The sequence below is a fragment of the Engystomops pustulosus genome, chromosome 7 (genome assembly GCF_040894005.1).
Source record: "Engystomops pustulosus chromosome 7, aEngPut4.maternal, whole genome shotgun sequence".
Classification (NCBI taxonomy): Eukaryota; Metazoa; Chordata; class Amphibia; order Anura; family Leptodactylidae; genus Engystomops; species Engystomops pustulosus.
Window position 1 is genome coordinate 39,486,300 of NC_092417.1, and position 1,131,420 is coordinate 40,617,719.

The window sequence follows — 1,131,420 nt, forward strand, 5'->3', positions numbered from 1 at the left end:
TGCCCATACAGCAGGTTACCACCACATATGGTTATTGTTATACGCGGGAGGGATTGGGTATCAAATTTTGTGGAGCGTTTTGGTATTTTATCCACTGAGAATTTGTAAATTTTTTGAAAAACACATTCATTTAGCCAAAAAAGTTTACTTTCAAAATTGTATCCGATTTTGTTTTAACCCCTGTAAAATAATTAAAGGGTTAATTAACTTCACAAAATTTGTTTTACGTACGTTGAGGGGTGTAGTTTCTATAATGGGGTAATTTATGGGGTTTTACTTTTATTTAGGCCTCTCAAAGTGATTTAAAACCTGAGCAGGTCCCTCAGTAGTAGGATTTTGCGTTTTTTATGAAAATGTGAAAAATCGCACCTAACGTTCAAAGGCCCATAACATCCTACAAAAATAAGAGGATGCCTAAAAAACCATGTCCACATAAATTAGACATTTAGTGAATGTTAGTTATTACATTTTTTTGCGGTTATTACTATGTATGGAAAAAGTAGAACATTTTGAAGTTCGAAAATCAAGAATTTTTCCAAATTTTCACCAAACATCTGATTTTCTCATAAATAAATGCAAAACAAAACGCCAACATTTTTCAACTAACATGAAGTACAAAGCATCACGAGAAAACAATTTTAAAATCACTTGTATATGTTAAAGCGTTCCGAAGTTATAACCACTTATAGTGACACAGGGCAGATTTGAAAAAAATGGGCTGTGTCAGGAAAGTGAAAAGTGGCTTCAGCGTTAAGGGGTTAAGGAAGAGTGTAATACAGGGACGAAACATGTTCACATCTAAAACCTCTTCTGTAAAGTTTTCCTGATCTTCGGTCGTCATATTCAAGATTGACAAGAAATACTCTACTTTGTACTTTGTGCCATTTCTATGTCTAAGGTGTAATTTAAAAAAAAAAAAAAAAATTTGTTGTTTTTTGAGAATTGTCACTCTAAATAAGTACCAGTAAAATATCCAATAATTTTCACATTGGAAACTAAATCTAATCTCTACATTTTGTCTGTAGAGTACAGCACCTCTGTGAAAGCCATGAGACTTCATGAGCAGTGCTAGGCCAAATGTGTAAATGGAGAAGATTATGGGGTCACGGGACAGTGTTTTGTTGGACTACTACAGAGAACGGTAAGGTGAAAATGTAGTGTGAGAGTGATAGACAATGAATGTCCGACTGGAGAGGTATAAGGAGATCCAGAAGAGGGCCAGGCCTTTAATACCAAGGGAACATGAGAGAATAAACAACAGAAAGAAAGAGAAAAGATCAAGAAGGATGAGAACAGAGTGGTGGTGTTTTGCCATGGCTGACACTAGGTGATTCGAAACTTTGGTCAGTCAGGGCAGTCTCACTTGAGTGATTGGGTCGAAAACCAGATTGAAGTTTGTCAAAGAGTTGGGGGAAAGGAAGGAAGATGTCACAGCTTATCTCCTCCCCCTCCCTGTACAATGACCTCTATATAGGTAACACTGACCCATCATTACATCACTAGTGACAATAGATGATGTCACAGCTTATCTCCTCCCCCTCCCTGGACAATGACCTCTATATAGATAACACTGACCCATCATTACATCACTACTGACAATAGGTGATGTCACAGCTTATCTCCTCCCCCTCCCTGGACAATGACCTCTATATAGATAACACTGACCCATCATTACATCACTACTGACAATAGATGATGTCACAGCTTATCTCCTCCCCCTCCCTGGACAATGACCTCTATATAGATAACAATGACTCATCATTACATCATTACTGACAATAGATGATGTCACACTGGCAAACTTTGCAGGTTTGGTGAAAAAGTCCCAAGTTTTAAAGCAAATATTCAAAAAAAAAATGGAATTCCTAAGATGAGTAACCCCAATATGTGTATGTATCAATACACCCTATTAGTTTCCTTCTGAAGTGAATCAAAAGTAGAAGAGGAAAAGTTATGCCAGATCAGATACCATGGTTTTCCATAGGGCCCAGCATCAGTTGTTGTGCTGTACTGGACCAGGACTTGTGTAGAAGCCACACTATCTTACGATCTGTCTTTATTCTCTCTATGGGTCCAAATAAGTACATAGGTTGCACTGACATCAGCTGTTTCCCGCCTTTTGTTGGTTGGATATATGTGAACCCATTTTACCCACAGTGAACCAACGTCTTTCTTTTTTTCAACATCACAAATATTTAGCATGTTTACCCATCCTGACAAAGAACCCCTTCTCTCCAAAGAAAATTGGGCCCTGAAATCTGCCCAGGTGTGCCTGGTATTGAGGAATGCCTTAAGTAACTGCCTTATGCCACGGGTGCCCCTCTGATCCATGTCTCAAATAGCAGGCACAACCGTGCCTCTCTCCGTGGCAGCGCCCCTTTACGAGTGAACTCACCCTTCCTCGTTCCTTCCCCCGTCCCGGCTGGCCAGCGCGCATGCCAGCACTCACAGATTTAAAGGGCCAGCGCACCGCTGATTGGTGCTGGCCACTTCCGGGTTTCCTTAAAGGCCAGCTTCTCCCAGTAACCCCTGCAGGATCTTTGAGCTTCATGCCACTGAGAAAACTTCCCTCTATGATTGTTCCCTTCCTTCTGACCTCCAGTTGTGACCCCAGACCTAACCCCTCCTTCACTGCCAGCTTTGACCTCCTGCTCCAACCCAACCTTGCATCATTGCCACCTGCCTTGACCAATTGCCTGTTCCTGACCACCCAGTAATTCTGTACCTCGACCTTGGCTGCCACCGCACACAAGTCGCACCTGTTGAATGACCTGGTGGCACCACGCAGCAGCAAGACCATCCTACTTTGCGGTAGGCTCTGGTGAAAACCGGGTGCCACTTGGTGTCCCCGGCTTGTGTCATTGTCCGCGGTGGTCTAGGGGGTTCACTAACCTGAGTCCTTTATTTGTTCTCAATGGCCAACTAGAGGCTCTGTTTGCCCATGAATAATCCATAATGGTAGCCATATTAATTCATTTACTTTCTTGTTTCTCTCATATTTTCAATTGGACCTGGGGATTTAGGGAGTTTTTACCAATCACTAGAGCATGGTGCTGCTGACCTCTCCTTGTATATGCTCACTGTAGACTGCGGTATATGGAAGGATATGCTAGGGCCTGTGTACCTGTTGGTTGGATACTCACTATCTACAGTACATGGCAGACAATTTCAAGTGAAAGGGAATTTCAAAATTTGGACTAATCTGACTGATCAAAAATCAATTGCACCTATTCTGATCTTGAGCATGAACCCTCAGTTTGTAATTTCTTGTTGTCTAATGGGGATACTCAAATCTCTGTTTGTTTTGGCTAGTTTTTGCCTGTCGTTTTTCCACATGCTTTTTTGGTAATTTATCAATCTCATTTTTTCCTTGTGTTACATGAGGTTTTTTTTCAGATCTCTTTTTGAGACATTTGTTACAAATGTCACAAAAATGTCTCAAGTCATTTCTCCGCATTTTCTAAATTTTCCTTAAGTGTGGTTTGGTCTGGAGTTTTTTGTGCCAAAAAATGTAGCAAATTTTAGACAATTTGAAATAATAAATGTCATTTGCGACATTTAGCACATCTGGAATAGAAGATAAAGGTGTCTTACTGTCCGGCAGACATTTCAAAATGTCCCCAAAAAGGTGCAAAAATTGCAATGTGCCAAAAATGTCTTAAAAAAGACAGAAAGAAGAGGAAGAAAAATATAAAATAGATGACCCCCATTGCATCCAAAACTTATAGCTGGAATTAGAGAAGCATTGACTCCAATATTGAGAAAAAGCTGTAATATTATTTCATTCTGGTTCTATGGGATAATCATTTCAGTCCCCCATTAAGTTGAGGATGTATCATATTGATGAATGGGTTGATGGGACTTATTAGACTATTTTTTTCCTAATAGACCATCACTCCACATATGTCCACTACAGAACTTTATCATAGTAGTGTTGTGTAGATTTGTACCAAGTTAGGCATGGAGAGCGGAAGAAGAGTGATACCTTTTTGAGGCGGAGTATATTTGATGGTGATCTTTCAAGAATACTAGTTTTCTTCATGAGAAAGCATCATGTCTGACGAAGAGAACTAGTATTCTCGAAAGCTCACCATTAAATATACTCAGTTAGCCTCGAAAAGGTATCGTCTGAATACTTCACTCTTCTTCTGGTAGTAGTTGTAGTAAGTGGGTTGTTCCTGGGCATACAATAGAAAAAGGAAAAAACTTTGGCACGGCTCCCCAATTGAGGACAATCTCGTGGACTGTTGGCTGTAGAAGAATTGCACGGAGACAAGCGCTGTGTTGCTTCAGGTGGGTATCATCAGGAAAAAGGAAAAGGTATTCTCCAACAAATTCATTAAAAACATTAGAGTTTTATTCCATAATTGATTTAAACAAACATGATAGTGTGCACAATGTCGGAAAATAGTTGACGCGTTTTGGACAGGACACTGTCCTTAGTCGTAACCCAGGACTTTTCCTGGACATACATGACCACAGTTTTGGATTTCGCATATTATAAATCTAATGGTAGTATTATGTAAATATTATACAGCTATTATCTTCATTCCCATGTATCATTTGATCACCATATGGTGCTGTGTGACACTGATATGTAGACACTGCTGCATATTTATTAAAGCGTTTGCGCCAATTTTTTGTCTGATTTTGCACTGAAAAGAACGTGCAAACTTCTTGTACATGTATAAAGTGTCTCCGCCAGTTTTGTGTCACGGCTGCACTGTGTCCGACAAGATAGAAATAATGGGCACCTAAAGGGGCTGTTACTGCTTAGTCGCAGTTTGCCCCATATTTATTACTGACTTGCACCACAATTCTGTCTGTGCCACAATTCTGCAGCATGAACAAAGTGTTGCACACTTCCCGAGCAGTGCAGGGGGCGCCAGATTCATGAAGACCATGCACCAGTTTTGATGAATCTGCACCCCCTGCACACTCCACAGGCAAACTGCACATAGTACAGACTGCACTAGCTTAAATAAATGTGGGGCATTGTATAGTGTATATTAATGTGTGTATTGTTCTAGAGGAATCATGCTGGACATTAATTAACCTTGTGCCATAAGAGGCGCTACTGTCTAAGGAATCATCCAATGTAATGTCAGAATTGCTAGAAATGATGTTCAGTAGAATAGGGCTTAAACTATGTAAGGCTAAGTTCACACTACCGTTCAGATTTCCATTTCTAGTTTTCACTTTAGAGAAAAGTAAAAAACGGAAATTGAACGCATCCATTAAAAACCCCTTGAAATCAATGCAATTTTAATGTCCTACATTAGACAGTCATCTGTTATTCTTCAGGTTTTTTTAATGGCAAAAATGATGGAGCTTGTAGTACTTTTTCTCCGTTTGAAAAACAAAAATATTCATAACAGATGATGCCTCACTGATCATAATTTGAGGGATTGAGAGATAGGCAGATATAGATGCTATAAATTATTGTATTGAAAGTGAAAGCAAAGTGTCTGTTACTGTAACGGACACTGTCATCCGTTATCTTTTTTTAACGGAGGTAAATTAATTAAAATCCTGACAGTAGTGTGAACTTTCCCCTAAAAGGGGTGTTCTCGTCTGGGCATTCACATTCTGTTTCATTAATCTGCCATATATAAACATTTCTTCAATTAGATATTATTTAAAAAAAAAATGTTCCTGTGTGAAGATAATTTCTCATAAATGTAGCCATGTTGTCCCTTAGAAACAAGACTGTGTCCTTGGATACGACCACCTCTGCTGGAGTGATTGCATAAAGAAACAAAAGGTTTTTGTATTTAAAATGTCCGGGAGTTACTGCAGGTCCTACAGACGTCCTGTGGTACTGATCGCTGAATCCAGGTGGTCAGGCAGGGCTCAGTAGCACATGTCTGGCCACTGTTGCCAAAATGTGAGGTGGTCGTATCCGAGGAAGCCATCTCGTTTCTAAGGGACAACATGACTACATTTATGAGAAATTATCTTCACACAGGAACATTTTTTTTAATAACATCCAATTGATGAAATGTTTACATGTGGAAAATGAATTAGGGGTTTCCATTACACTTCCCATATTAGGAGAGTGACATTCACCCTCTATTTGCCATTGACTTAAATGTAGGGAAACTTGCCTTCCATTACAATTCCACCTAATCACGGCTACTGCGCTATTTTTTCCAATATTTCTCAATGGAAGCTGACGAACACAAGTGTGAACTGAGCCTTTTAGTTGTATACAGTTCAGTGTAACCTATTGTTCCATGTTTATTCCTTGTGTGAAGGTCAACTCCCATATAACTAATTTTTTTAATTTTATTTTTGGATCAGTTTCTGCTTTTAGGTTCTTGGAGAGACTAACTTTAGGACATTGATATGTAACCCTACAATAGAAGTTGACCCCTGAGATCATTACTTTATCTTATCTTTGAACTTATCGATAAACAATCCCGGCAACTACTTTGTATAAACTGTCTTCTAATACGTTTCTACTTTACCAAATCTTTTAACCCAAAATTATCACATTTCAGTAACCCGTACGGAATTGGTCTTCTTATTGACGTCTGTTCTGTCTCACTGAAGAATATATAATGATAAAGAATACCTACAGAAAGTTGTAACTTTTTTAAGTCACTTGAACAAAGCTGATGTTTTTAGTCTTACATAATATAATACCATGTGTATAAGAAAATCATACAAGGCTAAGTTTACATTACCTCCGTTCCTTACATCACTTAAAAAAGTAAAAAACAGACTTTTTAATGTATCGACTAAAAATCCCATTGACATCAATATAAATTTAAAGTCACCCGTTATGTTCTGTTTAGGCAGGGATTTGTTATCCATGTGTGTTTTTTTTTTTTTTTTTTGACAGAAAAATGACGATGGCTGCAGTACTTTTTCTCCGTTTGGAAAAAAAAACGCATGGATAACGGATGGCGGCCAAATTGACCATAAGAGATGACATAAAATATACATTGGTGTCAATGGATACATTAAACCTCGCTTCTTACTTTTTAACAAAGGTTTGAGCGTTACTGTGACCTTAGCCCAGGCCAGTTATATAAAATATTATTAGAAGATATGACATATTGTAGTATGTGGCAATGCTTAGCAATAAAAACGTCACATAATGTCATAATATATTTGCATATTATGCAATAGTTCCTCAGAAAACACATTTATGCTTCAAAGTTTTATATATTTTTGTATTGGAACAGCTGGAGCACAGTTTTTAAAATTGAACATTTTCATTTGCAACTTATCCTTTTTTTTTACAATTTATTTACTTCAACTTCGATTAAACAAAAATGAAACACATACATTTACCAAAACAGCAAATGGATCAAGAAAATGGATTTATTGAAACTAGCATATACAATCTCTATTAAAAAAAAAGGCATGTAAAATTCACTACAGAACAGAGATATTCTTTAAGATATCTTGTTTTTTCTAGAAATATATAAAGGATATTATATATAATATTTAACATATAAACATAAAACAACAAAAGAGGATTTAAAATAGACACTACACATGTTTAAGATATTGAAGATACAACAGGGAAAGTAACTTTTACCATTGATGTGCTGTATACACATTGGGAAGGTGAATCATATTTAGTTTTACTGCATTAATAAATTGCACATTCATTGAACAACGTTTGACAAAAATAAGACGTCCCCATCTAATAAATCAGTGCAATGATTATAAGATATACATATTTAATGTTTTATACATGTTTCCATTGCCACAAGTTTGAATGGTAAAAAACATAAATCAGATATTAGCAAAAAAAAAAAATTGTGACAAAACAGAAAAGATTATAAAGGAAAACAAACACAACCCTCAAAAATAGATACATTTTTTATGCTAGAAATGTATATATATATTTTCCATCCTTAAAACCGAAAAGTTAAAATATCATTATGATATCATTCTACAAATACTAAAAAAAAATTAATTTAATTCTGCTTTTTATTCATTTTTGCCTATTTGTGCAATACATTTGCCTACGCAGCTGTTATAGAAAGGTTTATACAAAGCTATACATTTTTATTCCTATATCATATGAAAGCTTACAGTTTGACCTTATTTTGTGTCATTCGAGTCTGCATTTTTTAAATTAAAAATTCTAGAAAAAAAGGGACTCGGCTAGTACAGTACTACAGATGGGTAAAGCTGTTATGTATATAACATATATATATAATATTAGAAAAATAGGACAAATGGTGTATTATTTTAATATAATAATCAAAGAATTTACCAATTTCCTCAGTGGGAATCTGTTTTACTGTAAATAGCATCACAATATCTTAGATCAACATGAAATTCATTTCAACACCATTTTTCTTGACTACACTCAAGCCTAGCAATCTAATGTCATAGGTTTTAATCACCCCCCTAATTGATGATCTAAGGATTTGCAGAAATGATCACCCTTCTAGGGTGGCTGAACAAACCCTTAAAAGATCATGTATACATCAAGTGGGTGTACTGCCCTTTAATTAAAAAAATCATGAAGTTTTAAGTGAGTACAAGGAGTAATAACTACCCCATTGTATAATTAATGGTTACATAATACCCTTGTATAGTGTATAGTGGATCAATATTAGAGAAACGTTCCTCTTCTTCAATGCCAGGACCCTTATTTGCAGACTAGAATAGTTAGGAGATGGTTGCCCACCGCTGACCTATATCCTGTAGAGAACATATGATATGTGGTTTATGTATTTATCCCCCATGTAAATAAACAATTAGAGAGCATTACACAGAGAATGTGGGAGTACAAATGCAATTCTATTCCCAGATGTTGCCTTCCATCACAAACACTGGTGCATTTACTGATTATGAGCCCCATTGCCCAGCAGGACTCTTTATAATGCAGGGATATCCTTGTGGTCTGCAACCTGTGGCTTTCCAGCTCCTGCTAAACTACAACTCTCAACATGTTCCATAGTCGCAGACTACATTCTAGAATTTTGGGGATCAATTTGATCTTAGATTCTGCTTTATTTATATCATTGCCTGCTGGGAACACATGAAAGGGATTTACAGCTGCAGCCCGTGTTATATATGGAGGTGTTGTATCTAATCCTGTTCTATGTGCTCCCTGTATAATTACATCAAATATGGAGGAAATAATGTATACTCCACGGAATGTATGATCACAAAATCATAGCAAGTCTACAATGCCTCAAAGTGCCCCATACTATAACTAGTAACTATACTAGCAGTGCAAAGTAGTATCAAATCATGCTGTAAGGTTGTAGTGTGAAATCATGTAGCGTAGTGAAGTTGTAATATAAAATCAAGCAGTACTGTATAGAAGCAGTATAAAATAATTGTGGTTATATACAATTATGTAGTATAGTAAAGTAGTAATGTAAAATATAATGTAGTGCAATGTAGTAATAAACAACTATGTTAAATAGTAATGTAGTAGCATGAATGTATAGTATGAATGTATGTATGCAGTATAGCAATATAGCAGTATAAAATAATGTAGTATATTGTAGTAATATACAATCATAAGTAGTAGTATAAAATGATGTAGTATACTGTACTCAAGTAGTAGTATAAATCTAGAAACATTATACAATCGTGAATCATAGTAAAGTAGTAGCATAGTAAGGTAGTAATAAAAGTCATGTAGGATAGTCATGTAGTAGTATACAAATGCTGTAGTATTGTGAAGTATTAGTATTATAGTAAAATGGCAGTATGAAATCATGTAGTGTAGTAAGGTAGTAATAAAAAATCATGTAATATAAAATCGTGTTGTATAGTAAAGTAGGAGCGAACTATATCGGTAAAATAAAATCCTGTAGTATATTGTAGCAAAGTATAGTATACAATCTTGCACAGTATTTTTGCAAGAATGATATCAAATGTACTTTATTGATAGTAACATCTTCTATAAATTACATCTCTATGTAATAAGCGAATACACTCATCTATAGTATAGCCAGATAATCTATTAATCTATTTACTTGTCTTTCTATACCACACATTTTACCTTCTCATATGTATCTATATGTAACTGTAACTATAATGATGTATGTACTCTATTTATATGCCGCTTAATATCACCCTGATCCAATAAATCTGTAGCATATATATATATATATAACGTCTACCCATATAATCTATCGATAGATAGGACAGATAAGTAAACCTATTTATTATCTATCTTTTTCATATGTATCTGTAAATAAATGTGAATCAGTTTCAGAATGTTAACAAAAGTTCCATAATCCTTTTGTTTTCTTTATACAATGTATCTACCTGTCTGGGGTAGTTTTACAGCAGCAGTGATAATTCTCATTAAATATGTAATATTACAGAAGAAATGAGTGTAACATCAGGTAAGTGCATATATTGTGATTTCATGGTCCAGGATGTGGTGGGAGAACTGGCGGCTCCAGGCTTTGTTTTCGGGGTAATCCTTGCAGATCTTGAGGGTTCATCCAGTGTCAGCTCATTTCCATGAAAGATACATCTGTTTTAATTAATTCACATTTTATTATCTTATCAATTAATTTTTTAAAATGTTTAATTTTTTTTTATTACGTCACTATAAATCCATGTTGCAAAAAAAAAAAAAAATTCAAGCAGAATAGATTGAGCCTATAAAATAATACAGCCACTTATAAGGGAACTATAATGATTTACAGTAGCAATGTGGTTTATGCTCCATAACTTCTGTAGGTGCCATTTACAGTACATGGAGAAATTTTCAGATTTTCACATGAATCCGTATGGAAAAGCATTGACCACAGTGTAAAGTCCGAAGCGGCTGACCCGACCACAATCACAATTTTGTGTCTATATTTATCCTAAGAGCAACTTGTGAACTATACTAAACATCAGAGGATAGATGTATTATGATAGATTTTTTTTAACAAGGATAAACAATTAACTGTGGATAGAAGTCGGTAGACATGATATTAGATATAAGATAGTATAGAAGTGTCATACATTAATTATTTATTTGGTATATATAGAGACAGATATGAGAAAGATGATACATAGAAAAAATAATGAAACATATATATATATATATATATATATATATATATATATATATATATGTGTGTGTGTGTGTGTGTATATATATTTTAATATAGACTATTCATTGATAAATAGATATGATTGATTGATTGATTGATTGATTGATAGAAGACAGATAGATAGATGTAGTTCATAGATCTTTGAATGTCGCATAGATAAATAATATAATCACAATTTCCTTTTCTTTTTCTTTTTTTTATTAACCCTGTACACATATATAGACTTTTAACAGACTGTAACTAGATTTTACAATATTGTGAACACACCTTGTACAATTGTCTGGGTTTGCAAAGCAAATAATCAAGAAATTGTAAATCGATTGGAAAATTGTAAAGAAATAATCTGTGTGTTTATGAGGAAATCAATGCCGATAATCATACAGATTATAGTAAAGCAGTAACATTATATAAGTCAAAATGTAGACATAAATACAGAAAATATATATATATTTTACCTACAAATCATACATATTAATAAGTAATAATTACATAATAATCACTCCCCGGTGAAGCAATCAGGTGTATTATTCTAAGTACTGTATTAATAAGCCTCTATTGCTTTATGGTAATATTTGTTAGTATAATCTTTCCACGTTGCCCTCTGCTCTCTGGTTGTTTTGCAGGACCCAATTGCAGACCCTAATTATCCTCCAAGACCAACACCAATTATACTAATGACCCAATGGGAGCTGTGCTGTATGTGCACAATGTGTTGTTACAAGGAGTATGCTAATCACTAGGAAACCTAGTCCTGACATTAATCTTTATGCCAGGCTGGATATTTGGATACTGCCCCCCACATGCACATAGCCCCTGCTCCCTAGGCCACTGTGGAGGTGACCTCTGCTGTCCCAGCCCACATTGACTATTACCCCAAATCACAGGAGACCCCAGAGCAGTCACTCAGATCCATCAGACAGGAACACACACTGAGTGTGGGGGAGATGAGGAGTCTATACACCATGTACTACAGAGCAATTGTTCCATAGTAACTAGTTTCCCCATCTGTATGAGATCCTGTAGTCTCCTCCTGACCAATGCCATTACATGTCCATGGAGTGTGACTGTCACCCAGCACCCTAAAAATAGGAGCGACAACATCTTCTGGTCTGATAGAAGATCAATGTCCAATATATTGTGCTTCACCTGTGCTAGAACAGATGAGAACTTTCCTAAAGAATTTCCCTTCAATAAGGCAGACGGATGAGCTCCAACCACAGATGTTTTATTACTACACTACTTGTGCTTGCTGTCCTGTATTAGGGGATTCTTGTGGCACACAGTATTATATATATATATATCAAACACAACAGAAAATCAACAAATATATTAATAAATATTCTCTGTAAATATAATATCTGTAAATGTTTGAGGTTGTTTGTGACAATATTATTATAATTATTACAAATAATATTATTGTAATTATTGTTATAACTGCTATCTGCAGCCCTACGGTATTTATTTTTTTATTTATTTATTAGTTTTTTGATGGTGTGAATTTGCTGTACATCTTTCTGTTTATCTTGTTTTCTATCTTTTTATATGACTTTCTATCCAATCTATCTTGCATATCTAACTATATATAATTAATTTATATCTATCTATTTACCTAGTATATCCTTCTGGTCTGTCTGACTATCTATTTAACATAATAATTTGACAATCTGCATGTCTAATCTATCTGCCATTCCGTCTAATATTTGGTATATATACCTATATATCATCGTCCTCAGTTATTTATCCTTCTGACATTCTATATTTCTGTCTAATATATCCTTCTAATTGAACTAGTGGGCATATCTATCTATACATCATTAATTTCATATCTATATTTCTATCTATCCTGACATTCTATATTTCTGTCTGGTATATCCTATTTATCTAATACATCATTGTAATTTTCCTGCATATTTATCTGACTGATTTATTTGTCATTCTATCTAATATCTTGTATATATACCTATATATCATCTTTCTATCTATCCTTACTTTTAATCTGACATTCTATCTAGTATATAATTGCAATCTGATTATCTATCTACTTATCTAATATAACCCCCTAATTAGAATATCTATGTATCTGTCGAATCTATCTGTCATTCTAATTTATCTGGTATATCTACCTAAATATCATCAATATCATATCATATATATAATTTTATTCTGACTACATATCTAATAGATCCTGCTTCTATCAATCATATTCTAATCTGGCATCTATCTGTTCTATCCTTACATTCCTACCATGTCAGTGTTGCATGGCATGTTTCTGGTTAAGCCTGGCACTGTTCCTGTGCACCCACAACCTGATGCCCTGTAAAGGGTGCTTGGGACTTACCTCCTCTCAGAGGGTAAATATCATGTAAGCAGTAATCCAGGTGCAGGTCAGGGACTCAGCAGAGAGCAGGGATCCAGGCAGCAGGCGCCTGCCTGTCAGTGCAGAGCTCCAATAGCGTGGGGCATAGTCCCCAGCCTGCCCACCAGTAGGAGTGCCTAGCCCCAGTGACAGTGCAGCCCTGCCCTGCCCAGCCCACGTTGCTATTAGAGGGAAATACAGAACTTACACTGTTGCACCAAGAAAAGGAAGGGTCTTCTTATTCACCTATAATTCTTCATTCCTGCTCCATAGCAGAGCTGTGGATCTATCTGGCCTCCTCCTGACAGGTCATCCTGCTGGATACCAAGGGGATCCCTGACCTCAGCCATGGGTAAGTAGCTCAGATCCTAATGCACAGAGCTGTCAGGTCTTCCTCCTCTGCATGTTATCACCTGGCAGCAGGGTCAGGATCATTAGCAGAGGCAGAATACTGGAGGCTTCTTACACTTCATGTTGCATTGCAGTAAATAGTTGTCTCTTTTCCTGAAGATAAGACCTGGCAGTAACCCATTCACTGCCAGTAAGGTGAGTAAAAAAAAAGCTTTGCGAATTGTCATCCTATAACCAGAACTAATGCCGGGCTGGCATGCATCTGTCCACAGAACCTGCCTTTGGAGAAGTCAACCAGCTAGGAGGAGTGTTTGTGAATGGAAGACCTTTACCCAATGCCATCAGGCTGAGGATTGTGGAGCTGGCTCAGCTGGGGATCAGGCCTTGTGACATCTCAAGACAACTGAGGGTTTCCCATGGATGTGTCAGCAAGATATTGGCCAGATACAATGAGACTGGATCCATCCTTCCAGGAGCCATTGGGGGCAGCAAACCTCGAGTGACCACCCCAACTGTGGTGAAACACATCAGGACCTACAAGCAGAGGGACCCTGGGATCTTTGCCTGGGAGATCAGGGACCGGCTCCTGGCTGATGGGGTGTGTGACAAGTACAATGTGCCCTCAGTCAGTTCCATCAGTAGGATCCTCAGAAATAAGATTGGAAATCTGTCCCAGCAAAGTCACTATGACTCCCATAAACAGCACCACCATGCCACAGCAGCCTCAGCCCTGCAGTATAACCACATCTACTCCTACACCAACCCCATCACTGCAGGGGCCAAGGTGCCCACACCGCCTGGCATGCACTCCTTACCCAGCACCATGGCCATGCCCAGGACCTGGCCCTCATCACATTCTGTCACCGACATACTGGGGATTAGGTCTATCACAGATCAAGGTAAGCGACAAGGATATCGCCCGTATATTGTCACTAGGAGAGCCAAAAACCCTGAATATTTAGATAAATACACATAAGATAGATCAATACATAGATGATTAATAGACGCTTATGAGGTAAATAGATAATTTACAGATGAATAGATACTGTATATATATTGATAGATAGTTGTTAGATACCTAGTAATGAGGTAGAAAGAAATTGCATAGATCGATAGAAATTAGATAAATAATATTAAGAAGCAGATACAAATAGGTTACTGTGTCTTTTTATTTGCAATCACTTTTACCGCTAAATATTCCCACAGTCACAAACTTTATACATAATCGATCCGTGGGCATGTAAGAAATACATCTCATTTTTATTGTTTTCATTATATTTGATTTTATACATTAACTTGCAAAAATTACACATTTTAAAACATATAAGGAATGGACATGAAATAAATAAAATTATATTAAATAACACACTCATTAAATAATTTTAAATAATATACAGTATATAAGATTCCTAAAACCTAAAAAAGTTAGCAGTTTACAATACAAGCAATACAACAGACACAAGAAATAAAAAATGTAGACTAAAAGTACATACATATAAAATAAAGGTAGAAAATACGTAAAATTAAGAATATTAGAATTATATGATCTAATATATATATATATATATATATATATATATATATATATATATATATATATATATATATATATATCAGTGTCTATGAAATAACACCTATCCTCATATAGGTACATTACAGTCATAACATTTTAACATTAGAAAACATATTTATAAATATTTATGTATCTCATATCTATTTATCTGTAGGCACGTTAATCCTTCTGTCTACCGACAAATCTCAAATCTACCGACAAATCTATCTATCCAACCATCTCATACCTATCTATCTACCTATCCATTCATCCATCCAACCAACCATCTCATATTCATTCATCTATCTATCTATCTACCTATCTATCTATCCATCTAACCAACCATTCCATATCTATCTATATGTCTATCTAACCAACCAACCATCCCATCTATATCTATCTTTCTATCACACATATATATATTTTTACTATTATTAGAAGACATAATATTTGATGATTTCTGATGTCCAGGCCAACCCTTCTACTAGGAAGTTTCCCTGGGTAATGTCCCTTCCATAGACTTGTGGCATAGTGTGTGAGGACTGCTAGGAGCCCCTGTGTAGTGTAGCTTCTCCACCTAATACTTATAGACATGCTGAGAAAACTGTATATAAAGAAGTTCAGCTCTAATAGAGCTGAAGGGTGAAGAAGTGCAGCAGTCCCCAGCTTTTCACTTTCCTCTGTGTCATCAGCCCAGTGCCTGCTGGAAATTAGGGAAAAGTTTCACTTCTCTTAGTTTGTGCAATCAGACTAAATTTACCCAGACAGGAAGTTCAGATGTCAGATAATTGGTTTCATTCTGAGGCCCAGAGCACAACCTCTGGGCATGGTGTGTACAGGAGGAGAGCTCTGCCCTGCACCTAGAGACTCATTTTCTGCTTATTTCCCTGCACATGATGCCCTGTCTCCCATACACAGATGTATTGATGCCCCACTGACCCAGCTGAGGCCCAAACTGTCTGAGGTCCTATCCATGACCTAATGATACAAAGTGCTTTATCCACTTCCCTATAAAGAGCCAGAGACTGCTCTAGAAATATACACAGATAACCATTTCCTGAATTGGCCTAACATTGGAGAATTAGATTACAAATTGGGAATGTTTGTAGATCCCTCTAATGGTTTCCTCTCTTATTAACACCACATTGGCAGTCAGGCCTCCAAGGGAACTGTCTGGAGTTGTTCCTCTATGTCTCAGAATTTGGGGAAAAGATTCCTGAGCTGTGTACAAGGGGTCTGCTCAGTACAGCCCAGGCCATTAGCTTGTTCTTTGTGAGCAAATTGCTAATTTATTGGACAAGGCATTGCCCCTGACATGGGGACAGCTCTTTCTAGTGGGGAAAGTGTCAACTGGTTATTATTAGGGGAGAAGACTATTCATTTACACTTTATCCATACATAGCACAGACATCTGGATTGTATGTACATAAATTGGGGTAAGCGTTTTAAATGAGAGCAGGAAAATGCTAATATATATTGCAATATAATAAATTACAATTTAAATATCCAAGATATGTAGAAATTACACTATGAAGCAGTGTAACAAATATAACAAAATATTGTTCATCACAGGATACATGTAGAAGATACAATATAATAAAAAATAAGCAATATAGCAATAATAAAACAAATCACATTACATGTATGGAAAATGCAATTCAATAAATTACAGTAGATGTGAAGAAAATACACTATGATGAAATGTCATACATAGAGCAAGATATCATAAAGCCCACAATGCAATAGCAATGTAATCAATGTACCAATATATAAAACCTGGCATTACATACATGGAAAATCCAATGTAACAAATTATAATAGCTATATAGAAAATATATTAATGACATTTCATCATAGTGTAACAAGATATTATAAATTGTACTATAGATGTATAAAATACAATATGATAAAAATGTAGTAATGTATAAAAAAATGACACTACATTTATGGAAAATAAACAAATAATAAAAATGCAACCAATGAGCAAATTTATAAAATATCACATTGCAGATCTAGAAAAATACAATAAAAATGTAAATCAATGTGGCAATAAGTACATATGTTATTGATTCTCTATTATAATTAATATTTTGTTATAATTTTAGCATTTTGTATTAAGTATGATACACATTTAAATTTAAATGATTAATTAGAGGATACATTATGGAGATAAATTGCTGTAAAATATTCTGATAATTACTTGTATTGCAGCTGATGTTAGTATATCCTATAAAAATAAGTTAAAAAAAAAAGAATGATATTAATATAAAAATAATTATAATGATGTGTAAAGTACATTATAAAATAGTTTAGCAGTTACACCACCTACTTCTGTCATATCTCTTATAAGGGATGAATAATAATAAATGTATATAGATCAATGCAATTTACATAGGCAGGTGTTGTCTAATCCTTCCCTGCTATAAAATATGGATATAATGATATAGAGAGTGTAGATACACAATAGGGATGCAATGATATACAAGGTGTATGGTATACAGTAGGGATACAATGATATACGAGGTGTGGAGTATACAGTAGGGATACAAATATATACGAGGTGTGGAGTATACAGTAGTTATACAGTGATATACAAGGTGTGCAGTATACAGTAGTTATACAGTGATATACAAGGTGTGGAGTAGGGATACAATGATATACAAGGTGTGGAGTAGGGATACAATGATATACAAGGTGTGGAGTATACAGTAGGGATAGAATGATATACAAGGTGTGCAGTATACAGTAGTTATACAGTGATATACAAGGTGTGGAGTAGGGATACAATGATATACAAGGTGTATAGTATACAGTAGGGATACAATGATATACAAGGTGTATAGTATACAGTAGGGATACAATGATATACAAGGTGTGGAGTATATAGTAAGGATACAATGATATACAAGGTATAGATATACAGTAAGGATATAATTATATACAAGGTGTGGAATATACAGTAGGGATACAATGATATACAAGGTGTATAGTATACAGTAGGGATACAATGATATACAAGGTGTGGAGTATACAGTAGGGATACAGTAGGGATACAATGATATACAAGGTGTGGGGTATACAGTAATTATACAATGATATACAAGGTGTGCAGTATACAGTAGTTATACAGTGATATACAAGGTGTGCAGTATACAGTAGGGATACAATGATATACAAGGTGTATAGTATACAGTAGTTATACAGTGATATACAAGGTGTGCAGTATACAGTAGGGATACAATGATATGCAAGGTGTATAGTATACAGTAGTTATACAGTGATATACAAAGTGTGGAGTATACAGTAGTTATACAGTGATATACAAGGTGTATAGTATACAGTAGTTATACAGTGATATACAAGGTGTATAGTATACAGTAGTTATACAGTGATATACAAGGTGTGGAATATACAGTAGGGATACGATGATATACAAGGTGTATAGTATACAGTAGGGATACAATGATATACAAGGTGTATAGTATACAGTTGGGATACAGTGATATACAAGGTGTATAGTATACAGTAGTTATACAATGATATACAAGGTGTATAGTATACAGTTGGGATACAGTGATATACAAGGTGTGCAGTATACAGTTGGGATACAGTGATATACAAGGTGTGCAGTATACAGTAGTTATACAGTGATATACAAGGTATGGAATATACAGTAGGGATATAATGATATACAAGGTGTGCAGTATGCAGTTAGGATACAATGATATACAAAGTGTGGAGTATATAGTAAGGATACAATGATATACAAGGTGTGCAGTATACAATTGGGATACAGTTAAGATACAGTGATATACAAGGTGTGCAGTATGCAGTTAGGATACAATGATATACAAGGTATAGATATACAGTAAGGATATAATTATATACAAGGTGTGGAGTATACAGTAAGGATACAATGATAAACAAGGTATGGTGTATATAGTAAGGACATCAGGGATCCTGGGACACTTGTAGCTCTATATAATTGTCACAATACTTTTCCACACAACTTTTCCAGATCCTCCTCATGCAATGTCCGCAATGACAGATCTTCCAGCTCTGACTGCATTGTGAGAATAACTCTGGAAAGTTTTTTTCTCCTCACTGTAAAATAAACATTTCTGACAAATTCTGGAATGCTAAGTATTTTCCATATTTAATCCCTTCTTCAAACACAGGCCGCACTTTATTTCACCAAATTCTAGGGACTAGAGACTATTTTTCTTGTAGAAAAATCCTATTTTCTTCCAAGATGGGGATGGATGAATGGTTGTCTGTCACATGCAGGCAGTGAGGAATGAGCCCTGGGACTAATCACCAGAATCATTGCATGTTCCCTACATGACCACTACAGTTCCCTCTATTTGTCCTAAAATCCACAAAACAGCCACATTTCAATTTACACTGAAAACATAGATCCTTCCATTTTTATTTGCATCTATGAATTTCACACATTGGAGAGAGCAGACTGCAGGATACAGAAAGCCAAGATATACACTCACTAAGTGCTGCCCTCACCACAATATTATAATAACCTCATCTCAGGGGCTGTAATTATATGTGGGGAGAGAATGAGGGGCAAACATGCCAGGCCGACCTGATATAGAACAAGTACTAGAACTATAACACATAGATAGATCAATAGAGAAATATATAGATATGATTAATAACTCAATATATGCTCAATAGAGAGAGAGATATTAGATGGAAATTAGAAATATTAAATAATTAACCGAAAATATGATATGGAGATATTTAAAGATAACATAGAAAGATTTAGATAGATACAGTATAAAAGATAGACAGACAGAAAAATAGATATTACATAGATATTGATAGATAATATATGAATAGATTAACAGATATTAAATAGAACGATTATAGATTGAAACAGTATTATAGATAGATAGAAAGATAAACCGACAGAAAGATAGATATTAGATACATATTAATAGAAAATATGATATTAAATAGAAAGATTTTAGATAGATACAGTATTATATATAGATAGATAAACAGGCAGATAGACTAATAGATAGATAGATAGACAGATAGACAGATAGATAGATAGATAGATAGATAGATAGATAGATAGATAGATAGATAGACAGATAGACTGATAGATAGATAGATAGATAGATAGATAGATAGATAGAAGATATATAGATAGATAGATAGATAGATAGATAGATAGACAGACAGATAGACTAATAGATAGATAGATAGATAGATAGATAGATAGATAGATAGATAGATAGATAGATAGATAGATAGATAGATAGACAGACAGATAGGAACAATTCAACCATCTATCCGATGAATAAGAGAGTGATAGCCATAGGCAGACAAATAGATATCATACATAATACATAGATAAACATAGATAAATACTAGCTAGTTGAATTGCTGGATAGATACATGAAAAGGGGACAGATTCAGGAGCTATAGTTTTAAAAATTTACGTTTTGGGAGATGAAAGATGAATAGATAGGAGTTATATACTTATATACAGATGGGAGATAGAAGCTACATGGAACTGAGATAGATATGATAAATGTGAAAGAAATAGAAAAATAACTGGGTTGTATGCTTGGACATAAATATGACGTTGCAAAAATCTATTTAGAAAATGTGCTTTCTAATTAATTAATTAATTAATTAATTGCATTAGTAAATGTCCTAATCGCTGGTGTGACTCGAAACAAATCTAATCTAATCTTCTCTATCCATTTTTCCAAACTATTTTCATATGCCCTGTATAGTACTATATTATAGTACTGTATTAGTGACTGTATATATCCTGCACTATGACTATGAGGACCTATGTGCACACATGTAGCAGTGCTGACAGAGTTTGCTTTTGGCGCAGTGTTATTTAAAATCCGGATGTGTGATCAGTGAATGTGAGTGTTTGCTATATTATTTATCTATAATATATATGCACATATATAGACCCACAAATATATTTAACATAGTGTGAAAGAGGATTGTAATTTAAATGGAATAACACTGACTGATCCCCCCTATACTTGCAGTCAGTGACACCTCACCCTACCATAGTCCAAAAGTGGAGGAGTGGAGCAGCCTGAGCAGGAATGGCTTCCAGTCTACACAGCACATGATCAATGGACTGGACAAAGGCTCCATAGACCAGGAGGTCAAGTACAGCCAAGTAAGTGCACACAACACCTGATATATATATATATATATATATATATATATATATATATATATATATATATATATATACAATGAGCTGATTATATCTGTGGTCTTGGTATATTCTAGTTCCTTTTTTTTGCTAGGACTTTTTATATGAAGTGCTTTGTATTGTAGTATTTCTTAGTTGGTGAATAAGGAGACGATGTATATAGTATACCTGATTATTTAATTATTATTTCTAATGATTTGTATTATTGTTATGATTTTACATTTTGTATTATTGTTACTTTACATTCAGAAGATCGATGTTTGAGTTTGATTCTTGTAGATCAGCCCAGATAATGTAATTTCTGGCTGTGAATGCAATTGTGACAAGATTGTAATTTATGTATAATTATGTCATATACTGTATATATATATATATATATATATATATATATATATATATATATATATATATATACAGTATATGACATAATTATACATAAATATCTGCCTCTCTCTCTCTCTCTCTCTCTCTCTCTCTCTCTCTCTCTCTCTATATATATATATATATATATGTGCAGAAAACAACTATATACACTAGTATTTTCTTAATGATTATACAAATAACTTTCATATTAGTGTATAATAACCTGCTATAAGGGGACAAGCTGTAGGAGCTCCTCACATAGTGTATGTCAGGCTCATTCACAGTGTCTTGCTCTCCCATAGACCCTACTGCAGACTATTCCTCCAGGAGAGATCTGTCTGACTGGCTGAATATTATCCTTTTGTATATATTCTGCAGAAGATACAATAACACATTGTTGAATTCTAGGAATGGTTAACATTTTTCGTTAATTAAAACCAAATTTTGCTATAATGTAATGGAGCTAGAGAAAAACCATAGACTATGACATGACTGAGAGACTGCATTTATCCCACAAAGGTGAAGCCTGAGTGCATGGAGACCTAGTCATAAGTGTCATAAGTATGTCATTAGCTACATAGGGGACGCATCATAGAATAGGGACCCATCATAACTGATAAGTTACATTGTATAGAAATAGTCAAAAGGCAGGCAGGACAGGGGGTAGAGATGAATAAACTAGGGTTCTTCTAGATCTTTACTTATATTTACAATATGCAGGCTGCAACATGTAGTAGTTTCTGATGTAAAATAACACATGATGTAATATGAGACAGAATATAATGTGGATATAGAAGTTTATCTTTAAGACTATAAAATCTCTCTCTCCTCAGTAGTTTTTGACTAGTTTGTGAATGTATAATATATATATAATCTTTAATTTAGTTATGTCTATACTATATGTATAGTATATTGTATTGTTTACATACATATGAGGAAACTATCAAAGGAGTTATCCCTTGAACACAGCTTATTGTTTTTCATATCTATCTATCTATCTATCTATCTATCTATATATATGGTATATATACACACACATATTTCTTTTTCCAACTGTAATATGTATCTTCTATTTCCATCTCTCACCCATATCTAACACTTATTTACCTTTCATAGCTGTATAGCTGTATAGCTGTATAGGTACATCTACACATATCTATAGTAATGGCACAATTTATTGTTCTGAGAATCCCTTTAGATATATATATATTTATATGTAAATATTTATATGCACTGTAAATATAGTATGTATCTGTCCTTTAAACATGGCTTTAAGGTGCCTCTGTATATTGAAACACCTGGAATCTGTCTTTACTTTTCACTGAAATAAAAACCAATAAAGTTAAATAAAATCCCCTTAAAGATTTTGGCTTCAGATTGATCCACATTGATGCCATATGGTTCACCACTTAAAGGAAAACTCTACATATGGACATTTTCCCTGTTAACTTTCCAAATGCTTTCTTTTACGCATATAGGACTTATAGGAAGCCCTGTAATCTATATTCTCCTTTATGAGAGGTGCATTGTGGGAGCTCAGATGGTAGTTACACAGCCAGAGCTCCAGGTATGATGGCAGTGTTGATATAATGTTGACTGTTTCTAAGGGCAACAAGTAGAAGTTTGAAAACAGAGGTGGGAAAAGGTCTACAAAGCAGAGTTCAGTTTTATATGGTGAATTTCATATTAACACATTGGAAGCGTTGTACAAAAATGATTAGAAAATGGAAAAACTGATCCTTAACTGTAATACAGAAAGCTTAGTCCAAAAACATTGTACATCTGGTCAGTGCACACAGGTAATGCATCATCTCCTAATTATAACACATTACCCTTATGTGGCTGATCAGGCGGTAAGCACTTCTTAGGCCGAGGTCACACCAGTGTTCAAACCTCCGTTAACAAAGGTACAAAGAACGTATGTTTAACGTATCAATAAAAATACCATTGACATCAATGTAAATTTTATGTCATCCGTTATGGTCAGTTTTGTTATGGATCCGTTATCCATGTTTTTTTTTTCATACGGAGGTAAAGTCCTGCAGTTTCCGTCATTTTTCAGTCCAAAAAAAAGCATGGATAACGGATCCCTGCCAAAACGGAACGTAATGGACGACATAAAGTTTACATTGTTGTCAATGGGATTTTTAGTCAATACATTAAACCTCCGTTCTTTACTTTTCTTAACGGAGGTTGAACGTTGATGTTACCTTAGCCTAAAAAGTGCTTACCACCTGATCAGCCGTATAAGGGTAATGTGTTATAATTATATTACCTGTGTGCACTGACCAGATGTCCAATGTTTTTGGAGTAAGCTTTTTGTATTACAGTTAAGGATCAGTTTTTCCATTTTCTAATCATTTTTATAATGATCCCAAAGTGTTAATAACGTTAAAATAACGGAGTTAAGTAACGGAGGTTTGAACAGTAGTGTGAAATGAGCCGTACATGGATTGATAAAGATCTTATGGAATGTCGAGCAATCCCCACAATTCCATCCCAATTTCACCCAGAAAAAGTGGTTGTTCCTTTTCTGCCCACAACAGAAATTAGGTAATTTTATAAGACCTTAAATGGATTGTAGTAAATTATAAACTTAACTCTACTCTACTTCTGTATGTTGAATACATAGGCTTAGTTACACGTAAAGAGTTTACTTATAGTATCAGTCCTAGATTCAAGGAGTAATATGGTCACAACTTGTTTTACGCTAAAGGAAAGGGGAAAACATGAGAATCATTGGGCTCCCAGCAATCACTAAAATGGCAAAGGGGTCTATTGTACCACCAAATGAATTTAGCATCAGGGCGGAATCCTCAGCTAATTCAGGCAGTTCTATAGAACTCCATAGTCAATGGAGAGATAGTGTGTATACTCAACCTTCTGCTCACTTCAATTGCATACAATAAATCCCTGTTCTCATGATCTATCCTTTTAAATTATTCCACCAAGTTGATGAAAGTCCCAGTGAACACTAGAACAAGACAGGGGTCCATTGTACCCGCAAATGAAAATAGCAGCAGGACGGAACATAGATCCATAGACCATGAATGGAGAGACAGTGTGTGTGCTTGACTGCCGTCCGCCTTTGTTTGGCATACAGTGGACTATACAACTGGAATACCTCTTTAATAATGTCTTCAATATCTGAAGTCTATCCCTATAAATAAATCCATCAGGTTGCTGAGTTTTTATATGACTTGTAGCAATTGCTGATTCATTGGGATGAGAAGTGGCGTTTGGATCACAGTAGGGATCTGTAATCTAATAGTATGATTGTTGTCAACCGTAGAATGAAAAATACTTGTCTTTATTCATTTCCCCTATTCTGCAGTGATCTTGTATAGATAGTAGTTTGTATAATGTCCCAGTATCTGCATATCTTCCGCATCTTACCATACATAGTACACAAGACTTTGCATTCATGGTTTTTCTATAGTTGAGTTTTTGAGTTGCTTTGCGGTTTGTCATTATGTTTTGCACTACAATTGTCAGTTTGTTCTGTGTGCGTTTGCATCCACAGTTTCCCCCTTCTGTACTTCAATTAAGAAATTTTATTGTTTAAAAAAAAACATGTTTTTGCCCGTTTGGAGCATGTAGCATATTGACTGCAGTGTTTTTCGATCCGGTGATTTGGTGGGGTTAGCACTCCTGGATTTATTATGCATGTTTTAGATTTCTTATGGTTGCTTAGAATAGATGAAAGTGTGAACAGACCAGTCTGTATTACGTCTTATTTTCTTTACAAATGATAGTCGTTTTTTGTTATCCTGTGGAAGTTTGTGCTAAAATTCCGAGGGTGCAGATCTGTGGTTTGTGTTATTTATGTGGGTGCCCTATATATGACTGTAGGGAAGATGGGCACCACACATGCAGATTCTAGCCCTGGGCATTCCCATCAGGAGTGGCTCTGGACTGCCAATGACATCTGAAGCCAACCTCTCAGGGGTATATCCTCCTAATAAAGATGATGGAAGAAAAATCATATTGGCCTGAAACCCCCAAATGAACAATGAACAGAAATTAGGTAATTTTATAAGACCTTAAATGGATTGTAGTAAATTATAAACTTAACTCTACTCTACTTCTGTATGTTGAATACATAGGCTTAGTTACACGTAAAGAGTTTACTTATAGTATCAGTCCTAGATTCAAGGAGTAATATGGTCACAACTTGTTTTACGCTAAAGGAAAGGGGAAAACATGAGAATCATTGGGCTCCCAGCAATCACTAAAATGGCAAAGGGGTCTATTGTACCACCAAATGAATTTAGCATCAGGACGGAATCCTCAGCTAATTCAGACAGTTCTATAGAACTCCATAGTCAATGGAGAGATAGTGTGTATACTCAACCTTCTGCTCACTTCAATTGCATACAATAAATCCCTGTTCTCATGATCTATCCTTTTAAATTATTCCACCAAGTTGATGAAAGTCCCAGTGAACACTAGAACAAGACAGGGGTCCATTGTACCCGCAAATGAAAATAGCAGCAGGACGGAACATAGATCCATAGACCATGAATGGAGAGACAGTGTGTGTGCTTGACTGCCGTCCGCCTTTGTTTGGCATACAGTGGACTATACAACTGGAATACCTCTTTAATAATGTCTTCAATATCTGAAGTCTATCCCTATAAATAAATCCATCAGGTTGCTGAGTTTTTATATGACTTGTAGCAATTGCTGATTCATTGGGATGAGAAGTGGCGTTTGGATCACAGTAGGGATCTGTAATCTAATAGTATGATTGTTGTCAACCGTAGAATGAAAAATACTTGTCTTTATTCATTTCCCCTATTCTGCAGTGATCTTGTATAGATAGTAGTTTGTATAATGTCCCAGTATCTGCATATCTTCCGCATCTTACCATACATAGTACACAAGACTTTGCATTCATGGTTTTTCTATAGTTGAGTTTTTGAGTTGCTTTGCGGTTTGTCATTATGTTTTGCACTACAATTGTCAGTTTGTTCTGTGTGCGTTTGCATCCACAGTTTCCCCCTTCTGTACTTCAATTAAGAAATTTTATTGTTTAAAAAAAAACATGTTTTTGCCCGTTTGGAGCATGTAGCATATTGACTGCAGTGTTTTTCGATCCGGTGATTTGGTGGGGTTAGCACTCCTGGATTTATTATGCATGTTTTAGATTTCTTATGGTTGCTTAGAATAGATGAAAGTGTGAACAGACCAGTCTGTATTACGTCTTATTTTCTTTACAAATGATAGTCGTTTTTTGTTATCCTGTGGAAGTTTGTGCTAAAATTCCGAGGGTGCAGATCTGTGGTTTGTGTTATTTATGTGGGTGCCCTATATATGACTGTAGGGAAGATGGGCACCACACATGCAGATTCTAGCCCTGGGCATTCCCATCAGGAGTGGCTCTGGACTGCCAATGACATCTGAAGCCAACCTCTCAGGGGTATATCCTCCTAATAAAGATGATGGAAGAAAAATCATATTGGCCTGAAACCCCCAAATGAACAATGAACATATCACATACTGAAAACATACCACTTGTACACGGCTTGTATCTGATATGTTTTTATGCCAGGACCTAAATAAAAGAATTGTATGTTAATGATGTTGCCATTTTGACCAACATTGTAGGATAAAGGGGCATTCTCACATACATTCCATACATTTCTTCAATTGGATGTCATTTAAAAAATGTTTCTGTGTGAAGATAATGTCCCATAAATGTAGCCATATTTTCCCTTAGAAACGAGATAGTTGTCCTTGGATAGGACCACCACTGCACCCTAACAGCACTGGCCAGACACCATCATTACCACAACACTAACTCCCAAAAATTTCAAAACTATTTGTTTCTTTGTGCAATTACTTGAGCAGCAGTGGTCGTATCCAAAGACAACTATCCTTCCTTTCTAAGGGACCATATGTCTACATATCTAGGATATTATCTTCACACAAGTCCATTTTTTTAATAACATCCAACTGAAGAAATGCACATATATATATATATATATATATATATATATATATATATATATATATATATGGCAGATGAATGAAATTCAAACGCGATTGCCCCTTTAATGATGTCCATCTATAATGTCATGTCATTGCTGTGATGTTTATAGAGACTTGCATCATATTATAATATTGTCACCAAGCTGGGGTGACAGGGTTCTACAATTTGGCTTAATTGTAATATTACCTCATTGTACATTGTGCAGGTGATAAAATCAGCTGTAATTCAGTGGGAATATTCAGTGTATGCTCACATAAAGGACATATTGGTGCATAGAGAGATCTGATAACTGTAATGAAAAGTGGCCAAGTATTTAGTCAAAAACTATATCTAAGGGCCCCCTTATACATATACATAGAGGGAGAAAAGGGAGCGAGCAGCTTCCAGACTTCTATGGAGGGGGATTAAATGTTCTGGCAGTAGAACCACTGATCAGCCAGGAAAAGCTCCACTCTCTTTATAGTGGGCGAACCTAGGAACTGCAGCTGAGCTTGAAGCTCAATACTGGAGCATCTTTTCTTAAAACTTTTCTGTTATTTCTCCTAGGATGAGACCAGTTGTAGATGTGTCCAGAATAGGTGACTCCATGGGAAGTATTGTAGCTGACACATGGTGGTCAGTGTACAGGACACATCAGCTACGACCAATAACCATCCAGATGATCACAGTATTATCATATACATAATACTGCACAAAGTAATTCCTTACAGGTCCAAAAAGTCAGTTCAGCCGACGAAAAGGGGAAATATTCAGTAGCCATAGATACATGGATGACAGCCATGGATACTGACTGAATATCCATGCGTTGCTTGTGTTATGTAAACTGTATTGTCTAAGCTGATATTTCATCTGAGACAGTTCTGACGTCTGAGGATCTGAGTCTTCATGGAGAAGAGATCCCGGATCAGTACAAGTTACACTACTATTCAATGTGGTCATCTGGGCATGTCATGAATAAACAATGGCAGGAACGTGTTACTGTGAGAGGTAACAAAGCGGATTGTAGGTATAATGTAAATATAGGGTAAGCTACACAATCTAACATATCAGAATATCAGATATATACCGTATTGTGACGTTCTATTACCTATCAAATATAGCTTTTGTCAGAATCTATAGCCACAACACTAAATAAGGCTATTTGACTTTTTAATTATTTTAACCCCTTAACGACTTGTCCTTTTTTAGTTTTTTCACTTCCATTTTTCACTCCCCACCTTCAAAAATCTATAACTTTTTTATTTTTCCACATAAAGAGCTCTGTTATGGCTTATTTTCTGCGTAACAAATTGCACTTCGTAGTGACGGTATTTAATATTCCATGGCGCGTACTGGGAAGCGGGAAAAAAATTCCAAATGCAGTGAAAATGGTGAAAAAACACATTTGCAACGTTTTCTTGTGAGCTTGGATTTTACGGCTTTCACTGTGTGCCCCAAATGATACGTCTACTATATCACAGGGATACCACATTTGTACAGGTTTTATAATGTTTTCATACATTTAAAAAAATTAAAACCTCCTGTACAAAATTTTTTTTTTTTGATTTTGCCATCTTCTGGCACTAATAACTTTTTCATACTTTGGTGTACGGAGCTGTGGGTGTTGTCATTTTTTGCGACTTTTGATGGCGTTTTCATTGCTATCATTGTTAGGACTGTGCTACCTTTTGATCACTTTTTATTAATTTTTTTATGTTTTCCAAAATGGCAAAAAAATGTCATTTTTGAATTTTGGACGGTATTTTCCGTTACGGGGTTAAACGCAGTGAAAAACCGTTATTATATTTTGATAGATCGGACATTTTCGGACGCGGTGATACCTAATGTGTTTATGATTTTTACTGTTTATTAATATTAATATCAGTTCTAGGGAAAGGGGGGTGATTTGAATTTTTAGGTTTTTTTAATATAATTTTTTTTTAAAACTTTTTTTTACTTTTACTTTAACTATTTTTCAGACTCCCTAGGGTACTTTAACCCTAGGTTGTCTGATAAATCCTACCATATACTGCCATACTGCAATATGGCAGTATATGGGGATTTTACTCCTCATTCATTACAATGTGCTGATAGCACATTGTAATGAATGGGTTAAAACGAGACAGCTTCGGGCCTTCGTGAGACCCGATGCCGTCATGGCAACGGATCACCGCTCCCCGTGACATCATTGGGGAGCGAAGATCCGCGGCAAGATGGCGGCGGCATCTTTTTGAAGCCTCCGGCAGCATTGCCGGCGGCGATCGCGGTGAAAGCAATATGCAGCAAAGACTTACCGGCTATGGAGAGGGCTCGGCCTGCGACGCGCGTCGGGAAGGGGTTAAAACAATAAATATCTGATCCAGATTTGCATCACGTGTCTGGTGTAGTGCAAGTTAGGGCTTGGTTTTTATTTTATGGCTGTATATTTGTTTGGTACAGGTCGGACCCCTGCACACTACCGATAGTACCTCCACTAACACACCATTTGTATATACTTTTTATACATTTTTGTTAAAGGGAACCTACCACCACGAATCTACCTATAAAGGTAGATCGGGTGGTAGGTGGATGTAAGGGACGTGAGGATAGCCCTTTTTAGAGCTAATCCTCACGTCCCTGCTAACTTTTGGGAAACTTTATTGACCTAATATGTAAATTTCGTTATGCGGCTACTGGGGCGTGGAATAGCCGGCACGAGGCTACACAGCGCGGCTACTCCACGCCCCAGTAGCCACATTACTCCTCCTACCCTGTTGTGTGCGGCAAGCAGCTCCTCGTAGTTGCGTGCCCTCGTCCATCACGATGGCGTTCTGCGCATGCGCAGAACGCCGGCTGAGCAGTCCCAGCTCCTCGTAGCTGCGCGCCGCACACAACAGGGTAGGAGGAGTAATGTGGCTACTGGGGGGTGGAGTAGCTACGCTGTGTAGCCTCATGCTCGGCTACTCCACGCCCCAGTAGCCGCATAACGAAATTTACATATTAGGTCAATAAAGTTTCCCAAAAGTTAGCGGGGACGTGAGGATTAGCTCTAAAAAGAGCTATTCTCACGTCCCTTACATCCACCTACCACCCGATCTACCTTTATAGGTAGATTCGTGGTGGTAGGTTCTCTTTAAGTGTATATTGGGAGGTAGGATAGTGCTGAGTACCTTCTTCTTGATCCTGTATAAAAAAGTGCACCAAAACACTCAAATTACATTAACATGAAAGCTGTTATAGTAGTAATAATAATAATAATAATAATAAAAACCCCACAGTCCTATTCATGAGCAATTCATGCTACAATATCTGTATGTAAAGTAATGGTGACTTTTTGCACCAAGTTGAAAAAAATGTTAATTCTATGATGTCAATCACTGTGTGTGGGCGGTGTAATCTGAACTGTTACTGCCAATCACTGTATGTGGGTGGAGTAATCAGGACTCTCACTGTCAATCATTGTGAGTGGGCGGGGTAATCAGGACACCCTCTACCAATCATTGTGTGAGGGAGGAGTAATCTAGACTCTCACTGTCAATCACTGTGTGTGGGTGGGGTAATCATGACTCCTGCTACCAATCACTGTGTGTGGGCGGAGTAATCAGGACTCTCACTGTCAATAATGGTTTGTGTGTGGGGTATTCAGGACTCTCACTGTCTCACCTAGGAGTCCTATCAGGATTTACTCTGCTTTTAAATTAGAAATCATACTCCAAATAATATAAAGTCATCTATCATAGAGACCAGCTTCTATCAAAACCTGGTCTCATACAAGGCAGCAGAAATCACGTGACAAGGTCTTAATAGGCCGCGCTGCTCTATAGGACGCTGATTAGAAAAACGTGCAGTATACAGCGGAGAATTATACACCACGCTATGCATCTGTTGTGTGATTCATCATCAGAGATGAATTGTTCAAGGAAAGATGAAAGAACACACGACATTGCTCAGAAATATTAATAGTATGACGTGGAGAAGAGGTGATTTAATGACGGCCTCGCGTGACTATACGAGAAGGTTAAATGGTTTCATGTTGGAGATTTCTTGTCCAATTACCTACAATTGTGGGATTTAACTTTACTGGTTTGGTGTAGATTGTAGACATAACAGGGGATTTCAATAACTTTATGTATCTAGAATCAGCCTGAAGTAATAACCCCCTAGTAGGATATTTAATCCAGTTATCAACCATATTTGTCTACTCATAGTATACCGAGCCAATTCTTTCTAGACATAGAGGATGTACTCAAAGTAACATAGAACCCCATAGATTTGGACAGGGGATGTACCAGATTCCATTCTACTGTATCTTAAAGGGTTTATACAAAGTATTATTGTCATCCCCTATCTATAGTATTGAGGATAACAACCTGATGAGTGGGGTTCCAACTGCTCGGACCAACACCGATCACTAGAAAGGGGGTTCTTATCTTAGTAATTGAATGAAGAGTTGGTGTCCTGCTATGAGAAGGTCTAAAATTACCATTCAGTGTCTATTGGAGTGGCAGAGATAGCCAAGCAGCGCTCAATTTCCAACCCCTCCTTTAGAATTGGAGTACAAGGACGCATTCTCATCTTTTGTGGCCCCTGTTCTTGTAATTGTTGGTTTCCAAGCAGTAGGATCTCCAGTGATCAAATTGTAAATAGAGGATAACAATAATACTTCGTACAATCCCTTTAAGAAGGTACAATGACTCATCGTCCCACCAGGGGAATAGCATACAGCTACTTGGAAAATAATGCTTACCTCTCACATATTTTATTTTAACAATTTTTGCCAAATCATTTTAACATTACTTTACGCATAGAATGATTTACTTGTCTAGATTGCAGACCTAACTGTACTAATAATGACTCCGCCGCCCCCAGTCGTTAGAGTCTTCCCACACTTATACTGGGCAGGAAACGCCATAATGAGTCGAAGAGTCTCTACATTTGGGTCTTAGACTAGGATTTGGCATGTGTTCTCAATTCATTCTGCTTGTGAACGTCTTATCTTTCTATGTTTTTCCCCGCTCTGTACGTTGATTTATAGAACAGGATGTCTTTAATGCCATTAATACAGCGTCATAGATAGTTTTTGTGAAGTATCTCGCTGGCCTAAACTCTCAATGATCTTGTGTCTGCACCAGTCAGTGCTCAGGATGCAGCTTTCCTCTCTCTCTTTTTTTTACTACCCTCATCCCCCATGTTACATCGACCCTCACCCAACTGTTAGCAAGTCAGGAGACAACTCAAAATATATTGTGCAATAATGTCTTTTAAAGCCCCTTTACTTGCCGTATAAGCAGACCAGTTATTGGATACAAACTTTCATACGAGGACTGGCCCATTGGCAACACATCAGGAGCTCATTTTCTCCAAAAAGAAGGGCAACCGATCTGCTTTGGAGTTTATTGGTTCAGATCAGCCTGTATGAGATGATGTAGATAGGTCTTTGGCGGTATTAGATGTCGTAGATGGGCCGTTCTTCCTCTTGAGAGAGGACTTGTTTTCGCTGACTCGAAGCATTGCCTGTAAATAAGTATCCATACATCTGCTGGATCTCTTCAGTGCCAAATAACCTTCACATATTGGGGCACATTTACTTACCCGGTCCTGTGGCGATCCCGCTGTGCGTTGTTCGACGAGGATTCGGGTCTGCCGCGATTCACTAATATCGTGCACCCGAGTTCCTGCATGTGTCACTGCTGCGCCGAGGTCCGCCGGAGTTCACCTTCACCTTCCTGGTGTATCTGAGTGCTTGATCTTGCAACACAATTCAGTTTTTAAATTCAGCGGTTCGTCCAAATCCGTTGGGTTGTCCGACGGCCACGCCCCCTGATCTCTGTCGCATGCAAGCCGGCAAAATCCGATCGCGTGCACCAAAAACCCGGGGCAATTTGGCGCAAAATGGAAATAATCACGGAACCCAACGAAAGTGCACCGTTCGGACCCTTAGTAAATGTGCCCCATTGTGTGCCAATAAGTTCCCTGTCCTGACAAATCCTGAAACACCTGACTATAGATAGTCTTTTGTTCTTTTGGACCAGCCTCCTATACTCTGATGTTAAAGGAGGTCTACCAGCTTCCAAAACATGTTATAAGTTAAAACAGCATTGTATAGACCATTTTCTAATTTGTAGTTTCCAAAAAGGTTATCTTTTTGTAAACAAATATCTCTGTTCATTAGGAGTGTTTTTTTTGTTTTAAATAATAATAATAATTCTTTATCTATATAGTGCACAGATTACACAGCACTGCACAGATTTTGCCAAATCGGTCCCTGTTCCCAATGAGGCTCACAATCTAATCCACCTACCAGTATGTTTTTGGAGTGTGGGAGGAAACCGGAGGGAAACCCATGGAAATTTTTTTTTACTAGCCAAAAACTGCCCCTTTAAAACATTTATTGACAACTCCCATAGAACTAAGGTGGGGAAAGAAGAAAACTGGGGCGTCATGAGCAAAGGCCTTGTCCCTGGTTGGCATATACTGATTGGCATAAAAAAATGGTATTTTCTTTAAAATGATAGATCATTGAGAAAACAGTAGCGGTAAAAGGCAGCCCCCTGTGTTATGTACAATATAGGATCTTTAGGTTTAAATTGAATTTTTATGTACCCCGGAACAGGTATATTTTAATAATGGTAACTCCAATTGTCATTTTGGATTTTCAAAATTTTGTGCTGTCACGGGAACAAGGATTATCAATAAAGCTTCATTACAGACACCTTACAGCTGATCACTGCAGCCTGAGACTAAATTAATGTATCCAGAGAGCTTCACAGAGGTCACAGGGAGCAGAGGGGTCCATCTTTAGCTAGGGGTCGTCTGTAAGTCGGGTGTCCTTACATAGGGGACTGTCTGTATCTGGAAAGCTTATGAAGTTCCCTACTCAATGCTTTTACTTGTAGGGTGACGTGGAAGCCGGTAGACCCCCTTTAAGTATTTTTGTATATTGACTTATTATTGAGCTAAAGTTTATAGTCAGATATAATAATTTTGTGCTATTTAATAAAAGTCTCCCCACTCTCCCGGTAATATCTAACCATCAACAAAATCCTGATTCTTTTCTACAGAAAAAAGAAATGTCTAAGAGGATCCTGTGTGATGAATCCAGCAGTGACATGTTACAGGACTGGATAGGTGCCAGCGTTTGACGAATAAGCCTCTAATAATATGGGGCTTAGGGAGATCTTATCGGCGCTCGCAAATCAAGATCAATATCTTGACCTTGTCTTTTCTTTTGTGCTCTCTAATTCTCTTCCTTTCCATCGCTTCCCTTACACACATTCTACTGTTACCAGAAGAGCGAGAAATCAGGATGTAAACTCTTTCTTGTTCTCTACTACCGTGACAGTCCAAGGATTACTGCATGTGCTACAATGATGGAGAGTCACAATGTAGCATATAGAAATAGAGGGTCAATATGATCAAGAGTAACTATGTAGGATATAGAAATAGAGGGTCAATATGATTAATAGTAACTATATAGGATATAGAAATAGAGGGTCAATATGATTAATAGTAACAACGTAGGATATAGAAATAGAGGGTCAATACGATCAATAGTAACAATGTAGGATATAGAAATAGAGGGTCAATATGATCAATAGTAACAATGTAGGATATAGAAATAGAGGGTCAATATGATCAAGAGTAACAATGTAGGATATAGAAATAGAGGGTCAATACGATCAATAGTAACAATGTATGATATAGATATAGTGGTTAATATGATCAATAGTAACAATGTAGGATATAGAAATAGTGGTTAATATGATCAATAGTAACAATGTAGGATATAGAAATAGTGGTTAATATGATGAATAGTAACAATGTAGGATACAGAAATAGTGGTTAATATGATGAATAGTAACAATGTAGGATACAGAAATAGAGGGTCAATATGATCAATAGTAACAACGTAGGATATAGAAATAGTGGTTAATATGATGAATAGTAACAACGTAGAATATAGAAATAGAGGGTCAATATGATAAAGAGTCACTATTTAGGATATAGAAATAGAAGGTCAATATGATCAATAGTAACAATGTAGGATATAGAAATAGTGGTTAATATGATCAATAGTAACAACGTAGGATATAGAAATAGAGGGTCAATATGATCAAGAGCCACTATTTAGGATATAGAAATAGAAGGTCAAAATTATCAATAGTAACAATGTAGGATATAGAAATATAGGGTCAGTTAGATCAAGAGTAACAATGTAAGGCATCATGCGAATGAACGTATGAAAATAACTGTATGTACGTGTAGCTCCGTTTATTACAACGTGCAATACTGCCATTCGTTTTAGTGACTGTATTGTGTAATGTATCGTAACGTGAGCATGACGTAAAAAAAATATAGAGCATGTCCTATTTTCTCCAGTATTTCCGTTCCATGTGCCCCATTTAAGTCTAGGGGAATGTGTAAAATACGTGTAGCATACGGTTGTGCACCATCCATGGAGACCAGAACCAGTGGGAGGTGTATCAGCCAGCCAATAGTCAGCCAGACATCATTTGCCAGCCCATCGTATTTTGTACGGATACAGTATGGTTACGGTACCATACTTGTTCATACTGGTGAAAAACGTCCTGTATTTACAGGCAAAATACAACTGTATATACAGAACAGGAAAAAATGTAGTACATGGTAATGGGGGGTTGGTGGGAATGTCTTCTGTATATTAAAAAATATATTATGTACTCTATGATTTTCTTACATAGTGTTTCTATAAAGGTTTTTATTGAGGCATCTTTGGTATTTTTTGGAGTTTAGACTTTTTTTTAGATTTTTTGGGCTCTATTTACACTACGTGAGATGCCTTCAGAATGTAGTGTTATGTTGTAGCCCTTCAGATGAACGGCCATTCATATACTGCTTACCTTAGACCTTCATGAGGTGACCTAAAATTCTGTCTCATGGTCCACAACTACATAAGCTACTTGGATTTGGACATGGATTTTCATTATCCTTGTTGTTGACTTGTGTTGAGTCTTAAAGAACAGGATACATGAGTAGAACAGATTATTAGTCTGATATCATTGGCTGAACTAACAAAAAAGAGCTTTTCTTTCATTCATTCAAACCAGTTTGGGATACAGTTAGAGGGACTTTCGGGGGGAAAAATATTGATGACCTATCCTGGATCGGTAACATCGGATCAGTGGGGATCAGACCCCCAGCATCCCCACCAGTCCTTAGAATCTGCCGGAGCACTGTCACCTCTTCAATGCTCACCATGTACAGCATTATTCAAAGTACAGTGGCTGTGCTTGGTATTGCAGCTCAGCTCCATTCACTTAAACAGGACTGAACTGCAACCAGATAAAACGATGGACAAGCTGTTACAGGTCAGGGAAGTAGAAGGAGAACTCAATGAGAAATTTTTCCACTTTTCCATCAATGTGCAAAAGAAGGAAACTTAATAATGATCAAGAAAATCTCCAGTTCATTTGTTGGTATTAAAATAAACATTTCCTGGATAACGTCAATCGGCTAAATCCCAATGTTTGACAACCGGTGTTTGTTTATCTCATTAGTATAATTCCACTCTTCTGCACCGCAGCTTGGCAGGGGATGCTTTCTGCATGACGGCCATGTGTACGGGTGACAGTGTTTACAATGTACTCAACACTCGGTCCGATACAATTATAGGAATGACTTGGTTCATTGGATAAATCAACATGGCAGCTCTCAGTCAACAAAAATAAAGCATTATAGCAGTAGGGGGGATTATACCCATACCATAATACCCATGTTAGTGGCCTATCACAGGTACAGCCTGAAGAACCTTGTATTTCCAGTCTTAGGGTGCATTCACACGTCCAGAATCTGTAGCAACGTCTTCAAAAGCCACGGGAGCAGGGACTGACACGCGTAGCCATTTTTGGTGACACGTGGCCGCCCAGCGCCCGCCCCCCCTCCCTGTGTAATGTGCTGCCCTTGTGTAATGTGCTGCCCCTGTGTTAATGTCCCGTCCCTGTGTTTCTGTCCCTGTGTAATGTGCTGCCCCTGTGTTAATGTCCCTGTGTAATGTGCTGCCCCTGTGTTAATGTCCCGTCCCGGTGTTTCTGCTCCCTGCTTACCTGTCCGACGCCGCGTTGGTCCACCCACCGTCTGCAACTCCTCCGGCTCCTCCAGGCTGCAATGCGCGCTGCTCGTCACGTGACTGAGGTGACCTGACGTCAGGTCACTTTAGTCACATGACCCGAGGCGCGCGGTGCAACCTGGAGGTGCCGAGCCGCCATTATCATCAGGCCTGCAGTAAAGCTACAGGGAAGAAGACATCACTGGGTAAGTATATAAGTTATTATTATATTATATTTAAAGGGAGGCGGCTAGGGGTATTTTTTGTAGTAAAGGGAGGCAGCTAGGGGTATTTTAGTAGTAAAAGGAGGCTGCTCGGGGTATTTTAGTAGTAAAAGGAGGCCGCTGGGGCATTTTATTAGGGAAGGAAGGCCGCTAGGGGCATTTTAATAGTAAAGGGAGGCCGCTAGGGTATTTTATTAGGGAAGGAAGGCCGCTGCTGGACATGTTATTAATAAGGGGAGGCCGCTGCTGGACATGTTATTAATAAGGGGAGGCCGCTGCTGGACATGTTATTAATAAGGGGAGGCCGCTGCTGGACATGTTATTAATAAGGGGAGGCCGCTGCTGGACATGTTATTACAAAATTAGTTTTTTTTCTAAAGGTGACACAGCACCCGAGTTATGCTCGTTTTTTTGGCGAATTTTGATACACCAAGCTCAAAAGGTTGCCCATCACTGGTTCTCCGATCCTCACAGCATTGCGCTGAGGAGCAGAGTTGGCGCTGCCATTGGCTCTAAAAGGGTTAATTAGAGTTGCTGGGTCTGATCAGAATCAGTCCGCACAGGGGGCCGTGTTCCCCTGTAACCGGGGCTCTTATAGATGTCCCAGTAACAGGAGAAATCTTGTCAATAAAAAAAGAAACATGTAAAAAAAAAAAATAATAATAATAATAACTGTGAAAATGTCTTCCTGGGGGTTTTTATGACCTCATTGGGGACAGAAAGTAAAAACACAGACAAAAATTATGAATACATTTTCATAAAAATACATTCACATTTCCAAAAATAATTTTAAAAAATCCCCCATTACACTAGAAAAAATGTAGTTGCCCCGTTTGCCTGAGACTTTACATATTATATATCAAAACGACCAAAACAAAACAAAAACAAAAATTCAAGATTTACTTTGAAAAATTAAAAAATATATACTATAAATGCCAAAAAAGCACCCTTTTCCACTTTTGATTATTTACAAAGAGAGAGTAATGTCCTATGGGGACGAGCTATACCCATTTGTCACTAAAATTTAACTTTTATTCATGTAATATTAAAAATGAGAGAACGATACTTTATCCACCATTGTGATTTAAAATTATCAGCAGAGATATATTGCAGCCACCAATTGGATTCGTGTTCAAACAGAACCTCTAATGTCCTATGGTGAGTACTGGAAACTACCCTGGTACAGCGTTCCCCTATCCGTATATCCCTCGTATCTATGGGGAGTTGATACTCCCTAATGCCCTGATAGCTAAACTCAGCGTTCTAAGGGGAGGAGGGGGGAGGGGGGAAGGGAGGATTCCTAGCAGACTAAGCTGACATATAATCTCTCCTATAGTCGCTGTATAGTGTATGCCAGTAGGTAGCCTATAGCCTGTCTTCCTCTCTGTTTAGTTAGGCTGCTATATACTGCTGCACTAAAATAGGAACAAAATTAGCCCCCCCGACATGTTTCGCCACTCAAGGTGGCGTCCTCAGGGGTATCGGGGCTATTATGCGGCGCACACCGCAGAGCAGTGTCCTATATGGACTCCTATCATGACGTCATAGTGGGGGGTGTCCTTGATGGCCAATCGTCTAGCGCGGGGCACGGTTGGATAGACCAATCCACAGTGCACTTAGCCGGTGACGTTGCATGAGGGGGCGTGGCTCGCGCATGTCATTTCACTTAGTATTGGAGACATGGTTTTTCAGATGCGCATGTCAGGGGAGTTAGATTTCAGGCCCGGTGGAGGGGAAGTGCGCATGACTGGGGATACTGGTCCCCGTTCTGTAGCGGGACTGTAGCTGCATAATGGATAAAAGTAACGTATGTATCGTTCTTGGGAGTAAGTGGGTATATGTTAATGTTCTACCAGAGTTTTAAGTGATCATTGATATATTCGGAATGTAAACTCTGGGAGAGACATAGAGATCGTTATTTATCCAGATGCATGGGTGCTACATACAGCGCGAGGTGCCCATATTATCTCGACTGTGTGCATATGTAGGAGGCCATCGTGTATACTATCCCTCACTGTGTCAGTATCATGCGATAGTGGTGTGCTCGATAGTGGTGTGCTCATGTGGATAAGTATAGTTTAGGAATATTCAGAAGAATTATTCTATATCGTATTCACACATCGATCCAATTGTCTCTGGGAATGATGGACTGACCCAGGCGATAAGTGAATATATTGATAGACTGCTGCGACCTTTTGTTGTCTCATTACCATCTTATTTACGTGACACCAAGGATGTCATCACCAGGTTACAAGAAATTACAGTAACAAAAAATACTTACCTGGCAAGCCTTGACGTAGAGGCCCTGTACAGCAATATACAGCACCCATTGGGATTACAAGCAGTTACTTATTTTTTGAGCACAAAAGGAATACAATATAGGAAACACAACAGTTTTATACTATCACTCCTTCACTTTCTGCTCACTCACAATTACTTCCTCTTTGGCGGTGCCTTTTACCACCAGGTGAGAGGCACCGCCATGGGGACCATTTGCGCACCCACCTACGCAAATATTTTCCTAGGGTGGTGGGAATCCACCATAGTTTTTTCTGATGGTTTACAGAAGTTCACCAAATATGTGGCTTACTGGGGAAGGTATATCGATGATGTCCTGATCCTGTGGGAAGGTGAGAAAGAACTCTTCTGTGAATTTGTTACTCAGCTTAATAATAATGAGATAGGTATGCACTTCACGTCAGAAATTCATCACGAGCACATTTGTTTTTTGGACCTAAATATAACCATCGATGGACAGGGAAAAATACAAACATCTATCTACAGAAAGGAAACCTCTACAAATAATCTGCTCAATTGGCACAGTTGGCACCCAACCCCCCTTAAAAAGGGCATCCCTACCGGACAGTACCTTCGTGCTAGAAGGAACTGCTCGACAGAATATGAATTCGAGAAGGAGTGTGATGAGCTGTATAAACGCTTCATAACAAGAGGATACCCAAAAAAGACTCTACATAGAGCCTATCAAAAGGCAAGACTAACGAAACGGGACGAACTACTTGGCAACACGGATACAAATCAGAAACGTGGACCCATCAGATGTATTGGCACCTATGATGGATACTCCCAACAAATTGTTGACATCCTCGGAAAATACTGGCCATTACTAATGGCGGACGAGGACCTACGATTGGTTCTGACTAATTTCCCCTCGATAACATATCGGAGGGGAAAAAATCTCAAGGATCTACTCGTACGGAGCCATTACAGTGAAAAACTTACCCCACGAACAACATGGCTACCTCCTCGCACAACAGGATCATACCCATGTGGGGATTGCTCTTTCTGCAAATATATGATCAGAAGAAGAGATTTTTCGGACTCAGACAACAATCGTATGTATCAGATTAAAAAATATATTAACTGTAAAACAACTGGGGTGGTCTACATGATACAGTGTGGCTGCCCTAAACTCTATGTAGGGAAGACAATACAAGAGCTGAGGAAAAGGATCTCTTCCCACCTGAGCACAGTAAGAACTAAAAAGGATACCACATTATCCAAACATATACAAACAGCACACAAGGGTGACTATGAACATCTACGTTTCTGGGGAATTGACTGCCTCAAAACCGGCATCAGAAGGGGTGACCTAGACCACAGGCTTTTACAGCTTGAGGCAAAATGGATCTACAAACTGGGCACATTAAGTCCCAAGGGCCTCAACGAAGGCTTCACCTTCGCAGCCTTCTTATGATATGAGTCGATGTGTGAATACGATATAGAATAATTCTTCTGAATATTCCTAAACTATACTTATCCACATGAGCACACCACTATCGAGCACACCACTATCGCATGATACTGACACAGTGAGGGATAGTATACACGATGGCCTCCTACATATGCACACAGTCGAGATAATATGGGCACCTCGCGCTGTATGTAGCACCCATGCATCTGGATAAATAACGATCTCTATGTCTCTCCCAGAGTTTACATTCCGAATATATCAATGATCACTTAAAACTCTGGTAGAACATTAACATATACCCACTTACTCCCAAGAACGATACATACGTTACTTTTATCCATTATGCAGCTACAGTCCCGCTACAGAACGGGGACCAGTATCCCCAGTCATGCGCACTTCCCCTCCACCGGGCCTGAAATCTAACTCCCCTGACATGCGCATCTGAAAAACCATGTCTCCAATACTAAGTGAAATGACATGCGCGAGCCACGCCCCCTCATGCAACGTCACCGGCTAAGTGCACTGTGGATTGGTCTATCCAACCGTGCCCCGCGCTAGACGATTGGCCATCAAGGACACCCCCCACTATGACGTCATGATAGGAGTCCATATAGGACACTGCTCTGCGGTGTGCGCCGCATAATAGCCCCGATACCCCTGAGGACGCCACCTTGAGTGGCGAAACATGTCGGGGGGGCTAATTTTGTTCCTATTTTAGTGCAGCAGTATATAGCAGCCTAACTAAACAGAGAGGAAGACAGGCTATAGGCTACCTACTGGCATACACTATACAGCGACTATAGGAGAGATTATATGTCAGCTTAGTCTGCTAGGAATCCTCCCTTCCCCCCTCCCCCCTCCTCCCCTTAGAACGCTGAGTTTAGCTATCAGGGCATTAGGGAGTATCAACTCCCCATAGATACGAGGGATATACGGATAGGGGAACGCTGTACCAGGGTAGTTTCCAGTACTCACCATAGGACATTAGAGGTTCTGTTTGAACACGAATCCAATTGGTGGCTGCAATATATCTCTGCTGATAATTTTAAATCACAATGGTGGATAAAGTATCGTTCTCTCATTTTTAATATTACATGAATAAAAGTTAAATTTTAGTGACAAATGGGTATAGCTCGTCCCCATAGGACATTACTCTCTCTTTGTAAATAATCATACATGTTGTATACCCAGTCACACTTTGGTCATAATATATAAACTTTTTCTTTTGGTTGTGATTACTTTTCCACTTTTAACCCCAAAATGAAAATTTGAAATATGTTTTATGTCTTAACAAGCCCTGCGTGTCCTGGAAAAAAATGCCGCAAATAAATTATGGTCCTTACTGCCACGTACGAAATTTAGCTAAAACATGTCCGGTCATTAAAGTCTTTTCAGGCTGCATCATTAAGGGGCTAATTGATGTTAACGTGTTAATGCGTGGTTTTGTTAACACAACATTGTTATTGCTTTTTCCAAACACAAATGTTAACAGCAATTTAATAAGGTAAAACTCTCTTCAGCTGTTGGAATGCAACAGAATATCCATTTTATATCTGAATGGTCTTAGAACTTGATAAACGTTACCAAAAAATATTTCTGGGAATTTAGTTTTCACTTTTTTTTCCTACAATGTTTTAGGTAGTGAAGTGTTTCATTTATTACTTTAAAGGACATCTACCACCAGGGTGAAAGACTGTATGCAAATGAGCCTGAGGGACTCTAGGCTTCATTAACACCTATGGAGCTTGGAGCCCCTCAGGCTCATTTGCACAACATCTTTCATCCTGGTGGTAGGTGTCTGTTAATTTCAATTCACTAAACTTCAAAAATTTTAGATTATCAGGTAACTTTAGGCTGAGGTTACAGTTGGGGACCAATTTCTTTCATCATCAGAGCATGGGATGGTGAACAGGCATTATTTTTGAAATTTGAGGTTTATTTTATATATGTTATGTGATAAATTGGATGTTTTAACAGTGCCGCACCTGTCCCCAGGTTGTAAGTGGTACTTCTGCTCAGTTCAATTAATTAGTATATATAATAGCTGTAAGCACACAAATACGTTCAGCCCGTAGAATCAGTCCTGTATGTTGGTCCGATTCCACGGACTGCAAACATTGTACATGACGGGGGTCCTTGCATCATGCAGAAATCTAATGCAAGGACTCCACGTCTGCCAGCTGAGCTGCAGTGCCGATACCGTAAGAACTGTGACAGCGCTGCAGTTCACCAACACACAGGGAGTCCTTGCCTCATATTTCTGTATGATGCAAGTACTCCCATCCTGTTCATTTTGTGAAGCCCGTGGGATTAGGCCCACCTATGGGTCTGTTTCCACGGGCTGAACACATTCGAATGCAGTTTTGCCAGCAGACAGGAACAGCTTTTATGTTACGTTTTTTTCCCATGTTGCCTTTAAGACACTTGTAGGTATCATCACCGCTATTAAAACCGGATGGACCGGTGGGCTTTGTATGTTGAAGGTCATTTTTCACCTAGTAAGTAGGGTGGAACAATATAACAATGAGAAAACCAAGACCAAACGCATTTTGGACCTCTTTATGGACACTTCTTAGTTGACCAACTAAAATTCCATGGACTATTATGTCTCCCACAAACAGGGAGCCGCGCTTCCTGAAATCGGAGACCTCTCCTGACTTGCTTGTATTGAAAGGTTAATTCACCTGCCACTGAACAGGAGATTTTGGGGCCCTCTAAAAGTCCTCCTGTTTACTCCAAATCATTCAAGGTGACGTCTAAACAAACAGAATGAGTTGATCTTGGTGGCTCAGGTTTAAAGGTTTCTTTGTGTGAAATCTTAAGGTCAAAACTCTTCAGCAAACATGGCCTTTGTCTGAGGGATTCGAAGAAGGGAAATGTAGTCCTCTAGTCAATAAGCTGTGAATTGGCTTATCCATCTAAGTGATTTGCACTCGTATGAAAGACCCTTAAGATGTGTCGATGATCCAAGGAGAGTGCACAAATTTAAGTTACTTTGCTGAAAGATGTCAATCATTGGGAGGCATTATCTTTCTTAATTCATGTCAATCTAAGGCTAGATTCACAGCTCGACATAAACACTGGGAGAGCCCATAGACTTATATTGGCAGATAGTTTACGTTCAGCGGAGGCCACTGAAGTATATGGGAGACGGGTGCATCAGTACTTCTCTGAATACACTATGCTAAGGGAGGCCTATATCACTTTACATATGAGAGCCCTTATCACTGGCTACTGCTGATGTTCACTCCTCCCCCGCATTCAGAGTGAAGTAGGAGGCTCTGGGCGACGTGTCCCACTATTTGTGCATAGAATTGGATGCGTCTGTGCCCTATGTTTTAAGGACACATCAGGGATCCCACCATTGTGTTCTTACAACATAGGCATAAAAACCAGATGTGAATCCGGCCTAAGGCTTCATGCACACAGCCGGAAGGAGGGGGAGGATGGGAGAGCCCTCCTTACCCCTCCACTCTCCATAGAAAGCCAAGCTTTTGCACTGTGTGCTCACATTACTGTGATCGGGCACCATATACCTCTATGGGTGGCATGATAAGGCTTCTTGTTAGTATCCAAAACTGGGTTCTAGGCTTTCTATAAACAAAAAACCCTAATCTGGTTTCCTTCTGGAAGAAGAAGCAGTTTATCAACATTCAATATAGTTACTACTTTATGTGTACTAATTCAAAATGGCCGTCTTTCTCAAGCCGACCCCATTATCCACATCAGATTTAAGTTTACAAATTTTCATGCCTACTATGTACAGTCCGATAGATATTTTGTTGGAGAACAATAAGGATTCAATCCACTTTTAAGGATTTACTGTATATCAGTCCTTCCTGTCCCCAATTTTAAAAACCGTAATAAAAGAATTCTAACTCAACCTGTGTGCAAGTCTCATATATTTACATAGATTCACTACAGACTAGCCCTCAAACATACCTATAAGCCTTGCTTTCTGAGTCATAGTGAGGACTCACCACCCGTATGTAGTTAGGTTTACAGTCTAGAATGACCAAACCGGAGTTTAGAAAAAGTGGAAAAAGTTTTTATTTCGGAATCTACACTATTCTTGAGTTGCGATACTGGACAAAGCCCAAATACAAAGGTGCTGCTGTTCCTAGAAAGCACTTTCTAGAGATAGAACACAAATTTTACATGAATTTTCTTTAGGGGTATCTCACATGAAGTAACAGTTCATTCTGTACTTAATTGTAAATGCAAATCTGGAAAGATTCTTAACACTATTTTTTACCTTTTGTTTCTTCGCAGACAGCCAGTGGATTACCAACAGTTGGTAGTTTTGTCGCAGCTTCAGGAATGACGCCATACCCCACTGCAGCGCCGGTATCCCCATACATGGCATATGGCACAGCAGCCCCCACAGGGTATGTGACGGGTCATGGATGGCAGCACACCGGGGGAACTCCACTGTCTCCACATAACTGCGACATTACTGCATCACTAGCATTCAAAGGCATGCACACAGCACGAGAAGGTGAGGACCCGCAGCATAGTCTACAACAGGGATTGCTGAGCCGATTGATACCCGATTGATATAACCTATATTTTATTCATGTAACTCTGCAATGTCAAATGTTTTCTAACGATCAAAATTATTTGGTTGATCTCCTTGAATCCTTTGGGTTATAAGTTAAAAATTTTTTAAATTTTTCTTAACTCTTAGTGAATTCACCCCTCACACCCATCTAGCTGTATGATAGTGATCTGTCCCTTGTTGACTCTCAAGACTCTAAAAGGGCTCTTGTGTACATGTGTATTGAGAGCAGGAACAGATGTACAAGGGTCCAAAATCTGGTAATTGTTTGGTAGGCCTTGGTCCCTCGGCTTTGCCCAAACCACCTATATTATAATCCACTAGTGGTAGTCACCAATAATTATAAATATCACATGGTAAGGTGGGACACATTTCAGATTTTGCAACAGGGCTGTGATACTTTTCCATACTCAAGCTTGAAACCCCATTTTTTTTTTTTGCTTTCTGAAGCCGGTTGCACAAAAATGTGCTCAGACCCAGGAAATGGACCTGTGTTATAGTCCGATTGACCAATTTGCTGCACATATTGTACAGGAAGGGAGTCCATACAGAAATACAATGCAAGGAGTTCCTTTGTAATATCGGGACTGCGCATTAACAGTTATTGCAATACCGGCTCTGTAGGTCAGCCGGCAGATAAGGACTCCTTGCATTGCATTGCATTGTCCCTATTTTCCGACTGGGGTCTGATACCCTTTCAGTAAACTAATTACACTTGAGAGATTATACATTAATTCTGTTTTCCTTTGTATTTACAGCAGAAGAATCAAAAGTAAGCATCCATTCCCGCAAATCTCCGCAGTCTTACCACACATCCCAACGCCACGGGACAGTTGCTCATATGCAAAGTGCATAGAATTTAAGGACAATCCCTTCCATCTGACATAACAGTATCCTGAGAAACATTCTGCAATCTATCAAGCCAGTAGGACATACACAACTGGAACTTTGCCAGAAATCTGCCAATCACATGGATCATGAACACCTGACCACTTGAGCAAAGCAACCAGATGTCTTGTCTTCACCTGGATATGCGGTCAGCATGAAAGACATACACCTGGTGGACATACTGTGAAAGAATCTTCCCCAGATTCAGTGAACCACATCTCTGCACCTTCTCATGGAATTTTAAACATGCCACTTCCCAGCTGAACTACAACAAAAAAAAATAACATTTCGTTAACGTATACTCAACGTCTATTTGCCTGTATGAGACTTGCGGTTTGTAGCTTTGAAAAATTTAGAAGCTCTCACAAAACTAAAAGTCATGAAACCTGAACTGAATGTGAAGAGGAAATGAAGGGACTTTGGACTCGCGCCTTGTGCTGTGTAGAGCTTTGCAAATCTTTGGCAGCCGAAAAAAAAGGGGTACATGGGTTATAAACCCAAACTACACAAAGGATTATGGTCACTCAAAGTGATCAAGCCAGATGAGATCTGGAGGACTTATTCATTCAATTCAAGATTTAGCCTCTTTAGCATTAAATAAGACTTGGTCTTGGTCAACGCCTACCAGGATCGGTAGCTGACAGATAGGCAATGTCCATTGTATAGGTTTTAATTATTATGATCCAATTTAACTATAACAAAAATGGGTGGGAGGGTTGGGGTAATATTTTTGTCTTGGTCTTTTACTTTACAGTTTAGAATTTTTTTTGTAGATAATTTAAAAGGAAAAAACAAAAACAAAAACAAAAACACATGATGGTTCCCTCACAATTTTTTTTCCCAATGAATGATTCCATAATTGGCCAAATTATGGATGTGGTCTTCTGGATTTCCCTGGTTGATCCTCCAAAATATCTAAATAGCTGTATAAAAGTGGTTCACCATTGACCAACCAATACTTGGTTGTATATACAATGCATGGTCATAAATGGTCATTTCTTTTTTGGTGGTTATGTAGATCAATTGGGTAAGATACAATGTGACCACTAGAAAGATTTGGGCTGATAATCTTATTCTTTTTGCTTATTGTTCTGTCCATGGTTCATCATATTACTTCTTCCAATCAAACAGATTGGGTCTAGATTGGCATTATGATATAAAAACCAATGGAGATGGTATAGTCCAGTGGTGGCCAAACAGCTTTACCTCTACCAGTAGACCTCAGAGTAGGTACGATTAGGTTGTGAAGCTGTGTATTGGCAAATCCTTCACACACCACATATACTTGACCTTTGTCTTCTGGTAGATAACTGAGGTTCAAGGTTTTTCAAGGACTTATTGTCCACAGTCTATAGGAACATCTCATGTACAGAACGTTCCTAGTGGAGGTGCTAAAGAACCACTAAGATTTACTACATATCAGCCCAAATCGATTCCAGTTATGTTAATTTATTTTTAATCTAAGCCCATCTTTATTGATCGGAACTCTATGTTTCGTTTCATGGTAGTACTCTTTCTTGGGCAATCTGCTGGACTTATAGGCTCGTCTTACGCTGTGGGTTCCATCAGCGGCAAAGGGTTAATAGAAAGCACTTAGAGACGAGAACTGTAAGCACAGCACTTGCACAACTCAAAATAGCTGAAATAAGTTTGATAATATTCTCCTGTACAGTCGGGAGGAGCTAATTTTGGATTGAATCTCCAAAGTCCTAACTTTATCCATGATCAATAGACTATCCGTAATCCATAACAGTGTCCATAATATTCTGCAAAGGTGTAAACTTATGCCAGTTCCGTTTTCATTTTTCTTATTGTGACTTACCCATGGTGAGCAATAAAGTGAAAACCCCCATGTAAATCATTTTTGCTTGTGTAGAATAAATTGAATTTGTTTCATAATGCAGAAAAATATCCAATGTTATAAATGTTTTACAGGGAGGGGGACACAATCTGTACCTGGGTCCAAGAATGGGGGTCCGTAGAGTGTCTGATGAATTATAGTAGGGGGACCTGCTACAGATCTTGCATTGGGCGTTAGAAGCTTCAAATTATGCTCCAGGGATTATAATTTTGGTGATGAAAATTTGAGTAAATTCTTGACCACTGTAGTAACACATAGGCCCCATCACTTTTTATATACATTTTTACAGCAGTAGTTTTGTAGCTCTTATATCAGCTCTATAATATTTTAGCCAAAGACCACAATGTTCATCCTCTACTTTACAGTCTTCCCAAAATCACTATGAAAGTTTTCTAAAATTAGTTTTGTACTAAGGGAATCTAAACGTACATCAAATAAAATACTTATCAGTGTTTTCATCTTGCCATGGAATATAATAGACATATCGGTATATGACATGTAGGGGAAAATTCATTATGTCTTCTCTGACAGTTTTCTGGTGGAGAAAGTTCATGAATCTCCCCCCTTTCTCGAAAGTCTTCCGGCATCTCTGACCCAAATGCCACTTTAGGATTGTTGAGAAGCGGGCGGGGAGCGGGGAAGACAGAGGGTGAGCAGGGGGCATGAACACCAGGCTTATTCTCCATCGGGGAATATAGCAAAAAGCTTCTCTCGTTCAGATCTGGTCTTAGGTCCAAACGTGTGGAGTTTGCAGTGGCTCTTAGTAAATGGACGCCGGAGTGCCAGCGATTTTCCACTTTTTTTTTGTTACGCCACTGCCTGCCCTCCATTTGGCCTGCTCCCTGCCTCTTCATACATGTAGTGTGTGGGTCGTAGAAGCCAAATGATGCGGAGAGGGAGATTCATGTGCCTTCCCTGCCAGAAAACTGGTGGAGAAGTCATAATGGACCTCTCCCATTGGGTCTCAGGTGGACTATATTGTTAAAAAGAAGTATCAATAACTACAACTACGGGGTACAATCTGTAGGAGTTGTATACAGTTTGGAGTATCACATCAGAGTATATTAAAAAAATATGCAAAGATGAACAAAAATAAATGAAGGAAAAGTTTGCATTGAAGGAAAAAGAATAATATTTTTTTTTTCAATGAACACATTGGTTAAAATAAAAAATTCTATGTCTACATAAGAAAATGAACACTGTGATCTTTCTAGTGACTATATATAGGGAGGTTTTAAACACCTGAGCAGTTGTTAGACTCCGGCCATGTCCTAAACTTATCTCATGACGCCCAACTCACAAATGTTGCGGGATTGTTGTATAAAAAAGTAACCGTGCCATAATGGCACCACTTTGCGGCACTATCGTTATTGCACTATATGGATTTATTATATGGGCATTATATAGTGGGGCTTTTTAAGTACTAATCTGGTAGTATTTCTACAGACAGAGACTAAAGGAAGTGACTAAGGGAAAGTGGTTCCACTGAATGGTACCAGATTGCTTTGGGTCATTTCTGTACTGCAAAAAAGTCTCAGAAAGTTCTTGGGTATACTGGGTAATTTATTAGTAAAAATACCAAGTGGACCTAAGACTTAGTATTGTGTCACATGTCCAAAATACCCAGCTCCGATTTGTCACCACTGCCTGTGTCATAAGAGGTAGAAAGTGGTACTGGAAAAGCAACCGCATGGGGCACGATTATCCAGACCAATCCAGGCCGACCCCATAGTATGCAGCGGAAAAGGGGCTTCAAGTAGAATAATTAATACATTTCAGGTAAAGGTTTTGTTGTCTGGCATTTTTTTATTTCTTTGAAAGGCTTTGTTCATTCTAGGGGTGGAGTCAGTCAGTGCACCAGTCATGAGGCGAGTTGAGTCTCTTGCCTTAGACAGCACCACCTGCAGCAAGATGGGGGGCAGCATCCGGAGCACAGCCACCAGCTATAAAGCAAGTAACACCTAGAAATAGTGTATTTTTACACTTGATGCCAGCATGGGCATACAGCATAACCCACTTACTAAAAAATAACCTGATATATTACTACTGCATGAGAAGAGAGGCCACCATTCTATAGCTCCCCTCAGGCGGCAGGGAGGGCGGCAGGGAGTTTAGGTTCACCCCTGAGTTCAATGGGTGGTTGTAATGACTTGTGGGACTGCCCATTGGCTCAGAAAGCTCTGTGATTTCAATCAACAAAATCCACTTTAATACCAAATCTTTCCCGACAAAACTATAAATGAATGTGAAGAAACCAGAGTCTATCAAGTGAAGTAAACTTGATATGTCGGTCTAAAAACTTTATAAATTTTTCAGAAAAATTGCCAGAAAAATCCTATGAAATGCAATGTAATTCTTCCTCGTTAGTCAGATCCAAAGCAACAATCCCACACTTTTTTTTCCCCCATATCTGTGGTCAGCGCTATATCCCACAGCGAGCAGCCAGGGATCAAGCCATTAGTCAAGCCGGCTTTCCTTCTAGTCCATTTTTTTTCCAGCAATTGCCAGTGAAAGGAACAAGTATTTTTGGTATTGTCATTATAAGGATTAAGGGATTAATGGCGAGCCCATATCTTTTCATATAGTATTATGTGATCAGCCTACGGTTCAGGTCTACAAAGTTAGCATGTGCTTTACCCCAGGAAGAAAGATCAGATCTGTTGTCTCCCGAAATCTTTCCTAACATCTGCACATTCAGTTGGCTGAGGGACGGTAAGACGACGTGTGCGGTGGAGGGTGCAAGTTGTTACTCACATTTACCACATGTGGATAGTACAAATATACGGCACATCTACCACATGTGAGCGATGCGCAGGAGCCGAATATTCCCATCTATATATAGCGGACGCCGTCTCCTCTACATCAGGGAAGGAATCTCAGATCGCCATAAAAGTGCAACATATCAGTCCTAGAAAATTCTTCATCTACAGCCACAAAATAGCTGAAAGGTGATGACCATTAACAGCTCCCATAGTCTAAGTGACCCCTCGACCTTCCTAAAAAAACAAAACAATTCCCATTATGACGTTTAGAGCCAGAATGCAATGTCAAAGCTTAAAGGGGCACAATCACCAGATTTTACCCCATTAAACTATTAGCCCCCTCAGGTATGTGACGAAATGTCCTTTAGAGAATTCCCTCTTTTTTGTGAAATCTCAAGCCATTTACCTATAAAAAAAAATCTAAAGCAGAGAAGAGTCATTATTTCCCTGAGACAAGTCAAGTTTAGAGGCTGCAGGGGTAGTGTCATTTAAGATGCCTCCATCTCCATTCTCCATGGTGTCGTATTAAAGATAAGAATTTCATCTGCCAGATCGCATCAGGTTAGTGAATCTTTGATCTACATAAGCAGAGATACAGACCAAAAAAACCCCACGTGTGGATTGTATTTTTCTTTAACTGCTTGGATCTCCAGTTCTGTGTCTCACAGAATTATAAGCCTGATGCGATCTGAAAGAGGAGATTCTTATCTTTAAAATGACCCATGTGCCCGTGTCTGTGGTATGTTATGTCTTGAATCTGTTAGGTTTATCCTTTCCCTGGTATTTGGGACTTTGCCCTGAGCAATCAGGGACGCAGTTTACACACGACTAATATTTCTTCATGTTACCATGAGATGTTTAAATGTTTTTGTCTATTTTGGGAAAACTTTCAAAATTCTTAATAAAAAAAACTGTTCTACAAAAAAAAAAAATGACCCATGTTTTCTGTTCCTTTAGAACCAAACACAGGGATATCTTAAGTGACACTTTCCTTGCAGCCTCTAAATTTGACTCAACTCAGGCATAATATGACTCTTTTCTGCTCATTTTCACATAAATCTGGAGGATATTTTTATAGGTAAATAGGGGAGATTCCACATAAAAGCAGGAATTCTAGAGAGGACAGTTCACCCTCTTCCTGTGGGGCTGCTGGTTTTATGGGGTAAAATCTGGTGACAGATTCCCTTTCCAGACAGTTCCAAGAGTGTGAATATGGACACTTGTGAAATAACCTATGGTGTCTCGTTCATTGATATCATCGGTCTCTGGCCAGCAAATTTCATGCCAGAACTGGATACATAGGATGACGCTCCAGATACACCAATCCTCCACCTATAGGGATATCATAGGATCGAAACACGCTACCTGATGGACATATGTGAACAAGCACTTAGTAATTGCTGCACATGTAACTACCAGATCAATAAATCAATCTTACAAGACCCTGACTGTACATCAGATCAATCGTTATGTGAGTGGGTTTAGTATTTTCTTGTATGGGAAGAATCCATATCTCATCACTGGACACAATTGTTTCTGTATATAACTTGTCCAGGAAATAGAAAATAGTCTCCTTTTTACCCAAAAACCAAAGCCAAAATTGTGCATGGACACAATACTAGATTCTCCTTATTTTTGGAAACAGGACAATCAGCCATTATTTCTATCCCTGGACAAACATTTATAGGGGCTGGTCACATATAATTGTGGTATTGAACTTGTACTTTGAGGACCTGTAGGTTAAATGACCTGCAGACTATCATTTTCTGGATTTCCTATAGACTTCCAGCAGATCGTTATGGCTCCTCTGGGCAGAAGGGACACGTTTACCAAGGTAAGTACAATATGGGTGACTCTACTAGGCATTGTACTTACCCAAGTAAACTTTCTTATATGTGGACAACCCCTTTAAAGTGCTCTATTGTTTCCCCTAGGGAAAATTATAACATGTTTTTGTGACTGCTATTGCTCCCACCCCTATGATGTAAGAAGAGAAGAATAACCTCTGCCTGGAGACCTGGTTCTCCCCAGATACTTTAGCAATAGACGGTCAGCCTTCTAAATCCATGGTCCAGCAGGCGGTAAAGGGGTTGCTCATGAATTTTTTATTGATGGCCTACTTTGAGAAAGCCATGCAGTTACAGCACCCGGCCACTATGTAGACTGCGGTGCCAATAGTTTCTGACTCTGAGGGGTCAATATCCTAAGATAGGACCTCAATATAAAATCCTGGCCAACAGCTTTAATCTAGTATATATGGGTTCCAATATAATTCAAATAGTTTACTATCCTGGGGACATCCTTCCCTCCTTAAAGTGCATCTACCACCAGGATCAAGGACTGCATGCAAGGCTCCGTAGGTGTTAATGGAATCTGGAGCCCCTCAGGCTCATTTGCATACTGTCCTTCATCCTGATGGTAGATGTCCTTTAAGACCTGAAATAGAAAGAATATCAAGATTCTTGAAATAGCTAGAACAAAATCTTGACCTTCAACGCCCTCTGTACCCTCCTGCAATTTTATGGGAAATGTCATTTACTAAAGTTCCAAATATGATATCGTCCTTATTTCACACATTTAGGATTTTGATTCTTTACAAAGTGGACAATTTCAAGGTCTAGAATCCAGAGGAAAATACAGTGTATTGTAGATGGGGCGGATGGGCGCACGCGGTACGTACAGTAAGTAGTGTCTCCAGCTTTATGGCTATAAATGGATCCAGTCATTCAGCCGTGTCTGTCATCTTCATTAAGAATCGGGATAAAACAAAAAATAAGAAAATTGGACTGTAAAGGGCAGATGATATACAATGTAAACAATGCTAAGGTCATTTGGGGATAAAAAACAAACATTCTCCTGACTTAGTGAATGACATTAGATTAGTGAATTTATTGCTGAGGATGGATATGGGAGTGCCTGTTGACAAAGGACTCAGTAGCAGTGCTCAGCGTCTATCCGCTGCAACAAAGGACAAAAAGTTTCTAGCACAGAAGTCAATAAATCTCTTCTAAATTCTCAATTTGACTTTGAATCCAATAGGACATACAGAAATCAAAGAATGTAAGAACATATCCATAAACCATAACAACCGAAATATCTGCTTTGAGAGTTCTTTCCAAACCAATTACCATGAAAACCATATGTGACAAATTATTTCCCCTTTAGGCAAGTCATAGTTTCTACACCAGTCCAATTTAAAAAAAAAAAATGTGATGGCCAGAATGTAGCACCAGTATTGTTGTAGTGTCGGTCAGCTGGCAGGGACTCCTAGCATCATATTTCTGTATGATGACTACCGGCCTGTGTGATGTGTGCAGTCTGTGGGATTGGTCCAACAGACGGGTCAGTTTCCACTGGGTTGCAAACATCTGCAGCTGACCTTACAGAAACGTTTATTTTTTTTTTTACCTAATTGGCATTGCTTTTCTCGAAGAAGCCCACACCGTAACGCTCCCTCCTATGCCGGTTGGTACTCTTCACAATTAGGTTGCCCAATATTCTAACCTTATCATAAATGTTACTGGTTACACAACTGGGCTCACTTTTTCTTACATTTTTTAGGTCAGAAGAGCTTTTATAGGGTGCGGTTGACCTTTCTGAGAGGACATGGGGTTGGTGGTTTTAGTTCCTCATTTCTCCTGCAACTGCAATTGATTCCTCCACTTCTCCTTGATAACTCCTTGGTGTACATTTATGCCTGGGTGGAAGCATTTGTCCATTCTTCAAGCTTTGGCAAGGAGCCTTCTGTCTTAGAAGGTTTGGGAAGGTAACGCTGATGGGCCACACTTCTCGTGTTCTATGCTGTACTTTTTATGTACTTGGGTCAGAGCAGGATCTGGCACCTTCATTAAATAAATTCTAGCAGCGACCATTCTTCTACGGATTGCATGGTCACTGTGCTCTCCGGTTTTAATTGTGATAGAAGGCCACCAAACAATGCGGCCAAAACTAAAACAGCTTCTGCAGCAGAACTGGTATTAGATGTTTGCTTAGGTTCTTGTACTGAATGAATCATTTAGGTCTGCCCAAGACGGGAGCATAGTTAGGATTCCACAACTACTTGGATTTAAAAGATGACTCTTCCTTGTTACTACCTTTGCTAAAGGTACATAAAATGTGTGTAATGTTTCTATATAACACCTGTGCCTAACACCTTATACCTATGAATCGAGTTATTAAATGTTAAGAACATTGACTATTTGTAACACTTCAAAGAAATCTACCATGAAAATCCATCATGATAAACCAGGGACACTTACTCATAGATCCAGGCCGTGTGACTGTGGTAATCTACTTATATGTGTTACCCATGGCCTCTTTCCTTCTAATATCAACTTTTAATATTATGTTATTGAGCTAGAAGCACCCTGGGGCAATACCAGACCCCCTTATGCTCTAGCTTCACAGGTTGTTACACTGTACAAGAGGGGGAAGTGCTGATCAGGGTGGAGGGGCGGGACAATGTAACAGTGTGTGAAGATACAGTACTGAGGGTCTCTCGTGGCACGGTAGAATAATTTTAAACAGTTGATTTTAGAAGGAAGGAGGCCACGGATAACAAATATAAGAAGATTACCACAGTCACGGTGCCTGGATCTATGAATCAGTGCCCCTGGTTTATCATGATGGATTGTGATGGGTACTGAAAGTATTAAGACCCCTTTAAAATTTTCATTCTTTGTTTCATTTCAGCCAATTGGCAAGCTCAAAAAAGTTAATTTTTTTTTTTTTACACTCTCCACTTCATCTTGACAGAAAAAAAGGAAATGTAGATATTTTTGTTAATTTCTTAAACAAGAAAAACTGAAATATCACAAGGTCATAAGTATTCAGACCCATTGCTGTGACCCTCACATGCTGTCCATTTCCTTGTGGAGCATAGAAACAGAAGGCACATCTGTGGCAAGGCACAGATCTAGGCAAGGTTACAAAAAAATTTCTGCAAGACTCAAGGTTCCTAAGAGCACAGTGGCCTCCATAATCCTTAAAAAGTTTGACGACCACATGTCGACCTGGCCACCTAGCCAAACTAAGCAATCGCGGGAGCCTTGGTGAGAGAGGTAAAGAGGAACCCCAAGATCACTGTGGCTGAGCTCCAGAGATGCAGTAGGGAGATAGAAGAAAATTCTACCAAGTCAAATATCACTGCAGCCCTGCATCAAGTCAGTGCAAGACATGTGGAAGCCACATACAGTTTGCCAAAATACACAAGAAGGACTCCCAGACTATGAGAAATAAGATTCTCTGATAAGATGAAGATTGAACTTTTTGGTGTTAATTCTAAGCGGTATGTGTGGAGAAAACACAATCCCAACAGTGATGCACAGTGGTGGCAGCATCATGCTATGGGGGCAGGGACAGGACAACTGGATGCAATTGAAGGAAAGATGAATGCGGCCAAGTGCAGAGATATCCTGGATGAAACCCTCTTCCAGAGCTCTGGACCCCAGACTGGGCTGAAGCTTCACCTACCAAAAAGACAATGGCCCTAAGCACACAGCTAAAATAACAAAGCAGAGGCTTCATGACATCTCTGTGACCATTCCTGACTTGCCCAGCCAGAGCCCGGACCTAAACCCAATTGAGCATCTCTGGAGAGACTTGAAAATGGCTTCCACCAACGTTCACCATCCAACCTGAGGGAAATGGAGAGGATCTGCAAGGAAGAGGCAGAGGATCCCCAAATCCAGGGGTGATCATCCGCTCCGTATCCAGACCAGACAGATCATCGGTTCACCACCATCAGACTACTGTCACCTTCGAACAATTATTCAATAAGATGCCAGGTGGCCATCTATCCTAGATTTTAGTGTACAGTATAAACCAGAATTAGAAATTAGTCTGAGCTGCAGAATGGGATCTCTGGTTTATTTTTTGCATTTTATTGTATTTTTAGTTTTTTTTACATACCAAAACATAAAATATTTGTTTACTTTATGTGTTTAATTAAACAACAATCCGATTAAAAAAGAAGAAAATCAATTTGAGGGAATGCAGACTGGTGTAAGATACGGCGTCAGAATCCAAAAGCTTAAATGGGTTGGCTACTATTACAAAACTTTAATAGGGTCCCCCACATAGTGTCTACTCTGGTTAAGTTTGTGTAAAGTTGTTGGGACAGGCTGGTCACATGTCCCACTGGTAGCAGGACTCAGGGCTTCCAGTGATGTCCTGTTCACTTCCAGTGGATGGTGGGGGGCTATGCAAATATTACTGTCTGCACGCCCCCTCAGTCATGACTACAGTATTTTTCAGACTATAAGGCGCACCGGAGTATAAGGAGCACCATCAATAAATGCCTGCTAAAATGTCTAGGTTCATGTGTAAGGTGGACTGGACTATAAGGCGCACCGGATTATAAGGATGAATGACCAGCAGGTGGCAGACCTGTGCACAGTTCAAGGCAGCTGTTGACTGTAAGTACAGTTCATATATAAGGCGCACTGGACTATAAGGTGCATCTTTGATTTCTGAGAAAATCAAAGGATTTTTTGTGTGCCTTATAGTCCGAAAACTACAGTACTCCCATAGCAGTGGTTGAAAGCCTTGGCAAAGTACTGAGTACACGGCCTGCTTCATCTACCGAAAGGCAGCTGGACACAGGACGTCACAGAAAGTCCCAAGTCATGCTACCGGCAGATACTGTCACACACCAGTCCCAGCGACTTTACTCATAGTTTACCAGAGTAAGTACAATAGGGTCTTGTAATTACCCTGATATAGTTTGGTGATAGTGGCCAACTCCTTTAAGGCTCCTGATAAAATGGAATACAGTTCTCCAAATAACGTACATATATGTTTGCCCTCATTCAAGCCATTAGGATGTCATATAAAGTGTTTGCAGTCTTTGAAAAGTCATCATGACACCACAGAAGCCAGAGAAACCTGAATAGAAAGTGATGTCATGAAAGTCAGACTCAGGCTTTGGGCCTGTAATCCCAAGTAATTATATCTCATCACACCAGGCATTGTAATGCACAGTAAAGGCTCTTCTTTTCTTACATAGGTCTCTTTAAAGGGGCAACATACCTCATCATGTATGTTCTCTATGCTGAGGTCACATGTACCATAGATAGATAGATAGATAGATAGATAGAGGCGGTCCCCTACTTAAGAACACCTGACTTACAGACGACCCCTAGTTACAAACAGTAGTTAGTAATTTACTCTACTTTAGCCGTAGGCTACAATAAACAGCTGTAACAGGTATCACAGGTGTCTGGAATGAAGCTTTAGTGTTAATCCTGGTTCTTATGACAACCCAAAAGTTTTAAAATTCAATTGTCACAAAAATTTTTTTTAGCTGGGGTTACAATTATAAAATATACAGTTCCGACTTACATACAAATTCAACTGAAGATCAAACCTACAGAACCTATCTTATATGTAACCCAGGGACTGCCTATAGATAGATAGATAGATAGATAGATAGATAGAAATGAGATAGATAGATAGATAGATAGATATGAGATAGAAGATATATAGATACATAGATAGATAGATATGAGATAGATAGATAGATAGATAGATAGATAGATAGATAGATAGATAGATAGATAGATACATACATAGATAGATAGATAGATAGATAGATATGGATAGATAGATAGATAGATATGGATAGATATGAGATAGATAGATATGGATAGATATGAGATAGATAGATAGATAGATAGATAGATAGATAGATAGATAGATAGATAGATAGATAGATAGATAGATAGATACTGGATATATCGGTGAAAGGTAAAGGTGGAAGGACGTGCATGTCATAGCAATTCCTCAGTATAGTAAATGACTGCACAGTGAGAGTGAGGCGAGGGAGATGAGGGTGGCTGACACATAAACATGCTGGTAAATGGATCTGACACACAAGCCCACACAAGACTTATAAAAACAATCTCACCAACCTTTTATTGACCTCCCGTAGAGCATCAACAATGTTCACCCATTACAAAAAAAAAAGAGGAGTCAAAATACAGGTCATTATAGTGATGGGATATATCTTAAAGGGCATGTAAAGGGTTAGAAGAAATTGCTTGTTTGTTCAGAAAACAGCGCCACATCTGTCTCAAGGTTGTGTTCGGTATTACAGCTCAGCTCCAAACGAAACGGTCTGAGCTGCAATACCACATACAACCTGCAGACACCTGTGGTGCTCTTTTTTAGAGAAGGCTGCCCTATATTTTTAGCTTTTTAACCCCTCCTTTAATTTTCTAATCATAAACAATTATATGAAATTACAAGTTTAGAATCACATTTTTTCTTTCCTGTACCAGTGGCTGTATATAAGGTGTGTAACCACGTCCTGAGATGTACTCAAGTCATTGCATAGTTAAGTTTTATAGGGAGACCCTACTAATGTCCTGTATGATAGACGGAGCATCTCATTTAGAAATGTCAGGGTGAAAATTCAGCAGATGAAAGCAGATACTGCACATATAAAAAAAGGTATAAAAAAGATTTAATAGCTAAGATGCATCCTATCGGCTCTTTAGGCAGTAGCTCAGCATAAACTCCATGCCTGCTCCCTCTGCACACCCATCCCCCTACATAGTCCATCAATATCTGCTTGATGGTGATGGGGTGACAACAGCCCCCCCAAACCGGCCAGCAGTTTGGAATAAGCATGGATCACACAGAGCCATCTGATTGTGACTATATGCTATGCTACGGCCAAACAGTTGAGCTTAGTGAAGATCAGGTGCTTGACCCCCCCATTTATCAGATACTGATGGCCACCCCGCCCACTTAACAGATACTGATGGCCACCCCGCCCACTTAACAGATACTGATGGCCACCCCCCCCATTTATCAGATACTGATGGCCACCCCCCCATTTATCAGATACTAATGGCCACCCCCCATTTATCAGATACTGATGGCCACCACGCCCATTTATCAGATACTGATGGCCACCCCCCATTTATCAGATACCGATGGCCAGCCACCCCATTTATTAGATACTGATGGCCAGCCTCCCATTTGTCAGATACTGATGGACACCCCTCCCATTTATCAGATACTGATAGACACCCCTCCCATTTAACAGATACTGATGCCCCCCCCATTTATCAGATACTGATGCCCCCCCCCATTTATCAGATACTGATGGCCACCCCCCCATTTATCAGATACTGGTGGCCACCCCCCCATTTATCAGATACTGGTGGCCACCCCTCCCATTTATCAGATACTGATGGCCACCCTCCCATTTATCAGATACTGATGGCCAGCCTCCCATTTATCAGATACTGATGGCCAGCCTCCCATTTATCAGATACTGATGGCCAGCCTCCCATTTATCAGGTACTGATGGCCACCCCCCATTTATCAGATACTGGTGGCCACCCCTCCCATTTATCAGATACTGGTGGCCACCCCTCCCATTTATCAGATACTGATGGCCACCCCCCATTTATCAGATACGGATGGCCAGCCTCCTATTTGTCAGATACTGATGGCCTATGCTTCGGATAGCCCATCAATATACAATACTGAAAATATCCCTTTGGTTTAAGTGAAGATCAGTGTCACTAACTAGAAAAGCCTTAAAGGGGTTGGTCATATATACTATTTTCTCCCAACCCGGGCTGGATAGTTGGGTTTCCAAAATAGGTCCCATACACAATGCATCACACAGCAGCATCATACAATTACGTCTTCCAAGCCAATATATAATTAATGAGGGAGTGTCCATCATCCCCCACCATGACCCAAAGCTGATCTTCTGTGGGGATCCAGAAAGTTAGACCTCCACCATCATCCAGCTTACTAAGGAAACCTGTGACCACTACGGGGGTTCAACAAATCATGTACATCTTTTGTGAAAAAATTGGATAAATATTATTAGTGGAAGACCCACCTTCAATGTTTAAGCAAATAAGGGATTGGCGAAATTGGCAAATGGGGACCAACTTTATATTTTAAAAAATCGGACCCTCACCAATGAAATATTGGACCACCCCTAGAATATTCCACATGATTGCTTTGGTATATTCCATTAATTATATAAACATTTGAGCAGATTATTTTCCAGTAGATCTATTTCCGTGACGTGGTCCTCTGGCGTGGCTCTCCGGGGTGTCACCAATGCTTCTGCAGCCAGGCGTAGGAATACTCATACACCAACAGCATCACTGCTCCTCCTGAAATACAACACAACGGGGACGTGAGTTTTACTGAAGTCATTTATTTGCATGTTGTGGCCCATTGCTGACAATAGGAAGGGAATGTGGGAGAGGAAGAAAATACAGGTAACGCATACCAGACAAGAGGCCATGGGGGCAGGTTAATATCTGTCAAGACAATATGTACAGGTGATAAAAAAGAAGACGTGTGTTATGTACGTCTATAGGGCTGCCCTCGAAATCCCTAATACCTTGGGTAGGTCATGCCTAGGGCACACAGTGAGTGTCCTGGTACGTCCCTGTAGTTGTGACTTGTGTTCCAATGTGACATAGTGGGAAATAAGACGCCAAGTCCCTACCACTAACCTGCATTAAATCAGGTTATTCACGTCTTCCCGATTCCCTGATCCTCCAGTTGTGACCCCGCCTACAGCTTACAGGAAATGTTCAGAGAAGTCAACTCTACCAGGCAGCAGGAGTGTAACGGGGAACTGGGTGGTGCCTATTTACTTTATGGGTTTGTTTTTAAAAAATATTCTTTTGTTTTATTTTTTATTTTGTGCTGTAGTTGTTAGTACAGTATTATGCCAATCAAACCTGTTAGCAGGAATGTGATTTTTAGCTTATGACAGATTCCAATAGCCTATGCTAAGATTCTGAATAATTTCAGTAGTTTATATAAGTTTATTTCACATAACCTGGCTCCCCGCCTGCAGCATGTGTGTACCTGTTTCAGGCTCCTCTCCTCCACATTCACCACTCCCCCTCCCCACTTCCTGTCATGTGCAATGGGGAAGGGAAGAGGGTAGTGTGGAGGAGAGGAAAAAACGGATGAGGAGACACAGGCACACACAAGCTGTTCTGACCCTCCCCCAGAACTCGCCACATGCTGCTGGCAGGGAAACAGGTAATGTGAAACAAACTTATATAAAGTACTGAAATTATTCTGTTAAAAAAAAAAATCAGCATAGTAGAGGCTATAGGAACCTGTCACCATCTAAAAATCACATTCCCGGTGACAGCTTCACTTTATATACAAAATGTACTAAAATTATCATTTATTAAATAAGTTTTTAAAAAAATATATAAATCATTATTTTATTTCACAATTTGAGGTTGACGATGAGGTGGTATTTTCAGTCATAAAATTAGGAATACAACCAGAGGAATCAACCCTTCAAATATAATCTTTTGTGTGAAATCTTGCCCGCTTACCTATAAAAATCTCCACGAAAGTCAAGTGATAATGAGATGATAAGAGTCATATATAGCTAAGATGAGTCAGGTTTAGAGGCTGCAAGCAGGAGACATACGAGAGGCTCCCATCTTCAGTTCTATAGGACCACAATGTCATATTAAAGAGAACTCTCCTCATTCAGATCCGATCAGGCATGTGGTTCTGTAAGCTGCACAACTAGAGATACAGACAGGTAAAGAAATAGGTGGGAACAGGCTCTTTATCTGCAGCTCACATCCCCAACTATGTAAACGGTTTATGTTTAAAGAAAATCTACCATCAAAATCCATCATGATAAACCAGGGCTATTACTCATTCACAGTGGCATTACCAGAGCCCCTCCGTGCGGCAGCTTTACATGCTGTTACACTGTTCAGGAGCACTTCCCCCTCTCACTGCAGAAATTTCCTCTGCTGCAGTGAGATTACATTTGGCAGAGGGAGGGGTGAAGTGCTCAGGGAGCAGTGGGGGGTGGTAAGTGCAACAGTTTATGAAGCTACACACACACAGGGGTACTAGAAATGAATCATTAGCATAATTTTAAAAAGTTGATGTTAGAAGTAAGGAGGCTATGGATAACAATTATAAGAATATTACCGCAGTCACGGTGCCTTGACCTATGAGTAAGTGTTCATGGTTTAAACTGCTTGATTTTGATGATGGATTTTAAAAAATACCTGAATCTCTGGTCCTGTAGATCAGTGAAACACAAGCCCGTTGCCATCTGAAAGATTAGATTCTTATCTTTAATATGACACTATACTATAGAACCAAATATAAGGATATCTATAAAGATACTCCCCCTGCCTCCTCTAAACTTGACTCATCTCAGGCAAAATATGACTCTTTTCTGTTTATTTTTACATGATTTTAATAGAGATTTTTTTATTTGGTAGATTTCAAACAAATGAAGGGATTATAGAAAGAACATTTCATAACCTACCTGAGGGGAATAATAGTTTAATGAGGTAAAATCCGAGTCCTTTAAAGGTCTTATGCACCTCTATGGGTCTGTACAATGGTTATCCCTATATTATGCTGAACATGTAAAGCTAGTTGTATGGATCCAGTATGGGGGTCACAGGCAGGGTTGGCTTCAGGTTTCAGTAGGCGCTGCATTAAATATTCAGAAACTAAAACAGTCCCTAAAATATTCCCTACCAAACAGCCTGGTCATAGTTATTTTATATAAAGCCCCCTCATTATTATGGATTCCTTATGTACAGCCTTATGTGGGCCCCCCAGCAGCTCTGGGCCCCGGCACTTGCCTGGGCATGCCGGTCCTGGTCACAGGGAATCAGGTATAACTTTGGGCTGTAACTTTTCGTCACTTTTATTAAATCTGCCCCTACGGGCCAATAACATGGCTGCCTGAATGAGCCCTTGTGCACAATACAGCCCCCATCCTATCAGAGTAGACCACTCAGTCGGAAATACCCCATTACTCCTCCTGCAGTATAAACATCCGAGTAACCATACATCAGAATTTATGAGATCTCTGTGCTTTTACATCCCAGTTCATTATGTAACATTCTTGCAAACAGTGGAAAAAAATTTTTTTAAATCCATTCTCAAATAACCCGAGGTGTGCATTTAGTGGACAATGGAGAGCAAAATCCCAAAGCCTCTTGACAGTTACCAAACTGAACAAGTTTGCGCAATGCGACATTTGTGCCAAAAAATCAACCTGAAATTCTTGACTCTGACAAGGCACAAAGAAGCAAAAATGCAAAGCGAGAAAGTAGGTGTACACAGGTGGAGGAAGCTGCAACGCCTAACGCTACAAAGACTGGAGAAGTGGGTGAAGAAAACGCGGTCCTAGCTCTGGGTCTAGACCCGAACAGATGGAACAGTAAATTACTAAAGCTAAACGAAGCTATTAATCAGCTTGATACATAAACCGGTGGCTAATTGAGAATAATGTCCTGCAGCTTTCTGGTACAAAAATTGTAATTATAGAGCCGCAAATAATGATAACACCTAATAAAGATCCGATTACCGACTCTACAATGACTTCATATGCAACTGCTAACAAGGATAATTAGGACAGGAATTACCAGGCCCGAGCCGCATGATCTTCGGAAGAAGACCTTTGTAGAGCGCCAGGAACCTACAAGACATGGAAAACAGGTGTTAAGCATTATAAAAGTACAATAGTAATATAATAGTACTAAATAACGTAATCAATACAAGGAGAAAGAAACAGATTTAACTAATAATCAGTCAAAGAATATATATGATCGTGAACTGTAGAAACAGCTCATTTTACCAATTCTCTGATTCCCATTCTAAGAGTTACCAGGTTCCTTAAAGGGGTATTCCTCCCACAAAGACAAGATTCTTATATGTACTCAGGATAACAAAATAATACATTCTCTAATTCGATGTTATTAACAAAAATGCAGCATTTCATAGATATATGTCCAACCTGTCTCTATCAGTCCTGCTGTACACAATTTCAGTTGCCCCTAGACACGACTCTGTAACTTCTGACTTTAGGGTCAGGTGGCTACCATCTTGGATTTCTGTGGGACTCCGTGCTACTGAGTTTCTGTGTCTTTCTCCTCTGAGCCTGTAGCCCTGCCCCCTACATGGAGCTCAGAGACACACACTTAACACATCTTGCCAGCAAACTACAAGGAGATAAGTGATTTGGGGGAGGGGGAGGCAGGCACATATCTGTGAGATGTAGGAGTGCTGGCAGTGTAAAAGTCTGTCAGCCTCTGTGTAATAGGTATCTGGTGCATCTCTGATCTGTCTCATCTCTCTCTTTCTATGTGTCAGTGTGTTAGTACAATGTCAAAATCCAGATGAAAGTGTATATACACCTGTACCCTGATAATGTAACCACAGTGTCACCCCACAGAACTGGATAATGTGTCTGCTTAGAGAGTCTCTGCCCACAGCCTGAGATTTTACACTGAGCAGCCTAGAGAGTAATAGGTGCCTATCATAGGAAACTTTAGCAGGGTAAGTATAAGACCCTAATATATTATACTTAACTTGATCAAGTTTCCCGTTAGCTGCGGGGAGATGTGAGTTACGTGACTCCAGGGCAGCAGGACTTGGGGCTTTCTGTGATGACCTGTGTCCTGCTGGCTTCCTGTAGATGGAGGTGAGTCTGCACACCCCCTCAGTCTTAGCCAGTCCTACATCATGGGATGGAAGTGCATGCCAAGGACTTCCGCACATCTGAAGTAATGCCTGCACAACCCTCTTAATCCACTAGTAGTCAGAAGGACATGGTACATCATAGAATGTCCCTAGTCCTGCTGCGTCGGGGGTTCCCTGCCCTACGGGTCTTGGTGGTGAATGAGAAACTTTATCACAGTAAGTGTAATATGGGTGACCCTATAAGGGTCTTATACTAACCCTGTTTAAATTTTCTTTAAGTGGGTAACCCCTTTAATTACCTATAATACCTATATATTATACATTCACCAAAAGGCAGCATCATTGATAGCACCGTGATGTTTCTGTACAACACAAACACAGTCATAATCCAGTGACGTTGTTGGTGTATGAGTGAAATTGCACAGGTGTAAATTAGCCAGAACTGCATGCAAAATTAAGATGGAAAGTGTATAGGTAGAATTATTTTCCAAAAAAGTTGAGAGGGGAGGGGTTTGTTAACATATGCAAAGCACTTAAATTACTTTAGAGTTGGGGGGTAAGGAGGACTGGCCTGGTATTTAGCGGCCCACAACTTCAGTTTACAAAACTAAAGGGCAGGTTATAAAAATTAAAAATTAAACATGTAAGGACAATTTTTTCTCAAATAAAATGTGTTAAATTTGTCTGAGTGTTTCATTATTTAGGATGGGAACAGGCACTTATACAATGTTCAGTGGCCCAAACCCAACGTTGAGTCCCCACTAATATCGGATCTGTACCATATTCCAAAACATTTTGAAGATAAACAGAATTTAGTACTATAGTTACCATAAGCAACCCACCAGACTGGAAGGAAGAGTATGTAGAGGGCTAATTGCCTTCAATCAGCTCTGTCTACTCTAAGTGGCCATTAATTACCACCACTAAACTTACCAAATTGTGTAGAATTTTATTAGAAAATATATAGATAAAAGTCATCTAAACGAATGCAAAGCACTTAAATTACTTTAGAGTTATTTTTGGGTAAGAAGGACTGGCCCGGTTTTAGTGCAACAACCCAGGGCCCATTGCGGCTCACAACTTCAGTTTACAAAATTAAACGTCAGGTTATGCCAAATTGTGCAGAATTTTATTAAATAGAAAATAAAAAGTAGATCAAAGTAAGCAGAACGTAAGTAATAAAGATAATATCTGAAATAATCCTCACACCCTTCTTCCTTGTAAACTGTAACAATTGTCTTCCAACAGCTGCGATATTTAATGACTCCAGGTTCTGGCTGTGGCCCTTGAATCCGACTCTTGGCCACATCGAATGGGATGTTGATGATGGAAGCTAGCGTCCCAGAGGCCAAGCCGATTGTAAACTTCCTTAAGAACTCCAGCCTTGCATCCTAGATAAGCAACGACACATACAAAATCCAACGTAAAACAGCAAGAAATTTACATTGAGCGTTCCAAATTCTGGCACGGTTTTCCTCCTCCGAAAAACATCATCTCATAATTACAGTGATAGAGAGATTTAGAGGCTCAGGAAGATAACCGTGAAACCACAACTGGGTGGAGCCCTGCCAGCTCCTAAGTAGTGGTCTAATTTACAACGCTCTGGCTCCGAGTAGGAAAATCCTACAAACAGGTGGGTAAACTACGGAAAGATAAAATGGATCTCTCCGGAGCAAGCGAGACACCTTACTGCACCTGTACCGTACAATTAGGTGCACCTTTTAAAAGAAAAACAGCTCAAAGCTTAGCACGCCTTTGCCCGACCATTAATCCTGACCTCCGTATGGAGAAGAAAAAACACATCTCCTCATTGCCCCAACAAGGGCTTTCCACTGGGAGCAATACGGCCGTTAAGACGTTTTTCGTCTGGTTTAGGTGTTCTTCTACTAATGCGGTGTTTTCCTGCCTGTGTCGGTGGGGGAGATGTTATTTGCTCCGAGCCTCGTACGTGGCTTTAAGAGGATTCTGGGTAATGTGCCTTTAATCAGCAACCTGGCACCCAGCACAATGGGCTCCTTGCAGAGAGATGCGGGAGGATTTCCGCGGGTTGCAAAGATTCTTCCCTGACAATCCCATTGGCTCTGTTTTCGCACATGGTCCAAATCGCCTGTGGGCACATTTCCTCACACAGGATTCATAAATACAGTCCATAACGAGACTCTGGGTTTTCGGCATATGGGGATGATTTGTGTAATTGGCCTTTACAATGTACTTAGTATTACTGTATCAAAACACAAGAAACCTGAGTACTCTATTAGCTAATTGGCCAGAATATTTTACAAATGACAGCAAGAGCTTGAACCAGGAAGCCCACTAAAGCGTATGTATGTGTCCGCAAGACCCCCAAATGGTAAATTAAATAAAGGCGGAAAAAAAAAAAAAAGTAGGCACACACTCGCACATATAAGGCTGTCGCTGGCCTGCAGGTTTTTTCCACATTTCTTCTTAGATGTCGCAGATCTGTCAGCAGGAAATGTTCTCTCACTACTAAACTAACAAGCTCGCTGCGGTAATGCACTGCGGGGCCGTGCCCCTGAATTAAATAGCTTTTACCTACTGAAGGCATTAGGATATGGTTTAAAGGAACAGTCACACTCCTAGGAACATGAAAGCACCCAGCCATGTTACCCGAGCTTAAGATTTTAAACAATCAGATAATTATTTAAAGGTGGACATCAATCATTTTTTTTTTAACATTTTAATTAAAAGAATTAAAAAGATGAAAAAATATTGGCCCTTGATTCCGGGGGGGGGGGGGGGGGTAGATAGAATGACACTTAAAGTGTGCAGAAAAAAGTTGAAAGGAATTTTCTTAATTAAAAAAACAAAAACAGTCGAGAAAATTTTTTAGTTAATAATAACAAAAATATTAAAAGTAATAAATAATAACACTTTTTATTAAATTGTGAATTTATGTGATTATTATTATAGTTTTAGACTATGCATCTTATTATGAATTTATGTTAATGCTTTTATGTTGATTCAGTTTATAGTATATTACATTACATGGTGTTGATTTGTATTACATTACGGTTAGTATTTTTGGTTTATGGAATTTTGCATTGTAATGTATTGAATTCTGATATATATTATATTTGTTTATGTATTGTTTATTTGTGGTGTATTTCATTACATGTCATGTTGAATGTTAATGATTCATATTATGGTAAGTTAATTTATGCATTGTTTGGTAACACAATATTATTCAGTGAAAACTCTCTAGAAGACCACCCCTTTCAGAAGACCTCCTCCATAAGAGACCAATTAATACTTCAGTGTCTGATTTTTTTTCTATTATACTCTATGGAAGTCCCCCCTACCTCTAAATAAACAGACCACTATTGAAGACCAATTTTCTGAGCAAAATTGGGCAATATGCTTCGCGGTATTGTATTATAGTATATTTATTTTATTTTTTAATGTGAATTTTGATTCATTTTATGTTCATTTATGTATTGTTTATTTACAGAATATTATATTATATTGTATTAATATTATTGTATTTATTTCATCTTGGTTTACAGCAGGGGTCCCCAAACTTTTTACATAGGGGGACGTTCACGGTCCATCTCAGACCATTGGAGGGCCGGACTAAAGTTTAAAAATAAATAACGGTACACGTGACCGGATCCGTAATACACTGGGACCCCCCTCAATTAATTTATATACTGCACGCCCTTGTGAATTATTAATCATTAAATATACTGGGACCCCTCTCCATGAATTATTTTCCATACTGCCCCTCCATCATTAATTATTTCCTATGCTGCCCCCCACCATTAATTATTTCCTATGCTGCCCCTCCATCATTGATTATTCCCTATACTGCTCCTCCATCATTAATTATTTCCAATACTGCTCCTCCATCATTAATTATTTCCAATACTGCTCCTCCATCATTAATTATTTTAAATAATGCCCCCATAATTAATTATTTTTTTTATATCAGGGACCCCCGACCGCCAAAATCTATTTGCTGCTGGTTAACAATAATAAAAAAAAAACCTATACTCACCTCTGGCAGCGGCTCCCGTGTCTTCTTTCTTCGGGCTGCTGTCGGCCAGGAAGGGGTGCGCGGCCGCATGATGACAGCATCATGTGGCCGCGCACTCAGGTTCAAGGAGCGATGTGCGCGGGGGTTGTCTTCCGGCCACATCGCCCCACCTGCAATAATAGTGCTTGAGCGGCCACATCGACCACATTGAGCACTTTTCAGTGACGGGCAGGAGCTTCCTGTCCGGACGGAGGCTCCTGACCGACTGCCGGGGACCTCAGCAGGAGCCGCTGGCGCTCCGAGAGCTGGATGCGGGCCGTAGTTTGGGGACCACTGGTTTACAGCATACAGCATTATATTATGTTGATTTATAATATATTAAATTGACTTATGTATTGACCTACAGTATTTTATGTTTAATAACCGATTCATATGTTGACTAAAAGAATCAAATAAACGAAACATCTGGAAAAACTAATAAAATAAAAAATGAAGCTATGATTGGCTACTTCTGAATAGGCAAAAAAGTTTTTTTTTTTTTATATTGATAATTGATAAATGTAAATGTATGTATAACAAGTAACTGAGCGGCAATATTGTGGCAAATAAATAACTTTTTACAATAATTTTATGATTGGAAAACCGACCAATAAGCTTGTCTTATGAATTAAAGCCCAATTGGACAAATTATCAGATTTTTACACTATATTGGCTGAAATTTTACAAAGAAATATTATTTTAACAAATGGACTGATGGGTGTGGACTAAACGGACATATCGAATGACAGTAGAGGAAATATCAGAGCAGTATACTTTAGAGATGGTGTCCACAAATGTCAAAAACATATTTATGCTTTTGACATTATCTTTATTTATGACTTTTTATCTCTCTATTTTTTTTTATATAAATAATTTTTAGATCAGATGGTTTTTTACAATCCCATATTTACTATTATTTCCTATTGCTTATGCATATTACCCATATATACTCGAGTATAAGCCAACCCACATTTTAGCCGAGGCCCCTGATTTTACCACAAAAATCTGGTAAAACCTATATTTTTTTTAATCGAGTATAAGCTGAGTTTGGGTTTTCAGCACATTTTTTTGTGCTGAAAATCTAGGCTTATACTCAAGTATATTATTCCTTGAGATTCTGTAGGATATATATTATGGGTAGTTTTTTTTTTTATCCTAGTGTGTTTATTAATTGGACCTGAGGACGAGGACACATTAGTCCACTTCATAAAATTGGTAATCCTGGCTATTCTCTGGGCAGAGTACTATGAACGTAGCAAATCAGACCTGTCAGAAGAACCACCAGTTTCTCCTCAATTGGAGGATTTCCTGATTATATCTACTCACCAGTTAAATATCTGGTGATTCTGTGCTGGATTATCTCATACCCAGATTATTAGACTACAGTAATTAACTTTACTGTCTGTAGGATGCCGCACACCTTTACCTTGAGAAGTCGTTCCACAAAGAATTCAATCATCTCCATTGTTTTTCAGTAATTCTTACTTAACCCGGGAAATAAGATCCGATGAGGCGACAAATCTACAGCCTTAACGAAGTCAGTAAATGATCCATGGTTTGGCAGGAGATTTTCTGCTATAATTCACAGCATGTCGGGGGCTTTTGGGTTAATGTTAACCCCTACAGCCTTAGACTGTTGCATATAAACTGTGGTGCATTTGAAGGATTGGGTTAGATAATTGGTCTTTTATATTTTCTCATCATATATGTTTATTGCCATCTCCAGGGATGGCAGATGCCTAGTGAGTGGTACCCCAGAAAAGTAGTGGATTCTAATATAGGCGGTTTGGGGTCTAAGCCTTCTAGAGGGCTTATGGCCACCCAAACCACCCACAAAATTTTATATTCAGAAGGACCCTCAGCCTTGAAATCCTCGTACATCTGTTCCTGCTCTCAAAACACATGTACACAATAGTCATTTCAGGACCTTGGAAGGTCCTCCAGAGGTTCTGAAACCACAGATCCTTAAAGCAGCCAGAAGGGACGTATTCTCTATTCTCCAAGAAGCTGATTCTAGCACTATATGTAGGAAGTGATTAGAGACTTGTAGGGACTATAATATCCATACAGCCCAGGCCATGGCTGTTTTAATCTGCCCCCGAGTAGAACATGTCAGGATCAGGTGTAAATCTATCGCCTATACAGTATACGATACATTGTAACAATGTTAGAACTCAGCTGGTTCCAAATAGTTGGCAAATTTCAATGGTCATAGAGTGAGGAGAAACTAGGGTCTAGAATCACTTATTTTAGTGATCCTGGGACCCTAAGGGATCAGGGGGTTAAAGCCTGTCCTGGGGATAGGGAACCCATCGGGACTATTTGGAACACTAAACCACACACAAGTCCATAAGGACCAGTGGCACCATGTCTGAGACAACTCTCTATGAACCCTATCTGGGGCCCCTTTTACTTACATGAGATGGTGATCTCAGCACATATGAAGTGGTTAAGTAAAGCCGGAAATCACACTTTGGCGTTACGAAGGTGCAGCACATGTGCTCTTGCTGCAAACTGACGTAACAGTAGGCCGGTGTGCGGCAAGGATGTATGAGTAGAGATGAGCGGACCCATATTGTAGGTTCGGTTTCAGCGTTCGGTCGCTGAACATATTGGCTGCGGAGCAGTGAATCCAGTAAATTAACACCTCAGTCCATGACGATGATTGGTCAGGGTGTGCACAGTTAAAGCAGTGAAAACAAGGCCTACAAGAAAATGGCGCAAAAGCATTTTTTTTTAGTCAAGTTCATAGATAAGGGCACCAGGTCTATGACCCCTAGTACCTACAGCTCATTCTTTTATACATCTGGATGGAGACATCAGTATACACACACTCAGCCGTATAGTCTGGAGATTGGTTTTCTTGCTTCGAGGTATGGGGGATACAGTAGCCATTACCTTGTTACCCAACAGGTGACGGTCCGAGGGGTAGCTCTTTAACCAATAGACATTTAAGGCACATAGATATGATGAAAATATCTAGAAACAGCCCCTATACAGCCCCTATTCATCACATAACTGTAGTATGTACGGGAAGTGGCTTTGGAGAAACAAACCATGAAATAAGAAGGTTGTTTGCAGCATATTTGTACATAACAGAACAAAGGACAAATCCTCTAAGAACAAATAAATCCATAAAATACTTCATGTACAAGTCATTTACGAAGTAAAAGTGGGTAAACACAGAAGTTATTGTTTTTGTGATTTTCTTTTGTAAACTCATTAAGTAGGAAATGCTCTGTTTATAGAGATACCCAAATGATTCCGAAAAGGAACACGCACATTAGGGGAACTTCAAACTCACAGGATGTGTTTTTGGTGGTTATAAAACAGATACTTCCATTCTCTTATTTCGCCACTGACAAACAGAAACCCGCATGGAGGCATATGGCCGTATTGTTTATTTACACTGTGGTCTTACCGGGGATATGAATGCAGTTAGAGGAACATCGGATGATGTGAGAAAGTCTGTCTTGGGAACATTAAAAGTAGCCAACAAATACAGACTTTTAAAATTAATAGATATTATATCGTCTTAAAGGGATTGTACCACCAAATACAATTATTCCCTATCTACAAAGAGGATTAAGTGGGAATCACTGGGAATCCAACTGGTAGACCCCCATCGATCAGGGAACCTAAATACTTTCAGAATTCTCCATGTGAAGCAAGACGTGGTGGGCATATGTGAATGATACTCAGTTCAACTCTATGGCCCAAGCGATATCTTCATGCCCAGAAAGAACTTAGTAGGACTTCCAGTCCCTCATGCTCTCGAACGCCCTCCTAAGTCTTGCAGTCGTGAAGTGCCATCCACTTTTAAGACCACTGCTAACAATGGTACATATGACCCAGGGGCGTAACAAGGAGAGGCTGGGCCCCATAGCAGACTTATGAATGGAGCCCCATTCCCCCTTTAGAAAATATACATATTTGTATACTCATATACACACATTTCTACTTTCTTAAACACATACACACATTTATACACTCGCACACAAATTAATGCAGTGATATATACATTTATACACTTACACAGATCTGTCCCTGTAGCTGCTGATCACATGGGGGAAGTACACACCAGCAGGTAGAGATGAGAGATCCCTAGTCCTGACATTTTGCTGTGTTATCTGAGCTGCCGGTTCATGCTGTGTTCTGTGGAAGATGTGCACTGTTATTTACATATTGGGGCACATTTACTTACCCGGTCCCTGCACGATCCCCGATCGGGACTGTCCGAGGAGGATGAACTCCTGATCAGGTCCACCGGAGTTAACCGTCTTCTTCCCGATGTATGTAAGTGCATGGCTTGCGACACAACTTTTAAGTTAAATCCCGCGTTTTGTCGGATGCACATGCACATGTCGGATCATCCAATGGCCCACCCCCCCTATTTTGTGTCGCATGAAAGCCGGCGCAATTGCGCCAAAATCCCCTTTTAAGTCCCTGTCCCAGCGGTGCAAAGCGGAAATCGTCGGGCTTTCCGACGAAAGTGTGGTCCGTGCGGCCCTTAGAAAATGAGCCACATTATGTTGTAAGAAGTGTAGTATAATATGTTTATAATGGTGCACATCCACCATTTAATAGTGTGTCAGGTTTGAATGTTTGGGGCCCCTGACACTGCGGGCCCCATAGCAGCTGTAGTAATGCCCCTGATATCACCACCACTGCTGGGGACATGAGTATGGCACATTACTACTGCATGAAAATGCTCAAAGACTGGAAGCGACCACTGGAGCAATGAATTGAGAAATTGATTAATATGGGGGTAAAGAACACTAGGCTTGGAGACATATTAAGTAGTGTTAGGGACCACAATACTATTCTATATGTCTTATTATGCTCTTAAATACATCTGGTGAAGAATACAACCTGTGTTTTCATACACACAGATGAAAAAAATCATAGTATATTTTAGCCTATATTCAGGGGCGTAACTACAGCAGTAGAAGCCATAGCCGCCGCTATAGGGCCCGCAGTGTCAGGGGGCCCCATCATCTGATGAATGGAGGATGTGCGCCATTATATACATATTATGCTGTACATTGTACATACATATATATAACATATATGTGATCTATACATGCTGTATATGTGTGTTTGCTGTAGGTATATAGTGTGTAGTGTGTGTAGAAATGTGTGTGTATGAGTGAAGAACTAAATGTATGTTTATGTATATAGGTATATAAATGTGTGTAAATATGTATATTGTAATATGTATATTTTTAAGGAGGCCCCATTCAGAATTCTGCTATGGGGATCTGCCTCTACCTAGTTACGCTCCTGGCTAATTTATTAGAATCCTTGCAAATACTAACAATGAAAATCTCCCTGAGGGACACCCAAGGTAACACCAATATCTATACCTATGTGTTTCTACCCCCAGTATAAAGCCTATGGAAAACTGGGGAGATTGACAATTCACAACATAGGATTTGAAGAGCACCAAATAAATTCACCTTGTGTCATGCGCCGTTCGCTAGGCGTGACATAGTATAGTATATTTACTTATGCAATTTCAGCAGTTTGCTTAAGCTGCAGCTGATCACACATTTCTTCTCATATTGCAGGAAATGTGCGATATTACACACACGGATACAGTAGATTGCAAAAGCATACACGCCACTTCAACTTTTCCTCATTTTTGAAACGTTACAGCGATAAACCTAGATGTATTTTGTTGACATTTTATTTGATAGAAAAACACAAAGTATCAAGTATTTGTGAAGTGTAAAGAAAGTGATAAGTGCATTTGTAAATTCTTGCAAACGATAAAACTTATGTGTTCAGAAATGCCCAACCCTGATGATACACCCCCTTCCTATGTTGTAGGACCACCTTTAGCTGCCGCTTTGTTGGGGGATGTCTCCACCAGCTTTGCACTAAAGGCTGGAATGTTTGTCCATTCTTCTTTTAGCTTCAGCTCGGTCATATTGTGATAATTTGCCAGTACATCCACAGATTCTCAATGGGGTTAAGGTATGGACTCATGAAGCACATGAAAATGAATGGATGTAAACCTATTCCATTGTAGCGTTGGCTGTATGTTTAGGGTAATTGCCCTTCTGGAAGGTGATTCTACATCTTAGTCTCAAGTGTTTTACAGCATCTAATAAGTTTCCCCTGGAATTGCCATATATTTAGCGCCATCTTTTCATCAACTTGGAGCAACTTCCCCAGACCATGAAGAAAAGCCTCCCCTGAGCATGATGCGCCACCACCACCATCACAGTGGGGGTGCGTTGTTCAGGGTAGGTCTACGGTTGGCTTTTCTCCACACATAGAGGCACATTTACTTAGCCGATCCCTCAGAGTCCCTGAAAAGTGCATTGTCCGGCAACAATGCACTGTGCCGAGATTCACTAAGTTCGCATGTGTCACTTCCACGCTCAGATCCGATGGAGTTCCCCTTCTTCTTCCTGGTGCATGTAGGTGCATTGGTTGCGACACAATTTTAATCTTAAATCCCACGCTCAATCCGGAATCAGTCGGAACATCCGATGGGCCGCCCCCGATTTCTGTTGCATGAAAGCCGGCACCGCTGCGCCAAAACCCAATCACGTGCAACACAATCCCCTTCTAAATACCTGTCACAGCGGTGCAAATCCCAAAAATGTCTGGAAATCCGATGGAAATGTGATCCGGCGGACAATTTTAAATAAGCGCCAAAGTGTTTGGTATTTAGGCCAAAAAGTTGACTTCACTTCAATTTCCTTGGTCTCTTGTACATAACTTTTTGCAAATGGGACTTCTTGGCCGCTTTTCATTGTCTGGGCTGTCGGTTTAGGTGGACGACCATGTCTTGGTAGGTTACTAGATGTCCCATACTCCACCAATCTACCTGATGATGGATTGAACAGTGCTCTGTGAGATGTTCAGAGCTTGAGCTATTATTTAAAACCTATCCATGCAAAACACTTTCTATCCAAGTACTTTATTAGAGTTTATAGGGACTGAATATATATGGTCACCAAACTTTTCATTTTTTTTTTTAATTTTACGAAAATCATTTTCATAACTTGATGCATTGTGTTGCTCTATCAAATAAAATACATTCAAGTTTGTGGCTGTTACGTTAAAATATGAGTCAATGGCTGTGAAAACTTCTGCAACCCACTCATGTAAAATTCTGAATTCTAGGTTCTCTATTTGATGTAACAGGGTCATCCTAGCACTTACTGATGTGTTTATGCACTGATAGCAGTTTGATGGATTTATAGGGAAATTCTGCAGTATGATATTGTATTATATACTGTCAAAGTCTACCATTCAGAATCCATTCCAGCCATATCAATGGAAAGTTACCATCAAAGGGACAAACACTGTTCACAACTGCTTGACACGCTACCATTTTCCCTACTTAATAGTAACATAGTGGTAAATGAATAGGTTGGGTAATCATATGCACAGAATCCCCCGTTATACATTGCTAGATAGTTGTAGCTTTATTCTAACAATTACGATTCTGTAACTTTTCAGTGAGTCCTTTTTAATAGAGAATCTTGATACATTTTCCCAATTATTTGTGAAAATATACAATATGCTGGCACACCTCGCTCCCTTCCTCACTGGAGCAAATAAATAGTAGGAGCCCCATTGCCCAACTCAAAGCTTCTCTTATTTGAAACAAATTCCAAAACCGCAATCCAAATAAATGTAAGAAGGAGAAGGGCAGAGAAAAGAAAGATGCCTTTAAGAATCTTCATGAAAATGATGGATTATGATAACCTGAGGATGCCCGATGATCCCGTCTGATGGCAGAAGATAAACAGGGTTAGGTCGGAATAACATTGTGGTAGTAGAGACCTCCTGCTAAATCCCAGGTGTTCTCAGCTCCAGCCTCCGAAGTTCATTTATCATTGTACAGATAACACATTGAATATACAGACACAACAATAGGTACATTGCTGACGGACAGTCCACTTCATCTTCTCACATGTGTGGACCATATACAGAGCACACCTCAGTGAACTCTATGTATAGTATTACATACCAATAGGTCTTATACATTTTATGCCAAAACAGAGATTATCTGCTGCCACCCAGACATAGTCATTCATAAATGGTCACCCGTAACAACCCTTCTAGTCGGAGGAAAAGACTACACTTCTGGGATTTCTGCAAGCATGTCTATGTATTGCTCGTATTGTTCCATGAATTAGAGAAAGATTAAGTGCCTACTAATGTACTATATAATAAAGTGGCACTGTATGTATTTATAAACCTGGTTCTGGCACTGAATTTATGTACTAAGCTTGGTCCTGGTGCTATTTTTATGTATGAGCCTGGTTCTGGTGCTGTATTTTTATGTTAACCTAGGTTCTGGTGCTGTATTTATATACTGAGCTTGGCATAGGTACTGTATTCATGTACAAAGCCTGGTTCTGGTGCTGTATTTATATACTGAGCTTGGCATAGGTACTGTATTCATGTACAAAGCCTGGTTCTGGTGCTGTACTTATGCTCTGAGCTTGGTTTTGGTGTTGTATTTATGTACTAAGATAGGCTACAGTAATATATTTATGTACTGACGATGGTTCAGATGCTGTAGTTATGTACAGTAACCTACTAAGCTTGGTTCTGGTGCTGTATTTATGTATAAAAGCCTGGTTCTATTGCTGATGTTGTATTTATGTACCAAGCTTGCTTCTAGTAGAGTATTTATGTTCTGAGGTTAGTTTTTGGTGCTGTTTTTATAATGTTATATTTATGTACATTTATGCCACATGTTATTATACTCTGTATTTTATAATTAAATCAGGTTGATGGGGGAGGCCTATATTATAGTGAATTCAGGAAGTAGGCAATATTTCTATAAATTTTCTATTGAATTTGTGTGGTTTACTATTGAATAATTTAGTCAGCGGGAGGTATTTAGTTTATTGGGTACTCCGGTTTTCTCCCACACTTCAAAATCTGTGTGCGCTATATAAATAAAGGAATTATTATTATTATAAAGATGACTCCACTCCACAGCTATTCCTATTTGATTGAGAGTTCTAGTGACAAAAATCTGATCAGAACTTTTCTCTAATGGTGGGATCCCTAGTGATTGGCAGTACCGTATTTTTCAGAATATAAGGCGCACCTTCAATAAATGCCTGCTAAAATGTCTAGGTTCATATATAAGGCACACCTGATTATAAGGCGAACCTGATTATAAGGATGAATGACCAGCAGGTGGCAGAGCTGTGCACAGTTCAAGGCAGCTGTTGTCTGTAAGTACGGTTCATATATAAGGCGCATAGGATTATAAGGCGCACCTGATTATAAGGATGAATGACCAGCAGGTTGCAGACCTGTGCACAGTTCAAGGCAGCTGTTGTCTGTAAGTACGGTTCATATATAAGGTGCACCTTTGATTTCTGAGAGAATCAAAGGATTTTTTGTGCGCCATATAGTCCGAAAAATACAGTAATCTATGTGTAAACTGAGTGTTACATTTCAGCGCCACCATAGTTTAAACTGTGAATTACACAAATTAATGAATTGCCAGTGTAATGTAGGGATGGACAGGTCCTCCAGAGCAAGCCACTCTCCATCCCGGCCTATTGATAGGAGTCCTGAATCTATGATCCAGCTCTATTTACTCAGATGTCTAACAGATGACACATAAAATTGTTAAACTTGACAACACTTTTAAATGTAGCAACAGAAGATTGGAGCGTGTGTTACAAATGTCGGCCACGTCTGGCACTGTCAGGGTTAATAAAGCTAATCACAGTTAGCGCGAGCTCTGATTGCAGAGACAGATGGGCGGTCGGTGCCGTTTTTATGGCGTTTCAGAGGCTGGAGGGTTTATGGTAAATAGAGCCGAGGGTTTAGCTTCTCTATGGTCTGCTGAGGCCGAGCGAGCATATGAAAAACGATTCAGTATTTGCTGACTTCCAAGTCACACATGCCGATCCCATCAGTGACGCCCCCCTGGCTCAAAGACTTTTATTGTTTTTGGCAAAAATGACCTGCAAACAGCTTTAATTGGGATGCAAATTTAATGCCCAGTTTAAGGCTGCTGACAGCTCGATGCTTAGACGCTTCTCTCACATCTGGAAGTTTATCCTGCCCGCGATACGACAGCCACAAAGTGCAATAGTTCCAGGATACAAGTTTCTGCAAGTACTTCTTGGAAATGATAGCCTCTGCATTTTTTCTCCCGCGAGTCACCGGCTGATGGGGTGCTAGGTAGAAAACTGCATCAGAACCACATCCATGCCGGATAGGGATATCATGGAATATACTACATTATCCACACTCCTCCTAATGGTACATCACAAATACTTCAAAGTCCATCAACAACTGTGATAATGGGCACAAATATATGACATGTTCTGCTGCAAATGTGAACAGCTCCCAGTGGTGCCATCTGATGCAGTGACCTATGACTTCTAGCAGCTGTTTATTGTTTTGCTCATCATGTCACATTCTAGAATTTGCTTCCAATCACATATACAAGTAATGAGTATACGAGTAACACATACTATTCACATACAAGTATACTAGTAACACATACTATTCACATACGAGTAACACATACTATTCACATACGAGTATACAAGTAACACATACTATTCACATACGAGTATACAAGTAACACATACTATTCACATACGAGTATACAAGTAACACATACTATTCACATATGAGCATAAAAGTAACACATACTATTCACATATGAGCATAAAAGTAACACATACTATTCACATATGAGCATACCAGTAACACATACTATTCACATATGAGCATACCAGTAACACATACTATTCACATATGAGTATACAAGTAACACATACTATTCACATATGAGCATACCAGTAACACATACTATTCACATATGAGTATACAAGTAACACATACTATTCACATATGAGCATACCAGTAACACATACTATTCACATATGAGTATGCAAGTAACACATACTATTCACATATGAGCATACCAGTAACACATACTATTTACATATGAGTATACAAGTAACACATACTATTCACATATGAGCATACCAGTAACACATACTAAATAGAATAGTATATAGTAATAGTATATTATCCTCTACCACACACTTTCATCCGTTATAGTTGTGAAGGTAGTAAAAGGTGAATTTTAATCTAAAAATCTTGTGATCAATTAGGAGCGATCGGACCCCCACTGATCAGATAAGTATCCCCTATACCAGTGATGGCTAACCTATGGCACTGGTGCCAGAGGTGGCACTCAGAGCCCTTTCTGTGGGCACTCAGGCCATCACCAGAGATGACTCCAGGTATCTTCCTGCAGTCCCAGACAGCCCAGGAATTGCTTTGCACAGAGGTATTCTAAACTGACAGCTCTACCTGGGACTATTTTCTGCTTTATTGGTGTCCTCAGGGTTCCGGTATCAATGAAAACTGTGACAGAGAAGGGAGTATAAATCACAAATTAAATTTCTGTGTTGGCACTTTGTGATAAATAAGCGGGTCTTTGTTGTTGTTTGGGCACTCGGCCTCTAAAAGGTTTGCCATCACTGCCCTATACTGTGGATAGGGGATGTGTCTATCCTGGTGCATCCACTTCACACAGGCACAACTAATCTATCCAGTTTTCGAGAGGGTGGCACAGTCATTCTCTCTTTGTGTTGCCTACTAAAGCTCTACACTAGGCACATGGTAGTGTATAGTTTTGTACAAAAACTCCTTGGCCACTAGTCGACACAAAGGAAGTCCTTGAAGATTTTTTGGGGATTACACAATTACTATTTTTGACCAGTATATAGCTATTGGTTATGAAGATCATGCAATATGGAGCATTTACACTTTAGTACAGCAAGACAAGACCCTCCGAAAACATCTTTGTTTTTCAGCTTTGGTGGTAAACCTATTGTACATGTGCCAGTGGGTGGTGGTTAGGACCCTTTTGTTGGGCATGGAGGCCATTACCCAACCACAGGGTAAACCGGATAGGACAAGCATCCTTCTGTAATCCCAGGACATGCCATGCTATGTTAATGCAACACATAGGACACAAAAGGGGTGGACAGGAATGGATAATCATTGGACCCGTTAGAACTCCTGGTACCACAACTCTTCCTCTTCAGGGAGACTGATGATAATCTGATTTTACCCTTTTGAGATCAAGATAGTTGAAGTTGTGGAGGAGTAAGAAGCAATGAATTGGCAATAAGTTGCACTTCTCCATTAATAAGTGGATTTTGAGTTACAGTTTGGGAACTCTGTCTCTGAAAAGTTCAGCATCACTGGTCTGTAGTGAAAAAGCAGTTTATTAAATCAGTTTTATGCTTTATTTTAAAGGATCTTGACGCCCCTGCACTGAAAAATGTGTCCCTAACGTAGCATACGTTAACCATTTTCATTGTTGAAAATGTACAATATTGTTGCTGTTGCAGTGTAAGTGTAACTCCTTCACCTAGCTCAGGGGTAGGGAACCTATGGCTCGGGAGCCAGATATGGCTCTTTTGTTGGCTGCATTTGGCTCTCAGACAGATCTTTAATATACTGTGTGTCTTAGACTGATCACTGGACACAGACAACGATGATACCGCTGCATAGGTCCTTTGGCGACCCAGGCACCATCACCGTCATCATCTAAGCCTGGGTCAAAAAGAAGAGCGTGGGGGCGATGAGGAGCTGGCTGCAGGGAGCTCTGGTAAGTGAATATTCATTTTTTTTTTCTGTGACTACCTATCTACGTGGGGGCATGTGCTGTGGCTACCTATCTACTGGGGGTATGTGCTGGGGTCACCTATATACTGGGGGGCATGTGCTGTGGCTACCTATATACTGGGGGGCATGTGCGGTGGCTACATATATACTGGGGGGCATGTGCTGTGGCTACCTATATACTGGGGGGCATGTGCTGTGGCTACCTATTTACTGGGGGGCATGTGCTGTGGCTACCTATTTACTGGGGGGCATGTGCTGTGGCTACCTATTTACCTGGGGGCATGTGCTGTGGCTACCTATTTACCTGGGGGCATGTGCTGTGGCTACCTATTTACTGGGGGGCATGTGCTGTGGCTACCTATTTACTGGGGGGCATGTGCTGTGGCTACCTATTTACTTGGGGGCATGTGCTGTGGCTACCTATTTACTTGGAGTATGTGCAGGGCTAGCTAACTACTGGGAGGCATGTGCTGGGACTACCTACTGGGAGGCATGTGGTGGGTGTCAGTATTTGGAGTAGTGAACCCCCTGGACAACCATGGACGATGATGTAAGCAGGCACCTGGGACCCGTATCTAAGTTGCACCCTTTCTTCACCAGAGCCTGCCTCAAAGCAGGATGGTCTTGCTGCACCAGGTTGTTCCACAGGAGCGACTTGTCCACGGTGGCAACCAAGGTCGAGGTACAGGATCACTGGGCAGTCTCGTGGTCAGGAACAGGCGGGGACAGAGCAAGAGGTCAGGGCTGGCAGCGGAGGAGCAGAATCAGGAACAGGTCTGGGGTCACAACGGGAGGTCAACACTTGGGAAGTAAACACTTCCTCATAGGCATGAAGCACTAAGATCCGACGGGGAATGCTGGGAGCCTCCTGTCTTTATAGGAACCCGGGAAGTGGGTAGCGCTTATCAGTGGCGCGCTGGCCCTCTAAATCTACGAGACGTAGATCATAGGGGCACCCGTGACACTGGGACTAACCATCTACTGGAGGGCTTGTACATAATGTATGGCTCCTACGGAATAACATTTTAAAATATGTGGCATCCATGGCTCTCTCAGTCAAAAAGGTTCCTGACCCCTTATCTAGCTGATTGTTCTGCTGAATCTTACAGATGTATTAGGACGGTGCTCCCATCGGTTTCTGGTCTCTCCAGTCACCCTTCTGCTTGTTAGTCTGCTCATACACCTTAAACTGCTTTAGACTAAGCGATTGTTCACATTTTGGGCCCAAATTTGACAATGTAAATTTTGACAGACCTGCCCTACGTTTTTAGTGACTCAAGTATTTCCATCATCAGTTGTGGCCTGTCACGTGCAGTCAGCATACACGAGTAATTCTTATATATCCATACTCATCAGCAGGGACATTATCAGGGGTAAGTAGACCTCTGGGCCAGAGATCACAACCGTTCTTACTAAGTCCAATGAAAATGTAAAGACTGGAATACCAGATATGGCCAATGCACAAAATTGGCGCAGTGCTGTTTTTGGAAGAAACACTAATATTTTACCAAACTCTCCCAAGAGAAATATTTTAAAAAATAATTTTTAAATTAATTTTTGGAAAGAATACAGATCATGTAGGAGCAAGGAGCTCCCGTTCTGTACGGTTTGTCTTCACAATGCAGTATATAATGTACAGCAGTAAGTTAAGTGGACTCTAGGGCTTTCCATGATAACCAAGCTAAGACATCCATGTACTGTGAGAACGTAAAGCTTGGGAATAAGACCGAGTCCTGTTTATGGACATGAATGGGTGAGAAAATATGATACAGCTCTTTATGTTCTGTTTATGGGACATGTACAACATGTAGTAGATACACAAGGAACATACATCACCTTCTCACTGAGGAAAAGGCCTAAACATAAACCAGAACCCTAGAATAAATCCTGTAATGGATGGACAGCAATAGAAGGATTCTTCGAAATCTGGCGTGGTGGTAAGGGGCTCCTGACAGGTTCCCTTTGACTTAGTTGAGATTGGACTTCACTGCCACTAAGGAAGGGCTGGCATAACTTACACACAATGGTAGTGCTGCCATTCCCTAGAAATCCAGGAAATCAGGTATGGCAAATATAAAAAGTATAAAAAATAATAGTTCAGAGCATAATCACATGTTATACATAGTCACATGTTATACATTATTCATAAGGTCAGCGTATGTGTCAATCACACTGACATATCAGATAAGTGCAGCACACTCCTGACTCAGATATAACCGAGAAGTCGAGTATGCACATCAGTTCCATGCCACCCACATATTAGATACACACACCACATACATCAAGCACACACAATAATATAGATGTCGGCTGTATGTTGGCCCATGGTCCTATGTCCTGTGAGCCAGGAGCTATGATGAAGAAATGAATACTGCCTCTATAGAGGAGGAATCAGCATCTAGAGAGACTTTTTATACCTATAGTAAAATTCTACATAATAGAACTATATCTACTGATACTTCTTAAACTGAATACCATATACTAATCTATCTAATATCTACCTATCCAGGGGTGGAGAAGACTGCCATGGGCTGTATGAATATTATAGCCCCTACAAGTCTGGAATCACTTCTACATCTGGTACTAGAATCAGCTTCTTGCAGAACGGAGGATGTGTCCCTCTTGTCTGCTTTCAATCTGCGGTTTTAGGACCTTAGGAGGATCTTCAAATGTCCTGAAATGGCTCTCGTCTACATATGTATAGAAAGCAGGAACAGATGTAGGAGGAATTAATGGAAGAAGGTCCTTTGGTGGGAGGTTTGGTTTGCCATGGCCCCCCCTAGAAAGCTTGGGCCCTGGGCTACCACCCAAACCACCAATATTATAATCCACTACTGTAACTATCTGACATCTTTGCCCATTTATCTAAAGTCAAATATTTATGATGAACCATATCTTAGAAATAAGTATGGTCATATATAATTGTAGCAAAATTGGTTCAACTGAATGCATTCAGACCCAAACCAAATCTTTTAAAATTTGACGAAGCTTCTATGAATCAAACTGACTCTCTCATCTACAGGCGGTCCCCTACTTAAGGACACCTGACTTACAGACTACCCATAGTTAAAGACGGATGCCTCTGCCCACTGTGACCTCTGGTGAAGCTCTCTGAATGTTTTACTATAGTCCCAGGCTGCAATGATCAGCTCTAAAGTTTCTGTAATAATGTTTTATTGATAATCCTTGGTCCCATTACAGGAAAAAAAATTTTAAACTCCAATTGTCACTTGGATAAAAAATTTTTTTGTCTGAAACTACAACTATAAAATACACAGTTTCGACTTACATACAAATTCAACTTTAGAACAAACCCATGGACCATATCTTGTATGTAACCCGGGAACTTACTGTATTTTGTATCTAGAATCTATTGCAGGTTTCTAAAACATAAAAATCCCTGCGCAGATTATTAGGAAACACTCTTGACCTTGCTGTGATGACTTACACACACTTGAAGTTTATGGAAAAGACCTTGGGATTAACTGATTGTGCTTTTCAGTCATTTGTCACTTCTCTGAATCCTCCAGACCCTTAGAGAGACATGTAAATCTGATCCTTAAGTGTTCTGCAGCTTAAAAAGTGCCACTAAAAGTTTTTGTCATGCTGCAGCATGTAGAAATATTCCGTTCTCTACAGGTCAAGGGGATTTCATTTCCTTCACCAGATCAGGTTCAGTATAAGAGCTGCTTTCCAGAAGAGCAGGTTCTGAAGTCCTACTTATAGGTGGCACCCTTATTATTGAAGTGGAGGTCTCAAGGTTTTAGAACTGAGCAGGATATTGATGCGTACACAATGAAGGGGGTGAAAAAAAGTTATTTTCCAGATTACATATACAGAGAAACCTTTCTAAAATATTTCATGGGGCAGTTTTTAACTTCAACCAAATATTATGCATTCTGGTCAGGTTCTTTGGGAAGGCCACCAGCCTAGAAAACCACTTTCTAATGAGCTTTCAGGAAAGGGTCCGCTGGGTATAAGTAAAAACCTAGTTTTTACCAAGCGCGAACTCACCCAGCCAGGGTCGGCTCCAGGTATCAGTAGGCCCCTGGGTGACAGAGCCTCAGTATGCCCCTTTGCAGTGTACTCACATGGCTGCATCAAAAATTCAGAAACTGAAACAGTCTTCTGTTCCCAAGAAGTATCATAACAAACAGCCCCCTCATGGTTATTTTATATAAGCCCCTCACACTTGTGGAATAATTAGAAACAGTCCTCCCTCAGCCCCATGGATTCCTTATGTACAGCTTTATGTGGCCCCCCCAGAAGCTCTGGGCCCCGGCATTTGCCCATGCATGCCCAGTGCTAGCGCCGGCCCTGCACCCACCAATCCTCCGAGTCACAAAATTCATCCCTGGGCTCCACAAGTCCAGTGACTATGGTGATCTTCTTCCAAAGATGACTCTGACTTATTTCCTCACCCAAGCCTCAGGTATGATATCTCATGTTTCACCTAAGAACTTGTGTAGGAAAGATCAGAAGAGAGTTCAATCAGGTCATTTTGGACATAAGAGTGTAGCCCAGATCCAGCAATGATCTTCAAGAAGATGGATCCTTGAATCAAGACTGGAGAAGAGTAATTTTGAGGGACTGGTGGCCTACTAAATGCACAAGAGTAGGTAGTATTATTTTACTTTCAGAAACAATATAATTTTATGTAAGTAGTTTCTGTTGATCCAGGGAATTATGAGGACCACTATATTAGGGGTCAGGAAGGAATTCTTCCCTGCTTTGGGCCATTTGGCAGCAGTCTTGCAGGGTTTGTTGCCTTCCTCTGGATCAACAGTGTATAATGTAGAATTAATAGGATGGACTGGTGTCTTTTTCCAACCTTATTTACTATGAAACAGTGGCACATTAGTACATGGGCCGCATATGGTATTGCAGGTCAGTCCTATTTACTTACTGTGCTGCTGTGGAAGCAAAAACACCCAAAGCTGGGAATTTATATGACTGGAGAGAGAATAAGTCAGGATAACAGATCGGACAGTGTTCTTACATTCCTAAACAGGTCTTGGGATGTATGTTCTATTTTGTCAGGTGAGGTCTCATTCCCATCTTGCACATTGGCTCTGAATAAGGCCAAAGACCAGGCAATGGGGGATCCATGAGGGAGAAACAGCTGTCCTTCTATGGGTCCCCACTGGTTTTGTACTTCCTTTCCCAGAGTAAACACTATAAACTGCAATGTATACTCAAGTGAATATGTAATACGTCTCTGTCATATCACAGAAATGGATGTGCGCACGTCACGTTGCTTTGCTTCTCTTTGCAGGTCAAATTCCTTTAGTGGTAAGGGAAGAATCCTGCGGATACAGCACAAGAGCAACTACTTCACACTGTCCAATACTTCCACTGCTTAGGAATCTTCTAATTTCCAGGTCACAGTATAAAGATTGCTTCTGTTTCACATACAGACCACAATGCCACACAGGGACACCTGTCACCCATAGGGTGCCATTTATCATACAGATGTAGCGATCCTTAACGCAAATCTAATAATGCAGTGTACTAAATGATATCACACAACATAAGCTATAAAATCTATAGGAAATTAAAGGGGCTACACCAAATTAGAAAAAAATTAGATCTTTGCAAGTCCCAGCAGTCATGAGAACAGACCCCCAGTGACCTGGAGAATGGTGGTCCTGTTCTCAACATTTTATGGAGCGCCACATCGAGCATGAGTGAAAAAGCTCCATTAAACAGTATGGGAGTGTCGGAAATTACTCTTCTATTCTATTTAACAGAGCGCTGTGCTCAGCAACTTCCTACACTCCCAGTGGAAGGGCAGGACATTTGACCGGTTATTCTATTTATTAGTGTGAACAGGAATCCTACAAGATCCTACCAGATGGGGTCCCATTCTCATGATCAGTGGGAACCCCCCAGCAGCCAGACCCTAGTTAATCAACTTGTTATCCCTTATCCCAGGGGTCAGGAAGCTTTTTGGCTGAGAGAGTCGTGAATGCCACATATTTGAAAATATTATTCCATAAGAGCCGTACAATATTCACATGCCTCCCAGTAGATAGGTAGCCTCAGCACATACCCCCAGTAGATAGGTAGCCTCGGCACATACCCCCAGTAGATAGGTAGCCACAGCACATGCCTCCCAGTAGATAGGTAGCCACAGCACATGCCCCCAAGTAGATAGGTAGCCTCAGCACATACCCCCAGTAGATAGGTAGCCTCAGCACATACCCCCAGTAGATAGGTAGCCTCAGCACATACCCCCAGTAGATAGGTAGCCACAGCACATGCCCCCAAGTAAATAGGTAGCCACAGCACATGCTTCCCGAAGATAGATAGTCACAGCTCCTCATCGCTCCCACGCTCTTCTCTTTGACTCAAGACGATGGTGGCGATGACGCCTGGATCGCACAAAGGACGTAGGCAGCGGTAACATCACTGCTGTGTACAGTGATCAGTCTAAGAGACACACAGCAGCCATCTCTATTTATAAAAGATCTGAGAGCCAGATGCAGCCAACAGAAGAGCCACATCTGGCTCCCGAGCCATTGGTTCCATACCCCTGCCTTATCCTATAAAGAGGGGAAACTTGGTATTATCCTATTATAATAATAATTTCTTTATTTATATCGCGCACACAGATTATACAGCGCTGCACAGAGCGTGCCAGATCAGTTTTGGAGTGGGGGAGGAAACCCACGCATACACAGAGAAAAGACACAAACTCTTTGCAGATGCTGACCCTCGGACTGGAACCTAGGTCCCCAGTGCTGCAAGGCTTTAGTGCTAACCACTAATCCACCGTGTTTGTTGTGTTAAAGCCTGTTACTAACACACTATTTTATGGTTATCACATGTCCCAAAAATCCCATAACATGACAAATACATGTGAGCTTTTGTCATGTTGATGGGATGTGCAGATAATAAAGGCAATATACTAAAGTACCTGGTTCCCTGACAACCCCCCCTTAAGTCCCGGGAGCAGGGATTCAAATTCAAAAAATGTCTGCTCCCGAATCATGCCATCACAGGTGCCAAATTCCATCTCCTCCGTTACGTCATTTGTCATTTAGGGCAGGATTAAAAGCGGTCATCGGTGATGTACTTTAACCATAAAAATGAAAGTACTTTCTTTTTACCTTTAGTAGTTTGCATTATACATTGTATTTTGTGTTATTGGAATGTTAGCCTCCTGAAGCAGACTGTAGAGATGTGCTAGGTATTCCAGGACCCAGCTGCAGTTCCCTGGTTGGCCATAGGCAGCGCTACTCATTGAGCACTGTGTATACAATGACCAGGAAGGCAGGAATGGTAATAAACCTGCACGGTGGAAAGTCTGATATCACTGCAGAGCTGCTCCCTGTCCACATCAACAAGCGGATCTATCATCAGACATGGACACTTGGGGCTTGATGTTAAAGGGAACCTGTCAGCCGATTTAACCCTTTAAACTTTCTAGAATTCCATCTTTATGTGTAATCTCACCCGTTTACCTTTAAAATAAAAAATCATCCAAAGCCAAGTTAAAATGAGCTAAGAAGAGTCATATTTTTCCGGAGATGATTCAAGTTTAGAGGGGGTCTCTTCAGAAGCCCCTATCCTTGGTTCATTTTGGTATCATATTAAAGATTAGAATCTCATCTTTCAGATTGCATCAGGCTTGTAGTTCTGTGAAGATATAGGGTACTGAATCTTTATCTACAGCTTACATTTCAAACTATGTCCTTAACTGTATCTCTGGTGCTAGAGTTCACAGAACCAGAAGCCTGATATGATGAAAGAAGAGATTCATATCTTTAATACGATACCAGTAGCATGTTTTAGGTACCATAAAATCTAAGAAAGAGGCATTTGAAGTGATACTTCATCCGCAGCCTCCAAGCATGACTCATCTCAGGCAAATATGACTCTTCTCTGCTCATTTCCATATTCTGTATAGATAAATCAGTGAGATTTCACATTAAAGAGGGAATTCTAGTAAGGACCTTTCATACCCTACCTGAGGGGGGCTAGTGGTTTAAAGAGGTAAAATCTGGTGATAGGTTCCCTTTAAATATACAAGTGAAAGTGGAATTATTTCTTACGTATTGATCACTAGTCTGCAGAAGGAGGAACACTAAATACAATTGCTTTCCAAGGTTTTTCGTCAGGTGGGGGGGGGAGCATTACTAATATTTTATGTGCATGATTGCTCAGCTATTAAATACAGTTTCTTTCAACAGTGGGCACATCTTATTAATAGGGTCCATGTAATGGTTAATAAAACGGGTTTACATGGGACCTCTGGTAGCTAGGCTTAATTATTCAACATTTAGTTTGGCATGTGGTGTTGGCAGGAGGCGCGCTGTACATGCCACTTTCTCAGGGAGGGTGGAGGCTCCATGAACTAGTGACTGCAAACTCTCCCTGACCCCGGATAACTCTTCACCTCTATGGAGCGGGGTAAGCTCCAGATTAGCAGCTGATCACCTGCAATGATCTGACATCCAGCGCTGACGATACGTCACCAGAGACTTACAAGACATTTGTTATAAGAAATGTATATATCGGCTGAACGACACTTTCCTTCAACCTCAAAACTTACAAATTTTTATTTTCTTCTATAGAGATCCATCTGGTGACAGTGAATAGTCATAACCTTAAGACCTATGTCAGGGGAGATGAGTAACACCCATGATAATGGCCTCAATCTAGGTGTGGGAAATATTATGCAACAGGGAAACAGTCACTTCATAAAGGGAACCTGTCACCACATTTTCACAAATACAGCTACTGTCAGGTTCCCATAGAGCCCCATTAACTAACTGACCCCCTTCTTTAAGCTATAAATTGTTTCCCTCACATCTACTCCTGCCCATGTCCCATGCCTCTTCTCAGCATGTCATCTGACGAGGGTGATGTCATCTAAGGTCCTTTACCCAGGAAGATTTGCAACATGTACCCCATGTATGTATCTGATCACATGAATTCATAACATGCCTCCATGAACTTCTACTCCTCCCGATGCCATATGTCTCCTCACCATTCAGCACTTGTCATGTGTCCAGGGTGATGTCATATAAGGTCCTTTTCTCCCTAACATTTTCAAAGTCTACCCCATGTATGTCTCTGATCACATGAAATCACAGCAGTCACCTCCATGGACTTCTACTTCTCCTTATCCTTCATGGAGGCTGCTGTGATTTCATGTAATCAAATACATACATAGGGTACACATTGTAAATCTTTTCAGGCTAAACGATGTTAGATGACATCACCCTGGTGACATGATATGAAGTGCTCAATCATGTAACAGAGCTCTTTCTCAATGTTTCATACAGCAGCATTTCCTAGCAGCGAGATCTGTCAATCAGCAAGTAAAATTTAATATGCAGGACTCACTTTGTGTAATTGGACTCATGTAAGGTGAATTAAATATAAGTTTACAAACTGATTTTTGGAACATTGCGGCCATGGCAAGGCACAATTTAGGGAAAGGGTAAGGCTTTTTATTTAGTTCTCTATGAAATAATTTATTTTGGGTGGGTTAATTTGAATTGCTGGTTCTCCTTAAGGCGCCGTTCACACTTACTTACTTGCGTACTTACATTGCGTTTTGAAACGCGATACAACAAAAATAAACATTAACATGATGAATTGTAAACACAAAACGTTAACAACCATGTAGTTCTGCAAATATCCTCAGCTGTTGTATTTTGTTTCAAAGCGCAATGTAAACGCCATGTGTGAACGCAGCCTTAAGTGGTTGTATCAACTTTAACTGTTATCACCTATAAAGAGAATAGGGTACAACAATAGGGTACAACAATCTGATCAGTGAGGGTCCATCTAATGAGAAAGAGAAGGAAGTAGGTATGTCATCCATATGTGTTCATATGACTGGTGATTGAGCAAAAAGACTAAATTTTTTGATCGAACTCCAAGCTAATAAACTATAATGAAAACCACTCAAAGGACGACATTGTGTCACATCACTCATCACAAGGAGGTACAGATGGTACATACACCGACATTGTCAACACATCTAAACTGTAAAGTTTATTATTGTTCCAGAAATCAATAGCTCTTGGGATGTAAAACAACTTTGCCTATTATCTTTGTTACTTATATGCAGTAGTTTCATTGCTATCCCCCTCAGATTACCTAAGAGCTGCAATGGCTGCTTCCTCTCCGTTTGCTGATAAGCCCTGGAGTCCGTAGTATAAACAAATCTAATAAAATCTCTGCAGCCTTGTGGGAGGGGAGGGGCTGCTGCTTCCTGCTCACAGGCGAGGAGGTCATTTGACAGAGCTCTCTCTATGTATGTAGCAGAGCTGGATGTTTCCAAGACCATGGATACAGATGTCTCCTGCACAGAATAGTGAGGTGCAAGATCTCCCCTGTTCCCTATCAGTCCCTCCACCCTAGTCCGTGATTCTACAGAACTTTCTCTGACTCTCTCTGCACCTCATGCTGCAGCCCTTCCTCCACATTGTCATTGGCACTAGGCTATAGACTGCATGTACCGATGTATTAATGATTTCTTCCACTTATTACATGTTCCCTGCTCCTCCATTTGATGGAGGCCTCCTGGCTGTCACCCTATATTTCCTGTATGTACTGTACATGTCCCCTGCTCCTCCATCAGATGGAAGTTGCCAGGCGTTCACCATATACATCCTGTATGTGCACCGTGCAGTGTTCACTGGATTTATTTGTGGGAAACTAAATCAATTTAATGCAGAATTACTTTGAGAGGGAACACAAGGTATCATGGGATCTGTGGGCAAGCTAACTAGCCTCAGCCTGAGGGCATAGACTGAGAGATATTAGTCTCCGCCCACTTCACCTCTGGTGAGAAAGATTTTTGTCAAACACTTTCAGAACAGAAAATGGCATAACTCTGGAAAGAAAAGGGCAAGCAGCACAATATGGGCATCACATTCGATCAATTAAGGGAATTGCTTATAATAATTTAGTGAATTTATTATAACTTTACAACGCTTTAAATTGTAATGGGAATTGACATTTAATTTAATTTACTTGCCATATAAATAGATTTTTTTTTTTTTTAAGTGTACCTAGTTGAGGATAATTTGCAATAAATGTAGTCATGTGGTCCCTTAGAAACGAAGGACAACTCTCCTTGGATACGTCCACTGCTGCTGGAGTTGAAAGAAACAAATCATTTTTGCATATGAAGTGTTCAGGAGCCAAGGGCATTCTGTGGTCCAAGTGGTCAGGCAGGGCTCAATAGCGCATATCTGGCCACTGCTGCCAGCCTGCGGATTTGGCCATATCCAAGGACAGCTACGTTGCTTTTAAGGGACAAAATGTCAACATTTATGGGAAATTATGTTCACACAGGAACATTTTAATTAATCCAATTGAAGAAATATATATATACTTATCAAATGAATTAAAGGGAACCTGTCACCAGGGACCTCAATTTCATTAAAGACAGATTGTAAAAGCCCATGACACCCGCAGTGCAAAAATGTCTCTCTGCCTTTTCTAAGCATTTGCATTACAATATAATTGTGTGTTATAACTTACTCTTGCATCCTGACAAATTCCTGGGGTAGTCACTGGGGCTGCGCTTTGGTTTGGATGCATTTCAAAAAACAACATGTGACTTGTCTGAGCTGCAGGCTGCCTCCATCTTTGTGCTCCTGTACAGCTTGTCCCTCCCCCACTGATGTCATCTCACCAGACTGTGACCTCTGAGAAGGAGCAGGAGGAGGAGCTGTACAGGAGCACAGGTATGGGCTGAGAGCTGAGGAGTGAGTAACACAGACAAGACACATGTTGTTTTTTGAAATGCATCCACACCAAAGTCCAGCCCCTGTGACTACCCCAGGATTTTGTCAGGGTGCAAGGTAAGTTATAACACACAATTATATTGTAATGCAAATTCTTAGAAAAGGCAGAGAGAGATATTTGCACTGAATGTGTCCAAAAGAAATAGCAGGAGAGCAGCACTCCGTGTTGAGTAATGTTTATTCAAGCACCAGTGGCAATTTTCAAGCCATTTTCAAGCTTGAAAATGGCTACATTGAGCTAGCCGAAACGTTGCATGTCTTTGCCACTGGTGCTTGAATAAACATTACTCAACACGGAGTGCTGCTCTCCTGCTATTTCTTTTGGATCCTTCTGGTGCCCCGAGTCAGGCCCAAAGAGCTTGCACCCACCTGGACTTGAATCCACTTCACTGTGCCGCCCTCATCTTTCTTCTGTGCTGCACTGAATGTGTGATAAGCTACCTGTCTTTAGTGAAAATGAGGTCCCTGGTGACAGTTCCCTTTACATTAAATGTGAATGCCCAGATGGGAATACCCTTTTAACCCCTTAACGCTCTGCGCCGTAGCTCTACGGCGCAGAGGTATAAGGGATGTATGAAGAGGGCTCACGGGCTGAGTCCTCTTCATACAGAGGTGGGGGTTTTTGCATTTTGCACAAAACCCCCACCGCTAATAACCGCGGTCGGTGCTTGCACCGATCGCGGCTATTAACCCTCTAAACGCCGCCGGCAAAGTCGCCGGCGGAGTTTAAAAGACGGCAGCGCGCGGGCGCCGCCATCTTTTTTTCGATCGCCACGCCCCCGAACGTCATCGTGGGGCGGCGATCGGTTACCATGGTAGCCTCGGGTCTTCGTTTGACACGAGGCTACATGGTTTATGCAGGTTCGTTACAATGAGCCAGTGGCTCATTGTAATGTATGACCTGCAAAAATGCCATATATTGCAATACTGTAGAATTGCAGTATATGGTAGGAGCGATCTGACCATCTAGGGTTAATGTACCCTAGATGGTCTAAAAAATAGTGGAAAAAAAAAGAAAAAAAAAAGTTTAAAAAATAAAAAAAATTAATAAAATATTAAAAGTTCAAATCACCCCCCTTTCCCTAGAACGGATATAAAACATAACAAACAGTAAAAATCACAGACATATTAGGTATCGCCGCGTCCCAAAATGCCCGATCTATCAAAATATAAAAACGGTTACGGCCGGCGGTGACCTCCGAGGCGGGAAATGGCGCCCAAATGTCCGAAATGCGACTTTTACACCTTTTTACATAACATAAAAAATGAAATAAAAAATGATCAAAATGTCGCATAGACCTCAAAATGGTAGCAATGAAAACTTCGCCTCATTTCGCAAAAAATGACCCCTCACACATCTCCGTGCGCTAAAGTATGAAAAAGTTATTAGCGTCAGAAGATGGCAAAAATTTTTTTTTCTTTTTTGTACACATTCGTTTAATTTTTGAAAATGTAACACAATAAAACCTGTATAAATTTGGTATCCCCGCGATCGCACCGAACCAAAGAATAAAGTAGGCATATTATTTGGAGCGAAGAGTGAAAGTCGTAAAAACTGAGCTCACAAGAACGTGACGCACGTGCGGTTTTTTTTCAATTTTTCCACATTTGGAATTTTTTTTCAGCCTCGCAGTACACGGCATGTTAAAATAAATAACATCACGGGAAAGTAAAATTTGTTACGCACAAAATAAGCCCTCACACAGGTCTGTACACGTAAAAATGAAAAAGTTATGGATTTTTGTTGGAGTGCGAGAAATGAGCCGAAAAACCCTGCGTCCTTAAGGGGTTAAGGATATGTTGGGCGGATTCCCAACGTATCCTTACAATGGAGTGCAGCAGTATGCCTCACTGTATGCTTCTATATTAGGATGCGCACTCTGGTTCCGCACCTCCTCTCTGAAAGTTCAGGGTGCCTCCATATGTGAACAGTTACAGCACTGCAGAACCCCCACAGTATACGTTCAGCAGAGGCCGGGGATGGATGCCATTCAGGGACATCCATCTCCCATAGACCAACACTGAGCATGGTGTAAAAGTGCAGTCTATACACAATACCAGTGTTCATGTTCGATGCAACATATTCCACCTGCCAGTATATTTTGGTGGACACATTCAACGTGTATGTTGGGAGCCTTCCTGTCGTACATACAGTAGTACTTCAACCCACATTTTCTACGACAAACACTCCATATAACATCAACTATCAGTTAGGCCGAGCATTCTGTTATACTTGCAGGCACTAACTATCCCTGAGAACAATAGCACTGGACATGTTGAAGACCGTGCTCAGTAGATGATCATAGGGTTAGGCCTTCCTTACCTAATATGTACGGCCAACTTAATACTCTTCTAAAATCTTATAAAGGGAAGTCATGCCACACTGTCTTTTCTATACTATGCAGTTCATGCAGAGCCTTGTGTCAGTCCGAAGGTGAACCATGTAAATAAAATTTCCCTTTAAAGGAAATCTACCATCAAAATCGGGCCTGATAGATCCAGGTACCATAACTATTGTAATCTTCGTATATTTGTTATCCATGGTCTGCTTCCTTCTAAAATTACCTTTAAAAATTATGCTCTGGGGGGTGTTTCCAGAGCTCTTCCGTGCTGCAGCTTCAAAGGCTGTTACACTGTGCAGATCACTTCCACCATCCCATCGTGCGCTGTTGCAGCAGAGGGGGAGGATGAGACAGTGTAATATCCTGTGAAGCTCCAGCACGGAGGAACTCTGGTAAACCACTAGCATTGTTTTTTTAAAGTTGATTTTAGAAGAAGAAGGCCATGGATAAAAGATATAAGAAGATTACCACAATCATGGTGTCTGCAATACCGGAGATTCATAGCCACTCAATACAGAATACTGCCCTTATTACAACACTTTACCCGTTGTATTTTTTTTTCTCGTTCTACGTATCCCCATACTGAAATCTGATATGTAGGAACCAGCTAACCCCAACACAAACAACCCACATGGAGACCCAAGATATGCCAAACACTGCATATTTCACATATTTCCCTAGTAATAGTCCATAAGGTCAAACCCGTCTTCTAAATACTTCAGACAATATTCTGGGATGTCGAATAGCAAAAATGATGTGTATTATTTATGTGCCCGCTCCCTGTGTTCATCACATGTCTTGTATGTCCTATAGAAACCCCCAAATATTCGAGGAACAGAATATCAACCCTGCAGGGTGACTAGTTCTGCTTTACTCTACAAGGGAAATATTGTCCTTGGGATTAAATGTTCTTTCTGAGATTTTTCTGTAAACAGTCAATTCACTTCCGTATGTAACTCTGTGTGTGCATCAATCTGCCTCCCGTAACCTGGTCAGACCTCGTGTATGACGCCCACAACTTTCATATATTCGGTGTACGGACCAGTGTCTGGTGTGATCTTATTGTTGGATGAGTGGACTGTTTTATAGCTACCATTTGGGGGATGATATGACTTTCTAATCATTTTAATTACAATTATTTAAGTGGCAAAATACTAAAAAAAATTGTGTTTCAGGCAATTTGTTTCAGTCATGGGATGCATCGCAGGGAATACCGTATATACTTGAGTATAAGACGAGTTTTTCAGCACAATTATTATGCTGAGAAAGCCTCACTTAGCTTATACTCGAGTGTGTGTATATATGTATACATAAAATAATAAACCTAATACTTACCTCTCCCATTGACAGTGCGGGGAGAGGAGTATCTATACGCTCTGTCTGCACACAGACACGTCATACAGCAGTGACACCTCTGCGTCATAGCCCAGAAAGATGCCAGGAGCCGCGAGGGCTACACAAGGAGAAGAGGACGGTGAAGGGCGAGTGCCAGAGGTAACTATTAAGTATACTATTTTTAAATGGGCTCTGCTGAACATTTTATTGCTGAGGGTGGCTATGCTGAACATGTTATTGCTAGGAAGGGCTCTGTTGGACATTTTATTGCTGATGAGGGGACTATGCTGGACATTTTATTGCTGATGAGGAGACTATGCTGGACATTTTATTGATGGGGGGGCTCTGCTAGACATTTTATTACTTGGTTGAGGCTCTGGTGGACATTTTATAACTAAGGGGGGCTTTGCTTTGCATTTTATTACTGAGTGAGGACTATGCTAGGCATTTTATTGCTGATGGGGCTCTGCTGGACATTTTATTGTTGATGGGGCTCTGTTGGACATTCTATTGCTGATTGGGGGCATTTTCTGGGTATTTTATTACTGAGTGGGGGCTCTGCTGGACAATTTATTACTAAATGGGGCTCTGCTTGGCATTTTATTACTGAGTGGGGGCTATGCTAAGCATTCTATTACTGATGGGGCTCTGCTGGACATTTTATTGCTGATGGGGCTCTGTTGAACATTCTATTGCTGATTGGGGGCTCTGCTGGACATTTTATTACTTAGTAAAGGGCTCTGCTTGGCATTTTATTGCTGAGGGGGGCTCTGCTGGACATTGTATTACTAAAGGGAGCTCTGCTGGCCATTTTATTGCTGTGGGGCTCTGCTAGACATTTTATTGCTGATGGGGCTCTGTTGAACATTCTATTGCTGATTGGGGGCTCTGCTGGACATTTTATTACTTAGTAAAGGGCTCTGCTTGGCATTTTATTGCTGAGGGGGGCTCTGCTGGACATTGTATTACTAAAGGGGGCTCTGCTGGGCATTTTATTGCTGAGGGGGGCTCTGCTGGGCAAGGAGGTGGGGGAGACAGTGCAGAGCCTGTGAAACTGCAGCATGGAGAGTTTTGGTAAAGGCCCCGAGAGCTCTTCAGGCTCATTAGCATAATTGTAAAAGTTGATTTTAGAAAGAATAACAAAAAAGAAGAACTATGCTTGGATCTATGAGTATGAGTTTATGGTAGAACTCCACAGAAATAGAGAAAATAATTTCACTATGACCGGAGCTCCCAATATTCGTCTTCTTCCTCGTTATTCCATCTTTAACCACCGATGAACAGCACCAATATTCAGTTTCTCCTGCTGAGAGTATGTCACCGTTCAGACTAGCACCATCGCACTTTCATTATCCTCCTTTAATTATATTGTAGCTGGAAGAAAATATGCAGGCAGATGGTGTGGTACGTTCCAATAAGGTTAAAATTTATTTCAGTTCATCATACTCACAAAAATCCATTAAAAATGCGCATATCACAAATTCACATAACGGGACGCTAGCTTTCCTATCCGTCCGACACAGGGTTTCGCCGGCAAGGCTTCTTCCGGGGCGTTGACGTTGAAGCCCCGGAAGAAGCCTTGTTGGCGAAACCCTGGGTCGGGCGGATAGGAAAGCTAGCGTCCCGTTATGTGAATTTGTGATATGCGCATAAGGAATGATGCAACAACATCATGATTGAGATGCAGACGGTCCCCTACTCAAGAACACCCGACTTACGGAAGACCCCTAGGTACAACGGACCGATGGATGTTGGTAATTTACTGTACTTTAGCCCTGGGCTACAATGATCAGCTATAACAGTTATTAGAGGTGTCTGCAATTGAGTTTTATTGTTAATCCTGGTTCTTATGACAACCCAACATTTTTAAAACCCAATTGACACACAGACCAAAGAAATTCTGTCTGGGTTTACAATTATAAAGTAAACAGTTCCGACTTACATACAAATTCAACTTAAGAACAAACCTATGTAACCTGGGGACTGTATGCATTTCAAATTTCACTGGATTTTTCTGTATCCTATGATGTTCCCATAGCAGTGTTTGTGGCCCCTGACAATGTTTCATTCTAATCTACTGATTGTCTGGGTTATCATATTCCCAATTATTAGATTCTAACCATAAATCTCACACTTCTTTCTAATAGGTATTTAAGCAATTGTTTAACGTGCTATCCACTATCTCTTCAGTTTTCGACAGAACGCTACCAGCAGTGACTTACAACAAGAGGGGGTCAGGTCAATGGTAGGATACATATTCCTGTGTTTTCATGAGGGAAAGGAAAAAACAATCCTCCAGTCAAGACAAAATTGATCCCCTAAAGGCATAGCCCCCAGTATTATATACAGCTGCAAAAAAAGGTGGGTTATGAGAAATTTATAGAAGCGTGTAAAACACAAAACATACACAGGATAGGCAGAGAATTAGAGCACAACTCCGACCCCCCCTCCCACAAATCAACATTGCCTATTATTATCAATACCAATTCATTTTTGCTTTCCTTCTTATTTCGGTGAAATGGTCCTTTGCTTTAACTCATTTTCTAGGGCTTCTAAATGCTATAGGGGTGCTGCTCCCTGCTCACTCAGGAGGGAGGGTGAGGTTAGAGAAGGAGCTGCTGTGGGGTGGTACAATATTAAGGGGAGCTGTTGTAAGAGTATAATAGGAGAGAGAGCTGATGCAGGGAAGCATATGTGTTGGAGCTCCTAGGGGGAAATATGAAAGTAAGCTGCTGTGGGAGGGTATAATATGAGTGGGAGCTGCTGTGGGAGGGCATAATATGAGGGGGAGCTGCTGTGGGAGGGCATAATATGAGGGGGAGCTGCTGTGGGAGGGCATAATATGAGGGGGAGCTGCTGTGGGAGGGTATAATATGAGGGGAAGCTGCTGTGGAAGGACTTAATATGAGGGGGAGCTGCTGTGGGAGGGCATAATATGAGGGGGAGCTGCTGTGGGAGGGCATAATATGAGAGGGAGCTGCTGTGGGAGGGCTTAATATGAGGGGGAGCTGCTGTGGGAGGGCTTAATATGAGGGGGGGCTGCTGTGGGAGGGCTTAATATGAGGGGGAGCTGCTGTGGGAGGGCTTAATATAAGGGGGAGCTGCTGTGGGAGGGCTTAATATGAGGGAGGGCTGCTGTGGGAGGGCTTAATATGAGGGGGAGCTGCTGTGGGAGGGTATAATATGAGGGCGAGGTGCTGTTGGAGGGCATAATATGAGGGGGAGCTGCTGTGGAGGGTACAATATGAGAAGAAACTAATGTGAGAAAGGCATAATATAACGGGTAGCTACTGTGGCCAGACATAATATCAGGATAGATGTTGTGGGGGGGGGACAAAATATGAGGAGGAGTTGATGTGGGGGGCATAATATGAGGGGCGAGCTGATGTGTCAAAGACATTTTATGAGTGGGAGCTGCTGTGGCCGTGCATAACATAAGGGGACGTTGAAAGGTGATAGTATAATACGATGGCAGCTGCTGTGGCAGGGTAAACAGTGATATGAGAGGGAGCTGATGTGCGAGGGTATAATATGAGAGGGAGCCGATGTGGGAGGGTATAATATGAGGGGGAGCTGATGTGGGAGGGTATAATATGAGGGGGAGCTGCTGTGTGGGAAGGCACCTCCAGCTGTGTCATAGACTCTTCTGCATCCTCTCCCCCAGCCTCTGCTGTCTGGACACTATCTACACAACAGGGAAGCTTTTAACCTTTAGTGTTCACACAGCACAAGCTATAAACTTCATGTAACTTTTTCTCTACTTGTTTCTACTACTTATTCCATGCTACTCCATGTGATGAAAATTGCTAGGTTATTCACTATTTAGTCTTCTATGTACAAACTATGCTTAGCTTGGTGGATTTACTTGTAGGAATATCAGGGGATCTGCTGAATTATTTCAGTTACTTCTGAATTACTTCTCAATGGAGTTACTTCATGAGAGAACACAACGTATCATGGAAAGTGACGTCAGCTTATTAACTCAGGCCAATGACAGGAAGAGGTTAGTCTCCACCCACTTCACTGGTGCTAAGGAAGATTTCTGTCAAGCAGCTTAGAACAGAAAATGCCATAACTCAGATAATGAAAGGGGCAAGCCGCACAACACAGGCATCGTTCTACTTTTAAAGCTGGGAATTTCTTATGACAATTCCAGAAAAATCATTATGAAATTGGAGTCACATTTTAAACAGGTAGTTAGACCAATGATATTCACACATTTTGAAATACTATTACTATAGCGTCAATAAATTAATTTTTTTGACATATAAATGGTACCTTATTAACCGGGAAAGCATTCTTCACATTGAAATAGAATCCAAAGTAAACCATATTGAAGACTCCATGACGACCCAATGTGGCAGTTAGTCCCTTGTTCAGACCTCTCAATCCTAAGCCCTCTGTCTGGATGATATGACGAGCCTGCGCAAGGGTGGAGGGTTGCTGCAAGAAAACACAGGCAGGAAAATTCTAAGACAAGGTTGGAAAACGTGTTCCCTAAAAGATAACTAATGATCAAGAAAAGTGTTTTGGAGGTTATCTGATGCTGATAATTATGTTCATTATATTAGGGCCTAGTATGGACTAAATTTTTAAGTTTCTTAGGTTTTTGAAGGTTTTCTGGTTCTCAGAAAACCCCACGGGTGAGCTATAGGAGAAACTCTCTGTCTATGGCAAATCACATAATGTTAATTCTTCATGTGGTCAATAGACAAACCTCTGGCATCAGTGGTAACATGCCATTCAATCAGACATGACGACTGAGACCAGAGGTTGCCTTAGTGGTAACATGGAGAATGAACGTGACTTCAGCACTTCTGGTCCTAAGAAGTACAAGAGACAGAGAACCAATACTGGGGCCATTGGGGCAATGTAGGCTGTATGTTTCTATGGACAGATGAGACAGATGTAGGTGAATGTCCTATGGACAGATGAGACTAAAATCAAACTTTTTGGCAAGGCACATCAGCTCTATGTTCATAGATGGAAAAATGAAGCACATATTGAAAAGAACATTGCCCCTACTGTGACACATGGAGGAGGTTCTGTTATGTTCTGGGGCTGCTCTGCTGTATCTGGCACAGGGTGTCCTGGATCTGTGCAGGATACAAGGAAATCTCTAGACTATCAAGGGGTTCTAGAGAGCAAGTTTGGTCTCAGTTGAAGGTCATTGGTCTTACAACAGGATAATGACCCAAAACACAAATCTAACACCACCCAAGTATGGCAAAGAGGAAACAGACTATTCTGAAGTGGCTTCTATGAGCCCTGAGCTAAATCCTATCCCATCTTTGGAAGGATCTTAAACATAACATCTGGAAGAGACCAAACCCCAGACAACTGGAGTGGAGATGCAGAACTGCTGAGAGGTGCAGAAGACTCATTGACAGCTACAGAAATCGTGTGATTTTGTGTGAGGTCATGCAACAAAATATTAAGTTAGGCACCATTTCTGTCCAAGCCTGTTTTGCTAATTTTTTTTTATTCTGTTGAAACCTGGCTGAAACATAATGTCTACCTTTCATTTGCTCATACAAATGTAATTAATTTTTACTTTTGTCAGATTCAATTTATTTCTGCGACCATTGTGGGTTTTTCTTTCATTAAACAAGGGGAACCAACAATTGTTCCCCTGTTGCACATGAGACCAGAAGAGAGTACAACTGCTGTGCCAGATTTATCTCTGTGTCCGATGCTTGACCTGGAGAAGTTTAAGACTGTTGCTGTTTGCCTGGATTGTTCCTTTAAATGAAACCTGTCAGTAGATGACCTTACAAACCTGTAGACTGTGTTGGGTATTGTCCCTGGAGATCTGTGTGGTTGTGCCTTTGTGTATGCTGTTAGTAGTGACACGACTGTGAAAAGTGAAGTTATAATCCAGCTGTGCAGCTCTGGTAAGGGCTCTGGGTGGGTCTTTCAGCCTGAAGAGCTTTCTGCACTCTGCAGCCCCTCCCCTCTGCTAAGAACAGCAGCTGTATTGGGAGCAGAAAGCTCTTCAGACTGAAAGATCCACCCACAGCACTTGTGGGAGCTGCAAATCTGGATTAAAAACTTACTTTTCACAGCCCTGCTATTACTTACTACACAAACAAAGGTATAGTTACACACACCCCTAGGGCCTATACCAAATACTGTCTGCAGTTTATTATGATTAATACTGATGATGGATTCCCTTTAAATTTGAATCGATTGTAGTGCTAGTGACAAATAAATAATGGATTTAGCTAAAAATCTAGATTTAGAAGAGTATAACAATGGAACACACATCTGGAAGCCCCTTTGTTCATTTTGCTCTAATTCTTAGAAAATAAAGTGTTTCCTCCTTGACACTTGAAGGACAGGAACAGACAGCAGATCTGAAAGACAAGCTGATAAAGGAATGAAGAATGCCGAAATTGGTGCTGTCACTCATGAACTAAAAATTATGATAAATTTACAGCTAAAAAGTAGTACAGACAATAGAAACAAAAGAATGAGACCCTAGTGACTTCAGAGGTCATATCTAAACTGAGTTATAAAATCTATAGTTTTGGTTAAAGGAAATCTACTCTTATTTTAGTAGTTCCAGTTAGATTGCCCATGTGTGGCTCGTCTATGCATTTATTATCTCTTAGACAGCTGCCTAATGTGTTATAAACTTTATTTCATGTTTATGCAAATTACATTCAGAGGCTACTGGGGGAGCGGAGTAGCCTCTGTGCACTCCGGAGGCTAAGGCTACTCCACACCCGAGTGTAGTGTCCAAACATAGTATCAGTTGTTGAGCACCTTGGCATAGATATCCTATCCGGAAATGGGGACTAGGAGCTTCTGCACATGCACGGAGTCTTACCCATGACCGGAGACACGCGTCTACAGGCACCATGGACGTACAGGGGGCGGCACTGCAGAGGCTACTCTGTTCTCAGTAATATCCATTAGAGAGAGCTTCATGCACAAAATTGTTAACAAAAATGGCAGGCCCTTACCTGGGCATATGCATTGCGGTTAGCTTGTAGACTAACTTTGACAACTTCGAAGGGATTTACTACCACAGCTTCCGTTAATCCAGATCCCAGACCAGCAATAGCAAAAACCTGTAGAAGGCGGCAGCATGTACAAATGCATTACAGATATAACACGAGTACCTGCAAATCTCTAGATTTGTACTAAGATGTAACAAGCTATATTTACAGAACGATGATGTCAGTCCTCTTAAAAAATAGGATTACCGTAAATGTATGAAACCAGAAGTGCAATTATGCGTTGTATGAAAGTAGAACATAAGGGGAGTGGGTTGCACTTCTGCCTTGCAGCACTGGGGTCCTAGGTTCAAGTCCCACCCAGGTTAACATCTGCAAAGAGTTTGTATGTTCTCTCTGCGTTTGCGTGGGTTTCTTCCGGGTCCTCCGGTTTCCTCCCACACTCCAGAACATATGAGCCCCATGTGGACAGGGACCAATTTATCATGCTTTGTGCAGTACTGCTGTAATCTGTAGGCGCTATATAAATAAAGAATTATTATTATTATTATTAGTGGTGAGTGGTCAGCAGCTTGGCTTTGGTGACCAGTGCTACGTAAATTGTGCCAAATAAATATGGGATGTATCAAGAGAAGGAGAGCTGCCTATGATAAGGACACTTATCACTGGAATTTTTGCTGGAGTGTACTGTGCCAAAATCTGAACCAAATTCATTAAATGTTGCAAGACGCTTACTAATTATTGCTTGTCTAGAAGTCTGTTCTGAAATGTAACTCCGCTTTCTATGCTACCCTTTTAGTGGAGTAGAGTAATGGAGTGACATTAACGCAACTTTTTGAAAAAAAGTCACATTGGTAAATCATGGCGTAATGTGTACAATTTTGGGATCCGTTGAATGAGACATTGTTATGGTAGAGAACCCTGGAAGATGTGGGGCCTTTCTAAATAGCAAAAATATCACATGTCATCGGAACTAGTTTCTTGGAATGGGATGTTGATCCAGGGATTTATCCAGGAGGAACTTTCCCCCATTATGGCCCAATCAGGGGCAGTTCCCATCTGTTAGGTCTTTCGTTATTGTGAGCCCAAACCACAGAACAGGTACGAGTCTTTCTAGTTTCTAAACAAAGGTAATGTAGTGTATAACATGCTCCTGTGTGGTGTGATTGATCACTCCTGGTTTTGGCTCAAAATAACGTAACAGAAAAAAAATGAAGACCAGATGGGGATGGGCACTGGCTGATAATTTCTAAAAAATTTCTCCTGAATGAATACACAGAACAGGTTAAAGTCTTTCCTATGACTATACAGAGATAAGGTATAATGGAAAGACTTGCTCCTGTTCAGTGTCTTCCACCACAACTGGTTTTGGTGTGGTTTTGGAAAGAATGGAAGATATAATGGAGATGTGAACTAAGCTTTATTGGATTTTTCTGGATTACCACGGTAAAATCGTAGGCTTGACTTAATGGACCCATTTCTTTAGTCAACATTAGCTACTAAGATACTATGGATGAATACAGTCAGCAGATGACTACTCAACACGACAAATTAGTTATCACATTTATAAGGCTAGAGGAGTAACTTGAGGGGTGCAGAGGGTGCGGTTGAAACTGGGCCCAAGAGGTTTAGGGGGCCCATAAGATGTCACTTTCCCATATGAGAAGACCAGTGCTATAAACCATACATTATAGTCGGGGGCCTGGCACTTGGGGCCATCGGCTTCAAGTTGCACCACTGTATAAGGTTTAACAGAACATGGAAGCATTTGGTTAACCAACAACCACTTTACTCACCCATGCAGGAGGCAAAGACAATGGAGCCAGAAGCTTTTTGTATTGTTCAAATGTGAAAAACTGGAAGAAAGTAAATCATAGTTAATCTTATGATATTCTAATATGGGATACAAGACTACTGCTAACCCATATTCCTTACCTGTAGCTTCATAATGGTTGGACATGACCTTTACTGGTTGTATCTTTCCATTAACAGTCCCCATTCAGTCATGAGGCTGATGTACTACCATCTCGAGGACAGATTTACCATGTAGTTTAATACAAGGCAAGTGCTTGACTATAGAATGCTTGACTGTTTATCAATACCCATATTATAATAATTGTTATGAAAACTAATTATAGGGATTCTAATGCCTCTAATATAGAAAGAGAAAAGGCGGAGTGGGAGAGGGAGCGCTCAGGAAATGTAACGTTGGCTCAATGTTTGAGTTTGCTGTTAAAGGTTGTTTTGCTTTGGTATAATTATGTGTGATGAGTGATGTGCGGTCACGTGAGCCGCCGAGTGCTGAGATATTCATACAAGAGAATATTCTAGATGTCAGTATGTAAACATTGTGCACTTAAAACTCATACAGTCCCGAAATTTCTTCTAAAAGGAGCAATGCAGAGGTCAACCTCAGAGTTGGAAGGTAAAAGCGGGCCTCTGACTTAATTGTTGCTTCATCGTAAGGAGACTCGGGAAAGATAATAAACTCCGTCAGACGTATACCGGCGATTCTGATAAAGTCAGTATTTTGGGATCATGATGAATAATGGTTGGCCCGGCAAAGTGATTCAAAAATTTGCACCTAATATTACAATTAGATGCTCCTTAACCGATAGATATTTCAAAATTCTGGCAGCCAAAGAGAGAGACACTCTTTCACCTTAATGACGAGGCCTGAAAAGGCTTTAACTAGCAGCCATTTTTAGCAAATTTGCAGATGCAACGTTTTAAATGAAATCTACCATCAAACTCCATCATGATAAACCAGGGACATTACTCATAGATCCAAGCACTGTGACTCTGGTAATCTTACATTTGTTATCCATGGTCTCCTACTACTAAAATCAACTTAGAAAGGCCATTGGGAGGTCATATATTTTCAAGATATGCTTCATTTTACCATCAGTGAACATTCATGTTCATGTGCCTTGCCAAAAAGTTTGATCTTAGTCTAGTCTGTCCATAGGAGATTCGCCTAGGAGGTTTGTGGCTTGTCAACTTGTATTTTTGCAAATTACAGTCATTTTTCTTTTTTAAGAACATTCTCCCAGCTTGTTCATCCTGGTCGTCTCCCATTCAGTCCACTTTTGCTCAAACAAAGACGGATAGTGTGATCCGACACGGATGTTCCTTGAGCTTTAAGTTCACCTTTAATCTCTTTAGAAGTTTTTCAGGACTCTTTTGTCAGCGTTTGTTTTATTCATCTCTCTGATTTGTCATCAATTTTCCTACTGTGGCCTTGTCCAGGAAGGTTGGCTACAGTTCCATAGACCTTACATTTCTGAATAATATGTTCACAGGAACATCAAGCGGCTTGTAAATGGCATTATAACCTTTACCTTTAACATGCCTGTCTATCATTTTTGTTTGTAAGCTCATGAGACAAGTCTTTTCTTTGCTTTCTCTGGTCCATGTTGAGGGCCCATGTCACCAAATATCACAGTGAGGAACTGTAGCCCTGTATACAGCACAGTGAGTAGCTGTACCCTATATACAGCACAGTAAGTAGCTGTACCCTATATACAGCACAGTGAGTAGCTGTAGCCTCATATACAGCACAGTGAGTAGCTGTACCCTACAGTATATACAGCACAGTGGGTAGCTATAGTGCTACAAGCCATTAGAGGATTGTAGCCACCTGTGATACTAATTAGTGGACACCCCATGTTTTAACAAGCCCCTTTGCTCACATTTCTCAGCGGAACCATCATGTCTGTCCAGGTTTCATGAGTTTATTATTATTTTTGTTTAATTCTGTTGACGCATGGTTTAAAAGCAATGTCTGACTTTCATTGGTTCATTTTCATAGAATTGTAATTTATTTTTACTTTTGTCAGATTCAAGTTATTTCTGTGACCAATGGGGATTTTTTCTTTCATTAAACAAGGGGTCCCACCAATGTTGTCCATGTGTGTATGATAGTTTGTTGCAATGTGTCAGTGTGGATTCTATCCGGTGTGTTGCATAGACTAGATACAACTGTATCCACTTCTCACGTGAGATCGGCACTATTTTCGTAAGAGGTTGTAGCATGTAAATAATGTCTACAAGGCTGTTCTCATATACTGACAGCAAACTGACAATGATAGGGACCGGAAACTAAATACAGCATTACAGAAATTTGAGAAACTTTTCATTCATACAATAAGTAATAATCTGGAGGTCTAACTGGGTATACTTGATCTTCACCAGAAAGGAATAGATCCATAGACTGCTAGATGAGCGTCTGACAGCAACCCAAGCTCATGAGGGGAGGAATACCCTGCCGGACCCCTCCAGCCACTAAACATTAAGACATATTGAAATCCAGTTGGCCAATCCTTTTCCCCACTGACAACTCCATACATAGTAAGTGGTCAGCCTTCTTGGACAACATCAGTGTATGGGCAGGTTTACATATCACAAAGGTGGACCTTGTGCCTACTACGAGTTCCTTGAAAAATTTGGAGTACTATTCATTCTCTGTGTGTAACCCGTATGTATAGGCCTCCCCATTTTGGGGGGAATCCTTGTTAGAAGACAAGGGGGTCTGAGGTTATACGAATTGACCCCACTGATTTCAGAAGTCAGACTTCCACCCTTCTACTCCAACACAAGGATGAGGCCATATTTAACTTATTGAATGGAGCAGCACCTCATGAATAATATGGCATGCGGGCTCTGTACTTGACCACCCACCGATATGTTACCCACTATCCTGTGGATACACAATAACACTGGGTCTTTGGCCAACCCCTTTACTGAATAAAAGGGCCCTTCCAAATCTGGAAGGGCCCATGTGAATCCTTGGGTAGATGCCTCCTAACATCACTAGAGTGGGTAATATTCTATTATACCAGAAGTCTGGGGAGACATAGGGTTAACACAACTATTGCCTTCAGTGGAGACAAAGAGTTGGAGCCCGCACTTCTCTCTGTGCCGAGGGCAGAGCTGCCAAAACTTCTGATTTGTTTCCCATGGTAATTTCAACGTTATGTAAATAGCGCAGGTAAAGCAAAGCTTTGCATGACATGTAAATAGAGAATTTGTTTTACAGAACAGGGGACGATTTTCGAGTTTCCTTTTCATTTAACAAACGTCTCTGATGATCTTGGTCATAGGTCAAGTCCCCGGTTAGCTGACAGGAGCTGGAGCTCGAAAATTAACCCATTCTGCACATAGCGAGAGGGCTCAGGGCTGGTACGATGTGGTGGATATTTTCATAAGGCAAATAAAGATTAGGTGATAGTGACCGCACGTCCAGAGAAGGGACATCACATATAACGTTATGATGGATAGGGTTCTAGAAGCCACTGATCAAAGCAACAGAGGGGCTTACCTTTACAGCTCGTTTCGGGGTCTCAGCCAAGATAGGGGGGAGAATTCCTTTATAGAAGCCAAGCAACCTATAAAATGATGAATACGTATCATACACATGAAGGGGCACATATATCAGTCATAAATTTGCACCAAAATGGTATACAATGCTATGTGCCAAATTTACCAATCGGTTTAGACAGTTTTCAGACACTTTTACAATATGTGCCCCAAAGGGGTACAAAAGTGCACCAAAATGGAAACTACCGTAACTAATAAGATTTAGCATCCAGGATCAACTACCGTACTTTGATAAATCCTGGGCAGTGTAAGGCTATCTAGTCTTCATTTCTACTGCCTAACTTAATTTTGTCTCATCATTTTTTCATAAATCTGCCCAAATATGTTCAATAGTGTTCATAATTTAGATACACATTATTATATAAATAGACCAGATTTTATGGAAATTAGTAAGCTACATATTTAATACATATACAGGAGGTCCCCGGGTTACGTACAAGATGGGTTCTGGAGGTTTGTTCTTAAGTTGAATTTGTATGTAAGTCGGAACTGCATATTTTATAATTGTAACCCCAGACAATTTTTTTGGGTCTCTGTGACAATTGGATTTTAAAAATGTTGGATTGTCGTAGGAACCAGGATTAACACTAAAGCTGAATTGTAGACACCTGTGATAACTGTTATAGCTGTTTATTGTAGCCTAAGGCTAAAGTACTGTAAATTACCAACATCCAGAGGTCCGTTTGTAACTAGGGGTCGTCTGTAAGTCAGGAGTTCTTAAATAGGCGACCGCCTTAGTAACTTCCCTAAATAACGTAAAATGTAAATTATAGCATTGTGTTTTTTAATTGAAATTGATATTATTTATTTGTAAATATTCTATAACACTGTACAGTCAGCGTTACACATAACCTCAAGTCCCAACTGGATATCACAATCCCCCCCACCAAAACTATCAGTATGTATTAGGAGTTTAAGAGGTATCCAAAGGAAATTCATGAAAACACATGAGGAACATACATAATCTATGAAGATGTTACACATGAGGGCCCTGTGGGTAAAAGTAAGTGTCCCAGGAGCGCCACCAGAGGAGAAAATCAAGCATTGCACAATTCACTAAAATTACTGGATTGTCTTTCTAAGGAACAAAAAAAGGACAGGCAACATTCTTATTTAAGAGGACCTGTCCCCCCAAAAAAATACCCCCACCAAATATGTTCCCCCTAATTCTCTTGTTATTTGTTAAATTTTTATAAAAATTTTTGTGTGCAAAGTTTGTTTTAATCTATCCGACCTCTTACCAAATAAGAGGTCGGATCCTCGTACAGGTCCCCTGGCAGTCGGCCGTATTCATGAGGGGGGCGGCCGACACACGGGCTCTTCGCGATGCAGCGCACTGACAGCACCGGTGCAGCCGCTGTCAGTTTGGCATGGCCGCCACTGTCAGTGCGCTGTATCGCAGAGAGCCGGCAGCAAATGAGCAATATATGTGCTGCTGATGGCTATTCTTACAGGTCTCCGACTGTCAGGGGCGTGGAGGGGGTGTGTCGGCCGCCCCCCTCATGAATACGGCCAACTGCCAGGGGACCTGTACCAGGATCAAACCTCTTATTTGGTAAGAGGTTGGATAGATTAAAACAAACTTTGCACACAATAATAACTATAAAGGGGCTGAGGACGGGATAAGGGGGAACATATTTGGTGGGGGTATTTTTTGGGGGTGACAGGTCCCATCCTAGACCTAAGTTGCAGATCCTATAAAGGGGACCCCATTCCCTTACAAATAACAATGGCATTTATTGTTTACTGTGTTAAACTTAGCACAATATGTATACACGCAAGGAAATCAGTGCATGGAGAGATTCCAACTAGGAGAGGATTGTTACATTACAAACACTTATCCATCATTAAGTAAAAACGATGAGGTAACTCCAACAGATACTCAAGAGTCAAATAACCCTAAATCTGGGGGTCAACCTGAGGATCTGGCAAACGCCCATCCCCTCAATTCCTTGATTCATTCCTCCATATCTGTTTATGTATTAGAGCTGTTATGACTAAAATAGTAAAAAGTCAGAACAAGGATGAAAGACGCTTCTATTATTACATCTGACTGTTTATTACTTGGCTCATGGATGTTTCTAAAGAAAACTGGTCCAGGAGGGACAGACAAGACTGGAAATGTATCGTCAGCAATGATTCCTGTCACGTTACATTTTGATTGGCCACAATTGTCCATGTGATCTTTTATGTAACTGATCCCACCCTTAATGTGACAGACTATTGTCAGGGAGTCCAACTAATGGCCCCCATGTATAATGTTCAATTTTAGGACCTCTGGTATCTTATACACCTGGGTGATAACACTGTACAATCAAGGTCGGCTCCAGGTTTCAGCAGGCCCCTGGGCAACAGAGCCTCAGTGGGCCTCTTTGCAGTAAACTTACATGGTGGCAATAAAAATTTAGAAACTAAAACAAGTCTCCTGTTCCCTAGTATCAAGCAGCCCCCTCATGGTTATTTTATATAAGCCCCCCTCACACCATATGGATTCATTAGATACAGTCCCCCCTCACCGCCATGGATTCCTTATATACAGCCTTATGTGGGCCCACCAGCAGCTCTGGGCCCCGGCACTTGACCACGCATGCCCAGTGATGGTGCCGGCCCCGTGTACAATACACATTTCCTCTAAATCTATGGTCATGGAGGGTCTATAGGACCCCATGACTGTACCCATTAAAACTGTCAGGTTTGACCAATTCACATCTAGTGTGTATCAAACAGACCCCTCATGGTTATTTTATATAAGCCCCCCTCACACCATAAGGATTCATTAGATACATTCCCCCTCACCGTCACGGATTGAGATGTGACCAATTCACATCTAGTGTAAGTAGCCAACTAAGAAGGTGATAGAAAGGGAAGCAGCAGGTAATACCATAGACTAGGTCATAGACTACACCACTGGTGGCGAACCTATGGCACGGGTGCCAGAGGTGGCACTCAGAGCCATTTCTGTGGGCACTCAGGTTGTCGCCCCAGGACAGAGTTCACCAAACAGGACCAAATCCACCAAATCTTCCTGCAGTCCAAGGCAACGAGAAGCTGCTCTCCATAGTATTTAAAGCAACACTTCATTGGCTGTTTGGAACTTCAGTTAAAATTAGTAAGTGTGGACTGATCTGCATTATCTTAGGAGGTCCTCCTGCTGGACCCACTATTCTTCCTGTATAGAGAGACCCTGGTGAGAAGCTACAACGATAGTCTGAATTTGCCCTCCTTCTTTCAACTGTATTGGTGGCTTCAGGGGGCCGATACGATTGAAATATGTGGAAGAACAGGTAGCAATAAGTTACTTGGCACTTCATGGTAAATAAGTGGATTTTGGTTGTAGTTTGGGCACTCGGTCTCTAAAAGGTTCGCCATCACTGGACTATACTGTAAATAACATCTATGAATGTATAACCTTTATACTCTACATGAGAAAAATAAAAGCCACAGAAAGTTAGTGACAGAAGAAGCATCTCTTGTGCCTGTCCCATCTATCATGGTGTCTGACAGAGGAGCATCCTGTGTGCTACCGGTGATCTGACCGCCCGCCGTACCTTCCTGACCGCATTTCTATACTCGCCTGACAACCAAATGTACGTTTGTCTTTATTTTCTTAAAAGCTCCTTCTCCTAATATAATGTAGGATATAGGACTGGGTAAAATAAAGCATCAGTAACATGAACTTACACAAACAGCAGCCATCAAATGGCAGGGGGCCATTAGAGATGGGATCTGAGAAAAGACGGGCATCAGAGCATTACTGAGCAAACAGCTCACCTGAGAAGATGCCCCGGCCCCTCATTTATCTGTCATCGGGGCCGGAGAGCACAGAAATAAATGAACCCTTCCCCACACAGCTGTGCACAGAGATCCCACCCCAGCTCTGCATTATATTACTACACTTAGTGTAAGTTCACATGCTGCAGATACAATGCAGATTTTAACCCAAGAACACTGCAGCCCTTGTACCACATTTAATATTCTGTGCCATGTATTAGGAAGCTGGAAAAATTCGAATGCAGTGAAATTAGCATGAAAAATAATTAGTTGCAACATTTGCTTCTGGGCTCTATTTTTCCGGCTTTGCACTAACCCAGATAGTACAAGGGACGTGTCATTTGGATCAAAAATTCAATTATGACTATTCCAAATTTATATAGTTTTTATAAATGTCTTAATAACATAAACAGAAGTTCCCCTACTTAAGAACACCTGATTTACAGATGACCCCTAGTTACAAACCGAACTCTGGATGTTGCTAATTTACTGTACTTTAGCTCTAGGATATAATAATGAGCTATAACAGTTATCACAGGAGTCTGCAATTAAGCTTTACTGTTAAAGGAAACCTACCACCACGATTCTACCTATAAAGGTAGAACGGGTGGTAGGTGGATGAATGGGACGTGAGGATAGCCCTTTTTAGAGCTTATCCTCACGTCTCGGCTATCTTTTAGAAAACTTTAATCCGCTGATATGTAAATTTTGTTAAGCGGCTACTGGGGCGTGGAGTAGCCGGACATGAGGCTACACATCGTGGCTACTCCACGCCCCAGTAGCCTCTTTTCTCCTCCTACCATTTCATCTTCGGTGCGCAGCTCCTCGTAGATGCTCGATCTGAGTACCCGGCGTTCTACCCGAGGCTGGAGCTACTGTGCCTGCGCAGAACGCCGCAGATGCCGGGTACTCGGACGAGATGATGAAATGGTCTAAAAAAAGGGCTATCCTCACGTCCCATTCATCCACCTACCACCCGTTCTACCTTTATAGGTAGAATCGTGGTGGTAGGTTCCCTTTAATTCTGGTTCTTATGGCAATCCAACATTTTTAAAATCCAATTGTCACAAAGACCAAAAAAAATTTGTCTGGTGTTACAATGATAAACTATACAGTTCCGACTTCCATACAAATTCAACTTAAAAACAAACCTACGGAACCCATATTGTACGTAACCCGGGGACTGCCTATACAGTATATGTAAAATCTTGCGGAAAATTTCTCTAGATTGTCCCATTCTGACACCCATAATTTTTCTATAGGTTGGTGTATGGAGCCATGTGAGGGGGTTATTCTTTTGAGGAACCAGCTGACTTTTGCAATCATGGGTGGATTAAGACTGTGCCCTGGGCTATATAAATTATATATTCCCTACAAGTCTGGAATCACTTCCTACATCTGGTACTAGAATCAGTTTCTTGGGGACTGAAGGATGTGTCCCTCTAGCTGCTTTCAATCTCTGGTTTCAGGACCTGGGTGAGGGTCCTTCGCAGAATAAAATTTGGTGGGTGGTTTGGGTGGCTATGTTCCCCCTAGAAGGCTTGCGCCCTAGGCTACCACCAAAACCAACTATATTATGATCCACTACTACTTAGCATGCTGTAATTTTGTTGGCTAATTACAGCCATGGGAGCCTCTGTAAGGCCACTGGAAATCATAGCAACTATTTCTGCCCCCCATGCCAGATTTGGGCTCTGTCTACACAGGGTAAACAGAGAGGAGGGAGAGAGCAGGGGGAAGGGGAGCCATATTCTGCTCATTGTAACAGCCTTTAAATCTGCAAGACTGAGGGGCTCTGGTAACACCCCCCTCCCCCAGAATCCTTGAGGCTTACCAGCATAATTATAAAAGTTAATTTTAGGAGGAGGCCACATATAACAAATATAAGAAGATTACCTCAGTGCCGGTGCCTGGATCAATGAGTAAGTGTCCCTGGTTTATGATGATGGATTTTGACTGTAGATTTTTCCCATGAACAGAAGTTAGGCACTATCCACAGGATAGAGCATAACTTGCTGATCAGTGGGGGTCTCAGTGATGAGACCCCCACAGATCACGAAAACAAGGGGTCCGATGGGGTCCCACGTACTCCGTTAGCTCCATAGAGATTAATGGAGCAGAACGATTATGCGCGGCCGTCTGCTCCACTAGTCTGACGGAGAGACGAGGGGTTTGACTGAGGTAAGTGGGAACGCATTGGACCCCTCGTTTTCGTGATCTGTGGGGGTCTCGATAGGGCCTAATTTCTGTTCGTGGAAAACCCCTTCAAGAAGCTGCCCTTAGTGGATGGGTATAACCAGGGCACAATCCATGTTTTCATGCCATTGTCCAAGCTGTCAGCAGTTATTTTAGATTATGCAAGTCCCCCCACCTTCCCCCCTTGACTGAGAATAAATCTCGTGCTCCCGGCTTTACCTGCATTAGAAGTATTTGCTCGCTCTAACAAAAACAAGAACAAATGCTTCTGTTGAAGATCTGGCAATGCTGATGGCAGCTTCCTGCTAATGTATTCTTGTTGCCAAATAAAAGAACAGTACGGGCAGAGCTGGGTATGGATCCTGGCATCCTGCCCTCTAGGAGGATCCAGGAGCTGATTTATTAACTCCTAGATGGTACATATATATTTTCTCATGGTCACATCACCACCACTTCCATCCAAAAGGTCTACACTTTGAGCTGGCAGTGATTAAAGGTAATTTCCACCCTTTATAAACCACAAACCAATATCAGGGCGCTTTTACATACACTGATTGGCATCATCTTTGTGGTTTGTGGTAAGGTTGTTGGCCATATGGAAAGTTTTGCTGTTAGGTTTTGGCCAGTGTTAGCACCAGTAGTATCCGCAGTATTTTAGCTATGAGTCCCCTTCCATGTATAGTAACAGTGGGGTCTTCCTATATAATACATGGCATATAATTTCCAGTCCTTGGAAGAATTTACCAATCCCTGTATAGAATTCTGGTGTCAAGACATGCAATTAGTTTTTAGCCAACTTGTGCAACTTTTTATTTCGATAATAACCACGTTGTCCCTGAGACCGCTGTCCTTGGATACGACCACCCCTGAACTCTGGCATCAGAGGCCAGGCATGCACTATTGAGGCCTGCCTGACCACCTGGATTGAGCTTTCACTACATCTGGACAAGTGTGGGACATACAATAACTCCCGGACATTTCATATGCAAAAACATTTTGTTTTTTTGTGCCATCACTCCAGCAGCGATGGTCGTATCCAAGGATTACAATCACGTTTCTAAGCGACCATATGACTACATTTATGGGAAATTATCTTCACAAAGTAAACAAAAAAACATCTCAAGGAAGAAATGTATGTTTATGGCTGATAAATGAAATTAAAGGTCAGTGCCCAGGTGAGAATACCCTTATTTTTTGTAATTTGTCGCTTTAAATGTTTATAACTTTTAACTTACCAAGGTGATTTTGATAATGTTCTTCAATGACATCTTATACTTTATGTAGGCATTCCATTTGTGTTAATGTATTAAAAAAATAAAATTAAAAAATTTGAAGTTATCCGCATTTTTAGAAAGTTTTACCACCCAAATTGGTGACTAACATTTCCCATAAGTCTGCTTTATGTTTTCATCATTTTTAAAATGTCCTTTTATTATAATATAATATACAATATAAGACGGCTTACAAACAACTTAAGAAACTTAACAAATATTGAAAAACCCTTTAAAGATTAATATTTGTAATCTTTTAGCAAAAATTAGGTTGAGTCCATAAGACTGACTTCCACTAATAATTACCTCCCTATACAGTGTAATACGCATGAGATACATTAGACAATTAGAACCCAAATAGTTACTGTAGTTTCAACCAACTTTATTGTTTACTACGATCTAGGTCGCAGGGTCGGGGCTGAGACTGGCCCATTGTCATTCAGAGGACCGCACCTGACCCCTGCGCTGATAACTCAGCACAGCGGGTAGATGTTTTAAATTGTTACAGCCGTGGGCCTTCCCGTTACAGCGCGCAGACTATTCTGCATCTGGTCCGTGCACTGGATCCGGGGGGGGCCCGGAGCTGTCACAGTTCAAAATGAGAATGGGCCCCCGCTCCGCCCAACGTCCCCACCCACCCCAGGCACCTCACCCTCTGTCCCCACCCACTGCATCCATCGATTACGCTTCATCAGGCGTCGCCTGCCCCAGATCTCCAGAGGAGAGAAAGCGCAAAGAGGAGCGGAGTAAAGTAAGAATTTAATTTTTGTTTTGCTTAAATATATGGGGGGGGGGGGGTGAGGAAATGGCTATTTGGGGGATATTACCTATGGGGGACATTAATTATGGCTACTGGTGAGGGGGGCATTGATTATGGCTACTGGTGAGGGGGGGGACACTAATTATGGCTACTGGTGAGGGGGGGACACTAATTATGGCTACTGGTGAGGGGGGACATTAATTATGGCTACTGGTGAGGGGGGGACATTAATTATTGCTACTGGTGAGGGGGGGACACTAATTATGGCTACTGGTGAGGGGGGACATTAATTATGGCTACTGGTGTAGGGGGACATTAATTATGGCTACTGGTGTAGGGGGACATTAATTATGGCTACTGGTGAGGGGGGACATTAATTATGGCTACTGGTGTAGGGGGACATTAATTATGGCTACTGGTGAGGGGGGAAACTAATTATGGCTACTGGTTGGGGGGGGGGACATTAATTATGGCTACTGGTGAGGGGGGACATTAATTATGGCTACTGGTGAGGGGGGCATTGATTATGGCTACTGGTGAGGGGGGACATTAATTATGGCTACTGGTGTAGGGGGACATTAATTATGGCTACTGGTGAGGGGGGGAAACTAATTATGGCTACTGGTGAGGGGGGACATTAATTATGGCTACTGGTGTAGGGGGACATTAATTATGGCTACTGGTGAGGGGGGAAACTAATTATGGCTACTGGTTGGGGGGGGACATTAATTATGGCTACTGGTGAGGGGGGACATTAATTATGGCTACTGGTGAGGGGGGCATTAATTATGGCTACTGGTGAGGGGGGGGTGAACTAATTATGGCTACTGGTGAGGGGGGGACACTAATTATGGCTACTGGTGAGGGGGGACACTAATTATGGCTACTGGTGAAGGGGGACATTAATTATGGCTACTGGTGGATGTGGGGACATTATTTATGGCTACTGGTGGATGGGGGGACATTATTTATGGCTACTGGGGGATGGGGGGACATTAATTATGGCTACTGGGGGATGGGGGGACATTAATTATGGCTACTGGGGGATGTGGGGACATTAATTATGGCTACTGGTGAGGGGGGGCATTGATTATGGCTACTGGTGAGGGGGGACATTGATTATGGCTACTGGTGAGGGGGGACACTAATTATGGCTACTGGTGGATGGGGGGACATTATTTATGGCTACTGGTGGATGGGGGGACATTAATTATGGCTACTGGGGGATGGGGGACATTAATTATGGCTACTGGGGGATGGGGGGACATTAATTATGGCTACTGGTGAGGGGGGGGGGACATTAATTATGGCTACTGGTTAGGGGGGACATTAATTATGGCTATTGGTGAGGGGGGACACTAATTATGGCTACTGGTGAGGGGGAAACTAATTAAGGCTACTGGTGAGGGGGGACACTAATTATGGCTACTGGTGAGGGGGGACATTAATTATGGCTACTGGTGAGGGGGGACACTAATTATGGCTACTGGTGAGGGGGGACACTAATTATGGCTACTGGTGAGGGGGGACACTAATTATGGCTACTAGTGAAGGGGGACATTAATTATGGCTACTGGTGGATGGGGGGACATTAATTATGGCTACTGGTGAGGGGGGGCACTAATTATGGCTACTGGTGAGGGGGGACATTAATTATGGCAACTGGTGAGGGGGGACACTAATTATGGCTACTGGTGAGGGGGGACATTAATTATGGCTACTGGTGAGGGGGGACACTAATTATGGCTACTGGTGAGGGGGGACACTAATTATGGCTACTGGTGAGGGGGGACATTAATTATGGCTACTGGTGAAGGGGGACATTAATTATGGCTACTGGGGGATGGGGGACACGAATTATGGCTACTGGTGGATGGGGGACATTAATTATGGCTACTGGGGGATGGGGGACACGAATTATGGCTACTGGTGGATGGGGGGACATTAATTATGGCTACTGGTGAGGGGGGACACTAATTATGGCTACTGGTGAAGGGGGACATTAATTATGGCTACTGGTGAAGGGGGACATTAATTATGGCTACTGGTGGATGGGGGGACATTAATTATGGCTACTGGGGGATGGGGGACACTAATTATGGCTACTGGTGGATGGGGGGACATTAATTATGGTTACTGGTGGATGGGGGGGATATTATTTATGGCTACTGGTGGATGGGGGGACATTAATTATGGCTACTGGGGGGACATTAATTATGGCTACTGGGGGATGGGGGGGACATTAATTATGGGTACTGGGGGATGGGGGGACATTAATTATGGCTACTGGGGGATGGAGGGACATTGATAACGGCTACTAGTGGATGGTGTTCAACGTTTTTATGCATAGCAAGGGGGGTCCTGTTGGGAATTTTGCCCTGGGGCCCAGAGAACTCTAGTTACGCCACTGCATACAAGTACACAAATCCTGCATCCGGATTATGGACCTGGACCAGAATCCCAAACCGTTGAAGAATGAGAGAAGAGTAGAAAAAAAATCACAGATACTGTGCTGTGTCACTCAGGATAAAATGGGTATTACTTAGGAGGTTGGTATATTTGCGATCATTGAAATGTATAGAAATCTCTCTCTCTAGCAATGACGCGTTTCAGACCAAAGGTCCATTCTCAGGTCAGACTGCCATAGTGTAGAGTGGTTACAAAGAGTGCCTATCACTGCGGAGGACCTGACCCGTCCTGGATACACAGTATGTGTGCAATACTTTATATTACACGTGGTGGCGCTGTAGGGAAACACCCTAATAATGCTTCTGATTGCTGGTGGTCTCCACAGGAAATCTGCTTATAATGAAGGGACACTAATAAAAAAGTGCTTTTAATTTCGGAGAACCTCTTTAAGCTACACATTTTACAAAGATACTATATAGTACAGACAGTCCCCGAGTTACGTACAAGATAGGTTCCATAGGTTTGTTCTTAAGTTGAATTTCTATGTAAGTCGAAATTGTATATTTTTTAATTGTAGTTCCAGACAAAAGATTTTTTTGCCCCAGTGACAATTGGGGTTTCTAATTTTTTTTGCAGTAATAGGACCAAAGATAATCAATAAAACTTTATTACAGACACCTTACAGCTGATCATTGCAGCCTGGGACTATAGTAACATCCAGAGAGCTTCACCAGAAGTCACAGTGGGCAGAGGGGTCCGTCTGTAACTAGGGGTCGACTGTAAGTCGGGTGTCCTTAAGTAGGGGACCGCCTGTATAATGAACTTTCACAAAACAAGAAAAATAGAAAATTCTGTTAATAGGGGGTGGCTAGGAGTTTAACCCTCTCTATGCTGGTGATGTCAGTGAGTGGTATGGAATAGAGGCCATACGTCAATGGTGGGTGGTGGACAAATAGGAGAGCCAGGAATATTCTATAAAAATAAGCAAAAGCCACGTCAAGACTTGGAAAATTCTGGAAAAAATAAATGTATTGGAAAAAGGTGCTATGTGCCATTCAGGGGCTGGATCCTGTTAAACATAATGCCATAAAACAGAACTATGGGGTTTCCAAGCCAGCTGGGGGCCACAGATCGGCCTCGTATATCCATGCACAGCATTCGCTGGCTTAGTCCGAGGGAAAATACAACGGTGATGAAAAAATAGTCCTGTAAAAAAGTCATTCATTTTTTTTTATTTTGACATTTGAGTCTGAAGGGATGGGGAGCAGAGAACACTAGCGGCATGTGGACAAGCTGATGGAAAGTACGAAAGGAAAATTTTAACACCATCTGATCCCTGAGAGTATTTGCAAATGTCTAAAGGCCGGAGCCCAGGTTTCTAGGATAATCCTCCGTACAAACATTTGCCCCAATAAACATTCAATCTGTTAATGCCGGCCATAAAGCTGTCAGCCCTTCATAAACAGACTGCCTCGAGTAGCTTAACTTTCCTGCGGCTGTCAATGCGAACCGGACCCTAAAACTCCTGCCGTCCGAAAGTATAAAATCCTGGAGAGGCCTCTCCCTTTTAGAGCAGCTCACACAGACACCTCTTCTCACGAGCCAGAGTTATGCACCTGTTCTGTGGAAACATATCTGTATCTGGGAAAGCTGGGGCTGTCACATCAACGGAAAGTTACATGTTTTATCTGCCAGGAATTTAGATTTCTTTCTATATGGCTCACAATAGGTTAAAAAACAAAAAGCAGTCCCTTAGTACTGATCACTGATCCCCCATTGCGTCCATTCCGAGGTCGCCATTAATTCCTGCTGATTTCTGCATCTGGCTCAATCGATTAGTGGTCCACTTCAATCAATGACTTCACGTCCTTTGTATCAAGAGGGACCCAAAACCATAGACCAGTGGGCGACCTTTTTTGAACCTATTCTGGGACACCCAGTGTGCCATTTTTTATGAAAAAAAAAATAGAGTAGTCCTTATAGCCTTAGGGTCTTATAGCCTTAGGGTCAGCCATCCAAACATTTTTGGGGATCATACAAACCTTCTTCCGTTTTGGAGCACTCTTCCTTCTTCATTTTAACACGCACATCTAATATGCATGATATGATCAATCTTTGATCATTAATGAGGGAAAAATGATGGCGCATGTTGAACTGCAATGCAACATGTCTAATGTTTTGTCCTCCAGGGAGATAGCCTGCCGCCAGCTACTGATTATTCTTTCCCACTGGAAAACATGCATGCCCGGCACAACCAAGCATGCATGTTTATGGGAATCTGGAGGAATAGCTGAGGCTGAGTGTTTGATTGACATCTAGTAATAATCAAGGGCTTCCATAAAGGGGTTGTCCAGTCCCATAATATTTCTTCCTATCCCCCTATACGGTACGACACTCAGGACACCCAAAGATAAGTTGATACCAGCAACAAGCTCCATTTTTGTTTTAGTGGTCTACATAACCTCGGGAATCGAGAGCTAACCTTCAGTTCCCGGGTATGACCTGGTCCTGTTCTCTTTGTTGATTAAAGACCCTGGAGGCAAATATAATCAGCCAATAGGTGGTGGTCCAGAGTCCACCAAGAGACTAAAAGTTATCAGAATCAGTTTATCGGTGGTGGTCCTGAGTCCACCAAGAGCATAGGGGTGAACAGAATCAGATAATCAGTGGTGGTCCGAGTCCACCAAGAGTGTAGAGGTAAATATAACCAGATGATTAGTGGTGGTCCAGAGTCCAACAAGAGACTAGAGGTAAACAGAAACAGCCATTCAGTGGTGGTCTAGAGAGGTAAACAGAGTCAGATGATCAGTGGTGGTCCAGAGTCCAACAAGAGGTTAGAGTCAAACAGAACCAGCCAATCAGTGGTGGTCCAGAGTCCACCAAGAGGTTAGAGTCAAAAAGAACCAGCCAATCAGTGGTGATCCAGAGTCCACCAAGAGCGTAGAGGTAAACCGAATCAGATGATTGGTGGTGGTCCAGCGTAATCAATGTAATTATAGTAACGTTCTATCCAAAGAATACTGAAAATTCCTTTAACAGGTAGGTTCACCGAACATGCATCATCCTTCCTCTTAGACTGCATTTAGATGAACGAATGCCCGCACAGCTACAGCCGGTCCGGGCATATGTCCCGCGTGCTGGAGGGGTAACCTCTCCCATCTCCATACAGATGCACTGCATACGGGCCGTGCACATGGGGGAATGTGAGACATGTCCTATCTTTTCCCTGTGTGCGGAGCGGTACGGTGTGGGACTGTATCGCTCCGTGCAGCCATTGACATTTATGGGGACGCATGTGCCCCTCACGGTTGTGTGAATGCGGCAAAATGTTAGAAGAAATGTTAATTATTGCCTAAAGCGTTATATATAGATTTTGTAACTTGATACTAAGTAGGAAGCCCAGGCCCGTCACATGCCGGGAACCTGCGCTGCTATTTACTTGAGCTGAAGCATGAACATCTTGAGTGCAGTCACCAATCTCTGTCTTCCTTCTTGTTAATGGATCCTAACACTAGTCATTTGTACGAGCCGGGCATTCTGCTCTGTCACAAACATACAAGAGTAATGGTGTCTCATGTGCGGGCACTCTGTTATACAACCAGCAGGAAGGTGTAGGCTCCTGCATATATGCCACAGCTGCAAACCAAATGTATCGAGCCATGTCATTTGTCAGATAGGAGGCCATGTATAGTGGACTAAATCCAAAAGAAAGGGTTAATAGATGGAATACTGTTTCCTGGAATTTGAAATTGTTGAAGGTAAATATTTTTGGATGTACCTAGAACCTAGTACCATTTATTCTTACATTTCGAATTATGAAGTTATGCCCCAGGCTGATCGCTATACTAAAAATAACTAGGAAGGAAGCCAGCTACTTCCTGACACTTTTTTTCCCAGCATTCCCTGTAATGGTTGTACTAATTTGTAACTAGCCTGATCTCCCCAAGCAATCAAGAGACTCAGCAGGTGGCAAAGGCAGAGGCTTCATAAACTAACAGTGGTCATTGCTATGGACCAAAGCAAACTTATTTCTGCCCCCGCCCGCTTATCAATAGAGCGTAACTTTGACTTATGCTCTTTCAATAAGCGCAGGCAATTTTTGTTAAAAAGTCTTAGATAGGATTAGAACTCAGGATCGTTGGTATCGGTGGCAGACTGATAGCCAGAAACTCACTTGTTATTAGAGTTGGGATACTCTTAGCCTAAAAGCCTCAAAAGCAATCTTCTTTATTACAGGCATGAAATACTAAATACAGAGATAAATCAGTAAAAATCCATATCTTTATGTAGAAATATTTCTATAAATATATACCTCAATGGGGGTCATTTACTAAGGGCCCGATTTGCGTTTTCCCGACGGGTTACCCGAATATTTTCGATTTGCGCCGATTTTTCCTGAATTTCCCCCGGATTTTGGCGCATGCACGCAACGGAAATGGGGGGGCGTGGCCGAAGAAAACCCCGACGGATTCGGAAAAACCACCGCTTTTTTTTTTAAAAAAGTGACACCTGGTAGAATCGCCGGAAGACCCGAATCCATTGCAGAGAACGTGCCGATGGATCGTGAATGGACCGGGTAAGTAAATCTGCCCCAATGTCTCCATATGCTTGAAAAAGATTTATCCTAACACCGAAACTTCGCTAAGGAATAGAAGATTAACCCTTCTTTTCACCTACATTGGAGAGCTGCCTCTTCATTGGATATATTTATGTGACACACGCCAGGGGACCTATGGCTTTGCACTCATCGGCGGTTGTGCTGCTTTGGACTTTCTTGTTTTTTTTTCCATATGTCCATATAGATATCCCTCCATATTTCTAGGATATGGCTATTGAGGCTTTTGGGCTAAGAAAATCCTCATTCTAATTGCAGTCGAGCTTGTGGTTCACCAAACTATATTGCTTACTCTTATAACAAGGGTCTTCAGGTCAAATTCCTTTAGAGACACACCATGTAATAAAATATTTTAACTGGCATCTCCGGAGCAGTGTGAGTGTTGAGAGGAGACTGTCCCCTATGTTAGAAGGGATCGGGAGTAGACACCACTGTAGATCCATCTAATACAAAAGTCTAGTGCTGAATATTTCAGCTTTCACTCATCTAGATTGCCTTGGTTATTCTTGGCAATTTTTTTATTGGTATTTTGAGCTGGTATTACCAGCCTGGCACTTGCTTTTAGATTTAGTGCAATGTCCTTGATGCAGGATATACACTTACCCCTCACTGCGGTAGATCTTCTTGAAACAGTCACCCAAGCTCTTATAATTGGATGGATCAGACGTGTTTCTTTGTATCTGAAATCTAAACAGAAGACAAGTATTTAATAATAATAATCGTTATTTATATAGCGCCATCATATTTTGTAGCGTTATAAATCATAGGGGACATATACAAATATATTACATTACAGAGCACAAACAGTGATATGAAACAATAGGAGTGAGGGCGCTGCTCACAAGAGCTTACAGTCTATGAGGATGTAGGGGTGACACAAGAGCTTACAGTCTATGAGGATGAAGGGGGTGACACAAGAGCTTACAGTCTATGAGGATGAGGGGGTGACACAAGAGCTTACAGTCTATGAGGATGTAGGGGTGACACAAGAGCTTACAGTTATGAGGATGAGGGGGAGACACAAGAGCTTACAGTCTATGAGGATGAGGGGGTGACACAAGAGCTTACAGTCTGTGATGATGAGGAGGTGACACAAGAGCTTACAGTCTATGACAGTGATGGCTAACCTATGGCACTGGTGCCAGAGGTGGCACTCAGAGCCCTTTCTGTGGGCACTCAGGCCATCACCAGAGATGACTCCAGGTATCTACCTGCAGTCCCACACAGCCCAGGACTTGCTGTGCACAGAGCTATTTTAAAGTGACAGCTCTACTTGGGACTATTTTCTGCTTTATTGGTGTCCTCAGATGCAGGTATCAATGAAAACTGTGACAAAGAATGTAGTATAAATCACAAATTAAATTTCTGTGTTGGCACTTTGCGATAAATAAGCGGGTCTTTGTTGTAGTTTGGGCACTCGGTCTCTAAAAGGTTTGCCATCACTGGTCTATGAGGATGGAGTCGGTGACACAAGAGCTTACAGTCTATGAGGATGAGGGGGTGACACAAGAGCTTACAGTCTATGAGGATGAGGAGTGACACAAGAGCTTACAATCTATGAGGATGAGGGGTGACACAAGAGCTTACAGTCTATGAGGATGAGGGGGTGACACAAAAGCTTACAGTCTATGAGGATGAGGAGGTGACACAAGAGCTTGCAGTCTATGAGGATGAGGGGGTGACACAGGAGCTTACAGTCTATAAGGATGAGGGGTGACACAAGAGCTTACAGTCTATGAGGATGAGGGGGTGATACAAGAGCTTACAGTCTATGAGGATGAGGGTGGACACAAGAGCTTACAGTCTATGAGGATGAGGGTGGACACAAGAGCTTACAGTCTATGAGGATGGAGTGGGTGACACAAGAGGTATAAGAGCTTGTATAATGTTCCATCCATTTTTTTTATAAGGGAACAGAATAAAATACAGGCGGTCCCCTACTTAAGGACACCCGACTTACAGACAACCCATAGTTACAGACGGACCCCTCTGCCCCATGTGACCTCTGGTGAAGCTCTCTGGATGCTTTACTATAGTCCCAGACTGCAATGATCAGCTGTAAGATGTCTGTAATGAAGCTTTATTGATAATTATTGGTCCAATTACACCAAAAATTTTGAAACTCCAATTGTCACTGGGGCAAAAGAAAAAAAATTGTCTAAAACTTCCATTATAAAATATACAGTTTCGACTTACATACAAATTCAACTTAAGAACAAACCTCCAGACCCTATCTTGTATGTAACCCGGGGACTGCCTGTAATGTAATAAATAAAAAGTAGAGTAGCCTGGAGCTTGGCATATATATGGTATTTGCCAGATAAGCAACGGGAGGAGGACATAGGAAGGATTAATAAAGAGAGAGTTGACAATTCATGCAGTTAGCGAGTGTGATGGAGGTTGGGTATTAGTCTGATAGTCCAGGGAAGGTCATTCCAGGGATTTGGTGCAGCTTGAGAGAGGAGACGTGAGAGGTTCGAATTAAGATAGAGTTCATCTAAAATCACTTGCAGATAGAAGAGCATGGCTTGGGAGATAGACAGAGATGTGAAAAGAGAGATAGGGAGGTGCAGCTTTATTCAGAGCTTTGTGGATGAGGATTATTATTTTAAACTGTATTCGGAAGGAGATGCAGTGACTGGCAAAAACTGGAGGCATCTGTGTAACATTTGGTCTGAAAGACGGCCTGGCTGCTGCATTAAGAATAGATTGTAGAGGAGAGAGTTTAGTGAAACTTCAGTCAGTGTCAGCAATTGGCCCTAGAGATCTGTGCAACCATTGCTTTGTGTGTTATAAGTAGCTGTGGAACTGTGGAAAAAAGTTCAGCTACAATCCTGGAATATACATGCCTTTTTCACAGTCTTGCTGCTACTAACACCACACACGGGTTAGTATGGTTACACAGATATCCAGGGAAAATACATAACTGCAGTTTTGTATGGTCAAACCTGCTGGTAGATCAATAATAGAGCTGTATTTAAAACATATTGCCCTGAAAAAGAACATCAAGTAGTACTTAACAATCCTGTTATATGTATGTGTATATGTACACAAAAAGATTATCCTACAGTCCTTATATAAGTGTGCCATACAGTAAGATGTGTACTGATTGTATAATACATATATATCAAGGGGGTACATGTATAGAGCAGCGTATAGCACTGGTACTGGTGCTACATCTGTGCTCAGGACAGGTACACCGCCCCACCAGGATCATTAACATGTCACACCTACAGCAATAACACTGTAATAACAAAAAAGTGATTGTTCCCGGCGCTCCCTGCCCCCACCGTCCCACCTTGTCCCATGGTTTCCCTGCGGAGAGTAGATGGGGACAGGATGCACTCAGTTAGTGGCAGGTTTCACGTTGCTATGTCTGGAATTTTGATCTTCAGATCCTGTTGCCTCCGACTCCTCTGGACTCCAATTTAGCAGCAGGGACATTCTCGTTTTTTTGTGTTTAATGGTCGTAGAGGGATTTACACGAGAAGAAAGGTGCAGTGCACATTTTTTTTGTTGTTTTAAGCCTTTGAACAAACTGTTTTTATGTTCTCTGTGCAGCGCACAAGTTTTCTGTTTCCATTTTCTCCTGCAGAACATCTTGTCATGTATCCTGTATTAGTTATATTACATCATAATGGCTTCAACAATGTCCGGAGGATTGTGGCGTCTATACAACACCCAAACTAGATAAAACGTATATAATAATAAATCCTTACATAGCTCCATCATACTCCACTGAACAGATCATATGGTACATATACAAAAAGACGGAAGAGTAATATCATGTTCAGATGAAACAATGGGAATAAGAGCCCGGCTCACAAGAGCTTACAATCTATGAGGAAGAAGGGAGGACACGGGAGGTGACAGAGCTTGTATAATGGTCCAAGTATTTTTTGCGTGGGACCACAAAAACGGATGACAAACGGACTGGCAACAGATTATACACTGGTGACATATGGACCTCAAAAATGGACAATGGATTTCGTTTCTTTCCCCTTCAGTATGTACACAACAATTGCTGGCCAGACCTCTTATAGACATTAGATTGTCAGCTGTTAAGATCAACATTCGAAAGTTTAGACAACCATAATGGACCATTCTGTGGACTAGCAGAAACTGGATCTTTATCTGCAACTTACATTTCAAACCATGTCTTTATCTACCTGGGGTTCAGTATCTTACGGAACCAGAATCCTATGGATGAGATGTCATCTAAAAGATGAGATTCTAATATATGATGTGACGCCAAATGCAGGTCAACACTACAGAAAATAGGGGTGTCTTTAGTGAAACTCCAACTGCAGCCTCTAATACTGACTCATTTCAGGCAAAATACTCTTTGCTCATTGTCACTTGGAGGATTCTTTTATAAGTAAATGGGTAGAGATCTTACATAAAAGAGGGAATTCAAGAAAGGACATTTCATCCTCTACCTAAGGGGGCTAGAAGTTTAATAGGGTAAACGATATGGTGACAGTTTCCCTTTAAAGGGTGAAATGGGTTCCATCTGTGAAGAAATTGTGCACACACAATATTCTCATGTATCATAGACAACACACAGACATGGAATAGTGACTGAAGCTCACAATACGTGTTCTGGCCCATCCACAGAGGTTACTCAGCCCAAACTTTGCATTTTGATCTTAGCGTTGTGAAAGCTGAGTGGATAGAGGAAATCTAAGAGCCCCCATTTAATGTAACTCAGGTTTCTGAGGAGCCAATGCCATTGTCTGCTGCTACCATATCTCCATATACAAGCAGTCCCCGGGTTACGTACAAGATAGGTTTTGTAGGTTTGTTCTTAAGTTGAATTTGTATGTAAGTCAGAACCGTATACTTTATATAGTAACCCCAGCCAAATTCTTTTGGTCTCTGTGACAATTGGATTTTAAATATGTTGTCATCATAACCAGGATTAAAAGTAAAGCTTAATTGCAGACACCTGTGATAACTGTTATAGGTGTGTATTGTAGCCTAGGACTAAAGTACAGTAATTTATCTATATCCTGAGGTCCGTTTGTAACTAGGGGTCGTCTGTAAGTCGGGTGTTCTTAAGTAGGGGACCGCCTGTACTATGATATAACTAACTACAAGATGTAAGACATACAAAGCCTGTGTATTTGTAGCCAGATACAGACAGAATGATGATTTGGCGTGAAATCCGTCTCTTATTTCTGGCATCTGATGTGTAGAAGATCATAAGGAGATCCTTACAAGCCGCCTAGTCATGTTATTTTATCACCAGCGGTGACTCTGCTGCTAACTATCTGGCGGCCACAAAACTCTAGGAATCTCCATTCATGACCCAACGACTGGCACCCTGGGAGTCACAAGAGCTGATGGGTTAAAGATGTTCCCATGTAACCAAAGCAGGTTTTTATATGGGGCAGGGGAGACACTGGCAGCCCGCATCAGGTTACAGCCGGGGTATACAGGAGCAGACTTGTGCAATCCCTGTCCTCTGGTATTTACCACAGACCATTACTAACAGCGGCTATAATAATGACTACTACACAGCTCCATATCTTACATGATGCTATGCTCATTTTTGTAATTGTAAGTTTTCGTCTGATTTAATGATTTTGGTTTACATGTGCTTCAGTTTACACTGGTTTATGTGAACAAGGCCGACGTATACAAAATATAATCATTTTACAGATATCAAATATGAAAAAGTATGTGACACTTATTTTTAGACACCTTATTATTATTTTGAGTATATGTCACAATACTGATAAGGGGGAGAGTTATCAGAAGGTTTTGAGGTAAAACCATTCTAGTGGCCCATGGAAACCAATCAGAGCTCAGCTTTAATTCTAAAAACAACTGTGGGAAAATGAAAGCTGAGCTGTGATTGGTTTGGCTCTCAAAAACGTCTGATAAATCTCCCACATTATGGGGGAGATTTATCATAAGTATCTTAGAGCAGAACTGTTCTAGTTGCCCATGGCAAGCAATGAGAGTTCAGCTTTCATTTATCCAGAGTTGTTTTTGAAATAAAAGCTGAGCTCTGATTGGTTTCCATGGGCAACAAGGACGGTTTTACCTCAGAAACTTGATGATAAATCACCCCTACTTATTTTGTCAAGCATATACAGGGTGTGTGTATATATGTACGTGTGTATATTAACATGCATTTGTTTTCATTTCCCAGATTTCCATGTATTTATATGTGTGTGTGTTTGTGCATAGTGTATATGTAATAGTAATCTTATTATATATTCCGTAGCTTTACAAATCATAGGGGACATATACAAATATAATAATACATTACAGAGTACAAACAGTCATATGGAATAATAGGAGTGAAGGCCCTGCTCACAAGAGCTTACAGTCTATGAGGATGAGGGGTGACACAAGAGCTTACAGTCTATGAGGATGAGGGGGGGCAGAAGAGCTTACAGTCTATGAGGATGAATGGGGTGACAAGAGCTTACAGTCCATGAGGATGAGGGGTCGACACAAGAGCTTACAGTCTATGAGAATGAGGGGGTGACACAAGAGCTTACAGTCTATGAGCATGAGGGGTGACACAAGAGCTTACAGTCTATGAGGATGAGGGGGGGCAGAAGAGCTTACAGTCTATGAGGATGAATGGGGTGACAAGAGCTTACAGTCTATGAGGATGAGGGGGTGACACAAGAGCTTACAGTCTATGAGGATAAGGAGGTGACACAAGAGCTTACAGTCTATAAGGATGAGGGGTGACACAAGAGCTTACAGTCTATGAGGATGAGGGGGTGACACAAGAGCTTACAGTCTATGAGGATGAGGGGGTGACACAAGAGCTTACAGTCTATGAGAATGAGGGGGTGACACAAGAGCTTACAGTCTATGAGGATGAGAGGTGACACAAGGGCTTACAGTCTATGAGGATGAGGGGGGGGCAGAAGAGCTTACAGTCTATGAGGATGAGGGGGACACAAGAGCTTACAATCTATGAGGATGAGGGAGTGACACAAGAGCTTACAGTCTATGAGGATGAGGGGTGACACAAGAGCTTACAGTCTATGAGGATGAGGGAGTGACACAAGAGCTTACAGTCTATGAGGATGAGGGGGTGACACAAGAGCTTACAGTCTATGAAAATGAGGGGGTGACACAAGAGCTTACAGTCTATGAGGATGAGGGGTGACACAAGAGCTTACAGTCTATGAGGATGAGGGGGGGCAGAAGAGCTTACAGTCTATGAGGATGAGGGGGTGACACAAGAGCTTACAGTCTATGAGGATGAGGGGGTGACACAAGAGCTTACAGTCTATGAGGATGAGGGGGTGACACAAGAGTTTACAGTCTATGAGGATGAATGGGGTGACACAAGAGCTTACAGTCTATGAGGATGAGGGGGGGCAGAAGAGCTTACAGTCTGTGAGGATGAGGGGTGACAGAAGAGCTTACAGTCTATGAGGATGAGGGGTGACACAAGAGCTTACAGTCTAAAAGGATGAGGGGGTGACACAAGAGCTTACAGTCTATGAGGATGAGGGGGTGACACAAGAGCTTACAGTCTATGAGGATGAAGCGGTGACACAAGAGCTTACAGTCTATGAGGATGAATGGGGGGACACAAGAGCTTAGTCTATGAGGAATATGTATGTATTTATATACAGTATGTGTGAGTATACAGTGGGCCCGAAAATTATTCAGACCTCTTAAAATGTTTTACTATTTGTTTCATTGCAGCCAATTGGCAAGATAAAACAGTTATTTTTTCTTCTTCTCATTAATGTTCACTCTGCACCCCATATTGACAGAACAAAAGAAAAAAGTAGATATTTTTGCTAATTTATTAAACAAGAAAACTGAAATATCAACATCGACAAACACTTTGTAGGTTCTCTCCGTGTTTGCATGCATTTCCCCCAGGTCCTCTGGTTTCCTCCCACACTCGAAAAAACATACAGGTAGGTTGAGTAGATTGTGAGCCCCATTGGGGATGGGAAAGCTCTGCGCAGTGTGTGCTATACAAATAAAGGAATTATTATTATTACCTGGCCATAAGTATTCAGCCCCTTTGCTGTGACACCCATATTTAACTCACATGCTGTCCATTTCTTTCTGCTTCTCTTCGAGATGGTTCTACTCATTCATTAGAATCCAGATTAAATTAAATAGATTGGACTTGATTACGAAAGGCATACACCTGTATATAAAAGACCTCACAGTGCATGTCAGAGCACATGAGAACCATGCGGTCTAAGGAACTGCCTAAGGAGCTCAGAGACAGAATTGTGTCACGGCACAGATCTGGCAAAGGTTACAAAAGAATTTCGGCAGCACTCAAGGTTCCTGAGAACACAATGGCCTCCATAATCCTTAAATAGAAGAAGTTTGGGATGACCAACCTGTGACCATTCCTGAAAATGGCTTCCACCAACATTCACCATCCAACCTGAGGGAATGGAGAGGATCTGCAAGGCAGATGATCCCCAAATCCTGGTGTGAAAAACTTGTTGCTTCTGGCTGCACCAGCTCCAAAGCTGCTTCTAATCACCGAGCAAAGGGACTGAATACTTATGACCATGTGATATTTCAGTTTTTCTTGTATGATAAATTAGCAAAAATATCTACGTTTCTGTTCTTTTTATGTGAAGTGCACATTAATGAGCAAAAATAAAATAGTTTGATCTTACCAATTGGCTACAATGAAACAAAGTGAAAAATCTTAAGGGGTCTAAATATATATATATATATATATATATATATATATATATATATATATACACATATATATATACACACACACACACTCACCGGTCACTTTATTAGGTACACTATGCTAGTAACGGGTTGGACCCCCTTTTGCCTTCAGAACTGCCTCAATTCTTCATGGCATAGATACAACAAGGTGCTGGAAGCATTCCTCAGAGATTTTGGTCCATATTGACATGATGGCATCACACAGTTGCCGCAGATTTGTCGGCTGCACATCCATGATGCGAATCTCCCGTTCCACCACATCCCAAAGATGCTCTATTGGATTGAGATCTGGTGACTGTGGAGGCCATTTGAGTACAGTGACCTCATTGTCATGTTCAAGAAACCAGTCTGAGATGATTCCAGCTTTATGACATGGCGCATTATCCTGCTGAAAGTAGCCATCAGATGTTGGGTACATTGTGGTCATAAAGGGATGGACATGGTCAGCAACAATACTCAGGTAGGCTGTGGCGTTGCAACGATGCTCAATTGGTACCAAGGGGCCCAAAGAGTGCCAAGAAAATATTCCCCACACCATGACACCACCACCACCAGCCTGAACCTTTGATACAAGGCAGGATGGATCCATGCTTTCATGTTGTTGACGCCAAATTCTGACCCTACCATCCGAATGTCGCAGCAGAAATCGAGACTCATCAGACCAGGCAACGTTTTTCCAATCTTCTACTGTCCAATTTCGATGAGCTTCTGCAAATTGTAGCCTCAGTTTTCTGTTCTTAGCTGAAAGGAGTGGCACCCGGTGTGGTCTTCTGCTGCTGTAGCCCATCTGCCTCAAAGTTCAACGTACTGTGCGTTCAGAGATGCTCTTCTGCCTACCTTGGTTGCAACGGGTGGCGATTTGAGTCACTGTTGCCTTTCTATCAGCTAGAACCAGTCTGCCCATTCTCCTCTGACCTCTGGCATCAACAAGGCATTTCTGCCCACAGAACTGCCGCTCACTGGATGTTTTTTCTTTTTTGGACCATTCTCTGTAAACCCTAGAGATGGTTGTGCGTGAAAATCCCAGTAGATCAGCAGTTTCTGAAATACTCAGACCAGCCCTTCTGGCACCAACAACCATGACACGTTCAGAGGCCTCAAATCACCTTTCTTCCCCATACTGATGCTCAGTTTGAACTGCAGGAGATTGTCTTGACCATGTCTACATGCCTAAATGCACTGAGTTGCTGCCATGTGATTGGCTGATTAGAAATTAAGTGTTAACGAGCAGTTGGACAGGTGTACCTAATAAAGTGGCCGGTGAGTGTATATATATATATACAGGCAGTCCCCGGGTTACGTACAAGATAGGGTCCGGAGGTTTGTTCTTAAGTTGAATTTGTATGTAAGTCGAAACTGTATATTTTATAATTGTAGATTCAGACAAAAAAATTTTTGGCCCCAGTGACAATTGGAGTTTAAACATTTTTTGCTGTAATGGGACCAAGGATTATCAATAAAGCTTCATTACAGACACCTTACAGCTGATCATTGCAGTTTGGGACTATAGTAAAGCATCAAGAGAGCTTCACCAGAGGTCAGAGGGGTCTGTCTGTAACTATGGGTTGTCTGTAAGTCGGGTGTCCTTAAGTAGGGGACCGCCTGTATAATATATATATATATATATATATATATATATATATATATATATATATATATATTATATATATATATATACACACACACACATACATACATACACGTCCATGTTGTAGAAAAAGTACTGCTATAAAAGCATATGTCACACCCATTCAGAAGGAATATCTGGTAGTAAGATACACATATTCCTTCCGCCTTCCTCTTTTTTTACTATATACAGGCGGTCCCCTACTTAAGAACACTCGACTTACATACGACCCCTAGTTACAAGCGGACCTCTGGATGTTGGTAATTTATTGTACTTTAGTCCTAGGCTACAATAAACAGCTATAACAGTTATCACAGGTGTCTGTAATGAAGCTTTAGTGTTAATCCTGATTCTTATGACAATCCAACATTTTTTAAATCCAATTTTCACAGAGACCAAAAAAGTTCTGGCTGGGATTACAATGATAAAATATACAGTTCCGACTTACATACAAATTCAACTTAAGAACAAACCTACAGACCCTATCTTGTATGTAACCCGGGGACTGCCTGTATAGTGTGTGTGTATATATATATATATTTTCACAGGCTGTCACATTGTGCAAGGAGCACTTCTCCCCTCCCACTGTGTGCTGAAACTTCCTTTGCTACAGTGAGATTATTTCAGGCAGGGCGAGTCATTGTAACAGCCTGTGAAGCTGCAAAATGGAAGGGATCCCGTAACATCCCCAGGAAGGAGGTTGTGGATAACAAATATAAGAAGATATCCACAGTCACATTGCCTGGATCTACCTGGATGGTAGATTTCCTTTCAAGAAAAGAATAAAATATTGGTTACTACAATTTTTATTTTCCTTATTGTATAATTAAGTACCATACTTCAGAAGCACACAGTTATTCTGCTTAGGTTGTATTGTTTTTTTGTGCAAAAAAAAGTTGTGGGTATAAATGCCAGCTTTGATATGGTGTCTGCATTATATTTATGTGGTCACAAACTAGAGGGTTAACCGAGAGATGATTATCAGTCTAATACTTTCCTTAGCCTCCAAGTGAGCATACAGCGACCTCTGACCCATGTAAATCAGAGTTCGCTGGGTTAATGAGCCGGATCGACCCCCAGAAGCCCACAAACAGTTTCCCCTTTCCTCAGTTCCATAAGGTCTCCAGATGTAAGACAGAAACATCTCCACATACTGACATCGAGCACCCGCTGAACAGGAGCAGACTGTTCACCTGGCCAACCATGCTACACACCGCAGTCACCTGGCCAACCATGTTACACACTGCAGTCACCTGGCCAACCATGCTACACACCACAGTCACCTGGCCAACCATATTACACACCACAGTCACCTGGCCAACCATGTTACACACTGCAGTCACCTGGCCAACCATGGTACACACCACAGTCACCTGGCCAACCATGTTACACACCACAGTCACCTGGCCAACCATGTTACACACTGCAGTCACCTGGCCAACCATGCTACACACCACAGTCACCTGGCCAACCATGCTACACACCACAGTCACCTGGCCAACCATGTTACACACCACAGTCACCTGGCCAACCATGTTACACACTGCAGTCACCTGGCCAACCATGGTACACACCACAGTCACCTGGCCAACCATGTTACACACCACAGTCACCTGGCCAACCATGTTACACACCGCAGTCACCTGGCCAACCATGGTACACACCACAGTCACCTGGACGACCATGCTACACACACACACAGTCTCCTGGACGACCATGCTACACACACACACAGTCTCCTGGACGACCATGCTACACACCGCAGTCACCTTGACGACCATGCTACACACCGCAGTCACCTGGCCGACCATGCTACATACCGCAGTCACCTTGACAACTATGCTACACACTGCAGTCACCTGGCCGACCATGCTACATACAGTAGTCACCTGGCCGACCATGCTTACACAGCGCAGTCACCTGGCCGACCATGCTATATACCGCAGTCACCTGGCCAACCATGATACACACTGCAGTCACCCGGCCAACCATGCTACACACCGCAGTCACCTAGCCGACCATGCTACACACCAGAGTCACCAGGACAACTATGCTACACACTGCAGTCACTTGGACAACTACGCTACACACTGCAGTCACCTGACCGATCATGCTACACACTGCAGTCACCTGACCCCATCTTTTATATATATGATCACATGATGACTTGTTGGCTGCTTAGACCCTGCAATCTTATTTATACACCTGTCCTATAGTTCCCTATAAAATGAGTGGGTAAAAGTATCACAGCGCTGGTTAGAATTCCCTACCGATATGTCATCAAATCATCACAGAACATCCATTGTGCACCAGGTACATAGTACACAAAACTACAAATCTAAAGACAGAACATAACACAGACGGCCCGGTCCTCCCAGCTACTAGTAAATGTTTCATTCCACTGCTTGAATGCATTTCACTGCACTGTATTATTTTAACAAAGTCAAGCCCTGATGCAACAGGTCAGAGGTCAGGACAGAAGTGTGCAATACTGCAACCCGAGGCCACAGACAACATTTGTGCTCTTGTTTGTGTTTTCACGCCAAGAAGCTCTGTAATTCTGCTCCATTGTATACTGGACCATAAAAGGTTTTACAGTCTACAGGACTCTGAAACGACCGATTACTATGTGACAGCCCCTGGACAGTCTCTGATGGAATTGGGTGAAAAAGTTACAATTTTGCAACATTCTCTGATGTTATATTATTGTTTTTATCTATTCTATCAATCATTGTATCAATCTAACACTTATATAAAAACATTCTATGTATCTAATGTAATATATGACTTTCTATCCTATACAAATCTTAGATTTACATCTTATTCTACAATGTGTTGATTAATCTATTTTAACTATTTTAACCATGATCTATTGATCAAATATGTAATATCTCTTTTTGACATTTCTATTCATCCTTATATAATAATGCTTGATATCTATGTTTCTTATCACATATTTGTCTATCTATTTATTTTCTAGATCTATCTACCGTATATACTCGAGTATAAGCCGAGACCCCTAATTTTACCGCCAAAAACTGGGAAAAACTATTGACTTGAGTATAAGCCGAGGGTGGGAAATGCATTGGTCACAGACCCCCCCCCCCAGTATATAGCCAACCAGCCCCCTATAGTATACAGCCAGCCCAGCCTGCTCCCAGTAGTATACAGCTTGCCCCCAGTAGTATACAGCCTGCCCCCAGTAGTATACAGCACAGCCCCCAGTAGTATACAGCCTGCCCCCAGTAGTATACAGCACAGCCCCCAGTAGTATACAGCACAGCCCCCAGTAGTATACAGCCCAGCCCCCAGTACTATACAGCCCAGCCCCCAGTAGTATACAGCCCAGCCCCCAGTACTATACAGCACAGCCCCCAGTAGTATACAGCCCAGCCCCCAGTAGTATACAGCCCAGCCCCCAGTACTATACAGCCCAGCCCCCAGTACTATACAGCCCAGCCCCCAGTAGTATACAGCCCAGCCCCCAGTAGTATACAGCCCAGCCCCCAGTACTATACAGCCTAGCCCCCAGTACTATACAGCCCAGCCCCCAGTAGTATACAGCCCTGCCCCCAGTAGTATACAGCCCAGCCCCCAGTAGTATACAGCCCAGCCCCCAGTAGTATACAGCCCAGCCCCCAGTAGTAGTACATACTGGGAGTTTGCTCCATTATTAAGCAAATATCCACCAAAATCTCCAATGATCGTGTCGGCACAATTCCTTGGTGCCAACCTGTTAGATGGCGCTGGTGAAGCTGCCGCCTACATATAGATCCCTGACGGCACCAAACATGTTGCCATGGTCTGGAGGAGTCCAGGGCTTGTCACTTTAGAAGATTTGTACAATGAAACAGATATTCGGCAAATCCTTGATATACTGTAATACAGCTGTATTGTTGTATACAGGAAGATCAGACCTGCTAGGGTTAAGGTACCTTTAATTTTTTTTGTTTATAATTGTATCAGTACTAGGGAAGGGGGGGGGGGGGGTAAATTTAACATTTTTTGGTCCCAAAAGTCCTGATCTATTAAAGTATTAAAACAGTTATTCCTGGCGGTGAACCCCCTTAACAGAAATGGTGCAAATGTCTGAATTGCAACTCATAAAAATTAAAATAAAGAGTGATCAAATTTTTTGTACTGTGCAAAAAATGGTAGAAATTATAATGTCCTGCTACACTTAAGTTAGAAAAAGTTATTAGGGTCTGAATATGGCAAAACAAAGATATTTTTTTCACACAAAAGGTTTTAATTTTCAAAACCCATTAAAAACTAATAAAAAGCCATATAAATTTGATATCCCTATGATGAGTCCAACCCAAAGAATAAAGATGAGGTGTCATTTACAGCAAACAGTTAAAGCCATAAAAGCAGTGCCCACAAGAAACTGGTGCAAATATATTTTTTCGGCAATTTCACCAGATTTGGAATTTTTTCCCAGTACACAGCATGCAAAAAAAAAAATTACATACCCTTCCAAGGAAGTACAATTTGTCACACAGAAATGAACCCTCATAAAGCTTCATACACATAAATAACAAGTATGGAGCATTTTTTCTTATAAAAACGCTATCCTATGCCGTCTCCTAAAAATTATGAATAAATTGACAATTGGGTGTTCCCATTACCCTTTCCAAGGGGCATGTGTGGATAGGTTACAGTCTTATTTAAGCCAAATAGAGTACATAAGCTGATACAAGGCAAATGCTATTCTGGTTCAAAGCTAAAGGATAAATTACAGCAGAACTCCAGTGATTCAAGATCAGGTATGGCATCTCCCAGATTACTGGGATCATATAACTCAAAACCGGAATAAATTGGCCCTGTAATCCTGTAGCAGCTGTGTGCTGTCACTACAGTTGTGGATCCCATTGAAAGTACCGTATATACTGGAGCATAAGCCGACCCGAGTATAAGCCCAGACCCCTAATTTTACCACCAAAAACTGGGAAAAACTACTGACTTGAGTATAAGCCGAGGGTGGGAAATGCATTGGTCAAACCCCCCCCCCCCCGTAGTATACAGCCTGCCAGCCCCCATGTAGTATACAGCAGCCCCTAGTAGTATACAGCCTGCCAGCCCCTATGTAGTATACAGCAGCCGCTAAGTAGTATACAGCCTGCCAGCCCCCATGTAGTATACAGCAGCCGCTAAGTAGTATACAGCCTGCCAGCCCCCATGTAGTATACAGCAGCCCCTAGTAGTATACAGCAGCCCCTAGTAGTATACAGCAAGCCCCTAGTAGTATACAGCAAGCCCCTAGTAGTATACAGCAGCCCCTAGTAGTATACAGCAGCCCCTAGTAGTATACAGCCAGCCCCTAGTAGTATACAGAAGCCCCTAGTAGTATACAGAAGCCCCCAGTAGTATACAGCAGCCCCTAATAGTATACAGCCAGCCTGCCCCCACAGCCCTTAAAAAAATAAACTTATATACCTACCCTCCGATGTCAGCGCGGCTCCCCGATGTCCCCAATGTCAGCGTGTTCGGTCTTCTTTCTTCTCCGCGGCTCCTCTTCTTTCTTCCGGCATGGACATGGATGATAAAGAAAGGGACCTCCAAATTGTCACTTATGTATGTTGGCTCTTTACAAACATGTATAAAAGAGTTCTTATAGGACCTTTAAAAGTCCTTAAACTGTTGAACTATAAGCAGACCCCTCCTTTTCTAAGAAACTTGATTCTGGTTCCGTATGTAGGTAGTAAATATCAAAACAGTAAAAGAAATTTGTAGAGGTCTTACAATTTCCATACAGTCCAAGGGCCATGCCAATCTTAATCCATGGCTGTAGTAACAGGATCAATTGATTCTGGCTCCATGACAAGCAGATTCTGGGTGCCGAACAATTAATGGTGGTCTGCACTGAGGAAGAGCCATGATAATAGTCATGGCTAAGGAACACACCAGTCACAGATTATAGTTCATATAATAATACATGGTGCTGGGCCTGGAGGGAGGAGCAGGACTCATTTTCATTGCATTCTTAGAACCTGGAGTCTTGCTCCTCCCTTCAGGCCCTGCACAAGGTATAATTCACTGAATCAGCTGTCACTGGAGTGTTCCTTTAAGTCTTAGGCCTGTTGCATACTATTGGCCTGATCCCAGGGACTGCACACCACGCACAAAAGGGGAGTCCTCGCATTATACTAAAATATGATGCAAGGACTTCCTGTCTGCTGGGCGGCCTGCAGCACAGACACTACATTAACTGTTACATTGCTGGCAGACGGGAAGTTCTTGCATCATATTTTGGTAAAATGCAAGGACTCCCCTCCTGTACAAAAGGTGTGCAGTGCGTGAGATTGGGCTTCAATCACATAATGACATTCAGGAGAATATAAATGCATTTTATCCAAGTGACATCACTATACGATGTCACTCTCTTATCCCAAATATACAAATAGCTATGATAAAAGCCTAATAACAAAAATGAGCTTCCTATGGAAGGGCCATACACCTCCTCTCGATGAGTCGGCAGCCCGCGTCGGCTCTTGTTTAAGGTAGGAAACAAGTTAACCTCCACCTTGTTTAGGTTAATGTTTCCTTTCATATAGTCTAATTGGGACTGTTCATTCTGGCTGTCAGGAATTAGCAGCAGCGACCATGATTCCACAAAATACATCATGCCTAAAGAAAACGCCATCTATTAGACGTGACGCACACAAGGCCTAAGTGGACCCGCTGCAATTTGGAAGCAATCTGTAGGATACATTGTCCCTCTGCACAACTTAAATATATCACAAGGGGGAAAACATAAAAAGAAAGATCTGAGGTTTCAGTCCAAACACGGGGCGTCAGATCTTTCTTTTCATGTTCTTTCTCCAAAGTTCATTAATAATAATATATTTGTTTTACTTAATTACAATGGGCTGTTTCACAGTTTATTATTCTTACTGCCAAAGCAGCGCACATAAAAATACTGCACTGCCCCGCACCGTCAGGACTATACATCCACATAATGATTGCACTTCCACTACTCTATACACATAAACAGAATTTTTTGCATGCTGTCAGCGATATATACACAGGCTGTCAGCATTACATACAAAGCTGGAGTCAGAGCACAGATAGGCGGCACACAGTAAGAGCCATCTCTATGAAGACGGTCATCAGGGGGCATAAATACAGCTTTGCTTATACTGTCAGCACCGCATATAAATAATACAGTCTGCTTACAATGTCAGCACAGCATTAATAGCGGCATCACAGATCACCATAGACTGAGCCCATAGAGGACATTCACCTTCAGCATGACAATATACAAGGTATATTATGTAGAGGTCATGTATCATGGTCAGTGGTAGCAAGCAAGTGATTCGACTGTATTTTGGGGTTTTGCTATTAAAATGCTGTACTTTAATTTTTCAAACAAGGTCATGGTGGTAGATGTCCTTTAAAAGGGTTGTACAAACTAAGGCCCCTTGCACGCAAACATGCGAGCGCAGGTGAGCGCGCGGCCAGGTGCAGGAGAGAGGCGCCACTTTAGTACGGCACAATATAGGACATTGTGGGCTCACTGCACCGTAACCAGATGTCATAGACATCTATGGGGTCCTTTATCTGGCCGCAAATTGTGCAGCCGTTTTAACGTCCCCCATGTGTTTGTTTTCCTAGGCTCAAGTTATACCCTATCCACAGGGGAGTAACAAGTTCATCGGTGAGGGGACCCCCAGCAATCACAAGAATGGGACCTCCAGTAAAGCAGGGGTCCCAAGTTCTACTAGTGGGTAAACATGCTTTCCGAATGGTAGGGTTGGAAATTGCTGAGTACAGTGTTAGCCTACCTACAACACTCCCATCCTCTGCATGTGCGCTGTACTCAACAATTTCCGACACTACCATATGCCGGACCTCCGCATATTGAGAAATGTTCTCCTACTCTCCAGATTGCCAGGGTCCTGTTCTCATGATCAGTGGGGGTCCTAGAAGTTGGAGCATCACTGGGGTTTTTAAGCCCCAAATAAGTCATGTCTGTCTTATTTTATTTGGAATAAACTATATCATTATGAAGTAGGCATTGGAAATGTAAAGTTTACTTGGCTACAGGCGATATTGTGTATTAAAGGAAATCTATTTTCACGCATGATAAACCAGGGCCATTACTTATAGATCCAGGTGCTGTGACTGTGGTAATCTTCTCTTATTTGTTATCCATGGCCTCCTTCCTTCTAAAATCATCATTTACAATTATGCTAATGAGTCAGAGGCTAACCTGGCCCCTCTGTGATCTGGCTTTAAAGGCTGTTACACTGTCGCCCCCCTGCTTTCTCAGCACTTGTGCAGTGAGCACTTCCTGCCAGGAAGGAGGGTGAAAAAGTGTAATCGGTATGTAAAGCCAGCAGAGTACAGAGGTTCAAGGGCTCATTAGAATAATTTAAAAAGTTGACTTTAGAAGGAAGGAGGCCATGGATAACCTATATAAGATGATTATCACAGTCATGGTGTCTGAATCAATGAGCAAGTGTCTCTGGTATATCATGTTGTATTTTAATGGTAGATTTCTCCTTTATTTTCTTTGATTTCCATTGTTAGCCAGAACAGGTTCTGTATTTTTGTGGAATTTTCAGCTGGGCATAGGTGTCAAACAGAAGTGCCAGAATGATGCCCACCTCACCCAGCTCCAAAGGTTTTCCAGAATTCTGGGAAAACCTCCTTAATCTATGCCTTTTGTATGAATCTGCAATTTTCTTTTATAGGTTTGACACCCACATTACAGAAAAAACATGTCACTTCTTTTAGATGGTAGCCACATTCAGAACAGCCCCAAGCCAGCATCTAAGTAGTAGTAGTCAGGGGGGCGGCCTATGTCCACACTGCGATTATGAGGTGTTAAGGAGGGCCATGTATCAAGGGCCAGAGGTCAGCCCTACATTATTGGCATGCTAGACAACAGGGGATTTAAGCTTTTGGGAACAAACCTTGAGGGATAAAGCTTGTTTAAAAAATTGTGAAATATTCCTACCTCTTCAGAGGGCACAATATAAATTATATCATAGATTCCCTTCTGACACAGCTGGAAGCATCACAGGATGGAGAGCAGTACAGAGAATGGACTTCTCTGTAAAGATGACTACATTGTTTGTTTTGTTTTTCTTTTTTAAAATCAGGAGATCTTCACAAATCAAACACTCCTTAAAGAGGTATTATCATCTAGGCGTTGACATTTAATTTAATTTACCTGCCATATTTGGATCTTATTAAAAGAAATCTGTGTGAACATAATTTCTTAGAACACACGTTGTCCTTGGATACAACCACTGCTGCTGGAGTGATTGCACAAAGAAGCAAATTGTTTTGGCTGGGATTTACTGAATGTCCCACAACCATCCTGTGTTGATGATTGTTGAATCCAGGAAGTCAGGCAGGGCTCAATAGCACAAATCTGGCCCCGCCCCCTTATCATTGTGCAAGGCTGGACGTATCCAAGGACGACTATCTTGTTTTTAATGGACAACATGGTTACAATTATGGGAAATTATCTGCACAAAAGATAAAATTTTTTTAATAACATCCAATTAAAGAAATGTACATATATAGCAGATAACTTGAAATTAATGTGAATGCCCAGTTGAGAATATTCCTTTAACCCCTTAAGGACGCAGCCTGTTTGCAGGTTAAGGCTCGCAACTTTTTTTTGAAATTTGACCTGCGTCTCTTTATATGGTTATAACTTTTGAACACTGTTACTTATCAAAGCGATTCTGATATTGTTTTTTCCCCACATGTTGTACTTCATTTTAGTGGTAAATTTCGGCTGATACGTTTTGCGTTTATTTACAAAAAAAAGAAAAAAATGATGAATTTTTTGAAAAATTTGCCATTTTCGAAATTCAAAATCACCGCGTTTTCAGGCAGATAAATTTACCACCTAAATAACTTGCAGAATAACATTTCCCATTTGTCTACTTTACATTTTCATAATTTTTGAAATGTTTGGATAATTTATTTTGACGTCACGCGGCCTACAAATCGAATAGCGATTTTCCGTATTTTCGGAATTGACTATTTTGGGGATAAATACTGTTTGAAATCAAATTTTACATATTTAGCAACAAAACCCCCTATATAACCAACCCATTTTCAAATCTGCACCCCTCAAACTATCAGAAACAGCATTTACAAAGATTGTTAACCCCTTGAGATCTTCATAGTAATTGAATCAAAATGGCGGTGAAATTTAGAATGGTCAAATTTTGTCGGTTATACGTTCATTTAGCCCTAAAATTTACACATTTCCAAAAGATAAAAAGAGAAAACTCACCATAAAATTTGTTCTACAATTTCTCCTGAGTGCAGCGACCCCCCACATGTGGACATTACTTGTGTTATGGGGGCACAGCAAGGCGCAGAAGGGAAGGAGCACCCTGCAGCTGCCAGGATTTTAGTTTTCTGGTTGCCCCCTTTTGAAGGCTATAACATTTTCGCTTTTCCGTTATTTGGGCCATGTGACGGCATTTTTTTTGCGGGACGAGATGCTTTTTCCAGTGTTACCATTTTGGGGTTGGTATCACCTATTGTTGAAAATTTTGGAACTTTTTTTGAGGTCATGAGTAGAAAAGCATCAATTCTGTACTGGATTTTTTACTTTTTTTTTTGTGTTCACCGTATAGCCTAATAATCCTGTTATCTTTATTCTATGGGTCGATACGATTACGGGGATACCAGACATGAATATTTTTTCTTATGTTTTACTAAATTTGCCAAATAAAACCCTAATGTGGGGAAAAATCTATCATTTTTGCATCGCCGTCTTCCAAGTGGCATAACATTGTTACGTTTTTGGCTACAGAGCTGGTTGATGGCTTGATTTTTGCGGGACATGTTGTTCTTTGCAACAATATCATTCTGGAGTACATATGTTTTGTTGATCACTTTTTATTGCATTTTTAGTGGGATATAATAGGTAAAAATCATAATTTTTGGCGGGTTTTTAACGTTTTTTTTTTACGGCGTTCATCATATGGGTTCAATAGTTATTTAGTTTTATTCTATGGATTGTTACGGACGCGGTGATACTATATATGTGGGGTTTGTGTTATGATTTAGACTTTTTTGAGTGTTATATGTCTCTTTATGTGTTTTGGGGTTTATGGGCATTTTTAGTGATTTATAAAGTAATTTTTTATTGAAAAACATTTTTTTTACATTTTTTTACATGATCCACCATGGGATATGAACAAACAATCATCTGATTGCTTGTTCTTGATAATACTCTGCAATACTAATGTATTGCAGGGTATTATCAGTGCCAGCCTATGCAGATGCATAGGCTGACACTTTGCCTTTAAGATGACGTCACAGACGCCATCTTAAAGGTAAACCCTCCAGGCTTCTCTGGGGTCCCGATCAGACCCCAGAGGTGCCAAAACAGCGATCGGCCCCCCCCGAAAACGGTGCGGGGGGGCCGATCGTGGGGTAAAGACCCCCAGAAGGCATGTTAAATGCCGTGGTCGCGTTGACCGCGGCATTTAACGGGTTAAACACCCGCGATCGGAGCCCACTCCGACCGCGGGTGTTAGCCGGGGATGTCAACGGTAGATTACCGTTGAAATCCCGCGGCTAACGATGCCGGTTCGGCTGCTATACAGCGCTGAACCGGCATCGTCTCTGCGCAGTAGCTGTACTGCGCTGAGCGCTATTCGCGGGACTCAGCGCAGTACAGCTACGGCGCAGAGCGCTAAGGGGTTAAAGGGGTTGTCCTATAGATGGTATTATTCCCAATTTACAGTAAAGGGGGATACGTGTCTGATTAATTTAGGATCCTGCTGTTGGACCCACAGCTATCAAATGTTTATCTGTTATAGTATGACGGAATGGAAAGCATTGATTTTCGCCAACGTGTTGACATCTTATTTATGAATAACATGAGGGGCCGTGATGAAATCTCCCGGTATGGGAATCTAGGAACCTGAATGTCATCCTTCTGCTCCATACATGGTCCTAGTGCTATAGCCTCCATCTGTAAACTTCCAAGGATCATCATACGTCCCATGAATATCAATGAGTATTGTGTTCTTTATGTCTCCCACACATCATGGCCTAGGGTCCTGTCACGCAAAGGAACCAATTTTCTCCAGGCCTGGCTGTTTACTGAACCAAACCAAACAGGAAAAAAGAAAACTTCTCCAGAAAGTGGAGAGCGTATGTGCCTGGGGATCTTCAGTCAGCAGTTGTGCTGTTTATTTTCCGTGCCGATGATGTAAGGGGCGCTCTGTATTTAAGGTATCAGCGCCCAGTGTGGCACTAGATGCCTAATGCAGTAAACTACTTGCCAAGGATCAACATTTGCCGATTTACAAATTTATATATTTACATTCATATAAGACTTAGCTTGTAGATTTGTAGAGCTGATGGTATTCATTTTGTATCTCTCCCTCTTATCTTCCTTCCCCCCTTCTATATTTTCTCTTTGTTGGCTGGAATTGAATTTTTTTTCATGCATCTATTCATGCCTTTAAAGGGAACCTGTCATCAAGAGCAGGCACCCTAAACCTTACTCACCCCACTCAGTTCCTCTGTTGAAAAGTGCAGAGCAGGCCGCCAAACTTAAATCTGGCTCCTCCCACCAGTAAAACTGCTCCCTAAACCTTTTCTACCTTTGTCTATGTTGGCCCCACCCATCATGGGGTACGTGAAATAGTGACAAGACCTGCAGTTTCACACATAGTGCTCACTGTAATATTCTCTATGCTGTGAGAGGGGCAGCATTCCGATAAAGACAGGAAGTAGACAAGGAGAGGACTTCCTGTTTGCTCAAGCTAAGAGCTGAAAAGACACTGAGATGTCAATCAAAAGAAGGAGGCAGAGTTGACTAGTAGCCTGGTGTGACTCTTCACTTCAGAATTGACTCGGTCTACTCATTTGCATATCATAAAAACAGAGGAAGATAATTTTAGCGAATATGGAGAGGACTTAAAAGCCAGGCATTTCTGGAAAATTTTTTCGCGTTATTGGCCAGACCAAATTTTACAATTTTGACGTTTTAAAATAAAACCAATATTACAGCATAAAGAATTATACTAAACACCAACAAACCATATATTTCCTGAAAGCAGACATTTGCCCTATTTTCAAAATTGCATTAAAAAGAGTTTGTATACTCATCATCAACAAGAATTTACACTTCCAAGATTGCTAAAACATAAACCATGCAACATGTTTAAAAATAATCATGCACAAAGTAAAAAGCTCCTATTCAGTCAAAATCATAATTTTTTCAGAAATCACAGAATACCATGTATACAAAATAACTTTCCAATTCATACACACTACCACCTTAATGTAGCTTTGCAGCAAACAGTGATAAAATGCAAAAATTACATGAAAAATTCAAATTATTAACTCTTGAAGTGCCATTGAGAGTGATTTTTTAATATATAAAAATCACACCCAAAATTCTCCTAGAAACACAATTCCTCTTTCAGAGGAAAAAAAGGAGTGAGATTCTAGGTGCTACAGATCTGGAGTTATAGCCTCTGAAGAGAGGATAGGTCTTGGGCCACACAGATGCCACCCTGTGAGAAAATATGATATATGTCCTTGGCAGGGAAAGGGTTAAGGGAACGCTATCTGCGTTCAGCTGGCCGGTCTGCTGTTTACTAGTTTGCTTCTCTTCTACTTTGACCTTCATGGGGTTTCTTTTTCATCTTCCCCTTCTCTTTCTCCCTTCTCACCTGATTCTCTATTGTATGCTTAAATTATGGGCCCCGCACATGTTCCCGACATGAGGGACAGGTATTACACCTCCTGGTTCCATAGCACAAATCCCAAGGCCATGTCCCAAGGGGGTGTCTATTACCATCCACAAACGGCTTCATCATGAAATCATGGACCCTAGGATCGACCCCGGGGCCAGATTAGTCTTTTTGAAGGTCAGACTCTGGGGTAATTTGCTTACTCTGGCCTCTCTGTATTTGCCCAAATACGGGAGGGCTGTATAATCTTGGGTAGTCGTTGGGAATTTATGAAAGGCCTCACGGTCCTAGAGGGACATTTTAACATTCCCATGGATACCTTGACAGATGGACCCTGGACCTTGCTCCTCACTCTGGCGGTGGTGTTTGAAAGATAATTTACTCAAAGATTTGGTTTGCATGGCCAATTTGCGCAAAGGGATTGCCAGACTTATCCATCCTAGATCCACTGCTGCTTATTTACCTCAGGTTAGGGACCTGAACCACCAGTTGAAAAATGACCAATGTGCTATTATTCACAGGTTTCAGACTTACAAATCGTGCTTTTCCAACGTGGGTAGGCAGACTTATGTTCTATAACATCCTTATAGACAGGATAATGGATGGCACTACTATTCTGTTCCTTGAGGTATTCCAGGTTTCTCAACCTGATCTCACGTTGTCCTAGTAGGAATATAGACAACTGACCTCTTATAGTTTAAAGGGATCCAGAGAAATCGTACGTCTGGTCTGAACCCACTGTGGTAGAAGCCCTCTTAAATCTTCGACGAGGAATGGAAAAAGGCTTTCCTCTACTTCCACAAGCTATTGTCCCACTGGTACCGCTACCTGCAATAAGTTCACAGAATCTTCTCCACGTCACAGGTAAATCGATTTCTGCCTCCTCTCAGATGGCTCTGTTGTCGGTTCTACCCATCTCCATCTCCCCCCTGCTGCGCTGCTTTTTAGCAGTGGCGCATGCGGTAATTCCCCAACACTAGAGGAGCCCCCAGCCCTCTACTTGGGTTGAGCGGGTTCAGGAACTCTGGTTCATTCAGAGGATAGAGGAACTGGTGGCGGAAGACTCGGATTCCTACTAGGTCATAGCACGAGTATATGAGATAGACCTTCACTTAAAAAGTTGAATTAAAGTGCTTACTACAAAGCCTCCATATATAGCATCTAATGATGATTGGGTCTGAACACAACTTTTCTACCAATAGTAGTTTAAATTTGTGTACTATATAAAACTGTGTACTTGCTGTTTTAGAAGTCAGCTCTTCATCCTCAATCTGATATAAGCTCAGACTATTTCATACACCCTCCTCCTGAAAGCTCCAGCTGTGAACTACAGTCACAGATAACAACCTTGTCCTATCATAGCTGAGCTGAAGGGCAGCTGCAGAGCAGAATCTAAGAGGAATAATAGCAGCTGTGGACATGCATGACAACAAAATAATGCATGATATTGTCTTATTCATAGTTTAATGATAAGCCATTTAAATTAAAAAATGTAAATATAACATAAAAACATGATTTAAAAACCATCACTGCTACCATAAAAACTATCACTGTTACCATACGCAGAGCAGCTCAGTCTCCTTCACACAAGTGGAGTCCATAGACATTAGCAGCACAGTTTCTTACTTGCGGTATATTACAATTTACTTTTGTCTGAGTCGTTAATAGGAATAAATCCTCTTACGTGAAGTGTTCAGGTGCTGAACCTCCTGTGATCAGGACACATTCCTGTGGGTTTGCCTTCTACAAGACGTCTCAGGGGAAGTGACAGCAGCTTTTGTGTGTGTATGTCAGACAGAGAGCCATCAGCAAGTGCTGGAATAACTCTGCAATGACACTTACCATTACATGTGTATTCATATGACTCCATGCAAGCGCTTAATGTACAAAGACAAAAGTCATCCCATAAAAATGACTGACAGGACATGGCAGCTAAATGCTTCACAGATCACGTGGCCGCCAGTCACATACCCATTATCCACCTAGGAAAGCAACTGATATATGTCTATGTATATTATAGCAGTGATCTACAATGGCTTCCAGTCCCTGGTGAATCTCCACTAATGACAGATGGCAGGCATGTTGGAATTCAACATGTCCAATCCTTTTGTTCTTAAGAAAGAAATGTCAGAAGCAGAAGATTTGGGTCGGTGGCTTTCTCCATACTTTAAAATTCTGACCATATGAGTGCGCGGCCAAGCCAGGAGTGTATAGGTACCAGGATATGGGTAAGGAGGAATAGCGGCCAGGCAACTGGGCCTACATACAACAGCGATCTTAAGTGTATGGACAACACCCATGGTGCACAGAAAATTTTATCAGAATTGACAATTGAATTGTTTGTTTTCCTTCCAAGAATGAAGATTTCTCTGCAATCCGGCCACAGATTTCCTTACAAAACACCCGGTTATGATGACACATGGGAGCAGCTCTGTACGACCATGAGAATGGGACTCCTGGCAATCCGGATAATAGGGATCCCTTTCTCACAGAAATTGCTCAGGTTTCTCCAGCACTGTCATAGACACTGAAGGTGATTGCTTGGATACCTGGGCACCAGGGGTGTAACTAGGAGAGGTAGGGACCCATAGCAGATTTCTGAATGGGGCCTTCCCTACCCCCTCAGAAAATATACACATTTACACACTTAAGCTACATTCAGATGATTGTGTGCCCGCCGTGCCGTGCAGCTCGCCCCCACCGCTCTCCATATAGATATAAGACGCATGGCGCCATAATACAGGTATAGATAGGACATGTCCTATGTTTTCCCGGGTACGGAACGGTACAATGCCACTCGTGTTCTGCACCATACCCCGCCATACGGCCATTGCCGGCCTATGGGGGCGTATATACGGCGCCCATATATACATTCCCCAACGGTCGACTGAAAGTAGCCTCACACAGATCTGTTCCAGTAGCTGTTGATCACATGGGGGGGAAGTACATGAGATGAGAGATCCCTAGTCCTGTCGTTCTGCTTTCCCCTCCCTCTTCCTTAATATTTATTATCTGAGTTGCTGATTCATGCTGTATACTGTGGAAGATGTGCACTGTTATATACATGTGAAGCGTAATATGTATATAATGGTGCACATCCTCCATTCTTTATAGTGTCAGGTTGGATGCCGGGGCCCTCTGACACTGCGGGCCCCATAGCAGCTTCTACCACTGTAGTAACGCTCCTGCTGAGCATTGTATTCAGCAATATCCGACAAACCCATCCTATTGAATACAGCAGATCTTGCTGCTCCACCCATTAGTAAGAATGGGACCACTATTCTCTGGATTGCTGGGGGTCCCATTCTAGTGAAGGTCCCAGCAGTCGGACCCCTACCATTACCAATCCTGTGTGGATAGAGGATAATCAAAATAGTTGGTACAACCCCTTTAACCTCGAAGTCACTCTCTCTTTGGAGAAGGAAAAAGTACACTGCATATGAAGCAGATATTTCAGACTTTCTACAGAATTGTGGTGCATTTTTATTTCATATCCCGTTGCTCTATGCACCGTACCTATATAACAAATACATTTAGATTTCCAAATCAGACAATGTAATGGTAAATGACAATGACAAGTGTTGTATGAATCAGCCATGTGTACACCGACTTGACTGCTACACCCTATTGACAAATGCAACGTCAACCTCTCCCCATTACCCGCAGTCTATCAAATGTGACATTGGATGAAGTACATTGCAGAGCAAGAATGGCCTAAACTACTTTCCCCGCCATTGTACGAGTCGCACTGCACTGACCTCTGCTTCACTTCATCCACAGAAAATGAATCAATCACCCTCATGTCAGAGATTTCAACCAAGCTGTCCTCTTATGATGAAGAATAATCGGGTGGAGTCCGGACCTGAATAATCCCTTAGGCTGCGATCTGTCAGAGCTGATCGTTCTTTTATACTGTAATTCTGTATTAATCCCGGGTAATCTTACTACTTCACAATCTAAACCGACCTCGGTAGATACGAGAACCTTGTCTCCTATGGTGAGGAAATCAGCGCCAGGTTAAACAACATAAGTGCGGTAGAAGACCCCTCCATACACCGCACACAAGCAGAGGGGTGATTTATCTCCATGTTTTTTTTGTGGCTATGTCACGTGGTGTCAATGATCTTGTAGATTATGTGGCCTATGGCTGACATGTTATTATCCTGGTCTACAATCCTTCCAGGGAACAATTAAGTCATTTTTTGGTTTTAATTATTTACATACAAGTTTTTTAACCTTTAGCTGCACCACAATATAACTTTATGGAAAGGATTCACAAGATGAGCCGTCTCCATTCATGTATTATACAGTTAAAGAGGACCTGTCACCCCATTTATCGGCACTACTAAAGTAAGCAGCTCCTGGTGCTTGATCAAACGCCGCAGTGTTACAGTTATAGCGTTAACAGAAACCTCCGGTAACGCTATCAAACACTGCGGCGGGGTACAGTGTAATAATCGGACAGCTTGCAAAGCTGTCCGATGTATTCATGAGGGGGCGGTCCGAGGCGCTGCCTCTACCCCGGACCGCCCTGCTTGCTCCATAGGCCGGCATTGACTGCCGCGCGCTAGGCGGCAGTCACCACCCCTAGTCACGCCCCAACCCCGCCCCTTAATGAATACGTCGGACAGCTTTGCGAGCTGTCTGACAATTACACTATACCCTGCCGCAGTGTTAGATAGCGTTACCGGAGGTTTCCGGTAACGCTATCACGCAAACACTGCGGCGTTTGTTCAAGCACTAGGAGCTGCTTAGTTTAGTAAGCAGCTCCTAGTGCCGATAAATGGAGTGACAGGTCCTCTTTAACTGCTGTGTCAGCTCTTAATACAGATTGCCAGGGTCGGCTTCAGGTAACAGTAGGCCCCTGGGTGACGGAGCCTCAGTGGGCCCTTTTGCAGTACACTTCTGTGGCGGCATAAAAAATTCAGAAACTAAGAAAATATTCCCTAGTCAACTCCCTCATGGTTGTTTTATATAAAGCCTCACCCCCATGGATTCTTTATGTACAGCCTAATGTGGGCCCCTCCAGCAGCTCTGGGCCCCGGAACTTGCCTGGATATGCCCAGTGCTGGCGCCGACCCCGCCGATCGCAGCAGTTAACTGGTTAGGTGGCCTAGTTGGGTACATTGGGAAGGTGGCGGTACTGATTAGTTGCCATAACAGCCAAGAGCCACTCCATCACTTCCAGGCTTCTCATTTGACCATCTGTATTACAGAGGTAGGCTGCAATTAAAAAGCAATATACTCAGCATATTTCAGCAAGGACCTGCGGGTAATACTAGTAAAATAATTTAAAAAAATAAAATAAAACCTAAAAATTCTAATCACCCCAGTTCCCTAGAACTGATATAAATATAAATGAACATTAAAAATCATAAACATGTTAGTATCCCCCCTCCCAAAATGTCAAATCTATCAAAATGAAATAACGGTTATTCCCGGCGTTCAATCTCGTAACAGAAAATAGCGCCCAAAGAAGAAAATGCCACTTTTTCCGACATATAATAAAAAATGTAATGAAAAGTGATCGAAAGGCCACAAAATGGTAGCATTGGAAAAGCCATTCATAATTTGAAAAAAAATGACACCACCCACAGCTCCGTACAGTGAAGTATGAAAACGTTATTAGCGCCAGAAGATGGCAAAATGGAGTTTTTTTTTTGTACACAAGGTTTTCATTTTTGCCAATGTAATTAATAATTCCTTTATTTATATGAAAACATTATAAAACCTGTATAAATCTGGTATCCCTGTGATTGTAGCCAAACCCACAGAATAAAGGACACGTTATTTGGGTCGCAGAGTAAAAGCCGTAAAATCCAAGCCCACAAATTCATTGCAAATGCTTTTTTTCAACCAATTTCACTGCATTTGGAATTTTTTTCTCGCTTCCCAGTACACGCCATGGAATATTAACCCCTTAACGCTGAAGCCACTTTTCACCTTCCTGACACGGCCCATTTTTTCAAATCTGCCCTGTGTCACTATAAGTGGTTATAACTTCGAAACGCTTTAACATATCCAAGTGATTTTGAAATTGTTTTCTCGTGACACATTGTACTTCATGTTAGTTACAAAATTTTGGTTGTATGTTTTGCATTTATTTATGAGAAAATCAGATATTTGGTGAAAATTTGGAAAAATTCTCAATTTCGAAATTCAAAATGTTTTACTTTTTCCACACATGAGTCATAACACCATAAAACATAATAACTAACATTCACCAAATGTCTACTTTATACCTCCGTGGTTTTTTATACATACTATCATTTTTGTAGGATGTTATGGGGCTTTGAACGTTAGGTGCGATTTTTCACATTTTCATAAAAAAAGCAAAATCCTGCTATTGAGGGACCTGCTCAGGTTTCAAGTCACTTTGAGAGACATAAATAAAAGTAAAACCCCATAAATTACCCCATTATAGAAACTATACCCCTCAACATACGTAAAACAACTTTTATGAAGTTTGTTAACCCTTTAATTGGTTTACAGGGGTTAAAACAAAATCGGATGCAATTTTGAATTTTTTTTTTTTTTACTAAATTAATGTGTTTTTCATAAAATGTACAAATTCTCAGTGGATAAAATACCAAAACGCTCCACAAAATTTGATACCCAATCTCTCCCGTGTATAGTAATACCCCATATGTGGTGGTGACTGCTGTATGGGCACACGCCAGGGCATTGAGGGGGGAGCTGCGCCATTCAGAGCAGATTATGCATTGTCACTTTATAATGGCTATACAATCTTTATTTTTTTGGCAATTTGGACATATAAGGGCTTATTTTTTGCGACATGAGATGAACTTTACAAATACTTCATTTTAGTGAGTCTGTAGCTTTTTGTTGAGATTTTATTAACTCTTTAATGTATGGAGGAAAAGAAAATTGTCAATTTTGGGTTCCTTTTTTTTGTATATTTTGGGGGTCGTACACCATACACTAAAAATACTATAATATTTTTATTCTCTAGATCACTACGATTACGGTGATACCTCATTTATATAGTTTTTTATATATTTTACAGGAAAAAAACAAATATAAGGAAAATCTCCTTTGTTTTTGCATCGCCATCTTTTCGGAGATATAACTTTAATATTTTTTTGTTGACAGTGCTAGTTTAGGGCTTATTTTTTACGTGTTGAGTTGTCCTTTTCAGTGGTACCATTTTGGTGCACATAACTTTTTTTTGATCACTTTTTGGAACATTTTTGTGAAGTAATTTTATGAAAATTTACATTTTTGGCGAGTTTTTCGCGTTTTGTTATTACGGCGTTCACCGTACGGGTCCAATAATGTTTCTGACTTATTGTACAGATTGTTACGGACGCGGCGATACCAAATATGTGGGGTATTTTGGAAATTTTCAGGTTTTTTCACTTTATTAGATGTGTATAGGGAATGTTTGTGTTTAGGGGGACTTTAACTTTATTTAATTAATTATTTTTATTCAAAAGTGTGTTACTAGTGTTTTTTTACCTTTTTTCTTTACTTTTACAGGTTAGCTTGAACAAGTGATCCATTGATCACTTGTTCAAGCTATTCTTCACCTAATACAGTGTAATACAGATGTATTACACTGTATTATGTGACACACTGAGCATGCTGCTACAGGAAGGAGGATCGCAGCGGTAAGCACCGCGGGGGGGGGGAGGGGGTCCGATTCCAGCGAAAATGCCCCTGACACGCCGCGGTCAGCGCGACCGCGGCGTGTTAGGGGTTAACACCCGCGATCGGAGAAATCTCCGATCGCAGGTGTTAGAGGCAGGTGTCGGCTATAATATATAGCCGACACCCGCAGCTTCTGGCGCCGGCTCCGTTCAGGAGCCGGCGCAAGAAGCCTGACGTACTATTACTGCATTTTGCGGGAACGCACCTCCCGCCATGCAGTAATAGTACGTCAAATGTCGGGAAGGGGTTAAATACCATCACTATGAAGTGCAATTTGTTACGCAGAAAATAAGCTATCATGTAACTTTTTATGTAGAAAAAAAGGTTATAGATTTTTGAAGGTGGGAAGTGAAAAATGGAAACACAAAGTGAAAAAGGGTCTGGTGGATAAGGGGTTAAATTACAGATTAGGGCAGAGGCAAGCAGGAGGAATCTACCATCAGATCTATTTCTATTCCTCCTAGTAGGTTTCCTTTGAGAGTTTTTGACAGATTTAAGACAATTCTATGACTTGTACAACAAAAAGGGTGCAGCTTGGCAGAAAGGGAGTCTTTTCGGGAAAACAAGCATAGCTTAAAAAAAAAATACACCATAAAATGTGTCAATATGTAAAAAACTTAAGGATGTAAAAATTTAAGGAATCCTACCATCAAAATCTATCAGAGGCAGTTACTCATAGATACAGGCACCATGACTTCGATAATCTCATTATATTTGTTATACATGGTGTCCTCCCTTCTAAAAATCAACTTTTAAAATTATGCTAATGAGCCTGAAGGGCTCTTGGGGGGGGGAGGGGCCTCGGTTAGCTGGACACAAACATACTCAGTCTGTGGAACCGGACCTGTATGTTTGTCTCATCTTACAGACTGAACACATTGCACAATATGGGAGTCCCTTAGACAGAACTCAAAGTCCCTCAAACTTTTTTTTCAGACACTATTACTAAATCTGTCCTAGTATAGTAGGACTACCCACTGGACTCATTTGCTCCGGGTAATCAGAATGAAAATTCTACAAGTTATAGTAAATAGTTTTAGCTCCTTTTGCTCTACAACTTTGTGCCTGAAGATTAGACTATATTTCCAATTTGCCGAATGATGTGTTTAAATTCAGAGTTACAATAATATAGGGAGATATAATTGATCTGTACGAAATGTTGTATTATGCTGGTTGCGCTCACCACTATCCTGACGACTAGACTTACCGTGTTTTTACCACGTCTAGGGGGTGCATCAAGCAAATTTCCACCAAGCCTGTCAAAGATAGAGACAAATATAAAGTTATATGGAAAAAAAAACTTTATAATAATTAATGTTTTCTAGCAATTGTAACGTTCTTTTGCATTTCAAAACAATTAAAGGAAATCCACCATCAGAATCCATCATGATAATCCAGGGACACTCATAGATCCAGGCACCGTAACTGTGGTAATATTCTTAGATTTGTTATCCATGGTCTCCTTCCTTCTAAAATCAACTTTTTAAATTATTCTAATGAGCCGGAGGGACTACCCTAGCTCTTCTATGATCTGGCTTTACAGTGTTACCCTCCCACTTGCTCCCTCAGTACTTGCGCAGTGATCACTTTCTGCTGTAATGTCAGTGCTGAGGGAGCAGGGGGAAGGTTGAGACAGTGTAACGGTCTGTAAAGCCAGATCACAGAGGGGCTAAGCGCCAAGGCTCATAAAAATAATTTTAAATGTAGATTTTAGAAGGAAAGAGGACATGGATAATAAATATATGAAGATCACCAAAGTCATGGTGCCTGGATCTATGGGTAAGTGTCCCTGGTTTATTTTGATGATTATGAAGGTAATCCACAATGAAACTACTGAATTACAAATGTGTGAGCCAGAAATGTAGAACCACCAAATTAACTTTAAACCAGAATTTTATGTTAAAGCTATTATGTCACAGGTTATCTCCTCCCCCCCTGTACAATGACCTCTATATAGATAGCACTGACCCATCATTACATCACTACTGACAATAGATGATGTCACAGCTTATCTCCTCCCCCTCCCTGTACAATGACCTCTATATAGATAGCACTGACCCATCATTACATCACTACTGACAATAGATGATGTCACAGCTTATCTCCTCCCCCCTCCCTGTACAATGACCTCTATATAGATAGCACTGACCCATCATTACATCACTACTGACATTAGATGATGTCACTGCTTATCTCTTCCCCCTCCCTGTACAATGACCTCTATATAGAAAACACTGACCCATCATTACATCACTACTGACAATAGATGATGTCACAGCTTATCTCCTCCCCCTCCCTGTACAATGACCTCTATATAGATAACACTGACCCATCATTACATTACTACTGACAATAGATGATGTCACAGCTTATCTCCTCCCCCTCCCTGTACAATGACCTCTATATAGATAACACTGACCCATCATTACATCACTACTGACCATAGATGATGTCACAGCTTATCTCCTCCCCCTCCCTGTACAATGAACTATATATATATACACAACACTGACCCATCATTACATCCCTACTGACAATAGATGATGTCACAGCTTATCTCCTCCCCCTCCCTGTATAATGACCTCTATGTAGATAACACTGACCCATCATTACATCATTAGTGACAATTGATGATGTCACAGCTTATCTCCTCCTCCACCTCCCTGTATAATGACCTCTATATAGATAGCACTGACCCATCATTACTGACAATAGATGTCACAGCTTATATCCTCCCCTCCTTGTACAATGACCTTTAAAGCATATGACACTATATATGCTGTATATGTATGAGGGTCATACTCAAAAACTACATTTTTACATGTAAATGATTCCTGAAAGGCCAGGTAAAATGCACTACAATGAACACATAAAACACTCTGGCCTTGTTTGGGTGAAAAATGATCCTTTAGACAAGTAAAATGCTGTCATTTAGAGGTAAATCAGAGCAGACGACATTCTTTCCTCTGCAGTATCCCATTACATTGCTGATAACTGATAACAGCTGTTATTCCTTCCACTTCACCCAGACTACAAGACAATGCATCAAGGGATGGTGAAGGATCATCACTTGTCAGCAATGGAAAGTCCCTTCAAGTGTTCAAGAGGTGACTATCCACTTTGACAAAAATGTCCTCTGTTGAGACCTCCTGTAATCAGTTGTACTCTATGAGAGAATTCAGATCAAGTGTTCAATTTCCCTGCAGCACCACCACAGGTGAGATCAAGTATTACACACTGGGTGCTCCAAAAATATATAACCATACTGGTGACAGAGGGACCCTGGCACTGGGTTTCCCTGCAGACTTCACTTTCCATTCTTATTGAGAGGAACATGAGTAGTTGGCCACCATTCGTATTTTACAAAATAGGGTAATTCGCAAAAGAGACAACCCCTTTTTAACATACTTATTTCCTCTACCATTTATAATGTAACAATCATACTTTTCAGAGTCTTCAATATTGCTCCGAGTCCCAGCAATAGGTCCCACTAGAAAGTAGGTTATCACCTTTTATATGGGTAGGGTATAACATTTCAATTATTCCTCTAATAATAACGTTTCTTTTTCCCCACACATCTTGTAAGACTAATTTGCCTTGTAAGACTACTTTACTTCCATTACCCATGTTCGGCAGTTTTTTTTTGCTATCCTTCTCAGGTTAACCTGTCCCTGCAGGTGTTGTCTCCCGAGTTTGTGTTGATTACCTTGCTCACTCTGGAGGGAATGGGAGACCATGTGATTCTGCTCTGTGTAGCTAGCTAGAAACCATTGTGTCTGTGCTTAATTGTGGAATAGTGATGGAAATTACCGCTCTTCTTAGTGATCTGACTCATTAGGCTCCGCTCACTAAGAAGAGCCGGCTCTTCTGGCTCCTGAACGGCTCCCTATTAAATATATAATAGGGAGCCACTGTTCAGCCACTCACCCTATGCCACTCCACTTTGTATCGGGTTAAAGAGGGTGTGGTGAGCCGGTAAGGGGAGCGGTTAAGCGAGCCATCGGCTCACTGAGGTGAGCCGGCTCATTCGCGAGCGACACATCACTATTGTGGATGCAGAACTCTCCAGCAAAAATAGAGGTGAGAGGGTGTCTATGCTGTTCCGCATTAGTCCCACCATCCAAGGTTGTGATTCTGCATAACTTTCTACATCTCTCCCTGCAAATTAAGCTTAAACGCTCTTCACTCCTCTGCATCACCCTACCCTAGAATCTCCACACTATCTCCACAGCAGTTAAGCTGTTAAACAGTACAGACGATACACTTCACGTAACTATTTCACTGCTGGTTTCAAATACTTTCTCCATGCTTCTTCATGTGATGAAAGCTGCTAGTAATCATATATGTTGTATGTACTGAGTCTGCAGAGCTCATTGGATTTTCTTATCTGAATCATATTGGGTTTTCTACTAAGCTCCTTCGTGAGAGAACATAAGGCATAATAGGAACTATGGGAAGGATGTAATTGCCTGTGCTATAGGGCAGAAACACTGCTGGTTTCAAATACTTTCTACATGCTTCTTCATGTGATGAAAGCTGCCAGACTAGTAATCATATATCTTGTATGTACAGAGTCTGCAGAGCTCATTGGATTTGCTTGCCCGAATAATATTGGGTTTTCGACTAAGCTCCTTGCTGAGAGAACATAAGGCATCATAGGAACTATGGGACTATGTAAATGCCTGTGCTTTAGGGCAGAAACAGAATAAAAGCCATAACACACATAAAAAAACAGGGAGCAACACAATATGAGCGCCATTCTTCTGGTTGTGAAATTGGATATCAGATTGGACAATTTGGGAAAAACCATTATAAACATGGAGGTCCACTTTAACCTTGGGACAACCCCTTAAAATGTTTTGTATGACCCAAAAAAAACCTGCCAGTAACTTCCTAAAAAGTCAAAAACTGCCTGCAGCTTCCTCAATAGTCAGAGATGATCATTTACATTCGGAAGTGAAGCTCCGGAGCACAAACTTCTACTTTATAACAATGAGCCTGAGGGAACATAAGCTGCGGTTTCGAGTTATTAAACTACAAAATGAAGCAGTGGATTAACTTTTAACAATTGTCATTACATGTTTAACTTTTTCTTTCAGTTTTCTGCGGCACATTATTTAATCAGGGTCCTGTCTTTTGGCTGTGCCAGTAGCTGGGGGTCAGTAACATTGACAGCATCCCCCACAGCCAGGTGAGCCTGCACTGACAGATGCAAACAGGCAGCTTGTAATTAGCTGGATTTCAGCCAAACCAAATATTTCAGATCAGTTTCCTTAACAATCTGCTTTAATCATTTATTAATAGACTTTCTGGCTGGGATACAAAAGGTGAGGTTGAAATAACAGAAGAAGAATGCCAGCCAATAAATCATCGCAAGCTCGCAGTGCTGACACAGGGCTAACCTCTTCAAGTGCTGCCCGGGCCACTATCAGGGCAGGAGTCCATGCCAACCTGTCTGCCACTTCCTCCTGCCTGACTGTGAGGATGGGGGTCAGAACAGAGCACAATGTATAAAGCAACTGCATATGTAACAATTACCTAATAATATGTCAACACTACAGGAGCAATAACCTGCAGGGCTATGGGGAATTTCAAGCTACTCATATTTGCATGAGAATCCATCATCATCACCCAGAATACAATGAGTTATTATCATCTGTAGTGATAAGACTGTCATAGTCTACTGACAGGTGTATGTCAACCTGAATCTATAGTACTATGTGACAATGCAGGTAGTGTGGAAAATGGAGATGGCCAAAGGGCTATTGTTTTTTTTTTGCAAAAAGTTATGTAGTCTCAAATCAAATCCCTCAAATTGAGGTTATTGAGGGGGCAAGTACATGGATTTAACCGAAATCTACCATCAATCTGTGGAATAGCCTGCCTCTGGCGCTGGCCACAGTAGGGACAACAGAGAGCTTCAAGAAGGGTCTAGATGCCTTCTTACATTAAACTTCCTCCGGTTTCCTCCCACAGTCCAAAAACATACTGGTAGGTTGATTCGATTGTGACCCCCATGGGGACAGGGACTGATTTGGCAAACTCTGTGTAGTGCTGTGTAATCTGTGTGCGCTATATAAATAAAGGAATTATTATTAAACATTGATGGTTATGTTATATAAAATTGTTTCCCCTAAAACCTTTCCTCATCCAATCCCTTCCCAGGTTGATTTTGATGGACATGTGTCTTTTTTAACCGTATAAACTATATGTAACTATGTAAACTATGCAAAAGCAAGCATAGATCCAGGAACCGTGACTGAAGTAATCTTCTTAAATTTGTAATGACCTCTGTCCATTCTAAAATCAACTTTTATTTTCAAATATTGCTAGTGAGTCTCAAGTGGTCATGGATAGGTGTTACCAGAGACCCTCTGTGCTGTGGCTTCATAGGCTGTTACACAGTCTCCCCCTCAGTACTTCTCTCCTTCCTCTGCCTGCTGTTAAATCACAGCAGCAGGAAGTTTTAGCACATGGTGGGAGGGGGGACCTGCTCCTGCACAAAAAAATCACACCGATGATGATTATGATGCAACAGAAGATAAATAACATGATATTTTCAAGGAATAGCAATTTATGCAATACTTTAAAGAGCACCTCAGCCTTCATCAGACTTTGAATAACAGTTAAATGGGTGATACTATTTCTGATCTTCTGTGTTTTCTAGCAGATCACCTCTCTGCATCTTCTTTCTGCAATTTGCAGGAGTAAACCTAGTTGCTGTGACTCTCTCCTGTGACTCTCTTCTTATCAGGGAGTAAGGATAAGAGGAGTCTAGTAAGTGGAGAAGGAAGCAATTTACTCCCCTATTTTTTGGCCTATTAGAGCATACAGATGTCATGGGGGAGAAGGGGTTGTCCTCCATAATAGACCTCCATGGGAACCTGTCACCAGCTCTATTTGTGAAAAATATGGTGACTGGTTCCCTTTAAAGGCAAGGTCCATGAGACATTGGGGCACATTTACTAAGGATCCGAATCGCGGTTTTCCGCCGAGTTTTTTAGAATTTTACCGTTTTGCGCCAAATTGCCCCGGGTTTTTGGTGCACGCGATCGGGTTGTGTCGCATCGGCGCGGCTTGCATGCGACATAAAATGGGGGGCGTGGCCGTTGGAAAATCCGAATCCGGACACACACTTACATGCACCAGGAAGAGGATGGTGAACTCGGCACAGCAGCGACACCTGGTGGACATTGGTCGCACGACCTTAGTGAATCGCCGGAAGACCCGAATCCTTGTTGGAGAATGCGACGCTGGATCGCGACAGGACCGGGTAAGTAAATGTGCCCCATTGGGTTAGACTCCTATAGGCTGGAGTTGAAAGAAATGGTTGCGGAAGTCACTGTCCCCTTCTTCCTGTTCAGTCTAAGCTTGATGCATACAGTATGGGAATTCTTGTATGGGCTGAAGTGGTGGAAGATTTCAGGGATCAGTAAGTGTATATATAGAGTTTTCCTTTAAACAACATGTTGTAAACGTCTATTTCACATGGAGCAGTAACAAAGCCTTCAGGATACTTTGACATAGTACAAAGTAAAATAAATTCATTTTCCTCCATCCCTCCCCCTAATATACACACACACTGGCGCTCCTCTAGCTGTCAGCACTTCTTTCATTTCCGAGTAAAGGTCTCCTAATCGTATACCTAAATAAATAGGAGGACGGAACAAGCAATGCTTGCTAAAGACTTTACGTGACGGAATATACTAGGATTTTCTAATGTCATCAGTCCCACCTAATGAAATAGTCTTGAGAAAAATAATCTACAATGTTAAGACTCTACTCTATTAAGGTAGATCCGGTGGTAGGTGCCTCTAATGTATGTAATGTAATGTATGTAATGTATGTAAGTCCTTTTTAGGGCTAATCCTTTACTCCACTATATCTTTTATTATCTTTAATCAGAGTAGTATGCAAATTTTCTAAAGAGGCTACTGGGGAGAGGAGTAGATGGAGCAGTGGCCTCTTTGATCCTCCTACCCAGACATCTTCAGCGCGCAGCTCCTCGTCCACCAAACCGGAGTTCTGCGCATGCGCAGAACTCAGGCCGGCAGCTGCACAATCTCAACTCCATAGCCGGTCGCTACTATGCTTGCGCAGAACTCCGGTAGCTGAAGCTATCTGGTAGGATGGTAGGAGAATCAAAGAGGTTACTGGGGCGTGTAGTAGCCGTGCCGTGTAGCCTCAGCTCTGGCTACTCCACGCCCCAGTAGCCTTTTTAGAAAATTAGCATATTACCCTGATTAAAGATAATAAAATATATATTTGAGTAAAGGATTAGCCCTAATAGGTAGATCCGTGGTGGTAGGTTTCCTTTAAAGGGAATGTATAAGTTTGTGTTAGGTAGCAGCCCCAGAGAGTGGTTTGCTAATATTCTTGTGTATGTCGTTGGTGTCAACAGGACTGCAAAAAATAAATTTATGTTCTTGGATTGTAGCGGATTTATATACTCACACTGCTGTGCTTTTAGATCTTATCGACTTCATAGCCCCTCCCCTCTGCTAAGATATAGTGATTGGAAACTGGAGCAGAGAGGCGGGGCTTTAGAGTAGTTGAATGCAGAGAGTTAAGAGCACAGCTGTGTAAGGGATGCCTCCAGTGCTGGAATATAGAGTAAATCACAATTTTGTGTTGGTATGATAACACAGATATCCAGAGCTGATACCTAACACCATCTGCAGATCTTCTTAGTGAAAAAAAAACTCAATTTAAACTCTACATAAATGAGGTCTTGCATCTTTAGACTTAGAGTACAGATTAACTCCTATGGTAGAAAAGATTTGTTTGACCCTTAGCTTTCCAGACTATAAGTATGAGAACAGGGGTCAGATACCTACAAATCAGTTATGTATCACGTATTCTAAGATAACTCTATACAAGTGGGTGGCATTGGAATACAGGCCCATATCTTAAAGCATTTTTAGAAGTAAAAAAAAAAAATTGCTCAACACATATATAATGGCCCTTTAAAAATTGGTAAAGATATCAATATATATAGCAGATAGTCCACATGGTCTAGAATTTATGAGCTCATCTCTTGTAGAGTTTATGCTCCAACGTGTTCTATCATGAAAGATCCAAGATCTTCTTATATGAGACATATTCCGCAGCGAGATCTATGTATAAGGAGCACGTGGCGGAATTATTCCCATGGATAAAGCCGTTCTGCTGCTTGACACTGTGACATGACGGTAGCCTCTTGTAACCTAAGCATGACATGTGCACCCCAGATAGGGAAGAAGAGCAGCAGCGCCCCCTGGTGGACACCCACAGTAGTTAGTAATATTTGTAGCACTGAATGATAATGTTATGTAGATTATGATGCACAATGCATTCATAAAATAGAAAGTAATAGTTGTTATATTGCAGATTTCAAGCATTACTTGCATAGTTTCTGCAGCAATATGGGTTTTGGACAGGTGCAGGTCATCCATAAAAAAATTGATAAATTATCAGTCCTCTTCTCTATGAGAAATGTTGCAGCAATGACATGTCTGACTGTATACACATAACCGTGCATTGTAACCTCCTCCCACCACTCCACTAAATGACACTAAAATGACAGTAATATTTACAATGGACCCCTATAGGGCTGCTCACATATATGAGAACTTATTGATAAAGATCTGGGCACTTACATCTTGCCTGTAACCAGCCAGTACGTGGTTTACACAAACTCTGCCCTTATGCAGAACCCAATTTTTTAGGATTGTCACAAACTCTACAGTCACACGTACCGCTTATACGGTGTATAGAAACAAAGTGTACGGGTGTATAGAAACGAGTGAGATAGGTAACCAGCACCTGGTGACATATTGTTTAGATGCAAATACATGGGGTGCTGGTTACTAATCACATACTCGTCACCCCCGTGCTCTTTGATTGAGTCAAAGCGGTACATGTGACCGTACCATGCACATTAGGGATTGCTGGCAGCTATGTGCTCATCCTGCTCTCGCTGTTTCACAACTAGAAAACAACACTGCTAACAGCAGTAGGAGAGTGGTTCGGGATGGGCTGTAATCACTGGCCACACACATTAAAGCCCCTTGTGCATAGTAGTGTGCACATTTGGGCCATACCTGGGTATAGCACACACAGCGGGGTGTGGGGTGGGGAGTGCTCCCTACCCTACCCCTTTCTGCGCCATATATCAGGTAAAAGATAGAACATTTCACATGGTTCTAACATGGCACGGTGGGGAATACAGCCGTTCAAAAGGATGACCATATTGCCCATTGACGTGAAAGTGCCTGTGTGCTATGAAAAAAGTAAGGGTAGAACATTGCAGTCTAAAAAAAACTTTGTGTGCAAGGGGTCTTAGTCAATGTTGTCCTTCTACAATATGTTTATGAGTAAGTCCCAAATTGCTTGAGGGGGATAGAAGAATTGGGTTGTTGAGCTGTAATATATCAGATCCTTTAGTATGGAGGAAGAATAGGTCTGCAAGAGGGGTTTGGCAATGTGCATATATGTGGGAAGGTCAAGAGGAATAGATGTTGGTTCAACAACTTTTTGCAGGGTCCAAAGAAAGGACGAGAACAGGGGCTGATTTATTCGTAGCATACCCCATGAAACTTTAGATTAGATGAGGAGAACAGTTGTTGGATCGGGGTCTTCTGAATCAGTCGTTGAAAGAACAGCCAAGTTTGAAGCAACAGACCCCATGCTTCGCTATTCTGAGCATAACACAAGACTTAAAGGGGTAGTACCAAGTTATATGGTTATTCCCCATCTAAAGTATAGGGGATAACAATCTGATTGGTGGAGGTCTGACTAATGGGACCCCCACAGATGGTGAGAATGAGAGCCCTTGCAATCCAGAGATGGGTGGAGCGGCAGAATGATTGCTTGATCGGGCGCTCCATGTGAAATAAAACTCCATGCTCCTGATTCTGCTGGGATTGTTGTTCCCTATACTTTAATTGAGACCCCTAAAATTCCAAATCCCCCCTGGTAGGGAATAGCGGATTTCAGATCAACTGCAATCACTGCAATATAGATTCAGACACTTGTAACAAAACTGCATAAAATATTGATATATGGGCAGTCCCCTACTTAAGGACACCCGACTTACAAACGACCCCTAGTTAAAGACTCTGCCCCCTCTGACCTCTGGTGAAGTCTCTGAATGCTTTACTATAGTCCCAGACTGCAATGGTCAGCTGTAAGGTGTCTGTGATGAAGCTTTATTAATAATCCTTGGTCCCCTTAACAAAAAAAAACTCCAATTGTCACTGGGAAAAAAAAAAAAAAAAAGTGTCTAGAACTACAATTATAAAATACACAGTTTCGACTTACATAAAAATTCAACTTGAGAACACACCTATGGATCCTATCTTGTACATAACCCAGGGACTGCCTGTACTTAACCAGAGGACCATCTAGGGACGGCTTCTTGGTCAGGTGCTGATTAAAGGGACGTCTCTTTAAAAGCAACACATCTACTCAAACAAGTCAATAGTGTTGTACTCTGAACACCGTACAAACTAATGCGTAGACTTCCCGATGACATCATAGATGCTGATGTCATCTGTGTCCTGTAAAATTATTAGAGGCGCACGTTACAGTGTAAAACATAGACTAGATTTTAATGAACAAACCTGTTAACGAGCAGTTAATTGGACCGGTTTCGCAAGGATCAGTTGATACTCGTATTAAACAGACTATATTTGCTCTTATAGGGATCCACAAACAGTTTAACAGGGTATCACAGGGTTTTTATGTGAATTCTCCTTTTTCCTTTATAAGTTTGGTCTTGTTCCCTAGACTGGTAAAATAAGATGCTGTTAAAATGTTTAAAGAGAGCGCCAGAGGACACAATAAAATGGCAGATGGCCGTGTCCCTACAAGCTCCGCACTAGTAATCGGGGACTCCGGTAGGCAATGCTGCTTTCCTTCTAAGATCTGGACTGAGATGTGTAGATGGCCTAGAAGGATAGACCCGTGTGCGGTAGTATCATTGATTTGTAAACTTATAATCAGACACGTGTGAAACTAAAAATGACATTTTTTTGTGGAAAAGGTAAAATTTCCATGGTTAATAACTTTTCAAAAAAAATCTTAATGCACTGTTGCCTATAACTAAAATTGCTTTCTATTTTTTCCCTATTCAAAACTGCTCACTCTTGCTTTAGTCTATAATATCCTCCATGCTGCTTCTTCTGAATGAGTGAGCAAAAGTTAGTTTTCTTTTGTTTCTGTGAGCAGTTTATTTTATACATAGTTATACATTATAGCAGCTGATATCCATCCACTAGAGAGGAAAATACTACCGAAAAATGGTTTACTGTTACTCCTCCAAATACAACAGAGCATTCTAAAAAACGAGTAGGTAAACCTTACACCATTCCTATCTTGGGAGCTCTGAGACTTCTTGCACACAAATATTTTTTCAGTTTTTTATGGACGATTTGCATTCATGTTTCACTGACCCTCATACACTATACTCTATGAGTGTGGCGTAAGAAACGTTTCAGACCAGACCATACTCGGCTTTTTAATACATCTGTTGCAAAGACCACTACAATGACATGCGTGGGAAATCCTCCATTAAAAGAGTATTGCTTTCATTGTAGCCAAGTGCTATAATATCTGTGCCATAACCCACCCAGTACTTACCTCTCTGCTCTTCTCAAGTGCAGATCCTTATAGACTTATTTTATTTCTTAGCAAAATACAAAAAATCTTGTATAGATGGAATATAGAATAGCTACTAAACCTGTCCTAGTTCCAGAATTTTATGTGATCTCAAGAAATTTATAACAGAGGGAAATTGTCACCCAGCTCATTGCGGACCCTTATATGGCCTTAAAAATCTGCGTAAAGCACAATTACATTTTCCTATCAAGCAGAAACTAATCAGATGCTGTGTCATACTACTCTCCGGACAGTATCCATAATAGAAATCATAATCTTTATTTATATAGCACCATTATATTCTGTAGCGCTTTACATATCATAGGGGACATATACAAATATAATAATACATTACAGAGTACAAACAGTCAGATGGAACAATAGGAGTGAGGGTCCTGCTCACAAGAGCTTACAGTCTACTGTAAGATTTATCAGAAGTTTCTGAGGTAAAACTGTTCTAGTTGCCCATGGAAACCAACAATGGGAGGGAAGGCCCTGCTCACAAGAGCTTACAGTCTACTGGGGAGAATTATCAGAAGTTTCTGAGGTAAAACTGTTCTAGTTGCCCATGGAAACCAACAATAGGAGTGAAGGCCCTGCACACAAGAGCTTACAGTCTACTGGGGAGAATTATCAGAAGTTTCTGAGGTAAAACTGTTCTAGTTGCCCATGGAAACCAACAATGGGAGTGAAGGCCCTGCTCACAAGAGCTTACAGTCTACTGGGGAGAATTATCAGAAGTTTCTGAGGTAAAACTGTTCTAGTTGCCCATGGAAACCAACAATGGGAGTGAAGGCCCTGCTCACAAGAGCTTACAGTCTACTGGGGAGAATTATCAGAAGTTTCTGAGGTAAAACTGTTCTAGTTGCCCATGGAAACCAACAATAGGAGTGAAGGCCCTGCACACAAGAGCTTACAGTCTACTGGGGAGAATTATCAGAAGTTTCTGAGGTAAAACTGTTCTAGTTGCCCATGGAAACCAATCAGAGTTCAGCTTTAATTATATAAAACAGCAGTGGGAAATTTAAAGATGAACTCTGATTGGTTGCCATTGGCAACTAGAACAGTTTTGATCTCAGACACTTCTGATAAATCTCCCCCAATAAGTATCCATAACCAAGATAAAAATACTATTATTCCAGTGGGAAAAAATATATGGAAAAAGAGAGGGAAAAAAACCTCTAAAATTTGTGAATAATAAACATCACACCATGTAGATTGTAGTATAATAGAAAAAATAAAAATCCCTTATGTAAAGATCCTTTGTGTTCTTCACTGATAAGACTCATAGATACATCTTCATCGCTCTTGTGACACCCGCTATGTCCTATAGCATCTGGTACAGGAGCACAGATACAGAAACACTTTCCTTGGAATGGGAAGTGCAAGGGTTAGGAAGGTGAGAGGTCAAGCGCAGTCAATTTCTCAACTTCCAGTGTTTTTCTTTTAGGTTCAGTAAACACACGTGGAGCAGCTTCTGTCCTGTCCCAGAGTCAAAACTGATCCTTCCAACAACACACATGCAGCGTGCAAAAACAGACAGATGGGAGAAGGTTGTGTGTGAGGGAAGGTACACGTGTGAGGTCCGGCCATGTCATGTCACACAGGTTGTTTGGATGTAGCTCTCTGATGATAAAGTGATGGAAGCCCAGAGAAAAGGCCATGTGTATTTTTGATGGGTCTCAGTGAAGGATGAGAGGAAGGAGAGAGGACATCTATAATGACGCCTAACACGAAAGGAAAACTACAGGCCACATCTGGGGTTTCAATGTAAGGAAAGCCCAGTGCGGGAGGTCTAGGCTACTCCCCGAGTTCATGTAAATATTCATTACCACAGGAACCATTAAATTATATTACCGGGGCTAAAACATTTAATAGGGTTGTCCCACCAGTATGGTCCATGTCCATATGGCTCACTACGATATGTGGAAATCAATGATGAGTTACCCACTCTTAAGCCATCTACACGGACAGCAATTTATCAAGACAACTACCATGTAAAAATGCAATGGCACTAATCTTGGCTACTTCATCTGTATTTACATGCAGTAACAAAGGTTCCTCTGGTTATATGTAATGGTTCCCAGATCCTAAGAAAATGCCCCCATTGTAAGGGGACTTTGGGGTAACAGGTGTTTGTATCATGAGTTGCTGCCTCTATCTGGGTCAACACTGTAGGGTTATAGGTTGGACCTGGCAGATCCCTGTATCCACCATTCCAACTGTGTAACTATGTAGAATGTTGAAACAAAATCTGCTACTTTCTTTTTGACCAAAGGAATTTCCTGATGTATTTTTCTCTACTTTTGGTTTTGAGACATTCCTAAGTTAGACATTGTAAATTACCAGTTTGTTGATTAAAACAATTTTCACTACTGCTGTCATTCAATTATGTTTTACATACTAATAAAATTCAAAGAAAGTTCCATAGTTCAGTGACCTGCTAACCTGTGTCACACAATGGTTCCTTTGGCTCACCAGATAAAATTATAGGGGTCTACCTACCATCAGCCTTTAAGCAGAAGACCTTAGAAGCCTCCACATTTGGTTGTCTTCTGCTTGATTTATGGGATCCAGAATTGGGTTTGAGCCTAGAGACCAAGTGTAGGTCTCTCAAAGATGGTGGTGCATTTTTTAGCTTCAGACCATCACTAATTTTGTCAATAAGTAACAACGTTCTACACTTCTTATGTGAAGTAACATCAAGTGGACATGATTAGTATTATTGTTTTTAGCTTCTAGAAGGAAAGTAATTCTCCTCCAGATTAAAAAAAAAAGTTGTTTTATACCATGACAAGTTGTTTGTCCAGATGGATCTCTTCATTAAAAACCAGTTCCCCTTCCGCAATCAGTATTTGGATTTTGATTCACTAAAAATTTGAGCTCTTAAAAATGGTGAAGAATTTAAACAAAACATTATCAATAAAATTCAATACCCTGAACCAGTTACAATTTTGGTAAAATTGGCAGGAAAAAAATAACATTGATCTATGGAGCGATTGATACTTAAGAGCTCATGTATTTCCACTGCAGTGATTTATGTATGGAGGGCCTGTCACTGTCCTCAGTATAATGGGGATTGTGATGTAAGCTACATCTGTGTTTGACAAGTGATGATGAGTGTCTGGTTCCTGCGCCCTCATAACATATGAGCGCACTGGGGAGATGATGTACATACAGTATGCGGAGGACAGGAAAAGACTAATATTAGAAGGACATGTCTCTTTCATAAAGTACAACCTCCTATGTTTTCATAATCTGCAGGCGGCATGAGGAATCCACATGCACTGAAGACCTCACACACTTGGAGCTCTGGATTTTTATTCTCCGCAAAACAGTAATGTACATGTGCAGTGCAGCCGGAGCCGCAGTTATACTCTACATCTCATAGAGAAATTAAAAGAAATAAGACATGCACAGTATACTGCAATGCTCACTATCGTGTTAACTTTATTATTGCAAGAAATTGAGAAAAAGATCAACATCCAATGACATTGGGGGTCATTTACTAAGGGCCCGATTTGCGTTTTCCAGACGTGTTACCCGAATATTTCCGATTTGCAACGATTTTGGCGCACGCGATCGGATTGTGGCGCATCGGCGCTGGCATGCACACGACGGAAATTGGGGGGCGTGACCGAACGAAAACCCGACGGATTCGGAAAAACTGCCGCATTTAAAAAAATCCAGCAGAGAACGCGCCGCCGAATCGCAAATGGACCGGGTAAGTAAATCTGCCCCATTGTGTCCAACCCCAACTTTTAGTGAATTTTCAGACTTTTTAAACATTTTTGCTGCATTTTTTTTCTTGACAGTTCTTTCTTGATAGTTAAAAATAAAAAAAAAGTTAAAAAGGACCATTTTTTTAAACATTTTTTGAGGGGTTAAAGATGAAAAAAACAAAATCGAGAAAAGAAATTCTCATAGATTAATTTCCTAGTAATAATAATAATTCCTTTCTTTATATAGCGCACACAGATTATGCAGCGCTGTACAAAGCATGTCAGATCAGTCCCTGTCCCCAATGGGGCTCACAATCTAATCAACCTACCAGTATCTTTTGGAGTGTGGGAGGAAACTGGAGGACCCGGAAGAAACCCACGCAAAGACAGACCCTGAAACTTAAACCCAGGTCCCCAGCGCTGCAAGGGTGTAATGCTAACCACTAAGCCACCGTGCTGCCCCCTGGTGTTCCAGTCTTTTTTTTTATTTACAGGAGGTACCCTAGCTTAAGGACACCGGACAACAGACGACCCCTAGTTACAGACGGATGTCTCAGAACACTGTGACCTCTGGTTAGGGTCTAGGGTCTCTTACTTTAGTCCCAGGCTGCAATGATCAGCTGTAAGATGTCTGTAATTAATTTTTTTAATAATCCTTCTTCTCATAATAGCAAACATTTTTGAAAATCCAATGGTCACGAACAAAAAAAGATTTATCTATAGTTCCAATTATAAAATATACAGTTCTGACTTAGTTCCGATACAAATTCAACTTATGAACAAACCTAAAGAACCTATCTTATACATAACCCGAGGAACTGCCTGTAATATGTACATTCACAGGCAAAGGGGGCGACTATGGCGATGTATTTTATAGAGTAGCCTTTTATAAAAACAATTTTTTGGAGAAAATCTTAATGTGTATTTTTAAATATTTATTAATATATTGTTGTTTTTTTGTTACTTTATATGTCCCCCTTGAGGTCATAAATGTCCCCTGGGGTACATTTCCATTGGCTTTTTTCCCCACTTCAAGCTTTTACCTGTGACTGGGGCATCTATAGGAGCCCTGTCGTCTTTCATCAGTGGGCCATCGCATCGAGTTGAAGGTAAACTGAAAAAAATCTTAAAAAAAAAAAAAAAGCAATACAGTGCCAAATAAATACTGCCACATTGTTTCTGTCCGGTTGCTTGCCCTTGTTTCAGCTATCACCCAGCACCATGTAATTCAATGGGCTCATACACATGGCAGTGGTTACCACAGCCCCATGTAGGAGCGACTGCCTGAGCCGCAAATTGTAGAGAAGGGCTTATTCAATCCTGTGCTTGTGGTCAGGTAGTCTTTCTATGATAACACATAAATGCGTTGTTTGCCACCTGATATTGTGCAGGTAGCCCAAAAGGTGAGAAATTCATGCAGTTTTCATCATAAATCACGACTGGTACTGGATAATTGTGGTGGGCTGGTGGATAACCCTATGTAATGGAGGACCTAGGGCAAGAGCTGTAGGTCTACAGTGCAACAACAAAAATAATACCTTGGTTCAGAGTTTCTAACTTCTTTCATTCAGATTCTGAGGACATGTAGAAGCCTTGGAATGGACTGCTCTGAATTTATAAAGGAGTAATTTACACATAGAATTTACAATCTTGTCCATAAAGAAGCCATGTTGGTACATATAAGTGCATTGAAAACATTCAAGATTCTGTACACGGGTCCGAAGAACTTTAAGATATAACCTGGTGACACTATTAGGACAATTACCATATATACTCTAGTATAAGCCTAGTTTTTCAGCACAAAAAAAAATGTGCTGAAACCCCAAACTCGCCTTATACTTGAATTAAAAAAATATATCACAACTCACCTTTCTGGCTTCCCCCGCTGCTGGCTATATACTGGGGCAGGGGGCTGGCTATATACTGGGGGATATGGGGTGGCAGGCTATATATTGGGGGGCAGGCGCTGACTATATACTATGGGGCAGGGTCCGGCAGGCTATATACTGGGGAGGCTGTGACCAATGCATTTCCCACCCTCGGCTTATACTCGAGGCAATAGTTTTTCCCAGGTTTTTGTGGTAAAATTAGGGGCCTCGGCTTATACTTGGGTCGGCTTATACTTAGAATAAAGTTCTAAAGTGGAACATTCAATAAGAGTAAAAAAAAAAACTTTTTTCAAATCTGTATTGATTTTCTGATTTTACTTCTATTTTTTGTTTATTGTGTTTGCAGAAGATGGAGTGGATCAAAATCATAATATAATAAAAAAATATAAAAAAAAACAACTCTGGAAACTATTATGGAGTGTACCGTTTCTTTGAATCGTATCAAAATTGTATTAAATCACACACACACATATAAATATATATATATATATATATATACACATATAAATATATAGAGTAAGAAAAATGGCAGCACTCCGAGATTCAATGTGGTCAAAAATGTACTATTTTATTCCAGCATGTGCCATGCAACGTTTCAGCTCCCAAAGCCTGGAGCCTTTTTCAAGCTCCAGGCTTTGGGAGCTGAAACGTTGCATGGCACATGCTGGAATAAAATACTCTATACGTTGGATGAACTGTGATCCCGGTTCTGGGAACGTGCACCTGAGTAATATTTTTCTTTTTTCTTTTTTGAGTGCTGCTATATTCTCTTTTTTACTGTTTATAAATATATATATATACACATATATATATATATATACACATACACATATATATATATATATATATATAAAAATACATACATACATACATATATATATATATATATTAACCCCCAAAATAGTAATAAAAACACAACACATCAAAGAAAAAAAAGCATAATTCAGTTACTACAATGTTAAAAAAGACGAAAAACTTTCCAATACCAAACAACCAGTCACCCCCATTTTTATACCACTTCTCCAGTTATTTCGAGTTGAAAAAAAAGTACACAAAGCAATCAAAAAAAAAAAAAAATCACCTGGATCAAGGGTGAAAATCAGCGTATTCAGAAATTGACCCTGTGCAGGCTCTGGCCATCCAAGGAATAAATACATATGGGATTATTTAGATGAAACCTCCATATGGCAGAATTGTGGACTAATATTAATTGCAGTGGTTATTTCAGTGCAATCAAGAATTAATAGGATCAAACCCTAGGATTCCATGTCAATTACACAAATAAAGCTTTAAATTGTACAATTTAAGAAAAAAAAATATAATGTATGAAAGTAAAAAATCTTGTAAAAATCAGCTACTTACAAAAAAAATAGCAGAGGATGTTGAAAACTTATATTCTTAAGAAAGGTTTCCCATCTTTCCGAATCGGGGGAATAAGGTCATGATAATGTCAATAGCTATATAAGTAAACGTATACAAAGTAAATGTATACTATATATAATAAATGTAAACAAAGAACAATTCTGTGAGGCCGTATGAAGATGGAAGGCACTGGGCACCTCAACTGTAGGGCACCAGAAACTCTACAAATTCAAGACTCATTACCATTCTTATACAAATGCCAGTTCTAAGCCATTGCAACCCCTGAGATATAACGGAGTAGGTGCCGGGGCGGAGGTCCACCAGTTCACAGTACAAACCTCATTAGTCAATTTGTCATATGCTGTATCCAAACAGCAATTACTAAATTATAAGAGCGGATCTAAGAACTCCTGTGGGAGACCCTCCTCTCTTGCCCCCTAGGCTGAATAATATACAGGCTAAACAAACAGGGCAAGAGGGCAAAGGAAAAGTCACAACCAGGAAGAAGAGAGAGTAAGGTGAAATAAATCAGGTAAGGAAGAGGAGGAGAAAAGTCATTTTGATATATGGATTTAAAATGTGAATGAGAGCTTCACGGCCTACGGTACAAACTGTAATAGGCTATGGTATCACATTGGGAAGAGGAATGGTAAAAATTTGACAATAACAGAAAAGGTTGGGTGACAATTGCAAGACCTCTGAAATTATAAGAATTTGTTCCATCCTTGCAAGTTCCTGAACAGAAAATATGAAAGATTACGTGTTGCTCTAGACTCCTAATATGTGTAGACGTGCATATTTCTGCAAAGGAATCGGGCAAGGATACAACGGTCTCCAATGGTCTCCAAGCGCATGTTCTCAAAAACACTCATCGAAATGGCGAAATGTAATATTTCCAACATGGGTTGTCTTGTGTGACTTTTAGCCATCACCAACGTGGATCAGAGTCGGGTCCCACGTAGACATGACCAATATGTAAATCAAAGATATAGGCATGTTAATTAGTATTATTATGTTTTGTCCTTTTTATCAGCCACAGTCTTCCATGATTGAAGAATATGCAGGTAGTGTTAAGAACGACTTGCTTTCCAATGGGTCAAACCACGACTAAAGTAGATTTCTGTTTACACATGCAGGATGTCCCAAACAGAACCTACTGCCATCACGGTGCTATAATTTGCGGCAAAAAGGAACACATTTCTGATATCTAAGCACATACAAGCAACTTTGGCCATTTTGATTCTCATTTCGAGCATCCACCAATGATGAAGACTTAGGGCCATCATGCAATGATAGGGTTCTACGACCAAGGATGGACAAGTAAGCCATTATCAGAACACCATCTGAGAATTATCATTTCTTTGACACTTATTGTCTCCTCTTGATGTGGGAATGCCCTATACCATCCATTAATATTGGAGTTTTTAACTAAAATGACTCTATGCTTGGTATGCTGCATACTGTAGACTTCTACTGCTGGAACTGCTGATGGGAACATACCTATAATTCCCACATCAAGACTAGTACTCAGCAGCTAAGTGGTTAAATAACACGCTAAAAAAATCAAAATAAAATATTTGTGGTTTTCCTCCGGTACAGCTCCACAGTGGTTCCGGTTTGTTTGGAGTAGCAGGACACTTTTTCTTTGTAAAATCCAACTTTCTCCAGTTAACTTTGAGGGTAATTGTAGAGTTTCCTTTTCTGCTTAATCAAGTCCCCAATTATCCCATTACTGGTTTCAACTGTGCTCCGCTCTGCCCTGGCATGGCCACAAAATCATGATCCTTCCCGCGCCATCCTTTCTACGTGCATTTCTATGGTTAAGCGCATATGCAAAAGGGGGAGGGGAATGTTAACCCTTTGATGACAAACAAATGGCAGGAGGATGCTGTCAAGCATGATTGATGGCAAGGGGATATGGTTAGAAAAAAAAAGTTGGTCACTGTTGGTTTTCAACCCACTTAGGCTCTGGCATTAAGTGAGGTTTTTTAACTGTAATTAGACTCTGGAATCTACAACCAGAGGAAGTAGAAATCAGAGATTCATTTGGGATATGCAGCAATTCAATGCCAGCAGGCATGAAAGGTACATCTCGATGAGTTAATTGATCTATTCATTCAAGAAGAAACATCTTCATCAACTGAGAAGTTGACCACATAAGACAGCATACCCAAATTAAAGGGACCATCCACATCGTTGTATTTTAAGCAATATTTAACAACTATATTTTTTATTTATATACAGCATTAAAATACCTTCAAGATATAAATTGTACAATTTTGCCAGCTGGATGGTCACTGAAAAATACAGAATCAAAGATCGCCTAGTAATGTCATCATTCTTCATAATTATGGCTAAAGGGGTTTATCTTGGAATGAAGATTATTAGTAAAAGTTTCACCTAGCTATGTAAGAAAGAGTCCATACACCCTCCAGAGATCCCCCACTGCTATGTTTCGGTAACTGTCTGTTGGGATGTCCTCATAGTACAAAGTGGATGGACAAACAAAGGGCTTGTTATCCACAGTAGGAAATTATAAATTATGTTTGTATATACTTTAGGTAACCTGTAACGATTATTATATATAATAACACTGGCATGGTGGAGGTTCATTAGAGGTTGTCCTCTGCCTGGGCTAACCATTGGCTTTTCTCGTCCCGTAAAAAGACAGCATGTGCACCACTAGTTTGTCTCCTACCAAACCAATCCCTGCTTGCTATTTTTCACGTACCTGACGATAGGTTGATTTTGGGGACCTATGTATTCATTATTCCTTCTCCACCAGTTTTCAGGCGATAAAAGGCAAATACATTTCCTGCTCCCCACCAGTTTCCTGGTTTCTCCGACCTGCATGGCCTTCTGGGGAGCCGGGCAGACAGGGGCATGAACACCCGACCCACTGGATTTACTATAGTCTCCACCAAAGCCTCTTAGTAGATACTAGCACTGGAGAGTTTGAAACACCAGTCTTAATATATCCCCCCCCCCTTTATATTTGTTACCTAACTTTGTATAGTTGATCTAACCTGACCTAGCATTTTTGACTGCTGTTACAAACACCAAAACTGATACTTAGTGATCTCTTTAGTACAAAGTCCATATCTCTTCAAAGAAAAGAAAGGATGGAAACTATAGAGGCCTGTTAGAGTGGCCTAAAGCCAAAAAAAGGTGACACAGTCGGACAAAATCTTCATAGCCATGACTAGTCCATCAGAGCATAGTACCCTCAGCTTGGCTGAACATTGTTATGGACACAGTTTTGCGATTGCTTTCACACTTACCAAATTTTTTCATGGCTTTAATGTGAATTGTAATCCAATTTCCAAAATTTATGACATAAATGTTGCAAAAACAAAAGAGCAAATAAATATGTGTTGGGTTTAATGTGTTGGGTTCCTGGTTCCCATCTGTGCCAATATCATCCCCTTTGGTGCATGTGTGAAAGAGGTTTGAGGGTAATTTCACTCCTCTTGTTACTATAAAGGATCATCATTACTGTTTTTTAGAACATTTTATTGCACTAATTTTGTCCCAGGCGCACGTAACATAAAAGAACATAATGCTGACTGTGAATTAATTGTAGCCAACACGTAAGATGTCAGTCAGCAGGGGTGACCTCATAATTTTTGAGCTGAGAAACCAATCAGTCTCCAAGGCAGCTCATCAATGGTAATTGCACATGGAAGTTTGATTTTACAAATCTCCTATTTTTCTCTCTCCCTGCAGCTGTATTGCCTTTAGATGTCTCATCGACAAAACATGTGTAGCCGCCACCTCACTGATTTCATTGCTCCACACCGCTCATTGGTATAAAATGGCCTTTTCCAAAGCTTCACCCAAAAACGCAAAGCACAGCACCAAAAATAGCCGTTTATGAACTTTTCAAGGAGCAGAGGCTAATGGACATGCATATTACATATACAGTACATAATTATATGCTATTTTTTATTCCTTATGCTGTGTCATGTACCATTGTACTCCTTTTTAATGGATTTCAAATAAAATTTTGCTACTTTTTATCCTAAAAACTGACGTCTGATGTCCAGCTGGAAATAGTTCTTTTTCCTGTCTAATGCTGCCTGCACCTGTGACCGAGGTTTGTCCGTGCTGGAGTGTCCAGAGTCAAGACCAAGAGGATTGTTCGAACGGAGAGGGTGAGCTGATTTCACAAAAGTATCTTTGTGATAGTTTTTTCTGTGTGTACATAATTATACCACCAGTCGCTAATACTCAGACTACAACATATTCTACTTTTCCAGTTGACATGCATAGGGCGAGGTTGTTTTTACTAGAAACCAATCAACAGGGTGGGTCTCATTATTCTTCATGTCAATGGTTTCACTAATTATTTTGTCATCATGTATAAAAATCCTAATAAATCAGAATAGCCCACGTTCGTTTTATGTACCGCGTAAGCAATGGAAGCCATTTTGTTTAACGTAACCAATCAAATCTAAAAGTGTACTGCCACCGAGCCAAACATGAGAATTTAGGATATCTCAACATTGATCTGTCATGGCTGCGTTTGGTATGGTGTGATATAGAATGATCACAAACCCGACTTAAGAATACCCAACTTACACATGACCCCTAGTTACAAATAGACCTTTCTATCCTCAGTGAAGCTCTCTGGATTCTGGTAATTAATGGAACTTTGGCCCCAGACTGCAATGTTGAACTATGAGTGTAATCAAAGGTGTCACCAATGAAGATGGATTGTTATCGTTGTTCCCATGACAGGCCAAAAATTTTAAATTCCAATTGCCACGGAGCCTCTCCGGAATATACAAAATATACCAGTTCCGAACAAATCAACCCAACCTATCTTGTAGGTAGCCTGGGGACTGCCTGTACCTGTAAAAATAAGTAAAATTGACTGCCAGGAACAACTAGAGCAGGCCATGCCTAACATCATGCCTAGCAGCTCCCAAATAACTCAAGTTAAACTAGCGTTGCATAGAAAACTTGATAAACTTACTACGGCACGTATACAGATGTACCCGTTTTATTCTTTCGACATTTTTTCTAAGCAAAAGTCAAATCGTTACGAGATAAGTAAATTTCAACAGATATATATATATACGGACACTGGAAAAATACAAAAACGATGTTCATAACGTTCATAAAGTACCCTACAAAATAATTATAACAATTTTTAGAAGATATAAATTTACTGTAATTTTCTATGTACGCTGTATGGGAGATATCATAACAGGTAGTCTCCATTCACCTCATCTGTGAACACTGTTTTGGAGTCTGGAGAAGGAAAAATTGGATGATTTTATTTATACTGCTCCGACAAGTATGTGACATAGAACAAGTCTCTTTCATTCAGTTAATAGATATGTGACATCTGCCACATTGGGGCACATTTACTAAGGGCCACGTGCTGCACTTTTAGCGAACTGTGCACGTTCTTCATTTCTAAACCGGTTGCACAGGTATATAAGAAGTGTGCACTGGGATTGTGGCGCACACAACCCCTTTGTGGTGCAGCTGCGCTTGCCTCCATGTGACACAAATTAAGGGGGCGTGCAGTCGGATGGACCGACTGATTCTGACCGAGCGCCGTATTTCACTTTCAAATTGTTTTGCACGCCCTATGTTAAAGATGCACCACAAAAAAGATGTTGAACTCTGTCGGACCTGAGCGTGGAAGCGGCAGATTCATGATTACTGGTGCACGATCTTAGTGAATCGCCACACGCTGCATTATAGACGGAGAATGCACTTGTAGTGAACTCTAGTGCCTTTGCAAGTAAATGTGCCCCATTATCTCGCTAATGTACTAGTTTTCATTAATAATATCAAATACTTGGGATGGTTCCAGTGCAATGTCTATACAGGCGGTCCCCTACTTAAGAACACTCGACTTACATACGACCCCTAGTTACAAACGGACCTCTGGATATTGGTCATTTATTGTACTTTAGTCCTAGGCTACAATGATCAGCTGTAACAGTTATCACAGGCGTCTGTAATGAGGCTTTATTGGTAATCCTGGTTCTTATGACAACCCAACATTTTTAAAATCCAATTGTTACAGAGACCAAAAAAGTTCTGGCTGGGATTACAATGATAAAATATACAGTTCCGACTTGCATACAAATTCAACTTAAGAACAAACCTACAGACCCTATCTTGTATGTAACCCGGGGACTGCCTGTACAGCCAGGGGTGGAAAAGACCGCCCTGGGCTGTATGAATATTATAGCCCTTACAAGTCTGGAATCACTTCCTACATCTGGTACTATAGTCGGTTTCTTGGGGAATGGAAGATGCAGCCATTTTGCCTCCTTTCAATCTGTGGTTTCAGGACCTTTGGAGGACCTTCAAAATGTCCCAAAAATGGCTCTTGTGTACATGTCTATTATAGAGCAGGGACAGATGTACAAGGATTTCATAGGTTAAGTTCATTCTCAATATAAAATTTGGTAGGTGATTAAGGTGGCCCCCTAGAAAGCTAAGGCCCAATCCGGCTGTGTTATCATCCACTGCTGTATACAGCACACACATGCTACACATAGATTGTGCGCGTTCAGTGCAAGAACCAATTCTTACCACCCATGTACATGGCATGAAGCTGTACTAGGTGGGCAATAACGTAAAAAAAAAGGTATAATGAATGAGTTTGCTCTGCTGCTACGCATTTTGGTAACTTTTGAAAGCAATAACTTTATTTTAGCATTGATTTACATATTCACTGCTACTTTAGGTCAATTGCAGTGCCAAAAAGTAGTTAAATGTGCTCTTTTAGTTGTCATATATCTTCAGGTTATGACACAGTAGATGCCTAGGAATGGCCTGACATTCCTAGCACACAATAAATACATTAACAGTATAATATAGCTCTTTGAGAATTAAAGTCATAACTGTGTAAAGTCATAAAACACTTTTACCCCATAAATTAAAAACATTGCTCCATATGATAACAATAGTATAACACATGGTCTTAAATTGCTTTCTTTTTTTTTCACCATAGTACAAACATATGTGCCTGTCATCTTATGTTACACTGCTATAAGTGCCTATTCGTTAGAGGATTGTAGTGGATCACACGTAAAGTACACATATGTATGGAAAAAAGTAATGCATCATAAGGTAGTACACAAAATAAAAGAAAAACTACATCACCCATATGCTTTATACTTTTGCCTCTGCATGTTAAAAAACACAGCTTGAGACAAGTGTAAAAGTGAATGGCTTGAAATGATCAAAAGATCAAAACGGTGGCCAACTTAAAACATTAAAGAATAGAAAAATCCTGCAGCGTAGAGTGATATTCTTTACCAACTTTCCCCTTCCTTGTTGCTCCTGGGATAATATAATTCAGCTGGTTAGAGGGAACAGGGAGCAGTATCTTTACACTTGGTAAAAAAGATCCAAATTCAATGAAAACTCCTACTATCTCCGACTCTTTGGAGTCAGAGCTCATTGCATCATCTGACCGGGGGCTGGATTCACGCTGATGTGTTGAGGAAAAAGCCACCTGTCCAAAAACATGTAGTAAAATAACTATACACAGATGGATATTGCGTCTGTATGCCTAGTAGTCTTGGATTGGGAATTGGTCAATGTCAGGAGTCCAGGTGACCTAAGATTGAAAATAGTGGTCTAGCGAAATAGAAAGGATAATGTAAGCATCCCAGGCAACAGAGATTTGTTGGGGGTGCTGAGATGGGAAATAGAGAGTACTGTGCAGCTACATATAACATAGTTCTCTATATGACTAAATTCCTTAGAAGACTTGATTTATAGCATTGACTCATGGTTAAAAGGGGTTGTCCATTGATATAAAACTAATGGTAAAAAGAACTGGTTATTGCTTCCTGTTCACCTTTGACTCCAATATTGGCACTCCTGACCCAAGTCTGCAATGCCATGCGGCTTCCAACAACACAGGAGACGATAGAGAAGCCAATTAATGGTTGAAGCGCTGACCAGTCTCCCATTTTTATGGAGTTGGTGAGACGGAGGTAGACGGAGCAGAAGAGGAACAGCAAGTGGTCATTTATTGTTCCAATAGTTGCTTTACTATTTTATATTATTTTAGACATTTTTTTATGGTTTAGCAGATTTTTATAGCTTCCCTCATTCTATGAATGAATGAATGACAGGATCTTCCGGAATGGCTTCGAGAACGTAATGTGCTCAGGTGCATCAGATGATTTAGCTGGAGTGAGTAGTTCACATTGTGCTTTCTCCTCAGGCTAATATGTAGAAAAACAACTTCAAAATTTACAGTAAAAAGTTCTTTCACTCAAGTTTCTTTCAAGTATTTATGCAACTGTTAGGAAGTAATCCAAACTAAGGCACTTGAAAAGACGCCGATCGTGAACTAGGTACAAGGCCGTCCATCAATGGGAAGAAAAAGCTGAATCCTTGGTAAATATCCTGAATCCATCAGCCCTGGACTTTTGTGCTGCTAAAGCACATACCTGCATGACTCTTAAAATGAGAGCACAGGTTTTATTTATTTACTGTCAAGCTCTCTCTGAAATCAACCAAAGAAAAATATTAGCATTGGTCTTCTTATGATGAAAACCAACTCTCAAAGGCATCACTACCTTCTACATCTCATCTGAGCTCTTCTCCATGAAATAATCACAGCCATCCTAAAATAATGACTGCATGCTATTTCAGAACTTACCATATACACTCGAGTATAAGCCGACCCAAGTATAAGCCGAGGCCCCTAATTTTACCACTAAAACCTGGGAAAACCTATTGACTCGAGTATAAGCAGAGGGTGGGAAATGCATTGGCCACGGCCTCCCCATTATATAGCCTGCCGTACCCTGCCCCATAGTATATAGCCAGCACCTGCCCCCCAGTATATAGCCTTCAAGCCCATATCGCCCCAGTATATAGCCAGCCCCCTGCCCCAGTATATAGCCAGCAGCGGGGGATGCCTGAAAGGTGAGTTTTGATATATTTTTTTACTCAAGTATAAGCAGAGTTTGGGTTTTCACCACATTTTTTTTGTGCTGAAAAACTAGGCTTATACTCGAGTATATATGTATTTCCATGAATATGGGACAACTAGAGTTTATAGGTTTCTATATGTCAGCATTGGTGTTACAAGGCATTAAAGGATTTCATCAATGATGACCTATCCCTATTTGGGCTATCAATATTAGATTGGTGGGGGTGACAGTAAGAGCCAAGTCGCAGGTAGTTTTACAGGACTTGACCATTATACTGTCTATGGAGCTGTATACTTCTAATCACTATATTTTTCCCGATGCTCCAGTTATCATTTGTTTAGCTGATTGCCATGAAAGTTTGTATCAGTCGACCACACAAACATAAACAAGTCACTAAAAAACTTTGATTTATTCCTTTTGTATATTCCTGAACATATAGTACAGGAGGAGTAATTATAGATTTTTCTATTAGTTTGCCGTATATACTCGACCTAAACCCACATCTCCAGTGGAGAAGATACTCTATGCCTGACATGGGTTAAAGGCCTGATAGGTTGGTCTTGTTGGTGCCCCTGCAATACACATGTGTGTTTGTGTGTGGGCAGATCTGGATTTCTCATTACTCCCTGATCTCATAACCACGGGGATGAGACACGCTCAACTACAGAGGTGGTCCTCAGGCCACAGCGAAGAGGGGGTTTACATCATCTGAGATTATCTTACTACGCTGATTGCTTCTCAACAGGTCGAGGAAGGGGGGTCGGGCATTACAACTAGCTTTAGAATAGACTTAAGAAAGGAAAGGGGGAACGTTCTAGTTTGTTGCAGATGTTCATTGAGAAACATCTGTCTTTCTGTAGACCCCCCCTTACTGCATTATTATGGCCCAATCCAAGTTGGGCAGTGATCACATTCCAGTGTGGAAGAAAAGTCTTAGTGAGGATGAGGGGGGATTAGAGTATCCTGCAAAATTTTTCTTTGATTGGTGAAATAATAGTACAGGTTGTGAGATGTAATTGCAGCAAAAAATACACAACCACAATTAGCTGGAATGTAATCACTTTAACCCCCCAGTCTGCTGCGGGCCAGGCCATGCCTAGGAGCCAAGATGATTTACAAGGCTCATCTGGTAACTTGGCCACCAAGAAGAATGGATGTAAAGCCTGTGCCAGTGTTCCCATCACAGTATCATCCCACATCTGTCCACGCATGCTTTGCTTTAAAAACATGGAATGGGTTATGATACATTGGAAACTGCATTGGCAGCTGCCCAGCTCTAAACAAGCATAGCTAAATTTATTTCCAAACCACCGACCAAACTCTGGCCTGTGGGACATAAAAGTAAGACTTTTAAAAAGACTGTAAAATGGTGTTTGCTTTGTTTTCCTCCAAGTAAAAAGGGCTTTAAAGGAAACCTACCACCACAAATCTACCTATAAAGGTAGATTGGGTGGTAGGTGCATCAATGGGACGTGAGGATAGCCCTTTTAAGGGCTAATCCTCACGTCCCCTCACTTTTTTGGTAACTTTTATTCCACATATATTTAAATTTACTTATGCGGCTACCGGGGCGTGGAGTAGCCGCATATGAGATTACATGAGGCGGCTACTCCACGCCCCGGTACTCACTTTACCCCTCCTACTCACCCATCTTCGGCGCGCAGCTCCGCGTAGCTGCGCGCCCTCGTCCGGCGACCCTGCCGTCTGCGCATGCGCAGAAGAGCAGGCCCGCGCCTGTTTCGGAGCAGTGACCGCGCAGGCGCGGGCCTGCTCTTCTGCGCATGCGCAGACGGCAGGGTCGTCGGACGAGGGCGCGCAGCTATGCGGAGCTGCGCGCCGAAGATGGGTGAGTAGGAGGGGTAAAGTGGGTACCGGGGCGTGGAGTAGCCGCCTCATGTAATCTCATATGCGGCTACTCCACGCCCCGGTAGCCGCATAAGTAAATTTAAATATATGTGGAATAAAAGTTACCAAAAAAGTGAGGGGACGTGAGGATTAGCCCTTAAAAGGGCTATCCTCACGTCCCATTGATGCACCTACCACCCAATCTACCTTTATAGGTAGATTTGTGGTGGTAGGTGCCCTTTAAAGGGGTGGTCCAGGAATAGAACATTTTTATATACAGGCAGTCCCCTTCTTAAGGACACTCGACTTACAGACAACCCATAGTTACAGACAGACCCCTCTGACCTCTGGTGAAGCTCTCTGAATGCTTTACTATAATCCTAGATTGCAATGATCAGCTGTAAGGTGTCTGTAATAAAGCTTTATTGATAATCCTTGGTCCCATTACAGCAAAAAATATTTAACCCCTTAACGGTCTGCGCCGTAGCTCTCCGGCGCAGAGGTGCGGGGGGTGTATGAAGAGGGCTCACGGGCTGAGTCCTCTTCATACAGAGGTGGGGGTTGTTGCATATTGCAGCGAACCCCCACCGCTAATAACTCTTTCATTGCCGCCGGCAAAGTCGCCGGCGGCATTTAAAAGATGGCGGCGCGCAGGCGCCCCGAACGTCATCGGGGGGCAGCGATCGGTTGCCATGGTAGTCTCGGGTCTTCGTTTGACCCGAGACTATCTGGCATCTGCAGATTCGTTACAATGAACCAGTGGCTCATTGTAATGAATGAGCTGCAAAAATGCCATGTATTACAATACAGAAGTATTGCAGTATATGGTAGGAATGATCTGACCATCTAGGGTTAATGTACCCTAGATGGTCTAAGGAATAGTGGGAAAAAAATAAAAAAAAAGTTAAAAAAAATAAAAAAAATTATAAAATATTAAAAATTCAAATCACCCCCCTTTCGCTAGAACTGATATAAAACATTAGGTATCGCCGCGTCCCAAAATGCCCGATCTATCAAAATATAAAAACGGTTACGGTCGGCGGTGACCTCCGGGACGGGAAATGGCGCCCAAATGTCCTAAATGCGACTTTTACACCTTTTTACATCACATAAAAAATGGAATAAAAAATGATCAAAATGTCGCACAGTCCTCATAACGGTAGCAATGAAAACGTTGTCTCATTTCGCAAAAAAATGACCCTTCACACATCTCTGTGCGCCAAAGTATGAAAAAGTTATTAGCTTCAGAAGATGACAAAACATTTTTTTTTCTTTTTTGTACACATTCGTTTAATTTTTGAAAATGTATTAAAACACAATAAAACCTATATAAATTTGGTATCACCGCGATCGCACCGAACCAAAGAATAAAGTAGCCATGTTATTTGGAGCGAAGAGTGAAAGTCGTAAAAACTGAGCCCACAAGAACGTGACGCACGTACGGTTTTTTTTTCCAATTTTTCCACATTTGGAATGTTTTTTCAGCTTCGCAGTACACGGCATGTTAAAATAAATATCATTACGGGAAAGTAAAATTTGTTACGCACCAAATACACAAGTCTGTATACGTAAAAATGAAAAAGTTATGGATTTTTGAAGGTGGAGAGCGAGAAATGAGCAAAAAAACCCTGCGTCCTTAAGGGGTTAAACTGCAATTGTCACTGGGGCCAAAATGTTTTTTTCTGGATCTATCATTATAAAATATACAGTTTCGACTTACATACAAATTCAACTTAAGAAAAACCTCCGGACCCTATCTTGTACGTAACCCGGGGACTGCCTGTATAGTTAGTGAAGGTGTTTACTAATAAAAAAAGAACTTATACAAGCGGGGACTGCTTACGTACAGGAGAGGTTCGATAGGTTTCTTCTTAGTTGAATTTGTATGTAAGTCGAAACTGTATATTTTATAATTATAGATCCAGGAAAAAATGTTTTTTTGACAATTGTAGTTTCAAAATATTTTGCTGTAATGAGACCAATGATTATCAATAAAGCTTCATCACAGACACCTTACAGCTGATCATTGCAGTCTGGGACTATAGTAAATCATTCAGAGACTTCACCAGAGGTCACAGTGGGCAGAGAGGTCCCTCTGTAGCTAAGGGTGTCCTTAAGTAGGGGACCGCCTGTACTCACCTCTCCCATTTTTCTGTTAGATTAGTCTGATGGTGACGCAAGTCTACAACATCATTATTTTGGAACTAAAAAAATATTTCTATATTTGGCAAGGAAATAAATAATTAAAATATATCATAAGAGGGGTTTAAAAATAGACAACAAGATATATCAAAACCCAGATAGGTAAGGATCTAGCAGGTGCATCCCCAATAATCCAAAGAAAGTCCAGACTGTGTTTAAATGAAGAGGTATAAGTGGTCTTCATACATGTAGATATTCTTTATCCCATTCAACTTAGTAGATATGGAATGTTACATAAATGTTGGGATGGGAGACGCATCATATGAATGATATCGATGACTCTTCATGCCTTAGACCAGTGGTGGCCAGTACTGGCATGTTAGTCCTCTCTGTGGGCACACACACTAAGTTTGCAAGGAAGTTTGAATATTTAAGGCCTCCACTGCAGTCCCAAAAATTGTATAAAGAAGACCTGTCACCCCGAAAAAAGACACCCACCAAATGTGCCCCCCATAATCCTCTCCCCAGCCAGTTTTTTTTTTTTAATTTATGTTTGGAAAGTTGGTTTAAACAGATCAAACCAAATAAAAGGTCAGGTCCTTGTATCTTGTGCGCTGGCAGTCAGGTTTATTCATAAGGGGGGGGCGGTCGACACCCCCCCAGTACGAGTGGAGATTGGGGTATGAAATGGAATGCTTCCATTTGGAATTCTACCCTTTCACATTGCATGAGCAAAGGGAACAGTCATCACTATGGTTCTTTTGTTCACGCTGTACCCAAGGAATATCATAACTGAAAGCTTTTTTCTGAGCCTCAAATCAATTTTGAAGGTCCTCACACTTTATGAGATGCCCAAACTTCATCTCGATCTCCAATTTATAGTCTGAAGTGTGAGAAGCATACCTATAGGTTTGTGATGAGCTGACATCTAGGATTTTTTTTCTTTTTTTTTAGTTTTCAACACACCAAAATACATGGAAATTATATGAAAATAATAATCTAATAATGTAATAATTATTTTTATTATTATTAATAATAATATTTATCACTGGAGCCAATCTGTGAACCACTATTCTTCCTGGACTCTAATGATAATTGAGAATTTCTCCCCTTTCTTTCAATGGTATTGGTGTCCTTGGCTGGGGGTAAAATTACTGGAAGAAGGAAGGTACTTAAAGGACACCTGTCATCAGGTCTCTGTCACTATTTCTGTCACTACTACCTGTTGGAGCAGCTCACAATGATCCATTCCAGCATTTATCTAATCAATTCATACATTAATCATTGTAAAATCATCTTTTCTTTATTATGTCAATGAGGCTGGCCACATGGTCAGAGGCAGTGATGTCACCCCTGTCCCTCCTCCTCCCCTCCCCATGATCATGTCTGTGTGTAATGTATAGTAAAGCATTGCTAGTGTCTGTGCTTTATCTGCTGACATGCTGTGACACAGACATCAGCTACACAAGTACCTGACATGTTCTGCTATAACATGGCTGCCTGGAGCTGTTGTATCTCTCCTATACACACACACAGGCTGCAGGGGGCACCAGCACCAGGAAGCACATGAAGGAGCCATTACACCATTATACCTCACATCATTATACAGGCTGTCAGTGAAGCACTGGGGGGTGTGGCTGTGCCTCCCACTCTTGAATAAGCTGGACAGCTTGAATATGCTAATGACTCATTGGGCATTTCACAGGTCATTTGCTTACAGCTTTAGGACCTCATTGCTTAGGTTTACAGGCATGTAGAGGGACAATGAAGGGATTGAGGCAATGCTTTCTAATGGCAGTTTATGTACATTTAGTTTAGGGGGTTAATTTGCCCAACGGGTTCTCTTTAACCTATTATGGGGAAGACAAAGCCATAGAAAACAGGTAAAAACCTGAGAGATAGTACTGAAACTATTAGAGAGGGGAGGCATACAATAAACTTGAGGGTAGGCAACAATACATCCAGGCACCGTCACTGTGGAAATATTCTTATATTTGTTATCCATGGCCTCCTTCCTTCTAAAATCAAATTTTAAAATTATGCTTTTGTGTTACTGAGCCACTACGTGCTTCACAGGTTGTTACACTGTCTCAGCCTCCCCACTGCTCTCCCAGCACTTCCCCCTCCTTCTGACTGATGTAATCTTACACAGTGGGAGGAGGTTTGTGCTCCTGTACAGTGTAACAGCCTGTGAACTACAGCACATAGAGGCTCTGGTAACAACCACAGAGCACTCATTAGTTCATTAGTTCTTCATTCACTCTCTATAGCACTGAAGGAAGTAGCCAAGTATGGTTCTCGGCTATCTCTGTAAGCACCATTGAGATCAATAGAGAGGAAAGCTCATAAGTGGCCAATAGTAGAAAATATATAGTGTCTGGACATCCCCTTCCCAATTGAATGGATACAAGTAATGTTCTTGATGATTACAATAGTATGTTTTTAAGCAAAAAAAAGTTTCCTGCTGGGTTAAAGGGTTAAAATAAGCGAACTTCTGAACACGACACCGACGCATTTATTTTCACCAGCCTCGACACAAGACTGAGGGAAGGAGAAATCAAACGGATCTTGGATAGAAAAGTAGAAACAGACGTCCTGGCAGCAACGCCTGATTCCGTTTGCTAATTATTGCTCTGCATTTACTGAAACCAGAGAGCAGACAAATATCATCCAACTTTTTAATTTACTGTAACATCAAACATTCCACTGCTCACAGATAGGAAAAGGGGGAGGGAGGGAGCAAGAAACGTAATATCTCAGCAATGCACCTACAGAGCATCGCTTCAATCTAGCGCGCTCCTCCTGGTTACCCTGGAGAAGCTAATTGCGTTACCCTCCAATCATTCAAAATCAACACAATGCGGAAATGCATATTTAGCCCACCGCATGCCTGCCAAGCACTGGGGAGAGGGAGCAGACAAACAAATACGGGATGAGAACTCCCTCCAGAGCGACACAGCATGGGAATTCACGCCAGCGCTACATGTATGGAGATTAACTTATGTAAAGAGGGATTCCAACTCGAGAAAATATCATTACAGAGAACCTATCAGCACCTTTTACCCCACTAGATAGCTAGCCCCCTTAGGAAGGGTATAAAAAAAAGTCCTATCTAGCATTCCCTCTTTGCATTAAATCTTGCCTGTTTACCTATACAATAATCTCCTCCAAAGCCATAAGCAAGTGATCTGAGAAGAGTGATTTTTATTGCTGGGATGAGTCACTTTTGAAATTGAGCATCACTTATCTTCGGTTCTATAGAACCTAGAACCATGCCTGGTATCATATTACAGGAATTCTACCATTTGCTTTTATGCATTGTGAACCAAACATACCTTGAGAAAGCTGTAGCTACACTGTTGCAGAAACATATCTTGTTTAATCCCTGATCCGAGTGGTTTTCCTGAAAAAACAATTATATAATTATGATAATGAGGCTTTGTCGCTCCTGTGCCTGTGTCGGCGCTTCTCCTCTTACCCCAATTATTCACCGCTTCAGAGAAAGATCTAATCACTGTGTTGCCTCTGACAGGTAGAAGTAATCAATCGTTTTACCATCCCCCAGCTGCAGTGTATGAGCCATCAAACACAGGTTGATTAGTCATGTCTGGACAGCTCAGGAAGCTCCGTGTAATGAGTTTATGTATGGCAGCCAGTTTGCTCCCAGCTTTCCCAAAGTCCTGAATTTTATAATTATTTTATGAGCAAAACCACTCAGTTCAGGGATTAAGCAAGATATGTTTCTGCATTAGTGTAGCTACAGCATTCTCAAGGTATGTTTGGTTCATAATGCATACAAGCAAATGGTAGATTTCTTTTAAAGAGGACAATATCTTTCAAATTGTATTTGTTCTGTGAGCTACCGAACCAAAGATACTGGCAGTCAAAGGAGTTTGCTGCTAATAAGAAACCAGGTTATGTATATGACCCTAGGGTAGTCCGTATTGAACTAACCCTGGTAAAGTTCTTCTGTTGCTTGTCACATGACCTACCAGCAGTAGGGCTTGGGATTTCTTATGACCATGCAGTAATAACTTCCCAGTGCAAAGTCTGTGCCAGGCTACAGACTATAATGTATGGATTATAGAGTTATGTCCCTGCCCCACTCTCATCATTGGTTGGAGGATGCATGGATGTCTGTGGCACACCCATCCTACCAATATGGGAATGGGCACAAAGTAATGAAACTGGGGTCAGTACAAAATGGGTGACCCTATTAAGGTCATGCAATTACCCTGGTAAAGTTTAATATTAGTGGCCAACCCCTTTAAAGAAAAAGGCAGGAATTAGATATGTATCTGCAGCTCACGTGCCCAAGTATGTTCTGCAGCTCCCAGAACCAGGCCTCATTCGATCTGAACAATGAGATTCTTATCATATATCTTTGGTTCTAGCGAATATAGAGAAAAATTTTACTTTTTTGGGTTTGGCACAGAAAAGAAGGAGGAGTGGGGACATTTAATGATAACGAGACTACTTATTGTTCAGAAAAGCCCTATATTCACAGATTTTGAACATACCCATATAATGGGAGAAGTTCCTTCATGGAACAGAGCACCTGTGGGTCTAACATATGGTCAGGAAAGTCTCCTTTCTACTGGAAATATGCAATAAAGTTTCTATTTGACAACCATAAAAATGTATATATAAAACACAAACACACAATATTTTTTTAAAAAAAGGTAACCACAACGACTTAATCTAAACCACTGTGGAAGTAGAATCCGTCCAATATTCTTTGTAGAAGTTTTGTTTTATTTTCCTACAGAAAACTTTCCAAACTGTAGTCTGCCACACAAGTCTTATAAACAGGGAATCCTAGATGAGTTCTGTTCCTTCCAAATGCAAAATTTCTCCATCCATTGCCACTGTTTCATTATTTTACCAGCATAACTCCGCAGATTTCCAGCGGTTTTTATAAATTTATTGAGATCAAAGTAGGTATCAATACTGGTGTTTATGGTGCATGTCTTGTTCCCTGAGCACCGGTGAAAGTGCAGGTTGAGTCATAGATTCCATGGATTCCTGCCAAACCGGACGCAAGGAATGTCATTTTTAGCTGGCGACAGGTTCCAAAAGCCTAAGCTATGCAGATTTTTTTTTAAAAATGCCTTTGTCAGCATTCTGAATCATTTCAGTACTTTCTAAAACTTTATTTCATACTCCCTGTAAAAAGTGTGTGGTAAGTCCTGGGGGTAGGGGGTTTCCCTTTAAGTGGCTAGTTTATTTCTTCAGATTGTCAATATTGATTATCTATGATTAGGATAGGTGATCAATCATATCAGAAGTGGTCTAACACATCAGAACAGCCACCAATGAGCTCCACTTTCTATTCCGAGGTCTGTGATGTCATGTCAATCGGACACATGATTGGAGTGAACGTGGTTGAGCTACAGTAGCAAAATCGATACGAAACATGGTAAACGGCTTATACACATCTGAATAATGCAATGATGATCACTTATTCCAAGCGCAATTGTTCATAAAAGAATTCCCTGAATACCGCATTTAAGGTGTTGTCAACTTTCAGCTAATAATTGATTCTGTAAGAAAAGAAATACAGTTTTCCAGATCTCTGCTTGCTGTCCTTCTATAGAAATCTTCTATGTTTAGTTCCAAGTTCATAGAAATCTCTCCATGGTCATGTGATGGACACACAGGTGCATCACATGACCATGGACAGATTTAAAATCACTGAAAGTAAACATAGAAGCTTTCTATAAAAGGACAGCAAGCGGAGATCTCGAAAACCATGAGGAATTGATACAGAAAGTATATTGGAAAATTGTATAACTTTCCCTTACACAAACCATATCAATTATTTGCTGAAAGTGGACAACCCCTTTTAAGTCTTGAAAAATGATAAGCAAAAAGACTTTACTTTTGTAGTTCAGCGTTGGGAATGTATTACTGACAGCGCCGCAGTTGCTCTTAGCAGCCGAACTAGGTGACCTGAAAATATTAAAAATTCATAACTTCTTAATACAACATGTCAAGTCAAGGGTATGAGGATCGGTTTGCATATTTTTCTAATGTTCTCTAATACATCTTGTGTTACAGTCTTGATGATATGTTCACATTTAATAGGTCAAACATGCCACACAGGAACAGCTTCTGTACAAAAAAAAATTCTGAGTTGCCAACACCAAGTAAAATAAATCTATTGTTTCTAGAGGTCAACTTTCATTACTGGCCATGTGAGATGTTTAGCATTTTTCTACATTGATAACATTTTTCTACATTTAACCGTTTCACTGAAAACACGGTTAAAGAAATTGTAGAGTTAAAAGGAAATCGACCATCCAAATCCATCATGATAAACCAGGGACGCTTACCATATACAGACAGTCCCCTGGATACGGACAAGATAGGTTCCATAGGTTTTTTTTTTAAGTTGAATTTGTAAGTCAAAACTGTATATTTTATAATTTTAGCTCCAGATAAAAAAAATTTTTGCCCCAGTGATAACTGGAGTTTCAAAATTTTTTGCTGTAATGGGTCCAAGGATTATCAATAAATCTTCATTACAGACACCTTACAGCTGGGACTGGGACTATAGTAAAGCATTCAAAGAGCTTCATAAGAGGTCACAGGGGTCCTTCTTTAACTCCTACCTGCCCCTCAGTATATAGCTGGTGCCTGCCCCTCAGTATATAGCCGATGCCTGCCCCCCGTTCACATTGTAGGAGAACCTGGCAGCATCGCATTGGCCGGCCGGCAATGTGAGTTAGCCAGGCTGGGGCTGCAGCCGCACTGCGGAGAGCGATGCGATGCTGCCGGCTTCCCATACAATGTGATCGCTGGCGGGGGCGTGCAGGGGGTGTGTCGGCCGGCCCCCTTATGAATACCGCCAACTGCCAGCACACCAGATACTGGATTGGCAAGAGGTCGGATCGGTTTAAATCAATTTAATGCACATAAATTAAAAAAAACTGGCTATATACTGGGCGGCAGGCACCGGCTATATACTGAGGGGCAGGCACCGGCTATATTCCGAGGGGCAGGCACCGGCTATATTCCGAGGGGCAGGCACCGGCTATATTCCGAGGGGCAGGCACCGGCTATATTCCGAGGGGCAGGCACCGGCTATATTCCGAGGGGCAGGCACCGGCTATATTCCGAGGGGCAGGCACCGGCTATATTCCGAGGGGCAGGCACCGGCTATATACCGAGGGGCAGGCACCGACTATATACCGAGGGGCAGGCACCGACTATATACCGAGGGGCAGGCACCGACTATATACCGAGGGGCAGGCACCGACTATATACCGAGGGGCAGGCACCGACTATATACCGAGGGGCAGGCACCGACTATATACCGAGGGGCAGGCACCGACTATATACCGAGGGGCAGGCACCGACTATATACCGAGGGGCAGGCACCGACTATATACCGAGGGGCAGGCACCGACTATATACCGAGGGGCAGGCACCGACTATATACCGAGGGGCAGGCACCGACTATATACCGAGGGGCAGGCACCGACTATATACCGAGGGGCACTGGCTGGCTATATACAAGGGGCTGCTGGCTATATCGAGGGCAAAGGGCTACTGGTTTTATACTAGGGGACAGGGGCTGGATATATACTGGGGAGACTGTGACCAATGCATTTCCCACCCTGGGCTTATACTCGAGTCAATAGGCTTTCCCAGGTTTTTTGGGTTAAAATTAGGTACCTCGGCTTATACTCAGGTCAGCTTATACTCAAGTATATACGGTACTCATAGATCCAGGCACCGTGTATGTGTTATCCATAGCTAGAGACGAGTGGACTAGAACTTCCCGTTCGGTTCGGATATATTGCCGGAATGGCTGCCGAACAGCAAGTAAACACCCCTAGCAACTAGCCATGGCTGTGATTGGTCAGGGGTGTCCTAAAGTGTTTAGGTCCACTCATCTCTATCCATTGCCTACTTCCTGCAAAACATAGCTTTAAAATTATGCTACTGAAGGGCTCTGGGGGCTTTACCAGAACTTCTTCATGCAGCGGCTACACAGATGGTTACACTGTGTAAGCACACTTCCCCATACACCTCCCATAGTGTGAGTTTACATTAGGCAGAGGGAGAAGTATGGAGAGAGAAAGGAGACAGTTAGCAGTATGATAGCCTATGAAGCAGAATGCACAGATGGGCTGTGGTATAGGATCCATGAAAGTGAGAAATTAAAGGGCAGAATGCAAGATTTTTATGTTCCTCCTGCTAAGGGCAAGGATAAATTAGGAACGTGTGCTGAATACAATGAAGCCACCCCTTGTTTTATGCTCGCTCCGGGTGTTTCCTGCGTTAGTTAAACAAACAGTAGCCCCGAATGTGTATGAAGCAAATGATGGAGCCTGAGGCCTGGTTTAAAATTAAATTTAGAAATTTGGCCTATTCTCATAGTTGCCCTCTCCCATGTTATTTTGGTGTCGTGTTGTATTATCATGATGCACATTTCCAAACAAAGAATTTCAAGTCTGTGGGATTTCAGATACATACAACATGTTATTTCTGTAATCCTTAGAGTAGATCACATTTACTCCCACCACTGTGATCTTAAATTTGGAGGGCTCATAACTAATCTCTGCCATAACTCTCTGAAGACACGGTAAGACAGATGGACACACTCTACTGTGACGTGGAGAGAGGCTACAAAGAGCGACCACTTGCTTTGGAGGACATTACACAGACAACACATTCATTTCAATGGACTCTTTTTATATTCCTGAATTCTCCTGGTGGTGGCGCTGTAGGGAGAAAACAGGCTGGCCATGCACATTACAAAGTTGTCAGATGCAACTCAAGTTTCTAAAACAAAAGGATCAGGCATGTCCAAATCCAACATGGATTACTTTTTCTTAACGTCACAAAACACTTCCCCTCCCAAAAAAAATATATATAAAACTAGCATGTCTCTAAATGGCGACAGTAAAAAAAATTTCTTTTCTATGTGTTTTGTACACTACATGTTCCCTCTCACCATTTTTCCCTTCCGTTCCCCTTTAAAATATTTTGAAAAAAAAATCTCAAAAATTATTTACAAAGAAAAATATTTCTTGTCCCCCTAAAAACAAGCCTATATACAACTTTGCCAACTATCTTGAAATGTAAAGATGAAAAAAAGAATAAAAAAAAAATACACTTAGGCTACATTCACACTGCCGTTGCCCGCCCGTACCGTAGCGGGCAACGGCAGTGCACGGGGAGAGGAGGAGGAGGTGAGCGCAGCTCACCCCCGCCCCTCTCCATAGGAAGTAATGGGGCACGGCGCGGTATTACGGCAAAAGATAGGAAAGGTCCTATCTTTTTCCGGGTACGGAGCAGTACGGTGCCGCACGTGTGCTGCACCGTACCGCTCCCATAGGGCGCTGTGCGCCCATTGACGTGCATGGAGGACGTATATCGGCCGTATATACGTCCTCCATACGTTAGTGTGAATGTAGCCTAAGACCTAACTTAGACTCAACTTAGGAAGATCTCTAGGCTAAATATAACTTCTAACTCCAAATTCCATCAAAATAGGTCATTTTAGGGGTGTGTTCACACGCTAGTTTTTCAAATGCAGTTTTTGATGTCCAAACCTGTAACGGAGTGAAAAAAAGAGGAGCAGCACCTCTTAGTGGTATGTGCTCACCTATTGTGATCCATATCTGCTTTTGGCTTTGAAAACTGCATCTGAAAAACTGAATGTGCGAACCCACCCATAGGGTTTTTTTCCTGATTGTAGATACTGATGATCTGTATTAGACCCTCACAAGCAGGGAATGACCGCAGCCTCTCCATCTGAACTCAATCTGCTGTGTAGTGGTCAAACTGCGGCTTTAAAGGGGTATTCCCATTTCGGCAAATTAATGTTATTGCTTGTATGATGAAAAATTATATGATTTTCTAATATTCTTTCTATATCAATTCCTTGGGGTTTTCTAGATCTCTGCTTGCTGTCCTTCTATAGAAAGCTTCTATGTTTAGTTCTAGTGGACAGAAATCTGAGCATGGTCACACAGGTGCACGGCTCATTATATCACAGAGAGTAATCAAAGCCGTGTGATATAACGAGCCATGCACCTGTGTGACCAAGGTCAGATTTCTCTCCACTGGAAGTAACTTAGAAGCTTCTATAGAAGGACAGCAAGCAGAGATCTAGAAAACCAGGAGGAATTGATACAGAACGTATATTGGGAAATTGTATAACTTTCCTTAATTGAAACAATAAAACTTATTTGCTGAAATGGGAATACCCCTTTAAGAAGATGGAAACTTAGCTCCAGTTGCCAGGGCCAGCCACTATGCAGAGAATGGAGCTATAAGTCAGTCAGTTAATTACAGCGCTAGAGACTGATTTATGGGGCTAATGAGTGAAGGACACACACATATGTAAGCCGAAATCAGGATGACCAGGAGTTTAGGCCGTGTGCTAGCAATATTTTCTACAGCCTGAACACGTCCCAATTCACTGCTATGGGCTCATGGATTTCATGGTCTTGTGCATGCGTAAAGATAGGGCAGGTCGTACTGTAGTCAGCACAGTCAGTTATTATCGTCATTTGGGTGTGGGCGGGGCCTACCCAAACAAGACACACCGCTTGCAAATGGTTCTCGCCTGTTAAGCAGTTCACACATTTGCAGGAAGCCATATTGATGGGCAGGTCATCAACTTCAAGAAACTTTAAAACGCCTTTAACTAAACAGACGACTAATTTATCAGAAGTGTCTGAGGTAAAACTGTTTTAGTTGCCCATGGAAACCAATCAGGGCTCAGCTTGAATTTTATAAACAGCTGTGGGAAAGTGAAAGCTGAGCTGTGATTGGTTTCCGTGAGCAACTAGAACAGTTTTACCTCAGACATTTCTGATAAATCTCCCCTTGACTAAAAGACCGAAACAAAAAAAGACTGGAAGCCCAAATAGATGAAATAAAGAAAGGCAGCGCAGTAACAGTTACACATCAACCACTTTACGAGTCTACAATACCAATGCACTGTGTGTCACACATAAAAGCAATGTAATCATAGGAAAAAAAAGATCCATCTGCATGTCTGGTAGCTAAGCCTGGCCAGATAATACTGTCCCAAAGAAGATACCATCAGGGAAATGGACAGGGGTATGATGGGAATGAGGGGTGCAATGGCTGGGAAACTTCAAAGTCCGCTCATAATGTGTTTAGAACAATCCAACACAAACAGGAAAATAAGGTCCTGATTTTCTAAACTTTGCAACATCTGCTTCTCTTTACGCGGAGCACAGCATTGGCCCGACGGTCCCAGCGAGAGTAAATCGGCCTTTTATTTGGGTTGTTTCAATAAATAGCGATACTTTTTTTTTTGTCATGTAAACCCGCAAAGATAAATATACTGTCAAAGAGACTTGCGTGTAAGCTTGGAGAGCGCAGCGCTGAGAGAGACGCTCTCCTTGACAGCTGCTCTTCTAGGTAGTTGGCAAGGGCGTAACTTAAGGGGGTGCAGAGGTTGCGGTCGCACCAGGGCCCAAGAGGTTTAAGGGGCCCTTATGGTGTCACTTTCCCATACGAGAAGACTATTACTATACTCCATACATTATAGTTGGGGGCCTGACACAGACTTTGCACTGGGGCCCATCAGCTTCTAGTTACACCACTGGTAGTTGGAATTAATCCTTCTACACCATATGAATGGATAGTACAATAATAACTTAATATGATAATAATCTTTATTTATATAGCGCCATCAAATTCCGTAGCGTTTAGTATGTCCTGGATATGTCCTCCAAAGACAAAGCAATTCTATTAGGTCTATGTATTGAACACAGATAAAAGTACTTGGTTCATACCTCCCAAAGTTGCATAGAAAAGTGGTCTTACGGTGGGTGGTCTTGTAAGATACATTGCAAAAGTCACTAATAAATGTTAATATAATCAAAGTAAATCATATTATATTAGAGAATCTTATTTCTGTCTTCTTCACTTCCCACCCTGACTCTTGCCCTGATCACTCCCTGATAAAATGCACCTTACAATAGATTATCAGCTTCACTGAGAGATCAGGTTACAGCTTCTGCTTCCCAGGGGATGTATATGGAAGGAGCTGCTACTGCTTCTAGTATCATATATACTCTAGTATAAGCTGACCCGAGTATAAGCAGAGACCCCTAATTTTACAACACAAAAAATGGGAAAAACCTATTGACTCGACTATAATCAGAGGGTGAGAAATGCATTGGTCACAGCCCCCTGTAGTATATAGCCTGCCAGCCCCCTGTAGTATATAGCCTGCCAGCCCCCTGTAGTATATAGCCTGCCAGCCCCCTGTAGTATATAGCCTTTCAGCTTCCTTTGGTATATATCCTGCCACCTCCCCCCCTAGTATATAGCTTGCCAGAACCCCTAGTATATAGCCTGCCAGTCCCCCCTAGTATATAGTCTTCCAGCACCCCCCTAGTATTTAGCCCGCCAGCCCCTGTAGTATATAGCCTGCCTGCCCCCTAGTATATAGCCGTAGCCCATGCCCCCAATATAATGCCTGTAGGAAAAAAATGTACTCAGCTTCTGACACCCCCCCCCCTCTTCTATACAGTCGGCATCGGCTCCATGTCCCTGCACTTTCTGTTGTAGGCACCATGGCGCAGCCGCTCGCTGACATCATGGTGTGTGCCGATGCCGGCGCATATAGTAGAACGTCAGTGAGCGGCTGACGTCAAGATTCCTGCGATGGACAGCGCGGGGACAAGGAACTGGGGCATTGCTGTATAGAAGAGGACCTGTCGGGGGGTGGGGGAGGGGGCGGAAGGTGAGTACACAGGTTTTGTTTTTGTTGACTCCAGTATAAGCCAAGGGGAGGTTTTTCAGCACATTTTTTTGTGCTGAAAAACTCGGCTTATACTTCAGTATATACGGTAAGTGCTTTATAATCTCATCCCAGTGCTGATTCACAGCAACACTGCTCATCACTGGAGTATGATGTCTTCATTGCTGCTGCAGAAAGATAATGGAGCAAGATATCATCCCTTTTGTTTCTCCACTTTAACGCGCCAATGCTAAAAGTAGTCTGCTTTTAAAAAGGTTTCTGGAGTTTGAAAAACACTGTTGCTTTCTTCTAAAAAAAAAAAACAGTGCCCCCATCTGACCATGGCCTGTGCTGTAATTACAGCTCAGCTGCTTGGAAATGAGTGTAACATAGTTGCAATACCAAGCACTACTCATAGTCAGCTCCTCCAGATAACTCCTTTACCTCTTCTGCTCCTGCAATCTAGAAGTAGCAGATTGTATCAAAGACATGTAGTAAACACAGAAGTGGTTTATTACTGACACAGCTTATAATATAATATAATACAGGTGGTCCACAATTTAAGAACACCTGACTTACTGACGACCCCTATTTAAAAACGGACCTCTGGATGTTGGTAATTTACTGTACTTTTGCCTTAGGCTACAATAATCAGCTGTAACAGTTATCACAGGTGTCTGTAATGAAGCTTTAGTGTTAATCCTGGTTCTTATAACAATCCAACATTTTTAAAATCCAATTGTCACAGAGACCAAAAAAACTTTGGCTGGAGTCACAATTATAAAATATACAGTTCTGACTTACATACAAATTCAACTTAAGAACAAACCTACAGAACCTATACTGTATGTAACCCGGGGACTGTCTGAATGGCATTTTTTAAGCTCATGAACATTTGGATAATGGCTGAACATAAAACTACTATTTTCTTCACCATCTGATGGTGCCCCTTGTCAACCACAAGTCAGTCACCGCTCATGCGCAAAACCTGAAGGGAGAAATACATGAACCAAGTTCTGCCAACCCTGATGGATACTAGTATTGTGTCCTACTGTAACAGTCTTGCTGTTTAATCAGCCTTTTTCTTGGAGAGTCCCTCACTATATCTGGAATTGTAGCTATAAAACCCTCTGAACTGCTTTTAACATCATTATTTTTATCTAATCTGGGTTAGGCTAAGTTCACACATCTGCATTAGGTAGCTTCTGTTACACATTCCAGAAAAATGGAGTAATAACGAACGGTCTGTGAAAGTATAAGGTAAACGGAAGGCCTTCCATTCCCCTTCCGTTTTCAGTTTCCAGCCAACTCTCATTAATCGGAACATATATAACGGAAAGCCCAGACCCAGGAGTCTTAGTATTACATATTTATATGTACCGTATATACTCGAGTATAAGCTGACCCAAGTATAAGCCGAGGCCCCTAATTTTACCACAAAAACCTGGAAAAACCTATTGACTCGAGTATAAGCCAAGGGTGGGAAATGCATTGGTCACAGCCTCCCCATTATATAGCCTGCCGGACCCTCCCCCATAGTATATAGCCAGCACCTGCCCCCTAGTATATAGCCTGCCAGCCCATATCCCCCATATATAGCCAGCCCCCTGCCCCAGTATATAGCCAGCAGCGGGTGAAGTTTTGAAATATTTTTTTTTTACATTTTTTTGTGCTGAAAAGCTAGGCATATACTACAGTATATATGGTATTACATTTTTAGTGTTATAGCTGGTTAAAAATCTATTCATTTTATTTGCACTTATCGACCCAATATTGACCAGAATGTAAAAATATTCTGCGCCCTGCTCATAATGTGAAATTAACCCAGACTCCGAAAACAGAAGTATTTAGAGGATGGCCTGCAAATATTAATGAATAAAATTTACTAAACATAAATAAAGGCAGGCGACAGACGACCCCTAGTTACAGACGGACCCCTCTGCCCACTGTGACCTCTGGTGAAGGTCTCTGGATGCTTTTCTTTTTAGTCCCAGACTGCAATGATCAGCTGTAAGGTGTCTGTGATGATGTTTTATTGATAATCCTTGTAATCCAGCAAAAAATTTTGAAAATCCAAATGTCGCAGGGAAAAAAATAATTGTAATTATTACAAAATTTACAATTCATGGTACATACACTGAATGGAGACATACATAGCAGAGTTCAAAAGAGCGTATATAAGCTTCAGGCTGGGTATGCAAAGAAACTTTTATATTTTTTATATTATATATTTTTAGAATATTAGAATTTTTTTTAATAATTTCTTGTAATTGGCGATTTTACCTTAAATGTCCTTTCTAGAATTATATCTTTTATGTAAAATCCCGCCCGTTTACCTATAAAAACATTCCTTTCAAAGTCATCTGAAAATGAGCAGAGAAGAGTCACATTTTACATTTGTTAAAGGAAACCTACCACAAGGAATCTACTATCAGAAGTAGATGTGATGGTAGATTTCTCCAGTCTGCCTCTGCCCTAATCTAACCCTAAACTAACCTAATTTATTACTAAAATAACGTTTTTTTAACATGTAAAGTAAATGCAGAGGCTTGGGGCATGTACTAGCCTGGCCGGGCACTAGGACCTACGGCTACTCCACACCCCAGTAGCCTCTGCAGTTAATTTACATATTAATAAAATAACTTTTTTTTTAACAGGTTACATTCCAGGATTATCAATTAACAGATTAGGGCAGAGACAGGCAGGAGGAATCTACCATCACATCTACTACTAGTGGTAGATTCCCCGTGGTAGGTTTCCTTTAAGCCAAGTTCACACTATCATCAGGATTTTTGTTTATATACCTCCTTTCCAAAAAGATAACATGGTAAATGAACTGCAATAAAACTGAACATAACGGATGCCCGTGTCCATTACGGTAACAGACACTTTACATCCAGCTAAAGCTTCTATATTGGTCTATCCATCCTATTCATCCCTCAAATCTATCTATATATGTCTCATTTCTACCTACTTATCCATCTCGCTTTTCTATCTATCTACCCATCTATCAAGCTATTGATCTCTCATTTGTTCCTATTGATGTCTCATTTCTATTTGCCTACCCATCTTTCGCTCTATACCTTACATTTATCTATAATCTATCCATCATCTATTTTTGTATCTATACATCTATATATTAAAGGGGCATTCCAGGAATCAGCATAATTCATATACAAATGGGTCCTTAAAATATAAGCTTATATGTAATTAGTTATTTAAAATGTTGCTCCCCTTAGCAGAAAAATGCTGCCGACATAGACTGTAATGAAGAATTAAAATGTTACTGGCCCTTTAATCAGTCCATTGATTTCCTCTGCGTGTAGGAGACACAAGAAGATGGCCGCTGGTCACATGTCCACATCACATGTCCTGCACTTGCCTGGGCAGGTGTAGTTGGTTAGTTGCAGTGCATCCAGTATGGCCAGTGTTGTGGTGAGACATCACAGTGAGGTAATGTATAGTGATGGAGGTTACACATCATTACTACAGTAACAGAGCAAGAAAGTCTGTTACATCATCACTGGGAGTAGAGCATAAGAGGGAGGAGGAGTTACTGAGAATTAAAGGCTCATGGGACTTGTAGTTTCCAGTGGCAGCCATCTTGGCGATAACTAGGCATACTTTTGGAAGGCCATAAAATTTAGTGAATTGTAAAATCAAACTATTTAAGCTCTGTTTTGTTACTAATGTCATTGAGTTTTGTTACATTCATTTATTTATATTATCATGGGTTTTTGTAACAAACGGGCATATTCCCGGAATATCCCTTTAATTATTTGTAAAAGAAAACTTCATGTTATCAGTTATAGTCAGTGTGGCATCATCCGTTAGGAATCTTTTTTTTTTTTTTTTTTTTTAAACGGTAAAAAATTTACTTCAAGCTCCGTCATTTGTGGCGTCAAAAAAAATGGAAGAATAACTGATAACTTTCTAACACATGATATTAAAAATTGCATTAATGGGACGTATAATGGATCCGATCAATTTGCGCGTTTTACTTTATTAAGTGAAAGCCAGAAACAGAAATCTCAACAGTAGTGTGAGCTTATGTGTTTATTATTCAAAAACCTTTATCTTTGGTTCTACAGTACCTACAGATATGCTCTTGATGTCATGTCATGGTCTGAGAATCACCCCCCCCCCCCATCCCTTGCATTTGTGGAATTACCCAGACTAAACTAATAATCCATGGGGTTACTGCATGTCCCACAGTCGTCCTGTCATTGAATCCAGCTGGTCGGGCAGGGCTCAATAGTGCATGTCTGGCCACTGAAGGAGGAGTACAGGCTTGGTCGTATCCAAGAGCAGCCATCTTGTTTCTAAGTAAAAACATAGCCACATTTATGGGAAATTATCGTCACATAGGGACATTTTTTTTAAAAACATGCAATGTTTTTTGAATTAAATCAAATGTGAATTCCTAGATGGGAATACACCTTTAAAGTAAGAAGAGTAAAAAATATCTTTTGACTGCCCAGTTTATAGGAAATAAATGTCTTCCTTTTGCCTTGCAGTTTCATGATTACTTTTTAATGAAGTAGACATTTGTTCATCTTCACTTTCTTTTTTATCATCATATTTTCATCATCTGAAGGTTATACTTTATTCACCACTTGTACTGTTCTTTTCTTGAATTAACCAGTCATAACGAATTCCTCGCTCCACCCCCTGCGCCAGGTGCCGTTATTAATACCGAAGGGTTAAGAAAGGGGAAAGTACAATTAGAGCACATTACACGTTTCCGATGGAGGAGAGCATTTAACTCTGCAAAGGAAACTAATTCAATGAGGAAATAATTAGCACCGACATCTGTCCCTCCTCTCGTTTAAAGCTCCCAGGCTGCACGTGCTGGTGTTTCCTCTCCTCCGACTTCCTGGGCACAAGCGAGAAGCGGCGAGCAAAGAAATTTCCTTAAGTAGTTTTGGATAGAAGCATTTAAGGAATAATGACGAGCCTATAATCAATGTTATTATAAGCCAATGGGATTTTACCTCCACAAAGCTGTATCCTGCCTTCAGTATGTTACATCTCAGAGGGACCAAAGTTCCTCAAATATATTCCAAAACCCGTGTCAGGATATTTACAAATAATTGTATTCTTCGGCAAGAGGCGTAATTTGCATTGGGCTCAAATTCGGAGCATCTGCAAGAGTCTCATTCATCAAACTCAAGAGTGCTAGTCAATTACTGCGTGACCTGCCCAGGACGGGCCCAAGCCAAGGGTTACCGTAGCTTCCTGGCTCCAATATGATGGACACAGAGGGAAAACACATGTTTCCACAACTGATAGTAACCACAATACTGAAATATCTCATACGTCTCATTACTTTAAAACTCCTTTGGCGCTGCTCAAAGTTTAAGAAGATTCCACAGTGTCTGACACATTGCCAGAAAATATTAAAGGTTCCTATTGTCTTGTTCTCGAAGTCATATGGCATAAAGGTAATCTACCATCAAAATCCATCATGATAAACCACTTACTCATAGATCCAGGCACCGCGACTGTGGTAATCTTCTTATATTTGTTATCCATGGCCTCCTTCCTTCTAAAATCAACTTGTAAATTTATTCTAATGAGACGGATGGGCTCCCTTGGTTGTTATCAGTGCCCCTCTCTGCTACAGCTTCACAGGATGTTACACTTTCTCACCCCCCTCCCTCAATCTGCAGTAGTAAATTTCAGTAGTTTTCCCTAACTCTGCCTATTTTAATCTCACTGCCGCAGAGGACGTTTCAGCGCATAGTGGGAGTGGCAAGTGTAACTGTGAAAGCCTGTGAAGCTGCAGCATGGAGGGGCTCTGGTAAAACCCAGGGGAGCCATTCATAGTTATTAGCACACAACCATCCTTATAACGCATCCTTACTTACCACTGAGCCCTTTCCTGACTCTGCACCCCTCCCTCTTACAATGCTCCTTTTCATATAATATCACTGTTCCTACAGGCTTCAGAGATGAAGGTATAGCCATGTCAGGGAAAAGAAGAGGACTGTATAGGACTTCCACAAGGAAAGGGCAAAGCGAGTATCGAACCACTTCCCAATGGTCTACAGAGCCAACATTAGAGGTGTCAAAGCTATTTTTAACCAAAATACAGGGGAGCAACATAATAAACTAGACTTACTTTGTTTTCCCCCAGCGAAGCATCTCCCACACATGTGCACCCCTAAATTGTGCATCGCCAAGCACCAGACCACTACAACAATCAGCGGCTGAACAGTCATGTGCCACATAGAGGATGAGCAGCTGTAGGCATTTTGGCCTGTATACTGCATGTGACTCATCAGCTGCTGATTGGCACAATTAGGATTTATGTGACAGGAGGCAACTCCACTTTATTGCGTCTTTAACCTGAATTTGGGGGCATGTAAAAAAAAATTAATAAATTGGATGTCTTTAAAGGGAACCTACCACCACAAATCTACCTATAAAGGTAGATTGGGTGGTAGGTGGATCAATGGGACGTGAGGATAGCCCTTTTAAGGGCTAATCCTCACGTCCCCGCACTTTTTTACTAACTTTTATGCAAATGTTATTATGCGGCTACTGGGGCGTGGAGTAGCCGCATCTGAGGTTACACGAGGCGGCTACTCCACGCCCCGGTAGCCTCTTTTCTCCTCCTACTCACCATCTTCGGCGCACAGCTGCTCGTAGCTGTGCGCCCTTGTCTGACGATCCTGCAGTCTGCGCATGCGTAGAACACCAGGCCCGCGCCTGTACAGCCCCGGCTTCGGAGCAGTGACCACGCAGGCACGGGCCTGCTGTTCTGCGCATGCGCAGACTGCAGGATCGCCGGACAAGGGCGCACAGCTACGCGCCGAAGATGGTGAGTAGGAGGAGAAAAGAGGCTATCGGGGCGTGGAGTAGCCGCGCCATGTAACCTTAGATGCGGCTACTTCACACCCCAGTAGCCGCATAATAAAATTTGCATAAAAGTCTAATAAAAGTTAGTAAAAAAGTGCGGGGACGTGAGGATTAGCTCTTTGTTGGTTTGTGCCCAGAACTGGACAGCATATTCCAGGTGAGGTTGAACCAATGCCTTGTACAGTGGTAATATCCCCAGCGTCCTCTTCTCCCCACAGCACGTCTTTGGGTCCTGAGCCGGCAGATGCACGTTTATGCACTGAATTAATTTTTTTATATACCTGAGTATATAGTGGGGCTTTTTCAGCACAAAAATAGTGCTGACAATCTCGGCTTATACTAGTATATATGGAAGTACTAAAATTTTTAGCAAATGCCTGACAAATCTACAAAAGTTGCCTACCTTGTTCCAGTGTAACTGCAACATTGTTGTGTGATCCAAGAAAATTACTGAATGATGGATTTTTGTCTACTTTCTTTTTCTGAAGTCAACTTCATTTTAAACTACCTAGCATCAGAGGACGCGTGTCCTAATCAGCCAGCCCCTCCAATCTACTCCTCCCCATGTGCCATGTATTTTTTCAGCAGGCAGCAATTAAAGAGAACCCGTCAGGCAAAATAACCCCCTAATCTAAATATATTTTCATAAACTGCCATTAGAGAGCATTGCCTCTATCACTTTATTGTCCCTCTACATGCCTGTACACCTAAGCAATGAGGTCCTAAAGCTGTATGCAAATGACCTGTGAGATATCCAATGAGTCATTAGTGGGAGGCACAGCCACACCCCCAGTGCTTGACTGACAGCCTGTATAATGATGTGTTTCCTGGTGCTGGCACCCCTGCAGCCTGTGTGCATAGGAGAGATACAAAAGCTCCAGGCAGCCATGTTACAGCAGAACATGTCAGATTCATGTGTAGCTGATGTCTGTGTCTCTCACCTGTATATTAGGAGGATGCAGCATGTCAGCAGATGCAGCACACACACTAGCCATGCTTTACTATACATTACACACAGACATGAGCAGGGGGAGGAGAGGGGAGGGGGGAGAGGGGTGACATCACTGCCTCTGACCATGTGACCAGCCTCATTTACATAATAAAGAATAGATGTTTTTATAATGATTAATGTATGAAATAATCTGATCACATGAAATCACAGCAGCCTCCATGCACTTCTACTCATTCCCAAGCTTCCATGGGAAGACGCTGCTGAGATTTTACGTGATCAGATACATATGTGGAGTAGATGTTGTAAATGTAACAGGACCTTAGATGACATCACCCTGGTCACATGACATGAAGTGCCCAATGATGTAACAGAGTTCTCTCTCAATATTCCACACAGCAGCATGTCCTAGCAGAGAGACCTGTCAATCAGGAAAAAGGAGGCAGGGCAGGGCAGTGCAGTAATCACTGAATGTGTAGGACTTTTTAATTGTGATGAACTCACATCAGGTGAATTGCTTATAAGTTTACAAACTGATTTTTGTAACATTGCAGCGGTGAAAATGAACCATTTAGGGATAAGGACAATGCTTTATATGAAGTGTTTTTAATGAATTATTAATTTTGGGTGGGTTATGATAGTAATCATGAAGACAAGAGTAAGGTCCAGGCAGGGCGATTGTTCATGGCCAGTAAGAAATCACATGACCCTCCATCTGCAGCCATGTTATGGACAATAATCTCTGGCTGATGAGGGAAAAGACAGGAGGCTTCACTTCACATATCAAGTAAATAGTGCAGAACTATTAGTATATGTATATTGGTAAATTACCTAATATCCAGCCCCACACACTTACACACACATTAGAAAAAACATGAGGTAAAGTGGACAACCCCTTTAAGTGTGTTTGCACATGTGTTTTTTTTGCACTGTACTATACTACTATACTGTAGTGTTATGTCATAAAAGTTATAACACCTGTACAGTGCTATTCCTAGTAGCTTTTCGGATTCTGGCACGGACTTCTGGCACACAGAACTTTCTGCACTGTCCAGTACGACTCTCCATCTGTAAAACATTAGGACACACCTGCAGCAAGTGACATGGACAGATAACATGGTATTTGTATCTCTCTAATAGAAGAACTAGTCACCGAAATAAATAACCCTAGACAACCCAGCGTGATGTGCTGTACAGTGCACGAGGGACCATTTACTAGCTACTTGTGTCTTGTGTGACAGCTGCTTTCCTATGAGGCCTATAGAAGATTTAGCAGCTGAATCAAATGGTCCCATGAGCAGCCAGAAGTTACAGAAGGAGAAGTTGATATCTTAGTGCTATAAGCTGCGACCATCATCCTTCCAGATGTACTTCATGTATATACAACAGCTAAACATTTACTGTAATGCCTGCTCCTCAAACACCACTTAGCGGGGTAAGAATTAGAATAGCTGAGGAGGATATTGCTACTAAAAGGGGCAGATCACCGGGTGCAGGACCGGCACGGTGTCCCCTACAAATTCCTTCACAAATTGTGGCAAAGTCTAACGTAACCCTTTTTAAAAGCCGTGATATCCGCATAATGTACACACAGTCCTCACATCCGCACCCCCCGGCATATTCACTAACTTAATCAGGGTCGTGTTTCATCCATTTTGGAAAACACACACACAGAAACAGTGTATGGGAGCTTCATAGGCATTACACAGGAGTCACTCAAAACTCCACAAGAGGCGGAGGGGAAAGGAGAGGAGACTCGAAATTCTCTATATATTCTAATAGGACCCATGGACATCATTAAAGGGGTAATCCAGGAACCTGTTTGTTATTGACTATTCTGGGATTGTTTTTTCCCCACATGTTGTACTTCATTTTAGTGGTAAATTTTGGCTGATTCGAAATCATTGCGTTTTCAGGCAGATAGATTTACCACCTAAATAAGTTGCTGAATAACATTTCCCATTTACTTTACATTTTCATTTCATTTTTGAAATGTTTGGATAATTTATTTTGATGTCACGCGGCTTACAAATCGAATAGCGATTTTCCGGATTTTCAGAATTGATTATTTTGGGGATAAATACAGTTTTGAATGGAATTTTACATATTTATCATCAAACCCCCCCAATATAACCAACCCATTTTCAAATCTGCACCCCTCAAGCTATCAGAAACAGCTTTTAGGAAGATTGTTAACCCCTTGAGATCTTCATAGTAATGAAATCAAAATGGAGGTGAAATTTAGAATGGTCAAATTGTGTCGGTTATACTGCAATTTGTTCTGCAATTTCTGCTGACCGCTGTATTTAACGAGTTAAACACCCGCGATCGGAGCCCATTCCGACCGTGGGTGTTGCACTGGGGTGTTGGCTGTTAGTTATAACCGGCACCCCGTGTGTCCCGATGCCGGTACGGCTCAGATCTTGAGCTGAACTGGCATCGGCTCTGCGCCCGATATATCAGACGCTGAGCGCGAAGCGGTTAAAGCAGTCCCAGTCGTGTTCAGAGGGTGATAAAGTTACAGTTAAAGTTCAGTCCCTTCCCCTTAAATCTACCGTCAAAATCCACTATGGGAAACCAGGGACAATTACTCATAGATCCAGGTACAGACTGATTTGTTATTCATGGTCTCCTTCCTTCTAAAATAAACTTTTATGCAAAAATTATGCTAATGAGCCTGAAAGGCTCAAGGGGGGGGGTGGGGGTTTCAAGAGCCCTTCATGAGGTCTTTTCACTCATTGTTACAATAAGCAGAGCAGCTCTCCCCTCCCCCTGCACTTCCTGCTGCTGCTAGATGACTAGATGACACCCACCAGAGCACCTTAGACTCATTAGCATAACTTTAATAGTTGAATGAGAAGGAAGGAGGCAATAGAGAACAAATTTAAGACGATTAACACAGTCACCGTACCAGGATCTATGAGTAAGGCCCTGTTTTTTCCATAATGGATTTTGATGGTAGGTTTCCTTTAAAGGAATTTTATAAATAAAGGAATTTCTGGGAATATGAACGTCTGATACAAAAACCCATAATGCTATAAATAAACAAATATACCAAAACTCAATGTCATTAGTCACAAGATGGAGCTAAAAAAGTTTGATTTTATGATTCACTAAATTGTATGGCCTCTCTAAAGTATGCAATGTTATCACCAAGATGGCCGTCACTGGAAACTACAAGTCCCATGATCCTTTATTTCTCAGTTACTCCAACTCCCTCTAATGCTCTGTTACAGTGATGATATAACAGTCTGTCCTGCTCTGTTACCATAGTAATGATGTGTAACTGCCATCACTGCACATCACCTCACTGAGATGACGTCTCACCACAACACTGGCCATACTGGGTGCACTGCAACCAACCAACTACAGCCAAACTTAGTGGTGATCACATGACCTGCCCAGGCAGGTGCAGGACATGTGATGTGGACATGTGACCAGCAGCCATCTTCTGTCCTGTGTCAATGGGCTGATTAAAGGACCAGTAACATGTTAATTCAAAATTACAGTCTATGTCAGCAGCATTTTCTGCTAAGGGGAGCAAAATTTTAAATAACAACTAATTACATATTAGCTTATATTTTAAGGACCCATTTCTATATGAATTATGCTGATTCCTGGAGTACCCCTTTAACTTCTTTCTTCCCCCTCGTATCCTATACACCAAAAACTAAATGTTTCCATTTACTGAAGAGTGGTTTCTGATAATAAAATCTACCCCAAGCTCAATGGGGCTATTATGCATTACATGACCACCACGAATGCCACTGGATGCATGGCAATAGTACAACTTTCAGTACAAAAACAGCTGATGCCAGTATCCATTCATCAGTCCACAGGCGCCACTCTCATATAGAGAGCTTTTAATTTACTATACTGTATTTTTCAGACTAAAAGGCGCACAGGATTATAAGGCGCACCATTAATAAATGCCTGCTAAGGTTCGTATGTAAGGCACACCGGATTATAAGGCGCACCTGATTATAAGGATGAATGACCAGCAGGTGGCAGACCTGTGCACAGTTCCAGACAGCTGTTGTCTGTAAGTATGGTTCATATACAAAATGCACTGGACTATAAGGCACACCTTTGATTTCTGAGAAAATCTAAGGATTTTTTGTGCGCCTTATAGTCTGAAAAATACGGTACTCTAAAGTATATTCAAGTCTAATATTACATTATAATGCTTTACCAGCATGAGTATAATATGGAGCCCTCTATGTGCCATTTATGATATTTTGCATGGATATTTAAGTCATCACTAGAGTCTTTTATGAGTGAAAGAAGAAATTGAAGTCTTCTGTATCTAAATCTTCAGACTAATACAATTTTAAGCTATGCTCTATTATAACCTCCATAGATTCTTAGCCATGAGCGCTTACCTTCTGAGGTATTGCTATTTAGATCTACTCTATGGTTTTTAGGAAAGCAAGAAGTTGCAGAAAAGGATCATGCCCATATTGTATGTCCCTCGTCCAAGGTCAGCGAGGACAACCTAGTTTTGGAGATTGTTTGTGAATTACCAATGTTCCTTCCCATGATAAATATCATTATTACAGAAAATCGGATGTTTTTATCTGAGCTCTGATCTTGCTCTAAAATATATGGTACTGGGTACAGTCTTTGGTTTTCTCCAGCGATATGCTTGACAATTTCTGACACTCCGATACTACCAGGGGCGGACTGGGAATTTAAAATGGCCCTGGAAAAAAATATAAAAGTGGCCCCATTTAACGGGCGGAGTCAAAACAAGTGGGTGTGGTCAGATAAAGTGGGTGGGGTTATAACAGACAAATTGTTGGTAGATGGCCTTAATGCAAAACAATAACATCTTTTGCTAGTAAGTGAATCTAATGAGCAAAGAATGTGACCTGTCGATTAGTAAATGATGCAAACACACAACCCGATAAGCCTTAAATAGCTTTCCCCTGTGCCATACATGTACAATTCAGAGAAATAATATATTGATACTGCCTCCTATGTACAAGAATAATGCTACAATAACACATTCAATCCTGCCTTCTATATACAAAATAAAACTACTACAATACCTTCTCCCATATACAAGCCAATTACTATATATATATAACTACTATAATACTGCCCCTATGTACAGGAATATAACTACTATAATACTGCCTCCTATGTACAGGAATATAACTACTATAATACTGCCCCCTATGTACAGGAATATAATTACTATAATACTGCCCCTATGTACAAGAATATAACTACTATAATACTGCCCCCTATGTACAGGAATATAACTACTATAATACTGCCCCCTATGTACAAGAATATAACTACTATAATACTGCCCCTATGTACAAGAATATAACTACTATAATACTACCACCTATGTACAGGAATATAACTACTATAATACTGCCCCCTATGTACAGGAATATAACTACTATAATACTACCCCCTATGTACAAGAATATAACTACTATAATACTGCCCCCTATGTACAAGAATATAACTAATATAATACTGCCCCCTATGTACAAGAATATAACTACTATAATACTGCCCCCAATGTACAGGAATATAACTACTATAATACTGTCCCCTATGTACAAGAATATAACTACTATAATACTGCTCCCTATGTACAAGAATATAACTACTATAATACTGCCCCCTATGTACAGGAATATAACTACTATAATACTGCCCCCTATGTACAGGAATATAACTACTATAATACTGCCCCCTATGTACAGGAATATAACTACTATAATACTGCCCCTATGTACAAGAATATAACTACTATAATACTGCCACCTATGTACAAGAATATAACTACTATAATACTGCCCCCTATGTACAGGAATATAACTACTATAATACTACATATATACACAGAAGCGAACATGAAAAAAATCAGTATTTATCATATACAGCTACAGAAAACACACGAGATCCTCACCTATTACATCCAGAGACATCAGGTGACGTTTCCTCGGATTGTACTCGTTCCTCATCTTCTCCATTAGTTCCAACATCTCCTTGTCTCTTCCTCCAGGTACACAGCTTTCCTGCAGAGTTTACCACACAGACGTTTTATGTTCTGCACTTTCCCATTGTCCCTTCTTCTGCTACCACCTATACTGTGCCCCAAATACTGTAATAGAGCCCCCTGAAATATTAGTACCACACAAATAGTGCCCCATAATGTAACACCCCTACCCCAGACATATAATTAATGGCCCCAGCCTACCCCAGACATAGAATTTATGCCCCCAACCTACCCCAGACATAGAAATTATACCCCCTGCCCGCCCCACACATATAATTAATGCCCCCTGCCAGCCCCAGATATAGAATAATCCCCCCACCCCTACCCCAGACGTATAATTAATGCCCCCTGCCAGCCCCAGATATACAATAATGCCCCCTGTCCGCCTCAGACATATAATAAATGCCCCCTGCCAAGCCCAGATAAACATTAATGCCCCCGCCATATAATTAATGCCCCCTGCCAGCCTTAGATATAGAATTATGCCCCCCGCCCCAGACATATAGTTAATGCCCGCTGTCAGCCCCAGATATACAATAATGCCCCCCGCCATATAATTAATGCCCCCTGCCCGCCCCAGACATATAATAATGCCCCCTGCCCGCCTCAGACATATAATTAATGCCCCCTGCCAGCCCTAGATATGGACTTATGCCCCCCCCCCCCCCGCCCCAGACATATAATTAATGCCCCCTGCCAGCCCCAGATATAGAATAATGTCCCCCACCATATAATTAATGCCCCCCTGCCAGCCCTAGATATAGAATAATGCCCCCCACCATATAATTAATGCCCCCTGCCAGCCCTAGATATGGACTTATGCCCCCCCCCCGCCCCAGACATATAATTAATGCCCCCTGCCAGCCCCAGATATAGAATAATGTCCCCCACCATATAATTAATGCCCCCCTGCCAGCCCTAGATATAGAATAATGCCCCCCACCATATAATTAATGCCCCCTGCCAGCCCTAGATATGGACTTATGCCCCCCCCCCCGCCCCAGACATATAATTAATGCCCCCTGCCAGCCCCAGATATAGAATAATGTCCCCCACCATATAATTAATGCCCCCCTGCCAGCCCTAGATATAGAATAATGCCCCCCACCATATAATTAATGCCCCCCTGCCAGCCCCAGATATACAATAATGCCCCATGGCTAGGCATAAAATTAATGCCCCCTGCCAGCCCCAGATATAGAAAAATGCCCCCCTGCCATATAATTAATTCCCCCTGCCAGTCCCAGATATAGAATAGTGCCCCCCTGCCATATAATGAATCCCCCCCCCTCCCCGATATACAATAAAGCCCCCCATTCTATAATTAAAAAAAACACATAATACTCACCTCTTTGGAGCAGGTTTCTTCCCGTCTTCCCTCGGTCTTCGGCGGCTTGGTGCAGAGGCGCGGGATAGTGACGTCACTGCTCCGCGCCTCTTACACCAAGCCGCGGAGCTACACGGAGGCAGGCGACTGGACAGCTGACAGCTGGTAAGTCAGCCTCCTCCACACTACACAGGTCGCGCAATGAAGTCAATTGCGCGACCTGTGTAGCTGAATGTATACACAGACGCAGAAGCAGCGGTGCTGCGCTGCGTCTGTGTACTAATTAATAGTACCTGCATCGTACGATGCAGGTACTATAGATTAAATCAAAAGTTGTATGGAGTGCGGACCGGCCCCGGAGAAGCTCCGGACCGGCCCCAGACCGGCCCAGGACCGACCGGCCCACCGGGAAAATTCCCGGTGGGTACAATGGCCAGTCCGCCCCTGGATACTACTAAATTGAGCGACAGCTCCAACCATTAACGAGAAAGGGACCTCCATTCCCTGAATCGCTGTCGGTTTCGGTTTAGTGTCTTGCAGTTGTACCCTCAAAGATCACCTTGTTATTCCCTATCCTGTGGATAGGGGATAACTAGCAAACTTGATACATCCCCCTATAACACTTAACAATAATAAAGCTATATTTATATTGTGGGAGATTTGGCCCAGTAGACACCGTGGTAGCGGGGTGCTGTGATGCAGTTCAAGACAGTGACACCAAGGTACAGTCCAAAACAGGTCTAGCCTGCGTTTATTGCAGCAGGAACAAAATAAAACAGCCTTCACATTCATGCAACAAAACAAAATAATATCCTACCCGTCAGGGTACTAACTATACAGTGATTCTCTGACTCACCACTAACAAAATACTTTGCTGCTCCAGGCACAGAGGTCAAGGCTGCGTGCTCTCCAGCCTCCACTCAGAGAGACAACACTCTCAGCTCTGCTCAGCGGCTTTATGCAGGCTGATTAGGCTGCTCCCACCACCTGTGTCCAAGGTGCTGGACAACACAACCTCAGCACTAAGGCCTTGCATAATAGCAAAACCTAGGGGAAACATACCGCCCATCCACAGTTAACCCCTTCAGTGTCTTACAATATATAGCACCATCATATTCCGCAGCGCTACATAGATCCTGGGGTAAATAGACAAATAAAACAAGGAGGATAAATCAATGGTTAAAGAGAAAAGAAAGTCATATGCAGTTAGGGAATGTGATAGGCCTGCCTAAAAAGTTGGGTTTTTAGGGCAAGTTTGGTAGTTAGTGATTAGCTTGATAGATAGAGGTAGTCTATTCCAGAGAATGGGTGCAGCTTGGGAGAAGTCCTGGAGATGTGAGTGAATTAAGGAGGAAATTTATCTTACATCACTGGAAGATCAAAGAGTACCAGTCTGGCGATAGACTGAGATGAGGACAGAGAGGTAGGGAGGTCCAGCACTGTGCAGAGCTTTGTGGATGAGGGTGATTCATTTGAATCGAATACAGAAGGTGATGGGAAGCCAGCGCAGGGACTGACACATAATAGAGGCATCTGTGTAGTGTTGAAATGATAGACGAACCTGTACTCAGTATAGATTGTAGATGAGAGGGTTCAGTAAGTGCAAGACCAATTAGTAGTGAGTTAAAGTAGTCGAGACGAAAGAGAACCAGTGTTTATGCAGACATTATAAAAAAAAAATCTCTGTGCTAAATACCCGTTCTTACATTATGCTGTAAACTCATATATACACACATTTTGCTATTTTAAGGTTAAGGAAGATTTCATAAGGGAAAAGGTCTGCTCATATAGAAATCTAAATCATAGATGGAAAAAATCTAAGCAGACCAGCGTCTGTGGTATTCCATTTACCACAGGGATCACTGACGGCCGCCCATCCCCGATCTGTGATACGTAAAAGGAAACATTACATGGATGTTTAACCACAGATAAATTTGTATATCCTGACTGAAGTAGGCAGTAAACATTGCTTGGCAGCTAAATTACCAATCTGTAGTAAATGTATCCAATGAAAAATAAAGTTCTGCACAAATGAATGCAGAAGTATTAAATAAAAAGCAGCATAAATGGTAATAGCTTCCAGAGAAACGTGTAAACAGTCAGAAATTCAATCAAATCATTATTCGCTTTGACCACCCTTATAATGGCATCAATTCAGGAAACTGGGATTTTTCTGGAGGAGTATTAAGTGCACAACTTTTCTTTCCCGGGTTCTGGTAGCTTCAATAAGTTCAAAGTCTTTACCGTCATCTATTAGTCACCTTACCCGCTTTCAGAGATGCACCCCAATGAGGGGCCACAATCCCAGCCAAGGACATGGGACACTTCCTGTTTTTTCAGGCTTTGGTCCCGGTGCTTTATACCACAGCTCTTCGACATAGGGAAGGAAACCACCACTCATAGAGGACATTATGAGTCTTACCCGCCATTGCCTCTTCCTAGACATATTGGTTTTAGTTCAGAGTTTAACAGGTTGCCCTAGTCCTAGTCCCATATTGACACATCACATTCTGATTGATGTGGTCAACTTCACTCCTGGCCATGATACTGGTCTATTAGTTCTACCACCAACCCATACATGATTATTCAAGGAGGAGCAGCGAAACCATTCCTTCTGGTGGATATAAGGATCAGGGGAGTCTTTACCGTCTGCTTCCCAGTCTAACCTGCATCAAATAGGCCGCTGTTTGGTGAAACCACTTTCTGGCATTTGATAGTAACATCATCATCACCCTTTCCTTAGTTTAGGGTCTTCTGCTACTCTTTGTATTCTTTAAAAAAAAAGGGTTGTATGGTCTGATGGTACAAAGGTCAGACACCTCTGTTACAGATCACATGCTCCATAGGTCATATGGATGTCACAGAGTGTGTCACCCACTTGGTACTTCTCATTATATACTAGAATAAAGAGTGTGCAGGTGCAGGAATTTGGCCAACCGGAGAATTTCCGTGATGGCAATACCCTTCCAAGCAAACGCAAATTCTTCCACTTTTCCATACCTCATCTATAAATGTTTTATCCATGTGCTTTCAATCTGCTTTATCAAAACACAACGTGGATCCTGCTCATCTATGAGCCGCACTTCATTAAGAGGCACACGAAGGACACATGTAATGTTCTTGTATAGTAAACAAAGTTCTCAGATCCAACTTGTTTTAATCAAGTACAATAAAAACCCTTATTGGAGTTCATCTCTCGGTTTCTGGGTCACTGGTTTTAACAAAAAACTAATTATATAAACTGCAATACATGGATACTGTAATCAGAGGACCACCGTACCCTCGCATCTGATCGTGTTACAATGCTCTGATTGCATCATTACAGACAACAGACGGATATTCTATCACTTGAATATTGTGTTCACAAAGAATCCACTGCAGAGCGACTACTAGGAGGGCATAGTGGCTCAGTAGCATCATTCTGATATACTTTATATTAGAATGTCCACACTAGAACGTCCACACTAGAACGTCCACACTAGAACGTCCACACTAGAACGTCCACACTAGAACGTCCACACTAGAACGTCCACACTAGAACGTCCACATTAGAACTTCTTTAGTGGGTTGTACCATCAGTGTTGGACTGGGTTTTTTGGGGGGCTTACCAGTTAAAATGATTTTTATGGCCAAACCAACAAACCATAAGCCTCCAGTAACCTCTAAATTGGGTAGCTTCCCCTTGACCTCTTTGGCTCAGTATTGAGAATAGAGCCAGGACCTACTGGAGGATCTTCTGGTACTCCAGGGTGCCAGTCAGTCCCTGTGTGCCATATTCCCTATCCAAAGGAGAGGAGACTGTTAGGTGTCCCCCAGATCATGAAAACAAGGGCTGCACGAGCCCCATATGAATGAAGTACACTTGTCCATGCACAACCTAGGTGTCAATCACTTCTACAGGGTTGAGAGAAATCCTGAAAGTTCAATAGACATAAATGGTAAAGGGTGAATATGTTGCTCTATTCACATGATGACTTTCTGTTCTTGTTTTGTAATCCATGGAAGTTCAAAGTGAAATCTCCCGCAATCAAACCCTCATAGGTATTGCACGACCCCTATTACTCTATACATGCATGTATGGTTGATGTTCACAGTAGCCTCATGCTTTCCAATCATAATAGAGATATAATGGAGTAAAAAGGCTAGGCAGTGGTGTTGATAAGCCACACCTTCGACTGTACAGTCCTGTTTTCATGGTCACTCTAGCAGAGCTTGATATAAATGCGGGCATTCCTTCCTAGTGCCTTTTTTCCCTAATATATAGCAGAGAAGCCTCACTCCTGAGCATGTACAAAAAAATGCAGCACACATTCATCTTAACGAATATGGGGATCCGGAATGCACAAGCCGCGCCGACAGGCCACATGCAGCTTCTCAAGTCATGAAATGTGATCGGTACCCTGCTGACAGAGTCCAATGAGCATTTCCATAAATGATGCAACATATAACGTTGATGGTTGCAGGAGGCTGGGTTGCGGGGTCCGGGTCCTCTCCTGCCACTCTGCTCTGTCTCCTGACACTCATTGTATACATCATGTTCAAGACCCAGAGCAGGAGAGGACCCAGGAGGGGTAAGTACTTGTCAGATGTACTGTACTGATCCCGGGTCCTCTCCTGCCCCTAGCACAATTGTTCTCCGGGTCCTGATGCCATGATGCCACCACAAACAACCAGCACAGGACACAGAGAAGAGCGGAACAGCGGAGAAGAAACTGCTGTGTGGTGCAGGGAGAAGAAGAGGAGCCAGGAAATGAGTGGATTTATTTATTTTTTTTGTCTGCTCTGGGGTCTTTCGTATTGTAAGTTTTATGCTCTTGGTGTTTCCAGTTTTGTATTCTATGAGTTCTCCAATATTTGTCTGCACTGTCTCCATTATTCTTAGTTTTATGCCTTGGGGTTCTCCTGTATTAGTACTGTTTATATGCTTTGGGGGTCTCCAATATTGTTAATCTGCTTTGGGGGGAGGGGCAGTATTATAAGTCTGCTCTCGGGGGGATTCAATGTTCTCTGGGGGTCTGCTATGTGGTCACCAGTACTATTACTCTGGGGTCTGCACTATTATTATCTGTTCTGAGTGCAGTGTTTGGTTTCTGGGGTGGTATTTATTGCTGTACTGTGGCATTTAATTTATGGGTTTGTATTTGGTGCTACACTGTGATTGTTGGTGTCTCTAGGGTGCTGGTTACTGGTGTGGCCCCTTATAGTGGAGCCGTATGACAGCAATAAATGTTGCTCACCCCTGGCCTAAATCCTTAGATCAGGAATAGAACAGACCACCATATCACCACGTCAGTAACAATCCATACAATTAAATAAAATTGTTACTGAACCCGTATGGTGAACAGCGTCAAAAATTAGGAAAAAAACACACACAAATAATAATGTTTTACATCCAAACTCATGAAAACAAAAAAAATAAAAATGTTATGCCTCTTTTGGAGATTCAAAAACAAGCAAATTTCTTACCAAACGAGCTCTGTATTATGCAAAAAGAGTCACCTATAAAAAGCTGTATAAATATATCGATGTAATCGTGGTGAATGACCAAAACAAATTAGCTATTGAATCCCCCTAAGTCAGTGATTTTCAACCTTTTTTGAGCTGCGGCACACTTTTTATACTTAGAAAATCCTGGGGCACACCACCAACCAAAATAGCACAAAATGACACTAAAACAGTCATATTATACATATAGTTAATAATATAGATTCTAAATTTATTTTACTCACTCAGTGTGAAACCTGGGCCTGTTTCGATAAACACAAAAGGGATATCCTGGCAGGAATGGTGGAAAGACACACACGAAGCTCTTCCTCAACAGTTCTCAGTTTCTCCCTGTTTTTAGTATATGGTGCTGATTATTATGTGGCTCATATACTGCAAAATAAAGGGGTACAATGAGAAGTACTATGGCCATGAGGCCAGAGTACAAGTGCCAGCTCGTATACTCAGCATATGAGCTGGTACTTGTAGTACTCCAGCCTCATGACTATAGTATTTCTCATTTGACATTTCTCATTGTTATATGCAGTATACTGCTGGAGTACTACAAGTACCAGCTCATATGCTGAGTATTCTGCCAACAGTTCATATACTCAGGCAAAAGCTCATATAGTCAGCATTATTGGTGGGCATTACCTTGGCGGTGGGCAAATGCGGGAGTCTCTCCACTCTCAGGATGATGCGCGAGATGACGTCATTTTGTCGCGCGAGGTTCAAAGCTTGTGCATGTGTTATTGTACACGTCTCCTACATTGTAAGAAGCCGTGACTGTGCATCGCTGCGCATTGCCGGGAAACAAAACACAGGGGGCACCATAGTTTGGGGAAATTTCCCCGCGGCACACCCGACCATGTGTCGCGGCACACTGCCGCGGCACACTGGTTGAAAATCACTGCCCTAAGTGATGTACCTGAAAAGTGGATCTCATCTCACAAAAAATAAGCCCCCATATGTCCAAATAAAAAAAACAAAAAAAAACAAACAAACTATTTTTTAGCTTTTAAAAAGTGAAAATAGAACTCTGTTCTTAATGGCGCTACTTCCATTAAATGCCCGGCCGTGTGCCCATAGAGCAGTTTACCAAAACATCGAGATCTGGGGTTATCGGCATTCTTGGGAGAAATTTTACTGTATATACTCGAGTATAAGCAGAGGTAACTAATTTTAACACAAAAAACTGGGAAAACCTATTGACTCGGGTATAAGCTGAGGGTGGGAAATGCATTGGTCACAGCCTCCAGCCAGTATATAGCTGCCCCCCAGTATATAGCCTGCCAGCCCCTGCCCTCCAGTATATAGTCTGCCAGCCCCTGCCCCCCAGTATATAGCCTGCCAGCCCAAAGTATATACCCTGCAGCCCCTGCCTCCCAGGATATAGCCTGCCAGCCCATGCCCCCAGTATATGGCCTGCCAGACCCTGTAGTATATAGCCTGTCAACCCCCAGTATATAGCCTGCCAGCCCCCCGTGTATAGCCTGCCAGCCCCGAGTATATAGCCTGCCAGCCCCGAGTATATAGCCTGCCAGCCCCGAGTATATAGCCTGCCAGCCCATGCCTCCCCCCACTGCCCCCCAGTACACAATGTCATTGTTTGTGTGCCACCGGCATCGTGAAGGGACCTGAAGAGGAGCTGGAAAAACCCTAAGAGGAGCTAGAGGACCCGAAGACAAAGCAAGAAGAGGGCCTGCGGGGGCGTTGGAAAGGTGAGTACAGTGTTAATTTTTTATAGACTCGAGTATAAGCCGAGTTAGGGTATTTCAGTACAATTTTTGTGCTGAAAAATTTGGCTTATACCTGGGTATATATGGTAGTTTCATTGCAATGGCAACACAACAAGTGAACAGAACAGATGTGTTCATTAAGACATGGTGTGACTGCCATCTCTCTGACCCCCCCCCCTATAAATACAATCCTGGGGGGAGATTCATCAGATATATCTAAAAGCACAACTGTTCTAGTTGCCAATGGAAACCACAGCTCAGCTTTAATTAAAAAAACAACTGTGGGAAAATGAAAGCTGAGCTCTGATTGGTTGCCATGAGCAACTACAGTAGAAGAGTTCTGCTCTCAGACACTTCTGATAAATCTCCCCTTTATCTTCATCCCCCATCGCATCGTTTTAACCTCAAAAATATGGAATTTCATGCTGTTAGAGACGACCACAACTTGTGGATTTGACTCATGGGTACAGAAGCGTATGCTACTAAGAATATAAAATCTAAAGTTTTTCAATGGATGGCAATAATTACAATATTACATTTCTATAGAACACTGATGGATCTAAAAAATAGATATAAGGCTGGGTTCAAACCTTGTTTTATGTATACGTCGGGAAAGCTCCTCACGTATACGCTGGGCGTATACATTGACATATACTGGCAGGCGGAGTTGATGACTATGTCTGACCAGCCGCACCCACTGAAAAAGGGGAGATGTAAAGACGCAGAAAGCTACATCTTTCCGTGACTTTGTAAGGCCAACACTATTCAAAGTGACAACATGATGTCATCAAGTACAGAAGATGACAAGTGAGGCTGAACTGATTGGCTACAGTAGGGGGGCCACCAACAATGTCTGTGCTGAAACGGTAACGATTGAAATGGTAAATAGTAAGGTTTTGTCTTAAGAGCATTTGCTCTCCGGTTTAATTTTTTTCTTTTAAAAAAAACATAACGGATACAATTCCATTATCACGCCAAAATATCTCCACTCCTGATTTGTATGAAAATCTTTCAAAATGGTTGTTTATGAGAGCTATGTCAGTGGTCTGCCCCTTGCATCTGATTTTTCCGCTACTCGATGTAATCATTAGCTCTTCTGGCGCGCCAATATTAAGAGAGCCAGATACACTAATTTCTTCAAAATGTCAGAGCAGTGAATGGCAACTAAGTTATTACGACTTTTTTCCAGTGTGGAAAAGCTGAAAAGCTGAATAAAATAAGCTTTGTGATAGAAGACAGAAGCATTACTACATTTTCCCTTGACGTTTTGTTTAAAACTTTCTTAATTTTTATTTTTTTTTTACTGGAGTTTGGTAACAAATAATGTTGAAAAAAAATGAAGTTCAATGTAAAAACTGTCATTACATCTGAGCTAGGGGTTTGTCTTCGTCTATTTTTCACAATTCTCTCTGTAAAGATCCCACTATAAGGCTACATTCACCGTAGCACACGTCGGCGCCCGGGAGAGGGGGAAGGGGTGAGCGCTGCCCCGCTCACCCCGCCCCTCTCCATAGGGATATATGGTGCACGGTGAGTGGTTTTGTTGAAAAAACAAATTATAACATTCAGGCCCTTGGGAAAGCTGGATTGCATTTAGCCTGTGATTCATAAACACATTACACAGATTCCTGAACTGTCCAGGCAGGACTAATCAATCTAAGCTGGATGACTCATACACAGCAGCTGGGGCATGGTGCAGTGATTGATTACTTCTGCCTGTCATGCACAACACAGTGATTACATCATTCTCTGGAGCAGTGCATAATTAGGGTAAGAGGAGAGCGCCGGGGCAGACACAGGACTGACAGAGCCTCATTATCATAATTTTATCATTGTTTTTTCAGCAAAAAACACTCAGAACAAGGATTAAACAAGATATGTGCCTCAGCGTAGCTACAGCATTCCCCTAGCAGTCCTTCCCCCAAAATGGAATGTGGGTTGAAGAGAGGGGTGGAGAAGGCATAATGAATCTCCCCCATTTTGTATAGTGCCTTCATCACCCATTTCATTTAAAGGGGATGTCCAGTGACAAGGCGTAACTCCCTATCCATGTCCTAACATGCTGATCGTAGGTTGTGCCAGCGTTGGACCCCCATGGAAAAAGAAAACAGGAGTTCATTGAGCCCCCAAACGAATAAAGCACTTGCCGTTCAATTCACTGACAAAAGTAGCGGATCACAGCACTCAGATATCTCTGGGATGAATAGAGCAGCAAGCACAAAGGAGATCAGCTGTTTTACTCATTTGGGGTACAATGGAACCCTATTGTCTGTAGGGAGTCTCACTGCTAGGACCCCCTACTGATCATAAAGTTATCGCCTTTACTGTGAAAAGGCAATATATCCTAGTGGCCGAACAACCTCTTTAACCATTGCAAGCATTAAAGAAAATCTGTGGTGATCTTCTTATATTTGTTATATGTGGCCTCCTTCCTTCTAAAATCAACTTTTATAATTATGCTAATTATGGTGGGTGTTACCAGATCCCCCTGTGCTGTAGCTTCACAGGCTGATAAACTGTGCTGGAGAACTCCACCCTTACACTGTGTCCTGAAGCATCCTGGGCTGCTTTTGTTTTGCTGTGAAATTACATCTGGCAAGGGGAGGGGGGGACTTTATAGTGCTGAGGGATCGGAGGGTGGACAGTGTAACAGCCTGTGAAGCTGCAGCATGGAGGGGCTTCTTTCAATGCCCCACAGAGCCCCTCTGATTTATTAGCATAATTATTAAAATTGAGCTTAAACAAAATGAGGCTATGGATAACAAATAGTAATTGGAATATAAAAGTTGGATTGTATTTTATGTTTTTTTTATAGTAAGATTATTTGAAGACAACTTTGGATTTTGCAGATGTCAGAAGGCTGCCTCAAAGGCATTTTCCTTATATTAACAGTGAGAAAAGACTTGTTCTGCCAACCCAGAAATCCTTCTTGCGACAGATAAGCAATCTACACTACTTTAGGTCCTTAGATAGCTAAAAGAAGGGAATAGAAGGAAGGAAGTCGGCCATTGTAACAAATATTACATAATGTAATTATCTTCCAGCTTCCTCTCCCTGTGCGGTTACAGGATTCAAGAGTCTATTGAGTGACAGATACAATTAACCCTTTAAAAAAAATAAAAAAAGAGATGCGTTCCTGCAAACATGTGAAAGTGATCTGCGGTCACAATCCCTCATTCCTTCTACCTACTGCATATCTGTTCATCTGTTTACAGGGAGGCTACATGGAAAAACGGCTGCATAATTACACTGGTCGCACAAAATACACAAAACAGACATATTTCCAATACACGCTTGGGAGGTTGAAACGTTGTATTTGAAAGGTAAGTGCGGCAGACGTCCAATCCGTATGGACAACAAGGAAGCAGTCACGGGTAAGAACATCCTCCGTTAGGGCTGCCATGCTTAACTAATACATATCAGACATCGGGGAGGAGATCCCGTGCCGATAGATATATAAAAAACGTATGTAAAAAAGTAAAAAAACTTAAAATTGCAAAAATGTGACAATAGTCAAAGAATTCTGTTCTAGAATGGGGGTCTATCGTCTTCAGACATGCAGTTTCCTAGGGCACATTAATATTGAATTTTGATCTAGGGACCACATGAGCAATGCCATGAAGATGCCTTCACAAGAGAAATTTGCACCAGTTCTACTCTTGAGATTATGAGATTTCTTTCTCCAGCTACAAAACAGCTCGTCATTGCATTAAATATACTCATGTAACCAATTTTACGGCCATTTTTCCAAAACGTTCCTGAATCAGATTTTCAGCACAAACACCAGGCTGCATGTTAGGCTTTCTTCACGTGGTTATTGTTCTTCTATGTCCATTATCTATGGCTGTAATGGCCATATTTGTAGGCCGCGTGTAATTTTACCCATGTGACTGGGAATCTATACCAACATTTAGAGTGAGCAAGATCTAGACCGCACATTCTACAATGATCGGTTGCTGTGTGCTGCCGCTGCCCCCGCTCCCCCAGGTCGGTACTTACCTCTCCCGGCTCCTGATGGCTCAGTTGCGGTCCCGTCCAGGCCGCAGGTATGCTTCCTGACCAGTCCGCACACACTCTAAGAATTTAAAGGACCAGCGTCCTCCTTATTGGCGCTGCTATTCCAGGCTCTGCTATATCGCCTGGCGACTCTCTGCATCCCCTACCAGATCTTCAGGTTATTCTGCTGAAGAGAAAGCCTCCGGAGCGTTTCCAGATGCCTCCGAGTTTCCTGACCATTTCCAGACGCCTCCGTGTTTCTGTGGTCTTCCTGTGTTCCTTTGGTGTTCCCGTGTCCGTGTGACGGTCCCGTGTTCCTGCGGCGGTCCCGTAATCCTGTGGCGGTCCCGTGTTCCTGCGCCGGTCCCATAATCCTGTGGCGGTCCCATAATCCTGTGGCGGTCCCATAATCCTGTGGCGGTCCCATAATCCTGTGGCGGTCCGGTATTCCAGTGGTCTTCCTGAGGTCCTGCCAGCCGTCCTTCCATCCCGTGGTCCTGACATCCCGTGGCCCTGCCTTCCCGTGGGCCCTGCCTTCCCGTGGTCCTGCTTCGTCGCGCTCCCTGCTGCAGCAAGACCATCCCGCTTTACGGCAGGCTCCGGCGAAGACCAGGAGTCCACTTAGACTACGCTCCCAGGTTGTGGCTAGTATTGTTATCCCCCGCAGTGGTCCAGGGAGTCCACAGACTTTAGCCTCAGAGACTTTTCCTGCACCCCAGTGCGTGTCACCGGACTGCTTTGTTTTAGTGTGTTCCTTTTAAAACGGGTGGCATTACATGGCGTCCACAGTCAGGAGGGACCAAGTACAGGCAGTCCCTGGGTTACTTACAAGATAGGGTCCTTGGATTTGAACTTAAGTTGAATTTGTATGTAAGTTGGAACTGTATATTTTATAATTGTAGCTCCAGACAAACTTTTATTTTTCTTCCAGTGACAATTGGAATTTAAATTTTTTTTTGCTGTAATTGGACCAAGGATCATCAATAAAACCTCATTACAGACACCTTACAGCTGATCATTACAGTCTGGGACTAAAAGAAAGCATCCAGAGAGCTTCACCAGAGATCACAGTGGACAGGAAGGTCCGTCTGTAACTAGGGGTCGTCTGTAAGTCGGGAGGGAGAAGTGCTGGTGCCAGGCAAAAAACTAAATTAATGAGGGGACAGAATTCAAACTAAACCAACATTTGGATAGCGTAGTAACCCACTAAAGTTCGGTGAAGTAGTTAGTGGGCTTATGCAATTGTATCAAAATGTAATTAAGAACCTGAAGTTCAATTTGTTAAGGTATCCATTGTTTGATGTGTGGTCATGCAGTCCAGATCTTGGTTACTTCAAATGTTAAAAAAAAGTAATGGGTCATAACAGTCCTTACTCATACTTCTTGCAGGAAAATGGCTTATAGGAATTGTTCCAACACCAAGCATTAATATAGAAGCTTTAACATGACCTACACAAAGGGAATCAGGGGAGCATCAATCCAGCGTTATGGACATTATACTGTCCTTGATAGTCGCCTCCCCTGATTTTCCCTTCATGTCATGTGTGGGTCATGTTAAATCTGTTTAAACCGTTATGAAATAAATTTTTGGATTTTTATATTAACGTTTGCTGCTGGAACAATTATTTTATGCCATTTTCCTGCAAGAGCTATGAGAAGGGAACGTTAGGACTGATTCCCCTTTTACATTTGAAGTGAGAAAAATCTGCTCCTGACAGAGACTTTGCTATTTAGGCCATCTTGAAGGGGTGTTGAGACTTAAAGCCATTAGTGCTCCACTAGGTCATGCTTGGTGTTAAGTGGGCTGCATTTCAAGGTAGCAAAAAGAGCTATTTTGTTCTTTGTCCCATCCTGGAAAACCTACTTGTATATTTCCCAGAATCCCCTAGTGCTGCGGAGAACCATTTAGAGACCGAGTGCCCAAACTACAAAAAAAAACCCACAAATTTAAATGCAAACGGATTTTAATTGTATTGACGTCCGGAGGACACCAATCCAGTTGAAAGAAAGAGGAGAAATTCAGACTATCATTGTAGCTTCCTTGTAGTGTCCCATCAACAGGAAGAACTGCGGGGGCCCCAAACACGAATAATAGCGCAGCCTTGTCTTCACCTCCTGTAGTCCCAGGCAGCCAGGGATTTGTAGCTTTAAAATAGCCCTGATCACAGCACATCCTGGGTGGCTCCAAATGAAAGGCCTGTAGAGCCCTTTTATGACTTTGCAGATTGGCAAGTAGGTTGGGAGCTGGCGGTCGGAAGCTATATATTGCTGGCTGTAGGCTTATAGACTTTGTACTTCACAATTCTCCAGCACAATGGTGAAGCAAGAAAGGTGGGGGTTGGCAAAATGACTATGTTTTCCTAATTTTTATTCATCTATTCTGATTTTTTTTCCCTGAAAAAATTGGGTACTTTTATTCTCTGAGTGCAAGTGAGGACAGAGGTGGTGCAGGTCCTACGTCTTTTGGCATGGCCTCCTTCCTTCTGAAATCAACTTTTAAAAATATGTTAATGAGTCAGAAGGGCTCTGGGGGTGTTACCAGAGCCCCTCTGTGCAGTGCTCACAAGCTGAAGCTTACTAGCTGTTACACTGTGCAGAAGCACAGTGCTGAGGGGGAGGAGATATTTGTTGATATACAGTGTAACATCCTGTGAAGCCCCCAAAGCACTTCAGGCTCATTGGCAAAATTGAAAAAGTTAATTTTAGAAGGAAGGAGGCCATGGATAACAAATATACGGAGACTAATGGTTTGCTGTAAGTTTTAACTTTACAATGAAAAAATATGTTCTTTGCAAGACCTAGGTGTTGTTTATACTGTATAGAGTCATATATCAATCCTTTTTAGTAAAGAAAGTACAGTATAATATCCTCTCCATGTGGCTAGTGATGTGCATGAGATGCTTTCAAGAATTAAAAAAAAAGTTAGGGTTATTTTTCCATTACATTTTTTCAAATACAAGTAGCTCCTCAAATAACCCCCCCCCCCCCCCCAATGCTGTAGATCCTACCAGTATAATTCTCTAGAAAATACTTGAAATACGTAATAAAATGCATACTGACAGCATAAAAAAAACCTACAGGCTGATTAATGCTGGGAACCAGGAGACGTCACTGCCCACCCAACATGATATGTGGCTGATTCTTCCCCTTGGAGAATTCTTATTGCTCATTTGGCCGCACACTAATTCCGTGTATACCATATCTGTATGTAACATAAGACGGTTGTGGTCATTTCTATTGCATATTGATCCCAACGTGTTTATATTAATCCGCCCCAATGTAAATGTGGTCACATGATCTCTATAGATTGTTACAAGATCAATGCAGAAGAGAAATCTCCAGACCTGTAAACCATTATTTGTTACCTATTACTATACACTGCTCAAAAAAATAAAGGGAACACTCACATAACACACCCTAGATCCGAATGAATGGAATATTCTCATTGAATATTTGTTCTGTACACAGTTGAATGTGCTGACAACAAAATCACAAAAAAAAACTTCAATGCAAATGAAATGTATTAACCAATAGAGGCCTGGATATGGATTCCCCCACAAAATGGAAAAACACTCTACAGGCTGATCCAACTTTGATCTAATGTTCTTAACTCCTTAACACGTTCTCATTTTTCACTCCCCACCTTCAAAAAAGTATAACTTTTTTATTGTTCCATGTAAATAGCTGTGTATAAGGGCTTGTTTTCTGCGTGACAAATTGCAATTCATAGTTACATTATTTAATATTGGTCCATGCCATGTACTGGGAAGGGGGAAAAAAATTCCGAATGCAGTGGAAATGATGAAAAACCGCTTTTGCGGCATTTTCTTGTGGGTTTGGATTTTACGGCTTTCACTGAGTGCCCAAAATGACATGTGTACTTTATTCTTTGGGTTAGTTTGATCACGGAGAAACGATATTTGTAAAGGTTTTATTATATTTTTTATCCGTTTATAAATATTAAATCTTCCTGTAAAAAAAAAAAATTCTTCATTTTACCGTCTTCTGGTGCTAATAAATTATTAATACCTTGGTGTACAGAGCTGTGGGCGGTGTCATGTTGTGCAATTTTTGATGACGTTTTCAATGCTACAATTTTTAGGACTGTATGACCTTTTGATCACTTTTTATTGAATTTTTTATCTTTTTCAAAACGACAAAAAAGTGCCATTTTCGAATTCGGGTGCTATTTTCTGTTACGGGGTTAAATGCAGTGAAAAACGGTTATTATATTTTGATAGATGGGGCATTTTTGGACGTGTTCATGATTTTTACTGTTTATTTATATTTATATGACTTCTAGGGAAAGGGGGGTGATTAGAATTTTTAGGTTTTTTTTAATATAATTTTTTTTAATACTCTTTTTAATTTTTATTTGTACTATTTTTCAGACCCTCTATGGTACTTTAACCCAAGGTTGTCTGATTGAGCCTACCATTTATAGCAGTATATGGGGATTTTGCACATCATCTATTACAATGTGCAAATCGCACATTGTAATAGATAGCGTCACGGGGAGTGATGATCCGAGCAAAGATGGCGGCACCCACGCGTCTGCAGCTCGTTAGTGATCAAAGGGTTAACACCGCGATCGGTGCTAGCAGCGATCGGGGGTGTTAGTGACGGGTATTTGCTCCATTGTGAAGCAAACACACAATGAGTATGAAGTGGGCTCAGCCCGTGAGCCCGCTTCAAATTCCCCCCTACGCAACAGGTCGTTCAGGAACGTCTTTTTGCGTTAAAAAGGATAAAAACAAGTTAAAATGAGGCTCAGTATTGTGTGTGGCCTCCAAGTGCCCGTATGACCTCCCTACGCCTCGGCTGCTCCTGATGAGGTTACAGATGGTCTCCTGAGGATCTTCTCCCAGACCTGGACTTAAGCATCCGCCAACTCCTGGACAGATGTACTCAATCGGATGCAGGTCTGGAGAATGAGGGGGCCAGTCCATAACTTCAATGCATTCATCTTGCAGGAACTGCTGACACACTCCAGCCACATGAGGTCTAGCATTGTTCTGCATTAATTGGAACCCAGGGCTAACTGCCCCAGCATATAGTTTCATTCAGAAGGGGTCTGAGGATCTCATCTCGGTAGATGGCAGTCAGGTCACCTCTGGCGAGCACATGGAGGCTCTCCAGGGCGTCTCCAAACTCTGTCAGTGTGAACCTTCTTTAGCAGAAACATGCACATTTGAGGCTGCTGGAGGTCATTTTGCAAGGCTCTGGCAGTGTTCCTCCTGTTCCTCCTTGCACACAGGTGGAGGTAGTGGTTTTGCTGCTGGGTTATTGCCCTCCTACAGCCCCCTCCACATCTCCTGGTGTACTGACCTGTCTCCTGGTAGCGCCAAAGCCTCTGGACACTACGCTGATAGACACATCAAACTTTCTGGTCACAGCTCGCATTGATGTGCCATCCTGGATGAGCTGCACTAACTGAGCTAATACTGTGGTTTACAGAGGTGTTGTAGGGAGGTCATACAGGTACGTGTATACTCAGCCTCACTTTGACTTGTTCTAAAGAGGTTGTCCGAGAGTCATTCCTGATGTGGCCAGCCACTCCCATCCGTCCACATCTCTCAGCACTGTATTAGGTGCTGGGATATGGTTATAAATTGGAGTGGCCGGCCACCTCAGCTGGCCGGAAGCTCCCTGAGCACAACTTCTGTGCCCCTGTAAACAAACAGGGGTACGGATCACAGCATGGGACATCAGGAGCAATGGAGAAGGTGAGTATACATAATTTTTTCTAGCTCTTGGACAACCCCTTTTAAGGAAACATTACATCAAAGTTAGATCAGCCTGTAATGCGTTTTTCCACTTTCATTTTGTGGGTGACTCCAAATCCTGGTTTCCATTGGTTAAGGAATGTGATTTCCATGGATGATTTTTTGGTGATTTTGTTGTCAGCACATTTAACTTTGTACAGAAAAAACTATTTGATGTTCCCTTGCCCACATACAGCCTTCATACAGGTCAATTTGGACCTGTAGTTGGTTTAGGGTCCCAAATTGACCTGACAGGTGTGTTTTAACTGTAAAGTTTCATTGCAGACACCTTACAGTTAGTCATTGCACCCTGAGACTAAAGTTCAGTAAATTAGCAACATCATAGGTCCCAGGGGGCAGAGAGATGGAGATGTCTGCAAGTCGGATGTTCTGCCTGTATTGAAATGATTGCATACATCTAGCATAAAAATGTAAAATCATATAAAATGAGTGGAAGAATTCTATACCTTTATAAGTTTAAATTAAGTTGTACAAAAAAAAAGTATATGTTTTATAAAAAAAATATATATAAAATGGGCCTGGTGGTGCACCTAAGACATTGCCTTTATTCCCAGAGTACTACTTTGAAAGCGGGATCCCTATCAGTACTTACCCCTGCTCACAAACAGGACCCTCACCATTGGGAGATGCCGTAGCATAAAGTTCCTTGAGTCCTAGAAAGGATCGAGGGCTTTCTACTTTGATTCTACTGTATTGCTGCTCACCCACAGATTTTCTTTTTTACTACTTTCTGTCTAAACCTTCCTGCCACCCATCTGGGCCAGCTATCACCTTCACTGGGACCAATGCAAGAGGTAGTGACCTTGTGTCCCCATCATAGCAAACTCTAGAACCTTTTATAGGGGTTAAAGAGTGAAAACCAACAGGGACACTTGGATAACACATTTGGGATTACAACTTGCAATTTGTTTAAAATCTTATCCTGGATCTCAACAAATTTTACTGCAGCTTTCTTTCCTATAATTCGCTCAATCGGGTATTTCCATCTTGGCTATTTAGAGCATATCCACAGTATATGTCTTACCTCTGCCATATGATTCATTAAGTTATTATGTGGTTATTTCTATCTTGGACATTTATGTCATACTGAAGGGATATGCTACACATGTCCTATGGATGTGGCTGCTACTAATAGGATCGACATAAATTTCGAGAATCTAGATCCTGCCCAACCCCCCTCCACACGGAGGTGGCCTCATATGGGATATCTAAATTGGTGGTTTTGGCAGATATATAAGTGTTTTTTCAGATTGGGTTAACAAGGGAACATCTATGTTAGGCCAAAATTTTGACTACAAAATCTTAGAAGTACATATGAAGCCACTTTCTATCCGAATTCTAGAAGGTGCACATGCTTTTTGTTATACCTCAGGCAGCCATAAGCCACATGTATTTGGCGTGAACTACTCGACGCACCTGCAAATTTCGTGTTTCTAAAGGACTTCCATTAATTGGTAACGGCGAGTCGAGCAATTAACGCGACTCAACGTTTCTTTACACTCAACATAATCCTCCATGATCCCTTCAAAAGGTGGAAGTCTAAAAAAAAAAAAAGAAAAATCATATCGTTTAGCTTCACCACTGCAAAATCTGGAGCCGCTGCAATAAAGAGCCTACACAATGCAGCAAAAGGGTCCAGAGCTCAAAAGAGTAAAACTGGGGCTGGCCTGGTGTTCTCAGGGAAACAATTTAGGCCAATTAGCATCAACCGGTCCGCCATTCATCATAGCACTGTAAGAATATAAACAAACTGTCAGCTCTAACCTAACAAACATCACCCTGCTACTAAGTCGCATTATCCCGGCCTCACAGGCAATATTCCGCTTTAGGGCATCTGTGGAGCCGAGCCGCTCAAATTAAAGACATATGTTCCAGTCTGGGTTAACGAGCAAATTTGTAATCAGGAGACTTCTGACAGGTTTCCGTCAGTGTTGTCAGCTTCCCTCCGCCTCCTACCCGCTCCGCTATAGTCTCAACTGTAAAGTAGTGGGATGCGGGGGGGGGGGGGGGGGGGGGCGGGTGTTAGGGATAAGTGCAGAGGGTGGGGTCAACCTGCCAGCTAAGGTGGCCAGGTGTGCCCAATTAAGTCACTTGGTCTAGCTTATTAACCCCTTGCAGGACGAGCAAGTGTATAATCCCACTAAAAATGGCCTGGAGTATAAAGGCACAACTCATCGATATGGTATGTCAAATTCCCCGACATCACCATGACCTGACTTTTGTACTTAATTTCTTTTTGGTCACCTCTCTATTCCTATAACGGCCAGTCCCTACCCTCTTAATATCTAGATTAGAAGTTTGAACACTCTTCTTTTTTAGGAAAATGACTCTAATGTTTGCAACAAGATGTTTTACGAGATGGGATACAAGCGAAAAATTCTTTGGCCCTATTTTTTGATGGACCAAACCCAAATAGATGGGACAACTATGTGGTTGTTAGTGTGCTAATTTTGTTGGGGTAGTGGAATAGAAAAGATTAACAAAGCTGAGAAAAATGATCCAATGAAATCTTATTTAGTTAGGTGATGCACAATTTTTTTCTGATGTTTGGTGTGTATAAAGGAAATGGAGTTGGACATCTGAAGGGAAATTTAGATGCAGGGATTTTACAGATTGGGGAATGGGGTCTGTCCCATAGGCATATGGCCATCCTCTGGATTAAAGCCTTTTACCACCTTAGAAAACATATTTGCATTATTCCCAGAATCCCCTGGTGGAACATCAATGGCTTTAAATCTCCACATGCCTATAAAGGCAACCTTAATTGGCAAACTCTTCATAAGGAGGGCCCTTACTTACTGACCCTAGTCAATAACCTCTCAACCAAACCAGTTCCCCACACTGTACTGAAGAGAAGAAACCAGGTCGAAACAGCGCTGTCTACAGTTGGGAATGTGTTCCTTCTGGAATAGATATACTGGGTTGGTTTAATCATGTTATTAGGCTTCTTGTAAGTCATGCTTGATGTTAAGGGGGCTGCCTATCAAGGTAGCAAAACAGGCGTGCAGTTCCATGCTCCAAATCAAAAGCTTATGGAGCATTCTTATGACTGCAGATTGGCAAGTAGGTTGGCATTGTTTTACCTTTTCCCACCTTGGAAAACATACCTGCATATTTCGCAGGAACTCTGATCCACTGGGGCAGATTTACTTACCCGGTCGAGTCGCGATCCAGCGGCGCGTTCTCCGGCACTGATTCAGGTTCTGCCGGGATTCACTAAGGTCGTGTGCCCGATGTCCACTAGGTGTCGCTGCTGCACTGAAGTCCGCCGGAATTCACCTCCTCCCTCAGTGTATGTGAGTGCCCTAATGAATTATACCTTGTGCAGGGCCTGAAGGGAGGAGCAGGAATCTAGGTTCTAGGAAGGTTCTAGAAATAAAAAAATTCTTTTTATGGGTTTTGGATTCAATTATCTTGGAGGGTGACATTTGTTTTTTTAAATTAAAGTAGCATAAAAAAAAAAAAAAAAAAAAAAAAAAAAAAAATCGCTAATTCTTCTGCAACCCCCTTTTGCTTACACCTGCTCAGGACCGGAGCTTATTTGTGACAAAATTGCAACCTTTTTTTATACGTCCACATCTGGATTTCAGAGATACCGTATATACTCGAGTATAAACCGAACTGAGTATAAGCCGAGACCCCTAATTTTACCACCAAAAACTGGGAAAACCTATTGACTCAAGTATAAGCCGAGGGTGTAGTATACAGCCAGCCCCATAGTGTATACAGCCAGCCAGCACCATAGTTTATGCAGCCAGCCAGCCCCATAGTGTATACAGCCAGCCAGCCCCATAGTGTATACAGCCAGCCCCCTTATGTATACAGCCAGCCAGCCCCATATAATATACAGCCAGCCAGCCCCATATAATATACAGCCAGCCAGCCCCATATAGTATACAGCCAGCCCCATATAGTATACAGCCAGCCAGCCCCATATATTATACAGCCAGCCAGCCCCATATATTATACAGCCAGCCAGCCCCATATAGTATACAGCCAGCCAGCCCCATATAGTATACAGCCAGCCTGTCCCCTGTATGTTAAGCACATTAAAAAAATATACTTAATACTCCCCTTCTGGCGATACTCACCCCCGATTCTCGGCGGCGGCTCCTGTCTTCTTTCTTCTCTTGCCGGCGGAGTCGCGTCCATGCGATCTCCCGCCGGGGCCGGGGATCGAGAGCCACCGCCAAGGATCGGGGGTGAGTATTAAGTTTATTTTTTTTATGTGCTTAACATTGGGATCGGGAGCACATTTTTTGTGCTGAAAAACTCCGCTTATACACGAGTATATACGGTATATTAAGCAAAAAAAAATAGCAAAATCGCAAATACAAGAGAAAAAAAAAAGAAAAGTCTATAAAAAATGACCCCCCCCCCATCTAAATTTCTAATAAATGTAAAACTAGGAGTAATGTCAATTATTGTTTTAATGTATTAGTTACAGCCAAAAATATTACCTGGTATAAATCAAATTTGTTATCTATCAATTGATGGATAAAATGCAAAAACACATCTCAGATTTTGTTGTCCAATTTCTCTCGAGTCCGGCAATGCCCCACATGTGGATGTAAACCACTTTTTTGGCCCAGAGCACAGAAGGGAAGGAGCTCCATCACACTTTTGTAAATTTCAGGCGCTATGAGGCATTTGCTGAGCCTATAATATAGCAGAACAGGAGAAACCAATAAAAAGGGACCCCTTCTGAAAACTAAACCGATCAGGGACTATATTAACATTTTGGGTCTATTAACTTTGTTGATGGGAATGAAAAAAAATAAATAAATCTATTCCGATACAGATTTTTTAATTTTATACACTGTATAGCATATATATATTGTTATGTATGTTCTATGGGTCAGAAAGATTCTGGTGATATCCCATATACACAGAGTTTTTACGATATATGTGAAAAAATTTTGCGGAATAAAAACGCATTTGGAAAGAAAATTAATTTGCTATTGCATCGCCATCTTCGTGGTGTAACATTTTTATTTTTTGTTAATCTGTATTAGGGCTTACTTTTTTGTGATGAGTTGTAGTTATTATTAGAATCATTGGGGCTCATTTACTAAGGATCCGAACGCCGCACTTTTGTCGGGTTTCCCAAATATTTCCGATTTGCGGCGAATTGCCCCGGGATTTTGGGGCACGCGATCAGATTTTGTCGCATCGGCGCTGGCTTTCACACGACAGAAATCGGGGGCGTGGCCGTCAGACAACCCGACGGATTCAGAAAAACGGCGGAATTTAAAAAAGAATTTGTGTCGCAAGATCAGCACTTACATACAACGGGACAAACAAGGTGAACTCCGGCGGACCTCGGTGCAGCAGCAACACCTGCTGAATATCGGGCGCACGACCTTAGTTAATCCCGGCAGACCCGAATCAGCGTCGGACAACGTGTATGTGCGGTTTGTGTGGTATGTGTTTGATTTATGGGGTATTTAGGGGACTTATTTTATTTTTGTTATTTGTTAATCATTTTTTTTACTTTTCTTTTTAACTTTTTTTTTTTTACTGTCCCACTCTGGGATTTGGACAAAAGATAATTTGATCACTTGTTCAAAGTAATACACTGCCATGCCGATGCACATACATAGGCTGACACGCATACTGACGAATCTGTCATTGTGCTGCTGAAGACAGCTCTGGGGTGCTTGTCCGGACCCTGGGGCTGCCATAGAGATGAATGGGGGGGTTTATGCACAGCTAAACAGTTGGGATCGCGGCTATCGTGATCCCAGCTGTTACTGTGGGAGCCAGAGTGTCACGTAGAGCCGGGCTCCTGCACTGCAGGAGCAGTGCAGGACGTAAATACACGTCTGGGGGCACGAAGGTGGCGGACCTGGAAGTGTATTTACGTCATGGGTCTGTAAAGGGTTAAAGGGAATCTGTCCGCAATTTTGGACATACAGAGCTTCAGACAGTGTTGTCCCTGGAGGTCTGTGTAACCATACCTCTTTGTATGCTTTTAGTAGTGGCAGTACTGTGAAAGTGAAGTTATAATCCAGCTCTGCAGCTCTGGTAAGGACTCTGGGCGGGTCTATCAGCCTGAAGAGCTTTCTGTTGCTCCGCAGCCCCTCCCCTCTGCTTTGAGTAGGAGCTTTATCAGAATTTTGGTTGGGTATTTACAGCAGTCACTAAGAGCAGAGGGGAGGGGCTGAAGAACAGTTTATTACAAAGAGCAAAAAGCTCTTCAGGCCAAAAGACCCATTTAGACCACTAAAGAGCTGCAAACCGGAATTAAAAATTCATTTTACATAGCCCTGCTGCTACTTACTACACAAATAGCTCTCCGGGGCCTGTCTGCAGTTTATTATGGTAAAAACTGCGGCTGTTTCCTTTTAACTGGGCCTAAGGTTGTAATGGAGAACCCAACCCAGATTAGGCCTCATTCACCAAATAGAACTTTCTTTGTTTAACCTTTTAAAGTGTACCTTTATTTTTATCCTGGGGTGCTAAAGAAATATAAGCTAAGTTGTGATTGGTTGATATGGGCAACAAAAAAGGTTTTAGAGTAGAGGTAAATACGCTCCATTAACCTTAATTGGGAAACGAAGAAAAAAAAAAATCAGTTCTATCAGTAGTAATAAAATAATTTGTTAGATCGGAGACTAAGCACAAGTTCCATGTCACCAGTGTGACAGCTGTCGGATTGTTGGCACAAGTGTTGTGCAGCTTGCAGTTTATTTGTTATTAGTAACAATCAACATGTCACTGCTATATTTCAAGACGCCATAAATCTCTGCCTATGCGGCACTGTCACGTCAACCATTGACCCCAACGCTGTGCATGTCTCCATCTGAGCACATCACATAATACTAACACTCGTACGTGTGCCAGGCATCCTGAGCTGGAAGGTGGGGAGCGCCATGTGATTGATGATTACATCTACATGTTAAGTCTCATACCCTCTCAGTTCAGTCGCTCAGTTGGGGGCTCAGGGCTTGTATTGTGGAACAGGGCGGCTTGGATGGTTTTATCATGGGCAAGTGGGGAAAAAAAAAGTCGATTTTTTAAAGTTAAAATTGTATACCACTGAATACTTCAACAGTTACTTATTCAGAAAGGGCACAAGGCAGCAAAAAGATACCCTAGAAGGCTGCATTCACATGGCCTTATGGGGAGCCCATATACGGCTGAAGGATATACGCCGTAAATATACCCAGATAGGCGGCAATGGGCTCACGGCGCCGTACAGGAGCAGTAAGGTGGAGCACACATGCGGCACCGTTCTGTTCCGTAGCCTGGATAAAGATATGGCAGCACTAACCCCCTCCTCCACTCCCCAGCGGCGACGTGTGCCCACCGTGCTACGGTACGCACGCATCGTGTGAATGTTGCCTAATGGTCATGGGGTTTTACATCAATAACTGGGGGGCTACTGGTACTATCTGAGGGCCACCAGTATTCAGGACAATTATAACTGGGGGCTACTGATACGAACTGGGACCAGTAGAGGGGGTGGTGTACTGGAAGGTGTAATTCATTACTGAGGGCTGCTGTACCTAAATAACTGGGGGTTTCTGCAGGACTGTAGCTAAATAAATGGGGGCTGCTATGCTACATATATAGATTGTGAGCTCTCATGTGCAGGGTCCTCCTCCCACTTGTCTCCTGATCACTGTAGTTTTGTATTTTGTACTTTTGCACCAGTTTTTGTCTCAATGTAATGTATGTGACCCGCTCACTGATTGACAGCACCATGGAATAATGGGGCTCTATAAATCAATTGCCCCTAGCAGCAGCAGCATGGCAGGCTCTATAGTGACCATATATTTAATACTGATAATTAAAATAATTCTGCTAAGTCTCTATATATGTTTAAGTTCCCCAAGTAGTTTTTACATCTTCAATCTAAAAATAAAAAAAAAATAGGACAAAAAAAAAAAAAAAAAAAGAAGGTTGATAGTTTTCCATGAGAGATCAAGGTGCAGATTTGGGCCCCTCCATTTGAGATGTTTCTTTTGTGGATGCCAAAAACCTGAAATATTTTTCCAATTTACCAAGTGCCTGGAGCCGCAGAGCATCCGATCCCCCATCTGCTGCCTAAGTTTCACTCCCTTGCTCTGCCTCTAACTGGGGGAGAAAAGAAAGAAATTTGTAGTGGATTTCATGGATAGCAGTGGGAAATTCACAGTGGGTCGCAGGTCAGTGCAACAAAAACAGCCAAAATCTAAGAATCTGTATATTGCACCCTGTTCCATTCCGAAAGACAGTGTACAGAGCAAAGCAGTGAGGTAACGGCACATGTCATATCCATGGATGGCGACAAAACTGCGATTTACAATTTCCTAGATTAACAAATTGTAGTCTATGCCAAGATTGTTCCCTGAGGATTTTTTATTTTGGTTGAATATTTGTTTTTCATTTTCTGATATCTCTGCATTATATGATCTCTCTAAAAAAAATATCACCTCTTCTCATACTCTCCAAAAGAAGGGTAACATTATACAATTATTTTACAACTAAATTTTAATAAAAAGTATGAAAAGTGATAAAAGGCTGTTAAGGACAGAGCTTCTGCTGATTACTGGTTGTAGCAGTAGGTGACCTAATCCAGTACAGGCGATCCCCTAGTTAAGAACACCTGACTTACAGACAACCCCTAGTTACAAACGGACCTCTGGATGTTGGTAATCTACTGTACTTTAGCCGTAGGCTACAATAAACAGCTATAACAGTTATCAGAGGTGTCTGTAATGAAGCTTTATTGTTAATCCTGGTTCTTATGAGAATCCAGAATTTTTCAAATCCAATTTATAAAATATACAGTTCTGACTTACATACAAATTCAAAAATGCCTCTGTATCTATTCCACAAGGAACAGACTCTCGGCTGTAGACAACAATGTTTCCATGTGGTTGCATCTCATCAGTACAGTGTAGGAACTGGTCTGGCTTTTGATTAGGGTCAGGAAGTAAGAGCTCTCCTTTCAGAGACTATGCCAATAAAGATTGCCTTGTAGGAGTGTGGAGACTTACAGCCATAGATGCTCCACTGAGCTGAACTAGTTCCCTACACTGTACTGAAGAAACTCAACCAGATCGAAACAGCGCTGTCTACAGTTGTGAATCTGTTCCTTTTTGAAATAGATATACTTGCTTCTATCATCATGTCATTAGGCTTTCTGAGTCATGCTTGATGCCTTACAAGATAAGAGACAATGGGGCAGATTTATCAAGCAGTCTGAAAGTCAGAATATTTCCAATTGCCCATGGCAACCAATCACAGCTCCCCTTTAAAATATTCATGAGCACTGGTGAAATGAAAGCTGAGCTGTGATTGGTTGCCATGGGCAACTGGAAATATTCTGACTTTCAGACTGCTTGATAAATCTGCCCCAATGTTTTACTTATTCCTTCCCTGAAGACGTATTTGCTTCCACTCTAGCTTGTCAACCATGTTTTTCTTTTCTTTTTGATCAATTGTATTTCTGCCATGTTTTTCTTTTGAAAATGAGGTGCAAAAAGGCAGAAATAATAATTCTTTATTTATATAGTGCCAACAGATTACACAGCGCTGCACAAAGCATGCCAGATTGGTCCCTGTCCCCAATGGGGCTCACAATCCAAACAACCTAACAGTATGTTTTAGAGTGTGGGAGGAAACCGGAGGACCCGGAGGAAACCCACGCAAACAAGGAGAGAACATACAAACTCTTTGCAGATGTTGACATGGGTGGGATTTGAACCCAGGACCCCAGTGCTGCAAGGCAGAAGTGCTACCCACTGTGCCGCCCTAAAAAAAGTCACTATTTTCAGGGCATGCACCCGAAATAGCAAAATTCTTATGACAAAATGCATATTTTTATGATCTCATAGCTAATAAATTCTTATCAACAGAGGTCATTCCGTTTCTTGTAATGTACTATATTTCTGGGTGAAATATACAGTAGGATACGTAAAAGAAGCTTTTATTTTCTCCATCTGCAGTATAAAGGAGACTTGAAAGCAGACATTCTCCATTACAGTTCTGCAACAGCTTAGAACTAGACACAGGAACTATAGAAGGGTCAAATAACTTTTCATACAGTTGCTTTAGATTGCTTTATATATGCAATGGAAAAAAACTTGTTTACAATGGCCTTAAAGGAAATCTACTATCAAAATCCATCATGATAAACCAGGGACACTAATTCACAGATCCAGACACAGTGACTGTAGTAATCTTCTTATATTTGTTATCCGTGGCCTCCTTCCTTCTAATTATGCCAATAAGCCTGAAGGGCTCTGGGGGTGTTACCAGAACCCCTCAATGTTGTAGTTTCACACTGTAAAAAGAGCACTTTCTCCCCCTGCTCCCTCAGCACTTTCCCCTCCCTCTGATGTAATTTCACACAGTGGGAGGAGGGAAGTGCTCCAGCACATTGTAACATCTTGTAAAGCTACAGAAACATATAGGACGTTACAAGTAATGGAATGACCACTATTGATGTGAATGCATTAGCTATGAGATCACCAAAAAAAAACGCCTTGTGTGCTAATTTTCGGTGAACATGGCATGAAAAGTTTGCAATTTCAGTGCACGGCCTGAAAATAGTGACCATGGATAATGAATATAACAGATTACCACAGTCATGGTGCCTGGATCCATGACTAAGTGTGGTAATCTTCTTATATTTGTTATCCAAGGCCTTATTCCTTCTAAAATCAACTTTGAAATTTATGCTAATTCAACTGAATAGGACTATAACTAGGAATAAGATAATTAATGTTCATTGGAAAAGGTAGAGACGAGTATGAATGTTCTGATGTACAAGCACAGCAATGACATTCACTCCATCTGCTCTGTACCAGATGTGATTTCACAGCTCAGCTTTCCGGCAGTGTAACCCATCTAACACAAAAAAAAAAAAAAAAAAAAAAAAAAAAAATTACACAATTTTCCAATGCATAAAAAAAGCGAAAAAAAGCTAAATGATTTTCTACAAGATAAGGCCTAAAGGAAATACCGAGACCAAGTCCTGAAATAGAACTCTGTTTCCTAGCTGTGAACCTTCCTTAGGGAGAAATTCTTACTAAAAACAAGCGTATATGTTCTCAGGATCCTAATATCCAGGCAACGATTAACCCTGGTAAGGAACAGGGTATAGGCCTGTAAATAACACGGTCTCAAAAGATATAAAGCTAGCAACCCCTTGCCTAATGACCTGCCCACTCTTATGATAAGAGATACTGCCATCTGTGTCATGTGTTGCCATTTGACTTGATGCATTATGAAGCAAACATACCTTGAGAATGCTGTAGCTACACTGATGCAGGATCATATCTTGGTTAATCCCTGAGCTGAGTGGTTTTGCTGAAAAAACAATTATACCACTAAGGACCTTGGGAAAGCTAGGACAGACTGGCTTACACATTACACGAGAGATGGAATTATAAATGGCTGCCATCAGGCCCGGCGTCAGCACCCGGCTGACCCGGGGCCCCAGAGCTTCAAAGGGGCCCACCCACCACGATCTATCACTATCCCGCGGGCCGGTCCCACTACCTCCCCTTAATGTAGGTCGCATAGGAGGTGGGCGGAGAGGTAGTGGGACGGGCCCCCTGCCCTATCCACCTCACATGTGACCTGCCCCAAGCTACCCACCTCTCCTGTGAAGCGGCGCGTCCCGCGCCTCGCGTCAGGCCCGGCCTTCGCGCTCCGAGCCCTGCTGGCCTGCACACCTCGCGTCCGGCCTGCACAACTCGTGCCTGGCCGGCCTGTGTGCCTCATGTCCGGCCTGGCTGTCCACCTTCTCCTGTGCAGTCTCCTTCCTGAGCTTGCCACCACGTTCCCACCGGGGTGAGTATAGTTGCAACATATGTAAATGCATGTATATGTGTTTGTGTGTAAATGTGCTGTATATGTGTTTTTTTGTGTATATATGCTGTATATTTGTGCTTAGGTGTGTATATATGCTGTATATTTGTGCTTAGGTGTGTATATATCCTGTATATCTGTGCATATGTTCTTTATACTGGATGTGTGTATATATGCTGTATATCTGTGCGTATGTGTTGTATATACTGGATGCGTGTGTATATATGCTGTATGTCTGTGCGTATGTATTGTATATACTGGATGCGTGAGTATATATGCTGTATGTCTGTGCGCATGTATTGTATATACTGGATGCGTGTGTATATATTGGATGTGTAGAGTGTACACTGTTAAGGGGCCCACTGAGGCTCTATCGCCCAGGGGCCCACTGAAACCTGGAGCCGGCCCTGGCTGCTATGCAAAGAATGACTAAGCATGATAGTCAAGCACTAATCAACATGAGCTGGATCACTCATACACAGCAGCTGGGGGATAATGCAGTAATTGATTATTCTGTCTGGCAGGAAGAGAAGTGCAGGAGATGATGATGCAATCAGAGAGAAACTGCCCTGCTATGAGCAAAGCAAGTGCCAGAGCAGATATAGAACAAACAGAGCTTCATTATCATAATGTTTTATCAGCAAAACCACTCAGCACAGGGATTAACCAAGATATGATCCTGCATCAGTGTAGCTACAGCAGTCTCAAGGTATGTTTGCTTCATACTACATCAAATCAAATGGTAAGTTTCCTTTAAGAAGCTCAAATATTACAATTAAATAACTTTTAAAGAGTACAGTGCAGGCGTCCTAGCTTAAATCTGCCTCCTCCCACCAGTTAAATCGTTACAAGCGTTTTCTGCCTTTGGCTCCACCCATTGCAGCATGACTCCTCGCATCGCAGGGTCGTGAAATGGTGAGAAGGCAGTCAGTTTCCCACACAGTGCTCACAGCTAAATTCACCATGTAATGAGAGAGACGTCGTTCTGGTATGGACAGGAAGTTGACAGGGAGTGCACTTTCTGTCTGCTCAGACTGAAATTTTAAGATAAACTGAGATGTCAATCAAAAAAGGAGGCAGGTTCACTAGCATCCTGGAGAAAACGTGATTCTTCTCTTCAGAAGTTGATTCCTCTTTACCCATTTGGTTATCATTGCCTCAGTGGAAAATACATTTAGATGATATGGGGAGGACTTTTATACCCTTTACCAGCAGGCATTACTGGAGTGCGGGGTAAAATTCTGGTGACAGGTCTTCTTTAAAGGCTCAAGATTTTGTGAGGGCCTGGGCACTCCCTGCTAGTTTGGTAGTGCCCAGGCCCTGTCAGAATACGGACAGGGTAATATACATAAAATGTTAAACAATCTTCCTAATTATATTACTACATCTCTTCTGCACTTCAAGGGAAAATTCCTGAAGTAAAATCAGGTGTCTTCCTGTGTTTTTTTTTTTTACTGAGGACAGATTGTGTGAGAGAGACACAGAGGGAGACACCACTAGTCATATAGATTTTTATCTAGGACTCAAAACAGTCCTTATCATTTGCAAGGAGACTTTCATATTAACCCTTTCATGGCTCCCCGGTACAGGACGAGAGCACAAACTAAGACACACCAGTCTCTTAGAAAATGCAGAAACTCCCCGTCTATTAGTGCGCAGCCGCATATTATAAAAAACAGAAGATCTTCACAAGGGGCGTGAACAGGTGGTATAATACTGCAATGCTATTGGCCATAATGAATATATCAGAACATTCTCTAAGACATTCTACCAAAATGCTTATGAACTTTAAACATTTCTTCCAGAATGTTTATACTAATTGTCCTTGTGTTAGCTCTGTATAAGTCACAAGATGGTCTTCAAACAGAGAATCTAGAGAAGATAAAGTAGCTATAATGAAGATACAGTAATTTCTAAACAGTTTAACATAAAATGAAGTCTGAATCCTGACATGACTGTACAGAGGTCAACAGCACCCTCGGCTAAGATTAAAATGGCCACTTGATCCAAAATGGCGTCTTGTAGAGGAATGTATCTTTAACACCAGGATGGGCTGAAGCTTTGAAAAAAAAGAAGTTGTGTGTATATGCAGGGGGCAGCATGGTGAGAACAGGGTAAGGCTACATTCACACTGCCGTTGCCCGCCTGTACGGTACCGTAGCGGGCAACGGCAGTGCACGGGGAGAGGAGGAGGAGGTGAGCTGCGCTCACCCCCGCCCCCTTCCATAGGAAGTTATGACGCACGGCGCCGTATTAAGGGAAAAGATAGAAAAGGTCCTAGGTTTTTCCACGTGTGCTGCACCGTACCGCTCACGTAGGGCGCCGTGCGCCCATTGCTGTCTGTGGAGGACGTATATCGGCCGTATATACGTCGGCCTTATATACGTCCTCCATACAGTAGTGTGAATGTAGCCTTAGGCTGAAGCTCTCAAAGAAGGCATTGAAAAAGGTACATATACATGCAGAGACTAATGGAACAATGGAACAGTCTAATGGAACAGTTATATGGAAAAGTGGCCAACCCCTTTAAGGGTGTAGGGCCATGCAGCTTTTAAATTGCATTTTGATTCATAGGCTGCAGGATGGGCTTTACCCAATTGCAGATGTGTTTCTACTGAAAACCTTGTGATCAGCAACAAGATCCAGGTAGTTTACATGTAAACAATGCTCAACAGGTGCTCCTTGTAAACAATTGCAACTGGTTCAGTAGAAACACAAATGGGCCAAGCCCACTTTTCCAACATCTAGCTGTGAATTACGGCATAGAGCGCAAATCAAACACTAATGTGAATGCAGCCTAGGGCACTACTCCCTTAAAGGGGTTGTCTGGAGGTTGAAAAATGTAGTTGCTTTCTTCCAAAAACAGCGCCACACCTGACCATGGGTAGTGCATGGCATTGCAACTAAGCTCCATCCATCTCTATACAGACGAGCTGCTATAACGCCACAAACCATGGTCCGGTATGGTGCTGCTTTTAGAAGAAAGCAGCTATGTTTTTCAACGTCCGAAAATGTTTTTCCATCCTCCTTTCATCTACCCCACCATACACAAACTTCATGAAAAGAAATGCATAAAAAATGAAAATATTGAAATCCTCATTCCAGCCTTACTGTACACAAGGAAAGGGGTGCCCAGATATAAGGATTTTGTGCTCTTGTAGACAGGTTTGAGCTCGATTTTACTAGTGATGAAAAATACCAGGAAAAAAAAAAAAAAAAAAAGAATCCGCCGATATGGAGAATTAATTTGTTCTTGGTACGTGCATCATATTTCAGCCTCTGGCAAAAAACAATATTTTTCTAAGCAAAGTGGAGCTGAGCGGCCAGGTCTTAGAGAGTCTAGTACAGGGGGATCAGCAATGTGACACAGTAATACTAGGGGCAGCCAGGCAGAATAACAGGTGGTGTCAGAGCTAATGAGGCGGCCATCTTTTCTGTCATGTCACTTACCGTATAACAGGCCTGAGTGGCCGTATTGTATCCACAGGGAAATCCCAAAGGGACAATCCAAAAATATACAATTGTAAATGCCAAGGACTGAGAGGAATAAGGAGACATTTGTTTATGTATGGTGAGACTGACTGAGAGCAGCAAGGTATATTACTCAGAAATCCACCATAAGAATCCATTATGATAAACCAGGGACACTTACTCATAGATCCAGACACAGAGACTGTGGTAATCTATCCATTGCCTCCTTCCTTCTAAAATCAACTTTTACAATTATGCTAATGAGCCAGAAGGGCATTGAGGGTGTTACCCGATCGCCTCCATGCTGCAGATGCACAGTCTATTATACTGAGCAGGAGCACTTCCCCCCTACCACTGTATACAAGAGAAGTCCTGGGAGAGGGGGTGGGGTTTTGGAGAGAGTCTAACAGCTGATAAAAATTACAGTTATAATAAATCCATAATTTTGTGGTTAGCCAACACTTCTAGATTTAAAGGAATCTACCATAAAAATCCATAATGATAAACCAGGGACACTTGCTTATAGATCCAGGCACCGTGACTTTGGTAATTTTCATATATTTGTTATTCATGGCCTCCTTCCTTCTAAAATCAACTTTCAAAGTTATGCTAACGAGCCTGAGGGGCTACCGTAGCTCTTCTGTGACTGTTACACTGTTTCATGCCCCCTCCCCCGTCTTTCAGCCCTTGTGCATGAGAAGAAAGGGGGTCATGGATAACAAATATAAGATTATCACAGAAGATTAAGAAAATTACCACATGGTGCCTGGATCTAGCAGTAAGTGCCCCTGCTATATGCAGGGAGACAGAGCTGACAATTTGCAGAAGCACATGCACCCTCTGCATCTGTAGCTGAACCTGGGAAAGAGTGAGGGGGTTGTTGTCATACACATATTCTTAACATGATTTGGTGAAGGTTTATTCAATTTTTCAGCTTATTAAAAAACTTACATTTGTCCCACATTTTTAATCATTCATTGGCTAATTCTATAAACAAAAAAAAAATGTAAACTATAAAACTATCCTATCAAGCGAAAGTCTCACACGTCATGAATAAAACTGCAGCGTCTCCCAATTTCCAGTGCTTGTGTGATTAGTAGATGCACATAATAGTGTGTAGTCCAAAAAAAAAAGGCAGGTAGGTTACAAATTCACGCAAGATCTATGCAATTTGGGAACGTTTCTTCGATTATATGTTTCACCTTTCCAAGGGAGAGGCTACTGCTCATCCGATCACCAATGCTACTAACACTAACCTCACCCCTGCCTTCAATTTATTAGTAAATCAATGAAGTTATCCAACAACTGAGATTCAGTGTTTGGACCTGATGAAGGTTGTGATTTGTTTTGCCAATGGTTGAAATTAAAATTAAAAAAAAAAATGTAAAACTTAAAGTTTGGGTGACTAGTGACAGCTTAAACAGGACCTGTCAGTCGAATAAAACCCTCTAGCAGCACTTAGTAAAGTAAGCAGTTCCCTAGCCCTCCCCCCGTTACAGCAGTATTAAATTACTAGCTATATAGGAACATAGCGATAAGCTAGGGACCGATCCACTACGTAGCGGTCTGATTGTTGGATCTAGCTTACAGCGGTCCGGCGTATTCATGAGGGGGCGGTTCGAGGAGGCGGTGACTGCAGCATGGAGCTCGGGAGTCACTGCCGACATTAGGTGTGGGAGTTCTTGGGTTGGGGGGGGGGACACTGAATAGAGAGAAGAACCCCCTCATGAATACACCAGCCCGCTGTAAGCTAGGTCCGACCATCGGACCGCTACTTAGTGGATTGTTCCCTAGCTTATCAGTATGTTCCAATAAAGCTAGAGATCTAACGCTGCTATTACTGGGGGAGGGCTAGGGAGCTGCTGACTTTAACAAGTGCTGGTAAAGGGTTTTACTCCCCTGACAGGCCCTCTGTGACAGGTGCTGCAAGATCCATGGCCTAGCTCTAGTAACTGCCCACAAGTAAGTAATAACTCTTTTCACCTGGGTTTCTATGGTAATAATTTTTCCATCACAATCCATGTAAGAGATAAAACTCAGCATATGGATTATCATAGGAAAAACTGGACACATTATCATTATCAAATTGGTGGCCCTGGCATCCCTAAGAATCAAGAGCCTGCAGTTCTTCAACTTTACTACTGACCAAGCAGAGTGCTTCATGTTGTATAGTGGCCATGCTTGGTACTGCGGTTGTAAACAGACCATCTGAGAGATCTATCAACAGCCATTCGGTGGTGCTGCCAAGTATCAATCCCCCTCCAATCTGATACAGAGGTCCTAATCTAAGGGTAGGTGAAGGTTGTCAATATTTTAGTGTCCAAAAACTCTTTTACCTCCTGAAATCGAGAATAGATTTGTTTCATTTATATTGGCTTATATGATTGCTAGTCATAAAAAAGTAAAAATTTAACAAGTTAATGAAAAATGTATTACTATACAAATTCTGAATATAATTCTTGAATCCAAATCATGACATATACAACAACAACCAAAAATTCTTTTAATTTTAAAATTATTGTACATAAACCGCAGGACAGCTCTGCTCTGCCACCTTGTGGACATTTTAAATCTTTGCAGGTTTGGATTACAGATGGATATACAGATACACTTCACAGAAAAATCATCTCAGAGTACAGAGGATGTACAACATAACAGATAAAAAACAGGTCAAATAAAACAAGATTATTCTTTATTCATTCATCGCTTTGAAAAATAAGCTGCAACATCGCAGCCACAATGGGCCCCTCTTCAACCCAATATGACACATATTTAGTCTTCTGCACTATTTCTTTGTGCAGTACATTGGATTACAGTAAATTTCAAGAAGTGCATGAAAGTAGGTGCAATAAGGATAAATGGGATGTATTAAGCATATAGTAATATAATATTAGTAATTTCCATTATTATAGATCCCCTTAATGGCGGATTTCGGAACAAAATATTGGTTATTAATCCTTAGGATAGGAGATCAATAACAGATAGGAAGGGAGTCAAACTGCCAGCCCCGAACCAATGAGCTTTCCCAATGGCAGTGATGCTGTGGTGACATTGTTGCATCAAGTCACATGGTTCATTCCCATTCTAGTGAATAGGACTGTGCTGTAATGCCAAGAGAGGCCACTATACAATGTAGGAGCAGTAATCATACTATGCAGTACATTGGTACAGAGAGAAGAGACTGTAGTGCTCATCCTAATGCTTGCAACTCATCCACAGTGTAACAGTCTGAGTGCCGGATGTTGGACCCTCGCTAATCTGAAACTGATGAACTATCCGATAATATGTCAAAACATATACGGTATGATTGGGCTTCGTGTTGTGGCGTATGCAAGACCCTGCACTGTTGCTAACTGTAGCATTGGTGCAAAGCCCACTCCGCCTCCGGCTGCACCCCTCTCCCACTTAGCGTAGGGGGTGGTGTAAAGGGGAAAGGAATTGCAAATGTCTGGCAGCTTTTATTTCAGGTCTTGTAGACCAGAAAACGACATACAGGTCCTAATAAATATGTGCATTCATTTGTAATGTTTTGTCATCTTTTCTGCATCATCAGAAGCACCACCCAATATTTCTATTACCAGATTTATTATGGACATATTGTGCAAATTTACATCTAGCTGCAGGGTGAGAGCTGTGCCTTTACCTGTGAGGTAGCTGGGTCTTGTGGTGCACTGCAGCTTTCTCACTGACTTGTCATGGTCTCGGATGGACACGAGTGCTTCCACAGGAACGCACTACTCTCTGGCATTTCCCTGAAATCTCTTTAGGGGGGGAGGGGGGGGGTGGCAATCAGGGGGGAGGACCCGTAGTTCACCGGGAGCCAACCCCTAATACTGCGGTCCGGCAAGATGGCCCTTGATCATGGGGTATGGTGCAGATGGACCAAGGCGGAAGCAGTGTCACAATAACTCTTTTACTGATAACTTGCAGGCACTTGTACAGACCAGTTACATAAAGTTCTCAATACTGGTGGCCTCGAATTAGTTCATGTGCTTGTGGGTGGAGAAATTGATGGCTTTATGACACTCCAGTGCCTACAAGTGGAGGCTTATGGGCTCAGTAATAACAGAATCCTGGCTTCCCCAATGGTGCTTGTTGGAGGCCCTCAATAGCAAGTCCCGACTACCTTCCAGCCCGTTCTCGGCAAAAAAACTCAACCACAGACTGCAGGAGTCACTGTAACCAATGTAGTGTAGTTTCAATGTAACCCATTCTCTGCCTACCATATACAATGGTATAATGAATACATAACACATAAGAACATATTACCTCATGTGCACAGCTGCCATCCTAGGCCCAGCTGCCGGAATGGCGCTCTGGTACACTACATTCTGTCACTAGGAAGTACAATACGTTACAAAGTAAGCAAGCCTTTATACAGCTCTGTAGATGGAAACATCTAAAAGTTATGGACTTTTGAAGTTGGAGAGCAAAAAATTTAAAAGGTAAACAGAAAAAGGGCACTGGCAGCAGTGGGTTAATGTGTTTCTCCTCTCAGGTGAAGTGAATAGATTATCTTGGGATAATAGCACTTGTCATGGGGTAGGATATATTATATCACTAGTAGTGAACAGTCCTCAAATGTACAGGCCCTATAAACAACAATCAAAGTACAGGTGGTCCCGTACTTAAGGACACCCAACTTACAGTTACCCCCCTGTGACCTCTGGTGAAGCTCTCTGGATGTTACTATAGTCCCAGGCTGCAATGATCAGCTGTAAGGTGTCTGTAATGAAGCTTTATTGATTATCCTTGGTCCCATTGCAGCACGAAATTTTGAAACTCCAATTGTCACTGGGACAAAAAAATTTTTTTTTGTCTGGAACTACAATTATAAAACATACAGTTTCGACTTACATACAAATTCAACTTGAGAACCTATCTTGAACGCAACCCGAGGACTTCCTGTATATAAGGCTGGAAAAAAGACACAAGTCCAACCTTTAAGAATTCTCCCCATAACCCGTGATATTTTTTCTCTCCAGAAAGTCATCCAGGCCTCTCTTGAACATGTACATAGAGTCCGCCATAACAACCTCCTGCGGCAGAGAGTTCCATAGTCTCACTGCTCTTACAGTAAAGAATCCTTGTCTATAGAATGGACAGCAGGGGAGATTATCCCAATATTAAACGCCTAGCATATTCCATTCCATTATGATCAGTACAGGTCCAACTTCAGAAACCCATGAGGAGGGTCCATAGGGTCATTCCGAATCACCTATGTATAGTATTTATAATCACAGAAGTTACTGGACTCTTTAGTCCCTCACTTGTGGAATGTAATAAATGCTCACAGGTATGGATACACATGTACTGCTGCTAAACTATTAAAAAGGAACATTACTGTTCATAGGTATCCCCTCACATTCCCAAACCTAACTGGCTGCTTATCTGGCTTTACCATTAACCTGACCCTAGTGACTGGGTGCACAGTTCAGCAGGTGAGACTTTGATGTGTATAAGTAACTTGTACAAAGACAGTAGGGGGAGATTCAGTCAGACTATCCTAAATGCATAGGAATTGGACTAGATGCTCCAGAATTGTCACACTGGATCATGTTCGATGATATATTTGGGGATTTGGGATAAAGTTAAGACACTCCCCCAAAATAAGACCTAGTGGAATTTCTTTCAAGCTAGATACTGCAAGAGGTTGTAACATGGGGGATGAATTTATGGGATAAAATCACTGCATTGCAAATGTGGTACACCCAGCTGCCTGGACAAGAAGGGGTTACTGAAGGAAAGTTCTAAGCATGAGAGATTGGGGCCAATAATTCTGAAAGAAATGGAGTCACAAGAAATTCAGGGTTTGGAGAGTTAGGATGATGTAATAAGATGATGGTATGACTGTCTTTGAATAAATTTAGTTTTTTCTCATCGATTTTTTTATGGAATTCAGGGTTTGGACAGTTGTCCCCATTTACACAACCTGATTTTTTTCATCTGTATGCTACCTGTTCCGTAACATTTCAGTAGGGGAGCACACAGCCACATTCATTTCAATGGGCAATATGTTCATCCGTATGAATAGAAGCGTTGCCCACCGTACCTTCGGCGGGATAAGGAGCTTGGTACGGCCGCAGTCCACTCCTCTCTATGGAAAGGGTGGGATTCCCTCTCTCCTGTGCGTGGCTGTGTGCTTACCCGGGACAGCATACCTTCATGTGCAAGGAGCTTGAGGGTGCGTTCACACCTTCAGTTTTTCAAATGCAGTTTTCAAAGCCAGAAGCAGTTGTTGATCATAATGTGTTAGAACATATCATATCAGAGAAGCTGCTCCTCCTCTATTTTTCACTCCATCCTGGTATGGACATCTGAAACTGCATCTGAAAAACTAAACATGTGAACGCACCCTTAAGAATTTTACAGATGTCCTTGGTTTATCATGATGAATATTGATGGTAGATTACCCATCTGCAGTATATATGTTTCATTATATCAGAGCTGCTAGGCAATGATCAATCCTTATTTCACCACTGAAAGCAATTACAGCAGGAAGGTTGACAGAAAATCCATGAAACGTCATGACGGAGCCAGACCGGAGTCCGAATCATTAGACCGAGCCAGAAAAGCTAACATTTCACACACTGAGAGGTATTGCTTCAGCACATTCCTCTATGATGTGGGCTACATGTACAGCTTGTCCAGGTTGTTTTATAGAAGGAAACAACTTTTCAATCAAATATTGTATTATTTCTTTTGTAATACATTGAAATTAAAGGACATCTATCGCCAGATGAAGGATTGAAAACCAAGCACACCAACATACTGCTGTGCGCCCCCTCTGGCAGGATCTGCTCTTCTTTTAGCTTCTTATGCCCTAGTTTTTAAGAAAAAAAGGCTTTTAAAAATATGCAAATGAGCCTGAGGGGCTTAGGCTCAATTGCATAATTTTTAAAGCCCCTTTGTCTTAAAAACAAGGGCATAAGAAACACAGCAGATCCTGCCAGAGGGGGCGCACAGCAGTATGTCAGTGTGCTTAATGTCAGGAGCAACACTGACATTAAAAGAAGGTGAAAAGCAAACTTACCTGCCATACTGTTACAATAAGATGATAAGTGGCCATTAGAGATGAGCGAGCACTAAAATGCTTGGGTACTCGTTATTCGAGACAAACTTTTCCCGATGCTCGAGTGCTCGTCTCGAATAACGAGCCCCATTGAAGTCAATGGGAGACTCGAGCATTTTTCAAGGGGACCAAGGCTCTGCACAGGGAAGCTTGGCCAAACACCTGGGAACCTCAGAAAAAGATGGAAACACCATGGAAATGGACAGGAAACAGCAGGGGCAGCATGCATGGATGCCTCTGAGGCTGCTTAATCGCACCATTATGCCAAAATTATGGGCAACAGCATGGCCATGACAGAGTGACAGAATGAAGCTAGATAGCATCTAAAACATCCAATAATTGACCCTGACACTATAGGGGACGGCATGCAGAGGCAGTGGCAGCAGGCTAGAGAGTGTCATGGCGACATACCCTAAATGGACTCAGGCTTCAAACCAATGGGTGGCAGAGAGGAACCAAAGGAGGTGAGCAAGAAGCGCTCAAATAATATCGGTACATGATAAAAGTTTGCCAGTATATTTTGTGGATTACACAGCAGGGTGGCGACAAAGTTAACAACTTTGATGTGGAATCCATGAAAACAACCCAAATTTGTGCCTGACACACCTCGTTTGATAAGGGGACGATGTATGGAGGCAGCTATATGGACGACTTTTGGAGGTAGCAATGGAGACAACGTGTGGAGGCTGCTATGGAGACAATTTAATTTGGATAGTGCCTGTATGTGGCAGTCCAAAAAAGTTTTCAAACCAGAGGAGCAGGTAGGTGGCCCTCCAGAAAAATGGAATAGATTGAGTGCCTGTATGTGGCAGTCCAAAAAAGTTTTCAAACCAGAGGAGCAGGTAGGTGGCCCTCCAGAAAAATTGAATAGATTGAGTGCCTGTATGTGGCAGTCCAAAAAAGTTTTCAAACCAGAGGACCGGGTAGGTGGCCCTCCAGAAAAATTAAATGCATAAAGTACTATAGCTAGAGCCAGTGGGCCCTGTCAAAAAATAGCCAGTTTCCTCTGCTTTAGTGTACAAAGAGGAGGAGAAGGAGGAAAATGAGGAGGAGGAGGAGTGCATAAATTATTCAGGTTGAGCTTCCTTCACTTGGTGGAGATTGGAAATTATGAGAAATCCAGGCTTTATTCATCTTAATAAGCGTCAGCCTGTCAGTGCTGTCAGTCGACAGGCGTGTACGCTTATCGGTGATGATGCCACCAGCTGCACTGAAAACCCGCTCGGACAAGACGCTAGCGGCAGGGCAGGCAAGAACCTCCAAGGCGTACAGCGCCAGCTCGTGCCACATGTCCAGCTTTGAAACCCAGTAGTTGTAGGGAGCTGTGTGATCATTTAGGACGATGGTATGGTCAGCTACGTACTCCCTCACCATCTTTCTGTAAAGATCAGCCCTACTCTGCCGAGACTGGGGACAGGTGACAGTGTCTTGCTGGGGTGACATAAAGCTGTCAAAAGCCTTGTAAAGCGTACCCTTGCCAGTGCTGGACAAGCTGCCTGCTCGCCTACTCTCCCTCGCTACTTGTCCCGCAGAACTACGCACTCTGCCGCTAGCGCTGTCAGAAGGGAAATACTGTTTCAGCTTGTGCACCAGGGCCTGCTGGTATTCATGCATTCTCACACTCCTTTCCTCTCCAGGGATGAGAGTGGAAAGATTTTGCTTGTACCGTGGGTCCAGGAGAGTGAATACCCAGTAATCGGTGCTGGAATAAATTCTTTGAACACGAGGGTCACGGGATAGGCAGCCTAGCATGAAATCTGCCATATGCGCCAGAGTCCCAACGCGTAAGAATTCACTCCCCTCACTGGCCTGACTGTCCATTTCCTCCTCCTCCAACTCCTCCAACTCCTCTTCTTCTGCCCATACACGCTGAACAGTGAAGGACTGAACAATGGTCCCCTCTTCTGTCTCGCCAACATTCTCCTCCTCTTCCTCCTCATCCTCCTCCACCTCCTCCGATATGTGCTGAGAAACAGACCTGAGGGTGCTTTGGCTATCAACAAGGGAATCTTCTTCCCCCGTCTCTTGTGACGAGCGCAAAGCTTCCGACTTCATGCTGACCAGAGAGTTTTTCAACAGGCCAAGCAGCGGGATGGTGAGGCTGATGATGGCGGCATCACCACTGACCATCTGTGTTGACTCCTCAAAGTTACTCAGCACCTGACAGATATCAGACATCCACGTCCACTCCTCATTGTAGACTTGAGGAAGCTGACTGACCTGACTACCAGTTCTGGTGGAAGTTGACATCTGGCAGTCTACAATCGCTCTGCGCTGCTGGTAAACTCTGGATAACATGGTTAATGTTGAATTCCACCTCGTGGGCACGTCGCACAACAGTCGGTGAGCGGGCAGTTGGAGGCGGCGCTGCGCTGCCCTGAGAGTGGCAGCATCTGTGCTGGACTTCCTGAAATGCGCACAGATGCGGCGCACCTTCGTGAGCAAATCTGACAGATTGGGGTATGTCTTGAGGAAACGCTGAACTATCAGATTTAACACATGGGCCAGGCATGGCACATGTGTCAGTCTGCCGAGTTGCAAAGCCGCCACCAGGTTACGGCCGTTGTCACACACAACCATGCCTGGCTTCAGGTTCAGCGGTGCCAGCCACAGATCAGTCTGCGCCGTGATGCCCTGTAATAGTTCTTGGGCGGTGTGCCTTTTATCGCCTAGGCTCAGCAGTTTGAGCACCGCCTGCTGTCGCTTAGCGACGGCACTGCTGCTGTGCCTAGAGCTAGCGACTGATGGCGCCATGCCCACGGATGGTAGTTCGGAGGAGGAGGTGGAGGAGGGGTGGGAGGAGGAGGAGGCATAGTAGGCCTTTGAGACCTGGACCGAGGTAGGCCCTGCAATCCTCGGCGTCGGCAGTATATGACCAGCCCCAGGGTCAGACTCGGTCCCAGCCTCCACCAAGTTAACCCAATGTGCCGTCAGCGATATATAGTGGCCCTGCCCGGCAGCACTCGTCCACGTGTCCGTGGTCAGGTGGGCACGGATGATGTTGTCTGACACGTGCTGGTGCAGGGCTGGGACGGCACATCGGGAAAAGTAGTGGCGGCTGGGGACCGAATACCGAGGGGCGGCCGCCGCCATGAGGTTGCGAAAGGCCTCGGTCTCTACTAGCCTATAGGGCAGCATCTCCAGGCTAAGCAATCTGGAGATGTGGACATTAAGGGCTTGGGCGTGCGGGTGGGTTGCACTATATTTTCTTTTCCGCTCCAGCGTCTGGGGTATGGAGAGCTGAACGCTGGTGGATGCTGTGGAGGATCGTGGAGGCGACGATGGGGTTTTTGTGCCAGGGTCCTGGGCAGGGGGCTGACTATCAGCTGACACAGGGGAAGGAGCAGTGGTGTGCACGGCCGGAGGTGAACGGGCTTGGTGCCACTGATTCGGGTGTTTAGCATTCATATGCCTGCGCATACTGGTGGTAGTTAAGCTAGTAGTGGTGGAACCCCTGCTGATCCTGGTTTGGCAAAGGTTGCACACCACAGTCCGTCGGTCATCCGGTGTTTCCTTAAAGAACCTCCAGACTTCTGAAAATCTAGCCCTCGCCGCGGGAGCCCTCGCCACGGGAGCTTCGCTACGTGACACATTTGGCGCTGATGCACCAGCTCTGGCCCTGCCTCTCCGTCTGGCCCCACCACTGCCTCTTCCAACCTGTTCTGCTATAGGACTCTCCTCCGTCTCAGAAGCACTGTGTTCACCCGGCCTCTCAACCCAGCTTGGGTCTGTCACCTCATCATCCTCCGATCCCTCAGTCTGCTCCCCCCTCGGACTTCCTGCCCTGACAACAACTTCACCACTGTCTGACAACCGTGTCTCCTCATCGTCGGACACCTCTTTACACACTTCTTCCACTACGTCAAGAAGGTCATCATCACCCACAGACTGCGACTGGTGGAAAACCTGGGCATCGGAAAATTGCTCAGCAGCAACCGGACAAGTGGTTTGTGACTGTGGGAAGGGTCCAGAAAACAGTTCCTCAGAGTATGCCGGTTCAAATGCCAAATTTTCCTGGGAGGGGGCAGACTGGGGGGGAGGAGGCTGAGGTGCAGGAGCTGGAGGAGTGCCAATTTCGGTGACATGGGTGGACTGCGTGGAAGACTGACTGGTGGACAAATTGCTCGAAGCATTGTCGGCAATCCACGACATCACCTGTTCGCACTGTTCTGGCCTCAACAGTGCTCTACCACGTCCCAGTCCCAGTAACTTCAGACATGAACCTAGGGAGTGTAGCTCTGCGGCGTTCCCCTGCTCCCTCATCAGCAGGTGGTGTCTCACCCCGCCCAGGACCACGGCCTCTGACCCCTGCAGTAGTTGGACGCCCACGTCCCCGCCCTCGTCCTCTACCCCTAGCCCTCGGGTTAAACATTTTGGAAATGAAAGTTATAACTTTAATTTTTTTTTTACTTTTTTTTTGTGGTTTTTTTTTTTTTTTTTGTGTTTTTTAGTTTTTAAAACCGAACGATGCTATCCTATTGCTATGGCTATTTTCTAGCCAAGTATGAAAGCACACTGCTATGCCAGATGAGATGACGCTGAGTTATGAAAAAATAAACGTAAAATAAAAAGGAAATGGCAGACTGTGCCTAATTGAAATCCAACCCCTAATAAATTATCCCACTTCGGTCTTTGCGATGGATATGTGCGTCACTAAGCGCTAAACACAGCAGTCGCAAGTCTCACTCCAAATTCCTCACAATTGGCTAGTATATGCACTGCAGCAAGGACAGCCACCAGCAGATCAACCAGAAATAAAATATATATAACGCTATTGTAGGCGTAAGTAAGCCGTTTGGATTCTCCTTTGGCTATTTTCTAGCCAAGTATGAAAGCACACTGATGAGATGACGCTGAGTTATGAAAAAATAAAAGGAAAATAAAAAGGAAATGGCAGACTGTGCCTAATTGAAATCCAACCCCTAATAAATTATCCCACTTCGGTCTTTGCGATGGATATGTGCGTCACTAAGCGCTAAACACAGCGGTCGCAAGTCCCCCTGCAAATTCCTCACAATATGGTACTAGCTGCACTACTAGTGCCAGCAAGCCCAGCCACAAGCAAACAAAAAAAAAAAAAAGTATAACGTTATTGTAGCCCTAAGAAGGGCTGTTGGGTTCTTGGAGAATCACTCCTGCCTAACAGTAATCTACCTGCACACTAACGCTAACCCTGACCAGCAGCAGCTCTCTCCCTAGCGGCATCCAGACACAGAATGATCCGAGCAGCGCGGGCAGCGGCTAGTCTATCCCAGGGTCACCTGATCTAGCCAGCCAACCACTGCTATCGACGTGTAAGGGTACCACGTCATGCTGGGTGGAGTGCAGAGTCTCCTGGCTTGTGATTGGCTCTGTTTCTGGCCGCCAAAAAGCAAAACGGCGGGAGCTGCCATTTTCTCGAGCGGGCGAAGTATTCGTCCGAGCAACGAGCAGTTTCGAGTACGCTAATGCTCGAACGAGCATCAAGCTCGGACGAGTATGTTCGCTCATCTCTAGTGGCCATCATTGTATTAAATCTATCCCCATGAAAGGCTACAGAAAGTGCAGGCTAATATAGTAGCCTCCACCCGTACAGCCTTGATCACATAAATCGTATAGGAGGGAGGGGCAAATAGAAAATCATTTTCCTTTTGTAATAGGTTGAATAAACACCCCCAAGCTAATTATGATGAAGAAAAGAGGCAACAATAAAAAAAAAAAAAAAAGATTCCTTCTGGAAGCATGATCCCTCACCCGACAATTAATGTCGACTACAAAAATACCCCACATGTGGATGTTACCCTCTGTATGGCACAAGTACCATGGGGCTTTTGGAGAGCAAATTTACAGGAGCTACGACTGATTTGCCAGTGACCACACCGTTGGAAACCCCAAAGAAATGATCCAATTATAGAATTATGAATTTCATTGAGAGGTGTAGTTTTAGCCCACATGTGCAAAATAAAATGCACAGATGACTGCAAGTATTGCTGTCATTTTTGAATTCATAATACTGCCCCTCACCCGGCATACTGACGCCACCTACCTAGTCCCCCCTAGTCCCCCCCTATCAATTGAATTTTTAAAAACGACACACCGAGGAGCAGTCTCCTGAGGTTAGGGGGTGGGTTATGATCCTCTTCAGCCACTCCCAAGGGACAAATAGTCAGGTCACAGAGCACATGGCATTGAAAAGTAATATATAACTTATCTTTTTTTCTGTAAAGCCGATTTTTTTTTTTTTAAATACAAAAACTGTTTGGGGGGGGGGGGGTTTGCTAAAAATGGGTCTCCCGGTGACAGATTTCATTTAGACAAAAAATGTTCCTGCATCAGTGTAGCTACAGCATTCTCAAGGTATGTTTGGTTCATAATGCATGAAATCAAATGGTAGATTTCCTTTAAAGTTTAAGTTTACAAGGGTTTTATCAATCACTATATTTTTTTATAGGGGAGTAAAATGTCAAAATTTATTTGACAATGGTCAATGACAGGGTGGTTTGTATACAGCCTGTCAAGACAGGGGTCTTGGCAGGGGGAGTAGAGGTAAACTTTGTTACAAACATGCCCATGTCATCATGGTAGAATAATGTGGGGTGTTGTTTAGGACATTGGAGGACCAGTAGATCTGGGTATAAGTGAAAGAGAAGGGCACATTTGGTGTCAGGGAGAGGTCAAGACAGCTCTCAGTGGAAAATAGCAGCTGTCAGAGAGAAATTTCTTAGTATATTAAGTTTTTTGACTGTCATATCCCCCACTGAGAGAGCAATGAGCTGTATCTGTTCCTCCCTTGATCTGTGATTGGCTGCTCAGTACTAAATGTCCAATCACAGTGATCACCCACATGGAAACTCTCTGATGGGTGCTGCGCCCGTAAGTAATGATGGCAAGTTAACTGTCATTGCTGAAATAGTCGCATTTATGTGGCAGTGAAAAGCAGGATATAACAGTCCATCTATCTGTGGCAATGCACTCACAGATTAAGCATACAAAGTCATTTTCAGGCTTCAGGGGTAGTGGGCCCCCTGGACCACTGCGGACAATGATGTAAGCCGACACCTGGGACCAGAGTCTAAGGGGCACCCAGCTTTCACCAGAGCCCGCCGCAAAGCGAGTTGGACTTGCTGCAGCGTGGTACCAGGTTGTTCCACAGGCATGACTTGGTGGTGGCAGCCAAGGCAAGGTACAGAGTCAGAAGGCAAGTTCGTGGTCGGGGACACGCAGGAGGTCAGGGCTGGCAGCGGAGGAGCATAAACGGGAACAGGTCTGGGGTCACAACAGGAGATCAATACACAGGAATGTAGCAAGGGTACAAGCTTTTTTCTTTTTCAGGGAATGCTGGGACAGGATGCTTTTATGCAAGTCCGGGAAATGGCCAGCACCAATCACAGTGCACTGGCCCTTTAAATCTACGAGCGCCGGCGCCACGCCCTAGGAGACGGGGATGCACACGCGTGCTGGAAGCTGGGATGGGAGCGTAGAGAGGTGAGTGATGCTGGGGGAGGCGGGTGCCATGGTGAGGGGCACGGGTGCACCACAACAATTTCCTGATCACTTATTAAAAAGATTTGAGAGATTCCCTTTAAATACATATACATCATCACAAAAACAGTAATAAGCTTACCTGCTGATCCTCCAGCCAAGACCTGCTGGGAAGCTTCTGTCCAAAAGCTGACACGTGGAGGAGGAGACATGACTGCAGGAATCAGACGCTAGATGTGAGGGTTATCTGATGTCCCTGAGAGAAAGAACGACACATGGTGTAAGTAATTAGGTCCTGGAATCACAAAACATTCCATACAATGTCACTGTCTCTGAGATTCAATTCTTAAACAATTAGCAAACATTTAGTAAGACAACTTGAAATGTATCTCTGTAGAAGATGATTTTGTTCTAATAGTATGGGAATCCCCTAATAAACTAATATTATACACCAATGTCAGATGCCTTAGACCGGGAGTACAAAGCAGCTTGAAGGCAGCAATGTGTTTGAGTAAATGTATAGCCTTTTACTCACCAGTCCATCCCCTGCCAGTACACTGGTAATTCCTGCAGCAGCTGCACTTCAGCACTTCTGTCGTGAAGCTGCCCACCATCCGAGGACAGCTCACTTGTGGTTCAGTCACTAGCCTCGGAGGCAACCTCCATAGAGTATGACTGACCTCACCTATGGAGGTCACCAGTGACTTTTCCAGCATTGACCTGATCATGGAAGGTGCTCAGCTTCACACAGACCAAATCGACCTACATTAAAAAATTTTTTGATCTGTGGGTACAGATGGCAGCACACAGATTGCAATGCATCAAATTGTTTTTCAAACATACACTACTGTCCTGTGGACCCTGAAAAAATCTGAGACAGTGGCCTCTGACAGTGTCCTGGAATAAGTGAAACAGTGAAGTGTATTGCAGCATGGGCAATCAGTTCATAGAAATACATTTAACCATGTGAAACGACGGCCAAGTCCCAGGGTCAACATCTGCAATGAGTTTGTATGTTCTCTCCGTGTTTGCGTGGGTTTCCTCCGGGTCCTCCGGTTTCCTCCCACACTCCAAAACACACTAGTAGGTTGATTAGATTGTGAGCCCCATGGGGACAGGGGCTGATTTGGGAAGCTCTGTGCAGCGCTGCCTAATCTGTGTGAGCTATATAAATAAAGGATTATTATTATTACTACATCTCCCCATACTCTGTTTGTGTGCAGCAGGGCTTACTTTCATCTACTTAGCTAAAACACACTTTTTACAATTAGTTCTTGGCAAAGTCATTATCAAATTGGACACCTTGGGATCAATATCAGATGAGTGGGATCAGACACCAATACCCCCAATGATCAGCTTTTGTTTTGATGAAGTCAAGAATCTCCACTGTGCACCACAGGCCTGTGATCTCAGCTTCATTCATCACCTGGCCTGTCTGAAGCTCATTCCCGTTAAAGTAGAACTGCAATACCAAGCACGGCCACTGTTCGATGTACGGCGCTATGCTTGGTATCGAGTTTAAAGTCTGAAGCGCTCACTTAAGGCTATTCAAACAGCTCATCTGTGGGTGTGCAACATCAAAACACAGGGGATCTATAGAAATAACCATAGACCACCCTTTAATATAACATATATATATATATATATATATATATAGATAGACAAGTTATAAATGCAGAAATAAAGAGCAGACAACTATATATGCTCTATAAGAAGCAAGCATTAGCACGGCAGCACAGTATGGGTGTATATACTATACAGATGGTCCCCTACTTAAGAACACCCGACTTACAGACGACCCCTAGTTACAAGCGGACCTCTGGTTGTTGGTAAGTTACTGTACATTAGCCCTAGAGTACAATGATCATCTGTAACAGTTATCACAGGTGTCTGGAATGAAGCTTTATTGTTAATCCTGGTTCTTATGACAACCCAACATTTTTAAAATCCAATTGTCACAGAGACCAAAAAAAAAAATTTGACTGGGGTTACAATAATAAACTATACAGTTCCGACTTACATACAAATTCAACTTAAGAACAAATCTGCAGAACCTATCGTGTATGTAACCAATATATACATCCTGCAGAATCCATGCTCTTACTGCCCATACATAACACTGATGTCACCCCAGTGATGGCGGGCAGAGGTGTATTACACACTATGATATAATAACTACCTATACAGGCTGCCGGGGCTTCCTCTGTGATCTCTGACACTACAGACACCAGCAGCCCCTGCTCCTGGCAGCACTCACTTCTCTCACTCCTCATTGGCTCCTCTCCGCTGATGTAGGCGGATCTTAACTGTATAAGGTAATTGGCTTGTTTGTGTGTCAAGCCTCGTTCTGGCAGCCAATAGTATAGTAGAGATGTTTCCCTCCAGCTGTGAGTATTGTACTAGATACTACAGGGTACCAGGACCTTTGATGATGTCAGGACCATGTGATCTGTCATGTGTATGGGAGGAGCCGGGCTCAGCATGTGAGGGCTAGGAGCAGCCTCCTACACTACAGGATGCTGAGAGCTGGGCTCTAGGAAACGTAGCGTCTGCCATCACTGTACTAAGGCCTGGTTCACACTGCAGTATTCAGTAACCAAAACCGGAAATGGACACTGCACTCTCTTGGTTTTCTTCCTATCTCTATGACTGCACCTTCAGCGTCTCCCTCTCTGGATCTCTCTCTTCTCCTCTTCCTGGTTCATCAGGGCTTAGACCTAGGTTCCTCTATTGTCCCTATTGGGCAAACCATCCGCAGATTTGGTTTCCAGTATCATCTCTTTGCTGATGACACCCACCTACACGTAACGTCACCTCTGCCTTACTGCAGAACGCCAGTGATCATCTTCCTGAAGACGGGCATCTACCTCCAGGATAAAGGATTGTAAACCAAGCACACTGACGTACTGGTGTGTGCCCCCTCTGGCAGGATCTGCTCTTCTTTTAGCTTCATATTCCCTGGTTTTTAAGGAAAAATACTTTAAAAATTACACAAATGAGACTGAGGGGCTCCAGGCTCCATTAACACCTATAGAGCCCAGAGCCCCTCAAGCTCATCTGCATAATTTTAAAAGCCTTTTTTTGTAAAAACCAGGGCATAAGAAGCCAAAACAAGAGCAGATCATGCCAGAGGGGGCACAGACCAGTATGTCAGTGTGCTTGGTTTACAATCCTTTGTCTTGGTAGATTTTCTTTAACCAGTTAAGGACCGGGCTCTTTCCTGTTTTTTCATGTCCATTTTTCACTCCCCACCTTCAAAAATCTATAACTTTTTTATTTTTACACGTAAAGAGCTGTGTGATGGCTTGTTTTCTGCGTAACAAATTGTACTTCATAGAGATGTTATTAAATATTCCATGCCATGTACTCGGAAGTGGGAAAAAAATTCCAAATGCAGTGAAAATGGTGAAAAACCGCATTTGCGCCATTTGCTTGTGGGCTTGGATATTACGTCTTTCACTGAGCGCCCCAAATGACATGTCTACTTTATTCTTTTGGTCGGTACGATTACGTGGATACCAAATTTGTATAGGTTTTATAATGTTTTCATACATTTACAAAAATGAAAACCTCCTATACAAAAATAATTTTTTTGATTTTGCCAACTTCTGGCGCTAATAACTTTTTTTATACTTTCGTGTACGGAGCTGTGGGTGGTGTCATTTTTTGCGAAATTTGATAATATTTTCAATGATATAATTTTTAGGACTGTATGACTTTTTGATCACTTTTTATAGATTTTTTTATATTTTTCAAAATGGCAAAAAAGTGCCATTTTCGACTTTGGCCGCTATTTTCCGGTACGGGGTTAATCGTATTGAAAAACCGTTATCATATTTTGATAGATCGGGCATTTTCAGACGCGTCTATACCTAATGTGTTTATGATTTTTACTGTTTATTTATATTTATGTCAGTTCTAGGGAAAGGGGGGTGATTAGAAATTTTAGGTTTTTTTATTATAATTTTTTTTTTTTTTTTTACTATTTTTCAGACTCCCTAGGGTACTTTAACCCTAGGTTGTCTGATCTATCCTATCATATACTGGGATTTTCCTCCTCATTCATTACAATGTGCTATCAGTACATTGTAATGAAGGGGTTAAAACGAAATAGCCTCGGGTCTTCGGAAGACCCGAGGCTACCATGGAGACGGATCGCCACTCCCCGATGATGTCACGGGGAGCGGCGATCCCAGGTAAGATGGCGTCGCTATCTTTTTGAGGCTTCTGGCAGCTTTGTCAGCCCGTGAGCCCTCTCCATACAGTGCGACCCGACCGCCGCCGTGAATACACGGCGGGCGGTCGCGAACCGGTTAAAAGGGGTTGGCCACTTTACCTCAAGTTTTATGTACTGTATGTAAGTGTGGGGGAGGATATTAGATAATCTACATATAATATACATATATTCAGGGGGCGTTCATACATTGTTTTTCTGAAGCAGGTGTGTATCATAATGGGTAAAAACGTATAACTGAGAGCCAGTGTTCTAACTGTTTTTAACTCCTGATTTGGATATCAAAACCTCGCCCACTTAAAGTTCTGCACCACCTTTTTTATACGTAAAGTGAAGCTCATTATCCAGAGATTCCTTCCCATAAAATGGCTGCAGATAGGAGAGTCCTGTGATCTTATCTGTCCATGAACAATCACCCTGCCATTGTACCACCCATATCAGTTACTAAATAACATTTCCCATGTGTCTGCTTTATGTCTGGATATTCTATTTTGATTTCACACGGCTTCCAAATCGAACATCAGTTTTCCATATTTTCAAGGAGATTTCAAAATTGACTTTTTGGGGAGAGATCATTATTGTTTTCAATTTACCACCGAAACCCCCTTTTTCCCAATGACAGTTCAGCTCTGTTGTAGGGCTGGACCTTCATCGGGTCCCTGACGTACTATTATGGCATGGAGCACAATCTGCCACTCTCCATGACGTAATAGTATGTCCCAGAGAGGTAAGAGGTTAAATCAGCAGCCAGAATGGTCTATCAATCTGGACACTGCACGGATGCCTCCAGTCTGTGTCACGCACTGCACTGGCTGCACATCGCCTCCGTAATGAATCCGGGCAGGCTCGGCATCGGGAATCGTGACTAAATCACATCTTCTACGCCTGTTATCAAATGTACAAGCTGTGATAAATGTGATCCATAATGTGCAATCACATCTCAACTAAGACCATACAAACATGAGTGCAGAGAGATGGCAAACTAAGACATAAAGCAGCATAAAGAGTGAATACACACTAGACAATACAATTTATACAGAGTTTAATGAAACTGGCTAACAGCATATATACTTAGATCAGCAATAGAACACACACAGTTATAGGGCATTCCACAATCTCCCACTAATTATCATGAAAAAATATCCAGCACATCCTGCTCAAACCTTATTGTAACACTTTACTACATATTTTTGGAGTCGGTCCATTTTATTCTGACTGCACTTCCCTGTAAGCAATGGTCTAAAACAGTGGTGGCGAACCTTTGGCACGGGTGCCAGAGGTGGCCCTCAGAGCCATTTCTGTGGACACTCAGACCATTGCTCCAAGACAGAGTTCATCAAATAGGACCAAATCCACCTGCAGTCCTGGGCAACTTAAAAGATGCTGCTCTCAGCGCTATTTTAAAGCAACATTTCATTGGCTGTTTGGAACTGCGGGAAAGGCGAGAAGGTGTTGACAGAACTGTAATATCTTTGGAGGTCCTCCTGCTGGACCCACCATTCTTCTCCTACAGAGAGACCCTGGAGAGATGCTACGAGTCAACTGTATTGGTTGCCTCAGGGGGTCGATACGATTGAAAGATTAGGAAGAATAGGTAGTAAATATTTACTGTTTTAAATGCCATGTTGGCCCTTCCCGGTAAATAAGTGGATTTTGGTTGTAGTTTGGGCACTCGGTCTCTAGAAGGTTTGCCATCACTGGTCTAAGATAACACACACAGCTCTGCTGCACTAAAGCAGACACATACAGCGCTGCTGCATAAGACACACACAGTGAGCTCCAATCACAGCTCTGCTACATGACTATTATAAACACACACATAAGACATGTGCACAGACAAACCAGCACACACTATCACAGCACTGTATTATACAGTGAGGACACTCAGCTCTGCTACATGACTATTATATACACACAGACAGACCAGCACACACTATCACAGGACTGTATTATACAGTGAGGACACTCAGCTCTGCTGCATTTCCCCTACTGTCATCCCCGCCCACAACCCAGAGTCTGGCTCCTCCCACACGTGGATGACGTCACCGCAGGTCCTCGATGTGCAGGATGCAGCTGTGAGTTTGATGTATATGTTGCTGTGCACACAGGGACATGATCACATAGTGCGGCACATATGGCTGCTGGTCCAGAGTGGACGCATCTCCTCACGTGGTATGTAGCAGTGTCCCCAATCCTGCCACTCTCCATCTGCACTAAAGCTACAAGCTCTGCTCGGGGCATCATGGGAGTTGTAGTTTTACAGCAGTTGGGTAGCACTGGTATAGGAGATGTAATGATGTGACTGTGCAGGGGATTTCCTGGGAATGATGGTCTTTTCTGGTCATGTGATGCTCATATGAGGCTGAATACACGTGCATGCACATCTGAGCCCTCTTCATACATAGCATCAAACACTCCCCATCACTTCCTGCACTAGGCACCCCTGTAAACCCCTTAGATGCCTTGGTAGAACACTTGTGTGGCACTTAATTGACCAGTGTACACGGGAGACGCCATATTGGTGCCAAACATGGATCCTCCTTGTTTCCATGACAGCTAGGGGCATCTCAGAGGCTTTCTGGACATTCCCCCCCTAGAGCCCTAGAATAATATTAAAAGTTTTTTTCTGAAGGAAGGAGGCCATAGATTACAAATATAAGAAGATTACCACAGTCACCGTGTCTGGATCAATGAAAAAAGCTGGAATAAAATAAATGTTAATTAATTAAATAAATAAATTAAATGTTAAAAAATTAATACGCTGAAGTTTAAGTTTGGCCGGCAGAGAGGGAGCCATATTTCTGTATGATGTAAGGACTCATGTCCTGTGCAATGTGTGAAGTCCATGGGATCGAACCAGCAAACACGCTGAACACATTACTCTACATTTGGATCTGTAGAAGGACCCAGCTTCTTCTGGGAAAATACCCTTTCTAGATTTCAATGGAGCCCATACCACTGGGGGGCTTACATTTCCTTCATCACCTTCATTTCCTTCCACCACCACTGATATTGTGTATTTATAGCATATTTCCCGCTATGAACAACCCCTTTAAGATCCATGGCCTGATTGTATCATACACCAGACCCTCACAGGAAGATTTAATATTATTATCATGTGTGGAATGTGTTATATCAATCTCATTATTCTTCATTACCCGCAGTAACAGTGGATGATAGAAGGACGGGAAGCTCGGGAGAAGAAGGACTCGGTCTAAGGCTCCATTAGTAATAAAGGTAAGACTAGATCTATTAAACTTTCTGTATTTGCATTATTATAAAGCATGAACTGGACTCTGTTTCTGCTCTTCCTGACAGCAGGGCACACAGTCGGACACTTCTGTTATGCAAGACTCGGGATTTTCAGATAAATTAGAATCTTGAAACCCAGTGGCATAACTTGGAGCTGACCGCAAAGTGTGTGAGAGGCCCGACTATAACGTATGGATTATAGCACTAGTCTTCTCATATGGGAAAGTGACACTTTATGGGCTTAATGGACTTTAAGTCTCTTGGGCCTACTTGAGACAGCAGCGTCTGCATCCCCTCAAGTTATACCCCTGTTAACATTATTTTTCATCTTATTCTCGATTTTCCTATGTATGACCCCATCTCACTAGGTTTCTCCCTTTTATCCCTATGCAGCCAATTTCTCTATGTTTCATATTCTTATTTCTTCTTGCCCCCCCCCCCCATTCATCTATTTTTTTGCCCCCCCTCCCCCCCCTCATTTCTCTTTACTCCCCCATTCCCCACCCTTTTTCTCTTTGATTCCTCTCACTTTATAGCCTGGGTGAGGTCTGTATCATGAGTAAAGTGATACGTAAGTTACTGTGACATCACAGCTCCGTAAGAGGGTTAAAGCGGAACTAAACCTTTAAAGCATTTTATTATTTCAGAAATTAATACAGCAAGCGATGATGGTGAACTTTGTAATATTACTTCATTAGAAAAAGCAGCTTCTAGGTGCCTTTTTCTGCTCTATCTTCCACTTCAGGCAGATAAGGAGGCTAATAATTATCTCTTTCCATACATAGAGAATATTTCCCATGCTGATTTAGCTCTCCAAGGAGATTAAATCTTTAGACAATCCCTCGATAGTCTAAAGTGTAACCTTTATTTGAGATATTTTTTATATTGTTTGTGGGGGGGGGGGGGGTATGTGGTGAACATTTTTCTAATATACTTAACGAGTATTATAATATAATTAACAAGTTTAGCTTAGTTTGTAGAAGAAAAAAAATCAAGCTACTTCCTCCCATAGAGATGCATATTACAGCCTGTGTAGTGTGTGTCTATGGAGGCTGCATGAACTGAACTCACTTTTAATCTCACTGTGTTTGGTTAAACAGCTCTGAAAAGGGAGGATTAACCTCTTAATGACACGTGACGTAATAGCACACCACAGGTCGGCTGCGGGTGCTTGGTGAGGGCTCACGGGCTGAGCCCTCTCCATAGCTTGTAGGTCTTGGCTGCATATCACAGTAAAGGCTTAGGGTAACACCCGCACATCGCCGTTGGCAAAGTTGCCGGCGGCTTCAAAAATATGCTTGTTGGAGAACATTGCTCCCCGTGACACCATCGGGGAGCGGTGATTGGTTGCCATGACAGCCTCTGCGCTTTTTATCCCGCTTCCCAGTACACGGCATGAAAGAATAAATACTATCACAATGAAGTGCAATTTATTAAGCAGAAAACAAGCCGTCACAGAGCTCCTTGCGTGTAAAAAAAAAAGTTAAAGATTTTTGCTTGTGGGGAGTGAAAAATGGTAATGAAAAAAAAAACAAAAAAACAGGTCCTTAAAGGGTTAAACCCTTCACTTTCAGCAGCCAAGGAGAGAGCAGAAAATGTAACACTCACAGCTGTGTGACAAACAGCAGAGGAGTGAGTGACATCTTAAATCCTGTAGACAGATTTGCCCCCCCCCCCCCCCACATATAATATCAAATTACGCTTTAAGTTATTAGACATCTTAGGTGCAGAGGAAAGCTATGGACACAGGAACAGATTTCTATAATAAAGTAGATTTTGTACATTTACATTTTGTCTAAAGTTTGCTTACGCTTTGAGAAGTTCCAGATTGACCTTCCCGTGTAATTTCGGGTCGTAGAAGTGAATTGGAGCACCTAAATGAAACACGCACACACGGGGAGAACCAGTTTTGTTCATATATTGTCTTTGGCATAAAGAACCCCAGAGGTTCATGACTTTAGTGCTCACCTCCACTTATTGTGTTATTTCCAAAAATCTGGTGATACTTTAACTTATTTGAAGAAGACCTGTCGCATATCCTGACTGTTTTTTTGAAAATCGTCAGATACCATTAAAATTAAGTTACAAGAAAATTTGCTCCAAATTTTTTTAAAAAATTTATTCCGACTAGTACTTTATGATTAACTAGTTAGCCAAGTGGGTGTTACTAGTTGTGTCTTACCTTATGAGTAGTTTAACCACTAGTTCTAAATGGAGAGTTTAAGACACACCTCCAGCTGGTAACACCCAATGACCAAGAGGAATAACATGTATTATAACAATATAATATAAATATATAACAATATATCCAGAATTGTTATTTCTTGCATTTTGCAAGTTAGGTTTATCATAGTGGCCTTATAGTGCATGATGTGTTAAAGGGGTTTTCCCACAGAACAAGTTAGACCCTAGTTAGGACCTACTTTGCTGATCGGTGGTGGTCTCAGTGATAATACCCCCACAGACCACGAGAATGGGGGGGTCCAAGGTACCTCCATTGAACCCCTTGTTCTCCCGCGATGAGCCGTGCATGCCCGTTCTGCTCCATTAATCTCTATGGAGTGGATGGATATACCTCTGAGGCCATCGGACCCACCGTTCTTATGATCTGTTGGGGTCTCATCACTGAGACCCCCCACCGATCAGCAGATTAGGCCCTATCCCATGGGAAAACAACTTAAATGTCTGCAGTGGATGTGCTGCCTTTTAGTTACAAAGCTGGAAATTGGGTGCATCCAGTTCCTATGTTTTTTCTGGACTGGATTTGCACCTAAAATTGCACATTTTTGAAAAGTCACAATTTATAAATCTGTCTATCATATCTAGATCAAGTCGTCTGAAGTGAAAATTAGATCAAGAAGTCGCAATAAAAGCTGCACATTTAACGTATATGGTCAGATTAGACAATTGTGAAACACTTTGAAGACAGAAAACTGATGCAACAGCAATGATACTAAATCAGACAAGTCAGGAGAGGGGAGAGGTCACCTTTAAATCTCCCGTTGTGACCACTAGGGCTCTTTGTCATCTGTCCTGGTAAGATTACAATCACTTACAGCTTTATTTCCATCAGGAATGTGGGGCATGAGCACATTGAGCCCTGTGTACAGATACATCTCCGGTCTATTTGCTCAGGTGCAGGCCCCAGGATCCACCTGTAGTAATGTGAGCGTCTGGAGAGTTACTGATTCCAGTGGCGGTTGTATCTGGCATTGTACAGGTGTTTGAGTAACACTTCTCCCGAATCAGATCCTATTATACAGTAATAACCAGCAGCGGCTACATGTTTCTGTAAACAGTAGAGACCGTGTGAATCTCACTAAGTGTGTCACGGCTGCTTGACCTTTATTTCACAGTTTTTTGTTGGTTTCGGGGTTAGGCTTCTGTAACCAATACGGTACAAATTCTTCCTCTTCTTAAAATTCTACATTTTACGCTTTAATTGATGTGGAGAGGGATGAGGCAGAAAACATCTGGAGCATTTCAGTAGACAATTCAATGATAGGAGTAACCCCGAGAGCCCAGTTCACATCTCTGTTATGTCATCCGTTTTTTTGCATCAGTTATTGTGAGCCTAAGGCCGGCGCCACACGTAGCGCTTTGACTGCGCTTGCAAACGCAAACACAGACAAAGTCTCGCCCACCGGGACGGGCCTCGGGCGGATCGCATCAGCGTTTCTATGGAAACGCCTGTGATCAGGGACGAGCCCCCGGTGTTTTGCGTTAAATTTACGCAAAACACAGGCGGCTCGTTCCCGATGTCTGCGTTTGCAAGCGCAGACAAAGCGCTACGTGTGGCGCCGGCCTAAAGCAGGAGTGGTCAAGCTCAAGGATCAGGTGCAATTCTTTCCATCATTGCTTGTTGAACTGTAGTAGCCTCACCTGGTTTTTGACGTGAATAACTGAAGATGTATAGGAAATCTACCATCAAACTCCATCTACAAACTACATCATGATAAACCAGGGAAACTTACTCATAGAGCCAGACACTGTGACTTTATAAGGAGATTACCACAGTCCTGGTACCAGGATCTATTTGTAGGGGCCCCTGGTTTATCATGCTGGATTTTGATGGTAGATTTGTTGTTCACTTTCAGCAAATAATTGATAATGTTTGTGGGATGAATTCATATACAATTTCCCAATATACTTTCTGTATCAATTCCTCGTGGTTTTCTAGATCTCTGCTTGCTGTCATTCTATAGAAAGCTTTATTGTTTACTTTATGTGGATAAACACCGGTCCCTAGTCATGTGATGTCACACAGGTGCGCGACTTGTTATATCCCTGGTCATGTGATGTCACACAGGTGCGCGACTTGTTATATCCCTGGTCATGTGATGTCACACAGGTGCACGACTCGTTATATCCCTGGTCATGTGATGTTACACAGGTGCACGACTCGTTATATCCCTGGTCATGTGATGTCACACAGGTGCACGACTCGTAATATCCCTGGTCATGTGATGTCACACAGGTGCACGACTCGTTTTATCCCTGATCATGTGATGTCACACAGGTGCACGGCTCGTTATATCCCGGGTCATGTGATATCACACAGGTGCACGGCTCGTTATATCCCTGATCATGTGATGTCACACAGGTGCACGACTTGTTATATCCCTGGTCATGTGATGTCACACAGGTGCACGACTCGTTATATCCCTGGTTATGTGATGTCACACAGGTGCACGACTCGTTATATCCCTGATCATGTGATGTCACACAGGTGCACAACTTAAGCGCCGGCACCAGCTCACCAGCTTATAACCTCCATCGGAAGTGGTAGGTTTTTTAAACTTTGTGGGGAAAAAAAACAATAAATACCGATTACACATCAGAAACCAAAATTATCTAGTGGTCAAGGCCACTTCAATATGTGTGTTAGAAGCAGAGCTTGTGAAAACTGAAAGGGGGCCAAGGGGCCCCCAACAAAAATGTAAACCTTGTTGAATGCCCCCGTAAAAGGAAATCTACCATCAAAATCCACTTACTCATAGATCCAGGTAATCTTCTTATTTTTGTTATTCATGACCTTTTTCCTTCTAAAATCAACTTTTAAAATGATGCTATTGAAGGCTGAAGGGCTCTAGGTGGCTCTATTGGGAATACCCTCTAATGTCAGGCTCTGGTAGTCATGAGGACTGATATGGGCTAATGTTTTTTGAAGTGGTAGGAAATAGCCCTTTACCATGATGGCTGTACTGTGTAGTCAGGGGCCAGGCAGACTGCATTTTGTTAGGCTATGTTCCCACCATAATTTTGCCCTCCTTCGTAAGGATACTGTACGTCAGGTGGATTCCCGTAGTACTCTTACAATGGAGGGCTGGGACGTATCCCATTATAAGGGTCATCCTATTCTTGCCCTCTCCCCTGTTATTGGGAGGAGTGAACATCGGGCAGCAGTTAATGATTGGCTACTGCCGATGTTCAGCTTCTTACCCCTAGTGTCCTTAAAATGGACAGTGACATCACTGGGAACCTCCTTAAGAGTACGCTCAGTGGTGGCTGGGGAGTGGATGCAATACAGTTACATCCATCCAGTGGCCTCTGCTGAGCGCATATGTTGCTCTATGGGATAAAAAGATGCAGCTTGCTCCTTCTATCCATCCTATGCTTCCCACAGTATGCAACATATGCTATGCAGATGGAGGCAAAATGGAAGCCAGTACAGGCGGTCCCCTACTTAAGGACACCCGACTTACAGACAACCCATAGTTACAGACAGACCCCTCTGACCTCTGGTGAAGCTCTCTGGATGCTTTACTATAGTCCCAGGCTGCAATGATCAGCTGTAAGGTGTCTGTAACGAAGCTTTATTGATCATCCTTGGCCCCATTAGAGCACAAAATGTTTAAACTCCAATTGTCACTGGGACTAATTTTTTTTTTGTCTGGATCTACAATTCTAAAATATACAGTTTCAATTTACATACAAATTCAACTTAAAGGGGGTTATCCGGGTTTTTTTTATGGCCGGGCTGGGGAGGGCTATTTAAACATAATAAACATGTACTTACCTCCTCCGGTGCTGCCGATGTCCCGCGCCGCGGCCCGTCTTCTCCGTGCGCCGGTTTCAGTACAAGGGCGCACAGGGAGCTTCCGGCGCTTACAACGCTGAGAGATAGGGACGGATGGAAGGAGCCGTCCACAACGCGGACCGGAAGCTCCCTGTGCGCGGCTTCCGTGCCCCTGTTTGTTTACAGGGGCACGGATCGAAGTGACCGCGGCGCAGGACATTGGCGGCGCCGGAGGAGGTAAAAGTCCATGTTTATTATGTTTAACTAGCCCTCCCCAGCCCGGCCATAAAAATTTTTTTAAACCTGGATAACCCCTTTAAGAACAAACCTCAGGACCCTATCTTGTACGTAACCCGGGGACTGCCTGTATATGTATGTGTTCAATGTATAGCTGGGAGCTTTCCTGATGTATATGCTGTATATGTGAATGTAACTGTATCTGCGTTAACTCAAACTAGTTGAAGACATATTAAACTAAAATGATCTGCTTTGGACTGCTTTGGGGTCTCCCTTTTTATGCCAGAAAAGATTCTGAGCAATTTATAGGGAAAATGCTATAAAAAGGGCAGTGCCAGTATGATTGGTTTTGATCATTTTTGGTTCACCAAAAATACATAAAAAGTGATTTAAAAAGTCATAAAAATACCCTAAAATGGTATAAATAAGAACCACAAACAATAATACTCCATTAAATTTTTTTTTTAACTTTATGGGGCTGTGAAAATGGTGTTCTACGCATAAACATTAACATAAAACAAACCCTAGCATGGTATTGTCAACTGAGAATGGTTTTTATTGCAGAGATACTTTAAGTGTCATTATGGGTCATCACTGGCAGTCCCCGGGTTACATACAAGATAGGTTCTGCAGGTTTGTTCTTAAGTTGAATTTTTATGTAAGTCGCAACTGTATATTTTGTAATTGTAACCCCAGCTAAAAATTTTTTGGTCTCTGTGACAATTGGGTTTTAAAACTTTTGGGTTGTCATAAGAACCGGGATTAACAATAAAGCTCAATTGTAGACACCTGTGATAACTGTTACAGCTGATCAGTGTAGTCTGGGACTAAAATACATTAAATTACCAATTACCAGAGGTCCGCTTGTAACTAGGGGTCGTCTGTAAATCGCTTGCTCTTAGGTAGGGGACCGCCTGCAGTTTGCTGTGTGCTGCACTTGCACATGTTGCCACTAGGTGTAGCTATTGCATTTCAGCCTGCAGTAGTCAGGTTCTTGTTTGTAATTTTATATTGGATTTTATATACGATATATATATGTGTGTGTGTGTGTAAGAAAAAAAACACTTAGAGAAAAACTTTTATATATTTTTTAGTTATTTTGTAATCAGACATATTCCTATAATGTTATTATAAAGATTTTGTAAAGTCAAAATTTGTAATAGATATTTTAGGAAATCATATTTTTTTTTACATATATTTCAGTTTATGCAATATATAAAGCATGAAACATGATAAACCACAGCCACTTACTCATACAATCCAGGCACCATGATTTTGGTAATGTTCATATATTTGTTATCCATGGCCTCCTTCCTTCTAAAATCATCTTTTACAAATGTTTTCATTAGAATAATTTTATGTTAACAGATTTTTTTTTTTTCGGTTTGTATACAATTGTTTGTTTTCATGTTGTGTAATATAAGTCCAAAATAAATATCTTATAGTAAAAAAAAATTGATTCTAATTAGTCAGAAGGGCTCTCGGGGTTGTTACCAGAGCCCCTCCATGCTGCAGCTTAACAGGCTGTCACACTGTTCAGAAGTACTTCCCCCTCGCACTGTGTGAGATTACAGCAGGCAGAGCAAGGGGACAGTATAATAGCCTGTGAAGCTACAGCACGGAAGGGCTCTGGTAACACCCCCAGGAAGCTTTTATTAGCATAATTCTAAAAGTTAAGTTTATAACTTGTAAAAACAAATATAAGAAGATTACCACAGTCGTAGTGCCTGGATCTATAAGTAAGTGTCCCTGGTTTATCATGATGGATTTTGATGGTAGATTTCCTGAGAGACTCCTGATATCCACCACACATGTACATCAGATATTGGAAAGGGATAAATACATAGTTTGCCAAGTTTGGCGTGAAGGAACATGGAGCCCTGGCCTCGCCCTAGTAAAATACCAGATGAATTGTGTGAGCTACAACTTGACCCTACAAGTGCCCTACTAGTCATATGGCCACAAATTCTCATGGACACGCTCTAGAATACTGTGGCTGATAAAGCCACCAGAGGAGGCTCAACTCCATGTAATGTCCAATAACCGCATCTAGAAGTGATGGTCAGGTGTCGTGCCTGAGGTGAGTGATACAGTGTAGATTTTGGGGTCATGGTCATCCACCCTATCTTCCATGATTTGTGTTCTGGGACAAGGCAAATGTTCTGAGCTTTGAGTCGAAGTTGACAAACTGGCTGCCAAATTTTCCTCCCTGACCTTCATCTGTCGATGACCGGCAAACAATCTCCACCGTGATAAAAATCACAATAATAGTTTGTTTTAACTGGAAGCCAAATAATATGTGATTATAACTCGATTAAAAAATGAAAGAAGCTATTACTGGAGTGTACAATATAGTGGAAAGGGTCTTTGGGGTTAAAAATAGTTTAAAGTTTATCTAATTAAAAAAAATCAAACTTTAAATTATTATTCTGGAAGGTCAGAGTTCATTGAGGGGGTGGGTTCAAGTCCCATCCAGGTCAACATCTGCAAAGAGTTTGTATGTTCTTTCCGTGTTTGCGTGGGTTTCCTCCGGTTTCCTCCCACACTGCAGAATATACTGGTAGGCTGATTACATTGTGAGCCCCATTGGGGGACAGGCAAGCGTAATCTGTGCGTTATATAGATAAAGAATTATTTTAATTATTATTATTATTCATGTTCCATCATCTTATTCTTTTGGAGAAAAAAAAGAAACAACTTTATGTTACCATACTTACCGTAACCACATTGTTCCATTACCACTGCTTCCTGTCCCCCCTGCGCTCCACTTCCTGGGTGTGTCCTGACACAACAGAAAACACTGGAAGAGGCCCCTCGGGCAATTACTGGTTGGAGCAGTGAGGTAAGTGATTGGCAAGTGATTGGCTCGGCTCTCCTAGGGGTTCCTGTGGCATGGGGAGACATATATGGGGGGATTTATCACTATAAAATTGTGTGCCCGGGTATGTTTACACCACTGCCCTCCCGATGGGCCAAGTCTATTAAGTGATTCAGCAGTCCTGCTACTTACTCAGGAGCTGTCTTAAGATTCTCTGTGGATCTTTGTTTACTTGTCTGAGCTCTGATTAATAGAAATATATAAAGGAAAATTATGAATCCTAAGAAAAATGTCCACTTTTTTATTATAATACATTTTCTGGTTGAATTCAGTTACCAAAACATTGGCCAATTTTGGTATCACTATGACTTCAACGTGAACAATGCGTCCATTAAACTTGTACCAAACATGTCAAATATATAAAAAAAACACTAAAACAAATTAAAGGGCTTATTAAAAAAAAAAATTTAAAACATTTTTTAACTGATCGAATTTTGTTGGTATGTCTGTCATTACTAACCATGAAACCTTTTCATATAAAGACACATGTTTTTTTTTTTTAATTTACATTTTCCATTAAAGGAAACCTACCACTTGAAGTGGCAGGTTCCCGATGGCAATACCGAGCACCAGCTCAGGGTGAGCTGGTGCCGGAGCTTATTTTCGTTAGTGTTTTAAACCGCGGTATCGCGGTTTAAAACACTTTTTAAACTTTATAGCCGGCGCAGGCAGGTACGCGCTCGGCGCTTACCGTGCGCGCGGCTACATAGGAAGTGAATGAGAGCCGCGTACCTGCCTGCGCCGGCTATAACGTTTAAAAAGTGTTTTAAACCGCGATACCGCGGTTTAAAACACTAACGAAAATAAGCTCCGGCACCAGCTCACCCTGAGCTGGTGCCCGGTATTTCCATCAGAAACCTGCCACTACAAGTGGTAGGTTTCCTTTAATGTCCCAAAAGTGAGGGGGTTTTTTTGGAAATCCTGCCAGGTTGGTAAATCTCAGGTACAGCTTATCTAGGAATGTACATAGGGTGCACCGCTTATCTCCCTCCTTCACTCATTAAAGGTAAATCATTTGTTTTAGATCCCGCACAAATAGAAATTGTATTATGTTTCACATCTTATCAAGATTGGAAGGACCAGACTGCCCTTCAGAAATATGGTGTCACATTTTATATGGCGTTTAGTTTTCTTCTATACTGGGGGTATTGGATCATTTAATTACTGGGGGTATTGGAGATTTTACGGATATATTTGGGAATGGAGATGTTGTAAAGGCCAAAAGCAACAGCAACTTTTTTCATCCAGAAAACTTTTTAGAATGATCACTTTTGATAAATGATAAAACTTTTTAGAATGATAACTTTTGATAAATGATAAAACTTTTTAGAATGATGTGGGGTTTTTTTACCCACAAAATTTAGGTACCAGGAGTAACTTTTTTTTACACAAGATTTTTTTTAAAGAGGCTGCTAACTTCTCTAATGTTCTACATCTACAGTGTGGTATTACAACTTAGACTCACAACTTATAAACCATAGGCTATGTGTGACTATTTGCTGGATTTTCTGCTGATCGTGACAATGAGGAACCTGTGTTCTTAGTTTGAATGCAGCAACATGTGCACTACCACACCCAAAAAAACTTGGTTAGAGTAGTGAGGGGAGATGTGCCAGTTTTCTGGCATAGAAGTACTGAAATAATTGCGTATTCTTGCACACTGCAAGAAATTGCGTCCACACCATGCGGGCTTGAAGGGTGCAGCAGCTGGAGGAGTAGGCCGGCTTAGGCGTTCCTCTGCCTGTTTACGTTCTAAAATCCTTTGAACATTCACAGCTGAGTGTTTGCAGGTTTTTACTTAAACTTATGCCAGGTTGGACCTGGTGTAGTTTTGCCCACCAGTGCAGCACAGCTGATAGATACATAATGATGTCTAAGCCTCATGCTGTATCCACTTCGTTTCGAGCTCCAGGGTTTGATAAATCTCCCTTGTAGGGTACAACCATCAATCCCTTCAAACAGGGGTGCCCTTATTTTGGTGATCAGTAGCACTCTCAGTGGAAAACGGGGATACAGTTATCTGACACTTAAAGTTGTTGTTCACTTTTACAGAGGTTTAATCACCAGAGGCTACAGGGCTTTTTTACTATGAGAACTGTCAATTTGTGGAATAGCCTGCCTCAGGCGTTGGTCACAGCAGGGACAGGAGAGAGCTTCAAGAAGGGTCTAGATGCCTTTGTACACGTAAATAACATTGTTGATTATGTTATATAGAATTGTCACCCCTAATTCCCTTATTCATCCGATCCCTTCCCTTCCTTGGTTGAACTGGACATGTGTCTTTTTTCAACCGTATAAACTATGATACTATTATACTTTTACAGATAACTGATATTGATTGTGTAATGAAATGTTATTCTTAACTTCCTGTGGAGTCTCCGGTCATGTGGCTCGTTACACCTTGGTCATGTGATTCCCATCAGGTGCACAGCTCATTATATCACAGATAGTAATAAGAACTGTGTAATACAATGAGACGGGCACCTGTGTGACATCACATGACCAGTAACCGCTGTTTATCCGCAGGAAGTAAACAATGAAGCTTCCTGTTGCATGATAGAAACAATCTAAAAACTGTGAGAAACAGAAGGTATATTGGAAAATTGTTTAACTGTAAGTTGTACTAACAATTTCAATTATTAACCGGACTGTGAAACATGTACTTATATTACAGGACTGTTGCTGGATTAGCAGCACTGGAGTGAGAGATCTCTTCACTGTACTTTGTCACAGTCCCTCCCCCCTGAGTAACTATTCTATAATTCAAGTAGAAGTGGTTACAGCAGGGGGAGGGGCTCTTCAGTAAATTGAAGAGATCTCACACAACAGTGCAGCTTCCTGTAGAATAAGAGTGCTCCAAGTCCAGTTACAATCCTGGAATATAAATGTATTTTTCACAATCCTGCTACTGCTTAATACACACACACAGGTATGGTTACACAGACCTCCTAGGCCAGTGATGGCGAACCTTTTAGCGACCGAGTGCCCAAACTGCAACCCAAACCCCCCTTATTTATCGCGAGATGCCAGCCAAAAATTCTTTGAGTTCTGTCTGGTGTGCTGGGACGATGGGCCAAGTGCCCACTGAAAGGGCTCTGAGTGCCTCCTCTGGCACCCGTGCCATAGGTTCGCCACCACTGTCCTAGGCCAATAACGAAGGTATGGTCAATACTGCTGGTTGACCTTTTTTTATACAGTTGTGCTACAGTACGCCACTTATGAGCCCAATGAGAAGAGTGGTGTAATTTCTAGGTAATTTCCTCCTTGAACAGCCGTTCGAGGGGGAATACTGCTGTGTGGGGTGTGTGAAAATCGCTCATCTGGAAGCCCAGATTCTGGATCTAAATGAGCAAGTTTCAAGGCTGCGGGCAATTGATAATATGGAACGAAGTTTGCTGCTCCTGGAGCACAAACTCTCTGGGGAAGATGGGTGTGGGGAGGGAAGTATGGAGGTGCAGAATGAGGGGGCAGCTAGTTGGGTAACATGTAGAAGGCGGGGTAGAGGGAAGAGTTGTAGAGAGTCTAGTCCTGATCTGGTGCACCCCAATAAGTTTGCCAGGCTGGCGGATGAGGGGGATATCAGCTCTGGGGTAGCAATGCTGCAGAAAGACGTGGCCGCTAGCAACCAGGGGAATGTCTGCTCCAGTAAGAAGGGTAATGGGAGCAAAGGCAAAGTCAGACAGGTGCTGGTAGTGGGAGATTCCATTATTAGGGGAACACACAGGGCAATCTGTCACAAAGACCGTGCATACCGAACAGTGTGTTGTTTGCCGGGTGCTCGGGTTCGGCATGTTGCGGATCGGGTTGATGGATTACTGGGAGGGGCTGGTGAGGAACCAGCGGTCATGGTCCACATTGGCACTAATGACAAAGTAACAGGTAGGTGGAAGGTCCTTAAAAATGATTTCAGAGATTTAGGCCATAAGCTCAGGGCAAGGACCTCAAAGGTAATTTTCTCAGAAATACTGCCTGTACCACGTGCCACACCAGAAAGGCAGCGGGAGATCAAGGAGGTAAATAAGTGGCTCAAAAGTTGGTGTAGGAAGGAGGGGTTTGGGTTCATGGAGAACTGGGCTGACTTTTCTGTCGGCTACAGGCTCTACAGTAGGGATGGGCTGCACCTCAATGGGGAGGGGGCCGCTGTTTTAGGGGAAAAAATGGCTAGAAGGTTGGAGGAGTGTTTAAACTAGAGACCTGGGGGGAGGGCAACTACACTTGTGCAGGGCAAATAGACGGTGTACATAGAGAGCTGGGAAGAGCCATAGTGCATGGGGGAGGAAGGGGGGCTGGAATGAGATTGGGGAATAAGGACAAAAGGAATAGGGACAGGGAAAACCATATAAAGTGTATGTACACAAATGCCAGAAGCCTCACAAACAATATGGAGGAACTGGAACTCTTGATGTTGGAGCGGAAATATGATATAGTGGGTATCAGCGAGACATGGCTGGACAGTAGCTACGAATGGGCTGTTACTATAGATGGTTATAGTCTTTTTAGAAAGGATCGTATAAATAAAAAAGGGGGAGGGGTTTGTTTATATGTGAATTCTTGCCTCAAGCCCGTCTTGCGAGATGACATCAGTAACGCAAATGTGGAGTCCCTATGGGTGGAGATAAGGGGAGGGAAAAAGAATCGTAAAATATTACTAGGGGTTTGTTATAAGGCTCCAAATATAATGGAGGCAGCAGAGGAAATGCTGATAAGTGAAATGGATGCGGCTTCAAAGCATGGTGAAGTACTTATCATGGGGGACTTCAATTACCCAGATATTGACTGGGGGGCAGAAACCTGCAGGTCCTTCAAAGGTAGCAGGTTCTTGTCAACAACAAAAGACAATTACCTGTCGCAACTAGTCCTGGAGCCAACAAGAGGGGGGGCACTGCTGGACCTTATCCTTACCAACAGACCTGATAGGGTATCAAAACTACAGGTTGGGGGGAACCTGGGGAATAGTGATCATAATATCATTGATTTTGTATTACGCTTCACTAAGAGCGTTAGTGAAGGGGCAACCAACACTCTAAACTTCAGGAGGGCAAATTTTCATCAACTAAGGGAAGACCTTAAAGGCATAGACTGGGATAATGCTCTCAAAGACAAAAGCCCCCCCCCAAAAATGGGACTTTTTCTCATATATTCTGAAAAAGTCCTGTGAGAAACACATACCTTATGGGAAAAAGCATAAAAGGAACAAGAAAAAGCCTATGTGGCTAACTAGTCTTGTAAGGAAAGCAATAAGCGAGAAAGATAAAGCGTTTAAGGTGCTAAAACGTGAAGGTAGCGATGAGGCATTACAGGATTATAGAGAGAAAAATAATTCCTGTAAAAAGCAGATAAATGTCGCAAAAATAGAGACTGAGAGAAATATTGCCAGGGAGAGCAAAAATTATCCCAAATTATTTTTCAAGTATATAAATGATAAGAAACTAAAAACAGAGAGTGTGGGTCCCCTTAGAAATAACATGGGGGTCATGGTGGAAGGAGATGAGGAAAGGGCCAATCTACTGAATGTCGCCTTCTCAACTGTCTTTACCCAGGAAAATCCCCTGGTGGAAGACACAATGAGGAATAATGTTAATTCTTTTTATAATGTCAACAGTTTAACCCAGGAAGAGGTACGGCGCCGCCTCGCAACCACTAAGATAGATAAATCACTGGGGCCAGGTGGTATACACCCCCGGGTTCTGCATGAATTATGTACGGTGATAGACAGACCGTTATTTTTAATATTTGAAGATTCACTGAGGACTGGTTATGTTCCACAGGACTGGCGCATAGCAAATGTAGTACCAATATACAAAAAAGGATCAAATAGCGATCCTGGAAACTACAGACCCGTGAGTCTAACTTCTGTGGTGGGGAAAATATTTGAGGGGTTTATTAGAGATGCTATCCTGGAGTATCTCACTGTGCACAACCTTATAACCCAGCGTCAGCATGGGTTTATGAGAGATCGGTCCTGTCAGACTAATCTGATTGGTTTCTACGAGGAGGTAAGTTCAAAACTGGATCTGGGGGACGCTGTAGATGTTGTGTATTTGGACTTTTCAAAGGCATTTGACACCGTGCCACATAAAAGGTTGGTATATAAAATGAGACTGCTGGGAATAGGAGAAAATCTGTGTATTTGGGTAAGTAATTGGCTCAGTGATAGAAAACAGAGGGTGGTCATTAATGGCACATTCTCAGATTGGGTTGATGTTACCAGTGGAGTGCCACAGGGGTCAGTATTGGGGCCACTTCTTTTTAATATTTTTATTAATGACCTTGTAGTGGGTTTACACAGTCAAGTTTCAATATTTGCAGACGATACTAAGCTGTGTAAAGTAATAAATACTGAGGTCGATAGTTTAGCATTACAGAGGGATTTGTGGAAGCTTGAGGGATGGGCAGAGAAATGGTTGATGAGGTTTAATGTAGATAAATGTAAAGTTGTGCACTTGGGCCATGGAAACAAAAAGTATAATTATGTTCTAAACGGTCAATTACTTAGTAAAACTGAAGCTGAAAAGGACTTGGGCGTATTGGTGGATGGTAAACTTATTTTTAGTGACCAGAGCCAGGCGGCTGCTGCTAAAGCAAATAAAATAATGGGATGTATCAAGAGAGGAATAGATTCTCATGATAAAGACATAGTTCTGCCCTTATACAAATCCCTGGTCAGACCACACATGGAATATTGTGTACAGTTTTGGGCACCAGTGTATAAAAAGGATATAGTAGAGCTGGAACGGGTGCAGAGGAGAGCAACCAGGATTATTAGGGGAATGGGGAGACTAGAATACAATGACAGATTACAACATTTGGGATTATTCAGTTTAGAAAAAAGACGACTGAGGGGAGACCTCATTACAATGTACAAATACCTGAACGGACAGTACAATGATCTCTCCAAAGATCTTTTTATACCTAGGCCTGTGACCAGGACAAGGGGGCATCCTCTACGCCTAGAGGAGAGGCGATTCTACCATCACCATAGACAAAGGTTCTTTACTGTAAGAGCAGTGAGACTATGGAACTCTCTGCCGCAGGAGGTTGTTATGGCCGACTCTATGTACATGTTCAAGAGAGGCCTGGATGACTTTCTGGAGAGAAAAAATATCACGGGTTATGGGGATAAAACATTTATTTAATTCTTGAAGGTTGGACTTGATGGACTTGAGTCTCCTTCCGGCCTTATATACTATGATACTATGATACTTCTTTAGAATTATGAGCAGGTTGTATTGATAGATGCGGCAGAGGATGACAGGTGATGGTAATAGTTACTTCTTTCTTTGACATGAATAATCATCAGACATCGAATATGTATAACCATCTCCCAATCTTCGTCCCACTCGATGTGGAGTGATTGATGCTGGAGCGAGTCATATCGTTAGTATGCAGACGAGCTCCAGCCTCCTGCATCCTAGCCGAGATCCTGTTTGTTACAGTATCCTGGGATCCATCAGTCAGCAGGTCTAGCTCTTCGGGCCCATTATTTACATTCATGCTTTGAGCTTGTTCTTCCATGTCTCCCAGGCATGTCTTCCAGACAGAAAATAAAAGAATTGCAGATTTTTCTCGTAACCTTTTTAGGTGACGCATTAGGGGACACAATAACCATTCATGTGACTGCATGAATGTCACTTGTTGGTGAGGACAAGAATGAAAGCAGCTTCTTATAACATATCCATCAAATAGATATATTCGATATCAGATTGGTGAGGGTACAACAACCAGACTTGGCCTCTCCAACCAATGATACGGTAGTAGTGTAGACTGAGGTGGAATGCACTCATTACAGTGTGAACCCCTCTCCATCAACGCTACTTATTACCACCTTCCTGATATGCCAGAAGTCAACAGGAAACTGAACAACACAGGAAGGTCCGAGTCTGGCTTCTGGTGGGCCATGTGACCACAGCTACTATAGACTAAAGGAAAACTTTACAAGGATAAGTAGAATATGGGTGACATAACCCTATTAGGGTCTTGTACGTTCCCTGGTAAAGTTTCTCATTAGTAGCCAAACCCTTTAATGGGAGCCAAGGAGAAAATTCAGAGAGAAAGTTGTGGAATGGAAATGTTTGGTGTTGGATCTACCCCAATTGGATGCCCCCCAGAGGCAATTGCAGGTGGTTAGCTTTTTTAAGTATTTGGGAGAAGAGCTTGCTACTAAATCTGAAGATTATTTAACCAACAACTTGGATCCACTGCTCAATCGCCTCAAGACTAACGTATCCACGTGGTGTAAATTTCCTTTGTCACCTACTGGTAGAGGGATTTGCCTCAAGTGTTATATATCTTACACAACAGCCGATTTGGATACCACAACGTTATTACTCAAAAATTCTGGGTATCTTTAGGGAAGCAAAAGAATATGAATATCTGTAAAGAATGAAATGCGCAGGTGCTTTGGCCATACCAAAGAAATGTAATATCACTACTCTCCCAACCCTACAGCTAATGAATAAGATGTGAAAAACATTTAAAGAGCTTACTTAGTTAGACAACCCGATGCAATACAGCCCGATGTGGGGCAACCCCAATTTCTCTGAGACCTTTAGATTAGAAGGCTATTCATCGTGGGAAAGAAAAGGAGTGATCGCACTACCACATATTATACAAGACGGAAATCTTAAGCCATTCACTCAAATCGTTGTGGAATTTGATGCTTTGGACCGACATTTTTATCAATATTTGCACCTCTGCCATGCTATACAAGCACAATTCGGAGACGCAGATATAACCTTTCGGTCTAATCTGTTGTTAAATTATATTGCGGATGGAGAACATTCTGCAGGCATGTTCTCATTTCTGTATTCATGGTTGCAGGGGGAAATATCCCCATAAGTTGCCCGTGCTAATTGTGAGCTGGATGTGGGCCCCATTGATGATGGTGAATACAGAGTTAGGTTGGAACTGGTTCCTTTTATTATGGCCCAGTGAAGGGCAACACATGTCACAACTGTTTAGAATTAATAGGGTCTATAAAACATCAGCTATGCTATATAGACATGATATGAGATGCCCCAGATGTGAGCAGGACAATGTTCACTTGCTCCATCTGTTGTGGGAGTGGGGGGAATTGGAGACTTATTGGTAGGGGGGATTTTGAATTTTTTATACCAGTTATTCCACATCCGATTAAAGGCCAATCCAAGGATCTGTCTTTTGGGTATTCTGTCCACGCAGATAATACACAATACTCCCACACCTCTGGGGATTCAGAGGGCACGTTAGGAAACATTGCTTCGTTTACCTTAAGCGAAAGGCTGTTAACATATTGGAAGCAATCTGTAATCCGTGGATTGACTGCACGGTGTTACCCTCTGAGGCACTGCTGTCAATCAGACAAATACTGCCCTATCTCCTAGCCAGAACTTTTACATGAGCTACTTAGAGGATGCAATGTATTCACAATTGTGTTCACGTCTAGGGTAGCCCCATCATGAACTCTTGAGGGAGACACCGGATGAGAAGAGGTGGGGCCGTGGGCTGTGTTTACAACCGGCTGCATCCCACTTATTTGGGATTTGCTGTATGTTTTGTGTATTTTGCCAGACAATTTTTTGTGTATCGTCTATTGTCCTTATGTGCCGAATATTTTCATCTTTTAGTTGTTTTTATGTCATCAAAAAAGTTCAATAAAAATTACATGATTTCAAAAATAAAAGTCAAAGGAGCACAGGACAGACTTTTTCTGGACTTCCGGATCGACGTGCACAGAAACCCCTTTGATATGCAGCAGATAAAGGGAACTTGTCCTCCATTCTGCCAAAGATGGGGATCCATCAGCCGAGACCCCCGTGATTATATAGGGGATGTGGATAGGGGATAAATATACTTAATGATTTAACAATTTAAACTCTGTATTGAACTGCTCCACAGCTTTTCAGGAATGAAAATGAGCGTCAGATGATGTGGAAAGTAGTGGTCATTGTTCATGGGTATACAATATGGAGACATCACAGGATCCATCTATTGTCATGTCACATGTCACCCTAGACGATCTCCTGATGGACCGAAATAGTAGAATTGCCCTCATCCCCTTGTTCCACTCGTAATCCTGTAAATCTTAGTGACTGGTGCCGTCTGCTGCCAATTTCACATCTCCGGCTAAGAAACCGGCACTTTTCCCCAGTAGCATCAAAATGGTTCTATTATTTCTGGCTGCTAAATGTTGAAGCTGGCTTCTTGATTTGAAGGAAATTTTTAAAGTTTGCCAATAGAAATAGGCAAGTATTACTTATTTTACTCTTTTTAAAGAGCTGAATAGATGCCTTTACCTTTTGGGTTTTAATACAAGTATTTTCAATTTTGTGTTTATTTCTCCTGTGAGGGCTTTAAATAGAACTGAAAATAGAGATGAAGCATGTATGACCCAGTTGTCTCGGTAAAAAAGATTTTATAATAATAATTGTGGTTCGAGAATTAAGATGAGATACTTATGTAAAATTGTGCAAAAAGGAAGAAAAAAAGAGAAATCCAGAATGATATATAAAGCTTTTATATTCTTCTGGGTGGTGGTTTTTACATTTTAGCTTTTTCTGTCGTGATTTGTCTGCATGTTTTTGTTTTGTTTTTTTACCACTGAAGACATTCACATAAAGAGGACTAACTTTATGGTGGGTGATGCCATCTTCAATACTTTCTGTTGTAACATATGGGATATGGTCAAACCTTACACAGACACCTTATATAACACGTGGCGTATCTTTAAGACCGGTAGGAAGGAAGAGGATAATGTTATATTGAGGGACAGCTAGAAATTTTAAACAATTGCCCTTTTAAAGGACATCTACCATCTACCATTCCTAGATGTGTCCTAGGAAGAAGTTACTTAGGAACATTGTTCCTCAGGTCTTTTATTATAACACTACATTCCGCAATCGCGGAAATATAGTAATGTAAATTATTATGCCACCCGAGCGCCTCAGGGAGCCTAGTATTTTAATGTATGCACACTCCTCGTAACACTAGTGGGCCCACCCGTCACCTATGTATGCACTTGAGGGGGGGGGGGGTGTACCAGACAGGGCCGTTAGCACTACAGGGGGAGTGCATAAATTAAAGGACATCTACCACCAGGATGAAGGATTGTAAACCAAGCACACTGACATACTGGTGTGTGCCCTCTCTGGCAGGATCTGCTCTTCTTTTAACTTCTTATGACCAGGTTTTTAAGCAAAAAGGCTTTAAAAATTACACAAATACGCTTTAGGGGCTCCAGGCTCCATTAACACCTATAGAGCCTGGAGCCCCTCAAGCTCATCTGCATAATTTGAAAAGCCTTTTTTGTAAAAACCAGGACATAAGAAGCCAAAGAAAGAGCATATCCTGCTAGAGGAGACCCACACACCAGTATGTCAGTGTGCTTGGTTTACAATCCTTAATCCTGGTGGTAGATTTTCTTTAAAATACCCAGGATAATTTGCATTAATTTAATGCATATTAGAACTCTATTTTTCCCGCGATTTACGAGGACACATCTACCAGACCATATACCTGCAGGGGTGTTCCATTTTCTAGAGAAGTGACAGTAACTGCATGTGTATACCTATTGTGTCTTTTAGCACAGTGGGTGAGATTTATCAGAAGAGTTATTCTAGTTACCCATGCCAACCAATCAGAGCTCAGTTTTCATTTTCCCACAGCTGTTTATAAAATGCGCAACAAGAGCAGTTTTACCTCAGACACTTCTGATAAATCTCCCCCACTGAGTGTCTGTAACTGCTTGTCAACGTACCCATACCATCTTATACCACAGTGTCAATAACTGCCTGTGTATACCCATATCCACTTCTAGTGCAGTGATAATAACTGCATGTGGATACCCATACTAACTTTTTTATTTTTATGTCATTACTTGAAGTACTTTCCCTGCCCCATTTTGTGCAGGGCAATTGCCCTGTTATTACCCAGATTGTCCCTGTTAATTTCAATTGTGTTTGGGTCTACTTCACACAAAACTTTTGTTCTAAGTTCGTCCAAACCCGTTGAACCCGAACTTTCGATGGGTTTGCTCAAAACTATGTAGAAGTCACACCCTTCACACTAAGTCACTACCCTAACACATTGGGGGAGATTTATTAATCTGTCCACTACAGAACTCTGTCATAGTTTGCTCTAAAATACTCTGTGCACCACATTTATAAAGAGTTTTAGACAGTTTTCTGTCTCTTCTATGACCACCTAGACAAAAGTAAGCCAACTAATAGGAGGTGTAGAGTAGGACTAGACGGTCTTATACTAGGACAGATTTATCATCCAGCATTAGACACTTCTATAAATCTGGTGCAGAATAAGACAGTCTAGTCCAACTCTGCACTGTCTGACCATAGCACACTTTTTATAAATCTTTTTAAATAAAAGTGGTTTATGGGAGCAAATGTGCCAAAAGATCCACCCACAAGATGATGCACCCTGACCCAACCTCACCTGATGCTCACAATACCCAATACACCTCAAAGAAACAATTATAGAACTAAGATCATAGAACCAAAATCAGTCTGGAGCTAGCAGAGAGACAGACACTGATGGAGTGATGGAGAAATTGAAGCTAAACCAAGATCAAATGTGGGCAGAAATAGGAGAAAAGTCATAAAACAGATCCCCATTTCACTTGAAGACAAAACTTGAAATTTATTGAAAACTACAACAGAAGTCAAAACCACTGATATGTTGATATCCATAGTAAGGCAAGAATTGACTAGAAAGAAACCAGATACAGTTAGTCCCTGGGTTACGTAAAAGATAGGTTCTTTAGGTTTGTACTTAAAAAGTAACTGTAAAGTCTTTTTTCCCCACAAATCAATAGTACTTGGGATATAAAAAAAACTTTGCCTATTGTCTTTATTACCTATATACAGCAGTTTTTTTCTATACCCCTAAGATTACTGCATTGCCCCTTGAGTCTGTAATGTGTTTATAGTTTGTTTATCAGTAGGTTTCATGGGAGGGGAGGGGCTGCTGCTCCCTGCTCATAGAGGAGAAGGTCATGTGACAGAGCTCTCTCTGTGTATGAAGCAGAGCTGGATGTGTTCAAGACTGTGGATACCGATGTCTCCTGGATAGAATAGTGAGGTACAAGATCTCCCCTGTTCCTTATCTGTGATTTTACAGAACTATTTTTGTCTCTCTCGTCACCTCATGCTACAGACCTTCCCGCACCTTGTACTCGGCACCTTGTATTCTGTGCAGATAAACTATTAACCCTTAGTGCTCACACAGCACAGGTTAAAGACTTCATGTAACTGGTTTACTTATGATTTCTTCCACTTATTACATGTTCCCTGCTCCTCCATGTGATGGAAGCTGCCAGGCTGTCACCGTATACATCATGTATGTGCACTGTACAGTGTTCAGTGGATTTACTTGTGGGAAACTAAATGGATTTAATGCTACATTACTTTGAGAGAGAACACAGTGCATCATGTGGCCAGAGAGGTCCCTCTGTAACTAGGGGTTGTCTGTAAGTTGGGTGTTCCTATGTCGGGGGCAGACTGTATACTAAATTTTCCAAAGTATTCAAAGAGATTAGAAGAAATCAAGGTGCACTGAAGAGAACTAGAACCAGGCAAGGCCATATCTGCTGTTGTTTAGGTTTTCTGCCCCTATTTCTAATGTGAAACGTGTCTTGTGAATAGATGTGAGTTTCCCTCTATGACTTCCATATACTTTAATAGGGTGTCCCTCTGGGCTCTGTCATTTCCTGAGGCAACACCTGGAAATCAATATTCAGAATTATGTGCAGACAGATAATACAGTGAATATGATATAATAATCCAGGTGCACTTTCCCACCCCTTTGGCTAAAACACTATAGTAGTATTAAAGGAGACCTGCCATTTATACTAATCCCTACTAACTAAACATATCTTTAAAAACTGCTTTTCTACAGCAGTACACCTATCCCTATATTGTTCCTATCCATGCCTGAAAAGTTCCAAAGTTCCTAAAGATGAGCCTCCTGAGTTACTATGTGGCTCAACTCTGCTACATCATTCCCTCAGAAATGCAAGAGACTCTGGCTGTGTGTGACTCCATCAAAGAAATCGGCACCCTTCAACACCCATCCTCCCTTAGGAATTCTCCTGAGCGAGTCACTCACAACCAGGCGGGTGAGGTATCTGAATCAAACTTGGCTAAAGAGAAAGCGCACCCCTTTCTCTGTCGGGAAGCTGAAGGCGCAGCTGAGCTGAAAGAACATAAAGTTGCCAGGCTCAGTTTAAATGAAAGACCATGATTGGACTCACATGGGGTCATTTGCATTCATGGTTATTTGGTCAACTTTAAGAATGAACTGTGAAACATTATAGGCATGGGGGGAAACAATATAGGGATAGTTGTACTCCTGTATAATGGCAGCTTTCAAAGATATGTTTAGTTTGTGTTGGGTTAGATTAAGTGACAGGTTTCCCTTAAGTAAACTCCTATGAAAGTTTGATTACTTATATCTGGTAGGGAATCCCATTGGGTTGGCAGCTGGCACAAAGAAAACTTGAGTGCGTAAGATCTGTTGTCTACAATGCTTCCATCACACCTTTCACAGACATCTCAAGTATACTGTGTTTTAAGATATTTTATCATATGGATTAAAAAAATTAAAGGATTATGCAACAAAAGAAACCTAACCCTGCTACGATGATGACACAATTGAAATAAGCGGCAAACCCAGAGTGAAACTTTATCCAGCCACCAGCCATGGTTCTGTTGTGCTACTTTCTGGGGAGCAGTGCCTTATTATTCTCCTCTTATTTAGTCATCAGCTTTATCACTTTTCTTCTTCTCAGTTGCAGAGTTCCCATATAGCATGAGTTTTTCTTTCCTAAAATCTGATAAGTGGGGCAAATGAGGCGAATAGTTCTGCCGGACGGAAAGAAGGTCCTGAAGAAATACTAACATTATGTTGAACACTTTTGTGGCTCAGATAGTCTGCGGAGCCATGGAAATCCTGACGTGTGTGAGAGGCTATAGAAATGAATTTTTCCATGTGCTAGCCGATGAAACAACGGAAAGCACAAAGTCCGAAACAATGTTCATGTGTCAGGGTCGTGATCCCTGATTCGGACGGTCCGGCGCAATTCATGAAGATCGTGCGCCCAAGTTCCTGCATCTGTTGCTTCTCCGCCGAGGTCCGCAGGAGTTCACCTTCTTCTTCCCGGTGCTTGTAAGTATGTGTCTTGCGACACAATTCTAAATGTTGAATCTTGCGTGTTGTCCGCATCCGTCGGGTTGTCCGACGGTACGCTTCCCAATTTCTGTGGCGTGCAAGCCGGCGCCGATGCGCCAATAGCCGATCGCGTGTGACAAGATCCCCGGCGCAATTCGGCCCAAAACGGAAATCGTTTGTAAATGAGCCCCTCTGTGCATTTGGTTTGTGGGGGCATCTCTCCATGCCTACTTCCATTGGGGCTGGATAAGCCATCAACATAGGACACAAGGTAAATAAAGTTTTTTTTTTGTGAGCTTGTTTATTTAAAAAATAATTTTAAACTATTTTAGAATATTTTAAAAATATTCTAATGAGCCTGAGGGGCTCTGAGAAGGCATTACCAGAGTTTCTCTGGGCTCTGTTATTTCACACTGATGCACACCCCCTGCAGCAGGTGCCGGTGACTAGAAATGAGTGGACCCAAACTTTAAATCTGGGGTTTCGGTGTCTCGCATGACCTGGACCCATGAATCTGGCAAATTGACTCCCCTTTTTACTATCCCTGGTTGTGATTGGCCAGGGGCTCCTGGGCGGGACGCATCCAGATCCTGGACCCAAACTTAAAAAAGCAATTCCTCGCATCACAGAGGAGCAGTCGGCTGCGCAATGAAGAGTGGACCGTGCATGTGTGGGAATTGCTGAGAGCCAGGTGACATCACTGAGACACAGAGGGGCAGATTTACTTACCCGGTCCATTCGCGATCCAGCGGCGCGTTCTCTGCGCTGGATTCCGGTCCGGCTGGGATTCATTAAGGTAGTTCCTCCGCTGTCCACCAGGTGGCGCTGCTGCGCTGAAGTTCCCCGGAACGCAACAGATTTTTTGTTTTAAATGCGCCGGTTTTTCTGAATCCGTCGGGTTTTCGTTCGGCCACGCCCCCCCGATTTCCGTCGCATGCATGCCAGCGCCGATGCGCCACAATCCGATCGCGTGCGTCAAAATCCCGAGGCAATTCAGGGGAAATCGGCGCAAATCGGAAATATTCGGGTAACACGTTGGGAAACCGCGAATCGGGCCCTTAGTAAATGACCCCCAGAGTGTCTCTAGGCCAAAAGACGAAGGACAAGTAGAATAAGGGCTTCTGGGGGCATGCATTAGTGTGAGAGGACAGAGCCCGCAGGGACTCGCCCAGAGCTCATATTTTCAAAAGTTATTTATTTGAGTCATTTTTTAAGTTCTTTAAAAACAGTTGCATGCCAAGGGTGCCCAGGGTGCAGTCAGTTAATTCCTTTAAGGGAGTGGCAGATTAGACTACAAGAGTTTATCAAACTTTAGGTTTTTAGAAAAAGGCAGCCGCAGGTTGATCTGATTACCATGTATAAAGGCATGAATGGGTGGCACAGAGATCTTTCTAGAGATCCTTTGACTTCTGTAGGCATCCTCTAGTGCTTGGTGGCTTTACCATGGTCATAGGCAGGGCTTCTGTACTGTAAGAGCAGTAAGACTATGGAACTCAAGGATAAAGCATGTTGTGATGGTGGAGACACTGGGCAAGTCCAAGAGGGGACCTAGATGTCTTGAAAGAAAAAAATAAATAACATGCTATGGGAATTATTAGGAATTGAATTTGATCCTGGGGTTTTTTTAGGTTTTGTTTCCCACCATTAGACCAATTGGCATCAGCCTTCTGGAATTTCAGGTTGGACTGGACGACCCTATGGTCCAGATTTACTTGCGATTCTGCAGTGCATTGTCCGATGTGGATTCGGGTCCAGCGCGATTCACTAAGATCCTGCGGCCGAGCTCCCTCCTGTGTCGCTGCTGCACCGAGGGCCGCCAGAGTTCACCTGCTTCTTCCTGGTGCATGTGAGTGCTGATCTTGGAACACAAAACTTTTTTTAAATTCTGCGGTTTGTCCGAATCCGTTGGGTTGTCCGATGGCCACCCCACCCCCCCACCCCGCCCCCATTTCTGTTGTGCGCAAGCCGGCAGCGATACACCAAAATCCGATCGCGTGCGCCAAAATCCCGGGGCAATTCGGCGCAAAACGGAAATATTCAGGAAACCCGACGAAAGTGCGGCGTTCGGACCCTTAGTAAATGAGCCCCTATGTCTACATTTAACCAATCATTTATGATTCTACTACTTTTTACTGTGATAAATGAAGCTTCATTCTACTCAACCATTTGTCTGATTTACAATATGAGACTAAATTCTTCCCGATTCTTGAATGGACTTCCCCATTCCCATAGGAAGGAGTCGTCTTCTCTCCGGTGACCCTACGATGTGTGCTGACGGGAAGGCACAGACATATCCATCACCCGGTTAGGAGCGCTACATTGTAGTTTACAATGCAGTTTAATTTACATCTTAACCTCTGGAAGAACCGAGTAAAAGATTTGCTAGAAATCCCAGCTGTGTGAGCTATGGGACGGCCGTGCATGCCAGCGCCTGTTCTGCCGCCCTGGAAACCGTATATCTCCCATGCTTAAAAGGCATGGAAGCTTTTATGTGGAGGCAGATTAGCTATTTATATAAAATAAACATTATAAACAAAAGACGCTGCAATGTCTGACCGCTACGTGACCTGAAAGAAACTTTTCTCAGCTACACCCTCAAATACTTCCCAGGTGCAACACATTTACCTTTCTGCCTGGTGTGTGGTTCCTGGTGTGTGGCACATGCCCTGTGGCACCCTCCATCTGCCGTGTAACACGGTGGGTCTGTCAGTGCACACTCCTTGTAGCTGCTCGTGTAAACCCTCTCGTACTTGGCATAGATAGACAGATGTCTGGGCAACTGAGGTGGAAGCCCATTTTTGCGTGTACCCCCTGATATGGTTTGTCCTCTTTTGACAGGACTATAACGTGTTCTTAACAATACCGGCCTTGTATCTTATTAGGGACAGTATGTGCACCCAAGATCCTTCACCTAGGTGCATCCACTCCCATTCCTACACCCCTGCCTATACTGATCCATCATCCTTAGTCTCTGATTATTCTCTGTGATATAACGAGCTGTTCACCTGTGTGACATCACATGACCAGGGATATAAGGAGCCGTGCACCTGTGTGACATCACATGACCAGGGATCTAACGAGCCGTGCACCTGCGTGACATCACATGACCAGGGATATAAGGAGCCGTGCACCTGTGTGACATCACATGACCAGGGATCTAACGAGCCGTGCACCTGTGTGACAGCACATGACTAGGGATCTAACGAGCCGTGCACCTGTGTGACATCACAGACCAGGGATATAACGAGTCATGCACCTGTGTGACATCACCTGTGTGACATCACACTCCAAAACATACTGTTAGGTTGTTCAGATTGTGAGCCCAATGGGGACAGGGACCAATTTGACATGCTTGCGCAGCGCTGCGTAATCTGTGTGCGCTATATAAATAAAGAATTATTATTATTATTACATGACCAGGAATCTAACAAGCCGTGCACCTGTGTGACATCACATGACCAGGAATCTAACAAGCCGTGCACCTGTGTGACATCACATGACCAGGAATCTAACGCATATAAATATGGGTGCATATTTATTTCTTAATCAGATTGATAAATCTGCCCTAAAGTTTCTCAATAATGAAAAAATTGCACTATGTACCTGTCCCAAACTCACACCAATGTAGTTCACAAAAGCCTAACATTCTGGCTTAAATTTATAATAGCTTTCTATCTATCTATCCATCCAACTATCTATATATATCACTACAATGACTTCATTGAGTGTTCATCACTTTTCTTCAGCTTAAACTTTCCTGCTGCAGTACCAGTTATATACACTCAGTGGCGCCAGACACACATTGATTTTTTTTTTTTTTATTCTGTGCCTGTTGTAGTAAGATGCCTCCAATAAGACCAATAAGACATACTCTCCTGTCTGTCCCCACATAACTACTCCAGACCGCACTGTAGTAAAAATAAACCAGAAAACATTTACTTACCCAGAACTTTCCTTTCCAGCATCATCGTCTGATGCCGGGCGCAGGAGGGAAAGTGTTTATGACGCTCGCTGTTCCAATACTGTCTTAAAGGGATTTTCTGCTATGATGACAGATCATTGTATGCATCTATTACACTATTCTAACCTTCAACTGTGTGTGTACTTGTATACATGTACATCAGAAACATAGTGTAACATCTCTATCCGCACCTCTATATATATATTGGTGGCCCCGATGTCAGCGCAGCTCGTCTTCTGGCTTCCACGTCAGTAGCGGCACGTCATACTATGTGGCTGCCGGACGGGAGAGAGCAATGGCGGTGCCCAGCACGATGTTAGAGAAGAAAGAAGACAGGCGCGGAAGCCAGAAGACGAGCCGCGATGACATCGGGGGGCAGAGATGCGCATCGGCCGCCGGAGGGTGAGTATACAAGTGGGGTTTTGTTTTTTTTTTTTAATGCTGGGCTGGCTGTATACTACTGGGGGCAGGCTGGGCTGTGCTGTATACTACTGGGGGCAGGCTGGGCTGTGCTGTATACTACTGGGGGCAGGCTGGGCTGGCTGTATACTACTGGGGGCAGGCTGGGCTGGCTGTATACTACAGGGGGCAGGCTGTGCTGTATACTACTGGGGGCAGGCTGTGCTGTATACTACTGGGGGCAGGCTGGGCTGCGCTGTATACTACTGGGGGCAGGCTGGGCTGGCTGTATACTACAGGGGGCAGGCTGTGCTGTATACTACTGGGGGCAAGCTGGGCTGTGCTGTATACTACTGGGGGCAGGCTGGGCTGTGCTGTATACTACTGGGGGCAGGCTGGGCTGTGCTGTATACTACTGGGGGCAGGCTGGGCTGTGCTGTATACTACTGGGGGCAGGCTGGGCTGGCTGTATACTACTGGGGGCAAGCTGGGCAGGCTGTATACTACTGGGGGCAGGCTGGGCTGTGCTGTATACTACTGGGGGCAGGCTGGGCTGTGCTGTATACTACTGGGGGCAGGCTGGGCTGTGCTGTATACTACTGGGGGCAGGCTGGGCTGTGCTGTATACTACTGGGGGCAGGCTGGGCTGGCTGTATACTACTGGGGGCAAGCTGGGCAGGCTGTATACTACTGGGGGCAAGCTGGGCAGGCTGTATACTACTGGGGGCAGGCTGTATACTATAGGGGGCTGGCTGGCTATATACTGGGGGGTCTGTGACCTATGCATTTCCCGCCCTTGGCCCATACTCGAGTCAATAGGTTTTCCCAGTTTTTGGTGGTAAAATAAGGGGTCTCGGCTTATACTCGGGTCGGCTTATACTCCAGTATATACAGTACATCAGAGGCATAGTGTGGAAGCCCTGTGTGCACTTGTATATAGGCATTGTGTGGACGGTAGACACAAAATGACCACATGAACTGCACCCTTGTGTCATGGCCAGTTCACATCTCTCAACCAAGAATGACGTTGATGACGTTACATACTCTGTATTCTAATATCTGAACACAAGCCGTCACATATTTTGTCTTTGTGCAGTGGTCCTCCTGCTGAGACAGGGGTAAGGGCCCTGTCTTGTGCATTCATTTCGCCCTAGCAAGGGTTGATGTATACGTGTAAATTTCTTTTCTGAAAAATAAAAAAAATAGAGTTGATTAAAAAAAAAAATTTGGTAATTATCCATCAAGTCTACCTTTACTCTAGTTTCCGACTCCATCTGGTAGACAGTGTGCAGCTCAGAGCTGGGCGACAACTCACAGCTACACTTTATATTCATTTGATTTGCTCTTGTGAATGTATTAATTGTGAGAGACCTGAAATCTGTGTTTCTGAGAAACCCCCTTGAGGAAGCGGTTCCTTGAGGAACGTACGTCGGGGTGCTGTGGTGGTGGTCTGGTGACTTGAATCTTATTGGTAGGCACTTATGGCCTTGGGCATGTTTTTATTATATTTTTTTGACGTGTCAATTAGTTGTATAATAAAGTTTGCATTGATTTCGTAGCAATATGGTATTTGTGTATTGATATTGGTGTACTACCTAGATCCCATATATTGCCTTTTGGTATCTATCTCTTGATTGATATAGGGATTATATTTGATTGTAGAGGGTATCTCTGTTCGTATTCATCGCTGAGAAACTGGACCTGTTCGATAAAACAGTTTGAGGTCACAAAAGAAAATAAAAATAATCACACAAAAAAACTGTAGACGACCTGAGAAAAATACAATAACAACCATATTATATATACATTCAAATTCCCAGGCCACAAATGAAATAAATCCATGTCAGCCAATCAGAATACGCTAAACCAGGGTGTGGCATAATAGACATCAGCTATGGCCTCCACCTCAGACCCAGGTGCATGTGCTGCCCCCTGGTGTCTTCAATGGGTATTAAAGATGTATAAACAAAACATTCAAAGGTAATCTACCAGCAGTTTTGATCATACAATGCTGCAGACAGTGTACGATAATGGCCCTGGTGATCTGAGTAACCATACCACTGTGTGTTGTTAGTAACAGCAGGACTGTGAAAAATTAATTTGTTTCAGACAGAGGTCATTTTCACACCTGTGCAAACGTCATATATGCTTGTACAGGCAAATTTACTCCTTAAAAAAAATCCCCATGCTGTTCTTCCTCCCTAAGTCCTGGCTGCGAACTGAAGGCACTTTAATACCCCTTTGTTGCTGCAGCTGATGATCCTGATGGAAGGTCATGTGACCAGAGCCCAATTATTGTGTCCATACTGATGTACAGGCTGTGGGAGTCTCCTCACACTGGTGTGTTCTTTGATCTCTGCATAAAGATCAAATCAGATTTGCTGTAATATCTAACCAGAAGCCTGTTACAGCTCTTACAGCAGAGGTAGGTTGTACCAAAGTGCTTTCGGTCCAGCTACAATCATGGAACATAAATGCATTTTTTTAAAGTCCTTCTGCTACTCACAATACAAACATATAGACAGAGATATAGATACACATATCTCCAGGACCAATACTTACCTATACTGTAAAGGGTCATTTTTTTAAAAGCTTGACAAGATATGAAAAAGGGGCAGGGCCTAACATGCAATAATTTGTTCTAAAATTGTGCCAAAATTCTAATGCTCAATTCTGCCATATAGAATGCTAATAGAGATCATAAACGTAAACCAGACATTCCAACATTATTCCTGATTTATCACCAGCCCCATACACTGTGATACTTGACCCCCAACTAATTGCTATTGCCAGTTGTTTTTTTTTTCATTTTTTGATAACGTTTTATCTGAAATTCTTTGTGTGGTGTTGAAATCTGAAGGGTAAGAATAGTTCATAGATGAAATCATGACAATACTTCAGAACGGGTGAGATTAGTCGTCCTTCCTTGTCATGCAGCGGGTCACAAGGTTATGCAAGGACGTTCAGAATACACTGTATACCATGACACCGTGTAAAGGGAATCTGTCACGTCAGACTTTACCACGTCTGATTATCATCATAGCCCTATTACTATGTCATCATAGCGTGACTTTTTCCTGCTCACACAGTTACAGAGCTTTTCACAATGGATCCATCTGGACTAAGCTACACGAAATTTAAAACTTTTCATTAAATCATTAAACTATTTTATTTACATGTTTTTTTTTTTTTATTTTTCATAGGTGGGGATCTACATACAATTGGGGATGATTTATCATACACTGGCGCATCATGTGATGATTACCGTGAGCCCTATTTTTGGCTCCGCCGTGTCCCCACAGAGAGTAGTCTATACATTGGCGACGAGTTTTTGTAGTAAAAATAGCGTTTACCGAAATAAGACCACACGGTCTGTGTATACATCTGCGCATGTACAGCCGCAGATTCAGATAGATAATGACCGCACAGAATTGCCTGATGCGGTTAGCGAGAAGAGGAGATGATGGGTTGGCATTGTGTATATTAACTCTGCATATGTCAGAGGCATAGTGTGGAAACTCTGTGTACATTTGTATATATGTACATCAGAGGCATAGTGTGGAAACTCTGTGTGCACTTGTATATATGTACATCAGAGGCATAGTGTGGAAACTGTGTGCACGTGTGTGTGTGTGTATGTGTGTATATATATATATATATATGTATATATATATATATACACGTGCATTATATATATATATATATATATATATATATATATATATATATAATCAGAAGCATAGTGTGGCAACCCTGTGTGCACTTGTATATATGTAAATCAGAGGCATAGTGTGGCAGCTATATTTGCAGTTGTACACATGTACTTCAGAGGCATAGTGTGGAAACTCTGTCTACACTTGTATATATGTACATCAGAGGCATAGTGTGGAAACTCTGTCTACACTTGTATATATGTACATCAGAGGCATAGTGTGGCAGCTATATTTGCACTTGTATACATGTACTTCAGAGGCATAGTGTGGAAACTCTGTCTACACTTGTATATATGTACATTAGAGGAATAGTATGTTTGGACAGTAGATGCCAAGGGACCACATAAACTGCACCCTTGTGTCATGGCCAATTCACATCTCTCAACCAGGATCCTGCTTTTCACGGTATCTGTCTCTGGGTTTACATTAAAGGAAACCTACCGTCTCTGAGACAAGGGACTAGTCTCTGCATACAGTACAGGTGAAGTTTGATCTAAGTTATTTTTTCTTTGGCAAACGCTATTTTTACTACAAAAACTCTTTGGGAATGTAAAGATTATTCTCTGTAGTGACATGGGGGAGCCAAAAAGAGGGTTCCTGGAGACAGGTTCACTTTAAACTCCACCTTAGACCCTATCCACAGGATCTAACTTAAAGAGGACCTGTCACCCCATTTATCGGCACTAGGAGCTGCTTACTAAAGTAAGCAGCTCCTAGTGCTTGAACAAACGCTGCAGTGCTAGAGTGATAGCGTTACCGGAAACCTCCACTGCGGCAGGGTATAGTGTAATTGTCAGACAGCTCGCAAAGCTGTCCGACGTATTCATGAGGGGGCGGGGTTGGGGCGTGGCTAGGGGCGGTGACTGACGCCTAGCGCGCGGCAGTCAATGCCGGCCTATGGAGCGAGCGGGGCGGTCCGGGGTAGAGGCAGCGCCTCGGACCGCCCCTCATGAATACATCGGACAGCTTTGCAAGCTGTCCGATGATTACACTGTACCCCGCCGCAGTGTTAGATAGCATTACCGGAAGTTTCCAGTAACGCTATCACTATAACACTGCGGCGTTTGATCAAGCACTAGGAGCTGCTTACATTAGTAAGCAGCTCCTAGTGCCAATAAATGGGGTGACAGGTCCTCTTTAAGGCAGGAGCGCCTTCCTTGCTGATCAGTGGGGGTCTTAGAGATGAGAACGAGAATGGGGGTCCGAGGTACCTTTTTGCAACTATTTCTGGGATGGAACGCCAGAATACTTCTATACAGCCTTCATATATGTAACCTGTGTCTTTCTAGTTAAATAAGGATCAGACATGTAGTTTGAAACAGATGAATGTGTGTAAACAGAACAAAAATATCCTTATATACAAAAGTTACTGGATCCCTGAAAAAGAAATGGCAATCTCCCTGTTGGCCATCTAATTCCAAAATCATTTACGTACACCATTCCCCTCCTTGCCCCGCTATACCTAACTTCTTCATTTAATGAAGGCTTTCTATTTCCCATAGGCACTTCATACCACCTTAGGACACCACACTTGAATTAAAAGGGGCCTGAATATATACCCTACATAAGCATAACCACTATATAGCTGATATACAGAACGACAGATGTGGAAGAGACCAAGGAATTCCAGCTCATTTCAAAGCTTGCCCATATGGATGGGGTCACTGTATAGGTCACTTGAAGTCTTCTAAACCAAAAAATGTCATTATGGTCCTTTTATTGTGCAGAAAAATTCTATAAATTGTTCCCATAAAGTTAGAAACACATAGTAGTCCACAGTGTCTTTTCATTCCTTTCGGTAGAACTAAAGGACATCTCCAAACACAATACTATGAATTCCGACACTAAGCCCAGGCATCCGTCAAGCCTGTATTTATCTATGAGACCACCAGATTTTCAGCTGAATATTCACAGCTCCAATTGTTGAGTGCGCTGTGTAACAATTAACCTTACGGTCTCATCTTTGTTGACTTTAGACTTGCATGTTACACCACATCCATGGAAACCCATTGCGTGGAACTTGTGGTGAGCAGAACTTATATTGACATTCTTCCAAAGGAAATGTAGAACTTTATAATGTTCCAACTCAAAACAGATGTTCTTGTGGCATCTCCCTCTTCAGCACTCTGGTGTCCCAAATGTGTGGCCTACCCCTAGCTGATGTTTGTACCTCACTTTTATACTGATCAGCTTGTTTAGTTGATGGCTATTCCTTCTGATTCAGGCCTCATGCACACAACCATAAATGGCTGCCTTGAGCTATCAGCAAAAATGGCAGCCAATAACTTCTAATACACCCGGTTCATGGCACTCCGCAAATTATAGAGGAGGTCCTATTCATCCCCCAATTTGCAGGGTGCCCAATCAGGTCCTATGGGAGGGGTGAGGAGGCTTTAATTGGTGCTAAGCTTGGTAGGATCTTTATGTGTCCTCCACTGTGAGAGAGGAGTAAGGCATTGCCAGATATCTCTCAAGCTCTTCTCTGTCTTGACCTCCAGTGGGATAAAATCTGGACAGCCCTTTATACTTTATATGGTCAGTTGATCACATAGCCACATTGACAGGATAAAAAATGTGACAAATTCATTGACAGTTTATGCCAATATTACCGTGTTGACCTCTTCAATGTGGCTGAATGTGGCTACACCATCAAGGTCACATCTCACTAATGTTGCCTTGTTACTTCTGCCCATTTTGTGTTGCTCCGTATTTTATCCAGAAAATTTGACATCAATATATGTTATTATATATCATGTAAATTTTTTCTAAATTATAAAAAATAAAATGGAAAAAAAATTTAGAATAACAAAAATTTTGCATCAAAATAACTCTCTTTTTCATTACGGTTGATACCGCCGTCCCAAATAAAATCCGTTATTGATTTGTTTTACCCATTTGAGTTGAGCAGCCAATATCATAGTATAATGACACTTTGTAAAAAACAAAAAGTCCAAGACAAAGGCAGATACAACCCATTGGCTGACGCGTTTCGGTAACTCTACCCCTTAATCCCAGACTCCTCATTTGGTAGTGATGCACTTTTGATACATGACCTCCCTGAGTTGTTGTGTTTCCATGTTTGTAGAAAGCTTCATATGATCCAAGACAGGTCGGCACACATACGTTTGTCATCTTAGCCTCTTCCCTGTGCGATGGTGGCCAGCAGTTGTACGGTGGATCCAGAGTGTGCAGTGTGTCATCGCATCAGACTTGGCAGCCGCTTGTACTGCACTAAAATAACAAGCTGTTTGTTCCCTGGGGAAACTCTGCTATGAGCTAACATTGCTTTCATAGGCTGTACCCGACCAGATTAAGAGGAATTAGTGAGCGTTGGCCAGGGGCCATACATTTCAGGATATTTTGAAAGATCCTGGTATCTAGTTTACAGCGTGCCGGTGACGGTGCCATCTGAGCGCCTTCCATTCACCTGCTGGAGGGTGGAGAGCTGGTATCTGTTTGTAAGTTGCTTAGACATCTAAAACGCTATACAAATGCAGAAGGTAAAAAAATACACAAATGTCAATAGTGAAAGTCAGCTAAGGCTTCGGCACGGACTAATGGAGAGAAAAGTGCTGAAACCTGATAGCAATTCAAAGGGAATATACCTGTCAGTGTAAATGTGACCTCAGGGATTGTGATGAGAATATTACGTTCTTGTTAACCTTTTATCAACCTGTATGGCAGGGAAATGAAGCATTATATATTATCAGTATATAATTGTTGTCCCACTAATTTAAGGGTTGTTTAAATATTCACACTCCTTGCACTTTTTCTCATTTTTAGAAGTTACAGCCACATTTTTATGTTAGGAAATCTAACATAAAAATCAAGCTTGATAAACCAGGGGTACTTATTTATAGATACAGACACCATGACTATGTAATCTTCTTATATTTGCTATTCGTGGCCTCCTTTCTTCTAAAATCGACTTTTAAAATTATGCTAATAAGCCAGAAGAAGGTCTAGGGGAAGTTTTGTGTTGTAGCTTCACAGGCTATTACACTGTCCAGGAGCACTTCCCCATTCTACTGTGTGAAATTACATCAGGCAGAGGGAGGGGGAATTGCCGAAGGAGCATGTTGATGTGGGAAACAGTGTAACCGCCTATGAAGCTGCAACATAGAGGGACTCTTCTAACACCCCCCAGAGTCCTTCAGGCTTCATAGCATCATTTCAGAAGGAAACAAATGTAAAAGGATTGCCAAAGTCAAAATGCTTGGATCTATGAGTAAATGTCTCTGATGTATCATGAACTTGTTCCCCAAATTATTATTCAAGCATAAATTATTTTGAAGTGTAAAAAAAGATACATTCTTAAAAAAAAGGCAAAGTATGGCATGTATAGGTATTTAGAAGTCACATCTGTATGCAATTTATATTCAATATAGTTTACTGAAAAGAAAGGTAGCATCCAAATAATAAACAAGATACAACATCTTGTACAAACTGGTTTCAGGGTACACATGCCAAGGACTGTATGCAGGGGCGTCGCTAGGTCAAAAGATCCGGGGCCTGTGCCCCGGATGTTTTGCCTTGTGCCCTGAATGTCCCGGGTCAGCAGGACACTTCTCCTGCTGCCCGGGTGGATTTCCCCACTCTTTACCCTGTAATGGTGAACGGAGCCGCCGGGGGAACATTACTGGGCACTGTGATGGGTCTTCTTAGTGGGGGCTGTTAGGGACATTACAGGGAAACTGTGGGGGACCTTAGAGGGGGGCTGTGGGGAACATTAGAGGAGGCTCTTTCAACATTACAGGGCTGTGTGGGACATTTGAGGGGTATCTGTGGACATAACAGGGGGCTCTTTGGACATCACAGGGGGGTTGTGGAAGACATAACAGGGGGCTCTTTAGACATTGCAGGGGGCTCATTAGACATTAGAGGGGACTTTGGGGGACATTACTGGGGGCTGCGAGGACATTGGGGCACTGTGGGGGACTTCTTAGTGGGGAGTGTGCAGATTCTTCCTTTATGTGGGCATGATTAAACAGTTCGTTTAGGGTCACATTGAGGGCAAATTAGTGGGGGTCCACAGTTAAAGATATATATATATATATATATATATATATATATATATATATATATATATATATAGCACACTAGCGTGTTACAGGAAAAAATATCTTTCGTAAGAATGTGAGGAGCGGTCTATCCCCCCCCCCCCCCCCCCCCACCGCCAAGCAGTCCTGGCCTGAGCGAGCATACATGTATGTGAAAGGGGCCTTACAATAAAGGCGGTAGTGTGTTAGGGGTAGCAGCAAATAACACTGTTAGGGGGCCAAGATGTAGGGACAATGAAGAACATAAGATGTCTGTGTGGTGAACTCAACAAGGAGGACACGTGGCTGAGGAGACGTATTGTAGCCGGGCCTAATGGAGAAAATACAGTAAAGAATATATCACCTGCAGTCACTGGATGGAACAGGTAGGGATTTCTCCTGTGGTTTCTGTAGCTGTATATGTTAGTTACAGTAGTTATAGGTCCAACCACACATGTACAGGAGGAGGCATTACTGAAAGTTCGATACATGTGCATTGGGGCCCGTGCCCCGGATCTTTTACCATCCTAGCAACGCCCCTGACTGTATGCAATTTATGCTTAGTATTATAACTATAGCTGTTTTTAAAAGCCTAAGAGGTTTGCTAGAGAGCATTAGTGAACAAACAGCAACATAAAAACCATACAGCTGAGGGATAAAGTTGTGGATGAGTGTATTTGCAAGGTTATGTTTTAAAAAGCTGAGTTCTGTTTTATCTATCTGTAACTGGAAGGAGCATGACTACACTACTTACCCAACAAGACATGGCCAACCACTTATATTTACAGCCCAGACAAGGAAAAGTGGGAAGAGTCACTCTGGAGAAGCAGCATAGATCCACAGTGGGAGAAAATGTCCAAAAAACAACTGTTCATCGTGTCCGACACAAATCTGCCTTTCGTGGCAGAGTCACAGGAAGGTCATTTTTGAAAGCCATTCTTGAAAAGCTTGATAATGGCTCTATGGATGAAATGTTGCACCTTATTTTGCCCATGGGTGAATAAAGATCACCTTTATCCTTATCGGAGTGCTGCCTCATTGCATTTTTTGGATATCTGACCTTACAAACCGGTGGATCGGATTTGTTGGAGGCGTGCACCCACCATTGGACTTGATCCATTATACTCGCTGTGCTGCTCCACAATCCGACACCGTCCCAACTATGAAACTTGGTGGGGGAGCATCCTGCTGTTGGGGTGCTTATTTTTCTGGGACCAGGACCAGTCCCCTCCCAGCACTCTCACCCTACACCTGAGCTATAAATTTTACAGGCTATTTTTACATTGTGTCTCAAAAAGGATTTGATTTCAGGGTCTTTGGTATCAGTGGCAGCAACATAGTGTAGTGAGCCACAAGCTCTCCTGTAGAGATGAGTGGACTTTAACTTTAGGTTCAAGTGCTTCCCACGTGACACAGATATATAACCGAATTGGTGGTCATTCAGCCACTCTGGCAAATAGACACCCCTACCTAGGGTGTCCCCCATGGCCAATTACAGCCATAGCTAGTAGTTAGGGGCCTCAATATGTCCAGGTTATGCAAGTATCACCTGAACCACGGACCGGATCCTAAAGTTTGGGTCCACGCTTCTATACTTTGCTGTCTTCTGGCAATCTTCACCATTATTGTGAGTTTATAGAAGTATTTATGGGGCATTTGTTTCCTCTGGCCATCCTCTTCTGCATATCTTAGCATATGTCTATATGATACTGAGTATATGATCGGGATACAAGCCTGTGAAGACTTGTTATACTTTTATACTATTCAAGCTCCTCCTGTCCACAAACTGTTGATTGACTGATTTGTCCCAGAGCACAATAATAGAGAGAAATCTGTCAATCGGCCTCTAATTTCCTCATCAGGATGGCAGTGAGGGCAGTGTATTAAAAGGAAAACACATAAGCTTCCTACAAATAGAAAATGGGCCCAGACACTGAACAGACAGAGAGAATGTCCTCAGAACTAGGGGACAAGTGACCTCCGTTCCCGAAGTGACATCACTGAATATAGAAATTCCCTGGGGTCATACAAGGTGCAGGAACCAGGAAAGTCAGTCATAGACGTCAATCCTCGAGGTTGTAAAAATTGTGAAATTTAGATCTGTAGAGACTAAGCCGAAGCAATAAAAGAGGTAAATTGATCTATTTCTGGAGTGAGAGATTTTAGATCAGAGATGTGATTATGTTTTCTAAGCATATGTAGACATCAGAAAGACTCAGAGGAAGAAAGCAATAAATGCTACATTGGTCACAAAAGCAGCAGGTTATAACATAGGTTCACAAAGGGTCAGTCTTAGAGAAGTAGAAATTCGGGTACACTTTAAAGGGGTTTTCCACTATAATGATATTGATTACTTATACATAGGATACTTCTTAGCCATCAGATCATCAAACGCCCCGTTCCGGAATAACCGAATGGAGCTTGAAACACAGTGGCCGGTCCTGAGAACTGCAGTTGAGATCCTATTGGTGAGGGTTCCAAGAATTTAATCCACACTGATCTTATTTTTATATAGATAGATATTTATATTGATGTCTTTATACGTGTTCCACTGATACCTCTATCCATGGGATTTGAGCCACCATACTTCTAAAAAAAAAAGACTTTTATTGATGTCCTCTATTCTAGTCATGGAATCGGAAAGCTACAGTTTAGCTACCCTACCCTAGTCATTGAGGCTGACACTGCCAACTGGGCTAAAGAGAATTCCTAAGGGTGGGGTGAGAAGCAAGGTTGATTTATCTAAATATAATCTATGTCACTCTCAACCCCACCTTTAATTAGTGGTTAATGATACAGCAGGGCCAAGTCACACAGATCCACTGTCTCTCTCTTTTCTGCTCTTCACCCCATCCTTAGGAATTCTCATCCATAGAGGTTAGCAAGTAAAGGAAAGGAAGCTGTATATGTCTGTAGTTAAATATTGGCAGATGGTCCCTGAGTCACTAGCTCTATACAGCAGCTTGTTCTAGCAGTGACACCTGTCATTCAGGAACAGGGGACTCACTTACTGTGAGTGGACTCGTCTCAGGTGTTTTGCTTGTGGAGGAACCATTTGGGGATTAAAGGCAATGCTTTTAAATCATAGTTTTTTATGAAGTATTTATTTTGGATGGGTTAATTTGAATGACGGGTTCTCTTAAATCTTGCAAACATCATATAATATTATTTATAAGGCTAAAAAGAAATGGGAGATAGTATAAATTTTAGAACAAGATAAAACCATTTTATTGCCCTGTGCACCCAGGACCCTTTCCATACATACCGTGATTGTATGTGCTTTTGCTGGAGCTGCCTGACACTGGCTGATAAGGCTGACATTAATTTATTCAGTTTTTTACATGAATATTCTCCAATATATTTTATATCTAATGTGTTGCTGGCTCATCTCCTGTATATCTACTAGTAAAGAAAGACCTGGTTCAGCGGTAAAGATAATACTGTGTGCTGTATGAAGGAAGAATACGGAATAACCTTGAAGAGCTATACCCGTACGTTGCGATCCATCTTCCTGTAGAATGGTGATGTTGTTATAAGGTGTTAATAATAATTACATTAATTATGATTTCACTAGTCTCCTCTAAATCTTACCAAATGTCTCTGCTACTTTCCTGCAGCTGTCCTCTGATCACTGTAATATGATTTTATAATCCTGTCTCCTTCTTTGGCATTCATCAATGTATCCAACTTTACAGACAGATGTGTTGATTCAAGGCCTGGCATTATTAATTGCCCAATTTATTAACCCACCTAATTTCTTTCTTCCGAAGAAGGAGAAGCGGCATTAAGTCTGTTTTTTCTGGATCTTTTCTGTCCCCCTCCCACAGTTTAATGTCTAAATCCAAATTCATAAAGGGACTACGATCTGGTCGTGTTGAGCTATGGGATTCATAGAGCTTTCCCCACAAGCCCCTTTAATCAGAATTACACTGTCATTAATATTCATAAAGCCAGCAGGAACTCTCATGGACCGAGAGAAAACTCCTTGCACCTCCTCCCTCACAGCCCACAGCTTTATTAAAAGCATCTTAAAAAATTAATGGAGTCAGAAAAGTTAGCAAGAAGTACAGTGGTAACCGGAGGAGGGGGTGTGCGTGTCTTAGCCGCGTTGCCTCGAGATATGCTGACGGTTGGCCACTCGCGGAGAAGGATATGGGCGGTCATTTAACAGGATTTACATGCATCGGCACATCAAATTTCAGATCAAATAATAAGCTGCCTTCCAAAGTAATTAAACGTACAGTGTACAAGAGAAGAATAAGAAAACAAGACAATGACACTGAAGGATGCCGAAAATGTGACTGACATCCCAAATGGGGAACTTAACACTCTCTATGTCCAAAATGTTCTCTGTGCCTTTCATTAGGCCTGGGACCACGTCAACAGCTTGTTGAACCGTAGGCTACATTCCCACGGCCTTGTGGGTAACGTATATATGACCGACGTATATACGCCGATTATACGTCCCCCATAGACAGCAATGGGCACACAGCGCCGTACGAGAGCGGTACGGTGGGTGCCGCATGTAGCCGGGAGAAGGATAGGACTTGTCCTATATCTCCCCAGAATATGGCGCCACAGATCGCTGTGGAGAGGGGCTCCTCTCACAGGCGCCGACGTGTACCCGCCGTGCTACGGTACGGCGGGCACACGTTCTTATAATGGCATACTTTAATGACCACCATTGTATGATCATGGATAGTTTAGGATAAAGGGGTTTTTCAGGTCCTACTTATATGACCTATCTAGGATGTGGTCTGCCCACAAGCTCAGAGAGCTACAGTTTTAGTTCTGCCGTCCAGCTGTAGAGCAACAATTGCTTCTTAGTGTAGTGGCCTGAGTTGATCAGTGGTGCTGGCAGTGTTGGACTGACCCACCAGAACCCCAACCTGAACCCAATACTTGACCCTGGACAACCATGAAAAGGCAGCCTTGTTTAGAGACTGTTCACTCGTTCATGATAGGCCCTCAGAATATTTTTATCTGGTGGGCCCAAGGACTCCAATTCGACATTGGGAAACTCACTGTGAAGGGAGGAGGTGCAGTGAGTCACAGCAGACAGGTATCCATCCAACATTTTTTTATTAAATGTAAGCTAAAGATGCAGACTACTGATTTCTTCAAAGATTTTTAAAAGGTTCTGTACCCAAATATATGTGAAACATCAATTGTAGTGACATCTTGCACTCAGCATGATTTAAATTAAACATATTAAAGTAAAAATATTATCAACATCTAGCATGATAAACCAGGGGCACCTACTCATAGATGCCGATACCATGACTGGCAATCTGCTTATATTACTTAGCTTCACAGGCTGTTACACTGTCTCTCCTTCCACATGTTGCCCTCCATATGTCTGATGTAATCTGATAGCAACAGAGGAAGTTTCAGCACACAGTAGGAGAGGGAGAAGGGTTCCAGTGTCACAGCCTCTAAAGCTACAACACGGAGGGGTCTGGAAACATTCCCCAAAGGCATTAAGTAGGAATCTTCTTATACTTTTTGGCCATGGCCTCCTTCTTTCTAAAATTAACTTTGAAATTTAGCTAATCAGCCAGAAGGGCTACAGGGGTGATGCCAGAACCCATCCATGCTGTAGCTTCACACACGATTACAGAGAACTCCCCCCCCCCCCCCTCCCACTGTGTGAGATTGCATCAGGCAGAGGGAGGGGATGCTGAGGGAGCAGAGCGTAAGGGAAGACAGTGTAACAGCCTGCGTAGCTGCAGCACAGAGGGGCTTTTTTCACACCTCCCAGAGCCCTTCTGACTCATTGGCATAATTTTGAAATTTGATTTTAGAAGGAAGGAGGCCATGTATAACAAAAATGAAAGAAGATTATCACAGTCACGATGCCTGGATCTATGAGCAAGGGCCCCTGGTTTATCATACTGGATTTTGTTGGACGATTTCCTTTAGAGGGACTCAGATGCAACCACTTCAGTGTGTTATCGTCTTCTTTAACCCCTTAGTGCTCTGCGCCGTAGCTGTACTGCGCTGAGTCCCGCGAATAGCGCTCAGCGCAGTACAGCTACTGCGCAGAGACGATGCCGGTTCAGCGCTGTATAGCAGCCGAACCGGCATCGTTAGCCGCGGGATTTCAACGGTAATCTACCGTTGACATCCCCGGCTAACACCCGCGGTCGGAGTGGGCTCCGATTGCGGGTGTTTAACCCGTTAAATGCCGCGGTCAACGCGACAGCGGCATTTAACATGCCTTCTGGGGGTCTTTACCCCACGATCGGCCCCCCCGCACCATTTTCGGGGGGGGGGGGCATCGCTGTTTTGGCACCTCTGGGGTCCGATCGGGACCCCAGAGAAGCCTGGAGGGTTTACCTTTAAGATGGCGTCTGTGACGTCATCTTAAAGGCAAAGTGTCAGCCTATGCATCTGCATAGGCTGGCACTGATAATACCCTGCAATACATTAGTATTGCAGAGTATTATCAAGAACAAGCAATCAGATGATTGCTTGTTCATATCCCATGGTGGATCATGTAAAAAAAAGTAAAACAAAATGTTTTTCAATAAAAAATTACTTTATAAATCACTAAAAATGCCCATAAGCCCCAAAACATATAAAGAGACATATAATGCTCAAAAAAGTCTAAATCATAACACAAACCCCACATATATAGCATCACCGCGTCTGTAACAATCCATAGAATAAAACTAAATAACTATTGAACCCATATGATGAACGCCGTAAAAAAAAAACGTCAAAAACCCGCCACAAATTATGATTTTTACCTATTATATCCCACTAAAAATGCAATAAAAAGTGATCAACAAAACATATGTACTCCAGAAGATATTGTTGCAAAGAACAACATGTCCCGCAAAAAACAAGCCATCAACCAGCTCTGTAGCCAAAAACGTAACAATGTTATGCCACTTGGAAGACAGCGATGCAAAAATGATAGATTTTTCCCCACATTAGGGTTTTATATGGCAAATTTAGTAAAACATTAGAAAAAATATTCATGTCTCGTATCCCCGTAATCGTATCGACCCATAGAATTAAGATAACAGGATTATTAGGCTATACGGTGTACACGAAAAAAAAAAAAAGTAAAAAATCCAGTACAGAATTGATGCTTTTCTACTCATGACCTCAAAAAAAGTTCGAAAATTTTCAACAATAGGTGATACCAACCCCAAAATGGCAACACTGGAAAAAGCATCTCGTCCCGCAAAAAAAATGCCGTCTTATGGCACAAATAACGGAAAAGCGAAAATTTTATAGCCTTCAAAAGGGGGCAACCAGAAAACTAAAATCCAGGCAGCTGCAGGGTGCTCCTTCCCTTCTGCGCCTTGCTGTGCCCCCATAACACAAGTAATGTCCACATGTGGGGGGTCGCTGCACTCAGGAGAAATTGTAGAACAAATTTTATGGTGAGTTTTCTCTTTTTATCTTTTGGAAATGTGTAAATTTTAGTGCTAAATGAACGTATAACCGACAAAATTTGACCATTCTAAGTTTCACCGCCATTTTGATTCAATTACTATGAAGATCTCAAGGGGTTAACAATCTTTGTAAATGCTGTTTCTGATAGTTTGTGGGGTGCAGATTTGAAAATGGGTTGGTTATATAGGGGGTTTTGTTGCTAAATATGTAAAATTTGATTTCAAACAGTATTTATCCCCAAAATAGTCAATTCTGAAAATACGGAAAATCAGTATTCGATTTGTAGGCCGCGTGACGTCAAAATAAATTATCCAAACATTTCAAAAATTATGAAAATGTAAAGTAGACAAATGGGAAATGTTATTCTGCAAGTTATTTAGGTGGTAAATCTATCTGCCTGAAAACGCGGTGATTTTGAATTTCGAAAATGGCAAATTTTTCTAAAAATTCATCATTTTTTTCTTTTTTTTGTAAATAAAAGCAAAACTTATCAGCCAAAATTTACCACTAAAATGAAGTACAACATGTGGGGAAAAAACAATCTCAGAATCGCTTTGATAAGTAACAGCGTTCAAAAGTTATTACCACAGGAAGAGACACTGGTCAAATTTTAAAAAAAAGTTGCGAGCCTTAACCTGCAAACAGGCTGCGTCCTTAAGGGGTTAACCTGCCTTCTTCTGACTGTGGTTGTGTTATGAGGAAGAATGGAAAGTTAAAAAACGTGGTTTAAGTAATTGCTGGTATCCCAGCCAATCCGACCAATATCCACAATCCTGTGAACAACCCCTTTAAAGCAGTTTTGCAGATTCTATACGATGAATGAACTGTCCTGTAGGTTATTTGTAGTTCAAGAGTCTGAAAATCCCCTTTAAGGATTTTATTCATTTTACAATTTGTCTGTTACAAGCTAAGAACAATCACGGGCACCTATCATCCCAATGGGATATTTCCAATAAGCGGCTTTGTACATGCATTACATCATGCATAACAGCAGTGCCAGAATACAACACACGGTGTCTTTCATAAAATCAACAGAAGCCTGAATAGACATGATACAAGAGCACATTATAATCTGTCTGAAGCATTTCTAGCTTTTTACTCGACGTTGATTAATCAGATTTTTGCATATTGATCTATCTGGGTGACTTTTCTCTTTTTGTGATCTTATTTTTCTTGCCAACGTTACTTACTGTTACATACTCCTCCCTCCTCTTTTCCTTCCTTATTCTCCTAATTAATTCCATATTCTTTCCGTTCCCCTTCTTTCCTTTTCCTTAAACCTTCTCTGTTTCTCACCTTCGTTTTCACTTGCGTCCTTATTGAGTCCTTTTCTCTTCTTCCTTTCTCCCGGTTAGTCCTCTGTTCCTCCTTCACTCTCCACATTGCTTAATTCTTTGCTCCTTTCTTCTTCTGTCTTTTCCCCCCTCTCTTCTCTTTTTTCTTTTCCTTCTCTTTACCAATTACTTCCTTTTGATCTCCCTTCTTCTTGTTTACCTTTTTCTCTCCTTTTCCCCCTCTTTCTCAATTATTTCCTTTTTGTCTCCTGTCCTCTTCTCTCTTTTTGCTAGGTCCCTCTTCTGTCCCTCCACCTCTTCTTTCCTGTATGCATCCTTCCTATATTCCTATGTTTTTTAATATCCTCTCCCCTTCTTCTGTTCCTTCCTTCTTGTTTCCCTCCCTATTCTTTCTTTTTCCCAGTCCATTCTTTGTTCCTCCCCTTCTCCTAATTACCACTTCTTGTCTTCGCTCTTCTTCTTTCTTTTCCCTTCTCCGTTCCCCCTACACCTTTTACCCATCTACGTCTCTGCCTTACTCTTCTCTCTTTTTCTCTCTTCCCATCTTCTTCTTTCTTTTGCCCTCCCTTTTCCTTTGTTGTTTTTCTCTTCTTCCATTCTTTACCTTCTAATAAATTTTTTCACTACTTCATGTTTGCTCCTTTTTTCCTTTTTCTCTCATTCTGCCAATCCCTCCATAATCCTGCCTTCTCTCTGTACCGCGCTTTCCTCTCCTTTTCAGTTTCTTTCCCTTTGTCTTTATTCCCTATTTTACTCATATATTTTATATTTATTTCTATTTGACACTAATTTTTCTTTCTTGCTCCTTTCTTTGCTCAATCTCCCGACCTCCTCCTCTTTCCATTTCTTGGACTCTTCCTTCCATTTCCTTTTCCCTCACTCCTTTCTTCTTTCTCTCCATTTTTCATCCCTCATGTATCACAGGTATTTATGGAGATGCCTGATGGCAGTAAAGTCTTATGTAATGGGTTAATAATCTCATCAATTAAATATTCTTTAGCTGAAATCCGCTTTATGGATTATATTTAGTAATTTCATATCTAGAAATCATTACTGCAATAGGCCTGATGAGCAGCAGGAGTGAACCAATAATGATGATAACCCGACCAGTAATGTCAGTAGTTACGTCCAACTGTGTGATTGGAATGAGCCTTCCTGATGTCTCGGCCTCATCTCTGAGACGGGCGTCATGATTTTAGTATTTTCCAGCGTACGGACAGAATGGATGTTCACGTATATTACTTTAATACCATATCTGCACTTTATTAGTTGTAATGTGAGTTTAGTATTTTATTTACTACTAATTGTTCTTATGGTCTTTTTATGGAATGAGATAGCACAATGTAAATTACTGCTAGTACCTGGTCAACCATTGATACCATGACAGCATCCATTATCACCTGTGTTGGTAGTATAGTGACAGATTAAAGGACATCTACCACCAGGATGAAAGATTGTAAACCAAGCACACTGACATACTGGTGTGTTCTCTCTCTGGCAGGATCCACTCTTCGTTAAGCTTCTTAGGCCCTTGTTTTTGAGCAATAAAGGTTTTAAAAATGATGCAAAGGAGCCTGAGGGGCTCCAGGTCCTATTGACACCTATGGAGCCCGGAGCCCCTCAGGCTAATTTGCATAATTTTTAAAACACACTGACCTACTGGTGTGCCAGAGGGGGCGCACACCAGTATGTCAGTGTGTTTGGTTTACAACCCTTCGTCTTAGTGGTAGATGCCCTTTAAAGGGAACCTTTCACCACTGTTTAAAAAAAAAATAGCATTAGACAGGTTCCCATAGAGCCCTTATGGCCTAAAGGCATTCTTTTTTTTAACTAGCTTGATGGATGGTCACAAGTGGAGAAAATTAACTTTGATTCTCTGCTTGGTAACCAGGCAGAGAATCTGGCGAGTCGGAATGGGCGTATACTAACGCTTGAGTCTAGCATCCTCAGCATGTCATCTGTTCCTCCTCATTCCACTCCTCTATCCCCACGTCACTTGGCCGCCTTGCCGAATTCTCGGATGCGGAAGGGGAAAAGCCACGCATGCGCAGTAAGGCAGCAGAGGGCACGGACCGCTTAGACGTGCAGCAGCACTTCTGGGAATTTTTGCAAATAAGCAAGTAATGTAACAAATGCTAATGTCTGAAATATAAATTTTGTAATTGTAAATTATTTGACTGAAATGAAACACGTTGAAGGGCCCTGGACCAGCCTTTGCTAAGTGGCCCTTTGATTTCTAGTACTGCCTAAAGAGCAAATTTATATGGAGGTAACATAATGCTTTTATGTAGGTATGGATGAAGCATGGATACATAAACATAGACATAGTTTAGCTTTTGGAGTTGGGAAATTTTCCATGATGCCCTATTTTTCTACATGCTAGGGAAGAGCCCACAGTCACAATTTACAATGTTCCCTTGCATTTTCCCTTCCATGCATCCCAAATAAGACTGCAATATTCTAGGTTAAACTCTCTGATTGGTGTCTTCACCCAAGGGTTTTTGACTCCGATTTCCTGGTGAAATATCACTTGCAAATCAGATAATACTGTTGGGCTTTCCAACATGGATTTTGACTACCAAGCCCTTAATTCGAGTAGTTGCTGCCTGAAATTTGGGAAATATTTTCCGAAGTAAAGTACCTGTCCCAGTGGAAAACTACTTAAGCCCTAAGGGTATGTTCACACAGGTTTTTGGATCAGACTATTTATAGCATTTTTCCAAAATTGGCTCCAGTAATTCTGCCAATCTACCTCCCATTTTTCCATTGTGTCCTGCCATTTCTGGCTGTGGTTTCTGTGCCAGGTGCCAACACATTAACAAACCCTTGTGAGACTATTTTTTTTGAAACCCGATATAGAAACAGAGGCTTCTCACTCCAAAACGTGCCCAGACCCATTTTGAATTTCAACAGTGACCATCTGTGGTGAGATGAGACCAAATAGAATTTCTTGGGATGAACTGAAGTAGATGATTGCACCATATTGAAGGCAAGATGAATGGGGTCATGTATGAAGAAAATTTGGACAGCAACCTCCTTCCATCAGTAAGAGCATTGAAGACTGATGAAGACTGGGTCTTTCAGCATGACAATGACCCAAAGGAGGATGTCAAGGTCCTAGAATATCTCTGTTTCCAGAACTGAACCCAATTAAAAATCTTTGGTGGAGGCTGAAACTCAATGTTGTCAGAGACATCCCTGAAATCTGAAAGCTCTGGAGAAGATCTGTATGGAGGACTGGGCCAAAATCTCTGCTGCAGTGTGTGCAAGCTACAAAAACTACATAAGACCTTGCGTGTAGCCAGTGCTCTGGATGTCACCAATCTTGAAGGGTTGCCTTGCTCACAAATTACATCATCATAAACTTGTAACTACGTGCATCATTTTTAATCTACCGTATCTACATTTTAGTGATTTTTTTATTACACATTTAGGATCAATAGATGGGAATGAAATTTTTAGATACCAGGAAATTCCTCGTTGTCCCCTCAGTTCCATAGACTACATGTAGCCGCAGTGAAAGTCCTTGTGGCATTTACTATGAAGGATTAGACTACCGAAATGCTAATTCACTAATCACTATCAAAACAATGAGCTTCAACAGGGTTAATTTGTGGAAAGAGAAGGTCACTGTTCTGCGTTCCTGCTTCGGGCAGGAGGGGGCATCGCCTGGCTTCTCCAGGTACACAGACGCTCATGCTGCGTCTTTTCCGGTAATTACTCCCAGAATATTTGTTGCTTGCTTATGAATTAACTTGCATTTATGGATCTAAATCATTGCAATCATTTAATTACACCTGAGGAGCTGAACTATAATTGCTTTGCCGCTAACAAGGATCTGAGATGGCTTGAGCTGTATTAATTTGCTGTTTACTTTTCTGAGTGCTAAAAGCATTAAAATGATTGTGCGATAGGATTACATTTTACTAATTGCTGCCATTCATTAGCTGGGTAAATGGCGAGGGAGATAGCGCTCTGCCGAAGGGCGGATTGCTGATGCTGGCATGTTTAGGCACTAATCTCTAGCAGGGAAAAAAAAGACTAGATGGAAATGCTGGCTCACACATCGGGCGCCGATCTTCTCAGCGGTGTACAGCCGCTCCTCGTAGGGCCACAGCGGGAAAAATACTATACAATCAGAAAGTCTCTTTATTGATCATTGGTTATCAATGAGTACTATTCACTGATAAATTGGCGGATATTTTATGGCTTATATGCCCAAGTGGTCAAGTCTTTGAAAATGAAAAAAAATCAGCAATTTTTTGTCACAAAACTTTCTCTTCATTTTCTCTCACACCAACGATTACCTAGAAAATGGTTATTTTGGCAACAACTATGCTAATAATAAGGCCCATCTTGTTTTAATAAGTCCATAAAACAAGGACCATACAGTGGCCACATTGGACGGACCGAGCACAACTCTGAAGTCGCAGCATCAACATCATCAAAAAAAGAAAAGAAAAAAGTCAAATGCCTAATCCTCCTGCTCAAAATGGGCAATTCCTACCTATCAACTCAGCAGAAGTTTGCTCATCTTGAAAATGTATTATATATTAACAAAAAATTAATGCAAAATTGCAGACTGCATTGGATAGAAGACCTGGAAATCTATGTACATTATTGTGTGCAGGACTGTGAAACATGCATTTTTATTCCAGGATTGTAGCTGGTTTCGGAGAACTGTGGTGCACTGGTATGTGAGATCTCTTCAATGTACGTCTTCACGGCCCCTCCCCCTTAGTAATTACTGTAGTATTCAAACAGAAGCCTGCCACAGCAGGAGGGAGGCTTCATATAACAGCGCACCAGAGTGCTCCGAATCCAGCTCCAATCCTGGGATACATGGCACACATGGTTATGGATACACAGATCTCCAGGAACAATGCATTGTTTGCAACTTTCTATGGTCAAATCTGCTGAACGATTCCCTTTCAATGTCTGATGGAAGTTTTAATTTTACAGATAGTAACTACCTCTATTATAGTAATTCCTCTATGTATACATATTCCGCAGCGCTACAAATCTGTCCATGTACCCATGGGGGCTCACAATCTACTCAACCTACCTCTACGTTTTGGAATGTGGGAGGAAATCGGAGGAAACACACACAAACTTAGAGAGACCATACAAACTCATTGCAGGTTTCCATAGCGTCCCCCATGACGGCCCCAACTGGAGGATGACCCTTGACCTCTGTAGGGACAGGAAGCAGAGAGGTTAAATACCCCACCCCGGCATCCGTACACCAGTGGCTTCCTGTCCCTACACAGGGCAGGGAGTAGAGAGAAGTCTCTCCTCATCCCCAGTAGTTGGGACGGTGAGGGGGGACCAGTGTGGCGCAGGGAATCGTCCCTTACCCTAAGGCAGTCTCGGCCTCGATCGGACTTCGGTCCTTTCCTCTGCCACAAGACAGAGATGCCTTCTTCTCCGGCTCTGCCCGCGGCTCTGCGCAGCTAAGGACACCCGGAGCGTGTCCATCGCGGCGGTCACGTGGACCGGCCGCCGTCCGACTCTGGTGACGACTTCCGCCGGAAATGACGGGACCGGATGTGACGTCACGATGGCGCGACCCGGAAGCAGGAGCGTGGAGCGGTAAGCTTGAAAAAGCAGGTATTCACGTTGATCTGAGGTCTAATAGTCGCACTCTGGTCCTGACGAGAGTAGTCGCTAGAATCGGACGCTATTTTGAGCATTTTCCAGCCAACAAGGTCGGTTAACATGCTGTATGGTTGCCTCATATGTGTCATATGTGTTATATACAATTCAGGTCTATATAGACATGTGTATATCTTTCTTAGGGGCTTGTGCTGTGTAACCCTCAAGATACCTCAGGTACTCCTTTGTTATATTCCACTTGATTAAATGTCACAGTCTATCTCACATTTCTATAAATGTTTAGGCTTGCTGATATCAGTGGTCCCACAATTGGGAATATGGAGACACATGGCATGGAGGCTTCAAGTCTGGACCTCATATCCTTGAACCCTGTAAGTAGGGTCAACCGGGGATAGGGTGGTGGGTCACCCACATGTCCCTATATTTTCACATGAGGTGTCGGTTATGGACTAATTACCTCTCCTTCTCCTTGGCAGGAGCCCAGGGAAAAGGAGAAGGATAAAGGGAGAGCTAAAGATCAGTCCGGCACAAAGAAAACCACTTCCAGAAAGTGTAATATGTGCTTAGAGAAACTCCCTACGGACTATAAAAAGCCGGTCTGTAAAACCTGCGTAGATAATCTACTCAGAGAAGAGAGAACCTCATTTGTGGATGAAATGCGTAGCTTTATCAGAGAAGAAGTTAAAACATCTATAGCATCATCCATAACAGCTTTCATACCTCAGGAGCCTCCACATAAAAAACAAAGAGTTATAGAATCCATGTCAGATTATACATCAGACTCAGAAGGGACCAAGGAGTCTACGGATATGGAGCCCGGTCCCTCAAATTCAGCCAGTAAGATGGAGTCGAGATATTTGTTAGCATCCGAAGATCTGGAACCCTTACTAAAAGCTATGAGGGATACCCTCAAAATTGAGGAAATAGAAGAGACCAAATCTATTCAGGATGAATTATTCGGACTTCTTAAAGTTAAGAAGAGGCGAGTGTTTCCCATAAATGACACTCTTAAGGAACTAATACTAGAAGAATGGAGAGAACCGGAGAACAAAATCTCCATATCTAGAGAATTTAAAAGTCGCCTGTCCTTTGATGAAACAGAAGCCAAAATTTGGAACGCTACCCCTAAGGTAGACATCCAGGTCACAAAAATGACCAAGAAGACGGACCTCCCGTTTGAGGATGCAATCCAGTTAAGAGATCCCCTGGATAGAAAGGCGGACAGCCTTCTAAAGAAGACATGGGAGTGTGCCATGTTAAACCTAAAATCAAATATTGCCACAACATCCATGGCACGGACTCTCTTTCATTGGATTACCGAACTGGAGGGTCATGTCAGAGACGGTACTCCTAGGGAGATGCTATTGAGTACATTTTCAACATTGAGAGCAGCCACCGCCTTCATCGCAGATGCCTCAGCGGAAGGAGTTAGAATAAGTGCCAAGGAAGGGGCACTATCAAATTCAGTTAGAAGATCACTTTGGCTTCGCCAGTGGACTGGCGATTTCAGATCGAAGTCAAAATTATGTGGTATTCCATTTGAAGGGGAATACCTATTCGGTTCCGAACTTGACACGCTGTTGGAAAAAGCGGCAGACAGAAAGAAAGGGTTTCCGGAATCCAGAAGTAACCAAAGAAAGCAGCCCTTTCGAGACTCTAAGGACAGAAAACAGCCCTTTAGAGGGAAAGGCAAACAGGGCAGGTGGAGCTACCCTAAAGGAGGGAGAGGAAGGGGCTTCCTTCTCAGTGCCAGCAACTCGGCCCCAGCGTTTAGAAAACAATGACGCCAGGGTGGGGGGAAGACTATTGAAGTTCCACTTCCAGTGGACTCAGATAACATCAAATCCCTGGATACTAAGTATTCTTCGGGAAGGTTATCATCTAGAACTAACCTCTCTTCCCCCCAGAAAATTTGTTTTGACAGAGCAGCCCTCAGGAAACCTCTCAAACTCGCTGTGGTCAGAGATACAAAAGCTCATTCAATTGGATGTCATCATCCCAGTACCTCAGACACAGTTAAAAGAAGGACACTACTCTCCCCTCTTCTTGATAAAAAAACCAAATGGCTCTTTCAGGATGATATGCAACCTGAAGAATCTGAACAAGTACATACGATATCGAAAGTTCAAGATGGAAACAGTGAGCTCGGCAGCAGTTCTGATCCAACCAGGAGCGTCTATGTGTACGATAGATCTGAGGGACGCATATTACCATGTGCCAATACATCAAAAATCTCAAAAATTCCTCAGATTCGCAGTACGATCACCTTGGGGAGAAGAGGTCCACTATCAGTACAAGGCGCTGCCTTTTGGGATTTCTTCGGCCCCCAGGACATTCACAAAGATCATGATCGAGGTGATAGCTTTCTTGAGGCGGAAAGGGATTCTAGTCATCCCCTACCTGGACGATCTGTTGCTGGTGGCCAGTTCGAAACAAGAGCTTATACACCACCGAGATTTCACAATGAGGATCCTTCATCAGTTAGGATGGATAATAAACCTGGAAAAGTCCAAACTAAACCCAAGTACAGAGGTTGTGTTTCTAGGAACGTTATTAGATTCGATACAGCAGATGTCCTTCTTACCGCCAGAGAAAGCAACGAGACTAATGCAACATGTCATATTGTTTCAAAAAAGAAGTCATTGCACGATAAGGGAAGCCATGAGGATACTGGGCCTTATGACATCTTCCATACAGAGTGTACAGTGGAGCCAGAGTCACACCAGAGTCCTTCAAAGTTGGATATTGGCCTCCTGGGACAAAGATCCCCAACATCTAAATCAAAAGGTCCAGATTCCGGAAGCGGTCAAGCAATCCCTGGAGTGGTGGATAGATACTTCCAACCTGGGAAGAGGGATATCATGGCATCCCTGGCCAGTGATAAATATCCGGACGGACGCAAGTCAGTCAGGATGGGGAGCGGACATAGCAGGCCTTCCCGTTCAAGGTCTTTGGCCGTCCTCGACCAGATCCCGTTCCTCGAACTTCCGAGAACTGAGAGCTGTTCTAGAGACCTTAAGAGCAAGTGCTCAAAGCCTGAGGGGAAAACATGTAAAAATTTATTCAGACAACACCACCACGGTGGCTTATCTCCGTCATCAGGGGGGTACCAGGAACCCCGATCTCCTCAGTCTTTCAGACGAGATATTCATCTGGGCAGAAACCAACATCCGCTCTCTTTCAGCCACCCATCTAAAAGGAGAATTGAATCAAGTAGCGGACTATCTCAGTCGTCAGACGATAGACCACAACGAGTGGTGTCTAAACGAGAACATCTTTTCAAGTCTCATACAAAAATGGGGACAACCAGTGACAGATCTTTTTGCCACCAGCAAAAATACAAAAGTTCCTCATTTCTTCTCTCTGGATCCAAATACTCCGGTTTGCCAAAGGGATGCCTTCAGCCAGTCCTGGAGCGGACCTCTAATGTACGCATTTCCTCCTATACCTCTCATAGCGAGAGTGATTCAGAAGATCAGAGAGGACCAAGCAAAGGTTATACTCATTGTTCCCTGGTGGCCAAAGAGGAACTGGTTTCCATGGCTAGGAAAGATGGCATTGGAAGGACCTGTCATGCTGGAACCTCTAAACAACCTTCTGTTCCAGGGTCCAGTGTACCATCCAGATCCACAGGCTCTCCGGCTCTCGGCTTGGATCCTGAAAGGCAATTGCTGATATCCAGGGGACTATCAAACAAGGTAATTTCCACACTCAAAGCGAGCCGCAAACCAGTTACCCACAAAATCTATGCCAGGATATGGGGAAGATTTGTGTCTTTTTGTGGCAGGACTCCTCCTAACCAAATGTCCCCTAATGTCTCACAGGTGCTCGACTTCCTGCAAGCAGGGTTTGACAAGGGCCTTAAGACGAATTCCTTAAAAGTCCAGATTTCAGCCCTCAGTGCTTTTTTCGACACCCCATTAGCCGAAAATAGATGGATCCAAAGGTTTGTCAAAGCTACGGCTAGACTAAGACCTCAAATAAAACAGAATATCCCCAATTGGGATCTTTCATTAGTACTGGATTATCTCACAAAAATACCGTTTGAACCTCTGGAGTCGGTCAAGCTTAGAGAATTAACGCTAAAACTCACCTTTCTCATAGCCATAACAACAGCTAGGCGTTTGGGTGAGATCCAGAGTTTGTCTATTAAAGAACCTTATCTTAAAATATGTGAAGATAAGATTGTACTAATGTTAGATAAAGCCTTTACTCCCAAAGTAGCTTCATCTTTTCATCGTAACCAAGAGATTATTCTGCCTTCCTTCTGTCAGAATCCAAAACATCCCAGAGAACAGGAGTGGCATACGCTAGATGTCAGAAGATACCTGCTACATTATCTGGAAGTCACCAAATCCTGGAGAAAAGACAACAACATTCTCCTACAATTTAGAGGAAAGTGCAGGGGCAGAAAAGCTTCAAAGGCATCCATCGCCAGGTGGATAAGAACAGTCATCAAAGAAGCTTATGATGCCAACAACCTGGACATTTCAGGGACTATTAGGGCCCACTCGACCCGAGGAGTGGCAGCCTCCTGGGCGGAAAAACGGGGCGCCTCGTTAGAGGACATATGTAGAGCAGCTACCTGGTCTACTCATCTAACTTTTGCCAAACACTATAGGCTAGATGTTCAAAGTGCTAGAGACCAGTCCTTCGGAAGGAAGGTCTTACAAGCTGTTGTCCCACCCTAATTATTTATCTGGTACATCTCCAGTTGGGGCCGTCATGGGGGACGCTATGGAAAAGGAGAATTATTCTCACCGTTAATTCGGTTTCCATTAGTCCACCATGACGGCCCATATATATTTCCCACCCTGTAATTTGGAAAAAGTTAAAATTGCCTATTTGTTCTGTGTGCATCGATAACATACAATAAATGGGTTGCATCCAAGGCCGGTGTAGTTATTTAGAAGCCACTGGTGTACGGATGCCGGGGTGGGGTATTTAACCTCTCTGCTTCCTGTCCCTACAGAGGTCAAGGGTCATCCTCCAGTTGGGGCCGTCATGGTGGACTAATGGAAACCGAATTAACGGTGAGAATAATTCTCCTTTTTTACCTGGGTGGGACTTTAACCCAGGACCCCAGCGCTGCAAGGCTGTAGTGCTAACCACTGAGCCACCTTGCTACCTTTAGTATCTCTGTCTTCAACTATGTTCCACGGTCACAGTGAATGAAGAAGAGACTGGTCATGTGCCGTTCTCTGCATTCGCTTCTATGGCAGTACAGCTTGTCTTTTACTTGCAGATAAAACATAATAGGGTTCAAACATTTCAGGTGCAGTTGCGAGCATATAGTCTGTATTGTGAGACTGAACAAACTGCTCTTCACCCCTTTTTTGGTAAATCCCATATAACGTCCTGACAAGCGTGAAGTACATTGGTGCCACCTCTGTGACACGGGATACGTTCTCGGATTACTGCTTTAAGGTCAATGATTTATTCTGCTCATTTCTTTTTGGTAGTATGTCGCAGTGACTTATAGAGCTGTATTATTTTTTTTTATTGGCAAATATCGGACTCTACTGGATTTCTGGGATTTTGCAATGACTTGTATATGACAATAAACCAGCTCCAATTACGAAATACAACCAGCGGATCATTCTTCATCAGATTGCAGGCCATTCACTGTGTGCATTTACATTACTGTAGACACAAACTGTACTATACAGGATTAAAGAAAAGTGTATTCATCCAATACTATAGTGTCATAATGACGGGAGGAAATCTGATCATTAACTCCTCAATCCCAGCGTGGGCTAAATAATATTGCCCTAACATAAGGAGTCTGATGGGTAGGAAATGTTCTTCACTTTGTTCATTGATTAAAATTAAACATGTGACATATAGATGTAGATAATTTTGGTGATGGAACTTCTCCATTTATTAGTTTTCCAGCATCAAAATGTTGCATACATTTAGGACCATCCTGGACTGTAGGGAAAGGGGAACCTACAAAAATTCTTAGTCTGCTTCTATATACAAGCGGTCCCCTACTTAAGAACACCCGACTTGCATACGACCCCTAGTTACAAACGTATACTGTATATACTTATAGAAGCAGACGGTCAGTTTTACAAATGTCAGCAATATTTGCACAAAATTACCAGTTTTTACAGTTATCAAGAGTTTCTAAAATATATGGGGTGACATTCTGTTATTTTCCTGGGAGACATTTGGTCCATATCTACATATAGATGTTGAGTATAAAGCAGGATTCACACATTGTTTATGGGTTCCATTCTTTATCTGTGATGGATCTGTAACAATTACTGAAGACTTCTAATTCTTAAGGACCAAATCGATTTTTGATTTTGTCACATTTTGATGATTTTAAAACAATTGTGCCATCAACACCAGAACCACAGCAACCAGAAAATTGCTCCATTGTGAATAGAAGTGAATCGAATGTCTTCCTTGTGTTAGGGGATATTGCCTAGGATGGAGTACCATGTTAAAGCGCCAATATCTGACCAGTATTGCTTCACAAAGGTCCCCAAGATGGCTACAACATTCTAGTTATTTAGGACATTTATATGGCTGCACACTCTTTTAAAGGTGTCTTGTATATGGAACCTCTCATTGCTGTCGGTGTTTGCTAATTTTCTGTTTTTAAAGGAGAAAGCAATAATGATTCAGAATTTCTTTTACATTAAAGGGCTTTGCAGGGCCCTATACAACTAATGACCTAAACACTAGTAGTTGATCCCAAGGGAGGAGCTTTGTCTGTATTATATTGGCTGCATTGTGAAAGAAAGTGGCACCTCCCAGCTTCTTTTCTAGTAGATGGATGATGATGATGATAACGCCAAACTACAGCACACATTTGGGGGCTAAGTTTTGCCTAAAGAAATTTTGTAAAACACAGGTGGTGTCGACCAACTGTGTCAGCAAATTGGTTTGATTTCGGACTAGTTCTGAGGTTGTTCTAAGTGACCCTCTAAGTTTTTAAAATTTAACCCCTGTATAAAGATCTGGACTTTATTCAAGGAGGTAGTTGCCTGGTGCTCTCCCTATCTTAGTTTCAGTGTCGATTAGAGCTGGCCGAGGAAGCTAAAAAGGAACATAGGTATAGGTCGGGTATTGGTATAGTATAGGTTAGACAACAGGTCAGGGGGCAAACAGTAAGTGACTCATGTACTTTCCTGTAGGAGGAGAGTGCCTTATGTAACCAGGAGTCAGTGGAGATTGGCTGGAGACAAATCTTCTTTTTTCACCTTATCAAGATAGGAATTGTACATCCACCCAACAGCAGAACACAACAGAGGAGTGTGTACATCAGGGGTGTAACTACAGTGGTAGCAGCCATAGCAGCTGCTATGGGGCCCGCAGTGTCAGGGGGCCCCTTTATCCCACCTGGCACTAAAGAATGGAGGATGTGCACCATTATATACATATTATATACATATTGTATAGCATAATATATATACTAACATATATCTGATGTCTGTATGTGTGTGTATATGCTCTATATGTGAGCGCATTTGTGTATTAATGTGTAATTGTAACTCACATGTGTGAGGATACAAATATGTATACTATATAAGTGGGAATGGGGGCCCCCATTCAAACGCCTGCTATAGGGGTCTGCCTTTCCTAGTTACTCTCGTGGTGTACAAGGGCATGCTGAACAGAATAAGTAACCCAGCGTCCGTGACCACCAGGGGGCACATGTCGTGGTGGCCACTGACCTCCAATGTAATTTCAATTAGATTTTTGCTGTGAAGACACACATTTTCAATTAGGAGGGTTGACCCTAACTTATGCCCTTAGAGGTTAATGGAGCATGCATGGAGCACATGCATGTGACATACAACTTTACTCACACAGTGGACCCCAATCTTGTGCTCTTCTAACTTCCCAATTTTGGAACACCTATGGAGCAGATATTATTATACCGCAGAGATTATAGCGCTCACATACCTCTAACTTCTATTGATGAAGTAAGTTCAACACTTCTGGACCTTCTCACCAGTTTAGCCTACGTAATCATTTGTAAAGGTAATGTGAAAATAAATGGAGTTGATAGAACCATTTTCTGGGCATATGTGGGAAAATACGGTACAATCTATGAAAATTCACATGACAAATGGAGCTGTGGAACCTACGCTAGAAAGAAACCGTGTCCCTTATCCAGTATAATGAATAGGCCGAGCTGATAAAGGCACCTGTTTACACGGGCGGGTCAGCTGTGTCTCAACCAAAGCATGAGAGTGCCTGACAAAGGAAAGACTTTTGCTCCCATGAAAGGGGTGGTAATATTTGAGTATGTTTCAAGATCAGCGTTGAGATAAATCCAGGAATTTCAGCCTATTGCATGTCCGGCTTTGGGTCCCTGCACGATTAACACTCCTGGTGTGAAAAGGCGACCAGGCCCCTCCTTATACTGTCCCATAAATTAACATGAACAGTTAAATCACATTGCGGTTTGTTGTCCTAGGCTAAATATTTTCCAAACCATTTGTCTTGTAAATTCCCTGAGCTGAATACATGTAAAGCCTAGGCGTGTTTCATTGTGTCATTTCACGTTTATTTAACCAGTGCGCCCTTTATTTTACCTGTGAAGTCTTGGAGCAATTGTCAAAAAAAGGTGCCAGGTCAAACATCTGCAGCCTTCAGAACCTGCGGAGAACCTTGTGGAAGTCGGGAAAGACGGTTTACATAGGGAGGCGACTGCTTTGATTGGCTGCTGGATGTACAGTAGTTCGGTGATGCACTGCAGGTGTCTGGGTGACAACTCAAGTTAGTTCTCAGGAAGTAAAAAAAAAAATGTACTTATTTTGGAGTGACAAGTTTGTTTTATTTTGTTACTCATGCAGCCGGTAAAGGAGTTGCTGAGATTTCGAAATAGTATGTGAATCCATGTCCATGGGTTTTGGTATTACAGCTAGAGATAAGCCCGATAAATTGACACCACTAGCCACTAAATATAGCTGTGATTGCTAAGGGGGACATCAGCTAGGGGCATCAATTTGGCAGATTGACTGCACATCCACTTATCCAGCAATATCTCCGGGACGCACCCGATTCCAGGACCGGAACTTAGCTTTTTTCTGCTCATCTCTAGTTACAGCTTTAAAGGAAAGGGGTGTGATGTCTGGTGGATATGGCTCCAAGTTACTTGGCCCCTTTTATTGTATCAGCAATCAAACACTTAAAGGCGTATTGATGACCTACCATAAGAACCCCTACTAGCCAAAAGAAGCATAGCTTTGCCCCACATTATCAAGTTTTAGACAGTTTTCTACTTTTCCAGTGCGATAATAGGGCGTGACGCAGGTGTGGTTTCACAGCAAAAGGTCTGTGTAGCAAAAATGTAGCAAATGTCCCAAAAGTTTGGCACAGTTTTAGAACATCAAGTAGACCAACTAATAGATGGCACAAAGTTGGACCAGATAGTCTTAAACTACACTACACTTTGATTTATCATCAAACCCCAGATGCAGTGACGAACCTATCTCAGCATACGACTGTCTAGCCTTACTTCACACTGTTCTACTTTGCGACACCCTTTGTATAGTATCCAACGATGTCCACTACAGACTGTATAGATCTGTCTGGTAGGCATTTTTACCTTACAACGTATTCTCATGTTCCACAGATTAGGTCATAAATACATGATAGATGCCCATCCCTCCTCATGGACCGGTCCTATCACAAAAGCGAGGTTTAGCTGATCCCCTTCCCACAGTCCGGTTGAACAATAATATTGCTGTACATTCAGGTCTATGGGGGCACCTATAATAGGTAAGCGCTCGGCTGTTATAGTCGCTCGTATTACCTTGAATGGCAGATGGGGAAGAAAATTTGGACTGAAAGGCACAAAAATAAGACCACATTATGCAGGGAAGAATCTCATTATATTGATTGAACAGGATAACACACTTCGAGGGTATACTACCCTCTTCATCAGATCCAGCTCACTAATACTGTGTGAGCCGAAGGGATCAGAGAAGGGAATTTGCCATTTGTTTCACTACTCAGAGTCCAGGTAAAACCCCACCTAAACAGGTTTGAGGGCTGAATCCTTTCTGGTCTTTTTATAATTTTACCACACCTACTACACTATGGGAGCACTCTCTGCCATTTTGCCTCTCATAATTTTGGCGCAGTTGTGTCATTTTTGATACACATACTTTTTACTGCAGAGCCACGCCTCCATTTTCCAAGGCCATGGGCCTTTTTTTTTACAAGTCTAAAAATAGTCTAAAACCCTTAATAAATGTGGCAGAAGGAATGTCAGAACCGATAAATCACCCCATAGTGTCTAAAACTCATGAAAAATACAGACATTTGAACACTTTCTGGCGATCATGAGGTCACCCGTTGATTGTTTTTTGTCAGGAGACCTTTTGTACAAAATGTCATTGATTTGAGTTTTTATATACATTTTTTTGTCACAGTTAAGATCAATACACATTAAACTGTGTTTGAGTATAAAGTTGGCAGGGAACTCTCTAGTTAAAGAACCCCAGTAAGATTTTTTTTACATTAACCTAAACCCCCAACCCTCAGTGTAACAGCACATACCCAGCTGAATGTTTGCTCTACCCTCTTCTGTGTCCTTTGTGAGACAAGATGTATGACCACCCAGAGGGACTCACAAGGTTGAGACACTTAGATGTTTCCAGTAAACTACCCTGTACAGTACACCCCCAAAAAAACAACCCTCCAAATGTACCATACATCGTTAGGCAGAGTAATACAGTGGGTATGGAAAGTATTTTACACTTTTTTTTTTTTTTCGTTACAGCCAATCTTTTGCTCTCTGGCCCCATCTTGACAGAAAAAATCCCTGAAATGTAAATATTTTTGCTGATTTATTAAAGAAGAAAAACTGAAATATTATGATGTCATAAGTATTCAGCCTCTTTGCTCAGTATTGAGTAGAAGCAGCTTTGGAGCTGGTGCAGACAGGGGTCTTCTGGGAAGATGCAACAAGTTTTTCACACCAGGATTTGGGGATCCTCTTCCTTGCAGATCCTCTCCAGTTCCCACAGGTTGGATGGTGGAAGCCATTTTCAGGTCTCTCCAGAGACGCTCAATTGGGTTTAGGTCCGGGCTCTGTTTGGGCCAGTCAGGAATGGTCACAGAGATGTTCTGAAGCCTCTGCTTTGTTATATTAGCTGTGTGCTTAGGGTCATTGTCTTGCTGGAAGGTGAACATTCGGCCCAGTCTGAGGACCAGAGCTCTGGAAGAGGTTTACGTCCAGGATATCTGGCCGCATTCGTCTTTCCTTCAATCTATCCTTTCCCTGCCCCCATAGCATGATGCTATCCCCACCATGTTTCATTGTTGGGATTTTATGTGGCAGGTGATGAGCAGTATCTGGTTTTTCTACACATACCGCTTAGAATTAACACTAGAAAGTTCAATCTCAAATCATCAGACCAGATAATCTTATTTCTCATATGCAGCTTTAATATGTCTTGCACTGAGGAGAGCCTTCAGTCGGCAGACTCTGCCATAGAGCCCCGACTGATGGAGGCTGCATTTGACTTTGTGGTACGTTCTCCCATCTCCCTACCACATCTTAGGAGCTCAGCCACAGTGATCTTGCGGTTCTTTACCTCTCTATTCTATCATGATTGCTTAGTTTGTCTGTATAGCCAGTTTGAGGAAGTGTTGTAGTCATCCCAAACTTCTTCCATTTAAAGATTATGGAGGGTACTGTGATCTTAGAGAGCTTGAGAGCTGCAGAAATTCTTTTGTAACCTTGGGCAGTTCCTTAAACCTCATGATTCTCATGTGCTCTGACATGCACTGTGAGCTATGAGGTCTATATATAGAGAGGTGTCTGCCTTTCCTAATCAAGTCAGTTTAATTAAACACACTCCATTGAAGGAGTAGAACCATCTCAACAAGGTTCAGAAGGCAATGGTCAACATGGGGGATATTTATCAGGACCTCTGCGCACCGCCACTGGTGCAGAGGCCCTGAAATAATCGCAAATGCTAGCTTATTGCTAGCTTTTGCGATTATTTTCCCCAATCCGCCACCAGTGGGGCATGGGGGGGCGCGGCCGGACGGGAGTGGGCCGACGCGGGGCGTTACTGTCCCCGCGTCTGCGCACTCGCTGCTGCCGGCGACTTTTCATATGTGAAAAGTCGTCGGCTGTGTTTTTTTCTACGCGAGGCCTTGCCTGGCGTAGGATACTGGCAGCCCGATACATCAAGAGGCAGAAGCCTCTTGATGTATCGGGCTGCGAATTTGCAGCCCGATACGCCAGCACGAGTGCCAGCGTGTGATAAATATCCCCCCATGTGAGTGTAACAGCAAATACATATGACCATGTGCTATTTTATTTTTTCTTGTTTAATAAATTAGCAACAAAAAAAAATGAATTGGCTGTAATGAAACAAAGACTGAAAAATTTAAAGGGGTCTGAATACTTTCCATAACTACTTAAAGGGGTATTCTCGTCTGGGCATTCACATTCAGTTTCATTAATTTGCCATATATAAACATTTCTTCAATTAGATGTTATTAAAAAAAATGTTCCTGTGTGAAGATAATTTCTCATAAATGTAGTCTTATGGTCCCTTAGAAACGAGATAGCTTCCGTGGATACGACCACCTCTGCCTGAGAGATTGCACAAATAAACAAAAAGATTTTGTATATGAAATGTCCGGGAGTTACTGCAAGTCCCACAGCCGTCCTGTGGTAATGATTGCTTAATCCAGGAGGTCAAGCAGGACTCTATAGCGCAAGTCTGGCCACCGCTTCCAGAGTGTGACGTGGTCGTATCCGAGGAAGCCATGTCGTTTCTAAGGGACAACATGACTACATTTATGAGAAATTATCTTCACACAGGAACATTTTTTTTAATAACATCTAATTGAAGAAATGTTTATATATGGAAGATTAGTGAAACTGAATGTGAGTGCCCAGACGAGAATACCCCTTTAAGTCTGGCGCACCATATTATGTGTAGTTTAACTGTGCACTCCTGCAACCATTTTGCTAAATCTGGTGAGTGTATTGAATTTTACTGCAGTACACAACATATCACTTTGTACCTCTTTTTTGGCAGTCCAGCTAAGATCAGGACCCCTTTTACAGAGCCATGTTATCCCACCAAAAAGTCATAAAAGCCTATAAGATCTAAAACAGTTTTAAAATGTGGTGGAAAGCATGTTAGACAGTTTTATGTTGCAAATTGCACCAGAATTTTTTTTTTTTGCTTTTTTAAGTTTCTCTCTTCTCTCTCCTTTTGCTTTTATAACTAAATATTGTAGTCCGAGGGAAGTATTAGATGGAGAAACCCCTTTAATACTCTCACCCAACCCTTGACTATCCTTATTCTTTTACAATATTCTCCCTTACCAAATAGTATACACAGAATATTTACCGCCATCCCTTGTGTTATGATATGTAAATGCATGGACGGTCTACACAAATATGTTCTCAACCGCTGCTCAAACAGCTCAGGGCCTTAGTCAAACAGCAGAAAAAGGCTGCTGTAATATAGAAGTGTAACACTTCTGCTTCTGGTTTGGATATATAGTGAATACATTCAGGACATACTATAACTATGTGTAACTTAGACGAAAGCACTTTGGATTTTTCGCACTGCGCTCCTTCCTCTGCATTTTTGATATATTAAAAAAAATTGGCTACTCCCAAATGGAGGGCTAAGAAATTATCCAAAACTATCCTTTAGTGTGTGTAAGTGTAGTGAAGGAACCTGTTTCTGGATTGCGCTTCTATGGGAGGTTTCCCAGTGTGTACATTGAATGTGTGGAACGCAGTGTGGAAATTTTAAACCTGCATTTTGTGCACAACTACAGTCAGAGAACAATGTAGTTGGATGTGCAAATAGACACAGACAGTTGTTTACAGCACCAGACACCTGAGTTTGTCCCCTGCCAAAAAGAAGCTGTTGAAGGGAATTTGGGATCGGTACAGGATACACCACCACCTTATCCAAGAATCCTCACAGTAAGGTATTTTATACCGAATATGATCAAAGAGATTAATTTACCCACACGAGTCAATAAAATATGAGGATGAAGTTAACTATTTAACAGAAGCTTTTCTAATGATTCCAGCGATATTGAAATTTGAGCTGTAATATACTTTTCCGCCACTAGAGGGAGCATTAGGCAGAGCTCTGATATATTTTTTGTTCATTTCATAGTAAATTTCTGGTAATGGAATAAAAATGATCTTTTATGCTTAAAATATTTTTTTTAATAGCTCAGTAGTCCCTTTTATGAAAATACTGAATCAAGTTTTACTTTGCTCATTCAATTGAATTAAGAATGACCCTCTATGGCAAATAGTCATATTAAATGCAACACCCCACTTATGTTATACTGATATGGGTAAAGGCAAATTTACTGCAAAAAAGTTTTTTTTTAAATGCATAGCTAGTTTATTTTCTATTTGCATAGAGAACTTTTTTCAACATATATTATATTTTTTTTAAAGATTCCTACTTGTTTATCTTGCAGAAAACATTTGCTAGTGAATCTTTAAAAAAAATATATTTAAAGTTCCCACTATATCCAGTTATTTTTATCGATTATTTTACATTACCTGGCCCCCCTGTCAGCCGTGTGTGATGAGTCCCCGGGAAGTGGGGGGGGGGCACTAATTATCTTATTCTCAACCTTACTCAGGGAGCAGGGGTGAGGCTTGAGGAGGATCAAGAGTAAGGAGGATCCGAGGAGGGATAAAGGAGAAGAGGTCTTTGGCCGTTTGAACTGCCCCTCCACACGTACTCCACAGTACTCACCACACGCTAGTGCCAAGGGGCCACTTATTGTAAAATAATCGATTAAAAAGCTCTGGATTTATTCATACTGCTGACAATGGCATTTTTGAAATTAACATGCCTTAGGATATTGGATAAAAATGACCTCAGTGATGACAGGTTCTCTTTAAAAATGTAATAAGCCGCAAAAAAATTCCAAATACTGCATTTTTGGTACAAATAAGGCCCAGTTCACACTTGCATTTGTTAAAAAAACAAAAGCGCAGCAGCCAACCATTTTTTTTATTCTCCGAAAAATATAATGGAATTGTAATGGAAGGTTACCTTCTGTACATTGAAGAATGGTGAAGAGAAACTTTTTGTTCATTTTCCGTTCTCAGTTTCCTTTACCCTCTCCTGAAACACAGGATAACGGAAAACCCTGATTTTTAGTGAACGATTCATATTGTCTTCATAGTTAACGACATCTACCACTAGGATGATGGATTGTAAACCAAGCACACTGACATACTGGTGTGTGCCCCCTCTGACAGGATCCGCTTTAGCTTCTTGGCCCTTGTTTAGGTTTTGAAAATTATGCAAATGAACCTGAGGGGCTCCAGGCTCCACAGGTTTTAATGAAGCCTTATTCCCTTTAATGAAGGCTCATTTGCATAATTTTGAAAGCCTTTTATTCTTAAAAACAAGGTTATAAGAAGCTGTGGAACCTGCTGGTAGATGTCCTTTAAATAAAAACTACTACCAGGATCAAGAATTGTAAACCAATTATACTCATATACTCGTGTGTGTGTCCTGTGGCAGGATCCACTCTTCTCTTAGCTATTTATGCCCCTCTTTTACGAATAAAGGCTTTAAAAATTATGCAAATGAACCAATTAATTGCTATGGATCCTAGATCCCCTCAGGCTCATTTTAAATGCCTTTAAAAAAAAAAAAGTTGCTGCTCTTCCCAAAAAACACTGCCACGCTTGCTGACAAGCTGTTGGGTATTACAGTTCAGCTTTCATTATGTTAGAGGTGCTGATATGCAATACCAGACACAACCTGCGGTCAGGAGTGTTGCTGTTTTTGGAAAGAAATAGGATTTTAAACCTGGTGCTGGAGATATTTTTGCACCTCGGTTCACAGTATGTCTCACACACCAGGTAAATCCTGTAGTAAAGGTGTTGTTTACTTAATAGTCGACACATTACCTGAATGGACCCAGTTCTTTATAACCTGCTGAAATCAGATCAGCTTAACATTTCATAGTGTTGTCACAGAAAATCTGTAACCTCTTTTCTGTAGTTCACCTAATGATATGCTATCAGCCTTTTCTTACAAGTACTTGCAGTAATACCATGGGCACGCGTCCAAGGACACATTCTCAGACAGGCACCCACCATGGCGAATGCTCAGTATCAAGCACCTACTGAATAGACGTCAACTGTGAATATAAGCTTTGTGTGTATAGGTTTCACATGAAGACCCAATGACATCACCAAAGCCTGTGTCCTAAGTATATCTACAATGATTGAAGGAATGCGCCTTATTGTTATCTGATATTCGATCAATGGTAGAGATGCTGCAATACAATAGACTGAAAATGGTGGAGATATCTTAGAGGGGTTGACTATGATTAAGATTTTGTTTTTACAGAAAATGTGATTCCCATGTTTATAGGCTGTATGTCATATTGTAATTCACCACAGTCTATAGATAAGAGGCTAGAAGAAAGACCAGTGAAGGAACTGGTCACTCAGCAGATATAGCGCTACATTATTTGTTTTTTGTTCCTTCTCTTCGTTTCTCATTTCCTTTCTTTTCTTTCTTCCTTTCCTTTCCCCTACTTTTTATTTCTACTATCCTTCTGCCCCTTCCCTTAATTCCCTTTCTCATCATCTTCCCTTCCTTCCTTCCTTCCTTCCTCCCTTCCCCTCCCTCTTTTTCTTCTTGCTTCCTTCTCTCCCTTTCTAATATTGTTCCTTTATTTTCCCTTCCCTCCTTTTCTTCTTGCTTCCTTCTCTCCCTTTCTAATCTTGTTCCTTTATTTTCCTTTCCCTTTTTTTCTTCTTGCTTCCTTCTCTCCCTTTCTAATCTTGTTCCTTTATTTTCCTTTCCCCTTTTTTCTTCTTGCTTCCTTCTCTCCCTTTCTAATCGTGTTCCTTTATTTTCCTTTCCCTTTTTTTCTTCTTGCTTCCTTCTCTCCCTTTCTATTCTTGTTCCTTTATTTTCCATTCCCTTCTTTTCTTCTTGCTTCCTTCTCTCCCTTTCTAATCTTGTTCCTTTATTTCCCCCCTTCCTTATTTTCTTCCTGCTTTCTTCTCTCCCTTTTACATATTATCCCTTCCTAATCGACTTCTTTCTCTTTTACCTACTTTCCCTTTTCTAATCTTCAAATCTCCTTCCTTTTTCCCAACTCGTCTTATTCTTTCCTTTCCCCCTTTTCTAATCTAATTCCTTACCTCCCTTCTTATTTATCTAACGTTTTCTTTCCTTTTGCTTTCTCGTCTCATTCCTTCCTTTTTCTCTTCTTTTCCTTTTTACCCCATTTCCTTCTATCTTTTGCCCTTTTCTAATCACTTTTATTCGTTTTCTTCCATCCTTTCTTACCTTTCCCTTCTTTCCCTTTCGTGTGTAACTCCTTCCTTTTCCTCTTTTTTCCCTTCCTACTATAATTCTCTTAAAGGAGCAGTAGCACATTCTGTTTGACACAAGAAGCAAAGTGCATATTTTCTGCAAGATTGATCCTGTTTTCCTGCAGGTTAATGCATGTGGTTGCACGTGTCAGTCATCCTTGCAGGTCGTGTATAGGGTGATGAAGTCATCAAACCTTCTGAAATGCTCTAAAAATCTTGTAAATGTTCCTTGTCCAGCTGTCGGTGTTATCTTAGTGTTCACTGCTATGTGTGTGGTATTCACTGATGAATATTGCAAAAATGTGCACGTTATTCTTGTATAGTCAGGCTGAAATGTCATCATCTACAACCTCTGGAAAACACTACTGTATTGGCCCCCATCAGGGCTGGGACTATGAATTATGGTGGATGAGGATTCCCTCTGCCCCCTGCCTTCCTGTAATAGAATCAATGCAGAATGGTAATATTTGGGTCATTCGTGGTGAAGGGTTTATGAGGATGAATACTGCTTTAGGTATCCTGCAGTTTGTTCATGTCTTCAGGCTCCACCGTTGTATAGGTGCCCCTTGATGGACCATCTACGAGTGCAGGAATCTTGCCAAGTATAAATATAGATCCAGGACAAAAGCATAGAATAAATATATAAAGAATCTAGACCAAATCCTAAAATAAATACAGACCTCAGAGAACCCCCCCCCCCCTAAACTAATAAAGATCACCACAGGCCGAAATGTCTAAACTAATATACACCCCAGACCAAGCCCCCTAAACCAATACACTTCCCAGACTAAAAACTCCTAGGCCAGACTATTTAAACTAATACAGGGCTAAATCCCTAAACTAATATGGACACCAGTCCGTCTTTCCCTTTCCCATCTCAGCCCTTACTTTTCCCCTTTTCCTCTTCTTCCTTCTAATACTTTCACATTTCCTTTATTCATTTTTCCCTTTCTCATATCCAGACCTTTTAAAAATGCACTCCAGGACCACTCCAGGAATCCCCATTTACAACCCCCTAATTATTGATTCCAACTAGAACTTATTCAGATACACACAGTAGTAACTACCCACCTACCATTTCTTATCTAGTGGTGGTGTAGGTCTTGCCCTGTTGGCGGTGGGTTGCTTTGTATCACCAGGCTCCCACACCCATCTGTATTAAATTTTTTTTTTTTTATTATTTTTAATACATTTTTTATTTAATTTTAAAACATAACAAAGGTAAATACCGAGTTATGACTCAATGGGCCACCTTACAATCATAACAAACAAATGAGCACGGTCATATTACAGCTAGGGTTTACAATTCACAATTATTCTTGCTAGATATTAGTGTTCATTTGTTTCAATCCTACTAGATACCCCATTTAGGACCTTATGATAAGGGCCAAGGAGGGGGTCCAGCGGGATTTGAAGTGCTCCGACGATGCACTTTTTCATTTGGCCTTAGGAGGCTCAAAAAGTCCAGTATTGTTAATACATAACATAACATATTTTTAGTAAACAATTTAGTAAACAGTTAAACATACTAGTAAACGTGTAATCAGGCCTAAAAGAAGTTGTAAGTTCCGTGTTATTCTTGGTAATATGAACTCTGTGTCTACTTATCCCATTGCGTCTGAAAAGCTTTAAGCTTATTTGTTTGAATTGCTATAGCTTTTTCATACCCACATATCCTGTTGACCTGGGTGATCACTTCTCCCAGTTTTGGACAATCTGTCTTTTTCCAATGTCTTGTGAGGACCATTTTAGTGGCAAGGAGTATAAGGGCTGTTATAGTTCAGGTTTTGGATGGGGATTCTTTTAAACCCATCAGAAGGAGTGCAGTTGCAGGAGAGGGGGTAATGTTTCTTATGCCAAGTTTATGAAGTATGTCAAACGATTGATGCCAGACACCCTGGATTTTAGGGCATTCCCATAACGTGTGTAAGAGGGTCCCCTTTTGTCCGCAAATATGCCAGCATCCTGGAGGGAAACATGGGAATATTTTACTTAGTCTCACTGGGATAAAGTACCACCTCGTATGAGATTTTACTATTGCCTCTATGTGGGAAATGCTGTATTAGATTTAAAGGAAACCTACCACATGAAATGGTAGGTGTAAGCTTCAAAAACGGAGCACCAGCTCAGGGTGAGCTGGTGCCGAAGCATATTTTAGTTAGGAGGATAATGAAAATAAGCTCCGGCACCAGCTCACCCTGAGCTGTTGCTCAGTTTTTGTAGCTTACACCTACCATTTCATGTGGTAGGTTTCCTTTAAAGGGCTAGTGCACAGTTGTAGTATCCTTATTCTTTGTCCACGTCTTGTTGGTTTGTCATGTGAAGATAAACAGCGCTTTCCTTAACGCTCAGCATCACCAAGTTTGATGGCGCTATATATTTGTTTTTACGGAATCTTTTTCACATATAACGTGGGGGAAAAGTCTTCAGTCAGTCACCAATTGTGCAAGTTCTCCCACATAAAAAGGAGAGGCCTGTGATTGACATCATAGGTGGACCTCAACTATGAGAGACAAAATGTGAAAACAAATCCAGAAAATAACATTGTCTGATTTTTAAAGAATTTCTTTGCAAATTATGGTGGATTTGGTCAATACTTTGTCATATTTCCTTTGTTGGGGATGACCAAATGTTTTCTGTAAGTCTTCACGGGGTGGGCACACACTGCTGCTGGTATGTTGGCCCATTCCTCCATGCAGATCTCCTCTAGAGCAGTGATGTTTTTGAGCTTTTGCTGGGCAACGCATACTTTCAACTCCCTCCAAAGGTTTTCTATGTGGTTGAGATCTGAAGACTGGATAGGCCACTCCAGGACCTTCTTATGAAGCCCCTCCTTGTTGACCTGGTGGTGTGATTCGGATCATTGTCATGTTGAAAGACCCAGCCACGTTTCTATGCCCATGCAGATGGAACTCAAAAACACACGATACATGGCACCACTCATTCTTTCATGTACACGGATCAGTTGTCCTGGTTCCTTTACAGAGAAACAGCCCCTCGTCATGATGTTGCCCCCTTATGCTTCACAGTAGCTCTGGTGTTCTTTGGATGAAACTAAGCATTTACTCTCCTCCAAACACAACGAGTTGTGTTTCAACCAAACAATTCTACTTTCTACTCTTTGGTTTCTACTTTTCTGGAACATATAAATGCTCTCTAGAAAACTTCAGTCGGGCCTGGATATGTACTGGCTTAGGCAGGGGGACACGCTTGGCACTGCATGATGTGACTCCCTGGCGGTGTAGTGTGTACTGATGGTAGCCTTTGTTACTTTTGTCCCAGGTTACTGAAGGTCATTCACTAGGTCCCCTCTATGTGGTTGTGGGATTTTTGCCCACAGTTCTTGGGATTATTTTCCACCTTAATTTGCAAATAAATTCTTTAACCCCTTCCCGACATGCGCCATAATAGTATAACGCATGTCAGGTGCGGGTGCATGGAGAGGGCTCACGGGCATATTGCAGCAAACACTTACCGGTAACAAACGCGATCGGTGCTAGCACCGATTGAGGGTGTTATCCTGTCCATCACCGCTGGCAAAGCTGCCGGCGGCTTCAGATAGATGGTGAAGATCGTCGTTCCCCGTGATGTCATCGGGGGGCGGCGCTCTGTTGCCATGACAGCCTCGGGTCTTCTGAAGATCGGAGGCTGGCTCATTTTAACACAATCATTACAATGTGCGATTTGCACATAGCAGTATATGCTAGGATCGATCAGACAACCTAGGGTTAAAGTACCCTAGGAAGGAAGGAGGGGTCTAAAAAATAGAAAAAAATAAAAAATTGAATCACCCCCCCTTTCCCTAGAAATATAAATAAAAATAAATAGTAAAAATCATAAAAACATTAGGTATCACTGCGTCCAAAAATGGCCGATCTATCAAAATATAATTTTTTTCACTGCGTTTAACCCCGTAACTGTAAATGGCTCCCCCAGTGTCGAAAAGGGCGCTTCTTTGCCATTTTGAAAATGATAAAAAATGTAATAAAAAGTGATCAAAAGGTTGTACAGTCCTAAAAATGGTATCAATAAAAACGTCATCGAAAGTCGCACAAAATGACACCACCCACAGCTCCGTACACCGAAGTATCAAAAAGTTATTGTTGCCAGAAGATGCCAAAATCAAAAACAAATTTTGTACAGGAGGTTTTATTTTTTGTAAATGTATGAAAACATTATAAAACCAATACAAATTGGTGCCGATGCATTCTTTCACCATTTTCACTGCATTTGCAATTTTTTTTCCCAGTACACGGCATGGAATACTAAATACCATCACTATAAAGTGCGATTTGTTACGCAGAAAAACAAGCCCTCATACAGCTCTTTACATGGAAAAATTAAAAAGTTATCGATTTTTGATGGTGGGGAGTGAAAAATGGAAATGAAAACATGAAAAAGGGCCAGGTCGTTAAGGGGTTAATAATCAGACAATGACATTTTCTGGACTTGTTTTTACATTTTGTCTCTCATAGTTGAGGTTCTACTTATGAGTTCAGTTACAGGCGCCTCATCTTTTCATGTGGGAGAGCTTGCACAATTGGTGGCTGAGTAAAGACTTTTTTTTTTGGCTGTAACAGAAATGCACAATTGTGTCATTGACTGAAGAATGATGTGTTATTGTTCTTGGCAGGTTGTTGTGCTGAACCAAAAATGGAATCGGTAACATCAGAACCAAGAAAACCTGGAGGAGTTGAATCAGACTTTATCCCTGTACCCAGCCCAAGGAAGATGTTATCTTCAGTGCAAAATGACATTCGAGAGCCAAGGTAAACGTGCCTGTATTCTGTGATCAATGAGGATACGGAAATTACAAATGTATAACCTATCCTGTGGATCTAAGATTTATCAAAATCAGGCATGATAAACCAGGGACACTTAATCATAGATCCAGGCAGTAGAGCTGTAATCTTTTTACATTTGTTATTCATGGCTTCTTTCCTTCTAAAATCACCTTTTAAAATTATGTTGATGATAATGAGTCGATAGTGAGTTAATGATGGCCTCTTGGGGGTGTTGCTAGAGCCCCTCTTTGCTGTAGCTACACAGGCTCCCCCCCCTCTCCCACTGTGTCTTCAAACTTCCTCTGCTGTAACATAGACATTGTAACATCCTGTGAAGCTACAGCACATAGAATCTTTTCTAACTTATTAGCTTATTAGATTATTAGCTTATTATTATTATTATTATTATTTGTGAGAAACTGAAGGGGTTAACTGTGGATGGGCGGTATGTTTCCCCTAGGTTTTGCTATTATGCAAGGCCTTAGTGCTGAGGTTGGGTGTCCAGCACCTTGGACACAGGTGATGGGAGCAGCCCAATCAGTTTTTTTTAAAACCGCTCAGCAGAGCTGGAAGTGTTGTCTCTCTCTGGAAGGAGGCTGGAGAGGACACAGCCCTGACCTCTGTGCCTGGAGCAGGCAAGTGATTTTTGTATAGTGGTGAGTTAGTGGAATACTTGTATAGTTAGCACCCTGACGGGTAGGATTTTTGTTTGTTTAATGCCTGAATGTAAAGGCTGTTTTATTTTGCTGCTACAATAAACGCAGGCGAGACCTGTTTTGGACTGTACTTTGGTGTCCCTGTCTTGAACTGCATCACAGCACCCCGCTACCACGGTCTCTACTGGGCCAAATCTCCCACATATGGTGCTTCGGATTGCAGGCAGTTCAAAAGACACACACCTGAAAGGCTCGCTACATCCTGCAACATTGCATGGCCTGGGTGAAAGCAGCAGGCAAAGTGCAGGATAAAGCCAAGATGGAGGACTTTATTAAATACCTGCAAGAGGAGGCCAGAGCTAATCGGCAGCAGCAGCAGGCCATGCTCCAGAAGCAGGAGGAGAGGTCCCGCCAGCAGCAGGAAGAGTCCCAGGCTAATCGACAGCTGCAGCAAGCCATGCTCCAGCAGCAGGAGGAGAGGTTCCGCCAGCAGCAAGCCATGCTCCAGCAACAGCAGGAAGAGTCCCGAGCCATGTTCCAGCTGATGATGGAAAAGTTTTGTGGCGTTATGGCAGCACCGCAAGCGACGACTACTGAGGGGTCCCATACTGGTTTGCAAGGGTACCCGGTAGTCCAGCATTCCGCACGGGCTGCAGTACAAAAGGCTTTACAAAAGATGACGGCGACCGACGACGTGGAGGCTTATCTCACTGTGTTCGAGCGAGTAGCTGAGCGAGAGGAGTTACCAGCTGAGCAGTGGGCAGATGTCCTGGCGCCGTTCCTGACAGGCGAATCGCAGAAGGCATACTACGACCTGAGTGAAACGGAGGCCCGTGAGTACCCCCAGTTAAAGGTGGAGATTCTGGCTCGTCTTGGGGTCACCGTTCAGGTTTGTTCCAGCCGGGTCCACCAGTGGGCATACTCTGAAAAACTACCCCCGCGCTCCCAAATGCATGACCTGATCCATCTTGTCCGGAAGTGGCTACAACCCGAGGACTGCACCCCAGCACAGATGGTCGAGAGAGTGGTTCTTGACAAGTTCACCCGTTCTCTGCCCTTTCGGCTCCAGCGGTGGGTTGGACAGGCCGGTCCCACAAATGCTGAGGAACTCGTGTCCCTAGTAGAGAGATATCGGGCTACGGAGGATCTTCTACTTATCCCTCCCACACGAAGCAGTGCCAGTGACAAGGCCATTAAACCATCTGGTAAGACTGCTACTGCAGAAAAAGGGAAACAGGTCAGGTTGGGAGGGGGTACACTGGGGGGCTTGGATACACAGAAACCCAGTGAGGCTCGTGACAGAGGTCATAGCCGTATCCAGTGCTGGCGATGCCATGAAATGGGCCATATTGCTGCCAACTGTCCCCTGTCAGTGGAGCCAATGGACTGCAACCAGACCCGGCGAATGTCACTGTTTGCCCGGCCGGTTCTGGCTGCCGAGTCAGTCACGGATGCAGAACCCCAAGTGTGTATGGTCACAATCGGTGGTCACACGGTGGAAGCCTTGCTAGACTCAGGGAGTCTGGTTACCCTGGTGCGGGGAACTTTGGTTGATCCTGGACTGTACAGTGGGCGTAAAGTGGGAGTGTTATGTATACATGGGGACACTCGCGAATATCCCACTGCTGTCATCAACCTACATACCCCTTGTGGTACTGTTACCCATGAAGTGGGGGTGGTGGGGACCCTGTTTCATGAGGCTATTATCGGCAGAGACTTACCGGTGTTTTGGGACCTCTGGAGACGAAGACCCACCTCAGGTGCTGTTGCAGATAATGGACGTCAGGTATGTCCGGCCTTGGCCCCTGAACCCTTTGAGGCCGATGTACCCACACCAGCAGTAGGGGTGACCCCAGGTGATGAATTCTCTCCCCTAGAGGTCCTAGCTGGTGAGGTCGAGGGCCACGAGGAGGTGGCCGACATGCCGAACCTTGAGTTTTCCCGTGAGAATTTTGGGGCTGCACAGCTACAGGACCCTACCTTGTTTAAAGCATGGGAGAATGTTAAGGTGATAAATGGGGTACTCCAAATACCAGGGGCTGACAAAATATACCCCCGAATGGTGATTGTTGGGGAGCTGTTGTACAGGGTCGACCAGATACGGGGTGAGGAGGTTGAGCAACTTGTAGTACCCCAATCTCACCGTAGGCTGGTGCTAGAGTTGGCACACAAACATGTGCTGGGAGGGCACTTAGGTGCTGAGAAGACCCGGGAGAGGATCCTGCAGAGATTTTTCTGGCCCGGGGTGTGGGAGGAGGTAAACCGGTATTGTAGCTCCTGCCCTGAGTGTCAACTTACTGCCCCGGTGTCCCACTTCAGGAGTCCTTTGGTCCCGCTTCCAATCATAGAGGTGCCATTTGAACGGATTGCAATGGATCTGGTTGGCCCCATAGTCAAATCCTCAAGGGGGCACCAATACATCCTGGTTATCCTGGACTACGCTACGCGGTATCCCGAGGCGATTCCATTAAGGAACACCTCCTCCAAAAATATTGCTAGGGAGCTGTTCCAGGTATTCTCACGCACAGGCCTCCCCAAGGAAATCTTGACTGACCAGGGTACCCCATTCATGTCTAGGGTAATGAAGGAGATGTGTAAGTTACTGCAGGTTAAACAGCTCCGCACCTCTGTGTATCATCCTCAGACAGATGGCCTAGTCGAGAGGTTTAATAAGACCTTGAAGGGGATGCTAAAGAGGGTGGTCAGCAAGGATGGGAAGGACTGGGATTGTTTGTTGCCCTATTTGATGTTTGCCATACGTGAAGTTCCCCAGTCCTCCACGGGTTTCTCACCCTTTGAGCTGTTATATGGCCGTTCCCCACGTGGGCTTTTGGATATAGCCAAGGAGACCTGGGAACAGGAGAGGACCCCCCACCGTAGTGTGATAGAACACGTCTCCCTTATGCAGGACCGCATAGCGGCGGTAATGCCCCTTGTAAAGGAGCACATGACAAGGGCACAAGTGGCCCAGTCTAGGGTCTACAATAGGTCAGCCAGACTCAGGACCTTTAACCCAGGCGACAGAGTGCTAGTTCTGGTGCCCACCGTTGAGAGCAAGTTCTTGGCAAAATGGCAAGGACCATATGAGGTCATGGAGAAAGTAGGGGAGGTAACCTACAAGGTATCTCAGCCGGGGAGGAGGAAACCTGAACAGATATACCACGTGAACCTCCTAAAGCCATGGAGTGAAAGAGAGTACCTGATGGCCGTGGGAGTAGAAAAAGTGTCTGTCCCCAAGAAGGGGACACCGGAGGTAGGTGTACCCGATGCCAAGGTGCCTGAAGTACGGATCTCGGAGTCCCTCTCCAGGGCCCAGATTCAGGAAGCGAAGGAGTTTGTGCTCCGAAATGTGGATGTGTTCTCTAAGTTACCGGGACGTACTTCAGTCATCAAGCATGATATCATAACCGAACCCCACATCCGGGTACACCAAAAACCCTACCGGGTCCCTGAAGCGCGCCAGCTTGCCATATCCGAAGAAGTCAGGCAGATGTTAGACCTGGGGGTTATCGAGGAGTCTAAAAGTGACTGGTCGAGTCCTATTGTGTTGATTCCCAAACCTGATGGTTCCCTACGGTTCTGCAATGACTTTAGGAAGTTGAACGAGGTGTCCAAATTTGATTCTTATCCCATGCCCAGGGTTGACGAGTTGATAGAACGACTTGGACAGGCTAGATTCTTCTCCACCCTTGACCTGACGAAAGGGTATTGGCAGGTACCCCTTACTGACAGGGCCAAAAGTGTTCGCCCCCACAGGGTCAAACAGAGGGGGAGGGTATGTGAGACACTGAAGGGGTTAACTGTGGATGGGCGGTATGTTTCCCCTAGGTTTTGCTATTATGCAAGGCCTTAGTGCTGAGGTTGGGTGTCCAGCACCTTGGACACAGGTGATGGGAGCAGCCCAATCAGTTTTTTTTAAAACCGCTCAGCAGAGCTGGAAGTGTTGTCTCTCTCTGGAAGGAGGCTGGAGAGCACACAGCCCTGACCTCTGTGCCTGGAGCAGCCAAGTGATTTTTGTATAGTGGTGAGTTAGTGGAATACTTGTATAGTTAGCACCCTGACGGTAGGATTTTTGTTTGTTTAATGCCTGAATGTAAAGGCTGTTTTATTTTGCTGCTACAATAAACGCAGGCGAGACCTGTTTTGGACTGTACCTTGGTGTCACTGTCTTGAACTGCATCACAGCACCCCGCTACCACGGTCTCTACCGGGCCAAATTCCCACATATTATTATTAGCTTATTATTATTATTAGCTTATTAGATTCTCAATGGAAGGAGGCCATGGATAACAAATATAAGCAGATTACCACAGTCCCGGTGCCTGGATCTATGAGGAAGTGTCCCTGGTTTATCATGATGGATTTTGGTGGTAGATTTACTTTAACCTGGTGCCTTATTGCTTCTTTGGGGAAAGATTGCACACATTTTGTAGAGACCTAATAGGACAGGTTAATAAAGCAATGGAGGCACCGGTATATAGGGCAATATAGGGCACCAGTTACCCAATATGTAGTAAAATGTAGTTTTTCTGGGTGGGGGGGTCACCTAAAAATATATAGTTAAAAGATTCAATTTGTCAAGCTGTCCATAATGATGATCGGAAAGGAGCCTCGCCTGTCCTCATGGTGGTAACCCCCTACCGGCATGTAACAAATCTCTGAATCTGCAATAGAAGGAAACCCCTTTCACATTCGAGTAGAGGCCTGAGAATGGGGAACCATAGGGAGAAATGAAGACATTATCCCAGCACGCTAGAGTTTTGCATTAACGCTAATGAATTTACAATGCATGTGCCATAAGACGCCTAGAAAAAACTAAATGTGATTGGCAAGAAAACTTCTTTCTAGGGTGAACTTTAATACCGCTCTTTGCTAATGGAACAATTGGCTCACCCCCAAGATGCCTACTTAATATGTAAAGCAGGTGTAGAGAACATGACGGCACATGGCTCTCCGGGATAAGAGGGACACAGCTGCCATGTGATTGGCTCACACTGAATAAATATTTTCCTGCTCTTCACACAGCGACGGTCCGGATTCTCATCACAACCCCAAGCATCCAACCTCTGGCGTCCTTGAAGGGGAGCAGCACAACCTGACGGCATTGTTACAGGAGGTGGATTATCTAAGACAAAGCAATACAAAGGTACCAGTCATTTACCCAAACAGTATGATCACTGCATGGATGTGCGGAATTTATTTAAAAAAAAAAAATTCTATTACAATCTTTCTTCCCGTTGATAATTTATCCCGTGAGATTTCTTTGCACAAAAATCTCCTTTTGGACTCTATGAAGATGAGAACGATCCATACTACTGTCCTGTGTATATGTATGATATAATAAATGTATCCAAGACTATCGTCATTTACATCTCTGTATAATGAGTATCATGAATGGTTAATATGGAGTTGGCGAAATTCATTGTAGTGATATTAAAGCTACACTGCGACAAGACTGCGACGCATAGACTTGACATCTTCTGACATGGCTCCAATATGCTTACACTCCATTTACACGACCAAATAGGGGCTAGTGATACGACCGCACAATTTGTGGCTAGATCAAGGCCCCCTAGATCATGGCACCCGGTCACGGTGGGGTGAGCACACAGTGGGGCTCATTTACTAAGGGCTCCGCGGCCGCACATTTGTCGGGTTTCCCGACTTTTTTCGTTTTGCGCCGAATTCTGCCGGGATTTTGACGCAAACGATCGGACTTTCATGCGACAGAAATCGGGGGCGTGGTCATCGGAATACCTGACAGATTCAGAAAAACTGAGGAAATTAAAAAATCGAAGTGTGTTGCAAAATCAAGCAGTCTCGTGCACCAAGAAGAAGCAGGTGAACTCCGGAGGACCTCGGCCCAGCAGCGACACCTGGTGGACATCAGGTGCATGACCTTAGTGAATCGTCGGAAGACCCGAATCCTCGTCGGAGAACGTGCCGCCGGCTCGCGACAGGACTGGGTAAGTAAATGTGCCCCAGTATCTCAACGCACCGTGACCGAGCCAGGCAGCCGTGACGTAAAATATAGGCCATGTCCTATACTTTGCTGGATTTGCGGTTTTCAATGGAGAGGGGAGGGGTACTCACCCCTTCTCCCTTCTTCACCTCCCCTTGTGGTACGCCTGGGATCCAGTCCTGATGAGCACCGAAACTACTAGTTTTATGGAACCCTTCAATAAAACTGCAGCGCCATACATTAAGAACACCGGAGGCGCTTCTTCCACGGACCGAACCCCTACCTCATAAGCCGGCGGTGACTGGCAGGCTTTCATGTGGCAGTCACCACCTCCTAGTCCCGCCCCTTCATGAATACGCCGGACTGCTGTGAGCTTGGTCCGGTGTTCCTATTGTACAGCACTGCAGTGTCTGCTAGCTTTATCGGAGGGTTCCAATAAAACTAGCAGTTTTTCACTGCTAAAAATGGGGTAGCGTTATTTTGGGTGACAGGTCCTGTTGCTTGCACTGCCCTGCCTCCTTGTTCCTGATTGTCAGGTCTCACTGCTAGGACATGCTTCTGTATGGAACATTGTGAGAGAGCTACGTTACATCATTAAGCACTTTGTCATGCGACTAGGGTGATGTCATCTATGGTCCTTTATCCAGTAAGATTTGCAAAGTCTACCTCATGTCTGTATCTGATCACTTGAAATTACAGCATGCCTCTATGGAGCATTGGGAAGAATAGAATTCCATGGAGGCATGCTATGATTTACATGGGGTAGAAGTTGCAAATCTTACTGGTTAAAGGACCACAGATGACATCACCCTGGTCACATAACATGTTGAGGAGAGGCATGGGACATGGGTCGGAGTAGATGGAGGGGCCGGCTAAGCAAGACACGCCCCCTCTAATGCCAGGTAATATAACATAAAGTTGATATATGGGGATATAGCTAAATTAGATTTATCGCTAAAATAATGGTGTCAGGCAATTCATAGGGCCCTTTGGGAACCTGTCACTAGCTGTATATGTGAAAATGTGGTGACACGTTCCCTTTAAAGGTTTAAAGATTTTGGATTGCTGCATATTTTTCCTTGCAGAGGTTAGAGGCTGGCGAATAAATTAAAATTTGGATCTTGTAGGCAGGTAACCTAGCAGTGCAGAGAAAAAGAAGTTTTATACTGTACAAATGAGGATACAAGTGCTTTAAGGGCGGTCACAAACAGTAGGCGCTCTGACTCACACTGGCCTGCACCTCCAGTGATGCCGTAGAGTAATAAAGTATCAAATACCAAGAAGGAATCATTGAACAAATTACCATTGCTGGGGCACTTGTTGAGTATAGGGTACTGTCTAACAGACCTACCTTCTTTAATGCACAAGGTTTTTGACATTTGAAATCAGTGGAGATCTGGCAGTCCTTCTGGTTACAACTTAAATACTAGCATAAATCAATAGTACATGAGAGCATAAAAACTTTGGAATATATCTGATCTCTGTTGTATTCCATCTTGCTAGCGAAACAAACAGAAGCTCTCTAAAGGGAATATGTCATCAGGAGACCTTTTACTGTCTCCCTCATGTCCCCCCCTCGGGAATCCGCTCCATCAAGCATCTATTTTAAATAGGAGAGATATGGGTTTTTTTTTTCATTTGAAATAGATGCATGCCGGAGCGGTTTCCCGAGGGTGGACAATGACATCATATTACAGTCGAGCCTGATGGTGCTCTGCAGAGCACCACAGGCTAATTTGCATATCTTAGGAAAAAAATGTTTTACACAAATGTGGCAATGCAAGTAAATAAGAAATGAATCTTGGGACATGCGGGGACGGGACGGGGATGGATGTAATAGTCATCTACCATCAGGTAATCTGATGCTGGAAGTCCTTTTATAAGGTCATCATTAGCAGTCAATGACTGGGGAGGAATCCTAAAAAGCAGCTTTTGCCCAGGTTAACCACTGGCTGACAATCATCTAAAGTCCATGATTCTCTTTATCAGAAGATACATAGTAGCTAAGATTTGGCTGCTCAATTGACCTCTAGTTTGCTGAAATCTGACATTGTTTGGGTGGACCCTCTTGAGATAACCAGCTCTCTTCCATATTTGCGAGTCTTCACGTGAGAACCTACAGATCTAAGTGACCACATTAGTTAATTTTCACCATTCACCCTCGTGCAAACATCCTGGTGGAGCTGAAGTTGTTGCCGTCCAGATTTCCATGGCAGAGATAATATAGATCAAGTGTAAAGTGCAGCTTAGAAGAACATTTATGGAAATATCGTCTGTTTCACAGGCCAGGAAACAATACTTCCACAATCGGCTGATGTCATACCGGGTTGTCCTGCTTACCTGACCGTGGTAAAAGCAAACACATAACGCTTTCCTAGATCTGTCAAATGTTTGACATAATTACTTGACCGTGTCAAAAACAGCTTTATTATTGGTGGTTTTTTTTACTCGCTGGGAATTCCTGCATGTGACATCAGGATATAATGACAGACTGATACCTGAATGTGTCAAAGTCTCTGACAATCATGACCCCGAGCAATAACTAATGTGAGAGCGGGAGCCTGGTGATTGTGCTTCCATGTAAGTGGGACTTACAGTTCTGGTCGAGGTAACGCTAAAAGCTTCCTATGAGCTTTTAGAGCATACAGATTGACAACTCATGGGTGATAACAGCCCTATTAAAGGATTAAAAAAAAAAAATTAATGGAAATCTACCACTAGGATCAAAGATTGTAAACCAAGCACACTTACAAGCTGGTGTGTGCCCCCTCTGGTAGGATGTGTTCTCTTTTTTTTAGGATCTTCTACCCTTGTTTTTATCAAAAAAAGTTTTAACAGATGTGAATGGAGCTTAGAGCCCCTCAGGCTCATTTGCATATCTATAGAGCCTGGAGCACCTCATGCTCATTTGCATAGGTTTTAAAACCTTTTTTTCGTAAAACAAGGGTACAAGAAGCTAAAAGAAGAGAAGATCCTGCCTGAGAGAACACACACCACTATCTAAGGGTGCTTGGTTTACAATCCTTCATCCTGGTGATAGATGTCCTTTTAAGTGGACGGTTATTTGTAAAATAAAAAAGATGTATATATACCTTCCTGTTCCTCTGGTGTTGCTCTTGTTCCAAAACATGGGATTTGGTTAGTGCAGTTGTGCCTAGTGATTGGTTGCAATGGCCATGTGTTTTCAACATCACATCAACATCTCAACAAGATTAGTCAATATTGATATCGCCAATGTTTTTTTCCCCTAATTGAGGTTTTCCAGTATATCTGAAATCCCATCTTTAGTCCTAACTGCACCTAAAATAAGGGGTGAACAATTCTGTTTTCCATCCATGCACCTTTTAACTCATTGCGGCTTATGTGATTGAAATACAGAGTGTTAGAGACACTAACATCCATGCAGTGTAGCTGCCTGTTTTCCTTCCATACACTCTTTAAAGAAAATCTAACATTTGATTTGATGCATTATGAGCCAAACATACCTTGAGAATGCTGTAGCTACACTGATGCGGTATCATATCTTGTTTAATCCCTGATCCGAGTGGTTTTGCTGAAAAAACAATTATACAATTCAGGACCTTTTTAAAGTTGGGTCCACATTACACAGATCTTTCAGCCAAGACAGGTCTAATCAACCTGAGCTGGATCACTCGTACACAGCATCTGGGAGATAGTGCAGCAATTGATTATTCTGCCTGGCAGGGTGAATAGTGATTGCACCATCCTCTGGTGCAGTGCATAACTAATGTGAAATAGTGATGGGAATTACAGCTCTTCTTAGTGAGCTGGCTCATAAGGCTCCTTTCTCTAAGGGAAAGCCGGCTCTTCTGGTTCCTGAACAGCTCTCTATTAAATATATAAAAGGGAGCCGAGGCCATTCATTCACCCCACACCACTCCACTTTTAACCCAATTGTATCTGGTTAAAGTGGGCGTGGTGAGCCAGTTAGGGGCAGGGTTAAGTGAGCCATCGGCTCAGGTGAGTCGGCTCATGTCGTTCACGAACAAGAGCCGGCCCTTAGAGACGGCTCGTTCGCGAACGACACACCACTATTGTGAAAGGAAAAGTGCCGAGCCAGGCACATAAGCAGAGAGCTTCATTATCATAATTTTGTAATTGTTTTTAGCAAAACCACTCTGTTCAGGGATTAAATAAAATATGCTTCTGAATCAGTGTAGCTACAGCATTCTCAAGGTATGTTTGCTTCATAATGCATCAATGCTAGGTTTCCTTTCCATTGCAGTTTAATAGAATAGAAATGTAATAGAAATACAGAGTGTTAGAGACACTAACATCCATGCAGTGTAGCTGCCTGTTTGATCTCACTCACAACTCGTCTATTAGATTGTCAAGCTCATTGTTTCATCAGTCACCTTATATCTCAGCACAGCATAACAAAAAAAACTGTACCATCTCTGCCTGCTGGGAGGGCAGTGTCATTATTTTGCTATCTTTGTCCTTCTAAAAATCTCCTGTACCATAAATATGCATCCAGGATTCTGTCATCTTCTATATTATAATTGTGTGACTGTGATAGGAATTTGTACCCCCTTCTTTGTATACTCTCCGCTCAGTCAATCACTTAGGGAGCCATGAGACCAGAGAAAGGCATGTGATTTACAAGCGGATACAATTATATACCGTAATTAGGCCCAACTAAAGAAAAGGGTGGCAGGAAATTTTAGTGAAAAGAAAAACTAATTAATGAAATCCTGGATAAATTATGTAGATTAAATGATTAATGAAGTGCAATAATTTTTTTTTAATTCTTCCATTATCTTCCATTATCTATTATTATATCCACAGCCAGTGACATCATCAGAATGAAACCCCTGCACTTGAGATACCGGCTTGTTTATCTGAGATTGACAGGTTTAAAAAAAAAGAAAGAAAATCTGGATTTCCGTATAATGGCTTCTCCCTGGTTCAGAAATGTTAATTTGGCTTTTGAGCAGTGAGAAAATGTAGGGGCAAAGCCAGATTACCTCAATATTGCAAGTATTCACATTCTGTCTTCCCGGGGAGGCAATAAAAACCTCATCTAGGAGAGTGGCAAGTTGATATCAGCAAGATGACAGCTCGGTCAACATATACCGTAATAAGGAACAGCAGATTTTACCATTGATATAACCTCCTAACCAGCAAAGGTTGGTTTCCATGGCAACATAAAACAATATATAAATAACCGGTCCCTGATGGGATTTCAGACCTGAACGATCAATTTTAATATCAATAATTAATACAGTTTTGTGCAATGACCGTTCGCAATTTTATACGTTTTATTTCTTCATCCTTTAAAGAAAGCCACAAAAGCTACTCATTTACTCAAAGGGGGTTGAAAAATATAACAATCAAAGTATAGGAACTTAAAAGGGTCATCCATATTACCCTAGTATATAGTTTCCCGTTCTATGGGAGTTGCCGGTTACGTGACTAACCCCCCCCCCCCAAGGTAGCAGGACTCTGGACTTCCTGTGATGTCACATGTCCTGCTGTCCTACGACAGGGGGGACATGCAGTCATTGCTCTAAGCGCATCCCCTCCGTGATGACCACTCCCATTTCAGGTGCCAAAGACATCTGCACTACCCTCCAATGGTAATGTCTGCACTTCATCCTCTGAAGCCTGCTGGCCATCAGATGCCACAGGAAGTCTGAGTCCTGCTACATGGGGGTTACGTGACCTGCACTGACCATATTTAGTATAATATGGGTGACCCTATTATGGTCTTATACTGTTAAGGTTTTCTATAAGTGTTCAGCCCCTTCAAGTCTCTAAATGACCTCCTTCCAACACACAAGGCCCTCAATCTTCACCTACTCTATTGTGATATCTGGGTCCAACAGATTACCTAAAGTGTGGCCTGGTTACATTGGTCAAAGGGTCAGAGAACAGATGGTTTTATATATTAGGGTATTTCTGGCCAGGAGGAGGTGATGACCACTGGAAGTAAATGTTAGACATGGAGCCTTCTGGGTTTTCCAGGATTCCTGCATTGATTTTCCAAGGGGTTTTCTGGTGCTATAATATGGATGACCTTATCATAGAATAAGACATCAATATCAGTTAGATGGGCATCCCAACCAAAATGGTGTTTGAAGAAACAGAAGATTTTATTATTATTTGTTATTCATTTAAGATACCAACAAGACAATTAATGAGACATCATAGACCTATAAACCAGAAGCAGGGCTCATAAGCGGAATTCCTCTTTCGGCAGCTATTTGGTATGGGTTTTAAGTGTTGGATAACCACCCACCTTATATTTGTAACCTAAGCTACAGAGGTATCGCCATCCAAGCCATTTATAACATATTAGCAGTATATTCTGGAAACATCTGATAAGGGTTCCGCTTCTTCAACTTCCACTTAAGAAACTACTTATCCCTTTTTAGCAATTCACATAGAAGAATTTTAGGTATCCATGCAAATCTATACATTGCAGTTGAGGTTTCTGGAACAGCCAACGGCAGTTGAGGCCAACTGAGGTGCAGTTACTTTTCTACCTCATCTTGAAAGAAAGTCCCCAAATATGGTCCCAGAGGTCACACAATAGGGCACATTTACTTACCCAGTCCTGCCGCGATCCCTGATCCGGACTGTCCACCGCGATTCACCGAGATCGTGCGCCCAAGATCCTGCATGTGTTGCTTCCCACTGAGGTCCGCCGGAGTCCCGGTGCATGTAAGTACATGTCTTGCGACACAATTTGACATGTTAAATCCTGCGCGTTGTCGGAAGCTGTCGGATCGTCCGATGGCCCGCTTCCCAATTTGTGTCGCGTGAAAGCCGGCGCGGATGTGCCAAAATCCGACCAACTGCGAAAAAATGCCCTTCTAAATGCCTTTTAAATCGGAAATCGATGGATATTCCGATGAAAGTGCGGTCCACGGACCCTAAGTAAATGAGCCCGAATGTCTTTGATTTTACAAGTTTCTTGATGTTTTATATCATGTCTCCCACCTTGCCAGGTTGTACGACAACATACATTTAACAATGCCTTCCACTCATTACTCATGGACTCGATAGACCTGAGGCACGGGGTAGACATGTTGTGTGCTGTGGATCTTACCACATACTCCATGTATCTGGAATGTGGGATGAATTCTCATCACTCACTGAATGCTTGACTTGGCTCATAGTCTTATAACGGCTCTTTGTAGGTTTTGATTTTACAGGGAGTTATTATTATATTATACCAAACCTGACATGACCAGAAGCTATCGTAACCTGTAATCTGTTCCAATACTAATACGGTAACACAAAGTAATAACAGGCAGCTATTGTCTTCTGTCCTTACTCATTCTCCTTCTATAATGGTTTTCAACTTTTGAATCTTCCTTGTATCGCTTTGCAGGTTATCACTCAGGGTGTGTGGAAATATCAGCAGTAGTCATAAAATGCCCCACCTTCAGATTAGATGCTAGGCAAGCCCTTATCTCTCCTGCATGTGCCATCTGACATCGGCCTCTCGGAGGCCAAATAACTGATAGCAATATCCAAGCCCCAGACTGACTTCCTGAGTTTTACTGACAAGTCCAGCTTTGTAAAATGGTGTATGACAAATTTGATGACCTACCTTGTTGCTTTGCCGGAATTGTTTTCAGTTTTATAACTTTTATGATGGTTGAACAACAATCCAGCAAATTGATATTCCGAGCAACTAGCTATGTCTATGATTGGCCAATCCAGCAATATGTCCGGTTTGCGCTGAAGAAACAGAACACAAACGTCTGGTCCGCTCATCTCTAGTGATGGTTTATCTTCTAGAGAAGGTTCATGATCCTCCTCATTGGTAGCATTCTCTGTCAATGAAGGTTTGCATGGTCATCATTCCCCTTAAATTGGCAATTTCCATTGATATTGAAGATTGAAGGGTTTGTTCAACATTTATGTCAATTTGTATAGTCCGCTTATTGCTAGATGCTCATGACTATGTGATTTCTCGGGCGTGAAAAACAGATCTTAACGTACGTTTTACATAGTCAATTTTCATCAGTTTGGCATCCGTTTTTCAATGATTCTCATGAACTATAGTCTATCAGTGATCTCTAAGAAACAGCTTTGAGTAGGACATGCTCTACCGTAACGTAATGGAGACAAGGTCCATTTAAATAACATCTGTGGGCATTGATCCTTAAAAACCATTACATTAAGTGCTCCTCTGTACAATCCATTTACAAAACAGGACGACACTTGTCGTGGGCATGAGCCATTAGGGTGTATCCACACTCCCAGAAATACCCCTATGCTTCATATGCTACACACTCTTTCCTCTGCATTAGACACAAGGGATGATGACAGGTTTAGAAATAATACCATGTACGAACCAAATTTGGAGCTTTTTTGGGCATTGGTTAGGACTGGCTGTTGGGTCCAAAGCTATTGGTAGAATATAGCTTCCTTTAGTTCTGCTCAGTGATTGGAAGGCTTCAAAGTGAAAGGAACATAATAAGCAGGCACTTTCAAATATTTTTCGTCATATTAGGGGACCATTGAGCAGGTACCTCAACCTTTACCTGCTAGAAATTTGGATTGAGAGACCTCTGCCCCAGCGGCAAAACTTGTCAGAACCTACTGAAGGCTCCTATAAGAATAAAAATGAATCCATCTGAAAAAGAACTGAAGTTCAGTCATTTTAAGCCATCAACTTATAGATGTTTGGTGCTTTGTGTTTGTCAAGTTATTGTCAAACCCTACAAGAGGTAAGAGGCGTGTAATGAGCTAAATGGGAATTTTTCTTGTCGTACAGTTTTAAGGTATCACTCAGTGGAGCCGCTGGACCTTAGCCGCATTGTGTCACAGATGCATGAGCGTTGGACAAAGAGGTCCCAAACACCCTCTCCTTACGTACTACCTGTTACGGCACGTCAACACCCTATTGTTCTTCCTGTTCAACATGGTGTTTCAATAACTAATTCCGAGGATTTAACATATGGACGTAATAGAATATTTATGAGTGTATTTTCTCTCTTATTCAAAGACAGATGAGTAAAATTGGCCATTTTGTTGAGTTTTTGAGGCAATTCCTGAGTGTATTGGGGTAGGACTTTAAAAGGTCCCTAATGTTAGTGTTCAGGGGTACATAGCCAATCACAGGATTTTGCTGAAGGTCTGGTGTCATTTTGCCCTCAGGTTCCGTACAGTGTGCCAATCATAGGTGAAGTAGTTGCAGAACTAGGAGGCCAGCAAGGGAAAGGGGCACAGTATGTGTTTATACACCGACAGGGACCACTTGAGTGCAGCAGAGGGCAGTCATGCCATACATTGGGCACCACAGAGCTTGCCTTGCCCTCTCCACTGACATTGAAGTTGTGGCATACTTTGCCAATACACATAATATATATAATTTTACACTTTATTGTTAATCCAATGAAATCCACTACTGTTATATTAATAGCATACTAGCTTGGATTTCATTCAACAGTTAGGTTTGGGTTGGCAGTCGTACCAATGCATCATATCGTCTGACGTCAGTACATTCAAGAGCAGCGGGTTAGGATTTCTAGTGCTAATCCTTAGATGCATTTAATGCATTTAACTAATCTGGGTATTAACTAAAGCTTTGGGCTGTTAAAATGAGGATGGATGTGATTGTATCAAGGGCATTTCCCCCTAAAATAAAATTTCATACTGTGCAGTGTCTGTCTGAAGTTTCCATTGGCAGCATCTCCTGACGGAAACCTCCGAGGTATACATTTAACAGATGCTACTAAGTGGCATTTATTTTACAGTGCCCATGTAAAAAGTACATATATTTTTCATCGTACTATTCAGTAGGGAATAGCATTGTCCGTTGCACTGTTCTTTATAGTACAAAATGTTATACCCAAGGTACACCGCCCAAGAGAGGTCCCCTTTGGTATATTGGGAACCAAAGAAACTAGTTCTTACTAGTTCTGCTGTTCTTGGGAAGGATAATTGACAACCCCGTTAGTGACTGGTATTATAGAATTTAAAGGGGCATTACAGGAATCAGCATAATTCATATTCAAATGGATCATTAAAATCTAAGCTAATATGGCATTAGTTGTTTATTTAAAAATGTGCTCCCCTTCGCAGAAAAATACAGTGGACATACACTGTAATGAAGAATTAAAATGCTACTGGCCCTTTAAGCAGTACATTGATTGTCCCTGTGAAGGAGACAAAGGACGGAAGATGGCCGCTGGTCACATGTCCACATCACATGTCCTGCACCTGCCTGGTGCACATAAATATAATGCTGATTATAATTAGAGACACCATATAAGAAGGATGGAGGACAGGAGGCCTCTGTATAAGGTAAGATGGAGGACAGGGGCCCACTATATAAAAGGGATGGAGGTCAGGAGGCAACTATATGAGAGGGATTAGGGAGGACAGGAGGCCACTATATAAGAGGGATGGAGGACAGGAGGCCACTATATAAGAGGGATGGAGGACAGGAGGCCACTATATAAGAGGGATGGAGGTCAGGAGGCCACTATATAAGAGGGTTGGAGGACAGGAGACCACTATATAAGAGGGATGGAGGTCAGGAGGCCACTATATAAGAGGGATGGAGGTCAGGAGACCACTATATAAGAGGGATGGAGGTCAGGAGGCCACTATATAAAAGGGATGGAGGTCAGGAGACCACTACATGAGAAGGATGGAGGTCAGGAGGCCACTATATAAAAGGGATGGAGGTCAGGAGGCCACTATATAAGAGGGATGGAGGTCAGGAGGCCACTATATAAGAGGGATGGAGGTCAGGAGGCCACTATATAAGAGGGATGGAGGTCAGGAGGCCACTATATAAGAGGGATGGAGGACAGGAGGCCACTATATAAGAGGGATGGAGGTCAGGAGGCAACTATATGAGAGGGATTGGGGAGGACAAGAGGCCACTATATAAGAGGGATGGAGGTCAGGGGCCCACTATATAAAAGGGATGGAGGTCAGGAGGCAACTATATGAGAGGGATTGGGGAGGACAAGAGGCCACTATATAAGAGGGATGGAGGGCTGGAGGACACTATACAGGGAAGGATGGAGGTCAGGAGGCCACTATATAAGAGGGATGGAGGTCAGGAGGCCACTATATAAGAGGGATGGAGGTCCGGAGGCCACTATATAAGGGGGATGGAGGTCAGGAGGCCACTATATAAGGGGGATGGAGGTCAGGAGGCCACTATATAAGAGGGATGGAGGTCAGGGGCCCACTATATAAAAGGGATGGAGGTCAGGAGGCAACTATATGAGAGGGATTGGGGAGGACAAGAGGCCACTATATAAGAGGGATGAAGGGCTGGAGGACACTATACAGGGAAGGATGGAGGTCAGGAGGCCACTATATAAGAGGGATGGAGGTCAGGAGGCCACTATATAAGAGGGATGGAGGTCCGGAGGCCACTATATAAGGGGGATGGAGGTCAGGAGGCCACTATATAAGGGGGATGGAGGTCAGGAGGCCACTATATAAGAGGGATGGAGGTCAGGGGCCCACTATATAAAAGGGATGGAGGTCAGGAGGCAACTATATGAGAGGGATTGGGGAGGACAAGAGGCCACTATATAAGAGGGATGGAGGTCAGGAGACCACTATATAAAAGGGATGGAGGTCAGGAGACCACTATATAAAAGGGATGGAGGTCAGGAGACCACTACATGAGAAGGATGGAGGTCAGGAGGCCACTATATAAAAGGGATGGAGGTCAGGAGGCCACTATATAAGGGGGATGGAGGTCAGGAGGCCACTATATAAGAGGGATGGAGGACAGGAGGCCACTATATAAGGGGGATGGAGGTCAGGGGCCCACTATATAAAAGGGATGGAGGTCAGGAGGCAACTGTATGAGAGGGATTGGGGAGGACAAGAGGCCACAATATAAGAGGGATGGAGGGCTGGAGGACACTATACAGGGAAGGATGGAGGTCAGGAGGCAACTATATGAGAGGGATGGAGTTCAGGAGGCAACTATATAAAAGGGATGGAGATCAGGAGGCCACTATATAAGAGGGATGGAGGTCAGGAGTCAACCATATAAAAGGGATAGAGGTCAGGAGGCCTCTATATAAGAGGGATGGAGGTCACGAGGCAACTATATAAAAGGAATAAAGGACAGGAGGCCACTGTATGAGAAGGATGGTGGACAGGAGGCCACAGATGTAAAGGGAGGATAAAATTAAAGAGGGGTATTATATGTTGCTGAGTTGCATTATGGGGTATTATATGGGTCCTTAGGGGGGGTTAACCCGTGAAGGGATTGCATAGTACATGATAATTTTCCCTATAATGCCTCTGCAGGTGTAATAATGTCCTGCACAGTTCATGGTATGTAATGGTTGGACATGTTGGGTCCTCCGAGTGATATATTCTTTATACAGGCAGTCCCTGGGTTATGTACAGGATAGGCTAGGTTTGTACTTAAGTTGAATTTGTATGTAAGTCGGAACAGGTATATTTATAATTGTAACTCCCGACAAATTAGTTTTTTCCCTGTGACAATTGAATTTTAAAAATTTTGTGCTGTCATGGGATCAAGGATTATCAATAAAGCTTCATTACAGACACTTTACCGGTGATCTTTGCAGTCTGGAACTATAGTAACATCCAGAGAGCTTCACCAGAGGTCACAGTGTTCAGAAAGGTCCGTCTGTAACTAGGGGTCGTCTGTATCTGGATTTTTTTGTGACTCAAAATCTCGAATGAAAATGGGTTTTCTAAGCATTTAATGCAAAGCTATCATATCGCAGGATAATTTTGTAGGGTCACCGCGCCTTCCCGAGTCTTTCCAGTCCCGTTACTACATTTACTGTAGAAGTGGAGATGTGGCCTTGGAAGCTTTTCTCTAAACATTTACATTATAAAATAAATACACTGCAGCAGTCATATTGTGTTCTGCTGCGGAGATGTTTGGGGATGGATGTGCAAACAAGGAAAAGGTTGCAGAGCCTGTTCTTCTTATCATCCATTGATGGCCGGGTTTCCCTGTTTATTCTCAGCTCCGAGAAGCCCTGATGAGCAGAGAGAGAGACCTGGAAACGCTCAAGTTGGATGCGCAGCTGCTGGAACAAGCGGCGGAGGCCAAGATAGCCGAGAAGTCTGCAGGTAAGAGCCTTACGTGGATGAAACACGCGCTCGCACACATGACGTGGCTCTCTTAATGCAATGTAATATTTACCCAGGGAGGGGAAAGGAATTAGTTTTTCTTTTCCTGGACTTTCTGTTGGCGGTTTGGAAGTGTGCAAGATCCTGGTATTGGTATTAGTGAGAACTCTACCTGCATTCAGACTGATTTGGGCATTAAGCGTCTTGTTAGCACCATGTCAATCCAATCACAAAGAGCTTGTTTGTTTAGTTGGAAGGTCTTGAACAAACAGAGCCGGAGAAAGGAGGGGAATGGGAAGCGATCCTGCACCGCGGTTCATACGTGTCACATTGTCGCTGTGCAGGACTATTTCTGTAGTGCCCGATGGAGAATCAGAAGAGATAGTCGTAGCGCTGGATGTCTGGGATTGTAGAATTTATAAGGGAGAACACAATTTATAGGGATAGAGGTTTTCCGACATATTTCAGGATCTCGTGTCAGAATTGCGGCTGGCCGTCCTCAGCGACATGCCAGTAATGACATTCACATATGACACATGATGACACTCTTCTATGGGGAGACTTCATTGGTGGAAATTGCTCAAATATACAAAGCTAAATATTCAGAATTTGGAGTAAATATATATTAGGAACCTTTTACCCAAACTTTAAATTCTTTACTAAAACTTGTGGGGAAGTCTTTTGTGCCCAATGTAGTGTAGGTAAAAAGGATACAAGCCATGTGGTGTATAGCATTGTTTTACACATCTCTTTTTGTATTCTTTGTGTATCCTTACCAAATGAAAGGGAAAAAAATTACTTAATTCTGGGTATTTTACCCAGGTTTTGGGAAGGTTTGCACTTTTCTAGGGTACTGATTTAATTGCTACAATGTATAGCGATATAAAAATGGAGAAACTTAGCAGGAACTTTTGTTAACTTCTTGTGTTATTCTGGATATTCCCTTATGAACAATCTCCATGTTGTACCAAGCCTTAAGAGGTTTATAGTGTGTTGCAAAAGTATTCATACCCCTAGAACGTTTCCTACTTTTTAAAAGCAGCAACAAACATAAAGTATCAAATATTTGTGAAGTGTAAGGATGATGATCACGTTTTTGGACCTCATGCTTTTTTAGCGGACTACTTAAAAACGGCCCAAAAACGGGTTCAAAATGCCACGTGTGCCGCCGACCTAAGGGCGCGTCCACACGTTCAGTTCTCAGATGCAATTTTTTAAGCCAAAGCATGTCTGGATGATAATGGGTGATGACTTATCATTAAGCGCTGATCCTCCTCTATTTTCACTCCACTCCTGGTTTGAGCATCAAAAACTGCATCTGAAAAACTGAACGTGTGGAAGCTAAGTGCTTTCCAAATATTTTGCAAATGAATGCTCAAAGGAATGCATATGTATTCAGCCCCCTGTACTCCGTTAGCCTACATATAATTGTTCATCTGCCTTAAGAAGTCACCTGATTAGGAACTAGAGAACATCTGTATGTAATTTATTTTTAGTATAACTATGGCCCGGCAGAACACGTGGCGTTTTGAATCCGTTTTTGGGTCGTTTTTAAGCAGTCCGTTAAAAAACGCATTAGTTTTTGACTGGTTTTACCAATTATGTAAATTAAAACTGGTCAACGCATGCATTTTTTAATGGACTGCTTAAACACGGCCCAAAAATGGGTTCAAAACGCTACGTGTGCCACCGGCCTATAGCTGTTTTGTGAAAGTCTCAGACGTTTGCTAAAGACCATTGGTGAACAAGAATTGCACCAAACAGCTCAGGGATAAAGTTGACAAAACATTGTATTGCAGATAGTTTTAAAGAAAGAGCACTGTTCAATCCATTATCTGTAAATGGGAGGAGTATGGCATATCTCCAAACCCACCAAGACATGGTCGTTCACCTAAACTGACACCCCAGATCAGTAGGTCCAGGGTCACTCTGGTGGAGCTGCACAGATCTTTCTTTACACTTCAGAAATTCCTGATACTTTATGCGTCTCTAAAAAATAAAATGCATTGAAGTTTGTGGCTGTAACACTAAAAAGTTCAAAGGGTAGGAATATTTTTCAACCTACTGTACATTGCTTAAAGGAAACCCACCACTTCCGATGGTGGGTATAAGTAGCAAATGCCGTGCTCAGGGTGAGCTGGTGCCGGCGCTTACTATCATTATGTTTTTAAACCGATATAAAGTGTTAAACGCTTTATTAATCTTTATATACAAGTACCTTCATTGCACCGTTGTCCGCGCTCGCCGCACCATGCGTGCGACCACTTCCTATTCAGGCACAGGAAGTTGTCGTGCACATGGTGCATCGAGCTCGGACCGCGGTGCAGCCACTTCCTATATAAAGATTAATAAAGCGTTTAAGCACTTTATATCGGTTTAAAAACTAAACGAAAATAAGCGCCGGCACCAGCTCACCCTGAGCACAGCATTTGCTACTTATACCCACCATCGAAAGTGGTGGGTTTCATTTAACATATGTGTGTTTCCCATTCCATATGGATGTATTTAGTTGCAACATCCCCTACCTGGGCCTGACCTTTTCCGTGGCTGAAGGAAGCCAGGGTCCTGAATACCGGAGTGGTTGGCTAGTGTGGCTTAGTGCACGGCAATGATTACAGGGCAGGTCTCCAGCAGGGGGTGTGTGCAAGAAAATGGAGGGAGAGGCTGACAGAGTAGGTTTGTCTCTGGTGCTACCCCAGGGTGTAGATAGGGATCCTAGGGGATGAAGGATGGGGCGCCCCGTGATGGTGCACAGCTGGATCCAGGGATCACTCAGGGGCACCTTGGTGAAGTATAACTTACAATTCTTTCTTTGGAACAGGCAACTGCCTTAACAGCAGCAAATATTCAGCTGGAAGGAGGTAGCTGGTTGGAGCTCAGGTCCTCAGGAAGGTGTGCAAACAGCCTGGTAAAGTAGCTTCAGGCTGGGCCAAGAGTGTTGGAGCAGAGTCCTTGAGGTGGAGCTCTGCTTTAGGCTGCATTCCCACTGCCGTGAGCCCGCCGCACCGTAGCACGGCGGACTCACAGCAGCGTAGGGAGAGGAGCCCCTGCCCCTCTCCATAGGAAGTTATGGCAAACGGCGCCGTAATACGGGGAAAGATAGGACATGTCCTATCTTTCCCCGGGCTACGGAGCGGTGCGGTGCCGCACGTGTGCGGCACCGTACCGCTCCCGTACAGGGCCGTGAGCCCATAGAAGTGTATGGGGGACGTATATCGCCCGCATACACGTCGGCCGTATATACATCCCCCATACTGTAGTGTGAATGTAGCCTTAGTCTAGAGTTTTGTAGGCCAAGGTGTCTTTGCCTCAGAAACCTCTGTTCCTGGACTGGCTGACTTCTCCAGACTGACCTCTGGGCTGAACTGGCCTGGAACTTTCCAGCCACAAGGGGCCCTTTGTGAGCTGGCAGCTCCCTTGTCCAACCAGCTTGCTCCTACCATCTCAGTAACAGAGAGCATAAAATTGGACAATACATTTAACTCATGACCTCTCAGGCAGAATCTTACAGCTGCAATTACCAAGTTTCTCATGCTAAAGACCTCCTAGTGAGGTGTGCAGGCTCACCAGAAAGCTCCTGACATGGAGAGGAACACTTTGGCAACACCTACCTATCCAATGCATTGGCAGGCATGTTGCTGTGTAAGAAGAGAACTGTGACATATTCCATTAGATGTCTTATTACAGAGCTATTGCTTGTAGGGAACAGTACTACTACAATAAGGTACAATACAGCCCCTGGGACCATTATACAAAGTCCAGGGACACCAAGTGCACCTGTATAGATATTGTGCATATTCGAGGGTGTAAATACAGTGGTAGCAGCCACAGCAGCTGCTTTGGGGCCGGCAGTGTCATGTGCACCATTATAAACATATTTTGCTGTAAATTGTTCAAAATAATTTGTATATAACACTGCACATCTTTCACAGTATACAGCATGAATCGGCAGCTAAGATTAAAAAAAATGTCAAGGGAGAGGATAGCAGTATACCAGGACTAGGGATTTGTCATCTTTAATTCCTGCTGTGTACTTCCCCCATGTGGTCAGCAGCTACAGGGACAATTCCATGTAAGTGTATAAATGTATATATCAGTGCAGAAATGTGTATGCATGTGTGTGTATAAGAGTGTATAACTGTGTACGTATACAATTATGTATATTTTCTGAGGGAGTAGGGATCTAGGAGTAGTAAGTATGTTATGGGGCCCTGCCTCTCCTGTGCATTTCGATCTGTCGGTAGACATTAGCCGGTAGTCATAGCTCCCCTCCTGCATTCTCAACAGGAATAGGGGAATAATCCTCTGCCTTGCACCACTTACATGTTAAAATCCATGTGCCAATCCTTGATCATCTTCCTTCAGGGGCAGTAAGAGGACAGACATTAGTTGGTTGGTTTTATCCCTACCCTTGGTACATTATTGTACAGTTTATCATTTTGTGACCCAATCATTTTCTGCCTCTATATCCCATAGTGCAGTGGAGGCGAACCTATGGCACGGGTGCCAGAGGCGGCACTCCAGGCCCTTTCTTTGGGCACCTGGGGCATCGCCCCAGCACACCAGACAGGACTCAAAGAATCTCCCTGCAGTTCCAAGCAACTTGAAAGCAAAGATGCTGCTTTCAGTGATATTTTAAAGGGACTTACTTGGGATTGTAGGAAGAGGGAGAATGTGTAGACAGTGCTGAATTATCTTTGGAGGACCTCCTGCTGGCCCCACGATTCTTTGTGTACAAAAGGACACTGGAAAGAAGGTACAATGATGAAAAATGTCCCTCCTTTCTACTGTGTTGCTGTCCTCAGGAGGCCAGTATGAACATTATTGAAGAACAGGCAGCAATAAGTTAATGCTTTAATTTTTGGTTGGCACCTCGTGATAAATGAGGATTTGGGGTTGCAGTTTGGGCACTCGGTCGCTAAAAGGTTCGCCATCACTGCCATAGTTGGTCGACTTTCTGTTCAGATTCTGCACGGGATATAGTGTAAGTAAAATCCATAATGTCCTGACTGTTCACTCCCCATGTTTATAGGATTTTAATCCTCAGATTAGATCTTCCTGAATGGCAGGGACTGATGAGCGATCTATCGGAGCTGTAGAGCTTCTATGGAGGAGGCGGCTGCAGAAATTAGATCATTTTACATACAGTCCATCACTGTAGACAGGACGACGTGGAGACAAGTGGAGGCCTGTGCTCACGTCAGCTTATGCCGGGCTGCAATAGAGCATATTCTGGGAATCACCGAGCAGATCCTGAGGTTGTTAGACATGAATTACTGTATTATGACCCATAACATGAACAAATTCCTGAAAGCTGAATACAACTCTGTTTTAAGGGGGCTTCTTGCTTTGGTCAATTGATTTTTGATGGAATTGTCACCCCTAAAATAAGCTGATCATATGTAACTTGGTGAACCTGACAGCTTGTCTAACATTTCCCTGCAGCTCCTCTACAGGGGAGTTGAAGTATTACAGCTCTGGGATTTCACATTGGTATAGGATAGAAAAATAATGGCCCAGATTTACTAAGGGCCGTGCGCCAATTTTCTGTCGGACTTTGCACAGTCTATCTAGTGCAAACTGATTGCACATGTATTTAAGAAGTGTTTGCACACTATTCATTTGTGCACTATAACCGACTCAACACAAATTTCTGCACTGAAAGGGGGCGTTCCGGAGCACAGTCTGACCGTGTGCCTGCAATTATCATGCCGGTTGCGACAGAATTGTGTTAAAGGTGCACCAAAAACAGGCAGTGGATGGAGCGCCAGATTCATGAAGAACGGCGCCACAATTCATGAGTCTGATGCCATTTGCACTATACACAGGCAAACTGCACCTAGTACACACTGCACTGCTTTTAGTAAATGTGCCCCAATATCATAGCAAAAGAGAGAATAGGGCTAATGCAATGGAAATTTCAGCTCCATATTTGGAAACAAATTCTTTTTCTTTTTCTTTTTTTTTATTCCACTCTTTATTTTATGTTTTATAGAACAGAAATTTTAGATACAAAAACCGAAAACAGTACAGAATTCTGCATCCTATTTATTTTCTATAGCGGGGTTTGCCAAGGATTAAGCCGTAGAATTACACGTTAAGGTGTAATTGGTGACCCCTCCCCTCTCCATAGAGATACGCAACGTACAGTTTTGTACACGGGGAAAGATAAGACATGTTTTATCTTTTCCTTGTGTATGGAGAAGTATGGTGCCGCTCCGTGCGCCCATTGCCGTCTAGGGGGGAATTATGTACGGCCGCAAGCTTGCGACCATACATACATCCACCATACGTTTGTATAGGGTAGCAAAAAGGATGCAAAAAATAATTTTATATCTCTCCCCAAAGAGAGAGACAGTGAAAAGTTAAAATAAAAAATATTTTGGTATGCAGGGTACCATGTGTACCATGCAATGGGTGTCTAATGTTGAATACGTTTTATGGGTGTTATTTTGGGACACAAGTGAAGGAGACATAATGGTCTTTCTAGGCTGTTCACAATGAACAAAGGCAGATTGCTATGCAAATAATGAGTTGATCCCTGGGTGCCCAAGGCATCTAACAGACTGTCCTAACTGTGTCAATAGCATCATCGCCTTCAGTCCTGGCACCTGGAAATAATACAGAATATATAGACTTTAGGCCTTTTATTTCACCTGGAGCCTCCTCTACAGGTACAGCAGGGCTTAGCAAGCCATTGTGATATAAAACAATGTCCTTTGTAATATCCAATAAGGTGACCACATATCACTCCAGTCCTCCCTATACACATGAGTACTTGGTTTTGCTTAGTGTGCATGTGGAGGAATGGAAGAAGGGGAGCAATCTGCTCTTAGACACCTCTGGTGCCGAAACAATGGGTTGTCTATATTGTAAATTAACATGTCTTCTATTTTTTTCCTTAAATCGTTAGATGTCCAATGAATAAACATTAAAAGAGGTTTGATCTAGCTTAATCTAATGTATATGGGCTCCTATAAACCAACAAGAGACATATAACATGTGATGATGTTCTTTCCTAGTCCAGTTCCGTTACAAACCTACATTACCTCCAATTGGTGGCCTTAGTGGTGACGTCTACACCTATGGCACTTCACTGCCTAGTGCCTTTACACACCCTATTTTTAAGGGGTTTTCCCATGAAACAAGTTAGGCCCTAATTTGTTTTGTGGGAAAACCCCTTTAAAGGACGTCTACCATCGGGATGAAGGATTGTAAACCAAGTACGCTTACATACTGCTGTGTGCCTCCTCTGGCAGGTTCCACTCTTCTTTTAGCTTCTTATGCCCTTGTTTTTATGAAGAAAAGTATTTAAAAGTTATGTAAATTAGCCTCAGAGGCTCCGGGCTCAATTAACAGCTATAGAACCTGGAGCCCCTCAGACTCATTTGCATAAATCTCAAAGCCTTTTTTTTTGTAAAAGCAAGGACATAACTAGTATGCCATTGTGCTCGGTTTACAATCCTTCATCCTGTGGTAGATTTCATTTAAGCAGCTTTGTTAAGAAACCTGGCCAACTACTTTAAAGTAAGATTTATAACAGGGTTACTAGTTCTACCTTTAAGGGGTCTTCCATAAATTTACATTTGTATATGGTCATTATGGATCTCTACATTTGGTCTGATGACCCTGAAGATACTTAAAATTAAAGAAGTTTCCTAAGTTCTATCTTCTGAATGCAGACAGTGGGGGTCATTTACTAACGTCCCGATTCGCGTTTTCCCGACGTGTTACCCGAATATTTCCAATTTGCGCCGATTTCCCCTGAATTGCCCCGGGATTTTGGCGCTCGGATTGTGGCGCATCGGCGCTGGCATGCACGCGATGGAAATCGGGGGGCGTGGCCGTATGAAAACCCGACGGATTCGGAAAAACCGCCGCATTTAAAACATAAAATTTTAGCAAATAGTATTTTTTTTTATACTATAGACATTTATTTCATTTTCAATCTGGTGCAGCTGAGCTCAATTGAAATAGATGAGATTGTGCTACAATACTATACATATCACTGTTTTTGGTAGAAGGTCATAAGGGGTCCTCTAGTACACCTACAAAGTTAATCGACCATCAAATCAGAATCACTTGCTCATATATCCAGGCACTTTTATAATTATACTAATGAGCCAGAAGTGCTCCTGAAAGTATTACCAGAGGCTTGCTGTAGCTTCACAAACTATTACACTGTGAAAGAGCACTTCCCCATCCCATTGTGTGCTGAAACTTCCTCTGCATCTGCACAATTACAGCAGATAGAGGGAGCAGGGGGTAGCTTCTGAAGCTCTTGCACTAAGTGGCTCTTCTGACTCCCCTGAGGAGCCCTTTAGGCTCATTATCATAATTTTTTTATTGATTTTAGAAGGAAGGAGGCCATGGGTAAGAAATATAAGAAGATTACCACAGTCACGATGCCTGGATCTGGACTAAGTGTCCTTGATTTTGATGATGGATTTCCTTTGGTTTTGACTAATAGATTATTATTTGTTATTTATTAAAAGAGCACCATTAGAGGGTCCACGGGATAGGGCCTAACTTGGTGATCAGTGGGGGTCTCAGTGCTAAGACCCCCACAGATCAGGAAAATGAGTGGTCTGATGGGGTCCTACGTACCTCCATCGGACCCCTCGTTGCTCCGTCAGACTAATGGAGCAGAAATTATAGAACTCCAGTCACACTGTTAAGTAATCTTTGAATTTATTTTTACACAAACTCCAATTGTGACGTATCGGTCTGTGTTAGACCTTCATCAGACTCAGTTTGTCTTATAGAAATGGGGATCAAGGTGGTGGCATGTAGCCCTGGAGCACCGAGGAGCAGGAATTGCGGTCGTAGCCGCTCTGGGAAAGAGGTGCTACGAGGAGCACCTCTTTCCCAGAGCGGCTACGACCGCAATTCCTGCTCCTCTGTGCTCCAGGGCTACATGCCACCACCTTGATCCCCATTTCTATAAGACAAACTGAGTCTGATGAAGGTCTAACACAGACCGAAACGTCACAATTGGAGTTTGTGTAAAAATAAATTCAAAGATTACTTAACAGTGTGACTGGAGTTCTATAATTTCTATACGATACGGGGTTGGGACCCTCTCCAGAGCACCTGAACCCTCCATTCCATAACAGTGTGCAGCAGAAATCAGAATCTTACTTCAGACTAATGGAGCAGACGCCCAGGCATGACTGTTCTGCTCCATTAATCTTTATGGAGCTGACAGAGATCTTGGAGCGCGGTGCACGGCAATTTCCTTCAGCTCCATAGAGATTAGGGAGCAGAACGGTCATGCGCGGCCGTCTGCTCATTAGTCTGACGGAGCAACGAGGGGTTCGACAGAGGTAAGTGGGACCCCATCGGACCCCTCATTTTCCTGATCTGTGGAGGTCTCACCACTGAGACCCCCACTGATCAGCAAGTTAGGCCCTATCCTGTGGATAAGGCCTATCTTTTGTTCGTGGGAAAACCCTTTTAATTCCATGGTGCTGTACAATCAGTAAGGGGTTCACATACATTACATTGAGACAAGAACAAACGTACAAATACAAAAACTACAGAGATCAGGAAAATAGGTGACCCTACCCATGACGGCTCACAATCTATGTGGATAGGGTAGATGGAGACACCAGGTGACGGATAAGAGCAGTGCAGTTATTGCGTATTGTAGACGATCCCAAATAGATGGGTTTCAGGTTACGTTTGAAGGATTGAAAGGTGAGGAGTCGGACACATTTTGGTAGAGCGTTCCAGAGTATGGGGGAAGCACGGGAGAAGTCCTGGATACGATTGTGAGAAGAGTGGATGGTAGTAGAGTGAAGCTGAAGGTCCCGTGAGGACCAAAGATTACGTGTTGGGCGGTATTTGCTGATTAGTTCAGAGATATATGGAGGGGACAGGTTGTGGGGAGCTTTGAATGTCATGGTTAGTATTTTAAACTGCATTTTTTTGTACAGCGAGTAACCAGAGGAGAGACATAGGAGAAGTGCGGATGAGGCAGACTGCAGATATGAGGATAGCATGGAAGGGCGTTAGAAAGTTAGCTGTGAGACCACAGAGAAGAATATTGTAGTAGTCCAAGTGGGAGATGATAAGGGCATGGACTAGTAATTTTGTAGAGGAAGGTTGAGGAAGGGTCAGATGCGAGAGACGTCCTTGAGATGGATGTGGCAGGTTATAGTAAGGACTGACTGTGAGGCTTAAGGCTCATTTAGAGGACCATGTGATCCTGGGCAAGCACAGAGCTGGCACCCGAGCACCCAATTTGGTCGCGGTGCAGTGACGCACCGTGTGCTCACTGCGCCATTTGCGGGAACCATAGAAGTCTATGGGGGACGTGATCTGGTCGCAAATCATCTGACCAAATCCCTGTCCCCAGAATAGGTGTGTGAATGCATCCTTAAAGGATAAGCCAGAGTCAAAGATGACTCCAAGGCAGCCGAATTTACGGACCGGACAGAGTGTGGAGCCATGGATTGTGATTGTTACCTTATATACTCGAGTATAAGCCTAGTTTTTCAGCACAAAAAATGTGCTGAAAAACCCAAACTCGGCTTATACTCAAGTCAAAAAATAAATATATCTAAACCTTTCCGGCGACCCCTGTGCGATCTGTCCGGCAGCGGCGGCAGGCTATATACACTGGGGCAGGGTCTGGCAGGCTATATACACTGGGGCAGGGTCTGTCAGGCTATATACACTGGGGCAGGGTCTGGCAGGCTATATACACTGGGGCAGGGTCTGGCAGGCTATATACACTGGGGCAGGGGCTGGCAGGCTATATACACTGGGGCAGGGTCTGGCAGGCTATATACACTGGGGCAGGGTCTGGCAGGCTATATACACTGGGGCAGGGTAGGCAGGCTATATACACTGGGGCAGGGTCTGGCAGGCTATATACACTGGGGCAGGGTCTGGCAGGCTATATACGCTGTGACCAATGCATTTCCCACCCTCGGCTTATACTCGAGTCAATAGGTTTTCCCAGTATTTTGTGGTAAAATTAGGGGCCTCGGCTTATACTCGGGTCGGCTTATACTCGAGTATATACGGTACCTCTGGTGGAAGGGATGTGTTTGGTGGAGGAAAGATTATTAGTTCCATTTTGTACTTGTTGAGGTTTTGAGTCTATGTGAAGAGTGTATAGTATTAGACTCCTCTGTAATATCTACGGAAAAGGTAGTTCCCATGTATCAGAGCTGTGTTATATTACATCATGGCCATAATGATGAATTGAACTTTTATATTTTGTGTTTTTGTTCCTTTTTAATGTGTCCTGCTTGTAGACTTCCTCCTTTGACTATTTCCATTAATACTGTATTATTCATTTAGTGCGAAAAACCACAAGAATGTAACATTAACCTAATGATTAATCAGACCCATTACCAGCAAAGAAGTGTGACTACAGGAACCTCATTGTGAAATAAGCTTGTCGTTTTCTGATTCTCTAGTGCCAACTTCCTCATAGGTCCTGTAAGGGTGCCAAAGCAGGCGTGGTGCCCACCATCCCAAGGGTTCTTATTTCCTAGTTAATAGAAAAAACTTTCAACACAGTGAATGTAAATCTATTTTATATGTATATACAGTGTGTTATAGTAATATAAATGAATACATGATTATTTGTCCACAAGGTGGCACTCTTCCATTTCTATTTATGGATAATGTTCATTACAGTGTTGGATTTTGGACAAAATAAATTCAAATTCTATTTTTTGCCAAACATAATACACTATACGCTGTGAATCCAGACAGTTGTCTTGGAAGATTTCTAAAGTGAATGACAACAAGGTGCTGGTGGAAAAAATTTCCAGAAAACTTCATCAGATCAGTGTCCTTACACAAGTACAGTTTGCAAATTACAATATTTCATTCCCCAGAGAATGCACTTGACATCATTGAAGTTGTTTGTGTGATTTTTATTTTTTGATATTTTGACGTGTTAATTAAATTTAATACATAGGATACTGCACCCTCTAATGATGGGAATATTACCCATTCACACATAAGTTCTTCTTACACGTAGCAATGTTTTTTTACAAGCCGCAGAACTCTGTTGTGACATCTAATACAATTATTCATTGTAGTGGGTATCGACATTTTTCTTTATTTTACATGCTTCAGCTGCTGCAGAACCTCTTTTTTGAAGCTGGAAGTGTATTTAAACTTTTCAAGACCCTTTCTTATTAATATTATATTATTATGGTAATATTATAATAATATTATATAATATTATGATAACATTATGATAATATTATGATAATATTGAGCTTTGTTACAGGCAGTCCCGGGTTACGTACAAGATAGGTTTTGTTGGTTTGTTCTTAAGCTGAATTTGAATGTTAGTTGTATATTTTTTAATTGTAGCCACAGACAAATTGTTTTTGGTCTCTGTGACAATTGGATTTAAAAATGTTGGGTTGTCATAAGAACCAGGATTAACAATAAAGCTTCATTACAGACACCTGTGATAACTGTTATAGCTGATTATTGTAGCCTAGGACTAAAGTACAGTAACTTACCAATTACCAGAGGTCCGCTTGTAACTAGGGGTCGTCTGTGAATTGGGTGTTCTTAAGTAGGGAACCACCTGTATATATTTTTTTAAAGTTAAATGTTTCTTTCTCCTGTATTACCTTCCTTCATTTCCATCCCCTTCATACTGCAGCAGACAGATTAGGAGAAGCTAAAGGGGTAGTCCTAGAAGTGGGACCTTATCTATCATCTATGGGAATACCCCTTGCTCTATTAGTTACTGAAATAAGAAAAGTTCTTTAAATTATCCTGTGGATTTATCATAAATAGCTTTGTTGAGGCTACCCCTTTAACAAAGTGGTTGTACAAATTCAGCAAATAAATGTTGTTGTAATAAATATTATAAATTATATGAAAAAGTACAATTTTCCAATATACATTCTGTATCAATTCCTCATGGTTTTCCAGATCTCTGCTTGCTTTTATGCTATAGGAAGCTCCATTGTTTACTTCCTGTATTTAGGCCTTGGTCATGTGGTGTCACACAGGTGCACAGCTCCTTATTACACTAGGCTCTGATCACTCTCCTTTCACCAGTGGGACATCACATGACCATGGACCAGACACAGGAAATAGACAAGGAAGCTTCCTATAGAAGGACAGCAAACAGAGATTTAGGTAACAGTAAGGAATTGATACAGAAAGTATTTTGGATAGTTGTGCAACTTTACGTAATACTAAGGCTATATTCACACTAACGTATGGAGGACGTATATACGGCCTATGTATATACGGCCGATATACGTTCTCCATAGACGGCAATGGGCGCACAGCGCCCTACGGGAGCGGTACGGTGCAGCACACGCGCGGCACCGTACCGCTCCGTACCCCGGAAAAAGATAGGACATGTCCTATCTTTACCCGCAATACGACGCCGTGTGCCATTACTTCCTATGGAGAGGGGCGGGGGTGAGCTGCGCTCACCTCCTCCTCCTCTCCCCGTGCACTGCCGTTGCCCACTACGGTGCGCTACGGGCAGGCAACGGCAGTGTGAATATAGCCTAAATCTGACATTTTCTCCTTTACAGACCTGGATAGTATTTAATGTGGTCTTATCTCGCGTATCTCCTTACAGAGCTGAATTATTAAATGAAATCTGGTTCATATCTATGAGGAGTTTAGTCCTTAGAGTCTGTATCCTCCTCTCCTACTGCTGTCGTTGTACAGATTTCATGAGTGTATTCAGTGCTAAACCTACACTATAAAGTACCTAACAGTACATTGTATCCACAGATCTGATATATATACAGGCAGTCCCCGGGTTACGTACAAGATAGGGTCCGGAGGTTTGTTCTTAAGTTAAATTTGTATATAAGTCGAAACTGTATATTTTATAATTGTAGATCCAGACAAAAACATTTTTGGCCCCAGTGACAATTGGAGTTAAAACATTTTCTGCTGTAATGGGACCAAGGATTCTCAATAAAGCTTCATTACTGATTCCTTACAGCTGATTATTGCAGTCTGGGACTATAGTAAAGCATCCACAGAGCTTCACCAGAGGTCAGAGGGGTCTGTCTGTAACTATGGGTTGTCTGTAAGTCGGGTGTCCTTAAGTAGGGGACCACCTGTACTAGTCATCAGGGAGCAGTTTTCTCCTCTACATTTTCTATAAATACAACCATTGAAAAAGACGAAGGGTCTGATAACAGAGAACAACAGCCGCTAACTACAAATGTATAGTATTAGTATTGGTGTATTATACATATATATATATGTATTCTGGTTGCGTTCTTTTTGTTCTTTCTCTCCCTTTTCGCTTCCATTCCTTATTTCGCTTCCTACCACTCGGGATTCTGTGTGGGATTAACCCCATAAGGATGAGGAATGAAGATTATGAGGCAGAGAAGAAGCTCCTCGGAATATTAATCAGTTTAGAGCGTTTAATTCTGTTTGACTTTTGCAGACACATTTCTTATTAACCTTCTCTACAAAGCCAATCTAACGGTGATCGGAGAGGAAAGATAAACCTGTTTCTCTTGTAATTAAAAAAGGAAATACAGACTAAGGTTCCTCGATCATTGCTGCCGTGTCTAATGAAATTAGGAGAACGTGCGCCCAACATGTAGCCGTACAGACTGGACGGGGATACAATATATTATACTGGGAATGTCACCATTATCTGAGCAGTGCAGAGACTCCATCAAGTTGCGGAATATTCCCCAATTTAATTTCAGTGGGGAATATGATATACCGTATATGCTCGAGTATAAGCCTAGACCCCTAATTTAACACAAAAACTATGGATGTAATTTTTCACCTGACGAAGGCTCCAGCCCGGAGCCGGAACGTGTAGTGTTTTTACCTTTATTAAAATAATTTTATGGATATAACATTCCGGTCTAATCTCTGAGTGTGTCAGAGCCCTCCAGAACGGCACGACACTTAATGGATCTCCGCAACACAAAAAACTGGAAAAACCTACTGACTCGAGTATAAGCCAAGGGTGGGAAATGCATAGGTCACAGCCCCAGTATATAGGCAGTCAGACCCTGTAGTATATAGCCTGCCAGCCCCCTGTAGTATATAGCCTGCCAGCCCCCTGTAGTATATAGCCTGGCAGCCCCTGTAGTATATAGCCTGCCAGCCACTGTAGTATATAGCCTGCCAGCCCCTGTAGTATATAGCCTGCCAGCCCCCTCTAGTATAAAGCCTGGCAGCCCCTGTAGTATATAGCTTGCCAGCCCCTGTAGTATATAGCTTGCCAGCCCCTGTAGTATATAGCCTGCCAGCCCCCTGTAGTATATAGCCTGCCAGCCCCCTGTAGTATATAGCCTGCCAGCCCCCTGTAGCATATGGCCAGCCAGCCCCTGTAATATATAGCCTGCCAGCCCCCTGTAGTATATAACCTGCCAGCCCCCTGTAGTATAGACTGCTTGCCCCTGTTGTATATAGCCTGCCAGCCCTCTGTAGTATATAGCCTGCCAGCCCCCTGTAGTATATAGCCTGCCAACCCTCTGTAGTATATAGCCTGCCCGCCCCCTGTAGTATATAGCCTGCCATCCCTCTGTAGTATATAGCCTGCCCGCCCCCTGTAGTATATAGCATTCCAGCCCTCTGTAGTATATAGCCTGCCAGCCCCCTGTAGTATATAGCCTGTCAGCCCCCGTAGTATATAGCCTGCCAGCCGCTGTAGTATATAGCCTGCCAGCCCCTGTAGTATATATCCAGCCAGCCCCTGTAATATATAGCCTGCCAGCCCCCTGTAATATATAGCCTGCCAGCCCCCTGTAGTATATAGCCTGCCAGCCCCCTGTAGTATATAGCCTGCCAGCCGCTGTAGCATATACCCAGCCAGCCCCTGTAATATATAGCCTGCCAGCCCCCTGTAGTATATAACCTGCCAGCCCCCTGTAGTATAGACTGCTTGCCACTGTAGTTTATAGCCTGCCAGCCCTCTGTAGTATATAACCTGCCAGCCCCCTGTAGTATATAGCCTGCCAGCCCCCTGTAGTATATGGCCAGCCAGCCCCTGTAATATATAGCCTGCCAGTCCCCTGTATTATATAACCTGCCAGCCCCCTGTAGTATAGACTGCTTGCCCCTGTAGTTTATAGCCTGCCAGCCCTCTGTAGTATATAACCTGCCAGCCCCCTGTAGTATATAGCCTGCCAGCCCCCTGTAGCATATGGCCAGCCAGCCCCTGTAATATATAGCCTGCCAGCCCCCTGTAGTATATAACCTGCCAGCCTCATGTAGTATATAGCCTGCTTGCCCCTGTAGTATATAGCCTGCCAGCCCTCTGTGGTATATAGCCTGCCAGCCCCCTGTAGTATATAGCCTGCCAGCCCCCTGTAGTATATAGCCTGCCAGCTCTCTGTAGTATATAGCCTGCCAGCCCTCTGTAGTATATAGCCTGCCAGCCCCCTGTAGTATATAACCTGCCAGCCCTCTGTAGTATATAGCCTGCCAGCCCCCTGTAGTATATAACCTGCCAGCCCCCTGTAGTATATAGCCTGCCAGCCCCCTGTAGTATATAGCCAGCCAGCCCTCTGTAGTATATAGCCTGTCAGCCCCCGTAGTATATAGCCTGCCAGCCGCTGTAGTATATAGCCTGCCAGCCCCTGTAGTATATATCCAGCCAGCCCCTGTAATATATAGCCTGCCAGCCCCCTGTAATATATAGCCTGCCAGCCCCCTGTAGTATATAGCCTGCCAGCCCCCTGTAGTATATAGCCTGCCAGCCGCTGTAGCATATACCCAGCCAGCCCCTGTAATATATAGCCTGCCAGCCCCCTGTAGTATATAACCTGCCAGCCCCCTGTAGTATAGACTGCTTGCCACTGTAGTTTATAGCCTGCCAGCCCTCTGTAGTATATAACCTGCCAGCCCCCTGTAGTATATAGCCTGCCAGCCCCCTGTAGTATATGGCCAGCCAGCCCCTGTAATATATAGCCTGCCAGTCCCCTGTAGTATATAACCTGCCAGCCCCCTGTAGTATAGACTGCTTGCCCCTGTAGTTTATAGCCTGCCAGCCCTCTGTAGTATATAACCTGCCAGCCCCCTGTAGTATATAGCCTGCCAGCCCCCTGTAGCATATGGCCAGCCAGCCCCTGTAATATATAGCCTGCCAGCCCCCTGTAGTATATAACCTGCCAGCCCCATGTAGTATATAGCCTGCTTGCCCCTGTAGTATATAGCCTGCCAGCCCTCTGTGGTATATAGCCTGCCAGCCCCCTGTAGTATATAGCCTGCCAGCCCCCTGTAGTATATAGCCTGCCAGCTCTCTGTAGTATATAGCCTGCCAGCCCTCTGTAGTATATAGCCTGCCAGCCCCCTGTAGTATATAACCTGCCAGCCCTCTGTAGTATATAGCCTGCCAGCCCCCTGTAGTATATAACCTGCCAGCCCCCTGTAGTATATAGCCTGCCAGCCCCCTGTAGTATATAGCCAGCCAGCCCTCTGTAGTATATAGCCTGCCAGCCCCCTGTAGTATATAGCCTGCCAGCTCCCTGTAGTATATAGCCTGCCAGCCCCGTGTAGTATATAGCCTGCCAGCCCCCTGTAGTATATAGCCTGCCAGCCCCCTGTAGCATATAGCCTGCCAGCCCCCTGTAGCATATAGCCTGCCAGCCCCGTGTAGCATATAGCCTGCCAGCCCCCTGTAGCATATAGCCTGCCAGCCCCCTGTAGTGTATAGCCTGCCAGCCCCTGCCCCCAATATATTGCCTGTAGGAAAAAAGCAGAAATTGTACTCGCCTTCCGACTCCCCCGGACAGGTCCTCTTCTATCCACCGCGGCTTCGGCATCGGCTCCATGTCCCCGCACGGTCCGTCGCAGGCATCATGACGTCAGCCACAAATTGCGGCTGTTGTCGATGTCTTGGCCGCAATGTATGGAAGAGGACCTTGACTCGAGTATAGGCATTTTTTGTGCTGAAAAACTCTGCTTATACTCTAGTATATACGGTATATTAGGCTGGCAGGCATGGATTTCCCCAATTTAATATTCCTGGAAGCTAGACTCAAAATGACTCCTCCCCTTTTATTCTCTGGGTTGGCTCAATCACAAAAATACCAAATTTATATAGGTTTTATTATGTTTTAATACGTTGTTTTTTTTTAATGTATATTTTTGTGCCATAAAATGTAATTTCTCCACATTCTGATGCCAATAACTTTTTCATTGTAAAGTGTATGGAGCTGTGTAAGGCGTCTTTTCCTGCATGATGAGCTGGCATTTTCTTTGACTCCATTTTGGGGAATGTGCGACCTTTTGAAAAAACGTTGATTGGGACATTTGGATGTTATTTTCCAGAGTTACTGAATAAACGTTTTTATATTTTGATTGTTTATTTTATTCTTCAGCTTATTAGCCCCTCTAGGGTTAATAATAATAAGACTCGTCTTTATTTATATAGTGCCATCAAATTCCGTAGCGCTTTACAAATTATGGGGAACATATAGAAATAAAATAAAACATCACAGAATAATAAACAATAAGAATGAGGGCCCTCGCCAAAGCCACACTCTGATCACTCATGTCATACTATATAATAATAGAAATAAAAGTAATATAAATGTTATTGTACCCTGGCAACAGATGTGCCTGAATGACAAGCATGGGAGCCTCAGAGAATCAAAAATTCCCACTTGTCAAAATATCCATTGATGCAATGGAGTGGTGGTGGTGGGGGGGGGGTTGTTGGTTAGGACAGTCGGAAACCAATATGAGGACACGCATGCGCTGACAGTACTTAATTGCCGGCTCTGTCCGTGGAATTTAAGTGATTAAAGGAGTTGTCCTGTAACACTTTAGGGTGGTGGCACACGTGGCATTTTGAACCCGTTTTTAGTCATGTGTTTTTTGAAAAGGCATCTGTTTTTGTCCGGTTTTCCCAATTATCTTAATTAAAAACGGGCAAAAACGCATGCGTTTTCAAAACTGAAAATGCACTTTTCAAAAACCGGTTCAAAACGCACACGTGTGCCACCACTCTTAGGGGCTAACTTGCTGACAGGTGATGAGACCTCCATGGATCATGAGAATGGGGGTATGTTGTACTGCCAATATGCTCCAAATGACCAGAGCAGATAGTCGCACATGCGCCGGCTGCTTTGTTCATTGCTATGGTGCTGACAAAGCTGGTTGAGTGTCATACCCTATCTTTGTTAGTTCCATAGACACTGGCCCATTCTTTTGGGCTTCAATGTTGGTACAACAGACCCACGTTCTCGTGATCATTGGGGTCCCATCATTGATTGACATTTCTTTGCAGTGTTCTTATGAGTGCATATTTGACTGATCATTGCATCATATAAAGGATCCTGATCTGATAGAAAGTCAAAGCGTTTAGATAGTATAGGCAAGTTATGTAGAAGATAGGTTCTTTAGGTTTGTTCCTAAGTCGAATTTGTTTGTAAGTCAAAATAGGTATATTTTATAATTGTAGCTCTTTACAAATTTTTTTTTTTCCCCCTGTGACAATTAGATTTTAAAAATGTTGTGCTTTCACGCTTGTTACTTGCAAAAGTAGAGCATGCTGAGATGTAAACATGCGTTAAAAAGAATGCAAGTCTAAAGTCAGAGTGCAATGCAAGTTCCAGAGAAACGCATGCGATTGTTAAGCCGATCGCATGCGTTTCTCTGGAAACGCATGTGCGTTCGGGCCGAGGACCTCCCCCTGTGCACTAGCGTCGCGTTATGAACGGACGCCTAGCGGTACGTGTGACCGCGGCCTAAGTGTAGATATACACCAGACTATGTGGTGTCACACAGGTGCACTGCATCATGAGTAATCATAGCTGTGTGATGCTAATGAGCTGTGCACCCAGGGCCGATTCTAGGGTTTTTGCTGCCTGAGGCGAAAATTAAAATGACGCCCCCCCCCCCCCCACGCCACAACACCAGACACCCCCCCCCCCGCGCAACAACACCAGACACACCCCCCCCCCCCCCCCCCCCGCGCTTCCAGGATATGTTCGGCCCACTGAATTTATTTCCACATTTTTAAAAAGGATTTACAACATGTTAAAAAAAAATGCTAAAAACATTACTTAAACAGACAATAGTGCCATCTAGTACCTCACAGGCGACGATCTGCTCCATCAGGAAGAGGACTTCGTTACGTCTTCTCCCACCCAGGACTGTTGAATTTGCTTGCAGATGTCTTCAGCTCCCGGCACCACATCTCCGCACCAATAATATACTTACAGTATATATTCACAGAAATAACAGCGCTCCTAAATCATATACTGTACACCTCTCATGACACAACGGACCACTCTGCCCCCCCCCCCCTCCATACACACAGAGGGGATAAAGAATCCCTTCTTCATTTATTTTAAAATTTATAATAAAAGCTCCTCTCCCCTAATTAAATTATATACAGATCCTATAGTTTAATTAAAATACAGATTTCCCGCCCCCAAATTTGATTTAAATCATGCCCCCACTCACTTAAATTACATACAGTACCCCATATAAACCATCCCCAGGTCACATAATGTCCAGCACACCTCCCATATTATATAATATACAGCTCCCTTTATTTTAAAATAAGCAGCTCCCATATTCTTTGATATACAGCCCCCCCGTTTTCTTAGATATACAGCCCCCCCGTTTATTTCGATATACAGCCCCCCCGTTTATTTCGATATACAGCCCCCCGTTTATTTAGGTATACAGCCCCCCATTTATTTAGGTATACAGCCCCCCCATTTATTTAGGTATACAGCCCCCCCATTTATTTAGGTATACAGCCCCCCCGTTTATTTAGATATACAGCCCCCCCGTTTATTTAGATATACAGCCCCCCCGTTTATTTAGATATACAGCCCCCCCGTTTATTTCGATATACAGCCCCCCCATTTATTTAGATATACAGCCCCCCCGTTTATTTAGATATACAGCCCCCCCGTTTATTTCGGTATACAGCCCCCCCATTTATTTAGGTATACAGCCCCCCCATTTATTTAGGTATACAGCCCCCCCCCCCGTTTATTTAGGTATACAGCCCCCCCCCGTTTATTTAGGTATACAGCCCCCCCCCCCCCGTTTATTTAGGTATACAGCCTGCCTTTTATAAAAATAATAAAGCAATCCACTCACCTTGACTGCTGTCACGCTCCCCCGCCGGCGTTCGCATCCTCTTCCCGGGTCTTCGGCTGGCTTGTGCTCTGTGAAGGGACGCAGGCGGCGTGACGTCATCGCACGCTGCCTGAGTCCTCCAGAGCGGCACGGACAGAAGGGTCTGTGCCGGCGCCGCTCTGTACTTCATTCGCGTCTGTCTCTTAGGTATACAGCCCCCCCGTTTATTTAGATATACAGCCCCCCCGTTTATTTAGATATACAGCCCCCCCGTTTATTTAGATATACAGCCCCCCCGTTTATTTAGATATACAGCCCCCCCGTTTATTTAGATATACAGCCCCCCCATTTATTTAGATATACAGCCCCCCCGTTTATTTAGATATACAGCCCCCCCGTTTATTTCGGTATACAGCCCCCCCATTTATTTAGGTATACAGCCCCCCCATTTATTTAGGTATACAGCCCCCCCCCCCGTTTATTTAGGTATACAGCCCCCCCCCCTGTTTATTTAGGTATACAGCCCCCCCCCCCCCGTTTATTTAGGTATACAGCCTGCCTTTTATAAAAATAATAAAGCAATCCACTCACCTTGACTGCTGTCACGCTCCCCCGCCGGCGTTCGCATCCTCTTCCCGGGTCTTCGGCTGGCTTGTGCTCTGTGAAGGGACGCAGGCGGCGTGACGTCATCGCACGCTGCCTGAGTCCTCCAGAGCGGCACGGACAGAAGGGTCTGTGCCGGCGCCGCTCTGTACTTCATTCGCGTCTGTCTCTTAAAGAGACAGACGCGATTGATTTTTCATGTGGGCGATTCGGGCGGCAATCGCCACCCGCATCGCCCACATTATGGCCCCAAATTTCGCCGCCTCACGCAGAGCTCTGGCATCCGCCGCCTGAGGCGAGATTTTCATCTCGCCTCATGGCAGATGCGGCCCTGTGTGCACCTGTGTGACATCACATGACCAGGTATATTACGAGCCGTACACCTGTGTGACATCACATGACCAGGAACCGGTGTTTATCTACAGTAAGTAAACAACGAAGCTTCCTATAGAATGACAGCAAGCAGAGATCTAGAAAACCGAGGAATTGACACAGAAACTATAAAGGAAAAAATGAAATTGTGAAATTAAATGAAACTTGTTACATAAACAATATTAATAATTTGCATTAATGTGCTTAAAGTGGACAACCCCTTTTAAGACAAGGTTCCTCTTAAATATTCTAGGCATCTGTTATACTTTATAGATTGTAAGCTCAGGTGGGCAGGGCCCTCACCCTTCTTGTTTCATATGCCTTTATTTTTATTCATTATTTTATTAATGTCTTGCTGGTCTATGTACCCCATAATCTGTACAGCGCTGCGGAATATGATGGCGCTATGGAAGCACTATTTTAATTATTATTATTTTAAAGTGTTAGATGGATTCCACCCAGTTAGGCCGAATTCACACTGTCTGTGATCAGTCTGCCAGGAGCTGAACTCTGTGCATCATATTAATATATAATGTGCTGAGTCCCGGCTTCATGATATGCAGCAGACTGTAAATATTACAATGTTGGCTTTGCTGCATATTGTGAATATTAGTATCGGAGTTCAGTCCCTGAGAGAATGATCAGTCCAAGACACTGTACTTGTCACTTTCCATAGACTGATTATAGATAATGGGAATCTATCCTTAAACAAAGTGTCCATAAAAATCACAGAATCATGGCAACAACAGCACCACACCTATCTATAGGATGTGCCTGGTACTGCAGGTCGCTCCATTTACATTAATGGGATTGTACCAGGTTTCCACTAGATAGGGGATTACAATCTGATCATTGGCGGTCCGACTCTTGTGATTGATCACAAGAATTAGGTCCCATTCAGACGGGATGGAGTGATGGAGGGTCAGAATGAGCATGAGTCTTATAATTCCATTCAATAATATGGAAATGGCCAAAATTGAGAGTGGAAACCTCTTTCCTTAAGGTCCTGGCAGTCGGACCCCCACCGATCACATCTGTATCCTGATCCTGTGTATAGAGGATAATAAAAAAAAACTTGGTACAACCCTTTTAATTAAATAGAGCTTCAATACCAGACACATCCACTGACAGTAGTGGCGCTGTTTCTGGATAACAAAGCAGACATGTAATTCTAATGCTGGACAACTCCTTTAAACCTACTACTATTAGTAGGTGATAGCTTGTACATGCAGGGAGCACAGATGGATAAGTACACACAATTAGTTTACACGTTCCCTTCCTACTCCACTTACAACATTTACTTTCTACTTACATTATATAACAATTAGGTCCCTAAACAAAGTCGTCGTATTTGCCAAAAAAATAAATAAATGTTGGAGAGAGAGAGAGAGAGAGAGCGCCTCATTTGACTAAGAATTACCGGATATTTGATAAGCTTGTTTAAAAATGGAAGTATCCAAATATAATGGTAAACATCTCGTCTTCCACATGGGCTGCGGGAGGATTTTCCTCGCCGGCTTACACAGCGGGTGATAATATTTGTGAATGTAATGTAACTGCTCTGAACCTTCACTGTGCAAATATTGAAATCTATTGCAAGTCAAAGAAAGGGAAGAAATCTGGGATGATGCCTTCGTATTTGCATTGTCCTAATTAGCTTGATTATGTTTAGTTGTGTGCTTATTTAACCCATCGTCTGCCGCAGAACTGTTATTTCTGTAACGGAGCCCTGGCTGCGGCTTTACTACACTGTAAGTCATTCGAGTCTTAGTGTAAATGATGGATCCTGTGACTGCTCTTCCTCCTGACCCATAGAGTTATATTACTCATTACTGCTTGTTTGTAATATCTGCATCTCAGAGTCATTACGTTACTGTTAGAAATTGTAGTATTGGAAGGGGTTGTGCTATGAACCAAATTTATCTCCTGTCACCAAGATCATGCTATAGAACAGGTGGAGCTGAGCAGATTGTACATAGTGGGGGACATTTACTTAAAGTGTCGGTGTCTGCATTGGCTTTGTTACCGACCTGCTCTCGGAAAGAAGACACACATTTAATATTGTGAAGCTGTGCAGAGACATTTCTGGCGCCGAGACCATTTTCTGTCCCTGGGACCAAAATCTGTCCCGAGCACCAGAAATGCGTCCAACAGTCCCTGCTAGACCAGTTTTCTTTTGGTCTACTTTCCGCCAGTTTTCAGCGCCCAAAAATGGCTGCGACACAAATTAATTGTGTCTGAGTTTCCACTCCGCCAAAGCCACGCCCCTTTTCGGAGAAGAGTCGGAGCAGGCGGAAAAAGGCAATTTTTCTGGCGCCGCCAACTAATAAATAGGTCTGAGAGCAGAACATGTGGTGAGAGCGCCACAAAACTGGCGGAAACGCCATAGTAAATGTCCCCAAGTGTCCTTTATGCAGTCAGCATGTTATAGAGCAGGAGGAGCTGAGCAGATTGTACATAGTGCCTTATATGCAGTCGGCATGTTATAGAGAAGGAGGAGATGAGCAGATTGTACATAGTGTCCTATTTGCAGGCAGAATGTTATATAGCAGGATGGACTGAGCAGTTTGTGCATACTGTCCTATCTGCAGGCAGCATGTTATAGATCAGAAGGAGCTGAGCAGACTGTATAGTGTTTAAAGGGGTTGTACTATGAACGAAAGTTATCTCCTGTTCCCAGGATCTTATCTATGCAGATTGTACATAGTGTCCTATCTTCAGGCAGCATGTTATAGATCAGAAGTAGCTGGGCAGATTGTACACAATGGGGGACATTTACTATGGTGTTTCCGCCAGTTTTGTGGCGCTTTCACCGCATCTTCTGCTCTCCTACCTATTTATTAGCTGTCGGGGAAAGGAAAAATGACTTTTTCCGCCTGCTCCGACTCTTCTCTGAAAAGGGGCGTGGCTTTGGCGGAGTCGAAACTCAGACACAATGGGGGACATTTACTATGGCGTTTCCGCCAGTTTTGTGGCGCTCTCACCACATTTTCTGCTCTCAGACCTATTTATTAGTTGGCGGCACCAGAAAAAATTACTTTTTCCGTCTGCTCCGACTCTTCTCCGAAAAGGGGCGTGGCTTTGGCGGAGTGGAAACTCAGACACAATGGGGGACATTTACATAAAGTGTCGGTGTCTGCATTGGCTTTGTTACCGACCTGCTCTCGGAAAGAAGATACACATATAATATTGTAGAGCTGTGCAGATAAATTTCTGGCGCGGAGACCATTTTTTGTCCCTGGGACCAAAATCTGTCCCGAGCACCAGAAATGTGTCCAACAGTCAGAGAACAGGCAACAGTGCAATAGCACTGTTTTGTGTCCCTGCTAGACCAAATTTCTTTTGGTCTACTTTACGCCAGTTTACAGCGTCCAAAAATGGCTGTGGCGCATATTAATTGTGTCTGAGTTTCCACTCCGCCAAAGCCACGCCCCTTTTCAGAGAAGAGTCGGAGCAGGCGGAAAAGTCATTTTTTCTGTCCCCGACATCTAATAAATAGGTCGGAGAGCACCACAAAACTGGCGGAAACACCATTGTAAATGTCCCCCAATTAATATGTGTCGCAGCCCTTTTTGGGCGCTGTAAACTGGCGGAAAGTAGACCAAAAGAAAACTGGTCTAGCAGGGACTGTTGGACACATTTCTGGTGCTCGGGACAGATTTTGGTCCCAGGGACAGAAAATGGTCTCGGCGCCAGAAATGTCTCTGCACAGCTTCACAATATTAAATGTGTATCTTCTTTCCGAGAGCAGGTCGGTAACAAAGCCAATGCAGACACCGACACTTTAAGTAAATGTCCCCCACTTAATATGTGTCACAGCCATTTTTGGACGCTGTAAACTGGCGTAAAGTAGACCAAAAGAAATTTGGTCTAGCAGGGACACAAAACAGTGCTATTGTTCTGTTGCCTGTTCTCTGACTGTTGGACACATTTCTGGTGCTCGGGACAGATTTTGGTCCCAGGGACAGAAAATGGTCTCGGCGCCAGAAATTTATCTGCACAGCTCTACAATATTATATGTGTATCTTCTTTCCCAGAGCAGGTCGGTAACAAAGCCAATGCAGACACCGACACTTTATGTAAATGTCCCCCAATGTCTTATCTGCAGGCAGCATGTTATAGAGCAGGAGGGCTGAGTAGATTGTACAGTGTCCAAACTGCAGGCAGCATGTTATAGAACAGGAGGAGCTGAGCATATTGTACATAGTGTCCTATCTGCAGACAGCATGTTATAGAGTAGGAGGAGATGAGAAGATTGTACAGTGTCTTCTCTGCAGGCAGAATGTTATAGAGCAGGAGGAGCTGAGCAGATTGTATATAGTGTCCTATCTGTAGGCAGAATGTTATAGAGCAGGAAGAGATGAGAAGATTGCATATAGTGTCCTATCTACAGAACAGATTGTATATCGCATTTTATCTACAGGTAGGAGGGGCTAAACATATATTGGACTTGTCCATTGTGATCTTATGTCTCTGTGACTTTATCACTAGATGAATTGACTATGTTTCCCATTTGTTTAAAGTGACTTCTCTTTTTCATATGTTATGCAGGGTTTTTTGGGCTGGGAGCATACACTTTCCTTCTGGTATGAAATACTTGTTTAGATTCTTTTGTTTTTCTTACAGACCTGGTGAGAGAAGTGTACAGCGCGCAGCGGGAAAGAGATGACGCCATCATGGCACGGCTCAGACTGGCCAATGAAGAGAGGGATGAAGCTCTGCTCCGTGTCCAGCAACTCGAGCAGTACATCAGAGAGTAAGTTAGAGCTGTGGTTCTGCTAGTGCTTACAGATCTAGGTTACATACAAGATAGGGTCTGTAGGTTTGATCTTAAGTTGAATTTGTATGTAAGTCGGAACTGTATATTTTATCATTGTAACGCCAGCCAGAACTTTTTTTGGTCTCTGTGACAATTGGATTTTAAAAATGTTGGGTTGTCATAAGAACCAGGATTAACAATAAAGCTTCATTACAGACACCTGTGATAACTGTTATAGCTGGTTATTGTAGCCTAGGACTAAAGTACAATAAATTACCAATATCCAGAGGTCCGTTTGTAACTAGGGGTCGTATGTAAGTCGAGTGTTCTTAAGTAGGGGACCGCCTGTAGTTGTTTCTCAGATAGTACAGTCTATATCTGACTCCTTGTCCAGGTGACCACCACGGAAATTTCAGCGGCATTAATTGTAAATGTTACTTGCCTCTTTTATTCCCTGGATTTTCCATGACTAAAAGCCACATAAAGGTTATGTTCACACCTGTATCCTAGGCTTCTCTGGGGCTCCAATCACATATTCTATCAAATCTGATGAGAAAAGTAGCAGTGCAAAACAATACTCCCAGAATTTAAAGGAACAGATTGTACCGTAAGTCATTAGGATCTATTAGGTGCTGGAGGTGTCTATGAGAAATTCTGTGTTTCATTCTGGTTTGAGTTGGGTTGAAAGATGTAAGACGCTGAAATAGGAGTAAGGGTCTGTTCACACCTGCGTCAAGGTTTTTATGTTACGCTCTCTGTTTTAGTAGAATGTAACATAAGCTTAGAATGAAGTGTGAACGTAGTGTTTCATTTCACCTTTCATTCCCATTGACTTCCATGTTGGGAAGGTTCCCTTCCGTTACAACAGAAAAAAAAAAGTTGTGAGCTGCTGTGATCTCTATTTGATAATAGTAGAAGGAACCAAACCTGCTGAATGCCGGTGTGAACTGAGCCCAAAATAAGCCCAACAAACAATAGAAAATACAAAGTTACAGTCAGCACAAAAGGTCAATACAACTAACCAAATGAATGCAGTAATGTTTTGACTTTGACAGAACTTCTATCTATGATTATTTTACCCCTTTTTATAAATATTGTGTAAAGACATATCAATCTCTATAGATCGGGGAGCATTATGGACAAAATCCTTGTGGTTAAAGGGGTTGGCCACTTTCATTAAATCTCTGAATAAATCTCTTCCATTAGACACGTCTCTCCATGAATATAAACCTGTGTCTTCAGCCTTTCGCTGTTTTCACCATTCTGCCCTCTGTATACACACACAGCTTCCTCTCGTCCACATGGCATCACCCACTGTGCCTCTCTCTCACAGTCTGACATAAACAGGAAGAGGGGGAGGGAGAAGGATGAGTCATAACTCTCCTGCTTCAGCTCCTCCTATCATGGAGGGTCTGCATAAAGTACAGAAGTGCTAGCACTACTACAAGTATGTACCTGGACTGCAGAATCACTTTATTTAGGTATTATCCACAAAGCAGTAAGGCACATGGGTAAGTTATGTAAAATAGTGGCCAACCCTTTAAAATGGATGGGTTTTCTAGCCCCTGAGCACTTACATTTTTTTTTCTTGGAAAATCCCTATAAATTTTCAATATACAGGAAACCCCTTTAATGTTCCAGCACGTAAAAGTCCAAGTGGTTAAATCATTTTCCAGGCATTTTATTTGCACAAGAAGATTTTATCCCTTTAAATGACTCGCTTTTCACGTTGTAACATCAGGGTGCCCAAAGCTTTGTTCATACATGTAGGTCTATAAAAGCATGTGGAAATATTGACATGAACCTACAGACATGTCCCAGACGGACTAAAAAATACACAGAATTAGCAGCATTGACACTGTCAGATAAACATTCATACGATGGCCATGAAAGATTGACAGTGCAGGAGCCCGAGAAGATCCACACAAACAAATACCATGACAGGAGCCATAGAGCTATATAGTCCTGTAAGCGATTAGCAACGTACTAGAGGACGATCCGACAAGTCACACTAATGTACAGGATTTACCTATATAAAATCAATTCACAGTTAGAATTTTTAGTTATAGTCTAGTGCTAAAAAAAAATCTAAAAAAATAGCAAATTTGCTAAAGAAATGTACAGACTTATTGTAAAAAAAAAATAAATTTTTTAAAGGTAACCTACCATGAGGAATGTACTATCAGAAGTGGATCTGATGGTAGATTCCTCCTGCCTCTGCCCTAATCTATAATTTACTAATCTTGGAACATAACTTGTTAAATTTATTTTAGTAATATGTAAAGTAACTGCAGAGGCTACTGGGGCGTGGAGTAGCCTCAGCTCCCAGGCTAGTACACGCCCCAGTAGCCTCTGCAGTTAATTTACATATTACAAAAATAAAGTTTATAACACGTTAGGTTCCAGGATTATTAATTTAAAGATTAGGGAGGTAGATCTGATAGTATATTCCTCATGGTAGGTTAAGGGGATGGTCAGACTTGCTTCATATTAATATAACGAAAAGATTTTCATGGTGATGTTAGAATCTAATTCAGTTATTACAAAGGCAGGAAACAAATTTCCAAATTTTAAGATAGAGCAAAAAATATAAATAATTGGGGAGATTCATCAGAAGTGTCTGAGAGCTGAACTTTCTTAGTTGCTCATGGAAACCAATCAGAGCTCATCTTTGATTTTATACTTAACTGTGAGAAAATGAAAGCTGGGCTCTGATTGGTTTCCACTGGTAACTAGAACAGTTCTGCTCTCAGACACTTCTGATAATTCCCCCTTCCCCCTATTGTTTCAGTAAATACGATAAGCTCCATGAAAATGTCTAGTCCTTCATATATATGAGATATTTAGCCGATCATAAATCATGAGCATGAAAATTAACAGATAATAATAAATTGTAATTTGTGTAATAATGTCATTTTGTGTGTCCCAGGCCTTAGGTTGGTGCCCTCTGCGGTACCCAATGTTGACACCATTCCCCTTTCATAGCGTATCATTGCTATCTGTGCGTGCTATGTACAGAACTTCCTGTGTATCATGTGAGATGGTAGGCCCAGTTTACACCTACATTGGACCTCCGTTATTATCTGTTACTAAAACAATGATAACGGATTCATTCCAATGCCCATTGATTTCAATGGCCTCGTAATGGATTCCGTTAGTGTCCGTTTGCATCACTTCCTTTATGGCTTTCTTGATTTAACAGAATTGGTATAAACGGAAGTCATTAAAAGTCATTAGACATTTTAACGTATCCGTTATTATCGTTTTTAGTGACAGAAGATGCAGATGTTACATTATAGAGCTCCTCCTGCCTGTAAGTGCTGTCGGTGAAAAGCCTATCACAAGCTAAAGCCGCATCACATAGGAGGATACTGTGAAGTCTTTGAAGACTTATTATAGGAGCTTCTGTTTCATATTTTCTGAAGGTTTTTGTTAAAATACCAAAACATACAGTTTTATTTTGGAAACTACAGACACCAGACATGGCGGACTCACTTACGGCCCAATGGGTATCATTAGTATCTGTCAAGTGACAGATCTAACGCTAACTTTATTTTCCAATCCAATATCAGAACGGAAAAATGGAAAATAAAATCTATGTAATAAAGGTAAAGGCATCATGGGAAATGTAGTCCGTGTTCCTACATAGGTGTCTAGATTAAAGGGGTACTTTTATTTCAGCCAATCACGGCCCACGTGGAAATACACAGCAGCTTCTCGCGTCTTCCTGGTTAGAACTCAAGAAATCAGCTAAACAGAACTGTTCTTTTTAGGTTCTGTAACTTCTCTAGAGGAGAATTGGAGCTAGGTAAGCAGCGTTGCTCCCCGTGTGTTGTGCTGTTTTGGCCTCTCCTCCTTACCGTCACATGAGTTAGGAAAACGGCGTAGAAAACGTTTAGCTGTCTCTGCAGCTCTCGCACTCCTCAGTTACTCTTATCTCTTTTGCCATAGTTATGGCCCAGTTCACACCTATGTTGAGTGTTTGTTTTATATTTAAGAATAGTATAATCCAACCAAAAAACAGAAGGTCTTCCGCTCAGCTTTGGTTTCCCATAGACTTTAATGTATTGAAGCTTAGCTCTAGTTGCACATTCATTATTAATAGTGGGAAAAAAATGTTGTTAGCTGCTGTGCCCTTTATTAATAACGGAACCTGCTGAAACCTGCTGAACGTAAATGTGATGGTAATAACCCTTTAAATGGGTTTTTCAGGCAGTCGCCGGGTTATGTACAAGATAGGTTCCATAGGTTTGTTCTTAAGTTGAATTTGTATGTAAGTCGAAACTGTATATTTTATAATTGTAGTTCCAGAAAAAAATGTTTTTTGCCCCAGTAAGAATTGAAGTTTAAATTTTTTTTGCTGTAATGGGACCAAGGATAATTAATAAAGCTTCATTACAGACACCTTACAGCTGATCATTGCAGTCTGGGACTATAGTAAAGCATCCAGAGAGCTTCACCAGAGGTCACAGGGGGCAGAGGGGTCAGTCTTTAACTAGGGGTCGTCTCTAAATCGGGTGTCCTTAAGTAGGGGACCGCCTGTACTCACCTCCTCCAGCGCTCCAGTTCACCCATGGCACAACCCCCTTCACTGCTAGTGCTCTGGTCCCGACCACTGATACTGGGGAGTAACCAGAGCCCCTTTACACTGCAGCTTCACAAGCTGTTAGACTGTCTCATCTCCTCCTCCATTGCAGCAGAGGTAGTTTCATCACACAGTGGGATGGTGAAAGTGCTCCTTGTACAGTGTAACAGCCTGTGAAGCTACTGCAAGGAGGAGCTCTGGTAAAACCCTCAGAGCCTTTCTGACGCATTGGTATAATTTTAAAAGTTGATTTTAGAAGGTAGGAGGCCATGGGTGGTATATTACTTTTAATTAATATGTTAAAATTCACCAATACTGCCTAGTGGTCATATTTTTGGGTAAAAACATCATCTATAATCCCTTGATATGTGTGTAACTCCTGCAGGAAACTAGAATTCATTCACCGTGCACACACAAAAAAATCTTCAAACTTTTATTGTCATTTTAACCTTCCATTAAATCGCTAAAGTTTTCTTAGTTGTGCAATTCGGGACAGAAGGGAGTGGGTAATATTTCTGGGGATCAGCGCAGCGCTTTATATAGATCATCCCCCACCCCATTCTTCTGTACGGCAGGAATCAAGAAACGTAAGGAAGTGAAAACCCTAATTAAGAGAGAAACGATCAATAAAAACATGTGAAGAGCCTGCTTTACTAAACCGCCTCGGCACATATGAAGAACTGATCCCTGTAGCCATATATTGCGGTAAACATTAATAAGTTAACAGGCTGCAGCCGAGGAGAGATGAGCTCGGCATTATTGAAAGATACAGCGGAACAGCTGGCGCCGTAATGCGCCGGGAGTGGAGGGCGTCCCCTGAAGACACTCGCAGCGAAATTACTTCAACTCCCAAAGATTTGGAAAGAGAATTCATTTTGCTTCGGAATTGAGGAGCAAGTCTTTGGCCACTTAGCGCTTTTCTCTCTCTTCTCGTCTTTTTCCCTCTTCACGACTTCTCATTGTCTGTTTCTCTCTTGTCTAGGATGGAGGATATTAACCCTAAAGAAAGTGACATGGTAAGCGCTCTACCAGGGAGACTTCCCGCTACTTCTTCTATTCTCTTCCTGGATTAGGCCCCTGTTTAAATAAGTTTGACATGAATGTCACCATCCCAGGAACCCCCAGACTACTTGCTCTACATTTACAGTATTAACCGGGGATTATACCTTTCCAGGCAGATACAGTTTTCAGTTTGGATGTTATTTTTGGTAAAATTACCATTTATCCCTGTTAAATAATAAATATTATTGTTTGTATACAATTTTCCAATATGCTTTCTTTATTAATTCCTTGTGATTTTCTAGATCTCTGCTTGCTGTCTATTGGAAGCTTCATTGTTTACTTCCTGTGGGAAAAGACTGATAGCTGATCAGGTTATGTCACACAGGTGCACAGCTTGTTGCATCTCGGGTCATGTGTTATCACACAGGTGCATGGCTCAATAGATCCATGGTCGTGTGATATCACACAGGCGCACGGCTCGTTATATCCCTGGTCATGTGATGTCACACAGGTCACACAGGTGCACGGCTCGTTATATCCCTAGTCATGTGATGTCACACAGGTGCACTGCTCGTTATATCCCTAGTCATGTGATTTCACACAGGTGCACCGCTATTTATATCTCTGGTCATGAGATGTCACACAGGTACATGGCTTGTTATATCTCTGGTCATGTGATGTCACACAGGTGCACGGCTTGTTATATCCCTGGTCATGAGATGTCACACAGGTGCACGGCTAGTTATATCCCTGGTCATGAGATGTCACACAGGTGCACGGCTAGTTATATCTCTGGTCATGTGATGTAAAACAGGTGCACTGTTCAATAGATCCCTGGTCATGTGACAGGTGGGACATCATATGACCAAGGATATAAAGAGCTGTGCACCTGTGTGACATCACATGACCAGGTCAAAAGAAGAAAAATAAGGAGCAGCACTGCGTTGGGGAGAGAAAAACTCGTGTGCAGGTCTTCACAGCAGGGTCCACTAAGTGCCCTCGTAACCAGGAAAGAAAATACTGAAGCAGCACTCCGTAAATGTGAGTTTATTCCACCTTCATGATGCGACGTTTCGTCTATTCAATCAAGACATTCTCAAGCATCAGAATGCTTGAGAATGTCTTGATTGAATAGACGAAACGTCGCATCATGAAGGTGGAATAAACTCACATTTACGGAGTGCTGCTTCAGTATTTTCTTTCCTGATCACATGACCAGGGATATTTACAGCTGTGCATCTGTGTGACATCACATGACCAGGGATATAAAGAGCAGTGCACCTGTGTGACATCACATGACCAGGCTTATAAGGAGCCATGCACCTGTGTGACATCATATGACCAGGCATATTACAGGCCATGCACAGGTGTGACAACACATGGCCAGGGATATAAAGAGCTGTGCATCTGTGTGACATCACTTGACCAGGGATATAAAGAGCTGTGCATCTGTGTGACATCACATGACCAGGGATATAAAGAGCTTTGCACCTGTGTGACATCACATGACCAGGGTCAAATTTAGATCCTTAGGCTGGTGCCACAAGCGATCATTCCCGATCGCAGGTGTTTCCATAGAAACGCTGATGCGATCGGGCTCCGGCCCGCCCCAGTGGGTGCGGCTTTGTCTGCGTTTGCAAACGCAGACAAAACGGCACGTGTGGCACCAGCCTCAGGAAGCGAACAATGAAGATAGAATGACAGCAAGTAAAGATCTAGAAAACTGCGAGGAATTGATACAGAAAGTATATTGAAAATTTGCATAACACAGTTGTTACTTATCTTATATATTGCAAAATGTATGTAATCTATTCTAGCTTGGCCATTTACATTAACATCACTTAGGCATACCAGGCAAGTTTCTAGATGCCTCCTGACATTGCTCCTATCAGGTGGATTGCAGCCTATAGTTCAGTTATCTAAGGTGGCTGGCAGCTGCTCATTCCCCAGTCCCCATTGAGAACACATGCATGCTTGACAATGTTGAGCATGCATAGATGTAGGAAGGTGGAAGGGAGTAGCTGTCATGTGAATGGCAGTTACCTTATAGGGTCTGAATATGGAGGTTTATATTATAAAAGTGCCCATAAGCTTAGTTTTTTGTTGATATGGTAATATGTATGGCCAGCTTTAATCTTATTGACTGATGCAATTGTAGACAGTCCAGGTAATCCTCTGTTAGCAGAAAAGATCAGTAGCCGGCCCCTAGGTTGTTTAGCCCACAGAGAATTAAGACCTCATACAATTGTAACAAACTCTCAGCTTTGGGAATAATATCAGGTTTTTCACCCTTTAGATAAAGAATGTTGCTATTCACTGACTTCCAGCTGAGATCTTGAAAATCCTGCTAGTTTTTTTCCTTCTTATTATATGTAGATAGATGGATGGATGGATGGATGGACTGTATATTTACTGATCTTGATGTTTGCAGACTCTACAAGAACTTCTTGATAAACTGGAAGAAGCAGAAGATGGAGCAGACATTGTACACAACGTGGATCTTATTTTAGAGCATATTAGGAAGAGCCAGGAAAGAAGAGAGCAAATCACTGCTGAGGAAATGGGGGCAGTCATCATAGAGCGGGACACGGCTCGGGCTCAGGTAAGAGGTCACTCCCGATGGGGCAGATTTCCAAATACAGTCTAATAGACAGCACAGACTTGGACTAGACAGTCTTATAATGTCTATCACAGTGTTTGATGCTGATGTTCAGACTAGTTTCAGTTGGCTGAAGTTCTGCCAAAAAATGACCAAATTTTTGGTGAATTTTTTGATGGATTGCAGAACACATCACTAGGTCCACTAGAATAATAATACCACATATTTATAATCCAGCATTGGGCACAGACTGTCTGACCAATTTTAAAACATTCTTATTTTTAGGCTTCTTGCACACGACCAGGTGTGACACGTTCAGCTGGAGAGGTGGAGGGATAAGTGCTGATCACCCCTCCCCTCTCCATAGTGAGCTACGCAGCCCAGCTGCACTTAAGGGTAAAGATAGAGCACTCTTTTTCCCAGCTCACCGTACCGTGGCTGGGCGCCATAGGTGTCTATGGGGACATATAATTTGTGTCCGGAAATACGTCCCCACAACGTTCGTGTGCAAGGGGTCTTAGAAGGTATTAGTAAATCTTCCTGATTGTGTATTGTACTATCCAATATAATGTGTACATGGTAATGCTAACTTCATAGCACATTTTTGTTTCCCCATTGTAAGGATGCATCAAGCTGATTCCACACATGTCCTAACAATAGAAAGAAAAGACATATCCCTACTTGCACAAACTTTTTAAACGTTACAGCCGGCGCAGGCAGGTACGCGCTCGGCGCTTACCGTGCACGCGGCTCTCATTCACTTCCTATGTAGCCGCGTGCACGGTAAGCGCCGAGCGCGTACCTGCCTGCGCCGGCTATAACGTTTAAAAAGTGTTTTAAACCGCGATACCGCGGTTTAAAACACTAACTAAAATAAGCTCCGGCACCAGCTCAGCCTGAGCTGGTGCCCGGTATTTCCATCGGAAACCTGCCACTACAAGTGGTAGGTTTCCTTTAAAATGTTTTTCCGTAAGAGCCATACCATATGCACATGCCCTACAGTACATAGGTAGTCCCTGTGTCACGGGTGCCCCTGCGATCTAGGTCTAGGTCTCCGTGGCGGCACCCTTCCAACTCACTCACTTCTCCACATTCCTGCTCCCGGGCCGGCACTTGCAGATTTAAAGAGCCACCGCTGATTGGTGCTGCCCACTTCCCGGGTTCCTATAAAGACCAGTGGCTCCCAGCACGAGACTGCCTAGTGATCCTGTACCACAACTTTAGCTGCCTCCGTGGACAACTCGCGCCTATGGAACGACTTGGTGGTACCACCCTGCACCAAGATCATCCTGCTTTGCGGCGGGCTCTGGTGAATACCGGGTGCCACTTAGATTCTGGTCCCAGGTGTCTGCTTACATCATCATCAGCGGTGGTCCAGGGGGTTCACTACACCAAATCCTGACACCCACCACATGCCTCCCAGTAGATAGGTAGTCCCAGCTCATCCCACCCAGTAGATAGGTATAGATAGGTAGCCCCAGCACATACCCCCAGTAGATAGGAAGCTACAGCGCATACTGCCAGTAAATAGGTAGCCACAGCACATCCCCCAAGTAAATAGGTAGCACAGCACATGCTTTCCAGGAGATAGGTAGTCACAGCACATACTCCCAGTAGATAGGTAGTCACAGCACATATTCCCAGTAGATAGGTAGCCCCAGCATATACCCCCAGTAAATGATTAGCTACAGCACATACTCCCAGTAGATTGGTAGCCCCAGCACATACCCCCAGTAGATAGGTAGCCACAGCACATGCCCCCCAGTAGATAGGTAGTCACAGCAAATAAAAAAAAGAATATTCACTTACCAGCGCTCCCTGCAGCCAGCTCCTCAACACTGGTGTCGATGGCGCCAAGATCGTACAAAGGACGTAGGCGGCGGTAACATCGCTGCCTCTGTCCAGTGATCAGTCTATGAGACACACAGCAGCCATCACTATTTATTAAAGATCTGTCTGAGAGCCAGATGCAGTCAACAGAAGAGCCATATCTGGCTCCCGAGCCGTAGGTTCCCTACCCCTGCCCTAGACCATCACCACATGTGTGATTTGGTGAAAGGTCCTCTATAAGGCTCCATTCACACCTGTGTTCAGATGGTTTCATTATCCTTTCCTGTATGATATAGTGGGGAAAAAAAATTGAGCAGGCATTTTTTTCCACTGCAATAAGATAACCTTGTGTAGATTGATGTCAATGGGAACATAAGGCTAATGCTCACTTAAGGCTAAGACTAAAGTCTTTTCATCCACCTTTTGTTCTTAGTTTCCGTTACACTTTGCTAAAACGGAGAGTATGAACTCAAGTGTGAACTGAGTCTAACTGATACCTGTGCATCACGAGGGGCTGTCAGGAGGAATAACATTTGTAAGGCTAAATTCACACTAATGTGTGCCCGCCGAACTGTAGCACGGTGGGCACACGTTGGCGCCGGGGAGAGGAGGGAATCAGCGCCCCTCTCCATAGAGAAACATGGTGCGGCACCGCTCTCGTACAGTGCCGTGCACTCATTGCTGTCTATGGGGGATGTATATACGCCGCATATACCTCCCCCATACGGTCGTGTGAATGTAGCCTAAGGCTGGCGGCTATTGAAGGGAAATGGCCAGTTTAAGTCACTAGACTAGGGGGAGATTTATCTGAAGTGTTTGAGAGCAAAATTGTTCTAGTTGCCCATGGCAACCAATTAGAGCTTAGTTTTTATTTTCCTACAGCTTTTAATAAAATGAAAGCTGAGCTCTGATTGGTTTCCATGGGCAACTAGAACAGTTTTACCTCAGATTCTTCTGATAAATCCCCCCCAGCATATCTATATACTACGTTCTATTGAAGTTTTATTTCTACATTTCCCATTTTTTGTCAGGATTATTCTCAACAATAAATCTATAGATCTCTAAACATGGCTTTATTTTTAGTAGCTGTTTTCACCTAAAATTCCCCCTAATTAATGGGGGAAAAATGAGCTTCTAAAAAGTTCAAGGTCTCCCTTTTATGTTTTGTATACAACTTGTTTGGCAGTCCCAGGGTTAAAGCGTCATCCCCCTCCCTAAATCCCCGAAATGTCTCAGACTCCCGCATTCAGATTGACATCCCTCTTCCACTGCTCACAGGGCCCCGTTACTCGGCGGCGCTGCAAAATAGGGTCACAGATGCTCTCGCAGGTACAAAGCCACCTTAGAATTTGTAGTCAGAGGTTGCCAGCTCACAGCTAACTGATTTCCCTTTCTAAGGCAATATAAACATTCACTTGTCTTCCTGTAGGCCCTGCCAAATTCCATAATTCCAGTAGCAAGGCAGCTTAAATGAGGCTGAATGTCGTCAAAAGGAGGCCGAATTACTGAAGCAGTCTGTAGCAAGTCGTTAAAGGAGCGATTCCACCCAGCAGAGCAGAAAATAAGCTTCTGTAAATAATCTAATTGGCTTCCCTAAATAAATCCACCACGCCAATGAGACACATTTCACTGCCTCCTCGTACACTGCGCCTCTACCTCGCTGTCACTTTAGATTTCGCTCTCCACTTTAAGCGTCAGATCAAATCACTTATCAGTTCTGTCAAGCAGCGCAACCTCAAACCCAGCGCCAAACACTAAACCCGTACACATTTCTTCTTATCGTCATCCTAATCTCCTTCTGTAGGGAGATAAAATGGCAAAATTGAACCAATTTCCAAGGACTCGTGCTCCATGAACGACCACTTACCTTAAGGAGTAAGCTGCTATCATAGAGTTCACCACTAGGGAGCAAGTGCTTTATTTCCCTGCAGTGCCTCCACTGGTAATCTGAGGTACTGCACAAATAAATGGGTAAGTTGTGTATTATACAGAGCAGCTGGGATACCATCTTTTTTGGTCCTTTCTGCGTCGACCTATTAGCTGGATGACTTAAAATATTTGACAAAGCCTTTGAAAAAGAAATACTTATTATTTACTATTAGCTGGATGACATACAATATTTGACAAAGCCTTTGAAAAAGAAATACTTATTATTATTTATTTTTTTTTATCTGAAAAGTTATAAATAATTTTTCTTCCTAGAGTCTATTCTTTATGGGATGAGACACAATGTTATATAGTCTCTCCGTGTTTCTGAATGCTATATAATTGGAAAGATTACAATTTTATTTTCTAAATATTATTATGGAGTATTATTGATTTATGACATGGAGGTGGCGATCCTATGTGGACCCTCACTGATCCTGAGAATAAGGGGACCAGAGGGCTAGTTTGTTCTCCCTGCTCAAGGGTTCCATCATCTGGCTGGGAGCATCACTGTATAAGAAGAACAATGGGGGAAGTAAATGGGAGCTGCAGTTGTAGTTACATTTTCTGGCCACTATATAGCCAAATGCTTCTGGCTTCAAGCTCTATTTATACTTGGCCAAATAGATGATGGATTAAGGACCTGGTGTCAGCCCCCCACGGACACCTATTTACTGCCTGTTCTAGGACCACTTATGAACAATTTCTGGACAATTCCTTTAAGGATCTGAACCACCAAATCAAATTATTTTTCCTCTTTATTGGTGGATCCCAGAGGCCAACGGCTATCCCCCCCAACTAATAAAATATTGGCTTATTTAGTATACTATCACATAACAAGATGGAATTCCCCTTTAAAAGCAAAGTGTTACCAGAACTATTATGATGTGATATTATTTTGTGAACTATTTATTAATATTTTATATATACGGTGTGTGTGTGTGTATATATATATATATATATATATATATATATATATATATATATATATATATATATATATATCTTAGTTAACGATATATATGTGTGTGTGTGTGTGTGTATACTGACATATATATCTTAGTTAAAGATGTGTGTGTGTATATATATATATATATATATATATACTGTATGTGTGTGTGTGTGTGTGTGTATACTGACTTATATATCTTAGTTAAAGATGTGTGTGTGTGTGTATATATATATATATATATATATATATATATACTGTATGTGTGTGTGTGTGTGTATAACATTTTTTGGAATTTTTAAAATGTAAATATTGGGTAGCATATTCTGTGCATTTGCCTGTAGGTGGAGCCTAATACTCCATCCAATCATGCCTAAGGCTTCCTCCTTACATAGTTGGTGCAGAGGATAGACTCCTGGGCATGGGTATATAATTCCTTGCCCCCTGTGTACAGGTTTATAGAGAAGACGTGTAGGTCTTGCCCGTCTAGTGGCACTTGTGCCTGTACAGTACATCTATGTATAAAGAGTCAGGCTGTGCAGAGTTATAACGTGCTATACAAGGCATTCACAGGTAGACCGCCTTATGCCGGCTGAGTTTGAATTAATTTGTCGTTTCAGGGTGCTAAACCTTGAACCTATAAAGTGGCACATTGAAATCCTGTTAATCCTGCAGCCCAGGCCATGGGCCGTCAGTGCGGTGTGTGTGAGCACCACTACAGAGCCGCACTGTGCTCCGAGCTGCTTCTTAGATATCAGCCTTATGCAGGAAAAGCCAGCATCGCCTATTTTCACAGCGCCATAAATAACAGTCTAAAAATAAACCCGACTTTGTATGGCCACATGGCCCGTGGATTAACTCTTTCAGTGGCTGCATTCAGTCGCTGGGGTTGCACTATGCACCATAGAGGGCGACTCCAAATAATCTATTCTTACCAGCAGCATTTCCTGAATACTTTTATGACCTCTTTTACCCATACTTTATGAGCTGATGCCCTGTTCTGGCATAGTATCTCTTTTTGGGTCTCATGAATGTATGTAGTGGTGAAGGGGGGTGTTCCTAAATTCAGAAGCTGACAGTAAGTTGGTTGTAGGAGCTTAGGGATGTACAATGCTTTCAGAGTTTTACGTTAAAGGACATCTACCACCAGGATGAAAGACTGTATGCAAATGAAGCTGAGGGACTTCTATGGAGCCTGGAGCCCCTCAACCTCATTTGCATACAGTCCTTAATTCTGGTGGTAGATGACCTTTAAAGGGAAAGGGTTCTACTACATACTAGACTGAAGCTTTATTCACTGGAGAGAGATTTAGTGTTTGCTGGGTGGAATCTTTCACTACAACCAAGGGTTCTCCTATCCAGTTGGCCAAACTTTATTACTTAGTCCCGTAGAATTGACCGGGAATGTCTCAGCCATGTGCATTTCTGGGTAACTAGTGACCCCTGTTCTCGTGATAGGTGAGGGTCACATTGATTGTATCTCCACTGATTAGACACTTATAACTGCTTTGCTGTTCAAAATGAAGATTTCCGGCAACTAAAATGGATAATTGGTCAAGTGATTTTGAACAGTTTTTGCAAATTTCTTTTGTACTTGGCTGTTCCATTCCACCAACCTACAGCTAAGTTTTTCACAGCCCCTTTTGTTGTGGAATACAGTTCTAGTGGATGCACATCGATCCAGACTCTCTACATCCAATGATAATCTAAGGGCGAATTCACACGTCTGTTGGGGCACGTATGTACAGCCGCCGTATATATACGTCGTATATACGCCCCCCCCTAGGCCGGCAATGGGAGCACTGAGCGGTACAGTGCAGCACATGTGCGCCGTGTATTTCTATGGAGAGGGTCGGGGGCAAGCAGTGCTCACCCCTCCTCATCTCCCGTGCGCCGACGTGTGCCTGCCGTGCTACATTACGTCGGGCCCATGTTCGTGTAAATTCGCCATAAATCCACTCAGAAATAAGCAGTGAATCTACATGTAATGAATGTGGATTTTCCCCAAATGTTTTCGGGCAGATTAGGATTTATCCTCTTCTATTGAGAAAAGAGATATCTGTGGTAATTCAGCAGCAGGTATTGACACATAAACTTTAGGAGAGAAAAAAATCTATAAAGGAAATCTACCATCAAAATCCATCATGATAGACCCCCAGGACACTTACTCATAGATCCAGGCACCGTGACTGTGGTAATCTTCTTATATTTGTTAACCTTGGCCTCCTTCCTTCTAAAATCAACTTTTAAAATTATGTTAATATGTCAGAAGGGCTCTGGGGGTCCTTACCAGAGCCCCTTGTGCTGTAGCTTCACAGGCTGTTACACTGTGCAAAGAGCATTGCTCCCCTCCCACTGTATGATATTACAGAAGGCAGAAAGAGCAGGGAGAGGGTGAGATGTGCTCCTGCAAATTGTAACAGTCCGTGATGCTACAGCACGGAGGGGCTCTGGTATCACCTTCCACAGAATAATTTGAAAACAATTCCTTTACGCACTGGGGCACATTTATCAAAAACAGTGCACTGGGTGAAGTTTGCCTGTGTAGTGTGCAGATATTCATGAATTGTGGCGCACGTTCTGCATGAATCTAGCTCTCTCTTCACTGCCCAGACAGACATTCAGTACGTTGGTAACAGATGGCGCTCATTATAACACCTGCTATAGATGTCCGTAGCTGCGGGAGGACTCTGTGTTGGTGGGAGGGGAGGGGGGCTAATACAGATCAGCACGCAGTATGGGGAAACTTCTGAACTCTGGAGGTAAATAAAGTTGGGACACCCTGCTGTCTATTAGCCTCTGGTATTTTACTTGTGATCCTTCTGATAAGGTCTCAGAGCCATAAGGATGGCTACGAAGGATCAGGTCAAGGACTTTAGCTGGCCAAAGATGAGATGGAAGTGGCCACCAGCAGACATCCTAAGAGTGATAACCATCATATATCTAGTCTAGACACCTACACACTATTTATATATGTCATTATAAAATTAGACCTTTTGTCATCAGGGAGGACATTCTGCAGATAGCAATAAGTTTTCTTTGATTCAGATTGTAGAAAAGCCAAAAAGCCATCTATGCCACCACATACCCAGTATTATTCGTAGCAAAGCCTTACTGCAGTTCTTCAACCAAAGGAAACTAGATGGGGCAATTTGCAGTATTGAGCATTGTACTGTATAGCACTTTTATTTGATTAATATATGGTGGTATAATATAACAATATGTGGTACTGTTACTATAACTTGTTATGTGTATGTTACTGTACAGGTTCTGTAAATGTTATATCTATGATTTGCAAGCTGCTAATAATATATGTTCTAGTGTAGTGTGACATGCTGGACAGTAGCTACTACTGTAGAATGGGTTTATATAACAGTTCTTTTTTTGTAAATTTCTTTTTGTCGCCTTTTTTTCCATTTTAAAATTAAAGTTTGTTTTTTCAAGGAACTTTAATAAAAATCTAAAAATATCCCAGCTTCATCCATTTGTTCCTTTTTACAATTAACACAGCAGTAACGTCATGTGACCAGGGTGACATAATCACAGGTCCTTTAGCCTTTTAACATTAGCAAACTATAGATCCCTAGATGCCAGGCAAGTTTATAACTCTGATTTTATGGGGATGTGAGGGAAACAATTTTTAGCTAAAAGGAAGGGGGTCAGATTAGGGCTCTATAAAAACCTTTCTTTTTCATGCACACACACGTTGTTTTTTTTTAACGCGCGTTTAAATCCCTTGCAAGTCACGTGCGTGAAAAACACACCATGCAAGTCTATGGAGTTGCATCAAAAATGCATTGCAAGTGCAATGCGTTTTTCACTGATCAATTGCCATAGAAAAGATAGACCACAGTCCCGAGTCTTTTTCACGCACGTTATCTGCATGTGAAAAATGCATTCAAAACACATTGAAATTGCAAAAAAAAAGCGTGTGAAAAAACTGAGACACTGAACAAACTCTGACTGAAAACTGATTGAACTCTGATGCATAATGTCAATTTTTCACTGACCAAACCCTGATCGCTCCCTGATCAGACTCTGACGTGATCTGCAACGCAAGTGTGAAAGAGGCCGAAGTCTACCATGGCCTGGCAGCAATGTATATGCAACAGTATATGGCAGTGGTGGCGAACCTATGGCACTCGGAGACCTCTCTGTGGGCACACGGGCTGTCTCCCAGGCACAGAGTTTGCCAGACATGGCATCTTCCCGCAGTCTCAGGCAGTCCAAGTAGTTCCCTGCTATTTTAAAGTGACCCATCCTATGCTGCTTGGTCCTGTCCGAAGAGTGAAAAGGTATGGACAGGGTCAGATTGGAGCTCAAAGATTCTGGTAGCAATAAGTTTGTTGCTGCCTAAATTGCCGTGTTGGCACTTTGGGTTAAGCTAGTGTGTTTTGGGTCTCATTTTGGGCACTCGCTCTCTAAAAGGTTCTCCATCACTGGTATATGGCATCTCAAACATTTTGGAGCATTGTAAATATCGAGTTTGGCCATTACTTTTTTGTTTCATTGCAATTGTGTTAAATGATATGTCCCAGGTTTTTAACCAAATATGCCTCTACATTTATCATGCAGAATTTGGAAAGTTGGAGATAATGGAATTTACAAAAAAAAAATCTTACTCTAGTTTTTGAGTAACATAATAATGTAGCGGAGTGTGTGGACCTGGCCGTAGCCTGTGCTAATTCTGCTGTATAATCCTATGTCAGCAGCACTTCCATCTCTCCGGTGATAGGCTCCGAGCTCCCAGTGCTCAGCCGAGATCTGTCACAGCAAAAGACTATACAAATATGCAAACGAAAGCATGTCAGTGTATCAACAAATACAGAGGTATAAACTCAAATATTTGATGCTCCTTCTAAGCACATATTTTCAGATGAATAAAAAAACAAATTACTACAGGACGGATAAATATTGACACTCGTCCTTCGAAAGGGGAAAAAAACTCAATCCAGGTTTCCTTGTGCCAAAGTGAGTGTATGTTTGTATTCAGTGCCATGATATAGCGGAATCCCGTGCAGATCACACATCACAGGCGCTGGCACCCGGGCCAAGGGATTTCCATCTTATAGAGCCATTATGCTGTCATTTCCTGCAGCTGCTCAGGTGTGGAGGCCACTGCCACGTGGACATGTTTCACCTCCGAAAAATACTATGGAAAGGATGTGACGTGCGCTGTGCTTCTCCAGATACTGTCACTGCTAAATAGAGCAAAGGAATCTACAGGAAAGGACATCTACTTAGAGAAAATCTTCCATCAACATCCATCATGATAAACCAGGGACACTTACTCATAGATCCAGGCCCTGTGGCTGGGTAATCTGCTTATATTTGTTATCCATGGCCTCCTACCTTCTAAAATCAACCATTAAAATTATACTATTGAGTCTGAAGAGTTTTGGGGGTGTCACCAGAGTCCCTCAGTGCTGCAGAGTCACAGGCTGTTACAAGGAGCAGAACATGGCTCTCCCAACCCCTGCTCTCTCCTTTCTCCCTCTTGTTGTGTATTCTAGCAGTATCAGAAAGTGCAGAGGGAAAGGAGACTTTTCTGCTCACTGTAACAGCCTACGAAGCTACAGTACCGAGGGGCTCTGGTAACACCCTCCAGAGCTCCTCAGGCTCATTAGAATTATTATAAAGGTTGATTTTTAGAAGGAAGGAGGCAATGGATAACAAATATAAGATTACCACAGTCACTGTGTCTGGATCTATGAGTAAGTGTCCCTGGTTATCAGAAAGTGCAGAGGGAAGTGGGACCTTTCTGCTCATTGTAACAGCCTGTGAAGCTACAGTACTGAGGGGCTCTGGTAATACCCTCCGGAGCTCCTCAAGCTCATTAGAATTATTATAAAGGTTGATTTTAGAAGGCAGGAGGCCATGGATAACAAATATAAAAAGATTACCACAGTCACAGTGCCTGGATCTATGAGTAAGTGTCTATGGTTCTTCCATGCTTGATTTTGATGGTAGATTTTCTTTAAATGGAGTCTACTAGAACATGAACAAACTGCTTACTAGGGTCAGGGCTTCAAATGCACCCAATTATTGTTTCCAAAATTTCTTTCTATGAGTCAAGGCAAGTGCTCTGACAGGTGAGGCCACACCCATGGTGCACCAAAAGCTCCTTTTTAGAAATCTACAACCAGAATTACTGTAATTTAGTTATGGTGTGTGTCCAGTTACCTTTTAACCTTTTTCCGGTGGAGGGATTTGGGAGCCCCCCATGAGCATGGCACCATTGATAAGAACATTACTAGGTAGGGAGGCATAGCAGATACTGTTAGACTCCTTTCCAGTAAGGGTTGTAAAATGGCATATTAAAAATGAAAGACTGGTCACTACAGTACCAGGTAACTAAAACTATAATATTTCTGACCTCACATTTTACATTTCCTTTAATGTGATGTTAGTATGTATGTAATATATGTGTTAATGCTTCAAAGGAATCTGTTGACTATAAAAAGCTGCAGACAGGCATATCTTTGTGTTGCTACCGGTAGTTGCAGAACGACTGTAAAATATATTTCAGAATTGTAGCTGGACTTGGAAGACTCTGGTGCACTGTTATGTGAGATCTGTTCAATGTACTTCTGCACATCCTCTCCCCTCTGAGGCAAATGCTATAGTATGGGAACCTGAGCTGCTACAGCAGTGACTCAGGGGAGGGAGGGGAGGGGCTGTGCTGTGATTTTTGAATAGAGCACACACTAGTGCACCACCAGTGTGCTTGAAGTCCAGATACAATCCTGGAATATGAATACATTTTTCCTAGTAATGTTGTTACTAACTACACACACATGGATACGCAGACCTGCATTAGCTACTACAGCAGTAACTCAGTGCACCGTTGAGGGGCTGTGCTGTGATTTTTGAAGAGATCTCACACACCAATGCACCACCTCTGTCCTTGGTGTCCAGCTACAATCCTGGAACATGAATGCTTTCTTCCTAGTAATACTGCTACACCCACATGGATACACAGATCTGCAGGGCTACTTCATATCTGCAGGGCTACTTTTATGTTCTGTTACATCCCTGTGTGCATTATCACAATTGCATGATTCCTAACTTTGTGGAGTGGACACCACTATCTATATGCAACCTGAAAGGTTACATTACAATTTTTTATCTTCAATACTTTTTATATACGGGTGTTTTTGGTTAAGCCACTAGGGGCAGTATATAGTAAATGTGGAAGATAAATGGAAATATGTATGATAAAAACGCTAACTACTTACTGATGACTGCTGGGATGTACTATAAGTGTCTGTGATTTTACGCTGAAACTCTGTTTTATGGCAGCCTGTGGCTTAGGTCTATAGGTACATTGCGCACAGCTCCACGTGTAGAGGTTCGGGAGCACAGTCTGTGGAAGTGGGATGTGCGCAGCAGTACCAGTTACAGACACACCTCGATGTATGGCACTGCAGCTGGAGTAACAGGGACATGGCCATGTCCTTCTCTCTGCTGATTTTAGGTTCCCAGTGGTTAGATCTTAGTATTTAGACATCAATGGCCTGTCCTTTTAAGTCGTTACGGGGAATTATTCGCCATTTATTTGTGATGCTCATTTGGTTTCTGGAAACTGAGATGCCGCCCATGTGTGTACACTTCATAAGCCGTGCGCGCCATTGATTAATGGTAATGGGCACTTCAGATTGTGGCAGGTAGCTCACTACCGCAGCCTTGTTACTGCTATCAGTTGTGCTGATTGATGGGTTTCATGCTGTATGATAGCGGCACGCGCGGCTGTCACTGTGGACTTCTTGGCGGACATTTAATAACAACTAGTCAATGGGGAGTTAATAAAAGGGGTTGTCCAGGATTTTGAAAGTATAGATGATATCTTCCAGAAACCGCACCATATGTGTCCATAGGTTGTGTCTGGAATTGCAGCGGCTATACAATCAAAATCAGGCATGATGAATCAGGGACACTTATTCATAGATCCAGGCACCGTGACTGTGGTCATCTTCTTATATACTGCTCAAAAAATTTAAGGGAACACTCAAATGACTAAAATGAAATATTCTCATTGAATACTTTGTTCTGTACAAAGTTGAATGTGCTGTCAATGAAATCATAAAGAAATCATCAATGGATTTCGAGTTTATTAACCAATAGAGGCCAGGATTTGGAGTCACCCACAAAATTAAAGTGGAAAAACACACTACAGGCTTATCCAACTTTGATGTAATGTCCGTAAAACAAGACAGTATTGTTTGTGGCCTCCACGTGCCTGTATGACCTCCCTACAACGCCTATGCAACCCACACAAGTGGCTCAGGTAGTGCAGCTCCAGGATGGCACATCAATGCGAGCTGTGGCCAGTAGGTTTACTTTGTGTGTCAGCGTAGTGTCCAGAAGCTCGAATTGCTACCAGGAGACAGACCAGTACACGAGGAGAGGTGGAGGGCAACAACCCAGCAGCAGGAACGTTACCTCCACCTCTGTGCAAGGAGGAACAGGAGGAGCACTGCCAGAGCCCTTCAAAATGACCTCCAGCAGCCACAAATGTGCATGTGTCTGCACAAATAGTTAGAAACCGACTCCATGAGGATGGAATGAGCATGCAGAGGCGTTTTAGGGAGGTCATACAGGCACGTGGAGGTCGGACACCATGCTGAGCCTCATTTTTACTTGTTTAAAGGACATTAGATCAAAGTTGGTTCAGCCTGTAGTGTATTTTTCCAAATTAATTTTGTGGGTGACTCCAAATCCTGGCCTCCATTGGTTAATAAATTTAATTTCCATTGATGATTTTTTGTGAATTTGTTGTCAGCACATTCAACTTTGTACACTGAAAAGTATTCAATGAGAATATTTAATTCATTCATTGCTAGGATATGTCATTTAAGTGTTCCCTATATTGTTTTGAACAGTGTATTTGTTATTCATGGCCTCCTTCCTTCTAAATATCAATTTTCCAAATTAGTGCATGGTATGACGTGAATATACTGCAGCAATCTGTTCAATTGGGAGACCCAAAACAACCAATTTAGGTGGGTTGTATCAACTATCACAGGAAAAAAGCTGATCGCTGATGAGAAAGCAGGGAACCTCACCATCATGAGAACGGGGCCCCCAGCAATATAGAGAATGATGGTCCTGCTCTCACTAATAGGTGAGGAGGAAGGTTCGTGTATGTCCCACATGCGGGTCTAGTCTGACTCACGCACTCTGTGTTCTTGCAGGATTTACCAGACCGAACCCAGAATTCTAGATTCAGTCTAGTAAATCAAGCATGGAGCAAGTTTTGACGGACCAAAATGGCTATTGGGCAACAGTCTTGTCTGTAAAGGAGAAAATTCAGAAGGATTGAAGACAATCCAACTTTCTAACAAATGTTTTTTTGACAAATTTGACATAATAAGCAGAACTCCCCATCTATCTCCAGGACTGGGCCAACTCAACTATCACAGGTCCTTCGGAAATGAGAAATTCCCATTGAGTGATGAGAGTAGCATGGCCACCTCTTCATTCAATATTTGCCTGGATCAGGGATCAAGCAACCACCATAGAAAGCGGGTCAGGGGGACCAAGTGTAGAATCATTGGTACATTGTGATAAATCCAGAGTACAGTACAGAGTACATTACCTATTAGGTAGCTATGCTGGGACTATTTGGGGGGGATGTAGTCACACGTGGGTTATTGTGTATTTCATAGGTGGAACCTAAATGGTCGCCTGTCAGATGATCACATAGTAATAGACAATTTAGTAAGTGAAAATGCCACTGCTTTAGTGTATGCAGGTGCCACTATGAAGTTACAGTAGAGCGTAGCACGTGCCAACATTGGCAGCTGGTGACTACAGGTATTTTGTTTGCACCAAAAACCTGTGCCTCTACTCCAGTAAATGTGCCAGAAGTCTGCCTCGCTTAAAGGGAGTGTGCCTGACTTTCTCTCATTTCTTGTTAATAGCTCCCTAACCACATTAGATTTAACGTTAAGTAAAATAAACAGGGATTTAGAATTCGGGGCTACCCAGAAACCCCAAGTGAAAGCTTCATGTTTTCACTTATACACCACAGAAGAGTCGCTGCCAGCCGATTACTGTATAATGAGTCAACATTGAGCCCATAGGATGAAACCCACACAATCATAGGGTATATGTCTATGCAAATGCTACCCTAGCTTGGAAACCTACCCATGACCCCGGTGCTACAAGGCAGCAAGTGTATCCTCTGGGCCACTGCATAAAGAGACAAAGTCAGCAGATGAGGATAATTACATAAAGATGTCTTCTATGGAAACCACAATCCTTTGCAGCTAAAGAAAAGGGCTATTTTGAGGTTTGTTCACCTTAGACCTCCTGACCCTTTTATGTTTCCCAGTAAGTAGTGTACAGGGGGTTAATATACAGTAATATCACAAGTCACTTTTGTCTACCATTGTGTATAGAGAATAATATATTCTGGAACATTTGCATAACAATGTCATTGTGGGTAGTAAACTGTTTCAGAGTGCAACGGATTTGACATTATAGTTGTCCTCCTACATCCTGGTGTGCAGGATTTACCTTCTGATGGCTCCAGGCAGTAGCTGGCTCTTTCCCAGCTCTGTTATTTATGACAGTATCTTGCTCCAAAGAAGTGGATCTACCTTCTCACAATGTACCATCCTTGTGTAAGGCAGACTACGGTTGTGAAAACAATTCCATTCAATACTAAACTTAGCACAGTCGTCGCTAAAATTCTAATAATTATTTACAATCAAAGTTTGACGAGTCATCTACGTTGTGGTTTCCATTGAGGTCATTGGGAACTGGCATTATTAAGGAGGCGTTAAAGAGGACCTGTCACCCCGAAAAAGTAAGCAGCTCCTAGTGCTAAAACAGATGCAGCAGTGTTACAATGATAGCGTTATGGAAAACCTCCGATAACCCTAACTAAGACTGCTGCGCTGTACACAAATGCTCTCAAAGCGGTCCAGCGTATTCATGAGTGGGCGGCTCGAGGCGCTGCCTCTTCTCCGGACCGCCCGCCCGCTCCATAGGCCGGCGGTGATTGCTGCACATCCTGCGGCAGTCACCGCCCCCAATCCCGCCCCCTGATGCATATGTTGGACCGCTTTAGTGAGCAGCTCCTAGTGCCATTCTTCAGGGTGACGGGTCCTCTTTAAGTATTGGACAAAGATAACATGTCCGCTAAAAAGTGCCCATAGATATTAGAATAAAATCTAATGAACCTGCCAGACAAGCATCTAATGTGTGTGATTGTCTCTCAACATTAAGAACACTTATATTCTGAAGATTAAAATTAGAGAACAATAATCACTTGATTTTTTCAGAAATAATATCCATTGATCAATCTTTGAGTAATTTTCTGTAAGGGGCACACCATGCCACTCAAACAGTGTTTTACTATTTTGCTACAGTATTTCAACATAAAATCTTTATTTTGCAAAAATATGTAATGATCATAGTTGGACAACAGTAATGACAGATAAAGATTATAATTACATTTTCAGAAAGTTACAACAGTCACCAATAGTAGGAGGTGCAGTGGCCTTTGCTTTGGATGACTTCAGCACATTTGCGGTCACAGGTCATCACTAGTCTCAGGTGTGATATTGGTCCACTCTTCTTCCAGTCTCTTCCACAGTTCTATGACTACAGAGAACATTACCCAAACCATGACACTTCCTCCTCACTGACTTTTTTTACACACTTTGGGTTCAGTCTTTCCCCAGTTTGTCAATGAATATAATGTGTATAATGACACAAATAAATTAAACTTGCTTTCATCACTTCAATAAACTGTGGACCACAACATGCTCCTCAGCAAAGGCGAGTCTAGCCTTTTAAATCTTTCTGCTAACGAGAGGTTTGGTCACTGCAGAGTGGGTTTTAAGTCCAAATGCTCTTAAACGTTCAGTGCTGAACTGGAGAGCAATTCCTGCTACAGTATTGAAAAATTAGCCATGGAGATTCTCTGCGTTATCCTGTCCTCTCTTGCATTTTTCTTTCGGGAGAACCAGCCTTCTTGGGGGACTTTAATGATTTTGTAAAAGATCCAATATTCTAGAAATCACAGGCTTGGAAAGACCAACTTCTCTTGCTATTGCTGATAGTGTCAGCCGTTTAGTCTTCATCTGGACAACATGCTGCCTGAAGGTTTTAGTCACTTTGGAATAGCACACCATTTTTGTATATTTTGATCAGTGTTCTTTTACAATTAAATTATTCATATGTTTATTCTGTGTTTTAGAATATATACAGTTTATTAAATAACCTTACTCATGTTAGAATATACTAACATAGGGCTACACCATGACCTTGACATTTAGGAAATTGTGTGTTGGTCTCTGATTTAAATGTAATCATTTGGTTGGTGATCAGGTGACCGCTCCCTTAGTTGGATTTAGCCCAGAGCTTGTTGTAGATAACAGGTGGTAGTCAGTTGTCATTAACACATACGCAAATATTATTATTTATTGGGAAATCACAAGTGATAAAGCTTTTCCGTCCTTATTTCATAGAAAGGGAGAGACATTATTGGTATAAAGAATTCAGCGGAAGGAAATGGTTACTTATTCTAATGACTGATAAAAAAAAATCTTGGCACCGATTATCTCCAGGAAATCAAGGGTCAGACATAAAAATCTAACCGGTTTCCAGTAGAAGACCTTAGAAGAAAGCCGTTTTATCACCTGTAGACATGGACAATCCAAAAGAGGAGACGGCTGTCACTAGAGATGGTTATTCACCTATTGTGTTAGGTCATAGGTCATTTTGACCAAAGTGTTAAAGGTCATTGTGACCAAATTCTCTTTTTAAATCCACATGAGTGCTGCTTTGTCTCCTGGATCAATTTACATGTATTGGGAGTGTATTGGAAGCCTTGGAGAGTATGGGAGGAAGTGTGCACCATGCCATCATCCATGAAGGGGGAGGGCAATGTCTGATTACTATAGAGAATAGACTTTGTGTCACATCTAAAGGTTCTACAGTTAGTATCAGTCTCTCATAGTAGTTTTTCTCGATGCTTTTGGTACAATACTACAGCAATCACTCAGTATTAATAATTTTAATAATATTGTGTTTCACAGTCCTCCTGATAACAATAGCAGCTAGTGGAGACCAGTTGCTCTTACTCAGCCCTTGCTCCATGCCCCCCTCCCTCCTTGTAGACTTCTATATAAATAGACACTTGGGTGATCTATCTATCTTGCCACAAAAATGATAGGCAAAGTAAAGTCACTTTTGCAGGGTGGGATAGAGTAGTGGTGGCGCACCTATGGCACGGGTGCCAGAGGTGGCACACGGAGGCCTCCTCTGTGGGCACCTATCACCCAGCACATAGGTCACCGTTCAGGACTCAATACCTTCTCCTGCAGTCACAGGAAGCCCAGTACGTGCCATGTTCAGCGCTATTTTAAAGTGACTAGAAGTGCAGGAGGAGGTGTGGACAGTGCTAGATTATGATTGTAGACCCTACTGCGAACTTGTGATCCATCCTATTAAGGGACCGTAGAGGGAAACTACAATAATAATCAGAATTTCTCCTTCTTTCTACTGTATTGGTGTTCTCAAATACGTTACTTTGTTTCTTTATATTGGCATTTGGCACTTTGCAAAAAAAACGTAGCTTTTGCTTGTAGTTTCGGCACTCAGTCCCTAAAAGGTTCGCCATCACTGGGATAGAGCATGAAAAGAGCCAAGTAAGTAGAGCAAGAGTACATTTTCTCTTATAAGTTACAAATTAATACTTGTATTCACCTATATGCATAAGAGCTAAGAAACTCAAGACAATGGGGGTCATTTACTAAGGGCCCGATTCGCGTTTTCCCGACGTTTTACCTGAATATTTCCAATTTGCGCCAATTGTACCTGAATTGCCCCGTAATTTTGGCGCACGCGATCGGATTGTGGCGCATCGGCGCCAGCATGCACGCGACGGAAATCGGGGGGCGTGGCTGACCGAAAACCCGACGGATTCGGAAAAACCGCCGCATTTTAAAAAAGAAATGTGTCGCTTGGGACGCGATTACCTTCACTTGGTCCGGCCCGGTGTACTCCAGCGCGTTCAGATGCTTTTCAGCGCAGCAGCGCCACCTGGTGGACGTCGGAGGAACTGCCTTATTAAATCCCGGCCGGACCCGAATCCACCGCAGAGAATGCGCCGCTGGATCGCGAACGGACCGGGTATGTAAATCTGCCCCATTGATTTGGACTCAATTTCACCACCTTGGTATTTTTGAGTATTTTTAAAATCTTGTTAGAAAATAATGTCTCAATTCCTAGTACTTCCTCCTGTTGCCTAAAAAGGGAGAATTTTGATTTATCCTGTGGTTTATGCTTCTACTAAAAACTGACTATTTAAGGGATCTGCCCCTCTACCTCATGTTTGTTGTAATGTGTGAATAAGTGTGGGGGGCAAGATATTAGGTAATTTATCAATATACATCTATTCATAGTTCTGCTTTCGCTTTCTTGATATGTAGAGTAAAGCCCTTGTGTCACAAATGCCTTTTACCTCATCAGCTCCCATTCCTGTCCCTAAAATGGTTGCAGATGGCTCATCTGATCTCTAACTATCCATGAACAATCGACCTTACAGGACCTTAAGATTGTATTTATGGATACTATAATAAGGTCCTGGAATGTAGATTTATCGTGAAAAGTTAGGATCAGATGACCCTCAATCTGTGGCCAATATTTGAACCGGTGGCTTTACTTTACATTTCAAGAAAGTGGTGCTAAACTAGTAAATAGATGTATATTTGTAAATTACCTAATATCCTTCCCCGCACACTTAAGGTAAAGAGGCTAACCCCTTTAACCTTAGCTATGTATTTGCTGGATATGTCAGTTGCAGTGGGTTTAAAAATCCATCTATCATGCATGGGGTCCTCCTAACTGAAGTTCAATTACACATTCTCTATCCTTTATCTTTAAAAGACATCTACCACCAGGATGAAGGATTGTAAACCAAGCACACTTACACACAGCTTAAGCTTCTTATGCCCTGGCTTTTAAGAAAATAAAAGGCTTTAAAAATTATGCAACTGAGACTAATTAAAAAAACAAAAGATGGGAGGGGGCTGCTTAAAAAAATAAAGATGTATTCCCCTCCCGGCACCCTCCGGGTGTCCTGCTGTTGCTCCGGTCCGTGCGCTATGTAAACAAACATGGCCGCAGCAGCAGCGCTGGATTCAGCTTCCGGACGGATGTGGCCAGCCACGCCCACCCATCCCTATTCACAGCATTGTATATGCGGGACGGATGGTTGTCGGGTCCGGCCGGAAGCTGAATCCAGCGCTGCTCCCGCGGCCATTTTTGCTTACATGGTGTACGGGCCGGAGTGATAGCAGCACGGTACACCCGGAGGGCACCGGGAGGTAAGTACATCTTCATTTTTTTAAGCAGCCCCCTCCTGGCCACCTTTTGTTTTTTTTTAAATAAGTCTTGGACAACCCCTTTAACAACAATGGAGCCCTGAGCCCTCAGGCTCATTTGCATCATTTTAAAAAAGCCTTTTCTTGTAAAAACCAGGGCATAAGAAGCTAGAAGAAGAGCAGATCCCGCCATAGTGGGCACACACCAGTATGTCAGTGTGCTTGATTTACAATCCATCATCCTGGTGGTAGATTTCCTTTAAGCCAGAAAAAATATTTTTTAATCATTGATTTGGTTCTTGCAAAATGAAAATGTTCCTGTGATTATGCCCTTTACCTCTGAGGCATCAGGATTAGAGATGAGCGAACATACTCGTCCGAGCTTGATGCTCGTTCGAGCATTAGCGTACTCGAAACTGCTCGTTGCTCGGACGAATACTTCGCCCGCTCGAGAAAATGGCAGCTCCCGCCGTTTTGCTTTTTGGCGGCCAGAAACAGAGCCAATCACAAGCCAGGAGACTCTGCACTCCACCCAGCATGACGTGGTACCCTTACACGTCGATAGCAGTGGTTGGCTGGCCAGATCAGGTGACCCTGGGATAGACTAGCCGCTGCCTGCGCTGCTCGGATCATTCTGTGTCTGGATGCCGCTAGGGAGAGAGCTGCTGCTGGTCAGGGAAAGCGTTAGGGTGTTCTATTAGAATAGTGTTAGGCAGGAGTGATTCTCCAAGAACCCAACAGCCCTTCTTAGGGCTACAATAACGTTATACTTTTTTTTTTTTTGTTTGCTTGTGGCTGGGCTTGCTGGCACTAGTAGTGCAGCTAGTACCATATTGTGAGGAATTTGCAGGGGGACTTGCTACCGTTGTGTTTAGCTCTTAGTGACACACATATCCACCTCAAACACCAAAGTGGGAAAATTTATTAGGGGTTTGATTTCAATTAGGCACAGTCTGCCATTTACTTTTTATTTTACGTTTATTTTTTCATAACTCAGCGTCATCTCATCTGGCATAGCAGTGTGCTTTCATACTTGGCTAGAAAATAGCCATAGCAATAGGATAGCATCGTTTGGTTTTAAAAACTAAAAAACGCAAAAAAAAAAAAAAAACACAAAAAAAACTAAAAAAAAAAATTAAAGTTATAACTTTCATTTTCAAAATGTTTAACCCGAGGGCTAGGGGTAGAGGACGAGGGCGGGGACGTGGGCGTCCAACTACTGCAGGGGTCAGAGGCCGTGGTCCTGGGCGGGGTGAGACACCACCTGCTGATGAGGGAGCAGGGGAACGCCGCAGAGCTACACTCCCTAGGTTCATGTCTGAAGTTACTGGGACTCGTGGTAGAGCACTGTTGAGGCCAGAACAGTGCGAACAGGTGATGTCGTGGATTGCCGACAATGCTTCGAGCAATTTGTCCACCAGTCAGTCTTCCACGCAGTCCACCCATGTCACCGAAATCGGCACTCCTCCAGCTCCTGCACCTCAGCCTCCTCCCCCCCAGTCTGCCCCCTCCCAGGAAAATTTGGCATTTGAACCGGCATACTCTGAGGAACTGTTTTCTGGACCCTTCCCACACTTACAAACCACTTGTCCGGTTGCTGCTGAGCAATTTTCCGATGCCCAGGTTTTCCACCAGTCGCAGTCTGTGGGTGATGATGACCTTCTTGACGTAGTGGAAGAAGTGTGTAAAGAGGTGTCCGACGATGAGGAGACACGGTTGTCAGACAGTGGTGAAGTTGTTGTCAGGGCAGGAAGTCCGAGGGGGGAGCAGACTGAGGGATCGGAGGATGATGAGGTGACAGACCCAAGCTGGGTTGAGAGGCCGGGTGAACACAGTGCTTCTGAGACGGAGGAGAGTCCTTGACTAGAACAGGTTGGAAGAGGCAGTGGTGGGGCCAGACGGAGAGGCAGGGCCAGAGCAGGTGCATCAGCGCCAAATGTGTCACGTAGTGAAGCTCCCGTGGCGAGGGCTCCCGCGGCGAGGGCTAGATTTTCAGAAGTCTGGAGGTTCTTTAAGGAAACACCGGATGACTGACGGACTGTGGTGTGCAACCTTTGCCAAACCAGGATCAGCAGGGGTTCCACCACTACTAGCTTAACTACCACCAGTATGCGCAGGCATATGAATGCTAAACACCCCACTCAGTGGCACCAAGCCCGTTCACCTCCGGCCGTGCACACCACTGCTCCTTCCCCTGTTTCAGCTGATAGTCAGCCCCCTGCCCAGGACCCTGGCACAAAAACCCCATCGTCGCCTCCACGATCCTCCACAGCATCCACCAGCGTTCAGCTCTCCATACCCCAGACGCTGGAGCGGAAACGGAAATATAGTGCAACCCACCCGCACGCCCAAGCCCTTAATGTCCACATCTCCAGATTGCTTAGCCTGGAGATGCTGCCCTATAGGCTAGTAGAGACCGAGGCCTTTCGCAACCTCATGGCGGCGGCCGCCCCTCGGTATTCGGTCCCCAGCCGCCACTACTTTTCCCGATGTGCCGTCCCAGCCCTGCACCAGCACGTGTCAGACAACATCATCCGTGCCCTGACCAAAGCCGTTTCTGACAAGGTCCACCTGACCACGGACACGTGGACGAGTGCTGCCGGGCAGGGCCATTATATATCGCTGACGGCACATTGGGTTAACTTGGTGGAGGCTGGGACCGAGTCTGACCCTGCGGCTGGTCATATACTGTCGACGCCGAGGATTGCGGGGCCTACCTCGGTCCAGGTCTTTCAGGCCTACTATGCCTCCTCCTCCTCCCACCCCTCCTCCACCTCCTCCTCCGAACTACCATCCGTGGGCATGGCGCCATCAGTCGCTAGCTCTAGGCACAGCAGCAGTGGCGTCGCTAAGCGCTAAGCGCTCAAACTGCTGAGCCTAGGCGATAAAAGGCACACCGCCCAAGAGCTATTACAGGGCATCACGGCGCAGACTGATCTGTGGCTGGCACCGCTGAACCTGAAGCCAGGCATGGTTGTGTGTGACAACGGCCGTAACCTGGTGGCGGCTCTGCAACTCGGCAGACTGACACATGTGCCATGCCTGGCCCATGTGTTAAATCTGATAGTTCAGCGTTTCCTCAAGACATACCCCAATCTGTCTGATTTGCTCACGAAGGTGCGCCGCATCTGTGCGCATTTCAGGAAGTCCAGCCCAGATGCTGCCACTCTCAGGGCAGCGCAGCGCCGCCTCCAACTGCCCGCTCACCGACTGTTGTGCGACGTGCCCACGAGGTGGAATTCAACATTAACCATGTTATCCAGAGTTTACCAGCAGCGCAGAGCGATTGTAGACTGCCAGATGTCAACTTCCACCAGAACTGGTAGTCAGGTCAGTCAGCTTCCTCAAGTCTACAATGAGGAGTGGACGTGGATGTCTGATATCTGTCAGGTGCTGAGTAACTTTGAGGAGTCAACACAGATGGTCAGTGGCGATGCCGCCATCATCAGCCTCACCATCCCGCTGCTTGGCCTGTTGAAAAACTCTCTGATCAGCATGAAGTCGGAAGCTTTGCGCTCGTCACAAGAGACGGGGGAAGAAGATTCCCTTGTTGATAGCCAAAGCACCCTTAGGTCTGTTTCTCAGCGCATATCGGAGGAGGATGAGGAGGAAGAGGAGGAGAATGTTGGCGAGACACAAGAGGGGACCATTGTTGAGTCCTTCACTATTCAGCGTGTATGGGCAGAAGAAGAGGAGTTGGAGGAGTTGGAGGAGGAGGAAATGGACAGTCAGGCCAGTGAGGGGAGTGAATTCTTACGCGTTGGTACTCTGGCGCATATGGCAGATTTCATGCTAGGCTGCCTATCCCGTGACCCTCGCGTTCAAAGAATTTATTCCAGCACCGATTACTGGGTATTCACTCTCCTGCACCCACGGTACAAGCAAAATCTTTCCACTCTCATCCCTGGAGAGGAAAGGAGTGTGAGAATGCATGAATACCAGCAGGCCCTGGTGCACGAGCTGAAACACTATTTCCCTTCTGACAGCGCTAGCGGCAGAGTGCGTAGTTCTGCAGGACAAGTAGCGAGGGAGAGTAGGCGAGCAGGCAGCTTGTCCAGCACTGGCAAGGGTACGCTTTACAAGGCTTTTGCCAGCTTTATGTCACCCCAGCAAGACACTGTCACCTGTCCCCAGTCTCGGCAGAGTAGGGCTGATCTTTACAGAAAGATGGTGAGGGAGTACGTAGCTGACCATACCATCGTCCTAAATGATCACACAGCTCCCTACAACTACTGGGTTTCAAAGCTGGACATGTGGCACGAACTGGCGCTGTACGCCTTGGAGGTTCTTGCCTGCCCTGCCGCTAGCGTGTTGTCCGAGCGGGTTTTCAGTGCAGCTGGTGGCATCATCACCGATAAGCGTACACGCCTGTCGACTGACAGCGCTGACAGGCTGACGCTTATTAAGATGAATAAAGCCTGGATTTCTCATAATTTCCAATCTCCACCAGGTGAAGGAAGCTCAACCTGAATAATATATGCACTCCTCCTCCTCCTCATTTTCCTCCTTCTCCTCCTCTTTGTACACTAAAGCAGAGGAAACTGGCTATTTTTTGACAGGGCCCACTGGCTCTAGCTATAGTACTTTATGCATTTAATTTTTCTGGAGGGCCACCTACCCGGTCCTCTGTTTTAAACAATTTTTGGGAGTGCCACATACAGGCACTCAATCTATTCAATTTTTCTGGAGGGCCACCTACCTGCTCCTCTGGTTTGAAAACTTTTTTGGACTGCCACATACAGGCACTCAATCTTTTTCATTTTTCTGGAGGGCCACCTACCTGCTCCTCTGGTTTGAAAACTTTTTTGGACTGCCACATACAGGCACTCAATCTATTTCATTTTTCTGGAGGGCCACCTACCTGCTCCTCTGGTTTGAAAACTGTTTTGGACTGCCACATACAGGCACTCAATCTATTTCATTTTTCTGGAGGGCCACCTACCTGCTCCTCTGGTTTGAAAACTTTTTTGGACTGCCACATACAGGCACTCAATCTATTTCATTTTTCTGGAGGGCCACCTACCTGCTCCTCTGGTTTGAAAACTGTTTTGGACTGCCACATACAGGCACTCAATCTATTTCATTTTTCTGGAGGGCCACCTACCTGCTCCCCTGGTTTGAAAACTTTTTTGGACTGCCACATACAGGCACTCAATCTATTTCATTTTTCTGGAGGGCCACCTACCTGCTCCTCTGGTTTGAAAACTTTTTTGGACTGCCACATACAGGCACTCAATCTATTTCATTTTTCTGGAGGGCCACCTACCTGCTCCTCTGGTTTGAAAACTTTTTTGGACTGCCACATACAGGCACTCAATCTATTTCATTTTTCTGGAGGGCCACCTACCTGCTCCTCTGGTTTGAAAACTTTTTTGGACTGCCACATACAGGCACTCAATCTATTTCATTTTTCTGGAGGGCCACCTACCTGCTCCTCTGGTTTGAAAACTTTTTTGGACTGCCACATACAGGCACTCAATCTATTTCATTTTTCTGGAGGGCCACCTACCTGCTCCTCTGGTTTGAAAACTTTTTTGGACTGCCACATACAGGCACTATCCAAATTAAATTGTCTCCATAGCAGCCTCCACACGTTGTCTCCATTGCTACCTCCAAAAGTCGTCCATATAGCTGCCTCCATACATCTTCCCCTTATCAAACGAGGTGTGTCAGGCAGACATTTGGGTTGTTTTCATGGATTCCACATCAAAGTTGTTAACTTTGTCGCCACCCTGCTGTGTTATCCACAAAATATACTGACAAACTTTTATCATTTACCAATATTATTTCAGCGCTTCTTGCGCATCTGTTTACATTCCCCTCACCCGCCATATCCTAAACTTATAAGAACGCTACTACACTTGATCTTATACAAAAGGTTCTTAGAAGTGCTGTTTGGGGAGTAGCCTAGAGACAGGGGCTTGGATTGGCGAAAGCTCGCCTGGCAGCGGAGCGCCAGCTCCATGCGCATCATGCGCTTCTTGCGCATCTGTTTACATTCCCCTCACCCGCCATATCCCAAACTTATAAGAACGCTACTACACTTAACTTGGTGCAGGCTGGGACCGAGTCTGACCCTGGGGCTGGTCATATACTGCCGACGCAGAGGATTTCGGGGCCTACCTCGGTCCAGGTCTCAAAGGCCTAGTATATCTCCTCCTCCTCCCACCCCTCCTCCACCTCCTCCTCCTCCGAATTACCATCCGTGGCCATGGCGCCATCAGTCGGTAGCTCTAGGCACAGCAGCAGTGCCGTCGCTAAGCGACAGCAGGCGGTGCTCAAACTGCTGAGCCTAGGCGATAAAAGGCACACCGCCCAAGAGCTATTACAGGGCATTCCACATCAAACTTGTTAACTTTGTCGCCACCCTGCTGTGTAATCCACAAAATATACTGGCAAACTTTTATCATTTACCGATATTATTTCAGCGCTTCTTGCACATCTGTTTACATTCCCCTCACCCGCCATATCCCAAACTTATAAGAACGCTACTACACTTGATCTTATACAAAAGGTTCTTAGAAGTGCTGTTTGGGGAGTAGCCTAGAGACAGGGGCTTGGATTGGCGAAAGCTCGCCTGGAAGCGGAGCGCCAGCTCCATCCCAAGATCCAACTAACATAGTTTTAACTGCAGCACCTTTAATCTACTACTAGTTCACTGCCTCCATAATAATAATAATAATAATCTTTATTTATATAGCGCCATCATATTCCGTAGCGCTTTACAAATCATAGGAAACAAATACAAATGTAATGTAACAGAGCACAACATTTGTATGGAACAACAGGAGTGAGGTCACTGCTCGCCAGAGCTTACGGTTTATGAAGATGATGGGGTAACACGAGGTAAAAGAATATTTGATGGTCAAGCCATTCTTCTTAGGGAATAGAACAAAATATAATAAATGGAATTGCTGTCGCTTGAACCACTCAGCCGTCATCTTATATACCAGGTCCAGGGTGAATGGGACTGCAGAGAAGTCTGGTGCCTGTTGGTTGCTGGATAACAGATGGGAGGACGACACAGGACGGGTTAGTAGAAGAGTTAAAACTTCATGCAGTTAATGAGTGTTATAGGCTTGCCTAAAGAAATGGGTTTTAAGAGCACGTTTGAAACTTTGGAGGTTAGGTATTAGTCTGATAGTCCGGGGCAGAGCATTCCATAGAATTGGTGCAGCTCTAGAGAAGTCTTGGAGACGCGAGTGGGAGGTCCGCACTAGAGTAGAGGTTAATCTAAGATCACTGGCGGATCTAAGAGCACGGGTTGGGCGATAGACTGAGATAAGAGAGGAGAGGTAGGGGGGTGCAGCATTATACAGAGCTTTATGGATGAGGGTTATTATTTTAAACTGTATTCGAAAGGAGACTGGCAGCCAGTGCAGCGACTGGCATGAACTGTAGGCATACATGGTCCCCTTATCAAACGAGCTGTATCAGGCAGAATTTTGGGTTGTTTTCATGGCTTCCACAACAAACTTGTTAACTTTGTCGCCACCCTGCTGTGTAATCCACAAAATATACTGGCAAACTTTTATCATTTACCAATATTATTTCAGCGCTTCTTGCGCATCTGTTTACATTCCCCTCACCCGCCATATCCTAAACTTATAAGAACGCTACTACACTTGATCTTATACAAAAGGTTCTTAGAAGTGCTGTTTGGGGAGTAGCCTAGAGACAGGGGCTTGGATTGGCGAAAGCTCGCCTGGCAGCGGAGCGCCAGCTCCATGCCAAGATCCAACTAACATAGTTTTAACTGCAGCACCTTTAATCTACTACTAGTTCACTGCCTCCATACATGGTCCCCTTATCAAACGAGCTGTGTCAGGCAGAATTTTGGGTTGTTTTCATGGCTTCCATGTTAACTTTGTCGCCACCCTGCTGTGTAATCCACAAAATATACTGGCAAACTTTTATCATGTACCGATATTATTTGAGCGCTTCTTGCTCACCTCCTTTGGTTCCTCTCTGCCACCCATTGGTTTGAAGCCTGAGTCCATTTAGGGTATGTCGCCATGCCACTCTCTAGCCTGCCGCTGCTGCCGCTGCCTCTGCATGCCGTCCCCTATAGTGTCAGGGTCAATTATTGGATGTTTTACATGCTATCTAGCTTCATTCTGTCACTCTGTCATGGCCATGCTGTTGCCCATAGTTTTGGCATAATGGTGCGATTAAGCAGCCTCAGAGGCATCCATGCATGCTGCCCCTGCTGTTTCCTGTCCATTTCCGTGGTGTTTCCATCCTTTTCTGAGGTTCCCAGGTGTTTGGCCAAGCTTCCCTGTGCAGAGCCTTGGTCCCCTTGAAAAATGCTCGAGTCTCCCATTGACTTCAATGGGGCTCGTTATTCGAGACGAGCACTCGAGCATCGGGAAAAGTTCGTCTCGAATAACGAGTACCCGAGCATTTTAGTGCTCGCTCATCTCTAATCAGCAGTTAGCACTGGCAAGTTGACAGTAGAGGTTCTTATTTCCAAAAAATGAAATCATAGACTAAATTTAATAAAAGGGATTTGCAGATATGTATCATAGTTGAGTTTCAGCTATGCTCTCTGACTCACCGGTAGGATTGAGATATATCAGGTCACTAGGTAGAGCTCCTTTGTACCAGCGTATCAGTCACCGTGACTGGGCAGGTGGAGACACACCCGTCATACCTGGGCATGTGCTCCTACAGAAGCTTTTGGTCCACCTGGACGGCTTATAACAAATCGCTCGCTCTGTTACGGGATAGACAAAAGAAGTGACATCAAGGAAAAGACTGGATAAATGGCCTTCACTTTTAGTACAGTTTACAAACAAGCTTATCACTAGACAGATAAGAGCACTACAAATCATTCCGTTCCTCTGGAAACATCAACAGTTTGAAAGAAGTCATTTCTTTTTTTTTCCTACCTATTATTTCTGAGGCCGCCCCTTTAAATAAAGCGCCCCGCTCTCAGCCGCCAAGGGAACATGAATGTCACTTTACAGCCTGGACACACAGAAAGTTTCCTGTAATCCATTTTCCTTCTGCTGTAGAGCCGCCAATTATTAATATTTTTATATCCCAATAAAAATTTCAACTATTAAACTTTCTATCTGTGAATCATCGCTGTAAAAGTAATGAATTTCTCACTTGTGCCCTATTTACAGGATGGCACCTCATTAGACTTAGTAGCTATTGTATTTCTGCCCATTTTTTACCTCACAATGGACCAATTCTCTGGCCCGTTGATAAAAATGTGTGTTTTATAGTTTTTAATGGGCTATGCGTGAATGGTAAAACAAATGCTCCTCTATTGCCCACATATCGGCAGGTGGGTCCTATAGGGGGAGCCCCCCACTGCTTGCCCCTAGGTGCTGTGTAATTTCTCTGTAAGAAGGGACCTAATTCTGCCCTTCCAGTGTAGGCCCAGTCTAAGGTTTATGTCGGGAGAATTTCCTAATGCCTCACTTAGCGTCAGACTTCACTCATAGGCCCCTAAGGTATACGGTGTAGTACAGGCGTTTCCTTGGGTTACATACAAGATAGGTTCTTTAGGTTTGTTCTTAAGTTGAATTTGTATGTAAGTCGGAACAGGTATATTTTATATTTGTGGCTTCAGACAAAATTATATTTTTCTCAGTGACAATTTCATAGTTTATACGCTTGAAAAAAAGACACATGTCCATCAAATTCAACCAAGGAAGGGAAGGGGTTGGATGAGAAAGGGATTTATGGGAAAGATTCTATATAGCATAATCATGAATGTTTTTTAGTTGTAAAAAGGTATATAGACCCTTCTTGAAGCTCTCTGCTGTCTCTGCTGTGACCAGCGCCTGAGGCAGGCTATTGATTTTCAAATTTTTTTGACCGTCAAACAAGGATTAATAATAATAAAGCTTTATTACAGACACCTTACAGCTGATTATTGCAGTCTGGGACTAAAGTAACATCCAGAGAGCTTCACCAGAGGCCACAGGGGGCAGAGAGGTCTGTCTGTAAGTCCAGGTGTCCTTAAGACAGGGACCACCTGTATATGTATCTAGGTTGGCATCTCTGTATACAATAATTTTAAAAGGTGCCGTATGTCCAACTTATACCACCAGACGAACACTAAAACATCACTCCTTGCCTTGGTCGGAATATTGGGAGCTTATAGGTATTGTTATGTTCTTGTGTTGGAGTGTAAAAAGAGTTTAAGGTGCCCATAAAATTATTAATTTTTTTTTTTATTGTTGGCCCCTGGTGGTGTAAAAATAAGTAAGAACTTATACTTACCTCAGTCCTTACCTTCGCTCTAGGACCGCTCCTCTCCTCAGCGTTGCCTCTTTTAGAATTTCCGCTGAGCCTCAGCCAACGCTGAGGGGTGTATGCAGCGGTAAGGATTGAGGCAAGTAAAAGTTCTTTCTTACTTTTACACCTTCGGGGGCGATAAAAAATAAGCCATTCCAGACAACCCATTTTAAAGGAAATCTACTATGAAAATCAAGCATAATAAACCAGTTACTCTTACTTACAGATCCAGGCACTGGGACTATGGTCATCGTCTTATATTTGTTAACCATGACCTCCTTCCTTCTAAAAATCAACTTTTAAAATTATGCTAATGATTGTACTGGGGGTTGTTACCAGAGCCCCTGCATGCTTTCACTTCACAGTCTATTAAACCATCTCAACCTCCTCCTCCCTCAGCACCTCCCCCTGCTTATTCCTGCTGTAATCTGATGGCAGCAACACATAATAGGAGGAGGAAAGTTTCCTGCACAGTGTAACATCCTTTTAAACTGCATCGACCCCCGAGCCCTTATGGCTTATTAGCATAATTTTAAAAGTTGATTTCTAGAAGGAAGGAGGGCATGAATAACAAATATATAAAGATTTCCAAAGTCCCGGTGCCTGGATCTCTGAGTAAGTGTCCCTGTTTTACCATCATGGATTCTGATGGTAGTTTTCCTTTAAGCTACTGATTTTTTTCCAGCTATCCTATTTGTATGAGGTGTGTTGACTTTCCCTCAACACATGATGGAAATTGGGATCAGTCATATTGACTTTCAATGCCCAATAATTTGGGGGACACCACCAGGTCAAGATATGATGGGAATTGGAAATTGATCCCTAGCACTGAAGTCACCAAACTGTCCCTTTTTGACAGCCCCCAACTGTGCAATGTTTCCTACACCAAGGATGTGCAGGGAATTTGGGAAAGAAGTAACTAGCACCCTGATTGTAAATCAAGAACAGAATCACCGGATTAGAGTATAAGCAGTTTGACAAATGAGGTCCAAAAAAGAGATCAGAACCAAACAGCAGAGACTCATAGCCAGGGAACCAAGAAATTGGAAATTTGCCTTCACCATGGTCAGGTCAGGAGGGGAATTTATCTGGCCAACCATCGGCTAAAAGGAGGTGATGGGCAGAGGTCAGGGTTTTAACCCCTGCCTCTCAGCCTCATAGTGCCAGCATAAGACATGACAATATCTGAATGGCTTATCTACATGGATATAATATGTAGGGATGTTTGACTACATACATTATACTCTGGGCAGGTGTATGAAGGCGGCCATTTTTTTAAGAGAATCTTTTGGCCGTTCACTCATTTTGTTCTGTACATAAACTTCTTACCCATCCATTTGACTTGAGTCCCTCTTGCTCGTGCCAGAGACACCATACTCTGTCTCGTAATCTGTCCTGACTTCTAATGTCATTGGATATGAGTAACAGGCAGGGCAGCACTGCAGCCCTTTTGTGCAGGTCCTTTGTTCGTTAACTGTCAACATTGAATATTTAGACTTAAGATTTGTGTGTAAATGGATTTAGAGAAAATCCATTTGGAAGTCTCTTTAAAGGCCAACTTAAAGGAGGGCCTGGCAGCATCTAGTGTACTTTATGAATAAAAGGTGTCCCTTATCAACTTACAGTGCAAGCACTCAGCCCGAATCTATTTACATGAAAGCAAATGGCTTTCTCTGGTCTCTTACACAAGAGTTGAGCAGGTAGAGCTTAGATCTATGACTGTCTCAGCTCAAGCTTGTAGACAGCTGTCTTGTAAAAAGATATATTCCCCCATCCACGCCTATAGCTCCATGGTCACCTAACAGTTCTTCCACAACAGAAAGAAACGATAAGTTTCTGCTGTAACGCTAACGTTGGATTGAGTTGCAGCATAGCTCGATATAATTTATTCTACTTATGTAATGCCAGAAAAATTATTATATCACTTATCTCAAAAGGAAAAATATTTTTGCCTGAAGAGGAGCTGATCACCTAAATTACTACTCAAAGATGGTCCAATGATGCTGAGATATCTGAGCATCACTCCTCTAATGACATTAGGACCTATTATGTCATATTTATAAAGAATTAGAATTGTTCTCCGATACTGGTTTATTTGTTTACCGTTTTTACTGCAAACCTCTAATTACATGGATATTCTCCTAAAAATATTTTTGACTTTCGAGAAGCCTTAGCCCATCACTTAGACCTTCTAGAAGCGTTGTTTAGGGTGATCAGTTATATTTGATGACTTCTCTGTCTGCCATGCCAAGCATTTATGGCCAAAATCTGAATGTGTCTCACATCATAAGAAGAAATAGAGGTAATGCTCTTAAAACAATGCTACACCTATCCACAGTATTTTTGGGAAATTGCTGGTCAACCTCTTTCTCTCCGCTGAAACTTAGTTTCAATGGTAGACACCACCCTCTTACTTTAATGGGGCTGCTTCTGGAAGAAAACCATGGTTTTTGTTCATCCCGTGCCACCCCTTTTATTCTGCTCTGTTCTTTAGTTTTGTGGTTTTCCGTTGACCAGACTTTTCTAGTTGACCATATGAAGCCGTGGTGACTTCATCGGGATTAGCTGGTCCATCTTGAAACAATGGTGCAGAGTAGTCTGAGTTTCTGGCCATTTTATAGAAATGAGAGTGGAGGAACCACCTTCTTTGTAAGTTAGATTAATTGCTATAACCAGGAAAACTGAGTCTGGTAAGATTCTAGAATCCAAAGAAAACTTTTAACTCTGCAGTTTGTATTTTGTTTCTCTTAATAATTAATATTTGGTCTACAACAAGACGAAATAAAAAGTAATGAATTATACAGATAAATAAACTTCTCCTAAGCAATTGTGCTCAATCAAGGCTGAAGGTAAGTAAAAATACTTGCAGATACCATAAGTGCAGTATGATACAGGCAGTACCCGGGTTATGTACAAGATACATTCTTTAGGTTTGTACTAAAGTAGAACTTGTATTTTTTATAATTGTAACTCCAGCGAAAATAATTTTGTCCCTGAATTTTCCCAGAACAAGGATTATCAATAAAGCTTCATTACAGACACTTTAGAGCTGACCTTTGCAGCCTGGTACTAAAGTAATGTATCCAGAGAGCGTCACCATGGGTATAGAGGTCCGTCTGTAACTAGGGGTCATCTGTAAGTTGGGTGTTCTTAAGTTGGGGACAGTCTGTAATTTCTTTGGCTGATTCAATCACTATATCTCCTTTGTTTTAATAAATGGAACTTTTTGCCAAGATCCTTAGGTCCTAACCGTCCTAACCTAACAGCTATATTAAAGCTCTGATGCGTTCTAGACATGTCATAGTTTTCTCTTTGGGGTGAGGCTAGTATTACGTACCAGGCTACAGGAAAAGTTTCCACAAGGACACAAATATGTAGTGACAAGTCAACTAGAGTTAACCTGGCAGAAGAAGGAGAGCAACAACCCAACCAACACTACTCCCCGATTGTGGAAGGTATCACTGATGTGGTAAACTAGTATTAAAGCTGTGGTTTCTCTAAAACGAAGCAGCAATGTAAGAGGACCTTACACTTTGCCACCATATTGTTCTCCAAGACGTAATCATCGTCCTTGCTAACCCATATGTGTATCGTATAGATTGCACTTTCTACGAAGGACTTCACCACACAATATGTTGGCATGTCTTCATCCAAAAACGGGCCAAGTGTCTATAGGTTTTGTAATTTTTTTTTTAACCTCAATTCCATTAGACTGATACAGTATTGCATAAATAACCAGTGGAAAGTGTTGGGTATTCCGAGATATGCAATAGTAAAGTATTTCCCTACCTACTGAACCATCAAAATGTGTTCATTCCCTGCTGTTGTAGTTTATTAATACATCTTACTTACTGATGTTTGCTTGTTTTGATCTGTGGTACCAGGATGACCTACATCTATTCATCAGTTTGCTAACCTCCATTATGTGGTTGTTTGTCCACACTCTTGATGGCTTCCCTGTTGAAGAGGCCCTGTGTTAGTTACTATGGGTATGTTTACTAGACATTTTGTTGGTTTGTTTTCTCTACTGACTACTTCACTTAGGTCTGTCTCTGTACAGTGAACGACTCATTGCAATATAGTATCCATGAGGGGATTTACTTGGATGGATAAATTAATACTTATAATAGATATAATAGTCGGCCAACTCATCAATGTGCATATTACAGGTAGTCCTGGTTTAGGTACAAGATGGTTCTAGAGGTTAGGTTAAATATGGAACTGTCGGAACAGTTATATTTTGTAACTTCGCGATGGTCATGGTAAAATTGGGCTGGGACTCTATAAGCAGACACTTCATGATCCCTGTAGTGCTTAGATTACCAGGGTACAGGGGTTATATACACTTTCATTTATTTTCTGAACATTGTACTAGTATTTGACACTAGATCAGAGATGAGATGATGAGATCCACAAGATGCATATTACACACAATGACACAGTCAGCGCTGCTACATCTCTGCTCTATCACACTATCCCCCTCCCTGGATAAATAACTTATCTGCCTGTAGCACAACTCTCTCTGCTGCTGTTGTTTGCTGGCAGGATGTCAGTGTCTGTGCATCAGTGTGAGCTCCTCCTTGAATGCAGGGGGGAAGGCCCCCTGCAGAGAATATCTCAGCTCATGCAGCATCAGACAGAAAAGCAAGATGGCTACTGACCCTAAAGTCAGAACATCCAAGGTCAGAAACCAGGGCAACTGAAATTGTTAGGTAATTTACTAATATACATCTGTTTGATAGTTCTGCTTCACTTTCTTCATATATAAAGAAAACCCCCCGGTGTATTTAACTACATCACTATTCCTGTCTATAAAATATGATAGGGGATCATGTGATCTCTAACTGTCTATGAGCAATTGCCCTGCCAGGACCTTATTACAGTGTTCATGAATAAAAGCTTAACGGGAACCTGTCACCAGAAGACCCATTTTTAGCACTCCCCCAGTCCCCACAGAGCATAGTACATACACTGCCAAAGTGTTTTTGTATTAAAAATTGGTTTTACAGAAAAAAAGATATTATATTGTACCTTTCATTAGCATCTGCTGTGTGACTAGGCAGTTGGCTTTTGGAAGGGGCTGGAAAGGAAACACCCATCACTGGGCTTAGCGACGCCCCCTGCTCCTCTACAGCCAATCCCGAGTGTGGGGAGTTATTCATATATTTGAAAAGGTCACATGTTTCCCAAGGGTGGGGGGGAACTGCTCCTTTCCAGCCCCTCCCAATTGGCAACTGCCTAGTCACATAGCAGATGCTAATGCAAGGTACAATAAAACATATCTTTTTTTTCTGTAAAACCTATTTTTATACAAAAACACTTTGGCAGTGTATGTACTATGCTCTGTGGGGACTGGGGGAGTGCTAAAAATGCGTTTCCTGGCGACAGGTTCCCTTTAAGGTCCTGGCAGGGCGATTGTTCACGGACACTCCATTTTCAGCCTTTTTATTGATAATAATACAGTAAATGACACTTTTGGACCAGGTGCTTTACTTTACGTATCAAGAAAGCGGTTTAAAGCAAATAATTTACCTAAAATTAGTCTCCCAACTTTACACACACATAACAAAAAACGAGGGGACAATCCTATTAGCCCTGTCAGGCAGATTAAGGGTTGGGAAAACTGTAATTTCTTCATGATAAACTCACACTGCTGTATCAGAATATTTTTATTGCCATGGTTGGCCCCATTGAAGTCAGCAAATTAGTAGGAAAGCCTTGGCACACAGGACATGGGCGTGGATATTGGTCTGTAATAAATCTCCAATAGTACAAAAGCTGCTTCAAGTTGCCAAAACAGACCGTTTGGGGGAGATTTATCATAAGTTTCTTAGAGCAGAACTATTCTAGTTGCCCATTACAACCAATCAGAGCTCTGCTTTCATTTCCCCACAGTCCTTTATAAAAATTAAAGCTGAGCTCTGATTGGTTTCCTTTCCTTAAAACAGTTTTACCTCAGAAACTTGATGATAAATCTGCCCCTTTCAGTTCATAAAGATTTTATTAAATTTCTGTGTAATGTAATATTTCTATACAGTAATATATGTTTACAGGCTTCTCCCTAACTATTGGGAAGCGTCTGCGTAATCAAGAATGCTAATTCTGTCATGTTTATACCTTGAAACGAGGAGACGGTTTCCTCTCATCATCCACGAGTGTCTAAACATCACCCCTGAACAACACATACCTCTGTCTGACACCAAAGGCCTGGTGTTTGGTCTGGAGGGAGCAGTGTTATTCTTTGTCTGCAGCATCCGAGGGGAGACATTTTTCTCTCAGCAGCACTGCCGGTCTCCGCACAACGAGACGTCTGTTCCTGAAGGAAAAGCAAGAAACACATTTTTCCAAGGGCCAAGCAAGCGACCACGGCATTGGAGAATGAGTCGCCAAGCCAGATTTGCTCACAGTGTTGCTCCATTCATCCCTTCACTGCTAAAGTTCCAAGGAGCACCTCTCTTGTTAACCCTTGACAGGACCATTTTGCTTTCTTAGGCCAACAAAAATAATTATGCCTATGGTTGCTTATTTTGGGCTGCACAGGAGGAAGGTGCTGATACCAAGAAATGTCGTAATTGCACTTTATGGCTTCTCTTTCTCAAATAGCTGCTTGTGTTATTTTTATGTATGGGCTGCAGGAGTAGCACGGTATTAAGGTCGCTACACCATCGAAAGGGGATCCTGCTGCTAATCCTAGTGCCAGGTTTTTGGGGTTTTTTTTTAACTTCCGTGACCAAGGCGGGACGTTTTCTCGTCCGCTGTCTGAAGGAGGCTCAGTTTCTTCAGAATCATTTAATTACCACTGCACAGTATCTGGTAAAGCAGTTACGGGAATCCAGGTATATGTGGTTATAGTTTATACTACTGGACCTGTCTGCGTTTGTCGACTTATTTTACTATAAAAACCCGCACGCCATCATGAAAGCAGAAATCCTAAAGTCAAGACTAAGGTTTCTACCTTATGCAACAGTGGTATTAGTATTGTGTTGACTACTAAATGGCAATATCCATGTGCAGGCAGGATCCCGGGTTACGGACAAGATAGGGTCCATACAGTTTACAGATAAGGTCCAAAATATACAGTTTGACTTGCATACAAATTCAACTTAAGAACAAACCTATGTTTGTTCTTAAGTTGAATTTGTATGTAAGTCAAACTGTATATTTTATAGTAGTAGTTCCAGACAAAAACATTTTTTGCCCCTCGGAGTTTAAAATTTTTTTGCTGTAATGGGACCAAGGATCATAAATAAAGCTTCATGACAGATACTTTACAGCTGATCATTGCAGTCTGGGACTATATTAAAGCTTCCAAAGAGGTCACCAGAGGTCATAATGGGCAGAGGGGTCCGTCTTTAACTAGGGGTCGTCTGTAAGTTGGGTGTCCTTAAGTAGGGGTCTGTCTGTATAATGTACCCCCTTCTACAGTATTGACTCCTTTAGCCTAGTTTGGACCTTCGCGACACCACGTTAACACCTTTTTTCATCATTACTTTTTAAGTTCTATAACTTTTCTGTTATTTGGCCACATAAGCATATTTGGGGGCTGTTGTGGAATGTGTTGTATTTTTCAATTAGTCTATTAGGTTTAATACGCCTACAGTTATGGCAGGGCTTTTTGAGGCTTTAGGCTGTAGGGGCTGATTAAGACTGCCATGGTCCCTGGACTGCATAGTCCCTTCAAAAGTCAATTTTTTTTAATGGCTTGTTATTAACTGCCTACATACAGTAGCAGAATCCAGCTTCTTGTCATAATTCAGTTGTGCAGTTTAAAGATCTTTTGGAGGACCTTCAGAGGTCATGAAACAGCTCTAGCATTCATGCGTGTCGAGAGTCCAAATACATGCATGAAAATTTTAAGGGCTGGTGGCACCTTTCTTTATTGTGTCTACAGGGCATAGACCCCCTAGAACAGTGATGGCTAACCTATGGCACTGGTGCCAGAGGTGGCACTCTGAGCCCTTTCTGTGGGCACTCAGGCCATCACCAGAGATGACTCCAGGTATATTCCTGCAGTCCCAGACAGCCCAGGACTTGCTGTGCACAGAGCCATTTTAAAGTGACAGCTGTACCTGGGACTATTTTCTGCTTTATTGGTGTCCTCAGGTGCTGGTATCAATGAAAACTGTGACAGAGAAGGGAGTATAAATCACAAATTAAATTTCTGTGTTGGCACTTTGCGATAAGATAAAGATAAATAAGCGGGTCTTTGTTGTAGTTTGGGCACTCGGTCTCTAAAAGGTTTCCCATCACTGCCCTAGAAGCTTTGGACCATGCCCAAACAGCCCTTATTATATATAACCACCACTGATGACCTCTATTAGAAAAATTTATTTTTGCATCATGTTTTGTTTAAAGAAATGGTGATCCTGCTTCTCATGTTAGACTCCTTTTAGCACAGTTGTAAAGTTTATAAAGTTTTTTCTATAGCTGCAATAGCTGAAAACTAACATTTTTCCTATACACATTCAATACATTCTTGCAGCCTTTTGTCTGCTATTGTGCCTGTCACAGCCCTTCTTCCTTCAGCCCTGCACTCTGGTTATCAGGATGAAACCTTATTGTGCACCAACAGATGTCTCCATGGTCAGCCGAGGGGGAGAGGTTAAGTAGTGTTCTTCTACCTATCTCTGCTCAGTAATTACAGGAAGCAGCTTTTTGACCTGGCAGGAGCTGAGGAGCATGTCTGGTTTATCCTGTCTACAGTCTGCCCTCATGTTCCCACACACAATCTAATATCTAGTATCATCCATAAGCCTGCTCTGCACACCACCCACTTCTCTCTAGGCATTAACAAGGCTACAGTCGGGTCAGTGTAGTGAAGGTGGGAGGATCAGCACAGCAGTATGATGTGCAGAATGACAACTTAACTGTCTCTCCTCCTTCTACTGGCAGTCAGCAGCTGCTTTCTTATTGTTTTCCGTACTGCTGCGGGAGGAGGGGAGAGTGATGGCATCTGCTGAACAGCCCGGCTGTTAATTGCAGGTATTGAGCACAGCAGTCATGTCTATATCTGATCATACTCTCTTTCTGTGTAACAGTGTATATGTATGTATATATGCGAGGGTGTATAATAACCATTTTGTATAGGCCACTTTAACTGTAATGCATGTTGTATCTGTGTGAGTATTTAAAACCGACTTTGGATTTATCTGACGAATTAGGTTTACATCTGTGCAGAGGACACAATTAGAAGACTTTATTTGGTGATTTGCTGTATGTTTAGTAAAGGACCTAAGGATCTGGTTATGTGTATGTCAGCTCTGTGTCTTCCCTGCCTTGCTCTACACTAGATGTCTCTACAAGCAGTAATGCTGGGGAGAGGCTTCTGTCTGAATTTCTGTGTCCTGGCTAGGCTGCTTCTACTAGTGCATGTGAGGAGAGCTCAGCATTATGGGTAGTGAGGGAAGCTGCTCTGGCCTCAGTGCCCTTAGCTGATGTCACATCCACGAAGTACCCACCCTCTTCAGGAGAGGATTTTACAGATTCGGCTGATGGATACAGTATATCAGGCTGGATTTCAGACTGGTAGCATGGTATGGGTGTCATTGGAATTATCTCCAGCTGTGCTGAAAAAAGTTGGACAGGTAACTTTGGACTTACGCTTTAAACATTGCAGCCAGCAACCGTTTTTCAAGTAAACCTCTGAGCCTCATGTGATTAGCATGATGTAACCTGCCTTGTAGGGATGAATGCCACTATATATCCCACTATAAAATATATATCCCGCCAACCATAAATGTGATTGCCTCTTATCCCATGGACACAAGTTATCCATCGTGTCATAGCTTTGCAGAATTGCAGAATATGTTGGCACCATATGAATAGCAAGCAATATGGAGTTGATCTTTAATGTTGCTTCTATTTAGATTTCTGGTTTCTGAAGTGTGAAGTGCAATGTACCCTGTCCCTTTCTATTGTTAGGAATAAGCTCAGCGGGCCAAGAAATTGTCATATTAATATACATTTAATGAGCGCTTATTCACTACGCTCTCTTATTGTTGACTTCTCTAATGCTTGGATGTTGATCTTGTAGATTCACAATGAATGGATAAAACAAATGCAAATATATGGAGGGTACAAATCAACTGTAAACCAATGAAAAGGTTAATATGGCAAGGTGGATCAGTAACTTCTTACCCAAAATTTGTAGTTAGGACAGCAGCAAATTATAGTCCATGGAGGGGTTCTGGACTACAGGACAGGATATTGGGTTTCTGTCTTCTTGATTTTTTTCCAACATTGTAGAAATTTTTAAAAATTATAGCAATAAAGTGAAAATATAATCTTCAGGTTGTACCACCTTCTAGAGCAGTGATGGCAAACCTTTTAGAGCCTGAGTGCCCAAACTTCAACCAAAAGCCACTTATTTATTACAAAGTGCCAACACAGCAATGTAAGCAGTAATTTATTTCTCCTTGTTCTTTGACAACATTAAATCATTCAGCCTCCTAAAGACACCAATGCAGTTGAAAGGAGGAGGGCAAATTTGTCTATCATTTTAGGAAGATTCTGTAGGAAGATTCTTTGAGGGCAGCTGCTCTGGCCTCAGTCCCCTTAGCTGATGTCACAACCAGGAAATGAGACATCAGGAAGTGCCCGCCCTCTTCAGGACACACTGAAGAGGATTTTACAGATACGGCGGATAGATATATCAGGCTGGATCTCAGGCTAGCAAAAAGCCAGCAGTATGATATAGATGTCATTGTAGTTGTTGTCAAAGGCTCTCTCCAGCTGTGCTAAAAAAAATTTGGCTAGGTGACTTTGGAGTTTTGCTTTATGTATTTCAGTCAGCAACTGATCTCAAGTAAAACCTGTGAGCCCCTGCAATTAGCATGATGAGTGCCACTATACAATCCACTGTAATATATCCCATTGAATATAAATGTCAAGGAACTAAAGAATCCGGCAGTTCAATTCCAACTTGTGTGATCCTTATCTCCTTCTATATGTGCCATCGGGAGAGATTAAAGGGAGAATCGGTATAGATGGCTAGACCACCTGAAGCGACAGACTCAGGAATTATCCTCCTCTCCCTATTGAAAGCTATCGAATGTTTTACTTAATTATGTTGGTATTGTCAAAATCTTCTACAAAGATGCTGTCAAACTCGACATGGATTTGGTAAAATATGTCTAGATATATACAGTAGAACGTGAGCGGACCTGCCTTGATTGGCCATGGTGTCACCTTGGCCAATCACAGCCATGACTAGTAGTTAGGGGCATTAGTTTGCTGGTTTGGTTGTACGGCCCCGCTCATCTCTATTGGGCACCCCTTATCATAAAAATAAGTAGTTTTAATCCTCCATTTTTGGTGATTAGTCTTCTTTTAGATAACTAATCAATGAGGTCCATTCTCTCTACCATTGCTGACGACTTTATATTCCGTGAATATCTATGTCGGCTTTTCCCAGCATAGCTGATCAGGTACATCTATCCATTGCCCAACCAAACAGTCTTTTAACACCTTTTGGGGAAGCTGTTTTCATTTTAAACATTCCCTATTTACTCCATCTTCCAAAATATATTAAATTATGTCCCTACAACACCGCGGTATAACGTTCTCCGTCCATACACAAGCTCTGCATTGGTTGTTGTTTATTTATTGAGCCGGGCATTGAAGGGCAAACTCCATTTCTTACAAATATTATTTTCTCATAAAAATTCCTTCAGTACAACCTGAGATGCCATTTTCCTTCAAATATTTACCACATTGGCACCACCACCACTGGGAGCTCTCAACAGCGGCAGTCATCTGGAGAGGTAGGAAGAAGTCCACAGAATGTTTAGGGGACAACTTTGACCTTTCTACAGTGTTCTACAAAGATTCAATAGCATTACATACCATAATGTCTGGATACAGCCTACAATAACCAGAACGAAGAGGAACCAAGTGGAAAATTTCATTGTGTTTCAGAGGGAATTTTTCAGATGAGCCCTGCTTGTTTTTCCTTGGCCGTATAGAATAAGGAAATGAACCTGCCTTTATGGGCCCGCAGAGGGAAAACTTTTCCCTTCTACGCGAACACTTAGCTTCTCTACCGGTTTCAATAACTATTTTTATCAACCTGTTTTAAGAAGGAAGCCCTGCTCCTGACATGTGGTTGTGGGCAAAAGGACAGAAGGAAGGCGACCAATGAAAACACATGTCCTTAAGAAAAAGGAGTGTTTGCATTGGAGCTGACTGGGAACCAGTGACAGCGGGATCTTTGGCATGGCTGAACATAAGCAGCTCAGTGTCTAGTGTACGGCTAACTTAAGGATGAAAGAAGCCGAATGTCTGTGGCCGAGGAAGTTTGGTTATTTTAGTTAAGAAAAGCAAAGTCTGGCAATGCTTATAGGAAGGAGCCCAGATGCTCTGCTCGCTGATGCCTAACTAGGATGTTAATGGGAGAAGTTATCCATTGCTCCTTGTGTTCGCTGTGTGACGACTCAGTCTGTGTCCTGCACTGAGCTTCTCTCTGTTATACACACGCTATATATCCTTACTGCCCGCCTGTGCTGGGAATCCTCCGGAGCTTGTCCGGAGCTTCACTGATCTACAAATGTGGCCAAGTTTTACAGGCAGTTTCGGACTTAAGGACTCCCAACTTACAGATGGACCTCTCTGTCCACTATGACCTCTGGTGAAGCTCTCTGGATGCTTTACTTTAGGACTAATGCAGACAGCCACTATGGGGGGCATCATATGGTTGCATGATTTGTGACCAGATCACGTCCCCCATGGGTCTCTTTGGCTTCTGATTACTGCGCAGTGAGCACACATTGCATCATAACAGCATGACAGAGTCGGGCGGCCGCAAAGTATACGACTTGTCCTATTCTTTGGCAGGTTTGTGGTGCGGCTGGTCGTCTGCCTATGGAGGGGTGATCCGGTCCGGGTGTAGGAATGACACGGAGTCTGCAATAATCAGCTGCAAGGTGTTATGAAGCTTTGTACATAATCCTTATTATGGGACAAAAAATTTTTGTCTGCCACTATGAAGGTTTTACTGAACTATGTTTGTAGTGTTTTCTCTGGATGGGAAGGGGTTTCATCAGGGCCGATTCTAGCCTTTCTGCTGCCTGAGGCGAAAATGGAAATGGCGCCCCCCTCCCATGCAACGGACCCCTGATCCCTGCTACATTCCGGTTACCAAATTTATTGACACGGATCAGTGGCATCTAGTACCTTTATAGGATATGATCTATTCCATCATACAGAGGAATTCATTACAGTTTCCCCCTCCTATGGTTTATCACTGCTGTGTTAATCAACAGCACATTTACGCACTGTGCATCCAAATATACCACAGTCAATTACATTATAATGTCACCTGGATAATATATACCCCAAAAAACAAAACTGACAACACAAATAAAACGTCCTATATATCACCTAATTAAAAAATAGATAGTATATACAGCCATACCCCCTCACAGATATGTATATACATGCAGGACCACTCCCCAATTATAGTATATACAGACAAGACCCCCATAGATAGTATATGCAGACAGGCGCCCCTCATAGATAGTATATACAGACAGGCGCCCCTCATAGATAGTATATACAGACAAGACCCCCATAGATAGTATATACAGGCAGGCGCCCCTCATAGATAGTATATACAGGCAGGCACCCCTCATAGATAGTATATACAGACAAGACCCCCATAGACAGTATATGCAGACAAGACCCCCATAGATAGTATATACAGGCAGGCGCCCCTCATAGATAGTATATACAGGCAGGCGCCCCTCATAGATAGTATATACAGACAAGACCCTCATAGATAGTATACATAGGCAGGTGCCCCTCATAGAAAGTATATACAGGCAGGATCACCACCACATATAGTATATACAGGCAGGCGTCTCTCACAGATAGTATGTACAGAGAAGACCCCCATAGATAGTATACATAGGCAGGATGCCCACCATAGACAGTAAATACAGGTAAGTTCCCTAAAGATAGTATTCACATGCAGGACCACTCCCCAATTATAGTATATACAGGCAAGACCCCCATAGATAGTATATACGGGCAAGAACCCTAAAGATAGTATATAGAGACAAGACCCCCATAGATAGTATAAACAGGCAGGATCTGCACCATAGACAGTAAATACAGGTAAGATCCCCATAGATAGTATTTACATGCAGGACACACCCTATATACAAACATATATATAATGTGTACATTATAAACACATATACATAGAAATAAAGTATATACACACCCTATGTACAAACATACATACAGTATAAACATTACAATATAAACACTGCATATACAAAAAATAGAATATACACACATAAGTACAGTATATAGAGATCATACATACATTATATAATGTACATGCACATATATATATATATACATGTACATGCATGCATGCATGCATATATATACATGTACATGCATGCATGCATGCATGCATGTACATGCATATATATATAATATACATGCACATACAGAACATACTCACATATATACAGTATATAGACATCATACACAAATATATATAGTATACACACATATAGCATATACACAGCATACACACACATATATACAGAATATATACTTACTAGACTAGTAGTCTTCGTCTGCACCATGCTCCACTGGTAGATGTTGGCCGGCGGGTCAGGTCATGTGACCAGACGGCAGGCAAACGAGGTGGGCAGAGGTCCGGGCGGGAACGGATGAGGGGGAACATCACTGGAGGCCTGGGCAGGGACAGACTATGCTCCCTCCTCCTCTCTGAAAGGGGGGGAGGGGTTGTGGGAGTGAGCGGGTGCCCGGGCAGCCTAAGAGGAATAAACCTCCTCCTCTCCGACAGCGGATGCCGGGGGCGGGACCGGAGGCGTGGGCGGTGGTTGTGGAGGGGTTTGATGCTCGGCCGGGCTGGGCAGGAACGTGATGATGGATGGGCCTTGTGGGTGGAGACTCCTCTACTGTCAGCTTGCCGCGGCCGCCGGCGACGCTGTTAGGGACCGAGCGGCTGTGGTGTTCATGACCATTAGGTGAGCAGCGATTGGTCTACGTGCCGCTTCTTAAAGGGCTCAGCGATCTGCCGCCTGAGGCGGGATTTTCATCCCGCCTCATGGCAGATGCGGCCCTGGGTTTCATCATGGTAAAGGTTTTAATAAAAATGTGTTGTGTTTTTGACCAAGTCTTGCTATTTTGCGAAGCAACAAACCAACTGTGTCCAGATCATTGTCATGTCACAATCTTCTTCAACGATGCCATCAAAATGGCAGTAGTATTTACATGCAGGACACACCCTATATACAAACATATATATAATGTGTACATTATAAACACATATACATAGAAATAAAGTATATACACACCCTATGTACAAACATACATACAGTATAAACATTACAATATAAACACTGCATATACAAAAAATAGAATATACACACATAAGTACAGTATATAGAGATCATACATACATTATATAATGTACATGCACATATATATATATACATGTACATGCATGCATGCATGCATGCATATATATACATGTACATGCATGCATGCATGCATGCATGTACATGCATATATATATAATATACATGCACATACAGAACATACTCACATATATACAGTATATAGACATACACAAATATATATAGTATACACACATATAGCATATACACAGCATACACACACATATATACAGAATATATACTTACTAGACTAGTAGTCTTCGTCTGCACCATGCTCCACTGGTAGATGTTGGCCGGCGGGTCAGGTCATGTGACCAGACGGCAGGCAAACGAGGTGGGCAGAGGTCCGGGCGGGAACGGATGAGGGGGAACATCACTGGAGGCCTGGGCAGGGACAGACTATGCTCCCTCCTCCTCTCTGAAAGGGGGGGAGGGGTTGTGGGAGTGAGCGGGTGCCCGGGCAGCCTAAGAGGAATAAACCTCCTCCTCTCCGACAGCGGATGCCGGGGGCGGGACCGGAGGCGTGGGGGGTGGTTGTGGAGGGGTTTGATGCTCGGCCGGGCTGGGCAGGAACGTGATGATGGATGGGCCTTGTGGGTGGAGACTCCTCTACTGTCAGCTTGCCGCGGCCGCCGGCGACGCTGTTAGGGACCGAGCGGCTGTGGTGTTCATGACCATTAGGTGAGCAGCGATTGGTCTACGTGCCGCTTCTTAAAGGGCTCAGCGATCTGCCGCCTGAGGCGGGATTTTCATCCCGCCTCATGGCAGATGCGGCCCTGGGTTTCATCATGGTAAAGGTTTTAATAAAAATGTGTTGTGTTTTTGACCAAGTCTTGCTATTTTGCGAAGCAACAAACCAACTGTGTCCAGATCATTGTCATGTCACAATCTTCTTCAACGATGCCATCAAAATGGCAGTAGTATTTACATGCAGGACACACCCTATATACAAACATATATATAATGTGTACATTATAAACACATATACATAGAAATAAAGTATATACACACCCTATGTACAAACATACATACAGTATAAACATTACAATATAAACACTGCATATACAAAAAATAGAATATACACACATAAGTACAGTATATAGAGATCATACATACATTATATAATGTACATGCACATATATATATATACATGTACATGCATGCATGCATGCATGCATATATATACATGTACATGCATGCATGCATGCATGCATGTACATGCATATATATATAATATACATGCACATACAGAACATACTCACATATATACAGTATATAGACATCATACACAAATATATATAGTATACACACATATAGCATATACACAGCATACACACACATATATACAGAATATATACTTACTAGACTAGTAGTCTTCGTCTGCACCATGCTCCACTGGTAGATGTTGGCCGGCGGGTCAGGTCATGTGACCAGACGGCAGGCAAACGAGGTGGGCAGAGGTCCGGGCGGGAACGGATGAGGGGGAACATCACTGGAGGCCTGGGCAGGGACAGACTATGCTCCCTCCTCCTCTCTGAAAGGGGGGGAGGGGTTGTGGGAGTGAGCGGGTGCCCGGGCAGCCTAAGAGGAATAAACCTCCTCCTCTCCGACAGCGGATGCCGGGGGCGGGACCGGAGGCGTGGGCGGTGGTTGTGGAGGGGTTTGATGCTCGGCCGGGCTGGGCAGGAACGTGATGATGGATGGGCCTTGTGGGTGGAGACTCCTCTACTGTCAGCTTGCCGCGGCCGCCGGCGACGCTGTTAGGGACCGAGCGGCTGTGGTGTTCATGACCATTAGGTGAGCAGCGATTGGTCTACGTGCCGCTTCTTAAAGGGCTCAGCGATCTGCCGCCTGAGGCGGGATTTTCATCCCGCCTCATGGCAGATGCGGCCCTGGGTTTCATCATGGTAAAGGTTTTAATAAAAATGTGTTGTGTTTTTGACCAAGTCTTGCTATTTTGCGAAGCAACAAACCAACTGTGTCCAGATCATTGTCATGTCACAATCTTCTTCAACGATGCCATCAAAATTTACATGGATTTGGTATATTATGTAAGTGCACCTCCAATAAAATGTACAGCACCATTTTTTTTAACGATGTGTTATAAATAAATAATAATTGGTTTAAATCCTCGATTTTTGGTGATTAGTCTTTTAGATCCGTGTTCCTCAACCTTTTTTGTATCTGGAGAAAATTGTGCGACCCACAAATACTTGATATCTAAACCTATCCCATATAATGTCCCTCCAGCATAGTGCTCTAAGGTGCTGCTTTTTCTGAAGTCCTCTATTCTATCTACCAAGGCTAATGTCTTGATATGAAGATGGCTACAGAAAAGGGGACATTATAATACCTCTTTTTCTATGGAAACCCCCACACACCTTGTCGTTGGGCTTTTCGCTGAAATGTCCACAGCAGAGCCCCCCAATGCAATGCCCCCAGCAGTGGTCCCCCCCAATGCAATGCCCCCAAAAGTGCTCCCCCCCAATTAAACATCCCCAGCAGTGCTCCCCCACCCAATAAAACGTCCCTAGCAGAGCCCCCAACCCATTAAATGCCCCAGCAGTGCTCCCCCCATCAATGAAATGACCCCAACAGTGCCCCCGTATGAAACGTCCACAGTGGAGGCCCCATAAAATGTCCCAGCAGTGCTCCCTTCAAATAAATGCCCCGAGCAGTGCCATAATAATTAAGTTTAATGGCATCCGATAAACTAGGCAGAAGGTATCAGCTAGGGGCATTTCTCGAACAACATAGATGTACTCACCTACGTCTAGTGTAAGGTTCCTAGAGGGCATAATGCAACCATTTCGGGTATTTCTGGACAGATATCAAGATGTTTAGGCTGTCTATATACTTAAGTCTCTAGAGAATCTATACCTTGTTGTTTAGACAATCACTTACCAAAATAGGCTTTCATAATGGTAAAACACTTTTCCCTAATGCCCATTTCCTAACTTTTTGTTGTCAAATGTGTTTCCTTTGGAGAGGGGAATCCTATATAACCTCTCCCTATTAACCACCTAGCTACATAACCGCAAATGGACATACAAATGCAGCACTGGATAAAAGGACTGGCTTAACCTTGATAACTTGATAACTCAGTCTGTAGTGTAAATGAATGTAGAGAACCGCCCATTTTCTGTTAGAACTAAATGACTTATCTCACTTTAAAGGGAACCTGTCATTAGAAATTGACCTAATTAACCAGTATGTTGTGAAGCAGATTAACACCTTCCAGATCATGCTTCTTTCATGGCTCAGTGTGGTGGCAACATTTAGAGAACCAACTTTGAAGTTAGACGTAACTTCGTTGAATAAAGTCATAGAGGCGGAGAGCTGAGCATTGAAGTCAAGCTCTCCCCCACTTCAGAATAAAGGAGATCTGGTTAGTGATGTGTCTGGATGCAGGACCATCAATGACAGTGAAGAGGGTATTCTGAAGTTTGGAGAGCTTGACTTCAGATTACAACTCACTTCAAAGTTGATTTTATGGACTATTCCACCGCACTGGGCCATGAAATAGACTTGATCTAGAAGGTGTTTAGCTGCTGGATGACATACTGGTAGTGGATTTGTTAGGTCAATTTCTGCTGACAGGTTCCCTTTAAGTCATGTTAATCAACACTGCATCTGTACATAAGATATTACTTAATGGCACCACAAATTGGTGTCATGATATCCCAAATGTGCATTGGGTGCTGCAGACATTTATAGTGGTGTGCATGAGGCCTAATATTGAAGACCTTTCCTGTCATAGATCTTAAATATATAACAATGGCAAAACCCATTACTTAATAAAGGGGAAACTTTATTTGAAATAGTAAGGGGGAGGGGGTAGTTCTTCTAGTGCCTTTATATTGATCCTCTTCTAACACCCTAGCCAAACTGTGTGTTGAGCTATAAGACCATAATTGATCAAGAAACCCATCCTACTGGAGGGATGAAACGGTTCATCAGAAGTCAGTGGCAAAGTTTCTCAGGGCAAACCAGCCCATGCGGGTAGAAATAGTTTCCATAGAACGCTTCTGGCCATCCCAAGCTCCTGTCTCTTTTTCCTATCTCCTTCCATAACACATAATATTGTAAATTCCTTTCGCCAGCTCGCCTAAAAGCACCTTTTCACTCATTGCCAATAAGTCATAAGAAACAGGGTTTTTTTTTTTCTTAAAAGATGAATATAGAAGTGTCTCAAATGTTTTGTTTCATGATATTCTATTATCCCCCCTCCTCAGTGCAAACATCTGGAAAAGGAGCTTCATCTGCTGAGAGAGAGCAAACAGATCTGTACGGATATTGTAGCTGCGCAGAGGACCTTTGATCCAGCTTCCAAGGTGAACACCTCTTCTATGACTGCCCAGTTTAGCCGTAATAGTGTGTTTTTATTTCCTTTCATGTATGATTATATCCTACTTTTTGTCCCCTGACAAAGTTATGAGGAGCTGTTGTGTCAGTGACCGTCATCACCTATAGTCCCTTATGGGTTTTTTTCCCTAAATTTGGGAAAAACACTATGGGGGAGACAATTTTAAATACAAAAGTTGCAGAATTTGACTGTAATAGTCTTTAGTATTTTAGACTCATTTAAGGCACTTTTACAACCAGAACACCAAGGACATAGCTTAACAGAAGAGGTGTAGCTTTATTGAAAGTAGGCGGGACTTAAAGGAAATCTACCATCATGAGGATGGATTTTAAACCAAGAACACTTACATGCAGGTGTGTGCCCCCTCTGACAGTATCCGCTCTTCTTTTAGCTTCTTATGCCCTTGCTTTTAGAAAAAAATATATGCAAATGAGCCTAAGGGGCTTTGGGCTCCATAGCTGCTTATTCTGCTCCACTTCTATTGTACTGTCTAGTCTGCAGTTCTGCTCATCGTTATTGGCACCCACGAAGTACATAATGTGGAATATCTCCTGAAAACAATTATACATTTTTTTTTGTATAGAGACTCCTGTTAAATACAAAAGAGCAAATGCTAAACAGTAATGTAGAACAGAAAACAATGGGAGGGAAAATTGGGAAAACCTAAAGCTTGCTGTGACACTGGTATTGGCACCCATTATGTAAAATTGGTATGGGAACACATTTTGACTGGCCTGTGGTAATTCACAAATGAGGATAACCTGTGATTAATTGTTGATTCCCATGTGACATGAATTATGTGGCTTCCCGTTACATGGGTATGGAAACACATTTTGACTTGCCTGTGGTAATTCACAAATGAAAATGGTCTGTGATTAATTGTCAATGCCCATGTGACATAAATTTTGTGACTTCAGTGTATTAAAAAGCCACATAGTAGGCCATGTTCCTATGTCACAATGGTGAAGACAAAGGAGCTGTCTGAGGACATCGGAGCTGCTATTATTAGCAAACTCAAGACTTCCAAAGGGTAGAAGAAATCTCCAAAGACTTGGTTTCTTAGTTTCAACACTGTACATTGTTATTAAGGAGTTTACCAAGCATGGAAGCGCCAAGAACCTTCCTGGACCCGGGGAAAGGGGTAAATTGATAAGGGGTTGGTGCAATGGTGACATCCTTGATGTCAAAGGTCGGTGCGAATGGTGTAAAAAACTCCACATTAAACATTCAAAGACCTGAAGACCAACGTGGAACTGTCAGGGGTCATGGTTGGAACAAGTGCCATAATGTGCATACCGAGAAGAGCCTTATGGGTGAAGGGCAAGGAAGAAACCATTGCTGAAAAAAGACCAAAAAGGAACGACTGACCTTGACAAACCACAATCCTTCTGGAAAAATGTTCTGTGGACAGATGGTACAAAATTAGAGCATTTTGGTAATGCAATGCAACAGTTTTTTTTCACAGACGGCACAGTGAAGCTTATAATGATAGGAATACCCTACCAACCCTACCAATTATGGAGGTGCCATAATGCTGTGGTGTTTCTTTACTGCATCTGCTAGTGGAGGGCTTGACCTTATCACAGGAATAATGAAATCAGAGAATTATCAAGATATTTTAGAGCAGAATATCCTACCCAGGTTTGAGATCATGGGTCCTCAAGCCAGACAATGACCCAAAGTTTACATCCAACAATGAGTCCTGACCTCAATCCCATTGAAAATCTTTAGTGTGAGCTGAAATCTTGGAAAATAGAAGCTTGAATGTAAACATTCAAGAGCTTGAAAAAATGGCAAGGGAAGAGAGGGAGAAAATCCCAACTGAGAAGTGGCCCCAGCTTGTAGATGGCTACAAGAAATGTTTGGAGGCTTCACTAATTCTAAAGGGAGTAACCAACTATTAACCTGTTAGCTATTGTGTCTCGGACCCAATGACAGTTCAGTTCATAACTGGATCTGAACTGTCATTAGGAAAGACTAGGTTTCAGCGGTAATCTATAGCGGGCATTATTAAACCCACACAATGAACGGCATGAAAATATTTTTAAAACCCCACCAAAAATTATTATTATTACCTATCTTGTCCCACATAAAATGCAATAAACCAGCTTGTACAAACCCATAGAATAGGTGTTACTTAGGCTACACGCTGAACACCAAAAGTTAAAAATCAATTACAAAATTGATGGTTTTTTTACAACAAAAACAAAAAAATGTTAAAATACATTTTCAACAATAGGGCATAGCCACCCGAAATGGTATCAGTGACAAATGCATCTTATCACACAAAAAATAAGACCTCACATGGTAACATTAACGGGAAAATAAATATTTTATAGATCACAAAAGTGCACCAACTAAAAAACACTAAATTAGGCAAAACTGGAAAATGCAGGGCGCTCCTGCCCTTCTGCACCTCGCTGTGCACCCCTACAACAAGGGACGTCCACAATGTGGGTGGTCTCCATACTCGGGAGACATTGCATAAGTAATTTTAAAAGGGGTTTTATCTATTTTTTTGTGGATGCGAAATAATTTTAGGGCTAAATGAACGTATTAATGACAAAATTCTAAATTTCATCTCCATTTTGTTTTAGAAGCTGTTTCTGAGTGTTTGGGGGGAGGGTACAGATTTAAAAATTTAAAAATGAGTGATTATATAGGGGGTATCTAATATTATTTTTCAAATATCTTTAACCCCTTACTGACATGTGACATATTACAGCAAATGCCTACCATTAACACAGGTGTTAACCCTTTGACGGCATGCCGATGGCAGTCAAGAGCTGCCAGTGTGCGGGCACCATCGTCTTCACTGAGACCATTGCTCCCCTTAATGTAATCGGAGAGAAACAATCTGCCATGGGATCTGCAGATCTGTCACAATGTGCTAGTGGCACATTGTAATAGATTATGTATAAAATCCCCATATACTGCCATACTGTAGTATGGCAGTATAGGGTAGGATCAATAAGAGAATCTAGGGTACCCAAAGGCAGTGATTTTCAACCTTTTTTGAGCTGCGGCACACTTTTTATACTTAGAAAATCCTGGGGCACACCACCAACCAAAATAGCACAAAATGACACTAAAACAGTCATATTATACATATAGTTAATAATATAGATTCTAAATTTATTTTACTCACTCAGTGTGAAACCTGGGCCTGTTTCGATAAACCCAAAAGGGATATCCTGGCAGGAATGGTGGAAAGACCCACGAAGCTCTTCCCCAACAGTTCTCAGTTTCTCCCTGGTTTTAGTATATGGTGCTGATTATTATGTGGCTCATATACTGCAAAATAAAGGGGTACAATGAGAAGTACTATGGCCATGAGGCCAGAGTACAAGTGCCAGCTCACATACTCAGCATATGAGCTGGTACTTGTAGTACTCCAGCCTCATGACTATAGTAGTTCTCATTTTACATTTCTCATTGTTATATGCAGTATACTGCTGGAGTACTAAAGTTACCAGCTCATATGCTGCGTATTCTGCCAACAGTTCATATACTCAGGCAAAAGCTCATATAGTCAGCATTATTGGTGGGCATTACCTTGGCGGTGGCCAAATGCGAGAGTCTCTCCGCTCTCAGGATAATGCGCCGGCCTCGGTGACGTCATTTTGTCGCGCGAGGTTCAAAGCTTGTGCATGTGTTATTGTACACGTCTCCTACATTGTAAGAAGCCGTGACTGCGCATCGCTGCGCATTGCCGGGAAACAAAACACAGGGGGCACCATAGTTTGGGGAACTTTCCCCGCAGCACACCCAACTATGTGTCGCGTCAAACTAGTGTGCCACGGCACACTGGTTGAAAATCACTGCCCTAAGGGGTCTGAAAAATATGTTAAAAAACGTAAAAAAAATTTAAAAATAAAAAAAATCTAAATGTTCAAATCACCTCCTTTACCTAGAACTAATATAAAAATGAACAGTAAAAATAATAAACAGGTATTGCCGCATCCCAAAATATCCGATCTATCAAAATATAATAACAGTTATTCCTAGCGTTGAACCCCATAAAAGAAAATAGTACCTCTAATTCCGGAAACGGCACTTAATGCATATTTTTTTTAAGGTGGAAGGGGGGCCCACTTAGAAGGCTGCTGTGGGACTCAGGCTTTCCTAGTTCACAGACATTGGGCCTCATTTATCAAAAGTTTCAAATTTTTCAACATAGATCAGAAAAACTGCAATAAAGGTCTAAAAGGGTGCTTTTAGACCGTTTTGCATCTTGAGTGAAAAAGGGTGTAGGTTACTGTAAAAGGTGTGTGGCCTCATAGAAAGGGCGTAGCCTAAATTGTGCTAAACATGCCCCATGTATAAAGAGCAGTTATCAGGCTTAGGCTAGATTCAGACAGCCGTTTCCCGCCGTACCCTAGCACGGCGGGCACACGGCGGCACGCGGGGAGAGGAGGAGGAGATGAGCGCTGCTCACCCCCGCCCCTCTCCATAACGATATATGGCGCACGGCACTGTATGCCATGAAAAGATAGGACATGTCGTATTTTTTCACGGGGTACAAATTGGTACGGTGCCGCACGTGTGCTGCACTGTACAGCTCCCGTAGGGCGCCGTGCGCCCATTGCCGTCTATGGTGGACGTATATTGGCCGTATATACACCCCCCATACGGCCGTCTGAATGTAGCATCATACTAAGTTACAGTATCTAGTAGGATGTGCACAGTTACATGGCTCACCTTCATTTTCCTCATAGACTCTATAATATCTTTAGAAATAAATGGAAATGAAGAAAAGTCATATCCTCAGGATTTTTTTAATTAGTGGTCCAAAGTAAAACAACAATAAAACATTTGTTTTTCAACTCACATGTTGCAATTTCAAAAGAAGAAGCATAATAAACAGCATGTGCAGCAATAAAGGTCCCTCATTATCCCCTTTCTGATGCAGCCAGTTTATAGCTTAACCCCTTTGGGACCGATTCTTTACATGACAATATCTTTGGAAAAGCTTTACACATCAAAACAATTTTTACTTTTTTTTTCATTACATGTGATACTTTAACCTGATAGGATAGTTTTATTAATTTCACATTTTTTTTCTTCATAACATTACCCGATAAATGACTACAAATGTGTAAAAATATGCTTTTTTTTGTCATTTTTCTGATTAAAGTTTTTTTTTATAAGTAGTAATACTTAATAAACTTTAACCAAAGTATGTATTATTCCATCACCCTTTCCCCAAGATTAGCTACAGATGTAGAGGGTGCTTGTACTTCTCACAATTCTGCACACTGTAAGCTAATTCTTTCCTGCCGCTTCTTCTATATTCTGCCTTTAGATGACAGGCTGGGGGGGGGGGGGGGGTGGAGAGCACACTAAAAATGCCTGTAACTCCTGAACCCTGGCACCTAGGAACATATCCCAGTATATACCTTCACGATTGCCATATGGCTATATACATGCAATCTGCACATGCCCCGTATATATCTCCTGAACCCTTTCACCTAGAAACACAATTCTGGTGTCATATTAAACAGGAGAATCTACATTGTACATACAGGATTGTGTATGGATGCTTCACAGAACCAGAGATATCCATTCTTAAACTTAAAGTCGGACATTTCGGAAATAGAAAGCTGTATGTAAAAATCTATTATTTTTTACTACAGCATTAAGAGTGGATATCTCTGGTTCTGTGAAGCATCCATGCACAATCCTTTGTATGTACAGTAAATAACATTTCATATTCAAGGGGAGATTCTCCTGTTTAATATGACACTATTGTGTTTCTAGGTGCCAGGGTTCAGAAGATATAGCCATTTAAGGTTGGTCACGGTCATAACTATTATAAACGTCCTCTCTGCTCTGGACATGCGCTGATTGGACATAAATAGCCGTATGGCAGGCATGAAGGGGTTAAGGCTCAGCCGCATTTTTTGAAATCTGACAGGCCTCGCTTTATATGGTTAGAACTATTGAGCACTTTAACTAATTTTTTTAAAAATTTGCTATTTTCAAAATAATCTGTTTTTCAGACAAATATTTCTACCAAATGAGTTACTAAATAACATTTCCCGTATGTCTGCTTTATGATTTCATAATTTTAAAATTTTTAAGAGTTCAGAATTTACTTTTCTGGGGATCTTTATTGTTTTTTAATATAAAGTTTATTTCTTGATGTATGATTTATGGTAAAGGGATATTCCAGGATTTCTTTTATGAATCACATATGCTTAGAATGGATGATCAGTGCTGGTTGGAGGTCTATGTATGGAGGGCACATGTATCATAAGTCTGGCTTTGTCCGTCTGTTTTTTCTGCTGGCCAGATGTATCTTGTATGTAACAAAAAAAGGGGATCTCCTCACTATTGTCAGTTTATTTCATTTTAGTATCCATAAAAATATATACAGACATATTCCATAAACTGTGTGAGGAAGGAAAGGCCTTATCCCAGTCAAAATGGTGCAGAGATCTCCTTTATGGTTGCAAATTTGGACAACCATAACGTTTGTATGGATCCCCAGCACATGTAAGATACAGGATAAGGTTTTTTTTTCCTATTTTCGATGTATCTTAGCAGTTTTTCCTTATTGATACTTGTGGAGTTTGGTGATTTTTTTTTTAAAGCCATACATTTTTGCCACTTTTGTTTTAATAAGTCGCTTAAATTTACCACTTATTGAAAAAAAAAGTTGCAACATTCACATCTAAAATCAGGTGATAACTCAGGGAACACTGCAGAAAACTAGACAGAGGTGAATTTTGAAGGGAGATTGTTTTAGGCGCAAAAAAAAAAAAGTTGCAAACGAGCACAAGCACCATGTAAAGTCTAAAAAAATGAAAGAAAAGGGCAAACAAAAAGTTTGATACATGTGCCCCTTTGTGTAACCCTGTCGATCAGTTGTACCATTATGACTGCTACAGTCCCTTCAAATCAGATCAGCTGACTTGCTAATCAGATAATTTTTATAATGGAAAAAAAATCCTGGAATATCATTAAACAGGCAGGCAGTCCCCGGGTTACATACAAGATAGGGTCTGTAGGTTTGTTCTTAAGTTGAATTTGTATGTAAGTCGGAACTGTATATTTTATCATTGTAATCCCAGACAGAACTTTTTTTGGTCACTATGACAATTGGATTTTAAAAATGTTGGATTGTCATTAGAACCAGGATTAGTAATAAAGCTTCATTGCAGACACCTGTGATAACTGTTACAGCTGATTATTGTAGCCTAGGTCTAAAGTACAATAAATTACCAATATCCAGTGGTCCGTTTGTAACTAGGGGTCGTATGTAAGTCGAGTGTTCTTAAGTAGGGGACCGCCTGTAATTTTTTTTTAAAATAGAGACCCATTTCTGTATAGAATTATAGTCAGTTTCCTCCCACCTAATGTCTTAATACCGGGTTCTAATGCCGGCTTCAGAGGATGTCAACTCATTGCTTAAAGAGTATCTGTCACCAGATTTTATGACATTAAACTACTACTCCCAGGTTCATATAATTTTAGGCAAATGGTTCTAACTAGAGATGAGCGAGCACTAAAATGCTCAGTTACTCGTTATTCGTCTCGAATAACGAGCCCCATTGAAGTCAATGGGATACTCGAGCATTTTTCAAGGGGACCAAGGCTCTGCACAGGGAAGCTTGGCCAAACACCTGGAAACCTCAGAAAAAGATGGAAACACCACGGAAATGGACAGGAAACAGCAGGGGCAGCATGCATGGATGCCTCTGAGGCTGCTTAATCGCACCATTATGCCAAAATTATGGGCAACAGCATGGCCATGACAGAATGACCGAATGAGGCTAGATAGCATCTAAAACATGCAATAATTGACCCTGACACTATAGGGGATGGCATGGAGAGGCAGCGGCAGCAGTGGCAGGCTAGAGAGTGTCATGGCGACATACCCTAAATGGACTCAGGCTTCACCAAAGGAGGTGAGCAAGAAGCGCTGAAATGATTTCCTATGTGAACAAAAGGTTGACGGTATATTTAGTCGATAACACAGCATGGTGGCGACATAGTGACCAAGTTCCATAACATATCTGGTGAAACACCCGAAAAATAAGGGGACGACATGTGGAGGCAGCCATGGAGACGACTTCCATGATTAAGAGCGACAGTATGGGGCATTCATATTGCGCTGCTATGATTGCAACTTCAGGTCTCCAGCATGGCGGCGACAGATGGGCCGAGTTCCATTATGTATCTGGTGAAACACCTAAAAATTATGCCTGACACAGCTCGTTTGATAAGGGGATGATGTGCTGCATATCCTCTCGTGCTCCAGCATCTGGGGTATAGAGAGTTGAAAGTTGCGCATGGAGACATTGGTGGACGCTGTGGAGGATCGTGGAGGCAAAATGGACAGGAAACAGCAGGGGCAGCATGCATGGATGCCTCTGAGGCTGCCTAATCTTGGGATGGAGCTGGCGGTGCGCTGCCAGGCGAGCTTTCGCCTGTCCAAGCCCCTGTCTCTCGGCTCCTCCCCACCCAAAATGGGCCTGGAAGCCAGAAGCGTTTACTTTGAAAAAATTATAATTTTCAAAGCAGGCCGGGTTGTTTGAATATATTACACCTAGGAATAATGGAATAGCATAGTGGTTCTATTTTTAATTGTTTTTTCGGAAATGGTTCCATGATTAAGAGCGACAGTATGGGGCATCCATATTGCGCTGCTATGATTGCAACTTCAGGTCTCCAGCATGGCGGCGACAGATGGGCCGAGTTCCACTATGTATCTGGTGAAACACCTGAAAATTCTGCCTGACACAGCTCGTTTGATAAGGGGACGATGTATGGAGGCAGTGAAGTAGTAGTAGATTAAAGGTGCTGCAGTTAAAACTATGTTAGTTGGATCTTGGGATGGAGCTGGCGCTCCGCTGCCAGGCGAGCTTTCGCCAATCCAAGCCCCTGTCTCTCGGCTACTCCCCAAACAGCACTTCTAAGAACCTTTTGTATAAGATCAAGTGTAGTAGTGTTCTTATAAGTTTGGGTTATGGCGGGTGAGGGGAATGTAAACAGATGCGCAAGAAGCGCTGAAATAATATCGGTAAATGATAAAAGTTTGCCAGTATATTTTGTGGATTACACAGCAGGGTGGCAACAAAGTTAACAAGTTTGATGTGGAAGCCATGAAAACAACCCAAAATTCTGCCTGACACAGCTCGTTTGATAAGGGGACGATGTATGGAGGCAGTGAAGTAGTAGTAGATTAAAGGTGCTGCAGTTAAAACTATGTTAGTTGGATCTTGGGATGGAGCTGGCGCTCCGCTGCCAGGCGAGCTTTCGCCAATCCAAGCCCCTGTCTCTAGGCTACTCCCCAAACAGCACTTCTAAGAACCTTTTGTATAAGATCAAGATTCTCCTCCTCATCCTCCTCCACCTCCTCCGATATACGCTGAGAAACAGACCTGAAGGTGCTTTGGCTATCAACAAGGGAATCTTCTTCCCCCGTCTCTTGTGACGAGCGCAAAGCTTCCGACTTCATGCTGACCAGAGAGTTTTTCAACAGGCCAAGCAGCAGGATGGTGAGGCTGATGATGGCGGCATCGCCACTGACCATCTGTGTTGACTCCTCAAAGTTACTCAGCACCTGACAGATATCAGACATCCACGTCCACTCCTCATTGTAGACTTGAGGAAGCTGACTGACCTGACTACCAGTTCTGGTGGAAGTTGACATCTGGCAGTCTACAATCGCTCTGCGCTGCTGGTAAACTCTGGATAACATGGTTAATGTTGAATTCCACCTCGTGGGCACGTCGCACAACAGTCGGTGAGCGGGCAGTTGGAGGCGACGCTGCGCTGCCCTCAGAGTGGCAGCATCTGTGCTGGACATCCTGAAATGCGCGCAGATGCGGCGCACCTTCGTGAGCAAATCAGACAGATTGGGGTATGTCTTGAGGAAACGCTGAACTATGAGATTTAACACATGGGCCAGGCATGGCACATGTGTCAGTCTGCCGAGTTGCAGAGTCGCCACCAGGTTACGGCCGTTGTCACACACAACCATGCCTGGCTTCAGGTTCAGCGGTGCCTTTTATCTCCTAGGCTCAGCAGTTTGAGCACCGCCTGCTGTGCGATGGCAGTGCTGCTGTGACAAGAGCTACCGACTGATGGCGCCATGCCCACGGATGGTAATTCGGAGGAAGAGGGGGAGGAGGGGTGGGAGGAGGCATAGTAGGCCTTTGAGACCTGGACCGAGGTAGGCCCCGCAATCCTCGGCGTCGGCAGTATATGAGCAGCCCCAGGGTCAGACTCGGTCCCAGCCTCCACCAAGTTAACCCAATGTGCCGTCAGTGATATATAGTGGCCCTGCCCGGCAGCACTCGTCCACATGTCCGTGGTCAGGTGGACCTTGTCAGAAACGGCGTTGGTCAGGGCACGGATGATGTTGTCTGACACGTGCTTGTGCAGGGCTGGGACGGCACATCGGGAAAAGTAGTGGCGGCTGGGGACCGAATACTGAGGGGCAGCCGCCGCCATGAGGTTTCGAAAGGCCTCGGTCTCTACCAGCCTATAGGGCAGCATCTCCAGGCTAAGCAGTTTGGAGATGTGGACGTTGAGGGCTTGGGCGTGTGGGTGGGTTGCACTATACTTCCTTTTGCGCTCCAGCGTCTGGGGTATGGAGAGCTGAACACTGGTGGATGCTGTGGAGGATCGTGAAGGCGAAGATGGGGTTTTCGCATGGGAGGTGTTTGGGCCAGGGTCCTGGGCAGGGGGCTGACTAGCAGATGACAATGGGGAAGGAGCAGTGGTGTGCCCGGCCAGAGGTGAACGGGCTTGGTGCCATTGAGTGGGGTGTTTAGCATTCATATGCCTGCGCATACTGGTCGTAGTTAAGCTAGTAGTGGTGGAACCCCAGCTGATCCTGGTTTGTCACAGGTTGCACACCACAGTCTGTTGGTTATCCGGTGTTTCTTTAAAGAACCTCCAGACTTCTGAAAATCTAGCCCTCGCCACAGGAGCTTGACTACGTGAAACATTTGGCACTGATGCACCAGCTCTGGCCCTGCCTCTCCGTCTGGCCCCACCACTGCCTCTTCCAACCTGTTCTGCTATAGGACTCGCCTCCGTCTCAGAAGCACTGTGTTCACCCGGCCTATCAACCCAGCTTGGGTCTGTCACCTCATCATTCTCCGATCCCTCAGTCTGCTCCCCCCTCGGACTTCCTGCCCTGACAACAACTTCACCACTATTTGACAACCGTGTCTCCTCATCGTCCGACACCTCTTTACACACTTCTTCCACTACGTCAATAATGTCATCATCACCCACAGACTGCGACCAGTGGAAAACCTGGGCATCGGAAAATAGCTCAGCAGCAACCGGACAAGTGGTTTGTGACTTTGGGAAGGGTCCAGAAAACAGTTCCGCAGAGTATGCCGGTTCAAATGCCAAATTTTGCTGGGAGGGGGCAGACTGGGGGGAAGGAGGCTGAGGTGGAGGAGCTGGAGGAGTGCTGATTTCGGTGACATGGGTGGACTGCGTGGAAGACTGACTGGTGGACAAATGGCTAGAAGCATTGTCCGCAATCCACGACATCACCTCTTCGCACTGTTCTGGCCTCAAAAGTGCTCTACCACGAGTCCCAGTAACTTGAGACTAGCTACTAGGGAGTGTAGCTCTGCGGCGTTCCCCTGCTCCCTCATCAGCAGGTGGTGTCTCACCCCGCCAAGGACCACGGCCTCTGACCTCTGCAGTAGTTGGACGCCCCCGTCCACGCCCTCGTCCTCTACACCTAGCCCTCGGCTTAAACATTTTCCAAATTAAAGTGTAAACTTTAATTTTTTTTTTTTTAAACAAAACGATGCTATCCTATTGCTATGGCTAGTTTCTAACCTACACTGACAGCACACAACTGGATTTTGTGCTGTGCCTGATGACTTTGAGTTATAAAAAGAAATAAATGTAAAAAAAAAAAAAATCAGCAGACTGTGCCTAATTCAAATCAAACCCCTAATAAATTGTCCCACTTCGGTGTTTGAGGTGGATATGTGTGTCACTAAGAGTTAAACACAACGGTCGCAAGTCTCCCTGCAAATTCCTCACAATATGGTACTAGCTGCACTACTAGTGGCAGCAAGCCCAGCCACAAATAAACCAAAAAAAAGGAAAATATAACGCTATTGTAGGCCTAAATAAGCCGTTGGGGTTCTCCTATGGCTATTTTCTAGCCTACACTGAAAGCACACTGCTTTGCCAGATTACTTTGAGTTATAAAAAGAAATAAACGTAAAAAAAAAACTCAGCAGACTCTGCCTAATTCAAATCAAACCCCTAATAAATTGTCCCACTTTGGTGTTTAAGGTGGATATGTGTGTCCCTAAGAGCTAAACACAACAGTCGCAAGTCTCCCTGCAAATTACTCCCAATATGGTACTAGCTGCACTACTAATGGCAGCAAGCCCAGCCACAAGCAAACCAAAAAAAGTAAAATAAAACGTTATTGTAGCCCTAAGAAGGGCTGTTGGGTTCTTGTAGAATCACTCCTGCCTAACACTATTCTAATAGAACACCCTAACGCTTTCCCTGACCAGCAGCAGCTCTCTCCCTAGCGGCATCCAGACAGAGAATGATCCGAGCAGCGCGGGCAGGGGCAAGTCTATTCCAGGGTCACCTGATCAGGCCAGCCAACCACTGCTATCGACGTGTAAGGGTACCACGTCATTCTGGGTGGAGTGCAGAGTCTCCTGGCTTGTGATTGGCTCTGTTTCTGGCCACCAAAAAACACAACGGCGGGAGATGCCATTTTCTCGAGCGGGCGAAGTATTCGTCCGAGCAACAAGCAGTTTCGAGTACGCTAATGCTCGAACGAGCATCAAGCTCGGACGAGTATGTTCGCTCATCTCTAGCCCTAACCTTAAAGGGCACCTACCACCCCGATTCTACCTATAAAGGTAGAAGGGGTGGTGGGTGGATGCATGGGACGTGAGGATAGCCCTTTTTTAGGCTAATCCTCATGTCCCGGGTGTCTTTTAGAAAACTTTATTGCAGGTATATGCAAATTTTTTTATGCGGCTACTGGGGCGTGGAGTAAAAAAAGGGCTATCCTCACGTCCCATCCATCCACCTACCACCCCTTCTACCTTTATAGTTAGAATCGGGGTGGTAGGTTCCCTTTAACAAAGACTTCACTTTTTACATTACTCATCTGTAAACAGGAGAGTTACCTACACATATCATTGTTCCAATATCATTATTAAAACTTTTTCTAAATGTGTTTGGTACATTTCACCCAACTAAATTATTATTCCCAATGCTTTACTATAAACCTCTTAAAGGGAACCTGTGACCAAATTCTCTTATAAGACTGATGACTAAGTCTTAATAAGACTAAGTTATACATAGATGAAGTCAAGCTCTCTTCATGCAGGAGAGTTGTGGAGAGACATCTCTTAACATCTTTGGATACATAGACATGGATCCCGGAGATTCTAATGTTGGGACTCGCTTATCTCTTCCGTTGTAATCTGTCTGAGTTAGCGTCTTTCTCTCTTGCCAGCAAGATGGAATTCAGGGGATATTTCAAAATGAAAAGCAGAATAGTAGGGGAGTAGAGCTGATGATTAGACCCAAAGTAAGTGCTTAGGGCAGCACTTCTCTTTGATACTGTATATTACAAAGGTTTTTGTATTATTTTGTACTACAGGTTTATGTACAGTTATTGTTAAAAAGTTATTGACTACTTAAGTTCGTCAGCACCGCATAACCCGAACATGTTGCTTGATGGGCTGTAGAGCACCACATCAGGCAGCTTTAGGCCCCTAGCAACTAGGCATGGCTGTGATTGGCCAGGGGGACACCTGGTTGACATACCTAGCCAATCACAGCCATGTGTAGGCGAGTAAAGCTGCCTAGTTGGCTGCTCTTCAGCAAGATGTCTGGGTTAGGGGGAGCTGCCGAAGTTCGGGTCTACTTATCTCTTCTTACCTCTAAGGAATTAATTTGTAATCCCAGTTTGACAATTTCAGAGTAGCTGATTTTTGTTTTTTATTATTTAATGTTATTTATCATTACCATTTATTATCTTTTAGGATCTTTGTAAAGTTACAAAAAACCCCCAAAAATATGCTGTTAATCCTCTCATAAAATACACTTACGGGAACGTAGGGCTACCATGGAAATTTACCATGTGATACGAATTTAAGAGTTTTTTTTATGCCTAGTTCTTCTTTTTTAATGCCCATGTCTTTCTCTGTGCCTATGGGCGTACACCTCATACTATTGGACACACTAGGGGATTGATGGTGAAGTTAAGACACCTGTGTTTGCCTTGCAGATTTTCACAATCAGGGAAATCTCAGGCTAGGAAACTGAATTAAGCTTAGGAAAAACGACTGAGAGAAACAAGTAGGTCATCTAATTTTGAGCCGGAGACCTCACAGTTTCTCAGCTGCTTCCAGCTCCAACACCTTGGTTCTGCGTGTGGTTTTGGACCTTCAACAATTGCTGCCACGTGCCACATTAATAAACTTCCAAGTCGTTGAGTTATAAAATTGTGGGTTTTTTATTCTTTTAATTACTTCTCCGAGCAAAATTTTTATTTCACAGACTTGCCTCAAAAGTGATTTATATGTAGTTTATTAGAACCTGCCACCACCCCTGACGTGTCTGATTTACACAAATTTTGTATCTCCCTTGTAATAACAATAGTCAGAAATCTTTCCTAAATTTTTTTTTAATACATTGCTAACTGTCCTTGCCAAATGGAAGTTTCCCTACACAATCAGAAATTTTTAGGACCAATTGAAATGTAGCAAACACATACATTTGATATGGGGAATAGGAACATCTTTTTCGTAATTTATTTTTTAATTTCTGAAGCAGAGGGACAGGATACTACAAAGTTTTAATAAAAGATTCTCCAGGTTCTTCTTAAAGCAGCACTCCAGCAAAAACCTTATTAATGCTTCTACAGTTTATACTTTTTATGTATGCCCTTATCTTAATGTTACGATTTCTCTTTTTTTTAATCTGTGCTTTACCATTACTATATGTGCCTGCTGGGAGGACAGGGTAATTAGCTATATTTCTATATAATTCTATGATAACAAATCTAAGAGCCCTTAAAGGAAACTTACCATGTGGAATCTTCTATCAGAAGTAGATGTGATGGTACACTCCTCCTGCCTGGTTCTGCCCTAATCTGTAATTTAATAATCCTGGAACCTAACTTGTTAAAAACTTTATTTTAGTAATATGTAAATTAACTGCAGAGGCTACTTGGGCATGTAATAGCCTGGCCATGCACTGGGAGCTAAGGCCACTCCACGTCCCAGTAGCCTCTGTTATTAATTTACATATTACTAAAATAAAGTTTTTAACAAGTTAGGTTCCAGGATTATTAAATTACAGATTAGGGCATAGACGGGAGGAATCTACCATCACATCTACTTCTGATGGTAGATTCCTCATAGGAGGTTTCCTTTTACGTATTAGGAAGCTTCTACTTTGTAATAAATGGTGGGAGAGGCAAGTAACCATTATAGGCCTTTGTCAGTCCGTATGGAACAATAATACAGGAAGGGAAAATGTTACCTATCGAGAGAAATCAAGCCCATCAACTGAAATTAGTACAGTATACAGTATAATGAAAGTGTTTTTTTTAGTAAGCTTTTTGTAAGACAGAGATATCCAAAAACAAGTAACCCCCTCACACCAACAAGCAATTGCAGGCCAGACTCCTCCCCCTAGTTCCAGTCCAAAGGATGTTTAGGGAAAAGAATTGTTGCTTTTTAGTGTTTTAACCAAATTTTCGTTATAAGAACTGTTGTGGTTTTATAAACCCCTATTGGTACCATCTCATTAGCGGAAATTTTACCAATCAATTAGAGTCAAACCACCGGACACCACTTTAAATGTTTCATAATTCAGTATATTTGCCCATGTGGCCTTAGTGTCCAAAGCAAGTACTAAAAAAATGTGCACCACACATACAAATACAACGTTTTATTATACATTAATATTTCTCCTAAAATATGGGGTGACAGGAGGGAAAGCTACAGAATGAGCCAAACACCGAGAAGAGCTGGCAGAGACAGTGCGGGTGAGGGAATTTATTAGTGAGAGGTACTAGTGTTTGGCATGAGAAAGAGCAGTGTTGAGACAGGAGGAATTTACAGGAAACTTAGTGTTAGTGTGCCACTTCCTGCATGGAAATTGAGACGAGGAAGCGTAAAGCAAAAGAAAGCATGTTTGTGAGTTTAAGCGTGGTAGGAGGTTAGAAGTGTTAGTACTGTACAATCACCGGGGTGGAAGGGTCTACATATGGGATGAGAGGGAACCAATTTGTAGGAATTAAGAAGAGTCAAGGTGGGTACATTTTTCATAAAGTTCTGTCAAATTAAAGTCAACAAAGATTTTAAAATAAGCTGCAATTTGGGAAATGTTCCATAAAATATTACAAAGAAATATTTTCTATTTATATATCCCAAGCCTGGTCCCTTAAAAAAAAATTAATAAATTAATCTAAAATATTCATTATCTTTCCTCCACCAAACACATCCTTCCACCAGAACTATCCGTCACGAGCAATAGCTTCACACTGGCTTCATACAGTCTCCATTCCAAGTCCAAAGTTTTTTTTTTGCCTTGGAGTCATCTTTGACTATGCAATATCCAGACCCTCGCTACAACCTTCAAACTCAAGAACATCTCTTGATTCCGATCCCTCCTCAACCCGGTATCTACAAAATTGCTAGTGCATATCCTCATCTGGACATTTGCAACACTCTTCTTTTTGGTCTCACACCTAACTCTCTAACGCCCCTCCAATCCATCCTTACCTCGGCTGCTTTGGCTAATCCATCTCTCTGCCTCTCCTTTGTGCCCATCTCGCCATTGGTTATCCATTGTACAAGGAATTCAGTTTAAAATGTTATAAAGCCATCCACAACCTTTCCCCCTCCATATATCTTGCCAATACTGTCCCACACATAATTTCCAATCTTCACAAGACCTTCTCCTTCACTCTACAACCATCCACTCTTCTCACAATGGTCTCCTTGAACTTCTCCCGTGCTTTCCCCATACTCTGGAACTCTCTACCACTCTCTGGCAGCCATTGCGACAATGGGGCAGATTTACTTACCCGGTCCATTCGCGATCCAGCGGTGCATTCTCTGAGGAGGATTCGGGTTCTGCCAGGATTCACTAAGCTAGTTCCTCCGACGTCCACTAGGTGTCGCTGCTGCGCTGAAGTTCATCGGAATGCACTGAAGTTCTCCGTCCTATTGTGGGTGCAGATAAGCGCGTGTCAAGCGACACTTTTTTTTTTTTAAATGCGGCAGTCCGTCGGATTTCCGTCGCGTGCATGCCGGCGCCGATGCGCCACAATCCAATTGCATGTGCCAAAATCCTGGGGCAATTCAGGGAAAATCGGTGCAAATTTTCGGATAACCCGTCAGGAAACCGCGATTCGGGCCCTTAGTAAATGGCCCCCAATATGTCTTGTCCGCATGGGGCGCACCCAAACCCAAATGAAAAGTTCGGGTTCACTCATTTCTAATCAACACTAATGTCCCTAGAGAAGTCCGCTTACTGAAGTTCTACTGTCTCTTTTTTATCCTTTTGAATTGAGCAGTTGTGTAAAATAGTTATACTTTATATGATTACTGTAATGATTAAGTTATAACCTTTATATCATTGAAGTATATTATAAGTTACAGTCTGTACCCCTTTACAAACTATTGAGAAATCTCAAAATTATAATATTCTGTAATACATTTGGTTAATCTTATGTAGCCCGAAAATTAAACTTACTCTAGAAGTGGGTGGTCAGGACTGCGCTGCCAAATTACTATTTGCATAGGTGATCTTATTGTTTTTGCATACTTGGCAATGCAATCTGTTTGAACATCCTCAAGGGTGTTTTCCTTCATTTACTAAAAACTCCCAGTTCATCATATAACATAGTATGGGAATATTTGTTTAATAAATACAGTGATCCATATATGTTTAATTAATATCTCTGGAGTTAAACTGATTTTTCTGTACTAAACTGTATTCACTGGTCATAAATCTGTCTTGTGGGGCAGCACAGTGAAGACACAAGAGAAGAAATGTGCCTAAGCTATTAATTTCCTCTTAAAACAATGTTATTAATCAATTTATTATAGAGTTTGTAATCTTGGCCGAGCATGCATGTGTTCCTGATTAATAGAAGCAGATTAGCCGCTCACTTATCTGACAGCAGACTAGAACAAATACGGTAGATTGGGCATTCACATTTAGCAACCTTCCTTCCATGACATCATCTGTTTGGTACGATTTAAAATGAAAACATTATTGATAGATTTTAAATATTAATTTTAAAATTAATATGTCTTATATAAGTGGCCAAAATTCTCACTCTTTCTATATATGTAATAGCCATAAACCTAAATATAATCCAGTGTCACAAATTGCCTGATAAGTAGTTAGAGCTCATCTGTGTGTCATTTATTCTCAGTATAACTGCAGCTGTTTTGTGAAGGCCTTATAGCTTTGTTAGAGAACATTCATGAACAAACAACATCATGAAAAGCAAGGAACTCACCGGGCTGCTCAGGTATAAAGTTGTGACAATGTTTATTGCAGGGTTAGGTTTTGTTGATGAGACTCTGCCGGATTTGGTAGGGCATGTAGGCCTGAGAATTGGTTCCTGAGACTTTTTTAATTATGACCAAATCATGGTAACATTGCGCTAGGGTCTGGCTACCATTTATTACCATATATACTTGAGTATAAGCCAAGTTTTTCAGCAAAAAAAATGTGCTGAAAAATTCAAACTTGGCTTATACTCAAGTCAAGAAAAAAATAAATTCAAAACTTGACTTTCGTGTGCCCCCCACAGGTCTTCTCTTCTTTGGTCCGGCAGCGGCAGGTCCATGCAGACTATGACAGAATTGTCCAAACGGGCTGGCTAACTACAGCAGCAGGGAGCTGGCTAACTACTGGGACAAGGGGCTGGCTAACTACAGCATCAAGGGGCTGGCTAACTACAGCATCAAGGGGCTGGCTAACTACAGCAGCAGGGGGCTGGCTAACTACGGGGACAAGGGGCTGGCTAACTTTTGGAGTAGATGGCTGGCAAACTACTGGGACAGGGGGCTGACTGCTTACCAAGGCACGGGGCTGGCTAATTACTGGGGCACAGGGCTAGCTAACTACTGGTGCAGGGGGCTGGCTAAGTCCTGGTGCAGGGGGCTTGCTAAGTCCTGGTGCAGGGGGCTGGCTAAGTCCTGGGGCAGGAGGCTGGCTAACTACTGGGGCAGGGGGCTGGCTAACTACTGGGGCAGGGGGCTGGCTAACTACTGGGGCAGGGGGCTGGCTAACTACTGGGGCAGGGGGCTGGCTAACTACTGGGGCAGGGGGCTGGCTAACTACTGGGGCAGGGGGCTGGCTAACTACTGGGGCAGGGGGCTGGCTAACTACTGGGGCAGGGGGCTGGCTAACTACTGGGGCAGGGGGCTGGCTAACTACTGGGGCAGGGGGCTGGCTAACTACTGGGGCAGGGGGCTGGCTAACTACTGGGGCAGGGGGCTGGCTAACTACTGGGGCACGGGGCTGGCTAACTACTGGGGCACGGGGCTGGCTAACTACTGGGGCACGGGGCTGGCTAACTACTGGGGCAGGGGGCTGGCTAACTACTGGGGCAGGGGGCTGGCTAACTACTGGGGCAGGGGGCTGGCTAACTACCGGGACAGGGGGCTGGCTAACTACCGGGACAGGGGGCTGGCTAACTTCTGTGGCTGGGGCTAACTAACTACTGGGGAAAGTGGGCGGCTATGTACTTGGACAGGGGGCTGGCTATATACTTGGGCAGTGGGCTGGCTATATACTTGGGCAGGGGGCTGGCTATATACTGAGGGCAGTGGGCTGAATGGCTGTATACTAGGGGGGAAGGGGACTGACTTGCTATATACTGGCTGTGACCAATGCATTTCCCACCCTTGGCTTATACTTGAGTCTATAGGTTTTCCCATGGCATTGCTAACATGGTCTCTAGGCCAATCTGCAGCAATCATTGGGGCACATTTATTTACCCGTCGCGTCCACCGATCCAGAATGTCCGACAAGGAATTTGGAGCTGCAGCGATTTACTTACAGCGGGCGCCCGATTTCTTGAATGTGTCACTTCTCCGCTCAGGTCCACCGGAGTTCACCTTCTTCCCGGTGTATGTGAGTGTGTGTCTTGCAACACAATTTGAATTTTGCATTTTGCGGTTTGTCCGAATCAATCGGGTTGTCCGACCATCACGCCCCCTGATTTGTGTCGTATGAAAGCCGCCGGCGATGCAACACAATCCCCTCTGCGATTCAGGGCAAATCAGAAATAGTCGTGAAACCCGACAGAATCGCGGTCCGCGGACCCTTAGTAAATGTGCCCCATTTTATTCAAGAAAAAAGCAGGTCTCCCAACCACTGAAACACACAACATTAAACAGTGCTGACATCTCCTCCCAAGTATATAGTGATCTGCTAGAGGAAACAAAAGTCTCTCAGATTTTCTCTCTCCAAGGCCTCTTCCACACTTGCGTTGCAGATCATGTTAGTCTGATCAGGGAGCGATCACGGTTTGGTCAGTAAAAAACTGACATTTTTCATCAGAGTTCAATCAGTTTTCAGTCAGAGTTTGTTCAGTGTCTCAGTTTTTCACGAGCATTTGTTTGGCCATTGTTTAGCAGAAAACGCCTGTGAAAAAGACTCAGGACTGAGGTCTATATTTTCTATGGCAATTGATCAGTGATCAATTGCACTTGCATGTGTCTCAGAGTGCAATGCGTTTTTGATGCATCTCCATAGACTTGTATTGTGTGTTTTTCACACACATGACTTGCAAAAGTAGAGCATCCTGAGATTTAAACGTGCATTAAAAAACGCGTTTGAAAAAGAAAGAAAGTCTGAAAAAAAACCTTAATTACAATGGGCCAGAGTGCAATGCAAGTTCTGCGCATCAAAAGCACGCGCGTGTAAAACGCAAGTGTGAAAGGGGCCTTAGTTTGGGACAAGTGAAGATAACTGACTAGGGGGACCTACAGGAGTCATCACAGTATCAAACCACAAGATCTTATACCATTTTTGAGTTTACAAGTTGCTGAAAAAAATTATTTAAATTTCTCATATATGACCCTTCCACATGCCAAACATTGGAACTAGTTACTGTTATAATTTACAAATCTTCACTGGAACTGTTACTTCTTAGTTTTACAGCCTCACAGCTTCTCCTTTTGTTGCAACACAGTACTGAGCAAAAGAAATGACTCAGATTTCTCTTTTTGACCTAATAAAAACATCTGGTCCTTAAAAAGCTTATAATTGCTTATAATTAAGCAAATACAACTTCACATGAAGATGACGGATTCCACCATGTCATATACCAAAAATAAAGGCAGGATGGAAAAGTAATATGTAATATTGTATTATATTATATTGTAATATATGTAATACACCTTCATAAATCAAAAGCTTGTAAAACTACCTATACCCAGTAGCCTATGCTATGCTGTGCTAATGCTTTTGTCAGCATTCTGAATCATTTCAGCAGTTTCTATAAGTTTATTTCACATTATCTGGCTCCCTGCCAGCAGGGTGTGCTCAGTGCCTGGGTGGAGGGGGCAGCCACAGCCTGTTTGTGCCTGTGTCAATATCCTCTCCTCTACACTCATCCAGCTCGCTCCCCAATTTCTACCATGTGCATTGAGCAGGCAGAGGAGGGAGGGGGTTGGTGTAGAGTAGAGGAAGAATGCATTGGACACAGGCTGCTGCTACCCCCCGGACTCACCCCACACTGCTGGCAGAGAGCCAGGTAATTTGCATTAAACTGATATAAACTACAGAAATGTTTAAAAATGCTGACAAAGGTATTTTTAAATCGGCATAGCATCGGCTGCACGATAGTTTGTCTCTGCACATGTGAGAAAAGTACTGAGCGATGTGACGTCACGGCTCTCGGCACCAGAAGGGTGGCACATAAAAAGATGTGGGCATGAATAATTAACGTTTGCAAAGGGAACAAAAGATGGCCGGTGACGTACAGGTAGCACTGAAGGCTCATTTGCATTTGTAAGTAAATCAATTTTTGAGCTAAATAAAGGTTGATGTCCCTAACCAAAGTATGTGCCGTAATCCATATTGAATAGCCTACAGGGTGGTGCGTGATTTCATCATGTGAGCAGTGGTAGATGTCCTTTAAGTTATTGGGTCCAGTCTATTAAGCCCCCCAAACTACAAGCGTTTTTACAGGGGCGGTCACACTTGCTGATGATCAATTATTCCAAGGTCTTTTGATTAGTTGCATCTGGCTGCTACTAACCCTACCTATGCATTTTTGGGCTACCTTGGGTTAAATAAATAAAGACTTATTGCAATTTGTTGGGTGCTATGGTTAATCTTAAAGTTATTTATTCCTCTGAGGAACCTATGTTTTCATAGTCCTAATATATTTAAGGATTTTCTTCTTTTTAATTATTTTATATTTATTATTTATAAAAAGGTTTGTGCCATAAATGTACATGAAATCTAGATATTTTAGCAGCGCGGTGTGTGTATGTGCATTAAACGGTAATAAAGAAGTGTATGGCCATCTGTTACTCATCCATCTATCCTGTAATAACTGTGTGGCCAGCTCCTGTTACCCAGCATCCCCGGTGTTTACTTATCAATATTTGCTCTCTGCGTTGCCTCTTTTACGGACTTGGGTTTTGTTGTAGATGAGAACTGCTGGTTTAAGTGTTTGGAACCACATAAGTTCTATGAAGCAACGGCTGTCAGCTCTGTTTACAGCCTACAGGCAGCAGTGAATGTGCGAGAGTCTCACCAAAGGACCTGCAGAGTGAGAATCTGGAACATTTTTTCCCCATTTTCACAAAGTTTCAGGGTCATCTCACCTGTCATTGGACTCTTTTGGTCAATGGATGCTCATAAATCATCAGGCTTGCTTCTTTTCTTGTCATAAGAGCTACAAATATTTGTCATTTTACTCTGCCATCACCATCATTGAAACATTGTTGTCCTTCTCGCTCTAATTTTCCATTAAATGGCTCTTAAGTAAAGGAACATATCCAGTGGAGCTTAACCCAAAAAAATTACTTTAAAACCAAAATGTGTGGCACCCAAGTCATAAATGAACACCATAAAACCTTCTGGTGCTCACGTTTTCAGTGTTTTGTAACTATGGCAGAAACCAAGTTGTCTACGTTAAACCATCCACAATTCTCTTCTTCTCAAGAGCTTAATATAAGTTTATTTTTTTGAGGTAGGGTTAGGGATAAACTTTAGCCAAAAACATATGTCCCATTGCTATAGATATAAGTCTACACATTACACCGAAAACAATTATTTTTCTACTAGGAGGAAACAACAAATGATCATTTTAGGTGACTGATTACAGGTGGTCATCGTCTGGAGCTAAATCATGTACCATGTACAAGTTGTTAGTCCATGAACGGGCTAGTAGAAAAATGTTTTCCTAAATAGATCATTTGGCCTTTACCCGTTGTTGTCATAAAGTATTGGTAAAGACCAATATGGACTAAAAAGTGTAGAGTGTGCCACCCAAAGATTCGTTTAGCAGGCGTTCCTTCACACCACCATCGGGCATTCAAACAGTGAACTCGCTTATGGATGACTTCAAAATTTTTGGTTGATCTTTGAGTACAGACGGTCCCCTACTTAAGGAAACCCAACTTACAAACAACTCATAGTTACAGACAGACCCCTCTGACCTCTGGTGATGCTTTCTGAATGCTTTACTATAGTCCCAGATTGCAATAATCAGCTGTAAGGTGTCTGTAAAGAAGCTTTATTGATAATCCTTGGTCCCATTACAGCAAAAAATGTTCAAACTCCAAATGTCACTGGGGCCCAAATTTTTTTTTGCCTGGATCTACAATTATAAAATATACAGTTTCGACTTACATACAACTTAAGAACAAAGCTCCGGACCCTATCTTGTATGTAACCCGGGGACTGCCTGTAGGCTCAAGTCTTTTACCGGGTTAAACAACTTCCTCTCACTTGCTCTGTTCTATTCAATACTTTCAGAAAAATGATCCTTCGAAACCTGAGAAAACTTCTAGTAAAGCCTATAGCTTATATTGCTATTTACTTCTATCTTTCAAAGAAACACCTTTACTTTGGTCAGTTTTTAGAAACAAGACGACATCATTATAGTGTAGGGTGGAGCATTTGTAACTTCATAAAAGTTTTAATATCTCCAGACCCACCCCATTCTCTACTGAGTTCGGTGACCCATAAGGGTCAGAGATTTGATGAATGATGACAGGAGTAGACACATTTCCCAGAGGATTTGGGTCCGCAAACTATTTACATGTCCATATGGACCTGTGGTTTAGGGTCCAAAATCGAACTTTATATTAGCTTTGTGTGGATACAAAAACATTTATACTCATCGGACTCATCACATATGCAGGTCCCACACTGGTGCCTCCTCTCACGTTTCGGCAAGTGAAGCTGGGAAAATATCTAATCTTCACTGCGCATGTGATGTACCTACTTTACAGCTTTACTTGCCGAAACGTGCAGGCCCGGGAGCTCCGGATGTAGATGTGCCCACATAGAGGGCAATTTAGGAAACGAAACCACAGGTCCATAAAGACCTGTTGGTGGTTTAGTGTCCTAAATTGCCCTTACAGGTCCCCTTTAAGGTCTTTAGTATTAGTCTCTGGTTGCTCCGGGCTGAATATTATGAATGATCTCCATTTTTCTTATCTCTTCGCTCTACTGATCTGTGTGCGGCAGCATATTCAATACCTAGATATCTTTAACAGTAGTTGTCTTGTTATAAACCTGAATCAGCTAAAGATTAGGTTTACCATCTGTTCACAGAGGTGAACTTCCGTCACTTGTGTGGGGTTGTACACTTGTTCTAATATATTATGTTTTGATATAATATCCAAAATTGGTATCACTTTTATATGTTTTTTTTGTATTAGATCCCATTAGGAGACCATGTCAATGAAGAATCAGAAGTATTTAAAACACTTACCCTCTTACTAGCTAAAGAAATTATTGATTATTTTAATCATCTGTAAAAAGATCTTTGACCCTTGGGTGGGTTTGTTAAGTTTGTGAAGGACGCATTGAAGTATCCTTTCCGTCACTACAGCCAAATGACACTGTCTGACAGACAGAGACAAAATGCTGTGACTGTGGGGGCTGGATCTCCTCAGTAAATCAATCAATTCAATCCATCCTCTGGTCACATCATCGAATGATGAATGTAATCCTTTTCATTTCTCCAGATAACCTCTCCATAAAACTAATGCTAAAAGAAAATATAGCATTACTATACAGCTAGTCTGATGCAGAAGGTGTTTATACCGTAGAAAAAAAGATAATTTTTGCTCTGAAACCTGATTCCATCAGTTATTTTAATGATTCATTTAAATGCTCTATGTTGCATTGATTTCATTTTAGTCCCCGACACCCAATTGTATCCATGTTTTATCAAAACATTTTTTTATGATAAGATCATTTTGCAAAATTGTATCAGAAATTAATATGCAATATAATAATTAGGTGAGATTTATCAGAGGTGTCTGAAGTAAAACTGTTCCAGTTGCTCATGGAAACCAATCAGGATTTAGATTTAAAATTATAAACTGCTTTGGGAAAAATGAAAGCTAAGCTCTGATTGGTTGCCATGGACAAATCTCCCCCCAGGATTCCATGTGTTGCCCCCAAGTGGCTGTACTCTAGAATGCAGGATGTCAATGGGGTAATGAGCAAATGCTGGTATCGTTATTGATTTCATGAGAAATGTGTGGAGGGAAGGAAGGGAAAGTATTACAGAACTGTTTTACACACCCAAAGTCTTTGTCTGAAAATTAGCCATACCCCCAAAAATAAACCCTAGCCTTAAAGTTTAATTAAAATCCTTTATCCAAAAATATGCCCTAGTTACAATCTTTTTTATCTTCTGAACGGCAGCATCTAAAAACACAGTAGTGATTCTATGTGATAGTGGACCGCGGTTATTCACAAAGTTGCAATGGGGGTGTAATTTTCATGTAAATCTCCAACACCCAACTTTAGCTGGATATCTCTGTGTCTAGAAACACAATCCCCTCTTTAACCCCTCTCCTACGTGACAAGTTGGTTACTGGAGTATGAAGAGTGCTCATGGGCTGAGGCCCTCTCCATAAAAGCTAGTTGCTTGCTGCATATTGCAACAAACGCCCAGTGGTAACAACTAGTGAACGCCCTCAGCCGAGCTGCCGACGGCAGTCAAGAGGCACCAGCGCATGGCCACGGCCATATTGGCTTAGATCGTCATTCCCCATTACGTCATCAGGACTTGATGCTAGTGCCAGTGGCACCTTGTAACAGATGATTTGCAAAGTCCACATAAACTTCCATATAGTAGTCCAAAAAATAGTAGTCTGTAGTCTAGAAGATGGCGAAACCAAGAATTTATTTTTTTTCTACAGGAGATTTTACTTTTTTTTAAATGTATTAAAACACAATACAACCTATATACATTTGGTATCCTGGTGATTGTACTGACCCAAAGAATAAAGGAGAGGTGTTATTTGGGGCATACAATGAAAGCCGTGAAAACCAAGACCATAAGAAAATGAATGTTAAATACCATAATTTGAAGTTCAATTTGTCAGACAAGACAGAATAAGCCCACACACTACTCTTTATACGCAGAAATTTAAAAAAAAATTATAGAATTTTGAAAGTTAAGAGTGAAAAGTGGAAAAACAAAAACAAATGAGGGCCAAGTTGCTAAGGGATTAAAATGACACCAAAACTGTCTTTTAAGGTGCCCGAATTCAGAAGATATCACTGTCTGATGCCTGCCCCTCTCCAGACTGTCCACACAAGGCAGCATGGAGGAGGAGGAGGGAGCTGCAGAGAAGAGGGAACTGCCAGATACAATGCTCTACAAGGAGCTACACGGACACAACGGTCTCACACAAGGAAATTGCTAGTGCTAGATATGAGATTCTAATTCACAATGTAATTCAGGGTTTTGCGAGTTACGATTCTAAAGCTGTACATATTTTTATATTTGGATAAAACATTCATTTTCTTTTTTTATGTCCAAGATTAAATGTGGACATCTCCTTGAAATAAGCCCTAACCCAAAATCTAAAATAAGCCCTGTATTTCCTAGCCATAACCATGAGTGTGATCCTACAACAATGGGCCAGAGATGTGCGATACGGCTGTATCCTCACTATTGCACATTCTCCCCCAACAATGGGCACCCGGCGCTTGTGTTGTGCAGTTAGCGGGGCATGTGAAGGAATGCTTTCATTGATGGTTAAGCGTAATCCTGTTTGTCTTTGTGGCACAGTGGTCGAGCCTGGCTCCGCCGTGCACCCACATCACCTGCGATCCCTATACAGCAGGTAATTACTGCGCGGCAGCTGGACACAGGCTTTAAGACGCGTCAATTGTTCTCCTTTGCCAGATGCTGTGTAGGAAGGACAGTCAACACATCTGTTCCTTTAGCTGCTAATTAAACAAAGCCCAGCCGCTGCTTGTGTTAACCCCTTCTCTCCCCATGTACTGGAATCCTGGCTCAATTCGCAAGGTCCACCACCATATCATTCTATATGAAGATCCTGCCAAAAGCCAAATGGGGCGCTCACTTTCTTTTATGGGCTGGAACAATACGGAACCTTATTTTTATAGTGAGTAGAGAAAGCCTCCTAAAATGACCTGTGAATTATAGGCCCATATCTTGGAATCTTCTGCCAAGTTGCTAGGTTATGGTTCACGTTAAGCCCGTTTCATACAGCCATGAAAAGGTTGATCACTGAGAATGAATTTTTTTTTATTCCATCTCCTGGATGTATCACTTCCCCTAGTATTGCCTTGTCATTTTCTGTATAAATCTGTGTGTCTTCAGATATTGTATTCTACCAAGGCTGATGAAAAGAGCAGAGCAGTCTTGAATTGTTGTTACCAATTTATTTTGGTGGTCAATTAGAAGTATCAACAACTGCTCAGCTTCTCCTGCTCTATAACATACTGCCTGCAGATAGGACACTATGTACAATCTGCTCAGCTCCTCCTGCTCTATAACTTGCTGCCTGCAGATAGGACCTTATGTACAAGCTATTCAGCTTCTCCTGCTTAATAACATGCTGCCTTCAAATAGCATGTTTTGTACAATTTGCTCTGCTCCTACTGCTCTATAATATGCTGCCTACACATACATACTGTACATATTGTCCTATCTACTCATCTTCTTATGCTTTATAAAATGCTACATGCAGATAGGATACTATATACAATCTCCTCAGCTTCTCCTGCTCTATAACATGCTGCCTGCAGATAGGACACTATGTACAATCTGCTCAGCTCCTGCTGCCCTATAACATACTGCCTGCAGATAGGACACTATGTACAATCTGCTTAGATTCTCCTTCTCTATAACATGCTGCCTGCAGATACTGCACTATATACAATCTGCTTATCTCCTCATGCTTTATAAAATGCTACATGCAGATAGGATACCATATACAATTTCCTCAGCTTCTCCTGCTCTAAAACATGTTGTCTGCAGATAGGACACTATGTACAATCTACTCAGCTCCTCTATAATATGCTGCCTGCAGATAGGACACTATGTACAATCTGCTCAGCTCCTGCTGCTCTATAACATTCTACATGCAGATATGACACTATTTACAATCTATTCAGCTCCTTCTCTATAATATGCTGTCTGCAGATCGGACACAATGTACAATCAACTCTTCTCTACCTGCTCTATAACATACTACATGCAGATACGACACTATGTACAATCTGGTCTGCTGCATTTGCTATATATTATGCTACCTGCAGATAGGACACGTGCAATCTGCTCAGCTCCTCCTTCTCTATAACATGCTGCATACAGATAGGATTGCACTTTCATGCTGCCAGATTCTATTAAATATTACTTAGATATTCAACTTTATCTTAAATTATCGTCAGGAAAACATAATGCTTAATAGTTTAATGATAACGTTAGTGTATTGGGTCAGTAATAAGGGGTCTAAGTGCCCAATCCATTAAATAAATAAGAGGTTTGCTGTGTCTGTCAGCATAGTGTCCAGAGGCTGGTGGCGCTTCCAGGAGACAGGCCAGTAAACCAGGAGACGTGGAGGGGGCCGTAGCAACATAACAGCTTCCCCCACCTTTGTGCAAGGAGTTACGGAAGGAGCACTGCCAGAGCCATGCAAAATGACCTCCAGCAGCCACAAATGTGCATGTGTCTGTAGAGACGGTTATAAACTGACTCCATGAGGATGGTATGAGGGCCCGATGTCCAAAGACCAGGAATGGCAAATTCGTCACTGGCGCCCTGATGAAAGCAGGTTCACACCGAGCACATGTGACAGACGTGACAGAGCCTGGAGACGCCGCAGAGAGCCTGCAACATCCTTCAGCATGACCGTCTTGGCAGTGGTCAGTAATGGTGTGGGTGACATTTCTTTGGAGGGCCGCACAGCCCTCCATGTGCTTGCCAGAGGTGGCCTGATGTGGTAGGCCCTCCTAATGCAGGACAATGCTAGACCTCATGTGTCTGGAGTGTGTCCGCTGTTCCTGCAAAATGAACGCGTTGAAGCTATGGAATGGCCTGCTTGTTTCCCAAATCAGAGTCGTATTGAGCACATCTGGGACATCATGTCTCGCTCCATTCACCAAAGTTACGTTGCACCACAGACTGTCCAGGAGTTGGCGGATGCTTTAGTCCAGGTCTGGAAGGAGATCCCTCAGGAGACCATCTGTAACCTCGTCAGGAGCAGCCGAGGTGTTGTATGGAGGTCATACAGGCACGTGGACGCCACACACAATACTGACCCTCATTTTGTCTTGTTTTACGGACATTACATCAGAGTTGGATAAGTGTGCAGTGTGTTTTTCCACTTTAATTTTGTGGTTGACTCCAAATCCTGGCTTTTTTTGTAAATCTGATTTCCACTGATGATTTCTGTTGTCAGCACATTCAACTTTTAAAAGAACAAAGTATCCAGTGAGAATATTTCATTCCATCAGATCTAGGATGTACCATTTGAGTGTTCCCTTTATCTTTTTGAGCAGTGTACTTACCATATATGTGGCCGACACACGGCTGAAGTATATACAGTATAATATATTGGGCTCCTTGCTCTTTCTCACATTCGGTGCATCTGACCAGAGTCTGTCTGCTGAGCTCCCTGCCAAGTGAGAGGAGGCTAGGAAAGTTAGGAAGGTGCAGCTTTAAATGGGGACTTTGTGAGAGACAAGACACAGCGGATCAGTGTTGGAAATGTATTTATTCCATTTATTTAAGTGAAAGAAACCTGTGGATTCAATTAACACAGAAGTTATAGGATGATGGATACAATGTATAGAATCATTCAGATCCTTTTTAATATGCTGATGTACATGTAGACATGTAGGATATTTGCTAAATTTTAGTTATATAATTTAATTCTCCTTTTGGATCCATTTGAATATAACATTAATAATCATTATATACATAGGTATACATTATATATATATGGGTGAATGGGCACTTGACAAGGGTCAGATCACTGGTTTCAAACCATAAGTGTCTCTTTTATAGGCTCTCAAACACCTTGTACTACAGGTCCCCTGCGAGATGGAACATGGAAATCCACACCAGACATGTACATTTGTCTTCTTTCTCATAATAAGGTGATGGGGGTTTACTTAAAGATATTATATTATCAACACGTTCTACTGAAAATTATGGAACTTGCTTCCTTGTAAGACATAAAGCTGATAAGAAAGTGTTCCCTTGCTTTGATGTCCAATGATCAGCTCGGATCTGTGAAGAAAGATTTCCGTAACTGTTTGCCTGCAGCACCCCCAAAGGGAAAATGGAACATGGCACAGAAATAGAGATCCTAAATATCGGATTTATCCCTCTCATAACCAAAAATCTATATAATAGTGTGTTTTCTACACCAGAGGATCCCTTTTAAAGGAAACCTACCATTTAGAATGGCAGGGGTAAGCTGTAAGTACCGAGCACCAGCTCAGGGTGAGCTCAGGGTGAGCTGGTGCCGGTACTTACTTTCGTTAGTGTTATAAACCGCGGTATCGCGGTTTTAACACTTTTTAAACTTTAGAGCAGAAGAGGCTTCGGCGCTGCGCACGACCGTGCGCGCGGAACATCTCCGGTATTTCCTATGTAGGCTCGTGCACGATCGTGCGCACGCAGCGCCGGAGCCTCTTCTGCTCTAAAGTTTTAAAAGTGTTAAAACCGCGATACCGGCACCAGCTCACCCTGAGCTGGTGCTCGGTACTTACAGCTTACCCCTACCATTCTAAATGGTAGGTTTCCTTTAAGCTTAAACTAACCTTTTTACAGAATTTTATAAACTTTGTAATATACTTCATTATACAAATCTGTTCCTATGTCCTTCTTTTTCCCCAGCCTTTCTCCCTTATTTAAGCAGTTTGTGGAAATCAGATTTCTGTCCTGTATCCACTGACAGCTGAAAGATAAAGGGACCTGATAAAGTGTCTAATGACTCACTCTTTAAGGCCAGTCCCTGGATAGTCTAATCTCTTCATAGAGATGAATCAACTAGGGCAATATTCTCTATGGAAAAAGTTAATCCTTAGCCTCCTTATCTGTCTGAAGTGAATGGATCACCAAAGGCTTTCATATACACTGCTCACTACAGCAGAAAGGAGAATGACAAAAGGCACAGAGAAGCTTCTTTACATTATGTAGTATATTACAAGCTTTACTGTTATCACCTGCGATATTAGTTTCTAAAATTGACTCAAAGGCTTAGTTACTATTTAACTTTCCCGGGCAGAAATGTTGCATCTGTGGAAATGAGTGTACACAACAGCAAATACATTTACTATATGGACTATGAGAATTATATTGAACAAGTCAATATAGAGAGTCCCATAATAAAATGTATCGCTACAAACGCAGCGTGTGAATATAAGCAGGAGAGCTTATTTAGGATTTTTAAAGCAGGAAATATGGACAACTTTCAGTTCATAGCTCAAGGCTTCCCCATAAGGCATCCGTGACTCAGGTAGTTCCTGCAGTTAGGCAAACAATGTTTGCCAACGATCAGGTAAGAAGGTTAGAAGAGTAACAGGCGTTCTGTACAGAGACAAGATAGGGTTTATGTATCTGTATACAAAGTGTCCTGTCTCACTCCTCGCAGGTTGGCAGTGCCCATGCCGCTCTACTTAGACAGACACGGCTCACACTGTTGACTTTACACAGTCTCTTTTATATGTATAAAGATCTGCAGATAAATTCTTTTTTCATATATGTGTCAATAGAGCCTCCAGTAGCCGTATCTAGTGCTTTTGGCACTGTCATCTCTCTTAGATAGCATTGGCAATATTTATATGTTGACATTAAAAGGGCATTATTATGCACCTGTAAAAACACAGTTATTGCACTTGATGTTGACATTGTGTCTAGTATTGTGCATTCTTGTCCTTCATCTCATTAATATATCTGAGACACGTGCCAATCAAATGTGAAGTTATTACAGACGCCCGGGGACTTTGCTATTTTTGATATCTCGCCATTTTTTATGCAATTCACTGACTTGGTTTATTCACTCTCATGCAATGATTGTCTTCTACGTGGACACGTTTTTACCAATTGTACAGATACTACATTAAGAAATTAGCACATTTCAGACACCACAATTCCATAACACATTTGTGTTAGAAAAATTATATTGCTGTATTATAGAGGCGATAAGGCTTAAAGGGATTTGCCCATGAAAGAAGTTCTCAAGTTTTAATCCCCTAGTGATGTTTACACAATAAAGATCATTTTTGACCCCTTTATTTTACAATTTTACTATTTTATTGCTGTTTTAGCTCCTATACTATGACACCGTACTGATAATAAGAGTCCAGCGCTGCTGTTCAGCCAGGAAGAGTGGACTCTTTGGGACAGATTTACTAAAGGTCCGTCGGACGCATTTCCGTCGGGTTTTGTGAATTTTTCCGATTTGCCCTTAATCGCCCCGGGTTTTTGCCGCGCACAATCGGATTGTGGTGCATAGGCGCCGGCTTGCATGCGACACAAATCGGGGGGCATGGCCGTTGGACAACCCAACTGATTCTGGCAAACCGTATAGTTTAACTTTCAAAATGGTGTCGCAAGTTCAGCACTCACATACACCGGGAAGAAGATGGTGAACTCCAGCGGACCTCAGCGTGGAAGCGAAACATGCAGGAAATTGGACGCACGGTCAAAGTGAATAGCAGCAGCTCCGAATCCTCGTCGGACATTCCGGATCGGCGGCGTCAACGGGACGGATAAGTAAATGTGCCCCTTTGTATCATATATATGATGTTTGGAGTCCCCTCCCAGGCCCAGTCTTCCATTTGTTATTCACGGGCCAAGGATTTTAATGCTGAAAAACTCAACCTCCAAACCATTGTTCTAAAGGGCTGAACGGTGGAGTCGCTATAATTTAGCCTGTATCCACAGGATAAGGTCTAACTTGCTGATCTGTATGGGGTTTCAGTGGTGAGACTCTACGGATCATGAGAACGGGGGTCTGTTGTACCACGGTTGTACCCCAAAAAGAATGCAGCAGCAGGTCGGACATGCGTGTATGGAACTGACAGAGATACTGAACAACTGACTGAGCTTGCTCCGCCAGCACCTTAGAGATGAATAGAGAAGCCGGCGCTGCTCTGTTCATTTGAAGTATAGACCCCTATAGATCCATGGGGGTCCCACCACTGAAATCCCCACAATCAGCAAGTTAGCTGACTATGTATATGGGCTTACGTGTGACTGGACAACCCCTTTAAGCAAAATTGCCCAGGGGAATTTAAGAGCAATTTGGCACCATAGCTGCATGTGGCTATCTCTGGCACCGCTGTGTATGTGATCTGGATTCTTCTAATAATACAAGTACAAGTACAGTTACCAGCTTCAAGTTTGCAAAAAAACAGTTCTCCTCAGAACACCTTCCAATTACATAGATCAAACCAATTTTAGCAAGTTTTTTTTTTCACAGACCTGTACCCCTTGTTTGAATTGGTATAAGCAGGGGGGGAACTTAAACTCGAGATATATAACTGCACCCCCGTCCACCCCATCTAGTAGTTATATAACACATAATTTTTTTTTTTAAAGTGGTTTCTCCATGCAAGGTATCACACCCATGCTGACTTTAGGTGTGAGAACACACTATTTTTAAGTGTCAGGTCCTGCTTTTTTAGTAGACGACTGCGCCCCTAATCCTGCCCTCTATCCTGCTGCAGGTAGTTCCGCCTGAGGCAACTGTCTCATCTAGCTCACGGCTAGTGCACCCCTGGGTACAAGCAATGTTTCATATAACTTTTCTTTATACAAACAATATGAATGGTTTGATGAATGTGGCCATTTGTAATAGCTTAGCTACACGCCTTCAGGGAGTCTAAGACACATCCCATTTTTTAGCTTAGCTGCTTTTTTCATAAGCACAAAACTCATTGGAAAGTCAGTACAGGAAGGGCAGTATAATATATATAGTTATATTAATGATAACGAACACAGGGAGACAGAATTTTATCATTTCACTTCATGCCAATGCAATAAATTTGGAGCTCTGTAGTATTTTTTAAAACATTTATTAAAATTTCAAACTTTATAAAAGTTTTAATTGTAACTGGTGTCATAAAAATGTCAAAAATTGGAATTTGTAAAGAAAAATATTTATAAATAATAGGATTCATATTAGCACAGTTCTGTGGCAACATGCACATTGTATATACCATAATAAACTAATAACGTAAAATTTTAACATTTCCAAATTGCAAGTGCATTGAAGTGCTATAATGTAATCGGGCTGATGTCATTTCTTCCCAGCGCTGAAAGCAGCCATGTCTCACTCCACACCAGAAGAAAACAGCTTCTATTTCATTCCGCAGAACACATTTACGTCAATTTCCAACGAGGAAGTCAAAGACATTTCACATTCCCAAACGTATCACAGTTCTAGGGCTCGGAGTAGAAGCAAAGCAGTAGTTGACACTGGGTGACTCATGCCGAGGAGTTACTCACCGTCACAACACTGGCTTCTTGTTCAGGAGGGCGAGGGGAAAATTCAGAGCGCGGTTCCTGCCGGACGATGGATCGTGATCCTCACACAAATAGAAAATTATTATAACCTATTCCACATAACATAAATACTCCCCCCTTACACTTATACATGGTATGGATACCTCCTACACTCCTAGACTTCTGCTTCAACTCAGTCTAAGAGGAAGACGGACAGTCTTATACTCCACCAGATGGATCACCGTGTCCGATGCTTGATAATGAATATGTCTAAGTATAACACTGTCTAGTCATACTTTTTACTACCTATGACTTGGCTTAGGTTATGCCAAAAAAAATAGCAATTTTTGGCACATTTTCAAAATTGTTGATATATACCCCTCTTCCCCTTTTATCAGGCCACACCCCTTTTGTCGTAGAAGGTTGATAAATGAAGCATAAGGAATTTTAAACCATTTTTATAGCAAGGATTAAGACACATTTCTATCGGGACTAGATTACTAAATATATATTCACTTAATCAAAACTGGAGACGCGTGACCTTTCATAGGGGGATTCTGACCTCCCAAATACTTACATCAAAGGAATTGCGTGAGATTTATTAACCTGTCTATGCCAAAACGTGGCACATGGATATGCCGTGTGCCACATTTATTCAGGGTTTTATACCATCTTTGGGCAGTTTTCCCACTGAATAGGGTGTGGTCTCTCGGATATTAGTCAATCTGTGAACCAGAAAATTCTGATGTAAACTAGACCAACTAATAGCTGGTCCAAAGTACAATTCCGCAGTTCTAAACTACTGCAGATATTTCATCCCGCATGATTTATCTGGTGCAGAATACGACTGTGGAGTTTGAATATGCACTCGTCTATTCGCCAACAATTTTTATGCATCTTCCTCAAACCTTTAAGGTTTTTTTTTTTTAAGGGAATCCTTTACCGCCTCAAGAAACACCTAGGGGCACATATATCACTCCTATTGGGGGGTCTTTTATTTTGTGCAACTTTTCGCAGTTTGCAACTTTTTAGGTGCAGAATCAAGCAGCGTACCAAAGGCAGTGTGCCCGATCTATCATTGTAGCCCAGATGTTTTTTTAATTTCTGAGACTTTTGGGCTCTGAAATTGTCCCATAATAAGTTACAAAACAGTGCATGCTAGACCCAGACACGATTTCGCAGCTACTATTTGGGACTAAAAAGTCGCACAATGAAAGAAAAAGTCGCAAAATTGAGACTAAACAGGCAACTCAACACATGTATCACAAAGGGAAAAAACGTAAGATACATTGCGATGATCAAGTAGGCCAACTTCAAGAAACTTGAAAGTGGCAGCCGAAAAACTATGATACATGTGCCCCGTGGCATGCATCATTTTATAGATGTAGCTCCACGGATCCCGACGTTATTGGAATTTTCAGTCCAGCATCCCCCATTCCACATCAATCAGTGCTGTTAGTTGTGGCACCCATTAGGTTAACTAGACTGTTTACTCTCAGATAGGTGGTGCCAGACTGACAGAAGGGAAGCCTAATAAGCAGATTGGTTGCTAAATGTGAGGGGTAAAGAATAAAATCAAACTGCATCAAGAAAAGTGGAGCAGCACCTATTAAAGGATGCCAAACTTGGGTCCGGGGTCTTGAAGGAACCCTCCAGGCACTGCTGATTCATTGAATTGTGCAGGGCCTGAGGGAGGAGCATGACTCTACATTCTAGTAAGGTTCTAGGAATGCAGTGAAAATGAGTCCTGCTCCTCCCGCCAGGTCCTGCACCATGTATTATTGAAATAATTAGCTTTGACTGTTTTGTTCCATTAAAGGGAACCTAACACCACAATTCTACATATAAAGGTAGAACAGATGGTAGGTGGATGTATGGGACGTGAGGATAGCCCTTTTTAGAGCTAATCCTCACGTCCCAGCTATCTTCTTAAAATCTTTAATACCCTAATATGTAAATTTTCTAAAGCGGCTACTGGGGCGTGGATGAGGCTACACGTCGCGGCTACTCCACGCCCCAGTAGCTTCTTTTCTCCTCGTCCAAGAAGCCGGAGTTGTGCGCATGCGCAGTATTTCTACCTTTATAGGTAGAATCGTGGTGGTAGATTCCCTTTAAAAGGTCTGCAATCAGGACTAGGTTAAAAAACACTGGATAGCTTCACCTTAGTTGAAAAAAAATCTAAGAATGTCCACTTCCTTAAAATGCAATGAAATTCACAAAAAGATTCTAACCCACTTATGGAGGGCTATCCTAACATCTGAATAGTCAGGGCAGAATAGTAGTTATTAGCCCGGTGAGGAGTGATGGAAGGACTGTACACTTGAGAAGTACCACATACAGATATGTAATAAGGTGAAAAGAACAGTCAGCCACAGCTTATTGACTATTTCCAGGTAGCAAATATTTGTCTACATTAATAAAAAAAACCTTTAGTGATGTATACACAGGGCTTCCGAAGAAGTGTGAAGAAGTTGGAATCTGCTTGGGACAACATAACCGTAACTTCTTTATCATAATACAAGTAATAAAGTCATGTTATTATAAATAAAAAGCACATAGATAAGGCTGATGTTCCCGCTCCTGTCTGTCTGTTTGTGTGCTAAGCCTGGGGAAAGCAAACAGATAAAAAAAAACTTATACTACAGTATTTATAAAAGAGAAAGCAGATACACATGAGAAGCGGCTGCATTCAAAAGATCATCCTCTGTGTACAACACAGGGGGGCCCGGTTTGCCCAAATTACCCACATACAACTACAAGTGCTTTAACCCTGTGGCATCTTTGTTTTTTTACTCCCCTCTTTCCGAATACTACCACATTTTTTACATTTTCCATTTAGAAAGACTAAGGCCGGCGGCACGCGTGGCTGTTTGAACCTGTTTTTCGGCCGTTTTTAAGCAGTGCATTAAAAATGCATTCGTTTTTGAAAAACTGATGCGTTTTCAAAAAACTGATGGTTTTCGGAAACTGGATGCTTAAAAACAGCCCAAAACGGGTTCAAGATGCCACGTGTACCGCCGGCCTAAGGCTGCATTCACACATTGTGTTGGAAATGTGTTTTGAAACACAATTCATATGGTACTGGAAGGTGCTTGGCCCAATCGTGCAAACCGTTAGGTGTTTGTTCCCAATCGTCTTTGTTTCAGTGGAGGCCCAAGCCTGTTGCTTTTAAATTGCATTTCAAAACACAATTTAAAAGCAATGTGTGAACGCAGGACACATTGGGGCTTATTTACTAAGGGTCAGCGGAACGCACTTTGGTCGGATTTTGGAAATTTTCGGGATTTGCACCGCTATGACAGCTATTTAGAAGGGGATTGTGTCGCACATAATCGGATTTTGGCGCCATCCTGCCAGCTTTCATGCAACAGAAATAGGGGGCGCGGGATTTGGACTGAGCACGGGATTTAACTTTAAAATTGTGTCACATACAATGCACTTACATACACTGGGAAGAAGAAGGTGAACCTGACCTGATTGGGGAAGCGACACATGCAGGAGATCTAAGTGAATCACGGCACACAGTCAGACATTCCGGATCGGGGAATACACCAGGGACTGGTAAGTAAATGTGCCCCATTGTATTTCAATTCACTATTTACTGCTGCAAGTAAAGTTGACAGTTTCCCTTCAAAGGGATTGTCCAAAACAGAATAAATGGGTTCCTTCAGGCTCCATTCACATGAATGATTTGCATTGGTAGTTTAGTGTTAAGCACTTGTGTTCGGTAAGTAGCAGCAGATGTTTTGGTGGTTTCTGGCTGCTGAACGCTTACTGGTCATGAGAAAGAGGGTCCCAGTTTCCATAATAAATGGGGCAATAGGTTGATCATGCACCCTGCCACTCCTTTTCTCTATTTCTAACAGTCCCATAGACAGTAAATAGAGGGCGCTTACTCAACCTTTTGCTCCATTCCTTGGGATGCCCAATAGTGCATTAGGCATAACATGTAGTCTTGGGATTGTTTTTGACCGTCTCTTATTGTAACTGACTGCCAGAAAGCATCATATTGTGTAGAACACAAAGCTTTCTCTTCAGGAACATTTTGGGAATAAGTAGTCGTAAGAATATTTCCAAGACCTTTAGCGCACAAGCCTGCTCTGAGCTCACCTTCTGATAATTAGCCTTTGCTTCAGTACCGTTTCTGTTGGCAGACACTCGTGAACACACAGTTCCTTCCCCGCTTTTGTAAGTTTCGCAGGTAACCCAACCCTTCCCTCTCCAGAGCAGTTGCATCAGAGTCCTGTTAGGTGGAAGCCATTTATTACTTTATTGGCAGGGAGCTGTGAGCCGGCAGGTGTCTGGGACTGAGGCATGGCCGGCGTAAGGCATCCTACTACTAGTCTCCACTATAAACCGTAAAGGTTGGGGAGGGAAGGGGGGGCTCTTGGCTTTTGTCCCAGTTAGATCTTCATTTTGACATATGGAGAATGTTTGTTGTTTGGGCTTAACAGGATGTGATTTTCTATCTTTCAAACAGTCTGCTAACTTGGCAGCGAAAGACGGTGCGAGCGGCGAGTGTGCGAGTCCTATACAGAATGTTGGGGCTTAGTTGTCAGAGTATGAAAATATCAAAAGACACATTTTCTTGTAGCTTTCTGCTCATCTTATACATGCAGCACTCTGTATTCTCTGCAGATGAGATATTCCCATTTACTTTTGTGGTGTCTTCATTTAGCATTTCTGTTAAAGAAGTTACATTTCACCAAAATAATTCTACCAATAAGAGGGTATGTAATATTTTAGTATAAGGGAATACTCAGCATCTGCCTACTCACCTGCACACATTACACATCTACCGTATTTTACTAAAGGGGTTATCCGGGTTTTAAAAATTACTTAGGGCCAGGCTGGGAAGGGCTATTTAAAAATAATAAACCTGTACATACCTCGTCCGGCGCTGATGATGTCCCGCGCCGCGGTCCATCTCATCTGTGTGCCGGTTTGTTTGCAAGGGCGCACAGGGAGCTTCCAGCCGGTCGGAAGCTCCCATCCGACACCATCTCCCAGCGCTTACAATGCTGAGATATAGGGACGGATGGGAGGAGCCCAAACAGGGGCACGGACCGCAGCGCGGGACATCGGCAGCACCGGAGGAGGTAAGTACATGCTTATTATTTTTAAATAGCCCTCCCCAGCCCAGCCATAAGTAATTTTTAACACCCGGATAACCCCTTTATATAAATTGACAATTGAAATAGATAATGGGTGATGAATACCGGGACAGGTCCCTTCACATTCATGGTATCGAACTATGTTGGGATTGAATGTGGTAACACCCAGTTGACAGGCCTGTAAGCTCTAGCGGGCGCATGTACTTCTGATGCTGCATCACTGCAGCCCATCAAGCAACAAGTCTGTGTCAGGTTGAGATGCCGAACCTCAATTTCGGGTCCATTCATCTCTATTTTTGACAAGAGAAACCATTCATACAGCAGTGGATTATAACATAGGCAATTTAGGTGGTAGACCAGGGCTAACGCCTTCTAGGGGGCCTTGGGCCACCCACTAAATTTTATAGCTTCACCCATGAAATCCTCCAACATCTGTTCTTCCTCTCAATATGCATTTACACAAGAGCCATTTCAGGACCTTTGAAGGTCCTCCAACAGTCCCGAAACCATAGATTGATAGCAGGTAGAAGGGAGACATCTTTCATTCCCCAAGAAGCTGATTCTAGCACCATATGTAGGAAGTGATTCCAAAGGCTATAGGATCTATAATATGTATACAGCCCAAGGCCCATGGCAGTGATAATCTGCCCCTGCAATCATAGAGCAGCTTTCAATCTTCAAGAGCAGCATATGAAATAAAAGCTGTAATGTCATTGGTTGCTTTGGACATCAAGATAGATTTCCACAGTTTTTATAGCGCATTCATATACGAAGTGCATGTTAGCGAGAAATAGGGAACAGATAGGAGGGAGAAGGACTACAAGGTTTATTTTGTAGTCTGTAACCATGAAAACGCATGGGTCACCCTAAAAGCTGAAGGCACAAAACGGCATCTTTCTTTCTGTATGTGAATGGGAAAAACAATACAAAAACCGAAGACTTTGGGCAGTAAAGTCATTTTGTCGTTAGCGCCTGGCCGTGTTTACTTAGGGAAATAGTTGTAAGGTACAAACTGTGAGGAGGAATAATTGCATCTTCCTAGAACATTACTGTCTGCCGCGGTGTCACAGGCACCAAACTCAAGCGGGTGATGCTTTAACCCCTTCTTTATACCTTCCCAACTAGTTCTGAATGAAATTAGAAAATGAGATGCCCGTGTTATTAGTCCTGCAGGAATTGATAAATCTATAAATCTTCACTAGTGGGTGTAGGAAGCATCATTTCCATTGTTCTTTAAACCATTGGAGGAGATGAAGAAAATGTCTGTCACTAAATTTAAAGCAGATGTCCCGCTTAAAGGAAATGTACCACTTTGTAATATAGTATCTAAAGCAAGAAAATGTGTTTAGATACTGATTCCAAATCATATTTGCTTTAGACATAAAGGCATGTAACAGGCAAATAAAGGCAAATAAAATGTGACAAAGCAAAAACATTCATATGGAACAAAAGGAGTAAGGGCCCTGCTCACAAGAGCTTACAGTCTATGAGGAAGAATGGGGCGACAAAAGACTATTGAGGCGCCTGATCACATGGATTCAGTGTTCATCTCTAGAGGACGGCTGTGGTACATGCAGTAACTCCAGTCCATTTAATTTCCAAAACCATTTTGTTTCTCTGTACAGTCACTTCAGCAGCGGTGGTCGTATCCAACAACAACACTCCGGTTTCTAAGGGACCATATGACTACATTTATGGGAAATTATCTTCAGACAGGGAAATTTTTGTTAATAATATGCAATTGAAGAAATGTATATATCTGGCAGATAAACTAAAGTTCAATTCCCAGATGAAAATACCCCTTTAATTTCTCCAGAAAACGCTTGGCGCTCTGTTCGACTACTAATTATGCATGCCTCTAGCCTTTATTAGATTTGGCCACTCCACCCCCTACCCAAGAGCCTGCCCTCGGAGCTTTGCTCGGCTCCTAATAATGGAAGCCCATGCATTAGAAACCACCCACTTCCTCCCCTTCTCGAAAGCTGGTGACATCACACATCTCCTGAGAAGTGGAGGGTGTGGCCAGAATCTCATGCACGACAGAGACGTGCATAATTAGAAGTCAAGCAGAATGCTGGGCCAGAGAGCCAGAGCCTAATATGCATAATGTATATAGATGTTTTCTGGAGAAATTAAGTTCTTTTAAGTCTAAAGAAGATCTGATCCGACATCAGTATCTAAACACAAACCAGCAGGTATGTCATTTCTGACAAGTTTCTTGTCAACGTCCCCTTTAATTTTGCATCCTGGGTGGTTTACAGTAGTGAGACCCTGCAGCCTTCAGGCTTTATAAATGCTACTGTCTCTTTCTCTTTTCCAGGCTCCATTGACTTTCCTTCATCATAATCAGGACAAGTTGGCTGAGGACTATAAGAAGCTGGAAGAAGAGATCCAGACCCTGAATATATATTACAGGTACCCCATCATCCCGCTTACCATTCATCACATTACAACTCATTATTTATCACTTAAAGGCATGCTTACAATGGGAAATGCCCCTTTTACCCCTGCCATCTCCTCCATACACCTTTTTTCCCTCCCTTTCCAGCTCCATCACTTGCTGGTAAGAGCCACTAAAGTGTAACCCATCTCCAGCCTAGTGTGTGTTGGTGCAGGGTGTCACTTCCTGCTGTGCCTTCTGACCCTTCACCTTTCCACACCACCCCCCCTCCTCACCAAACAACCTGAGAGAGAGTAGACAACCAGCATGGTGTACGGGGACTGTGTAGCATTTTCTCCCCTTGATGAAGTTAAATATTGGCAGACAGTCCCTAAGTATGGCAGTATGGTGGTATGGTATCAATGAGACCTGTCAATCAGGAACAGGGAGGCGGGGCAGTGCATGGATCCATGAATATGCAGGTCTCACATACTGTGATTGGACTCATATCAGGATTATCATTCATCATTGCAGCCATAAAAGGAACCATATAGGGAGAAGGACAATGCTACCAAAACCCCACTATTTAAAGTGTCTAGGTGCAGAGCTGTTCTGGCAACCAATCAGAGCTCAGCTTTTATTTTCCAATAGCAGTTTATAAACTTAAAGCTGAGCTCTGATTGGTTTCCATGGGCAACTAGAACAGTTTAGCTCAGATATTTCTGATAAATCTCCCCCATAGTTTATATCCAGCTAAAAACAAACAGTTGAACTGAACTCCAGAAAATCCCTAAGGTAATAGATGGACAGTGTAAAAATTCATGAGGATCTCACATGTTTTACTTGAAGTGGCAGCAATATCATGGGGTGTTCCTGCCCTCCTCATGTGTTATGCCTTCATGTCACTCGCAAAGGGCAGTCATAATAAACTGTCCGCCTACTCGTGCCCTCTTTACACGCTCACATTTTTACGCTCTCATTCTTGTCATTTTTGCTGAAGTGCTCAGAGTTGAAGCTGTCAGAGATGTCTTATTCTTACCACTTTTACCCCTGAGTTAATGCATAATTCAATGGCAAACACTTTGGGCTGTCCTGATAGGTGGGGACCTTAAAGGGAGTGTCTACTTTCTTCATGAGGGAAAAGATGATCATACACATGATGGATTACCACCTCTCCACAATGGCAGATGTTGGAGGAGATACACACATGCTTCCTTGGCTGAGGGTGCGTGTGCATTGAGGAGTTGATTGATGAGCTGTCCATCAAATATGGTACAGCTGTCTAAAGTGGTGGCCATCTTTACACCTTAGATGGTTACATGTGTAAGTTTTCAATAGCTCGGTGATCCTTACTACGGTGCCAATTATTAGTGTAGGATCTCTTCATCACTTCATCAACATATTCCACAATGCGGTATCCACATTGTCGTTAAAGGGATTAGCCTAAAAATAAAGGAAAAAGTTGTAGATTTGTGGTGGTCCGATTGCTGGGACACCCAATGATCACTATATTAGTGGGTCTTCAGCCCCTAAAGAAAAAAGTTGTAGATTTGTGGTGGTCCAATTTCTGGGACCCCCAATGATCATTATATTAGTGGGTCTTCAGCCCACAAAGAAAAAAGTTGTAGATTTGTGGTGGTCCAATTTCTGAGACCCCCAATGATCATTATATTAGTGGGTCTTCAACCCCTAAAGAAAAAAGTTGTAGATTTGTGGTGGTCCAATTTCTGGGACCCCCAATGATCATTATATTAGTGGGTCTTCAGCCCCCAAAGAAAAAAGTTGTAGATTTGTGGTGGTCCAATTTCTGGGACCCCCAATGATCATTATATTAGTGGGTCTTCAGCCCCTAAACGAAAAAGTTGTAGATTTGTGGTGGTCCAATTTCTGGGACCCCCAATGATCATTATATTAGTGGGTCTTCAGCCCCCCCCCCCCCCATCTTAATAATTTATTTCCCTAAATACAGATGGACTGAAGGAATTCAGAATGCCATATATCCATCACCGGAGGAAAGAGAAACCACCACAAACTTTAGAAACTTTAGGTTGTTGTAATATGTCTACAGCTACTTGAGTACGTGACAAAAACCCACCAAAATTGAAGGGGTATGTTTAGTAGTAAATATTTCAATTTATAATAAAAGATGGGGGGGGGGACTTGTTTTATTGATGATACAGTAGGGGTCCAGTGAACATGACATCCCATGCTGCCTTATGGTTGCTTTTTGGGTTAAATGTAAACCTGTGGGACTAGAAGAATAGTGTAAAAAAAAAATTTCAAAAAATGAGGACGGGCGTTCATCCAAATTTAGAAACCACGGCATGTGGCAGACGGGTCATATAGAGTTCAGCTAGCTGCGCCTATGGTAAGAATCAGGCAGGACTTCTCAATAGTCTTTTTATTACTCATAACACTGTGAATGAATCTATATCTTTCTCTATATAACTATAACCGGACATTCTGGTTTATCCTGTTGGCGGATTTCTACCTGTCACCAGGTGCAGTTACACTTCCTCCGCGTACAGTTAGTGTTATTGTGGCTTCTCAATGTTAATAGTGTTCATTCTGCATTGTAATTGTTTTGATACTAATTTTTTTGTGTTGAATTTCTAAAGATTTTATATATCTATAAAAAACACAATGGTTGGGGGGGGAGCAACGGGATGGACCTCCACTATCTACGGAGAACTGGACCAGGATTTACTACTCTTCTACCTACTCCACAGGTGAAATGACCATCTTTCTCCACGAAGAAGTTGACCATCTTGTGGGAACTTGTGTCCTTCTTTCTTACAATGATGGGGAGTATCACATTAGCAATTTGAACCTCTAGGTATAAATTATCTCAGCTATTTATGATACATCTGCAGAATAATAAGTAGGGGTCTTACCTCTGGGGTTTTGGGCTTCGGTAGATTGTGGAACGTGTAGCTCATGCACGTTCTATATATTCAGGTTATAGGAAGTTCTAAATATAGTGGAAGCTTCCATTGACTGTAAGGGGGGGGGGGGTGCATATGTGCATGTCTGTGTCCTAGCACAGGGGATTTTAGGTTATAGGTACCTGCAATGGTCTGTCTGGACCTCAATATTAAATCTATAACATGCATTTCACATATAGTAGGAAATTTCACTGATAAACCCAGATGTTTCTTATATTATATAACTTTTTTCTGATATAGTATTTCTTTCCCTAAATGTACCCACTGAGTGTTACTTGTCCGTTCTTTCCAGGACTAACTTCATAGGTGAGTCTCTTCTCGTAAAGGTACATTCTTTAGATTGTGCAATTAGCTAAGACAGCCAATGAAGAGTTAATCAGCTCACTTCCAGGCCCAGAGATAAGCGGTGGCTTGTAATCGGTCGGTGAGAGCGGTTCCAGCCAGAATGTCACTACGTGGAGAAAGCGTCACTGTTCCACCTGCTTCCTGCTATAACATAAACGAAATACAGTAGAATGAACTTTCGTATAGCAGGCATCGCCCTACGTAGCCACCTGAGTAATAGAAATCATATTATTATCTCTATTTTATTGGTGGATAAATCATAGTGGTTCAGCACTGCAAATCTAAGAACCTGTCAGCCCCATAGGATAAAGCATATCATAAAGTGACAGCTAGAACATTCATCACACTATGCTAAATCTATAATACGGTCCCGGGTCCATTCCATATTCTGGTACCGACCGATTAGTGAAGCATTTAGTCTAGGTTCTAGTTTTTCATAATTTCTCAAAGTTTTGTGTTTACTTGGTAATAGGCAAACCTTTTAGTATCAGTGAAAATGTCCGCTCACCCTGCAAAAAATACACCTTGTGCTGAAGTCATGGTGATGCATCTTTTTTTTAAAGATTTTAAGACATTACAAAACATTATAAATTTTGTATATATTTAGCATGACCTTAAAGGACATCTACCACCAGGATGAAGGGTTGTAAAACAACCACACTGACTCTGGCAGGATCTGCTTTTCTTTAAGCTTCCTTTGCACTTGTTTTCAATAAAAAAAAACACTTTGAAAATTATGCAAATGAGCCTAAGGGGCTCCATTAGCACATATGGTGCACAGAGCCCCTGAGGCTCATTTGCATAATTTCAAAAACCTTTTTACTGCAAAAACCGCGGTATAAGAAGATAAAAGAAGAGCAGATTCTGCCAGTGGGGGCACACACCAGTATCTCAGTGGGCTTGATCTTGGTGGTAGATGTTTTTTAAGAATCAAGGAGAACATATTATTCATGCCACACAGTCAAAACCCTAAAAATAAAGCTTACTGGAAAATGGCACAACTGAATTTTTTTGTTAGTTTCTTGTCTTTGTTATTCACTACTCCATGGCATTTGGAAATTTTTTCCCAGCTTTCCGGTAGATTACACAGAATAGTAAATAGTGCCTCTTGAAAGTATAAATTGGCCTGAAGATAAACAGCCACAATCACAACCAACTATAATTTTTTGTATTTTAGCTCCATTGACATGTCCGCAAAAAGTCAGGTAATTCACGGCTTCTATAGAGGTGCATCATGCACTTACGTCACTGTGTCCGAGCCATGTGGTTGCAATGCAAAAGATAGGGAGGGTCCTATTCTTGGGCCAACAAGCGTTTTTTTGTTTTTTTTTTAATTGTTGATATTTATTTATTTTAATTTTGTTGATTTTTTCTTTTTTGGGGTTTTTTGATTTGCACACAGCCCCCTTCTCCCCCCTGCTCACGGCTGTTCACATGGACATGTGTATGCAACATTTCTTCAATTGGATGTTATTAAAACAAATGTTCCTGTGTGAAGATAATTTCTCATAAATGTAGCCACGTTGTCCCTTAGAAACTAGATAGCTTCCTCGGATACGACCACCTCATATTTTGGCAGCGGTGGCCAGACATGTGTTATTGAGTCCTGCCTGGCCACTTGGCTTCTGCGACCACTACCACAGGACATGCAGTAACTCCCGGACATGTCATATACAAAAACCTTTTGTTTCTTTATGCAATCCCACCTGCAGCGGTGGTCGTATCCAAGGACACAGTCTTGTTTCTAAGGGATCATATAACTACATTTATGAGAAATTATCTTCACACAGGAACATTTTTTTTAATAACATCTAATTGAAGAAATGTTTATATATGGCAGATTAATGAAACTGAATATGACTGCCCAGACGAGAACACCCCTTTAAGTAGATTTTAAAAAGTTTACATTTTTGAAATGACTTTTAATATATGTTCCCGTCAGTGTGCGGATGGTATACGGCGGCAGGTCGGGGCTCCGTGTAGCTACTCTGCTTTATCACATGTCTGGGGCGAGATATGGGAACAGACGTGGACAGTTGGCTGATTTGCAGTTGGGATCTTTTAGTAACAGGCACACAAGGAGAGAGGAAAGATAAAGCTGCTTTTAAAAAAAAGTTCTCTAGCGTATCTGTGTGATAACAGGTAAAACACCTTTACTGCCATTAAATATTTACCAAGACTTGGCTGTAGGGCGGGTGCTGCGCAGCGCTGAGTGTGGAGCCATTGATAAGAGGGGCCAGTTAATGAGTAACCACCCAGGGCGCACATTCCTTTTAAGTCTCTCCTCTCCCCTGAAAATGACCTGAAAGAAGTCAGACGGGAATACATATCTCTTCACGTTTCACAAGAGGGGCCAGAGACGAGTGCCACATGCAAGGGGGACTGTGGTCATTCACTGGTGATGTAATCGCTAAGAGTGACCTAGAGAATTCAATGAGTGACTTGAAAGATAATCTTCAATGAGGCCAGACTCCAGGGACCCGGGCGCGACTTCTACCTCCGCTCCCCCCCTATTACTGTGGCCCATTGCTGATGATCCTGTACTATATAGAATGATACATTATCATGTTCCGACACTAAGGCTCTCATTGATTAGTTTGTAGGATTTGCACCCAGGCCCAGGAGCCTTAGGGACCCGTATGGAGTCTACTTTCTCATATAAGCATTATACAGTTTAGTGTGGGCGGCCTGATACAGATTTTGAATTGGTGTCTTACAACTTCAAACCATGTCTCATGTTCATTTGTAGCAGTTTTTGGCAATTTAGCAAAAAAAAAAACTATTTGGTGTGAATCTGTACCATCTATTTCATTATCCATCTTTTAGCCAATAAAGTGCAGTAGATGGGAGTCCTTGCATCATAGTAATATATGATGCAAGGAGTCCCGGCCTGTCAGCAGAATATCAGCCATGCTATAGCATTTGTTGCAGTTTGGCCTAGGAGACAGGGACTTCTTGCATCATATAGCCTATGATGTAAGTATTCCCATCCACTGTACTGGGCTCGGTCTGTGGGATCTGATCAGTACACAGGTCTGTTTCCACAAACTGAACACATTCATGTACAACAAGCTTTAGTCTGATGATAATTTTAAGAGAGCCCAACAGATAATTTGATCTTGGGTACTACCCACCGTTTATCGACCCCATAAAGTAAACCCAAGTAGCCTTCAAATTTGGTTGCCTTCTACTTGACCTCTTGGATCCTTTATTGGATTGGAGTCTGGGCCTATTAGATCCTCTGGTTGGCCAGTCCTACACTGTCTACCGATAGGACATGAAACATTGGGGAAGATTCATCAGAAGTGTTAGAGAGCAAATCTGTTCTAGTTGCTCATGGTGACCATTCAGAGCTCAGCTTTCATTTTTAAACTGCTGTGGGAAAATGAAAGCTGGGCTCTGATTGGTTACTATGAACATCTAGAACAGTTCTGCTCCCAGACACTTCTGATAAATCTCCCCTAGTGACTGAGTGGCCTCAGTATTGCTTAGTCCTAGTGAAGGCATGACCAGTGAGGGCTGTGATTGGCTACACTGGTCACCTGACCCAAATGGGATGTCTGCATTGGAAAAAGAGAACATGGGTAAGGCAGGTCAACTTTGCAATAGAAAAATATTATTATAAAATAAATAGTTGTGTGCCCCTCTGGTCTGTCTGCTGTCACCATGCTGTCTTTGTTTTGCTTTTGTTATAATGATTTTTTTACAGTTTGGAATAGCGTAGTATCCTATTTTTTTTTTTATAAATGACCATTTAGTAGGATTTAGATAGTTCTATACTTATATTTACATTTTTTTTTAAATCAGAGCTTTTTATTGAACATTTTCTAACATTTTTCACAAACAGATTCCCCCCCTTCCTCCCCACCACCCCCGCTCTTAGACAAAACTCCCCCCCCCCCCTCCCCTCCTGAACAGTCCGGACATTTTGCATTACAAACAATCACCTACCAGGATTTTACTTATATTTACATTTAATCAGAATTATCGGGAACCAGATCGTTTTTACTATCATTTTATAGTATAAGTCTTTGTTTTTTTTTCTCAGTAAAAGCTGAACTCTCGTCCACAGGTTTGCCCTGACAGCTTAACACCATAAGGCTAACATACCAGTCTTTTTTATTTTATTTAGCCTTCCATAAATGATTACGTTATTAATTAAGGTATTTTTTTTCTGTAATTCATTTTAAAAAGTGAAGCTCATATTGTCATTACAAACAGAGTGAACTTTTTCAAGTATTTATTTATGAAAATATTGTTGATTGTGGCTTACAGCCAAATAAAACCCAAAAGTCAGTATCTTAGAAAATTAGAATAATCAACCCAAAATGCATGAAAAGGATTCTAAATTGTTTTAAAAGATCCCTTAGTCTGGTTCAGTAGGTGACACAATCATGGGGGAAGTTGCTGACTTGACAGATGTCCGGAAGGCAGTCATTGACATGCTCCACAATGAGGGTAAGCCACAAAAGGTAATTTCTAAAGAACATGGCTGTTCTCAGAATGCTGTATCAAAGCATATTAATGGAGAGTTGAGTGGAAGGAAAAAGTGTGATAGAAACAAGCCACTGAGAGAACCGCAGTCTTTAAGAAAAAATTTGGGGGAGATTCACAAGAAGTGGACTGTTGCTAGAGTCAGTGCTTCAAGAGCCACCACACACCGATCTATACAGGTCATGGGCTACAAGTGTCACATTTCATTTGGTATCTACAACATCAGAAGCGACTTACCTGGGCCAAGGAGTAAAAGATCTTGGACTGTTGTTCAGTGGTCCAATGTTGTTTTCAGATGAAAATAAATTTTGCATTTCATTTGGAAATCAGGGTCCCAGAGTTTGGAGGCAGATTGGAGAGGCACAAGCCAAGCTGCTCAAGATCTAGTTGAAGTTTCCACTAGAAGTTTGGGTGACGGTTTGGGGGTTCATATCATCTGCTGGTGTAGGTCCACTACGTTTTATCAAGACCAAAGTCAGCACAGCCGTCTTCCCGGGCATTTTAGACATGCTTCCCTCTGCCAACAGCTTTTTAGAAGTAGAATTTTCAAATTCCAGCAAGACTTGGCACCTGTCCACACTTTCAAATGTACCAAAACCAGGTTTAATAACCACAGTATCACTGTGCTTGATTGGCCAGCAAACTTGCCTGACCTTAACCCTATAGAGAATCTAAGGGCTATTGTCAAGAGGAAGATGAGAGACACCAGACCCAATAATACAGACGAGTATAAGGCTGCTGTCACACAACCTGGGCTTCCCGGACACCTCTGCAGCGCCATGAGCTGATCCCTCCATGACAGACCACATTGATGGTGTCATTCATGCAAAATGGGCCCTGACCAAGTATTGAGTGCATTTACTCCACATACTTTTCATGTGGCCAACATTTCTTTGGTCTTACAGATTCTCTTATGTAATATTCTAATTCTCTGAGATAATGACTTTTGGGTTTTCCTCGGCTGTAAGCCCTAATCATCCACAGTAACATAATAAACACTTGAAAAAAGTTCCCTCTGTCTGTAATGACTCTATATAATATACAAGTTTAACTAAATTACTAAAAACATTTTACTTTTTGTTGATATTCTAATATATTGAGAAGGACGTGTAACTGTATATTCCGGGCTCTTTAACTGTGCATCAGCAAAAGTAACTCTGAGTGTCCTAACCTTTAATGAGGATAAGGACCATATGGAGAATGAGCAAAGTTAGACTGCAATGTGTGCCAAATGGGAGGGATGTGATTGTAAAAGTCAAAAAGACCAGGAGATGGTTGAGCAAGACAGACGAGATATAAAAGGGGTGGGGTGCACGTAGGCTTTTGTGTCTCGCTCCTGTCAGACGTGTGGACTTTGATACCCAGTACGGTGTTTACATTTAATTAGACAGAACACGATGTGACAGACCATCAATACTCGGGACTGATCTCCACTCCATCTGCCTGACAGAGTGGAGCCCTGCACATATCACCATCACTGGACATGTAGATCAGTCTGTGTTATAGCTGAAAGCTGCATTTATAATTCTGTAGGCTTCAAAGCTGTATTTTCTGTAGTCATTTTTATCTTATTCCCTCTCCGCAGAATAGAAAAGGAATGTAATTATTGGGGTTCTGTCTACTAGGACTATCCATGACCCAAATAACGGGAAAAAGCAGCATTGTAAATCATTCAGGATGCATTCACACGTTCAGTTTTTCAGTTTTTGCACTCCAAATCAGGAGTGGAATGGAAAAAAAAACAGGAGCAGCTTCTCTCGATGATATGTTCTCACCCATTATAACCCACACCTTCTTTTGCACCTGCATCTGAAAAACTGAACTTCTGAACGTACGCCTATAGCAGTAATTGGGGGGCAAGTGTAGTATTCACACCTGCAATCCAATTGGTATGGGACAAGTTAGGGGACTTTCAGTTCCTCCATTCCCACAAGGGTTTACCTCTTTTTCTGGCACCACCTCTTTAAGAGAGTCATAGACTTGGGATGAATGAACCCCCTGACTGTCTAATGCATATAGGAGTCTGTAAACTTTCCCCCCGCTGCAGATATGAGAGAAGGATCAGGAAGAATTTCACTATAAGCCCTTCACACAGCAGTATTCTGCCCAGTATTTTGCCTCCGTATTTGGCAGCCATAATTCAGAAATTGATCTTAAACACAGAAGACGCACAAAACTTTTTATTATATATTTTATTAGTATTACATTAATAATTAGCAAAGTGCACACAGTCATTGAAGTAAAGCCACCAGTACAGTAAGGGCAGGTGATTACCTTAAAGGGGTTGTCTAGGATTATTTTATTTTTACCAGGCGTCCCAGGGGGTCCGAAAAACAACAAACAGTGTATACGCGTCTCGCGGCCGTCCATTACTGCCATGGCGATGACTACACCCAATGTTCATCCACTACACCCTCTGGCCGTAGCCTGTAGGATGTATCACACACTGTTGATTCTGCATCTCCGTTAATCATCTGTGTACAAACAGAAGCTGGCAGCGATGGGGAACCCGGCACTGCATTGGAGCGAGGTAAGTATACGCTGTTATTTTCAAACACCCCGTGACCCATATTTAAAAAAAATTATTAATCCCAAAAAAACATTATACATAATGTTTCCCACAAAATTGAGAAAAATATGTGTTCAGCCTTTCCTGCTATGTAACATGCCACCTCGACTGTTTTTTCACGTTAATAGTAAAAGGGTTATGCAGTATAAAAAAAATGTAATAATAAGATGGATCTTAAGATGGATCAACTTTTTTTCCACCTAGATATAAATCCAGTAATATCCATAGAGAATACAGTGCATTACAGCAGATGTTATTTACATAGAGGATATATGTCTGATCTACCATACTCATGCACTGCTGGAAATATTTGGCTATTGTGAAAGCTGCTTAGAGATAGGATGAACATATTTGTACATATTTGCTTGGGTTTATTATCCAAGTCTACAAATGTTCCCTGTATAAGACCAAGGATAAAGTTACTTTAAGGAATATCATTGATCAGAGGTACTATTGTGGGAAAGATGTCAGTATACATCACCCTATAGATGTGGCTCCTTTTTTGCATACTGTTATCTGGAGTTGTTTAACCATCTTTAGAATAATTGTGCAGAAGCAGTTGTTGCAGTATAAACTTTCCAAAGTAAAATGAGGGCATGTATAATAGCTGATGGTGACCTTACACATTAGGTGGTTGACCAAACCTGCCAATGTCAATGGAATGGGAACTGTAAAGACTCAGAAGGGAGATGTGCATGGTAGTGTCAAGGTCCATATGCATGGGTTGATTGTACAATTATTAGATCATAGTAGATGAGAATGAAAAAAGACATTGGTCCATCAAGTCCAACCTATAAATCTAAAGGAAAGCAAAAATAACCCTAGAAGGCTGGTGCCAGTTGTCTCAAATTAGGGAAGAATTTCTATCTAACCCAAATTTGGCAGTCATAATTAGAGATGAACAGACCCGAAGTGTAGGTTTGCTGTTTGGCGGTGCATTCCCCCCGACAAGGACACCATGGGGAATCCTAACCATAGCATTGGTTTCTCGACAGCCAGTGCATTAATATGTCAGTGTTGGGAGGAACATGCCCTAATGCAGAACCCAAACCTGCACTCATCTCTACTCATAATCACTCCTAGATTCTACCTTTTTCCTAGGTTTTGTTAGGTTTTGTTTCCATAAGCACTTATTTTTTTGGTCTCCAAAAAGTCCTCTAGGCCTCTCTTAACAAAGTGTTGGCCATTCTCTCGCTCACAAAGTGTCAGCCATTGCAACAACTTGTGGCAGAGAGTTGCACCGTCTCACTGCCCTTATAGAAAATGTTCCACTATGTGGATTTGAGGGGTCAAGAAAAAAATAGCTGAATAAATTTCAAACCTAAATTGTATGACCGGAATGAGAGAGCCCTCCAGATAATGATAGCACCAGGTCCTCCGGTACCAAATTTCTCAGTTCTGCACCAAAATTATCAAGCTGCAAACATGGTCCATATGTTATCAGTGTGTGATCCATTGCCGAGCTGTATGTCCAAAAAATGGTCTTTGTTTCATCCGTATGTCATCTATTTTTGCGGCATAATTCATGACATCACTATCTTGTCTCAGCCCCTTGAAGGGTCACATGATTAGATTACCAAGCAAGTGGATGACACATGTGTGGCATCAGTATTTTTCACATTCTCACAGACTTTTAACAAAAGGCTCGAGCTGAAAACACGGACAGAATTAGGATTTTCCACAGCCTCCACATGGATCTTTGAAAAACACATTCATGTGCATGAGCCCATTAAAATGAATGTGTTGTGTACCATCCTTAAAAAAAAAACAGCATGCAGCCAAAAATAAGGTTCCTATGCATGTAACCTCTGACTGTTTCTATAAAAGTTTTCATTGCTTTCTATAGAATATCAGAATAACTAGTGCCCCCCCACTCAGATATTCACTGCCCCTCCCCCCACTGCTCTGTCATTGACTTTGGACGTCACCTTTAAATATATTACTGAAAACACCTTTCACATGTTTGTGTAGCAACAAGGAGCCGGGTTATTACTCTCGGTGCTCTCAGCAATTACAGGCAGTAATGTATTCAGTGACATTCTACAGGAATATTACTTTCTAATATTGTGTGCTGTACCACTCGCGTGCATATTAATCTCCCCCGGCACCGGACGCAGCTGCTGCTGACATTTCATGATGATGGGTAAACGGCATGTTTCATTTCATAGCTCAGGTCAAACTTTTTTCTGTTAGTGGAGGTAAATACTCTGAATAGGTAAGATACATTTGCATTACTCAAGTGATACTAAGGCTTCATCTCGTGCTCGCATAACGGGGCTAGGCCTCATCCATACTTTTTGTCGTCCATTTATTACTCTTAAAAATAAATGTAAAGAAAGTTAATCTAATTTATAGTGATTAAATATCTACTTTAATGAAGCAGTGGAATGCTAAAATTTGGGATTTTTGGGGTTTTCTGAAGGGCTGCCTTGTATGGATCATCATTCAAATGGGCATTTGTTATCTGGTCTTTGGGGGATAGCATACTGACCCATTGATTTCTATGGGTCTGTTCAGAAGTCAGTTTTTTTCACAGATGTGCAGACAATTTTTTTTCTGCCATGCAGACCACAAACCTCCATAGAAATCAGTGGATCCGCAAAAAAACGAATGACACACAGATGACTTCCTTATGCGGTCCCCTTTTTCTCAAATTATGCTACGCAACCAACAGGACAGGCTAGAGAATAGATTAGAAACCCATCTATTCTTTTGTAGACGGATACAGAACGCACTGCACAAGGATGTCAAACAATGGACACGTCTGTCTGAAAGAGCCCTAAGGATGATTATGACCCTGATGTCTTTCAACTAAAAATCATAGAGAGGGTCTATAGAAAGGAAAAAAATGGTAAATAATACTTCAAAAATACTTATATTATATTCAATGTTATGACTAGTACCATTACCTTTCTACAATTTCCTTTCTACAGACTCTCATTTCTCTCATTTTTAGTTGTCCCTGAGCTGATGGCTGGAGACCTACTGTAGATGTGATGTTGTCTCCCTATGGACAGCAGAAAAAACATTCTGCCCGTTCTTTCTTTCTCACTAAGTAGCAGAGTTGAGAATATTATACGGCAGTACTAAACAGTATTATGGATGCAATGATAACAATATGTCTCCATCACTTGGCTCATCCCCTACCCCTCTATTTCCATATTCTTCTATTGGGCAGCTGTGCGTTAACATTTTAGTGGGGCACATTTACTAAGGGTCCGCAGATCGCACTTTCGTCGGATTTTCCGAGATTTTCGTCGCTGTGACAGGTATTTAACTGGGGATTGTGTGGCACGAGATCGGATTCTGGCGCAGCTACGCTGGCTTTCATGCAACAGAAATCGGGGGACCGGCTGTCGGACGATCCGACTGATTCAGACTGAGCGCAGGATTTAAGTTTCGAATTGTGTCTCAAGACATGCACTTACCTGCACCAGGAAGAAGAAGGTGAACTCCGGCGGACCTGAGCGGGGAAGCGACACACACAGGATATCGGGCGCATGATCTTAGTGAATCGCGACAGAGTGCTTTATCATAGGACAATGCACTTTTGTGCCCCAAATATGCCCCAGTAAGTTGGAAGATCTCGATTAATTCCGCTGAGAAGTCAGAAGTAGTGAGCAACTTAGGGAGACCTCTAATAATAGCAACGAAAGTTGGAATATATAAGAATTGAAGAGCCTTAAAGAGAATACAGTAACAGATATTTTTCGGGAGTTTAACATTACATGGTGCCTGGGGGGATTTCTACAGAGAATCAGGGAGATATATTAAGACATAAAGTAGCCTTTCAGTTATTGTAGACCAAAGAATTGCAAATATTGCAACATTTGAATTGATTTGCATAGTTAAATTTATTTGATGGTGGATCTTTATAGTCAATGGATGAAACGGAAATGTAAGAGGAAGAGAGAGGGTGAAAGATCTCCAGGCATCACATTGCTACACAATGGCACCCTTCTCTATACAGATTTTTTTGAGAAAACAATTGTGTTTCAGTCCTATTCTATAAGTACATTAAAATAAATTCATAACAACATCTATCCATCAAGAAGTGTGCATGTGTATGAGGAGTTTGTGAGGAATAACTGTTGGTTGGCCATGTATTCCATAGATGACGATTGAAGGCATATATCCAGTAACAAATGACCTATATGTAAAAGCAAGACCTTTCTAACATGGTAATAAATTTGTGCGGAGCTTCACATACTGAAGATAACACAGCTAACATGCCGATCAGGGTGACATCACATCCTTCAGGCAAGTGACGACAATATCATGTGCTCACATAATCCATCAGCTTGATGTTCATCTTTGGAGCCATTAGGAAGTGACAGTGCACAGGGACTGAACATCACACTGAGTGACTCATGACCCATGGATGTTACTAAAGAAAGAAATCTATAGACAATCTATGTCTAAATGGAACGAAAGATGAACTTAGACTTCCACTTGCCTTCTAATTTTAGTTTCTATTATTCTCCTATAAAACTGTGAGTTTTGTCCAGTGCCAGGGTGGGGGCTAATTTGCTGATTGGTCAGGGACCCCCAAAAGATTTGAGGGGCTGGTTGCACCACTTTCATCAACTGAGATTGCATGTGTTCTCTATGAGGAAAAAGGTAAAAACTGCTGCCAGTCTCTTGTGGACTGAGACTCTGAGATTTAGGTCGGAGAAGTCCTTAGACATCTTAGATGGTCACTCATACAGCAGGAATCCACAGGTTCATCCGGTCCTCACCTAGTGTGTATGACTAGCCTATAACATGTTGATCCCTCTTCTGTTTTATTAGGCATTTTACTAGACCTAAGCTCAGTAGGAGAAAAAGACACATTGAATGTGAACACAGCATTCTACCAGAGGCCTAAAATTTAGGTTTGTTTTCAAGCTTGAAATGATACTTTGGACTTTTGGAGGAGTTTTGTTGACTCCGGTCAGTGATAAGGTAATCATATTATGGACGCCCACTCATGTCCTAGAATCAGTGACAATGATAAGGAGAGATTACTGGCCTCGGGACCCTCTGCTCACATTGCACTATTTCAGAATATTTTCTGTGTCAAATCTCCATAAAAAACAATCTCTTACATAAGTTTTTTTCAGGTGTCGACACATCACAAGGCATAGAGCTCATTTTATATTGTAGTTGTAGTAATAATAATATCTATTTTTTTTTTTTTTGTAGAGCAAAGTAGAAGCCAAATATATTGATATGTAAAGCGCTACGGAATTTGATGGCGCAATATAAATAAAGATTATTATTATTATTATTAATAGTGCCTGCATGTAGTGCTGTACCACCAAGTAGTAACATCTTCTCATCAAGGACACTTGTAATGTAACACTTTGGAAAGTAGGGCTGACGGGAGGGAGCAATCTCTTCTGTGCTCCCGTCCTTGCGTTGTTAAAGCGGGACTTAAAGGAGATGGATCCCTAAAGGCGATTTTTGTATTGTCTGTATATAAGACTAAAACATATTTACCATCAGTTTTTCTAAGGGGGAACTTTGGGCAACACTAAACCCCCCACAGATCCTAATGCACCACTGGTTAAGTGTCCCGAATAAGCGCAGGTTATCAATGTGTGATCCACCGCCTCTACCAATCATCATTTAGTACTATTATTTCAGGGTTATTGCCAACTGGAAGCCAACTAAAGAGAATGAATGAATAGAATGAAAAGTTTTTAGAAACCTTCCATGGCGTCTACACATCCTACATCCTGTGTGTAGCTTGACCGATACTGTGAACTGATCTTCAACCACATATTAATGATCTATTCTTATACATTAATATGTATGACCCAGGAAACCCCTTTTAGTAAGCTTTAACCTGCAAAGAACATAAAAATAAAATAAGTTCTAATAAACGTTACATATCGTTCCTACAATGGTTGAAAGTGCAAGAAAGCACTAGTGGTGCAAGGAAGAAACAAAAGTTGTACTTTTTTTCTATATATATTTTCATAAAACACAACTGTAATGCAAAAAATGTACAAAAACATTGCAGATTTTGACAATAAACACTTCAAGTATAACTATTTTTTATGTTTATTACAATTGAAATTCTTGTTACTAATTTTAGTACCAAAAAAAATCTGCAGCATGAGCAGGTCTTAGTAATCTATACATAGAGCTGGTAGAAGTTTACCAAATCTCCAGCTCTCTTTAAATTAAAAGTATAACCCAGGCACAGTTTCTACTTGTAAAATTAACATGTAATTAACACAAGGACAAGTATGTATGTATTCACAATGACGCTCCTCCATAAGTGGTGTAACACCTTGAGCGGATAAATCGGGAAAAATATTCTCGGAGAACACCCTTCTGCAAATTACCTAGAAAGGATTGCATCAAAGATATCTCACTATCTAATCCATGACGCCGGACTTGTCTCCATACCCTGATTGTAGTCTACAATGTAGGCATTCTACGAACTAAATCGGGCAACTTTGCACCTGGTATATGAAGCAAAGTTTCAAGAGAAAACTGAGGGAAAAACGCTGTTCCAAAGGAGCATTCACTTGATGTGGCAACTGTCACGTCCATTCAGAAATTGCATATTCTCAGCTAATTTATATAAAAAATTACTTATGTCATATTCTTTTGCTTTTTTTTTTTTTAATACAAGTTTAGCTGTGGTAAACTCTATTTAGATATATTGAATCCCACCCCCACCATCTCGGAGGTCTGTATTTTGTCAATCTCACATCTACTGTGTCTTCCATTTCTACATTTCAAACAGCGGTTCTGCTCTTCTGGGTGTGTATTATTGAGCTGTTATGTGGGTTTACTATCTGTGTGGAGGAATCCAATTCTTGAAAAGGCAACGGCTGGAGATTTCTATCCCATAAGACCCCATTAGTAAACTCTAGACCACCATTTCTATCCATCTACATCATTATTAATCGCTGGTTTGGATTATTTTTGTGCTCCCTTAATTCCAACTCCTTGAACTCCTGTAATTTCCCACCAATAACTTTACTCTTAGAAATAAAACAATGCATTTATTTGATAGACTTTCCCTCGTCATAAAAGTGCATGCTCATCCCATGAGTCACCCGGAAAGCTTGGCGACACATCCTGTTGTGAGAAATATACAGGAATTATAATCCGCATCGTGCCATAATCTGTATGTGGGAGGAGAATGAAACACATAAACAGCAAAGAATCTAAGGATAAAATGTGGAGCCAGTTTATGATTAAACCTGCGGATTTGGACACTGGACTGTGTTGCAATGATGGTTGGGAAAGATGTGATACGTATATTTTCTGCTGGCCTGGTATTCCCTCATGTCCTTACCCTTTCCATTCTTTGCCTATTGAGCGTTTTTTACCTTAACTATAGGAGATGGGTAGATATTGCTATCACAAATAACCAAAATATGTTTGTATTTATATACCCTTTTTTTTTGTTTTTTATGGTTTTTAACAATATGATTTTTGTCTAAAATTTCATACATTTCATATACACATCCCACTATTTCTTTCTTTTTTGGGGGGGGTTCATTAGGATGTGTTCTCTCCTATTCATTTGCCCTATCTCTCCATTTAGAATAATCAAAATAGCTTTTTGCCTTACCTGAAAAGTACTAATTTCATATACAAGAATTTAGTTTCATTTAGAGGGGTAGCTTAGATGAAAAATACTCAGCTGTAGTATTGGATGCAGCCTGTGAATGAGATTGGCGCTGTGTCTGGAAAAAAGTTGACTTTTTGCTTTCTCTCTTCTTCTTCCATTCCTCCATCTCCCCTACTGATTGTTGGGTACCACAGGGCTGTTTCCTTTTCATTTTGGGTGGAATTTTCACACCCTTTGTCTCATGTTTGTATGTTTGGTCTGAAAATCATGAAAATCTAGATATGGAAAAATAAGAATTGGGAATATGATGTATGAATGAAGATGCCAACAAGGTATAATTATATGTTATCCCAAACAAATTTCCAAAAATGTGCAAAAAGTGGAATGTGTACCAAAATGTACACACTATAGAATACATTGAGAAACATGAGAAGTCAAAGTAAATATTATTGACCCATGTATTCTTAGTAGATTAGTCATCCTTTTTTGCATGGTGGCCAGGAACTGTTAAACATTAAGCCATTGCTACTGTATTATATTTACTGGGTATTAAATGGGCTGGGTATACAGTCTGGTAAAAAGACTGTAGAACTTAAAGAGGATCGGTCAACCGATACTAAAGTAAGCAGCTCCCTAGCCCTACCCTACTAATAGCAGTGTTAAATTGCTAGCTTTATCGGAACCTTCTGATAAAGCTAGCAAATACTGCACTGCCATAGCCTCGGAATGCTGGACCAAGCTTATAGCGGTCCGGCGTATTCATGTGGTGGTGGTCCGAGGTGGCAGTCACCGCCGGCCTATGGTGTGGGAGGGGCAGTCTGGGGAAGAAGCTACAAAGAGGGGAGCACCTTGGACCGCCCCCTCATGAATATGCCGGACCGCTTATGTTCTGATAAAGCTAGCAATTTAACACTGCTATTACTGGAGTATGGCTAGGGAGCTGCTTACGATAGTAATCAGCTCCAAGGGGAATTTTGCGGATGATAGGGGATTTCTCAGTATGTACACAACCCCAGGATAGGTAAATAGGGGTACAGCTTTTGATTACGAAAACTGGGGGTCCACCTAGCACTTTGTGTACTCTACAGGGAATATGTGTGAAGCTTCATAGAATTGAATTGGTCACTGACCACGGGGTTCTTGCAGGAGCCCACATTCCTGTGCTTCCATTGGGTCCCAGTGGTCAATGCGGCATCATAAACATCTGACTTCCAGTCTCTCGACAGATTTCTAAAATTCCTAAAGTTGCACACATACCTTACGTAGCTGTTGGCTGAACACAATTTTGGCAAACAAATATTCCTCTGAACTCCACCAAGTGGTGGATATCTTTTTCATTAGAAGAGTACCTCTGCTGGTGGATCATCAAACAAAAGGATCAGGTGTTAAAATTAAACATTTCCAATCCTCCCTTCTTACAACTCCATCTTTCTCATTGGATTACAAAAGACCTCATACACAGAATGGTCGTCCAATCCTGCCTAAATTCGTTGGACTGGAGAATTTGTGTATGGGGAGTCTATCAGGTCCAAAATGGATTTATCATCCTTAAAGAACTTGTGTAGCCCCTATTTCTTTCCACAACAGACTATCACCTGTGCAAAGTACCAAAGGTGTGTTGAAACCATAAGATTTCTAGCTATAGTAATTTTTTTTATTGCAATAACATTTATTACAGTTTTTAGATGTTTTCATATACACATGGCGACATGCTAACAACCAAGCTGCAAAGTAAAAAAAAACTTTTTGAAATGTATGTAAATTCATGATAACAATGTTTTTCCTTTAGCTTACACCAGTCCTTATCTCAAGAAGTAAACCTCAAGGAGCAGTTTTCCAGGGCGATCAGCCTTTATGAAGATGCTATAAGAAACCGTGGAGAACTTCTTAAGGTTACCCAGCACCAGAATGAAGAGTTGGGACGCCAACTGCGTGAAGCTCAGTGTCAGAATACAGAGCTGAAGGAATCCTTGAGAAAAGCAACGACTTGTCAAAAAGAAATGGAAGACAGGGCACACAAGTAAGTCCAAATACCTTCAACTCTTAACCCTTCTTAAAGCTACATGTTTCATCAGAATCCAACACTACAACAGTAGTAGTGGTGTTAAAGTCCCAAAACACTAATTAGGTGTTCTCCTGCTAGTTTTCCTATATTTAACAGGTTAAATTTTCAGAAATATCTTAAGATTTGTGTAAGGTTTGAATATATCTTCCTTGATTTGTAGTATAAAGGCTCTGCAAGTTTAAAGAGTCTGTTTCTTAAGAAAGTCTTATGTACGTGTCCTACCTAGTTAGTATCTAGATGGAATTGCTGAGTCTTACACAGTATTGATGCTCTAAGTTTTGGATCTAGACATGGTTCAACACAATATGTTCTTCGACTGTAGGGAAGGATGGAGGATGCTAAGGAGCTTTATGCTGAGATGTCTTCAAGGAGGGATTCCATTTTGTGGAGTTAGGCCAAGGGTGTAAGAAATATGAATTTGCTTTTGTACATTTATTTCTTTGTTTTAATGCACCGATGCACAGATACATCACTTGGTGTAGGCCTCAAGGACCATCATGTACATTATACTTTAAGCCATAGATTAAAATTAAAGTTTCATAGGAATCAGCACAGTCTTTGTTGTACCCGGCAACTTCAACATGTCCAGTCCAGTAATCCAGGTTGTTTTCTATGGTTGTTGGTACTGGAGAGCTGTAATGGCGGCAGTCTGTGCCTGACACTCTGACCTTGTATGTCTGCTCTCCTCACTGTCCAGTTGTTCCTAGACTTCTCTGTCCTGATTCCTCTATTCTTTTTCCTAATCTCACGTCTGCTAATGTCAAGCATCAATTGGATCTTAAGGAAAGATAGTCTATTCATATCCCTCATCAGTGAACATACCTAGGGATATAAGGCACCTTCCCCCAGTGGCTGGTGCCTGAGCATTGATGTCCTTAGGTGTCTAGTGTTCCAGTGAAGAAATGCTTTCACCTATTGTCTGATACTTGGATTTATGACCTCTCAGTTTTGTTTAACTCTGATCCTACTGTACAACTCTGTTATATTCTTCTTCTGGAGGCAATGCTGGGATGTATCTTGTGAACATTGTCTTACAGACCCTGTACACTTATAGGGGTCCACCAGGTGGTGTTGGTATCCATCATTTCAATTTAGTTGTTCTATAAAAGAGCAGGACTGAGAAAGCAGATCTGAACAGAGTCTAAAATATTCTTCTTTTTTATTTCATCTCTTAGCTGTTGTACATATTCTTTGTTACGGTGTTTGTCCTTTATAAATAACCATTGCGAGTTGTTTTGCCTCACTATTTATACTGCTAGTCTTGCACCACTTCTCTTGAGTACATTACACTACATTATGATACATTTCATAAACTGAGCCCATGAGTGTCCATATTCATGTACTTACTTGTGTAGTCCTGCAAGCATCAATCAATACATTGCATTGACTTGACCAAAGTAACACATTTTATTAGTTGTTTATAATATTTGTGAGGATAGTCATTACCCTGCAATGTGACAGAACCTCTCAGATCCTATGACCAGTAATGGCTAAGAACTCTTGAATAATTGTACTTCATTCTAGCTTAATACAATAGACTCCCTTATTGTGGTCTTTTTTCATTACAGAAATGACCTACAAGTACGGTAGTCTCTAGCTCTGGTCGACACCCGCACATTATGCAACCCTAATTTAGACAGTGGGGCTCATTTACTAAGGGTCGCGGATCGCACTTTTGTCGGACTGTTTGTCTTTTTTGGGGATTACACGGCATGGACAGGTATTTAACAGGTGTCTGTGCTGGAATTGTGTCACACGCAATATTTTTTTGCCGCAGCTGTGCTGCCTACCATGCGGCACAGATTGGGGGGGGGTTTGCCATCGGACAATCCGACTGATTCGGACTGAGCGCGGGATTTAACTTTCAAATTGTATTGCAAGACAATGCACTTACATGCACCAGGAAGAAGTAGATGAACTCCGTCGGACCTAAGCTGGGAAGTGACACATGCAGGATAACGGGCGCATAATCTTTGTAAACGTGGTGTAGTGCATTATCGTCGGACAAGTAGCTAAATTAATGTGCTCCACTGCCTTAAAACAATAAAACCAAATCCTCAGAAGTCAAAAAAATTATCCCAAAATGATTTTATTTCAACTAAAAAATAAATAAATGTAATATAGATTTCTCTTTCGAAAGATCAAAGAAAACTCTGGGTGTCTATCATAGAATAGACCAACATTTTTAGAATTTCTCATTATTAATGATTTCTTCTGGTCATAAAATGTTTTATTTTTTTAAAGAATTCACAAGAATGTGATTTTTTTTTCATTTTGTGACTTTCCCCTGGATACAACTATTCTGGAGAGAATCCTTGCACCTCCAGTCTGCGGTTATTCAGAATTGCAGATGTCTATAGGGCATTGAGCGTAGCGTCTTCTCTTATAGGGTATATAAGTTCCACAGGCCCTAAAACACACACAGTAAAACAAAGCCCACCCACCGTCCAATTCACACAATGACAGTAAGACACACACAAGGCTAGCTGTCTTTTATACCCCCAGCTCCTGCCTTTAGACTGGAGATGCACAAACACACAGAAACATCTGTTTCGAGGGCGCTTCTTCCATCCAGGACAGAAGAATGGTGAGACACGTCAGCTGAGTGTGAAGTGCATACAGCTTGGCAAATGCACATCAAGGGGGGGAGGCAGGTTAAAACCTGGTTACCTTTTCCTAACACAGCTGTGACAAGTATGTTGCTGCTGAGAAGAATCAGTGTAGGAAACTCATAGAAAGTACAAAGAATTTAGCGCTGGGGTGCGAGGGGGATGAGGGGGTCTGTGAAGCACCAGGATTATCATCGAGTTGAGCAGAGAGCACACAAAACTCTTTCAGCTCCCCCGGCAGTCAGTAAAGTCACATTCTGCCTCGTCCTCCATCAATCTCTCTTGAACATCGCATGAACGGAACAATGTTCCCACTTAGAGTAGAGAAAGTGCCTCTTGTCTGTTTATGAGGAGAAGCAGGATAACCAAGAGGATCTTTTGAGGTCTCCATATATCCCAGAACATTATTTGAAGGGTCTATATCACCGCCATGTTAAGGTCCTTATAGTCCAACGTGAAGTTGAAAAGGTTTCTCTTATTCTCTACACTTCCTCCATATCTGCAGCATCATATAAAGAATTTTATAGTTTCTATAGATATAAGCAGTTTGTACATGAAGATCTAAGGATAAATCCTGATCTTTACTCTCCCCTTTCCAAGCAACCACTGACTTTACAATCCTTTTTCATCTGTGGCAAGTCCATACACTACAGATAAATATCTAGCCCACCATAGTTTCCTGGTAGCCACTTCTCTATCTTAAACAGGTTCTGCTAAGGTATATAGTACATATATATAACAACTGCAGTGTCCCAAATCGAATTGAAATCACAAAATCTGCACCATGGAATGGGTTTCCATCGCCAACTTGCTGCATGCTAGTCTTACATCACCGAGGACAATACCAGGAGTTGGATGGAGGACTGTAAAACACATTGCCACTACTGGAAAGTGGAAACAGGTTCTCTGGAGGGAAGAATCTGGTACCTTGAAGGATCGTTCTGGATTTGACAACTGTCAGGAGAACTTTTCCTGCCTGACTATATTATACCACCTGTAAAGTTTTGGTGCATAATGTTGTAGGGATGTTCCGGAGTCGGTGTAGGCTCCTTAGGCTCAGTGTAAGATTTTATTAAACTTTTAGACATTTTGGAAAATCTTACAACTTTATAGGAACAGATTGGCTAAGGGTCTTTCCTGTTCCAGAATGGCTATTCCGCCGTGCAGAAAGCAAAGTCCATCATGGTTGGAAAAGTTAGGATGGAAGAACTTGAATAATCCACACAGATATCTGACCTCAACCACAAGGAACATCTGCGGGGAGAATTAGAATAGCAAGCCCGGTTCTCTCATCAGTTCTCAACATCAATGTTTGACCTCACAGATGTCTTTGGACACAATTTCCCACACACAAATGCTCCAAAATATTGTAGTAAACTTTTCTAGAAAGTCGAAGCTGGTTCACCTATAAAAAGACCAGGTTCATCTTATTGTGTATGGGTTTATAAAGGCATGTCCTGTGTAATCTGTGCCTGTCCCAATACCTTTGTCCTTTCTGAAGCCACCTCGAAAGTCGTGACAGCAGATTAATGCTCCTTCTAGTTTCTATATTACGTTTTCATTTTACTGTTGCTCTTTCATCTTGACCTTCAAACCTATCCATGAGTTCACCTTCTCGTGAATTATTTGCTCCTTATAAAATCTTACACCCCAGTCATACAGCCCCGATTCTACAGAATCTAGTTTCTCAATTTTTTTTTTAATGTGAAAGCAGATGTAGTTTTAGGCATTTTTTTTGTAAGTCGGGTCTCCAGAATGTAAGTTTATTCCAGGCTACCCCATATTTAGATGTGTAAATGTAAACCATCATGCTGCTTCATACACACATTTCATAATTTATTTATTGTAAAGAAAACCTCATGGATTGTTACGAGACTTTTTGGGTGACTTATTATCAATAATTTATTTGCCCATAGTGTATATATATGAAAGAGGCCGTAGAGAACTTATGGTCACCGTTAGATTTCAGGTTTGTCTCAGGAATCCCCAAAAACCCCACAAAACATGTTTTTTTCTCCTGCTGCAAAAAATATCTAATGGGAAGGATGTTTTTTCCAACAACAACCAACCAGAGCTTAGCTTTTGTAAATTATTTAAACTTGCCTAAATAAATATCTGGCCCTTGATTAGTTGTTTTGGGCAGCAAAGACAATTATTATGCAGGATTGATATGCCCCATTAGTGGACAATCCTCTGGTCGCAGTCATTTTGCAGGCATCAGTGTTAAGCTATGTAGATTATCTTTTGGTAGCATTGAGTTTATTTGGAATGAATTGGGAAATTAAATTGATTACTTACTGGAAGTGAAATTCCAGGTATCCTGGTGTTTATTTGTCTCATAGCTTGCCAAGTATTTGTACGCTAAAAACTATACATATATCCAGCTGTGGTCATTGGATGTTAAAAAAATTTTTTCTATTCTTGAAAAATAATAAAGTTTTTGAAATAAAGTTATAGTCTGTCCTAAAAAGGCTTATTTTGTCATGTAAACCTTATTGTGTGTTTTATCCGGTTATCTAAATGCAGACGGCAATGTAAACAATGGTTACTCTCATTCTGCTTGCCAAGGCTATGTCCAGGGACATGTTTTCCAAGATCAGCCTTATTTTTATTAGACCACAGGGGGTTGTACAAATAGCAAACAACCAATACTTACCGCGGTGCATGTCTCTGGTCCAGTCTGTATACAGAGGCTCAACAAGGAGTTACATCGACAGCCATGCAGCCGCTATAGGTAATAGTTGTTGCCTTATAGAAAAATAAGATTGTGTGTATCATCGGTTTTTTGTTGGACGATTTATAAAGGGGTAGATTCTTATATATAGCCTGGTAACAAAATAACACATTCTCTAATTCACTATTATTAACAAAAAATACAGCATTTCACATATATAATTCCAATCAGTCCTGGTGTAATTTTTCGTTTCCCCGGGATCTGACTGTAAATCGTCTATCTTATATGTTTGGACAGGGCAGATTCTTCTCATGAGTAGCTTCTACTGTCTGCAGGATGCAGTGTGATCTTTGCCCCTCCCCTCTATTACAAAACAAGCTCACATATCCATCTCATGGATTTCCTCATCTCTGATTTGTCTCAACTCTCTTTTTCTATGTGTCAGATACTAATGACTGTTCAGAAGCTAAATAAAAGTGTAGACAAACCCTGTACCATGATAATCTAAGCACATTGTCACCATATAGCATATCACAGCACAGAGGAATTATGAAGTGTCTGCTTAGAGAGTCCATGTCCACACTCTGGATTCTTACACTGACTATAACTGAGTGATACGAGCTGTAACATAATTACAATTAGTAAAATTGTAAAGAAAGGGGGTTAAAATGATCTTTATTGTGTAAACATCACTAGGGGGTTTTAATAAGAGAACCTTTTTCCATGGGCAAACCACTTTATCTATATCATCAACATCAGGTCATAGCTAATGTGAGATGAGCTGCAGTTACACTGCTTGACCACTACACTGAGAATGGAGCTGTGCTTCCAGCTCCATTCTCTGGATGAGGTTGTCAATTGTCAAATTTCCCACAACTAACATATATTATATTGTTGATCAATTTGAAGAATAGATCAATAGCCATACGCCCGAAAACCCCTTTAAAGGACATCTACCACCAGGATGAAAGACTGTATGCAAATGACAGAATGAAAGTGTGTAACACCTATGGGCCCTGGAGCCCATCAGGCTAATTTGCATACAGTCCTTCATCCTGATGGTAGATGTCCTTTAATATGAAAGTAAATTATGAATCCTCTGTCTGCAGTTTGAGCAAGGCCTGAGACGCACGTGGCCAGCCCATGAATCTTGGATCCTGTGCTGACTAAAAACAAATACAGTGCCGATGACAGCACTCCTAGCATCAAATTCCCCATGGAATTATGGTCACAATTATGAACACTGTCATGGGGCGGCTCTTTATATCATATAATTAGAATGCTAGTAATCTGTCCTCTCCAATGGGGCTTATTTACTAAGGGTTGTGGATCGCACTTTCGTTGGACTTGCACAGCTTAGACAGGTATTTAACAGGGGTCAGCGCTGGGAATGTGCGACACAAATTGGAGGGGGGGTGCCATCGGACGATCGGACTGAGTGCGGGATTTAACTTTAAGATTGTGTTGCAAGACCATGCACTTACATGCACGGAAGAAGAAGGTGAACTCCAGTGGACCTAAGCGGGGAAGTGACACATGCAGGATATCGGGTGTACGATCTTAGTGAACCGGACAATGCACTTTCAAGAACGCAAGCGGGCGGGTAAGTAAATGTGCCCAATGTGTTCGGTCCTTAATATCCATGTACCACGCGTTCCGGAATTGATGTGTCCTGTGTCTCTGGCCTCAAGTAAGAGCTTAACCCAGTCATCAGCACTTTATCCATCTAGTAGATTTTACTATTTAACATTAAAACAACATTTCCCTTTATAATATGAGGATTGAGTAAATTACAGAATCTATTATGTGCTGTAACTTCTTTTTAACAAAATCTGTCACCGCGTCTCCATTTGCTCGGTAAACACGTCGGAGAATGAGCTGTTGTTTCTTTAAGCCTCGGATCCCGGCGGAGTCTTTCTGCTTTTTATGAATACATATTCCTTTTCTAATCTGTAAGTGAGCAGTTTGCAGTAGAGAGGACGTTGTATACTTTGAAATACTTATGTAAATATGCTTTTTTAATTCTGGATGAAGCCTGCGATCGCTAGACCTAATTTGTTTGTGCTTTCGGTCTTTACTAAATATTAGTCTTGACTTTACAGCTATTTCCCTCTGCCAGACACTCGCTTTGTGTCTGAAATATTCCACAACAATCACCTTCCGACCGTTTCCCTCTGTGGAGTTTACCCAAGTGTGCTCCGTATATTTTGCTCCTGATAAATCAATAGTACTGTGTTGTAATGTGTAAACTTCCAGCTGTAAACGACTTATAAACAAACTCTAACCGCGGGTCTGACTTGTCACCCCTGATCCTCTTGGCTTATAAAACATTCTGCTTGTTTTAAATATAGTCTGTATGTGTCAGCGGAGCGCAGTGAGGTGTACAGACTCTAGGCCCGCGTCCCTCAACCGGAAATTTAGAGATAGGACATGCACTTGCCCATGATCTACACATTAGCAGAGCTGACGAACCCACATATGTACATTATATTGATACTAATGTTGACAACAATGTCAATGAAACCAATGGACACACCATTGAGGTAGCCCATGTGGCTGTCTGCTAGGAGAGGTAGGGTAAGGCGTTGCTGGTCCCATACTCTTTTGCGTTGAGTGCCAACGTCCTGTTACTCTGAAGTATCCATTTTATCTGTGGAAATATCTAAATCGTTGCCAGTGTATGCTGATAACATTTTTGAAAATGAAAAATCATCCGGCATTGTGTTAAAAGTTTTTTCCTGCTTTATTCTTCAATCTTAAAAAATAATTTCCATATACGTTGAACGCGTTGTAGCTGACGCCTTTTGAGCTTTTATGGCTCTTAGCTGTAGACTAATGCTCTAATGCTCTATAAGACCAAACTTATATACCAACATATGCATATGTTAGAAACAATCAAATTAGGGCCGAAAACATGCAATGAAGTGAAATGATATAGTAGCATAGTAGACATTTCTTGATAAGAGAAGACCATAATGATAATCCTAAAAATCCTGGCTAATATCAGTGAGTTATTGTGCTACCTGGTCTCATTTAGATCATGCAGTCCTCTCCTTTCTCCTAGGTATACCATTAATGGCAACCCATTTTTCCCATAACACTCATAGGTTATGCAGATGCTTACGAATGTTGGGTGGCTACCCTTGCTCTAGCCGCATGATGGCTCAGTGGTTAGCACTACAGCCTTGCCTCACTGGGGTCCTGAGTTCAGGTCCCATCCAGGGCAACATCTGCAAAGAGTTTGTATCTTCTCTCTGTGTTTGCGTGGGTTTCCTCCGGGTCATCCGGTTTCCTCCCACACTCCAAAACATACTGGTAGGCTGATTAGATTGTGAGCCCCATTGGGGACAAGGACTAATCCACCAAGCTCTGTGCAGCGCTGTGTAATCTGTGTGCGCTATATAAATAAAGGAATTATCATTATTATTATTATTGCATGTCCAAACTAAAAGGTGCATCAAACACCTGTTATTGTAAGATTACACAACCGGTTATTGCTACACAATGGTGAGCAAAAGCGTTTTGAACATTTGACTTTCAGGATCCATATCTCACCATCCTCTTCAGTTTTGAATGTAAGACTACTATCATTTTATAGACAATCATCTTGGCTATCTCATATTAGAATTTAACGGGCAACTATTTTGCATACCCTTAAATGTTCAATATGAACATTGATACAAAACCCCATAATTTAAATCTTCTATATTTTACTTGCTTTAGGCCTTATACATGGTACATTTTGGTTGAAGAGAGGTGGAGCCAAATATGACTAGTCTTATGGCTTATATGATGGGTTATAATGGAGATGGGGCTATTTAAACCCCTGAGTTACCAAACTTACCAGTTTTACGGTATTAAAGGTGGTCCTTCACATTGCATTAACATCTATTGAACCATCCAATTTCAATAGGATTTGCAGACTAAGTATGTCTGTAAAGTGGTAGAATGGGACCCCTGTACTCATGATCAAGGGGGTCACAGTGATTAGATTTCCCACCAATTCTGTGCGTATTGGTCAACGTTAAACTTTGAGCCCTTTAAGAGCTTTTTAATACTGCTGTAGTCGCCCATCCTGCCGTAAAACCAACAATTCTCATCAGAAGTCTCAATTTCTTGATTTTGTTATTCACTCCTTTTCTTGATAACCATGTTCAGTAGACATGAGCGGACTCAAACTTTTGGTTCGGCGCCATTCGTTGGTGGAGCAATCAGGGAGCTTTACACCCCAGGTAACTAGGCTTGGCCCTTATTGGCCTGGTGGACTCTTGGTGGACATCAAGCAACATGTCCGAGTTAGGTGGAGCTGCCGAACGGAGGACACCGAACCTAATGTTCAGGTCTGCTTGTCTCAACTGTTCAGTAACATAAGAGGAAGGAGCCATTATAAATCCTTGGGTGCTGCAAGATTCTTGTCAAAAATGGATTTTGCTTATTCAATGGTAGCAGCTGTAGTAATGAAGCCGCAACACTAGTGTGTACAGAGCCTTATCCGGGTCTGCCTTCTCTTAGCTGCTTGAGGTCTTTCTGATTTCTAGTGATTGCCACACAGTTGTCCCTGGGTGGCAGATCTGTCTGATGTGGGATTGGGATACGTATTTCTGTAGTATCGTGACAGACAAGAGAGCTCTATCCTTTTTCTTGGCAAATTTACCAATTGCCTTGGGCACTGCTGTTTGTACAGTATTGTATTCATTTAACCATTTCCTTTTCGCACAACCATTTTTAACTTTAAATTCTAGGGTATGAAGACTGTAAATCATCCTTAGGCTCTTTTGTACTGAGATATTGCCATAGGATACAACAGTGCCATGCAAATAATATACTGAACATTCACGCGGGGCTTAATCATATGCATATACCGCGTCTCATTTGTATATCATTTACAATAATGACTGTGAAAAAGATCAATGTGCTGGAAAACCTTAGTAACGGAGTAAGCACCTGTGATGAAATAAGTAACAATTCTTCGAGTAGTTTTCATTGAAAATATAATTTCAATTTGTTATTATACAGCATAAGTGTCTCCATGGTAACAGACTACAAATAAAACTTGTGTAGTCTAATCCTGAAGACCCTGAGATCCTGTAGTCTGATTCTGCAGCCATATACCCTCTTGCTTTGGCTAATTTCATATTTTTATTATCGTTATTTCTTTATAGAGCGCCATTAATTCCTTGATACCGTACTAAATATATGAATAGACTACACATTTTTTTAGACTCTTACCATAGAGACACATAAGCACTGTATACACCAAAATCAATAAAAATGTATTTACCAAGTGGCTTCCTTTTAAAACTAAATTATAACAACAATGAAAACTAGGGTTGCCAAGGGACATGAATGTGGCATAGAAGAGTGACAACCTCAGAGAGAGGTCTTATAGGAAATCGACCAATAAAATCCATCATGACACTTACTCATAGATCCTGGCACCGTGACTGTGGTAATCTACTTATTTTTATTATCCATGACCTCCTTCCTTCTAAAATTGTGAAAATTGTGCTAATGAAGCAGAAGGGCTCTGGGGAGCGTTACCGGAGCCCTTTTGTGCTCTAGTTTCTTACTGTTACACTGTGTACCGAAAGGCCCTGCTGTTATGAGATTACATCAGGCAGGCAAAGGTTTAAGTGCTGAGGGAGCAGGAAGTGGGTGAGACAGTATAACAGCTTGTGAAGCTACAGTCTGGAGGGGCTGTGGCAACATCACTATTGCATTGCTGGCTCATTTTAAAAGTTGATTTTAGAAGGATGGGTACCAAATATAAGAAGATTACCACAGTACTGTAGTAATAAAGATAATGGGGCAAATTTACTTACCTGGTCCTGTCTAGATCCCTGTTCTGGACGGTCTGACGAAGATGAAGTCCGGAGCAATTCATGTAGCTCGTGTGCCCGATTTCCTGCATCTGTCGCTTCCCTGCTGATGTCCTCCGGAGTTCACCTTCTTCTTCCCGTTGTATGTGAGTGCGTGTCTTGCAGCACAATTAGAATTTTAAATCCCATGCGTAGTCCGAATCCGTCTGATTGTCCGACAGCCGCGACCCCGATTTGCACTGCATAAAATCGATTGCGCCAAAATCCGATCGCATGTGCCAAAAAACCATGTTAAATGCGCCGTAAATCGGAAACCCGACGAAAATGCACTCCTCGGACCCTTAGTAAATGAGCCCCAGTGTAGTAATATAGTAGGTGCCCCTGGTTGATCATGATGGATAAAGTTGTAATGTTTGATTCCCAGATGTAACTAAGAAATATCTGTATAGAATGTGTCACAAGAGGAAGCCCCAGGGGCCTATACTAACCTTAGATTTGGGTAAAATGCTACTTAATACACCTCACAAGGATTATTCCCCTCCCCTACATTAACCTATTTCTATCACCCCGGTTTTACCTCCCTCCGGGGTTTCATTTCTATCCACCAAATTCTGATCACTTGAAGCTTAAAGAAATAAATACTTTATCTGAAAATTCATGTGTTGAAAAAATGGATTAAATGCACAGGGATAGAAAAAGCACTGATGGAATCTGCAGCCGAGCGGAACGGAGATTAAGAAAACGGCAAAAGCCAAAAGAAAAAAAAAAATGACATTTTTTTGGGCCGAGTGCTGTAATGATGTTTAATGGTCTGTACTTTTTTATCATTTTTTTTTTTTAGTTTTATTTCTATACATGAAACACAAGGTACATGCAGAGGCTTGCGGGGCTCCTGGTCGACTTTCAATAGGAGTTTGACTTTAAGAAAACTAATCTTCTCAAAGTAGAAGGGAAGTTTGTAAAACTTGGCAGACTTCTCCGGAGTCTCGGATGGCTGTGATCTTTGCTGCATTTTTATTTGTTAAATGTAATTTAACCTTATTGCTAAATGTCAAGATCCTTTTGCTGTCATATAGATTTTTTTTTTCCTGAATGTCAAAAAAAAAAGTGCAGAACCTTCTGTTGCCTCCTCTTTGTGTGATAAGAGCTGGGTTCTAGCCGCTCATAACCTCAGAGGCAGCTATTTTGTATTCGGAGACCTGTCAGTCAATGTGAAATTGCAAGTAGAGGAAGTACCCGCAAGGTCAAAAACATGACCGGTAAATAGAAGTCTATGTATTGGCGTTATTTTTGGTAAGTTTATGAGAGATGTAGTGACTTCTGACACTTATGAGACTGGGGAAGATAGGTGAGCAGCTGTGGGGGAGAAAGAATGGCGCACATAGAGTACTTTATATCAAAAAGGAAATATATATGAATTTTTTACTTAAAGGAAATCTACCATCTGTTTTTATGTATTATGAACATACTTTGAGAATGCTGTAGCTACACTGATGCAGAAACATATCTTGTTTAATCTCTGAACTGAGTGGTTTTGCTCAAAAAACAATTATAAAATTCAAGACCTTGGGAAAGCTGGGTGCAGACTGATAAACACATTACATGGAGCTTCCTGAACTGTCCAGACAGGACTAATCAACCTGAGCTGGATGACTCGTACACAGCAGGAGGAGGATGATGCAGTGATTGATTACTTCTGCCTGTCAGGGACAACACAGTGAAGACAGTGTTCTCTGAAGCAGTGTATAATTAGGGTAAGAGGAGAAGCTTTGGGGCAGCCACAGGAGCAACAGAACTTCATTATCATAATTTTATAATAGTTTTTTCTGCAAAACCACTCAGTTCAGGGATTAAACGAGATATGTTTCTGCATCATTGTAGCTAATGCATTCTCAGGGTATTCTTGGTTCACAAAGCATCAAATCAAATTGTAGATGATACTGCATATAGAAGATAAGGGCTGATGTTTGATGCCTCTTAATTTACATTTATGGAACTGAGAAAGATAGCCAGGCTTATGGGGGAACAGGGGCACATGATAGTTATCAACATTGGCATACAGCAGTGAGACACTTGAACCCTTACCAGTAGTGTCAGGCTGATGGACCTTTGGCCTTGGGCTCAACCTTTATTCATAAGGGACCTGGGAACCTCTATCAAGGATTTATCAATAAAGGGTAACTAGACATTTAGCAAAGTTGCAGCTCCTCAGAGAGGAAACAATATTTAGGGATGGAAATCTATAGCTTATTTTCTTCATCCCTTCAGCTGTGTAAGGGATTCAGATACTACAGGAGAAAGAAGCAGAAAAAATTGCACAAGAGATGCTGCTCTACTTAAAGGAAATCTACCACTATGTAGTAGTAAAGTTAAACTAAACATATTCACCTATTGCCATCTTCTCCAGGATCCCAGTGCTGGTCTTCATTAAGCTTGACACCCCACGTTCGCTGTAAAAAAAGAGTTAAAAAAAAGCAGCTACAGAGCACCGGGTGCGATGTCCGGGGCTCGTGCATGATAGATACCTTCCTCTCCCATGCTGGATGATGTGTGAATAATTAACAGCCGAAGCGACGGGCATCGCCCCCAATGCTCTATAGCTGCTTTTTCTTTGTAGTAGGTTTCATTTTAGTTATACTTAAATAAAATCATAAACTCCATAATTTTTGTGAACCATCATAGTAAATACCATCTAGTATTAAGTAATGACATCACTTCCAAATGGGTTGGGTCCAGTATAAATCCTATTGTCCTGGAAGGAAAAATCCCTTACCAGGATGAAGAAAAAAGCAGACTGAAAAAAGTGTATGAAAAATATAAAGAACTTTATTACATACAATAGATTTAAAATTATTAAAACATCAGGTGATGAGGGAGGAGGAGTAAAGGGGACATCACCGGACAATACATGGAGGCCAGTGGATATATGTGTACAAGGGGATAAATAAACTTAAATGTTGGCGAACATTCCAAAGATATCATATCAAGGGAAATACATATTAAATCAGGTATGCGCCTAACATGAAGTTACACTGTTGTAAATGGCGGCACGGTGGCTGAGTGAGTAGCACTTCTGCCTTGCAGCAATGGGGTCCTGGGTTCGAATCCCACCCAGGTCAACATCTGCAAAGAGTTTGTATGTTCTCTCCGTGCTTGCGTGGGTTTCCTCTGGGTACTCCGGTTTCCTCCCACACTCCAAAAACATACTGTTAGGTTGTTTAGATTGTGAGCCCCATGGGGACAGGGACCAATTTGATATGCTTTGTGCAGCGCTGCGTAATCTGTGTGCTCTATATAAATAAAGAATTATTATAAATAAAGAATTATTATTATAAATGTCTTATCCTGGTAAGAAAGGATCGCACTCCACAGTCCGGGATGGCACCCTGCCCGACGCGCGTTTCGGCTCTATTGAGCTTTCGTCTGGGGGTGGTGTCATCCGGGTCAGGGGTTACATTTTATGCGCATCTTGGACCAATCAGAGTAGTTATAATGCGCAGGAAATGCGCACAAATTGGCGCATGCGCAAGAGATGCGCACAAATTGGCGCATGCGTATATTGGGACGCCACGTGAAAAAATAGGCGTTTGCGCAGCAGACCAATCCAGCGTGCTAAGTATACTTTAGATAATCACAGCGATACTTGAACATCCAAGCCTCGGTATCAATGTAGATTGCTAAAAAAGAGGGGGTAGAACTATCGATCAAAAATAAAGCCATAACAACTATTACGGGTAGCAAGTCTCATACGTCCTGTCTCAATACATAGCCATCCATACAAGCACATCGCAAAAAATTGATGTATGCAGCGTAAAACAGTGCGAAAGCATAAAATTCAAAAAAACATTATATATAGTACCATGCAGAAAGAGAATGATTTTATATTGCATGCATACATCAATTTTGCAAGTTGTCAACCAGATGGTGTGTACGCTACTATCACATACAAGTAAATTCTACATATAAAGTGCATTTATGACAAGGCTAATATGTCAAAAAAGAAAAAGGAATACCCAATCATGATGTGAGAAAAGTGCAATGTGCATAAATTCATGTTTTACACGATTCACAATTATGTAACACCGATGTGGTGTATTGAGTTATTAGTGCAAATACATCTATGACCAACATAGCATAAATACCCTTAAACCTATCTATTGTGGCAGTACCAATAGAAGTTTGCTAACATATTTTTTAGTGTGAAAGATGTCCACTTTGTGTGGACTATAAGTAACTCAAAAAAAAATAATAATAATTAAAAAATAATAGACAACATAGTGATTGACAATGTGCAAAAGTGAAAGGGAGCTTGGGAAGGGAAAGGTGTGTGAGGTGAAAAGTGAGGATAAATGGTGAAGGAGAGGGGTGAATAACCAGAATAAAGTAATTAATACACACCTACGAAAATATACATTAAACGTATATAAAAACACCATTTTTATCGTACATTTTATATATTGTTCTATAGTGCAATCTGTGTGCTTGTTGTATCATATATATACTCTAAATAGAGCGATCATGTTGCAACATCTAAAAACACGTAACTCTGAAGGTTGAATTATATCACAAAATAAGGAATGCATCAATTGTGTCTAATAGTCGCCAAGTATGGAGGCGTGTATAGAGAAGTACCAGGCTATGAGAGTTAAAATATATCACACGATAAAGTACACAGTAATTACGTCTAATAGGCGCCATGTGTAAAGGCAAGAAGAGAGGAATACCGGGCGTCAAAGAGAGACATTTTTTTATATATATATATATATATGTATATGCAGATGATCCTGAGGGTTGCTGGGGCTGTTGTATTAGTTCTTAGATCCATATTTGGAGGTGGCTGTAAGGAAAACCCAATGTAAGACGGTCCAAACAATGCGCATACTACAATAAGGAAATGAAAGAAGAGAAAAAAGTTAGTAACATAAAAACACTTAAAAGAGGGTGACTAGATTGACACCAGAAGAGTTTTCATATATAGCTCAGAGAACGTTTCAAAAAAAATTTTTATTTTTTTTTTTAAACGAAAAATTGGAGAGGATAAGGGGTTTGAGCACCCTAGAGAAATGGGGCGAAGCTCAGTGATTCATTCAAGCCTCTAGGGGAGAGTGTATCTAGGGTCCATATCCACCGTGTTTTGATTTGGGCCAGTCTTTTTTGGATCGGTCCCCCTCTATCAATTCCTCGTACTTTTAGGCCCTTCGGGCCTGAGTCATGTTTATCTTTAAAGTGTGCGGCTACTGGTTTACCTTCAGTACTAAAATCGATATTTTTGGAGGCAAGGATGTCCCGTACATGTTCTCTCAGACGGACTTTTAACTCTCGGCTTGTGAGGCCGATGTATATTTTATTGCAAGGACACGTCGCGTAATAGATTACACCCCGCGCAGGAACAGCGATCACGTGATTATTTATAACTACTCTGATTGGTCCAAGATGCGCATAAAATGTAACCCCTGACCCGGATGACACCACCCCCAGGCTCAATAGAGCCGAAACGCGCGTCGGGCAGGGTGCCATCCCGGACTGTGGAGTGCGATCCTTTCTTACCAGGGTAAGACATTTACAACAGTGTAACTTCATGTTAGGCGCATACCTGATTTAATATGTATTTCCCTTGATATGATATCTTTGGAATGTTCGCCAACATTTAAGTTTATTTATCCCCTTGTACACATATATCCACTGGCCTCCATGTATTGTCCGGTGATGTCCCCTTTACTCCTCCTTCCTCATCACCTGATGTTTTAATAATTTTAAATCTATTGTATGTAATAAAGTTCTTTATATTTTTCATACACTTTTTTCAGTCTGTTTTTTTCTTCATCCTGGTAAGGGATTTTTCCATCCAGGACAATAGGATTTATGTTTAGTCTTTGCAGCTACTTTTTCAGTTGCAATAACTAGGGATCCACACTTGTGTACAATTACTTTATGATCCCATTGTCTCTGCTCTAAATATTGTGTTCTTGGATAATCTTCCAGTAGTCTGGAGGGTTAGTCCAACTATGCTCACCTGTGGACAGGGGATAAGTGTTGGTTATGGGACATCCCCTTTAAATTTTAAAATCTTCACAACTCTCCTGGTTATGTCACTCTGAAATTGGTTATTAAAGGTGAGTGACAAAGTATTACATTTCAACATTGCAGGTGCTTTGTTATAAAGGTCTTGGTATTTTGCAACAACTTATTTCTCTTGCTCCCTTCGAGAACACATTTACCTGGCTGAACTTAGCGTGTACATGTATGGAAGTATTCGGAAGAAAAACTGACACTCCACTGTTAAATGTATATGATTTCTTTAAAGGGGTATTCTTATTTGGGCATTCGCATTTAATTTGTCATCTGCCAAACATACACATTTCTTCAATTGCATGTTACTAAAAAATGTACCTGTGTAAAGATGTTATCCATTAGAAACGTGAGAAGTGTCCTTGGATACGACCACCTCTGCACTCTGAAAGAAGTGGCCGGGTATGCACTATTTAGCCCTGCCTGACAACCTGGATTCAGAAATCATTACCACATTACGGGTGTGGGACATGCAGCACTCCTGATCATTTCATATGCAAAAATGCATTTTTATTTTTGTACAATATCTCCAGCAGTGGTGGTCGAATCCAAAGACAGCTGTCCTCCATTTCTAAGGGACCATATGACTGCATTCATGGGAAATTATCTTCAGACAGGTAGGTTTGTTTAATGACATCCAATTGAAGAAATGTATGTATATGGCAGATTAAATGAAATGTGACTGTCCAGATGAGAATACCCCTTTAAGCTTTATTTGCTAAAACCCAGAACATCCCTTTTAGATATATAGTATGTTATGAGTATTAGGATTCCTTTCTACACTGTTTATACTTAATAACTCTCTTGGTACCAGATTTTACAATATTGCCGTACAGCTCCATGAGAATATTGACATATGGACTGGTTTCTGGAATTATATTATCTTTAACGCCCTTATATTTCTCATATTTTAATATAGGAACACATATATTTTGCCTTTTTCCACACAATGTTTAAATATAGTTTTACTATTTTTTTTATACTGAAACATTCATAATTTTGGAAAAGTGGGTCATGGAGATTGGAGCCGCTACAAGTTAAAGTCCCATTGATGACTAAGAATTTAGAAGTGGAACATTTTTTGTCTGAGTTGTGTACACACAACATAATTGCATTATTTCAGGTTGTCTTATTAGACCCAGGGCGGACTTCTTCTGTCACCGAGCCAGTGATGTCACGTCATTTGCATGCTCTAAGTAATTGTATAAACTGTCACTGCTAGAGGCTTCTTCAGTTTAATTTCTATGGAAATAAGCAAGTCATTACTTTGCCCTATGGCTCCTGTTAATTAAAGTCATTACAGTCTGGTTATCGGCAGAGGCATCCTACTGCAGTGTGAGCTCTGAGATCTGTAAGGGCGTCCTTTGATGTTAGTTTGCTCAGCACTTTACAATGGCTATCGAATAGCTTGAAGAACTTCCAAAATGGCATTTAGGACCTGTGCCCTTGATACCTGACAGAACCTCATGTGACAACATTCACAGTGTAGGAGGCTGAAAACTGATAATTTTCATCAGATTCCTATCACGGGATCAACAGATTGGAGACCTATTAACCCCTACGGGACTCTTTTGGCCTTTAGGACACAACCACATTTTTCAAATCTGGCCTGTGAGATATCCAGGGGATTTTGAGATGAAAATTTGGATGAAATCTTTTGTGTTTAGTTATGAAAAAAAAACTAAATTTGGAAAAATTCTTTATTTTCAGCATTCTAAATTTTCTACTTTTGATGTACATTCTTTTACTAGAATGTTATAAGGCTCAGAATTTAGGTATCATTTTTCACATTTTTTGTAAAATCACTAAAATCTGTATGGATGCACCGTGAGCAGGTGCCAGAAGCAGGACGTTATAGCACGTCCCCGTGCACTTAGCATCTAGCTGCGGGGGCGTACTATAATGCCCTGGAGCGCCTAGGGGTTAATAGTGCAGTTGATATTAAACTTAGTAATATAATATATTCTTTAAGTAAAGCGGCTTCTCTGTGCATTTTCTGCTTTTTCTCCTGTAGTGAGCACTATATCTAAATACCTTCAGAGCTCTGTCCACAGACAGATAAGGATGTTAATGGTTTACTGTTTACATACCTAGAGAATATTTCCCTTGATGAAATATCTCTCTGAGGGGATTGGACTAATCTTTATCCATCACTGGGCAATACATCTATTGGTGTCAGGAATGACTAATGTATGTTCCAATTTGTACCATATTACCAGTCACTATATATCACAATGGGAACTATCCCAGAATAATGTACTGTGCATCCCTCTATTATTAGCTCCTTATAGTTTCATCCAAATTCTGATGACATCATATGACATTATAAGAAATTATATCATATAATATCATAGCACAATATTAGCAAATAACACTGGGGTTCAATGATTGAATAGTGCATGTGACAAATGAATAATGCACAATATCCAGTTCCTACAAGAAGCAAAGCTGGAATTTTTTCCTCAATACTTTTCATTTTTAGCTTCATTAATGTCGGCTCATACTGTACTCACAAACTAGGATCGGAGCATCAATAGCTTCATAAATCACTCCAACTAGGAGGGCAAGGCAAGTCATAGTTCCCTGAAGATCTCGCTGTAGACTATAAGGGTGGCTGGCCAACTGACTTTTGGGAGCAACAGGTAGTGATGGGTTGACATTTTTGAAGCCTGAAAGAAACACTTCAGTGACAGCTGATCCATTGAATTATACCTTGTGCAGGGTCTAAGGGGAGGAACTGGACTCTAGGTTCTAGAAATACAATGTAGATGAGTCCTGGTCCTCCCTTCAGGCCCATGTATTATTATACGAATTAGCTTTCACTGCATGTGCCACTCTTTACTTTAAAGATGACCACAGGAGAAGACAAGTCACACAGATTATGTATTGATCCAATCAAATACAAAACTACTTCCTTGACCATTGAATATCGCCAAGGAGAAAACAAAAATCCTTAGGCTTGACACAGGGTCTCACTAGGTGAACTCAGGCTCTAACCCCAGACATGTGTCTATGATACAAGGCAAATATTTTTGGAATGTTTTCCTATTTGCTCCTTTCACGCTCAAGATCTCAAAGGAGAAAGGAGAAGGTCTGAATGGCTTCCCCGACAGTTGTAGGTGAAGTCTAAGTTATGATGTCCATTGATTAAGTTTCGCTGGAATCTGTGATAGAGCCCCTTAACCTCCAATGAAGATGTGAATATTGCTTCATCCATTTTATTTCAATAAAACTAGAAAAAAAACCTTTACATTATTTTCTTGTTTCTTTTTTAGAATCTACCGTATTAGGCTTCTTCCCCTCATTTGGTTTTTCCTGGCACTGAGTAATGGGGCATTGGCTTAGCTATTGGTATTATGTGCAGGAGCATATCTGCATATTGCTTCTGGCTTCGCGTATATCCTCCCTGTAACCCGGACTCTTCTAAACGGCCTCAGGCGATGCTATGTACTTCCATTAACCACAGTGAAAGTGACTCAACCGGTTTTATAGAAATGCCATGCCCAAGTTCACATCTTCCATGTTTCTTACTTAAGCCCTATTGCATACCACTTGTCAGGGAGAAAGGATGTTTCAATTTGTTTTGTTCTTCCAGGCAGTACCCCACTATAACCTGAGACATAGTTAGACCCATATCATACGGCTATCATAGGGACGTATAGCCGTTCTGCAGTTATGATGATCCAACGACAGTATGGTGCCACAAACGCATGGCACCATACCGCATTGTGATAGCATGCTCTATCTTTCCCCGTATGTATAACCGTGTGATGCTGTTTCCTATGGAGAGGGGAAGAGTGAGCAGCTACGGCCTGGATGAGCATACGTGTGTGTGAATGCACCCTTAGAGTTAGGTGGGTGGGTTGAGTTTGATGTATCATTGACATAAAAGTAGGCTTATAAGATGAGTATAAAACCTTTATGCAAGTTATGCATGCGTTATTTCAAAAGTTATTTTCATTAAAAAATGTAAGGATAACAGATACCTACATAACTGAACTTAAAGAGGACCTGTCACCCAATTTATCGGCACTAGGAGTGCTCGATCAAACGCTGCAGTGTTAGAGTGATAGCGTTACCGGAAACCTCCGGTAACACTTTCAAACACTGTGGCGGGGTACAATGTAATTGTCGTACAGCTCGCAAAGCTGTGGGGCGTGGCTTGGGGTGGTGACTGCCGTCTAGCGTGCGGCAGTCACTGCCGGCCTATGGAGCGAGCTTTGCAAGCAGTCCGATGATTACATTGTACCCCGCCGCAGTGTTTGATAGCGTTACCGGAGGTTTCTGATAACGCTATCACTCTAACACTGCAGTGTTTGATCAAGCACTAGGAGCTGCTTACTTTAGTAGGCAGCTCCTAGTGCCGAAAATTTAGGTGACAGGTCCTCTTTAAAGGATGACCTAAAATTTACATTGATGTCAATGGGATTTTTATCTGATGCATTAAGGTTTTAACTGTATAGATCAAACCCTAAATATACATTTTCTTGTGGGCATAGTAATCTGATGGTAGATGGGCCCTAATAAGAAGTCCCTGAGGAACATTGTTACTGACCATCGTTGCAATTTGTACACACCCGCCACTAGTTTGCATAATTTTTATAACTATATTTCCACGATCACCACATATAGAGTTATAATGAAAGAAGTTCTGAGTAACTTCTTATTCGGAAACTTCCATAAACTGATGGTAGATGTTCTTTAAGTGACCAAAATCATCATCCAATATTGTCATAGAAAAAATACATTTCCTATGTGTGACTGATGAACATCCCGGCATCCACCACAGATGAGGAGGAAATTATGACAGAACTGCTGTGGGCTGGAGCTAATAGATTGCTGACAGATCCCACCCAATCGGTCATGACAGCCATAATTGCCTTAGTTTAGGAGAAGAAGGTTGTATCGATTTTCTTTCCACATAAAATTTTAGCAGTTTTATAGTGAACCTCAGCACCACTTCCAGTGATATATATCTAGTTAGTCGTCACTTTTATCATTTACTATTGTCATATTAGAACGGTATTTTCTAAATGGACTACGATCTCCGGTTCTCTCATATCTTCTGCAGTTTTGGCTGACGTGCAAGTAATAAAACTCTCGATACTCGGTGATTTTAATTACAGCAATGACAGAAAATGAGGTCTTACTATTTTCTTGCTACCATGGCAGCAGTAATATAATCTTCTTCTAATATCCAAGGAGCAGGTAAACCAAAGAAGAAAATCTGAACTGATAAGTCTCGGTCCACAACATCTACACATCACATCTACTTGTGTGTAAGGATGGCCATACACATTAGATGGCTGTATTCCTTATGAAGCCTTGTGTACATGCAGACTTATGTATGTTCTACATCATGGGACATGAACAAACCACCTCAGGACACCTCTGGTGATGGTTTGCATTCAAGTTAAAAAAGAAAAATATTGGGCATGTTGAATTAAAACTTCCCAAATCTCTACTCAATCAACATTTTAGAAGGCCCGGTAGACATGAGGATATATCATGAGGATAGATCACCCTCATCCTTCAAAACTGTCGATAGAAGACTTTTTGCAACAGGGATGAGATTTAACTGACATTAATCCATCTGTAGGGCCTCCATAACCCTTTTTTCTGGTCTCCACACAAAAGTGAAGCGAAAACCTAACCATATGGGATAGCAGATATCAGGACTGGATGTACAGGGTTTGTGAGCATGTGAAACAAGTATTGACTATTAAAGGGGTTGTATGGGCATATGATTTATTTTTTACTATAAAACTCAGGTGGTGTCAAAATAATAATGAACCTATATTTACCTCCATCCTTATGTCTAGTCTAGCTGGGTGCCTCCCATCACCTCTGTCCTCTGTATTCAGAGGCTCCGAGCTGACGTTGCTTCAACAGTGCATTCCCACTACAGTCTCTGCCTGGAGCCTGTGTTGGGCTTCAACATGTGCCTGCTATTGATGCAATGTCTCTTTACACCAGCAAAGGGAGGCAGTGATAGGGGGCACTGCCCTGGACCATAGGTAAGGACCAATGTAAATATAGGTTCTTTACAATCAGAGAGAATTGGTGATGGGAGGCACTGCCCTGGCCAAAAGTAAGGTCCAATCTAAGAATAGGTTCTTCACAGTCGTAGAGCGGTAGTGAGCGAAGGCACGGCGCTAGACAGGAGGTAAGGTACAATCTAAGAATAGGTTCTTCTTAATGGTTGAGTGGCAGCGATGGGAGGCACTGTGCTGGATAGGAGGTAAGGTACAATCTAAGAATAGGTTCTTCTCAGTCGTAAAGGGGTAGTGATGGGAGGCACTGCGCTGGCCCAATGGTAAGGTCCTATCTAATAATAGGTTACTCACAGTTGTAGAGCGGTAGTGAGGGAAGGCATGGCGCTAGACAGGAGGTAAGGTACAATCTAAGAATAGGTTCTTCTCAATCGTTGAGTGGCAGCGATGGGAGGCACTGCACTGGGTAGGAGGTAAGGTACAATATAAGAATAGGTACTTCACAGTCGTAGAACGGTAGTGAATGAAGGCACGGCGCTAGACAGGAGGTAAGTTACAATCTAAGAATAGGTTCTTCGTAGTCGTAGAGAGGTAGTGATGGGAGGCACTGCACTGGATGGGAGGTAAGGTACAATCCAAGAATAGGTTCTTCATAGTCCTGGAGGGGTAGTGATGGGAGGCACTGCACTGGATGGGAGGTAAGGTACAATCCAAGAATAGGTTCTTCATAGTCCTGGAGGGGTAGTGATGGGAGGCACTGCACTGGATGGGAGGTAAGGTACAATCCAAGAATAGGTTCTTCATAGTCCTGGAGGGGTAGTGATGGGAGGCACTGCACTGGATGGGAGGTAAGGTACAATCCAAGAATAGGTTTTTCATAGTCCTGGAGGGGTAGTGATGGGAGGCACTGCACTGGATGGGAGGTAAGGTACAATCCAAGAATAGGTTCTTCATAGTCCTGGAGGGGTAGTGATGGGAGGCACTGCACTGGATGGGAGGTAAGGTACAATCCAAGAATAGGTTCTTCATAGTCCTGGAGGGGTAGTGATGGGAGGCACTTCGCTAGACAGGAGGCAATGTCCAATCTAAGAATAGGTTCTTTTACAATCGTAGACAGGCATTGATGGGAGGCACTGCGCTGGCCCAATGGTAAGGTCCAATGTAATAATAGGTTATTCACAGTTGTTACATCCATAAAATATAGAGTTTTAAGACTGTTTGATACCAACATCTGATAATAGGACACATCTGATATTCTGATCCACAAGTGTGTAAATGTTCTCTGATTCTCTATTTTTGATGTTTTAATTCTCATATGTTTTGTCTATCCTTTCACAGACTGGAGCGGTTGGTCGATGTCCTACGAAAAAAAGTTGGATCTGGATCTGTCCGAACAATGATTTGATGCTGCCTTTCTTTCTTCATCATAATATGAACAAAAGGCGTAGAAATACAATTTAATCCGTGTTGACCTCACCTACCGGGTTCTAACCTTAAATTCTAAACCAAAGATGCATTTCATGTGGGAATGGTCCAAATACATTTGAAAAAAACTTTCTCCAGGAAAAGGGGCCTTGAGAGGACCCGGGACTCTTACAAACCATCATCTTCTGCCATATATTTTCATCTTTTATTTTCACATAACTGTTCAAAAATCTTCATTCAAAATAGCATGAATGAAGGACAAAATAGTGATAATATGGAGTTTGGTAACCGCTAAGGGATGTTCTATAACATTATCTTCTTGTGAATATGATCAGCAAGACACATGATTGAGGACTTACAGGCCACACACCTTTGTTACTGGACCTAGGGTGTAACTTGAGGGTGTGCAATGGGTGCCAAGGATCTCTTTGCGATACCAGGAGACCATTTCTATATCTGCTACATTATATTTGGGAACCTGGTACAGATTTTCCATTGGGGAACAGCAGTTTAAAGTCACATCTATGGCTGGACCAGTAGATCTCAAAATATGTATTGACTCTTCCCAACACTCCCCTTACCAAGAATGTGAAGGACTTGGCTTTGTATTACAATTTAACAGAATCCTTTGTTCTCAGGTACTGACTTCCCGTTCCCTATTAATAAGACATGTATGCTTGGAGAAGCAGAGTGTGCATGTGTGGTTTAGGAGGAACAGCTGTTTGTCAAACACTTTTTTGACTTAAATCTCTCTATTAGGTTTGGCCTGGCCAGCATTGCTTCTCCTGTATGGGGTTTGAGGGGGTCAAAGGAAGAGACATTATCTATCAAATGGGATGTTTCCAAAAATGTCTTAAATACAATTGAACAATTGTGAGGTCTATGTTATCAGGACTACTGCCCTGGACCTGCATTATTAATATAGGTTGTATACTGCCAATATGATCAGTAATCGTATATTTTATTATGTTCAGCTATTTTACTACCAAATATACTGCCATGATATCAGTGCAATAATGGATAAGCATGATATGGCTCTTGTCGGTCATGTATGTGGCCCTCATATATCGCCAGATGGTAGATATTGTATGACAAACAGTCCATTGTCTAGAGGTGTTTGTTTTAGATGTTTTCTTATTATACTGTTATTGTAGATCATGTGTACTACATGAAAACAGAAAAAAAAGTTAAAAAATCCATAAAGTCACATTTCATGTATTTATTTAAAAATTATTTTGCTTAAAATATCCAATTCATGAATGTTCTGCCATTGTGTTTCTGCCAGGATTTGTCCGGCATCTTCCTGGTTCTGATATTATTAGGTTGTATAATTTGTCCTTTGTGTTTTATTATTTCCCGGCATAGTTGTGGCCTCCGGTGTTACGACATGTCAGAGGACAATGGTGATCACGATGAGTCTTTAGTGCACTATATTGCAGGTTTACAAATGCCTTCTCCCATAAAGCCTTAAAGACGTTTTTAAGTGTGCAAACAACTCTTTTAGGTTGCCCATTGTCCTTGTTTTTTTGGGTTGGGTGTGTGAGGTGTTGACCTTTTATATTATCTTTTCTTTTAAACCCTTCATATACTTAGGAGATTTATGGCTCCTTAAGTTGTGACCTTAACCCTCTAACCTTCTGATACCTGGATTAAGTGTATCCCAGAAACCAATCTGACGGGAACACCTGACCATTAGACGTCCTTAAAGAGGTGACTGGTTACTGCCGATAAATGAGCCATCTTCTGTAGTAATGGAAGATCACTTTTTATCATTGTTTATACGTTTATGACTTGGTGACGTATTGATCACGCCAAAACTAATCCAGGGTCATAACATTTTATAAAAAGTCCTGTTACTGACCAGTAGAGTTTGACCTTTTTTCCTATACACTTCTGATGTAGATATGGATTTCTCCTACTCTTGAGGATCATGTGATTCTGCCCTGTTTCCTCTTCTTTGTGTCCATGATTGGTGACATGGCCTTACCATACCGATAAATCTGCCCCATTTTATGCCACATGATCAATAACTTTGCTTACACAGGACTGGGCTATGTTTTGGAGCTTCTCATGTTCATTGAGCAGAACCTCGAACCTACCATGTGCAACATGGCACCAGCGTCAGCCTGAATGCTCTCTCCCCATATCAACCTATATGTAACAGATTGTAGTTGCCATTTATTGAGTTGTCTTTTAATGAACATCTGGGACCTGTTATTGTAACGGCAATCACCCAATGAAGCATCTCCTGGTGCTTTAGTGGACCAGTCTGACCATGCATGACACAAATCTCATATTGTATCAGGAAAAGATAGTCTTCTCTAACTATCCCATAATTTTATCTTGATGACTACCATCTTTCTCTAGATATTGTTTTGGGGTGGGGCTTATTTGTCACACATGACCTCTGACCTCTGCTTGGGAACTGGAAATTACACAAGGGGTTGAGTCTGAAATATTTCCTATGTGATCACAGGGATAGCATTGAGGAGTTACTACAATGTAGAAACATTGGGCATCTAACCCTAACAGTGTTTAGGCTATATGTAGAAGGTCAACATTGTGCTTCATAGTGTCATAGTATATGATACATCAGTGTAATGAGTCTGACAATTGAATTTACCCCTGAGATAGCTGTAAAACATCATAAACTTTCCTTACAGGACACTTAACAATTTAGGTGCATCCATTATTTTGGAAAACCTGCCTCTTATCATTCCTTTGTTGGGAGAGCATTATCACACTTGACCTCGTTCATTGAGTATCAGTCCTAGTAATCATTTACCGGCGGCACAATGGGAGAGGAGCAACAAATCTCACGTGTGTTTTATTTTATCTACCGGCACTTTATTACAGTTTTGTCTTTAACCATTAATAATCACTGCCTGACACCATCTTACTCTTCATTAAGTGCCGCAATGGTTTGTGTCATGTGTGTAATTTATAAATGTCAGAAGGCGCAACTTTTTGGAAGTTTGTTGTAGATTATAGAGATTTTTTTGATTGACAAAAAATAAAGTTTTTTGAAAATGAAGGCAAAGGGCATGTGTTGTGTTTTAAATTTTCATATTGGGGTACATTTACTTACCTGGTCCCGCGGAGTACACGAAAGTGCATTTTCCAACGATCATGCACTGTGCCGCGATCGTGCGCCCGATATCCTGCATGTGTCGCTTCCCCGCTCAGTTCCGCCGGAGTTCACCTTCTTCTTCCTGGTGCATGTAAGTGCATTGTCTTGCAACACAATTTGAATCTTAACTCCCGCGCTCAGTCCGAATCAGTCGGATTGTCCGACGGCCCGCCCCCCGATTTCTGTCACATGAAAGCCGGCGCAGCTACGCCACAATTGGATCATGTGTGACATAATCCAAGCACAAACCCCGTTAAATACCTTTCAAAATTGCACAAAAACCGTGAACAGTCCGACGAAAGTGCGATCCACGACCCTTAGTAAATAAGCCCCATTATATTGCCTAGAACATACTGTATAAAATTTTTTGCATATCTTATGTGTGTGAAGCCCTATAGCCACTTGGAGCATACACTGCTCAAAAACGCAGTTTAAGATATTGCAGGGTCTAGCCAGCAATTTTTACCAGTGCCTTAACCTCATCAAAATTGTTGAGGCATGGGCAGGACAAAATTTATGGAGCTGACCTTGACCACTACACAAACCACGGAGCTGGTACCTCCTTCAAGGGTTCCGGATCTCAGCCCCCCAATTATCTGATATTGATGACTTTTTCTAAGGTCAGTACATCAATATCTATAAACTGAAAACTGTAGGAAGAAAATAATAGAATTGATAACCCATATGGATATAGACCATAAAATTAGATACCTTATCTGAGACAACTCTTAACTTCTGCATTTTAGGATGTAAAGATTTACACTAAATAACTTGATGATCTAAGGAGTGGTGAGCAGCTGCCCTACAGAGCATGGCTATGATTTCACTGAGTAGAGTGAAGTATTAATATGAATGATTTTAGTGAATAAAATTCTTTTTTTTTTTTATTAAAATTTTTAGCTTTGAACAATACTTAAAGTGTAATTAACCTTTTGCCAAAATTACATGAATGAATAGTGCTGCTAATGGTAAGGTTTGTAATATACTTTTTTAAAGAAATCTGCTCCTATGCCCCTTTTTTTCCTCTGCCTTTCTTCCCTATTTAAGCAGTTTGTGTAAATCAGCTTTCTGCCCTGTATCTACTGAGAGCTGTGAGATAAAGGAACCTGATAAAATGTCTAAGAACTTACCCGTATTTACTATAAGATGCATCCCCGATTAAGTCTTCAAAAAAAGCAAAAATATATTTTACACCAATTAAAATATCCCCATTGGTCCCACAAAAGCACAGGACACACAGCTCTGCTACATCCATACATTTACATGCACAAACAGTAAAAGGAACACACTTTTCACTGCTATTCACAGTGCACACTGCTACATACACAAATACACACACACTGACCGGGAACTGCTATACACATAAACACACACAGCTCTTCTATACACACATAAGGAACACACTGGGCACTACTATGCACATAAACACACTGGGCAGTAATATACACACAAAAACACACACATCCTGCTATACACACATAAGGAACACACTGGGCAGTAATATACACATAAACACACACATCCTGCTATACACACATAAGGAACACACTGGGCAGTAATATACACATAAACACACACAGCTCTGCTATACACACATAAGGAACACACTGGGCAGTAATATACACATAAACACACACAGCTCTGCTATACACACATAAGGAACACACTGGGCAGTAATATACACATAAACACATACAGCTATGCTATACACACATAAGGAACACACTGGGCAGTAATATACACATAAACACATACAGCTCTGCTATACACACATAAGGAACACACTGGGCAGTAATATACACACAAAAACACATACAGCTCTGCTATAGACACATAAGGAACACACTGGGCAGTAATATACACATAAACACATACAGCTATGCTATACACACATAAGGAACACACTGGGCAGTAATATACACATAAACACATACAGCTCTGCTATACACACATAAGGAACACACTGGGCAGTAATATACACATAAACACATACAGCTATGCTATACACACATAAGGAACACACTGGGCACTACTATACACAGAAATATACACACATAAGAAGGCAGTGAGTAGGCATGTAGGGACACATGGGAGAGGAGAGAGGGAGAGAGCAGTGCAGAGGCTCTGCTTTCTGGAAGATTTCTCTGATTTTTTCTTGCTAAAAAGTGCGCCTTATAGTCTGAAAAATATGGTATCTCTTTACAGAAAGTCTTTGGATAGTCTAATCTCTCCAGAGAGATGAATCATCAAGGGAAGTATTCTTTAGGTATGGAAAGAGTTAATCATTAGCCTCCTTATCTAACGGGAGTAGGGAGACCTCTTTCAAATATACTGCTCGCTATAGGAGAAAGAGCAGAAACAAGACACAGGGAAGCTGCTGTACCTAAGTATAGTACACATTTATTATTATCACCAGCTGTATTAATTTTTTAAATAAAAAGAAATTGGTTCAAAAGTTTAGTTACAATTTAACCCCCAAGCTAAAAATATATGTCAAACAGCACCAGCTACTGTCCCACCCAGGGGGATCATGTAACACCCAACAGTGGATTCAGGGCACATTAAATGTGTGAAACCTTATTGAACTGTATAAGTTGGATGAAATCATGGTCAACAAATAAACCGAAAGGGGGGCACACCCAAAATTTGCAAAAAATACACACACCAACACAATCACATCAGTCTCTCCCTGACCCTAAACGCCTACGCCATATTGATTTTTAGGTGGGGGCATAAATATCGACATATCAAAAACAATACAAAAAACTTTCACCATAGAACAGAGAGGTGCGAAACAAGACATACAAATTAAAAGTTGCAAATAATAAATGCTCCCTGCGTCCAATGACTGTAGTAGTCAGATCGTTGCTGATTGGTTGTCTCAGATTTGTACATCAATATAACAAACACATATAAATCCTCCCATTGATGCCCAAAGGTCACAGACTATTAGTTTGCAGATTGAAAATGGTGCAGATAACTGCGTGTGTACACAGCGCTGTCTGCTGTCTGTGTATGTGTGTATTTCCCCCAGTGTGTACAAGAACCTAAGGAGGCATCTGGGAAAAGTACAATTAGTTCACATGTGCAAGCTCCAACTTAACAAATGTTTAAAATATTTCAGCTTTTTACACTGTGCCAAAACAAACCAACCCTTTTCTAAAGACGGAGTATTATGTTCCTCTCTGGCACTGAATACCCTTCAAGCATCCCAGGTATTTTTTCTGAACCTGCACAAGACACGTGTAGAAGACATGACATACAATCTGATGTTTCCTACAAGACAACGACCCGTCCAGACCAAGAAGAATGTACTACGGCGTAAGACATGACCTGTGATCTGATATTCTGTGTTATGCCGGAAGCTCTGGGAATAAATATACAGTAAGGACACGGACAGAAGAGGACTATTAGCTACAACTATATGGATAGCGTCTATGTGGACCCCAGATTCGGCATGAATGTGCTTTCTCCAAAGTCTACATTGGTCGTCATCCCTCTACATCTCTGCTACACACCTGCTTGGTTGTCTTGCATCCGTACACCTAATATGCATCACACTGTAAGCTCTTGTGTCACCCCCTCATCCTCATAGACTGTAAGCTCTTGTGTCACCCCCTCATCCTCATAGACTGTAAGCTCTTGTATCACCCCCTCATCCTCATAGACTGTAAGCTCTTGTGTCACCTCCTCACCTTGATAGACTGTAAGCTCTTGTGTCACCCCTCATCCTCATAGACTGTAAGCTCATGTGTCACCCCCTCATCCTCATAGATGTAAGCTCTTGTGTCACCCCCTCATCCTCATAGACTGTAAGCTCGTGTCACCCCCCCTCATCCTCATAGACTGTAAGCTCTTGTGTCACCCCTCATCCTCATAGACTGTAAGCTCTTGTGTCACCCCCTCATCCTCATAGACTGTAAGCTCTTGTGTCATCCCCTCATCCTCATAGACTGTAAGCTCTTGTGTCACCCCTCATCCTCATAGACTGTAAGCTCTTGTGTCACCTCCTCATCCTCATTTACTGTAAGCTCTTGTGTCACCCCCTCATCCTCATTGACTGTAAGCTCTTGTGTCACCCCCTCATCCTCATTGACTGTAAGCTCTTGTGTCACCCCCTCATCCTCATAGACTGTAAGCTCTTGTGTCACCCTTGTTTTATCTTATTTGTATATGTCCCCCATGAGTTGTAATGTGATACAAAATATAACAGCGCTATATAAAGATTATTATTATGATGCAGTATGAGGACAGCCCCAGCTTCATAAAGAATCCAGAACAAGTGACCGTCAATCAAAGTATGAAATACGTTTATGTACTTGTTTTATGTAGTCTTTTTTTGCAGTACTGACTTTAGGGTCTCACCACAACCCCCCACTTCAATGCAGCCCCAAATTCAGTTTTGCTACATCCAGGGATCAACAGTCCCACCAGACTACCAGAGGTACATCTGGTTCTGAAACAGGTCCCAAAAATATCTCTACAGATAGATACTGTAGACGGTAACAATTGGGAGTTATTTGCATTGTACATGAGTGGGTCCTGTCCAGATACTGGCGCTGATGCTAAGCTTCTGTAGCACGAGAAGTCCTCTACTACTATTTAGAAATTGAGAGAGGGGGGTCTGTTGTAATACAGAGCAAACCCCTAACTGAGGTCAAACTATATAGGTCCCAAAATATTTCAGCAACATTTAGCACATGATGAGAGTGAATCCCTGGGCTGACCCGCAGCCTCGCTGTACACGTTGTCTCTGTACAATGTTCCACAGGGCAAGGTTAGTGCAGACATGTCACTGGCCCCAGTAACACCAAGGCCGCTCAATGATTCACAGAGCAAACAGCTTGCGGGGGGCTGACCATTCCAGAAAAAAAGCATTTCAGAGTCCAGGAGCCATTGCATGGCATCCACTCGCAGAAAAAAATATTTATTTGGGTTTACTTGCAGGTTTTCCTTTCATTGTGTCATGGTGGTAAATGGAGCACTTGGATGTCCTCTCACTATATAAAGTCGTATTGATCACATGACTCTATGTCAAGCAGTTAGGTCCAAGTCATAACACGGCCAATTATCAACTGTGATAGCACATTGGTATATGCTGGGGCAAATGTTGAGGCAGTTTGAAGGTAGGAAGTAGGGGAGTAACTTACATGGGTGCAGAAGGTACATTTACACCTGACAGGCAGAAGTGACAGCTAGCAACTTACAGGTGACAATCTGTTCCACCAGGTCCAGAATTTTATGGCCCCCTCTCTTGACTGTTAATTTGCCACCCAAATGTCTTTGTGTCTTGGTAGCATATCTTCACACTGCGCCCCTGAAAATACCACAGTCACAGTATAGGGTCTCCTGAATAACAAGTATCCCACACTGTGCTCCACAATAATATATACGTCTCACAACTGACCACACTGTGCACCCGGCAAATTTATATAAGATATAGCCCTCAAAAAACTCCAGTTTGCCCCCTATGTACACTCACCGGCCACTTTATTAGGTACACCTGTCCAACTGCTCGTTAACACTTAATTTCTAATCAGCCAATCACATGGCGGCAACTCAGTGCATTTAGGCATGTAGACATGGTCAAGACAATCTCCTGCAGTTCAAACCGAGCATCAGTATGGGGAAGAAAGGTGATTTGAGTGCCTTTGAATGTGGCATGGTTGTTGGTGCCAGAAGGGCTGGTCTGAGTATTTCAGTAACTGCTGATCTACTGGGATTTTCATGCACAACCATCTCTAGGGTTTACAGAGAATGGTCCGAAAAAGATAAAACATCCAGTGAGCGGCATATCTGTAGGCGGAAATGCCTTGTTGATGCCAGAGGTCAGAGGAGAATGGGCAGACTGGTTCGAGCTGATATAAAGGCAACAGTGACTCAAATTGCCACCCGTTACAACCAAGGTAGGCAGAAGAGCATCTCTGAACGCACAGTACGTCGAACTTTGAGGCAGATGGGCTACAGCAGCAGAAGACCACACCGGGTGCCACTCCTTTCAGCTAAGAACAGGAAACTGAGGCTACAATTTGCACAAGCTCATCGAAATTGGACAGTAGAAGATCGGAAAAACGTTGCCTGGTCTGATGAGTCTCGATTTCTGCTGCGACATTCGGATGGTAGGGTCAGAATTTGGCGTCAACAACATGAAAGCATGGATCCATCCTGCCTTGTATCAACGGTTCAGGCTGGTGGTGGGGGTGTCATGGTGTGGGGAATATTTTCTTGGCACTCTTTGGGCCCCTTGGTACCAATTGAGCAACGTTGCAACGCCACAGCCTACCTGAGTATTGTTGCTGACCATGTCCATCCCTTTATGACCACAATGTACCCTGTAACATCTGATGGCTACTTTCAGCAGGATAATGCGCCATGTCATAAAGCTGGAATCATCTCAGACTGGTTTCTTGAACATGACAATGAGGTCACTGCACTCAAATGGCCTCCACAGTCACCAGATCTCAATCCAATAGAGCATCTTTGGGATGTGGTGGAACGGGAGATTCGCATCATGGATGTGCAGCCGACAAATCTGCGGCAACTGTGTGATGCCATCATGTCAATATGGACCAAATTCTCGGAGGAGCTTCCAGCACCTTGTTGAATCTATGCCACGAAGAATTGAGGCAGTTCTGAAGGTAAAAGGGGGTCCAACCCGTTACTAGCATGGTGTACCTAATAAAGTGGCCGGTGAGTGTATATATATAAAAAATAGACAGTGTTCCCCTTCATATTGTATGTATTATACTATGGACATTTATTAATGTATTACAAAGTCCCCTTTACTTTATTATAATCCTCGATGGGGGCATTAAAAGGGGCTAAAGAAATTGAGATGGAATCTAATAGATTGTTTTCCATTCTGGGCAGTTTCATTCATACATGAATTGTACACTTTGCAACACTTGACATATCTTTCTGTTCTGAAACAGGTCCCTAAAATTCAGCAGAAGGGGAAATCAATCTGGCTTATTTTCAAAGCCAATCACTTTCCACTAGGGTTCACATCAGATCTTATGAATAATAAGGTCTGTATTGTGATAAGAACCATTCCTTCTAGTGGGCCCAAGGAAACCAAGTCCTACAGCAGCATCATCTGTCCATTTCTGATCTAGTAACCAGGGGCATATATAGAATATTGTTGGCCCCATGTCAGAGTAAGGAATGGGCCTTCTGTTAGTACATTAACTTCATGATGAATGAACGTAAAATGACATTGACTGGTTGTCAGGGGATGTATGGAGAGGGCTCACAGGCTGACCTCTCTCCACACATGACAGGTGTACATGATGTTATTGGAGGTCGGCAATTGTTTGCCTGGAAAGCTGGGAGCCCACAGCAATCACCCCCTCTTCCTAGGGTGCATATATAGTGATAAATAAAATCATAAACATGTGATGGACATTTTGGAATGGTAAAAACCTATCAAAAAATGTAAAATGCAACAGAAATGTCACCATTTTGCCTTCAATAAAAAAAAATGATCAAAGGTGATCAAAAGGTCATTCAGGTATCAAAATGATAGCAATGAAAATGTTATCTGCCAAAAAAGACACCTTACCCAGCTCCATAAACCCAAAGTATCAGAATATATTGATGAAAGACATTGTAATGCAACATTATTGAATTTTTAAAGGTATTACAACATAACCAAACATAAAAATGTGTCATGTGATTGTACTGACCCAAAGAATAAAGTCCATTGGAGCGCACAGTGAAAGTCTTAAAAAGAAAGCCCATAAGAAGATGCCACAAGTGCTTTTTTTTGCCATTTCCATCACATTTGGAATTTTTTTTCCAGCTTTCAAGTACAAGACACAGAATATTTAATGGTGCCTCTAGAAAGTAAAAATTGGTCCCACAGAAAACAAGCCCTAGCACATATTTGTCAATGGATAAAAAGACATGGCTTGTGGAAGAAGAGAAGTGAAAACCTTGTACTAAAACTGTCTAAATGTAAGATTAAAGTAAGTGTAGACTGTCTTACACTGCTCCAGATTATCACGTCCATTAATGCAGGAAGCTCAATAGTCTGTATTATGTGTTGTGTCTATGTACACAGCCCTCCATCTATGAAGCACATCCATACCCTTCTATTCATAAACACATGATCCTCTATAAAGTTTGTGTAGATCTTCGCCATTGTTTGCTTTATATACTATAAATTCTACATTTTGCTTTAAATCACTAATACTATTTTACAGGCAGATAAGAACAAATGTGGATTATACATCATATGCCCAGTCCTTGGGGATGTCCCATATCAAACCGATCATTCGGGAAATGACATGGTTTTTTGAATAAAGCAGGAAGCCGGAGTGATGTGTGATCTGGGAAGTTTTTCATGTGTGTGATACCTCCAGTGGGTTTAGTCTATTCTGTAATCCATAATTCCCTATTGTACAGACTACTGCTGGAAATTAGGGATCACAGTGGCTTGTAATGAGGAGGCTCAGTTTCATCTTGTACCTCCTGCAGCTTTTGCTGTAATACAGACTTGTCCCATTCAATAGTCGGCAGGGCAAGGCAGGAGCACTAGTTAGGGTGGGGATTACCAGAGTCGCCTGCTTGTCAGACCCACCCCCCAAATCAATGCCCCAAACACAAAACAACCTGGGTGTCCTGCTCTAGAAAATCCACTGCAGAATCTCAGCACTAAATCGTAGCCGGATAATCCCACTCCGGCCTCCCCAACATATTGTTCCATCTGTTCCCCCAGGATATAAAGGGCCGGCTGCTAATATATGTGAGAGTGGAACGGCCGAGCCTAAGAGAGAGCGAGGTCCCAAGAGACCGACAAATAAACACGTCTTATAAACGGATTCCTGTGGCCGGGCCTATGCTCGGAGATACTGTTAAATAAATTAGCACTTCTAAAGGAGGGACCTCTGTGATCTCCAGACCTCATGTATATCAACTACTATCGCTCATAAGCTCAATTAAGCTTTCCCGCTCATTAATTTGCCCATAAAAGGCATCTTCAATGGGGCTGAACCATAGAAGTCACCGAGGAGGTCTTAACAAGTCAATGAGTAAACTGCTGCTTCTGGAGAGATGCAATTAAGATTCATTGAAGAAAAAAAAACTAAATAAATCAATTACCAAATAATTACAAGACTAGAAAACTTTATAAACGTAATAAATGTCCTACGGAGTCTGACTTTTTAGAAAATAGAGGGGCGTCATTTGTGTGTTATTGGATCAAACATGATATCAAATATAATGTTGTTTTTATGCAGTTTCTGTTTGTAACCTTTTGGCGTGATCAGGAAAAAAGTTTTCCAAAGTTTTATGATAGTACGTCATGATATTTTATGGCAAGCACTAAATACATAAACGCCAGCAGTAACAATAGTTGTCCATTAGAAAAAAATATAAAAATCCTGTTTTTCAGAAAGGCTGAACAGGCAGTGTATAAATAAAAAGTGGATTCTGTACTTCTGTATTCCTGATGCTCCGTTAGGAAAACCCATTGCAAAGACCCTCTCCCATTGAAATAAATGGAGTTATTGAGATTAATGAGAGATGGACAAGTCTTTTTTTTTTGCAATTATATTACTTATTTAAAAAAAAAGAAGCCACTTTCCGTATATTCCAGGAAAAATTTGCAAGCCGGGAGGCGTATAGCTGTTGGGCTAATGACTGCACAAAGGGGTTTTTAGGTAGCAGGGTTATAAGTACAGGAATAGGCCCTTCTTTAACTAAGGTGGTTTTTCCCTTTCCTTTCTGTCTCCCTGCGTATCCCAGGGAGGTGGGGGCTACGTGACAAGGGGCGGGCTTGTGTCGTGGGTGGTACAGGAAGTGAGCATAGCTTAAATAGGGGCTGCAGACGTCACTCACCCTCTTTCTGGATTGCGTTTCCCACCCACCCTCCCTTTGTTTAAGGTATTTTCGGCGTTGCTTTTGTCACAGCTGGCGGTTAGTTGGGTTATTTGGCCTACATGCCCATTGGCTGGCAGGCATACAGGTGGGAGGGGTTTTGTTGCTCTTTGTTTGTTATTTAAATTTGTTACCTGTTCAATTTATGTTTTAAAAAAAATACAAAAAAATAATATAAAAAAAATACGAGATGTTTATTATAATAATATATAAAGCTGTGGCCGACCCTCATGTCAACCCACATATGTTTTACGTTAATACAAGTCTCTGTGTGTTTATTTATCGGCGGATATTGGTTTAAGGTTAAAGGGGCCGGTGCTCCCGGGGGTTTATGGTTTTAATTTTATTTGGGCAGTCCCAGGCAAATGCAGCTACCACTGTGTGAACATCCCCTAAGACAGTGGTGGCGAACCTATGGCACGGGTGCCAGAGGTGGCACTCAGAGCCCTTTCTGTGGGCACTCAGGCCATTACCCTAGGACAGAGTTCACCAAACAGGACCGAATCCACCAAATCTTCCTGCAGACCCAGGCAACTTAAGAGATGCTGCACTCAACGCTATTTTAAAGTGACACTTCATTGGCTGTTTGGAACTGCAATATCTTTGTAGGTCATCCTGCTGGACCCAACATTCTTCCTGTACTGAGAGACCCTGGAGAGAAGCTATCTGCCCTCTTTCTTTCAACTGTATTGGTGGCCTTAGGAGTAAGAATACGTAGCAATGAGTTACTGCTTAAAATGCCATGTTGACACATGGTAAATAAGTCGATTTTGGCCGGCCGCGCCCCCCCTTCACACCCCTTCACGCCCCACTGGCGTGAAGGTGGCGGATTGGGGAAAATAATCGCAAAAGCTAGCAATAAGCTAGCATTTGCGATGATTTCAGGGCCTCTGCACCACTGGCGGTGCGCAGAGGTCCTGATAAATATGCCCCTCTGTCTCTAAAAGGTTCGCCATCACTGCCCTAAGAGGTAAAGTCAATAATATATATTTTCTCTTGCAGTAGTAGGATAATAGAGTAAATTGACTCCTAAATTTGCAGCTTTTTGAAATGTCGCACTTCATTAATAGTGAATACTATTAAAACTATTCCCTGTGTGGGTTTACCATATTTGGATAAGTTTGGAATGAGATGTATGAAGTCATAAATTAAGTGCATGGGCGCTCTCCCACAGAAAGATGCAAATTTGGTGCAAAACCATAAAATTTACCCTCTGAGACAGGATTTTTTCTAATTATCACATACTTTGCAAGACCATTTGGGACTAGTAGACACAGATCCCGCTGACTATCACCATCCGTTACCTGAAGACACTTCTGAAGGACCACAGATGCCCTTCCGTTACAAAGGACGACTAACGCGACCAAAATGCATAAATGGCTGCTTTTTTGCTACTTTTTGCGTCTGGTTTTAATATATTTCATTTAAAGGGCATCTACCACCAGGATGAAAGACTGTATGCAAATGAGCCTGAGGGGCTCCAAACTCCAATAACACCTCTGAAACCTGGAGCCCCTCAGGTTCCCCTTTGCATACAGGGTTTTATCCTGGCAATAGACACCCTTTTTAGTTTTTTTTTATCCTCGCTGGAGACCACTATATTTAACAGAAACCAATATTAATTTATCTATCAGACTTCTCGGACTTCCATGATTTCTGCAAAAATCCACAACCCGCTTTGTAATTGATTCAAGAACACTGAATGTGCGATCAATAAAGTTTTGGTATTTTTTGTGTTTGGCAGGCTAAACTCATATTGTGAACTCATTGTTTAGCTGTTCAGATTGGTTGACACATATGAATAAAACCTGGGGGTCTTTCAAAATTCCTAATAATAACAGGAGGGATTTCCTATGACATTTTCTTCAGGAACTGGTCCAAAGAAGAATCACACATTAGCAGATCTACCTGCATCCAACTCACTTCCAGAAATAAAACAGCAATATATCAATGTTTTATCTGTAAACAACACAAACAACATAAAATCAATGGAGCATTGTTATTCTGCTCCACCGAGACGATATATTACACATCATTACATAATAGGCCAGTGTTTTTATGTCACCAGAGGCACGGGTCACTTCAGATATTTGGACTCTCTGTATAAATACATTTATCATCCATAAGATTTATCTCTTCGGTCTGAAATACTTAAAATCTGAATAAACTCAACTTGTAACATTGGAGGTGCAAAGTCAGGTCGGTCTGATGTTCTACAGCCAAACCTGAAGACAACAAGGAATACAAAGTGCTGATCCCGGGGTCTCATGACAATTCAAGTATCGGGGAACTGCTGAAAGACTCAGTGCCGGCTGGGTCCGGAGAAAGCCATCCTTGGTTCAAGTTTAAAATAAGTATAGAAGTAATAAAAAATGAACCTCAAGAAAAAAATGCTATTAATAATCCGACTGTGACCTTTCAGACATGGCCTTCACTTTCCGGTGTCTGACACTAAGAGAAAATACCTGGGGATTACCAATCACTGGCTGAGGTGAGTCTGTTATGTGGGAAGTTCCTGATGTTTCCTGTGTGTTGAGAAGCTCCAAGTACTGGAGAACCGGGAGTTGGAGAAATTACCATGGAGGGAATTTATCATACATCGGCACATAGTACCTCGGGTACCCACCAGATCTATCCGGAGGCTCTGTGCCGCTAGGTCCAGCCAGGCATAGAATTACGCTATAGCCTATGCCAGTTCCTGGCGCAGAATACAGGTAGTGCGCAGGCGCAGGGCAATTAATCCCCACACTGTTATAAGCCACTTGTAGGCTTTCTTTTATTATGACTTCCTCTGGATCAACATGGGACTTTAGGTCAAACACTGTAGGAGGCATTAGGTACGTTTTTTAGTCCTCTTTGTATGTCTAGAAAAATACAGGACACAGAACACAGGATCCGGCATTGTGGATAGTTGACAAGCAACTTTCACACATGAGTCTGGGACTTGTCTTTAGTGAAGCTGACATAGATGGCGGCCATCCCTCACAGCTGGCGTCCGCCATATTGTCATTAATGCGTCATTAGTAATTATGAGTGTTAATAGGATGTGTGATCCGGCCGCCTTGACAAGAAATGCCGGCCACTGATTTCATGCTACATTTGATAGAGAGGTAACTGAGGCTGCTCTCGGCATAGAAATCCCCGTATTGTGTCCCAATGCTTTTCTATGCATCAAAGGGAGTAGGAAACGTATTAACCCCTTTTTAAACCAAATGGCCGAGGAGCTGAATACAAAACCCCCTGTTCTGTACTTTAATTAAAGTCGTGTTTCTGCAGCCGGGCAGAAAAGGGCTATTGGAGGGAGTTGCTATAACAACACCAAATCTTTCAGGCCTTTTCTTGTTAATCCACTCCTCCCGTCTGCCTTGTCACTGATACTCGGGACAATGCCCTCTCCCATTCCCATTATCTGACACTTGCTCTATGATTATAGTCTCTTCTATAGTTATGTCTTTGTTTATTTTGCAGGGTTCTCATCCTTGTATTGTGCTGCTCTCCTCCAGAATGAAAAGGGCCACAGACACAGAATCCGGGATCCCTGCACCCTGGAAATTATTCCGTCTATCCCAGAGTTGTAGCTACAGTGGAAATCTATTCTTAACATTGATTTCTGTACTAACAAGTTATTTTAATACAAGTTTATTTATAAAGGCAGAAAACTATTTATCTGTGTGTTATATGTTACATGTAAAATGTATCTCTCTTTTTAGGGTTAGGTGGATAGAGTGGAGAGTATTCAGGCCCCTTTACATTTTCTACTCTATGTTTTATTGCAGTCAATTGGTAAGATCATCAAATATTCAGCCCCTTTGCTCAGTGTTGAGTAGAAGCAGCTTTGGAGTCTTCTTGGGAAGATGCAACAAGTTCTTCACCCCTGGATTTGGGGATCCTCTGCCTCTTCCTTGCAGATCCTCTCCAGTTCCCTCAGGTTGGATGGTAAATGTTGGTGGAAGCCATTTTCAAGTCTCTCCAGAGATGCTCAATTGGGTTTAGGTCCGGGCTCTGGTTTGGCCAGTCAGGAATGGTCACAGAGTATTTTAGCTGTGTGCTTAGGGTCATTGTCTTGTTGGAAGGGGAACCTTTGGCCCAGTCTGAGGACCAGAGCTCTGGAAGAGGTTTTCATCCAGGATATCTCTGCACTTGGCTGCATTCATCTTTTCTTCTTTTCACTGCTGGGATTCTATATGGCAGCACCTGGTTTTCTCCTCACATACCACTTACAGTTAACGCCAAAAAGTCCAATCTATGTCTCACCAGAGCAGAGAATCTTATTTCTCATAGTCTGGGAGTCCTTCATGTGTTTTTAGCAAACTGTATGCAGCTTTCATATGTCTTACACTGAGGAGAGGCTTCCGTCTGTACACTCTGCCATAAGGCCCCAACTGGTGGAGGCTGCAGTGATCAGTGACTTTGTGGAACTCCCTCCTATCTCCCTACTGCTTCTCTGGAGCTCAGCCACAGTGGTCTTGGGGTTCTTATTTACCTCTCTGACCATGGCTCTTCTTCCATGATTGCTTAGTTTGCCTGGATGGTCAGGTCGAGAAAGAGTTGTGGTTGTCTTCCATTTAAGGATTATGGAGGCCACTGTGCTCTTAGGAACCTTGAGTGCTGTATTCTTTTGTAACCTTGTGCCTTGCCACAATTCTGTCTCTGAGCTCATTGGGCTGTTCCTTAGACCTTGTGATTCTCATGTGCTCTGACATGCACTGTGAGCCGTGAGGTCTTATATAGACAGGCCTGTGCCTTTCCTAAATCAAGTCCAATTGGTATAATTAAACAGAGCTGGACTCCAATGAAGGGGTAGACCCATCTCAAGGAGGATCAGAAGGAAATCGACAGCATGTGAGATATTGTGATATTTAAGTTTCTCTTGTCAAGATGGGGTGCAGAGTGCACATTAATGAGCAAATAAAGAACTTTTTTGATCTTACAAATTGACTGCAATGAAACAAATACTGAATATTCTAAAGGAGTCTGAATAGTTTCCATATCCACTGTGGAGGCATAGATGGACAAATAGATGGATGAATCAATAGATACGATATAGACATTAGATAGAAATATAACTGAATAAATGGATAAATAGACAAGAGATGTCAAACTCATTTTACCTGGGGTCCATATCAGCCTTGTGGTAGCCTTCATGTCATAAAATTACTGTATTTTACTGTATTAATGTATCTACTGGTGCTGTTTAGTATTTACATTTATAGAGCATAGCCATTACAATGAACCATTTAAAGCCAACCACAAAGGTGAACCCCCCAGGAGCGACAGTGCCTTCGGTGTCCAAGGAGAAGCCACGATGCCCCTGAAGCAGCCACTGACCCCCAATGCCCCTGCAGCAACCACAGCCCCCCCCCCCCCAGTGCCCCTGCAGCAGCCACAGTACCCCCCCCTTCAGTCACAGTGCCTCCAGTGGCCCCCAACAGCCACAGTTTCCCTCCAGCAGCAACAGTACCCCCAGTAGCCAGTAACCACAATGGGCCACACAACCACCCACGCTACAACCCAGGAGCCACTGAGCTCCCAGTGCCCCTCCAGCAGCCACAGAGCACCAAGTAGCCACACTGTCCCCAAGCAGCCTCAGAGTACCTACCCCCAGTAGCCAGTAACCACACTGGGCCACACAACCACCCACACTACAACCCAGGAGCCACTGAGGTCCCAATGCCCCTCCAGCAGCCACAGAGCCCCCAGTAGCCACACACCCCCCAGCAGCCACAGAGTCCCTGCATTGCCCTCCCTAGCAGCCACAGTGCTCCCCCGTAGCCACAGAGCCCCCACAAAATTCTCTGCAGCAGCCATATGCTTCTACCCTCCCATTGTGGGGGAAATAAATCAAACATTACTCACCTTTCCTCTCTCCCCCAAAGCAGTGCCAGCAACCATCTTCTTGCTGCAGCGTGCACCCGAGGCACGTGCCGGCTCTGAAGCCATCACACTTGATGTGGTGACATCATCAAGTGTTTCGGCTTCAGAGCTAGTGCTGCTTTGCAGAACGAGGAAAGGTAAGCCCGATTAACACAATGCTACAGACCGTATTTGGCCCACGGGCACCCATGAGACACCCATGAGATGAATAGATAGATAGATAGATAGATAGATAGATAGATAGATAGATAGATAGATAGATAGATAATGGATTACAAATAAATCAATAATGGCTAAAATGATAGAAGTGTCTCCCTGGTGCAGCACATTGGAGCTGCGTGCCTGGATTTATCAGGAGGCTTGAGCCTCCTGATAGATCCTGCGGATGTCGGGGGCACCATCGCTTAGTACTTGGTGTCAGCTTATGTAAAAGAATATAGGATAAAGAAATAAAGAATAGATAGATGATGAGAAATAAATATATAAAATGATAGATAGTAATGATTAGATAATAACTGACCAATAAATAAATAGAAAGACAGAATGACCTGATTTCAGGTGTACAAGCCCCGATAAATGTGGCTCAAAGGAGTTATTACGGTTGTTATTAATATTTATAATACCATAAATTATATAAATTCATCATTAATAGTAGAGAAATGAAAAACAGAGTTAGACATATTGATCACAGAATAGATAGATGATAATAGATATGCAATAGATAATACGATAGATGAAATAGATGTAAAATATGAGATTAGATGAGATTAGATACATAGATAGTATGAGATAGATAGATAGGAAGGATAGATAGATAGATAGATAGATAGATAGATAGATAGATAGATAGATAGATAAAGTTTCAAAAACTGGCAGCACTCCGGATTGGTGTCAAAAAGGTGACGGGGTGTCTTTTATTCCATGTGCAACGTTTCAGCCCACAAGGAGCCTTTGTCAAGCATGCTTGACAAAGGCTCCTTGTGGGCTGAAACGTTGCACATGGAATAAAAGACACCCCGTCACCTTTTTGACACCAATCCGGAGTGCTGCCAGTTTTTGAAACTTTATTACTGAGGCTCTCTGGCCAGAGGGCATCTGGACTTTGCACCCACCAGCATTGCGGTGCTGCTCCAAACTTTTTCACATATAGATAGATAGATAGATATGAGATAGATAGATAGATAGATAGACAGGTGGGTGGATAGATATGATATGGATATTTACATAGAAACATAGATAAATATAAGGTAAATGTATAGATACTAGGACAGCAGGAATAATATTTCTCAGGAAGGGCAACTGTTTTATCTTTAATTGCTCATAAAATGTTCATACATCCCGTATCTCAGACCCCGTGTGCTCGATGCTTCCTGTACAACTGGTTCTTAAGGTAGAAAACTGATGAGGACACAATATAAAGTTCAAAATCTTTTGAGGAATTATATCATATTTACTTAATTTTTGCTGGAAATGATGAATCTATTTCATCTTATTTGTTGTTACTAAGAAGAACCAATATTCCTGTAATTTTGACAAGTATCAATTATTTATGTTGATAGCAATTACTTACATTTTATATCTCATAGAGATTTAGAAGCGATAAACACATTTATTTGTACAAAGCAGCTGCTCAGTGAAACAGAAATTTGTAGCAACGTTTAACTTTTTATCCCTGTTAATAATAAATACTGTACAACAAACTAATAGCAATAATTGTACGGTAGAATTTTGTATCACTAGGGTAAGAACATGTAAAACAAGTATGAAATTCATGTGATGCTTATATAAGAACTGAATTTTCTTACAATCTCTGCTTTATACTAAGTGTCTTCAATAGTTTAGATTTTGTACTATATGTTTTAGTATTATGTAGATACGATATATTTAACTTAGAATGTAATCCCCCATAAGTGAATATTCTGAAATACAAATAGTATAATATCTACTTTAAAATATATAATTAAAATGTGTTTGAGGAAGTAATGCACCTAAAACAGAGGCAACTTTACTTTATCCGTTCACATAAGAAAATATTTGGCACCAGATACTTTTTTTAGTACCTACTTCTGACCAGGTACCAAATTATCCAAAGTGCTATTACAGTGTTAGATATCCAAGATGCTCTTCTCTGATTGGTTAACACCAGCAGGTAGAAGAAGGTACTATCTACAGTTGTAAAACAACCACATCATACACGATCAACAAACCATAAGAAGAACCTAAGGACCTGGTACTACACAGTGGTAAGAGGGTGTAAGGGTGCACACCATGTCAGCCGGCCAGAAAGAACCATCCGTCATACAACTTCTCAGATTAATCTGTGCAAAAAAGAGAACCCAGCCTTATGTAGTGTAGCAAAAAAATCTACTGGCTCTAGAAGACCAATGGTGCAAACTCTTTACTAAAAAGCACATCATTGTGCCAGATATGTAAGAACCAGCTAAATTATACCAACTGTCAGTATAACAGGTATAAAGGAATAGCATTGTGTAACATGAAATAACATCTACCGCATTTTTCTGATGCAACACCCTCGCCGATGCAATGGCGAAGGAGTGCTTGCGAATACGTCCCACAGCATGTCATCACATCACACAGAGGACATTGCAGTGGTAGCTACTGCCTGGCAAAGCAGGAGTTAAGTGTTTTGTATGATTCAAGATCTGTCATCCAATCACTTGTATTGCATTCTGTCTAATGTAAGCTGAGATGTAATTGGAGGAGCAGCCACCACCTGACCAGGGGAGTTACAAAACCCCTGGCCAGGAATGTTCTAGAGAGCAGTCTCTCCCAGGAGGGAGAAGAGACCAGTCCTGGTCAGACCTGAGGGTCTGCAGGACACCAGAAGAGTTTAGTTTTTAGCCTAGCTCAGAGCAGAAGAAGCAGACTGGGTTATCCCAGTCCAGACTCTATTCAGCCAGCATACCATACCAGAGCAGGGAGAGCCTAGCCCCTGCCTCTGAAGAGTGGAGCTAATAGATAAGAGTTAGTGAGGAAAGGGGTATCATCCTACCTTCAAGGGTGATACCTGAAGCACTCCAGGACAAGCTGAAGCTTCCTATTAGGACACAGCTACCTCCCAGCCTGGCCTCTGCATCCAGGCTGGCGATCTACCTCCTGTGGCTTCCTCCAACTGCATCTCAGTACTCCACCATTCTGTTAAATGCACGTTGCTGCGGTTCCTGTTGGTTCCAATAAAGAACTGTAAGTTGTTTTTGTTCAACCTCTGCCTCCGTCTGGTCCCTGCTACTACAGCTGCCATCATCACCGGCACCCTGTCCACCATACAGAGACTCACACTCTAGACACTAAAGGGTTGCCCCAGGGAGATCCGCTATAGCCGCCTCTCCCTCATCATTTCTTGCCAACACCACCCTACTGGAGACCTGCCAGGCTGTAGGACAGCCCTCCGGTTCCCCATACCAAGCACCGTGACACTAGCGTGCCTAGGCCGCAACCGCCAGCCACTCGGGTACTGCGGGCCCCGGCTGACTCCAGGCCCCGAGAAAAGGCTAGGCCCCGGTGGGGGATGTTGAACTGACGATAAGGCGCATTATGAATAAAGGCCTGCTAAGACATCTAGGTGCATATATAAGGCGCAGGCAGTTTTTTGGTGGCTGCTTGGGTTAGAAGGGGGTCCGTGCGGCCGGCAGATGAGGAAGCCACATGGTTCGCACTATGGTGCCTTTGGTTCATGCCCGGCGTGGTCTTCAGTTCCCACTGGAGATTTGCTGTGAAGGGGCCGTCTCCGGGGACCCCTGTAAGTAGAGTCCGCTGCCCTCCTGCAACTTGCCTCCTTGCCTCCTCCAGTCACTGCCGAGTCCCCATCTGGTACTGCCGGCCATGCAGAGTCACGGCTGCGGCTCCAATCTCTCCATGCTACTGCCCTGCTCTGACGCACGGAGGGGCACGATGTTGGTATTGCGGTGCCAGGGCACTTCAGGAGCCGTTGTGCCTATTTACAGTGTGTGCAGGACGTTGGCAGGATAGCGGTGATGTGGCCCGGAGCTCTTGTTAAACAAGACCATTTCATATAAAGGCACAATGGAATATAAGGCGCACTTTTGATTTCTAAGCAAATCATAGGATTTTTTGTACGCCTTATAGTCTGAAAAATACAGTATGTCTAATGAAAAACGTACAAGTCATGCTGCCTTTGAGAGTGGCCGTATCAGCATTGAGCGTATCAGCATCAACGTTGAAAATGACATTATTACCATTTAAAGTGACAGTATTACAGCTGATATTGGCAGTATCAACATTGAGAGTAGTAGTACCATCATTGAGAGAGGCAGTATTTCCATTGTGAGTAGCAGTATCAATGTTGAGAATGGCAGTATTGCCTAGGAGGGTGACAGTATAACTATTGAAGTGGCCGTATCAACATTGAAAGTGAAAGTATTACCATTAATAATGATCCTATTGTCATTGATAGTTGCAGTATCAACATTAAGAGTGGCAGTATTTCCATGGAAAGCAACAATATCAACATTGAGAGTGGCAGTATTACCATAGAAAGTAGCAGTATTACCATAGAGAGTGGCAGTATTACCATAGAAAGTAGCAGTATTACCATAGAGAGTGGCAGTATTAACATAGAGAGTGGCAGTATTACCATAAAGAGTAGCAGTATTACCATAGAAAGTGGCAGTATTACCATAAAGAGTAGCAGTATTACCATAGAAAGTGGCAGTATTACCATAGAGAGTGACAGTATTACCATAGAAAGTAGCAGTATTACCATAGAGAGTGGCAGTATTACCATAGAAAGTGGCAGCATTACCATAGAGAGTGGCAGTATTACCATAGCAAGTAGCAGTATTACCATAGAGAGTGGCAGTATTACCAAAGAAAGTGGCAGTATTACCATAGAGAGTGGCAGTATTACCATAGAAAGTGGCAGTATTACCATAGAGAGTGGCAGTATTACCAAAGAAAGTGGCAGTATTACCATAGAGAGTGGCAGTATTACCATAGAAAGTGGCAGTATTACCATAGAAAGTGGCAGTATTACCATAGAAAGTAGCAGTATTACCATAGAGAGTGGCAGTATTACCATAGAAAGTGGCAGCATTACCATAGAGAGTGGCAGTATTACCATAGCAAGTAGCAGTATTACCATAGAGAGTGGCAGTATTACCAAAGAAAGTGGCAGTATTACCATAGAGAGTGGCAGTATTACCATAGAAAGTGGCAGTATTACCATAGAGAGTGGCAGTATTACCAAAGAAAGTGGCAGTATTACCATAGAGAGTGGCAGTATTACCATAGAAAGTGGCAGTATTACCATAGAAAGTGGCAGTATTACCATAGAGAGTGACAGTATTACCATAGAAAGTAGCAGTATTACCATAGAGAGGGGCAGTATTACCATAGAGAGTGGCAGTATTACCATAGTAAGTAGCAGTATTACCATAGAAAGTGGCAGTATTACCATAGCAAGTAGCAGTATTACCATAGAAAGTGGCAGTATTACCATAGAGAGTGGCAGTATTACCAAAGAAAGTGGCAGTATTACCATAGAGAGTGGCAGTATTACCATAGAAAGTGGCAGTATTACCATAGAAAGTGGCAGTATTACCATAGAGAGTGACAGTATTACCATAGAAAGTAGCAGTATTACCATAGAGAGGGGCAGTATTACCATAGAGAGTGGCAGTATTACCATAGTAAGTAGCAGTATTACCATAGAAAGTGGCAGTATTACCATAGTAAGTAGCAGTATTACCGTAGAAAGTGGCAGTATTACCATAGCAAGTAGCAGTATTACCATAGAGAGTGGCAGTATTACCATAGAGAGTGACGGTATTACCATAGCAAGTAGCAGTATTACCATAGCAAGTAGCCGTATTACCATAGAGAGTGGCAGTATTACCATAGAGAGTGGCAGTATTACCATAGCAAGTAGCAGTATTACCATAGAGAGTGGCAGTATTACCATAGAGAGTGGCAGTATTACTATAGCAAGTAGCAGTATTACCATAGAGAGTGGCAGTATTACCATAGAGAGTGGCAGTATTACCAAAGAAAGTGGCAGTATTACCATAGAGAGTGGCAGTATTACCATAGAAAATGGCAGTATTACCATAGAAAGTAGCAGTATTACCATAGAGAGTGGCAGTATTACCATAGAGAGTGGCAGTATTACCATAGCAAGTAGCAGTATTACCATAGAGAGTGGCAGTATTACCATAGAGAGTGGCAGTATTACTATAGCAAGTAGCAGTATTACCATAGAGAGTGGCAGTATTACCAAAGAAAGTGGCAGTATTACCATAGAGAGTGGCAGTATTACCAAAGAAAGTGGCAGTATTACCATAGAGAGTGACAGTATTACCATAGAAAGTAGCAGTAATACCATAGAGAGTGGCAGTATTACCATAGAAAGTAGCAGTATTACCATAGAGAGTGGCAGTATTACCAAAGAAAGTGGCAGTATTACCATAGAGAGTGGCAGTATTACCATAGAGAGTGGCAGTATTACCAAAGAAAGTGGCAGTATTACCATAGAGAGTGGCAGTATTACCAAAGAAAGTGGCAGTATTACCATAGAGAGTGGCAGTATTACCATAGAGAGTGGCAGTAATACCATAGTAAGTAGCAGTATTACCATAGAGAGTGGCAGTATTACCATAGAGAGTGGTAGTATTACCATAGAGAGTGGCAGTATTACCATAGCAAGTGGCAGTATTACCATAGAGAGTGGCAGTATTACCATAGAGAGTGGCAGTAATACCATAGTAAGTAGCAGTATTACCATAGAGAGTGGCAGTATTACCATAGAGAGTGGTAGTATTACCATAGAGAGTGGCAGTATTACCATAGCAAGTGGCAGTATTACCATAGAGAGGGGCAGTATTACCATAGCAAGTAGCAGTATTACCATAGAGAGTGGCAGTATTACCATAGAGAGTGGCAGTAGTGGGGTATTAAATGGTGTATATAAAACTACTAATAATGCATTCAAAAAGATTACTGTCCAGTATACCAGTAATATATTATAAAAAGAACAAAAGTAGAATTGCGCAATGATTAGATAAACACACCAGTAATATTAATATTGATAATAATGATTTTTATTATAAATATTTTCAGCAGTTTTTTCTAATTCTATTTTCTAATCTTTCAATGTGTAGAATAATAACTGTTCTTAGCAATGAAAACATTCTTCCTTAGGTAACTATTGTCTCTCATGATAAATGGGGATTTACTGGATTAGGGGGAATTTACAACTGTAACTACCTTAATTCTTATATATTTGGGTTGGGATTAGGATTAAAGCAGGTATATAGGGTTTTTTTTCAGAATTTAAGCAGAAAGTCATGAGATCCTTAAAGAAGTCCAATGCTGGAGTCTCCAATACGTGGAGACTCTTATGGTTAATATGGTTTGTATTGTGCATCGTTAGTATTACAGGGGGTTTCCAAGCTTTCTATAAATTCAAAGGAAAATAGAAAAGTACATGTATGTGTTTGAATGCTCACCAGATAAATCCACTATAGCTCAGAAATAATTATTTGTTAGATTTATTGTCTTGCCCAGCTCTTTGCTGCACCTTTGTTTTGATGCTTCTAGGGCAGTGATGGCGAACCTTTTAGAGACTGAGTGCCCAAATTACAACCTAACCCACTTATTTAAATGCAAAGTGCCAATATGGCAGCTTTTAATTGTATCTGTGTCCTAAGGACACCAATACAGTTGAACGAAATTCCAATTACCATTGTAGTTTCCTTCCAGGGGCCCCTGAACAGGAGCTCCAATAATAACGCAGCCTTTTCTGCTTGCTCCTCCTATAGTCCCAGGGAGCTAAGGATGTGCAGCTTTAAAATAGCCCTGATCACAGCATATCCTGGGTGGCCAGGGACTGCAGGAGGAGGTTTTGAGACCTGGCAAACTCTGTGCAGGGGTGATGGTCTGGGTGCCCACAGTGAGTGCTCCGAGTGCCACCTCTGGCACGCGTGCCATAGGTTCGCCACCACTGTTCTGGGGCTTTGGATTTCCAATGTCAAGGACTACAGTTCCAATGTCTTCCCTCCCCAATCAGATACATTACCTCTTCTTCCAGCTTTCAGGTTTCTGCTGCTCACCATGTAAAAAACGGTTCCTGAAACAGTGATACAGGGAAGGAACACCATAAAGCAGTGGTAACACAAGGCAAGTAAAATGTGAAACATGGTCCAAGCTACATCATAATCTGTTTGATGAGAACCAGCATCTAAATTATGACACAGATGTTTTTTGTAGGCCAGAAAGTGTCTAAGTGTACCATGTATCTGGAGATGATAAGGGAAAGACAATAAAAAAGACAAGGGCATCAATGTCATCTTTTTTAACACAAGTTAAAATGTATAGTACATGTCTCTGTGCCGGACTGAACTTCTTGACATTGTCAATAGTAATCTTAGAGACAGCAATTTGTTATTAGAAGTAAAAGCAAAATCTCTAAACCCTGTGTAACAATAAATTACAGTCCTTACATTTCTATCATAAATAATATGATACGCCCTTTATGCAGTAGGACTTATTTTTTAATGACAACATTATGGAATAGATATAATGCATTACATTATTTTAGACAGAACATTTCCTTTGCAGAATATTTAGAAATTCTACTTGTCTTTGGGTTTATATTTACACAGTATACAGTGCAGTGTAAATTAAGCACAATGACAATGTAATCTGATAACTACTTCTGTAAAACATTGCAGTATTACGTCTGTCAGCATAACACTGACAAGTATCCAACTAGACACTCCTCTAGTTATACTAAGATGGAAGACCTGGGGACATGCTGACACAGCAATCCATTATAATGCTACACCATAATATATGAATTACACTTGATGGTGTCGGCTCAACTCCGCCACCATTCCCATTACAGTCCCGTATATGAACAATGGGTGTCTTTAACTATTCAGCAGAAGTGCTGCAGACAGCGTAGTGCTCATATAAAGTGTGTATGGCATACAATAACCAGTGCTCTGATGTATTTGCATTACTTAAAAAAAAAATTATATCCTTCACAGGGAACCAAAACTGACAGATTATATTATCACCGGACCGGGGATTGCGTCGCACGTGATCGGATTTCACGCAACACAAATCGGGGGGGTTGGGCGGTCAGACGATCCAACAATTTCGGACAACACGCAGGATTTAACATTTAAAATTAAGTCGCAAGCCAAGCACTTACATGCACCTTGAAGAAGAGGGTGAACTCCGGCGGACCTGATCGGGGAAGTGACACAAGAAGGAAATCGGGCGCACGCTCATAGTGAATTACGGGAGACTTCATCCTCGTCAGACATTCCAGATCAGGGATCGCGCAGGGACTGGGTAAGTAAATGTGCCCCATTCTCTTAGACATTATATCAACTGCAGAACAAAAGACTGCTCAACGTAATTTGACTCAGGATAAGTCTTTGCCTTCCATGGCAACACACTTTCTTGTTCCAACCCCACAACTTTCATTCCTCTGCATTTACCTCCAAGAAAACACTTCACTTATCTTCCTAACATGGCACAATATGGCTACTCCAATCACTTGGATTCCAACAGTCTTTGGGAATGATTGCATCCCACACTTTAAAAAAGTGGATTATACTTAATGTAGGTGTTTTATGAATTATAATTTTTTTTCACTTTCCATAAATATAAATATATATTTACTTTCCTTTTTTCTTTTTCTTATCTGAATATCTATTTATTCTTCCTGCTGGTATTCTTCTATGTGACTTTGATTTTCTTTTTCAGTGTTTTATAGCCTTTATACAAACCTGCCCAATATGAATAACTTTGTCACTGGTTCCGAGTGGCAGACGTTGTCACTGCACTTCCACGGCTTCTCCAAAGGTGGAGGTTTGGGGGAACTCTGCATGCGCATTATTTCTGTCTGGACACCATGGATCTCTCTGATATAGGAAGACACTACTGTGTCGTCACTGGCCAATCTAACTTGTTCTAGTTATATATATATTCTTCTCTTGGCATATCTCTTGTTACCCCTGAGGAAGCCACTACATGTGCCGGAACACGTATGGCCCTCTTGACCCCCCCCCCCCATACCCTTTCTTTGGTGATATTTCTAATGTGCATTGTATTTCCTCAGTACCTCATTTTATTATCTCATTTTGTATCCCTATTATGTATCATTATTTTCATTATTCTTTGACTTGTGTTGGTACTTGGTGTTTGTTGGGTGGGGGTGTATTCTAGTGTATTTGTACCCAACCCATGATTATTCACAGATTGCATGTGCTTTCTTAATTGTTTTTAGAGTATACTCTAATGTAAGCTATAATTTGACTATTGTATACACTAGTTGTTGAGGTTGTGATATCTCTGGGCCGTTTTAAACACCAAGCTCTTTGGATTAATACTTACTAACATTTGATGAGAAATTTAGAGGAGAGTGGTGCTCCATAATGATTTTTTCAGATGACCACACTCCCTTTTTGGTTAAAGCCCCTTTTAAAGCACATGACCGCTATGTCTGCCAGACACTGCCCTTTTTTTGGTTACACAAAGTCCCCAAAACAGCATAGAAATATCCTAGAGCCAACATGAGAAATCTGCCACGCTTGGGCAATATATCCGCTCTTCAAGGACCACAGGAGGTATACTTTTTGGGGGGGCCTATTGGCAATGACGGGAAGGTGGGCAAGTATAATATAAAGTGGTTGATTGTTTTTTCTTGTGCCCACTTCCTCATATAAAGCTACTTATTTCAGGAGGACCCAAAGACAATCATAATTGTTTGAGGGTCAAGGGTCAGTGTGTATAGGGGGAAGGGGGATGGCCAACGTTATATTCAACATTCATTTAGACCTGTTGCCCACAAGCCATTTCAGTCCGAGAAATCGCTCTGTGTTCTGCCAGAATTTCCCAGACAGGACCACATATCACTGGACTAAAATCAGTCAGTTCAGTCCAGTGGTTCGAAGTTCGGACCTGGAAATCTCATCACCGCAGATTTTTGGACTAAACTTGTTTGGGAGCAACTGTTCTTAGAAACCAAGTTCTGTCACCACTTTTTGGGTCCCAGGTTCTCCTGTACATACAATTTCGGTACCATGACACCATTATGCTATGTCAAGGCTTCAGTTCAGCAATTTTACATTGAGTTTATGCCGGGTCACATGGGGAACGTTGCTTAGCAGCCTAGTAAGATACTGTTTGTCTCGAGGCTCCTATGCTAATTCATTGAAGCTAATATTAGCTCTGATAATAAAAATAAATACCGTTTTGTCATGATGCTTTTTATATGGCATATTAGAAGCGAACATATCAGGGAATTTGTCTACCAGATACATTACAAGCCAGTATATTCAATACCTCGCTGTATACTGTATATCTATGCATGTGTGTCATTCATTTGGTGTAAATTATGTCTATTTTTGTTTGATAATTTACTAATTATTGTGTTCCTTAGGACCAGGATAGATCAGCCAACAATGCAGTGTCCCTCTCTTCTGCAGTATGAGGAGATGTCGCTTTTCCTACCCAAACACTAATATATATACAGTGATCTCCACCGATCTCCCGCTGTCTCCCCTGGGTGCTGAAATCCAAGAGATATTAAACCAAAGCTGCTCAGTCATTTTGCAGGAGGTGGGGAGTAAGTCGAAGGCACTATGCTGAATATCCAGCTCTCAGACAAGGCAATAAAACAAGGATCAGACAAACTGGAGCAATTCAGAGGCTAAAAGAGGAGAACCTCTGAATGAAGTAACCTTGAAATCGGCATGTTAGAATAACGGTGGGGGAGCCCTTCAACAACTACTTATAGGAACTGTCATATTCTGCATGTTCTCACCCCAGAACGGATATTTCTGTTGCGGAAATATGTATTTTGGCCATTATTATCATTAAACATATATATATATATTGTTTTACTTTTTCCCCTTATGTCAAATATTATAATCTATAAAGTAATTTAAAGGAACAGGCTGATTTTTAATCTCTAAAAGGGGATGTGTCACCTATGTTTTTACTGGTTTAAATCATATTCACCTTACTAAACTACTAAAAAATGTTCATTTTCTGATTGTAATTTATTTCTCAAATTTTCTGTATAATATAATGGAAGCTATCTTTCCTGAGATTGATACAGGTGTTCTGTTCACAGCACTTCAATTGGAACCTCCCACTCACGTCTTCAGGACTTCTCCTGAGCTGCTCAAATTCTCTGGAATGTCCTTCGCTGAACTATCAGACTAATACTCAACCTCCAAAGCTTCAAACAATCACTTAAAACCCATTTAATAAGGCAGGCCTATCCCACTCACTAACTGCATGAAACTTTAACTATCTCTTTGTTAACCAATTCTGGGTACTCCCCCAGTCTGTCATCCAGCAAACACCAGATACCAAGCTCCAGGCTTCTCTGCAGTCCCATTCACCTTGGGCTCATTATATAAGATGGTGACTGATGGCTGGTTCATGCGGCACCATCTTTATTTATTAAATTATTTTTATTCCATTCCCTTATAAAGAATGGCTGGACCATTATACAAGCCTTTATACCTGTTTTGTCACCCCCTCATCCTCATAGACTGTAAGCTCTTGTGTCACCCCCTCATCCTCATAGACTGTAAGCTCTTGTGTCACCCCCTCATCCTCATAGACTTTAAGCTCTTGTGTCACCCCCTCATCGTCATAGACTGTACCCTCTTGTGTCACTCCCTCATCCTCATAGACTGTAAGCTCTTGTGTCACCCCCTCATCCTCATAGACTGTAAGCTCTTGTGTCACCCCCTCATCCTCATAGACTGTAAGCTCTTGTGTCACCCCCTCATCCTCATAGACTGTAAGCTCTTGTGTCACCCCCTCATCCTCATAGACTGTAAGCTCTTGTGTCATCCCCTCATCCTCATAGACTGTAAGCTCTTGTGTCAACCCCTTCATCCTCATAGACTGTAAGCTCTAGTGTCACCCCTCATCCTCATAGTCTGTAAGCTCTTGTGAGCAGGGCCCTCACCCTTGTTGTTTCATATGACTGTTATTACTCTGTAATGTAATATTATATTTTGTATATGTCCCCATATGATTTGTAAAGTGCTATGGAATATGATGGCGCTATATAAATAAAGATTATTATTATTATTATTATTATTATTATTATTATTATATGATTACTTCAATTATTTGCTTTACTGCAGCTACACGGACCGCAGGAAACCAGTATTCTGTAGAAGAGCCATTGATTTCTCAGGCAGAGTGTTGTGGGCGTGCTCTGTGAGCTGCTCAAAGGTCATCGTGCAGGGAGGGATAGGAGGGGGCTGTGACCATCGCCTATTGTGAAAGGTTTAAAAAAGAAGTATTTAAAAGCTTCAATCATTTATTCAACAATATCGAATGAAAAATTTCCAGCTATTTAAAAAAAAATCACTGCACTCTATGGTCTCACGCTGGGCATGGCAACAAATACTGCGACTACTTGCAGAAGTTTTTTCAATGGTGAAAAACCTCTTTGAAATATAAATGGATTTAGACGGAAATAAAGACTGAATCAGCCGGTCAAGGACCATAATCTTTGTATAGGATATGTGATGTACAATATCATTTCAATATGTCCTCTCCCATATCTTCGGTCCATGTGTGTCCTCTGTGTCCATGGAGGTCTACCTTCTCCAGACATCTGAGCCTCAGCTTCTTTCATCCTCCGCTCTTCAGGATTTTACTTTCTACCTCTCCTTTTTCATTCCCCAGGCTGAAGTGCTGGGTTTGCTCTTTTCACAGGCTGATACGATGGCGTTACTGAAGATAATGAATTCAATCCCTTGGAGTGTTATATGGGGGAATGTGCAGCAAGACTTTTCCTACAAATGAAAGGGAGAGAGAGGCAACATCTCCTGGATAATCACTACTGAAGTGAAGAGGAGGATTATTCCACTATGCGTGTTATAAAAGGACGTGAAGAAGTATCTTTAGATACGCTGTACACATTATATAGTTCATGAGTGAACATTAAAGGGGTATTCCGGAAATATGAACGTCTGATACAAAAACCCATAATTCTATAAATAAATGAATACAACAAAACTCAGTGTCATTACTGAAATAGTTTGCTTTTATGATTTACAAAATGTTATGGGCTTTCTAAAGTGGGCGGAGTTAACTCAAAGATGGCCGCCATCTACAACTACAGCTCCCATGATCACTCAGTAACAGCTCCTCCCTATTATGCTCTGCTCCCATTGGTGATTTAACAGACTGTCCTGCTCTGTTACCATAGTAATGATGTGTAACTGCCATCACTGCACATCACCTCACTGAGATGACGTCTCACCACAACACTGGCCATACTGGGTGCACTGCAACCAACCGACTACAGCCAATCATAGTGATGATCACATGACCTGCCCAGGCAGGTGCAGGACATGTGATGTGGACATGTGACCAGCGGCCATCTTCTGTCCTGTGTCTCCTCCACAGGGACAAGATCTCAGGACTGATTAAAAGGCCAGTAGCACTTTAAGTCTTCATTAAAGTGTTTGTGCACAACAAAATTTTAAATAGCAACTAATTACATATTTGCTTATATTTTAATGATCCATTTGAATAAGATTTATGCTTATTCCTAGAATAACCCATTAAACCCTTTATTCTAAACAGGGGGCAGCAATCTGTACCATCCTGAAAGGATGCCTGGGCGACCATGTGTAAGGGAGAGTGTCCCAGACTGATCCACCTTTTTGGTATCACAGTAGTCCCTAGACATCACACGTATAAACTTAAGTGGCTTGTCTTGAGCTTGACAGGACACCCTGTTTGATGATTGGAAAGAAGGAAAGCAGAGGCATCCACCACAGCGTCCACCACAGTGTGTCCATCGGTGGACATCCCAATCCATGTAGAAATATGGAACTTTTTTCTGGAAAAGTCAACATTTTTTATTGATCTCAATCTTCCCAATTCTTTTTTCCCCAAGAGTCTGTTAGTGGGTTCCTAGCATATGAAAAAAAGCACTCAACCAATAGCTATAAAATGTGTATGGTCTCTTTAAGTGCCCTCTGATGGCAATCCCAAAACAAGAACCTATCAAGCCTCAGAAAGCTCAGATCAGCATCCAATCCCAACAACTTGACTGGTTCCATTAATCGAGGATTAGGAAACAATGGGATATAGCTTCCACGTTACCATGTGACAGTGTTGTACTGTATTTAGACTTTCACAATTATTGGCTTGTGTCCTTTTTTAATGTAAAATATAATTCCCTGTGGAGTGATTATTACTTTTCGGTGCTATGGATCTGGAGTTCTAGCAGCTTCCTGTTCACCTGGATTCTTAGCTAATCTTCCATGACAGATTGCTTCAACTCTGAAATATCATCACTTTAATGCACAGTTTCTTTCATCATCAGAGATGCTGGAAATGACCAGCAAGGGCCAAAGTCATGTATTTCGTAATGTACTCAGGTTCCTCTGTGCAAACTTTTCATTACGATACGGAACAAAAAGAACCTTTCAGGGGTCATCATTAATGGCATGAAGGGAAAAAGCCAAAGAGGTTGACCCTCAACTAAAACGGCTCCTGAGGGTAAATGATAAGTGCTATGCTCCATCAGGACACTCACCAAAACAAGAAGAAGGGTCCTGTTTTATTGCCTTATTCTAAGTGGTGGACTAATATGGCCAGCTATATCCATCGGTTCCATGTATATTGAGAGAAGTTGTGGATAGGTAGCAGTGGATCTATTCCTTTTTAGGGGTTGACCAGGAATTACTATGAATGGTCTAACTGCAGGATAGTCTATTGATACCTGTTGGTGAACCCCATCACCACAGGTCAACTATATGGAGCAGAAAGCAGTAATTAAAACCATATTAAGGGACAGGAATTATTATTAATGTACTATGAACCCCTTTAAAGGACACCTGTCATCAGGTCTGTGTCACTATTTCTGTCACCTCTACCTGAGCAGCTCATAAGGATCCCATCCCAGCCTTTATCTAGTTATTTCATACATTTATAATTCTAAAATCATCTTTTCTTTATTATGTAAATGAGGCTGGTCACATGGTCAGAGGCAGTGATGTCACCCCTGTCACCCCTCCCCTCTCCTCCCCCTGCTCAGGTCTGTGTGTAATGTATAGTAAAGCACTGCTGGCGTGTGTGCTGTATCTGCTGACATGCTGCATCCTCCTAATACACAGAGACACAGACATCCGCTACACAAGTACCTGACATGTTCTGCTATAACATGGCTGCATCCTGGAGCTGTTGTATCTCTCCTACACACACAGGCTGCAGGGGGCCACCAGCAAGCACATGGAGCAGCCATTACACCATTATACAGGCTGTCAGTCAAGCATTGGGGGCGTGGCTGTGCCTCCCACTCATGAATAAGCTGGACAGCTTGAATATGCTAATGACTCAATGGACATTTCACAGGTAATTTGCATACAGATTTAGGACCTCATTGCTTAAGTTTACAGGCATGTAGAGGGACAATGAAGGGATAGAGGCAATGCTCTGTAATGGCAGTTTATGAAAATCTATTTATATTAGGGGGGTTATTTTGCCTGACGGGTTCTCTTTAAGTTATAAGGACCAGCACTGGGTGTATATAGGTCCTAGGATGAAATAGTTAAAATAGGCCCCCTCTCCACCCCTTCCATGCTTAACAAATACAGACAATGTTTATCCAAATCTCCATAGGTTTCCCAAGGCCATTGAGCCCTGGCATCTACTTAGGTTTGCCAGATTTGGCTGGAATTCAATCATTCATAGTGTCGTCTTAAAGCTATGGATTTACTATTCAGTATTTGCACTTCTCTTCTTACTGGGCTTAGTACAGACCTTATACGTTATGACGTTTTGGACGCATATAATATCCTTCTGTTACTTGGCTCATGAGCCCACTCTATAGTAACATAACTCGACAGACAGGTTATTAGTGGTAGATTATGAGATGACTTCTTGGCATAGGGCTTTATTATATAAACCCAGTGGTGCAGATATAATCAGTTTGTGTAAAGCAAGTACAAGATGAGGCACTTGTCTCCTATTCTTGGGATTTTGGAAGGTACATGTTTGTATTGCAGGATTTCCCATAAATATATACATTGGAGATAAAAAATTAGAGGACAACACAGAATTTCCGAAAGTGTTTATATAGTCAAAAGCTTTGGTGTTAATCTGGCTTATTACTTTAATTATTTTACAAACCCTATTTAATTGGCTGCCTAAATTTACGGTTTCACTGACTGCAAAAATGTTGTGCCATTCCAAAATCACTGGAATCCTCCGGCAGCAGGTTGTCCAGATAAAGGTCAAAGAAACCCTATCAGCCATAGCAAGAGAAGCTAGTCGTTCCAAGTCTGTGATTTCTAAAATATTGTACCTTTACAGCATTACAAACTCATTCAAGTCCCCCAAGAAGGCTTGTTGCCCTTGAAAGACAAATTCAAGAGAGGACGGGATAATGTGTATAATCTCCATGGGTAATTTTTTCAACACTGCAGCTGGAATTGCTGGCCAGTTCAGCACTGAACAGGGTAACGATCTGTCTTCTAACACAGTGTAACAACATTTAAGAGCATTTGGACTGAAAGCCCACTCTGTAGTGACCAAACCTTTCATTAACAATAAGAATCACAAGCCACTTACCTTTGCTTTGGAGCATGTTTTGTGGATAGAGGAGTTGTGGTCCACAGTTCATTTAAAGGGACCCTGTCACCACATTTGAACATATACAGCCAGTGACAGGTTCCTAAGAGCTCTATTAACTGAATGACACCCTTCTTTTAGCTAAAAATTGTTTGCCTTACATCCACAGAAATAACCCTTTATCTTTTATTCCCTGGCATCAGAGGGGCGTGTCCTGCTCGGCCAGACGCTCCCATCTAATCCTCCCCATGCCTTATGTGTCCTTACTGGTCACAGTTCATGTCATGTGACCAGAGTGACATCATCTCAGGTCCTTTAGCTTCTTAACAATAGCAAACTGTAGCTGACCACATGAAGTCACAGCAGCTTCCATGGACTTCTACTCCTCTCCATCCTCCATAGAGGCTGCTGTGATTTAACATAATTACATACATGGTGTACAGTTTGCTATTCTTAGAAGACTGAAGCACCTGCGATGATGTCACTGGTCATATGTCATGAATGTAACACAAGGCACCTTGTAAAAAAAATTATTTTCCCATCTGTGCATACAGATCTTTATATGTCTGTAGTTGAATATTAGCAGATGGTCCCTAAGTACAAGGAGGCAGTGCAGGGATTTGAAGAGACACAGAGCTGTCAGTGAGAATAATGGGGCGTAGTTCACTGCCAGCCTGAGAGAGAGATGAGTCACAGATGCCAGAGATGAGTCAGAAAGCTAATTTGCATATCAGACATACGTCTGTAATTAAGGTACTGTGCCCCATTGGCAGCTAATTTTAGGTACTATGGGGAGGACTTGTAACCCTTTATCAGCAGGCGTTGTTAGTCAGGGGGGGTCAAAATCTGGTCACTGGTCCTCTTTAAGCAAGTTTAATTTATTTGGATCTGATGAGAAACATTGGGGTATATTTATTATATGCCGTGCTCATGCGCCAGCGTATGATAGCCCCACCACTGCTTTTACACAGTATGATACATCAAGAGGCTGGAGTAATGCTCCGAACCAGCCCATTCTCAGTCGGCCGCGCGCGCCTCCCCCCCCCCCCCCCCGATGTGGCCTCAGAGGCCCTGATAAATATCCCCCATTATGTTCGGTTGACAAACTGGGGAAATATTGAACCTAAAGTGTGTAAAACAGTCAGTGAAAGGTGGTGGAGGAAGTGTCATGGTTTGGGGAATGTTTTCTGATGCAAGTGAATGTATCAGAAACTTCAACCGGTGGTTCCTTCCTTGTGTTCACCACTCAATCAGCCAACAATTTTGAAATGGGCAGCCCAGAGTCATGATCTAAACCCAATAGAAAACCTCAGGGAAATCACTGGTGGCTGATTTGTGGCCAAGGGTTGTACCATGGGCCAATCATAGCCATGGCTAGTCACAAGAGAAGACACTTGCTGTTTTGGCTGTTCGGCGGCCAATAAGGCAACATGTCCAGGTCATGCAGGTCGAACCTGAACTCCGAATCTGAACGGAGACCATGGTGACAAAGGTGCACAGCTCATTATAACACACAACTCTGATTACTCTCTGTGATACTAACGAGTCCTGCACCTGTGTGACCATGGTCAGATTTCCGTCCACTGGAAGTAAACACAGAAGCTTTCTATAGAATGACAGCAAGCAGAGATCTAGAAAACCCCAAGGAATTGATACAGAAAGACTATTGGTAGATCGTATAACTTTTTATAGTACAAACAATAACATTATTTTGTTGAAATGGCAATAGCCTTTTAAGATATACTTTGTCTCTCCTGTATTGTACTCCTTGCACTAATAACTGGCAAAGACAGAAAGAAGAAGTCTAACACTTTAAGGCTCCTCTATTTCTATTTATACTTTTATAGTAATTCTTTCTCTTATTGGTCCCTCTACACATAACAGACATAAAGTCAACCAAAGAATTAGTTGTTCTAATTACACTTGTTTATTTTTGTTTAATATATTACCTGAGATATTACCTGATATATGAAGATTACTTTGGGCCGACTCAGTTGACCCCTCAAAATACAACAATGCTATATCACCAATCTTACTTAGTAAAGTATATTTGTATACCATACAGGCTACTTATACACCTCTGCGTAGGTGAAAATAGTATATAATACTCCATAATGCCTTTATTTTTTTTTCTCTCTTTGTATATCTGCCTCTCACTAGTTGTTAAAACCAAATAAAAAATATGTTTTTAAAAAAAAAAGGATAAATAAAGGCAACCAAAGAAACTGAATTTGGTGAACCGAACAACCATCCTTTGTTCTTAGGACAATGCCTATCCAAACAAATAATTTTAGGAAAAGGAAAAATTGGACATTTTGAAACAAATTCCAAATCCTACCAATGAACCAATGGCATCAATATGTGATCAGTGGGGATCCGACACCCGGACCGAGAAGCAACCAGGTTCTTAAGCTCTCTCTGGAGACAATGGAAGGAAAGTTGGATGACTTCAGTTGAACATCTATTTACTACAGAGATTCTGTCTCCGTCTGTATAAGTTATGGCACCCAAAGACAGATTTGGGTGCAGGTCTCATTTTGGGGTCTGGGCTTTGGGCCACCACTGATCACAGATTCATGATCTCTCCTGAAGATGGGATATGAAAAATTAATAAAGTTCCTTAAAGCTTGGATCGTGGGAGATGACTGAGAACTACCTGATAATACATTGTGGGCTTTTGGGTGGAAATACATGTAGGAGATACAATTTCACTGATATGTATTGTATATGATACTGCGAGTAAATATTCCAATTTGTGGTAACACGTTCTATATGTATTGATTCCCTTACCTAAAGCATACGCCACCTCCTTATCACCGTGTGTCAATAGGGCACGTTGTACCCATCCTATTCTTGTTCTTCTCTGTAGGAAATGAGATGTTAGACACACATGTCATATAACTAATCACCTTGTCAGGGCCGTGGAGCAATTACCATTGACAGTCACTGACTCCTCACTTTTTAATTTCTACTCTACAATAAAAAAAGGCCTCCGTCTCCTGCTCGTAACTTATTAACAAGTGTGACAAATGTGCCATTGCTCCATGGAGTAACATTTATGACATCACTAATGTACTGCACCTTACCTAATGTTTTTACAACTGCAACTCCGTCAATACTTGTGCACAGTCTTTGACAAAATCAATTGCTATGAACACAGCACTGACAGAACCAGTCTGATAATAAAATGGACTTCCAAGCAACCAGCAAAGCAGCTGGTTCAGAATTTATTCAAATATTTTTTAGACTATATAATATTGTCAAAAGAATGCCAAAACAGCATGAATAATACCAGAATACTGTATAATGGCCAAATAATAACACTCCATAAATAATTAGATTAGATTTTTCAGAATTTTGGACTATATTGTTTAGACCTTACTAATGTTTTAGGTCTATATCTACTTAGATGGGTTTTTCATGAAAACCCTAAGGAGGATGGGGTATGAAACAAAAAAGAACACATACTTACCCTTCTCCAGCTCCAATCCCCCCATGAGTTTCCTGATCCATGCGCAACCAAAATTTCCAGGGGATCACAAGACCCACTTCACTCAATGAGTGGCCTCCACAGACATGGGATTTAAGCTCCATTTTCCAGGGATCTTCACTTCCTTTGTTGCCCCTGGTCAAAGGAGGCAACTCATTGGATGAAGTAGGTCCTTTGATATCCCAAACTTCCACTCAGATGCAGAGCCAGAACTGGAAGTACCAGAGAGACATTGGAACCTGGAGCTACAAAAGTGGGCTATTCAGGAGTAGAGGACCACAGTTGTCCCCCCTGTCCAATCATAGCCATGGCTAGTTGATAGGGGCGTCCATTTGCTAGAATGGCTGTTCGGCTGGCATTCCAGCAATATGTCTGGGTCAGACGGTCGAACCCGAACTTGGATGCCGGGTCCGCTCATCTCTTCTCAGGAGGTTTAGGTGATCTTCCTTAATGGATCCTTCATGTTGGCTTTATTGTCCTCACCTAGTTTACCTTAGGATAGGTCAGAGATTTGGGATTTATGAAGACCTTACCATTCATTAGAAGACGCGTCCTTAGATCTTTTCCACCTCCCACACACAAACACTATGAGAACAAGTTTGTTGTCCCACTTTCCTATGTTGACTTTTTTGTCTTTTGTGGATCCAAGGAACTCAAATCTGAAGAAAAAAATAGAAGATAAGGTGTGAATAGGCATCTACTACCTTGAGCATGAAGATGTTCGGGGCTGTATTGAGTGAATATCATCAAATTATTTCTAGATATGGCTGAATTTTATTATAAGAGATGTACCTTATCCAGTCTTACAGACTAAAGATGCTCGTTTCCAGAGGCTGATTCATTTTTTTAGGGATTGCCGGAGAACATGTGATAAGAAGGTGTCATGTGTATATTTACAGACAAATACACAGTCACGCCAGCATCAGCATAAAAGAGGATCCCAGAAAGTTATTATGTAAGTGCTGTTTTACTGGTAAATGTTGGCTTATATGACAAATCCTGAAGTGTGAAGATTTCCTAAAAGATTATTACTATTTAAACATTATTACTGTATGTTGACTAATTGTACATTAAATTTTATTATCCATGAGCTTACGTCTGGTATTGGGTCTTTCTGTGATCTAACAAATATGGTATGTGCCGGTATATGTAGAGACAGTGTTGGACATGCACTGGTCCATCAGATAAAATTATTCTGGGGACCCACCTTCCAGCAGCCTCTGGAAAATAGACCCTAGTGACCTCCCAATTGTCTTATTCTTGACCTATGGGATCCAGCATTGAGGTAGAACATAGGCCTGGAGGATCCTCTGACGCTTCGTGGATAGGTCAGACTTTGGTAACATGGGCCCTTCAGAGGGGGTAATATTGAGGGCCCATCTGCCATCCATAAAATCCCCATGGAGGAACTATCATCAAGAAGATCTACTAATCCATATTATTTGTGAATCATCCTAGAAAAAGAGACTCTCAAGTGATTGCCCAAGTCACCACCAAAGGTTGTATCTTGTGTTAAAACTTGGGCGTTCATTATAATGTGTTAGAGCCTAGGTTCACCAGGGGATCTTCTGGATCTCTGGTGGGCCCTGCTCTGGAATTTTAGACATTGTCTAATAGATAGTAGCAAGAAACAGAGTGATAAATAGATAGATAGATAGATAGATGATAGATAGATAGATAGATAGATAGATAGATAGATAGATAGATAGATAGATAGATAGATGTTGGCTCCATTTCTGATTGATAGCACCACTGGGCAGACTATTTCATGACAACTTGTCTCCTATACTGATTCTGGTGCCAAAAGTGGTGATTACCGTATATACTCGAATATAAGCCGACCCAAATATAAGCCGAGTGTGGGTTTTCAGCACATTTTTTGTGCTGAAAAACTAGGCTTATACTCGAGTATATAAGGTACCTTGCCTCTATGACATTGCCCCAGCTCCCTACTACATAGTAATGTCCATAGACATCTTTATATCATGAAACCTCTCCATGAGCTGAGGATAGGATCCAGTACATGCCTTAACCTGCTGCAGCTCTACCCCTGATTCTCTCCTCTCATGAAGCCAAGAAACCTCCGGATTGTCTCCAGACCCTTATCTACACACACCCTGTTCCCAGCACGGCCCTCCCAGGACACAGAGTATGGGGTGTTTCGCTCTCAGGTTTATAGATGGACACATTTAGGGAACTGTTTGATTAAAGCTTTGTGACAAAGAAAGGGTTGGGACCTACATCTGGGCAAAGTTCAGATCTGTGAACTTTGCTTGACTTGCGTGAGCCAACACAGAAAGGGAAAGACATACACATGCGTTTCCATATACTCCCAGCCAGGTATATGAGCGACAGCCAATGCGCAAACATAGGAAAAGCTACAAAATTCCCCCGACGTATTGACGTCCACAGACAGACACTACATAACTGATATAATATATGATCCTATAACACTACACACATAGAGGACTTACCATAGTCTATACATGTTGCAGTATTATGAAACTTTTATCATACTTAATCATGGATTTTTTTTTCCTTTATTCAGGAACAGCGCCACCTTCGTCCATTGTCTGTGTCTGGTACTGCAGCTCATCTTCATTCAATAATTGACGGATTGAAAACCTGCAGTAGAAATCTCTTCAGGCTGCAGTTTTTCGTGCGGTGTGTGTATAGGATGTGTATAATTCCCATCCGCTCCGCTGATAATATAACTAGGACATGACATCATTGATATTTGATCTGCATGTTTGTACAGCGCTGCAGAATATGTTGTTGCTATGTGAATACTTGATGAGCAGAGCTGTAAGTTGAGGATCTCAGGTCCGGCCCTTTGGCCTTTTCCTTACAGACGACAATTTTATGTAAGAAGGAGTTTTTATAGAGTAATAAAAGTCTCGGTATAGGAAGGTGACATCATTGTGCAGTCAGGGAGATGTCACATGTCTGGACGCTGCCTGAATGTAGTGTTATTGTTCTTCTCTGTAACATCAGTTGCCTATGGGGGTCTTTTTCTTGGGGGACAAAATGACCGACCATGCTGGTGATCAATCAGGCACAAATTGTTTTGCTCTTTTTGGGGCCCCTTGCAAGGTTATGTCTGGGAGCCACTCGAATGTACCAATGAAGGAGCAAGGAGTCTCCTTGCTCCCATCTCTGCCTCAGCTTTAACCTATGGATATCCCATGGATACCAAGTCCGGATCCAGTTTCTTCTTAGTTCTCCAAGAATTTCAGAAAACCCACTGGGGGCTGAGGCAGGTCTAAAGGAAATCTGACATCAGGATGAAGGATTGTAAACCAAGTACACTTACATGCTGGTGTGTGTCCCTTCTTGCAGGATCTGCTCTTCTTTTTGCTTCTTATGCTCTTATTTTTACAAAAAAAGGCTTTAAAAATTATGCAAATGATCCGGAGGGGCTTTGGGTTCCATAGGTGTTAATTGTGTCTGGAGCCCCTCAGGGCAGGCAAAGGAGGGAAGGGGATGGTGTGGAGGAGAGGGAGAATGTATGAGGATATAAAGACATACACGGGTTGCAGCTTCCCCTTCCCGGGGTCTCACTACACGCTGCTGGCAGGGAGACAGGTAATGTGAATTAAACTAATATCAAGTACTGAAATTATTCAAAATTCTGACAAAGGCATTTTAAAATCAGCATAACAAAGGCTAGTGGTTGACAGGTTTACTTTAACAAAAAAATATGAAGTATTCTTTCCCATTTTCAGGGTCCTACTAACACTGTTGGCTTTGGCTGAAGTGTTGGTGGTCATGGGACTGTGACTATGATGGCCAATCAGATGACTGAAGTTGTGGCTCAGTTCCATTAAGAGGAATATGGATGAGCGGCAAAATCACATACAGCTTGTGGACAGGTGGGGCATTGTTTTTGGTTCTTGGTATAGGATAAGACAGTATTCAGTAATAATAAAAGCTACATTTATCAAATATAAGAGCAAACAAAATGTAACATCTCAAGCCTCATACAGAAAACATTCAATCACAAAGTTATAACACAGCAATACTTGAGTAGGTGCAGGTGTGACCCCTAAAATCCCTCAGTAATAATAAGAATGATCACAACTCTATTCCCTTCTATGAGTCTTATTTATTGGGGACAAGTCTTTGAGGAACCTATGGCTACATACAGGTAAAACCTGGACTGATAAATCCGCATGCAATACATTTGTAGATCACATCGATCTCCATGTGGAAATATCCTGCAGTGTGTATACGGGGAGCTTGGAAATGGGAATTGCAGAAATTATTTACATGGCACCAATTTATCTTTAAGTAAATTATAATGGATCATAAACAAACTTTTACATGGGCCATGAGCCACCCAAACGAAAGTAGCAGAATTGTGCCATGTAAACAACATATTCACCAATCACTGGGCTGATCACATGTCTGACCAAGATATACGGAGAAGGAATTTATACTGTATCTGTATTACATATCATATATTTAATAATTCTCTGTTCACTGATAAACTTAGATATTTCATCACTTTGTATTTCTACTTATTTCCTAATATAATAAAAACCATGTAGATTATAATAGAGGAAGAGATACTGTGTAGGGAAAGACAGTGTATCATACTTCAATAGCTCTATCTATATTCTAATATATATATATATATATATATATATATATATATATATATATGTTTCTATTTCATATTATCTCTTCCATCTATTCATCTGTATGTCCATTTATTTCTCATCCATCTTTCATCTATCTTGCTCCCCCTCTATTTTATCAATCTTTTTAATGCTTATTCTGTTTATCTCATATTTATCAAAAGGCAAAGAACATGTACTGCCGCTCTCCCAATGTCACCCAGAAATACTGAAAACTTTATTCACTCATGCATTTAGCTAACATTGGACCTTTGGCTCAAGTTTAACCCATTGGCAGCTGCTCCACTTTTTGTATAGTGCTTTCTGGCTTTTTTTTTGTTTCATCTATATATTCAATATCTATCTATCTCATATCTATCTGTCTATCTATCTATCTCATATCTATCTATCTATCTATCTCATATCTATCTATCTATCTATCATCTATCTATCTATCTATCTATCTATCTATCTATCTATCTATCTATCTGTCTATCTAGTATGTGCACTTGAATCTTGTTTAGTTATCCACATTCTGTTATACTATCTATTTGTCTTCTATCTATCATATATACTATTAGATATATATATATATATATATATATATATATATATATATATATATATATATATATCTGCCAAATAGATCTACTTTTTAACTATATTATATCAATCTATCTATGTATCTATATTTCTATCTATGACATATATCTATTATTTTAGGTATTCTTCATTTATTTTCTCAACCATTATCTATTATAAATGTATCTGACAACTATTACCTATGTATCTATCTATCTGTCCATCTATCATGATATCTACCTTTTTTTTAACATTTACCTCTATCTATCTATCTATCTCTAGAGAGAGCCCGGCAAAGAAGATATCTGGGTTGCCCTACTGCAGTGAGGGGATAGACAGGGAATCTCAGGGGTAGATAATTATGTCCATTACCCTTAGGTCACCCCACTACTTACCTTTCTCCACCTTCTTGGACTCGGGTCACAGTTAAAGCCTATAACAAAACACTTTCGCTGCAGTATAAGACTAGATAAGACAGTATCCACTATATAGTGTTACTATTTATACACATATATATTCCTAAGGTAAGACCCTGGTGTTGGGGCTTTTTGATCAGACCCCCATCCCCTCTCCAACAATTCCCTCCACAATCTCCCAAGCTTTCCTTGTCCCTTGGTGTTGATGCAGAGGGAGAAGCTTATATAATCTCAGAGCCTTGTGTCCATTACAATCTACTCGCATCACTGAAATGAGTTTGTCCTTTCATACAACTCATTAGTCGTGGTTTACATGGGGCTGCAGGTATAACTATCGCATCATCTGCATGCTATTATTAGTAGTGGTTTACATGGGACTGCAGGTAAAACTATCGCATCATCTGAGTGCTGTTCTTAGTAATGGTTTACCTAGGACTGCCGGTAAATCTATTCAAGTACATGTATGTAGTGATCAGTAAATCTATCGCACCATCTTCATGCAGTCATTAAACCATAAGCATAGAGTAAAAACTCACATTCAGCCCTGCTACATCTTCATTCAAGCAAAGAAATAAAGGATTGAGTTCACCCACATTATTTTCCAAGGAGCATGTTTTTCAGATTCTTCTAGCTTTAAAAAAGTATATATAATAATATAATAATCTGCCGCATTATTGTTAATTATACGAGTGCTTGATTGTGTTATAGACAGATTCATCTCCCAGAGATTAAGTAATAGAGTTCGAAAAATGTATATTTTATCAATTACTAAATATTCATTCTCAAGTTGGAAATAAACTCGGATCTAAATACTGTATATATGTCTGAGTGTGTATATATATATATATGTATATATATGTATATATGTATATATATATATATATATGTGTGTGTATATATACATTTGATTATTTATATATGTATTATTATTTATATATATTAGCATTAATATAATAAAATAAAATAATATTTAAGTATATTTCTGCTATTCTTGTATACCTCGACTATATATACACACACACACACATATATACAAATAGTTAAAAATATGTCCATCTGTTCTGTATGTATATATATATATATATATATATATATATATATATTAGTTTATAGTGCAGTTGTTTGTCTATGCTTGTGCAGCATATAATGATGTTCCCAAACAATCATATTAGGATATTACAAGAAACCTTTCCCCCACTTTCAGAAACACGGAGTCACTTCTCACGTCTGTATTTATATCTTTCTTTTTTATTTATTTTTTTTTATAGTTTGTTTTTGCTTTTTAAAAATCAAAATATTTTAATTACAATTACATTTATAAAATTAAAACTTATTTTGAACAATTTGCTTTTTTTTATTATTGAACCATTATTTAAAACCATTTCATAAGAAAACCAAAAGCTGGGGGGGTCGGGAGAGAGAACAAAAATACATGCAATAAATTACGAATATCAGGGAAGTAGGAAGAATCAACTCCATAAAAAAAACGAGTAAAAATAATAATAAAGAAAGAAGACCCTCCCCCTTCCTTGCTCCCTTGGGGCTATGAAATTTGTCTGTATTTTTAGCTATGGGGATAGCCTGATAGGGTTTGTGCTGACCCCAGTAGTCTTGGGATATGAAGTGACCTATGTTTCTTTTTATAACACTATATAAAATAAAATACAATAAAGGAAATAAAAATCATTTATAGCAAAGCTACAACATCAGTGGGACACTTTACTGCCAGGCTAAAACCAGTATAGCATAGCCTCAATATCCAGTAACAAAATAAAATCCAGTCCAGGAAAGACTTAAAGCAAAGTAGAAATGTAACTTTTTTCACAGCAACAAAATGTCCTTCACAATTTTGGAGTAAATATTTATATTAAAAAAAGACATAATGTGATTTTTCCCTTTTTTTTTTTAAATCCTCTATCCAATTATTTCTGCCCCAGAAAAAAACAACCCCTCATGTGTAAACTTGTCTAGAAACTGATAGACATGTAGCAATATATACAGGATAAGACAGTTTATTTAAATACACCCAAATGCAGCTTAGTGTTGACCTCTGTGCTTTGTACATTACATGGACAGATCTCCAAAAACTGCAGTTTTTTTCTTATTTTTTGTGTGTGAAGCAATAGGTTAAGAAAGTAACAGTCTTAGTTCTACAAATGTGGTGGTGATGGTGGGGGGTGATGGTGCTTCCCATCACAGTCACAGGGTGATTAAGATGGATTAAGGACTGGCCTGGAGTAGGCTTGATAGTATGTAGGCTCCAGTGCTGAAGGCTCTATAGTCCCTCTTCCAGACATAGAGCTACCGCCAAGGGACATGGTTGGCAAGGCCCCACCATAGGAGGAATACTGCTGCAGAGCCTGCTCATAAGCTTTGTAGTCCAGTTTGTGCTGTTGTTCAGAAGAAGACATCAGGTTGTTGATAGAGAAGGGGTGATTGAAGGAGTAATGGGGGTCCCCTTTGAGGTGGAGGTGGGACTCATGCACCAAAGGATGAGAGTTGTGCGAAGGTATAGGAGATGGACCACCTCCCACCTGTGGCTTCATGTCTCCATTGTTCCCACCATGTTCCAGGGACTGTGGACTACTGGATGGGTTGGACATGGAAGAATTACTGTCCATTTGGTTGGACTTGCCATGTACCCGATGTAAAGGAGATGAAGAACCAGACTGGTCCTTCCTACCATCTTGAGACCCTTTTCCACCCTGTGGTTTGTCACATTTGAACCTCTTCTGCCTGCGGAGATAGCAGCCATTCTCAAACATGTTCCCAGAGTCTGGGTGTAGAGTCCAGTAGGAGCCTTTTCCAGGTTTATCTGGAGACCTGGCCACCTTGACAAAGCAATCATTGAAGGACAGAGAGTGCCTGATGGAGTTCTGCCACCTCTGCTGGTTCTGTCTGTAATAGGGGAAGAGGTCCATGATCCATTGGTAGATCTCACTCAGAGTCAGCATCTTGCTGGGGGCCTGCTGGATGGCCATGGTGATCAAAGAGATGTAGGAGTAGGGGGGCTTGGCATGGGGGTAACTTCTCCGAAAAGTTTTAGTGTCTCTGGTCCTGTTTATGTTGGAAGGGGCATAAGCCATGGGGCTCATCGCTGCATTCATGCTGGAATAAGGGCTCAGACTGTTCATGGAGGCTTGTTGGGCAGACATTGCATTCATACTGCCAGGGCTCAGAGCAGTGCCCATGGTTGGCACTCCAGATGCCATGCCATTCATAGCGGTGGAGGATCCAGCACCCATTCCAGACATGCCACTGGGGCTCAAGCCTGGTGCTAGCCCTGAGTTGGCGTAGGACATGTTAAAAGATCCTGGGGTTATGTTGTTGCTGGAGCTCATATTATTCATGGTCATGTAAGTGTTCATAGGGGCCAATCCTTGAGTCATGTTGTTAACCGGGACTGAAGAATAAGCCTGGGGGTAGAGCAAGAGAAACCATGTCAATGTATATCATAACATCAATATATAATCAATATACTATAATATTTAGTATATAATATAGCCTTCTAATCCATTCTATATATCCATCCATATAGTCATATATATACCTATCCATACTATATCCACCACATCAATAGTATATATACTATATACACCTTATCTATAGTATATTTATTACTACCCCATTACACTATACATACAATGCCCACCTCGTTCATTTTATCTATACTATACCCCCACCCATCCTATGCAATATTATCTTCTGTCTGTTATTATATATGTACAAGATGTTTCACCTGTTTTATCAATATTAAAATTATTAGGCCTCCCAATATCACTTAACAACCAAATCCTATATATCATATGTGAAATCATTTAAATAATGAATGACATATGTTCAAGACCAACAATTTATACAGCTTTGCTGCTACTATTATACCATGACTATAATAATAGCAATAATAATAATATAATATTAAATAATAAGGTAAAGTAGTAGTAACGATTATAATAATTCCACATGATCATGCAGAATGTATCTGTAAAATTAGGAGCCTACACACTAATATATAATATTATATATAATAATCATAATACAAACATTAAGTAGTATTTTATTTCTTTTACTAATTTAGTATATGTGTTTCTTTTTCTGTCATATTTCTTTTAATTGAATTGGGGAATTATTTGACCTCTCTATTTATCCAAAAATTAAACAATGTAATATGAGTTAATTTAAGAGGAAAAAAAATCACTTTCCTTATTTCTGGCAGAAATAGATTTCCATTCGCAATGTGTTGTGTGACCCGACCACCCTAGTTGCTGAGTATTTTTCCTATTCTCTTAGATTGTGTGTTTTCACCTCTGTGCATTGAATGTTTCATTGTTACCCAATTCCCAGGTATACAATGTAATCTTCTAACTCCAGATACATGTTCATTAGACATTGTTCAGTTCTGGAGTAACACTGAATATCCTATTGTATGTCACTTACCATAAACAATAAGGTTTGAGGCTTAACATCACATATAGGTGACAATGAGTTGTAATTATTAAGAGAAAGAATTACCTGGCTCCCCTTACAGGGTGACACATAGTGAGGATATTCGTGAAGCTTCTAGAGTTTCAGTGTAGAAGCAACAATGTATCAACTATTATTATTATTATTATTATTACCATCACTAATATTATTATTGTTGTTGTCATTATTATCGTCCATTATAAACAACGATAATACTTAAAAAATTAATTCAATATAGGTCTGAATATTCTGCTAAAAAAAAAAAGTTCAGTATCCCATTGAGCTGTCACCATTATGTCTCACATATCAAATAACCTAAATTAGATTATATCACAATAGAAACCTCGGGTTATAGTTTGTGAGATTAATGGGATTATTATTAGGCATAAAATTAGGAATTATGAAGCTATTCTCAACCCTATTCTGTGGGATACAAGTACGTCTTTACATAACGTATAGGAAGTTTTTCAAAGTTTAGTAAACTAGAACCGATATGGATAATTACATTCCAATACACAAACATCAATTGAATGGACCCCAATACTTCAGACACTAGATCAGAGAATAACCTTTATATAAGATTAGAATCCCCTATATATTAGATAATGGTCATCTAGATCACCTATGCATTATATTGGGATCTACCTAAATATTAGAATAGGTTTTTTTTAGATCACCTATACATTAGAATAGGTTCTAATAGATCACCTAAAGATTACTTTACGGTCTGCTAGATCACCTAAAAATTAAATCATGGTCTGCTAGATCAAATATATAAACTTTGGGTCTGTAGATCAATTATGTATTGGGTTAGGGTCTCCTAGATCATTTATATACACGATTAGGGTCTACTCGATCACCTATATAAAATAATAAGGTCTGTTACATTACTAATATATTAGATAAGGGTCATCTAGATCCCCTATAAATTATATTAGGGTCTACAGGATTATTGTCTGCTAGACAACATATATCATATTTTGGGTCTGTTAGATCAAATATGCATTAACTTAGGATCTATTAGGTCACCTATATAAAAGAATAGGGTCTGTTACATCACCTATATATTAGTTTAGGGTCTACTGAACCAAAAAAGAACCTGGCCCAAGATATTAAAACGTATGTTATATGCAATATAGGCTATACCTAGTAGTATCTGAAGAGAACACGAGTTTTGGGGCATCTGTATACTTCTTAAAATTAGATCCCTTAGGGAACAAACTTTTTGCGATGCGGCTATTACCTGGAGGAACTGGTTCCACCTCAGTCTATTAGCTACTTGAGCTAAAACTTAGACGGGCGTCAGAAAAGGGGTTAACTTTTCTTGCAAGGCTTGTGAGCAGCACATGTATAGTTGAGAAGGGAAAGTATAGCAGTGTCTAGAAGGAATCCAAGCTTTCTTACCTCCTGAGTGTCCTGGTAGTAGTTGCTCCAGTCTGTTGTCTCATGTCCTTCCATTTTTACAATTCCTAACATCCTGGATCCCAAGTTCCTAAGTGAAACATTCAGCCCACTAGTCCAAGAAGTGGAGGGGGAAAGGTGAGCAGTGATGAGCAGATTGACAGGCTGCTCTGTTCTGTGTCCCCTAAATCAAATGGCAGCAGGAGGGGAAGTGGGAAAGTGCAGAGTGAGCTGATGTGGATCTTAGGTTGAAGAAAGGACTTCCCTCTTCCTTGTCTCCCCTCCTCTTCTTGCCTCACTCCCTCCTTCCTCACACACGTCTCTCCATGAGCTGGCTGCACCTTACAGCACACAGCATAGAGAGCTACACCTGTCCAGCACCCATGGGAGAGCACACTGAGCAAAGTACTGGCAGAGGGAGGCCCCAGGTATAGAGAGGTGTCTCCAGGTGACCCTCCCCACTACAAACAACAAGCCAATGGAGAGGAGACCTGAGGAACACCCTCCTACTGCATGGCAAGTGCTGGAGCTCTGGAGAGGAAGACAAGGCTCAATCTCCCTGTAAAATGGACAAATTCTGTGTCTGAATATAAATACATAATTACATCAATAAGAAAGATCATATTGAAACTACAATTACTACTATGAATAATAGTGGTCTATTTTCCAGTGTTGTTTTTGTAGGTTTTCCGGATGTTTTTGTTTTTAATTATTTGTTGTTGTTATTACTAATACTGCTGTTTATCTTATTGTGTTTATTTTCATGTGCTTTATAGTAATATTTTGTTCTATTATATATATATTATTATTATTATTAATATTGTTATCATAAGTAATATTTTCTTTTGATCTGCTTTATTACATTTTCACTTATTATATATAAAATTGTATGTTTATTTATTGTATATATTTATTATATGCTATGATTCATATTGTTATACAATATTTTATGTGTATTTGATTTATTGTATTTATTATTATTATATAATACTTTATATGTGTTTTCTTTATTATATATGTGCTACTTATATTAGAATTCTATACAATATTTTATGTTTATTTGTTTTATTATATTTTCTTTTTAACCATAATAAATATATGTTATGTGTTTGTTTACTTATATATTATTAGTTATAGTTAGTTAGTTATTAGTTAGTTATATTCAAATGTAACATTTTCATTTGAGATGTATATATATATATATATATATATATATTAGAAATTCAGAATACATATCGAATCTATAATCCATTTATTAAATCTCTTTTCACAATCAAGGATTATAACACCTGTAACGTGGTTTTATGATTATGAGTGTTTGTAGAACTACAAGTCACAGCCAATCTTCCTGAGAATTTGAGAATTACAAGACAGCTGTTCAGTAGAGGGAGAGATCTTCTGCATGTCCTGCTGTAGTAGCAAGCATAGCAATAGTAAATACACACATTTCTGTAACTCTTCCACCATGTCAACAAATGTAAAAAAACAGCCACAACACAAATATGAAGCGCAAATACACACAAACCGGTGACACATTATGTGCACAGTTCACACTGAGGAGCGATCACATGCAAATAGATGCAAATGCGTGATTTATTAAAAGGAAAGGTCAGCTCTTACATCATGAGATTTGCATATTTTTGTTGCAATTGTGTGGGTCTCAGCTGCGAGGGTTTAATAACAATAACATCTGTTACTTGTCTTTATAGAAGAAGTAGAATTAGACTTCTTCACCTTTAATATTGAATGGGAGATGTATATGCATATATATATATGTGTATATATATATATATATATATATATATATATATATATATATATATATATATATATATGTTCGCATGTTCGCTTTACTTTGAATTAATTTAAACTGCATATTTCTACAAATATACATATATATATATACATATAATATATATGTACATTATAGTATATCATGTATAATATATATATATATATATATATATATATATATATATATATATATATATATATATATATATATATATATATATATATATATTATATATATATATAATTCCAGCCTTTAAAATAAACGAAAAAAAAATCCCTCATATTTATATATATTGTTTTAGAATGGTAACACATTCGTTTTAAATCAATTTTCTTATTTCATTCTGAATTAAAAAATCCATAACATAATTCTATATCAGACAATTAATTTATTCTTTGAATTTGATCAGAATATTTTACTTTCCTTTTGGAATAAGAATTATTTAAAAAACAAGTACGAAAAAAAAGACTTAACACTGAATTGTTGACTCAGGTGGAATAAGGAGTTGACACAAAGGCTGACGCTTTACAGACACACATCCACACTCATAATATCATACAGCACAGGATAGTATGGGCAGGGTGTAGTATGATTAACCCTCTGTGTCCCATTGATTATTTCCCCTCCACCTGTAAAACTTTGGTTGTGGATAATAGAATTGTGAATTCCCTTTGATATTCCTTTCTCTCCCTGGGATCCAGTGCAGTGAAGAAGAGAAGACTCTGAGGGGAATCTTAAGAATAAGCATTGGAAATCAGAGAAGCCTGTAGAAGCCCTAGTTAAATGTTAACTGGATAACATCATAAATCCTTTAACCCTTTCTCTCCTAACTTTCCCAAGGAGTAAGAATATTCTTTGTTTAGATAAATATCCAGTGCTGCCTATTTGCATGCACATACTATGCATTGTGGTGTCTGGGTTAATGGCGAATATTGGGAAGGATTTATAATAATCTCAGATCCTAAATCCTCCAGGGGCCTGCAAGACACGGTGGAGCCTCTGTGCTCATCTGTCAGCACCAAACTTTAGAACAAAACTCGACATGTGGAGGACTCAAGTTATAGGTGCAGCCCTGGCACGTAATAGGTTAATGCCAACAATAGAAAATCCTTTTTTAATTTGTTATAGTTTTTTTAAAATGTCTTTTAGGACTATGGGTTATAATGTAGATACAGAGTCTGGGGCTTATTTCTGAGCAGTTTCTTAACCTGTGTTGGTACAGAACAGTGTAATACCCTATTTATTTCATTTCTTGTGTTATTTTCTTACGGTTGATATTAATATTTATAATACCATAAATTATATAAATTCATCATTAATAGTAGAGAAATGAAAAACAGAGTTAGGCATATTGATCACAGAATAGATAGATGATAATAGATATGCAATAGATAATACGATAGATGAAATAGATGCAAAATATGAGATTAGATGAGATAGATATATAGATAGATAGATGGATAGATAGATAGATAGATAGATAGATAGATAGATAGATAGATCGATACTAGTACTGCATTAGCAATCAAGGATAAGATTTTTGTTTAGTGCCATCATTGTTACATTATATAAGTGAAGAGCAAACTACATTGTTTACACAATACTAAAACTGAAACAAAGTAATCAAAATAATGAAACTTTTAAAAACGATCTTATAATTCCTCTTATTCTTACTATCTCTTAGATGTAATAACATCTCACCACCTGTAGGTGTTACCTGCTTGCAGATATATGGACACCAATTTAATTGTTAGGTTTGCAAATATTTATCTTCAGACAACACATTCTACAAAATAATCAGATTTTATTAATATTTCCCTTTTATGACCTGGAAGAGGTCATAGGAAGGATCAATAAACATAACAAGCTGCAAATATTTCATTGTATTGCCTTGTCATGTGCAGAAAATGTTCTTTTGATGTAACCAGTGATGCCAGCTGCTATGTGGGTACGATTATTCTGGAATAGATTGTAAGCTCTTGTGAGCAGGGAGCTCATTCCTATTGCATAATCTGACCATTTTTTACTCTGTAATGTCTTATTTTGTCTTTATTAGATATGTACTATATATATGGGTATACGATACTGGGATAGATTGTAAGCTCTTGTGAGTAGGGTCCTCATTCCTATTGCATAATCTGACCATTTTATTACTCTCTAATGTCTTATTTTGTCTGTATTATAGATGTACTATACATGTAATGGGATTTCCTTCCATAAAATAAGTATTTATTGACTAAATTGATCCTGGATTATTCCAGTGAAATCCTATATATTCTTTTCTAAATTTATGGAATTTTTTGGGTCATTGTGTAATCCCATGTTTATTATTAGGCCAATCCGAATCATTGTGGAGTTGCAACATTGTACTTGTTGGGAAAACATGTTTTTTTTTTTTAATTTATTTTTCATCGTATCATGAGAAAATGTTGCCATATGCTATTGTAAGGGCAGACATTGATATTTCCCTAAATGTAACATTCAATAAAAAGTAGGAATGTTTTGATTTATAGTCTTGGTTTCTTTCATGACTTGATTGACTTCATGCATTTTTAATGTTTTTTTTGCATTAGTACACTCCAAATATTAATATGGCCTCCTTTCAGAATGTCACATTAATTTGTTGTGTGTTGCATTGTGTCGGTGGTTCCTTTTTCCCACAGATTCTTATGAATTATTGCCTAAGGGTGGTCTGTAAAAAGGGTTCTGACTAGGACATGTTCTGATTTTAAACGGATTGGTCCTATACAACGATGGCTGTGGGCATTGCTCTATTAAATGTGCTGTGTGTTGTGCGTTCTAAAAACGGAAGGGTCATGGCTGATTTTTTTTTTGTTGTGTTTGTGCACTTGCCCTTGAACAGATTACAGCTTGCTGCTGCTGTTCTGCAGGGAAGAAGGGACTCCTTTCATCATATGTCATATGCCCCTATGATCACATCACTTTCACTCATCAGTATTTTTATGCCAAAATTAGCACAAGGACCCAAAGTGAGAAAAACTATTATGAAAAAATCTGAACCTTTTCTATGTTTTGGACCCACTTCTGATTTTGCGCATAAATGGAAAATAATGATCAAAAATAGCTTAAAGCACCTGTGTGACATCACATGATGAAGCATATAATGAGCTGTGCACCTGTGTGACATCACATGACCAGGAAAACACTTGATGCTTGAAAATGCCTTTAATCATAAGATGAAACATTGCAATTCTATGGTGGGATAAAGTCACTATTTTTTCTAATACGGAGTGCTGCTTCATCGTCTGACTACATCATATGACAAGGGATATAATGAGCCGTGCACCTGTGTGACATCACATGACCAGGGATATAAAGAGCTGTGCACCTGTGTGACATCTCATGACCAGGGATATAATGAGCTGAGCACCTGTATGACAACACATTACCAGGGATATAATGAGCCGTACATCTGTGTGACATCACAAGGCCAGGTATATAACGAGCTGTGCACCTGTGTGACCTCACATGACCAGGGATATAACGAGCCATACATCTGTGTGACATCACATGACCAGGGATTTAACGAGCCGTGCACCTGTGTGACATCACATGACTAGGTATATAATGAGCCATGCACCTGTGTGACATCAGATGACCAGGGATTTACCGAGCCATGCACCTGTGTGACATCACATGACCAGGGATATAATGAGCCGTGCACCTGTGTGACATCACATGACCATGGATATAACTAGCCGTGCACCTGTGTGACATCACATGACCAGATACACATTTCTATCCACTGGAAGCAAACAATAAAGCTTCGTATCAAAAATTTAGAAAACTGTGAGGAATTAATGCAGAAAGTATAAAGGAATATTGTATAATTTTCATCATACAAACAATAATATTTATTTGCCGAAACAGGAATCTCCCTTCAAACATTTTGCAGTGCACCTGTGTGTCATCACATGACCAGGGATTTAACAAGCCGTGCACCTGTGTGACATCAGATGACCAGGGATTTACCGAGCCATGCACCTGTGTGACATCACATGACCAGGGATATAATGAGCCGTACACCTGTGTGACATCACATGACCACGGATATAACTAGCCGTGCACCTGTGTGACATCACATGACCAGGGATATAACGAGCCGTACATTTGTGTGACATCACAAGACCATGGATATAACTAGCTGTACACCTGTGTCACCTCACATGACTAGGGATATAACGAGCTGTGCACCTGTGTGACATCAGATGACCAGGGATTTACCGAGCCATGCACCTGCGTGACATCACATGACCAGATACACATTTCTATCCACTGGAAGCAAACAATAAAGCTTCGTACAGAAATACAGCAAGCAGAAATTTAGAAAACTGTGAGGAATTAATGCAGAAAGTATAAAGGAATATTGTATAACTTTTCATCATACAAACAATAATATTTATTTGCCGAAACAGGAATCCCCCTTCAAACATTTTGCATCAGTGCATTATTCCATATGTGCCATCAAAATTGGATATCACTGCTGTTTGCTGAGCATTTAGTATTGGCGGGGATTTAACTCTTCAAATCCCTAGGTAGCAGGTGCTTGTTCCCGATGCGTCCAAGAATGGGTTAAAAGTTCAGATTCCGGGAAATTCCAATAACCTACTACGGCAGCCACCGTCATGTATAGAAAAGGTCACTCTGTTCCACACAGGAGAGCAAACAAAATGGAAGTGGGCTTTAGAATAGTGCGGGGTTAAATACTCCAGATAGATGCAGCCAAAGAAACGCAGAATGTAAATAATGGGAAGTAATTGGGGGGGCTGGAATGTGAGCAAACCAGTGTCCCCAAGGCTAAAGTAAACTGCAATGCAAAACAATGCAAACAAGCCCCTCAAACAATGCTGACAGTTATCGAACTGCTGGCTCAGAGGTTGCAGGATCCTGAGGTTATTTTCCCCCCTTCAGCTGTAATATAATTGAAGAACTGTTGACTCTTGGCAGTGGGAGAAATCTTTGTGTGCGCATAAAATATCTGCAAAGTCCCAGCGCCTCCTGCTGATCAACACCAATCTAGTGTCCTATCTGGGATTCTGCACCTTAAATTATCATTTTTTACATTTTATTTAACTATATTGGACAACATTTGTTTCTGGACTTTATTCACTTCTATTGAGAAAACACAGAACTTTTTCCCATGCAATATATTGTTAAAGGACCTGTCATCAATCCTGATTTAGCATTTTTTGGAATACGGACCTCATTAATATTTCCTCTATAAGATTATTCTGCAGCGTCTTTCCTTGGAGCTCTGCATTAAGCTGTCCCTCTGTTATTCCTCCTGGAAATGTATGAATTAATAAACAACCGGGTGTTACAAATCCCCTTGTTGAAGGAGTATGTCCCTACAAAATCTACAACTGGCAGTGACTGGCAGTGTTATATTGTGTAGCGCCCCCACACCCACCCCAACTACTAACATCCCAGTTGTCAAATTATACTTAAAGCAAACCTGTTACTAATTATGTAATTTTTAGCAGGTGACAGGTTTCAATAGTCAATGTGATAATGATTTTAACAATGCCTTTGTCAGCATTCTGAATCATTTCAGTACTTTATATAGGTTTATTTCACATTACCTGACTCCCAGCCAGCAGTGTGTGGGGGAGGGGTAGCAGCAGCCAGCAGCCTGTTTGTGCCTGTGTCTCCTCGTGCATCCCTCCTCTCCTCCTCACCATCCTCCTTCCTCCCGCCTGCTCAATATGCATGGCAGGAAGTAGAGAAGGGGAGGGAGCTGGATAAGTGTGAAGGAATGGAGACTGACACAGGCACACACCGGCGGCAGCTGCCCCTACCTGGTGACTTACCACAAGCTGCTGGCAGGGAGCCAGGTAATGTGAAATAAACTATTATAAACAACTGAAATGATTAAAAAATGCTGACAAAGGAATTTTTTTAATCAGCAGATACAATGAAATACAATTGAAATCCACTTTGAATGAAAAAAAAAAATTAAACACATGCAGAAACGTCACATACTGTTTGACGCATTTTGGACTGTACAGGTCCTTAGGCAAACTACATCTAAGGACCTTTACGATCTAAAATGCGACATTTCTTCACATTTTCAAATGTTTGCTTTTTTTAAAAAAAAGAGGATTTTAATTGAATTCCATTATGTCTGGATGCTGGAAGAATTTTCCTTTTTGGCATATTCAATGCTGGCCCCCACACAGACTTCCGTGCGTCGTCTGTTATCTGTAGCGGCTTACATGGGAGGTGAGCTGCACCAGCACTGGGCATACCCTGGCAAGTGCCGGGGCCCAGAGCTGCTTGGGGGGGGGGGGGGGAGAGCCCACATAAGTCTCTATGTAAGGAATCTATGTGGGTGAGGGGGGCTGTATCCAATGAATCCATAGGGGGTGATGGGGGCTTTATGTATAAATAACCATGACGGGGATGTTTCAGATGATAAACTAGAGAATATTTTAGGGAACAGGAGACTGTTTCAGTCCCAAATTTTGAATGCTGCCACACAAGTTCCTTGCAAAGGGGCCCACTGAGGCTCTGTCACCCAGGGGCCTATTGAAATCTGGAGCCGACCCTGCCTGGAGTGATGCAGCTGGAGAGGGTAGGATGCGAGAAGGTGCTAGGAGATAGCAGTGGAGCAGAGAGCTCTAGTCTAGACCTTAGGTGCTCCGTGACCCTTTATTGATATCAATTACCATTTCCTATTCTGAATAAAGATGTGTAGAAAGTCACTCAGATCTATTGTGAAACTGATTCCGGTTTCCTTTTTTATTTTTATTGGAACATAACTTTTTAAAAATGGTGGAAAAGTGATACAAACTGGTGAAATACTACATAACTGTCTCCCAATCCCGACTAGAAAGCGTCTTCACCCCTATAATGAATTATGATGAATATGATAATTATAGGATTTTATATACGGCCCGGTGTCTAGCCAATAGGCAAATGACATGCAGAGGTGAAGCATAAGCGTTCTTGTATGGCTATACCTGCGCACATCTGCAAAAGTGCACTTAGTCGCACATGAAAGGCCATTGATTGGTAGCCAACGTGGTAATATTTGCAGTGGCTTACGCTACATTGGGCAAGCCGAGCGTTCCTTGCAAAGTGTAATTTGGACATGCTTACAAATACAAAGTCCTGGAGTGTAATTTCAGATCAGAATTTAGGGTATGAATATTCTAATGAAATGATGGATTTGTTCTGGTATTTATTGAAGGCGCACATGAAGGTAGTGCCTGGAAATGCTATGGGGCTCATGGAGAGAGGGGTTAGACTAGTTCTGCTTCCCATCAAGCTGCAAACGGTAGAGGGAGCTGATACTCTGCAGAGATTATATTTCTCTCCTTCTGCATAGTCTTCTTTCACAAAGTTCAGTTCTCAAAGTCACAGAAATAACAGTTTGACACTGATAACTAAGGCATTTAACATACAGTTAGCTTTGAGATGCAAGTGACAGGTTTCATACGTGTTAGAATTTAGTTTATTTCCATCTAAGTGAAATGTAGCAGTTCTTAAAGCGCTGATAAAAGGGGAACCCCCCAGAAATTATGTACAGTCCACAGAGGGAACCTGACAGTATTTCTCCATTTCTGTTTCAGCACTCCCAGAGGAAAGAAGAGGTATTACACACAAATGCCATAGAAATGAAGCCCCCAACATTCCTTTATTTTAATAATTCCTTTATTTTTATAGCGCTGCACAGAGCGGGCTGAATTGGTCATGGATATTGTTACACAAGAAAAAGACATAGGGAGGCAATCTATTAAGACTGTTGCCTTGTGCGCCAGTTTTTATGATCGGCACACCCAATGTAGGACACGCTAGAATTACAAAGCGGTAGTAACAGCTATAATCTGCGCCAATTTTATTGTGCAGGCTATTGTAAATTATGCTGGCCAAGGTGTCCCCACCCTGGCCCTCCTTGTTCCATGTCCTTTAAAAAAAAAGTCATTAAACTTTTTAATTCCTTGTATACCAAAACACTGCCCCATGATACACTGCCCCCATACTATTTACAGCTATTTACCCCTTAAACTTTTAATAAGTCTTCTCCCAAAAGATAATTTTCCACTATATGATAAGAGGTCGACTCAGATCAGTTTGGTTTGGCTGGAATTGGGCTCTATGTGTATCTTGTTGCAGTCTTCTCCTTCTAATTACAAAACTAGTGATGACCAATGAGAGCTAAACTAGTTGGACATGTGATACCATTTTGCAGTAAAGTTGTATTTTCCAATATACTTTCTCTGTCAATTCCTCATAGTTTTCTAGATCTCTGCTTGCTGTCCTTCTATAGAAAGCTTCTGTGTTTACTTCCAGTGATAGAAACTGGTCCCTGCTCATGTGATGTCAAACAGGTGCAATGCTGTTATATCCCTGGTCATGTGATGTCACACAGGTGCGTGGCTCGTTATAGCCTTGGTCATGTGATGTCACACAGGTGCATGGGTCGTTATATATCCCTTGTCATGAGATGTCACACAGGTGCACAGCTCGTTATATCCCTGGTCATGTGATGTCACACAGGTGCACGGCTCTTTCTATGCCTGGTCATGTGATGTCACACAGGTGCATGGGTCGTTATATATCCCTTGTCATGAGATGTCACACAGGTGCACGGCTCGTTATATCGCTGGTCATGTGATGTCACACAGGTGCACGGCTCGTTATATCCCTGGTCATGTGATGTTACACAGGTGCGCGGCTCGTTATATCCCTGGTCATGTGATGTCACACAGGTGCACGGCTCGTTATATCCCTGGTCATGTGATGTCACACAGGTGCACCACTCGGTAGCATCACAGAGAGTATTCGGGGCTGTGTGATACTAACAACTTGTGCATCGGTGTGACATCAGATGACCAGGGACAGATTTTCGGAAATAGGAAAATCCCTTTTAAGTATTATAAAATAGGGTTTCTGAAGTAATTTATCCACTAAAGACTTATATTTAATGTTACTGTAATAAAAACCCAAATAGGTATGTAGCGATTGTAAAAAAAATATCCTAAAACTCTTATATAAGCAGTTTAGCTTTGAGAGCGACAAAATAAGTAAGTAAATTCTTGATGTAAAATGTTTGAAAAAAAGTCGCATCCCCAAAATATTCACATCCTTTCCCTATGTGATTCACAAGGCATCCATGTATTATACAAGCCAGGTATGGTATTCATATCCAGAACTAACGGACCAAAATTCTTAAAATTATTATTATTATTATTATTAAATAAAATCCTTTATTCCATTAAAGAAATCTGCAATCTCAAGCTGTGGTTGAAATCTTCAAAGTGCGACTTCCATCATGTAAAGCACAAGCATTCTGGGAGAAAAAAATTGTCACGGGTGCTCCCGTGATCCCGTGGCTCTCCGTGTACCTCCGGTGCCCGGCACTACTTACCTCCCCTGGCTCAAGCGGCAATCTCTGCTGCTCATGCGGCTCGGTGCGTGCGTCCCCGTCTTCTAGGGCGCGCGCGCGTCGGCTCACTAAGATTTCTGTGAGCTCTCACTAAGCTCTCCTGTGATTCCTGCGTTCCTGTGATTCCTGCGTTCCTGTGTTCCTGTGTGCCAGTCCATTCCTGTGGTTCCACGTCCCTGTGTGCTAGTACGTCCCAGGTCGGCTAGTACCATCTACCGCGGTGGTCCAGAGGGTCCACAGACTCCCAGTCCTGACACAGATGTCATCATACAGATTCATCATACAGATTCATCATACAGATTCATCATACAGATTCCAGCAGAGGAGTGAGCTGCATAGTGTAAGGGGCTCCTATAGTAACACAGCAAACAGATGCCTAAAACCTATAGAAAACAGTCTCCAAACAGTTTAAGACAAAATACTTGCGAGTAAATTTACTTAGGACGGCTAATTATAGGACACTAAACTGTTTGTCAGGCCGCAGTTCACTGGAGCATACACAAGGGGATAAGCCTTGTATTTATTGTAGGGTAGGGGTAGATTTATCAGTGTGTTGGTCTAAAAATACCTCGTTACCATTTGTCCCATATATTTTCATTTGTATTTATGTCCCTTTCAATCAGATACATTTATGGGACCTCATCCGATGACTAAGGTTGGAAACCTAGAGGGTGGTTTGGTTGCTGAATTCCTACGACTCCCGGCTGTAGGAATGCAATAAGATCCAAAAGAATGGGTCAGGGTTTATATATTGGCTGGCTATGCTTACATGGGGTCCATGGACACAGGGACCACATCATTCATTGAAGTGAAGTAACACACAGCAATCTTTGGGACATGGGGATGGTGGCTGTGCTGCCCACTGTGATGGAGGTTGGGTATCTTCACCTGTTTTCCTCTCTGTTGGTGTTCCACATGGCTTTTTTGGGACCCCTTACTCTTCTTCATCTACAACTCCGGCCCAGGACATTAAGTCCCATTAAAGGGAACCTGTCATTCGAAATTAACCTAATTAACCATTACCAGTATGTTGTGAAGCAGATTAACACTTTCCGGATCATGTTACTTTCGTGCAAGGCCACCACTTTGGGGCCCCTGACTGGAAGATTTTTGGGCCCACCCCCACCGGTGTCCATTCCCACATTGATATATAACATCATACACTATTTTTTTTTGACCAAAACATTTTTCAGCCATGACAAACTAGACTCTGCACATGCCCACTCGGTATATAGATAGTCCCTGCACGTGCCCACTCAGTATATAGATAGCCCCTGCACGTGCCCACTCAATATATAGGTAGCCCCTGCACATGTCCACTCAATATATAGATAGCCCCAGCACATGTTCCCTCAGTATATAGATAGCCCCTGCACGTGCCCACTCAGTATATAGAAAGCCTGCACGTGCCCACTCAGTATATAGAAAGCCACTGAATGTGCCCACTCAATATATAGATAGTCCCTGCACGTGCCCACTCAGTATATAGATAGCCCCTGCACGTGCCCACTCAATATATAGGTAGCCCCTGCACATGTCCACTCAGTATATAGATAGCCCGTGCACGTGTCCCCTCGGTATATAGATAGCCCCACCAGTCCACATTCATCCCATCAGATGCCTCCCTTTAATGAAATGTCCACCCTAGATGCCCCCTTTTATTGAAATGTCCTGCCAGACGCCACCTTTAATGAAATGTCCTGCCAGACACCCCCTTTATTGAAATGTCCACCCCAGATGCCCCCCCCTTTAATGAAATATTCTGCCAGATGCCCCCCTTTAATGAAATGTCCTGCCAGACACCCCCTTTATTGAAACGTCCACCCCAGATGCCCCCCCTTTAATGAAATGTTCTGCCAGAAGCCCCCCTTAAATGAAATGTCCTGGCAGACGCCCCCCTTAATGAACTTCCCTTACTGACGCCCCCCTTAATGAAATGTCCTGCAAGACACCCCCCTTAATGAAATTCCCTGCTAGACGTCCCCCTTAATGAAATGTCCTGCCAGACGCCCCCCTTAATGAAATGCCTTGCCAGACACCCATTTAATGAAATGTCCTGCCAGAAGCCCCCCCTTAATGAAATGTCCTGCCAGAAGCCCCCCCTTTAATGAAATGTCCTGCCAGACACCCCCCTTAATGAACTTCCCTTCCTGACGCCCCCCTTTAATGAAATGTCCTGCCAGATGCCCCCCCTTAATGAAATGTCCTGCCAGACGCCCCCCTTAATGAAATTCCCTGCCAGACGCCCCCCTTTAATGAAATGTCCTGCCAGATGCCCCCCCTTAATGAAATGTCCTGCCAGACGCCCCCCTTAATGAAATTCCCTGCCAGACGTCCCCCTTAATGAAATGTCCTGCCAGACGCCCCCCTTAATGAAATGCCTTGCCAGACGCCCCTTTAATGAAATGTCCTGCCAGAAGCCCCCCCTTTAATGAAATGTCCTGCCAGACACCCCCCTTAATGAACTTCCCTTCCTGACTTCCCCCCTTAATGAAATGTCCTGCCAGACGCCCCTCCTTAATGGAATTCCCTGCCAGACACCCCTTTAATGAAATGTCCTGCCAGATGCCATCCCCTTCCTCTTGAAAAAAAATGTCCCCTTTAAACAGCCATTAGGGGGGTCATTTACTAAGGGCCCGAATCGCTCTTTTTCGTTGGGTTTCCCGTAAATTACCGGTTTGCGCCGAATTTCCCCGGGTTTTTGGCGCACGCGAACGGATTTTGGCGCATCAGCGCCGGCATGCATGCGACGGAAGTCGTGGGCGTGGCCGTCAGAAAACCCGACGGATTTGGAAAAGCCGCAGTATTTAAAAAAAAAAAAAAGTGTCACGCGCTTACCTGCACCCAGGATAGGATGGTGAACTCCAGCGGACTCTGGCGGACTTCAGCGCAGCAGCGACACCTGGTGGACATCGGGCGCACAACCTTAGTGAATCACCGGAAGACCCGAATCCTCGACGGAGAACGTGCCACTGGATCGCGACAGGACCGGGTAAGTAAATGTGCCCCTATATGTCACTTTAAAGTTGATTTTCTGGGTCATGAAATAGACATGATCTAGAAGATGTTCTGCTGCTTGATGACATACTGGTAGTGGTTTATTGTTTCCCTTTAAATACTACTCCTATGCAGATGACACACAGATGTACATCTCTGACCCAGACATCCCCTCTATTCTAGCCAGAATTACAGTCTAATGGCCATATCCTCCTTCTTCTGATTTTCTAAAACTTAACGTGGACAAATGGAACTCATAATCTTTACTCCACCTAAGATCTCTCTCACACTGTCATTGTGGGGAAGTATATCTGCCCGATATATATCCCCATCAACTATTATGACACCCCAAACACAGTGATGGCGAACCTATGGCACGGGTGCCAGAGTCGGCACTCGGAGTGCTCTCTGTGGGCACCCAGGCCATCACCCCAGCATGAAGTTCACCAGACAGGACTCAAAGAATCTTCCTGCAGAATCTTCCTACAATGATAGATGAATTTGCCCTCCTCCTTTCAACTGCGTTGGTGTCCTTGGGAGGCTGAAGGATTGAAAGTTGTCAATGAACAAGGAGAAATAAATTACTGCCTAAATTGCTGCGCTGGCACTTTCCAATAAATAAGTGGCTTTTGGTTGAAGTTTGGGCACTCAGGCTCAAAATGGTTCGCCATCACTGCCCTAACACATCCCTCCCCCCAGAACCATGAACTGAGCTTGGACTCCCCAACCCACAATCACTGCCGCACACATTGGGCCACATTCATCAAAACTAGTGCAGTCTGTACTATGTGCAGTTTGCCTGTGGAGTGTGCAGGGGGCGCCAGATTCATCAAAACTGGCGCCCCCCTGGCATCCCATTTGTTTGGTGCACTTTGTTCATGCTGCAGAATTGTGCCGTACGTCAGTAATAAATGTGTTGCAGGCAGTAACAGCCCTTTTAGGTGCACATTTTATTCTGTCTTGTCAGGCACAGAGCAGCCACGACACAAAACTGGTGCAGACACTTTATAAATACACGTACAGTACAAGCAGTATACACGTTCATTCGGTGCAAAGTCAGACAGAAAACTGGCGCAAACACTTTCATAAATATGTGCCAAAGAAAAGACTTAGAACATTTGTATTTCTCCTTTTATGGAGCTGTGTGGTGGCTTGTTTTACGGTAGGATGTAATTTTCAGTACAAGGATTTGGGGTACATAGGACTGTTTGATTCATTTAAAAAAGGTGGAATTAACACTTTGAGCCTTGACCTATTGTAAGGCATTTTCCTCTGTTTTTCAAACATTAACACCTTGTTGAAACTAAAAAAGGTGGTATTACAAAAATATGGCTTTTTATGAGCGTTTTATTACTATGAATCACTTAGTGTTCCGTTACAAGCTTACATGTGCACCTATGTTATACACTGTAATACACTCTACTTCTGAATCACTGTGCATTTTGTCACCTTGCAACTAAAGACTTGTATACAGTGTATTAGACATGTGCTAATAGGCATCTATACATTGCAGCCCTGGTGGTGTAAGAAGCTGCGAAAAGGCTAGAGCCACGTGAGACTATTCAAGAGTAAGGCCCCTTCTACACTCGCAGGTGTGATGCGCATGCTGCCCGGATCTCCCGGATCTCACCGGAACTAAACTGACATGCTGAGTTCAGCACCGGTTTGCGGCGTTCGGGCCGTGCCATCCGGGCAGCACGTGTTGCGAGTGTGATGCTAGTTCATCGTATCACACTCGAGAGTGTAGAAGGGGCCTAATACCTTACCATTATCTCAAAGAAACGTGTGGGCATGGCATCAACTATTGTGTTTCACGCACAGCCTTTACTCTGGTATTATCATATGAAGACCACCATGTATTTAGAAGACACGTCAGCCCAAATGAATGCACATACTCAACGTCCGCCCCGATGCGGTAAAACAACACGACTTTTACTTTTGGGTCCTAAAGTTTTCTGTTCTGTGCTCCAGAGTTTCCATGTTTCCTTATCTTTGGAGTGACTTTGGTTCACATCTGTAAAAATGAACAAATCTTGAGAAGGAGGAGGTGGAGGGTCCACTTTAGCAATTAGTAATGGCTTACTTTTTACGAAAGGGTTCATGGCCAGGTCTTCACCAGGTGAGATCAGATAAGACTGAAATGGCTTTTAGTCTCTCTGAACATCTGTTTAATTGCTGACAGGAGACATGTTTTATTGAGCACATAGATTTACTAGGGACCTGCTCAATGTGTAATAAAGTCACAAACAAAAGACAAGTTCTGGTTGTTTTCTTGTTGTTTTATGGGAAATTTCAGGTGACCTCCTACAATGTGATTGGTATCACTGCCACAAAATCATTTTAGGTAAAATTACAACTTTACCCTTAAGTCTCTATAAAATTCATGTTGAATGAGTCATGGAAAAACTTTTGACCATTGCATATCGGCAGACTAAATAGTTCCCATCATGAATGTGAGTTTCATTAGCATAAAGATAAAAAAGTGAATTTTCCTCTAAAATGACAGATTGTTGGGAAACAGGAAAGGTCGGTCTGGAAAGCTTGTGAATTGCTCTACACCTCGTCCTGACGTGGACCAGTTGGTTATATATGATAGATAGTCCCAGTTATACCAATCTATAGGTTTGATAACCCTTCTAACAAAATGAAGAAGTGAAATTACTACAAATATTAGTGAATATACAATATTAGTGAAATAAATTAGTACAAATGTAAAAATATATACAGGTCGTTCCCTACTTAAGAACACCCAATTTACAGACGACCCCTAGTTACAAACGGACCTCTGGTAATTGGCAATTTACTGTACTTTAGGCTTAGGCTGCAATAAACAGCTATAACGGTTATTAAATGTGTCTGTAATTAAGATTGATTAATTAATTGTTAATCCTGGTTCTTATTACAACCCAACATTTTTAAAATCCAATTGTCACAGAGACCAAAAATAATTTGTCTGGAGCTACAATTATAAAATATACAGTTCTGACTAGACTCAAAACGCGTGGGTCAGCTATGCCCTTAGGTATGTTTGGTAAGATCTGACTAAAAAAGGAACCTTTAATGCCATTGATGGTGGTTTTTGGTGCTGTCTCCGGCTTTGGGATTACTGCCAAGCACCAGGAGGATGTGTCGGGTAGATGGTCTATTGATGGCTGGGTTCAGCTGCATTGATTCATTTGTTACTTCATGGATCATCAATCATCTTCTGATTTGGAATGGTTACTCAGTAATTTCCAGGTTGAAGCAAAGTATTTTTTTAAATAGTTGAATATACCACTTTTATGTAAGTAAAGGAACATAAATCCTGAGCAGCCATGGTCTCATAGATTAGCATCTCGGGCAGTAAACTGTAAGGGATTGGCTTGTGCTTGGTTATATGAGCTGTATTTATGTACCTCAGAACCACAGAAGTCATACTGGGCCCTGGTCCTGAGGGGGCCGCATAAGAAGACACCAGTGTTATAAATATAGCAAAGCAGGTGGGGGGATACGATTTTGCATTGGGACCCCAGAGCTTCAAGTTACTCCTCTGTCCTGAGCAAATGATACACATTCTGACCTCTTTCATTGAGCAAAGTTTCACCAAAATAAGATATTGATTTAAGTCGTATGATGCCAGCTGCCTGCAGATTTCTGAAGAAATGACAGATTCACCTCCACGGACCCCTCCTTATACTATAAATGGGATTTCAAGGAGAGGCCGAGCCTGTTTATAATTCTACCTCTTGCTACCCAATTTTAATAGCCGGGGCTTGGCTGAAGCTGTTCTGTTTATTTGCAGCCAGGTGGAAACACTAAACCTGATCCTGTCATTTCATAAGGTTTCCCTGTGCCTTCTGCATGGAAGAACACAATGATCCTATTCAATATCCAAAGAGGCAGAAATCATAAAAATAATATTTCTCATAAGTCTGCAAATTCCTCTTCTACATAGTGACTCTAATCATCAGACAAGTCGTCCAGGTGGATTGATCTTCTTAACTCAAACGTATTATTTTTTCTGCATCTGTAAGTGAGGACTTTCATTCTGGAGGGAGGACGTAAGGATGAAACCGGAGGCAAACAGAATCTTGGAAACGGAGCGTCCCCAGAACAGAATATTCTGCTACCTGAACATGTTATTATGTGCATACACCTGATTATAGGGTTGACTTTGATGAAGGGGGGCCCCAACCTCTTACTCAGACTTACATAATTTAGAGCTGTCCCAAGGGGACTCTGATGACGTCAGTAAGAGATCCTACGTAGCTGATGGGCCATTTAAAGAGAATCTGTCTCTAGATTTTACCCTACTAAAAAACTAGCTGCTCAGGCAGGAAATGCAATGTCCTTTCTAGATTTTCCTCCTTTATTAGTCTCCCACGTTTATCTATAAAAAATATCTCACCTAAATTGAGGCAAATATAACTCTTCATATGAGATGAGCCAAGTTTAGTAGTTGCAGGGGGAGTATTACTTCAGAAGCCCCTATCTTCTATTTTACAGTACCAAAAACAAGTTTTTGTGTCATATTAAAGTTAAAAATCTCATCTTTCGGTTCACATCAGGCTGATGACGTTGTGGACTACAGAACCAGAGAAACAGACAGCTATAGACATAGCTGGAAATACAAAGTGCAGATAAAGATACAGTTCCTGCCTATTTTGAAGCTTGGGGGGGATTAGTAGTTTAGTGGGGTGAAACGTGGTGACAGGTTCCCTTTAGTGGTTAGGCATTCATCATGATGAAACCTTCTGTTTCATCAGCAGGACAGAAACTGGAGCAGTATTTTTCACAATAGCATCAGTTGGCACCCTTCTACTATATGGTGTTCCCCCAATAGGATGAGGTGTCTTTTTATATAGAGCTCTGTTGTGAAGATCAAGATACAAAACAGGAAAGCAGCACTCCGTGGAAAAATGGTGTTTATTTCGCCAGTGGGCAGATGCAACGTTTCAGCTGTCTCTATGCAGCCATTTTCAAGCATGAAAATGGCTGCATAGAGACAGCTGAAACGTTGCATCTGCCCACTGGCGAAATAAACACCATTTTTCCACGGAGTGCTGCTTTCCTGTTTTGTATCTTGATTATCCATGGGATTTGGAGTCGGATCCTTTTGAAGCCTGCACCCATTACGAATTTTAATTCGTCTTTTTCATTGTGCTGCTCCCCACTCACATTTTTTCTGTTGTGAAGATGTTATATTGGCGTTTGACTATATGTAAATGCTACACTGCATGCACTCGATCCAGGTTGTCCACTTAGACACCGCAGTTAAACATATCCATGACTGCCATGCGACACTATCCAAACCCCATGAACAATTGCCCTACCAGGACCTTGATCTTAGGGTGGTGGCACACGTGGCGTTTTGAACCCGTTTTTAGGTGGTTTTAAGCAGTCCGTTAAAAAACACGTGCTTTAAAAATGCATGCATTTTTAACAGACTGCTTAAAAACGTCCTAAAAACGGGTTCTAAGGGCGTCACACGTGCCGTTTTGAACCCGTTTCTTGGGCCGTTTTTAAGCAGTCCGTTAAAAACACATCTGTTTTTGACTTGTTTGACCAATTTATATTAAATAAAAACTGGTCAAAAACGGATGCATTTTCCATTTAATGGACTGCTTAAAAACGGGCCAAAAACGGGTTCTAAACGTCACGTGTGCCATCACCCTTCCTTACTATCATAAGGTCCTGGCAGGGCAATTGCTCATGGACAGATAGAGATCACATGACCCTCCATCTATAACCATTTTATGGTCAAGAATCTCTGGCTGATGAGGTAAAAGACAGGAGGCTTCACTTTACATATCAAGAAAGCGGAGCAGAACTATTAATAGATGTATATTGGTAAATTACCGAATACCTTGCCAACTGGCCAACCCCTTTATCTACTCTACCTCAAATCTGAAATAATAATCTGAAAATAAAGTGGCCATAGAAAATGAACAATGATGTACTGTGATGCCACCTTACACAATTTGTCACAGGGGGTCCCTGACATCGTTATAGGTTAAAGAGGTGCTGTCCCTTATGACATTAAAGGGGTTTGTGTCAATTTTCAATGTATACTATGCAGAGGGAGGCAAAAAGGAGACCTCCACCTGCCAGTATGTGTCTATGTATATGCTTGTGGCATTCATCAGGAGCTTTCCTGGCATAAATGCTGAGCATGTACAAAAGAGGTGATGTGACTGTAACATATGCACATTTTTGATATTACTTTAATAGTATATCACTGAGCGATTCTAATTCCTTTCCTCAGATAAAATGGGGCACCATTCCCTATTCAGAAACTCAATCCACATTATGCTCTGTGTCGCCCCCTACTTGTAAATGACTGGACAAATGATAAAATAGGAGAGACTGTGGTAAATATATCTGATTTTTGGATGAATTTATTTTTTTTCAAATAATTTTTATTACATTTTTAACATATGAACAGCATATGATACATTCTGTTGCAAAGCTATTACAATTACAATATTAATGTCCACATCTTCTTGATCTTTGCCTGATGTTGTAATGGAATATTATATCTGTTAATAAAGCTATGAATTTATGATACACATTGAACCATTTTTGATTAGGGCTAAGGACACATTCATTTCGTCTCACCTTATGTGGATAAATATATGTGACGTATAGACCCATGCAGATTAGGAACGTTTTCCTAAATTGGATGTACACTCACCGGTGGACCCCCTTTTGCCTTCAGAACTGCCTCAATTCTTCGTGGCATAGATTCAACAAGGTGCTGGAAGCATTCCTCAGAGATTTTGGTCCATATTGACATGATGGCATCACACAGTTGCCGCAGATTTGTCGGCTGCACATCCATGATGCGAATCTCCCGTTCCACCACATCCCAAAGATGCTCTATTGGATTGAGATCTGGTGACTGTGGAGGCCATTTGAGTACAGTGACCTCATTGTCATGTTCAAGAAACCAGTCTGAGATGATTCCAGCTTTATGACATGGCGCATTATCCTGCTGAAAGTAGCCATCAGATGTTGGGTACATTGTGGTCATAAAGGGATGGACATGGTCAGCAACAATACTCAGGTAGGCTGTGGCGTTGCAACAATGCTCAATTGGTACCAAGGGGCCCAAAGAGTGCCAAAAAAATATTCCCCACACCATGACACCACCACCACCAGCCTGAACCGTTGATACAAGGCAGGATGGATCCATGCTTTCATGTTGTTGACGCCAAATTCTGACCCTACCATCCGAATGTCGCAGCAGAAATCGAGACCCATCAGACCAGGCAACGTTTTTCTAATCTTCTACTGTCCAATTTCGATGAGCTTGTGCAAATTGTAGCCTCAGTTTCCTGTTCTCAGCTGAAAGGAGTGGCACCCGGTGTGGTCTTCTGCTGCTGTAGCCCATCTGCCTCAAAGTTCGGCGTACTGTGCGTTCAGAGATGCTCTTCTGCCTACCTTGGTTGTAACGGGTGGCGATTTGAGTCACTGTTGCCTTTCTATCATCTCGAACCAGTCTGCCCATTCTCCTCTGACCTCTGGCATCAACAAGGCATTCCGCCCAGAGAACTGCCGCTCACTGGATGTTTTTTCTTTTTCGGACCATTCTCTGTAAACCCTAGAGATGGTTGTGCGTGAAAATCCCAGTAGATCAGCAGTTTCTGAAATACTCAGACCAGCCCTTCTGGCACCAACAACCATGCCACGTTCAAAGGCACTCAAATCACCTTTCTTCCCCATACTGATGCTCGGTTTGAACTGCAGGAGATTGTCTTGACCATGTCTACATGGCTAAATGCACTGAGTTGCCGCCATGTGATTGGCTGATTAGAAATTAAGTGTTAACAAGCAGTTGGACAGGTGTACCTAATAAAGTGGCCGGTGAGTGTAGGTGTAATGTGTCAAATAATTGAATTGCACCTGTAGAAAGAGATATAGTCACATCATAGTCTCAAGAAATGTTATTTGCTCCTCTATTACAATGTATGAGTACTAATAATAAGAGCTGCCAAAATCCCCATTCCTATTGCTCCATCTTCCATCATTTCTCTGTAATGTCTTAATGTATTTGTATATGTCCCCCATGATCTGTACAGGGCGGCCAAATAGGATGGCGCTATAGAAATAAAGATTATTATTATTGTATGGAGTTTTATAGTTTTATAGTTTTTTTTTAAATATAAAGCACATTTATTCCACCAGTTCACAGTTCATTAGTTTTTCTAATGCAGCTTTAACCGATGCCCCATCTGAATACACTCTTAGGATCAGCCTGTGATTTTCTTCCCTTGATGTTCCACAGGCGGCCGCCAGGGTGCAGCAGAGAGCACGCTCCTTCTGCAGACATGGTGGGCGGGGCTCCGGAAAGTTTTTGCTCTGTTGCTATGGGGGAGAAGTTTGGGGCCCGCAGTCCCCGGTTGTTGCTAGGTAACAGGAGCGCTTGTGATCGAGGACCCCGCGACCGGAGACTTGGGTGAGGAGGAGAACTATGTTTAGTTTATACAATCTACAGCCTGTGTGCACACTGAGCCGGCAGCCTGCGTTTTCTGTTATCTCCGTTTTTATTGTAATTAATTGAAATGATTGTAATTAGATTTGTCTATTAGTTTCTACACGTATCGGGGTGCAGAGAGGATACTATTGGGGTGCAGTACGGCTCAGACATGTCGCATTCCATTCCTAAGGTTCTATTCACACTGCTCTGATTTGTGGCAAAAAAAATTAAGTAACTGTAAGACAAACGCAGGATTGTCTGCAACACAAATCCCTGATCCGTGTGAATGCAGCTCAGTATAAGAGATTTATCAAGGATTGGCTTGTTCTTTTTCCTTTTTTGTATTATAGCCACAGGCAACACATGAGCACCAAAAATCACCGATTTACTTCTAAAATCTGGGGGGTTGTGTAGCATACACCAGCATATCATGTGACCCCCCCCCCTTCCCCACCACAACACACTGTGGGACATGTATTATCATATCATCTCTGCGCCTAAAAAATGCCGGGATCTTTTTTTTTTTTGGGCACAGAATTGTTGCGGATCATTCATAATGAGTTTGTGCCAGAAAGAACAGATGTTTCCGACTATCCCGACACCTCAGTCTTTATTTTGGCGCAAGTGGTCATGGCCTAATTTTTCTACATTATCCGTCATATTTATGTGTATTTTGTCAGCATTTTTAGGTGCACTTTTTGGTGCACAACAGACCAGGAAAAAATGGTCAGAGAGCAAAATTAAGGCGCAGTCCATGTAAGATTTTAGCGCAAATCTTATTGATGTCTGCATTTTTATGGCGCACGACTATTTATTACCGTCTACCCATTATTTACTTACAGCATTATTTACTTGCGCCACTTTAATACATCGGTCTGTGCTTTCCGGAGACTGATCTCTGATGTCGACAGTCGTGCTTGCGCCAGAATTAGTAAATCCCCCTCACTGGATCTATCAGGAGGCTCGCTTACAATTGCGCTATAGCCTGCGCCAAGAATGGCCCCACTCGGCCAATTCAATGTCCCAGGAGCCCCCCCAACCCACCCAAGTGCCATAGAGGGGGAATAGGTTGCAATGCGCCAGGAATTGCAAGTCAAGGCTTGTATGCAGGTATTTAGGTGCAAAACCCATGATAACTCTCCTCCTATGCACCCAAAATGGCGCAAAATCACTGCAGCCATCAACACCTCATAACGTATGAAGCAGTCTAAGCAACTGTGATACATAAGAGCGTCTAAGACTGTCTCAAAACTGTCTCCAGGGGACTGTCTAATGATAAATCCCCCTCCCAATTGTGTCTTTTCGTGGATAGTACTTATCAATGCATAGAGCTAATTATGAGGCCGCTGTATTCACAAGCCTTCCTGATTTCTTGCTCATATGACTATACTCCTGGCAGCTTGTATTCTAATGATAAATGTGTAACACAAGCACGGGAAAATCTGATGCTTCAAAAAAATGAGTGTAAAAATCCTCCGTTTTTAGAAGGTGCGGCACATGGCTGCAGTAAATGCATTACTTTTCAGTGGATCCAGGTATAAGCTCATTATTTTGGGGGGATCGTTCATCTGTTCAGCTGTGTAGTAGATCATGTCCGTTCTGTTGTGTGCATGAGGCCCGGGTGTAAAAAAAAACAGACACCAGACTGAAGAAAATCGTCCATAAAAAATCAGAAGTAATCTTCCACAGTAATCTTCCACACAAACTAGCTATTGGACTATAAAAAAACCCTCAATTTGTAAAAAAAAAATAATTATAAAATGAAAAAATAAAAATAAATATATAATATACGTAGACAAACAGACTCACTGTCCGGGTCCACGGTCATAAAAAAGTATGGCCTTCTCTTTATTCGTCACAATGAAAGCATTAAAAGCATTACAGCACAGACAATTGGGCGCGTTTCTGACCCTCTAGGTCCTTATGATGTTGTGACCATCTATAAAAAAAACAGACTGCACAGAGATGTCGATTTTGTCAGACATAAATGCACTGAAACTACACAGACATTGGGGCTCATTTACTAAGGGTCTGTGGACCGCATTTTCTTCGGGTTTCCCGACGATTTCCGTTAGGCGCCGCATTTAACAGGGGTTTTTGGCGCGTGCAAACGTTTTTTGGTGCCGACTTTCATGCGCCGCAAATCGGGGGGCTTGGCCGTCAGACAACCCGACGGATTCAGACTGAGCGAGGGATTTAAAATTCAAATTGTGTCGCAAGACACGCACTTACATACACCGGGAAGAAGAAGGTGAACTCCGGTGTACCACCGGGGAAGCGACACATGCAGGAAATCGGGCGCACATGCTAGGTGAATCGCGCCGGACTTCATCTTTGTCGTACCGTCCGGATCGGGGATGGCGACAGGACTGGGTAAGTAAATTTTCCCCATAGAGTCAGACAGCGCTTCTCACTGTGTAGTGGCCATGCCGTGCTACTGCAGGCTTGCCACCCTTTTTTAAAGTTAGGGTGGTTTCACATTGGCGTGTGTGCTCAGCTTCCATTGCGCATCTGTTTTGTCTTCGTTTTGTCTCTGCAATGCTTCAGTTTTTTTGTCTTTGCGTCCACAAAAAAAGAAGTTTTCACATTGCTTTGAAAACATAACACCTGGTTTCCCAGCCTCATCAGTGATAAAAAAAAACCCTGACATTTCATCATTATTTTTTCTGTGGACCCATAGGGGAACATTTACTAAGGGTCCGTCCAACGCATTTCCGTTGGGTTTCCAGAATATTTCAGATTTGCCCTGAATTGCCCCGGGTTTTTGGTGCACGTGATCGGATTGTGGGGCATCGGCGCCGGCTTGCATGCGACACAAATCGGGGGGGGGGGGGCGTGGCCATCGGACAACCCGACTGATTCGGACAAACCGTGGAATTTAAAACTAAAACTAGAAGGTGTTACACTGTTTGACGATACACTGGTAGTGGTTTATTAGGCCAATTGCTAATGACAGGTTCCCTTTAAGCTGTAGTAAGCCAGCATGGCCACTACACAACGTATGTGCTGGATTTTAACCAATCTGATGATGGTGACTCGCCCTAACACTATATGTACACAACCGTTGGGGTACGCACCGTACCGTTCCGTCGCTGGGAAAAGATAGGACATGTATCTCTATATACCTCTATGGAGAAGTGCAGGGGCGAGCAGCGCTCACCCCCTCCTCCTTTCCCGTGTGCCGATGCCCGTGCTACCACAGCAGTCACACGTGAGTGGGAATGTAGCCTAAGAATAAGTCTTCAGAATCTAAAACCCTTTTATAATTTAGAAACATAACAGATTTGAGATCTTAAAGGAAACCTACCACCACGGATATACCTATTAAGGTAGATCCCCTGACAGGTTCCTCTTATGTATAGTAGTATAGCCCTTTTTAAGGCTAATTCTTTTGTGGCCCAGAACTTTTATAAATTTTAATTCCCCCAATATGCACATTTTCTAAAGAGACTACTGGGGAGTGGCCCCAGTAGCCTCTTGTGTCCCACCTACCCAGACATCTTCAGCGTGCAGCTACTGGTAGCTACGCAAACTTGCCTACAAAGCTGGGTTCTGCACATGCGCAGTAACTCTGGCTTCAGAGCCGAGACTGCGCATTCTGCGCATACGCAAAGCCTAGCTTTGCAGAAGAGTGTGCGCAGCTTCTCGCAGCTGCACGCTGAAGCTATCTGGTAGACGGAATGCAAGAAGCTACTCCACGTCCCAGTAGCCTCTTTAGGAAATTAGCATATTGGGGGAATTAAAATTTATAAAAGTTCTGGGCCACTAAAGAATTAGCGCTAAAAAGGGCTATACTACTCTACATAGCCACACACCGGCTTCTCCCACTAGGCCGTGCGCACTGGCTGCTAGGGTGCACGCGCCGGGTCTTTAAGACTTAAAGGGCCAGTGTCCTCCTGATTGGAGTTCGCTAATTAGGCTCCATTAGTGCTCCCAGATGCTTTCCTGTGTTCCTGACTCCAGCGTTCCCAGACGCCTCCGTGTTCCTGTGTGTCCCCAGCTTTCCCAGATGCCTCTGTGTTCCTGTGTGTCCCCAGTTTTCCCAGACGCCTCTGTGTTCCTGTGTGTCCCCAGCTTTCCCAGATGCCTCTGTGTTCCTGTGTGTCCCCAGTTTTCCCAGACGCCTCTGTGTTCCTGTGTGTCCCCAGTTTTCCCAGATGCCTCTGTGTTCCTGTGTGTCCCCAGTTTTCCCAGACGCCTCCGTGTTCCTGTGTGTCCCCAGTTTTCCCAGATGCCTCTGTGTTCCTGTGTGTCCCCAGCTTTCCCAGACGCCTCCGTGTTCCTGTGTATCTCCAGCGTTCCCAGACGCCTTTGTGCTTCCTGCTGTGCCTTCCAGGGTTCCAGTCCAGCAGTGTCTTAAGTCAGTGCCTGTGTTACCAGTGTTCCCCTGTGTGCCTGCTGTCATCCCAGGCACACCGCGGGCCTCATACCATCTACCGCGGTGGTCCATAGGGTCCACAGACTCCTCCCTCTGGACTCTTCCCATAGAGACTTTTAGTTCTGTTGTCTGTGTGACCGTTACAGTTTCCTTTAAACCCCAGGTGCAAAATTGAAATATGATAGAAGGACTTTCTGTCTGGCGCCAGAACTGCAGCGCCGGATCTGTATTACAACTGTATTGCCCATTGCTGCAGTCCAGCCGTCAGATGGGGAGTCCTTGCATGCAAGGATTCCCGTTTTGTACAAGTGTCCCTGGGATCGTCTCCATTTCCATGAGCTGCAGGAATCCTTCTAGGTGTGACTCCTCTATATTATACACAGTATTGGACATTCCCTTGAAGGGTTTTTTGAGGGGGCAGCATTTGTAGAAATTTTTTGTTTTATGATTTGTTGGTGCCACAATTTAGCTTCTTCTCCAACACTCACACCTTTTTTTTCCCCGTTGCTCAATTTATGTGCAGCTTTTAAAATCTGTCACTTTTCCTGCACTTCCAGTTTCCTGACACTTTTTTTTTGGCCCAATTTTTGGGCACGTAATTAACTGGTTCACGACCACCCACCGTGTATTGACGGCGGGTGGCGGGTCACGCTGCATGGAGAGGGCTCACAGGCTGAGCCCTCTCCATAGCCGGTAAGTCTTTGCTGCAGCAATTGGAGCTTGCACTGATCGCGGGTTTTATCACAGCGATCTCTGCCGGCAAAGCTTGGCTGATAGCACATTGTAATGAATGAGGAGGAAAATCCCCATATACTGCCATACTTTAGTATGGCAGTATATGATATGATCGATCAGACAACCTAGGGTTAAAGTACCCTAGGGAATCTGAAAAATAGTAAAAATAAAAATAAAAAAAAGTTAATTTTTTTTTTTTTTTAAAAACATAAAAATTCAATCACCCCCCTTTCCCTAGAACTGATATAAATATAAATAAACAGTAAAAATCATAAGCACATTAGGTATTGACGCGTCCAAAAATGCCCGATCTATTAAAATATACTAGCAGTTTTTCACTGCGTTTAACCCCGTAACGGAAAATAGCGCCCAAAGTCGAAAATGGCACTTTTTTGCCATTTTGAAAAATACTTGCAACATCTATAAAAAGTAATCAAAAGGTCGTACAGTCCTAAAAATGATAACCATTGAAAATATTATCAAATGTCGCAAAGAATTACACCACCCACAGCTCCGTACAACAAAGTATAAAAAAGTTATTAGCGCCAGAAGATGGCAAAATCAAAAAAAAAAATGTGTACAGGAGGTTTTAAAAAACTATAAAACTATACAAATTTGGTATCCCCGTGATCATACCGACCCAAAGAATAAAGTAGACATGTCATTTGGGGAGCACAATGAAAGCCGTAATATCCAAGCCCACAAGAATACGGCGCAAATGCGTTTTTTCACCATTTTCACTGCATTTGGAATTTTTTTCCCACTTCCCAGTACATGGCATGGAATATTAAATACCATCACTATGAAGTGCCATTTGTTACGCAGAAAACAAGCCATCACACAGCTCTTTACGTGTAAAAATAAAAAAGTTATAGATTTTTGGCATGCGCCAGTTTATTTTTGCAACACAATCTCAAATCCCCATCTAACAAACCACACAAAAAAAAATAGACCATGCAACAAACATAATAAATAACCCCAACTGGCTATGCAAAAAAAAATTATGAAAATCTCACAGTTGACATCTGTATATGGTCCATTTTTTTACGCAGATGATGTTTCTCAGGTGTTTTAACGTCTAATTTTTGCACACCATCTGGGTTTTTTTTTGCGACTGTACTGTACAATCAACCAAATGAAAACAGATGTGTTTTTTTTACGGGCAAACGTTTCAAAAATTCAACGTGTGGCATCACCCTAAGTGTCAGCTCATGCGCTTCTGGTCCAATTGGATTGGAAGCGATGGCATCACATACATCGTGCCCGTTCTTAAACCTGTTTTTCACCAAAAACGCACCCCCTTTTTTATTAAAGGGGGGTTGTCTGAGATGTATATTAATTCTTTTCCCAGTAGCAGTCACCAGCCTCCCGATTCATAGCAAAGACCTGGAGAACCTTGGGTAAGAGCAACGCTGGACCCGCCTGAAGAGTAATAAGGTTTTATATTGTTATTTCTGGGTATTTTAAAGAAAATAATGAATATTTTGAAAACCCCATTTATCGTTCACATAGGTATACGTCTATTTCTGAACTCGAAAGCGGAGAATTTCTTGCAGTATAGAAGTTATCCCGATATAAATCATATGCCGCCAGCCCACCCACATGAGGGATAAGCCAGTTAAAATAATTCACAAACAGTGAAATAAGATTGACCTGCTAAATTGAGAAATCTGTGACTGGAATTAATGTGTGATGAATAGGATTATCCCATCAGGGCAAGTTTCTATGAGATGATCAGCAGTAACTGCAAGGAAAATTAGATTTAACAGTGCATTAAATTGCGTATTTAGGAGGCATCGACCACTAGATTATTTCCAAATACCGAGTCATGCTTCTGAAAATGAAAAGCAGTGCTGCCGGAAGAAAAAAAGCTAATGCTCTTGTTAATTTATTATACAGGCAACCACAGAAGAGATGTCAGACAGAAGGGGCCATTTGCATTTTAGACTCAATTATGCAGAGGAGCTGAGAATCAAGAAAGAGCTGGAAAGATTGCTTAAGCCTCCTCATAGGGCTATCAGACATGATATGGCGGAACTCGGGCCCAAAAGCAGCTCACCCCTATCTCTGATGCAAGACCCTTCTATCCCCCAGTCAAATCAATTTAATTCTCTCTCACGTCCAAGATCTGGGGTTAGAAGCAAGCCTTATTCATCTGCCTGTCAATCTGCGCCAACCTCAGCTGTGTCAAACACTGCCGAGATCCATCATGATGAGAATAAAGTAAAAGATTCTACCTCTACGTCTAAAGATTTCACTCAAGAACTAAAAGACGAAATACATTTGCACCAACTCCAAAGGAATGAACACAACGAAGCAAGACCTGCCATTGCATCACTGGTTGGCACCACCAAACCTGTTATGGTTTTCACACGGCCAGAGCCACCATCAAAGCCTAGATCTTACATGCCCCAGGATTCAGTGAGGCCCCGTATCGCTAAGAAGTCTCCAATCGTAGAGAAGAAGGTGACAAAAAGGCAAAAGGTAACACCAGCCCCTTCCTCCAAGATGAAGAAAGTTGTGGATGTCAGGTCAACCGAAGACAGTGACTGTGACACTAGATCTTCTTCAAGTTCTGATTCTGAAGACAGTGATGACTCTGAGAGAAGAAGGAAAAGCAGTAAGAAGACAAAGAAACGACTTATGAAGAAAACAAAGTCCTTGGCTACATCAGAGCAAGATCAAGATGGTGGTGATGAGCCTAAAAGCTCTTTGTCTTCTAGGGCAAGTGTAAGATCTCATGTGGTGGAAACTTCTGCAACTAACTTAGATATGGACCAAAATACCACCAAGGAAGTCATAGAAAGGACAACCATAAGTGTGGTGCCACCGGTGAAGACCATGGCCAGGTCGGTAGATGAAATCATAGCTTCGCTCCGTTCTCCTCAGACATATACAGCTTCAGACTTGATGATAAAGCAGTTAATGGAGAGTGTACTGGGACTGGACTATAACATGGCGCCTGGGGTAAGTCTTCTGTTTTTAGATTGTCCACCATTTGGATAATTCTGGCCATTTGACCGGTTGTGATTTAGCATATTTAGCACAAATATATTGGCAGTCATTTTTACTCCAAGAACAATGCCATGGTTGGGATGTAGAGCGTGGACACTGTGAAGGACCCAACCAATCTAAGATATTATGAATAGGCCACAAAAATCCTTTAAAGCTATGTTTTGGGATGTTTTTGAAGAAACCGATTAGGCCAAGTATATTGTAATCATAAACTTGTTATTTTAGGAAAATAAAGAAGAAAAAATTGATGTACAAGAAGATGAGATGGAGAAGCCACGGACGGAAAGTACAGACACAGAATTTGCAGAAGCTCAGCCAGCAGAGCAGGTTGGAAGGGACATATACCTCTTATGTTACAGTAAATATAATTCTTATTCGCCATATACAGGATAGAGGAAAAATGTTTGACCACTGGGTCCCCAGCATTCACAAGAAAGTCCCTTATACTGAATGGAAAGCAGATTCACTGCCTGAACTCCTTCTCCTTTCATAGGACTTGCAGGATAACTATGTCCCATATACACAATAAGCAGCAAATGGACTGCAAAGTGAGAAAGACTTTACATTCATGCTATGCTTTACGTTACCTGGCTCCCTGCCAGCAGCATGTGGTGAGTCCCGGAGGAGGGGCAGCTGCCTGTGTGCCTGTGTCTCCTCATGCATGCTCAATGCACATGACAGGAAGTGGGGAGTGGGGATTGAGCTGCATAAGGAGAGAAGACTGATACAGGCACACATAGACTGCAGCTGCCCCCGGGACTCACCACACATTGCTGGCAGAGAGCCAGGTAAAGTAAGTTAAAGGTTTATAACGTACTGTAATGATTCAGAATGCTTACATAGGCATTTGAATTTGATATCAAAGGCTATTGGAATCTGCCACCAGCTAAAAATAATATTACTGGTGGCAGGTTTGCTTTGAAGGGGCTTTTAGGTGCCAATTTTCATGGAATCAGGGGGTCCCTGTGGGCAAAGTGTGTTTGGACACTTATACCCCGTTCTGTGGGTAACAACCCCCCTTTTCTTTAAATTTTTGGTGTATACAATCATTTAGAGGTGAGCGAATCTTCCAAGATTCACTTTGCCGAATCTTTTAAAAGTCCAAATCTATTAACCGATCCAAACCGATGTTGCTCCAATTTTCATGGAAATTGGTATACAACCAGCCTCTAGACCTCTAATCCCATCTAGTACTATAAAAGACTAAATCTTAATAGAAAGCTCAAGGTTTTTACTAATTCTTCCCTTTTTCTCTGCCCATCCACCTTCCCTAAGCTCGGGGAAGAACGACAGGATAGATATGTGCCATACAACAAGATTAGTCCAAAGCAAAAATATTCAACTTTGATTCGTTGCTTGAAGAATGGAAGATTTTTAACAATTTGCCCATCTCTACTTAGTAGTAGGGGGTTTGAATGCTGGGATCCCAGCATATTCTTGAAAGGTTCTTGGACACTCCTTTGGGACTATCTTGTGACTCAATGGGAAATATGGGCTGCGTGCCCTCGTCCGAATACCCTGCGTTCTACGCATGCGCTACGGGCCTACGGGTGTGCAGCTGTAGCTCCGAGGCCGGCGCTACTGCGCATGCGCAGAACGCCGGGTACTCGGACGAGGGCGCGCAGCTACAAGGAGCTGTGCGCCGAAGATTACCTGGTAGGCGGAGGTATGAGGCTACTGGGGCGTGGAGTAGCCGCGACGTGTAGCCTCATGTCCGGCTACTCCACGCCCCAGTAGCCTCTTAAGAAAATTAGCATTTACAAGCAATAAAGTTTACAAAAGGATAGCCGGGACGTGAGGATTAGCCCAAAAAAGGGGCTCACGTACCATTCATCCACCTACCACCCGTTCTACCTTTATAGGTAGAATCGTGGTGGTAGGTTCCCTTTAAATTTGAGAGATGTTCATTTCTGTCTTGAAAAAATGACAGGATGAAGTAATGCATGTTTCACATGTTCCACCTTCCCAGTATTTATTAGTCCCATGATGTCATTTTCTCTATTACATTTAGCCTGATGTCCAGGTTATCCATCTAGATGTCACATTGACTGATGACAGCCCATCCAGCCGGGCGTCTCTTTCCATGGGTAAAGACGAGGGAGAGCGAAGTCACCAAGTATCCATGTCATCTAAGGAGGGATCCATAACACCTCTGAAGGTGGAAGAAATGACAGAAGAAGAAGCCAGAGAAATCCTCAAGTCATCTTCTCAGGTACAGCACAGGTCTTACACATTAGATATAAATTGGGCAGCTGGAACCCCTATAATATGTCTAAAGGTGGTGTCACACGTGGCGTTTTGAATCCGTTTTTGGCCCGTTTTTTAAGCATGCAGTTTTCAGTGCGTTAAAAAAGATAATTGGGAAAAAAGGGCCAAAAACTGATTCAAAACGCCATGTGTGACACCACCCTAAGGGTACAGTCACACACAGCGCTGCGCAATGGGGGACGTGCCTCAGGCTGAATGCGTCTGCACTAAAAGGCATGCGTTCGGTAAACAATCACATGCGTTTCACTGGAAACGCTAATGAGTTCGCCCTGAGGCACGGCACCCTGCGCTTGAATCGCAGGGCTAGCGCTGCGCAACAGCAGAGTGTGACTGCATCCTGAATCTGTTTGTCCCTGGGGTGCGGTCACATGCGGTGTTTGTGATGTCCTTTACATGTTACCATGCCTTTTGAAACTGTATTTCATTGCTGGAACTGTAATCAGCTGTGAAAATGTTAGCACAGCTGCTTACACTTCCAGCAATGAAGAAAAACGCTTTCAAATCAGCCAAACGCATTGTAACATGTAAAATCACTTTGCAAACGCCACGTGTGACCACAACCTTACTATAAAGGAAAAACAGCTTCCTAATTTGCATGACTCTACCTATCGTCCAAAACGAATAAACCTTTGATTGCTGATAAAGCAGTGGCCTCTGGGTGGTGGCACACGTGGCACTTTGAACCCGTTTTTAGTCATGCGTTTTTGTCCGGTTTTCCCAATTGTCTTAATTAAAAATGGACAAAAAACTGATGCGTTTTCAAAAAAACACATGCATTTTTTAACGGGCTGAAAAGGCATGACTAAAAACGGGTTCAAAGTGCCATGTGTGCCACCATCCTTGTAACTGTTGGTAGTCAAGCGACCAAAGCTGCCACTCATTACTCAAACCAAAGGCTGTGGTCAAACGTGGCGTTTTGAACCTGTTTTTGGGCTGTTTTTAAGTAGTCCGTCAAAAAATGCATGCGTTTTTTTAAACCGCATCCGTTTTTGACAGGTTTTACCAATTATCTTAATTAAAACTGGTCAAAAAATGATGCGTTTTTAAAAACCGCATGTGTTTTTCAAAAAGGCATGCGTTTTTGACGGACTGCTTAAAAACAGGCCAAAAACGGGTTCAAAGCGCCACGTGTGCCACGACCCTAAACGCTTGCAATCGGGAATCAGCAACACATGTTTTGTTTGGTTAAAGCTCACCTGTGATCTGGACAAACGCTGTGAACAATTGCGTGTGAACCCTACCTCACAATTCATTTTCTGCTGTTTGTGATCAAATGTGCTTACAAACACAACTTTAACGCTGGGACTGTTGCACACCCAAAAATATAAACTGAATCACAAATCTTTATTTGGGCAACACAAAAAATGCAGAATTTCTAAAAGTAGCACATAAGGGCCCACATTTACTAAAGCCCCTGCGCAATTTTCTGGCTGACTTTGCACTTTCTTTCTAGAGCAAACTGCTTGCACATGTAGTTAAGAAGTGTCCGAGACACCTTTGTGGCGCATGCGACACTATGCTGCGCACGCTGCACTATTCTTCATGTGACACAAATGTCTGTACTGAAATGGGCTTCCAATGCTCACTTGAACCGTGTGCCACATTTAACATGCAAAATCCATGAGGATTTTGTTGCACGCCCCATGATAAAGGTGTGCCAAAAGAAAAGTGTTGCACTCTGTCAGAGCAGTGCAGGGAGAGCTAGCTTCATGAAGAACGGGCACCACAAATCATGAGTCTGCCGCATTCTGCACTATACACAGGCAAACTTCACGATTTTTAGTAAATGTGGGCCATTGTCTTTACTTGACACAGCTCAGAATCGGGCACAACCATGAGGTTATCCAGGAGGTGCCATAAATAAATGTAAACATACAATAGTATAAAATAGAGCATTATAAAACGTCCAAATCTCATAAGTACAAAATCAGAAAAAATTAATCCCAATGGCAGCAATAAGAGATCATAGTACACCGGTGTCCGATATAGGTGGACCTCCAGAAGAACTGACCACACGTGTATAGCTGGTGATCTACGCAATATGTAGCCGCTATAGTATTATCTCATTGCAGCTAGAGCTACACATTGGGGGGCATGCATTAACAGTGTTGCAAGGTCTGTGCTTTTGGCTCACAAATCGCTTGGTAATTAACACAGGGATGTTAGATTGTGGCGCATGGTCTTAATGAATTGGCGCATGACCGAAAATGGTCGGAACTAACTCCACATTCATGAAGGTGAAATAGAACTTGGTAGACCAGCTTTTAGCTCATCTATTTGTGCGCCAATTGTGGCAAAAAAAAGTGTTGGTATTGGCATGCTGCACCCAAATTGAGCGAGCAAAAAAAAATGTGGAAAAAAGGAGCAATATTGTGGTGCCGACACTTCATAAATATGTCGCACAAGGCACAGGAAGGGAAAAAAAATCTCTCAAAAGCTGGTGGAAAGTCAATAATGCATAACCCTCATTGACATGGACAACGCCGCTGTGTAACCCGGCTGTAATTCTCTGTATGTAAGTGAATATATTTATTTATTATCCACCGACTTCAGATAATATTAGTAATATTGTGGTCCCCTGACTAGATAGATAAAGGTCATGCATGAAATCCTGGCGGGTCTGACTATGCTCAGCAGTAACCTCTGCATCTCCATTGTGTCCCAGGATGACTGCAGTATTTGCTGTGTCGGAGCTGAGGGTCTGTTGCTTTTGTGAGCGGTGGCGACTCCCTGGCTGTGTTTGGAGGGAGGGGCAGTGGGGAGAAATCACCAGGCGTTGACAGAAAAACTATTTGTATTTTCACTGATTGAAAAAAACCTCTTGTTTTCCCCTTTTAAACCCCTGAAACGTTCATCTTGGTGTTTTTTTTGTAATCCTTCAGATCTCCGTCTCGGACTTCATTCATGTGAAAGGAGATCCAGCACCGATGACGATTCGCGAGACACCAAGGACTCGCCCTTCTTCAGCTCTACTCGCCACCTGGAAGCCGAGAACAAAGTAATTACTACAATAGTGTTAAGGACCGTAGCTTATCCCTTATGTCTACATTGTCTTTTGCATCTCAGTTCTAGTGAAGCAGTGAATTTTGAGGCCTTAGGGTACGGTCAAAAGTACCACTACTGTACAAGTGCAACGCTAGTGCAGGGGGCTGTGCCTCTGCCTGATCTCATTAGCGTTTCCAGTGAAACACATGCAATTGCTTTCCGTTTGCATGCAGTTTACTGCCAATGCAAATGCGCCCGAGCCGTAGCACGCCCATATTGCGCTAGTGTTATGCTAGTAAAGGCAGCACTAGCGGTACAGGTGATCGAATCCTAATTTTACACAAGACCATGTTGCATTTTGAAGTTGCACATAGGCAAAATATTGCCAAAATTAATGCACCATGGGACATCATATAGACATTAATCTCATGCACATTTCATAACACACAATGTTGACCCTGTTTTTTGGGGCTAAAACACACCAGACGTGAGTTGTCCTGTGAACCCCTGATCATATGCTGACGGATTTCACGGACCAAACCCAGTACCAATAATAAGACTCTAAGGGTGATGCCACACGTCACCTTTTTGAACCGTTTTGAAGCATAAGTTTTGAACTAGTGTAAAAAACAAATGTGTATTTGAATGTTTACCATGCGTTTGGCTGGTTTTTATCTGTTTCACAGCTGCCTACACTTCTAGAAATGAAGCAGCCAAACGCATGGTAAATACTAAAAAACGCATGCTTTAAAACGGTCCAAAAACGCAACGTGTGGCATCACCCTAAGCATCATACGTGATACAGGGAGTCCCTTATTCCTTGCAAAACAACAGCACCAAACTGTATTTATGATTACAGCAGGGACTCCTTGTATCATATATCACTATGATGCTCAGAGTCTAATTAATATAATTAGATATAAAGAAGCTTAAAGGGAACCTGTCATCAGAAATCGACCTAATTAACCATTAACCAGTATGTTGTGAAGCAGATTAACACCTTCCAGTTCATGTTTCTTTCATGGTCCAAAGTCATGGAGGCGGAGAGCTCAGAATTGAAGTCAAGCTCTCCTCACCTCAGAATGAAGGAGATCTGGTTATTGATGTGTTTGGATGCAGGGCTATCAATTACAGTGAATAGGCCGTTTGAAGTGAGGAAAGCTTGACTTCAGTGTTAAACTCTCCACCTCCAAATTACTTGTCACTTCAAAGTTGATTTTTCTGGACGATGCCACAGTGGTGGGCTGATTCCACAGGGCTGCATGATCCAGATCTTGTGTTTTATAATCATGTGTATGGCTTCCTCTGTCCCCAAAATGGATCTTTTATAATATGCAGATTTATTACAAAGGCTACTGGGGGTGTCACCATAGCCTCTGCTAGCCTCTGGGGTCTATGGCTATTACAAGCCCCCAGTAGCTTTCCAGAGATGTCCCCTTGTGCGTCTGTAATTAATCAATGTCCTATCCATAGGAAAGGTTATTCATTGGAGTTTGAGGGTCCAATACTCAAATCCAAGAACCAGTCAGAACTATTCACATTAGATAACCTTCCAAACCCACTAAAATGGAAGGATTCTTAAGATTTTCACCTAATTTGTACTTTTATACAGGTTTATTGGTTGTAGAAAAAGACAGACATGAAAACCCCACATTTTCTGACTCTCACTCCATTTATTGGATTTTTTTACACCCTCACCTGGGAACTGATCACCTGCAACTATATCCTAAGCGTTGGAGGCTAATATATCCGGACCATATTGTGCTGACCTTTATAAATTCATAAACTGCGTCTACCATTTCATTTCCAGACAGCTTCATAAAAAGAGAAGAGCTCTGATTTTCTAAGGCGATCACCTTGGCATTTTGGTGACCCCATGCATGCCCTTACTCATCTACCGTCCCATGATGCTTCTTCTCCAAGACCAGATTATATATGAGCAAAAAATAGCAGCGGAAGACAAAAGGAGCTCATACCCTTCAATAAATACTGTCAGATTATCAATGGCACAGAAACGCACTGACATATCCCCCCCCCCCCCTGCTCTCACAAAGCAGAAAATATTTAGGTCTGTGCATTAGGCAGAAATTGGCCACACACGGAGCTCCAGCTCTTCTGTCTCCCAACATAAAGAATGATAAATAGCCGGGGTAGGGAGATGTGAGCCTAGAAAAACAGGCACCTTTTTACCTGCAACATGCCAAAAACAACTCCTCTATTGCTGATAGACCTCTGGGAATGTTTGCCAATGAGGAAAGTTCCTGGGGAGGCTGTCAGGACGGTCCTGCCAAACCTAGAGAAAGGGCTGAGGTGACAGGGTGACATCATGCAGAGGTCAGCTACGTTCTCTAGGAATGTGAAAGCTCCCAACAATAGCTGTACATGTTGCAGAGTTCTAGGATTGTGTTTGTTTTTGAGTGAAGTATTTTACTGAAGAGCTTAGAGGTTCTTCCTCTAAATTGTCTTAAAAGCTCAATAAAGCAATTATTTTGGATGAATTTTGTAGCAATTTACACCAGAATATTGGTATGTTTTACTTAGTCCAACCTAAAATATATGCATGTGTCTAAAAATGTGAAAGTTTAGGGAATGCTTACATTCAGAGGCAGATGTAGGGTAAAGGGAACCTGTCATCAGCCACTGGCCTAATAAACCACTACCAGTACAGGCAGTCCCCGGGTTACGTACAAGATAGGGTCTGGAGGTTTGTTCTTAAGTTGAATTTTTATGTAAGTCGAAACTGTATACTTTAGAATTGTAGATCCAGACAAAAAAAATTTTGGCCCCAGTGACAATTGGAGTTTAAACATTTTTTGATGTAATGGGACCAAGCATTATCAATAAAGCTTCTGTCTGTAACTATGGGTTGTCTGTAAGTCGGGTGTCCTTAAGTAGGGGACCGCCTGTATATTAGATAATGGGGCAGATTTAGTTATCAGACCCTGCGCAATCACTGCGGTGTGTTCCCCGACTCCAATGCACAGCTGCCGCGATTCACTAAGATCGTGCTCCCGATATCCTGCATCTGTGGCTTCCCCGATCAGGTCCGCCGGAGTTCACCTTCTTATACCTGGTGCATATAAGTGCTTGATCTTGCGACACAAATCAAAGTTAAATTGCGCAGTTTATCCGAATCCATCGGATCGCCCGCCGCCCCCTCCCCAATTTCTGTCGCATGAAAGTCGGCGCCGTTGCGCCAAAATCCGCTTGCCTGCAACACAAACCCTGGTTCGATCCCCGAAAAGTCGGAAAAACCGACAAAAATGCGTCCGTGGGACCCTTAGTAAATAAGCTCCAATGTATTCAGCCTGCACAACCTTGTTGTGTTGTTGCAATTGATCCAGGGATCCAACCTAAGTTGCTATAGTAAAAATTAGGATCAAGCACATCGGTAAGTTTCAACATGCGTTTAATATTTTCAAAGTGTGACTTTACAGCAGTAGCGTATGACTTTTCAGCCACTTTTGCGCATCCCATGACGTGCAGCATGCACGATTCCCAGCGCCAATTACTTGTACCAGACCCTTTATCTAGCTTTATATTTGAAAAAGGCCAAAAGTGGCTGAAAAGGTCATACGCTACTGCTGTAAATTCACATTTTGAAAATGTTAAACCATGTTCAAACTTACCGATGTGCTTGGTCCTAAATTTTACTATAGTACACTACCAGTATATTGTCAAGCAGCGTAACACCTTCTAGTTTTTGTTCCTTTCATGGCCCAGTATGGTGGCATGATCCAGAAAATCAACTTTGAAGTGAGATGTAAATTGGTTCCTGGCGCAGTCTATGGGCAGTGCGCAGGCACGGGGCGTCCAGCCCATTACACTGCCGACTCTGCCCCTTCACACCCACCCACCTGGTGACGTAAGGGGGAAAGCCAGGTACTGTGCCTATTTCAGAACTTGCTTATAGGCTCACAAGCTCCTGATTATTTTTGCGCAAATGTTTTTCTGAAATTTGCACAATTGTGCAACCTATGCAAAACAGTTGCATACGCCTAGTGGGGACTGCACAAGTTAGTGATACATCAGCCCATATATATAAACTGGTGCTTATATATAAACTGGTAGATTTAATTTGCACATTCATTTGCAACTTACAACTATTACATTATTTAATAGTGTCGCACACTCTTAGTTGATCCGGTCTGTTTTCAGGATGTGCAAGAGTTTTTTTTTTCTTGGTGCACTTTGCTTCATGCTGTTGCGACAGAATTATGGCACAGCGCAGTAGTGATTGTGGTGCTAACTAGGAAGACACACCACCATGTCCCTTTATGTGCACATTTTAAAAAAGTTTTGGACAAAATACATGTGTAAGCTCCAAATACAGTATTTTTCCTGCAAATTTGGACAAAAAAATGGCACCTTGTGCAGTTGCCTTTTGTATTATTATTGAATACTGGCGCACAGTCTTCAATAATCTGGTGCACTCTGCACTGCTCAGGAAGTGTCACCAACTTTTTTTAGGTGTATCTTTAACATACAGGGGCACATTTACTTACCCTGCCGCTGGAGTTTACAGAAAGTGCATTGTCCCACGATAAAGATTGTGCGCCCAATATCCTGCATGTGTCGCTTCCCCGCTCAGGTCCGACAGAGTTCACCATCTTTTTAGTGGTGCATGTAAGTGCTTGGGCCTGCGATACAATTTGAGATTAAAATCGCACTCAGTCCTAATCAGTCGGATCGTCCGACGGCGCCCACCCTAAATTGCGTCGCTTGTAAGCCAGTGCAGCTGCGCCAATAAATGGTTGTGTGCACCAAAATCCCAGCGCAGACACTTTTTAAATACCTATGCAAGCCGTGTAATCCCCTGAAAAGGGTGCACAGTCTGCCGAAAGTGAGCAGCGCGACCTTTAGTAAATGAGCCCAACAGCGAGTGACACAATTCTGTCTAGTTGTTGTATTAAATGTGTCGCAAACTCTGACTGAGCACTAACAAGCCTCCTTAGGTGCACATTTTTTCTGTCTTATAAATACAGTGCTGCCGTCACACAAAACTGGCGCAAATACCTGTGCAAAGACCTTCTTTTTAGTGCACAGCCAGAATAATAGGTGCAGTCCAAAGATGAAAACGCTTGCAAAAGTCACAAAAAAAAGCGCAAATCCAAAAATATACAAAAAGAAAGGTTAAGGAAAGAAACAAAAAAAAAGATACATCTGTGTTTCAGTCCTTTCTGTTCAACTTTTTCCTTGTTCATATTTTACCCCTTGCAACTTATTGTTGCAAATCTTGAAGGAAGTCTACCTTAAATGCAAAGATTTGCAGCAGAAAATATTTGAGATACTTACCAAAAGGTAATGTGAGTGTTCAGAAACTTCTGCCAAATTCTACAAATTACCATACACTGATTAAATGGTAAAACCAAAGAGTGTTGCTAGAATCACCATAGAGTTATAAAAATAATGCCAACAAAGTGATGAATAAAAACAATGAAGATTTATTGTTAATCCTGGTTCTTATGACAACCCAACATTTATAAAATCCAATTATCACAGAGACCAAAAAAAATCTGTCTGGGGTTACAATGATAAAACATACAGTTCCAACTTACATACAAATTCAACTTGAGAACAAACCTACAGACCCTATCTTGTACGTAATCCGGGGACTGCCTGTACATCTTAAAGGTAGTAATTTAATTCTGAAAATGAGTCCTTCATTCTGTATATAACATATAGACAATGCAGAATCACCCGTCACTCACATACTGGGGCACTCCCATGCAATTTTCATGTATCAGTACAGATTTTTGGAGAAAAGTTTACATTCTATAAAGTTATGATGGATGATTACCTCACTGGACCTTGCATAGAGCACCACTGGTATCTGTGGGTCTAGTCGTCAACATCTATACAACCACCATAATAGCGGAGGTGATTAATTTCCTTGATCTCTGCCCAAATCCATTTTTATGTTTCATTTTCAGATCTGGAGAATATCAGACAATTCATCACCTCTGCACCTTGTCACCCAACCATGTTCTACCAAGCTACCTCCAGGTGTCATCACGGGTGCATCACACAGTGGACAGAAGGGGCCATAATATAGGGCCGAATATTACCATTACATCTGAAGAGAACCAAGTCATTGATGCCCAACCTGGCTATGATGGCAGTGAAGAAGACAATGGGTAATAATGTCTTTAACATCTTGATTTTGGCAAAGTTCTAAGAGTCGTTTCTGAGAACGTTTAGCCTGGTTCCTATTTGTTTCAACCCTGGCAGGCACAGGCCACATCAGGTGAAAAATAGTGTAAGGCCTATATACTCTAATTAAAGAAGGGATTGTCCCAAGTTGGCTTGTTATCCCCATTCCACAGGATAGGGGATAACAAGCTGATTGGTGGTGGTCTGGATGCTTGAACCCCCACCAATCATGAAAACAGTACCCCCCAGAAATCTAGAGAACAGGTCACATTCTTACTAATTGATGGAGCAGGAGGTTGAGCATATGTCTTGCCACTCCATTGCTTAGCACAGCGTACTCTTATTCACTGGCTGGCACTCATGAGCTGGTGTATGATAAAGTCACTTATGATTTCAGGCCTAAATAATTGCAGGCTACAGCCAGGAACGCCCCATGCCAGCACACTCCACCACCTTTATGCCAACTTGGTGTGGAAATGGCATGAAGGGGGAAATAATCACAATTACTGGGGGTACGCTTGGCATCACGTTACATATCTTCCTCCAGAATTATACACTACTGTGTGCATTGTTACCCGGGGTTGACTTTGGGCCCCTTGTAAAGGGCAGTTTTGCTAAGACAGGTGTAATTGCTTGACAATCTTTATCTCTCCTGGTGGAATGTGGCCTCTCTTAAGAAATCACTTATCCATGACAGTCCCTCCCATTTACACAAAGACCCCATTACAGAGAGCGTGTGCAGGGGACGCATGATTCCCAGTATGTCAAGAACTGCCATCCGTCTTTGGCGCGCTGGCCCCCACTTGTCGCCCCTCCAATGAGTGATGTGTGTTTACTTTCGCCAGTCACTGTGTCCAGCCTGGAACCCTCCAGATCTTTCACAACAAATTAAAAGGGTTGAATGAATTTTAACTTGTCTTCTTGTCATCGGTACATTTTCATAGTCTGCTTATTTTATTGGATTGAAGTGTTTGACACCTGAATTGTGTAGTGAAACTTGGGTGAATTTGGTCTTTTTGTAGATTTTGCAGTGTCCTGTCTGCAAGAAGCATGTTATAGAGCAGGAAGAGCTGAGCAGATTAGTGATGGGAATTACGCTCTTCTTAGTCAGTTGGCTCATTAGACTATGCTCACTAACAAGAGCCGGCTCTTCCGGTTCCTGAATGATTCCCTATGACATGTATAATAGGGAGCCGCAGTCCAGCCAGTCAAACCATTCTACACCACTTTTAACCCGATTGTATCAGGTTAAAGGGAGCTCGGTGAGCTGATTAGGAGCGGGTTTAAGTGAGTCATCGGCTCACTGAGGGGAGCCGGCTCCCATTGTTCTCGAAGAAGAGCCAACTTGTTTGCAAACGACACATCACTAGAGCAGATTGTACACAGTGTCCTATCTGCAGGCAGCATGTTATCAAGCAGGAGGAGCGGAGCAGATTGTGCACGGTGTCCTATCTGCAAGAAGCATGTTATAGAGCAGGAGGAGCTGAGCAGATTGTAAATAGTGTCCTCTCTGCAGGCAGCATGTTATAGAGCAGAAGGAGCTGAGCAGATTGTACATAGTGTCCTATCTGCAGGCAGCATGTTATAGAGCAGGAGGAGCTGAACAGATTGTACATAGTGTCCAATCTGCAAGCAGCATGTTATAGAGCAGGATAAACTGGGCTGATTGTACATTGGGGCCCGGTCCCTGCGCGATCCCCGATCCGGACTGTCCAACGAGGATGATTTCTGCCGCGATTCATGTAGATTGTGCGCCCGATTTTCTGCAAGTGTCGTTTCCCTGATCAGGTCCGCCAAAGTTCACCTTCTTCTTCCCGGTGCATGTAAGTGCTTGGCTTGTGCAAAAATGTAAATGTTAAATCCCGCGCATAGTCCAAATCCGTCGGATCGTCCGATGGCCGCCCCCCCCCCCGATTCGTGTCGCGTGAAAGCCGGCACGATTGCGACATAAAACAATTGCGTGCTTCACACAATTCCCTCGCGCGATCCCTGAAAAGTCAGGAAAACTGGCAAAAATGCGGCCGCGGGTCCCTTAGTAAATAAGCCCCATTGTGTCTTCTCTCCATGGAATATGTTATAGAGTAGGAGGAGCTGAGAAAATTGTACAAAAAGTCCAATCTGCAGACTTAAAATAGAAGGGGTTGAACAAATTAATGTACAGTCAGTTATTGAGTAGAACCCACTATAAGAGGAGGGTAAAATAAATAAATGACATGTTTTACTTTGATTTTCTCCTTATGCTCTATAACATGCTCCTTGCAGATAGATGACCAGTTCTCTTTAAAGACAGCAAAATTCAAAGGTGTACTATATTATTAGTAGTAGTAGTGAATGAATCCTCCAAATTAAATAACAATCTATATAGCTGGGTCATGCTACACTGAGGGTCCCAGTATGGGTGAAAGGGCGAGATTTAATGACACCCTTGCTTGCAGATCAGCCATAGTGTCTGTGTCCACTGTGTAAACGGTTTCAACAATGGTTTCCCATTACAGTCCCAGTGATCCTTAACCCAACAGGTTTTATTGATTTCACTATCTAAATAAGGAGTAATACAAATCTGACACAAGGTTCCTTATCTGTGGATATTATCCAAACTATCCAGGACAATGGTCTCCAGTTACAGACCACAGTCATCTATTGATCAGTAAAATTCCAGGTTTTAACAACAGCCTTCCAAAAACAGGGTCTTGTATACCTGCAGGACTGTGTGAGTAGGTTAAGGGTGTACGGTTGTTATTGAATTACTATATAAATTAGGCCTAGATTGCATATTAATAACCAGACTGCATCTAAATGACTAGACTGTATATAAATCACTAAACTGCATTTTAATCAATAGCATATACACAAGTATAAGCCAACCCGAATATAAGCTGAGGCACCTAATTTAAACTGGTGCCTGGTCCCACAACAAACTGGGAAAATTTATTGACTTACTCGAGTATAAGCCCAGGGTGGGAAATGCATTGGTCACAGCCTCCCCAAATAATGAAATGCCAGGATATAGGTAGCCCAGCTCCTGGCCCTATTATATAGGTACCCCAGCACACACCCCCAGTATATATTTAGCCCAGCTCATGACCCCAGTATATATGTAGCCCAGCACACACTTCCAGTATATAGGTAGCCCAGCTCATGTCCTCAGTATATAGGTAGCCCAGCTCATGCCCTCAGTATATAGGTAGCCCAGCTCATGCCCTCAGTATATACGTAGCCCAGCTCATGCCCTCAGTATATATGTAGCCCAGCACATACCCCCAGTATATATATATATATGTATATATATATACATATATATATATATACTGTTGCATGGTGTGCATGCAGGAGTTGAATGGTTCTGTCTCTACCCCATTGTTACACAGGATGCCAAGGGAGAATAGGAGCTGCAATAGCGCCGGAGGTAAGTACTAAGGCTACATTCACACATGTATGGGGGACATATATACGGCCGATATACGTCCCCCATACACTCCTATTGGCTCACGGCCCTGTACGGGAGCAGTACAGTGCAGCACACGTGCGGCACCGTACCGCTCCGTAGCACGGGAAAAGATAGGACATGTCCTATCTTTTCCCGTATTACGGCACCGTGCGCTGTATCTTCCTATGGAGAGGGGCGGGGGTGAGCAGCGCTCATCCCCTGCTCCTCTCTGCAGCGCCGATGTATGCCCGCCGTACCGTGTGAATGTAGCCTAAGTTTAATTTTTTTTTATACTCAAGTATAAACTTGGTGGGGCCTTTTCAGCACAAAAGTTGTGCTGAAAAACATGGCTTATACTCAAGTATATATGATAAATCACTAGACTGCATATATATGACCAGACAGTGCTCCATACCATTACAGACTTCTCCAGTATGGAATCCCAGCCACTTCACTACAGTTTCAGGACCAGAAGGGCGGTGTTGTCACCCTGCCACCTCGAAGTCCACAGAGCCTACAGCAGTGGCAGAAGATTGCTGAATATTATGTGGAAGGACCACAAATGCAGCTTGTTGGACAACAGGTATTATATCTTCCAGTTTTAAGAGAAGTCTAGACAGGGCCTATCTAGAGTGGTGGGGTGTAATGAATTTAGGGAGCCTACCAGCAATTTTGACCATAAAAAGCTGCAGACACCATTCAAATTGGGTCCTGGAGATCTGCGTAACCATACATTCGTATTCCAGGATTGTAGCTGGACCAAGAGTACTGGGGAGTAGTCACAGCTGTGTGACATACCAAATTTGATTTAAAATTAGTTCATAATAGCCAATGGGTTTTGTCTCCATTTGCGCTATATGAAAATAACATGTCTAGGAGGAGATAATTCATACATAGACCTCATATCTTTATTATCCTATATTTCATATTTCATATTTTGTAAAATTCCTATTGTTATAGTACATTGAGTCTCTTTTTGGGTGAATTTTGGTTACTAATGTAAAATATTTATATTATGAGTGTTTTTTTCACAAGCAGAAATTGTGCAGTTTTAACTTTATTTGGTGGATGACTTTGAAAATGTATATTTATATAAAACATTAGCCTCAGTATCTCTCTGTTTATATGCAGGCTTCTCTGAACCCAGGGACCTTAAAGATGTTCTGGGCCCCAGCCCCTCCTAAATTCTCAGCTCCCTTGGCTTTGATGCAGAAAACCCTGTTCTCCAAATATGAGGTAACTATAAAAAAAAGTGCAAAATCTTCACAGCATTGTGAAGAAGAATTTTTCTATAAGTCCTTAAAAATGACCATCAAAATCCATCATGATAAACCAGGGACATTACTCATAGATCCAGGCACCGTGACTGCGGTAATCTTATATTTGTCATCTTCCTTCTAAAATCAACTTTTAGAATTATGCTAATGAGGCACAAGGGCTCCTCTTTCCCTGCACTTCCTTCTGGTGCTAGGTAACATAGATGGAGGAGGGAGCGAGCAGGAGGTTGGTTGCTGCAGCTTCACAGGTTTTTACAATGAGTAGCACATGTCTCACCCAACTCTCTCCCTCTCTCTGCCTGTGTCACCTAGCTGCAGGAGGAAGTGCTGATTGATTGAAGTTGATTTTAGAAGGAAGGAGGCCATGGATAACAAACATAAGAAGATTACCGCAGTCATGGTATCTGGATCTATGAGTAATTGTCCCTGGTTTATCATGATGGATTTACGGTTGTTTTAATTCTAAGCTGCTCTTTGTTAACCAATCACGCTGCTGGGTAGCTTCCAGCATGAATATGGGTCTATGTTTATTATGTATAAAATTTACTTTTGTGTTTATGTAAATGAGATGCAAGGGCTCCGGGGTGGGGGGTGTGTGTCACCCAATCTACTAATGTGACTGATTTCAGCGGGTCCAGCGACCACTTCACACTTTAGATACAGACAGAAGTGGTGAGTAACTTGAAACCTGGGAAACAGAGCAGGGTAAGTTCACGTTATTTTTTGTTTTGGATAATCCCAAAAAACCCACCTTTAACATTAGATCAGTAGTGGTTCTGCTCCACTAAAAAGTGAGATAAAAAGGTGCCAAAAAAGTATTACCCAATGAAAATTACACCTCATCTTGCAAAAAAAAAATCTGTTACCTAGCTCCATCATTGGAAAATGAAAAACCAAGTGATTTTTTTCTTTTTCAAACAAATGCTTTTTAACCTTTAACAAATATTTTTATCCTGTGTAAAGTTGTCACATCCCTCTAAAAGACAAAACAAAGACAGTTGATATAATAGTCAATATAGACCCAAAATGATGCCATGAAAAGTACAAAATATTCCTTGCAAAACACGTCCTCAATTGGAGATTGACAGTTGATTGTTAAAGGCGTTGGCCACTCTTTTACATACATTGACCTTGTGCCTTTACTGCCCTGTAGATAATCCCTACATCAAGTGATTCAGCAGTCCTTCTACTTACTTTTGTACTGTCTGCAGAGTCGCTTTGGTTCTTTCTTTACATCTCTGAGCTCTGCAGAATAGGAGGAGGTGCAGCAGCAGATTGAGTCCTCCCCCCTTATTAGTCTCCCAGTCTCTGTCACTGTGGACGCGCTGTGAGAAGAGAGATACAGTGGGTGACGCAATAAGGACGACCCAGAGCAGTGAGAGTGGCGGCAGCTATGTGTGTATAGAGAGGGCAGCAAGGTGAGAACAGGGAAAGGCTGCAGCTTTCAAAGGAGGCAAAGTCACAGGTACATTTACATACAGATTCATGTCTAATGGAAGACACTTGACATCTGCACACTTTTCTACTTCTGTTTAGCCCTGTGATTTCGGGGGTTTTATCATGTTCCTGGAATGCCAGGTCTGTGCCAGTTTCTTGTTTACAAATATATACAATTCATACAACAATTTGTACATAAGGATTATTTATTATTTATGCTGATAAATGATAAGTATACAGTGACTAGTAAATATCTCTCTAGTGCAAGATTTCTTTTTACATGCAGTACCAAGACTGTCCAGATGATGTCATGACTGAGTTAAACATTCGTTTGCTGGGAAATCACCAATATTACAATAAATTTCCACTTTGATATCTTGACTATGTACATAATAAATTTTTATTTATACTCTATGGAAGATGCTCCTCCTACGAGCAGACCACCCCTTAATAGGCCTTGGGCAGTCTTCTTATAGAGGTTTCACTGTATGTGTCAGTGTGATGAGTTCTTTCATTACATTATAAGTCACTGAAAATCAGATCACAATGGGGGTCATTTACTAAGGGCCCGAATCGCGATTTTCCGACGGGTTATCCAAATATTTCCGATTTGCGACGATTTTCCCTGAATTGTCCCGGGATTTTGGCGCACGCGATCGTTGTGGTGCACTGGCGCCAGCATACACGCGACGGAAACCGGGGGGCATGGCCGTAAATAAACCCGACGGATTCGGAAAAACCGCCGCATTTAAAAAAAAATAAGTGTCGCTTGACACGCGCTTACCTGCACCCAGCGTAGGACGGTGAAGTTCAGTGCACTCCGACGGACTTCAGCACAGCAGCGACACCTAATGGACATGGGGGGAACTACCTTAGTGTCCTGGCCGGACCCGAATCCTCCGCAGAGAACGCGCCGCTGGATCGTGAATGGACCCAATCTGCCCAAATGGACCAAATGGACCCAATGTGTGCCTGTGACCGAAGGAAAGAGGCCATTCTGACTGATGGCCATGACAATTAGGAACCGGGAGGTCATTACGTTGGGATTGACCAATAGGCACCAAACGATGAATAATGTGACTGACACCTTAGACAGATTTTATCTGCATACAGTTGTGATCCCCATCCTGAATAGATTTTCTTCTGGTTTGATATCAATCCCATGATGCTTCAAAACTTAATCACATGACTAGCCAGGAACACAAGCACTTCTGCCAGCTGGTTGCAGCACTGGTGTCATCCTATATATAGTATAAGTGTAAAGTCAGGGAGGCTGTGGGAATTTTATTCATAGCTGTGTGACAGGAATCTGGATTACAGGCGGTCCCCTACTTAAGGACACCCGACTTACAGGCAACCCCTAGTTAAAGACGGTCCCCTCTGCCCACTGTGACCTCTGGTGAAGCTCTCTGGATGTTACTGTAGTCCCTGGCTGCAATGATCAGCTGTAAAGTGTCTGACCCTTGGTCCAATTACAGCAACAAAATTTGAAACTCCAATTGTCACTGGGACAAAAAAAATTGTCTTAAACTACAATTATAAAATATACAGTTTCGACTTACATACAAATTCAACTTAAGAACAAACCTAAAGCCCCTATCTTGTACGTAACCCGGGGACTGTCTGTATTCTTCTTAGTGACTGTGCTAGGAGTTTCTGCCCCCAGTGGTTAGTTTGTGTGTTGCAGTCTATATAATATTGAAACCATTGAAACTGCCGAATCTTGTGGTGGGTGACACATGTATAACAAATATGATTTTGTTTTGGCTGGAGTGTCCCTTTAAGTGCATAGGATAATGGGGCACATTGATAATGGGGCAAATCTGCCCCCTGCCAGATTTATCAGGAGCAGAGATGAGTGGTCCCAAACGTTAGATTGATGAATGGAAGACGCTGAACCAAAAGTTCGGGTCTTCTCATCTCTTGCCAGGTTCTGCATTAACGGTGCAGGCTATAGGTAGTGCAGAAGCGCGGTGCAGGAGCGCCCACTCTACCGCCTCGCAATTGATGGCCGTGCACTAGGAATTGGGCTTATTTTAGGGCTCGTACGCTAGGATAAATCTACCCCAATGTATATGTATTATTGATTCTTTATAATCTATTGGACATACCTGTTATTAGATGACAAAATATATCTGACTATCTTTCAGAGCTGCTTGGATGAGCAGGATGAAATAGAAGAATTTACATCAATGGAGACGGACATTGAGTCATCCGATGAGGAGCATGCAGATCCAGAAGACCTGGCCATGCTGGTACATTTCAGCTATTGTGAGATGTAATCTCATCCCTAAAGGACATATATGTTAACATTTAGGTCACAAAACTATTTGGAGTATTACTGTGTTGATAATATACGGATAGAAATATTTGCAAAAGAATAGAGTGTTTAATGGGAACCTGTCAGCAGGTTTTACCCCACTAATCTACCAGCTCCCTCAGGGAGGGGGTAAAACTTCCTTTCTAGAACTCCCCCGTTTATGTGAAATCTTTTCAGTTTTGCCATAACAAATCTCCTTGAAAGTTATGGCTAAATGTGAGAAGAGTCACTTTTTACCTGATATGAGTCACTTTTATAGGCTAGAGAGGGAGTGTCACAAACAATTACGGTATATTGCTCTTACTTCATTTTCACATAAGATGATTCAAGTTTATTGGTTGGGGAGAGTGTCAATTCAGAACCCTTTTGTTTTATAGTACCAAGAAACTGGTTTGATGTGTCGTATTAAAGATAGGAATTTGGTTCCCATTAAGATTATCATTCTCTGAGCTACAAGTAAATGGGTGAGATTTCACATAAAAGAGGAAATTCTAGAAAGGCCTATTCATACACTACATGAGGGGGCTAGTGGTTTAGTGGGGTAAAACCTGATGACAGGTTCTTTTTAAGGATATATCTGTTTGTCTATAGAGAAATGATCATCTATTTATGGAATCCAGCTATTAGACCAAATCCTTTATGTATTTCACTAGATCCTTTCCACTGCTTTGTGTTCATAGGACAGAATATTATCTAGAAGATACAACTCACTGCCAGATATCCATGTTTCATCTTCATCTGCTGGACTATTGAAGGTAAGTCATTTATTTTAATGAGTTTTTGTTTGTTAAATCTTGCAATGTCCTTACAGGAAGCCTCAGTGTTTACTTCCTGTGGATAAAAACTGGTCTCTGGTCATGTTATGTCACACAGGTGCACAGCTCGTTATATCCCTGGTCATGTGATGTCACACAGGTGCACAGCTCGTTATATCCCTGGTCATGTGATGTCACACAGGTGCACAGCTCGTTATATCCCTGGTCATGTGATGTCACACAGGTGCACAGCTCGTTATATCCCTGGTGATGTTATATCACAGAGAGTAATCAGTGCTGTGTGATATAACCAGGTGTGCACCTGTGTGACATCACATGACCGTGGACAAAAATCATTTTGTATTCTTAAAGTTAATGCAAGCACATAGTAGAATAACGTGGCACGTTATACCCCAGCCCATCATCTGCCGTGTGATTTCCTCCGTCCTTGAAAGCAATTTTTTTTACACCACGTTTGGCCAGTTTTACACCCGATTTGGCACAAATCACAACTGTGACATCTGCCCGATGAAGATAAAAGAGACAAGCATGAAGCCAAAGAAAAACTTATTGAACTATTGGAAATATTTAAAAGAAATGTACCAGAATCACTGATGGAAGATCCCTAACACTTACATGTTCGTCCAATGAAGTGGTGCCTGCAATTTGTATAAAATATGTAAATGAGCGTAAGGGGCTCTGTGTCAATGGAGCCCCTCCATGCTCTGCCATCTTTTAATTTAGTTTCTCCTTTAGTCCTCCTGCTCTAATCCATTCAGAGAGATGCAAATCCTGGTGAAGTATCTTCCTTACACAGCTGACCCCACAAGGAAGATACTACCACCCATGGGGGAAATCACTGTCTCTCTCCTATGAGTAGGACAGGAATGAAGCCAGCCTCCTACTAGAGCACTGAATAAGGGGTGCCTTTGATGCCCCATAGCCCCTGAAGCTCATTTACATATTTTCTAAAAAGCTTTTGGAATTGTTGGAATTCCTGGATATAAAAAACAACACAACACCGGACTCCACTTCACCGGACGAACATGTCACAGTGAATCTGATGGTAGATTTCCTTTAAAGTGGTTTTTAAGAAAGCTGCAAAAAAAACCAAACAAATGTGCCAAAAGAGAATGCAAAAATACAATAAAAACATTAAATCATAACCAAAGATAACAGCCTTATTGTTGGATAGGATATACAAAGTTTATAGAAACCTACGGTAGTAATGTAACTGGAAGACCGTAATCCGTAATATTTAGCTCCTCACTACATACAGGGGCAGATTTACTTACCCGGTCCTGTCGCGATCCCGCAGTGCGATGTCCAACAAGGATTCGGGTCCGGCGCGATTCACGTAGCTCGTGCGTCCGAGTTCCTGCATCCGTCGCTTCTGCGCCGAAGTCCGTCGGAGTTCACCTGCTTCTTCCCGGTGCTTCTAAGTGCTTGGCTTGCGACACATTTCTAAATGTTAAATCCTGCGCATTGTCCGAATCCGTTGGGTTGTCCGACGGTCCGCCCCCCGATTTCTGTGGCGTGCAAGCCGGCGCCGATGCACCAAAATCCGATCACGTGCGTCAAAATCTCGGGGCAATTCGATGCAAAACGAAAATCATCAGGAAACCCGACGAAAATGCGGCCGACGGACCCTTAGTAAATGAGCCCCACAGACTTAGACCCCATTCACACAGCCACACCGTTCCGTACACTGGGAAAAGATAGAACATACCGTATCTTACCCCGTATGTACAGCCAGGCTGCGCTATTTCCTGCGGCGAGGGGCGAGTAGCGCTTATCCCTCCTCCTCTCCAGTACGGCCGGGTGCGCACAGGTGAATGCAGCCTTACCTCAATACTAGCTATGGTATTATTTACTGGACATTACCAGGCTGATGCTGAGTTTTGCCATTACACTATCCAAGTCATTTAGTGAAGTTACATTTTCTGTGTTTTTGTTGTCTAGAAATCAGCCTCTACTCCAGATCTATCACTCCAGAGGGAATGTACGTTCCATCTCTCCGCTGACTTTCAGACAAGTATGAAAGAACTTGAAATATGGAAGGAACAAAATTACAGGTCACATGGTCCTGGTGTCCGTGATGAAGATCATGAAGCACCCGAACAGACTGGAGAACCTCGGCCCAACAACACCCTAATAGAGGACTCGCTGATAGAGAAAGTCAATGAATTCTTTACTCCTGACCCCGGAGTCGCTACAACTAATATCCTGAAACGAGTCCGCCCCTTTAAGAAAAAATCTAAGAAAAAGAAAAGACTCCTACATCCATCAAAGTTACAGGGAGTTTTACAAAAGCTGAACCAACCACCCCGCACCATACAAAGGTTAGTGATGCCTCCACGTCTCTATATTTCAGTTATAGAAATGTGTACATAACATTCAATGTAACAAGGTTATTCACATATAGATCCATATCCCTTGTGAGAACACCAGTCAGTCCAAGTGTAGCCCCGCCCCCGAGGAGCAGAAGTCTTCCGCGTCAGCTAGATTTTTCTTCCTACCTGAAGACACGTGGTGGCTTAGCGGCTGGTCAGGAGGTTCGTGAGTGGGTGAGAGACATCTGGAATAATTGGTTTGATGAAGTTTTTACCCCAAGTCGGGGATCGATTGAGGATGAGCACAAGTACTTTGATATGACCGCTGTCCTTCATACTGAGCAAGTGACCAAGGAGGAAGTATCATGGGCGATAGGACTGGATTCAATACCCGCTCTTCTGGTGGAAGACCCAACAGCATCACTACAAGATGTAATGGAGGAGATTTCTGAATTAACCAATCAGATTGAGCAGCAGAAGACACCTTCTATATTTCACTACTGTAGAAGAGGAGCGCTCAACCGAAAGATGGGCAATTTATCTCTGGCACTTCAAGATTTAGACCTGGTAAGACTTGGAGCTTATCCTTTGCAACTAGGATCGGTTTCTTCCCTAAAAAAAATACTTTGATTGGGTCATAGATCCAGGTTCATGGTAATGAAAACATGTTTTTGTGTAGCTCACAACACATTTATTAAATGTATCTGAAGGTGTCCATAGTTTTTATAGTTATACGTAGAGCTTACAAATAAGTCACAAGGTTAGCCAGATGTTAAAGGTTAACTTTTTTTTTCTCTGATTTACTTTAAGGGCCTCTATTACCAGCTTTTATGTCACTAAACTTCTAGCGCCCTAAGGAAGGATATGAAATGTCCATTCTAGAATTTCCTCTTTCATGTGGAATCTTGTCAATTTACCTATAAAAAATATCCTCCAAAGTCATATAAAAATAATCTGAGAAGAGTCATTTATTGACTGAGATGAGGCACTTTTAGAAGCTTAAAGGTTGGCGTCACCTCAGTTGCTCGATCTTCGATACTATAGTACCTAGAACCATTTTTGTGTTATATTAAAGATAAGAATCTCATCTTTCACATCCAATAATCATCCCATGATTCTGTGAGCTATAGCACTAGAGACACAGACAGGTAAAGACATAGCTGGAAATCAAGATCCACTTCCCTCCTATTTATTTTTCTTTCCAGTTCTATAGCTTCCACAAGCCTGAAGTGATCTGAAAGATGAGATCTTTAACATTACACCTTATAGTAAAAGATACTATAGAAAAAAAGATGTACTGTCATTTTTTCAATTGACACTCCCCCTAGAGTCTACAAAAGTGACAAAAAGTGACTTGTCTTTGAAAAAGATTTGTTATAGTAAAACTGGTGAGATTTATGAAAAGAGGGAATTATAGAAATGACATTTCATACCCTACCTGAGGGGCTGCTAGTTTAATGGGTTAAAATCTTGTTGCAGGTTTACTTAACCCCTTAACGCTCTGCGCAGTAGCTCTACGGCGCAGAGGTATATAGGGAGTATATGAAGAGGGCTCACGGGCTGAGTCCTCTTCATACAAGGGTGGGGGTTGTTGCATATTGCAGCAAACCCCCACCGCTAATAACCGCGGTCAGTGCTTGCACCGATCGCGGCTATTAACCCTTTCATTGCCGCCGGAAAAGTCGCCGGGGCATTTAAAAGACGGCGGCGTGTGGGCGCCGCCATCTTTATTACGATTGTCGCTCCCCCGAACGTCATCGTGGGCGCGGCGATTGGTTGCCATGGTAGCCTCGGGTCTTCGTTTGACACGAGGCTACCTGACCTCTGCAGATTTTTGAAGGTGGAGAGCGAGAAATGAGCGAAAAAACCCTGCGTCCTTAAGGGGTTAAGTCTCTTGCTGTAAAGCAACTGGCTGTAGCAGGAACCTGGTCCCTCTGCATTTTTGTCCTTAAGAGACTAAACAGTTTTAACCTCGCTTCTTCTCGTTCATAACTTTCCCTGCTAGAAACGTACGGATCATGATGATATCATTTGCGTGTTACAAGGCTTTTAGTTTTAGGATAATGAAGAAAATTTAGCTTTCTAGGTTTTCTGTTCCTTTAAGTGGAGCTTGCATTCATTTCTTATTCTTCCCCACAGGTTATAAAACATGAACCTCAACTGCTGGATGCATATTGGCACAGACATTTAATTTATCTTCTGCAAGGCAAGACAAGCGCAGCTTTGGACGACCTGAACTTTATTATTAAATATAATAAAACTCATGCAGGTAAGAAATGGGAGACTGGGTGAGACCTCTAACCCTACAGGTCAGCGTTTAATACCATGAGGTTGGGTTGGGACTGGTTAGCTCATGGCGGTACCACAGTCTGGAGAGCACTGGCTGTTTCTGTGCTCTGGCTTTGTGCTCCACACTGTGATACGGCATTGTGTATTTGCCCAGATTCTTAAAGGAAACCTACCACTTGGAATAGGGCTTATAAGCTGGACATGCCGTGCACCAGCTCAGGGTGAGCTGGTGCCGGCGCTTATCTCCGTTATGTTTTTAAACAGTTTTAAAGTGTTTTAACAGTTTATTAATGTTTATATCCTTACTAGCTTTCCTGCACCGGGGTCCACGCTCGGCGCACCATGCGCGCTATCACTTCCTATTCAGATGCATGCACGGTCGCGCGCATGGTGCGCCAAGCGCGGACCCCGGTGCGGGAAAGCCAGTAAGGATATAAACATTAATAAACTGTTAAAACACTTTAAAACTGTTTAAAAACATAACGGAGATAAGCGCCGGCTCACCCTGAGCTGGTGCACGGCATGTCCAGCTTATAAGCCCTACCCGAAGTGGTAGGTTTCCTTTAAGGTGCCAAGTCTATTTGTATATCAAAGTGGCCCTGTCACACGGAATGTCAGTTTTAGCTGATGACACGTTCCAATTGCCTATGCAGTGCTGATTTTAAAAAAAGTCTTTGTCAACATTATCATTTCAGTTTAGAAAATTTGACTTCACATTACCTGGCTCCCTTCCAGTTGTTTGGGGTGAGTCCTGGCGGAGGGGAAGCTGCAGCCTCTGTGTGCCTGTGTATCCTCATGTAGAATGACCGTACTAATCAGGGCCGGATTAAAGGAGGGGCTCCCAGGGCTCGAGCCCCGGGGCCCCCACCACTTTCACTTTTAAAGGGGCCCCCACCAGTTTCTGACTGAGGCTGGCAAGTTATATACTACAGAAGCTGAAAGGCTATATATAGAGGCTGGCAGGCTGTATACCACAGGGGCTGGCTAGATACTTCCTAAAACATTGTTGGAAGGGCCCCCACCAGTTTGTGCCCAGGGGCCCCCACCACCCTTGATCCGGCCCTGGTACTAATGGTTAACCCAAAAATTACAATACCAACCCCGTCCCTAAAAAAACAAAACACAACACTATTTGGAAGAAAAAAGGTGGGAGTCGGCCACAGCTTTATTACGAAAAATATCTAATTTAAACAGACCCGTGGGGAACCCAGACCCGTTCCCTAAACGTCACCTCGCATGCCTGGCCCCGCCTCCATGGGGGCATGTACAAGCCGAGAGGGTCAAGATTCCACCACAGGCCAAGCTGCGACTACCAACATAGCATTGAACAAAACTAAAAATAGAGCAAACAGTAAATAGGAACGACCATGCCATTAAAAATACTAGCAAGGAATACAAAAATATAAATTAGAGAGGAGGGTGGGTATCTCTTGAGCCCAAAGTCCTAGCCCAAGAGGCTAGGCTAGCTCCGCGCTCAGGAATAAATATCCTGGACAACCGCCCCCAAGTGGCCAGCGGAATCAGCTGGCCATGTGACCAGTGTGCCAGGAGCAGGAGGGGCCGCACTCTTAAAGGTAAAGAGGACGGCCAGTCCTGCAGCCCACGGGCTGAGCATTCTTCCTCTCTTCCACACCATTACGTCCCCTGCTCAATGCACATGACAGGGAAGGGGAAGGGAGCTGCATGAGTGCAAAGGAGAGGAGACTGACACAGGCACACACAGGCTGCAGCTGCCTCTTCCCTCAGAACTCACCACAGACTGCAGGCTGGAGCGAGGTAATGTGAATTAAACTTTTATAAAGTACTAAAATGATTCAGAATGCTGAAAAAGACATTTTTAAAATCAGCACAGAATTGGCTATTGGAACCTGTCAGCAGCTAAAAAAAATCACATTCCTGCTGACAGGTTCACTTTAAAGGAAAAAGTCACAGCCAATGTTTAGAAAGGAGATTTTTTTGAATAGTGTTAATTGGAAAGAGAACTGTTTTTATAAATACTTTGTACTATAGGGAGGACCTGGGGGGCATGGCTCCTAAATATTCAGCCTGTCCATGGACTAGGCGTATACTAGGGCTCATGTATTAACATTCACATCATGTTTTTCTTCTTCACTATACTCAAAGAGATAGCAGGTCAGAGGTAGGTTAGGGGAGTGGGGGTTAATTGGCTAGCTACCCAGCTGTATGCAAAGATGAGAGGAAATAAGGTTGTACAGAAACTTTTGGGGGGATTGGATTATATAACTCTCATATCTCATATGTTCTGTATAACACAGATGCCTACCTGTCCAAAGCCGAGATCTACAAGCAGAAGAAAGACTACACTATGTCCATTGTGAACTACACTCAAGCTCTGAAATGTAGACCTACTGATGATGACATATACTACCGGCGAGCACAGATGTATGAGGCTCAAGAAGAACTTATAATAGCCATGGACGACTATGCACAGGTATAGTACAGGTACAGGTAACCAGCTATATGGAACTAGAAGCTATACATAGATATAAGCAGCTATATGGAACTAGAAGCTATACATAGGTATAACCAGCTATATGGTAGCTAAAAGCTTTACATAGGTATAACCAGTTATATGGTAACTAGAAGCTATACATACAGTAGGTATAACCAGCTATATGGTGACTAGGAGCCATACATAGGTATAACTAGCTATATGGTAACTAGAAGCTATCATAGCTATAACCAGCTGCTATACCTACCCTGTTTCCCTGAAAATAAGACTGTGTCTTATATTAATTTTTGCTCCTAAAGAGGCACTATGGGGCATTCGCGATCCAGCGGCGCGTTCTTTGCGCTGGATTCGGGTCCGGCTGGGATTTATTAAGGTAGTTCCTCCGACGTCCACCAGTCGCTGAAGTTCCCCGGAACACACTGGAATACACCGAGCCGGGCTGAGTGAAGGTAAGTGCAAGCTCCGCGACACATTTTTTGTTTTAAATGCGGTGGTTTTTCTGAATCCTTCGGGTTTTCGTTCGGCCACGCCCCCCGATTTCCGTCGCGTGCATGCCAGCGCCGATGCGCCACAATCCGATCGCGTGCGCCAAAATCCCTGGGCAATTCAAGGGGAAATCGGCGCAAATCAGAAATATTCGGGTAACACGTCGGGAAACCGCAAATCGGGCCCTTAGTAAATGACCCCCTATGTCTTATTTTCAGGGGATTTCTTATTTTTCCACCACCAAGAATTAACATTTATCGTTGACCAAAAAAATAAACTTCCATAACATTCCTATGACTCTCTAAACTCTGAATTTCCTGCTGTATTTCTTGTGACTCCATTTCTATTAGAACCATTGGCCCCAATCTCTGGTGTTTAGTAAAAGCACTTTCCATAAATGACCCTTCTTACCCTGGTAGTTGTTGGTATCACATTTGCAGCACAACAGCCGGTGATTTACTTCCATGAATTCTTCTCCATGTCACATCCTTCTGCAGCATCTAAAAGATTTCCTAATACTAATGTATAGCATGGGAGGAGCTGCTGCAATGACTGCCGCTAGGTCTTATTTTCAGGGGAGGCCTTATATTTCTAAGCCTGAACAAAATTGTACTAGGTCTTACTTTTAGGGGATGTCTTATTTTAGGGGAAACAGGGTAGGTATTAGCCGTAACTATTATAAGAGTGTTTGTAGAGGCTTTTCTCTCATACTACAAGTGGACAAGGCATTGGGTTACAAGGTCTGGTAAAGTCAGTAGGTCTTTCCTGTCAGTAGGATTTTTGTGGTTTGCCATACATTACATATAGTCCTGATTTCATCCTTTATATTTTATTTCTGTGACTTATACACTGACCTTGGCTTCTGTCTTTCCTTAAAGTGCTTCTACCATAACCCCAGCCGCACTGACGCTCTCATGAAGCACGGATTGTACTACTTCGAGAGTGGCAACTGGAATGTCTCCATTCAGGACTTCACTGCGGTCATCAAACAGGACTTTAGTAACATAGAGGCCAGGTCTACTCTACATTGTACATTGGTTCTGTAATGTCCGTGTGCACAACTGCTCGTACATATAGATAGAGATATTACATTGTCAGATTCTATGAGTTCCATCTGCTCTTGTGTATGACCCCAGACGTCTACTTCTCAGCACTTCTGACCACATTTTTAGGTGGCCATGTGCTTGTTTGCCGAGAGCTAATCACCCAACACTGACATATACATGCAGCATTGGTTATATATATATATACATATACATACACAGACAATAGGTAAGGTTAGGAAAGACACCTTTGTAAAAGCTAAAGGTGGATCCACTTATTTTTAGGATTAGGCCATTACTTCCTGTAAAGCTGGAGTAAGGTTACAATCTTGGCCACGTCCCCTGCTGACAGGTTACTTACAGCTGCCTTGCCCTAACCCCTGCCCAGTACTCACCTCTTCTCCATCTCTCATAGGTTGTGCTTGTTGGACCTCGTGTTTTCTTAAAGGATCAGCTTATATCCAAGCATATGTGCCCCCAACCAATCAGTTCTCATTTGCTGCTATGTAAGGCTAGGTTCACATCTTGTCTTTTACATATGATGAAAGGACATAGCGCGCACATTCCCAACATGCCCTTAGAATGTATGGAACAGACACATCCCACTTTCCCAGCATATACCCTCAGCAAATGAATAAAATGAGATGAAATCCAAGCCCTGCCCTGCATGTCCCATTCCCAAGTACTTGCCTCAACCCATTGCTTCCTGCCTGACCACAGACTGTCCATCACCCATCTCTTATCTGATCCTTGGGTGCCACACATGGAGGCAACTGCTATTCCCACTTCCAGCCTGACTATATCCATGTATAGGGCTCAAAGGGTGAAGACCAGAGTGCTCTAGGGTCCTAGGGTTCAGTTATGGCCCTAAGTTAAACTGATAGAATAACACTGATCCATATCCACTTCAGTGGAAGGAGAATACAAATCCTGAGACTTGACAATTCTTATGGGTTATAATAACATTCTCTCCAAGGAATGGAGGGTTTATATACAAGGGAGATCCCCTTGTATGGATACAGTCTTGGTGTCTTTATACGTCTTCAGGGAGCTCTTATTCTGTATGTATTAAGTGTGTTGTTGTACTAGTACTGTATACGTTGTCTATAGTGTATACATCCTAGTAATGACACTGATTTCATTCACTTACAGAATGTACCGTGCTAGAGCCTACACCAAACTCGCCCGTTTTAGTGAGGCGGCAGAAGAATTTTCATCAGTCATTCATTTGGATCCAAAAAATTGGATGGCGTTTTATTATCGAGGATGCCTGTTACGTAAATGCTATCCAAAACTCGCACTTCAAGACTTCAGTGTCTCCGGTAATGGGGTTATGTATTTAAGATAAAGTAAATTAATATTTTATTAACACCATGGGCACACAATTACCCTCTAGGGCAGCGGTTCTCAACCTTTGTAATGCTGTGACCCCGCAATACAGTTACTCATGTTGCAGTGACCCCAAACCATGCGATTTGCAGTAAAAACACAATAAAATCATGGCTCCAAAGGCTTTAGACGACCCCTGTGTTTTGGTCGTTCGACCCCTGCTGGGGTCACGACCCACAGGTTGAGAACCACTGCTGTAGGGTGTAACAAGAGGGTAGAAAAATACAAGATAGTCTCTTGGTTTACATTCGATATAATAAAGATATCAACTAACATATCCAAGGATGGTGATTTCTGTAGCTATAGTGCCATCATTTTATCTGAGATTATCTTCTGCTCCAGGTCTGTTCAAGTGCAGGCTATAAGCAGTTTCTACACGTGGGGCTGGGGGTACATTTGGGAATTGCGCAAAAATCACAGCTTGTACGTTTCCATCTCTTGTATATATTGGGGCAGATTTACTTACCCGGTCCGTTCGCAATCCAGCGGCGCGTTCTCTGCGGTGGATTCGGGTCCGACCGGGATTCACTAAGGCAGTTCCTCCGCCGTCCACCAGGTGGCACTGCTGCGCTGAAGTTCTCCGGAGGCGCGCTGGAATGCCCTGAAATTCACCGGCCTATACCTGGTGAAGGTAAGTGTAATTTTCGCGACACATTTTTTGTTTTAAATGCGGCGTTTTTTTCCGAATCCATCGGGTTTTCGTTCGGCCACGCCCCCCGATTTCCGTCACGTGCATGCCAGCGCCGATGCGCCACAATCCGATCCCGGGGCAATTCAGGGAAAAACGGCGCAAATCGGAAATATTCGGGTAACACGTCGGGAAAACGCGAATTGGGCCCTTAGTAAATGACCCCCATTTTATAGATTCTGAGGCATAATAATAGAGTCTTGGTTTGGATTGTATTTATGTTTGTATATATGCAAAATACAGAAAATATTTTGTGTAATTACCACATCTTGTATTTGCTGTAGTTCTCCTTCATGATGGATATGAGAACCTCAACACCTTTCTTCATCGCGGCGTCCTGTACACGGATCTGGGCCTGTGGTCCGAGGCTGCATTCGATTTTGAACATGTCCTGGCCTTAGATAAGTAAGTTACAACCAACAATTATCAAATAACATAATGGAAATATAGTTACACATAGTTTATACGGTTGAAAAAAGACACATGTCCATCAAGTTCAACCAAGGAAGGGAAGGGATTGGATGAGGAAGGGATTTAGGGGAAGCAATTCTATAACAGCTCTCTGCTGTTGCTGCTGTCACCAGTGCCTGAGGCAGGCTATTCCAGTTCTCATGGTAAAAAGCCCTGTCCACCAGATTTTTTGTATGATTTTTCGATTATTTTGACGTGTGTGTGTATATATATATATATATATATATATATATATATATATATATATATATATAAATCAGGTCCCCTCTTACTAGTCTCTTTTCAAGACTAAATAAATGTAATTGTTTTAAAGGAAATCTACCACTAGCTGGTAGACATATTTAACTACAAATACTTACCTACGCTCCTCTTGATGTTGTTCCCAGCGTTTTCCTTCTCTAAGCTTGGTACCAGAATCACCTAGAAAAGAAACTTATTATTAGTAGCCTGGAGCGCCAGGACAAGATGTACTACCTACAGTGTGGACCATTGTGTCAATCACATTTGTACTAAACTACGTACAAAATTATTTCCCCCCAGTTGACCAATAAAGTTGTATTGTAGCATTTGACATTAATAATATTTGGAGAATCTTCACTCCATTTTATTATAAAAACTGTAATAGTTACGTCTTAATACATATCTACTCCCTATCTTCACCCAGAATTGAACATTGATTATTTAGGTGGTGCACACCAGGGAGGGATTTTTGACAGTTGACTCTTAATTCCTATTAATGAATCCCCTCCCCCAAATTGTCCCAGGTGCAATACCCGAGGTGCACATGTATTGGGAATGCACAAAGCTGGGAACGTATTGGAAAGGAGTACAGGCGGTCCCCTTCTTTAGAACACCTGACTTACAGGCGACCCATAGTTACAAATGGACCCCTGGATATTGGTAATTTCCTGTACTTTATCCTTAGGCTACAATAATCAGCTGTAACAGTTATCACTGGTGTCTGTAATGAAGATTTATTATTAATCCTGGTTCCAATGACAACCCCAAATTTTTAAAATCCAATTGTCACAGAGACCAAAAAAATTCTGTCTAGAGTTACAATTATAAAACATACATTTCCGACTTACATACAAATTCAACTTAAGAACAAACCTCCAGAAACCATTTTGTACGTAACCCAGGGACCGCCTGTATTGGAAATGATTTTCAAAGTGTATGTAATAGGTGTATAAGCATCTCCATGGATTTATTGGGTCTGCTGGAAGACTACTACAACTACCATCATAGAGATATATCCAACATAGTCTACCAGGCCCATAATCTCATTGGGGGTTATTTATCATACTCTGGCGGTCGTGCGCTGGTGCATGATAGCCCCACCGCTGCTCTGGTACAGAGGCTTTGGCCTCTTGATGTATCTGCCAGGTTTCTGTGCAGCCCTCATCTCTGAAGGTGGCGGATTGGGGATAACAATCGCTGACAATAAGTAATAAGTTAGCTTTGCGCAGAGGCCCTGATAAATATCCTGCTAAGCATCTAAGTGAATACAACCCCCCCTCCCTGTTCACTATTAAAGAACTTATGGATTCCCTCAATGACATTATACCCTTAGAGAAGACAATAGAAAAACTTTAATGCCATCTGAGGCCCATCGTTAGCTATACCAGCTCTCCCCTCTGAATTCTAGAGCTAATTCATCTCATTTCATGTGTTTCCAACGGTATAATACTGTATATAATACTGTATCCTTGTCAGTGTTAGTGCTGGACATAGTTAGGTGCTAGTTACTTTAGATTACTTCTGTTCCTTTCATCATTTTACTCAGGAAGAGAGAATAAGCATTATATATGCTCTGTTAATCAGTCTGGTTATGGACTCTCAGAGGACTGTACTAGGGATGGTATAGGGCAGTGATGGCGAACCTTTTAGAGACCCACTTATTTTGTGCAGAGTGTCAACACAGAAATGTAATTAGTGATTTATGCTCTGTGCTCTGACACAACTTTCATTCATATCAGCACCTGAGGACATCAATAAAGCAGAAAATAGGAGAAATTTGGGTGATCTATGTAGCTTCCCTCCAGGGTCCACTAAACAAAAAGAAATACAATGATAATCCAGATCTGTCCACACCTTCCCACCCCTCCAGTAGTCCCAGGTAGACCTGTCACTTTAAAATAGCTCTGTTCACAGCAAGTCCTGGTCTGTCTGGGACTACAGGAAGATAGTCCTTTCTGGTTATGTCCTGGGTGCCCAAAGAAAGGGCTCTGAGTGCCACCTCTGGCACCCGTGCCATAGGTTCGCCACCATTGGTACGGGGTCTTATTTATTTATTATTTTTTATGTTACACTCCATTTTATAGATAGATATTATAGAAAATATAGCACTGCCTATTACTCGATAGCCTGACTATAAGTCAGCTCGGGGGTATCTGCAGATGGCAGCCATTATGGTGCTATGAATATATCTATAGGTTATATAGATCCTAGAGAAAAGTCCTGTTCCCCTCCAACCAGCCATTGGTTGTGAACACTCCTATAGATCCTGCACGCAAAAAGGTGCCATTAAAATTCCATCCCCGTGATAATCCTGTAGGTGGACAGTGACGGGCTTACTCATTGTGCTTGCAATGCCTCTTCCTACTCATACATTTCATCTTAGTCATTGTATAATTATTCTCAATTGTCTGGACAACAAAGATACGATTGTTAGCAGGTCCCTCTATGTTTTCATGATCAAAGCTGCTTTTTGTCCTTGAAAAACGAAACATTCTGATATTAAAGAAGATCTGGCACAGAGAGTCGCACATGGGCTTCATGTGCCCCTCCTGCTCCCACTATACAGAACTATGGTCCACTCCTTAGGATATACAAATAGGCACAGCATGTGTTCATATCTGGCTTATATATTTCTCCTATTGTAAATATTATTTGATAATATTCTATTGTATATTCTTACAGGACCATGGCTGTGGCACATGTCAATCTGGGTCTGATTTGTCTTCTTCACCGAGACCAGTATTCTCAAGCAGTGCGCCACTTCTCTGCCGCCATAAGAGTGGACCCCCTTTGTATTCGGGCATACTTATGCCGGGCACAGGCCTACAGACAGGTATACTGCCTTGTAATGCTCCATGCACACGTCTATGTGGTCACCCAGGCCAGAGCACACAGCAGAGGAGGTAGGGTGAGCGCTCATCACACCTCCCTTATTCATAGGGAGCTGGGCAATCACATCACAAGTCACTGGGCGTGAATAACACCTGCCCTACGGCTCAAGGTGAGACGCAGTTTGGTCAGTGCTCTCTGCCCATGCATAATGCACCTCTATGGCGGCCATGGAGCCTAACGTCGCCTTCACACATCATGTTTCAGTTTTGTTTTGAAATCACAGCGGGAGAGGCTTTTCCCGGTCACACATGCAATTTCAATGAAATGTGTGCAATCGGGAATGAACATCATGGTGCACATTTACTTACCTGGTCCCTGCGCGATCCCTGATCCTGAATGTCCGACGAGGATGAAATCTGCCGGGATTTACTACCAGCGTGCGCCCGATATCCTGCATGTGTCGCTTCCCCGCTCAGGTCTGCCGGAGTTCACCTTCTTCTTCCCAGTGCATGTAAGTGCTTGGCTTGCGACATAATTTTAAATGTTAAATCCCGCTAGTTGTCCGAATCCGTCACATCGTCTGTCGGCCTGCCCCCTGATTTGTGTCGCGTGAAAGCCGGCGCAATTGCGACACAATCCGATCCAACGGCGCGATCCCCAAAAACGTCGGGAAATTCGCCGGAAATGCGGCCATGGGACCTTAGTTAATAAGCCCCCATGTGTTTCACTTGTAAATGATGCAAAACATGTGATGCTTGTTTTCAGTGGAAACACATATGCGATTGGTCCAAGCCCCTCTGTGCCCTGAAAGCTGGGGGCTAAGGACCCGTACCTAGGCATGGCTTTAGATCTATTCTACACCTTGTGATCTTCTTGCTTTTAGTTTAAAGAAAATCTACCATCAAAATCTATCATGATAAACCAGGGACACTTTCTTATAGGTCCAGGCACCGTGACTGTGGTAATCTTCTTTCTTATTTCTTATTCATGGCCTCCTACTTTCCATCAAATAAAAAAAGTATGGTAATGAGCCCGAAGGGTCCTGGGGGCATTACCAGATCCCCACAGTGCTGCATATTCATAGGCTGTTACAATGAGCTCCCCCTTCTGTCTCCCTCCTCCTTCTGCCTGTGTAATCTAGTTTTGCTCATTGTAATAGCCTGTGAAGCTACAGTAGTAGAGAGTATGGTAACACCTGTATGAATATTATGGCCCCTACAAGTCTGGAAATCACTTCCTAGACATGGTACTTCTGCTTGGTTTCATGACCTTTGGGGGACCTTCAAAGGTCCTGAAATGGCTCTTGTGTACATGTGTATTGACAGCATAAACAGATGTACAAGGATTTTTTGGGTAAAGGTTTTTCTCAGTATAAAATTTGGCGGGTAGTTAGGTTGGCCATGGCTTCCCTAGAAGGCTTTGACGCTAGGCTACCACCCAAACTGCCTATATTATAATCCGCTACTGCACCCACTAGAGCCCTTCTGGCTCATATGGAGAATTATATTAGTTAATGTTAGTAGGAATGGATAACAAATATAAGCAGATGACCACAGTCACGGTGCCTGGATCTATGAGTAATGGCCCTGGTCTATCATGATGGATTCTGATGGTAGCTTTCCTTTAAACAATGCCTTTTCTTTGTCCTTTTTCACAGCTGAAAGATTTGCACCGTGCCCTGAAGGATGTAACACGGGCCATTCATCTGCGCCCAGACTCCCCTGAACCCTATATAATCCGGTGAGTTGATTTGGTTTTACTTTGTCTTCCATTCCTTCAAATTGTAAAGCATCCTCTTTATTCTGGAAATCCAAAAAATCTATACGACAACTCATCTTGGTTATGTATGACACGGTAAACCATATTGTGTATCTGGTGGTATATATGGTGCTATGGGGATTTATTACTATTCTGCCCATGAGATGTATAATAGTGGCTTAGACACGTTGATATATCTGTTTTATGAGGTGTTAATGACTGCAGTGATTTTTCACCCATAGGGGCAATTTTTATATAAAGTCACAAATTGTTGCGCAATATATTCTTGTGTCTTTCTTACGCTAAGTGGGGATCGGAGGGTTTTTGCGGCTTTATTTGCGTCTTCTTAGGTGCAAAATCATGGGCCAACATCTTGTAGAAGGTGAAATACCTAGACAAATTCGACACAAACCAGGATTACTGGTAGTGCTTAAAAAAGTCTCAAAGAAATTTGCAAATACTGCAATTCGCCTATAAAAGGACAACAATACAACCAGAAAACCTGTATCCAACTTGAAACATGAAACCCCATGCTCCCTGCAGTCTTACTGGAAAGTACAACACCTAATAGCTCAATGCTAGAAAATCTTATCCTTCTCATCACAATGCAAGAACTACTAGCCAGCAAGTCAGGGAATATAAGGGTTAAATAACTACTAGTAAATAATAACTGGCATCTCTAAGATATGAGGTACCACAAACATGGGACACATTTCTAACATTTTATTAAAGTGTGTTGAGTATAAAGAGTATGACGTTTAATTTGTAATTCTGTAAAATAACCACTAGGTGGTAGCAGAAAGCCATTTTTATTTTTTACCAAATTATGAAATTGATTGTCTGATTATCTATCTGTGTATATATCTATCTCATATCTATTTATCTATCATCTATCTATTTCATATCTATCTATCTTTCTTTCTATATCATAACTATTTATTTATCTATTCATTCAATTCAAAAACCCTTTATTGGCAGGACCATAGTTAGCATTGCCAAAGCATTTAAAGAATATGGGATAGTGGGAGACAGGGGCAGATGAGGTGATGGGGAACAGGATGAAGGGGGGGGCATGGGGTGTGCGGGGTTATAGCCGTCATTGGTATCACATGTCTCTCAGCCTATGGCAGGCAGTTACATATTGTGCCACTATGGCCATTGTGGTCTCCTCTTCCCCCAACAGGATGTAGATCTTCTCTTTCTCCTCCATGGAACTGAAGTCTGGGAGGAGATATAAGAGTCTCCTGAAGTGAGTGTCCCTTCTTGCTGAGTATTTGGAGCAGTGTAGCAGGAAGTGGACCTCATCCTCGGTGGCCTACCAGTCCTGGCACTGTTGGCACAGTCTGCCCTCCCTGGGCATGTTTATTTGTGCCAACCGGACTCCACGGCCAGGTTTGGTCACTCAGTCTATAGAAGCTCATATCGTATCTTCTCTAGGCTTTTTATAGACTCTGGTAGATGATCAGCTTCTGAGATAACTCCAGCGACTAAATATTCCTTCTGGGCCTTGTTTATCGTTGCCTTAATGTATGGAATCTACCCTATTTCCATGATGGACTTGAAGTAGGTGTTTCCAGTATTGTAGGTTGAATATTTTGATTGGACTGGAGTCCCAACTTGACCATTCTGAGTACTTGTGTGGACCCCTGACCTCACTGCCATACAGAAGGGTAGCGGTAATGATGGAGTTATGACCGTCATGAGGTTTGAGTTTGTACAATTGTCTTCTGATTGCATGGAAGGTTCTGCAGGCCTTGTGTCTGAGCACCTGGATTGCTTACTTGAAGTTTCCCAAAATCTGGTGTATGTCCAGGCCCAGATACGTGTAGCTGTCTGTCGCAGTCAGTGTGAAGGAGAAAAGCCCGGCTGCTCTTGAGTTCATCCTCTGGAAGGCTATGATATTGGTTTTAGTTAGATTGATGGCCAATGCCCAGGTAGTGCTAAATTTCCCAGATTTCCAGATTGTCCTGGAGACTTCTCTCAGTAGGTGGCAATATCCGAAGGTCATCTGCATATACTGTAGGAGAATATTCACCTTATTGTCATGGTGTAAAGGAGGGCACCAGTCCTGCAGCAAATCTCATTCATGGAGATATTGAAGGTGTAAATAGGTTGTTCTCCTTCCCTTTACCTTGACGCTGTAGGTGTTCTCCATGGAGCTCTTCATGACATTGTAGACTTTCCCACTTATTCCACTATCCAGCAGGTTCTGGAAGAGACCTGGAAGGCCTTCCTGATGTCCACAAAACAGGTGTATATCCTTCCCCACTTTGCCTTGTGAACTTGGTTCTGGATGAGGTGTGCAGGGAATAGAGGTGGTCAGTGGTGGGAAGGTTTGGCATCCCTGATTGGCTCTTTCTGAGGACATGGTTCTGGCTGAGGAAGATGGAGATCCTCCAATTCAGGGCACTATTAAACTGATTTCCCAGGTTAGCACTAACACAGATCTATCTATCTATCTATCTATCTATCTGTCTGTCTGTCTGTCTGTCTGTCTGTCTGTCTGTCTGTCTTTACAAAGAACCGTTTTTATATATTCACAAATGGCACAGGCCTATTATCTGCAGTTCAGATCAGGATGAATCTAGTGTTCAGTCATAATGTAGAATATATTTACAGATTATTAGAGTTTTAGCCGGAGGATTAGTCAGTCCTACACTAAATACAGAGAGAGTAATGTCCCTAAATACATTATAGACGGCTAAATCCGGTGAGTGCTTTCGTGTTAAGACTCTCAATTTGGAATATTTCCAACCATATCACTAGGACAGGTCATGCAGTAGAGGTCGTATGTTGGGATTGGTGGGGAAACACGTTGATGACGATTTATGCTACAGGCTAAATACACCAACACTTAGGCTGCTATCTGTGCACTATATTTATAAGGGTTTAGACAGATTTTTCATTATTGGTGGAGGATGTGGCTTAAGATGCAACAATTTATACAAACCATAATGTATAATGTATAATACTAGCACAAAGCTTAGAAATAGGTGGTAAACTTATACTAGACAATAAAATCTGGGTGATGGTGCCAATAGCTAGCAACTTGTATGATATTTGCATGGAGCCATTTTTTACCTATCAAATACACAGTACATATTTCCAAAACCAGTTTAAAGGGAACCTGTCACCCCAGTTGCACATATACAGCCAGTGACAGGTTCCTATAGAGCTCCAATAACTGACTTTCTTTTAGCAAAAAATTGTTTCCCTTACATCCACAGAAATCACCTTTTATCTTATATTCCCTGGCATCAGAGGGGGCGTGTCCTGCTCAGCCAGCCCCTCCCATCTACTCCTCCCCATGCCTTATGTGTCCTTACTGGTCACAGTTCATGTCATGTGACCAGAGTGACATCATCTCAGGTACTTTAGCCTCTTAATAATAGCAAGCAGTACCCCATGCATGTATCTGACCATGGACTTCTACTCCTCTCATGTAATCACATACATGGTGTACAGTTTGCTATTATTAGAAGGCTAAAGGACCCGCAATGATCTCACTGGTCACATGTCATCAATGTAACACAAGGCACTGTGTAAAAAAATTAACACAATATTTCCCATCTGCACTTAGAGCTTTATGTGTCTGTAGTTGAATATTAGCAGACAGTCCCTAAGTACAAGGAGGCAGAGCATTGATTTGAAGAGACACAAAAATGTCAGTCAGAATAATGGAACGTGGTTCACTGCCAGCCTGAGAGAGAAGAGTCACTAAAACCAGACATGAGTCAGAAAAGCTAATTTGCATATCAGAAAAACATCTGTAATTAAGGTACAGGGCCTCACTGGCAGCTAATTTTAGTTGATATGGAGAGGACTTGTAACCCTTTATCAGCAGGTATTGTTAGGTTATATTCACACTAACATGTGCCCGCCGTACCGTAGTAGGGAGGAGAGGGTAAGGGCGGCTCACTCTCTTCCCCTCTCGACAGTGATATATGGAACACGGCGCTGTATTGCAGGGAAAGATAGGACATGTCATATCTTTCTCCCTGATACAGAATGGTAAGGTGCCGCATGTGTGCTGCACCGTACTGCTCCTGTATGGCGCCGTGTGACCATTGCCATCTATGGGGGACGTATACACGCAGTATATACGTCCCCCTTACGGGGGGAATGTAGCCGTAGTCAGCGTAACTCATGCTTCCAGGCTATCTCTTTCTCCCCCTTCCACTCTGCTCCCTCAGCTCATTCCCCCAGTCCTCTACCTGACATAAGTAGATATTTTCAGCACACAGTGGGCGGGGTAAGTGCTTCTTGCACACTGTAACAGTCCCTGTTCCCAATGGGGCTCACAATCTAATCCACCTACCAGTATGATTTGGAGTGTGGGAGGAAACCGGAGGACCTTTAACATGAATCTCTCCTCTGCAAAGGACTGTTTCTACACTGTTACTACACTGTTACTACACTGTTTCTACACTGTTTCTACACTGTTTCTACACTGTTGTGCTTGTGTCAGCCATAGGATGATAGCATTGATTGACAGCCACAATTCTGCTCAGAAGCCACTGACTTTTGCACATATATATTTTTAAAGGGGTTTTCCAGATTCCATAAGATGGCTTCTTACTGCCAAAACTAGTGGCACAGCTGTCTACAGTCTGAGAGCAGTATTACAGCTCAGCTATAATAGGATATTTATTTTTTTTTATGGTTATTTTTGAATATATTGGTTGAAACCCAAAATATCCTAATATACAAGGGAGAATTGTTGTGCAGCGTACAATGTCAGACAACAATTAGAAGCTGCTCCATACATTTCTTTCCTTATAATGAGAGCCACAGGGTTCGAGCAGCGCAATCTCTTTGTGAAGGTCACACTTGATAATGACTCTGTTGTCGTTGCCTGGTAAAGGTCATGTTGGTCATTAGTGATTTACATTGTGTGTCTCCTGCAGGGGACAGTATCTGTATGAGATGAAGAAGTATGACCTGGCCAGCTTCTGTATTCACCATACAGCCCAGATGTCTCAAGGTAAGAGTGCGTCACCGATGTGAGTAACGTCAGGACTCCAAATCCTCACAAATAAAAGTGATGGTAAAGATTACACTTATACGTCTTCGTATCTCTACATCTACACATTGAGCGTCTCTGTCCTCTTATGTAGCCCTATACAAATATGAGCCCACTTGAAACGGCAATCTATATAGTCATCATTGTTATGGGACTGTCATGGCTGATTGATCATGGTTAAGGCCATATGCTGAAACACGTAGTTGTTAGAGCTGTTTTTGTGCGTTTTTTACTTGATATTCCACTATTACCTCAATAAGAGCAAAGCCGCTTTATTCAAGTATTCGGAGCAGCTACCATAGAAGCGGGCAGTGCAGGCATGAATGCGCCACCACCCTTTTCATCAGGGGTGTAACTACAGCGGTAGCAGCCATAGCAGCCGCTATGGGGCCCGCAGTGTCAGGGGGCCCTGTCATCTGACCTGACACAATAAAGAATGGAGGATGTGCACCATTATATACATATTGTACTGCACATGTCCAGCATAATATGTATATAACATATACTGTGATGTATATATAAATAATCTGTGATGTGTATATGGTGTCTGTATACACTGTATGTGAGTATGTTGCAGATGGCACTGTATGTATGTGTATATGCACATGAGTGTATTTATGCGTGAGTATACGAATATGTATATTTGTTAAGTGGGAAGGGGGGCCCCATGCAGTAGCCTGCTAGGTGGCCCTGTCTCTCCTAGTTACGCCACTGCTTTTCATGGGTATGTGGAAACCTCTGCTCAGGATTTTGGGGAATCCTAAGGGTTGCACTTCAACTATTCAATGAGTGGTGATAACCAGAAGACCTTTTAACTCATTTTGAATGGTTTTTACATAAACTATATTCATGTTGCAGCATCTGCCAAAAATGTCTCATAGCATTTATTGGGGGTCATTTACTAAGGGCCCGATTCGCGTTTTCCCGACGTGGTACCCGAATATTTCCAATTTGCGCCGATTGTACCTGAATTGCCCCGGGATTTTGGCGCACGCGATCGGATTGTGGCGCATTGGCGCTGGCATGCACACAACGGAAAACGGGGGGGCGTGGCCGAACGAAAACCCGACGTATTCGGAAAAACCGCCGCATTTAAAAACGGAAAATGTGTCGCTCGGGACGCGCTTACCTTCACTCAGCCGGCCTCGGTGAATTCCGGAGCGTTCAGATGCTTTTCAGCGCAGCAGCGCCACCTGGTGGACGGCGGAGGAACTACCTTATTAAATCCCGGCCGGACCCGAATCCAGCGCAGAGAACGCACCGCTGGATCGCGAATGGACCGGGTAAGTAAATCTGCCCCATTGTGTTTGGGATGGGACCCCACCTATCTCAAACCCCAAGATCTCATCAATCTCTCCTTTGCCGCTGTCACAGATTGTCTGTGACTTTCTGCTTTTAAAAAGGACCTGTCACCCAAAATGTTAGCACTAGGAGCTGCTTACTAAAGTAAGCAGCTCCTAGTGCTTGAACAAACGCCATAGTGTTAGAGTTATAGCGTCACCGGAAATCTCGCAAAGCTGTCCGATGTATTCATGAGGGGGCAGTCTGAGGCGCTATATTTTCCCTGGACCACCCCACTCGCTCCATAGGCCGGCAGTGACTGCCGCGCACCAGGCCCCAACCCTGCCCCCTCATGAATACGTCGGACAGCTTTGCGAGCTGTCCGACAATTACTCTACCCCGCTGCAGTGTTTGTTCAAGCACTAGGAGCTGCTTACTTTGGTAAGCAGCTCCTAGTGCCGAAAATTTGGGTGACAGGTCCTCTTTAAAGGAAATCTAGCATCAAAATCATCTAGCATCATGATAGACCCAGGGACACTTACTCATACATCCAGGCACCGTCACTGTGGAAATATTTTTATATTTGTTATTCATGGCCTCCTTCCTTCTAAAAACATCTTTTATTATTTATTATGCTAATGAGCCAGAAGGTTATGCCAGATCCCCTCCATGCTGCAGATGCACAGGCTGTTATACTGTGCTCCTCTGCTGCAGTGACATTATACAAGGGAAGGGAAAAGTCCTGGCAGAGCAGGTGGGGCAGGGGAGAGTGTCTAACAGCTCATAAAAATACAGTTATAATAAATCCATAATTTTGTGGTTAGCCAACACTTCTAGATTTAAAGGAATCTACTATAAAAATCCATCATGATAAACCAGGGACACTTACTCATAGACCCAGGCACCGTGAGTGTGGTAATCTTCTTGCTACCCATTGCCTCCTTCCTTCTGAAACTTCCTCTGCTCCAGTGAGATTACATAAGGTAGAGGGAGGGGGGAAGTGCAGAAAGAGAAGAGGGTGGAGACAGTGTAACAGCCAATGAAGCTGCAGCACTGAGGGGCTCTAGTAACGCCCCGGGCTTATCATGATGGACTTTGATGGTAGATTTTCTGTAACAAAACAGCATTCTGTAACTCCCACTCACTTCTATCTTACCTGTCTAGTTTTCTACCTGGGTTTGTATATCTATAAATAGAATGCGGTATATAACATAGAATATATAAATCTGTTTTATAAAATGTATTATATTATTAAATCTAAATTTATTAAATAAAATATTAACTTTAAGTAGTTTGAAGGACAATCTGTCTCAATATTTACTATGTCATCTACTTGCAAATTAGAGTATTTTTGTAATATTGTTGCTTATGAGGCCTTAAAGGACATCTATCACCACATCAAGCATTGTAAACCAAGCACACTGACATACTGGTGTGTGCCCCCTCTGGCAGGATCTGCTGTTCTTTTTTCTTTAAGGAAATATGCAAATGAGCCTTAGGGGCTCCAAGCTCCATGAATCCTATTGACCCTGGAGCCCCTCAGACTCATTTGCATAAAAGAATTTTAAAAACTGTAAAAACCAGGGCATAAGAAGCTAATAGAAGAGCAGATGTCAGTGTGCTTGGTTTACAATCCTTCATCCTTCATGATAAAATCTACCATATGATACAGTGTAATGTATAATTTAGAACCTGTCTGGACCTATAACATTAGGTTGGGCTCTGTGGTTATATCCTTTCGCTAAGGATACATAGATTGGTCCTGAGTTACTGCTCCACAAGGAACCTGCAGTTTTACAGCCACGATGTTGGTTAAATTACATTTCCAGTCTATTTCAATGAAACAAATTCTTGGTAGAAGTAATCCTCGTACAGCGCGGGAGCCATCCATTGTGTTTCTTGTGGTTGAGGTATACAGGGGTGTAGTATATCACAGCAAGCTAATGCTGGTAATGAGGGGGGAGTCACATGTGATTATTGGGCATGTTTTGTGACGCATCCATATAATCCCTAGGCACACGGCGCTGCTCAGCTAGCCCGATGCCACATGCCATATTGTATTAATGAGGATTGGATGGGTGCAGGCCTCATTATGTCACTTTATGACTGCATTGTGTGCGCTTCGCTTTAATGATTAATATATGAAGCCTGGAGAATAACAAGAGAAAGCACAACATTCAGTGTACAGAGGCAGAGGAATTGTATTGTTCTGGAGAATAGGGAAATTTACAGGGTCAAATCTTTAAATCACTAAAATAGGAGCTGCGCTGTAGTAACCCAGTCTGGCCACTACATGGAGAACCTAAAGTCACCTGAACAAAAACTAATAAACACAGTGGGGGTCATTTACTAAGGGCCCAATTCGCGTTTTCCCGACGTGTTACCCGAATATTTCCGATTTGCGCCGATTGGAGCTGAATTGCCCCGGGATTTTGGCGCACGCGATCGGATTGTGGCGCATCGGCACCAGCATGCGCGCGACAGAAATCGGGGGGGCGTGGCCGAACGGAAAATGTGTCGCTCGGAACGCGCTTACCTTCACTCAGACGGCCTCGGTGAATTCCGGAGCGTTCAGATGCTTTTCAGCGCAGCAGCGCCACCTGGTGGACGGCGGAGGAACTACCTTATTAAATTTCGGCCGGACCCGAATCCAGCGCAGAGAACGCACCGCTGGATCGCGAATGGACCGGGTAAGTAAATCTGCCCCATTGTGTTTGGGATGGGACCCCACCTATCTCAAACCCCAAGATCTTATCAATCTCTCCTTTGCCGCTGTCACAGATTGTCTGTGACTTTCTGCTTTTAAAAAGGACCTGTCACCCAAAATGTTAGCACTAGGAGCTGCTTACTAAAGTAAGCAGCTCCTAGTGCTTGAACAAACGCCATAGTGTTAGAGTTATAGCGTCACCGGAAATCTCGCAAAGCTGTCCGATGTATTCATGAGGGGGCAGTCTGAGGCGCTATATTTTCCCTGGACCACCCCACTCGCTCCATAGGCCGGCAGTGACTGCCGCGCACCAGGCCCCAACCCTGCCCCCTCATGAATACGTCGGACAGCTTTGCGAGCTGTCCGACAATTACTCTACCCCGCTGCAGTGTTTGTTCAAGCACTAGGAGCTGCTTACTTTGGTAAGCAGCTCCTAGTGCCGAAAATTTGGGTGACAGGTCCTCTTTAAAGGAAATCTATGCTTTTCAGTGCAGCAGCGCCACCTACTGGACGGCGGAGGAACTACCTTATTAAATCCCGGCCGGACCCGAATCCAGCGCAGAGAACTCGCCGCTGGATCGCCAATGGACCGGGTAAGTAAATCTGCCCCAGTATTCCGAAATAAAGGAAGTAATTCACAACCTTAATCTACGCAAAAGCAGTTTTTCACAATTTTATGCCCAGGTGCGCCATCTTTAGGTCATATGCATGGCAGTGCCATACTAGAAAGCCACAGGAACTGTATGATCCTTTCTTGGATACCTTGAGTGGCCTATATACTCCATAATATATATGTAGTTATATAATACAGTGAGTAGGTTTTTTTTTTTTTTTGCTACATAGTTTGGATTCTGTCGTCTCTGGGCCTCCATATAAAAAGACATATGGTGTTACAGTAAGGGTTCCCTGCACGTGTTTGGGTCCTCCTATATTACTCATGACTTATATGCTGCCTATATGTCCATAATATATAAGCAATAGCATTTGCTGTTCAGCATTAATCTACTAGTTTATAATATTGCTTTGGAAAGATTTTACCATTGGAGGCCACCTAAAGAGGTTATCGACTCAAATATGTCCCCGTTAACCGCTGCTGCAGTTATGGTGGTTTTGAGCTGTATGATAAAGCGAGCTGTGCACCTGTGTGACATAACATAACCAGGGATATAACGAGCCATGCACCTGTGTGACATAACATAACCAGGGATATAACGAGCCGTGCACCTGTGTGACATCACATGACCATAAATGTAACTAGCTGTGCACCTGTATGACATCACATGACCAGATATATAATGAGTTGTGCACCTGTGTGACATCACATGACCAGAGATATAACGAGTTGTGCACCTGTGTGACATCACATGACCAGAGATATAACGAGTTGTGCACCTGTGTGACATCACATGACCAGAGATATAACGAGCCGTTCACCTGTGTTTATACACAGAAAGTAAACAATGAAGCTTCCTATATGCTGACAGCAAGCAGAGATCTAGAAAACTGTGAATTAAAACAGAAAGTATATTGGGAAATTGTATAACTTTTCATTATACCAACAATAACATTTGTAGTCTGAAAAGATTGCCGAGTGCCGTACTTGGCAATCTCCGTCCGCTCCCTAGAGTCGAATGGGCAGCCCGGCCATGCTGGTTGGCTGCTCTACTCATCTCGGGAAGCTAAATAGTCAGGTGTACCTGACCAAGGTCTACTGTGAAATGCGTCAGTGGGTCTGACCATGGACCCTAGTTTAAGCAGATTTCTTATATTGGATCTTTCCGGAAATGAGTTTATTTTCCCCTTAAGAATTGTACTGCTGAATACTTATACTGGGAATCAGGGGTTTCCTGTGTACCCCAGGAGTTATCCCAGTGCCTGAGTAGAATGGGCTAGACGGCTGAGCAGTGCGCTATGTTACTACATGATGGGAGATGCTTGTCTTGCATTTCACAAGTGGCTTCTAATAAACAATGTCTGCTTAATTTTATTGCTCATGTGTGATGGGCACATTTGGCGTCCTCAATGTCAGCATTTCGGATGAGAGCAGTTTAGAAAATACACTCTATAATTAAACTGAAAGGAGCGGGGCTGTATTTGGTTTGGCTGAGTCATTATGTAGTCAGCATAATACAAAGGCGTGCGGCTCCCTGCTCTGTGTATATGTCTGCAGCGTCCCGCTAATGTATCATCATGATTAGTGTACCGCACATTTTTGGGATTTACGACACAGATCATGCAGGGCAATACAATCGGGATGGCAGATGATGTGTGACCCCAATTGATCTCTTCTCTGTTTGATCCGAAGGGGGACTTTTTAATTCACTTCCCATATTTCTACGATTTTTGCCCCCTTATTATCTACCAAGCTATTAAAAGTTGTAGAACAGGCGAAATGTCACTAAATCAATGGGATTAAACCATGTTTATGGATAAACAAGCCTTGTCTTATAAAGAAATTGGCCTCGCCAGCTGTATTTATAGCGGTGCATACAATACCAGGAAATCAATATAACTCAGTATTCTCCACTGAGTTTCAGTACTTGACTACAATTTTCTAACCCAAAATGCATAGACCTCATGGCCAGAAGATACAGCAAGCTTTCAAGCATAATTGACTCAAAGTGGCATATTTAGTCTGGGAAAACATAATTTGGAGCTGTGTACACTTAACCTGAATAAAGACCTGCCAGGATTGAGTAAAGTTATACGAAAACCTAGTAAGATAAATGAGGGATGTAATAGAACAGGACCTGATCATGGAAGGTCATAGAAGACCAGGACCAAGTCCAAGTGGATGAAGACCCTAGTGTTATCTCTTTGTGGGGGCTCCTTCTCCGTTAATGGGTGACCGGACACATTGGGGCACATTTACTTACCCGGTTCTGTTGCGATCCCCGATCCGGATGGTCCGACGAAGATGTCCAGTGCGATTCACCAACATCGTGTGCCCAAGATCCTGCATCTGTCACTTCCCCGCTGAGGTCCGCCGGAGTTCACCTTCTTCTTCCCGGTGCATGTAAGTGCATTGTCTTGCGACAGAATTTGCAATGTTAAATCCCGCACGCTGTCCGAATCCGTCGGATCGTCCGACGGCCCGCCCCCGGTACGTGCCACGTGAAAGCCGGCGTCGATGCACCAAAATTTGATCAGGTGCGCCAAAAACCCCTCAGAAATCGCCGGGAAACCCGATGAAAATGCGGTCCACGGACCCTTAGTAAATGAGCCCCATTAGATCAACAGATGTCTATATGAAATGCTAAATTCTCATATCTATAGATCTGACTAAGAATCCCAGAATTTAAGCAGAAACTTCTTGCTAAGTTGCTCCCTGTCCTGTCCTATGGATACTGATACCGTTGATAGAAAGGAGGGAAATTTGGATTATCATTGTAGCACCACTCCAGAGCATCTCCGACACCGGAAGAATTGCTGGGCCTGAGCATTGGTAGCAGCAATGATAATTCGGCCCTATCTGCACCTCCTTTCTCATCCCAAGGCAGCCAAGGATATCAAGCTTTAAAATAGCGCTGAGCTTGGCACATCCTTGTCTGGCCACAGAGAAGGCTCTGAGAGCCATCCCAGCAACGCTGCTCTCCGGTAATATTGTCAGGAGTGAAGGTTACACCAATACCAAGCAGTATGAACATCACTCCCCTATTTGAGGTGTTGGTGTATACAGGCGCAACTCAATATTTAGAGAACTGCTGCAAGCTCTTCAAGTGGACACCTTACATCGACTGGTATGGTATCCAAATGATGACTACTAAATTACCGTTAATTGAACAATGAGATGTGAGGTCAGGCTTTGGATGCTGTAAGATGTATGTGTTGTACCTTCATACCCAGATTACCATTGATCGTATGGGGTCGCGTTCAAGGAAGAAAACTTAGTGATCAGCTGATTGACTGAAGACTCTTTACACTAATGTCTTTTTAAAGTTCATTTTAACGAAAGGGCTTTGAGGAAACAAAAGGCGATTGACCCTTAGTAATATATCCCTATTACAGAACCCCACACATAACACCAGCATTGTGTGGGGCACTGTCTAAACTTTCCTGACATGTCTTTCTTGCCTCCTCTATATCGTCATTTTACAGAAAATGAAGTTTTTATCTGAATGGATTGTTTCCTAATGGTTTTCCCCCAGGCTCCTCTCCGGTGCAGCGAGCCCTCGTCCAGTCCTTCCTCCACCAGAACAGCACTGCCATAGACTGCTTGCTTTCTGCCATTAGGGATAAGACAGTGCCAGCCCTCATAATACTCCTAGGCAAGATTCAGATGAAAGCCAAGAAGCACAAGGTAACAGGATAAAATTATCTATTCTAAAATGTGTTAAAAAATGTGCATAACTTAAACAACATCAGGTGCTATTTTGGATGGATGCAGTTGTACGCCAAGTTACTTGTGTCGTTTTAGAAGTTAAAAAAGTTAAAAAAATCGGATAAAATGGTTACGTAATTTCAAGAATCATTCCCAGTTTATGATGTGAGATGTAAATGAAAGAGAATCTAGCAAAAAAATTCAAGTATAATAAACCAGGGACACTTACTTTATAGATCCAGGCCCTGTGACTGTGCTAATCTTTAAATATGTGTTATCCATGGTCCCCCTTCCTTCTAATATCAACTTTTAAAATTATGCTAATGAATCAGAAGTGCTATGGGGGTATTACTAGAGCCCCTCATTGCTGCAGCTTCTCACCACTCCCCTCTGCTCACTCAGCACCTGGATCCAAAGCTGGCACCAGAACCAGGCATGCCCAGAGCTGCTGGGGGTAGGGGGGCACTTGGCATGTGGGGCTGTATATAATTAAACGATGAGGCGATTGTATATAAAATGACCATAAGGGGGATAAATTTTGGGATGATAAACTAGGGAAAATTCGTGGAAATGGGACTGTTTTAGTTTCTGTATTTTTAATGCCACCACGAGAGGGGCCCACTGAGGCTCCGTTGCCCAGGGGCCTACTAAAACCTGGAGCTGTCCCTGCCTGGATCTATGGGTAAGTGCCCCTGGTTTATCAGGCTGGAATTTGATGGTAGATTTCCTTTTAAACGATTTATATTAGATCAGAAATGCGTGCTATTTTGGAATCAACACCAAGCTTTATATGGAATTGCATATTAGTGTTATTCAAGTGAACAGCGCGACAGCAGACATGTTTTAAAAATCCGTCCTCTTGTGCAGTTCCTATGTATACCTATGTGTCACTATGGTTACAGACTACAAAGTTTCTCCTGCCTATATCTTACAGAATGTAGGGACTATGACGAGAGGATCAGTTGTTTGTAGTCTGTAGCCTTGGACACTGTAATTGAGGACTATGTCAAACTTATTGTATTGACCTTGTTATGATACTGGGACATTATTTTAGTACATTTTTTAACCTTGCAAATGTTGCAAAGTTTTTGACGCAAGTCTAAATTTTGATGTAGAGATTCTTTCTTACGCAAGAAATCAAAATATCAGCGAATAAAATACCTTTTCATTTGTCATTATGTATGCATGTATCAGCAAACCTTACATATACCATATTTTTTGGACTATTAGGCGCACAAAAAAGGTGCTCCTTATAGTCCAGTGCACCTTATATATGAACCGTACTTACAGACAACAGCTGCCTGGAACTATGCACAGGTCTGCCACCTGCTGGTCATTCATCCTTATAATCATGTGCGCCTTATATATGAACCTAGACATTTTAGCAGGCATTTAATTTGCTTTTCACTCTGAAAACTCTGCTGAATTCTGTCTTGCTATTAGGATGGACAGGAGCTCAGCGATGTGTCACATTGTGTGGTAGCTCATTGGAGAGGGGGCAGTGAGTTCTAGCAGCTAGGTCTCCACCCACCAGCTCCAAGGGGACTGCAGATTTACAGACACAAACCGCACAAGGGAAAAATGTTACAAAATTTAGATTAAAAATCACGTAATGATCAAAAACTGTGCTGCCTCCAATTTCCACATGTAGGACTTTTTGCTAAACTTTTTAAAAGGTTAGGTATGTTGTTCTTTTTACGCTAAAACAATATTTGCGTTTTTTTAAAAGGACGCGAGTGAAAGCTTCAGACAGGCACTTGACCTCTTGGACCAAGCAGATGAGAGGTCGCCATCCTCTGACAAGGCTGACGTTTTCTACCTGTTGGGTCTGTGCTACATGGAGCAGTTTAAGTTCCTACAGGTGAGTATTTCGTGTATAAGAAGCCTGCGCTGAGGTTATGTAACTGCTGCAGTCACACTTCTTCTGTGAAACTCAACACTTATATCTTCACTCCTAATTTGGAACACATTAACAGCGCACACAAGAGTTGTTATGAACCAGTTAGTAAATTTTAACCTTTTTATTGCCGGATATTTAGGGAGATGTATCCCACTGTATGCCTATACAGTGGGATACGTTGCCTGTGGACCCCCCTTCTCTCTGAATGGGGTGTTCCCCCGGTAATGTCACTGTCCTAATATGGGCAGTGACATCACTGGTTCCTCCCTCTTGGCGAGCGCAGGTGGGGCTGTAAGGAGAGATGCAATACACTGCATAATACACTGCATAGCCTTGCTCCACCGGAGGCTGCAGGATGAAAAGACGTAGCTTGTTATGTCTCTCCATTCTGCATTTTGTGACGGACGGAACTTTTAGTGGCCAAATGGGGGCAACAACTATGCCTCCATCTGCCACTAATTGTGAAGTATACATTAAGCTTTTTCCCAACCTATACACTTAGTGTATACAAATAATGAGATGTAAACCCAGCCTAAGGGCTTATTCACATGAACGTAATGGGGACCGATTGCGACCGCATACTGGTGCCCATTGATGTCTATGACGCCCGGTCATCATGCGGTGAGCACACATTGGGGCTTATTTACTAAGGGTCCCAGCGGACGCATTTCCGTCAGGTTTGCTGACTTTTCAGGGATCGCGCCTCTGGGACAGAGATTTAAAAGGGGATTGTGTTGCACACGATCGGATTGTGACGCAATCGCGACAGCTTTCATGCAACACAAATCGGGGGGCGGGCCATCGGACAAACTGCAGGATTTAACTGTAAAATTGTGTCGCATATAATGCACTTGCATACACCGGGAAGAAGAAGGTGAACTCCGGCGCAGCTGATCAGGGAAGCGACACATGCAGGATATCGGGCACACGATGTAAGTGTATCGCGGCAGCTGTGATCACACCTTGGGGATCGCGCAGGAACGGGTAAGTAAATGTGCCCCATTGTCTCACCGCACCATGACTGTACACAGCGAAATATAGGACATGTCCTAAATTTTACTGTGTTACGACGCCGGTCGCTTGCTTCTCTATGATGCGAATATACTTTGTGGGAATTTATTCTAAACTGTATTTCAGGACCATGGACACCACATGTATAATAAGAGACTGGTGCACAATTACTAAAAATGTAGGGAACTGCAGTAAAAGTGCTCTGCCTGTGTATAATGCTGGGTGCGACAGATTCATTAATAACTTGCGCCAGAAATCATGAATGTGTCGCTTCCCCGCACTGGCCTGACAGAGTTCACCAACTTTTTTGTGGTGCATCTTTAACATAGGGCGGATGACAGACTTTGCATGTTAAATCCGGCGCACGGTCCGACTGAGCACCAGGACGCCCCCACAATAGTGGCGCAGGCGCTTCTTAAATACCTGTGCAAGGTGGCTCAAATCCCTTAGTAAATGTGCCCCATTGTATCATTACATAACGATATAAAGTTTTTGAATAAAAACATAAAGCTCACAATAGCCACTGATACACTTTCAGAAGACCGACACATACTTAGTGTATTTTACTATTTGCTGTACAGACGGAGACATTATCATACACATGCAGCTAGATGTTATTGGCTCCTTGCATCTTGTAGTGGTAGTATTCATGAAGGTAGATTGCTCATGGACAAAGTAGATCACATGACCCTCCATCTGCGGCCATTTTATGGACAGGAATGTCTGGCTGATGGAGGCGTCACTTTACATATTAAGAAAGTGGAGCAGAACGTTTAATAGATGTACATTGGTAAATTACCTACCGTAATTTCCTGCCTCTCACACATTCCCAGAACGCAAAAAGTTCAAGTAAAGTGGCCAACCCCTTTATCTGCTATACATCTGCTAAATTTTCCAGGCCCTTGAAGCTCTGACAAATGCAGTGAAGAACCGCTCTGCTTATTGCGATGCTTACTATCAACGCGGCCTGTGTCGCATGCGTCTCCAGCAATCACAGTGTGTGCAGGACTTCAACAAAGCTCTTCAGATAAACCCAACACATTTCCAGGTAAAAGTTATCCTAATCCAGTATTACACCCCGGCTTTACTGTACAAGCTCCGTAGGTAAGACGCATGGAAAATGAAGTGGTTATTAGCCACAGCACAAGGCGATGCTACGCTGCGGGACCTGTAGATGTGAGTCCAATGTGCGTCATCAGACCCACATCTAGGTAAATTAGTTGTAAATATTTTTTAAAACTTCATAAAGGTCGATTTGGGACCCTAAACCATAGGTCCATAAGGACTTGGAGTTGATTAAGGGTCCCAAATTGAACAGTCAGGTTAAAAGGATTTTCTGGCCCCTAATTTGATACTGATGACCAATCCAATTAGTATTGGGATCTAATTGGTTGGGGTCTGACATCTTGATCTTGCACCGATCACCAGCTCAGGATCTATACACCGCAAGACAAGTAAGTCTTGACACTTTATAGCCTCTCTTCCTACATCAGAACATTGACCCCCGTTCTCTCTTTATGTTAGGGTCATTCATAAATCGCTGCACATTCACAAAACAGTGAGGAGAACACTCTATATATATATATATATATATATATATATATATATATAGTATATATCGTATACCTTCTCCTTTATTCAGATGTAGTAGATGTGATTGTGGGAGGTTCAGAGGTAGAGGTTTCATCTTGGACCTAAATATCTGCATCTGGGGACTCTTATGGTTAAAAATACAGGTGATAGATGGCAGTCCTGTGATATATTTTGGAGGACCAGGGACTTCAAGTTACCCTTTTGATGGTGTGATTAACTACAAGATACAATCGTGGTAAATTGTAGTAAATGTAGCTTACTGATAGCACTTGTGATTATTTTGCCCTTTTCACCACCTCCACGCCAGGGTAGAAGCATGGCTGGCGGGGCATGAAGGGAGAGGTGCAGCTGGCGGGGAGCGTTGTGGCCAACGGGGAGTGATCCCACTCACAAAATTGTCATTTAAAATTTTCATACATGTAATTTCGTACATCAGTTAGGGCCTGACCTAGAAATAAATGCTGCGCAGGCTCCCCGCCAAATACGTGACCCCCACGATGTGTATCCTGAAAGAGAAAACACTGTTACGCTGTTTTAGCCATTGTATCTCATACATCATATTTACATTGTTTCCTTATGTTTTATGCGTCTGTATCTGCTGATAAGTGCTGGCTCAGCCGCTCCCATTCACCCTGCACTTCCTATCCTGATAATTTGCCCTTTAATGCAGGCTTATTTGTGCCGAGCAGCTTTCTATGGATTACGAAAGAGATATTCCAAAGCCATCATGAATTGCAATGCTGCAATTAAAGTCCAGCCGCGCAGTGTAAGAGCTTATCTCTATAGAGGAGCCTTAAAGTACTACATTAAGGTAAGATGGCCTCTCTGCAGCAGGCTTGGAGCTTGTCTCTGGGGGTAATTGTAACTCAGGGGGATTTATTTCGCATTCTTACGGTGAGTTAGTACCATGGAGTTTCTTCTATAAGAAATTATTCTGAAAGTCCATTCATGGAGTAAAGTAAAAAAATAGGCTTTGTGTATTGATGTGGAATAACCGGCTGTGTTATAACTCACTGAAATATACATTACTGTAGTGATGTCATAAGCATCAGCATAACAGAGTTTAAAGCAAACGCTACAATATCACTACAATAATTACATAAATGGTGACATCAAAGATATTGGAGATTTAGTGGTTCCCATCTTGGTTTTTCATGTTTTTTTTTGGCGTCGGTTATTGGGAGCCAAAAACGGGAGAGTTTTCAACACACCGATCAGATGCAAATCTTTTCATTATTGTGCGGAGTCTCCTAATAACTAATGCAAAAAACATATGAAAAAACTGGGATGGGAACAGACTGTTCTCATGCACACGGGTGACAAACAATGGACCCAGTTTGCAGTCTGTGTGTCATTGGCGTTCACAAAATGATGACCAGAGAAAAGACTGCCTGATCCGCAAACCTGGGCAGGAATAGGACCTGATCCAAAATTTGTGGCATAGATAGTCGGATCATACACTGAGCCAGGGAAACGCCATCTGTGTGTATGAGCCCATAGAAATACATTGAGACGTGTACTAGCTGTTGAAAATTGCTGGTCCGACCCCCACGAATAACGGTCTGATGTATCCCCGTCATACCCCGAGATGAAGGGAGCAACCAGTCTTTTCATGGGACCCCGTTCATCTCTACTAAGCTGGTGCATCCGCGACCAGCTGCTCCGGTCATCTCAGGGCGTGATGGGGTTACATCGGACCACTGCTCTCGTTATCCCATCACTTAGACCCCCACTAATCAGCAAGGTAGACCCTATCCTGTGAATAGGCCCTAACTTGCTATCAATGGAACAACTCCCTTTAGTGACTGGCTGCAGTGGTCAGGTTACGTGACACAGGAACAAGTATAATTGCAAAACCCCTATGAAGGGAATCTGTCAGCAGTTTTGAACATACATAGCTGCAGAGAGTGTTATGTAGCGGTCCTGGAGATCTGTGAACCATACCTTTGTGTGTGATAGTAGATGCAGGCCTGTGGAAAGGGCATTTATATTTCAGAATCTGGAGCCACTTACCTCTTCTAAGAGTCAAAGTAGAGTTATTATACTACTCAGGGGGAGGGTCTGTGCAGCAGTACAATGAAGAAATACCGCACACCAGTGCTCCAGAGTGCTCTGAATTCAGCTACAATCCGGGGAATATAAATGATGCCAACAAAAGCACAATGTAGGCTTACACAGATCTCCAGGGCCCATACTAAAATCTGACTTCAGTTTGATATGGTCATGACATAACTCCCTTTAAGCTGGAAATTATGCTGCACAAATAGGAGTGTTTATTATACCATTGGTTGATGTATTTCAGATTTGTACATTGTTATAGATAAAAATAGGTAGGTAGGTAAGTAGATTTTATAATGCATCCTCTAGGGATTACCGCATGTCACAGTGGGTTCATTCATGTGGACGGGTGAATACTATCACACAAGGCACAATCAATATTTTGTTCATTCCAGGCGTACAAATTGGCGATTCACGATTTAACAAGAGCCACAGAGCTGGATCCGTCTTGCCCTCTTGTGTATTACAACAGAGGAGTTTGCTACCATCAAATCAAGATGTATGAAGAGGTAGGAAATGTGGGATAAGAGCCGGGATTAGAGAACTATAAAACAAGGAATATATTTATGAAAGCGTCAGCCTCAGGGGAATGTGATTCATTGTAAAAATAGACATATGAGCCGGAAATATAGAGACAGGCGTTTATACTGATAACAGAGGAGCTACAGGATAATACGAGGAGCAGATAGAAACTTTCTCATGGCAGGTTTGTATTTCTGTGAGCTACAGAACCGGAGATACAGGCAGATAAAGACATAGGGGGAGATGTGTTTAATTTTCACCTCCAAATGGGCGAGGAGGGGTGTGAAGGGGGCGGTGCCTAAAGTCGGGTAGGCCACGTTACAGTCCTGCACCTGCTTTTTAATTTTGTTTTGTACGCATCCTAAAAATTTATCATTGAACTGACAAATGGATATTACCAGTCCCTTAGTCAAAGGACTGGGAGCACTGATAATATTATATTGTATAATATGACCTTAAATACTGAAGTTTCTGTAACACCTTTCCTTTATAATCTTGCAGGCGATGAAGGATTACAGTATTGTTCTTCTGCTTGGAGGGTGGAAGGAAGTAGATGTTAAGGTTCATGTGAATCGTGGATTATTATATCTCGAACTTCAAGACTATGCAAACGCACTAGAGGTATCCATCCATATACCACCTACCACACTTATTGAGGAAAAATATTAGAAACTCATAAAAAAACGCCTTCGCACCTCTACTGACATGTTTTTATCAGTTCATACGCCACCTATTGCATCCATTGATGTTTCCAGTAGTCAAAAATGTCAATAATCGTGAATATGCTTAAAGGAAACCTATCATTTGATTTGGTGCATTATGAAGCAAACATACCTTGAGAATGCTGTAGCTACACTGATGCAGGATCATATCTTGGTTAATCCCTGAGCTGAGTGGTTTTGCTGTAAAAAAACAATTATAACATTCAGGACCTTGGGAAAGTTGGGTCAGGCTGGCTGACATAAAAATATTACACACGGGAGCTTGTAATTACAAATGGAGGTTAGTTAAGACATGACTAATCAACCTGAACTGGATGACTTATACACAGCAGCTGGGGGAGGGTGCAGCAATTGATTATTCTGTCTGGAAGGGAGAACAGGAATTGCATCATCCTCTCCTGCAGAGAAAAACTCACGTGCTAGGAGAAGCGCTGAACCAAGCGCTGAAGGAGCCATAGAAACGACAGAGCTTCATTATCATAATGTTATATCTGTTTTATCAGCAAAACCACTCAGCACAGGGGTTGTCCAAGATATGATCCTGCATCAGTGTAGCTACAGCATTCTCAAGGTATGTTTGCTTCAAATGGTAGGATTCCTCTAAGCTTATAATTGTAATTGTTGAGTGACACCTCATTTTGTAGGTGGTTCCTTCCTCTATTCAGCGCTACTCTAGTAAGGTTGCAGCTTTCTGTAACCTCAAGTAACCCAGAATTATTTCAGGCACCTCACCCCTTTAGTTGGTACCTGAGTACCAATGCACATGCAGTCCCTGATTAAAGGATGCCCAACTTACATGCGACCCCTAGTTACAGATGGACCTCTGATTGTATATATCAGTAATCCAATATCTGACAGTCCTGACTTGTCCACTGACCACATCCTAGCCTGTCCATTTGGTGCCTGGCACCAGCATTGATGAACCTACCTGGTGCAAAGAAACCAACAAGTAGATACATGTGGGTGTAGTGTCCTGTCAGCATTAAGACCAGGTCCCCTTAAGGGGGGTTAAAGGGTGGAAAACATAAGACCAATAACACAATCCCCTCAGGAAGACTCAGAGCCATAACAAATCTCTGGATAGATGACCATTATACAATCAAATAATTGGAGGCCACATAAAAATTGTTCTGTCTGTGTTACTTATTGTAGCAGTGCCTGAAAACTGTCTAAAACTCAATTTTTGCTAAATTTGTTGTAAATAGAATAATAAATCTGTTCCTTGTCTTAAAAAATCTAGTCGTCTTGTGACACACAAATCAAGCCACGAAAGGAGAAGGAAGAACACAAATTTAACAAACCTTTACCTGTGTTATGTCTTTAATGCACATCCAGTATCCTGTATGACATTACTGAGGGGGAGATTTATCAGAAGAGTCTGAGGTAAAAATGTTTTAGTTGCCCATGGAAACCAATCAGAGCTTAGCTTTCATTTTATTAACAGCTGTGGGAAAGTGAAAGCTGAGCTCTGATTGGTTTCCATGGGCAATGAGAACAGTTCTGCTCTTAGACACTTCTGATAAATCTCCCCCTTCGATTCCATTATATGTTATTATTTTGTACACACGGCCTAGAAACTACTATTATTTCCTTTTTTCAGGATTTTAAAGCTGTGGCTATGAAAACTCCCGGTGACCTAAAGATTCATCAGATTATAGGGAACTGTCATCACAGGTAATATATATGGAGAACCACAACTTACACAATGAGGCTAATTTACTAAGGGTCCCGCGGCCGCATTTTTGTCGGGTTTCCCGTCTTTTTGGTAATTGCGCCGGGGATTGTATCGCACGCGATCGTTTTGTGTCGCAATCGTCCCGGGTTTCCTGTGACACATACTGGGGGGTGGGCGGGCCGACGGATTCGAACTAATGCTGCATTCACACACATGTATGGGGGACGTATATACGGGCAACGTATATACGGCCAATATACGTCCCCCATACACTTCTATGTGCTCACAACCCTGTACGGGTGCGGCACCGTAACGCTCCGTAGCCCGTAGAAAGACATGTCCTATCTTTCTATGTGATATGGCGCCGTGCGCTGTACATGCCTATGGAGAGGGGCGGTGGTGAGCTGCGCTCATCCCCTGCACCTCTCTGCAGCGCCGATATATGCCCGCCGTACTACGGTACAGCGGGCATACATCGTCTGAATGTAGCATAAGGGATTTAACAATTTAATTTGTGTCGCAAGACATGCACTTACAAGCACCGGGAAGAAGAAGGTGAACTCCGGCGGACCTCTGTGGGGAAGCGACACATGCGACATATCGGGCGCACGTTTTTGGTGAATCGCGGCAGACTTCATCCTCGTAGGACAACGCACCTCGGGGATCACGCAGGGACTAGGTAAGGCCCCTTTCACACTTGCGTTTTCTGCGCGTGCTTTTGACGTGCTTTTGACGTGCAGAACTTGCATTGCACTCTGACCCATTGTAATCAATAGGTCTTTTCAGACTTGCATTTTTTTTCACGCACACACGCGCATTTTTTTAAACGCGCGTTTAAATCTCGACATTCTCTACTTTTGCAAGTCACGCGCGTGAAAAACGCACCATACAAGTCTATGGAGACGCATCAAAAACGCATTGCACTCTGAGAACTTGCAAGTGCAATGCGTTTTTCACGCATCAATTGCCATAGAAAAGATAGAGCTCAGTCCTGAGTCCATTTCATGCGCATTTTCTGCGCGTGAAAAACGCATTGAAATTGCATTGAAATTGCATCAAAAACGCGAGACACTGAACAAACTCTGACTGAAAACTGATTGCACTCTGATGCAAAATGCGCGTTTTTCACTGACCAAACCCTGATCGCACCCTGGTCAAACTCTGACGTGATCTGCAACGCAAGTGTGGAAGGGGCCTTAGGCACACGCGTTTTCAATGCAATTTCAGTGCAATTTCAATGCGTTTTTCATGCGCAGAAAATGCGCGTGAAATGGACTCAGGACGGAGCTCTATCTTTTCTATGGCAATTGATGCATGAAAAACGCATTGGACTTGCATTGCACTTGCAAGTGTCTCAGAGTGCAATGCGTTTTTGATGCATCTCCATAGACTTGTATGGTGCGTTTTTCACGCGCGTGACTTGCAAAAGTAGAGCATGTCGAGATCTAAACGCGCGTTAAAAAAAACGCCCTTGTGTGCGTGAAAAAAAATGCAAGTCTGAAAAGACCCATTGATTACAATGGGTCAGAGTGCAATGCAAGTTCTGCGCGTCAAAAGCATGCACAGAAAACGCGCGTGAAAAACGCAAGTGTGAAAGGGGCCTAAGGCCCCTTCCACACTTGCGTTGCAGATCACGTCAGAGTTTGATCAGGGTGCGATCAGGGTTTGGTCAGTGAAAAACGCGCATTTTGCATCAAAGTGCAATCAGTTTTCAGTCAGAGTTTGTTCAGTGTCTCAGTTTTTCCTGTGCGTTTTTGATGCAATTTCAATGCAATTTCAATGTGTTTTTCACGCGCAAAAAATGCGCGTGAAATGGACTCAGGACTAAGCTCTATCTTTTCTATGGCAATTGATGCGTGAAAAACGCATTGCACTTGCATTGCACTTGCAAGTGTTTTAGAGTGCAATGCGTTTTTGATGCATCTCCATAGACTTGTATGGTGCGTTTTTCACGCGCGTGACTTGCAAAAGTAGAGCATGTCGAGATTTAAACGCGCGTTAAAAAAAACGCGCGTGTGTGCGTGAAAAGAAATGCAAGTCTGAAAAGACCCATTGATTACAATGGGTCAGAGTGCAATGCAAGTTCTGCGCGTCAAAAGCACGCGCAGAAAACGCGCGTGAAAAACGCAAGTGTGAAAGGGGCCTAAGTAAGGCCTCTTCCACACTAGCGTTGCGTTTCACGTCAGGGTGCAATGCGTGAAAAACTGACGTTTTTGGCTGCATTTTTGTTCCATTTTTACTTGGAGTAATTAGCGTTTTTGCGTTTTTCAATGGGAGACTCGAGCATTTTTCAAAGGGACCATGGTTTGGGATTAAAATGTGTTATTTAATTGAAAAATAATGTCTTCTGATAAATTGCAAACATCTGCGATCTATTCTTCACTGTTCCGCGCGTATATTATCTCCCGACAATTTAGCAGATGTGAAGAACAGTGAAGAATAGAATAAAATCATTGTACACAGTGAACACAGTGAACACAGGATCATTTAAGATAAAAACACAGTGCAGAACACAGTGCAGAATAGATTACAGATGTTCGGCACATCTGCTTACTTGTTGGGAGATACGCGCGGAACGGCGCGAACAAAATAGCATGTGAAGAACAATATATATGTGTGTGAAGAACACATTGCATATGTTTAAATACATCTGCAATGTGTTCTTCACACATATATATTGTTCTTCACATGCTATTTTGTTCGCGCCGTTCCGCGCGTATCTCCCGACAAGTAAGCAGATGTGCCGAACATCTGTAATCTATTCTGCACTGTGTTCTGCACTGTGTTTTTATCTTAAATGATCCTGTGTTCACTGTGTTCACTGTGTACAATGTTTTTATTCTATTCTTCACTGTTCTTCATTGTGTTTTTTTAATTAAATGCTCGATCGCGAGCAGGGGAAATACTGTTATTCTGGTCACCTAGCAACCCTTACGTTTAGAACGCATTGCACTCGCATTGCACTTGCAATGATTGCGAGTGCAATGCGTTCTTGATGCATCTCCATTGACTTGAATGGGGCGTGAAAAACGCGCGTGACCCGCAAAAATAGAGCATGCTGCGATTTTGACGCGCGTGTAAACGAACGCAAGCACGCGCGTTAAAAACAACGCTAATGGAGAAAGACCCATTGAATACAATGGGACAGAGTGCAATGCGAGTTCTGCGCGTCAAATGCACGCGCAGAACTCGCGCGTGAAAAACGCCAGTGTAGAAGGGGCTTAAATGTGTCCCAATGAGAAGTAGAAAGTTACTGCTTCATTTACATACAGAGGTTACCTGTTCTTTTGGACATGTTGAGATGATTTTACAAGTTAAAGGGATATTCTGCTTTCAGGAATTTGTTTGATGAGAGAACAATATATGGCAAACATTTCTGATATACTTGTATGAACAATTTTGCTCACACATCAAAACGTTAAAAAAAATGGTGCAGTGAACTGAGACAGATCAAACCTGGCATCAGCCCATGTCATGTGGAAAGAATTTGGTAGCCTATGCATATTAATAGTATCTCCACAGGATTGCTGATCGATGTGAGGTCAGTGGGGGTGCAACACCCATCACACCAATCTCCATTATTCAATCTCGATTATTCCATATCGGAGTCAACTGGAATCAACTATTACACTGGGGGATATGTTGACTATCCTACTTATTTGTATGTGTGACATCCCTGTATGGGGTGAATTGCAGCCTTTTAGCAGCTATGTTATAATGTCATAATATTATGTATAAATAGCTTCAAAGTAAATAGCAATAATTAAAGGGGTTGTCCACTTTCATAAAATAAATGAAATTGTTTGTGTAATGAAAAGTTATACACTTTTCCAATATTCCTTCAAGTGTCTATTCTTCGTGGTTTACTAGATCTAGATGCTTGCTGTCATTCTATAGAAAGCTTAATGGTTTCCTTCCTGTGGATAGAAATCTGTTGGTCATGTGATGTCACACAGGTGCACTGCTGGTTATATCCTTGGTCATGTGATGTCACGCAGGTGCACGGCTAAATAATCACACAGCTCTGATTACTCTCTGTGATATAACGTGCACCTGTGTGACATCACATGACCAAGGATATAAAGAGCCGTGCACCTGTGTGACATCACCTGACCAGGGATATAACGAGCCATGCACCTGTGTGACATCACATGACCAGGGATATAAGGATCCGTGAACCTGTGTGACACCACATGACCAGGGATATAACGAGCCGTGCACCTGTATGATATCACATGACCAGGCATATAATGAGCTGTGCACCTGTATGACATCACATGACCAGGGATATAATGAGCAGTGCACCTGTATGATATCACATGACCAGGCATATAATGAGCCGTGCACCTGTATGACATCACATGCACCTGTATCCACAGGAAGTAAACAATGAAGCTTCCTATAGTATGAGAGCACGCAAAGATTTAGAAAACTGTAAGGAATTGATGCAGAAAGTTTATAGGAAAACTGTATAACTTTTCATTAAATAAGCAATATCAAATTTTTGCTTAAAGTGGGCAACTCCTTTAACTAAAAGGTGGAGGTATTTGTGTACTGTACACAGCTGTACAGGCAATCCCGGGGTTACGTACAAGATAGGGTCTGGAAGTTTGTTCTTAAGCTGAATTTGTATGTAAGTCGAAACTGTATATTTTATAATTGTAGATCCAGACAAAAAAATTTTTGGCCCCAGTGACAATTGGAGTTTAGACATTTTTTGCTGTAATGGGACCAAGGATTATCAATAAATCTCCATTACAGACTCCTTACAGCTGATCATTGCAGTCTGGGACTATAGTAAAGCATTCAGAAAGCTTCACCAGGGGCCAGAGGGGTCTGTCTGTAACTATGGGTTGTCTGTAAGTCGGGTGTCCTTAAGTAGGGGACCGCCTGTATATAGCTACGTGTGTCAGCTTGTATCAGTATAAAACACTAGGCTAACCCCCGGGAATATAGCTCAAACATGGATTTTACTGAGAGCAGGACTAGATCTGGGGATCAGTCAGTGATGACACGGTAGGGCTGTAGATGTCATGTGTATTTTTTGATTTGTGCCACGCTGACCTTTTACGTAACAAGATGACCCATAAATCTATAGATAGGAATTGATTACATATAGTGTGTACAAGGACCTGAGTGACTTATGTGATACGGACGAGGACATGACAAATGACGTCCCCTCTGCTGTCACCACCACTTACCACATTGCTGCATATACGGACGCCGATCAATTAATTGTAGCCACTGGCCTTTTAGATTATAGAAAGACAAACATCTTGTCCAGTCAGACCATTACAGAATAAGCCCACAAACTGCGGTCATGTGTGAAAGGTATCATATAATAAAGCCGTCATCATTTACACGCCACGTGCCCTCCCAGCCTTGTAGAGGGAATTATGGAGAACTACATGGTCTACAGTCAGAGAAGATCATTATATCAAATCATTTACTAAAATTTTGTTCTACTACACGTTAAAGAGCCATAGACTTCCCCCTTTCCAGGTTACAGCACTACGAGGAAGCCGTGCAAGCATTCAGCCAAGTGTTACACATAAACCCCCTAAATCCTGAGGGCTACATCGGCCGGGGGAATGCATACATGGAATATGGCCATGAAGAGGGCATTAAGCGCGCCCGGTCAGACTTTGTGAAGGCCCTGCACCTGAATCCCACATGTATCGCAGCGAGGATCTGCCTGGGGTATAATTTACAGGTGAGAGGTGTCTTTGTTTCTGCAGATCAGTACATAGTAAAACTACTGCTACATGTGCTAGAACGCTGATGGGTGGATTCATTATCTAGATTAAACTCCTTAATAATAATAATAATTCTTTATTTATATAGCGCACACAGATTACGCAGCGCTGCACAAAGCATGTCAAATTGGTCCCTGTCCCCATGGGGCTCACAATCTAAACAACCTAACAGTATGTTTTGAAGTGTGGGAGGAAACCGGAGTACCCGGAGGAAACCCACGCAAACACGGAGAGAACATACAAACTCTTTGCAGATGTTGACCTGGGTGGGATTCGAACCCAGGACCCCAGTGCTGCAAGGCAGATGTGCTACTCACTCAGCCACCGTGCCGCCCATTCAGCCACCGTGCCGCCCATAATATGTGTTTAGTCATTTTGTTGCATTTTCTGATTGATATGGGTGTTTGTTTTATTTAAAGTGTAAGTGACCTTTCCATTTTTTTATTTTTACATGTAGGGCAGGTGATTTTATGAATATTAGCAATATACTTTATCGTAAAATGTTGCCTCCTTTTGCAGAAAAATTATAGATGAATAACTGTACCTAATAGCAATTACCTATGGTTAAGACATATCCAGTAGAGCTTTGACTTCTCTCCTCAGACCCCTGATGCACTGGGTGATATAGAGATTATTACCCTTTCTGCCTTTGTCTTCAATAACTTGTACTGTCCAGTCTCTTCCCTCTCCTCTGCTTAGTAGACAGCTGCTGAAAAAGCATCCCAGGAAAATGGGTCAGCAGAGGAGACACTGAACAGTATGGGGCAGATTTACTTACCCGGTCCTGTCGCGATTCCGCGGTGCGTTGTCCGACGAGGATTCGGGTTTGCCGCAATTCACTAAGGTCATGCATCCAATTTCATGCATGTGTCGCTTCCCCCGCTGAGGTCCGCCGGAGTTCACCTTCTTCTTCCCGGTGCATGTAAGTGCTTGATCTTGCGATACAATTCCATTTTTAAATTCTGCGGCACGCCCCCCGATTTCTGTCGCATGCAAGCTGGCGCTGATGCGCCACAATTCGATTGGAAATGGGAATATTCGTGAAACCAGATGGAATCGCAGTCCGTGGACCCTTAGTAAATGAGGCCCTATGAGTTATAAAACACACAGCAGCCCTGCACAGTGTCTGAGTGATGTTGGCTAGGCTCCCAAATGCTTTGCAATTTCAAAATCTGTGCTCAGTGCTGCCTACCCTTTATCCTCCCTTCCCACCATTCTGGCAAAATGTTTTTTTCACCCCTCCTTCAATTGCCACTGTTAGACCCATGAAAAGTATGTGAAGCAGGGGAGCACCCGAGAAGTAGGGAATGTACAACGGGATGGTAGAGATCAAAAAGGAATGATGTGTGCCGGAGCAGTACTGTAGGACCATAGCCAGTACCCCTGGTGCACCAACAACCTCATCCACATGAAATTTTGATGGCTTCTTTGTTAGGGGTGCTGTATATGGCAGTGCAGCAACCTCCTTATACATCCTTGTGCAGTAGCTGGTGATTCCCCAGTTAAAACAAATATTGGATTAAAGTGACATTCCGGTTCCATTCATAGGTTGATTATAGCCATGTTATAAAGAACACCCCCCCCTTCATTAACCTGGACCACCAGGGCTAAATGAACAAGCATTTTTGGGGGATTTGTTGATATAAAACCTACATATTCATTGCGGGGCATTAATGGGTGGGTTATAAGTGGAGACACACACACACAGCGTATAATTTTATAGCTCAGTATATATAGGAGTATGATTATGCTTTCATCTGCTGCGTAGCTGGAGGGTATTTTTCGCTTTGCAGGTTTAAATTCACACATCATTTAAAGCAGCTTTTCACTTCAGAGATTTCTTCACACGACAAAGCCATTGTTATCAGGCTGTTCATGGAATCTCTGAATAAATGTGGATACGGATCCTTCTCTCTCTGTCTCTGCCTCCCATACAATATTAATGGATTAATATTTATTGATTTTATACTTATTAGGCAGAGTGTCATCCACCAGTACGAACCGGATGTAATATTGTATATAAAATCAGATTTATAGAAAATATCCCCCCTTTTTATCTCTCTCCCCATTAAACTGATGCTAAAGTTTAGGTTCTTGGGTGACGAACACTACAGAAATCTTGTCTTCTATTTGAAAAAGCTGACAATAGGGAAGAGTTGATTGTTCTCAAAGCAGGCCGAATGTTGCATAGAATAGATCTCACATGTAGTGATTTACATATCAGTCAAGGTTATGACAATGTAAAATACCGAAAGTGTAATCTACAGAGGGTACGGAAACTATTCAGACCCTTTACATTGTTCACTCTTCAAGCCATTGCAGACAATTGGTAACATCAAAAACTTTCTTTTTTTTGCTCAGTAATGGACATTACTCCCCATCTTAAAAACAGAAATGTATAATTTTTTTCTAGTTTATTAAACAGGAAAAACTGAAATATCATATGGTCATAAGTATTCAGACCCTTCACTGTGACACTCATATTTAACTCACATGCTGATCCTCCTTGAGATGGTTCTACTACTTCATTGGAGTCCAGTTGTGTTTAATTAAACTCATTGGACTTGATTATAAAAGCCACACACCTGTCTATATATAAGACCTCACAGCTCACAGTGCATGCCAGAGCACATGAGAATCATGAGGTATAAGGAACTGCCCAAGAAGCTTATAGACAGAAATGTGGCATGGCACAGGTCTGGCCAAGGTTACAAAAGAATTTCTGCAGCAAGGTTTATAAGAGCACAGTGGCCTCCATAATCCTTAAAAGTTTAGGACAACCATAACTCTACAGTGGGTACGGAAAGTATTGAGACCCCTTTTTACTCTTTGTTTCATTTCAGCCAATTGGTAAGATCAAAAAAGTTAGTTACTACATTTCTTGATCTACGGTGTTGCAGTCACAAACTTTGCAAAATTGTATTCATAAATGAATATTATAAGTCAATATAAGACGCCTTGTAATATCAGAACAGGGGCGTAACTAGGAGAGGCTGGGCCCCATAGCAGATTTCTGCATGGGGCCCCCCTTCCCTTAAAGGAAATCAACCAGTTAAGAAAAAAACAAAAACACCTAGAAATACTCACATTCTCTCCTTTTCATCTTGATCCTGGCGCTGTCCTTTGCTAGTCTTGACACGCTGGGAACACCTACAAATGAAATTTATAATTAGCAGGCCTGAACATGGGGACAAGATGTCCGGAGCTCCGGGTTGCTAATTATGGACGTTTCCGCACCTCTTTCCCATGCTCCCAGCCTATCATTGGCGTGTATAATTAGCAGCCGGACATCTTTCTAGGGCAGTGGCTCTCAACCTTTGTAATGCTGTGACCCCGCAATACAGTTACTCATATGGCGGTGACCCCAAACCATGCGATTTGCAGTAAAAACACAATAAAATCGTGGCTCCTAAGGCTTTAGGCGACCCCTGTGTTTTGGTCGTTTGACCCCTGCTGGGGTCACGACCCACAGGTTGAGAACCACTGTTCTAGGGGATCTGGGCGCGTCAAGTCATGAATCTGGCTTTTCACTAGTAGTAGTTTTATGTTTACGCCAGTCTAGTGAAGTGGCGAGCATAGTCCTGTTGGACTTTTTAGCAATGAAAAGTTGCTAAAAACCTCCACGAGACTTTTTTGTGACTTTTATACCCCAAAAAAAGCCCAGCGAAACCAATGATAAACCTCCTCCATACAGTCTATATATATACACCATGTACACACACAGTGTATGTACACATCGTATACACACATATAATATATATAATATACATCATATTCTTGGATCTTAGATGCCAGTCCATCTGTATACTGTGGAAGATGTACACTGTTATATACATATTATGATGCACAATGTGCACCTCCTTTGTTTTGCCGAGCCCCCTGACACTGCGGGCCCTGTAGCACCTTTGGCTGCTACTCCTGTTGTCACGGTCCTGCATCAAAGGAAAGTGATTACTTCTCCATTTACTTTAGCTCTTATTCTCCCTTCTTCACTCCTAATGTTTTCTACACCTTAAAGTATCTGCTAAATTCCATCTTGCTACCAAGGAAGACTGAAGCTCACTGAGATATTAGATTTCTGAAAAGCTACATTAGGAAAAGCTGATAGAAAGCCGCATCATGATTAGAAACACGGTTAGTCCTCATGTAAACTCCCTGTACTGCCCTGTACTGCTCTATAATGTCATATATGATCCTGCTGATTCTTACCACCAGTAATGTCACTGGGGCTCATTTACTAAGGGTCCGTGGACCGCACTAACGTCGGATATGCCAACCATTTCCAATTTGCACTGCATTTAGCAGGGGATTTTGCCGCACGCAATCGGATTTTGGCGTGGCTGCGCTGTCTTTTATGCAACACAAATCGGGGGGGTGGGCCGTCGGACGATCCGACTGATTCGGACTGAGCGCGGAGTTTAACATTTAAATTGTGTCGCAAGACCAAGCACTAACATGCACCAGGAAGAAGAAGGTGAACTCCAGCGGACCTGAGCGGGGAAAGACACATGCAGGATATCGGGCGCATGATGTAGGTGAATTGTGGCAGCTGTGCATTCTCGTCGGGGAAAGCACAGGGACAGGTAAGTAAATGTGCCCCACTGTCTTTATATGAACAGTCACATAACTGGGGACCTTCCTGAGTGTACTCCCAGCGGAGGCAGAGGTTAATGCATGGCTCCGTCTGCTAGGATGGGTCTATGGATTCGCTCCAGGTATACTGGGAGCTTTACTGGTGTATAAGAAGACAGCAAAGTGGAAATGTATTCTTCGAATATACTGTACAAAACCGTACAGTTCATATAATGACCAGAAATAAAGAATTGTCGCAATAACTTTTCTTCTACCATCTTTTCTATAAGAGACACCGTTACATCACGATTGTGGTTGTGTATTGGATGAGTAATATGATGGACTTCTGGTCTTTCGATGTTCTTCTGTTCTATTGTACTGACTCACAGTTCAGTAATGCTGTATAGTATATATTATTATAGGCTCCACTTTTATGCATTATGTGTGAATGATGTATTCAGCAGCTCTTTCTATCTTGCACAGGCTCAAGGACTTCTCCAGCGAGCGTGGAACCATTTTACTGTGGCTCTGGATATTGATGCAACAAGCATGCTGGGATTTGAGGGTCGCGCCATTGTCAATTTGCAGATGGGAGACACGTTTGCTGCTTTGCAGGACATGAATGCTGCGCTAAAGGTGATCTGTTAATGGCACGTCACAACACTATACATATTATGAATATATGTTTTAGTAGTCGAATTTAAAGGACCTACCGTATCCATAACTCCGAACTTTTTGTTGGATAATTTTTTTACCTAAGCCACGCCTTTTTCTACACCCCTTACTACACTCCCACACTGTATAATTTCCCCCTTAAAGGCCTCCATCTCCCCCTCACAGTGTCCCACAATCTCCTTGTCACATTGTTGCCCAATTACATTGTGTCCCCAGCTCCCTGTCATATTAAAACACCCTCTTATTGTGCCCCCCAGCCGCTGCCCATCTTATTGTATTCCATTTATTGTGGCCCCCAACAGCATCTCCTCCTTTTATTGTACCCCCCCCCCCCAGGAACTCCCCCTGTTGTTGTACTTCCAGCAGCTCCCCCATTATTGTACCCCTTAGTAGCTCCCCTGTTATTGTACCCCTTCCCCCCCAGCAGTTCTCTGTTATTCGGCCCCCCAGCAGCAGCTCCTCCTTTTATTGTGCCCCCAAACAGCAGCTCCCCCTGCTATTGTATCCCCCAGCAGCACCCTGTTATTGTCCTCCCACAGCAGCTCCCTTTGTCATTGTCCCCCCACAGCAGCTCCCCCTATCATTGTACCCCCAGCAGCTTTGCCTGTTATTCTACCCGCCTGCAGCTCCCTCTATTATTGTACCCCCCAGCAGCTTCCTGTTATTATACACCCACAGCAGCTCCCCCTGTCATTGTACCCACACAGTAGCTTCCCCTGTTATTGTACCCCAACAGCAGCTCTCCCTGTTATTGTACCCCTACAGCAGCTCCCCCTATTATTGTCCACCAGCAGCAGCTCTCCCTGTTTTTGTACCCCCATAGTGAAATAAAAAACATGGATACTTACCTTTCCCCGTTCCTCCACAACAGCTCCTCTCTCCTATGCTCTTGCTGTTAGTAGCTGTGAAGTCGGCAGGTTGGGGTGATCACATGACACCACATGATGTCATCACCTGCCGGCTCTGCTACATTCAGGCGAACCAGAGGAACAGGGATAGTGTAGGGAGCTGCCTGATTACAGTTGTAGATGAATCTGACGCAGGAGGGTGGGGAGATCCCTAATAATGTAAATATCATTTACCCCGTTATAAGAATCGCCCCTAGCGGACGGATGTTTTATGGATAGATTACAGATGACACGTAGCATCTTCTAGGCATTCAGAAAAGTGACAATAAGCACATTACAATATCTTGAATCATTTCATACGTAAATTGCACATCTCAATACAATAAAAATGACCATCACAAAGAAGACTTTGAGCTGTGTGTCTCTTTAGGTATTTCATATGTAGGTGATAACCAATATGGCCACATCTGAATACAGGTAGGTGGTGTCTCTTAGTATATGTCTCTTCTCATTAACATATCTTTGCTTGTCTACATAATAATAGAAAGGTCAGAGGGAAGGAAAAATATCTCCATGGTTATGCAAGTTGGACATATTTCATTTTTCTCATAGGCAGAGGTATAAATCTCATGTTATACGCATGTAGGAAGAGACCTGTCAATCATTCTCTATTTTCAAATAGAAGAGAATCTGCTAATGTTGACAGCACTGGTGATTTATGTAAGTAATGGGCACAATTACTCACCACACCAGGATCCAGCCCTGTCTCTGCCCCAACCATCCTCTATATGTATGGCAGGATCTGAGCGGAGGGGGGATTACAGATAGAGGATATGATGCAGTCCTGTACCTCCATGTACACATCTTACTCAAAGCCTGCACCTCCATGTACCCATCTCCTAGCCTGCACCTCCATGTACCCGTCTCCTAGCCTGCACCTCCATGTAACCATTTCCTAGCCTGCACCTCCACGTACCCATCTTACTCATAGCCTGCAGCTCCATGTACCCATATCCTAGCCTGCACCTCCATGTACCCGTCTCCTAGCCTGCACCTCCATGTACCCATCTCCTAGCCTGCGCCTCCATGTACCCATCTCCTAGCCTGCGCCTCCATGTACCCATCTCCTAGCCTGCACTTCCATGTATCCATCTTACTCATAGCCTGCACCTCCATGTATCCATCTTACTCATAGCCTGCACCTCCATGTATCCATCTTACTCATAGCCTGCACTTCCATGTATCCATCTTACTCATAGCCTGCACCTCCATGTATCCATCTTACTCATAGCCTGCACTTCCATGTATCCATCTTACTCATAGCCTGCACCTCCATGTATCCATCTTACTCATAGCCTGCACCTCCATGTATCCATCTTACTCATAGCCTGCACCTCCATGTATCCATCTTACTCATAGCCTGCACCTCCATGTATCCATCTTTCTTCCGGTCTTCTCCTCCCTCTCTGTTTTCCCACTATATGTAGGACATACCAGGTCTTTAATGATGTCTATGATTACAAGGTCCTGACATATTCAATGGACCTCTAGATCCACTAGTAAATTTTTTTTTCCAGGGTCTTTAATATCCATGGAGAGTGTTTCTTGCCCATCCCCTGTCCCTGGACTTACCTTGGTCACTGAGCTGTAAGTCGGTCTGGTCTCTCCAGTAGAGTGGTCCTGCCGTTAGATGGTAAATGGTCTGTCTTAACATACGGAGGTAGATGGAAACAGCAGATCCATGTGGGTCCTGATGTCATCAGTATAAACATTGCCCGGGGTTCTCAAAACCCTTTAAGAAAATAAATCCATTTTTATCTACTGGTACGTCCGGTTTCCCCTCCACTGACAGCTCTGTATAATATCACCTCTACACGTGATTGCCCTTGCAGAGGAGTGTGTGACGGACGTGTTACGGGCATGAATTATAATAACTACTTGGTAATGTAATTTGTAAGTGAAAATATTTTAGCTGAAGGTGAACCGCCTGGGGAAGAGCCAAAAGACGCAGGAGCGAAATGATAATCCTCCAAATCCAGTCTTAGATTTATACAGAGCAAAATATGACATGGAAATTACTTTTTCTTCTCGCTGGAGTTGTAAAATGGTCGATGTGCATAAATTGTCAGTTTTGCTTATTGTGCATGGAAAGGGTCAGATGTGCTGATTTGTAATTTTAGATTCGCTAGTGATATGGATGTGATATAATGTATATTACTGCCACATTGTGCCGTTATGTAGGACACCTAAAGAGTTTGTACAGTGTTGCATGAAACATGACTGCTTTCTTCCAGAAACAGCGCCACACCCGCCCCTAGGTTATGTCTGGTATTGCAGCTCTATTAAAGTAAAGGTGACTGTGCTGAAGACCTGGTACTGAATCTATCCATGACAACTCCTTTAAGACCTGTATGTAATGACATATCTGTAGATCTTTTATTAAAATATATAAAGTATAAAACATAACATTACATAAAATAAACTAAACATAATATACAATATATACAAAATATTTACAATAACTCACCTGCTGGTCCAGCCTCATTCACACCTAGAAATAAGAATAACTTACACCTACCTAAAACACCTAGAAATAAGAATAACTTAACATACACCAACCTAAATACCACAACCCCCACCCAACCGATTATCACATCCTAAACCAAACTCTTAAACAAAGACAAATACAGGCAGTCCCCGGGTTACGTACAAGATAGGGTCCGGAGGTTTGTTCTTAAGTTGAATTTGTATGTAAGTCGAAACTGTATATTTTATAATTGTAAATCCAGACAAAAAATGTTTGGCCCCAGTGACAATTGGAGTTTAAACATTTTTTGCTGTAATGGAACCAAGGATTATCAATAAAGATTCATTACAGACACCTTACAATTGATTATTGCAGTCTGGGACTATAGTAAATCAGTGAGGAACAGTGAGGAACACTACCACCATCCAGTGAGGAACACTACCCCCATCCAGTGAGGAACACTACCCCCATCCAGTGAGGATCACTACCCCCATCCAGTGAGGAACACTGCCCCCATCCAGTGAGGAACACTACCCACATCCAGCGAGGAACACTACCCCCATCCAGTGAGGAACACTACCCACATCCAGCGAGGAACACTACTCCTATCCAGTGACGAACACTACCCCCATCCAGTGAGGAACACTACCCCCATCCAGCGAGGAACACTACCCCCATCCAGCGAGGAACACTACCCCCATCCAGCGATGAACACTACCCCCATCCAGCGAGGAACACTACTCCTATCCAGTGAGGAACACTACCCCTATCCAGGGAGGAACACTACCCCCATCCGGCGAGGAACACTACCCCCATCCAGCGAGGAACACTACCCCCATCCAGCGAGGAACACTACCCCCATCCAGCGAGGAACACTACCCCCATCCAGCGAGGAACACTACCCCCATCCAGCGAGGAACACTACTCCTATCCAGTGAGGAACACTACCCCTATCCAGTGAGGAACACTACCCCCATCCAGTGAGGAACACTACCCCCATCCAGTGAGGAACACTACCCCTATCCAGTGAGGAACACTACCCCCATCCAGCGAGGAACACTACCCCCATCCAGCGAGGAACACTACCCCCATCCAGCGAGGAACACTATCCCCATCCAGCGAGGAACACTACCCCCATCCAGTGAGGAACACTACCCCCATCCAGCGAGGAACCCTACCCCCATCCAGCGAGGAACACTACCCCCATCCAGCGAGGAACACTACCCCCATCCAGCGAGGAACACTACTCCTATCCAGTGAGGAACACTACCCCTATCCAGTGAGGAACACTACCCCCATCCAGTGAGGAACACTACCCCTATCCAGTGAGGAACACTACCCCCATCCAGCGAGGAACACTACCCCCATCCAGCGAGGAACACTACCCCCATCCAGCGAGGAACACTATCCCCATCCAGTGAGGAACACTACCCCCATCCAGTGAGGAACACTACTCCTATCCAGTGAGGAACACTACCCCTATCCAGTGAGGAACACTACCCCCATCCAGCAAGGAACACTACCCCCATCCAGCGAGGAACACTACCCCTATCCAGTGAGGAACACTACCCCCATCCAGCGAGGATCACTACCCCCATCCAGTGAGGAACACTACCCCCATCCAGTGAGGATCACTACCCCTATCCAGTGAGGAACACTACCCTCATCCAGTGAGGAACACTACCCCTATCCAGTGAGGATCACTACCCCCATCCAGTGAGGATCACTACCCCCATCCAGTGAGGATCACTACCCCCATCCAGTGAGGAACACTACCCCCATCCAGTGAGGAACACTACCCCCACCCAGCGAGGAACACTACCCCCATCCAGCGAGGAACACTACCCCCATCCAGCGAGGATCACTACCCCCATCCAGCGAGGATCACTACCCCCATCCAGCGAGGAACACTACCCCCATCCAGCGAGGAACACTATCCCCATCCAGTGAGGAACACTATCCCCATCCAGTGAGGATCACTACCCCCATCCAGCGAGGATCACTACCCCCATCCAGCGAGGAACACTACCCCCATCCAGCGAGGAACACTATCCCCATCCAGTGAGGAACACTATCCCCATCCAGTGAGGATCACTACCCCCATCCAGCGAGGATCACTACCCCCATCCAGCGAGGATCACTACCCCCATCCAGCGAGGATCACTACCCCCATCCAGCGAGGAACACTACCCCCATCCAGTGAGGAACACTACCCCCATCCAGCGAGGATCACTACCCCCATCCAGCGAGGAACACTACCCCCATCCAGTGAGGAACACTACCCCCATCCAGCGAGGATCACTACCCCCATCCAGCGAGGATCACTACCCCCATCCAGCGAGGATCACAACCCCCATCCAGTGAGGAACACTATCCCCATCCAGCGAGGATCACTACCCCCATCCAGCGAGGATCACTACCCCCATCCAGCGAGGATCACTACCCCCATCCAGCGAGGATCACTACCCCCATCCAGCGAGGAACACTACCCCCATCCAGTGAGGAACACTACCCCCATCCAGCGAGGATCACTACCCCCATCCAGCGAGGATCACAACCCCCATCCAGTGAGGAACACTACCCCCACCCAGGGGCAATATGAAGGATTTATGAATTTGGCAGGGGGTGTAGGGTAAAGTGTATGTTGTGTGGTGGAGGGTGGGTGCACTGAACAGCAAATCTACATGGAACCAGGGAGGTGAATTTACCATCAAATCACCACATATGACACATGTCTGTGGTCACACACACACACATATATATATATACACTGCCCTTGGTCCTGAGCTCTGGGCACCTGTGCCATGCTGTCAGTGAGGGCAGTATAGTGCACCCTGGGGTCACTGGCAGCATTGGGACACTAAACAATAAGCACCTATAGTTGTTCAGTGTCCCAAAGCTGCCTGCCTGCTGCCTGGGTAACACACAGAGCAGCTCCTGCCCTCCTACTGCACTCCTCTGTACTCACTGGGCACAGGCTGCTGCGTGCTCCGGCAGTTCCCTCTCACTCTCCTCCTGTTCCCGGGCTGAAGGGGGAGGGGGTGGAGGGGCAGGAACTGACCTGCTGCTGTGTCTCTAGGCAGCACTAATGAGCACAGAGCAGGTCAGACGCAGCCTTCAGTGAAAGAGATCACTGGAGCTCTCGGCAATCGGCAGCTTTTCCTGCCTGCCGGGAGTTCTAATGATTTATATATAGACAGCAGGGGAGATGGTCCGCGTGCCCTCTTTGGCACACGTGCCATAGGTTCGCCACCACTATGTAGGTCTTTTAAGGGGCGTGTAATATCACATGGTGGCCAGTAATGTGGGTACCCATGTACAGGCACTGATGTACTAGATACGTTCATTAGGATTGTTCTGCATTTGTATGTAAGTTGGAACAGGTATATTTTAAAATTGTATCTTTTTTTATCCCAGTGATAATTGGATTTTTAAAATTTTGTGCTGTCATCGGGGCAAGGATTATCAATAAAGCTTCATAATAGACACCTTACAGCTGGTCATTTCTGCCGGGGACTAAAGTAATGTATCCAGAGGTCCAGAGGTCACAGGGGGCAGAGAGGTCTGTCTATAACTAGGGGTCATCTGTAAGTCTGGTGTCCTTAAGTCGGGACTGAAGCAGGAGTGGACATCAGAAACAGGGTTCATGTGATCTAATATGATGTAGTAAAAGTAAATGTTTTTGGACATTTGTAAACACAGACTGTTCCTTATTTCCCCCCACAGCTTGGCGTGACAGCGCAATTGCTGACAAACAGAGGAGTGGTCCACCAGTTCATGGGGAAGTTGCCCAATGCCATGCGGGATTACCAGTCAGCGATAGCAGCCGATCCCAAGTATTCATTGTCTTACTTCAATGCAGCAAACCTGTATCTCCATAACCGACAGTTCTCACAGGTAAGTCACTAATGTCTGCCAGAAGAAGGACAGCCTTTATAATAAATGGCTACTGGATTTACATTTCACTGTAATAAACCCAAACCAACACAATTTATGGAAAATCATTTGAAATGTTCGTGTACAACTACATTTTTATTAAAAGAGAATCTCAATCAAGAATGTTGTTATACATGATGTAGTACAAGGACGACAAACTCCACCAGAACAGGAGCTGATTAAATGAAGTGCTTTCCCTTGAGGCTTTCCTGAATCCTTAAAGAAAATCGACCATCAAAATCCATCATGATAAAACCAGGGCCACTAACTCATAGATCCAGGCACCGTGACTCTTCTTATATTTGTTATCCTTCTTAAATCAACTTTAAAAATAATGATAATGATGAGTTGTTACCTGAGCCCCCCTGTGCTGCAACTTCACAGGCTGTTACAGTGCGTAGGAGCAACTCCCCTTTCACACTATGTGCTGCAACTTCCTCTAACGCAGTGAGATTACATTAGGCAGAGGCAGGGGGAAGTTCTGAGAGAAAAAGGAGAAGAGGGAGACAGTTTAACAGCCTGTGAAGTTGCAGCACAGAGGAGCTCTGGTATCACCCAAAAAGTTGATTTTAGAAGGAAGGAGGCCATGGATAACAAATATAAGAACATTACTGCAGTCACAGTGACTGGATCTATGAGTAAGTGACCATGGTCTATCATGGTTGATTTTGATGGTAGATTTAAAATACATATTTCCCATTGTACATTGCAATATGATGATTCCAAAAACATCTTCCCATTTTATCCTACATTTTTCCCATACACATCTGTTTCGTTTAACTTCATTGAGTCATTAGAATAATTCTTTGTGTCAGGTCATGTCTTCGCTCATAGATTTATTTCTTCACAGGCTAAAGAGTACTACTCCCGAGCCATAGAACTGGATCCCGACAATGAATCCGCTCTTCTGAACCGTGGGATCACAAATATGCTTTTACGAGATGTGCAAGGAGCGCTGGGGGATTTTCATAGGGTATTAGACCTATGCCCTGTGTCCTCTGCCGCCTACTTCAATCGCGCTACTTTACATAACACTTTACATCACTACCAAGACGCCGAAAGGGACATCTCGCAAGGTATCATTGCCATCACATCCGCTATCTCATAATAATATTATAAGCTTATCCGTAGGAATGGAGGTGTTTTTGAGGCCAGCATTCTGTGCTATAGTTTTTCCCAGTGTTATACAGCTACGGCACATGTGCCCAAGGGGGTGCACCGAGCCCCAGCACGGAATATGCCAGACAATCCCAGGCTTCTCAGCACGTGACACACTCCATACTAATGCGACACATCCTTGGTTGCATCTAAATGCTAATGGAGCTCCTGCTCTGGGCCCCACTACTCTTCCTTTTCAGAGGCCCCAGAGTGAAGCACCACTGATAATCCCCTCCTTTCAAAGGTATCTGTGTCCTCAATAGGGATGCACAAAACATATGAGGGGGAGCACACACAGTCCTCCTCCTTCCACTGCTCAGTTTATTACAGAATCTAGTATACAGAATATTTCATCCACGCCATCCAATTCTCTCTAGGCTTTGGCAATGTTACAGAGAAGGGGGCAGTCTGATACACGGGATGAAAACTATTGACGTCACAGTGTCTGCTGTGTCTCCTCCATCCTCTTCCTGCATGTCAGCAGCTACTTTCTTATACTCTGAGAAGAGGGGGAGTCCCCTTAGCTGATGTCACAACCAGAAAGTGCCCATCCACTTCATGAGAAGCAGGAGAGGATTTTACAAGTAGGGGATTGATAGATATATCAGCCTGGATCTCAGGATAGGAAGAAGCCAGCAGTATGAAATAGGTGTGATTGAATTAGTTGTCAAAGGCCTTTTCCAGCTGGGCTGAAACTATTCTTTGGAGTTAAGGGGGAGATTTATCACAGCTTTTACTCCAGTTTTCTGTAGCAATAGAAGCAGTGAAAGAATTATATCAAATATATAATAATTTAATAATAATAATTATAAGAGCCATGTGGGTGTGGAGGGGGCATAGAGGGGTGTGGCGGGTTGGTGGGCACAAGGTGTTCCAGCCCTGTGCCTGCGTAATTTTTAAAAACCTGCAAACTTTTGTTTAGCTGATTTATCTTGAAAATTGTTTCTTTGGAAAAAGAAAGTAGCTGGGAATTTAGATTATCCGTCTTCCCAGTTAGTAGCTGTAGGATGTTTTCAGATCCATAAGGAAGTACAGAATGAGACTATCATTCCTATAGGTGGTAAGTAGGCTGTTTAGATATCAGAAGCACCTCATCATCTTTTGCTTTTTACAGCACTTATTCTTCAACCTGGAGATCCCCTGATGTACAAGCTGAGGGCAGACATAAGAGGAAAAATGGGACTGGTGAAGGAAGCCATCGAGGATTACGAGGAAGCTATAACCATACTGCAACAGACTCCGCTGAAGCAGTGACGGCAAGAGATTAGTGGGATCACTGAAATACTGACCAGTCATGCCCAGGTGCCATATAGGGCCAGACCATGTCTCTTTCCCATCTGGAGAAACCAGACCTATAAGTAATACACTGTGGTTAGACGGCGAGGTACAGATTTTGCATTGGGAAACAAGTTGTATTTACAAGTTTGGAGCTTTTTGCTAAAATAGGCAAATCCCTAAAAACAGTCTTCTCCTAATTCTTTCCACAGTGGACGTTAACAATAAAACACCAAATTATATACTGGATAACATAAATCTCCCTTTTCATTATTTTCTGGCTATGCTGAATATTTGCTAATAGGGGCAGAGCATATGGTTCACCCACAAGGGACATATGGGGCATTTTTTAGTAATTGGCGTCCAGTGAGAAGACACTATGATAGATAACAGCATCATTGTCACTCTGCTCCAGAAAGGGGTGGCAGCTGTACACTGAAACAGGGAAAGATAAGATCCCTGCATAAGCAGGAAAGCCCGGAATTGGGTAAGTGGCTGCTTGCTGAGTATTAACATGCCCCATTTGAATGGATACCACACAGTTTGGAATAAATAATCAATAATTTCATTCTAAATTGGAGCTGGAGAACCGCTACCTGTCGAGCTGGAATCAGGGGCGTAACTACAGCGGTAGCAGCCATAGCAGCTGCTATGGGGCCCGCAGTGTCAGGGGCGACCTCTTACACTAAAAAATGAAGGATGTGCACCATGATCTACATATTATAATGCACATTGTACACCATAATATGTATATAACTGTGCAAATCTTCCACAATACACAGCTGACAGCTCAGATTCAAATGGAGGGGAGAGGGGGGGGAAGCAGAACAACAACTAGGGATCTCTCATCTCTAATTCCTGCCATGTAGGCGGCTACTGGGACAGATCTGTGTAAGTGTATAAATGTATATACCTGTGCATAATTAGACTCATTAGCATAATTGAAAAAGTTTATTTTACAAGAAAGAGGCCATGGATAACTAATATAAGGAGATTACCCCAGTCATGATGCCTGGATCTATGAGTAAGTCCCTGGTTTATCATGATGGATTTTGAGGATAAAGCAGGATTCTTCTGACCATATCAGTCGCGTGTCCTGTGCGTGATTCAAAAATTAGATGCGGTCTATTCTCACGGAAAACCAATGATCAGAAGAAATGGGTAAAAAAATATTAAAAACATACAAAATCTACTAATAAAGCTGCTTTACAATTAGATTTTGGATGTTTTAATATAATTAATAATTTTGACTATTCCTGTAATCTTCCCTTTTCTTCTGATCACTAAAAATGAATGTATAGGATCTATGATATAGGGAAGTGCCATGATCCAGTTTGATAAGTTAAGCAATGTACGTAGATTAATTTCATCTCATTTAGGCGGATTTTCACATCTTCGAAGGACCATAGTTTGTTGATTTAAGATATCAGTAAGACAACTTTATAACTCTAGATTTGGAGTTTCTCTTTAGCTGAGGGACATTTTTGGGAACACTGCATGCCACGGGGCAGGTTTTCAATTTGATTGAAGTTAATGAGACTGCTGCATCTGCTTGACGGTAGAATAAGATGGTTATACCTACAGAGATTTTAATAGCTTTTTCATAACTTTTTCATCTGACATCTGGGGTGATGACATAAGGGGAACTTCTAAATGTCAGAACACTTCAGTGGATTTCTTCATTTTCTGTGTCTTGTTAAAGGAGATCTTCATGTATTAATGACTTAAACATTTTGCAGATTTTAAGCATAGGAGACTTCATAACTAATAGTCGGGTTTCTTCTCTAGTCCTCTATAAAAAATGAGGATAGTAATATGATTAATCCGAATAGAAACTCATATCTGTTATTACTAGAGATTGCCATGAAGTAATTTAGTCCTCAGTAGGACAACACTGGGACTACGCTGAGAAATAACCACAGGATTGCTTCCTCTTGGGGGAGTCCAGATGGCGGTTAAAAGGTGAATACCAGGGGGCAACTTAGACAAAACCCTAAAAAGAATCTCAATGTCCTATTGGTTTGATAATACTATGCCCTGATTGGCCTGAAGAAAATACCAAAATGGCATCAAAAATGTTGCCCAGGTTTTGTAAAATAAAATATAAATTACTTTTGTCACAACTCTCTGAATGGGTTCTGATTGCAAGCTTCTGAGCTTGTGAACCGCACTGAGGGCTGCTCTGTTGGAACTGTGGTTGACAACTTCCTTGCAGAGTTAGTTCCCTGGCTGAGCTGGATGTGTGTTTTCTGGAAAGCTGGTTCAATCTTCGAGCTCCTCCCTTGAACTAGTTACTGGTTCTACTAGTCTGCTGCCATTTTTGCTTTATTACTGTGTATTCTAATTCCTGGCTATGTTTTTTGACTAGTCTTTTGCCTCCCGATTCTGTACCATGCTGCCATCTTGGATTTGACCTGGCTATTCAGATGTTGCTTGTGTCTGTCTATATGTTGTTTAGTTCCTCTGTGCTTGTTTGTCATCTGTGCTGAGAACAAGGTCAGAGTAGGGACTGTCAACCTGTAGTCCCCTGCAGGTTAGCACACCTTGGAAATTAGGCAGGGACAGGGGTCTGTGGGTATCTCAGGACATGCACCTAATTACTTGACATCTATTCTGTGCTTTTTCATCAAGAAAAACACCAAATAATATATACAACTTTCATTTTAGAATGAATTGAGCAATTAATTTTATTGCCAAATAAAGCCCCTGAATTTAAGGTCTAAAGAGTCTTGGATGAACTTTAAAGGAACTTGTCATCGGGTTTTGATAATAATGTAATAATATTAAACTAATGACAAGTACCGATTGCCTGTCAAATACAGAACCTAATTTTCTTTCATCAATGAGGCCAGCTATGGGGCACATTTACTTACCCGGTCCTGTCACGATCCCGCGGCGCGTTGTCCGACGAGGATTCGGGTCTGCCGGGATTCACTAAGGTCGTGCGCCCGATATCCACCAGGTGTCGCTGCTGCGCCAGGGTCCGCCGGAGTTCACCTTCTTCTTCCTGGTGCATATGAGTGTGTGTCTTGCGACACTAATAGTTTTTTCAATTCAGAGGTTTTTCCGAATCCGTCGGGTTGTCCAATGGCTACGCCCCCCAATTTCTATCGCGTGATGGTGCGGCGTTCGGACCCTTAGTAAATGAGCCCTTATGTGTCTAAAGGGTTCCTTAGGATGACGCCATGACTTGGATGAGTCTGTCAATAACCAATATTACTCAGGGGCTTCTCTGGTAAGGCACTAGCTAAATTTTCAAACTTTGTTTTTGAGTGAATATCCCATTTAGATTGATATGTCAAAATGTCCCCACAAAACACATAACAGAGGATCAAGTGTGAAGTCGTAGTTTAAGATGGAAAATAGTCTCTAAAATCTGGACCTCAGGGGTTTAGGTCATCTCCCAAGTAAATAAATTAAGTCCTAAGAATCCTGTTTAACCTGGTGTGAATTTAGTATAAGCTGATCACTGAAAATTTTGGTAAAATTTTCAGTAAATAATGTAGTAAAGAAATACCTGTGTGGCAGCCACTGCTCATCTCGTGATTTGCTTAGGATTCATAGCAACTGTAATTCCCCTCCGAATAAACAGAACCAAACCAAGGACCCTTTTATATAAAGCTGACTAATTTGCCTGAGTCATTTTCTCCATTAAACAGTCTGTTTCCAATTCCAGAGGATAATTACCCGACATAAATTAGTTTTAAGAACATTGTGGAGAATTTCTGTGCGTTCAGAATAAAACAAGACAGTGACTTAAATACCAGGATATCAGGAGAAGGTAACCAGATGTTCCCACTAATTTATAGATCTTATTAGCATTTCCATTGCTGTCCGGAACCAAGGAAGCAAAGGAGGTTGGGTACGGATGGGTCTTTAGCGTAATGGAAATCTTAGTTTCAATATCATATCATAGACAAAAGCAAATATAATAATTGATGTCTGTGGAGACATCATGGAGACAGCCATATCTGTATCTACATTGTAAATTGCACAAAAAAAACCTTTTATGAAAAGTATAATTGACTCCTCTTGTTAACCCCTGTTTGCTGTGTTTACAGCGAAATCATAGCCACATCATATCCACAGCATAGACACCTAGGCTAGCCCAATGTGATCTACAGGAACATCACTGCAGATTAAATAAGAAAAATATCACCGGTGTGTTGTTACCGGACCCAGAGTAGATATTGAATCCCAAGGCCTAAAGAAAAGATTCTTAAATATATTCTGGATATCAAAATAACACATTCTCTAATTCACTGTTATTAACAAAAATACAGCATTTCACAGATATAAGTCCAACCTGCCCCTAGACATGACCGTAAATCTTCTGACTATGGTTGGATTCTTCTCATGAATAGCTTCTCTTGTCTGCACACCGCAGTGCGCTCTGCCTGCGGCTCTTCCCACCTACATTAAAGACCAGCTCAGACACAGGCACTTCCGTCCGGCAATCAGTAGTGTGCAGAGACTTACTCTCCTATCTACAGACAGATAAAGTCTTTATCCAGGGGAGCGGGAGTTAGGCATATAGCAGAGCTGATTGTGTGTGTGTGTTAAAGGTATATAGAGTATGCAGAGCTGAGAGTGTCATTGTGCTTTATGTCCAAGCATGGATATATATATATATATATATATATATATATACATATATATATACATATATATATATATATATATACAGTGCCTACAAGTAGTATTCAACCCCCTGCAGATTTAGCAGGTTTGATAAGAAGCAAATAAGTTAGAGCCTTCAAACTTCAAACAAGAGCAGGATTTATTAACAGATGCATAAATCTTACAAACCAAAAAGTTATGTTGCTTAGTTATATTTTAATAAATTTTAAACATAAAAGTGTGGGTCAATTATTATTCAACCCCTCAAACCACCAGAATTCTGTTTGGTTCCCCTAAAGTATTAAGAAGTAGTTCAGGCACAAAGAACAATGAGCTTCACATGTTTGGATTAATTATCTGTTTTTCCAGCCTTTTCTGACTATTTAAGACTCTATAATATCGCAAGGTGAAAAATATATAAAACTTAACTTTTAATGCAAAGATATATAAAACCACTAGTAACACAAAAAACAATACACCAACACCAACACCTATTTGCCACTGTAATCTCCTGTCACAGAATACAGGGTCCTCAAAGAGATGCCACTCTGGCCACTGATGGCAAGGGAATCATATACATAGTGTTTATGCACACAATAAATCATCACAGATAACTCCCATGTAGGCACTGGTAAACCAAGTAGTTGGCAATAAATCATGCAAATATAACAACCGTTTATGTACGTCGATGCCCAGTGCAATACAGGGGAAAAAACAGGGTATAGGCTGCGGCATTAATAACAATAGTAGCAGTATGTGGAAAAAGGAAAAAGGAATATTCTTACCAATCCTGGGCACAGGACTCGGACCATCAGCTTCTCCCAGATAATGGAGAACCTACATGTCCCTTATGTGCTAGAATATCACCTCAATGTCCATAGACTCCCGTCCTAACAAGGACGGTCCACAGCTATCCCTGGCGTATAGCTCGCCCTTGCTATCAGAACTCCACGTTACCAGATGGTCCCTTGTAAGAAAGGTTGTCCCAACGCGTTTCTTCCGCAATCTCGCGGATTCATCAGGGGAAACATATGTCATAAGTGTCGGTGACTCAAAAAATCCATAGTGGTAGAGACCAAGCAGTGGCTCCTTTTGGTCTCCAGGCCGTCCAGCTTAATGAAGCCCAGACGGGACAACTGGCGTGTGCAGTGTTCTGCAGCACATAGCCGGCTGTCTTTTAAAACAACCAGCTACTGCACGCCGTAACGCCGCCAACTTCCGGCTGGTGCCGATCACGTGACTGGTCATGTGGCCAGTCACATGACACCAGAGGGGGGCGGAGCTTAGTGCCGTGACATCAGATGAGGAGGGAAAAGCAAATCCCTCGATCTGATGCATTGTTGCACAAGATGGTCACGGCGATGTGTAATACTGTACCACTCACTGGGGAACGTGGTGGTTATGGACTCTGAAAACTATAAGAGAATGTGTATGGACCTTCTGAGTGACAGGCTATCATATGAAATCCTTAACTCAAATCCAACATCTCACTATGTAGGGGAACTGAGAACCATACTCCGTGAAACCCTTGGGCAGGGGATAATTGATAGTAATGAATTGAAGTTCCTGGAACCAGTGACCCCCATGGTTGCCACTTTTTATGGGCTCCCTAAAGTCCACAAGGGATTGGAGCCATTAAAGGGTAGACCAATTGTCTCAGGCACTAATAATATCACTCAAAATTTGGGAGTCTACCTAGACAAAATCTTGAGACCCTATGTGGAATCCCTTCCATCATACATACGAGACTCCATGGATCTTCTAAGGAGGTTGGAGGGCATTACAATGGATGAGGGGTATTTTCTTGCCTCCATCGATGTTGAGGCTTTATATTCCTCTATCCCACACAATAGGGGCCTTGAAGCAGTATCTTATTTTTTGAGAACAAGGGGGGTCCAATTTAGGCAACATGATGAGTTTATATCTAAATCTCTGCAATTTTGTCTCACACACAACTACTTTCTGTTTAATGGGAGGTACTACCACCAGCTCAGGGGCACGGCTATGGGTTGGCCTTGTGCGCCAACCTATGCCAACTTGCTCCTGGGCTGGTGGGAGGACACCATTGTTTTCTCACCTGAAGCTGACCTTTACCAAGGACATATAGAATTATGGTTACGCTTTATTGATGACATTTTGATTATCTGGAGTGGATCCAAATCAGCTTTTACTGATTTTGTTCAGCATCTGAACCGTAACGATATTGGCCTCAAATTCACTTACGAGATTAGTGGCGAAAAACTGGCCTTTTTGGACATACTCCTTACCAAAGGACCGGATGGTCTGTTACAGACAGAGGTATTTAGAAAGGCTACCGCTACTAATTCGTTACTGAGGTGGGAGAGCAGCCACCCAGTTCCCCTTAAAAGAGGAATACCTCGGGGCCAATATCTTCGTTTACGTAGGAACTGCTCTGACAGGCATTCATTTTTGAAGCAGGCTGATGACCTCAGAGTGAGATTCTTGCAGAAAGGCTACCCGGATAAAATACTAAGGAGTGCCTTTCATAATGCTCTGAATAATGATAGAAGAAATCTTCTGGTTCCGAAGGCCAGAGCTGGCCCTGATAATTTAGTGAGATTCATCACCACTTTCAATAATGGCTCTGATACTGTTAGGCAAATCATCTCGAGGCACTGGTCTACTTTACTAATGGATGCTGACATTGTTGATGTCTTGACTCCACAACCATCCATCACCTACCGTAAGGGCAGGTCCTTGAGGGACCGCCTAGTACACAGCCATTTCTCCACAAGTCCGAGGAATACATGGCTGGACGCTAGGAAACCGAAGGGGTCCTTTAAGTGTAATGGTTGTATAGCCTGCCCATACATCCTGGTAACAAAGAAATTTGTGGCAAATGTGACTGGTGAAGAAATTCAAATTAACTCCTTTATTAACTGCAAAACCAAGGGAGTGATCTACAGGGTCGTATGCGTTTGCGGCCTTGAATACATTGGAAAAACATTCAGGGAGTTTCGCAGACGAGTGGGCGAACATCTTGCAGATATCAGGCACTCAAGAGACACCCCGGTGGCTAAACATGTTCAGGAATGTCACCAGGGATGTACTGATGCAGTAAGGTTTCATGGTTTCATTCAGGTACCTCGAAATGTTAGAGGGGGTGATTGGAACCAAAAAATACTACAAACTGAGACCCGATGGATCTTCAGGCTATCCACAGTTGCCCCCAATGGGCTTAATGAAACTCTAAGTTTTACATCTTTTATCGATAGATAGGTATAACTCTCCTTCAAATATATCCAATTTTTTCTAGGGATGACCTTCATTCCCTCTTTCAGGTTGCTATGTATTCATGACTGTTTGATTCTTTTTTTTATTAACTTTAACACTGCCGGAAATATCATATGAAGTACCATGATCAATGTATATAGTGTTTATACTTACCATCCAGTGAGCTTTCAGTCTGTGAGCCATCATATATATATACAAACTGGATAGGCCCACCTGTTGCTTTCAGCTATTATCAGTGAGTGGTACAGTATTACACATCGCCGTGACCATCTTGCGCAACAATGCATCAGATCGAGGGATTTGCTTTTCCCTCCTCATCTGATGTCACGGCACTAAGCTCCGCCCCCCTCTGGTGTCATGTGACTGGCCACATGACCAGTCACGTGATCGGCACCAGCCGGAAGTTGGCGGCGTTACGGCGTGCAGTAGCTGGTTGTTTTAAAAGACAGCCGGCTATGTGCTGCAGAACACTGCACACGCCAGTTGTCCCGTCTGGGCTTCATTAAGCTGGACGGCCTGGAGACCAAAAGGAGCCACTGCTTGGTCTCTACCACTATGGATTTTTTGAGTCACCGACACTTATGACATATGTTTCCCCTGATGAATCCGCGAGATTGCGGAAGAAACGCGTTGGGACAACCTTTCTTACAAGGGACCATCTGGTAACGTGGAGTTCTGATAGCAAGGGCGAGCTATACGCCAGGGATAGCTGTGGACCGTCCTTGTTAGGACGGGAGTCTATGGACATTGAGGTGATATTCTAGCACATAAGGGACATGTAGGTTCTCCATTATCTGGGAGAAGCTGATGGTCCGAGTCCTGTGCCCAGGATTGGTAAGAATATTCCTTTTTCCTTTTTCCACATACTGCTACTATTGTTATTAATGCCGCAGCCTATACCCTGTTTTTTCCCCTGTATTGCACTGGGCATCGACGTACATAAGCGGTTGTTATATTTGCATGATTTATTGCCAACTACTTGGTTTACCAGTGCCTACATGGGAGTTATCTGTGATGATTTATTGTGTGCATAAACACTATGTATATGATTCCCTTGCCATCAGTGGCCAGAGTGGCATCTCTTTGAGGACCCTGTATTCTGTGACAGGAGATTACAGTGGCAAATAGGTGTTGGTGTTGGTGTATTGTTTTTTGTGTTACTAGTGGTTTTATATATCTTTGCATTAAAAGTTAAGTTTTATATATTTTTCACCTTGCGATATTATATTGTACTAAGTAGGTGATAGGTACAGTCCCTCATAGACACTACTGTGGATCTAGAAATAAAACGAGGAGTAGTCTAATAGTCTATTTAAGACTCTCCCCAAACTTGTGAACAGCCTCATACATGGTCAACATGGGAAAGACAACGGAGCATTCCAAGGCCATTAGAGACAAGATCGTGGAGGGTCACAAGGCTGGCAAGGGGTACAAAACCCTTTCCAAGGAGTTGGGCCTACCAGTCTCCACTGTTGGGAGCATCATCCGGAAGTGGAAGGCTTATGGAACTACTGTTAGCCTTCCACGGCCTGGACAGCCTTTGAAAGTTTCCTCTCGTGCCGAGGCCAGGCTTGTCCGAAGAGTCAAGGCTAACCCAAGGACAACAAGGAAGGAGCTCTGGGAAAATATCATGACAGTGGGGACATTGGTTTCAGTCAATGCCATAAGTAACATACTCCGCCGCAATGGTCTCCGTTCCAGATGAGCACGTAAGGTACCTTTACTTTCAAAGCATCATGTCAAGGCTCGTTTACAGTTTGCTCATGATCACTTGGAGGACTCTGAGACAGACTGGTTCAAGGTTCTCTGGTCTGATGAGACCAAGATCGAGATCTTTGGTGCCAACCACACACGTGACATTTGGAGACTGGATGGCACTGCATACAACCCCAAGAATACCATCCCTATAGTCAAGCATGGTGGTGGCAGCATCATGCTGAGGAGCTGCTTCTCAGCCAAGGGGCCTGGCCATCTGGTCCGCATCCATGGGAAGATGGATAGCACGGCCTACTTGGAGATTTTGGCCAAGAACCTCCGCTCCTCCATCAAGATGCGTCGTCATTTCATCTTCAAACAAGACAACGACTCAAAGCACACAGCCAAGAAAACCAAAGCCTGGTTCAAGAGGGAAAAAAATCAAGGTGTTGCAGTGGCCTAGTCAGTCTCCTGACCTTAACCCAATTGAAAACTTGTGGAAGGAGCTCAAGATTAAAGTCCACATGAGACACCCAAAGAACCTAGATAACTTGGAGAAGATCTGCATGGAGGAGTGGGCCAAGATAACTCCAGAGACCTGTGCCGGCCTGATCAGGTCCTATCAAAGACGATTATTAGCTGTAATTGCAAACAAGGGTTATTCCACAAAATATTAAACCCAGGGGTTGAATAATAATTGACCCACACTTTTATGTTTAAAATTTATTAAAATATAACTAAGCAACATAACTTTTTGGTTTGTAAGATTTATGCATCTGTTAATAAATCCTGCTCTTGTTTGAAGTTTGAAGGCTCTAACTTATTTGCTTCTTATCAAACCTGCTAAATCTGCAGGGGGTTGAATACTATTTGTAGGCACTGTATATATATATTATGGTATGTTGTATAATATCTAAGGCTGCATTCACACTCCCTTTTTCGTATAATCTCAGCATATATATGTCAAGAAGGCTCCCTATGTATATTCTTATCATACCCATTTACATAGTTTATGCCTTCTGCTCAGTATACAAAGTATCTGGTACAAGCTATGTCTTTCCATCCTGCTCCCACCTGCTGAGCGACGTATATGCTCAGCGGAGGCAACAGAAGCCCCAGCCTCTGCTAAGTGAAGAGGGGGTGAAGGGGGCCCCAGGCGACGTATCCCACTGTATAAGCATGCACCAAACTTGTCCTTTCAATGTATGTAAAAAAACTTGACTAAATCTGTTTTCTAAGAGCTATTACATTATTATATAATATTAAATTATCTAAATTTATCAAGTAAATAAATCAGGCACAATAAATCAGGGACACTTTCTCATACATCCAGGCAGTGTGACTGATGTGATCTTCTTATATTAGTATACGTTGATTTTCGATGGAAGAAGGCTATAACAATAATTCCAATAACAATTATGCTAATTACCCGGAAGGGCTATGGGGGGCGTTTGCAGAGCCCTACCATGATGTAGATTCACATGCTGTTACACTGTGCTGGAGCACTTCCCTCTACTATTGTGTGCTGAAACAGACAGAGGGAGGAAGTGCTAAGGGAGCAGAGGAGGGAGGAGACAAAAAGTTGATTTTAGAAGGAAGGAGGCCCTGGATAACAAATATAAGAAGGTTCCCACAGTCACGGTACCTGGATCTATGAGTAGGTGTCCCTCATTTATCATGATAGATTTTGATGGTAGATAACCTTGAACTTTTTGGAAATTTTATTGGTTGTCCTGTGAGTTGCGCTGGCAATCCCATAGTAATTATTGGTGATGCAATGGCTTCTCGTGGACTTCTGCACAGCTCACAGACAGGACCAAAAAAAGCAAAGTCTAAAACAATTTCGAGTAAGGAGCCCTGTGCCCCCCTATTCTGTAAATTAATTCACTCTCTGTGATTAGAAATGTCTCCCCAGTCCTGTGGATAGGAAAATCATGGTATTAATGATATAATCCTTTAAATTTAGAAACTGATAGTCATGTGTTATCCCTTCTACAGATGACAAGCCTCTTCTTTTAAGAGGTTAAACCAATTATTTATATCTCCGAGCAGACCCCCGCTAACCTTTTGCCCCCCCCTCTCATATTTGCTCCCCTTGCACTCATCTTCTTTACTTCCAGTTGGCATTTCAGTATTCAGAGTAATAAACTTCTGAAGTGCTCCTCGTCTCTGCTCATATATTTGTCTAACATATTACCAGTTCTACTGGAAATTTCCTATGAGCGAGTGTCTGGGAAGCGGCTCATGAAGTGAACTGTAAAATTTAACCCCTTTCAGGACACAGACAATTTTTTTTCGCAGGATCACATTCCGACACTTAGAATTTCACTGTTGTACATTTTAAGTAGCATCTTTATTTTATTTAACATAGGGGCTCATTTACTAAGGGTCCCAGCAGCCGCATTTCTGTTGGGTTTTCCGACTTTTCGGGGATTGCGCCAGGGATTGCGCTGCACGAACTTGGATTGTGGCGCAGCTGCGCTGACTTTCATGCGACACAAATCGGGGGGCGGGCTATCGGACAATCCAACTGATTCAGGCAAATCGCAGGATTTAACATTTAAATTGTGTTGCAAGCCAAGCACTTACATACACCAGGAAGAAGAAGGTGAACTCCGGCGGACCTGAGCGGGGAAGTGACAGATTCAGGATATCGGGCGCACGATCCTAGTGAATCGCGGCAGCTGTGCATTTTTGTCGGGGAACGCACCTCAGGCATCACTCAGGGACTGGTAAGTAAATCCGCCCCATAGTGTTACAGTTCTGGTGATACTATATGTGCCAAGTGATGGCAGCCCTTAGCTCCCATGGAAACAGTGTAAGACCCATCATTGCACCATATCCCTTATTCACACTCCTACAATTGATCACGCCTTATAGGGATTACGGGATCGGGGGTCATCTCCAATCCTTGAGGTAACTGCAGCCTCTTGAGCCTGCACTGATCCTGTACCCGAGTTTTATTTTACTTCTTACATACAAATCAATAGCTATTTTTGGCAAACTTTTTAATTTGTCCGTTCTGTTAAAGGAAACCTACAACTTTGCAATAGGGCTTGTAGGCAGCAAATACCGTGCACCAGCTCAGGTGCTCAGGTTAACCCCTTAAGGACGCAGCCATTTTGTAGCTTAAGGCTCAGCCCCATTTTTTGGATTCTGACTTGCGTGTCTTTATATGGTTATAACTTTTGAACACTGTTACTTATCTAAATGATTCTGAGATTGTTTTTTCCCCCACATGTTGTACTTCATTTCAGTGGTAAATTTTGGCTGATAAGTTTTGCGTTTATTTACAAAAAAAAAATTGCCATTTTAGAAATTCGAAATCATCGCGTTTTCAGGCAGATAGATTTACCACCTAAATAAGTTGCTGAATAACATTTCCCATATGTCTACTTTACATTTACATAATTTCTGAAATGTTCGGATAATTTATTTTGACGTCACGCGGATTACAAATCGAATAGCGATTTTCCATATTTTCAGAATTGACTATTTTGGGGATAAATACTGTTTGAAATAAAATTTTACATATTTAGCATTAAAACCCCCTATGAATCAACCCATTTTCAAGCAATCAGAAACAGCTTTTAGGAAGATCCTTAACCCCTTGAGATCTTCATAGTAATTGAATCAAAATGGAGGTGAAATTTAGAATGGTCAAATTTTGTCAGTTATACGTTCATTTAGCCCTAAAATTTACACATTTCCAAAAGATAAAAAGAGAAAACCCACCATACAGTTTGTTCTACAATTTCTCCTGAGTGCAGAGACCCCCCACATGTGGACATTACTTGTATTATGGGGGCACAGCGAGGCGAAAAGGGGAAGGAGGGAGCTGCAGCTGCCAGGATTTAAGTTTCCTCTTGTAGGCTATAAAATTTTAGCTTTTTCGTTATTGGGGCCAAGTGACGGCATTTTTTTTGCGGGATGAGATGCGTTTTCCAGTGTTACCATTTTGGGGTTGGTATCACCTATTGTTGAAAATTTAGGAACTTTTTTGAGGTCACGAGTAGAAAAGCATCAATTATGTACAGGACTTTTAACTTTTTTTTTTTTTTCGTGTTCACCGTATAGTCTAATAATAATGTTATATTTATTCTATGGGTCGATATGATTACGGGGATACCAGACATGAATATTTTTCTAACGTTTTACTAAATTTGTCAAATAAAACCCTAATGTGGGGAAAAATCTATCATTTTTGCATCGCCGTCTTCCAAGTGGCATAACACTTTTATTTTTTTGTACATATGTTTTTTTTATCACTTTTTATAGCATTTTTTGAGGAATTGAATAGGTAAAAATCAAATTTTTTGGAGGGTTTATAACAGGTTTTTACTTTATCGTGTGGGTACAATAATTATTTACTGTTATTCTACGGATTGTTACGGACGCGGTGATACTATATGTGTGGAGTTTGTGTTTTGATTTAGAATTTTTTTTGCGTTATATGTCTCTAAATGTGATTTGGGGCTTTTGGGCATTTTTATTGATTTCTTTCTTTCTTTTTTATTAAATAATTATTTTTTTTTTTACTTTTTCACTTTTTCCAGCATGGGACATGAACAAGCAATCATCTGATTGCTTGTTCATGCTAATACTCTGCAATACTCATGCATACCTCCCAACCGTCCCGCTTTCAGCGTGACAGTCCCGTTTTTTGGGCTCTGTCACGCTGCCACGGAAGGGGGAGAGAATGTCCCGGGCCCGGCCCACTTTCCCCGCTTTGTCCCGCCTCCTCCAGCCCCCTTAGTTTAGAGCTGCAGAGCAGCCAAGGCATGGGGGCGGGGAGGAGGCGGGACCAGCCCCTGCTACCTCCTCACATGATGTCTGCACCAATCATGTGAGGAGTGAGCTACGCCCCCGGCTGGCCACGCCCCTCCGCGAGTCAAGATGGAATAACAGCGGGTAAGAACCTGAGGGGACAGGGGGGGCTGGAGGCTACAGGAGGAGGACAGGGGGGCTGGGGCACAGGAAGAGGACAGGGGGGGTGCTGGATGCTACAGTGGGGGCTGGGGCACAGGAGGAGGAAAGGGGGGGCTGGAGGCTACTGGAGGAGGAAAGGGGGGCTGGAGGCTACTGGAGGAGGAAAGGGGGGCTGAGGCACAGGAAGAGGACGGGGGGGGCTGGAGGCTATTGGAGGAGGAAAGGGGGGGCTGGGGCACAGGAAGAGGACAGGGGGTGCTGGAGGCTACAGGAGGACAGGGGGGGCTGGGGCACAGGAGCAGGACAGGGGGGGCTGGAGGCTGCTGGTGGGCAGGAGGAGGCTGCAGGGGGACAGGAGGAGGCTGCTGGGGGACAGGAGGAGGCTGCTGCGGGACAGGTGGAGGCTGGGGACAGGAGGAGGATGCTGGAGGACAGGGGGAGGAGGCTGGGAACAGGAGGAGGATGCTGGAGGACAGGTGGAAGCTGGGGACAGGAGGAGGATGCTGGAGGACAGGTGGAGGCTGAGGACAGGAGGATGCTTGAGTAGGCTGGGGGACAGAAGGAGGCTGGATGACAGGAGGAGGAGGCTACAGGAGGAGGAGGCTACAGGAGGAGGAGGCTGGGGGACAGGAGGAGGAGGCTGGGGGACAGGAGGAGGCTGGGGACAGGAGGAGGCTGGGGGACAGGAGGTGGAGGCTGAAGGACAGGTGGAGACTTGAGGAGGCTGGGGACAGGAGGAGGATGCTGGGGGACAGGAGCAGGAGGCTGAAGGAGGAGGCTGGGGGACAGGAGGAGGATGCTGGAGGACAGGAGGAGGAGGCTGAAGGACAGGTAGAGGCTGGAGGACAGGAGGATGCTTAAGGAGGCTGGAGGACAGGAGGATGCTTGAGGAGGCTGGAGGACAGGAGGACAGGTGGAGGCTTCTGGGGGAAAGATGGAGGCTAGGGGACAGGAGGAGGAGGCTGGGGGACAGGAGGCTGGAGGACAGGGGGCTACAGGAGGAGGCTGGGGGACAGGAGGAGGAGGCTGGAGGACAGAAGGATTCTTGAGGGGGAGGACAGGAGGATTCTGGAGGGGCTGTGGGACTGGAGGACAGGTGGAGGATGCTGAAGGAAAAGGCTGGAGGACAGGAGGCTACAGGAGGAGGCTTGAGGCTGGGGGACAGGAGGACAGGTGGAGACTGCTGGGGGACAGGAGGAGGAGGCTGGGGGACAGATGAAGGCTGGAGGACAGAAGGAGGAGGCTGGGGGACAGGAGGAGGAGGCTGGGGGACAGGAGGCTACAGGAGGAGGCTGGGGGACAGGAGGCTACAGGAGGAGGCTGGAGGACAGGGGGCTACAGGTGGAGGCTAGGAACAGGAGGAGGAGGCTGGAGGACAGGAGGAGGAGGCTGAAGGACAGGAGGATGCTTGAGGGGGAGGTCGGAGGACAGGAGGATTCTGGAGGGGACTGTGGGACTGGAGGACAGGTGGAGGATGCTGAAGAAGAAGGCTGGAGGACAGGAGGCTACATAATGAGGAGGACAGAGAACAGGGACCACACCATGTGAGGAGGGGAAGGGGTAGGGGTACAGATAGGATTATGCGTAAGTAAAAGTGGAAAAATGGAATACGATAAATAAAAGTGGAAAACGAAATGTAAAGGGAGGATAAAATTAAAGAGGGGTTTTATATGTTGCAGATTTGCTTTAGGGGATATTATACGGGTCCATGGGGGGTGGCCAAAGTAAGGGGCATTGTTCTATGTGGGGACCGTCAATGTTGATATTATACTATGCTTGTGGGTGGGACAATGGGCGTGGTTTAGAAAAAGGGGGAGGGGCTTTTGTCCCTCTTTTTCTTGTCCAAAAGTTGTGAGGTATGCTCATGTATTGCAGGGTATTATCAGTGTCAGTGGTACTGTGCCAGTAAGATGACGTCACAGACCAGATCGGACCCCAGCACTGCCATAACAACGATCGGTGCCCCCCGATAACGGTTTGGGGGGGCCGATCGTGGGGGAGAGACCCCCTACGTTAAATACCTAGAGGCATTTAACGGTTTAAGCATCCGCGATCGGAGCTAAGTCATCGCGCTCAGCGTCCGATATATCGGACGCAGAGCGGGGAGGGGTTAATGGAAATCTATCACACATTACGGCATTTGTTTTGTGAACTCTCTCATTCGAGTAGGTGGAGGATGAACAATCATTTATCAATATTTTATGAAATTTTGATGAATTTCTTGCAACATAGCTTCCAGAAAAAAGTAATAAAAATATCACATATGTTAAATTCCACTCAATGAGGGAGATGTGCAGTGCAAGAATTTGCAATTAAAATTGTGCATACATCACCTCCACGCCAAATGGGTGCAGAGGGGCACGGCGGCCAATGGAGGGGGAAGGCACAGGGCACTTTTGTTTGCTGGTTTTCATGCAAAACTACACGAGGTCACAGGAGCGGCAGCGTATGATAAATTCCATTCAATGGGGCACATTTACTAAGAATTATCTATCTATCCATCTATCTATCTCATATCTATCTATCTATCTATCTATCTATCTCATATCTATCTATCACATCTATCTATCTCATATCTATCTATCTATGTATCTATCTATCTATCTATCTCATATCTATCTATCTATCTATCTATCACATCTATCTATATCTATCTATCTATCTATCTATCTATCCATCTATCTATCTCATATCTATGTACAGGCAGTCCCCTACATAAGGACACCGGACTTACAGACAACCCATAGTTACAGACAGACCCCTCTGACCTCTGGTGAAGCTCTATGAATGCTTTGCTATAGCCCCAGACTGCAATGATCAGCTGTAAGGTGTCTGTAATGAAGCTTTATTGATAATCCTTGGTCCCATTACAGTAAAAATTGTTTTAACTCCAATTGTCACTGGGGCCAAAAAATGTTTTGTCTGGATCTACAATTATAAAATATACAGTTTCAACTTACATACAAATTCAACTTAAGAACAAACCTCTGGACCCTATCTTGTACGTAACCCGGGGACTGCCTGAATCTATCTTTCCACATTCTGTATGGTATATGCATTATAGGTCAGCTCTATATATTATACTATATTGACTTAAGTCAGAGGTGCAATAGAAGTGTAAATAGTCAGCGCCATAGTAATAGTTTCCATATCTCAGATGAAAGTATAGTATCCGCACAGTAGCTGCAGGAGCTTTACATGAAGCCTGGCTGAGTAAACACCTATTAGGTAATAGCACAGTAAACCTGTAAATTGAATTTATATTTTGTTTGTTTTTACGGGCAGAGACGGCAATGGTGATGTCAGCGCTTAATGTCCCATCTCCATGGCAGCTGGATATTTATGACTTGTAGAATATAATCTCTGGCAGCTTGTGCAAACACAGCCTGGAGTGCAAGGGTTAATGATTGAGCCAGCGGATAAACCAAGGTAGCGACAGCTCCGTCATATCCCCTAATATCCTAAATCAGATGGTCACAATGATAATATTTTATATCCCTATACAGGTGGTCCCCTACTTAAGGACACCCGACTTACAGACGACCCCTAGTTAATGATGGACTCCTCTGCACCCTGTGACCTCTGGTGAAGCTCTCTGGATGTTACTATAGTCCCAGACTGCAATTATCAGCTGTAAGGTGTCTGTAATGAAGCTTTATTGATGATCATTGGTCCCATTACAGCAAAAAAATTTTAAACTCCGAAAATGTTTTGTCTGGATCTACAATTATAAAATATACAGTTTCGACTTACATACAAATTCAACTTAAGAACAAACCTACGGACCCTATCTTGTATGTAACCCGGGGACTGCCTGTATATGTAAAATCTATATTGTTGTAATTGTGCTGGATTTAAGGCCCTTTAGACACTAGTGAGTTTGTCCACTAACGTGTTGGACACATGACACTGGCAGCGTCATGGAATTGAAGTGACATGCTTAGTGTTCGGGACGGACGTTCCAGCCAGCACATGCTGCCAGTGTGATGGGAGTTGGACACATGACACTCGCTAATGTGTAAGGGGCCTCAGTCATCTTAAAACACAAGATATTAGTTGGTGTTTTTTGTCTGCTTTTTCTGATGCTCAGACTGGCTTTTCTTGTGCCCAGGTTAAGACACCCCCCCATTTCCATAGGCCACACCTCCTTTAAGGACAAGTCCGTAAACTGTCCAAAAATGGTCTAAAACTCTCAATAAACATGGTGCACATTTTGAAAGTGAAAACTTCTCCAGATTTGTCGTAGATAAATCTTCAGCAATGTGTGTATGTGGCCAACAGGTCCCCACCACCTGCAGCCTGTCACAACACTCCATAGTAAGGTAGGGTGCACCCTAGACTAGGCACCTGGGTGGCAATTAAGGCGGACGTTAAAGGCACAACTGTGTCCTCAATGACCCATATTTATCAAACACAGTGCATCCTGCACCAGATTGATGAATTGTGGGGCGCGTTCTTCATGAATCTGGCGCACCCTGCACTGCCCAGACAGAGGGCACCAACGTTTAATTGGTGCACCTTTAATATTGGGTGTGTGACACACTTCTGTCAGACACTGCATGATAAATATGGTGCACATTCCGCTAAAAACTGGTGCAGGGGCTTTAATGAATGTTGTTGAGTACATATATACCGTATATAGATGAATGTTACTTTATATTTTTAGAAATTTGGGTAAACTATTACAAATTAGAGAATGTTGCCCACTAGAGGGAACATCATCTGTATACTGTTTCAATGCCAGCACAGAACACTTATTTTACACGGTAAAGGACCTTTGATGATATTGTGATTGGGGAGGTGGACAAGTTTTGAAAACATAGGAAACTCTACACACGTCTAATAATAATAATAATAATAATGATAATGATAATAATATTAGAACTTTATTTGTCCCAGGAGGGAAATTATGATATATGAAATACTGATGATCAGGTGGCTGCAGATCTAAACAGAAACTTGTAATAGGCCAGACAGAGCTGTGTATAAGACACTGGCTCCTGTGTATAAGACACTGGCTCCTCCCCATCATGATGTCATCACAGGTCTTATTCACTGCTCTAGTATAGGAGATAGGGTTGGCTCCCATTCTTATTATCCTATTAACAGTGTTCTGTATACATAGACACAAAACATAGCTGAAGCTCCATCTGGTGTTGGACCATAGTAAATATTAAAATTATGTCTATCATTTTTAAAATTTCATCAGTATAGAAATAAAATGCCCTGAAAATTAGTAAAAACTTAAAAAACGATTTACATAAATTTTCCTTTAAAAGAAATCTACCATCAAAATCCATCCAGGGACACTTACTCATAGAACCAGGCATCGGGACTGTGGTAGTCTTGTATTTGTTATCCATGGCCTCATTCCTTCTAAAAATTATGCTAATTAGGCACTCGGGGGGGGCATTTACATAGGCCCTCGGTGTTCGGATGGTAGGTTTCCATTAACTTGGTTGAGGATAACGATGTCTGGTGTATTTGGGGCTTCCTTGCTTGGGGGTCAGGGTAATATTTCTGAGGGGGGGGGCTGTCTGTTTATGAAGAGGATCTTTGTTTATTTGTTATAAATGCTAATTAATAGAAATAAATGATTGGTACTCGCCTAGGTCCATCCTTAGTCTATGGATCTGTGGAGCACAGCTCTGGTGTATTATCCTCTTTCGCTGATGTCTGCTATCATTGCCTGCATTTTATTAATGTGTCACAGATAATAACCTGAGAGGGCAGTGAGGGGGATGATATCATGAGAAATTATTGATTAATAAAGACCAATAATTACAGAAAATTCATTTACCAAGGTAATACAATTCATGTTGTGTGGGAATCACATTATTTGTGGCATTGGGAAGATAATGGTCTAGAGCTCTTACAGGGCCGAAAATGTCGCTATTGTTACTTATTAAGGAATAAAGTAGAAAACACTTTTTTTACCTCTTTAGTTGGAGTGCTGCTCATTGTCTTGGATCTACAGGAGCATATACAGATATGGCAGCTGTGTATATGTGCAGAGGGCAGCATGCTGAGAACAGGGCAAGGCTGCAGCTTTTAAAGGAGGCAAAGACACAGGAACATTTACATGCAGATTCATGTCTAATAAAGGGTATTTATTGAAAGTGGCCAACCCCTTTATGACATATCCACAGAATGTGTCAGATATTTTTATTTCTCCTGTTTATACTACCTAAAACCCAACTAGGCTGCAGAATCTTTAACCACTACCAAGCTCTAGCAGAATACCTACTATTTACTCATTGGGGCAGTTTTACTTACCCGGTTCATTCGTGCTCCAGCGGCAGGTTCTCCGACGCTGATTCGTGTCTTCCGGCGATTCACTAAGGTAGTTCCCCCGATGTCCAATAGGTGTCGCTGCTGCGCTGAATTCCGTCGGAGTTCACTGAAGTTCACCAAGCCAGGCGCAGGTAAGTGCATGTCAAGCGACACATTTTTGGCGGTTTCTCCGAATCCAACGGGTTTTCCGGCAGCCACGCCCCGGAGCAATTCAGGGAAAATCGTCGCAAAACGGTAAAATTCGGGTAACTCGATGTAAAAACGCGATTCGGGCCCTTAGTAAATAACCCCCATTGTGTTTGAGGAAGAGAGGAAAGAAAAGAAACATGGAGGGGTAGATGCCTTCTGTGTTTAATGGTTGGCTGGTGTGTTTCTGGTTGCAGCATCTAGTCCTTGAGCGGGGACTCACCAGAGGGCCTCACTGGTTAAGTAATCGATTATGTTTGAAGAAAAATGGGTTCATGATGGGTCCAGTACAGTGTACGGTTAAGACCCTTTAAGGGCGTTGGAAGGGGGTCATCAATTTAAAAAAGGACCCTAAATAACTGCCACCCTGAAGTCCCATTCAAAATTAAACTGAACATTTTTTCGGCAATGATGTGCCATTACAGGCAGTCCCCGACTTACAGACGACCCCTTGTTACAAACGGACCTCTGGATGTTGGTAATTTACTGTACCTTAGCCCTGGGCTACAATAACCGTTATCAGAGGTGTCTACAATTAAGCCTTATTGTTATTCCTGGTTCTTATGACAACCCAAATTTTTCAAATCCAATTTTCGCCAAGAGACCAAAATTATTTAGACCGGGGTTACAATTATATACAGTTCTGACATAAGAATTCAAATTAAGAACAAACTTACAGAACCTATCTTGTACGTAACCCAGGGGCTCTTTTGGTATAATTCTCCTGATGCTTCTCCCCAAAGGATCCTAAGAGATTCCATGTTTATCTTATGTTTCCTCCTTTCCCAGGCTATTGTCTCCCCAGGCAGCTATATGCAGTGGGGTTCTAGATTTATTATTTATGGATTCTGGCAAAATTTCAGTGCAGAGTTCCCACTTTGTTGAGGGAAAAGATGAGCCCTGGTGGCTTGGAAATACATTAACCACACGTTATGGTGGCACGGGCTCATCACTGGACGGACCAGTCTTATATTGTACTTATAAGTAGCTGTTATACCAAACATATGAAGGTAGATGAGTATTGGAGTCACCAGGTGTAGCACTGATTTCCTGCTCTATATATAGATCTTTTTGTGGAGAAGGGGTGTATCCAGCTTGGATAACACTGTGTACCCTCTGAACCTGTTGCTGCAGATGGTAGGGGAACAAAGTGTTTTGATAGGGAATGAAAGCGATGATGGAGCGGCCTTTATGATGTGTTACAGGGCAGGTCAACCGTCCTCACGGTTACAGGTGTTATATGAGAGACCATGAAGTACCAGCTCCGAGAATGGGAAGTCATTAGCCTAACTGCACAAAGCTGATCTCCACAAACCTGATAAGATGTACCGTGCGCCGTGTTTGCTCAGCTCGCCGCTGCCCCCGCTTAGAGTGCCCGGTAAAGGAAATCGCCAGGAGCGACAGATTAGGGAATATAAAACATAAATCTGACAAAAAGCAGTAGGAAATAAGTCAGTAGAGACAAAATAGTGACAGTGACAGCCGAAACCATTATTGGTTTGAGAGATTAATGATAAGTCATGTGGCTTCAGCGCACAACTACCCAGCGGTCTACCGTAATGCAAGTAAGCCGGACTGTCTATTCTCCTTACCATACATATATAAGAAGAGTTATAGGTTTATCATTTCTTTAATGTCCCGGCTCTGTGTCGACAAAAATCACATCTTGCACGTCCATTTTTAGGTGTACAAGCCATGATCCCCCCTATCCTTAGTATCGTGAAGACCCATAGGCAGAATTCTTAGCTCATTCTGGGGTCTTCGCAGAAAATCCAGTGTTTTAATATATTTGATATACGAATGTAATAAGCACAGACTAGAGACAGTCTATTCTGTGGTTTTCTTTATAAATCTGTAAGATTTTACTGTTAAATGGTAACACCCAGTTGTCAATTTATTCATATATTTCTAGAAGTAGGCACAACACAATATGGAGTTCTGAGAAAAGATGCCCAGAAATGTTATTTAACAGTTATTTGCAGATATTTCCAAAGCAGTCAGGAGAGGGGACAGGAATGACTATATGGTGTAATAAAATGGGACAAAGTGTTGCAAAAATGAACGTTGAGACTTTTATCCCTTTAGGTTTTTGGCATTAAAGGAAATCTAACATTTGTTTTCATGCATTGTGAACCAAACATACCTTGAGAATGCTGTAGCTACACTCATGCAGAAACATATCTTGTTTAATCCCTGTGCTAAGTGGTTTTACTCAAAAAAATGGCTGGCTGCCGTACCTACACACATTGTGGCACATTTACTTACCTGGCCGCTGGAGTGCCCCGAAAGTGCATTGTCCGATGATAATGCACTGTGCCACGATTCACTAAGATTGTGCGCCCGATATCCTGCATGTGTCACTTCCCCGCTCAGGTCCGCTGGAGTTCACCTTCTTCTTCCTGGTGCATGTAAGTGCATTGTCTTGCGATACAATTTGAAAGTTAAATCCCACATTCAGTCCGGATCAGTTGGATCGTCCAACGGCCCGCTCCCTGACTTCTGTCACATGAAAGCCAGCGCACCTGCGTCAAAATCCGATCGTGCGCGCAACAATACCCTGTTAAATACCTGTCACAGCCGTGCAAGTACAAAATACAACATAAGTGCGATCCGCGGACCCTTTGTAAATAAACCACATTACTTCCACATACACAGGAGCTGCCTGAACTGTTCAGACAGGACTAATCAACCTGAGCTGGATGATTCATAGACAGCTGGGGGATGGTGCAGCGATTGATTACTTGTGCCTCTTAGGGATAACACAGAGTCTACATGACTCTCTGGAGAAAGTACATAATTATGTTTCGGAAGCAATGAATCTGCCAAAGGAGTGACTGAGACTCATTATCATAATTTTATAATTGTTTTTTCAGCAAAACCACTCAGCTCAGGGATTAAACAAGATATGTTTCTGCATCAGTGTAGCTACCGCATTCTCCAGGTATGTTTGGTTCATAATGCATCAAATGAAATGGTAGATTTCCTTTAATACCATCATACATTTTTATCATTGGGTTTGCCAGTAGCATTGAAAATACCAAATGTCATTCTATACAGCACCCTATACATTCTCTGCTATTACTTTAAGGTAGTTACTACAATCTTGTGAATTATTAGCGTCATTGCTTTAGTATAACACTTATATATCATGAGATTATTATTGAAAATTTGTAATTATATTTGTCTCAAAATAAAAAAAAAAATCATCATAATGTCACCAACCAGGAAAATTGCTGCACAGTGTTCAAAGAAATACATTGGCCATGTTCAACATATCTTTTTAAGTTGTTGTTTTCCTTTTTCTGTTTTTTTCTAGTACAGATAACACAGAATCCACCATTGACAATAAGTAATGGCCACAGATGACTACACAATGGCGCAGGTCACACAGCACCGCAATAAACATCAATGGACATGTTTGACCGTGTGGTTTTAAGCAGTAAAAATGATGATAAATTGATACATATAAAGAAATGGGTAGACTGGTTTTTGGCAAGAACTCTAATGGCCACTTTCATGTTCCTGGGGCCGATGTCCCCGTTCCCTACTTGTCCACACAGTGTCAATAAAAGCTAAAACAAATATGTGTTCATGAAATGTGTAACCAAGCAATAGATTAATGCAAAACTAATCACCTATTTTGATAGGGGGAAATTGCAGCTGGTGTGTCAGGAAATGAAGGTCACAAATAGAGGATAACAGAAGAATAAAACTAGATTTTTCATAGTTGGAAAGGTCTGGGAGCTGTGGATGACACATACAGGAAGGTATATCTTATTTATGGAGGTTAAAGAGAACCTGTCAGCAGGCCTTACCCCACTAAACTTCAAAAAGACCCTCATTTTGCCATTGTACCAGGTACTGTTAAAGTACTTGGTACTGGTACCGAGTTCTGCCTGTAGAAAAAAACAAACTTCACAGTCCAGCCCAACTGCAAATACGAATACCACGGTGCCATGCACCAATAGCCAACACGTTTCGGACTGTTTCAGACATTGCAACTTTAATCATGTCTAACACTAAATAAAATAGACAAACACAATATTTAAACACATGGGATACCTGCCCCCGCCCCCATGCATTGATATCATTTCCGGTTCTCTTGCATAATAGTAACAAAAGAAAGAAGTAATAGACGGTGCCAAAAGTATCCTTATAATAGCACAATTACACCATGTTCTGAATATAATGAAAGTGACGTTTACTGTATGGTTGGTATATGGAAATTAGCACACACTCGTTATGTCTGCATGGGAGATACATAACACGTGACCCGAATCATGTGACCGAGTTATATGACATTCAATTGTTAAAGAGGCATTCTGTTGTCATGGAAGCGGTATCACTTGACCAAACTATCAAGATGGCCAATGGGAACCAGTCAGGGTTACCTCATTTTCACCTAAGACTGGTTACAGAAGCCCATTACACCTCCAGTGCAAAAATGGCTTTTCAAAGTATTTGCATTACAATATAATTGTGTGTTATAACTTATCTGGTACCCTGACAGAATTATCCGTGTAGTCCCAGGGGTTAGGCTTTGGTTTGGAGGCATTTCAAAAACCAACATGTGACTTGTCTGTGTTGCAGACTGCTCAGCTTTCAGCCCCCATCTGTGTGCTCCTGTACAGCTCCTCTCTCCTGTTCCTGCACGGAGGTCACAGCCTGGTGAGCTGACATCAGTGGGAAAGCGAGGAGCTGGTAGGGGCTGAGAGCTGTGGAGTCTGCAGCACAGACAAGTCATATGTTGTTTTTCGAAATGCATCCAAACCAAAGCCCAACCCCTGGGACTACATAGGGGATTCTGTCAGGGTGCAAGGTATCCTCTGTAACCTGTCTTAAGGGAAAATTAGGTCCCTGGTGACAGGTTCCCTTTAATAAAATACAATGAAAAATTGCCCTTTTGGGCAAAACACATACAGAGATTTTTTGTATTTGAGAACCTCCATCCCAATTTTGGAATATGAATCACACTGTGATTTCCACATCTGAATAATTCAATTGCGCACACAGTCAAAGTCAATGGGACAGATTTACTTACCAGTCCCTGCGCGATCCCCGAGGTGCGTTCCCCGACGAGAATGCACAGCTGCCGCGATTTACTACGAGCGTGCACCCGATATTCTGCATCTGTCGCTTCCCCGATCAGGTCCCGATCACCCTCTTCTTCCCGATGCATGTAAGTGCTTGGCTTGCAACACAATTTAAATGTTAAATCCTGTGGTTTGTCCGTATCTGATGGCCGGCCCTCCGATTTGTGTTGCATGAAAGCCGTCGCGATTGCTGCACAATCCGATCGTGTGCGACACAATCCCCGGCGTAAACCCCAAAAAGTCGGAAATCCCGGCGGAAATGCGTCTGCGAGACCCTTAGTAAATAAGCCCCAATGTAGCCAATGTACAGACCCAGTACTACTATCACCAACATTGCTGGCAGCAAAGAAATGATAGTCTTGCTATACACATCCAGTCAGGAGTAACTGAACAGAGGTGTGCTGCAATGGAATAACTAAAATTTGGGAATCCCAGGTTCACAGGGATGGAGAAACACAAAAAGCTCCCATGTGTATGTATATATATATATATATATATATATATATATATATATATATATATATATATATATATGTGTTTTGCCCAAAAGAGCCATTTTTCACTGTAAATAAATGATGACTGGGTACCAGGTGCCTCATTTATATTATTGATAATATGACATAAAAGTTACATTTTAAAGTGTTCAGATACAATTGTAACCTCTTCGCTGCACATGAATGTAACCTCATGTGTGGCCGTGGTTTTTGCTTTTTCTATATGTATTAGGTTACCATGGCGATGTATGCACGATTTATGTGACTGACTTCAGATAAATCTATTTCCTGAAAACTCTCATTGCCAGCGGAATAAGAGATCAATGTATATTTATAGTGCGTTTCTTTCCAGATGTGCTATTCATTGCTTTCTATTGATCTGGATACGTTTAAGATTCTGAACCACGTAGGTTTCCTCATGTGACGTCCCTCACCAGAAGCTTCTTCACACAAATATCCACATCTCTGCTTTAGTTTTTATCTTCTTTTTTTTTTAATATAATTATTAACTTTCCAAATAAGTTCCTTTATATTTAGCAGTATTTTCTGATGTCATTTATGGCATGAAATGAGAAGCTCATATTCTGTAAAGATTAGATTTCCAATATCATTTAGTCTGATTGTTCCAGTAAACTGTTAATTCAATGCATTAGGAATCACTTATTTTATGTCACAGCCATATAACAGAGCTGCATTCACAATTCTGCATGCTTCACAGCTGAAACCTTCACATATTCACTGATGGTTCAGTGTCTATTTAGGGCTTGTAGTCACCACGTGTATTCCATATACTTGTCACATTAGACATTGAAGGGGTATTCCCAGGAAGACAAAATTCTTAAATATATTCATGATAACAAAATAACACATTGGGGCTCATTTACTAAGGGCTCCATGGCGAATTCTGCCGGGATTTTGGCGTGCGCGATCGGATTTTGGCGCAATCGCGGCAGCTTTCACGCGACAGAAATTTGGGGGCGTGGCCGTTGGACAACCCGATGGATTCGGAAAAACCGTGGAATTTAAAAAACGAAATGCGTCGCAAGATCAAGCACTCACATGCAGCGGGAAGAAGCAGGTGAACTCCGGCGGATCTCGGCGCAGCAGCGACACCTGCTGGATATCGGGCGCACGACCTTAGTGAAACCCGGCAGAACCCGAATCCACGTTGGACAACACGCCGTGGGATCGCGACAGGACCGGGTAAGTAAATGAGCCCCAATCTCTAATTCACTGTTCTTATCGAAAATACAGCATTTCACAGATATTATTCCAACCTGTCTCTATCAGTCTTGGTGTTTACAATTAGGTCGTCCTTGGATCTGACCGTAAACTCCTGACTATGGTCGGCGGATTCCTCTAACTTCTCATGTACTACAGGAGCAGGGGCAGGAGTAGGAGGTAGCACACACTATAGATTATAGACACAGGCACTTCCTGTCCAGCAGCAGCATGTGCTTTTACACTTTTCTCAGCAGCGTGCTGAGTATTACACTGACCATCACTGAGTGATAGGAGCTAAAACAGCAATAAAACTGACTAAAATAGCAAAGGAAGGGGTTAAAATGATCTTTATTGTGAAAACATCACTAGGGGATTAACATTTAAAAACTTTCTTCCATGGGCCAGCCCCTTTAATGCTAAAGTAAAAATCCTATAATTAGGGCTATGTTCACATCTGCATCAGAGGCTCATTGACTGTCTGAAAATGTGGCCCTTCATAATCCTTAGTACTTTCTTCTGACTCTGTTTCTGGATCTGGTCATTTTAGCCCTTCAAAATACAAAAGCCTTTTCCTTAGCTGCTCATTTGGCTAAAAACCAAGTGGCGACCAGGCCTTTATTTCTGAAAGAGTTGTTATTATCTTTCAGCAGGTCGGCTCCAGGTTTCAGTAGGCCCCTTGGCGACAGTGTCTCAGTGGGCCCCTTTGCAGTGAACACATGTGGTGGCATTAAAAATTCATAAACTATTATTTTATACACAGCCCCCTCATGGTTTACTTATACATGGCCTCTTCATAGTTTAATTATCTACAACCCCCTCCCTCACCAGACGCTGTCAGGCAGAGATTGGCTGTGTGGGCCTCCCTAACAGCTCTGGACCCCGGGTATGCCTGATGATGGCGCCGGCCCTGTCTTTCAGTTATCCTTCTCTCTCATTATAAATTTCTGTGAGTGGATTCCCAGAGTGGTGGAGATGAGGTCTCTCCCCTGCTCTTACAGATGATGACAGAGCTGCTGCTGAGTCTCTCAATCAACACATTGTAGACTCAACTGGAGTCTGATTTTCGACCTCATTGGAGTCGCCCTCATACAATACGTAAGTCTCTTTCCTGCTGTTGCAGCTGTCGACTATTGTTACTACTACTGTTACTACAACTTTGACTGTACTCGTGACTTAATTTAGTCTCTCACTACTGCACTAGGTCCCTTATATAAATTTATGCCATTTTACTAAAAATTTTGGCTTTCTCTGTGTGTAAATCCATGTATATCAGCACTTTTGAAAATAGGTCCTTAAAAATAGTTTAAGCATCAAGTGTAAATGTGTAGATGTGTATATAAAACAGTACAATACAATAATTTATTATGCAATACAATAGTATAAATGATTCTAGAAAAATTTCAAGAAAAAATTGGCGATGCTAAGTATGTATTATGTCTTACTCTTGAATAGAGGTCAAAAATTGCTTCTCAAAATTTTTGAATGATGGAACACACCCACCATATTGAGGTAAGTGCCCCTATCAGACAAGCAATGCCAGCATGTATCATCCACTTCCGGGAAAAACCTATGCACTACCATAGGGAATCTATACCATCTTGATAGTATAAATTCCTTTCCTGATACTTCCCAGAGAAAGAGGAATTGTGAAGATCTTCTTTTTCTCCTCAATCGAGAAGAATCTATTCAAAACATCTTCCCATTTGTTAAGAGGATGATATCGAGTCCGCATCTCCATCACTAAACAGTCTAGGAGAAATATGTCAGCCAATCTCTAGTGGGAGTGGGCAACACTGAGGAAAGGGGTAGTATGCCCCGATCCATAACCATGTCTCCGATTTTGACAATTGGTGGGGCTGCAGGCAAAACAGAAGAATGTTGTGGGGCACCAAAAATGGTTAAAACAGTTACTGGGGCCCAGTTGTGAAGATAAGGGTCAGCGGACCACGAGGCGGCCCTACATCACCATCCATTGTTTGAGGAAAAAGGCCTCTTTGGTAGTGTAGGGTGATTCCTCTGAGACAACCGTATATGAGCAGTAGGCAGAGTCGTAGACATCATGCACACCAGTTGGACCCAAAATTTCGAGTTAAAATTGTGATGAAGATCCAACATACAAGTGACGGGTCAGTAAAGGGTAACTGATGCGGAGGCGTTGTCCCTTCCAAATGAATTTGTTCACCTGAGACCAGAGCTTGCTAAAGAAGGACCTCGGGAGGGGAATTGGCAGAGTATTTTGTGTTAGCCGCATGGGTCCGCTCAATCCTAGTCCTCAGTATAGTGAGAGGGAAGCCTTTATTCTTCTGGATGTTAAGACGACTCTTCCATTTCTGCTATCTGGAGAGAACATCATAAAACACTTAACCCACTCACATTTCTGCAGACGGTTGTTTAATTACCAGGCGTTTCTGAACCTCATCCCCGATAGATAAAGTATATTATCTGTAATAATTTCATGGAATGAAAGGTCTTTAGAGGAGTAGAATAATCTAACCATTGTTCACTGCCGGGCGCTATACTTTATTGCATTGAACTGACAGGAAATTGGTTTAACTGCTGGGCAAATCACGGCTGAGAAGATGTAATCAAAATCCATCAAATGCAGCAGGAAACTTCAATGTTTGCCACGATGTGTCTGCCTCGCCCCAGGAAATGTATCAAATATTGGTTTTAAAAGACAGTAATTGACATGTTAAGATTGAAGAAAATGATCCATCCTTATGCCTGGCATCAGCAGCAGCAGCGCTCATAGCCATAAACAGTTTTTAGGATACTAATTTTTAGAATAGTGCATCCAGGAATTATCCTTTTCTCCAAAATTGTAAATTTATGTTGTTGCAATTTTTTTATGGTTTAACATAGGATAAATAAAATGAAAATGTTTGTTACATTTCAAAATTTACAAAGAATGTTTTACCTTTGTTTTTGTAGTTACGGTATGTTACTTTCCTGGGATGCCAAATATTGGGATGATTGACTTCTAGACACGGTGTTGGAATTTTTTTTTAATTTTTGCAACATTTTAGCAGTATCCTGGAATCTGCCCAAAATTTATGTAAGTGAAGCATATCTTTTATAACAATACAACATTCGAGGCTTCCTTTAGTTGTACAGCTTTTGATGTGGTCATGGGAGCTGTGAAAAATTTTGAAAAATGTTGCACAAAATTGTGTTTGAGACGCTGTATGGAACTGCATTTACACTATAAATTATGGTTAAAGAGAACTTGTCACCAGGGACCCCCACATACCACACACAATACCTTCAAAATGTCTTTATACATGCTCCACTGATGCCTCTATTCAAAGGATTACAACCACCATTCTTCTAAAAAAGACTTTTTTGATAACCTCTGTATCAGTCATACAGTCTGTATACCCCACCCTCCTCACTGATACTGTTAACCAGGCCCCCCTCATGAATGAGAAAGACATGTGGATTCCTGACGGCAGCATAAGGTGGATTTCTCTTCACGTAACCATTTCTCTCTCAGCCCCCTATCTTTCTGAGGTGATGTTTAATGATTTAGCAGTGCTGAGTCACACACAGCCCCTGCCTGTCTCTCTCTCTTCTCTTGATTGCTGGTCTTGTTTTTAATGATTAGTGATCATCCTGTGGATGGGGGAAAATTTGACAACTTGGTACAGCCCCTTGAAGGGTACCAGACCTAGCTTCACCCCCAATTTACATACTGCCTAAACAGAAAAAAAGAAGTAAAATTTAATATATATATTTCCCACTAATCATTGTGATGAGGGATGTGTGGACCCCCTGATGTATGCCGCCAAGCCCCCACACAAAATGCCGCCAGTGGCATATAAATATATGCACGTATACACGCTGGTCCGAATGTACCGGTGTGCAGTGCGGCACCATTTTGGGGAGGAACGACCCTCCCCATAATGTGCCAGATCAATTTAAATTTCACTGGTAAACAGTGATATTGCACGATCGGTGCCATCACCATTTGTGGGCACCGATTTTGCTGGATCCGAACTAGGACCTTGAGGTGGATCTGAACGCGGACTTCTAAAACCGTTCACTCATCACCAATTGTGATCAGTAATTGAGCTCCCAGTCTACATACAGTAACATACTGTCGTACATTTGGGCTCATTTACTAAGGGGCCGAATTGCCGGGTTTCCCGAATATTACCCTTTTGCGCCGTTTGTCCCTTAATTACCCCGGGTTTTTGGCACATGCAATCGGACTGTGGCACATCGGCGCCGGCTTGCATGCAACAGAAATCAGGGGGGCTTGCCCGTTGGAAAACCCGACGGATTCAGAAAAACCACGGTATTTATAAAAAAATTGTGTCGCAAGATCAACACTTACATGCACCCAGAAGAAGACGGTGAACCCCGGTGGACCTCTGCGCAGCAGTGACACCCAGTGGACATCAGGTGCATGACCTTAGTGAATCCCGGCAGAACCCGAATCCTCGTCGGAGAACGCGTCACTGGATCGCGACTGCATCGGGTAAGTAAATGAGCCCCATTATGTTTGGAAGTCATTGTAGTGCAACAAATTCTACAATGTTGATCCACATGAAGACAAAGATTTTTCTTATTTTTGGAAGGAAAATCCTTCTCCAGAAATCTCATACATATAATTTGTAATACTGTTCCAGCCAAAAAGTCATCCATTGTGTGCATGTATACCATAACTATGCAACTTGTTCAATAAACTGAATGATAAAAAGTCATCCATTGTGTGCATGTATACCATAACTATGCAACTTGTTCAATAAACTGAATGATATATAGTCATCCATTGTGTGCATGTATACCATAACTATGCAACTTGTTCAATAAACTGAATGATAAAAAGTCATCCATTGTGTGCATGTATACCATAACTATTTATTTAAGGACATCTACCACCAGAATGAAGGATTCTACATCAAGTGCACTGACATACTGGTGTGTGCCCCCTCTGGCAGGATCTGCTATTCTTTTAGCTTCTTATGCCCTGGTTTTTACAAAAATAGGTATCAATGGAGCCTGGATCCCCTCAGGCTAATTTGAATAATTTTTAAAGCCTTTTTTTGTAAAAATCAGGGCATAAGAAGCTAAAAGCAGAGCAGATCCTGTCAGAGGGGGCACACACCAGTATGTCAGTGTGCTTGGTTTACAATCCTTTATCCAGGTAGAAGTCAATTAAATGATCTTCAACTATCTGATATTGATGACTTAACATGAGCAGACCCAATTTTTCTGTTTGGGTTTGGCCAGCGCGACACTGACTTATTGCCAGCCAATCTGGCAAATTGATGCATCTATTAACTAGCCGTGGCTATTATTAGCCAGGGGTATCCCGAATCTGAGAAGAGTCATTAGATCTGCTCATCCCCATTGATCAGTATTTGTAACCTGGGAAGCTTCCCATTGTTCCCTTGATATGATCAGAACCTCTCATGATGGATTTGTGCTGGTCCAAGTCATTGAAGTATAACGCTGTGGGGCTCATTTACTAAGGGTTTTGAGGATCGCGATTCCGTCGGGTTTCCCGAATATTTCCATTTTGCCCTGAATTGTCCCGGGTTTTTGGCGCACGCGATAGCATTGTGGTGCATCGTGCCGGCTTGCATGCGACAGAAATCAGAGGCGTGGCCATCGGACAACCCAACGGATTCGGACAAACCGCGGAATTTAAAAACGGAATTGTGTCGCAAGATTAAGCACTCACATGCACCAGGAAGAAGAAGGTCAACTCCGGCGGACCTCAGCGGGGAAGCGACACATGCAGGAAATTGGATGCACGACCTTAGTGAATCGCGGCAGACCCGAATCCTCGTCAGACAACGCACCGCGGGATCGTGACAGGACCGGGTAAGTAAATGTGCCCCAGTATGTCCACTGTGATGGAGTAGGGTCGTCTCCAGCTCTTGGGCCTCTTATTAGCCCTGGTTACAATGTTGCTGCAGCTCCTGGAATATAATATGTGTTCCCAGCGATACATTATATCACAGGTTACAGAAGTCTCTGCTCGTAGACAAATGTTGGCAGGATTAATTAATCTATCACATTCCCTGCACTGTGCGCTTCACTTCCAGATGACTTGTTATATCAACACCTTTTACTTTCATCTCTCCAGACAATTCTCTTCTAATCTATTTTGACAGGACGGCAAATTCAATGTATTCCAGTAGCTTGTGGCTCTGATAAGTCTGGAGCTGTTGACTGGGCCAGCGCCGCCTTTCATCCAAATAACCTTCCTGTCTGATAAGCTTCAATGGGATTTTTTTATTTGATGTAAGAAATATTATATAAAGGGTATTCCGAAGTTTTTGATTAAGCGGTTAACTCTTTCTATACATTACACTTCACCGCAGTTTTTGATTTAATATTTTGAGATTAAGCCACAAGTGGATCCAGCAGAGAGGAGACGTATAAGCCTTTCCTTTATAATTCCCAATCCTCTTCTGGTTCTGGTTCAGAATGATATACAGTATTGTTCACCTTCCCTTCTGATACTGGTTCGTGTTCTTTATTGAGCCGATAGTTGCGAGTCAGTGAAGCTAAATTGTATAAAGTCATGTGATTCACCGCTAATTAAATTATAGGCTGCAATCTCATTAGACCTGCTCCAATTCACAGATGGCACATCCTTGTCCCGCACCGGGTCACAGTGGGCTACACAATCCACCCGAGGAGTCACTGATAGTCCATCCATTTGTCGTAATTTGTTACAATGAGAAGAGAGGACATTGCTCCTCATCAGCCGGTGATACTAGCAATCATTTCTTCTCCTGACGATGATTGCGTGCAGCGATATCCTGTAGTACAGCCGTCATTACGGAATCATTACACATACACCTGTCATTCTCCTACATTGTGTCCCAGCAGTAGTTAGGTCAGGTCAGAGAAATGATATCAGGCGCAGGAGACATTAATATCTCTCATTTATTGTTCACGCATTTACTTATTTACTTACGTCAAACATGAAGTAGAAGGTTACAGCTTATCCTGTGGATGTGTCATAGATACTATACATGAGAATAACTCTGTACATAGAATGCAGTGTCATCTCCAAGCAGCATATTATAGAGCAGAAGAAACTGACCAGATTGTACATTGTGTCCTATCTGTAGGCAGCATGTTATACAGCAGGAGGAGCTGAGCACATTGTACATAGTGTCCTGTCTGCAGACAGCATGCTATAGAGCAGGAGGAGCTGAGCAGATTGTATATAGTGTCCTATCTGCAGGCAACATGTTATAGAGCAGGAGGAACTGAGCATATTATACATAGTGTCCTATCTGCAGGCAGCATGTTGTAGAGCAGGAGGAGCTGATCAGATTGTACATTGTATCCTATAATAGTAATAATTCATTTATTTATATAGCGCACACAGATTACACAGCGCTGCACAGAGCTTGTCAGATCAGTCCCTGTCTCCATGGGGCTCACAATCTAATCAACCTACCAGTATGTTTTGGAGTGTGGGAGGAAACCGGAGGACCCATAGGAAACCGGAAGACCCATAGGATACCCACACAAACACAGAGAGAACATACAAACTCTTTGCAGATGTTGACCTTGGGTCTTGAACCCAGGACCTCAGCGCTGCAAGGCTGTAATGCTAACCACTAAGCAAGTGTGCTGCCCCATCTGTAGACAGCATGTTATAGACCAGAAGACGCTGATCAGATTGTATATAGCAGGCTGCATTTTATAGAGCAGGATGAGCTGAGCAGATTGTAAGATTTGTTATACATGCACAGAGATGTGGTGCATATGAGAGCCAGAGATTGGTGCAAAGGAATAACCTCCGAAGAAGAGGGGAAACGGACAGTGCTTGTGGTCTAGATGGTGGCTTATTCTCATAGAAGGCTTCTTAGTCACATCTAGTGAAGGCTATAACAGCTGAAGAACGGTGTGATTATTACAGAGGTGGTGTGGAGCTCCAGTCAGACTATTTTATTTATTTTTACTAGTACTTTATTCATCTACAGTATATCAGTGATGGCGAACCTTTTAGAGACCGAGTGCCCAAACTGCAACCCAAAACCTAATTACTTATCGCAAAGTGCCAGTACGGCAATTTAACCAGAAAACTGACGGTTTAGTTTAGAATCACAGGACTGTCTGAGCTCGGATTCCAGCAGTCCTATACACACTGAAACGCCACTTTTACACCATTTTACATCACATAAAAGAGTAATAAAAAGTTATCAAAAGGTCACGCAGTCCTCAAAATGGTAGCAATGAAAACAACGGCTCATTAAGCAAAAAAAATCACACCTCCCCAGCTCCGTGCACTAAAGTTATTAGCGTCACAAGATGGCGAAACTATTTTCTTTTTCGTACACTGTTTTAATTATTAAAACACAATAAAACCTACAAATCTGGTATCACTGTGATAGGACCGAACCAAAGAATAAAGGAGACAAATGATTTGGAGCGCACAGCGAAAGTATTAAAATCCAGCTTCCCAGTACACGACATGGAATAATAAATGAGAAGTAAAATATGTTACGCAAAAAATAAGCCCTCACACAGGTAGAACTATATAAATGCACATGTAAATATATAATATGTATATACATAAATACATACATAGAAATACATATATTACTTGCTCTTTGGTTGTCCAAGGTGGCGGCCATGCTGGCGGGCAGAAGTTCAGGTGTCTGTTGTTCCAGGGGGGGGGGGGGGGGGGAGGGTCGGTAGGGTAGATGGGCAGAGGGTGGGCGGCCAGAGTTAGGGCTTGAAAGGGGTGGGTAATGCAGCATCTGGAGTTCGGGGCAATGGGGTTATGAGGCATGAGTTCCAGGGGAGAGGGTTATGGGGGGGCAGTGACCGGAGTTGAGGAGGGGGGGTAGTGAGAGCGGCCGGAGTTCGGGCGGGTGAACTGCAGTAGCGGACAGAAGCGGGCTGAGGTTCGGGCGGGGGGGGGGGGGGGGGGCGGGGTTGCGGTAGCGGGCGCAGTTTGTGCAGTGGCTTTCAGGCCGGTTGCGGGCGGAGTTTTAGGGGAGGGGCGGGAGAGGGCAGGAAATCAGCCCTCCTGCTGATCAATTCCCCCCCCCCCCGTGGATGTGTTGAATAAAAAAATAAATAAACTCACCTCAGACTCCGCGTTCCACCAGCTGATCACTGCACCGCACACGGAGTAAGGTGCCCAGCGCTGGCAGCGTAATGACATCATTACGCTGCCAGCGCTGGGACGCTTACCGTCCTGTGCGCTGCAGTGATCAGTGTGACAAAACAGGCAGTGTCAGTGCCCTGCTCTGTCATGGCTGTTAGCAGCATCGGAGCACAGTGGTTGTCCGCACCTGGCAGTTGTTGGGAGGATGGGACGCGTGCCAGCAGTGAGGGCTCTGCGTGCCCTCTCTGGCACGCGTGCCATAGGTTCGCCACCACTGATCTATATCATTGTTCTTTCTTACTTTGTTGTTCTACAGGCTCCTTAGCATAATTATAAAAGTTGGTTATAGAAGGAAGGAGCCCATGGATAAGAAATACAAGAAGATTACCACAGTCACAGGGCCTGGATCTTTGAGTAAGGGCCCCTGGTTTATCATGATGGATTTTGAGAGTAGATTAAGACTATATTTAAAGGATATTGTATAGATTGTTTTTGGTTTAAGATTATATTTTGTGGTTATGTATTAGTAGGTGGTGTTGGCTTTCAGCATACCCTGAAAATGCTCTTGTCCCTATGTAGCTAAATTGGGGGACTCATGGCCCTGCACTCGGAAGCTAAACTTTGTGCTATGCTTTTTAACTCAGTGCCATAAACTTCATTGATGCGGTGCTGAGACCCGGTGGTTCTGGTGCTCAGATGACATTAGAGCCAGAGTCAAAAGTAAAAAGTTGAAACTAATCTCTTATGTTGTTGCTAAGTGCTACGACCCTGAGGAAGAGCTTTCATCAGGGTTGTCGGCGTTATACCTCCATTTACAATGTAAGAGTCTTGTCATCTCTCACCAGTCCATTACACTCTATGTGACCTTATTACCCCATAGTCTGCACCCATTCTGCTTTCTCTCTGTCCTATGCACAGCCTTTGGGAACTACCACTTTTGTCCCACATTCTCCGCCACCTTCCCAGGAAATGATTTTTATGCCTTCATTTAGGCAGAAGTGAACATATCAGACCCTTGCTCTTTTAATACTCTTACTTACCTCCTGTTCTTAAGGTTAGGGGGTCATAGGGGCACATTTACTAAGGGCCCGTCGGTCGCATTTCCGTCGGGTTTCACGAATATTTCTGAATATTTACCCTGAATTGCACAGGGGTTTTTGCCGCACGCGATGGAATTTTGGCGCATTAGCGCCGGCTTTCATGCGACACAAATCGGGGTGGGGGGGCGTGACTGTCGAACAACCCGACTGATTCGGACAAACCGCGGAATTTAAAATTCAAATTGTGTCGCAAGACATGCATTCACATACACCGGGAAGGAAATGGTGAACTCCGGTGGACCTCAGCGGGGAAGCGACACATTCAAGAAATCGGGCGCACGCTGGACATTCCGGATCGGCGGATGCAACGGGACGGGTAAGTTAATGTGCCCCATAGTCTATATTCTAAAGAGGGTACATATCAACATTTACATTTAAATGTATTTAAATTCTATGTTGTGCATTTCCTCTGTTATTCTTCAAAGAAATGGTGCCCTTAATAAACCTGACTGGTAACACTGAATGCACAGAGGGAGGTGTAGGGACTACCCCAACTGGTAACACCCACATGTAAAATTACTCATATTTTTCCTGAAATAAAACAAAGAGTAATACAATATAGAGCAGCAATGCAACCAAAACCATTCAGAATACAAGTATTCATTCATATATATCTCTGTAATAAGACCTGAACAATTGATTTAAGGAAAGTTTTAGAGATGTGGTGTAGTCACAGGGGCGGAACTACTGCCATAGAGACTGCTACAGGGCCCACAGGTTCAGGGGGCCTGGCAGGGCTTACATCGCGGGGCACAAACTTCCCCACAAAGGCCCCTGACCCAGCTGTATACAGCTTTCTATATAGCCATAGAGGGCTGCTCGAGTACTAATGTACATTCTGCTAAAAATTCTGCTCAGTTCTTTAACCAATGGAGACGACATGTTACATGAGTATCTAGATGGCACTACTGCCTTGTGTGTATAACTCTACAAATGTGTATTCTTTTATGTGTAAGGGGAAGGGGGTCCCATTAAGAAATTAATAGGACCCGACCTCTCCTAGTTATTCCCCTGTGTAGTTACATCCAAACAATTAAATTACAATAAAACCCTCCTCCCCCATTGATAGGACGTGTGATTTGTTATTTGAATAGTTAATAGACCTACATAAAATATACATTTTTTCCACAAATTTTTATAATAAGATTACTTAAAATCTTAATACCACATCACAGTCCATCCAGTTTTCTAATCTATGTGACCACGTCCAATCCTAAAACTTGACAGAACTGCTACAGAACTGCTTATTTTCTCTGCACATCCAAAGACAATGGGGCTCATTTACTAAGGGTCCGCAGACCGCACAAACGTGGGATATTCCGACGATTACTGTTTGCGCCGCATTTAAAAGCTGATTGTGGCGCACGCGATTGTATTTTGCCGCCGACTTTCATACAACAGAAATCAGGGTCGCGGACTGCCGGACGATCCGACAGATTCGGACAAGGCGCAGGATTTCACATTCAAAACTGTGTCGCAAGCCAAGCACTTACATGCATCGGAAAGAAGATGGTGAACTCCGGTGGACCAGAGCGGGGAGAGACACATGCAGGAAATTGGACACACGATCTTAGTGATTTGTGGCAGCTCCGAATCCTAGTCGGACAACGCACCTCGGAGATCGCGACGGGACGGGTAAGTAAATGTGCCCCATTTAGGGAGGCGTAAAAAATGGAGAGAAGGGGTTAAACCGCAGTTATTTCTCCTGTGTTACATCATGTGGAACAGATAAGAATCAGATTTTGCTCTGGACTCATTTTCCATATAAAACATCTCTTATCAGTAGCGGAGTCGGCGCTGCATGCTCAGAGGGATACACCGCTACACTGTGCAGCATCCGCAGCTCTTCTAGTGTGTACTCCAGCAGGTATCTGAACCACAGATAAAAATGTTAATGAGAAAAAGATTTTGTAAGTCACGCAGAGGAAAAGTGAACATCAGACCAGAATAGAATCATTGATCTTCTAGATGACAGATTGCTCTAGTTAGGAGGTTCAGGAGGGAAAGGGTTAAACAAAAGAGAAAGCTATAAAGATAGAGAAGGCAAACAGTAGTCCCAAGTGAAGATGCCAACCTAGTCATGTCTCTCCTCCCCACTCTCCAGGGCTAGGACCTCCCTGTTTTCTCCTGCAGCATGTTGCATGCTCTCAGTCTGCAGTGCTGGAGCCCCTCAGCTGTGCTCCTCAAGCTTTAGCTACTATCCAAGAACTGATGCCTTCAGATGAGCAAATTCATCAGACACTGCTCCTCCTTCATCCCCTGCATCCGAGCTACTGACTGGAAGCAATCCTTCAGCTCCAGAGCTTCCCAGTAATACTGCGGGAGTAGATTGTGAGCGTCTGGCAGCAGAGCTCCTCCATCACTATGCATTCCTGAAGGGACCTGCTGGTGACAACCTTTCATCCGACGTCCACCTTGGATACTGCCTTCTAAGGAGACAAGAAGATGACAGACTGAATACCTCTGCTGTGCTGTAAGTGACTGATCTGAAACCATGCCAGATTTATGCTTGACCGGATTATGTTTATGAGCAACTTTATCACATCTAAAAAACTAAAGTAGGAATTTTTTTTGTAGACAAACCACAGTCTTTGCAAGTGTTTTCCAAGATGCTACAAAATGACACGCCGTTAATGATGGGGTTTCTTGAGAGTACAGCAGAGTCAACCTGGGGGAACAACTCTCGGAATAACACTTCTTCAGACTCCCCTGGCATTGCCATCTTCATTTCCTTTGTGTACTCTTTAGTTTGCATTGTGGGATTATGTGGTAACTCTATGGTCATCTATGTCATTTTGCGGTATGCCAAGATGAAGACAGCCACTAATATCTACATTCTGAACCTGGCCATCGCTGATGAACTTCTTATGCTGAGCGTGCCTTTTCTGGTGACATCTACCCTTCTTCGGCACTGGCCATTTGGCTCTTTGCTTTGTAGGTTGGTTCTTAGCTTGGATGCCATGAACATGTTCACCAGTGTCTATTGCTTGGCTGTTCTCAGTTTGGACAGATACGTGGCTGTGGTACATCCCATCAGTGCAGCACGCTACCGGCGACCGAGTGTGGCTAAAATGGTGAACCTTGGAGTTTGGCTCTTCTCAATGCTCATCATCTTGCCTATTGTAATCTTCTCCAGCACTGCACCGAACAGTGATGGGACAGTTGCATGCAATGTGCATATGCCAGAACCCTCACAGCGATGGGTGGTGGTCTTTGTCCTCTACACCTTCTTGATGGGCTTTCTGCTACCAATGGCTGCCATCTGCTTATGCTATATTCTCATCATTACAAAAATGAGAGTTGTCGCCCTCAAAGCTGGATGGCAGCAACGCCGGAGGTCTGAGCGTAAACTCACACTCATGGTGACTGTGGTGGTGACAGTTTTCGTGGTCTGTTGGATGCCATTCTATGTTGTACAGCTAGTGGGTGTTTTTGCCAGGAAGGGGGACACGACAGTCAGCCAACTTTCCGTTGCACTTGGCTATGCCAACAGTTGTGCAAACCCCTTCTTGTATGGTGTCCTCTCAGACAATTTCAGAAGGTCCTTCCAGAAGGTTTTATGCCTCAGCTGGATGGAAAATGCCACCGAAGAACCGGTAGACTATTATGCCACTGCATTGAAAAGTAGGGCATACAGTGCTGAGGATTTACAGAACGGCATGCTGACAACGGGCAGCACCTATCGCAATGGCACCTGCAGCTCAAGGACCCACTGACATGTGCAGAGGCCAATGTAAAACTGTTCTCAGTAAATGAATATTTGCATTCTCCAGGATTCCTACAATAGTCACAAGTGGGACATCTGCGAAGACTGTTTTGATGGGGAACTATCCTTATTACAAAGTGGTTTATAATACGATATTAAGGCAGTGTTGCGATATTGCACTTATGTTGTAAATGATGATAAACCGCATAATATAAGCTTTACATGGATATGTATGATATCCTGATCATGTAGGATAAGCCCCTATTCTAACCCCCCCCCTTTGTCCCTTCCCCATTCCGGGTGACCTGCAAGTCTGGATAGTCCTTGGCATCCCAATGTCTTCAGCTGAATGTATGACCCGTCCTGTCCGTTATATTTAGATAATGACAGCCTCATCCAATATTCCATAGCTTTTTAGTCACTTTCTTTGTTTCTTCCCGGTTGTATACTTTGCGTATTTTTAGCACATCAGTTTTGCTTTTGTGCTATTGTATTTGTGTCAGAGGGGATTCTGATATTTTCTACCCTCTTTTCATCACCGCTTACAATTAATGTGTTTTTGTTCTCAGTCTCTTGTTTCTGCCTTATTATTTTACCAATAGTTTACAGGTCTTTTACGAAACTGAGACGTAGAAACGCACAATTCTGCTGCTACTGAGCAAATTGTTGCAATTTGCTTCGTTTTTGGTGCTTTAGTATTAGAATGTGGAGAAGATGTATTATTTTTGTCAGTAAAGTTACTGTAGGTGCTTCATTGTGCCTCTTATAATGTGCCAAACCACCCCCTCCCCCCCCCACTCCGGTGGCTGTGACAATCCTGTATGTGCACCAATGGTTCCACGTGAGGGTTTTGTGTCTAAACTGGAAAAAAAAAACATTTATGCAAAAACCCTGCTATACGTTTTCTCACTGGATTGTAATGCAAATTCTTCAGGATCCACAGATTAATAAAACACATTCTTATATTTGCTTTTACTTGTGAATTCTGTCTAACTGGAATGTTACTGCTCAATATTTGCACAGATGCGTTATCTGCCTCCGCTGTCTATGAAATGATATAGAACATGGTTTTATGAGGTCAGGGGAGGAACGCTGCGGGATGTTTCCTAGGAAAACCAGAATGTGGTGAATTATTTCTTTACTAAGGTACGTCCTGAAGGATACTGAATATTCCTCGTTGCCTTTTGTGGTCTAGTTTCCTTGAATCAAACTATTGACCAGCTCTAGCACAAACAGCACCACATTTGTCTTTGGTATTGCAACCCAATAGTAGGCGTTGTAGTACCAGAAACTGCCTACGGAGATGAGTGGCGCTGTTTCAGGGGGAAAAAATCTGAACCAAATCCCTACACCACTCTCAGACCATTGTCATCAAGATGTCATGGGCAAGAAGCAGTTTATGGGCAGCCGGGGTGTTAATCTTGGTACATATCCCCATATTTTTGCTTGCCACCCGATTGCCACCAATAAAGCTGCCAGTGTAAAGCGAAGGTAAGAAAAATATATATAGCAAAAGTAGGTGGCCTGTATCTGGGACCTTTTTGTGGGTTTTATGGGAGAAGCCATCCATTATCTGTATGAACTTCCTCAAGGCTTTGTTCTTGACCTTTATTCTATGTTAGTAGAAAGTATTACCATATATACTCGAGTATAAGCCGACCCGAGTATAAGCCGAGACCCCTAATTTTACCACCAAAAACTGGGAAAACCTATTGACTCGAGTATAAGCCGAGGGTGGGAAATGCATTGGTCACAGACCCAGCCAAGTATATAGCCAGCCAGCCCCCTATAATATACAGCTTGCCCCCAGTATTATACAGCCTGCCCCCAGTAGTATACAGCCACCCCAGCCTGCCCCCAGTAGTATACAGCCACCCCAGCCTGCCCCCAGTAGTATACAGCCACCCCAGCCTGCCCCCAGTAGTATACAGCCACCCCAGCCAGCCCCCAGTAGTATACAGCCACCCCAGCCAGCCCCCAGTAGTATACAGCCACCCCAGCCAGCCCCCAGTAGTATACAGCCACCCCAGCCTTCCCCCAGTAGTATACAGCCACCCCAGCCTGCCCCCCAGTAGTATACAGCCTGCCCCCCAGTAGTATACAGCATGCCCCCAGTAGTATACAGCCACCCCAGCCTGCCCCCCAGTAGTATACAGCATGCCCCCAGTAGTATACAGCGTTCCCCCAGTAGTATACAGTGTCCCCCCAGTAGTATACAGTGTCCCCCCAGTAGTATACAGCGTGCCCCCAGTAGTATACAGCGTGCCCCCAGTAGTATACAGTCAGCCCAGAATAAAAAAAAATAAACTTATTTACTCACCCTCCGGTGGCCCCGATGCGCAGCACTGCTCCCCCGATGTCATCGCGGCTCCTCTTCTGGCTTCCCGGCTCCTCTTCTTGCTTCTGCGCCGTCTTCTGTCTTCTTTAATGTCGCGTTGGGCGCCGCAACTGTTCTCTCCCGTGCGGCGCCTAGTATGACGCGCCGCTGCTGACGTCATACTAGGCGCCGCGCGGGAGAAGAACAATGCCAGCGCCCAACGCGATGTTAAAGAAGACAGAAGACAGAAGACAGCCACCCCAGCCTGCCCCCAGTAGTATACAGCCACCCCAGCCAGCCCCCAGTAGTATACAGCCACCCCAGCCTGCCCCCAGTAGTATACAGCCACCCCAGCCTGCCCCCAGTAGTATACAGCCACCCCAGCCTGCCCCCAGTAGTATACAGCCTGCCCCCAGTAGTATACAGCCTGCCCCCAGTAGTATACAGCCACCCCAGCCTGCCACCAGTAGTATACAGCCACCCCAGCCAGCCCCCAGTAGTATACAGCCACCCCAGCCAGCCCCCAGTAGTATACAGCCACCCTAGCCAGCCCCCAGTAGTATACAGCCACCCCAGCCTTCCCCCAGTAGTATACAGCCACCCCAGCCTGCCCCCAGTAGTATACAGCCACCCCAGCCTGTCCCCCAGTAGTATACAGCCTGCACCCCAGTAGTATACAGCCTGCCCCCAGTAGTATACAGTGTCCCCCCAGTAGTATACAGTGTCCCCCCAGTAGTATACAGTCAGCCCAGAATAAAAAAAAATAAACTTATTTACTCACCCTCCGGTGGCCCCGATGCGCAGCACTGCTCCCCCGATGTCATCGCGGCTCCTCTTCTGGCTTCCCGGCTCCTCTTCTTGCTTCTGCGCCGTCTTCTGTCTTCTTTAACGTCGCGTTGGGCGCCGCAACTGTTCTCTCCCATGCGGCGCCTAGTATGACGCGCCGCTGCTGACGTCATACTAGGCGCCGCACGGGAGAAGAACAATGGCGCCGCCCAACGCGATGTTAAAGAAGACAGAAGACGGCGCAGAAGCAAGAAGAGGAGCCGGGAAGCCAGAAGAGGAGCCGCAATGACATCGGGGGAGCAGCGCTGCGCATCGGGGCCACCGGAGGGTGAGTAAATAATTTTTTTTTTTTTAGTCCATTTTTAATAATTTTTTGACTCGTGTATAAGCCGAAGGGACGTTTTTCAGCACATTTTTTGTGCTGAAAAACTCGGCTTATACACGAGTATATACGGTACTGGACCTACATTTCTTAAAATATCATTATTTTTATTTTTACTAGCTCTAGATTGGTGCGGTCTAAATCTATACCTATGTACCTGTCTACCATAAAACCTGCAGAAAATCACCCCAGGGGATCAATGTAATCTTTCCTTTGTGTGTGGTGTTGGTAGAAGAAGGGGCGTGGGAAGTGAATTTATAATAAAGGTCGGTAGAAGTAAGGCTGCATTCACATGACCGTGGGGCAGTGGTGGCGAACCTATGGCACTGGTGCCAGAGATGGCACTCATAGGCCTCTCTGTGGACACACGGGCTGTCTCCCAGGCACAGATTTTGCCAGACATAGCATCTTCTCAGGCAGTATGCTGTATGGTCCTGTCCTAAGAGTGAGAAGGTGTGGACAGGGTTGAATTGGAGCTCAAAGATTCTGGTAGCAATTAGTTTGTTACTGCCTAAATTGCCATGTTGGCACTTTGGGAAAAGCTACAGTTTTTTGGGTCTCATTTTGGGCACTCAATCTCTAAAAGGTTCTCCATCACAGCCGTAGGGGAATGTATGTATGGCTGCAAGCTTGGGGACGTACAAACGTCCCCCATAGACGGCAGTGGTCGCATGGAGCAATACGGTGCCACACATGTCCTATCTTTCCCCCGTGTTACGGGCCATACTCCATACATATCAATGGAGACTGGAGGAGTCACCTATGCGGGCATACGTCAGTGTGAATATAGCCTCAGTGATCAGGGTTGGTTTTTCATTCTCAGTGAAAAGCTCCACAGCTCCTCCCCTTTTCTCTGAGAAGTAGCTGTAGCAGGATTCTGGTTCAATACTACAGCAGTCACTCAGAAGAGAGGGAAGGAGCTCAGTTCAATGCAGAGAGCAGAAAGTTCCTGCTGCTGAAAGACCTGATCAGAGCCAGTTTCCTCAGCTGCAAACCTGGATTAAATGATTCAGGTTTGCAGCTCAGTAAAAGGTATGTAGATCTCATTACTCAACACTGTCTTCAGGTCCCGCTTAATGTTCCTCATTGTCCCATATGGTCAATAAGTGTCCATTAGGACTTCTCTACCTGTGAAGTGTCCAGAGCTCTCTGTGGGACACACTTCTCTCTCTCTTCAGCTTGGGTGGCCACTTTACCTCATGTTTTTTTGTAATGTGTGTGTAAGTGTGGGGGGCAGGGTATTACGTTATTTACCAATATCCTAATATTAAAGGTTCTGCACTGCTTTCTTGATATGTAAAGTGATGCCTCCTGTCATTTACCTCATCAGCCAGACAATCCTGACCATAAAATGTCAGAGGATTGAGGTTCATTTGATCTCTATCGGTCCATGAACAATCACCCTTCTAGGACCTTATGATAGTAGTCATGAATATAAAAGGTCCTGGCAGGGCAATTGTTCATGGATAGGTAGAGATCACATGATCCTCCATCTGCGGCCATTTTATGGACAGGAATCTCTGGCTGATGAGGTACAAGACAGGAGGATTCACTTTACATATCAAGAAAGTGGAGCAGAACTATTAATAGATGTGTATTGGTAAATGATCTAATATCCTGCCCCCCACCCTTACACACATTACAAAAAACAAGTGTGGGTGCAGAGTGCAGTCTACCATCAGATTTAGGACTGCTCCACACGAACGTGTCCATGGAAATATGCCGCATAAAGTCTTTTTTATGAGAGTCTGTCTGTTCCCGGACATACGAAAGGCGATGTCATCCCCTAACGAGCAAGTAAGTTTGGGACATCTACTATAAGTATCTGATGCTAGATGTCCTTTAAACTATAAGCCTCAGTGGCATCTTATCATTGTAGTCTGGCTTATAACCATACATATCAACTATCTAGATCTGTCAGCAGTATTAATCCTGCTGGCAGACTCCATTCAAGATGGTAACTTTGTATTGGATCATGTACAGTGGTGGAAATTTTGGCAATTCATTAAAGTTAGTGTTGTTATTTATTGTTTGTCAGTGCATTTTATACTTTACTTGTTTCCGTATATATCACTAATTTGCATATTGTACAAATCTAGAACATGGTAATTTTAGGAAAATGAGAAAATATTTCCTATGTTGATGGGTATATATTGACCATATATACTTGAGTATAAGCCAATCCGAGTATAAGTCGAGGCTCCTAATTTTAAACATAAACATAAACTGGGAAAACCTATTGACTCAAGTATAAGCCGAGGGTGGGAAATGCATTGGTCACAGCCTCCCAGTATATAGGCAGCAAAGACCCAAACACCTGCCCTCTGTAGTATATAGCCTGCCTGCCCCCCAGTATAAAGCCTGCCAGCCCCTTTAATATATAGCCTGCCAGCCCCCTGTAGTATATAGCCTGCCAGCCCCCCCCCAGTATATAGCCTGCCAGCCCCTGTAGTATATTGACTGCCAGCCCCCTATATTATATAGCCTGCCAGCCCCCTGTAGTATATAGCCTGCCATCCCCCTGTAATATATAGCCAGCCAGCCCCCCACAGTATATAGCAAGCCTGCCCCCCTGTACTAAAAAAAAAATTAACACTCTACTCATCTTTCCGCCGTCACCCGTAGGTCCTCTTCTGCTTCCGATGCTCCAGGGCCTCTTCGGGTCCTTCCGCTGCTCTTCAGCTCCTCTTCGGGTCATTCCACTCCTATACGGGTCATAGCGCTCGGCCAGCGCACAGAATGACGTCAGCTGCTTGCCGTGTCATTGTTTGTGACCTGCCGGCATTGTGAGGGTACCCGAAGAGGACCCGAAGGACCCGAAGCAGCACCAGAGCATTGGAAGCAGAAGAACCTACGGCGGACATCGAAAAGGTGAGTACTGTGTTAATTTTTTTTATAGACTTGAGAATACGCCGAGTTAGGGTTTTTCAGCACAAATTTTGTATATATGGTAGTTTTATTACAATTCAATAAATACCACCTTAAGAGACAGCAATCAGGGAGGTAAAACAAATTAAATCCTAGATGTAGGACTAGAGACACCTTAAATTACAAGATGACTTGAGGAAAGGTCATGTAAGTCTTAAGGCTGGCCGTGATCTTTACATCAACCACACAACTCCCCCACCCCATATAAGTGAATACTTGGCTCAGTCAAGTGTAAATATGTTCTAAATGGGGAGAGGGGCTGACAGACACAGTTTTCGATAAGGATCCAAACTGTCCAATCCTTCTTTTCCTCTAATCTGCTGGGAATATCATGAAAAAGAGAAGGTGGTTGATCAATCCGCCGTGAAATTGTTGAATACGCTCATCACATATAACACCAGCTTTAAGGGGGCTTTCCACGGATCCTCGCAAACCTGATCATGCCGAAAAAAGAGTGCTAACCTTGATCCAGCTCCTGGTTCCAGCATGTGGCGGCTGTTGTTCTCTATTACTCTCAGGTCAAGTTGTCAGGGCTTATAGGACCCAACATGGCCAACCAATATCACTATTCCAGAATCTGAGATATAGGCAAGAAAACACACAGTTCTCACTCCTAACTGTATCTTTAAATGGAAATTGTCAGCAGAAATTGACTTAATAAACCATCAATCAGTATGTTGTCCAACAGCTGAACAACTTCCAGATTGTGGCAGATTTACGTACCCGGTCCATTCGCGATCCAGCGGCGCGTTCTGTGTGGAGGATTCGGGTCTTCCGGCGATTCACTAAGGCAGTTCCACCGACGTCCACCAGGTGTCGCCGCTGCGTTGAAGTTCGTCGGAATGCACTGAACTTCACCAAGGCGGGCTGGGTGCAGGTAAGCGGGTGTCCCGCGACACTTTTTTTAAAAAAATGTGGCGGTTTTCCGAATCCGTCGGGTTTTCGTACGGCCACGCCCCCCGATTTCCGTCGCGTGCATGCCGGCACCGATGCACCACAATCCGATCGCGTGCGCCAAAATCCCGGGGCAATTCAGGAAAAATTGCCGCAAAACGGAAACATTAGGGTTACCCAGGGCCGCATCTGCCATGAGGCGAGATGAAAATCTCCGTCCTCCGTCCTAAGCAGTGACACAGCCGTCATGACGTCATGCGCCTGTGTCACTGTGCGGAGCCGCGGCACACAGGAAGACCGGAGTGAAGACCGGAGCCGCGCCGAGGGAGCAGCTGCCTGCAGGTGAGTATGATTTTATTATTTTTCATGTACTTTAATTAAATGTGGGGAGGTTTCATGTTATACTGGGAGGGGGGGTACTATATAGGGCTAGAAAACGTTTAATACTGGGGGAGGGGGGGACGCTATAGATATCATATGGGGCCATAATTATCTTATACTAGGGGGGGGGATGCTATATGTATTATTTGGGGCCATAATTATTTTATACTAGGGGGGGGATGCTATATATATTATTTGGGGCCATAATTATCTTATACTAGGGGGGGGGAATGCTTCATATATTATTTGGGGCCATAATTATTTTATACTGGGGGGGGGTGCTATATGTATTATTTGGGGCCATAATTATTTTATACTAGGGGGAGGGGATGCTATATATATTATTTGGGGCCATAATTATTTTATACTAGGGGGGGAATGCTATATATATTATTTGGGGCCATAATTATTTTATACTAGGGGGGGGGGGATGCTATATATATTATTTGGGGCCATAATTATTTTATACTAGGGGGGGGGATGCTATATATATTATTTGGGGCCATAATTATTTTATACTAGGGGGGCGATGCTATATATATTATTTGGGGCCATAATTATTTTATACTAGGGGGGCGATGCTATATATATATTATTTTGGGCCATAATTATTTTATACTAGGGGGAGGGGATGTTATATTTTATTTGGGGATATAATTATTTTATACTGGGGGGATGCTATATATATTATATGGGGCCATAATTATTTTATACTGGGGGGGGGGATGCTATATATTATATATCACTAAGCTGGGGGCTGTATATGGGATACAGTATATTACTAAGCTGGGGCTGTATATGGAGTACAGTATATCACTAAGCTGGGGGCTGTATATGGGATACAGTATATTACTAAGCTGGGAGGGGACTGTATATGGAGTACAGTATATCACTAAGCTGGGGGCTGTATATGGGGTACAGTATATTACTAAGCTGGGGGGCTGTATATGGGGTACAGTATATTACTAAGCTGGGGGCTGTATATGGGATACAGTATATTACTAAGCTGGGGGGATGTATATGGGATACAGTATATTACTAAGCTGGGGCTGTATATGGGATACAGTATATTACTAAGCTGGGGGCTGTATATGGAGTACAGTATATCACTAAGCTGGGGGCTGTATATGGGGTACAGTATATTACTAAGCTGGGGGCTGTATATGGGATACAGTATATTACTAAGCTGGGGGGATGTATATGGGATACAGTATATTACTAAGCTGGGGGGCTGTATATGGGATACAGTATATTACTAAGCTGGGGGGATGTATATGGGATACAGTATATTACTAAGCTGGGGGGCTGTATATCGGGTACAGTATATTACTAAGCTGGGGGCTGTATATGGGATACAGTATATTACTAAGCTGGGGGGATGTATATGGGATACAGTATATTACTAAGCTGGGGGGCTGTATATGGGATACAGTATATTACTAAGCTGGGGGGATGTATATGGGATACAGTATATTGCTAAGCTGGGGGGCTGTATATGGGATACAGTATATTACTAAGCTGGGGGGATGTATATGGGATACAGTATATTGCTAAGCTGGGGGCTGTATATGGGATACAGTATATCACTAAGCTGGGGGGCTGTATATGGGGTACAGTATATTACTAAGCTGGGAGGGGACTGTATATGGGGTACAGTATATTACTAAGCTGGGGGGCTGTATATGGGATACAGTATATCACTAAGCTGGGGGCTGTATATGGGATACAGTATATTACTAAGCTGGGGGGCTGTATATGGGATACAGTATATTACTAAGCTGGGGGGATGTATATGGGATACAGTATATTACTAAGCTGGGGGGCTGTATATGGGATACAGTATATTACTAAGCTGGGGGGATGTATATGGGATACAGTATATTACTAAGCTGGGGGGATGTATATGGGATACAGTATATTACTAAGCTGGGAGGATGTATATGGGGTACAGTATATTACTAAGCTGGGGGGATGTATATGGGATACAGTATATTACTAAGCTGGGGGGCTGTATATGGGATACAGTATATTACTAAGCTGGGGGGATGTATATGGGATACAGTATATTACTAAGCTGGGGGGATGTATATGGGATACAGTATATTACTAAGCTGAGGGGATGTATATGGGATACAGTATATTACTAAGCTGGGGGGATGTATATGGGATACAGTATATTACTAAGCTGGGGGCTGTATATGGGATACAGTATATTACTAAGCTGGAGGGATGTATATGGGATACAGTATATTACTAAGCTGGGGCTGTATATGGGATACAGTATATTACTAAGCTGGGGCTGTATATGGGGTACAGTATATTACTAAGCTGGGGGCTGTATATGGGATACAGTATATTACTAAGCTGGGGGATGTATATGGGATACAGTATATTACTAAGCTGGGGCTGTATATGGAGTACAGTATATCACTAAGCTGGGAGGGCTGTATATGGGATACAGTATATTACTAAGCTGGGGGCTGTATATGGGATACAGTATATTACTAAGCTGGGGGGATGTATATGGGATACAGTATATTACTAAGCTGGGGGGATGTATATGGGGTACAGTATATTAATAAGCTGGGGGATGTATATGGGATACAGTATATTACTAAGCTGGGGGGATGTATATGAGATACAGTATATTACTAAGCTGGGGGGCTGTATATGGGATACAGTATATCACTAAGCTGGGGAGCTGTATATGGGATACAGTATATTACTAAGCTGGGGGGATGTATATGGGATACAGTATATTACTAAGCTGGGAGGGGACTGTATATGGGGTACAGTATATTACTAAGCTGGGGGGATGTATATGGGATACAGTATATTACTAAGCTGGGGGGATGTATATGGGATACAGTATATTACTAAGCTGGGGGCTGTATATGGGATACAGTATATTACTAAGCTGGGGGATGTATATGGGATACAGTATATTACTAAGCTGGGGGGGATGTATATGGGGTACAGTATATTACTAAGCTGGGGGGATGTATATGGGATACAGTATATTACTAAGCTGGGAGGGGACTGTATATGGGGTACAGTATATTACTAAGCTGGGAGGCTGTATATGGGATACAGTATATTACTAAGCTGGGGGGATGTATATGGGGTACAGTATATTACTAAGCTGGGGGGATGTATATGGGGTACAGTATATTACTAAGCTGGGGGGATGTATATGGGATACAGTATATTACTAAGCTGGGGGGATGTATATGGGATACAGTATATTACTAAGCTGGGGGGATGTATATGTGGGGCAAGATTTTATTTAAGCTGTAGGGGATCTGTATATGGGAGCTGTATATAATTTAATTGGGTGGTGAATAACGAGGCCTTTAAATATATGAGAGCAGGGATAATATTCGCCTCAGGCAGCAAATATGCTAGAATTGGCCCTGGGGTTACCTGCCATAAAAACGTGATTCAGGCCCTTAATAAATGACCCCCACTATGTTTCTTCCATGGCCCAATGTGGTGGCATCATCTAGAAAATTAACTTTGAAGTGAGATGTAAACTGATTGAGGCAGAGAGTTTATCACAAAAGTCAAGTTCTCCTTTCCTAAGAACATCCTGAAGTCTAGTGGATGATGTCAGTCACAGCAGAGGGAGGTCCTGAGGGGCAGAGAGCTTGACATCAGTGCTAAACTCTATGACTGTATACAACCATATTACATAGCACTTCATAGTTTCATTTTCTGGATGATGCCACCATACTGGGTCATGAAAGAAACATTATCTATGAGGTGCTCCACAACATACTGGTAAGGGTTTATGAGGTCTTTTTCTGCTGATGGGTTCCCTTTAACTTTTAATGTTTAGCATTTATTAGTTGGCATGACAACAGTTTTTCATATTGATGCTTTAGCACTAGCACCATCCCTTGATTGCACCAGAATTATGTCATCCAATGGCAGTGCTTACATACATCATTCATTAAAGGACCTGTCAGTACCCTTATAAATAGATTTTTTTACACATTATGGGGGTCATTTACTAAGGGCCCGATTCGCGTTTTCCCGACGTGTTACCCGAATATTTCCGATATGCGCCGATTGTACCTGAATTGCCCCGGGATTTTGGCGCACGCGATCGGATTGTGGCGCATCAGCGCTGGCATGCACGCGACGGAAATCGGGGGGCGTGGCCGAACGAAAACCCGACGGATTCGGAAAAACCGCCGCATTTAATAACCCAAAATGTGTCACTTGGGAAGCGCTTACCTTCACCTGGCCCAGCTCGGTGTATTCCGGCGCGTTCCGATGCTTTTCAGCGCAGCAGCGCCACCTAGTGGACGGCGGAGGAACTACCTTCATAAATCCCGCCCTGTTCAGAGAAGGCGCCGCTGGATCGCGAATGGGCCGGGTAAGTAAATCTGCCCCTATGTCTGTGTTTATGAGAAGCAGAAGTGCAAATCTAGAAGTTTCCCATTTTTCTATTAGAATCCATTAGAATCAATATAATACAAAGTAGGAAGAGAATTAATCTGTAGAAAAAAGTGGCCTTTGGGTTTCTACGGTGTACGCTCGCTTATCAGGTCTAATTCATTCTCCAGATGAATTTCAATCAAAGTTCTGTACGATGTGGTTTGGTCCTGTAGATGGCACTGATCACATGACGCTGTATTCTGCCATATCAACCATATGTCATATATATTGGGATTTGTTGTTACCTAACCACTGCATATAAACCTGGATGCATAGGCTTCATAAAACCACAGTCATAGGGGCAGATTTACTTACCCGATCCTGTCGCGATCCCCGAGGTGCATTGTCCGACTTGGATTCGGAGCTGCCACGATTCACTAAGGTCGTGCGTCCAATTTCCTTCATGTGTCGCTTCACCGCTGAGATCCGCCGGAGTTTACCTTCTTCTTCCTGGTGCATGTGAGTGCTTGATCTTGCAACACAATTTTGTTTAAATTCCCCGGTTTGTCCGAATCTGTCGGGTTGTCCGACGGCCCGCCCCCCGATTTTTGTTGCATGCAAGCCGGCACCGATGAACCACAATTCGATCGCGTGCACCAAAAACCCGGGGCAATTCTGCTTGGAAGGAAATATTCGTGAAACCCTACAGAATTGATATCTGCAGACCCTTAGTAAATGAGCCCCATACTAAGGCTACGTTTTTTCACTTTCAATACATCGCTCTATAGCTTCTATATCTATCTATCTATAACTATCTATAATAGTTACCATCTATAGGTTTCTAATTTTTAACTCTCTATCGATCTCGCTATCTATCTATCTATCTATCTATCTATCTATCTATCTACCTACCTACGTACAAAAGAGGAAAGTCCGAAGCAGCACAGGTGAACTAGGGTGCAGCAGCCGTAGGTCCCCTGGCCAGGGTCCGTTTAGGTAGATGTAGGAAAGAGGCAGCACTCCAGGGTACGTGGAAACGGGTGAAGCTTTATTCCATGTGCAACGTTTCGGCCTTGAGGCACGCCTTTTTCAAGCATAAAGTGCAGTGTGCATGTCCAAACATTTAAGGACCAAGCAAGAAGCTGATTGGTCAAGGTTCACAGTGACAATAAACATGATACATAGTAAAAAACAATACATTGTTGAGAGTGCTGCATTAAATATTCGTATATCCATTGGTAAATATACAGTTAGTGTCATAATTTGTGCCAACAGCAATGTAAGTGTAGTAAAAAGTGCTAAAATAAAGTCCTCCCACCGGTATCACGACTCCGCCCACGTCTCCTCCTGTTCATTCATAAATTCAGTGGCTCATCTCCATCCACCTGTTGTCTGGCGCCGTTTCAGTCGCTAACCGGAAGTGACATGCACGACCTCATGTGCGGACGGGAAGTAGAGTCGAATGGGAGCGCGTGTGCGCTCTGAAGATGGAGAGATACGGCGGCCATTTTGGGTCTGGGCAGACCTGTTCCAGAAGGCATCAAAGCGTAAAAAATGCATAGAGGTGTGCGTATAGCAAAAGAATTAGCACGGACCGCGGTGGTACCTGTGGTGAGTTCCTCTAGTGATTAGTACTCACTCTGTATTGTACCTCCCGTCAGGGGCGGAGCTAGTAATAAAACGAGGTGGGATTTCTATATTCTTGCACTCCAGGACCTGGGTATCAGTACCGTAATCCCCAAAGGGAACGGGCTGGTTTTATTACTAGCTCCGCCCCTGACCGGAGGTACAATACAGAGTGAGTACTAATCACTAGAGGAACTCACCACAGGTACCACCGCGGTCCGTGCTAATTCTTTTAATTCTTTTGCTATACGCACACCTCTATGCATTTTTTACGCTTTGATGCCTTCTGGAACAGGTCTGCCCAGACCCAAAATGGCCGCCGTATCTCTCCATCTTCAGAGCGCACGCGCGCTCCCATTCGACTCTACTTCTGGTCCGCACATGAGGTCCTGCATGTCACTTCCGGTTAGCGACTGAAACGACGCCAGACAACAGGTGGATGGAGATGAGCCACTGAATTTATGAATGAACAGGAGGAGACGTGGGCGGGGTCGAGATACCGGTGGGAGGACTGTATTTTAGCACTTTTTACTACACTTGTTTACATTGCTGTTGGCACAAATTATGACACTAACTGTATATTTACCAATGGATATACGAATATTTAATGCAGCACTCTCAACAATGTATTGTTTTTTACTATGTATCATGTTTATTGTCACTGTGAACCTTGACCAATCAGCTTCTTGCTTGGTCCTTAAATGTTTGGACATGCACACTGCACTTTATGCTTGAAAAAGGCGTGCCTCAAGGCCGAAACGTTGCACATGGAATAAAGCTTCACCCGTTTCCACGTACCCTGGAGTGCTGCCTCTTTCCTACATCTACCTACCTACATAGCTACCTACCTATTGATCTCTCATTTCTAAATACCTATCTATCTTTTCTATCTATCTACCTATCTATCGATCTAACTACCTCATTCATCTCTCTCATTTCTAATTATCTCTCTACCTTTTGATCTCTTTGCTTATCTTTCTCTCTATACCTCACATTTATCTATAATGTATCCACCATCTATTTTTCTGTATATATATATATATATATATATATATATATATCTATTTCTGTCTATAATCTGTCTGTTTCTACATCAAATGTAAAAACTGACACTTACTATCTGTCCCAATGACTTCAATGTAAAAAAACTTTATGTCATCCGTTGTGGTCCGTTTGGGATCATCCGTTATAAATCAGTATTTTTTTTAACGGAAAAATGTACTGCAAACTTTGTCTTTTTTTCTGTGAAAAAAACTGAAGAATAACGGATCACTGTACAACTGATGACATAAAAATTAACATTGATTTCAATGAGATTTAAAACTGATCCGGTTTATTTCAGTTCCATCCTGACTACAGCCCAGCTTACTGTATAAATGCTGTAACAGAACCAAACTTACTGTATGGATATGGTAACAGAACCAAGGAAATGGCACAAAGACTGAATTTGAATGTTTGAGAGGGATCAAGTGATGGGTAATTTGCAGAAGAGTGATCTAGTGATGTGATATATGGATAAGAGTAATCCAGTGTTGTTTCGTATGGATAACAGTGATACAGTTCTGTGTCATTAGGGTAAGAGTGATCCAGTGCTGTGTTATATACCGTATATACTCGAGTATGAGCCAAGTTTTTCAGTACAAAAAATTTTCGGAAAAACCTCACCTCGGATTATACACGAGTTGAGAAAAAAAACAAACAGTGTACTTGCCCTCCGACGCCCCTCGGCAGGTCCTCTTCTATACAGCGATGCTCCGGCATCGGCTCCGTGTCCCCGCGCCATCTGTCGCAGGGATCGTAACCACAGCCGCTCGCTGATACTCTACTATGTGCGCCGGCATCGGCACACACTATAATGTCAGCGAGCGGCTGACGTCACGATGCCAGCGAGAGACAGCGCGGGAACATAGAGCCGAGAGCATCACTGTATAGAAGAGGACCTGCTGGGGGGCTTTGGAAGGTGAGTACACTGTTTGTTTTTTTCTTTCAGGCTTTATATTGGGGGCAGGGGCTGCAGGCTATATACTAGGGGGCTGGCAGGCTATATACTACATGGTAAAATTTTTAACCAAATGCCCGCAAATACCTCAATGCAAATAGATAAAAGACGGCGCAAGAGAAAAGATGGAAAAAGTCCCAAAATGCCACAAAGTCTAAACAATAAATAGGTGCTTTCTCCGCTTCAACGTCTTTCAATTTTCCATAGATGGCAGGACAATTAGAGAAACAGTACCTTTCCAATTCCAGATCAGAACACCTGAGTAGAGGTGATCTCCTGTTGCGACCTTACTTTCCTGGGATGGCGTTCGTCTTGCTGGGACCACTCATTGGTCTCATGGCTGGTTTCCAGTGTCAGTACCAGATCACCATCATCAATAATTAATATACATATTTTATATTATTTTAAGGGTTGTAATACAAATGTAACATTAGTTAGTTACATTGGTGTTATGTATTATGTTTTTTAAAAAAGTTTTATTAATATTATACTGCCAATGAGAATAAATGTGTTTTCTATAAAAGCCAGGAATTAATGCATGTCGGTAAGAAGCCGAAGAAGCCATTCAGGTGAAACTCTGAGACGGGCAAGATCTTTTTTTTACTTATGGCCTTTTTACGTATAAGTTTTGTGAGTATTTTGATTAAAAAAACGTGTAAACAGTTAAAAACCTGTTGCACTATTGCGATTTCTTTTTCCCTTTTGGGAGTAAAGCTGGCGTGGTCAAGAGTCAAATGGAACTAACAGTGAGGAGGAACGGTTTCTGAGTCGGAAAATCGGTTACTCACTCCGGAACCTGCCGCGAGACTAACGGGTGGTCCCAGCATGACGAACGCCATCCCAGGAAAGTAAGGTCACAACAGGAGATCACCTCTTCTTGTGTGTTCTGATCCGGAATTGGAAAGATACTGTTTCTCTAATTGTCTTGCCATCTATGGAAAATTGAAAGATGTTAAAGTGGAAAAAAAACCTATTTATTATATATTTCAGGGGGCTGTCAGGCTATATACTACAGGGGCTGTCAGGCTATATACTATGAGGGGCTGGCAGGCTATATACTACAGGGGGCTGTCAGGCTATATACTACAGGGGGCTGTCAGGCTATATACTACAGGGGGCTGGCAAGCTATATACTACAGGGGGCTGGCAGGCTATATACTACAGGGGTCTGTCAGGCTATATAGTACAGGGGTCTGTCAGGCTTTATACTACAGGGGCTGGCTGGCTATATACTACAGGGGGCTGGCAGGCTATATACTACAGGGGGCTAGCAGGCTTTATACTACAGGGGCTGGCTGGCTATATACTACAGGGGCTGGCTGGCTATATACTACAGGGGCTGGCTGGCTATATAGTACAGGGGTCTGTCAGGCTTTATACTACAGGGGCTGGCAGGCTATATACTACAGGGGGCTGGCAGGCTTTATACTACAGGGGCTGGCTGGCTATATACTACAGGGGGCTGGCAGGCTATATACTAGAGGGGGGTGGCAGGCTATATACTAGAGAGGGCTGGCTGGCTAAATACTACAGGGGCTGGCTGGCTATATGCTACAGGGGGCTGGCTGGCTATATACTACAGGGGGCTGGCTATATTTTACAGGGGGCTGGCAGACTATATACTACAGAAGCTGGCGGCTATATACTACAGGGCGCTGGTAGGCTATATACTAGAGGGGGCTGGCTGGCTATATACTACAGGGGGCTGGTAGGCTATATCCTACAGGGGGGCTGGCTGGCTATATACTGGGGGACTGCTGGCTGTATACTGGGAGACTGTGACCAATGCATTTCCCACCCTAGGCTTATACTCTAGTCAATAGGTTTTTGCAGTTTTAAGTGTTAAAATTAGGAGTCTCGGCTTATACTTGGGTCAGCTTATACTCGAGTAGATAAGAGTGATCCAGTTCTGTGTCATTAATGTAAGAGTGATCCAGTTCTGTGTTATATGGATAAGAGTGATGAAGTTTTGTGTCGTGCAGTAAGTGCAATCCTTTTCTCCTACAGTATACTCGTTTTCTACAAACCTATCTTCACTTTTTGGACGAATCACTGTAGATGAAACACTGGATGGATAAGCATTTGCTGCCCTCATACACAACAACCAAGTGTCATGGATCCTGAGTGTGTGAGCAGCACTTATGTTACTTACAGCTCAGTAATTATCCCTATGCACTCATTTTAGCTGCATTTAAAACAAAAAATCTGTCGCGGAGCTTGCACTTCCCTTCACTCAGCCCGAGCCGGTGAACTCCAGCCCTCCGATGCTTTTCAGCGCAGCAGCGCCACCTGGTGGACGGCGGAGGAACTATCTTAATAAATCCCTGCCGGACTTGAATCCAGCGCAGAGAACGCGCCGCTGGATCGCGAATGGACCGGGTAAGTAAATCTGCCTTAGGGTGTGCAACGCACTTCTGTCAGACACTGCATGATAAATGTGGGGCATGATGTAAGTGAATCGCAGCAGAGTTCATTCTCGTTGCGGCATAAAAACCCTGATAAATTTCCCCCGTTGTCTACTTCAATACCTGAAGAAAACATTCAGGCACGGTAAACACTCCTTTTAAAGATGGATAAAATCTCTGCAACTGGAGCAAGAGAATGGATAAAGTTCCATAATGTACACACCTCTACAGTGGGTATAAAGATTTCTTCAGTTTCCTACAGATGGCTGTATATGCAACACCCCTGCCAATGCAATGCAAACATAGGGGCACATTTACTTACCTGTCCGACTGAGTTCACAGAAAGTGCATGGTCCGATGATAAGGCAATGTGCATCGATTCACTAAGATTGTGCACCCAATATCCTGTATGTGTCACTTCCCCACTCCAGCCCGGCAGAGTTCACCTTCATAGTATCATAGTATCATAGTATATAAGGCTGGAAAAAGACGCAAGTCCATCAAGTCCAACCTTTAAGAATTAAATAAATGTTTTATCCCCATAACCCGTGATATTTTTGCTCTCCAGAAAGGTATGCAGGCCTCTCCTGAACATGTACATAGAGTCCGCCATAACAACCTCCTGCGGCAGAGAGTTCCACAGTCTCACTGCTCTTACAGTAAAGAACCTTTGTCTATGGTGATGGTAAAATCGCCTCTCCTCTAGGCGCAGAGGATGCCCCCTGTCTATGGTGATGGTAGAAACGCCTCTCCTCTAGGCGTAGAGGATGCCCCCTGTCTATGGTGATGGTAGAACCGCCTCTCCTCTAGGTGTAGAGGATGCCCCCTGTCTATGGTGATGGTAGACTGCCTGCATATCCTTTCCCCAAAACCCAGATAGGCCCACCCAAATGTCCCCTTTTGACTCAGCCAAAAAGACCACAGACACGTTTTAACCTTAAACCTTGTGGTATGACGACTAGAGAGTCGGCCACAGCTTTATTAAACTTATAATAAGTAACTCCTACTCGTAGAGTAGCATTGTAACATATAACAAATAAACCCGGGCACCCATGAGCCCGCCTTTAGGGGGCATGTAGGTCACATACCCGATATAAAAACCGCCAGCTGTGACATTGGATATGATTACAAATAGGGGAGGGAGGGTGGGAAGATCCGCAGGAAAGAGGGTGAGCTCAGGCTTGCAGCCTGCTTTATCACTTTTGCCCACCCCTAGATACCACCCACACCTGTAGCCCACCCCCAGTCACGTAGCCCATGTACCCAGGGTATAAACAAACTTTTCTTAAAGGGGCCATGCTGCACCTGCTGAAAAAAACCTTGCAAAATTTTCTCGCCTGAACCTGCAGGCAGTCATTAGCCCCACGGCTAAGCGCCTGCGGGCTATCAAGAACCGCCTCTCCTCTAGGTGTAGAGGATGCCCCCTGTCTATGGTGATGGTAGAACCTCCTCTCCTCTAGGTGTAGAGGATGTCCCCTGTCTATGGTGATGGTAGAACCTCCTCTCCTCTAGGTGTAGAGGATGTCCCCTGTCTATGGTGATGGTAGAGCCACCTCTCCTCTAGGCGTAGAGGATGCCCCCTGTCTATGGTGATGGTAGAACCGCCTCTCCTCTAGGTGTAGAGGATGCCCCCTGTCTATGGTGATGGTAGAACCTCCTCTCCTCTAGGTGTAGAGGATGCCCCCTGTCTATGGTGATGGTAGAACCACCTCTCCTCTAGGTGTAGAGGATGCCCCCTGTCTATGGTGATGGTAGAACCTCCTCTCCTCTAGGCGTAGAGGATGTCCCCTGTCTATGGTGATGGTAGAACCTCCTCTCCTCTAGGTGTAGAGGATGCCCCTGTCTATGGTGATGGTAGAATCGCCTCTCCTCTAGGTGTAGAGGATGTCCCCTGTCTATGGTGATGGTAGAATCGCCTCTCCTCTAGGCGTAGAGGATGCCCCCTGTCTATGGTGATGGTAGAGCCACCTCTCCTCTAGGTGTAGAGGATGCCCCCTGTCTATGGTGATGGTAGAACCTCCTCTCCTCTAGGTGTAGAGGATGCCCCTGTCTATGGTGATGGTAGAATCGCCTCTCCTCTAGGTGTAGAGGATGTCCCCTGTCTATGGTGATGGTAGAATCGCCTCTCCTCTAGGTGTAGAGGATGCCCCCTGTCTATGGTGATGGTAGAACTGCCTCTCCTGTAGGCGTAGAGGATGCCCCCTTGTCCTGGTCACAGGCCGAGGTATAAAAAGATCTTTGGAGAGATCCTTGTACTGCCCGTTCAGGTATTTGTACATTGTAATGAGGTCTCCCCTCAGTCGTCTTTTTTCTAAACTGAATAATCCCAAATTTTGTAATATGTCAGTGTATTCTAATCCCCCCATTCCCCTAATAATCCTGGTTGCTCTCCTCTGCACCCGTTCCAGCTCTACTATATCCTTTGTATACACTGGTGCCCAAAACTGTACACAATATTCCATGCGTGGTCTTACCAGGGATTCGTATAAGGGCAAAACTATGGGGCAGATTTACTTACCCGGTCCATTCGCGATCCAGCCACACGTTCTCTGCGCTGGATTCGGGTCTGGCCGGGATTCATCAAGGTAGTTCCTCCGCCGTCCACCAGGTGGCGCTGCTGCACTGAAAAGCATCCGAATGCCTTGAAATTCACCAAGCCGGACCAAGTGAAGGTAAGCGCGTCCCAAGCGACACTTTTATTGTTTTAAATGCAGCGGTTTTTCCGAATCCGTCGGGTTTTCGCTCGCCACGCCCCCCGATTTCCGTCGCGTGCATGTCGGCGCCGATGCGCCACAATCCGATCGCGTGCGCCAAAATCCCGGGGCAATACAGGGAAAATACCGGCGCAAATCGGAAATATTCGGGTAACACGTCGGGAAAACGCGAATCGGGCCCTTAGTAAATGACCCCCTATGTCTTTATCATGAGAATCTATTCCTCTCTTGGTAGATCCCATAATTTTATTTGCTTTGGCAGCAGCCGCCTGGCTCTGGTCGCTAAAATTAAGTTTACCATCCACCAATACCCCTAAGTCCTTTTCAGCTCCAGTTTTAATAAGTAATTGACTGTTTAGAACATAATTATACTCTTTGTTTCCATGGCCCAAGTGCATAACGTTACATTTATCTACATTAAACCTCATCAACCATTTCTCTGTCCACTCCTCAAGCTTCCACAAATCCCTCTGTAATGATAAACTATCAACCTCAGTTGGGGGTTTTTCCTCTCCTGAGTGCTGAAGGGTGACTCTTCGTGAGTCCAGGGTCTGCCATGGGATGGGATTATAAATAAATATTTGGTTATTTAGTTCCCAATTATTTGTCTATTTATTGGGTCTTCTTTGGTTTAATTCATTTTTCTTGGGGGTTTCTTGGGAAGGTGAACACAAGGTCTGTGCACATCACATCTCACAGGGTCATAAGGAAAACACATGAGGGAACATAGTCCAGTAAGTGCCCCTATGGATGCATCTACCCCAATGGTTGCCCCTTACATACTGTACAGGTATCAAGTGAACACCAATCCCTGAAGGAACGAGGCCTAACATAGTTCATAACTGTGCTGGTTACCCATAACAACCAATCATAGCACAGCTTTCATTCCTAAAAGTTCTCTCTTAAAATGAAAGCTGCTCTGTGATTGGTTGCCAATTGATATACAGTAAAAGTAGTTTCCACAACAAGTAAAGTGTATGAAAAAAAACACTTCATTAACAACTTCGCGACCTAGGATGAACTATATTGTCCACGTGCTGTGAAGGGTGTATGGAGAGAGCTCACAATTAAAATAATTAAAAAAAAATGAAAAAATAGTGAAAAAAGTAAAATTTTAAATCACACCCCCCTTTCCCTAGATCACATATAAAAGCAAATAAACAGTGAATCGCGGCAGAGTTCATTCTCGTTGCGGCATAGAAACCCTGATAAATTTCCCCCGTTGTCTACTTCAATGCCTGAAGAAAACATTCAGGCACGGTAAACACTCCTTTTAACCCCTTAAGGACGCAGCCATTTTACAGCTTAAGGCTCAGTCCCATTTTTTGGATTCTGACCTGCGTCTCTTTATATGGTTATAACTTTTGAACACTGTTACTTATCAAAGCGATTCTGAGATTGTTTTTTCCCCACATGTTGTACTTCATTTTATTGGTAAATTTTGGATGATAAGTTTTGCGTTTATTTACAAAAAAAAATAAAAAATTATGAATTTTCGAAATTCAAAATCACCGCGTTTTCAGGCAGATAGATTTACCACCTAAATCAGAGGTCCCCAACCGCCGGTCCGCGGACCAGGACCGGGCCGTTGCAGTTTATCAGCCGGTCCGCGCAGGGGGCCGCGGCTCCGCTCCCCCCGTTGAGTTGTCGGCTCAGGCTCCAGGCCGAGGCCTCGTCCACAGAGAGCAGCCCCGAGCTGACGCCATTGTTGTTCACGGGGGCCCCCGACACCGCGGCCAGGCCTCCGCAGCCTCTGAAGGCCAAGGTCCTGCGGTTCATCTCCGCACCTCACACAACACACGGGGCCCCGGGAGCGCCCGCGGGGGAACTTCTGCCTCCCCCCGGTACAAGACGTGATGTGCCCGCTGTGCGGTGCCGCTACTGCCGCGAGCTCTCCGCCCCCCGCTCCCTGCTGAAGCTCCACGCACCCCTAACGCTCCCTCCGCTCCCTCTGCCCCCCGCTCCTGGCTCTCAGCTCCCTGCCCCTGCTGAAGCTCCACGCTCCCCTACCGCTCCCTTCGCTCTCCGCTCCCTCTGCCCCCCGCTCCCGGCTCTAGGCTCCCTGCCCCTGCTGAAGCTCCACGCTCCCCTACCGCTCCCTCCGCTCTCCGCTCCCTCTGCCCCCCGCTCCCAGCTCTCAGCTCCCTGCCCCTGCTGAAGCTCCACGCTCCCCTACCGCTCCCTCCGCTCTCCGCTCCCTCTGCCCCCCGCTCCCGGCTCCCTGCCCCTGCTGAAGCTCCACGCTCCCCTACCGCTCCCTCTGCCCCCCCGCTCTCGGTTCTTCACCTACCCGCTTCCGGCTCTCGGCTCCCGGCTCCCCTTTCACTCCCGTCTTAACCCGGCTCCGCTAACGCCCCCCCCCCCCTCCAGGCTCTCGGCTCCCGGCTCCCTGCTCCCCCTGCCCCCGCTTAAGCTCCAGGCTCCCTAGCCTCCCGGCACTCACGACCTACCCGCTCCTGGCTACCTCACCGCGCCACCACCGCTGCAGGACAAGGCACCGAAATTTTCAGGAACACAATACAGAGGTAAGGTTACTTTATCTTTGCATATATATGTGTAATATGTGTATATATGTGTAATATGTGTATATATGTAATATGTGTGTGTATATATATGTGTTTGTATATATGTATATGTGTGTGTGTATATATGTATGTATGTGTGTGTGTATATGCTGTAACTACTGTTTGTTTATGTGTATATATGCTGTATGTATATGCAGCATTTGTGATATTTCTCAGGGCTTCTATTTTGTACTACATGGCAGTACTCGGTATGCATTTTATACTACTTGGCGGTACGTTGTATCTATTTTATAATACTTGGTGGCACGCTGGATGCATTTTATACTACATGGCGGTATTCTGTATGCATTTTATACTACATGGCGATACGTTGTATGCATTTTATACTACTTTGCGGTACGTTGTATCTATTTTATACTACTTGGTGGCATGCTGTGTGCATTTTATACTACTTGGTGGCACGCTGGATGCATTTTATACTACATGGCGGTATTCTGTATGCATTTTATACTACATGGCGGTATTCTGTATGCATATTATACTACATGGCGGTAATCTGTATGCATTTTATACTACATGGCGATATGCTGTATGCATTTTATACTACATGGCGATACGCTGTATGCATTTTATACTACATGGCAATACGCTGTATGCATTTTATACTACATGGCGATACGCTGTATGCATTTTATACTACATGGCGATACGCTGTATGCATTTTATACTACATGGCAAAACGCTGTATGCATTTTGTATTGCTTTATTTTTACACCAAACCGATATGATGGATCTGGTCCGGACACTCCCTGATATCTTATATTATAAGCTCCACCCCTCCATAACCCCACCCCATATGACCAAAGCCCCGCCCCCACCCCCACCGGGCCATGGAAAACTGGTCTAGCTTAAAGCCGGTCCCTGGTGCAAAAAAGGTTGGGGACCTCTGACCTAAATAACTTGCCGAATAACATTTCCCATTTGTCTACTTTACATTTTCATAATTTTTGAAATGTTTGGATAATTTATTTTGACGTCACGCGGCTTACAAATCGAATAGCGATTTTCCGTATTTTCAGAATTGACTATTTTGGGGATAAATACTGTTTGAAATTAAATTTTACATATTTAGCATCAAAACCCCCTATATAACCAACCCATTTTCAAATCTGCACCCCTAAAACTATCAGAAACAGCATTTACAAAGATTGTTAACCCCTTGAGATCTTCATAGTAATTGAATCAAAATGGAGGTGAAATTTAGAATGGTCAAATTTTGTCGGTTATACGTTCATTTAGCCCTAAAATTTACACATTTCCAAAAGATAAAAAGAGAAAACGCACCATACAATTTGTTCTACAATTTCGCCTGAGTACAGAGACCCCCCACATGTGGACATTACTTGTGTTATGGGGGCACAGCGAGGCGCAGAAGGGAAGGAGCACCCTGCAGCTGCCAGGATTTTAGTTTTCTGGTTGCCCCCTTTTGAAGGCTATAAAATTTTCGCTTTTCCGTTATTTGGGCCATGTGACGGCATTTTTTTTGCGCGATGAGATGCTTTTTCCAGTGTTACCATTTTGGGGATGGTATCACCTATTGTTGAAAATTTAGGAACTTTTTTTGAGGTCATGAGTAGAAAAGCATCAATTCTGTACTGGATTTTTTACTGTTTTTTTTTTCGTGTTCACTGTATAGCCTAATATTCATGTTACCTTTATTCTATGGGTCGATACGATTACGGGGATACCAGACATGAATATTTTTTCTTATGTGTTACTAAATTTGCCAAATAAAACCCTAATGTGGGGAAAAATCTATCATTTTTGCATCGCCGTCTTCCAAGTGGCATAACATTGTTACGTTTTTGGCTACAGAGCTGGTTGATGGCTTGTTTTTTGTGGGACATGTTGTTCTTTGCAACAGTATCATTCTGGAGTACATATGTTTTGTTGATCACTTTTTATTGCATTTTTAGTGGGATATAATAGGTAAAAATCATAATTTTTGGCGGGTTTTTAACCTTTTTTTTTTACGGCGTTCATCATATGGGTTCAATAGTTAATTAGTTTTATTCTATAGATTGTTACGGACATGGTGATACTATATATGTGGGGTTTGTGTTAATATTTAGACTTTTTTGAGCGTTATATGTCTCTTTATATGTTTTGGGGCTTATGGGCATTTTTAGTGATTTATAAAGTAATTTTTTATTGAAAAACTTTTTTTTTTACATTTTTTTACTTGATCCACCATGGGATATGAACAAGCAATCATCTGATTGCTTGTTCATTATAATACTCTGCAATACTCATGTATTGCAGGGTATTAGCAGTGCCAGCCTATGCAGATGCATAGGCTGACACTTTGCCTTTAAGATGACGTCACAGACGCCATCTTAAAGGCACTGCCTTTAGGCTTCTCTGGGGTCCCGATCGGACCCCAGAGGTGCCAAAACAGCGATCGCACCCCCCCCCGAAAACGGTGCGGGGGGGGCGATCATGGGGTAAAGACCCCCGGAAGGCATGTTAAATGCCGTGGTCGCGTTGACCGCGGCATTTAACGGGTTAAACACCCGCGATCGGAGCCCACTCCGACCGCGGGTGTTAGCCGGGGATGTCAGCGGTAGATTACCGCTGAAATCCCACGGCCAACAATGCCGGTTCGGCTGCCGTGCAGCGCTGAACCGGCATCGTCTCTGCGCAGTAGCTGTACTGCGCTGAGCGCTATTCGCGGGACTCAGCGCAGTACAGCTATGGCGCAGAGCGGTAAGGGGTTAAAGATGGATAAAATCTCTGAGACTGGAGCAAGAGAATGGATAAAGAATACCCGTATAAAGTTCCATCATGTACACACCTCTACAGTCGGTAGGAAGGTGTCCTCAGTTTCCTACAGATGGCTGTATATGCAACACCCCTGCCAATGCAATGCAAACATAGGGGCACATTTACTTACCTGTCCGACTTAGTTCACAGAAAGTGCATGGTCCGATAATAAGGCAATGTGCATCGATTCACTAAGATTGTGCACCCAATATCCTGTATGTGTCACTTCCCCACTCCAGCCCGGCAGAGTTCACCTTCTTCTTCCTGTCAAAACTGCGCAACTCCCGAAAGTGCATCCACGGACCCTCAGTACAGGGCCGCATCTGCCATGAGGCAGGATGAAAATCTTGTTTCAGGCGGCAGATATCAGAGGCGGCAGAATGGCAGCCTGGATGATTTAGGAGGCAGCCCCTGACCTGATCTATCACCCAGCAGAAGTTCCTGCTGGCAGCTCTCTGCTCCCCCTACACAGGTCATATATTATTTAGTGAGGATCCTTTTAGCTAGCAGCCAATTAACCCCTCAGGCCACCATGACGTTCCCCAACGGGAAGCAGTCCATAAAGCCAACATGACATTGTGAAACGTCATGACTTCTGTCTGTCACAAAACGCAGGGTAACAGGATCGATCCTGTAGTCTCTGAGAGCCAAGGCTCTAAGCAACATGTCAGGGGAGGAATAGACAAGCGATTGCTGTGACTGGTCATTTAGTACAGACAGACAAATCACAGCAGAAAGCAGCATTCCCTGGCTGAGCTCATCTTATCAGTATCCGATCTCCTCATTTTCCTTCACAGAGGAAGGAGATCAGATGCCTAGAGTGACCCTCCACACCATAAATCACCTGCACACCACATTCAATTAACCCCTTCACTGCCCAGCTCTCCCATCTGTGCTCTCCTCTAAAGTAAGTAAACCTAAAGGGTTAATAAAGCTCCTTAAAGACATTTTGAATAATTTAAGGGGTGAAATTTTTTAAATGGTGTAGTTTATGTGTTTTCTGTTGTTTAGGTCCATTAAAATCACTTATTGCCCTCAATAAAATGAATTTGGAAATTTTCTTAAAAATATCTACGAAACTTAAAAGCCTTCTACCATCCTACAGATACAGAAGAATTTAAAAAAATGTTGCCAACACAAAGCAGACATATGGTGAATGTTATTTATTAAGTAATTTTTGTGTTATAACTATTGGTTCAAAAATTTTAACCCCTTATCACCGACACTAGTTTTCAGCTCAATGACCAGACTCGATTTTTCAAATCTGCCCTGTCTCACGATAATTGGTTATAACTTCGGAACGCTTTAACATATCGAGGTGATTTTGAGAATGTTTTCTCGTGATACATTGTACTTCATATTAGTTCTAAATTTAAGTGATAAGTTCTGCATTGCGTTCTGAAAAAAAGTGAAAATTTGGCAAAAGTTTCTAAAAAGTCTTCATTTTCCAAGTTTGAAATGTTCTGGTTTCCAGACAAGATGTAAAACTACCCAAAAAGCTTGATAATTAACATTTACAGAATGTCTGCTTTATGTTGGGATGATATTTTATGCATCCTCACATTTTTCTACGAGGTTATGAGGCACAGAACTTTAGGTGCGATTTTTCTCATTTTCATGAAAATTGCTAAAACTCACATTTTGAGGGACAACTCAGCTTTCAAGTGACTTTGTAAGGCCTATATGATAATAAAACCCCATAAATTACCCCACTATAGAAAGTTCACCCCTCAATGTATGTAAAACAACTTCTATTGAGTCTATTAACCCTTTTAGTGTTTCACATGGGTTAAAACAATATGGACCTGCGAATATAGAAACTTTTGGATTTTTTTGGAAAATACATTAATTTAGGCCAAAATTGACAGTTTCATAATAAATAAAATGCTGAAATGCTCTGCAACGTTTGATGCCCAATTTCTCCCGAGTGTACTGACCCCATATGTGGTGGTAACTGCTGTATGGGCGCATGGCTGAGCATAGGATCAAAGCAGCGCTATTCACAGCAGATTTGTATTGTCACATTGTACAAGCTATAAATTTTAATTTTTTTTGGTAATGCGAACATATGAGGGCTTATTATTTACGGGATGAGATACAATGTATAGATAATTCATTTTGGGGGTCTATAGCTTATTCATGAGATTTTATTAACTATTTCAAGGGGGACACAAACAAAATCATCAATTTTTATTTTGGATTTTTAGCACTTTTTTCCCCCGCTCACCGTAACGTAAAAATAATATTTTATCTTTAGTCCCTGGTTCACTACGATTGCGGTGATACCTCATTTATATAGTTTTTCTTATCTTTGCTCAATTTTACTGAGCAAAACCAATATTGGAGAAAATCGCATTGTTTTTACTATTGACAACTTTTTAGGGCCATAACTTCTGTATTTTTATGTTGTCAGTTCTGGGTGAGGGCTTATTTTTTGCGAAAAGAGTTGTTCTATTCAGTCATATCATATTAGGGAACATAGCTTTTTTAAATCCCTTTTTAGAACATTTTTTATGATGGTGTTTGATGAAAAATTGCATATTACGGGAAGTTTTCTTAGTTTTTATTTTCGTCGTTCACCGAGCGGATTCAATATTGATTTAGATTTATTGTACAGATTAATACGGACGCGGTGATACCAAATATGTAAATTTTTCGTGTGTTTTTGTGTTTTATATACTTTATTTGCATTCTATGTGTAACTGGGGAGATTATGGGACTTTATTTTATTTATTTATTTAATTATATTATAAAATGATTTACTCTTTTTTTTTTACTTTCATACATTTCCACCTTTTGGCTTGAACAAGCGATCATCCGATCGCTTGATCAAGCCTCTAAGCCTCTACACTGCAATACACTTGTATTGCAGTGTATAGTGAAAGTAACTGAACATGCTGCGCATGCTCAGTTACATACAGCCGGGTCCTGCCAGGAAGGGGGAGCCGGAAGCCTCGGGTCACTCGCCGGACCCAGGGGCAGCGGCAGGAGGGATCGGATCCCCCCGTAAGCACACCGAGGGGGGTCCGATCCACGTGGGACACACTTGCACGCCGCGGTCATACTTGACCACAGCGTGTAAGGGGTTAAAAACCCGGGAACGGAGTTTTTTCGATCCCAGGTGTTAGTGCTGGGTCTGGGCTGTGATATCACAGCCCGACACCGGCACTATACTGACCCGATGTCCCGAAATCTTCTTCTGACGTGGCGCCGTAGAAAGGCGTCGCGTCAGAAGAAGTACCCTTAATGACCGACGTATATTCCCGATAGGGCGGTCATTAAGGGGTTAAGAATTCAAATCTGCTGTTTCCATAAGGTCTAAATAGGCTTAGTCCTTAAGGGGTTAACTGTCAATAGGAAGTCATGTGACCTTCTCCTGTCCCGCGGTATCTAGCCCTGTGTTATAGCAGGAGCCAGACAGGGGCTTATTTATACTCTATAGACCAGGCTATAAGGCAGTGATGGCGAACCTTTTAGAGACCGAGTGCCCAAACTACAACCAAAACCCACTTATTTACCCTTATGTGCCAATGTGCCATTTTAAACAGTAACTTATTGCTAACGGTTCTTCCACTTCTTTAACTGTATCGGCCGCCTGAGGCCACCAATACAATTGAATCAAGGTGGGCAAATTCAGACTATCTTTGTAGCTTCTCTCTGTTTAGAAAGAATGATGGGTCCAGCAGGGGGACCTCCAAAGATAATGCACTTCTTTCAACACCTTCTCACTTCTCAAGCAGTTCCAAACAGTCAATGAAGTGTCGCTGTAAAATAGTGCTGAGTGCAGCATCTCATGAGTTGCCTGGGACTGCAGGAAGATTTAATGAATTTGTTCCTGTTTGGTGAACTCTGTCCTGAACTGATGGCCTGAGTGCCCACAGAAAGGGCTCTGAGTGCCACCTCTGGCACCAGTGCCATCGGTTTGCCATCACTGCTATAAGGGAAAAAGTGAGGACAAATAGCTGCCACTTATTCTGCCCCTGTTCATACTGTGTTCAGAGCCCTCCTCCCCCTCCATGTTAATGCAGGATATTACTGCAGGTCAGAGAAGAAGGGGGAGCAGGGTGATGGTGGCTGTGCTGCACCTCGGGTCTTGGAGTGAGCTGTATCCTCCACCTCCCAGAGAGGGAGAAAATACTGATCTCAGGAGGTAAATAATTGATACATGTGGGCATGTGTGTGAGTGATTGTCTACATACAAAGAGTGTGGAAATAAACATTTAAATAGGCATGTGTATACTGCGTTGGGGGGGGGGGGGGGGCGCCATTTGAATTTTCACCACAGGCAGCAAAAGGGCTAGAATCGGCCCTGCATCCCCCATATTGTCCGGCTGGGTTATCAGGTTCTTTCTCTCTGCTATCCAGTCTGTGATGCTCCTCTTAATGTCATGTGCCACTTCTTAGTGGCCCCTCTCATCTACCCCTAATATTGTGACCTCTAATCTGCCCTGCAGATTGTGGCCCCTCATCCCTTCCTAATATTGGGACCTGCTCATCTCCCCCCTTATATTGTGTCGCCTCCCAACCCCAGAACCCTCTCTGATCTCCCCTCATATTGTGGCCCCTTATCTCTTTCTCTTATTTTGGCCCCTCATCTCTCCCTTATATTGTGGTCCCTCATCTCCCCTTCATATTGTGGCCCCTTATCTCCCCTTCATATTGTGGCCTCGCATCACTCCCTAATATTGTGGCCCCTCATCTCTCCCTCATATTGTGGCCCCTCATCTCCCCTTCATATTGTGGCCTCGCATTTGCCCCTGTTATTGTGTCCCTTCATCTCCCCTTACCATTGTCCCCCCTCATCTTCCTTTCAATTTTGATTCCTTTTATATTGTGCCCTCCCTGCTCCCTCTTTTTGCAGCTTAATAGAAAAGAAATATTAAAGCCGCTCTATGTTTTGTGCCTCTTGGCAGTCGGCTCAGTAGAATCCATAGAAATACATTGGGATGTGTACTGACACGTCCCAACATAATGGGGCACATTTACTTATCCGGCCCATTCGCGATCCAGCGGCGCCTTCTCTTCGGTGGATTCGGGTCCGGCCGGGATTCACTAAGGCAGTTCCTCCGACGTCCACCAGGTGGCGCTGCTGCGCTGAAGAGCATCGGAACGCACTTGAATACACCGAGGCCGGCTGAGTGAAGGTAAGTGCAAGCTCCGCAACACATTTTCCGTTTTTAAATGCGGCGGTTTTTCCGAATATGTCGGGTTTTCGTTCGGCCACACCCCCCGATTTCCGTCGCACGCATGCCGGCGCCGATGCGCCACAATCCGATCGCGTGCGCCAAAATCCCGGGGCAATATAGGGAAAATTGGCGCAAATCGGAAATATTCGGGTAACACGTCGGGAAAACGCGAATCGGGCCCTTGGTAAATGACCCCCAATGTCTGTGCATGAGCCCTAATATCACATAGTACTGGCCACAGTGGTGGTGGTCCTCCCCGCAACTCATCATAGGACTAACCTCAATCCTTATGAAAGAATCCCCCAAAAATAAACCCCACAATTACAAGAGAGAATTTCTATGTGGTCCCAGATAAATCTGCAGCCTTATATAATATCATAATCTTTATTCACACATATCATATTTTTTCCCCAAAAACTTGAATTATTGTGTTCTCCAATAAATAACATTAAAAGATCTGTGAGGCCGTCACTTATAAATATGTATATATTTTACTACAGTACAAGAGACAAGGACAACTTAATTCCCTCTCTAATCAGACATTAAAGGGTTAATTCTTCAGAATTTTGTGTCATAGATGCGCTGATGTCATAATTCCCACTTCTGACAGATAGACACTGAAACTGACCAATCAGAAGCAAGATCATACAGCCCCACCCGCCTGAAGTGGCCAATCAGGAGCCACATCATGCTGCCACGCCCACCTGCCTCAAGTATAAATATCTGTGCCGGTCAATAGGGGCAGGCAGTGGGGGGTGAGACGTCGAGGCGTGAAGAACCGTGGATTTACCCCTGGATGTATGGAGCCTGGACGTGTGGACCCCTGGACGTATGGAGCCTGGACCCCTGGACGTATGGATCGTAACCCCCTGGACGTATGGATCGTAACCCCCTGGATCGGTGGATACCCGACTCCCTGAGTGAGAGATATTTATTGGCAGTAACCCTCTAAGCCCAGAGGAAGGGCGATCCTTCAGCCATGGGTTCCCTAGAGGTTTCCTCCACAGGGGGTTTTTCCTCTCCTGAGTGCTGAAGGGTGACTCTTCGTGAGTCCAGGGTCTGCCATGGGATGGGATTATAAATAAATATTTGGTTATTTAGTTCCCAATTATTTCTCTTTTGTCTATTTATTGGGTCTTCTTTGGTTTAATTCATTTTTCTTGGGGGTTTCTTGGGAAGGTGAACACAAGGTCTGTGCACATCACATCTCACAGGGTCATAAGGAAAACACATGAGGGAACATAGTCCAGTAAGTGCCCCTATGGATGCATCTACCCCAATGGTTGCCCCTTACATACTGCACAGGTGTCACGTATACACACATCCCTGAAGGAACGAGATCTAACATAGGTCATAACTGTGTTGGTTACCCATAGCAACCAATCATAGCACAGCTTTCATTCCTAAAAGTTCTCTCTTAAAATGAAAGCTGCTCTGTGATTGGTTGCCAATTGATATACAGTAAAAGTAGTTTCCACAACAAGTAAAGTGTATGAAAACAAAACACTTCATTAACCCCTAGGCGCACCACGACGTTATACTACGTCCCCGGGGCTAGATGCTTAGCGCACCGGGACGTAGTATAACGTCCAGCTTCTGGGACCGGCTCACGAACGGAGCCGGTACCAGAAACAGCGGCTGTCAGCTGTCTATCACAGCTGACACCGCTCCGATCGCGGGCTCCGATCGCGGGTGTTAACCCCTTACACGCCGCGGTCAAGCATGACCGCGGCGTGTAAGGGTGTTCCTGCTGTGGATCGGATCCCCTGTGCCGCTTACCGGGGGATCCGATCCTCCTCCGGGCAGCTCCGAGGACTGGCATGTGCCCCGGAGCTGCCCGGTCTCCATGGCAGCCAGATCCCTTCCGGGTCTGACTGTAAACTGTCTGAGCATGCGCAAGCTTGCTCAGACAGTTTGCACTGCTCTACAATAAAATAGTATTGTAGAGCAGTGTATTGGACTTAAACCAGTGATCAGAGCATCACTGGTTTAAGTTCAAGTATGTATAAGTAAAAAAATGCAAAAACAGTTCACACTACACATTATAATAAATAAAAAATAAATACATAAAATATAAGCCCCTAAAATGTCACTTTCCCATAAAAAAACTTAATAAAGTATAAAAAACATAAAAACACAAAAAACCCCCGCATATTTGGTATTGCCGCGTCCGTAACAATCTGCATAATAAAACAGAATTGTTACTGGACCCGCACGGTAAACGCCGGAGGAAAAAAATGCAAAAAACGTTCCGAAAAAAGATAATTTTTAATTAATACCCTATAAAAAAAATGCTCTAAAAAGTGATTTAAAAAATTTTATGCACTCTAAAATAACCCACTAAAAAGAACAACTGTTCTCGCAAAAAATAAGCCCCTAACAAGATTTGTCAGCCAAAAAATAAAAAAGTTATGCATATAAAAAGATGGTGATGCTAAAATGAATAAGATTTTCTCCAAATTAGTTTTTATTCAGTACAATTGAATAAAATACACAAAACCCCCACATATTTGGTATCCCTGCATCCGTAACAATCTGTATAATAAAACAGAATCGTTATTAGATCCGCAAAGTGAACCCCGTAAAAAACAACCTAAAAAAACTCTCTCTGAAAAAGATGATTTTTTATTAATGCCCTTTAAAAATGCTCTAAAAAAAGTGATTTTAAAAAGTTACGCAATCTAAAATAAGACCACTAAAAAGAGCAATCATTCTCGCATAAAATAAGCCCTTAAACAGATTTGTGAGGTGAAAAATAAAAAAGTTATACATATGAAAGACGGTGATGCTAAAATTAACAACAATTTTGCCAAATTACTTTTTATTCAGTAAAAATGGTAAAAAATTAAAAATATATATAAATGAAGTATTTTCATAATCGTGGCGACCCATAGCATAAAAATAATATACTATTTTTATGGTATGGTTAACGGCCAAAAAAAAAAAACACATAAAAATTTTCCTAAAAATTGATGATTTTCATTTCCTCCACCAACAAAGAGTTAATTAAATCTCACCAATTAGCTATAGATGCCCCAAAATTACATACCAGAAAAGTGCATCTCATGTGGCAAAAGAAATAAGCCCCTATAGGTCCTCATTAAAAAAAAGAAAAAAATTATAGCCTGTACAATGTGACATAGCAAATCTGATCTGGATGGCGCCTCCTTCCCTTCTATGCCCGGCCGTGCGCCCATACAGCAGGTTACCAGCACATATGGGGTATCCGTGTACTCGGGAGAAATTGGGTATCAAACTTTGTGGAGCCTTTTTTCATTTAATCCATTCTAAATGTTTAATTTTCCACCCAAAATGAGTGTATTGTGAAAAAATATTACAATTTGCAGACTCCACCTCCGTTTTGTTTTAACCCCTATAAAACACGTAAAGGGTTAACAAACTTCTTAAAAGTAGTTTTTCATACGTTGAGGGGTGTAGTTTCCACAATGGGGTAATTTATGAGTCTAGCTATTATTTAGGCCTCTCAGTGTCAATTAGAAGTTGAGCAGGTCCATCTAAGTACGGGTTTTGGCGATTTTACAAAAAATGTGAAAAATGGCACCCAAATTCTGAGCCTCATAACATTCTAGTAAAATATGTGGAATCTTAAAAAACCATGCCAACATAAAGCAGACATTTGGGAAATGTAAGTTATGAATTTATTTGGGTGCTTTGACTATCTGCATCAAAAGTAGAGAATTTAGAACGTTGAAAATAAAGAATTTTTCAAAATTTTTGCCAAATTTTGTTTTTTTTCATAACTAAACGCAAAAGATTTCATCCAAATTTTTAAACTAATTTGAAGTACAATGTGTCACGAGAAAACAATCTCAAAATCCCCTGGATATCTCATAGCGTTCCCACGCTATAACCACTTATAGTGACACAGGCCAGATTTGAAAAATGGGGCCGCGTCCTTTAGGCCAAAATAGGCTGAGTCCCCTAGGGGTTAACACCTTCGCAACCTAGGACGAACTATATTGTCCACGTGCTGTGAAGGGTGTATGGAGAGAGCTCACAATTACATTTTTTAAAAAAAAATATGAAAAAATAGTTAAAAAAAGTAAAAGTTTAAATCACCCACTTTCCCTAGATCACATATAAAAGCAAATAAACAGTAAGAATCCTAAACATGTTTGGTATTATCGCATCCCAAAATGTCCAATCTATCAAAATATATTAGCGATTTTTCCCGGCGTTTAACCCTGTATGGGAAAATGGCACCCAAAGTAATTTTTGCAATTTGCAATTTTGAAAAACATAAAAAATTCTATAAAAAGTGATCAAAAGGCCATACAGTCCTCAAAATGATAGCATTAAAAATGTCATCTAAATTCACAAAAAATGACACCACCCACAGCTCCGTGCACTGAAGTATGAAAAAGTTATTAGTGCCAGAACATGGCAAAATGAAGAAATTTTTTTTTGTACCGAAGTTTTATATTTTTTTAAATGTATGAAAATAATTATAAAACCTATACAAATTTGGTGTCCCCGTGATCGTACTGACCCAAAGAATAGAGTAAACATGTCATTTGGCTGTAAAATCCAAGCCCACAAGTATATAGCGCAAATGGGTTTTTCATCATTTTCACTGCATTCTGAATTTTTTTCCCGCTTCCCAGTACACGGCATGGAATGATAAATACTATCACTATGAAGTGCAATTTGTTATGCAGAAAACAAGCCCAAACAGAGCTCTTTACATGATGGAAAAATAAAAAAAGTTACAGATTTTTGAAGGTAGGATGTGAGAAATGAAAATGAAAAAATGAAAAATGGTCACACCCCTAAGGGGTTAACCTATTGATGCTCATTGAAGGATATATACATCACCGGGGCTGAGCTGGTATCAGGAAGCCGGGGTGTCATCTGCAACTAACAACCCTGTTGATCCTGTATAAGCCGCCCCCCCCCCCCCAAGGCCACATTTGCCATGAGGTGAAATGAAAATCTCGCCTCAGGTAGCCGAATGCAAAGCCCTTTGGAGAGTGGCAAAATTTCCTCCTCTAATTTGGACGATTTGGGCGCTTGTTGCCGCCCGAATTGCCCACCAGATAAACACTCCTCTCTCTTTAAGACACAGGTGTGATTTATATGCGGAGCGAAGTAGCGCCTTCCCAGCTGATGGCGTCGCTACATTCTATACAGGGACACAGGCGGCGGAGGATGACGTCACGCCACCTGTGTCTCAGAGCGGAGCCGTGGCTCACAGAAGAGCCGCGAGAAGATGGGAGCAGTGCACCATGGGAGCACCCTGCCTGGAAGTGTGTATAAGTTTTATTATTTTTAATGGCCAAGTATTGCTGAAAGTGAGGGGAATATATATAAGCAGTATGTATGGGGATGGAGACTATTTATACTGGGGGGGGATGCTCTGTATATAAATGAGCTTGCTGGGGGAATATATATATATACAGCATATACATATGGAGGACGGAAACTTTATACTGGGGGGCTCTGTATACAAATGAGCTTGATGGGGGATATAATAAAATAAATTGGAGGGGGCTATTTGGGATGTATATAACTGACGTGGGGGGGAGGGACTTCTGAATATAATAAAACTGATTTGGGGCAATCCATATTTGGGGACCAGGTAGTAATTAAACTAGGGGGGCACTATATGGGAGGCTGCATATAATTTAACATAGGGGGTGGGCTATATATTGGGGCCAGATAGTAATTCAACAGGCTGGTGGACTACGGTATATTCAGGAGCTGGATTGTATAAAACTAGTGGGTGTCTGTATATGGGGCAATGTATATAACTAACCTGGGAGGGCTGTGTATGTGGGGCCAGATTTTATATAAGATGGAGGAGATCTGTATTTGGGAGCTGTATATAATTTAATAATTTAATTGCGGGGGGTGGGGGTATATTAAAGCCTTTCACTACATTAAAGGGGGGCTGTTTATATGTTATTGTGATGTGCATACTATAATTCCAGCATTATATATTTACAGTATGTTATGAAGGGATGTTTTATACATGTGGGTGCGTGTGGTCAGTTGTGTTGTGAGGGGTATATAATATTTAGGAGCACAGTGTTGTAATCCAAGTTACTTTATACTGTAAGTAACTGTGGAATTTTTAGGGACGCCGGGTGGAGATGTGCCGCACAGAGCTGAAGGTATCTGGCCGGGAGTTCAGCAGTGATAAGTCATGGATGGAAGAACCCGTAATAAAGTCCTCTTCCTGATGGAAGAGATTGTCATCCATACAAGGTACAAGATGCCACCAATGACTCTCTGTAGTCAGTCACACAGTGTCAGTGATCCTGCCTGTCAAAATGTTAACACTTGTTAGTAAAGTTTTCAACATTTACTGAACAGGATGTGGGCACCTTTAAAAGATTTGTCAGATTTGTTCCTGTTCCCTTGCCACATACTGTATATACTCAAGTATAAGCCGACCAGAGTATAAGCCGAGACCCCTAATTTTACCACCAAAAACTGGGAAAACCTATTGACTCAAGTATAAGCCGAGGGTGGGAAATGCATTGATCACAGACCTCCCAGTATATAGCCAGTAAGCCCCCAGTAGTATACAGCCAGCCCAGCCTGCCCCCTGTAGTATACAGCCAGCCTCCAGTAGTATACAGCCAGCCCAGCCTGCCCCCAGTAGTATACAGCCAGCCCAGCCTTCCCCCTGTAGTATACAGCCAGCCCCCTGTAGTATACAGCCTGCCCAGCCTGCCCCCTTTAGTATACAGCCAGCCCAGCCTGCCCCCAGTAGTATACAGCCAGCACAGCCTGCCCCCTGTAGAATACAGCCAGCCCAGCCTGCCCCCAGTAGTATACAGCCAGCCCAGCCTGCCCCCAGTAGTATACAGCCAGCCCAGCCTGCCCCCAGTAGTATACAGCCAGCCCAGCCTGCCCCAGTAGTATACAGCCAGCCCAGCCTGCCCCCAGTAGTATCCAGCCATCCCAGCCTGCCCCCAGTAGTATACAGCCAGCCCAGCCTGCCCCCAGTAGTATACAGCCAGCCCAGCCTGCCCCAGTAGTATACAGCCAGCCCAGCCTGCCCCCAGTAGTATCCAGCCAGCCCAGCCTGCCCCCAGTAGTATACAGCACTGCCCCCAGTAGTATACAGCCCAGCCCAGCACTAAAAAAAATAATAAACTTATACACCCTCCGGCGGCCCCGATGCGCAGCGCTGCTCCCCCCATGCCAGCGCGGCTCCTCTTCTGGCTTCCTGTCTTCTTTCTTCTGTAACATTGTGCTGGGCACCGCCATGTTCTTCCCGGCTGGCAGTTGCATACTATGACGCGGCCGCTCCCTGCAGGATGTTACCGAAGAAAGACAGGCGCGGAAGACAGAAGAGGAGCCGTGCTGACATCGGGGGAGCAGCACTGCATATCGGGGCCACTGGAGGGTTAGTATATAAGTTTTTTTTTTAAAGTACTGGGCTGCGTATTGACTCGTGTATAAGCCGAGTTGAGGATTTTCAGCACATTTTGTGTGCTAAAAAACTCGGTTTATACAGGAGTATATACAGTATATAGCAGGGGAAAATAGCTAGGCTACTGGGGGGGGGGGGGCATTTTAATTTTCGCCTCATATTGCAGTATGCCCATGAGTTGTTCAGGGTGGCACCAGGAACATGTTATGGAGCATCCAACACCATTGGAATGAATCACAAGTACAACTAATTGATATTGCTGCATTCTCAACATGGAATATGCCATCCAGTTCTGGGCTCCAGTACATAAAAAGGATGCCCTGTAGCTGGAGAGGGTTCAACGAAGAGCCACAAAAATGATAAGGAGTATTTTAAGGAAAGCTTAAAACAACTAGATTTATTTAGTCTTGAAATAAGACGATTACGAGGGGACATGATTAATTTATATAAATATATCAACAGTCGATACAAAAAATATGGTGGAAATATGGTGTTTCAGGTTAAATCAAATCAAAAGACGAGGGGACACTGTCTCCACCTGGAGAAAACAAGGTAATCAAATCACCAGAGGAGACAGGGCTTTTTTACTATGAGGACAGTCAATCTGTGGAATAGCCTGCCTTAGAGAGCTTCAAGAAGGGTCTAGATGCCTTTTTACACCTAAATAACATTGATGGTTCTGTTATATAGAATTGTTTCCCCTAAATCACTTCCTCATCCAATCCCTTCCCTTACATGGTTGATTTGATGGACATGTGTTTTTTTCAACTGTATAAACTATGATATTATGAATATGTGTAATACATGCAAGTGGAGGCTACAGCCCTGCTCTCCTCCTACAAAGAGGATTGTAATGTCCTCTGCTAAGCAACGGCTCTCATGCTGTTCCTGGAATTAGGGAAATCCAGACCTAAAGCTGGAGAAATCCTTCCCAGAATCCACCGTGACAAACAAGAACTGGCACCCAGTCACCAAGTGATTGTATTGTATGGGTCACCAGGTTCTGTGTCCAAATCTTCTATTTCTGACATAACGTAAAGAAATCAATAAAATGTAATATCCTATGTCATTCGATAAAATTAAGTCCGGACAATGGGGCACCTTTACCAAGGGTCAGCGGAACGCATTTCCGTCAGGTTTCCCAAATTTTTCCGTTTTAGGCCGCATTTAACTGGGGTTTTTTGGCGCACGCGATCGGATTTTGGTGCATCGGCTCCGGCTTTCACGCGACACAAATCGGAGGGCGGGCCGCCGGACGATCCGACGGATTCGGACAACACGCGGGATTTAACATCTCAAATTGTGTCGCAAGACATGCACTCACATACACTGGGAAGGTGAACTCCGGCGGACCTCAGTGGGGAAGCGACACATGCAGGATCTCAAGCGCACTCTCTTGGTGAATCGCGCCGGACTGTCTGGATCGGGGATCGCGAAAGGACTGGGTAAGTAAATGTGCCCCAATATGTTCATGGATTGCTCCGTAGATTCTTCTAGCAATTTTTATGAGAAATCTTATTACAAATAATGAAAGATTTTTTCCACCTCACAATAAGGTGATCACTGGGGTGCTCAATGAAGGGATCCCAAAATATTATGTGGGGGAGTAACTAGAAATCCTCATCAACTTTAAGATGTGTTTTGTCAATGGAGTCCCCATGGAAAATCCCAATGACCTCCTAATAGACATGGTGGGATATGGAACGTCACCTTATTATATCCATAAAGACTAGTGCAGAAAACTGCTTCTAAGGACAATTTCATTAAATAGCATTACTCTATTTCAGTTAAAATTCTATAGACGGAGTAAATGGACCAGATTTCCATATACAACTCCACACATGCATGGCCTCTCCTATACACCTCCATAGATGCATGGCCTCTCCTATACCACTCCACACATGTATGTCCTGTCTCCTATACACCTCCATACATGCATGGTCTTTCTCCTACAAACTTTTACACATGCATGGCCTCTCTCCTATACCCCTCGACACATGCATGGCCTCTCTCCTATACACCTCCACACATGCATGGCCTCTCCTATACCCCTCCACACATGCATGGCCTCTCTCCTATACATCTCCCCACATGCATGGGCTCTCTCCTATGCACCTCCATTCATGCATGGGCTCTCTCCTATACCCCTCCACACATGCATGGGCTCTCTCCTATACACCTCCATTCATGCATGTCCTCTCTCCTATACCCCTCCACACATGCATGGCCTCTCCTATGCAACTCCACACATGCATGGCCTCTCCTATACAACTCCACACATGCATGGCCTTTCCTATACCCCTCCACACATGCATGGCCTCTCTCCTATACACCTCCACACATGCATGGCCTCTCTCCTATACACCTCCACACATGCATGGCCTCTCCAAACACATATACACAAACTCCTACACACCTTTATACATACATATTCAAACTCATCCACTGATAGACTACATATTCCACAAAGCAAATATTCTATTCATTGACTTCATGCAGTGAGATGTTCACACTGACCACATACATGACAGATTACAAAATTTGGGATTATTCAGTTTAGAAAAAAGACGACTGAGGGGAGACCTCATTACAATGTACAAATACCTGAACGGACAGTGCAAGGATCTCTCCAAAGATCTTTTTATACCTAGGCCTGTGACCAGGACAAGGGGGCATCCTCTACGCCTACAGGAGAGGCAGTTCTACCATCACCATAGACAGGGGGCATCCTCTACACCTAGAGGAGAGGCAGTTCTACCATCACCTTAGACAGGGGGCATCCTCTACACCTAGAGGAGAGGCGGTTCTACCATCACCATAGACAGGGGCATCCTCTACACCTAGAGGAGAGGAGGTTCTACCATCACCATAGACAAGGGGCATCCTCTACACCTAGAGGAGAGGTGGTTCTACCATCACCTTAGATAGGGGGCATCCTCTACACCTAGAGGAGAGGCGGTTCTACCATCACCATAGACAGGGACATCCTCTACTCCTAGAGGAGAGGAGGTTCTACCATCACCATAGACAAGGGGCATCCTCTACACCTAGAGGAGAGGTGGTTCTACCATCACCATAGACAGGGGGCATCCTCTACGCCTAGAGGAGAGGTGGTTCTACCATCACCATAGACAGGGGGCATCTTCTACACCTAGAGGAGAGGCGGTTCTACCATCACCATAGACAGGGGGCATCCTCTACACCTAGAGAAGAGGTGGTTCTACCATCACCATAGACAGGGGGCATCCTCTACACCTAGAGGAGAGGTGGTTCTACCATCACCATAGACAGGGGGCATCTTCTACACCTAGAGGAGAGGCGGTTCTACCATCACCATAGACAGGGGCATCCTCTACACCTAGAGGAGAGGAGGTTCTACCATCACCATAGACAGGGGGCATCCTCTACGCCTACAGGAGAGGCAGTTCTACCAGATATAGGTTCTTTACTGTAAGAGCAGTGAGAACTCTCTGCCACAGGAGGTTGTTATGGCGGACTCTATGTACATGTTCAAGAGAGGCCTGGATGCCTTTCTGGGGAGAAAAAATATCACGGGTTATGGGGATAAAACATTTATTTAATTCTTAAAGGTTGGACTTGCGTCTTTTTCTAGCCTTATATACTATGATTCATCACATACAGTACACGAGGACACTCATACACACATCCCATACATAAGGGCATGTATACAGAAAAGCTGGTCACAGGTTATGAGATGACACTAGTGGAAGAGACTAATGTGTCAGTAGCTCCTACCCTCAGCTACTGGATGCTAAGATTTCCTTTTTAGTTTATGGCCAAACTTAACAGTGAGGATACAGAATTTCAGTCTGGCAAGTGGAATATGATGCCATCTCAGCGAGGCTGATGTAATTTTATAGGCCGCCATTATTGTAGTAACAGAGGACAGTCAGAGATCACTGTGAGGTGGTGAGTAAATGTGTCCCTTCGGTCACTACATACACCTCATATAGCCAGAAAATCACTTCAATTACAGGAAATCCCCTAATTAAGAACACCCAACTTACAGACGATCCCTAGTTACAAACGGACCTCTGGATGTTGGTAAGTTACTGTACTTTAGCCCTAGGCTACAATAATCAGCTGTAACAGTTATCACAGGCGTCTGTAATGAAGCTTTATTGTTAATCCTGGTTCTTATGACAACCCAACATTTTTAAAATCCAATTGTCACAGAGACCAAAATAATTTTGTCTGGGGTTACAATTATAAACTATACAGTTCTGACTTACATACAAATTCAACTTAAGAACAAACATACAGAACCTATCTTGTACGTAACCCGGAGACTGCCTGTATTCGAAAAAATTGGTGTATTTTAGGGAAACCATTGTACACATATTTTCTTGTATATTTCCTTGCATGTCTTTTGTATGTCTTTTGACATAATGTATCATCACTTGTAGAGACTGGTGAACTCTATTGTCACCTATGTGATAATATATATTAGTTTTATGTCATAGACACCACTGTTCCATTAAGACGTTCATGTATGCATACACCTCCATACATGCATGGTCTCTCTATACACCTCCACACATGCATGGCCGCTCTATACACCTCCACACATGCCTGGCCTCTCTCCTATACAACTCCACACATGCGTGGTCTCTCTATACACCTCCATACATACATGGTCTCTCTATACACCTCCATACATGCATGGCCGCTCTATACACCTCCACACATGCCTGGCCTCTCTCCTATACCCCTCCACACATGCCTGGCCTCTCTCCTATACCCCTCCAGACATGCCTGGCCTCTCTCCTATACCCCTCCACACATGCCTGGCCTCTCTCCTATACCCCTCCACACATGCCTGGCCTCTCTCCTATACCCCTCCACACATGCCTGGCCTCTCTCCTATACCCCTCCACACATGCCTGGCCTCTCTCCTATACCCCTCCACACATGCCTGGCCTCTCTCCTATACAACTCCATACATGCATGGTCTCTCACTTATACAACTGCACACATGCATGGCCTCTCTCCTATACCCCTCCACACATGCCTGGCCTCTCTCCTATACAACTCCACACATGCCTGGCCTCTCTCCTATACCCCTCCATACATGCATGGTCTCTCTATACACCTCCACACATGCATGGCCGCTCTATACACCTCCACACATGCCTGGCCTCTCTCCTATACAACTCCACACATGCCTGGCCTCTCTCCTATACCCCTCCACACATGCCTGGCCTCTCTCCTATACACCTCCATACATGCATGGTCTCTCTATACACCTCCATACATGCATCGCCGCTCTATACACCTCCACACATGCCTGGCCTCTCTCCTATACAACTCCACACATGAATGACCTCTCTCTTATACAACTCCACACATGAATGGCCTCTCTATTATACAACTGCATACATGCATGGTCTCTCTATACACCTCCACACATGCATCGCCGCTCTATACACCTCCACACATGCCTGGCCTCTCTCCTATACAACTCCACACATGAATGACCTCTCTCTTATACAACTCCACACATGAATGGCCTCTCTCTTATACAACTGCACACATGCATGGCCTCTCTCCTATACCCCTCCACACATGCCTGGCCTCTCTCCTATACAACTCCACACATGAATGGCCTCTCTCTTATACAACTCCACACATGAATGACCTCTCTCCTATACACCTCCATGCATGCATGACCACTCTCCTATACAACTCCACCCATGCCTGGCCTCTCTCCTATACACATCCATCCATGCATGGCCTCTCCTATACCCCTCCACACATGCACGGCCTCTCCCCTATACAACTCCACACATGCATGGCCTCTCCTATACACCTTTACACATGCTTGACCACTCTCCTATACAACTCAAGCTCGCTCAGTTTTGGCTTGTGATTCCAAGTGGCCAGTGAACTTAAGTGGAGTTGAAAAAAGCGGAGTTTTGTGTGTGTTAAGAGTGAATCTGTTGTTTGGGTGATTGTGGACTGAGTATATAAGTAATAGGAAGGCACTTTTCTTAGTGTCACAATTTAAATAGATTTTTTTTTCCTTTCTTTGCCTGGTCTGCTAATTGGGAGGAGGGATTAGTGTTCACACCTGATAAATTAAAGGAAACCTACCACCACAAATCTACCTATAAAGGTAGATCGGGTGGTAGGTGAATCAATGGGACGTGAGGATAGCCCTTTTAAGGGCTAATCCTCACGTCCCCGCAGACGGCAGGATCGGCGGACGAGGGCGCGCAGCTACGAGCAGCTGCGCGCCGAACATGGTGAGTAGGAGGGGTAAAGTGGCTACCGGGGCGTGGAGTAGCCGCCTCGTGTAACCTCAGATGCGGCTACTCCACGCCCAAGTAGCCGCATAACAAAATTAACATATTAGGGTAATAAAAGTTTACAAAAAAGTGCGGGGATGTGAGGATTAGCCCTTAAAAGGGCTATCCTCACTTCCCATTGATTCACCTACCACCCGATCTACCTTTATAGGTAGATTTGTGGTGGTAGGTGCCCTTTAAGGTCTAGCAACTCACTTTTGAGCTCGCTCAGTTTTGGCTTGTGATTCTAAGTGGCTAGTGAACTTAAGTGGAGTTGAAAAAAGCGGAGTTTGAAAAAGAGAAGTCCACAGAACTGTAAGTAACCTACATATCTCTTGATTTATATACTTATCACTGTTTTGTTACTAGGATATGGCTAGCAAGATTGGTGGTATGCTCCAGTGCACACTCTGCCGCATGTATACACTGCTGGAGCAAGAGTTCGAGGGTGAATACCCTCGTGACAGATGTGCCCATATTTTTCTACTAGAAGCTCGTGTTAGAGATCTGGAGGAAGATATTGCACGGCTGCGAGCAATTGACAATCTTGAGAGGAGTATGCTGCTCACTGAGCAAGCAATAAGCGGGGTAGAAGTGGAGGGTGGAGAGGAAAGCCAGCAGGGCCAGGTGGGTAGCTGGGTTACTGTAAATAGAGGGGGTAGGAAGGGGTCAAAGAAAAGGAAGGCCAACTCTGACTCTGAACATCCAAGCAAAATTGCAAAATTGTGCAATGATGTAAGGACGTCAGTGTCAGAAATGGCAGCCCTAGCGGATCCTGCTCTCCCTCACAGCCGGGGGAGCAGACCAGCTAGTAGTAGGGTGGATGGGAGTGCAGGTAAGCCAAGGCAGCTAGTGGTTGTAGGGGACTCTATAATAAGGAAGACGGATAGAATAATTTGTCGCCAAGACCACCTCAACCGAATGGTTTGCTGTCTCCCTGGTGCCAGGGTTCGGCATGTGGTGGAAAGGGTGGATAAATTACTGGGAGGGGCTGGGGATGACCCAGCTGTCGTGGTCCATGTTGGTACCAATGACAGAATAGATGGTAGGTGGAGGAGCCTGAAGAATAATTTTAAAGAATTAGGTTCAAAGCTTAAGGAAAGGACCTCCAAGGTAGTTTTCTCCGGAATTCTACCTGTGCCATGCGCTACACAGAGCAGACAGCGGGAGCTCAGGGAGTTAAATGCATGGCTCAGATCCTGGTGTAGAGCAGAGGGATTTGGGTTCCTAGAGCATTGGGCTGACTTTTCACTGGGGTGCAACCTGTTTTCCGCAGATAACTTGCACCTAAATGGAAGTGGGGCTGCTGTGCTGGGGGAGAAGATCCTAGCAGGGGTGGCGGAGTATTTAAACTAGGATCGGGGGAGGAGGAAAAGGAAGACACTGAAGGGGTAGACAGGTCAGAGAGGGGGCAGGTTATGTTGGTGGGTGGTGATGTGGGCGGTGTATGGGGGCCTAAGGCAGTGGATAAGGAGATCCACAAGTTGCAGAACAGTGGTGAGGATATATGTGCCAGTAAAATTACTTTAAATCAGATAAATAACTGTGGAAAATTAAATTGTATATTCACAAATGCCAGAAGTATCACATGCAAAATGGGCGAGCTTGAGGCTCTGATATTAGAGGAACAGTTAGATGTTGTTGGTGTAGCAGAGACATGGCTTGATGCATCGCATGATTGGGGTGTTAATATTCAAGGTTTTACACTCTTTCGGAAAGACAGGGCAAATAGGAGGGGAGGTGGTGTATGTCTGTATGTCAGAAGAGACTTAAAAGCGATTGTGAATGAGTCAGTGGTCTCAGAAGAGTGTGAGGAGGCTGAAACTTTGTGGGTTGAAATTCAAAGCCAAGAGAGCTTTGAGAAAATTATTTTTGGTGTAATTTATAGACCCCCTAACATCTCTGAGGAAATAGAGGGTCACTTATATAAACAGATGGAGCGGGCTGCACAGGAGGGGACCGTTGTGATAATGGGAGACTTTAACTTTCCAAATATAAATTGGGGTCAGGGCTCGTCTTCATCTGTGAAGGGGAGACATTTTATGAACATTCTTCAGGATAATTTTATGTTGCAGCTTGTAGAAGATCCCACAAGAGGTGACGCATTTTTGGACCTTGTGATTTCTAACAATGCGGAGATTGTCCAAAATGTCAGTATCCGGGAACCCCTTGGGAACAGCGATCATAATATAATTATTTTCCTCTTAAACTTTAAAAAGCAGAAACAGGTGGGAAAAACGAAAACTTTGAATTTTAAGAGGGCTAATTTCCAAAAATTCAGGGCTACAATACAGGATATAGACTGGGATCAGATACTGTCACATGGTGATACTAATGTTAAATGGGAGAAATTCAAATCTATCCTGGGTTTTTATACTTCTAAATTTATTCCAATAGGTAACAAGTATAGACAGGATAGATTACACCCCTCGTGGCTTACAGCTACAGTTAAAAGGGCAATTAATGTGAAAAAGAGGGCATTTAAAAAATATAAATCTGACGGGTCACCTGAGGCTTTCAATACTTACAAAAAACTTACCAAAATCTGTAAAAAGGAAATCAAATCAGCCAAAATACAAAATGAAAGACAGGTGGCTAAAGATAGCAAAACAAATCCCAAGAAATTTTTTAGGTATATCAATGCAAAAAAAAATGGGTCACAACAGGTTGGACCCCTCTATTCTGAAAATGGGGCATCGGTGACTGGAGACCAAGAGAAGGCGGAGATACTTAATAGGTTTTTTAGCTCCGTTTATACTATAGAAGAGAGAACTTCTGACTTGGGTGGTGCCAGTGCGGGTCATGCACCCTGTAATATAGTAGACTGGCTGAATGTAGGCATTATCCAATCTAAGCTCAATAAAATCAATGTGTACAAAGCTCCTGGACCAGATGGGTTACACCCCAGAGTTCTTAAAGAACTCAGTTCTGTTATTGCTGTACCACTGTCTAAAATTTTCAGGGATTCCGTAATGTCTGGTGTGGTGCCAAGTGACTGGCGCAAGGCAAATGTGGTGCCAATATATAAAAAGGGCTCTAGAACTTCGCCAGGCAATTACAGGCCTGTAAGCTTAACTTCCACTGTGGGGAAAGTATTGGAAGGGTTAGTAAAAGACTACATACTGGAGTATGTGACCTCAAATAGAATAATAAGTGATAGCCAGCATGGGTTTACTAAGAATAGAAGTTGTCAAACTAACCTTATCTGCTTCTATGAAGAGGTGAGCAGGTGCCTGGATGGAGGAGCAGCTGTGGATATTGTGTTCTTGGACTTTGCAAAGGCATTTGACACTGTCCCTCATAGACGCCTGATGGGTAAAATTAGGGCTATTGGTTTGGCAGAAATCATTTGCAATTGGATTGAAAACTGGCTGAAGGATCGTATCCAGAGAGTTGTGGTCAATGATTCCTACTCGGAATGGTCACCAGTTATGAGTGGTGTACCTCAGGGTTCTGTGCTTGGCCCACTACTATTTAATATATTTATTAATGATATAGAGGTAGGAATTAATAGCACTGTGTCTATTTTTGCAGATGACACCAAACTGTGTAGTGTAATACAGTCTATGGAGGATGTTCATAGGCTGCTGGGTGACTTGGACAAACTGAATGTTTGGTCATCCACTTGGCAAATGAGGTTTAATGTGGATAAATGTAATGTTATGCACCTGGGGGCCAATAATCCAAAGGCAAAATATGTCCTTGGGGGAGTAAATCTGGGAGAGTCCCTTGTTGAGAAGGACCTGGGGGTACTAGTAGATCATAAATTGAATAACAGCATGCAATGTCAATCAGCTGCCTCTAAAGCTAGTAGGATCTTGTCATGTATCAAAAGTGGAATGGACTCTCGTGATAGGGATGTAATATTACCACTATACAAGGCACTAGTTCGGCCACACCTGGAATATGCTGTCCAGTTCTGGGCACCGGTCCATAAAAAGGATGCCCTGGAGCTGGAGAGGGTTCAACGTAGAGCCACAAAACTGATAAGGGGTATGGAGGGTCTTGGTTATGAGGAAAGATTAAAACAACTAGATTTATTTAGTCTGGAAAAGAGACGACTACCAGGGGACATGATTAATTTATATAAATATATGAATGGTCCATACAAAAAATATGGTGGTAAGTTGTTCCAGATTAAATCAAATCAAAAGACTGTCTCCGTTTGGAGAAACCAAGGTTTAATCACCGGAGGCGACAGGGCTTTTTTACTATGAGAACTGTCAATCTGTGGAATAGCCTGCCTCAGGCACTGGTCACAGCAGGGACAGCGGAGAGCTTCAAGAAGGGTCTAGATGCCATTTTACACCTAAATAACATTGATTGTTATGCTATATAGGATTGTTTCCCCTAAATCCCTTCCTCATCCAATCCCTACCCTTCCTTGGTTGAACTTGATGGACAAGTGTCTTTTTTCAACCGTATAAACTATGAAACTATGAAACTCTGCACATGCATGGCCTCTCCTATACCCCTACACACATGTATGTCCTGTCTCCTATACACCTCCATACATGCATGGTCTTTCTCCTACAAACTTTTATACATGGATGGCCTCTCTCCTATACCCCTCGACACATGCATGGCCTCTCTCCTATACACCTCCACACATGCATGGCCTCTCCTATACCCCTCCACACATGCATGGCCTCTTTCCTATACAACTCCCCACATGCATGGGCTCTCTCCTATACACCTCCATTCATGCATGGGCTCTCTCCTATACAACTCCACAAATGCATGGCCTCTCCTATACACCTCCATTCATGCATGGGCTCTCTCCTATACAACTCCACAAATGCATGGCCTCTCCTATACACCTCCATTCATGCATGTCCTCTCTCCTATACCCCTCCACACATGCATGGCCTCTCCTATACAACTCCACACATGCATAGCCTCTCCTATACAACTCCACACATGCATGGCCTCTCCTATACCCCTCCACACATGCATGGCCTCTCTCCTATACCCCTCCACACATGCATGGCCTCTCTCCTATACACCTCCACACATGCATGGCCTCTCTCCTATACACCTCCACACATGCATGGCCTCTCCAAACACATATACACAAACTCCTACACACCTTTATACATACATATTCAAACTCATCCACTGATAGACTGCATATTCCACAAAGCAAATATTCTATTCATTGACTTCATGCAGTGAGATGTTCACACTGACCACATACATGACAGATTACAAAATTTGGGATTATTCAGTTTAGAAAAAAGACGACTGAGGGGAGACCTCATTACAATGTACAAATACCTGAATGGACAGTACAAGGATCTCTCCAAAGATCTTTTTATACCTCGGCCTGTGACCAGGACAAGGGGGCATCCTCCACGGCTAGAGGAGAGGCGATTTTACCATCAACATAGACAAAGGTTCTTTACTGTAAGAGCAGTGAGACTATGGAACTCTCTGCCGCAGGAGGTTGTTATGGCCGACTCTATGTACATGTTCAAGAGAGGCCTGGATGACTTTCTGGAGAGAAAAAATATCGCGGGTTATGGGGATAAAACATTTATTTAATTCTTAAAGGTTGGACTTGCGTCTTTTTCTAGCCTTATATACTATGATTCATCACATACAGTACACGAGGACACTCATACACACATCCCATACATAAGGGCATGTATACAGAAAAGCTGGTCACAGGTTATGAGATGACACTAGTGGAAGAGACTAATGTGTCAGTAGCTCCTACCCTCAGCTACTGGATGCTAAGATTTCCTTTTTAGTTTATGGCCAAACTTAACAGTGAGGATACAGAATTTCAGTCTGGCAAGTGGAATATGATGCCATCTCAGCGAGGCTGATGTAATTTTATAGGCCGCCATTATTGTAGTAACAGAGGATAGTCAGAGATCACTGTGATATGGTGAGTAAATGTGTCCCTTCGGTCACTACATACACCTCATATAGCCAGAAAATCACTTCAATTACAGGCGGTCCCCTAATTAAGAACACCCAACTTACAGACGACCCCTAGTTACAAACAGACCTCTGGATGTTGGTAATTTGCTGTACTTTAGCCCTAGGCTACAATAATCAGCTGTAACAGTTATCACAGGCGTCTGGAATGAAGCTTTATTGTTAATCCTGGTTCTAATGAGAATCCAACATTTTTAAAATCCAATTGTCACAGAGACCAAAATAATTTTGTCTGGGGTTACAATTATAAAATATACAGTTCTGACTTACATACAAATTCAACTTAAGAACAAACATACAGAACCTATCTTGTACGTAACTCGGAGACTGCCAGTATTTGAAAAAATTGGTGTATTTTAGGGAAACCATTGTACACATATTTTCTTGTACATTTCCTTGTATGTCTTTTGACAATTGCCCTTTAAAGGGTTAAAGGGAGAGAGACGTTTACACATCTGGTTACAGGCAAAACATTTAAGGGCTTATTTACTAAGGGTCCACTCACATACTCTTGTCAAACTTTCCGATGTTTTTGGGAATTGCACGGCTTTGACAGGTATTTACCAGGGGTCTGCGCTGGGATTGTGTCACACGCGATCGGATATAGTGAAACCACTACGGAATGTTGGAAGCAACTTAATAACCATAGATCTAATATTCGTACCAACAAATGTGATCTTCCAATACCAAACCATTTTTTTGAAGCTGGACATACAGTTTTACCTCATGGTTACCGTTATAGATAGAATTTATCCACCTAAGAGAGGTGGGAATAGAGAAATGACATTAACACAAAGAGAGGTACAGTGGATTCATAGGATCAACACCTTGCACCCACATGGCCTCAATAGGGATTTCCCTTTAAACATATCCCTCTAACATAGGTGTCTGATAGTTCTCCGCAGAAATTTGCCGTGTGGATGGATAGTTTCCTTTCTTTAAGATGGAATGTAAAAGTGATGCTCACTGAATGGGTTTGCATTAATATGGATTATGTTATTTTTTTCTCTCTCTCATGATTTTAGACACTACTTAATTTGGAATTGGACAACATCTAGGATTTTGGACATGATGACTGGAGGACAAACAAACTGGTGAGATGGAATTCTTGGACCATAATGAGGAAGCAGGGATCCCGGGGGGATCTGTTTTTCTTCTTTTTATATTCCTGGTCACCAGTATGGATGTCACCCGGTCTGTTCTAATAAGGGACTATCTGCTTACCTTTGGAACATTTATAATTCCACCTGTATTTTCCCCGTGGAAGGCCCATACCCATTTCCCAGGTCCCTTCCTATCTATGTAGTCTATTACATGGTTTACTATTGGGAGTTGGATTTTCCCTTGAAGGGGATTTTTCATGAAACAAGTTAGTCTGTATCCGCACTTGGCAATCTCCATCAGCTCCATAGAGATAAATGGAGCAGAATGGACATGCGCAGCCATCTGCTCCATTAATCTCGGGGAGAGACGAGGGGTCTGACAGAGGTACCTTCGACCCCATCTGACCCCTTGTTCTCATGATCTTCATCCCTGAGACTTCCACTGATCAGCAAGTTAGGCCCTATCCTGTCGAGAACCGCTTTAAGAAAGGTGGTGGTGGTCGGGTTGGAATCTGTGATGCGCATGCGTGTACCTATTGATCCATGCCTCTAGCCGATGTTGACGTCCTGGCACGTTATTTTGGTTTGAGCGGTTTGTGAGTGATTCACACGCAATGTGTTTCCCTGGATCAGTGAGTTTATTCATTCAATATGAATGGTTTTTACATGGATACACATGAGAGACTTCACTTCAGGTTCACTACACTTACTATAGTCCATTGGGGTGGCTTTTTTACACTTGTATTTTATACTATATGGAGATATTTTTATATGATTTTTTTATTTGTATCAATGCTTTATATATACTACACTGAAGATGATTTTTAGGTACGGTATATTTGTTTTTAGGGTTGATGTATGATGTCACACTCTATAACATATGAAGGTGATTTACTCACTTGTATAAAGTGTTTGGTGTGTGTTCACATAATTGCTTGATAACGCCTTCATAGAGAAGGCGAGACGTCACTGTTTTTTATAGTGGAATAAAAGAAACATTTTTTCACAACGGAGCGATGTTTCTTTTCCATTTTTTCTGATTAACAAAAAAAAAAATTCAATGAAGCTTCTGCAAATTAAACCTTTAATGATTAATTCATTTCTACTACTGTAGTAGTGTAAACTTCACAGAATTTTACGTAATGCAAATGGAGTGCAAGAATTTACTGATTCAGACATGTGAGGAGAGGTGACAGGTCCTATCTAACTCTATATTAAAGGGCATCTACCAGCAGGATAGAACTGTATGTAGATGACCTGAGGGGCTTCAGGCTCCATTAACACCTATGCTATCGGGCTCATTTGCATACCGTCTTTCATCCTGGTGGTAGATGTCCTTTAAGTACTTTTTTTATTATTGTCTCCATCATTTTTTCCCAGAGTTTTTACAAAGTTTTACAAAGGTTGTTAACAACAAAGTTTGCCAGAAACTTCGCTCATTGCCTCTATGATACTTGCAAGTTCTAACCTCCTACCATCCTGACAGCTTTGTGATCCTTCTGGGCAAGTCAGCCAAGTTCAGCAGAATCTAAAATCTATGAATAGTTTGTTTGATTAATACAAGAATAAAAATACTTTTTTCCCCATTCTGGTTATATTCAATATGAAATTGGATTTGAGTCTGAGTCACCAGTTTCGCTGTTGCTCAGCAACGAACAAATGTATGAGATGCTTCACAAGTCTACGAGAAGAAGGCAATATGGAAATGCTGCCTCTCGACAAGACTTCTTATTTAACTCCAGTATATGAAACCTCCTATTAGATCCTAAATTCTTTCATTTCTGAAAGAGGAGCCAACAATTAAAAAGTCACCTTACAAATAAGTGGAGTGTAATACTCTCCAGAGCTACTACATCCCTGTATGTTATATATTCCCCAATATGTGGTCTTAAAGGGGTTGTACCTAGTTTGTTTCTATTCACCTGTCCATACTGTGTAGAGAATAAGAACTGGATTATTGGGAGTCCAACTACTGGGACCCCGAGCGATCACAAGAACTGACCCCCAACAATCACAAGCCCTGGGGGCCTGTTCTCACTGGTTGTCAACAAGTTTCCATGAGAACAGAACACTTGTTCCTGTGATCAGTGGGGTCCTGTTCTTGATATCTCCAACAATCCCGTCTTGTGGATAAGGGGGTAACAATCAAACCTGATACAATCCCTTTAAAAGGGCCTTCTGTACTGTTTTATTAAACAATTGCATTACCTATAACATTAGAATTCTGGAGCATTTTTTAAAATAATTCTGCGTTGTGTCTTGGTGTTTTTATGCTATTTCTCCCAAAAATGTATAAATTGTCAATTGGGTGTAACCAGATTGTCTGAAGAGGTGAACTTCTCTTTAAAGGGCTATTAACCACTTTAGTGTCACAGTTAACTATCGAGATTAGAAGGACTTTTTATTTGTTTCTTGCAACTTTTTCTATTCCCCCTTTTCCACACAGTAAAGAAGGAGTCTCGTATATATAAAAACATGGATTGTTGTAACAAAAAACTTTGCTTAACCAATAAATATCCCTACTCCAATTCCATGTCCTGGAGTTGGGCCATTACTAAGCTAAATGCTTGAATTGTTGCTCAAGGGTCTGAACTCAATGGGACTCAACAAAGCCCTGGATTCCTTTATTGGTATATTAACTGCATACTTATTTTCTGAGGGTGCGTTCACACTTTGCAGTTAAAACTGCATCGCAATCAGCTTTGAGGTGGTTTTAGGTGCAGTTTTGTGAATTGAACAGGTGAAAGACAAGAACCGAACGAGTGAATGACATTTGTGGAGCAGGTTTCCCCTTCAAAATCAAATTCACCCGTTCAGTTCATGTCTTTCATCTATTCAATTGACAAAACTGCACTTAAAACCACCTCAAAGCTGATTGCGATGCAGTTTTAACTGCAACGTGTGAACGCACCCTCAGTTAGGCAGCATTCCCCCACAACATTACCACCAAGTGATGGGAATAGGACACTACAAGTGCATCATTTGTATTATTTTATTACTGGTTGTAACCAAAGAGTTAATGTTATGTTTAGACAAATGTATCTGCCTAAGGCTCAGCAAGTATCCCAATTGGCTGGCTTCTCAGAACGTTCTAGAACAGAGAGATTATGAATTTGTGATTTGTCTCTACACTGAGATAGTTCCTCTCTGCACACTGAATGCTGTTGTTTATCACCACAGCCAGTCAGCCCTAAACCAAACCGATAAAGGAACTATGAGATGTTTAAGAATCTCAGTTGTAATCTGTGCGTCCCTGGTCTGCCTCTACCATCACAGCTCCGGGGGAAAACCTTGTCACCAATGAGGCCTCCCTCTTTTCTTGCTTCTAGTTTGGAGGCCCAGATGGGTGTGAAAAAGGCCAACATGGGAACCCAGGCCTCCATGACCCCTGCGGCCTATCTGTCCTATACACAGCCACTCTGGTTTCCTGAGGCCCCTGCATGCTGTTGGCCCCGGTGAGGATGTTGCACAAGAAGACTGCTTGGCTGCACTGGTCACGTGGATAGATGGCAAGAAAGAACTGCAGAACAGCGGCACAGGAGTGACAAAATGATTAAAATAAGCAAAAAATTGTTAAAAGAAAAATCTATAAATAGTGGAGAGTCCCTTCAAAATGCCAGCAAAAGAGAGATTGTAAGAGTAACACAGGTGACATTTGTACTTCACTACTATACTATCTATTAAAAGGCTTCAGAGCTAAACACTGATAGACATGTGGGAGATGGCCATCACACATCTGGATGAATGCCATAATTATTCCTATCTCCTAGGAAACAGAACTGCAATGCAAATTAGTGGCGACATCTACAATTTTATTTTCTCAGTTATTTGTAAAAGTGTATTGAGTAGATAATAAGTGAGTTTCTATAATATTTCTATATATATTGCATTTGTGTTTAACCTTTTAAGTACATAGCCCAGTTTCTTTTCTACTGCAGTCCTCACCTGCAGAGTCATATGATACATTGGGGCACATTTACTTACCGCGATCCAGCGGGTTCTGCTGGCATTCACTAAGGTTGTGCGCCCGATATCCAGCAGGTGTCGCTGCTGTGCCGAGATCCGCCGGAGTTCACCTTCTTCGTCCCAGTGCATGTAAGTGCTGATCTTGCGACACAATTTTTTTTTTCAAATTCTGCGGTTTTTCTGAATCCGTCGGGTTGTCTGACGGCCACGACACCCGATTTATGTCGCGTGAAAGCCTGCGCCAATGTGCCACAATCCGATCGTGTGCGCCAAAATCCCGGTGCAAATCGGAAATATTCGGGAAACCCGACGGAAATGCACGATTCGGACCCTTAGTAAATGAGCCCCATTGTTCTTCCTAAAGGAATACCCCTTAAAATTGTAAACTTTCAAAAAGGACATTTTCTGACACCCATAATATACTTTTTGTACTTATCAGGATAAAGGTGTGTTAGGTGTCATTTTTTTGGGAGGAGCTGACATTTTTCGTTAAAGGGTTGAAAATTGTGGGGTAGTATGAAACAATAAACACCATATACAGGCAGTTCCCGGGTTACGTACAAGATAGGTTCTTTAGGTTTGTTCTTAAGTTGAATTTGTATGTAAGTCGGAACTGTATATTTTATCATTGTAACTCCGCCCAAAATATTTTTTGGTCTCTGTGACAATTGGATTTTAAAACTTTTGGGTTATCATAAGAATCAGGATTAACAATAAAGCTTAACTGCAGACACCTGTGATAACTGTTATAGCTGTTTATTGTAGCCTAGGGCTAAAGTACAGTAAATTACTAACATTCAGAGGTCCGTTTGTAACTAGGGGTCGTATGTAAGTCGGGTGTTCTTAAGTAGGGGACCACCTGTACTCACCTCCTCTGATGCTCCCCCTATCACTGCACTAATCTCTTTGTTTATAGACATTGATATTGTCATAAGGTCCTGGAAGTTAGATTGGTTCCAGACAGTTACAGATCACATGACCCTTCATCTGCGGACCATTTTATGGCTTATCCTTGTTCATCGAAAAATAAGACTGAAAATAAAAGCTAGTGGGGCTCATTTACTAAGGGCCCGTCGGATGCATTTTCGTCGGGTTTCCCGACGATTTCCGTTTTGCGGCATATTCCCCCGGGATTTTGGCGCACGCGATCGGTTTGTGGCGTATCGGCGCCAGCTTGCACGTGACAGAAATGGGGGGCCGTCAGACAACCAGACGGATTCGGACAACGCTCAGGATTTAACATTTAAAATTGTGTCACAGGACACGCACTCACATGCACCAGGAAGAAGCAGGTGAACTCCGGCAGACCTCGGGGCAGAAGCGACGGATGCAGGAACTCTGGTGCACGAGCTTAGTGAATCGCACCGGACACGAATCCTCGTCAGACAACGCACCGCGGGATCGCAACAGGACCGGGTAAGTAAATCTGCCCCAGTGTGTCTTTAGTGGCAAAAATGTATATTTTTGGGGAAACATGGTAAAAATAATAAGACTTTGCACATGCAAATCATCTGTGTAACAAAATCGGAATAACAAATTTTTCCACCTGGGTTGGTAAGAGGATTTGGCAAAACAAGTCAGGATTAAAGTGCTCCATTGTGAACCAATCCCTGGTGCAAACCTATAGGCTTAAAATAAGTTAACTACTAAAAAGAGGGCCACTGAGAAAATTCAGAGGAGCAATTATGCCTGGGCTCTAATACTTTAGGAGTCCCATATGGAGACAAGTACTTTACATAAAATTTTAGGAACCTGTTACAGATTTAGCTTGTATTGCAGCTTTAAAGGGCACCTACCACTCCGATTCTACCTATAAAGGTAGAACGGGTGGTAGGTGGATGAATGGGACGTGAGGATAGCCCTTTTTTGGGCTAATTCTCACGTCCCGGCTATCTTTTAGAAAACTTTAATGCCCTAATGTGTAAATTTTTTTATGCGGCAACAGGGGCGTGGTGTAGCCGGACATGAGGCTACTACTCGCGGCTACTCCACTCCCCGGTAGCCTCTTTACTCCGCCTACCATTTAATCTTCGTCCTAGTCTCCGGCGTTCTACGCAGGCCTGCGCAGAAGACCGCAGATGCTGGGGACTCGTAGCTGCGCGCCAAAGATTAAATGGTAGGCGGAGTAACTTATTATCCAACCAGCACTCTCTTTACACTATAATAACCACACAACTGATTGGTCACACAATTACAGCTACTGAGGCAGCTATTTACCAGCTGCATTACCATTTCCAGACACTGGAGGTCTACCTAGGTTGACCAAGCCTAGAAAAACACTATTGAATGGAGGGGGATGTTGATTTTGCAAGACTATGGGGCTTATTTACAGAGGCATGGCCGATTCTAGCACATTTGCTGCTGGCTATATACTGGGGGTCTGTGATCAATGCATTTCCCACCCTCGGCTTATACTCGAGTCAATAGGTTTTCCCAGTTTTTGGTGGTAAAATTAGTGGTCTAGGCTTATACTCAGGTCGGCTTATACTTGAGTATATACAGTTTGTGGCAGTGGAACAGGAACAAATCTCACAAATCTTTTATAGGTGCCCACATCCTGTTCAGTAAATGTTGAAAACGTTATTAACAATTGTTAACATTTTGACAGGCAGGATCACTGACACTGTGTGACTGACTACAGAGAGTCATTGGTGGCATCTTGTACCTTATGGATGACAATCTCTTCCATTCCGGATTCTTCCATCCATGACTTATCATTGCTGAACTCCCAGCCAGATACCTTCAGCTCCGCGCAGCATCTCCACCCGGCGTCCCTAAAAATACCACAGTCACTTACAGTATAAAGTTACTTGGATTACAACGCTGTGCCCCTAAATAATATATACCCCTCACAACACAACTGACCATAAGCACCCACACGTATAAAACATCCCTTCATAACATACTGTAAATATATAATACTGGAATCATAGTATGCACATCACAATAACATATAAACAGCCCCCCTTTAATGTAGTTAAAGGCTTAGTTATATACCTTGCCCCATATACAGACACCCACTAGTTTTATTAAAATCCAGCTCCTAAATATACCGTATACCGTATACCGTGGCCCCAATATATAGCCCACCCCCTCAGTTAAATTATATACAGCCTCCCATATAGTGCCCCCCTAGTTTAATTACTACCTGGTCCCCAAATATGGATTGCCCCAAATCAGTTTTATTATATTCAGAAGCCCCCCCACGTCAGTTATATACATCCTTCCAAATAGCCCCATCCAATTTATTTTATGATATCCAGCACTTATATATATACCCCATCATGCTCATTTATATACAGAGCCCCCCCAGTATAAATAGTTTCCATCCTCCATATGTATATGCTGTATATATATATATATATATATATATATATATATATTCCCCCAGCAAGCTCATTTATATACAGAGCACCCCCCCCAGTATAAATAGTCTGCATCCCCATATATACTGCTTATATATATTCTCCTCACTTTCAGCAATACTTGGCCATTAAAAATAATAAAATTTATACTCACCTCCAGGCAGGGTGCTCCCACGGTGCGCTGCTCCCACGGTGCGCTGCTCCCGTCTTCTCGCAGGAGAATAGGCTCACACTGAGACTGTAAGATCCTGTCTGTGAGTTCGCACCTCAGTGTTCCCATAGCAGCGATTAGCAACCCCATAAAGGTACACTAGGGTGTCAGCTGTTAGTTGCAGATGACACCCCGGCTTCCTGATACCGGCTCAGCTCCGGTGATGTATATATCCTTCACTGAGCATCAATAGATTAACCCCTTAGGGGTGTGGCCATTTTTTGTTTGTGCATTTTCATTTTTCACTTTCCACCTTCAAAAATCTGTAACTTTTTTATTTTTCAATGTAAAGATCTCTGTTTGGGCTTGTTTTCTGCGTAACAAATTGCACTTCATAGTGATAGTATTTATCATTCCATGCCGTGTACTTGGAAGCGGGAAAAAATTCAGAGGGGGTTATTTACTAAGGGCCCGAAACGCGTTTTTACTTCGGGTTACCCGAATTTTACCGCTTTGCGGCGATTTTCCCTGAATTTCCCGGGATTTTGGCGCACGCGATCGGATTGTGGTGCATCGGCGCCGGCATGCACGTGACGGAAATCACGTGGCCGTCGGAAAACCCGACGGATTCAGAAAAACCACCGTATTTTTTTTTCAAAATGTGTAGCTTGACACGCACTTACCTGCACCCGGCCTGTCTTGGTGAACTTCAGTGCACTCCGACGGAATTCAGCGCAGCAGAGACACCTTGTGGACATCGGGGGAACTACCATAGTTAATCGCCGGAAGACCCGAATCCTCCACACAGAACGCGCCGCTGGATCGCGAATGGACCGGGTACGTAAATCTGCCCCAGAATGCAGTGAAAATTATGAAAAAACCCATTTGCGCCATATTCTTGTGGGCTTGGATTGTACAGCCAAATGACATGATTTCTCTATTCTTTGGGTCAGTACGATCACGGGGACACCAAATTTGTGTAGGTTTTATAATGTTTTCATACATTTAAAAAAATTAAAACCTTCTGTACAAAAAAATTTCTTCATTTTGCCAAGTTGTGGCACTAATAACTTTTTCATACTTCAGTGCACGAAGCTGTGGTCATTTTTTGTGTCATTTTTTGTGAATTTAGATGACGTTTTTAATGCTATCATTTTGAGGAATGTATGGCCTTTCAAAATGGCAAAAAAGTGGCATTTTTGACTTTGGGCGCCATTTTCCATTACAGGGTTAAACGCCGGGAAAAATCGCTAATATATTTTGATAGATCGGACATTTTGGGATGTGATAATACCAAACATGTTTATGATTCTTACTGTTTATTTGCTTTTATATGTGATCTAGGGAAAGGGGGGGGATTTAAACTTTTACTTTTTTTTACTATTTTTTCATATTTTTTAAAATTTATTTTAATTGTGAGCTCTCTCCATACACCCTTCGCAGCACAAGGTCGATATAGTTTGTCCTAGGTCGCGAAGGTGTTAATGAAGTGTTTTGTTTTCATACACTTTGCTTGTTGGGGAAACTACTTTTACTGTATATAAATTGGCAACCAATCACAGAGCAGCTTTCATTTTTTAAGAGAGAACTTTTAGGAATGAAAGCTGTGCTATGATTGGTTGCTATGGGTAACCAACACAGTTATGACCTATGTTAGGCCTCGTTCCTTCAGGGATGTGTGTATACGTGACACCTGTGCAGTATGTAAGGGGCAACCATTGGGGTAGATGCATCCATACGGGGACTTACTGGACTATGTTCCCTCGTGTTTTCCTTATGACCCTGTGAGATGTGATGTGCACAGACCTTGTATTCACCTTCTCAAGAAACCCCCAAGAAAAATGAATGAAACCAAAGAAGACCCAATAAATAGACAAAAGACAAATAATTGGGAACTAAATAACCAAATATTTATTTATAATCCCATCCCATGGCAGACCCTGGACTCACGAAGAGTCACCCTTCAGCACTCAGGAGAGGAAAAACCCCCTGTGGAGGAAACCTCTAGGGAACCCATGGCTGAAGGATCGCCCTTCCTCTGGGCTTAGAGGGTTACTGCCAATAAATATCTCTCACTCAGGTAGTCGGTGTCCACCGATCCAGGGGTTCACGAATCCATACGTCCAGGCTCCATACGTCCAGGGGTGCAGGCTCCATACATCCAGGGGTCCAGGCTCCATACGTCCAGGGGTCCAGGATCCATACGTCCAGGGGTCCAGGCTCCATACGTCCAGGGGTCCACACGTCCAGGGGTACATAAATCCACGGTTCTTCACGCCTCGACGTCCCACCACCCACTGCCTGCCCCTATTGACCTGCACAGATATTTATACTAGAGGCAGGTGGGCGTGGCAGCATGATGTGGCTCCTGATTGGCCACTTCAGGCGGGTGGGGCTGTATGATCTTGCTTCTGATTGGTCAGTTTCAGTGTCTATCTGTCAGAAGTGGGAATTATGACATCAGCGTATCTATGACACAAAATTCTGAAGAATTAACCCTTTAATGTCTGATTAGAGGGGGAATTAAGTTATCCTTGTCTCTTGTACTGTAGTATAATATATACATATTTATAAGTGACGGCCTCACAAATCTTTTAATGTTATTTATTGGAGAACACAATAATTCAAGTTTTTGGGGAAAAAATATGAAAGAATGAGAATATGAGTGAAATAAAAAGGCTGCAGATTTATCTGGGACCACATAGAAATTCTCTCTTGTAATTGTGGGGTTTATTTTTGGGGGATTCTTTCATAAGGATTGAGGTTAGTCCTATGATGAGTTGCGGGGAGGACCACCACCACTGTGGCCAGTCCTATGTGATATTAGGGTTCATGCACAGACATGATGTGGGGACGTGTCAGTGGTTATTACACATCCCAATGTATTTCTATGGATTCTACTGAGCCGACTGCCAAGAGGCACAAAACATGGAGCGGCTTTAATATTTTTTTTCTATTAAGCTGCTAAAAGAGGGAGGAGGGAGGGCACAATATAAAAGGAGACAAAATTGAAAGGAAGATGAGGGGGGACAATGGTAAGGGGAGATGAAGGGACACAATAACAGGTGGAAAGGAGAGGCCACAATATGAAGGGGAGATGAGGGGCCACAATATGAGGGAGAGATGAGGGGCCACAATATGAGGGAGAGATGAGGGGCCACAATATGAGGGAGAGATGAGGGGCCACAATATGAGGGAGAGATGAGGGGCCACAATATGAGGGAGAGATGAGGGGCCACAATATGAGGGAGAGATGAGGGGCCACAATATGAAGGGAAGATGAGGGGCCACAATATAAGGGAGAGATGAGGGTCCACAATAGGAGAAAGAGATAAGGGGCCACAATATGAGGGGAGATCAGAGAGGGCTCTGGGGTTGGGAGGCGACACAATATGAGGGGGAGATGAGCGGGTCCCAATATTAGGAGGGGATGAGGGGCCCCAATCTGCGGGGCAGATTAGAGGTCACAATATTAGGGGGAGATGAGATGGGCCACTAAGAAGTGGCACATGACATTAAGAGGAGCTTCACAGACTGGATAGCAGAGAGAAAGAACCTGATAACCCAGCCGGACAATATGGGGGATGCAGGGCTGATTCTAGCCCTTTTGCTGCCTAAGGCGAAAATTCAAATGCCCCCCAAAGCAGTATACACATGCCTATTTAAATGTTTATTTCCACACTCTGTATGTAGACAATCACTCACACACATGCCCACATGTATCAATTGTTTACCTCCTGAGTTCAGTATTTTCTCCCTCTCCGGGAGGTGGAGGATACAGCTCACTCCAAGACCCGAGGTGCAGCACAGCCACCATCACCCTGCTCCCCCTTCATCTCTGACCTGCAGTAATATCCTGCATTAGCATGGAGGGGGAGGGGGGGCTCTGAACACAGTATGAACAGTGGCAGAATAAGTGGCAGCTATTTGTCCTCACTTTTTCCCTTGTAGCCTGGTCTATAGAGTATAAATAAGCCCCTGCCTGGCTCCTGCTATAACACAGGGCTAGATACCGCGGGACAGGAGAAGGTCCCATGACCTCCTATTGCCAGTTAACCTCTTAAGGACTAAGCCTATTTACTAAGGGCCCGAATCGCACTTTTCCGGCGGGATACCCGAATATTACCGATTTGCGCCGATTTTACCTGAATTGGCAAGGGTTTTTGGCGCACGCGATCGGATTGTGGTGCATCGGTGCCGGCATGCACGTGACGGATTCGGAAAAACCGGCGTATGTAGCTTGGGGGACTTCAGTGCACTCTGACGGAATTCAGCGCAGCAGCGACACTTAGTGGACATCGGGCGCACTACCTTAGTAAATCGCCGGAAGACCCGAATCCTCCACATAGAACGCACCGCTGGATCGCGAAAGGACCGGTAAGTAAATGTGCCCCAATGAACTTCATGTTATTTGAAACATTTGCGTGATATCTTTTGAATTTATTTATGAAAAAACTGAAAAATAGCAAAAAGTTGAAAAAATGTGCTCTTTTTTTAAACTTTTGAATTCTTAAAATGTTTGAACACAAAAATTACTTAATAAATAACATTCACCATATGTCTGCTTTGTGTTGGCAACATTTTTAAAAATTCTTTTGTATCTGTAAGATGGTAGAAGGCTTTTCAGTTTCGGAGATATTTTTAAGAAAATTTCCAAATTCATTTTATTGAGGGCAATTTCATTTCTCAAGTGATTTTAATGGACCTAAACAACAGAAAACACATAAATTACACCATTGAAGAAAGTTCATTCACTAGAGATGAGCGAACATGCTCGTCCGAGCTTGATGCTCGTTCGAGCATTAGCGTACTCGAAACTGCTCGTTGCTCGGACGAATACTTCGCCCGCTCGAGAAAATGGCAGCTCCCGCCGTTTTGCTTTTTGGCGGCCAGAAACAGAGCCAATCACAAGCCAGGAGACTCTGCACTCCACCCAGCATGACGTGGTACCCTTACACGTCGATAGCAGTGGTTGGCTGGCCAGATCAGGTGACCCTGGGATAGACTAGCCGCTGCCCGCGCTGCTCGGATCATTCTGTGTCTGGATGCCGCTAGGGAGAGAGCTGCTGCTGGTCAGGGAAAGCGTTAGGGTGTTCGATTAGCTTACTGTTAGGCAGGAGTGATTCTCCAAGAACCCAACAGCCCTTCTTAGGGCTACAATAACGTTCTACTTTTTTTTTTTTTTATTTGCATCTAGTACCATTTTGTGAGGAATTAGCAGGGGGACTTGCTACCGTTGTGTTTAGCTCTTAGTGGCACACATATCCACCTCAAACACCAAAGTGGGAAAATTTAGTAGGGGTTGGATTTCAATTAGGCACAGTCTGCCATTTTTCCTTTTTTATTTTACGTTTATTTTGTTTAATAACTCAGTGTCATCTCATCTGGCATAGTAGTGTGCTTTCATACTTGGCTAGAAAATAGCCATAGGAGAATCCAAACGGCTTACTTACGCCTACAGTAGCGTTATATATTTGATTTCTGGTTGATCTGCTGGTGGCTGTACTTGCTGCAGTGCATCTACTAGCCAATTGTGAGCAATTTGTAGTGAGACTTGCGACCGCTGTGTTTTGCGCTTAGTGACGCACATATCCATTGCAAAGACCGAAGTGGGAAAATTTAGTAGGGGTTGGATTTCAATTAGGCACAGTCTGCCATTTGTCCTTTTTTATTTTACGTTTATTTTGTTTAATAACTCAGCGTCATCTCATCTGGCATAGTAGTGTGCTTTCATACTTGGCTAGAAAATAGCCATAGGAGAATCCAAACGGCTTACTTACGCCTACAGTAGCGTTATATATTTGATTTCTGGTTGATCTGCTGGTGGCTGTACTTGCTGCAGTGCATCTGCTAGCCAATTGTGAGCAATTTGTAGTGAGACTTGCGACCGCTGTGTTTTGCGCTTAGTGACGCACATATCCATTGCAAAGACCGAAGTGGGAAAATTTAGTAGGGGTTGGATTTCAATTAGGCACAGTCTGCCATTTGTCCTTTTTTATTTTACGTTTATTTTGTTTAATAACTCAGCGTCATCTCATCTGGCATAGTAGTGTGCTTTCATACTTGGCTAGAAAATAGCCATAGGAGAATCCAAACGGCTTACTTACGCCTACAGTAGCGTTATATATTTGATTTCTGGTTGATCTGCTGGTGGCTGTACTTGCTGCAGTGCATCTACTAGCCAATTGTGAGCAATTTGTAGTGAGACTTGCGACCGCTGTGTTTTGCGCTTAGTGACGCACATATCCATTGCAAAGACCGAAGTGGGAAAATTTAGTAGGGGTTGGATTTCAATTAGGCACAGTCTGCCATTTGTCCTTTTTTATTTTACGTTTATTTTGTTTAATAACTCAGCGTCATCTCATCTGGCATAGTAGTGTGCTTTCATACTTGGCTAGAAAATAGCCATAGGAGAATCCAAACGGCTTACTTACGCCTACAGTAGCGTTATATATTTGATTTCTGGTTGATCTGCTGGTGGCTGTACTTGCTGCAGTGCATCTACTAGCCAATTGTGAGCAATTTGTAGTGAGACTTGCGACCGCTGTGTTTTGCGCTTAGTGACGCACATATCCATTGCAAAGACCGAAGTGGGAAAATTTAGTAGGGGTTGGATTTCAATTAGGCACAGTCTGCCATTTGTCCTTTTTTATTTTACGTTTATTTTGTTTAATAACTTAGCGTCATCTCATCTGGCATAGTAGTGTGCTTTCATACTTGGCTAGAAAATAGCCATAGGAGAATCCAAACGGCTTACTTACGCCTACAGTAGCGTTATATATTTGATTTCTGGTTGATCTGCTGGTGGCTGTACTTGCTGCAGTGCATCTACTAGCCAATTGTGAGCAATTTGTAGTGAGACTTGCGACCGCTGTGTTTTGCGCTTAGTGACGCACATATCCATTGCAAAGACCGAAGTGGGAAAATTTAGTAGGGGTTGGATTTCAATTAGGCACAGTCTGCCATTTGTCCTTTTTTATTTTACGTTTATTTTGTTTAATAACTCAGCGTCATCTCATCTGGCATAGTAGTGTGCTTTCATACTTGGCTAGAAAATAGCCATAGGAGAATCCAAACGGCTTACTTACGCCTACAGTAGCGTTATATATTTGATTTCTGGTTGATCTGCTGGTGGCTGTACTTGCTGCAGTGCATCTGCTAGCCAATTGTGAGCAATTTGTAGTGAGACTTGCGACCGCTGTGTTTTGCGCTTAGTGACGCACATATCCATTGCAAAGACCGAAGTGGGAAAATTTAGTAGGGGTTGGATTTCAATTAGGCACAGTCTGCCATTTGTCCTTTTTTATTTTACGTTTATTTTGTTTAATAACTCAGCGTCATCTCATCTGGCATAGTAGTGTGCTTTCATACTTGGCTAGAAAATAGCCATAGGAGAATCCAAACGGCTTACTTACGCCTACAGTAGCGTTATATATTTGATTTCTGGTTGATCTGCTGGTGGCTGTACTTGCTGCAGTGCATCTACTAGCCAATTGTGAGCAATTTGTAGTGAGACTTGCGACCGCTGTGTTTTGCGCTTAGTGACGCACATATCCATTGCAAAGACCGAAGTGGGAAAATTTAGTAGGGGTTGGATTTCAATTAGGCACAGTCTGCCATTTGTCCTTTTTTATTTTACGTTTATTTTGTTTAATAACTCAGCGTCATCTCATCTGGCATAGTAGTGTGCTTTCATACTTGGCTAGAAAATAGCCATAGGAGAATCCAAACGGCTTACTTACGCCTACAGTAGCGTTATATATTTGATTTCTGGTTGATCTGCTGGTGGCTGTACTTGCTGCAGTGCATCTACTAGCCAATTGTGAGCAATTTGTAGTGAGACTTGCGACCGCTGTGTTTTGCGCTTAGTGACGCACATATCCATTGCAAAGACCGAAGTGGGAAAATTTAGTAGGGGTTGGATTTCAATTAGGCACAGTCTGCCATTTGTCCTTTTTTATTTTACGTTTATTTTGTTTAATAACTTAGCGTCATCTCATCTGGCATAGTAGTGTGCTTTCATACTTGGCTAGAAAATAGCCATAGGAGAATCCAAACGGCTTACTTACGCCTACAGTAGCGTTATATATTTGATTTCTGGTTGATCTGCTGGTGGCTGTACTTGCTGCAGTGCATCTACTAGCCAATTGTGAGCAATTTGTAGTGAGACTTGCGACCGCTGTGTTTTGCGCTTAGTGACGCACATATCCATTGCAAAGACCGAAGTGGGAAAATTTAGTAGGGGTTGGATTTCAATTAGGCACAGTCTGCCATTTGTCCTTTTTTATTTTACGTTTATTTTGTTTAATAACTCAGCGTCATCTCATCTGGCATAGTAGTGTGCTTTCATACTTGGCTAGAAAATAGCCATAGCAATAGGATAGCATCGTTTGGTTTTAAAAACTCAAAAACACAAAAAAAAAAAAAAACACAAAAAAAAGTTAAAAAAAAATTAAAGCTATAACTCTCATTTTAAAAATGTTTAACCCGAGGGCTAGGGGTAGAGGACGAGGGCGGGGACGTGGGCGTCCAACTACTGCAGGGGTCAGAGGCCATGGTCCTGGCCGGGGTGAGACACCACCTGCTTATGAGGGAGCAGGGGAACGCCGCAGAGCTACACTCCCTAGGTTCATGTCTGAAGTTACTGGGACTCGTGGTAGAGCACTGTTGAGGCCAGAACAGTGCGAACAGGTGATGTCGTGGATTGCTGACAATGCTTCGAGCAATTTGTCCACCAGTCAGTCTTCCACGCAGTCCACCCATGTCACCGAAATCGCCACTCCTCCAGCTCCTGCACCTCAGCCTCCTCCCCCCCAGTCTGCCCCCTCCCAGGAAAATTTGGCATTTGAACCGGCATACTCTGAGGAACTGTTTTCTGGACCCTTCCCACAGTCACAAACCACTTGTCCGGTTGCTGCTGAGCAATTTTCCGATGCCCAGGTTTTCCACCAGTCACAGTCTGTGGGTGATGATGACCTTCTTGACGTAGTGGAAGTGTGTAAAGAGGTGTCCGACGATGAGGAGACACGGTTGTCAGACAGTGGGGAAGTTGTTGTCAGGGCAGGAAGTCCGAGGGGGGAGCAGACTGAGGGATCGGAGGATGATGAGGTGACAGACCCAAGCTGGGTTGAGAGGCCGGGTGAACACAGTGCTTCTGAGACGGAGGAGAGTCCTCGACCAGAACAGGTTGGAAGAGGCAGTGGTGGGGCCAGACGGAGAGGCAGGGCCAGAGCTGGTGCATCAGCGCCAAATGTGTCAACTAGTGAAGCTCCCGTGGCGAGGGCTCTTGCGGCGAGGGCTAGATCTTCAGAAGTCTGGAGGTTCTTTAAGGAAACACCGGATGACCGATGGACTGTGGTGTGCAACATTTGCCAAACCAGGCTCAGCAGGGGTTCCACCACTACTAGCTTAACTACCACCAGTATGCGCAGGCATATGAATGCTAAACACCCCACTCAGTGGCAACAAGCCCGTTCACCTCCGGCCGTGCACACCACTGCTCCTTCCCCTGTGTCAGCTGATAGTCAGCCCCCTGCCCAGGACCCTGCCACAAAAACCCCATCGTCGCCTCCACGATCCTCCACAGCATCCACCAGCGTTCAGCTCTCCATACCCCAGACGCTGGAGCGGAAACGCAAATATAGTGCAACCCACCCGCACATCTCCAGATTGCTTAGCCTGGAGATGCTGCCCTATAGGCTAGTAGAGACCGAGGCCTTTCGCAAACTCATGGCGGCGGCCGCCCCTCGGTATTCGGTCCCCAGCCGCCACTACTTTTCCCGATGTGCCGTCCCAGCCCTGCACCAGCACGTGTCAGACAACATCACCCGTGCCCTGACCAACGCCGTTTCTGACAAGGTCCACCTGACCACGGACACGTGGACGAGTGCTGCCGGGCAGGGCCACTATATATCGCTGACGGCACATTGGGTTAACTTGGTGGAGGCTGGGACCGAGTCTGACCCTGGGGCTGGTCATATACTGCCGACGCCGAGGATTGCGGGGCCTACCTCGGTCCAGGTGTTTCAGGCCTACTATGCCTCCTCCTCCTCCCACCCCTCCTCCACCTCCTCCTCCGAACTACCATCCGTGGGCACGGCGCCATCAGTCGGTAGCTCTAGGCACAGCAGCAGTGCCGTTGCTAAGCGACAGCAGGCGGTGCTCAAACTGCTGAGCCTAGGCGATAAAAGGCACACCGCCCAAGAGCTATTACAGGGCATCACGGCGCAGACTGATCTGTGGCTGGCACCGCTGAACCTCAAGCCAGGCATGGTTGTGTGTGACAACGGCCGTAACCTGGTGGCGGCTCTGCAACTCGGCAGACTGACACATGTGCCATGCCTGGCCCATGTGTTAAATCTGATAGTTCAGCGTTTCCTCAAGACATACCCCAATCTGTCAGATTTGCTCACGAAGGTGCGCCGCATCTGTGCGCATTTCAGGAAGTCCAGCACAGATGCTGCCACTCTCAGGGCAGCGCAGCGCCGCCTCCAACTGCCCGCTCACCGACTGTTGTGCGACGTGCCCACGAGGTGGAATTCAACACTGACCATGTTATCCAGAGTTTACCAGCAGCGCCGAGCCATTGTAGACTGCCAGATGTCAACTTCCACCAGAACTGGTAGTCAGGTCAGTCAGCTTCCTCAAGTCTACAATGAGGAGTGGACGTGGATGTCTGATATCTGTCAGGTGCTGAGTAACTTTGAGGAGTCAACACAGATGGTCAGTGGCGATGCCGCCATCATCAGCCTCACCATCCCGCTGCTTGGCCTGTTGAAAAACTCTCTGATCAGCATGAAGTCGAAAGCTTTGCGCTCGTCACAAGAGACGGGGGAAGAAGATTCCCTTGTTGATAGCCAAAGCACCCTTAGGTCTGTTTCTCAGCGCATATCGGAGGAGGTGGAGGTGGAGGAGGATGAGGAGGAAGAGGAGGAGAATGTTGGCGAGACACAAGAGGGGACCATTGTTGAGTCCTTTACTGTTCAGCGTGTATGGGCAGAAGAAGAGGAGTTGGAGGAGTTGGAGGAGGAGGAAATGGACAGTCAGGCCAGTGAGGGGAGTGAATTCTTACGCGTTGGTACTCTGGCGCATATGGCAGATTTCATGCTAGGCTGCCTATCCCGTGACCCTCGCGTTCAAAGAATTTATTCCAGCACCGATTACTGGGTGTTCACTCTCCTGGACCCACGGTACAAGCAAAATCTTTCCACTCTCATCCCTGCAGAGGAAAGGAGTGTGAGAATGCATGAATACCAGCAGGCCCTGGTGCACAAGCTGAAACAGTATTTCCCTTCTGACAGCGCTAGCGGCAGAGTGCGTAGTTCTGCGGGACAAGTAGCGAGGGAGAGTAGGCGAGCAGGCAGCTTGTCCAGCACTGGCAAGGGTACGCTTTACAAGGCTTTTGCCAGCTTTATGTCACCCCAGCAAGACACCTTCACCTGTCCCCAGTCTCGGCAGAGTAGGGCTGATCTTTACAGAAAGATGGTGAGGGAGTACGTAGCTGACCATACCATCGTCCTAAATGATCACACAGCTCCCTACAACTACTGGGTTTCAAAGCTGGACATGTGGCACGAACTGGCGCTGTACGCCTTGGAGGTTCTTGCCTGCCCTGCCGCTAGCGTCTTGTCCGAGCGGGTTTTCAGTGCAGCTGGTGGCATCATCACCGATAAGCGTACACGCCTGTCGACTGACAGCGCTGACAGGCTGACGCTTATTAAGATGAATAAAGCCTGGATTTCTCATAATTTCCAATCTCCACCAGGTGAAGGAAGCTCAACCTGAATAATTGATCCACTCCTCCTCCTCCTCATTTTCCTCCTTCTCCTCCTCTTTGTACAGTAAAGCAGAGGAAACTGGCTATTTTTTGACAGGGCCCACTGGCTCTTGCTATAGTACTTTATGCATTTAATTTTTCTGGAGGGCCACCGACCCGGTCCTCTGTTTTAAACAATTTTTGGGAGTGCCACATACAGGCACTCAATCTATTCAATTTTTCTGGAGGGCCACCGACCCGTTCCTCTGTTTTAAACAATTTTTGGGAGTGCCACATACAGGCACTCAATCTATTCTATTTTTCTGGAGGGCCACCTACCTGCTCCTCTGGTTTGAAAACTTTTTGGGACTGCCACATACAGGCACTCAATCGATTCCATTTTTCTGGAGGGCCACCTACCTGCTCCTCTGGTTTGAAAACTTTTTGGGACTGCCACATACAGGCACTCAATCTATTCTATTTTTCTGGAGGGCCACCTACCTGCTCCTCTGGTTTGAAAACTTTTTGGGACTGCCACATACAGGCACTCAATCTATTCAATTTTTCTGGAGGGCCACCTACCTGCTCCTCTGGTTTGAAAACTTTTTGGGACTGCCACATACAGGCACTCAATCTATTCAATTTTTCTGGAGGGCCACCTACCTGCTCCTCTGGTTTGAAAACTTTTTGGGACTGCCACATACAGGCACTCAATCTATTAAATTTTTCTGGAGGGCCACCTACCTGCTCCTCTGGTTTGAAAACTTTTTGGGACTGCCACATACAGGCACTCAATCTATTCCATTTTTCTGGAGGGCCACCTACCTGCTCCTCTGGTTTGAAAACTTTTTGGGACTGCCACATACAGGCACTCAATCTATTCTATTTTTCTGGAGGGCCACCTACCTGCTCCTCTGGTTTGAAAAATTTTTGGGACTGCCACATACAGGCACTATCCAAATTAAATTGTCTCCATAGCAGCCTCCACACGTTGTCTCCATTGCTACCTCCAAAAGTCGTCCATATAGCTGCCTCCATACATCGTCCCTTTATCAAACGAGGTGTGTCAGGCAGAAATTTGGGTTGTTTTCATGGATTCCACATCAAAGTTGTTAACTTTGTCGCCACCCTGCTGTGTAATCCACAAAATATACTAATAAACTTTTATCATTTACCAATATTATTTCAGCGCTTCTTGCGCATCTGTTTACATTCCCCTCACCCGCCATATCCTAAACTTATAAGAACGCTACTACACTTGATCTTATACAAAAGGTTCTTAGAAGTGCTGTTTGGGGAGTAGCCTAGAGACAGGGGCTTGGATTGGCGAAAGCTCGCCTGGCAGCGGAGCGCCAACTCCATGCCAAGATCCAACTAACATAGTTTTAACTGCAGAACCTTTAATCTACTACTAGTTCACTGCCTCCATACATGGTCCCCTTATCAAACGAGCTGTGTCAGGCAGAATTTTGGGTTGTTTTCATGGCTTCCATGTTAACTTTGTCGCCACCCTGCTGTGTAATCCACAAAATATACTGGCAAACTTTTATCATGTACCGATATTATTTGAGCGCTTCTTGCTCACCTCCTTTGGTTCCTCTCTGCCACCCATTGGTTTGAAGCCTGAGTCCATTTAGGGTATGTCGCCATGCCACTCTCTAGCCTGCTGCCGCTGCCTCTGCATGCCGTCCCCTATAGTGTCAGGGTCAATTATTGCATGTTTTAGATGCTATCTAGCTTCATTCTGTCACTCTGTCATGGCCATGCTGTTGCCCATAATTTTGGCATAATGGTGCGATTAAGCAGCCTCAGAGGCATCCATGCATGCTGCCCCTGCTGTTTCCTGTCCATTTCCGTGGTGTTTCCATCCTTTTCTGAGGTTCCCAGGTGTTTAGCCAAGCTTCCCTGTGCAGAGCCTTGGTCCCCTTGAAAAATGCTCGAGTCTCCCATTGACTTCAATGGGGTTCGTTATTCGAGACGAGCACTCGAGCATCGGGAAAAGTTCGTCTCGAATAACGAGTACCCGAGCATTTTAGTGCTCGCTCATCTCTATCATTCACCCCTTAAATTATTCAAAATGTCTTTAAGGAGCTTTATTAACCCTTTAGGTTTACTTACTTTAGAGGAGAGCACAGATGAGAGAGCTATGCAGCTGGGCAGTGAAGGGGTTAATTGAATGTGGTGTGCAGGTGATTTATGGTGTGGAGGGTCACTCTAGGCATCTGATCTCCTTCCTCTGTGAAGGAAAATGAGGAGATCGGATACTGATAAGATGAGCTCAGCCAGGCAATCCCTGCTTTCTGCTGTGATTTGTCTGTCTGTACTAAATGACCAGTCACAGCAATCGCTTGTCTATTCCTCCCCTAACATGTTGCTTAGAGCCTTGGCTCTCAGAGACTACAGGATCGATCCTGTTATCCTGCGTTTTGTCAGAGTGACAGACAGAAGTCATGACGTTCCACAATGTCATGTTGGCTTTATGGACTGCTTCCCGTTGGGGAACGTCATGGTGGCCTGAGGGGTTAATTGGCTGCTAGCTAAAAGGATCCTCACTAAATAATATATGACCTGTGCAGGGGGAGCAGAGAGCTGCCCGCAGGAACTTCTGCTGGGTGATAGATCAGGTCAGGGGCTGCCTCCTAAATCATCCAGGCTGCCATTCTGCCGCCTCTGATATCTGCCGCCTGAAGCAAGATTTTCATCCTGCCTCATGGCAGATGCGGCCCTGTCTATGCACAAGATGTGGCATCTAACCCCTATTAATAACTTGCCCATCCAGGTTTTATATCTCAATCCTCTAGGTGGTCTTCCTATACACTCTTAGACCAGGATTGTGAGCTCTGATTCATGATATAAAATTATTTATCGGTGCACAATTTCTTGAATGTCAGGTAAGTTGTAGCCGTCCTTTACAGCTTCAATTTTAGAAATAAGTAACCCTACAAAATGCTTGTCCCAATAACTGTTTAGATACAAAGGATAAGAAAAGACCACAGAAGACTCATGTATATCAGATGTAGCAGACTTTAACAGTTTACTGTTTCAGCAAACCTTATGATATCACACAGGTGCATGGCTCGTTAAATCCCTGGTCATGTGATGTCACACTGGTGCCCGGCTCGTTATATCCCTGGTCATGTGATGTCACACAGGTGCACAGCTCTCTATATCCCAGGTCATGTGATGCTTTAATTTTTATTTACCATATATACTCGAGTACAAGCCGAGTTTTTCAGCACAATTTTTGTGCTAAAAATTCCCCACTCGGCTTATACACGGGTATATAAAAAAAATACTCACCATTCCAACGGCCCAGACAGCTCCGCTTCCATCTTCATGTCCGCGGCAGCTCCGTCTGTCAGGCAGGCGCTAGACCTGAAGAAGAAGAGGTGCTGCAGACGGAGCTGCTGCGAACCCGCCACGGACATGAAGATGGAAGCGGAGCTGCCCAAGCCGTCAGATTGGTGAGTATTGAGTGGCTGAGTAATGTGGGCAGGCTGTATACAACGGGGGGCTGGCAGGCTGTATACTACAGGGGGCTGGGCAGGCTGTATAAAACAGGGGGCTGGCAGGCTGTATACAACAGGGGGCTGGCAGGCTGTATACAACGGGGGGCTGGCAGGCTATATACTGGGGAGGCTGTGACCAATGCATTTCCCACCCTCGGCCAATACTCGAGTCAATAGGTTTTTGCAATTTTTTGTGTTAAAATTAGGGGTCTCGGCTTATACTCGAGTATATATGGTACATACAATTAACCTGGGTGTTGCAAATAAAGTACAGGCATTTTGTCATTGAACAGACCAAATACTATGGTTTAGGGTTATTAATTAAAGAAGGGTTTTCCGAAATTATGGAATTCTGCCGTATTTATTTGTCTTTTTACTCGTATTCCACAAATCTCAAGGATGTGATGGGTGTATTGCCACTGTTTTATCCCAATTAATGTAAACATTTTTAGTTTTAACCGAAAATCTTTCTCTGAGCTGAGATTTTGCTACCATGTGAAACACATGAACAGTAGAAATCTCTCTCCTACTACCGGTACCCTACAATGTGTAACAGCAGGTGTATTGTATTCAGAAGTATCCGCACTGTACAGCTACAGAGTATTTGAATACAATAGATTATGTTACAAAATAACATCTATTTGTATTCCATGACATACTTTATGTAGTGCTAGAAAACATTTGTATCCGGCTTGTCAATATTGTTTATGTTTTCTTATCTTTACTCACTTACTGCTCTTACTTACTGCTCTTACTTACGGCTCTTACTTACTGCTCTTACTTACTTCTCTTACTTACTGCTCTTACATCCGCCCTCATGTTAAATGACACATAGGATAGGGATATAAAGAACAAGGATGTAATACTGTACAATCCAATCCATGTGAGTAGTGTCCCCAAAGGCAGATCATCATATATTAATATGTGAATATGATACAATGGGGGTAATTTATCATTGTTTTTTTTGTCTATGTTTGCCATTGTTTTGGCGCGGTTGTGGCACAAATGCTATTATGTGATTTTCCATTGCGCCAAATGAACATAGGACAGTGCAAAGTCATTGTGACGAGGACCCTGCTTGCACTAAATTCATTATGTGCATACACAAGTTTTAACAATATGACCGAATTAATGATTTGTGACTTTCCTTTAAGGCGCAAGTTTTGGGGCAAATTTATACCTGGTCTATGTCGGAAATTTGAATCTGCCCGTCTGCTTGTATGTGTATAAATCTGCACTTACATATGGGCACTGCACAGTACTGCCACTCTTATCCTGCATATAGTAGCATTATCCAGGCTACTACTCTTATTCTACCTATTCGGGCACTGTACAGTGCTGCCACTCTTAAAGGGAACCTGTCAACAGGGACCTCATTTCCACTTAAGACAGGCTAAAGGAGCCCATTACATCTGCATTATAAAAATGTGCTTTCTGCCTTTTCTAAGCACTTGCATTACAATATAATTGTGTGTTATAACTCCCTCAGGGGCTAGGATTTGGTTTGGATGCATTTAAAAAATCAACATGTGACTTGTCTCTGCTACAGACTCCTCAGCTGTCAGCCCTCACCTTTGTGCTCCTGTATAGCTCCTCCTTCACAGAGGTCACAGCCTTGTGAGCTGACATCAGTGGGGGAGGGATAAGCTGTACAGGAGCACAAAGGTGGGGGCTGAGAGCTGATAACTCTGCAGCATAGACAAGTCACATGTTGTTTTTTTTTTTTTAAATGCATCCAAACCAAAGCCCAACCCCAGGGACTACACAGAGGATTTTGTCAGGGTGCAAGGTAAGTTATAACCTATACCTATGGAGAGGGGCAGGGTGAGCAGCACTCTCCCCCTCCTCCTCTCCCCGCACGCTGCCGTGTGCCCGCCGTACTACAGTACGGCGGGCAACGGTAGTGTGAATCCAGCCTTAGAGATATTTAATACCTCCCACATCAGTCATTTGTGGGGAGTACATCTGGATTTTCATTCTATTCCTGTGTCAGTCTGGTTTTCACTGTGGATCTCTTTCCTTTCATTTTTATGTATTAGATCAATAAAGTATATTTGGCATTAATTAGTTTGGTTTTTGTAACAATTATGCATTCAGCCAGGCACATTAGTGCACTGATAGTTTTCTACATACCTGTTTTGTGTGCTTGTTATTCTTGCATATAATAGCATTAGTCAAGAGTACTACTGTTATCCTACATATATGAGCACAGTACTACCCTTCTTATCGTGTATTTGTAAGCACAGTGCATTACTACCACTACTACAATTCCAATCCTGTATTTATGGGAACAGCACAGTACTACTACTCATATCCTGTGGCGCTCCGAGGTCCTGCCAGCCATCCGTGGTCCTGCCAGCCATCCGAGGTCCTGCCAGCCTTCCGAGGTCCTGCCAGCCCATCCGTGGTCCTGCCTGACTTCCCGTGGTCCTGCCTGCCTTCCCGTGGTCCTGCCTGCCTTCCCATGGTCCTGCCTGCCTTCCCGTGGTCCTGCCTGCCTTTCCGTGGTCCTGCCTGCCTTCCCGTGGTCCTGCCTGCCTGCCTTCCCGTGGTCCTGCCTGCCTGCCTTCCCGTGGTCCAGCCTGCCTTCCCGTGGTCCTGCCTGCCTTCTCGTGGTCCTGCCTGTCTTCCCGTGGTCTTGCCTTCCTGCGATACTGCCTGCCTTCCCATGGTCCCCGTGTCCCTACCTTTGCTGCCACCGCGGGCCTAGTCGCACCCGCGGAGCGAGTGAAACCCAATGTATCCGTAATCCATCCCTAAACTCAGCAATTTGGAACCCAATGTGGACACAGAATATATTATTAATTTTAACACTATACTGTGTTATTAATGAATAGATATAAAATGCATCAAATATATCACTCATAGAGATGAGCGAGTATACTCGTCCGAGCTTGATGCTCGTTCGAGTATTAAGGTACTCGAAACGGCTCGTTGCTCGGACGAGTATTTCCCCTGCTCGAGATCGAGCATTTAATTAAACAAACACAGTGAAGAACAATGTAGAATAGAATAAAAACAGTGAACACAGTGAACACAGGATCATTTAAGTGAAAAAGACAGTGAAGAACACAGTGAAGAATAGATTACAGATGTTCGGCACATCTGCTTACTTGTCGGAAGATACGCGCGGAACGGCAGCAGGGAGACATCAAGCAGCAGGGAGACATCAAGCAGCACGGGGAGACATCGGGCAGCACGGGGGAGACATCGGGCAGCGGGGAGACATCAGGCAGCACGGGGGAGACATCGGGCAGCACGGGGAGACATCTGGCAGCACGGGGGAGACATCGGGCAGCACGGGGGAGACATCGGGCAGCACGGGGAGACATCGGGCAGCACGGGGGAGACATCGGGCAGCACGGGGGAGACATCGGGCAGCACGGGGGAGACATCGGGCAGCACGGGGGAGACATCGGGCAGCACGGGGGAGACATCGGGCAGCACGGGGGAGACATCGGGCAGCACGGGGGAGACATCGGGCAGCACGGGGAGACATCGGGCAGCACGGGGGAGACATCGGGCAGCACGGGGGAGACATCGGGCAGCACGGGGAGACTTCAGTGGAAGAAGAGGAGCGGATCCCGGGACAGCGTATCACCCCGACAAGTAAGCAGATGTGCCGAACATCTGTAATCTATTCTTCACTGTGTTTTTCACTGCGTTTTTCACTTAAATGATCCTGTGTTCACTGTTTTTATTCTATTCTTCACTGTTCTTCACATCTGATAACTTGTCGGGAGATAATATACGCGCGCGGAACAGTGAAGAATAGATTGCAGATGTTTGCATACATCTGCAAACTTATCAGAAGACATTCTTTTTCAATTAAATAACACATTTTATTCCTGAACCATGGTCCCTTTGAAAAATGCTCGGGTCTCCCATTGACTTCAATGGGGCTCGTTATTCGAGATGAGCACTCGAGCATCTGGAAAAGTTTGTCTCGAATAACGAGCACCAGAGCATTTTAGTGCTCGCTCATCTCTAATCACTCATTTACTGAATAGATATAGATCCAGCAGCCTCACAAATTCAATGATCTGTGACATAAATCACTAACGCATGCACATCCTAAAGGAGGAACACAGTGTACATGTGAAGCCGAATACATGTACTCATTCCTCCATCCATGCCAGAGGTCTACGAGCTGAGACATTTTCAGCTGCAGAAAACCTCGAGCCCCCTGCGGCACTCGGCACACGCTGGGAGTTGTAGTTTCTCAACAAGTGGAATGACACAGGTCGGAGATCTTTATACACTAATAGCTTTTATGTATATTTTCACCCACATCAATTCCTACAATCCCTCGCTGAGAAGAAGCCCACACATTCTCAGATTTAATCGCACACTTACATCTTTATTACTTACAGATCCATAGGATGCATAAAAGACGGTATTGTGAATTATTTCTCTAATCTCAGGCTTAAAGGGGTGTTCTCGTCTAGGCACTCACATTCAGTTTCATTAATCTGCCATATATAAATATTTCTTCAATTAGATGTTATTAAAAAAAAATTACCTGTGTGAAGATAATTTCTCATAAATGTAGTCATATGGTCCCTTAGAAACAAGACTTACTCCTTGGATATGACCACCTCTGCTAGAGTAATAGCAATAAAAAACAAAAGGTTTTTGTATAAGAAATGTCCGAGAAGTTACTGCAGGTCCCACATCTGTCCTGTGGTAATGATTGCTGAATCCATGTGGTCAGGCAGGACTCGCATGTCTGGCCACCGCTGCCAAAATGTGAGGTGGTCGTATCTGAGGAAGCCATCTCGTTTCTAAGGGACAACATGACTACATTTATGAGAAATTATCTTCACACAGGAACATTTTTTTTAATAACATCCAATTGAAGAAATGTTTATATATGGCAAATGAATTAAATTAAATGTAAATGCCCAGATGGGAATACACCTTTAACCTGTTCTGTGCATTAAAATACAGCGATTTAAGTAGCAAAACACCAAACTCATTCATATGTTTACATGTTCTAGAAGGTGACATTTACATGAGCCATTCAGTCCAGTAATGAAAGGGGTTGTCCAGGATATTCCAAGGTTAGGGCCATTTTTGTATACTGGAATTGCAGCTCAGTTTTTCAGATGTAATACCAGACACAACCCTTGTACAAAGGTGACATTGAGAAAAATATATTCAATAGGGCTGATGTATCATTGCTTTTTTTGATGTGTCATTGATTTTGATGTTTCAATGCTTGGCGTTGTTTTGGCGCAGTTGTGGTGCAAATGCTGTTTTGTGACTTTCCATTGTGCTAAATGAACATAGGACAGTGCAAAGTCACTTTGACTTAGACTTTGCTTGCACATAATTCATTATATGCATAGACAAGCTCTCACAATAGAACTGAATTCATATATTGTCACTTTGGTTTAGGAGCAAGTTATGGTGCAAATTGACTCCCAGGTCAATGTGCTGTAATGTTTGAAGTTTTGTTGTTTCATGCGACTTTTTATGCGACTGTCGCAAACAATTAGTATATAAGACACTGCCAGCAGGTTTATGAAAGGCTAAAAGCCACTTTAATAAATCTGACGGCAGGGGAGCTCCAAAGACAGACATAGAACTGTTGTAAGGAGCTGCTTAAAGGGGTGTTCCCATTTCAGCAAATAAAGCTTATTGTTTGTATAATGAAAAGTTAGACAATCTCCCAATATACTTTCTGTATCAATTCCTCACTTTTTCCTATATCTCTGCTTGCTGTCACTCTACCGAAAGCCTCTTTGTTTACTTCCAGTGGACAGAATTCTGACTCTGGTCACACAGGTGCACGGCTCGATATATCACACGGCTCTGATTACTCTCTGTGATATAACGAGCCGCGCACCTGTGTGACCATGGTCAGATTTCAGTCCACTGGAAGTCAAACTTTCTATAGATTGACAGCAAGCAGAAATCCAGAAAATATGAGGAATTCATACAGAAAGTATATTGGAAAAAATATAATTTTTCATCATGCAAAAAATAACAGTAATTTACCAAAATGAGAATACCCCTTTAATGATAAAGTGGAGGTGCCACTAGCCATATGTCACATGGGATTCTAACAATTCGCCAAAATATAGAACACCATATGGCGAACAAAACACATAGCGGTACTTCTGTGACGTGTGGAGCTTGAACCACATATTGTATAAGTACAGTCTACAATAAGTTGACAGAAGATGGTCTTGTCCAACACACTCTTAACGTTTACTCTGGACCACTATCATGCCATCTCTGCCATGTCCTGTGACTCTCCTTCTTCTTCATCACTGGATGAGTTATCGGTGGAGTCTGTATCACTGGGTTCTGGCTCTACTGTGGGAATGATAGATTTTTTCCTCTTAGGCTTCTTCTTTCTCACACACATTTGTACTCCACCCCATATGAGCATCACCAATATCCCAAAAGCCACCAGTCCAAGAATTAAAGGAATAACTAGTTTCTCAAACAAGTTTTCATCATCGCTAAATAAAGAGCTGGTGGGGGCCCCAACCACCAGACTAGTAGACATTGTAGTAATGGATTCATCTATGGTACATTCTGCTCGGTCACATGAAGTTTGATGGTCCTTGCAGACACACGAGATATTACTAGACATTATACACTGGCTCAAGCAGCTCTCATTTGGGTCTCCTTGGCATCTTCTCATCCCATAACCTCCTCCCTTATAATCCAAATGTCCACAAAAGCAATGAGTATTGTTGCATGAATATGGTATATTCGCAATCTCACATGTAAGGGTCTCATTTCCTAAAAATTCTCTGCATAATACATTGATGGTAGAAGGAATATTCTTTGTTGTTAGAATTGGGGGAGATGTCAACTTCATAGTTGAGTCTGTGGTTGGAGGAGAAAATATATCCATGTCTTCTGCTGGGGCAAAGTCTGTAGGATAACGACAAATCGAGGGAAGCTTCCGGCCACATTTGTCATTTTTCCAAACCCAAGTAAGTTTCCCGTCTCCAGAGTTGGTAGAACTCCATCTGTTTTGTAGGATAACACATTTCTTCTTTAGGACACATGATATTTTAGGCTTTTTATCCCATAAACTGACCTCAGTTTCTTCTTCTCCTGTAATCCAGGTAAATCCATAAAGAATTTTGTCATTCACTGTGCAATTTTTTGGGAGCAGATGAAGTCCAATCCAGAACTCACTGACATTTCCCCTATTTAGAAAGTGAGTGGCCAGCTGCAGTATTTCCTTCTTTTCCTGCTCGCTTTTCATGGTAGCGAGGCTTCCTTTGGGTCCGCAGCCCTGGCTTGCATTGTTAAATTGCAGTTCAGAGAGGAGGACTGTGTAGCAGTTCCCATTTGGATAGCAGAAGGGCTTATTCCCTAGAGACATGGGTGCAGATCCCAGGCACAAAGCTAGAAGTAGTATCCTAGACGGCTTCATTCCTAGCTTTTCTCACATCACATACTAGCTGGAAATTCTCTCTGCTTTCCTTGATATGTTCTTTCCAGGAAACCAGTGAGGATATGACTCTTCCACTGAGGAACAAAGCTCCGTAACAGGAAACATGATGTAGTCTGACTTTCCAAATGGAATTCCTGAGTTACAATATACATGTCCATGTGTCATATTGTGAAGAAGGATGTAAAAGTTATCATAGTAAATGCATTCATATACTTTTATTATATTACTCTTCCTGTACCTTTTGTATTTCAGGGGCATGGACCAACTACAGGTTCATGCCCTTAACCCACTTCATAATGGCTGCCAGCCACAGCCCAAGCATCACTTTTAGTTGCTTCTCTGGTAATTCCCCCTATGACCCCTAAGACCAGTTGTCATGTGACCCACCAGAAGCAGTACTCAGAACTTCCTGTGACATCCCATGTCCTTCTGGCTTCTGTCAATAAAGAAGACCATGTAGTCATTACTGTCTACAACCCCCTCTGTGAGCACCGCTCCAATACTAGTGGTTGGCAATGCCAAGGACATCCACACAACCTTCCAACCAATGACATAGGAGTGGTTATGAAAGGGAACCTGTCGCTAGGGACCTATTTTTTCACTAAAGACCGATTGTAAAAGCCCATGACACCCGCAGTGCAAAAATGTCTCTCTGCCTTTTCTGAGCATTTGCATTACAATATGATTGTGTGTTATAACTTACTCTTGCACCCTGACACCCTGGGGTAGTCATATGGGCTGGGCTTTAATTTGGATGCATTCAAAAAAACAACATGTGACTTATCTGAGCTGCAGGCTGCTTCCATCTTTGTGCTCCCGTACAGCCTTTTCCCTCCCCAACTGATGTCAGGCTGACCAGGCTGTGACCTCTGAGAAGGAGCAGGAGGAGGAGCTGTACAGGAGCACAAAGGTGGGGGCTGAGAGCTGAGAAGTCTGTAGCAGAGACAAGTCACATGTTGATTTTTAAATGCATCCAAACCAAATCTCAGCCCCTGAGACTACACAGAGGATTCTGTCAGAGTGCAAGGTATGACGCACAATTATACTGTAATGCAAGTACTTAGAAAAGGCAGAAAGGCACATTTTTATAATGCAGGTGTGATGGGCTCCTTCAGCCTGCCTTTAGTGAAAATGAAGTCCCTGGTGACAGGTTCCCTTTAAAGAGGACTCTGCACACAGTAATGAATGCCAACTCCCCTACTTCCACTAAAGCCAGTAAGACATGGGATGTCACGTGAAGTCCCAAGTCTTGTTGCGAAAAAGTCACATGACTCACCAGACTAATAGAAACTTTAAACCTTAGTAAAGTTTTGTATTAGCAGCCATCCCTCTATGGTTATTGTTTGTACACTTAGGGGGTAATTTACTAAGGGCCCGATTCGCGTTTTCCCGACGTGTTACCCGAATATTTCTGATTTGCGCCGATTGTACCTGAATTGCCCCGGGATTTTGCCGCACGCGATCGGATTGTGGCGCATCGGCGCCGGCATGCCGAACGAAAACCCGACGTATTCGGAAAAACTGCCGCATTTAAAAACCGAAAAAGTGTCGCTTGGGAAGCGCTTACCTTCACCTGGTCCAGCTCGGTGCATTCCGGCGCGTTCAGATGATTTTCAGCTCAGCAGCTCCACCTGGTGGACGGCAGAGGAACTACCTTCATAAATCCCGGACGGACCCGAATCCTGTGCAGAGAACGCGCTGCTGGATCGCGAATGGGCCGGGTAAGTAAATCTGCCCCTTAGTGTTTTAGGCCAGTGAAAGGGTCAAAATAGGACAAGAAGGATAGTAAAAATATTGAATTCAATATCTTTGGCTGTCTAGGACTTTGATGTAGTTAACATCAGAATTCTTTATGATCTAGTATACCTTGGGCTCACTGAAGATGGGAGAGCGGAGCAGGATGAGAAATATCTATGCAGCTGCACCTCCTCCTATTCATCAGTGCTCAGACATCTGGAGACAGCTGATGACATCATGGATCAGCGGACGGGACCTGGCTCATTTTTAATTAGTCATTGGAGCTAAGAGGTGCTCCAGTAATGTAGGCCGGAGCACCTCTGGCTTATTAGCATATTTTATAAGTTTTTTTTTAAGCACATCCTGTTCCTGATAATATAAACTGGACAGTCTACCATCAGAATTTCTGATGATAGATGCCCTTTAATCCCTTGGGTTGCATAGAGGTTGCTGTCAAACCATTTGGTGGTCTAGGGCAGAGAGATCGATTTCAGTATTTCTGGTTGTCTGTGGTAGTGAACATAGTTACATAGTTAATAAGGTGAAAATGTCCATCAAGTTCAATAAAGTGTCATAGTGTGCGCCCGCCGGCAGATCGCATGGACGCGACTCTGCCGGCTAGAGAAGCAAGAAGAGAGAAGAAAGAAAAGAGAAGAGGAGGCACCTGGAACCGTGCTGAAGATCGGGAGCCTCGCGCCAAAGATCGGGACCCGCGCCAACGATCCGGACACCGGAGGGCGAGTATTAAGTTTTTTATTTCTTAATTGACTCGTGTATAAGTCGAGGTGAGTTTTTTTCAGCACATTTTTTTGTGCTGAAAAACTCGGCTTATACATGAGTATATACGGTATGCTATTTTTTATATTTTTCAGTTTCACACTTTTTGTAGAGGTGAGCACTTGGGCCCTTCAGTGCCACCCTACTCCTCGCCCAGCCTGTGATCTTAAACGCATTTAATGAGATGTTTACTTAGTTTACTTAGTTCACATAGTATACATAATAGAATTTAAGTAAAGATTTAGGTGTATATTTCTTTTTTATGTTGCAGGTTCTATACGTTCTCACATTTTGAACATAGAATTGTATACTACTCATATGTTCCAGTTTTAGATCCAATAAACATTTTTATTGTATATCTGGTGTACAGTGTGAGTTGGTGCTAGGTGTTTTCATTTCAATCGCTTTTTATATATTGGTACAGGTTAGGCACCTGTATATTACCTGATAGCACCTCCACTGTCCCACTGTTACTTAGAGTCTGCGGGGCAAGGTTAGTGCAGAGATAACTGTATATAGAAAGTTCAATAAATATATTTGTAACCTAGATGGCAATAAACCCTATTGCATGGATACCAATTATACATATTAGAGGAAAAATAATTCCAATTGTGGTAATTAGAATAATCCCTAGATTTATATCAGTTCAACTGCCGTAGATCGCGGCAAAGAAGCCCAACAGACCCATGGGGGGTCATTTACTAAGGGCCCGATTTGCGTTTTCCCGACGTGTTACCCGAATATTTCCGATTTGCACCAACTTTCCCTGAATTGTCCTGGGTTTTTTGGCAATCGGATTGTGGCAATCGCCGGCGTGCACACGTCGGAAATCGGGGGGCGTGGTCGAACGAAAACCCGACGGGTTCGGAAAAACCGCCACATTAAAAAAAAAAAAGTGTCGCTGGACACGCGCTTACCTTCACCAGGAATAGGAACATGAAATCCAGCGGACCGCGGCGGACTTCAGCGCAGCAGCGTCGGAGGAACTGCCTTAGTGAATCGTCGGAAGACCCGAATCCTCCACACAGAACGCGCCACTGGATCGTGAATGGACTGGGTCAGTAAATCTGCCCCATTATGACCAACATTCATTCCTGGATTATTATAACCATCAATGCCATTTGTCTTTACAAAAACATCTAGTTTTTTCTTAAATGCTGCCATATTTTCTGCCATAATTAATTCTTGGGATAGTACATTCCACCATCATTTTACTGTGAAGAACCATTTCCTAAAGAAATGTCTAAAGCTTCTTTCCTCAATCCATAATGGATGTCCCCTGGTCCTTTGGAGAGTTCTTGAAAAAATAAATTATGTGTTAATTTTTTGCACTGACCGAATGATCCTGTTGGCACATCCTCTATTTATTATAAGGGGGAATCAATTCTGAAATGACCTGTATCTATGAGCAGCTCCTGAGCTATTAATATCCTATGATGCAGCCTTTCATCCTCTGAGGTGGCGACAGCTCATCAAGTGATACTTGGCCAGGTGGAAGAATCAATTGATTGATGACTTATTATAATGGAGAACTCTTGCTGTCTTTTAGTTCAGATGGAAAATGACTGAACCTAAGATTAAAGACACATCATAAGTGATTTCACCAAAATGTCAAGAATGCTATTGATGTCATACAGCACCAGACGCATATAAATGTGGATAGTGATGAACTTGCTACCCTTTACCATGCATCAGAACTTCTGTGACCTTTTTTTCTCGAAGCAAAGACAAAAAAAAACTATTGCTAAGGAAGTATGTCCTCAGAACAGAAGTCAGATGAACAGAGAAACAGGCAGACAAATAAATATACAGACACAAGAGAATCATGGTACAGGCTTGGGGACACGAATCAACCTAGGCAGATCAGATATGGGTTCAGGGTTTCGGATAAAAGCGGATACAGTGTTCCAGATCAAGTTGGGGTACAAGGTTCTGGATAAGTCAGGTATAGGGTTCAGGTACGCCAAACTGAAACAGAATGTTCTAGATCAGGCAGGATATAGGCTCAGGTAGAGGTTTGGGGTTTCAGATCAGGTTGGGGTTCAAGGTTTTGGATCAGGCAGGATACAGGCTTAGGTACAGGTTTGGGGTTCCAGATCAGGCTAAGGTTCAAGGTTCTGGATCAGGCAAGATCCAGGCTCAGGTATAGGGTTCAAGGAATCCAAACACAAGCAGACAGTAGTACTTCAAATCATAGGAGAACGTATTACTAGCCCTAGGTGAACAGAGGATAGGATATTTAAAGTGCTCCTGGATGCTGCCATTGCAGCTGACCGTGCATCAATCAACCCACACACAAAAACCTCCAGCTCAGAAGCAAGATGAAACCACCCAGCTTTCCACAGAACACACACCCAGCTCAGGCAAGGGAAGATCATTTTTAAGTGTTTACAACAATGTTACTCAGTTTTATTGCTGTTTTAGCTCCTATCACTCAGTGATGTCTAAGCAGACACTTCATGTTCTATCTAGTTCTGTGAACTGAAAATGGGGTAAGATTATCAGGGTACAGGTTTATATACACTTTCATTTACCTTTTGAACAATCTACTTGTAAATGAAGCATAGAAAGAGAGATGAGACAGATCAGAGATGATGAGATCCATGAGATGCCTATTACACACAATGACAGTCAGCTCTCCTACATCTCTGCTATTCCACAACACACTTCCTGCTGTGCCTCCCCAGATAAAGAGCTTATCTGTCTGTAGCTTTACACTCCTCATGCTGCTGCCGGCAGGAACTCAGTGTCTGTGTATCAATGTGAGCTCCGCCCTGGACTGCAGGGGGCGAGGTTGAGTGCAAGGAGCAGAGAGAGAGAGAAACTCAGCTCCACGGCCGTCACACAGAAATCCAAGATGACTTCCCCAACCCTAAGTCAGAAGTTACAGGGTTGTGTCTAAGGGCACCTGAAATTGTGTACACCAGGACTGATAGAGACAAGTTGGAATTATATCTGTGAAATGCTGTAACAGGGAATTAGAGAATGTGTTATTTTGTTTTCCTGCGTATATTTAAGAAACTTGTCTGTGTGGGAATAGCCTTTTAACCTTAAAGGGGAATTTCAGAATTATTTATTTTTATTGATGACCAATCAATAGTAGATCAGTTGGAATTTGACATCCCCAACAATCAACATTTTGAAGAGTCTCTTCTTTGTTTTTTTTGTTTATTTACTAAGGGCTCCGCAGCCGCACATTCGTCGGGTTTCCCAAATTTTTGCGTTTTGCGCCGAATTCCGCTGGGATTTTGGTGCACGTGATCGGATTTTGGCGCAATCACGCCGGCTTTCACATGACAGATATGGGGGGAGGGGGGGTTTGGCCTTTGGACAGCCCGATGGATTCGGAAAAAACGTGGAATTTAAAAAACGAAATGTGTCGCGAGATCAAGCACTTACATGCACCAAGAAGAAGCAGGTGTACTCCGGCGGACCTCGGCCCAGCAGCGACACCTACTGGATATCGGGCGCACGACCTTAGTGAATCCTGCAGGACCCGAATCCATGTCGCACAACACGCCCCGGATTGTGACACGACCGGGTAAGTAAATGAGCCCCAGTGTATAGTGGCTGGGCTTTGTACTGAATGGGACACTGGCCTGGGAAGCAGAAATCTATGTTATAGAAGAGGGTGATTGGAAGAGGTGAGTAAGATCGGAAAGACAACTAATGTCCTATTTATTTCTCTTCAGTAGACAATGACTATGTGGCTGCTGTGGGGCCCTTGGAGTGATACCGTAGGACCCTTACCTGATTATCTTTAATGCTGCTTTGTGATCTGTGCAGTCCTTCCCTATAGCCTAACCACAAATTTTTCAACATTTTACTCGACATTTTCATATTTTAACATAAATGAAGTACACAGTGCAAGCATCCCTGCCTGTGACTCTCTGGAGGCAACTCTTTAAGCACTTGGCCCATTGTATTTCAGCAGCTTTTTAATTAAGAATTTGTAGGCTCCCACATTCAAGATGCAGGAAAAAAGTCAACAGCACATATTCACGTCTTAAGAAGCAATTAAGAGACCTGAGGGAAGTGGAGCTGCGTGGTGGGTGGATGCTGAGATGCAGGATGAAGTGACATCGGCCACTAGCGAGGCAAAATTAGCGGCTCTGTGAATCTTAAAAGGCTCAAGGAGACTTGTGCTCTGGATTATTAGGATGTACTTCCAATGTGTTACGTTACCATCAAGGTAATTTGGTTAATGAGTTAGAATGATTTACGTTGGGAAATGTTACATGAAGATCTTGTTGTAGAATTTAGGTGAAGGCTACAGAAGAAATCCATATCCCGCACTACTGAAAACCTGCAGAATGCCCAGATTTTCCTGCTGACTTTTTACACTAGATTGTATTTTTTTAACCTAGACAAAGGGGGACATTTATCATATGTGAGTGCTCGTGCGCCAGCGTATGATTGCCCTGCCACTGCATATTCGCAGTGGGATACATCAAGAGCTTTCGCCACTTGATGTATCGGGGTAGGAGGCTGCGCAACGTTTATTAAATAAACACAGCTGGTGACTTTTCACATATGAAAAGTCGACGGCGGGAGCAATTGTGCCGGCGCGGGGAAAGTAATGCCCAATCCCAGCCGGCAGCGCCCTCCACGCGGCCGGCTGCGCCCCCCTCCCTGGCGGATTGGGGCAAATAATCGCAAGTGACGTGCCGCAGAGGTCGTGATAAATAAGCCCCAAAATTTACACATCAACATGAGAAGTAGATTTATTAATTTCTACGAGCCTATTTTGGCCTCTAGGACGTGGTCCCATTTTTATATCTGCCCTGTGTCACTATAGGTGCTTATAGCTTTGGAACGCTTTAACATATCCCGATTTTGAGATTGTTTTCTCGTGACACATTGTACTTCAAATTAGTTTAAACATTTGGATGGTATCTTTTGTGTTTAGTTATGAAAAAAAACGAAATTTGGCAAAAATTTGGAAAGATTCTTTATTTTCAATGTTCTAAATTCTCTACTTTTGATGCAGATAGTCATAGCACCCAAATAAATTCATAACTTACATTTCCCAAATGTCTGCTTTATGTTGGATGGTTTTTTAAGATTCCACATATTTTACTAGAATGTTATGAGGCTCAGAATTTAGGTGCCATTTTTAAAATTTTTGGGAAAATCACCAAAACCCGTATTTAGATGAACCTGCTCAACTTTTAATTGACTGTGAAAGGCCTAAATAATAACTAGACTGGTAAATTACCCAATTATGGAAACTACACCCCTCAACGTATGAAATACCACTTTTAAGAAGTTTGTTAACCCTTTAGGTGTTTTGTAGGGGTTAAAACAAAATGGAGGTAAATTGTAATATTTTTTGACAATACACTCATTTTGGGTGGAAAATCAAACATTTGCAATGGAGGAAATGAAAAAAGGCTCCACAAAGTTTGATACCCAATTTCTCTCGACAGGGGCGTAACTAGGAGAGCTTGGGCCCCATAGCAGATTTCTGTATGGGCCCCCCTTCCCCTTAAAAAAAAAAAAAAAACATATTGGTACAGACACGTTTATACGTTCGAACATATGCACGCACTCAAGTACACACGTTTATATTATATACACACAGGTATACTCATTCACTCACTTTTATATACTCGTATACTCTTCTACGCACACATTTATGTACTTACATATACATTTATACACTAAGACATACAGGTTATACAAACTCATACAGTATATACACATGCAATTTGCACACATACTGTATAGTGCATACACGTTATATACATAAATATATATTATATATACATCATATATATACATACAGTATACACTCACCGTATATACACACAGTTATTTAGGTGGTTATTTATCATACTCCGACTGCTGCTCCGGCACAGCCGCATGCATCAAGAGGCTTCGGCCTCTTGATGTATCTGGCGGGATGCTGGGCAGGCAAGGCCTGGAAATAAACGCAGACAGCAAATTTTCACATATGAAAGTTTGCCAGCAGCAGAAAGTGCACAGGCGCGGGGACAGGAGAGCCCCCGGCACCGCGCCACCCGGACGTGGCCCTCCACACCCCACTGGCATTAAGGTGGTGGATTGGCGCATCAGGGTGAAAAAGTCCTGATAAATACCCCCCCATACTGCATATACATACAGCATAGATACACATACAGTATATACAGCACCTACACATATTTACATACAGCATATATACACATACAGTATATACAGCATCTATACATGTACTGCGTATACATACAGCATGTGTACACATACAGTATATATAGCATCTACACATATACTGCATATACATACAGCATAAATACACATACAGTATATACAGCATATACGCATGTACTACGTATACATACAGCATATATAATATACACATACAGTATATAAACAGTATATACGCATATACTGCATATACATACAGCATATATACACATTCATACAGAAAATATACACACATATATATATATATATATATATATATATACACACATACAGAATATACATAAATACTCAAACAGCAGATACACACATATAGATACATATATACACACACATATATAGATACATATATACACACACATATATAGATACATATATACACACAGATATATAGATACATATATACACACACATATATACACACACACACACACATATGCATACATATATACACACACATATATATATGTATATGCACAGATAACATTTCTAACTTACTTTGTTGGCGGGCAGTGCCGACAGGCAGTTAGGGGGACATGCCGGTGGGCAGGAAAACTTGCTGGTGGGCGGGCAGGGGATCGTGGAGGCGGGCGCGCAGGAAGACTTGCTGGTGGGCGAGCAGGGGATCGTGGAGGCGGGCGCGCAGGAAGACTTGCTGGTGGGCGAGCAGGGGATCGTGGAGGCGGGCGCGCAGGAAGACTTGCTGGTGGGCGGGCAGGGGATCGTGGAGGCGGGAGCGCAGGAAGACTTGCTGGTGGGCGAGCAGGGGATCGTGGAGGCGGGCGGGCGCGCAAGAAGACATGCCGGTGGGCGGGCAGGGGATCGTGGAGGCGGGCGCGCAAGAAGACATGCCGGTGGGCGGGCAGGGGATCGTGGAGGCGGGCGGGCGCGCAAGAAGACATGCCGGTGGAGGCGGGAAGGATGTCACGGGGGGCGGGAGACTGGGCGGCCAACTCCGGTGGGCGGCTCAATGCTTAGCACAGCAGGCGTTAATGCTGTGCTGTCCACAGGCAGGTGAGGAGAGAACAGCACTCAATTTTGGGTTCACGTCCATCTCGGGCCCCCTAGCAGCATGGGCCCCATAGCAACCGCTACGGTTGCTAAGGCTGTTGTTACACCACTGTCTCTCGAGTACACTGATACCCCATATGTGGTGGTAACCTGCTGTATGGGCGCACGGCCAGGCATAGAAGGGAAGGAGGCGCCATCCAGATCAGATTTGCATTGTCACACTGTACAGGCTATAATTTTTTTTCTTTTTTTTAATGTGGACCTATAGGGAATTATTTCTTTTGCCACATGAGATGCACTTTTCTGCAAAGTAATTTTAGGGCATCTATAGCTAATTGGTGAGATTTTATTAACTCTTTGTTGGTGGAGGAAATGAAAATCAGCCATTTTTAGGAAGATTTTTTTGTGTTTTTTTTGGCTGTTTACCACACCATAAAATTATTTTTATTCTATGGGTCGCCATGATTACGGAAATATCTCATTTATATAGATTTTTTCCCCCCATTTTTACTAAATAAAAAGTAATTTGGCGAAAATGTTGTTCATTTTAGCATCACCGACTTTCATATGCATAACTTTTTTATTTTTCGCCTCACAAATCTGGTTAAGGGCTTATTTTTTGCAAGAAGGATTGTTCTTTTTAGTGTTCTCATTTTAGAGTGTATCATTTTTTAATCACTTTTTAGAACATTTTTTATAGGGTATTAATAAAAAAAATGTTTTGGAGCGTTTTTTGAGGTTGTTTTAACGGGGTTCACTTTGCAGATCCAATAACGATTCTATTTTATTATGCAGATTGTTGCGGACGCAGCCATGTCAAATATGTGGGGGGTTTGTGTATTTTATTCAATTGTACTGATTAAAAACTAATTTGGAGAAAATCTTGTACAAGAAGAGTTGTTCTTTTTAGTGGGCTTATTTGAGAGTGCGAAACATTTTTTTTTATCCCTTTTTAGAGCATTTTTTAAAAGGTATTAATTAAAAATGATCTTTTTTCGGGACGTTTTTTGTGTTTTTTTTCTCCGGTGTTTACCGTGCGGGTCCAGTGTTTTTGTGTTTTTTTTATACTTTATTAAGTGTTTTTATGGGAAAGTGACATTTTAGGGGCTTATATTTTTATGTATTTATTTTTTTATTTATTCTAATGTGTAAACTTTAGTGTTTTTACATTTTTTTACTTTTCCATACTTGAACTTGAACCAGCGATGCCCTGATCGTTGGTTCAAGTCCAATACACTGCTCTACAATACTAATTCATTGTAGAGCAGTGTAAACTGTCTGAGCATGCAGACGCATGCGCTGACAGTTTACAGTCAGACCCGGAAGGGGTCTGACTGCTCAGAACATCGGGTAGCCCCGGGCACTTGGCAGACCTTGCGGCTGCCAAGAAGTGGATCGGATCCTTGGGTAAGCGGCACTGGGGATTCGATCCATAGGGGGAAGACCCTTACACGCCGCAGTCATTCTTGACTGCAGCATGTAAGGGGTTAACACTCGCGATTGGCGTCGGCTCCGATCGCGGGTGTTAGCATAGCTGACTGCTTCCGGTGCCAGCTCCATTCATGAGCCGGTGCCAGAAGCAGGACGTTATAGCACATCCTGGTGCGGGAAGTATCTACCCGGAGGGACATAGTATAACGTCCTGGTGTGCATTGGGGTTAACGTATTCAGTACCAGGCCAGGTTCATGTTTTTTGTTACTGTTCCATTTTAAAGAATTTTCATTTACTTTTCCAACAGCATAGCCGAATGAGGACTTACTTTATGTGGGACAAGTAGCACTTTGTAATCGATTTATTGATTTAGAATTTTTTAATAAAAGTTGTTTAAAGAGGAGCTGTCACCCTGAAAATCGGCATGAGGAGCTAAAAGTAAGCAGCTTCTAGTGCTAAAACAAACGCAGCAGTGTTACAATGATAGCTTTATCGGAGACCTCGCTGTACACTAGAAATGCTGAAATGCTCTCATAGCGGTCCAGCGTATTCATGAGGGGGCGGGATTAGGGGCGGTGACTGCTGCATGATGTGCGGCAGTCATCGCCGGCCTATCGAGTGAAGACATCAACCTGCCTGCTGGCGTCAGTGCAACACATGGCAGAAAGAAAGGAGGGGACTGCTGCTCTGGGGGAACAGGGAGCGGTAAGTAGTTGGTTTTTATTATTTTTTTTACTAAGCAGGAACAAGGGGGAGCTGGGGGGCACAGTATGAGGGGGTTACCATATCAACGGCAGCTACGGCCATGAGCTAGGGGAAGAATGTGAGGGGGACACAATGTGTAAAGGAATGTTGGGAAGTCAATGACAAATGCAGAAAAATATGTATATCATATATTAGTGAATCATTCACAATCAAATGTATTACCCACCAAGACGTTGTATTGGTGTAAACACAAGGGACCACAAAGACCACCACCACGTCACCCCAACGTACATTTCACTATTGCTTCCTCTAGAGGGTGTCAGCACCTTTAATGTTGCCTTAATATGGACTTATGTTAGCATAGTGTATGGGGGTGCGGGCTATGTAAATAGAGGCATAAGTGAAAACCGCTATACTCACGTGTTTTCTTGGAATCTTAGAACCTGATGATGTGACTTCGAGGTGGCTGTCCATGTAGAAGGATACCTGCACCCCAAGACCCTGCGCTTCCATCTAGTTGTAGACGAGTCATCAGGGTATAGATAGGGCTTCAGTCTGGACAGATGAGTAACCCATTGGATACTAGGTACCTTTTCTTCAAGGGATGACAATCATTGCTTTGAGCAGTGAGTAGTCTGAAAGACCCCTGCCAGACCTCTGATATGCAGAATAACTCAATGATGCTTTACCTTGTCGGATGACCTGGAAGCAGACTCTTTGGGGGTCATTTATCTTAGAATTTTTTCCATTATTTCTTTTGTTTTTGTGAGGTTTTTTTGGGCACATTTGATATATTTGCTCCTAATTTTGTGACTTTTTTGGGGAACATTTCATATATTTGCTCCTAATTTTGTGACTTTTTCACTTGCCTAGAAAAACCAGCAAGAATTTGTCACTGTTGCACCTGATATATCATTAAAATCCAGATGTGAACATATAAAAAATTTGCAGTTTTGGTGCAAATCGAGGTTAAGTAGTCCGAAAAAGTCTAGTCTAGTCTTGACCCGGCATAGAAAATTTTAAAAGAAGTTGAAGAAGAAAAAGAGAGACTTTTGTGCGACTTTTGTAACTTTTTAATAAAAACCCTATAGACACAGCTGCCTGATATATCAACTTCTAAGATAAATCACACAAGTCCAAAAGTATATACTGTATATACATGAATATATAAACGTGTATAGGCCTAAACCCCCTTTTGATAGGTGTTACAAGCAATAAAAGGGTTAAGACTTTTCATTCCAATTAGTGTGTGTTTCTAAGTGTTGATGTGTCTTTTCTGCTGCAGAACTTCTTAATGAAGATTGTATGTACTTGGTTTCCATGGTAACTGAGTTCTATTTACTTCTGTTCGCCTTGCAGGGAAGATAGGTCACCTTTCACCCTTACATATTGCTATTCCTATCCTATATATGTTTTATTATATGTAAAGTCTATTTCTGGTCATTCATTTAAATAAAACTTCTTATTTCCTTTCAAAAAGTTTTTATATATATTTTTTTACAATAAATACAAGCAGAAGCCCCATAGGCTTATACAGAATCATTAGCTAAGTGCGGTTCTGGTCTCAGACTGGACATAAAGGGGCTCATTTACTAAGGGTCTGAAGCACGCACTTTCGTCAGGTTTCCCGACGATTTCCGATTTGCGCCGAATTGCCTGGGGATTTTGGCGCATGCGATCTATGAGAATGAGGAGCTTACAGTAAGATGAGGGCGAAGTGCAATTCTAAATGTTGTGATGTCATGCTAAATTTTAAATTGTAGGGAGCTGCTATTGATATCCTAATGTCCAAGTCTTCTCTTTTTCAACCAGTGCAGCATCTGGTCAACTACACATTCTATATGATCGTGTTGTAAATTGGGGAGTCCTCCTGCTATTGTGTGTTGGGTGATACTATTGTACACTACTCTGGGTTTTTTTCCGTTCCGTACAAAGCGAGAAAGTTGGAAGTTAGTTTGATGGAAGAAAGATTTCGGGAGAGAGATGGGAAGTTTTCAGATAAAATGTAAACACTGAGGCAATCCATAGATGGCTACTCTACCGATCCGGGAGATTTGTTGTTGAGCATATGATTTGAGATTGTCTGATATTTAACAGTTCTTGTAAAAATGTATGAATGTAATTATTTTACATGACCTCCTCTGCTGTCAACAGGGCGCAGCCGCCCCTCCTCTTTTTTGAGACTGTAGATTTGTTTGTTGGACGGACTCCGGGACGTGTCAGCACAGCCATACGATGGAGCTACTTCAGCAGTGAGATAATCTGAGGGGTGTAGCAAACGAACTGCTGCATATAGGTAACAAAGATAATAGGCAAAGTTGTTCTACATCCCAAGAGCCATTGATTTGTGGAAAACAAAAAACCTTTACAGTTCTTTAAGTCATGGAGTTTGTAATTTTTGTTGGTTGTTTCAGCCCACCTGATAGTATGGAGCATAATAAGTATATGAGATGCCCAAACAAAGCTCATTTCTCAGAAATGGAGTAGGTGGAGGTGGTGAAAGGTCCCCTTGTAGGATTATGTCCAAAGGAGTGTTACTCGCTTTCATGCCACTCCTAAACCAATCTTACACTGGTAACTCACTGTGATAACTTGGAGGACCAGCACTGTCATATTGACACAGCATGTGACTTTTGCAGTACAGGTAAGTGACCACCATGGTCATTGGAGGCTGCAGCGGTAAGTCAGTGATGGAACCTGGTGAACAGAAAGCAGTCATGGACTGGGGATTCATAGGCACATGAGTGGTCAGGTAAATATTACCGTATTTTTCGGACTATAAGACGCACAAAAAATCCTTTGATTTTCTCAGAAATCAAAGGTGCGCTTATAGTCCAGTGCGCCTTATATATGAACCGTACTTACAGACAACAGCTGTCTGGAACTGTGCACAGGTCTGCCACCTGCTGGTCATTCATCCTTATAATCAGTTGCGCTTTTTAATCCAGTGCGCTTTATATATAAACCTAGACGTTTTCGCAGGCATTTATTGATGGTGCGCCTTATAGTCCAAAAAATACGGTATGTCTGTGGTTATTTTATACCAATGAAGGCTGCAAAAAATATTCTGAAAACCCCCTTTAACGGCTCATCGTCTGGTGTTATTTCAGGTGAAACTCATTTTGAGTGGGCTGCACCGTGACAGTCAGCAATTACCGTGTGTGTTTTCTTCATCTTCCTTACTTTTAAGGTGTTATCACTTATTCAGATTATACATTTCTTCAATTCTGGAAATGACTATATTTTTCCATAGTTTAACAAATTGTGTCAACAGTGGTGTCTACCTGCCCCTGCTTGATAAGTTCTGGGCCATTGAGATAAGCCGCATGGCGCCTGCTATGTGCACAGCGATTACACGGCTATAAACTTCTGCCTCATTGCTCATCGGCTGATGATTCATGCGGACGGACGGACAGGACCGGAATCATCTTTTTGCTGGTAAAATGTAAATCCATTCTTAGTGACTTCTGTCCTTTGTGTTATTAATCTGTTTTGGTGCTAAGATATGTTTTGTTTACTAGATGTAATTTGTTTCAAAGGGAACCAGTCTGCATCTTTGGGATCAGTAAACTCCCATCATGCCATTTTTGATCTCGGACTCTATTGCCCAGTACATTTCATAGGAAATCTACCATCAAAATCCATTGTGATAAATACTGTTACTGTCGTAATCTTCTTAAATTTGTTATCCATGGCCCCCTTCCTACTAAAATCAACTTTTAAAATGATGCTAATAAGCCAGAAGGTCCCCTCTGTGCTCTGGCTTTACAGGCTGTTACATTGTCTCACCCTATTCCCTGTTCCCTCATCACCTCCCCCCTCTCACATCTTGATGAAGACGTGAGATTACTTCGGGCAGAGTGGGGTAATATCTAGGGAGCAGGGGGGGAGATGAGACAGTGTAACAGTCTGTGAAGCCAGAGCATGGAGGAGCTCTGATAGAGCTGGTCTGGCTCATTATTTTAATTTTCAAAGTTGATTTTAGAAGGAGTCTCCACCAGTTAACCCTAACCCATCAGACCAGTTTTTTGCTATAGTCTCCTTGCTATAGGTTTCCCGGCGGGGACTATAGTAAAACTATAACAAAATTTGGCATGCAGGTCGGGGGGAAACAGGAAAACTTGTGGGGAGGAGGAGATGTGCCTTCTTCGCCAGAAAACTGCCATAGAAGGCATAATGAATCTGCCCCTATGTCTCTTTTAACACTTTGGGGGAGATTTATCATAGGTTTCTGAGGTAAAACTGTTCTATTTGCCCATGGAAACCAATCAGAGGTCAGCTTTAATTTTATAAACAGCTGTGGGGAGATGAAAGCTGTGCTCTGATTGGTTGCAACTAGAACAGTTCTGCTCTAAGAGACTTATGATAAATGACCCCCTTTATACTTATGCTGTGATACCATGGAGGACTTGGCACAGATAGATATGTGTGTAGGCATCTATAAATATAAGAAATGGCTCATGTAATCAAAGGACCAGATGTTCCTTATTTCTTTCTCTAATTCTTCCAAAACACTGGCACAGAATAAAACAACAGGACTTGCGGTAAATGTGATGAATGTACTCGGAGATTTTCTCACTGCTTGAAAACAGGAAGCTGAGAATGAGTGAACAATTACTGGAAATAATCTAATAATGAAAAAGTCATTATCACATTTACCTGTGCCTACTCCTACCACATCCTCTGCAGTACTGTATACTTAGTACAGCTCTAAACCGAGAATACATACTAAAAATTAGGAGATTCTCACGGAATTATGAATATACAAGTTGTACTAAAATCTCTTCACATATAAATGTGATTGTTTTCTACTTCTCTGGTCAATGTCATCATCAAGTGAAGTAGATCATATCATTTATCTCACGACAACGACACCTGTCAAGGAGTGTATATACAGTAGGTACGGAAAGTATTCAGACCCCTTCACATTTTTCACTCTTTGGGGCAAATTTACTTACCCCAATCCAGCGACGGGTTCTCCGATGCTGATTCGGGTCCGGCCGAGATTCACTAAGGTAGTGCGCCCGATGTCCACTAGGTGTCTCTGCCGTGCTGAAGCCCGCTGGAGTTCACCGGAGTTCACCTTCTATTTCTTGGTGCAGGTAAGTGCGTGTCAAGCAACACATTTTTTAAAAAAAATTCAGCGGTTTTTCCAAATCTGTCGGGTTTTCCGACGGCCACGCCACCGATTTCCGTCGCATGCATGACGGCGCGGATGCGCCACAATCCGATCGCGTGCTCCAAAATCCCGGGGCAATTCAGGGAAAAACTTAGCAAATCAGTAATATTTAGGAAACCCGACGAAAAATAGTGATTCGGGCCCTTAGTAAATGACCCCCTTTGTTTCACTGCAGCCAATTGGTAACATCAAAAAAGTTATTTTTCTTATTAATCTACACTCCATCTTGAAATAAAAAAAAACCTGAAATGTAGATATTACTGCTAATTTATTAGACAAGAAAAACTGAAATATCACATGGTCATAAGTATACAGAACCTTTGATTCTACTCCTTCATTAGAGTCCAGCTGTGTTCAATTAAATTGACTGGACTTGATTAGGAAAGGCACACACCTGTCTATATAGGACCTCACGGCTCACAGTGCATGTCAGAGCACATGGGAATCATGAGGTCTAAGGAACTGCCGAAGGAGCTCAGAGACAGAATTGTGACAAGGCACAGATCTGACCACAGTTACAAAAGAATTTCTGCAGCACTCAAGGTTCCTAAGAGCACAGTGGCCTCCATAATCCTTAAATGGAAGAATTTTGAGGCGGCCACACTCTTCCGTGACCTGGCTATCCAGCCAAATTTAACAATTGTGGGAGAAAAGCCTTGGTGAGAGAGGAAAAGAAGAACTCAAGATGGTTGAGCTCCAGAGATGCAGTAGAAAGATGGGAGAACGTTAAACTATCACTATAAACTATCACCAGAATGTCCGACGAGGGTTCGGAGCTGCTGCGGTCCGACAGACCCTTGTGCCCCAATGTACTTTTACAGGCCTGAGAGCCACATTGTCAGATTAAACCCATCATAAGGGTCACAATAAAATACAAAGCAGTATGACCACCAGACACATTCATGACATATTGGGGCACATTTACCTACCTGGTCACTGGAGTTCACAGAAAGTGCATTGTCCATTTATAATGCACCGTGCGGCTATTCACCAAGATCGTGCGCCCATTATCCTGCATGTGTTGCTTCCCCGCTCAGGTCCAATAAAGTTCACCATCTTTTTTGTGGTGCATCCTAAACATAGGGCTTGCGACACATTTAAAAGCTAAATACGGCACTCAGTCCGAATCATTCGGACCGTCTAACGACAAGCCCTTTCATTTGTGTCGCATGGAAGCCAGCGCAGCTGCACCACAAAAAGGTTGCGTGTGCCACAATCCCAGCGCACACACTTCTTAAATATCTGTACAAGGGTTTTTATCTTAGAAGAAGGTGCACAGTCTGACAAAAGTGCACCACACGACCATTAGTAAATGAGCCCCATTATCTGATAGTAGGTGGCTCTGTTTCAGAAGTCCTGTTCCCCTCTGACTCAAACTGCAGATCGTAAGAGTCCACCTATCTGTGTGTGGCATCTCCATTGAAGTAGATATCAGCAGTTAAGTGCTTGGTATTTGCATGGCTCATTCTAGTGACACAATGGGGTCAGACTACCTCAATATGCCAACATTTGGTGGTCCCAGAGATGGCCACATAGTCCGCCACTGGCCCTTTTCAGTCCCTGCTCATGTTCCACCTGCCAATGCTGCAGCCTCTCGACACGGTCCAGCCGATCTATTACCGAAGGCTTCATAGGCAGGATTCATAATGTTGTTGGCCCCTGGGCATTGGGTTGTGCGCCCTCTCTACATGGTTTTGCAATTTCTTTTCTCTTCTTATGAGCAGTCGTGACCTGATAGTCCAAATATAACATTGGTTATGTAATAATCTAATCTTGGCAACACACATGGGCCATCCGATAATACATTGTGGACAGTTCTTTTCCTTGTAATATTCCTTTAATACTAAATATCTTTAAGACACCCCATGACCACTGTATAGGCAATTTACTTTTGTATAGACACCTCCATTTTTCAATCCATAATTGTCCTTATCCTTCCTTTCTTTTTTCCCCTTCCATTGTCTCTACAAGTCCATTTCCCGCAGAGTATACCAGCAGGATCTCCATTCATTTTGTCAGTAAATGTTACTTGCCAATATTCCCGCTAAGCAGCCACATAAACAGCCCGATATATTGTCCTCTACCATGCAGTGAAGAACAGCAGCCGCACTTTTAAGCGATAAGGTTACAGAAACTGGAAGAAATGACACCAGCTTTGCTTACATAGTCCTGCGGCTTTAAAAACAAACTAAGCTTTCCCAAAAATATCTGACGGCAGAAGAAATTATATAATATCAATGAGGATCGGATAAAGGCCCCCGCATTCCCTTTTCTACACAATCAGCATTTACAATGATGGGAACAATTATTACAGGAAAGAACTTTCCTATTATAGCTAAATAAAACCCTGTTATTTCCCATAGTCACTGTAACTGTGATATCCAGATCCATGAGAAAAGTTTCAAGCAGAATGTAGAAGTTTTCTTTTCATCCTGTAAATCGTAATTTGATAATTCTTTTTAGCAGGTCCATATTGCTAAAAACACTTAAAAACATAGTCCAACAGAAAACTGCAGACTGTGGTCTCATAATTATATATATATATATATATATATATATATATATATATATATAGTATTATGACGCCAAATTGTACAAAGTCATAATGTGGCTCGCTCCATTAGGTTCTCTTCACATGTGCCTGTATAAGGACACCACTCACTGTTTTATGTCCACTTATTTTCCTCGACTCAGGTGTCTTGGAAGAGGGGTTCATTATTTCATGTTCGTTGAGAAAGATATCTGGGAGAAATACCTAAAAAAATGCACATTGATGGTCTCTAACACCCCTAGACTTGAGTCTGCTCTTATAAAGAGGACCAGAGTAGGGCATGTAAGTTTAATAGATCAGAAAGGGCGGACTGTTCTAGTTTAAATGGAAATTGGTCTTACTTTGGCCACAGTTAGGTCAACGATGGTCCTTCATGGATTTTGCAGCCATTAAAGCCAAAAAAGTACAATTAGCTATACTCCAGCCCCTCATTCCTGCGTGATCCTCCACTGCTCTGTTGACGGAGCCGAAGCAGAAGCAGGTTGGTGACGTCAACAATGAAATCAATGGTCCTGCCTCTATGACCGTAGTGGACTACTGGATTGCAGTTCTGCAGAAACTCAGAATCGGAGCAGTTTAAGTAACTATTTTGTTCCTCACTTCCACTCAGGTCCCCATGAATTTGATCATTTTACAGTCACACACCACTAAGGGGATAAACCCCTTTGATGCTGTAAACCACAAGGATTATTTTTACGTACAACCACTAGGTCAATTAAGTACATTATCATCGGGTTTCTGGAGTAAGTTATTCTGTTGAATCATCTCAAGGTGCCATTGCAAGTATCTTGACAGTTGGGAGACCATACATTTTTAGGCACAGGGGCCTATAGGTGTATGAGGCCAGCCTTGAGATGAGGCAAGTGGAGCAGTTAAAAAAAAATTGTGAATAGCGCCATTGACCAGTATGTGTCAGAATGCTATATGAGTTTTGGTTAAATGGCACTAAGATGTGAAACTCATTTGGGTGAATAAAGCTTTACAAAATGTAGTGTGCCATGTACTCTGTTATTTGGTGCGATATGGGGCACACATTTATGGTAGGAGGTCAAGTTCTAATTTAAATAGTATATTTCCATCATGGTCAGGGGTGGGGGGCGTTCATCTGTCTTTCGCCACTTATTTGAATAGTCTATTTTCATGGTGATCGGGGCGTGAGGGTTATTAGTTTGGAAGAGGTAACAGGTTGTTCAGAGTGTACAGTGGGAGGGAGCCAGCAGGGCCAGCACTATGGGTAGGCAAAGTGGGCATTTGCCCAGGGCCCCCTGAAAGGGGAGAATCTCTTATTTCAAATGAATTTTGAATTATGTTTCTAGGTGCTATGAATCCAGAGATATTCAGGTTTAAAGTGAGAATATCAGGTGCCATTTTTATATGTAAAAATCACTCCCGATGACAGTTTAACAGTTAATGGGGGTCATTTACTAAGGGCCCGATTCGCGTTTTCCCGACGTGTTACCCGAATATTTCCGATTTGCGCCGATTGTACCTGAATTGCCCCGGGATTGTGGCGCACGTGATCGGATTGTGGCGCATCGGCGCCGGCATGCACGCAACGGAAATCAGGGGGCGTGGCCGAACTAAAAACCGCCGCATTTAAAAACCGAAAAAGTGTCGCTTGGGAAGCGCTTACCTTCACTTGGTCCGAGCTGGTGTATTCCGGCGCGTTCAGATGCTGTTCAGCGCAGCAGCGCCACTTGGTGGACGGCGAAGGAACTACCTTCATAAATCCCGTCCGGACCGAATCCTGTGCAGAGAACGCGCCGCTGGATCGCGAATGGGCCGGGTAAGTAAATCTGCCCCTATATCTCTGTTTTCCTAACACTTAGAAACACAAATGCATAGATTCATATAAAAGAGGAGATTCTCTTCTTTCATAGGAAAAAAAGAAGTCAGGTTCTATGTGTCACAGAGCCAGAGATACAGCCCCCTGAAGTGTGCCCCTCCATCAGGCTACAGGGAGAATTTGCTGCACACAGGAGCGGCTGCAACTCACAGATAATGGAAATATTCACTTTATATGTTACTACATTTTGAGAAGGAATAACCCTTTTTTTTAACCCTTCTATATGCAGAACTATCTAAGAACACACTTTCTCTCTTATTGCCTTTTATTTCATGATAGTTTTTTTTTTGCGAAAATTGACTGATACGATGAACATTTAATCCTCTTCGCCTAATGTTGCTATTATATTAACAACTCAACCCAGAACATGTCCATAAAGTTATATGTAACACCAAAAACACACACGTGTTCTGGAATAAAGTTTTTATTTCCCACCATCCTCCATTATTTACACTTATGTTATGACGTTATCACTCAAATTCTTAGGAAGCGCGGTGGGTTCTGTTATTGTGCGGATAATACATTGGCGCACATCTAAACGTGACTTTTATTATGTCATTAGCTTGGTTTATGGATATATTTATTTGGGTGACCATTGTGTTAGGAGCATACAATGATAGATCTGTGTGACGCTCAGTGCATTTTTCTGCAAAAATTTTCTGGTGTCCCCTGTGGATTTAACGTTCCCTCTGCTGCATATTTTGGTGAATATACATGTGGGGTCTGTATGATCTCCTCACATCTTACTGTTTTAGGAAAGTATGTTTTCTTTATACAGGCAGTCCCCGGGTTACATACAAGATAGGGTCTGGAGGTTTGTTCTTAAGTTGAATTTGTATGTAAGTTGAAACTGTATATTTTATAATGGAAGTTCTAGAAAAAAAAAATTCTTTTGCCCCAGTGACAATTGGAGTTTCAAAATTTTTGGTTTAATTGGACCAAGAATTATCAATAAAGCTTCATTACAGACACCTTACAGCTGATCATTGCAGTCTGGGACTATAGTAAAGCATCCAGAGAGCTTCACCAGAGGTCACAGTGGGCAGAGGGGTCCGTCTGTAACTATGGGTTGTCTGTAAGTCGGGTGTCCTTAAGTAGGGGACCGCCTGTATAAGTATTCTGGATTTGTACATATTTTAGAGGAAATTTTGAATGTTAATTGCCAAATGCACCGCCTGGTTGTCTGCTTTTAAACTTATATAGGTTTTATGGCGCCTTTACTTTTTAATCTGTTTTATTGCTATATTTTGCAGGTTGTGACTATCTTAAAATTTGTAGCTGAAAAGCAGATATTTAGTTATTTTAGTTTAATTGATATTATGTGGATTTATATATGTGAACATATCAATAGGGCACATTTGTGAACTCTACACATGTCCATTTATTACATTTAGGAGATGTGAAGGTAAATATTTTCTGTTTCGAACTAATTTTTTGCAATCAAAGTAAAATTTTAAGTATTTTTTATAAAATGTTTCAGTTTGAATCAAAATTGCATGAAGGCGAACTCCTTAATGCAATTTTGAAAATGGGGCAAGTGTCTGATTTCAGAAAATATGTGGTTTGTTGGGTTTACTTTGATTCTTTTTGCTGTAATTTTGATTTTATTTTTAAACGTCAAAATTGTCAAAAAATTGCTCTGGTCAATAACGCAACAAAATATCCAGAAATGCCGGGGGGGGGGGGGAATACTTTTTCTCTGTCTATCTATTTATCAATCTTCTACTTCTCTTCTACTGTATTTATCTCTCATATCTATCTACTGTATATATCATCTACTCTATAGTTCGGCATCTAGAAATTTCTATCATCTTTCATCTTTATCTTCTATTATAATAATAATTAATAATTTCTTTATTTATATAGCGCACACAGATTACGCAGCGCCGCACTGTGCTTGCCAAATCATTCCTGTCCCCAATGGGGCTCACAATCTAATCATCCTACCAGTATGTTTTGGAGTGTGGGAGGAAACTGGAGGACCCAGTGGAAACCCACACAAACACAGAGAGAACATACAAACTCTTTGTAGATGTTGACCAGCGCTGCAAGGCTGTAGTGCTAACCACTGAGCCACCATGCTGCCCATCAATCTCCCTATCATCTATCTCCTATAAAATTCTCCAATATTACAGTTTGTTTTACCATACTAAAGGGAGCCTCTTTCTGACTGTGACTGGTCATAAAATAGTTTTATTTTGGGGCCCCACTTTTAGTTTTGCCCAGGGCCCCACTTTGTCTAGAACCGGCCCTGGGAGCCAGGGGAGGGTGGTTTGCAACAGGCATAAAGGGGCAAGTCCCTGGCTGCGTAATGTTCCGGAATGGAGCGTTTCTACCCTGCACACTATCCATAGCCTGTGCCAGGAGCTGACACAGCTTTCAGAGCAATTCAAAGTAGCAAAAAGTAGTTCACTCAATACAGCGTAGTCGTCTGCAGGGATTCGAAACACAAATAGGAAATAAAAAAGCTAATAAAACATAAATAATGTTATTCTCACCTACTCCTGGGTAGGTGAAATGCTAGCAAAGAATACTGCACTAGCATGCCCTCATCTCCTTACAACATGCACACTTGGCCCGGCCAAGCATGCTTTTGTTTTTAAATAGTGTGAATGAATTACGCTTCTAAGATACTAAAACAATTACAAGAATGTATTAGTTTTACTTTTATGCTTGGCCAAATTGTTAGAAGTATCAGCAAACCTGAGCACACAGTAATGGGAAGAATGATGCCAAAGAAAAGGCAAAGATGGCCCCTTGTCCTGCTGTGTGCCTATAAACACCCACTGATTCCCCAAAACTAATTGTAATAAATTGGCAATGACCAACCATGTGTATCCTTAGTTCACCGGGAAATCTAATTATAAAACAAAGGATAAACAGGGCAACATGAAAAATGAAAAACACCTGGGAGTGTATTGTACTTCTATGCTGATGAAATACGATAAGAGCAAACTTTTCACAAAGAAGAGAAAATATTGCTACTACAGGGGAGGAAATTGCAAATTGACAAATGTCATCTGTTCAAGTAGTCATTCACTTGAGCAGGTAAAAAGGTGGGGAACCAAAGTAATACATCTAATGGGTTTACTATACAAAAAGCAATGATCAAACTTAGGGGTTGTCCAATGACAAGATGTTAATCCCTATAACTTGTTTTCATTGGACAACCCCTTTAAGGTACTGAAGTATAGGGGGTCATTTACTAAGGGCCCCGATTCGCGTTTTCCCGACATGTTACCCGAATATTTCCGATTTGCGCCGATTTTCCCTGTATTGCCTGTATTGCACGCGACGGAATTCGGGGGGCATGGACGAACGAAAACCCGACGGATTCGGAAAAACCGCCGCATTTAAAAAAAAAATTGTCGCCGGCACGCGCTTACCTTCACTCAGCCCGGCTCGGTGTACTCCAGTGCGTTCCGATGTTCTTCAGCGCAGCAGCGACATCTGGTGGAAGGCGGAGGAACTACCTTAGTGAATTGCCGGAAGACCCGAATCCACCGCACAGAACGCGCCGCTGGATCGCGAATGGGCCGGGTAAGTAAATCTGCCCCATAGAGTCTAAAATATGCCTTTGCTCTCACACTTTTACTTACATGAGAAGATATAACCTTAGTTTCATGAATATGTTTAGGTCACAGTCTCTGGTACGTTGACAAAAATAGTTAACACAGTTCTGTAAAAGCAACCAGGGGCCATGGAGCAATAACGGGAGAGGACTATCTGTATACACAGATCCCTTTAAACACAGCAATTTTTGAAACCCCTGGACGAAATGTCCGAAATGGTTAAACGCTTATGTCCCCAAACAAGAAACAATAAACACTTTGGGTGTGGAGACAGTTTAGTACAAGAATTATATGATGTTCAGAAGGTTTAAAGGACATCTACCACCAGGACCAAGGAATGTAAACCAGGCACACTGACATACTAGTGTTTGTCCAACTGGCACAATCTGCTCTTCTTCTTCACTAGTTTTTAAAACGAAAACCTTAAAATGGTGCAAATGAGCCAGACTCTATTAATAGCAATGGAGCCTGGAGCCTTTCAGATGCATTTGCATCATTTTTGAAGTCTTTTGACAGAAGAAGCTAATAGAAGAGCTGATCCCGAATGGACACACACCAGCATGTAAGTGTGCTTGGTTTAAAATACTTGATTCTAGTGGTAGATGAGTCTTTTCACTAAAAAGACTTTTGGTGTTCTGTGTTTGCCTCTGGTACTTTACCACTTAAAGGAAACCTACCACCAAGGATCTACCTATTAAGATAGATCTAGTGGTAGGTGCTTCTTATGTATGTAAGGTGTGACAAGGTCACTATTGAATTGGAGAGAAAATTAGTGTTTATGTGTATTACAGTGACCACAATGTGAATTGGGTCAAACTGGAAGCTGTTTTCCATGTGTTGGTCTCTTGGAAGACCTGGTACAGGACCCTAATTGCTGGAGTGGAGACAAATGTGATCACTGCTCCAGACCAAAGCTTCCACATTGCAAAGGGTCTAGCAATGCACCAGGTGTGCAATCCCTTAAAGAAGGATGTGGAGCAGTCAGAAGTCACTCTCTACCTGGAGACACGGAAGCGGGACTGTGTGAGAGCCACACGGTTACTGAACGTATGTTCCATGCTGGCAGGGAGAAGCCTCCAGTGGCTAGTGAGGGCCGCCAAATGTATAGTTAGAGCCGGACAGGCAAGGATTTTATTTGATGTTTTGTTTGTTACTGCTGTTTTTGCTAGAATAAATGCACAGTTTCAACTTTAATCCTACTGTCCAAGAGAGCTTTGTCATTGCCGACCCCCACGTTTGAGCTGAACCCCTACAAAGGATAGCCCTTTTTAGGGCTAATCCTTTATTCCACTATATATTTGCTAATCTTTAATCAGGGTAATATGCAAATTTTTGAGGTCCAGCCGAAATCTACTTGACTATCCACTCATTAGGGGTGCAGAGTTGGTTGAGCACACTATAGGCTGCAACATTAACTATAGCCTGGGCCAGTTCCTGGTGCAGATACAGTTTTATACAGGTAATGGCCAAAGACAGCATGCCTTCCGAAACACGACTACTTCTTTATTGTGTGCATTATGCTTTTTTTCTATTTTCAATCATGATGGAATAAAGCTTTCATGTTTTTATATTGGTCTCGCTGGAGGATCTTTTTCCATTTTTTTCTAAGTGACTTTCCTGGAGAAGCCTAGAATTTTCTCTCTCTGTTCGTTTGACCTTCTACTCTTCAGTCCATTCATGGTCTTCTGTAGGTTGAGCTATATCTGCATTTTTTTTCTTTGTGCGTACAACTTAGAAATAATGGCTTTGGTAACCCCCAAGGAAACCCAGTCTAAGGCCCGTTCCACACTTGCAAGTGTGATGCGATGAACTCGCATCACACTCGCAACGCAAGCTGCCGGGAACGCACGGCCCGAACGCTGCACACCGGGAGTGAACTGACATGCTGAGTTCACTCCCGGTGTGTAGCGTTCGGGCTTGCGTTGCGAGTGTGATGCGAGTTCATCGCATCACACTCGTAAGTGTGGAACGGGCCTAACACTGCATCTTAAGAAGAATACAGTATTGTGTATGCAATATGCATTTTGCAGATGAAATGTAGTAGGTATCTTTTTTTTAAATTAAAAATTAATTTAGAACTTCAAGTGGATATAAGGCAAAATAGTTTTTTAGAAAACTTATTGTGAATAGAGATGAGTGAACATACTCGTCCGAGCTTGATGCTCGTTCGAGCATTAGCGTACTCGAAACTGCTCGTTGCTCGGACGAATACTTCGCCCGCTCGAGAAAATGGCATCTCCCGCCGTTTTGCTTTTTGGCGGCCAGAAACAGAGCCAATCACAAGCCAGGAGACTCTGCACTCCACCCAGCATGACGTGGTACCCTTACACGTCGATAGCAGTGGTTGGCTGGCCAGATCAGGTGACCCTGGAATAGACTAGCCCCTGCCCGCGCTGCTCGGATCATTCTGTGTCTGGATGCCGCTAGGGAGAGAGCTGCTGCTGGTCAGGGAAAGCGTTAGGGTGTTCTATTAGAATAGTGTTAGGCAGGAGTGATTCTACAAGAACCCAACAGCCCTTCTTAGGGCTACAATAACGTTATACATTTTTTTTTTGTTTGCCTGTGGCTGGGCTTGCTGGCACTAGTAGTGCAGCTAGTACCATATTGTGAGGAATTTGCAGGGGCACTTGCTACCGTTGTGTTTAGCTCTTAGTGACACACATATCCACCTCAAACACCGAAGTGGGAAAATTTATTAGGGGTTTGAGTAGAATTAGGCAGAGTCTGCTGATTTTTTTTTTTTTTTTTTTACCTTTATTTCATTTTATAGCTCAAACTCATCTTGCAAAGCAGTGTGCTCTCATTGCAGGCTACAAAATAGCCATAGGAGAACCCCAACGGCTTACTTAGGCCTACAATAGCGTTATATATTTTATTTCTGGTTGATCTGCTGGTGGCTGGCCTTGCTGTAGTGCATCTACTACCATATTGTGAGGAATTTGCAGTGAGACTTGCGACCGTTGTGTTTAGCGCTTAGTGACGCACATATCCATCGCAAAGACCGAAGTGGGACAATTTATTAGGGGTTTGATTGAAATTAGGCACAGTCTGCCATTTACTTTTTATTTTACGTTTATTTTTCATAACTCAGCGTCATCTCATCTGGCATAGCAGTGTGCTTTCATAGTTGGCTAGAAAATAGCCATAGCAATAGGATAACATCGTTTGGTTTTAAAAACTAAAAAACACAAAAAAAACACAAAAAAAAAGTTAAAAAAAAATTAAAGTTATAACTTTCATTTTCAAAATGTTTAACCCGAGGGCTAGGGGTAGAGGACGAGGGCGGGGACGTGGGCGTCCAACTACTGCAGGGGTCAGAGGCCGTGGTCCTGGGCGGGGTGAGACACCACCTGCTTATGAGGGAGCAGGGGAACGCCGCAGAGCTACACTCCCTAGGTTCATGTCTGAAGTTACTGGGACTCGTGGTAGAGCACTGTTGAGGCCAGAACAGTGCGAACAGGTGATGTCGTGGATTGCCGACAATGCTTCGAGCAATTTGTCCACCAGTCAGTCTTCCACGCAGTCCACCCATGTCACCGAAATCGGCACTCCTCCAGCTCCTGCACCTCAGCCTCCTCCCCCCCAGTCTGCCCCCTCCCAGGAAAATTTGGCATTTGAACCGGCATACTCTGAGGAACTGTTTTCTGGACCCTTCCCACAGTCACAAACCACTTGTCCAGTTGCTGCTGAGCAATTTTCCGATGCCCAGGTTTTCCACCAGTCGCAGTCTGTGGGTGATGATGACCTTCTTGACGTAGTGGAAGAAGTGTGTAAAGAGGTGTCCGACGATGAGGAGACACGGTTGTCAGACAGTGGTGAAGTTGTTGTCAGGGCAGGAAGTCCGAGGGGGGAGCAGACTGAGGGATCGGAGGATGATGAGGTGACAGACCCAAGCTGGGTTGAGAGGCCGGGTGAACACAGTGCTTCTGAGACGGAGGAGAGTCCTCGACCAGAACAGGTTGGAAGAGGCAGTGGTGGGGCCAGACGGAGAGGCAGGGCCAGAGCTGGTGCATCAGCGCCAAATGTGTCACGTAGTGAAGCTCCCGTGGCGAGGGCTCCCGCGGCGAGGGCTAGATTTTCAGAAGTCTGGAGGTTCTTTAAGGAAACACCGGATGACCGACGGACTGTGGTGTGCAACCTTTGCCAAACCAGGATCAGCAGGGGTTCCAGCACTACTAGCTTAACTACCACCAGTATGCGCAGGCATATGAATGCTAAACACCCCACTCAGTGGCACCAAGCCCGTTCACCTCCAGCCGTGCACACCACTGCTCCTTCCCCTGTGTCAGCTGATAGTCAGCCCCCTGCCCAGGACCCTGGCCCAAAAACCCCATCGTCGCCTCCACAATCCTCCACAGCATCCACCAGCGTTCAGCTCTCCATACCCCAGACGCTGGAGCGGAAAAGGAAATATAGTGCAACCCACCCGCACGCCCAAGCCCTCAATGTCCACATCTCCAGATTGCTTAGCCTGGAGATGCTGCCCTATAGGCTGGTAGAGACCGAGGCCTTTCGCAACCTCATGGCGGCGGCCGCCCCTCGGTATTCGGTCCCCAGCCGCCACTACTTTTCCCGATGTGCCGTCCCAGCCCTGCACCAGCACGTGTCAGACAACATCATCCGTGCCCTGACCAATGCCGTTTCTGACAAGGTCCACCTGACCACGGACACGTGGACGAGTGCTGCCGGGCAGGGCCACTATGTATCGCTGACGGCACATTGGGTTAACTTGGTAGAGGCTGGGACCGAGTCTGACCCTGCGGGTGGTCATATACTGCCGACGCCGAGGATTGCGGGGCCTACCTCGATCAAGGTCTTTCAGGCCTACTATGCCTCCTCCTCCTCCCACCCCTCCTCCACCTCCTCCTCCGAACTACCATCCGTGGGCATGGCGCCATCAGTCACTAGCTCTAGGCACAGCAGCAGTGCCGCCGCTAAGCGACAGCAGGCGGTGCTCAAACTGCTGAGCCTAGGCGATAAAAGGCACACCGCCCAAGAACTATTACAGGGCATCACGGCGCAGACTGATATGTGGCTGGCACCACTGAACCTGAAGCCAGGCATGGTTGTGTGTGACAACGGCCGTAACCTGGTGGCGGCTCTGCAACTCGGCAGACTGACACATGTGCCATGCCTGGCCCATGTGTTGAATCTGATAGTTCAGCGGTTCCTCAAGACATACCCCAATCTGTCTGATTTGCTCACGAAGGTGCGCCGCATCTGTGCGCATTTCAGGAAGTCCAGCACAGATGCTGCCACTCTCAGGGCAGCGCAGCGCCTCCTCCAACTGCCCGCTCACCGACTGTTGTGCGACGTGCCCACGAGGTGGAATTCAACATTAACCATGTTATCCAGAGTTTACCAGTAGCGCAGAGCGATTGTAGACTGCCAGATGTCAACTTCCACCAGAACTGGTATATAGGTCAGTCAGCTTCCTCAAGTCTACAATGAGGAGTGGACGTGGATGTCTGATATCTGTCAGGTGCTGAGTAACTTCGAGGAGTCAACACAGATGGTCAGTGGCGATGCCGCCATCATCAGCCTCACCATCCCGCTGCTTGGCCTGTTGAAAAACTCTCTGATCAGCATGAAGTCGGAAGCTTTGCGCTCGTCACAAGAGACGGGGGAAGAAGATTCCCTTGTTGATAGCCAAAGCACCCTCAGGTCTGTTTCTCAGCGCATACCGGAGGAAGAGGAGGAGAATGTTGGCGAGACACAAGAGGGGACCATTGTTCAGTCCTTCACTTTTCAGCGTGTATGGGCAGAAGAAGAGGAGTTGGAGGAGGAGGAAATGTACAGTCAGGCCAGTGAGGGGAGTGAATTCTTGCGCGTTGGTACTCTGGCGCATATGGCAGATTTCATGCTAGGCTGCCTATCCCGTGACCCTCGCGTTCAAAGAATTTATTCCAGCACCGATTACTGGGTATTCACTCTCCTGGACCCACGGTACAAGCAAAATCTTTCCACTCTCATCCCTGGAGAGGAAAGGAGTGTGAGAATGCATGAATACCAGCAGGCCCTGGTGCACAAGCTGAAACAGTATTTCCCTTCTGACAGCGCTAGCGGCAGAGTGCGTAGTTCTGTGGGACAAGTAGCGAGGGAGAGTAGGCGAGCAGGCAGCTTGGCCAGCACTGGCAAGGGTACGCTTTACAAGGCTTTTGCCAGCTTTATGTCACCCCAGCAAGACACTGTCACCTGTCCCCAGTCTCGGCAGAGTAGGGCTGATCTTTACAGAAAGATGGTGAGGGAGTACGTAGCTGACCATACCATCGTCCTAAATGATCACACAGCTCCCTACAACTACTGGGTTTCAAAGCTGGACATGTGGCACGAACTGGCGCTGTACGCCTTGGAGGTTCTTGCCTGCCCTGCCGCTAGCGTCTTGTCCGAGCGGGTTTTCAGTGCAGCTGGTGGCATCATCACCGATAAGCGTACACGCCTGTCCACTGACAGCGCTGACAGGCTGACGCTTATTAAGATGAATAAAGCCTGGATTTCTCATAATTTCCAATCTCCACCAGGTGAAGGAAGCTGAACCTGAATAATTTATGCACTCCTCCTCCTCATTTTCCTCCTTCTCCTCCTCTTTGTACACTAAAGCAGAGGAAACTGGCTATTTTTTGACAGGGCCCACTGGCTCTAGCTATAGTACTCTATGCATTTAATTTTTCTGGAGGGCCACCTACCCGGTCCTCTGTTTTAAACAATTTTTGGGACTGCCACATACAGGCACTCAATCTATTCAATTTTTCTGGAGGGCCACCTACCTGCTCCTCTGGTTTGCAAACTTTTTTGGACTGCCACATACAGGCAGTCAATCTATTTCATTTTTCTGGAGGGCCACCTACCTGCTCCTCTGGTTTGAAAACTTTTTTGGACTGCCACATACAGGCACTATCCAAATTAAATTGTCTCCATAGCAGCCTCCACACGTTGTCTCCATTGCTACCTCCAAAAGTCGTCCATATAGCTGCCTCCATACATCGTCCCCTTATCAAACGAGGTGTGTCAGGCAGAAATTTGGGTTGTTTTCATGGATTCCACATCAAAGTTGATAACTTTGTCGCCACCCTGCTGTGTTATCCACAAAATATACTGCCAAACTTTTACCATTTACCGATATTATTTCAGCGCTTCTTGCGCATCTGTTTACATTCCCCTCACCCGCCATATCCCAAACTTATAAGAACGCTACTACACTTAACTTGGTGGAGGCTGGGACCGAGTCTGACCCTGGGGCTGGTCATATACTGCCTACGCCGAGGATTGCGGGGCCTACCTCGGTCCAGGTCTCAAAGGCCTACTATAGCTCCTCCTCCTCCCACCCCTCCTCCACCTCCTCCTCCTCCGAATTACCATCCGTGGGCATGGCGCCATCAGTCGGTAGCTCTAGGCACAGCAGCAGTGCCGTCGCTAAGCGACAGCAGGCGGTGCTCAAACTGCTGAGCCTAGGCGATAAAAGGCACACCGCCCAAGAGCTATTACAGGGCATTCCACATCAAACTTGTTAACTTTGTCGCCACCCTGCTGTGTAATCCACAAAATATACTGCCAAACTTTTACCATTTACCGATATTATTTCAGCGCTTCTTACGCATCTGTTTACATTCCCCTCACCCGCCATATCCCAAACTTATAAGAACGCTACTACACTTAACTTGGTGGAGGCTGGGACCGAGTCTGACCCTGGGGCTGGTCATATACTGCCGACGCCGAGGATTGCGGGGCCTACCTCGGTCCAGGTCTCAAAGGCCTACTATACCTCCTCCTCTTCCCACCCCTCCTCCACCTCCTCCTCCTCCGAATTACCATCCGTGGGCATGGCGCCATCAGTCGGTAGCTCTAGGCACAGCAGCAGTGCCGTCGCTAAGCGACAGCAGGCGGTGCTCAAACTGCTGAGCCTAGGCGATAAAAGGCACACCGCGCAAGAGCTATTACAGGGCATTCTACATCAAACTTGTTAACTTTGTCGCCACCCTGCTGTGTAATCCACAAAATATACTGGCAAACTTTTATCATTTACCGATATTATTTCAGCGCTTCTTGCGCATCTGTTTACATTCCCCTCACCCGCCATATCCCAAACTTATAAGAACGCTACTACACTTGATCTTATACAAAAGGTTCTTAGAAGTGCTGTTTGGGGAGTAGCCTAGAGACAGGGGCTTGGATTGGCGAAAGCTCGCCTGGCAGCGGAGCGCCAGCTCCATCCCAAGATCCAACTAACATAGTTTTAACTGCAGCACCTTTAATCTACTACTAGTTCACTGCCTCCATACATGGTCCCCTTATCAAACGAGCTGTGTCAGGCAGAATTTTCAGGTGTTTCACCAGATACATAGTGGAACTCGGGGCGTCTGTCGCCGCCATGCTGGAGACCTGCAGTTGCAATCATAGCAGCGCAATATGGATGCCCCATACTGTCGCTCTTAATCATGGAAGTCCTCTCCATGGCTGCCTCCAAATGTCGTCCCCTTATCAAACGAGCTGTGTCAGGCTCATTTTTCGGGTGTTTCACCAGATACGTTATGGAACTTGGTCACTATGTCGCCACCATGCTGTGTTATCGACTAAATATACCGTCAACCTTTTGTTCACATAGGAAATCATTTCAGCGCTTCTTGCTCACCTCCTTTGGTGAAACCTGAGTCCATTTAGGGTATGTCGCCATGACACTCTCTAGCCTGCTGCCGCTGCCTCTGCATGCCGTCCCCTATAGTGTCAGGGTCAATTATTGGATGTTTTAGATGCTATCTAGCCTCATTCGGTCACTCTGTCATGGCCATGCTGTTGCCCATAATTTTGGCATAATGGTGCGATTATGCAGCCTCAGAGGCATCCATGCATGCTGCCCCTGCTGTTTCCTGTCCATTTCCGTGGTGTTTCCATCCTTTTCTGAGGTTCCCAGGTGTTTGGCCAAGCTTCCCTGTGCAGAGCCTTGGTCCCCTTGAAAAATGCTCGAGTCTCCCATTGACTTCAATGGGGCTCGTTATTCGAGACGAGCACTCGAGCATCGGGAAAAGTTTGTCTCGAATAACGAGTACCCGAGCATTTTAGTGCTCGCTCATCTCTAATTGTGAACTGCTTGGAGACGGACTAGTTTGTGTATACTGTTTCTATCATCTATTCATGTTGGATATAATAGTTTAACCATCGTGAATTGAAGGCTGTTCACACTCGACATATTTGTTGCACTACTGCATCAGGATTTGGAACTTACTTACTTATTGTTATATTCAGGGGTGTACCAAGCCTGTCTGCTGCCTGAGGCGAGCCATAGAGAGACGCCCCCCCCCCCCCCCCCGCCATTTATAAGGGAATGTCAGGACCAGATCCATCATATTGGTTTGGTGTGAAAATACATACAGAGTACCGCCATGTAGTACAAGATAGATACAGTGTACCGCCATGTAGTACAAGATGGATACAGTGTACCGCCATGTAGTATAAAATTCATAGAGTACCGTCATGTAGTAGAAAACATATACAGGCAGGGCCCCCATTGAATGTAGTCCAGACAGGGAAGAGTAATATACCCCCCACGCCAGCAATGACTGTATACAGCTCCCCCCAAAAGAAAGCAATTACTGTATACATATATATATCACACACACATCACAAATTACACACACATATACATAAACCTATTTCATGTTATACCTGTATATACAGTATACACGCATTACACCTATATCTACACCCTTTACATGGTATACCTGCATATACACATACATGGCACCTATATATACACACACCTATTACATGTTATACCCCTATATACACACATATATAATACATTACACCTATATATACAGCTATTACATGTCATACACATTACACCTATATATACAGCTATTACATGTTAAACCTCTATATACACAGGCATTACATATATATATATATATATATATATACACACACAGCTATTACATGTCATACCTCTATATATACATGCATTACATCTATATATATACAGCTATTACATGTCATACCTCTATATATACATGCATTACATCTATATATACAGCTATTACATGTCATACCTCTACATACATACGGATTACACCTATATATACAGCTATTACATGTCATACCTCTACATACATACGGATTACACCTATATATACAGCTATTACATGTCATACCTCTACATACATACGGATTACACCTATATATACAGCTATTACATGTCATACCTCTACATACATACGGATTACACCTATATATACAGCTATTACATGTCATACCTCTACATACATACGGATTACACCTATATATACAGCTATTACATGTCATACCTGTTACATGTTTACATGTTATACCTCTAAATACACACACATATACACATGACAAAACACATATAAACAGAGAACACACACACATATACATTACACTTACCTGGTATACAGCAGCAGGTCCAGGTCAGGCAGTGGAGGCCTATGGAGCAGTCTCCTCTGTGCAGTAGGCCCGGGCTGGTGGGCGGGGCTTCTCCTGTCAGCTCTGCCGGGGCTGCACCTCCAGGGAGACCAGCCACATCTTTGAATGTGGCGCTCCCACTCCCCCTCGCTCCTCCCCCTGGCTCCTCCTCCTCCAGGCTGCCTCTGCACTAGTGACACAGGAAGCGCTAGCAAGCGCTTCCTATGTCACAGCAGCACCGCACAGGAAGTCCTGCGCGGTGCTGTCAGCAATGGTACTTGCATCTGAATGATGTAAGTACCATTGTAAGTAGTAGCGGTGCAGCCTGGCAGCGTGCAAAATGCCGCCTCTCCACCAGCAGGAGGCGCACCGCCCTGAGGTGAAAGTCTCAACTCGCCTCATGGCTGGTGCGCCCCTGGTTATATTGGATACATAATTATTGAGAATTTTATAACACTGTACAAAGAAATAATCAGACAATGGGAAAGTATTTTTGTTTGTATTTTTGATGTGCACTTTATGAAATTAAAACCTGTTCATATTGGACATATTTATTGCAACCGGGTCTATATTTGGTTATATTAGATACATTACTATTGTGAATTGTATAAACATCTGAAAGAAAATAAGCATGCTTTAGGACTTAGTACGTTTTTTTGCTGAGCCGTAGACTTCATCTTGCTTTCTGTGATAAAAATAGGACATTTTTTCCACGGACAACAGATCAGTGAAAAAATAATCCAATCTGAAAACACCCATTGAAAACAATGGCTTTGTGAGGCATCCGTGGAAATCACTGAACCACAACCCAATGTGAAAGAGCCCTTCTGCGAAGTACTAGGCGAACTTATCCACACATGGGGGGTCATTTACTAAGGGCCCGATTGGCGTTACCTGAATATTTCCGATTTGCGCCGATTTTCCCCGGGATTTTGGCGCACGTGATCGGATTGTGGCGCATTGGCGCTGGCATGCACGCAACAGAAATCGAGGAGGGGGGGGTGAACGAAAACCCCGACGGATTCGGAAAAACCGCCGCATTTTTAAAAAAAAAAGTGTCGCGGGACTCGCGCTTACCTTCACTCGGTCCGGCTTGGTGAAGATCAGTGCATTCCGGGGAACTTCAGTGCAGCAGCACCACCTGGTGGACGTCGTAGGAACTGCCTTAGTGAATCCCGGCCGGACCCGAATCCACCACAGAGAACGCGCCGCTGGATCGCAAATGGACCGGGTAAGTAAATCTGCCCCATGGTCTTAATGCAAACAACAAAATAATAGATGTCAATATACAAAAAACCTGCATGTGCTAACCAATGGTATTCTGTCTGGAATGAAATCCTCTGAGCTCCTGTAAGACCTCATGCTGATGCATTGGGCTCTAGGTTCTCACTGAAGGACAATTCCAAACCTCATTTGTTCTGAGCGTGAAGGCAATTTCAGGTGAGCAATTGACTAGTCCAAATGTTCCATAGACCTGACAAATTGAGTACACCAGGACTGATGGAGACAGGTTTGGACTTATATCTGTGAAATGCTGCATTTTTGTTAATAACAGTGATTTAGAGAATGTGTTATTTTGTTGAGTATATTTAAAAATCTTGTCCTCATGGGAATAACCCTTTAAATGACTTTTGCCACATTGTGTGAGGTATAAAAATGTCCTAAAATATTGAAAAAGCAAAGAAGCCTTTAATACTGTCTGTATTTCTGATTTTGTAATATAATCTCAAGTCTGATGCAGTTTGATCTTCCCTTTCTTATGATACCAAAATCATACCTCTAGCTGCCACAGAAAACAAGACCTCTGAAGGGATATTTCGCCTGCAGCCTTTAAAAGTGACTCATCTCAAGCAAAAGTGACTCTTTTGCATATTGAGGTTATTTTTCTTTTTATGGGGAAGATTTGGCCCTTAACATGGAATGCTAGAAAGGATATATCAACCCTTACCTAAAGGGGCTTATAAATCTGCTGCCTAAAAGCCTGTCTGCCTGACTTGAGCTGAGTTTTTGACACTTCTAATAAATCTGGCCATTGTGTATAGCTGAACCCATTTTAAAGACTGGAGTCCCCTATGTGCCTAAATTTGTATTGTGCCAGATTGTAGAGGAAATTTCACAAGTCTTTCCTGGCCTTGATTTTGCTGGAGATAACATACTCCCAATTGTATCCTCTATGGTCTGTGATAACAGTGTGTTCCAGCAGTGATTGCTTCGCTTTGTTTTGCTTTCCTGATTAGAGATGAGCGAACATGCTCGTCCGAGCTTGATGCTCGGTCGAGCATTAGGGTACTCGAAACTGCTCGTTACTCGGACGAATACTTCGCCCGCTCGAGAAAATGGCAGCTCCCGCCGTTTTGCTTTTTGGCGGCCAGAAACAGAGCCAATCACAAGCCAGGAGACTCTGCACTCCACCCAGCATGACGTGGTACCCTTACACGTCGATAGCAGTGGTTGGCTGGCCAGATCAGGTGACCCTGGGATAGACTAGCCGCTGGCCGCGCTGCTCGGATCATTCTGTCTCTGGATGCCGCTAGGGAGAGAGCTGCTGCTGGTCAGGGAAAGCGTTAGGGTGTTCTATTAGCTTACTGTTAGGCAGGAGTGATTCTCAAAGAACCCAACAGCCCTTCTTAGGGCTACAATAACGTTCTACTTTTTTTATTTTAATTTGCATCTTTTACCATTTTGTGAGGAATTAGCAGGGGGACTTGCTACCGTTGTGTTTAGCTCTTAGTGGCACACATATCCATAGCAAAGACCGAAGTGGCAAAATTCAGTAGGGGTTGGATTTCTATTAGGCAATAACTCAGTGTCATCTCATCTGGCATAGTAGTGTGCTTCCTTTGATACTTGGCTAGAAAATAGCCATAGGAGAATACAAACAGCTTCTTGAAGCCTACAGTAGCGTTCTATATATTTGATTTCTGGTTGATCTGCTGGTGGCTGTAGTTTCTGCAGTGCATGTACTTGCCAATTCTGAGCAATTTGTAGTGAGACTTGCGACCGCTGTGTTCTGCGCTTAGTGGCGCACATATCCATAGCAAAGGCCGAAGTGGCAAAATTCAGTAGGGGTTGGATTTCTATTAGGCAATAACTCAGTGTCATCTCATCTGGCATAGTAGTGTGCTTCCTTTGATACTTGGCTAGAAAATAGCCATAGGAGAATACAAACAGCTTCTTGAAGCCTACAGTAGCGTTCTATATATTTGATTTCTGGTTGATCTGCTGGTGGCTGTAGTTTCTGCAGTGCATGTACTTGCCAATTCTGAGCAATTTGTAGTGAGACTTGCGACCGCTGTGTTCTGCGCTTAGTGGCGCACATATCCATAGCAAAGGCCGAAGTGGCAAAATTCAGTAGGGGTTGGATTTCTATTAGGCAATAACTCAGTGTCATCTCATCTGGCATAGTAGTGTGCTTCCTTTGATACTTGGCTAGAAAATAGCCATAGGAGAATACAAACAGCTTCTTGAAGCCTACAGTAGCGTTCTATATATTTGATTTCTGGTTGATCTGCTGGTGGCTGTAGTTTCTGCAGTGCATGTACTTGCCAATTCTGAGCAATTTGTAGTGAGACTTGCGACCGCTGTGTTCTGCGCTTAGTGGCGCACATATCCATAGCAAAGGCCGAAGTGGCAAAATTCAGTAGGGGTTGGATTTCTATTAGGCAATAACTCAGTGTCATCTCATCTGGCATAGTAGTGTGCTTCCTTTGATACTTGGCTAGAAAATAGCCATAGGAGAATACAAACAGCTTCTTGAAGCCTACAGTAGCGTTCTATATATTTGATTTCTGGTTGATCTGCTGGTGGCTGTAGTTTCTGCAGTGCATGTACTTGCCAATTCTGAGCAATTTGTAGTGAGACTTGCGACCGCTGTGTTCTGCGCTTAGTGGCGCACATATCCATAGCAAAGGCCGAAGTGGCAAAATTCAGTAGGGGTTGGATTTCTATTAGGCAATAACTCAGTGTCATCTCATCTGGCATAGTAGTGTGCTTCCTTTGATACTTGGCTAGAAAATAGCCATAGCAATAGGATAGGATTGTTTGGTTTTAAAAACACAAAAAAAAAAAAAAAACACAAAAAAACACAAAAAAAAACAAAAAGAAGTAAAAAAAAAAAAAAAAGTTATAACTCTCATTTTAAAAATGTTTAACCCGAGGGCTAGGGGTAGAGGACGAGGGCGGGGACGTGGGCGTCCAACTACTGCAGGGGTCAGAGGCCGTGGTCCTGGGCGGGGTGAGACACCACCTGCTGATGAGGGAGCAGGGGAACGCCGCAGAGCTACACTCCCTAGGTTCATGTCTGAAGTTACTGGGACTCGTGGTAGAGCACTGTTGAGGCCAGAACAGTGCGAACAGGTGATGTCGTGGATTGCTGACAATGCTTCGAGCAATTTGTCCACCACCAGTCAGTCTTCCACGCAGTCCACCCATGTCACCGAAATCCCCACTCCTCCAGCTCCTGCACCTCAGCCTCCTCCCCCCCAGTCTGCCCCCTCCCAGGAAAATTTGCCATTTGAACCGGCATACTCTGAGGAACTGTTTTCTGGACCCTTCCCACAGTCACAAACCACTTGTCCGGTTGCTGCTGAGCAATTTTCCGATGCCCAGGTTTTCCACCAGTCACAGTCTGTGGGTGATGATGACCTTCTTGACGTAGTGGAAGTGTGTAAAGAGGTGTCCGACGATGAGGAGACACGGTTGTCAGACAGTGGGGAAGTTGTTGTCAGGGCAGGAAGTCCGAGGGGGGAGCAGACTGAGGGATCGGAGGATGATGAGGTGACAGACCCAAGCTGGGTTGAGAGGCCGGGTGAACACAGTGCTTCTGAGACGGAGGAGAGTCCTCGACCTGAACAGGTTGGAAGAGGCAGTGGTGGGGCCAGACGGAGAGGCAGGGCCAGAGCTGGTGCATCAGCGCCACTGTCAACTAGTGAAGCTCCCGTGGTGAGGGCTCTTGCGGCGAGGGCTAGATCTTCAGAAGTGTGGAGGTTCTTTAAGGAAACAACGGATGACCGACGGACTGTGGTGTGCAACATTTGCCAAACCAGGCTCAGCAGGGGTTCCACCACTACTAGCTTAACTACCACCAGTATGCGCAGGCATATGAATGCTAAGCACCCCACTCAGTGGCAACAAGCCCGTTCACCTCCGGCCGTGCACACCACTGCTCCTTCCCCTGTGTCAGCTGCTAGTCAGCCCCCTGCCCAGGACCCTGGCACAAAAACCCCATCGTCGCCTCCACGATCCTCCACAGCATCCACCAGCGTTCAGCTCTCCATACCCCAGACGCTGGAGCGGAAACGCAAATATAGTGCAACCCACCCGCACGCCCAAGCCCTTAATGTGCACATCTCCAGATTGCTTAGCCTGGAGATGCTGCCCTATAGGCTAGTAGAGACCGAGGCCTTTCGCAACCTCATGGCGGCGGCCGCCCCTCGGTATTCGGTCCCCAGCCGCCACTACTTTTCCCGATGTGCCGTCCCAGCCCTGCACCAGCACGTGTCAGACAACATCATCCGTGCCCTGACCAACGCCGTTTCTGACAAGGTCCACCTGACCACGGACACGTGGACGAGTGCTGCCGGGCAGGGCCACTATATATCGCTGACGGCACATTGGGTTAACTTGGTGGAGGCTGGGACCGAGTCTGACCCTGGGGCTGCTCATATACTGCCGACGCCGAGGATTGCGGGGCCTACCTCGGTCCAGGTGTTTCAGGCCTACTATGCCTCCTCCTCCTCCCACCCCTCCTCCACCTCCTCCTCCGAACTACCATCCGTGGGCACGGCGCCATCAGTCGGTAGCTCTAGGCACAGCAGCAGTGCCGTCGCTAAGCGACAGCAGGCGGTGCTCAAACTGCTGAGCCTAGGCGACAAAAGGCACACCGCCCAAGAGCTATTACAGGGCATCACGGCGCAGACTGATCTGTGGCTGGCACCGCTGAACCTCAAGCCGGGAATGGTTGTGTGTGACAACGGCCGTAACCTGGTGGCGGCTCTGCAACTCGGCAGACTGACACATGTGCCATGCCTGGCCCATGTGTTAAATCTGATAGTGCAGCGTTTCCTCAAGACATACCCCAATCTGTCTGATTTGCTCACGAAGGTGCGCCGCATCTGTGCGCATTTCAGGAAGTCCAGCCCAGATGCTGCCACTCTCAGGGCAGCGCAGCGCCGCCTCCAACTGCCCGCTCACCGACTGTTGTGCGACGTGCCCACGAGGTGGAATTCAACACTGACCATGTTATCCAGAGTTTACCAGCAGCGCAGAGCGATTGTAGACTGCCAGATGTCAACTTCCACCAGAACTGGTAGTCAGGTCAGTCAGCTTCCTCAAGTCTACAATGAGGAGTGGACGTGGATGTCTGATATCTGTCAGGTGCTGAGTAACTTTGAGGAGTCAACACAGATGGTCAGTGGCGATGCCGCCATCATCAGCCTCACCATCCCGCTGCTTGGCCTGTTGAAAAACTCTCTGGTCAGCATGAAGTCGGAAGCTTTGCGCTCGTCACAAGAGACGGGGGAAGAATATTCCCTTGTTGATAGCCAAAGCACCCTGAGGTCTGTTTCTCAGCGCATATCGGAGGAGGTGGAGGTGGAGGAGGATGAGGAGGAAGAGGAGGAGAATGTTGGCGAGACACAAGAGGGGACCATTGTTGAGTCCTTCACTGTTCAGCGTGTATGGGCAGAAGAAGAGGAGTTGGAGGAGTTGGAGGAGGAGGAAATGGACAGTCAGGCCAGTGAGGGGAGTGAATTCTTACGCGTTGGTACTCTGGCGCATATGGCAGATTTCATGCTAGGCTGCCTATCCCGTGACCCTCGCGTTCAAAGAATTTATTCCAGCACCGATTACTGGGTGTTCACTCTCCTGGACCCACGGTACAAGCAAAATCTTTCCACTCTCATCCCTGCAGAGGAAAGGAGTGTGAGAATGCATGAATACCAGCAGGCCCTGGTGCACAAGCTGAAACAGTATTTCCCTTCTGACAGCGCTAGCGGCAGAGTGCGTAGTTCTGCGGGACAAGTAGCGAGGGAGAGTAGGCGAGCAGGCAGCTTGTCCAGCACTGGCAAGGGTACGCTTTACAAGGCTTTTGCCAGCTTTATGTCACCCCAGCAAGACACTGTCACCTGTCCCCAGTCTCGGCAGAGTAGGGCTGATCTTTACAGAAAGATGGTGAGGGAGTACGTAGCTGACCATACCATCGTCCTAAATGATCACACAGCTCCCTACAACTACTGGGTTTCAAAGCTGGACATGTGGCACGAACTGGCGCTGTACGCCTTGGAGGTTCTTGCCTGCCCTGCCGCTAGCGTCTTGTCCGAGCGGGTTTTCAGTGCAGCTGGTGGCATCATCACCGATAAGCGTACACGCCTGTCGACTGACAGCGCTGACAGGCTGACGCTTATTAAAATGAATAAAGGCTGGATTTCTCAGAATTTCCAATCTCCACCAGGTGAAGGAAGCTCAACCTGAATAATTGATCCACTCCTCCTCCTCCTCCTCATTTTCCTCCTTCTCCTCCTCTTTGTACAGTAAAGCAGAGGAAAATGGCTATTTTTTGACAGGGCCCACTGGCTCTTGCTATAGTACTTCATGCATTTAATTTTTCTGGAGGGCCACCTACCCGGTCCTCTGTTTGAAACAATTTTTGTGAGTGCCACATACAGGCACTCAATCTATTCCATTTTTCTGGAGGGCCACCTACCCGGTCCTCTGTTTTAAAAAATTTTTGGGACTGCCACATACAGGCACTCAATCTATTCCATTTTACTGGAGGGCCACCTACCTGCTCCTCTGGTTTGAAACATTTTTGGGACTGCCACATACAGGCACTCAATCTATTCCATTTTACTGGAGGGCCACCTACCTGCTCCTCTGGTTTGAACAATTTTTGGGACTGCCACATACAGGCACTCAATCTATTCCATTTTACTGGAGGGCCACCTACCTGCTCCTCTGGTTTGAAACATTTTTGGGACTGCCACATACAGGCACTCAATCTATTCCATTTTACTGCAGGGCCACCTACCTGCTCCTCTGGTTTGAACAATTTTTGGGACTGCCACATACAGGCACTCAATCTATTCCATTTTACTGGAGGGCCACCTACCTGCTCCTCTGGTTTGAAGAATTTTTGGGACTGCCACATACAGGCACTCAATCTATTCCATTTTACTGGAGGGCCACCTACCTGCTCCTCTGGTTTGAAACATTTTTGGGACTGCCACATACAGGCACTCAATCTATCCCATTTTACTGGAGGGCCACCTACCTGCTCCTCTGGTTTGAAACATTTTTGGGACTGCCACATACAGGCACTCAATCTATTCCATTTTACTGCAGGGCCACCTACCTGCTCCTCTGGTTTGAACAATTTTTGGGACTGCCACATACAGGCACTCAATCTATTCCATTTTACTGGAGGGCCACCTACCTGCTCCTCTGGTTTGAACAATTTTTGGGACTGCCACATACAGGCACTCAATCTATTCCATTTTACTGGAGGGCCACCTACCTGCTCCTCTGGTTTGAAACATTTTTGGGACTGCCACATACAGGCACTCAATCTATTCCATTTTACTGCAGGGCCACCTACCTGCTCCTCTGGTTTGAACAATTTTTGGGACTGCCACATACAGGCACTCAATCTATTCCATTTTACTGGAGGGCCACCTACCTGCTCCTCTGGTTTGAACAATTTTTGGGACTGCCACATACAGGCACTCAATCTATTCCATTTTACTGGAGGGCCACCTACCTGCTCCTCTGGTTTGAAACATTTTTGGGACTGCCACATACAGGCACTCAATCTATCCCATTTTACTGGAGGGCCACCTACCTGCTCCTCTGGTTTGAAACATTTTTGGGACTGCCACATACAGGCACTCAATCTATTCCATTTTACTGCAGGGCCACCTACCTGCTCCTCTGGTTTGAACAATTTTTGGGACTGCCACATACAGGCACTCAATCTATTCCATTTTACTGGAGGGCCACCTACCTGCTCCTCTGGTTTGAACAATTTTTGGGACTGCCACATACAGGCACTCAATCTATTCCATTTTACTGGAGGGCCACCTACCTGCTCCTCTGGTTTGAAACATTTTTGGGACTGCCACATACAGGCACTCAATCTATCCCATTTTACTGGAGGGCCACCTACCTGCTCCTCTGGTTTGAACAATTTTTGGGACTGCCACATACAGGCACTCAATCTATTCCATTTTACTGGAGGGCCACCTACCTGCTCCTCTGGTTTGAAACATTTTTGGGACTGCCACATACAGGCACTCAATCTATCCCATTTTACTGGAGGGCCACCTACCTGCTCCTCTGGTTTGAAAAATGTTTGGGACTGCCACATACAGGCACTATCCAAATTAAATTGTCTCCATAGCAGCCTCCACACGTTGTCTCCATTGCTACCTCCAAAAGTCGTCCATATAGCTGCCTCCATACATCGTCCCTTTATCAAACGAGGTGTGTCAGGCAGAAATTTGGGTTGTTTTCATGGATTCCACATCAAAGTTGTTAACTTTGTCGCCACCCTGCTGTGTAATCCACAAAATACACTGGCAAACTTTTACCATTTAGGGATATTATTTCAGCGCTTCTTGCGCATCTGTTTACATTCCCCTCACCCGGCATATCCTAAACTTATAAGAACGCTACTACACTTGATCTTATACAAAAGGTTCTTAGAAGTGCTGTTTGGGGAGTAGCCTAGAGACAGGGGCTTGGATTGGCGAAAGCTCGCCTGGCAGCGGAACGCCAGCTCCATGCGCATCATGCGCTTCTTGCGCATCTGTTTACATTCCCCTCACCCGCCATATCCCAAACTTATAAGAACGCTACTACACTTAACTTGGTGCAGGCTGGGACCGAGTCTGACCCTGGGGCTGGTCATATACTGCCGACGCAGAGAATTGCGGGGCCTACCTCGGTCCAGGTCTCAAAGGCCTACTATACCTCCTCCCACCCCTCCTCCACCTCCTCCTCCTCCGAATTACCATCCGTGGGCATGGCGCCATCAGTCGGTAGCTCTAGGCACAGCAGCAGTGCCGTCGCTAAGCGACAGCAGGCGGTGCTGAAACTGCTGAGCCTAGGCGATAAAAGGCACACCGCCCAAGAGCTATTACAGGGCATTCCACATCAAAGTTGTTAACTTTGTCGCCACCCTGCTGTGTAATCCACAAAATATACTTGCAAACTTTTACCATTTAGGGATATTATTTCAGCGCTTCTTGCGCATCTGTTTACATTCCCCTCACCCGCCATATCCTAAACTTATAAGAACGCTACTACACTTGATCTTATACAAAAGGTTCTTAGAAGTGCTGTTTGGGGAGTAGCCTATAGACAGGGGCTTGGATTGGCGAAAGCTCGCCTGGCAGCGGAGCGCCAGCTCCATGCCAAGATCCAACTAACATAGTTTTAACTGCAGCACCTTTAATCTACTACTAGTTCACTGCCTCCATACATGGTCCCCTTATCAAACGAGCTGTGTCAGGCAGAATTTTGGGTTGTTTTCATGGCTTCCATGTTAACTTTGTCGCCACCCTGCTGTGTAATCCACAAAATATACTGGCAAACTTTTATCATGTACCGATATTATTTGAGCGCTTCTTGCTCACCTCCTTTGGTTCCTCTCTGCCACCCATTGGTTTGAAGCCTGAGTCCATTTAGGGTATGTCGCCATGCCACTCTCTAGCCTTCCGCTGCTGCCGCTGCCTCTGCATGCCGTCCCCTATAGTGTCAGGGTCAATTATTGGATGTTTTAGATGCTATCTAGCTTCATTCTGTCACTCTGTCATGGCCATGCTGTTGCCCATAATTTTGGCATAATGGTGCGATTAGGCAGCCTCAGAGGCATCCATGCATGCTGCCCCTGCTGTTTCCTGTCCATTTCCGTGGTGTTTCCATCCTTTTCTGAGGTTCCCAGGTGTTTGGCCAAGCTTCCCTGTGCAGAGCCTTGGTCCCCTTGAAAAATGCTCGAGTCTCCCATTGACTTCAATGGGGTTCGTTATTCGAGACGAGCACTCGAGCATCGGGAAAAGTTCGTCTCGAATAACGAGTATCCGAGCATTTTAGTGTTCGCTCATCTCTATTCCTGATTTTTTTGTAACGTGGTTATGACTTTGGCTTTGGGATGAATGGAGTAACCACAATGGTAACAAGAAAGCTCCTTATAAACAGAATCAAGGTCGTGGGACAGTGACGTGTGATGCTGCAATGACAGAAACACATTGGGGCACATTTACTAAGCGCTGCGCCCCAGTTTTCTCATGGACTTCGTACTTTCTTTCTAGTGCAAACCGTTTGCACATGTATTTAAGAAGTGTCCAGCTCAATAGTCATTATGCAACCAAAATTTCTGCATTAATGGGGGGCGTTCCGGTGCTCAGGCGGAGATTGTGCTACATTGATAATACAGGGTCTGACAGAAATGTGTTGTACGCCCCATGTTAAAGGTCCAGCAAAAACAGTGTTGGAGCAGTGCAGGGGGCGCCAGATTCATGAAGAACGGGCGCCACAAATCCTGTATCTGGATTCCCCTGCGCTATACACAAGCAAACTGCACATAGTACAGACTGCACCGTTCTTAGTAAATGTGTCCCATTAGGTGGGGTTATTCTTTAAGGTAAATCTATTTCCAGGTTTGTAAACCAAGCACACTTACATGCTAGTGTGTGCCCTCCTCTGGCAGGAAACACTCTTCTTTTTGCTTCTTATGTCATTGTTTTTACCAAACGAAGGGTTTAAAAATTATGCAAATGAACCTCAGGAGCTCCAGGTTAAATTCACAGCTATGGCTCATTTGCGTAATTTTAAAGCCTTTTTTTTTTTTAAACAAGGGCATCTAAGTTAAAAGAAGAGCAGATCCTGCCAGAGGGGGTACACACCAGTATGTCAATGTGCTTGGTTTACAATCTTTTACCCTGGTGGTAGATTTCCTTTGTAATTCGAATGATCTGGTTAGGACACGATACTATGTGATTAAATAGGATAAGTAATCAAATTTCTTTTATAATCAAGTTGTGTTTTATTAAACAAGTTTTCATTTTTTCACATCAAATACAACTTACTCCAACATACACACTGACTCCTCCTCCCCAACTGGTCCTCCCCCTAGCTGCTCCACCCCCACATCTGATCCTCCTACCAGCTGCTCCTCCCCCAGCTAACCCCTGGGACTCCAACAGGTTGAGCAAATGTAGTCAACTGGAGGATGATAACCTGTAGTCATCAGACCATGCAATACTGCAGATAGTAATCACATCTGTTCTATATAAATGTTGTCTATATATTATTTTTAAGGTTATGTTGCTTATATATGTTGTGGAGTCATTCTCAGCTTCTTCCCTATTGAACTACCAGTTATTACAGACAAAAAGGTAAGTGGCTTAAAGGGGTTGTCTAAGGTTTCTAAGCTTTCTTCCACAACCAGCGCCACATCTGACAATACCAGCTTCAATACCAGCAGAAAACATGGTTAGTTGCTGTGCTGCTTTGGAAAAATAGCAGCCATGTTTTTAAAACCTGGGACAAACCCTTTAAATCTCAGATCTCATCATCTTCTTTGGCTGCCATGGGGATTGTTAGCCTTTGTCACGTGTCTTTGTAGATAGATCTGATACATTGGACCCGCCCCCAGTGGACCTGAAGGCTGATTTGCATATCTGTAAAATATTATTATCTTTGCACTCCTTCATTGGATTATAGTCTCAAAGTCTTATGTCCCCATTGTAACACTATTACTGCTATTCTATATTGCTCTAGAAACACAAAATTGTATATTGTGAGCCACACAGCTTCAAGTATATTAGAAAAAATATACAGCAATCCAGCCATAAGCAATTTCTACATGGAACTTCTTATGTAATTGTACAATCTTCCCCAGGATATTGGAGTAGCAATTATATGAATAGAAACCCCTATTACAGCTACTACTAATAATAATACATGTTAATGTCGCACAGGTATACCTGAGGAGCACACAGATCAGCCTCCCTGACTGTATACTTATAGCATCAAGATTATAGATGGCAAAGATAAACACTATAAACCACAAACTACCGGATATGGCTTTGTTTTGGGTTGTTGAACTTGCACTCGTGCATCATGGGATTGATAGCATGCCAGATATGGAAGTAAGGAAAGCAAATCTAAAATTCAAAGTGGAGTTTCAAAGTGGTGCACAAATCCAGTGCAAGGTGGATAAAAGAAGTGCATGGTGTTATGTACAGTCAAGTTTGGGGTAAGGGAAGGACACTGGGGCACATCTATCTTAGTTTTGTCTCTCTGAGGTGAATTTTAGAGACATGTGGTGTCTTTCTACTTGTGATACATGTTCAGTTTTTCCTATCCTGGCAAGCGCAAATTTTGGCTTCTTTTTGAGACTTTTTGTTGCAAATGTCTCAAATCCACATGGACACAAGCCACGTGAGGGGGCTATATGCAGAAGTGGACACTACTGTTATTTTAAGAATTAACATGTTGCTTTTTTAATGCATTTTGAAACCTATTACAACAGCTGAGGAGAGGTGATTTTGCTAATTACATTACTGTTAACATTTGAATGTACAAAACGCTTAGTAAAGGTGATGTTAACACATGTGTTAACATGGCGTTTATATTGTGTTTTGTAAATGCAAATGTTAACAGTAATGAAATAAGGCAAATCACCTCTCCTCGGATGTTGTTATTAGTTTCAAAATGCATTAAAAACGCAATTAAACCGCTACGTGTGACCTCACCCTTCGAAGTAACCAATAAAAAAAAATGTAAGAATTTTGACAAAAGAGGTTACTGTGCAAAATGTTAAACAGTTAAAGCATGTGAAATAATTCCAATTTACATTTTAAAATCGGGTCCATGGAAAAAAGAAACTTCCTATGCACCTGCCCTGGACCAGGTGCAGAAGTGCGCCAAAAATGGCGCAAAATATTGCATGGAACATCTGGAAACCAATGATACATAAGTCACACTGCACAAAAGGTGCAGACAAGGCGTAATTGAAACAGCACAGAGTTAAAAGTCGCAAAAATGGCACAAAAATGCTAAAAGTTGCTAAAATGTGACAATTTCCCTAGCTGAAACTATGATACATGTGTCCCACTGTGTTTCTACTTGAAATCTTATTTAAGACAGTTCCCTTTTAGGATCATTGGAGTCGCCTTAAGTCTTATGTTTTTGGATTCTAAAAGAGGAAATCTAACATCATTGAGGTATGACGGAATATAATTGACTTCATTGTTGGAGCTAAAACATAAGAGTCCATTAAACCTGAACAGAAACAGCAGTTCATCATGACATGACCTTAAGAGACATTAGATTTTACTAGTCCAGTGATGTGAAGTCCCACTTTAGTGTTTAGTGCTGCCTCCCCCTATAGTGCCGTGCTCCTGCATGGTGCTAGCAGCAGAGGCTATGGTGTAAGCAATGATCGAAATTTCCTTTTTAACTTGTTGCCAGCGTCTTTCCTGGTTTGGATCGTTTTCAATATCAAACATTGCAGAAGCCAAGCCTGGAAAACTGGAGGCGGCGTACTGATTGTGTTCATTCGGGGCATAAATCACATGCCTGGGGAAATGAGAAAAATATTTGATCAGCGGACAAAAGAAGTGTCACACACAGAGTTAAACTCTAACTACTACACAATGGACTACTCTTCACTCTGTATACCGGCACAGGAGAAGCAATGTGAGCGTTCGTAATATATATAATTCTAAATTTTAGCTGAGTGAAGCTAAACACTGTCATTGTAGTTGATAAATGCGCTGGATTTGGTGGGAACGCTGCAGGGATCAGTGCGGATTCTTCCTTCCCATATAACAGGAGTCACACCTAGAAACGCTGGAAATGTGGAAAGTCACACATTCCGTGCTACATATCACAGATAAATGTAGACCTAGACACATCCTAGTATTGTTATTAAAAATAATTAAAACTGTGTCGTTAATAGCTGCTGAGAACAAAGCGCGAGAGTTCATGCCTTTGGCCTTTAAAGAAATGGAAACATGATTGATGTGAGTTAAAGGGGTTGGCCACTTTACCAAGATATTCGGTAATTTACCAATATACATATATTAATAGTTCTGAGGTCTTTTCCCTCATCAGCCAGAGATTCCTGTCCATAAAATGGCCGTAGATGGAGGGTCATGTGATGTTACTTGTCAATGAACATTTGCACTGCCAGGAACTTATGATAGTATTCATGACTATAAGATTACCATAAGGTTCTGGCAGGGCGATTGTTCATGGACAGGTAGAGATCACATGACCCTCCATCTGTGACCATGTTATGGACAGGAATCTCTGGCTGATGAGGGAAAAGACAGGAGGCTTCACTATATATATTAAGGAAGCAGAACATGTAATAGATGTATATTGGTAAATTACTACTCCCACATACTTATACACATATTTGAAAAAACATGAGGTAAAGTGGTCAACCCCTTTAATGCTTACCCTGCCATATTATGTAGAATGTGACAATTGCTTATCCTGCCTTTTTTCCACCCACATGCATGCTTGGCTTGTGTCGCGCACCGGCTGTTGGAAATTTAAAGGGCCAGCACACCGCTGATTGGTGCGTTGGCTGAACACCTCCACCTTATCCACCACTTCCCTGCCTCCTTCCCAGACGGATCTTTGTGCTTATGCAATTGAGAAAGCTTCCCTGAGACATTCCTGAGCATTCCTGCGTTCCTGTGTCCCGTGTTCCCATTCCTATCTGCCTGGACCTCCCGTTGCTGACCGTTGATTGGACTTGACCTTGCATCTCTGCCGCCTGCCCTGACCCTCTGCCTGAACCTGACCACGAGACTGTCTCCTGCAAAGGTACCTCGACCTCGGCTGCCTTCGCGGGCTGGTTGCACCTGTGGAACAACCTGGTGGTGCCATGCTGCAGCAAGACCATCCCGCTTTGCGGCGGGCTCTGGGGAAGACCAGGTGCCACTTAGACTCCGGTCCCAGATGTCGGCTAGTACCATCTCCCCCGGTGGTCCAGAGGATCCACTGATCCGGAATCCAGACAATGGGGCTGTCTGCTTGTGACTTCATTCAGAGTGTAGAGTTATCAGCAGGGATACACAATGTTGTAATCCTACCAGTCTCATATTAATGATTGTCCTTAATGATAGGCCGATAATATGTAGGACTGAAAACCCCATTTGTCACTGGAGAACCCCTTTAAACAAGTTTGTATCTGTCCACAAGATAGCTGCTAAGTTGCTGATCACAGGGGTCTCAGTCAAAGGGCCTCCACGGATCAGGTCTGTTGTAACCCCGTCATACCCTGAGGTGGAGGGAGCTCTTGGTTGAACATTTGCTAGCTGGTCTATTCATCTCTATGGCGTAGACAGAAATGGCAGAGTATGGCACTAGGCTATCTCCGTAAGCGCCATAGAGATAACAAGAATAGACGGCATTTGTGAAACCGGCTACTCTCTTCATCTCTGAATAAGACAAGGGTACAACGGACCCCTTTCTTGTGACCAAGACCCCATCTTGAGGTCCCATCACTAAGACCCCCAGCGATCAGCAAGTTAGCCCTATACTAGCTTAAATATTTGTCTCTTCTGATTACCTATATTACTATACATTGTAGTATTCTATAAACAGTGTGGGCTCTGATGCTGAACGTTTCCTTTTATGCCGGTGTATTTGTTCAGGATATTGCCTTCAGCTATAATAATTGGATACAAGCATACTGCCACATACTAATGATGTATTTCTCCAAACTGCTGCATTTATTCTCCACGGTGCTGTTAAAACCGAAATGAAAAAATTGTTGTGCCGCACAACTGCTGTAGATACTAATGACGTTTCTTGTTTGCCAAGCCTAGGTGAAGCAAAGCCATGTAATAACAGGATGAAAATGAACGCATTATAAAACATACAAGAAGTGTCGCTGTCTGTCTTATCCAGCTTACATCCCCCACTCTATAAACTTCATCTACTTTGTGTAAAGAAAGCACAAATACTGTGGTGGTTTATAAGACGCATGGAATTACCCAAGTTTAGATCAATGAGAAAAGGTCATGAAAAAAAAAATTACACTCTAAATTCTAGGGTTCATATATAAGAATGTAAAATAGTCATTGATTGTCTAGGGTATATCCTTAACCTAGAGCCTATATCCTTAACCTAGAGCCTATATCCTTAACCTAGACCCTATATCCTTAACCTAGACCCTATATCCTTAACCTAGACCCTATATCCTTATAAACCTATTCTCAAGAAGAAGAATATTCATTGGTGGTCTGGGGTAGTGGGAAGGGCAGTTTACTTCCCATGCGGTCCATAGTAATGGATGGGATGTGGCAATGTGGTCAAGTTTTACTACAGCTCTATACTACTACTTTATAAAACTTTATTTCACATTACTTGACTTCTTGCCAATCATGTGTGGTAAATCTCCAGAGGGGGGCACCCTGGGAACAGCGGCAGCAGCTTGCGTGTCTCCTCATGCACTCTTCCTTTCCTCCATGCTCTCTCCGTCTGTCTCCCCGGTCTGCTCAATGCACATGACAGGAAGTGGCGAGGAGCTGGTTGAGTGTAAATGAGAGGAGTCCTCAGGACTCACCAGACCCTGCTGGCACGGGAAATAATCTTTTATAATGTAACGAAATGATTCAGAATGCTGACAAAGGCATTTTTGAAATCAGCATAGCACAGGCTATTGGAACTTGTGACCAGCTAAACATTACATTCCTGGCGACAAGTTCGCTTCAACCTTCTTGTCAAGCACTGAAGACCAAATGAGTGCATAAGACCACTTCATTCTCCGGGTCTTGACTGTCCTACCATAGAACTAAGATACATCATAGTGCTGCTTCAATAAATAGGGCGATGGCTTCATTTACCCTTCATGGCCCTTCACCTTGTGCTTGTATAAAATTCTGGGCAGTCTTCTATCGTATAGCACTTGTCCATTGGAGAATTAGCTGACTAGCCACCATCTTGGAGGCCATTTTGAATTTGCAAACAATAAAGCAGCTGTTCTTTACTGTGAACTTTACCTGTAGTGCAAGTTACCAGCTACTCCAAGAGGATCAATGAAGGATCTTTCAAGTTGCATCAGTTGATCATTAATCTTTCTTACCTCTAGTGGGCTGAAAAGAAAGAAACGAGGAGTCTAATTTATAACACTTTTAATTTCAGGAAAATTCAAAAGTATTACCTAGTTTACAAATTACATGTGCTGTGCTTTTCTGCATTGCACGCTTCTGTTATGATTTCCATTAATAAACTGAAGTTCAATTAATAATAATTATAATCGTTATTCATAAAGCGCCATCAAATTCCGTAGCGCTTTACAAATCACAGGGGACATATACAAATATAATATTACATTACAGAGTAATAACATTGTCATATGGAAGAATAGGAGTGAGGGCCCTGCTCACAAGAGCTTACAGTCTATGAGGATGAGGAGGTGACACAAGAGCTTACAGTCTATGAGGATGAGGGAGGACACAAGAGCTTACAGTCTATGAGGATGAGGGGGTGACACAAGAGCTTACAGTCTATGAGGATGAGGAGGTGACACAAGAGCTTACAGTCTATGAGGATGAGGGAGGACACAAGAGCTTACAGTCTATGAGGATGAGGGGGTGACACAAGAGCTTACAGTCTATGAGGATGAGGGGGTGACACAAGAGCTTACAGTCTATGAGGATGAAGGGGTGACACAAGAGCTTACAGTCTATGAGGATGAAGGGGTGACACAAGAGCTTACAGTCTATGCGGATGAGGGGGTGACACAAGAGCTTACAGTCTATGAGGATGAGGGGTGACACAAGAGGTTACAGTCTATTAGGATGAGGGGTGACACAAGAGCTTACAGACTATGAGGATGAGGGTGTTGACACAAGAGGTTGTAGAGTGGGCCAGCCATTCTTTATAAGGGAACAATATAAAATAATTTAATAAATAATTTAATAAATAAAAATTCTGCTGCTTGAACCAGCCATCAGCCGCCATCTTATTTACAGGGTCCTAGGTGAAAGTGACTGCAGAGAAGCCTGGAGCTTGGTAAATATCTGCTGTTTGCCAACTAACAGATGGGAGATAGGACATAGGATGGATTAGTAAAGGGATAGGTGATGTTTCATGCAGTTAGCGAGTGTTATAGGCTTGCCTAAAGAGATGGGTTTTAAGCGCACGTTTGAAGCTTTGTAGGGTGGGTATTGGTCTGAGAGTCCTGGGAAGGGCATTCCAGAGAATTGGAGCGACACGCGAGAAATCCTGGAGACGTGCATGAGAAGTTCGAATTAAGGTAGAGATTAATGTAATGTCACTGGCAGATCGAAGAACACGGGAAGGGCAATAGACTGAGATGAGAGAAGAGAGATATGGAGATGCAGCATTGTGCAGAGCTTTGTGGATGAGGGTTATTATTTTAAAGTGAATTCGGAAGAAGACAGGCTACTGAAGATTTATCAAAGTGTCTGATGTTGGATTTAAAAATCTGGTAACTTTTAAGACTGTCCGGTCTACATAGCAGATCCAATTAGTTGGTTAGCACCAGATATGCCAGAAATGTGCCCAAATTCTGCATTTATACAGCTTAATTCCTCAAAAACCTTTCCCTTTGCTAAGGCTCCACACCTTTGGTCTAACTAGTTGTTAAATTGTCTAAAATGCCTAAAAGGGAGCCTGTCATTGGGTTTTCACCATCAAACATAATAACAGGTTCAAACAGATGTCTCCTTAATGTTTCCAATAAAGTTTTAATTATAAAAATCCATAGCTCATAACTTTATTAAGTCAATTCTAAAAATGTTACATTTTTAGCTATAACAAAATAACAATTTAATAATTGTATCCTCCTCCTCTATCACTTATAATTTATAATTGTTCATTTATTTTCATTGATATTGTAATGCACATATCTGAAGTAAATGAAAAGCTATTCTCCATGACTCTTTATTAGTCTGTGAGATACTTTTGCTTAGTAACCCAGATATGTCAAAGCAGTACAGGGCTATGGATAGTCATTAATGCATTAGAGTCTCTGCACCTCCATTGTGTCCTATTAATAGGAGGGAAATAAGAATCTTTCTAGGACTAAATTCTGGAGAGAAATGTAAAAATGTATTGTATGGGAATATTGGGGCAAATGTACCATTCCTTCGATGCTGCCTGTTTGGGTTTTTGGCTGTCAGGCTGTCATACATTTCAATTCCGGTGTGCAAGTTATTGGAACGCCTTAATTATTTCTGGCATGGGTGTTAAAGTGAACCTGTCACCAGGAAAGTCATTTTTAGCTGGTGAATGATTCCAATAGAATATGCTAGACTGATTTTAAAGATTACTTCATTAGCAATCTCAATTGTTTATAAAATTTTATTTCACATTACCAGGCTCCCTGCCAGCAGTGTATGCAGAGTTCCATGGGAGAGAGAGAGAAGGGGCAGCCACAGCCTGTGTGTGCCTGTGTCTCCGTCTCTCCTACACACTTATGCAGCTACCTCTCCCTCCCCAGTTCCTGTAATATGCATTGGGTAGACAGGTTCGAGAGGGGAATGGTGGGGAGTAGAGGAAGAATGCATGAGGAGACTGAGACACAGGCACACAAGTTGCTGCAGCTGCCCTTTTCCCGCCCAGGACTCACCACATGCTGCTGGGAGGGAGCCAGGTAATGTGAAATAACATTTTTATAAAGTACTGAAATTATTCAGAATGCTGACAATTTTAAAATCAGCTTAGCATATTGGAACCTATACCGATCCAAGGCTTCAACCTCAGGAGCTTTCAAATTTCTTCCAGGTAATACGTTCTCTCGGTATATATTTTTTTTTGTGAACACACGGACATTGGGTCTGGTTCGTAATCCAAGAGATTACTAAAGCAGTATTTTGCTTTAAAGACTGCATTCACACTGACGTTTGGCAGCGCTCGTCACCCCTCCCCTCTCCATAGAAAATAGCGTGGCCCCGGGTGCACAAACGAGAAAGATAGAGGATTCTGGGTTGCCATAGCTGATGATAGATGATATTGCTAGTGGAACCCGTCACCAGCTGAAAATGACATTCCTGGGGACAGGTTCCCTTTAAGGCTCAGCTAATGTGAATATTACTACAGCTGAGGGTGCTTCTATATACTAGAACAACGCCATATTTCATGTTCCCATTTTGTGTACAGTATGCCTACTCCATTTATCAAGTATGACAGTGAGTGTATCCCCTGAGATGCGCTACCTACTGCAGATATTTATGTAATACTATTATATAAATGTGTTACATTTTGACCCATTTTACTGTATTTTTACTAAAACCCAAGATATTTCCACATCTCCCTATTCAGATGATGCCAAAGTACAATTAAACATGCGTTTACAATGAGGACATCGGCTGTCAAGAAGCACAAACCCTCCCTGACAAGAAAGGTTATGCTAATTTTGCTTGCAAAATGTTTTCTGAAAAGGAAATTGCCCTCTGGAGTAAGGAATTGGGAATAATGTAACATGCAATAACGGCCTTGACATTTCTTAAGGAATGTTCCCTTGTGTAAGAAAGTCCGCGGATATCTCTCAGTCCCTGCATTGTTATCATAAGCCAGGAGTAAAGCGGATTATGGATTTTATAGGCTACTCCTTTGGGAATCTTCTTATCTGCTCGCCTCCTAGTTTATCCTTTGACACCTTATTAGTTGGAGAACAAGTGTGGAGGAAATAAAGGATGTGTCTAAGGGAATTGCATCATAAAAAATTACAGTATATCTAAATTACTACAGGATTAGTTTTATACAATCTGTAAAACATTTGTAGTGATTTTTGTTTTAGAGTTAAAGGGCATCCACCACCTCTACCAAACCTTGTAATCCCGCAGCAGGTTGTAGAGAAATAGACAGATTCCCAAACTACTATTATTATTTCTATCAATTATGCCAATAATTCCAAGATATTCCCAGTTTAATCCATATGCTAATGTTCCAGTTGGGACAGGTCATAATCACATTGAACACTGCTCTTCCTGCCTGGACTATTAGCCTCTTTGTCTACATTGGAAATAACACTGTATTTCTCTACAACATTCTATCAGCAGATTCAAATGCTTGGGGAAGGATCTATACTTTATACAGGTGGTCCCCTACTTAAGGACACCCGACTTACAGACGACCCATAGTTAAAGACTGACCCCTCTGCCCCCTGTGACCTCTTGTGAAGCTCTCTGGATGCTTTACTATAGTCTTAGACTGCAATAATAATTCTTTATTTATATAGAGCACACAGCGCTGCACAAAGCATGTCAAATTGTTCCCTGTCCCCATGGGGCTCACAATCTAAACAACCTAACAGTATGTTTTGGAGTGTGGGAGGAAACTGGAGTACCCGGAGGAAACCCCCACAAACATGGAGAGAACATACAAACTCTTTGCAGATGTTGACTTGGGTGGGATTTGAACCCAGGACCCCAGTGCTGCATGGCAGAAGTGCTACTCAGCCACCGTGCCACCCTACGGCAATGCAATGATCAGCTGTAAGGCGTCTGTAATGAAGCTTTATTGATAATCCTTGGTCTCATTATGGCAAGAAATTTTAAACTCCAATTGTCACCGGGACAAAATGTATTTTTCACTGGAACTACAATTATAAAATATACAGTTTTGACTTACATGCAAATTCAACTTAAGAACAAACCTATGGAACCTATCTTGTACGTAATTCAGGGACTGCCTGTATCATCTTAAAGGGTCTGTTTTGCAGATGAGTATTAAATATAAAGGGGTAGGAAACCTGAGCAGCTAATTTGAGCACCAGAAGTTGTACAATGAAGGGAAGGTGAAGTAGAAGGAATAAAAAATGAGCTGCATTCTGGGAAGTTGCTGGAACAGTAGTTTGCTGTGCTGTAGAGGTGTCCGACGTTCATCTATAGTCTAGTGTATGGCATGAACTTCTAAGATAACCACCACCACTGCAAAATGTCTTCCGAAGAAGGAGTCTTACCTCATACAGACAAATTGAGGCTGCTGCAGATAATAGTAAGTTTTGTATCTTTATACTTCCTATTATTCATATCAATACTGGTCAGTACTTCTCTATTATATTTATATGCTTCTTTTGAGAGAGTGAAAAAAGAGCTATGGAGCAGGGTCTCCAATTTTCTCTATGGGGGAACTCATACCAGCTATGCTCCAAAACCTATTACCTCCTCCCTAATTTCGGGGAAAGTGCTGAAAAAATACCAAATACCGTATTTTCCGGGCCATTAGGCGCACCGGAGTATAAGGCGCAACAGTCCGATGCGCCTTTTATATGTAATAATTCCATATATAAGGCGCATCGGACTATAAGGCGCAGGGTCCGGGGGCGTGGCGGAGGTCCGGGGGCGGAGCGGAGACCCGACGGGACGCAACGCGACGCCGAGAAGAGACGCGGAACGCGGGGAAGGTGAGCGGGGAAGGTGAGGGGGAGGTGGAGAATAGAATACTTACATAGGTCCCCGCTACCGGAGACAGCAGATCTCCAGCGGGAACTGCAGACCACGCGGCAGAAGTTGTTGTCTGCTGTCTCCGGTAGCGGGGACCTATGTAAGTAGGGTCTGCTGCCTCATATAGGGCGCACCGGACTATAAGGCGCACTTTGGATTTCCAAGGAAATCCAAGGCTTTTAAGTGCGCCTTATAGTCCGGAAAATACGGTACATAAAATTGGAGGATTCTAAATGGTGGACACACATAGCAATCCTTATGACAAGCCATTGAAATGTTAGGTTATGCTTTGAAGTCCACTTACTTTTCTCTGTTTACCTTCTCTACCCGTGATTGCAAATTCTTTGCTGCTTCAAGAAATTCACCAACCGCCTCCTTCACCGAATCTGGAAGTGGTAAATTTATCATTTCGGGTTACATTGTGAGTCACATGCTGTATCACAAAGATTCAAATAGTTTCCAAATTTTTTGCTTGTTACATTTACATGTATGATACAGTCATAGTCAACTGCAAGGCTATAAAAGTACAGCATGTGATCATTTGTTTTCTGGGTTTGTAGATATTTTGTAAGACTATAATATATTTATATATAACCTAGATTTCCATTCTAATAAATCTGCAATAACATATGACACACAATGTGCTGTTCCTCTGCTATCATTTCTAAACAAGTCATTATCAATACTATTATGCAGGGGTGTAACTACAGTGGTAGCAGCCATAACAGCCCCTATGGGGTCTGCAGTGTCAGGGGCCCCCGTCATCTGATATGACACTGAATAATTGATGATATGCAGCATTATATACATATTATGCTGAACATTGGGGCAGATTTACTTACCCGGTCCGTTCGCGATCCAGCGGCGCGTTCTCTGCGGTGGATTCGGGTCTGGCCGGGATTCACAAAGGTATTTCCTCCGCCGTCCACCAGGTGGCGCTGCTGCGCTGAAGTTCCCCGGAGGCGCACTGGAATGCCCTGAAATTCACCGGCCTATACCTGGTGAAGGTAAGTGTAATTTTCGCAACACATTTTTTTTCTTAAATGCGGCGGTTTTTCCGAATCCGTCGGGTTTTCGTTCGGCCACGCCCCCCCGATTTCCGTCGCGTGCATGCCAGCGCCGATGCGCCACAATCCGATCGCGTGCGCCAAAATCCCGGGGCAATTCAGGTACAATCGGCGCAAATCGGAAATATTCGAGTAACACGTCGGGAAAACGCGAATCGGGCCCTTAGTAAATGACCCCCATTGTGTATATACATTGTGATGTATATATGCTGTGTATGTATCTGTTATGTGCGTACGCTGTATGAATATATGGTGTATAGTGCGTTTATGCTGCATATGTGTATATACAGTATGCTCTACTGTGTGAGCGTGTATATATGATGTGTATATGCTCTATATGTGTGCCTATGTAAGAGTGTATAAATGTGTTTGTATTTGTGAAGAACTGTATGTTTATGTATATAGGTATATAACAGTGTGTGTGTGTGTGTGAATATGTGAGTGTAATATGTACATTTAAGTGTGCAGGGGGCCTCATTCAGAAGTCTGCTAGTTACCTAGTTACACCCCTGCTATTATGATATGGTGATGTGGGACAACTACAATTTAATGACCACATAGGCATGTGACTATGTCATCTCCATAGAGATCACATCATTTTTCAGGTATCATAGCAAAGACTATTAGAACTCCCCGAAGCTTGTCTGTATAATACCTTTTTATAATACTAATTTTGAAAAAGAATACTTGCATTTTTGGTTTGAAGAAATACTTGCATTTTCTATGAAACCTTAAAGGGGTTGGCCATTTTACATCATGTTTGTTGCAATGTGTGTAAGTGTGGGGGGCAGGATATTCGGTAATTTATCAATACACATCTATTAATAGTTCTGCTCTGCTTTGGTTTCCTGATATGTAAAGTGAGGCCTCCTGTCTTTTACCTCATCAGCCAGACATTCCTGTCCATAAAATAGCCGCAGATGGAGGGTCATGTGATCTCTGCCCATCAACAATCAGCAGTTAAGGATCACATGACCCTAAATCTGCGGCCATTTTATGGTCAGGAATGTCTGGCTGATGAGGTAAAAGACAGGAGACTTCACTTTACATATCAAGAAACAGATGCAGAACTATTAATAGATGTATATTGGTAAATTACCTAATATCCTGCCCCCACACTTACACACACATTACAAAAACATTAGGGTAAAGTGGTCAATCCCTTAAAGAGGGATTACTCTTTTTTTAGACTTTCAGAAATTAACAATGTCCCCATGTTTTTCTTAGAAAAGTATGAATACATTTGCAGTTGGGTGGTACCACTGTTCTTTATTATTGGGCTGTGTTTCTATGTAGTTTGACCTTGTGTGCCTACACTGTCAGGCTACGGAGAACATATCCTGTTAAAAATCAGAATGTTAAAAACCAGTTGTCAACTAATTTCTAAAAGGGATATAAGTAGAACTGCAAAAATACAGAGTTCTGAGAAAAAGTGCTATAAAATGATCATTTAGTTGGGAAAAGTAGTATATTCACTAGAACATGTCAGGAGAGGTGTATGTATAATATTGTTGTAGTAAACTCCATAATACAATTTTATTTACTTGGATTAAAAAGAGCATCTAAAGTTTTCCTTAGCAATGTTATAAATGAGTGTTACTAAGGAGAGTCCATGGTCAGTAGCTATAAGTTCTACTATACATAATGCATGCCACTAGCCTATACCCTTCCTGAGGCTTTATGTGTTGGTCACTTAATCCCTGCCCTTCTGTTCTCTTGCTGGTTCCCATCAGCTATATATATAGTAAAAAAAAATAGAATAGTGAGCTGGAAAAAAGGATATGGGATGTAAATTAAAATTATTGTAGGATTCCATGTAATCTGACTCTCTAAGGTAATGCTTAGTAAGAACGTTCCCAAGGAGAGATTTTAGAGGCAGTTTGTAAAAGTTAAAGGAAATCTACCACGTGGAATCTACTTTCTGAGAGATTCCCCATGGTAGATTCCCCGTCTGGGAAGCAGCTGCTTCCCGTTTTTTCACTAATCTAGGGATACAGTTGCTGCAGAAATAAAATTTAATTAGGCGATATGCAAATTAATTTCTAAGGCTACTGGGGGCGTGAAGTAGCGTTTGCCCGGAGACAGGCGGGTAGAGGCTGGTCGGTAGTGGCTACTGGGGGCGTGCAGTAGCCTTTGCCTGCTGGAGCTGTCTCAGGCTACTCCATGCACCCAGTGGCCTGAGAAATTAATTTGCATATTGCCTAATTAAATTTTATTTCTGCAGCAACTGCATCCCTAGATTAGTGAAAAACGGGAAGCAGCTTCGGCCCAGACAGGGAATCTACCATCTCTTAGGCTACATTCACACGATGTATGCCCGCCGCTTACCCTCTCCATAGGAAGATACAGTGCACGGCGCCATATCACGGGAAAAGATAGGACCGTACCGCTCTTGTACAGGGCCGTGAGCCCATAGAAGTGTATGGGGGACGTATATCGGCCGTACATACGTCGGCCGTATATACGTCCCCCATACATGTGTGTGAATGTAGCCTTAGGCACCTCCCCATACACTTCTAGGGGCTCACGGCCCTGTACGGGAGCGGTACGGTGCAGCACACGTGCGGCACCGTACCGCTCCGCAGCCCGGGAAAAGATAGGACATGTCCTATCTTTTCCCGTATTACGGCGCTGTGCGTCATAACTTCCTATGGAGAGGGGCGGGGCTGAGCGGCGCTCACCTCATCCTCCTCTCCCCGCGCTGCCGTGTGCCCGCCGTGCTACGGTGCGGCGGGCTCACGGCAGTGTGCATGTAGCCGAAGACAGTAGATTCCCCAGGGTAGATTTCCTTTAAGGAAGCATGTTACTAAATAGGAATATCTATCCCTTACACAATAGGGAAAAATAAGAATAATATCAGTTCCCCTGACAGATTTTAGGACTAATATAGGGCAGTCAGTAAGATCCTTACTTAGAGTAATGTTATTTTGCAGTAACTTAGGACCATAGGAGCTTTGCACTTCATCGACAATTCTCTGCAATGTCTCAGCATATTGTACACAGTCAAAATTCAAGATAACATCATCAGCTAAGCGTAGGGCCATTTCACCCCAGATCCGTGCTACAGCCTGATGGTAGTAGAATCCTCGGTCCATAAGACGAGAAACTAGATCCACGGTTTCATAAACGGAATGATACATGGGATATGATGATAAAGAATACTTCTGTGAAGAGAAATATTACTACCATTAGATATAAATAAACTGGACATGGTGATGACTATCATTACTGCTTTGGTGATCACCCATGAATATCTCCAATAAAAAAAGGCATCAAAAATGATGTAAGGATTTTATGACTTTCTGACAACCACAAATACTGTGCCCAAGGGGTGTTATGTCGTCCTATCAAGCTTGCTTCATGTGAGTTACTCTTGTAGTCTGTATATATTTATAGCATTTTGTCCTATGTAACCAACATGCTATGTACACTCCATGAGAGCCGGTGGCATTGTCACTAGTAAGTGTAGTGGTCAATCTTTATTAAGAGAACCTGTCATCAGGATTTCCCTTTTAAACCTAGTGACAAGTTCCCATGACCTTTTAAATGCTAATTCCCAATCTGCTTTTATTTTAAACTATTCTGGTTACACTCACTTTTACATGTAGATTACCTCTCTCACTGCATTGAATCATGGGGGTGTCTGTGCAAGGCTGCAAGTCTCATCATCATAGCCATCATTATCTCATCTCCGCTCTACTCTCTCCCTTGTCTTCCCTTCTCCCTCCTTACTTTAGATGTAAGTTGCCAAAGATTGCAGCACAGGCTCAGCTCAGCTGAAGGGGAGTTGTGAGGGCAGTGTGAAGATAATGATGATGACACAGGGACTTGGACACCCCCATTACTTGATGTAGTTCGCTGGTAGGGAGCACACTGGTAATTTTAGCAACTTTTAAAAGTGAGTGGAACCAGTAATGTTAATTATAAAATTAGTATTAAAGGGAACCTGTCACCGTATTTCACTAATAAGCCTAATGATAGGTTTCCATAGCACTATACTAACTTGTGCCCATACTGTTTTAACCTAATAAATGTATAGGTCCTATCCCTTAGAAAATGAACTTTGAAAGCCTACCTGGCACTGTGTCAGAAGGAGCAGCAAATCGCAAGGGCATTTGCTATTCATGCAAGTCACTGAGGGACATGTATAGTTGTATAGGTTATTTTGGTATATAATTGAGACTTTAGGCAGGTCTTTTTTGCGCCTTATGTATGATCATGTATTTTTTCTTGTGATACATGGCTTTTATGTTGAGAGTTTTGAATTAATTAAATTCCTTTAATTATATAGCGCACACATATTACGTAGTGCTGCACAGAGCTTGCCAAATAGGTCCCTGTCCCCAATGGGGCTCACAATCTAATCAACCTACCAGTATGTTTTTGGAGTGTGGGAGAAAACCAGAGGACCGAGAGGAAACCCACTCAAACACAGGGACTTGAACCCAGGTCCCCAGCGCTGCAAGGCTGTAATGCTAACTACTAAGCCACCATGCTTTTGTGGCAAATATCTGTAATGAACCTGGACACAAGCCATGTGAGAAGGTTATGTATAGGAGTGGACACTACTGTAAATTTAGTGGCGTTTGGGATGCGATTTTCAAAGCATTGCAGAAACGCATGTTTTTTAGATGTTACCATGTGCTTGGTTGGTTTGAAAGCATTTCTCTTCATTGTAGGAAGTGTAAGCAGCTGTTTTAACATTTTCACAGCTGCTTACACTTCCAGCAATGAAGAAAAAAAACCTTTCTAATCAAATGGTAACATGTAAAACGCATGAGTTTCTGCAATGCGTTTAAAAACGTAATGTAAATGCCACATGTGAATGCAGCCTTAAAGCATGTCAGCTAATTCCAATTTACATGTTTAAACAGGGTCCAAAAAAAAAAAAAATCCTTCCTCTGCACCTGCTCTGGACTAGGTGCAGATTTGCAAAATATAAGCAAAAAAAAGTGATAAAGTCACACGGAACATCTGAAAAATAAAGATACATAAGGCATACACCACAAGGTGCAGACAAAGTTGTACTTTCAGTAACGACAGCAAAAGTTCCAGTGAAAAGTTGCAAAAACACAAAAAGTTTCAAAAAAAGAAAGAAACAAGCAAAAATAAAGATATATGTCTCATACTGTATCTCTTACCTCATGAATAAGGTGAAAGATACACTCCCTGTATCTGAACACACCCTTCAGACTTGTTGCTCCTGAAGGCAGGGTGGCAGGTAGGCTTATAAAGTTCATTTTATGGGTATAGATATGGCAATTTTCTAGCTAAAAACAGTGTGGGCACAAATTATTATAGTGCTATGGGAACCTGTTATTAGGTGTATTAGAAAAAAATCTGGTGACGGGTTTCCTTTAAAAAGGCTTTGGGAACCTGTCATTAAGTCAAAATGTGAAATACTTATGGCAAGTTCCCTTTCAGAAACTTTGTAATTGTTAAAGGGAACCTACCACCACTATTCTACCTATAAAGGTAGAACGGGTGGAAGTTGGATGAATGGGACGTGAGGATAGTAGAGAGGCTAATCCTCATGTCCCGGCTATCCTTTAGTAAACTTTAATGCTGGTATATGCAAATTTTTTTAAGCGGCTACTGGGGTGTGGAGTAGCCGGACATGAGGCTACTAGTCGCGGCTACTCCACGCCCCAGTAGCCACGTTCCTCCGCCTACCATGTAATCTTCGGTGCGCAGCTACGAGGAGCTGAGGAACCGAGTCCCCCAGCATCTGCGGCGTTCTGCGCATGTTCAGTAGCTCCGACCCCGGAGCCACGGCTGCGCACCCGGAGGCATGCGTTCTGCGCATGTGCAGAACGCAGGGTATACGGACGAGGGCGCACAGCTGCGAGGAGCTGCACGCCAAAGATTACATGGTAGGCGGAGGAACGAGGCTACTGGGGCGTGGAGTAGCCGCGACTTGTAGCCTCATGTCCGGCTACTCCACGCCCCAGTAGGCGCTTAAAAATTTTTGTATATACCAGCATTAAAGTTTACTAAAGGATAGCCGGGACAAGAGGATTAGCCTAAAAAGAGCCATCCTCACGTCCCATTCATACACCTACCACCAATCGTGGTGGTAGGTGCCCTTTAAGACTGTCACCTATTGTTACTATAACTGTCAACCCTATTCCCTATTTGTGACTGTACTGTACCTGCCAAGCCTGTTTCATTGACCTGAATTTTTACATGATGTAAATTAATTTTTTTTGGCAATATCTTTACTTGATCAATTCTATGTATTTTTAATGTCGACAATTTGTATAAAACATTGTAGCATTCTGTCTTGGTTGATTACCTGGTCATAGTTGTATCTCACATCTGCCGCAGATACTCCCAGAATTTGCAGGAAAGATGAGTAGTCGCTTCCAGATCCCAACTCCCCAACACTGTAAAACATCAAATAAAAAGTGAAATGATAATAATGTGAAATGTAAACTATTGTACTACTATGGACAGCATTAGAGCAGTACCTAAATGCTGATGTCAAGATAGGGCACACAGGTCACACAGGTCAATTAGAGCAAACCCTGAAGTTTGAAGGGGTTTACACAGAAAATGATTGAAGATTCCCTTGGAATTTTTAAAGGGCATCTATTACCAGGATGAAGGACTGTATGCAAATTAGGGGGCTCCAGGCTCCGTATGTGTTAATGGAGCCTGGAGCCCTTCAGGCTAATTTACATACAGTGTTTTATCCTGGTGGTCGATGCCCTTTTTGAGCAATACTATACAAAGATGATACTGTCAATGGTTTGCAGAACTACAACTTTATTCTTAGGAAGAGTAGGAGCCACAGCAGTTTGACTTCCGATGATCAGAAAGCCTGGTGACAGGTAAGAGCTTCCTTACGCTATACATAGAGCTTAATGTGTAATGTGACATCTTGTTGAACTTCTGTATGTCTTCCTAGCAGGATGGATTTCAGCAGAGATTTCAGAGTAAAAAGCAGATCAGGAGGAAAGGAGGGAGGATGATAAGAGACAAAATAAGAGGAGAAAGGAGCACTTCGCTTTGTTAGGATATATTACACAGTAATAGTAGTCACTGTTACTATAGCTTTATGTATAGTTAGTAGCAATTGAAAGTTACTTATTTTTATTTCTGATCACTTTTTACTGACATTTAGAGTCTTAGGTCTGCTGCTTTGGCCACTGAAGTTTGGGACTAAATATGCACAAATGTTGGCACTCAAATGACTTGTGTATGTTTCTAAAGTTCATGTTACTAACATACCGTGGAAGGCTTGGATCTTGTGATGATGGCTGATTCTTCACCCACGTGTCATACACAGATTTGCGTCCTGCTCGTACCTCCTCTGGATTAGGGTTTTCTACCTATGCACATATATTATGTATTAGGATCAGTTTTGTTTATGTTTTTTGTCGTAAATATTTTCTGACAATCTACTTTTAAAAACGTTGGTGTCTTGGGTTGTGACTTGACCCTAAGATGGAGCGGTCTACGTCCGCTAGCCGGCAGATTGAAGGTCCATGAGAGGGAATCTAATCAATTGGATGTGTGTATTTAAGAAGATTTGCAGACAGAGAAGCTTCTGGGCTCCTGAGGGGGCACTGCTATGCTACTTTAGTTAATTAGGGGTTGCTGTGATACATATTAATGGGAGGGTTGTGTTATATATTAATTAATGAGGCAGGAGTACTGCTTTACGCCATGCTAAAGAATAGATGCTGGAGCTGCATATGACTGCAATGTATCAGGCTTGTACATAAATTAGGGGGCCATTGGTGTACAAAAATGAGCGAGTGCTGTTTATAAATTAGGACATAAAAGTACAACAATAAAGACAGTTTTGGAAATTAGGACACAGTTTTAATCGCAAAGGCCTCATACTGTAAGTTCTGTTACTGTGGTATCTTTAGGGGCACAGTGTGGAGATGTGATGCAAGCAGGACAGCAAATTCCAGGGGAAGTTGTTCTGTACCTGGTGGTCAGTGGTGGTAGTGGAGTGACAACTTCATTTTACTGTCTTTTCAGCACAGTCAATGTAGTATGACCTCATTTAAAGGGGTTAATTGTAACATCTTTGGTGATATATGACAGTTTAACCCCAACATTTCTTGAAGACACTTCCAAAATTCAGACAAATTAATGGAATTTTAAAGTTCACTGTTAACGTCACACCAGATGAAGACCATTGACAGATATGTGACTGGCAGCTGCTTCCCCTATAGAACGCGCATGATAATGAAATGACAATATTTGTTTTTCCAGAGACTGATATGAGAAATGTCAGAGATAAATCAGCCACAATCTACTTATTCTTCTAAATGCTTTTGTTAAAATTTTACTACACTAATCATGTAATGTAACACTAGTCATGTCCTAGGATCTATCATCTATATTTTATTGCAGGCTTATATTTCCATTATAAGGAACATGGGGCCGACCGGGCAGCTACCGACCTCAGACAGACAGACAGACTCAACCACTGACTCAAACAGAATGAAGAAGCTCTTTACCAATGAATGAATGAGTGGTACCGGTAATTGTCGGACCACTAGGGTAAAGAAAGACCCGAGTGTGAATTTGTTATTACGGTAATAGTGTAGTATACTGGCAGCAAAAAGTTGCATACACTGGTACTAATAGCCAAATAAACTGACCAGAGAGGGAAGGGGGTGACCTCTGTAAATTAGAATACTTGGACTGGCTCCAAAATGACCACACTATAATACTTAGGTTTATCTAAATATCATGGGATCTAACACATGGGATGATGTACAAGTTTTATAGATTATTAGATGTTATTAATAATACATCCAAAATCAAAATGCACAGGTTTAAATATGTATAGGTGGATGATGTGCCCTTTAGAATCATCGCTCCTGGGGGACCCATCCAGCTCTGCTCCAGAGGTCTTTACTAGATTACACGGATGTTGCTTTATACCAATTCAGTCCATTTCCTAGGAAGAGCAGCTAAATAGTCTACAGCCAATTATTGGAATATTGGCATTAAAGGGAACCTGTCATCAGGTGTTTAACATTAAATCTAATGACAGATATTTTGTCACTGTTTCCCATTCAGTTTTATAATAAAAATCCATATCTTTATTGGATCAATTTTACCCCTTAACACTGAGGCTCTTTTTCATTTTTGCATTTCGATTTTTTACTCCCCAGCTCCCCACATTATTCATTACAATGTGCAAATTCTATAACAAATGTCCTCACAGGAGGCTGCAATCAAATCCAAGATGGCGTCGCCAACGCGGCCATGCTTGAGGCAATTACAGGGTTAACACTTGCAATCGGTGCCAGCACAGACTGCGGGTGTTACCGGTGGCTGTTTGCTGCATTATGCAGCAAATGCCCACTTTGTATGGAGAGGGCTTAGCCATGCACCCGTAGCCGGCATGTGACGTGATAGTAATAATAATAATAATAATAATAATAATACTTTATTATCCCAGAAGGGCATTTAAAGTGTCACCTCAGCAATATATAAAATTGACAAGACAGCACATATATAAAAACTCACATAAAAAAGGAACACATATACAATAAGACAAAGTAAAACAACCAATACACATAAGTAAATAATTAGTTAAATAGATTATAAAAGTAATAAAATGGAACCCATATTTCCAATAATCTTAACCCCTTAACGCTGAAGCCACTTTTCACCTTCCTGACACGGCCCATTTTTTTAAATCTGACATGTGTCTATTTAAGTGGTTATAACTTTGGAACACTTTAACATATCCAGTTGATTTTGAGATTGTTTTTTCGTGACACATTGTACTTCATGTTGGTTGAGAAATTTAATCAATATGTTTAGTATTTATTTATGAAATAAATGGAAATTTGGCAAAAATTTTGAAAAAACAATGTTTTCCAAATTCAAAATTTTCTACTTTTTGGAAAGTTGGTCATATCACTAAAATAACTTGATAACTAACATTTTCCATATGTCTGCTTTAACTTGGCATCATTTTTCAAACATCTTTTCCTTTTTTTAGGATGTTAGGAGGCTTATAACTTTAGGTGCAATTTTTCAGATTTTCACGAAATTCATCAAAACCTACTTTTGGAGGGTCAATTTAGTTAGAAGTGACTTTATAAGGCCTACATGACAGAAAACCCCCACAAATGACACCATTTTAGAAACTACACCCCTCAAAATATTCAAAACAACCTTTGGGAATTTTGTTAACCCTATGAGTGTTTCATGAGGGTGAAAGATAAATGAAAGTGAAATTAGAGAAATGTAATTTTATCTTACTATAGATTCATTGAACACTAAAATTTGCACCTTCACAATGGGTTAAAAAGGAAAATGCATTTTACAATGTTTTGGGCAATTACTCCTGAGTATGCCAATACCCATTTTGTCACTGTACCCTGCTGTACGGGCTCAGGGGGGCACTTGGAATGGAAAGAGCGTTGTTTCGATTTTGGAGGGTAAATATGGCTGAAAAAGTTTTCATGTGTCAGGATGCATTTGGAGAGCCATAATGGTACCAAAACAGAGGAAAGCCCCAACAAGAGACACCATTTTGGAAAGTACACCCCTTGGAGAGTGTAGCAAGGTGTAATTTGTGTATTTGCCCCAACAGGTGTTTGATTCAATCAGGCCCCAAAAGGGAAAAAAGGTGAAAATTATCTCAAAAAAGTCACTTTTACCCCAAATTTTTGTAAGCCACAAGGGATAAAATATGAAACAACCCCCATAAATGTGTAAAACTATTTCTCCTAAGCACAGAACTGCACCACTTTTGCATATAAAGTGTTGTATGGGTACACAGTAGGGCTCAGAAGGGAAAGAGGGGCTTTGGCCTTTTAGAAGCCAGATTTGACAATCATCCTTTACATGTGTCAGGATGCATTTGGAGAGCCCTAGTGGTACCAAAACAGAGCGGAACCCCAACAAGTGTCACCATTTTGGAAAGTGCACCCTTTGGAGAATTTAGCAAGGTGTAATATGTGTATTTGTCCATAAAGTTGCTTGATTTAATTAGGACTTAAATAGGAAAAAGGTGAAAATTTTCTTATTAAGGTCATTGTACCCCTAATTTTTTATAGCCACAAGGGATAAAAATATGTAATAAACCCCCAAAATGTGTAAACCTATTTCTCTCGAGTGTAGAAGTACCCCACATGTGTATATAAAATGTTGTATGGGCGCACAGTAAAAGGGAAGGGGGATGTTTGCCTTTTATAAGCCAAATTTGACAGAAATGTTTGACATGCATTTAGAGAACCCTAGTGGTATAAAACATTAAAAAGGTGAAAATTTTCCTATAAATGTCACTTTACCCCTAATTTTTGTAAGCCACAAGGGATAATAAATGAAATAACCCCAAAAAAGGTGTAAAACTATTTCTCCCGAGTGTAGAAGTACCCCACATGTGCATATAAAATACTTTATGGGCGCACAGTAGAGGAAAAGAGGGATGTTTTGTCTTTTAGTGGCCAAATTTGACAGAAATCCTTCACATGTGTCAGGATACATTTGGAGAGCCGTAGTGGTACCAAAACAGAGGAAAACCTGAAAAGTGACCCTAATTGTTGAATGTACACCCCTTGGGGAATATAGCAAGGTGTAATATGTGGTGTAGGGTAATACACGTGGTGAAATGAGCATTTTGAACATATAGGTGATGTGCAATGGAGTCCAAGATGGAAATTGCAATTATTTCTGGAAAGTTCAGTGCCCGTTATGTGGCGCCCCTATAATCGAGGGGTATAGGGAGCAACGTGACCTAACAGTTGTTACAATTATTCATTTTACCTAAATGAATTCACAACAGGTTGGGGCGTAATTTGTGAATATGTTGCGTATAAGGAGATGGAATATACCAAGGGACCAACTAAACGTTTGTCACTCTGGAGGTGTCGCAGGTCTCTTAGTAGTGTGTAGTGTCCATCCTAACTCCTCTTTTGAAACAGACTCTTTATTGAAGCAGCAGAATTCACCGGGAAAATGCTGTCCTGGCAAAACACAGGAACATCTAAACCAGAGGTACTGGGGCCCCGTCCTTCTTGTCCCAATATTAGTTTCCTAATACCTTCCTCTTGAAAACGGAGAAATGATACGGCAGGACCTGCACATTGGAACAGCTCGTAAGAGTTGTACAGCGTAATCTGTACAATGTGCACGGCCCGCGCTTTTGTACCATATCTTCGTTTTCCGTAGGGAAATTATCGCCAAGTGTTGCTCTTATTCACCCTAGCGATGCCCATTGTGACGAATATTGCTGCTTTTGGCTGGACCAAATCGACCAGCCAATAGCGGCAAACATGGACAGAGGGGGGCAACAAAACCCCTCTGGACCGCAAGGCAAAATTGGTGGCTGTCAGGAACAGCCGCCACCCTGCCCCGATCACCGTGTCTACAGACATGGTGATCGGAATTACTGACGTCATAAGTAAATTCGCTGCTATTGGCTGGTCTGAATTGATGAGCCAATAGCAGCGATCATGTGGGTGGGACGTAACCCTTCTGTTCCATGGGGCAGGATGGATGGCTGTCAGGAACAGCCGCCATCTTGCCCCAATCACTGTGTCTGAACCGTGTTGGCAAGTCGCTACCCGCTGCACTGTTCTATAACAACGCTCGTTGGGAATAGGCTATACAATCTTTATTTATTTTTTAAGCAATTTAGACAAATAAGGGCTTATTTTTTGCGAGACGAGATGCACTGTAAAAAAACCTTCATTTTAGTGGGTTTTTAGTTTGTTGAAGCAATTTTATTAACTCTTTACGTGAGGAGGAAAATAAAATCATCAATTCTTGTTTTGGATTTTTAGCATTTTTTTTGGGGGGGTGTTCACTGTAGCATAACAATAATATATTATCTTTATTCTACGGATCACTACGATTACGGTGATACCTCATTTATATAGTTTTGTTTATATTTGTCCAATTTTATTGAAGGAAAACTAGAATAGAAAAAATTGCATTTGTTTTAGTATTGCCATTTTTATAGCAGCATAACTATAGTATTTTTTTATTGACGGAGCTGGTTGTGAGCTTATTTTTTGCGTGACAAGTTGTTCTTTTCAGTGGTATCATTTTGGTGCTTGTAACTTTTTCGGATCACTTTTTAGAACATTTTTTGTAAAGCAATTTGATGAAAAGTTTTAATTTTTGGCACGTTTTTTGGGTTTTTTTTGCTGCGCATGCCCAGTGTCTTACAGCCGGGTCCTGCCAGGAGGCACGGACCCGGCACCAGGAGGAAGATCGCGCAGCCCCGGGCACCGGCAGTCCCGGGGCTGCGATCGGAGCTGCGGACCCCCCCGGTAAGCGCCGCGGGGGGGTCCGATTCACTTAAAATCCTTTTTAAATGCCTCTAACACGCCGCGGTCAGCGCGACCGCGGCGTGTTAGGGGTTAACACCCGCGATCGGAGAAATCTCCGATCGCGGGTGTTAGAGGCGGGTGTAGGCTATAATATGTAGCCGACACCCGCAGCTTCTGGCGCCGGCTCCGTTCAGGAGCCGGCGCCAGAAGCTTGACGTAATACTACTGCATTTTGCGGGAACGCACCTCCCGCCATGCAGTACTATTACGTCAAATGTCGGGAAGGGGTTAATTTCTAAAACATTCCTATTTTACCCCTAATTGCGATATTTGATAGCTCGAGAGCGGCCGGTAAAAACGTCTTTTTAAATCTCTCCGACCTGCAGCGCAAGAGAATAAAACGGGAACTGAAACCACTGACCTGTGCCTGCAGCACGCCATGCATTGGATGGTCTCTATTATTTCTAATTTTTTCCAATTTCCTTAGTATTCCGCACTGTACAAGTTTTTCCCATCGATCAAATTGCAAACCTACTATCGAGGAGGCTTTCTTAATTATTTTATTCATCTTTTGACAGTCCCTACTAGAAATGCAGTTGCCCCAAGCCACTAGGGCAAATGCAAATGCGCTCACCAGTATGATAAGGGGTTAAAAAAAAGAGGCCGGCACCTTATCAGCAGTCTCAGAGACACACATTTATCAAAAACAGTGCAAACTGTACTATAAGTAGTTTGCCTGCGTAGTGTGAAGGGGGCGCCAGATTCTGGATTTGTGACACCTGTTCTTTATGAATCCAACTTTTTTGGTGTACCATTAACATTGGGCACGTGACACACTTCTGTCAGATTTTGCACTGTCCAAATGTGCACCAGAATTCCGCTTTATGTGCAGAAATTTGTGTCACGTCGGGTATAGTGCAGGGGCGACACAAATCAGTCGTGTGTGTCACATGTGTGGAGCGGACACTTCTTAAATACCCGTGTAAGCAGTTTGCACTAGAAAGAACTTACAAAGTCTGAGAGAAAACTGGCGCAAGGATCTTAGTAAATGTGGGCCAGTGAGTCAAAAGGTGTGTTTTCTCTTCACTAATGTCTCCCTCTGCTCCCTTATTGCCCCCTCCCCCGGAAATTCCTCCTTAGCCAATAACTGATATTTCTGATAGAGTAGGGAATGAGAGAGCTGAGGGAGAGATTAGCTGAGCCACACAATGACTCGCTGAAGAGAGATTATTTTGGGAGGGGAAATGAGGGAGCTGAGGGAGACATTAGCTGAGTCACTTAGTGACTCGCTGAAGAGAAATTGCTAAAGGGAGACATTGGAGAACACAAAGCACACCACTTGTGACTTTGGCAAGGTGCCAGCTACTTACTCCATTAAGCACATGACATATGACTACAGTGTTATATGCCTACTGTTGTATTTTCTTCCATTTCTCAATAAAGGTTTATTGATCCATAAAAACTGAATGGGAAACAGTGAAAAAGCTTCTGTGGGAACCTGCCATTATGTTTAATGGTAAAAACCTGATGACAGGTTCCATTTAACCCCCTTCACTATTTTAACCACAAACCTCTTCACTGTCCTAGACCACCAGGGATATGCTTATCAATCTCTTCATTGCCTTTGATTTTCGGAGACGCCCTTATTAATTCATTCACCGAAATCACTTCTAGTAAGAAAAAGTTCTCATGGCAATTGGAAACTTTCTTATAGATGAATGGGTTTGATATTTATGTATCAACCAAAAAAGAGAAACACATTAGAAAGAGGAGACTCCATTTTCGGGTATACTTTTATAAGGGTTACACATTGTTCTTGGACTATTATATGTGTATGCACAGTGTACAAGACATGGAGGGAAGATAATGAAATCCCAATTGTGATAAATATGTCCCACTGTAAACTTACTGTGAGGTATCAGCAATGTTTGGGCAGTGTGATATGAACATGTTCCCAAAAACTTGAGTCATTTGAACAACATTCAGGGATTTGAACTATATCCCAAAATCCTAACAATGGAGCCTCTAGGGCAGTGATGGCAAACCTTTTAACTGCCGAGTGCCCAAACTGCGACCGAAACCCAAATATCTTTTGCAAAGTGCCGATTCGACAATTTAAACAGTAACTTATGACTCCCTGCTCTGTTACATGTTTAAATTGTATATGCACCTGAGGACACCAATACAGTAGAAATAAGGAGAAGAAGTTTTGGATTATCACTGTAGCCTTCTAGGGTTCTGGGCTGCCTGGGACTGCAGGAGGCCTTGAGTCCTGTCTGGCGAACTCTGAGCTGGGGTGATGGCACAGGTGCCCACAGAAAGGGCTCAGAGTGCCACCTCTGGCACCCGTGCCATAGGTTCGCCATCACTGCTCTAGGGTGACCCTGACCTCATTAATGAAAGTCATCTCAATGAAGTCATTCATTGACCATAGTGGAAATGTAGAGTGTGGACTTTATATAAGGATTTCCAGGCGGTATATACAGAACAGAGACATAATACCGGCTCAGAGCTATTGTACTGTTCCATTGGATGTACCTTTTTGGCAGTCGCATACAGGAGTTTATGCAGGATGGGAGTAGCAAGTGCACGGAGGGTGGAATTTCCTGTAAGGAAAAGATTTCATCATGAATCAAAAGTGGTTTTAGGAGAACAATAATGTCAAGACAAAGATAAGCACAGCCGAAATGTTAATAAGATAACGCTGTGGAGTTTGAAGGTATGGGCAGGTCTTCTCTTTATCTAAGCCAGGAGGAAAAGAATCTGCAGAATCATTCAACAATATACTTTCTTTCAGTTCCAGACAGAATTGTAAACTACATGAGGTCAATGTATATTTTTAAACCTCTTCAGTAAGCGGCGTTCAGGCTGCCAGTCTCTGAAATTCTACATTATCTGCTACTTGCTCCATTATGTACCATCTGCTCTGAGATAGAAGCTGGTGGTTTAACAATTCTGCAAGTGAGAAGAGTGGACTGAATGATTTTGTTTCTTTCTAGTGGATGAATTGCACTTTTAGTTTCCTTGTTCGTGGATCCATCCATAACCAGAAGCCACGTAGCCAGATATTAGGAAGTTAAAGATGTCTGTAACCCTAAAAAAATCGCCCTAGGAGCTGCTTACTAGCCCTAGCCCTACCCTACTAATAGCAGTGTTAAGATGACAGCTTTATCGGAACATCCCTATAAAGCTAGCAAACACTGCACTACCATAGCTCTCACACCGCCGAACCAAGCTTACAGAGGTCCGGCGTATTCATGAGGTAGTGGTCCAAGGAGGCGGTGACTCCCGCTTGAAGCCAGGGAAATGGTGTGGAAGGGCGGTCTGGGGCAGCTTCTCCTAGCACATGAGTTTTTCTCTGCAGGAGAAAATGATGCAATCACTGTTCTCCCTGCCAGACAGAATAATCAATTGCTGCACCATCTCCCAGCTGCTGTGTATAACTGATCCAGCTCAGGTTTATTAGTCATGTTTGACTAACCGCCATTTGTAATTACAAGCTCAGTGTTGATAAAAACAGCCATGCTGCCCTAGCTTTCCCAAGGTTCTGAATGTTATAATAGTTTTTTCAGCAAAACCACTCAGCTCAGGGATTAACCAAGATATGATCCTGCATCAGTGTAGCTACAGCATTCTCATGGTATTTTTGCTTTATAATGCATCAAATCCAGGGCCGCATCTGCCATGAGGCGAGATGAAAATCTCGCCTCAGGCGGCGGATGCTGAGCCCTGAATAAAGGCGGCGAAAGTTTGGCCCATAATGTGGGCGATTCGGGCGGCGATTGCCGCCCGAATCGCCGACATGAAAAATCAATTGCGCCTGTCTCTTTAAGAGACAGACGCGAATGATGTACAGAGCGGCGGTGGCACAGATCCTTCTGTCCGTACCGCTCTGTTGCTCTGGAGGACTCACACAGCGTGCGATGACGTCACACTGCCTGCGTCCCCTCACAGAGCACAGGGCAGCCGAAGACCCGGGAAATGGACGCGAGCGCCGCCGGGTTCGTGACAGGAGTCGAGGTGAGTTGATTGCTTCATTATTTTTTTATAAAAGGGGGGCTGTATATAATAGAAACCGGGGGTCTGTTTATATAAGAAACCGGGGGTCTGTTTATATAAGAAACCGGGGGTCTGTATATATGAGAAGAGGGGGAGTGTGTATATAAGAAGAGGGGGACTGTATATATAAGAGGGGGATTGTGTATATAAGAAGAGGGGGGCTGTATAAATAAGAGGGGGATTGTATATACAAGAAGAGGGGGACTGTATATATAAGAGGGGGATTGTGTATATAAGAAGAGGGGGACTGTATATATAAGAGGGGGATTGTGTATATAAGAAGAGGGGGGCTGTATAAATAAGAGGGGGATTGTATATATAAGAAGAGGGGGATTGTGTATATAAGAGGGGGACTGTGTATATAAGAAGAGGGGGATTGTGTATATAAGAGAGGGACTGTGTATATAAGAAGAGGGGGATTGTATATACTGTTTAAGGTGCTACATATTATTTAAGGAGGTTGTATATTATAGAATACAGGAGCTGCTTATTTTATAATAAGGGGGCTGTATATTATATAATATGGGAGGTGAGCTGGACATTATGTAACCTGGGGGTGGCTTTTAACCATAATTTAACGATATATTATATAATCAAGGTGGGCTGTATATAATATAACTTGTCGGTGAAGCATTATATGGGAGGGGGCTGTATTTAAAAGGCCGGGTGGTTTATATGGGGTACTGTATGTAATTTAAGTGAGTGGGGGCACGAGTTGAATAAAATTTTGGGGCGGTAAATCTGTATATAGTTAAATGTGGGAGAATCTGGATATAGGGGTCAGATTTTAATTAAACTATAGGAGCTTTTATTATAAGTTTTTAAATAAATGAAAAGGGATTCTATATCCACTCTGTGTGTATTTTAATTTTCGCCTCAGGCAGCAAAAACCCTAGAATCGGCCCTGATCAAATCAAATGGTAGGTTTCCTTTCAGCTTTGGTCAATATATCATAGCATAAGGTGTGTCAATGATTAATACATCAGCTCTATTAAATACAACAAATCAGAAACTCATCCTCCACAAGTGGCTCTGTAGGAAGTTTTACTGAATGGGGTGCAGATTCGTAAATCTGATGGACTCAATGGGGCTTATTTACTTAGGTTCCCGCTGGGAATTGAGTTGCAAGCGATCGGATTTGGGCACCGCCTTTCATGCTGTCGGACGATCCGACAGATTTGGACTGAGCGCGAGATTTAACATTTAAATTTGTGTTGCAAGACATGCACTTACTTGCACCGGGAAGAAGAAGGTGAACTCCGGCGTACCTGATCGGGGAAGCGATACATGCAGGAAATAGGGCGCACAATCTTCTTGAATCGCGGCAGAGTGCATTCCATCGGACATTCCAAAACGGGGATTGCGCAGGACCGGGTAAGTAAATGTGCCCCATTATCTTACCTTTAGGTGAACTGGTACTAAGCTAGCTTTGTCATGTTTATTCAGTGGAGTTGGACTGGCCAAGCTGAGCGGCAGAGGATATAGATGTGGACTGACTATGGAGACAATGGGGGTCATTTACTAAGGGCCCGATTCGCGTTTTCCCGACGTGTTGCCCGAATATTTCCGATTTGCGCCGATTGTACCTGTATTGCCCCGGGATTGTGTCGCACGCGATCGGATTGTGGCGCATCGGCGCCGGCATGCGCGCGACGGAAATCGGGGGGCGTGGCCGAACGAAAACCCGACTTTTCGGAAAAACCGCCGCATTTAAAAACCGAAAAAGTGTTGCTTGGGGAGCGCTTACCTTCACCTGGTCTGAGGTGGTGCATTCCGGCGCGAAGAGATGATTTTCAGCGCAGCAGCGCCACCTGGTGGACAGCGGAGGAACTACCTTCTTAAATCCCGGCCGGACCCGAATCCAGAGCAGAGAACGCGCCGCTGGATCGCGAATGGGCCGGGTAAGTAAATCTGCCCCAATGACTTGCTCATGGGGTCTACCCTAAAAATAACCCATTCAACCTTATTGATTTGTTCTATGAAGGTTATTTAAGGATAAGCTTAAGGATAAGGTGAATGTGTTCATAATAAAGCAGCAATGTTAGTCTGATTCCTGAATATTGCTATTCTCACTCTGGGATTGATTCTTACATAAAAGTTGAGGATGTAAGGTATAATCTGAAAAAATCGTGGGTACAAAATCGGGTACAAAATCCTTTAATGTAACATAAAAACTGTGCAAAGCAGATCAATTCAAATAAACAGCACACTTGATCCTCATAGCAAAAGGACAAAAAATTCCATTTCATCCTATGAAGTGGTTGTCCTTGAAATAGACAATACTGAGCTGAGTGTCTGGTTATGTGACACATCTTTCCAGTAATGACTATTATAATGCGCAGAATATAATGGCAAATGTTCGAGATCTGTGATAGATAAATGCAAAGGACTGAATTTCGAAATGCATTAGATAAAAATAGAATGAATAGATTCACAGCCCCGCTTGTTTATAGGGGTGACTGTTGCCTTGTATTCACTTTAATGTGGTCGAGTTGCAATATCAGAGGCAGCGCTCAACAACAAGAGCTGTGGGAGTTTTAGAAAAAGTTGTCTATATTTTTAGTCTCTTTTGATTAGAATGTTTTAGGGGTTATATGACCCATCAATAATAAGGATCAATACTTTTAAAGGGGTTGGCCACTTTACCTTGTGTTTTTTGTAATGTCTGGGTTGCAGGATATTAAGTAATTTAACAATATATAGCTATTAAAAGTTCCCCTCCGTTTTATTGACATGTACAGTGAAACCTCCTGTCTTTTACCTCATCCGCCAGACATTCCTGCCCATAAAATGGCTGCAGATGGAGGGTCATCTGATCTCTGACAACAAGCAATCGCCCTGCCAAGATGTTATGATAGTATCCATTGACATAAGATAAAGGTCCTGGCAGGGGGATTGCTCATGGAGAGATAGCTGGCTGATAAGGTAAAAGACAGGAGGCTTCACTTTACATATCAAGAAAGCGGAGGAGAACTATTAGTATACATATATTGGTAAATTACCTAATATCCTGCCCCTCATACTTTACAAAAATCATGAGGAAAAGGGGCCAACCACTTTAAGGATAGATCATCAGCGGACATCTGGACCATATACATATTATCTTATCCAGCAAATATTGCTTGAGCCTTGACCTATACAGTAGATGGAGGCAGAAGGTGAAGACTCTAACCATTATATGGTGGTGGGTCTGGACACTGCGGTTTTTCTCTATTTAAAGGGTTTGTCCGACTCATTTAAAAATTGTGCAGGCGGACATACCTCCCAACATTTGTCAAAGGGAAAGAGGGACAAAATGGCGGCACACCCCCAATCCCTCCCTGGCCATGCCCCAAATTTTAGCCATATTATAATAATAAAAATCATCTCAATAAAATGTTTTTTTTTATCCTGACTGGGATTTGAACCTAGAACCTGCAGTGTCCATGAACAACAATGACACAGCACCTCCATCTGCTGAGCTATGATCTCTGATTATCTAAGAACTGTTACTGCGACTGTTACACTGTGACACAAATTTAATGCCTTGGTATATAGAGAGGGATCTTCTCAGAGATTATTGTAATTATTGAGACTATTATTATTATTATTATTATTATTATTATTATATTTACTATTATTAATAATCGTTTCCATAATAACAAAATAAAATTAATAATAATAAAATTAATAATAATAATAATAAAAATAATAATAATAATAATTACAATAATAACCTCTGAGAAGATCCCTCTATATATATCAGGGCATTAAGTCTGTGTCACAGTGTAACAGTGGCAGATATCATTTCTTCATTACCAAAAATCCTTAGATATGGATCACTGGGCTTATAGCTCAGTTAGTAAAGGCTCCTGTCTCTAGTACAGAGGGTCTCAGGTTTGAATTTCAGCCTGGGCAAAAATTTATTTCATTTAATTACATAAAGAGCTTGTGTCTGGGGAAGCCCTGGAGACCATATATGGACAGATGCTGATCTGAACCTGATGACGTGGTCCCTGCTCTCCGCTAACCCGACACATCTCTCAGAAGGATTCCCTGCCCGATGTCTGCTCTGGGGAACCCTAGGAGATGCAGTGACCATATATGGATAGAGATCTGAAGCTGATGATGTGGTCCCTGCTCTCCGCTTACCCGACACATCTCTGAAAAGGATTCCCTGCCTGCTGTCAGTAGAAGCCATTCAGTACTATCAGTTCAGGCTTTGAAAGTATTTACTATGCGGGACACAGAGCCGGGACATGTGTGATCTGGAGGGAAAATCCATGACAATCTGATAGCTGCCCGTGACGCTATCACGGCAAAACGGGGCTTTCCTGGCAAAATCGGGACGGTTGGGAGCTATGGGCGGGCTGGGGAGGTAAGTTTAAAAAAAAAAAAAAAGATCAACCCCTTTAATTGTATGTGCAGTTCTCTGGTTTCACCTCCATACAAGAGATGGAGCCTTCTTGTATAGATTCCAGTGCCTCGTCTGTGATGATTTTAGGTGGTATGTAAAAGGCCAGACAACTCTTCATAATCATTAACCAACATTGCTGTTTTTCATTTACCTGCAAGGGAGAGGTCCACGTTGAGGTAAGCTACTGCCCGAGATCCTAAAACTTTTCCCAATTCCTGTAAACAGGTAAAACCTCTATTAATTTATTCCAGGTCCACATTTGCATCCATTGTTATTATACATCATGCATTGCAGTGCTAACACGACAGTAATAGAAGGTAAAGTATAAAGCCGGGTACAGACATGTCAGCTGGAACTTGACAATTTTGATAACAGTTGCTAATTTTTACATTCCTTTATGCAACAACTGACAATTGGCGGAAAAACCTGGTCCACTGATTTTATTTCCATCATTGTATTGAAAGATTAGCTGACTAATGGCTACTTGAAAGCAGAAAGTGTTTCCACTACATTTCTCTTTACAGCCACCAGATGACTGTCGTTAAGCCATTGTCTAATGTCTCACAACACTATCAGTGTACGGTCAGGCATTCATCTGATGTCCCAATGTTAACCAGCAGTAGAAATCTACGATGAAATCTTATCAGAATGTATCAGAAATCTGTCTGCTCAGTCTCATCTTGTACAAGATGGTGTAAGTCTTGTTTGTTGCCAAGAGGAAAATACATAAGGGTTTCCCCTGGTGTGGAGTTGCGAGAAGAAATGATGACAGCTTTCCATAACTCCCGTAGAGGCCGGGTCGGACTAAGGGACCAAGGGCCCACCAGTGAAATAGATTTTAGGGGCCCTTCTACTGCTACTTGGGAATATTAAATGTACATTTTTAAGCCACGCTGAAACTATGGGGCACATTTACTACCCGACCAGAGGAGTTCACAGAAAGTGCATTATCCGAAGATCATGCACTATGCTGCAATCACTAAGATGGTGCGCCCGATATCCTGCATGTGTCACTTCCACGCTCAGGTCCCCCAGAGTTCACCTTCTTCTTCCTGGTGCATGTAAGTGCATTGTCTTGCGACACAATTTGAAAGTTAAATCCCGCACTCAGTCCGAATCCGTCGTAACGACGGTCGCCCCCCAGCCCCCACATCTGTCGCATGCAGCTGCACCACAATCCGATCGCGTGTTACACAATCCTCTGTTAAATACCTGTCACAGGCGCACAAACCCCAAAAACGTTGGAAAGTCCAACGAAAGTGCGTCGCTGACCCTTAGTAAATAAGCCCCTTTCTGTTTGCATTGCAATTGGAAATGCATTACAAACACATGATAATGGATAAAATGTAGATATGTTTTGATTTGCAATATACCTATTGTGGCTTATTTACTAAGGGTCCGCAGATTGCACTTTCATCAGATTTTCAAAGTTTTTGGGATTTGCACCACTGTGACAGGTATTTAACTGGGGATTGTGTCGCACGCAATCGGATTGTGGCGCATTGCTTGAGAATGGCTGCATGGAGTCAGCCAAAACGTCGCTTACTCCACTTGTGAAATAAAAAAACACTTTTTCCACGGAGTGCTGCTCGCCTGTCTTTTTCTCTTGGCTTTCATGGGACAGAAATCGGGGGGCGGGCTGTCGGACGATCCGACTGATTCGGACTAAGCACGGGATTTAACTTTCAATTTGTGTCGCAAGAGAAAGCACTTACATACACCGGGAAGGAGAAGGTGAACTTCAGCGGACCTGAGCGGTGAAGTGACAGATGCAGGATATCTGGCGCACGATCTTAGTGAATCGCGGTAGAGTGGATGATCGTCGGACAATGCACTTTCTGGGAACTCTGTGGACGGGTAAGTAAATGTGCCCCATTGTGTTTGCAATGCTTCTTAACTCGTTCCCAACTGCCCATTGACAAAAGACGTATTTAGGCATTTTCTTCTGCAACCGCTCTAATTGCGTGAACAGGACTGGGTCTCCTGTCATCAGAGATAGCCGGAGACTCAAGAAAGAAGGCAGAATCTGTTTATTAACGCTACTACCTTCTCCGCTCCTCATTGCATAGCACTGCAGTAGCGCGGTGCATTGAGGAGCAGAGCCGACATTGTCATGTGACCCCCGGATCTGAAGGGGTTAATTAGAGATACCGGGTCTGATACTGTCTAGCTCTAACTCGGATGAAAATAACAGGTGAAAACTAGAAAAAAAAAGAAAAGAAAAAATGTGGAAATGCCCCGCTCATCTCCTCCTCATGTTATGGCCTCTCATCTCCTCATCATATTGTGGCCCTCCATCTCCCTCCTCGTATTGTGGCCCTCTCATCTTATCCTCATATTGTGGTCCATCATCTCCTATTCATATTTTGGCCTCTCATCTCCCCCTTATATTGTGGCCTCTCTTATCTAACCCTCATATAGTGACCTCTCATTTCCTCCTTATATTATGGCTTTTAATCTACCCTTCATATTGTGGAACCTCCCCATAGTGTGGCCTCCCATTTCTCCTTCATATTGTGCCCTCTCATCTTCCCCTTATATTATGGCTTCTAATCTCCCCCTCATATTGTGGTCCCCATCATCTCCCCCTCATATTGTGGCCTCTTATCTCCTCTTCATATAGTGGCACTCATCTCGCCCTCATATTGTTTCCCCTAATTTCCTCCTTATATATGAGAGGACCCACACTCTGATCTCCCCCTCTCCTATTGTGGCCCTTCTCATCTCCCCCTTCTAATTATGGCCCCCCCTGGTATCTACCCCTCGTACTGTGGACCCCAATATATCCCCCCCTCATTCTGTATCCCCTCATCTCATTTTGTAGAGGATAAAAATCTGAACGCCATAATATATTGAACAAAGAAAATGCACCTTTCGTCCATTCCCCATGTTGACTCAAATGAAACTCAACAGAAGCTTACCTAATCATTTAACCTCTCCACAGTACCTCCAGTGCTGGCATACTTTTATAAAAAGACAATCGCCAGCTGATTTCTCATGTAAATTAGCCTTATGTAAATTAGCCTGAAGGGCTTCAGATTGCATTAGCTGAGCCCTTGCAGGCTCTGGCTCCATGTTCCCCGCAGCACTTGTAACCCGCCTACTTCCTCCGCATCCTGTACTACCCCCCACTGGCTGCTTCATGAGCAATTTACGTAATCTGGAGGGCCAGTGGGCGGTTAAGAAGTGCTGTGTGGGAGGGTGTAACCAGAGCTCTGAGGGGCTCAGCTAAAGCCGTCTGAAGCCCCCAGGAAAATTTACATAAGGACTGAAGTCTTTTTTTTATTAACACGCAATCAGCCTGCAATTATCTTTTATAAAATTATCTAGGCACTGCAGCTACTTTGTAGAGGTTAAATTATGCAGTAGATTTCCTAATTTGAAAAATCTAATTTGAGTCAACATTGGGAATTGAGGAAAGGTGCATTTTCTTTGTTCAATATTTCATAATTGAAAGGACTCCTTTGAGTAACCCCCTAAACTGAAAGGTTTTCGTACATAATTTGTTTCTTGAAGGAGTTTATTGAGAACCAAAGACCCTGCACTGCAGTCAATCCCCTGTATAATGTGGTTAATACATTGAGAAGTGTATAGATCAAAGTAACTTGGGGCGGCACGGTGGCTTAGTGGTTAGCATCACAGCCTTGCAGTGCTGGGGACCTGGGTTCAAGTCCCAGGGTCAACATCTGCAAAGAGTTTGTATGTTCTCTCCGTGTTTGCGTGGGTTTCCTCCGGGTCCTACAGCTTTCTCCCACACTACAAAACATACTGTTAGGTTGATGAGATTGTGAGCCCCTTTGTGGACAGGGTCTGACAAGCTCTGTGCAGCGCTGCCTAATCTGTGTGCACTATATAAATAAAATAATTATTATTAACTCACTTCTATACTTTCTGTGGAGCCAATAAGTCCATATTCCTCTGCTCCCCAGCTGCAGAACAGGATAGATCTTCTTGGACGCCAACCTGTGTAAAATGATGCAGACATTTATCAATAAAATATCACAAAATTATACTATAATTCTTGTTAGTGTGTATGATTTTTTTTCCCTGCATTGCTCAATATACCTTAGATGTAAGGATAGGTTTGTAAATGTTCACATTTGCAATTACTTATCCTTATATACAGTATATTCATGTAATGAAATCTATCACCAGAACATCTTTCATGATTTCAAAATTTCATTGTATTTAAGAGTATAACCTAAACAATTTTCCACCTTCTCATCTGCTTTGAAAAACATATCCTGTACACATCCAGTAAGAATATTAATGAATCGCAGCTTGATATCTGGGTTTATTTCTTCTGAAATATTCTAATATTCCTCCCCGCTGTTGTAGTGTAGATACGATCAGAGGTTTGGAGGATACGTTCTACATGTAGATTCCAAGAAGAGCGCAGCCACCACCTGGTGTTATTGTAACGCTGATGAATTACAATCCCAATAATGTAGAGAACTAAGATAACAGGATATCAATGGTGCCAGGATTCACTAGACACTCAAGTATCTCAGTTCATTTCTATAGATCAATGAAAGAGCTGAAATCTTCCTTTAGCTGCCGTTCAACAAAGTGTCATCTGTTTCCTCTACAAGTCGGCCATAGGAATATGTCATGTGGTCTCTCGGGCACAGATGTTATCCTGCAGAAATGTCATTTGTCGCCTTCAAAAAATGAATTGGAAATGTAAATCCCTAGATTTCCTCTGGTGTCAAGCCTGACAGGGCTAATATGTACGCAACAAGGGGAGCAAACTCCATTAGTCTGCACCCAAATTGGATAAGGTCACTAGGCTTAGAGATCGAGCCTTTAGCACCAATCACAGTCTTATGATGTATGTACATGACAGCCAAAGGTGCTGCTGTCTATAAGACTGTATGTAAATGCCCAAGCCTTTACATTACCAATGTATTGTTAGGGTATGTTCACAGTCCTGAGAGTAAAGTCTGTGTATGATCCCTATTCCAATGAAATCAACAAATAGTTGTGAGGTCTCCTATTGAAGCCACACACCCTATACATAGCGGCCTCTAGACTGCTAAAAATATTGGAAATGTCCTTCAAAACCCATATCAGTTAGCAAGACAGTAGATTTTTTTTAGTAAACACAGTAAAAATGATTACTTATTATCCCATGGATGTGTCCTGACCAATTCATGTATTTCACATAACCCTGTTATTAAAGGAAATCTACCAAAATGGAGGATTGTGCACTAAGCACACTGACACACTGCTGTGTGCCCCCTCTTGTAGGTTCTGCTTTTTCCTTAGCTTCTTATGCCCTTGTTTTGTAAAAAAAGGCTCTTAAAATTATGTAAATGAACCTTAGGGGCTCCGCTCCAGGCTCAAGCCTTGAAAGCCTTTTTTTTTTTTTTTTTAAAAGAAAGGCATAAGAAGCTAAAAGAAAAGCAGAACCTACAAGAGGGGGTACACACCAGTGTGTTTGGTTTGCAATCCTTCATCCTGGTGGTAGATTTCTTTCTTTGAATGAAAACCAATGGTGGTCACATGATTGTAATCAGACAACGTCTAGACTTGTTTATTTAGCTCATGGGTGTAGTGATTGTCATGGGTGCCCCCGTGATCCATGTCTCGGATCGCGGGCACACCCATGCCCCACTCCGTTGTGGCGCTGCCACTGGTCCCCTGCATCAAACTCGCCTCTCCATGCTCCTGGTCCCGTCCGGTCTAGTCCGCGTGAGCATCCCTGCCCCGTAGGGCGCATGTGCCGGCACTCTAGGGTTTAAAGGGCCAGCGCACCACTGATTAGCGCTGGCACTCCCAAGATTCCTTAAAGGCCGGCTGTTCCCAGGATTCCCTGCCAGATCTTTGAGCTCTATTGCGTTAGAGAAAGCTCCCTTGTGTTGTTTCCTGCGTTCCTCTACCTGCCTGCTTTGATCTCCCATTGCCATTCCCAGACCTGACCTCTTACTTCTGCATCTCTGCTGCCTGCTCTGACTCTGTGGCTGTTCCTGACTTTGAGCCTGGCTTCTATTCTGTTCCGCAAACTTGGTTGCCACCACGGGATAGTCGCACCTGTGGAACGACCTGGTGGCACCCTGCCGCAGCAAGACCATCATGCTTTGCGGCGGGCTCTGGTGAAAACCGGGTGCCACTAAGATTCCGGTCCCAGGTGTCGGCTAGTACCATAGTACCATCTCCCCTGGTGGTGCAGGGGGTCCACTGACCCTGAACCCCAACAGTGATCAAAGCAAAAAACAATATCCTGTGTGGATAGGGGTCACCTGTGTCGTATATAAGAAATGTAAAGTAAAGGCAATATGAGGCTTAACGGATACGCTTGTATCCACTGGTTAGACCAAGGAATGATGCAATAGGGTTAAATAAACTGATATTTATTTTTCTGAAAAATAAATATCAGTTTATTTAACCCTATTGCTGAAAACCCCTCTAGGGTACTTTAATCCTAGATGGTCTGATCGTTTCTACCTTACAGTATATGGCGTTTTTACATAGCATTCATTACAACGAATCTTCAGAAACCATGCAGTCCTGGGTCTGATGAAGACTTAAGGCTGTCATGGCAACTGATTGCTGCTTCCCGATGACATCAGGCGGATCAGAGATCTCAACAAAGATGGCGGCTTTCTGCATATTGCTATATGCAGTAAACCCCATGGGGGTCATTTACTAAGGGCCCGATTTGCGTTTTCCCGACGTGTTACCCGAATATTTCCAATTTGCGCCGATTTCCCCTGAATTGCCCCGGGATTTTGGTGCACGCGAATGGATTGTGGCGCATCGGCACTGGCATGCACTTGACGGAAATCGGGGGGGGGGGTCGTGGCCGAACGAAAACCCGACGGATTCAGAAAAAACGCCGCATTTAAAAAAAAAAGCTTGCACTTACCTTTACTCAGCCCGGCTCAGTGTATTCCAGTGCGTTCCAGGGAACTTCAGCGCAGCAGCGCCACCTGGTGGACGTCGGAGGAACTAACTTAATAAATCCCGTCCGGACCCGAATCCAGCGCAGAGAATGCGCCGCTGGATCGCGAATGGACCGGGTAAGTAAATCTGCCCCCATGTCTGTATGAAGAGGGCTCACCCATAGCTTGCTGATGGAGCGTGTAGAGGTTAATATTTAGTTTTTTGCAACTAAGAGGATTTTCCTTACAACATGTCAAACCATTTACTGATATTGTATTATTCAACAAGATTCTGTTTGTTGAACGAAAAACCATTTAGCTCTAACCCGAAAACATGGAAATTTTGCAATATCTTTTCTTCTATTCAACCTTGGCAAAGTGATTCCAGAAGAGCCGTATTATAATGTTAAACTGTTCTTTCAATTCAGAGGACGTCTCCTTAAACTTAGATGAGGCTGAGAGTTTTACAAGTCAGATCTCACAAAGCTTTGAGAACTATAAAAAGAATTGCTGTTTTCTGATTGGAATGTATTTAGCTGCTTTGTTAACTCTTAAATATGCAAAAACAAAAAGGAACACACACAAAAATGTAATATACGGGTGTAGAGTAATGGTAAGTCTAAGAACACTACATTTTTCCCTGCCTTAGAGAGGACCTCTCACCTCTTCTGACTTGTCTTTTTTAGTAAGTTAATTGTATTTCCCAGAAAGTAACAATCCCGGATGATCTTTTCTTAGAACTCTTCACATTCTCGGTTATGCACTTGAAAATGTGTGAATAAATTGAACACTGGTTACATCTGAGGTATGTCTCCATTGTTAGGCTGAGTTAATGCACAAAAAATGGTCCAGCGTTTTTTTAAAGAACAGATGCATGTTGTGATCTTTTCTTATGGAGAAGTCACAGATTTGCAATAACATCCCAATATTACCTCCTAAAATGGTAGACCTACCCCAATAGGCAGTGACGTAACTAGAAGCTTGTGGGCCCCAGTGCAAAGTCTGTGCCAGGCCCCCGTCTATAATGTATGGTTTATAGTAATAGTTTTCTCATATGGGAAAGTGACACCATAAGGGCCCCCTAAACCTCTTGGGCCCAGGTATGATCGCAAACTCTGCGCCCCCTAAAGTTACACCTCTGCCAATAGGTACCTTTCTGAAGAAGCTTTGATAATGCCCTGGTCAGTTCCATCATAGTTGCTGTACCACTGGATGGATCGATGGCACCAAATACCCAAGCATCCCGGTGGTTGCCCAAAACCACGTAACGATCTGTCCATCAGAAAAAAAAAATCTTCACTATACAATATAGGGAAATGAAAGGATGAAGTTTGTGTTTTCATGAAATCTACGTTTCCCACCTATTTTGTCCTTGCCTGTTATATTCTTGTGTAATATTGGGGCAGATTTACTTACACGGTCCATTTGCAATCCAGTGGCGCGTTCTCCGACGCTGATTCGGGTTCTGCCGGGATTCACTAAGGTCGTGTGCCCGATGTCCACTAGGTGTCGCTGCTGCAATGAAGTCCGCTGGAATTCGCCTCCTCCGTCTCGGTGTATGTGAGTGCTATTTTTGCAACACAATTTTTTTTTAAAATTCCGTGTTTTTTCGGATTCCGATTTCTGTCGCGTGAAAGCTGGCGCCGATGTGCCACAATCCGATCGCGAGCGCCAAAATCCCAGGCAATTCGGCGAAAATCGGAAAAATTCGGGAAACCCGGCGGAAAAACGTGATTCTCACCCTTAGTAAATGTGCCCCATTGTGTCTTCGTCATGTGAACATTTTGCTTTTCACCAAAGAGTTAATAGTCTGCAGACTTGCCTCCTTGCCCCACCATTCCACCAGACCAGTCCACATGATCAAGACATATTCCACCTACTGAGTTGCTTTATACGGAGTCTTTCTTTTAGTGTTTTTACTTACCGGGCTCATATTCGCCTTCAATAAATCCAAAGACGTTCCTGATTGTTCTTTGCACATTATGTGTTTTCACATAAAGTTTCATTTTACTGTCAAGAGAGAAATCGAAAATTTCATCAGAAATAGCAAATGTAATAAAGTTCCTAGTACAAATGAGCCTACTGAGGAGGCAAATTTTATATTGGAAGGAATGTGACGCAACGTATAGAAGGACAACGCCGAATACATACCCTACAGGTTTCTATGTCAGCCATGTAAAAAACACGCGTCCTTCGAGACTATGTGCATCTTCAGAAATTTTCTATGGCATAAAAATGATTTCCCTGATAGGTTTTCATTAAATATTTAGCATGAATTTGCTTCTTTAGCTGCTTTTTTTTCTCCCTGCAGAGAAATCCCTCATAGAAGCAGCCTGATGTCTCAGTGTGTACCTCTAATCTGCCTCAATACACAAACTGTAGCTCCTCTGATAAGAGATCAGTTAACCTCGAGGCCCCTGGGAAAAAAAATCTGGTTGGGGTCCACAATGTATGAAGAAGAGACAATGGTACACATTACTATTCTAAATTACTATTAATATTCTAAACTTCCTCCTACTTAGATGTGTATCTGTTGGCCTGGTTGACACAGAGAAGTGGCAGAAGTACGGACTACTAGTCCCAGTCACTACGTCAGTTCCTAGCACCACTGGTTCCCTGAGCGTTCTCGCCCCTCCTCCTTTAACAGATCGGGCCAAGTGAGGAAGAAAACCCAACACGGACCAGCAACCAATGTTAGGTATTGGGGGGCAGGCGTCGCATGCAGCAAAGCTACTGCAAAACATGCTGCATGCAAAATGAGATTGAGTACGTTAGGGCTGAGTGGGCACGCTCTCAATGGTAGAGGTAGTGAGCTGACAGTTGTACATTGCTTAGGAGTAAAGTGGTAGGGGCCCCGGGACACGCACCCCTGGAGCCCTTCCTCTAATCCAGCCCTGCTAACCACTTAGGCAGAGACAGATTAGAGGTACACTGAGATTAAGGCTACTTCTCTGATGGATTTGTCTGCAAAGAGAACAAGCAAGCTCGTAGTGAGTGTGAAAAGAACATCTGGAGAAGAGAAAGTAAGCAATGCATTATGATTGCTATCTCATAATAGAGTTTGCCAACTGCAATTATTAAAAGAATTAAATAGTAAATTGGTAAAATGATATCTTAAAGCTAATTTCCAACCTTTATTCCATTTATTTAATGAAAAAATATCCATGTTTTACTAGTAAATCTCTTATCATATCTTCAGAACAGTCGATTCTCAGTTTTTGTGATACAGAGCTCCAAATCATTGTATTAACACAAAACTAAATGCATTCTGTTTTTTTCTATACATCTACATATATACAGATTTGTCTAAGCCCTTATAGCCCTTTATGATCAATCTTTGGGAGGTTTTAGACTTAGCTTTTAATGTAAAAACATATTCATGGTGTGTAGCTGTGAATGTTCATCATGTACAGGGGTTAACAATACCTCTATTATGGGAATCAATAAGACACCAGTCTCTAGACAAAAGCTCTTTATTTTAATTCTTTAAATTCAGATAAAGTTCTGAATGATATAATGAAGGATATATTTCACAGGATTGATCAGAAAGGGATATTTTACATTTATGGCATAGTGACTAGAGACACAATAAAGAATTTTCGGAAATTGGTAAGAATAGACGGAAAACTGTTGTGTGAAATATTATGTAATAAAGAATGTACCCTAAAAATTCTCTACTAGAGAGTGTACCCATGTACCCTAATAAGAAATATACAATTTGGTCACCCAAAGTTCTAAGAAAATTTGTGCAAGACCCTCACTAGATAATGCAACCCTAGATCAGATAAAGTAATTGTCTGTACCTTTGTAATGAATCGACTAGGGATTCCTGTTACTGAAATTATTAATGTAGTGTCCCAGTACCCAGGGCCGGCTCCAAGTTTTAGTAGGTCCCTGGCCGACAGAGCCTCAGTGGGCCCCTTTGCAGTGAACTGACGTGGTAACATTAATAATTCAGAAACTAAAACAGTCTCCTTCCCTAAAATTTTGCCTAGTTTATCAACCCAAACAGCTCCTCATGAATATTTTAACTACAACCCCCTCATGGTTATTTTGTATAAAGCCCCCCTCAGTCCCCATAGATTTCTTATGGACAGGCTTATGTGGGCCCCCCACATTGAGGAGTTGCCAAATGTATTATGTGATTCAGTTAATGTTTGCTCTATGCTCCACATTACTGGCATAATTGTATAGGTGCAAGAGTGACCTCCTGGGAAAGCTTCTAGAATCTTCTGAGGGAGGAGTCTCCCAAGTCCAACCTCCGAACCAGAGGGAGGAGCCAGTTGTGACTAGATGCTGAGGATAAGATTTTAAGTCAGGATTTGGAGTATTCAGCTCTTTAGGCTGCTCTTCACATTCAGCCTAGGCCCCAGCTTCCAATTACCTGATCTAGTTAGAGATCTGTATTAAACAACACCAACAACCATTCCAACACTGTGTAGGCCCATCCATGGTAGTGTAATATGGGATTGGACTCTATCCGTTGCCAGTAGCAATCTACTATTAAAAAAACCCCAACAACTTATGTCCCTATCTATAGGAAGCTTCATTGTTTATGTCTGTCCATGGTGATGTGATGGTCACACAGGTGCACGAGCTGTTACTATCACAGAGAGTGATGGACATTCACCTACCTATGCATCATTAGACCATGGACAGATTTCTATCCACAGGAAGTAAACATAGAAAATTTATATAGCAGGACAGCAAACAGAGATCTAAAAAACTGTGAGGAATTGATACAGAAAGAATTTTGGAAAATAGTATCACTTTTCTTTACACAAACCATATCAATTTTTTTTGCTGAAAGTGGAAACCCCTTTAGTAGAGGAAGTTATGAATTATCAAGATTTCGAGCAGAAACATAGAAACAAGTAGTGCACATATACTATGCAGTGGATCTCAGACTCCTTATCCTCTCATTAGGGTTCCCAGGAGCGAATTCTTATCCAATTTTGGCCCGATTCCAATGTTACCACACCTTCGTGAGCATTCCCCATCTTTGGGCATTTAAAGGAAACCTACCAGTTAGAATGGTCGGTGTAAGCTGTAAGTACCGAGCACCAGCTCAGGGTGAGCTGGTGCCGGTACTTACTTTCGTTAGTGTTATAAACCGCGGTATCGCGGTTTTAACACTTTTTAAACTTTAGAGCAGAAGACGCTTCGGCGCTGCGTGCGCACGATCGTGCGCGCGCCTACATAGGAAATAGCGGAGATGTTGCGCGTGCACGGTCGCGCGCAGCGCCGAAGCCCCTTCTGCTCTAAGGTTTAAAAAGTGTTAAGACCGCGATACCGCGGTTTATAACACTAACGAAAGTAAGTACCGGCACCAGCTCACCCTGAGCTCACCCTGAGCTGGTGCTCGGTACTTACAGCTCACCCCTGCCATTCTAAATGGTAGGTTTCCTTTAATTGCTGTTTGACAATTTTGCCCTTACTATTTTTGTTACCTCTTGCTGTTAGCAAACTATAAATTGTCCTTGTTAGTAAAAAACTATTTACAATTATACTGCAAATAATAATATTATAAATATGAATAAATGTATTATATATATAATTATATATATATATATATATATATATATTATATATATAATTATCATATCGAACAAGAATCTTTACTATTATGGACAAGACATACCGGGGCAGATTTACTTACCCGGTCCATTCGCGATCCAGCGGCGCGTTCTCTGCGGTGGATTCGGGTCCGGCCGGGATTCACTAAGGTAGTTCCTCCGCCGTCCACCAGGTGGCGCTGCTGCGCTGAAAAGCATCTGAACGCACTGGAATTCACCGAGCCGGACCAAGTGAAGGTAAGCACGTCCCAAGTGACACTTTTTTTGTTTTAAATGCGGCGGTTTTTCCGAATCCGTCGGGTTTTCGCTCGGCCATGCCCCCCCCGTTTTCCGTTGCGTGCCTGCCGGCGCCGATGCACCACAATCCGATCGCGTGCACCAAAATCCCGGGGCAATTCAGGGAAAATCGGCGCAAAACGGAAATATTCGAGTAACGCGTCGGGAAAACGCGAATTGGCCCTTAGTAAATGACCCCCACCATAAACTTTACTATGTCCAGGTTTCATATTAAGCTTTATGAGGGACATTGATTAACAACTTCATTCATTATTTTGGCTAAAAAAATTATGTTTTTTTGGCTAAAAATATGCAGGTATCATAATCCACTACTGAGATTTTATCACTTTCCCTGAATGAATATATCACAGCTCTCCTTGACCGAATAGAAGACGTCATGTACTGAGATAATATACATAATCATAATGATATATCTTAATGTTTTCATGACCTCTTTTAAGCGCACATTCTGTACAGATATATAATTTGTTTCTTTTCTTTTTCCCAGGGAGTCTAATGTCACCTCAAGAGGTACTGCATTCTAGAATTCTGCATAACAGCATGAGAACACATCGTATTGTACCTCGATGACGTGTGACCATTACATTGCTTCTCACGTGGAACTATCATCTGCAACGATGTTTTTGTCAAGAAGATAATCCAACTGATCAACCTGCGATACATTGTTCATTTCATTACTTCAAGCCATCACTGAAGAGGAAGAATATTGCCCCATTTACGCCACCAGCTGAAAGTTCTCTATTGAAGTTATTAGCATTTGGAGACTGATTTCTTTATCTTCAGTGTTTCTTCCATCAAGAAGATCTCTGTAATGGACCATCACTTCCGTCACTAAATTTCCCTCCCGCTGTGTTCTGAGAATCTCAGGCAAGCACAGCGATTGCAGAAAGCAGAGCTGTGATCATAATGGTAGTCCACGAAATTCCAAGTCCCTCAATTAACACCTTACTTTAACCCCTTTATGACTCGCACCGTACTGTAACTGTGCAGCGTGGTTACGGGTGTATGGAGAGGGCTCACAGGCCAGGCCCTCAGCATAAATGTTGCATACTTATGGCAGCTTCATGGATTGGATTGTCAGCCCCCGTTATGTCATTGGAGGGTGCAGATCGGTTGCTGTGACGGGGGAACCCTAATGGAGGCAGGATTTATTTTTCGGACTGTAAGGCATACCGGATTATAAGGTGCACCGTCAATAAATGCCTGCTAAAACGTCTAGGTTCATATATAAGGCGCACTGGACTATAAGGCGCACCTTTGATTTCTGAGAAAATCAAAGGATTTTTGTGCGCCTTATAGTCCGAAAAATACAGTATTACAGATCAAGTAAGGTGCCAATATACTGCAACACAGTAGTATGAAAAAGTTATTGGTGTCAGAACATGGCGATACAGCAAAAATGTTTTTCTCTTTAAAAAGATTAAAACATTTTAAAGGTTATAAAACATACATTTTGTAGTTATATAAATTGGGTATCTATGTGATTAAAGGTGAAGTGTCATTTGGAGCACACAGTAAAAGCCATAAATACAAAGCCCATAAAAAATGGCACCAATGCTTTTTTGTCAATTGTACTGCATTTGGATTTTTTTCAGCTTCCCAGTACACTGCATGGAAAATTTTAAAAATGACACTAGGAAGCATAATATCCTGCAGATAACAAATCCAAATACATTTCTGCAAACAGAAATATTTTTTTTTTTAAGTGTGACTTTTGGAAGGTGGGGAATGAACGTAAACCCAAAAATGATAGAGGGCCAGGCTGTTAAGGGGTAAATGTTTAACTGTAAAGTGCATAAAGTTTTTCGTATATCTGAAAATAGCTGAAAACTAAATTATTTCCATATACATTCATTTACATATTGCAGCTTTTTCTCTGATTATTCTCTGTTTTCTGCCTCCCTCAGCCTCTCTATCTTCTGCCCAGCATTCTGGTTGCTGTAGGGCCAGCTAAAGGTGAATTGTGAGGGTATGCAGTGTGCTCCTCTAGGAAGCAGCTCCATCATGTCTGCTCTGTCTACAGTCTGCTCTTGTATAGTCTGCTCTGCAAACCACCTCCATCTCTCTGCAAGGCTATACAGTGGGTACAGAAAGTATTCAGGCCCCTTTAAATATTTCACTCTTTGTTTCATTGCAGCCAATTGGAAAGATCAAAAAAGTTCTTTTTTGCTGATTAATGTACACTCTGCACCTTATCTTGAGAAAATATTTTCTTCACACCAAGATTTGGGGATCCTCTGCATCTTCCTTGCAGATCCTCTCCAGTTCCCTCAGGTTGAATGGTGAATGTTGGTGGAAGCCATTTTCAAGTCTCTCTAGAGGTGCTCAATTGGGTTTAGGTCAGGGATCTTGTCTTAATATAATGTACGTGAACCTCTTACTGATTGTGCAGCACCATGGAATTAATTGTGCTCTATAAATAAATAATATTGCAGCGCTCGCTAATTTCCATCAGCTCCACTGAGATATATGGAGCAGAATGGTCACGCTTGGCCGTCTGCTCTGGGAGCGACGAGGAGTCAGACTGAGGTAACTGGGACCCCATGGACCCCTTGTTTTCGTATTCTGTGGGGTCTCATAACTGAGACCCCCTCCGATCAACAAGTTAGACCCTATCCTGTGGATAGGCCCAACTTTGATTTTTGGGAAAACCCCTTTAAGCTCCTGTAACATTTACCTCAGGTGTTCAACCATAAAACATGGGCACATCAGCAGAATCCGATGGACCTCCTTAGGCCTCATCCACATGATTGTATGAGGGCCTATGATACGGCCACACAATATGCAGCTGGATTGCGGCCCCCAATGGAAATCTATGGCACATGGTCATGGTGCGGTGAGCACACAGTGGGACACATTTACTTATCCAGTCCTGCGCGATCCCCGATCCGGAATGTATGCCAGAATGGACATCTGCCACGATGTGCGCCTGATTTCCTGCTTGTGTCGTTTCCCTCCAATTTTTGTTGCATGAAAGCTGGCGCCGATGCTCCAAAATCCGATTGTGTGCGACACAATCCCCGACGTGATACCTTTAGTAAATAAGCCCCAGTGTCTCACCACATGGTGACCAAGCCGGGACGCTGCTCCGCTTTCTATGAAGAAGGGAGGAGCGCTCACCCTTTCTCCACCCAGCCGCGTTCTTTCCCAAATTACGGCCCGGGCGAGCACACGTTCAGGTACAAGTGACCTTGGAAGGAGTCTGCTGCAAAAACAGATGCATTACCAAGTTGTGGCTCCCCTTTTTTATTTTAAAGATATGTTTCCTGTCCTATTGGAAAGGACCAATCAAAATGTCAAAGAAGACAGAGCTTACATGAGCTTACATGGATCAATATTTGGCAACTGAAACATTAAATATTTTAGGGCACATATATCTACATTGGTGTACTATCATGTGCCCTGCACAGTCCTAACAGGTCATGTGCCCTGACAGCTCCTGCCTAGCATAGAATTGTGCTATAGCCTGTGCCTTATTCATACATGTTATGATAAATCCCCATCTAAAGTCTTCCCCTACTTCCCCTACAAAATGTGGCCATATTTCCAAGGTTCTGCTCATTTCAGGTGAAATAAGGATTTCTGATGTAGAAATAACATCACTTAGAACATCTCTGTGTCATCTGATTGCTCTATTATTAGTCTACATCCACATGTACTACTTCTCTGCAGCAGATTTTCCATTATGTGTCCTGCTACATGTGTTACAAGCAGAATGTCGTGGAGTTTGCTATGGGTTGGCATTATAAATGCACTTCTATTTGCAGTGAAAAAAATCAGCAGAATAACTTGACATGGTGAAGATCTCAATTCCTCACAACGGGTCTATTTCTGTTTCAGATGAGTTTATATATTGTATTGCTGGAATTTTTAGACTGAAAGTCTCCAATGTATATCAGCTTCTCCTTATTTTTCTGCTTTCTGTCGGAATACTAAGGGCAGTTTATTTAGACCCCGGGGTAAATGCTGGAAGAATTGGAGGAAAAAAGTAGATTGCAAAGTTTCCCATTATCACATTAATATTTCAATAATGGTTCTCCATATATACATATGATAGAGGTAGTAGTACTGTGCTGTGCTCATATACAAGAGTATAACTGTGCTATGCCTCTTTATCTGGGGGAGTTAAGCGATTCACGTGAAACACGTGTCGGCGTCAGCATACACTGCCTTTGGTTAGTAACTATTTACTGCTCTACTGTTGTGTGAAATTCCTTAATTTGATGGTGGGTGTATGTTTGCTACTTTACACTCACCGGCCACTTTATTAGGTACACCTGTCCAACTGCTCGTTAACACTTAATTTCTAATCAGCCAATCACATGGCGGCAACTCAGTGCATTTAGGCATGTACACATGGTCAAGACAATCTCCTGCAGTTCAAACTGAGCATCAGTATGGGGAAGAAAGGTGATTTGAGTGTCTTTGAACGTGGCATGGTTGTACTGATCGCACAGTACGTCGAACTTTGAGGCAGATGGGCTACAGCAGCAGAAGACCACACCGGGTGCCACTCCTTTAAGCTAAGAACAGGAAACTGAGGCTACAATTTGCACAAGCTCATCGAAATTGGACAGTAGAAGATTGGAAAAACGTTGCCTGGTCTGATGAGTCTCGATTTCTGCTGCGACATTCGGATGGTAGGGTCAGAATTTGGCGTCAACAACATGAAAGCATGGATCCATCCTGCCTTGTATCAACGGTTCAGGCTGGTGGTGGTGGTGTCATGGTGTGGGGAATATTTTCTTGGCACTCTTTGGGCCCCTTGGCACCAATTGAGCATCGTTGCAACGCCACAGCCTACCTCAGTATTGTTGCTGACCATGTCCATCCCTTTATGACCACAATGTACCCAACATCTGATGGCTACTTTCAGCAGGATAATGCGCCATGTCGTAAAGCTGGAATCATCTCAGACTGGTTTCTTGAACATGACAATGAGGTCACTGGACTCAAATAGCCTCCACAGTCACCAGATCTCAATCCAATAGAGCATCTTTGGGATGTGGTGGAACGGGAGATTCGCATCATGGATGTGCAGCTGACAAATCTGCGGCAACTGTGTGATGCCATCATGTCAATATGGACCAAAATCTCTGAGGAGCTTCCAGCACCTTGTTGAATCTATGCCACGAAGAATTGAGGCAGTTCTGAAGGCAAAAGGGGGTCCAACCCGTTACTAGCATGGTGTACCTAATAAAGTGGCCGGTGAGTGTAAATTCCCTTTATGGAACCTATTTGGTTATACTATATTTGATTTATAGCTTATTTCATGTTTGCCATTCACACACAGTTGTTTCATTATTATTTATATACGCGTACCAGGGCAGTGATGTTTTATCTGTTTGTTGCTCTAGGGATGGTTTTTTAGTTGTATATTTGTTATTATGTTTACACAATAAAGATAATTGGCATATACTTAGGTTTGTTATTTGTGGAACTGTTGTAAACATAAGAAAACTTTTTTTGGTGTTCTACATGGGGGGTGTCTGTGCTTAGCCCAGCTCACACATCCCAACATACATTGGTGGATTATGTTCCCATACATGCAAGATAGGAGGAGTAGTACTATGCTGTTCTTACATATGCAGGATAAGAGTAGTAATACTATGCTGTTCCCATATATGCATAATAGGAGGAGTAGTACTGTGCCATGACCATATATGCAGGATGGGAGGAGTAGTACTAAACTGTGCTCATATAAGCAGGATAGGAGTAGTAGTACTATGCTGTTCCCAATTATGCAGGATAAACAGAAGTAGTACTATGCTGTTCCCATACATGCAGGATATGAGGAGTAGTACTGTGCTGTGCTCGTATATGCAGGATAAGAGGAGTAGTACTGTGCATTGCCCTCATATATAGTATAAGAGGAGTAGTAGTACTGTGCTGTGCTCGTATATGCAGGATAAGAGGAGTAGTACTGTGCATTGCCCTCATATATAGTATAAGAGGAGTAGTAGTACTGTGCAGTGCCCATGAATACAGGATAGGAGGCATCTTGGGGACACAGCTTTTTTCTGCAGTGGTATAGGTGCTATAGACTGGGCTGTAGGATTTCTGCTCCTTACAGTTACTATAGAGTTACAATTAGAGTTCCTTGCATTGTAGGTGGTGTGAATGGAAGGCTGGTGTGCGGCATTGTATATACTTTCTGTTGTTCTCCTCTAGAGCATAAGAGAACGATGGAACAATGGAAAGCTTTAGCGCTGCTCTGACCCCCACCTTATAAACATATATGTAGCATAACAATGACATGTCAATAGAATATACATAAAATGTCAAAGTCTTTCTACTGGCGGAGAATGTCACATTATAATAGAAGTCATGGGGCAGATTTATTATTACTGGCACATAATGGGAAGGATCCTCAAATCATTACCCAAGGGCAGTGTATGCCAGTTTCAAGGTTGAATGTTTCTTAGGGGAAAACAATGTCAAGTCTGATACAAAAAGCAAATCAATCCAGACTTATGAGTGATGGGGGATGTCATGACTTGTACATCTGTATGACCAGAGTCTTGTGATTGACCTGTGTGCACCTGATCCTGCAATCCCTGCATTATATTTTGATCTAGTTTTGGAGAATACATGGCACTGGAACTTTTTTAAGCAGGTTATTATAATTATAGCAATCCCATAAATAATTATTATATACACTCTCCGGCCACTTTATTAGGTACACCATGCTAGTAACGGGTTGGACCCCCTTTTGCCTTCAGAACTGCCTCAATTCTTCGTGGATAGATTCAACAAGGTGCTGGAAGCATTCCTCAGAGATTTTGGTCCATATTGACATGATGGCATCACACAGTTGCCGCAGATTTGTCGGCTGCACATCCATGATGGGGATCTCCCGTTCCACCACATCCCAAAGATGCTCTATTGGATTGAGATCTGGTGACTGTGGAGGCCATTTGAGTACAGTGAACTCATTGTCATGTTCAAGAAACCAGTCTGAGATGATTCCAGCTTTATGACATGGCGCATTATCCTGCTGAATGTAGCCATCAGATGTTGGGTACATTGTGGTCATAAAGGGATGGACATGGTCAGCAACAATACTCAGGTAGGCTGTGGCGTTGCAACGATGCTTAATTGGTACCAAGGGGCCCAAAGAGTGCCAAGAAAATATTCCCCACACCATGACAGTACCACCACCAGCCTGAACCGTTGATACAAGGCAGAATGGATCCATGCTTTCATGTTGTTGACGCCAAATTCTGACCCTACCATCCGAATGTCGCAGCAAAAATCGAGACTCATCAGACCAGGCAACGTTTTTCCAATCTTCTACTGTCCAATTTCGATGAGCTTGTGCACATTGTAGCCTCAGTTTCCTGTTCTTAGCTGAAAGGAGTGGCACCCGGTGTGGTCTTCTGCTGCTGTAGCCCATCTGCCTCAAAGTTCAACGTACTGTGCGTTCAGAGATGCTCTTCTGCCTACCTTGGTTGTACCGGGTGGCGATTTGAGTCAGTGTTGCCTTTCTATGAGCTCGAACCAGTCTGCCCATTCTCCTCTGACCTCTGGCATCAACAAGGCATTTCCACCCACAGAACTGCCGCTCACTGGATGTTTTTTCTTTTTCGGACCATTCTCTGTAAACCCTAGAGATGGTTGTGCGTGAAAATCCCAGTAGATCAGCAGTTTCTGAAATACTGAGACCAGCCCTTCTGGCACCAACAACCATGCCACGTTCAAAGGCACTCAAATCACCTTTCTTCCCCATACTGATGCTCGGTTTGAACTGCAGGAGATTGTCTTGACCATGTCTTCATGCCTAAATGCACTGAGTTGCCGCCATGTGATTGGCTGATTAGAAATTAAATGTTAACGAGCAGTTGGACAGGTGTACCTAATAAAGTGGTCGGTGAGTGTATATATAATCACATTTGCTGTGAACAAAATAAAAAAAATTGTGGCAGAATATTGTGACCCTCAAAAGCATATTTTTGTGAAAAGAAAGGGCTCATTTTTTGTGTGGTGGGTTGTGGTTTATATCGATACCATTTACATACAACTTATAACATTCTATTTATTTTCTTGTAATAAGCAACCAAAAACTTAACCAAACTTGTGCTCCTACTACACACACATGAATGGTTATATAGATCTTTAAGACCTATTCCTTACACCATCTGCATCTTTATATGTTCAAAACCATTCATCAGTTTTTTAAACATTTTTCAATAGAATGTATTATTTTTTAATTGAATCAATTTAAGGTTTGCTTTTTTGGTTACTTTTATTTAATATTTTTATTGTTTGCCCACTTCTTTTTTTTTGCCTTTTTTTGAATCATATTTTTTCATTGTAACATAATTTTACACTGTACAGGTGAAAATTACACTCTCACAGTTCCATTTCTGTCTTCTCACTAGGTTCTCTTGCAAAAGCACTCGGGCTGCCCCCTAAAGCCTATGCAGGAAAAAGCATGTGCTTTACGGACCTTTAACGCCCACCATATTTGTATTTTTATGGAACGTACTTAACCTTTTTATATTATCAACTACAAGGGACCTTAAAGGGGTTTTCCCACAAAGACAAGGGCCGGGATAGGGCCTAACTTGCCGATCAGTATGGGTCTCAATGCTATGTCCAATTTTAGTCAGAAGAAGGGAACATTTTCCCGAAACGCGTCACTTTTCTGGACAAAAGTATTTATATTTTAGTATTTATTTTTGTAGTTGTTTAAGCTATTTATTTTACTGATTGGTGTAATTCACTGCTGGTGTAGACACTCCACCATTTTAGGCCGTCCAACGCCCATACTTTTAGCCCCAAATTTTACTTTTCTGAGCACACCTCAGACTAATGGAGCAGACGGCCACCCATGACCGTTCCGCTCCATTAATCTCTATGGAGCTGATGCGGCGCTCACCAATCTCCCCCAGCTCCATAGAGATTAATGGAGCAGAATGGTCATGCGCGGCTGTCTGTGGAACGGACAAGGGGTCAGTCGGACCCCTCGTTTTTGCGATCTGCATGGTCTCAGCACTGAAACCCCCACTGATCAACAAGTTTAAACATGTGATCACTTGTTGTTAGCTCCCCCCTACTGTCATGGCACCCCCTTGGCACCTTAAAATTATGTCATAGGGCAGCGATGGCGAACCTATGGCACGCGTGCCACATGCGGCACGCAGAGCTGTTCCTGTGGGCACGCACCTCCTGCTGTCGGGAGCGCTGAATGTTATTGTGGTTCCCATAGAAACCACTGTGGGGAGAAGAGAGCAGCATGATACAGCTGCTCCCACATAATAGAATTGGGCAGGGGCATAAGGATCTGGCCCTTAGATACAGGGGTCCAGCGGCTGTCACTGTTCAATGTGCTCTTTTGGGACCCCTGAGCACAGTAATGTCGGCAGGAAGGCATTGCTCTGCCTTCCCCCCTGCTAAAGCCGGGACTCACACAGAGGGCTGGTCACCTGACCCAACCAGCCAATAGGAGAGGAGAGGAGGGAGGAGGAATCACCAGAGCCCGGGCTGCATGTAGCAGCTGCAGTATAGAAAGGTAATAAATGACATGCATAAAGTATAGCATCAGCTCATTCTCCCCTGCTATCCTGTAAATATAAACTACATCATGCAGCTATTTCATATCTTTCCAGCACCTTCATATCTATCTGTCTCTCTGTCTCTCTCATATCTATCTATCTATCCATTATCTCATATCTATGTATCTATCCTATCTATCTATGTATGTATGTATCTATCTATCTATCTATCTATCTATCTATCTATGTATCTATCTATGTATCTATCTATCTATCTATCTATCTATCTATCTATCTATGTATGTATGTATGTATCTATGTATGTATGTATTGTGATACCTGTGCAGGACAGGTTGTGGAGGGGAGGTATATTTCTCCAAGGTTCCTCTCATATGTGAAGTAGCAGTCCAGAGACTCACCTGCTGCCTAATTAATGAGGTGTTCAGAAGGAAAGTATTTAGGGAAAGTCAGGTGGGGAACTCTCTCTCTCTCTACCTGGAGACACAGGGCTGTCTGTGTGAGAGCCACATGCAAGTAAGGTTGCAATACTGCTGTGTTTGTTAGCTGGCAGGGAGAAGCCCTCCAGTTGTTAGTTAGGGCTGTACTGTGTATAGTCAGTGCTGGACAGGCAAGGAGTTTTGTTTGTGAATGTTTTTTGTTTCTTTTCTTGCAATCTTCTGCAATAAACCTGACCCAGAGTCAGCTTCTACCTACCTGCTGCTGTTTGCCTCAAATTGATGGAAAAAGAAGCGTGACCTTTGACTCCAGCAAAGGCGATCCCTAACCTATTTCTTACAAGTGGTGGAGGACGCGCGCAACGCGCTAAGGTGACGTTGAAAGATGGAGGACGTATTAAAGGCTTTGTTGCAGTCAACTGCAGCCCAGCAGGATGCTACCAGAGAACAACAGCGGACCAATGCACACCAGCAGGAAGCAAACCGCTTATTGTCAGCACAGCTAACCACATTAATAGATGCTACAAATAAAGACCGCCAGATTCTACAGGAGGTGGTGCAGCAGGTGGCAAATCTTCCCGCGGCTCAAGGAGAGTCAGAAAGGAAAACTATTAATGTGAGTCGTTTTTTGCAAAAAATGACAGCAGAGGATGATGTGGAAGCATTTATCACCACGTTTGAAAGGACTGCCGAGTGTGAGGCATGGCCCAGAGCACGTTGGGCAGGACTACTGGCCCCATTCCTTGCCGGGGAAGCACAAAAGGCCTATTTTGATTTGGAGCCAGAGGCAGCCCAGGACTTTGATAAGCTTAAGGCAGAGATCCTGGCTCGTTTGGGAGTAACCCTAGCAGTCCGAGCGCAAAGAGTGCACCAGTGGACATACAGAGCAGACAAACCACCACGTTCTCAGATGTTCGACCTCATTCATCTGACCAGAAAGTGGCTACAGCCTGAAGTTTTGTCGGCACCTAACGTGGTTCAAAGAGTGGTTATGGACCGATACCTTAGGGCTCTACCCCCGAAATTAAGGCAGTGGGTAAGCCATGGAGACCCTGAAACAGCCGACCAACTTGTGGATCTGGTGGAACGGTATTCTGCAGCTGAAGGACTACTGACTGACACCCAGCATCAGACCTCGACCCCTAGGATGACAAGGTTTCCGGGAGTTCCTGGTAAGACTGTTCCGGGGCCTAAGGGAGCTGGGAAAAATGTAAAGACTTTGGCTGAGTATAATAATGAGACTGAGGGTCCAGAGAAGCCAAAAATGCATGGACATGGCAAAGGGCCATTACGATGTTTCCGTTGCCATGAGTTGGGACACATTGCAATGAACTGTCCATTAACTACTGAACCGATGCAATGTGATGTTGCCTTTTTGAGGAAGCGTATGTCTATGTTTGCTCAGGTGGTGTGTTCTGCTGCAAGCTCAGATTGTGTACAAAAACATTTGTGTGAACTAACTGTAGGGGATAAGAGTGTAATTGCTTTGCTAGACTCAGGAAGTGTGGTCACTCTAGTTAAAGCTAACCTTGTCTGTTCCCTTAACAGTCCGACAGAAACTTTTTCAGTTACCTGTGTACATGGGGATACCTGTGAATATCAAACTGCAGTAACTTGTCTTACTACTCCCTATGGAGCAGTATTTCATAAGGTTGGGTTAGTCCCAGAATTAATGCATGATGTAATTTTGGGAAGAGATTTCCCACATTTTTGGAGGTTGTGGGAAAACAACTTGGTGCCTGGGAGAAGGACCACTATAAGTCTCACAGCTCCAGATGTATGTCCTGAACCATTTGACGGTACGACAGAAGAGGCTGTTGAGGAAGAGTCAGCAGATAGTTCTCTACCTTTTCCATTTTCAGTTATGGCAGGAGACTTGGAGGCACCACCCTCAGAGACTGAAGGGGAGTCCCAACCAATTATGCCTGAATTAGAGTTTAGAAGGGATGACTTTCATAGTGAGCAGATGAGGGACCCTACACTGAGTCGAGCTCGAGAAAATGTAAAAGTCATAAACGGGAAACAGGTGGAACCTGACCAGAGACTTGCTTTCCCATACATGGCACTGGAAAATGATTTGTTGTATCAGATTGTTAAGAAGGGGGAAGACAGAGTTCAGCAGCTAGTTGTTCCAAAGCAATTTAGGAGAACAGTTCTGGATCTGGCACATGGACACATTATGAGTGGCCATTTGGGGATCCAGAAAACTACTGAGAGAATCTTGCAAAGGTTCTTCTGGCCCGGTATGCATGCTGATATTAAAGCCTATTGTGATTCATGCCCAGAGTGTCAGATATCTGCACCTACGCCCCACTTTCGCAGCCCATTGGTACCTTTGCCCATCATTGAGATACCATTTGAGCGGATTGGGATGGATTTGGTTGGTCCCTTAACCAAGTCAGCACGTGGGCACCAACACATCCTTGTTATAATGGATTATGCAACCCGTTACCCAGAGGCTATCCCCTTGCGCAATACATCGTCCAAAACTATTGCCAAAGAACTAGTGCATGTATTCAGTAGGGTGGGCATTCCAAAAGAAATACTGACGGACCAAGGTACCCCTTTTATGTCTAAGGTAATGAAAGAGCTTTGTAAGTTATTTAAGGTCTCTCAGCTACGTACATCAGTCTACCACCCTCAAACTGATGGTTTAGTTGAAAGATTCAATAAAACACTGAAACAAATGCTAAAGAAGGCAGTGGACAAAGATGGGAAAAATTGGGATTTTTTACTCCCCTATTTACTCTTTGCCATAAGGGAGGTGCCTCAGTCATCCACAGGGTTTTCACCATTTGAACTCATGTATGGTAGACATCCCCGAGGTTTGTTAGACGTGGCCAAAGAGACTTGGGAAGGGCAGGTCACCCCGTACAAAAGCGTAATAGAACATGTCTCGGAGATGCAGGATAGAATTTCAGCGGTGATGCCAATTGTAAGGGAGCACATGGAACGTGCTCAGGGAGCCCAGAAAAGGATTTATGACCGGGGAGCTAAGTTGCGTACGTTTTCTCCAGGGCAGCGGGTACTGGTCCTTGTCCCTACAGTGGAGAGCAAATTTCTAGCCAAATGGCAGGGTCCCTATGAAATTAGGGAAAAGGTAGGGGAAGTTAACTATAAAGTCTACCAACCAGGTAGAAGGAAACCTGAACAGATTTACCATGTGAATCTTCTAAAACCGTGGAAAGATCGTCAGGCGCTTTCTGTAGATTTTGTACAACCCCTCCAAAATGTGACGGTAATGCCTAATGTGAACATAGCTGAACCTTTGTCTGATATACAAAAGAAGGAGGCTAAACAGTTGATCTCCCAGAACAGAGAGTTCTTTTCGGATAAGCCTGGGCAAACACCAGTTATAAAACATGATATTGTCACAGAACCTGGGGTCCGGGTACGTGTTAAGCCATATAGAATTCCTGAGGCAAGGCTAGAGGCAGTCTCGAAGGAGGTAAAAGAGATGCTAGAAATGGGAGTGATTGAGGAGTCCCATAGTGACTGGTCAAGCCCAATTGTGTTAATACCGAAGCCTGATGGTACTGTAAGGTTTTGTAATGACTTCAGAAAGTTGAACTCGGTGTCTAAATTTGATGCATATCCTATGCCATGAGTAGATGAGCTCATAGATCGACTGGGTAGGGCCCGTTATATCACAACCCTAGATCTGACAAAAGGTTATTGGCAGATACCCCTGACAGATGCAGCCAAGGAAAAGACGGCATTTTCAACACCTGATGGCTTGTTTCAATACGTTACTATGCCTTTTGGTCTACATGGGGCCCCTGCAACGTTCCAACGATTAATGGACAGAGTTTTGAGGCCACATAGGCAATATGCCTCTGCCTACCTTGATGACATAGTTGTTTATAGCCCTGACTGGGAGACACACCTACCAAGAGTACAGTCTGTGATTGACACCTTGAAGAAGGCAGGGTTGACGGCAAACCCCAAAAAATGTCATATTGGTCTGGAAGAGGCTAAGTACTTGGGGTACATTATTGGGAGAGGTGAAGTCAAGCCCCAAGTTGAAAAGATTAATGCTATCCAGAACTGGCCCCAACCATTAAATAAAAAACAAGTGAGGGCTTTCCTTGGGATTACTGGTTATTATAGGCGCTTTATACCCAAATTTGCAGCTCTTGCAGCGCCACTAACTGATCTTATCAAGGGAAAAGAGTCAGTTATGATAAAGTGGAACCCTGAAGCGGAGAAGGCATTCCAAACTCTGAAGTTGGCTCTTTGTTCCCAGCCGGTATTGGTAACCCCTGACTTTAAGAAAGAGTTTATAGTACAGACTGATGCTTCAGAGATAGGAATAGGGGCAGTCTTGTCGCAGATCAGAGATGGAGAAGAACATCCTGTGCTTTATTTAAGCAGAAAACTGAATAAGCATGAGAAAAATTATGCAGTTGTAGAAAAGGAATGTCTTGCCATTAAATGGGCACTGGAATCCCTCAAATATTATCTGTTGGGCAGGAAATTCAGGATGGTCACAGACCACGCTCCCCTTAAGTGGATGAACCTGAATAAAGAAAGAAACAGTCGAGTGACTAGGTGGTTCCTGGCTCTGCAGTCTTACAATTTTACAGTGGAGCATAGGCCAGGAAGATTACAGGGAAATGCGGATGCATTGTCACGTGTGCACTGTCTTGTGGTTACAGTTGCTCAGTCCGAGGGGCCTGAGCAGAGGGGGAGGATATGTGATACCTGTGCAGGACAGGTTGTGGAGGGGAGGTATATTTCTCCAAGGTTCCTCTCATATGTGAAGTAGCAGTCCAGAGACTCACCTGCTGCCTAATTAATGAGGTGTTCAGAAGGAAAGTATTTAGGGAAAGTCAGGTGGGGAACTCTCTCTCTCTCTACCTGGAGACACAGGGCTGTCTGTGTGAGAGCCACATGCAAGTAAGGTTGCAATACTGCTGTGTTTGTTAGCTGGCAGGGAGAAGCCCTCCAGTTGTTAGTTAGGGCTGTACTGTGTATAGTCAGTGCCGGACAGGCAAGGAGTTTTGTTTGTGAATGTTTTTTGTTTCTTTTCTTGCAATCTTCTGCAATAAACCTGACCCAGAGTCAGCTTCTACCTACCTGCTGCTGTTTGCCTCAAATTGATGGAAAAAGAAGCGTGACCTTTGACTCCAGCAAAGGCGATCCCTAACCTATTTCTTACAGTATGTATGTATCTATCTATCTATCTATCTATCTATCTATCTATCTGTCTGTCTCTTTGTCTCTCTCATATCTATCTATCTATCTATCTATTATCTCATATCTATGTATCTATCCTATCTATCTATGTATGTATATATCTATGTATCTATCTATCTATGTATCTATGTATCTATCTATCTATCTATCTATGTATCTATCTATCTATCTATGTATCTATCTATGTATCTATCTATGTATGTATCTATCTATGTATCTATCTATGTATCTATCTATATATCTATCTATGTATCTATCTATCTATCTATCTATCAGGGCCCACTGGTGTCTTGTTACACCACTGGGATTGGGGTCACGTATAAAGGTCAGCAGACCCCTATGTGTGACATATGACATAGCTATAAATAAAATACATCTATATTAAAATGGGGCAATTCTCTCTATAATGCTGGTTATCAGCTGCAGGTGTACCTGAGCTCTGCCCCAATCCTTCCCCTGAACAGTATACAACAGTTTTAGGCGAGCAGCGGACAACAGTACACTGCCAGGATTTTTTAACGTTTATTACAGAAGTCCCTATATTAAACACCCATATGTTTTTTTTTTTTCAATTTTTGTCTTGGCACTTTGCTATAAGTAAGTTGGGTTTGAGTTGCATTTTGGGCACTCGGCCTCTAAAAGGTTCGCCATCACTGTCATAGGGGGTCAGAAAAGGGCTCCCTTTCAACACAACATAAATGCCATGACAAGTATTGATACCAGCATCTAAGAGGTCAATCTGCTGAAATCTGAGAAGGAAACTGCAAAATACAGTAAATGGGCAGCCAGGGGCATCACTTTTAAAAATGTACATTTTTAAATAACATTTGCCTTTTTGAAAACCTCCTTACCTTTTTTCATATGGAGATGCAAACCCTGGACCAATTCTGTATGTGATGTTCAGGTTTCCCTTCCATTTACTTGGCGCTTCTATTCCAGACAACTTACTAGGAAATATACATAGGAGAGAAGTTGAGTTACTACAATATATAAAGGCCATTGTAGCACATTAAGGCTGCATTGAAATGAATGTATGGGGGACGTATATATGTGGCTGCAAATTTGTGGCCTGATATACATCCACCATAGGTGTCTATGGCGGCCAGGTTCGGTACGGTGCAGCACAACTGGGGACTCTTGTGAAATATGGATATTCAAACCTAAGAATGGGCCATAGATACTTCCCCTTGTTTTGGTTTGATGAAGGTCCTGCATGGCTGAAACATGATAAATAAATGTTGCAGATTCATGTTATGCTCCCTGTGTTCTTCGTACCTTTGGTAACTGATTAAAGTGTTTGACTTGTTTTATAATATTTTCGTGCCAAAACAAGTACTAGAAGTTATTCTGCTAAATTTTATCGAGTCATATACATTGTTACATTCTTCAAGTTCAACATAACACACAAATTATCACAAATATCACAATATCACAAATTAAAGGTGTATTTCAGGAATAAGCAAAATTCATCTAAAAATGGGTCATTCAAATATTATCTAACATGTAATCAGTATTTATTTAAAATTTAGCTCCCCATGGCAAAAAAAATGCTGTTGACATAGACTGTAATGAAGAATTAAAATGCTACTGTCCCTTTAATCAGTCCATTGATCTTGTCCCTGTGGAGTAGACACAGGACAGAAGATGGCCGCTGGTCACATGTCCACATCACATGTCCTGCACCTGCCTGGGCAGGTCATGTGATCATCACTATGATTGGCTGTAGTCGGTTGGTTGCAGTGCACCCAGTATGGCCAGTGTTGTGGTGAGACGTCATCTCAGTGAGGTGATGTGCAGTGATGGCAGTTACACATCATTACTATGGTAACAGAGCAGGACAGTCTGTTAGATCATTACTGAAAACAGAGCATAAGAGGGAGGAGCAGTTACTGAGAACTGAGGGATGATGGGAGTTGTAGTTGTAGATGGCGACCATCTTGGAGATAACTCTGCCTACTCTAGAAAGCCCATAAAACTTTGCAAATCATAAAAGCAAACTATTTAAGCTCAGTTTTGTGATCAATGACTTTGGGGCAAATTTACTAAGGCCCTTGAGCCAGTTTCTGGCTGACTTTTCACATTCTTTTATGTGCAAACTGCTTGAACAGGTATTTAAGAAGTGTCTGCACTACAAATGTGTCGCATGCGACCCTTTTGTGGTGCAGCTGCACTAAGCATCATGCAACACAAATTAGGGAGCGCTCCAGCACCCAGTCGGACCGTGCACCAGATTTATCATGCAAAGTAATAGAATTGTGTCACACGCTCCATGTTAAAGGTGCACCAAAAAAAGTTGATAAACTCTGTCGGGGAAGTACAGGGAGCGTCAGATCCATAAAGAACATGCACCAGAAATCCTGAATCTGGTGCCCCCTGCACACTACGCAGGCAAACTGCATTAAGTGCAGTTTGCCCTGTTCTTAGTAAATGTGCCCCATTGAGTTTTGTTATATTCATTTATTTATAGCATTATGGGTTTTTGTATTAGACATTCACATTCCTGGAATACGCCTTTTAAGCGAAAACTTCAACATGGACATAAATTCTAACAGCAAAGTAAGGGTTAAAACAAGGAGATTGGGGTCAAGCAGGGAAAAGCAGAAAAATACTTATCCATATCTTTGTAGTGGACATATGATATAATCTGTCCGGATATCTGCCCCATCTCTTAGGATATATATCTGTGCTAATGGTGTATCCTCCAGTACCAACCACACACCTGAGATATTTGACAGCATCATTGTAGCCGATTGGCGTTACTGGAATTTTGGGTAATTCTAAGTCTTTTTCGTCTAAATAAAAAGCAGAATCTACAAGAGAGAAAATGTTTTATGTTTAGCTTCAAATTGCTCATAAGTTTTATAAAAAAAATTACATTTATGATATATACAAAAAAACAGCGTAACATAAAGATCTGACAGCCAAGGACATCTACCACCGAAACAAGTATTGTAACCAATCACACTGACATACTGGTGTGTGCCCCCTCAATCAATTCTTGTTTTAGCTCCTTAAAATTATGCAAATGAGCCTATGGGGCTCCGGGCTTAAATTACTGCTATGGAGACAGAAGCCCATGAGACTAATTTGCATAAATGGTAAAAGTTTTTTTTTCCAAAAAAACAGGGGAATACAGAACAGTGAAACAATTTGCTCCAATCTGTCTAAGTCCAGTTGCACACTAGAGCGTTAAGTCTGAGAATTTCATTCCATTTGATTTCCTAACCCAAACCTCTAATCACTGGACTCAAAGGACATTTCTTTGATTAAATGATTCTAGGTTCTGGTAAGATCCTGCAAGTGCATGGAGTGAGTTTCCCGCACCGAACTCGCTCATGGTCAACCAGTCTTTCACTGAGCGAGATTTACCTATCATAGCGACTTATGATGGACGATAAAACTGAGTCTAACATTACTCTGTCTAACTTTAGACATCTGAAAAATGGCACATCTGGAACTGTCATCCTAATATTATAGATATTATATATATTATAGATGTCTCTTATCAGTCCAAATATATCACAGCTAGAGATTATTTATGGTCCTTACTAGTAGATGGATAGAATGGAGTTCGGGGATCGCCATTGGTCAAGAGAACTGTTCCTCTCTGAGCCCCCGTTCCTGGTAGCCACCAGTCCTCAGGATATACTTTGTCAAGGCTACCAGCCACATAGTCTGCTGGATCAGAGTATAAAATCATTCCAGCACAGCCAAACTTCTCTCCATTGCCCACCTACAGATACAATTACAAGAATTATTGTAGTCATCCAAAATAAAAATCACTTAAAAGGAACCTGTCAGCAGAAATTGACCTATTAAACCCCTTCCAGTATGTTGCCAACCTGCTGAACACTTTCCAGATCATGTTTCTTTCACTACCCAGTGTGGTGGCCTCACTCAGAAAATCAGCTTTAAGGTGAAATGTAAACTGGTTGTATAAAGTCAGGGAGGTGGAGATTTTAACACTGAAGTCAAGCTCTCTCTTCCTCAGAAAGCCTCCATCACTGTAAATGATGGTCCTGCATCCTGAGACTTCACTAAGCAGATCTCCTGAAGTCTGATTCATAGGGGCTCATTTACTAAGGTTCTGTATCGCGCACTTTCGTTGGGTTTCCCAACGATTTACGCCGAATAGCCCCAGGATTTTAACGCACGCGATTGGATTTTGGCGCATCGGCGCCGGCTTTCATGCGACAAAAAAAGGGGGGGGCGTGGAATTTAAAAAAGAATTTGTATCGCAAGATCAGCACTTACATGCACCGGGACAAAGAAGGTGAACTCCGCGCAACGACACCTGGTGGATATCGGGCGCACGGACCTTAATAGATCCCGGCAGACCAGAGAACAGCATCAGAGAACGCGCCTCTTGTTCGCGACTGGACCGGGTAAGTAAATGTGCCCCATAATGTCAATCACAGAGGAGGAGGCGTTCAGAGATCCGTACCTTAATTTCAGTGTTAAACTCTCCTCCTCCTTGACTTTATATATAATTTACATCTCTCTTTAAAGTTGATTTTCTCAATGATGTCTCCAAACTGCGCCATGAAAGAAACCAAAACTAGAAGGTGTTACACTGCTTGACAATATATTAGTAGTGGTTTATTAGGCCAATTGCTGTTGACAGGTTCCATTTACTGATTTTTAAATTAATTTTAAGTTTTACTTACGAACCTTGTCGCCCCTGAAAATTTTGCCATATCGGGCAATAGCTACAGTGCCTGTAAGATTCATTGCCAGATCCCTTGTTAGGTATTGGAAATCTTCAACCGTACCATAGTTCACATACACCGGGTCTCCCTATAGAAAAGAAGTCGGATCAGAATTACTGCACAGGGCACTATAATGTACAGTCTCACACATGGATGTATCTACTGATACACATATAGTACACACATATAGTACACAAATTTTACTATAGGAAGTGTGTTCATATGAGTTTCATGATCCTACACAGTCCTTTGCTAGGTGTCTTTGTAAATTATGTTTTATGTTATTATTATGTTTACCATTATGTTTTTGTAATATGCTCTCAGCTTGTATCCAATCTTACCACAATAACACCTGGTGGAGAATAGGCATTAAACGGATTTACGACAGTAGAATCATTCTGGTCCGGACTGAGAATCTTTTCCACTTTATCTGAGACCACGCTTTCAACCCCATTTTCTGACAAGATGGCCACATAATTGGGGTCATTGGCATCAGGGTAAGATAGAAGAACGGTGTAGTTATAGATCTTGGCTCCATGAAGACTCGATTTCCATTTGTTATTTATGTAGTTTACAAGAACCTCCTCTTCTTGGACACTTCCAGCTATGTGAGGTCTGCTAGAAAAAAACCTGCGGAGAAGAAAAAATGTAGTTATAATACCTAGATACACATATATAAGGTTTTACACTTTGCAATCCATCTTACAACGTGTGCGACTACGGTTCCTTGGGACCACCAGATAAAATTATTCTTAGGATTATTATTAGGATGTCTAAGGCTGTATCTAAGGGGTACAGTATTAGGTTAAAGTTTGGGCCCATTGAATGATCTTCTGGTGCTCTGGTGGGCCAGACCAACATTGGTCTTACAGCATGTCCACAGAGAAGATACATTACATTCTGAGTTAGTTTTGGAATAATCCATGGACATACCACATAAACATAGGCATTCGTCACTGATCCACAGAGGATAAGAATTGGACCATTTGAAGCCTCTCAATCACTATTAAAGGGGTGCGAGGGCTCCATTCTTCCCAGGATATGGGATTCCATTGCAGAGACTGATCTACAGATGTGTTCTACCTTAATGGGTTTGGCCACTTAACAGTTTTTTTGTAATGTGTGGGGGCAATATGTTAGATAATTTACCAATATAAATCTATGAAATGTTCCACACCGCTTTCTTGAAATATAAAATAAAGCCTTCTGTTTCAGAAATGTCTTTTAATTCAACAGTCAAACAATTCTGTCCATAAAATGGTCCACAGAGGGTCATGTGATCCTAACTGTCCTTGACCAATCTACCTTCCAGGACCTTGTGATAGTATTCATAAATATAAGCAAAATGTTCTGGAAGGAAGATTTGGCATGGACAGTTAGAGATCACTTTACCTTTGTCTGAAGAAGTTGGCCTACGGTGACTCTTTCTTATGAGTTATAATAGTTATAAACCTTGGTGATGTCACTGTTGTATCATATATCTTTGCTGAACCTCCTCCTTTTGAATTTTCAGAGACATATCAGTGCCATATTAAAGGTCCTAGATGAAAACTAAAGACTTCTAATACTACCGTTTTTCGGACTATAAGGCGCACCTGATTATAAGGCGCACCTGATTATAAGGATGAATGACCAGCAGGTGGCAGACCTGTGCACAGTTTAAGGCAGCTGTTGTCTGTATGGATCATATATAAGGCGCACTGGACTATAAGGCGCACCTTTGATTTCTGAGAAAATCAAAGGATTTTTTGTGCGCCTTATAGTTTGAAAAATACGGTACTTTAGGTTCGACAGTCATGTAGGAATGCTACATGACTTAGCGGGGCATGGTGCACCAGCATATAACATTATCCCCACCCCCTACAAGTGCCAGATCTATCAGGACACTCTAGCCTCCTCATGTATCTGTCAGGTGGCTTATAGCAGGGCAATTCTATGTCCAGCTTGGAATAGATTTATGCTATATTCTGTGTCAGTTCCAGGTGTGACTATAGGTAGGGTGCAGAAGCTGAACAGCCTACACTGAACCGCTCTTCCACCAGGCAGGAATTAGGTGCAATTTCTGGCCATATTCCAGGAATTTCACCTATTTTAGGGATTAAAGGGTCACAAGGGTTTTACCCCACTAAACTACTAGCCCCCCAGGTAGGGTACAAAATGTCCTTTCTAGAATTTCTTTTTATATGTGAAATATCACCTGTTTACCTATAAAAAAAAAATCTCCCCAAAGTCCAACAAATATGAATCACCCGATTTTCACAAGAGTCAAATTGCAGGAGTAGTGTCACTTTAGAAGTTTTTAGTATCTATAAAACACGCTTTTTGTGTCATATTAAAGATCTTTAGGATAAGGATCTTTTTTTGCTAGTTGCACTTCGAACTATGTATTTAGCGTCTTGTATCTCCGGTTCTGTAGTTTACAGCACTATAAGCCTCATGTGATCTGAGAGATGAGATTCTTACCTTTAATGTCACAAATCATGTTTCTAGGTACTAGAGAACCAAAGACATGGGCTATTGAAGTGACACTACCTTTGCTACCACTAAACTTGACTCATCTCACGTAAAAATAAGTAAATGGGTGAGATTTCACATAAAAGCGGGAATTCTAGAGAGGACATTTCATAGTAGTTTAGTGGGGTAAAACCTGACCGGATGGATTAGGTGTTAAAAGGTTGTGCAAGAGTAAGAAAAATTAGTGAGGTGACTGGGAAGGCTGGGAAGGGGGCACAAAATAATGAACTTTTACTTGCCTCGTTCTGGTGTCCCGAGGCACCGTCCCTCTGTGCCGTGGCCTCGACCATGCAGTGCCGTACAAGTTTATTTCATACAGCCCCTGCCAGCCACCTCATTATGGTTTCTTACTCTCCGAAAACCCTTATAATTTATTATTTTTCATCTAAAAAAGATGCAAATATGCAAAAATATGCAAATGAGCCCCTTCTGCCTCCTTTATTTATACCTTCTTTCCCCTGCCACAGAGTAGGTGACAGCTGACAGAGCCAGAAGGGGCTAACACTGTGAGGGGCTCATTTCCAAAGTTTTAAAAGTCCTTTTACACAAAAAATAAGCCACCTCAATGAAGAAGGAATCATGTTTTTGGGTGCAAGAATGCTTGGGTTAAAACTATTATGTCCATGTGATTGATTTCCTTTAAGTTGATCTATGATTAAAGGACAACTGTGAAGTGTAAACACATTTGCCTAAATTTGCACTAATTTGCACAATTCTATAATTTACTGTAATTAGCTATCTGCAGGTGTTCAGCTGCTAGCAGAGGTTTTACCCTGTACCCTCAGGCTACTCTCCTTTTGTCGTTCTTTCTGGTAACAACGGGAAACTGTATAGAACAGCTAGTGATGTCAGGAGGCTTGTTGGGAAGGGAGTGCAAGAAAATAGGACCCGGAGTGATGTCATTTGTAATTGTGGTTTTTTTTTTGGTAACTTTACAGTTACGCTTTAAGTCGATCGCCCTCATTTTATAAGATACTCATCTTAGCACATATGTGAGAGAATAGCAAAAGTCCTCTGTATTTCTAGAATAAGCCATAGAGACACCAGACCACCAGTTACTGATGCTAGTGATCAGTGTTACACAACTTAGGTTTTTTAGGTTTTTGACAACCTTAACTTGAAGTGACATGGCACCCTCCAAATGAATTAGTGATCAATCACAGCTCTTGAGGCAGTAACACCGTACACTACATACATAACACGCACATTTACTTAGTTAACTGTGTAGCGCTTTGTAAGTGACTGGTTTATCCAGAGTGAAAGATTGTTTCATGGATAATCATTTATCAAAGTTTAGTGGCCATATGTCACTCTGTACCTAACCGATTATACAGTCACTAACATGTTTGTTAATTCACAACTAGAGATCTGAAACATATTTCTACCTCAATTATCAGGTCAGAGGTCTGATCCATGTGGCTTCAGCTTATAAAATTGACAGACTCTCACTACACAGACAGATTGTGATTCCACATTTCCATAAAATAAGCAGCCCATTTGGGTCCAAATCCATTGATGGCCATTTTCTTACCCAAGTTACCCACATGCCTTTACTGCCTTGTACTTAATTTGTGAATGTAACTATAAAGTCATTCAGCAGTCCTGCAGGTTACTTCTGTACTGTGTGCAGAGGCTGCATCCCTCTTTATTTACATGCCTGAGCTCTGATGTATAGGAGGAGCTAGAATAACACTATGGTCCACATTTACCAAAAGTAGTGCAGTCTGTATTATGGGCAGATTGCCTCACGATTGGGCACAGTGTGCCAAATTATTGAATACTGGCGCACGGTCTTCATGAATCTACACTGCTCCGGCAGAGTGCACCAACTTTTTTTTGGTGCACCTTTAACACAGAGAATACAACACAAGTCTGTGGACTTGGCACTCGCCCCTTTAGGTGCAGAATTTTGTGATGTGTCGGACACAGTGCAGGGGCGACACAATGCTGTTGCAAACACTTTATAAATATTTGTACAAGCAGTTTGCACGTTATTTTCAGTGCCAAGTCAGACAGAAAACTTTTTTTAAATGGGGAACATTTACTAAGAATGTGGGAAACTGCACTAAAAGTGCTCTGCCTGTGTATAATTCTGGATGCGCCAAATTTGTGCCCCAGAACGTACGCCAGAAACCATGAATCTGGTGCTTCCCTGCACTGGCCCGACATAGTTCACCAACTGTTTTGTGGTGCATCTTTAACATGGGACGTGAGACTGACTTTGTGTGTTAAATCTGGCGCACCGTCTGACTGAGCATCCGGAACACTCCCCTTTTTTGTTTTGCATGCGCCAGAAATGTGTCTCATACACTTCTTAAATACCTGTGCAAGCAGTATGCACTGAAAAGAACAGGCAAAGTCAGACAAAAAACTGGCGCACAGCCCTTAGTAAATGTGGGCCAATGACTTCCAGTGCAGCTCCCAGTAAGAAGATGAAAGGGTTGCAGTGGATGGACTGTGCGAGAACAGAAAGTGACGTCACATGGACGCCCCCTAAACGAAGTTGACATCCTCTATTAGAGCTGTTGTCATGGTCCCCTGAATGAAATCTCCATGGCTGGCACATGTTCGAGATTGTCTTTGTCCCCTGACTTTGATGCAATGGCATTCAATATTATACTGTGCATGCGCTAGCTATGAACCAGCGCATGTGGAAAACGGCAGTCAGGGAGCAGCGATTTTGCTTTTCGGTTTGATGGAAATAATGCCAAGATCAGATATTCTTGCTGGCGCACCCATGTTGCTGGTTAAAAGATCATTTACATAAAAATAAAACGTAGGTGTGTTTAAAAAAACTATTAAAGGCTCCCACACAATGATATTATTATTTAAGGAGAGATTTGGGAGCTGATAGACATCTCCGAACACCTATGACACCCATAACACTTAGTCCATGCTTAGTATGACCTTGAGATTTAAAGGGTAAATCATATTTGGCAACTATTATCATAGCAGGAACCACTAGAAGTATAGAAACTGTTAAAACTTCCTCAACCAGAACTGTGTCTATTCACCGTAATATATTAACTGTAACATATTCATAATCTATACAGTATTAGTCATCTGGGAAATTATGTCACAGGAGGAAACAATATAAAGTCATATTTTGTAATATAAACAATGAACAATAACCTTTCAATATTGGAACAGAGAAACTTGTAGAACTGGAAGTCTATGGACAAGGAGTTTCACAATTTGTTACAAACACATTGGGGCTTATTTACTAAGGGTCCGCGGATTGCATCTCCGTCTAGTTTTCCAAGATTTTTAGGGATCGCGTCGCTGGGACAGGTATATAGAAGGGGATTTTGGCGCATGCAATCGGATTGTGTCGCAGCTGTGCCAGCTTTCATGCGACAGATTCGGACTTAGCGCGGGATTTAACTTTAAAATTGTGTCGCAAGAGAAAGCACTTACATACACAAGGAAGAAGGTGAACTCTGGCGGACCTGAACAGGAAAGCGACACATGCAGCATATCGGGCGCACAATCTTATTGAATCGCAGCACAGTGCATTGTCGTCGAACAATTGGCAACTCCGGGAACTCTGAGGGACTGGGTGAGTAAATGTGCCCCATTATGTTTGAGGCCACTGTTATAAGACTGTACTTTGGTCAGTATTTTGTATCAGGGGTGGGTCTAAATATTTCTATTATACCTATTTCCAAAATAAAATACTGATTTACTGTCTCTACTTCCATGCAGGGCGGCACCAGGGATTAGTAGCTCCTCTGTGTTCTGCCTTTTAGGGTAGTGTAACCCTGAACCATGTTCCCCACATCTGCAGCTGAATACTCTTCCATCATGCTATACATCATATTTTTCTCTGTAGTCTTTATCTTATCTGTGAGTAAAGCAGAAGGCTCTGCGTTCTGTGACTTCTCTTGGCATCCTTGATGTACTGAATACTTGAGTTCTAATGTTCTTTTTAGCATCTTTTTGATAAAGGTTCCACACATCCCCATATGTGTAAGATCTAGGGTTAGGTTCACACATTGAACAGACAAGGCATCTAGAAAGCCCCATTTCCAACAGTCTTGTAGTAAATACACCCTGCATGCTATTTTGGGCTTTATAAAGAGGGGAGTGGGATGACTGGGGTGCAGGCGAGGGTGCAAATTCCATAATTAATGTAGTTTCCCCCGGGATCACTTTTGGATTTACACAGAGCCCCTAAGTCAATCTGGCGTGTGGTGTGCCGGCGCAGGAAAAATTACGACAGACATTTGAAACAGCAATCTTAATGGGTTTCCTTCCCGTATTGAGTAGGGAATATAATTGCATTGCCTCTTTAAAAAGTAATCTAGGTACAATAAAGACATAGCTGTGGAGAAAACCACAAAGGTAATGTGGCAGGTAAAATTACTACTTTCTATACACCTTGCTACAGTGTATTATGAAATGTCTTTGAAGGTGTAGTCTGTTCTGCATGAAGCATGTTATAGAGCAGGAGGAACTGAGCAGATTCTACTTAGGGTCCTTTCTGCAGGCAGCGTGTTATAGAGCAGGAAGAGCTGAACACATTATACATGGGGGAAGGGGAGTTATAAAAGGTCCGGTGCCTGCACTGCTCGGGAAGTGTGCACCATCTTCACACACACTGCATCTGGCTCTCAGACAGATCTTTAATAAATAGTGATGGCTGCTGTGTGTCTCTTTGTCTGATCACTGGACACAGGCAGCGACGTGACCGCTGCCTACGTCCTTTGTACAACCCAGGTGCCATCGCCTCCATTGTCTAAGCCTGGGTCAAAGAGAAGAGCGTGGGAGCGATGAGGAGCTGGCTGAAGGGAGCGCTGGTAAGTGAATACTCTTTTTTATTTTGCTGTGACTACCTAGCCACTGGGAGTATGTGCTGTGGCTACCTATCTACTGGGGGTATGTGCCGGGGCTACCTATATACTGGGAGGCATGTGCTGTGACTACCTATCTCCTGGGAAGCATGTGCTGTGGCTACCTATTTACTTGGGGGCATGTGCTGTGGCTTCCCATTTACTGGGAGTATGTGCTGTAGCTACCTATCTACTGGGAGGCATGTGGGGGGTGTCAGGATTTGGAGTAGTGAACCCCCTGGACCGCCACGGACAATGATGTAAGTAGTCACCTGGGACTGGAATCTAAGTGGCATCCGGTCTTCACCAGTGCCCGCCGCAAAGCAGGTTGGTCTTGCTACATAAAAAATTGGAGAAACCAGCTCACCTTGCTCCTTAAGTGTTGAGTGAGGCACGGGCCACCCCTCTGCTGGGGTATACGTATACTCGTAGCACCAAGAATCCAAGGTCCAGCCACGCTCCAAACACTTGAAAAACCTTGTTCTTTATTAAGGCATTGAATAGCAGTACAGGGAATCCACTTATAACAGACACATCACAACTTACGCGTTTCGGACAGATGTACTGTCCTTAATCATAGCACAGCTAAGAACAAAGTTTTTCAAGTGTTTGGAGCGTGGCTGGACCTTGGATTTTTGGTCTTGCTACAGCGTGGTACAACCAGGTCATTCCACAGGTGCGACGTGTCCACGGTGCTTCCAAGGTCGAGGTACAGGATCCCTAGGCTGTCTCGTGGTCAGGAACAGGCAGACGGTCAAGGCAGGCGGCAATCATGCAAGATCGGAGATGAAGCAAGAGGTCAGGGCTGGCAGCGAAGGAGCAAAACACTGTGGAAAGCTTCCTCATAGGCATGAAGCACTAAGATCCGGCTGTGAATGCTGGGACTCGTTGGTCTTTATAGGAATCTGGGAAGTGGTCAGCACCAATCAGCGGCGCACTGGCCCTTTAATTCCGCAAGTGTCGGCGTGCACACTGGCCAGCCGGGGCAGTGTTGATTTGAATGAGCTCGGAAAGGGGCGCCGCCACGAAGAGGGACACGGGCAATCCGAAATCTAGATCGCAGGGGCACCCGTGACACTGGGACTACCTATCTACTAGGGGGCATGTGCATGTGGTACGGCTCTTACGGAATAACATTTTAAAATATGTGGCCTTCATGGCTCTCTCAGCCAAAAAGGTTCCTGACCCCTGCTCTAGGGGCACATTTTCTCTGTTTTGTCGGGACAGAGTGCAGCCGCGACACAAAACTGGCGCAGACACTTCATAAATTAATTTGCAAGATCCAAAGATGTTCTTTCCAGTGCAAAGTCAGACAGAAAACTGGGGCAGCCAGAATAATTAATCTGGGCCATTATAGAGCATGAGGAGCTCAGGCTTTTTACTATTTCTACTTGTTTTGCTCTTAGGTCCAGTAGGAGGTCTTATCAGAGTCTGACAGCCTTCCCTGCTGTTCTTACAGAGATCGCTGATAGTATTCCCTTATTGACTGCGCTTCTCCAGGCTTTTAGATAGATTACATCTGCAACACCCCTGCCAACGTATAGGCAACGTATAGGCCTCATGGACCTTATGCTCCTATTCCTGAGGACCAGTCTCCACGACCACTCCAGTACCAGAATCTGCTGTTGATCGTTTAGGCCTGTTGCCTGCTTCCTGTTCAATAAAGAACCGTGAGTTAATTTACACAATGTTGCCTCCGTCTGATCCCTGGATATGACTGTTTACCACAACAGGCTTCCCCATCCATTACCCAGGGACTTATCTTACAGACACCTAGGGGTCGCCCCAGGGAGAACCAGTACTTCAGCCTCTCACTCCATATTTCTTGCACACACCACCTGCTGGAGACCTGCCAGGCTGTAGGACAGCCCTCCGGTCCCCATATCAACTACCGTGACATCAGCGTAACCAAGGCTGCACTAGCCAACCACTCCGATATTCTGGGCCCCGGCTGCCTCCAGGCCCCAAGAAAAGGCTAGGCCTCGGTGGGGGATGTTGCACATCTATAATATGGTGTATAGGAAAAAGGAATAAATCCATCAGAATCTTGTTATTGTATACACAGTGGGGGAATTTGGAAGTTTTTTCTCCCATGGTAAAAAATTTAGCTCATATTGATAATAACATTCGATCAGTATATTGTAAAACTTTGTCTTACTGTAAGTTTTTGTGAATCTCCTCAGCTTGGATCTCCTGATGAAGTTGCCGGCTGTATTTGGGATCCCCGTCTTTGCTCATTCTCTTCAGCCATGAAAGTTGCGGATGAGTAATTGCAAAACGGCCAATTAATATCCCGATTACCAGGGACACCGCTGCCAGAGCTATGAGTCCAAGGACTTTCATCCGATGCATTGTGGCTATTTTAGTTTTTTACCTACGAGAAGAATGAATTCATGACTAGTTATATGAAGCCTAAGCACTTTCTTATTTGTCTTCTTCTTTTTTTGAAGTTATAATTCATCTATTTAGTAAGCAGTCCATTACCTGTGTAAAAAATTATAGTGCACCCATACACAGTGCACCCATGTGACCAGTATTGGAAGTTGAGAACAGGGATGGAAATCCCTAAAAATACCGGAATAAGGAAAATTGTAGTTCAAAACAAATAAGCACAACATAAAAGCAAAGTGCAGTCTGCATGTTTTAAATCTGCCTACTTGGTATAATCTGAAAAATAATTTACATTGTCTAATTTAAAAAGACCTGTCTCCAGAATTTTATTCCTCACACCAGGTAATACTTGCTAGTAAAGGGTAGTAAAGTCCTCCGATCACCTAAAATTATCTGCCACTAAGGCACTGTGCCTTAATTACTGCCCATCGTACTGATATGCAAATGTGTAAATATGCATCAACTTGTGAAGAGAAGAGTCACATTTTCCTTCTTCTTTTGACTGACAGCTCTGTGTCTCACCAAACCTGAGCAGACAGGAAAGTCCTCTCCCTGCTGTCCTTCTCACTGCATGGTGAATTCAGTAGTGAACACTGGGGCACATTTACTAAGGACTGTGCGCCAGTTTTCTGTCAGACTTTGTACGTTCTTTTATGTGCAAACTGCTTGCACATGCTCTGCACCACAAATGTGTCACATGTGACCCTTTTGTGCACTAGGCATCATGCAACACAATTTAGGGAGCCTTCCGGTGATCAGTAGGGCTGTGTGCCAGATGTATCATGCAAAGTCCAACAGAATTGTGTGCACACGCCCCATCTTAAAGGTACACCAGAAAAAAGTTGGTGAAAAAAGTTGGTGCACTCTGTCGGGGCAGTGCAGAGGGCGCCAGATTTATCAAGAACCTGCACCAGGTGCTCCAAGAACTGGTTGGACAGAGCTCAACAACTTTTACTATGGTCTATCTTTAACATGGGGCGTGTGACACACTTCTGTCTGACTTGCAAGTTAAATCTGGCGCATGGTCGGACTGCGCGCCGGAGCGCCCCTAATTTGTGTTGCATGATGCTTAGTGCAGCTGTGCCACAAAACGGTAGCGTGCGATACATATATGTCACGGACACTTCTTAAATACCTGTGCAAGTAGTTTCCACTAGCGAGAATGACAGAAAACTGGCGCAAAGCCTTTAGTAAATTTGCCCCAATATGTATAATTTTACATCAAATTTTAGTGCAAGTCCTACAAGCAATTAGTACCGTATATCTTTTTGATTTTGTATATAGTATTGAAGTATTTTATGACTTGCTCTCACACATCATCTCCAAGTCAATGACATCTTCCTTGATTAACTTCATTTTTCATAGAGATCTTGTTAAATATGTCATCATTTCCTATCACCAAGAAACATTTTATCTCTAGATATGGCTTTCAAGATTGTCACATCTCATTGTCACACTTTTCCTAGAATATCACAGCCCAGAGAAGGGATGGAGGTGTTTCATATGTCATCCCCAGTAGCACCAAGAGCATCTGTCACTTGATGTTGGTTGTGTGTTGGTATAATGTATTGGATGACAGGGAACCACTTGTCTGTAAGTATTAATGTAAGACTAGTCTAATTCCATATCACTTGTCATTGCTCTGGGCCAGAAGACCACAATGTGCGTCGCCACATACAGCACCTAAAATACTTGGATAATTGGTCTGGAAATGTAGGATTCTTATGGACTTTGAGTATTTACTGAATAGCTCTTTTATGTAGAATATACTGGAAATTAAAGGGAATTTTTCAGCCTGGTTTTATCAAGTAAGATATTGGCCCTGGAGATCTGTATAACCTATTTGTTATACAATTCAAGGGCTGTGAAAAATGGATTTATACTTCAATATTGTGTTGAACACCCTTGTCTCATCACATCACATGACCAGGACAGAGTTTTATCCAATGGAAGTAAGCAATGACAGCATCTATAAAATGTATAGGAAGTCACCGAGTGCGACAAAACACGTGGGGTGGCATGTGCCCAATTCTTTCCTCGTGATTTAACTGAGTATTGCAGGAATAGATTGATTGACTGGGATGGAAGGTTTAACCCTATGGATGTTTCTCACTTGATATTTACTTTGTCGGTTTTTGCCTGCTATTGAATCATATCACGCATAACAATTGTTACATCCACCCTTTGGACTTGCACAAGTCTGGTTCATTCTTGGGTGGAATTTGCAGATATCTTAAGGTGCCTCATTCATCTGTATAAACAATCATACGCAAGCAAATATAAGATGGGAATATCCAGATATCATACCGCTCAGGAAAATGGCAGGTTTTGTATTTCATAGATTAATCTCCATACCAACCCAACACAGGGGTGGCAGCATCATGTTGTGGGGTTGTGTCATCGTGAGGAAAGAACATTATGTGGCAATACTAAAGCAACATCTCAAGACATCAGGCAGTAAGTTAAAGCTTGGGTGCAAATGGTTTTCAATCAAATATACAATGACCCGAAGCTACTTCCAAACTAGTTACAAAGTGGCTCAAAGGAGTTTTCCTTCTTTTCAATAGATCTGTTCCATTAGAGATGTCTCTGCATCTGTACCTGTCTCCTTGCCTCCTTTGAAAGCTTCAGCCTTTGCCTGTTCCCACCATGCTGCCCTCTGCATATATACGCAACTTCCTGGTTTTTATTCTGTCAGTCCATCCAAATGGCGTCACCCACTGTGTGTCTTCCTCTCACAGTCCGTCTCAGTGACAGACACAGGAAGAGGGGAGTGGGGAGCAGGATGAGTCATAACTCTCCTGCTGCAGCCCCTCCTATTCATCAGAGTTCAGACATTTAAGCAAATATCCATGGAGAGTTAGCAGACAGCACTAAAGTAAGTATAAGGAATGCTGAATAACTTAATGAACATACAGGGATTATTATAAAGCCAGCAAAGGCACAAAAATGGGCCCAAATTCCTACCAACTATTGTGAGAACCTTGTGGAAGGGTGTCCAAAACATTTGACCCAAAATAAACAGTTTAAGGGCAATGGTACAAAATACTAATGAAATGTACATCAATTTTCATTTTGCAGGAGGTTATAAAAATGTCTTTAAAATTCTCTCTCATTATTCTGGTATTTGGCAAACATAAATAATCTTGGTAATCCTAATTGACCTAAAATTCTGATTTTATGACAGATAGGAAGAAAAACATCTCATGTCTTTTTATATAGTGTATGTAGGCTTCTGGATTTCTTATAACAATATTGGGAATAGGGTATAGACTGACGGTGGTCTGAACTTGCCCGTTTCTGTAGTGAATCTTGGAGAACACCATTTGGGGATTAGGCCCTGGTTCTGGGTGACACATTTCTATTCCTACACATTTGTAGATATTACATCTTTCCAGACTTTGCACAACTTTATCAGACTTCCCTGTTCACACCTAACTTCACTTAGTATGATTTATTCAAGACAAAAATTTAAATATAATATCAAAATTAGAGAGATCTTTTCATGTTATATTTGCTGTCTAATCTCAGAGCTGTCTATGGAGCACTTTTATATGTCCTCTTACTGTTAGCCTGGGGCTGTTTGTACTGTAAGAGTACAAATCTTATAAGTCATTCAATGCTTAGCTCTCTCTTCAATGGAGAAAGTGGTGGCCTTGGAAATCTACTCCCTATAGGTCAATGTCTAATATCTAGAAACACTAGGCAGTAGGAAAATTATTAATTACATTTTGTAAGGCTTACATTTAATATTTTGTCTTTGAGATGTAGAAGGACATGCTATAGGATGGAGTGATAGTCTTCTTTCTAGAATGTGTGAAGCCCTAAGGACAACCACAGCCATGACCTAGTGAGGTAGTCAGTTGTGTAAGTTCTGAGAGTTCAGGCAGAGCTGCGGCTTAGGAGAGTGGTACAGCTAAAGCCAACCTAACCCTATAACAGAGCCCAGAGATTAATGGAAAAAATCCAGAATATGCCCGGAATTAGGATCCAACATCTCCATTGCCAATCAGTGAAGAACCTTTCCAAGTGCACTCACCATCAAGTGTTGCCAAGCATGAATACTTTATAATTGCCTTCCCAAGAGTGGCTATAAAATATAAAACCAGAGTCATCTACATATAAATAAATGTGAGGCAGAACCACAGAGAGTATACAATGCTCAAATCAAAAGTGTATTCCAGGAATAAGTAACAAGCGTGCCATCATGTTATTAACAGGGGTAGTAACCAACAAGCGTCTAAATAATGAGAGCCATGAACCGTTTGTCAAGTGCCTCACTGGTGCTCCCAGGTTTTGGTTTGCCCATGAAAGAAAGTTCTAAAATTTGAACCCCCTAATGATACTTACACAATAAAGATCATTTTTAACCCCTTACTTTACAATTTTACCCAGTTTTATTGCTGATTTAGCTCCTATAACTCGGTGATGGTCAGTGTAAGATTCCAGAGTGTGGGCGGGGACTCTCTAAGCAGACACTACATGATTCCTCTGTGCTATGAGATGCTGTGTACAGGTTGTATCTACACTTTCATTTAGCTACTGAACATTGTACTAGTATAATATGTAGAAAAATGAGATGAGACAGATCAGAGATGAGACGATGAGATCCATGAAATGGATATAATGCATGAATGTATGAATGCTTATTTTTCATTCTTTAGTGTTTCAGATCAGATGCCGGGGCCCCCTGAAAGTGTGGGCCCCATAGCAGCCGTTATGGCTGCTACCGCTTTAGGTACGCCTCTTTATCCGTGAGTCCTTTTTCAACTTGTACATTTGCTTATTTAGACTTTGCTTGAACAATCCAGGGCTTACTGAGAATATCCACCAAGATGGATGGATGATCCTCTTGTAAACCCGACCACAATTTATAATTGAATAAGTAAAGTAGTAAGGGGGGTGGCGTCCTGATGGCATTAATAATAGGCCGTGCTGTGTACTGGCTTTTCTATGATGTTTGTTGTCTACAATCTTTATATTCTATTTTTATAAAAGAGTCTTGGCACAATGATAAATGACTGCAACGTGCACAATAGAATATTACAATACAGTGTAATCTACTTTCCATAGATAGTATTATAGTATTCAGGATGCATTCATTGCAAATTCTGACTTCTTAAAGGAAACCTACCACTTGTAGTGGCAGGTTTCTGATGGAAACCGGGCACCAGCTCAGGGTGAGCTGGTGCCGGGGCTTATTTTCGTTAGTGTTTTAAACCGCGGTATCGCGGTTTAAAACACTTTTTAAACTTTATAGCCGGCGCAGGCAGGTACGCGCTCGGCGCTTACCATGCGCGCGGCTCTCATTCACTTCCTATGTAGCCGCACGCACGGTAAGCGCCGAGCGCGTACCTGCCTGCGCCGGCTATAAAGTTTAAAAAGTGTTTTAAACCGTGATACCGCGGTTTAAAACACTAACGAAAATAAGCTCCGGCACCAGCTCACCCTGAGCTGGTGCCCGGTATTTCCATCAGAAACCTGCCACTACAAGTGGTAGGTTTCCTTTAAAGGGGGTTTCCAGGATTGATTAGGAGCAGTTAACCTGCTTGAAACGCGCTGACGTGTGGACTTTATTGCAACCTTAATGTTTTGAATATGTGCTAATAAAGAAGAATATTAAGTTTCCCATGAGCTGGACCTGCAATTGGTTTACTTGTGATTTAGCCCTTGCAGTGGGGTGGACCGTGCTCGCGGTGAATCGAATCAAATAAGTCTGTATTTTTAATTTATTTAATCTTAGTCATCTTGCTAATCTGGAACTCTATAGATTTTGTGAAACAGTAACCAGCAATGATGTTTAAAAGGGTTGACCCAAGTTTTAAATTTATTCTTACACACAGGATATAATTTTTTTTATTTTGGGACCTCCACATGTCCCAATGACAGGGGTCTCATTCTCTCATGTGACTGTAGTAGTAGGCCAGGAATATCCACAGTGCTGCACCATGGGTAGTCCCATACAGAATGAGGCAGCAGTACGCTTCTCCACCTGCTACTACATTCAAACATGGAAAATATGACCCCGTTACTATTATTGGTGGGGTTGAAGTAATTGGACCATTATATTTCATAGTAGTTAAAATCTGCGGTGTAATGATTGCAGATGCAGAGGGTGAGACTGCAATCAGGCCCTGGGATGGAAGGGTCCGCAGAACTGCCAGCTTACAGGCTGCGGACCCCTTCCATCCCAGGGCCTGGTCGCAGTCTCACCCTCTGCATCCCCAATCATTACACCGCAGATTTCCATGACAATGACAGGGGAAGATAATCAATTCTTTGCATGTAAAACACAGCCAGAAGCATGTCTGTTTGCTCTGCCACCACACACTGTGACATCATATAACGTGTACGGGTACACAGGCTGCTACAGGGGATGTCTCGAAGACAAAATTAGAGTGTGTGAGGTAAGTACTGTTTTTTTATTTTTTATGTTACGAGGGCCCTGTGACTGCTAATGGACAATTTATTAGTGAAGGGAGGCTGTTGCTGAATATTTTATTGAGGGGAGGCTGCTGCTGGACATTTTATTATTATGGGGAGGCTGTTACTGAACATCTTATAATTGCAGGGAGGGTCCTGCTGGACATCTCACTAATTAGGAGCAGTTGCTGGACATTTTATTTAGATGAGGATGCTGCTGTACATTTTATTGAGGGGAGGCTGCTGGACATCTTATCATTAAGGGAAGGCTGTTGCTGGACATCTTATTATTGAGAGTAGGCTGCTGGATATTTTATTGTGGGGAGGCTGCTTCTAGACATCTTATTAATGAGAGGAGGCTGCTGGACATCTTATTATTATGGGGAGGCTGCTGCTGGATATCCTATTATGGGGAAGCTGCTGCAGGACATTTCTTTTTTTTTTTTTTTTAAGTATTTTTTTATTTATTTTAACAAAACAATAAGGTTACATACAGTAATTTGTGTTGCAACCTAACAACATACTTGATTGCTTAGTGAACAATGGACATATATTTTGAACATTACAACTGAGTTGATCACTTAGTCGTACATTAGGTAGATCTTTATTAATAAGGTATATGTATTGTGCTGTGTCTGTGTAACACAAAGGTACATTTTCAGGTGTATGGGGACACCGGTCCAAACTTCACATTGGGGCCCCTCTGGTGTCTTGTTACGCCACTGGGTAAAATGTAGGAGTTAACCCCTTTAAGGTATAAATTCAAAGTAGGTGTCAAACCAAGAACATGTTTTGTGCTTTGAATAACACTTTTTATATCATTATAATTTGCCTAGAACAGCAATGAGATTATTATTTTACCAATTTCCAGCCGTAAACCACCAATGACAAGGGTGTTACTATAATCCCCTTTATCATAAGGTGCGTTACGATCAATACTTGTAATATCATAGACTACGGTAATATAAAAATCCTTCTATGTTGAGGTAAGTGGGGACACATCTTTTTTTACCACAGGGGCCACTTCTACTTATTCTACAATGTTGAATACACTCAGATAATAATAAAACATACCGTTTGGTGGAGTGTTGTTACCGTCCTGTAACCTGTTGGGCTCTTGTACATTCACTCCTGGGATGTCTTCAAGCAGTGATCGCTCTCCTCCAGTCTGTCTGGTTATATCCTACCCATCGATTTAAGGATCTTTGTACTTTCACATATGACTTCCTATCAACAATTTACTATTATTCAAAGTTCATTGAGTGTTTCTAGATTATAATGTAGATAAGTAACAGAAAAGTGGAGGAGAACAGCCAAGAGGATCCGGAGAAGACAGAAAACAGTGTCATTGCCAAAATTTTGCAATAATGTTATGGACTATTAGCCAATAATTGTTTGTAGCAACAACCACAATCCCTTAAGCGATCTGGCTTCATTGAGATCTGATCAGTGCGGATAGAGGAAGCTGAGAAGAATAATGATATTCATAAATAATAATCCATAGTCCCAGGAAGCAAGTTACATAGTTTCAGGTTACATCAGGTTTCATAGTCACACTATGAATTGTACAATTGAGTAGAGAAAAGCTGAGTATCTCCAGCAATTCAGACATGAAAAAAGTAAGAAATAGTTGGACATATTTAAAGTGTGACTAAACTTCCCACGCAGTTGCATAAAGGAATAGTACAGTTGATAAAAGTAAACTTTTAAATATACTTTATTACAGAAATCTGCTCCTTTGTCCTTCTTATTTAATCAGTTTGTGTAAATAATAATAATTCTTTATTTATATAGTGCACACAGAGTTGCACAAAGCATGACAAATTGGTCCCTGTCCCCAATGGGGCTCACAATCGAAACAACCTACCAGTATGTTTTGGAGTGTGGGAGGAAACTGGTGAACCCGGAGGAAACCCACACAAACACAGAGAGAACATCCATACTCTTTGCAGATGTTGACCTTCTGGGATTCGAACCCAGGACCCCAGCGCTGCAAGGCAGAAGTGCTACCCACTTAGCCACCGTGCCGTGTAAATCCGCTTTCTGTCCTCACAGGCTGAGCTCTCTGCATTCATAGTGAGTGTCAGCTGTATAAAACAGCTGACACCCAACTCAAACAGTTGCAGTCTGTGTTGGCACCGATCACGGCTGTTAACTTGATAAGTGCAGCAGTTAAGCTTGTTAAATGGGTTGTCCATTTTCAGCAAATAATTGATATACTAGAGTATAAGCCGACCCGAGTATAAACCGAGACCCCTAATTTTACCACCAAAAACTGGGAAAACCTATTGACTCGAGTATAAGCCGAGGGTGGGAAATGCATTGGTCAGTAGTATACAGCCAGCCAGCCCCCATGTAGTATACAGCCAGCCCCATGTAATATACAGCCAGCCAGCCCCCTGTAGTATACAACCAGCCAGCCCCCTGCAGTAAACAGCCTGCCAGCCCCCATGTATTATATAGCCAGCCCCCATGTAGTATACAGCCAGCCCCCATACAGTATACAGCCAGCCCCCATGTAGTATACAGCCAGTCCCCATGTAGTATAAAGCCTGCCCCCATGTAGTATACATTTGTAGGGTACTGTCAAATGTGGCGCACACAATGATTCAGGATGACTCGTCGGGTATAGTTAAGAGGATCGTTTATTACTGGTCTCGGAACACAACGCGTTTCGGAGTATTAGGAACTCCTTTCTCAAGTGATAAGAGACTGCCGTGCAGGCGGTAGGACATCTGTTGCAGCGGCTATGTAGTATACAGCCTGCCCCCATGTAGCATACAGCCAGCCCCATGTAGTATACAGCCTGCCCCATGTAGCAGCCTGCCCCATGTAGCATACAGCCTGCCCCCATGTAGTATACAGCCTGCCCCGATGTAGTATACAGCCAACCAGCCCCCATGTAGTATACAGCCTTCCCCCATGTAGTATACAGCCTGCCCCCATGTAGTATACAGCCAGCCCCCCGAAGTTTGGCAAACAGATAAGACAAATAAACTTAATACTCACCCTCCGTCGCAGCCTGATGTTCGTTGCGGCTCCCGATCCACGTCGCGGCAGCGGCTCCAAGCGATCTTCTATCTTCTCTTTGCAATAGCTGGCAGAGACGTGTCCGTGCGATCTACCAGCCGGTGCACAGTATGATGCGACACCACCGCATCATACTGTGTGCCGGCTGGCACATCGCACGGACATGACTCTGCCAGCTATTGCAAAGAGAAGATAGAAGATCCCCGGGAGCCGCCGGGAGCCGCGAAGTGGAGGATGAGTATTACGTTTTTTTTTCATTGACTCGTGTATAAGCCAAGGTGAGGTTTTTCAGCACATTTTTTGTGCTGAAAAACTCAGCTTATACACGAGTATATACGGTAGCTCATGTTAGGAAAAGTTATACAGCTTTCCAATAGACTGTCTGTATCTATTCCTCACGGTTTTCTAGATCTCTGCTTGCTGTCATTTTACATGTTTACTTCCAGTGGATAGAAATCTGTCCATGGTTTTGTGATGGACATGCAGGTGTGTGAGGCATTAATGTCATTACTCTCTGTGATAGTAACGGCTCGTGCACATGTCTGTCCACCACATAACCATTGACAGATTTCTATACAATGGAAAAAAACTATGAAGCTTCCTATAGAATGACAGAAATCAGAGATCTACAGTATATCGGTAAACTATATAACTTTTCATTACACAAACAATATCAATTATTTGCTGAAAGCGGGCAACCCCTTTATGTGCTTGCCATAATTAATAATGCCGATGCCACGCTATTAGAGATCAGTAGTAAAATTATAATATACTGCAATAGTGTATTATTGCAGTATATTGTATTAGCGATCAGACCCTCCAGGGTTAAAGTACCCTAGAGGGCCTGAAATTATAGAAAATTATAGAAAAAATGTAAACATTTTTAAAAGTTTAAATCTTCTCCTTTCCCAAATAACCAGTAAAAATCACAAACATGATAGGCATCTCCATGTCCCAAAATGCCTGCTCTATATAGAAAAGATTACAGGCGGTCCCCTACTTAAGAACACCTGACTTACAGACTACCCCTAGCTGCAAATGGACCTCTGGATTTTGGTAATTTACTGCACTTTAGTCTTAGGTTACAATAAACAGCTTTAACAGTTATCAGAGGTGTCTGTAATGAAGCTTTATTGTTTTTTTTTTAAATCCAATTGTCACAGAGACCAGAAAAATTTGGACTCGGGTTACAATAATAAAGTATATAGTTCCGACTTACATACAAATTCAACTTAAGAACAAAGTTATTGGCCTCAGAATTTGGCAAAAAGGCTATTTATTTTGTACAAAAGATTTACATTTTGTTTAAATCTACTAAAACATAATATAACCTGTATAAATTGGATATGTCTGTTATTTTACTAAATAGAAGAATAAAGATGAGGTGTCATTTAGAGAGCACAATAAAAACCGTAAAAACACAATCCACAAGTAAAGGCAGCAAATTTGCTTCTTTTTTTTTGGTCAATTTCACCACACTTAGAATTTTTTTTATAGTTTCCAGCACATTGCATCAAATATTAATTGGTGCTACTAAAAAGTACAATTTGTACCAATGGTACCTAGTCCATACACTTCTCCGTAAACGGAAAGATAACAAAGTTATGACTTTTGGAATGAGGGGAGTAAAAAACAGAAAAGCAAAAATGAAAAAAGGACTGAAAGGGTTAATGTACATTCAATCTTTAAAGCACTGCTGCACAGTCCCTCCCCATGATGTAGAAGGCTTTGGTTTTATCACACCAGTACACCACAATGCTTCAAGTCCAGCTACAATCTTGGAATATCAATGCATTTATTACGGTTCAACTGCTGCTGCTGCTACTAACGGCAGCACACGCCGGTGTAAGTACACGGATCTCCTGGCCCATTCTTTTTTTTACCATTCCACTTACAACTACAGTAGTTTCTCTATACATTACAAAAGGAATTTTTATTTTTGCCATCAATAGTTTTAAGAAAATATAAATGTAAACAAATATGCGAGATGTTAATAAAACGACCACTAGGTGGCACCGGCCTTCTGGCCATGGACAATAGTGATTGTGAGGGCTTAACTAGTTCATCCCTGGTTTCAATGCATAGTGATCTGGGTGCATCTGGTACAGCGCATTGTATTCATGATACTAGACCAGTGTGTATGGTCCCTCAGACAGTACAGATGCCTCTACATGAGTATAAGGAGTGTGGATAAGAACATGATGTCACTTTGTTTATCATCCCTTTATCACTATGTCACTTTATTTATAATACCTGTACTGTGATGTCATTGTGTTAATTAGACCTTTACTGTGATGTCACTGTTTTAATAATAACTGCACTGTGATGTCACATGTCAATATCTAATTACTGTGATGTCACATGTCAATATCTAATTACTGTGATGTCACTGTTTTCATAACAACTGCACTGTGATGTCACTCCGTTAATACCTAATTACTCTGATGTCATTTGGGCAGATTTACTATTAAAACTATGCCAGAGCTCCCGTGTAAATTGTACCCCAAAATACAACATGCATTTAGGGCTCACAAAGATTCCTAGCTAATCGATAATGTAAATTTTGACTACACGGTCCATTCATGGATGAAATATATAATTCAGTATGAGTCCCTACTGAATTTAACCCATGGTCTATATACCATATTTTTCGGACTATAAGGCACACCTGATTATAAGGCGCACCTTCAATAAATGCCTGCTAAAACATCTAGGTTCATACATAAGGTGCACCTGATTATAAGGATGAATGGCCAGCAGGTGGCAGACCTGTGCACAGTTCAAGGCAGCTGTTGTCTGTAAGTACGGTTCATATATAAGGCGCACTGGACTATAAGGCGCACCTTTGATTTCTGAGAAAATCAAAGGATTTTTTGTGTGCCTTAGTCCTAGTCCGAAAAATACGGTACAGTGATCCAAGGACTTTCACTTCAGCGGCAGACGATTGTGTTCAATCTGTGGAAACAGATCCATACATTGGTCTGATCCCACAGACTGAACAATTATTCCAAATCGGAGTCTTTGCATCATACAAGCTAGTGCCACTACGGTAAGAATGGTTATGGCTTTGTGATCCTGGATTTTTTTTCTTCTTTTTCTGCTTTTCTGGTGTCTCTATGAGTTTTACTACCAAAATCCATCATGATAAATCAGGGGCACTTACTCATAGATCCAGGTACTGTGACTGTGTAATCTTATTATATTTGTTGCATATTAAAATTATGCTTTTGAGCCAGAAGGGTACTGGAGGTGGGGTTACCAGAGCCCCTTCATGCTGCAGCTTCACAAGTTGTTACACTGCCCCCCATGCTACCTCATTAGTTCTCCCGCTTGATGTAACCTCACTATATCACTGAAGCAGAAGAAGTTTCAGCACACAGGTGGGGGCAGTGCTCCTGCACAGTGTAACAGCCTGTGAAGCTGCGGCAAGGAGAGGCTCTGGTAATAGCATTATTAGCCTATCTTTAAAACTTCATTTTGGCCATGGATAACAAATATAAGAAGATTACCACAGTAACAGTGCCTGGAGCTATGAGTAAGTGTCCCTGGTTTTTACAAAAAGTCCCAATTTAAACATGTGGAATCAGGTGATAATTTAGAGAACACTGCAGAAAAGTAGACAATGGTGAACTGTGAAGGAAGGTTGTCTCCCTGGTGTACAAGCCCAGTTTTCTGACGTACAAACCCTGAAATAATCACAATTCCTTGTAGACCACCAGGAACTGTGACTATTTCCCCATTTACAGCACCTTCACGGCAAGCGGGTATAAAGGGCCTGACGTATGATGTTATGCCTGGCAGCTGCCCGCCAGGTTCCTCCTGATATATCTGGCATGGCAGAGTGGCTGTTGTCATATGCCAGGGCATGTTGCACTTCCATGTGATATATGGATAACACCTGAGGTGTCATTTTCATTTCTTAAAGTGAACCTGTCCCCGGGAATGTGATTTTTAGCTGGTGACAGGTTCCAATAGCCGATGCTATGCTTATTTAAAATACCTTTGTCCGCATTTTGAATAATTTATGTAGTTTATATCAGTTTAATTCACATTACCTGGCTCCCTGCCAGCAGCATGTGGTGAGTCCTGGGGGAGAGGCTGTTGTAGCTTGAGTTTCCTCATGTATTATACCTCCCCTCCACACCAATCCTCTCCCTCCCCTGCTGCTGGCAGGGAGCCAGGTTATGTGAAATAAACTATTACAAACTACTGAAATGCTTCAGAATGCTGACAAAGGCATTTTTAAAATCAGCATAGCAGAGGCAATTTTAACCTGTCACAAGCTAAAAATGGCATTCCTGGTGACAGGAATCTGTAGGCACTATATAAATAAGGAATTAATATTATTATTAATGGCAATTGTACTTAACCCCTTACGTCAGCTGCAGATGTATGGAGAGGGCTCATGGGCTGAGTCTTAAATGCAGGTTTCTAATGTACTGTAATAGTTAAAGATGGGAAACTAATGTAAGCCAGGAGAGGAGGGCACCAAGTTTGCCAGTTACACGCTCCATAATTCTTAGTGGCAACCCTGAGTGTGACACTACTGTGTGTATTATGACTGTGCTGTGATATCACTGTATGTATTACATATTTACTCTGACATCAATGTGTGTATTATCCCTGTACTGTGATATCACTTTGTGTATTATCCCTGTACTGTGACATCACTGTGTGTATTATCCCTGCCCTGTGACATCACTGTGTGTCTTATCCCTGTCCTGTGACATCACTGTGTTTATTATTCCCGATTGTGACACCCCTGTGTGTATATTATCTGTACTGTGACATCACTGTGTATATTATACATATACTGTGACATCACTGTGTATATACTGTGACATCATTGTGTGTCTTATCCCTGTAATGTGATATCTCTGTGCACCATCCCTGTACTGTAACATCACTGTGTGTATTATCCCTGTACTGTGACATCACTGTGCGTATTTTCCCTGCACTATGACATCACTGTGTGTGTTATGTCTGACTGTGACACTACTGTTTGTATTATTCCTGTACTGTAGCGTCACTGTGTGTATCATTTCTGCACTGTGACATCAGTGTGTATGTTATCTCTGCACTGTGACATCACTGTGTGCAATATCTCTGTACTGTGACAGCACTGCGTGTATTATACATGTACAGTGACATAATTCTGTGTATTATCCTTGTACTGTGACATCACTGTGTTCATGATCTTTGCACTGTGACATAACCTTTGCCTGCACTGTGACAACAATATATTTACCATAGGGCTGGGGTGACATCACTGTATTTATCACCACTGTGTGTATCATCCCTGTACTCTGACATCACTGTGTATTACCCCTGTACTGTGACATCATTGTGTGTATTATCCCTGCACTGTGACATCACTGTGTTCATGATCTTTGCACTATGACATAACCTTTGCCTGCACTGTGACAACACTATATTTACCATAGGGCTGGTGTGACATCACTGTATTTATTTATCACCACTGTGACATTACTGCATCTCATGGATGACAATCCAGAATCACAACATTTGTCACATATTTACGTTAATATTCTAATATTTTTAACACCTTGGAAATAACCAGCCTGTGACTTGTTTGGGTGTCAAATCTAAGAATCAAGTCTACAATGTAAACAGTAAAACAGTAGCAAAAAAATCAAGTGACAGCATTATCACAAAATCTTTATCATCTGAGCCCTTTCCTATTTGTGTAAGAATAGATCATTTGTTTTGACGCATTTTAAAACAAAACGGCGCTAAATAAACTTCTCCTTATACATTTATGTCTTAGATTTTAATGGGTGAAAAGGGTTAAATACACCCAGGGCTCGCCCCACAACAGGTGGCACGCTGCGGGTTGGGTGTAGAATATCATGCGGTGTAAAGTAGATAATGGACGGAGCTTGTAAGTTCCAGCAACAGAACGCAGTAAATTATATATTCTACAGTGTAATCTCTTATGTTCTTATTGTATAAGTGAATGTATTATAGGTAACAACAACATGTTCAAACACCTGAATAAGGGCTTCCCGTCCTCCCCCAATTATACAGCAGCGGTCAATTTGCAATTGGTTGTATTTTTGTGATTTCTGATAAGATTCTATTGTCACACTAATGGGCCATGGAGGTAGCTGCTGCTTTATTGTGGTGCCGGACCCCTACATATTGGGCCCCTATGCAGCTGCACATTAGTCTGATGCAATAGAAACACAAAATACAAGTTGCTGTTACAGCTCACCACACAACGGTTTCCATGTTGTGCCGGATAGCGAGAGGAAGCTGGGTTGGTTCTGGTATAATTCGGTGTAATCTCCAGCACACAAATGAGTAAAATCCCTAAAAACTTTAATGTTCCATTAAAAATGTACAGCAATAATTGAATGCATGTAAAAGGACCAACACATTCCAAACTACATGAATCTTGAGTTATTAACCATGATTAAGAACTCAAGATTCATGTAGTTCGAAACGCGTTGGTCCTTTTACATGCATCTCATGTTTGTTGTACATTTTCAATGGAACATTAAAGTTTTTGGGATTTTACTCATTGGAGTGCTGGAGAAACCTCTTTTTCCTTGCACATTAGTCTGACCCTGTTGTCTTGTATGTAAATATTATTCTCACCTATTAGAGGCTGTCTTGGGGTGGGGTCATGATGTAGGTGCAAGATTTGGTTCTTTGTGCTTTTTGCGTTTCAAATTTATCTGTTGTTACAAGGGCATGTGCTAAATTTTATTTGAACCTATTGCTCTGCATATGTATGATTACAAGCATACTTAATGTTCCTTCCTATGGAGACAATCCTATGGTAGCAGGTCATATATGCATAGAGTATATCTATACAGGCAGTTACAGGTTACTTACAGGATAGGTTCTATAGGTTTGCTCTTAAGTTGAGTCGGAACTGAATATTTTATAATTGTACCCCAAGACAATTTTTTTTTTGGTCTGTGGCTTCATTGCAGACACCTTTGATAACTGTTATAGCTATCTATTGTAGCCTAGGGATAAAATACAGTAATTTACCAACATCCAGAGGTCCGTTTTGTAAGTAGGGGTCCTCTGTAAGTCGGGTATTCTTAAGTAGGGGACTGTTTGTATGTTGTTTCCTGTTTTAATTTTTTTTTCCTTTATGTGGGGTCCTACGAGACCAACCTTCATATGCTGTATCTACTGTGTGCATTGCATCTCCAAATGCCCTTTAATAAAGTTTTTTTGTTAATTTAAAAAATATATTATTATCACCTAGATGTTAGTGGCAATTACTAAGTACATGCAAATAATTATATAAAACTTAACAACTTGTAACTGTTTTTGAACTTTTTATGTTGCTGATTCCATTGCTAGTTCCCAAATCAAAAATGTTGTTACCGTATCTTCATCTTATTACTGCCCAAATCTGCATTACTCCTTTTTTTCCTAGGCCACAGAATATGCAAAACAGGGCGATGTGAAAGGCGTCGGTGAGATTTCCGATTAGACACATTTATCAGGAGGAATACACCTTTCTATTCCGGCAAGTTGTGACTGGGTATGTGTTCCCTGAGGCCTGACGATACGATTAGAGGAATCTGTAAGAGCCTCTGTGTTTATTTTTAGTAGCTTGGCAGGAACTTCTTCGGAGCACCAGGGCAGGGAAGGCAGAGACTTTCCAAAGTTCACACGACAACCTGCTGGAAGCTAATGCACTGACACTAAGACCGGCTCGTGGATTTCCTTGGAGGGATAGCTGGAAGGAATGGTTCTCTCTAACCTTATGCCTACACACGTGAAATTAAAATAGGAAAGTAACCACCCTGATAGAGAGAGGTTGCACCACCGAAGAACTTCCTCTATTCTCAGCAGTTGCAAAACTTTTGTGTCTGTATTATTGTGCACTTACTTCTCTAGACACACATGCCGTCAGAAGTCGTAGCCAAGATAGTACAGCCGACGGGATCTGGCACAACCACCACCACCAGCAGTAGCAATGAAGCTGCACCAGGAGGTGTTGGTGGTGGAGGGATCTACTCCGCCATCATCAGTAGGAATTTACCCATTATAGCCGGGAAAGAAAAGAACTTTGAGCTACTAAGGGATAAATATCTACAGAAAAACATTCTTTTTGAGGACCGAGACTTCCCACCGAATGACACTTCTCTGTTCTATAGTCAAGCATGTCCGGTGAAGTTTGAATGGAAACGTCCTCCAGTAAGTAATATTTTGTTGATATGAGTAATATTGAAACTATCGGGCATTGCGGGAGACTAAACCGCCAGGGATTTGGGTTCCAAAATGTGCCAACATCAACCTTTAGAAAATGAATACATAACCTATTGGAGATGGACCCGTAAGCTTCAGACGCAGAGTGATGCGGAGTGATGAAAGGTAAACTACACCTGCGCGTTGCACATACGCCTGAAGCCGCTATCTAGACCCAGTTTCTATTCAGTTTGAGGAAACTGAAGTTATTGCTAAAGATAAAGATTTGTGACATTTTTGTGCTTTAGTAGACTCAAAACTGCTGACAAGTTCCCTTTAAAGGCGTTCTGTGACTGATGTAGATGGAACAATGGCTGAAATGTACTATTTGTGTGCAAAATGTAAAACCCCATGAATTCATCTATTGAAGGAATGATTGATATGTAAATTGTCTATACGAGTGGTCTTTGTGTATGACACTGCTGGTATATATATGACACTTTGTGTATGTCACTGCTGGTATATATATATATATATATATATATATATATATATATATAATGAACCACGGAGTCTATCCTATCCATAGAGCCTTTGGTATGTAAATAGTGAACCTCTTAAGCCAAATATCCTATTTCGGCTTTCAGTTGTCTGGTGGAGTCTTCTATGGTTTTTTATATTTTATTTTATTTGATAGTGATAGTGATTTTTGCTGTTTAAAATACAAAAACTCATGGCACCAGAGAAAATTCAATACTACCTGTATAGACATCTGACTTCATATTACATCTACATATCTGTAGAGGTGAGATACATTTTATCATCTGCCATCAAGGGAACATATTGCAATTAAAACACAGTTCGATCAACAGGGAGTATGTAGAAGGCTTGCACTAGGCTGCTAAAGAATTATGTGAATAAATTCTATATAACTTACATAATTACATAGTTAGTATGGTTAAAAAAAGACATTTGTCCATCAAGTTCAACCAAGGACAGGAAGAGATGTGAGGAAACACAGTTCTAAATAATATTATATGACCACCAATGTTATTTTTCTGTATAAAGACATCTAGACCCTTCTTAAAGCTCTCTGCTGTCCCTGCTGTGACCAGCGTCTGAGCTCGGCTATTACTGAAATTCACAGTTCTGACAATAAAGAAGTCTAGTTGCCTCTGGAAATTAAACATTGTTTTCTCCAGATGCAGACAGTGCCCCATTGTCTTTTGTAATTCATCATTTATGGATTGTAGACACTTCTAATTTTGAACAATGATAGCTGAGTATCACACCCACTGCCAGAATTAGAATTACCAGAGCATCCAGAAAACAGAATATTTTCCCCTAAAAAACTATATACTTGTCTTGTATAATAATACACTGCTTAAAGACACTACTGCATTTTCAGCTTTCAAGTTCCCTTTAAGAGCTGCAGAGAAATATAGGGCATGTATTTACACTGAGTCACTGAATTACAATATAATTGATCCTTTGATAATGTTATCTAAAATAACAAATAAAAATGGGCGCTTCCTGACATAACATAGTTGGGCACACACTAACCTGAGCAGATACAACGCTGATGTAAGCCTGGATCAGGAATCCATAGGGTTTTTGCAGTTATTCTGCTACTTCAGTTTTCCTCCTTGGTGCAGTCACCCGGGGATCGGGAGTGAGCAATGGAGACGGATGTGCATGTCTTTTTGGAGAATCCTCCCTGCCCCAGAAATCAGAGCACTGCGGCTAATCTGGGAACTTGTTGTGGCATGATATGTAGATACCAGATGCACAGAAGGAAGATATAAACTGTGATTAGAGATGAGCGAACACTAAAATGCTCGGGTACTCGTTATTCGAGACGAACTTTTCCCGATGCTCGAGTGCTCGTCTCGAATAACGAACCCCATTGAAGTCAATGGGAGACTCGAGCATTTTTCAAGGGGACCAAGGCTCTGCACAGGGAAGCTTGGCCAAACACCTGGGAACCTCAGAAAAGGATGGAAACACCACGGAAATGGACAGGAAACAGCAGGGGCAGCATGCATGGATGCCTCTGAGGCTGCCTAATCGCACCATTATGCCAAAATTATGGGCAACAGCATGGCCATGACAGAGTGACAGAATGAAGCTAGATAGCATCTAAAACATCCAATAATTGACCCTGACACTATAGGGGACGGCATGCAGAGGCAGCGGCAGCAGGCTAGAGAGTGGCATGGCGACATACCCTAATTGGACTCAGGCTTCAAACCAATGGGTGTCAGAGAGGAACCAAAGGAGGTGAGCAAGAAGCGCTCAAATAATATCGGTACATGATAAAAGTTTGCCAGTATATTTTGTGGATTACACAGCAGGGTGGCGACAAAGTTAACATGGAAGCCATGAAAACAACCCAAAATTCTGCCTGACACAGCTCGTTTGATAAGGGGACCATGTATGCTTACAGTTCATGCCAGTCGCTGCACTGGCTGCCAGTCTCCTTTCGAATACAGTTTAAAATAATAATAACCCTCATCCATAAAGCTCTGTATAATGCTGCACCCCCCTACCTCTCCTCTCTTATCTCAGTCTATCGCCCAACCCGTGCTCTTAGATCCGCCAGTGATCTTAGATTAACCTCTACCCTAGTGCGGACCTCCCACTCGCGTCTCCAAGACTTCTCTAGAGCTGCACCAATTCTATGGAATGCTCTGCCCCGGACTATCAGACTAATACCTAACCTCCAAAGTTTCAAACGTGCTCTTAAAACCCATTTCTTTAGGCAAGCCTATAACACTCATTAACTGCATGAAGTTTTAACTCTTCTACTAACCCGTCCTGTGTCGTCCTCCCATCTGTTATCCAGCAACCAACAGGCACCAGACTTCTCTGCAGTCCCATTCACCCTGGACCTGGTATATAAGATGACGGCTGAGCGACAGCAATTCCATTTATTATATTTTTTTCTATTCCCTAAGAAGAATGGCTTGACCATTAAATATTCTTTTACCTCGTGTTACCCCATCATCTTCATAAACCGTAAGCTCTGGCGAGCAGGGACCTCACTCCTGTTGTTCCATACAAATGTTGTGCTCTGTTACATTACATTTGTATTTGTTTCCTATGATTTGTAAAGCGCTACAGAATATGATGACGCTATATAAATAAAGATTATTATTATTATTATTATGGAGGCAGTGAACTAGTAGTAGATTAAAGGTGCTGCAACTATGTTAGTTGGATCTTGGGATGGAGCTGGCGCTCTGCAGCCAGGCGAGCTTTCGCCAATCCAAGCCCCCTTCTCTAGGCTACTCCCCAAACAGCATTTCTAAGAACCTTTTGTATAAGATCAAGCGTTCTTATAAGTTTAGGATATGGCGGGTGAGGGGAATGTAAACAGATGCGCAAGAAGCGCTGAAATAATATCCCTAAATGGTAAAAGTTTGCAAGTATATTTTGTGGATTACACAGCAGGGTGGCGACAAAGTTAACAACTTTGATGTGGAATGCCCTGTAATAGCTCTTGGGCGGTGTGCCTTTTATCGCCTAGGCTCAGCAGTTTCAGCACCGCCTGCTGTCGCTTAGCGACGGCACTGCTGCTGTGCCTAGAGCTACCGACTGATGGCGCCATGCCCACGGATGGTAATTCGGAGGAGGAGGAGGTGGAGGAGGGGTGGGAGGAGGTATAGTAGGCCTTTGAGACCTGGACCGAGGTAGGCCCCGCAATTCTCTGCGTCGGCAGTATATGACCAGCCCCAGGGTCAGACTCGGTCCCAGCCTGCACCAAGTTAAGTGTAGTAGCGTTCTTATAAGTTTGGGATATGGCGGGTGAGGGGAATGTAAACAGATGCGCAAGAAGCGCATGATGCGCATGGAGCTGGCGCTCCGCTGCCAGGCGAGCTTTCGCCAATCCAAGCCCCTGTCTCTAGGCTACTCCCCAAACAGCACTTCTAAGAACCTTTTGTATAAGATCAAGTGTAGTAGCGTTCTTATAAGTTTAGGATATGCCGGGTGAGGGGAATGTAAACAGATGCGCAAGAAGCGCTGAAATAATATCCCTAAATGGTAAAAGTTTGCCAGTATATTTTGTGGATAACACAGCAGGGTGGCGACAAAGTTAACAACTTTGATGTGGAATCCATGAAAACAACCCAAATTTCTGCCTGACACACCTCGTTTGATAAAGGGACGATGTATGGAGGCAGCTATATGGACGACTTTTGGAGGTAGCAATGGAGACAACGTGTGGAGGCTGCTATGGAGACAATTTAATTTGGATAGTGCCTGTATGTGGCAGTCCCAAACATTTTTCAAACCAGAGGAGCAGGTAGGTGGCCCTCCAGTAAAATGGAATAGATTGAGTGCCTGTATGTGGCAGTCCCAAAAATTTTTCAAACCAGAGGAGCAGGTAGGTGGCCCTCCAGTAAAATGGAATAGATTGAGTGCCTGTATGTGGCAGTCCCAAAAATTTTTTAAAACAGAGGACCGGGTAGGTGGCCCTCCAGAAAAATGGAATAGATTGAGTGCCTGTATGTGGCAGTCCCAAAAATTTTTCAAACCAGAGGAGCAGGTAGGTGGCCCTCCAGTAAAATGGAATAGATTGAGTGCCTGTATGTGGCACTCACAAAAATTGTTTCAAACAGAGGACCGGGTAGGTGGCCCTCCAGAAAAATTAAATGCATGAAGTACTATAGCAAGAGCCAGTGGGCCCTGTCAAAAAATAGCCATTTTCCTCTGCTTTACTGTACAAAGAGGAGGAGAAGGAGGAAAATGAGGAGGAGGAGGAGTGGATCAATTATTCAGGTTGAGCTTCCTTCACCTGGTGCAGATTGGAAATTCTGAGAAATCCAGCCTTTATTCATTTTAATAAGCGTCAGCCTGTCAGCGCTGTCAGTCGACAGGCGTGTACGCTTATCGGTGATGATGCCACCAGCTGCACTGAAAACCCGCTCGGACAAGACGCTAGCGGCAGGGCAGGCAAGAACCTCCAAGGCGTACAGCGCCAGTTCGTGCCACATGTCCAGCTTTGAAACCCAGTAGTTGTAGGGAGCTGTGTGATCATTTAGGACGATGGTATGGTCAGCTACGTACTCCCTCACCATCTTTCTGTAAAGATCAGCCCTACTCTGCCGAGACTGGGGACAGGTGACAGTGTCTTGCTGGGGTGACATAAAGCTGGCAAAAGCCTTGTAAAGCGTACCCTTGCCAGTGCTGGACAAGCTGCCTGCTCGCCTACTCTCCCTCGCTACTTGTCCCGCAGAACTACGCACTCTGCCGCTAGCGCTGTCAGAAGGGAAATACTGTTTCAGCTTGTGCACCAGGGCCTGCTGGTATTCATGCATTCTCACACTCCTTTCCTCTGCAGGGATGAGAGTGGGAAGATTTTGCTTGTACCGTGGGTCCAGGAGAGTGAACACCCAGTAATCGGTGCTGGAATAAATTCTTTGAACGCGAGGGTCACGGGATAGGCAGCCTAGCATGAAATCTGCCATATGCGCCAGAGTACCAACGCGTAAGAATTCACTCCCCTCACTGGCCTGACTGTCCATTTCCTCCTCCTCCAACTCCTCCAACTCCTCTTCTTCTGCCCATACACGCTGAACAGTGAAGGACTCAACAATGGTCCCCTCTTGTGTCTCGCCAACATTCTCCTCCTCTTCCTCCTCATCCTCCTCCACCTCCACCTCCTCCGATATGCGCTGAGAAACAGACCTGAGGGTGCTTTGGCTATCAACAAGGGAATATTCTTCCCCTGTCTCTTGTGACGAGCGCAAAGCTTCCGACTTCATGCTGACCAGAGAGTTTTTCAACAGGCCAAGCAGCGGGATGGTGAGGCTGATGATGGCGGCATCGCCACTGACCATCTGTGTTGACTCCTCAAAGTTACTCAGCACCTGACAGATATCAGACATCCACGTCCACTCCTCATTGTAGACTTGAGGAAGCTGACTGACCTGACTACCAGTTCTGGTGGAAGTTGACATCTGGCAGTCTACAATCGCTCTGCGCTGCTGGTAAACTCTGGATAACATGGTCAGTGTTGAATTCCACCTCGTGGGCACGTCGCACAACAGTCGGTGAGCGGGCAGTTGGAGGCGGCGCTGCGCTGCCCTGAGAGTGGCAGCATCTGGGCTGGACTTCCTGAAATGCGCACAGATGCGGCGCACCTTCGTGAGCAAATCAGACAGATTGGGGTATGTCTTGAGGAAACGCTGAACTATCAGATTTAACACATGGGCCAGGCATGGCACATGTGTCAGTCTGCCGAGTTGCAGAGCCGCCACCAGGTTACGGCCGTTGTCACACACAACCATTCCCGGCTTGAGGTTCAGCGGTGCCAGCCACAGATCAGTCTGCGCCGTGATGCCCTGTAATAGCTCTTGGGCGGTGTGCCTTTTGTCGCCTAGGCTCAGCAGTTTGAGCACCGCCTGCTGTCGCTTAGCGACGGCACTGCTGCTGTGCCTAGAGCTACCGACTGATGGCGCCGTGCCCACGGATGGTAGTTCGGAGGAGGAGGTGGAGGAGGGGTGGGAGGAGGAGGAGGCATAGTAGGCCTGAAACACCTGGACCGAGGTAGGCCCCGCAATCCTCGGCGTCGGCAGTATATGAGCAGCCCCAGGGTCAGACTCGGTCCCAGCCTCCACCAAGTTAACCCAATGTGCCGTCAGCGATATATAGTGGCCCTGCCCGGCAGCACTCGTCCACGTGTCCGTGGTCAGGTGGACCTTGTCAGAAACGGCGTTGGTCAGGGCACGGATGATGTTGTCTGACACGTGCTGGTGCAGGGCTGGGACGGCACATCGGGAAAAGTAGTGGCGGCTGGGGACCGAATACCGAGGGGCGGCCGCCGCCATGAGGTTGCGAAAGGCCTCGGTCTCTACTAGCCTATAGGGCAGCATCTCCAGGCTAAGCAATCTGGAGATGTGCACATTAAGGGCTTGGGCGTGCGGGTGGGTTGCACTATATTTGCGTTTCCGCTCCAGCGTCTGGGGTATGGAGAGCTGAACGCTGGTGGATGCTGTGGAGGATCGTGGAGGCGACGATGGGGTTTTTGTGGCAGGGTCCTGGGCAGGGGGCTGACTAGCAGCTGACACAGGGGAAGGAGCAGTGGTGTGCACGGCCGGAGGTGAACGGGCTTGTTGCCACTGAGTGGGGTGTTTAGCATTCATATGCCTGCGCATACTGGTGGTAGTTAAGCTAGTAGTGGTGGAACCCCTGCTGAGCCTGGTTTGGCAAATGTTGCACACCACAGTCCGTCGGTCATCCGGTGTTTCCTTAAAGAACCTCCAGACTTCTGAAGATCTAGCCCTCGCCGCAAGAGCCCTCGCCACGGGAGCTTCACTAGTTGACACATTTTGCGCTGATGCACCAGCTCTGGCCCTGCCTCTCCGTCTGGCCCCACCACTGCCTCTTCCAACCTGTTCTGGTCGAGGACTCTCCTCCGTCTCAGAAGCACTGTGTTCACCCGGCCTCTCAACCCAGCTTGGGTCTGTCACCTCATCATCCTCCGATCCCTCAGTCTGCTCCCCCCTCGGACTTCCTGCCCTGACAACAACTTCCCCACTGTCTGACAACCGTGTCTCCTCATCGTCGGACACCTCTTTACACACTTCCACTACGTCAAGAAGGTCATCATCACCCACAGACTGTGACTGGTGGAAAACCTGGGCATCGGAAAATTGCTCAGCAGCAACCGGACAAGTGGTTTGTGACTGTGGGAAGGGTCCAGAAAACAGTTCCTCAGAGTATGCCGGTTCAAATGCCAAATTTTCCTGGGAGGGGGCAGACTGGGGGGGAGGAGGCTGAGGTGCAGGAGCTGGAGGAGTGGCGATTTCGGTGACATGGGTGGACTGCGTGGAAGACTGACTGGTGGTGGACAAATTGCTCGAAGCATTGTCAGCAATCCACGACATTACCTGTTCGCACTGTTCTGGCCTCAACAGTGCTCTACCACGAGTCCCAGTAACTTCAGACATGAACCTAGGGAGTGTAGCTCTGCGGCGTTCCCCTGCTCCCTCATCAGCAGGTGGTGTCTCACCCCGCCCAGGACCACGGCCTCTGACCCCTGCAGTAGTTGGACGCCCACGTCCCCGCCCTCGTCCTCTACCCCTAGCCCTCGGGTTAAACATTTTTAAAATGAGAGTTATAACTTTATTTTTTTTTTAACTTTTTTTTGTTTTTTTTTGTGTTTTTTGTTTTTTTTTGTGTTTTTTGTTTTTTTTTGTGTTTTTTGTTTTTTTTTGAGTTTTTAAAACCAAACAATGCTATCCTATTGCTATGGCTATTTTCTAGCCAAGTATCAAAGCACACTACTATGCCAGATGAGATGACACTGAGTTAGTGCCTAATTGAAATCCAACCCCTACTAAATTTTCCCACTTCGGTCTTTGCTATGGATATGTGCGTCACTAAGCGCAGAACACAGCGGTCGCAAGTCTCACTACAAATTGCTCAGAATTGGCTAGTACATGCACTGCAGAAAGTACAGCCACCAGCAGATCAACCAGAAATCAAATATATAGAACGCTACTGTAGGCGTAAGTAAGCTCTTTGTATTCTCCTATGGCTATTTTCTAGCCAAGTATCAAAGCACACTACTATGCCAGATGAGATGACACTGAGTTAGTGCCTAATTGAAATCCAACCCCTACTAAATTTTCCCACTTCGGTCTTTGCTATGGATATGTGCGTCACTAAGCGCAGAACACAGCGGTCGCAAGTCTCACTACAAATTGCTCAGAATTGGCTAGTACATGCACTGCAGAAAGTACAGCCACCAGCAGATCAACCAGAAATCAAATATATAGAACGCTACTGTAGGCGTAAGTAAGCTCTTTGTATTCTCCTATGGCTATTTTCTAGCCAAGTATCAAAGCACACTACTATGCCAGATGAGATGACACTGAGTTAGTGCCTAATTGAAATCCAACCCCTACTAAATTTTCCCACTTCGGTCTTTGCTATGGATATGTGCGTCACTAAGCGCAGAACACAGCGGTCGCAAGTCTCACTACAAATTGCTCAGAATTGGCTAGTACATGCACTGCAGAAAGTACAGCCACCAGCAGATCAACCAGAAATCAAATATATAGAACGCTACTGTAGGCGTAAGTAAGCTCTTTGTATTCTCCTATGGCTATTTTCTAGCCAAGTATCAAAGCACACTACTATGCCAGATGAGATGACACTGAGTTAGTGCCTAATTGAAATCCAACCCCTACTAAATTTTCCCACTTCGGTCTTTGCTATGGATATGTGTGCCACTAAGAGCTAAACACAACGGTAGCAAGTCCCCCTGCTAATTCCTCACAAAATGGTACTAGATGCAAATTAAAATAAAAAAAGTAGAACGTTATTGTAGCCCTAAGAAGAGCTGTTGGGTTCTTGGAGAATCACTCCTGCCTAACAGTAAGCTAATAGAACACCCTAACGCTTTCCCTGACCAGCAGCAGCTCTCTCCCTAGCGGCATCCAGACACAGAATGATCCGAGCAGCGCGGGCAGCGGCTAGTCTATCCCAGGGTCACCTGATCTGGCCAGCCAACCACTGCTATCGACGTGTAAGGGTACCACGTCATGCTGGGTGGAGTGCAGAGTCTCCTGGCTTGTGATTGGCTCTGTTTCTGGCCGCCAAAAAGCAAAACGGCGGGAGCTGCCATTTTCTCGAGCGGGCGAAGTATTCGTCCGAGCAACGAGCAGTTTCGAGTATCCTAATGCTCGACCGAGCATCAAGCTCGGACGAGCATGTTCGCTCATCTCTAACTGTGATCCTTCTTCATAACAATTCCTGAAACACAGTTTATTTCGTACCAAAAGAAGGATTTCAGATCACATTATGTGGATTCAGATAGTAGAATGTCACACTACTATTACCCCGATGACCAGCAGCGACTCCCCATACTTTGATTGAGGAGAAATATCCAAAATAAACTGGTGCTGCTTTATTGGTGATCAACTTTAAGCATTTATGGATATATTTCCATTTTTATATAATTTTGATAACTTGAAAATCAATAGTAGAAGTGGAAATGACCCATCAGTCCTACAGGTTTGCCTGAACCTGGATCCGAGCACCCAATAAATGGGTCTTCTCACTCACAGGTGTCCCGGGCAGGTATCGGTGGGGGTAAACTGAACCCAGACTTCTAACTGAAATACGGATTCATGTTCTGCGAAACCAGAAACTGCAATGTTTGTTACAAACCCGTACATTGTGGTTCAGGTTAGCTCAACACTAAAAAAGACAAGTCTGAAAATGGCTCAACATTTTGTAACTGAAGCCAAGAAGAGATAAGAATTGTATGTGGCTAATATATATATATATATATATATATATATATATATATATATTCCCCTTTCTCATTCAAAACTCTTAGGCCGGTTGGATAAGAGAGAGTTCAGTGCGAGAAAAACACTCTATTTTTGGTGGAGGAATTTCCCGGGCCAAACCTTGTATAACTGGTGACATGATGAGTTTAGTCCAGTTATACAAGTTGTGGCTCGGGAAATTTCTCCACCAAACGTTGAGCGTTTTTCTCGGACTGAACTTATCCAACCAACCTAAAAGTTGGATATGAGATTGGGCCAGGAAAATCCTGCCAGCACACGTTGAGTTTGTTTCTGGGATAAAACATTCTCATGGGCAACCAGCCTTAATGTGACCACATGCAGTCGACAGAAGGAGGTTGATGGTTAAAAGACCAGTGGCCTGGTGGACATTGTTCAGTGACACCAAGTGAAAGCCTATTGGACCTTCCAGGAATATCATTCTCGTTAGACTCTTAGGCTCATCTCAGACTAACTGCTAAATCTCACATGTAAATTCACATAAAACGCGCATGTGTTTCATGCAGATTTGTGTTTTTCACATGCGATCTGATTCCTGGGAACAATCTGCATGACACGAGCAGCAATACAAAGTTGTAAAAAATGCACACAAAAATCTGCAAAGGTGATATGATCATTAATTTTTCCTTTGCATCGCACATAAATTTCTGTATGAAATAAAAACACACATTAACTACATAGCTATAAATCTCAGTCACTTGATGTTCAATGGGGGTCCCAGAACCAGGGTGCAGGAATGTAAAACTGTGAGAGCTAGCCTAGATTAGTGGGAGCAGTGCAACTAGGGAGAAGGAAAGCCCATAACACAGCCCATATTCCATAACTGTTGGATATTTTAGGTTTCCATGCACTGTAAACGATGCCATTAATTTCCTATGATACAAATTCATTAGTGGACATGTGTTAGAATTTACCTGTATTGCAATAAATATAGGGTCCATAAATAGGGGTTGGGTCTTGCATCTGTCTAAAATTAATTGGAAGTTCCCTATTCTTATATCTTCAAATGCTGTAAGTTTTAGATAGCAGGTAATAGAGGGAATTCATGATGGCTCTGATGCAAATTGACTAAATTAAAATAAAAAGTTATTTTTTTTTTACATAAAACAACTTATTTGCACAGGAATTTGTTAATTTTTACCTATTTTTACTAACCTAAGGCTATTTCACACTGCTGTATACTTGCCTCGCCGTAGCCTGGATGAGCATATAGCCGCTTGCTGGCGAGAGGAAGGGGTGAGCGCTAATGGGGTTAATCAGAGCCGGCGCTAAAGGGGTTAATCAGAGCTGCTGGGTCTCAGTACCCAGTGCAGCTCTGACCAGCATCAGCATTCACAGGGGGTCATTTCTCCCCGTAACTGAGGCATCTATAAGAAAACATGTAAAAATTTAAAAAAAAATGTGAAAATGTCTATGAGGGGTCTTTTGTAACTTAATGGGGGACATATAAAGTAAAAACACACATACATAAAAAATATGCATAAATATTTATAAAAATACATTCACATAAAATACCCGAGACTATACATATTATATATCAAAACGACCAAAACAAAGTAACAAAACTTTAATAATGTTCATTTTGAGTAACAAAAAAAACCCTTTTCCCACTTTTTTTAGAGTCAATAAACATTTATTGAAACAAACATAATACAATAAACTTTTCGATTACAATTAGGAAGTAGCTGTAGAACAGTTGACCTCAGAATTTAGATGACAAGTAGAATGAATTATCGTACAGGTTAAAAACCATGCAATTAAGGCATTGGAGTAGAAATATGTCGCCTCCGATAAACATTCGGCTATTTGAAGGGTAGGAACAGGGTAAAACATTGGGTAACATACTATTTTCCACTTTTAATCCAAAATAAAACTAAAAATGAAAAAATCTTTGAACTTTTATTACGTTTGAATTAGCATGTCCCGAAAATCACAAAAAAATTTATGGTTTAGAGCCTTTTCAGGCCGCGTCAAAAGATAAGATTGTGTTTTAGTGTTTTTTAGACTAGTTATGGTGCTATGGTAATTTTCCTTCTGTAATATTTTAGCAAGATAAAGAACCACCATAGTCGTTCCATTTAAAGGGAACGTCACAACTCTGCGAAAATGTCTGTTATCTGAAATACTTGTATTCTTCATAAAAGTATAAATTAAGGGTAATTCATTAAAAGGGTAATTTGTTGTACTCAATGTTGTCCCTTTCTACTAATATTCCTGAACCAAGAGGATAATCTAGTTCTTGTCAAAGCGCTGTGTTACTTCCCATTCTTCACTGACAGCAGTGATTGGACAGTATCAGACAATGTGATGTCTTAAATTTTGCTTATCCATTTCTATAAGGAATTTAAAAAAAAATGCCCCAATATTAAGTTCTGAGAAAAGGAGCTCCAGAATAGTTATTTTTTATAAAGAATGCAAGAATGTACTAAAACCAACATTTCAGGATAGGAGACAGGTCCTTCTTATACTGACCCGGGAGAGTCTGCTGATCCATGATCCATTTTCGGTCTACGTGTCATCAGTAAATGATTTGATGCTAAGTCTGATTGTCCCAGCCCCTTTGAAGTGTCATATATTGGGGCAGATTTACTTACCCGTTCCTGACGCGATCCAGCCGTGCATTGTCCGAGGAGGAATTTGGTCTTCCGCGATTCACTAAGATCGTGCGCCCGAGTTCCTGCATCCGTCGCTTCCGTGCTGAGGTCCCCTGAGTTCACCTTCTTCTTCCTGGTGCATGTGAGTGCTTGATCTTGCGACACAATTCCTTTTTTAAATTCCGTGGTTTGTCCGAATCCGTCAGCTTGTCCGACGGCCACGTCCCCCGATTTCTGTTGTGTGCAAGCCATCGCCGATGCGCCAAAATCCGATCGCGTGTGCCAAAATCCCCGGGCAATTCGGCGCAAAACGGAAATCGTCAGGAAACCCAACGAAAATGCGTCCGACGGACCTTTAGTAATTAAGCCCCATTGTGTTACCTAGCTGGTAAGCCACAAATACGCTTCTAGGGGAAGATGCAACAGACATTACACTTGCTCTGAATATTCAACAGTCTCCACACAGATCTGTAAAAAACACTTTCATGTGTATAGGTCCATTAAAATGACTGTGTCAGCATGCCAACCAAAAAAAACAACTGATAGCACACAGACAAAACAATGTTTACATGCACATAGCCTAAAGGATGCACAGTATGCTAATGGTTCTTGGTCAACCTCATCATCAGTGTTCCAGTACTTATATGCATATATATCTATGTCTTTTTCTATATGTTACATTTAACCAAGGAAACTTACCGTAAATCGCAACTTGGGGAAATCACGAGTTGGTGCACTATCGCTTTAGATTTAATGTTTTAAAGGAGATGTTTATATTGAAGATGTTATAGGAACAGTCTTGAAATTTGACACTTTATTCACCTGCCATTACCATTACGGTATAGTGCACAGGAGAAGTTTACATTTTCAACATTGCATTATGACATAGCATTGCAACAGGATTTGGGGAAGCTGAAAGCTTGGGGCGGAGAAGTGTCAAATATAGTTTAATGTGAATAAATGTGACAAGGTAGGCATCGATGTCCATACTTTTGGTTTTATCACTATATAGAAGGACATAGCTGAACCAGTGCGTGTAGAGAGGAGATAAACCAGGCTGGTTAATGCAAGGGGTGGATACAAAGTATTAAACTTGTTTTATGTGGTTCTAAGACTACCAGTGGACAATTTTTTTTTTGTATATATCTTTTTATTACATTTTTAACAATAATGGTTACAAGGTAACAATATTAAATGAATGTCGACACATAAATAAATCACGCAGCCAGAAACTTAGGCATATTCATTGCCACATATCTTGCTTACTTGGGGGGGAGAGGAAAAGGGACATAAAGAGGGTCGGTCCATGGAATCTCTATAACCTGATTTTTCAGGCCATGAAAATTTGTGAATATTTACTACTATGAAGAGTGTATTAATGTCAAACGATGATGAAAACCATACACAGGGGCCTGGTGTGACGTATGAAAAGGCGGAATCTTGCGTTGAAGAAAAATAACTATTAATAATTGTTATTATTATCATTTTTAAGTCTTAAAGCACAGGAGTTTGGGGGCAGTCGAAATGCTAGTCCAAAAAAAAGGGAGTTTGATTGGCACTCACCAGCTCCGTTAAAAATAATTCAACTTTATTCATCCAAGATGAGACAATACAAAGTGCAAGGATAAGGTGCAAAAACGAATATTCCTTTTTGCACCTTATCCTTGCACTTTGTATTGTCTCATCTTGGATGAATAAAGCTGAATTATTTTTAACGGAGCTGGTGAGTGCCAATCAAACTCCCTTTTTTTGGACTTGCATTTGATTGTGAAAGTGGAAGACTCTTTCCTGGATTGAGCACCGGATGGTGAGCGCACCTGTTCTGTTTCTTTTACATTCCAATCGAAATGCTGATTAGTGAAGTTATGGTGGAGGGTAGGGAATGCTCCTAAGTGGAATAACTAAGGCGGCTAATGATGGTGGCTTCCACTGGTAAGATGTCCAGGGAGCCCACATAGCTAAGAATTTGTGGTGGGTCCTAGATTTCCAGCTAGCCAGTGCCTCCATCCTAAATTTACAATCGATACAAGCATACCATTCATTAATACTTGGGTTACTGGACAACTTAATGCACCTAGGCCTGTCAAAATGACAAGGGGACATCCTCCACTTTTAGAGGTTAGAAGGTTCTATTGTAGTTTTAGACAGGGACTCTTTACTGTAAGGGCAATGACATTAGTCTAGCTCTTTCCACAACGTTGTGATGGTTCATAAATTGTACAAGTTCAAGAGGGGTTCGGATAACTTTTGCTGAAAAAAAAAATTGCTATTATATTTTTAACATGAATATTTTGTAGGCTTCCATGTCCTCCTACCCTTTGTGATTTGCATCATGCTTGGCTAAGCGTTCTAATTGTCACTACTGATCATTACAACTCTCAACAAAAGTTCAAAGGTGAAGCTAAATTATTAACCTCTCTGTTGTCCCATGACCAAACATGATCACTTTGACATAGGACATGGAACCATCTCAGTTGCAGTGGAATAATCTCGACCACTGTGGTTGACTCTACTACTTGCTTACTACCTGTAAGAAATTATATACTAACATAAGAAAATCCTAACAGCATAGATATTCTGACCATTTCTGTTTTGCGCCGTTTTTGGCGCACGCGATCGTGCCACAATCACGCCGGCGTTTCATTCCCTAACTGATACAAATCAACCACAAAGACAGTCCCTTCCTATGTCAAAGTAAAAACACAAAACAAGACAAACTACACAAAACAAGACAGAAGACAACAATCCAGGTCACAACAGAGATATCGCTACAGTAAACAATCAGAGATACAAATAGATAGTCACAACAATGAAAGGCAATATTGGATAACCAGAAATACTGATAACGGAATCTCACTCTCATAGTATTTAAAGCATGTAAAAAAGACTGTAACCAGGGTATCGCGTCGGCAATCGCGCTGGCTTTAATGCGACACAAATCGGGGGTTTACAGGGTTTACAGGGTTTACAGGGTACATGCCTGTAAACCTGAGCAATGAGGTCCTAAAGCTGTATGCAAACGACCTGTGAAATGTCCAATGAGTCATTAGCATATTCAAGCTGTCCAGCTTATTCATGAGTGGGAGGGACAGTCACATCCCAAGTGCTTGATGACAGCTGCTCCATGTAATGTCTGCTCCATGTGCTTGCTGGTGGCCACGCCTCCTGCAGCCTGTGTGTGCATGTGTGTGTGTATGTGAAAGATACAACAGCTCCAGGCTGCAGCCATGATATAGCAGAACATGTCAGGTGTAGCTGATGTCTGTGTATTAAGAGGATGCAGCATGTCAGCAGATGCAGCACACACACTAGCAATGCTTTACTATACATTACACACAGACATGAGCAGGGGGAGGAGAGGGGAGGGGTAACAGGGGTGACATCACTGCCTCTGACCATGTGACCAGCCTCATTTACATAATAATGATTAATGTATGAAATAACTAGATAAAGGCTGGGATGGAATCCATGTGAGCTGCTCCAACAGGTAGTAGTGACAGGACTAGTGACACAGACCTGATGACAGGTATCCTTTAACATCTGAAGATGTAAATTTCTTTATGCTGTAAATATGCTCATGTAGTGCTAATAGCTTGTGTATCCTACTTACAGGAATGGGTTGTTATCAATTATCATGTTTTATGGCAACAGTTATTCCTGATCACCCCACAAATAGTTGCTGACCATTTTCTTGGCCAGCTGCAACAACTTCCAGGACCATCCAAAAGATAGTAGCCTTATGACCCTGTCACTTGTAAGTCCAGATCCCCATATGAGGGGAAACAAACAGGGTCATATCGCTGTTTGCTGGAGGTAAGGAGAAGGTGGCCCCTCCTCCCCCCACTGGAAACAGGGGCGCACGGCCGCACACTCGCAGAAAGATAGAGCATGCTCTAGGTTTTTGAGGTGTGCGACACGGATAGGTGCCACACATGTGTGGCACCGTAACGCTGCCAGGCTGCCATTGCCGTCTATGGGGTCGTATATGCGGCCACAAATTTGCCCATGAACAGCCGTGTAAACGAGCCCTTAGACATACATACCTTAGGTGTAGGTAAGCTGTTCTTAGCTGTTCTAAGTTAAGCGTGTTCTTGTTTTGTAGTTTTTGAATTGAGCAGTTTCTGCAAAACAATATTTTGCTAAATATTTTAAAACTATTCTAACAAGCCTCCATCTCTCCTGTGTTCATAACACAGGGCGTTCGGCGCTCTCTCATTACCCTAATTATACACGCCTTCAGCATGCATAAGATAGCGAGCAGCAGCCTGCTATGCAGTATGGCTGCACAAACCCACCCAGAGGTTTGACCAATCAATATACAAAAAATAAAGACTGGAAGCACCCCAAAACAGAAAAAATATAAGGTCTTTTTTATTCCAAAGTGTCCATGCAACGTTTCAGCTCCTACACACTGGAGCCTTTCACGCTTTCTCAACCTTCGGGTCCCATAACAGCCACTATTGTTGGTACATTTACAATTACACCAACCTCTTAAGTCTCCCATTACATGCAACAAGAGCTATTAACTGGCTGCAAATGAAAACTATGCACATAATGCACATTTATCAAAAATAGTGCAAACTGCACTATTTGCAGTCTGCCTGTAGAGGGTGCATTGTGCAACAGATTCATGAAATATGTTGCACAGTCTTTATGAATCTAGCGCCCCCCCACACTGCTTCAGCAGAATGCAGCAACTTTTCTTTTGGTGCACCTTTAACATAGGGGAAGGGGGAATTAATTAATTCTGTCGCAACATCGACAGTCGGCATCTGAGATCCGACGACGGACAGCATAGCCCAATGTATTAAAGTAGCGCACGGCTGTAAGTAATTAATGCGCAGACGGAACTAATCAGTCGGGTGCCATAAAAATGCCGACACAAATGAGATGCGCGCCAAAATCTTACATGGGCTGAGCCTGTATTTCTTTTTCTTTTGATTTCAAACAATTTTTTTCCTGGTCTGTTCTGCGCCAAAAATTGCGCCTAAAAAAGCAGACAAACGCAACATAAATGTGGCGGATGATGTGGAAAATATAGGCCATGCCCACTTGTGCCAAAAAAAGACACACGAGTCGGGATAGTCTGAAACATCTGTTCTTTTTGGCGCAAACGCATTATAAATGATCCGCAACACTTTTGCGCAAAACAAACCTGAGTTGCCGACACTTTTTTGGCGCATATACGATATATATGTCCCAGAGTGTGCGACACAAATCTGTTGGACACTGCATGATAAATGTGCTGCAAACTCCGACTGTGCACTGGAACGGCTCTGATGCGCACAATTTTGTCGGGCAAGTGCAGTCGCGAAACAGATGTGTCGCTGACACTAATGTGGTGCATAGGCTCTAATAAATCTGGGCCTGTGAGTTGTATACTGTAGACAATATATAGGCTCATAGATGGTTCTTGGCAGCTGGGGCTGGAGGCATACTCAAAGTTTCCTGTTCATGTGATAGGACCGGCAGCTGTTTTTTTAACTGTCCCCGAGTCAAGAATTACCCAGAAGGTAAGCGAGATGCCTGGGATGGTCACACGATCATCAAGGTCAAGTGAAGTTTAGCCCAAACTCTGTGTCTCATCTGAAAGGGAAATATTATAAATGGGTATATTGTTAACATCAGAGTTTATTATATGCATATATGTTAGAAAAACAAGTCTTACAAAATTCCATTTTTTTCACGCTGGTCTCTGGATTGTGCTCAGTGAGATGACATTTCCAGTTTCACTTGTCTTCCTTGCTGTATATGTTGGGGCAGGATCAGCAGATGGTTTAGGATTAGAGATGAGCGAACACTAAAATGCTCGGGTACTCGTTATTCGAGACGAACTTTTCCCGATGCTCGAGTGCTCGTCTCGAATAACGAACCCCATTGAAGTCAATGGGAGACTCGAGCATTTTTCAAGGGGACCAAGGCTCTGCACAGGGAAGCTTGGCCAAACACCTGGGAACCTCAGAAAAGGATGGAAACACCACGGAAATGGACAGGAAACAGCAGGGGCAGCATGCATGGATGCCTCTGAGGCTGCCTAATCGCACCATTATGCCAAAATTATGGGCAACAGCATGGCCATGACAGAGTGACAGAATGAAGCTAGATAGCATGTAAAACATCCAATAATTGACCCTGACACTATAGGGGACGGCATGCAGAGGCAGCGGCAGCAGGCTAGAGAGTGGCATGGCGACATACCCTAATTGGACTCAGGCTTCAAACCAATGGGTGTCAGAGAGGAACCAAAGGAGGTGAGCAAGAAGCGCTCAAATAATATCGGTACATGATAAAAGTTTGCCAGTATATTTTGTGGATTACACAGCAGGGTGGCGACAAAGTTAACATGGAAGCCATGAAAACAACCCAAAATTCTGCCTGACACAGCTCGTTTGATAAGGGGACCATGTATGCTTACAGTTCATGCCAGTCGCTGCACTGGCTGCCAGTCTCCTTTCGAATACAGTTTAAAATAATAATAACCCTCATCCATAAAGCTCTGTATAATGCTGCACCCCCCTACCTCTCCTCTCTTATCTCAGTCTATCGCCCAACCCGTGCTCTTAGATCCGCCAGTGATCTTAGATTAACCTCTACCCTAGTGCGGACCTCCCACTCGCGTCTCCAAGACTTCTCTAGAGCTGCACCAATTCTATGGAATGCTCTGCCCCGGACTATCAGACTAATACCTAACCTCCAAAGTTTCAAACGTGCTCTTAAAACCCATTTCTTTAGGCAAGCCTATAACACTCATTAACTGCATGAAGTTTTAACTCTTCTACTAACCCGTCCTGTGTCGTCCTCCCATCTGTTATCCAGCAACCAACAGGCACCAGACTTCTCTGCAGTCCCATTCACCCTGGACCTGGTATATAAGATGACGGCTGAGTGGTTCAAGCGACAGCAATTCCATTTATTATATTTTTTTCTATTCCCTAAGAAGAATGGCTTGACCATTAAATATTCTTTTACCTCGTGTTACCCCATCATCTTCATAAACTGTAAGCTCTGGCGAGCAGGGACCTCACTCCTGTTGTTCCATACAAATGTTGTGCTCTGTTACATTACATTTGTATTTGTTTCCTATGATTTGTAAAGCGCTACAGAATATGATGACGCAATATAAATAAAGATTATTATTATTATTATTATGGAGGCAGTGAACTAGTAGTAGATTAAAAGTGCTGCAACTATGTTAGTTGGATCTTGGGATGGAGCTGGCGCTCTGCAGCCAGGCGAGCTTTCGCCAATCCAAGCCCCTGTCTCTAGGCTACTCCCCAAACAGCACTTCTAAGAACCTTTTGTATAAGATCAAGTGTAGTAGCGTTCTTATAAGTTTAGGATATGGCGGGTGAGGGGAATGTAAACAGATGCGCAAGAAGCGCTGAAATAATATCCCTAAATGGTAAAAGTTTGCAAGTATATTTTGTGGATTACACAGCAGGGTGGCGACAAAGTTAACAACTTTGATGTGGAATGCCCTGTAATAGCTCTTGGGCGGTGTGCCTTTTATCGCCTAGGCTCAGCAGTTTCAGCACCGCCTGCTGTCGCTTAGCGACGGCACTGCTGCTGTGCCTAGAGCTACCGACTGATGGCGCCATGCCCACGGATGGTAATTCGGAGGAGGAGGAGGTGGAGGAGGGGTGGGAGGAGGTATAGTAGGCCTTTGAGACCTGGACCGAGGTAGGCCCCGCAATTCTCTGCGTCGGCAGTATATGACCAGCCCCAGGGTCAGACTCGGTCCCAGCCTGCACCAAGTTAAGTGTAGTAGCGTTCTTATAAGTTTGGGATATGGCGGGTGAGGGGAATGTAAACAGATGCGCAAGAAGCGCATGATGCACATGGAGCTGGCGCTCCGCTGCCAGGCGAGCTTTCGCCAATCCAAGCCCCTGTCTCTAGGCTACTCCCCAAACAGCACTTCTAAGAACCTTTTGTATAAGATCAAGTGTAGTAGCGTTCTTATAAGTTTAGGATATGCCGGGTGAGGGGAATGTAAACAGATGCGCAAGAAGCGCTGAAATAATATCCCTAAATGGTAAAAGTTTGCCAGTATATTTTGTGGATAACACAGCAGGGTGGCGACAAAGTTAACAACTTTGATGTGGAATCCATGAAAACAACCCAAATTTCTGCCTGACACAGCACGTTTGATAAAGGGACGATGTATGGAGGCAGCTATATGGACGACTTTTGGAGGTAGCAATGGAGACAACGTGTGGAGGCTGCTATGGAGACAATTTAATTTGGATAGTGCCTGTATGTGGCAGTCCCAAACATTTTTCAAACCAGAGGAGCAGGTAGGTGGCCCTCCAGTAAAATGGAATAGATTGAGTGCCTGTATGTGGCAGTCCCAAAAATGTTTCAAACCAGAGGAGCAGGTAGGTGGCCCTGCAGTAAAATGGAATAGATTGAGTGCCTGTATGTGGCAGTCCCAAAAATTTTTCAAACCAGAGGAGCAGGTAGGTGGCCCTCCAGTAAAATGGAATAGATTGAGTGCCTGTATGTGGCAGTCCCAAACATTTTTCAAACCAGAGGAGAAGGTAGGTGGCCCTCCAGTAAAATGGAATAGATTGAGTGCCTGTATGTGGCAGTCCCAAAAATGTTTCAAACCAGAGGAGCAGGTAGGTGGCCCTGCAGTAAAATGGAATAGATTGAGTGCCTGTATGTGGCAGTCCCAAACATTTTTCAAACCAGAGGAGCAGGTAGGTGGCCCTCCAGTAAAATGGAATAGATTGAGTGCCTGTATGTGGCAGTCCCAAAAATGTTTCAAACCAGAGGAGCAGGTAGGTGGCCCTGCAGTAAAATGGAATAGATTGAGTGCCTGTATGTGGCAGTCCCAAACATTTTTCAAACCAGAGGAGCAGGTAGGTGGCCCTCCAGTAAAATGGAATAGATTGAGTGCCTGTATGTGGCAGTCCCAAACATTTTTCAAACCAGAGGAGCAGGTAGGTGGCCCTCCAGTAAAATGGAATAGATTGAGTGCCTGTATGTGGCAGTCCCAAAAATTTTTTAAAACAGAGGACCGGGTAGGTGGCCCTCCAGAAAAATGGAATAGATTGAGTGCCTGTATGTGGCACTCACAAAAATTGTTTCAAACAGAGGACCGGGTAGGTGGCCCTCCAGAAAAATTAAATGCATGAAGTACTATAGCAAGAGCCAGTGGGCCCTGTCAAAAAATAGCCATTTTCCTCTGCTTTACTGTACAAAGAGGAGGAGAAGGAGGAAAATGAGGAGGAGGAGGAGTGGATCAATTATTCAGGTTGAGCTTCCTTCACCTGGTGGAGATTGGAAATTCTGAGAAATCCAGCCTTTATTCATTTTAATAAGCGTCAGCCTGTCAGCGCTGTCAGTCGACAGGCGTGTACGCTTATCGGTGATGATGCCACCAGCTGCACTGAAAACCCGCTCGGACAAGACGCTAGCGGCAGGGCAGGCAAGAACCTCCAAGGCGTACAGCGCCAGTTCGTGCCACATGTCCAGCTTTGAAACCCAGTAGTTGTAGGGAGCTGTGTGATCATTTAGGACGATGGTATGGTCAGCTACGTACTCCCTCACCATCTTTCTGTAAAGATCAGCCCTACTCTGCCGAGACTGGGGACAGGTGACAGTGTCTTGCTGGGGTGACATAAAGCTGGCAAAAGCCTTGTAAAGCGTACCCTTGCCAGTGCTGGACAAGCTGCCTGCTCGCCTACTCTCCCTCGCTACTTGTCCCGCAGAACTACGCACTCTGCCGCTAGCGCTGTCAGAAGGGAAATACTGTTTCAGCTTGTGCACCAGGGCCTGCTGGTATTCATGCATTCTCACACTCCTTTCCTCTGCAGGGATGAGAGTGGGAAGATTTTGCTTGTACCGTGGGTCCAGGAGAGTGATCACCCAGTAATCGGTGTTGGTATAAATTCTTTGAACGCGAGGGTCACGGGATAGGCAGCATAGCATGAAATCTGCCATATGCGCCAGAGTACCAACGCGTAAGAATTCACTCCCCTCACTGGCCTGACTGTCCATTTCCTCCTCCTCCAACTCCTCCAACTCCTCTTCTTCTGCCCATACACGCTGAACAGTGAAGGACTCAACAATGGTCCCCTCTTGTGTCTCGCCAACATTCTCCTCCTCTTCCTCCTCATCCTCCTCCACCTCCACCTCCTCCGATATGCGCTGAGAAACAGACCTGAGGGTGCTTTGGCTATCAACAAGGGAATATTCTTCCCCTGTCTCTTGTGACGAGCGCAAAGCTTCCGACTTCATGCTGACCAGAGAGTTTTTCAACAGGCCAAGCAGCGGGATGGTGAGGCTGATGATGGCGGCATCGCCACTGACCATCTGTGTTGACTCCTCAAAGTTACTCAGCACCTGACAGATATCAGACATCCACGTCCACTCCTCATTGTAGACTTGAGGAAGCTGACTGACCTGACTACCAGTTCTGGTGGAAGTTGACATCTGGCAGTCTACAATCGCTCTGCGCTGCTGGTAAACTCTGGATAACATGGTCAGTGTTGAATTCCACCTCGTGGGCACGTCGCACAACAGTCGGTGAGCGGGCAGTTGGAGGCGGCGCTGCGCTGCCCTGAGAGTGGCAGCATCTGGGCTGGACTTCCTGAAATGCGCACAGATGCGGCGCACCTTCGTGAGCAAATCAGACAGATTGGGGTATGTCTTGAGGAAACGCTGAACTATCAGATTTAACACATGGGCCAGGCATGGCACATGTGTCAGTCTGCCGAGTTGCAGAGCCGCCACCAGGTTACGGCCGTTGTCACACACAACCATTCCCGGCTTGAGGTTCAGCGGTGCCAGCCACAGATCAGTCTGCGCCGTGATGCCCTCTTGGGCGGTGTGCCTTTTGTCGCCTAGGCTCAGCAGTTTGAGCACCGCCTGCTGTCGCTTAGCGACGGCACTGCTGCTGTGCCTAGAGCTACCGACTGATGGCGCCGTGCCCACGGATGGTAGTTCGGAGGAGGAGGTGGAGGAGGGGTGGGAGGAGGAGGAGGCATAGTAGGCCTGAAACACCTGGACCGAGGTAGGCCCCGCAATCCTCGGCGTCGGCAGTATATGAGCAGCCCCAGGGTCAGACTCGGTCCCAGCCTCCACCAAGTTAACCCAATGTGCCGTCAGCGATATATAGTGGCCCTGCCCGGCAGCACTCGTCCACGTGTCCGTGGTCAGGTGGACCTTGTCAGAAACGGCGTTGGTCAGGGCACGGATGATGTTGTCTGACACGTGCTGGTGCAGGGCTGGGACGGCACATCGGGAAAAGTAGTGGCGGCTGGGGACCGAATACCGAGGGGCGGCCGCCGCCATGAGGTTGCGAAAGGCCTCGGTCTCTACTAGCCTATAGGGCAGCATCTCCAGGCTAAGCAATCTGGAGATGTGCACATTAAGGGCTTGGGCGTGCGGGTGGGTTGCACTATATTTGCGTTTCCGCTCCAGCGTCTGGGGTATGGAGAGCTGAACGCTGGTGGATGCTGTGGAGGATCGTGGAGGCGACGATGGGGTTTTTGTGGCAGGGTCCTGGGCAGGGGGCTGACTAGCAGCTGACACAGGGGAAGGAGCAGTGGTGTGCACGGCCGGAGGTGAACGGGCTTGTTGCCACTGAGTGGGGTGTTTAGCATTCATATGCCTGCGCATACTGGTGGTAGTTAAGCTAGTAGTGGTGGAACCCCTGCTGAGCCTGGTTTGGCAAATGTTGCACACCACAGTCCGTCGGTCATCCGGTGTTTCCTTAAAGAACCTCCAGACTTCTGAAGATCTAGCCCTCGCCGCAAGAGCCCTCGCCACGGGAGCTTCACTAGTTGACACATTTGGCGCTGATGCACCAGCTCTGGCCCTGCCTCTCCGTCTGGCCCCACCACTGCCTCTTCCAACCTGTTCTGGTCGAGGACTCTCCTCCGTCTCAGAAGCACTGTGTTCACCCGGCCTCTCAACCCAGCTTGGGTCTGTCACCTCATCATCCTCCGAGCCCTCAGTCTGCTCCCCCCTCGGACTTCCTGCCCTGACAACAACTTCCCCACTGTCTGACAACCGTGTCTCCTCATCGTCGGACACCTCTTTACACACTTCCACTACGTCAAGAAGGTCATCATCACCCACAGACTGTGACTGGTGGAAAACCTGGGCATCGGAAAATTGCTCAGCAGCAACCGGACAAGTGGTTTGTGACTGTGGGAAGGGTCCAGAAAACAGTTCCTCAGAGTATGCCGGTTCAAATGCCAAATTTTCCTGGGAGGGGGCAGACTGGGGGGGAGGAGGCTGAGGTGCAGGAGCTGGAGGAGTGGCGATTTCGGTGACATGGGTGGACTGCGTGGAAGACTGACTGGTGGTGGACAAATTGCTCGAAGCATTGTCAGCAATCCACGACATCACCTGTTCGCACTGTTCTGGCCTCAACAGTGCTCTACCACGAGTCCCAGTAACTTCAGACATGAACCTAGGGAGTGTAGCTCTGCGGCGTTCCCCTGCTCCCTCATCAGCAGGTGGTGTCTCACCCCGCCCAGGACCACGGCCTCTGACCCCTGCAGTAGTTGGACGCCCACGTCCCCGCCCTCGTCCTCTACCCCTAGCCCTCGGGTTAAACATTTTTAAAATGAGAGTTATAACTTTTTTTTTTTTTTAACTTTTTTTGGGGTTTTTTTGTGTTTTTTGTTTTTTTTTGTGTTTTTTGTTTTTTTTTGAGTTTTTAAAACCAAACAATGCTATCCTATTGCTATGGCTATTTTCTATCCAAGTATCAAAGCACACTACTATGCCAGATGAGATGACACTGAGTTAGTGCCTAATTGAAATCCAACCCCTACTAAATTTTCCCACTTCGGTCTTTGCTATGGATATGTGCGTCACTAAGCGCAGAACACAGCAGTCGCAGGTCTCACTACAAATTGCTCAGAATTGGCTAGTACATGCACTGCAGAAAGTACAGCCACCAGCAGATCAACCAGAAATCAAATATATAGAACGCTACTGTAGGCGTAAGTAAGCTCTTTGTATTCTCCTATGGCTATTTTCTAGCCAAGTATCAAAGCACACTACTATGCCAGATGAGATGACACTGAGTTAGTGCCTAATTGAAATCCAACCCCTACTAAATTTTCCCACTTCGGTCTTTGCTATGGATATGTGCGTCACTAAGCGCAGAACACAGCGGTCGCAAGTCTCACTACAAATTGCTCAGAATTGGCTAGTACATGCACTGCAGAAAGTACAGCCACCAGCAGATTAACCAGAAATCAAATATATAGAACGCTACTGTAGGCGTAAGTAAGCTCTTTGTATTCTCCTATGGCTATTTTCTAGCCAAGTATCAAAGCACACTACTATGCCAGATGAGATGACACTGAGTTAGTGCCTAATTGAAATCCAACCCCTACTAAATTTTCCCACTTCGGTCTTTGCTATGGATATGTGCGTCACTAAGCGCAGAACACAGCGGTCGCAAGTCTCACTACAAATTGCTCAGAATTGGCTAGTACATGCACTGCAGAAAGTACAGCCACCAGCAGATCAACCAGAAATCAAATATATAGAACGCTACTGTAGGCGTAAGTAAGCTCTTTGTATTCTCCTATGGCTATTTTCTAGCCAAGTATCAAAGCACACTACTATGCCAGATGAGATGACACTGAGTTAGTGCCTAATTGAAATCCAACCCCTACTAAATTTTCCCACTTCGGTCTTTGCTATGGATATGTGCGTCACTAAGCGCAGAACACAGCGGTCGCAAGTCTCACTACAAATTGCTCAGAATTGGCTAGTACATGCACTGCAGAAAGTACAGCCACCAGCAGATCAACCAGAAATCAAATATATAGAACGCTACTGTAGGCGTAAGTAAGCTCTTTGTATTCTCCTATGGCTATTTTCTAGCCAAGTATCAAAGCACACTACTATGCCAGATGAGATGACACTGAGTTAGTGCCTAATTGAAATCCAACCCCTACTAAATTTTCCCACTTCGGTCTTTGCTATGGATATGTGCGTCACTAAGCGCAGAACACAGCGGTCGCAAGTCTCACTACAAATTGCTCAGAATTGGCTAGTACATGCACTGCAGAAAGTACAGCCACCAGCAGATCAACCAGAAATCAAATATATAGAACACTACTGTAGGCGTAAGTAAGCTCTTTGTATTCTCCTATGGCTATTTTCTAGCCAAGTATCAAAGCACACTACTATGCCAGATGAGATGACACTGAGTTAGTGCCTAATTGAAATCCAACCCCTACTAAATTTTCCCACTTCGGTCTTTGCTATGGATATGTGTGCCACTAAGAGCTAAACACAACGGTAGCAAGTCCCCCTGCTAATTCCTCACAAAATGGTACTAGATGCAAATTAAAATAAAAAAAGTAGAACGTTATTGTAGCCCTAAGAAGGGCTGTTGGGTTCTTGGAGAATCACTCCTGCCTAACAGTAAGCTAATAGAACACCCTAACGCTTTCCCTGACCAGCAGCAGCTCTCTCCCTAGCGGCATCCAGACACAGAATGATCCGAGCAGCGCGGGCAGCGGCTAGTCTATCCCAGGGTCACCTGATCTGGCCAGCCAACCACTGCTATCGACGTGTAAGGGTACCACGTCATGCTGGGTGGAGTGCAGAGTCTCCTGGCTTGTGATTGGCTCTGTTTCTGGCCGCCAAAAAGCAAAACGGCGGGAGCTGCCATTTTCTCGAGCGGGCGAAGTATTCGTCCGAGCAACGAGCAGTTTCGAGTACCCTAATGCTCGACCGAGCATCAAGCTCGGACGAGCATGTTCGCTCATCTCTATTTAGGATTTAATAATCACTCCATTCTACTACTCGAGGATACAAGCATATGAGACTTTGCTGAAGGCCTTTCAAGAAGGTAGAAAGGTTTTCCTTTGCTCTCCCACTTTTAACCCCTTAACGACTTGGCCTTTTTTAGTTTTTTCACATCCATTTTTCACTCCCCACCTTCAAAAATCTATAACTTTTTTATTTTTCCACATAAAGAGCTCTGTTATGGCTTATTTTCTGCATAACAAATAGCACTTCGTAGTGACGGTATTCAATATTCCATGGCGCGTACTGGGAAGCGGGAAAAAAATTCCAAATGCAGTGAAAATGGTGAAAAAACACATTTGCAACACTTTCTTGTGGGCTTGGATTTTACAGCTTTCACTGTGCACCACAAATGACATGTCTAATTTATTCTTTGGGTCGGTACGATCACGTGGATACCAAATTTGTATAGGTTTTTTAATGTTTTCATACATTTAAAAAAATTAAAACCTCCTGTACAAAATTTTTTTTTTTGATTTTGCCATTTTCTGGCGGCAATAACTTTTTCATACTTTGGTGTACGGAGCTGTGGGTGGTGTCATTTTTTGCGACTTTTGATGGTGTTTTCATTGTTATCATTTTTAGGACTGTGCGACCTTTTGATCACTTTTTATTAATTTTTTTATATTTTCCAAAATGGCAAAAAAATGTCATTTTTGACTTTGGATGCTATTTTCCGTTACGGGGTTAAACGCAGTGAAAAACCGTAATTATATTTTGATAGATCGGACATTTTCGGACGCGGCGATACCTAATGTGTTTATTATTTTTACTGTTTATTAATATTAATATCAGTTCTAGGGAAAGGGGGGTGATTTGAATTTTTAGGTTTTTTTATTATAATTTTTTTTTTTTAACTTTTTTTTACTTTTACTTTTACTATTTTTCAGACTCCCTAGGGTACTTTAACGCTAGGTTGTCTGATCGATCCTACCATATACTGCCATACTACAATATGGCAGTATATGGGGATTTTACTCCTCATTCATTACAATGTGCTGATAGCACATTGTAATGAATGGGTTAAAACGAGACTGCTTCGGGCCTTCGTGAGACCCGAAGCTGTCATGGCAACGGATCACCGCTCCCCGTGACCTCCTGCAGCATTGCCAGGGGCGATCGCTGTGAAAGCACCTGCGATCGGTGCTAGCACCGATCGCGGGTGTTACCGGTAAGCCTTTGCTGCAATATGCAGCAAAGACTCACCGGCTTTGGAGAGGGCTCGGCCCGCGAGCCCTCTCCATGCACCGGGACCCGGCGCGCGTCGGGAAGGGGTTAATGATGTTTAATAATATAACTTGTAATTGCTCCAATAGATAAGTTGGAGCTATGTGGATTATGCTACAGACCAACAGTCTTGAATTGGTTCTTACCCATGTTTGAGCTAAGTTAAAGAGTAACTAAATCATGGAAGCAATTGTTTCTTTATTTCATGAATGTATAAAGCAGTTGATAATAGTCAACTTTTAATATGCTTCATTAAAGGGAAACTGTCATCAGAAATTGGCCTAATAAACCACTACCAGTATATTGTTAAACAGTGTATCACTTTCTAGTTTTTGTTTCTTACAATGTCCAGTGTGGTGGCATCATCCAGAAAATCGAATTTGAAGTAAGATATAAATTGATTGTATAAGGTCAAGGAGGCGGAGAGTTTAACACTGAAGTCAAGGTCAGGAGCTCTGAACGCCTCCTCCTCTGTGATTGACATCATGCATCGGACTTCAGGAGATCTGCTTAGTAATGTCTCTGGATGCAGGACCATCAATTTACATTGAAGGGGCTATCTGAGTAAGAGAGAGCTTGACTTCAGTGTTAAACTCTCTGCCTCCTTGACTTTATACAACCAATTTACATCTCACATCAAAGTTGATTTTCTGGATGATGCCACCACCCCATAATATGAAAGTAACACAATCTGGAATGTGGTAAGCTGCTTGGCAACATATACGTAGTGGTTTATTAGGTCAATTTCTGCTGACAAGTTCCCTTTAAAGCATTCTCTGAGCCTTTTTTTTCCGCTCCTTCCTTCTCCTGCAGGTTCCTTTATCCCTCATCTGTCCTCATCTGATTTTCACAAACTGCTTAAATAAGGAAGAAAGGCAGAGGTTAAACACATGAACAGCTTTTTCCATAAAGAATATTGCAAAGTTCCCTATTATCATCTGCCCTATTCATCTATACAATTTTGTTGAAAGTTTAGTCACATTTTTAGGGTGAACAGATCAGTACATTTAGAAAATGGGATAGAATATACCTGATATGTGAACCCTAGAAGTATTGTTAGGAGATCATTCAAAAGTATGTACTGTTTGATAATCAAGATATCCACCTTGGCTCATTAGTCAGACATTCCCACTAATTAGCGGACATATACATTGTGCCTTTGAGTGGTCCTCCAAACAATGTTATGGAACAAAGTTCAATACATTCTGCAGTGCACTCTATGAGACCATTGCATTTAAAATTGGAAATGTAGTGGAGGTGGTCAGTAGACAGCAATAGTCGTAATGTATGATGAAGCGGATTATTTTTCTTGTAAATGCTGGTCTGAGCTGGACCATACAACATATTTACCACGGTTCCGAAATTGCTAAGTGCAAATAACCAAGTCTTACTGTAAATATTTATCAGGTTATAGAAGTTGAATAACTGTATACTGCATTGTATAAGGTTACTCAATTTTAAGGCTCCTTTTTACACTTGTCATGTGGGGACCTCTTTCTGGCTACAAGTTTGCGACTGGATATACCTCCCCGTAGACAGCAAAGGTGCCGGGGTGGCACAGTACCATACCATGCATGGGGGAAGAGATAGAGCCTGCTCTATCTTGGCCTGTGTTTACAGCCTGGCATTGTGCTTCGCGATTGAGAGGGGAGGGCTGAGCAGCGTCTATGGCCGGGCGAACATAGGTTAGGTGTGAAAGCTGCCTTAAACTTACAGCTCTGACATATCAGGTCAAATGAGGAAATTTTAAGTTTTTTAAATAAAGTAAAAATTTCCAAGGTGTTTTCCAGCAATATGGAAAGCCTCTTTAGGGTCATGATGGAAAAATAAATAAAGTATACATTCCCTGTTATTATTCCCGTGTCCTGCGTCACTCCAGTAATTCTAGTTTTGGGTTTGCACTGCCTGGAAGCTGTAGGGGATAGCAGGACCATCTTCGGCCAATGATTGGTCTCCTTGGGGCCACTCATTGGCTGAGGCAGGTCCCGTGACTCTCACTCCTGGAAAACCCCTTTAAAGCTAGGTTTACATTTGCATTGGAGACTTCATCAGTCATAAATTCTGTTAAATAATGAACACACCCTGTAGTGGAAACTGAATGGACCCCATTGTAATTAAAAGGATCTTTTGGGTTGCATGGAGTAACTGTCATCAAATATGGAAAAAAGGCAAATATGTTTTACAGCATGGGATAAGGAAAACTCCATTGTAAGGCTGCCCCCTTAACATTAAGTATGATTTTCAGGAAGCCTAATGACTTGATGTTGCCTTACTTGGCAAAGTCTTTTGGCAGACTCTAGTCAAAAGCCGCTGACTCGGCCAAACCAGTTCCCTATACTGTACTGAAAAGACGCAAACACATTAGGGGAGATTCATTATACATTCAGAAAATTGGCTGACAATCCATATGAATCTCCCTCTCTCCACTGGTTTCTGAGTTTCTCCGACCTGCACGCCACTACGGACTTGTTGGGGTGGAGACTGGGTGGGGAGCGAGGCGGGCAGAAAACCGGCAAAGACTATAGAAACAAACTCTGCCAGTTCGAATTTGGTCTAAAGATCGAAACTGGTGGAATTTGCGCCCATATTAACTAAGAGGTGTCACGGTTACACCCACGATCCTCGGTATGGATTGAGGGTGTACCCGTGCCTGCTGCCGCGGTCCCCGCTCCCCCAGCTCTCAAGTACCTCTCCTGGCTCTGGCCTGCACTCTTGCTCCCAGCGTGTAGGCCGCATGCTGTTTCCATGCAGTCGCGTGCTCCTGCCACTAGAGGGGGCGCACGCAGACTTCTCCCAGCCTTAAAGGGCCAGCGTCCTCCTTATTGGCTCTGGCATTCCAGGCTCGGATATATAGCCTGGCGACTCCCAGCATCCCCTGCCGGATCTTCAGTTCACTCTTCTGAGGAGAAAGCCTTCTTGAGCGTTTCCAGACGCCTCTGAGTTCCCGTGTTCCCGGTTTCCTGTGTTCCGTGTTGTTCCCCTGTTCTGTGGCATCCTGTGGCGGTCCTGGCTTCCTGTGGCGGTCCTGGCTTCCTGTGGCGGTCCTGCCTGCCTTCCCGTGGTCCTGCCTGCCTGCCTTCCCGTGGTCCTGCCTGCCTGCCTTCCCGTGGTCCTGCCTGCCATCCGTGGTCCCCTTGTCCCTACCTTGGCTGCCACCGTGGGCCTAGTCGCACCCGTGGAGCGACCTGGTGACAGCATCAATGGCTGTAAACCTCTACATGTCTGCAAGGCAGCTAAAATCAGCAAAGTAACTCTAAACCCTGTAATCAAGTATCACATTCTGAGTAACATGTCACATTTCATTACCATTGTGTCCCCTGTGTTAGGTATCTTTTATAAAAAATCTGCCTACCTGTAAAAATATGTTTATAGTACAAATACCCCAAGATAGTTTTATTGGAGGAATGTACAGTAGTAAAGTCTCACAAGCATAGGTTAAGTCTTCATTTTGCAGCCTCATAGAGGTGCCAAAAAATATGATGTGGAAACATGACAGTGATAGCTTCATTACCTCCACACAAAAGGACAAAGCGGATCCCCTATGCATCCATTCAGTCGTATAGGATTAGTGTATACTGTCTGTTTAGAAAGGCCTGTGCCCTATTCTGTTGTCGACAGTTTTTAAAAGGATGAATGCCTTCTGCTGAGACAGGACTGAGCCAGGGTGGGATTTGTTTTACATGTTAAAGCGGAACAAAAGAAAGAAAAAACGGAAAAATTGAAGGTAAAGCTTTGCTGTAGCTCCTGCATTAGTGGGAGTCATATATGAATCCAGCTTACATACATGCAGTGGCTACCAATAGGCATTGCTATATTCTGGTGGCCACATGTTCAACACCTGGCTTCCTAAAAACCCATTAATGATAGCGATCCAGCTACTATCCTGCTGTTTTACCTTATTGTAGCCAAAGCAGGAATTACTCGCTTGGATTTATGCCTAGTGTGCGCTGAAGAGGCTGATTAGTATTGGCACCCATCAGATCCTGTACGAAGCCATGCCTTTTATACCTTCCGGGTTTGTCTGTGACCGAGTGATCCGGGAAAGAGACCGTCGGAATGGAGAAGGATCCCTCAACAAGCCCCTTAAGTTTGAGGGACAAGACTTTTCGGCCTTGAGAAAGGAATGCATCAACAAGAAAAAACTATTTGAAGATGACGTCTTCCCGTCTGGGGGGCAGTCACTGGGCTACAAGGAGTTTGGCCAGAAGTCATCGAAAGTGAAAAATATCGTATGGAAGAGACCAAAGGTTGGAAGTAAATCTGATTTTATAAGTCCTTTATCTATCCATTGTCATTTATTATCTTACTATAGACGTCTTCAGAACAAAATAGTGTTGAACGTAGGGTCATAGGATTATAAAATGTGATATATTATAAGATTATAACTTACTATTAACTTACTATATAATAAGATTATAACTTACTATGTTTCTACTTGTCTGTAAGTGTAGTAATAATAATAATAATAATCTTTATTTATATTGCGGCAACAAATTATTTACAAATCATAGGGGACATATACAAATATAATATTACATTACAGAGTACAAACAGTCATATGGAACAATAGGAGTGAGGGTCCTGCTCACAAGAGCTTACAGTCTATGAGGATGAGGGGGTGACACAAGAGCTTACAGTCTATGAGGATGAGGGGGTGACACAAGAGCTTACAGTCTATGAGGATGAGGGGGTGACACAAGAGCTTACAGTCTATGATGGGGTGAGACAAGAGCTTACAGTCTATGAGGATGAAGGGTGACACAAGAGCTTACAATCTATGAGGATGAGGGAGTGACACAAGAGCTTACAGTCTATGAGGATGAGGGGGTGACACAAGAGCTTACAGACCATGAGGATGAGGGGGTGACACAAGAGCTTACAGTCTATGAGGATGAGGGGGTGACACAAAAGCTTACAGTCTGTGAGGATGAGGGGGTGACACAAGAGCTTACAGTCTATGAGGATGAGGGGGTGACACATGAGCTTACAGTCTATGAGGACAAGGGAGTGACACAAGAGCTTACAGTCTATGAGGATGAAGGGGTGACACAAGAGCTTACAGTCTATGAGGACGAGGGAGTGACACAAGAGCTTACAGTCTATGAGGATGAAGGGGTGACACAAGAGCTTACAGTCTATGAGGATGAGGGGGACACAAGAGCTTACAGTCTATGAGGATGAGGGGGTGACACAAGAGCTTACAGTCTATGATGGGGTGAGACAAGAGCTTACAGTCTATGAGGATGAAGGGTGACACAAGAGCTTACAGTCTATGAGAATGAGGGGGTGACACAGGAGCTTACAGTCTATGAGGATGAGGGGGTGACACAAGAGCTTACAGACCATGAGGATGAGGGGGTGACACAAGAGCTTACAGTCTATGAGGATGAGGGGGTGACACAAGAGCTTACAGTCTATGAGGATGAGGGGGTGACACAAGAGCTTACAGTCTATGAGGATGAGGGGGTGACACAAGAGCTTACAGTCTATGAGGATGAGGGGGTGACACATGAGCTTACAGTCTATGAGGACGAGGGAGTGACACAAGAGCTTACAGTCTATGTGGATGAGGGGATGACACAAGAGCTTACAGTCTATGAGGATGAGAGGGTGACACCAGAGCTTACAGTCTATGAGGACGAGGGGGTGACACAAGAGCTTACAGTCTATGAGGACGAGGGGGTGACACAAGAGCTTACAGTCTGTGAGGATGAGGGGGTGACACAAGAGCTTACAGTCTATGAGGATGAGGGAGTGACACAAGAGCTTACAGTCTATGAGAATGAGGGGGTGACACAGGAGCTTACAGTCTATGAGGATGAGGGGGTGACACAAGAGCTTACAGACCATGAGGATGAGGGGTTGACACAAGAGCTTACAGTCTATGAGGATGAGGGGGTGACACAAGAGCTTACAGTCTATGAGGATGAGGGGGTGACACAAGAGCTTACAGTCTATGAGGATGAGGGGGTGACACATGAGCTTACAGTCTATGAGGACGAGGGAGTGACAAAAGAGCTTACAGTCTATGAGGATGAAGGGGTGACACAAGAGCTTACAGTATATGTGGATGAGGGGGTGACACAAGAGCTTACAGTGTATGAGGATGATGGGGTGACACAAGAGCTTACAGTCTATGAGGATGAGAGGGTGACACCAGAGCTTACAGTCTATGAGGAAGAGGGGGTGACACAAGAGCTTACAGTCTATGAGGATGAGGGGGTGACACAAGAGCTTACAGTCTATGAGGATGAGGGGGACACAAGAGCTTACAGTCTATGATGATAAGGGGGAACACAAGAGCTTACAGTCTATGAGGATGAGGGGATGACACAAGAGCTTACAGTCTATGAGGATGAGGGGGTGACACAAGAGCTTACAGTCTATGAGGGTGAGGGGGTGACACAAGAGCTTACAGTCTATGAGGATGAGGGGGACACAAGAGCTTACAGTCTATGATGATAAGGGGGAACACAAGAGCTTACAGTCTATGAGGATGAGGGGATGACACAAGAGCTTACAGTCTATGAGGATGAGGAGGCGACACAAGAGCTTACAGTCCATGAGGATGAGGGGATGACACAAGAGCTTACAGTCTATGAGGATGAGGGGGTGACACAAGAGCTTACAGTCTATGAGGATGAGGGGGTGACACAAGAGCTTACAGTCTATGAGGATGAGGGGGTGACACAAGAGCTTACAGTCTATGAGGATGAGGGGTGACACAAGAGCTTACAGTCTATGAGGATGAGGGGTTACACAAGAGCTTACAGTCTATGAGGATGAGGGGTGACACAAGAGCTTACAGTCTATGAGGATGAGGGGATGACACAAGAGCTTACAGTCTATGAGGATGAGGAGGCGACACAAGAGCTTACAGTCCATGAGGATGAGGGGATGACACAAGAGCTTACAGTCTATGAGGATGAGGGGGTGACACAAGAGCTTACAGTCTATGAGGATGAGGGGGTGACACAAGAGCTTACAGTCTATGAGGATGAGGGGGTGACACAAGAGCTTACAGTCTATGAGGATGAGGGGTGACACAAGAGCTTACAGTCTATGAGGATGAGGGGGTGACACAAGAGCTTACAGTCTATGAGGATGAGGGGTGACACAAGAGCTTACAGTCTATGAGGATGAGGGGGTGACACAAGAGCTTACAGTCTATGAGGATGAGGGTGTGACACAAGAGCTTACAGTCTATGAGGATGAGGGGGACACAAGAGCTTACAGTCTATGAGGATGAGGGGTTGACACAAAATCAACAATGTGAGCTTAGTAAATTACTAAGAGAGGGTTTGTAAAGTGCTACGTAATTTAATCGCTATATAAATCTAGATTATTATTATTATTATAGGGGTTCTGTAATTTAAAAGTTCTTCAATCATCAATCATATAAACCAACATCGTGTAGGTCGCTTCATAAGATTTTCAAACACACCTCTCTAGTTTCCCAGATATTTATCATAATAAAGAAAATTTGGTTTCTTATGTCTATGAAAACTAGCTTTTTGGTGCACCAGGGGTGGAGCCACGTCTTCCGGTGCTCCTGCTTAGCTACATATTAAGTTTGAAATAAGATTCAAATATTCCCTTTACCACACTCTACATTGTTGATCCAGATAAAAGCAATAAGCCCTATAAAAAGGACCCAAATTATCCTATAATAGTGGAAATTAGCACTCTACAAAAAAAGGTTTAAAAAATTATGAAGATCTGCATTTTTTTTTTTAAATGAGAGGTAAATTAAGATTTGATCTTGCCAAAGAGGGTACACACCAGCATGTGAGTGTGCTTGGTTTACAGTTCTTTATCCTGGTGGTAGATTTCCTTTAAGTTATTATTTTACAGATAGTTCTCTATTGTGTAGAGTATTTCTCCATGTTACTGTTATAAAAGATAAAAACTTACCACAATGGTGTCTTTGCATGAAAACGGAAAGTTCCTAATGTTCCATATTAGGCAAAAATGTAATATTCCTATTCTAGTCACCGCACCATTAAGAGGTGAATATTTCTGTTATTTCCTTTTTAAGTCAAATTTAAGATGTATTCCGGTCCATGATGTAGATAGGATATGTATACCACCTTGAGGGAATCTACAGTATGAATATACGTGTGTATAGAGAGTAGATATTGGGGAAGATTTACTTACCCGTCCCTGCGCGATCCCTGAGGTGCGTTCGCTGACGAGAATTCACAGCTGGCGCGATTCACTAAGATTGTGCGCCCGATATCCTGCATGTGTCGCTTCCCCGATCAGGTCCGCCGGAGTTCAACATCTTCTTCCCAGTGCATGTAAGTGCTTGGCTTGCGACACAATTTTAATGTTAAATCCCGCGCTTAATCCGAATCAGTTGGATCGTTTGACGCCCCTCCCCCCCACTGAATTGTGTCGCATGTCGATACGGCAAAATCTGATCGTGTGTGCCAAAATCCCCAGTTAAATGCGTCGCAAAACGGAAATCGGCGGAATATATCCGACGATAGTGTGCTCCGCGGAACCTTAGTTAACGTGCCCCATTATTTTATAAACCTGTAATATTAAAATATTTCACAGAAACTACTTAATATTGTATTTGAACAATATTTTTAATGTTATATTGTACTCTCTAGTCTTGATATCTCTTATATAATGAGTTGGTGTTTGTGTGATTTATGTGCTGCTTTATATAGTAAAACCCATCACAACAATGGAAATCTGCCAGAATCAGAACAAAAAGGGGCCGGCTAGGGATAACGGGTTGTGTTCCAGGGTTTTGTCCGCTATGAATGCATTCCAGACTGATAAGCACATTTATAAATTGGCTTTACAATGAACTTTGGGAGCCCCGTATTTTATCAACAAACTCATCTGTGCAATATCCGTAAATGTACTAAAAGGCAGAGAAAATCTAACATCCGAATATGTTAACAACACCGAACTTTAATAGTCAATGGATTTTTTTACATCCATTGGGTCTCTGGGCCATGGTTCTACTCTCTACAGATGGTTACCTCTATTATCATTTACAGAAAATAGAATATAAGCAAAAATAAATTTTCATTTTATAATAATGTGTTCTCCAAAATGTCCTTAATGTCTGACTTCTGAAAAGAATACTGACTATAATGGACTGTAAACACTGAGATCTCCTTGATTTGAACTACGGTACATACAGCATGTTGAAGAGCAGGAGGAGCTGAACCGGCTTTACATAGATGTCTTATCTGCAGGCAGCATGTTATAGAGCAGGAGAAGCTGTGCAGATTGTACTGTACATACTGTCCCATCTGCAGGTAGCATGTTATAGAGCAGCAGGAGCTGAGTAGATTGTAAGTAGTGTCCTATCTGCAGGCAGCATGTTACAGAGCAGGGGAAGCTGGGCAGTTTGTACACAGTGTCCTATCTGCAGGCAGCATGTTACAGAGCAGTAGGAACTGAACAGATTGGACCTAGTGTCTAATCTGCAGGCAACATATTGTAGAACAGATTGCACATAGTGTCCTATCTTCACACAGCATATTATAGAGCAGGAGGATCTAAGCAGATTATACATAGTGTCCTATCTTCACACAGCATATTATAGAGCAGGAGGATCTAAGCAGATTATACATAGTGTCCTATCTGCAGGCAGCATTTTATAGAGCAGGAGGAGCTAAGCAGATTGTACATAGTGTCCTATCTGCAGGCAGCAAATTATAGAGCAGTAGAAGCTGAGCAGATTATACATAGTGTCCTAACTGCAGGCAGCGTGTTATAGAGCTGTAGAAGCTGAGCAGATTGTACATAGTGTCCTATCTGCAGGTAGCGTATTATAGAACAGGAGAAGCTGAGCAAATTACAGATAGTGTCTTATCTGCAGACAGCATGTTATAGAGCAGGGGTTGCTGAACCAGATTGTACATAGTAAGGCACCTTTACTAAGGGTCCGACAGTCTCATTTTCCTCTGGTTTCGTAATTTTTTTCCGTTTTGCCCTAAATTGCCCGGGTTTTTGGCGCACGCTATCGGATTGTGGCGCATCGGCGCTGGCTTGCATGCACACAAATCGGGGGGCTTGGATGTCGGACAACTCGACTGATTCGGACAAACCGCGGAATTTAAAAAGCAAATTGTGTCGCAAGATCAGCACTCACATGCACCGGGAGGAAGATGGTGAACGCCGGCGGAACTCAGCAGGGGAAGCGACACATGCAGGAAATTGGACGCACGATCCTAGTGAATCACGGCAGACCCAAATTTCTCGTGCCCCAATGTCCTATCTGCAGGCAGCATGTTATAGATCAGGAGGAGCTAAGCAGATGTTATAAAGTAAAAAGGACTGAGCACGTTGTATACAGTGTCTTATCTGCAGTCAGAATGTTAGAGATAGACTGATGTAGATGCCACTGTGATATTGGACAGTGTGCGGTAATGGATATTTGGCGTCAATATGATATTTGTGCCATAGATCATACTTTTCCTAAATTATCATTCCCCAGGGATAATTTAATGGGTAAACTTGCATCCTTTATTTCACCTCTGTTCTACCATCTTACACCATCAATTCACAGAAGATTTCACACATGTGCAGAGTACTATAAGCACCTCTTGTAGCCACTCCTATATTATTAAACCCCAATGCAATGACTAGTCACAGATTAATATTTTAATGCTTGGTGTCTCATGGGGCAGGAAACTGGCACGTGTACATCCTGAGAGATGAGATAAGTGTGAATAATGCCAACACTCCAGAGCATGTCACCAGCTGGCTTGTCACATTTGGACACGCGCCATAGACCTGTCTGCTTTCAAAGACTTTCTGTAAGAGATCTTTGCTCAGATACAATTTTCCTTTAAGAAGAAAAGCAAAAAAAGAAATCATCATTAAAGGGGTTTAAATTGGCCACTGGCAGCAGAGGTGTTAAAAAGATCAAACTGGGCAGCACTTACCTCTTGCATCATTGCTGCAAGCGAGTAGGAATAACAGTAGGAAGCTGCAGTTACAGAGCGCTGGAGCCAAGGGGGGATGCAGGGACTCCCAAGTCCCATGTGTGGATGGAGCGATAATGTTGCATCACTTCATTTGCTTCTTCTTCTTTTTATTACATTTTTCCAATTAACCAAAACAATAAAATATGCTGCATGGGTAACAGCAAAGAGATAAAAGTCGGGAGGCAGACCTGACATATGCGGGCACATTTACTTACCCGTCCACGGAGTTCACCGAAAGTGCATTGTCCTGGCGATAATGCACTCTGCCGCAATTCACTAAAATCATGTGCCCGATATCCTGCATGTGTCACTTCCCCGCTCAGGTCCAACGGAGTTCACCTTCTATTTTGTCCGTGTTTGCATCTAAGTGCATTGTCTTGCAACGCAATTTAAAAGTTAAATCCCGCCCTCAATGTGAATCAGTCGGAACGTCTTACGGCACGCCCCCCGATATGTGTCACATGAAAGCCAGTGCAATTGCACCAAAAGCCGATCACATGCGACACAATCCCAGCGCAGACACCTGTTAAATAGCTGTCCAAGCCCTGCAATCCACGAAACAGACAAATAGTCCAACAAAAGTGCCATCCGCAACCCTTAGTAAATAAGCCCCATAGTGTTATCATAGGTCACAGAAGTTTCAAAATACAATGTAAAGGAGCGCTCCATTCCCTATTGAGGGAATGTTGTAATCTGTTTCCATTCATTTCCATTAGTCCCGTAAAACTGAATAAAGTAGTGGTCTCAGTACCATTTTATTCAGAACTTGAATGATCTTAGAGTCAGATACTTACCTATTCTCAGGTCATAAGTAGATAGATGGAGTGGCACAGGGTTAAAACCCAAAGTTGGGTGCAGGCTTTGAACACCCGGCTCACTGGTGTTTGAAATAAGGCTTCCAAATGATGCAGTTGAAGCAGCACTCCTTGTGAAAGAAGGTGTTTTATTCACCCAGAGTAACTCTTGGTAACAAAGTTACTCCCTTAACCTTTGTTTCCCTACCTTTATTAATCCCCCATACTTATAATACACAAGCTATCTGTACTCCTGCTTCCTCTCCACTCTACCTCATCTTGTCCTCCATCCTACTCATATTGTGGCCCCCATGTCCTCCATCCTCCCTTATATTGTGACAGTGTATCTGTCATACCTCCCAACTTTTGGGCTAGAGAAAGAGGGACAAAACCATACCCCTGGCCCTGCCCCTTGTAGTATAATGTATAATACTCATCAACATATCATACCCGCCCTTTAATTTTATCTTCCCTTTACTTTTTTACCCCAGTTTTATTGTAGCCTCCTGTCCTTCATCCACCTCATATTGTGGCCCTCTGTCCTCTCTAATATTGTGGCCCCCTCCGCTCATATTGCAGCTCCCTGTCCTCTCTCATACAGTGTCCCCTCTTCTCAAACAGTAGCCCCCTCCTATCATTCTGTGGCCCCCCGTCCTCTCCCATTATAGCCCCCTCTCCTCATACCGTAGCCCTTTTCTCTCATACTGTGGCTCCCTCCTCTCATACAGTGGCCCCTCCTCTCATACAGTGGCTCCTTCCTTTCATACCATGGTCCCCTTCTCTCATACTGTGGCCCCCTGTCCTCTCTCACATTGTGGCACCCTGTCGTCTCATACTGTGGCCCCCTATCCTCTCATACTGTGACCCCCTGTCCTCTCATACTGTGGCCCCATCCTCTCCTATTATAGCCCTCTCTTCTCATACTGTGGCCCCCTGTCCTCTCATATTGTAGCCCCCTGCTCTTGTACAGTGAGCCCCTCCTCTCATACACTAGCCCCCTCCTATCATTATGTGGCCCCCTGTCCTCTATCACACAGTGGACCCATATCCTCTCATACTATGCCCCCCTTTCCTCTCATACAGTGGCCCCCTCCATTCATACTGTGGCCCCCTCCTTTCACACTTTTGCCCTTCCTCTAATACTGTGGCTCTCTCCTCTCATATTGTGACTCCCTCCTCTCATACAGTGACCCGCTTCCTCTCATACTGTGGCCCCCTGTCCTCTCATATTGTAGCCCCCTGCTCTTGTACAGTGAGCCCTTCCTCTCATACACTAGCCCCCTCCTATCATTCTGTGGCCCCCTGTCCTCTATCACACAGTGGACCCATATCCTTTCATACTATGCCCCCCTTTCCTCTCATACAGTGACCCGCTCCTCTCATACTGTGGCCCCTTCCTCTCATACTGTGGCCCCCTGTCCTTTCCTATTGTGGTTACCTCCTCTCATACAGTATGGCCCCCTGTCTTACCTTTCCTCATTCCCACACAGTCCTACTCCCTCCTCTCCGAGGCTCTGAGATCTGACTGGGAGGAAGGGGACAGGTAGGGGAGGAGATATCTCTAAGCATTTCTGCTGTTTGTGATGTGTAGAGGCAGCAGGGGCTGGTCCCAAAGCCTCTGTAGTGTGTCAGGACTGGGACCAGGAGGTGAGAAAAACCAAGACTGTCCCACCTAATCCGGGATGGTTGGGATTTATAGTACCTACATTTTTTCCAACTTTATCTACTATGATAGTATTGAATAAGTTCCTTTAAAATAGCTTTTTAGCAGTTTTAGGGTGGTGCTATATAGTGGTAGTTTTCGGAAGTATCCTCAATGTCAGAGAAGTTACATCACCTTCCATGGCTCTTTCTGAGCTTTATTTGCCTGAATCTCACACTCAGAACATATCAGGTTCTTCAGATCTTTGGAGATGCCAGGAGTTTTGGTGTCTCAATGCAAATGTGTATCTATTAATACTCTTTCTGCTAGCTAAAACCTGGTGCAGCACAGTGAGTATTTCCATTAACTTTCATTAAAGGAAATCTTTCATTCCAAATGAGCTTCCTCTAGCTAATCCGTGCCTTTTCTATTACTTGGCACCATTGTTTTACCCCAGAAAATCCACGTTTGAAAATATGCAAATGACTCTGAAGTGCATAGGGGCGGAGCGTTAACAGAGCCCCTTCAGGCCCAATGTTTGGCTTCAACACACCCCGCCACAATACAGATGACCACAGAAGGATTTTTGCAGTTTTTACAGTGCAAAATTTGTTGCAGCCAAAATTGGGAATGGGATTGTTTTCAGCATTTCTCTACTTTATAACTTTGTACTAACTCTCATAATACTGATTGTGACACGTTTCCTTTTTTTTTTTAGGAAATATGTGAAAATCCCCAGTTTATCATAGGAGGAGCTAACAGAACGGACATCTGTCAAGGAGATTTGGGTAAGGAAATTGCCCAATATGTGCTTGTAGTTATTTATTAGTACTTAACATCAAATTATAGTGCCATCTGTATTACATCCCCTAATGATACAATATATAGCAGTGGCGGCGAACCTATGGCACGGGTGGCACTCCAAGCTCTTTCTGTGGGCACCCGGGCCATCTCCCCAGCACACCAGACAGCACTCAAAGAATTTTCCTGCAGTTCCAAGCAGTTCCAATGCTGCTTTCAGTGATATTTACTTTGTACTTGGGACTGTAGGAAGAGGGAGAATGTGTAGACAGGGCCAAATTATCTTTGGAGGACCGCCTGCTGGCCCCATGATTCTCTGTTTACAGAGGGACACTGGAAAGAAGCTACAATTATGCAAATTTTCCCTCCTTCTTTCTACTGTGTTGGTGTCCTCAGGCGGCCAATATGATTGAACGTTGTTGAAGAACATGGATCAATAAGTTACTGCTTTAATTTTTGGTTGGCACCTCGCAATAAATGAGGGGGGTTTGGGGTTGCAGTTTGGGCACTCGGCCGCTAAAAGGTTCGCCATCACTGATATATAGTATAGATCTAGTTATACTAGAAAATAAGAGTATGCATGGTAGCCTGCTCATCATGACGCCAAGGACCAGCCATTGTCCTGCTTGTACCAGCTGTGTTGTTAAAGCCGTGTCAGCCATGCCATCATCCTACCTCCACCATCTGACTGCCTGCACACACAGCGTATCATTCCTTCTTGAAGTTACTGAAAACATCTCTCCTCAGGTTGCAGAAGACGCCAGCAGGTCACTTGGCATTGCTTGGTATAAATAGTATATCTCCTTGTGTGCCTGAGGCATTAATTATGTCCGAGCCCTAAAAATAAACAAAGTAAAACAACAAACTCTGAGAAATATTATATTATAATTAAACATAATAATGCAATCCATGTAAGTTTTTTGATTTGACTCTATATCATTTACTGGCCAGTAATAATAACAACCTCTCATTTTACTAAAGTTTTATTATATTCATTTATTTTATATATTATATTAAGTAGATTGTGTAAGGTAGTTTATTGTCACTGGCTATGTCTTATTAATCTAACACTAGCACTATGGGCGTAGATCAGTAATATGCGAAGAAACACCTTCTGTTTGAATTACTTATAGACCAGTAATGGTCAAATTTTTTAGCTTGCTGTGTCAAAATCATAAAAATATCAAAATCATAAAAATAGTAGCATAACTACTGCGTCACTTCTAGAAAAAAACATAATTTTGATATCCCCATCCCCTGTAGTCCCTGCTATGGATCTTGGTCCAGCTGTCCACCGGTGAAAGAGAAATTGTGGGGCATAATTGTAGTCTTCCCAAGTACTCAAATACGTAATAAATTTAGTACTGGTGGGAGCTCTGGCTTCACTGCTTAAAGGGGTTGGCCACTTTACTTCATGTATTTTGTATCATAGTTTATACGGTTGAAAAGAGACACTTGTCCATCAAGTTCAACCGAGGAAGGGAAATGTGAGTGTAAGTGTAGGGGGCAGAATATTAGGTGATATTCATCTATTGCATGATCTGCTCTACTTTATTGATATGTAAAGTGAAGCCTCCTGTCTTTTACCTCATCAGCCGGACATTCCTGTCCAAAACATGGCCGCAGTTGGAGGTTCTCTATGGATCTCTATCTGACCATGAATAATTTCCCTGGTAGAACCTTGATCTTATATTCAGGAATACTATAATAAGGTCCTGGCAGGGCAATTGCTCATGGACAGAGAGAGATCACATGACCCTCCATCTGCGGCCATGTTATGGACAGGAAAGTCTGGCTGATGAGGTAAAAGGCACTTTACATATCAAGAAAGCAGAAGAAAACTATTAATATATGTAAATTACCTAATATCCAGCCCCCCACACTTACATACACATTACAAAATACATGAGGTAAAGTGGCCAACCCCTTTAACTAACTGCCTCCAGCAACGTAAGTAAGATGGTTTTCGTGCCTTGCTCTCAGCAGGAAAGTTGCCCCATCTGCGGATGCTGATGCTATCAGGTAGTGAAGCCAAAGCTGCGTGCAGAAAGCGGCAGCATCCGGAGGTGGGGTAACTCTCCTGATGAAAGCATGGTGTGAACAGCGGCCATCTTACCTCCAATAGAGTTGCCTGCCTCAGGCTGTCAGCTTGCTGCATGTCATAGGTTAGCCATCCCTGGCATAGGGACGTGATGCAGGACTACCTCATTAATGATTTGGTAAAGCAGTCTTGTATTGTGCAGTATATACAATACTAGTTGGAGGATCTAATACTCTGCCAGTACTTTTCTCCATCGCCCTTTGGTCTCTTTGCCCTTCGCATTCATGGGTTAATAAGTGAAATTTCCCAGCTGTGGCTTACAACTTTCTTTTTTTGTGAGGCCAATATAAACTTCTCCCTTTCACTGGGGCAACAAAAATAAGTTTCGCTTCTGCAGAAACCACAGACAAATGGCAGAGCGTGTCATCATGTTATCTAAGCTATTCTGAGAGTCAGGAGGTTTGACAGGCTGTAAGTCAGATCCCTCGGATGAACTTGGATATTTCGTAGTCATCCCATAGAGAATCCGAATAACATGAAGTGTCATAGCTAGAATACCCTGTAACTCTATATATGTAGTGACAGGACACCCGGAGTCCTAGAATCCTCACACTGTATCCCTAAAGTTTAACACCACGGAGGGGACATTTATCAGAAGTGTCTTAAGAGCAGAACTGTTCTAGTTGCCCATAGCAACCAATCAGAGCTCAGCATTCATTTCCCCACAGCTGTTTATAAAATGACAGCTGATCTCTGATGGGTTTCCATGGGCAACAAAAACAGTTTTACCTCAGTTTTTTTCATGATCAAAAAAGCATTTTAAAAACGACATCTTTAATGAAAAAAGTCAATAAAAGGTAAGGTGGGGGGATGGTGATGCATTTTGGATGTAACTAAATTACACTTTTCTTTTTTCCCCTCATTTTGTGTCCTGTATATTGTGTCTTTTTGTGTGCAAATGGTATGCTACCATGTTTTTCCAGGGTTACCTTTTTATTCACTTTTTTCATTAATGATTTATTTTTTAACATGCTTAAAATAGTACACACCTGGTACTAGACAGAGCCTATAAATACTGCTTTATTACTTAGTTAATTTGTATTAACAGTATGCAGAAAGCTCCACAACTCCCTCTATTGGTGGTTAAAGGCAAACACAATTTTTATCAGTTCTTTGTAGCCAGGAAAAAATGGGTTTGCTCTTAAAAAATAATTATGAAATTTATCAGCTCAGACTGTTTTTAGATTACACCAAAGCATAAAGGGAATTGTTTTAGGTCCAATTCACACCTCCGCTATTTTTATTGCTTTTGCATAATTTCTGGGTAGCCATAACTACGTGTGGTCAGACAAACAGGTGCAAAAATCCAATATTGCTTTTAGGGTCCAACAATCCTTGATGCAAAAAACTGATGAACTAACGGTATTGGCCTTTAGTAGGATGTATGGACTTTTCTTTGATTAAGCCTATTTATCCTTTGTCGTCAAGTTATCCTATCTGTTCCTACTTGTGTTGGACTTTCTTCTTCATTTGTGTCATTGGAAGGTATAGTAAGCTGCCCCATGGGTCAAATAACAAAAGTAACATTATCTATCACCACCAGAGGTGATCTACTCTATACAGATTATTGTGATATTGCCCCTATCACTATTTTAACCACAAAAAAACGCAAAAATTTCAGTTGATGAATAACTAAAAAATTTCTTGTTTATCAGGTGACTGCTGGTTTTTGGCTGCTATTGCATGTTTGACGCTTAATGAAAAATTACTATTTCGAGTAATACCTCCGGAACAGAATTTTACAGAGAATTATGCTGGGATCTTCCATTTTCAGGTGAAAAGATTCTAAATGTAAAGTTTTTAATGTAGATTATATGTGAAAATAAAAGTTAATTATCAAATATTTAATGTGGCACTATTATATGAAAGCTGTATTTGGTACACAAATGCACTAGAATAAAATGTGTTGTTAGTAGCCTTGAAAATCCATGTGCGCTTGTTTTGGGGAGAGTGACATAGAGGAGTGCTCAACTGGTTTAATTTGATGGCTATTTGGACAACTTTCTTTGTCATGGTCAGTTTAGGGCAGTGATGGCAAACCTTTCAGACGCCGAGTGCCCAAAGTACATCCAAAACCCACATATTTTTGCAAAGTGCCGATGGGACAATTTAAACAGTAACTTATTACTCCCTGCTCTGTCACATGTTTAAATTGTATAGGCACCTGAGGACACCAATACAGTAGAAATAAGGAGAAAAAGCTTTGGTTATCATTGTAGCTTCCTTCTAGAGTCCTGGGCTGCCTGGGACTGCAAGAGGCCTGGGTGGGGTGATGGCAAGGGTGCCCATATAGAGGGCTTTGAGTGCCACTTCTGGCACCCGTGCCATAGGTTCGCCACCACTGGTTTAGGGAAACATTATGGTATGCCATGGCCTCCCAGATCACTGGGACAGGTATTTGAAACCAATTCTTCCAGATGCATTTACACTTAGGGTTGGTCACTAATTGCCCTGTTCCTCTAGTTGTCACCATTCTCTCGTATCAATATGACTATGTATAAAATGAATATACTGGCTCAAGAAACCTACATATGAAATAAAGTAAAAAAAAAGAACACCAAATGCTTGGTCAAACAGTAACAATCAACAAGTTCATATAGCAAATTTATATTTTATTAGTAACAAAATTTAATGACAAAAATTAGATACATAAAATATCAGTAATAAGTGGACCAAAAATAAATAAATAAAAGTGGCTATGCAAAGTAAATAGCTATTTACTTTGGCTATTTACTTTGCATAGCCACTTTTATTTATTTATTTTTGGTCCACTCATTACTGATATTTTATGTATCTAATTTTTGTCATTAAATTTTGTTACTAATAAAATATAAATTTGCTATATGAACTTGTTGATTGTTACTGTTTGACCAAGCATTTGGTGTTCTATGTATTGTGCCCGTGGTGGATGGCCCCCACTGCTGGCCTTTTCCTTTTGTGTATACAAAGTTAAAAAAAAGTAAAATGGTGCTCAGTATAAGGGTATGTGGACTTAAATCATAAAGCCATGGTTGTAGGCAAACAATCACTAAGTTCTCTTGGGATATTAGTGCGTGTATGATTACTCATATCATTAGTGAGTTCTATTTTAAAGAGTAATTCTCATTTCAGATCATTTTAATATTGTGTGGGGGGAGCGTTGTGAACATTTTTCTAAATGAAAGAAATATGAAAGAAATTCTGCTTGGTTTGAAAGAAACAGGCTGCAAAGTGCCCCTTAGTAACAGTGTTACTTCTCTGTTGTCAAGGTAAATATGTCTACTAGGCTGAAGACAGGTCTCTCTCTCCTCTATGTTTGTGTTACCCAATTCTGAGCAGTTAACTCTGAGTGTTAACCCTATCTGCCCTCTCCATGGCTGTAGTTTGGTATAACCATTATTGTCAAACAACAAGTTGATAGTGAAGGGGTCAATGCTCACTGCTCAGAGTAGTGGAAACAAACACAGGGAGATTAGATGTAAGCTCATAGTCGGCTCCATAGACATACACACACACTATACACTATATGGATCTCTAAAAAGAGAGAGAATTCCAGCCTGTTTCTTTACAAACTAAGCTCACAAACGTTGGATATTCTGACAATTACCAATTAGCGCCACAATTAAAAGTGTATTGTGGCCCATGCGGTCGGATTTTGGAGCAAACGTGCCAGCTTTCATACGACACAAATCGGGGGGCGGGCAATCGGACGATCCCACGGATTCGTACTGAGCGCGGGATTTAACATTTAAATTTGTGTCACAAGCCATGCAATTACATGCATCGGGAAGAAGAAGGTGAACTCCGGCGGACCTGAGCGGGGAAGCGACACAAGCAGGAAATCGGACGCACGATCTTAGTGAATCTCGCCGGAGTCCATGATGGTCGGACAATGCACAGGATCGTGACGCTTGAGAATGCCTTTATAGATAAGGCGAAACGTCGCATTGATGGTGGAATAAATACTTCATTATCACTATTTCTGGAGTGCTGCTTCATCCTCTTTCAACGTTTGCATCTGGTGGGTTGTGTCGTACCCTGTGTGAAGACCTGCACCCGACTCTTACATAGTGCCGTTTCAATACTTCTTTCCTTGTCTCCTCACCTATACAGGCGGTCCCCTACTTAAGGACACCCGACTTACAGACAACCCATAGTTACAGACAGACCCCTCTGACCTTTGGTGAAGCTTTCTGAATGCTTTACTATAGTCCCAGACTGCAATAATCAGCTGTAAGGTGTCTGTAATGAAGATTTATTGATAATTCTTGTTCCATTACAACAAAAAATCATTAAACTCCAATTTTCACAAGGGCCAAATTTTTTTTTGTCTGGATCTACAATTATAAAGTATACAGTTTCGACTTACATACAAATTCAACTTAAGAACAAACCTCCGGACCCTATCTTGTACGTAACCCGGGGACTTCCTGTATGTATATATATATATATATGTGTATACTTGGTACGTGGTCATTGTACAGGGTCATTGTACGTTGTCCCAAGACAGGGAGAAGGTTACTGGGCTATGCAGTTTATGTTTTCTCCACACTTCTTGCTGATGAGGTGTTTGACATCTTGATGTTTTGCTTTCCAGTTTTGGCGTTATGGAGACTGGGTGGACGTGGTAATTGATGATTGCTTGCCGACATTTAACAATCAGTTAGTTTTCACCAAGTCTTCTCAGCGCAATGAATTCTGGAGCGCACTACTGGAGAAAGCCTATGCAAAGTAAGGTGGCACCTATGCTGAAATCACTATAATTAACCTTATATCACACCCCTTGGAGCAATATTTAATACACTATATTAACTTATCAGGATAATCCTATCTTCTTATAAATTCAGCCTTAGATTATTACTGATAATAAACTGTACATGGATGATATTATAGCATAAAGTTACGTCAAGGTTGCAAGAGAAATTACATCCAGTGGTGTATCTTGAAGCTGATGGGCCTCAGAGAAAAGTCTGTGCTAGGCCCCAACTACATACCTCCCAACATTTGTGAAAGGGAAAGAGGGACAAAATGGCGGCACGCGTAGCGGTGATCTCCCTAAGCCACACCCCCAATCACTCCCTGGCCACGCCCCAAATGTTAACCATATTATAATAATAAAAATATCTCAATAAAAAAAAAAATTATCCTGACTGGGACTTGAACCTAGAACCTACAGTGTCCATAAACAATAATGACACAGCGCCTTAACCAACTGAGCTATATTCTCAGTGACTATCTAGTTCCAGAATTTTGGTAGCTAAGCCCTGTGACTGCTACTGTTACACTGCGACACAGATTTAATGCCTTGGTATATAGGGAGGGATCTTCTCAGAGATTATTGTAATTATTGCGACTATTATTGTTATTATTATTGAGACTATTATTATTATGGAGATTATTATTATTATTATTATTATTATGGATTATTATTAATAATCGTCTCCATAATAATAAAAATAATCAAATTTATAATAATAATAATAGTCTCAACAATTACAATAATCTCTGAGAAGATCCCTCTCTATATATCAGTGCAGTAAGTCTGTGTCACAGTGTAACAGTGGCAGATAACACTTCTTAGTTACCAGAAATCCTCTGAGAAGTATTACTGGGCTGATAGCTCAGTTAGTTAAGCTCCTGTCTGCAGTGCAGAGGGTCCCAAGTTTGAATCTCAGCCTGGCCAAAACTTTATTTAATTTAATTAAATAAAGAGCTTGTGTCTGGGGAATCCCTGGAGACCATATATGGACAGATGGTGATCTGAAGCTGATGACATGGTCCCTGCTCTCCAGCTAACCCGACACTTCTCTGAAAAGGATTCCCTGCCCGATGTCTGCTCTGGGGAAGCCTAGGAGATGCAGTGACCATATATGGATAGAGATCTGTACCTGATGACATGGTCCCTGCTCTCCCTGCTAACCCGACACTTCTCTGAAAAGGATTCCCTGCCCGATGTCTGTAGCAGCCATTCTGTACTGTGAGTTCTGGCTTTCAAAGCATTTACTATGGGGACACAGCGGGACCTGGGGGGAAAATCCGTGACAATCTCATAGCTGCCTGTGACGCGGGGCAGAGTTAAGAAAAATGGGACTTTCCCGGCAAAATCGGGACAGTTGGGAGCTATGCAACTATAATATATGATTTATAGTACTAGTATTCTCATATGGGTGACATGTTATTGGCCCCCTAAGCCTCCTGGGCCTGGTTGCAACCACACATTCTGAACCCCTTTAAGTTACGCCCTTGTTCAGGTGTCACTTTTTATATAGAGAACTGTGTAAACTCCATTATCACCGTGATTTTACCCCTTTTCATGTTTAATATGTCTTAATAATCATGGATTACATAGAATCATACTAATGTAGCTTTAGTTTTAATAAGATCAAAATTAAGGTTACTTTGTCTGGTATCATATACTTTTATACTGGAGGGACATGGCAAATGATAAAAAGGGAATGCATAAATATAGTTCTCTGGTTTATGATACATCCTGTGTTTTTAAAAAAATAGCTGTTCATAATGCCAGGACTCCAAGAAAGAGGCAGGAGTCCTGCTATCTCTCTCTCTCTCTCTCTCTCTCTCTCTCTATATATATATATATATATATATATATATCAATCAGTTCAGCATTTCATGGGTAAAAACTCAATATGACCATGTGACGTTAAAGGGAACCTGTCACGAGGGACCTCATTTTCACTAAAGACATTACAGAAGCCCATTACAGCTGCTGTGCAAATATGTCTTTCTGCTTTCTCTAAGCATTTGCATTACAATATAAGTGTGTGTTATAAGTTATCTTCCACCCTTACAGAATCCTCTATGTAGTCCCAGGGGTTGGGCTTTGGCTTGGATGCATTTGCAATGCAGCTGTAATTGGCTTTTAAAACTTGTCTTTAGGTCCCTGGTGACAGGTTCCCTTTAAGGTAAACACAATGGCCCAGATTTCTCAAACTGGCTGAGCCAGTTTTCTGGGGCACTTTGACCATGAATACATGTGGAAACTGCTTGCACGATTTATGTAGTATTTGCGGCAGTTTTGTGTCGCACTGTGTCTGCCACTACACAAAACTCTGACCTAAAGGGGCTTCCAGTACAGATTTTCACCGGTTGCTACATTTTTGTCGGATTGTGGTGCTCGCCTATTAAACTGAGCGCACCAGTAAAAATCTGTGCTCAAGATATCTGAGTGCCCATCTTCTATAATCTGGCGCACTACACACATTAGGGAGGCACACTAATGATAAATCTGAGCCACTGTCTGTTCTCTGACAATATTATGATTTATGATTGTTTTGTTTCTTTGAGGTTGCATGGGTCCTATGAGGCTCTCAAGGGTGGAAACACTACGGAGGCTATGGAGGACTTTACCGGGGGAGTGACTGAATTTTATGAGATAAAAGATGCTCCAAAAGACTTATACAAGATTTTGAAAAAAGCCTTCGAGAGAGGATCACTCATCGGATGCTCCATTGATGTAAGTGATGTAAGGTGCTAAATATGTGATATATTGATTTCCACATAGAAAAATCAGGACCACTTTATGATTTTTCGGGAAAGGCGTAGACATCATTGGTTGAATTAAAACTATAGGAGAAGCAAAATAAACTATATACCAAACTACTATGCTACAAGTACAAACCATCTTCCTTAGGCACGCTATTACCAACATTACAATAAGTAACCTCCAAACAACCTCCAGACCACAGCTGATATTCATTGAGAAAATCTTCTGATGCATGGGTTCATTGGTGCATGGACTGCAGCCACAAAATCTTAATTGAAGTAACAAGGATCCCTGCACCACAGTTAAAGGTTTCTTGATTTATTTAATAAGTGTTAAAAAAAAAGTGTTAAAAAAGTTGGTATTGTGTGACTAAGGGCACACAATATGCTTAAGTTTCCTAAAATGCGTCAGCCAGTATGGATGGAAACTTGTCCGTTTTTTAACATGTATCACAGTAAATAAATCCCTGTGGTGCAGGGATCCTTCTCCGGTTTTTCAAGTAAGATTTTGTGGCACCAACGAACCCGCGCATCAGAAGATTTTCTCAATTAAAATAAGCTGTGGTCTGGAGGCTGTTTGGTGAGCTGAACAAGTCCATTTACTTCTATGGAATATCTACAATATATACACAGATACAGTATACAGTATGATGCCTGTCTACTCCCGGTACTACTGCAGATCCACCATGTACTTGGATTCATTCTTACGTATGTCTGCTATTAGAGTACTCTGTGTAATGAAGTGTATTTGCTTAGGCCATTTTTTAATTTAGTGTTACTATTACTATTTCCATGGAGCCCCCTCATTTCATATTGTCCTCCTAAACATGTTGGCCACGTGTTGCAAATTTTACTAATACTCCAAAACATTGATGTGCTATTAAAATGTACATTTCATCCTGCCTTGATCTTGACAGGTCTTCTGGTTTGTCACCTCTGCTCAATCTGTGACTTAAAGGGGTTGTCCGAGTTTTGAAAAAAAACTATATGTGGCCGGGAGCGGGCTGCCTAAAACAATAAAGATGTACTTACCTTCCGGTGCCCTCCGGTATCCAGCTCTGCTGTCGCTCCGGTCCGGGCGCCATGTAAACAAACATGGCCGCCGGAGCAGCGCTGGACTCGGCTTCCGGCCGGCTGTGGCCGGGTACGCCTATCCGTCCCTATACACAGCATTGTGTTTGGGGGCCGGAAGGTTGTCGGATCCGGCCGGAAGCTGAATGCAGCGCTGCTCCGGCGGCCATGTTTGTTTACATGCCGCCCGGCGCGGAGCGACAGCAGCGCTGGATACCGGAGGGCACCGGAAGGTAAGTACATCTTTATTGTTTTAGGCAGCCCGCTCCCGGCCACATATAGTTTTTTTTCAAAACTCGGACAACCCCTTTAACACCCATACATATAAAATTTAAATGGTTGGCCACATTACCCCATGTTTTTTGTCATTTGTGTGTAAGTGTGGGGGATAAGACATTACATAATTTACCAATATACTTCATGTATGTTGTAATGTGTATGTAAGTGTTGGGGGCAGAATATTAAGTAATTTACAAATATACATCTATTAAAAGTTCTGCTCTGCTTTCTTGATATGTAAAGTGAAGCCTCCTTTTAGCTCATCAGCCAGAGATTTCTGACCATAAAATGGCCAGAGATTGAGGGTCATGTCATCGCTAACTGTCCATGAGCTATCACCCTGCCAGGACCTTTTGCTTGTATTCAAGAGTACAAGATTAAAGGCCTGGCATTGTTCATGGACAGATCACATGCCCAAAGTCTACAAAACTCAGACACTTTTCCCCTTCTAGAAGACCCTAAAAAAAGGGCAATTGCAAATATACTGTATATTTTACTTGGAATATCTTAATTCATAATCAGACTTTTTGAATTTTTTTTTCTGGTAACTTTTAATAACCGTGTAACTTATTGCTAAATGCCAGATTAACTGTGGGGATAAGGCTAGAATGAGACTCCTACTCCACTTTAGCTGCAGTCCAAAAGAATGAGTTATGCTACAAAATGTCGGTTGATGGTTGAACAGCCATTGAAAGAATAATCTGGGGTGTAGGGCCACCTTACAGCAAGTATGAGTCCTTCTTCCCCTTCACACATAGACCATTTCTTGATGTTCCAAGCCACTTCTTACCATCTGCTGACCTTCAAAGATTTTAGTGGTCTTGCATTTTTCATGGAATCTAAATACTTTGGTGTTTTTGGCTAGTTTATTTATTGTACTATGGCTAGTGGGAGCTTCGTCTGGGATCCAGACTGTACTTTGTTCCCCTTTCATTATCACATACAAAAGAAATGCCCGTATGGGAGACAACTGAAAGCTGCTTAATGAGACTTCAATATAGAGTCACACACATGTATGGTCACCTCTCCATAACCACCAGGTCCCTAAATTTGTGATGGTTCCAAGCCATGTGTCCTCCTCCTAATCTAGTCCTGAAGACCGTGTTTAAAATAGCATTATGGTGATGAATTGTAGTGAATGTGGACGTATGTTACCCGTATGAAAATGGTACTGGTAGCACACGGTCATAAATATAGGATCTTGTGCATGCGGCCTAAAGGCTACAGTATCAATACAACCTGTGAATAGGTTTTACAATAAATATATAACTATGTATTTCTTAATTTCTAATACACATATATTCAGTGAAATGTGATGACTATACAAGATCTGATGCCCTACCCATATTATTTATGCCCCCCACTCCCATTACAGTTCATAGCGGGACGCTGCACTTAAAGACTCCAATTAAAGTGGTGTTAATAGTGGTGCAGCTGCCGCTAAAGTGGAGGATACTGGGAGTATTTTTGGTTCATTTATGGGAGGGCACCATGAGGTCTACAGTACAGCTGTTCCTTTCTGTCTACACGTTCAGTGCCGCATGTATGTTATAGCTGACATTACATTTCTGATTTGCAACATATTGATCATAAACCTGATAATACTTCATGTAAACCATGAAATAAATTACATTTCTCTCATGGCATTCTAATTTTCACTAGATTTTAGGATAGACTTTGACATATAGGCCCACATTTATTCAAGTGTTTGCACCAGTTTACTGTCTGACTTTGCACTGAAAATAATGTGTGCAAACTGTTTTCACGTGTATTTATGAAGTGTTTACTCCAGTATCATGTTCTGGCTGCACTGTGTCCGCCACGCCACAAAATGGCGCACAGGAGGGGGCGTTCCAGTGCCAATTCGGACCGTGCTCCACATTTATTACTGCAACTCGAAACGCTCTACGTTAAAGGTGCACCAAAAGAAAAAATGGCGCATACTCCAGAATTCCATCACTAAACAACACAATTTAGAGGCTGCTAGAGTATACTTCCTGGGGGATAATGAAATGGGCCCCCAAATTGATTTTCTCTACTGGGCCTAAGGAAATACAATCTCCTGCTGATATTTTCTACAGTATTCAATAATCTGCTGTACCCTGCACATTGAAAAGACAAATTGCACGTAGCGAAATTTGCACTACTTTTGATAAATGTGGGTGTTTCATTAAAAAACACAGTAAGCAAGCACTGGTTACAGAGCTGACATCAATAAGGACTATTGCACTGATCCTGCCAAAAACTTGTGAAAAGTGGGCGCAAAAAGACACAAAATGGTCAATTCTCCCACTCAGGTGTTCAGGATTATACTATCTCTTATGCATTTTTTGTTAATGCCAGGAGAAAGATTCCAATACTTCTGGGATGGTGCCACCCTCAGATATGGGGGATGCCCTGAAAAAAATGATTGATGGTGTAGGTGACACACATGCTGATGCGGATGGCTTGGGACCAAGGCCATCAGGGGTTTGTATACTCCGGGCATGGTGTGGTGGCTTTTGACAAATTATATAAATCTTTTTTTGCTATCATTGCATTTTATGATATATGTGAGTCAACTTCTCGCAAAATCCTATTGCCTATTTATCATTGAACATCTTGTGTTCCCCTAATACATGTATGTGTGTATGCCCATTAGCCATATAAATTGCATCTTTCCCTTTAATACGCTTCAGTTTATTGATTATTACGCTCACTTGTAATACTTACTCATATTGTCTTAATAGAAACTGGATGTGCATGTGCATGAGCAGCCACCTCTCCAACCAGAACATGGAATCAAGAATTACTTACCTCAAGGCCCTCATGCACATAAGTCAAGAGTCATTTAAAGCCAACAAATGTGTTGGGACTGGCCACCTGTCTCATGTGTATGGGGTCCACCAGACTCTTCTCTAACTGATTTAAAGGTAATCTACCACCAGAATCAAGGATTGTAAACCAAGAGCATTTACCTGCTGGTGTGTGCCCGCTCTGTCAGGATCTGCTCTTCTTTTAACTTTTAATTCCCTTTTAATTACATAAAAGGATTCAAAAGTTATGCCAAGGGGCTTCAGGCTCCATAGTTGTTACTTGGGCCTAGAGCCCTTAAGGGCTTGTATAATTTGTAAATCTTTTTTTTGTAAAAACAAGGGCATAAAGAGATAAAAGAAGAGCGGATCCTGCCAGAGGCGGCACACCAGCATGTAAGTGTGCTTGGTTTCTAATCCTTCATCCTGGTGGTAGATTTACTTTTACACTTACAAGGAATTTTTAGTCTCTAGTTTGACAGATTATTGAGAGTGTCAGCAGTTGGACTCCCAACGATACTTATGCCTATTGTTGGGGGTCTCAATGATCAGACCGCAGTTATCTGTAGCTTATGCCCTATTATGTGGTTAGGGAGACAACTTTAGGCTGACAATTATTCAGGGTTTAAAGACGTCTAAATGGTCCTCAATCCAGTACTGCAGACCAGATACAATGTAGTGGATGCTCTAGAAGCCATGGGCATACAAACAACTTGGACCCTGTTAGTGAAGGGTGTAAAGACATCTAAAGGGTCCTCAACCCATTATTGAAGACCAGATACATTTTAGTGGATGCTCTAGAAGCCATGGGCGTACATACCACATGGTCCCAGTTAGTGAAGTGTGTAAAGACATCTAAAGGGTCCTCAGTTCAGTACTGAAGACCAGATACAATGTAGTGGATGCTCTATAGGCCGTGGGCGGACATACCACTTTGGCCCAGTTAGTGAAGGTTGTAAAGGCATCTAAAGGGTCCTCAATCCAGTACTGAAGACCAGATGCAATGTAGTGGATGCTCTAGAAGCCATGGGCTTACAAACAACTTGGACCCTGTTAGTGAAGGGTGTAAAGACATCTAAAGGGTCCTAAACCCATTATTGAAGACCAGATACAATGTAGTGGATGCTGTAGGAGGCATGGGAGTACATACCACTTGGGCCCAGTTAGTGAAGGGTGTAAAGACATCTAAAGGGTCCTTAATCCAGTACTGAAGACCAGATACAATGTAGTGGATTCTCTAGAAGGCATGGGCTTACAAACAACTTGGACCCTGTTAGTGAAGGGTGTAAAGACATCTAAAGGGTCCTCAATCCAGTACTGAAGACCAGATACAATGTAGTGGATGCTATTGGCCATGGGTGGACATACCACTTGGGCCCAGTTAGTGAAGGGTTTCCTGATTCTCTGAATCAGTTTTCTACTGTCTATCAGATTGTATTTATTAATGAAGCTAATGAACTTCATGACTAACAAGAACTAAAAGATTGTTATAGAGACATTACCCTACAGATGTCACTTGTACTTTATGTAACCAGTCTTACATTTTTAGATGTACTGAAGTTTTCAGATCTTAACATTGTTAATGTTTCTGCATAATTGTTAGTCTCAATATCTGTCCCATGGTTCTTAAAACTTCTTGCAGAATATTTTCTTTTATACTGTGCTGGTATTCAATCTTGGTTTTGTTTAATGACAGATTCTAAAACAAACTGTCCACGAACCATCTGCATTGTGTTCCCTGCACCAGATGGATATTGCCCAGCATATGTTACTCAATGATGAGCGTGACTGTAATGTATGATGAATAAACTGCTGACTTGTTGTAATACTTTGCATGTATTGTGGGATCTGCTTCTACTTTTGATGTTGGCATATTTTTATTTGTTACGCTTTTGGCAATGCTGTCCATATTCAGACATGTTGCATAATATGTAAATATTCTCTGTCTAACCACAATTTTGTTAACATTTTAGGCAATTGTTCCTGCGCAGTTTGAGACCCGTATGGCCAGTGGACTAGTAAAGGGCCATGCCTATTCAGTCACAGGAGTGGAAGAGGTATGGAGCCAGAAATATTTGTGTCTCACTAGTACAAGCACGTCTATCTATCTATCTATCTATCTATCGAGATCAATAATTCTTATGTCATATAGGAACTTTCCATATATAAACTATATATAAACTATAAACTATATGTTATGAAAGCAAATACAGGCACTTCCCTACTTAAGAACAGCCGACTTACAGACAACCCCTAGTCACAAACTTTCCGAAGTCCGGCTCCGGCCTCTTAGTAGATGCAGAGCAGTCTCTGGCAGTTTGGACCTGCTTAGACCAGGTCAGACCATGACTAACTTTCTGAACACATGTCTATTTTTATACTAAAGATTTATTACATTTGAAACCAAAAATCGGATTATATTTCATAACAAAACCCAGCACTTTTATTTACTTTTTTCTCTGTTTGCTGTGTTGCTCCTCTATCTTATTCCTATGTCTGGGTGTAACATAAATGAGCGAATGCCCCCTGTGTACAGTAGGACCAAAATATTGTTATGCCCCCCCCCCCCCTATTTACGGTAATCTGAAGTAGATAAACCCATGTGTTCTCACCTGGAATTTTTGAGAAAAATGTTATCTCTGATAACTATAATAATTTCTATATTATTTTATTGTACCTCAGAAAATATCTTTTTTTGCCTCCAGAAATGTAGAAGTAAAGGCAGAATAAGCCTTTTAACATACTATAGGATTACTCCCCTTTCCATAATCCATGATGTCGGGGTGCACTGCCTATCCAGTTCGCTGTTGTCATCCCAATACACAGGAAATGCCCCATCAGCCAATAATTGACCAAGGTGGATCTCCACTCCAGTCAGCTGATTGGCTAGTCGGGCATCTCAAAACCTTTCCTGGGTATAAGGAAGACAACAGGAGAAGGAAGCTCTGTGAACTGGGCAACATGTGGACCACAGAATTAGGGGATTGTGGAGAGCTGAGTAATCTTCTATTATCTTATGAAGCCCACACATGACCACATGTAGCATTTAATTTCTAGGACTTGAAAACACCGTTTATATGCCACCAGGGCAATGAAAAAAAATTACACCAAGCCAAACTCATAGAATGATATAATGACTCCAACATGTGTTGTATTTACTATATAGACAACCTTCAAGGGAGACAAGGTGAAGCTGGTGCGTCTTAGAAATCCCTGGGGACAGGTCGAATGGAATGGATCCTGGAGTGACAAGTAAGACCCTTACTAATATTTAGTCATATTCATTTATTTATTCAATGCTATTACATTTTCCATAATCTTTTAGAATGTTTGTTACATGAATGCTTTAACTCTTTCCTGCAGTTCTAAGGAGTGGACAATAATTGACAAATCTGAAAAGTCTCGTCTACAACACCAGATTAACGAAGATGGTGAATTTTGGTAAGCTCAACAAATTTAGTTTTCTCTTTTTTTAATCAAGCCCTACATTTTATTTAGATGGGAAATGGTGATATATAAATGGATTCTAATGGGATTTATTCCAATATTAACCAAAGTGAGAGACCTGGCTGCTAACAGAATCAAAACTGAATATCTGCAGCTAAAGGAGAATTTAGACATCCTTTGAGGATTAGTCATTTCTGGTAACTCAGTGAGGCACATTTACTAAGGGGTGAGGCCATCGGACAACCCGACTGATTCGGACAAACCGCAACCAATTTGTGTTGCAAGATCAGCACTCACATGCACCAGGAAGAAGAAGGGTAGCGACACATGCAGGAAATTGGAAGCACGAACCCTTGTTGGACATTCCGGATCGGCGGCGTCAACGGGACGGGTAAGTAAATGGGCCTCAGTATCTTATCCATATGACCGGAAACACGTTCCATGTGCCATCTGTTTTTGTGGTTCTGCAAAAATTTAAAAAAAGACTGGTCTCTGATGTAATTGCCAAAAATGTAGGCCTCAGGTCACATGATGTTCCTTAGCAACAGAATGGGAAAAAAAAGACTGCAAACAGATTAAACATGCTTCACAACTGAGTGCAGTCCATTTCTATGGATCTCAATTCATTTCAATAGGACTGGACCTGACGACAACACAAGTCCAGGAATGGAACACGTCTCATATCTTATGTTGTATCTAAACGCAAAATATACAGGGAGTACAAAAACACACAGTGGGTACAAGTTCACTAACAACCATGAGGCTGTATGTCAAACGTCAAAAAAAACCTTTGACATACGTCCTCAAAAATTCACTGTGTGCAGGTAGCCTAAGGGACACATTAGTAATATGCTACTGGACAACCTGTCACCACTTGTGATTTTTCTGCCAAATTTCCAAGAATGGGGTAGAAGTTATTAAACAAAAATCTGCCATTTTGATGCTTACTCTGTCCCTACTGGTCTCTACTTCCTGATCTCCTCTTAACAGGAAATGACCTCCCAGCCAATGGTTGAGGTGGGCCATAGATGTGGCCAGTGATTGGAGATTTGAAATACAAATATAAAAGAATTTGTCCAATTAAATACACATATTACACCAGTATTATACAATGGGCATAGTAGATGGTGGTCCTAGAGACGTTTCACCTCTGGTTGTATTTATACTCAATCACATCAACCAACCCTATTTCCTCTTGTTTCCTATTTCCAGTCTGGTACTAGTGGTATCAGGAAACATTCTAACCCATAACCAAGAACATTGTTAAAGTCAAACCCACCAGTCCTTTTGAATGATGACAAATCTGCTATAAAACTTTAGCAAATTGGTCGAAAACTGCAAAGACAATTCTGTATGGACTTGTCTACAGCTTCATGGAGATGGATTTTTCTGTTTGAGTTGTTAGAGGTTATTTCTGTCCCTTCTAAAGGTCGCAGCAACCACAAGATTTTAAGTGTCTTTTCTCAGAAATGATCCTTGGTTATAAATGGTAACGAAGAAGCAGCACAAAACCATATTTAATACCTTGTTTATATATAGAAAGACGCCAAATAGGGCTTTATAGTGTGCCACCACCTCTGGTTAAGGAAGAAGGCACAGTAACCAATGGGCTTATGTAGATTTAGAAGCTCAAGCTCTTTCCTTGTAGCAGTTGTTGGGTATGAATGTGTTGGGTATTAGTGTGCATAGCCATAACCTCTATATAAAAGTACAATTGTAAAGAAGTAATTTGTCATTAAATCTGTCCTGTACAATGGATTTAAATTAAATATTACCCGTGATAAGACTCTATTGAGTCCCTGATGGCCCCTTATTGGGTATTTCCAGTGCCCTAAAAAATTTGGCATAGGTACATAGGGTCTGTTAGGTGCATTTCCCACTGTGAGAACAGTTACCCAGCAGTAGAGAAATCTAGGAACTTTGGAGAAATTCTTTAACGTGAACCTGTCACCAGGAATGTAATTTTTAGCTGCTTACAGGTTCTAATAGTCTATGCTATGCTGATTTAAAAAAAGCCTTTGTCAGCATTCTGAAACATTTCAGTACTTTATAAAACGTTACTTCCCATTACCTGGCTCCCTGCCAACAGCGAGTGGTAAGTCTTGAGCGGGCAGCTTCCTGTGTACCTGTGTCTCAGTCTCCTCTCCTCCACATTCATCCAGCTCCCATCCACCCCTCTCTTATTCCTATCATGTGCATTGAGCAGGCAGGGGAGGCAAGGGGGTGGTGTGAAGTAGAGGAAGAATGCGTGAGGAGACCGAGACACGGGCACAAAGGCTGCTGCAGCTGTCCCCTTTCCCCTCCCAGGACTCACCCCCTGCTGTGGACAGGGAGACAGAATGTGAGATAAAGTTTTATAAAGTACTGAAATGATTCAGAATTCTGACAAAGGCATTTTTAAAATCAGCAAAGCATAGCCTATTAGAACCTGTCACCAGGTAAAATTGACAATCCTGGTGACAGGTTCACTTTAAATTATACAAACTAACAGCGCTTATACTTAGAAAAAGTTCATATCTCTTGATGTTCCTCACTATTCTTAAAATACTATTCCATTTTTATTGCTTTCATTTCCTCTCAGGATGTCATTTGCTGACTTTATGAAGAATTTTACAAAACTAGAAATATGCAACCTGACAGCAGATGCCCTAGAGTCGGACAGACTTCAAACATGGACTGTTTCGGTAAATGAGGGACGTTGGGTCAGAGGCTGCTCCGCTGGAGGATGTCGGAACTTTCCAGGTGATTTTGCCATATAGAAGCATTGGGGCAGATTTACTTACCCGGTCCATTCGCGATCCAGCGGCGCGTTCTCTGCGCTGGATTCGGGTCCGGCCGGGATTCATCAAGGCAGTTCCTCCGCCGTCCACCAGGTGGCGCTGCTGCGCTGAGGTCCGCTGGAAATGTTTTTTTTTAAATGCGGCGTTTTTTCCGAATACATAGGGTTTTCGTTCCGCCACGCCCCCCGATTTCCGTCGCGTGCATACCGGTGCCGATGCGCCAAATTCTGATCGCGTGCGCCAAAAACCCGGGGCAATTCAGGTACAATCGGCGCAAATCGGAAATATTCGGGTAACACGTCGGGAAAACGCGAATCGGGCCCTTAGTAAATGACCCCCATTATGTTACATTACCTCTGTGAATGCAAAGAGTAAACACACATTGGGGCAGATTTACTTACCCGGTCCATTCGCGATCCAGCGGCGCGTTCTCTGCGGTGGATTCGGTTCCGGCCGGGATTCACTAAGGTAGTTCCTCCGACGTCTGCACTGAAGTCCGCCGATGCCCGCCGGATTGCACTGAAGTTCACTGGCCTATACCTGGTGAAGGTAAGCGCGAGTCCCGCAAAACTCTTTTTTTTTAAATGCAGCGGTTTTTCCGAATCCGTTGGGTTTTCGTGCGCCCACGCCCCCCCCCCCCCTGATTTCCAATCGCGTGCGCCAAAATCCCGGGGCAATACAGGGAAAATCTGCGCGAATCGGAAATATTCGGGTAACATGTCGGGAAAACGCGAAATCCGGCCCTTAGTAAATGACCCCCATTGGGGCACATGTATCTAACTTTTGGCTTGACTTTTTCTTTTTGTTGCGCATTTGCACTTTTGCTACTTTTTTTTGCGCCTAAGAGTCTCAAATCAAAGTTCACCATTGTCTAGTTGTCTGCAGTGTTATCACTCGATTCCAGATGGGAATGTTTTTTTTTAATAGTTGGTGTCCCCTACAAGGTGTAGAAAAAAGCCTAGAGATTTTTGTGACTTTTTGGAGACTTTTTGCAACTGTTGTTTTAAAAAGTTGCAAATTCACTAAAGCCCTAAATTTCCCCAAATGCCACATATATCAATAAGGAAAAACTGTTTCAATACATCTGACAAGCAGAAACGCCCGAAAAATAAAGCAGGAGTTCAAAGCCAGACTTATGATACATGTGCCCAGGGGCGTAACTTGAGGGGGTGCAGAGGGTGCGATCGCATCCGGGCCCAGGAGGCTTAGGAGCCCATACGATGTCAGTTTCCAATATAAGAAGACTAGTACTAGAAAACATACATTATAGTTGGGGGGCCTGGCACAGACTTTGCACTAGGGCCCTTTACCTTCAAGTTACGCCACTGCATGTGCCCCATTGTAAGGTGAAGCTACTATGGAAAAACGTAATTAGTAAAACATGACCCGTCTAACAAGTCAAACATCAAAGACATCAGAGTCTATTTTTCTCTTGAATGTCAATCTCTTATTTTTTCTGATTTTCCAATGTTTTAATCAAGAAAGGCTAAATTCTTCGTTACATGGATTTGCATAAAATAAACTGGATTAACAAGCTACACAGAACTCTAAATAAGGCTGCTACACATGATGGGGCAGATTTACTTACCCGGTCCCGTCGTGATCCCGTGCTGCGTTGTCCGACGAGGATTCAGGTCCGGCACGATTCACTAAGATCGTGCGTTCGAGTTCCTGCAGGTGTCGCTGCTGTGCTGAGGTCTGCCGGAGTTCACCTGCTTCTTCCCGGTGCATGTGAGTGCTTGATCTTGCAACACAAATCCTTAAGTTTGTCCGAATCCATTGGGTTGTCCGACGACCCGCCCCCCAATTTCTGTCGCGTGCAAGCTGATGCGCCAAAATCCGATTGCGTGCACCAAAATCCCGGGGCAATTCAGCGCAAAGCAGAAATATTCAGGAAACCAGACGAAAGTGCGTCGTTCGGACTCTTAGTAAATGAGCCCCGATGTGTTCTGCTCATGGAGACAGACCCATGTTGAACACAGTGCACTGAAGGCCAGTCCATGCATCATATAGAAATATGATGCAAGGAGTCCCTGTCTGCCAGTTGAACTAAAGCACCTGTGTACCAACAGTGTAACATTGTAGCATACCTGTAGCATTAGCTGTTGCACCATATGTTGCTGGACCCATGCAAATTCGGCTATACCTTGGGTTCTGGATGGATGCATCTGACAGACTAAAAGGTTATTACTTGTGTCCAGCTGGCTGGAGATAACTCATGAATATATGTTACCATTTCATTCTAGACACTTACTGGACTAATCCTCAGTATCGTCTGAAGCTCCTCGAAGAAGATGATGACCCAGAGGACAACGAGGTCGTCTGTAGTTTCCTTGTTGCTCTAATGCAGAAGAATCGCAGGAAAGATCGTAAAGCGGGAGCCAATCTATTCACCATTGGTTTCGCCATTTACGAGGTGATAATGAAAAGTTCTAAATTGTGGAGAATAAAGGAATGTAGAATCATAAATGCTGATCTGCACGTTTAAGCAGTAATGAGGCCTTCACAAGTAGGCTTAGACATAAGTCACATGGATGTACACAGGTTATCCTAAAAAGTCACTAAATTTATAATAACTTTTACATGAATGATCTTAAAACCAGAGAAGATCACAGCTAGGCTTCCACCCCAGCTCAGAGTACATTGCAAAATAGAGACAATGGAGAAGCTTCATCAACCTGAAATGCCATGCGTCTCATTTATTGAGGGTTTTAGAAAGTTTTTGGGCAGTTTTCTGACTTGCCCAAAGAGGAAAAGGGGTCGTGGCCTAACCTGGGTGCCGAAACATTCAGTCGGTGCACCAGAAAATTCAGACATAAACAAGACCAACTAATAGCTGGTCTAAAGTACCACTCATAGTTCTGAACTACTCCACATACATCATACCGCAGGATTATTTAGTGCAGAATAAGACCGTGGAGTCTGCACTGGTCTATACACTGACACCTTTCTTACATCTCCCTCAATGGGCGGTGCATTAGTGTATGATGTTAACCTCACCCCTGCACACACTGGATAAACGGAGAGGCTCTGGCCTCACTGGTCTTACCATAGGCTATAGGCAGTCCGCATTCCCCCTTCACGCCCCTCCACACCCACTTGGCGTGAAGGTTGTATAAGGGGAAAAATAGTCATACTTTCTGGACATAAGCCTGGAATTGTGACCTTATCAAAGCTTGTATGCCAGAAATATACATTAATACACAGAGCTGACTGTGTGTTTTATTGATTAGGTGAGGCAGCAGTGCTCAGTGTGTGTGTCATTGTGTGTTAGATCCATCTCATGGATCTCGTCATCTCTCATCTCTGATCTGTCTCATCTCTCTTTTTCTATGTGTCAGATACTAGTAGAATGTTCAGAAGCTGAATGAAAGTGTATATAAACCTATACCCTGATAATCAAAGTGCATTGTCAGTACACAGCATCTCATAGCACAGAGGAATCATGAAGTCTACTTAGAGAGTCCCCACCACACACTGGAATCTTACACCCACCATCACTGAGTGATAGAAGCTAAAACAGCAGTAAAATTTACTAAAAGTAAGAGTTAAAATGATATTTATTGTTTAAATATCACTAAGGGATTAAAATTTGAGAACTTTCTTTTCATGGCAAACCCCTTTAAGTTAAAGCTTAAAAAGGCTCCTATTCTATGTGATAGGAGGATAGGTAAATAGTAATTCAGCTCAGGCAGTAATTCAGGCAATTATACAATACTTTGACCCAGTACCTAACCCTTTGCCATGGATGACTTTATAGGCATCATTGTGTTTAATAAACTAATTGTAAATTCAAAAGGATATTAAACTTTGTCTTTTCTCTTTTTTCCCCCCCAAGGTTCCTAAAGAGGTATGATACAGAAGAAGACGTAATGAAGAAGTGCTTCAGTTTGTTGTTTGTTAAAGTTTGCAGTGCAAGGCTAGTACGGACAGCAGAGAATCCTGTGATCACCATGATATGCATGCCCCTCCCACGACTGATTGACAGATTTCTCCCTATCATTGTTATATCCGTGTATTGGGACAAATCTGTTTTCTTTTTTTATAGCTTTTCTTTAGATGTGCATGATTTTTTTGGTATGTTCTGTGCTTTTTTTTTATACTAAGTCTTTCGGATTTCCTACAGCATCCGGTGTTGACTTGTACTTACCCTGCATTCATATTTTACACTGTAATCCCATACATAACATATCACTTCCGAACTGATGGCAGCTGGCTAAGACTCAAAAATCCTAAATGAAGAGTGACAAAAGTCTCACATTGTTGGCCCTTTTCAATGATCCTCTCAGGACATATCTTAAAGTGTTTGTACTTATGTTATAAGAGGGAATCCGTCTTTCTGATGACATGTTTACATTGTTACACGGATGTCCTAATACTTACATTATAGAGGGCGGGTATTGAGAAATATAAGCAGTCCCTGGGTTACGTACAAAATAGGTTCTGTAGGTTTGATCTTAAGTTGAATTTGTATGTAAGTCAGAACTGTATATTTTATAATTGTAACCCCAGACAAATATTTTTTGTGACAATTGGATTTTAAAAATGTTGGATTGTCATAAGAACCAGGATTAACAATAAAGCTTCATTGTAGACACCTGTAATAACTGTTTAGCCTAGGGCTAAAGTACAGTAAATTGCCAACATCCAGAGGTCCATTCTTAAGTAGGGGTCATCTGTAAGTCGGGTGTTCTTAAGTAGGTTGTCCTGTAGTAAGACCCAGCATTGGGTAGATGGATGATAAAGTCTACAGCCTACTCTCCACACCCAAAAGTAGATAAGCCCACAAGGATTATATAACATTCTATTCTACATTTCCTTTGCTAACACCCATTACTCCACGAGTACACGAGAATGACCTTCTCCAATCCTTCCTTCCTCCAGATGCATGGTAATAAGCAGCATCTACAAAAAGACTTCTTTCTGTACAACGCGTCCAAGGACAGGTGCAAGTCATATATCAACATGAGAGAGGTCTCCCAACGCTTCAGACTACCTCCTAGTGAATACGTCATCATCCCCTCCACTTATGAACCTCACCAAGAAGGAGACTTCATCCTGAGAGTCTTTTCGGAAAAAAGAAATGTGTCAGAGTAAGTCAGTAGATAAAGATATAGATGCAGTAAAATTCAACTTCTAATGACATGAGGTCCATAAGAACGAACACCAACCCAGATGAACCCCTCTTAGGCCTTTTGAACACAACAGTGAGTTGTGTATATAGACCATTACTATAGAACAGTGGTGGCGAACCTATGGCACGGGTGCCAGAGGTGGCACTCAGAGCCATTTCTGTGGGCACTCAGACCATCACTCCAGGACAGAGTTTACCAAATAGGACCAAATCCACCTGCACTCCCAGGCAACTTAAGAGATGCTGCTGAGTCTGAATTTGCCCTTCTTCTTTCAACTGTATTGGTGGCCTCAGGGGGGTCGATACGATTGAAAAATGAGTGGCAATAAGTTACTGCTTAAAATGCCATGTTGGCACTTCATGGTAAATACGTGGATTTTGGTTGTAGTTTGGGCACTCGATCTCTAGAAGGTTCGCCATCACTGCTATAGAACGTAATATGGATCCATATAATGGACTGGTAAGGGACCTAGGTTCACCACATAGAATCTCCATAAAGTACTGTATTAGTGCCATAGTAGTGCTAAGTGGGGCAGTGGAACAGGAAGTCTTACATTTTAAGGACAATTATGTAATAGTTTAATATATAAATTAACAATAGAAACTATGTGGGACTTAGTAGGATTAGGTCTATTTTGTTACTCTAATATGATGTTATTCAGAATTGTAATTTTTAGACTTAAGCATGTGCTTTTATGATATATTTGGTCAAGTGAGATATAATTTAAAAGATTTAAAGGGAACCTGTCATCAGAAATTGACCTAATAAACCACAACCAGTATGTTGTTGAGCAGCTGAGCACCTTCTAGATAATGTTTCTTTCATGACCCAGAGTGGTGGCATCATCCAGAAAATCAACTTTGAAGTGAGAAATAAATTGTTTTTATTAAGTCAAGGAGGCGGAGACTTTAACACTGAAGTCAAGCTCTCTCTTCCTCACAAAGCCCCTTTCACTGTAATTATGGTTCTGTTCCAGGGACATCGTTGATCAGATCTCCTGAAGTCTGGCGTATGATGTAAAAAAAAAAAAAGGAACAATGTGTTCAGAGGCAAGGAGAGCTTGACTTCAGTGTTAAACTCTCTGCCACCCTGAATTGATACAACCAATTAACATCCCACTTTAAAGTTGATTTTCTGGATGATGTCATGAAAGAAACATGATCTAAAAGGTGTTAAGCTGCTACTGGTAGTGATTTATAAGGCCAGTTTCTGATGACAGGTGCCCTTTAAGGTCAAGTCATAATACATTCATACATCCATATAACTAATCATTTATATTGAATATAATGTCTCCTTGTCCTGTCTATTATCTCATCTCGTTATCCTTTTACAGAGAAGTTGAGAATAAAATTGAAGCTGAGCGACCCAGTGTAAGTATTCATTTTTCTATTCTGTATATTTGTAGTACGTTTTTACTCTAATATTTACATACTAACATGTGGTTAGGATTGTCATATTTAGCTGGTGACAAAATGCCTTTGTCAGCATTCCGAATCATCTCAGTAGTTTATACAAGTGTAATTCACATTACCTGGCTCCCGGCCAGCAGCGTATGGTGAACACCAGGGGAAGGGCAGCTGCAGCCTGTGTCAGTCTCCTCCACACTCATGTAGCTCTATCCCCCCTCCCGGGACTCACCACATGCTGCTAGCAGGGAGTCAGGTAATGTATGTGTTTCCTATCTTAAAGATTTCTCCATTTCAGATTAGTGGAAGTTCAACAACCAGCCCCCCGGCCGATACACAGAGAATAAAGCAGGAAGGAGACAGCTTCATTTTTTTTCTCAATAAAAGAATCTGCACTATCCACATCTGGCCTCTACAAATAAAATGGAGCTACCTGCTTCCTGTTCCATTCACTGTTGATCACATGTTGAAAACATATTGAGGACCTGTTCTATATATACATGCTCAATAATTTAAGCCTGGAAAAAGGAGATACTCTATGGCCCTAAACTATGTGCAGTTTGCCTCACTAATGTGCAGAGCGCTCCCGATTAATAAAGACCGGTGCACAGTCTTCATTCAATTGCTGCACCCTGCTCGCGCCAATAGCATTTAAACTGAGTGCATCAGCTTGGACTCGCCGACATAAATGTGGTTTCCACTGCGAATACGCAACAGAACGTCCTTTAGGTGCAGAGATTTGTGTTGCAGCGCACATAGTGGTGGAATACGCTACATAAATACATGTGCAAACTATGCCAGAATAGTAGTGCAGAGACATTAATAAATGTGGGCCTATGTGTAGAAGTAAGGTGGGGTCTCCACACTGTAGACCTATAAACCTGAAGAATGGGGGCCTCATGTACCCTGTTTTGATGGAGTGACAGTCTATAGCCCACATTTACTAATAGTAAGGCAAACTGCACTATGTGCAGCGGGCGACACATTCATGAAGACTGAATCTTGGTCTTTGTGAATGTGACGAGCTCTGCATGCACCAAAAGTGCAGGAACTGTGTGCACCAGATTTTTTCGGGTGCACTCAGTTCAAGGGGTGTGCACCACATTTCTGTCGGACTAGCCAAAATAAATGTGATGGCCGGTGCGACTATGCACCAGAACGCCCCTTTCTGTGCATGGGGGACTGCATAGTGCAGCCGTGACACAGTACTAGCGCAAACACTTCATAAATACATGTGCATGCTGTCTACGCCATAATTGTAGAGCATACTGCATATTAAATGTGCCCCTATGTTTATTGCCCATTTAAAGACTATTGGACTGCCAAAACCATACAAAGATGAGTTCTGTACTGTGTTCTCCTAGGACAGTGGTGGTGAACCTATGGCACGGGTGCCAGAGATGGTACTCGGAGCCCTCTCTGTTGGCACCGAGGCCATCACCCAGCACAAAGGTCCCCATTCAGGACTCAAGACATCCTCCTGCAGTCACAGGCAGCCCAGGATGTGTCACATTCAGCGCTATTTTAAAATGCAGGAGGAGCAAGGAGGTGTGGACGGAGCTGGATTATCATTGTAGTCCCTTCTCTGGACCTGTGATACATCCTGTGAAGGGGACCTTAGAGAGAAACTACAATAATAATCCAAATTTCTCCTTCCTTCTACTGAATTGGTGTCCTCAGGACGCCAATTTGTTTGAATCCTGCAAGTTACTTGCTTCTAGTTTCGGCACTCCGTCCCTAAATGGTTCGCCATCACTGTCCTAGGAGGTCCCATAGTCTTTGAAGCGAGTAGCAGTATACGTGATAGACGCCCATTTCATTCAAACAGGATACAGGGATAGCCCCAAGAGCTGCAAAACCATACACGTCTTAAAGCAGAGGCGCTGTTTCCAAAATAATCTCAGAATTTCATTTTCCTTCAGATGTGAGACATGAGTCTTGTGTGTTACAATGGCTGGCAGTAATTTATTCTTATACTTATTTATTATTGTCACTTTCTGTTTTGTTCCATTTGTCCAGAAAAAGAAAAAAGCCAAGGTGGGTGTTCCCCAGTGTGATCATGCGTGACCAGATGTATGTGCCATTACTAAAGGTTCACTGCGGGGAATTCATCATTATAATTTTTTTTTACTTGGTCGTCTATGTTCAATTCCATTTTTGTTTTACCTGAATTAAGTGAGTCTACCGTATTTTTCAGACTATAAGGCGCACAAAAAATCCTTTGATTCTCTCAGAAATCAAAGGTGCGCCTTATAGTCCAGTGCGCCTTATATATGAACCGTACTTACAGACAACAGCTGCCTTGAACTGTGCACAGGTCTGCCACCTGCTGGTCATTCATCCTTATAATCAGGTGCGCCTTATAGTCCGAAAAATACTGTATGTTGTTGTATTTGGTTTTTTGTTTTGTTTTTTGGTCTGTCTCATAATATTGGTTTATTGTTTGTCGCAAAATGTTCTTTTAAGGAGTTTTTCTCCTATTAAGGAGGTTTTTCTCCTATTTCTACACCAGGGAGAGTCATTTTGTGCCTAAACATGAGTCTAAACGAAAAGTTGCACCAAATCGAAAAAATCATGAATTCAGTTCAGTAGAAAACTATCAGAAAACGAATGAATTTGGTGCATTTTAAAATGACTTTGCACTGTCCTATGTTCATTTGGCGGAAAGTCGCAAAACAGCATTTGTGTCACAACTGCACCAAAACAATGCCAAACATAGACAAAAAAGTCAATGATGAATTCCCCCCAGTGACTATGGTTTATTGCATGTACTATACATCTGTGTAACTCCTGTCTGTGGACTGTGTGTGTGTTTTATAAATTCTTTTATTAAATACTCTACCAGATTTTTATTTTTTTATATTATACATTTTATAATCCTAGTATTTTGTCTGAATCAATAGTGTATGCTGATGCAGGGACATGTTTAGCTGCATCCTCAGCATCCCTTGTTGAAATGCAATGGGGCCTGCACTAGTTTCCTGCACGTTCAGGAGCTGCAGAAGCATGGTGGACAACACTGCACGTATCGGTCATTGCATTTCTGCAGCATGCAGTCAGAACGGATGACTTACCTATCCAGGGTAGTTGTTTCAGGCCCCACAAAAATATATATTAGTAACTTGGCTACCAGGGGTGTAACTACAGGCATAACAGCCATGGCAGCTGCTATGGGGCCCTCAGTGTCAGGGGGCACCACAATCCAACCTGATACACTAAAGAATAGAGGATGTGCACCCCTATATACATATTATTCTGCACATTCTAAAACATATATAGAATGTTATGTATATAACAGCTGAACCAGATACATAATGGCAGGGGAGAGGAAGGGGACAGCAGAAGAACAGGACTAGGGATCTCTCATCTCTACCTGCTGGTGTGTACTTCCCCCATGTGGTCAGCAGCTACTGGGACAGATCAGTGTAAGTGTAAAAATGTATATATCAGTGCAGAAATGTGTGAGTACACAAATATGTATATTTTCTGATGGGGTAATGGGGCCGCAGTCAGAAGTCTGCTATGGGGCTCTGACGCTCCTAGTTACGCCACTACATTCATATTTCTGGCATATTTGACAAGAATGTATTTAAAGTGATCGCCCCTTTAATGGTGGGCGTAGACAAGGAATACATAAAAAATCTAAAAATGTTCATATTTGTATTATGTTGTTTGCTAAGATGTTTTATGAAAGAGAGGAAGAAAAAAAGCCCCTAAAGCATTACAATAAAATCTGATAGGTCTAATTCTTCTTTTCCCGGGGTATTTTGTTAGTTGAAAAATTCCACAAAAATTGTGAATGAGTAGCTTTGTTTTTAATATGAAGAACCATAAAACACCTTTAAACATTTGCCACCATTACCTGTACATGTACGGTGGATGTCAATACTTTAGACAACACTTCTCAGATGCAGTGGTGAATTGTGACCAGGGCATCTGAGTGGTTAATGTCACAATATTTCACACTAACCAATGGCATGATTGCAGGAACCATTGTCATGGCAGCAGGGAGTATTGCATTAGGACCTGGGGTCTTCAAAAGGTTCTCCGCTAACTCGGCAAATGAACGGTTTCGGAAACCTTACCACAGGGATGTGGGGGCTGTTTAGTTTCTAGAAATAGCGAAAAAAAGTAAAACTAACTAGTTACTATCCAGCCCTGTGGCAGAGATTAATGGCATAGTAATTTTACAACAAAGGAGGAATTTTGCAACAAATTCTACAAGTCAAGTAAAATAAAATACGATAAATAAATGATATAATTAAAAATATAACAAATAGAAAATACTACTCACACTCACATTCTTTGTGCTTGAGTCACAAATGGATTTCGGTATTGAACAAAACAAAAACTATTCACCCGCAATTTAATGTGTGTGAACTGGACTGTGATATTTCTCCTCGAAAGTTGTACTGAGGCGTTTAATTCCTAGGAAAAATTCCCACTGGACTTGACCAAACGTATTGATGCGGCACTAATACATAGGCAGAGCTGGGTATAAAGCTAGTGCTTGTGTATACATAGAGAGAATTTCGATTTGTCTACTTTAAGGTGCAGCAAAATTATAAGGAGGAATATGTCTCCACAGGCTACATTGTAGTTAGATTACCGGGTCCACCCGAGGGCTGAACATTGACTCATACATAACTTATTTTACAACAGATGATACAAGTCCGCACACAGTTGTAACACACTCCTACACACCTACTATTTATGAGGGGGTATGGATGCTTACTGTTTAACAAGCAAACCTTTAAGGGGTCATTCACATGGATACTGTGCAGTATGTGCAGCATTAGAGCAGAATGACCTACAGAACTATAGCAGTATGCAGGGAACACTAAAGCTCCCTCTGGTGGTGTTTGCTAGCAGCTAGTATATTGTCTTTAAAATCTTTGTATTTGCAAGTGGTTTGAAACTCTATTAAAGCTTAAACATATTAGAAATATACTAGGGCAGAAATGTGGACCTATTTAGAAATATGTTCTGTTCAAGGGAAGAGATTTACTATTAGTCGAGTGATTAAGAATAATGTAACTACTGACTACAGCCAAACGGTATTTTGGCTTTACACAGTGAAGTTGAGAAACAGCCGAGTAGTGGGATGATGATCTGACTTGGTTTAAACTGTATCAGCATTCTCTGGACACCAATACAGTTTAAAGGACATCTACCACCAGGATGAAGGATTGTAAATCAAGTACATGGTGTGTGCCCCCTCTGGCAGGATCTGCTCTTCTCTTAGTTTCTTATGCCCTTTGTATTGAATAAAAGGCTTTAAAAATTATGCCAATTAGCCTAAAGGGCTCCAGGCTCCATTAAAACCTAAGGAGCCAAGAGCCCCTCAGGCTTATTTGCCTAATTTTTTGTAAAAACCAGGAAATAAGAAGCTGAAAGAAGAGCAGATCTTGCCAGAAGCGGCACACATCAGTATGCCAGTGCTTGGTTTACAATCCTTCATCCTGGTGGTAAATGTCCTTTAGAGTTTCAGAACAGTAATAGGAAGAACTGTGCATTAGTGGGTTGCCCTTGATAAAACTTGGCTTGGGGAGCTAAAAATGTCCACTATGCCTCATTATCCTATGAGTTAAGTCTAATGTAAACCTAAAGTCCTCCTGAACTACCAATCAAATATTGTGCCCTGTGGATATTTAATTCAACATATACTTTTTATTTTTGATTTACAAATTAAAAATATTTGACTTATTGACTTTATACTGTTCTGTAGATAAGATATTGAGTTATCCCATATAATACATGCATGAGATCTTGCCCAGCAATGGTATGTCTCCATACATTTCTATGCTGCATTGTTCATACAGTATGTATTTCTTTGTGCATGCTCCTGCTTTGAGTGCTGCTACTTTTTTGCATGCAGGTTGTTATGGTGAATCTCTGGAAGTACTAGAAAGATTTGTGTTGTTTTTTACTACTTTGCTTTTATAAAATAAACAATGGTGACAAAAGTGTATTCAGCCTGTACAAGTAATGCAATGCATAATGGAGGCACCAAGTGCACATCAGCTTTTAGTTCTATTGTGTTTTTCTCTTAACTGATAAAACCTAAAATAGTTTTCGGAAACTATTCACCTGTGCTGGGAACAGAAAGCCTTGTAAACATAACAGAACCCCCTTTACTCGCCAGATAAAAGACTTCCCATTCCTATATTGTAAGTATAGTCTGCACAACATCCAGTGCCATGTGACCAAGGGGTGACGAGAACATGGCAATTCTTCATGTTACCATCTCTGGGCTCATGTAGTGTCTAGGAAATTAATATACAAGCCTTTTATAGTCCTCTAAAATCCTGATTTTCATTTTTTACATTTCATTCATTTTCTATACATTTTTTCGTTAGGGTTAGTAATGTTTGTGATTAACCCTAAGCCTAAGGTCTTGTGCACAAATGTGCAGAAATGTGCTGAAAACAGGGGAAAGTTTGCAGCCCATTTTGACCAAGTGGAGATGGTAGGGGTGAGCGCTCCTCATCCCTCCCATCTCCAAAAGAGTGGAGTAGCCATCTGGTTCAATCACAGTGCAGTCATTTGCACAAGGCCTAATTTCAATGTAAAAAATTGTTAAAAATGAAGGAAAGGAAAAAAATATGCACATGTTGCGGAGAATCATGCGAAAATCTGCATCCAATGTGCGTTTTTCGTGGGGATTTCATGCAAATTTAAATTTTGTGCATTTTTATGCAAATTTTCTGCATGTGTTTTTTGACCTGTTTTGTTTCGCCTGATCCGACATAATTGCAAGCAAAAATCCACATCAACTCCGCATCAGGGTGTGGATGTAATGCGGATTTGACGCACAAGAAAAGTAACATGATCATTATCTTAGCAACAATTTCGGCACAAAAAAAAATGCTGCAAATCTGTGCAGAATCCGCAACGTGTGCAGAAAGCCTTAGAGGACTAGAGGGGGGCTATATTCCAATTTCCAGAACAATGGGAACAACATAGACCCAAACTAAATCTTTTGAAAACTGTGGCAAAGCTTCAACAAATCGAATCTTGAATTATTCGGTCATCATTAACCAAGACTCTTTACAGGGTTGTCAGATTGCTAAAAAAAAAAACAGGGTAAGGAGAACTTTGTGACCTAAATGCTTCTGTTCTTAGGTTTCTGAAGTTCTCCTCCCCAACTTACTTGTCCCTCTCGACTAGAACACAAGACTCTTGAGCCAATTGGACAAGTCTTTACTTTCTATGTTGAGATGGACAAGAACGTAGAGACCAGTGGAGGATTAAATTTTCTGAGCCATAAACATCTTTAAAATTAAGAGCCAGACAAGCCTTTCCATAGAATCATCTTGATTGGAAAAATAACACGTGCCAACTTTTTGAATATTTTGTTAATATGTAGATTCCTTGAATGTAATTACGAAATGGTTAGAATCGGGCACATTACACTATTCCATTTTGTAACCAGTCCCTCTCTTTCCCTCCCGCCCCTCTCCTCCTCCCCCTTTCAGCCAATCATCTTTGTATCGGACAGATCAAACAGCAATAAGGAGTTGAGTGTGGACGAAGTGTCTGATGAAGAGAAGAAAAAAAAGGGAGCGGAGCAAAAAGAGAAAAAAGATAAGGTCATTGTGCCTTCTGTAATATTGTGATGGTGTGCCATTGCTGGGCAAGACTGTGTCGCGAGGGGTTTCTGGAGATTATAATGTGTGGTAGTGTAATAATTAATTATTTAAATATCTAATATCTTCATATTCTTCCATCCTACACATGTTGACAGTGTTCAAGGTGTGGGGGAGTCTAGGGGGGATCAGTGTGAGGTGTATGTAGGGTGCTTCCTATTACTTACTAATAGTCTACACATATCTAAGGTTGCCTATTTTTATAAAGATCTGCCCTAGGGACACCTAGGATGGTCATGTAACTTATGGTTTACTTATATATCCATATCATTACAGGAGTAAAAGTTAATTTAGGGCTATGGGTGGAAAGATACCACTAAACTTCATTTGCAGCTGCCCCTGTCATATTGCCTTACCCACCCTAAGTGGTGGGGAACAACTAGTCAGTGTTTCCTTCCTGCAAAAGTGCAAAACACAGAGACAAAGATAAGATAATACAAACTGATAAGAATAGTCACCAGAGCCAGGTCAGAAACAAAAGGACAAACACAGTACAAAATCACAAGGTGAAAGGCTAGTCTAGATAGGAGCAAGAGGTCAAATACCAGAATACAGAAAGCAGAATAACATGATAACCAGGAGCTTACTATGTACTAATACTATAGCAGACAAAGAACTAAGACCTCTTATGCAATGTCATAGTCCCGGCCCCAGGAAGTGATTGGACCAGAACTCCAAAACATCAGGGGAGTGATGTGAGTATAAGTAACAGTGGGTTAACTATTGATGAACCGAAATGCACAAAATTGATGGGTGTGGTGCAAATTCAATTAAGACTATCAGAGAAAGGAGTACACCTGTGTTCACACAAACCAAACCACAGCACAAACAGATTGACATATTAGCACCCCCCCCCCCACTGTACCTTATGGACAGAGGATAACATAGGCTGTGTCATATTTAATATCATATTAAAGTTAACCTTTAGCGATACAAGACTGGACATTCCAGGTGTAGTATTGGGGTGAAGTCGTTGGGACGCAGTGTGAAAACTTTTTATTTCTTGTTCTATGCATCTTAGAGTGCAAAACCAAAGTTGTGGAGCAGCACTGTGCAATCAGGATTATAATCCAATGTGGGTGCACGCTTCAAGGGATTTGACTCAAGGTCCCGTCGATCAGATATCCAATGTAGGTAATCAATAGTGATATTTTATTTCACCAGTGGTACATACAATGTTTTAGCTATATCCATGTAGCCATTCTCAAGCTACCCTACATGGAGATAGCTGAAATGTTGTCTGTACCACTGGTGAAATAAAATATCACTATTGATGACGGAGTGCTGCTTCCCTACATTGGATATCTAATCTATGCATCTGTAAGGAGAGGGTAAAGTCATTCACTTACTGTCATCTCTCCCTGTACTGTTTCCAGTGATCTGAAAAATACATGAACTTTTTTCTTCCTGTCATCACCTCTCTGACCAATCAGGGCAGATACCTTACTCCATCACAGTAGCGTTGGCTCTTTTACTACTACAAATGTGAGAAAATATAATCACTCCTTGTACAGGCAGTTGAACAGTCAGGACTGTATATTTTATCATTGTAATCCCAGCCAGAACTTTTTTGATCTCTGTCACAATTGGATTTTAAAAATGTTGGATTTTCATAAGAACCAGGATTAACAACAATAAAGCTTAATTACAGACACCTGTGATAACTGTTATAGCTGATTATTGTAGCCTAAGGATAAAATCCAGAGGGCCATTTGTAACTAGGGGTTGTCTGTAAGTCAAGTGTTCTTAAGTAAGGGACCGCCTGTACATAATCTGGAGACTTTGGGGCAGATTTATCAAGTGTCTGAAAGTCAGAATATTTCTAGTTGCCCATGGCAACCAATCACAGCTCCCCTTTAAAATATTCATGAGCACTCGTAAAATGAAAACAACTAGAAATATTCTGACTTTCAGACACTTGATAAATCTGCCCCTTTGTCTCAAAAGTTTACCCACATTTGGATTATAGATATCATTGGATTATTTTATTCTAAATAGCAGCGTGAAGTCTCAACATGTTCAACTTTTATTTGAGAGGTATTTATAGTCAAAGGGATAACATCTATAGGGTGTTGGCAAAATAGAAATGCTCTTATTAATATTATGTAATTATGTGATTTGCCTCATTTACCCTCAAAAATTTACACTGAATTTCTATGCCATCATTGATAGAACTGTGTGTTCTCATCTAAGTTTCATAAAAATATATGTTGATAAATTTTATTTTATGGTTTATGTATAAAACCTTTAGGTTTTTTTATTATTTGATCATTGATTGATTTGAACATTAGGATATATTCGCTTGGGGAAGTCATCTGTAATTATAAAAAATAATAATAATTATAAAAAATTTTCACTGTTTGGCAAATTCGGTTATGTGTTTTAAGACTTCTCTAGAAAGGGGCGGGGTTTATGAGACATGGGGTGTGGCCTAAGAACTAATTGGTGGTAAAATAGACATGTCTAAATTTTACAAGGGGTTAGTAAATATTCCCCTTTAAAGTTGGGCATATCATGTAACCCTTATTCAACTATTGTTATAATTCATTTCTGGGTTTAAAGGGTTTAAAGCAAAGAATGGCACTAACCTTCCATATTTTATTCAAATATGTTTAAAATGAGGCTGGCTACATGAGACACCATGAGACAACTCCTTAGCCCATTTTCCCTGCAGTACCAGATGTCCTAGTTGGATGCTTCTGCTTTCACTTGAGCAAAGGAAAAATAAGAAATAATATTCAATGCATCATGTTTCCAGGACCACCTTGTACCTGGTGGAGGTTGTAATAGGTCTTCTTTAAAAGGACTCTACCAAGAGTTATGACAATACAGAGCTGAATACAGTGTTAGGTATTGACCCTGGAGATCTGTATAACACTTGTGTAATTTCTTAGTAGCAGCAGGACTGTGAAATATGCATTTTTATTTTAGGATTGTAGCTGGACTTGGAGCACTCTGGTGCACTGGTGTGAGATCTCTTCATGGAACACACCACTGCCTCCCCTATAGGAGTAATTGCTGTAGTATTTAAACAGAAGCTGCTACAGCAGGGGTAAAGGGGCTGTGCTTTGTTCTGTGAAGATATCTCACACGCTAGTGCTCCAGAATGCTCCAAGTCCAGCTACAATACATATACATGTATTTTTCACAGTCCTGCTGTTACAACCTACACAAATCTCCAGGACAGCTCCCTACAGCTTTGTATGGTCAGATTCCCTATAAAGGAATTGTCAATCCTACATAGAAACAACATTAACCATGACCAGAGCCTGGACCTAATAGTGAGGCCAAGCCTGTATATTTACATTGGGATGGTGCAGGGTGAAGACATATACTTTTTTTCTATTCCTGGACAAATGTTTGGTTAACATGTATTACTAATTTCCATATGAACATATCATTTACAAAGGATTAGGAAACTTTTCCCCCCTAATGCACTTATGATATGACCTTGAGGTTTAGATGTGAATGGAGGAGAGAGCACATCCATATAACATCCATATAACATCTTTCCATGTTGTTTTTCTATAGACCTCTGGTAATTCTGATAAAGAGAGCGAAGAGGAGAAGCAATTCAGGAACATATTTCAGCAGATTGCCGGAGATGTGAGTATTCTCACTTTAAGGAACAAGGTTTTAAAAAAACCCTGCTAAATCCATAGCCATATGTGAGACTAATCTGTTTTAGGGGTAAACATTGGCTGTCACTCATTAGTTGCTATGTAAGAAGAGTCATATAACTGCTGACGGGTTGGGGATCCTTTAATGTGTATCCACAATATTCCATGGAGATGGACAGTACTTCGAAGTTCTGCAGAGAATAATGGAACAACCTTCTGCTCTACTTATATGTGCTAGACAAGACTCCTTCATGTGGATGGGTGATAACTTGTTAGCTTGTTGCAGCCTAATTACAGGGGTTGTACTGAATTTGTGAATTATCCTCTAATCACAGGAGAGGGAATAACACTCTGATTTGTGAGGGTCCAACTGCTTGGATGCGGACTGATCACAAAAACCACAAAACTTGGAGAATTCAATGGTCGGGGAGCATGGGATATTGCTGAGCAAAGTACTCAGGTATCTCAGTCACTCCAAATCACTGTCTAAGCGAGTGGCAGAGATACCAAGCGCTGTGCTCTGCAATTTCTGACACTCTAATAATATTGACAGGACGCATATACTTCTCCTGCCGCTCCACTCATTACCTCTGTTCTCCAGATTTCTGGTAGTCGCTTTCTTGTGATCAGTTGGGATCTCAGCATTTGGACTGTCATTGATCAGGTTCTTATTCTGTATCTGATGGAGAATGCAATGAAAGAGAAAAAACTTTGATACAGATCCCCAAATGAAGGCAATCCTGTGGACTGTGAATTAGGGAAGTCTTGCACGGAGATAAACACTCTGTTGATCCAGGTGAAAATCTTTAGAAGAAAAGAAGAAGGTTCTCCGGCGAATCCATTAAAAAAAATCAAATTGTTATTCTATATTCCAATAAAAACACTAGTGTGTGCACAATGTCAAAACATTTGACGCGTTTCGGACGGAGCGCCATACTTAGTCATAACCTAACATTACGACTACGGACGACGTTCCATTCGAAATGCATCAACTATTTGGACATTGTGCACACACTAGTGTTTTTATTGGAATATGGAATAAAACTTTGATGTTTTTAATGGATCCGCTGGAGAACCTTCTTCTTTTCTTCTAAAGATATCCTATGGAGAGAGGATCACTTGCAAACTTGGTACAACCCCTTTTGAGTCGGTTTTCTCACTGACCCATTGAGGGTGTCTAACTCGCACCGTGTGCTTGCTGGGACGTCCGGTCCGAACACTCAGAAACCGAAACTGAAATCCGAGTGTCAGTTCAGAGCATTCAGGCCTCACGCTCCAGTCAGCGCACAATGAGAGTTTGATGTATCCAATGTATTGTTTCATATCAGGTTAAAAAAAAATCATGATGAATTCCCGAAAAAAAAAAACATATTTTCAACATAAAATTTGGTTTAAAAATAAGTAAATGTGTAATTTTCTGCTGACACATTCCCTTTAGAGCGGGTAAAAGTAGAGCCTGTGACGCTCACTACACGATTTGTTTGTTCTAGGACATGGAAATTAGCGCCGATGAACTGCAATCTGTTCTGAATGGAGTCATTAAGAAACGTAAGTGATGGTTTCGTGCACAAGGTAGTGTCATTCATGAGTTACAATCTTACATTTCTAGACAGTTCCATCTCAAATGAAAACAATCAAGATGGGTTTTTTTTTTTCACGCAGACAAAAACTTGAAGTCTGAAGGTTTTACTCTGGAATCTTGCCGCAGCATGATTGCTCTGATGGATGTATCCTTATCTGCCATCATCATAGTCACTAACTTCTAATATTGTACTGTGCTGTCTATAAATCCAATATGGTATGAACATTAGTTAGTTTGCATTAGAATAATAATACATGCCGGGGCGGTAGCAGTCACAGCAGTTGCTATGGGGCCCACAGTATCAGGGGGCAACGTCATCCAACCTGACACTAAAGAATGGAAGATGTGCACCAATATATACATGTTATGCTGCACATTGTACAGCAGTATATGAATATAACATATATAGGATGTATATATTCTTTATATATATAAATATATATATATATATATATATATATATATATATATATATATATATATACTGTACTGTGCTTTTGCATAATAATGGGACATTCGGTAAATTTATTGCAAAAGGAAGCTGGATAGAATGATCAGACAAAATTGGAGACATTTTATTCCTCAACACAAGATGTATACAGACAGACGGATGTGGACGGTTAAACCTGCAAGAATTCCAACATCTATGGAAGAAAATCAAGCAGTGGCAGGTAAACTCCTATTATTATTGAATGTTAAGATCGTTGTTAGCACAGGGGATGATGTCACAAAATATTCTCTAAAAATAATACAAGTTGTAGAATGTGAAGTACAGTAAAAGCGTTTTCTATTTTTGTAGTGCACGTTTGGCAGTTATTTCCACGCTGCAGATTTAATCCCATTAATTCCAATGTGATACTATGGTTTTGCAGCAGTTATCCCATGACGGTCCTAATGTAACAGGTTATTCCAGTAAACTCAAGTTCTAGTCATTGGATAGGTTATAACTATGAAGGAGCAGACCCAGTACATTCAAACCTGGAAACAATAGTTTGACAAACGGCTAACACTTGCGATCGGTGCCGCTCAGCAGCCTAACTCAATCAGCTTTTCCAGGTAAGCTCAAACACCAAACCTGAACTTCTAACTGAAGTCTGGTTTCGGGGACCATAACCTGCAATTTTTGGCATGGACCTGAACACATTTGTGCACCATGCATGAGGCAAGTTGAGCCTCTTGCCTCAGGCAGCACAGTCACCAGCTACAAAGCAGGACCTGACACCTAAAAATAGTGTCTCTTGACACCCAATGCCAGTATGGGCATGAGACACTGTATAGAGAACCCACTTACTAAAAAAAAGTAAACTGATATATTACTACTGGACGGAGCGGCGAGGGTGCTGTTCTGGAGCTCACCTCAGGCAGCAGGGAGTCTAGATATATCCCTGCCATAACATTGGTGGGGCCACACTAATCAATAGTTATAACATATACTGTAGATTAGTGCAGTCTGAGTGGGACCAATCATAATAACAGGAGTCCATTGTACACTTGTACATGAAATGGCTTTGGATCACTATAAGATAGTGGAGTACAGTGCTAGGTTCGGTTCTTAAAGGACATCTACCACCAGAATGAAGGATTGTATGCAAACGAGAGAGGCTCCAGGCTCCATAGGTTTAATGGAGTCTTTCATTCTTGTAGTAGATGTCCTTTAACATGCCATAAACATAAAGACCCTACCTAAACATTCAAATTCATTATTTTGATCACTTTATGATTGGTGGGTGTCTCATCAGAAAATGATGGGGCTGCAACATTGGTGCACCCTTACAGCTCCACAGTGCCACTGGCTAAACTCAAATACCACCCCCAACCTTCCCGAATAGTCCAATAGCTATATACTATCATCGCTTCACCTATAAAAACAAATAATAAATTAAAAACCATACATGAATACTTAGAAGTGGCTGAAGTCCAGGCTAAATTCTGCTTAGTGCATATAATAATTACAAATCCTAAATTATTAGGGGATTTCTGGGACCTGCGGAAACCTCCAGTGTTTCCCATTGAGCTTGTAATTGACGTGTCAGCTTTATGACTCCCCATCCGCTGAGGTTTTACAGCATTGGATAGGTTTTTGCTGACCCTGCACTTCCCCTTGGGCCTCACTGATGTAGTAGCTTTGTCTGGACGCCTTGTACCCATTGTCCTGGAGCAGTGTCACCCGCTCTGTGCTGTCACTGGTGATCACTGATGGAACAAGTATAAACTGTACAGAATTTCTAAATGTTATGTTACTTCTACAAGTTTGCATTGTCCTCTTTCTTCACAAGCCTACAACCCCTCATCCTGTCCTGACATCCTATCAAGCCCAAAGCAAGGTCACTGTGGATGTTACTGTATGCTGAGAGTGGTAGTCCGCCCAGTAAAATATTATTGATTTACCTTATTTTTGTTACTTTCAGCAAATATTCATCCGTTATGATTCAGATCAATCAGGAACCATCAATAGTTATGAGATGCGCAATGCTGTAAATGAAGCAGGTAATGTATCATCTATGAGCACCGGCACTGGACATTGAGACTAGTGGATTCATTGTAAGAGAAAAGTGGAAAACATCACATGAGAAATATGTTAACTGGTCAATAGCGCTGATTAGTTTACACGTACATTATGTAGATACAATCTAAAGGAACACATGGGTAAGTTGCCTTTGCTGATAAGTGCAGTTTGAAGAAAGAACAGTGGACTGGAGTTTGTTTTAAATATTTAGTTACATGTATGAACTTTCATGAGTATTGGCAGAATAGGCTACTCCCATCTCAGGCTTCTCACGTCTGAACGTATCAGATAGATAGGAGAGGAGGCTAAAGAAGAACTCCTTACATACCCTAGAGAGTATTTTATTTGATAATTCAGCTCTGTGAAGACATTGGACTATCCAGTGACTGTAACAAGTTAAGTTACTAGAAACCTTATCAGTTTCTTCTCATCTATCTTCTGCTAGTTGGAATTATAGGAACACAAGCTGAATTATACACCCTGCTAAAAGCAGGAAGAAAGGAGGAAATAAAATGACTGTTTTCTTTAATAAAGTATATTAAAAAGTTTACTTTTATCACCTTCACTATTAACTTATGCAGATTTGTTAAAGGTTCAGGTTCACCTTAAAGAGATCTTCCAGACTGAAGATTTGATGGCACCAATGTCAGATGGGGGAGTCAGATACCTAGAACCCACAATGATCAGCTATAGGGACAGAATGGCTTGATTGAGGGATAGGCACTGAAGAAGAGAAAGATTGGAAATTGGGGAGTTTGGTAAAACAAGAAATGTCCATATAAATATGTATAATTATTAACACTGTTTTTCCTAGGGTTTCACCTCAATAACCAGCTCTATGACATCATCACGATGCGTTATGCAAACAAACACATGAACATTGACTTTGACAGTTTCATCTGCTGCTTTGTGCGTCTGGAAGGGATGTTTAGTAAGTTCTTTTTTATGCTTTTCCCCCTTAAATTGAACGTGTTATGAGAAAGATACCTGCATGTGATGCCGACACAATAATAGGGTAGCCTCCTTTTTCGATTTCAGTACAGGGTGATTGAAGCATGGATGCAGGGTAATAGAGATCCTAGCCAAATAATACTTAAAGAAAACCTGTCACCAGGAGACCCATTTTTAGCACTCCCCCAGTCCCCACAGAGCATAGTACATACACTGCCAAAGTGTTTTTGTATAAAAAATAGGTTTTACACAAAAAAAAGATATGTTATATTGTACCTTTCATTAGCATCTGCTGTGTGACTAGGCAGTTGCCTATTGGGAGTGGCTGGAAAGGAGCAGTTCCCCCTCACCCTTTGGGAAATTGCTCCTCTATGTGACCTTTTCAAATATATGAAAACACCCACCACTGGGCTTAGCGACGCCCCCTGCTCCTCTACAGCCAATCCCGAGTGTGGGGAGTTATTCATGTATTTGAAAAGGTCACATGTTTCCCAAGTGTGGGGGGGGGGGACTGCTTCTTTCCAGCCCCTCCCATTTGGCAACTGCCTAGTCACACAGCAGATGCTAATGAAAGGTACAATATAACATATCTTTTTTTCTGTAAAACCTATTTATTTATACAAAAACACTTTGGCAGTGTATGTACTATGCTCTGTGGGGACTGGGGGAGTGCTAAAAATGGGTCTCCTGGTGACAGGTTCCCTTTAATCTATTTTGGCAGTGAAGTTGTAGTGGGTAAAGCTGGGTGACCATTGAGGGGTTACACAGGGTGCATGTATAAAGGATTGTTTGAAGACCTGGTACATATTTTACATCGGAACCCACCACCAGTAGTGGATTATAATATAGGTAGTTTGGGTGGTAGCCCGGGGCCCAAGACTTCTAGGGGGCCCATGCACACCCAAACCACCCACCAAATTTTATACTCAGAAGGACCTTCACCTATTAAATCCTTGTACATCTGTTCCTGCTCTTCATATACTTGTACAATCGGATCATACATTTTCAGGAAAGATAACAGAGTACTTGAGTGTTCAAGTATTGTGATCCCTTTAAATAGCACAATATGATAATATGGCCCATATTATAAAGAATTTCTCTGTATACAAAGAAATACAGTTTGCCGTGAAATATCGAGACTAATAACTAGAAACCGTGAAACTCTTGCACTCGTCTCTATCGGAGATGATACAGAAATAATTATATATAAGCTGTGTGATGCAGAGAATCATTAGGGTTGTTACAATTTACCTTTTGTCTTATAGGAGCATTCCACGCATTTGACAAAGATGGGGATGGGATCATTAAGCTCAATGTGTTGGAGGTAAATATATTATATATACTATGTAATATATATATACATATATGATATTATTACATAAGAAGGGTTAATACAAGAATCCTCCTAAACAGTTAAAAACTAAACAAAACAAAATGTCACAGATGATGAGATCTGATACTGTAAAAACCGTGAATCTGGGGAATAGCCGCGCTGTTGTTGGTCACAGCAGAGACAGCAGAGAGCTTCAGGAAGGGGCTAGATGCCTTTTTTTACATCAAGATAACATTGAGGGTTACGTTATAATATAGAAGTGTTTCCCCTGCATCCCTTCCCCATCTAATCCCTTCTGTTCCTTGGTTGTACTTGATGGCCATATGTCAAATCTACCATCAAAATCCAGCATGGATAAACCAGGGACACTTATATATCAAGGCAACATGGCAGTGCCATCTATTTGTTATCCATGGCATCTTTTCTTTTAAAATAAACTTTTATAAACATTCTAATTAGCCCGAGGGGCTCTGGTGGGTGTTTCCAGAGTCCCTCCGTGATTGTTACAATGAGCAGAGCAGATCTCCCCTCCCCTGCACTTCCTCTTACTACAAGATTGCACAGGCAGGAGGAGGGAGAGAGCAGGGGGTTGTGTGAGACATGTTCTTTGTAACAGCCTGTGAATCTGCACCACTGAGGGGCTCTGGTATTGTCCCCAGAGCCCTTCTAGCTCATTAGCATAATTTGTCAAGTTGGTTCTAGAATTAAGGAAGCCAATGATAACAAATATACCGTAAGAAGATTACCACAATCACAGTGTTTATGAGTAAGTGCCTCTGGTTTATCATGATGAATTTTGATGATAGAATTTCTTTAAGGTAAAGACTACCAAACTATGTGTGCTGCAGACTCCTCAGCTCTCAGCCCCCACCTTTATGCTCCTGTACAGCTCCTTCTCCTGCTCCTTCACAGGGCTCACAGCCTGGTGAGCTGACATCAGGGGGGAGGGAGCACAAAGGTGGGGGCTGAGAGCTGTTTATGCACACACTATAACATTATGTGATGTCATGTGCATGGCGCATGGGCCTGTCTCTACATCTTGCTAAACGGGAACCCCGAAATTAGGAGCTACAGAGAGCGCAGGAGGCAAGTGCTGTGTTTTTTTATTTTTATATAACTAGGGGCCCTGTGTGGGAGGCTGCTGCATGGCATTGAATGAGATGGGGGAGGCTGCTGGGCATTTTATTAGTGAGAGGAGGATGCTGGCCATTTCACAAGTGTGGGGAGGCTCCTGGGCATTTCACAAGTGTGGGGAGGCTGCGGGGCTTTTAATTATTGGGGCAGCTGCTGGATGTTTCATCACTGATGGGAGGCTGCTGCACATTTCATTAGTGAGAGGAGGCTGCTGCACATTTCATTAATGAGGGGAGGCTGTAGGACATTTCATTAGTGAGGGGAGGCTGTTGTTGGGCATTTCATTAGTGAGGTAGGCTGCTGGGCATTTCATTAGTGAGGGAAGGCTGCTGGGCATTTCATTAGTGAGGGAAGGCTGCTGGGCATTTTATTAGTGAGAGGAGGCTGCTGGGCATTTCATAAGTGTGGGGAGGCTGCTGGGCATTTAATTATTGGGGCAGCTGCTGCACATTTCATTAATGAGGGGAGGCTGCTGCACATTTCATTAATGAGGGGAGGCTGTAGGTCATTTCATTAGTGAGGGGAGGCTGCTGTTGGGCATTTCATTAGTGAGGGGAGGCTGCTGGGCATTTCATTATTGGGTGAAGCTGCTTGGCATTTCATTATTGGGTGAAGCTGCTTGGAATTTCATTAGTGAGGGGAGGCTGCTGGCCATTTCATTATTGGGTGAAGCTGCTTGGCATTTCATTATTGGGTGAAGCTGCTTGGCATTTCATTAGTGAGGGGAGGCTGCTGGCCATTTCATTAGTGGGGAAAGGCTGCTGGACATTTTATTAGTGATGAAAGGCTAGGACCGAAGCATTCCCTCCCTAGGATTATACTCTACTCTATACCTTTTACCATTGCTTTGTGGTAAAATTAGGTGCTTCGGCTTATACTCATGTATAAGCAGTTATCAGAAGGAGCTGTAAATTATTTAAGGGTTTTCCTTGGAAATCTTTTATTTGCCATCAGAGCATATGACCAGTGTAAATGCTACCATCTTTTTTTTCTCTTTTTTTCTAGTGGCTGCAGCTCACGATGTACGCCTAGAACCAACATGAGCTACAGCGACCTCCTCCTGCTCACATTTCTCAACCATTTCTCATGGACCGACTCAGGATCTCTCTGTTGGACAGAGCAAACCTTTACCTCATATCTCCTGCATCTACGTCATAAGCAGTTCCCACCCATCGCAATGTCCTGTCTATGAGCACAGGGACGGAGTTTAGCTTCAGGTTACAGTGGAAGTTCTAGAATTGTAGTATTGGAAAACAATGGTCACATGATAAATGGTGTCTGTGCATAGTCATCACTAGAACCCAGTATACAATGGACCTAAACATAAGAACCATTGCAGTCAGAACCTGGATTGTGGGCTTAACGTGGCAAATTAAAATGTTCCTTTTTTAAACTCATGACCTTTTGTTTGGCAATCTGTGAGAGTCTGGGTGATAAGAGCCCAAGCCCTGAAAAAGTGGATGAAGCATTTAAGGGAACCTGTCAGCAGGTTGTACACCATTAAACCACTAGTCCCTTCAGGTAGGGGATGAAATGTCCTTTATAGAATTCCCTCTTTTATGTTAAATCTCACCAAAGTCAGGCAAATATGACTTTGTTCACATGAGATGAGTCAAGTTTAGTGGCTGCAGGGGTAGTGTCACTTCAGAAGCCCCTATCTTCTGTTCTATAGACCCTAAATGTGAGCTTTTTTTGTGTCATTTGAGAGATGAGGATCTCATCTTTTAGATAGCAGCAGACTCATGGCTTTGTGAGCTACAGAACCCGACAGCTAACAATGTTGGAAGTGCAAGCTGCCTGTGCCTCTGATCAATCACAGCTATGACTAATAGCCTGGGGAGTTGATTTGCCAGATACTACGTAATTGAACTTAAAGTTCGGGTCCGTTCATCTCTACTGCCTGTATCTCCGGTTCTGTAGCTCACAGAACCGTAAGCTTGGTGGAATCTGAAAGGCGATCCTTATCTTTAATAGGACACTAGTAGCATGTGCCTAGGTACTATAGAACATAAAATAGGGCCTCCTGAAGTGACACTATTCCTGCAACCACTAAACTTGACTCATCCCATGTGAAAATGAGGGGAAAAGAGTCATATTTGTCTCATATTTGACTTTGGAGGAGATGTTTTAGAAAACATAAAAGAGGGGAAAAAAACATTTCATACACTATCTGAGGGTGCTGGTAGTTAAGTGGAGTAAAACCTGCTGACAGGTTCCCTTTAAGTCGATAGCTGTGCCAATTAGGTTCTGATTGGCTCTAATAACTTAGCTCTTTGGGCTCTGGTACGAAATTGCTATCCAGACACTAACTAACCTTCCTGAAAACTGCATAAATCAGGAATCTCATTTTCTGGCCATTTTTTTGATTTGCCTTCTTCAGTATTAGCAGTTTTCCCATGTGCAGGCTCTGCATGTTACTATCATTTTCCTCTAAGATGGTGAGAGGTCTGGAGACCTAGCTGCTTTAACTCTATCCCCCTCCCCTCTACATAGACTTCTATGTAGTTTGATACCTCAGTGCGGTTTGATATCTTGGCAGCAACAGAATTCGGCAGCGATTTCAGCAAGAGGAGACAAGAGTTTTCCTTTGATAAGATATAAAACAAACGGTGATAGTCACTTGATTTAAAGGGGAACCTGTCATCAGACACTGGCCTAATACACCGCTACCAGTGTATTGTCAAACAGCGTAACACCTTCTAGTTTTCGTTTGTGTCATGGCCCAGCACGGCGGCATCATACAGAAAAATCAACTTTGAAGTGAGATGTAAATTGATTGTATAAAGTCAAGGAGGCGGAGAATTTAACACTGAAGTCAAGCGCCTCCTCCTCTGTGATAGAAATCATGCATCTGGTTTTTGATGTCTCTGGATGCAGGACTATCAATTACAGTGAAGGGGGCTTTCTAAGGAAGAGAAAGCTTGACTTCAGCATTAAAATCAAGGAAGTGGAGATTTTAAACACTGAAGTCAAGCTTTCTCTTCCTCAGAAACCACCCCTCACTGTAATTGATAGTCATCACTAACCAGATCTGTGATTTTTTATGATGGAGGAGGAGACGTTCAGAGCTCTTCACCTTGACTTCAGTGTTAAACTCTCCTCCTCCATGACTTTATATTAGCAATTTACATCTCACTACAAAGTTGATTTTCTGGATGATGCCATCACACTGAGTCATGATAGAAACATGATCTGGATCTACCATCATACTGGTAGTGGTTTATTAGGTCAATTTTTGCTGCCAGGTTCCCTTTAAGCAATCTGACTGATGACAACGGGTCAGAGCATCACTTGTGTCTGCAGCAGTTTCTATACTCATGAGGGTCAGCAGGTAGACAGAGTGGATAGAGCGAGCCATCACCTAATACATGTCCAATCTGTTTCTATCAATGTGCAATGACTTTTACCTTAATGCATCGTTTGGCATGTAGCAAATAAAGTGTGATATTTGATAACTGGATGGGTTTTTTTTCATTTTTTTTGTGTATGTGAAACTGCTATACTATGTACTGTATTAATAAATTGAAAGCAAGACCTTACTTTTACCATCTGCAACTAGTATTCCTTATAATATATAAAGATCCAAAGAGTTCATCATCTACTACTCTACCTGAGCCAATACTGCAGACTAGAGGCAGAGTCCTGATCCGCACAGAAAAAGTCTATTTTTTCACTAGTAAGACACACATGAAGGGAAATCTACTACCAGGATGAAGGATTGTAAACCAAGCACACGGACATACTGGTGTGCGCCCCCTCTGGCAGGATCCGCTCTTATTTACCACCTTAAGGACACACAGCATTTTTTAGGCTTTTTCCATGCTCAAATTCCAAGACATAACTTTTTACATTTATTTTTATCTGACGTGGGGATATGAGGGCTTATTTTTTTGCAGTAAGATTTGTATTTTCCAATGGGTTCATTTTAATGGTAAAATGATTAAATTTAAAAATGTATTAACCGTTTCCTGCAACAGCACAAAATAAAAAAGCTTTTTTGCCACTTGTTTTGCACTTTAAACTTTTACGCAGTTCACTGCACAGTATAATACACACGATAAAATTACGGTATAGGTTAGTACGATTTAGGAGACAGAAAAAAAAAAAAAAAAGTTGATGTTTTGCTACTTAAGCAAATGCACTTTCCTCATAAAGGAGTTTTTTTATATGCTAAAGTGTTGCCATATTCTGAGAGCTAGAACTTTTTTTTTCGTCCTCAAGCAAAAGAGGATTATTGGAGTTTGTTTATTGCGGGAAAAGGTAAGTTACATTGGAGCTATTATAGGGTACATATGACTTTTTGAAAGTGTCTATTGAATTTTTTTGGGCGGTAGAAAGCAGTAAAATTCATTTTTTAATTATTTTTTATTTTTTAATACCCTTTACAAAACGATAGTACCAATTTTCTGGGGTAGGCTTTATTATTTTATATATTGTAAATAAAATTATATATTTGGAATAGGTGATTTTTTTGTTTTTTTTAACAAAAACTTTTTTTTTTTTTTTTACTGTCCCACTAGAGATACATTGATCCCTTACACCAGTGGTGGCGAAACTATGGCACGGGTGCCAGAGGTGGCACTCGGAGCCCATTCAGTGGGCACCCAGCACAGAATTTACCAGAGGCTTCCTCCTTCAGTACAAGACAGACCAAGGTGCGCCACGCTCAGTGCTATTATCTTTTGAGCTCCTGCTTTGGGTCGGCTGATTCTTCCTGTTCAGGGGAGCCTGGAGGGAAGCTACAATCCAAAGGTCTCCTGCTTTCTATTGTATTGGTGTCCTCAGGACGCCAATACAATCGAAACTTGTGATACAGCAGAGATCAATAGGTTACAGCTCATATTGTCATGTTGGCACTTTGCGACATAAAAGTGGGTTTTGGTTGTAGTTTGGGCACTCTGTATCTAAAAGGTTCGCCATCACTGCCCTACACAATACATTGAAGTACTGCAGCCTTGGACTGGGTCTAATAGGCCACCGTACATGGCAGAGACAGAGGTATTTGTCAGACCTCCTGGCACCATGCGATGGCATTGCAGAGTGATTGTGCTTGATCAAGACAATTAAAAGGTTAAAGTGCCCGGCAAGGAAAGGTCTATAGGCCGAGCAGACGCAGCAAAGACCAAGCTGTATGTAATGATCCGAAGGACGAAATAGCTTGTCCATATGCGGTAATGGGCTGCTGTTTGGGACAATCTATTTTGTCCACTGGAGGCAACCAATTAAACTTTTTATGCGCTTAATCCCTTCATGCTCCGTGACGGATATATCCGCCATGGAGCTGTGAAGGTTGTATGAAGAAGGCTCATGGGCTGAGTCTTCTTCATACAGAGATGGGCTTTGCTGCATATCGCAGAAAAGACCCATCGCTATCACCCGCGGTCGGTGCTTGCACCGATCGCGGGTGTTAACCTTTTCTTTCCAGCCGGCAAAGTCGCCGACGGCACTTTAAATTTGGTGGCGCATGGTAGCCTCGGGTCTTCGTTTGACCTGAGAATACATGGCTTCTGCACATGCATTACAATGAGCCTGTGGCAGAAATGCCATATACTGCGATACAGTAGTATCGCAGTATATGGCAGGAGCGATCAGACCATCTAGGGTTAATGTACCCTAGAGGGTCTAAGAAATAGTGGGAAAAAAAAGAAAAAAAAAAGTTTAAAAAATGTAAAAAAATAATAAAATATTAAAAAGTTCAAATCACCCCCCTTTCCCTAGAACTGATATAAAATATAATAAATAGTAAAAATCACAGACACATTAGGTATCGCCGCGTCCCAAAATGCCCGATCTATCAAAATATAAAAACGGTTATTGACGGTGGTGACCTCCGGTACGGCAAAAGGCGCCCAAATGTCCAAAACGCGACTTTTACACCTTTTTAGATGACATAAAAAATGTAATTAAAAATGATCAAAATGTCGCACAGTCCTCAAAACGGTAGCAATGAGAACGTCGGCTCATTTCACAAAAAAATGACCCCTCACACATCTCCGTGCGCCAAAGTATGAAAAAGTTATTCGCGTCAGAAGATGGCAAAAAATTTTTTTTCTTTTTTGTACACATTCGTTTAATTTTTGAAAATGTATTAAAACGCAATAAAACCTGTATAAATTTGGTATCACCGCGATCGTACCGAACCAAAGAATAAAGTAGGCGTGTTATTTGGAGCGCAGAGTGAAAGTCGTAAAAACTGAGCCCACAAGAACATGACGCACATGCAGTTTTTTTCAATTTTTCCACATTTGGAATTTTTTTGCGGCTTCCCACTACATGGCATGGAATAATAATAAATAACATTACGGGAAATTAAAATTTGTTACGCACAAAATAAGCCCTCACACAGGTCTGTACACGGAAAAATGAAAAAGTTATGGATTTTTGAAGATGGAGAGCGAGAAATTAGCGAAAATACCCTGCGTCCTTAAGGGGTTAATTATGCATTAACACCTATGTAGCCCAAAGCCCCTCAGGATCATTTGCATAATTTAAAAGCATTAAAAAATAAAAGAAACAGGGCCTAAGAAGCTAAAAGAAGATAAGATCCCCCCAGAGCAGGCACACACCAGTATGTCAGAGTGCTTGGTTTACAGTCCTTCATCCTAGTGGTAAATGTCCTTTAACCCTTTCATGACTTTGGTGCCTGAATGTCCAGGTCAGTTTTTGAAGTTCTGTTCTTTACCGGGCGACAGCTTTGGAACACCTTCAGATATCCTATCAATTTTTACTTTGCTTCATTTTTTTCCATGTCAGGTTTAACTTGATAGGATTGTTTTATCAATTGTGTTTCTTTGTTTATAGAATTAGCAGATGAACAACAAAAAATATGAAAAAATATTAAAAACACTTTTTAAAATTTTCCCATTAATGTTTAATTTAACTAGTAGTAAAATTGAATAAACCTTTACCAAAATATGTTTAAAATATGTGAGGCATCAATCTCTAGGTTCAGCTGCAGAGGGTGCATGTACTTCTGCACACTGTCAGGCGTATACCACCATTTTGCTGTAGTGGCGTCTGTACAGGAAACATCTAATAACAAGTCGGAATGATCAGATCACTGACCAGAGAGAAATAAAAATAGGAGAAGAGGAGACAATCATTTTTTAAATATTTTATTATCTTATATTAGCCCTCAAGAAATTAGAAATCCTGATAAATGAATTTATGGAAGAACAGAGTGAAACAAATCCGTAAAATCATGGCACATATAAAGACACAGACGCATGACAATTCTATAATCTGGCACTCGTAGAATAAACCGTTCATTGTAGGGGGCTCGTATCATCTGTTCCACTGAAGGAGTATGAGAAATATATAGTTAACACTTAGGGCTTGAGGTTTAGGACTGCACTGTAAACCTTAAAAGGGTTGGCCACTCACGCAAAATATGAGGGTAAGTGTGGGAGGGGCTGGATATTAGGTAATTCACCAATATACATTCATAGTTAATAGATTAATTAATCTAAAGTGAAGCCTCCTGTCTTGTACCTCATCAGCCAGAGATTCCTGTCCATAAAATGGCTGCAGATGGAGGGTCATGTGATCTTCTCTGTCCATGAGCAATCGCCCTGCCAGGAAAGTCCTGGCAGGGAGATTGTTCATGGACAGAGATCACAAGACCAACCGTCTGCAGTAATTTTATGGACAGGAATGTCTGGCTGATGAGGTACAAGACAGGAGGATTCACTTTACATATCAAGAAAGCGGAGCAGAACTACTACGATATGTATATTGGTAAATTACCTAATTTCCTGCCATGATACTTACACACACATTACAAAATACATGTGGTAAAGTGGCCAATCCCTTTAATACAGTATGACCATTACATTATGGCACTACATTACAGCAGTATACTGTGCACTCGCTCCGTACCTTATATCAGGTCACATATATACGGTTTGCCTTGGTGATCCAGCCCACATAGACAGAGCTTGTCTGACCCATGTTCGAAGACTGGCCCATAGAGGTGTAACCCAATGTGAACAAAGCCTTCGACATTGTCAACTTACACGACAAGATCTTATTTATGTAGGAGGCTATACGCACATCTACGCTGCCAAGTGCCATAGTCTTGTAACTACATCAAATACTGTCCTGTGGATCCTAAAACAGATATAATAAAAACACACAAAAAAAGTGACACCCATCATGCATACACTAAACAAAAAAAAAACTACACGCTCTTCCCATGTATTATACTGATTCGGTGGGTCTATCACTCACACAGATAATTATTCGCATACGTTTAAGCTTCTGAACATGCGCCATGTGGGTCTTGTAAGCTAATACCCGACATCACACATGTCCATAAGTTTCATGACTCGTCTACTGATCCCGATAGGGGCCTGTTCACACTTGGCACATGGAGGATGGAGAATGCCCATTGTAATAGAACTACAAATCCCCATCCTTCACTAAGGTGCGAGTGACGCTCTATGGAAGATAAACATGGCAGCTTAGTAACACAATAAATCTGCGCAAACACGCAACACACAAAACACAAAGTAAAAATGCACGCGCCCGAGTGTCCCGCAACGCCACAAGATCACACGTTCCTCCTGTTGTTAGGCCTGATATTTCTACAGTATTAAACACGAAACACGTCATCTGTGATACCTTGTGGAGACGTCACCCTAACAGCTGGAACAAGGCGCAAGAAAAACTCAACACATCATTAACCCAGTCAGAAATATCCCCAAATACTGTAGGATCAGGCCAGTTACCATCCGTATGGCGCCCAAAGAGTTACATCAAGCAGCAACTCCTCAGACGTTTCCACGTTAATACTGGTAATAATAAGGTTAGGCTCTGTTCACACCAGCGGATTCTTTAGGTATCCCTAGGTATGGTAATTTTTTCTTGGCACCGGTTCCATCAAGTAACTGTTTTTGGTGGGCAGAATAGTGTAGACCTGCTAGGCTATCCGCCCCACCAAAACCCAGATATCTGATGCTTTGTATGTTTTATACCAGCCCAGCCCTGACGCTAGTGTGAACACAGCCTAAGCACTCACTGACACAAAGCTTCAGCCAAGTCACTCCATCAGTCAGAAACTATTGAGCAGGATCCAGGCGTGGCAGAATATTCCAGAAATTTTCCTGGCAATCCCTCCATAGATTTACCATTGATTTCCGCAGCAGAAAAACTGAGTATTTCTACACGTTGCAGATGCCACGTGGATTTTGTTGTGGAAAATCTGCAGTGCAAAAGTCAATCCGATTTGGAAAAAGTAATGTTCGTTTTTTTCCCACGTACGGAAATTGTTAATTAAAAATTGATAATTTAATAATAATAATAATGTCACTTTTCTTATTTTGCATTTTTTTTAACCTTTTTTTTTTCCATCTGATCGGACATCATTGAATTGTAAACAAAACAAATCTGCATAAATTCCTCATCACGAGGCTTTTCTTTGAAATGATGTCCGATCAGGTGAAAAACAAAGGGTAGAAAGGATGCAAAGAACAGAAATCTGCATAAGAAAATGAACATATTTGATGCAGATTTTCCACATGACAATCCGCAATGTGTGCAGAACTATTACACTATGAGTGGGTGTAGTCTTGTATAGTACTGTAAGTTGTCGTGGATTTGTGGCGCACTGAATCTGCCACGTCTGAGCCCTGCCTTACGTTTTACTCACCTTCAGATAAAGAAACCGCTGCCTCTAAGGAAAATACACAATCTAACAGACAATTTGTACAGGAATACATGAGCTCCTCGAGCATTGATGGGTTCAGATATATTTGATTTCCTCCATACGATACAGTGAAGATCCATTACTCTGGCATCCAAAAAAAACCTTGTGGACGTCTAATAGTCCAGAAAAATGCCCCATGGTGGTAACCAGACAGTACACAAGGTCCTGTAAGAATAATATGAATGATAAAGCAGTGGATCTGCACTGTAATGGCTCGGCAGATGTGCCTGTTCCTCTTCACTACAGACCAATATTATCCAAAGAGCTAGCCAAGGTTTTATCTGACGGTGAATAAATAGAAAATGTCACTGTTAAAAGGGTTCTCCCACCAACAACCCTGATCCCCTATTTGGACCCCCTATTTAATACACGAGTTACAAGATGGCCATCTTTTATTCACCTCTAAAGAACTGGAAGTGCTGCTCTCAGCCATAGAGGTGAATGGGGCAGAAGTCGCTACAATCATACAGGGGATTTGCTGTTATGATCCTGTGGAAAGGAGACATAGATGTTATCAAATGGAAGACCCCCCTGAAATGACACCATTCATACGAAAAAAAAAAAACAAAAAACACCACATAATACATAAGTGAGATGCAAACCTACAGTATCTAATATTAAAAGTTTGGTGGGAAGTCACTGAGGATTCAGTGACAATGAAAGATCATATCGTGAAGTTGAAGCTAAGGAAAAGAGCTGTGGAAAGGGAGATTAGGAATTTACCTGCACGTCTGAAGGGATCTACTATTAAAATGTCAAAAGTGGAATTTTAAGAATTGAACTGGAATAAGAAAGCTCTGGTAACGTTCTTCATGCTGTGCCCATGAAAATAAAAGAAAAATACATACACGATGAAGATTTTAAAATAAAAAAAAGGTTTTCCTGTGTTCCAAAGCACCAAATAAATAAGCCATGTAAAATGACGGACAAGGACACTGGACATAAGAGTGACATAGACCGTGGATGTAGGAGCCGGTCGGCTGTCGCTTTGTGTGCGGTCACTGACAATAAGGAGAGAGGACACTTCCCCGCACATCACGTCTCCACCTCACGAGAAGGAGGGGGATGGGCAGGGAGCCCAAGACGTTCACAGTTGCAAAAATTTCTTTGATGTTGTTTAGAAAGATTCTTCCCAATATGGGAGGTAGGTACTTCTACTACATGTGGATCAGACTGTCTTCTTCTGCATGACGTTCAATGTGTCCAATAGCGTCCTACAGGAAAAACGGACAGGAAGAACATTACACAGGAGCAAACGGACCCAGAGATGGACAAGGTGTTCCTATAACTCCTGACCCAGAGATGGACAAGGTGTTCCAATAACTACTGACCCAGAGATGGACAAGGTGTTCCAATAACTACTGACCCAGAGATGGACAAGGTGTTCCAATAACTACTGACCCAGAGATGGACAAGGTATTCCAATAACTACTGACCCAGAGATGGACAAGGTGTTCCTATAGCTACTGACCCAGAGATGGACGAGGTGTTCCTATAACTACTGACCCAGAGATGGACAAGGTGTTCCTATAGCTACTGACCCAGAGATGGACAAGGTGTTCCTATAACTACTGACCCAGAGATGGACAAGGTGTTCCAATAACTACTGACCCAGAGATGGACAAGGTGTTCCTATAGCTACTGATCCAGAGATGGACAAGGTGTTCCTATAACTACTGATCCAGAGATGGACAAGGTGTTCCTATAACTACTGACCCAGCGATGGACAAGGTATTCCAATAACTACTGACCCAGCGATGGACAAGGTGTTCCAATAACTACTGACCCAGAGATGGACGAGGTGTTCCAATAACTACTGACCCAGAGATGGACAAGGTGTTCCAATAACTACTGACCCAGAGATGGACAAGGTGTTCCTATAGCTACTGATCCAGAGATGGGCGAGGTGTTCCTATAACTACTGACCCAGCGATGGACAAGGTATTCCAATAACTACTGACCCAGAGATGGACGAGGTGTTCCAATAACTACTGACCCAGAGATGGACAAGGTGTTCCAATAACTACTGACCCAGAGATGGACAAGGTGTTCCTATAACTACTGATCCAGAGATGGACAAGGTGTTCCTATAACTACTGACCCAGCGATGGACAAGGTATTCCAATAACTACTGACCCAGCGATGGACAAGGTGTTCCAATAACTACTGACCCAGAGATGGACGAGGTGTTCCAATAACTACTGACCCAGAGATGGACAAGGTGTTCCAATAACTACTGACCCAGAGATGGACAAGGTGTTCCTATAGCTACTGATCCAGAGATGGACGAGGTGTTCCTATAACTACTGACCCAGAGATGGACAAGGTGTTCCTATAACTACTGACCCAGAGATGGGCGAGGTGTTCCTATAGCTACTGATCCAGAGATTGACAAGGTGTTCCTATAACTACTGACCCAGAGATGGACAAGGTGTTCCTATAACTACTGACCCAGCGATGGACAAGGTATTCCAATAACTACTGACCCAGAGATGGACAAGGTATTCCAATAACTACTGACCCAGAGGTGGACGAGGTGTTCCTTTAGCTACTGACCCAGAGATGGACAAGGTGTTCCTATAGCTACTGACCCAGAGATGGACAAGGTGTTCCTATAACTACTGACCCAGAGATGGACAAGGTGTTCCAATAACTACTGACCCAGAGATGGACAAGGTGTTCCTATAACTACTGACCCAGAGGTGGACGAGGTGTTCCTATAACTACTGACCCAGCGATGGACAAGGTATTCCAATAACTACTGACCCAGCGATGGACAAGGTGTTCCAATAACTACTGACCCAGAGAGGGACAAGGTGTTCCTATAATAACTGACCCAGAGATGGACGAGGTGTTCCAATAACTACTGACCCAGAGATGGACAAGGTGTTCCTATAGCTACTGACCCAGAGGTGGATGAGGTGTTCCTATAGCTACTGATCCAGAGATGGACGAGGTGTTCCTATAGCTACTGATCCAGAGATTGACAAGGTGTTCCTATAACTACTGACCCAGAGATGGACAAGGTGTTCCTATAACTACTGACCCAGAGATGGACAAGGTGTTCCTATAACTACTGACCCAGAGATGGACAAGGTGTTCCTATAGCTACTGACCCAGAGATGGACAAGGTGTTCCTATAACTACTGACCCAGCGATGGACAAGGTGTTCCTATAACTACTGACCCAGCGATGGACAAGGTGTTCCTATAACTACTGACCCAGCGATGGACAAGGTATTCCAATAACTACTGATCCAGAGAGGGACAAGGTGTTCCAATAACTACTGACCCAGAGGTGGACGAGGTGTTCCAATAACTACTGACCCAGAGGTGGACGAGGTGTTCCTATAGCTACTGACCCAGAGATGGACAAGGTGTTCCTTTAGCTACTGACCCAGAGATGGACGAGGTGTTCCAATAACTACTGACCCAGAGATGGACAAGGTGTTCCTATAACTACTGACCCAGAGGTGGACGAGGTGTTCCTATAGCTACTGACCCAGAGATGGACAAGGTGTTCCTTTAGCTACTGACCCAGAGATGGACGAGGTGTTCCAATAACTACTGACCCAGAGATGGACAAGGTGTTCCTATAACTACTGACCCAGAGGTGGACGAGGTGTTCCTATAGCTACTGACCCGGAGATGGACAAGGTGTTCCAATAACTCCTGACCCAGCGATGGACAAGGTATTCCTATAACTACTGACCCAGCGATGGACAAGGTATTCCAATAACTACTGACCCAGAGATGGACAAGGTGTTCCAATAACTACTGACCCAGAGATGGACAAGGTGTTCCTATAACTACTGACCCAGCGATGGACAAGGTATTCCAATAACTACTGACCCAGAGGGGGACGAGGTGTTCCTATAGCTACTGATCCAGAGATGGACGAGGTGTTCCTATAACTACTGACCCAGAGATGGACAAGGTGTTCCTATAACTACTGACCCAGAGATGGGTGAGGTGTTCCTATAGCTACTGATCCAGAGATTGACAAGGTGTTCCTATAACTACTGACCCAGAGATGGACAAGGTGTTCCTATAACTACTGACCCAGCGATGGACAAGGTATTCCAATAACTACTGACCCAGAGATGGACAAGGTATTCCAATAACTACTGACCCAGAGGTGGACGAGGTGTTCCTTTAGCTACTGACCCAGAGATGGACAAGGTGTTCCAATAACTCCTGACCCAGAGATGGACAAGGTGTTCCTATAGCTACTGACCCAGAGATGGACAAGGTATTCCTATAGCTACTGACCCAGAGATGGACAAGGTGTTCCTATAGCTACTGACCCAGAGATGGACAAGGTGTTCCTATAGCTACTGACCCTGAGATGGACAAGGTGTTCCTATAGCTACTGACCCTGAGATGGACAAGGTGTTCCTATAGCTACTGATCCAGAGAGGGACAAGGTGTTCCTATAGCTACTGACCCAGAGATGGACAAGGTGTTCCTATAGCTACTGACCCAGCGATGGACAAGGTATTCCAATAACTACTGATCCAGAGAGGGACAAGGTGTTCCAATAACTACTGACCCAGAGGTGGACGAGGTGTTCCTATAACTACTGACCCAGAGGTGGATGAGGTGTTCCTATAGCTACTGACCCAGAGATGGACGAGGTGTTCCTATAACTACTGACCCAGAGATGGACAAGGTGTTCCTATAGCTACTGACCCAGAGATGGACAAGGTGTTCCTATAGCTACTGACCCAGAGATGGACAAGGTGTTCCTATAGCTACTGATCCAGAGATGGACAAGGTGTTCCAATAACTACTGATCCAGAGATGGACAAGGTATTCCAATAACTACTGACCCAGAGATGGATAAGGTGTTCCAATAACTACTGACCCGGAGAGGGACAAGGTGTTCCTATAACTACTGACCCAGAGACGGACAAGGTGTTCCAATAACTACTGACCCAGAGATGGACAAGGTGTTCCTATAACTACTGACCCAGAGATGGACAAGGTGTTCCTATAGCTACTGATCCAGAGATGGACAAGGTGTTCCAATAACTACTGACCCAGAGATGGATAAGGTGTTCCAATAACTACTGACCCGGAGAGGGACAAGGTGTTCCTATAACTACTGACCCAGAGACGGACAAGGTGTTCCAATAACTACTGACCCAGAGATGGACAAGGTGTTCCTATAACTACTGACCCAGCGATGGACAAGGTGTTCCTATAGCTACTGACCCAGAGATGGACAAGGTGTTCCTATAGCTACTGATCCAGAGATGGACAAGGTGTTCCTATAGCTACTGATCCAGAGATGGACGAGGTGTTCCTATAGCTACTGATCCAGAGATGGACGAGGTGTTCCTATAACTACTGATCCAGAGATGGACAAGGTGTTCCTATAGCTACTGACCCAGAGATGGACAAGGTGTTCCTATAGCTACTGATCCAGAGATGGACGAGGTGTTCCTATAGCTACTGACCCAGAGATGGACAAGGTATTCCAATAACTACTGACCCAGAGATTGACAAGGTGTTCCTATAACTACTGACCCAGCGATGGACAAGGTATTCCTATAACTACTGACCCAGCGATGGACAAGGTATTCCTATAACTACTGACCCAGAGATGGACAAGGTATTCCAATAACTACTGACCCAGAGATGGACAAGGTGTTCCTATAACTACTGACTCAGAGATGGACAAGGTATTCCTATAACTACTGACCCAGAGATGGACAAGGTATTCCAATAACTACTGACCCAGAGATGGACAAGGTGTTCCTATAACTACTGACTCAGAGATGGACAAGGTATTCCTATAGCTACTGACCCAGAGATGGACAAGGTGTTCCAATAACTGACCCAGAGATGGACAAGGTATTCCTATAACTACTGACCCAGAGATGGACAAGGTGTTCCTATAACTACTGACTCAGAGATGGACAAGGTGTTCCTATAGCTACTGACCCAGAGATGGACAAGGTGTTCCTATAGCTACTGATCCAGAGATGGACGAGGTGTTCCTATAGCTACTGACCCAGCGATGGACAAGGTATTCCTATAACTACTGACCCAGAGATGGACAAGGTATTCCAATAACTACTGACCCAGAGATGGACAAGGTGTTCCTATAACTACTGACTCAGAGATGGACAAGGTATTCCTATAGCTACTGACCCAGAGATGGACAAGGTGTTCCAATAACTGACCCAGTAGTTACTGAACAGTGAATGATGCACTGAAAGAATCTAAAATAAGTCCAGAAAATCACATTGTCTGATCGACAATAACTACTTTTCATTTGCATAGTTTCTAAAGACTTTTTTTTATCTGTACAAACAAGGGCATTAAAAGCTAAAAAAGAAGAACGTGGTTTACTTGTGTTAACATTTGGACCCCTCGTTGCTCCCCAAGATGAGCGGCAGCAGGATGCGCATGGCCGGGCCGCCCCGTCCACTGTATGCAGCGGTGGAGTATGGTGCTCGGTTATCTCCTTCAGCTCCATAAAGATGAACAGGGTGCTCGGCCATGTGCATCCAGCTGCTCCACTCATCCTGGTGCAGCCAAATTTGTTATTGCAGGAGGAGACTATTTCATTTAGAATATGCTAAGATTTTGGAGAAATTGTTGTGAATTTCTTATTTCTAATCCTTTATTTGCCAGGTTTATTGTTCCATTCATTACTATAGAATGTAACGTGGACAAAGAAATTGTGCACAGATCTTACTCGGAACTAATCTGTATATATTCAGGTTTCTATCTATGCATTTATACACGTTTATATTTATTCTAAAAGGGAGACTACGAGTATCCTCCCCCATGTCTGCCTACAAAGAGAAATACATTTTAGCTTTACACTCATTCCGGAGATCCTCATCACCCACATTGTACATGTCATCTAATAAATGGATTAGCAAAGCGTTTATTTTCCGTCACACCAGTGCTGTGAACATTCATGGCCGCCTGGCAAGCGACTTATTTCATACAAATGATAACTCATATTTTAGACTGGGACAGACTGGGTCATCATTTGCCAGATACCGTATGTTGTGACAATTACCTGTTTGGAGCCTCTGCGGGCCGTGAAGAAGGCATCACAGTTCTTCCACCTGCACTTCAGAGACTGGAAGTTTGGATTTGTGTGATCGTTTAGTATGTGGTGTTTGAGATGTTCAGCAACACCAAAAATGAGTGAACATCCATGCCACTGCAAAGCAAGGGAAGAAGGTTATATAGCACATGTATTGCATGCAAGCAGCTACATAGGTGTATCACATTTATATTCACTTACTCATAGACCCAGGCACCGTGACTGTGGAAAGCTTCTTAAATTTGCTATCAATGGCTGCCTTCCTTCCAAAAATCAACGTTTAAAATTATGCTAATGAAATCAGACAATTTCTGGGAGCATTACCAGATCCTCTCCGTGATGCAGCATCACAGACTGTTATACTGTCCCCCTGATGATGCCTGACTTACCCCTGAGGAAGTCGCAGGTTTGTGACAGAACGCATGGGGTGTCTCCAGCCACGAGAAGCACAACTATCCACTCTTCCCATGGTTCATTTTTAATTTTGTAACTTTGACCTGAGTGCCTAGGACTTGCTTTGCATCACTGGGTAACACTACTGTTCACTAGCTTTATGTATGTTTGTTAAGTACCTTAGTTATGGATACAGGGACCCACAGATATTTGTGTAGGGACTACTGCAGAAGTCTTCCTATTTTATACCATCCAATACCTTCGTTGTCTAGGACTGTTTTTTGTGGACCATTGTAACTATTTATTCTGTGGGAATTGATTGTATACCTCTTGTACTCCTGGCTGTGGACCGATATGAAATACTTTGGTCCACTTGTTGCTTTCTGATGTGTGTTCTCACACTTTTAATTGTTTTTATGCATTTTTGATGCATGGCATCCATTTAAATGTACTTTGAATTAATAAAAGATTTGTATTTATTCATGCCTATACCCACTAGCCTTTTCTTGGATTTTGTTACAAAATAGCCAACAAACTAAATACAATATGTAACTTTTTGGGTACTATACACCTCTCCACTCATCAAGTGCCCCTGATGATGCCTGATGTAATCTCACACAGTGACATGAGGGAAATGCTCCTGCAATGTAATAGGCTGTGAAGCCAGTGCATGGAGGGCTCTGGAAACTTCCCCCGGAGCCCTCCCATCTCATTAGCATAATTATAAAGGTTGATTTTAGAAGGAAGGAGGCCATGGATAACAAATATAAGATGATTTACACAGTCCTGGTGCCTGGATCTACGTGTAAGTGTCTGTGGTTCAACATGATGGATTTTGATGGTCCTTTAAATAGAGAATCTCAGTTGCAATCCATAGCTAGGCAGCAAGTTGCCTACAACCTTGGGGACTGCAGTTGACACTCAATAGTTAAAAATCAGTCAGTACCATCACAAATTGTCTCCCTATGACTCTGGTCTAAATTTTAAACCTAACCTAAAAATAGAAATTTTGAGCAGCTTTGAGCAAAATTGTGTGTAGCTTATAAACGACACCTCACACAGCTCTGTACACCCAAGTGTGTAATACTTATTAGCGTCACAAGATGGCGACATGAAGACATTTTTTTGTACAGGTTTTAAATTTATTATTTTTTTTTATAAATGAATAACAACACAATAAACCTGGTATCATCTGTCATTCAAAGTGAAACCTGGGAAAAATTAAACCCACAAGAAAATAACCAATTTCACTGCATTTGGAATTTTTTTCCCCTGCTTCCCAGTACACGGCATGAAATATTAAATAATTAAATACAGTTACTACAAAGTGTTAGGCAGAAAACAAGCCCACACACAGCTTGTAAAAAATTGTGAAGGCAGGGAGTGAAAAATGGAACTGCAAAAAAAGGGGCCAAGCTGTTAAGAATTCAGTCTCGTCTCCGCTATTCAGGTGGCTTTGCCTACGTTTCCGCTAGGATTACTGTAAATCCTATGCCCTGTCTTGGGGTATAAAGCGCTCATATCAGGGTTATAACAGTATTATTCTTACCCAGCAGCGATAGTTCTGCATCAGGTTCAGACTCACAGCTTGGACACTACCGTCATAGCAGCCGGTGTAAATCTACAGGAAGAAGAGGAACATTTAATGGACACATCATTATGCTTTAATAGGTAGGAGTAGGAGAATTTACAAAAACATCAATTAACTAGGTGGTTAAATTTAGGCGGCTAGTAGAAGACATTTAATCGGTTCGTAGAAAAAAAACAAAACACCACAAAAAAAACATGTGCAGTGACGGCAATTTAACTATTTAAATAAACTCGCAGTTCGCTGCAATTCTAGATCAAGTTCTAGCGACGTAGCTTTGCCCATTTATGTTTCAGCCAGACCGGAAAAATTGATACTCAGATGCAAGGCCCAGGACCCAGACTCAGTCCATCCAATTAATGAGAAAGAGAAAAATGGCAGCTCCAAGATTCCATCCAAAATTGTGTATTCAAGTCCCCATTGCAATGTTTCCACTCCTGAGAGCTGGAGTCTTTGGAGGCTTGAGAAAGACTCTAGGCTTCATGAGATATATATATATATGAATATTGTCCTGTTTTTATCTAGTTTTTAACACTGTACTTGCTTAAAATAGTATATTATATATATATATTATATATATATATATATATATATATACTATTTTAAGCAAGTACAGTGTTAAAAACTAGATAAAAACAGGACAATATTCAAGGCTTCCTCTGCCGTGTGACTGTTTAATTTTGTCAAGGACAATCTATTGAAAATTTCCCACTTATATTTTGGCTTATATTTGAAACAGAAACAACTCCAAAAGTAGAGCAGCCTCCATAAATCGCTCCCAGTATCTTTATTATTTCCAGCATATGATCTTACCATGCTTTTGTGGATTGCCATACACATGATCATATCCGAATGTCCTCCATAGACTTGTAACCGGTCGTGTGACTAGGGAATAGCAAGATAAAAATCATTGTATTAACCCAAAAAGAGAAAACACTTGTAAAACTTCACAGTATAAAAAAAAAAAAGTCTTACCTGTAACTCATACACCCGAACAAACTTATCCAAGCAGGCCGTCACCATGACATTCCCCAGGATATTAACCACTGTGACAGCGTGATTGTGACCTTTGTAAATTCGCACCAGTTCCCCCGTCTATAAAGAAAAACAATGTACGGAAATTCAGAAGATTTGCTGGAGAAGTTACAGAAAACATGTTTTTGTATTTTTTTATTCCTTCGTGCCAACGTCTAAGGACACAAAGAAGAAACAAAAGGCAGATTAGGGAAAATTAAAACCTCAATTCTGCTGGGTTTGTGGCTTAAAAAGGAGGAAAAAAAAAAAAAAAAAAAAGAGAAAATGGACCAGAGAATTGGCTGAAGGTTAAGCTGAGGGTCTGTTTTATTACAGGATTTAGCTTTTTACTTACATGAATGTTGTGAGCATGGACAGACTGATCGCTTGACCCGCTGAACACCAAGTCATTGACAACCTGTTAAGAAAAAAAGTCAAAAGTTGTAGGTGTTCGAAAAGGGTAACAAAAGAGATGAATTTGTTGTCGTTTTTGACTACTTTTAAATTAAGATAATTGGTAAAACCTGTGAAAAACGGATGCGTTTTTTGATGGACTGCTTAAAAACGGGCCAAAAACGCGTTCAAGATGACGTGTGTGACCGCAGCCTTAGGGTTTTTGATGCAGTCTTTGAGGTCAAAACAGGTGTGGATCATAAATGCTGAGAATATTTTAATCAACTCCTGATCTTGATGATTGTGCCATTGTGGTGTCATTTTCTGCGACTTTTCATGATGTCTTCAATGATATCATTTTTAGGACTGTACAACCTCTTGATCACTTTTTATAGATTTTTTCCATATTTTTCAAAATGGCAAAAAAGTGCCATTTTTGAATTTCGGCACTTTAACTTTTTTTAATTTTACTATTTTTCAGAATCCCTAAGGTACATTAACCCTAGGTTGCCTGATCGATCCTATCATATACTGCCATATACAGTGGGGATTTTCCTCCTCATTCATTACAATGTGCTGACGTCACGGGGAGCGACAATCGTCGCCATCTTTTGGAAGCCGGTGGCAGCTTTGCCAGGATGGCCCCCTTTCCTCCAACCTGTAGTGACCTCAGTGAATGCAGTTTTAATTCCCAGCGCATCTGTCATCTCCGGAATATCTTGTGTTCAAAGTGGGAATACCCCTTGGTGGTTATAATAATAATAACCTTTATTTATATAGCGCCATCAAATTCCGTAGCGCTTTACAGTGAGGGCCCTGCTCACAAGAGCTTACAGACTGAGGATGAGGGTGTTGACACAAGAGCTTGTATAATGGTCCAGCCATTCTTTATAAGGGAGCAATATAAAATTTAATAAATAAAAATTTTGCTGCTTGAACCATTCATCAGCCGCCATCTTATTTAGAGGGTCCTAGGTGAAAGTGACTGCAGAGAAGCCTGGAGCTTGATCTATATCTGCTGTTTGACGGATAACAGATGGGAGATAGGTCATAGGATGGATTAGTAAAGGGAGAGTTGACGTTTCATGCAGTTAGTGAGTGATTTAGGCTTGCCTAAAGAGATGGGTTTTAAGAGCACGTTGAAGCTTTGGAGGGTGGGTATTAGTCCGAGCGTCCGGGGAAGGGCATTCCGGAGAATTGGAGCAACTAGGGAGAAGTCCTGGAGACGTGCATGAGAGGTTCGAATTAAGGTAGAGATTAATATAATGTCACTGGCAGATCGAAGAGCACGGGAAGGGTTATCTAACCAACCAAATACCGTATTTTTCGGACTATAAGGCGCACAAAAAATCCTTTGATTTTCTCAGAAATCAGAGGTGCGCCTTATATATGAACCGTACTTACAGACAACAGTTGCCTTGAACTGTGCACAGGTCTGCCACCTGCTGGTCATTCATCCTTATAATCAGGTGCGCCTAATATATGAACCTAGACATTTTAGCAGGCATTTATTGATGGTGCGCTTAAAAGAAAAAAAAAAAAATACGGCAAGTTGCAGTAATTATCATCCTAAACGATTTTCTCACCTTCATGCATAGGACAGTTTTGGTGTGACCTTCTAGAGTGCGAAGCAGAAGACCATTCTTGGCATCTCGAACGCTGATGGTACAATCATAAGAACCGACTAGCAGTAATCTTCTAGCCCCTTCCTGAGCGGTTGCCATACAGCTTACTGCCCGCGGGCCGTGGCACTCAAACACGTCAATCTTCTTGTTATTCTTCAAAAAAAAAAAGAGAAGAAAAGAAAAATAATTATAGAAATAGTTTATATGAAAACATTTTGAGTGAGTTTCCATGTGGCTTTTCCCAGCCTAAGGTCTCGTGCACACAAACATATTTTTTGACAATGTGCGAGCAAATTGTTTCAATGACCAGCTCATGGCCCCATGTATTTTAATGGGCTCCTTTGCACATCTGTATTTCCACAGCTTTGTGTGTGAGCCGATTGCCAGCAAGGTCCTATTTCTCAAGTCCAATTCTCAAGGAAGTTACTACCATGACATGTTCATATTATATAATTAAGATGAATATGATTTTATCTAGAAATACCACTGCCGTGGTATAAGTAACCAAGATCACCATCTGCTTGCTTTGCTAAAGGCTAGGAAAAGTCATTTTAGGGCAAGGTAAAGAGCGCTATAGAAGATCCTTTGTACCATTTGCAATTACATGATACAACACAGATTTGGCTGGTGCCTGTTAACCCCTGGCAGATGAGGGCGTCCGTCTTGTATTTGTGTAAATAATATTGCGTGCGTTTGTTTCATATTGCTAAAGTGACCACAAATTCCCCATGTAGGGTACCAATAAAGTTATATCTTATCCCTCATTTTAATATAGCAGCAGTTATGCATGTGAGCTGACACTCCAGTCACTTCTAAGGGACTAACAGAGAAAACTGTATATTTCTCCTCTTCAGCAGTCCCATAGAGCCAAACATAGCGGCAGCACATATGCACAGAACACCAGGTCCTGTGTTTGGTAGTCCCAAAACCCCAGCATTAATTTAAGTTCCCAATTTACTAACCTTGATAGAGAACGTGACCACCGTTCCATTGGCAAGTCCCACATAGAGGATTTTCCATCTTACATGCAGACACAGGACTCGTTCTCCAAGATCTAATGTCTGAATACACTGCCGGGACTAGAGGCACAGAAAATTAAAATGCAGGTTTGATCAGCTCAAATAAATAAGATCTTGATTATCATTATAATAATAAGCTACAGCAGTATCATTATTTTTACTTTAAATCCAATATTAAAAGAGGACCTGTCATCCATATAACAGGCACTAGGAACTAAAGTAAGCAGCATCTAGTGCTACAACAGACGCCGCAGTGTTACACTGCGAGCGTTATCGGAAACCTCGGATAACACTAGCAAACACCGCTGCGCTGTACAATAGAAAAGTCGGACTGCGCTGTAAGGGGTCGGGTGTATTCATGAGGGGGCGGGATTAGGGGCGGTGACAACCACATGAAGCTTGGCAGTCACCGCGGGCCAATGGGCGGTCCGGAGGATGACTGGTCCTCTTTAAAAGTTTTTTGTTCACCCTAATGTAACACAACAAATTTCAGAACTGACTCATGTATATAAGCACATGGTTCTATAAAGACATTGGTCGCTTCCATCACTTCTTGTATCTAGTGGGACTCGCAATCTGAATGACAATGTATCTTATTAGTATATCTTTAGAAGGAACCCACCCAAACACGGGAAGAGTGTACAAACTCCAAACGGGTGCTGCCTTTGGTCCGAGTAATACAAAGATTGTACTGCAGCAAGACAACAATTACCAAGCCAGCATGCATCTGTATGAGGTGGAGCCTTACATACACATGTACAGTATATGAAATATTCAGGATGGTCTCCATATTCATAGTCATCACAGTAATAAATAAATTAGGGAGCAGTCACTATGCAGCTATTAGACAGAGGCTGTGTGTGAAGCCAGTCTTATAGGAGATAAATATCAGATACATAGAGCGTTGATAGACTTCAGGATAAAGTACCTTAATACAGTAGCATCGGACTGTTTGGTCGCTAGATCCGGTATACAGCACCGCATTCTTCTCATGTGTCTGAGTCACAAGAAGGCAATTGACTTTTGATGTATGTCCTTCAAAGACACCTTCACATTTACGAGTCTAAAAAACAAAGACAAATAAAAATCACGTAACGTTTAGGATAGATGTTTCCAGCAGTTGTGTGAGAAAACAAGCCCTGCAAGTCATGAGTTTTACATGGGTCAGTGGTCACTGAATGGATGTGCGGTCAACAAATGCAAACTGTATGTGGATGAAGACCATACTGTCCGTCATTTGTCCCCAGACAGTATTGTAGTTGCAGTGTATAACCATCTGTACTCCTTATGATCAAAAAAATCTGTTTAAACGGACATTTAACCTAATCTGTAGCTTTAGTCACCAATTGTATGGTGCCTGCTGACTAAAGTTATTATAAGACAAGGGTGGTGAATCTATGGAACAGGAGCCAAAAGGGTGCACTCTGCACCCTCTCAGTGGGCACCTAAAGCACAGATTGGACACAAGGCCTCCTTCAGCAGTCCCAGGTAGCCTGGGACGTTCCACGCTCAGTGCTTTTTTTTTAAAGAGACACATTGTGGGCTGCCTGGGACCGAAGGAAGAGCGAGATGGTGTGGATAGGGTTAAATCATTAGTGGAGATCCTGTTCTAGGTCCAGCAATTCTTCCTCTTCAGGAAACCCTCAAGGGAATTCTCCCTCCTTCTTTCAATTATACTGGTGACCACAGGACGCTAAAATGTTTGAAAGCTGTGGCAATAATAGTAACAGTAATAAGCTACTATCTAGATTGCTTGTGTTGGCACTTTGCACACAATGGGGGTCCTGCGGCCGCATTTCCACTGGGTTTTCCGACTGTTCAGGGATTGCGCCGCTGGGACAGGGATTTAGAAGGGGATTGTGATGTACGCAATGGGATTTTGGCGCATCGGCTTTCATTCAACAGAAATGGGGGGGGGAATAGGCCGTCAAACGCTTTCGACTGATTCGGACTAAGCGCGGGATTTAACTTTCGATTTGTTTGGCAAGATCAAACACTTACATGCACCAGGAAGAAGATGGTGAACTCCGGCGGACCTGATCAGGGAAGCGACACATGCAGGAAATTGGGCGCACGATCTTCTTGAATCGCGGCAGAGTGTATTCCGGTCAGACACTCCGGATCAAGGAATGTGCATGGGCGGGTAAGTAAATGTGCCCCATTATGTTAGTATTGGTTGTAGTTTGGGCAGTCGGTCTCTAACAGGTCTGCCATCACTATCAAAGGAGGTGCAGATCAGGCAATTGGGAATTCAACGCCCCGACCCTGTTGTTCTCAAAATAGAAAAGCCGCTCTTTCCATCCATTACACAAGCACTTATAGCTGAGCTCATTGTGGATGTGTATGAGGGAGTTCGGAGGCAGAGCTAATGTATGCGGGTGAGGGGAGGTGGGGCATTCATGGTTAGAGTAGCAAGAACAATACTACTTGCATGCAGATACAAGTTCCTTTCGGAACATAGCCGTTTTGGTAGCAGAAATTAGCTTCATGTGAATTCTCAGCTATATTTCTACTCACCACAAGGTTGTAAGCGCGCACGGATTTGTCCGCAGAACATGTGTACAGCGTTCCATCGAAGATCTGAAGACCATTAACAGATGCTTTATGGCCCTCGAAGCTGCCTTCTGTAGGCTGCTCCTCTTCACCGGGTTCCGATGAGACTTCTATCAGAGAGAGATTCAGCGATCAGCATTATCTCGAATGTGTAAATTAATACATCAGTTTCCACCACCTCAAGATTTCATTCTCGTTCATTACTCACCCGATGACATCTTAACTGCACCGCTAGAGCCTCTGCGAGATGTAGCCTCACTGCAGATAAATGAGAAAGTATAACCAAAAACGAACCAGTCCAACTGTTCTACATCCAAACAATTGTATCTAATGAGGACAGATGGGTTGCAGTCACCAAAACCAATCAGACATAAGAACATTTGGTACGGTAATGTAGAAAAGATAAGTGGCCCCAGAACTTACCCTAGAAGGTGGTCTAACACCCTGTCTCTTAGTGTCATCAACGCTGGGATGTGACAGGGTGATTAGACCTCGTCAGTGCAAGAGTCTGTGGGGTGTTGGGATGTATTTTGGTTAGCTACGGTGTAATAGGGCGAGTACTTCCCCTGCAATTCCTCAACCACTACCTGGATACAAGACCCCTCCTGCCTCTCTCACAACTGGTAAGATCCAGCCATTTACTATATATTGTGGGTTTCCTCCGGGTACTTCCGTTTCCTCCCACACTGCAAAAACATACTGGTAGGTTGATTCGATTGTGAGCCCCATTGGGAACAGGGACGTATCTGACAAGCTCTGTGCAGCGCTGTATAATCTCTGTGCACTATATAAATAAAGAATTGTTATTATTATTTGTATAGTACTTAGCTGACTTTTGTGGTACGGCTATTACTTATCAATTGTTTATTTCAATGTATATCTGAGTAAAAGTTATGTATTATCTTTTTCTACATTACCACACCAAATGTTCTTAAATGAGAAAGTAACGAAATTAATAAGGAACATTTTGCACTAATGTATGTTATTATTTAGTTAAAACCTAAAACACGAAAAACATCTGGCCAATCATAGCCATGGTTATTCGCACGCCAATCCGGCAATATGTCTGGGTCGCGCAGGCCAAGCCATGATCATGAAATAACAGGTCCACTCATCTCTACTGGTGATAGGTCTAAGGCCTTCAGATACTATAAACCTCTGGAAGGAAAATACTCACAATTTTAACATGTACCAATAAAAAATGAATTACAGAAAAAAACAAACACACACACACACACACACACACTTTAAATGTATTACCACACTAGTAGAGCTGCAAATCAAAAACATAAGACCTAATTTTACCCCATTAAACTACTAGCCCCTCAGGTAGGTTATGAAATGTTACAGAATTCCCTCTCATGTGAAATCTCACCCATTTGCTTCTAAGAAAAAATCCTTTCAAAAGTCATGCATCAATGAGCAGAGGAGAGACATATTTTGCCTGAGAGGAGTTTAGCGGCTGCAGACACCTAGCACCTGCTTTGGGAGTCACAGATAATAATCTCATCTTTCAGATTGCATCACACTTGTGTTTCTCTGATCCACAGAACCAAAGACATAAGCAGTTAAAAAATAAAGGCTGAAATTGTATTTTTTATCTGCCGCTCACACACCCAACTAGGTTTTTAACTGCTTGTATCTCCAGTCCCAGAGGCACAAGTCTTGTGGGATCTGAAGACTGAGGTTCTTCTGTTAATATGACACCATGTTTTTAGGTACTACAGATCCAAAGATTGGGGTGTGTGTAGAGACGCTCTGCCTCCAGCTTCTAAACTTGACTGATCCAAGGCAAAATATTGCTCTTCTCTGCTCATTTTAAAATGATTTTGGAGGAGATGTTTTTGGGACAGGAGATAGTAATTTAGTATTAATTTAATGGAATAAAATCTAGTCCCTTTAAAAATTATATTATATATATTTACTATATTATAATCTTTTGTTTCCGATGCTGCTCACCTTCTTGAGATTTCTTCCGAATAGTTTGTGCCAAGTTCACTAGTAGATGTTACTTCATCATTATCCCCCTGTTTTAATCGTGCAAAATCTTCGATCTTAGATGGACTGTCTGGTTTTTCATCATCAGAATGGGATTCTACCTCCACCACCTCAAACCGAGGATTCCTTATCTCCATCACTTCGATGTTGGAATCGCTGTCCTCTCGGTTGAGCTCGGCCTCCTGCGATGCGGTGTCACCTTCCTGTTCTACAGAAGTGGAGGTGCTGACAGTGGTCTCCTTGGATGGTCTTCTACACTTGACCTTTCTCACTGGCTTGCATGCCCCTATGTCCTGCTCGGTGTCGCTATTTTCGGGTACATGGGCAGCTCTTAAGGTCTTCTTCTTGCGCAATTTTTTCTTTTTTTTCCCCGATTTTGTCTCAATCATGATGACGGTAGCCTGTCCCTGATCTGTAGGGCCTGCTGAACACGTGGCCTCTTGTGTTGATATAGTGTATGTCAGAGCTTGGCCTTCGTGAGGACTCTGAACAGGAGCGGGACGGTTCTCTGTGCTGTCAGAGTCCGTCTTTTGTGAGCCACATAAATGGGGTGATGTAGCTGTAGATACACTTGTCTTACCCACAGGTGGAAACGGGCTGGTTAACTCCGAAAGAGACATAGAGGCTGTTATAACTGGATACACAGAAGTATTTTGACTACTTTCACCTTAAAAAAAAAATTAAGAATGATAACACAAAAATTTGTATTATACAGGATACAGAAAACTAGTATTAATAATGGACATAAAATGCCAAGTTATTTATGTTGTCAAATGGGATTAGAATTGTTGGAGTTTACAAGGAAGAAGGCGGTCTTCATGCCGGAAGAGCAGACGACTGTGTCCAATCCTTGGAGACCCACAACATCACATTGGAGAACAGGCAACCCATTTCACTCAATGGTGATGATACCAGATACAAAGCCAGTCTACGTGACTGATGAACATAGCAGGAAGGTGACCCTGTATAGTCACATAGTATCCGAATGAGAGCTAAGAGAGACCATTGCCCCATTCATAAGGAGGGCTTTACGGGAATCCTGTCACTGTAACTGCTGGGGGGACGGCAGCAATGGAATTGTGCATTTGATAAAACTCTAATCCCCTATCCAGTAGACACGGGTAATACAGAATAAGCAAAACATGACCACGCTCCATTCACAAGAACTGCGCCAAACCCATCAGCAAGTTTTATTAATATATCTGCTCCATTCACTGCAATTGAACTGAGCTGCAATATCACAAACTGAACAGAAGTGGTGCAGAGAAAAAAAAAGCAGCCATGTTTTCCTCATCTATGACGACCCACCCATCATAATAAACAATTGATAGCCCCATCTGTGTACCTACCGTGAGTCTGTAGTGGAGGAGTGGCCCGTGCCTGGGTAGGTTGAGGTAGCGGCAGCAGCTGTGCTGTGGCCATGTTCTCCTCTAACATTACAGGTGAAAGTGGCTCTTGCTTTATTACTATAGATGAATCAGGAATAGCAGTGGCTGGGGAGGCGCACATGGGGACAGAAGATGGCAGGATGGGGCTGGCTGACTCGGCGCATGGTGATGGATAACCTGGAGTCTCCAAGTGAAAAGGAAATATGTTCCCTGGAGACATCACTGGTGTCAGCAACCCGCTGCTGGCTCCTTCTTCACCATCATTGGAAGGATCGTAAGTCTCTGGTTGGAAAGAGGAAATACAGTTCATGTATCTTAAAATATTGGCAAATATTGGTGCAGATTAACAAAATGAAAAGCAGAGTAATGTCTTTAGATATTCATCCGTTTCCTGTTTCACAATACAGACGGTCCCCTACTTAATAACACCCGACTTACAGATGACCCCTAGTTACAAACGGACCTCTGGATGTTAGTAATTTACTGTACTTTAGCCTTAGGTTACAATAATCAGCTATAACAGTTATCACAGGTGTCTGTAATTAAGCTTTATTGGTAATCCTGGTTCTGGATGGATCCCTCTTCCTCTGTACCATCTTCATAAAAGCAGCAGAGTATTACAGCTTTGCCCATTTAAAGGGAACCCGTGATCAAGAATAAGTGATATAACCGCACATTCATAAATCAGAGTTCATCCTCGTCGAACAGTCTGGATGTGCCCCATTGTATTTACCCCTTAACGACTTGGCCCTTTTTAGTTTTTTCACTTCCATTTTTCACTCACCACCTTCAAAAATCTATAACTTTTTTTATTTTTCCTCGTAAAGAGCTGTGTGATGGGTTATGTTCTGCGTAACAAATTGCACTTTGTAGTGACGGTATTTAATACTCCATGCCGTGTACTGGAAAGCGGGGAAAAAAAATTCCAAATGCAGTGAAAATGGTGAAAAAACACATTTGTGACGTTTTCTTGTGGGCTTGGATTTTACAGCTTTCACTGTGCACCCCAAATGACAAGTCTACTTTATTCTTTGGGTCGGTACAATCACGGGGATACCAAATTTGTATAGGTTTTATAATGGTTTCATACATTTAAAAAAATTAAAACCTCCTGTACAAAAATTTTGGAGGGGATTTTGCCATCTTCTGGCGCCAGCCCTCTCTATGCATCGGGAAGGGGTTAAATAAGAATGTTTATTTGTCCCAGTTTCCTACATTTATCACGGTGTCTAAAACAGGGTTGCTTTCTTCCAAAAAGAGCATCATACCTGTCCAGTGGTATAGTGCGTTATTGCCACCAAGCTCCATTCATTTCTACACAGGTAAGCTGCAATACCAGCACAAACCATGGTCAGGTGTGGTGATGTTAATGGAAAAAGAAACCCTTCAAACAACCCTTTTAGTTCTCCATATTGCTAATCACTGATCATGACTAGCGCTGTTGATTTCTGCAATAAAAATAAAATATGGCTTCAAAAGCTTATTTAAAGAGGACGTGTCACCTGGAAAAATGGCACTAGGAGCTGCTTACTAGTAGGCAGATCTTAGTGCTACATCAGTCCCGGCAGTGTTACACTGCTAGCGTTATCGGAAACCTCAGCTAACACAAGCAGACACTGCTGCGATGTACACTAGAAACGCCGGACCACGCTGTAAGCGGTCCGGCATATTCATGTGGGGGCAGTATTAGGGGCGGTGACTGCCGCATGAAGCTTATGGCCTATGGAGTGGGCGGGGTGGTCCGGGGAAGAGGTGGCGCCTCGAACCTCCCCCTCATGAATACGCCGGACCACTTACAGCACTGTCTGGCATTTCTATAGTACATCCGAGGTGTTATCCAAGGTTTCCGATAACGCTAGCAGTGTAACACTGCTGATTCTGAGTTAGCACTAGGAGCTGCTTAGTCTAGTAAGCAGCTCCTAGTGCAGTTCTTACAGGTGACAGGTCCTCTTTAAGATTCAAATGAAGAGGCGAAAATCACATAAATTCCTCAGTAAATATTGAACTGTTGTACCTTGTAATCCTTGCAGAATCTGGATTCTCTGTGTCCTCATGGCGCTCATCTCCATTGTTATCTGCACAATAAAGGTAAAAATATAAACCTCATGAAAACAGATCAGGTTGAGTTGTAACTCTAAAGTTACCACAACACAACAAAGCATAAACATTTTTTCCAGGATTTTTATTGCTACTGAATAGGTTTTATTAAATTAACTATTTCTGAGCTGCAAAAACTCCACTCTTGCACATTACAGATGAAGGAAAGTGTGCAACAGTAAACCTTGCCATAGAGACAAGTAGCCTGCAGCTTTCTCATACCCAAATTTTGGTAAATGGTAGATCACTTGCCTCCTTGGAAATAATACACCGTGGTCTTACCTGCTGTTTAATAACCATCAGACGCTGAACCTCCATGTAAGCCGCTTGCAGAGCAGCTCGAGCCTGTAGAAGGTTGTTATCGACTCCCTGGAGTGAATTGTTCAGCTCTTCTTCTCTTAAGGAGATGTTTAATAGTTGATCGACCTGGGAACGTTCTACCGGAACACACACAGATTGAGAAAATTAGAGTTACCGCTCACTGCTGGGTCATAATGTTAAAGGGGTTTTCCCACAAAGACAAGTTAGGCCCTATCCACGGGACCCCACAAGGGGTCTGCCACTCCTCAGACTAATGGAAAAGACAGCCGCGCATGACCGTTCTGCTCCAATAATCTCTATGGAGCTGACGGAAATCGCAGAGCTCCAAGATCTCCGTCAGCTCCATAAAAGATTAGTGGGGCAGAACTGTGGATAGGATCCAAGTTTCCTTCATGGGAAAACCCTTTTAATATTAATACCAAGTACAAATAACGCATGCTGTATGGAGTTACACCCTGCATGGGCAAATTCTCTTTGCCTTGTTGTGGATTTCACCCTGGAAAGATTACAAACCACTAGCACTAAAGACTAGTTACATATGTGGACGGGATTTGATTAAGACCAATCCAATATGACAAATGTACATCAGAGCTCATCAGGATCAATTTGGGCTCAATGGAGGACTCCAGTAATCACACATTCATCCCCTACCCCTGATGAAGTCAATTTAGGGAACATAAAATTCCTACTTTGGGATTTATTTTGCCAAACCCGCCTAAAACTTTTGCACAGCGCTGTATAAGATTTGTACATATCTTTATATGCCAATTTCCAGGGTTTTTTTATTCACTGAAACACACCTACAAGTGGCTGTACACGGGTTTCAGATCATCCAGAGCTAAATAATGTATTACCTTTCCTTCCACGAATTTTCCTTCTTTTAGTGTTTCTTTCAAGGTTTGAGGTTTCAGGGCAGGAACCATCCTTAACGAGCAAAAACAATGTATTAGTAACATAGTATCTCATATAAAAGAACAATTGAGTAAACTATTGTTATGTTTAAGGAATGTAAATGGGATTTTGTCACCCAGCAATAAAATGATGTCCTTCCCCTAGGTGGAGGTCTGACACTGGTTTGATACTTGCAAAAACAATCATTTTTTAAGCTATGTTGCCAAGCATTTTAGCAAGTTGTCATACTCAGGACAGTGGCGATTAAAAGTAGTATGAAACGGTGCGCAAGTCAATGTTAATGGATGAGTTGCTGGGTGTCAGGCTTTATAGTTACCATACTGATGCTAAAGGATGTAATCATTGGGGTCTATCTGTTCCCGTAAGTCAATAGAGCAGGAGGTGGAAGCAGTAGCTGGAGAAGTCCATTATCAGCAACCAACTAATATTGTTTGCGTAATTAAAAGTTATTTAATTGTCTGGTATACTAATTCCTCACGGTTTTCTAGATCTCTGCTTGCTGTGATTCTATAGGAAGAATTCTAATTGTTTACTCCTTGTGGATATAAGCCAGTCTCTGTCATGTGACGTCACAAAGGTGCACGGCTCATTATATTACACCACTCTGATTACTCTCTCTAATATAACGAGCCGTGTACCTGTGTGAGATCACATGACCAGGGATATAACGAGCCGTGCACCAGCGTGACATCACATGACTAGGGATCTAACGAGCCGTGCACCAGTGTGACATCACATGACTAGGGATCTAACGAGCCGTGCACCAGTGTGACATCACATGACTAGGGATCTAACGAGCTGTACGCCTGTGACATCACATGACCAGGGATCTAACGAGCCGTGTACCTGTGTGAGATCACATGACCAGAGATATAACGAGCCGTACACCAGTGTGACATCACATGACTAGGGATCTAACGAGCCGTGCACCAGTGTGACATCACATGACTAGGGATCTAACGAGATGTACGCCTGTGACATCACATGATCAGTGATATAGCAAATGGTGCGCCTGTGTGACATCACATGACCAGACACATATTTCTATCCAGTGGCAGTAACTAAAGAAGCTTTCTAAGGGAGGTCAGCAAAAAAAAAAAAAAAAAAAGGAAAAGAAAGGAAGGTTATCTAATGTTCCAATATACTTTGGAATACTACACTTGTATCAATTCCTCACTACAATATTTATTTGTGCATTGTGTATATTGACATTTTACCTACCCCCGTGGCCCTTCTTTTCTTTCCGACCCCGGGACCTTCATACTGTTCAGTGCCGGATGTACAGCTATCAGTGGCTCCATCGGCATGAACGGCTTCGATAAATGCAGCAGTACTGAGAACCACATCTGTACAAACGCTCTGACACGTGCGCAAGCCATCTGAGGCTGCACAGGTTTCCTCATTGCTCCTCTGACTTTGTGGGGTTTCAGAAAATACTGGGTTACAAAGATCTGTAGTGTCCCCTGCAGGAGAAAGCTGAAGGAGATGGTCTTGCTGCTCTTCCTGCTTTGTAGGACGGGTTGCGGACAGTATATGTCCATTTGTCGCTAGCTGCGGAGTAGGATTGCGATTGCGGTGTTCACCACACGACTCTGTGCTGTGGCTGCTAAAAATGGTAAAAACGGAGGCCTTTTCCACCACGACACTGCTTTCAGAGAGGCTCCGCTTCCGTGATGAACCCATTGGACCTGTCGTGATGGATTCCCAATGGTAACTTTCAATCCCCAAGTCTGATTCTTCATCAAAGTCAAGACCTTCTTGTTCACTTTGAACCTGTGCTACCATTTCTATACCAAATCTGGACGGGGGAGAAAAACAAAATAACATAAACACAAATGTTCTATTACATTGGGGTACAATGTACATTCTGCTGGTACGTTCTGTTATCTGGTACAATGGCCTCATAAGGAGGGAGGATCGGCTTAAAGAGAATCTGTATTCAGTGTTGACCAATATACGTAGCAGACATTGTTAGGTAGAGGCCCTAGAGATCCATGTTACCTTGTGTGTAGTAAGTAGCAGCAGGACTGTGAAAAGTAAATATTTAATTCAGGATTGCAGCAACTGCAAGTGCTCTGGGTCTATCAGCCTGAAGAGCTTTCTGTCCCATGCAATGAACGATTCTAGCTTCACTCTTTACAGTCCTGTTACTACTAACCACATACAAAAAGGGACGGTTAGACAACTCTCTAGGGCCAATATCTAACACTGACTGCAGTTTTGTATGGTCAAGATGCCCTTTAAGAGCCTGAAATGGGTATCTGCTCTTTAGAAGGGGATAAACAAGCAACAATTTACTAGTGGTGGTGGGATTGGGTGAAGGAAGTGGGGTAAATAAAAAAATATATATTTTTTTGTTATTTTAATTACTAAACAGAACTGATTGGAACAAGAGGATGCAGCGTACAGACAATGTCTTTAATATGTAAACAAAACACTAGATGTAGCAACTTGAAAGGCAATTGTCTGGGATTAAAGGGGCTGTCCGACTGTAATAAAAAATTACGTGCCAGGCTGGGGAGGGCGGCGCCAGTGTTTGTTTACAGGGGCACGGAAGTTGTGCTCTGACATCTTTTAGAGCGGAGCTTCTGGGACCCTGCTCCGACGGTTTGCGCCGAGGGACAACAGGAGCACCGGAGTAGGTGAGTACATGTTTAATTGTTTTTAAAGCCTTTCCCAGTCTGGCATGTTAATTTTTATTACAGTGGGACAACCCCTTTAAAGTGGTTTTCTATAAATATGGAAAAAGAAAAGAACATACACTTACCCCGAGTCATGCATCAATCCACTACTTCCAGTTTCGCGCCTCTGGAAGTTGGGGGGGGGGGGGCATGGGAATCGGTTCATTCAACTACTAGCCTCTTGAACGGGGGATTTTGCTCTTGGCCCGTGGAAGCCAGTTATTAGATGAAACAGGTCTTGTGACGCCCCCCATCCCTGGAGCTTTTAATCAGATACAGGGCGCAAAATCAGAAGTACCAGAGAGTTGCAGGAACCGGGAGCCAGATCGGTGTAACTGTATTCTTTCTGATCCCGTCCCCCGGGATGTTTTCCCACATACATAGAAAACCCCTTTAAGAAAGTACTGCCCATTAGCTGGGCATAAAGAGAAACCTGACTGACACACAGAAACAAACCTTGGTAAACCTTTGCCTAGTTCCTGCTTCTTCTTGGTCACATGCTGCATGACCTGTTCCCAATTTATGTTCCTTCTCGAAGCATTCAGAATTTGCCTTAGGGTTGGTTTAAGACCTGAATCCTTGTCGGTCTCACTCTTGCGATGGCCGCTCACGTTTCGGATGCGCCGCGCACTGTTGAGGTTGGGCTCAGGGAGATGGGATCCGGTTTTGCTTCGTGAACTAATGTGTCTGGTCAGATCTCGCTGGAGGGAAGCAGGTAGACCTAGTTTGCTTAACTCCGGTAAAATTGTATTGGGCGAATGTGTAGCACCTTTCGGTAGGTCAAGATCGGAAACGTTTTCTAAGCTGTCCACGTCGTGATAGTCTTGACAGAGATGAGAATTTCTGTTATTTTCATCATCGTGGGACTCGGGGTGATTGGGCGAGATAGACTTGTCTAAAGAAGAGACGTAACATTTTAGGTTTTCATCTCTCTCTTCTTTGAAATTTGCATAAGAATTGTTGACTACTTTATCCCCACAACAGAACAAGTCATCGTCGCTCACGTCTTCTAAGGTATCATCAGAGAAAGTGCTGGGCTGGAAGGAATTTTTCGATGCCTCCGCTGTTGTGGTGTCTTGATTGTTAGGCGTATCGTCTACAGACTGTATGTATGGACTCTGAATGGCCTGGCTACTGCGGAGCATCTCTTTGGCCTTGCGTAGCACCTCGCTAAGAGTCTCTACAGGTTCCTTCTTGCCGCCGTCTTGGGTTTCTTGATTAGTCTTGGCGTTTTTTGACGCGCTCCGCAACTTGGATATATAAGAGTTGGACCTAACCATTTCTAAATTAAGGGCACTTAATCGATTCTGTCTCTCCCCAAACAATGTTAAAGGATTCAGCTTTACACCTTTTAAAGGGTTCTTTTGATCTCTTTTTAGAGCCGAGGCTTTCACATCGAGTATGCTACGTAACGGGGATTTTAGTGAAGGCATGCGGAGGCTCTTGGGTTCGCCGTGGTCGGTTTTCTTGCGTTCACATTGTTCAGGACCGGGATCAGGCACATTTTTGGCTCCCACTATTTGGTCTGTTTCTGGATCTCCACTCTTGGTCTCTTTGGTCTCCTCTGTGTGATCATCTAGGTCCTTGTCTACAGATTGTGGAGTTACTGGCTGAGTTTCGGAGACTTTTTGTGACGGGTAAGGAGACCATCGGTGGGGTTTATCTCTCAAAGCGTTATTGCTCTTCTCAAAGCAGAGCGTAGATTTTTTGGATGAAAAGTCTAAATTGTCTGAAATTTTAAACCCCGAAAAGTTGTCCTCTATGTGTTGATCGCTTGTGAAATCGTCCGTTGCCTTCACAAGGTTTGGCAAGTCATCTTTCGCTTTTGTAGTGCTCACCTTAGAACTGACAGAGCTATCTGATATTTTTGATGAGTTTTTACTTGAATTTGGACAAGATTTGCTGTTGCTGGTTTTATTTTCCATCTTTTTCCATTTGAACCTTTCTTTACAGAAAGAGGTGGATGTACAATTTTTTGAGCCCCACCTAGGATCCCTTTCCTGAGCAGTGTCGCAATGTCTTGATGGTCGGTTTCTTCCTTGAGGAAACGCATCAATCTTACCATTAAAGTTCCACTGGTTACCGCTGTATGAATTAGACGGCCAGTTTCCACCACAGTTTCTGGGATGCTGGTTGGGAAAATTTCCATTACCTTCTTGAAGCCAATGGAAATTTCTATTTGTGCTTCTTTGGTGCCAGCTGGTTGCCCCCCCTGCATTTGAGTGCCAAGAGCCTCCAACATTAACATGGGTCAAATGTCGATTTGAAGGATTGTTCATATGCCAACCAGCTCTCCCTCTTGGATGTCTATTAGGATTGTGGTTTAGAGCAGGATGAAGGAAACCCTGCCTTGGATTACTAAAGCAGTCATTTTGCCACTGCCAGTTCCTATCAGATGGATCTCGGTGCCACTCTTGTGGGCCTGGTTCTTGATATGATAGACGGTCATCTCTCCTCCTCTGATATTTATCAGTTTCTGGTCCTTTGGAGGAGTTGCATGCCTCCTCTTGCCTAATTTTTATAATATAAGAAGAAAAAAAAAAGTAGTTGAAAAAAATAAGCAAAACCCGAATCACATATAATTCTCATTGTAATATATAACTTGGAAGTCATTTGTATATGGGAAGGGGGGGGGGATTAAAAAGTACAGGAATTCTATCAAATATTTATGGGAAAACTCCCAGAGTCGCAGGTTTTGGACCTGGAGCCGACTTTAAGTTCCGGGACGTTGTGGGACCCACTTCAGCCAATGAACTACCTCTTTGCACCAGGAAACACTACAGGAGGTAAAGTCCCCTGGAAAATGGAGGTAAATGAGGCCACGTATTAGAAGAAGCAGGTCCTCTGTGACCTCCGGTAACTTCTAGTCGGACGCAGATAGGAACCGGAGCAGGGGAAGCATACGTTTTCTTTTTTCTATTGCCTTAGTCCCCTAGGGATTTCCAGATTAGGAGACATGATAAAATGCACACCAAACAGTAGGAAAAATAATAATTCCTCTATAACTCACTAAATCTTCTGCTGCTTCAGTTCTCATTACCTGGCTCTGAAAATTTAGCTGCAGTATAGATTTGTCTATACACCCTATATATCTTACATAAATTCAATAATCTGTTCAAAAGGTTTTAACTATAAATGGTCTCTCTGTAAGAATATACTGTGTGATCATTAGGAATACATAGCAGAATGAAGAGAAGAGTGACGTCTGTCAGACACATACACAAGGACAAGCCTGTGAGGATACTGTAGCACTCCAGTAAGTGTCACTCTGTCCCTTGTTCTGCTGGTCATGCCATTTGGGCTTCATGCACACAACCGTATTTTCTGGCCACATGCTATCTGTACCGCGACATTGTTTTCCAAGGAAAATGTGGTCATCCGTTTGATTGACTGTATTTCCAACTTAACCGAAATTCTTACAATTGTCATTCACTAGAGAGGGGAGGGGTGAGGAGCGCTCACTCACCCTTCTCCACCCAGCCCTGAGCACACAGTCCTGTACATGTAGCCTTACTGCTCACATCAAGACAATACAGGTGAGCCTGTGTCTGTCCCATAATATCACATGCTATACAGCAGGATGCGCCATTAAACTAAATCACTCATCTTTACATAATTGCAGCAAATAACACAAAGACTGCAAAGAGTGAATAGTGAACAGCGTGAAAAATTTGTTTTTTTAGTAAATTACATAAATTGTCCCGGAATAAGAATTCTCCATTCACTCATGAACAGTCACAGAAACGTGTCCTAAATGTAAGTACTAGAAAGTGCAGGCCAAACTCAATACTGACCAATATACCAATCTTTAACATAGCCACAGCATTGTATCTGTTTATTTGTAGATTCCTGTAAAATACTTCTTTATATTCAACAAGATGATTCCAATGTATAAATGTAAAGTCTAAAGTGGCTTTACTCACAGAATATACAACATGTGACAACAGAGGTCAGACAAGGTTACTCTGTGCCATACATCTCTGGCCTAGCACATGTCTCTTGTAGTGCATAAAGTAATACACAACTACAAACATAGCAACTTTTTGGGGAATACTGCACCACTAAAAAATGCATTTTGGAAATCAAATTACTGTAACACTAGAATACAGGTAACCTGCCCTATCGAACTTGATATGTCTGCTCTGCAGGCTGCATGTTATACAGCAGGAGGAACAGTGTATATATCAGTCTGTCTGTCTAAAAACATAATGTCTGCTTTGCAGGCTGCATGTTATATAGCAGCAGCAGATGTATATCAATCTGGTTAGATTATCTTGTTCTAAAACCAGATGTCTGCTTTGCAGGCTAAATGTTATATAGCAAAAGCAGCTGTATATATATATATATATCTGGTTAGATTCTCTTGCTCTGTTATATAATGTCTGGTTTGCAGGCTGCATGTTATATAGCAGGAGAAGCTGTACATATATCAATCTGGTTAGATTCTCTAGCACTATACCATGATGTCTGATTTTCAGGCTGCATGTTATACAGCAGGAGGAGCGGTGTATATCAATCTGCTTAGCTGCTCTTGCTCTGTAACATTCTGTCTTGACAGGTTAAAGTTTACCCTAATGTTTAACATGACAAGTTAAAGTTTACCCTAATACCAATATCAAAAGACAAAACTGTGATAAGTATTCGGTAACTTACCGGCTCTGTTCCTTCCTCTTCTTAATCAATTGGATGAGTTCCTTGTCAAAGTATTCCTCTTCGGCCTCCTCCTGTTCTTCCTTTTCCTGGGCATCGACATTATCCTTATGTAGCTGGCTTGAGATGTGCTTGGCGTAAGTCGATAGGCCCACCACCGTCACCCTGCAGACCCGGCATTCATGGCTGCAGTCTCTGGGGAGAGAGGCAGAAGTGGGGCACTCAATTCTTCCAATGGGCATGCTGACAAATCCAGGCTATGCTGTGTCTCCTCTAAGGGCAGGGTCTCCCTGTACAAGCGCTGCGGCTCCGAGAAACCTTCCGGCACAGAAAAAGTTCTATTCAGCCGCCGCTTTATCTTGTGACTCCGCTCATGGAGTCGTTACAGAGACGGGATAAGATTTTTCTACAACAATTAAGAGGCAGAAAGCTTCAAAAAACAAAAACAAAATAAATGAAAAAAAAAATTCTTCTTTAATTGTTGTAGTGAAAAATCTTGCCCCCGGAAGACACACAGCATAGAGGAGGCTGAGCAGGGGAGGTGGGCTCCCAGAGCTAGTGTCTGCAGCTCTGAGGCCCAGGCATGGTGTCAGCTGCTGCCGCGTCGCTGTCACACACTTCACTTTTATTTCTAGCACCAGAAAGGCTACGAGGGGGGCAGGACGGCAGCCAATCACATGGCAGTAACTGAATCCCGGACAGCTGAGAGGCAGGTTGGGAATTTATAAAGTGTATGATGAGAGGGGCTGCCTAGTATCCAACACACGGCCTACAACAAATGCTGCAGTGTACGGCACAGGGATAATTCAGTGTGTGGGCACCGACAGCTGCAGGAGCACAAATGCTGGAGACATCTGTGCACCCACTTACATCAAGATCAAGGGTGCTCAGGGTCCATCTCTTCAGGAATCCATTGTAACATGGGTGATACGGGTGGTAGCACCTTAACCTCTCAAATACTTTTCATGAAAGTTTCTACAGTAAAAAAGCTTAGTGCACTTCGGTACGAGCTGTAGACAGCACAACTCTATTTTATTACCTTTTAATAGATTTGACTGAAGGTGGTGATTCCCCCCCCTGAAACAACACATCTACGTGATGATTTAAGAAGGGGGGAGGGGGTTACAATGAGATCACATGATCCAACAGACCTAGGGAAATTTATCATATGTTGGCGTTGTGTGTGCTGTAGTATGATGAAACCCCTACCATCAGATACATCAGGAGGCACCACGTTCTCTGCCAGGTCCTACCCTGGTGTAGAACTGTGCCATTACCTGTGACCATTAAGGCCTGAATGGGAGCAGATTGTAGCGAATGCGCAAGGGTGAAGGAATGCCCACTACCCGCACACTGCGCTGCCGGCCAGGCCCTCAATCAATCCCCTCCACACCCACTGGGCATAGCTATGGGATAAGAGAGCAAAATAACAGTTTGCAAGGCATTGAGATTATTTCAGGGCTTGTACACAAAAAAAACTTGCGTGCAAGCCCTGGTAAATAACCCCCCACAGAAACTAGCACTTTTTGCTACTCTCAAGAATTATCTCATTCAACATGTAGCTCCTTGTTTATTTTCCCTATGTCTTCCAACACCAAAACTGCTCGTGGTTACCCAGCAAACCACGTCATCCTGTCTGCTGCCCGAGCTGCTCCCCCACTGACTGTACTATAGAAGATAGGAGATATATTAATGTGTCGGGTCATTAGATCAGTGCAGGGTAGATCTCTGCAGTGCCAGATTAATTTCTGTGTCTGATGCTGCACCAAAATATTGAATTTTCTTGCACAGACAACCCCCCCCCCTTTTACGGAGGACATGCCCCTTTTTCGTAGGAGTTTGAAAACAGCTTCAAAGGGGGTATACCGGAGAGCAGGCTTGAGGCGTGCATAATTAGCAATGACCAGAGCGCCAAAACCGATTTAAAGACATTTTTATGCAAAAGTAAAAAGTTTTGAAGCTGATGAAGATATAATCCCTTATCAGCACAACAGCAGTGAGCAGTAAGTGGCTTTGGTTAAATAGCTTGCTACTGAAGTAGAAAGCATTGCAACCCCCTTCATCTTGAAGTCCCAGAAGTTGGACCATAGTCAACCACAACGTGGTGGCTTATCCTATATTATCTAACCCCTTTAAGCCTAGAGTTAACAGAACATTAGGTGTTGTCTAATGCATGTATAAAAGGCAAGTCTCCAAGCTAGCCTTGTGGGAGGATCAGGAAGTCCTAATATGTATTTGGGAATATAACTATCCTTGGCACAGCGATGCTCTATAACCAGTGACTCGTGCCTTTATATTTGGAGTAAGTGTGTAGGAAGGGTTATGAAGAGCTGAACAGTTGAGCGGATATTTCCAGACAGTGAACCGCTGCACTGATAACCTTTCTTGGGGGCACAGATAATGAGTTCCAGCTGTTCGGCCCATGGAAGAATGCTGCACATTTCCATCATATAGGCGAGAGCTATTTCACGCCTCTTTAGTACGAGTGCGCCAGAATCCATGAAATGGTGTCAGACCGGAGGAATTTAAAGGAAAACTACCCCCATGGACATTCAGGATTTAAACTAAATAAACTTACATGTTGACCTTTTCTTCTTTAATCCAGAAGAGGTGTTTACTAAGCTTGAAACGCATGGAATGCAGAAAAAAAAACACTTCTAAAATATGGAAATAAGCGCCGGGTGCTCCTGTGCACGAGAGACAGGAAGCGCGGTGCTCATTCTAATTATGCAGCTCTACTACATGCTATTATATCCACCGATCCACTCACTAACTCCTACCCTTCTGCCCGAGCCCCGGTGACTATATCCAGCTCTCGGGAAGTCTCGTGTAAGCAGGTAGCCTGATGCGGCTGCTTTACAGACACCAGGACTATGCATGTGCGATACTTCCCGAGAGCCGGGTAGGAGTGAGTGGGTGGATATAATAGCACATGGTAGGTGTGCATAACTAGAAAGCAAAGGAGCGCCAGGATGCCTGTGTCCCGTACACAGGATTTTTAAAAGTCGTTTTTTTTCTACATTACACGTGTCTCAAGCTTAGTAAAGTCCTGTTCCAGATTAAAGAAGAAAAGGTCAACATGTAAGTTTATGTAGTTTAAATTATGACTACCCAAGTGGTAGTTTTCCTTCAAAGCCTAAATGCAGTATCTCCAAGTTTTCCCACCTTGTTCCATGCATATTACCTGCCCTGCAAGTTCTCCAGCTCCCGGTGATGGAGCATGCTACGCATGTGTTCATCCATTTCCTGCACAAAAGCCAAAAGTAAAATATGATTTGTTTTTTTATACATGCATGAAAAAAATTATAATATTAAAGCACAGAATAGTGGATAACAAGGTGATCAGTGGGGGTCCCCCAGCAATCCGGAGAACATGGCACGCCCTGCCGCTCCATTCAGTGGTATGGGAGTATCGGAAATTGCTGAACACATTGCTTGGCTATCCCTAGACTTCATATAGACAATGAATGATAGATACCATAGATACCAGAGTTCTGTGCTCAGCAATATCCAACACTGCCGTACTAGTGAATGGAGCGGCAGGTTGAATCCTCATTCGGGTTCTCCACCCATCAGTGAGAACTGGATTCTGGTCCTTGTGATTGGATTGTGATTGAGTGAATAAAGAATGACTTAAATAGTTGGCATAGCCCTTTTAAAGCTACGGATTGCCAATAAATTTAAATACAGTATTTTTCGGACTAAAAGGCGCATTAAAAAATCCTTTGATTTTCTCAGAAATCAAAGGTGCGCCTTATAGTCCAGTGCGCCTTATATATGAACCGCACTTAGAGACAACAGCTGCCTTGTACTGTGCACAGATCTGCCACCTGCTGGTCATTCATCCTTATAATCAGGTGCGCCTAATATATGAACCTAGACGTTTTAGCAGGCATTTATTGATGGTGCGCCTTATAATCCGCTACGTCTTATAGTCCGTTAAATAAGGTAGTCGTATTATTATTACCTTTTTGGAACTGTACACAATTTCGCACAAGATGCATTTTCGTTCCCGCACCATTGTGTCTTCTTAGAGAAAACTCAAGCCATATCTGTCAGAATACAAAGTAAAAATATTAATAGCTGCAATACTGGCTGCAAAACTGAATAATGAAACGGTATTGTATTCCCCATAAAATGACAATTCTGGATCATCTTTTCTAACATTTCTACATTGTGCTAGTCCTCTATTATTCCTCATGGAAATGCACAACTAAAATGAGAAATAAGTGTTACTAGTGTTGTCTATATTGAATGGACAGAATATCCCTTTAAGGCCTCAGAAACCGTAATGAAACAAGCTCAGGACTCGCTGGCCACTATACACATGGCCATTACAGTTCTGCTGACATGAAGAAGCTGCCATGTGTGCACAGGGCTTTACACTGCCAGTTTCCAGCTCGCAGGAGTCATACAGGGGGCCGGCAGCCAGGACCTGGAAAGGGTGAACTGCTTGGGAACCAGCACTAAAAATACATGTGGCACGGATGATTGGATAGGAGCAGAGCTCTGGGCAATGATAATGTACACACATAACATGTGATACCAACAGAGGGGATGTAGCACAACCAAGTAATAATAGAGCCAAATGCACAATAAATTGGCCGAAAACACAACAAGAAGAAGGATGCATTCAAAAGGCTCGTGTATGATACAAAAATAGATCCAAGTTTATTTCAAAAAATATAATTTGTTTGACAAGACAGACAATCAAAGAACAAACATTTAAAATCAATTAAAAATGACTATATACAGAAATACATACAGTCACCCAGTTTGGTGAACTGTAAACACCCTACTGACCAACACTAAGTGAGTGATACTAGGCCTGCCTGACTGTTCAAAAAGTAAAGGCTGTATTGCTGGATGCCCAAAAAACACAATAACACCAAGTAGATGTATAAATGCCAGAAAAGATATATCTTACCAACCTAGAGCCCCTAATGTAGAAATAAGGTAAGATTGCTACAGGGTAAGCATGTTGACAAGGGCAACAGGAGGATGGAAAATGCGGGTACCCAGACAGAATGTCAGCGGTAAGCTTAAGAGCAGTCAGGAAAGGTCCAGGTGGTCAGGGGTGGCGGGTACCCGCATTTTCCATCCTCCTGTTGCCCTTGTCAACATGCTTACCCTGTAGCAATCTTACCTTATTTCTACATTAGGGGCTCTAGGTTGGTAAGATATATCTTTTCTGGCATTTATACATCTACTTGGTGTTATTGTGTTTTTTGGGCATCCAGCAATACAGCCTTTACTTTTTGAACAGTCAGGCAGGCCTAGTATCACTCACTTAGTGTTGGTCAGTAGGGTGTTTACAGTTCACCAAACTGGGTGACTGTATGTATTTCTGTATATAGTCATTTTTAATTGATTTTAAATGTTTGTTCTTTGATTGTCTGTCTTGTCAAACAAATTATATTTTTTGAAATAAACTTGGATCTATTTTTGTATCATACACGAGCCTTTTGAATGCATCCTTCTTCTTGTTGTGTTTTCGTACACACATAACATGTCATAGCTGAGAGCATTTACTACAATATCCACCATACCCCGCCTACAAGCAAATACATCCGTGCAGCTACACCCCGTCATCATATTCAGAGAAGAAGTGTTTGTTTGGTATGGGGCGACTTGTAGCTTTACTTGGTACAATTTTTTTCTGCCATTTAGAGATTTTTTTTGGCTTTTGTGCAAGACAAATAATGCGATACGTTTATAGTTCAGTCATTCTGCCCCGCGGTGAAAGGGATTTTGTTGAATTTATGGTTACTTACATTCTGAATAATAATAATAATTCTTTATTTATATAGCGCTGCACAGAGCTTGGCATATCAGTCCCTGTCCCCAATGGGGCTCACAATCTAATCAGCCTAACAGTATGTTTTTGGAGTGTGGGAAGAAACTGGAGGACCACAATCCATCATGGTAAACCAGGAGCACTTACTCAAAGATCCAGGCACCGTGACTGTGGTAATCTTTTTATATTATTGCATGACCTCCTTTCATCTAATATCAACCTTTAAAATTATGCTAACAAGGCTGAAGGCTCCTGGGGGGATGGTACCAGAGCCACTCAGTGCTGTAGCTTCATAAGCTGCTTCTCCCTCTGCTGTCTCAGCACTTTACTCCTTCCACAAGCTGTAATTTCACACAGTGGGAGGAGGGAAGTGCTCCTAAACAGTGTAACAGCCTGTGAAGCTAATATAACAAGATTCCCACAGTCATGGTGCTTAGACTTATGAGTAACTGGCCCAGGTTTATCATAAGGGATTTTGATGTTCTTTAAATATTTATTGAAAAGTTAACTAAATCTCTTTAGTCAACCTGAGTAAAATAAGCAATTGTTTTTACAATATACTGTAATACTTGAGTACGTCACTCTCAGCATTCACCCTCCTGTGCTTACTAATTGCAGACATAGTTAACCGTGGCGTGCGAGAGGTTAAACATGCAGCGGCCTGGGACTACTGTACTTCTCCCATTATATATTCTAATAATCTATGAATAGACAAGCAAAAGTAACTAAACCTCACCAGAGATAATGTAATTATAGATCGACACTCGCTACAGCAAGAGGTGCTGCAGCGGCCATCTCTTCCTAATACATGACTGGGTATTTACTCCCACAATCAATTCCCTCTGCATACAGAGGAGACCTTATGCCAAAGCTATTTTTTCCCATAGATCTATGCCTGTAATGTGCGAACTATATAAAGCAACAGCTGAAGGGAACAAGGCCGGGCCACCGATTCGGAGGAGCAGTTGTTCCCAAAATCTGAAGACTTTCACTGCTCACAATTTTCTCTGGTGAGGAATGACATCGGTGACCTCGAGTGAGGAGAAGAAGGAACATATGAACTGATGTCATGTATTAGTACTAGTACCAAAGGTCAACCTAGAAAATTACACTACAGCGAGGGCTGGAGCCCGGAGGGGCGCTCCATACATGTCCAGACACATCTCCCGAGAAATCGGCGACAGCTGAACCCTAGACACGCAGTCTGAAAAAATGGTAACACTTAGGGTGAAGACACACATGGCGTTTTTGGGCCGTTTTTATTGCGCAATTTCGGAAAAACGGACAAAAACGCAATATGTTTTTCCGAAATTGCGCAATAAAAACGGCCCAAAAACGGCCTAAGGGTGAAGACACACATGGCGTTTTTGGGCCGTATTTGGGCCGTTTTTACTAAGTGCGTTTTCAGATCGTTAAAAACGCATGCGTTTTTAGGGTGAAGACACACATGGCGTTTTTGGGCCGTTTTTACTAAGTGCGTTTTCAGGTCGTTAAAAACGCATGCGTTTTTTAAAAACGCGTGCGTTTTTGTCCGTTTTTTATTGCGCAATTTCGGGAAAACGGACAAAAACGCATGCGTTTTCAAAAACGCATGCGTCTTTAAAAGACGGATGCGTTTTTTAACGCATGCGTTTTTAACGATCTGAAAACGCACTTAGTAAAAACGGCCCAAAAACGCCATGTGTGTCTTCACCCTTAGGGTCCACGCACAGTAACATGTGCCCGGCCGTAGCTGTACGGGCACACGTCGGGCGTGCTGGAGAGGAGTAGAAGCAAGTGCTGCTCGCACCTTCCCTCTCCATAGAAAATAGTGATGCGGGCTTTATTTTTTTGCGGCCACAGCAGTACGGCGCGGTGAGCACATGTTGTACCAAGCCCGGGCGCCATAGACAACTATGGGGGACGTATATGCGGATGTAAATTTGCGGTCATATATACGTCCCCCATACATTCGTGTGCATGGGCCCTTATATTGTGAAACAGACGGTTACCTTCAGAAGGAGGCGTTTCTTACTTTTTTTTTCCCATCACCACATCAGAGATGCACAACTTATTATTTATTCTGTGGATACACACGTGGGAAGGGATTGTTTTCATACAACTTGTATTTTGGAGGGAAATGTTTTGGAACTGTTTTTCTAAGTAAAAAAGATCAAAAAATATTTCTAAAAAAGTGCAATTTCACCAAAGTGAAGTTTCTGACCGTTACCCCCATCACAGTCCCACTGAGAATTATTGACTATGACCGTCCCTTCTTCTGCCGGATAACCCCAGTAATTTACGCCTATCAATGGTCAGTGCGAAATATGACATTTTGCATTTGTACTTCATTTACATATTAAATGGGGGAGATTTATCAATAGGCGGCTCCTTGGGATAGTTCTATGTCTGTATTTGGAGCTCTGCTGCTCATCAGATCCGTTAAAGTGGCTTTAGCCCTTTAATAAATGTTAAATGTTCTTATGCTCTATATGTGGTTTTTTTTTTTTTTTCATAAAGGCACAAAAAGGCGACAAATGCAACAAAGGTCGCAGCACATACACCGGCAGGGGGATAGAGTGACTATGCACCTTTTTGTTTTAAAAAAGGCGCAAGTCATGAATCTGTTTACGCCAGTATATTAAAGTGGCGGGAATAGCCCTTTGCGATTTTTGAACAATGAAAAGACGCAAAAACCCTAAAGCCAAGCAAAACCAATGATAAATCTCCCCCAGTGCGTTTAAAGCAACAATGTGAAAAAATGTATGTATGTTATTTTTATAGCACAGGTCTGTAATGTGCTTGTTTTTGCTTTAGTACATTTTTTCTACAATTGTAACATATTTGTTCCATTTTATTTTAGTTCCATTTGGGGACATGTTACGGCTTGCTTCCCTGTGGGAATATTCCTGCTCCGGCACCTTCCTGTAATAGAGCCATGGCTCATCTCCATCTAGTGGCTCGGCCTCATCAAGTTCATACATTGCAGCCAATTCTGCAACATATTGGCCAGATGAGATATGCTGCAGCTTTATGAACCTGCGCTCAGAAAGAAATAGAAAAAAACCCAAAAGTGCCCACAGCTCCTAAATTCTGATACTTGAAAAAGGTGAGAATAAACAGTGTACAGGCAGTCCCCTACTTAAGAACACCCGACTTACATACGACCCCTAGTTACAAACGGCCCCCTGGATGTTGGTAATTTACTGTACTGTAGACCCGGGCTACAACAAACAGCTGTAACAGTTATCACATGTATCTGTAATAAAGCTTTATTGTTAATCCCGGTTCTTATGACAACCCAACATTTTTAAAATCCAATTGTCAAAGAGACCAAAAAAAATTCTGTCTGGGGTTACAATTATAATATATACGGTTCCGACTTACATACAAATTCGACTTAAGAACAAACCTACAGAACCTATCTTGTATGTAACCCGGGGACTGCCTGTAGTAATTATTGTGTGTAAGTACTGATCCACACAGGTGGTGATCTATTCCATGATGACAAATCACTAATATGATCCAAACAAGAGTCAAAAAGTCAAACAATTGTGACCACACAAACCAGCGCTGAGAGCATAAAACTTTCCGAGAGACAGAAAAAGGTTGCCTAGTTGGCCAACTCACTTTTCAAATCAAGAAAAATACATTCAAAAATCGGTGCGAAATCCGGCAGAATGTACTGTACTAGTAAAACGTAACTTTTAATAATTACTGATAAAATAAGTTCACAGTGGACCACAATAGTATGCATCAGCCATCTACTATAGGATCTCTCCAAAGATCTTTTTATACCTCGGCCTGTGACAAGGACAAGGGGGCATCCTCTACGCCTAGAGGAGAGGCGATTCTACCATCACCATAGACAAAGGTTCTTTACTGTAAGAGCAGTGAGACTGTGGAACTCTCTGCCGCAGGAGGTTGTTATGGCCGACTCTATGTACATGTTCAAGAGAGGCCTGGATGCCTTTCTGGAGAGAAAAAATATCACGCGTTATGGGGATAAAACATTTATTTAACTCTTAAAGGTTGGACTTGATGGACTTGCGTCTTTTTCCAGCCTTATATACTATGATAGTCAGCAAAAACACATCAGAAAGGGAGCTCGGTCAGACCTCCTATAAGTCCCGTCTGACACGGTCCCCAGTAATACCTCCCCGTGTCTTAGTGCATTCCTGTATAGCATATGACACGGTCCCCAGTAACACCTCCCCATGCCTTAGTGCTTTCCTGTGTAGCATATGACACGGTGCACCATCTCAAAACCACAGACCAACATTAATCCAGACAGTAAGGAATAATAGGGTGGATCTCAACAGTCTGCGATGCGCCGTATTCCTGGTTGAGCGGTACTGGTCCGGAGGTACAGGACCTATTAAGCCCTACAATCGGTTAGTATCCTGACCCTGCAATATTGCTCCCGCCCTGACAAGGACGGTCCCTTACAGACCCTGTTAGTCCCTAAAATGTAATCCCTAAGCGTTTCATACGTCGTGTCACGCACTCATCAGGGGAATAAAGTAGTAGTGGACTACGCAGCCTTGATACTAAGTATGGCTGCAAAAGCTCCACATCAAGGGGTTAAAATGAATCAAAAACAGGCAATGGCCCGTATAATACGGTAATATACCCGTACCATACTAGTATGGTGGCTGGATGTATTGGCATGGGCCGATGTTACAGATGTGGTATGTTCCAATAAAATGAAGTAATAAGGAGACACAATTGGTGAGTCGCCATTCATCTTTTCACTCTAATGTTTGGATGGCTTTATGAGCCTACAACACGTCATATACTTACATCCACATTTGTGTGAAGGGCTTTTTACCCCCGGTGACTGCATTGTAAGATCTGGTGTCTGTCTCATATTACCACAGCTGCTGAAGTGTACATATCACAGCAGTGTAGTAGTGATCCTCAAGCATCAGGAGACATCCGACTCCTACAACTTTACTTCTATAGCGCCATCATATTTGGCAGCACTTTACAGATGATGGGGGGGGGGGGGGGGTCATACACAAACACAATGAGACATTACAGAGTAATAACTTAGTCTTGTGGAGCAATAGTAACGATGGCCCTGCTTACAGTCTACGGCTGCGGGCAAATGTGGCGTTTTGAACCCCTTTTTGGTCCGTTTTTAAGTAGTCCGTCAAAAACCGCATGCGTTTTTGATCGGTTTCAAATTAAGATAATTGGGAAAAACGGACAAAAACAGATGCGTTTTCAAAAATGCATGCGTTTTTTGACGGACTGCTTAAAAACTGGCCAAAAAAGGGTTCAAAACGCCACATGACCGCAGCTTATGGGGGAGATCGATCATACGCCAGCGCTCCTCTGCCAGGGTTTGAAAGCAGACATGCCCCTGCGTCTGGCGCCGGATACATAAAGAGGCTTAACCTCCTTGATGTATCTTGCGGCTGGTAAGACCAGGCGTAGTTTTGCGTGAACTTGCACTCTCTGGTTTCTCAAAAGACCGCAGGTACATGGCGTTCTCGCCCCCACCACTGACCACCGCACCCCTCTATGCCCACAAAGCGTATTCATAATTTTAATTTATTTTAGTTTCAGAAACCTGGGATAGAAGCAGCAAATCTCCCCTGATGAGTAGTAATATCTCCCCTGATAATAGAACGGGAGGGGAAAGTGCTTGTACAATGCTCCAGCCATTCTTTATATTAACTAACATCTACTACCCGTTGATTTCTATCTTTGTTGCCAACATTGGGTCAACACATTCCACATCGTTATCACTTCTATCAGTCCATGTCCTCAATGTGAAATGGGTTGCCTGGAAAAGGTTTTAATCCAATTCTACGGCTTTGTAAGGGAAGCATTTTCCACACCCTGGGGGAATAAGAAGAAATCCGTAGAGAGATAAGATCCTTAGGTGGACGCCGGGCTGGATGCCGCCTCCTGACACACAGTACATGCCATGCAGGCGTAGCATAGAGATCCCACAGCGGAAGTATCTGACATACTCTCTGCCTTACATAACCCGGGGGGAGGGCGCAGAGAGAAAGCTGTCACATCCCAGGACAGGAAATATTAAGGCTCTGCAAGATCTGAGCCCCGAAGAAAGACGTATTTCAGTAAGGGAGAAGATAAGAATAGTATTATAGCAAAATTATTTCCGGGAATGTGCTTGTAATCCAAATCACTTGAATGTAAAAGCAAGTATTCCTGTTGGAAATCATGTAAATGCAGACAATTTGTTCCACACCACAAAAATGTTCCATATGTTTGGTTTAAATCTGTTTTTCTTCATTTCTGGATTTGTAAGCACCCATGTTAACATTTTCAAAGCTGCAAACACTTCCAGAAATTAAGAAAAACTGATTCCAACACATGGTTAACATGCAAAACCGCATGCGTTTTCAGTGCAGTTAAGAAAACACACCCTCGGGGGAAAAGAGACCGATCATGTGGGGTCTTATTCAGTGGGAAACGAAGAATGAAGAAGAGAACAGAGGAAGGGAAATCTCTTTATTGTTGCAGCATGAAGACTGGCTCTAGTCTCAGAAACAGCTGTGGACAGGGTCCTATGTACAAGCAGCGGTTACTGCTCCTATCCTAATGTTTGGAGCTGTATCTCCTGATAAAATGTGCAATCGCGATGAGAGGAAGTGACAATGACAGGGACACTGTTGTTCTCAAATGTATCAAACTACAAGTTACATAGGTTGTTACCATGACATGGATCTCCACGTCATTTCTATTTACAGAGTGCAGGCCGTCATACAACCCTCTGTACATCACTGACAAGGAGGGCACACCAGCAAAACATATCACAACCATAGAAGGACTACAACATCACCATGTCCCCCAGAGACGGGGGCAGCCCCGATACCCAAGAGCTACTGCAACTGCAGAGGCAGGGCTGAAGCAAACTCTGGCTTATATTCTTTATAAATGGTCACGTGTTTTTATTACTTTTTGATCATGGCTTAAGAGTCCAGTAGGCGGTCCCACTCAGCGATTCACGGCCATTTATAACAGAGCAACAACCTACCGTCTTGTGTACGTACTTTCCATTAGTTTCCTTCGGAACAGGAAAGAAAGTTGTCTGTTTTTGTAAATTTTTGGCTACAGCAGGCACCAAATTCTATGTGCAGTTGCTGCCCGTCACCACTGGCCTGTGTTTCTATTCAGAGGTTCAGCGGTGATGTTGTATGTGCCGCCAATATAATATCACCCCGGAGCCTCTGAACACCTACACGCTGGACCCGGGACACAGAGAGAGGCCGTATTACTTCCTTATTATGCCTAGACTCCCTGGAACCAATAAGATCACATGTTATGAAACCAGGCAGCCCCTTTAACATTGTTATGGACCAAACCTTGTACAGAAAATGTTTCCAAATCCACCTTCTCAGCTCCTCCTGCTTTATATGATGCTGCCTGCAGATAAGACACTCTAGGGACGGTACCATCGGAAAAGGTTGCTCTCATACCAGCGTCCAGTAGCCATAGAACGTCTATCAGTTTATCAGTCTATCGGTAGCCAGCGCCTGTTCCTGGTGCATGTTATAGCGCAACTCTATGACAGGAAAGGACCTGGTGTAGAATTATTCGTCCGCCCGCAGGATATATCAGGAAGCCGAAGTCTCTCGATATTTCTGGTGTGACAAGTGGGGTTAACATCAAGAAGAGGCACACAATGTCTCAGATCCTCCTGCTTTAGATACATAGGGGCAGATTTACTTACCCAGCCCCTTCGCGATCCAGCGGCGCGTTCTGTGCAGTGGATTTGGGTCTTCACTAAGGCAGTTCCTCCGACGTCCACCAGGTGTCGCTGCTGGGCTGAAGTTCCCCGAGGTCCGCCGGAGTGCACTATCCTATACTTGGTGAAGGTAAGCGCGTGTCCCATGACACTTTTTTTTTTTTTTTTTTTTTAAATGCGGCGGTTTCTCCGAATCCGTCGAGTTATTGTTGGGCCACGCCCCCCGATTTCCGTGCGTGCATGCCAGCGCCGATGCGCCACAATTCTATCGCGTGCGCCAAAAAACCCAGGGCAATACAGGGAAAAATCGGCGCAAATTGGAAATATTCGGGTAACACGTCGGAAAAACACGAATCGGGCCCTTAGTAAATGACCCCCATAGTGTACTTTTTAATTGATTTTAATTGTGAGTTTGTCTTGTATATCATTTGTGGTAACCCAATAAAGATTGTTTCTACTTTTTGGTACTTTGCCCTATGACACACTGATTTTTTTTCTTGTGGTTTGACCCCCATAGTGTAGTTAATGCAGGCAGCATTTTATAAGGCATAAAGAGCTAAGTAGCATGTTGGCAGCATGTTGTAAAGCAGATGGAACTGAGAAGATTGTATTCACTGCAGGCAGAATGATATAAAGCAAGATAAGCAGATCAGATTGTTCATAGTGTTCCATTTGCAGGTAGCAAGTTATAGAGCAGGAGGAGATGAGCAGATTGTATATGGTGTCCTATCTGCAGACAGCATGTTATAGAGCAGGAGGAGCTGAGCAGATTGTACATCGTGTCCTATCTGCAGACAGCATGTTATAGAGCAGGAGGAGCTGAGCAGATTGTACATAGTGTCCTATCTGCAGACAGCATGTTATAGAGCAGGAGGAGCTGAGCAGATTGTACATAGTGTCCTATCTGCAGACAGCATGTTATAGAGCAGGAGGAGCTGAGCAGTTTGTACATAGTGTCCTATCTGCAGACAGCATGTTATAGAGCAGGAGGAGCTGAGCAGTTTGTACATAGTGTCCTATCTGCAGACAGCATGTTATAGAGCAGGAGGAGCTGAGCAGTTTGTACATAGTGTCCTGTCTGCAGACAGCATGTTATAGAGCAGGAGGAGCTGAGCAGATTGTACAGTGTCCTATCTGCAGACAGCATGTTATAGAGCAGGAGGAGCTGAGCAGATTGTACATAGTGTCCTATCTGCAGACAGCATGTTATAGAGCAGGAGGAGCTGAGCAGATTGTACATAGTGTCCTATCTGCAGACAGCATGTTATAGAGCAGGAGGAGCTGAGCAGATTGTACATAGTGTCCTATCTGCAAGCAGCATGTTATTGAGCAGGAGGAGCTGAGCAGATTATACACAGTGTCCTATCTGCAAGCAGCATGTTATTGAGCAGGAGGAGCTGAGCAGATTGTATATGGTGTTCCATCTGCAGGTAGCATGTTATAGAGCAGGAGGAGCTAAGCAGATTGTATATGGTGTCCCATCTGCAGGCAGCATGTTATAGAGCAGGATGGGATGAGCAGATTGTACACAGTGTTTAAGTGCCATGTTAATCTGCTCAGATCCTGTAGCTAGGACACTATGTATAATATGCTCAGCTCCTCCTGCTCTATAACAGGCTGCCTGCAGATAGGACACTATGTACAATCTGCTCTATAATATTCATGAGGCACAAAGGACCCTCGTACTCATGGTCAGATGGGACTCTAGCACCCTGACCCCAGTGTAGGGGACAAGTGCAACCTAAGGTAGACCCCCAAATACAAGCAAGTCACATGACTTCAATAAGGTCAACAATGAGACATAACCTGAGGGGGAGCTGACAGGACACAGCATGAATGTAGGCAGACACTGCACCGAACCCTCTGCTGTGTCACTACGTATCGTCACGTGACATCTCTCACCTGATACCCGCACCGACCCCACAGAGACTTCGCTCCCCTCAGGGTTACAGCGACACTCCCGCCAGACAGACCGGTACGATTTCAGCGACACACGCAGCCACTTCCGCTTCCGGTCACCTGTGCGTAAAACATGGCGTCCCACAAGACAGCGTCACCATGGAAACCAGACTCCTGAGAAACATGAAACTTCACACTAATGTCACGACCCGGGGGTTCCCGAGTTGCGACAGTAACCGGCCCCAGTCGTGTAGCGGGGCCCCGGATAGCGCGGTGTATGCTGCCAGACTGCTGTATACACTGTGACGTTATAGTCAGTGTGAACAGGGCCATGCGGCACCGGCGGAGCTCTGCCCTCACTGCGACCCGCAGACAGTTACAGCCCCCAGCACTACATCACCTACAGAAATAAAGAGCATGTTTAGAAAGACGCCTCCTCAAGGGGTTAAGGAAGGAGACTTTTTGTTAGGCTGCATTCACACATTGCATTTTCTAAACGCATCCTATGACGGCATCTGTGTATTGACCAGAACTCGCGCGTTTGCAATGCGTTTCAAAACTGCAATGAAAACGCAACATGTGTCACCGGCCTAGGGTGATGCCACACATGGCATATTGAACCCGCTTTTGGCCCGTTTTTAAGCAAAACCCATACTTTTTGCTCAAAAACAAGCCAAAAACGGATTCAAAACGCCATGTGTGGCATCACCTTTAAACGTTACAGAAATGCTACGTGTGAACACAGCCTTAGACACACTGCCGTATGCTATGTGCTAGTCTGAGGAGCTCACTGCAGGGCGCTGGAGAGGAGGAGGTTGGGTGAGCAGCCCTCCCCTCTCCATAGTGAGGCATGGCGCCCGGCTGTAAGAATGCTGCTGGGTGCTATAGCCGTCTATGGGGTCATATATCTATACGTCCCCATAACCGCAGTGTGAAAGGTTTAGACAAACTCTTTAACCCTTTTAGGACCTGGCCCTTTTTTGTTTTTTCATTTTCATTTTTCACTCCCCACAATCAAAAATCTATAACTTTTTTATTTTGTACTCGTACAGATCTGTGTGACGGCTTGTTTTCTGCGTAACAAATTGCACTTCATAGAGACGGTATTTATTATTTAAATTTGCTCCGTTTTCTTGTGGGCTTGGATTTTACGTCTTTCACTGTGCGCCCCAAATGACCTGTCTACTTTATTTTTCGGGTCGGGGATAACAAATTTGTATAGGTTTTATAATGTTTTAATACATTTACAAAAATTAAAAACTCGTGTAGAAATGTTTTTTTTTTAATCCAAAAATAAATTTTTCATACTTTGGTGTACAGAGCTGTGGGTGGTGTCATTTTTGGCGACTTCTGATAAAGTTTTCAATGCTACCATATTTAGGACTGTACAACGTTTGGTTAACTTATTATTGATTTTTTTATATTTTTCAAAATGGCAAAAAAGTGCCATTTTCAACTTTGGGCGCTATTTTCCGTTATGGGGTTAAATGAAGTGAAAAACCGATATTATATTTTGGTAGATCGAGCATTTTCGGAAATGGGGATACCTAAGGTGTTTATGATTTTCACTATTTATTTATATTTTAATATCAGTTCTAGGGAAAGGGGGGTGATTTAAATTTTTATGTTTTTTTTACTTTTACTATTTTTCAGACTCCCTAGGGCAGTGGTGGCGAACCTATGGCACGGGTGACAGAGACGGCACTCTGAGCCCTTTTTGTGGGCACCCGGGCCATCGCCCCAGCACACCAGACAGGACTCAAAGAATCTTAAAGTGATCCTTACTTTGCTACTTGGGACTGTAGGAAAAGGGAGAAAGAGTAGACTGGGCCGAATTATCTTTGGAGGACCTCCTGCTGGCCCCACGATTCTCTGTGTGTAGAGGGACACCGGAAAGAAGCTACAATAATGCAAATTTTCCATCTTTCTACTGTGCTGCTGTCCTCAGGAGGCCAATTACGATTGAAAGTTGTTGAAAAACAGGGAGCAATAAGTTACTTCTTAAATTTTTGGTGGCACCCAGCGGTAAATAAGGGGCTGTTTGGGTTGCAGTTTGGGCACTCGGCCGCTAAAAGGTTTGCCATCACTGCCCTAGGGTACTTTAACCCTAGGTTGTCCGATTGATCCTACCATATACTGCCCCACTACAGCTTTGCCGGCGGCAATGTGTGGGTTAACACCCCCGATCGGTGCTGGCAATATGCAGCAATGACTTACCGGCTATGGAGAGGGCTCAGCTCGTGAGCCCTCTCCATGCACCTGTGGCCGACTTGCTATTATGTCAAGGGTCGGGAAAGGGTTAAAGGAAACCTACCACTTCGAATAGGGCTTCTCAGGGTGAGCTGGTGCCGGAGCATATCCTTGTTATGTTTTAAACGGTTTTAACCTCTTAACGCTCAGCGTACGATATATCGGACGCTGAGCTCAGTGACTTAGTGCTCAGCGTCCGATATATCGGACGCTGAGCCGATGCCAGTTCAGCTCAAGATTTGAGCCGAACCAGCATCGGGAAACACGGGGTGCCGGCTGTGACTGATAGCCGGCACCCCAGTGTAACACCCGCGATCGGAGTTGTCTCTGATCGCGGGTGATTAACCCGTTAAATGCCGCTGTCATCGCGACCGCGGCATCTAACATGCATCTGGGGTGTCTTTCCCCCACGATCGCCCCCCCCCGAATAATTTTCGGGGGGCACCGATCATTGCTACGGTATCACTGGGGTCCGATCTGGACCCCAGTGTTACCTGCAGGAACTGTCGGTAAGATGGCGTCTGTGACGTCATCTTACTGGCACAGTGCCACCCTATGCAAGTGTATAGGCTGACACTGATAATACTCTGCAATACATCAGTATTGCAGGGTATTATTATGAACAAGCAATCAGATGATTGCTTCTTCATGTCCCATGGTGGAAAAAGTGAAAAAGTAAAAAAAAAAATTATTCAATAAAAAAATAAAGTAATAAATCACCAAAAATGCCCAAAAGCCCCAAAACATATAAAGAGCCATATAACTAAAAAAAAAAGTCTAAATCATAACACAAACTCCACATATATAGTATCACCGCGTCCGTAACAACCCGTAGAATAAAAATAAATAATTATTGAACCCGCACGATGAACGCCGTAAAAGAAAACTGTTATAAACCCTCCAAAAATTATGATTTTTACCTATTCAATCCCACAAAAAATGCTATAAAAAGTGATAAAAAAAACATATGTACTCAGACATGATACTGGTGCAAAGTACAACATGTCCCGCAAAAAACAAGCCATCAACCAGCTCCGTAGCCAAAAACGTAACAAAGTTATGCCACTTGGAAGATGGCAATACAAAAATGATAGATTTTTCCCCACATTAGGGTTTTATTTTACAAATTTAGTAAAACGCAAGAAAATATATTCGTGTCTGGTATCCCCGTTATCGTATTGACCCATAGAATGAAGATAATATGATTATTAGGATATACGGTGAACACCACAAAAAAAAAAGTAAAAAAACCAGTAGAGAAATGCTTTTCTACTCCTGCTCTCAAAAAGAAGTTCCTAAATTTTCAACAATAGGTGATACCAACCCCAAAATGGTAACATTGGAAAAAGCATCTCGTCCCGCAAAGAAAATGCCGTCACATGGCCCCAATAACACAAAAGCGAAAATTTTATAGCCTTCAAAAGAGGCCAATGAGGAAACTAAAATCCTGGCAGCTGCAGGGCTCTCCTTCCCTTCTGCGCCTCACTGTGTGCCCATAAAACAAGTCACGGCCACATGTGGGGGGTCTCTGTACTCGGGAGAAATTGTAGAACAAATTTTATGGTGGGTTTTGTATTTTTATCTTTTGGAAATGTGTAAATTTTAGGGCTAAATGAACGTATAACCGGCACAATTTGACTATTCTAAATTTCGCCTCCATTTTGATGTAATTACTATGAAGATCTCAAGGGGTTAACAATCTTCGTAAAAGCTGTTTCTGATAGCTTGAGGGGTGCAGATTTGAAAATGGGTAGATTATATAGGGGGTTTTGATGCTAAATATGTAAATTTCCATTCAAAACTGTATTTATCCCCAAAATAGTCAATTCTGAAAATCCGGAAAAGCGATATTCTATTTGTAAGCCGCGTGACATCAAAATAAATTATCCAAACATTTCAAAAATGGTGAAAATGTAAAGTAGACAAATGGGAAATGTTATTCAGCAACTTATTTAGGTGGTAAATCTATCTGCCTGAAAACACAATGATTTCAAATTTCAAAAATGGCAAATTTTTCAGAAATTTCATCATATTTTCTTTTTTTTTGTAAATAAACGCAAAACTTATCAGCCAAAATTTACCACTTAAATGAAGTACAACATGTGGGGAAAAAACAATCTCAGAATCGCTTAGATAAGTAACAGTGTTCAAAAGTTATAACCATATAAAGCGACGCAAGTCAGAATCCAAAAAATGGGACTGAGCCTTAAGCTACAAAATGGCTGCGTCCTTAAGGGGTTAAAGGAAACCTACCATTTCAAATGGTAGGTGTAAGCTGTAAGTACCGAGCACCAGCTCAGGGTGAGCTGGTGCCGGTGCTTAGTTTCGTTAGTGTTATAAACCGCGGTATCGCAGTTTTAACACTTTTTAAACTTTATAGCAGAAACTGCTTTGGCGCTGAGTGCGCGCGCCTACATAGGAAATGCCGCAGGCGTTGCGCGCGCACGGTCGCACGCAGCGCCGAAGCAGCTTCTGCTATAAAGTTTAAAAAGTGTTAAAACCGCGATACCGCGGTTTTAACACTAACGAAACTAAGCACCGGCACCAGCTCACCCTGAGCTGGTGCTCGGTGTTTACAGCTTACACCTACCATTTGAAATGGTAGGTTTCCTTTAAGGAATTTAAACATTTTATTAATCTTTATATCCGAAGTGGCTTCCCCGCACCGTGGTCCGCGCTCGGCGCACCATGCGCGCGACCACATCCTATTCAGGCGCACACATCCTATTCACGCGCATGGTGCGCCGAGCACGGACCATGGTGCGGGGCAGCTAGTTCAGATATATAGATTAATAAAGTGTTTAAATTCCTTAAAATCGCATTTGCTGCTTAGAAGCCCTATCCGAAGTGGTAGGTTTCCTTTAATATAACAAAGCCTTCGCTATTCTGAGCAGCCAACAGGGGGCACCATTGAACGCAGCATTCTAATACATAAAGTTGAGTGTATGTGTATCCGCTGAAGGAATCTGTCACGTTTACAATCACCAATGTTTGCACGGCTGCTGCTAGATGTGGGGAACTTTTACCCAGCGCTTTCCAAAATGCACTTCAGTTTCTATTTTGCCACAGGTCATTAATATGAGCTCTGAGCTGTGATTGGTTACTATAGGCAATGAGTATAAGATGCTTATGTGTGAAGTAATATGGACAGAGAGACAGGCAGATGCCTTTTCTAAATGTGATTTCTCAAAAAAGGACCAGCACAAATTGCAGTCAAGGACAGGTCTGTGTTATGTATATGTTATGTTATGTTAAATCCTGCTGACAAGTTCCCTTTACTGAAAATCTGTTGTAATTCAGGTTCATTATTAAATGTCAAAAGTCAACTCTGCAACTCATGGGGACTCATAGCGGAATTGGACACAGAATACTCACCAATCCGTGAAAAACATTGCTGAATCCCCTCCCCCCCCACTAATCCCCTTCCCTCCGGTATATTGTTCACTCTCTTCCTTTGAGCCAGTCACAGAGGAAGAAGTGTCCAGGCTTCTTCTCTCTGCTCGCCCCACTACCTGCATCAGTGACCCCATCCCCTCACATCTGGTACAGTCTCTCTCCCCAGCAGTCACTTCTCACCTAACTAAAATTTTCAATCTCTCTCTCTCTCTCTTCTGGTGTCGTCCCCTCTTCTTTCAAGCATGCTATTGTTACCCCATTACTAAAGAAACCTTCACTGGACCCATCCAATGCTACTAACTACCGACCAGTTTCTAACCTCCCTTTCATCTCCAAACTCCTGGAACGCTTGGTCTATTCTCGACTAACCCGCTATCTCTCAGCTAACTCCCTCCTTGACCCCCTACAATCTGGTTTCCGCTCTATGTATTCCACTGAAACTGCTCTTTCTAAAGTCTCCAATGATCACCTCACTGCAAAATCCAAAGGGGACTATTCTCTCCTCATTCTTCTGGATCTATCGGCAGCGTTCGATACTGTGGACCACCAGCTCCTCCTCAGGATGGTTCTCTCCATTGGCCTGAAGGACACTGCACTCTCTTGGTTTTCTTCCTATCTCTCTGACCGCACTTTCAGTGTCTCCTTTTCTGGATCTTTCTCTTCTCATCTTCCTCTCAATGTCGGGGTTCCTCAGGGCTCGGTCCTAGGTCCTCTTCTCTTTTCCCTCTATACTGCCCCCATTGGACAAACCATCAGCAGATTTGGTTTCCAGTATCATCGTTATTCTGATGACACCCAGCTATATACTTCTGCGCGTAACATCACTCCTGCCTTACTCCAGAACACTAGTGACTGTCTCTCTGCTGTCTCTAACATCTTGTCCTCTCTCTTCTTGAAACCTCTTGTGTCACTCCTTCATCCTCATAGACTGTAAGCTCTTGCGTCACCCCCTCATCCTCATTGACTGTAAGCTCTTGTGTCACCCCCTCATCCTCATAGACTGTAAGCTCTTGTGTGACCCCCTCATCCTCATAGACTGTAAGCTCTTGTGTCACCCCCTCATCCTCATAGACTGTAAGCTCTTGTGTCACTCCCTCATCCTCATAGACTGTAAGCTCTTGTGTCACCCCCTCATCCTCATGGACTGTAGGCTCTTGTGTCACCCCTCATCCTCATAGACTGTAAGCTCTTGTATCACCCCCTCATCCTCATAGACTGTAAGCTCTTGTGTCACCCCCTCATCCTCATAGACTGTAAGCTCTTGTGTCACCCCCTCATCCTCATAGACTGTAAGCTCTTGTGTCACCCCTCATCCTCATAGACTGTATGCTCTTGTGTCACCCCCTCATCCTCATAGACTGTAAGCTCTTGTGTCACCCCTCATCCTCATAGACCAGTGATGGCTAACCTTTTAGACACAGAGTGCCCAGACTACAACCAAAACCCACTTATTTATCCCAAAGTGTCAACATTTAAACAATTTATGCAGTAACTTCTTGCTCCCTTCTCTGTTATAGCTTTCAGTCGTATCAGTATCCTAAGAACACCAATACAGAATAAAAAAGGGGTGACAAATTCCAGTTCCCCTGAATAAATTCAGATCTACCCACATCTTCCCATTCCTCCTGTAGCACTGAGTGCAGAAAGTCCTGGGCTGTCTTAGAATCCATGAAGATCCCTTGTGTCCTCTTTGGTGATGGCCTGAGTGCCCACAGACAGGGCTCCGAGTGCCACCTCTGGCACCCGTGCCATAGGTTCGCCACCACTGTCATAGACTGTAAGCTCTTGTATAACTCCCTCATCCTCATAGACTGTAAGCTCTTGTATAACTCCCTCATCCTCATAGACTGTAAGCTCTTGTATAACTCCCTCATCCTCATAGACTGTAAGCTCTTGTATAACTCCCTCATCCTCATAGACTGTAAGCTCTTGTATAACTCCCTCATCCTCATAGATTGTAAGCTCTTGTATAACTCCCTCATCCTCATAGACTGTAAGCTCATGTGTCACTCCCTCATCCTCATAGATTGTAAGCTCTTGTGTCACCCCCTCATTCTCATAGACTGTAAGCTCTTGTATAACTCCCTCATCCTCATAGACTGTAAGCTCTTGTGTCACCCCCTCATCCTCATAGACTGTAAGCTCTTGTGTCACCCCCTCATCCTCATAGACTGTAAGCTCTTGTGTCACCCCCTCATCCTCATAGATTGTAAGCTCTTGTGTCACCTCATCCTCATAGACTGTAAGCTCTTGTGTCACCTCCTTATCCTTATAGACTGTAAGCTCTTGTGTCATCCCCTCATCCTAATAGTCTGTAAGCTCTTGTGTCCCCCCTCATCCTTATAGACTGTAAGCTCTGGTGTCACCCCCTCATCCTCATAGACTGTAAGCTCTTGTGTCACCCCCTCATCCTCATAGACTGTGAGCTCTTGTGTCACCCCCTCAACCTCATAGACTGTAAGCTCTTGTGTCACCCCCTCATCCTCATAGACTGTAAGCTCTTGTGTCACCCCTCATCCTCATAGACTGTAAGCTCTTGTGCCCCCCCATCCTCATAGACTGTAAGCTCTTGTGTCACCCCTCATCCTCATAGACTGTAAGCTCTTGTGTCACCTCCTCATCCTTATAGACTGTAAGCTCTTGTGTCACCCCCTCATCCTCATAGACTGTAAGCTCTTGTGTCACCTCCTCATCCTTATAGACTGTAAGCTCTTGTGTCACCCCCTCATCCTCATAGACTGTAAGCTCTTGTGTCACCCCCTCATCCTCATAGACTGTAAGCTCTTGTGTCACCCCTCATCCTCATAGACCAGTGATGGCTAACCTTTTAGACACAGAGTGCCCAGACTACAACCAAAACCCACTTATTTATCCCAAAGTGTCAACATTTAAACAATTTATGCAGTAACTTCTTGCTCCCTTCTCTGTTATAGCTTTCAGTCGTATCAGTATCCTAAGAACACCAATACAGAAGAAAAAAGGGGTGACAAATTCCAGTTCCCCTGAATAAATTCAGATCTACCCACATCTTCCCATTCCTCCTGTAGCACTGAGTGCAGAAAGTCCTGGGCTGTCTGGGAATCCATGAAGATCCCTTGTGTCCTCTTTGGTGATGGCCTGAGTGCCCACAGACAGGGCTCCGAGTGCCACCTCTGGCACCCGTGCCATAGGTTCGCCACCACTGTCATAGACTGTAAGCTCTTGTATAACTCCCTCATCCTCATAGACTGTAAGCTCTTGTATAACTCCCTCATCCTCATAGACTGTAAGCTCTTGTATAACTCCCTCATCCTCATAGACTGTAAGCTCTTGTGTCACCCCTCATCCTCATAGACTGTAAGCTCTTGCGTCACCCCCTCATCCTCATTGACTGTAAGCTCTTGTGTCACCCCCTCATCCTCATAGACTGTAAGCTCTTGTGTGACCCCCTCATCCTCATAGACTGTAAGCTCTTGTGTCACCCCCTCATCCTCATAGACTGTAAGCTCTTGTGTCACTCCCTCATCCTCATAGACTGTAAGCTCTTGTGTCACCCCCTCATCCTCATGGACTGTAGGCTCTTGTGTCACCCCTCATCCTCATAGACTGTAAGCTCTTGTATCACCCCCTCATCCTCATAGACTGTAAGCTCTTGTGTCACCCCCTCATCCTCATAGACTGTAAGCTCTTGTGTCACCCCCTCATCCTCATAGACTGTAAGCTCTTGTGTCACCCCTCATCCTCATAGACTGTAAGCTCTTGTGTCACCCCCTCATCCTCATAGACTGTAAGCTCTTGTGTCACCCCTCATCCTCATAGACCAGTGATGGCTAACCTTTTAGACACAGAGTGCCCAGACTACAACCAAAACCCACTTATTTATCCCAAAGTGTCAACATTTAAACAATTTATGCAGTAACTTCTTGCTCCCTTCTCTGTTATAGCTTTCAGTCGTATCAGTATCCTAAGAACACCAATACAGAAGAAAAAAGGGGTGACAAATTCCAGTTCCCCTGAATAAATTCAGATCTACCCACATCTTCCCATTCCTCCTGTAGCACTGAGTGCAGAAAGTCCTGGGCTGTCTGGGAATCCATGAAGATCCCTTGTGTCCTCTTTGGTGATGGCCTGAGTGCCCACAGACAGGGCTCAAAGTGCCACCTCTGGCACCCGTGCCATAGGTTCGCCACCACTGTCATAGACTGTAAGCTCTTGTATAACTCCCTCATCCTCATAGACTGTAAGCTCTTGTATAACTCCCTCATCCTCATAGACTGTAAGCTCTTGTATAACTCCCTCATCCTCATAGACTGTAAGCTCTTGTATAACTCCCTCATCCTCATAGATTGTAAGCTCTTGTATAACTCCCTCATCCTCATAGACTGTAAGCTCATGTGTCACTCCCTCATCCTCATAGATTGTAAGCTCTTGTGTCACCCCCTCATTCTCATAGACTGTAAGCTCTTGTATAACTCCCTCATCCTCATAGACTGTAAGCTCTTGTGTCACCCCCTCATCCTCATAGACTGTAAGCTCTTGTGTCACCCCCTCATCCTCATAGACTGTAAGCTCTTGTGTCACCCCCTCATCCTCATAGATTGTAAGCTCTTGTGTCACCTCATCCTCATAGACTGTAAGCTCTTGTGTCACCTCCTTATCCTTCTAGACTGTAAGCTCTTGTGTCATCCCCTCATCCTAATAGTCTGTAAGCTCTTGTGTCCCCCCTCATCCTTATAGACTGTAAGCTCTGGTGTCACCCCCTCATCCTCATAGACTGTAAGCTCTTGTGTCACCCCCTCATCCTCATAGACTGTGAGCTCTTGTGTCACCCCCTCAACCTCATAGACTGTAAGCTCTTGTGTCACCCCCTCATCCTCATAGACTGTAAGCTCTTGTGTCACCCCTCATCCTCATAGACTGTAAGCTCTTGTGCCCCCCCATCCTCATAGACTGTAAGCTCTTGTGTCACCCCTCATCCTCATAGACTGTAAGCTCTTGTGTCACCTCCTCATCCTTATAGACTGTAAGCTCTTGTGTCACCCCCTCATCCTCATAGACTGTAAGCTCTTGTGTCACCTCCTCATCCTTATAGACTGTAAGCTCTTGTGTCACCCCCTCATCCTCATAGACTGTAAGCTCTTGTGTCAATCCCTCATCCTCATAGACTGTAAGCTCTTGTGTCAACCCCTCATCCTCATAGACTGTAAGCTCTTGTGTCACCCCCTCATCCTCATAGCCTGTAAGCTCTGGTGTCACCCCCTCATCCTCATAGACTGTAATCTCTGGTGTCACCCCCTCATCCTCATAGACTGTAATCTCTTGTGTCACCCCCTCATCCTCATAGACTGTAAGCTCTTGTGTCACCCCTCATCCTCATAGACTGTAAGCTCTTGGGTCACCCCCTCATCCTCATAGACTGTAAGCTCTTGTGTCACCCCCTCATCCTCATAGACTGTAAGCTCTTGTGTGACCCCCTCATCCTCATAGACTGTAAGCTCTTGTGTCACCCCCTCATCCTCATAGACTGTAAGCTCTTGTGTGACCCCCTCATCCTCATAGACTGTAAGCTCTTGTGTCACCCCCTCTTCCTTATAGACTATAAGCTCTTGTGTCACCCCATCATCCTCATAGACTGTAAGCTCTTGTGTCACCCCCTCATCCTCATAGACTGTAAGCTCTTGTGTCACCCCCTCTTCCTTATAGACTATAAGCTCTTGTGTCACCCCATCATCCTCATAGACTGTAAGCTCTTGTGTCACCCCCTCATCCTCATAGACTGTAAGGTCTTGTGTCACCCCCTCATCCTTATAGACTAAGCTCTTGTGTCACCCCATCATCCTCATAGACTGTAATCTCTTGTGTCACCCCCTCATCCTCATAGACTGTAAGCTCTTGTGTCACCCCCTCATCCTCATAGACTGTAAGCTCTTGTGTCCCTCCCCTCATCCTCATAGACTGTAAGCTCTTGTGTCACCCCCTCATCCTCATAGACTGTAAGCTCTTGTGTCCCTCCCCTTATCCTCATAGACTGTAAGCTCTTGTGTCACCCCCTCATCCTCATAGACTGTAAGCTCTTGCGTCATTCCCTCATCCTCATAGACTGTAAGCTCTTGTGTCCCTCCCCTCATCCTCATAGACTGTAAGCTCTTGTGTCACCCCCTCATCCTCATAGACTGTAAGCTCTTGTGTCCCTCCCCTCATCCTCATAGACTGTAAGCTCTTGTGTCACCCCCTCATCCTCATAGACTGTAAGCTCTTGTGTGACCCCCTCATCCTCATAGACTGTAAGCTCTTGTGTCACCCCCTCATCCTCATAGACTGTAAGCTCTTGTGTGACCCCCTCATCCTCATAGACTGTAAGCTCTTGTGTCACCCCCTCTTCCTTATAGACTATAAGCTCTTGTGTCACCCCATCATCCTCATAGACTGTAAGCTCTTGTGTCACCCCCTCATCCTCATAGACTGTAAGCTCTTGTGTCACCCCCTCTTCCTTATAGACTATAAGCTCTTGTGTCACCCCATCATCCTCATAGACTGTAAGCTCTTGTGTCACCCCCTCATCCTCATAGACTGTAAGGTCTTGTGTCACCCCCTCATCCTTATAGACTAAGCTCTTGTGTCACCCCATCATCCTCATAGACTGTAATCTCTTGTGTCACCCCCTCATCCTCATAGACTGTAAGCTCTTGTGTCACCCCCTCATCCTCATAGACTGTAAGCTCTTGTGTCCCTCCCCTCATCCTCATAGACTGTAAGCTCTTGTGTCACCCCCTCATCCTCATAGACTGTAAGCTCTTGTGTCCCTCCCCTTATCCTCATAGACTGTAAGCTCTTGTGTCACCCCCTCATCCTCATAGACTGTAAGCTCTTGCGTCATTCCCTCATCCTCATAGACTGTAAGCTCTTGTGTCCCTCCCCTCATCCTCATAGACTGTAAGCTCTTGTGTCACCCCCTCATCCTCATAGACTGTAAGCTCTTGTGTCCCTCCCCTCATCCTCATAGACTGTAAGCTCTTGTGTCACCCCCTCATCCTCATAGACTGTAAGCTCTTGTGTGACCCCCTCATCCTCATAGACTGTAAGCTCTTGTGTCACCCCCTCATCCTCATAGACTGTAAGCTCTTGTGTGACCCCCTCATCCTCATAGACTGTAAGCTCTTTTGTCACCCCCTCATCCTCATAGCCTGTAAGTTCTTGTGTCACCCCCTCATCCTCATAGACTGTAAGCTCTTGTGTCACCCCCTCATCCTCATAGACTGTAAGCTCTTGTGTCACCCCCTCATCCTCATGGACTGTAAGGTCTTGTGTCACCCCCTCATCCTTATAGACTAAGCTCTTGTGTCACCCCATCATCCTCATAGACTGTAATCTCTTGTGTCACCCCCTCATCCTCATAGACTGTAAGCTCTTGTGTCACCCCCTCATCCTCATAGACTGTAAGCTCTTGTGTCCCTCCCCTCATCCTCATAGACTGTAAGCTCTTGTGTCACCCCTCATCCTCATAGACTGTAAGCTCTTGTGTCACCCCCTCATCCTCATAGACTGTAAGCTCTTGTGTCACCCCCTCATCCTCATAGACTGTAAGCTCTTGCGTCATTCCCTCATCCTCATAGACTGTAAGCTCTTGTGTCCCTCCCCTCATCCTCATAGACTGTAAGCTCTTGTGTCACCCCCTCATCCTCATAGACTGTAAGCTCTTGTGTCCCTCCCCTCATCCTCATAGACTGTAAGCTCTTGTGTCACCCCCTCATCCTCATAGACTGTAAGCTCTTGTGTCACCCCCTCATCCTCATAGACTGTAAGCTCTTGTGTGACCCCCTCATCCTCATAGACTGTAAGCTCTTGTGTCACCCCCTCATCCTCATAGACTGTAAGCTCTTGTGTCACCCCCTCATCCTCATAGACTGTAAGCTGCTCTTGTGTGACCCCCTCATCCTCATAGACTGTAAGCTCTTTTGTCACCCCCTCATCCTCATAGCCTGTAAGTTCTTGTGTCACCCCCTCATCCTCATAGACTGTAAGCTCTTGTGTCACCCCCTCATCCTCATAGACTGTAAGCTCTTGTGTCACCCCCTCATCCTCATAGACTGTAAGCTCTTGTGATCAGGGCCCTCACACTCATAGACTGTAAGCTCTTGTGTCACCCCCTCATCCTCATAGACTGTAAGCTCTTGTGTCACCCCCTCATCCTCATAGCCTGTAAGTTCTTGTGTCACCCCCTCATCCTCATAGACTGTAAGCTCTTGTGTCACCCCCTCATCCTCATAGACTGTAAGCTCTTGTGTCACCCCCTCATCCTCATAGACTGTAAGCTCTTGTGATCAGGGCCCTCACACTCATAGACTGTAAGCTCTTGTGTCACCCCCTCATCCTCATAGACTGTAAGCTCTTGTGTCACCCCCTCATCCTCATAGACTGTAAGCTCTTGTGTCACCCCCTCATCCTCATGGACTGTAAGGTCTTGTGTCACCCCCTCATCCTTATAGACTAAGCTCTTGTGTCACCCCATCATCCTCATAGACTGTAATCTCTTGTGTCACCCCCTCATCCTCATAGACTGTAAGCTCTTGTGTCACCCCCTCATCCTCATAGACTGTAAGCTCTTGTGTCCCTCCCCTCATCCTCATAGACTGTAAGCTCTTGTGTCACCCCTCATCCTCATAGACTGTAAGCTCTTGTGTCACCCCCTCATCCTCATAGACTGTAAGCTCTTGTGTCACCCCCTCATCCTCATAGACTGTAAGCTCTTGCGTCATTCCCTCATCCTCATAGACTGTAAGCTCTTGTGTCCCTCCCCTCATCCTCATAGACTGTAAGCTCTTGTGTCACCCCCTCATCCTCATAGACTGTAAGCTCTTGTGTCCCTCCCCTCATCCTCATAGACTGTAAGCTCTTGTGTCACCCCCTCATCCTCATAGACTGTAAGCTCTTGTGTCACCCCCTCATCCTCATAGACTGTAAGCTCTTGTGTGACCCCCTCATCCTCATAGACTGTAAGCTCTTGTGTCACCCCCTCATCCTCATAGACTGTAAGCTCTTGTGTCACCCCCTCATCCTCATAGACTGTAAGCTGCTCTTGTGTGACCCCCTCATCCTCATAGACTGTAAGCTCTTTTGTCACCCCCTCATCCTCATAGCCTGTAAGTTCTTGTGTCACCCCCTCATCCTCATAGACTGTAAGCTCTTGTGTCACCCCCTCATCCTCATAGACTGTAAGCTCTTGTGTCACCCCCTCATCCTCATAGACTGTAAGCTCTTGTGATCAGGGCCCTCACACTCATAGACTGTAAGCTCTTGTGTCACCCCCTCATCCTCATAGACTGTAAGCTCTTGTGTCACCCCCTCATCCTTATAGCCTGTAAGTTCTTGTGTCACCCCCTCATCCTCATAGACTGTAAGCTCTTGTGTCACCCCCTCATCCTCATAGACTGTAAGCTCTTGTGTCACCCCCTCATCCTCATAGACTGTAAGCTCTTGTGATCAGGGCCCTCACACTCATAGACTGTAAGCTCTTGTGTCACCCCCTCATCCTCATAGACTGTAAGCTCTTGTGTCACCCCCTCATCCTCATAGACTGTAAGCTCTTGTGTCACCCCCTCATCCTCATAGACTGTAAGCTCTTGTGTCACCCCCTCATCCTCATAGACTGTAAGCTCTTGTGTCACCCCCTCATCCTCATAGACTGTAAGCTCTTGTGTCACCCCCTCATCCTCATAGACTGTAAGCTGCTCTTGTGTGACCCCCTCATCCTCATAGACTGTAAGCTCTTTTGTCACCCCCTCATCCTCATAGCCTGTAAGTTCTTGTGTCACCCCCTCATCCTCATAGACTGTAAGCTCTTGTGTCACCCCCTCATCCTCATAGACTGTAAGCTCTTGTGTCACCCCCTCATCCTCATAGACTGTAAGCTCTTGTGATCAGGGCCCTCACACTCATAGACTGTAAGCTCTTGTGTCACCCCCTCATCCTCATAGACTGTAAGCTCTTGTGTCACCCCCTCATCCTTATAGCCTGTAAGTTCTTGTGTCACCCCCTCATCCTCATAGACTGTAAGCTCTTGTGTCACCCCCTCATCCTCATAGACTGTAAGCTCTTGTGTCACCCCCTCATCCTCATAGACTGTAAGCTCTTGTGATCAGGGCCCTCACACTCATAGACTGTAAGCTCTTGTGTCACCCCCTCATCCTCATAGACTGTAAGCTCTTGTGTCACCCCCTCATCCTCATAGACTGTAAGCTCTTGTGTCACCCCCTCATCCTCATAGACTGTAAGCTCTTGTGTGACCCCCTCATCCTCATAGACTGTAAGCTCTTGTGTCACCCCCTCATCCTCATAGACTGTAAGCTCTTGTGTCACCCCCTCATCCTCATAGACTGTAAGCTGCTCTTGTGTGACCCCCTCATCCTCATAGACTGTAAGCTCTTTTGTCACCCCCTCATCCTCATAGCCTGTAAGTTCTTGTGTCACCCCCTCATCCTCATAGACTGTAAGCTCTTGTGTCACCCCCTCATCCTCATAGACTGTAAGCTCTTGTGTCACCCCCTCATCCTCATAGACTGTAAGCTCTTGTGATCAGGGCCCTCACACTCATAGACTGTAAGCTCTTGTGTCACCCCCTCATCCTCATAGACTGTAAGCTCTTGTGTCACCCCCTCATCCTTATAGCCTGTAAGTTCTTGTGTCACCCCCTCATCCTCATAGACTGTAAGCTCTTGTGTCACCCCCTCATCCTCATAGACTGTAAGCTCTTGTGTCACCCCCTCATCCTCATAGACTGTAAGCTCTTGTGATCAGGGCCCTCACACTCATAGACTGTAAGCTCTTGTGTCACCCCCTCATCCTCATAGACTGTAAGCTCTTGTGATCAGGGCCCTCTCTCCTATTGTTCCTATGTCTGTTATTACTCTGTAATGTAATATTATATTTGTATATGTCCCCTATGATTTGATAGCGCTATATAAATAAAGATTATTATTATTATTTAAACATGTTCCTGTGCTTGGGTCCATTGTGTCGGTGCGCCATCTGGGAAACAATGTTTGGGTACATGAGGCCTAAGATGTTATTTTTTCTTTTAATTTACAGTAACAAGTATTTAGTAATTTGCTTCCCACTAAAGTTACTGAATGTGCGGCTGCATTTACACGTTTGTATTGAAAAGCGATCGGTGACCAGCGCCGGGGGTTCTGCATTGTTTTATTTTACTGCAGCAGCAAATTTGGGAAAAAATTACATGAGTAGAAATTGATTTAAGTCCCTCCTGACTCCTGGTGTGTCTCACGTTCAGGTTTGAAGGTGAGCCCCTGCTTTTATCCTGAGGCCGACTTCACATGTTGCGTTTTGAAACGCACTTACAAAAACGTAACAGTAATGTAATTAGGCAAATTTCCTCTACTCTACTGTTGTAATGCGTTTCAAAACGCAATGTAAATGCAACCAAAATGCAATGTGTGAACGCCCCCTACATGTCTGCATGGGAAAGTGAAATTGGGAATAGGTTTTCTCCCACTGCAGTCGAAACACAATGGGGGTCATTTACTAGTTGCCCGATTTGTGTTTTCCCGACGTGTTACCCGAATATTTCCGATTTGCGCCGATTTTCCCTGTATTGCCCCGGGATTTTGGCGCACGCAATTGGATTTTGGCGCATCGGCGCTGGCATGCATGCAACGGAAATGGGGGGGGGGGGTGGCCGAACAAAAAACCGACGTATTCGGAAAAAACGCCGCATTTAAAAAACAAAAAGTGCTGCGGAGCTTGCACTTACCTTCACCAGGAATAGGCCGGTGTACTTCAGTGCGTTCCGATGCTCTTCACCGTAGCAACGCCACCTGGTGGACGTTGGAGGAACTACCTTAGTGAATCCTGGACCCGAATCCACCGCAGAGAACGCGCCGCTGGATCGTGAATGGACCGGGTAAGTAAATCTGCCCCAATGCAACCTGAGAATGTGATCAAGACTAACGCAAACGCAGACCAAACCGCAGCCACCGGGGCGTTCCGCGGTCCGATCGCATCAGCGTGTCTATGGAAACGTCTGCGATCGGGAACGAGCCGCCGATGTTTTGCGTTAATTGCGATCACAGGTGTTACCATAGAAAAGCCGATGCGATTGGGCCACAGCCCGCCACGGTGGGTGCGGCTTGGTCTGCGTTTGCAAACGAAGACAAAACGGCCCGTGTCCCACCGCCCTTAGGGTGCTGCCACACGTCGTGTTCTTGGACCGTTTTTTAGCAAAACTCAGGTTAGGATGAAGGTTCATAGCAAAAAGCTAATTTTCAAGGGAATTCTCTGTAGGGCTGCAGATGCTCTCCTGGGCCAGCAGGTGGCGTTATAACCCTGTCTCGTGGACTTCCAGCTACAAAGGAACAAGGAGCAGTTGTGTCCAGAAAGAGGAATAGAGGATTTCCCCAGTGTGTAGAATAGATGACAAGTAGAGTTTACTGGGATTAACGCTAAACCGGCTCCTCCATGATGTACCCAAGCAACTGCAAACACAGGCTTTTATGTTCCAGCAAGACACAAGTTGTAGTAGAGAGAATAATAGTAGAGAGCAAACATTCATTGCTGTCACCTGGCCGCGCCATTGCGGTGCGTGACTTCAATTACACAGCAAATAGATTCATGGTATTAGAGCAATCCCTCCAAGATTTCATTATACATTCCCCATACTTTCAGAAGAAGGACAAAAGATGCGCCATGGAAATTTTTTTTTATACCCTCAATCTTTACTCCTCCCTCACATAGTATAATTACCCTATAATTGCCCTCCATCTCTCACATTGGGGCAGATTTATCAAGCTGTCTGAAAGTCAGAATATTTCTAGTTGCCCATGGCAACCAATCACAGCTCCCCTTTAAAATATTTTTGAGCACTGATAAAATGAAAGCTGAGCTGTGATTGGTATTTGACAGCTTGATAAATCTGCCCCAATGGGGTCATTTACTTACCCGGTCCTGTCGCAATCCAGCAGCGCGTTCTCCGACGAGGATTCGGGTCTTCCGGTAATTCACTAAGGTCGTGCGCCAGATGTCCACCAGGTGTTGCTGCTGCGCCAAGGTCCGCCAAAGTTCACCATCCTATCCCTGGTGCATTTAAGTGTGTGTCAAGCAACACTTTTTTAAAATAGCGCGATTTTTCCGAATCTCCCCTCATATTAAAGGGGCTGTCCGGTTGTTAAAAAATATAGCTGGCTTAGGGAGCTGTAAAAAAAAATGATACTTACCTTCCCCGGTGCCCTCTCTTTATCACATTGTGGCTCCCTCCTCCACCTCATATCGCAGCCACCCTGATATTGCGCTGCCTCTCATATTAAAGCCCTTTATATTGTGCCCCTTCCAACAGCTCCCCCTCTAATTGTGCTTACCCCAGCATCTCCCCTCAAATTAGGCCCCATCATATTGTGCATCAGTAGCTTAGCCTCATAGTATGCCCCCTAGAAGCTCCCCCTCATATTAAATCTTCCAGCTGCTCCCCAATATTGTGGCCTCTGATCTCATGTTCTCGTTGCTTCAGGTGTGGCGTGCAGAGAGCCAGCACACCACACCACACCTGCCGGCAACCTGCACACCACATCTGCCGGCATCCTGCACACCACACCTGCCGGCTCTGCACACCACACCTGCGGGCACCCTGCACACCACACCTGCCGGCTCTCTGCACACCACACCTGCCAGCACCCTGCACACCACATCTACCGGCATCCTGCACACCACACCTGCCGGCTCTCTGCACACCACACCTGCCGGCACCCTGCACACCACACCTGCCGGCACCCTGCACACCACATCTGCCGGCATCCTGCACAACACACCTGCGGGCACCCTGCACACCACATCTGCCGGCACCCTGCACACCACATCTGCCGGCACCCTGCACACCACATCTGCCGGCATCCTGCACACCACACCTGCGGGCACCCTGCACACCACATCTGCCAGCACCCTGCACACCCCACCTGCTGGCTCTCTGCATTATCACTGTAATCAACTCTATCAGTGTCCAGAGGATGCCGCTAGAGATGATGTCCTGGGACAGAACTCCTGCTGCCTGGGACAGCAGGACACAGCCTGAAATCTGGGACAGTTGGGAGGTTCACTATTCGTTCACCAATTCACCAATATAAAATTAAACTTCTAAAAACAACTGTTTGCTTAGTCAGATCTCTTCCCATCTGACATCCCGATGGGCAGATTCAGATGCGCATGTTTGGTCTTTTTGAAAACGCACCATGCCCTGGCCAGATTTCATGCACCTACCAAATTGCAAATGATGCGATTCTGTAGTCAGGAACCAAGGGTCATGGACGCACCGGACCACTGCGGACAATGACATAAGCTGACACCTGGCACCGGAGTCTAAGTTGCACTCGGCTTTCACCAGAGCCCACCGCAAAGCGGGTTGGACTTGCTGCAGCGTGGTACCACCAGGTCGTCCCAACGGAATCGAGGTCACAACGGGAAATCAGGAAAATCGAAAGGGGCATGGAACTAAGCTTTCTCTTAGGCAAAGAAACACAAAGATCCGGCGGGGACAGAGGAAGGGGCAGGAATTTATGTTGGCAGACAGGCCAGCCAACACAAATTATTGGCGCGCTGGCCCTTTAAATCATGCGCCTGCGACCTGGGATATGGGTTGCAGGGGCACCCGTGACATCAAAGCACCATAATGACATTTGACACAAGGAGTCCCTTTTTAGCTGCTGTTATCATGATTACACTGTGCCACTGCTGTTCTGCAGGGAAGAAGAGTCTCTTTTATCATATGATTCCCGTCCTCTGGTACTGTGGCCAATCCATTAAATCCGATCACCACTTGGTCGCGTGCCGCCAGCCTAAGCCCATATATATTAATGTTCCGGAAAACCCCCATAAAAATTGTAATCAGAACAGTTTCTTGCAGAAACCTGTATGTGCTAAATACATGTTTCCAGTAAAATCTTGGCAGAAAAAGTGTTGGCAAACTACATGGAAAGAAAATCCAAGTGTTTTGTAATATAAGCCGCAGGCTATAGCACAATCCATAGTCCGCGAGAACAATAGGAAGTACTGTGTCCATGATTATTTATGCATAAAGCTCCAGGTTTATACTAAATATTACAAATTACTAAGAGTAACCTGGGGGACCTCATCCACTACATGCTGTGAGGAGGAGGAGGACAATCCAGGTCTTATAACACACAAGTCATGTATTAAAATTGCTACAATTATAAATTCATACATTGGGGCACATTTACTAAGGGTCCGAATCGCATTTTCCGCCGGGTTTCCCGAGTTTTTATGAATACTAACTGCCCCATGGGGCCCCCTTTGCCCTCCATTCTTTGGCTTGAAGGTGGGGTGAAAAAAAGCCAAAAAAACCCAATAACTTACCTAGGCACAGTCGGCGCTTCCTCGGTCCAGAATGAAGAGCAAGGTGACGGGATGCGCGGCTGCGTAACCGCGTCATTATGCTCCGCACATCCGGGGTCTGGGAGACTGTAAGACTTGCGGTACTGGTGCCGCAAGTCTCATTGTGGCTGCTTGCGCGATGACAGTCCCGGACCAGACATGTCATGTGTGGCCGCAACTATATTAACTATACTATATTAAATTATCACTCTGCAACTTCAATGTCGGATGTCAGTGTCTGGGACTGGGGCCCACCGAGGGAATTCCCCAGCCCCCCGCCGACCCTGGTCATGGTGTGGTAAAAGGTTAAAAGAAACCTACCATGAAAATCAAGCATGATAAATATTCATAGATCCAGGTAATCTACTTATATTTGTTATCCATGGCCTTCTTCTAAAATCAACTGTTAAAATTATGCTAATGAGTTAGGATGGCTCTGGAGTGTGTCAGCCCCTCCTTGTTCTAGCTAAACAGGATGTTACACTGTGCAGGAGCACCTTCCCTCTGCCACTGTGTGCTAAACCCCCTGCTACCATGAGATTGCATCAGGCAAAGGGAGGCAGAAGTGCAGAGGGTGAGACAGTGTAACAACCTGTGGAGCCAGATCCTGGAGGTGCTCCACAAAGCACTTCTGCTGCACTAGCAAAAGTTGATTTTAGAATGAAGGACCATGGATAACAAATATAAGGAGATTGCCACAGTCACTCTGCCTGGATCTATGAGTAGGTCCCTGGTTTATCAGGATGGAGTTTGAAATCATTTAAACTACTTACTTTAAGTGCAAGAGAAACTTTTCTGTGTGCTGGGGAAGCCAACCTACATAGACAAGAGAACTTTATTAGGACTATGTCCATCATTATGGAAGTAGACATTATCTGACCAGAAATGTAACAGGTCAAAATCTGTTTCTCACACAGTTTCTGGCCGACTAGACCTAGTTTACGAGCAGCATCCGCTCAGAATACGGCAGGTCTAATGTCTTAGTGGCCTCCTGTGTTCCTTATGCAGTAGTTATAAAATGTACCATCATAGCAGTCGAGTGGCTTCAATAAATCAATTCACTGTTTTATGCTGAAACTTGTTGGTAATTTATTTCTACATGTACAAGAAATAGGTTGTGAACAATA

At 42.6% G+C, this 1,131,420-nt stretch overlaps 10 protein-coding genes across 31 annotated transcripts; 6 read left to right on the forward strand and 4 right to left on the reverse strand.

Annotated features, from left to right (window-relative positions):
* The first annotated feature begins 13,584 nt into the window (after window positions 1-13,584).
* PAX9 (paired box 9) lies at window positions 13,585-47,990 on the forward strand. 2 transcript variants are annotated; one of them, XM_072115533.1, is made up of 5 exons: window positions 13,585-13,753; window positions 14,025-14,651; window positions 21,340-21,476; window positions 46,124-46,349; window positions 47,168-47,990. In XM_072115533.1, exons 1-5 carry the CDS (start codon window positions 13,750-13,752, stop codon window positions 47,263-47,265), a joined length of 1,092 nt encoding a protein of 363 aa, XP_071971634.1. In that variant the 5' UTR covers window positions 13,585-13,749; the 3' UTR covers window positions 47,266-47,990. The 2 variants fall into 2 exon arrangements, with proteins under 2 accessions (XP_071971634.1, XP_071971635.1); XM_072115534.1 differs by having other exon boundaries at window positions 46,124-46,239.
* Window positions 47,991-61,052: 13,062 nt separating this feature from the next.
* SLC25A21 (solute carrier family 25 member 21) lies at window positions 61,053-267,196 on the reverse strand. Of its 2 annotated transcripts, none has more exons than XM_072115548.1 (11): window positions 267,108-267,196; window positions 264,993-265,106; window positions 158,811-158,859; window positions 126,509-126,592; window positions 110,825-110,891; window positions 107,301-107,360; window positions 105,511-105,618; window positions 102,821-102,985; window positions 67,611-67,792; window positions 65,345-65,397; window positions 61,053-62,068 (listed from the first exon to the last, which is right to left on the reverse strand). In XM_072115548.1, exons 2-11 carry the CDS (start codon window positions 265,060-265,062, stop codon window positions 62,007-62,009), a joined length of 900 nt encoding a protein of 299 aa, XP_071971649.1. In that variant the 5' UTR covers window positions 265,063-265,106; window positions 267,108-267,196; the 3' UTR covers window positions 61,053-62,006. The 2 variants fall into 2 exon arrangements, with proteins under 2 accessions (XP_071971649.1, XP_071971648.1); XM_072115547.1 differs by having other exon boundaries at window positions 267,030-267,193.
* On the forward strand, window positions 264,818-541,048 carry MIPOL1 (mirror-image polydactyly 1). 10 transcript variants are annotated; one of them, XM_072115538.1, is made up of 12 exons: window positions 264,818-264,853; window positions 272,249-272,321; window positions 346,031-346,166; window positions 351,863-351,983; window positions 365,771-365,876; window positions 392,520-392,649; window positions 398,220-398,253; window positions 400,671-400,841; window positions 450,811-450,909; window positions 493,369-493,463; window positions 513,150-513,380; window positions 537,928-541,048. In XM_072115538.1, exons 3-12 carry the CDS (start codon window positions 346,051-346,053, stop codon window positions 537,992-537,994), a joined length of 1,170 nt encoding a protein of 389 aa, XP_071971639.1. In that variant the 5' UTR covers window positions 264,818-264,853; window positions 272,249-272,321; window positions 346,031-346,050; the 3' UTR covers window positions 537,995-541,048. The 10 variants fall into 10 exon arrangements, with proteins under 10 accessions (XP_071971639.1, XP_071971640.1, XP_071971638.1 ...); XM_072115539.1 differs by lacking the exon at window positions 264,818-264,853 and adding an exon at window positions 267,219-267,237; XM_072115537.1 differs by lacking the exon at window positions 264,818-264,853 and adding an exon at window positions 271,089-271,159.
* LOC140069632 (uncharacterized) lies at window positions 323,609-325,846 on the forward strand. Its single transcript, XM_072115535.1, has 2 exons — window positions 323,609-324,433; window positions 324,539-325,846. Exons 1-2 carry the CDS (start codon window positions 324,338-324,340, stop codon window positions 325,844-325,846), a joined length of 1,404 nt encoding a protein of 467 aa, XP_071971636.1. The 5' UTR covers window positions 323,609-324,337.
* Window positions 541,049-585,452: 44,404 nt separating the features above from the next.
* FOXA1 (forkhead box A1) lies at window positions 585,453-589,902 on the reverse strand. Its single transcript, XM_072115549.1, has 2 exons — window positions 589,486-589,902; window positions 585,453-587,033 (listed from the first exon to the last, which is right to left on the reverse strand). The coding sequence occupies exons 1-2, from the start codon at window positions 589,555-589,557 to the stop codon at window positions 585,828-585,830; spliced, it is 1,278 nt and encodes a 425-aa protein (XP_071971650.1). The 5' UTR covers window positions 589,558-589,902; the 3' UTR covers window positions 585,453-585,827.
* A 22,084-nt stretch (window positions 589,903-611,986) lies between these two features.
* TTC6 (tetratricopeptide repeat domain 6) lies at window positions 611,987-700,768 on the forward strand. Of its 7 annotated transcripts, none has more exons than XM_072115555.1 (33): window positions 611,993-612,123; window positions 618,609-618,694; window positions 619,157-620,224; window positions 620,498-620,599; window positions 622,284-622,484; window positions 625,423-625,538; window positions 631,459-631,662; window positions 635,529-635,688; window positions 636,237-636,341; window positions 639,970-640,074; window positions 640,820-640,894; window positions 642,857-643,236; window positions 643,320-643,794; window positions 645,367-645,496; window positions 647,793-647,968; window positions 649,354-649,490; window positions 650,671-650,840; window positions 651,880-652,000; window positions 654,989-655,139; window positions 656,796-656,878; window positions 661,804-661,880; window positions 670,056-670,207; window positions 671,958-672,089; window positions 674,038-674,187; window positions 675,403-675,543; window positions 677,186-677,299; window positions 677,814-677,933; window positions 679,635-679,708; window positions 685,212-685,422; window positions 690,521-690,673; window positions 697,814-697,984; window positions 698,874-699,099; window positions 700,296-700,768. In XM_072115555.1, exons 3-33 carry the CDS (start codon window positions 619,172-619,174, stop codon window positions 700,433-700,435), a joined length of 5,805 nt encoding a protein of 1,934 aa, XP_071971656.1. In that variant the 5' UTR covers window positions 611,993-612,123; window positions 618,609-618,694; window positions 619,157-619,171; the 3' UTR covers window positions 700,436-700,768. The 7 variants fall into 7 exon arrangements, with proteins under 7 accessions (XP_071971658.1, XP_071971656.1, XP_071971655.1 ...); XM_072115554.1 differs by having other exon boundaries at window positions 618,609-618,657; XM_072115553.1 differs by having other exon boundaries at window positions 618,612-618,694.
* Window positions 700,769-740,240: 39,472 nt separating this feature from the next.
* On the forward strand, window positions 740,241-743,093 carry SSTR1 (somatostatin receptor 1). Its single transcript, XM_072115558.1, has 2 exons — window positions 740,241-740,910; window positions 741,015-743,093. The coding sequence occupies exon 2, from the start codon at window positions 741,047-741,049 to the stop codon at window positions 742,151-742,153; it is 1,107 nt and encodes a 368-aa protein (XP_071971659.1). The 5' UTR covers window positions 740,241-740,910; window positions 741,015-741,046; the 3' UTR covers window positions 742,154-743,093.
* A 128,816-nt stretch (window positions 743,094-871,909) lies between these two features.
* Window positions 871,910-967,784, reverse strand: LOC140069640 (putative N-acetylated-alpha-linked acidic dipeptidase). Of its 4 annotated transcripts, XM_072115562.1 has the most exons (19): window positions 967,630-967,784; window positions 955,933-956,085; window positions 948,203-948,418; window positions 939,040-939,328; window positions 938,661-938,786; window positions 937,539-937,722; window positions 936,709-936,799; window positions 934,841-934,936; window positions 914,890-914,975; window positions 914,118-914,237; window positions 909,962-910,044; window positions 906,233-906,296; window positions 900,165-900,232; window positions 891,595-891,695; window positions 890,657-890,747; window positions 887,273-887,525; window positions 883,599-883,680; window positions 877,880-877,972; window positions 871,910-874,436 (listed from the first exon to the last, which is right to left on the reverse strand). In XM_072115562.1, the coding sequence occupies exons 3-19, from the start codon at window positions 948,394-948,396 to the stop codon at window positions 874,220-874,222; spliced, it is 2,238 nt and encodes a 745-aa protein (XP_071971663.1). In that variant the 5' UTR covers window positions 948,397-948,418; window positions 955,933-956,085; window positions 967,630-967,784; the 3' UTR covers window positions 871,910-874,219. The 4 variants fall into 4 exon arrangements, with proteins under 4 accessions (XP_071971663.1, XP_071971664.1, XP_071971662.1 ...); XM_072115563.1 differs by lacking the exon at window positions 955,933-956,085; XM_072115561.1 differs by lacking the exon at window positions 967,630-967,784 and having other exon boundaries at window positions 955,933-956,231.
* CAPN3 (calpain 3) lies at window positions 965,480-1,057,928 on the forward strand. Of its 2 annotated transcripts, XM_072115559.1 has the most exons (24): window positions 965,480-966,075; window positions 1,009,115-1,009,184; window positions 1,012,954-1,013,072; window positions 1,015,875-1,016,008; window positions 1,018,586-1,018,754; window positions 1,022,477-1,022,602; window positions 1,024,899-1,024,982; window positions 1,026,092-1,026,177; window positions 1,026,289-1,026,366; window positions 1,028,954-1,029,114; window positions 1,031,399-1,031,568; window positions 1,032,991-1,033,002; window positions 1,034,037-1,034,245; window positions 1,035,621-1,035,657; window positions 1,037,713-1,037,730; window positions 1,043,172-1,043,285; window positions 1,046,874-1,046,948; window positions 1,048,453-1,048,510; window positions 1,048,625-1,048,689; window positions 1,049,147-1,049,215; window positions 1,050,953-1,051,031; window positions 1,051,865-1,051,981; window positions 1,053,267-1,053,325; window positions 1,055,474-1,057,928. In XM_072115559.1, the coding sequence occupies exons 1-24, from the start codon at window positions 965,782-965,784 to the stop codon at window positions 1,055,498-1,055,500; spliced, it is 2,430 nt and encodes an 809-aa protein (XP_071971660.1). In that variant the 5' UTR covers window positions 965,480-965,781; the 3' UTR covers window positions 1,055,501-1,057,928. The 2 variants fall into 2 exon arrangements, with proteins under 2 accessions (XP_071971660.1, XP_071971661.1); XM_072115560.1 differs by lacking the exon at window positions 1,022,477-1,022,602.
* A 3,639-nt stretch (window positions 1,057,929-1,061,567) lies between these two features.
* On the reverse strand, window positions 1,061,568-1,109,409 carry ZNF106 (zinc finger protein 106). Its single transcript, XM_072115565.1, has 22 exons — window positions 1,109,282-1,109,409; window positions 1,097,845-1,097,929; window positions 1,097,062-1,097,123; window positions 1,093,881-1,094,072; window positions 1,089,684-1,091,738; window positions 1,087,768-1,088,344; window positions 1,086,489-1,086,558; window positions 1,085,596-1,085,750; window positions 1,085,231-1,085,291; window positions 1,083,178-1,083,498; window positions 1,081,790-1,082,495; window positions 1,080,039-1,080,088; window positions 1,079,795-1,079,940; window positions 1,078,206-1,078,340; window positions 1,077,221-1,077,337; window positions 1,076,220-1,076,411; window positions 1,074,596-1,074,658; window positions 1,074,202-1,074,321; window positions 1,074,040-1,074,111; window positions 1,073,188-1,073,259; window positions 1,071,216-1,071,362; window positions 1,061,568-1,065,388 (listed from the first exon to the last, which is right to left on the reverse strand). Exons 2-22 carry the CDS (start codon window positions 1,097,896-1,097,898, stop codon window positions 1,065,332-1,065,334), a joined length of 5,424 nt encoding a protein of 1,807 aa, XP_071971666.1. The 5' UTR covers window positions 1,097,899-1,097,929; window positions 1,109,282-1,109,409; the 3' UTR covers window positions 1,061,568-1,065,331.
* Window positions 1,109,410-1,131,420: the final 22,011 nt, after the last annotated feature.

Excerpts from the sequence above, each read along its gene's own strand:
- PAX9 (XM_072115533.1), top strand. Across the intron at positions 21,477-46,123 it reads AGGAGGTCAAGTACAGCCAA|ACAGCCAGTGGATTACCAAC; the intron begins GTAAGTGCACAC and ends GTTTCTTCGCAG. Across the intron at positions 46,350-47,167 it reads CATGCACACAGCACGAGAAG|CAGAAGAATCAAAAGTAAGC; the intron begins GTGAGGACCCGC and ends TTGTATTTACAG.
- SLC25A21 (XM_072115548.1), bottom strand. The coding sequence starts at position 265,062 with ATGTCTCCTCCTCCACGTGTCAGCTTTTGGACAGAAGCTTCCCAGCAG. Across the intron at positions 126,593-158,810 it reads CTAGACGTGGTAAAAACACG|ATTTCAGATACAAAGAAACA; the intron begins GTAAGTCTAGTC and ends TCTTCTGTTTAG. Across the intron at positions 107,361-110,824 it reads CCCCGAAACGAGCTGTAAAG|TTTTTCACATTTGAACAATA; the intron begins GTAAGCCCCTCT and ends ACTTTCTTCCAG.
- LOC140069632 (XM_072115535.1), top strand. The coding sequence starts at position 324,338 with ATGTTTAGGCTTGCTGATATCAGTGGTCCCACAATTGGGAATATGGAG. Across the intron at positions 324,434-324,538 it reads ACCTCATATCCTTGAACCCT|GAGCCCAGGGAAAAGGAGAA; the intron begins GTAAGTAGGGTC and ends TCTCCTTGGCAG.
- MIPOL1 (XM_072115538.1), top strand. The coding sequence starts at position 346,051 with ATGGAATCGGTAACATCAGAACCAAGAAAACCTGGAGGAGTTGAATCA. Across the intron at positions 365,877-392,519 it reads GATAGCCGAGAAGTCTGCAG|ACCTGGTGAGAGAAGTGTAC; the intron begins GTAAGAGCCTTA and ends TTTTTCTTACAG. Across the intron at positions 392,650-398,219 it reads CTCGAGCAGTACATCAGAGA|GATGGAGGATATTAACCCTA; the intron begins GTAAGTTAGAGC and ends TCTCTTGTCTAG.
- FOXA1 (XM_072115549.1), bottom strand. The coding sequence starts at position 589,557 with ATGTTAGGAATTGTAAAAATGGAAGGACATGAGACAACAGACTGGAGC. Across the intron at positions 587,034-589,485 it reads ACTACCAGGACACTCAGGAG|GCTTATTCTTCAGTCCCGGT; the intron begins GTAAGAAAGCTT and ends CTCTACCCCCAG.
- TTC6 (XM_072115555.1), top strand. The coding sequence starts at position 619,172 with ATGTCAGACAGAAGGGGCCATTTGCATTTTAGACTCAATTATGCAGAG. Across the intron at positions 635,689-636,236 it reads TGCAGCTTGTTGGACAACAG|GCTTCTCTGAACCCAGGGAC; the intron begins GTATTATATCTT and ends GTTTATATGCAG. Across the intron at positions 636,342-639,969 it reads CCCTGTTCTCCAAATATGAG|AGCTGCTTGGATGAGCAGGA; the intron begins GTAACTATAAAA and ends ACTATCTTTCAG.
- SSTR1 (XM_072115558.1), top strand. The coding sequence starts at position 741,047 with ATGCTACAAAATGACACGCCGTTAATGATGGGGTTTCTTGAGAGTACA.
- LOC140069640 (XM_072115563.1), bottom strand. The coding sequence starts at position 948,396 with ATGCATCGGATGAAAGTCCTTGGACTCATAGCTCTGGCAGCGGTGTCC. Across the intron at positions 883,681-887,272 it reads GCAAAATAACATTACTCTAA|ATTCGGTGAAGGAGGCGGTT; the intron begins GTAAGGATCTTA and ends TACCACTTCCAG. Across the intron at positions 874,437-877,879 it reads GCTGGTAACTTGCACTACAG|GCATGTGATTTATGCCCCGA; the intron begins GTAAAGTTCACA and ends TCATTTCCCCAG.
- CAPN3 (XM_072115559.1), top strand. The coding sequence starts at position 965,782 with ATGCCGTCAGAAGTCGTAGCCAAGATAGTACAGCCGACGGGATCTGGC. Across the intron at positions 1,024,983-1,026,091 it reads CAGTCACAGGAGTGGAAGAG|ACAACCTTCAAGGGAGACAA; the intron begins GTATGGAGCCAG and ends TTTACTATATAG. Across the intron at positions 1,034,246-1,035,620 it reads GAAAAAAGAAATGTGTCAGA|AGAAGTTGAGAATAAAATTG; the intron begins GTAAGTCAGTAG and ends ATCCTTTTACAG.
- ZNF106 (XM_072115565.1), bottom strand. The coding sequence starts at position 1,097,898 with ATGGTGCGGGAACGAAAATGCATCTTGTGCGAAATTGTGTACAGTTCC. Across the intron at positions 1,078,341-1,079,794 it reads TGCGCGCTTACAACCTTGTG|ACTCGTAAATGTGAAGGTGT; the intron begins GTGAGTAGAAAT and ends TTTGTTTTTTAG. Across the intron at positions 1,076,412-1,077,220 it reads TGGTCACGTTCTCTATCAAG|AATAACAAGAAGATTGACGT; the intron begins GTTAGTAAATTG and ends TTTTTTTTGAAG.